This window comes from Schistocerca piceifrons, chromosome 9 (assembly GCF_021461385.2).
Source record: "Schistocerca piceifrons isolate TAMUIC-IGC-003096 chromosome 9, iqSchPice1.1, whole genome shotgun sequence".
Taxonomy (NCBI): domain Eukaryota; kingdom Metazoa; phylum Arthropoda; class Insecta; order Orthoptera; family Acrididae; genus Schistocerca; species Schistocerca piceifrons.
The window spans coordinates 113,569,350-114,709,943 of NC_060146.1; the positions used below are offsets into that span (position 1 = coordinate 113,569,350).

General features: G+C 41.2%; 7 protein-coding genes across 10 annotated transcripts; 3 read left to right on the top strand and 4 right to left on the bottom strand.

Annotated features, from left to right (window-relative positions):
* Positions 1-184,250: 184,250 nt before the first annotated feature.
* Positions 184,251-192,636, top strand: LOC124716742 (glycine-rich protein 5-like). Its single transcript, XM_047243285.1, has 2 exons — positions 184,251-184,773; positions 192,548-192,636. Exons 1-2 carry the CDS (start codon positions 184,251-184,253, stop codon positions 192,634-192,636), a joined length of 612 nt encoding a protein of 203 aa, XP_047099241.1.
* A 50,322-nt stretch (positions 192,637-242,958) lies between these two features.
* On the bottom strand, positions 242,959-325,455 carry LOC124716915 (N-alpha-acetyltransferase 30). The gene is made up of 4 exons (XM_047243484.1): positions 324,173-325,455; positions 293,371-293,494; positions 262,660-262,715; positions 242,959-248,906 (listed from the first exon to the last, which is right to left on the bottom strand). The coding sequence occupies exons 1-4, from the start codon at positions 324,848-324,850 to the stop codon at positions 248,769-248,771; spliced, it is 996 nt and encodes a 331-aa protein (XP_047099440.1). The 5' UTR covers positions 324,851-325,455; the 3' UTR covers positions 242,959-248,768.
* Positions 325,456-343,974: 18,519 nt separating this feature from the next.
* Positions 343,975-725,938, top strand: LOC124716914. The gene is made up of 28 exons (XM_047243483.1): positions 343,975-344,442; positions 360,676-360,821; positions 389,433-389,494; positions 448,327-448,405; positions 450,073-450,209; positions 458,583-458,788; positions 470,872-471,013; positions 472,674-472,935; positions 489,779-489,888; positions 498,678-498,859; positions 539,515-539,665; positions 547,110-547,419; positions 549,311-549,483; positions 557,568-557,693; positions 565,916-566,123; positions 570,578-570,811; positions 583,058-583,188; positions 594,985-595,172; positions 608,394-608,550; positions 614,817-615,064; positions 627,928-628,159; positions 637,895-638,213; positions 648,416-648,809; positions 667,067-667,192; positions 681,317-681,581; positions 695,546-695,649; positions 720,450-720,742; positions 724,728-725,938. Exons 5-28 carry the CDS (start codon positions 450,102-450,104, stop codon positions 724,883-724,885), a joined length of 4,827 nt encoding a protein of 1,608 aa, XP_047099439.1. The 5' UTR covers positions 343,975-344,442; positions 360,676-360,821; positions 389,433-389,494; positions 448,327-448,405; positions 450,073-450,101; the 3' UTR covers positions 724,886-725,938.
* Positions 725,939-764,717: 38,779 nt separating this feature from the next.
* On the bottom strand, positions 764,718-765,969 carry LOC124717152 (N-alpha-acetyltransferase 38, NatC auxiliary subunit). The gene is made up of 3 exons (XM_047243910.1): positions 765,793-765,969; positions 765,540-765,711; positions 764,718-765,462 (listed from the first exon to the last, which is right to left on the bottom strand). The coding sequence occupies exons 1-3, from the start codon at positions 765,820-765,822 to the stop codon at positions 765,350-765,352; spliced, it is 315 nt and encodes a 104-aa protein (XP_047099866.1). The 5' UTR covers positions 765,823-765,969; the 3' UTR covers positions 764,718-765,349.
* Positions 765,970-766,222: 253 nt separating this feature from the next.
* On the top strand, positions 766,223-892,370 carry LOC124717129 (symplekin). Its single transcript, XM_047243866.1, has 21 exons — positions 766,223-766,402; positions 766,894-767,090; positions 776,872-777,105; positions 790,549-790,704; positions 791,766-791,917; positions 792,242-792,396; positions 797,767-797,919; positions 807,656-807,802; positions 821,297-821,458; positions 826,391-826,525; positions 827,634-827,835; positions 835,209-835,419; positions 844,916-845,111; positions 864,082-864,368; positions 866,111-866,289; positions 872,280-872,451; positions 875,624-875,742; positions 878,545-878,732; positions 885,041-885,217; positions 889,189-889,275; positions 891,699-892,370. The coding sequence occupies exons 1-21, from the start codon at positions 766,334-766,336 to the stop codon at positions 891,786-891,788; spliced, it is 3,468 nt and encodes a 1,155-aa protein (XP_047099822.1). The 5' UTR covers positions 766,223-766,333; the 3' UTR covers positions 891,789-892,370.
* Positions 892,371-892,426: 56 nt separating this feature from the next.
* On the bottom strand, positions 892,427-975,941 carry LOC124717130 (poly [ADP-ribose] polymerase tankyrase-2-like). 4 transcript variants are annotated; one of them, XM_047243869.1, is made up of 6 exons: positions 975,858-975,941; positions 964,853-965,020; positions 964,685-964,732; positions 956,478-957,042; positions 942,070-942,219; positions 917,031-924,393 (listed from the first exon to the last, which is right to left on the bottom strand). In XM_047243869.1, the coding sequence occupies exons 2-6, from the start codon at positions 964,938-964,940 to the stop codon at positions 923,913-923,915; spliced, it is 1,332 nt and encodes a 443-aa protein (XP_047099825.1). In that variant the 5' UTR covers positions 964,941-965,020; positions 975,858-975,941; the 3' UTR covers positions 917,031-923,912. The 4 variants fall into 4 exon arrangements, with proteins under 4 accessions (XP_047099823.1, XP_047099825.1, XP_047099824.1 ...); XM_047243867.1 differs by lacking the exons at positions 964,685-964,732; positions 964,853-965,020; positions 975,858-975,941 and adding an exon at positions 892,427-892,529 and having other exon boundaries at positions 923,927-924,393; positions 956,478-957,273; XM_047243868.1 differs by lacking the exons at positions 964,685-964,732; positions 964,853-965,020; positions 975,858-975,941 and having other exon boundaries at positions 942,070-942,216; positions 956,478-957,273.
* Positions 975,942-1,010,746: 34,805 nt separating this feature from the next.
* Positions 1,010,747-1,099,520, bottom strand: LOC124717032 (ESF1 homolog). Its single transcript, XM_047243687.1, has 11 exons — positions 1,099,209-1,099,520; positions 1,096,554-1,097,121; positions 1,079,159-1,079,349; positions 1,070,555-1,070,686; positions 1,055,818-1,056,018; positions 1,050,279-1,050,540; positions 1,042,138-1,042,424; positions 1,036,095-1,036,280; positions 1,032,200-1,032,373; positions 1,023,312-1,023,458; positions 1,010,747-1,010,936 (listed from the first exon to the last, which is right to left on the bottom strand). The coding sequence occupies exons 2-11, from the start codon at positions 1,097,107-1,097,109 to the stop codon at positions 1,010,835-1,010,837; spliced, it is 2,238 nt and encodes a 745-aa protein (XP_047099643.1). The 5' UTR covers positions 1,097,110-1,097,121; positions 1,099,209-1,099,520; the 3' UTR covers positions 1,010,747-1,010,834.
* Positions 1,099,521-1,140,594: the final 41,074 nt, after the last annotated feature.

Consider the following 1,140,594-nt stretch of genomic DNA (forward strand, 5'->3'; position numbering starts at 1 on the left):
GCTAACATAGTAGACTCATGAATTGTGCTTCTTGAGTACAACTAAAGAAAACTAAGGTGTTGGTTTCTGCTGTGAGATGTTAATATCTCTTTATATTCAATGAATTATTCTGATACAATTCTACCCTTGAATGACGTTTACAAATTTTCTATCTTCATACTCGCAGAATCCATGCGCAAAATAGTTTCATACAATAGCTATGCCATGAGCGCATAATTATTCTTTGTAGTACTCTCTCTGGTGGTTGTTAAAAAAAAAAAAAAAAGAAAGCTCCCGAGATTGTCTTCGTGCCGATTAGCCTGAGCTTTGTTTTGAAGAACTGTAATCTGATTATTGAGATTTATGACAGAATATGTTGTTGTTGTTGTTGTGGTCTTCAGTCCTGAGACTGGTTTGATGCAGCTCTCCATGCTAATCTATCCTGTGCAAGCTTCTTCATCTCCCAGTACCTACTGCAACCTACATCCTTCTGAATCTGCTTAGTGTATTCATCTCTTGGTCTCCCTCTACGATTTTTACCCTCCACGCTGCCCTCCAATACTAAATTGGTGATCCCTTGATGCCTCAGGACATGTCCTACCAACCGATCCCTTCTTCTAGTCAAGTTGTGCCACAAATTCCCCTTCTCCCCAATCCTATTCAGTACCTCCTCATTAGTTATGTGTTCTACCCATTTAATCTTCAGCATTCTTCTGTAGCACGACATTTCGAAAGCTTGTATTCTCTTCTTGTCCAAACTATTTATCGTCCATGTATCACTTCCATACAAAGCCACACTCCATACAAAAACTTTCAGAAACGACTTCCTGACACTTAAATCCATACTCGACGTTAATAAATTTCTCTTCTTCAGAAACACTTTCCTTGCCATTGCCAGTCTACATTTTATATCATCTCTACTTCGACCATCATCAGTTATTTTGCTCCCCAAATAGTAAAACTCCATTACTACTTTAAGTGTGTCATTTCCTAATCTAATTCCCTCAGCATCATCCGACTTAGTTTGACTACATTCCATTATCCTGATAACTGATACGAAATTGTACAATTAAAAGGGAAATATATATATATATATATTGCTCTTTCATACAAAAGGTGTGTATTTGACATTTGAGAATTAATTATATTCATCGATGTATTGCGTAGTTGTTAATCAGAAGGGAACTTCCTAAAGACTGGATACCTGCATTTAATAATCCAAGAGGTCCATTACTTCTTCGGAAGGTTAAACTTCATCAAAGCCAAATATCGGCTTGATCTGAGGTTTCCCGACTAATTATACAACGCTCCCAAAAATTACGAGGCATTTCATTTGTACAGATTAGCAGTCTGCCGCAAAGCACGAGCCTCCAGAGAAGAAGAATCATCGCCTGATTTCATTCTAACAAGTAAAATTTCTGAATCACTTTGAGTGAATGAGCTATGACTGTGTTTCATATTATGAATGACTGATTGTTCGAACGAACTGAGAGCTACATAATCACGTAGATAGGAGGAAAAATTACAGAGACGTTGCTCTCCCCTTACTTATTGTGCCTCTGTAGTGCCTAATCGTTTTGTTATTGCTATGAATGTGGTTGTGTCTGGAGGGTGGCGCACAATAAGTTCCATTTGCAAATACTGGATGAACATATGGGTAACTAGCACGCTGTGAGTACCCTGGCTCAACACATATACACCGAGATGACTGATGTCATGAGAAAGCGATATGTATATATACAGATGGTGGTAGTGTCCGCGCATTGGCGCATTGTCATTTGTACTCACGTTATTCATTTCCGACGTGATTATGGCCGAACGACGGGAATTAACAGACTTTGAACGCGGAATGGTACATTCATGCTAATAAATTAAGGATAATACTGATACATGGTGAAACAACGCTCTGGTGGGCGATTTGCGGGTTTAAATCACCTCAGGGTATGACCATGCGGTGCATTTGACCTGCGGTCGTCGCACGGTGGCGCTGACAGCAGTCCGCATACGCAGAGGTGCGTTGGTGCATGCCAGAGTACGGTGGAGCGAGTAAGTGTGCAGACGTTTTCATACGTGCTGATGGTGACTAAGTGTTGAAAATGGCTCAAAAAACACATATTAATGACGTTATAAGGGGTAGAATACTAGGGCGACTGGAGGCTGGTCAAACACAGCAGGCCGTGGCATGGGCCCACCGTGTGCCACAAAGTGTGATCTCAAGATTACGGCAACGGTTCCAGCAGACGGGAAACGTTTCCAGGCGCTACAGTACGGGACGTCCACAGTGTACAACACCACAAGAAGACCGGCCACAGAGTACTGCAGGTAGCCTTGCTCAGGACCTTACCGCAGCCACTGGAAAATTTTTCTCCAGGCACACCAGTCTACAGACGACTGAACAGACTTGGTTTATTCGCCCTGACACCTGCAAGGTGCATTCCACTAACCCCTGGTCACTGGAGAGCTCGTAAAGCCTGGTGTCAAGAACTCAGCACATGGTCATTGGAACAGTGGTCCATGTTCACCGACGAGTCCAGGTATAATCTGAACAGTGATTCTCGCCGGGTTTTCATCTGGCGTGAACCAGGAACCAAATACCAATCCCTTAATGTCCTTGAAAGGGACCTGTATGGAGATCGTGGTTTGATGCTGTTGGGTGGGATTATGATTGGTGCACGTACATCCCTGCATATCTTTGACAGAGGAACTGTAACAGGTCAGGTGTATCGGGACGTCATTTTGCACCAGTATGTCCGCCTTTTCAGGGGTGCAGTGGGTCCCACCTTCCTTCTGATGAATGGTAATGCACGGCCCCACCGAGCTGCCATCGAGGAGGAGTATCTTGAAACAGATGATATCATGTGAATGTAGGGGCTTGCCTGTTCTCCAGACCTAAACCCCATCGAGCACGTCTGAGATGCTCTCGGTCGACGTATCACTGCACGCCTTCAAACCCGTACGACAGTTCAGGAGCTCCGACAGGCACTGGTGCAAGGATGGGAGGCTATACCCCAACAGCTGCTCGACTCCCTGATCCAGAGTATGCCAACCCATTGTGCAGCCTGTATACGTGTGCATGTTATCATATCCCATACTGATGTCGGCGCACATGCGCAGGAAACAGTGGCATTTTGTAAAAAATGTGTTTCGGGAGGGTTTTCTCAACTTATCACCAACAACGTGGACCTACAGATCTGTGTCGTGTGTGTTCCCTATGTGCCTGTGCTATCAGTGCCAGTTTTGTGTAGTGCCACGTTGTGTGGCACCACATTCTGCATTTATCCTTAATTTATGAGCATGAGTGTAGTTGGAGGAATTCAATATTCTGCGATCCATAACGTCAAGAGTGTGCCGAGGATATCACATTTCAGCGATTACCACTCACCACGCAATCGCGGTGGCCGATGACCTTCACTCAACGACCGAGAGCAGCGGCGTTTGCATAGAGTTGTCAGAGCTAACAGACAAGCGATACTGCATGAAATAACTGCAGAAATCAATGTGGGACTTATGGCTGTTAGGAAAGGGAGGAGAAATTTGACGTTAATGGGCTATGATAGCAGACGGCAGACGCGAATGCTTTTGCTAAAAGCATGACATCCCCGCAGCGCCTCTCCTGGGCTGGTGACCATATCGGTTGGACCCTAGACGACTGGAAAACTGTGGCCTGGTCAGATGAGCTTCGGTATCAGTTGGTAAGAGCTGATGGTAGGGTCAGAGTATCACGCACACCTCACGAAGCCAGGAACCCAAGTTGTCAACAAGGCACTTTGCAAGCTGATGGCGGCTCCACAACGATGTGAACTGAGTTTACATGGAGTGGACTGGGTCCTCTGGTCCTAATGAACCGATCATTGACTGGAAACTTTCATGTTGGGCTACTTGGTGACCATCTGCAGCCATTCATGTTCGCAAACAATGATGGAATTTTTATGGATAACAACGCGCCATGCCACCAGGCCATAATTGCTCGCGACTGGTTTGAAGAACCTTCTGGACAATTTGAGCAATTTTGGCCATCCAGATTGTCCGACATGAACCCCATCGAACGTTTTTTGAGGCATAATCAACAAATCAATTCGTGCTGAAAATCGTGCCCCGGCAAGACTTTGGCAGCTATGGATGGTTACGGAGGCAGGCATGGCTCAGTATTTCTGCAGGGAACTTCCAAGGACTCGTTGAGTCCATCCCATGTAGTTTTGGTTGGTTGGTTGGTTTGGGGAAGGAGACCAGACAGCGTGGTCATCGGTCTCATCGGATTAGGGAAGGATGGGGAAGGAAGTCGGCCGTGCCTTTTCAGAGGAACCATCCCGGCATTTGCCTGGACTGATTTAGGGAAATCACGGAAAACCTAAATCAGGATGGGCGGACGCGGGATTGAACCGTCGTCCTTCCGAATGCGAGTCCAGTGTCTAACCACTGCGCCACCTCGCTCGGTGTGTAGTTTTGCTGCACTACGCCGAGCAATAGTAGGTGCGACACAATAGTGGGTGGTATCTCAAGGCTTTTGTCACTTCAGTGTATGTAGTTTCTACTTTTAATACTAGAATTATTGTATTACATTCTTATCGTAAGATCATGCCTCTTTATGAATAGCATTTTAAATTTTCAAATTTTATCAAGTTTTTTATTGTCCCTAGAAGCCTTTAGATTGGCATTTTGGAAGTTGAGAACATGCACTGTTTTTGTCCTTTATTAGTGCAGATAGCAGTCAATTTTAAATTCACTCACCCTGGCCTTGTTCAATTATAAACAGGTCGGTGCAGGAGGGATACGATGCAAAGACTGACTACTACACACGCAAATTGTAAGGGATTGTTAACAAAAAAAAGTATCCACTGGTGGAGGTGTCGTGAACTCCTCGTCCTTTGACTTTGCTACCCGTGGCGTTTCCGATCACAAATATTTTAACCGTGCCTTTTGGAGCCGTCGGAGGAAGCCGTAACGTTCGCTAGAAGGGAAAATAAAGAGTTGAAAACTAACGTAAATATCAAAAATTTGCATTTAAACGTGAATAGTGTCTGAAGATGAACCCTGTCGCCTCGAAACCGGTAACGCCGCTGTTTGTGTGAATAAATAACGTTATTAACAGTGGCCGGTAGCTGAGTTGGTTGCTCTTTTCTTTCTCGCAAGTCTTAAAGTTTATATAAATTCTTAAATCTAAATAGTAATTATGTAGCAAAATAGCTAAGCTATCACAATATGGTGATATCTTTTGTCATCGTATCAGATAGCAACTCTTTCATGAAGGCTTTATGTTACCCAACGTGTTTAATATTTCAATATTTAGTCGTCAAGAAATCCTTACAGCAAGGGGATTTCACCTGTTTTATCGATTAATGAGGAGAACATATGGAGAAGAATATTTCTTTATTTTGGACTTGTGTCGAAGAAGGCTGTTTGTGGTGCATATTAGGTGAGCTGAAGAGTTCAAAAAGGTTCTAATGGCTCTGAACACTATGGGACATGACATCTGAGGTCATCAGTCCTCTAGGACTTAGAAGTACTTAAACCTAACTGACCTAAGGACATCACACACATGCATGCCCGAGGCAGGATTCGAACCTACGACCGCAGCGGTCGCGCGGTTCCAGACTGAAGCGTCTAGAACCGCTCGGCCACTGCGGCCGGCTCAGCTGAAGGGCTAGAAGCTGATTCTATATACGTGTATAAAATAAAATTTTAAAAAAGCCAGCTCAGTGAGCGGGAGCATTGCGCGCCAAAAACAAACAGGTCGCTGGTTCTAGTCCCGGTCCGGCACACAGTTTAAACCTGCCAGGAAGTTTCATAACTACGTATACTTTGCTGCAGAGTGAAAGATTCTGACTCTCTACGTCTCTTGTTGTTGGTTAAAGCAAAGACGAAGTTCATGAATAAATGTGTTTGTGTGTGTGTGTGTGTGTGTGTGTGTGTGTCTGAGAGAGAGAGAGAGAGAGAGAGAGAGAGAGAGAGAGAGATGACATTTATCGACGAGGGAGAATTTTAAGTACAGTGTTTGACATAAACTTGATTAGTGAAGAATAAAAGCATCATTTATAAATAAATGATTGTGTTTCCTCTGACTAAGCTTCCGTATTTATGATAAATAATACAAACACGCTAGATGTGGAAATTCTGTAAGTTGCGCAGGTATTGTCAATATGTCCACGAATTTTTTAAAAATAATACAGACATTTTATACGTGGAAATAACATTGTGACAATTTTGCGCACACATGTATGTATGTGTGTGCGTTTGTACATTTTTATACGTGGAAATAACATTGTGATAATTTTGCGTATCCATGTGTGTATGTGTGTGTGTTTGTGTGTGTTTCTGAGAGAGAGAGAGGCAGACGGAAAGAAAGATGTAATTCACTGACGACGCAAAACTTTTTGTGACGAAACTGTGTGGTTTCTGCTGTCACATCTGCTGCCATGTGGCAGTGGGTCGAAGTGCAGAAACTTCCTGGAGGTTGGTCAACGTCCCAGGCCATTAGCAAGCGGAAGTGTGACGACACGGATGCAGGGTGCTTCTGTCGGCGGCTGCTGGGGCTCCAGGCACAGCGGTTCCTTCTCCCGGCCCTCTGGATTCCTGCAGCACACGCGCATATTCTTTTACAAGTTTTGACAAGTCTGTGTCCTCCAGTTCACTCATAGTAACACTTGGTTCCTTACACCAGTGCTAGTCAACTTGGTCCCTTCTGCCCACTACTGCGCGTTCCAGCTTGGTAGGCGGTAGGCGGTAGGCAGTAGGAATTTAAAAAAAAAAAAAAAAAAAAAAAAAAAAAAAAAAAAAAAATCATGAAGTTCTCATAAAATTCTGACATAATATATCTGGTATGTAATTGTTATTATATGTTTCAACTTGCTATAAGTTACTTTCCTACTTTATCAAAACCATCACTGTGGCACCAGTGCCGGCCGCGGTGGCCGTGCGGTTCTAGGCGCTGCAGTCCGGAGCCGCGGGACTGCTACGGTCTCAGGTTCGAATCCTGCCTCGGGCATGGTTGTGTGTGATGTCCTTAGGTTAGTTAGGTTTAAGTAGTTCTAAGTTCTATGGGGCTGATGACCTAAGATGTTAAGTCCCATAGTGCTCAGAGCCATTTGAACCATTTTTTGTGGCACCAGTGCGCGGTTAGAAATTACTAACAGACATACAAAAGTCAGCGGTAGGTAAAAAAGGTTGACTATCCCTGCTTTGCACCATTTATTCTATCTAACAAGCACTGAGTCTCTAGGGCCTTGTTTGCACTTCCTTCGCTTCAACTCTCACTTTTAGTTCTATGAGCAGCTACAGCATTCCGTTTCGTGGAACAGAAAGGGGATCAGGATGGCGTTCAAAGCCACTTGCTACACTACTGGCCATTAAAATTGCTACACCAAGAAGAAATGCAGATGATAAACGGGTATTCATTGGATAAATATATTATACTAGAACTGACATGTGATTACATTTTCACCCAATTTGGGTGCATAGATCCTGAGAAATCAGTACCCAGAACAACCACCTCTGGCCGTAATAACGGCTTTGATAAGCCTGGGCATTGAGTCAAACAGTGCTTGGATGGCGTGTACAGGTACAGCTGCCCATGCAGCTTCAACACGATGCCACAGTTCGTCAAGAGTACTGACTGGCGTATTGTGACGAGCCAGTTGCTTGGCCACCATTGACCAGACGCTTTCAATTGGTGAGAGATTTGGAGAATGTGCTGGCAGGGCAGCAGTCGAACATTTTCTGTATCCACAAAGGCCCGTACAGGACATGCAACAAGCGGTCGTACATTATCCTGCTGAAATTTAGGTTTTCGCAGGGATCGAATGAAGGGTAGAGCCACGGGTCGTGACACATCTGAAATGTAACTTCCACTGTTCAAAATACCGTCAATGCGAACAAGAGGTGACCGAGACGTGTAACGAATGGCTCCCCATACCATCACGCCGGGTGATACGCCAGTATGGCGATGACGAATACACGCTTCCAACGTGCGTTCACCGCGATATCGCCAAACACGGATGCGACCATCATGATGCTGTAAACAGAACCTAGATTCATCCGAAAAAATGACGTTTTGCCATTCGTGTACCCGGGTTCGTCGCAGGCGCTCCTGTCTGTAATGCAGCGTCGAGGGTAACCGCAGCTATGGTCTCCGACCTGATAGTCCATGCTGCTGCAAACGTCATCGAACTGTTCGTGCAGATGGTTGTTGTGTTGCAAACGTCCCCATCTGTTTATTCAGGGATCGAGACGTGGCTGCACGATCCGTTACAGCCATGCGGATAAGATGCCTGTCATCTCGACTGGTAGTGATACGAGGCCGTTGGGATCCAGCATGGCGTTCCGTATTACCCTCCTGAACCCACCGATTCCATATTATGCTAACAGTCATTGGATCTCGACCAACGCGAGCAGCAATGTCGCGATACGATAAACCGCAATCGCGATAGGCTACAATCCGACCTTTATCAAAGTCGGAAACGTGATGGTACACATTTCTCCTCCTTACTCGAGGCATCACAACAACGTTTCACCAGACAACGCCGGTCAACTGCCGTTTGTGTATGAGAAATCGGTTGGAAACTTTCCTCATGTCAGCACGTTGTAGGTGTCGCCACGGGCGCCAACCTTGTGTGAATGCTCTGAAAAGCTAATCATTTACATGTCACAGCGTCTTCTTCCCGTCGGTTAAATTTCGCGTCTGTAGCACGTCATCTTCGTGGTGTAGCAATTTGAATGGCCAGTAGTGTAATTGCATGCTAAAATCCGCTTCATCCAAATCCTCATATTACTTTCATTACACCGAGCGAGATGGTTAGCACACTGGACTTGTATTCTCGAGGACGATGGTTCAAAACCGCGTCCGACCATCCTGATCTAGGTTTTCCGTGATTTCCCTAAATCGCTTCAGGCAAAAGCCGGGATGGTTTCCTTGGAAGGGCACGGCTGACTTCCTTCCTCATCCTTTCCATACCGGTGGGACAGATGACATCGCTGTTTAGTCCCCTCCCCCGAGCCAACCAACCAACTTTACATCACATACCTCTAATAGCGCGAATAACAGTCTCATATACTCGTACAGATGGAACTTACACAAACAATACAACAAACTCTCTAATACTAACATAAAAGAACCAGGCAGACCTTGACGTTTCCACTTCTCTTTTCACTAATCTATACGCATACTATCCTGTTGCCTTATCTCTATGACGTAGCAAGTAATGAAAACCATCTACATAAGGAAAGGAGTCTATGATAGCATTACTATCTCCTTAAGACATGCTTCATCCTCACAATACATCAATAAACACACGTAATATTTCATCATCGTATTGTTCACGATACTTCACAATGACCATCTAAACTCAAAGCTATCTGTCATTCCGGGAGAACACAAGCAGCCCAGTCGCCCCGCTTCATGAGCTCTCTTATATCACTGACTTACTTCCTGTATCACAGTTGCTTTTCAGCTGCCCTCCTTTCCCCCTAATATACTATTGAAAATCTTCGTAAAACTTTCCCTAGTATATGATGTGTTCTGCCATAATGTCAGGTGGCTACAGATATCACTAGCGGATTTTTTGCTATCATGTGCAGTGTGTCCTCACATACGGGCAGCAGTTTAATTGATGTCGTCAGTACTAATGATTCGCCGGCCGGTGTGGCCGTGCGGTTCTAGGCGCTTCAGTCTGGAACCGCGTGACCGCTACGGTCGCAGGTTCGAATCCTGCCTCGGGCATGGATGAGTGTGATGTCCTTAGGTTAGTTAGGTTTAATTAGTTCTAAGTTCTAGGCGACTAATGACCTCAGAAGTTAAGTCGCATAGTGCTCAGAACCATTTGAACCATTTGAACTAATGATTCGTCTCACATTGGCTTAGTTCCTCAGCATATTGCTGCTTTGAGTCAGGGTTACATAATGTAAAGACGAGAAATCAGATCCATCCGTTTCCGTTGCGAACCTTAAACCATGTTCAACTTCGGCAGTGCTGAACTACTACTCGTTACGTCTACCTTATTACTAAACACGCCAAGCTCCAATTATTCATACATTCCTTGTTAATATAAGTTTAATGTAAAAGCTCCTCTAATCTGTTATCTAAGCTTTAGTATTTACAGTATTGACTCTACTTTATAAAATTACTGTTTGCAAAAAAAACTACGCTATGTTGGCCTCTGAGCCGTGGCGGGAATGGTGCCAGGGCTATTATTGGTTAGGCACTATCGATTCCCTCTGGCCTGGGCCGGCTCAGGATATAGCGGGCAGTACGGAGTGGAGAGAAACAACGTTGGGCACGGCACGCGGACGTTGGAGAGACGACAGCGAGCACGGTATGTCTGAGTACGGGCGGCAGTTAGCGCTTGATCGTACTGGGGTCAGTAACAGCGGGCCGGCGCTGTGACTTCTTGGCAACTTCGTACAGCTATGCATGTGCTCTCTTCCGTGAAGGAACACGCTGTTACTATCGGACTAAACAGCGTCTGGTGTCTTCGCCACATCGATCCAGCAGCTGGCATCAAGTTAAGTAATTCAAGTCCTACCAACGATTAGTGAAAAATAATGATAATTGCTCTTGAGGTAGCAAAGCGTTGCAAGGACTGTGATGTGATATTTCATGCCTCTTATTAAGTGTATGCTTCGCTCCTTAATAGTGTTGTTCTTACTTCAGCTGGCAAGTGTCTAAAACATTGATACGTATGCGCAGCCTTACCGAACTCAATTGTATCGAAGTAGTTTTCTGTATAAGTTTGAGTATTAAGGTGAAGTAAGGGTTGTTTGTTTCCCTATTGTCGCTTCTGATTTATGTTTCAGAGATCGGAAGCAGTGGGCCACCGAAGTGCAGAGCCTCCCTTTTTAAATTACTAGCGGGTGTACGGGCGGTGGACTTCGCCTGAGCTCGCGTGTGCTGTTTGGTTCCGATTTCGGTGTTCTGAACGGCGTGGAAGTACAAACGGAGTCCACATCTTAATTCTAAGATAAGTACTCAGTCGCCTCCACCGTTCGTGGCCAAGTCGCGGCCTCACAATCTCGGGCCTCAGTTATTATTGTACAAGCAGCAGTTTTCTAAAACTTGTGGTGGCTCTGCAAGGTTGGCAGAGTTAAATGTTTTAAACATTTGTCTTAAGAATTTTGAGGGATCTCAAGAAGAATGTGTCTTGATTGAAACCGTTTTCTAAAATTGCGGTGCAATTCAGCCTTAGTGGCGTATGTCAGTTTTGATGGGGAAATAACTGGGTTATTATTGATCAAACTGTCAATAACCTTGTAAAGTTCTTTGGTAATATCTCGCCCGGGAGGGGCGGTTTTCAATCCATGTGGAAATAATAATTGATTTCTTGGTTATTTGATGTAAAGTTTATTTTAAATGATTTACTTGGCCCTAGTAGCGGTTTTTAAGTGTTTTTAAAGGGATTAATTCATTTGTGGTTTTATATAACAAGCAGTTTGCAAAGTTTGCCTGAATGGCAATTCTTAAAGAAATTATCTGATTTATGATTGTAATTCTCTTAATGATTTATCTATGATGCAAATAAGTATGTTGAAATGAAATGGACACTGTATGGGTCAAGTCCTTCCACTCCTTTATATTAAAGGTTAAGGAAATTGCAGTTCAAAATAGAAATAACCTACCAGCCTCGTCGTAAGAACTCTCGGTACCTACATATAAGCCAGATACACTCCCAGCAGTGGCTAGCATAACGATCCTCTTGGTAGCATGCCCAACAAGTTACACCTGCGACTTGGTGCATGGGGTTGTGTGTCTTGGTAACTTACATTGCACGCACATTGCAGAGTCAGAGGCAGTGAATCTAAACTCAAGTTTTTTTACCCACCACTCACTTTTGTATGTCTGTTAGTAGTAAACAATACTACAAGGGTACAAACTAAAGTCAGTCCGAACAGACTTAGAAGGCGCAATGGTATTGCCTGACCGCATTCTCAGTCAATAGTCGTCTCCGGTTGCGGATATGGAGAGGCATGTGGTTAGCGCACCACCCTCCCGACTGTTGTTAGTTTCTGTGACCAGAGCCGCTACCTCTCAACCGAATAGCTCCTCAGATGTAGAGATGGGTCGTTCGCGAACTAACGGGTCCAAAGGAACGGTTCACTGAGATGAACGGAACGAGCGAGGAACGGATTCTAAGGAATGGTCTTTCGTAGTTCACTTCGGTCGCGGCTTTCTAATTATAGTTTTCGGGAACGGGAAACCGTCGGTCTCGTTCCCACAACGGCACGTCAATCGGTCTGGTTCAATTCTCAGTCCAGTTCCCGTCCCGTTCCCGTTCCCGTCTGTTTTGGTCTCGGTCGCGGCTTTCTACTTATAGTTATCGGGAACGGGAAACGGTCGGTCTCGTTCCCGCAATGGCACGTCTGCCGGTCTCGTTCCAGCCTCGGTCTCGTTCCCGTCTGTCTCGGTCTCGGTCTCTCTCGGCCGGACTCGACCTTCTTCGCTTGGCCGCTCATCGCGGTTCCACTGCCGACTGCTAATAGTTAGTTCAGTATCGAGTTGTTGTTCGCACACCTATTCTGTATCTGTTTCAAACCTATTTTGATCTCTGAACTTCTGGTTCTTTTCATATTCTATTCAGCGTCCACGACCGCTAATTAAAATGTATTTTATAATTACGTAAATTACATAAAAATTACGTGGTATGTAATACATATATTTTTTTCAGGTAACAAAACGGCATAACAGCATACTTAACTATTTCGATAAACAGCAGAAGAAATTCTTGTAAAAAGGTAAAAAACTTTTGTTATTACACATGCAAAGGAAGTCGGCACACGGCACTGGCACATACGAGTGGCCATTTTCAGTTTTGTTTTTTATTCCTAGGTAAAAGGGCATGTCGTTGTTGTGGAAGGCAGACCGACTTACAACCGAATGTAGCCCACGCTCCATAATCGAGTCGAGTGTCTGTTGTCACATTTTGTAAAGAGAAAATGATAACTGGGAGCCTCTGACGGCACAGAGATGGGAAGCAGCCACCAGCAGGATCCTGGTGGTGACGTCACCTGGAGGTGGCAGAGTGCAGAGCTGCCGAGTACCTCAGCAGTCAGAGCCCAGGGGTGGACAGTTACAGCCGCATCACAGTTCATAGATTCCAATGCTGCGTCAGTAGGACTCCTCGTGACAATTGACACATGACCCTGCCGTGCCGATTATCCGCTCAGATGGGTTGGGGGTGTAGTAAGTGGGTACACTGAGTGCAGCCGGCATGTTTTTATTGCACACCCCTTTCAACGAATTAATTACATCAGTTTTACTTAATACAAATTAATAAAATTAATTTTATTTTAATTTTTAATACATTTTATTTATGAAGATTTTCATGTTTTAGAAACACAACCAAAATGAAATGAGGAATATCAGACTCAACTCAGCTACAGTAATTCGTGATATATAAAGCTCGAATTTGTCTTGCCACTTAATCCTGCTACCTCAACTGTTTGAATTTCGTAAAAAGACATAGGAACTTAAACATATTTTATTATATTTTCTCGTCGTTCAAGCTCATAATTCGGTTCATATTTAACAATGTGCTGTAGAGTCTACTATAGTTTTGCGTTTGGTAATGTATCTTTTATTTCAATTCCAGCATTACTGTAATAAACCCATCTACGAACACAACATCCAGCACATGACTTCCAAGTAAAAATTACAGTAAGATCTCCCTCCCACATAATTTCCTAACAATCTATGAAAAATCCACCAAGCATTCCAAGTGGATGAAACACCTCTTTTTCATACTCTTTTATTTTTCTGTTATTAAGTACTAATCTATGTCCTTCCACACTTATTTTATCAGCAAGAGACGATGTTAAATGTAACAAAACTGATGATGAAATAAAACGATGTTCAGTTCTAGATAGAACATTATTTCCTTTGTTTACGGTTATAAAATGAAATAGCTTTGCCACATAACTGTCAATTAATTTTTTCTGGATTTTCCATCACATGTTGAGTAATCCGATCCATAAGCTTTAGTACTCCTAAAGCTCATGTACAACTGAGCTTCGTTAGGATGCACCCATCCATCAGCAATATTTATATTAATCTCAGTATCCTTGTTAAGAGAATTTAGATTATTTTTACTTTTCTCATTTACAGGGAATGAGTAGAACTGTAGCTCTCTGTTTTGTTCATTACTTATTGAAGAATAAAATTTCATTAACAAATTTCTAAAACAACTCTCACACAAGCTCCTCCGCCTGCCTTAGCTTTAAACTGACATGTATCAGTAGACGTGGCGTGCCGAGACGTAAATAACCTACAGGCGAAGCTGTCTCCAGTGAGTAGGTCGGTCCGAACGCCACAGCACTTTGCTAGGCGCGGACCTATCAGAGGCTGGGTAAGCCGTCGCCTTATTCTTACCACTCAACTGGATCGCCTAGCGATAGAGGGTCCTACAGTTCAACATGAATTCGCAATCACGCATTTTCCACACCTGACGGAAAATTCCCAGAGATGCAGTCACAGAAAAAATCACAGGACTGACTGGAGATCTAACCCTGGACCACTGGGTACGCAATCTGACAGTTACCCACACGTTCACCGAATCAGAGAAGCAATAGGGCAATGAAAAATTGACTACGGCGATTATCCATTGCATGTGGCGGCTATAAAGCAATAAAATGCCAAAGAAAATAACGAAAGATATACTAACAGTAACGTATCTTTTGAAACAACGATCGGTTCCGAGAGCTGAGTTACGGTCTTCACGTTCTTCTCCTTGTTTTCCGTCTTCTGTACTGAATCAACATTTGGATCTTTACGACTGTGGGTTTAAGCCTTCTGTATTTGCAATATACAATAAAGACCATAAGAAACTGGTACACCTGCCTAATATTGTGTAGGGTCCCCGCAAGCACGCAGACGTGCCACAACACGACGTGGCATGGACTCGACTAATGTCTCAAGTAGTGCTGGAGGGAACTGACACCATGAATACTGCAGGGCTGTTCATAAATCCGTAAGAGTACGAGGGGAGAAGTGGGGCGGTGGGGGAGGGGGGAGCGGAATCTCTTCTGAACAGCACGTTGTAAGGCATCCTAGATATGCTCAATAATGTTCATGTGTCGGGAGTCTGGTGACCAGCGGAAGTGTTTAAACTCAGAAGAGTGTTCCTGGAGCCACTCTGTAGCAATTCTGGAAATGTGGGGTGTCGCATTGTCCTGCTGGAATTGCCCAAGTCTTTCGGATGCACAATGGACATAAATGGATGCGTGTGATCAGACAGTATGCTTAAGTACGTGTCACCTGTCAGAGTCGTATCTAGACGTATCAGGGGTCCCATATCACGCCAGCTGCACATACCCCACACCATTACAGGACCTCCACCACTTTGAACACTCCCCTGCTGACATGCAGGGTCCATGGATGCATGAGGTTGTCGCCATACCAGTACACGTCCATCTGCTCGATACAATTTGAAACAATACTCGTCCGGCCAGGCAATATGTTTCCAACCGTCTAAAGTTCAATGTTGGTATTGACGGGCCCAGGCGAGGTGTAAAGCTTTGTATCGTGCAGTCATCAAGGGTACATGAGTGGACCTTTGGCTCCGAAAGCCCTCATCGGTGATGTTTCGTTGAATCGTTCGCACGCCGAAACTTGTTGATGGCCCAGCACTGAAATGTGCAGAAATTTGCGGAAGGATTGCACTTCAGTCGCACTGAACGATTCTCTTCAGTCGCCGTTGGTCCTGTTCTTGCAGGATTTTTTTCTGGCTGCAGCGATGTCGGAGATTTGATGTTTTAGCAGATTCCTGATATTCACAGTACACTCCTGAAATGGTCGTTCGGGAAAATCCCAACTTCATCGCCACCTCAGAGATGCTGCATCCCACCGCCCGTCAACCGAGTATAAGACCACGTTCAAACTCACTTAAATCCTTATAACATGCCATTGTAGCAGCAGTATCCGATCTAACAACTGCGCCAGGCACTTATTGTCTTATACAGGCGTTACCGACTGCAGCGCTGGATCTGCCTGTTTACATAGGTCTGTATTTGAATACGGCCGCCTGTACCAGTTTCTTTGGGGCTTCAGTATATTTCTTCAGTTTCAACATTTTGTTAATAGGGAACTAGTAACTTTATCATACTTCTAAAAGCGTTTATTAACGATTCTGTTCATAGTAGGGGTATTTATATCAGGTGACTAGTTTCGAATCCTTACAGGTTCATTTTCAAGCATGGCAAAGTCAGTTTGATTTTGACTTAGTAAGAGTCACATGTGGATTGTGGCATTTACTTTGCAAACTTTTATAAAGCATGTGTTGCCACTTTGATGTTTATATTAAGATCAGGTGCTGTCAGTGCAGCCTGAGTACGCCAAAGTTGAAAATGAACCTGTAACAGATTGAAACTAGTCGCCTAATATACAGGGTAATAGTTAGTGAACTATTTGAAATAAAATCTCCATAACTTCTGAACCATTTGCGTTAGGACGTTCAAACTGAACGGTTGACCGCGGGGCATGATAGGAATTAGTAGGCGTACGTATTGTTTGGTTTAGTAATTGTTGTGTATACAGTTCGGCGTAGTCAGCGCGTACACAACTTTCCCACTAGAGCGCGCCCCGCTAAGCACAACAGCGCAGGCGCAGCGCTCGTCCGTCTCCGCACTACGAGATGGCGCTGTCATAGAGACGGACCAAATTCTGCTTCCGCCGATCCGCGTATTAATAGGTAACGCAGCCAATGAGATTGCTGCTAACGTAGAACCTTTTATCCTCACGGATCACACTCGCGCAGTGATACCTGAACGCGCGAGTTATTATAACGAGTGTACAGACCTCTGATCAGTCAGTCTGCATTTGTCTGCATTAGTCTGTTACCAGTCTATAGTCAAGTTTCAGTCTGCGCCTAATAAGATTACCATATTCCTGTACATAGCTATGAAGATAAATGAATAGCCACTTTGTCAAGTATCAGAGATATGTGAGAAGACCAAAGGAACTTCAGATTGTCAATTGTAAACAGCATCCAGAATCAAGTTACGTGATGACTATGCTTTTTATTTTTTAATAAATTTGTGTGAAAATTAATCAAGTTCAGTTTAAAGTTGGTCACTGTCAATCAGCTACTCTAAGCGTGCAAGCGGCATTTCTATTGTCTGACCTAACGGCAGAAGATAAACACGCCACGATAAGACCACGAGACATATTGCTGACACTCGCCTACTTCGTTAGAGCGACAAGTCTAATAATCTGATGGTATGTGTAAGGAAGGTCTTACAGTACGCACACCACAGTAACGAAGCCCAGTTTCATTTGGATACGTTAATATGCAAAATTAGCCCATTTGGGGGACTGAGAATCCGCATTTCGCGATCGAGAAGTCTCCCCACCCTCAACGGGTGATTGGGTGGTGTGCAGTGTCCAGGCACGGAATAATTGGTGCTATATTCCTTGATGGCATGGTAACTACTGTGCGGTACGTGAAGGTTTTGGAAGATGATTTCATCACTATTATCCAGACTGACCTTGATTTCGACAAGACGTGGTTCATGCAAGACGGAACTCGACCCCATCGAAGCAGGAGTGTGTGTTTTATGACCTGGAGAAGCACTTTGGGCATTGCATGGCATGGGCCGCCATTTTTTCCGTATCTGAACACACGCGACTCCTTTTGTGGGTCCATATTAAAGGCAAGGTGTACAGAAATAACCCCACAACCATAGCTGAGCTGAACACAGCCATTCAGGAGGTCATCGACAGTATCGATGTTCCGACATTTAAGCGGGTCATGCAGAATTTCGCTATTCGTCTGCGCCACGTCATCGACAATGACGGCAGGCATATCGAACGTGTCATAACCTAAATCCGAATATCTGTAATGACGTTTACATGTTGAATAAAGTGTGTGCAGAAGTTTGTAACTAATTTGCGTTTCTTTTTCATATACTTCAATAATTGTCACCCTGTAAAAACTGCAACTGACAGAATCGTTAATAAAAGCTTTAAGAAATTAGCGGAGTATAATAAAGTAAATTACTTTATTTCATTACAATCCAGCTAGTTTTGTTATATTAAGTGTTCTTGTGTTTTTTTTCTGATTCTTTCATGTTCATTGAGGAACCCCGGCATCACCGACCGGATATTATTGTGCGGTTCGAGGTGCCAGACCAAGTTAATCTCGATACGGCAGCTATTCCTCACTATAAAATGCCAGTCGTCGTGTTAAGACGCCGCTGATCATTATAAAGATTGCAAAAACATAAGAATGAGATAAATGTTCGTGTAACAACGTATCATTCCATCTCTAGCCACGTTTCATTGCAAATGCTTATGATCTAACGTAACGTTTTTAATGCGTCGCATTAGTGCGTACATAGTTGATGTGCAATAAATTATTTCAGCACTGTTAAAAACAATTTAATAGATTTATAGTGGAGGAATGATTTTGAAAGGCATTGAAAATACCAGGTCAAATACCCATTACAAATACGACGGTAGCATACTGATATAAATGCATCTCTAGTTTTAAAAATTTACGAAGATGTTGATGTACTATAATAGATTTTAACACTTGTGATATGAAAGATCTGCAAGCTGTGTATTATTGAAACACAACTTTTAGTTACCCGAGAAGTGACAGGCAAACAAGAGTAAGAAAAAAGTAACAAAATCTATTTTAATTCATTTGAATAACCAATTTGAAACTCAGAGTTGCTGTGCTGCAATCATTGAGAATCTCTGGTTGTCGCAGTAACGTAGTAAATGACAACTAGATGTTAATGGTATTATTTGAAAATTTTTAATTACAACATATCAGAAATTATTGTGGTCGTTATTCTTTTTAAGATTTTCTGAATTCGAACCTGCAGCGTCTGTATTCGGGAACAAAATACTATCCTGGCCCGTTTTATAAAGGCAAAATATTAATGAGCGCCGAATACAGAATATTACGCCGAAAATTTGCGCGTATGTACAGGATCGTAGTATTACACTTCCCAAGTTTGTAGATAAAATTAAGCGATTAAAATGTTATTTATTTCGTTCTGGCTTTTTGTGTCTCCTCTGCGTGAAAGGAGTTACGGTAACCTGCGAGTAACAAGTCATCCATCACCCCGCTTCCCTTTTTATTAATAACTGTAATTTACGACTCAATTAGGACGGAAAAATTACCGTTACTAGAAGAACCTAACGACTAGCCTTCTTAATTAACTAGCCTTTCACTGCGGCGCATGCAAGATATGCAATGAAAGTGGCAGCAGTATATTCTTTCGTGGGCAGCGCACGCTCCCACAAAACAAGTGAGAAAAAAGTTCAGTTCCATTCGGAGAATCTCCATTCTTTTGGGTCAGGAAAGAACTATCTGTCGAAAACTGTGCCATGACAACTCACTACCAATGACTAGACCACGGTTACTATATGGCGGTATAACAACTTATTCTAAACGAAATGACAAGGATATCTATTTCTCGCATGACAACAAACAACCACACTAACCTCATGGCGTTCAATGAACATTTGCAGTCCGTTGAAGTGGTAAGTCTTGTCGCATCCAACCTACGATCCACATCTCGCACCAACACACCAGCCGTCATCCAGTTCGGTGTCATGTAGGCGTTCACCATTTAACTGTTGTTTTATTCCTTTTGGGTATACTACGCCAATTCCGCCCTTGTAGCCATTTTCGAGTGTCTCTGCAATTACAGGCAATCAGGACAACTTTTTGCCAGTCAAGGTTTCTTTGTACCACTTAACAGTTTATGTTTCAAATGGCAGGTGTCTCACATATTGGCGTTATTTTGTTCTAAAAGTAACACTTTCACAATCTCTGTTACTTTTGGAACAAAATAATGCCAGTAAGAAGGAAACCAGCCATTTGAAACAGAAACTGTAAGTTGTAAAAAGATACCTTGGCGGATACAAAGTTACCCTTACTGACTGTAACCTACATATTTAAGCCTTAACGCATTGGTACAACATTACAATCTACACCACGAAAAGTTCTACCGAGTATACTATTAACAGGTAACGGATACAGACAGATAGGGTGAGCGGTAAACTGCGACTGTTTGCTGATGACGTTGTAGTGTACGGGAAAGTGTCGTTGAGTGATTGCAGGAGGATACAGAATTTCTATTTGGCAGCTTGTTCTAAATGTATAAAAGCAAACCTGTACTATTCAGGCACAGTGTTAGCAATGTGCTGCTTAAGCCCGTACGGCCACTAAATACACTCATCCTCATAAATTAAGGATAATTGCAGAATATGGTGCCACACAACGTGGCACTACACAAAACTGGCGCTAATAGCATTGGCACATAGGGAACACACACGACACAGATGTGTACGTCCACGGTATTGGTGATAAGTTGAGAAAACCGTCCCGAAGCACATGTGCTACAAAACGCCACTGTTTCCTGCGCATGTACCCCGACATCAATATGGGATATGATCGCCATGCACATGTACACAGGCCGCACAACGGGTTGGCATACTCTGGATCAGGTGGTCGAGCAGCTTCTGGGGTACAGTTTCCCATTCTTGCACCAGTGCCTGTCGGAGCTCCTGAAGTGTCGTAGGGGCTTGCAGACGTGCAGCGATACGTCAACTGAGAGCATCCCAGACGTGCTCGATGGGGTTTAGGTCTGGAGAACAGGCAAGCCCCTCCATTCACCTGATATCATCTGTTTCAAGGTACTCCACGATGGCAGCTCGGTGGGGCCGTGCGTTATCATCAGGAGGAAGGTGGGACGCGCTGCACTCCTGAAAAGGCCGACATACTAGTGCAAAATGACGTCCCGATACATCTGACCTGTTGCAGTTCCTCTGTCAAAGAGATGCACGGGGTGCACGTGCACCAATCATAACCCCACCCCACACCATAAAGCCACGACCTCCGTACAGATCCCTTTCAAGGACGTTAAGGGGTTAGTATCTGGTTCCTGGCTCACGCCAGATGAAAACCCGGCGAGAATCAGACTATACCTGGACTCGTTCGTGAACACAACCTGGGACCACTGTGCCAATGACCATGTACTGTGTTCTTGACACCAGGCTTTACGGGCTCTCCTGTGACCAGGCGTCAGTGGAATGCACCTTGCAGGTCTCCGGGCGAATAAACCATGTCTGTTCAGTCGTCCGTAGACTGTGTGTCTGGAGACAGCAAGGCTACCTGCAGTAATCCGTGGCCGTCTGCGGGCGCTGATGGTGAGATATCGGTCTTCTTGTGGTGTTGTACTCTGTGGACGTCCCGTACTGTAGCGCCTGGACACGTTTTCCGTCTGCTGGAATGGATGCCATAACCTTGAGATCACACTTTGTGGCACACGGATCGCCCGTGCTACGACCTGCTGCGTTTGACCAGCCTCAGTCACCCTAGTATTCTACCCCTTATAACGTCAGCAATACGTGTCTCTGAGCAATTTTCAACACACAGTCACCATTAGCACGTCTGAAAACGTCTGCACACTTACTCGCTGCACCGTACTGTGACACACAAGAACACACCTCTGTGTATGTGGACTGCTGCCAGCGCCACCGTGCGACGACCGCAGGTCAAATGCGCCGCATGGTCATACCCCGAGGTGATTTAAACCCGCAAACCGCCCACGAAAGTATTGTTTCACCCTGTATCAGCATTATACTTAATTTATGAACATGAGTGTATTTAGACTTAATGTTTCAAAACAGTATGAAATGGACCAAGCATGCGAGGATGGGAGTGCGAATGGTCGACTTCGGTGTAGCTCATCTATAAAGGATACCACCTATAGAACACTAATGCGACCCGTTCTTGAATACTGCTCGTGTGTTCGGGACCCCCACCAGGTCAGATTAAAGGAAGATATTGAAGTAATTCAGAAGGAAAATTAAAGTTTTACGTCCCGTCGACATCTAGGTCATCAGAGACGGAGTACAAGCTCGGAATGATTCAAGGATAGGGTAGGAAATCAGCCGAGCCCTTTCAAAGGAACCGTCCCGACATTCGCCTGGAGCGATTTCAGGAATCCAAGGAAAACCTAAATCTGGACGGAATGCGAGTCCAGTGTGCTGATTACTGCATTGCCTCGGCCTCTAAGCACTTAAATTTCTTACCAGCAGGTTCGATCAGCAGACAAGTACTACAGAGGTGCTTTGTGATCTCAAATAAGAATCCCTGGAGGGAAGGCGACGTTCTTTTAACGAAATACTATTGAGAGAAGCTAAAGGACCGGTATTTGCAGCTTATTGTGTAGGGATCCTACTGCCACCAACGTACATTTCGCTTAAGGGGAGCGAGGACAAGATAAGAAAAATTAGGCATACAGACAGCGGTTTTTCCCTCGCTCCATTTGCGAATGGAACAGGATAGGGAATAACTGCCATACACCGAATGGTGGCTTTCGGAGATGTAGATGTGGATTGTCAATAAATTCAAAGAGATTAACAGCAGGCTGTCGCACCTGTCTGTGAAGGTAGTTCCCCCTGTCACTTCCCACACTCGCAGTGAGAGATTACAATGCGTACTACACTGAATCGGAACACAATTGTACCCAACTACTCTAGGTCTATAGTTTGGCGAAGGCTTTGAGAACAGAGCATATATCATGTTTCACCTTCAAAATGGCCAGTGTATGTCAGTTCGTCCAGTGGGGTTGGCGAATCCATATTCTTGGTATGGAAGAGTACGAAGTGAAAGTCTCGTGTAGGTTGTTAACAATTTTACAGAAGGATCAAATATAATTCTACGATAACGTCATGTAGAAAGTACATCTTTGACAATTAAGCCTTCGATAGTTTAGTAACAGGCCATGTGGTGCATGAACTTTACTAACCACCATAGGTTTACGATTAAGTTCTTTATTAAATCTCATTCTGTAAGTTCTTTATTCTTTTACGAAATAGCCAATGGATTCCTTGTGTAAAATTGTTGACCTTGTGCACAATTGAAATAAAGAGGTGTACGTCATACTTTCAGGAGACATTCCTCACACATAGAGGACATTGGTCCGGAAATGCTTTATTTCCTTGTCGGAATTCTTCGGCACGCTAGTCATATGAAACTCACTGGTCAAGAATGTATCAGCAACAGTACGAAAATGGAACTGTTGGATACAACTTTATACACAATGGTAAGGAGAACAGAAATCAATAGCGAACAAGTTAGCACAGTAAAGAGAAGATTTAACTAACTTGTATTTCTCCAAGTGTACAAAGACTCACTACACATAATACAGCAAGAAATACAGTTCAGCTCTCAATGTCAACAAGGAAAAGGGTTTTTGTACTTTTAACATTGCAGCTCAGTCAGCAATCGTGATAATCTAATGTATAAGAAACTATCAGTCTCGATTGCGGTAATGAAACCAACCTTTATTTATGTTTCAGCCCAAATAATTGAGCCTTCTTCAGAAGATATACCTGAATATATAATTTGTCTAAGTGGGCATGGTCTAGAAATAAAACTAAAACAGCCTGAATAGACATAGTCACATTTTAAAAATGCGGTACATAAATGCGGTACATAAGTACTAAGTCAACACCAAGACTTGACTTGCGCTCTGGCGTGCGCCTCGTCTCCATGGACGCCATGCGGTGGGCCTCGGGAGCTCACGTGATACTAAGTAGGACTAGATAACGCGCTGCAAATCAACATGGCGGGGAACATTGCGCCTGTCTGAGACCAAGACTGTCAAAGATAAAAGACCAACGCAGTTGTATCTTAAAACAAATAACTTATAGAAAGGTTGAAAATCTTAAACATAAAGCCTCTGCACCAGGTTAGAGGCTTTATGTTTAAGATTTTCAACCTGCCTCTGCACCAGGTTATGCCCCCCCATGAACCATGGACCTTGCCGTTGGTGGGGAGGCTTGCGTGCCTCAGCGATACAGATTGCCGTACCGTAGGTGCAACCACAACGGAGGGGTATCTGTTGAGAGGCCAGACAAACGTGTGGTTCCTGAAGAGGGGCAGCAGCCTTTTCAGTAGTTGCAAGGGCAACAGTCTGGATGATTGACTGATCTGGCCTTGTAACAATAACCAAAACGGCCTTGCTGTGCTGGTACTGCGAACGGCTGAAAGCAAGGGGAAACTACAGCCGTAATTTTTCCCGAGGGCATGCAGCTTTACTGTATGATTACATGATGATGGCGTCCTCTTGGGTAAAATATTCCGGAGGTAAAATAGTCCCCCATTCCGATCTCCGGGCGGGGACTACTCAAGAGGATGTCGTTATCAGGACAAAGAAAACTGGCGTTCTACGGATCGGAGCGTGGAATGTCAGATCCCTTAATCGGGCAGGTAGGTTAGAAAATTTAAAAAGGGAAATGGATAGGTTGAAGTTAGATGTAGTGGGAATTAGTGAAGTTCGGTGGCAGGAGGAACAAGACTTCTGGTCAGGTGACTACAGGGTTATAAACACAAAATCAAATAGGGGTAATGCAGGAGTAGGTTTAATAATGAATAGGAAAATAGGAATGCGGGTAAGCTACTACAAACAGCATAGTGAACGCATTATTGTGGCCAAGATAGATACGAAGCCCACACCTACTACAGTAGTACAAGTTTATATGCCAAATAGCTCTGCAGATGACGAAGAAATTGAAGAAATGTATGATGAAATAAAAGAAATTATTCAGATTGTGAAGGGAGACGAAAATTTAATAGTCATGGGTGACTGGAATTCGAGTGTAGGAAAAGGGAGAGAAGGAAACATAGTAGGTGAATATGGATTGGGGGACAGAAATGAAAGAGGAAGCCGCCTGGTAGAATTTTGCACAGAGCACAACATAATCATAGCTAACACTTGGTTTAAGAATCATGAAAGAAGGTTGTATACATGGAAGAACCCTGGAGATACTAAAAGGTATCAGATAGCTTATATAATGGTAAGACAGAGATTTAGGAACCAGGTTTTAAATTGTAAGACATTTCCAGGGGCAGATGTGGACTCTGACCACAATCTATTGGTTATGACCTGTAGATTAAAACTGAAGAAACTGCAAAAAGGTGGGAATTTAAGGAGATGGGACCTGGATAAACTAAAAGAACCAGAGGTTGTACAGAGATTCAGGGAGAGCATAAGGGAGCAATTGACAGGAATGGGGGAAATAAATACAGTAGAAGAAGAATGGGTAGCTTTGAGGGATGAAGTAGTGAAGGCAGCAGAGGATCAAGTAGGTAAAAAGACGAGGGCTAGTAGAAATCCTTGGGTAACAGAAGAAATATTGAATTTGATTGATGCAAGGAGAAAATATAAAAATGCAGTAAGTGAAACAGGCAAAAAGGAATACAAACGTCTCAAAAATGAGATCGACAGGAAGTGCAAAATGGCTAAGCAGGGATGCCTAGAGGACAAATGTAAGGATGTAGAGGCCTATCTCACTAGGGGTAAGATAGATACCGCCTACAGGAAAATTAAAGAGACCTTTGGAGAAAGGAGAAACACTTGTATGAATATCAAGAGCTCAGATGGAAACCCAGTTCTAAGCAAAGAAGGGAAAGCAGAAAGGTGGAAGGAGTATATAGAGGGTCTATACAAGGGCGATGTACTTGAGGACAATATTATGGAAATGGAAGAGGATGTAGATGAAGATGAAATGGGAGATACGATACTGCGTGAAGAGTTTGACAGAGCACTGAAAGACCTGAGTCGAAACAAGGCCCCCGGAGTAGACAATATTCCATTGGAACTACTGACGGCCGTGGGAGAGCCAGTCCTGACAAAACTCTACCATCTGGTGAGCAAGATGTATGAAACAGGCGAAATACCCTCAGACTTCAAGAAGAATATAATAATTCCAATCCCAAAGAAAGCAGGTGTTGACAGATGTGAAAATTACCGAACTATCAGCTTAATAAGTCACAGCTGCAAAATACTAACACGAATTCTTTACAGACGAATGGAAAAACTAGTAGAAGCCAACCTCTGGGAAGATCAGTTTGGATTCCGTAGAAACACTGGAACACGTGAGGCAATACTGACCTTACGACTTATCTTAGAAGAAAGATTAAGGAAAGGCAAACCTACGTTTCTAGCATTTGTAGACTTAGAGAAAGCTTTTGACAATGTTGACTGGAATACTCTCTTTCAAATTCTAAAGGTGGCAGGGGTAAAATACAGGGAGCGAAAGGCTATTTACAATTTGTACAGAAACCAGATGGCAGTTATGAGTCGAGGGACATGAAAGGGAAGCAGTTGTTGGGAAGGGAGTAAGACAGGGTTGTAGCCTCTCCCCGATGTTGTTCAATCTGTATATTGAGCAAGCAGTAAAGGAAACAAAAGAAAAATTCGGAGTAGGTATTAAAATTCATGGAGAAGAAATAAAAACTTTGGGGTTCGCCGATGACATTGTAATTCTGCCAGAGACAGCAAAGGACTTGGAAGAGCAGTTGAATGGAATGGACAGTGTCTTGAAAGGAGGATATAAGATGAACATCAACAAAAGCAAAACAAGGATAATGGAATGTAGTCTAATTAAGTTGGGTGATGCTGAGGGAATTAGATTAGGAAATGAGGCACTTAAAGTAGTAAAGGAGTTTTGCTATTTGGGGAGCAAAATAACTGATGATGGTCGAAGTAGAGAGGATATAAAATGTAGGCTGGCAATGGCAAGGAAAGCGTTTCTGAAGAAGAGAAATTTGTTAACATCCAGTATTGATTTAAGTGTCAGGAAGTCATTTCTGAAAGTATTCGTATGGAGTGTAGCCATGTATGGAAGTGAAACATGGACGATAAATAGTTTGGACAAGAAGAGAATAGAAGCTTTCGAAATGTGGTGCTACAGAAGAATGCTGAAGATTAGATGGGTAGATCACATAACTAATGAGGAAGTATTGAATAGGATTGGGGAGAAGAGAAGTTTGTGGCACAACTTGACCAGAAGAAGGGATCGGTTGGTAGGACATGTTCTGAGGCATCAAGGGATCACCAATTTAGTATTGGAGGGCAGCGTGGAGGGTAAAAATCGTAGAGGGAGACCAAGAGATGAATACACTAAGCAGATTCAGAAGGATGTAGGTTGCAGTAGGTACTGGGAGATGAAAAAGCTTGCACAGGATAGAGTAGCATGGAGAGCTGCATCAAACCAGTCTCAGGACTGAAGACCACAACAACAACAACAACAACAACAACAACAACCAGGTTATGACTAAAATTTAACAAACTATGCATGGAAACTATGCATGGATTTCGAACACACTACCCCGACTTAACATTATTAGAATATATCGGCCCTTTCACAACGAATGCTGCGTAACGCATGTTATTAATGAAAGATCACGTAGGACATAAAACAGCGAAACTGCAGTTTTATGTTTACGCAATTACCATATTTTTCACATGTAAAACATAATTTGACCTATGCTGGTAGTTTGTTATTACTGGCGATGAAGTGGCGTTGTTCGTTCACTCGCCCGTTATTTTTAGTAATAAGATAAAAAATTAATCTTGATAATATTCTTCATTCAGTGCGTGTCACCAATAAGAAGTATAATGTTCTCGCTTTTCCAGTCGCATCAATTCGAATAAAATCCTCGAGCTTTCGATGGCCATCTCCGCCATCGTCGTCAGGAGTTCACTGACTGCCAGGGCTGTTTTTTTTTTTTCCTTTATTGAATTTCGATTTCCCCCAGAGGGGGTGGGCTGGCAGCAGCTTATTACGCTGCTCTGCAGCCTACAGACTTTTTAAAATGTAAGTTAAGAAACAATTAAAGCAGGCGATAAAACAGGGATTTAAATTGTAAAATGGTGGAAAATTGGGGAAAGATAAAACATAAAGCAAAGGATTGGCAAAGCGAATAAAAATACACAGGATGCAGACAGGTAAAACAGTAGACAGACAATTAAAAAACATGGCGACAGTCTGGTTTCTGTTCGCAAGAGATATAAAATCACACCCAGCGACAGTATGATGGCCATTCGCAACTCTTTGGAAAAGACACACAACACTGAACACTCACTGTGAACACTGCACTAAAATGTCGGCACAAAGAGGACACACCATAGCCTAGGGCAGATGGGGTGTGGGGGGGGGGGGGGGCGGGAGTGGACCTGGACGGAGGAGGGGGGAACCAAAGGAGGGAGAGGGGCAGGACAGACGGAAGAGGGAATGGGAAAAGACAGAGGAGGGAAATGGACTCGGGGGAGAGCTGGGGGGCAGAGAGAGGGTAGGTGGGGAAAAAAGAGGATGGAAGGGGGAGAGAGGGAGCCCAAGAAAAGGATCGAAGAAATGAGGGGGGGGTGAGGATCAGAGGGATAACTGGAGGGAGTGAGGGCATCATCTGGGATGGGGAGTTGATGGAAGCCACCTTGGGAAAGGAGATGAAGGGTGTAGAGATGGAGGGTAGGGTGGACACAACAGTGAAGACATGGGAGGCGGCGGGGATAAGCGAAGCAACCAGGGGGTGAGGGGGATCAAGGCAGCAGGAGGTGTAGAGGATGCGGATATGTTCAAGGAATAGGAGCAGATGGGGGAATGAGGTCATAGAGGATCCGCGTGGGGGATGGGAGGCGTATACGGAAGGCGAGGCGGAGTGCATGACGCTCAAGGATCTGGAGGGACTTATAAAATTAGGCGGGGCAGATATCCAGGTGGCACTGGCACAACAGAGGATGGAACGGGTTAAGGATTTGTAGGTGTGGAGGATGGTAGAGGGGTGCAACCCCCATGTACGACCAGAGAGGAGTTGGAAGAGTCGGAGGCGGTTGTGGGCTTTGGATTGGATGGAGCAGAGATGAGGGATCCAGGTGAGTTGACGGTCAATGGTGAGGCCAAGGTAGGTGAGGGTGGGGGTGAGGTGGACAGGACGGGCGCAGATGGTAAGGGAGAAATCCAGGAGCCGGAAGGAGCGAGTGGTACTGATGTGTCGACAGAAGTGCCGACACAGTGTGGTTTGAGGGGACTGCAATGCACGCTATAAGCTCACGAAGGATGGCGTGAGGTCTGAAACAGGATATGTAATGAATGCTATAAAGAAAAGTACGTAGCTTCTGGAATACTTAACTTTAATCCATCCTTGTTGTACATCTGGAGATTGTGGCGATACAAGTGAGACTCTTTAGATACAAGCTATGTAAGGCTAATGGCGCCTTGCTAGGTCGTAGCGATGGACTTAGCTGAAGGCTATTCTAACTATCTGCTCGGCCAAGGAGCGAGGTTTCGTCAGTGTAGTCGCTAGCAAAGTCGTCCGTACAACTGGGGCGAGTGCTAGTAAGTCTCTCGAGACCTGCCGTGTGGTGGCGCTCGGTCTGCGATCACTGACAGTGGCGACACGCGGGTCCGACATGTACTAATGGACCGCGGCCGGTATAAAGCTACCACCTAGCAAGTGTGGTGTCTGGCGGTGACACCACAGGTACGACCTACGATGATTGCTTGGGTTTGGAAGGATTGATTTTCAGGAGCCACTGGTTATACCAAGCGGCAAAAAGGTCAAGGTGATTCTGGAGAAGGCGTTGCGACCGTTGGAGGGTAGAAGCGAGGGCAAGGAATGCGGTGTCATCGGCATATTGCAAGAGGTGTACTGGAGGGGGGGGGGGGGGTGGTTGGGGCATATCTGCCGTGTACAGGAGGTAGAGGGGAGAGGACATAGCCCTGGGGCACACCTGCAGAGGGGTAGAAGGTGTGGGAAGCCGGGGCTGTTACGGTCTCTCGCTTATATAGGCATGATCACATCACCAGCAACCAATCAGATCGATCCACTGTGGCGCGCGCGCGTAAGTCGGCCCGGGCAGCTAGCGGAGCTATTGCCCGTGGCAGCACCGGTGACGTCAGGTGGCGCCAGGGGCAGGCGCCACGTTTGAAACTGCGGCTCCCGCGTCGCGCATCTGTCTCTGCTTTCTTTCCATGTCCAACGCCCGTCCCCATGCCCTGCTGAGTGTGTATCCCTGGTCTCTGTTGAAATTGTTGTTTAAGCGAATCTCGGCCGCGTCCTTTATAACGGAGTCCCAATATGTAGACGCATGAGCCAACACTTTTGTATTTTCGAACTGTATTTTATGTCCGTTTTCTAGGCAATGCTCCGCTAAGGCCGACTTGTCAAGCTCCCTTTGTTTTATATGGCGCTTGTGCTCAGTACAACGCTCCGCAACCGTGCGAATTGTCTGTCCAATGTACATGCTGTTACATTCACAGAGTACACCATACACACCGGACACTCGAAGAACAATGTCGTCTTTAACAGGACGCAACATATCTCGTATCTTGGGGGCGGGCCGTAACACTGGTCTTACCCCACGTTTCTGCAGCAGACGTCCTAAATTGCTGCTAGTTGCTCCACAGTATGGCAGGAATGCAATCCGTTTGGCGTCTTCTACTGATTCACCAGGTGTCTTTTCGTCGGCGGCCCTTGAAAGCGTTTGCGATGTCTCTTTTGCTGTATCCATTTCCCCCGAAACCACGTTTTAAGTTCTGCAATTCAGACTGTAGGTGGTTGTCGCCAGAGATAATTTTGGCTCTATGAACCAACGTTTTCAGGACAGCTTTCTTGTGTACAGGGTGATGGAAACTATTGCCGTTCAAGTACTGATTAGTGTGTGTTGGTTTCCGGTACACTGAATGACCTCCTGCCTTCCGCTCAACCAAAACATCCAAGAATGGTAGCTTGCCGTGATTCTCCATCTCGACAGTACATTTAATGTTGGGATGGGCACCATTCATATGATCGACGAACTACTGTAGTGTATCTTTACCATGAGGCCATATCAGAAAGGTGTCATCAACGTATCGTAGAAAGCAAGACGGCCGTAATGTCGCAGTTTGCAGACCCTGCTCCTCAAAGTGCTCCATGAAGAAATTTGCGGCTGCTGGAGACAGAGACCATGGATACACACTTAGCAGGGCATGGGGCTTTCATTAATAACGATGGGTGCGTACTTTACAGAAGCTCTCCTGCGAACCATGTTTTCATATCATATCAGCGTACACTCCGCTGCAGAGTGAAAATCTCATTCTGGAAACATCCCCCAGGCTGTGACTAAGCCATGTCTCCGCAATATCCTTTCTTTCGGGAGTGCTAGTTCTGCATGGTTCGCAGGAGAGCTTCTGTAAAGTTTGGAAGGTAGGAAGCGAGGTACTGGCAGAAGTAAAGCTGTGAGGACGGGACGTGAGTCGTGCTTGGGTAGCTCAGCTGGTAGAGCACTTGCCCGCGAAAGGCAAAGGTCCCGAGTTCGAGTCTCAGTCCGGCACACAGTTTTAATCTGCCAGGAAGTTTCAGCACGGTACTAGCTCGTAAGTTAACAAAATATCTCAGGTTCTTTTTTCATTGCAATTTCATTGAAATTAATACTGCATTAACATCATGGGTTTGCACAGAGAAATATAATTGTGTGGCATATTTCTCACTGATCATTTCGGAGCAACTGAACTTCTGTGAATTTACATAGCTGAGATAAAGATAGCCATTATGTGGCAATCACAAGAATTTAATGAAAACTGCTACTAACATTTGCAAATAAATTAAAATGACATTGAAGTTAAATAGTATAATTAAAATGCAAACTTTGGAGTTTTTTTCGCATCTCCGTGCCGTTTAACATTGGAAATATTCAAATAAAACCTCGTAGGCATGCAAATGGTCGACAACAACCAATCTTTCGCTCGCACTGTAGTGCAGGTTCTGATAGTCAGAAAAAAAACAAGTTATTAGTTTCCTAACATGTAGCAATGCTAAAAATAGGTAAATAAAAGTTTTAAGAGCAACCAAACCGCAACACAACTTACAGTGTCTCTCATCCAAGATCAAGACCAGAGTAGGTAATTACATAAAATCATTCCACTGTCTCACAGTTATTAATATTTTTAACATAGAAGAAAGAATAATATACATAATAAATAGATATTGTTTTTAAATACAATTACGTTGGATGACAAGTGTTTTTTTTCTGTACATCTTTCAAGAATCATAAAAGTATTAAAATGAATAGATATTCTTCTCCCCAGAGTAACCAGTACAATGCCCTCCGTTAGCAAGAATACATGTATGAACCCACCATGGTACTGAATCCATGGTTCAAATAGCTCTGAGCACTACAGGACCTAACATCTGAGGTCATCAGTCCCCTAGGACTTAGAACAACTGAAACCTGACTAACCTAAGGACACCACACACATCCATGCCTGAGGCAGGATTCGAACCAGCGACCGTAGTGGTCGCGCGGTTCCAGACTGAAGCGCCTAGAACCACTCGGCCACAGCGGCCGGCCTGAATCCATGACGCACTAACGTATCCCAGGAGAAGTGCATATTGCTTCACAGCCTTCCACAATAGAGGCACGAAGACTGTGCATCTTTATTATGCCACGGTTCCGTACGCAAGAGCGTTAAAAAACGCCCACAAATAAAAATGTAATGGGTTTAGGTCTCGAGAGCGTGGAGCCAAAGGAAGTGGTCCACCTCTACCTGTCCATCTGTTATTTCGAAGCCTATGAACATTAACACTGAAATGAAGAGTTGTTCAATCGTGTATGAAGTACATGTTTCGTCAACCCGTAAAGGCACATGTTCTAGCAGGACAGAGGAATATTCTCTAAGAATGCATGCTAAGCTTCCCTGTTGAGCCTGGGTTGCAGAAAGAACAGTCACCAACAGCGCCGATCCTAACGTTAACAGCAAATCTTTGTTATGACGCGACTGCCCAATTTTGTGAGAATTCTCGACAGCTCATACGTGCTGACTGTGAAAATTTTCAATCTGATCACGCTGAAAGTGAAGCCTTGTAAGCGAACAGCACATTTACGCTAAAGAAATTGTTGATACGTTGTTGGATGGGCCATTCGCAGAGGTGTACCCGTGCAGGAAAATCAGCTGCTGATAGTGCCTGCACATGCCGACAGTCATGTAATCAACGTTATCTGTTGCAGCTAATTGTCTTACGCTGACACTAGGGTTGTCATCAACCCCACAAGGAAGCTCCCAGCTGAGGTGTCTTCGCCCTCCTAGGCCTCCCCAGATGCGAGTAGTAGGTTTAAACGTCCCATGCTCCCTAGGACGACTCTTAATTACATCAAATGTCCCGCTGTCGGAGCACTGTCTTTCTGAAAATCTCTCCCGATACAAATGTGGAGGGCCATGGCCAGTACCGTATGCTAATCCACACAGCAAATTGGCACCTGCCAACTCCGGATTTCGCCGAGAGGTCTAAGGCACTGCAGTCATGGACTGTGAGGCTGGTCCCGGTGGAGGTTCGAGTCCTCCCTCGGGCATTGCTGTGTGTGTTTGTCCTTAGGATAATTTAGCTTAAGTAGTGTGTAAGCTTAGGGACTGATGACCTTAGCAGTTAAGTCCCATAAGATTTCACACACATTTGAAAATTTTTTTATCTCCGGATTTCAGTACACTTCCACAGCACTGTACTAGAAACCACGTCCGTGACGAACACTGAACAGTTGCTACGCGCTTGCAGAGTCCGTGATGAACACTAAACAGTCGTACCACGTGTTTGATGCTAGTAGAAAAGTGAGTTTAGTCGCATGTCAACACAAGCAATGAGCTGTGTCACATGTCAACAATACCTTCGTTGCAATGGAACAACAAACACTGACGGTGATCCTAAGAATTACAACTTACTGTATATTTTAACCAAAGGTGACCGAGGGATATTTTGAACATCTCATGTAAGAGAACGTTTCAAATTTTTATTCCTCTATATGTGAGGAATGATGCCTGAAGAAATTTGTCTATAGGTTTTTGTTGTACGCTGTATAAGTGCACCCTGAAGGGGCTAATAATGAATATGATGTTTTTGAGATGTATACTACGACAAGCAGTTTAATTAATTTCGGAAGGGCAGTAATGGTATGCTTTACATCTACATGCAATGAATCTGATTACATATAGAATACTAGTGTGATCAAAGAGATAGAGTATACATAAAGAAGCTCTGATACGTTGTTCAGTGTTCCCTGCAGTGGCACGCTGTACTATTATCCGCCATACTTTCGGAAGTCATCGTGTGCGAATTAAAGATGGGTCATTCGTGAACTAACGGGTCCAAAGGAACGGTTCACCAAGATGAACGGAACGAACGAGGAACGAATTCTGGGGAACGGTCTTTCATAGTTCACTTCGGTCGCGGCTTTCTACTTATAGTTCCCGGGAACGGGAAACGGTTGGTCTCGTTCCCGCAACGGCACGTCGGTCGGTCTCGTTCCAGCCTCGGTCCCGTTCCCGTGTGTCTCGGTCTCGGTCTCGCTCGGCCTGACTCGTCCTTCTTCAGGTGGCCACTCGTCGCAGTTCCGCTGCCGACTGCTCATAGTTCAGTATCGAGTTGTTGCTGTTCGTTTCGTTGGCTTTGCACGCCTATTCTAGATCTGTTTAAAACCTTTTTTGAACTCTGAACTTCCGTTTTTTTTCGTATTCTGTTCAGCGTCCACGACCGGTAATTAAAATGTATTTTGTAACTACGCAAACTACATAAAAATTATGTGGTATGTAATACATACATCTTTTCAGGTAACAAAACGGCGTATCAGCTTACTCACTATATCGATAAACCACAGAAGAAATACTTGTAAAAATGTAAGATTTTTTGTTATTACACATGCAAAGGACGTCGGCACGGCACACACGAGTGGCCATTTTCTCTCTTTTTTTGATCCAAGGTAAAAGAGCATGTTCATTGTTATGGAAGGCAGACCGACTTACAACCGAATGAAGCCCTCACTTCGTAATCGAGTGTATGGTGTCACATTTTGTAAAGAGAATATGATAACTCCTATAATAATATTTCAGTGGCTCAGGGCGGCGCACGAAAAGTCGTCCCCGAGTATTAGACTGCTCATTGTCTCTTACCAGTCGTCATCTGTTGTTTCGAAGTTGTTTGCGTTATCCCATTTGTTATTTCTTCACTGCCTAATTATTACATGTTTATCTATTCTGCTCGTAGCTGTCAACAAATCGTGCGTCACTGTACTCGGGGCCAGTTTTTCCCGCGCCACCTTACATCATTTCACTGCGATCAGCCACATAACGCAACAGTTGGCTAAACGAGACGTTTTGCAGAATCACGAAAATTACAAGTGTGTGAGAATTCTGTTATGAATAAAAACTGTGTACTCCAGGGTGGAGGCAGGTGCCCCTCTTGGCGCCTTCCATTTTCAGTCACCTATGCTTCTAATTTTCAATCTGTGATAAGAACCACATACCAAGCGCAATGAACTGTGAACGAGTAAAAATGAACGTTTCCCAAAAAAGAGCGCTCACTAGTGAACTAGTTCCCAAGGACGAACGACTTTGCCCATCTCTAGTGCGAATGACTGAAATGAGGAAGTACTGCAGTGCGCAACTGGCGTTCGGAAATAAGTCACATGGCGGCAGTTGCTTGCTGTGTAGTGCGATCATCGTCTTGACCGCCAGATTTACGAAAGCTTTGCTAATTATTCGATCGCACTTAAATTTTTGTGACAACTGAGGCTATAAGTATCACTGCTGCTCGTTACACTCACAGCAATTTAAGCTGCGCTCTTAGGTTCCGTCCCATTCACACTCTCGGAAAACGCATATGTTCGGAAATAAACAACCAAGTATTTGTGACATGGAAGAATATAAATGTCATTGCTGTTCATTTCACTCCCAGCAATGAGATTAGATTCCTGTCCAACCGAACGTTTTGAAATCGCGAAATATTCAGAAAAAAGTTCAAATGCTTATGACAAGAAAGAATATAAATGTAATTGCTGGTTGTTTAACTTTCTTCCGTTTTTTAATCCACATGAAGCCACGAAATCGAAGAAACTCAATCCTTATGTACAGATAACATCGAACACTTCAGAACGTATTTCTGTTACATAATAAGAAAGCCCTAGAATGTGTAACGAACGCGAAAGCATGCACCAGGACGCGAACGTCCTTTCTTCGACTCCCCAACTGCCCGTCTGTAATCACATGACCGCAACGATCAGTTACAATTTCGAACAGTATTATTGTTCATCTTAGAATCTCCTAAGGACGTTTTACAGTTGATGTGCCCTTAACTGACATTTAATTACAACAAATCGTACCTAGAATGACGTGATGCGCCGTTGCCCTGTGACAGCATACTCTCATAGTACGGAAGCTATGATACGGAGACAGCAAAGGACCTGGAAGAGCAGTTGAACGGAATGGACAGTGTCTTGAAAGGAGGATACAAGATGAACATCAACAAAAACAAAACGAGGATAATGGAATGTAGTCGAATTAAATCAGGTGATGCTGAGGGAATTAGATTAGGAAATGAGACACTTAAAGTAGTAGATGAGTTTTGCTATTTGGTGAGCAAAATAACTGATGATGGTCAAAGTAGAGAGAGTATAAAATGTAGACTGGCAATGGTAAGGAAAACGTTTCTCAAGAAGAGAAATTTGTTATCATCGAATATAGACTTTAGTGTCAGAAAGTCTTTTCTGAAAGTATTTGTGTGGAGTGTAGCCACGTATGGAAGTGAAACATGGACGATAACTAGTTTAGACAAGAAGAGAATAGAAACCCTTGAAATGTGGTGTTGCAGAAGAATACTGAAGATTGGATGGGTAGACCACGTAACTAATGAGAAGGTACTGAATAGAATCGGGGAGAAGAGGAATTTGTGGCACAACTTGACTAGAAAAAGGGATCGGTTGGTAGGACTTGTTCTGAGGCATCAAGGGATCATCAATTTAGTATTAGAGGGCAGCGTGGAGGGTAAAAATCGTAGAGGGAGACCAAGAGATGAATACACTAAGCAGATTCGGAAGGATGTAGGTTGCAGTAGTTACTTGGAGATGAAGAAGCTTGGCAGGATAGAGTAGCATGAAGAGCTCCATCAAACCAGTCTCTGGACTGAAGGTCACAACAAGAACAATATAAATAAATTTCTCTGGATGTAAAAATCAATTCTCTGTATGATTTCTGTCATGCAGGTATAGTAAAGGGAGTTGTTCTGACGTCATAAAGTTGAAGCGCCAAACGTTAGCTTCTGGTAGAAGTGTTTTGATCAAAACTGCCGGCTTGCGTTATTTATGGGTGTACTACGCATCCTGATTATAGCGTAAAGTGCAATGGAACCACATTTCATTCGTACATGTACACGGTCGAGTGATATTTTATTAGAGATTCACGAGTTTACAAAGCAGCCTTTTCTCATATACTTATCGTCTTCGTTATTCGAAACCCATAGCAAAAACAAAGTTGTTAGCGATTCGAAATGCGTCATATTGCTGGACCAAACATGTATTTAGGATCAGAACAACGTCTGACAAATCCTTCCTGGCCCTATGTTATTCATGAAAGCACTGTAACATTTTCTTTTGAAACAAATGTTGCGTGCACACGATATAAATTAGGAACAAAAAGCAATCGTAAACAGTAGCATGCTAATGTTTTGGGTCATCTAACATGGCTTCAAAGTAACGTACAGCCTGAGCTTGTAGTACCACTCTCCTTATTGTACCTCCGTCGTCATTTTGTATCTCTGGTCATCTTCATCTAACATGTTTCATTAAAGGTGTAAACCGACATTTGACTGTTTAATATTGTATTGATCTTTTGTACTACCCAGATTTCGGCTTTTATGCCGTCATCAAGTACAATGCTAAAAGTTATTAGACCATTATTAAGTCATGTCTCTTAAGGTAGCCCAAAGCAGGTAAACGATGCTAATATATGTCTTTAAAATGTAACTGTCAAAGAATTCTGTTAAGCAGTTGTAATTTCATCATTGTGGAAACATTCAAACAGTAAATGTGAAGTGAAGGAAACAACCCAAAGGGTGGATACAATTTGACTTCCCATTGTCCTTATCTGCCAAATACAACGTGGATCATATTATCTAGACATAAAATTATTCATTCAACGAGCCATGGTTTCGACATGACGCCGCAACAAGCAGATGAATTCTTTGACAGGTACATCTTAAAGACATGTGTTAGCCGTGCTTACCTGCTTTGGACTGCCTTAACAGAAGCGACTTAATAATGGTCTAACAACATTTAGCATTACACTTGATAATGCCATAAAAGCCGAAATCTGGATAGTACAAACGATGAGTATAATAATACACAGTCAAAATGGCGGTTTACTCTTTTAAAAAGTATTGCAAGACTATGGCTCAACGCCATCAAAAACTTTTTAATATGTTTTGGCGCATGTTAAAAGTAGTCAAGTGCGTCCTGTTCCGTTCTAAGTTGAAGATGGAGAATGGAGTTGGCGGGAGACTGGTTGTGGCTGTTGTTGGTGCACGCAGCATTATCAAAACATATAAATATTAAACATAAAATCAAGGAAATAAACCGACGAATGGGTACAAATTCACCACTTATTATTCTTCTGTCTAGATATAAAACTATTTTTTCAGTGTGTGTGACGAGGGTCTTCCGTCGGGTAGACCGGTCGCCGGGTGCAAGTCTTTCGATCTGACACCACTTCGGCGACTTTCGCGTCGATGGGGATGAAATGATCATGATTAGGACAACACAACACCCAGTCCCTGAGCGGAGAAAATCTCCGACTCAGCCGGGAATCTAACCCTGGCCCTTAGGATTGAAATTCTGTCGCGCTGACCACTCAGCTACCGGGGGCAGACATTTTTTCAGTGAACCATGGTATCGACGTGTGGCCGCAACGTACATATGAACAAAAGGGAACTGTTACTGAATGGCCTTCTTTCTCAGGCATTAATTAGCTTCATTATACGAGCGTCGCCATTGCTAAAAAAAAGTGCACTTGCTTTGACGTTTTTCAAATACGAATATGTTAAAGATTTTTCGCAATAGTATGGGTCAGGGTCATTCCAACATGAAAGAGCACCCAAGCTGTCCAAAACAGCTACTTGCGGTACAGGCACGGAACGTACAGAGGTACCAGTTGTTATCGAACTTTTAAGTGTTCTCAAACTAGTAATCAGTTGCCAGGCTTAGGTTCACTGGGACAATCGTACGCAGTTTAAATTCACGAACGAAAGAACTGGCGTACGAAAGCCTTGTTCGACCGATTGTTGTGTGCCAGTAAATCCTCGAAATCGCTGTTCTACACTACTGGCCATTAAAATTGCTACACCAAGAAGAAACGCAGATGATCAACGGGTATTCATTGAACAAATATACTAGAACTGACATATGATTACATTTTCACGCAATTTGGGTGCATAGATCCTGAGAAATCAATATCCAGAACAACCACCTCTGGCCGTAATAACGGCCTTGATACCCCTGGGCATTGAGTTAAACAGAGCTTGGATGGCGTGTACAGGTACAGCTGCCCATGCAGCTTCAACACGATACCACAGTTCATCAAGAGTAGTGACTGGCGTATTGTGACGAGCCAGTTGCTCGGCCACCATTGACCAGACGTTTCCAATTGGTGAGAGATCTGGAAAATGTGCTGGCCAGGGCAGCAGTTGAACATTTTCTGTATCCAGGAAGGCCTGTACAGGACCTGCAACATGCGGTCGTGCATTATCCTGCTGAAATGTAGGGTTTCTCAGGGATCGAATGAAGTGTAGAGCCACGGGTCGTAACACATCTGGTATGTAACGTCCACTGTTCAAAGTGCCGTCAATTTGAACAAGAGGTGTCAGAGACGTGTAACCAATGGCACCCCATACCATCACGCCGGGTGATACGCCAGTATGGCGACGACGAATACACGCTTCCAATGTGCGTTCACTGCGATGTCGCCAAACACGGATGCGACCATCATGATGCTGTAAACAGAATCTGGATTCATCCGAAAAAATGACGTTTTGCCATTCGTGCACCCAGGTTCGTCGTCGAGTACACCATCGCAGGCGCTGCTGTCTGTGATGCAGCGTCGAGGGTAACCGCAGCCATGGTCTCCGAGCTGATAGTCCATGCTGCTGCAAACGTCGTCGAACTGTTCGTGCAGATGGTTGTTGTCTTGGAAACGTCCCCATCTGTTGACTCAGGGACCGAGACGTGGCTTCACGATCCGTTACAGCCATGCGGATAAGATGCCTGTCGACTGCTAGTGATACGAGGCCGTTGTGATCTAGCACGGCGTTCCGTATTACCCTCCTGAACCCACCGATTCCATATTCTGCTAACAGTCATTGTATCTCGACCAATGCGAGCAGCAATGTCGCGATACGATAAACCGCAGTCCCGATAGGCTACAATCCGACCTTTATATGCGTTTCGGAGGGAATCGTCTATTATAATAGTTCGTTCCTCCATGTCGCCTGTTATTCTTCATTTGTGTTTCTGTTTGCAAATGGTATGTCAATACGTACGGGAAACGAAGCGAGCACATTGGACCACGAAAACGTGGAGAGCACATTGGACCACGAAAAACGTGGAGAAAGCTGTTCAATCGGAATTAATAAAACAACAATCCACGGAAAACCATCGAAATAAATTATCGTGCCTTTGGCAAGTTTAAAAACAGTCCGTAAAAAAGAAAAAGGACAATGCCCTTTCAACAGCTGACGAAACGTGTGGAAAAATATCAATGTGTTTTCAATAAGATGCAAGTGTTCGAATTTTCTAAATATCTTACGGATCTGCAAAAGCAACTTTTTGGCATAACTATGAAAGAACTGCGCTAATTAGCGTATCAACTCACAGAACGAAACGGATGCCCACATCCTTTCAACAACAAGATAGAAATGGCTGGAGAATATTAATCCCTTGGTTTCCTGGCTCCTAGTTCGATCACCACCAAGTTTTTCATATAAGAGTCATGTCAATCAAGGAGTAGCAGAGCAGGATTTTCTATATTTGCATTAGAAAAATCGATGAATTTGTGGAACCAGAATAAGATTATTTTGTTGGCGTCCAGCCAGAGTCATGAGTATTGGTGGCAAACCAGATTAGAATTCTTCATTTTCCTTTTCCTAGGACAGATCAACATCGGAGGCATGTACACTATATGATCAAAACATACGTTTTTGATATTAGCTGCATTGTGCTGCCACCTACTGCCAGGTACTCCATATCAGCGACCTCAGTAGTCATTAGACATCGTGAGAGAGCAGAATGGAGCGCTCCGCAGAACTCACTGACTTCGAATGTGGTCAGGTGATTGGATGTCACTTGTGTCATACGTCCGTACACGAGATCTTCACACTCCTAAACATCCCTAGGTCCACTGTTTCCGATGTGATAGTGAAATGAAAACGTGAAGGGACACGTACAGCACAAAAGCGTACAGGCCGACCTCGTCCGTTGACTGACAGAGACCTCCGACAGTTGAAGAGGATCGTAATGTGTAACAGGCAGTCATCTATCAAGACCATCATACAAGAATTCCAAACTGTATCAGGATCGACTGCAAGTACTATGACAGTTAGGTGCGAGGTGAGAAAACATGGATTTCATGGTCGAGCGGCTGTTAGTAAGCCACACATCACGCCTGTAAATGCCAAACGACGCCTCGCTTGGTGTAAGGAGCGTAAACATTGAACAATTGAACAGTGGAAAAACGTTCTGTGGAGTGACGAATCACGGTACACACTGTGGCGATCCGATGGCAGGGTGTGGGTATGGCGAACGCCCGGTGAACGTCATCTGCCAGCGTGTGTAATGGCAACAGTAAAATTCGGAGGCGGTGGTGTTATGGTGTGGTCTGTTTTTCATGGAAGGGGCTTTTAGCCGTTGTTGTTTTGCGTGTCACTATCACAACACAGGCCTACATTGATGTTTTAAGCACCTTCTTGCTTCCCACTGTTGAAGAGCAATTCCAGGATGGCGATTGCATCTTTCAACACGATCGAGCACCTGTTCATAATGCACGGCCTGTGGCGGAGTGGTTACATGACAATAACATCCCTGTAGTGGACTGGGCTGCACAGAATCCTGACCTGAACCCTATAGAACACCTCTGGGATGTTTTGGAACGCCGACTTTGTGCCAGGCCTCACCGACTAACATCGATACGTCTCCTCAGTGCAGCACTTCGTGAAGAATTTGATGCAATTCCCCAAGAAACCTTACAGCACCTGATTGAACGTATGCCTGCGAGAGTGGAAGCTGTCATCAAGGCTAAGGGTGGGCCAACACCATGCTGAATTCCAGCATTACCGTTGGAGGGCGCCAAGACCATTTAAGTCATTTTCAGCCAAGTGTTCGGACACTTTCGATCACATCATGTATCCTTCTCCCGCTGAACAAAATTTCGGCTGTCACTGTATTTCCACGTTCGGCAGATGTGAGCACTCCAGTTTGACGCTATACTTCAATTCCAATAATTTTTGTGCAATGTTTCGACAGTTATACTGGTATCCTCATAGTTTGTTGGCTTATTGTCAAAATTACCGACGAAAAACACAGGAGAAAGAATTTACAAGTGTGACGATACCGTATAACTGTCGTACCGAATAGTGCTCAAAAATCATTGCAAATGAACGATAGCGTCATGCTGGAGGCTCAGATCTGCAGAACGCGGAAACACAGTGACAGCCGAAATCTGTTGCTCAGTTGACGGAAGATTCATGCATCGGATGTTGATCTATCCCAGGAAAAGGAAGCAGCAAGAATTCGAATGTGGTTTGCCACCACGAGTTGGGGCCGAAGCTCATGACAAGTGAAATATTTACGCCGCTTCCACAATTTATCGACTTCTTTAATGCAGGGATATAAAATCCTACTCTGCTGCTCCTTGTTGGGCATACCGCACATACGAAAAACTTGGAGGTAATCGAACTACCTCAGAGCAACGCTGTTATTTTTCTGCGCATTTGGTCAAATTCCTCCCGTAAACTCCAACCCTATAATGTGGCATTTATGAAACCATTGAGCTTGTGTTATGAAAAGTTGTCATTTTGTGGCAAATGTCATCCTTGAAGAGGAAATTTGGAAGGTAGGAGACGAGGTACTGGCGGAATTAAAGCTGTGGGGACGGTGCGTGAGTCGTGCTTGGGTAGCTCAGTTGGTAGAGCACTTTCCCGCGAAAGGTAAAGGTCCCGAGTTCGAGTCTCGGTCTGGCACACAGTTTTAATCTGCCATGAAGTTTCATATCAGCGCACACTCCGCTGTAGAGTGAAAATTTCATTCTAGATACAGTGTCATCCTTGCTTGGACAACAAGCTTCTGTGTGTGCTGCGAACATGAGAACTGCAATGAAAGGATTCGAGAAAACTGGTATTTGGCAACGTATTCCAGCTTCTTCTCAGACGATGACTTTCTAACAGCTGCGACAACTGACATTTCGATTGAGGCAGCAGTCAGTACCACTGAAAATTCTTCAGTGATTCGGTCAGCAAACCTAGTCACTAATGCTCCTACTGACTGCTCAAACCTACCTCCTCAACTAGCACGAACTACTTGCAGTCCCAGATTTCTGAGCTGGAACCTGTACCTCACTGTTCTTTGATGCTTGATATTCCAAATGCATCCATCATTAACTGCACTGGGTCAAGCTTCCCTACTCTTAGCCCGGAAAACTTTACAAAAATACCCGGACTTCACTGGGGCAGAAACGAGTGACAAGAAAGAAAGGTAAAAGCGATATTCTCACAAGATATCCCTACAAGAATGAGCTACAAGGAGCGGTCAAAAAAGTCTCTGGAAACTAAGAAAATAGAGCAAAGATCAAGCCGCTAGCTCGAGAAGAAAATTAAAGGAAAAGATCTTCCTCCAAAGAAGAGGAAGACCAAAAAAAGACAGTGAGTCTACAAAAAATGAAACATCCGAAGATGTGTCTTGCATATATTGCTAGTAACTACAGGGTGCGTCAAAAAAATGTATACACATTTTGAAGCGTCATAGAAAATTTATTTCCCTTTCTACAATGTTAAATTTCTCGAAATGGAAAGCTTAAAGTCCAATTGGAAAAATAAATGTACTTTGCAAATGTGATTAATGTTCAAACTGGTGGCCTTCAGCATCAATACATTTCTGAGTACGAGTCACCACTGATTCCGTACATCGTACCAAAGTGTCCAATGAGATTTTTGCGCACACCGCCTGAATCTCATTCGAAAGTGTGTCCAGGTTACGTGGTTTACGTTTGTACACCTCATCTTTTACTGTGCCCCATAAGAAGAAATCCAGCGGCGTGAGGTCTGGAGAGCGTGTAGGAAACTCGATTGGTCCCCTGCGTCCTATTCACTGGCCTGGCACATTGTGATCCAGGTATGCTTGTACGTGTAGTGACGTAACAAGCTAGTTACGCCACATTGCGAGGTGAGCCGATTGAAAGGCACGCGTACACACACGCCGACGGGCGTCAAGTCTGGAACAGGATAACTATTGAATGGTAGCAAGAAAAGTACGTAGCTGCTTTATACTTAACTTTAATAATCCTTGTGATACATCTCTCTTGACTATACAAATGCGACTCGTAAGATACATGCACTGTTACAATTGGCGCCTTGCTAGGTCGTAGCCATGGACTTAGCAGAAGGCGATTCTAACTGTCTCTCGGCAAATGAGAGGAAGGCTTCTTCCGTATTGTCGCTAGTAATGTCGTCGTACAACTGGGGCGAGTGCTCGTTCGTATATCAAGACCTGCCTTGTGGTGGCGCTAGGTCTGCGATCACACAGTGGCGACACGCGGGTCCGACATGTACTAAATGGACCGCGGCCGATTTAAGCTACCACCTAGCAAGTGTGGTGTCTGGCGGTGACACCACATTCCTCCCCCGCAAATCGGCGAACGGTCGTGAGATAAGGCTTCCGCCCGCCGTGGGGAGGACCCCATGTTGACGTATGCGATGAGGTGGGGAGCCTAACAAAAGGCGAAGCTGTACCACCCGCACCCGGCCATTCGGTCCGAGGGGAGCTAGGAAACGCCTGAAAACCTAGTCCAGGGTGCACGTCAACATGCGGTGTATGCGCCCGTAAAGAGACAGGAGGGGCCGAAGGGTCGACCTCCATGGCGTCGGGGTAGCCGACGCGCGATGACGTCCTGTGGTCCGGAGCGGGCGGGAGTTCCATGGCGGAGGGCAGCTGGTCACGGGAAGCGATCGGCGGCGCGTGACCCAGGGAGGCGCTTGGCGGCCGCAGCGAAGCGTCGAATGCGGGCGGCGCCGGCGGGAGAACAGGCGGCGGCGGCGGCGGCGGCTGCTGCGGCGGCGATTGCTGCGGCGGCGCGTCGCCATGGGGCAAAATGGAAGGCATCGTCGGCAACACCTGGGGATGAGGCGAGCCAGTAGATGGGTCCCCAGGGCGCTGACCGGACGGCACCGTCGCTGAAAGCAGACGGGGAGCGGCAGAACCCGTGCGACGACAGAGGCGCAGCTGATTGAGATGCCGACGCACCTCACCAGAGGCCCCCAAAACCAAATACATCGCGCGGCCGAGGCAGCGAAGAATGCGCCCTGCGAGCCAACGCCGTGAACCGCGATAGTTGCGATAAAATACAACGTCGCCTGGAGCAAAAGCAGGAGTCTGCCGCTGCACAGGAACCTGATGCGGCGGATGCAGCAAAGACATCAGGGTTCGATGAGGACGACCGTGGAGCAACTCAGCCGGCGAGCGACCATCTCGGGGCTGAGAGCGATACGAAGACAAAAAGAGCAACAATGCGTCCTCTCGAGAATGCGACTCTTTCAATTTCAACATCTGTGAATTGAAAGTCCGGACCAATCGTTCAGCGGCACCGTTTGACTGAGGCGAAAACGGCGCGGATGTCAGATGTTGAATACCATTGGCCTGGCAGAATGACTGAAATTCTGCGGACATGAATTGTGGGCCATTGTCGGAAACAATAGTCTGCAGAAGACCTTCAATGCAAAAGGTAGCAGACAACGCTTGGATGGTGGCGGAGGATGTCGTGGAAGACATCCGGACAACAAAAGGAAAATTACTGAAGGCGTCGACCAGAACCAACCATCGAGCATTACAGAATGGACCAGCAAAATCAATGTGCAAGCGTTGCCAAGGGGAAGTGGCTTTTGGCCATGCAAAGACTTTCCGCGGCGGTGCGGATTGTTGTTCGGCACACGCCATGCAAGAAGAACACATATTCGTAATCGCAGCATCGATTCCGAACCAAGTACAGTGCTGACGAGCAAGTTGTTTCGTTCGCACTATACCCCAATGTCCTTGGTGAAGAAGCCGTAAAACAGAGGACTGTAACGAACATGGGACCACGACTCTGGACTGATCATTATCAGAACGCAACAACAAAACACCACGTCGAACAAAAAGTCTCTCCTTGTGAGCAAAAAGTCTGCGAACCAACGGATCCTCGATCCGAGACTTTGACAAAGGCCGTTGCGTGGCAATAAAACGCAAAACAGTAGCAAGGACAGGGTCAGCAGCTGTGGCTGTAGCTACACGACGAAAATCAATCGGAAATGATTCGACCACTTCATCGGTTTCCGAATCAATGAACATGCAAGCAAGTTCGGAAGAATCGAATGCTTTATCCTCAGCAACAGGCAAACGGGACAACGCATCGGCGTTTCCGTGCTTAGCAGTGGACCGATACAAGATATCGTAGCGGTACTGCGAGAGGAAAATAGACCAGCGAATGAATTTCTGCGCTGTACGCGGAGGTACAGGCTTGTTCGGATGAAAAAGCGATGTCAAAGGTTTGTGGTCTGTGATGATGGTAAAGTGACGACCATACAAGAAATCATGGAACTTAGTAACACCAAACACGAGAGCCAAAGCTTCTTTCTCTATCTGTGAGTAATTGCTTTGCGCAGACGAGAGCAATTTGGACGCAAAGGCAATAGGGCGATCATGCGAGCCAACTTTGTGCGCAAGCACAGCACCGATCCCGAAATCCGATGCATCTACCATCAACAAAAGGGGTTTCTGGGGATCGAAAGGCGTGAGGCAAGTATTAGAAAGCAACGCCGATTTCAACTGGCGATAGGCGCGTTCGCATTCCGTCGTCCAGACGAACGGAACACCTTTACGGCGTACGCGATGAAGCGGAGCTGAAAGAGAAGAGGCATTGCGCACATTCACTCACACCTTGTGATTCTATATCCTTTAACGGTCGTGCGACCGCATCACGCAATGCGTGGGGGAACATTGCGCGCTCTGAAAAATTTCGGTTGCGCGTTGACCTTCAGTTCCAAATGTGCTTCATAGTTTTTAGCGCAACCTAAGCCCGGTGCAAAAATGTCTGCAAATTCTTCACATACACTAGAAACACTGTCTGAAGGCACAGTTTGATTCATTGATAGGACCTGATTTACAATAGACATGTTAAACAACTGAAATAAATCGAAACCAAACAAGTTCACTGCAGAAGAAGAACGAAGAACGTAAAATGACACAAGTTTTGTTTGTCCTTTATATGTTGCAAGAAGAGTGCACTGTCCTAACACAGGTATTTTCTGTCCAGACTATGTGGTTAGCTTAACATTTGCGGCACGCAACGGAGGTTTGCCCAGTTGTTTGTACGTGTCGTGATTGAGCAATGAAACTGCAGCTCCGGTATCGAGCTGGAATGGTATCACTTTGCCTTCAAAGTCTAAGTCCACAAAAAGTTTATTGTCCTGCTGACGACAAGAGCGACTGTTTTGTGCAATTTGAACAGACACTGGTACAGAATCACTTGCTAATTGACGTGATTTCCGGCGACGTCGACGCACAGATTTTGTGGGACGAACACAGTCTTTGTTAGAGAAAGTGTCACTGGACGAAGTGGAATTAACTACATGAATGTCCATGGGCGAAGGTCCACGAGCCTGAGTGTTCGTGGTTCGATTCCGGCGCGAAGCAAAGGGCCTGGAATGATTGTGATTGTCTGATCGGAGCTTTTTCTGGCAAACACTTTGAACATGTCCTTTCCTATTACAGAAAAAGCAAATAGCTCGGCGTGACGGGCAATGTTCACGCGAATGTCTAGTTGCACACCGCGGGCATGATTTCACTGCATTTGTGTGCTGGCGCGGCACACGTGGCTTAGAGCGCAGCGGCAGCTGCGTTTGTTTGCGCGAGGGCAGTTGATCGGGCCGCGCAGCTCGCCCGGCGGGCCGGTTAATGTTACACACTGCTGGCGAAGTTTCAAAAGATTCCTGAGCACAGTCAAGGGTGTCTTGTCTATCCAATATGTCTATCACTTGTTGAAGGGAGGGATTAACTAGTTTCAAAATGTGCTCCCGTATGCGAACATCAGAAACGTTCTGTGCAATTGCATCACGCACCATTGTATCTGAATAAGAAAGGCCACAGTCACAGTCAAAGGCACAGTCCCTAGTAAGTCCTTGCAATGTTGCTACCCACTCCCTATTAGTTTGACCGGCCGTACGTTTTGTACGAAAAAACGTATACCGTTTTGCAACCACATTAACTGTTTCTTTGAAATAGGCATCTAAAGCAGACAAAATTTCCTCGTAGGACAGAGTTGCTACGTCGCGTCGGGGAAACAATTTCACTATCACACGGTAGGTGGACACACCGACACAAGAAAGCAAAAACGGCTGCCGCTCATTACCTTGAATTCTGTAGGCGGCGAGATGGAAGGCGAACTGGCGGGACCATTCCTGCCAAGTCTCGTGGGTTTCATTAAAACTGCGAAACGGTGGTGCAATGGCAGGTTGTGGCTGCGGTACCGGTGAAGCGGCGGCGGCCGCATCGGTTTGAATGGCATGTTGACCCTGGACGAGCTGTCCAAGGGCATCCAATAACGCCTGCGTCTGCTGATTCTGCAAGCGATAAAATTCGGACAGTACATCTGGCGAAGCCATGACACAAATAAATGTAAGCAATCAGAAAGAAGTTTTTACTCGTCGCCAATCTGTAGTGACGTAACAAGACTGTTACGCCACTTGAAGTAGCCGATTGAAAGGCACGCGTACACACACGCCGACGGGCGTCAAGTCTGGAACAGGATAACTATTGAATGGTAGCAAGAAAAGTACGTAGCTGCTTTATACTTAACTTTAATAATCCTTGTGATACATCTCTCTTGACTATACAAATGCGACTCGTAAGATACATGCACTGTTACAATTGGCGCCTTGCTAGGTCGTAGCCATGGACTTAGCAGAAGGCGATTCTAACTGTCTCTCGGCAAATGAGAGGAAGGCTTCTTCCGTATTGTCGCTAGTAATGTCGTCGTACAACTGGGGCGAGTGCTCGTTCGTATATCAAGACCTGCCTTGTGGTGGCGCTAGGTCTGCGATCACACAGTGGCGACACGCGGGTCCGACATGTACTAAATGGACCGCGGCCGGTTTCAACTACCACCTAGCAAGTGTGGTGTCTGGCGGTGACACCACAGTACGTCCCTATGATAGTGCGGCAGGGCGCCATGTTGTTGGAAATGAAACTCATCATTACTGTATAATGCACGAATGGCAGGGAATATGGAGTCAGCAAGCATTGTTAGGTATGTTTCTCCAGTATCAGTACCTTCAAAGCGGAAAGGCCCAATGAGCCCCCTTGCAGACAAACCACACCACACGTTTACACCAGGCAAATTCACAGCCTTTTCAACTGTAATGTGAGGATTATCTTCTGCCCAGTACACAAATTGTGCCTATTGATAGTTCCATTGAGTTTGAATTGGGCTTCATCCGACCAAATTATGCTACCCATAAATCCCGGTTCACGTCTCACCATCTGCTAAACCCATTCACAAAATTCTAACCTTCGATCTGGATCGTCGTCACTTAGCTGTTGCACCAGCCTTGGAATGTACACACAAAACTTGCCTTTCTTGAGAATGCGTAGCACACTACTAGCACTTACATTACTCACACGTGCCGCTTGCCTTGAAGATTTTTGAGGCGAACGCTGAAACAGTTCCAAGACCGCAGTTGTGGAATCATCACTTAGAGCTGTACGAGGTCGCCCTGATCGACCTTTATGCACATCACACACTGTTCCATGAATTTCGAATTTGTATCGTAGACGTGTAATTGTTAACCTTGAAGGTAGTTCTGTACCATACTCACACCTCCACTGTCTTCGAACCGCAGCTACATCCTCAAAGTTCCAGTACCACTTATCTGCTTCCGCGCTTCAAAGTTCAAAAGTACGTCCGCCATGTTGCAGTTACTTCCTTGCCACTGCTGCCACCTGTTGAAGAAACATAACATTACTTTCTCACAGATACTTAACCTTGTAGAACGGGAAATAAATTGTCTATGACAGTTCAAAGTGTGTATACATTTTTTTGACGCACCCTGTATATTCCACTTCAACTGAGGGTTGGAGTGCACATCAGAAGAATAAGCAGTGGGCCCATAACTCATAGGGAAGACGATGGAGCCCAGCTTATTTGTAAGATGTGTCATCTAAGAAATTAAAAAAAAAAGGAAAAGAAAAGAAAAGAAAAGAAAGGTGTCCATTCCACCCCGTGTACAGGGCGGAATGGACTTAAAGATATTTTCTTAGCTTAATGATATAACTAACGAAATATGTTATTTTTTGCTATCTTCATTTGCAAAATGTATTACAAAAATGTTTGAATAAACGGTTCCTAATTTTTCTAAAGATCTTATTTCTTATTGGGACCTCAAAACTTTGTGCCAAACGATAGGCGGGCCATTCGGCCTCAGTCCTTCCTATGTCTCGCGAAATGATAACGACGAGAAAATCAGCGAAATTAGAAGTGATGCGTCAACATCATCTACATAGATACTCCGCAAACCACCGTAAGGTGAGTGGCGGAGGATGCCCTGTACCACTGTACCACTACTTGTCATTCTCCCCCCCCCCCCCCTGTTCCATCCGCAAATCGAGGGAAAAACGACTATCTGTACGCATCCGTGTGAGCCCTAATTTCTCGCATCTTATCTTCGTAGTCCTTAAGCACAATGTATGTTGGCGGCAGCAGAATTTTTCGGCAGTCAGCTTCAAATGCCGGTTGTCTAAATTTTCTCAGTAGTGTTTCCCGAAATGAACGCTGCTTTCCCCCCAGCGCAAACACGTTTTGTTCGAACCTACCGGTAACAAATCTAGCACCCCTCTTCTGTATTGCTTCGATGACCTCTTTCAATCCGACTTGGTACGGATCCCAAACACCCCAGCAGGACTCAAGTAAAGATCGCAGCAGTGTTCTCTGTGCTGTCTCCTTTACAGGTGGACCACACTTTCCTAAAAATGTCGCAATAAACCAGTCGACTATTTGCCTTCCCTACCACAGTTTTCACATGCTCGTTCCACTTCACATCGCTTTGCAACGTTACGCCCAGATATTTAAACGACTTGGCTGTGTCGAGCAGGACACTAGTAATACTGTACCCGAACATTACATGTTTGATCTTGCTACTCATGCGCATTAACTTACATTTTTCAGATTTAGGCCAAGATGCCATTCATCACACCTACAGGAAATTATGTCTAAGTCGTCTTGTATCTTCCTGCAGTCACTTAACTTCGACACCTTACCGTACACCACGCCATCATAAGCAAACAACCGCAGACTGCTTCCCAATCTGTCTACCAAGAGCGGTCCTGAATGAGATTTTCACACTGCAGCGGAGTGTGCGCTGATATGAAACTTCCTGGCAGATTAAAACTGTGTGCCGGACCGAGACTCGAACTCGGGACCTTTGCCTTTCGCGGGCAAGTGCTCTACCAACTGAGCTACCCAAGCACGACTCACGCCCCGTCCTCACAGCTTTACTTCTGCCAGTACCTTGTCTCCAATCTTATAGACTTTACAGAAGCTCTCCTGCGAACTTCGCAGAACTAGCACTCCTGAAAGAAAGGATATTGTGGAGCCACAGCCTGGGGGATGTTTCCAGAATGAGATCTTCACTCTGGAGCGGCATGTGCGCTGATATGAAACTTCCTGGCACATTAAAACTGCGTGCCCGACCGAGACTCGAACTCGGGACCTTTGCCTTTCGCGGGCAAGTGCTCTACCAGCTAAGCTATCCAAGCACGACTCACGCACCGTCCTCACAGCTTTAATTCCGCCAGTACCTCGTCTCCTACCTTCCAAACTTTACAGAAGCTCTCCTGCGAACCTTGCAGAACTAGCACTCCTGAAAGAAAGGATATTGCGGAGACATGGCTTAGCCACAGCCTGGGGGATGTTTCCAGAATTAGATATTCACTCTGCAGCGGAGTAAACTTCTGTAAAGTTTGGAAGGTAGGAGACGAGGTACTGGCGGAATTAAAGCTGTGAGGACGGGGCGTGAGTCGTGCTTGGGTAGCTCAGTTGATAGAGCACGCCCGCGAAAGGCAAAGGTCCCGAGTTCGCGTCTCGGTCCGGCACACAGTTTTAATCTGCCAGGAAGTTTCAAGAGCGGTCGTATCACACTTCCTTGCGGCACTCCTGATGATACCCTTGTCTCTAATGAACACTCACCGTCGAGGACAACATACTCGGTTCTGTTATTAAATATATCTGTGAACCTATTCCATATGCTCGTGCCTTCGTTAACAGCCTGCTATGGAGCACCGTCTTAAATGCTTTCCGGAAATCTAGAAATATTGACTCTGCCTGTTGCCCTTCATCCATAGTTCTCAGTATATCATGTGAGAAATGGAGAAGTTGAGTGTCGAACGAGCGATGCTTTCTAAAACCATGCTGATTCGTGGAAATAAGATTTTTAGCCTCAAGAAAGTTTATTATATTCGAACTGAGAATGTGTTCAAGGATTCTGCAGCAAATATAAGTTGACGATATTGGTCTGTACCTTTGCGGGTCCTTTCTTTTATCTTTCTTATATACTGGAGTCACCTGCGCTTTTTTCCAGTCGCTTGCGACTTTGTGCTGGGAGAGAGATTCATGATAAATGCAAGCTAGGTAAGGGGCCAACGCCGTAGAGTAAAATCGAACAGGTATTCCACCTGGTGATTTATTTGTTTGCAAATCCTTAAGTTGCTTCTCTACGCCAGGTATGCTTATTTCTATGTCGTCCATACCGGAGTTTGTCCGATGGTCAAATGACGGTATGTTTGTACGGTACTCCTGCGTGCACGGTTTCTTGAACGTGAAATGTAAAACTTCGGCTTTCGCTTTGCTATCTTCAACTACCACACCAGACTGGTCAGCAAGGAACGAATGGAAGCGTTAGACCCGCCTAGCGATTTTGTCGGTACAAATGGTTCAAATGGCTCTGAACACTATGGGACTCAACTTCTTAGGTCATCAGTCCCCTAGAACTTATAACTACTTAAACCTAACTAACCTAAGGACATCACACACATCCATGCCCGAGGCAGGATTCGAACCTGCGACCGTAGCGGTCGCGCGGTTCCAGACTGTAGCGCCTAGAACCACTCGGCCACCCCGGCCGGCTTATCGGTACACACGACTAGAATTTTCTCAGGTTCTGTGCCAGATCTTTTGCTAAGGTGTGACGGTGGTAGTTGTATGCATCCCTTATGAACCTAGAGTGCAACAGCCTCTGCTTCCTCAGCATTTTACGAATTTCATTATTAAACCATGGTGGGTATTTTCCATCCTAATCCACTCACTAGGCACGTAACCACGATTTACAATCTGCTTAAACTTGTCCCCTAATTCCTCTACATCCATCTTACTGGTACCAAGTGATGCCAATTCATTGTCTATGTGAGATGTTAATAACTGCTTATCTGCTCATCTAGCAGAAACACTCTCCTAGCCTTCTTGTCTGATTAATTAACTTTCGTAATCATAGATGCTGTAATGACATCATGATCGCTAATCCCCGTTTCAATACTGACATTGTCGATAAGGTCCAGCCTATTTGTAGCTTCGAGGCCTAACATATTTCCATTGCCTGTGGGCTGCCGAGCTAGATGCACAAGACAGTTTTCAGAAAACGTGTTCAAAAGTATTTCGCATGACTGTCTGTTGTCTGTACCCCCCTCCCCTCCCCCTCCCCCCCAATGAATCCATAGACATCCCAGTCTATGCTCGGCAGATGAAAGTCGCCTAGTCGCCTCCAACTAATATTGCATGATCTGGGTATTTACGCGCTATTGACCGTAGACTTCCTTTGAATGACTCTAGAACTGCCACAGCGGAATCGGGTAGCCGGTAAAAACATCCAAAAATTAACTTGGTTGCACCTACAACTGTTATACGTGACCAGACGACTCGACTTCGACCTCAGTAGAGACAATATTTTTCTCAGCTCCCCCTCCTATGGCCTCTAATCTGTCTTTCCGATATACGTTCCGTAGGTTTAATTTTAATCGTTCTTCCTACGCACAATTAGCGAATGGAACAGAAAGAGGGGAAGAGATAGTGCTACTAGAGAACTACCCTCCGCCACACACCGTAAGGTGGCTTAAGCAATATACCGGGCGATCAAAAAGTCAGTATAAATTTGAAAACTGAATAAATCACACAATAATGTAGATAGAGAGGTACAAATTGACACACTTGCTTGGAATGACATGGGGTTTTATTAGAACCAAAAAAATACAAACGTTCAAAAATGTCCGACAGATGGCGCTTCATCTGATCAGAATAGCAATAATTAGCATAACAAAGTAAGACAAAGCAAAGATTATGTTCTTTACAGGAAATTCTCAATATGTCCACCATCATTCCTCAACAATAGCTGTAGGCGAGGAATAATGTTGTGAACAGCACTGTAAAGCATGTCCAGAGTTATAGTGAGGCATTGGCGTCGAATGTTGTCTTTCAGCATCCCTAGAGATGTCGGTAGATCACGATTCACTTGCGACTTCAGGTAACCCCAAAGCCAATAATCGCACGGACTGAGGTCTGGGGACCTGGGAGGCCAAGCATGACAAAAGTGGCGGCTGAGCACACGATCATCACCAAACGACTCGCGCAAGAGATCTTTCACGCATCTAGCAATACTTTTTTTGGTTCTAATAAAACCCCATGTCATTCCAAGCATGTGTGTCAATTTTTACCTCTCTATCTATATTATTCCATGGTTTATTAAGTTTTCAAATTTATACTGACTTTTTGATCACCCGGTAGATGATCTAGATGTAGATTTTTCCTATCTCATATTATTTTTTCTGCTCTGTCCCACGCTGTGTCTGATGAAAGCAAAAGTCGAACGCTCTATTTGGTCATCAGGTTTAGCGTCTAGTTATGCTAATATTGATCCAAATATCGATTGCGAGCGCTATATGTACACGCCAAGTATCTACCCGACCGGAATGCCTACTAAAGAGATGTCGAGTGACTTTGGGGCACAAGTTGTGTACACTGTTGCTGCATAGGTTTATGCTTTGGTGATGTCCTGGATACGCATTCATACTACGTCCTCGGCAAAACCATTGTTTTGTTTTTTAAGTTTGATGCACCACGATGTGCTCCTATGTAGCTCTTCACAACCACTCCGCTACTTACAATACACTACATTGGGGATTAGTTTCTACTGCAGCGGACGGTGAGGTATGACCCCTGTGGACACATGATGGCGATATGTGGAGTGCTGTGGTGAGTACCTGTCAGGAACACAGGGGCACTTATTAGACAGAATTTGCGGTTTACACCTTGATTGCTTTTATTTTTAAAATTGAATCATCTTCTCTGTGCGCAGTGGTGATAGCAGTACCAGTGGACACACGGATGATGATGATGATGATGATGTTTGGTTTGTGGGGCGCTCAACTGCATGGTTATCAGCGCCCGTACAATTATCCAATCTTTGCTCAGTCCAATTTCGCCACTTTCCTGGATGATGATGAAATGATGAGGACAACACAAACACCCAGTCATCTCGAGGCAGGTGAAAATCCCTGACCCCGCCGGGAAGACACACGGAATTGAGACATGCTGATGTGTGCATCTCAGCAGTACTAGGGGAGCGTGGCTAGGTCAACGCCGCAAACACAGCAGAAGCTGTGCTGTGCAAAGTAGCTGACCCAATGAATGCCAGGCATTGACCACTCGGTCACTGTGCCTGACAGAGCAGTGACACAAATTAGTAGGGCGCACTCGTGGACATCGAAGACAGTGGTCTAGCATGCTCCTAGTAGCTCTGCATTGGAGGGTAATAGTCGTGCAGATTTATATCACTGCCTCTCCATTAGAGGTAGGCCGTGGACGCTGGTGTCCACTCACTAATGCAAGTCTGGGGACAGCAGCAGATAGTGTACCTCCCCAGACAGTTTGCCTGAAAACATCATTTTGGCTCCAGTGAGCATATGGTAGAAGGCTCCACATCTTCACATCGACAGAGATGAAGATTGCAGTTCGCAATGGCTAACTCCAGCACGATGATATGGCTGATGTCATGAAAGTGGCATTCATGTGGCGAATGGTAGACAGCATGTTACAGGTCGCACCTCAGAAATAGCTCTGCAATTGAAGAGGACTCAGAAACCCAAGTATTTGTAGCTGACTGTTAGAGCCAATGAAGTTATCCACTGGCAAAGATGACCGAATCTGGCCTCGTCTTCTGGGCTCATCAGCCCTCTTCATCGCACTACAACGTGCCAACGTTTCGTTTCAGTCTTGCAGCTTATAATTTTCTGCAGTGTTAGAGTGCTGAAAGTCGTTCCTGCGTATTATTCACGCATTGTTACTCCACTGGGTGTAGTTGTCAGACAGCCTTTATGCTCCCTTCTCAGTGAGTTCACACTGCTGAATTGGCGACTCGGGCATCTCGCTTGAATAATGTGTAGCAATGGCCTTGGTTGTGTACCACGCTATCTGCAATATCGAATTAGTGCCTGGTTTACTTTTAGATATAGACGTTGTGCATGTGCCTGCCTTTAGTTTGGTGCTGGCCTGGGAGAGACTTAAAAAATTTTGCGTTCACACAGGACGTCTTCTTAGGGTGTAACACTACCGTTATTAATGACTTTATGTCCTGTTGTCATGCATGGAGCGAAAGAATAATAAAGTCTGGACCGAGTACTTAAAAAAAAAGTGTCACATATTCCTGCAAGAGGTAGTATTGGTCAAAACCAGAAGAAAAGTCACTGTATACTATACGTCAGGAAAGCAGTTGCTGTTGACATATGGACTGTTTTACTTGTGATGAGTAATAGGTACATCTACATCTACATCTACATACATACTCCGCAATCCACCATACGGTGCGTGGCGAGGGTACCTCGTACCACAACTTGCATCTTCTGGGCCTGTTCCACTCAAAAAGAGAACGAGGGAAAAATGACTGCCTATATGCCTCTGTACGAGCCCTAATCTCTCTTATCTTTGTGGTCTTTCCGCGAAATATAAGTTGGCGGCAGTAAAACTGGCTGCAGTCAGCCTCAAATGCTGGTTCTCTTTCCTCAGTAGCGATTCACGAAAAGAACGCCTCCTTTCCTCCAGAGACTCCCACCTGAGTTCCTGAAGCATTTCCGTAACACTTGCGTGATGATCAAACCTACCAGTAACAAATCTAGCAGCCCGCCTCTGAATTGCTTCTGTGTCCTCCCTCAATCCGACCTGATAGGGATCCCAAACGCTCGAGCAGTACTCAATAATAGGTCGTATTAGTGTTTTATAAACGGTCTCCTTTACAGATGAACCACATCTTCCCAAAGTTCTGCAAATGAACCGAAGACGACTATCCGCCTTCCCAACAACTGCCATTACATGCTCGTCCCACTTCATATCACTCTGCAATGTTACGCCCAAATATTTAATCGACGTGACTGTGTCAAACGCTACACTACTAATGGAGTATTCAAACATTACGGGATTCTTTTTCGTATTCATCTGCATTAATTTACATTTATCTATATTTAGAGTTAGCTGCCATTCTTTACACCAATCACAAATCCCGTCCGAGTCATCTTGTATCCTCCTACAGTCACTCAACGACGACACCTTCCCGTACACCACAGCATCATCAGCAAACAGCCGCACATTGCTATCCACCCTATCCAAAAGATCATTTATGTAGATAAAAAACAACAGCGGACCTACCACACTTCACTGGGGCACTGCAGATGTGACCCTCACCTCCGATGAACACTCACCATCGAGGACAACGTACTGGGTTCTATTAGTTAAGAAGTCTTCGAGCCACTCACATATTTGGGAACCAATCCCATATGCTCGTACAGTAGTTAGGAGTCTGCAGTGGGGCACCGAGTCAAACGCTTTCCGGAAGTCAAGGAATATGGCATCCGTCTGAGACCCTTCATCCATGGTTTGCAAGATATCATACGAAAAAAGAGCGAGTTGCGTTTCGCAGGAGCGATGCTTTCTAAAGCCATGCTGGTGTATTTGGTGGTGTAGCCTGTCTAACTGTTGCAGTTCAGTGTGCAATTAATTGCCAGTGCTGTTATGCAGGACACAAGTCAATGGCCGTGGTTTATGCATGATGGGGCACCGCTTCATCGTCTACCCACTACAACGTTTCGTGGACGATGGACTGAAGGAGTCCTGGCAGCATGGCGTTCCTGATCACCTGACCTGAATCCGTTGGACTTTTAGCTATGGGGACATTTAAGGATACCCATAATGTGCAGACGTTACGAGAGTCCGTGCTCAATGCACGTGATGCAATCCAAACGGAGCCAGGTTTAATTGAAAGAATGTGTGATCCGCTGTAAAGAAGGGCTGAGTGGTGTGTCAGAATGCACAACAACCACTTACAGCACTGCCTAGAGTGTCTGTTTCTAAGTAACAGACAGATGGGAATGAATGACAGATTGGCCTAAGCCACAACAGATATTGGCCTTCAGACTTTTCTTTCAGTTTCAAGCAGTACTACCTCCTGCAGGAACAGGTTACACTTTTCCTATACATCCACACTAGCCCTACTCTTTCATATTCTCTGCATCTACTCTAAACACTGTAGACTACTGTTACGAGGCTATACACATTAGATCTGCTTTATTTTTAAAAGGAAAAGCAATTACTCATTGGACAGACAAAGATATAACAAGGCATTTTCTTAAGTTTCTTTACAAGGAGATCTAAGGTCCAGATCAGACAAAGAAAAAAGCAAGCAAGAAATTATAGCCTTCATCGCTGTATTTAAAGTATGAAATGAGACAATTTTGTTGAAATATGGTAACTTTAGAAGAGTTCTATGTTAAGGTCAAAGGCATCTTAATTTAGGCTATAGAGAAATGTGAATACCAAGTACAGTAATAACGGATGATACAATTCAAAGATTGTTGTCAAAACAGAGACTGCCACTCTTTCACCACAAATGAATACATGGGCAAATTGATATCATAAATTTTTTGTGATCCTATGAAAAGTCCATGAACAGATCCAAACCTTCCATACAGACTGTAATAAAGCAGGCTGGTGTCGAAACTGGAGACCATAGCTAGAATGCATAAGAATAAAACTCTGTATTTAAAAGTTTGTTGTTCAAACTCACAAGTAAGTGATATGGGAATAAACATTCCCAGTACTGAAAGCAACTAAGACTAACCAGAGCAAAAAAGACAGCAAAATCTGACCTGCTCCCGAACCACTTCTTTTTCTTGGCCTTATCCCGTGTCCTCGCGAGGTCGGCGTGTTAGTTATTGGATTTGGTACAACGCTAGTGGCAGAGGAGGACTACTAGGAAATTGTAAGCGAAACGTAACAGTCAACACTTCCAACCCCGCCCCCAAAATTAAAACTCTGCAGGATCTGATCATCAATGGAGCATCTTCAGCTGAATGTGGCATACCTTAAAAGCTTTAGGACACACTTTCTCGCAAAATTGAGACTATTATCCAAAGCTACAGGTGGTGTTTAAGATACACTATCTCTCTTTCCACGCATTTATCCCGACTTGTGTGGTCTGCTGTTATGGTTAAGCATGGGTGACTGGATGCCCTTCCTGACGCAGTTGTGGTGGACCACAGATTGTAGATGACAGAGATGAACGACGGCCGATCATATTCTCACAGGATGCATATTGTCACAGGATGGCAACATAGTGAAAGAACTGGAAGCGAGGTGTAGTAAAGCTAATGCAGTGAGCGCTCAGCTACGATCTACTCTCTTCTGCAAGAAGGAAGTCAGTACCAAGACTAAGTTATCTGTGCACCGTTCAATCTTTCGACCAACTTTGTTGTATGGGAGCGAAAGCTGGGTGGATTCAGGTTACCTTATCAACAAGGTTGAGGTTACGGATATGAAAGCAGCTAGGTTGATTGCAGGTATTAGTGGATGGGAACAATGGCAGGAGGGTGTCCACAACGAGGAAATCAAAGAAAAACTGGGAATGAACTCTATACATGTAGCAGTCAGGGCGAGCAGGCTTAGATGGTGGGGTCATGTTACACGCATGGGAGAAGCAAGGTTACCCAAGAGACTCATGGGTTCTGCAGTAGAGGGTAGGAGGAGTCGGGGCAGACCAAGGAGAAGGTACCTGGATTCGGTTAAGAATGATTTTGAAGTAATAGGTTTAACATCAGAAGAGGCACCAATGTTAGCACTGAATAGGGGATCACGGAGGAATTTTATAAGGGGGGCTATGCTCCAGACTGAACGCTGAAAGGCATAATCAGTCTTAAATGATAATGATGATGATGATTGAGATAATGGGAAAAATACGTGTAATCGGTTGAACTTTTATTAAATTTACAATGTTATTTGGCAGTCTACTAATTTTTATTATCACAAATAATATAATATTCATAACTGTGGACTAGTAAACGACCAAACGCATAAAGTGATTTGAGAAATCCCTTATACCTGGTAGGAGCCCGAAACGACTTGTTACCTCCAAGTTTTGACCGGCACAGACAGCTATCGATATTACGAATACAAGTTGCAGGATGGTATTTTTCGCAAAAACGTGGAAAACATAAAGTTCAACGGCACCAGCTGCATTGAATAAATGCTATGTTTCCGCATACGCAAGGTCTTTTGAGGTTTTCCGGGGAAAAACAAACCTAGTTAATATTTTCAAAAACCTCTCTTTCAGACGATAATTTGGAATCAAACCATACATAACGCAGTATTTCCTTAAAAATCGGCGCTGATAATTGGTTATGCAGTATCGATTGTATTTTAATAGCGTCTCCCGAGAAGCAATTTCTCGTTCTCTTTCGATTAAATACGAACAATTTTGAACACACGGACAAGCATACATTTTCAGTATCACTTTATGCGTTTGGTCGTTTACTATATTATATTATTTGCGATCATAAAAATTAGTAGACTGCCAAATAACATTGTAAATTTAATGAAAGTTCATCCGATTACACTTATTTTTCCCGTTATATCAATTGTAATATAAATACACTCCTGGAAATTGAAATAAGAACACCGTGAATTCATTGTCCCAGGAAGGGGAAACTTTATTGACACATTCCTGGGGTCAGATACATCACATGATCACACTGACAGAACCACAGGCACATAGACACAGGCAACAGAGCATGCACAATGTCGGCACTAGTACAGTGTATATCCAACTTTCGCAGCAATGCAGGCTGCTATTCTCCCATGGAGACGATCGTAGAGATGCTGGATGTAGTCCTGTGGAACGGCTTGCCATGCCATTTCCACCTGGCGCCTCAGTTGGACTAGCGTTCGTGCTGGACGTGCAGACCGCGTGAGACGACGCTTCATCCAGTCCCAAACATGCTCAATGGGGGACAGATCCGGAGATCTTGCTGGCCAGGGTAGTTGACTTACTCCTTCTAGAGCACGTTGGGTGGCACGGGATACATGCGGACGTGCATTGTCCTGTTGGAACAGCAAGTTCCCTTGCCGGTCTAGGAATGGTAGAACGATGGGTTCGATGACGGTTTGGATGTACCGTGCACTATTCAGTGTCCCCTCGACGATCACCAGTGGTGTACGGCCAGTGTAGGAGATCGCTCCCCACACCATGATGCCGGGTGTTGGCCCTGTGTGCCTCGGTCGTATGCAGTCCTGATTGTGGCGCTCACCTGCACGGCGCCAAACACGCATACGACCATCATTGGCACCAAGGCAGAAGCGACTCTCATCGCTGAAGACGACACGTCTCCATTCGTCCGTCCATTCACGCCTGTCGCGACACCACTGGAGGCGGGCTGCACGATGTTGGGGCGTAAGCGGAAGACGGCCTAACGGTGTGCGGGACCGTAGCCCAGCTTCATGGAGACGGTTGCGAATGGTCCTCGCCGATACCCCAGGAGCAACAGTGTCCCTAATTTGCTGGGAAGTGGCGGTGCAGTCCCCTACGGCACTGCGTAGGATCCTACGGTCTTGGCGTGCATCCGTGCGTCGCTGCGGTCCGGTCCCAGGTCGACGGGCACGTGCACCTTCCGCCGACCACTGGCGACAACATCGATGTACTGTGGAGACCTCACGCCCCACGTGTTGAGCAATTCGGCGGTACGTCCACCCGGCCTCCTGCATGCCCACTAAACGCCCTCGCTCAAAGTCCGTCAACTGCACATACGGTTCACGTCCACGCTGTCGCGGCATGCTACCAGTGTTAAAGACTGCGATGGAGCTCCGTATGCCACGGCAAACTGGCTGACACTGACGGCGGCGGTGCACAAATGCTGCACAGCTAGCGCCATTCGACGGCCAACACCGCGGTTCCTGGTGTGTCCGCTGTGCCGTGCGTGTGATCATTGCTTGTACAGCCCTCTCGCAGTGTCCGGAGCAAGTATGGTGGGTCTGACACACCGGTGTCAATGTGTTCTTTCTTCCAATTCCAGGAGTGTAGTAAAGAAAATTAATGTGTTGAGAATTAAAAAAAAAACTGACGAACGGAACTCGATCCAGCGATTACGGGGCTTGAACGCCAACCGCTTCTTTTTTTTTAATTTCATTTTTTTCGTTGAATTTGCTCAGGGCGGACGTGTCCGCCCCCGGTAGCTGAGTGGTCAGCGCGACAGACTGTCAATCCTAAGGGCCCAGGTTCGATTCCCGGCTGCGTCGGAGATTTTCTCCGCTCAGGGACTGGGTGTTGTGTTGTCCTAATCATCATCATTTCATCCCCATCGACGTGCAAGTCGCCGAAGTGGCGTCAAATCGAAAGACTTGCACCAGGCGAACGGTCTACCCGAAGGGAGGCCCTCGTCACACGCCATTATTATTAGGGCGGACGTCCGATGACACGCGTTCAGTTTGTTGGTTGATCCGTTCGCTCAGTTCTTTTATTACAAAGGGTAGCTAATGCTCTGACCGAACACGCTGAGCTACCGTGCCGGCACCAGTCGACTGCCGCCGCTTCATGGTAAAGATAGCCACGCACAGATATATGTTTGACGACCGAAATTATCTTGCGATTTTCTCATTAACGCTTGAGAAGTACGCGCTACTGCTTACACCTTTTGTTGTCCTCATGGAGTACTACGAGTGTACGAAGTTTACAGTAAATCCGCGTTCCAATCGTTGTGGCCTCCCCTTGTGAGTAACAAATTCATCAAGGACACTAAAACACTTCTAACCGCTTCAGTCTCCGCGTCCAACCGGCTGGACGTTACTTCTCTACTTTGGTTCAAGTGCAATTTCAGTTTCTTCTACACTGTATCCATGTGTCCGGTAAGCTGGACATTTTAGCTGTGTCTAGACTTATTTTCTCAGTGTTACTTTTTCTGTACTGTTGGCTACATTGCGATGTTCCACTAACTGCGTCATGCTGGCCGCTCCTGGCGATCTCTCTTGAATGTCTTCCAGACAGAAACGCAAGTACGAATGTTATAATGTTATACTTCGTTTTCTACTACTACCTATCGTCGTCGTTGTTGCAAATAGATCAACAAATTATGTGCAGTAGCCTAACCCCGTTACTTATCAATTATTTCTAAGAGTAAACTATGAAGTCAAGCCAGCTGGACATAGGAAAATATCTGTCCGGATGAGCAGTAACTAAAAACTATCGTTACAACGCTCATTTATGACGTCCATGTGCCACGCCCTTATCAAAAAATACTTGAAATAATAGAAAAAATTTTGCTTGGGTCTGAGGGGGCTAAAGCTGCCCAAGCCGAATGTTAGTGATGTGACTGTGGAGACGCGAAGGAACAATCGAGTCCAGGCAGAGCCCATGTACTGCCGAACAGGGATCGTCGAGCATTTGCAGGGGGTGACTGCAAAAGATCGCACGAAATCAGCTAAAGCAATCACTCGTGAGTGTCAAAATGCTACCAGCACTCTACCTAGGACAACTACTGTGCGTAGGAAGTTAGAAATAAGAGGGTAAAACGGTAGAGCAGCTTCTCGTAGACCAAAAATTTGTGTTGCTGTGCTAAGCGACGCCTCAGATGGTGTAAAGTGCGAGGCCACTGGATAGTGGATGAAATGAAATGTCGTGTGGCGACGGCCTCCCGGTGGTTAGGCCTGATCGCCTGTGCAAGTCTTTTGAGGTGGCGCCACTTCGGCGACTTGCGCGTCGATGAGGACGGAAGGATGATGATGAAGACATAGTGCGGCAAATCTATTTAACAACTATTTCATATCAGTTCCTGATAGAATGGGATTGCCAGGATCAGTAAATAATGCCCTTGAATATCTGAAACTAGCCTTTACAAACAGCTTCAGGTACATGAATATGCCATTCACTTCACCAAAAGAAATAACTTCCATAATAAAATCTTTGAAAACAAAGCATTCTAGTGGTTACGATGAAATATCAACAAAGTTAATTAAGGCATGTTCTTGTGAGTTTAGTACAATTCTAAGTTACTTGTGTAACCAGTCAATTATAACTGGGACATTTCCTGACTGGCTAAAATATGCAGACGTTAAGCCTCTAATCAAGAAAGGGGATAAAGAGATACCATCAAACTACAGACCGATTTCACGTTTGCCAGCATACTAAAAAATTTTAGAAAAAGTAATGTGCAGGCAGCTTCTCAACCATCTGACAACAAATAACATATTATCAAGAACACAGTTTGGATTTCTGAAGGGCTTACACCTACAGTGAAAGCGTACTCAATTCATAAAATAACAAATTACAAGCAGCAGGTATTTTCTGTGATTTGTCAAAGGCATTTGATTGTGTGAACCACAACACCCTTTTAAATAAATTAGAATTCTATGGTGTCATGGGCAGTGCTGCAAAATGGTTCCAGTCATACCTCGGAACAGGAAACAAAGGGCGTCAGTGCAAGGGACTAGTGAATTAAGTCATCAGTCATCATCAGAATGGGAAGAAATTACATGTGGTGTCCCACAAGGATCCATCTTAGGGCCATTGCTTTTTCTTGTGTACATTAATGATATCTCATCAGTTACACTGCCAGTAGCAATTCGTTTTGTTTGCAGATGACACAAGTATTGCAATAAATAGTATGTCGAGTGTAGCTCTAGAAAGATCTGCTAATGATATTTTCATGGATATTAATAAATGGTTTAAAGCCAACTCACTGACATTAAACTTCGAAAAGACTCACTATATGCAATTCAGAACCTGTGAGATGTTTCCACCCAGCATATGCATAAAGTATGAAGAAAAGCAGATAGAAGAGATTGACGCTCTTAAATTCCTGGGATTGCAACTCGATAATAAATTCAGTTGAGAGGAGCACACGACAGAACTGCAGAAACGCCTTAATAAATCTGTATTTGCAATTCGAGTGTTAGCAGACATAGGCGACATAACATTGAAAAAGTCTGCATACTTTGCCTACTTGCAATCCATAATGTCATATGGAATAATATTTTGGGGTAACTCTTCAAGTCAAACAAAAGTTTTCAGAGTCCAAAAGCGTGTAATACGTATTATTTGTTGAGTAAATTCACGGACGTCCTGTAGAAACCTCTTCAAAGAACTGGGTATACTAACTGCTGTCTCTCAGTATATTTACTCCTTAATGAAATTTGTCCTAAATAATATATCTCTTTTTCCAACAAACAGCTCAGTTCATACGTACAATATCAGAAACAAAAATGATCTGCACAAGGACTTAAAAGCACTTACTTTAGTTCAAAAAGGGATCCACTTCAATAATTTGCCAGCAAACATAAAAAATTTAGTTACAAATAAAGATCAGTTTAAAAGGAGCCTGAAAGACTTACTAGTGGCCAACTCCTTCTACTCCATTGACGAATTTTTTAATAGAAACAAATGAAGTATTGTATGTACTCATACCATTAGTACTGTTATTTCAACTTAAAAAAATTGACATGTTCCACATCCAAGAGGATCTCCTCAGCACGGATCTATGGAACGAAAAACTAATCTAATCTAATCTAACCTACGACACGAACACCCAGTCCCTGAGTGGAGAAAATCTCCAACCCAACTGGGAATCGAATTGCCCCCCCCCCTCCCGCCTTCGTTGTGGCCGAGCGGTTCTAGGCGCTTCAGTCCGGAACAGCGCTGCTGCTACGGTCGCAGGTACGAATCGTGCCTTGGGCATGGATGTGTGTGATGTCGTTAGGTTTAAGTAGTTCTAAGTCCAGGGGACTGATGACCTCAGATGTTAAGTCCTATAGTGCTCAGAGCCATTAGAAATGTATTTGAAAATGGCAGATGTACATTGGATACACTCATTAGGGTGACTTTGTCAATTACGAGGATAGGCTAACGGACGAAACACAGCAGTAAGCACTGATGCGTCGCAGAAAATAACTGGATTGGTGCATAAGTTCGCAGCGGTTTTCCATTGGTTAACAGATACACATAACAGAGACTTCAGTCATCAATAACACTATATTCTCCTTCACTATTTACAACAGCCTGCCAGCGCTAACTTGTCGGTTCCGCGACTGTAGAAATCTCGTGGTTTTGAGGCGAAGAACTCGTCGAGCCATGTTCGGAATGAATTTTCATCCGGAAATGAAATTCCTTGAAGGCTGTCCTATAGAGAGGGGAAAAGGTGAAAATCTAGGGCGAAGATCAGGTTAATGAGGTGGGTGTGGAATAAATTCCCAACCCAACTCTTTATACTGTTTTTTTGTCAGCCCGTCAGAATGTGAGCGTGCATTATCGTGGAGCAGCATCAGTTCACGCAGTCTTCCTGATCGTTGTTCTTGGACTGAGTCTGCAAGACGTCTCAGTTGTTAACAATAAATGTCAGCAGTGATGGTTACACCTCGAGGAAGCAATTCGCAGTACACCACACCATCTCTGATCCACCAGATGCATAATACCATCTTCTATGGACACGAGGTGGTCTTTGTATGGGACGTTGTTGCTTTGTTTGGGCTCAACCATTCCTTTTTTTTCTTAGAATACCATAAAGATATCATTTTATGTCACCTGTAACGGAATGGTATAGGAATGATCGGTGTTGTTCACGAGCCAACTGATGACGAGCAAGCAGAGATGCACATATAACCACCTGCTCATCTTAGTGATTTCGGCTTAGAGCATGCAGTACCCATACATCCGATTTTTGAAGCTTCCCCATTGCGCGCAAACGTCGCACGATGGTGGAATGATCGCAGTTCATCACATTCCTCAGTTCTCGAGTACAATGACGTTTAAACGATCAAACCCTGAAGGTCTCTAATGTCAAAACGGTCCCCCTTAAAACGAGGCATTGTCCCCACACACGGCTCGAATGATTCTGGCTGCCTCCACTGCTATCAAGCCTCTACTGAAATCAACCATAATAATATATCGGAGTTGTTCCTGTTAATCCACTTGGCACTCCATTTTCTATCATCCACAGCTCCAGTCACTATTTCTATCACCCACAGCGCCAGGCGCTGCCTTCAAATGGAAAAATGACAATTTGTAAACTCAAGTACACTACTGGCCATTAAAATTGCTACACTAAGAAGAAATGCAGATGATAAACGGGTATTCATTGGAAAAATATATTATACTAGAACTGACATTTATTTACATTTTCAGGCAATTTGGGTGCGTAGATCCTGAGAAATCAGTACCCAGAACCTCTGGCCGTAATATCGGCCTTGATACCCCTGGGCATTGAGCTTGGATGGCGTGTACAGGTACAGCTGCCCATGCAGCTTCAACACGATACCACAGTTCATCAAGAGTAGTGACTGGCGTATTGTGACGAGCCAGTTGCTCGGCCACCATTGACCAGACGGTTTCAATTGGTGAGAGGAGAATGTGCTGGCCAGGGCAGCAGTCAAACATTTTCTGTACCCAGAAAGTCCCGTACTGGACATGCAACATGCGGTCGTGCATTATCCTGCTGAAATGTAGGGTTTCACAGGGATCGAATGAAGGGTAGAGCCACGGGTCGTAACATATCTGAAATGTAACGTCCACTGTTCAAAGTGCCGTCAATGCGAACAAGAGGTGACCGAGACGTGTAACCAATGGCACCCCATACCATCACGCCGGATGATATGCCAGTATGGCGATGACGAATACACGCTTCCAATGTGCGTTCACCGCAATGTCGTCAAACACGGATGTGACCATAATGATGCTGTGAACAGAACTTGGATTCATCCGAAAAAATGACGTTTTGCCATTCGTGCACCCAGGTTCGTCGTTGAGTACACCATCGCAGGCGCTCCTATCTGTGATGCGGCGTCAAGGGTAACTGCAGCCATGGTCTCTGAGCTGATAGCCCAAGCTGCTGCAAACGTCATCGAACTGTTTGTGCAGATGGCTGCTGTCCTGCAAACGTCCCCATCTGTTGACTCAGGGATCGAGACGTGGCTGCACGATCCGTTACAGCCATGCGGATAAGATGCCTGTCATCTCGACTGCTAGTGATACGAGGCCGTTGGGATCCAGCACGGAATTCCGTATTACGCTCCTGAACCCACCGATTCCATATTCTGCTAACAGTCATTAGATCCCGACCAAAGCGAGCAGCAGTGTCGCGATACGATAAACCGCAATCGCGATAGACTAGGATCCGACCTTATCAAAGTCGGAAACGTGATGGTACGCATTTCTCCTCCTTACACGAGGCATCACAACAACGTTTCACCAGGCAACGCCGGTCAACCGCTGTTTGTGTATGAGAAATCGGTTGGAAACTTTCCTCATGTCAGTACGTTGTAGGTGTTGCCACCGGCGCCAACCTTGTGTGAACGCTCTGAAAAGTTAATCATTTGCATATCACAGCATCTTCTGCCTGTCGGTTAAATTTTGCGTCTGTAGCACGTCATCTTCGTGGTGTAGCAATTTTAATGGCCAGTAGTGTAGCAACAGTGAACTACAAACAAAAAATGACAATCGGTAAATAAACCCATAGTAAACTGAATACCAACATGCAAAACAAAAACGCTAAGAACTCGTGCACCAACTTAACTGCTCTTGGTGTGCAATATGACTGTGATTATAACACAGACATGCTGGAAATTGGAACTGCCGTTTGACAGGCGATATAATTGCCCTCTTGTACCTTTTGTCCAGCCACCGAACTAGGCAAGTAATTTTCCGCTTTGGCGGCCATTGCCCTGGGGCTACGAGGTTTCAGCGCGCGATATCCAAGCCAGATCCTCCCGCAACATCGTAAGGCAGCAGCCGTCCCGGTTAGCGGCCTCTTATGAAACTGCGCTGAGTGTGTGTGAGTGAGTGAGAGGGAGGTGGCGTTCCGAGGGAAAGCACACCGAGCCTATATAAGCCGAGCGGCAGCCGCCGGCCCCACCCACTAGGCCAGTGCAGCTGAGGCGTTCCGGACTTCGAACCCGGGACCTTCGTCAGCGCCGACATGAGGACCTCGCTAGTGAGTAGCCGCTCCAGTCTAGGCAAAGACCTCTGGAGTGTACTTTTTGGTCAAATGTTTGAGCGGGGCGAAAACAAGCTTGTCTATAAATTACACAATGTGTTTGCTACAAATTTTCGTAGCCAAACGAAGAGTGGGAAGTGAACAAATAGAATATCGAACTGACCAGCGTTAGGTTTAGGTTTGAAAAAAAAAAGTTTAATCGCTTGAAAGTTATCAGAGTAATTAAAAGAGCTTCATTAGTGATTTAAGGGAAAACTGAAATATTTCACGAACAGCTCGTTTTGTATTACCACGTAATAGGGGAGAGAGTGTGGCAGATATGATACGCGAGTTGGGATGGAAGTCATTAAAGCAAAGACGTTTTTCGTCACGGCGAGATCTATTTACGAAATTTCAGTCACCAACTTTTTCTTCCGAATGCGAAAATATTTTGTTGAGCCCAACCTACAGAGGTAGGAATGATCATCAAAATAAAATAAGAGAAATCAGAGCTCGAACAGAAAGGTTTAGGTGTTCGTTTTTCCCGCGCGCTGTTCGGGAGTGGAATGGTAGAGAGATAGTATAATTGTGGTTCGATTAACCCTCTGCCAAGTACTTAAATGTGAATTGCAGAGTAGTCATGTAGACGTAGATGTAGACATCTGCGACTAACTAGACCATCTAAATTAAGGTTTAAAAATTTCACTTTTTAATTGCCTAACTATTTTACGTTAAAAAATTTATTGTTGGCAGGGGATGTAATTGTTCTCTTGTACGTTTTGTCCATTCACCGAACTAGGCAAAAAACCGCTCGGTTTAAACCGATGCTTATATTTTAGCTCATAATTAACGGTGTTTTTCGATATTTGTTATATCTCGCTTCCAAAAGATTTTTTTTTTTTTACTAGTAACAGGGTGAAAGGTCGGTATATCGGTTTTTCATAGGAGCGCTGCTAAAATTTTTGATTTTTAAATAAAACTATTTTCAGAAACGAGTAATTTTTCTGCTGAAACGTTTGAGTTCAGCTACTCATGCTATTAGTGTCATTGCAAATTTTGGCGATATACATCTCAGTAAATTAGCTTACCACGCCTATTTTCATTCTCTGCTTTCGTACGGCATCATATTCTGTGGTAACTCATCATTGTGTAAAAGAGTGTTCATTGCACAAAAGCGTGTAATCAGAATAATTGCTGGAGCTCATCCAAGATCATCCTGCAGACACTTATTTAATGAGCTAGAAATCTGCACTGTAGCCTCACAATATATATATATATTCACTTATGAAATTTGTTATTAACAATCCGAACGAATTCAAAAGTAATAGCAGTGTACATGGCTACAACACTAGGAGAAAGGATGATCTTCACTACTCAAGGTTAAATCTAACTTTGGCTCAGAAGGGGGTAAATTATGCTGCCACAAAAGTCTGTGGTCACTTACCTAATAGCATCAAAAGTCTGACAGATAGCCATATAGCATTTAAAAGGAAATTAAAAGAATTTCTTAATGGCAACTCCTTCTACTCATTACTTGAATTTTTGGATATAGTAAGTGGGTAATTTCCCAACCTCCACAAAAAAATTGAGTGTCATGTAATATTTTGTCTAATGTAATATCTTGTATAGACACCTTTTATTAACCTGACTCGTTCCACATCATTACGAAGTGTCGTATTCATGATCTATGGAACAAGTACTAATCTAATCTAATCTATGAATTTTCCGTTGCTTTCAAACATTGACTCATTACAGAAAATGTGAAAAGCAATCGGTGCTACTTTAACAACGCGAACAATTAGAAATGCGCAACAAAGAGATGGCATAAGAATCGCTACAGCATTGCTGAGCCAATAACATACCTGTTGCCGTGTAGTGTGTTCTGCTGGACGATGCACGTACATTTACAGTATGCAACACTTTCTCACTTCTGGTCCATCATTGCTGAGACAGTAATTCATTCACAGATTATAACAAAAATATGAAATGGCTGATCTGCTGCCAGTGACTCCATAATAGGCTTCCGTCTGCTTGTAGTCCTTAGAAATGGACAACTTAACACGAAGAATAGAGTTCTCCATCCTTTGTTTTCCCATTCTATCACTGACTATTTATAATGCCCAAAATATCGTATGATTCTCGATTACAAAATTATTTTTGATCAGAGTCCCAACAAAATAAGAATCTTGTAAATAATAGCTTTCAGCTATCAGTCGTCCATTGGAATTTTTATTGGCAGATCTAGATTTCAGCAAGAAACTAGCCATTCTCAATGCACTATCATTTTTTTCTTGTCAATGCATGTAATACTCAATGTACTGTGGACAAAGCCCGACCAACAGGCTTTACATGCATTGACCAAAAAAATGATAGTGCATTGAGAATGGCTAGCTTCTAGCTGAAATCTAGATCTGCCAATAAAAATACTAAACCACGACTGATAGCTGAAATCTATTATTTACAAGTCAAAATAACAGTCGCTGCGTGCAACAGCCTCTGAATGGAGGGTAACCTGTTGAAAATTAGAATCAATAGGATTCTGTAGTATACAGCCGCTCATTACTTATCGAGAAAAACAACGAACGATAGACGGGCTAATTTTTCTTTTATTTACCTATTGTATTTACTATTTTGATTCTGCATATCTTGGAACGCCTGGGGGGCCTTTCAATATTTCAGTCTTCGTACGATATCAACGTTTATTAATGGAAATAACAGCAGCAACATGCTAAAAATCGCTTATTTCAGGAACTGTTTATTTTCGGCGTTTTTAACAATCAGGTTAAATTGGAGATGAAAAAAACTGTAAAATCGAAAACTTGTTGTTTCAGCCATAACCGTCGCTCTCCAGTGTGATATTTGATTTATAAAATTATTTCCTTCGAATCAAGTACTAAATTCAGGACATTTCGAGAAAAGGAGACTCTAGGAAAGCAAGTGATATACCAATAAGATAACGTATTCTGCACAAAACTTAAAGATAAAAAGATTTTGGAAAAGGATCGGTCGAAGTTTTGTGAAATGATTTGTCTAAAAAAGTAAAATGGGTTAGAGAAACATTTGACGCATCTTTGAATGATTCATGAATTCAAGTACAGCAAACGAGACGTGTCAGGTGATTCTCTAATTTTTTTTTATTTCCCACTTTTAGACAAATCATTCCACAAAACATTTTATCGATTTTTTTTTTACTTTTTTGTATCTTTCCAGATGACACACGTATTATTCTGAAAGAAGTGGATCGTATTATAAATGACCCAACAAAAGTCTGTGTTAAGAAAATACAATGCATTTCGAAGTCTGTAACTTTATCATCAGGTGCAGTTTAATGGAAGCTACACGTTTATTCTACGAAATAATGAGTTGGTTAGCACACAATAGGGTTTTTTGACATGCAGTAAGAGAAAATGCGACATACGAAGAAATTTTGGAGCTACTGCTAGAAGTCAAACATGTGTTCCTTACTTACAGTTTTGTAAAGTGTTGTATTTTTAAACTTCGTAAACTATTTTTTTCAGCATCACAATTTATTAACCAGATAACATAAATTTTGTCGCCTGGCACACTTGTGATCCATATTCAGTTAAGCGAATAATAACAAGTCAGAGATCTTATTTCATATTGTGGTGTCACCGCCAGACACCACACTTGCTAGGTGGTAGCTTAAATCGGCCGCGGTCCATTTAGTACATGTCGGACCCGCGTGTCGCCACTGTGTGATCGCAGACCGAGCGCCACCACAAGGCAGGTCAGGAGATACGGACGAGCACTCGCCCCAGTTGTACGACGACATTGCTAGCGACAATACGGACGAAGCCTTCCTCTCATTTGCCGAGAGACAGAATAGCCTTCTGCTAAGTCCATGGCTACGACCTAGCAACTAAGTCCATGGCTACGACCTAGCAACGCGCCATTAGCCTTACCTACTTTGAGAGTTATAGTATAAATGTCTCCAGAAGAACACTGTATTCATCAACGAATAAAAGTTAAGTATAAAGCAGCTACGTACTTTTCTTGCTACCATTCAATAGTTATCCTGTTCCAGACTTGACGCCAGTCGGCGTGTGTGTACGCGTGCCTTTCTTTCGGCTCACCTCGCAATGTGGCGTAACTAGCTTGTTACGCCACAACACATATGTCTAACGTAATATCTGTACTAACAAGTCAAAGATGTTACGTCAAACATCTAAGGGGTACACCAAAAAGATCTCTTTGTGACCCATACACGAGCGACGGATCGCAGCCATCAGTCGCTGATCGCTAATCACATGAAAATCCCAGGCAGTCTGCTGCTCTATATGCGATTCGTGCTTGTAATAGGGCTACCTGGCTAGTTAGCAGCGATGTATGGCCATATGGCACGGACTCGCTTCTCTAGTTATTAATCCTGGAACATTATAGACAGTAAAATGTTGCATTGCTACTAAACGATAATCAAACTTACTACTCAACTTTTTATTCAAAGGAAGTCGTAATTCATAGGTTATGCATTAGTTAATTACCATTATTTTAGAGCTCCAGTAATCTAAGATTAAGTGTGGTTGTGCTTTTTTTTCGTTTCGTTCTGCCCACGCCGAATAAAACCTTTACATTACTATTTATAGTTGTTGAGGCACGACGATCTACTCTGAGAAGTGAAACGGAGGCCAGAGTTGCCATTTATACTAATAAATAATACACTACTGGCCATTAAAATTGCTACACCACGAAGATGACGTGATACAGACGCGAAATTTAACCGACAGGAAGAAGATGCTGTGATATGCAAATGATTAGCTTTTCAGAGCATTCACACAAGGACGGCGCCGGTGGCAACACCTACAGCGTGCTGACATGAGGAAAGTTTCCAACCGATTTCTCATACACAAACAGCAGTTGACCGGCGCTGCCTGGTTGTGATGCCTCACGTAAGGAGGAGAAATGCGTACCATCACGTTTCCGACTTCGATTAAGGTCGGATTGTAGCCTATCGCGATTGCGGTCTATCGTATCTCGACATTGTTGCTCGCGTTGGTCGAGATCCAATGACAGTTAGCAGAATATAGAATCGGTGGGTTCCGGAGAATAATACGGAACGCCGTGCTGGATCCCAACAGCCTCGTATCACTAGCAGTCGAGATGACAGACATCTTATCCGCATGTCTGTAACGGATCGTGCAGCCACGTCTCGATCCCTGAATCAACAGATGGGCACGTTTGCAAGACAACAACCATCTGCACGAACAGTTCGACAACGTTTGCAGCATAAGCTCGGAGACCATGGCTGCGGTTACCCTTGACACTGCATCACAGACAGGAGCGCCTGCGATGGTGTGCTCAACGACGAACCTGGGTGCACGAATGGAAAAACGTCATTTTTTCGGATGAATCCAGGTACTGTTTACAGCATCATGACAGTCGCATCTGTGTTTGGCGACATCGCGGTGAAGCGTGTATTCGTCATCGCCATACTGGCGTATCACCCATCGTGATGGTATGGGATGCCATTGGTTACACATCTCGATCACCTCTTGTTCGAATTGACGGCAGTTTGAACAGTGGAAGTTACATTTCAGATGTGTTAAGACCCGTGGTCGCTCTGCCTTTCATTCGATCCCTGCAAAACCCTACATTTCAGCAGGATAACGCACGACCACATGTTGCAGGTCCTGTACGGGCCTTTCTGGATACAGAAAATGTTCGACTGCTGCCCCGGCCAGCACATTCTCCAGATCTCTCACCAACTGAAAACATCTGGTCAATGGTAGCCGAGCAAGTGGCTCGTCACAATACGCTAGTCACTACTCTTGGTGAGCTGTGGTATCGTGTTGTAGCTGCATGGACAGCTGTACCTGTACACGCCATCGATGTTCTGTTTGACTCAATGTCCAGGCGTATCAAGGCCGTTATTACGGCCACAGGTTGTTGTTCTGGGTACTGATTTCTCAAGATCTATGCACCCAACCTGCGTGAAAATGTAATCACATGTCAGTTCTAGTATAATATATTTGTCCAATGAATACCTGTTTATCATCTGCATTTCTTCTTGGTGTAGCAATTTTAATGGCCAGTAGTGTGTTAAGCGGACATTTCAATTTAAATGTTCATCGCAAATTTATTACACTCAAGTCCCTTGTCATTTCATATAATTTAACTCTCCTCCTTACTGTTAATAACAACAGTTATGGTACACGGCACTGCTGCTAATGACAGCACTTCTGTAGACAAATCGAGATACTACGGTCGCAGGTTCGAATCCTGCCTCGGGCATGGATGTGTGTGATGTCCTTAGGTTAGTTAGGTTTAAGTAGTTCTAAGTTCTAGGGGACTGATGACCACAGATGTTAAGTCCCATAGTGCTCAGAGCCATTTGAACCAAATCGAGATTGCAAATCAATTTGTGTTCTGGGATTGCTTGAAGTTGAACTACAAAATCAAATGAATGAAAAAGGACTTGGGGTCTAATAAACGAAATTAATGCACTGCAAAGATTTACAAAATCCACTTGCTATCTGTGAAAAGTTTAATATAGACTGTAACGCTCCCAAGTTAAGCGTTTCGAAACAAATCTAATAAATTACAGTTTCCGTTTTTTTGAATTCATTGTTTGCAAGTATTCGTAGGGATATGGAGATCAACTCCGACTGCTGCTGTACGTAGTAGTTCAGTTTCTACAGCAGAACTTCTCGACCCAGAGGCGTTTGTAGTACTAGCTCAAATTGCTTAGCAAAGCTCTCGTGTGTGGCGGGAGCGAAGCGAGCGACCGATTGCAGCGATATTACGAGTATGTGGGACGGACGGCTGCTATTGCTATTCGTCGCCCGTGTGTGAGGCCCTTAAGATAAGTGAGATCCTTGATTTGTTGCTAGACACTTACATGGATTACGGGATTACGAGTACGTAAGTCAACCATGGGACTGAACGGCAGAGGGGGGGGGGGGGGGGCGGGCTTTCTTGGCAATGTGATGTTCATGTTTTTGTGCGGAAACTGAATGCTGCTATCTTCATAATAATAATGATCACCAATGTTTTTCACACTCATACTTTTTAACACTGGTAGCAGTTACTTCTGTAAAATATCTGGGAATGTGCGTGCGGAACGATTTGAAGTGGAATGATCATATAAAATTAATTGTTGGTAAGGCGGGTGCCAGGTTGAGATTCGTTGGGAGAGTGCTTAGAAAATGTAGTCCATCAACAAAGGAGGTGGCTTACAAAACACTCGTTCGACCTATACTTGAGTATTGCTCATCAGTGTGGGATCCGTAACAGGTCGGGTTGACAGAGGAGATAGAGAAGATCCAAAGGAGCGGCGCGTTTCGTCACAGGGTTATTTGGTAAGCGTGATAGCGTTACGGAGATGTTTAGCAAACTCAAGTGGCAGACTCTGCAAGAGAGGCGCTCTGCATCGCGGTGTAGCTCGCTGTCCAGGTTTCGAGAGGGTGCGTTTCTGGATGAGGTATCGAATATATTGCTTCCCCCTACTTATACCTCCAGAGGAAATCACGAATGTAAAGTTAGAGAGATTCGACGGCGCGCGGAGGCTTTCCGGCAGTCGTTCTTCCCGCGAACCACACGCGACTGGAACAGGAAAGGGAGGTAATGACAGTGGCACGTAAAGTGCCCTCCGCTACACACCGTTGGGTGGCTTACGGAGTATAAATGTAGATGTAGATGTAGATGTAGGTGCTTACGCGGACCATGCAGACGTAATCATCAGAGGCCAGGCGGATGGGATACAACTAGAGATGGTACTTGCAAAATATTGTTCCGCATCAGGAGCGAGGGTAAATGAAAAGAAAAGTAAATTTCTAAATATAAAGCGGCTTGCTAACTTGGGCATTGAGTGGGCGAACCATATTAGTGAATACAAGGCTCTTGGAATAGCATTGACAACTTCCCTTTTAAAAGTGATAGCAATAAATTGGCGGGAGGTGGCAAGAAAAATCTAGGAAGCTTTGATTGAAAACTGTCAACGTAGCGTAGACCAGTTCCCGAGAATACTGTTTATCAACACGTATATTTTATTCAAGACCTACTACATAGCTCAGGTTCTCCCCATCCCATCATTGGCGGCGAAGACGATCATGTCCACCATAGCAAAGTTTTTATGGAAAGGGGAATTGTTTTGAATGCTGATGAAGACTGCAGTGTTGGATCCAAGCAACCGAGAAATGGGACTAATCGACATCAAGTCTGAAGCGATGGCGTTGTATGTCAAACGAACGTGGAGCACAATGTGTAACGATCCAGGGTGCATTACAGTAAAACTATAGGACATTGTCAGGCCATAAAGTGTAGAGCCGCCGATAACCATACAAAAAATAAGTTTTAAACTAAACCGTATTAGGAAGTTTTATCTTGAACTAAGGTACCTTAGCAAAAAGCTTTTAAACTTCAAAAACGTTACAGCAAAGGGGATTTTAGCTGAAAAACGGAAACGTGAAAGGAGAAATAACATAGAGACTAAATATGCTGGAATAGCATGGAATGTAGCCTGGAAAAACATCAGTAGTGATGTTCTTTGGTCTGAGGCAAGAATAGCGTGGTACAACAGAATGAGGTTTTCACGCTGCCGTGAAGTGTGCGCTAATATGAATCTTCCTGGCAGATTAAAATTGTGTGCCAGACCGAGACTCGAACTCGGGACCTTTGCTTTTCACGGGCAAGTGTTCTACCATCTTTTTTTTATCTCATTTTTTTCGTTTTCGTTCGTTGTATCTGCTCGGGGCGGACGTCACAAGACACCAGTTTCAGTTCGTCGTTGATCCATTACCTCAGTTGTTGTTGATAATTCTTCCGGGTTATATGGCACAAGACACCCGCTTCAGTTCGTCGTTGATCCTTTACCTCAGTTGTTGTTGATAATTCTTCCGGGTTATATGGTCGTAGTCCATGGAATACTTCTATTCCTAACGTTTCGTCCAACGTAGTATTGGACGAAACGTTAGGAATAGAAGTATTCCATGGACCACGACCATATAACCCGGAAAAATTATCAACAACAGTACCATCCGGTCGTGAAAGCCTTCATTGTATCATTACCTCAGTTTTTTTTTTTATTACAGAGGGCAGCTAACCCTCTGACCGAACACGCTGAGTTACCGTGCCGGCGGCAGAATTGAAGCTGTGAGGACGGGTCGTGAGTCGTGCTTGGGTAGCTCAGGTGGTAGAGCACTTGCCCGCGAAAGGCAAAGGTCCCGAGTTTGAGTCTCGGTCCGGCACACAGTTTTAATCTTCCAGGAAGTTTCAGCGTGCTATAAGGTAGTCAATAAAATCATCTGCACTAATGAGCGTCTCTTTGCCATCGGTTTAAGTGATACTAACCTCTGCAGCAAATGCAGCCTCGTTGATAGTGTACCTCATCGGTACACATGTGGAGGTCGGATAATCAGCTGGAGATGGACCAGGGAGAAAATTGCTTAAATAACAAAAACTACAGCATCAGTGTCCCGACCAACATTTTCTTCAGACCACAAGAAAGTTGCTACCCTCAGGCAAAAAATAACGCAGTGATTCGGTTAATGGGCAAATACACGTTTTTGACAATACTGGGAGTGATGAACACACTGAATACAAAATGTCTATGGAAACTGAATCCGAAGAAACACTTAAGTATCCGAACCACAATAAAAATATGGTAACATTCTCCGAATTGTCTTCAACAGAATGCGTCTAGGTTAAGGAAACGTGGATTCCTCGCGGAGAGGGGATGGGGTTTGTCCGCGAAGCACTAGCGGTGGAATGAAAGGCCCCACTGCTTCTGCGGCGCGTTCCCGACGCTAACCTCACCTGCAAGTCACACATGAAAAGTAAATCAGTAGTGCTGTAGTTACAAGAAATTGACAGCAAACATCTGGTGTCTGTTATAAAGGAATATCTTGAACTCCCTAAGGAAGCGTTCAGAAGGCTGAAGCTGACAAAAAATAACACGGCAGTGAAGGACTTCGTCATGTTGCTGCTCGGGACTGCACTCCTGTCCACATAATTTACGCTGGAGGAGACTTAGGAACACACATCAAGGAATTACTGAATGATTAATTTGGGTCTGAGAAATGATGAGGAGGGACCTCAGGCTGCAGAAGAAGAAAATATGCATGTTGAACTGAAACCAGTTGAAGGCGACAGTGAAGATGCTAAATGTGTGCTATTGCTAAATACTGAATATCATTTCTCATTCTATGAATGCTGTAATGTGTGACTACAATTATATGTCACCTTACTTATGTCATTTCATTGTAAGCTAGTCCGCCCCCGGTAGCTGAGTGGTGCCGGCACGGTAGCTCAGCGTGTTCGGTCAGAGGGTTAGCTGCTCTCTGTAATAAGAAAAACTGAGTTAATGGATCAACGACGAACTGAAACTGGTGTCTTGCGACGTCCGCACCGAGCAGATGAAACGAACGAAAACGAACAAAATCAGATTAAAAAAAAAAGTGGTCAGCACGACAGAACGTCAATCCTAAGGGCCCGGTTTCGATTCCCGGCTGCGTCGGAGATTTTCTCCGCTCAGGGACTGGGTGTTGTGTTGTCCTAATCATCATCATTTCATCCCCATCGACGCGCAAGTCGCCGAAGTGGCGTGAAATCGAAAGACTTGCACCCGGCGAACAGTCTACCTGACGGGAGGCCGTCGTCACACGACATTATTTATTATTATTGTAAGCTAGACATTTTTGTTACTGTTCCTGTGGAATAAAAAAATATGGCCCGACGACCAAGGGTGATGGTCTGGGGTGCCATTTTATTTCACAGCAGAACTCCTTTGGTTGTCACTCAGGAGTCGCTACGGCACAGCCGTACGTTGACTATATTCTGCACCCCGTTTTGTTTCCTTCAAGGCAAGCAATCCAGAGCTTACATTTCAGCTACATATTGCCCCCTCCCCCCCCCCCCTCGCCCACGGCAAGAGTGTCTACTGCTTGTCTTCGTGTTTGTCAAACCCTACGCTGGCCAGCCAGTTTGCCGGGTCCCTCCCCAATTGAGAACGTTTGGAGAAAACAACTAACTCGCGATTTTGACGATCTAACGCGCCAATTGGACAGAAATATCTGTCTGTGAATCAATGCCATGCCAAAAAAATTGCTTGCATAAGAGCCAGAGATGGGATAACGCGTCACTAACTTGCTCAATTTGTGTTGCTTGTACTCCTGAATAAATCATCCAATTTTTCTAAAAGTGTAATCGTTTGTTGCCCTGTACATGTACATCACATCTACAGATTTCGATCATTCGGATACCTCCTTCAAGATGTGCTTTTTTTTCCGGATGTACCGGGTGATCAAAAAGTCAGTATAAATTTGAAAACTGAACAAATCGCGGAATAATGTACATAGAGAAGTACAAATTGACACACATGCTTGGAATGAAATGGGGTTTTATTACAACCATAAAAAATACAAACATCCAAAAAATGTCAGACAGATGGCGCTTCATCTGATCAGAATAGCAATAATTAGCATAACAAAGTAAGACAAAGCAAAGATGATGATCTTTACAGGAAATGCTCACTATGTCCACCATCATTCCACAACAATAGCTGTAGTCGAGGAATAATGTTGTGAACAGCACCGTAAAGCATGTCCGGTGTTATGGTGAGGCATTGGCGTCGGATGTTATCTTTCAGTATCCCTAGAGATGTCGGTCGATCACGATATACTTGCGACTTCAGGTAACCCCAAAGCCAATAATCGCACGGACTGAGGTCTGGGGACCTGGGAGGCCAAGCATGACGAAAGTGGCGGCTGAGCACACGATCATCACCAAACGACGCGCGCAAGAGATCTTTCACGCGTCCAGCAATACTTTTTTTTTTGTTCTAATAAAACCCCATGTCATTCCAAGCATGAGTGTCAATTTTTACCTCTCTATCTACATTATTCCTTGGTTTATTAAGTTTTCAAATTTGTACTGACTTTTTGATCACCCGGTACTTGCCGTGGCGCATCACGAACCAGCAATGCCATCAGGCAGCACTGACATTGGCGGTGGACAGTGCTCCTTGCGTTTTGGCTCATCAGTGTAGAATGTACCAAGCTAAACCATTGTTTTACAGTAGCAGGTTTTGAACAACCATTTCATATGAGATAAAACAGAAAAAAGTAAACTGTTTCGTTCCATATCATTTCTCAGAAAATCGTTTAAAAGAAGTCATGCAATATACAGGGTGGTCAGAAACTGTCCGAAAAGCTTGTAAGGGTACTACGCGGTAGAATGTACTGAGAAATAACTGTTAAGTAAAAAATTCGCTACGTTGCGCCGTTTCTGACTTAATTAGCGTTGAAGTTAGCCTATCAGGTCGTTGCGCACGCAAATTGAAGCTGTCTGCCAGAGACCGAGTTGCCAGACGTGGTTTTCTTTTGGTTTCCTAAAATCGAACAACAGAGCGATGAAAAATTGTACATGGGACAGTAGTAAAAGCGAATCCGAGCCAAAGATGGAGCAGTCTCGTCCGCTATCATCTTTGCTATGAGAGTAACAGCATTTTGCGGGCAGCTTGAATTTTCGCACGCAAGAGCCTAATTGGCTAACTTCAGTGCTAATTAGCGTGGAAACGGCGCAACGTATCGAAATTTCACTGAACAATTATTTCTCAGTACAACCTACTCTGTAATACCCTTACATGCTTTTCTTAGTGTTTGAGACCACCCTGTATGTACAACATACGAGTTAGAAAACTGCTACGGAAGCAATGGGAACGTCACAGTAAACATAAACATAGCCAAAACCTTGCACACAAACAAAAATTACACGAAGCGAAGTATAGTGTGAGGAGGGCTATGCGAGAGGCGTTCAACGAATTCGACAGTAAAGTTCTATGTACTGACTTGGCAGAAAATCCTAAGAAATTTTGGTCTTATGTCAAAGTGGTAGGTGGATCAAAACAAAATGTCCAGACACTCTGTGACCAAAATGGTACTGAAACAGAGGATGATAGACTAAAGGCCGAAATACTAAATGTGTTTTTCCAAAGCTGTTTCACAGAGGAAGACTGCACTGTAGTTCCTTCTCTAGATTGTCGCACACATGATAAAATAGTAGATAGCAGAATACATGACAGGGGGATAGAAAAACTATTAAAATCGCTCAAAAGAGGAAAGGCCGCTGGACCTGATGGGATACCAGTTCGATTTTACGCAGATTACGCGAAGGAACTTGCCCCCCTTCTTGCAGCGGTGTTCCGTAGTTCTCTAGAAGAGCGTAGCGTTCCAAAAGATTGTAAAAGGGCATAGGTCATCCTTGTTTTCAAGAAGGGACGTCGAACAGAGGTGCAGAATATAGACGTATATCTCTAACGTCGATCAGTTGTAGAATTTTGGAACACGTATTATGATCGAGTATAATGACTTTTCTGGAGACTAGAAATCTACTCTGTAGGAATCAGCATGGGTTTCGAAAAAGACGATCGTGTGAAACCCAGCTCGCGCTATTCGTCCACGAGACTCAAAGGGTCATAGAGACGGGTTCCCAGGTTGATGCCGTGTTTCTTGACTTACGCAAGGCGTTCGATACAGTTCCCCACAGCCATTTAATGAACAAAGTAAGAGCATATGGGCTATCAGACGAACTGTGTGATTGGATTGAAGAGTTCCTAGATAACAGAAGGCAGCATGTCATTCTCAATGGAGAGAAGTCTTCCGAAGTAAGAGTGATTTCAGGTGTGCCGCAGGGGAGCGTCGTAGGACCGTTGCTATTCACAGTATATATAAATGACCTTGTGGATAACATCGGAAGTTCACTGAGGCTTTTTACGGACGATGCTGTAGTATATCAAGAGGTTGTAACAATGGACAATTGTACTGAAATGCAGAAGAATCTGTGTAGAAGGAAAAATCCTTTATTATTTAACTACAATATAGCTGGTCAGCAACTGGAAGCAGTTAATTCCATAAATTATCTGGGAGTAGGCATTAGGAGTAATTTAAAATGGAATGACCATATGAACTTCGGTAAAGCGGATACCAGACTGAGATTCATTGGAAGAATCCTAAGGAAATGCAATCCGAAAACAAAGGAAGTAGGTTACAGTACACTTGTTCGCCCACTGCTTGAATACTGCTCAGCAGTGTGGGATCCGTTCCAGATAGGGTTGATAGAAGAGATAGAGAAGATCCAACGCAGAGCAGCGCGATTCGTTACAAGATCATTTAGTAATCGCGAAAGCGTCGCGGGGATGATAGATAAACTCCAGTGCAAGACAGAGAGGCTCAGTAGCTCGGTACGAGCTTTTGTTGAAGTTTCGAGAACATACCTTCACCGTGGAGTTAAGCAATATATTGCTGTCTTCTACGTAAATGTCGCGAAGAGACCATGAGGATAAAATCAGAGAGATTAGAGCCCACACAGAGGCATACCGAGCCGGCCGGAGTGGCCGTGCGGTTCTAGGCGCTACAATCTGGAACCGAGCGACCGCTACGGTCGCAGGTTCGAATCCTGCCTCGGACATGGATGTGTGTGATGTCCTTAGGTTAGTTAGGTTTAATTAGTTCTAAGTTCTAGGCGACTGATGACCTCAGAAGTTAAACCGCATAGTGCTCAGAGCCATTTGAACCCTTTTAGAGGCATACCGACAATATTTCTTTCCAAAAACAATACGAGACTGGAATGGAAGGGAGAACCGATAGAGGTACTCAAGGTACCCTCCACTACACACCGTCATGTGGCTCGCAGAGTACGGATGTAGATATGTACGAGGATGGCACAGTCAGAACTGTGAGATATCTGAACTTCAGGTCAGTCTGGCCGCCCTTTTTTTGGCTAACAACTTTCTTGACGAGTTACTCCAAAATATAATACCACATGAGATAATAGAGTGAAAGTAAGCATACAATAAAGGATCCTTCTTTCTATGTATTCGCAATACATTACATTTGTCTATGTTAAGGGTCAGTTGCCACTCCCTGCACCAAGTGCCTATCCGCTGCAGATCTTCCTGCATTTCGCTACAATTTTCTAATGCTGCAACTTCTGTGTATACTACAGCATCATCCGCGAAAAGCCGCATGGAACTTCCGACACTATCTACTAGGTCATTTATATATATTGCGAAAAGCAATGGTCCCATAACACTCCCCTGTGGCACGCCAGAGGTTATTTTAACGTCTGTAGACGTCTCTCCATTGAGAACAACATGCTGTGTTCTGTTTGCAAAAAACTCTTCAATCCAGCCACACAGCTGGTCTGATATTCCGTAGGCTCTTACTTTGTTTATCAGGCGACAGTGTGGAACTGTATCGAACGCCTTCCGGAAGTCAAGGAAAATGGCATCTACCTGGGAGCCTGTATCTAATATTTTCTGGGTCTCATGAACAAATAAAGCGAATTGGGTTTCACACGATCGCTGTTTCCGGAATCCATGTTGATTCCTACAGAGTAGATCCTGGGTTTCCAGAAATGACCTGATACGCGAGCAAAAAACATGTTCTAAATTTCTACAACAGATCGATGTCACGGTCTTTGTTCCTTGAACGGTAATGCAGGCGACAGTCAGGTTGGTATCCATCTAGGGCGTCTCTAGTCATGTGTTCGGCCCGGAATGTCACTGACCGGAGTGGAATTGTCTTAAGTAATGAGTCCTGCTTCGAACTGAGTTCCGATTACCGGTGGAGACGTGTATGGAGACACCCCAGACAGTGGTGGGACACAAACCTGCTTGTTGTCTGCCATACAGGCCGATACCCAGGAGTGACGGTGAAGGATGCCCTCTCATTCCATAGCAGGACACCCTTTGGTTGTCATCAACTACACTCTCATGGCACAGAGGTACGAGGGGGGACCCAAAAGAACCCGGACTGTTGTCATATAAAATTTATTGATGAACCTTTTTACAAAATTACTTCAGTCACCTTCAAAATACTCTCTATTATATGCGATGCACATGTCAAGTCTCTTTTCCTACTGTTGGAAGCATGTTTGGAAAACCTTCTAGTTTGATATTATCCAGTGCCCTTTGCGAAGCTGTTTTTACCGCCTCCACATCGTGATAACGCTCCCCTTTTAGCGTTTTTTTCATTCGTGGCTAGGTCCGGCGAATACGGATCGTGGGGAACGGCAGACCACCTCTGAGATGCCAAATAGTGGGTCACTCGTAAGGCCGTGTGTGCTGGAGCGTTGTCGTGATGCAGAAACCACCTGATCGCCAAAGTTCCGGGCGTTTCCTCCTCACATCCTCTCGCAGACGCCTTAAGACATCCAAGTAAAAGTGTTGGTTAACAGTCTGGCCAGGGGGTACGAATCCTGATGCACAATTCCACGAACATCAAAAAAGACAATGATCATCGTCTTCACATTTGACCTCATTTGGTCGATCGTTTGGCGACTATCCTCGTTGATCTTTAGGCGGACCTTTTCAATGTTCTCATTTCGCAATGTTGAAGGGCGTCCAGAACAAGCTTGGTCTTCAACACACATCTCACCACGTTTAAAGCGCCCAAACCACTCGAAAACCTGTGTGCGGCTCATAGCGTCGCCTGGAAAGCTTCCTGAAGCATTTGGTGTGTCTCTGTTGCAGTTTTTTTTAAGCAGGAAACAGAAGTTCACACACACTCTTTGTTCTTTTAAAGTTGTCATAACGACTTCGCAGAGGTAACCCGCCAACAGTCTGAGAAACACAATAACACACTTGAACGTTCAGCTCTACACTGACGCCCTCTGCACAGCTGTTTCATGAAGGTCTCTACTAACACCATCTAGCGTGAGAACCCTGCACTACGTCTACGAGTGGCGGTGCCCTCGGAGTCCGGTTTCTTTTGGGTCCCCCCTCGTACATTTACGATATTCTGTGCTCCGTTTTCCTTTGTGGTAAGCCATCCTGGGCTTACATTTCAGGAAAATAATTCCTGCATGCACATGACGAGAGATTCTGCTGCTTGTCTTCGTGTTTGGCCAGCAAGGTCGCCGGATGTCTGCCCAATTGAGATCGTTTGGAACATTACGGGTAGGGCCCTGCAACCAGCTCGGGATTTCGCGACTCTTAACGCGCCAGTTGGTGCAATATCCCTCAATACTATCCAACAACACTATCAATGAATGCCGAGCTGAATAGCTGCTTGCATAAGGGTCAGAGTGGGCCAACGCGTTATTGACTTGCTCAATTTTTGAAGTTCTTTCTCTTGAATACATCGTACAGTTTTTCTGAAATTGTAATCATTTGTTTGCCAGTACATGTACATCACATCTACCGATTTCCGTGCCATTCGGATATTTTCTTTGGGGTGCGTCTTTCTCTTTTTTATCTTGGAGTGTATATGAGCGGAGTAGACACGAATGGGAAACGATTCCAGCGACGATACGGGCCTCAAACGGTGAAATACAATAAGCGACTTTCCAAAAGGGCAATACCTACAAATGAGCATGTCGGAAACGACGAAGATGGTTGGCTTTTCGAAAGCTATCGTCCTGAGTTGTATGGAAAGCCGTTAAAGGACAGCGAAACCACGAGTACGTGAAAATGTGTTGGATGTCCATGCCTTATCACAGTGGCGGTCGGAGGATTACCCGCGCTGTAAAGTAGCATAGAGGGTATCTGTGACAGATCTAACGATAGAGTACTGTGCTGGTTGGGGCAGAAGTGTTTCGGAGTACACCGGTCAGCACCCAACGTTGTCCGCCCCCAGTAGCTGAGTGGTCATCGCGACGGACTGTTGATCCTAAGGGCCTGGGTTCGATTCCCGGCTGGGAGGGAGATTTTCTCCGCTCAGGAACTGGGTGTTGTTTTGTCCTAATCATCATCATTTCATCCCCATCGACGCGCAAGTCGCCGAAGTGGCGTCAAATCGAAAGACTTGCACCAGGCGAGCGGTCTACCCGACGGGAGGCCCTCCTCACTCATCGTTGAACATGGGACTTCACAGCAGATGACTGTTGTGTGTTCCCATGTTGACACAACGACATCATCAACTAACATTGCAGTGGGCAGGCCACTATCGAATCTGGACCATAGATTAATGGGGAGGTGTAGCGTGGTGGGATGAGTCACGTTTCTTGTTACGCCACGGCAATGGCCTTGTCTGGATACGCCATCACTCAAGCAAATGGTTGCTCGCAACATGCACCGCGCCACGGACGCAAGTGAGGATAATATTATACTGTGGAATATTATGAGGTGGAATCCAAAATTTTCGGGACTAGTGCTGCCATCTGGAAAGTATGAGTAGTAGATCTTTGCACCGCTAGGTGGCGAGAGCTGCATATCTGATGAGTCAGTGTGCGGAGTGGCATTCAGCTGGGAGGACGTGTTGCGTGTCCACAGTGATTTCCGTAATACTCTGTGTTTGGCGTGTGGCGATTTTAGCATGGATCCGTGAATAGAATGGCACGTGTGTATCAAATTCTGTGCGAATCTCGGGAAAAGTGCTATGGAGACCCTCGCAATGATTCAACAAGTGTTTGGGGGACAGAGCATGAGCCATACGCGTGTGTTTGAGTGGCATGCTTGGTTCAGGGCCGACCGTACAGACGTCGAAGGTGATGCCACACTGTAAGGCCCGTTAGCCGCATGCCAGACACTGTTTCCAAACTTCAACAATTGGTTCGTGCGGATCGACGTTGAACCATGCAAGACCTTGCGGATGAAGTGGGTATTGGTTATGGGAAATGTCAACGAATGTTGACTGATGAATTGGGCAAGCATCGTGTCGCCGCAAAATTTGTGCCAAGGATCTTGACTGCCGATCAGAAGGCACAGCGTGTTGAAGTGTGCATGGACCTTCGTCAGACCGCATCTGATGATCCAACCTTCTTGTCATGGGTTATCACCGGCGACGAGAGCTGGATTTACTGTTATGACCCAGAGACAAAACAACTATCGTCCCAGTGGGAGAGCCTGAGCTCTCCAAGACCCAAAAAAGGGAGACAAGTGAAGAGCAAAGTGAAGAGCATGATCATCGTTTTCTTTGATACCAAGGGAATTGTGCACAACGAATTCGTCCCACCCAGCCAAACAGTGAATTCCCCTTACTACTGTGACGATTTGCGACAGCTCCATGAAAACGTGTGGCGACGACAGCCCGAACTTTGGCGTCAAGGTAACTGGCTGCTGTATCACGACAACATGCTCGCCAGGACCTTTTTGGCAAAAAACAACATGTCGATTGTACCCCACCCACTGTACTCGCCATATTTGGCATCTTGCGACTTCGCGCTATTCCCAAAACTGAAACTCAAGTTGAAAGGCCGTCGGTTCGACATTCTAGAGAAGATTCAAGAAGCATCGCTGGTGGTGATAAACACCATCAAAGAACAGGACTTCCACAAAACGTTTGACTAGTGGCAGAAGCGCTGGGACCAGTGTGTACGTGCGTTTGGGAACTACTTCGATGGTGATGGTGACCATTTGTCCAAACGAAAGGTTTTCAACAGATCGCAGCAACAGTTCTCAACATTTTGGATAGCACCCCGTACATCTAGGGTTCCATAGCAGCTGTGGTAATGATCAAAGGTAAACATGCTCCCTTTCATGCTTGACGGCTTCACCATCAGTGATCGCATTTTCCAGCACGACAACTGTGCGTGTCACAAGACCAGAATAGTGCTACAGTGGCTTGAGGCGCATTATAATGAATTCATGCTGATGTATTGGCCTCAAGTTCGGCTGGTCTGAACCTGATGGAATACGTCTGGGACACTATCGGGATCCAACTCCACACCCACAAACTAGGGTTGTTAACAAAATATCAAATTATCGATATTTTTCCAAAAAATATCCTTATCTATCACGATGTCTTCCCTCCGATATATCGACAAACAAAACTGCTATATCGACTTCCGATATTTTTATTTTATATTTTTTTTACAATTTTCGGAAAATATTTCCAGTTGTTCTTTAGAAATTTTAATAGGCCATAATTTTACTTTCACTGTGAGAAGGAATCTACTACTTTTTTTAATCACATCCAATCTTACTCTTTGACTGTATGAAGCAAGTATTTGTGGCACAAAAGGAGAGCATCGATTGCACAGGGGGGTGGCGGTGTGAATCGAATAAAAGTTTTTCGATGTGAAGAAACAGCACACCAGTTGCGCAATCAGTGTGCTATTTCTTCGTATTAACATGCTTCAAAAAAAGGTGCTGAAACTGATGAACAAAAATCCAAATGACAAGATTGGTCTTTGAGTGGACGGAGACGTGTGAGGGGAAATACTGACGTAATCGGCGCTCGGCGCTACCAACAGGAGCTGCAACGTTTAGCTTCACCATGAAATTTTAACACTACAACTGCTAGGTCGATGGCGTTTGCAAAAATTAGAAAACAGGGAGTGGACATAAAGTTTTCCGGACGAATCCAGTATGTGATGAAAGTGAACGATGGACCCATCAAGCACTTTTTATTGTACCGCTTACATGGTTACTATTGTTAGCAAAGTGTTTATCGCCAACTATGAACATATATCGTTTTGCTTTCAGCTCTTGCTCTAAGGATGATAGGCAGGTTGATTTACAGAATATCTAATAATAAATCAATACTTAAATATGCAGCTCTAAAACTGGCAGAATATTTACAAAGTCCAGCCGATATTTTTATAGCAGGTACGTCGATATGTTTTCTGCCGATATACGCCGGCCGCGGTGGTCTCGTGGTTCTAGGCGCTCAGTCGGGAACCGCGCGACTGCTACGGTCGCAGGTTCGAATCCTGCCTCGGGCATGGATGTGTGTGATGTCCTTAGGTTAGTTAGGTTTAAGTAGTTCTAAGTTCTAGGGGACTGATAACCGCAGATGTTAAGTCCCATAGTGCTCAGAGCCATTTTCTGCCGATATACCTATATATCGGCACGTTGCTTCGATATGTCGAGAGCCAATAATGATTTTTTAAAATGTCAATATGTCGGACTCCAGAAATTTTTGAAAATATAAACAGTCCTGCTGTAGACCATTAAGCAACAGGAGTGGCGCATTGTGAGTTGGGAGTGCGTGTTCCGTGTGTCGTGCAGAGACACTACTCCAGCGTTATGGATAACAGATGTATCGCAGCGCGCGTGTGAAATGGCACAGCAACTGGAAACGTACTCGCAAAGTTGAAGTACACGGAACAGTACTATTCTCAAGGGCGAAACGTCTGAATTTCACACAGATTCACCGTGAAATTCTGGCAGTATATGGACGGAACTCAATATGGTATCCAGCCAACAATTTGACCAAGGACGCAATTACGTGGGTGATGCTTATCGGGAAGCTTAGATTTTGCATCTTGCAATTCCATCTTTAGAACACGCTGAAACATTTGGGGGAAAGATATTTTCAAGCGATAAGGACTTTTAGACAGCTGTTCTCGAATTGATTCCAGACTGAGGAGCGAATTTCCATCGTCGAGGAACTGAACGATTGTGTCACGATCCAACCGTCGAGTACAGAGACTTGGTGACCATGATGAAAAATAGTGTCATGCATATGTGTCGCTTTAACGTTTAGTGCAGCGTTCAGTAATACTTACTTGGTCTGCCATAATAATGAATAACTTACTTTTCGAAGTCTTCACGTAATTCGGCTGGTCCCGGCGGAGGTTCGAGTCCTCCCTCGGGCACGGGTGTGTGTGTGTTTGTCCTTAGTATACTTTAGGTTAAGTAGTGTGTAAGCTTAGGGACTGATGACCTTAGAAGTTAAGTCCCATAAGATTTCACACACATTTTTTCTCATAATTATCAAGCTATACTGGCATAATGAACGATTATACCTATTCAGTCTCTACGAGATGAAGCCAGCGTTGCTTGTCCATTCGGCTAGCTGTTGCCCACCAAGTAAACAGAAGTTCTACACAACATTGCTTGGATGGCTGCTATCTTTAGAGCGATTATCAATTGGTGGCTGAAGTCCATAGGTCGCTTAATGTAACTTACAGTCCAGCAGACCTCTCTGTTTTACAGACACTTATTGTTACATAGTAAAGGTACTAATTCAACATTACTAGAAGGTAAACCGATGGATAACGAAAGTAATGAGGAGCAGCAGAAAAGAAATTAATTTATAGCATCAGAATTGAGGAGCACGAAGTAGACGAAGTTAAGAAATTTTGCAACCTTGGAAGCGAAATAACAAGGCAGACGATGCTGTCCAGAACCGATAAATCCTAAATTCTATATACTGTAGTTTCTATGAGGCTACAAATCGGATTCTGAAGAGGAAAAGGCCATTAAATTCGCCTTTTTTAGAACTACGAGGGGCGTTTGAAAAGTCCATGCAAAAATAAAAAATACTTACGTGTTTGGGGTAAACCTTTTTTATTTTTCGACATAGTCTCCTTTTGTCCAACGCTGTTCTAATGCGTTGATCCCTCCCGAATAATAGGAATTGTCCAAGTCTGCAAAATAGCTATTAGTTGCTGCAATCACCTCCTAGTTTGAATAAAACCTTTGTTCCGCCAGCCATGTCTTCGGATTGGGGAACAAATATTAGTCCGAGGGAGCCAAGTCTGGAGAATAGGGGGGATGTGAAACGAGTTGGAATTCTATTTGCAATAATTTTGCACTGTCGTGACGGAAAATTTTTGTGGTCCAATCGCTGGCGTTTATCTTGCAGCTCGGATTTCAAACGGTCCATTAACGATTAATAATATGCACCTGTAATAGTTGTACCCTTTTACACATAGTCGATGACGATTATCCCTTGCAAATCCCAAAAGACAGTCGCCATAACCTTTCCGGCCGAAGGAATGATCTTCGCCTTTTTTTGGCGCAGATTCTCCCTTGGTAACCCATTGTTTAGATTGTTGTTTGGTCTTAGGAGTATAGTAATGTATCTATGTTTCATCCACAGTGACGAAACGACGCTTAAAGTCCTGCGGATTCTTCCTGAACAGCTGCAACCCATCCTTGCAACACTTCACACAATTCCGTTTTTGGTCAAGCGTGATCAATCGCGGAACCCATCTTGCGGATAGCTTTCTCATGTCCAAACGTTTATGCAAAATATTATGTACCCGTTCATTCGAGATGCCTGCAGCACTAGTAATCTCATGCACCTTAACTTTTCTGTCATCCATCACCATATCATGGATTTTATCAATGATTTCTGGAGTAGTAACCTCCACAGGGGGTCTAGAACGTTCAGCATCCCTTGTGCCCATATGGCCACTTCGAAAATTTTGAAACCACTTATAAACAGTTCTAATCGAAGGTGCAGAGTCACCGTAATGTTTATCAGGTTCCCCTTTAGTCTCCTGAGGCGTTTTGCCTTTCATAAAGTAATGTTTAATCACTACACGAAATTCCTTTTCGTCCATTTTTTGACAATCACTCGACTTCCTTGATTCACACGAATGCCAAACACAAAGAAATAGGCTAATGTGGCTGAAACTTGGTGTGCGTTCTTTCCAAATATGCTACTAACTAAATATGACCCCGATCTGCACCGGTCGTGCCATCTCTCGGACTTTGCGCGGATTTTTCAAACGCCCCTCGTACGACCAGAAACACCTGATTAATGAAATAATCGAACTCCCCTGTGTGAAACAGCTTAAACTGTATGATTATTTTATGAAGGAGGTGATGTGTTCAATATTTATCTTTATGCCTATTTGCGAGAAAAAGTTAAGGAATGGTTTGAGATTATGTTTAAATTTAGTTGGAAATCGATAAGTTCTCTCATTGAGAAATACTGGATGAATGTAGTCTGGATAATTTGCCCTCCATTTTAAGCAAAAGTTAGCTTTTCACGCATCGCAATGCTTATGACGTTATATCTCCTCAGTTATATGTAGAAAAATGACACAATTTTGCAGGTACATTCAGTGTTATATGTGAGTACTGTCTGCAAAATGTGTTGCGAGAGAAAAGTCAGTAGCGACGATATGATGAAGTACAACGTCATGCTTTCCGGCGAAGTTTTACTGCACGAACAGCAAAAATGTGGTAAGAAATAAACCTTCTTTCGTCATTTTGTGGGGTTGTCAGCGAGAAAAAGTTTGATAAAGGTTTGAAATTATGAGCGAAATTTGCTGGAAGTCACTAAGTGCTCTCTGTCTCAAATACTAGACGAATGTAATCTGGGTATTTGCACGTAGTGAGTTCACTGCCTCAGGACATACCAATACACATTTTCTAACTGCGACACTTGCATTAATGTGTTGAACGTCAAACGTAAGATTATAAGTATTAATGAGTATATTATGACAGCATTTTAAATTTTTAAATTCCTTCAATAACTGCCGCGCGGGTTAGCCGTGCGGTCTCAGGCGGCTTGCCACGGTTCGCGCGGCTTCCCTCGTAGGAAGTTCGAGTCCTCCCTCGAGCATGGGTGTGTGTATTGTCCTTAGCGTAATTTAAGTTAGCTTAAGTAGTGGGTAAGCATAGGGACCGATGACCTCAGTAGTATGGTCCCATAGGACCTTACCACAAATTTGCAAGTTTTCAATAATTACGGGAAATATTGGAAATCAATTTTTGGTTGCTGCTGGAAGCAATCTGCAACTGGTATGGGGTTGCGGAATAGTGTTTTAATAATGTAGATTCCGCACCTACGAACTCGTTCACCTCCCACGCTCCGTCTGCTTCCTGCCTCATTCGAGGACTGCCTGATACTAGGGTTATGCACCGTGCAGTGGAAAGCTACACCAGTTTTTATCGCGCACTCTGCTTGTGAGTAGCCGTGCTCGTGTTGAAAGCAGCAGTTCCAGAATGAAAGTAAAGTGTGCTTTCCCTCGTAATGAGAACTCGTTTATTTTTCATTCCAGACCCGACAGTTCGTTGAGGCGGCTGTATTACGGACATCTATTTCTCACAGAGCAGAACTATCTTTCTTTTTGTACTCCTGTGAACAGGGAGTGTGTACTGTGAGTATTGATCGTAGTGTGTGGTGGTTATTGAACGGGTAACATTACACAACAAGTTTTCATAAAAATTTAGAATTTCTACCTTTACTGCCGCGCGGAACAGTTGCGGGTTAGAGGCGCCATGTCACGAATCGCGCGGCCCCTCCTACCAGAGGTTCGAGTCCTCCCTCGGACATGGGTGTGTGTGTTGTCCTTAGCGTAAGTTAGTTTAAGTAGTGTGTAAGTCTAGGGACCGATGACCTCAGCAGTTTGGTCCCTTAGGAATTCACACATATTCGAACATCTACCTTTATTAAGCCATACTATGATCAACAGCAAACATTAAAAGAAATCTATACCTGCATCTTCAGAAATACATGTTCTGTTTACCATCAATACACGTATTTATTGAAGTAGCAAACTAGAAACATGCAGCATAAGATACTGATTAATTATTGTGAATGTTGAGGTGATAAATCATTTGAATAGAATCTTATGGAGATTACTAAACAAGCACAAAAATCTGTTGATTTATAACGAATAAAGAATTTAACAGTCGATACCACTATACTAGTTGTACACCTGTGAAACACAACTAGCTCGTTTTTCTCATGAAGTGTTGAGTGCTATTCACAAGGGATTTCAGATCGATTCCGTATGTCTGGATTTCCGCAACGCTTTTGACACTGTACCACACAAGCGGCTTGTAGTGAAATTGCGTGCTTATGGAATATCGTCTCAGTTATGTGACTGAATTTGTGATTTCCTGTCAGAGAGGTCACAGTTCATAGTAATTGACGGAAAGTCATCGAGTAAAACAGAAGTGCTTTCATGCGTTCCCCAAGGTAGTGTTATAGGCCTTTTGCTGTTCCTTATTTGGGAGACAATCTGAGCAGCCGTCTTCGGTTGTTTGCAGATGACGCTGTCGCTTATCGACTAATAAAGTCATAAGAAGATCAAAACAAACTGCAAAACGATTTAGAAGAAATATTGGAATTGTGCGAAAAGTGGTAGTTGACCCTGAGTAACGAAAAGTGTGAGGTCATCCACATGAGTGGTAAAAAGAACTCGTTAAACTTCGGTTACACAATAAATCAGTCTAATCTAAAAGCCGTAAATTCAACTAAATACCTAGGTATTACAACTACGAACAACTTAAACTGGAAGGAACATGTGGAAAATGTTGTGGGCAAGGCTAACCAAAGACTGCGTTTTATCGGCAGGACACTTAGAAAATGTAACAGACCTACTAAGGAGACTGCCTACACTACGCTTGTCCGTCCTCTTTTAGAATACTGCTGCGCGGTGTGGGATCCTTAGCAGATAGGACTGACCTATCGAAAAAGTTCAAAGAAAGGCAGCTCGTTTTGTATTATCGCGAAATATGGGAGGGAGTGTCACAGAAATGATACAGAATTTCGGCTTGACATCATTAAAAAAAAGGCGTTTTTCGTTGCGACGGAATCTTCTCACGAAATTCTAATCACCAACTTCCTCCTCCGAATGCGAAAGTATTTTGTTGACACCGACCTACATAGGGAGGAACGATCACCACGATAAAATAAGGAAAATCAGAGCTCGTGTGCTACATGAGATTGAAATAATAGAGAATTGTGAAGATGGTTCGATCAACCCTCTGCCAGGACTTTAATGTGGTTTGCAGAGTATCCATATAGATGTAGATGTACACCCAGTATCAGGAAAACCTGAACATCTAGAAGGACTAGAGGTAGGACAATCATATTCACTAGACATGTACATTAGTATGTACTGCAGAAATAGTATTTTAAACATGTCGGCCCGCGGGTCCGATGTCAACACTGATATCGTGGCACAACACCACCTACCAGTAAAATGTGCCTGCGGCTTTCGTTGTCTGTGTAAACCGAAGGTGATGAATCAGTGTGTCCTGGGAAGATGTGCAAGATCCCACGCAGGCGTAGCCCGAGCTGTGAGTTTGAAAGAGGGCGTGTTATCGGCATGAGAGAATGTGACGCATCCAACCAGCAAATTGCTGCTCATGTGGCACGAATGGTTTTGGCAGTGCCACGGGTGTGTGCAGAATGGTTCACGGAGGCAGCAGAACACGATGAGATGGTTCAAATGGCTCTAAGCACTATGGGACTGAACATCTGAGGTCATCTACATCTACATCTACATACATATCTCGTACCATAACTAGCATCTTCTCTCCCTGTTGCACTCCCAAACAGAACGATGGGAAAATGACTGCCTATATGCCTCTGTACGAGCCCTAATCTCTCTTATCTTATCTTTGTGGTCTTCCCGCGAAATGTAAGTTTGCGGCAATAAAATTGTACTGCAGTCAGCCTCAAATGCTGGTTCTCTAAATTTCCTCAGTAGCGATTCACGAGAAGAACGCCTCCTTTCCTCCAGAGACTCCCACCCGAGTTCCTGAAGCATTTCCGTAACACATCTAGCAGCCCACCTCTGAATTGCTTCTATGTCCTCCCTCAATCCGACCTGATAGGGTTCCCAGACGCTCGAGCAGTACTCAAGAGTAGGGCACTCCCCTAGACTTAGAACTACGTAAACCTAACTAACCTAAGGACGTCACAAACAGCCATGCCCGAGGCAGGATTCGAATCTGCGATTGTAGCAGCCGGAGTGAAGCGCGTAGAACGGCTCGTCCACAGCGGCCGGCCACGGTGAGATGGGTCAGGTTGCACTACCCAGACCCCCCCCCCCCCCCTCGAGAATATCGACACCTCAGCCGAATGGCATTGCAGGACAGATCTGTGTACTCCCCAGCTCTGACGCAACAGTGCAGTAGCGGTGGAACACATCATACACTATGAAGTTTGACAGCCCCCCCGCCGTTTATTACGGCATGGGTTACGTGCGCGTCTTCACTTCTCCGCCTACCTTTGACGAATGTGCAGAAACATGTTAGACGGCAATGGTGAATGGAATGACGTCACTGGGGCCAGGAACGGCATCATGAAGTGTTTTCAGACGAAACCAGGTTCTGTTTGTTTGAAAATGATGGCTTCATTTTGATTCGCCATAGACAGGGGGAGCGATATCACAGTGACTGCACTCGCACAAAAGATAAAGCGCCAACTCAAGGCCTTTTTGTGTGGGGTGCTGCTGGGTACAACCACAAATCACAGTTGGTGCGTGTCTAGGGCACTGTGACCGGTGTGACCTATGTGAATGACATCCTGCGACACGTAGTCATACCCTTTCTGCAAAACACCCCAAAGGCCATTTTTCAACAAGACAATACACGGTCGCGTGTAGGATGTCAGCCTTTTCACCTGCTCCACCAGATCACCAGACTTGTCGCCAATCGAAAATGTTTAAGATATGGTGAAACGACAGGTGCAGTGCTTTGACCCAGTGCCAACTGTTGTGACTGACAATTCACAATTTTTCACAAAGACAAGTTTTATTCATGTAAGTTCACAAGGTTGATGACTGAACAACAAACGTAAGGTAACAATAACGATGACAGTAAAAGTCACCTAAGTGAGCCAAACAAAAGTTCCTTCTAAATTTCCACTAACACATATACACGCTAGTAAGAGTCCAATTCAGAGATGAAGACGTAATCTTTAGTGGTCGAAGTACACGAGGTCTGCATCCGGAGTGAACTGGACTTCGGGGCTGGTTCTAGCCCCTAAATTGCTGCCTCCAGCCAGTCAGGTTTTGGCGTAGTGATACTTCCTGCAGGCCGTGGCTCGAGCTCACCCTGCAGGAAGTAGTGCTCGGAATGTCTGTTTCCATTATCTTGTATGTAAATAGCAGGTGTTTACCATGGTGCTTTTTGTACGCCTTGGATATAGACAACCTCGTCCTCTGTGGTGTAATATGGGTTGCCGGCCCTCAGGGGCTACCTTGGTTCCAGCATAAGACCAACCACCCCGGATGAACATTGGAACCAGGTGAATACAGCATGATGGCTATACCACAGAACGCCATTCTCGCCTTATATTCGTCGATGCCATCACGCATGGAAAAAGTTATCAGGCGCCACTGCGGACCCTGTATCTACTAGGTAACAGGACACATGCTGAAATGAGGTGACTGAAATGCTAATCATTTCTGCAGAACATACTAATGCACATGTCCTGTGAATATGAACGTCCTACCTCTCGTCGTTCAAGCTATTCTGTTCTTTTTTTCTGAACGTGAGTGTATAAACCATTCAGTAGTATAAACACTTTTACCGTCATCAATGTTCTGACATTTTCATAAATTTTTGATCACTCTATAAATCGGTTGCGCCTTTCCGCTCGGCTTGTCGCTGCTAGGTTAGATCTGAAGCATTTCTAGTAACAGCCCAGTAGTACTGAGTCTTTCAAAATAGCAGCAGACAACTTCCCTGCACAGTTCTGCTCCATGACTGCAATATTCTTATCAAATCGCTCGCCATTTTCGTTAGTAAGTGCTCAGCAATTGTCAGTGTAGAAGTAGATCATGACGGAAGTGCATTTTCTGAGACATGTTACGGCCAACCTTTTAACATCACGACACTTCTTACGCGACCTCATTATAAATCTGTGCCCTGGTACTTCCTAAAACTGAAACATTTTTGAAGCTTCCCCAGGTAAAATTCTCATCGTCGTGTAACATTTCATCGCACTGCATATCTTCCAAAAGTACTCGAATCTGCCAACGAAGATGACCTCTTTGGCTTTTGATTTAGTAGCAGTGGGAATTTTTCCCTTAACTGATTATATGCTCTGCCTTTCTGCCACTTTCGTCTCATTCACAAATGAAACAAAAACATTTAGTCTAAACTAACTGCGTGATTAGTAAAAGAGAACAACCTTAAGGTCACTAAAAACCTGACAGTGACATTCATTGAAATGGTGACTTAAAGTAAGAATTTTATACTTAACATAGAACGCTTCCTTGAAACAAGATATCCAATTGGAACTGAAAGAACATTGCCAATATGATGAAGTTGACAATAATTTTTTCTATTTTCCTTTATGGATGAATGCATTTGTAAAACAATAAGCAAAGCTGCGTATCAATTTTCTTTGTGATATCCCTTATCAACACATTGGAAATGATAATAATTAGCTAGTTTATGTAATTTATAGTTCGATTATTGCACGGCGTAATAGTCCATTGTACTGTACTTATGCTTCCCCAATGAATTTTCACACTGTAGCAGACTGTGTGAAAGTTCCTACCAAATTTAAATTTTATCCCACACTGGAACTCATAACTGTGCCCTTCACCTTTCATAGGCAAATGTTTTACCGACTGAGCTATTAAACCACAACTCAAGACATCCCCCCCCCCCCCCCCTCAACTCCCAGCTTTGCTTTCACAGCACCTCATCTCCTACCTTCCAAATTTCACAGAAATTCTCTTGCCTATCATGCAGTACTAGCACGCGTGGAAGAATGGATACTGCAAAGACATGGCTTAGTCACAGCCAGAGGGATTTTTTCCAGAATGAATTTTCATTCTGCAAAGGAATGTGCATGGGTCTGGCACTTCCAGGTAGATTGAAACTGCGCTGGGCTAGAACTCGAACTTGGGACCTTCGCCTTCAGCAGGCAAGTGCTTCTGTGCAAAAATCAAACCTCCCAGGTTCCAGTCCTGATCTGGCACAGAGTTTTAATCTGGGAGGAAGTCCCATGTTACACTGCTCTTTAAAATACTTATTACTCATAAAAATAGTTTTTATCGATGTTTTTCTCGGTCAAAGATATCCTTGCTTAGAAGACGTTCATCGATACTCAATTTGATTTCGATTTTATTACACATTTGAATCATCGTTCAAAAATAGGCATTTCAAAATAGCCTCTCATATGATGGATATGAGACGAACCGTCGGAGCAAACAAGACTACTAAACACGTGCTCTAAAATGCACACCCTAAAATGCATACCTTATTTCTCTATCTTCGATGTGTGAGACGAATGTCTTCCATATTTTGGGATGAGATAGTATGAACCAAAATAAGAAAAAATTGTCTGGTAAACATGGGCTCTAAAATTCATGCCTTCAGAGTTATGAGCACTTGTTCAGTAGAAGAGATGTGTGTCACTGTAGTGAAGACGAACAAGTGATCACAGCTCTTAAACTAAGCCCTTTAAACCTCATATTTACTGCACTTTTTCGCTTCTAATAGTGGTTCCTGTCATATCCCTGAATACTGACTAATCCTCCTAGGACGCCTTGTATAATGTGTACTGTATCGTAGCGAGACTATAAATTGACTATAATACTGAACAATAACATTACCGATTTTCCAATGTATATTTGCTAATACCAGCTAGTTCGTGAGGTGCAATTAATAGCCATCAGCTCTCGCCCGTTCTCTACATCGCCCATGCAACAAAGAAACACAGAACACTTCCTAGTTCTGTATTTAATACTTACTACTAGAATGTTGTTGTTGTTGTTCTTGTTGTGACGGTGGTGGTGGTCTTCCGTCAGAAGACTGGTTTAATGCAGCTCTCCACGCTACTTCATATTGTGCAAGCCTCTTCATCTCCAAATAACTAGTGCAGCCTACATCCATTTGAACATGCTTGATTATAGACGTCTCTTAGTCTCCCTCTGAAATTATTACGCACCACGCTTCCTTCCAATACTAAGCTGGTGATTCCTGGGTACCTCAAAAATCCCTTCTTTTACTCAAGTTCTGCCACAATTTCTTTTCTCCCCAATTCTGTTCAGGGGGGATAGAGATATGCACATACACGAGGGTTGGAGCTTTAATAGTGGCAGCTATTTACTTACAGCTCGTACAAAATAGATACGTGTTTCAAAGTTTCACTTACCTTCAGAGTAGTCACCAGCATTGTGTACAACCCGTTACCAGTGATGTGGAAGTCGTAGGATACTCTTATCAGTGCCAGTTGTGTTGACAGTTCGAGCGGAGCGGTCTATTGCTTGACGAATTTGCAACAGTTCTGAAGTGAATGCCGCGAAGTGTTGCCTTCAGTTTAGAAATCGAGTTGAACTCGATGGCGTAAGTCAGGGGAGTGCAGTAGGTTGCAAAGCAGTTAGCGGCCCCATCAGTCAAATAAATCAGTAAGAGCTTGCACTGTACGTGATTGAGCATTGTCCTGCAAAATGATGGTCAGGTCAAGCAGTCTCATAACTTCTGTTTATAAACTGGTTGTAGGTCGTGTTCTAAAAATGAACAGCATAGAGGCAGATTGATGACACTTTCTGCAGGACCTGACCATCATTTTGCAGGACAATGGTCAAGCATGTACAGAGCAAGCTGTTACTGATTTGTTTGACCGCTCTCCTGACTTAAGCCCTCATGAGTGCAACTCGATTTCTAAACTGAAGGAAACACTTCGCGGCATTCGCTTCAGAACTGTTACAAATTCGTCGGGCAATAGACCGCGCCGCTCGAACTGTCAACACAACTGGAACTGCTAAGAGTATCCTACGACTTTCACTTCGCTGGAAGAGGGTTATACACAATGCTGGTGACTACTTTGAAGAACAGCTTGGTGTGCGCACTGTAAGACCTTCGGTACACACACCAATAGATTATTTGACTCGTCGCTCTAACGAAGTACGCGAGTGTCAGCAATATGTCTCGTGGTCTTATCGTGGCGTGTTTATCTTCTGCCGTTAGGTCAGACGATAGAAATGCCACTTGCACGCTTAGAGTAGCAGATTGACGGTGATCAAGTTTAAACAGAACTTGATTAATTTTCACACACATTTATTAAAATAATAAAAAGCATAGACATTACGTAACTTGGTTCTGGATGCTATTTACAATTGACAATCTGAAGTTCCTTTGGTCTTGGTAAGTTAATCTTATTCTCACATATCTCTGATACTTGACAAAGTGGCTATTCATTTATCTTCATGGCTATGTACAGGAATATGGTCATCTTGTTAGGCGCAGGCTGAAACTTGACTATAGACTGGTACAGACTAACGCAGACTGGTACTGACTGGTGCAGACAAATGCAGACTGACTAATCGGAGGTCTGTACATTTGTTATAATACCTCGCGCGTTCAGTTATCACTGCACGAGTGTGATCTGCGAGGAGAAAAGGTTCTACGTTAGCAGCAATCTCATTGGCTGCGTTACATATTAATACGGGGATTGGCGGAAGCAGAATTTGGTCCATCTCTAAGGCAGCGCCATCTCGTAGTGCGGAGACGGACGAGCACTGCGCCTGCACTGTTGTGTTTAGCGGGGCGCGCTCTAGTGGGAAAGTTGTGTACCCGCTGATTACGTGGAACTATGTACACAACAAACAGTAAAACTTTGAAACATGTACCTATTATGTACGAGCTGTAAATAAATGGTTGCCACTATTAAAGTTCCAACCCTCGTATACATAGCAGCAGTGTCGCCTACATAAGCTATGAAATGATGGTGCATTGCCGTAGCTGCCACTTGTACTCTGTTAATTCATGTGGAAAGGTTTCTGATGTGATAATGGTTGCACGATGGTCATTAATAGACTTTGAGCACGGAACAGTAGTTGCAGTTAGACAAATGCGACATTCCATTTCGGAAATCCTTAAGGAATTCGATATTCCGCAATCCATAGTGTCAAGAGCGTGCTGAGAATACCAAGTTCCAGGAGTTGCCTCTCGCCACACAATCGTGGTGGCTGATGACCTTGGTAGCCGGAGTGGCCGAGCGGTTCTAGGCGCTACAGTCTGGAACCGCGAGGCCGCTACGGTCGCAGGTTCGCATCCTGCCTCAGGCATGGATGTGTGTGATGTCCTTAGGTTAGTTAGGTTTACGTAATAAGTCTAGGGGACTGATGACCTAAGATGTTAAGTCCCATAGTGCTCAGAGCCATTTGAACCATTTGAAGCTGATGACCTTCACTTGACGACCGAGAGCAGCGACGTTTACATAGAGTTGTCAGTGCTAGCAGACAAGCAAAACAGTGAGAAACAACCGCAGAAATCGATGTGGGACATACAACGAACGTATCTGTTAGGAAAGTGCTGCGAAATTTAGCGTTAATGGGCTATTTCAGCAGATGACCGATGCGAGTGTCTTTGCTAATAGCACGACATCACCTGCAGCGCCAGTCCTAGGCTCGTGATCATATTGTTTGGACCCTAGACGACTGAAAAACCGTAGACAGGTCACACGAGTCTCAGTTTCAGTTGGTAAGAGCTGATGGTAGGGTTCGAGTATGGCGCATACCCCACGAAGCTATGGACTCAAGTTGTCAAGAGGGCACTGTGCAGGCTGGTTGTCAGTTGTGTTTACATCTAAAGGACTGGGTTCTCTGGTCCAACTGAACCTATGATTGATTGGAAATGCTTATGTTCGGCTACCTGAAGGCCATTTGCAGCCATTCATGGACTTTGTGTTCCCATGACAATGCATCATGTCACCAGGCCACAGTTCTTCGTGGTTGGTTTGAAGAAGTTCAAGGGAATGAATTGGCCACCCATCGAACATTTATGGGACTGAATTGGGATATCAGTTCGTGCACAAAATCCAGCACCGGCAACACTTACGCAATTAAGGAAGGTTGTAGATGCAATTTAAGAAAATTATTAGTTATATTACGCTTTGTAAAATCACAAAATTATGTTAGAAATTTTTTAATTTCCTTGTCTGACGATAGTTACCTATTGGAATACATTGAGTGATGAGTTAAAACAAATAATCATTACGGTAGTAAGTAGGTTAACTGAAAACGAGTGGTGTGAAACATGATAGTGTTACGGTGCTGCTGGCACACTTAGAATTTGTCCCGGTGCGCGAATCTTTGGGTAAAGTCTGGCGCCGGTGGGCCAGCGCTGTGGCCGCGGCGACATCAAAAGGACTAGAGCAGAAGTGCCTGGAACCCTCGGCCTCGCATCGCCTTGACGCTTCGAGACATTACGACGACGCGGCTATATAAAGCCCACCCTGCTGTCGCAGTCATTCAGTGTGGATGGTTTCGTTCAGTGCATGCTGCAGATATATTTAGTGTTCCGACTTTAGTGTCTAGTGGACTGTTTTATATGATTATATTTATTTGTTTACTTTATTCTCTTAGTGTATTGTGAATTAAGTTTGCAATGGATAAATCTGTTAGCAGAAACACACGCTTGGAAGTTGATACTGCAAGTCAACATCCAACAATTATTGTGTTCCGACTTTAGTGTCTAGTGGACTGTTTTATATGATTATATTTTATTTGTTTACTTTAGTCTCTTAGTGTATTGTGAATTAAGTTTGCAATGGATAAATCTGTTACCAAAATCGCACGCTTGGGAGTTGATACTGTAAGTCAACATCCAACAATTATTGTGTCGTGAATTGCTTCGTCGTCTTCAGGTGAGAACCGTTCACAGCCGAAACTTGGACAATCCGATAAGCGAAGATCATTTCGGGAGTCTTGGTTGATCAAATACACACTCCTGGAAATTGAAATAAGAACACCGTGAATTCATTGTCCCAGGAAGGGGAAACTTTATTGACACATTCCTGGGGTCAGATACATCACATGATCACACTGACAGAACCACAGGCACATAGACACAGGCAACAGAGCATGCACAATGTCGGCACTAGTACAGTGTATATCCACCTTTCGCAGCAATGCAGGCTGCTATTCTCCCATGGAGACGATCATAGAGATGCTGGATGTAGTCCTGTGGAACGGCTTGCCATGCCATTTCCACCTGGCGCCTCAGTTGGACCAGCGTTCGTGCTGGACGTGCAGACCGCGTGAGACAACGCTTCATCCAGTCCCAAACATGCTCAATGGGGGACAGATCCGGAGATCTTGCTGGCCAGGGTAGTTAACTTACACCTTCTAGAGCACGTTGGGTGGCACGGGATACATGCGGACGTGCATTGTCCTGTTGGAACAGCAAGTTCCCTTGCCGGTCTAGGAATGGTAGAACGATGGGTTCGATGACGGTTTGGATGTACCGTGCACTATTCAGTGTCCCCTCGACGATCACCAGTGGTGTACGACCAGTGTAGGAGATCGCTCCCCACACCATGATGCCGGGTGTTGGCCCTGTGTGCCTCGGTCGTATGCAGTCCTGATTGTGGCGCTCACCTGCACGGCGCCAAACACGCATACGACCATCATTGGCACCAAGGCAGAAGCGACTCTCATCGCTGAAGACGACACGTCTCCATTCGTCCCTCCATTCACGCCTGTCGCGACACCACTGGAGGCGGGCTGCACGATGTTGGGGTGTGAGCGGAAGACGGCCTAATGGTGTGCGGGACCGTAGCCCAGCTTCATGGAGACGGTTGCGAATGGTCCTCGCCGATACCCCAGGAGCAACAGTGTCCCTAATTTGCTGGGAAGTGGCGGTGCGGTCCCCTACGGCACTGCGTAGGATCCTACGGTCTTGGCGTGCATCCGTGCGTCGCTGCGGTCCGGTCCCAGGTCGACGGGCACGTGCACCTTCCGCCGACCACTGGCGACAACATCGATGTACTGTGGAGACCTCACGCCCCACGTGTTGAGCAATTCGGCGGTACGTCCACCCGGCCTCCCGCATGCCCGCTATACGCCCTCGCTCAAAGTCCGTCAACTGCACATACGGTTCACGTCCACGCTGTCGCGGCATGCTACCAGTGTTAAAGACTGCGATGGAGCTCCGTATGCCACGGCAAACTGGCTGACACTGACGGCGGCGGTGCACAAATGCTGCGCAACTAGCGCCATTCGACGGCCAACACCGCAGTTCCTGGTGTGTCCGCTGTGCCGTGCGTGTGATCATTGCTTGAACAGCCCTCTCGCAGTGTCCGGAGCAAGTATGGTGGGTCTGACACACCGGTGTCAATGTGTTCTTTTTTCCATTTCCAGGAGTGTATTTTAAAAGACAAGAGGACAGCGCTATGATGGTGCCTCGAATATGAGACGTAAGTTCAAAGGACTAAAAAAGTTAGTTTTGGATATACAACCAAAAGCACGTGATGTGTACTGCACTGCTCACATTTTAGACTTGGCAGTTGTAGACAGTCTCCGCCATCTTACGTCTATGAGGGATATTATGGCTTTGGCTAAGGACTTAATAGACACCGTAGGGAATCCAATAAAACGATGGGACTTTTCAGAAGCATACGCTGTGAGAGCACCAACGACCAAGCTGGTCTACGACGCCTTTGCCCGACTCAATGGACTATGCAAGCTTCTAGAATCTTGAGAATATTGAGAAACTTTAAAGAGCTTCTAGAGTTTTTTGAAAAATTTTCTGCAGAGCACAAAACAGAGGCAGGTTACAAATGTGCAGGCTATCTTGAGTCAATGTTTCAATTCAAAACTTATTTCTTTTTACGTCTTTATTGCCATGCAATGAACCCAGTAGAAGATGTCAATGAAAAAATTCAGTGTCCTCAGCTAAGTGTTGCTGATATGCAAAAAATATATGAGGGCTTGATTTGTATATTGAATGGAAGGCGTGATAATTTTGAACAGTTTTGGGAATTGTGTTTAAAAGAAAAACCTTCGCAAGTTGATGATCCTTCGCTTCCTCGGAATCGAAGTATACCACAGAACTACGAAAACAACGAAGCCAGCTCACCGCACACTTTCAAAACCCCAAAGGAATACTACAAAGGTATTTACTTTGAAGTTTGTGAAACGGTGCAGTCTTCCATTACTGAGCGGTTTGCTTCGACTGGACTCACATAGGTCATTATAGTTGAACAAGAGGTGAAATAAATTTGGAAAAAATCAACTGAGTTTTTCAAAAATGACCTAGACATTGAGAGACTGCGCTTACACTTGAATATGTTAGCCGATATCGCTACTAAAAAACAACTGGTCTTAAAGAAACATGCTTGACGTAAGAAAGTACGTTACACAAGAGGCTGCAGTTGGAGAAATGTTATGTGAGGTAGTGAAGTGCATTAAGCTTCTCCAAGTAGTTCCAATCACGACAGCAACAGCAGAACGGTCATTTAACGCCCTTAGGCGTCTGAAGTCATATCTCCGATCAACAATGGGACAGAAGCGATTGAACAACTTGGCTGTTTCTTCATGCCCACCGAGATGTTTTGGATGAATTGGATATCCGACCAGTCATCAACGACTTCATATTCGGTAATCCATTCAGACGGTCGACATTTATACACCTTTCTAAAGACACTCTACCCCTAATAATGGCATTTAGAGTAATATTAAAAATATTTATAAAAATAGAGAATTAAATACATACATAATTTTCCCTGCCTCGTGATGACTGGGTGTTGTGTGATGTCCTTAGGTTAGTTACGTTTAAGTAGTTCTAGGTTCTAGGGGACTGATGACCATAGATGTTAACTCCCATAGTGCTCAGAGCCATTTGAGCCATTTTTAATGCCGGCACGAAAACGAACAAAATGAGACATTTAAAAAAAAAAAAGTGGTCAGCGCGACAAACTGTCAACCCTAAGGGCCCAGGTTCGATTCCCGGCTGGGTCGGAGATTTTCGCCGCTCAGGGACTGGGTGTTGTGTTGTCCTAATCATCATCATTTCATCCCCATCGACACGCAAGTCGCCGAAGTGGCGTCAAAATCGAAAGATTTGCACCAGGCGAGCGGTATACCCGACGGGAGGCCCTCGTCACACCCCATTCATTCATTCATTCACTAGTTTAGTATTGTATTACTATATTACTATAGTACTGTATTAGTTATTTTCAAATACTTAAATATTTTTAGGGTGTGAGACCCAATTAAAAACCGCTATTTACATACTTTTTGACTGAAAGTATTAGGCATACTGTATTAACTTTATTAACTGTATTAAAGCATTAACTTTGAGACATTGTTTTTTATTTAATGAACCCTGAGCCTTATTCAAAGTAAACTTAAAATAGCTATCACACTTATTAATCAAAGTGCTGTTACTGTGTGACAACAATATTTTATGTTTTATTCTTTTAATGATAGTTTAGGATTTATTTAAATATAATTTCAGTCTTTGCAGAGCTATATATTCATTGCTCTGTAATAGTCTATAAGCATGGTTACTGCTGTAAATTAAATTAGCTTTTTACGAAAATACTGTGTGAGTTTCTGTTTTGTTTCTTTTTTCTAATCCAACAAATGTGTCAGGCTTGTCGAGTTTCCCCGAGTGTCGATTTATCGATGGTCCAGTTTTCAGGGTTCTAATGTTGATCATATGATCTAAAATGCTTAAAAAACTTAAAAACTCACTATTTTTCATCTAAAATTTAGAGAATTTCCTGGGGCAAGACTCCCACTATGGGCCTCCCCCAATATTTTTTATAAGTCGGCGCTCCTGAGGAGGTATTCCATCACTTTTATTATCTCACTGTATTTGCCATATACGAGGTGCATTCAAGTTCTAAGGCCTCCTATTTTTTTCTAATTAACTACTCACCCGAAATCGATGAAACTGGCGTTACTTCTCGACGTAATCGCCCTGCAGACGTACACATTTTTCACAACGCTGACGCCATGATTCCATGGCAGCGGCGAAGGCTTCTTTAGGAGTCTGTTTTGACCACTGGAAAATCGCTGAGGCAATAGCCGCACGCCTGGTGAATGTGCGGCCACAGAGAGTGTCTTTCATTGTTGGAAAAAGCCAAAAGTCACTAGGAGCCAGGTCAGGTGAGTAGGGAGCATGAGGAATCACGAAGAAACTGTTGCGTAACGTTAGCTCGATGTCCGGGTGCGTTGTCTTGGTGAAACAGCACACACGCACCCCTTCCCGGACGTTTTTGTTGCAGTGCAGGAAGGAATTTGTTCTTCAAAACATTTTCGTAGGACGCACCTGTTACCGTAGTGCCCTTTGGAACGCAAGGGGTAAGGATTACGCCCTCGCTGTCCCAGAACATGGACACCATCATTTTTTCAGCACTGTCAGTTACCCGAAATTTTTTTGGTGGCGGTGAATCTGTGTGCTTCCATTGAGCTGACTGGCGCTTTGTTTCTTGATTGAAAAATGGCATCCACGTCTCATCCATTGTCACAAACGACGAAAAGAAAGTCCCATTTGTGCTGTCCTTGTGCGTCAACATTGCTTGGCAACATGCCACACGGGCAGCCATGTGGTCATCCGTCAGCATTCGTGGCACCCACCTGGATGACACTTTCCGCATTTTCAGGTCGTCATGCAGGATTGTGTGCACAGAACCCACAGAAATGCCAACTCTGGAGGCGATCTGTTCAACAGTCATTCGGCGATCCCCCAAACCAATTCTCTCCACTTTCTCGATGATGTCGTCAGACCGGCTTGTGCGAGCCCGAGGTCGTTTCGGTTTGTTGTCACACAATGTTCTGTGTTCATTAAACTGTCGCACCCACGAACGCACTTTCGACACATCCATAACTCCATCACCACATGTCTCCTTCAACTGTCGATGAATTTCAATTGGTTTCACACCACGCAAATTCAGAAAACGAATGATTGCACGCTGTTCAAGTAAGGAAAACGTCGCCATTTTAAGTATTTAAAACAGTTCTCATTCTCGCCGCTGGCGGTAAAATTCCATCTGCCGTACGGTGCTGCCATCTCTGGGACGTATTGACAATGAACGCGGCCTCATTTTAAAACAATGCGCATGTTTCTATCTCTTTCCAGTCTGGAGAAAAAAAATCGGAGGCCTTAGAACTTGAATGCACCTCGTATCGTTGAGGCAGAAAATGTCCATAGTGGCACAACCCAAATTCCGTGTTGCTACAAAGGATAGACATTGACACGCAGTATTATGCACTTTGATCGTGAGTTAATTCTAGCTCATAGGCTTGTACTGCCAGTGGACTGACGAGAAGTCGACAGGAAGCAGCGAAAGGCGGACCCCGGGTAATACTTGCGTTGGCCAGTAATCATGCAGGAGCCAGAAGGAGCGGCCACTTTCACATCGCCCCCTGTCCGTCCAGCCGTGAGAGCGCCCCTCACCCGGGAAAGTGTCGCACTGCGCGGTCTGATCAGCACGACGAGCAATTCACTCACACGTGGCTGCTCCGAGGATAACGTTTTATGTTTTCACCAATGTCCACTGGGCGGCACTGCTGAGATATGAACATACTAATTGAAACTTCCTGGCAGATTAAAACTGTGTGCCCGACCGAGACTCGTACTCGGGACCTTTGCCTTTCACGGGCAAGTGCTCTACCATCTGAGCTACTGAAGCACAACTCACGCCCGGTCCTCACAGCTTTACAGCAGGAGAGCTTCTGTAAAGTTTGGAAGGTAGGAGACGAGATACTGGCAGAAGTAAAGCTGTGAGGACCGGGCGTGAGTCGTGCTTCGGTAGCTCAGATGGTAGAGCACTTGCCCGCGAAAGGCAAAGGTCCCGAGTTCGAGTCTCGGTCGGACACACAGTTTTAATCTGCCAGGAAGTTTCATATCAGCGCACACTCCGCTGCAGAGTGAAAATCTCATTCTGGTCAACATACTAATTGTCATTCGTGTCGAAAGTGGAAGGACTATACAAAACTCTACTGGTGGTAAAGTTGCGATATGGCGTTTTCGAGGCGAATTTTCAACTTGCAGGACAGTCGGGTGTCCAGCCGGTTTACGTCATCAGTTCTGCTCGACATTGATGCAAACACACTCGTTGCGACCTTCAGGTGGTTCCCGAAGACAGTTATTTCTCTCGAGTCTGTGTCCTCCAACGTAGCCACATTTACACAACCACAGACCGAGACTGTACGTCGAAACAACAATGCAAACCTTCACAATTCCAACAACAGAAGGACGCACAGTAAATAATCAAATTTTACTTATTGTGACTATACAAGGTGAAACCGACAAACTCTGGGAGGTTGTAGGGGACATCAAAACAAATATTTTTCCCTAATGTCACTTTTTCCTATGAGGATTATTTAAACCGGTGGAGGCCGTATTACGCTCTTCAGTTGTTAAGAGGCCGTATTACGATCTTCAGTTGTAGAAGGCGTAATACGCTCTTCAGTTGTAGGCAACTGCTGTCCACCAGTGTAGTAGTGATTTTTTCTGTGTGCTAATGGAGCGATACACCTGGAGTGAGTACACTGATATGGTTGGTGCGTACAACGTAGCGCACGACAACGGACGAGCTGCACAGCGGGTTTATCAACAACAATATCCTAATCGCCGTATCCCGCATCATACGACCTTTGCTGCTGTGTACCAACGTCTGCATGAGACCGGGTCATTTAGCATATTACCTGGACAGGGACGCCGTCGCACGGTAAAAACGCTGCAATTTGAGGAAGCTGTCTTGCAGCATGTGGAGCGGGATCCTTCAATCAGCACTCGTGCAACTGCACGTAACATGGGGACGAATCAGACGAATGTAAGAACAGTCCTTCGAGAGCAATTGTTACGTCCATTTCAATTACAGCGTGTCCACAACATGGAACCAGTTGATTATCCATCCAGAGCACAGTTTTCGCAGTGGTACCTGGAACAGTGTGAAATGCGTCCTATGTTTCCATCTTCTGTGTTGTTTACCGATGAAGCAATGTTCGGGCGTGATGGAGTCTTCAACATGCACAATTCGCATGTTTGGAGTTTCCACAGTTACTAGCGCTCATCAAGTGCAGTTCTTCGTTAATGTGTGGGTCGGTGTTGTTGGGGACTGTTTAATTGAGCCGTATCTGCTACCTAGACCATTAAATGGCTGGCACTATTACAATTTTCTCGCCAGAGCATTGCCAGAATTGCTGGAAGACGTCCCGCTCCCTACAAGACAACGCATGTGGTTCCAACATGACGGGGCGCTGGCACATTTCTGTCGTCGTGTGCGTCGATTCGTGGACCGATGGTTCTGAGAAACACGTATTGGCAGAGGTGGTTCTGCACCATGGCCTGCTCGATCCCCAGATATGACCCCTCTGGACTTTTTGTGTGGGGAGAGATGCGCAACCTTGTTTACACAACTCCTGTTGCATCAGAAGAGGATCTGGTTGTCCGGATATTAGCAAGAGCAGGAACAATTCAGGATACTCCTGGGGTTTTTGTCCGTGTCAGACAGAATATGATCCGACGGTGTAACCTTTGTTTACGTGTCAATGGAGGCATTTTTGAAAATATACTGTAATTGAAACTGGGTTGTGTTAATGTGTTGTCTCTTGGTCATAAAAAAATGGAAAAGTGTTTGTTGGTTTAATTAATTTGCCGCCTGAGAAATCTTCCTCTACCAGTTTAAATACTCATCATAGAAAAAAATGACATTAGGGAAAAATATTTGTTTTGACGTCCCCTACAACCTCCCAGAGTTTGTCGGTTTAAATACTTTTCACCCTGTAGAGTGCAGTAGGAAGAATGCGCCATTAACTTTGCAGTTAATTTGTGGGTACAAAGATTACAAAATTTAGTACACAGTGCTGTGCATCGAGTCGAACTGAGATTACATGACACAATCGAACACTTATCATTCCATATTCCTCGAACTGTAGATCAGTCGTGGTGGCTGGCGAGTAAAGGTAGCACTTGAACAGGTCTTTCCGATGGGTGAGAGATCTGGAGAACCTTCTGGTCGCAACAATCAGTGCTTAATTTCTAAAATTTTAGGTGATTCAAAGAATCTCTTCAACAATTAAACCCTATCCCCGCCACTCACAAGTTTCCATTTTTGAAAACTTGTGATGAAACTAATAATGGGATCAGTTTTTACAGAATTATGTCCTGAAATTTGAATTTTTAAAACATTAATTCTTATCATGATAACAATAATACAACAAGATTTACTACAAACACGTTCACTGGTGCCAGCGCAGCGTCAAACTAATAATGAGATCAGTTTTTACAGATTTATGTCCTGAAATTTGGGTTTTTAAAACGTTATTTCTTATAATGATAACAATAATACAAGATTTGCTACAAACACGTTCACTGGTGCCAGCGCAGCGTCAAACTATAGTTACGTTGCAATTTAACACACTTGTACCATTTTAAAATCCCCGATGTCGACTTGGTGCAGCCGAAATTAAGCCCTGACGGCGATAGTCGAGATATACAAACTGCGCTGCCTGTAGTATTCCTAATTGCGATTGCAATGTTACTTTGGACATGCGTGTTATTCTGGTCTCTTCTGTATGGGAATATACGTAATGGATATACCAGTACAGGTTGTAGACACATGATGGTCCAGATGTGGAAGTTTGGAGCTGGCCGTGAGTCATGCACGGATAGCCAAATGGTGATGCGACCGCTTGCGGTAAGCGGGAAATCCGGGTTTGAGTCCTGGTCCGGCACAAATTATCATTGCCGTCATTCCATTCTACAGCTGACGGGTGTCCATATTCGCAAAAAAATGGCTCTGAGCACTATGGGACTTAACATTTGACGTCATCAGTACCCTAACTTAGAACAACCTAAACCTAACTAACTTAAGGACATCACATACATCCACGCCCGAGGCAGGATTCGAACCTGCGACCGTAGCAGCCGCGCGGTTACGGACTGAAGCGTCTAGAACCATACTCGCAACTCTGAATACATTTATTGTATAGTCGAGGTAGGTCAGGACAGCACAGGCAACAGGAGGTCATGTGTTATCTTGTTGAAAGATAATGTCAACGGAGCTCGGCTATAGGGCAGAGCCACCAACGTGATCACGTCTGCTGTCCAAATTACCACCGCTACGATACAGAGGTGATCATGTTGTGTGCATGTGAGACATTGACGAATGCATCCTGGTAACATTAACTCTGCTCTGTACCTCCACACACTGCTAAACCTACAATGATGCTGTAAGTAAATCAGCACTTCTGTGCCTTATTGTCGTCGTGTGCACCACTGTAGGTGCGTCTCTCTCTGTTGCCGCGGCACGGGAACCCCAACAAAGTACGTCGTGCTGACAGCCTGTGCAGCTGCAGACGTCATCGCACTGTTAATGTCGATACTTGTCAAACAAGGTCATTCTCACTCGTAGTTCGTTGACATGATTGTACGACCCTCCACGGTCGAGCGAGCAATACGTCTGTCCTCTCGGGCGCTAGTCGACTACGGCTATTATAATCCTACAGGGAATTGAATATCATCTTCCAGAAATTGTAGATTCCATGTTCACATGGCAGTCGCGGGATCCTGACCAAAACGATCAGCATTACAGCAGAACGATAAACCGCTGCCTCAATAGTTCACGATCCTGCTTACACAAGGTACAACTCGATCTTCTCAGACACAACCAACATTCACATTCCTTTTCTGAGTGAGAAAACCGCTGCGTAACCTTTCTTTCTACAGGGCGTTTGACTACTATAGGTACAGACCAAACGGGTGAATAGGGGACAATGAAATAAGCAAATAATCCTAATAAACATTGGCCAGCAAACCAATGGCTTCCCCGTGTTGTGGCTGAGTACACGAACACCTTGTAACAAGAACCTCGATGATGATGATATTTGCCTTGTGGGGCGTTCAACTGCGCGATTATCAGCGCCCGCACAAATTCCCAATCATTTCACTGTCCATGATGATAAAATGATGAGGACAACACAAACACCCAGTCTCCGGGCGGAGAAAACCCACGACCCAGCCGGGAATCGAACCTGGGACCCCACAATACAGAGGCAACTACGCTAGCCACTAGACCACGAGCTGTGGACAACAAGAATCTCCAAGAACCCAAACTGCAGGTAGGAACCTGAGGACAGACACGTCACATATAGCGCTCCACATGACCACCGTTCTGCGAAGGCAGCCTTCGGTTCATCTCCTTATCGATCCTCGCTATGGTATTCCAGATTTTACTGAGCAGCACCTTCAATTGTTTCTGCTTCAGCGACATCAGATTGCCAAGAAAAGTTATTACATATTTTGCGTATGACGTGTCTACTAAAATGTTCTTTCTGTTTGTAACGTATCGCACAGGGAAGATTCTGGCAAAGTGAGCCTACTCTGTTCTGCTCATGCAGATTCGGCAGTGCGGGTCACTAGACAATAGGGCCCCAATGACTCCCGAAGGCGAGAACATCGTGCCATCGTTGTCAAAACTTCTATGCACATTCTTATTAAACGGATATTTTATACTGATTTATGAATAATGATTAGTTCATAAGAGTTTTGATCATGTAATGATCCTGTATAATACATTCACGTGACAGAAGTTATGGGATATCGATATGCGTATATACAGGTGGCGGTAGTATCGCGTACACAAGGTATAGGAGGACAATGCATTACTGGAGCTGTCATTTGTACTGAGGTGATTCATGTGAAAAGGCTTCCGACGTGATTATAGCCGCACGATGGGAATTCATAGACGTCGAACGCGGTTTGGTAGTTTGAGTTAGAGGCATGGGACATTCCATTTCGGAAATCGTTAGGGAATTAAATATTCCGAGGTACATAACCGCAGAAATCAATGTGGGACGTACGACGAATGTATCCGTTAGGACAGTGAGGCGAAATCTGGCGTTAATGGACTGTGGCAGCAGACGACTGAAGCGCGTGCCTTTGCTAATAGCACGACATCGCTTTTGCAGCGGCTCTCCTGACCTCTTGACCATATCAGTTGGACCCTAGACTATTGGAAAACTGTGGCCTGGTCAGATGCGTCTCCATTTCAGTCAGTAAGAGATGACGGTAGGATTCGAGTGTGGCACAGACCCCATGAAGCCTTGAACCCAGGTTGTCAACAAGGCACTGTGCAAGCTGGTGGTGGCTCCATTATGGTGTGGGCTGTGTTAGATGGAAATGGACTGAGTTGTTGACTGGAAATGGTTTGAGTCGACAAGGATTGAAGGGATCGCTGAGTTAAGAAGAAATCTACGGATACCAGTCACTGAATGCCTACTCCTATTTTGACTGGACCAGAGGTTTGATTTTTCCTACATGTCAGGGGACCTGAGGATGGCGCAATGTAGCGCTGAAACGGGTTACTCAAATAAAATAACAAATGGAAATTTAAACGTTTGAAGGTTGTTTGATTCGACATTGTACCTGGAAATTGTTGTGTTCAGTTACCTATAAACCATTTGCTGTCATTCATGGGCATCATGTTTCCAAACAACCATGGAATTTTCATGGATGACAATGAGCCATGTCACTGGGCCACAATTGTTCGCGATTGGTTTGAAGAAACACTAGAGAATTCGAGCGAATGATTTGGCCACCTAGGCCACCCGACATGAATCTCATCGAACGGTAATGGAATATAATCGAGAGATCAGTTCGTGCATAAAATTCAGCACCAGCGACGCTTTTGCAATCACGGACGGCTGTAGAGGCAGTATGGCTCACTGTTTCTGCTGGTGGCTTCCAACGAAAAAAGGAGATCCGCACGATATCAGGAGGTATCCCATGACTTTTGTCACTCACCGTATGACAATGTCCTATTAATAAAAAATGTGTTAATTTAAATGTGTGTCGACTACGTTTGTTGAGAAGCGCAGTGACCCTACCAACAAGCAAGTAAGAGATTTTTCAATTTTACTGATTCTTGAGTAACAGTGATATACATTTTTAAGCCTATTAGTGATAAGCATTTTTAAAGGAAATGGCTATAATTTTGACTTCTGTATTAAACCGGCAACCATTTAGAGTATTCTATTTTGGTAAATATTAAGCATGTTGGAACATATGCTGAAAGTTTCGCCTACGTACAGAAAATCAAAACTAATTCCAGAAAAAGTGAATCATAATTCTGGGGAAATAAAAAAAAGGGAAAACTTAATTTCTATAAAGTGACTAATTCTGAAAAATTACTTGAAACAGATTCAGTTAATCCCTAGAGTTGAAATTTGACTTTGGTGCTAACTCAACAGTTACTCACTACGTTTACATGCGACACGTCTTCCGAAAGACGAAAATCGAATTTCGGAAACCGTTTTTCGCTCTCGTGTTTACACGTTAAGGTCAGAAGCGGATTCGCTAGCCCAGTTAAACATGGCGCATGGAAAACAGCTGTTACCGTGGAAATGGAAATGCCGTGTGGCTATGGCCTCGCTTCGGGTAGACCGTTCGCTTGGTGCAATTCTTTCGAGTGGACGCCAACTTGGTGACTTGCGTGTCGATGGGGATGAAATAAGGATGATAAGGACAACACCCAGTCCATGAACGGAGAAAATCTCCGACCCAGCCGGGAATGGAACCCTGGCCGTTAGGTATGACATTCCGTCGCGCTGACCACTCAGCTACCAGGGGCGGACAGCTGATACAGTTTAAGATTTCGTCAGCACACTCGTTATTGATCAGCTTCAGTCTAGTATTTCTACTTATCTTTCACTGTGCAGAAAGCCAATCCGTACAAATTTTAAGAAACAAGACTAAATCTGACAGCCCAAGCACGTTTCAAAACTGGTGGCGCTTACATGGAAGCGAAAATCGACTGTGGAACTGGACAATCGGCAACCAGAAGCGGATTTCCATAATCGATTTTGATGTGTTTACGTGACCACCCGCAACCGGTATTGGGAAATCGGTTTACGAAATCCGATTTTGGGAGCCCAATGTAAACTGGTGAATTACAGAATATTACGTTTACGCGAACTTTGGTTCATATCATAGAATCTGCGTTATTTCTCAATAACTGTTTAAGACTCGATATCGGTTCGATGTTTCTGTGAAGGAAATGCCTCTGAAAAACAACAGAGCCTACATTCGCACCGAAAATATTTATTGAAATTGTATTAGAAGAACAGTTTGATGTGATACATTTAAATATTACGCCGCTGCACACTCAAGTAGTATCTGTGGCAGATCGATCTCTGCAGTACGACATGTAATTGTTTTGTGAAACATCTAAAAACAGTTCTTGGACTACAGCGACAATTAACATGGATACGATATTGTTGAGGCTGTATTGTTAAGATGTACGATGCTTCGGACATGCGTGCATGCGTGACAGTATGGGGTGCCATTGGTTACACGTCTCGGTCACCTCTTGTTCGCATTGACGGCACTTTGAACAGTGGACGTTACATTTCAGATATGTTACGACCCGTGGCTCTACCCTTCATTCGATCCTTGCGAAACCCTACATTTCAGCAGGATAATGGACGACCGCATGCTGCAGGTCCTGTATGGGCCTTTCTGGATACAGAAAAAGTTCGACTGTTGACCTGGTCAGCACATTCTCCAGATCTCTCACCAATTGAAAACGTCTGGTCAATGGTGGCCGAGCAAGTGGCTCGTCGCAATACGGCAGTCACTACTCCTAATGAACTGTGGTTTCGTGTTGAAGCTGCATGGGTAGCTGTGCCTGTACACGCCATCCAAGCTCTGTTTGACTCAATGCCCAGGCGTATCAAGGCCGTTATTACGGCCGGAGGTGGTTGTTCTGGATACTGATTTCTCAGAATCTATGCACCCAAATTGCCTGAAAATGTAATCACATATCAGTTCTAGTATAATATATTTGTCCAATGAATACCCGTTTATCATCTGCATTTCTTCTTGGTGTAGCAATTTTAATGGCCAGTAGTGTGTTTGTAGTTGTGAACACGGACATCCAATCAGCTGTATAATGGAAATATATTTATCCGCCTATACCGCGCAGCGATTTTCAATGAAAACGTCCCCCCCCCCCCTCCCCACACGTTCGGGAATTACATAATGAGTGAAGGTTGTGACACATGAACGACGACATACGGTTGAGTTTGGCCGTAACTCGTTTAGGGATAGCCAAAGCGTTTATGGCGTCCGCTCGTTGAAAGCGGAAATCTGGATTCGAGTCCCGACCCGGCACAAATTTTCACTGTCGTCATTCCATTATACAGCTGATGATTGTCCGTGTACGCAACTGCGTACATATTTCATGGATTTACATGAAGGTTTAGGAGCAGATCCTTTTCGGCTAGCCAGACTAAACGATCATGCGGTATATGTGAAGAGGTAGGAATCCATTTTCCTTCAGGAAGAACACAGACGAAATACGAAGAAGTATTTGTATGGGTTGAACACGGTCACTTATGTCTACGAAAGAAACCAGCCGACGGATATTTACTATTTCTAATCCGTCCGAAGGAAGAATAAAGCGCCTATTTATATCCAGAGGAAACAGGCTCACCTCATCGGTGTTTATGACTTGTGCTGAACATCGAGGTTTATAGCCTGTCGGGCGGAAAACCTCACTGCCCACGTTCAAAGACCCCAGACGTGTTCCGAATATACTGACAACCATCCATAATGCATTCCAGGACTTGGTTGACATTCCCAATAAGTCTGGAGTACACCGAAGGTTTTGAAAATCCGAACACAAAAATATCCAACGGGTTCAAGTCAAGAGACGTGGGATGCCATGGTATTAGCGAGCCACTATCGATACACCAATCGAAGATTCGTGCTGAGTATTCCCGAAAAAACACACGAAAACGTGCTAGTGCACCACCATGTATGTACCACATATGCATTCCTTCAGCATAAGGAACATCACCCAAACAGATTACAAAGTTCTATGTTGGCATGCCTGCATGCGTTATCGTGGGGGGGGGGGGGGGGGGGGGGAACCATTGGCTTTCAGATCTGTTTTTGTTAAGGTATGTCTACACGATGCCTCATTGCTCGTACGTAATCGCAGAGGGCCGGGAATAAAAGGGCGAGCACAAAAATTTGTGGAAAGAACGCATGTACGGGTGGGACTTCTGGTGTCCACACGTTGCCACACTGCGCAAGCTGTCTACTATGGATTCGCTTCTTTGCTTGTGAGCTTGGGCTCTGTTTATTGCGATCGAAAGGAGACAGAAAAAGAAAACCCAAAAGTGACTGTAGGTAAACAGGTATCTAAATAACAAAGGCACGAGAAACACAGAGTGACAACAAGTTTCGGAAGCGGGTCACAGCGAGATTTTAAATTTCCTGCTTTGGAAACTGGAGCGATAACGCTGGCAATAAAATTTCGTTAGTTAGTAACCGGCGACTTGTGTACCAGATTGAACAATTTATTTCGTATTTCAAAACAAAGCGTTTCAGTGATTATTCCTGAAACTGAGAAATATTTAAGGGAGGTTCTTAGTTAGGTGAAGGTTAATCAATTTTCTATGTGTCATTTATATTTTATTTTATAAAAGAAATTGTTCAAACGACTTTAATCATGAAATATTATAAGTAGATTTACACCCTCGGACTAGACAAATTTGTGACTTCCACAGATGTCAGAATCCATTAGAACGCAAATTGCGCTTTCCAATTCTGTATTTTTTGCATCTTTAGTGTCCTTCATTTCTATTTCCAGTAGTTTGTTGAGAAGCTACAAATAACCCATCATTTCCTTTGTTCAGATGTCTTTAGTTGTTGTGCTGTTAAGTCGCCATAGCATGAATATTCGTCCACGTTTTCGAAAAACAAAAAATGGCTCTGAGCACTATGGGACTTAACATCTGAGGTCATCAGTCCCCTAGAACTTAGAACTACTTAAACGTAACTAACCTAAGGACATCACTCACATCCATGCCCGAGGCAGGATTCGAACCTGTGACCGTAGCAGTCGCGCGGTTTCAGACTGAAGCGCCTAGAACCGCTCGGCCACATCGGCGGCGATTTCGAAACACACATTTCATAAATTTGTGGCTCATTTTTCTCTGTTTTTCTGCTTGGAATCTTACGGTTTCTTATTCTTTACAGATATATCATCAGACACGTTTTATCTAATACGTGGCGCTGGTTTATTCAGATAATCTTTAGAAGCGGTGTTCCACAGGACTGCTTTTTGTCTATAATCACCTTTAAATTTAAGCGTGTTTCATTTGGAGTCAACATATACTATCGCACATGAAATGGTTCGCATCATAACCTCAACACATTAGACAGCCAAACACATACGGGTCCCAGCTACCTGTCGTCAGCTAAAAAGCGCAAAGATTCCCACCAAAGCCGGGAAGCAATGCGCTTTGCGCACGACCCTGCATTTCCAGGAAATTACGCATCGACAAACGCACATGCGTAGTTGCACTGTTGGAAATTTGTACGCACGCGCTAAGTTGAACGTAAGCAAGGCGTCGAATGGACGCGCCTTATGATTAGTTGCTTGTTCCATTTCCTTCTCGCCCCTTTCGTTTGCACCTACAATAGTCAAACACCCGCCATACAAAATGTAGATGGCATTGCTGCTACCTTACGGCGTAAACAGGCATGTAACACACCTCATACCAGTTTAACCCTTATTGTGTGAGGTTTCGGTGGTGCATTTTTGTGGCGAGTAGTCTGGTTATAAAATGGGATCATTTCCGCGATGAACGTACCAGAGCATTAACCTGTCTGGCTACAGGTGTGTCAATACGACCGCCGCTCGCCAAAAAGAAAAGACACGCGTCTGGTTTTCCTGGCGCGGCGGCCAGAACACCTTTCCTCTATTAGACGGGACCACTTTCATTGCGAGCGGCGGCGAGGCAGAGCGGCGACTGCAGGTTTCCCCATGCGACTGGACGCTGGCATTTCGACACTGCGAACTGCGTAGCGCCGCGTTCTCGTGGGAGTAAACTGTGAGCGGCGATAACTATCAGATAGCGTGACATTACAGTAAAGGACCGTCAGTCACAGTTACACTTACAATATTCCGATCACCTGGTCGAGTTCTGGCGTGTTGGAAACTTCGTGGCAGATTAAAACTGTGTATCGTATCCAAGCCAGGGCCGTTTCTATCATCAGGCAAGATAAGGCGGTCTCCTAGAGAGGCAAAAGTTTAGGCGCGGAAAATGGCGGAAAAAGTTAACTTCAAATCAAACAGCTAAAAAATTGAGCAAATAAGGAGAAAAATGAAGAAAAAAATTAAAACACTACATTGTGTTCAAGAGCATATAGAACAGATGCTTACTAAGTCTTTATTTGCTTTAACGAAAGTAAACGCATTGCCTCTACCTATCTCGAAACTCCCCAACACAAGCCGGCCGTTGTGGCTGAGTGGTTCTAGGCGCTTCAGTCTGGCACCGCGCGACCGCTACGGTCGCAGGTTCGAATCCTGCCTCGGGCATGGATGTGTGTGATGTCGTAAGGTTAGTTAGGTTTAAGTATTTCTAAGTTCTAGGGGACTGATGACCTCAGATGTTAAGTCCCATAGTGCTCAGAGCCATTTGAACTCTCGAACGCACCCGCCTCAGATTTAGTGGTAAGTTCTGCCAGTGGATAGACCGTCAAAAGCTGAACACATGTCAAGCATGAAAACAGGAAGGAGGTGTACCGAACTGTGAAAAAAGAAGCAAAATCTAAACAGTGAACGGTCCAAGCTCAAGATGTGCAACATGGAACGAATTTGTAGAGCCCCCAGGGTCGTGGTTATGTGGTCCCGGTGTTGGTTTATGAAGGGGCAGATTCGTGTTCAAATCGTGTCCCATTTTTTTAATAAAATTATGAACTATCCGCCCGGTCATCGGCGCGTCTGTTCTTCTGTAGTCTTGGAAATTATCATACTGCACATTGGTTATAGAGTATGAGTCATGCTGTAAGAATATATTACCGTCGCAAGCAAATCTGATGAATAGTGAGTGCATGCGTGATGTCACATAGACCTCTCACAGAAATTAAAATAACAAATAATGTTACAACAAAGGAATTCAAGAGTCAAAACTTCCAAAACGGAACACAAGAGCGGTACTTCTGTAGAGCAACAAACAGAAAGTACGTACGTCTGGATGTCCCCATCTTACACCTCGCTGTTGAAAAAGGACGTTACACAACGACACAAACACAAATTTGAATACAGCGAACAGACACATCAATGACCGAATGTACAGTTAATAATTTTGGCCGCGCGGGATTAGCCGAGCGGTCTAAGGTGCTACAGTCATGGACTGTGCGGCAGATTCCGGTGGAGGTACGAGCACTCCCTCGGGCATGGGTGTGTGTGTTTGTCCTTAGGATAATTTAGGTTAAGTACTGTGTAAGCTTAGGGAGTGATGCCTTAGCAGTTAACTCCCATAAGATTTCACACGTATTTGAACATTTCAACAATAATTTTGTGAGAAAACAGTATATATACGGGCACGAGGGAGATGTGAACACGGATCTCCCCCTTTATAATCCAACACCGTGACCACACAACCAGGACACCGGGGCTCTACAAATTCGCTCGACGTTGCTCGTCTTGAGCTTGGACCTCTCGCTGTATCGATTTTGCTTCTTTTTTCACAGTTCAGTACGCTTTCTTTCTGTTTTCATGCTTGATGTGTGTTCAGGTTTTGGCGAGCTATCCACCGGGCAATGTTATCACTAAATCTGAGGGGACACGAAGGGGAATTTCACTTGTGAGTGCGAAAGGGAAACTAATATGACCCTGGTTCATCTCAGTCGAGCGCAATAGGTGGCCACATGCACTGGTTAGCGATCACGTTTCGATGCTGATGTTTTTAGTTCTTCTATTATTTCCTGTAGATAAACGCAAAATCCATTCCTCACTAGAATTCGAGCCCGGACCCATGGCCGACGAATCATCAGAAACCAATCGCTTAGACCACTGCGCCATCGCAAGTTGTAGAACCCTTAAAAATTGCTAACAAAGCGACATTTATTTATGTAATCACAAGAAACGAAATAACACCACGATTGTTCAGATGACCTTAGTTTGATGGTTCGGCACGTCTGTCATCAGTACAGCACAATTTCGAAATTCAAGGAAAATTTCATTCACAGCAGAAACTGGTTTCACACCTTTATATAAGTCCGTTTTCTTGCAATTAAATAAAACAAGTAATTAATGCTAAATGTGGTTGAGCTAGTATATTCAGTCGAGTTCTGGTTTAAAATATTTAGCACATTCTTCTTATTTCAATTGCTTTGGAAAATTTCAAAAACTAGGAAAAATAAGAAATTGAGCACATTTGCTGTCCTCAATTAGTTTTAAAGGAACTGAGGAGAAAGTATGAAAATTAAGGACTGTTTCCAGAACATTAGGATATCTTAGTTTAATAATTAAAAGTGTAATAGGAGATCTGAATTGTTGTGTCGCTTGATGTTGGTGGTGGTGGAGGGGGTGCGAGGATATGGGGGAGACTGATGGTAGTAAAGAGAGAGTGCGTAATTTTTCAGTTCTCGCCGAAGTTAGTAAAACATATGGCAACGGGCTTGCTCACAATTTTAGTTCCGGCAGTACCTCGTCCTCTACCTTTCAAGCTACATAGAAGCTCTCCTGCGTGCTGAACTCCGGAAGAAAGGATTATGCGGAGATACGACAGTCACAGCCTACGGGAGGGCACGGTCGTGGATCGTGTTTTGATAGTTCAGCAGTTGAGGGTGAAAGGCTAAGGTCGCAGGTTCGAATCCTGGTGGTGCACACAGTAAACTGCTAGGAAGTTTCAGATCAGCGCACGCTCCACTGACAACAAAAAATTCAGTATTATCGCACTTTCTTTCAGAGAGAGGCCAGAGGCAATGGAACACTTACTCGCCACACGTAAGAGCGTCGCTTTCCTGAAAGCAGATATCCACACCATACTGTAATACTTGAGCTGCACGCGGTCTGCTCAGAAAATACGGGAACGATCGTAATTTTGCGCCAATAGTGTGTTGGAGCCAAATGCGGTTGGCACCCCTGCACACGCCTGTGTTTTATGTGTGTCGAAAGTTTCATTGTTGTATGTCTGTTAGTTATTCTACATCTACATACATACTCCGCAATCCAACATACGGTGCGTGGCGGAGGGTACCTCGCACCACAACTAGCATCTTCTCTCCCTGTTCCACTCCCAAACAGAACGAGGGAAAAATGCCTATATGCCTCTGTACGAGCCCTGATCTTTCTTATCTGACCTTTGTGGTCTTTCCGCGAAATGTAAGTTGGCGGCAGTAAAATTGTACTGCAGTCAACCTAAAATGCTGGTTCTCTCAGTTTCCTTAGTAGCGATTCACGAAAAGAGCGCCTCCTTTCCTCCAAAGGTTCCCACCCGAGTTCCTGAAACATTTCCGTAACACTCGTGTGATGACCAAACCTACCAGTAACAAACCTAGCAGCCCGCCTCTGAATTGCTTCTATGTCCTCCCTCAATCCGACCTGATTGGGATCCCAAACGCTCGAGCAGTACTCAAGAGTGGGTAGTATTAGTGTTTTATAAGCGGTCTCCTTTACAGATGAATCACATCTTCCCAAAATTCTAGCAATGAACCGACGACGACTATCCGCCTTCCCTACAACTGCCATTACATGCTTGTCCCACTTCACATCGCTCTGCAATGTTACGCTCAAATATTTAATCGACGTGACTGTGTCAAGCGCTACACTACTACTAATGGAGTATTCAAACATTACAGGATTCTTTTTCCTATTCATCTGCATTAATTTACATTTATATATATTTAGAGTTAGCTGCCATTCTTTACACCAATCACAAATCCTGTCCAAATCATCTTGTATCCTCCTATAGTCACTCAACGACGACACCTTCCCGTACACCACAGCATCATCAGCATACAGCCGCACAGTGCTATCCACCCTATCCAAAAGATCATTAATGTAGACAGAAAACAACAGCGGACCTACCACACTTCCCTGGGGCACTCCAGATGATACCCTCACCTCCGATGACCACTCACCATCGAGAACAACGTACTGAGTTCTATTACTTAAGAAGTCTTCGAGCCACTCACATATTTCGGAACCAGTCCCATATGCTCGTACCTCAGTTAGGAGTCTGCAGTGGGGCACCGAGTCAAGCGCTTTCCGGAAGTCAAGGAATATGGCATCCGTCTGATACCCTTCATCCATGGTTCGCAAGATATCGTGTGAAAAAACGGCGAGTTGCGTTTCGCAGGAGCGATGCTTCCTAAAGCCGTGCTGATGCACGGACAGCAACTTCTCTGTCTCAAGGAAATTCATTATATTCGAACTGAGAATATGTTCGAGAATCCTGCAACAAACCGATGTTAAGGATATTGGTCTGTAATTTTGAGGATGTCCTTCTACCCTTCTTGTATACAGGAGTCACCTGCCCTTTTTTCCAGTCACTCGGGACTTTCTGTTGGCAAGAGATTGTTCAGTGCTGTATTGAGTAGAACGTATGGTCGCACAGTTTGCGAATTTCGAGATGGCAGAGTTAGAGGAGCAACACGTCTGCATTAAATTTTGCGTGAGACTCAAGAAAACCTTTACAGAGACACACCACTGCAGGAAGCCCACAGTGATGAACGCTTAAGCTGGACTCCGTATTAGGAATGGTTCACACGATTTAAAAACGGCCGGACGGAAATCAAAGATGATTTTCGTTTAAGACGGCCTTTGACGTCTACCGACGACGCTCATGTTAAGAACGTCAACTAAATTGTGCCTGCCGATCTGACTGTCCGAGAGATTGCAGAAGAATGTAACATTCCAGTTGGATTACGTCATGAAATCCTGACACAGTATCATGAAATGCATAGTGTTGTCGCCAATTTCGTCCCACGGCTCATGAAGCAAGACCGGAAAAACCTTCGCCTCCCAAGAGCTTTTCGATCGCGCAAATGAGAATCACAACTGTTGATGAGACCCGAGTCTACGGTTATGATGTTGAGACCAGCGCTCAAACTTCACAATGGGTCGGGTAAGGTTCACCAAGAATAAAAAACAGCTATGCTGAGTTTTCTTTGACTTTGAAGAATTATTTCATCATGAACTATTGCCACAGGGACAAACTGTTAATCGTTGGTACTAACGGGACGTTTCGAGACTTCTACGAGAAAATGTGAGAAGGAAACTGTCTGAAATGTGGCTCTTGCACCACGATAACGCATCCGCACATTCATCCCTGTCGTTGCGTGGCTGTTGCACAAAAGCAGAATCACTGTGCTGCCCCATCCTCCGTGTTGTCCAGACCTGTCCGCCGCGGACTATTTTTTATTTCCAAAGTTGAAAACCGCGTTGAAATAACGAAGATTTGCAACGATAGACGAGATAAAAGAAAATTAGCAGACGGCTCTTCGCACGATCCAGCAAGAGGCGTACCAAGACTGCTTCTAGAAGTGGAAACGGCATTGGGAGCGGTGTTATCAATTGTGGAAGAGAGAATTTCGAAGGAGACCGTTCACAACAAGTAAAAGCTAAGCCTAGAAAAAATTCGTTGACAAATTTCAGGAATTTTTTGAACAGACCTCGAACTTTATCAGAGTCTTCTAGAAACAGGGAATTCCCGTCCTGGCCATAACTTACTCACTTGGTGACCAGTGGTAATAGCAGGAACAGCATTATTTTCGACGTGAAATATTGACAAGTTTATCTGATGACATTGCTGCAGAAATGAGATTAGTGACAGACTTGACACTGGGATTGGGGACTAAATAGCAGACGAACAGATGGGATTCTGGTACTTTAGAATTAAAATAACGCACGATAGACGAAGGAAAGAGGAAATAAGAAGTAGACTAAAACAGGCCAAAAAAACTCACCTAGTATCAAACAGCTCAAAATGTGTACCGGGAGCACAGCATCGTGTGAAAGTGAATCATGAACTGTCGAATAATAAAGAAAAGAAGGGTTTCAGACGTGGTGTGACAGAAAAGATGTTGGAAATCAAACTCTGTATGTCTTGCTGTCCATCCGAATGTTCAATGTAGCATTGTACAAACATCTGAAGTAAATTAAACGTTTTAGCGCAAATATCTCTGGACCAATTATAGACATTGAGTAACGGCTTTCACGGGTATCAGTGTAAGGCAAGGGCTTATGAAAATAAATACTGCGCGACATTCTAAAACGAAAGCAAATATTATTTTCAACACAAACTTACGTTTTTTTTTAATTCACAGCCCGTATTATTTCTTACGCTATCAGTAACTTGAGAAATCAAAAAAAAAAAAAAAAAAAAAGAATACGTCAATCACCGGTACATCCTGAGAAATTGCAAAGCGCAGCTGATGCTTGAAATAAACGAAACGCACCTCTATTGCACAACCCAAGATGCAATCGTGAAACACACATTGCTCATAATCGATCGACGTACTACGATGCAACAGACACGTTTATTAGAGTATCGTACAAAGATCTGAAGTAAATTGGTGAAGAACTATTCGAGATTTTTGCTGATATTCGGCGATGCTTCGCAAGTGCTGTATATGCATGTGGACTCGTTCTCTTCGTCATACCCCCCCCCCCCCTCTGTCCATCTCCCCCTACCCTCTCTACATTCATTTCCTCATCCCTCTTTGTCCACCTCCTCTTCGCCCCCCCCCCCCCCCACCCTCCGCCATCTGACATTCAGCCGTGTTTATCCGTGTTCCAAAGGAAATTTTGATTGTAAATTGAAACTGCTTAAAATGAATGAGTAAATCTGTTGACTTCTTTGGTATACAGGTCATGAGACAGACCTCTATAGCTGCTAGATCTGCTACGAAGACAGGATTTCACATGGTTTTAATTTGCCAATCATTAATCGACTAGTCATAAATATAAGGGACGTTCAAAAAGAAACGAGCCGGAGGATAATTACAGATACCTGTACCTGTATGTTACAAGTACTGACACTGGCTGTCGAGACACGTGTCCCATTGTGACACAAGGTGGTGAATGGCTGGCTCATAAATTTCCCGGGGCTGCGATGTTAACCAGTTCCGCACGTACAGCTGGACGTAGTCGTCGAAGGTGAATCTCCCTGTGATTACGTCAAAAATGGCGAGAGAGGTGCGGACTGTATGGAGGGTGGCCGAGAACCTACCATTTGAATTTCTGCAGGAGTGTGGCGACTGAATTGGCCGTATTAGGCTTTGCATTGTCGTGGAGCAGAATGACCCCACGAATGAGATTGCTTTGTCGTTTTGATTTGATCGCTTCGTGAAGGGTGGTCAAGGTTTATGAGTACCACTGGGCATTCACTGTTTTCCTGTGCTGCAGGAAGTGAATCAGAAGGGGGCCATCTTGGTCAAAGAAGAACGTCAGCATAACCTTTCCTGGCCTTGGGTTTTTTTGGTGGTGGTGACCCTGGATGCTTCCACTGGAGACTTTGTCGTTTTGATTCTGGTTCGAAGCGATGACTCCATGACTCACCTCCCGCCTCCACTCGTGCCAGGAACGCATTCCCTTCCCGAGCATAGCGGTGCAGATGAGCAAGACAGTGGGACATTCGACATGCTTCCTGGTGTGGTTTAAGACCGTGGCGCACCCCATTGGCACCCCTTCATGATGGTGTGAACACTTCCGACACTCAATCCGACCACTTTCGCTGTCACTCGACGGTCCTCGGTAATGAGTGCACCCACCAGCTGGACGATGTCATCGGTAATCAGTGTGGTGCTCCAGACCGTGCAACATCGGCTAACTACACCTGTCCTTCCCTGAAGCGCTTGTGCCACACCTTGACCCTTGCAAGGGACATGCAGTATTCGCTGAACAATTGTAACATACGTCGATGAATATCCGTTCCTCCTACTCCTTCCACTGTCGGGAAACAAACAACACCTCTTTGCTCTTCTTTTGACGCCTCCATGTCACTGCTTGCAATGCGACTGGCAATGTTGGACGATTGATGCATGCTGCTGTTAGCCCTGTAAAGTCACGTGACGTGCACGCGTGTCTTCTAGCGACGGGCTGTGAACTTCCACGCTCTGGTCGGAACCACACCTCGTTGCACACGGCACGATATTACCATCTTGTCACTGGTTTGCGCATCCCAGACTCCAGCTCGTTTCTTTTCGAACGCCCGTCATACAACTTTCCTATTTTCGGTTAAAACCGGCTACGAGGAATAAAACGAAAAACACATTCTTGTGGTGCAAATTTTGTTTGAAATTATATTTAAGGCCGGCCGTTGTGGCCGAACGGTTCTAGGCGTTTCAGTCCGTAACCGCGCTGCTGCTACGGTCTCAGGTTCGAATCCTGCTTCGGGCATGAATGTGTGTGATGTCCTTGGATTAGTTAGGTTTAAGTAGTTCTAAGTCTATGTGACTGATGACCTCAGATGTTAAGTCCCATAGTGCTTAGAGCCATTTGAACCATTTTTTATATTTAAGGAGGAGGAATATACAGAGCGATCAAAAAGTCAGTATAAATTTGAAAACTTAATAAACCACGGAATAATGAAGATAGAGAGGTAAAAATTGACACACATGCTTGGAATGACATGGGGTTTTATTATAATAAAATAAAAAAAGTATTGCTAGACGCGTGGAAGATCTCTTGCGCGCGTCGTTTGCTGATGATCTTCTGCTCAGCCGCCACTTTCGTCATTCTTGGCCTCCCAGGTCCCCAGATCTCAGTCCGTGCGATTATTGGCTTTGGGGTTACCTGAAGTCGCAAGTGTATCGTGATCGCCCGACATCTCTAGGGATGCTGAAAGACAGTGCCTCACCATAACTCCGGACATGCTTTACAGTGCTGTTCACAACATTATTCCTCGACTACAGCTACTGTTGAGGAATGATGGTGGACATATTGAGCATTTCCTGTAAAGAACATCATCTTTGCTTTGTCTTACTTTGTTATGCTAATTATTGCTATTCTGATCAGATGAAGCGCCATCTGTCGGACATTTCTTGAACGTTTGTATTTTTTTTCTAATAAAATCCCATGTCATTCCAAGCATATGTGTCAATTTGTACCTCCCTATCTACATTATTCCGTGATTTATTCAGTTTTCAAATTTATACTGACTTTTTGATCACCTGGCATATAAGAGAAACAATTTGTCCATTGGTATAAATACCCTGATATAGTTTTAATTAATGGCGATAAAGCAAACTAAACTACACATTTTAACAGCACAAGACAGCATTTTTTTTCTCGCAGTCCGTTTTGATAGAAAACTTAGCAGTGTTGTTTAAGAAAATATACAGCCTCTGAATGTTTATTAGAGTATTGTGCAAAAAACTGAAGTAAATCGACCAAGAACTTTTCAGAGATTTTTACCAATAGCGTTTGTCTGTTGCATCTTACATATACAGAGTGAACAATAATAAAATCGACAAACACCAGGCACGGATTCCTGACTGGAAATTGAGGAAAAAACGTACTACGAACATATGTCCGGAAATTGACAGTGTGTGTGCAACAAAAAATCGTCCCAGAACACAGTTCAGAGCTGCGTCGCATCCGCGTCACAACAGATGCTCTAAATGGCCTCCATGGGATGCAATGCATGCATTCACACTTTATATTGTGGATTGCCGCACTCTTTCCAGCCTCCCCACGAATAGCATCACAGGTGTCGTGGACACGCTGTTGAAGCGTCTGCACATCAGGAACCGGTACAGCATACACAGTGTTTTTCAGACACTCCCAGAGGTAAAAATTCACGGGATTTAAGTCCGGTGATCTAGCAGGCCGTGCAACAGGGCCTCCGCGTCCTATTCAACGTACGGGGAAGATACTGAGGTGTCAGCGAACTGTAATGCGGAAGTGTGTGGTTTTCCGTCATGCAGAAACCACATAACCTGTCGTATTGCTAAAGGCGCCTTTTCAAACAGTCCAGGCAGAGTATTCCGCAGGAATGCTAGGTACGGTCCTTTGTCGAGGCGTTGTGGAATAATAACCGATCCAAGTAGGGGGGCGTTTGAAATGTTCGTGCAAAGTCCGAGAGATGGCACCACTGGCGCTTATCGAGGTGATGTATAGTTAGTAGCATCTTTGGAAAGAACGCACACGAAATTTCAGCCATATTGGTCTATTTTTTTGTGTGTGGCATTCGTGTGAATCAAGGAAGTCGAGTGATTGTCAAAAAATGGACGAAAAAGAATTTCGTGTGGTGATTAAACATTACTTTATGAAAGGCAAAACGCCTCAGGAGACTATAGAGAAGCTTGATAAACATTACGGTAACTCTGCACCTTGGATTAGAACAGTTTATAAGTGGTTTGAAAATTTTCGGAGTGGCCATATGGGCACAAGTGATGCTGAATTTTCTGGACGACTTGTGGAGGTTACGACTCCAGAAATCATTGATAAAATCCATGATATGTATGACAGAAGAGTTACGATGTGTGAGATTGCTAGTGCTGTGGGCATCTCGAATGAACGGCTACATAATATTTTGCATAAACATTTGAACATGAGAAAGCTATCTGCAAGATGAATTCTGTGCTTGCTCACACTTGACCAAAAACGGAATCGTGTGAAGTGTTGCAAGGATGGTTTTCAGCTGTTCAGGAAGAATCCACAGAACTTTAAGCGTCGTTTTATCACTGTGGATGAAACATGGATACATTACTGTACTCTTGAGACCAAACAACAATCTAAACAATGGGTTACCAAGGGAGAATCTGCACCAAAAAAGGCGAAGATCATTCCCTCGGCCGGAAAGTTTATGGCAACTGCCTTTTGGGATTCGCAAGCAATAATCCTCATCGACTATCTGGAAAAGGGTAAAACTGTTACAGGTGCATTTACTTATCGCTATTGGACCGTTTGAAAACCGTGCTGCAAGAAAAACGCCGGTTATTGCACCGCAAAAAAAAGTCCTTTTCCATCACGACAATGCACCAGCACACATCTCAGCAGTTGTGGTCTCAAAATTATTGGAAATAGGATTCCAGCTCGTTTCACATCCCCCCTATCCTTCAGACTTGGCTCCCTCAGACTACAATTTACTCTGCAATTTGAAGAAATGGCTGGGGGGACAAAAATTTTATCAATACATAAAGAGGTGCTACTAACATGGGATGAAATGCAAAATACTAAAAAAATATTAAATCTCTAACTATGCTATTACAAATCCTCTATGTGTCCATTAGCAGCAGCTCAAAGCATCTCATGGACGATAGCCAAATTCGTCATAAACTTTACACAATGTATCTAGTTTTGCAGGAGCTATGGAGGCTGTTATTCTGTTCTTAACTTTTTCTATGTCATGCCGTAAAGGGGAAACAAACGCAGATTTGAAGTCAGATCTTCTTTTTGAAACACCCTGTATAGTTTTCTTCTTTCAGACAATGACACTCTGATGATAAACTACATAAATCCCCATTAATCACAAATCAGCTATTCAGTCCTGAGTATTGAGTTTATATGGGTGAAGCTTTTTTGATGCATCAGGACGAACTAAATTAACTGCGTGTTGAGTCTGATGATAAAGAACCTAGTCAATCTGACGGAGGGAATGGATCTGAAAAGGAAAAGATAACGAGAAAAAGAAGTAAGTACATGAGCAGATGGAGGGGAGACACACACACACTCAAAAAAAGTTTTGCATCACCCCGGTTCCCAGAACTCCTGAAGACAGACGTTGACTGTGGATGTTGTATCACGGACACAGTCCCTTTGACTGTTCAGGGATGTCACTAAACCTGCGCAAAGCTGTAAACAACTGTGCATGAGCAGCGCCTATTAGACGCAGGGGATCCGACAGCCGATCAGTTCCGGTCATTCCACCAGAAAGGAGGTACACAGCTCGTGTTGTCTGCAGTTCAACCATGCCTAGACGGTCAACACCGCGGTTCGATCGCGTACGCATTGTTACTTTGTGCCAGGAAGGGCTCTCAACAAGGAAAGTGTCTAGGCGTCTCGGAGTGAACTAAAGTGATGCTGTTCGGACATGGAGGAGATACAGAGAGACAGAAACTGTCGATGACATGCCTCGCTCAGGCTGCCCAAGAGCTACTACTGCAATGGATGACCGCTAGCTACGGCTTATGGCTCGGAGGAACCCTGACAGCAACGCCACCATGGTAGAATAATGCTTTTCGTGCAGCCACAGAACGTCGTGTTACGACTCAAAATGTGTGCAATAGGCTGCATGATGCACAACTTCACCCCCAACGTCCATGGCGAAGTCCATCTTTGCAACCACGACACCATGCAGCGCGGTACAGATGGGCCCAACATCATGCCGAATGGACCACTCAGGTTGGCATCACGCTCTCTTCACCGATGAGTGTCGCTTATGCCTTCAACCAGATAATCGTTAGAGACGCGTTTAGAGGCAACCCGGTCAGGCTGAAGGCCTTTGACACACTGTCCAACGGGTGCAGCAAGGTGGAGGTTCCCAGCTGTTTTGGGGTGGCATTATGTGGAGCCGCTGGTGGCCATGGAAGGCGCTGTAATTGCTGTACGATACGTGAATGCCATCCTCCGACCGACAGTGCAACCATATCGGCAGCGTATTGGCGAGGCATTCGTCTTCATGGACGACAATTCGCGCCCCCATCGAGCACGTCTTGTGAATTACTTCCTTCAGGATTAGAGTGGCGAGCATGTTCTCCAGACATGAACCCTATCGAACATGCCTGGGATAGATTGAAAAGAGCTGTTTATGGACGACGTGACCCACCAACCACTCTGAGGGATCTACGCCGAATCGCCGTTGAAGAGTGGGACAATCCAGACCTACAATGCCTTGATGAACTTGCAGATAGTGTGTCACGACGAATACGGGCTTGCACCAATGCATGAGGACGTGCTACTGGGTATTAGAGGTACCAGTGTGTACAGCAATCTGGACCACCACCTCTGAAGGTCTCGCTGTATGGTGGTACAACATGCAATGTGTGGTTTTCATGAGCAATAAAAAGGGCGGAAATGATGTTTATGTTGATCTTTATTCCAATTTTCTGTGCAGGTTCCGGAACTCTCAGAACCGAGGTGACGCAAAAAATGTTTTGATGTGTGTATAAGAAAAGTGAATAGGCAGTCAGGAAGGCATACACATCCGCTGCCAAGAAAGAAATGCCAGCCAGAACATTTAAGTGCAAGAAATGCACCAAATACCTGAGAAAGTGTAGCAAGATCATTAGTGAGATTGAAGCGATGGGGCTGTTTCATAGATTCTGAATGATGAAAGATTTGGAAAGGCATCGACATATTTAGGTCCACTTATTAAGGAGGTACCTAAAGCAGGGTCGTGCTCTGCATTTGGACAGTTTCGAAGAAAAGTGACAAAGAAGTACTTGCCCCTGAAAGATGGTTGTGAAGTTCACGTGTGCTTAGGGCTTTTCCTTAGCACTTTTTACGTGTCAGAAATATTTGTGTAAAACATATAAACTCTGAACATTCCTGTGAAACAGCAATGCTTCTTTGAGCCTGGCAATGATCGAGTGGCGCAGTCGTTAGCAGACTGGGCTCCTATTCTGGAGAATGACGGTCAAACCCGCGTCCGGCCATCCTTATTCGGATTTTCTGCGACTTCCCTAAATCGCTTCAAGCAAATGCCTAGATGGTTGTTTAGAAAGGTAACGGCCCACTTCCTCCCCCATCCTTCCCTAATCCGATTGGACCGATGACCTCGCTGATCTGTGTGTCAACTGCCATCGATACTATTTCTTTGAATTTAATCTACATGTGCTCCACACTTACATAGTCCGTTTGGAAGGAGTGGAGACTGTCTCTTAGGAAGCCGTCAAATGAAATTTCATGTGTTCATTTTTGGATTTAGATGTTACAGTATTCAGTCTTGCTACAACGACCTTGTGATCACTAAACCATGTATCCGTCATTATGCCCCTGTCTGATCAGGATTATTTGTTACTGAAAGGTCAAGTTCCTTTTCGTAACCATTTACACTTCCAGTTGGCTTCTAAACTAATTGTCCAAAATAATTTTCGGAGATAGCATTCAGTGCAATTTCGGACTATATTTTATGTCTCCCTCCGGCTCTGAACCTGCATTTTCGCCAACGTATCGAAGGTAGATTGAAGCCACAGCCAGCTATAACTGTATGAGTGGGGTCCTGTTTGAAATGGGACTTATTTTTCTTTGAACTGTTCAACAGCTGTATCAGCCGAGTTAGAGGGTCAGTAAAAGGGAACAATAATTAATTTATTCCGGTTGGTGGGTATAGTCTCTATCCATATTGACTCACAGGATCTATCTATACCAATTTCACTACAAAGTAAACTAACAGCAATGAACACTCCGACGCCAATTGTATTTAATCTAGTCCTTCAAAACACCGTTAAGTCCTTTGTAAATATTTCGGCTGGACTTAGCTCCAGCTTTAGTCAGCTTTCAGTACCTGTAACGATTTGAGCTTCCATGCTTTCTACTAGCGTTGCAGTCCTGGTTCTTTCCCAGCGCCGGCCGCTATGACCAAGCGGTTCTAGGCGCTTCAGCCGGCACGGTAGCTCAGCGTGTTCGGTCAGAGGGTTAGCTGCCCTCTGTAATAAAAAAAAACTGAGCTAACCGATCAACGACGAACTTAAAATGGTATCTTACGACGTCCGCTCCGAGCAGATGCAAAGAACGAAAGCGAAAAAAATGAGATTAAAAAAAAAAGTCCGGAAACGCGCTACTGTTACGCTCGCAGGTTAGTTAGGTTTAGGTAGCTCTGAGTTCTAGGGGACTGATGACCTCAGATGTTAAGTCCCATAGTGCTCAGAGCCATTTGAACCATTTTTTCTTTCTCAACACGGCTACGGCAGTTTACAACTACAGTACTGACTATTGCTGGGCCTACCCTCGTACTATGTTTGCCCTACACTCTTTTAGACTGACCATCTTTCTGTAATTTCCCGGCCGAACGGTTCTAGGCGCTTCAGTCCGGAGCCGCGCTGCTGCTATTGTCACAGGTTCGAATCCTGCCTCGGGCATGGATGTGTATGATGTCCTTAGGTTAATTAGGTTTAAGTAATTCTAAGTCTAGGGGACTGATGAGACCTCAGGTGTTAGGTCCCATAGTGAGCCTTTTTTTTGGTAATTTCCCGAGAACCACTTTACTCCACACATCCCATGCTATCTCTGTTGTCGTTTCCTGCGTGTAATGGACCCCTGACCTATTAAGCCGAACCTGGCAACCCACCATCGCATGGCGGAAGCTCTCGTTGCTGTTAATTGTGATACACATGATTCTAGAGTGTGTTTACATTCAAACAACAATTTCTCAGTTTTAACATCACATACTACAGAACAAATAAATAAATAAATAAACATTGCCGTAGAGACGTTGTTTTGACTTTAAACATCTTGGTGGCCTAGAGTAGTAACATTAACAGAGAATGCTCCCGTATACAAAATTTATTTTGCTCCAATGCAATGAATATTCATAAACAATGTATTTTAGACATTTATGAGTGTTTTACAGCGCTTGGCGAATTACGGGGGTCCTTTCGGTTAAAATATTAAAAAGGATCATCACCAAGAGGACGTGGGAAAATGCTTGAGAAACACAGATTAACTGTATTTATTTGTACAGATATCAGTGAAATAGTGGCTACGCTCTTTTCTTAATTATGTTCCATAGTTTTTCTCTGTTAGCTTCATCGAAGACTTTTTCCAAATAAACAAATGCCATGTGGGCCTCTCAATTAAATTTTGTGTGTTTTTCAACGACCTGTTTCGTCACAAATGCTGCATCCGATGTCGATGTTCGTCTACGGAAACCCTTACAAAACACCGCGAAACGCAAATCATCTTTCTATTACCGCATTATGTCGCCGTCCCAGCGTGTTTTATATTCGCGAAAGCAGTAGGCTCTTCTGCAATCGCGGGCGGCTGCTGTTTCCTGGCCGGTGAAGGTGTGACCTTGTACAAATGCAAGAGGAGAGAGGGGTCAGAATTACACGCTCTGATTGCCACCTTCGCAAAAAGCACTCCTAATGGCGTAGAGCTCTATTTTTCAGCCGGTACACTCGCTCGCAAATGTAACCGGAGGTACAGCCATGACATTTAGGGAGCTCACCCAAGGTTTCACGGCACGGTTTGCGTATTTCTGCATTGTTTCTTTTCTCTCCTTCCCTTTTACTTTCCTTTCGTCTCATTTTCTCCCGTCTCCTTCCATTTCTTTTCCTGTGATGTAGTTTCCTTTCTTTTTAGTTTCCTTTCCTATCTTTTATTTCCGTACCCTTTCTTTTCGATTCTTTTCTTTTTCCTTTCCTTTTCTTTCCCTTTTCCTTTCCTTTACCTCTCCTTTTGCTTTCCGTTGTTTTTATCTTTGTCTTTCCTTTTACTTTCCCTTTCCTTTCCTTTGCCTCTCCTTTTCCTTGCTGTTGCTTTTATCTTTGTCTTTCCTTTTACTTTCCCTTTCCTTTCCTTTCCTTTCCTTTGCCTCTCCTTTTCTTTTCCATTATCTTTGCCTTTCATTTTACTTTCCCTTTCCTTTCCTTTCCTTTCCTTTCCTTTGCCTCTCCTTTCCCTTACCTTTGCCTTTCCCCTTTCTTTTCCTTCATTTTTTTCTTTACATTTCTGTCTCTTTTCTTTTCCCTTTGCTTTTGCCTTTACCTAATTCTTTTCTTTTCTTTTCCTTTCCCTCTCCTTTCATTTTCCTATGCTTTTCGTTTTCCTTTCCTTTTGGTTGCCCTTACTTATGCCTTTATCTTTTCCTTTTTTTCTTCCTTTTCCTTTTCCTGGATCCTTTCCTTTCCCATTCCTCATCCTTCTCATTTCCTGTTCTGCATTATCCTTTCCTGTGAACTCTATGAGAAAATTTATTCCTCTTGTGTATGATCTCGTGGAAATGGCGCATGGGAGTTCGCTTCCAGACTCAGGAAGCAATATAATGATCCAGTTGTAGAAACAGTGTAGGGACTCAGTACAGAACTCTACTTTAAAAATTCGCTACAAAGTTCTGGAACTAATTTTCGGTTTCTAGATGTTCATTTATGCAGAGACTCAGTGAATCAGACGGATTATATATTCATTTGCTCATGTCACTCAAGGCTTACACCATGTATGTATTGAACTGGGGACCTGGAAACGACGGAGAGGCTTCGTTCATAGCCCTTAGTGGTACACAACCGCACAATAGGCTACATCAGTCCACTCACCCCACCGCCACCCCACACCGAACCCAGGGTTACTGTGCGGCTCGGCCCCCAGTGGCCTGGGATCGTCTCATTCCAGACGAGTGTAACCCCAATGTTTGCGTGGCACAGTAATGATGGTGTACGCACATGTGGAGACAGTGTCTGCATAGCAATAGCCGACGTAGTGTAACTGAGGCAGAATAAGGGGAACCAGGCCACGTTCTCCGAGGCAGATGGAAAACTGCTTTTAAACCATTCATAGACTGGCGGGCACACTGGACCTCGACACTAAGCCGCCGGGCGGATTCATGCCGGGGACCAGCACGCCTTCATGCTCGGAAAGCAGACCGCACGGCTAGCCGGCCGGGCTAGGCTTGCACTAAGTCATTCTGGCTTATAAAATGTAAACTCGGTGGCACAAGCCCGTGACCGCCCTCGCTGCAGGTGTACTGCAGCCCTTCTATCCGCCGTGCTTTAGGAGCGTGAAGGGTAGCAAGCTCAGTGGATGTGGGGCCACTCGTTCTGGGAACGAGCATCTCCCAAACGACGCAAATGGAGAGCTGTTGTCGTTACTGAAGGACAGTGAAACCTCGGTTAGGTGAGAAGTTGTTCGACGTCCGCCTCATCACAGAACGTCGTAGTCGAAGGATTACCAGCTCTGTAAAGCACGATAAGTGGCGACCTGTGGCATACATCATGACAGAGTAGAGTTCTTGTGCAAGTACGTTTCGGAGCACACCGTTAAATACTGGACTCCTAGCAGACGATGCCTGCGTGTTCCCATGTTGAACCAACAACATCATCACCGTCATCGTATTGAATGCAGTGGGCATGAAATTATCGAGACTAGATCTTCGATCAATGGACACGTCTCGACTGGTCGAATGAATCACGTTTATTTTAACACTAGGTCGATGACCGTATCTGGATACGCTGTCGTCCAAGTAATGGCTGCTCTAAAAATGGTCGCGCCACGTATTCAGACTGGTAGCGGCAGTATTATGCTACTAGGGATCTTAACGTCCGCGGCTCGTGGTCTCGCCTCCCGCGCACAGGGTCTCGGGTTCGATTCCCGTCGGGGTCAGGGATTTTCTCTGCTTCGAGATGACTGGATGTTGTGTGTCTTTCATCATCATTTCATCCTCATTACTCGCAAGTCGCCGTAGTGGCGTTAAAGAACTTGTGGAGCGGCGGCCGAACCGCCCTGCGAGGGGTCTCTTGGTCACTAATGCCATACGCTCATTAGGGATTTTAACTTTGGTTTCCATGTAAGACGTGGTGGTAACTGAAGGCTCCATGACAGCTGTGAATGACGTGAATACTATTGCAGACGATCTGTATCCTTTCATATCTGATGTCTTCCACAATAGTAATGGCATCTTGCAGCTGGATTACTGTCCGAGTCACAAAGCCAAAATAATGCTACAATCCTTTGATGTGCGTGATTGTGAACTCACGTTGATACCTTGGTCACCAAATTCGCCTGCTCTGGACCTGTTGGGACACATATGGAATACTATCAGGCACCAACTCCGCATCCACAAACCACTCGAACGCAGTATACGGGAATTGCGTGACCTGTGCGCAGGCATCTGGGGATATGTACCTCCGAAAACTACCGAGGGCTTCTTAAATCTATGCACGCAGAATTGGTGCTGCATTGCTTTCCAGAGGGAGCCCAATATGCTATTAATTACGTGGTCATAATGTGTTACCTCAACAGCTACTATAGATATTTTGATTCGGTTTTCACTAATAGATAAACTGATTTACGATGTAGGTTTGTGTGTATCATGTATTACCGTTATGTCATGGTGCATGCGTAATATACACTATAAGATCAAAAGTATCCGGACATCAGGCTGAAAATGACTTACAACTTCGTGGCGCCCTCCATCGATAACGCTGCAATTCAGTATATTGTTGGCCCACCCTTAACCTTGATGACAGCTTCCACTCTCGCAGGCATACGTTCAGTCAGTCTTGGGGAATGGCAGCCCATTCTTCACGGAGTGCTGCACTGGCGAGATGTATCGATGTCGGTCCGTGAGGCCTGGCACGAAGTCAGCGTTCCAGAACATCTCAAAGATGTTCTGTAGGATTCAAGTCAGGACTCCGTGAGGCCAGTCTATTACACGGATGTTATTCTCGTGTAATCACTCCGCCACAGGCCGTGCATTATGAACAGGTGCTCAATTGTGTTGAAGGATGCAATCGCCATCCCCGAATTGCTCTTCAACAGTGAGAAGCCTCAAGGTGTAAGCCTGTGCTGTGACAGTGCCACGCAAAACAACAACGGGTGCAAGTCTCCTCCTTGAAAAACCCGACTACACCATAACACCACCGCCTCCGAATTTTACTGTTGGCACTACACATGCTGGCACATGACATTCACCAGGCATTCGCCAAACCCACACCCTGCCATCGGATCGCCACATTGTGTACCGTGATTCGTCCTCCACACAACGTATTTCCACTATTCAGTCTTCCAATGTTTACGCTCCTTACACCAAGCGATGGCGTACTGTGTGGCTTATGAGCAGCCGCTCGACCATGAAATCCAAGTTTTCTCACCTCCCGCCTAACTGTCATAGTACTTGCAGTTTGAGCGAGGTGGCGCAGTGGTTCAACACTGGACTCGCATTCGGGAAACGACGGTTCAATCCCGCGTCCGGCCATCCTGATTATGTTTTCCGTGATTTCCCTAAATCAGGCAAATGCCGGGATGGTTCCTCTGAAAGGGCACGGCCGACTTCCTTCCCCATCCTTCCCTAATCCGATGAGACCGATGACCACGCTGTCTGGTCTCCTTCCCCAAAACCAACCAACCAACCAACCCTGAAGCAGTTTGGAATTCATGTGTGATGGTTTGGATAGATGTCTGCCCATTATAATCGTACATTACGACCCTCTTCAATTGTCGGCTGTCTCTGTCAACAAACGAGGTCAGCTTCTACGCTTTTGTGCTGTATGTGCCCCTTCACGTTTCCACTTCACTATCACATCGGAAACAGTGGACCTAGGGATGTTCAGGAGTGTAGGAGTGTGGAAATCTCGCGTACATACGTATGACACAAGTGACATCCAATCACCTGACTGTGAGTTCTGCGGAGTGCCCCATTTTGCTCTCTTACGATGTCTGATGACTACTGAGGTCGCTGATATGGAGTAGTTGGCAGCATGTTGTAGCCCAGTGCACCTAATATGAAAAAGTGAGTTTTTTGGGGGATGTCTGGATACTTACGAGCACAGGGTACCTACTGTTATCTGCTCCATATTTAACTGTCATTTGGAATGACATCTCGTAGCATTGATGGGGGCTGCAAGCTGGTCAGTTACAGAGGATATTTGGTGCAAAAAGTGGTAAACACCCATCGTAACTCCAGAGATCAGTGAAGCTAGACCAGAATGTATGTCGTTCCTGGCAGCCTAGTGGTAACGTTCATGCCAGGAAACCAAGTGGTCACAGCATCGATCTCTAGTAGGACCACAGAATTTTCAAGTCTGTTTTGAATCTAGCTCTTCACCTCTCAACGGTATGAAAAGTCACTGGGAACGACACTTTAAACTGTAAGAGCCCTCTTTTTTTATTTAAAAATGAACAGTCGAGATCGGGGTATCACGAAAAATTCGAGGAGCCACCAACACCAGCCATATGGGACCAAAAAAGTCTGAAGACGGCTTGTAGATAAGCCGAAACCAGTTAATAAAGAAATATTATTGCGAACTCGACAGTTCACTTTTAAATATAGAATCAGGTCGCTGCCCACCTTGGACTATGTCTACAACTCATGGTCTAGAGGCTAGCGCTGCTGCCTCTGGATCATGGGGTCCCGGGTTCCATTCCCAGCTGGATTGGGGATTTTCTGTGCCCGAGGACTGGGTGTTTCTGTTGTCCTCACCATTTCATCATCATCATCATCATCATCATCATTCGTGACAGTAGCTAGATTGGACTGGGTTAAGAATTGGACTGTGTACAAATTGGGACTTAGTATGGGCGCTGATGACCACGGTGTTGAACGCTCCCCAACCTAAAGACCATCATCATCTCCGTGGAGTTTGTTGTCAAAATTTATGTAAGGTCCCTTTCCCAGTTCGATAACAGGAGTAGACTGAGGAGATGAAAGTCACTGATGTCCAATTGAAAGACTTGCTCTCGGCCATTGAGCCACGCTCAGTCATTACCAGAATCTGTACAAATTATCTATTGAAATTCCCTCACCGTGTTTTTCTGTCTGTCTGTGAAATATAACCTCAGTAACTACCGCAGAGTTTTTGATACGGTTTTCACTATTATATAGACATATTCAATTGAAAAGTTTGTGAATGTTCATACATAGCATAATGGGCAATCAAATTAAAACGAGACAGACTACACATACGCTGATAAGCCATAATACACTACTGGCTATTAAAATTGCTACACCACAAAGATGACGTGCTACAGACGCAAAATTTAACCGACAGGAAGAAGATACTGTGATATGCAAATAATTAGCTTTTCAGAGCATTCACACAAGGTTGGTGCCGGTGGCGACACCTACAACGTGCTGACATGAGGAAAGTTTCCAACCGATTTTTCATACACAAACAGCAGTTGACTGGCACAGTCGAATTAAGCTGGGTGATGCTGAGGGAATTAGATTAGGAAATGAGACACTTAAAGTAGTAAAGGAGTTTTGCTATTTGGGGAGCAAAATAGCTGATGATGGTCGAAGTAGAGAGGATATAAAATGTAGACTGGCAATGGCAAGGAAACCGTTTCTGAAGAAGAGAAATTTGTTAACATCGAGTATAGATTTAAGTGTCAGGAAGTCATTTCTGAAAGCATTTGTATGGAATGTAGCCATGTATGGAAGTGAAACATGGACGATAAATAGTTTGGACAAGAAGAGAATAGAAGCTTTCGAAATGTGGTGCTACAGAAGAATGCTGAAGATTAGATGGGTAGATCACATAAGTAATGAGGAAGTATTGAATAGAATTGGGGAGAAGAGAAGTTTGTGGCACAACTTGACCAGAATAAGGGATCGGTTGGTAGGACATGTTCTGAGGCATCAAGGGATCACCAATTTAGTATTGGAGGGCAGCGTGGAGGGTAAAAATCGTAGAGGGAGACCAAGAGATGAATATACTAAGCAGATTCAGAAGGATGTAGGTTGCAGTAGGTACTGGGAGATGAAGAAGCTTGCACAGGATAGAGTAGCATGGAGAGCTGCATCAAACCAGTCTCAGGACTGAAGACCACAACAACAACAACAATGCACGACCACATGTTGCAGGTCCTGTACGGGGCTTTCTGGATACAGAAAACGTTCGACTGCCGCCCTGGCCAGCACGTTCTCCAGATCTCTAACCAACTGAAAACGTCTGGTCAATGGTAGCCGAGCAACTGGCTCGTCACAATACGCCAGTCACTACTCTTGATGAACTGTGGTAACGTGTTGAAGCAGCATGGGCAGCTGTACCTGTACACGCCATTCAAGCTCTGTTTGACTCAATGCCCAGGCGTATCAAGCCCGTTATTACGGCCAGAGGTGGTTGTTCTTGGTACTGATTTCTCAGTATGTATGCACCCAAATTGGGTGAAAATGTAATCACATGTCAGTTCTAGTATAATATACTTGTCCAATGAATACCCGATTATCATCTGCATTTCTTCTTGGTGTAGCAATTCTAATGGCCAATAGTGTATTATGACCATTGCCGACCCCAACGGTGGATGCTGTCTGGTGGCGTTGTGGGGACGTGACGTGTCAACGAAAACATATGAGCGGAGCAGACACGGACGGGGATCACTCTAGTGAAGATAGTGACTGCAAATGGGGAAATCCATTGAGATAAGCGATTCTGACAAATATCTGGGTTATTATTACGCAGATTCTGTGAACGGGTATCTCGAAAACGGCGAATCTGATCGAATGTTCATGTGCTACCATCGTGAGCATCTACGGAAAGAGTTAGAAGGACAGTGAAGCTACCACTGGGCGCTAAATGGTTGGAGGTCCACCATTCTTCACAGAACGTGGGCTTCGGAGGCTTGTCTGCTCTGTAAAGTAGGATAGATGGTGACCTGCGGCCTCTCTGCCGAAAGAGCGCAATGCTGGTACACGCACCGTTCATCGTACACTGTTAACCATGGAGCTCCGCAGCATACCACCCCTATGTGTTCAGACATTGACCCAACGACATCGTCAGTTACGATTGCAGTGGGCACAGGAGCGTCGGGATTCGACCGTCGATCAATGGAAATCTGTTCGGGTGAATCACATTTTTGCCACACTAGGTCGATGGTCGTCTCCACAAACGTCGTCATCGATGTGAACGGTGGCTCGAAACGTGCAGCACGCCACAGACTCAGGCAGTATTATGCTATGGGGAAAGTTCTCCTACACTTGCATTGGACTTGTGGCAGTAATCGAAGATACGCTGACAGCTGCGAACCACCTGCATCCCCTCATGCTTGAGTTCTTCCCCCACAGCGATGTTATCTTTCAGCAGTATAGCTGTCCGAGTCTCGGAGTCAGAACCGTGCTACAGTGATTTGAGAAGCATTATAGTGAACTGACGTTGATGTCTCCGCGCTCAAATTCGCGACCTTCTATTTACTCGAATTATATGAGCTGTGTGTAGACACGTAAGGTCACATACCTCCACAAAGCTACGAAGAAACTGTAGGATCCCTGATACGCCGACGCAGTGACGTATTTCGTTCCAAAGACGGACGAACAAGCTGTTAAGTAGGTGGTCATAATGTTTTGGGTCAAACAGTGTATAACGAGCATAGTGCAGATGTTGGTAATGCAGGTAGGTGTTTGTATAGAACTCTATTGTGACTCAGAACGGAACAGCGCGAACTTTCACCGCCGTGCCATTTGTCTGTTAGATGTGCTCGACGTGTGGTCAGCGAGTCCTGTCTGCGGCCGACATCACTATGGAGGCCGAGAAAGAGGAGTAATGAGGTTTAGTACGATTTTCGATTACGGAAGGTGTGTCAGGAAACGAAATTCACTCGACCGAATGCCTGCTGTGTATGACCAACACAGTAAGTCGCGTGTGCGTGTGTTTGCGTGGAAGAAACGATTTCGAGAAGTCGGGTGTCACGGAAATACAGCAGCCGGCGAGGACAGGCTCATCGTGTGATAATCCCTTGCACTGCGACCGAACAGTTCTTATGCTTTTGTGTAGTAAACTGTCACTACTTATTGTTGATATGTAAAAGTGACAATCTTAACAAATAACTTCACTCCTTGTGCTGTGAATAAACTAAACAAGAACTAGATCTTACAAGAGGAGGCCACAGCGTTGGGATCACAGATTAACTTCAGACTTTGCACACCTTTTGTGGGCCATTAAAAGAACATAATGTGCAAGTAGTAAGGTGCACTACTCCGGTATTTCCGAGAAAATCGCAGGAGAAGTTTTACGATTCTCTTATGTACCTAATGTTCCCGCCAGGTTAGCAGAGAGCGCTAATGCTCTGCTTCCTGGATTCCGACAGGCGCGCCGGCCCCAGATGGAATCCATCTGGCGGATTAACGACGAGGGCAGGTGTGCCAACCAGCCTGGATGTGGCTTTTAGGCGGTTTTTCACATCCCATTAGGTGAATGCCGGGCTGGTCCCCATGTCCCGCTTCAGTTACACGACTTGCACACATTTGAAAAACGTTCGCACTATTTCATGTCTTACACTAGATGCAGACAGTTGGGGTACACTAATTCTGTCCCAGGGGGTATGGGTTGGCGACAGGAGGGGCATCCGGCCACCCTCCAGCACTAACATCGTCAAATCCATAGTAACAAGGCCGACCCCACTTTGCAGTGGGACAAAGACCCCAGCAAATGATGATGATGATGATGACTATGTGCCTAATGTATGTGTGCGAAAGTGCTGGACGTTCGAGTTCATGGGGGTCTAGTTACAGATGTACAACGATCTCTTAACACCTACCTTACATGCCCCTACCGAGTTCACAGAGGGTATCATGATACCCATTTCAAAACCAAGTGGTGGTCGTAGACTACAAGACTACCAGGCTTTGATATAATTGAACGGAGACTACAAAATCTTTGCACATATCCTTCGTGCTCGCCTTCAAGAGGCGATAAAGGACAAAATAATTTTAGATCAAACGTGTCTAGGTGGGAAGGGAAATATACACATATATACATATACACATATATACATATGTCATAGCATTGATTTCGGCATGCAGATTACGAGGAGCCCTAGTGCCAGTGGATTTCGATCACGCTTTCGACTTAGCGGACCATGTATTCCTATGAGCCATGGAACGGATGGGAACCCCCTCACGTTTTGGACATGATCTTGAGGCTGATTCATGGTTCCCATTCGAGAGTCTTGGTGAACGGTGTTAGCTCAGAAACCCATCACAATCCAGCGCTCGGTGCGGCAAGGTTGCCCCCTTTCAGCCATCTTATTTGCAGTCGCTCTTGAACCTGCACTACACAGCCTCCAACGACTCCTTGAAGGCGTCCAACTACGTACCACATCTTTCCAATGCCGCACATACGCCGACGACGTCGTTCTTTTAGTCAAGTGAGCAGACGAAATCCAGGCTGCGCTGTAATGGCTTCAGCCGATCTCCATTGATCAGCGGCTATTAACAGTAGGCGTTTGCTACAGACCATCAGAGCTAGCCTTGCAGATCACCAGCTATGAGCACTTGACATTATCCAACACGCCCAATATGTGAACATCTATCATGTCTCCCACATACCAGGCTTGTCTCAGGTACTACCAGTCCCAACTCTCTTGGCCCGACGTCTGTTAATGGCATTGGGCTCCTTCATCAGCTCGGGGATGTTATTCAAAATTCAGTACGACTCCCCTGCACTCCTACAGGACAGTGATGTGGTGGGATTAATACCTGTGCCGACCAGATTCATGGCGCTGTACATCAGCTCCCAGCTCAAACTCTGGGATTGTTGCCCGCAGAGCCTCACTGAACTCCTATTCCAAGACTTTGCATGAGTCTCTTTGTCCACCTCAGTTCTGGTCTCGACCATCTCATCCCCGCGGCCTGCTGTTATGTCTACTGGTCTTTGCCCCTTAAAGGGTTGTTTCAGTCAAAAACAGTTTATCAAGTGTTACAACAATGCCGCCCACCCAACTTCATCGAAATTAAGTCCACGCCCACTTTCTCGAATCCGACGCCCAATCAGTGTGGTCTATCGCAGTGAATGGCAAACAAGTTAACTGATATCGACTGCAGCGCATCCATCTAGCCGACTTGGCTCTCTGCACCCGCTGTGAATTGGACGACTGTGGTCCAGCGTCCGATGTCTGGACACTTGCGCGGCTCAGATCGACATCAACACACTTTTATTCTCAGAGGGGACTTTTTACCCCACCACCAAACGTCACTCTGTGAACTGGATCTGAGTTCATCTTTTTAACTCTGGCCGTATGTCAGTGCCAGGATATTAGAATTATCTCAACGAACGACACTGCATCCTAACACGCAATCCACACTATCTGCAATACTTCTCTAATTTCTTAGGGAGCACGTTTAATGATCCGTCTCGCAGCTGAAACGTCCAAGCTATGAGAAGCTGAAAATTGATCTGACCTGATCTGAACTTACCCGAACCGAACTGAACCGATAATGGAATCCACTAACAATCAATGAGAAGACTCGTTTGGGAGGAGCTAGCCGACGCAGGACCCGCTACTCAAGGCGCTCACATATACAACAACAACAAAAAAATGAAATAACATAAAAAATAAATAAAAATAAAAACAAAGACTAATTATGTTAAATTTTCGTGGCTCCCCTGTGGTTTCCTTTCCTTTATCCTTTCTCGTCCCTTCATAGCTCTAGGATCGTCGTATTGGGAGTAGGACTATATAGGGGCCAACGCCCTAAATAGTGGTTTTTCTATATTTAGGGCAAAGGTGGTAGTGGCAATTTTCCTTCCTTATTTTTGAATCACTTTTATACTTTCCAGGGGAATCAATTAGAAAAAAAAGTGGTTAGCGTTTGAGCAACGTAAGACGAACGTGAATAGACGACAGTTCGACTCCCACTCCAGCCTATATTTTAATCTATATTTTTTTCATTACTGGTCATGTTATTTAATATATATGACATGTGAGAGGTAATATAATTTTAAAAAAACACGTGTATCTGCATGATGTTCTAGTGAATTTCATGTTATTTGACTAGTTACAATTTTTGATTAATTATTATTAGAACAAACATTTTCATTAACTATCGACAAGTAAACAAAGAAACGCGTAGAGTTTTCCTGAAAATGTATGCCTGTCATGAACTGCGAAATCTCTTGTACATGCAATCTGGTAAGGTACCCGGAATTACTTTCCACTTTGACGTTTCGAGCTGCAGTCACCATTTCGTACTTAATCTGTGTAGTGGTGAGACGTTGCTAATGTATCAACAACGAATAGAGTAGGTGCAATTTTTTTAATGTCACAGAATTTACACTTTTACTACAAAACTGAAGGTGACTCCCTGTTCTTCGACTACTGCAGAGAATGAATGCCAAGACGATTCGAACCGTCGCCTCGTGCACGTCCCTCTTGCAAAGCGCGAAGACTAACCACTTTTTTTTATTCTTATTTCGTTTGTTACATTTGTTCGGGATGGATGTCCCTTGGCAGCTAACCCTCTGACTGATCCACCAGATCAATAACAACAAAATAAACAGTATTGGCATTATGCTTGCTACCTGAGCCCCCATCTTACTGATACTCGCTCCTGTGAACGGGAACGCGTTATACAGATCTTGGTGCCTCTCGCGCCCATCTAGAAAAGATAATCTGAAGATGCCTAAATAAGGTGAAACGCGTCATTAAAAAATTAAAAAAATAAAATTGCAACCAAGACTGTTTTTAACCATTACTGTTAAACACTGGTTTGCTGATGTGCCACATATGGACTGGAAGAACAAAATAAACGGAAATCGTGCTTTACTTTAACCTCATACAGTTTTGTGATGGCGTCGTATTAGCGAAGTTGCTGAATTTCAGATAAAATCTTTTGTTAGCCGTAACTCCGTAACTAAATATTTGCAGACCTATGTTTATACGAACTTTTTTCTTTAGTTTTATTTGTAGAATAACATATCAAATATCTGCTTGCCTTCGTGAGTCACCTTGTATACAGTTGCGGAGATAAATAATGTTATTTAAATGTAGCCTAGATTTTCCGTAGTCATATTGTCCGCATTTGTATGTATGTATGTGTGTATGGTTTAAATCAAACAATGGACAATCCAGGAAGGAATGTAACCATTACCAGAGAAGGAAAGTTGCTACTCACCATATAGCGGAGATGCTGACTCGCGATAGGCTCAATATAAAGATTCACACAATTAAAGCTTTCGGACATTAAGGCCTTTGTCAGCAGCAGACACACATACACACATGCCCACACGCACACACTCACATAAACGCAACTTGCACACACAACTGCAGTCTCAGAGAGCTGAGACCACCCTGTGAACAGCAGCACCAGTGCATGATGGGAGTGGCGACTGGGTGGGGGTAAGGAGGAGGCTGGTGCAGGGAGGAGGGATAGTATGGTGGGAGTGGTGGACAATCAAGTGTTGCAGTTTTGACGGAGGGCATGAGAGAAGATGCAGAGGGGGGAGGGGGTAAGTAGTGGAAAGGAGAGAAAATAAAAGACTGGGTGTGGCAGTGAAATGACGACTGTGTAGTGCTGGAATGGGAACAGGGAGGGGGATGGATGGGTGAGGACAGTGACTAACGAAGGTTGAGGCCAGGGGAGTTACGCAAACGTAGGATGTATTGCAGGGAAAGTTCCCACCTGCGCAATTCAGAAAAGCTGGTTTTGGTGAGAAGGATCCATATGGCACAGGCTGTGAAGCAGTCATTAAGATGAGGGGTATCATGTTTGGCAGTGTGTTCAGCAACAGGGTGGTCCACTTGTTTCTTGGCCACAGTTTGTTGGTGGCCATTCACGCGGAGAGACAGCTTGTTGGTTGTCATGCCTACTTAGAATGCAGCACAGAGCTTGCAGCTTAGCCTGTAAATCACATGACTTGTTTCACAGGTAGCCCTGCATTTGACGGGATGGGTGATGTTAGTGACTGGACTAGAATAGGTGGTGGTAGGAGGATGTATGGGAAAGGTCTTGCATCTAGGTCTATTACAGGGGTATGAGCCATGAGGTAAGGAATTGGGAGCAGGGGTTGTGTAAGGATGGACGACTATATTGTGTAGGTTCGGTGGATGGTGGAATACCATCGTAGGAGGGGTGGGAAGGATAGTGGGCAGGACATTTCTCATTTCAGGGCAAGAGAGGCAATCAAAACCCTGGTGGAGAGTGGTTATCACTGTTAGCATTCAACCGCGATTCTTATACATATATTTTAACAACGCGTTTCAAGAGACAATGCTCTCATCATCAGGTTGTAAAGTCTATGTCATGAAATTAAACGGACTAAAAAGACAAAATACTATCACAAATAGTTGGGAAGTCTATAGAGTGAAACAAAATTAAAAGTATATTGGACTGTGGGTCCTCGTCTTACATTGAAGTTGTTGACACAAGTCGATGGCCGTCCCATAGCTACCAAGTATGCTGTCTCACTGTGCCGGCTCGGGAGCTGTTGTGGACTGACGTGCCTAGGTGTTGTGGCGTGGTTACAGCCGTGTGCTTGACGGTAACGCTATGCTATTGGGCGCCTTATTTCCTTATTGCATTGGTCTGCCATCGTTAGCCTCTCGCAACTCCGTCAGTGACATGCTACAAGTTTAAAGTCGCATACCTACCCTAAAATAATTCTAAAAACCCGCTAAAAAAATCTCATTTCTTTAAAATTATCTTGTGCATTTAGAATATTGCTTTGTTTCTTTTCGAATTCCTCTAGTAAATCAAGTTTCCTCCCTTTCTTTTCTACATGCAATATTTCTACGTTATCTTCTATGCTATTAAGGGGATGGCCTGTTTCATATATATGGTTCGCAACAGCTGATTTGTCATAATTTCCTAACCTGTGCGACAGCATACTTGGTAGCTATGGGATGGTCATCGACTTGTGTCAACAACTTCAATGTAAGACGAGGACCCACAGTCCAATATACTTTTAATTCTGTTTTACTCTATGGACTTCCCAACTATTTGTGATGGTATTTTGTCTTTTTAGTCCGTTTAATTTCATGACATAGACTTTACAACCTAATGATGAGAGCATTGTCTCCTGAAACGCGTTGTTAAAATATATGTATAAGAATCGTGGTTGAATGCTAACAGTGATAACGACAACTGCTACCTCGACTCCATATTGGATTATATTAAACCTGGTGGAGAATGTAATTCAGTTTCTCCAGTCCCGGATGGTAGTGAGTTACGAGGGGAATGCTCCACTGTGGCCAGACTGTCGGACTTTGGGAGGTGGTGGGAGACTGGAAAGATTAGGCACGGGAGATTTGTTTGAGGATGGGAGGATAATTACGATCAGTGAAGGCTTCAGTGAGCAATTATCCTGTGAGTGTATGTGTGTGTGGGCATGTGTGTATGTGTGTGTACTGCTGACAAAGGCCTTAATGGCCGAAAGCTTTAATTGTGTGAATCTTTGTATTGTGCCTATTGCGATTCAGCATCTCCGCTATATGGTGAGTAGCAACTTTCCTTCTCTGGTATTGTGTGTATGGTTTGATATTTTTCGTCTACTTTGAACTTCCAAATTCTATAGAAGTCTGGTGGGAAGATTTGCATGATTTTCAAGTAATACAAGAGTTCTGATGCTGTCTGATCCCACTGGGATTTCTGCTAGGACTTTATATATGTGCCTCCAAACATATGAAAAATTAATAACTTAAACTATTTTCTCTAGATGTAATTAAAGCTTAATGACTTTCCCTCTTAGATGTCTAATTGCTAGTTTAATGAATGGGTGTGATAAGATGCGGCTGTATTAAGACTGATACTGGGGGTGAAGTAGGAGTGACGTCCTGTGATGTTGCAGGTGCTGATGGTGTGTTTGGTGGCAGTGGCGGCGGTGCTTGCTCAGGACGAACCACCAGACTCTCAGCAGCAGCTGGACTTCACACCTTTCACTGGGCCAGGGTCAGGTGGGGGTGGGGAAGGTGGAGGAAGAGGGGAAGGCGAGGGGGGAGGGGACGAGCAGCAGGCAGGGTCTTCCAGGCAGGGGGCGGACGCTGCCAACGGTGGTGGGAATGGGGATGGAGGTATCAGTGCTGGGGCATATGGCACTGTCAGCATCCCACCCCCACAGAACAACAGGTGAGCTGCACAGGCCCAGCAAGTCATCTTCTTCTAGCCTCATCTGAATCCTCTACTGCCTCACTGAGACATATGCTGATGTGCCGAAACAGTATGACCACTGCTCACTGCGACATTTAATGGCATATTGTGCTGTTGTGCGCTTGCGATGTGGTAAGGAAAGTATACAGGCTGTTTATAAATTGGTTATACAAAAGCTATCTTTAATTCTCAAAAGAGTAACTAACTTACAGAAATGTTTGATACAGCCTTGAATGCAGTATATCTTCAAGTTTTATTCCCATCTAAGATTGTTCGTTCCTTTCATTCCTGCTAAGTGGCGAATGAGTTACTCCAACAGTTACCACGGAGCCATATAACGGTACAGAGTGTTTGCAGTGATGTTCGTTTTCAGTGTTACAGTGTGTCATGAATCCAGATCCAGTACTACAGTTCGGAGACAATTCACAAGTAAATATTACAGACCGCCACCTCAAAGACAAACTGTTATTAATTGGTACAATCGTTTCACCAAAACCATCTGTGTGTCACATAGGATGCCAGGTTAGGATCGGCCAGCAGTCTCTGGCACATTAACTGAACAAGTTTGGCACTCTTACATTCGTAGTCCAGGTAAATCAATGAGATGTGACAGAATAGAATTGGATATATCAAGTGTTACAGTTTGGAAGATATTATGGAAATGCCTGTCATTCAAACCTTACAAACTGGGACTGTTGCAAGCTTTAAGACAAAGTGATAAAGAAAAATAAGCTGAGTTTTGTGTAGAAATATTTAACAAAATGCAGACTCAAGATGATTTTCTTGATAAAGTTGTGTTCAGTGATGAAGCCACCTTCCATATATGTAGTAATGTAGCACAGATATGGAGTGAGCAGAAACTATGTTACTTAATCAGACATATGCAGGACTTGCCTAAGGTAAATATTTTATTTCTAGTAAACTGTGACAAGATTTATGGCCCTTTCTTTTTTGTTGAGACAACTGTAACTGGCATATCGTACATGGTCTTGCTTGAACATTATCTAATGCCTCATTACAATAGGATATTCACACAGAATTAACTTTCCAGCAAGATGGCTCACCACCACATCATCACTGTGAAATTGTCACATAGCTCCATAGATGCTTGGATTCGACATAGTGGAACAATATCCTGGTCACCAAGATCACCTGACTCAGACCCAGAGGACTTCTGTTTATGTGGGTACATCAGGGACAGAGTGTTTGCTCCTCCCCTTCAGGGAAACATCGACGAGCTGCGACAACAGCTAACACAAGCAGCTGTCACCATACATCAAGATTTACTTCATAGAATTTAGTAGGAAACTGATTGCTGATGGTACATTTGCCGTAACACAAAAGGCACCCACAGTGAACAATTGTAAATAAAACTTGAGGATGTACTGCATTCAGTCCTGTATTAAACATTTCTGTAAATTATTTACCTTTTTCACAATAAAAGGTATACTTTTGTATAACTAATTTATTAACACCCTTTATAACAGACAACGTTCAAATGTTACAGGAGATGTGACCCGTGTGTGTGACCAAATCTGAGGGCGACCGGATTTTTCATGTGATTTTTCGTACTTGGGGAACAGGGATGGAGGACACTTAAGAAAGTAGTAACTACATTGAGCACCTCCTATAGTGTCAACACAGGTAACTGACATAGCACAGGACGGTGCATACACTATCTGATCAGAAGTATGCAGATACCTATTATTGGACATTTATATGGCATGTGTACACCCTTTTTGATGGGTAGACCTCTGCTGGGGACAGTTCCAATGAAGTATATGAAGGTCTGTAGAGGAATGGAAGCCCTTTCTTCCTCAAGAGCTGAATCCACAGACGCTAGTGATGTTGGATGCTGGAGTCTGGAACGAATTCGACATTCTAATTCATCCCAAAGGTGTTCCATTCAGTTGGCGACAGGACTCTGGTCATTCCAGTCCATTTCAGTGGTTGTCCACAAACAATTGGCTCATAGGTGCTGCTTTGTCACAGGGTGCAGTGTCATCCTGATACAGTCGTCCTCTCTGAACTGTATTAAGTGCACAAAGCCATGAAATGTTTTCAGATCTTTCTGTATTTAGGTTTTTCTTAAGCACAGTGAGGGAACCTCACCTTAACCATGAAAAAACACCCTCATACACTAACACCACCTTCTCTATACTTAAGTTTCAACACTACACATGAGGCAGGTAACGCTCTACGAGCTTTCACCAAACCCAAATCCTTCCATTGGACTGCCACAGGGTACATTCCAAATAACACGCTTCCAGTCGTCCACTGCAAATGGCATCGCTGTTTTCATCATCTCAAGTGTCCATTATCAGTGACTACAAAACTGTATGGATTATGAAGAGCTACCCGACCACTGTATCCCATTCTTTTCAGCTCCTTACAGACAGTCATTGTGCTAGATCAGTGGTTTCAACTTGGGGGTAATTATTCTCTGAGGGGTAAAATCAAATTTTCTGAAGGGTAAAAACTAACGATTCAATTCTGTTTCAGTAACTAAACTAAATTATTTTCAAAAGATCATTAATATTATCATGATTTCGTAAGACTCTAATATTGATTATATGTTACCACTAATTACTTTTTCTCATTTAGTACCATTAATGTGGTGGAGGTTACAGGTTCCTCACACAGTTCACCCACTATGCACATATGTTGTGCTTTGTCCCGTACTTCACTGATGGTAAAAGTGATAAAACAAATGCTACATATCTCACGAAAATGTCTTCTCCAAGTTGTAGATAGTACCTGCAGTAGTCCAGAAATTGCCCCATTACTCGCTTCAAAAGATAAATGAATTAACTGACAGCAAGACACAGCAGTAACTACATAAGGGCTACTATAGTGCTGTACACAGTATTACTATTCTTATTATTATTATTATGGCAGTTACACACAAAGCATTACCAATGTTCTGACAGTTCAGAAGTAACGAGTTCAGCAACCAAGTGATTTACAAACCTTGTTTGACTTTAAATGGGTTGCGTGTGTAGGTCAAGCAAGTGCTGCAATGGAGAGGAGTAATCCAGGGGAAGAGAATTTTGTAGCAAGTGTCTAGCCTCAATGTGGATAGTTAGCTTTATTATCTGAGAAGGAATTGTGGGTAGCACTTGTGATACACCATGAATTGCTTCATCATTCATTCTAACACACACACACACACACACACACACACACACACACACACACACACACACACACACACACACAAACTAAATACCATTCATCTTTCATCATCTTGAAAATAAAAATGTTCCAATTTAAGGCTCTCATTCTACAGTTTAGTTAGCTGCTAAAGTTGATGATGTCGCAAAGAGATGGGGCATCGCAACAAATGACAGGGGGAGCGGGGTACTAGCTAATGTCTGACTGCACACAGGTGTAATAGTCTAAGAAAGATTGGTAACGGCTGGTCTAGAAGCACTTTATAACACACAAGTAGTTCCCTCCACTGACTGCATACGACTTTTTACAATCACCCTCCACATTGCTAGAGTGTCCCTGTCTGTCAATGTATGAGGCCTGCCTGGTCTTTGTTTAACTGTGGTTGTTTCTCACGTACCCATTTTTTTAAATCACATCACCAACAGTCGATCTGGCCAGCTTTAGAAGGGTTGAAATGTCCCTGATGTATTTGTTATTTTGGTAATATCCAATGACCAGTATACGTTCAAAGCGAGTGAGCCCTCCTGACAGACGCATCCTCCTGTTACTTCTTCTCTGCTGACAACACGATACTCCCTACCTCCTTTCATAATGATGCATTCATCTCTCGTGACATCTAGTGTTCAATTCAGCATTACAATGGTGTGGCCAGGTACTTTTGATCAGATATGTCTGTAGACATATATTTAAAGGACTTTTCTGTTTGACTCTTTCCATTGCTGTTTCGTGCAAGGCGATGGGGCACTTTTTATAACAACCACTCATTATAACTAGTATAGCCCTATAACACTCCCTTGCAGTACTCTCAAAGCGACTTTTATATCTGACAATTTTTTGCCATTAAGAGTGGCATGTTACACTTAACCCTCAAAGACATTTTGAACACAATCACAAAGATGGTTCGCTATTTCGTAAGCTCTTATTTTGTTCATGAAGTGAGAGTGTGGGGCTGTACCAAATGCCTTTCAGAACTGAAGGAACATGGAATTAATCTGGGTGTGGTTGCTATGGCCTTCTGGATCTCATGAACATATGGAGTTGAGTTCATAGAGGAGGTATTCACTGAGCTACAAATGTATTCAATTATTCTATGGCACATTGATTTTAGTGATGTACAATGTGTCCCAGAAGTACCCCTAACCAAAAGTCACAATAGTACATTGTATATTGCGTTACTTAATTATAAGTGGCACATACCCAGTAGATTTGTATGTGCTCCATCCTGCCTTGCCAGAGACCTAGTGAATCATCTCAGGAATTTTGCTTCAAAAGACTTCCTCAACGCTGTTTCATAGTTATTGATCAGTCTTGTGCCGATGTTGGGCCACATGGAACTTCATATCCCAATAATGGGTTGTCCGCCGTAAAGGTCCAGGCTTCATGGTGGCCATTTCAATAGGATGGGAAATGTTACTGTGCCTTGTCGAATCCAGTGGACTCGAAATCGTTCGTCAAGCTGCTGGAGGTCCTTCCTACCCTAACCACACTTCATTCACGATTCCCTTGTCTTCAAACTGAGATACTAATCACAATGGCAACGTGTCCAAATAATAATTTCCATTCACATGAACTTCGAAAAAAAAATGTGGTCCACAGAGGTATTGTGATGATATCCTGGCCATTTCATAAAATGAGAAGGGTTTCTTCCCAACACTTGGACAATGTGGATTTTCTTTGGATCAGAAAACCACATTATCGTGTTGAACGGCGATATATCTCACAGTTATCTCAAAGTAATACACTTGCACGAGATGTGGCATTTCGAAATTGTGTCAACAAAGCACGGCAGTCGGCAACTCGCTGCTGGATGTCCTTGTTGTCAGACAATTCATTTACAAAAATCACTCTACATCCATTCATTTTCTAATATTTTTTCATGCGGTTAAGTTTTGTTGATTGTGGTGCTTTAACTTCAGCTCCTCATTTCTGAATGGATTTCGCTGGATACTGCTGAGCTGATAGACTTTCGTCAGCTTCAAAAAGGGAAATCTATACAGCAACTATTTATTTTCCCAACTGTTCAAAGTCAAAAGAGGTATGGGAACTCCTTGGATACTGTGCCTGAGAACAGGTGTGTTCTCTCTCTCTCTCTCTCTCTCTCTCTCTCTCTCTCTCTTTCTCTCTCTTCCCTCTCAATCTCACGGTACCCTACTTCACCTCAGAGACCTGCGATAACCTGCTCTTAGAAGGGGAGTCAGTTATTTTGCATAATCTGTATGTTATCGTTCACGTGTATCGTCTGTCCTGATAGCTTTCCTACGTTTGGCGGTTTTAGGTGATTAACCAAGTAAGAATATATAAGGATTAGTTTCAATGCAATAGGATGCAAAAGAAGAAAGTAAAATTAGAATTATAATTTTTCTTCTCAGCAACATAATAATGATTTCTCACACGAAACAGTTGTGATTGTAGTATGGTTCTGCATCTGACTGTCAGGAGCCTGAAGAATCAAGTAAATGGATGGAATAAAATTTTTAAAAATATATACTTACCTCACATTCACTTCATACTTCGTTGTCGCTGGTTTTTGAAGAACAACTTTGTTTGGAAACGAACTGTTAAAATAATTTCAATATATTCATTTTAAATTTATTTTTAATCATAACTTCTTGTATGTAGACATATAATTACACATTGCTGCCAATTTCAGCGAAGTCCCAAAACTGCAATTAACTTAAATACAAGACATACTTGTCTTTCCTGAAGAGAGTCTAGAAGCCAACTGTACATCTTGTATGTAAGGTCTTGGAGATTTGAGTGTTTGATAATTTGTCGGTTTTACACGTAAATATTTTCAGTAATAAATATTTTTCTAGACTGGTGTACATAAGCAAGAAATTATGCATTGTTGTTCACATACTTCTAACAAACTACAACCAATTCCCAGAAAAAATTTGCTGTTTCGACTGCAATTGGACTCATGCAAACTTTTTTGAGTGAAAATAATGAATGAATGAAATTATACCTTTCAACCATTTTCAAAATGTTCATAAAGAGGAATGGTGATGCCAATTTACATGAAATTGGCAAATTGTGAGCTTTATAATAATGCAAGAAAATTACAATTATAAACAAATTATGGGTAATATAAATTTTAGATACAATATATTAAAGAATTGCAAACAGAGAAATTAGTAATTTTTGTTATCTTGTAGTATTAAAGGCTTTTAAATAAGCTGGAATTGTTATCCTATAAATTCCAAATCTATTTAAAAAGTTATAAACAGTGTAATATAAAAGCATCGTGTTCAGAACAATTATTATTGAAGTACAATAAACTGGGCTTATTTTAGTTCAATTTTTGCTTGTCCCTTTATATGTGGCAAGAAAAAAGGATAGTGGCAGATACAAAATTCCAAATACATTTTTCTAGTATTGCCAAAGACTTGAACCATCAATTAAATAACTTAATAAATAAAAAAATCACATCTGTAGCTGTGATTCCATAAGAATAAAGCATGCCGATGTTACCAATACTAAGGGCCACTTTGACCCACCCAGCGATTTGTTCATGAAAAGGTTGTGATATTATGTTGAGGCAAATTAAGCTCAATGATTATCTCTAGAGCAGACATTCAGCAGTATAAGGAATAGAGGTAACGACAGGGAACATTGAACTTTATTCATAAAATGATACAAGTGTTGTACAGTACATCAAATGACTACTTAATTTCCAAGAAACACGTTACATTATGGTAACTATTTGCTAAGAGAATATATAATATGTTAAGTATACTGTAGAATAAGGATATGAGACTTATTACACAAATTACTGAGGCTCTGTTACTTAAAAATAGCCTCATTTTGTTAGTAATGTTGGTCCAATAATTCTTATAATATCCCAGCGAGGATGAAAAAGTTTGTCATCTTGTTCTGGCCATTTGCAGTATGAATTTTGTAATAGTTTACTTTAACACCCTCAAAGCTCGATATTACTCGATCTGTGTACCGAGCAAGCACAAACAAAAGAAAGATTTGGAGCAGGAATTAAAATCCAGCGAGAAGAAATAAAAACTTTGAGGCTTTCCAGAAACATTGTCGTTCTGGCGGAGACAGCAAGGGACCTAGAAGAGCAGTTGAACAGAATGAACAGTGTCTTGAAAGGAGGATATAAGGTGAACATTAACAAAAGCAAAACGAGGATAATGGAATGTAGCCAAATTAAATCAGGTGATGCTAAGGGAATTACATTAGGAAATGAGACACATAAAGTAGTAAATGAGTTTTGCCATTTGGAGAGTAAAATAACTGATGATGGTCGAAGTAGGGAGGATATAAAATGTAGACTGGCAATGGCAAGGAAAGCGATTCCGAAAAAAAGAGATTTGTTGACATCGAGTATAGCTTTATGTGTCAGGAAGTCTTTTCTGAAAGTATTTGTATGGAGTGTAGCCATATATGGACGTGAAACATGGTTGATAAATAGTTTAGACAAGAAGAGAATAGAAGCTTTCGAAATGTGGTGCTACAGAAGAATGCTGAAGATTAGATGGATAGATAACATAACTAAAGAGGAAGTATTGAACAGAATTGGGGAGAAGAGGAATTTGTGGCGCAAGTTGACTAGAAAAAGGGATTTCTTGATAGGGAATGTTCTTAGGCATCAAGAGATCACCAATTCAGTTCAAAATGCCCAAATGTGTGTGAAATCTTATGGGACTTAACACCAATTTAGTACTGGACGGCAGTGTGGAGGGTAAAAATCGTAGATGGAGACCAAGAGATGGATATACTGAGTAGAATCAGAAGGATGTAGGTTGCAGTAGCTATTTGGAGATGAAGAAGCTTGCACAGGATACAGTAGCGTGGAGAGCTGCATTAAACCAGTCTCTGGACTGAAGACCTCAACAACAACAAACCCACCTTAGTCCCAGTTCTGGAACATTGTTCCTTATCATATAAAACTGTACCATGTTGACCAACTGCTAATTTCTCTCAACATTTTGTGGTGCTGGACATAATCTTACACATCAGAAAAACTTTCAGAATCACCATCACATTCTAGCACCACTTCAGCTTCATTTTGGGGTTAATTTGTGCCGGGCTGTAGTAACCCCATATTTTCGAAAAATATACACCATTTTACAAAAGTGTTAAACATATGACCTACACTGAGTTTCACACAAGTGACAGTGTCTCGCCTTAGTACCTAATACTGACGGAATGCAAAATTACACTGACCATATTTTTAACTTAACTGATGTGAGACCTCCAGGCAGAAGTTATCGGTGTGTAAGGGCAGTTAAAATGTTTATAACCATCATTGATTCCAATGCTTCCAACATAACATTACTTCAGGGGAATCACAATCTCCAGGTTGCTCATCGCACACTGCAAATCCATACTGCACTGTTTACTCCATCCTAATCATGTAATTTTAGTGGTAAAAATTTGAAACTTTTTCCGACCAGTAGATCAAAGTTACCAGCAAAGGACCAAAGTAACCCACCCCCTTACAGTATTCAAAGTAAAACGTTATACAGCGTGCCCACATGAAACCTCCCTTATTTCCAAATGTAATTATAAAAATCTATGAGACGTAGACACCTGTAGTTTGTGCTATCATGTACAGTGAGTCAAAAAATTTTATAAAAAAATCAATATATTTTCATATTCGCCCTTTCATAACATGTCAAATGTGTGCACAAGCGTGTGTGGCGTGGTGGAGGCTGTTGCATCCACAATACTTCTGCAGAATCTTCAAGGTCACGTGCAAGCGAGATACGGAGTGAAACTTCCTGGCAGATTAAAACTGTGTGCCCGACCGAGACTCGAACTCGGGACCTTTGCCTTTCGCAGGCAAGTGCTCTACCATCTCAGCTACCGAAACACGACTCACGCCCGGTCCTCACAGCTTTACTTCTACTACTATCTCGTCTCCTAACTTCCAAACTTTACAGAAGCTCTCCTGCGAACCTTGCAGAACTAGCACTCCTGAAAGAAGGGATACTGCGGAGACATGGCTTAGCCACAGCCTGGGGGACGTTTTCAGAATGAGATTTTCACTCTGCAGCGGAGTGTGCGCTGATATGAAACTTCCTGGCAGATTAAAACTGTGTGCCGGACCGAGACTCGAAGTCAGGACCTTTGCCTTTCACAGGCAAGTGCTCTACCATCTGAGCTACCGAAGCACGACTTACGTCCGGTCCTCACAGCTTTACTTCTGCCAGTATCTCGTCTCCTACCTTCCAAACTTTACAGAAGCTCTCCTGCGAACCTTGCAGAACTAGCACTCCTGAAAGAAAGGACACTGCGGAGACATGGCTTAGCCACAAACTGGGGGATGTTTCCAGAATGAGATGACTGGGTGTTGTTGTGTTGTCTTCATCATCATTCATCCCCATTACAGTCTGAGTAAGGCAATGGCAAACCACCTCCGCTACGACCTTGCGTAGTCGGTGGTGCAGGTCTCCCGCATCGTTCCCTACGCTCCTCGGAGTATGGGACCTTGTCATCATCAATCGTAGATCAGCCATCAGTTTCTAAATAAATGGAAGCAAACAGAATGGTAAATGTGAAGAATGAGAATCATAACACTGAGTTGTTGCAGACAAATGACTTCAATACAAATAATCAGTTTGTATCAGACATCGGGATTTACCCACTAACTAAATATTTGCGTCTAAGACGGCATGATGTTTAGTTCATTTAGAAGTTCAATGTCCCATCTCTGTTGGTACGTTAATTAGTTATTGCTGTGTCTCTTTTCCATGTTGATAGCTGAAGGAGAAATGTCGTTTCCGCCTGTTGCAGGCCCTCTTCCAGCGGCTCAGCGCAGCTGTCTGTTCAGAACTTGATCAACCCTCAGCTCGTCACGTCTGTGAAGAATGCCATCGCTGGAGCAGCATCGGCAGCTGCGGCTCAGAAGGTATGATTGTGTGTGTGTGTGTGTGTGTGTGTGTGTGTGTGTATGTGTGTGTGTGTGTGTGTGTGTGTGTTGAATTAGCGGCTGGAGCAATGTAAAACCTCCTACTGGACATACCACCGTGGCAAAAGCTAAACAACATAGCCCAGTAGACGTCCTCCAGTAATGAGAGAGAAGAATGCATGACTCAACATAGCGAATTACAATAATGAAATGGAAAGTTTATACCATTAACGGCTACCTCGACGGAACGATCCAAACTGATGCTCCATTGGTTCCGGGGCGTGGAATACGTTGATTAATGTTTCATCCTTATTCCTGCACATTTTCTTTGTAGTACACAAAAAGGCCATTTCTACAAATGCAGATACCATGGCAGAACATGCACAGAAGGCGAACATGCGTAGCTTATCCTCATCTTTCGGCCTTTGATAAAGATCGAATTATTGCAATGACGGAAATGACAGCATTTTACTGAGATGTTGGCTGTAGTGTAATGGCTGCAGAATGAGTGGCGATGACGCGGAATCAGGACGACAGTGTGACAAAAGCAGTAGGCATTTTGCGTCGTTGATATAATATCGATATATCGATTTCCCCGATAAACTGTCGATATATATGAGCACCATCATTACTGTTGATATATCGATATCAAAATGGCAATATCGAGTGACGATATTTTTATTTTATATTATATTTTTCACAGTTTTCGGTAAATATTCGAAATTGTTCTTCTGAAATTGTAATAGAACATTATTTTGCTTTCACTGGGTGAATGAGTTTTACTACTTTTTGAACTTTCATCACTTTCAGTCTTTCTCTTTGACTGGGTGAAGTACGGATGGCTCGAAGTAGTCCAATTCCACTTGTGGGCGGCGGTGTGAATGAATAACAAGATACGCTCTGTAAAGAAATAGCACACCAGTTGAGTTAAAAAACAATTTTAACGCAACTAGTGTGCTATTTCTTCTCATCGGCATTCTTCAAAAATAGTTACTGTACGTGATGAACAAAAATCTAAATGACAAAGATTTCTCTCTGCGGAGGGCGAGATGTTTGAGGAGAAATGCGGACGTAATCGGCGCTCGACGTTACAATCAGAAACTGCAATGTTTAACTTCACTACGCAATTTTGACACTGAGACTACTAGTCTCCTGGCGTTTGCAGAAATAACAAAACTGGGAGATCGACATGAAGTGTTCCAGAAAAACGCGATGTGATGAAACTGAACGACGGACCCATTGGACACCTTTTATTGTGCCATTTACATGCAGTTGCCATTGTTAGCAGAGTGGTTATAGCCAAGAATGAACGTGTGTCGTTTTCCTTTCAATTCTTGCTCTAAGGAGGATAAGCAGTCCGTTTAGCTTGTTGATGTACAGAATATCAAATAAAAAATCAATACTTAAATGTACAACTCTGAAACTGGCAGAGTATTTACAACGTGCAGCCGATATTGTTTTTTGGCCGGTACTTCGATGTTTTGCCCGTCGATGTATCGATAACTGTTTTCGATATGTCGAGTGCCCTTAATGATATCGGATTCCTGATAGTTTTAAAAACATCAACAGCCATAGTAGCCATGAATCATTCCGCAAGGACAACAATACGAAAGTATCATTGGATTGTCTGACTGGATATGAAGAACAGAAGGATAACATCGGCTGAAAACCGTGCAGGGGTTACAGGCTGTTACAACGATCCTATGGGATCAGATTACTGGAAGCTGGGTGACATCTTGAGCTTGCGTAGGTCGTTTACAATAGGCACCATACCACATAGTCAACAGATACTTGCATAGTGTGGAGTAAGAGTCTATTGCGACACTGAGCGGCATTTTGTGGTGAGTTTGCGTCCTCCATTTGTGGTCAACAACTACACGACCTTTAATGTCTTGGTGGGATGTCACAGGAAGTAGCTGTTCTTGAGTTCTATACTTCTCCATCTTTTGTAATAACGATGTGGGGAACTGCTGGATTTAACAACAGGGCTGAACGCTCGCCAGTGTGTGGCAAAATTAGTAAATCTAGTTCTCATATCCTTCATGATCAAGGTTACAAGTGTGTACAAAAAATGGAACAGGATGTAAGTGCCACAAACTAAAATTTTCAATATTCAAATAAATGTGTCTTAAATATTGGATGATTATATTAATTTTATGAAGAAATATGTGTATATCAAAATACCTCTACAAAACATGAAACAGTTTTTTATGAATATATATAAAGTGAACAAAACTTATATGGAAAAAAAGTAAGTGCCATCCTTTCATTTTCTGGAAATCACTGTAAGTGCCTTACTAAGTTTGTGAAAAGGATGTAAGTCAAGGGTTTATGTTAAAAAAACATGATATGTTCATTGTAGTTTTGAGAACGTTTAATAACTTTACATATAATTTTACTCTTTCAGAGCTAGGCTACCATTAAAAAGGTATAAAATAAAATTTTGGATGGTTTTTTGGAGCAAAGTTTTTTGTCTTCAGTTTCTTCCACTTCTTCTTTCATCGGTAAGTATAAGCCACCTGAAAACCAAAAACTGAATGAGATGTCTAAATTTATTTTGGATGTCTCATCTAGATACAAATATTTTGATTTTTTATTCACTTTCGAATTTCGTTCTGATACAGTTGATCATTTTCGACTAAATCAATTTTATTTTACAAACACACACACACACCTGCAAAGTTATCTGCATTTAGTAATCGAAATAAACTTACAGTGCTGTACTTCTTTCCTCCAAGCAGTCCTATTCCTCATCTTCTTCCTACACATCAATGTTGTATGCCTCTTCATCTTTGTTCTCCAACAGGGCTCTATAGAAGTCCTTGTCTTCTTCTTTCTCTGTATATCATTCCCAAAAGATCGTTCTTCTTTTCTTGAGAGATTTTGTATTTAAAGTGTATTTTTGGGAGGTCATGAATATCCAGTACATTGTCCAGATTAGCGTCTTTCTTTAAAATATCAACTTTTTTCCAAGTTACCATAACATCACCTTCAAGATCCAAAACTGATGTCACTTTCATTGTGCTAGGATTCTTGTGGGAAATGCGGAAGTAGGAAATTTTACTTATGGCCAGATCTTTTGTATTTAGGTAGTGTTTAGCAAGGGCTTTAAAATCTATGAAGTCATCAGTATTCATAGATACTACAGTAAAAGGTGTTGTCAATTTTGCACTTGCAGCTAACACTTCAAGATCTTTAGGTGTTATCACTTTCGCAGCTTTGCGTTTTTTCTCAATCACCCCAAAATCACAGTCACAGCTCATGTATCTGTGTCTACTTACAAGATATTTCACATCAATTGAACGTTAAATTCTTTTGTGGACTAAATAAATAATAGACATTAACATCATCTGGTTTTGTTTTGTGCTCCGAAATTATCGCACCATAACAGAAGCCTTTTGCGAGGAAAATGGCCTCCAGTAAAAGCAACTTTGAACAAACAAGAAGCTGTTACATTAGCGCCACGGCCTCCAGTCCCTTCATGCCACATACACATGTATACAGAGCCATTGTCTCCAACATGTATTCCTAGATTGTAGCAAGGTATCTGTCTACAATAAAACATAGTGCTATGTGTATGCATTGGAACAAACATAACTTGTTGGAGGTCCATGCATTAGGGTGTATAAGTCCCCGTTGGAAGCTGTGAAGATGTAGTATCTTGTTTCATACACTTATGAGAATTTTCCCATTTTCGGTGATGGAACTCTTACTGGGCTTTTACTTCCTGTTTTACCTTTTCGCTGGTCATAGATTGCAACTTTGCCTTCAAAAAGTCACACTTTTTACATGTGTCAACTGCAAGAGCTTTAAATTTCAAGTTTGGAAAATATTGTTTTAACACTTTTGCATAAAACTATATGTAACCTCACTTGCAGGATTTCGCTTTTTTAAGAGCCACGTACATTCGGTGTTTATATAGATCAGGTGACAAAAACTCATTACTTGATTTTTTTCGGCTGTAGTGACTTTCGTATCTGGGGAATGATTATATCTGATATCTTACAAGATTTCGATCATCTTCGGTAAATTTAAACTTGTGTGCATTTGATGCAGGTGTTTTCCCTCTTTTGCCCTCAAAAACCAAGCAACCTGATTTCTTTTTTGTTTGTAAACCAATCAATTTCCTTTAAGGTGTAGAAAAAATTTATTGGAAGGTTTTTTTGCACTCTTGTACATTTTTCCTTGTACCATCAGGGATGTTATAAGCAAAAGTACTTTCGTACGTTCTATGACGTCTGCAACCAATAGGCAACATACGTATATGATTCAACAAATATGTTCCTTGGCTTTCTTCATCAACTTCATAAAACTCCAAAAACAATAGCTGTTTTTGTTCACTGCTTATGTTTTTATGCTTGTACTTTCAGGAGCAGCTTGCCTGTTCTGCTGGTGGTTTTTTTGCAGGTATCTGTTTCCCATGACTGTTAATGTACAGCTGGCCCTTTTCTCTTGCTTCACGTCTCTTACGAACAATCACCTTCCTCCTAACAGGCTTTTCCATTTGCTGGTTGGTATACTAAACATACAACCGAAGAACACTCGGAAACACACACGTGAAACGACCGAAATCACTGCCTTGTCAATCTACTGTTACCAACTAAAGCAACTATGTAGCTGAGGCACATACATCATGGCGATGGCACTCACATCCCTTCCCATCTCAGACCCACTGGTGGTTGCACAGTGCTGCTATCTTTGAACTGCTCTTGAAACTAGTAGGAATTTTTCTGGAACTTGCAATCTTTCTCGTTTCATTACGCTTGGCTTTTCACTATAAAAGTATTTTTTTTTAATTTTGGCATTTATATCCTTTTCTATTTTTTGTACTCAAGTGACATAATGCAGCAGGATAACACAGCACCTCACACTACAGTTTCAAGCATAAACGTCTCGAGGAAGTTGTGGATCGTTGACTGGCCGGCCTGTTCCCTTTATTTGTGACCCATAGAGTCTAGGATGCAATGGGACGACGAATACTTTTGCACCAGCCTGCAACCAACAGTCTTCATGAACTGATACCGCATCTGTTTCAGGCATGCTAAGAAATTCCTTCAGATGATATTCTGAAACTTTTTACTTCCATGCCACATTGAATACAGAAAATTTTTGAGATGGGTTCACTGAATGTACTAGATCATTGAACGGCATATTAAGTACTTTTAGATTTTATGGTGCACACTTTATTAGCTCGATATTTACGTACGACGAGTCTCCTTTCGGCAGTCTGCCGTTTTAAAGTAAGCCTGCAACATAGAATATATAGAATTTTTATATAAGATGACAGAAATATAGGTTTGGTGCCTTATGTCTATTTTGGTAAACACTTTTTAATGTTTACGTTTTATGTGTCACAATCTAGTGTCTTGGAGTGTCTGTTGAAATTTATTCTGAGTTTCTGTTGCTGTTGGAGATTGTCAGAACCTCATGTATTGTGTACACTTTTCTAGTTGCACTGTAGCTCGTTTGATAGTACAATTCACTCCAGTCGTCCAGTGACGCTATATGATTACAATGAATTTAGAATTCATATCCGTCATATTCGCGGAATTTCAGTGATAATAACTACATACAAAGTTCGTGTTATTTTCTGTTTTCATGTACTGTGCAAATATAATTTTTGTTGAGAGTACATTATACCCATAATCCGTTATTCCTCCATCACTACGTTTATGGGCGACACATCTTCGTCGCGGTCGTGTTTACAGGTTAACATCTGAAGCGTATTTGGTAGCCCAGTTAAATACGACGTCTGGAAAACAGTTGACTCAGTTGCTGATTCAGTCAGCACAATCGTTATTTCTCTTCACTTAAACATTACAGATAGACAACTTGATGTTCAATTTAATCTTCTCTTTCGCTGCACAATAAGTCCATATTTACCTGATATTCTGTAAGGAAACGAAAATCGATAGCGTAAATGGAAAACTGCAACTAGAATCTGACTTCCAGAATCGACTTTGAAGTGTCTACACGATCAGCCAGAAGTGATATTAGGAAATCGGTGCACGAAATCTGGTTTTGAGAGTCCATGTAAACGTGGTGCATAAGAGGTCCACCGTCGTGATTTATTTCTTGACATCGTGAGGCGCTCGAATTTATCCTACAAAGTTTTCTAAATATTGCTTGTGCTTTAACTCCGTTTTCTCATTAATAATTTTGTCTGGAAATGTTTCTGTGTGGACATTTAAGTTCGAGTTATTCCAAAATGTTCACTGTGGCTCCTTTGGGTACAGGGGTATAGAGGAATGTTCGATACTAATCGCCGGGTTTGACCAATAACATAGGAAACATGCGACACTGTGTAGAATTTTCATTGCGTTTTCTGTTTATCTTTTTCGTTTTCCGTCGTTCCTCAGTTGCTTAAAAAATCATGGAGGTTTGTTCTGTCTACGCAACTAATGAGAGGCAGTTTTTTTGCCACACGCGTCTCGCTTCTTTTATTTGTGAAGCATCTTCAGTGGCGATTTACATTGTTAGTCCATATTAGTACATATGTGTGATCATGGAGATGTGTTCATTCGGCCCTCACTCTCCAGGTGACCGATTTCCGGCGTTTTTCCACTCACATTTATTATAAAACGTCACTTTCACCTTTCGTTAACCGAATGAACACTTCTCCAGAATCACACATATGGAAAAATGGAAATGAGCGTTTGGCGTCATTGGCCGGGAGGCACCTTATGGGGCAAGTCTTATTACATTCGACGCGACATTGGGCGACCTGCGCGCCGGATGGGGATGAAATGATGATGAAGACAACACAACATCCATTCCTTGAGTGGAAGAAATCCCCAACCCAGCCAGGAATCAAACCCGGGCCCGTTAGGATGGCAGTCCGTCACGCTGACCATTTTTTTTTCTTTGTGTTTGGTCGTTGAGGACGTCACATGACATCCGTTAAAGTTCGTTTGTTGATCCTTCCACTCAATTTTTTACTACAGAGGTCAACCAGCTCTCTGACCGAACACGCTGAGCTACCGTGCCAGTTACCATTCAGCTATCAGGGAGGACACGATCACACACATGTGGACTAACAACACTGAAATCGCCACTGAAGATGCTTCACAAATAAAAAGCGAAACATGTGTGGCAAAAAACAAATTGCCTTTCATTTAGTTGCATAGACAGAACATGCCTCCATGAATGTTCTGTTTGTTCCGCCTTTACGGTTGCATAAATGTATGTAGAATGTGCATCGATGACGTTCACAAATTCGCGTGTGTTCCTTAAATGTAGTTGAGAAGTTCCTCCAGTGTAAAATTGGTTATAATAATTGCATGAGATTTTTTAAATTCCTGAGTTTGGGAAAATTAGGATTTTTGTTTCTCTTGATTGTATCTTTGTTTGTAAAGTGTTGCCCATACGTAACGCCACTTCCGTCTTTGTCTCTTAAAATATTTTTGTGTGAATAATGAGGTGAAAAGAAACGGGATGGGAAAGAGATAGGAAGGAAATAAAGAATTCCAGCTGCGAATAACTTTACAGCAATGGTATGGCGAGAATTGAAAAGCTGTGGCCGGCCTGGGTGGCCGAGCGGTTCTAGGCGCTACAGTTTGGAACCGCGCTACTGCTTCAGTCGCAGGTTCGAGTCCTGCCTTAGGCATGGGTGTGTGTGATGTCCTTAGGTTAGTTAGGTTTGAGTAGTTCTAAGTTGTAGGGGACTGATGACCTCAGCACTTAAGTCCAGTTTCGAGTACTGGTAGAGCAGTCTACCAGTACTAGAAACTTGATGCTCCGCTTTTCTAGAACTGTTGGCGTAACCGCCTCGCCCATACAGACTGGCTTACCGCCTGACCTATATTGTCAACATCTCTCTCGCTGCACTACGGCACTTTAACCCCTCCTCATAGGTTTCTGATTCCCGTAGGAGTCTGGGCGTTGATTGTGCATCTGCATTGAAACTTAAAAAAATTAAATAAAAAAAAATGCTTCAAATGGCTCTGAGCACTATGGGACTTAACATCTGAGGTCATCAGTCCCCTAGAACTTAGAACTACCTAAACCTAACCACGCTAAGGACATCACACACATCCATGCCCGAAGCAGGATTCCAACATGCGGCAGTAGCGGTCGCACGGTTCCAGACTGAAGCACCTAGAACCGCTCAGCCACACCGGCCGGCAACACTTTTTCATTAAACACCCATCACACCTGTAGAATTATACTTATGAATAGTGTCTGTTCCATTGAATATGTTCAGCATTAGCGATGAAGCAGATATGACATATAGATGAATAATTGGGTGAAAGGAATGGAAAGGAAATTGGATGGAAAAGAGATAAGAAAGAAATAATGACTTCCAGCCGCACAGGGCTTTGAGGCTGTGCAATGAGTTGAAAATTTGTGCTGGACCAGTACTTGAACCGTGATGCACCGCTTCTCCAGAACTGCCTTAACCACCTCAGCGAGAAAAACAGGAAGCAAGGCAGAGAGTGATAACGGATCCATTTACAGAGGTAGATATGGGCCAACGACACGAACTATTCTCCACCTTGGCAGCTACCGGTAACAGCGAAACGCGATTGGCATCCCTTCACTCGCCTGTATTTAATGTGTTTCATTGTTGTATGTTACTTATTGTTCAATGCTGTATTGAGTAGAACGTTGTGTCACAGTTTGCGAATTTCGAGATGGCAGAGTTAGAGGAGCAACGCGTCAGCATTAAATTTTGCGTTAACGATGGTGAGTGCTTAAGCCGCACTCAGTGTTACCAATGGTTCATGCGGTTTAAATATAGCTGGACGGAAGTTACACTCGTTCGAAATGCCCATCGATGTCTATCGACGATGCTCATGTCTGGGACGTCAACAAAATTGTGCTTGTCATTCAAAGACCGACTGTCCGTTTTGCATCGTCTCGTCATCACTTGTACCATGAGAAGCAAGGAGAGGATGTTGATTGGTGGCCGGTATCCTCCTCTATAACACAAACTGCACGCATGTGTTAACAGGGTTCTTTATTAATAAGAATAAGAAAGCTACTTAACTCAAGATACTCCAGGTGTAGTGATACAAGCTCTCTGTAATAGTCCACGTTAGCCTCACTGCTGATCAAGTACACCAAGTCTCGCTATGTACACTATTCTGGCCACTAGGTACTGACTGACTCTGAGCTGGAGGCTGAGCAACTGCGTGTGCGACTCCCATTGCGCTGTGACTGATGATTCGACTCGTTGATTGATTGATTTATTGATCCATTTTCATCTACAGCTGCAAAATGTGCAAGAGATATTTGGATTTTTTTGTTAATATTAGCAGTTTTACATATAATATACCTTTGTACATAATAACACACATTAATATATCAATTAATGATGAATACTTAAATAAATGTTGTTACACTATATACAGAGACATAAAATACAAATGTTCTTCTGAATGAGACTACAGGGGGTAAACACACAAAAATTTAGTTTTGTAGGTATTCATTTAATGTATAAAAGCAGTGATCAACCTAGTATGACTTCAATTTTGATTTGAAGTGACCAATGTTTTGTATGCGTTTAATGGTATCTGGTAAGGCATTGTATAGTTTGATACTAGGATGGATAAGGCTGTTTTGAAACAACTTTGTGTTGGCACTTTGAACATGTACATCCAATTTTTGTCTTGTATCATAGCTGTGTATTGTGTAATTTTGAGTGATGAATGGTCTTTTTGTATGTAAGTTTTGCTTTAAATACATTATATTTTCAAGTATATATATGCAAGGACGTGGCAGGATCATCCTTTTTTGAAACAATGGTCTACATGATTTGCGATTATCTACCCCTTCCATTATTCTTATAATTTTTTTTTTAATTTTGAATGTTTTGATGGCATTTCCAGAATTTCCCCAGAACATAATCCCATACCGGAGGTGAGAGTGTACAACTGCATAATACACACACTGAAGGGTGTTGTAGCTGGTACAATTTTTTAATGTACACAGCACAAAACAAGAAGTACTTAATTTTTTGTTCATTTGCTCAACATGTGCTTTCCATTTCAAGTTGTCTTGTAGATGAAGTCCAAAAAATTTGGTACAGGCTGTTTTGGCAATTGTCTGTCCGTATAGCTCTAGATTGGGTGATACCAGATTTTTTGTTTGTGCTGTGTGTATATCCATTGCTACAGTTTTTACAGTGTTTATTATTAAGTCATTGTCATCAAAGTAACATGTTAGCCTGTCAGTGGCTTCTTTTATGTTTTTTACAAGAGTTTCTTCTGAGTTTCCTGTAATTAGAACACTCGTATCATCAGCAAATTGAAATATTTTACTGCTGTCATTGCTTATGTTTAGGTCATTTACATAGAGTAACAACAGAAAAGGAGCCATTACTGATCCTTGTGGAACTTGACTGACTGGATGACTGACTGGCCGGACCCTTCGATCTGCGGCAGCAATCTAAATACTGGCAGACGAGAGGGCGTTGGTAGCGCGTTTCTTGAGAGTCTGTATTTGGGCTCTATCGGTCTTCTCGCAACCTCTTTGCCACTTGGTGTGCTGGCGACAGCTTACGCCAGCACATTCCTCCCTCCTGAAATGCCGCACCGTTGTCGTGTAGTGAGACTGCAAACAACAACGGGGAGGGAGGCCAAACGCTGGACGTAGAGATGAACTGGCAACCGCGGCTGTGGAGGATGGCAAACCGCAGCTGTGGAGGATGGCATACTCCCGACGGTACCTCGCCATTTGGTTTGCGATGCAACAGGAACATCCTCGAAAAAACTGCTGCCAGGGCACACATCCAGGCCTGAGGGGATGTCGTGGGGCGATGACAGTGACGGCGATGGCGGGTCCATCGGGTCTGTGACCGGGGATGGTGGGGGTGAGGGCACATCGTCCATCCACTCCTCCTGGTATGCTCTCATGGTCGCTTGGTCCCGTGAGGCTGTGAATCTGGGGGAAGAAAAGTAGCAGAATCACGTGGCCATGGCATGTGCGAATTTCTACGTCTACATCGATACTCCGAAAATCACATTTAAGTGTCTGGCAGAGGGTTCATCGAACCACATTCACAATTCTCTATTGTAACAATCTTGTACAGTGCGCAGAAGGAACGAACACCTATATCTTTCTGTACAAGCTCTTATTTCCCTTATTTTATCGAGGTGGTCGTTTCTCCCTATGTAGGTCGGTGTCAACAAAATATTTTCGCATTCGGAAGAGAAAGTTAGTGATTGGAATTTCGTGAAAAGATTCCATCTCAACGAAAAACGCCTTTCTGTTAATGATTTCCAGCCCAAATCCTGTACTATTTCAGTGACACTCTCTCCCATATTTCGCGATAATACAGAACGTGCTGCCCTTCTTTGAACTTTTTCGATGTACGTCAGTCCTGTCTGGTATTCTGCAGTATTCTAAAAGAGGACGGATAAGTGTAGTGGAGGCAGTCTCCTTAGTAAATCTGTTATATTTCTAGGTGTCCTGCCAATAAAAAGCAGTGTTCCCCACAACATTTTATATGTGTTCCTTCCAATTTAAGTTGTTTGTAATTGTAATTTCTAAGTATTTAGTTGGATTTACGGCCTTTAGATTTGACTGAATTATCGTGTAAGCGAAGTTTAACGAATTCCTGTTAGCGCTCACGTGGATGACCTCACACTTTCCGTTATTTAGGGTCAACTGCCAATTTTCGCACAATTCAAATATCTTATCTAAATCGTTTTGCAGTTTGTTTTGATCTTCTGATGACTTTATTAGTCGATAAAGACAGCGTCATCTGCAAACAATCGAAGACGGCTACTCAGATTGTCTCCCAAATCGTTTATATAGGTAGAGAACAGCAAAGGGCCTATAACAGTACCTTGGGGAACGTCAGAAATCACTTCTGTTTTACTCCATGACTTTCCGTCAGTTACTACGAATTGTGACCTCTCTGACAGGAAATCACAAATTTCGGTGGCGACACTGCAAACCATTAGGACCTGCAATCAAATACACAGAAGAGCCAATGCATTCCTGGATCACGCCTCTTTCCCAGCACGCGTGTTTGCCACGAACTCTGAAAAGAACAAGGTCCCGCAGCGCAAAAAGATTCTTGCAGACCATTGGCGGCGCCAGAAGCTGCGGTAGGTGTAGCAACTGAAGAAGCGTCTAATGGTGGTGACTGTGCAGAAGTTAGAAGTTCCGCCAGTGATGGTATGTCTCGCGGGTGGGAGTGATATAAAGTGAGAAAGAGTTGCAGCGCCTTGTCCCATGTGTGCATGGCGCAAAGCTTGGCCATATATTGCTTAAAAGTGTGTACGAAGCATTCTGATTCTCCTTTGGACTGGGGGTGAAATGACGGAACACTTGTTAGATGATGAATGCCATTTCGTTCACAAAACTGTTCAAAGCCACGTGAACTGAATTGTGGTCCATTGTCTGACACAAGTAGTTATGGCAAACCTTCTATGCCAAATATAGAGGACAATGCGTGAATGGTGCTGCGTGACGTGGTAGAAGCCATGTTGTTGTTGTTGTTGTTGCTGTGGTCTTCAGTCCTGAGACTGGTTTGATGCAGCTCTCCGTGCTACTCTATCCTGTGCAAGCTTCTTCATCTCCCAGTACCTACTGCAACCTACATCCTTCTGAATCTGCTTAGTGTATTCATCTCTTGGTCTCCCTCTACGATTTTTACCCTCCACGCTGCCCTCCAATACTAAATTGGTGATCTCTTGATGCCTCAGAACATGTCCTACCAACCGATCCCTTCTTCTAGTCAAGTTATGCTACAAACGTCTCCCCAATCCTGTTCAATACTTCCTCATTAGTTATGTAATCTACCCATCTAATCTTCAGCATTATTCTGTAGCACCACATTTCAAAAGCTTCTATTCTCTTCTTGTCCAAACTAGTTATCGTCCATGTTTCACTTCCATGCATGGCTACACTCCATAAATACAAATACTTTCAGAAACGACTTCCTGACACTTAAATCTATACTCGATGTTAACAAATTTCTCTTCTTCAGAAACGCTTTCCTTGCCATTGCCAGTCTACATTTTATATCCTCTCTACTTCGACCATCATCAACTATTTTGCTCCCCAAATAGCAAAACTCCTTTACTACTTTAAGTGCAAATGGTTCAAATGGCTCTGAGCACTATGGGACTTGACTGCTGTGGTCATCAGTCTCCTAGAACTTAGAACTACTTAAACCTAACTAACCTAAGGACATCACACACATCCATGCCCCAGGCAGGATTCTAACCTGCAACTGTAGTGGTCGCGCGGTTCCAGACTGCAGCGCCTAGAACCACTCGGCCACTCTGGCCGGCATACTTTAAGTGTCTCATTTCCTAATCTAATTCCCTCAGCATCACCCGACCTAATTCGACTACATTCCATTATCCTCGTTTTGCTTTTGTTAATGTTCATCTTATATCCTCCTTTCAATACACTATCCATTCCGTTCAACTGTTCTTCCAAGTCCTTTGCTGTCTCTGACAGCCATAGGCACCACTAATGGGAACTTGCTAACAGAGTCTACCACTACAAACCAACGAGTATTCCAAAATGTCACAGCAATGTGCACTCGTTGCCATGGCAATTGAGTCTAAGGCCAAGCTGGGAATCTCTGTGATGGAGAGGATTGGTTTTCCGCACAAGCGCGACGCTGTGACGTTATCTGTTCCTTGTGAGTGTCCATACCCTGCCAATCACAGTGCCGTCGTGCTAACTGTTTAGTACGAACAAGTCCGCAATGTCCTTGATCGAGCAATCACAACATATTCCTTTTACAACACTTTGGGAATAAGCACACGCGATTGTCCACTGTCATTTTGAACTAGAATCACACCTTGTTGAACTGAAAGGCGTTCAAAATATCGGCGTACAACTTTCTTAATACTGTTCAATGAATGAGCGCAAGACGTGCGAATGTAATGCAATAAAATTTGAGGCCTGTGCAATTTTTTTGTAGTGGAAGGGAAAATATTTCAGTAATTCAGAGTCTTGCGCATCGATTTGGTAACAAGATGTAGCACTTACATCAAAATCAAATTTTAGGACAATCGGAAGGCGAGATAGGGCGTCTGCATTGCCATGCTTCGCCGTAGATCTGTACACAATTTCATGCTGATACTGCTAAACCAACAATGCCCAATTTTGCAATTTTTGAGCAGTGCGTTTAGGAATCGGCTTTCAAGGATGAAACAAGCACTGCAAAGGCTTGTGATCTCTCACTAAATAGAACTTGCGATCGTACAAATAGTGATGGAATTTTGTCACACCATACACAATAGCGAGAACCTTTTTTCTTTCAATTTGAGAGTAAACGCACTGAGTCTGAGTTAACAACTTTGAGGCAAAAGCAATAGGTCTGTCTTGAGCATCAATTCCGTGCGAAAGTACAGCGCTGTTTCCATTGGAAGAAGCGACGACTTGCAAAACTACCAGCATGGCACGGTCAAAATACACCAAACATCTGTCACTAAGTAAAGTATTTTTGAGTTGCTGCAAGGCGTCGTAACAGTCTTTAGGCCACACAAAGGGTACATTTTGCGACGCAAGCGATACAATGGAGCCGCGGTCTGAGCATCATTCGGTACGAACCAAATATAGTGTGTCATCTTACCTAGTACTGACTGCAGTTCAGACACATTGCGAGGAACAGGCAAGTCACGGATTCCAAGCGAATGAGACCTGAGGGGGTGCACATCATGACTGCAGTTTGAAAAAGTCACACTTTTCGCGACAACACTTGAGTCCTGCTTCTGACAACATTCGAAAAAGGGTACGCAAATTAGCAGTGTGTTCCTCTGGTGCACAATATCGGGTAGCATTCATCTCACGCTAGGTGAGGAGAACTCCACGTCATAGTGACGTAACACTACGTCATCGTGACGTAAATCGACTACATGAGTGCGTATATCGATCTTTGCGATTGTACCGATAACGTCAAAGCTAAATGTAAATACATGTGGACAAACGAAGTGACAGGAGTTATCTGTTACGCTCATCCCAGTTGAATTAATTATTAAGTTGTAATCCCAACAATTTGGTATGGAATTATGTGTTTCAGGAACATAATGAATGTCTGAACGAAGGAACCATAACGAAAGTAAAAAAAAAAAGCTTTTAGTCATTTTTTTTTAAAATCCGAGGAACCGCGCATAAATTGTGTGGATAGAAACGTGAAATAATGAATTATTAAGCTGCAATCCAAAGAATGTAGGATGTTATTGTGTGTGTCATGAACATAACGAATATGTGAATGAAGGAATCATAACCATAACGAAAGTGTCTTGTTATTTTTCTAGCCTGAAATGAATGCTACCCCTATTTTTTTTAAAAAAAAATCCGATGAATCGTGCATAAATACTGTGGATAGAAACATGAAATAATTAATTATTAAGCTGCAATCCAAAGAATGTGGGATATTATTGTGTGTTTCATGAACATAACGAATATCTGAATGAAGGAATGATAACCATAACGATAGTGTCTAGGCATATTTTAGTCCGATTAATCGTGCATAAATCATGAGGATAAAAACGTGAAATAGGGAGAAATTAAAGTGTTTCGTATTTTTATAAAAGCCAATGAATTGTACATGATTCATGTGGGCAGAAACGTTAAACTGAGAAACTGAAGTTCGAAGTAATTCGGAATGTTGCTGGAAATATTCAACCATCTAGTTCCATTTAATTTTGTCTTCATGTTGTAAATCAACTAAGAACAATGAACAGTGTAGATTCAAGACGCACACAACAGTCGATGTATACAGAATGCACACAACAGTCGTTAGGACAACTCGTGAAACTCATGATGACGCGTGCCTACGTTACGTTGACGTAGGGCTCTCCTCACCTTGCAATATCGTCAAGGTAGTTTGAACAAAATGGCACTTAAGCAGTCAGCTGTTCCAAGTAACGTTGAAAAATGGCGGGTGCGGAATCACTGCCGAAGGGAAAACGCAAATACTTGAACAGTCTTAAGTGTTTATTTACAACAAACGCTTTCAATGAGTTCCTCAGGGTGAGGTGACGGATAAGTGTCAACTACTGTCTGTGGGTTGACTGTAGTCACAAATACAAATGTGACCAGAAGGCTTAGGCAACAAAACTATTGGACTTGTCCGTTGACTAGCTTGAATGGTAACAATTACACCATCATCTTGCAATTCTTTCAGTTGACTGGCTTTTTCGTATCTTAAAGCAATTGGAGTGGGGCGGGCCCAGAAAAACTTAGGCTCTCAATGTAACACGCGGTACAAAGTTATTAACTTTTCACATTCCTTCTGAAAATAGTTCAGGAAATTCTTTAAGCAGGCTAGCGACACTATCTTTTAGATCACAAGCTGATACGGAAAGTACTTTGTTGTGGATAAATAAATGGCGTGTGACCAGAGCTTCCTGTCGAGTAGCCCGCTCGCCTGGCGCAAGTCTTTCAATCTGACGTCACTTCGGCGACTTGCGCATCGATGGGGATGAAATGATGATGGTTAGGACAACACAACATCCAGTCCCTGAGAGGAGAAAATCTCCAACCCTGCCGGGAATCGAACTAGGGCCGTTAGGATTGACAGTCTGTCGCGCTGACCAGCTACCGGGGGCGGACGTTGAAGTGGATGCTAAGGCCAAACAAATCAAAGGCATTTAAACCGAAAATGTTCTCGTTGTCTCTTGATTCAACACAGTAAAATTTACTGTCCTAGTGTGAGATTTGTAAGTGGCAGGGAAACTACGCTGTCCAAGCACTGGAATCTCCTGTCCATTATAAGTAGTGAGGTGCTTGCTAGATTGACAAAGGTATGGTGAGCCTAACTGTTCATACGTGGTACAATTAAGCAAAGTTACCGAGGCACCTGTGTCTAACTGAAAGTTCACATGATGGCCAGCAATGCTCTTGATAATCAATGTTCCCCATGTTGTTGTTTGTTGTTGTGGTCTTCAGTCCTGGGACTGGTTCGATGCAGCTCTCCATGCTACTCTATCCTGTGCAAGCTTCTTCATCTCCCAGTACCTACTGCAACCTACATCCTTCTGAATCTGCTTAGTGTATTCATCTCTTGGCCTCCCTCTACGATTTTTACCCTCCACGCTGCCCTCCAATACTAAATTGGTGATCCCTTGATGCCTCAGAACATGTCCTACCAACCGATACCTTCTTCTAGTCAAGTTGTGCCACAAGCTCCTCTTCTCCCCAATTCTATTCAGTGACTCCTCATTAGTTATGTGATCAACCCATCTAATCTTCAGCATTCTTCTGTAGCACCACATTTCGAAAGCTTCTATTCTCTTCTTGTCTAAGCTATTTATCGTCCACGTTTCACTTCCATACATGGCTACACTCCATACAAATACTTTGAGAAACGACTTCCTGACACTTAAATCAATACTCGATGTTAACAAATTTCTCTTCTTAAGAAAGGCTTTCCTTGCCATTGCCAGTCTACATTTTATATCCTCCCTACTTCGACCATCATCAGTTATTTTGCTCTCCAAATAACAAAACTCCTTTACTACTTTAAGTGTGTCATTTCCTAATCTAATTCCCTCAGCATCATCCGGCTTAATTCGACTACATTCCATTATCCTCGTTTTGCTTTTGTTGATGTTAATCTTATACCCTCCTTTCAAGACACTGTCCATTCCATTCAACTGCTCTTCCAAGTCCTTTGCTGTCTCTGACAGAATTACAATGTCATCGGCGAACCTCAAAGTTTTTATTTCTGCTCCATGTTCCCCATAGGCCTGTTTAAACATTTCAAAGGTCACACTCTCAGATTCCGCAAGCTTAACACAAAACTTAATGGTATAAAGTTGCTCTAAATTCCAATGTTCCATTTCCATAACAGACAACAAAATCACAATCTGCCAGGAAGTTTCAACAAAATCACAACTTCACTTCTGGCACTCTCAAAAACAAGTGATAACTATATGGAGCTGAAACTTGGACTGAGCATCTGGAAGAGGTTAACTCACTGGGCTACTCAAGTAGAACAACACAGCATTGCCAGATCACTCACAGTCTTGTCAGTCTCATTACTTTTACACACAACCAGTATATTCTGAGAAATTATGTCTTGAAACTAAAGTTGATGCTAGACTCATTTTGGTGAGATATGCCTTCTTTGCCTTTTCTTATGAATTTCTTATGTGCTCTTTGCTTCATCTATCACATATTATTTTGCAAATTAATAGCATGTGCTTGTCAAACTGTTGACTCTGTGCAATAGGTGCTGTAATTGCTTCTCCTCCATCACCTTTCTGTTGCAAGAATGGCAAAAGAATGGGTCTAACAACATTCTGCACATATCAAGTGTTAGTTAGCATCCCCTCTGGAAATATCGAAGGTGAATGAGAGTTGTAGCTATTGCAAACCAGACTGTAAGGCCTGGAGTGGGGGCAGTGTGCTCTGAATGAATGCAGTCTATGAGACAGAGCTCACCAGAACCGTCACTTGTGTGGAGGCAGAATCTGCTTTGTCACTGATGACTGCCATATTCCAATTGATCCTCTGCAGCACCAGTCGAGCCCTGCATGTCGGTGCTGTGGTGTCGGTGGAAGGCAGGCTAGAGATGTGTGTGCCCATAGTCCCACTGCTAATAACCAAACAGTTCATGTTGACACATCTCGGATCACAAACCATCGTATTAGTGCTGTGATAGCTGTACGATCTACCACTGCTACCATTAAAATATGATGATCCTGATAGGTGTCTGTGCAGCATGAACATCCGGACACTCTGTGACCAAAATGTTACTGAAACAGAGGATGACAGGCTAAAGGCCGAAATACTAAATGCCTTTTTCCAAAGCTGTTTCACAGAGGAAGACTGCACTGTAGTTCCTTCTCTAGATTGTAGCACAGACGACAGAGGGATAGAGAAACAATTAAAATCGCTCGAAAGAGAAAATTACAATGAAATGAACACCCTTAGCTGCTTACAGGCGTTGACATACGTCAACGTGGACACGTGAAAATGTGTGCCCCGACCGGGATTCGAACCTGGGATCTCCTGCTTACATGGCAGACACTCTATCCATCTGAGCCAGCGAGGACACAGAGGATAGTGCGATTGCAGGGATTTATCGCTGGCACGCCTCCCGCAAAACCCACATTCTCTGAAAGAACAGATACCATCTTAGTATACATATAGTTAAGGCTCATCGGCCACTTGACCATCTTCTTCTGCGCGAATGCACAAACAGTGCCTGAACTCTTACAGGAATTGGCAACGCACTGCGAGTAACGAGTATAATGGGTGGGGGCACTACGAATGTAGTGCGGGACAATACGTTCAGAATGTGGGTTTCACGTGAGGTGTGCCAGAGATAAATCCCTGCAGTCGCACTATCCTCTCTGTCCTGTGGCTCAGATGGATAGAGCATCTGCCATGTAAGCAGGAGATCCCGTGTTCAAGTCCCAGTCGGGTCACACATTTTCATCTGTCCCCGTTGACGTATGTCAATGCCTGAAAGCAGCTAAGGGTCTTCATTTCATTGTAATTTTATTCTAACGAGCTGTATGGTCACCGATGATATCTGTTGTTTTGGACATGTCTGAAAGAACAGATACCATCTTAGTATACAAAAGAGGAAAGGCCGCTGGACCTGATGGGATACCAGTTCGATTTTACACAGAGTATGCGAAGGAACTTGCCCCCCTTCTTGCAGCGGTGTACCGTAGGTCTCTAGAAGAGCGCAGTGTTCCAAAGGATTGGAAAAGGGCACAGGTCATCCCCGTTTTCAATAAGGGATGTCGAACAGATGTGCAGGACTATAGACTTATATCTCTAACGTTGATCAGTTGTAGAATTTTGGAACACGTATTATGTTCGAGTATAATGACTTTTGTGGAGACTAGAAATCTACTCTGTAGGAATCAGCATGGGTTTTGAAAAAGACGATTGTGTGAAACCCAGCTCTTGCTATTCATCCACGAGACTCAGAGGGCCATAGACGCGGGTTCCCAGGTAGATGCCGTGTTTCTTGACTTCCGCAAGGTGTTCGATATAGTTCCCCACAGTCGTTTAATGAACAAAGTAAGAGCATATGGACTATCAGACCAATTCTGTGATTGGATTGAAGAGTTCCTAGATAACAGAACACAGCATGTCATTGTCAATGGAGAGAAGTCTTCCGAAGTAAGAGTGACTTCAGGTGTGCCGCAGGGGAGTGTCATAGGACCGTTGCTATTCACAATATATATAAATGACCTTGTGGATAACATCGGAAGTTCACTGAGGCTTTTTGCGGATGATGCTGTGATATATCGAGAGTTTGTAACAATGGAAAATTGTACTGAAATGCAGGAGGATCTGCAGTGGATTGACACATGGTGCAGGGAATGGTAATTGAATCTCAATGTAGACAAGTGTAATGTGCTGCGAATACATAGAAAGAAACATCCTTTATCATTTAGGTACAATATAGCAGGTCAGCAACTGGAAGTAGTTAATTCTATAAATTATCTGGGAGTAAGCATTAGGAGTAATTTAAAAGGGAATGATCATATAAAGTTTATCGTCGGTAAAGCAGATGCCAGACTGAGATTCATTGGAAGAACCCTAAGGAAATGCAATCCGAAAACAGTACACTTGTTCACCCACTGCTTGAATACTGCTCACCAGTGTGGGCTCCGTACCAGATAGGGTTGATAGAAGAGATAGAGAAGATCCAATGGAGAGCAGCGTGCTTCATTACAGGATAATTTAGTAATTGCGAAAGCATTACGGAGATGATAGATAAACTCCAGTGGAAGATTCTGCAGGAGAGACGCTCAGTAGCTCGGTATGGGCTTTTGTTGAAGTTTCGAGAACATGCCTTCACCGAGGAGTCAAGCAGTATATTGCTCCCTCCTACGTATATCTCGCGAAGAGACCATGAGGATAAAATCAGAGAGATTAGAGCCCACACAGAGGCATACTGACAATCCTTCTTTCCAGGAACAATACGAGACTGAAATAGAAGGGAGAACCGATAGAGGTACTCAAGGTACCCTCCGCCACACACCGTCAGGTAGCTTGCGGAGTATGGATGTAGATGTAGATATAGATGTGGGTGTGAGATATGTTCATGTGACCTCTGATACAAGCATTGTTCCATAACTGATGCAGCACATACAAGTGTTCCGAAATTCTCCAAAAGGACCATCCCACCACTCAGAAAGCTACAATTTGACTGCATTGAAACTGTTGGCTGTAGGAAGCACGAATGCATCTCCGTGGCACAGTTCCTGCTCGCTTCACACATTTGCACCACGCTGAGCCTTCTGGCTGTGAGCATTCTCTATAAAAGGGTAGACACAGATGGCACTCTGGTAGCTAAGCCACTACATTATCTTTTGTCAAATGACATTGAAACTATTATCAGTACATTTACTTCCCACAGGTGGCATATGCCAACAGCGGATCAAAATTTAATATGTTTTTCCAAGTCTACTACTTTTCTTTCCAGCAGCATACCTAGGAACGCATATTTTATTCTGATTTGATAGTGTTGCAGTTGAAAAAATCTTGTAATTAATGTGTTTAATAGTTTATGTCTTGTTTTATTACCCTACAACACATCAATGATCCGTAAGTGAAAGCAAATGATGGAGTAGTTTATCAAAATGCCATTATAATTTCAAACACATTGGGGTAGATGTTAATGGCAGCTAACAGAAATTTCAATTTTCAAGGCACAGAAAATATTAAAGAATTCATTTGAAAATATCATGTATTCCTGGTAGAAGACCTTCTGCATTGTGTTGTACAATTGACAAGTACTCTCACTATACCCCGAAGCTTATGAAACTGTCCAGTAATTCATGATCACACTGCACAATGTATTTCAGTTGGATGATAGAAAATGAGATCACGGTTATTGCAGGCAGCAGCAGCAAAGGCAGTCGCAGGAGCAGTGGCGACAAAGGCAGCATCGACGGCAGTGAGCATCGCGGGGGCGGCGGCCTATAAGGCAGGGGTAGCAACGCGGCTGAAGCTGCAGGCACTGGCCAACGCGGTGCGCAGGCCGAGACCCAGACCCACTGGCACCTCAAGGCCGCCAGCCACCGGCGCCCCACCGGTCAGCCCGGAACCCTCGCTGGCCCCCGTGCCGGAGCCCGCCCCTGGGGGTGGCATCCCAGGCGGTGACGTTGGCGGCGGTGGTGTCAGTGGAGGCAGAGGTGGTGGAGGCAGCAGAGGTAACGGTCAGGGCGACGGAGGTCTGCTGGGTGACTTCGGAGACACGCTGGCCTTCCCTGGAGGTGAAGCTGGCTTCCAGGGCACAGGGTTCGACTTTGGAGTGGGCTTTGGCGCCGGTGAAGGTGTCGCAGATGGAGGACAAGCGACTGTTGGCGCACATCCGCAGTTTTCATTTGACCACCTGCAAGGTGCGTATATTTTATATTTTAAACTTATCAGTCTTTTTACCAATTTTGTGCAGTCCAAATGTCACTTCAGTGAAAGTCAGAGAATACATAATGTGTGCAAGAATAGAGAGAAAATATTGAAACTGGAAATTTTTAATAAAAATAACATGTTTTAACTTTTAATTACTAATTGCTTGAACATGTGAGTAATCACAAGAAATTATAATTTGGTACAAAACTTCAAAAATCATATAAAAAAATTTAATACTTTTCTAATTCTTGAGATTGAACAGCAGCATTCACAAGAAAAGTTTTTTTTGTTAACAGTAGGGCATTTCACACATCTGTATCAAATTTTAATTTATTTTCGTATGGTCAGAAATTAAAAATAGAAAGATGTTATTTTTTATTAAAAATATGTTTCAATATTTGTTAATTAACATTATCACTTGATAATAACTTTAGAATTTAAATAAAAGTCAAAAGCAGAAACTGCTACTTGTGAAGTTCAAACCACTGACCCCATGCACTGAGCTACCTATTAAAGTCACTACTTTAATAGCCCTGGAAACTGATGTCTAGGCTCTAAACTTCAAATCCTTAGAAAATCAAAGATAATTGGTCTGTAAGATCTTGTTCTAGGTGTAACTCCCATATTTTCTATGATGCCATCTGAGTTTGACAGTTGTCGTGGCAAAAGCGAAATGATGTGTCACTCAGTGACCGTGAAACTCGATAGCAGTCAACCCAGTAAGCCACGAATGACACTGACTTTTTCCCATGAGCGAGTACACCCACAGAAATCGCCACATATTTGATGAAGTGGGGATGGAAGGAACAGCTAAATGTATGTGAGAAGCAAGAATACAGAGATGTAAAAACAGATGAAATATCATCTCTGCTGTGTACACAATGATAAGGCGAGGTGCACTACAGAGTGGTTGAGATCTGTCATTGTAGGAAAGCTGGACAGGAGCAGAAATGATTAGCAAACAAGTAAATACAACAAACAGAAAATTTACTTGACATGTATTTCTCCAATCACACAAAGACACATTGCAAATAATGAAGCAAGAAACAGAGTCCAACTATCACACTCTCCACAAGGAAAATGCTCCCCATACTAAGGCACGCATGACGAAGTTGAAGCTGTGACTAGGCAGTGTCTGCATGGCATCATGTGGCAAAATGGCTCTGAGCACAATTGGCCCATGTGTCTAGTACTGGCCATCCTGTATTGCAACAACAGAGGGCACTTATACTCCAGAGGTACCGGTGGTATGGCTCAGTGAGTGTGCTCCATCAGATGTGCTGGTTCCTGCACGACAGCTATCAGCATCTAACAGAAACTTGCCGTTCCGTTACCAACTTTCATATGCTTTGGGGTGGTATGACACATGACACCACAATTTCTGACAATACATTTGTTACACAATATTATTTAATCTAAACAGTAAGTAACTGTAAAGAGAATATACAAAGAAATATTAAGCCTATGTTGTTGTGGCCTTCATCCAGAGACTGGTTTGATGCAGCTCTCCTTGTTACTCTATCCTGTGCAAGCTCCTTCATCTCCAAGTACCTACAGCAACCTACATCCTTCTGAATCTGCTTAGTGTATTCATCTCTTGGTCTCCCTCTATGATTTTTTCCCTCCACGCTGCCCTCCAATACTAAATTGGTGATCCCTTGATGCCTCAGAATGTGTCCTACCAACTGATCCCTTCTTCTAGTCAAGTTGTGCCACAAATTGCTCTTCTCCCCAATTCTGTTCAGTACCTCCTCATTAGTTATGTGATCTACCCATCTAATCTTCAGCATTCTTCTGTAGCACCACATTTCAAAAGCTTCTATTATCTTCTTGTCTGAACTATTTATCATCCATGTTTCACTTCCATACATGGCTACACTCCATACAAATACTTTCAGAAACGACTTCCTGACACTTAAATCTATACTCAATGTTAACAAATTTCTCTTCTTCAGAAATGCTTTCCTTGGCATTGCCAGTCTTCATTTTATATCCTCTCTACTTTGACCATCATCAGTTATTTTGCTCCCCAAATAGCAAAACTCCTTTACTACTTTAAGTGTCTCATTTCCTAATTTAATTCCCTCAGCATCACTGGATTTAATTTGACTACTTTCCAGTACTCTCGTTCATCTTATATCCTCCTTTCAAGATACTGTCCATTCTGTTCAACTGCTCTTCCAGGTCCTCTGCAGTTTGTGGCAGAATTACAATATCACAGAATTACATTATCACATGCAAACCTAAATTTTTTATTTCTTCTCCATGGATTTTAATTCCTACTCCAAATTTTTCTTTTGTTTCCTTTACTGCTTGCTCAGTATATAGATTGAATAACAATAGTTGTAGGCTACAACCCTGTCTCACTCCCTTCCCAAACACTGCTTCTCTTTCGTGCCCCTCAACTCTTACAACTGCCATCTGGTTTCTGTACAAGCTGTAAATAGCCTTTTGCTCCATTTGACCCCTGCCACCTTCAGAATTTGAAAGAGAGTATTCCAGTCAAGATTGTCAAAAGCTTCCGCTAAGTCTACAAATGCTAGAAATGTAGGTTTGCCTTTCTTTATTCTATCTTCTAAGATAATTCATAGGGTCAGTGTTGCCTCAAGTGCTCCAACATTTATACGGAATCCAAACTGATCTTCCCCAAGGTCAGCTTCTGTCAGTTTTTCCATTCATCTGTAAAGAGTTCATGTTAGTATTTTGAAGCTGTGACTTATTAAACTGGCAGTTTGGTAATTTTCACACCTGGCAAAACTTGCTTACTTCAGGATTGGAATTATTATATTCTTCTTGAAGTCTGAGGGTATTTCACCTGACTCATACATCTTGCTCACCAGATGGTAGAGTTTTGTCATGGTTGGCTCTCCCAAGGCTATCAGTAGTTCTAATGGAACATTGTCTACTCCTGGAGCCTCATTTCAGTTTAGCCTAAACATTGAGAAAACAGATCAAGAGATATGTTTGATGATATTCATTGGCTTTCACCAGTGATGTAATGTTAACTCCTGCTGTAATGTCATTTTTAGTGTGTTTTTTCACCGTTTGGTTGTGAGTTGGTGAAGCCAATGAAAGAGAAAGTGCAATAACCTGTTTGTGCTGACAGAATGTGCTGTACCTTAGCCAAAGGTTAGTTTGGAATGTGACAGGTTGGGAGTTGGTGATGCCAACAAATGCGAAAGCAAAAAACCTGATTGTGGTGACAGACTGATCTGCAGCTTAGTCCTATTGGAAAAATCGCCACTGATATCGTGTTATATTCATCATGTTGTTCACGGTGTTTGTTAGATGTTTCCTCTTCACTGGTCAGAACTAATGACTAGTATCAAATATTCCTCTTTAACCGAAAAAATGGTGTATGTGGAGAGGAGGGGAGGGGAGGGGGGAGAGTGAGAGAGAGAGAGAGAGAGAGAGAGAGAGAGAGAGAGAGAGGTCCAAGCAGGCACACTGGGGGGGATTTATTAGTTATTGGGAGCTCCATCGTTAGGTGGATGATGAAGCCCCTTATGGAAATAGCGGAAAGGTTGGGGAAGAAGGCCAGTGTTCATTCTGTCTGCTTGCCAGGGGGTCTCATCCGAGATGTGGAGGAGGCCCTGCCGGCGGCAATAGAGAGCACTGGGTGCACCCGACTGAAAATTGTTGCTCATGTTGGCACCAATGACTCCTGCCGTCTGGGTTCAGAGGTCATCCTCAGTTTGTACAGGTGGTTGGCGGAATTGGTGAAGGCGGAAAGCTTCACCCGCGGGGTGGAATCTGAGTTAACTATTTGTAGTATTTTTTTGTGGAATCTGAGTTAACTATTTGTAGTATTTTTTTGTGGAATCTGAGTTAACTATTTGTAGTATCGTTCCCAGAACCAATCACGGTCCTCTGGTTTGGAGCCGAGTAGAAGGCTTAAACCAGAGGCTCAGACGATTCTGCGGAGATCTGGGGTGCAAATTTCTCGACCTCCACTATCGGATGGAGAAATGTAGGGTCCCCCTGAATAGGTCAGATGTGCAGTACACGCTGGAAGTGGCTACAAGGGTAGCGGAGTACGAGTGGAGTGCACATGTGGGTTTTTTAGGTTAGAGAATTCCCTCCCTAGGCCCGACAAGACACCTCCTGAGATGCGGCAAGGTAGGAGCAGGCAAAATGCAACAGGGAATAACAATATTAATGTGCTAATAGTAAACTGCAGGAGCGTCTATAGAAAGGTCCCATTAATAAACGGCCACAATGTCCATATAGTACTAGGGACAGAAAGTTGGCTGAAACCAGACGTAAACAGTAATGAAATCCTAAACTCAGATTGGAATGTATCCCGCAGAGACAGGCTGGACGGTGAAGGGGGAGGCGTGTTTGTAGCGATAAGAAGTGCAATAGTATCGAAGGAAATTGACGGAGATCCAAAATGTGAAATAATTTGGGTGAAGGTCATGGTTAAAGCAGGGTCAGACATGGTAGTTGGATGTCTCTATAGGCCCCCTGGCTCAGCAGCTTTTGTGGCTGAGCACCTGAAGGATAACTTGGAAAATATTTCGAGTAGATTTCCCCACCATATTATAGTTCTGGGTGGAGATTTTAATTTACCAGGTATAGACTGGGAGACTCAAACATTCATTACGGGTGGCAGGGACAAAGAATCCAGTGAAATTTTTTAAAGTGCTTTATCTGAAAACTACCTTGAGCAGTTAAACAGAGAACTGACTCATGGCGATAACATATTAGACATTCTGGAGACAAACAGACCCGAACTATTTGAAACAGTTAACGCAGAACAGGGTATCAGTGATCATAAAGCGGTTACTACATCGATGATTTCAGCCGTAAATAGAAATATTAAAAAAGGTAGGAAGATTTTTCTGTTTAGAAAAAGTGACAAAAAGCAGATTACAGAGTACCTGATGGCTCAACACAAAAGTTTTGTCTCAAGTACAGATAGTGTTGAGGATCAGTGGACAAAGTTCAAAACCATCGTACAGTATGCGTTAGATGAGTATGTGCCAATCAAGATCATAAGAGATGGAAAAGAGCCACCATGGTACAACAACCAAGTTAGAAAACTTCTGCAGAAGCAAAGGGAACTTCACAGCAAACATAAACTTAGCCAAAGCCTTGCAGACAAACAAAAATACGCGAAGCGAAATGTAGTGTGAGGAGGGCTATGCGAGAGGTGTTCAATGAATTCGAAAGTAAAGTTCTATGTACTGACTTGGCAGAGAATCCTAAGAAATTTTGGTCTTATGTCAAAGCAGTAGGTGGATCAAAACAAAATGTCCAGACACTCTGTGACCAAAATGGTACTGAAACAGAGGATGACAGACTAAAGGCCGAAATACTAAATGTCTTGTTCCAAAGCTGTTTCACAGAGAAAGACTGCACTGTAGTTCCTTCTCTAGAGTGTTGCACAGATGACAAAATGGTAGATATCAAAATAGATGACAGAGGGATAGAGAAACAATTAAAATCGCTCAAAAGAGGAAAGGCCGCTGGACCTGATGGGATACAAGTTCGATTTTACACAGAGTACGCGAAGGAACTTGCCCCCCTTCTTGCAGCGGTGTACCGTAGGTCTCTAGAATAGCATAGCGTTCCAAAGGATTGTAAAAGGGCACAGGTCATCCCCGTCTTCAAGAAGGGACGTCAAACAGATGTGCAGAACTATAGACCTATATCTCTAATGTTGATCAGTTGTAGAATTTTGGAACACGTATTATGTTTGAGTATAATGACTTTTCTGGAGACTAGAAATCTACTCTGTAGGAATCAGCATGGGTTTCGAAAAAGACGGTCGTGTGAAACCCAGCTCGCGCTATTCGGCCACGAGACTCAAAGGGCCATAGACACGGGTTCACAGGTAGATTCCATGTTTCTTGACTTCCGCAAGGCATTCAATACAGTTCCCCATAGGCGTTTAATGAACAAAGTAAAAGCATATGGACTATCAGACCAATTGTGTGATTGGATTGAAGAGTTCCTAGATAACAGAACACAGCATGTCATTCTCAATGGAGAGAAGTCTTCCGAAGTAAGAGTGATTTCAGGTGTGCCGCAGGGGAGTGTCATAGGACCGTTGCTATTCACAATATACATAAATGACCTTGTGGATGACATCGGAAGTTCACAGAGGCTTTTTTCAGATGATGCTGTGGTGTATCGAGAGGTTGTAACAATGGAAAATTGTACTGAAATGCAGGAGGATCTGCAGCCAATTGACGCAAGGTGCAGGGAATGGCAATTGAATCTCAATGTAGACAAGTGTAATGTGCTGCAAGTACATAGAAAGATAGATCCCTTATCATTTAGCTACAAAATAGCAGGTCAGCAACTGGAAGCAGTTAATTCCATAAATTATCTGGGAGTAAGCTTTAGGAGTGATTTAAAAGGGAATGATCATATAAAGTTTATCGTCAGTAAAGCAGATGCCAGACTGAGATTCATTGGAAGAACCCTAAGGAAATGCAATCGGAAAACAAAGGAAGTAGGTTACAGTACGCTTGTTCACCCACTGCTTGAATACTGTTCAGCAGTGTGGGATCCATACCAGATAGGGTTGATAGAAGAGATAGAGAAGATCCAACAGAGAGCAGCGCGCTTCATTACAGGATCATTTAGTAATTGTGAAAGCGTTACGGAGATGATAGATAAACTCCAGAGGAAGACTCTGCAGGAGAGATGCTCAATAGCTCGGTATGGGCTTTTGTTAAAGTTTCGAGAACATACCTTCACTGAAGAGTCAAGCAGTATATTGCTACCTCCTACGTATATCTCACGAAGAGACCACGAGGATAAAATCAGAGAGATTAGAGCCCACACAGAAGCATACCAACAATCCTTCTTTCCATGAACAATACAAGACTGGAATAGAAGGGAGAACTGGTAGAGTACTCAAGGTACCCTCCGCCACACGCCGTCGGGTGGCTTGCGGAGTATGGATGTAGATGTAGATGTAGAGAGAGAGAGAGAGAGAAAGAGAGAGAGAGAGAGAGAGAGAGAGTGCGTGAGCAGGGGCAGAGGCCATTAGAGGCAAAAAGAAATTATTCCAGTGTAGCACAATTTAGTTTTTCTCATATCACCCTCCACTTCTTATACCTTACCCTCACACTTGTGCACACCTTTGGTGTGAGGGTATGTCAATAAACAATTGATAGACAAACTTAATGTTTCAAAAACAATCACTATCAACAATACTGTGGCACACTTATGTAAAAAAATGTAGCAGAACAGAGTGGTACAAGTCATGTAAGTAAAAATTTTGTGCTAGTTTTCAGGATGTGAAACACAGTTTAATCAAGTAGAATTGTGATAAAAGTGTTCTTGAAAAGTTTGAAAAGACACAATTTCTGCAACTGCTCAGTTATCTTCAGTGTTTTAAAAAATTCCACAATTATGTGGCCATAATCATAAACAGTACAATATTATTATTTTAACTTAATACTATGAGACCTTAAATATCCCTTGAAAAAATAGGCAGTGTAATTGCAGAGTGCATGACAGTGTGGGACCATATCACGTGCTGCATAAATGTGCTGTGTGTATCACATTGGGAAACTGACTCTGGCTTCTGGTTGCTGAAGTCATTAACCAGAGTCACAAACAACACACTTTTCATGATAGAGTGTGAAAGAAAGAGAGCTTGTCTTCAACATCACTTGTTGCATTGTTGACTTAATTTTCAGAATTCTATTACTTTGAAACTTTAGTTGTTATCAACTTCAGCAAAATATTTCACTTCAGAAATACAGCTGTTATCATGACAGTCATGATTCCATTATGTTTCAGGTGGTTTTGGAGGCAGCGAGTTTGGATTTGGCTTTGGCTCCTACGTTCCGGTAGGTGGAGATGTCGGAGGAGGGCACCACATTTGGTGACAGTGGCTGACACAGAATGTTAGCGAATCCAAAGACTGAAAAATACCATATATTCAACATTCCTAAGCTGTCAAGGACAAACACTTGACTTCTCTCACTGTATCTGACACATTCCATTGTTTCTTTGTTCACTTGAGACATGTCATACACATCACAAATATGGTATCCACTAGTGACTGACTCATATGTAGTAAAATTTTGAACATTTCAAATGACTTAGCTGCTATGAAATATAATTACAATCTTCAGTGAAAGATATAAGTGAAATTCAGAAAATAAAACAGTAAGAGGACTAAAAATTCTCTCACTTGGGCACACTTTGATAATTCACACTCAGTTTCTTTTGACACATCATATTTGGATAATATCTCAGGCTCTTAATGAATGTTTCCATTTGTTAGTAAGAAATGAGCAACTATAATTTGGAAATTAGTTTGGATTCTCCTTTCACACTCTGTACCCAATGTATGATGCACTATATTACATCAAAGCCACAGAGTTGTATTAATTGTTTTAGTCTTCAGTCCAAAGACTGGTTTAATGCAGCTCTCCATGCTACTCTATCCTGTGCATGCCTCTTCATCTCTGAATAACCACTACAACCAACATCCCTTTGAAGTACTTACTGTGTTCATCCATTAGTTTCCCTTCTACAATTTTTGTCCTTCACACTCCCCTCCATTAGCAAATGGTTTCTTGACACCACAGGATGTGTCATATCAACTGAGCCGTTCTTTTAGTCAACTTGTGACATAAATTTCTCTTTTCCCCAATTCTATTCAATATCTCCCATCTGCAATTCAACCTACCCACCTAATCTTCAGCATTCTTCTGTAGCACCACATTTCATGTCTGAGCTGCTTACCATCCATATTTCACTACCATACAAGGCTACACTCCAGACAAATAGCTTCATAAAACACTTTCTAATTCTAAAATTGATATTAGATCTTAATAAACTCCTCTTTGTCAGTTTGTTTCTTATAACATCTCTACAATAGCAAATCCCATCTACCACTTTTAGTGTCTCATTTCGTAATATAATTCTCTTAGCATCGCCTAAATTAATTTGATGTCATAGAAAATTTTATGTCACAGAGAAATTTTATGTCACAGAGACGGCACTGAATTTTCGTATAATGTATCATACTCCACAACCAAGAAGTGCATACAGAACCTCTGACACAAAGTTATTCACAGCATCATTGTTAACATTATAATTTAAACAAGGTACCAGTTGTACTTACTTTGTGATCTCTTTACATCAAATGTCCATTTCTGTTAACAAATAACTGTATAACGACTGTTCAAAATTTTTTAGAAAAGTGTGAGACCTCATTATACATCTGTAAGAGCATACCCAGAGGATGGGAGGGGCAGTGGAGGCCAACTGATTCCTCCCCTCCAAGAAGAAAGAGGACAGAAAAAAAGAACTTAAAAAAACCAAACTCGCATCCTAGCAAGCCAGACAGACAGATATATCAACTGAGTATTAGTTTGAAGAAGAGCAGAACATGTAGTGAACACCGACTAGTATCAATTGTATCCAAATTATTTGTCATGAAATCTCAAAACTCTTTTGCCACTGTTCTCCTTACAACTAAAAATGCCAGATAGCCCTGGTTTCTAAAAGCTTTGAGTAGCATTATACCTTCAGTTCACAATGTTTTCTCTCATCCTAGCAGCCACTATCGAAACCTATTACAACTGAGAATACATAAAATAATCCCAAGTGTATGAAGTTGCCTAACACAAAAATAATATGCATATTTTCCTCAATCAAATCATTTACCTAACCATCCTTACTGAAAACAGATCAATATTTAACTTATAGTTTTGAATATTATTGTGCTGTCATTTGATGTCACTCTGTCATGTACTTTAAAAAAATGTTATGTTGCACAGCATGGGGAACATTCAACTAATGCATTTTCAAACTGAAAGAGACAAAAGGAATTCAAATTGCAGACAGTACAGGTAAGCTAATGTCGTCCTCTACCAGTGCTTCAAAACAGACATTTCTCGTTTACATGCTGTAGTTAATGAAACATGATGATGTCAACTGACAACATAAAGAATGAAAAGGAGAAAGTGGTGGCATTAATATGTTTGGTAATTAATCACAATTTTTCAACAGTTTTGACTTTTGTTTTGCAATAAGTTGGATATTATTCCCTCAACCCCTCCCACTTTCAAGAAACTAATGTGAGTTCTCTACCCTCCTGCCCCACACTGCCTATCCCTCAAGCTCAGATTCTGTCTATACTTTTGTATTACACACTGCACCTATATATTGTCAGAAGGCTCTACATTGAAATATCATACTAGTAAGCTATGGACATCCTAGCTAGTTTCCCCAAAATTTTGTGGAACAATCAATGTGGGAAGAAAGTTTTAAATGCCTGGCTATTGTTTATATTAGAAATGTTTGTGAAATTCATAATTCAAATGCCTGTATTTTTGAGTGACTTGAATACTGGACATTAAAGTAGAACATAGATGTGTGTCTACCATGTAGTGGCTTGCTCCTGATAAAAATGGTTGAACATATTGTTAAAAACTGAAATGTCATCCAAATGTAGTGTGAACAGAGAACTGATTGCGTTTTATCTTAAAGAACATTTCATGTTGATGTAACCTACATCTAAGCAATATAAATGAGACTGAATTTTGTATGTGTGTCAAGTAGTAATCTCTTGTTTCCTGGGACATGGGATTTTAATATGAGCCATGTAATTTCATTTGACTTTAAACCAAAAAGAAAATACCACAGTGTCAAAAAAGTAAGCAGAATACTGTACATATTTATATCATTACAGTGCAATGAAGACACTCTTTACACAACTACTGAACTATTGCCTTGTTATGCAATTCATAAGTAATCATGCATTACACGATTCAAATAATATATTTGTGCCTTTCAAAATTCCGTGTCATTTAAAACAGAGAATGTATGAAATAGAGTATTAGAAAACTTTCTAAAAATTAAAAATAAAATGTGATGGGCTTTTTATCTTTTTGTAATTATTATATGAGTCCCCAGTTTCCATATTTACAGTTTTGAATTATCTAGAGAATAGAGTCAGCTTTCCAGGTAAAGATGTTCACCAGGATTCCAGTTACAAGAGACCACTTACAACTTTGCGTAGACATTTATAATCACAACAATGCATGCAGTACATCACAAAATGTTACCACTAATACAGCAGGATTCACACTGTGGAGGCTCGATGAGAGTTATTCATACGCCATTACATTACATTTGCACTTGTTCCGCAGATCATGAATATGAGATTCTGTAATGATGTGTAATGTATCAACATAAGGTTTCTTTAAATGATATAATTAAATTATTATTATGTACAATTACAGCTTCATATCTAAAAAATCATCTACCTAGTAGAAAGAGTTGTCATTCAGATATTCTTTTAATTTTTTTAACACTCGTTGGTTATCTGTACCAAAATCAGATTTAACCCAGAATAGAGATCATCCTTTCTTCTAGTGTTGTAGCTATGCACTTTGTCATCATTTCTGAATTGGAATGGGTTATTAATAACAAATTTCATAAGTGAATGTATGTATTGTGAAAGTACTGTGAGTATCCGTAATTCCTTAAACAAATGTCTCCAAGGTGATCTTTGGTGGGTTCCAGCTACTATTCTCATTACTTGCTTTTGTGCAATATTTTTCTCTTAATGATGAATTACCCCAAAGTATGATGCCATTTGAAAGCAGTGAATGAACATATGTATAGTAAGCTAATTTACTGATACATTTATCACCAAAATTTGCAATAATCCTGGTAGCACAAGTAACTGAACTCAAATGTTTTAGCAGATCATCAATGCAAGCGCGCGCACGCGCGCGCGCGCCCCCCCCCCCCCCCCCCCCCCCCCCCCACACACACACAAGAAATTTTGAATATTCTGCCTTAGCAACAGACTTCTGTTCAAAGTCTATATTTATCAATACTTTTATGCAATTTTCTGTACAGAACTGTATGTACTGTATTTCTCAAAATTTAGTGAGAGTACATTTGCAGTATCGATTAATAATTTTGTGAAAGACATTATTTACAATTTCCCAAGCTAATTCTTGTTTGTCAGATGTGATTACTATACTTGCATCATCAGAAAAAAGAACTAGCTTTGCATCTTTATGAATTTAGATTGGCAAGTCATTAATATACAGGGTGATTATAATTAAAGTTAAACTTTAAAGCCACTGTAGAAATAACACCACTGGTCAGAATGATGTCAAATTGCAATGGAATGTTATCAGAGAAGGGGGGAAAACGTATGGCAGAAAAAAAAGCTACAAAATGTAGCAATAGATGGCGCTGTAAGCATCATAATTTAATAGTGGTTGACTACAAATGACAAATAAATGATACAACAATGCCTAAGGTGTACGTTTGATGTTAAAAAAATTGTACTACTCAGTGTGTGTGGCTGTATAGGTGTGATACCCATCCATCATGACAAGGTCATATCTTATCGGACGGGAAAAATCAGTTTTTAATTGTCCTGAGGCCAAACCCCATATAAAAAGCATCAATCAAAATCAAATTGGTTTATTAATTTTCATTAGACTGGTGCAAAACATGGTCAATATGCTGTCCACCACTTTCAGCAACAAGTTTAAATCGAGAAACAGCATGTTTCACAACTGATAGAAGTGTTTCAAGGGTCATGTTCAGAATGTGTTGTGCAATGTGTGCCTTCAATTGCAGCTAAGTTTGCATTCAGAACACTGACCACAACATCTATCAGAGAGCCCCACAGCCAGAAGTCAGATGGATTAAGATCAGGTGATCAGGATGGCTAGGCTGTAGGGAAATGGCGGCTGGTAAGTCTAGCATTTTTGAAGTGGCGCTTCTGCAATGTGCACAGGTGTGCCATATTGCATTGGTCACATCCACACTGTTGGAATAGCTCGAATGACGTGATTGCTCAAAAGACACTCACAGCGCTTACCAGTGATGATACAGGTAACAGGACCAGAAGCATCTGTCTCTTCAAAAAAATATGGCTCTATGATAAATAATGCCGTAAACCTGCACCACACAGTGACCTTTTCAGGATGAAGGGATACTGGTTGATTTGCATGTGGATTTTCCATTGCCCATATTCGACAATTCTGTGTATTGGCATATCCTGTCAGATGGACATGCTGTAGAAATAACTACTGTCCACAAAATCTTCCATGGCCAGTCATTCACCACTTACATGTGAGCAAGAAATTCTAAAGCAAAGGTCTCTCTTGCTGCTAAGTCAACAGGAAGCAACATGTGCACATGGGTGATTTTGAATGGATACCAAAGGAGGATGTTTGGATGTTTTGTAGGATTTTATGCACCTACTCATGGGTATGTCCAATGTTCAGGCAGTTCTCCATGCACTACACACTTGCACACCACCACTCATCTCCTACAGCGCTGCTGTGGCCACCGCTTCCACTGATGCCAAATCAATTTGTTTTCTCCCTGTACCAGGTTGCACACCTAGAGAACCCATCTTTTCGAATTTCTGAATCATTTTCTCCAGACCCGTGGCAGTAATGCCTTTTTTCAAACTATTCAGTGTCTGGAACTCATGCAGAGTGATGTGTGCACAGTCATCATTCTTGTAATACAGCTTTATAAGCAGACCATGATCCTGCACTGAAACAGTCATGGTAACAATCGCCGATGTGAAGGGATGAAATCTGTGTACCTGGTGTGTTTGTACCAGCTTCAATTCATTGTGCATGTGACAGGTGTTTTCATTTACGTATTCTGACACATACAGCACCCTCTATTGATCAATTTTCACACTATTTTTTTTCTTCTGCCATACATTTCCCTCCTTCCCCGATAATATTCCATTGCAATTTGACATCATTCTGGCCAGTGGTGTTATTTCTACAGCATTTTGAAAATTTAACTTTAATTATAATCAGCCCCTGTATTAAGAATAATATGGGACACAAGGCTGAGCTCTGTGAGACACCATTCATGATACCTCCCTAGTTAGAGGAATCTGTTGATATTTGCATACTATCTGTAATGTTAATTTCAACCTTCTGCATTCTTCCAGTTAAATATAAATTAAACAATTTGTGCACTGCTCCAATAGTACCACAATACTTAAGCTTATCTAGAAGAATTTCGTGATTCACATAGTCAAAAGTCTTTGGGAGATCACAAAAAATCCAAATGGATGATTATCAGTTATTCAGAGGTTTTAATATTTGATCAGTTAAAGCATATACAGCATTTTCTGTTGAAAAGCATTTCTGAAAACCATATTGACATTTTTTTAGTACTTCATTTTTGCAAATATGTGAAGGTACTCTTAAATACATTACTTTTTCAATAATTTTGGATAAAGCTGTCAGAAGTGAGACTAGGCAGTAGTTGCTAGCAGACCTATAGCCCTTTTTATATAATGATTCAACAGTAACATAGTTCAGTATATCTGATAAAATGCTCCATTTCAGTGAGCTACTACATATATGTCTGAGAATCCTATTTATCTGTTGGGGACAACTTTTAGTATTCTGTTGGAAATGCCACCAATTCCACACAAGCTTTTACTGTGGAATGAATTTATTATTTTCCTGAATTCAGTATGAGAGGTTGGCTGAATTTCAGTTTTGTTGAATTGCTTAGATATTGCCCCTTCCATTTACAGCACTGCATTTTTTAGTGAACAGCTGTATCCTATTTTCTTTACAACACTTAAAACATAGGTAGAAGTACAGTCTTCCTGTGGTCTCGGTTGTCCTATTTCCCTTTTGACAATATTCCAAATTATTTTAATTTTATCATCAGAGGTGATAATCTCAGACATAATCCATATACATCTGGGCTTTTTAATGACTTCTCTAATATAGTGCAGTAGTTTTTATAATGTTTATTTCTGGACCATTACTCCCTCTAGCTGTAAGATACATTTCCCTTTTCTGTTTACAAGATATTTTTATGCCTTTAGTAAGGCACCCCTCCCCCCCTTGCAACCCCCTCTGCCCCCCCCCCCCTGAACCATAGACTTTTGTCATCCACAACAGAAAGGTATCTGTTGAGAGGCCAGACAAATGTGTGATTGCTGGAAAGAGGTAGCAGCATTTTTCAGTAGTAGTAGTAGTAGGGGCAACAGACAGTCTGGATGACCAATAGCTCTGGTCTTGTAACATCAACCAAAATGGCCTTGATGTGCTGTTACTGCAAACAGGTAAAAAGTGAGGTGAAACTACAGCCATAATTTTTCCTGAGGGCATGCAGCTCTTCTGTTTGGTTAAATGATGAGGGCATCCTCTTGGGTAAAATATTCTGGGGGTAAAATAGTCCTACATTAGTATCTCTGGGTGGGAACTACTCAGGAGGATGTCATTATCAGGGGAAACAGAACTGGCATCCTACGGATTGTAGCATGGAATGTCAGATCCCTTAATCAGACATATAGGTTAGAAAATTTGAAAAGGGAAATGGCTAGGTTAAAGTTAGATATAGTGACATTTAGTGAAGTTGTTGGCAGGAGGAACAGGACTTCTGGTCAAGTGAATATAGGGTTATAAATGCAAAATCAAATAGGGGTAATGCAGGAGTATGTTTAATAATGAATAAAAAAATAGGAATGTGGATAAGCTACTATGAACAGTGTAGTGAACACATTATTTTTAGCCAAGCTAGACATGAAGCCCTCACCCACCACTGTAGTTCAGGTTTATATGCCAACTAGCTCTGAAGATGATGAAGAGTTTGGAGAAATATATGTTGAGATGACAGAAATTAATCAGATAGTTGAGGGAGATGAAAATTTAATATTCATGGGAGCTGTAATTCGACAGTAGGAAAAGGAAGAGAAGGAAAAACAGTAGGTGAATAAGGACTGTGGGAAAGGAATGAAAGAGAAAGCCATCTGGTAAAATTTTGCGCAGAGCATAATCTGATCATGGCTAACACTTGGTTTAAGAACAATGAAAGAAGGTTATATATATGCAAGAGACCTGGGGACACTAGAAGGTTTCAGACTGAATACATAATGGTAAGACATAGATTTTGGAAACTGATTTTAAATTTTAGGATATTTCCAGCAGCAGATGTGTACTTGACCACTAATTATTGGTCAAGAACTGTAGTTCAAAACTGAAGAAACTGCTAAAAGGTAGGAATTTAAGGAGATGGGACCTGAATAAACTAAAAGAACCAGAGGTTGTAGAGAGTTTAATAGGAAGCCTTAGGGATGATCGACAAGAACAGGGAAAACACATACAATAGAAAAAGAATGGATAGCTTTAAGAGATGAAGTAGTGAAGGCAACAGAGGATCAAGTAGGTAAAAAGATGAGGGCTAGTAGAAATCGTTGGGTAACACAAGAGATATGAATGAAATTGATGAAAGGAGAAAATATAAAAATGCAGTAAATGAAGCAGGCAAAAGGAAATACAAATGTCAAAAAAATGAGGTTGACAGGAAGTGCAAAATGCCTAAGCAGGGATGGCTAGAGGACAAATGTAAGGGTTTAGAAGCATATATCATTAGGCAAAAGATAGATGCTGCCTACAGGGGAATTAAGGAGACCTTTGGAGAAAGGAGAACCACCTGTGTGGATATCAAGAGTTCAGATGGAAAACCAGTCCTAAGAAAAGTAGGGAAAACAGAAAGGGTCCATACAAGGGAGATGTACTTGAGGGCAATATTGTGAAAATGGAAGAGGACAGAGATGAAGATGAGATGGGAGATATGATACAGTGCGAAGAATTTGACAGAATGCTGGAAGACCTAAGTGAAACAAGGCTCCAGGAGTATACAATACTCCTTTAGAACTACTGATGGCCTTGGGAGAGACAGCCCTTAAAAAACTCTTCCATCTGGTCTGCAAGATGTATGAGACAGGTGAAATATCCTCAGTCTTCAAGAAGCATATAATAATTCCAATTCCTAAGAAAGCAGGTGCTGACAGGTGTGCAAATTACTGAACTATCAGTTTAATAAGTGACAGATGCAAAATACTAACATGAATACTTTACAGAAGAATGAAAAAACTGGAAGAAGCCAACATTGGGGAAAATCAGTTTGGACTCCGGAGAAATGTAGGAACACATGAGACAAAACTGACACTATGACTTCTCATAGAAGATAGGTTAAGGAAAGGCAAACCTAAGTTTATAACATTCATAGACTTAGAGAAAGCATTTGACAATATTGAATGGAATACTCTCTTTCAAATTCTGAAGGTGGCAAGGATAAAATACAGGGAGCAAAAGGCTATTTACAACTTGTACAGAAACCAGATGGCAGTAAACCAGATGGCAGTTGTAAGAGTCGAGGGACGTGAGGGGAAGCAGTGGTTGAGAAGGGGGTGAGACCGAGTTGTAGCCTATTCCCAACATTATTCAGTCTGTACATTAAGCAAGCAGAAAGGGAAACAAAAGAAAAAATTTGGAGTAGGAATTATAATCCAGGGAGAAGAAATAAAAACTTTGAGGTTTGTCGATGACATTGCAATTCTGTCCAAGACAGCAAAGGACCTGGAAGAGCAGTTGAACAGCATGAACAGTGGCTTGAAAGAAGAATATAGGATGAACATCAACAAAAGCAAAACGAGGATAATGGGGTGTATGCTAATTGAACCAGGTGAGGCTGAGGGAACTGGATTAGGAAATGAGACACTTAAAGTAGTTGATGATTTTTGCTATTTGGGGAGCAAAATAACTGATGATGGTCAAAGTAGAGAGGATATAAAATGTAGACTGGCTATGGCAAGGAAAGCATTTCTGAAGAAGAGAAATTTGTTAACATTGAGTATAGATTTAAGTGTCAGGAAATCTTTTCTGAAAGTATTTGCATGGAGTGTAGCAATGTATGGAAGTGAAACATGGAGGATAAATAGTTTAGACAAGAAGAGAATAATAGCTTTTGAAATGTGGTACTACAGAAAAATGCTGAAGATTAGATGAGTAGATCATGTAACTAATGAGGAGGTAGAAATTCATGGCACAACCTGACTAGAAGAAGGGATTAGTTGGTAGGACACATTCTGAGACCTCAAGGGAGCTCCAGTTTAATACTGATGGGAAGACCAGGGGGAAAATCATAGAGGGACGTGAACAGATGAATATAGTAAGCAGATTCAAGAGGATGTAGGTTGCAGTAGTTACTTCGAGATGAAAAGGCCTTCTCAGGATAGAGTATCATGGTGAGCTGTATCAAACGAGTCTTCATACTGAAGACCACAGCAGCAAACAGTAAGCCATGGCCTTTTAGATGGTTTCTTGCAATTATGTTTCTCTGTTTTCTTAGGGAAACTGTTTTCTAAAATTCACAAAGATATCACAAAATAGGCTAAATTTTAAATTGGCATCAGGTTCCCTGTACACCTCATTCCGGTCTTACTATTGCAAGATTTCCCTAAAATTTGCTAAAAGCTTATATCCCCCCACATTTATCACTTCCATATCCATGATTATATAATGTTCAGATGTGCATAGTACACTTATTCTACCATCACTTTATATAAGTCTTCTAAACAAACAAGAATCTCATCTACTTTATTATGAAACGGAAAGTTGAGACTCATCATATAGCAGAGATGCTGAGTCGCAGATAGGCACAAAAAAAAGACTGTCACAAATTAGCTTTTGGCCAAAGTGTCAACAGGATCAAAACCCATGCCAGACAAAGTAGCTGCCCAAAGCAAGTGATCTTTAACTCCATAAGTCACTCCTCACAGAGCTGTTCAGTTGGGAGGGGGGACTGATCATAGCGCATGAAAGAAGCAGGACTCAAGCTAACATTTGTATGATTCATTGCAGATGCTTTTTTTACAAGGTCACACTCAGTATTTTAGCCATGACCCCTATCAATACTGCTTCTTGTGCCACCCACTATCACAACATGATCCTGATTTGTAAAAACCTTGCTCTATGATCCTACACCCTCTATCATCCAAATACTACAGATCCCGTCATGAATGAAAGCCCTAAAGGGTATGGAGCAAGTCAAAATACACACTACAACAGCTGTGACAAACCATTTTTCTAGAGTATATTAACATTTAGCATTAAAGGTAAGTACCTTATATTATACAACTTGTTGTTGTTGTTGTGGTCTTCAGTCCTGAGACTGGTTTGAAGCAGCTCTCCATGCTATTCTATCCTGTGCAAGCTTCTTCATCTCCCAGTACCTACTGCAACCTACATCCTTCTGAATCTGCTTATTATATTCATCTCTTGGTTTTCCTCTACGATTTTTACCTTCCACGCTGCCCTCCAATACTAAATTGGTGATCCCTTGATGCCTCAGAACATGTCCTACCAACCGATCCCTTCTTCTAGTCAAGTTGTGCCACAAACTCCTCTTCTCCCCAATTCTATTCAATACTTTGTCATTAGTTATGTGATCTACCCATCTTGTGGAAATGCTTTCCTTACACCATGAGCAGTGCATTCCAATCAGTTGTTATTCATTCTTAACAGTAGTAACAGTGACATGATACTGTGTATAAGTGTTTGTTGGATAGGTGCATTTCTGCTATATTCACATTGCATTAGACATAGGGTATTGATATTAGACATTTGCTACATAAATGCTTTATGAGATGTAGCAGTCATTTTGTTGCATTTTAATAACACATTAGTCTTGACAACAATAATTCTTTATTAACAATACAAAATCTTATGCACTTCAGACTTTTTCATTTTCAAAGGATCTAAAAATTAAGTACAGCCATACATGAGAAACAGAGCACTGACTTAAAATAAAATATAACGAATACATCATGAACAAGCAATGACATACAATGTGAACATAGCAGAAATGCGCCTAGCCAACAAACACAGATACACAGTATCATGTCAATGTAACTACTGTGAAGAATAAATACCAACTGATTGGAATGCACTGCTGATGGTATAAGGAAAGCAGTTCCACAAGATGGCTCATGTGCTTGACTGTTCTAATGTATGGTGAATATATATCTTTGCGTTACAAAAAATAATTTGGTTTTTGCTAATCCACACACATTTACATACAAAGGACATTCCGTTCTTAATTTCAGTTTAAAGTACAAAAGACAGTGCTTGAGATTGATGTTTTCTGTATAATTTTCTTGAGCATATTTCATAACAGATTGGGCTGACAAACAATGATGCCTGTACTTATACTAAATACTCAGAATAACAAAGGTTCAAAAAGTTACAAGCATATACATTTACAACACTTTGCAACAAATCTAGTGTGCAATATGATACATACATGGTACAAATATACAGAGAACTAAAAAGTGAGCCTTAAGCTATTCATAAGATTGTGTACTTTTATTGAATACTCAAAATTACAGAAGTTCAGAAACTTACATGCATGCATATTTACACTAAGGTGACAAAAATTATGGGATAGTAATACATACATGTACAGATGGTGGTAATATCACATACATAAGGTTTAAAAGGGCAGTGCATTGGCAGAGCTGTAATTTGTACTCAGATTCACATGAAAATGTTTAAGATATGCGACAGTAGTTGGAGCTAGACATGTGCAACATTCCATTTCAGAGCCTGTTAGGGAATTCAATATTCTGAAATCCACAGCATCGAGAGTGTGCCAAAATTAAATTAACTCTCACCTCAGACAATGCAGTGGCTGACGGCCTTCAATAAATGACTGAGAGCAGGATTGTTTGCATAGAGTTGTCAGTGCAGACAGGCAAGCAACACTGCCTGAAATTACCACATAAATCAATTTGCGATATATGACAAACATATCTGTTAGGATAGTGCAGTGAAATTTGGCATTAATGGGCTACAGCAGCAGACAACTGATGCAAGTGCTTTCGCTAACAGTATGACATCACCTGCAGTGCCTCTTTTTGGCTTCTGACCATATCAGTTGGATTCTAGATGACTGGAAAACCATGGCACAGTCAGAAGATGAGTCTCAATTTCAGTTGGTGAGAGCGAATGGTAGGATTCGAGCGTGGTGCAAACGCCAAGAACCCATGCTCCCAAGTTGTCAACAGGGCATTGTGCAAGCTGGTGGTGGCTCGATAATGGTGTAGGCTATATTTACATGGTTTATAGACTGAAAATGGTTATGTTTGGCGACTTAGAGACCATTTCCAGATTTTCATGGAATTCATGTTCCCAAACAATGATGGAAATTTTTATAGATGACAATGTGCCATGTCGCCATGCCACAATTGTTCGTGACTGGTGTAAAAAATTATCTGGACAGTTTGAGCAAATAGTTGGGCCACCCATTGAACATTTATAGGACAGAATTGAAAGGTCAGTTTGTGCACAAAATCCTGCACCTGCAACACTTTTGCAATTATGGACTGCTGCAGAGGCAGTGTGGCTCAATATTTCTGCAGGGGACTTCCAATGACATGTTTATTCCATACCACATCAAGCTGCTGCACTGCACCAGCCAAAAGGAGGTCCAACATGATTATAGGAGATAGTCCATGACTTTTTTCACCTCCGTGTACAATATTTTTGCAACATGTGCACTACAGATTTAGTGTACAAAATCATATGTAAACAAAAAAAATTAAAAACTAAAAAAATACACAGAATGTAAAGGAAAGGTATACCTAAGATCAGAATTAGACAATGTTGTGCAACAAGAAGGAAATAAGGATATTTTGATTCTGATACAAAACAGTCATACCACCCAGGGCCCAACTTTCACGTGCTGTGTTTATAACAACCATGAATATACAATCAATATGAAGACCAAAAGCATAAACACATCTCTCAATGAAATTTAAATTACACAACAAAAAAACAGGGCTGTCTGCATACATTTGATTATATTTCACATAAAATAATAAAACGAAGTCCAGGAACCTTAGAACAAGAAGTAAGGTTAAAAATTGTGTATGAAATGTTTAAGGAGCATTAAAGAACCTCTACTGACATAAAAAAGAAAAAAATTTGAAAATACATTAAAGATAAAAGGCAATTGACTAGTAATAAGTTGGGATACTGGGATGATTGGTGGCAGTAACTATTAAAGATAGAAGTACCAGTAATCAACTGCAAGCTGTTGAGTTTTTAAAATGCATAAGCATAGGGTTACATATTTTGCTTATTACCTTTTTTTCAAAAAAATCAAATGTACATTACCTACAACAAATATTATATAGCACCGAGTCTTCAAGATAGACAACAATCAATCACAGGATTTATTTAGTTATTGTGTTATAGACAAAATTTATCGTTTTTATTCTAAATCATTTATAAAAATAATTTGTTCACAGTGTTTGAGAAGAAAAGCAACAGAGACATTAGTTTAGCAGCAGCTTTAAAGTTGGAGGATCAGATAGCTGTTATGAATATGAAGTGTCACATTAAAGTACTTTAACATCTGGTCATGATTTTAGTATGGAGGGAGCAGATAAGAGATGGCAAAGGCACACAAAGATAGAAAATTTAACAATTTTCGATCTATGTTACACAAGTTAATAAAATTGCTTTTAAAACTACAAGACATAGAAAATGAACTGAGCACTCTCGAACAGACTGCTAAGTCCAGTGGATATAAGGCCACTGAAATTAAGTTATTGTATAATGTACTAAAAAATATAGTAGCTCAGCACTCTAAAAATAAACAGCATGTAGTGGCCACTTTAACATACAATGGTCCCTTTATTAATGGAGTGGTGAACCAATTTAAAATATTGGAGATAGGAGTAGGTTTATGGACTTGTGGTACACTTGGACATAGATTGCACATCTCAAAAGCACACTAGATAGATGAACTGACACAGCTATATACCAGGTGATTATAATTAAAGTTCCAGTTGCAGTGAAGTCAAGTTTGAATGGAATATTATCAAAGATGGGGAACTGCTATGAAAACAAAAAATTCAATGAAAATTTTACCACTAGATGGCACTATACGTGTCATAATGTAAACTGGTTTTCCTACAAATGACAGATGAATCAAAATATGATGGCTTTGGTGTGAGTTATACAATAAAGGAACCATACTGTGCAATGCTCATGACCGCACAAGTTTGGCAGTGTTAGTTAGATAAGCTGTCCACCACGGCAAGGTTGTTACACATTGGACGAAAAACACAGGTTTTAATTGCCCTGAGGCCTAAAATGATGTAAAAAGCAACAATGACATCAATTTTCAATTGTCCTGAGGCCAAAAACTGCATAAAAAGCAACAATGAAATCAGTTTTTAACTATAGTGAGACTGGCACAAGACATGTTCGATATGCTGTCCATAGTTTTCTACCACAAGTTGAAATCAAGAAACAGCATGTTCAACAACAGATTAGAGTGTCTCAGGGGTCACATTCAGAATGAGTTGCGTAACATGTGCCTTCAGTTCAGCTACATTTGTAATCAGAGCACTGGACACAGTATCTTTCAGATCAACCCACAGCCAGAACTCACATGGATTCAGATCAGGTGTTCTGGATGCCCAGGCTGTACAAAAATGATAGCTGATAATTCTAGCATTTCCAAAAGGCCTCTGCAGCTGCTTCACTGGCTGTGCAACTTGCGGAGGAGCACCATCCTGCATGAAAATGATCTTACTTACACATCCACACTGTTGAAGAGTTGGAATGATGTTCATGCACAAAAGACTCTCACACTCTTTACAAGTGATGGTACAGAGCCTGCACGACCCATCTCGTCAGAAAAATATGGGCTCACGATAAACGATGCAGTCAGAATGAAGTAGTTGATGTGCAAGAGGATTGCCCATATTCTGAAATTTTGTTTACTGACATGCCCTTTGAGATGGAAATGGGGCTTTGTCCATCCCCAGAATGTTCAAGGCCATTGACTGCCTACTTCCACACAAGCAAGGAACTCTAGAGCAAAGATTTGTCTTACTGGCAGGTCAGCATGAAGTAACTCCTGAACATGGTAGTTTGGTATGGATAGCAACACAGGATGTTTCATAGAATGTTATGTGCTATGCTCACAGGCATGTACAAAGTTTGGGCAGTTTTCTTTGCACTGCATGTCCACACCTTCTACTGACACCAGCTGAATAGTTTTCCTCCCTTTGACATATTGCACTTCCAAAGACAGGGAGCAGTATGTTGTCCTGAACAGGGTGACTTCAACAGAAATGAGCATAACTTCAGGTGTACCCTAGGGCAGCGTAATAGGGCTGCTGCTTTTTACAATTTACATAAATGATCTGGTTGATGGTATTGACAGCACCATTGGACTGTTTGCCAATGATGCTGTAGTCTACAGGAAAGTAGTATCATATGAAAGTTGTGAACAAATCCATGAGGATTTGCAGAAAATAAATGTGTGGTGTAATGACTGGCAGTTATCTCTCAATATTAGTAAGTGTAACCTACTGTGTACAACAAATCGAAAATCCCCATTAATTTATGAGTGCAAAATAAATGCCCAGTCTTCGGAAGCAGTAAGTATCTGGGTGTGACTACTCAAAATGATCTCAAATGGAATGATCAGATTACACAAGTAACAGGTAAGACAAACTATAGAGTGCGGTTTATTGGTAGAATCCTGAAGTGATGCAGTCCTTCAAAAAAAGGAAATAGCTTACAGTAAGTTAGTTCATCCAGTCTTAGAGTATTGTTCGTCTGTATGGGACCCTTGCCAGTTGGGTCTGATCAAGAGATTGAGAAGGTCCAAAGAAGAGTGGCAAGAAGAGTGGCTGGTACATTTAGCCATCATGAGAGCATTACAAATCTCACAGAAAGTTTGAAATGGGACACACTTGCAGATAGACGGTGTGCTAAACTGAAGGGACTACTCACTAAATTCCGAAGTGCAATCTTCACTGAGGATGTAGAGCACATATTATTACCACCAACTTTCAAATCGCGCAATGATCACCATGGAAAGATAAGGGAAATTAGAGTTCGTAGTGAGGCGTTCAGTTGTTTTTCCCTCAAACGATCTATGAGTGGAACAGAGGGGGAGGGGGGGAATATTACTTTGCTGTGAATTTTGCCCTCCACCACACACTGCCTGGTGGCTAGCGGAGTATATATGTAGATGTAGATAAAGAACCCGTCTTTTTGAATTTCACAATCATTTTCTCCAGATCCTTGGCAGGTACCAGACCATCACTCTGTTTCATACCCTTAAGTATCTGGATCTTCTGCAGTGCTATTGGTACACATTCACCATTCTTTAAAAAGAGCTTTGCCAGCAGCAGAAGATAGTATTTTGATAATGGAACTTGAATTATAATCACCTTGTATAAGATGGAATGTTGGAACTGAAAGGTTATTACTTGGAACAAACTGGGGGAGCAATTAAGAAAAGATTCTGTGAGCATACATATATAAAAGTAATGATGGTTACATAAAGAATCAAATGGTACAACACAACCATACTTTTAGGCACAGTCAATGGCAGTATTAAAATTTTGCACAATGCTCCCAAATGCCCTATACCTAAAATTTTTGTAAAACTCAAAAATCTATGATAATAAGAGAAAAGATTCTATAAATATGCCAAATGAGCCAGCAGATTTTAATAAAAATTGCTTTTCCAATATTTTCACTGAACATCTGTGAATGCTCCTGCTTTTCCCTCAAGTATAGATATTACTCCCATAGATGGCGATACAGTGCACAGCTCACTCACAAATAATTTTAGTAGAAAAAAAAGGAGAAGGATTAAAACTAGACAAGATATGGTGTTCAACTTTGTACCAACAAAGTGACAATCGATTACCTGTAATCAAGAGAGATGGAACTAGCCAGAGATAGTTTTAAAGTTGAAAGCACGTGACAAGTGGTGGCACCATCTAAGCACTCTATATAAGTGGGACCACCAGTGCCTAGCAGCCAGTCACCAACTCACCTCAGAAGATGTTGCCCGCAGCCGGCAACGAAATGTCAGGAAGGAGAAGAAGTTTTATATATGGACCACGACAATTCAGCCCGGAAGTTTTAATTAATGGAGCTTGTTGGTTGTCATACCTACATAGAATGCAGCACAGTGGCTGCAGCTTAGCTTGTAGACCACATGACTGGTTTCACAAGTAGCCTTGCCTTTGATGGGATAGGTGATGTTAGGGACCGGACTGAAGTAGGTGATGGTGGGAGGATGTATGGGACAGGTCTTGCATCTAGGTCAATCACAGGGGTATGAGCCATGAGTTAAGGGATTGGGAGCAGGGGTTGTGTAAGGATGGGTGAGTATATTGTGTAGGTTTGGTGGACGGTGGAATACCACAGTAGGAGGGCCAGGAAGGATAATGGGCAGGACTGCTACTCACATTGTGGTTTCAGTTGCCTGAGACTGCAGTTGTGTGTGTGAGTCGGGTTTGTGTGTGTGTGTGTGTGTGTGTGTGTGTGTGTGTGTGTGTGTCTTGTTGACAAAGGCCTTAATGGCCAAAAACTGTAATTGTGAGAGTCTTTTTGTTGTGCGTATCTGCAACTCAGCGTCTCCGCTATATGGTGAGTAGCAACTTTCCTTCTCATATAGTGTTATAAAGTGGCGCTTTATATTTATACCAGCTACCGTAGCCACCAGCCTTGCAGCTGCTGCTAAATTAAGGTCTCTGCTGCTTTTCTTCTCAAAGACAGTGAACAAATTATTTTTATAAATGATTTAACATAAAAACTGATAACTTTTTGTCTATCTAACCCAATAACTACAGAAATCCTGCGGTTCAACACTGCCTACCATGAGCTTAAAGGCTGGATGCTAGTATCATAGTTTGCTCATTGTTGATAATGAACATTTCATTTTTTTTTTTTATGGATCACCAGCAAAATATGTAACCCTATCTATATGCATTTTAAAATCACAGCTGCTTGTGGTTGGTTGCTGTGAACTTTTATCTTTAGTTATTACTGCCATCATTCATCCCACTGTCTCTACTTATTACTAATCAGTCAGCTTTTGTCTGTACTGTTTTATTTTCAGTTTTTCCCCATTTTAAGTTAACAAATGTTCTGTTATGATCCTTCAATGTTTCATGTATATCTGTTTCTCTATTGCAGAATACAAATCTAAATGATAAGAGTGTCAATGTTTCTGCATCACTTGTGTATTCCTGGTTGTCATAATCATTGCATGTGAAAGTAGGGCACTGGATGGTGCAACTCTTTTGTGACCTACCAACCTGCAGTGCATCAGAATCAAAATGCCATCATTTCCTTCATGATACATAACATTGATTAATTCTGACCTTAGATATAGTTGTAGATCTCACCTTTCCATTTTCTTCTGTATATATTTCTTATCATATATCACTTTGTACACGAAATATATACTACAGATGTTGCAAAAAACTGAAAATATGTATACTTGTAAGTTTTTGAACTTTTGAGTATTCTATACATGCAGACACAACATTAATTACTTCCAACATTTTGTAACTTTTGAAACTTTTGTAATTTTGATTATTCAACATAAGCATAGAATGTAACAATACAAGAGAAGGAAAGTTGCTACTCACCATATAGCGGAGATGCTGAGTTGCGATAGGCACAATAAAAAGATTCACACAGTCACAGCTTTTGGCCATTAAGGCCTTTGCCAGCAGTAGACACACTTACACACACACACACACACACACACACACACACACACACACACACACACGCACACACACACTTACGCAAGTGCAACTAGCACACACAACTGCAGTCTCAGAGAGCTGAAACTACACTGCGAGCAGGAGCACCAGTGCATGATGGGAGTGGCGACTGGGTGTGGGTAAGGAGGAGGCTGGGGCAAGGAGGGGGAGGGTTAGTGTGGTGGGAGTGGTGGACAGTGAAGTGTTGCAGTTTAGATGGAAGGTAGGATAGAAGGTGCGGAGGGGGGATGGGGTAAGTAGCGGAAAGGAAAGAAATAAAAATAAAAATAAAAGAAATTAAAAGACTAAGTGTGGTGGTGAAATGATGGCTGTGTAGTGCTGGAATGGGAACTTGAGTAACATGCACAACGCCACCTCAAAAAGCTCTCAATCCTGCTCACTACCTATTCCCGCCTCGGAGTACCACTGTCCACTACCTCTGCAACAACCTCCAAACCTCCCCCACGCCCCCTCATACCTTACATACCTTGTCTTGCAGACCTACTACACTTGCCCCACCCTCCAAAATGCCCTCCCACCACCACACAGAACTCAAAACCTAAACAGACCCGCAACACAGTCATGAACCTTTCCTCCGGAAGCCTTAGTCCCACAGGAATATCAGTCCTTTCCAAAGGCCTCGCCTTTTGCCCCACTCCCAAATTCAACCATGCAGGACTAGTTAAAGACCTTCTCCCGGTCCCTACAGTGGAAACACTTTTCTGTCACCAACCCGACCAATCAGACTCAACCAAAGACCAACATTGAATCTTGTCTAACTCAGTTCACTCCTTCATCCAACCGTGATCTACCCCCACTGCCTCCAAACAACACCCTGTTAACTTTCCAGAATTTCTTATCCTTGAACCTTGCCTCACCATCATTCCCCAAATCCCTCAACATGCATACTAACCTTACATCCACAGAAAGAACCACAGTCCACCATCTAAAAACTGATCCCGATCTTATAATCCTACCTGCAGACAAAGGCTCTACCACAGTAGTTTTGAACTGCAAGGATTATGTGGCAGATGGACTCTGTCAGATGGCAGATACTTCCACCTACAAACCATGCCACAGTGATCCCATTCCAGCAATCCAGCAGGATCTCCAATCACTACTAAAATCCTTAGGCTCATCCCAGAACCTCTCCCCAGAGTCCATCTCTTTACTTAGCCCTACCACTCCCCACATTCCCACCTTCTGCATGCTTCCTAAAGTCCATAAACCCAACCACCCAGGATACCCCATTGTGGCCAGTTACTGTGCTCCCACTGAGAGAATCTTTGCTCTCCTAGACAAACACCTTCTACCTATTACCTGGAACCAATCCTCTTATATAAAAGATACCAACCGTTTCCTTGACCGACTCTCCACAGTTCCTTTCCCTTTACCACACGGTGCCCTGCTCATCACTATTGATGCCACCTCCCTGTACAGTAACATTCCTAATGCCCATGGCCTTACTGCTATCGAACATTACCTTTCCAGATGCCCTATGGATTCCAAACCAACAACCTCCTTCCTAGTCCCCATGACCAACTATATCCTCACCCACAATTGCTTCTCCTTTGAAGGCATTACCTACAAACAAATCCACGGTACAGCTATGGGAACCCACATGACACCATCCTATGATAAGCTGTTCATGGGTCATCTAGAGGAATCCTTCCTAAAAACCCAGAATCTTAAACCCCTCACCTGGTTCAGATTCATTGATGACATCTTTGCTATCTGGATTGAAGGTGAGGACACCTTATTCACATTCCTCCAGAACCTCAACAACTTCTTCCCCATTTGCTTCACCTGGTCCTACTCAACCCAACAAGCCACCTTCCTAGATATTGACCTCCACCTCGGAGATGGCTGCATCAGTACCTCCGTGCACATCAAACCTACTAACCACCAGCAATACCTCCACTTCAACAGCTGCCCCCAGTTTCACGCAAAGAAGTCCCTTCCGTGCAGCCTAGCTACCTGTAGTCGTCGCATCTGCAGTGATGAGCAGTTCCTCTCAAAATATACCAAGCGTCTCACTGAAGCCTTCACTGACCGTAATTATCCTCCCATCCTTGTGAAAAAACAAATCTCCTGTGCCTTATCTTTCCAGTCTCCCCCCACCTCCCAAAGTCCCACAGTCCAGCCACAGTGGAGCATTTCCCTCGTAACTCAGTACCATCCCGAACTGGAGCAACTGAATTACATTCTCCACCAGGGTTTCGATTACCTCACGTTGTGCCCTGAAATGAGAAATGTCCTACCCACTATCTTTCCCACCACTCCTACCATGGTATTCCACCATCCACCGAACCTACACAATATACTCATCCATCCTTACACAACCCCTGCTCCCAATCCCTTACCTCATGGCTCATACTCCTGTAATAGACCTAGATGTAAGACCTGTCCCATACATCCTCCTACCACCACCTACTCCAGTCCAGTCATTAACATTACCTATCACATCAAAGGCAGAGCAACCTGTGAAACCAGTCATGTGATCTACACACTAAGCAGCAACCACTGTGCTGCATTGTATGTAGACATGACAATCAACAAGCTGTCTGTCTGCATAAACGGCCACCAACAAACTGTGACCAAAAAACAAGCAGACCACCCTGTAGCTGAACACGCTGCCAAACATGATACCCCTCATCCCCTCATCTCAATGACTGCTTCACAGCCTGTGCCAATATGCACATGCACTTCCCACCAACACCAGCTTTTCTGAATTGCACAGGTGGTAACTTTCCCTGCAATACATCCTATGTTCCCATAACCCTCCTGGCCTCAACCTTCGTTAGTCACTGTCCTCACCCATCCAGCCCCTCCCTATTCCCATTCCAGCACTATACGGCTGTCATTTCATGACCACACCCAGTTTTTTAATTTCTTTTATTTTTATTTCTCTCCTTTCTGCTACTTACCCCCTCCCCCCTCTGCACCTTCTCTCCTACCCTCCATCTAAACTGCAACACTTCACTGTCCGCCCCTCCCACCATACTATCCCTCTCCCTCCCTGCCCCCGCCTCCTTCTTACTCACAGCCAGTCGCCACTCCCATCATGCACTGATGCTGCTGCTCGCAGTGTCGTTTCAGCTCTCTGAGACTGCAGTTGTGTGTGCAAGTTGCGCTTGCCTGAGTGTGTGAGTGTGTATGTGTGTAACTGCTGACAAAGGGCTTAATGGTCGAAAGCTATGATTGTGTGAATCTTTTTATTGTGCCTATCGCGACTCATCATCTCTGCTATAGGGTGAGTAGCAGCTTTCCTCCTCTTGTATTGTTACATTCCATCCTGGATTTTCGATTGTTAAAAATAAGCATAGGCACTACATGGCGTGTCAGTGCCATCTATTATGGAATATGCACACAAACATCATATGGAAAATAGCCTCAAGCATTATTTTATGTATTTTAAACACAAAATTGGAATTAAAATGTTCATGAATGTACTTTGCATGTTAATGCGCGTAGATTAGCAAAATTAAATTATTTTTGTAACACAAAGATATGTTACCACTGTATATTAGAACAGCCATACATGTGAGCACCATCTTGAGGAACTGCTTTCTTTACACTGTCAGAAATGCATTCCAAACAGTCTGCCAATAATAGTAACACTGACAAGATACTGTGTATCTATGTTTGTTGGGTAGGTGTCATTTCTGCAATGTTCATTTATTGTTCGCAATGTGTTGGTTATATTTTGTTTAAAGTCATTGCTCTGTTTGTTATGTATACTACTACTTATTTCTAAATCCCTTGAGAATGGTAGAACTCCAAAATGTGTAAGGTTTTGAAATGTTAGTACAGAATTGTGGTCAAGACTGAATTGTTTTTACAATAGCATATATTAATTGTTGCAGGAACCTTCAATACTCCCATCTACATGCACACAAATACTAAATGTCTGACATCATAAGCAGAAAATCAGCAAAATAAAAAAAATAAAATCTAATTATATTAAGTTGGTGCATAAATCTGTAATTTTTTTCCTTAAGTTTAATTAATGCAATGCATACACTTAACAGAGACTTCAATCATCAATAACATATTCTCCTTCTGTATTTACAATAGTGTGGCAATGACTATAGAAATCATGTAGTTTTGAGGTAAAGAACTTGATAAGCCATGTTCAGAGCGCATTTTCATGCAGAAATGAAGTTGCTTGAAGGCTGTCTGACAGTGAGTAGAAAAGGTGAAAATCTGAGGGCACATGACCAGATGAACAAGATGGATGTGCAATAGCTTCCCAACCCAACTCCTGCATAGTATTTTTTGACAGTCTAGCAGAAAGGGAGGGGGGGGGGGGGGGGGGAAGGGGGAGGATTATTATGAAGTGGCAATACATCACGCAGTCACCTCAAGACATCTCAGTTATTGACAATAAATGCCAGCAATGGTGGTTACACCACAGGGAAGCGTTTTGTAGTATACCACACTGTTGCTGTTCCACCAGATGCGTAACTTTACCTCCTGTGAGTGCGTGTAGGCCTTTGTACAGGGAGTTGCTGCTCAGTTTGGTCTCAACTATTCCTTTTTTCCCCCTTATGTTACCATAAAGACACCTTTTCTCATCACCAGTAATGATACAGGATAGGACTGTTGGTGTTGCTCACAAGTCAATTGATGCTGAGCAAGCAAAGCTGTACTTATGGGCAGTTGCTGATTTTTGTGATTTTGGCTTAGAGCATGTGGTATTGATGCACCCAGTTTTTGAAGCTTCCTCATTGCATGCAAATGTTGCACAATCATGGAATGACCACATTTGCCGGTTCTTGACTCCACCGATGGGGATCATTGTGGATTAATGCCTTTAAACGATCTTCATCAAATCCAAAAGGTCTTCCTGAATGTGTAGTTTCACTAATGTCAAAATGATGATCCTTAAAATGAGCAAACCATCACACAAATGTTTCTAGTGCCTCTGCTGCTGTCAACCATCTACTGAACTCAAACAGAAGAATATGTCAGAAATGCTTCAATTTCTTCACTTGGCACTCCATTTTCTAGTATCCATAGCTCCACTCACTATCTCCAAATGACAAAATGTAAACTGAAGTAGCAACAGTCAATATAAAAATGACAGTCAATAAATAATACCATAGCAAACGAAATATGAATATGCAAAATAAAAATGCTAGAAACTTGTGTTCCAATCTAATAGTCTCTAACTACTGTTTGTCTGCCGCAACGTGTTTAAAAATTATGTAATGAATTTTTAAGATTGACAGTGACTATATACTGCATGGAGCAGGCTTATTTACAATGAACTTAGCAAAAATGAAGTAATTTACTTTTGAATTGAAGTTACTGGGAAGAGTTTTGACTATTTTAGTACTGAGTGATTTTTTCAGCCAGGTAGCATCTAGGCTTAGGGGTGCAAAATGAAATGATGCCAGTTAGCTCCCTGTAGCAGAGGTTTGCAGGTATGGCTTCTATGTAGTACAATGTACACTGGCTTCTAGAAGGTTCAACATGCTGATTATGGGGGAGTTGTACTAATCTACTCACAACTTTCATGTTCCACACCTTAAAACAAAGGAGTTTGAACACAGTAGCTGAATCTTCAAACATATATCTCTTTATTATGCTTTGATATGTCATACACTGATTTTAATATTAATGTTTTGATAGTATTAAATGTATTTTTTCTTGTTTCTGGCATTGGCAATCCAACCAACTGCAGTAAAGGCAGGCTAAGTCTGCAAATGTCTCACTAGAGTGCAGCGGAACACAGCAACATAAGTGTCAGTATCAAGTGAGAGTTACTAGAAAGATTTGATGAAGTAAGGGTGTTGTAATATAACATGGCAAAAATGTTTTCATGGTTGAAGTTAGGAATGTGTATCGTTGCTTAATACAAGAAACATATTATTATTATACCATGTCTTATTACAGATATCCTCCACCAATAAAATAACATGTATCTTGTGTAATCAGGGGTGCTGCTTCTTAATGCTGCTGTAGGTTCATTTTGATGTTACTGCATCACAACACAGGAATCATGCAATGGAAGAAATAAGTTTCAGTACTTTCTGTTCACAGACAATTTTATTTCACACGCTAGATGTTTGGTGGTGAATACACAAAGTCAGACTACATGCTGTTGAAACAAAATTTGATCCAAGACTTGCTTAAGACTGACCTAAGACTGACTTAAGTTGCCATACAAATCACCTCTATTATATGATTTTAAACAATTACTGTTATTGTTATATAATGAATTCTGGATTTATACAGTTAAAGTTTTTACATAAATCTTCCCAAATTACATAGAAATTTACATGAAATAAAAGTGAATAATTTCATACAAAGACAGGCAAGAATTTGTTTCTATTAAGACTATAAATTACGTTTTATCATTGCACCAATGTATTTCGTTAATTTGCATATATTATTTTACTGACTTAAAGGAATATCATCCTATCATTTTCAGGTGAACAGAGCAATTAGTTTTATTGAATAAAAAGCTTGGATCCAATTAATTAAATTTTGTATGAGTAAAATTTTACATTTCTATATGGTCGTAATTACAGTTCTGTTAACTAACACCATTCAAACATGAATATGCTTAAATATGAATGAAAAATCATCATGTCATATTTCTATTAGGGATACAAATAGTCTTGATTAAACAAAGCATAAAAATAGCTGTCTCTTGATGACCAGAAATATCAGAACTTTAATTAAAATAGCAATTTTATTCTTACCATGTACCTATCATGTACAAATTGTGTTGGTACATTAGCTTTTAATCCAACATGTTTCCTTAATTCTACATATTGTGAGGCCCAACATAAATAATGTCAAAACAATAGCTTAAACTAGTGCAAATTACTAATTTGCTGCACAAAAAATCTTCAGTGATTTCAAATCCAGATAACCAAAAATGACAAAGTTAAAGCAGCAATTTAAATTGGTGTAAATTACTGATATTGCATATGTGCCCTCTTCAGGATAGAGGGGATGAGACTGGAAATGGATATGGGATTCCAAAAGGGGTTGTGGTATTACAGTATGACAGTTAAACGTAAAGTCACATGGCATGACTGGTTCTGATACTCTGAGGGCAAGCTCATCCACCTAATTGGAGAGATTTTTCAGTTTGTTCATGCAGAATGGCAACTTTCCTTTGTGTAGTGTGAGGGTTGTGTGTTTATGTGTGTCTGAGAACTATAGGTGACTGTACGGGATCTGTGTGTGTAGTGTAATGTTATGTTTGTGTTGTATGGTGATGAGAGAAGGGAGAGGGTGAAAGCCAGTGCCAGCACACATTCTGCTCCTCTTAAATACACCAAGGGGGCTGTTGGGCATAATGTCTCCATCTAATAAACAGATCACCCTTAGCCATGTTGCATGCCTACACTTAATCATACACTATGGAGAGGTTGGTATTTAATCCAGGATGCTGGTGCATGGTCTGAAGGTCAGGAAGTATACGCCACCATTCTTCTTCCCCTTTGCCATAAATATCGACAGCCCATGGCATACCCAGGTGGTTAGCCATCTGATTACTGGCCACACCCGACATTGCTTAAATTCAGTTGTATGGCTGGAACTAATGTATTCGACAAGACAAAGCCGTTGGTGTTATCTTCAGTTGCAAACACATTTTAACTCATTGCAGCACTGTTTACCTTTACTCTGGTTTTATCTTGCATATGCCTTTCTGCACTCAAGTTAAGTAGGCTTATCAAAACTGAAGTTAACAAAAACTCTTAAAATTAAAATTTTGATCAAATTTTTCAGCTACTGATGGAAAAGCTTTTGCAATTACCTATGCATTTGTAGAGGGGTGGTTCTGATGTTTGATACAGTGACTTTTTTTTTTACTAATTGTATATGAGATGCAGAAAAATACAGCAGAGTTGTATAAGACTGCAGAAAATCAGATGAATACAGAACAATCAGCAAATTAAAGATAGTGAATGTAAAGAAGACGTGTATCAAATTTCTCACTTACAGGGGACATTAACATTGCATGAGCACAGCTTCCTTATATGTGGGGCATTACAGCACCCATCAAATACATGTTGCTTTTCTTTATTCTCTCACACAAAAGGAACAGCAGATCAGAAAGCAGACTCGTCAGGTTCAGCAGATTAACTCCAACAGAGGATGAAGTAGTATCGATAAAAAGCATGATGAATGCTTTTTTTTATATTTTAGCTAAATGACAAACCAAGGCCACAGAATAGTGAGAGCATGGTAACAGAGAACTTTCGTATGATAGCATAACTTTATATGTTCTATTCATACTAGCTTACTTTAACACAGATATCAGCAGAAGTTTAACATTAATAGAACCAACAAACTACAGGGACAGATTCATGACTGGAAATGATGGAAAATAGGCCCCATAAACATGTGTCTGGAAATGCATCATTGCCACAGAAGATGACACTGAAGAATGAAAGTCCTTTGACCATGTGCCCTATGTTCCTTGCGTGTTGCAGGCTGTGTGATTGATGAAGCATACTATAAGCAGCAGAATGGCCCAGTATTTGTGTTAGAATCAAGCGAAGATTATGTATGTGTATGCCCAAGCAGATGGAAACAGTTGAGAGGCAGCAAGGGTATACCAGAACATTTCAAGTCCTTTTTAGCTGTTTGTGTGATCATGGGTCCTTGCAGACAGACAAACATGCAAATATGTGGCAGACAGTGTGTACACCAGATCTGGAGGACTGGGTTCTACAGGATATTAAGACAAACTCTAATACAAGCTCCAGTCAAGTGGTCCTCCAACACGTTGTAAGCCAAAGTACAATTATGTATATCCTGCATGATAACCGCTACTATGCCTATCACCCACAATGAGTTGAGCATCTGTTGTGATGTGGATGCGAAGCAGCTCTGTACTGTGTTAAGAGGCAATTTGTTGTCATTACACACCAACCGTCCATTTCCAAACACGTGCTCATCAGACCTTTTCCCTCCATTTCCAATCAGGAATCCATACCTGCAGTTTGTCAGTTCTTCACCCTATATTATGTAAAGGAGGTAACTGTACATCTTGCAGAAGCATCTTTGAGGATATTGGGAATCTTACACTCACTTCCCAATACATTTACTCCTTACTGGTTTTCATTACTGATGATAAAAATCAGTTTTAACTGAACAGTTATTTGCTCTATTAATTACAATACACAAAAATAATATTCACATAGTCTTTGCATCTTTGTCTAGGATTCAGACTGGAGTTATGTACTCTCATGAATCATCAGAAAAAACATGAATGCTGAGAAAAGCTGTAGATGTAATAGTGAAGCAAACTGTGAAATGTACAGAATGTAGCAAGATAATAAGCAAGCAAAATCTGTATGTTATGAACATCAAACTGGAACTTCAACAAATATTTCCAAGACGGTGTTGTTGCACATATATATGATCAGAAAAGAACCAAATAAGGCAAAAAGTGGAAAGATAGTACTTGTAGTACAAGGGAAAGAACCAACAGACACACATGAAGTTTGTTCCTCTTTAAATCAGCATTATGTAAATATAGCTGAAAATCTAATGAAACAAAATGAAACATTGAGTACATTCAACAAAAACAATGAAATGCGCTTTCCTATTTCCAACAGATGGAACGGAAGTCACAAATATGAGATCTGTTGAGAAAATTACAGAATTTTGTCCATAAAATTTTTCTGCACTTACCTTTTTATTTATTGTGCATGGTCTCATTCAAAATACTCTCCTCTATAGTTGATACACCACTCCCAATGCCATTTCCACTTCTGGAAGAAATCTTGGTATGCCTCTTGCTAGATCGCACGAAGTGCCATCTGTGAATTTTCTTTTACCTCATCCATCATTGTAAATCTTCATCCTTTCCACGGCGTTTTCAGCTTTGGAAATTTAAAAAAAATTGCACGCAGGGGGCAGGTCTGGAGGGTATGGAGGATGAGGCAGCACAGTGATTTTGTTTTTTGTGCAATAGTCACAAACCATTTAGGGATGAATGAACCAGTGTGTTATTGTGATGCAAGAGGCATGAATTGTTTTGCCATATTTCAGGCTGTTTCCTTCTCACATCATCCAACTGAAATGTTGCATTATTCTTCAATTTCTCAGATAGTCAGTCTTCAATTGGCACACAAAGTTTTTTTGACATTCCTGACGTGAGCATTGTCAGTAGATGTCAAAGGGAGTCCTGAATGAGGTCATCTTTAACTTCCATCTGGCCATTTTTAAACTGTGTGAACCATTCATAACACCAAGTACAGCTTAAGCACTCATCACCGTAGGCTTACTGCCTCATTTGGTGTGTCTCTTTTGTGTTCACACAAAATTTAATGCAAACGCATTGTTCCTCTAGCTCTGCCACCTTGAAGTTTGCAAACTGTGTGGCTCTACTCAGTGCAGCACTGAACAATAACTAACACACATACAACAATAAAACTTCCAACTATTATACATTAAACACAGGAGCGCACAGGGATGCCAACTGCATTTCATGTTCCAGAATTTTTGGACAGATCTCATATAATCAGATCACTGAAAAAACAAATGTAATCAGACACTGCTCAGAGAACCTACCAAAGCCTCTCATTCCTAGTACACTTGCTAATGGAGAAGGCTCTATTCCCAGCATGTCTGAAAAAGAGTTTACAAAGACAGTGGCAAGGGGATCCTGAAAACCAGAGACCTGTAACAAATATACCCATCTTATCAAAAAGTGTAGAAACAGCTATTAAAAACACAGTTATAAAATTCATAGAAAAATAAATTATCCTGGATAAAGCACAGCACAGATTTACAGTAGGAAAGAAAAGTCTACAAAAAACAGCTGTGGTAAATAACCCTCAGAAATCAAAATAATCCATGTAACTGCACTTGTGGATGAAATGACATCAAAAAATAAGTGTCTCTGATCAGGTATAATTTCACTAAGAGCGATCAAAGAAATTTTCATGGGCAGTAACAAATGGTTCCTAGCCAATTCTTTGTCACTAAATTTCAAAAAGTCACACTATATGCCTACCAGTATATATCTAAAACATAATGACAATGAGATAGAAGAGGATAGTAGTGTTACAATAAAATATATAATAATAAATTCAGTTTGGAAAAGAATACCACAGGACTGGTGAAGTGTCTTAACAAATCATGATTTGCAATGTGGATGTTTTCAGATACAGGTGATATAAATATTGTAAGGAAAGTTCTGTCAGAATGTAAAATAATCAAGGAGTAAAGTGTACCATTCATCAAATAGCAGAAGCACTGAGTCATCAATAGCCTCATACAAAAGAGAAAGAAAACTTGCTAGCTTTTGGAGTACATAATTTGATGATCTACGGAGAGACATGGGACACAGGAAGACAGGTTCAGGATGGGTAGTTAGTAGCTTGGAGGGTGGCAGCAGGTTTGCAGGCTAGGAATGCAACAGGGAGAGGAGACAGATGCACAGGCCAGGCATGTGATACACAAGTGCTGGAGTCGGTGAGGTGTGGTACGTGATGAAGATTGACACGGAGGTGTGGATTGGCACAGGATGACAGGAAAGGGAAAGGAGAAGCTGTTGGGTACAGAGAGTGGGGACAGTGGATTAGTGGAAATTGATGAAAGGAGGGTTATGGCAGTGAATGATGTGTCGCAAGAACAACTCCCATCTGCATAGTTCAAAAAAGCTGGTGTTGGAGGCAGGGATCCAGATGGCACCAGTTGTGAAGCAGCTATTGAAATTGAACACATTGCACTCAGCTGCAAGTTGTGCCAGCAGGTGGTCACCACTGTTCTAGGCCACAATTTGGCGGTGGTCATTCATTCTGGCAGGCATTTGATTTGTTGCCATACTGACATAAAGAGTTGTGCAGTGATTGCAGCAGATTTGGTATATGACATGGCTGCTTCCACAGGTGGCCTTGTCTGTGATGGGATAGGATAAGCCTGTGACGAGTAGAAAGTTCAGGGTGGGTGAACGGGGCAGGTCTTACATGTGCGTATTCCATAGGGATCAACAGGTTGGGAGTAAGAGTAGCAAAGGAAAGGACCAGGATTTTGGGTGGACTATGGAATATCACTTTAGGAGGGATGGGAAGGATACTGAGCAGGATGTCCCTCATTTCTAGGTGTGATGAGAGATAATCAAAGCCCTGGTGAATGGTAAGGTTCAGCTGCTCCTGTCCAAGGGGCTGTTTCTTGGGGGTGATGGGAGGATTAGGGACGCGTGAGGATATGATGTGGAAACCTGTTTGTGGACTGGGTTTGTGGGGTACTGCCTGTCTGTGGAGGCCCTCATAAGACCTTCAGTATACCAGGCAACAGAATTCTTGTCACTGCTGATACGCTGTCCATGCATGGACAGGATGTATAGGAGTGACAGCTCTTGAAATGGACATACTGTTAGTGGTTGGTGGGTGGATAGAGCCATCAGAGAGAAGGAGGTCAATGTCCAGGAAGGTGTCACATTGGGTTGAGAAGAACCGGGTAAAGTGTGTCTTGGCCCTGAGTATGAACTAGATTAGGGGTGTGGGGTTTTTGGATGCTAGGAAGGTGCCTTCTAGCTTTGATGTGAGAGGCTAGACTTCATGCAATTGGTTGGAGGTGCTGGTCAATAAAAGTGGAAATTCTTTTAGTAGGAGCACAATACCTGCTACAATGGGGTTGGTGAGGAGGGAGATGGACTCAGGGGACACATCTACAGTGACCAGAATTGCCATGCCCAGTATACTGAAGGTCTCATGAGAGTTTCACAGATAGGCACTACCCCAAACCTAATGGACAAATGGATATCCCACACTATATCCCCACACTCCTCTAACCCCTCCCCCCCCCCCCTCCACCTCCACCACCCTGAAGAATCAGCTACAAAGGAGGAGGTACACATTATACCTTTCATAAGGTGACATCAACTGTCATGGTACAGGATTTTTCAACCAATGTGTGATTAGCTTTCTCAGCAACATCATTTTGCTTTGGACTGTATCATATTGTAAGCTGGTGCATGATACTTTCAGGAGTCAGAAATCTTATTAGTTTATCGTTAACATATTCCTTTTCATTGTCAGATCATAATCTCTTGATATTTTTGTCTGTCAGCCTTCCACCATTACTGAAGTTTTTAAACGTTTGTAAGATCTGAGACTTTTTCTTCAAAAAATAGATGAATTTGAATCTTAAAAAGTAGTCAATGACTGTCACAAAATAATAACTGCCACCAATTGACACTGCCTCCATTGGTGCACCTAAGAAAGAATGAATTAAGTTGTAATATAGCATAGCATAATGTCATTAATTAATTATATATTTGCTCTTTGTTGGAGATGACATAGCCTTACACTGGAACCTGAAGTGTTCAATTTCAATTGCTATCATTTTTTGATATAGCTTGTTGGTTGCTAAAAATTATTATGTAACTCAATGCAGCTATTTTAAATTCTCGCATTTGTTCTTGCCAGATTCCTTGACTGACAGATATTGAAGTTACATGTATTTATATAGAAATAAAAGTGAATATTTCTTAAACATTACATGCAGGTGCTGTATTCCAATTATGTTACATCAGTCATTAAATTTGTTATCACGTGAATGAGTAAATTTAAATGCGAAGGAGCACCAAGATTTTTATGACTTATAGTGTTTTATATATTTCTGTTGTTCTCTGCAAAGGCAATTACTAGAGACAACATGTGCTCAGATTAATTACAGTAAAGAAATGAATCTGCAGATCCATTTATTATTGAAGATATTACTTTTTACAACAACTTATGAGTAAGTTCTTTTTCATTTTGCAATGTGCCACAAGATAAGACAGGCAATTAAAATATCCATTATTTTTCCTTGCTGAATACATATGCATGTTATAAAGTCCAAGACGTTTTTGCTAGTTTTGAATGGAAGATAAGACTGTTTTCACAAGATGCAAAACTCACTGGGATCCTTGACCACAATATCATCATTTAGTTCTGTTGAAACCTTTGTCAACTTCAGCATATATTTGTGATTCACATGTCCTAGCCTGTGATGACAAAGGAATCACTAGTTTTTGTGTAGCAGTAGTATTATTTCATTTCATTGGTATTCAAGCAATAGATACCATTTTTAGGTGATGCTCTGGCAAGTAGTTCAGTTTCTGCATCATAGATGAATCCACCATTCCATCATAAAATGGTGGACAGTCAAAAGTTGTGCACAATGTGGTGGGAGAGTACCACTTAACAAATGGTGATGGCTAAAGAGACAGTGCCCTACACGCAACCTAGTTGAAATGATCTCCTCACAACGAGAGGGCTGAGAGGAGGTTGTGCAAGCCACTGGGAGAGGCTTAAAGACCTGGAGCTCGTTTCCATGAATGGAACACCAGTGGCGATACCAAAGTCACACCACCTCCTGACAAACGGCAACACAGAGATCATCAGAGGGAATGTAAGAACTAGCAGTAAGAGGACTGCAGCCTTGACAGCAGCATCAGTGGGCTCATCTCCTGTCAGACCGACATGACCAGGAAACCACATAAACGTCGCAGTCGCTCCATCAATAGTGAGCAAGTGACAGCTTTTCTGGACCTGTTGCACTAAGGGATGGATGGCGTGCAGCACACAGGGGCTGTGGAGGGTGATGAGAGATTCGTAGCAGATGATGCCATTGAAAAGCCTGTGTCACCAGATGTACTGCATGGCCTGATACAGGGTGAAAAGCTCTGCTGTAAATACTGAGCACTGTGACACAACCTGATACTGAAAAATGTTGGCACCAATGACGAAAGCACACCCGACACCACGGTCAGTCCGAGAGCTATCAGTGTACACTAAGGCACTATCACAAAATTCCATGTGAAGGTCATAAAACTGTTGGCGATAGAGTGAGGGTGGAGTAGTGTCCTAAGGAAGTGAATGAAGGCCAGGGTGAACACGGGCCACTGCACGAAGCCAAGGGTTCGCACCCATGTGGGAGAGTTGCATGTAGCGTGAAGATAAGCTGCTGGAGAGAGAGCTGAAAGTCAGCTACAGGAGGTAACAGAGAAGAGAGACACGCCCCATACTGGCAATCAAAGGAGTCATCAAAGAATGAGGCTAGCATAGGTGGCCACACATGGCAGACCAATGGCATGCATATCTGCTGAGGAGAAAGTCAAGGCAATAGAACAGTGGTAGTTTGGAAACTTCTGCATACAGACTCTCAAACAGGCTAGTGTAAAAGGCGCCAGTGGCCAAACAGATGCCACAATGATGGGCAGTATTGAGATGGCATAAGAGTGTCAGATGTACAGATGTATAAATGAAACACCAATAGCCTAGTTTTGAACAGACAAGGGACCAATACAAATGGAGTAGGGCAGTTCAATCTGCACCCCAGGAAGTACCATTGAGAACACGAACGACATTGAGGGCTGCATACTGTGGGCTGCCAGGTAAGAGATGTGGGAGGACCAAGAACGTTTCCTGTTGAGCATGAGCACCAGGAATTTTGTAGTTGCAATGAACTGAACAGTAATACGCCCAACATGTAATGACAGTGGAAGAAACCAACTGGGCCACCAGAAATTCATACAAATGGTTTTATCAGTGGAAAAACAAAAGATACCATCGATGCTCCATGTGTAAAGACAATCAAGAGATTGCTGAAGATAACTGCTCAATGAGACAAGTCTGTGGAGATTTGAAATAGATGGCAAAATCGTCAACAAAAAGAAAGCTGTAGATGTCTGGCAGGAGGCAGGCCATTATAAGGTTAATGGTGATAGCAAAGAGGATCAATGCTCAGGATGGAACCCTGAGGCACATCATTTTCCTGGATAAACGTGTCTGACAAGGCAGATCCACATGTACACTATGTGATCAAAAGTATCAGGGCAAAAACATATGTTTCTCATATTAGGTGCATCGTGCTGCCATCTACTTCCAGGTACTCCATATCAACGACCTCAGTAGTAATTAGACATTGCGAGAGAGCGAAATGGGGCATTCTGCAGAACTCACGGACTTCGAACATGGTCAGGTGATTGGGAGTCAATTGTGTCATACGTCTGTATGCGAGATTTCCACACTCCTAAACATCCCTAGGTCCACTGTTTCCGATGTGATAGTGAAATGGAAATGTGAAGAGACATGTACAGCTCAAAAGCATACAGGCTGACCTTGTCTGTTGACTGACAGATACACGGACAGTTGAAGAGGGTCATAACATGCAACAGGCAGACATCTATCCAGACCATCACATAGGAATTCCAAACTATATCAGGATCCACTGCAAGTACTATGACGGTTAAGTGGGAGGTGAGAAAACTTGGATTTCATGGTCGAGCAGCTGCTCATAAGCCACACATCATGCCAGTAAATGCAAGACATCACCCCACTTGGTGTAAGGAGCATAAACACTGGGCGACTGAGCAGTGAAAAAATGCTGTGTGGAGTGGCAAATCATGGTACTTAATGTGGCGACTCGATGGCAGGGTGTGGGTACGGCGAATGCCCAGCAAATGTTGTCTGCCATTGTTTGTAGGGCCAACAGTAAAATTCGGAAGCGGTGGTCTTATGGTGTAGTCAGGGTTTTCATGGAGGGAGCTTGCACCCCTTGCTGTTTTGTGTGGCACTACCACAGCACCTTCCTGCCTACCACTGTTGAAGAGCAATTCGGGGATGGTGATTGCATCTTTCAACATGATCGAGCACCTGTTCATAATGCACAGCCTGTGAAGGAGTGGTTATATGACAATAACAGCCCTGTAATGGACTGGCCTGCACAGAGTCCTAACCTGAATCCTATAGAACATCTTTGGGATGTTTTGGAACACCGACTTCGTGCCAGGCCTCAATAACTGACATCAATACCTCTCCTCAGTGCAGCACCCTGTGAAGAATGGGCTGCCATTCCCCAAACAACCTACCAGCACCTGACTGAACAGATGCCTGCGAGAGTGGAAGCTGTCATCAAGGCTGAGTGTAGGCCAACACTATATTGAAATCCAGCATTACCGACGGAGGGCACCAGGAACTTGTAAGTCATTTTCAGCCAGGTGTCAGGATACTTTTGATCACATAGTGTACATTGAAAACTCAGTCTTTTAAAAATATCTGAAGGAAATGGGGCAGGCGACCATGCAAGCCTCATGTGTAGAGAGTACTGAGGGTACCAATCCTCCAGCAGATGTTGTAGGCTTTCTCCAAATTGAGAAACACAGCTACACTCTGGGATTTCTGCAGAAAACCATTCATGACATGGGTGGACAAATTGAAGAGACAGTTAACAGCAGAATGCTGCACTCAAAATCCACACTGTGCAGCAGTTAGTAAATTTGTGAGACTTGAGCAACCATACCAACTGGGTATGAATCATACGTTCTGTCACCTTGCAAACAAAGCTGGTGAGAGAAATGGAGTGGTAGGTAGAAGGAAGATGTTTGTCCTTATCAGGCTTAGGTATGGGTATGACAGTGGCTTCACACCGGCATCTGGGAAACGTGCCCTCTGCTCAGATGCAGTTGTACATATTAAGCAGAAAGTGATTGCTCGCAAGAGAAAGGTGCTGCAACATCTGAATGTGAACAGTATCTGGCCCTGGGGCAGAGGATCGGGATGAAGTGAGACCGTGATCTAGCTCCCTCATAGTAAAGGCGGCATTGTAATGATTCAGAGAAGAGAGAGGTATCACCTGAGTCTCGTCTGCTCATTTCTGATGGAGGAAGGCAGGGTGATTCTGGGAGGAGCTCGAAATCTCCACAAAATCATGGCCCGAGGTGTTGGAGATAGCAGTAGGGTCTATGATGACTTCATAGGTGGAGAGGATGTCTCCATGTGCAAATTGCATCACGGTATGCCGCAGTCCACTGAGGGACTGGGACATGGCGTGGTAGAGAGGAAGTGCTAGGAATGGAACGTTCTGCGGCAGTAAGGATAAAGTTTGTAAGATATTCTACCAGATCGTCACAACTGAGGAATGTTGTTCAGCAAAAATCACCAGGTAGAAGTGAAGCCTGATGTCAGCCTTTGCCATTTGGGTGTGCATGGAAGTGGGTTAGGAGTCATCAAACCGATAACATATGGGAAATCGTCACTAGAGTATGTGTCACAGAGAATGGACCACTCGAGATGACAGGCAATCTGGGCAGTGCAGAAGGATAGGCCCAACTGGGAATAGGTGTGCGTGGAGTCTGAAAGGAACGTGGGTCCCCCTGTGTTAAGGCAGAGGGGGTTAAGTTGATTGAGAAGGTCAGCCAAGAGGACACCTCTTGGACAGGTTCTGGGAGAACCCCAGAGGGGATGGTGCACATTAAAGTCACATAGCAGCAGAAAGGGTGAGGTAGCTGCCCAATAAGCTGGAGGAAATCTGCTCTGGTAACATTGTATAACGGAGGGATGTAAATGGTACAAAGGGAAAAGGTCAAGTAAGGAAGGAAAAGGTGAACTGCAACAACTTGAAGGCTGGTAGTCAGGGAGATGGGTTGCCTATGAACATCATCCCATACGAACAGCATAACGTCCACACGAACGCCAACCTCGGGGAGAAGGTCAAAACAGACAGGGAAGAAATGCGACAGCTCGGAGCAGTCACGAGGATGCAGTTTTGTTTCCTGAAGGCAGAGAACAAATCCTCTTTGCTGTATTGAAGGCCACAAACGTTCCATTGGATGAGAGTCATGGGGATGAAAAAATGAAGGGGTGTCGCCTTGGCAGCTGCCGAGTGCTAGCTTTCAAAGACTCACTGCTACAGGGCACAGAGGTAGGAGGATCCCGGTCCACGAGGTCTACAGAAGTGCCGGCATACTTCTGCTGTTGGCCTATAGAGTCCAGGGCATAAAAACTGTTGGTGTTGCACATCGGTGACACAGAGGTCAGCCCGGAGAGGGCACCGTGTGGTGACACTGTCAAAGAGGATCTTTGAGTCAGCAATGGAGAAGACTGTTTGCCTCTGTTTGACTTCTTCGAGCCTTTCCAGTTAGCAGAGGAAGACTCAGGTGTCGGTTGGCTGGAGGGACACACGAAGTCTTCACGGGAATATTCCTCCTGTCCTCTCCAGCCTGCTGATTGTGTAGCTGGTGACTTTGCCCCGTGAGGTGACAGTTTGGTGATGTGCTGCAGAGCTGGGGGTGGTACCATGACATTCGGCGATTTCACAACTACGGTGCTAAATTTGAGGTCGCCCGTCTGTGTGGCCGTGTCCTTCGGGGAGTGAGATGTAGCGAGAACAGCACTGTAGGTGTCAGATGGCAGAACGCAGGTTTTCCGAGTAGCCGACAACTCACGAGTGACCAGATAAGGCACTTTTTCCTTCACCCAGATCTCCCAGACAGCCCGCTCATTAAGATACACCGGACAGTCACTGAGGAGGCAGCACGGTTGCCATTGCAGTTGATGCAGTGAGATTGCCTTTGTGAGGATCTCTACCACAGGTTACAAATTTGGCTAGTTGTGAACACTGACACTGGTAGAAGCACATCGGGTTTGACAGTGATAACTATATAACCTGCTTTGATCTTTGACAGAAGAATTAGTCTGTCAAAAGCGAGAACGAGTGTGCATGAGCACTAAGAAGAAATCTACTTTTTTCATCACAGTTCAAGATTTTGACTCAAAGAGAAAATTAATGTACTTAGTGGATTCTTTAGCTGGAGGCATTTTCCCATACCCTGGTGTGGAATCTATTGCACTAACATTCCGAGTTCCCACAAATCCAGTTAAAAGTTCGTCAGTGACGTGTGGTCTGTCCCTTCTATTACATGATTAAGAGCTCTAGTGCCTAGGATTACTCTTACTGTACCAGTAACTTCCTGCACAGCTGCTAGGTGACAAGTATTTTTAATATTGGCACGTTGTATTATTCATAAATGCTCCATATGCTCAATTTCCTTTCACGCAGTGGCACAGGAAGGCCATGGAGGAGCTAAGCTGTGAGCAGTTGTGCTCGAGAATAGAAGTAGAGCAAAGAGCCATTGTGTATATGAGAGAAGCATTTCACAGGGCCAGCAATTGCATCAACACATTTCTGAATAATAAATGAATTTACCATCTTCAGTACGTGAAACCATAAAGAACCACGGTGTAGCTGGGAGGGTCTTTGAATTGTTAGCCTCATTCTGTTTACGTTTCGTAGCCATCAGCTTTGAAGACAATCGGCTCATTGCGAGAAAATCCCCCACGATTGCAAGTGTCTCCGATGGTGCGCTCCTTCCGACGGGGGGGCCGCTTCGCGAGGGGGTGCACAGTCTTAGGTGACTGTTCACACCTCCCGAACACCTGACAGAGGGATCAATCGGCAATTTGGCAATGTAGCAGCTCAGGCAATCACCCCTCCTCGGACCTCGCCTATACTGGGGGGGGGGGGGGGGTATGTGCAAACCCTACCTGTCGACCTGGGACGCATTATCCAGTCACTTGTTACACGTCAGATGCATGGGTTGGCCTTCGGGAGTGCACAGGGAGGAAGAAAAAAAGGAACTTCAAACATTGAAGCGGAGAAAGGACAGAAGGTGAACGAGGAAAGAAAAAAGGTACGGAAAATAGTGGAGGGTATTCTGTTATTGACTACCGAAAATGCAGGATACATTTCCGAAAATAGCCCTGACACGTTCCCTGAGGGAGGGGAAAAAGAACAGCGAGAGGACAGACATGCAGCATGGAAGGGAAAAGGTGCTGCAAAGGCTGAGGCCCCTTGGTAGATAAGCATGAACCGGCTGAAGTGGGGATTCGAACTGATGAAAGCACTCTTTATTGCCTGAGACATATCGTCGTAATGTGCGAGCAATTATACACAGATGGCCCATTATTGCTCTTTGTGGTCTTTTGTTAGGCAGTGAGGAGCCCAGCCGGCACACACTTTCGAGTATCACAGAGGGTGGATGAGTGTGTCGGCACTACCAACAGAGATGTCTAGCTGAGCAGCAAGTTGTCGGATTGTGACCTGTCGAATGAGAGTGTCCGCACATTACAAAATTGCAGGTGTCACAGCTATGTGCAACCGGCTGGCTCATGCGAGATCAGACAGGCTTGTGGGAACTTGATAAACTGTCACTTTCTGTAAGCTTGCTTTGTGCATCCTGGTATACACTACATGTATACTCTTTTATTATGCAGGGACCTGAAGATGCCATATTGGAATGTCGAAAATGGTTGCTGTCAAAATAAAATAAAATAACATCTTAGTTACGAGGCTAATGAAGAATTTCATTGATATTGACAAGTGTCTTTTTCTGGTTTAAATTACATTAAAGCAAGTTTAGCAGCTGACTTACTGCATCTTATTGGTAACAGATACAATACAGAAGAAATAAGGGAAGAGAGGCAGAATGATAAGGGGGACATTACAGAAGAGGATGACTTCTCTAATGTATGTTCGATAAAATAATATTGAATAAGTGGGAAATCACTATTTGTTGGTTTTCTGAGAAAAGTTATAAGGGAATTTGTGTGTAAATTAAGGTTCACACTTCATTTTTTGTGAACTCATATCCTAGCCTGATTACAGTCAAAGCCACTGCATGAAAGGAAATTGAGTATATGGAGCATTTATGAATAATAGAACGTGCCAATATTAAAAATACTAATTACCTAGCAGCTATGAAGGAAGTTACTGGTACAGTAAGAGTAATCCTAAGCACTAGAGCTCTTAATCGTGTAATAGAAGGGACAGACCACCCATCACTGACGAACTTTTAAGTGGATTTGTGGGAACTCGGAATGTTAGTGCAATAGATTCCACACCAGGGTACAGGAAAATGCCTCCAACTAAAGAATCCACTAAGTACATTAATTTTCTCTTTGAGTCAAAATTTTGAACTGCTGGGTTTTGGTCTTAATGTGTCCTTTTTGGTTTTATCAGAGTTTTAAACATAGTAATTGATAAGGAATTATGTGATTAGATCTTGTCATATGTATTCTTAGTTCTATGCGAGTTCATTGTGAAACTATTGAGAGACTTTTCCAGCAGAGAAGTGGAGGAGTGACTATCAGCATGATCAAATAAGAATTTGGGTGTCACGAGGTAAGATTTTTAGGTCATATTATCAATAGCTGTGATATTAAGCCCAACCCAAAGAAACTATTGGCCATAAGAAAATGCCCAGAACCACAAAATAAGATTCAATTCATAAATTTATTCACATGTGCATGGAATTTAAATAAAAGAGATCAGGAGTGGACAAATTTTCAGACAACAGCTCACACAATTCGAAATTGCACGTGTAATGCACATTATTCCAAATTTAGAGTATCATTTCTGAAGTATGGATTAGGGCACTGGTTTTCAGTTTACTGAATAACAAGGGTTGGAGGGTCATCGTCCAATTGCATTTGCCAGCAGATTACCAACTGAACATGAACAGAATTATGGTATCACTGAAAAAGAAGTTCTGTGCATTATATAGAGTTGCAAGAAATTTAGGTATCTGCCAGCAGTGAATGAAACTGTAGTTCTTACCGATCACAAGGCTCCAACATTTTAAAGCACAGCTCCACAGCCAGCGTGCTCCGCAAGTGGGCGGCGAACGCAGGACTGAGAAAGACGAGTACCGTACCCCCTCTGTTGTCACAGGGAATGAGGTGGGTAGCCGAGTGGAGACTTGGGTAAATGGGAAAATCAATACTGAGGTAAATGCTTGGATGGTTGTAGGCTGATTTTGTACTCCCTGCTGCATTGCAGATCAATTATTTTAAGCTGCAGATCAGTGTGAATTGATAGATATCATGACAAATATATATTTTCTACACTTTCTTCAATACAGCTGAGACTATCACAATCAGCTTTGTGTGTCTGTGGTATCTACACCTTCGTGAAATGATAAAGAATATGCAAAAAAACTCTTATAAATATTTTGCAAGTTGGCTCTGAACATCATCTGCCACAATCTGTGTGGGAAGTATGATTGTCACGTGTGGTAACAACATCACACAAAACTATCCTACCTGTAGTTGACATAATGTCCAGGTACATCAAAAAAGTTTTGCATCGCCTCAGTTCCCACAACTCCTGAAGATAGACATTGACTGTGGATATTGTATCACAGACACAGTCTCCGACTGTTTGAAGATGTCACTAAACCTGCCCAAAGATACAAACAACCATGCATGAGCAGTGCCTGTTAGATGGAGGGTGTCCGACAGCCAATCAATTCCAATCATTCCACCAGGAAGGAAGAACACGGCTCATGTTGTCTAATGGTCAATACTGTGGTTTGATTGTATCCGTATTGTTACTTTGTGCCAGGAAGGGCTCTCAACAGGGGAAGTGTCCAGCCGTCTCGGAGTGAACCAAAGCGATGTTGTTCGGACATGGAGAAGATACGGAGAGACAGGAACTGTTGATGACATACCTCGCTCAGGCTGAACAAGGGCTACTACTGCATTGAATGACCGCTACCTACGGATTATGGCTCACAGGAACCCTCACAGCAACGCCACCTTGGGAGGCTTTACGTGCAGCCACAGGATGTGTTACAACTCAAACTGTGCGCAATAGGCAGCAGATGTGCAACTTCACTCTCGACATCCATGGCGAAGTCCATCTTTGCAACCACAACACCATGCAGCATGGTACAGATGGGCCCAACAACATACCGAATGGACTGCTCAGGATTGGCATCACATTCTCTTCACTGATGAGTGTTGCATATGCCTTCAACCAGACAATCGTCGGATACGTGTTTGGAGGCAACCCGGTCAAGCTGAATGCCTTACACACAGTCCAGCAAGGTTGAGGTTCCCTGCTGTTTTGGGGTGGCACTATGTGGGGCTGACATATGCCACTGGTGGTCATGTAAGGCACTGTAATGGCTGTACGATATGTGAATGCCATCCTCTGACCGATAGTGCAACCATATCGACAGCATATTGGTGAGGCATTCGTCTTCATGGACGACAATTCACGCACCAATCGTGCACATCTTGTGAATGACTTCCCTTAGGATAATGACATCACTTGACTACAGTGGCCAGCATATTCTCCAGACACAAAACCTATCAAACATGACTTTGATAGATTGAAAAGGCTGTTTATGTACGACGTGACCCACAAAACAATCTGAGGAATCTATGCTGAATTGCCATTGAGGAGTGGGACAATCTAGACCAACAGTGCATTGATGGATAGTATGCCACGACGAATACAGCCATGCATCAATGCAAGAGGACATGCTACTGGGCATTGGAGTTACTGGTGTGTACAGCAATCTGGATCACCACCTCTGAAGGTCTCGGTGTATGGTGGTACAACATGCAATGTGCGGTTTCCATGAGCAATAAAAAGGATGGAAATGATGTTTATGTTGATCTCTATTCCAATTTTCTGTACAGGTTCCGGAACTCTCAGAACCGAGGTGATGTAAAACTTTTTTTTATGTGTGTACAAATCATTCTTTTATTAAATCACCATCCATGGAAGGGCAAAAGGACTATGTTAAAACTAGTACAATTTTGTAGTTCATCTGAATGGCACACTCACTTTATTTTACTTCACCTACTTCTTCCTCCACTTTGGAGCTTCCTTTGAAAAATTTTTGTCCACACTAGGGTCCTCCCCATTTCTGTATTCTTTGACGTAGTAAGACAAGTTGTGCACTTGTAAATTGAACTTACAGAAAACATTCAGTGTTTTGTGGTACACTAAACATTTTGCATACCTATTTTTTGTGTAAAAATATAACATTCCTTGAAACACAAAACCACTGTCATCGTTACACAATGCCAACTCATAATTGCTGCTCTTAGATAACACTGCTGTCAAAACTTACTCCCATCTCTTTTATAATTGGCACTTTTCCATGCTCATGCTCGAAACTAGCAAGTTGTTAAACCCCGTTTTAATAAACAGTAAATTGTTCATCTTAGACTTCCTAGATGGACTGCGTATTTACAGTTTTGCTTTCAAGGAAGCTATATTAAAGGACATGTAATCTTGTGTGCCACAAGCACTGTCACTGTTACCTGTGATGATGCACATTTTAGATGTTCAAGAAAGAGCAGAATTTTGTGTTTACTTTGTGGAGAATGACCAGTGCTTAAGAGGGATTGCCAACTTTTGAAAAATTTGAATAAGTACTTCCATAGAATAATCAAACTGTATCGTACTTTTTGTACATTATCGACTTCTATAGATGGATAGTGTGTAACAATTTTCTGTCTAAGAGAGCTTATACACTACTGGCTTTTAAAATTGCTACACCACGAAGATGACGTGCTACAGACGCGAAATTTAACCGATAAGAAGAAGATGCTGCGATATGCAAATGATTAGCTTTTCAGAGCATTCACACAAGGTTGGCGCCGGTGGCGACACCTACAATGTGCTGACATGAGGAAAGTTTCCAACTGATTTCTCGTACACAAACAGCAGTTGAAACGTTGTTGTGATGCCTCGTGTAAGGAGGAGAAATGCGTACCATCACGTTTCCGACTTTGATACAGGTTGGACTGTAGCCTATCGTGATTGCAGTTTATCGTATTGCAACATTGTTGCTCACATTGGTCAAGATCCAATGACTGTTAGGAGAATATGGAATTGGGGGGTTCAGGAGGGTAATTCAGAACACCATGCGGGATCCCAACGGCCTCGTATCACTAGCAGTCGAGATGACAGGCAGCTTATCTGCATGGGTGTAACGGATCGTGCAGCCACGTCTCGATCCCTGAATCAACAGATAGGGATGTTTGCAAGACAACAACCATCTGCATGAATAGTTCGACGATGTTTGCAGCAGCATCGACTATTAGCTTAGAGACAATGGCTGCAGTTACCCTAGACCCTGCATCACAGACAGGAGCGCCTGCGATGGTGTACTCAACGACGAACCTGGGTGCACAAACGGCAAAATGTCATTTTTTCGGATGAATCCAGGTTCTGCTTACAGCATCATGATGGTCGCATCCGTGTTTGGCGACATCGCGGTGAACGCACATTGGAAGTGTGTATTCGTCATCGCCATACTGGCGTATCACTCGGCGTGATGGTATGGGATGCCATTGGTTACATGTCTCGGTCACCTCTTGTTCGCATTGACGGCACTTTGAACAGTGGATGTTACATTACAGATGTGTTACGATCCGTGGCACTACCCTTCATTCAATCCCTGCGAAACCCTACATTTCAGCAGGATAATGCACGACTGCATGTTGCAGGTCCTGTACAGGCCTTTCTGGATACAGAAAATGTTCGACTGCTGCCCTGGCCAGCACATTTTCCAGATCTCTCACCAATTGAAAACGTCAGGTCAATGGTGGCCAAGGAACTGGCTCGTCACAATACACTAGTCACTACTCTTGACGAACTGTGGTATCGTGCTGAAGCTGCATGGGCAGCTGTACCTCTACACACCATCCAAGCTCTGTTTGACTCAATGCCCAGGCATATCAAGGCCGTTATTACAGCCAGAGATGGTTGTTCTGGATACTGATTTCTCAGGATCAATGCACCCAAATTGCGTGAAAATGTAATCACAGGTCTGTTCTAGTATAATATATTTGTCCAATGAATACCTGTTTATCACCTGCATTTCTTCTTGGTGTAGCAATTTTAATGACCAGTAGTGTAACAATACACCTGTACCACAAAAAGGAGCAGAATTTATAATATTGTACTTGCATACATGTTACACACATTTAGGAGCAAAAAAGTACCTGTTACAAATAAGTAAAAACTATTATTTCAAGAATGTGAGTAGTCATGTCAAAAGAACTATGTCTACATGCGATATACAACCTCTGACAAAGTTCAGTGAACAAAGACAGAATGGTCGATCGCGCAACACTGGCGACTCATAACGCTGCACCTGTGTAGTGGGTGGTGTTGACAACCTGCCGCTACCGTAGTTCATTTGAGGATTGTGTGTGTTCTGTGTTAGACCTGGTGGACAAAGTGGTTGTTTAGTGTGTTGGCTCTGAACTAAAAACAGGACAATGAACGAGCAAAGTATAAATTTAACATTTTGTTTTAAGCTTGGCAAGACACCGAAAGGAAAGCACACAATGCTGGCACTGTCCATGAAGTGTGTGTACGAGTGGTTTGCCTATTTTCGAGAACGCCGGAAAGTGTTCCTGGCAACCCCCATAGCAGATGAACTGCAGATGAACTGTGAATCCATGTGACAAGTCCTTACCCAGAAGTTGGGAAGAGGAAAACGTGTTCATCATCTTGTGTCATACCACTTGGCTGACGAGCAGAAGCAGGCACGTTTTGAGGCTTCACAGGATTTTATCGAAACAGTGGATGCGACACCCAATTTCTTGAACCATATTGTCACTGAGGGTGAAACCTGGTGTCTCCAGTACAACCCTGAAATGAAACTGCAAAGCAGGGAATGTCTTTCTCTGACATAACCTCATCGGAGGAAGGTCAGAGCCGAAAAGTCATGCATCAAAACGATGCTCATCACCTTTTTCAACAACCAAGGCATTATCAACAAGGAATTTCGACCTGAGGGAACGGCATTGGACGCTACACAGTACGCTGAAATTTTGACACGTTTCGTGCAACGTCTACGCAGGGTATGACTCCAGTATGCATAACAAGGTTCCTGGTTTTTTGTTCACGAAAATGGTTGCCAATATCGTCAAACAGTTCCTGGCAAAAATGGGAGTGGTGCAACTTGCACATCCACCATACTTGCCAGATCTCAATTCTCCGGACTTCTTCCTAGTCCCTCAACTCAAACTCGCTTTGAAAGGAAACAGATTTGATCGAACAAAATGTGACATAGCTTTTGAACACCATCCCAAAGGAAGACTTTGTGTAAATCTTCTGGGACATGTATTGCAGAGCTCAGTGGTGCACAGTTATGGAAGGCGACTATTTCTAAGGACAGCAAGGTAACTGTAGTTCATAGTTCATCTATGTTAATGCTACAGGATTATTCACCGAACTTTGTTGTCAGAGGTTGTATGGCATAAAATAAAAGTGAGTAACTTTAAATGCGAACATTTTTAGGTTAGGCTTTACCGTGACTGTTACTGACATTAAATGAAACAACAAGTTTACTGTTACCAGTCACCATTTTATTTTTTCCAGGACGCGTTTCGAAGGTTTAAACCTCCATCATCGGGTGGATTTACATTAGTTAGTATTACATATGTGTGTGTGTGTTGTGTTACGGCTTTGGAGCAACTTGTGGCACTGCCTCCAGTGGTCACAGGTTCCTTTTTCTGTCTTAACACTTCACATGTATACTGCCACATTTGTAAACGTGGCTTTTAGTTGTGCCTGTCTGCAACTTAACGTGCCATCTTTAAGATGAGTAGCAAGCCATATCTTCTTTACATTGTTGTTATTCCAACCTGAAGTTTCCATTGTTTCAGCTGATCCTAGTATAGCTACAGGTTTATGGGATTTAATAGTACTAGTGGATTCTTTCAAGTTCATTGCCTCTGGGCAGGGAAGATATAGCATATATATTTACAACACTAGAATATTGGCCTATATTGGCAAAGTTACATCCAATAAGAAATGTCACTGTTCAGTCATAAAAGTTGCCTATGAGAGCATTATTTTAATAAATAAACTGGTAAATCAAAGAGGCTCTTGTAGATAATAACAACAAAATTTTTTGCACGGGTAGGAGTGAGGCACATGCTGATATCCTATTGGCATGAACTCATTGTTCAGAAAGACACTAGATGTGGGTTTCGAGCAGGTATTGAATGAGTTATCACATTACGCAGCTAAAAGGTACTTTATGAGGTAGATGGACATGTTAACGAGGAAGAACCTTTGTTGCAATGGTAGACTCATTTTAGAGGCACCATAAATTAATGTGCAGTTAGTTTCTGTCCTACATAAAAAGAGAAAAGTGAGTTGATATGCATTCACCCATGGTACAATATTGACTCAATTATTTCGAGAGTTTCAGTATTTCCCCAGAGTCCCATGCAGATTTGATCGTACTCACCTGCTGAGTTTGGACAACAGAGGCAGCGCGCTTTTTCCATCCACAGATTGTCTGACGGATGTTCAAGCTGACAGAGTCGACGGTCATGTATGTATGTATGAGGTGTGCTTGGTTGTGTGAATACATCTATGTGTGTGTGTGTGTGTGTGTGTGTGTGTGTGTGTGTGTGTGTGTGTGTGTGTGTGTTTCCTTTTCTGAAGGCGGCTTGGGCTAAAAGCTAATGCACGCCTTTTCACTGTACTTGTCTGCAACTCAACCTGTCATCTACACCGTGAGTAGCAATCTGTCTTTCCCTTATGTCATTCATATTCCAACCTGGAGTTTCCAATGTTCGGAAGCTTTGAAAGAGAGGACCCACACGATACAATGACGACTTTGAATGAAAGTAGTTTTAACATAATGATTTTTCAGTTGACGACCTGTGCCGAATATAGCTCACGCATGCTTCATGCAGACATTGAAGCAGTGAACTTATTTGTGGAGTCTGTCACTGAAGTTCTTTGTATACAAAAAGAAATATTTAATTTACTTGCAACTGAAAAACAAGTAGCTCCAGAATGGAGGCATCCATTAACTGACTTTCATTTGGAAATGCAGTCTGAAATACATGTCAAGAGTAAACTGCAAAACTGGTAATTACAGTTCTAAATACGCAGGACTGGATCATCATAAATTCTTCATAGAGTCTCCCAGAATTCCCCAACTCTTCCAGATTTATGCAGTAAATTCAGTTTGTCTGAGAATTCCTTGCTTTCCAGTGAAGTCACCAGTCTGTGTTTATCAGCTCCTCACATCTCCCCCAATCTCCTGTGGAGCTTTATGACAGTAAACATGTCCAGTCTGTAAATGAATTGATATTGCGGATACATATATTCTAGTTTTCAGCACATATAAAGCAATGAATTTAATTGTACACTTGTTAAAATCATGGTTTTAATGAGCTTGCTCTTTAGTACACCAGTATATAATTACATAACACTGCTGTAATAAAATACAGTTAACATATAAATCTCTTGCATTCTTTTTTGCTTTTGTTACATAAACGTAACAATTATTTTATTTTTTAAAAACAGTAATACAAATCAAATTTAGTTTTTGAAAGCACTGCTGTTACATAAATTTATCAAACCTCTCAACTGTTTAGTGGGTGCACTTTCAAAGATTTACATCTAACCTAAAATGTCAGTAGTAATTACATACAAAGTTACACTGTTGCCCCAGAAGAGCTAACAGATTGTCTGAGAGTGCATTTCAAAGCTCAGCGTTTGTAATTCAAAAAGGGGGACCCATTTTCAGCTAGACTCAAAGATACAACATCAAAAGTAGCTTTGTACGAATAGTTTACTTTTGAAACAAACCATAACTCATTATTATGGGTTTTATAAGGGTGATTAAACCACATATCTGTACTAAGGTAACAGAAAAATACAAGTCCAAAATAAAAAAAATTCTAACAAAAGTAGGGTTCAGCATCTCATGAGATAGATGAGAGCATTCTAGTTAACTGTTGAGATGGAGACAACTGGAGCTGTACAATGAATATTTTGTAGATGTCTCAAATCTGAACAGACTTCTTGTATTTGCATGCCTACAAGCTTTCTATGACTGTTCTTTTTTTGGTTACAGAAAAGTAGAAGCTCCCCTTCTATCTTGGATGGGAAAATACAAACAACTTACAGTTATCTGAATACTACATAGAACATTTCTTGTCATACAAACCTGTTAAAAATGTAGTTAAGATCTATCTAAATCAAAGCTTCAAATTTTAGCTGTCTTATCAAGCACACCTGAGAGGTTTGAGAAACACAAACGGGAAGTGCTAAAACAAGACATATGTTCTAACCAAGATCTTTGTGGATTATTTTCTTTCTTAGATCTGGACAGGCTCACAACAAATTTGGACCATATAGTATATTCGTGAATTCAATCTCAATCTCTCTCTCTCTCTCTCTCTCTCTCTCTCTCTCTCACACACACACACACACACACACACACACACACACACACACACACACACACACACACATTCATTTGAGTAGGTAAATGTATTTCATTTAACAGGATTTTTCTGAATAATGAAACTAATCCTCGTCTGTAGTTCAATTTTGAGTCAGTGATGCTATGTTATACCATAACAGTATTTCTTTTATACAGATGTTTTATTTAATCTGCAAAGACATAAAATTGTCTTCAGTATAATATGCTGTAAATAATAAACTCCAAATTCTAAATATCAAGTGCACACCTGTAGCAAAATAACGAGTCCTAGTGCAATCATTTCATTGTTTGCAATTAGCGACTTCAATGTGATCCCATTTTAGGACAGCTTAAGTCACTTTGAGCTGAATTGTAGGTGCCACAAATTTCACATTTTCTGTTAAAATAGTTATTTTTACTCCAAATATCAGCAGAGATTAATGGAAACAGTACATCCAACAGACCAATACAAACTGTACAACATTTACTCTTTCCAGACAGAAAACTTAGTAACTGTTTCTGTATGAAGCGCATGTTTCACATATCAAATACAAACAACAATTACAGTAAATTTTACATGAAGACAATTACAATCATCATCATATATAAAATCTTGCTCCTTATCTTTTCAGCAGGCACAGACTGAGTTTAGATCTCTCATTTGTATGCATAATCATCTCTGTACTGGTTGCAAGCACTGCCTAGAAGACGTTACAGTAAACTCTCGATTGTCCACGGGTGGATTATCTGTTTTGCAGATTATCCGCAGCCTATTTCCCTCACTTTTTTTGCTGCAGAGAGTTTTTCTCTAAGCCGACAGTGGTCACAGTTGAGTGATAATCTCAAGTTACAACAAGTGTAGTAAACAACATGCTGCTGGAACACTGCAAGCACTGAATTTTAATTGTTGCGAAAGGTAGTAATCAGTTTCTGTTAGTCCCAAACAATGTGAAAAAAGTGAAAACATGCTGTGTTAACCATTCAGCAGAAACTGGAAATAATGCACAAACTTGAAAGAGGCAATATTGGTATACAAAATCTGGTATTGATTTACAGTGTGGGTGAAACTACGATCCACGATATTTGGAAAAACAAAGACAAAATAATTCAATTTGCTAGCAATTTTGACCCATTTAAAGGTTTGTCAAGGCTGAAGGCTACAAAAAATCTTACATACGCAGATCTGGATAAAGCCGTGTTGGAATGATTTCAAAAGATAATAAAGCTGCTTCTGAATTTTGTACTGATTTCAATGAGAAAATTTAGAGTTGGAGCAAATATTTAATGCAGATATAACCAAGTTGTTTTGGAGGTACCTACCAACAAAGACTTCAGCTTTAGTGACAGAGCGTAGTGTGCCTGGTTATAAATCAAGCAAGGAAAGGATAACTGTTGGTGTAGTAGATAAAGCTAAAAACTGCACTGTTTCGAAGGAAATGAAATGCGCCATTTCCCTCTCCATTATTTTCACCAGAAAGGTACCTGGATGTACCACACAGTTTTTCCAAACACGGTTCCATAATTGCTTTGTGCCACAGGTGTGAGAACATTTAATGCTGGAGGGGCTACCTGCAAGGGCTTTATTATAACGGGAAAATGCAGCTACTCAACCAAACAGAAATGTTCTGAAATTGATGATGGGTTGACATTTATAAAACATTTACCACAACGTGACAGCCTTAAAGCAATGAAGCAAGGTGTCATTGCTGCCATGATGACAATTTATAGAGGAAACTGGTACAAAAACTTATTGTTGAGGACTGCAATCTCCAAACATTCTGGGAGTAATTAACTGTGCTGGACACAATTTATGATGTGTTGAAGGCACTGTGTAATGTAAGACAACCAAACATAGTCAAGTCATGGAAAAACATTAATTATAAAATTGATGAAATCAGTAATTACGATGATGAAGAAGACAGCTCATTTGCAATATTAGCTGCTGTTTTGGAAAATACCTCTGGGTGTAGAACTGTCGGCACAGAAAATATATCTGAAAGGTTTGACAACAACTTCACAGAGCCAGGTCATGAGATGTTGAGTGACAATGCTATTGTTCAGTGAGTATGAGGGAATTCTGAGGAGATGAATGACAGTGATGATGATGAAAACATTCCTATAATTCCAGAAACAGTAATCAACTGTGCATCAGCACTTTAATAGAATCCTGGGTTACTGGATTACATGGAGCAGCTAGAAGATGCTTCCCTCTCTGACAAATTGGTGAAGTGTAAAATTTGTAGTGTGATTTGTAAATAAGAAGCTACCTAACCAAGACAGAAATCAATTCAAGACTATTTTGTTTCAAAGTAGTGTAATGTAATGTGAAATTAGATTGTATTGTTTTCTTTGTAAGTACTTTATTTTCACATGTACCATGATGATTAAAGTAGAATTTATTGTAAATAATTAGTTAAGTGGTTTTATTTATGACACTGCAATTAAATTTTATTTTTGAATAACCCTAATACATTACTGTTTATTTTAATTGTGGATTATCTGTGGAATTCTATAATCCACAGGTTACAAGTCTCCAATTGCTGTGGATAATGAAGAGTTTACCGTATTTAAAGACTATTTCTCACATAATCTTTTTGTTTTGTGTTTTCTTATTTAACTTTCTCTAACTGAAAACCAATCTTTTGGTTTGGTTCTCTCTTCTTCACATGTGTGATGAAGTAAAAAGACATCCTTTACATGCACAACTTATTTTTTTAGCAGCTCAGTCCCCTGTGGCACGCAGATACTTTACATGAGAGAGAGAGAGAGAGAGAGAGAGAGAGAGAGAGAGAGAGAGAGAGAGGGGGGGCCTTCATTGTAAATTGGAAGCATCTGCCACAATGAAATTCAGGCCTGCCTGTGATTTGCAGCAAATACTATGTCCCTGCTCCATTTGCGAACATCTTTTAGTCTGATGGAAAAATAGAAGTTTAAAAAATTTTTCTTTTTATAGTATGTTAGCACAAAACTGTAGCACCATGACATTGCTAGGAGACTGGATGTGAGCTCTGGGAAACAGACGTTGTCTCTCTTAAACTTTTTGTGTGACCTGAATACATCAAGAAACATCAATGGCATCTTTTACATTAAAACAAAAATATTTTAAAAAAAAAGGATAAAATGAAACTGTTTAATGATTAAGGATCTGTCATGCAATACTGGAACACGGTGAATTACGACAACAACAGTCAAAGTCTGTTAAATGAGGACGAATGTTATTTGGAACTGGATTAGTATTAATTCAAAGCAACAAAAGTCACAAACAAAACATGAGAGCAAAGAATTATAAATGAAATACTTAGAAGGATGCTAAACTATAAAAATTTCTTGCCATTAGAACAAAGATTTAACATCAGTATAAGTTCTCTGTAGTGTGTGGCAAGATAATGTATATGATAGCAATAATATTGTCTATACCACAAATGGAAGCAATGTGATCAACATCAAAGTCATAAACCACAAAAGGGTTTTGCTGGAAATTAACATAACTGTCAGCCAAAAGAGAACATGATTATGTTGTGTCTTTCTCTTTAATATTGCTGTAGCTGAAATACAACCCTTTATTCAGGTAGTTGGAATAATTAATTACACAATTTTCTAAAAATCTAACTGTATGCACTATTTCCCAGATTTCAGGTACTTATATGGACAAATAATGAGATATTGTTACAGCAGATACAAGAAGCTGAGCATCGGTATTACGCTATACACACAAAGTGGCCACTAAGTTAGTGTTTTCATTAGTGTCTTGAAACATTAATTCCACCGGAATTTTTGGGTGACAGTACAAGAAAACTGGTAGGCAAACTCAAATTATGTTCACAACACAAGTTACAAGCCATTGTCTTGAAATACAGCAAATGAAAAAGCTTAATTACAAACTGATAATTAGCTTCTTAGACTGCTCAGAAAGGTAAAATAGTTTATGGTGGCAAAAGTCTCCACTTAGTTTATAAATAAAGCCTAAGTAAAAATAATATGCCAACACATGGTTGAAATCTGAAGTTCGCTAAATGGATATTTCAAAAGAATCTTTATTTTGAAAATGAATTTTGCAGAAAAATCCACAGATGCACAAACAACAAACTTGCAGCTTTGAGCTTCAGTTTCTTTAAAATGTACAGAATACTGACCAAAGCGCACACACTTGGCACATGTATTTGTATTGTATATAACTGAAATACTGTGTTAAATTATACAATATTTTCCAACAAAGAACCACAAGATGAACCTAAACAACACTGCATGCCAAATGAAGTGTTAGATGTTAATTGCTCTGAACAACGTTGTATACTGTGTTTCAATGGTTATCCCCTGAAACTGTATGAAAACTAGAAAAAACTGACAAAAAAAATTTCTAGCAAAACAAATATATTTCAAATCACAAGATGACAAGGTTAGATACATCTAAGCACGAGGATAACGACAGCTGTGGATATTAACATTCCAATTATGGTGGGCCAATTTGCTGTGCATTTACATTCAGCTCATACATAAAATGTGTGACCTGTGGACAAAAATAAAAAAAAAAAGACCATGTGCTTATGCTTCCTTCCATACTACAGGTCAAAGGAAGAAGATACAGAAGCACAGTGTCTAAAGTCCGTATTTGTAAATAAATTCACACAATACACAATTCCACTTGTAAGCACAATCAATAGTGCTATCAGTTCCAAGACTAGTCAGTTAAGAAATTCATAGTGATAACTGGGCTTTTAATATCACAGACAATAGCAATGACTAAAGTACAAAACTTTTGACAGATTAAAATAATTTATTTTCCAATGCAAAAAGCTATCTCAAATTATTGTTAAACTGAGATTATGTAGTACTTTTAAGATATCCTCCAAAAGCATGAATCTATTATGCAGCAAATGGTTTGACGTCCAACATTCAGTCCAAGACTTGTTTGCATTCTACAAACGTCTGATTTTAAGGATTTCTTTGCAAGCAAAATTAGGAAGGCTGGTATATTACTAGGAAACACAAGACTTTGGAAGACGAGTCTCAGCAAACATTAGGCATATATTTGCAGTTCAGCTAAATGAAATGTGAATACAACAAATATATCTGGAAACATTAAAACCAGGTAATTGTAATGCACAAAACATACCCAGTTCATCAAAATTTACTTTCATAATAATGTTCGGCCAGTAACAACCACCTGTCAAAGTAAACAGTGATTCACAGGAAATCAGAACAATATTTTTAACAAGTCATAAATCTTATAACAGGGATGAACTCACATTTAAAATGTGCATAATTTAGAGGGGAAAAATAAAGTTACAGGATCTGGAAATCACCAAAACTTTGAGAGCTATAATAACGTTAAAGGTCCTTTAAAACATTTCACAAACACAGATAATTCTTCGCATTTTATCTGGCACGTACAACTGTCTCGAGGTTCTTTCCACATGCTGCCAACTAACAAACTGCCGCAAACATCCGATAATCATAAATTTCACAGCCGTCAAGTGTTTGCTTTCTGAAAGCAAGGAATCTTTTGACTGTCCTCACAGTTCTATTGTACGGCTGCAATGGACAGATGTTCACTGACTTATGGTGTTTAATATAGGTGTACTGCAGCATTATTTTCCAAGTTAGCTCCTTCTAAATATCATTTCATCATTTTTGAAGTGCCAGGAAACTCTGACAAGCTGCCAAAATGATTTGCCTGGCACGTTCAAAGGAGAAACAAACTGGTGGAATGAGATAGAGCACACTTGCATTTTCACTGTTCCATAACACATTAAGGTAGGTAAATTTTCCTGAGTTTTATAAGTTCCACAGCAAATAACTCATCGCAGCCACAGCTTTAATCTAAGAGCATCCACACCATTCAGGTAATAACGGAAAAGGCGCTTGTCACGAACGAAGCCCAGATTTTCATACAGTCGCAGGGCAGGGCGGTTCGTAATTTCTGTCTCCAACACAACCTGTAAAATATAAAATCTTATGTGAGAAATGTGTGCTGATTACTCAAACAATCAATATAAGAGAAATACATTCAGAAATATGAACTCAGTTTTCACACTACGGAAAACAGCCATAAGAATAACAACCAAAAACAGTAATTACACTCACTGTAAAAACCTTTTCAAAACACTGGAGACATTAACTACACCATGAGAGTACATTTACCAATCAGTTATGTGCATCAAAAACACACACTATAAACACTGCACGAACAACTCCTTTCATTTTTATAGCACAAAATACAGACTGAACTTACATTCACCTTGAAATAATAAACATAAAACTCAAAACAACATATCCTACCAAGGAACAAAACTGTACAAAAATTCACCCCAGGAGATTAAAGAGATCTCACAAACATTCTATACAGCGAAGGATTACTTACACAACGAAGAGTAAGGTTTGCTAAAAGCGTAAAACAAGTAAACAACAACAACAACAAGAACGATAATAATAAAATCTCTCTCTCTTCATACAACACTTTCACACTACATAATTTCTCTCCTTCACTTGACCCCCTCCCCTGAAAAATCTTACTGTCTGATCTGCAACTTACAATACTAATGCCTTTTATTTCTGAGCTCAACAACTGATTCAATTACAGAGAGATGCTGCCTCAATTTATCAGATAAACCAATGGAATGTTACAGCATACAAAATGGAAAACAAACAATGTTGCTATAGTTCTCATCTCAGCATACAGTGTGCAGTGTTACAGTATGAAAATAATGTGTGTTTAGTGTGCGCCATAATATGTAACGAGAAATGAATGATCACTGCAGGGCTTGCATTTTACATTATTTAATATTTTCTTTGCAAGACAGTAATGTACACCTGAGATAAACAAATGAGATGACACTTAATAAATAAATAAAAAAGACTTGTCTTGTAGTCAGGTGGATGGATGTGCTGGTCTCTATCTGATGATGATGCTTTAGGTTGTCAGTAGTTTCCCTAGATAACATCAGGCAAATGCTGAGATAGTTCTAATTAAAAGGCCACCATAGCCTACCTGAGCCTTTCAAACTTTACCTGTATGTACGTAAATGCCTCCATATGTGATTTTTTCTTAAACTATAATACCATGACATGACCAACATCCTTGTCAAAGTGATCTACAGATATGTGGGGTGGTACTGTGACACCTGACCAGCGCACAATGTTTGAAGACTGGTTGGCAGGTCTTGATCTCTGCCTCTAACAGTGGAGTCACCACACACTTCAGTAAGGCCCATTGCACTTTATCGGCCATTGATGTTTTCATTGGTAGGCCTGGATTCCCCCTCCTCTGTTCAACGAGGAATTCACAATGATTTGTGGAACAGCCCATCATTTTCCGATAATCTTACCTTTCCTTCATCATCACCCACACATGTATGCTTTCCCAGGTGGGACTTTACTAATGTGGATCGGGATATCTTTTCCTCGACTGTCATCCCAACCACTCCACTACACAACGGCATCAATGTGTCTGTATGGAGTTTGAACAAGGACATCCTTTTGAGAGCTGCTTCAACGATTCCTTCTTCCTCGAGTTCTCCTCAATGGAAGACACTGTTGTGCCCTCCAATGCTACAAACGGCATTTACCTCTCTAACACTTCCTGGCCTTTAAACGGTTCCATGCCCGAGCCTGTTATCTTGTCAAATGCCAGAAGCAGATTTGTTGGAAACAATATGTCGCAGCACATAGGGGCACATAGTTTCTCTTCACAGGTATGAGAACAGATCAGGTGCATTTCTGGCCACCATCCTCCTACAAAGTGTCCCAGGAATTTCACTGAAAGCTGTTATCCTCACCAGACCAGACTATCACTGAACAGTTTGCTCTACATCTCATCCAAACCTCAGCGTCGGTACACTATTGACCTCTGCTAATGTTGGTCCCCTATCCACCTGTGTTCTGTATTCTCAAACACCAATTGAAACAACTCCATTTATCTTTTTTTCCTCACTGCCTAGAGTCTCATAATGCCCCGTTTAGCACCCCATTCTCTGCCCTGACACAACTCCTGAACCAGACTCCGTTCTCGACCAAATGCTTCAATACGTATTGGGTGGTGGCTAGCCAATGACATATACTTCCCTTTTTAATCATCTCCAGAATGAGGGGGGAACTCCCTTCCCAAAGGTGAGAAAGTTTCATTATTCTAGTTTTGTAGTCGAATAAATCACCTCTTCAGATGGATAGCTATTGGTGATCAGTTTAACCGATGTCCTCTGCAAGGTACTTGAATATATGGTGAGCCAAAGGCTGTACTAGGTGCTTGAATCGTGGGACCTTTCGGCGTCAACTCAGGGTGGTTTTCACCAAGGCAGTTTTACTGCAGATAATTTAGGCCACATGGAGCCTGCTATCCAAACAGCTTTTCTCCAGTGTCAGCACCTTGTTCCAGTCTTCTTCGATCTGCATAAAGCTTATGATACCACATGGTGACACCATATCCTTGCCATCTTACACTAGTGGAGTCTCCATGGTCTGCTCCCAATTTTTATCCAGCTCTGCCCTTTTCAGGTAAAGGTTGGCACCTCCCATCTCCAGGAGAATGAGGTTTTAGAGGGTTCTGTTTTGAGTGTCCCTCTAACTTTGGTGGCTATCAATGGTCTGGTGGTGGCTGCAGGCCCTGTGGTGTTCCCCTCTTTGTATCCTGATAATTTTTGCATTTATTTTTGTATATCTGTGATAGATGTTGCTGAACACAGAATGTAGGGAGCGATCTTGGGCTTTCATTCATGGCTTCCATTTTTCAGCTGCCAAGACCGGCATTGTTCATTTCTGTTGTTGCCATATAGTCCATCCCCATCTGGATCTGCGCCTTGATGAGTAGTCAATCAATGTGGTGAAGACTCCTTGTTTTTTGGGACTGGCCTTTGATGCCCGGTTGATATGACATCTCATTTTCGTCAACTAAAGTGGACATATTGGTCTTCAATAGCTCGAAGCCACATAAATTGGGGTGTGCACTACTCTGCTCTCATATGGCATTGGTCTATCTAGATTATGGGAGTCTCGCACATGGCTCGGCATCACCTTCGATGTTGACAGATGCTGGATACAACTGGGGCTTTTCAGACTAGTGCTGTGATCAACGTCTTAGTGGAGGCAGGGGTTCTACCATTGCTCGTTCTGCACCAACAACAGTTGATCATTTATGCGTTATGCTTCCACTGCTCCCCACAGCACCCGAACTATGATCTCTTTCCAGATAAGGAGATCCATCTCCACCTCCTGTAACAATGACCTAGGTCTGGTGTTATGATTGCCATCTGCATCCCGTGTCTTTTTTTCTGAACTCTAGCTGTTCCTTCTACCACCTCTTCTCTGGCCTGCTCATGTGCCCCTTGTGGTATATCTGTTTAGACCTATCACAATGTCCAAAAGACTCTGTTCATATTGAGGATATCTGCTTCCAATTCACCTCCATTCTCAGTGTGTTTCAGGGTTCAGAAGTAGTCTAGACTGATGGCTTGATATTTGCCAGTTACTCTGGCTTTGCTTACGTCCATGCAGGATGTAATGAACTCCATTCCTTGTGTTTTCACTGCAGAGTTGGTAGCCATATTTCATGCTCTTGAGCATATCTGTTCCTTCATTGATGAGTGCTTCCTCACCTGTAGCGACTCTGAACAGTTTACAATCTTGTGACTGGTGTTACCCTCCCCTTCCCTTGATCCTGACTACCCAGGATTCCCTTTTCTGTCCTTGAACAATGTGGATGCTCTGTGCCCTTTGTCTGGACCCTGGCTCACGGTGGATTTGAGGATGTCCTCTATGTTAGCCTCTCACAAAGATTCCATCATCTTAGACCGGTTCAGCACTGGCCATACTTGGGTGACTCATGATCATCTCCTCCATCACGAGGGTCCAGCCCCATTGTCATTATGGTGCTTGTTTGACAGTGGTCCACATTTTGCTGGACTGTCCTAACCTAGTCACCCTGCAGTGGACTAAATCTTCCTGACTCGTTACTCCTGGTTTTAGCAAACAATGCCTCAGTGGCTGACCTCGTTTTATGCCCCTCTGCCTTGAACGGGCAGTGGCTGTCTGGGCTTGGTGGTCTGCTCCCAGCCCTCGCCCTACCAGTTCTTTTGCTCTTCTTCCCTCTCATCACATGTCATGTTTGACTTGGTGTTCTTGCTCCGTTTTCCTCTGCTTCTCTTGCCCTGCCCATGTCGCTAATCTTTTCTAGGTCATGCTTGGTGGGGTGTCTACAGTAAGTGGTGGGCTGTATGTCCCCCACTGCACTTTCTACCTTAGGGGGATCTGAATGCACCCTGGACAGGGCACCTTCACCACTTTTCTTCCTTCCCGCCTCTTTTCTTCTTCCTTGTTCCTTTCTCTAGGCTTTGTTGACCTTCAGGAGACCTTGAAATTTTATTTCCTCAGGTCTCGCACACTAGACCCTTCTTTGGTGTGTAGTTTTGTTGACTTGGCTGTTCCAGATAGGAAGCACTGATGACCTCTTAGTATGGTCCCTTTAATCGTTAAACCAACCAACCATCAAGATCAGATGTGTCTTGACACCCATACGTAATGCAGAATTGACCACTAGATGTCAAAAAGAGGCGAACTTGTCAGTATAAATGGAGGTGGGGAGTATTATGTTGACAGTAGAAAAGCTATAACAGTGGATCAGTCAACAGAACTCAGTGACATTAAACGTGGACTTGTCACTGGATGTCACCTGAGTAACAAATCCAATGGAGACATTTCAACCTTCCTACAGCTGCCCAAGTAGGACGAAATCAGTGGAAAGAGTCACTCGTGGCAAAGTGCTACCATAGTCCAGCAAACACGGACAGTTCGTAGGGAGTTAAAAAGAAAGGGGTAAAATGGTCGAGCAGCTCCTCATAAGCCACACATTTCTGTAGTCTATGATAAATGATGCTTGAGGTGGTATAAAGAGTAACAACACTTGGCAGAGGATGAATTGAAATCTGCTTTGGAGTGATGAATCACACTATACCATTTGGCAACCTGAGGAAAGGATTTGGGTTTGGCAAATGCATGGAAAACATTACCCGCCATCACATACAGCACCAGCAGTGAAGTATGGAGGAGATGGGGTTATGGTTGTTTCTTGTGGTTAGGGTGTGGTTCCCTTATCATGTTTAAGAAAACGCGATATGTGGAAGAGTATGATACATTCTACAGCATTATGTATTGCGTACAGCAGAGGAACAGTTCAGAGACAATGACTGATTGTATCGGCATGACAACACACCGTTATGAAGCAACATATGTGAGGCAGTGGTTGGACAATAATGTCCCTGAAACTGACTGGCCTGACCATAGTCCCAATCTAGATCCACAGAACACATTTGGAAGAGTTAGAACATCAGGTTTGCTGCAGACCCCACTGTCCTCTTGTGGTTTCAGCTGTTGAGAAAGAACGGATTGCCATTCCTCTACAGACGCTCAGACAATTCACTGAAGGAATCCCCAGGACAGTTCAAGCCAGCATAAGGGAAAATGACTGACACATCCCATACCAATGTCCACTAATAGGTGTTCGCATACTTTCGATCAGATAGTGTATCTGTTTTAATGAAATGGTCCTATCTTTTCAAATGTGCCTCTTGCGAATGATGTGCTTCCATACTGTTAAAAAGAAAAGAAAAAAAAAAAAAAAATTCCTTGAGGTCTATGTTTATGTGCTGCTCCATGACTCTGCTGTCAATATCTTTATTGTTTGCTTTTGTGTAACTTCTATGGTTTTTTCCCCAGTAAACGTGTTTTTTTTTTTTTCTTTTCGTATCCAGGGTGTAATTATAAAGTTAATAAAATGTTTTCTTGTCTTCAAAATAATATTTTTATCAGGTTATGGGCCCCGTACACGTGTAAAGGCAAACAACATAGTTTAATTAAAACAATATTTGAAATGAGCCTATGTCTGTAAAGAAACATGATTGCTAGCGGCGATTATAAGGTCAGCATTGAGGGACTAGCTATCAAGGTACAGATATGGATGGGGAAGGACTATTAGGTGAGAACAAAAATTAATAATACAGATCTGGGCAGCTGAAAAAAGGAAGCCATGAGTGAGGGCCCAAGACTGCACTCTGTTTATTGCCCCCTACAGTTTGTGTTCAGAAATGCCCATCACGTACAAACAAAAAATAAATGCAAAAATCATCACGATGCAAAGAGGGGGACCAAGTACATCCCGAGCTGCTACCAAACCATTGATAGCCACTAAAAAGACACACACACACACACACACACACACACACACACACACACACACACACACACACACACACACACACACACACACAAAACAGAACTCTGCAGAACCCTATTCCCCTGGAGACGAAAATTGTGACATGAAAGAAAGTCTGGGATAAAAATTGGGAGTGGACCACAGAGGCCCCACTCATGTAAGGATATGGTGGAGCCACGTCACACTGTACGTTTTAAGTCTATCAAAGAAGACTCGACAAGGTGTCGACACTGGGCAAAAGCCATTCCGATAGCAGACTCCAGGTGGACTAAATTATCTGCAGTAGAGCAGCCTCGGCAAAGATCATCCTTGGCTCCAGAAAAAAGGTACCAGGATTCAAGGATCCAATACAAATTTCGACTCATTATATGTCCAATTAACTTCAGTTAAACTGATTGAATGATGGCTGTCCACCTGAAGAGGTTGTTACCAGATTTCAAAACTGGAATGGCAACACTTTCTCACCACTGGGAAGGAAATTCCCCATCACTCCAGAGATGGTTAATAAAGGGGTAAGTATATTACGCTGACTCACCTCTAATAAATGTTGACGTATTTGGCTGTGAGCACAATATGGTCCAGGAGCTGCGTTGGGACAGAGAGCAAGATCCCTGGTGAATTTCTACTAGCTAAATGGGTCGTTATAGGGCTCCAGGTGGTGGGGAACGAAAGATAGAGGGAGTTGTTGCTGATCATGTTTGAGAAGATGGAATGCGGGTGCATAGTGGACCAACACTGAGGTCCAGGCGAAATGCCGAGCAGACTGTTCAGCGATAGAGTGTGGTCTAATGAGGATAACACCACTCAGAGAAATTCCTGGGATGCCTGTGGGAGGATGGTAGCCAAAAATGAACCTCCTCTTTTCCTCACACCTGTGAAGAGAATGTATGTGGCCCTATGTTGTTGTTGTTGTGGTCTTCAGTCCTGAGACTGGTTTGATGCAGCTCTCCATGCTACTCTATCCTGTGCAAGCTTTTTCATCTCCCAGTACCTACTGCAACCTACATCCTTCTGAATCTGCTTAGTGTATTCATCTCTTGGTCTCCCTCTACGATTTTTACCCTCCACGCTGCCCTCCAATACTAAATTGGTGATCCCTTGATGCCTCAGAACATGTCCTACCAACCGATCCCTTCTTCTGGTCAAGTTGTGCCACAAACTTCTCTTCTCCCCAATCCTATTCAATACTTCCTCATTAGTTATGTGATCTACCCATCTAATCTTCAGCATTCTTCTGTAGCACCACATTTCGAAAGCTTCTATTCTCTTCTTGTCCAAACTATTTATCGTCCATGTTTCACTTCCATACATGGCTACACTCCATACGAATACTTTCAGAAATGACTTCCTGACACTTAAATCTATACTGGATGTTAACAAATTTCTCTTCTTCAGAAACGCTTTCCTTGCCATTGCCAGCCTACATTTTATATCCTCTCTACTTCGACCATCATCAGTTATTTTGCTCCCCAAATAGCAAAACTCCTTTACTACTTTAAGTGCCTCATTTCCTAATCTAATTCCCTCAGCATCACCCGACTTAATTAGACTACATTCCATTATCCTTGTTTTGCTTTTGTTGATGTTCATCTTATATCCCCCTTTCAAGACACTGTCCATTCCATTCAACTGCTCTTCCAAGTCCTTTGCTGTCTCTGACAGAATTACAATGTCATCGGCGAACCTCAAAGTTTTTATTTCTTCTCCATGAATTTTAATACCTACTCCGAATTTTTCTTTTGTTTCCTTTACTGCTTGCTCAATATACAGATTGAACAACATCGGGGAGAGGCTACAACCCAGTCTTACTCCCTTCCCAACCACTGCTTCCCTTTCATGTCCCTCGACTCTTATAACTGCCATCTGGTTTCTGTACAAATTGTAAATAGCCTTTCGCTCCCTGTATTTTACCCCTGCCACCTTTAGAATTTGAAAGAGAGTATTCCAGTCAACATTGTCAAAAGCTTTCTCTAAGTCTACAAATGCTAGAAACGTAGGTTTGCCTTTCCTTAATCTTTCTTCTAAGATAAGTCGTAAGGTCAGTATTGCCTCACGTGTTCCAGTGTTTCTACGGAATCCAAACTGATCTTCCCCGAGGTTGGCTTCTACTAGTTTTTCCATTCGTCTGTAAAGAATTCGTGTTAGTATTTTGCAGCTGTGACTTATTAAGCTGATAGTTCGGTAATTTTCACATCTGTCAACACCTGCTTTCTTTGGGATTGGAATTATTATATTCTTCTTGAAGTCTGTGGGTATTTCGCCTGTTTCATACATCTTGCTCACCAGATGGTAGAGTTTTGTCAGGACTGGCTCTCCCACGGCCGTCAGTAGTTCCAATGGAATATTGTCTACTCCGGGGGCCTTGTTTCGATTCAGGTCTTTCAGTGCTCTGTCAAACTCTTCACGCAGTATCATATCTCCCATTTCATCTTCATCTACATCCTCTTCCATTTCCATAATATTGTCCTCAAGTACATCGCCCTTGTATAGACCCTCTATATACTCCTTCCACCTTTCTGCTTTCCCTTCTTTGCTTAGAACTGGGTTTCCATCTGAGGTCTTGATATTCATACAAGTCGTTCTCTTATCTCCAAAGGTCTCTTTAATTTTCCTGTAGGCGGTATCTATCTTACCCCTAGTGAGATAAGCCTCTACATCCTTACATTTGTCCTCTAGCCATCCCTGCTTAGCCATTTTGCACTTCCTGTCGATCTCATTTTTGAGACGTTTGTATTCCTTTTTGCCTGTTTCACTTACTGCATTTTTATATTTTCTCCTTTCATCAATTAAATTCAATATTTCTTCTGTTACCCAAGGATTTCTACTAGCCCTTGTCTTTTTACCTACTTGATCCTCTGCTGCCTTCACTACTTCATCCCTCAAAGCTACCCATTCTTCTTCTACTGTATTTATTTCCCCCATTCCTGTCAATTGCTCCCTTATGCTCTCCCTGAATCTCTGTACAACCTCTGGTTCTTTTAGTTTATCCAGGTCCCATCTCCTTAAATTCCCACCTTTTTGCAGTTTCTTCAGTTTTAATCTATGGCAGTGACATATTGTTCCCAACAAATCTGTTTCTAGCATTTAAAGTAATGGGCCTGGGCATGAAGCAGTTTAAAGGCCAGAAGGTGGTTGAGATATAGATGCCATTTGTAGCATTGGAGGACACGACGATGGTCTTTATGAACTGTAGAAATTTCGGGGGGGGGTCCACCTAGTGGCCGTCTTCCGTCGAGAACCCAAGGTAGAGGGAATCGCCGAAGCAGCTGCCAAAAGGATGGTATTGGTCAAACTCCATATGGACACATCAATGCTGTTGTGTGGTGGAGCAGCTGGAATGGCAGCCAAGGAAAAGGCATCCCCACCTGCATTAGTAAAGAGCCGTCTGGGAGTGTGTCCATTTGGCTGATGCTGAAGAGAAGACAAGACGATCGGGAAAGGATCGATGTCACACAAATTGTCTTGAACTCTCCATTAAATGAGGGGTGAGGAGGACCCATGGCTACAGATGGAAAGACCAATGGCTGAGAAAGTGCTGTGTGCCACATTAAATTGTGTGGTCACTTCAGTGTTGAGGGCAGAGACCAAGACCTGACAGCACAAATTCAACACTCCTGCCCATCAGCAGTACCACCCCACAGAGAGTTATAGTTATGGGCTTTACGAGGAGAAGGAAGGGAGGAGGGATCTGTTGAAGGAGGGTATGAAGAGCAGGAAGCGTAGGAGGCCTTTTGGGAGGGGAGGGGAGGGGAGGGGAGGGAGGGGAGGGGAGACAGGACAGGGCAGGACGGGTGATAAAGATTGCATACCCTCACCATATAGTGTAAACATATCCGAATGGTCCCTTGTTCCATCCCAGAATGAAGAGGAATGCAGGAACAATGTCAGTGTGGACCAACCTACTGGAAGCTCACAAAGGAGCGGTTCTGACAGAAGGTTTGGAAACCATGAAGAGAAAGGGGAAGAAGTATCCACAAAAAGAGAGCCCTGCAACATAACACAAGCTACGGAGCAGAGAGAAAGAACAGACTGCAATCATAGAAGGAGACAATAGTAACCATTACAGTTCTGTTGGAGGAGAGCATTACAAGAGGCTGGGTGGACACCGAATGGGCCACAATCTGTCACTGTGCCGAGACAGTGTCCATCTTCGGGAAGGATGGAGTGACATCCATGAATGTAAGATTGGACCCTGACAGAGATAGAGGGGGTGAAACCCCCTGAGATATACGGTAGGTGTGTGTGTTCGTGTGTGTGTGTGTGTGTGTGTGTGTGTGTGTGTGTGTGTGTGTGTGCGCTCATCCCGAGACTTACACATAGGGAAGAGAGAAAGGCGCAGTAATATCAAGATCCAAAAGAGTAAAGTTGGTAATATTATTACTTTGTACACGCAATTTTAGTTTGCAGTCTGAGATCATGTGGTCTCACATACATGTGCCTTATAAATAATTACATCTTCCCTGTTTTCCATTATTTTTTCCAGAACAATAGCTGTGGCCAACCAGTTCTAGGCGCTTCAGTTAGGAACCGCGCTGCTGCTACGGTCGCAGGTTCGAATCCTGCCTCGCGCATGGATGTGTGTGATGTCCTTCGGTTAATTAGGTTTAAGTAGTTCTAAGTCTAGGGGACTGATGACCTCAGATGTCGAGTCTCACAGTGCTTAGAGCCACTTGAACCATTTTCCAAGACAATACTGAAGATAATTGCCTGACCCCATCTTGACTGCAAAGGGTTCAGAGATTAAAAAACTTAACTTTCGATACAGCATCTATCAGAATAAGTGCAACAAATGAGGGATATCCTACAAGGCCAAAATCAGGATCAATAATTCAGTTATAACACCAGAAGGGGACTACACTATGGAGTGGCGTACCTTAAATAAAAAAGGGACAGCTGAAAGAACATGAACAAAATGAAAGGGAGATCACAGGAACATTATGGGGCCCCAGAAGACTACTGTTAGCACTCCAAAGACTGGGGAAAATGAGGACTATTACAGGTACACCAGAAAGATCATGGGCACAGTGCAAAAAAGATAGTTAAAATTTTATAGACACTAGTGACAATGGATAAAAGGCACTGAGCAAACAAGATCTTTAATTACATCACATCATTAACCGGGAAGAGAGGAAAAGAAATGCCATGAAGCCATAAATTCCACAAGATTCTCATCAGTTGGCCAAATTTGGAAGAGAGAAGGATTACATCTACCACTATTGTCTGGCTGATTGATTCATTCATTCATTCGTCCATCCACCATGTCCCATAGATGCCATCAAAAACAAGAAATCTTCAGGTACATTGAATGATTCAAGGTATACATTAACAGAAGACTAGAAGTCATAGAAGTTTGTATACTATGTTAATAGCACATTATATTATGTAGTAGACCAGGAAAGTTGCTACTCAACATATAGCGGAGATGCTGAGTCATGGATAGGCACAACAAAAGACTCACAATTAAAGCTTTCAACCATTGGCCTCACACACACACACACACACACACACACACACACACACACACACACAGAGAGAGAGAGAGAGAGAGAGAGAGAGAGAGAGAGAGAGAGAGAGACCGGACTGGAGTAGGTGGTGGTGGTGGTGGTGGTGGTGGTGGTGGTGGTGGGAGGATGTATGGGACAGGTCTTGCATCTAGGTCTATAACAGGGATATGAACCATGAGGTAAGGAATGGGGAGCAAGGATTGTCTAAGGTTGGACGAGTATATTGTGTAGGTTCACTCGCAATCCCTTATCTCATGGCTCATACCCCTGTAATAGACCTAGAAGGCCAATGGCCGAAAGATTTAATTGTGACAGTCTTTTTGTTGTGCCTATACGCGACTCAGCATGTCCATTATATGGTGAGTAGCAACTTTCCTTCTCAAATATTGCTGCATTCCACCCTGGATTTTCCACAGATTGATTCTATCCATTTTTATAATAGCTAAATATAAAATTAAATAGAAAGCTGCTTTTCGGGGGGGGGGGGGGGGGGGGGGGCGGGCTGGGGGAGGGGAGAGGAGTGGGGGAGGCAGAAATTATGCTTGCCCTGTTCTACTGCATAGCTGCTGCTTTTCAATCCTTAAATTTAGAAATAAAGCTAATTTGTAGAAAGAGTAGCTAATAAGGCATATTCTTAATTTTACTCTGAATTGGTTGGGATTCTGGGATTCTCAATTTCTTGCCTTGTCAGTTGGTAGTTTGTTGAATATTTTATAAATACCAGAGCACATAACTCTATTCTGAACCCTAAAACAAGATGTAAAGTGTACACAAAAATTATTTGTGTTTCTTATGTTGTGACTGTGTAACTAACAGTGTAACTTAAACTGATTTTTATAACTGGCAACAAAAACATGTAAGGAGTAAATATGTTGGAAAGCGAGTTCAAATTCCAACATCCTTAACAAAAACTTATGCTAGACTTTTCACAATATTTATTTTTTAATAACATTTTCACAATATTTCATATTGACAGATGTTTGTAATGGCAAAACATGCTGAACTTAACCTCTTTATTAGTTTATCTGTGTGTTGATTTCTTATTAACTTGTTATCCCATTGGACCCTAAAGAATTTTCACACTGTATTTCACTCAGTGTCTTACCACTGATAATGTCTTACTATTGGCACTGAAAAGTCACCATTGTTTGTTTAAAATCACATAATATGAGTCACTGTGAGATTAAGACTAACTGTTTGCTGCAAATCACTCCTAACATCTGAACTCTGCCTATTAAGGTTGAATTTGGGCCTCTGATCATAATGTCTGGGTGATCAACAAACACTAACATTTTTGAATCACCCTCCAAATTCATTGGAAGATCACCTGTATGTTCTCTGATCCACTTGTTTGTCCCATTGTCTCTCTACTGCTTGCGAAGCAACTCCCAGCTTGAATAATTTTCACATTAAACATCCATGTACAATTACTGTAAAATAACGACTGGTGATGCACTGACTGTAAAATTTCAGTTTCACATGCGCCAGAAACCTGTTCTCGAAAACCCTGAATTGTTCATGAAAAGAAGTCCTGCCCATTTTCAACATTCTACTTATTTCTTTTACTGTCCAGCCAGACGTTATCTTTAACTGTCCTTAATACAAAAACTTCATCACCTGCTCTACAAATGCTCTGTTGATAAGTAATATTTTCTCTTGAATGTGTTGACTGAAATGTGCACTATAGCAACTGATTGCAGCAGCATCTGAAAAACCATAGAATTCTGAATGGATAATGAGTGAACTTTTCATTACGTCTCGGTCACATACAATTTCAGGTTGAAACCATTTTAAACAAGATTCAATAATCTGGGCTTAACTTAATGTTGTTGATGCTACCCATCCCTCCAGTGAAGTTTTCTACTCCAATGGCAGGACAACACATTCCATATAAACAACTATTTCATTAAATGACATAATTCATTTCTGAAACATTCAGATACATAATGTGACAACTGGAATAAACCAAATGAATTAGTACACTACCTCATCTGCCTCATCCTCGACCATGGCTCGGATTGCTTTCAACACCAGATTGGAACCTAAAATGCAAAGAATGTTCTATTTTAATAAATTCAAATATAAATATCTGCTACTTTAATATCAAACAGTGGAAAAATCAGGAAGGAATAACACTAATATTAATACAATAATGATTTACTTCTACTTTATTTGTAAGTTAGTTTTAAATACTTAATTTCTCAATAAAATAGTTACAAATCAGAAAAAATAAACATTATTTAAATTGCTTACATGCCAACAAGGATTTTTACAACTCTGTGAACAACACAGTGTATACATTTTGCTCTGCAAATCTACCAGCAGATCACACTGATGTTTTAGTATGAGCTCCATGATAAAACTACCATAAGCACCATGTGACTTTACGAGGGGACAACCAAGAACAATGTGCTTGGATTAAAAAAGAGTGTAAGATAGGGATGTAGTCTTTTGCCCCTACAATTCAATCTGTACATCTAAGAAGCAATGACAGAAATAAAAGATAGTTCAGAAGTGAAATTAAAATTCAAAGTGAAAGGATATCTATCCTGAGTGAAATCGAAGAAGAATTACATGATCTGCTCAATGGAATGAACATTCTAATGAGTACAGAATACGGACTGAGAGCAAAATGAAGAAAGACTAAAGTCATTAGAAGTAGCAGAAATGAGAACACTGAAAAACTTAACACCGGGATTGATGGTCACAAAGTAGATGGAAGTTAAGGAATTCTACTACATAGGAAGCAAAATAACCAATGATGGATGGAGCAAGGAGGGCATCAGAAGCAGCCTACTAGTGGTCCTGGCCAAGAGAAGTCTACCACAAACATAGGCCTTACTTTGAGGAAGAAATTTCTGAGAATGTGTGTTTGGAGCACAGCATTGTATAGTAGTGAAACATGGACTGTGGGAAAATTGGAACAGAAGAGAATTGAAGCATTTGTGTTGTGGTGCTACATACGAATGTTGAAAATTATGTGAACTGATAAGGTAAGTAATGAGGTGGTTCTGCACAGAATCGGAGAGGAAAGGAATATGTGGAAAACACTGACAAGAAGAAGGGACAGGATGATAGGATATCTGCTAAGACACCAGAGAATGACTTCCATGGTACTAGAGGGAGGTGTAGAGGGCAAAAACTGTAGAGGAAGACAGAGATTGGAATATATCCAGCAAATAATTGAAGACGTAGGTTTCAAGTGCTACTCTGAGATGAAGAGGTTTGAACAGGACAGGAATTCATGGCTGGCCGCATCAAACCAATCAGAAGATTGATGATGGAAAAAGACATTCTGTAGCTCCCCATGTCCAAATCAAAAGTGTGGACAATCTTCAGTATTTATGTATTTTGATATAAAACCTGTCTAAAATAACACTCAAACAGCAAATATTATGGAGGCTCTTGGATATTGAGTTCATGCTGCCAGAAATAGTGCAGTATTCTGGCAAAGAACCAACAAGTCATCGTCTTTGTATCTTCACACAACAAAGTCATTCACATCGTGTAACAGGTTACAGAGGGCAGTGTTACATAGGGCATGCATTATTCAAAATGTTTACAGGAACAGATTGGTCATCTATAAATCATTTTCTCATCAGAATGCATACCCAGAGCAAAAGATTCAGCATCCATATCAATTTGCCCCTTCAAAGCAAAAAATGGAACCTGAACAAATATAGACTGTCAAAAAGATCTCTTCTGGCTGTCTGCTAGCAATGTTTCATCCAAAACTGGCAGGATCCTAAAAAGCAAAAGATTTACATCCCAATATATCAAAGCCAGCTATACCTCAAACGCAGCTACAGATAGAAATTTTTATTTTTGCACACATGTACACATCGATAATCCAGCAGCAGCTGCAAATTACATAGTGAACATTTTTGCAAAACAGCTGTTAATTTCGTGAAATTCAGATGTACTGATGCATGTTTTGACAGGTTTGTCTCATGTTATCACATCACACACATACAATATGTGATCTAAATTATCTGGACACCCCCAAAAACATACGTTCTTCATATTAGGTGCATTGTGCTGCCACCTACTGCCAAGTATTCCATATCAGTGACCTCAGTAGTCATTATACATTGTGAGAGAGTAGAATGGAGCGCTCTGCGGAACTCGCAGACTTCGGACGTAGTCAGGTGATTGGGTGTCACTTGTGTCTTACGTCTGTACGTGAGATTTCCACACTCCTAAACATCTCTAGGTCCACTGTTTCTGAAGTGATAGTGAAATGGAAATAGTAAGGGACATGTATGAGAAAACTTGGATTTCATGGTCGAGCGGCTGCTCATAAGCCACACATCACGCCAGTAAATGCTTGGTGTAAGAAGCATAAACACTGCGCGATTGAACAGCGGCAAAACGTTATGTGGCGAATCACAGTACACAATGTGGCGACCTGATGGCAGGGTGTGGGTAAGGCAAATGTCCGGTGAACGTAATCTGCCAGCGTGTGTTGAGCCAATAGTAAAATTTGGAGAAGGTGGTGGTGTGGTGTGGTCATGTTTCTCATGCAGGGGGCTCGCATCCCTTGTTGTTTTGCATGGCAGTATCACAGCACAGGCGTAAATTGATGTTTTAAGCATCTTCTTGCTTCCCACTCTTGAAGAGCAATTCGGGGATGGCGATTGCATCTTTCAACATGATTATTTATTAAGCACAGCCAGTGGTGGAGTGGTTACACGACAATACCATCCCTGTAATGGACTGGCCTGCACAGTGTCCTGACCTGAATCCTACAGAATACCTTCAGGATGTTTTGGAACACCGACTTCATCCCAGGCCTCACCAACCGACATTGATAGCTCTCCTCAGTGCAGCACTCCGTGAAGAATGGGCTGCCATTCCCCAAGAAACCTTCCAGCAACGGATGAACGTATGCCTGCGAGAGTGGAAGCTGTCATCAAGGCTAAGGGTGGGCCAACACCATATTGAATTCCAGCATTACCGATGGAGGGTGCCAAGAACTTTTAAGTCATTTTCAGCCAGGTGTCCGGATACTTTTGATCACATAACGTAGACGGGATGTGACAATGGTTGCACCTACTGGATGCAGTCACTTGTTCGTTCCTTTTCTACCCATGCTGACTGTGTACAGTGGGCGTTGTACAATGCTCGCTGTTACAACAGATTATAATACACGGTGTGCAGTTTATTATATCATGATATACATTTTTTTCAGAAACTATGAATGTGTTGCTTAAACTGACATAACAGCAGTTGGAGCAAATTTCTAAACCAAGAAGGCACACTCACTTTAAATGACAAAAGTTAACACCGTAACGGCTACAGTAACTGAGAAAATTAACACTTGTTTATCACTATCTCATCAAAGGACATTGGGTGTAAAGTGATCCCGCTCTCCTCCTTCCCCATATATGCGAGCAACAGATTGTAGAAATCCAACGGTAGGTTACGTGATCTGTCTGCAGATCGTACTTGTGTGGGCATATCACAGACGGCAGTGACCACTCACTTACTTCTCTTAATTTCCAAAAAATCACATGAATTGCATATGACAAATTAGAGAAGGGAAAAACCAACCAGGTTAAAGATATCGGTATTTTAGTTCTGGATAACCAGTATTTTCCAATATTTGTTTGGTCTCTGTTAAAACAGATTTTTTTTTATTTTTATTTTTTACTAATGTTGCTGTTGTGGTCTTCAGTACAGAGACTGGTTTGATGCAGCTCACCATGCTACTCTATCCTGTGCAAGTTTCATCATTCTTCTGTAGACCACATTTTGAAAGCATCTATTCTCTTCTTATCTAGACTATTTATCGACAATGTTTCACTTCCATACATGGCTACACTCCATACAAATACTTTCAGAAGCGACTTCCCTACACTTAAACCTACACTCGATGTTAACAAATTTCTCTTCTTCAGAAACGCTTTCTTTGCCACTGTCAGTCTACATTTTATACCCTCTCTACTTCGACCATCATCAGTTATTTTGCTCCCCAAATAGCAAAACTCCTTTACTACTTTAAGTGTCTCATTTCCTAATATAATTCCCTCAGCATCACCCGATTTAATTCAGCTACATTCCATTATCATCATTTTGCTATTGTTGATTTCATCTTGTATCCTCCTTTCAAGACACTGTCCATTCCATTCAACTGCTCTCCCAGGTCCTTTGCTGTCTCTGATAGAATTGCAATGTCATGTGCAGACCTCAAAGTTTTTATTTATTCTCCATGGATTTTAAATCCTATTCAAAATTTTTCTTTTGTTTCCTTTACTGCTTGCTCAATATACAGATTGAATAACATCGGGGAGAGTCTACAACCCTGTCTCACTCCCTTCCCAACGACTGCTTCCCTTTCATGTCCCTCGACACTTATAACTGCCATCTGGTTTCTGTACAAATTGTAAATAGCCTTTCGCTCCATTTATTTTACCCATGCTACCTTTAGAATTTGAAAGAGATTATCCGTCAACATTGTCAAAAGCTTTTCCTAAGTATATAAATGCTAGAAATGTAGGTTTGCCTTTCCTTAATCTATCTTCTAAGATAAGTCATAGGGTCCAGCATTGCCTCACGTACTCCAACATTTCTACAGATTCCAAACAGATCTTCCCTGAGGTCGGCTTCCACCACCTTTTCCATTCGTCTGTAAAGAATTCATGGTAGTACTTTGCAGCTGTGACTTATTAAACTGGCAGTTCAGTAATTTTCACATCTGTCAAGACCTGCATTCTTCTTGAAGTCTGAGGGCATTTTGCCTATCTCATATATCTTGCTCACCAGATGGTAGAGTTTGGGAGGGTTGGCTCTCCCAAGGTTATTAGTAGTTCTAATGGAACGGTGTTTACTTTCAGAGCCTTGTTTCGACTTCGGTCTCCGAGTGCTCTGCCAAGCTCTTCACGCAGTATCATATCTCCCATTTCATCTTCATTTACATCCTCTTCCATTTCCATAATACTGCCCTCAAGTATACTGCCCTTGCATAGACCCTTTAAATACTCATTCCACCTTTCTGCTTTCCATTCTTTGCCTAGAACTGATTTTCCATCTGAGCTCTTGACATTAATGCAAGTGGTTTTCTTTTCTCCAAATGTCTCTTTAATTTTCCTGTAGGCAGTATCTATCGTACCCCTAGTGAAATATGGCTCTACATCCTTACATTTGTCCTCTAGCAATCCCTGCTTAGCCATTTTGCACTTCCTGTTGATGTCATTTTTGAGACGTATGTGTTTCTTTTTACCTGTTTCATTTACAGCATTTTTATATTTTCTTCTTTGACCAATTAAACTCAGCATCTCTTCTGTTATCCAAGGATTTCTACTAGCCCTGATCTTTTTACCTGCTTGATCCTCTGCTGCCTTTATTATTTTATCTCTCAAAGCTACCCATTCTTCTTCTACTGTATTTATTTCCGCTGTTCTTGTCAAAATTGTTCCCTTATGCTCTCTCAGAAACACTCTACAACTTCTGGTTCTTTCAGTTTATCCTAGTCCCATCTCCTCAAATTTCCACTTTTTTGCAGTTTCTTCGGTTTTAATCTACAGTTCTTTACCAATAGAGTGTGGTCAGAGTCCACATCTGCCCCTGGAAATGTCTTACAATTTAAAACCTGGTTCCTAAATCTCTGTCTTACCATTATATAGTCTATCTGAAACCTGTCAGTATCTCCAGGCTTCTTCCATGTCTACAACTTTCTTTTATGACTCTTGACCCAAGTGTTAGCTATTATTAATTTATGCTCTGTGCAAAATTCTACCATTGGCGGGAGGGGGGGGGGCTTCCTCTTTCATTCCTTACCCCCATTCCATATTCACCTACTACGTTTCTTTCTCTTCTTTTTCCTACTACCGAATTCCAGTCCCCCATGACTATTAAATTTTCGTCTCCCTTCACTATCTGAATAATTTCTTTTATCTCATACATTTCTTCAATCTCTTCGTCATCTGTGGGGCTACTTGGCATATAAATGTGTACTACTGTGGTAGATGGGGCTTCGTGCCTATCTTGGCTACAATAATATGCTTTCACTATGCTGTTTGTAATAGTATTTTCATACTCTTAGGAAAAAGTTGGTGACTGAAATATCATGAGAATGTCCCGTGCCACAGCAAAAGGCTCGTTTGTTTTCATGACTGCCACCCCAATTCGTGTATCATGTCTGTGGCACTCTCTCCCCTACTTCATAATACAAAACGAGGTGCCCTTCTTTGAACTTTTTTGGTGTCCTCAGTCAATCTCGTCTTGTGCAGATCCCACACTGCAGAGCTATACTCCCGAAGAGGGTAGACAAGATTAGTGTAAGCAGTCTCCTTAGTAAACCTGTAAAAAATTTTTAACTGTTCTGCCAATAAATCGCAGTCTTTGGTTTGCTTTCCCCCACAACATTAGCTACATGATCATTCCACTGTAATTTATTCATAGTTGTAGTACCTAAGTATTTAGTTGAGTTTAAAGCCTTTATAATTGTCTGGTTTATTGTGTAACTAAAATTTAGCAGATTCTTTTTAGTGCTCATGCGGATGACTTCACACTTCTCATGATTTAGTGCCAATTGCCACTTTTTGCATCACACAAATATCCTGTCTAAATCATTTTGGAATTCATTTTGATCATATGATGACATTACACAATAGTAAATGACAATATCATCTGCAAATAATATAAGACGACTGCTCAGATTGTCTCCCAAGTTATTTAGGAAGATCAGGAACAACAGGGGCCAAGGCAGGAGACAGATTGCTGGAGGTATCGCAGTGACCTGGGAGAACGCCAGATATTGCTTCCATTTTACTCTATGACTTTCCATTCATTATTACGAATGGTTACCTTTGTGGCAGGAAATCGCGAATCCAGTCTCACAACTCAGCCAAAACTCCACAGGCATGCAATTTAATTGGAATTCACTTGTGAGGAACGGCATCAAGGGCCTTCTGAAAATCTTAAACACGGAATCAATTTGACATCCTGTGTCAATAGCACTTATTACTTCCTGAGAATAAAGAGCTCCTTGTGTTTCACAAGAATGATACTTTCTGAATCCGTGTTGGCTATTTGCCAATAAACTGATTTTTTCCAGCTGTTGTTGCCAGCATCTGAACCACAGAGATACTACTACTACTTTATTCAAACAGCTCCTATTGTGGTCTCGTGGGGCTGAGAGGACCCCACATTCCAGAATTCAATAGCTCTGAAAAATCCGAGGAGGTATCAGGAAACAAAATTCGGTCCTCCCCAACCAGAGACAGTCTGCTAATCATTCAGCTACAGATGTGGTCTTCAATTCTTTTTAATTTTTAATAATAAGTATTTAATAATTATTAAATTATTTAATAATAATAATATTATTATTAGTCGACATACGGAGACTGACAGCAACTGCTGACAAATATGGCAGTTCATTTCCCACAGCAGAACTTCACAACAGAGTAACACTGACATTGAAAGTATCACTTGAAACTGTTTAGTAAACCATTTGTGTGTGGCGGTGCCAAAGCAAGCGACAGACTGCAGGAGGTATCGCAGTGACCCATCACTCGTTTGGGATTGTCAACAAGCAAAAGTCATCAGTATTGCTTCCAATACTAGACAAAGTTTGAGGTTATGCACACCTACTCATCCTAAAGCCTGTATATGCTGCCAACTAATTAAATACCCATACAGTGCAGTGACACGACTCAGAAGTAACGTGGAAGCACCGTAGAGTGATGGCTTGGCAGCTGAGAGTCAGTAGCAGCCATTGTGGCAATATTTTGATCGCGATTACTGATGTGCCTGTGGATAGCGCAGCAAGAATAGCAGAGATGAATGAGAAGTGGTGCTACACAGTTATAACAGTGCAGCAAGTGAGGTGGTGTCACCACACCAGGAAAGTCTCTCGCGCCAACATAACTAGATGCTGGGTTTTAGTGACACACATGGGTGACGGAGGCATATAAATAAGTCTGGATTTTAAGGAGATGACAGAGCAACACCCGACAGCAAGACAACTGGACTCTGCCCGCTGCAGCCACAGGTTCAAGACTGGGCAATGCCTGCCACCTACACTAAATCCTTCACAGGACCAGGTGGCACTGACCTGCCTTTAGTTCCTGTAATAACCGACATTGAGTTCCTAGTGGGCCTTGGCACCACAGCACCAACCCCTGGCCGACATCTGTCTGAGGGCAGCGAGATGTACCCCAGGCACAGCTGTCTTCGTGTTACTTTGTAGTGACACAAGCGAGGTGAGGGATTGTTGGGCTCACGACACAGAGGTAAGCAAGCACACAACAGTCCCTCTGTGCTGCCATCGTGGCTGTGTGCAGAGCTGAGGGGCCGTCTCCTGAGTGGGATGCCACTGCAGCATGACACGATGTGCCTCCGATGTTGACACGAGACCTGTGGCTCACGGAAGGCTGTCTCAGCAGCAGTGCCGGGTCGAAGCCACCGCACTTCCAATGGCCCCAGCCAGGGTCAGCGAGGAGAGGCGTGCCTGAGATCAGTAAACTTCTTTGTAATTGTTAACAGTCTTTGCCATCGGGGTTACTGCCTTTCGCAGTGTCACATACGGAGGTCAGACACCTCTCACCGTTTTCGAGGGTAATTCAAGAGATTCTCTGACCTAATGTCCCATACTACTGTCATTTCAGTGACTGTTTCAACTTTTGAGATGTCCACTTAGTTAACACATTTCTCCAGAAGGCAGGAATATGTCTAATACAACTGCATGCAGTATCTGCTGACATAATCTGACTAACTTTCAATGGGTATCAAGAAAACACAATGTCTCATCACAGGAACACAGGAATCCTCATCACACACTGGACAACCAGAGCAGACAACTGTCAAACAGTGGAATAGGCTTTAGCAATGACATCTTGTCCACCTCATAAAGCTGAGCACATTACAATGCACGTGGGTGCGTGTCACTGTGTCAAATGTTAACTGGCATCAGATTTTTATTCGACAGATGTGTATTTTCAAAGAAACTGCCTTTATTTTGGTTATTGTTTGGTTTGTACTTCACAGTAAATTACTTATTTCAATTTAATAATGTTCATTCATGACTCCCTGTTCTGCACTCACAGGCAGCACACCGCACCTGGTACACGCGGCACTCTGGGACCACAGCACAGCTACAATACCTGAAGATGCACTTATAACAGTCTTAAACTGGTCGTGTGAAAACAAAGAAATTTACAACTGAAGCGGTATTTCCAACCTCTGCTAACGTTCATTTTGTCATTCCCTACTACCCCCCTCAAATGTAAGCCCCGACACATTTGCAGGTATCAGGTCGTAAAACCCTTTTTATTAGCATTTTATTTAACAATAGAATTAATTATTAGAAACATAAATTATGTGCTTGTCTTTTGAGACACTTAGATGTTGGATGAAAAATTTCTGTGTTTTTGACTGCAATTAATGACGGGTCCTGGAAAACTTGGAATTTATTTATTCATATGTCTCACCTGCACTTTAAAATTACAGGTATACAACATTAGTAATACTATATATAACAGGAACACGAAAATACGAAACTAGATATAAAATTAACTAAATGTCAATATCTAGGTTCCTAATCCATATAATGAGGTTGCTGCAACTCCCCTGGTACGAACGCAAGGGGCTTTCATCTCAAATGTGCTCTATGTCTAGGTCAGAGCCCCACATTCACAAACCAGAGACACTGTAGCACCCCATTTGTAAAGAGAGTTTGCGCATCATCCAACTTGACCATAGTTTCCTGTCGAGTTCTGTGCCAGCAGTATATCACAGTTATACTTTCGGAACCACTCATGCTCTTCAATAACTTGACAGCTCTGGTCCCACAGAGCCCCATATCAAGGATTACTGGCCTGTGCTAGCTGTGTGGGAAATTGGGTATGACTTCCCTGGATACAAGCACTGGGTGCCCTCTGCAGCCCCGGGACACAAAGCAGAGATTCTGGTTGTAATCTCTTCGTCAGACCAGATATTGGATTAACTGATTACAAACATCCAACAATTCAAAATCAAAACTTGGAATGTAAGCTCTACATCATAAAGAGAAACTAGCCTGCAGTACATGAATGGAAAGGAACATCAGGACACTAATGTTCTTCCAAGAATTACAACAGAAGATTACAGACAATGTTCCTATTCTGAATGAATTTTCTCTCTGCAGTGAAGTGTGCACCAATCTGAAATTTCCGGGAAGACAAACTGTGTGTCTGACAGGGACTCGAGCCACAGACCTTTGCCTTTTGTGGGCAAGCACTCTACTGGCTGCGATTTTAAAGCACAATGCACGACCTACACTTACAGCTTTACTTCCTCAGCACTTCTCCAACCTGCCAAACTACACACAAATTTTCCTCTATACATTGTGCGACCAACACTCCTGGAAGAAAGGAGCACTCTACTGGCTGCGATTTTAAAGCACAATGCACGGCCTACACTTACAGCTTTACTTCCTCAGCACTTCTCCAACCTGCCAAACTACACACAAATTTTCCTCTATACATTGTGCGACCAACACTCCTGGAAGAAAGGAGCACTCTACTGGCTGCGATTTTAAAGCACAATGCACGACCTACACTTACAGCTTTACTTCCTCAGCACTTCTCCAACCTGCCAAACTACACACAAATTTTCCTCTATACATTGTGCGACCAACACTCCTGGAAGAAAGGATAGTGCAGAGAGACAGATTAGCCACAGTCTAGGGGACAGTTCCCAAATGAATTTTCACAGTGGAAAGAGCGCCAATTTTTCCTGTAAGATTGTACTTGGGTAGCTCACTTTGCAGGGCACTTGTCCGCAAAAGGCAAAGGTCCCAGATCTGACCCCCCCCCCCCCCTCCCAATTCAGGTGCACAGTTTTAATCTGCCAGGACTACTCCTACAGAGCAAAAATGCAGTCTGGAAACAATCCCACAGGCTGTGGCTAGTAAGGAGTTCATTAGACCTGTTAATCGCAGATTTTGATGAGTCTTGGGCATGATGTAAAGGGACCTGTCCTGAGTACCTGCCTAGTGGCTTTTTATGTGATGGCCCCTAGTTTCTGAGAAAATCTATGTTGAACTTTTATGCCTAACCCCTATAAGTGTAACGTTAGTCATGTTTCAAACAAATGAGCTAGTGCAGTGGCTAAGGTTCATGGCTACCACATTGGTGTTCCGGGATCAAATCCCGCTTGCGTATTTTTTTGTTTTAATTTTCAATTTTTTTTAATCCTACAGAACATCAATAAACACCACCTGACACAACATTATCCAAAAATGGTCATTTTTGCTGTAGTAATTACATTAACACTTGGAAAATCCCCCATTGTTACATTAACACTTCAAACATTAATGTAAACTTTCTTCAAACGTCTGTTCTGTTTGTAGTTAAAATTCCAAATATTTGGACAACTTTGGTTCATGTGTTTCCTAGATGTGATCTCACTTCTTGTTGCCCTCTCCCTCATGGACACACAATTCCCTGGCCCGAACACCGAAAGCTGGCATTTGTCACTGGCATAAGCTGTTCACAACATGTATTCAGCACAGTGCATGTCAAAAACGTACAGTGAAATGGGAGAAGCAAATATTTCTACAAAACAACAGCCACAAGAAGATCCATCAGAAGCAAGAGAGTGTGATGAACCATCTGAGGGCGAAGTCACCAATGCCAATATATACACCAAAAACATTGCTTCACAATTTAAAATTTCTTACAAATACACCTCTGAGAATGATTTCCACTAATTCTACTGCAATCAAAGACACAGTAGCCAGTGCAATTAAAGATCTGTTGGCCAAAAGACGAAATTTCATTGGGGATGATTTAACACATGCAATTCTATTCTATAACAAACAGTGTACACATCTGAAGAAAAGTTGGCTGTAATGATCACTTTATTTAATAAACTGCTTTGAATAATTTTGTATAACATATACTATTTAATGATATTCTGTACAATGGGGTGGGGAGGGGAGCAACCCACAGGATTTGAACCCAGACCACTAGCATGTTAGCTAGGCATGTCACTACACTCACTGGTCAAAATGCTACTAATGTTACAGGTATCAGGGGTACACATAAAACTTCAACATCAACTTTCTCAGAAATTAGGGACCACTGCACGAAAAGCCACAGTGCCACAAGGTACACAGAACTTCTGTGTGGTTTGGAAGACATGGGAGAGGTACTGGCAGAAGTAATGTTGTAAGGCCAGGTCGTGAGTCTTCCTCCGATAGCTCAGCCAGGAGAGCAGTTGTTCCACAAAATTTCGGGCATGCAGCCGCATAAATTCACCTTCTTCTTCTTCTTCTTCTTTTTCTTCTTCTAATATTTCTGCTGAATACTGTCCAGCCATCTTCAAAGTGAGCCGAGGTGACTGACGCTCCAGCACTTCCTCCGTCCTTTTAAACCCTCAGGCTGAACCACTGAGCATGTGTCCACAGCGACAAGGCACCAGAGACATTGATCGGCGTCAAAGAGGAATGACATGCATGGAATTAGATCTATGGCTGCACAGTTGATTCACATGGTGATATTGATGTATCACCCTGAGCTGCACCGTCGCGACGTCATTGTGATTTAATTACTAAAATTGTCGGATTCCATTCTTTGTCCAAGCTGAAGTCACTATCTCTATTAATTAAATTCCTCACCAACCAAGTTTCAATTGCTTCTTTCATTACTGAGTCCCAGAAAGATAAATTCGAGGCTAAAATTTCGACGTTACCGTACACCATAGATGAACAATCTGAGGGCGAACTCACTAATCTCAACATATACACCAAAAAGATTGCTTCACAATTTAAAATTTCTTACAAATACACCTCTGAGAATGATTTCCAGAGGGGGAGGGGGGCAGTGTCAATACAGTGCTCCACCACTGCAAATTTATTAGGTTGTAAGCATCAGGTGTACCTGGGGCGCTCTGTGCATCTCTCCTGGAGTGTACATGTCATCTGTCCGATATATGAACGGTCGCACTCACAGGGGTTTTGTAAGCCCCAGGCTTCCGAAGCATCAATCTTTTTCGATTTCCTTCATGACCTGAATTTGTCTGTCGATAGAATTCAGATGATTTAGCTTGTCTTTACCACATAACTCCAAAACACTGTGGGCTTCAAGCTAGCAGATTCCAGCCATAAAAAAGTTGGCCACCAAGGGCGACAATGGAGGACTTAGAGAAGAAGGCGCTGGAATCTGAAAACCGACCCATATGGTTTTATATTTACGTGCAAATAACTGCCACCACCCTTTGCAGACGATGAGTGTACTCAGAACTCTGGTACACATAGCACACGTTATTGCTGACGAGAGCAGTCCGGAGGACGAGTTTCTACACCTGAGAAGAGTTTTTGAAGACAATGGGTACTCTCCACAGCAGACACGTAAGGCACTATAAATGCAGTTGTGTATATGCAACAGCTTTGACCAACTGTCAGAGTTGAGTGGGAAGGAGCCTCCTGTGGCTGTAGATGTAAGGAACATGCAGCAGTCCTCAGCAGTTAGAAGGCTTATATCAGTTGCAAAATCTAACAGAAAGAAGAAGGTTCTACTGCTAGTAGTTCGCATGGTAGATGTGTGGGCCAGCAATTGCATGAAGTGTTGGGGAGTGAGTACCACATCACCAGCATTGTGAAGCCTAGTGCAGGGTTGGCTCAGGTGACTGACAGCATAGGGGAGTTATGTAGGAATTCTACGAAGCAGGATCAGGTAGCGCTAGTGGGTTGCGCAGGGAACAGTCTTGAAAGGGATGGGGAATATGATGTGGGTGGTGACCTGGTAAAGATAGCTACTCAAACTGGTGGCACTAATGTGCATTTAGTGCAACTGTTTCAGCGTCACGATTGGCCTGTTAGGCACATTAATGTGGGGCCGGAGAGGGTGCTGATGGCAGAGGGCATGGGTTATATTTCAGTGGTGCCAGTGGGGTCTTAGTAAATCGGGTTTCACTAGGCATGGCCTGCACCTCAATAGATACGGGAAGGGGAGGCTGGCAAAGCTTATAGGTGACAGTGTAGTGGGTGGTGGTGGGATCACTCATGGAAGTTAGTGAACAGCTTATAGATGTTGACTCTGAAATTATTGGTATATCGGAGCACCACTTAAATTATTTGACAATTCAGGGGCTTCCCTTACCAGGATACAGATTAGCTGGTCGTTTTTCAAGGAGTTCCTTGCGGGGTTGGTGAGTGGCTATGTACGTAAAAAACATTATTCCATTTGAGTCCATATACTTATCACGATACTGCACTGAACAGATATTTGAATGTTGTGCAGGGGCAGTTGAATTTAGTGAAACTGAACTTCTAATTATTGTTGTTTATAGTCTCCTCACTCTGACTTCAGAGCATTTCTGCTCAGGCTAGAGAGGGTTCTTGATTCACTTTGTAGAAAGTACCGGAAACTAGTTGTATGTGGTGACTTCAATATAAATTTTGTATACGATGGAGCAAGAAAAAAGGTGTTGGGGGGATCTCCTAAATTCATATGATCTGATGCAGACTGTTTTTTCCAACTAGGGTGTGGGGAACAGCAGCACAATGCACACAATATTTCTATTCATTCTTCATTACTAGATGGGCATTCTGTTAATAAAAGGGTGAATCGCATTTCAGTCCATGATGCACAAATTTTAACACTAAAAGCCTTTTGTACTCAAACAAATGTCACATATAATTACAAACTATGCAGGAAAGTTAATCCAACAGCAAGAGAGAGTTTCTTAAACCTTGTCAAGGAACAAGAGTGGCAGGATGTTTATAGTGCCGATAACAAAGATGATAAATATAATGCTTTCCTTACATTTCTCTTGCTCTTCGAGACTTGTTTTCCATTAGAACGTTCTAAATGGGTACTAGCAGTAGTAGGCAGCCCGGGTGGCTGACTAGTGGGACAAGGATGTCATGTAGAACAAAGTGGGAATTATATCAAAATGTTAGAAGTAGTCACAATCAAGCTACAGCAGCCCATTACAAACAGTATTGTAATATGCTTAAAAATCTTATGAGGAAGGCAAAGATTATGTGGTACGCAAATAGAAAAGCTAATTCACAGGATAAAATTAAAACCATATGGTCAGTTGTGAAGGGAGTGTCTGGTCAGCAGCACAAGGTCGACAATATAAAGTCAGTTCTTAGTAAAAATATTTCTGTTACTGATAAATCAGATATATGTACAGTATTTAACAATCTTTTCTGAGCATTGCTGGTGAATTAAATAAAAATTTAGCGTCTACAGGAAATTATGTAACTTTCTTGACAAATGCCTTTCCGAGATTTATGTCTGAAATACTCCTCTGTGATACAGAGAAGGGGGAGATTGAGTCAATAATTAAATTACAGAAGACTAAGGACTCTCATGGACATGATGGAATGTCCAGCAGAATATTAAAGTACTGTGCTGCACATGTCAGCCCTGTATTTAGCCATATTTGTAATTTTTCCTTTATGAATGGTCAATTTCCTGAACAATTAAAGTACTAGGTAGTAAAGCTGCTTTATAAAAAGGGAGAAAAGGATAATGTACACAATTGTAGACCTATTTCTATGCCATCAGTGTTTCCTAAAGTTATTGAAAAGGCTGTGTATGTAAGGATAATTGTTCATTTTATATCACACGATTTGCTATCAAATGTACAGTTCGGCAGATCACTTAACAACTGAAAATGCTATATTCTCTTTTCTCTGTGAGGTACTGGATGGGCTAAACAAAAGGTTTCGAACACTTGGCATATTTTTTGATTTAACTAAGGCGTTTGATTGTGTTAATGACAAAATATTGTTCCAGAAGTTGGACCATTACGGAATACGGGGAGTAGCTCACAATTGGTTCACCTCTTACTATAGCAACAGACTGTAAAAACAATGTTGAGAATGACTGATGTGGGGTCTGAGTGGGGTACAGTCAAGTGGGGGGTGCTCCCGGGGATCAGTGTTGGGGCCACTCCTATAATGATATGCCCCCTAGTATTATGGGTAACTCTAAAATATTTGCCGGGATGACACTAGCTTGGTAGTGAAGGATGTGTCCAACAGTGGGTCAGTTTCAAATATTGCAGTTCATGACCTAAGTTCATGGCTTGCAGAAAATAAACACCAAATCACAGCAAGACTCACTTTTTACAGTTTCTAACATGCAATTCAACAAAACCTGACGTTTCAATTTCACAGAATGGGCATATGAATAGCGAAACTGAACAGTTCACATTTCTAAGTGTTCAGATAGATAGTAAATTGTCTTGGAAAGTCCACGTTCAGGATCTTGTTCAAAGACTTAATGCTGCCATTTTTACTATTCGAATGGTAACTGAAGTGACTGATCGTTCGACATGAAAATTAGTCTACTTTGCTTATTTTCATTCGCTTATGTCATATGGAATTATATTTTGAGGTACCTCTTCCCATTCTTAAAAGATATTTTTGCCTCTGAAACGGGCGGTTCGGGCAATAAGTGGTGTAAGTTCACGAACCTCTTGTAAACCCCTGTTCAATAGTCTGGGTATTTTGACATTGGCCTCTCAATGTATATATTCCTTACTGCCATTTCTTGTTAACAATATTAGCGTATTCTCAATAATAAGCAGCTTTCACTCAGTTAATACCCAGCAGAAATCAAACCTGAAGAAAGGCGTGCAGTATACCGCTGCATCCATTTTCAATAAGCTACCGCTCGAATTAAAAAATCTTGGCAGTAATCCACGCGCTTTCAATTCGAAACTGAAGAGTTACCTCATGGGTCGCTCCTATTCTGTCGAGGAGTTCCTTGAAAAATTAAACTGATTCTTGTTGTATTGTTATTGTGTTTATTTATGGATTGACTTTTTTTGGGTTCATAAACATTTTATTTTTATCTGTTATTACTTTTATGTTGTAATTTCATGTACTGACATGTTCCATGACTTTGTAGATTTGCTCCTCAATTTGGTCCTACAGAACTTGAAACATAAATAAAAAATAAAAAAAATGAAATCCACAGTGCACACAAGAAAAACGGAAGAAGACATGGAAAGTTTTAAATCCATGGCTTTCCTGCCATACGTGGGAAGCCTTTCATCAAAAATAGGACAGATCCTCAGTAAACACAAAGTGAAAGTGGTTTTTCGCTTTTCGCCAAAGACAGCAGCACTCCTGGGTTCCATTAAAGATGATTTGGTACTTCGGAAGCCTGGGGTTTACAAGATCCCCTGTAAGTGCAGCCGTTCATATATCAGACAGACAACACATACAGTCCAGGAGGGATGCACAGAGCACTGCAGGTACACCGAGCTCTGTACCAACAATGGGCACTTTACAGTGTATGGTAACATTGAAATTTTAGCCTCGACTTCATCTTTCTGGGACTCAGTAGTGAAAGTAGTAATTGAAATTCGGTTAGCGATGAATTTAATTAATAGAGATAGCGGCTTCAGCCTGGACAATTCATTGAATCCAGCAATTTCTGTAATTAAATCACAAAGACGTCGCGACGGTGCAGCTCACAGTGATACTTTGATATCACCGTGTGGATCGACTGCACAGCCACAGACCTAATTCCATGCACATGTCATACCACTTTGCTGCTGATCAACATCTCTGGCATCTTGTGTACCTGTGGCCGGATGTGCAGTGGTTCACTCCCCAGGTTTAAAAAGACGGAGCAAGTGCTGGAGCATCAGTCACTTTGGCTCACTCTGAAGATGGCTCGATGGTATTCAGCCAAAATATTAGAAGGAGTTGAATTTATGCAGCTGCATGCCCGAAGTTTTACGGCACAGTCTTTGCGCTGCAAAAATATGAAGATGGGAGAGCAGTTGGCTGCAAAAGGCAAAGGTATCGAGTTTCAGTACAGGTCTGGGACACTATTTAATATGCCAGAAAGTTTCAGATCAACACTCTTATCGTTTTCATTATATTGTTGTAAATGAGGCTTTAAAATAAGAATGTCTTACACATATGGGAAAATTTGGCAAAGTCGTCATTGGAACCAGTGCATCAGCTGAGGCTGGAATAATTTGAGGAAACAACAGTATCTCCAAATCTATATATAATGACAAGACTTGAATCATACTCTTATAGCACGCAAGTCCGATGACACTGACGACCAAGACGGTACAGTAGCCACAACACTGGCATCAAATTCAGAACCACTTTGTTTCATACCCCATCTGGCCATCTAGATGTAGATTTTCTGTAAGTTCTCAAAATCAGTGCAGGTTTTGTTCCTTTCCACTTGCTTGTTGTATTCAAGTCTTTGCCTTTCTCTACATTTTTTATCCTCCATCACCAAACTGACTATTTCTTGGTGCTTTAAATGTGGCTGCCAACTGATCCCTTCTGTTAGTCAAGTTGTACATTAAATTTCTTTCTTACCGTATTTAATTCAGTGCCTCAACATTGGTTGTTGGAACCACACCTAATCTTTAACAGTCTTCTGCAGCATCACATTTCAATTTTTTTTATTAGTTTCTTGTCTGAACTGTTTATCATCATTTCATTTTATACGAGGCTACAATCCATACAAATACCTTCAGAGAAACTTCTAATACTTCAACTTACGATCGATGTTAACAAATTTCTCTTTTTTCATATAAGTTTTTCTTGCTTTTGGCTGTCAATTTTTTACATCCTCTTGGCTGTCAATTTTTTATATCCTCTCTATCTTGGCCACACTTTAAAAACTCTTATTCTACTTTTAAGGTCTTTTTTCATAATCTAATTCCTTCAGCATTACATAATTTAATTTGGCTACATTCAATTATCCCTGTTTCACTCTTGTTTGGTTTCATTTTACAAGCTATTTTGAAGATATTATCTGTTCCATTCAACCATAATTCCTTGTCCTTTGGCATCTCTGACAGAATTAAATCATATCCAAACCTCAATGTTTTTTTTCTCCTCTCTGAACCTCAATTTGCTTTCCAAATTTCTCCTTGATTTCCTTTACTGCTTGCTCAATGTACAGATTGAATAACATCAAAGATAGGCAAAGACACTGTCTCACACCCTTCCAAAATATTACTTCCATTTCAGATCCTTCAATTGCTATTACTGCAGTCCGGTTTCTGTGAACAAAATTTGCTCCCTACTATCTTCAGAATTTTAAAGAGAATAATGGACTCAACACTGTCCAAAACTTCCTCTAAATCTAGAAATGCTATAAACATAGGTTTCCCTTTTTTCAACCTACCTTCTCAGCTAAACTGTAAGATCAGTATTGCCTCACACATTCCTACATTTCTGCAGAATCTAAACTCATCTTCAACCAACTCATCTTCAACCAAATCAAGTCCAGAATTAGGTAGGCACATTTGGAATCATAGCGGAAAAAACTGTCACTAGCACAAGGGAACAATGCTGTTGTGTATTAGGTCTACAGGTGAGATCACGGTAATTTATTTATTTATCAGATTCTGTAGGATAATACAAGTCACACTTACTTTGTGATGGAACAAGACAGTATATAATTTACAGAATACTGTTTAGAAAATTTATAAACAAAAATGTTAAAGAATTAAACAACAAGGGAAAAATGCTTCCATCACAGCACAAAAAAGACAAATATGCTCCTCTTTATTAAAGGCTGACTGAAAAGTGGGGTACCAGCTGCCTCATTCTACCTACCCCAGCACCTTTAAAAATTTTCACAAAAATATCAGCATGTGAAAATATTTGTGCTCTTTTTAACATGCAACTCACCTCCAACAAGCTGCCCTAACTGTAACTCTCTCATATCCACTAGAACATCGCTGTAGGTCTATCATGTCCAACCACACAACTGCCCAGTCTCTCTCTCACTCATTCAGCCCAACTCATTGTCATTACAGGGTGTATACGGGGATAAAGAAAAAAATCCCCAGATATTTACTGGATTTCCCAGTTAAAAACACACTTTTCCTGAGTGAACATACACTTTTTTCATTTTAAGTGACAGTATACTTTCCCTCAGAAATGCGAAACTTATCAATCCTTTGAATGGCTAAGGTTTTGTACACAAGTGTAGAACTTCTTCTGGACACTTTGGAACACTAAATCCAGAATAAATGCATGTTCTGGAAAGATCACTGATTTGCAGCAACATGTAGGCTGCATATTTTCTTATTATGAAAGTATAAATTCGAATACCACCAAACACAGTACATTAGTTATCAAAGCATTGAAATGGACACAGTGATACGCTTTTGTAAGCCAGTCATAGTTCATGTCACGTGATCTCGCCAGCCGATGACACGAGATATTCAGAGCAAAGGACACACAATGAAGTCAGCCAATAGTAACATTATTTAAGTAGCATGAACAAACAAACAGAAAAAGTAAAGATTTAAATTAATTTACATAGTGTAGCTGCAAGAAGAGCTAAACTTTCACATAAAGTATAGATCATTAAGATTAATAAGCTACTATAAAAGCTAAGCTTTCATATATAATATTAATATTTTTTGCTTCTGTTACACTTTAAGATATATCATACAAATGTGCCAGTAAAATTTTAAATAATGGCTTAAGTGTCTTGTCTTGGGGGCAACAAATTGCAAGAGGCTGGTCCCCAAAGTGTTGAGTTTTAAACGAGAGTCAAACACTCTGATTTAAGAAATTCATCACCTATCTCACCCGTAGCATAAATAATGTTGTGTAAAAGGAAATTTACATTGAAAGTAACATTTTCCAAACCAACATTTGCAATATTTTCCCACAATCTGCTAGAAATAGCAGTTGCCATAGAACGCCAGAAAACAGACGTTACTTCATGTGCGCAGGTACGATGATGTAGGAAACCTGTATGTTCGTAAATATATAGAATTTTGAGGTCTTACAGTATGTCATAAAAGAAACAGGACATCAGAATACACTCCAAGAAGAACAGAATTTTGTAAACCATATTAAAATGCATAATTCGGCTTAAAGTGCACATGCTTATTTCCAGATTCACAGTGAAGTAGGCCCTAATCTGTTATGAGCTTTTCCATGTGGTTTTTAGGATGCAAATTTTCTTGGTGTACCAATACTGTATTATCACGTTTGGTTCTTTATTATTACATAATGCCACATGAGGCAGAAGATGAAAACATGCACTCGAAATTCAGTGAACAGTTGAAAATAGCTGTAGTTTGGAATGAAACACTCCATTTCAAATAAATTGACTGTGTCTGTGGAAAAAGATTAATAAAAGCAAAATTTCTTTAAATAACTTCATTGTTCTGCAAGGCGATTGATTAATGCTAGAATGCCAACAACTTGAAAATAAAATAAAATCATAAAATTGAAAACAATAACATATTTTAGCCTTCCATAATTATATGAATTTATTTTAATTCACTTCATAGCCACATAAATTAGTTTTGTTTTCATTCGATGTGAGAGTTATTAACAAAGAAGAAACAACAAAATCACTAAATATAAACATGGGACACGTGAAGATCACCACCTTCCTCACTCCAAATCAGACTGCCCCGCGCATGCACGAATCTGGCAGCTTTGGCGAGCCAGAAAAATTTTTCAATTAGCCAGAAGCAGGAAAGGTACTGCTCATATGTGATTTAGCTGCGCATGCGGCTGAGCCCGCTGGCAACCGCTCGAATGACCCTAATGTAAACAGTTTTGACTTCATGTTTGTCTGTTGGTTTGGGTTTGCCTTTGACATATTTTGCTGTTGGCAGACGCTTGTGTGTGCACTGTGTTTTGTTGTTGTAAATGGCAATTTTCTTTGCAACTTTTGTTTATTTTGGTTTTTCCTATCGTTTAGGCTTTATTTCCACAGTATTATTCTGCAGTAGTGGGGTACATTAAAATTCTCTGTTAGCGCATCAGTTCTTACCAGTCAAAGTTACAAAAATTTAACTGAAAACTAAAACAATGAAAAATTCTGAGAATTCTAAAAACAATCCGGGTTTTCCCAGTTTTCTCCCGGATGAAAAACTTCCCGGGCTTTTCCTGGATTTCCCAAAGCGTACATGCCTTGCATTATCTCTTTGAGGTTCTCTAAAAGTCACTGTCTCCTGTCTCACAGCCAGTGTCACCTTTGTTCTGTCTTACTACTACTTTCTCATCTCACTTTCACTGTCTTCCTCTTGCTCCCTCATAACACTACTTTCCCACTCATTCATTCATTCCTACTGCTGCTTTCTCTTCTCACTGTCACAATCTCTTTCTTCCTCATAGTCACTGTCATATACTCTTGTCTCTCATTATCATTGGCTCTCGCCCACTTCCACTTTCTTCTTGTCTTTATTCCTCTCCCACAGGTAAAGTCTCCTTCATTATTTTCCTTGCACTGTTCTCTGGTAAGTAACTTTGAACATCCGTGTCTCAGAAATGGATAAAGATGTCAATAACATTTTCAAGGCTGTTCAAGAATGGAATATATGAGGGTTGTACCAAAAGTAAGGTTCCCAGTATGCTAAATCCGACAACAGTGCCATGCCTGTCTGCGATTTGCTACATCGTTCAGTGTTGGCTTGGCAGCCATCAGAGAAGGAAGTATTGATTACTGCTCCTGCCAACTGCGAGGTTTGAGCAGGAATCCGGCTTCTCCACACAAGGAAGTTACCGCCTGTGGAGATTCATTGGCAACTAACTGAGGTTTATGGTGAAGAGTGCATGTCCGTTCAGCATGTCCGAAAATGGTGCAGGGCTTTTGCTGAGGGTTGCACAGAAGTTCACAATGGAAGACTGCCGGTTTTGGATGCGATTGTCCGGAAAATCAACAGTGAGCTGCTCAAAGATTTGATGGTCACTGTCTGTGAACTTGTGAAACACATTTCTGAAGGTTCCCACAGCACAACTGAAAGAACTTTAACAGAAACGTTGGGTTACGACAAGATATGTGCTCGCTGGGTCCCCCCTGATGCTGACTGATGGACACAAGGAGCAACGCCTTGACTGTGCTCACAAGTTTCTTCAACAATGTGAGAGGGGAGGCAACAAGGAGAAGTTGTTGGACTCTATTGTCATGGGAGATGAAACGTGGGTGTTTCATTACACTCCCGAAACAAAACAATAATCTAGTCAGTGGCGTCACTCCAGTTCATCGCCACCAAAGAAATTCAAACAAACGCAGTCGGCAGGAAAGGTTATGGTGACTATGTTTTTGGATCAGAAGGGGGGTACTCCCCACCATTTGTATTCAACCTGGGATGACAATAAACTCTGACAGATATTGTGAAACACTGGCCAAACTCCAGTGAGCAATCCAGAATCGCTGGAGAGGATGACTGAAGGAGGGAGTAGTGCTTCTTCATGACAACACTTGACCCCATGTCACTCATCAAACACAGGAGCTTTTGAAGACGAAGACATTTGGGTGGACTGTTATGCCCCATCCCCTGTACAGCCCGGACTTAGCCCCCGGCGATTATCGCTTCTCCCCCAAGCTAAAGGAACACACAGGTTTTTTTTTTCCCCTTTTTGTTATGGTTTTAGGGCGCAAAACTGCTACAATCCATAAGCAGGCATGGAAGACCATTCTGTGGTTTAATTAAGGATAAGAAACCGAATGTGAAATCAGCAGCAATGGGAGCAAAACTCGAGGAGGAGGGAAACTAAAAACGGAAGGAGATCTTAGAAAACTACTACTGAAGGGGGGTTTGAATTCCCCGAAAAAAAAAAGAGCTTCAAATGACCAATATCATCTCACCGACACTGATAAACTCGAGAATGCTATCAGCTAAGCGCGTGTCATCTGCTAAAAGGGAAGATGTATCCGGTGACAAATGTAAACGGGTACATAGCGGATTAAAATAGGGGCACTGAAGTATAAAAGGTGTCTCCCTATCCACAGTTGAGAGCAGTGAGGACAAAGTGCGGGAGGATCACCACTTAAAAATGTTGATGGCTAAAAAAGACAGTGCCCTATCCAGAGTCTACTTAAAATTACCTCCTCTCGACAACGAGGCCGGCAGGAAGAGGTCCAAGTGCAGGGAAAAGGTTTTCCGTTCCCTAATTTATTATCGGGAAATGTAGACCAATGTGTGTGCCATAAAAGAGTAACACAACAACATAAAATGCTCTGTAGATCAGCAAAGGGAACCATGTGAACAGTGGGCCGAGGAAGAGAGACTGCAGCCTAGGCCACTATATCGGCTGCCTCGTTTCCGTGGATACCATCGTACCCTGGGATCCAGAGGAATGCCACAGAGACTCACCCAAGTGGAGCAAGTGGAGGCTGTCCTGAATCCGGTGGAACAGAGGGTGCATGGGATAAAGAGCTTGGATGTTGAGAAGAGAGCTGATCGAATCCGAGCATATAATATACTGTAGCCGCTTATGGCGACAGATTTATTGGACAACCTGGAGAACAGCATAAAGCTCCACACTAAAAACCGAAAACTGGTCGGGAAGTTGAAATCTATTAGAGGTGTCGCCAACAATATGGGCACATCCAAAACCAAATGTGATCTTTGAGCTGCCAGTGTAAATAAATGTGGCATCCTCCATTTGTACGCATAGAGCAGCAAATGGCTGATGATAAACAACAGGGGGAGGGGGGTACTATCCTTGGGAAGCTGACAAAAGGCATGGAGAAGGCAGGTCCGGGGATGAAGCCAAGGTGGCGCCATACCCCCCCATTTGTCAAGCAAGTTTTAGGAAAGTGGAAGGAAAGAGAACGTAACAGTTGACAGCAGCGGACTCCCAGTGGTGGTAGAGAGGAAGGGCGGCCTGCATACCCTAAATCCAAGGAGCCCTTGAAAAAAAAAAAAAAAGGGCATGGGTTGGAGGGGCAGGCATGGACGACAGATGACTAGCGTAATGACTCAGTAGGGCAGCTCACCAATCTGACAGTGGAGGTACAGCAGTCTCAGCATAAAGGTTCTCCACGGGGCTGGTATAAAAAGCTCCAGATGTTAAATGCAATCCACGATACAGGCATAGGAGGATCACTTGGTCTGCTCCCCAGGAGTTACCACTCTGAACACGGAGGGTGTTGAGTAATCGAATACAGCGAGCTGAAAGATATGACACGTGGGAAGACCAGTACAGTTTTCTATCAAACATAAGTCCCAAGAATTGGGCGATGTCAGCAAATGGAAGGTCGAAAGGGCCTAGAAGTAGGAAAGGCAGAGGAACCTCCGTACGATGCCAAAAATTTACACAGACAGTTTTACTGGGAGAAAACCGGAAGCCTGTTTCGATGCTCCATGAGTGGAGGCGATCAAGACATCCTTGAAGATGTCATTCAAGAAGGCTGGTCCGTTGAGATCTGAAGTAGATTGTAAAACTGTCGCCAAAGAGAGAACCCGAGACATTGGGAAGGAGACAATCCATCATTGGATTTATAGCAATGGCAAACAGGACAACACTCAGCACAGAGCCCTGGGCACCCCATTTTCTTGGGAAAATGTACGGGAGAGAGTGGTGTGCACCCACACCTTAAAGGTGCGCGCTGTCATAAATTCAAGAATAAAAAGGGGTAGCTGATCTCTAAAGCTCCAAGACAACTGTGTGCAGAGGATGCCTCTCCTCCAATGTGTAACACATGCTCTCTCCAGATCAAAATATATCGCTACCGTTTGGTGTTTCCTGAGAAAATTGTTCATAATGTAAGCCGAGAGAGCAACAAGATGGTCAACTGCAGAATGATGCTTTCGGAAACTGTATTGGTCACCTGTTAAAAGGTTTCAGGACTCCAGCTACCAGCCTAAACGGCATTTCACCATGCATTCCAAAACCTTACATACACTACTCATGAGAGATATGGGGTTATAGCTAGAGGGGAGATGTTTATTCTTTCCAGGTTTCGGAACAGGAATGACGATAGCTTCCCGCCATCTTCTGTGAAAGGTACTGTTGGTCCAAATTCGATTATATGGGCGAATGAGGTAACACAGATTACGGTATGATAAATGCAGCAACATTTGGACATGGATGAAATCCAGTCCTGGGGCCAGAAGAGTGAGAGGAAGAGAGTGCGTGTTGGAGTTCCCGCATACAGAAAACAGTTTTATAGCTTTCGCAATTTTGAGAGGAGAAAGCAAGAGGTCGCACTTCCACTGCACATTTCTTTGGGATAAAGGCTGGCAGGTAATTTGAAGAGCTTGAAATCTCAGCAAAGTATTGACCCAATGAGTTAGAAATTGCGACTGGGTCCACTAAGGTATCATGCACGACAGTGAGCCCAGAGATTGGAGAGAAACTAGACATACCGGATAACCGTCGAATTCAACTCCAAACTACAGATGAGGGAGTGAAGGAATTAGAGGAGCTGGTAAATAAGTCTAAGCTTGCCTTCTTACTATCGCGGATGATGTGACTGCATTGTGCACGTAATTGCTTATAGCATATACAATTGGCCAATGTAAGATGGTGGTAGAAAATGCGAAGAGCACATCTCCACTCACGTATTGCGTCACAGCACGTCTTGTTCCACCAAGGAAATGGGGGGCACTGGGGCAAAGGGGAGGTACGAGGTATTGAACATTCCGCGGCTGTAAGAATAACTTCCGTAACATGGGTGACCTGATCATCGATGCTAGGAAAGTGACGGTCATCGAATGCCGCTAGAGAGGAGAAAAGTGTCCTATTGGTTTGGGAAAACTTCTAGCACCTTGTGTGCATAGATGGCAGTTGTGGCTGTGATCGAAGGACACACGGAAAATGGTCACTCGAGTGTGAATCAGCAAGAGTGAACCATTCAAAGTGTTTAGCTAGTGGAACATTACTGACTGAAAGGTCCAAATGAGAGAAGTTTGACATGGCGGCAGACGAAAATGTACGTTCCCCAGTGTTCAGGCAAACAAGATCCGCTTGGTGGAAGAGTTCAATCAATAGGGAGCCTCGTGGACAAGGATGCTGAGATCCTCAAAGCGGGTGGTGGGTATTGAAGTCGCCAACCAGGACAGCTTGGAAGGAACTGTTTAAGGGGACTGGGTGATAATGGACAGTATCATAGGGAAGAACCACAAGTCCGTCGTGTGCCAGAGTGCCATCAACAGGGGGAGATCAAACCGGACAGATTGGAGATGACGGAAGACAAAGCGATCATGGGGATGTAGCTTTGTTTTGTGAAGACTGAAGATGACCGGGGAGTAGGATCGTAAGTGGATTGACAATTCATCCCGATTGGAGTAAATTCCGTGGATATTCCAATGGATAACTGACATAGGGTGGACAGAAAAGGGGAAAATCTCACCACGGTTGCTGTCAACTCAACGACTGCTGAGAGCCAGCAGCTGATGGCATGTAACAGCATTCAGCGAAAGGCAGAAGATCCCGATCCGTAGGTTGCTCACAGCTCCTGCCACCAGTGATCGACTGGTGGATCGGCTGCCAGCAACACGGAAGATGGCCGAGGGCGGCTACCGCTGGGTGGTGGAGACACGCCTTGGAGAGGAACTTTAGTTTCTTTTGAGCCTTCTTGGAAGGAGGACGGTGAGAGGAGGGAGGAATTGATGGTTGGGATGTCAGGGTACGTAAAAAAATCTTCGCAAGTAGGCTCTTTTTTTGGAAGACCAGGCGTCCGATTTTGGGGCCCATGATTTAGCAGGAGCCAATGAAGGGTGAGCCTGAGAGTGAGCAGGCAATACTTAGGTGGCAAACACTTCAAGAGCGCCATCGAAGTCGGAAGAGAGGTCAAACACATCCTCAATGGGTTGGCGGGAGACTACTTCGACTTAGGAATACAAAAGCTGGAGCACCGTCTTCAAAAGTGTGCCAAAAAAAATGGAGACTATGTTGAAAAATAGACAAAAGTGTAAGCTTTTCAACCATGTATAAATTAATAACAATAAACAATGTTTTGTTATCACACATGAACAAAAGGGAAATGGCATTCCATTTAACCAAAAACATCCACAACAGAAGATCAGTATCATTCAATGCAAAGTTAAGGCATTACTACAGTGTTACCTGTCCGGAGGTCTTAAATGCTTCTGAATGCTTAGTAATGAACAAAAAAGTCATAATCAAAACACTGGAGGCCAAGGAAAGGAAGATTTTAAGAAAGATCTTACGTTCCATCAAAGAGAATGGGGAATACAGAAGACGTCATAATCATGAAATTCCCACATAATCAATACCATCCAGAAAAAAAAGGATTATGTTTTATGGACATATGCCCCAATGAGCCCTGGAAGAGTCACTAATCGTATGATCACCTACTTTCAGGAGAAGAAAACAAAATGGGCCTGGTTCACAGAGGTGGAGAAAGATCTTAAAGAAGTGGGGATCACCCTTGATGACATCTTAGAGCATGTCCCACTCAAGGAGAAACTTATGGCATGGCAGGATTTCCAAGAAAAGCCAAAACTAAAAACAGGAAAGGCTTGGAGCTAAGAGAGGAAGGAGCAACACCAAGAACGAATGCGGGAGCACTGGGCAAACATCAGAACATTTAAAGCTAGACAGTTGAAATAACAAGGTACAAAGATGGTCTATACGAAATGAATGAATGAAACAATGTTTTCTATTTGTAAAAAGTATGGGAACCTTACTTTTGGTACAACTCTCATATCATAAAAATTTCAGCCATCTGCTGGAATCCTTGGTTGGGTTTTGGTCTGCTGGTGAGGGCAAAAATATAGTTAAAAAAACTTTAGTGTTTTCCGTGGAACTGCCCCTGAACTCATGGTGCCTTCACAAGTCCCATAAAGCCCACTATAGACCAAAAGAACCAACCGAATTGCTCAATCTGTGTAAGCAGGAGGAAGTGTGTAATAATCATACTTTGACCCTGTATTGTACAATCCTTCTGTTGGATATACAAATGGTCCTAAATCTAAGGCGAGGTGTGAGCACCAGAAAATCCCATTTTTATGCATCGTGTTTCAGAACGTATTTGTAAGTATGATGTCACATATATACGAATTAATAAAACACTACACAAATTGTGAAAGGGTATATGAATAATCAATACATTAGAGAGAGAATTTCTCAACTACTGTAAGAAACTCTTGTACAGAAAATGAGTGTACAGAAGAGGAATGGCTCACAAGGAAACTTTTTCAAATTTGTTTTCAATGCTTACAGTTTATCAACTGATTTTTTCCAGTTCTGCTGGAGGCCTATTGAAAATGAAACTTGCTGGATGGTGAACACCTTTCTGTGCAGTGCTTAAGGAAGCTTTAGCCAAGTGTATATTGTTTTAGCATTTAATTTTCACTGAATGTATGTCGCATATTTTTCAAAATGAGTCAATATTGTCAACAACAAATCTCGTGATGCAATATAAGTACAGGGACGGCAGCGTTAGAATTCCCGAGACAAGCGCACAACAGCTTACACGGAGGTCATGAACTGACACTTCAGATTAGTCTGACTGCCCTTTGCTGGGCTAAAAATATCCTTGGTGAGTGTAAAAAGTTACCCCAAAATATACTACCATACAAGATAACAGAGTGAAAGTAATCCAAGTAAACAAGCCTTCACAACCAGTGTCGGAAATAGTAAACATTATTCTTATAGGGAACATAACAGTGTTTACTTTCTGAATAAGATCTTTCACATGATATTTCCAAGAAATCTTTCCATTTACCCTCAGTCCTGAGATTTTAAATTGGTTGACTTCACTGACCATGTTTGGACAGAAAATTTCACTTTTCCAAGTTCTTCATGTTATAAGCAATACGCACTGTGCTTTGTTGCAGCTAAATGTTGATATGTTTTCTGAAAGATGTGCTGTTGTTACTGACTACCCTATTAGCTACATCATTTATATACTGATTCATGTCTTTCACAATAACAATTGTGTCATTTGAAACAAAAAAATTGTTTGAATCATCTGCCACATTTAGTGGCAGATCATTGAAGCAATGATCCAGCAGTACACTGTAGCACCCTCCTCTTTACATGACCCGCAGTCATAACAGTATCTAAAAGGAAAGAACAAAATTTGATATTTATGCAGAATATTAAAAATCCTTCTTGGCAGGAATGGCTGTCACACTCTCAATGAAGTCTTTGTCATTGTTCATGCAAGGCAAAGAGAGGGCATATGCAGTGCCTCTCTCCTAAAAGTCATTAGGCAAGTGATCTCTGATGTTTTGGCAGATATCTACAGTTTCGTTTTTGCTATGTACGGCTGGAGTCACGCCAAACAAATACTGCTCGTCATGTCCTTCATGCATGATGAAGTGTCACTGTAAAGAGTCAGTGCCTCCTGTTACAAACAAAATTACTTCTAAAATGGAATTTTATGTGCCCCTTTGACAGAGTGTATTATCAGGAACAGAAAACACAAAGAATAACCCGTACTCCAGCAGCGACAGCACTGCCCTGGCCCCTGCCGACTGCTACTGCGTGCAGAAGTGCTGCTCAATCACTGCTGGGGTACTGATTATCCTTCATGTTTTACTGATTCTGTTAACACATATCAATAAAACTAATAATGCACTACAAAGGAATGGTACTGTTCTATAAAATGGAAAAGTAAAATTCTGATTTAATAATCATTTTCTTTGTAATAGAGAACAAACTGACACCTTCCATTGATGCTGGGGGTCATATGAAAGAATTGATGAGCAGTATTTGTTTGGGCCAACTCTAGCTATACGCTGGAAAAATGAAAATGCCAATATCTGGTGAAACATGACAGAAAACATGCCCTACAATCCGTAGGACTGACACCCTCTATATCACCCGAGTGCAATGCAACAAACAAATTGTGCTAAAAAATAAAAATAATAATAATAATCACTCAACCAGTCAGCAATACTGAAAGGAACATTATCTGAAAACTTTTTGCCACAGACCTAACACATGTCAATTAGTACAGTGACAACTGCAGACTAAGCTTATGAAAATCCCAATAAACAAATTGTAAACTGAACAAGGTCTCTGATTACCTATTTTTCTTTTTCTATACTTTTCATCAACGGCAAGCATGGCAATGTATCCTCTCTTGACAACCTTGCGATGTACATCGAGCTTGCAAACAATTGCACCCACACATTTGCCACCGTCCATAGCCTGCAACCAACAGGAAAACTGGTATCAGTGCAATCGAGACACAGCTGGTGAGAAATAAGTCAACAACTGTTTCAAATGTGTTACTATGTATATATCTCTAATCGAAAGGTACTTCTTTCACTTCTACAACTGATGCTTTTCAAATATATTCAGCTACTTCTACATTCTGATGTGCAATAATTACATTTTAAAAACCACAGAAATTCTCAAGAGTGGGCAAAACCCATAATAATTTAAAGTATAACAGGTAGTCAAATGAAAATGAGGCAGATGGAAAAAAATAAGTAAGCTCTTTATCATTTCAAAAGTAACCACCATAAATCTTAATACATTTATACCACTCTGAGACAAGAAGGCTAATGCCTTTATGGAAAAATGTTTGCAATCACATACAGAACTACAATCGTAACCAGGCAGGCATCTACCTCTCTGTCTGAAGCAAATCGATGACCAAGAATGTCTTTCCCCAAGCTCTGAAAATATAGCAATCACATGGGGAGAGATTGGGACTGTACGGAGAATGTGTAAGGCATTCCCAGTGAAACTTCTGTAGCACAGTCAGACAGTGGGCCTGCCTACGTTTTCATCAGTTTGAAGTACGCTGCAGAAGTTTCCTGGAAAGCCCTAACATACCTTCCATACAGTCCCAGTCCCTTCCCATGCAATTTCAAAATTTTTGGAGTCAAAAAGAACGACATTTGTGGCTGTTGATTTGCTTCCGATGCAGAGGTGCACACCTGGGTACAGTTGTGGTTCTGTGGGCAATTGTAAACATTTTCCCAAGAAGGTACTGATCACCCTTTCCTCACAGTAGAACAAATATATTAACAATTATAGCAATTAGTTTTCAAATAATACACACTTTACTTACTTTTTTTCATTTGTCTCATTTTCATACGACTGTCTCTTATAGAATACTGAGCTTGTAGTCCTAGAGCTCCCTCTCCCAACACAATCAGTCCAAGCTATAGGTTGGAGCATTCAATTAGGCACAGAAGGCAGTTTTTACATTCAGGAATTTATGGCAGTGGGGAAGAAAAAAAGCCATGTTGTATAGTTAGCAAATAAGGTTTAGGAATAACAACTGTCTTAAGACAGAGCCAGAGTGCCAGAGAGTGAGGGGGAGACGGTGTGGGAGGGGGGGGAGGGGAGAGGGAGGGAGGGGGGGAGAGGGGGAGAGAGAGGGGGGGAGAGAGGGGGAGAGGGAGAGGGAGAGAGAGAGAGAGAGAGAGAGAGAGAGAGAGAGAGAGAGAGAGAGAGAAGAGGAGGGACTGGGGGAGGGGCAATAATGGCGTGAATAGTAATGTGCAATGATTATTGACTAAAAGTGAAAATTACTTCATTTTGACAAAATTCATAGCACCATGACATAAATTTCCATTTAACTTATTGATACGTTAAAACATTAATACCATATATTACATATACTACATTTGACTCCAGAACAAAATTGCCAGTGAATACTATCATTAAAACAAATAAACAAAACATTTAAAATATGGCCCAATTTGCTAAAAAATTGCACTATTAGTCACAAAGTGACAGATGTTTTACCTGTAAACACACTGTAACCAAGAGACTTGTTACATAAGTGCAAAGCTTTCAATGCAATAACAGATGATGACCCAACACAATTGAAGCTCTAAACAGGAAAAAATGTGCTTCAATGAGCATAGTTATGGACGAGGTGAAGACAGGAGGAAATATTAATTTCTATAGTTCTGGAACATTGACCTGTTATGGCATGTCGTTCCAAGTATTGGCACTGTGAACCCTGTACCTGCCCTATGGCATCCCTACAAGCGCTTGCCCAATGACATATCTTAAGAACATGGCCAAATCAGGAACTTATGCCAGTTACACCATAAACATCCATTTCATTGTTGTGGTCTGTCTGTTAATGATGCTTCCTATGTAAGGAACTTATCAATAATAGTGTATTATCTCTGGCCACATTATTTTAGTTAACTTCTTGTGACCAATCTGTTTCAAAGCTGCAACTTTATTGTCACTGTCATAGTTTATCACCTGAGTTAAGCCAAAATGTGGCATAAATGAAAATCATCTACAATAAACAAATGTCACATGGACCCCAGCCCAGCGCAAACTTTTTGATTTCATGCCACCGTGGCAGCCTGTGTGTCAGTTTAGCTTCTTGCTTTATTAAGCAGTACTGATTTGGCTTCACAAGACTGAGTGAATCCCGTTTCAGATGTTCCCACCATGGAAAAATCCTAGGTGGTGTCCAAGAACTGAACCCAAGATGTAAGCAATGTTAACCATTAGAGTGTGGAGGTGGCCCACGCATCTTGGCACAGGAACTGATGCAAATGAAAGCCCAAACCATAAATAAGTCCTCAAAAATGACATTGTAGCTCCGAAATACATTGGAACTAAACAATAAATAGTGACAGAGCATCTAGGAAACTAAACACGTATCTTTGCTTCTATGTTTGGTTTCCTATACACATCTCTTAAGGATGGTAGTCACTTATTTACTGAAAATGGCCCAATAAGCTGAAAACTAGATCAAAATAAACAAATATTAGCAGAACAAAAACAAAGTTTGTTTTTCAACCTTAAAAAATTTCATAAACATTTGAAAAAATCCTGAGAAATTACTAATTTATTTTTTTCCTTTCAGAAAACACAAATTTATAAATCTTCATACACAATGGCCTTCTGTCTGTTTTTCCCCGCATTTGTGCAGTACAATAAGATCTGTTTTTATTTCAGTGAATTTTGGTTCTGCCTGAGTCTCTATTATGTTGCCTGCAAAAAGTTTAACATCTGCTAAGTAACAGAATAAGCATAACACTATGTTATCTTCAGCCACAATATTTTAGTTAATTTCTTGTGCCCAATCTGCTTCTGCACATTCACTGTTGATGTTCTCGTTTATCGACTACATTAAAGCCAGAACATGGTATCAATGAAATCAGTCACTTTTTTTATAGAAATCCCTGCCAGTTTACCACACTTAATATGCAGCACATCACGATCACGTGATTTTATGAAAGCAATCTCTTCTTCCCAATCCTCCCTCATTGTATATTCACAAGTATATATCTACATGATTACTCTACAAGTGGCAGCAGGGGAAACACACACACACACACACACACACACACACACACACACACACACACAGTGTGTGAGCCAGTGGCTCCTTCTCCTGGCAGAAGAGTTGAAGAGGAAGGAAGAGGGGTGAAGGAAAAGAACTGGAGAAGTTTAGGGAAAGGGGTACAGTTCAGAAAAGTCACCCAGAATCCCAGGTCAGGGGAGACTTACTGGACAGGATGAGAAGGAATTGTCAATAATTGATTATTTTCATTGTTAAACATGATTACTCTGCGATTCATACTTAAGTGCCTAGCATAGAGTTCATCAAGCCACCTTTAAGCTACTTCTCTATTGTTCCACTCTCGAACAGTGTGTGGGATTTACTTCCTTGCTGTTCAGGAATGTTATTTCAAGTGTTACTATAAGAGCAAAATTTCAACAACATACATATTTTGCAAAGTATCTCACAGCCCCATAAAAAATTCATTATCCAGCTGTATGCTTCTTTCTCTTAGACTATGAAGTCTATTACAACACATCATTACTGTTATAAAATCACATGGCAGAAAATCCATGATATCGTAACTGTTCTTTAAGTGACATGGGTCACCATCAACTTTATGAGACAACAACCGCTAAACAATTTAAAAATATTGGACACAATGGCAAATTTCAGATTTAAAACTTACTAATTCCTAATGGTGAGACACTCATAAGATGTGAGTCATTTATTCTGGACTGAGTAAGTTTCTGCTTGTAGCACCTTCTGCGTTTCTTCGCCTTCTTTGACTAGAATTCCAAAGAAACTAACAGAATGAATAGTTTAGTCACTACTCCTCAGAAGCATTATTATTTTTAACCTTTAATTTAATTAAACCAGCAACATGTTACAGTCTTCACCAGAAACATCAAGATTAAATTCAAATCGTGAATTACAATCTCTCAAAAGCAAAGATTATTTTGTGATAGGAAGCTGTTTTTAATTGCACAAATAATCAAACGTGTTCATTAATTCAGAAAATTTCAATGGCTAGGCCACAGCAGTCCATCCTTTATGTGAATAAAGAGCAAGGCTACAGGCTATGCAATAAAACAGGTTTATATGCAAAGTAACAGCTATTTTAAAAGGATATTATGGTTGACACAGTTTGGTAACTTCAACAATCAAATGTCTAGCTGCCTAAAAACAGCAAAAGAGATGTTCACATTTATAAGAAAGATATGTTTCCACAGCATTATTTCTAAAATATTCTGGAAAAATCTAAAGCCTATGCTTGGAAACTAAATATATAAAATCATGTCAGGTTTAGTTGTCACATGCTGCTGGATGCCTCGGCACCTGAATTGTTCCTCAGAATGCTGCCTGGTTTAGCTGCTGGTATTAAATAAAACACTGTGGAGAAATGCCTACTTCAAAACATATGTGATAAAATCAATCCAGCATAATGTTCAACTGTATACATGCTTGTCTTCTACTGTGATTGGTGGTTTTTCACTGCACTGTGTTAAGGGAAATGAGACATGCACAATTCTGAAAGTATGGTTCTATCACTGCACCAGCCATCATAACTATATCGAAGGCACATGTCCCAGATAGCTCAATCTGGATGTATGTTTATTCCACAGCGTAATAGTTCTACAAAGGTCTCTCAACCCATGAAAATCTGATAATGCCCTACAGAGGTGAAATGCATCATTAAAGCAGTATTTTTGCAACTGAGACTGTTTTATTCAAAAATACATTGAAAGCAAGTAGGAATCTGTCACTCAGTTTGAATAAAGCAAATATGAAGATTATTGTCAAGTAAACTGGGAGATAACATGAGGGCACAGGAAACTATATGCACAAACTTGTGCCACGGAGCAAATACAATGAGAAGCTGAAAATCCTAGCAGGTTGAAACAATGTGAAGCACTGAGAGTCGAACCAAGGCTCTTTCCTTTTGTGGGTAATGTTCTTGCTGAAACAACTAGCAAGTCACAACTAAAAGTCCATCTTAAAACTCCAATCTGCCAGAAACTCTTGCCCATTTATCTGATTTTTGATAAGTGTCCTTTTGTATTTATAAAACTGGTTGCATAATACATGCATTACACAGTTTATCAACAGCCATTTCATTTGAGAAAACTAATAAATCATGAGAGGAAATCACTAGCCAGTACTTGCCTTCAGAGGCATACCACCCCATGCTGACAGGAAGCCAGTGAATATGAAGGTTGGAGGAGAGAGAGAGAGAGAGAGAGAGAGAGAGAGAGAGAGAGATGTTATATTGGTAAGCACTGTATCAGCTTCAGTCCAGAACTAGGGACAGAGTAAGAAGTAAAGATAGATCAGGGGGAAGAGAAATGAATACTGCAATTTAAAACTATGACAGAGGAAAAAGAAGTTAGTCAAGTTCAAGAGGGTGTCAGGATGCAGTATACCAGACTCTTCCACTGCATGCTGCTGTTGGCAATTTGTTTGTGTCAGTTGCAGCCAATTGAGTGATATGCTGAAGCCAATGAGAATCACTGAATCTAACGGTTCCTTTTGGTGGATTATACAAACTGATATGGGAATTGGAGTGATGGAAGCTAAAGGAACAAAACTATGAGGTCATCAGTACATCAATCCTGTATGTGTCAACTGGAAAGAGTCCTCAGAGAGGAATGACACACACGACAAATCCTGATGAATCCAACTAAACCGAAAATTAATAAAACCAAGAGATAGAAGCAAGCAGAAATGAGAGAGGGGTAAGAGGGTGAAGTTGGGCAAGTTGCTCCACCCACAAAGCAGCTAGAGACCCCCAGAGTATGCTGTGCGATGGAAGATGCAACCTCTGCATCTGACCGGTGTTTTGTCACCCTGGATTATCGCAAGAAAACTATCAATTCGGATAAGTTGACAAAATGAGACAGTAAATTAACAAGAGAAGGAAAAAAATAAGAAGTATTAAAAGATTAGGAAGGGGAGGAGCCAGGCTAGACCACCGAGCAAGGGTAACCATGGACCCCTGGGTTGGAGCAGGTGACGGGGCACCCCTCCAGTCCCTCAAGCGGTCAATGATGCCAATGTACCTTACCTCACAGAGAGGAGTAGAAATCACCTTCACAGATCAAATGCAAAACTATGTCAGCTGCTTTAGCATTGTCTACTAGCAGCAGAGGTAATGTCTCTTCAAGTTTAAGGTTTCGTCATAAGGTGGCCAAATTGGGGCAATCCAATATGATGTGGGCCTCCACCACATGGGCACCACACCGTCAGCGCAGTGGTTTCTCACATCGTAGGATGTGGTTGCAAGTCAGCCAAGTGCAGACAATACGAAGCTGACAGAATGGTAGAGTCTCTCCAAGAAGCTCAAAGGAAAGACTGCTACATGGTCACGGTCCTCTTTGTTGCTCGCAGTTCATTCCCAGAAACCGAAGCACATCAGTCCGTTTTCCAAGCCTCCAACAACTGACAGTGTAGATATGATTGAAGGTTCTGGCAACCACATCTCAAAAGCCAGTGTTCTGGAGCCAACTTGGCCAACATTTTTGATCCCTGTGATCCCGATGTGACCTGGGGTACAAAGACCACCGACTGTCCAGCTTGATTGAAGTCAGAGTGGAGATCCTGGAGAGTCACAAGCAACAGATGTCAAGGATAGCAACAGTTGACAGCCCTAAGATTACACAGGGAATCACTGTCGATTAAGAATGTCTCAGTTGTGTAAGAACAAACATGATAAGGGCTCAAGCAATGGCCAAAAATTGTGCAGTGAATACACTGCATCTGGCAGAGAGCGTAGTTCCCGGCACCTCGCGCGTCTGTGGACAAAACAGGTTCGTCTATCAAACATGGAGCTATCAGTGTACACCACTTTTGCACCCACAAATGCATCGAGAACAGTCAGGAATAGCCTGCAATAAATCACACAGCGAAGAGTCTTCAGGTCCAAAGGATAGGTCGAGACAGATTCGAGGACAGGATACACACTAGATGGGCATATCCAATTGCTCCCTAACAAGAGGTAACAGTGGAAGAAGTTGGCATTCAGAGTAGAGACACTGTATGCGAACTATAACCGTGACTCCAGTCCTGCGTCACTGTTGTGGCAGGTGGCTCTCCCAATCTGGAAAAAAGAATAATAGTTTGGGTGCTCAGCGGAGCGATGAATATGTATCACACAGTCAAGCAGCAATTGGTCCCTGATCTGTAATGGAAGGACGCTACGCTCCAGCTGGCCTAGAAAGCACTTGTTGCAAGTTATACCCCACAATGGTGTATTGGGTCCAGCATCAGCTGGCTGAAGGTATTCAAGAGCCATATGCCATACTCCCATAACTAAGACAAGACAAGAACAGAGCTTTGTAAGCTTACAGAATTGTAGAGCAGTCTGGACCCCAGTTGGTTTACTGAGACAGCAAAGAGTATTACGGCGTGACCAGCACATTTTCACTCAAGTTGGCAAAGTCAAGTCACATCAACCGGGCATTGAAGACCCGTCCCAAAGAGTAATACAACTCCACTACATTAAATAATTGTTGGTTAAGGTAAATTTATGGTTGCAGAAGGATAGTATGACGGAGCCAGAAGCACATGACTCATGCCTTTGTGGCTGGAAACCAGAAGCGATGGGTGAAAGCTATAAGGACTTTGACAAAAATGATCAAGAAGCGAGATGGATGGATGGATGGATGGATGGATGGATGGATGGAAGGAAGGAAAGAAGATTAGTGTTTAACGTATTGCCAATATCAAGGTCTTTAGAGACAGCAGTGAGATATAAAGTGAAGTTACACTTATTTGGAAAGCTATTGTTTAAAAAACAAGAAAGAATTAGTATTATTATATTTAGGTTTTTTAACATGAATATCTAAGAAATGGGAATTGACGTGTGGCCTCTGACATTACGTGATTAATCTCTCTCTCTCTCTCTCTCTCTCTCTCTCTCTCTCTCTCTCTCTCTCTCTCTCTCCCCCCTTTACATAATCCTTTTGTAATTTGAAGAAGACAATGATAAGGTGCTGACATCGGGCAAAATAGAAAACTGCCATGGGACAGAGCCAAAAGACCTCGAGACACAAGGTGCCAACACAGCTGCTGGCTCACCATATGTTCTAGCAACTTGCAGGGAACATTAGTGAGACTAACTGGATGACAGCTGTCCATCTCAAGGGAGTGTTTACTTGGTTTCAGACCGCGATGATCACACTTTCTCACAACTGAGACGGGAACTCATCCTCGTGCCAGGTACAGTTGAAAATGGCAAGGATGTGTCAGTATCCGCTGATAGGTCTTCGAGCATTTGGCTGTGAATGCAGTCTGATCCTGGAGCCACACATAAGGGCAAAGGACTAGAGCACTGAGGTATTCCCAATTACTGAATGAAGTATTATATGGCTCTAGGTGATACAGTGAAAGGTAATCAAGCATAATGCAGAGCAAAATGTTTGGCGACAGCATTTTGGTCTTTAGACATCAATCAGGGTGACCATCAGATACACTTGTGGGGGACTATGACCATAAAGGCATCAAACCTTCGTCTAAACCTGCAAAGGAGGGGTACACAGTCCAATGGTAGTAACATACCTTTCCCAACAGTCTTGTTTCCGTCATTTTATTAGGTGGTGGACCAGGCACGAAGCCATTTTTCAAGGCAATGGTGTGCTCAATTGATGGGTGTAACTTATGGCATTAGAGAGCCCATCTGAGATTTCTAATGGCCTCGGTGACTTCAGAAGTCCACCAAGGTTCTGTGTTGTGACAAGGGGATCCTGAGGAATAGAGGAATTGGCAAGTCTGCTGCCAATTAAATAGCTGCAGTTGTGCTCTGGACAGCCGCATCAATACCTCCACATGGTGGGGTGCGAAAGACAATGGTAGAGGCAAATGCATACCAGTCAGCATTGTTGAGTGCCCATCTGGGTTGATGCCCAAGCGAGTGATGCTGAGAAGAAACACAATGACTGGATAGTGACCACTAGCAATGGACATAGGGGCAAGACCAGGGCTGCAAATGGAAAGATCTATAGCCAAATAAGGTCAGCATGCCACACTGAAGTGTGAGGAAGTGTAAGAGGGCACTGGTATTCAAAAAAGATCGAGCTCTGTGAGCAACTTTTCAATAGCTTTACCATGGCAAGTGGACACAGTTCATCCCACGGAGGGTTGTGAGCATTAAATTCACCCAAAAGGAGGAAAAAGGGGTGGGAGTGCTGAGATGAGAAATCAGTGCAGACAACATGTTCTAAGGTACTTCACCAACCATAAGAAGGCACATATTACAGAGAGTAAAATCCAGAGACATCCACACCCAATCAGCCACAGCCACCAAAGTAGTATCGAGTGCCATGTGTTCTCTGTAGACTGAGTCCAGAATGTCAGAACATTTGTGCAAACTCTGCTCAACACACTGCCATAATCAGCTTGATTATTAGAATATCCCCCAGATAGCTGCGGAGGGTCTCCTGGTGGGCAATGCAGAAAGCATGGGAAATGCATAAGAGGTGTCGTAGCTCAGCCAAGTGGTGGAAAAAACTGTTGGAGTTCCATTGGAGGATGACGACGTCGGTATCCAATTGAGGCGTGAGGGAACTGAGGAGGCAGATTATACTCCAGGGTAACTTACTGCCACTGGTCACCAGAATATAATACCAATATACAGGGTGTCCCAGCTATCTTGTCCACCCAAAATATCTCTGGAACAATAACAGCTATTGGAAAACGACTTTCACCGGTATCAATGTAGGGCTGGGGCCCATGAATGTACATATTTGGAAACATTCTAAAACGAAAGCATATGTGTTTTTTAACACAAACTTATGTTTTTTTAAATGGACCTCCTATATTTTTTCTTCAGCAATCCATAGCATGACAAAGCACATACACAATGGCGTTGATTGCATCGCAATATTCCCATTACATCCCGAGATATTGAGACGCGAAGTTGACGCTTGAAACACCCGACATGCGCTGCTAGCGCACATCCTGAGTCTCAGGCGTGAACCCTATGTTGCCCGTAATCGCAGCAGACCGTATTATTCGTTTCGGACCTCTTGATAAGTATGGAGGTGTGATTACACATGTCAATCACATCGCGATTACGAGCAGCATGGGGTTCACACCTGAGCCTCAGGACGTGCGCTAGCAGTGCATGTCGGGTGTTTCAAGCATCAACTTCGCATCTCAATATCTCGGGATGTGATGGGAATATTGCTATGCAATCAACGCCATTGTGTATTTGCTTTGTCATGCTATGGATTGCTGAAGAAAAAATACAGGAGATCCATTTAAAAAAACAATGTTTGTGTTAAAAAACACATATGCTTTCGTTTTAGAATGTTTCCAAATATGTACATTCATGGGCCCCAGCCCTACATTGATACCGGTGAAAGTCGTTTTCCAATAGCTGTTATTGTTCCAGAGATATTTTAGGTGGACAAGATAGCTGGGATACCCTGTATGTTGATACTGAAACAGGTTGTGTCTGGGGATCCGGTGCCATAGAGGCCACAAGAAACTCCACCTCGTGTACAGATCAGTACATGGGGATCTGATGGCATGGGGATTACTGGGGCCTCCATCTTGGAGGTTATCTTTTTGTCCCTCTACTCCTTGGATGGTTCAATGTCCACTAGGGCTCATCTGTCCCAGTTTCAGGGAAAGAGGACAAATGTAGATTCCCACAATCAGCAACCTGCGGCTTCTTAAGCCACTATCTGGCATCCAATTGCAGATCATCACAATCCTGGGGAATGAACATCACAACCTGGTACGGGACACATGAGCAGGGTGTTGCTTCTCCAGCTAGGGGGGTTATGGATTGATGTCCCCAGTGAGGGGGCAGTCAGTATGCAGCTGAAGTCCACTGTCCTACAAAGGGACTGGCACTATAAAGTGAAGACATGTGCCTGAATAGACATAAGGCTTCAAACACTGCATTGATACACCATAACCTTGACCTCTTCAGGTAATGAGTTTCCTTCAAAGGCCAGGATGAAGGCCCCAGTGCACTCAACAGGACAGACAAAATGCACAACTCATCACTCCAAATTGGGACATAACTCATCATCGGTCTGTAAAAGGAAGTCATGGTGAAAGATGATACCCTGTACCGTTTAAGACTGTTTGGGGGTCATAATTACAGGAATGTCACCCAGCTGGTCACAGGCAAGCAGTGTCCATAAATGAGCAGTTATGCTGTTTCAATCAGAACTGAACAACTTCTTCATTTTTGAAATCGCTGCTACTTCTGATACTTTCCCAAAACTGTCTTCAAGGTGTCCAATAAATAATAATGGCTTTGTGGCATAAGGAACCCCCGTTAGTCCTACAGAAGACTATATTTCTTTCCTTGACTCCCCTATCTTCCTTCCATAGTGAAGCCAGGGAAGAAAACATTATGGGGTCCTATATCTCTGGATTGTAGCAATTCTTTCTTCAGATATAACTGCTAGGGCCTTGTGGCCACCAGCAGAAGAAAGTTTTATGCCATTTCATTTGCAAATCATCTGCCTTGGTGCCACCCACTCTGAACGGAGGCTCTTCCCTCGGATGCACCCAGTCAGAGCAACTGCAACCTGAACAGTTAACCATTGCCTGAAATCTGCCTGCCCCAGCCACAATGAGTACATACCCCTTGGCATACGTGGGGAGTTTCCAGCTCAGGCACCAACAGCGTGATCACTGCACAGTCAGGCGGCTACTACCATGCTGGAATTTGACACCATCCCCCTTCACCCACAATGGCTACGTGCTGGCTTATTACTCTTTCCAGAAAGGAAGAATGCAATGATAGAAAAGGCCAAAGGGTGGATTGTACACCACATCGGGTAATCTTCCCTGCACAATGCACACTTCTGTAAAATATGGAAGAGGAATAGCAGGTCAAATCCAACAACTGGGACCATGTGATGAGGTTGAAAAGTTCTACAAAATGCCAGAGAGAGAGAGAGAGAGAGAGAGAGAGAGAGAGAGAGAGAGAGAGAGAGAGAGAGAGAGAGAGACAAGAATGAGTATCGAAACTATAAACAAAATAGGCAAGCATGTTCAGTACCAAGAAGACTATCCAATGGAAAGGCAGAGGAGAAAAAAACACACTTGAAGGATGGACTTGCAGCACGGAAAGGGAAGCAGCATTGCAAGGGCCAGACCCTATGTTCACCAACAGCATAATAAAGCACCAGACCCCATGTTGACCAAAGCATACTCATAATAAAGATGAGTGTCCCCATCCGCCAGGGGCCGGGGGGGTGACATGGAGAGTGGGAAGGAAACTAGATGTCATCACAGACTGACCTGTAGCATAGCCCAAGACCTAGATTAGAACAGAATGCGACACTTTTGTTGCAAGTTGGCAAAACCAATGGATGTGGATGAAAGAAAACTTGTGCAGACATCCTGACCTTTAGCGAAATCAAGGCCTAGGTTAGGTTGGACTGTGACAATCTGTTCGTGCCCTGGCAAAGCCAATGTATCTAAATACAAAAATAGGATTGCCGTAACAGACTGATGTCTAGCATAGCCTAAGATATACATCCATTGCTGCAATAATCTAATTTTACTTCTTATTTTTGATTGCACTGAAAATCTTGACAATGTGGTTACATTCTAAACTACTAGAAGAAAATACCAGCTAACTTAATTTATGAACTATACAAAATTACAAATGAACACTCTCATTGGCTACCAACATCTGACTGACGACTCGTGTTCACTTCCTGTCATCCATCATATCAACAATTACCAACAGCAGCAAGCAACAGAAAAGCTACAGTACACAGTAAGTGCAGTTTTACGCAAGCGATGTGCCAGAGGGCAAGTTCCTGTATTCAGAGTTCAGAGAAACTAGTATCGGGTGTATAGCCCATAGCAGATGCTCAGCTTCCTTTAGTCATGCAGTTGAGCATGCTCAGCAACTAAGGACTGGGTGTTTCCAAGGTGGACACTTCTTTTATACCCACTCACACACTCTGCCAGTTTAGTGGTGGTCACATCTATGTAAAATGCCCTTGTAATGGACACAAGTTAGTCAATTAACAACATGCACTATTTCACAGCAGCTCTACTTTTGATATTGAAGGATTTGCCAGTGACAACACCAGAGTAGTTGGTAGCAGGTGGGTGCACGGGGTAGGTTTCACAGTGGGGACAAGTGCACTGGGAGGAACCTTGGGTCAGAACAATTATCTGGGAATGTCAACTAGTTTGGATTAGGATGTTACGGGGGTTATGAGGGTGACAGAAGGTGAAAGTGGGTGGTGTGGGAAGGATATCAGGGAGAATCTCAACCTGCGAAAGTCATATCTCTGGCACAGTGAAATACTGGTGTAATTGAGGCCTGAACTTAACCTCCATTAACACATCCCTCTTTCTTCTTCATTATGTATAAATTACTATTACTTTTCTCTGTCGTAATTTTTTACTGCACTATTCATTTCTCATCCTCCTAATCTACCTTTACTTCTCACTCTGTCCTTACCTCTGTACTGAACCAGGTACAGTTATTCCCAAAGCATCTATGACCTACCCCTCTGACATCTCCCCATTCTCTTTAATCCTCCCCCAAATTATCCCTCCCTCCTGCCCAACAAGGGAACTATTAATTACGAATGCTAGGTAGTTTGCCACTTTCATGTGTGTCTTTCAGCTGCATTACATGTTTCAGCTCCTGGAGATAAGTACTGGCGTTACATAATGTTATATTGAATATTCCAAGTACAAAGATGTAACTCTATGGCTGGTTTCATGCAAAATAATTGAGCAACTGATAAAAAGAAAATGTAGCAGAAGGAACTCAGTTATTTAAGAAGACACTGTAGTTTAGATGTTAACAAAATGAAAATACCTTACTTTTACAACTTTATAACCAATATGAATTTTTAAAGGCATTCTTGTGTGTCCAGTGCTGTATTATCGAGTTTTTCCTATGCTGAATGGGAACAGCACCTACTACTACACTTTCTGTACCTGTTACCACAAACTATCCTTAATGTATCATTAGCCCTCCAATTAGTACACATAAGTTTCGACCAATTGCAGCTGTATGTGGAGTCCACACATAATCCTGTTTGCATACTACTTACTTCTATGCTACTTCTCAAAGTCCACAAAGGCTCTTGTTTGTACCTTCCTTGAATAGAACCCTTGGGAGAGGAAATTCAGCAAAGACTGGCTCAATCACAACCTAGTGGACAAAAACAAAATGAATGTCTCTTCCTTGTAAAACTTTAAGAGGGACCGTCCATGCTCTAACCTCAAGGTATATGTTGGTAACGCCTGTTGCAAGCGATCACAGAAAAGTTATGATGGCAGCACTGCTGATTTGTATAGCCAACAACACAACATTTCGTTTCAATCACGGGAGAAATACATATTGAGAATTTAACATAACAGCTACCTTGCTATCCCATGTGCAGGGTGAATTTTTTGATAACAATACTTCATCAAGTGGTGGAAATACACTTAAATATGTAATAAATAATTGAGTGCCAAGTTTTCACTTTATACTTCACACTTTGGCATTTCCTTAATAGACTTTGGAGGCAAAATAATTCACAATGAAATTAGCAGCTTCCAATATGACTTAGATCTCTGCATATGCTCAATATTAGTCCATCATCTCATCCAAGATTTTACATTCACATATGTTGGCTTCACACATTCAAAACAAAACTGTCATCTTTAAAGTTAACATACACTGCAGATCAGTTTATCACTACAATCTAGATTTAAATTTCAGTTTTGTTAGCTTAGACAACTCTCAACCGAATGATCACCTTTCAACTTAATGTAGACCTTGGGTAACATTATAGGTTAGTCTGTCACCACAAAATAAATTCCACTTTTGAGGAAATCATTACTAACATCCCAACACAGAAAGTGAAAAAGTGCTGTATGTATACATAAAGGATAGAACAGCTGTGTGATACTTGGAATGGTAATGATTTTGGAGACAGAGAATACATTCCGACAACATTCTTAGTATTGAGAAGATTATCAATCCTAGTTACACAAGTCTGGAAAGTTTGTTACAAAAATTATCTTGTCTGACTTTGGCTAGTTCTGCAAACTGTAAGTGATACATGCATCATTAGTATATCAACCTGTACACTGAGGTCTAACAAAATTCCCCTACAAAATATTGTAAAATCTGTGCAAAGAGGACAGTAATTTTATAAAATCATACCCAAAATTCCTCATGATTGTGTGGAAGTTACAGCCTCTTTTGACTTTTCATAGGATCCACTGAAATAATTGAGACAAGTGATCCAATCCTGAACCACATTCACAAGCAAACCTTTTCCACACTCAAGATTATCCAGTTCTGTGAACCATTATCATAAGTTGCTGATGATGAGTCTTGAATACCTCACACTGAAGACAATATACATAAAGGAAAAAGCAGTAGTGATTTACTTACTTACTTTTACACATCTTTTCTGTTATCCAGTTCCCTCACAGCCAACAATACTTTCATTTACTCATTTCCAAATCATTCCCTTTTCTCCTATGCCATCCTTGCCATAATGGTCCCTTGCTCCAACTTTCTGCACCTGCTACATACATCACATCTCTCAAATCTCTTGCTCTCCAGCACCTGAAGGAGCATGCCAGACATCATCTCCATAAGTTCTCCAACCTTCTGACATTCTACTGCCAACTCGGGGCAGCAGTATCCAACCACTATCCTACCCGCAGTGTTCCTCCTTGTCAATCACACCTCGTCAACCATACCTGGCTGACCTCTTCAACTTGACGCCCCCTCCCGTCCCCCCCAAAACACTCTACCAACCCTTCACCAAATCTAGAGTTGAAACTTTCCCAGAACACTGTTGTTAACTTTTCCACCAAAAGCTTAAGTGTCACAAAATTTTGAGACCTATCCAAAGGCCTCACCTTTGGTCCTACACCCAAATTTAACCGTGTTGGATTTGTCAAAGACTACTATTTTCTCCCGATTTTTCCAATGGAAACACTTCTTTGCTACCAACCCCTCCAACCAAAGCCAATCTCATCCAACACTGAATCCCGTCTCTCCCTGTTCGTATCCCAAGTCACAACTACTTCTCTTTTGAAGGGAAGGTTTCCAAAAAAGTCTGTGGCATAGCCGTGGGCACACGCATACCACCCTACTATGTCAACCTGTTTTTGGGCCATCTAAAGGAAACATTCCTATTCTCCCAAAATCCAAATCCCTTGTTTGGTTCAGGTTCACTGATGATATTTTCAAGATCTGGACTCAGGCCCAACACACACAGTCTTCCATCCTTCACCATCTTCACTATTCCTATCCCATATGCTTCATCTGGTCCTCCTCAACCCAAAATGTCACATTTCTGTATGTTGACTACTTTCTCTCTGATGGCTTCATTCAAACCTCTGTCCACATTAAAGCCGCCAACCACGAACAGTACTTGCATTTCAACTGCTGCCCTCCCTTCCACACCAAAATTCCAGCCTTTGTTGCCAATGAAGAGCAGTCAGAATGGGTGCATGAACCAGGCACCTGCTTCAGATGCCCATATAGACCAACGTTCGCTGAACAGTCATTGAGGAGAGACAGTTGATAGCCTCCTGATTCATCTGGGTGGTCAGCTGTTCGACAGTTGCACATCTCCACAGCAGTCATTCACCCTTGTCATCTATGAAAGACATGAAATGTATTCACGTTTGAGAATATGGACAACCGTTGGCTGTATAAAGGAATGATGGCAATGAAAATTTATGCTTGATCAGGACTCTAAACAGGATTTCCTGCTTATTGCGAGCAGTCGCCTCACCATTTGGCTATTCGAGCATAACTCACAGCTAGACTCAAGCTCCCACACGTCTTCAACCACGTGCCTACATCCTGTACTCATACATCCATTATGTATATTCCCGTACAGGGGAGATAGTTTACTTGAAAGTTGAATGCCGAGTGCCGATAGATAAAAAAAAATATTGCAATGCCTATGTTATTCCAAACAATGGGGCAATGTTCCTTTGGACATGCATGCCTGTCCAAGGTAAGGCAACTGCTCGCAACAAGCAGGAAATCCAAGTTTGAATTCCTGTCCAGCACAATTTTTCTTTGTCATCATTCAATGGTACAGCTGACTGTTGTCAATTTTTGCAACTGTGAATACATTTCATGTCTTTCATAATGGCTCGAGCTGCTGCAAGGCCTGTTCCTTCATACATGCATCCATGTGCAAAGGAACACGGCATCAAATTCAGAACAACACAGGTACTGCAATATTGTAATTATCCACTGACACCCAACAAGTGACTTTCAAGTAAAATTTCTCCCCTCTATGGAAATATATATAACGGATGTACAAGTACAGGGTATAGTCACACGGTTGACAATATATGAACGTTTGGGTCTCGCCGTGAGTCGTGCTCGGATAGCCGAATGGACTGCGATAAGTGGGAAATTTGAGTGAGTCCTCATCCAGCACAAATTTTCATTGTTGTCATTCCATTACACAGCTGACAGTTGTCCTTATTTGCAACTGTGAATACATTTCATGTCTTTCATAATGGCTATAGTCGCCACAATGCACGCATGCCCGAAGGAACATTTCATCGTAATTTGGAATAACACAGGCACTGCAATATTGTAACTGTCATCTATGACCCCACAATTTCCTTGGCACCCATTCTGAATACTGCTATTTTGCCAGGCACGGTGTACTTTAATCAATGCGACAAGCGAACTGTTTCAGAAATACTACTACCTTTGGTCCGAAAGTCAATGATCACGCCATTCTGCACCTCAAATAAATCACTCTTTTTGCACATTACAATGACTGCACTGGTTTGCACGCCACTGATATTCTTTACACACTCTCCTCTGCTAGTGCCACCACCTGCCATCTGCGGGTGGCTGTTGCATGCCGACATTAAACATTGGCAGTGGTCACCTGCCTACAGACGCTGCTGTTCTTTACAGGAATGAAACACGAACAAATAACAGTATACATATGCTTTGGTTGGATGGTTTGTGGGATTGAAGGGACCAGACTACTGGGGCCATTGGTCCCTTTTTCCATGAACTTTAAACACCCACAAAGAATAAGAACAAACAGTGGAGATGACGAGAAATGACACAGGACAAGAAAGACACAGACAGAGACCAGAAAAAAAGGAATTAAAATCACACAGAGTGTGACAGTGGTTGGCCGACCATAGAAACAAAAAAGGAAAAGCCAACCACAAAGAAACACACTAAAAACCCCAGTCTAAAATCGGAGGCCAAAGGCCAGACTCAACACAAAAAAAGGACAAACACTTAGATCAAGCGAATAAACCCAAAACTAAATCTGCCATCGCAACATCATCTGAAAAAAGTGCAGGAAGCATGTCAGGCAGCACAAACGTCTGCCTGAGCGGAGTTAAAAGCGGGCAGTTCAACAAGATGTGGACCACCGTCAAAGTTGACCCACAGCGACATAAAGGTGGGTAGTCGTGGTGCAATAAATAGCTGTGTGTTATCCGGATGTGGCCAATGCATAGCCGGCAGAGAACAACAGAGTCCTTGCGAGAGACCAACAAGGAGGAGCGTCACGCACTGGTAGCCTCCTTGATGGCCCAAAGTTCGTTGGGTCAAGGAAGGGTGCGCCATTCTTCACCCCACTTGCGAAGTACCTTCTGCCACAAAACTGACCTGAGGTCACTCTCCGAAAGGCCAGTCTCCTAGGCTGGTGCACCAACAGCCTGTTTGGCCAGTGTGTCAACACGTTCATTTCCCGGGATGCCAACATGACCCGGGGTCCACACAAAGACCACGGAGCGGCCGCAACGGGCAAGAGTATGGAGGGACTCCTGGACAGCCATCACCAGACGAGAGTGAGGGAAACACTGGTCGATAGCTCGTAAACCACTCAGGGAGTCACTACAGATAACAAAGGACTCACCTGAGCAGGAGCAGATATATTCTAGGGTGCGAGAGATGGCGACCAGCTCGGCAGTGAAAACACTGCAGCCAGCCAGCAATAAGTGTTGTTCATAAAGATCCCCTAGAGTAAGAGCATAACCAATACAACCAGCAAGCATCGAACCGTCAGTATAGACATCGTCAGAGCCTTGAAATGCGGCAAGGATTGAAAGAAAGTGGCGGCAAAGGATTGAAAGAAAGTGGCGGCAGAGGGCCTCAGGAGAGACTAAGTCCTTTGGGCACTGTGCCAAATCGAGCCAAAGGCATGGGCGGGGCAAAGACCACAGGGGTATATGCAGAGGGGCCCGGAAAAGAGGTGGAAGAGGGAAAACCTCACTCAAACCCAGATAGAAGACCAGGAGACGATAATTGGGATGCCAGAGCAAACTACAAATGTGTGTAGCATAAGCAGCCAGTAATCGTTGGCACCGGAACTGCAATGGAAGGACACCTGCCTCCACAAGTATGCTGTTGACAGGGCTTGTAAGGAAAGCTCCAGTGGCGAGTTGGATCCCGCTGTGAAGGATGGGGTCAAGCAACTGCAATGCAGAAGGTGATGCTGAACTGTAAGCTAGGCTCCTGTAATCTAGACGGGACTGAATTAATGCCTGGTACAGCCATTGAAGGGTAGATCGATCGGCACCCCAGCTGGTGTGACTCAAGCAACGAAGAGCATTAAGATGCCACCAGCACGTCTGTTTAAGCTGTCGAATATGAGAGGGCCAAGTCAACCGGGTCTCAAAAACCAATCCCAAAAACCGATGCAGCTCCACCACAGCAAGAGGTTCGCCGTCAAGATAAAGCTGTGGCTCAGGGTGAACAGTAAGATAAAGCCGTGGCTCATGGTGAACAGTGCGTCGCTGGCAGAAATGCATAACGCAGGTCTTGGCAACCAAAAACTGGAAGCCATGCGCTACAGCCCAAGACTGTACCTTGCAGATAGCGCCCTGCAGCTGCAATGCCAGTGGAGCTAAAGTATAAGGAAAAGTCGTCAGCATACAAGAAAGCTGAGACAGACGTTCCCACCGCCACAGCGAGCCCATTAATTGCAATAAAAAAGAGGCATATACTTAAGACAGATCCCTGTGGTACCCCATTCTCCTGAACTCGGGAGAAACTATTGAAGGCCGCAACTTGCACGCGGAATGAACGAAGCGACAGAAAATTTTGTATGAAAGTCGGGAGTGGACCCCGAAGACGAAGACCCCAACCATGAAGCATAGAGAGGATGTGATGTCACTAAGTCGTATCGTATGCCTTCCACATGTCAAAAAAGGTGGCGACCAGATGCTAATGGCGGGCAAACGCTGTACGGATGGCAGACTCCAGGCACACCAGATTATCGGTGGCAGAGTTGCCCTTACGGAACCCACCCTGAGACGGAGCCAGAAGGCCCCGAGACTCAAGCAGCCAACTCAACCTCCGGCTCACCATGTGTTCAAGCAACTTGCAAAGAACATTGGTGAGGCTAATGGGGCGGTAGCATCCACCTCCAGTGGGTTCTTGTCAGGGTTCAACATGGGGATTATGATGCTTTCCCGCCATTGCGACGGGAACTTACCCTCAACTCAGATACAGTTGGAAAGGTCTAGGAGGCGTCACTGGTAGTCCACAGAGAGGTGTTTGAGCATCTGATAGTGGATGCGATCTGGCCCAGGAGCCATATCAGGGCAAGTGGCTACGGCACTTTGAAATTCCCACTCACTGAACGGAGCATTGTACGATTCAGGGTGGCACACATGAAATGAAATGCTCTGACGTTCCAACCGCTCTTTCAGGGAGCAGAAGGCCAATGGGTAATTTGCAGAAGCAGAACTTTGAGCAAAATGCGGTATGCTGACGGGGGTCCGATGGCCATAAAGTCACCTAATCCTGGAGAGTTACGGAGGCCAATGGTGGAGACATACCTTTCCCAGCACTCCTGCTTGCGTTGGCGAATGAGGCGGCGGGCTCGCGCATGGAGCCGTTTAAAAGCAATGAGGTGTGCCAATGAGAGATGCCACTTGTGACGCTGGAGTGCCCGCCTGCAATCTTTTAATCGCCTCAGCGATCTCGGGCGACCACCAAGGAACAGTCCTCTGCTGAGGGGACCTAGAAGAACAAGGAATGGCAGATTCTGCGTGCTGGTGGTGACCGAGTGAACCACTGCATCAATGGCATCATTGGAAAGAGGCTCAATAGTGGCAATGAAGGTGAACAAGTCCTAGTCAGTCTTATTCATAGCCCATCTGCAGGGGCGCCCAGAAGAGTGACACTGCGGCAGTGACAGAAAGATTGGAAAGTGGTCACTACTGCACAAGTCGTCATGCACACTCCATTGGACAGATGGTAACAGGCTAGGGCTGCAGATCGAAAGGTCGATGGCTGAGTATGTGCCGTGCGCCACACTGAAATGTGTGAAGGCACCAGTATTTAAAAGAGAAAGGTCGAGCTGTGCCAACAATTGCTCAATGATACTGGCAGACAAGGTAGCAGCAATTGGGCTATCAGTGCAGCCAGGACATGCTGTGGGACATCACCATCTGGTGGAAGATAGAGACCGCAGACAGTAACAGCCTAGGGCATCCATATCTGAACAGCGACAGCCTCTAAAGGTATTTGCAGAGGGACAGGCGCACTGTAAAGAGAGTGAAGGGCATAGATGCAGACTATACCAGATACCCTGTCATAAGCTGCCTGGTTCTTATAATAACCCCGACAGCCATGGAGGGCAGGGGTTCGCATCACCAGAAACCAAGTTTCCTGAAGAGCAATGCAGAGGAAAGGGTGAAGGCTGAGAAGTTGTTGGAGCTCAGCAAGATGGTGGAAAAAACTGCTGCAGTTCCGCTGGAGGATGACACTGTCCATGGCTGAGAAAGGAGTGAGGGGTCCGAGGAGGCAAATTACGCTGCTTGGTCACCTGCTACCACTGATGAAGTATCGACGGGAGCAACATCTATCATGTCTGAGGGACCAGTGAGATCTAGGTCCTCAGCAGATGCCAGAATCTTCACAGCATCCTCAGACGCAGAGCTTATAGGTAGCGGTGGAGTGGGTGCCATCGTAATTTCCTTGGTCTTAGGGGTCTTCGATTTCGATTTCTCACACTGTTCCTTTGGTTGCCCTTGCTGAGAGGGCTTCCTTGAATAAGTCCCTGGGACTGAAGAGGACCGTGAAGCTCTACGACCAGCTACCTGGGCCTTCTTCACCCCCAAGAGGGTGTCTGGTTTGCCACTGGTAGGAACCTGAGAAGGGAGTGACCCAAGGGATCCCTTCCTAGCGAGAGAAGCCGAAGAAGACTTACGCTTCTCTGACTTAGAAGTGGGGGCTGGTGTTCCCGATGGTTGAGGGGGTGGGGGGGGGGGGGGGTGCTGCTCCCGAGGTAGGTGGTGCAGGAGCAACAGGGTGGGAAGTGCCCCGCCCCCCCCCCCCCCCCCCCACCATCAAGGGGTCAAGCATGGTCCTTCGCCTCTGAGAGCTGACTGTATGTGGTGCAACGGATGGAGCAGTAACAGGAGTGACAGTGGCAGCACAAGATGACATCATGCGCACGGGATGATCTCGTTCAAATTTTCGTTTAGCCTCAGTGTAGGTCAGTCGGTCCAGGGTCTCTTATTCCATTATTTTCCATTCCTTCTGTAGAATCTTACAGTCCAGCGAACAAGGGGGATGGTGCTCTCTGCAGTTGACACAGATGGGAGGCGGGGCTCATGGAGTATCAGGATAGGATGGACCACCACAACTGCGACATATGAGGCTGGAAGCACAGCGGGAAGAAATATGGCCGAACTTCCAACACTTGAAGCACCGCATTGGGGGAGGAATATATGGCTTGACATCACAGCAGTAGACCATCACCTTCACCTTCTCGGATAATGTGTCACCCTTGAATGCCAAGATGAAGGTACTGGTGGCAACCTGATTATTCCTCGGACCCTGGTGGAAGCGCCGGATGAAAGGGACACCTCGTCGCTCTAAGCTAGCACGCAGCTCGTCATCCGACTGTAAAAGAAGGTCCCTGTGGAAGATAATGCCCTGGACCATATTTAAGCTTATATGGGGTGTGATAGTAACAGAAACATCCCCCAGTTTCTTACCAGCGAGTAATGCCGGTGACTGGGCAGAGGATGCTGTTTTTATCAAGACTGACCCAGACCGCATTTTTGACAAGCCCTGCACCTCCTCAAACTTGTCCTCTAAATGCTCTACAAAGAACTGTGGTTTAATGGACACAAAGGATTCCCCATCAGCTCTCATACCGACTAGATACCGGGGTGAATACGTCTCGCTGTCATTCATAGCCTTTTGTTCCTCCCATGGTGAAGCCTACAATGTGAACTAAAATCTTGGTTGAGATGACAAACATAAGTAGCATGGCCCAAAGTCAAGTCTACATTAGGTTTGATGGTGACAATTCAGTTATGGATTCGTGACGCCAACAAATTTGAAAATCTTACTTGTGATAACAAAACTGATCTATAGCTTAGCTGGAGTTCCGTATTAACTTGGAAACTGACAAGTATCATTATATAATAGAAACACCAAGATGTGGAAAAAGCAGAAAATGAAAACTCAGTGCTCAATTACTTACAGTGTGTATCTGTGCCAGCATAGAATTGCTTTGTGAAAATTCTATATGATATCACACTAGCACCTAGTAAGTAAATACTTATTCCCCACAGTTGAGGTGAAAACGTTGCATCACTGGCTACACAAATCAGCTGTTCTACCATTATAGTTTTCCACAACTGCTTACAGCAGGCACTGCCAGCATACACACACAATGTATACATACAAGCCTGCACACATCTTCATCTTTCATAAAACTATAATGTTAAAATTATTCTCAATAGCAAGTACTTAAATCCTATCTTCCGACGTGCGTGGTTAATTCAGCACTGGCATATGAACGGAAAAGAGCCAGCCACTGACACATCTCAATATCTATTTCGAGAGGAGTTATGACATTACACAAACTTGCACCACACTCGTCCTACTATCAGACAAATCAAAGGCACCTCCACAGCTAATTGAGGAATGCCCTCTTGTTTGCCAATAAAGTGCAACTAACTAAAATGTAGCACATCTTAAGTGGTGTGTTGTAAACAACGCGTACTGGAGAGGCTTCTTCCTGGAGGAGCAATCGGTGTGTTAACAGGGACCACTCTATTCAGAGTCACATGAGAGCTACTTCACAACTCCAGCCAGTCTGTCTCCTACAAACACAAAAAGGCATCTGACAGTGTTAACTCCAATGTGCTGCTTAATGCTCTAAAGAATTTGAAAGTAGTTTAAAAACTGTAGGAAAATCCTTTATCAGTTTGGTGCACAAGAACCAAATGACACTAATGGGGAAAGAGAAAAAAGGAACTAGAGGGACTAAGGAGTAAGTCAAAGATTCAATTTGTCACCACTGCATACTTATGAAAAAGGTAATTACATAATTTCAAATCCAAAAGACCCATGGTATTAAAATAAATTGATTTTTTTTTATTTTTTTATTTTTTTATTTTTTATTTTTTTTTTTTTGCAGAGTTTAGTTTGAAGTGTGGCAACTACACATCAGACACCTAAACCTCACTGACTGAGTATAAGACCTGACGAGAGGCATATGAGATGTGACACTGTTGCTGAATGCTGCACAAATCCTCAAGAAATTGATGAAACAAGGAAAGCATATTGAGAAAAACAAAAGAGGAATTTACTTCACTGAAGAGAAACTGAACAGATGTAGTGGGCATTTATGATAACTCATGTCAGAAGACAGCACACATACTGGCAAATAAAATGGCAAGTCCATGAAAGATTGTCATTAAACTATCCTGCTGCCCATCACAAGGTTGAGGAGAAAAATCAGATACATGCACAGGTTGAAAGTGTCAATAAAAGAAAGTGCTAATCCTAAATTTACAAAGGTTTAGTCTCATCTCATCACAAGTTGCATTTTTGAATGTACCACATGCTGATAAACAAATAGATCTATATGCACGGCAAGAAATCACTGACCACTACACCACAAATTATTTAATCCTCTTATATTTATGCTCATTTCTCGGCTTCCTTTTTATCAATTTGACTAATATTCATGATTCACAGGTGTAAGATAAAAGGAGCACACACACTAATTGAAAACTCTCCCCCCTCCCCTACCACTGGTGTTTTAGTCTTTATGACAAAGTTTCTTACAAATGTCCTCCTCCTACTTTTATATGGGTGAAGATCTCGGGCTTAATATCCCTTAATATCCCTCAGTTCTTCAATAACTGACAAAGGTAGAGAGACTCTTCAAGTGTGTGTAATGCAATTGTGCAGATGTAGTAGGCCAGTGCACTTTAGCTCCAAACAGTTTTAATTCAGTTACTCAAAATGACAATTTCTAAATTTTTATGTGATAAAAGTAAAAGCAAAATGTAACAACTTAAAGCTTGGTCTCCATTCTAAGCATTGCTTCTTTGTGAAATCCCTTTTTTATGTTAGTGCTCATCACACGGTTACTCTGGTCCTGTTGATATTATTTATTGCCTCAACGTTACTTGGAAACACTTTTTCAATCTTTTTTTTGTGTGTGACGATGTTTTGGCTCCCTCTAGCATAAAAACATTTTACCACATTATTTTTTGACTATAACCATCATTATTTTCTCTTCAAAGACAATTCAGTCAACTAATGGCACTGTTTTAGTAGGCTTGTGGCATTTCCGACTACAGTTTGTCCACGATAAGTTGACAATCTGTACAGTACCATTGCAAATGGTGGAATGTGTGCCTTGCAACTGTGTTAAGACTGATATGGAAGGAGGGAATGGTGCAATGAAGGGACGGCAGCAGCTGCTTGCAGCACTGCTGGCACCTTTAAACATGGTTTGTGCCTTTCAGTGTATACACTAATACTTCACACCTATGAGCTTCTTAACATTGGCAGCTGTTGGAGACAAATGTCTTTCAACTAGTGCCAATTTTCTTTCTGACTGGTAGCACCAGTAAATTTGTCAAGTTACTGTGGACAAACTGCACTTTTAATCAGGCACAGTATAAATATTTTTGGAACAGAAAAATTATCATCTGCCTTTGAATTAGACAAATCTGCATGTGTTCCACAATCACTTCATAAGGCAACAATAAAAAAGTTATTCTCTTTCATTTTCTGTCAAAAGTCACTGAACTGAATTATCTTTCAACCCAAACATTGCCACTTTAACATGCAAAAATGTTTGTAAAAACTAAGACATTGTGTTAAACAGTGGAATCTCAGACTAGACATAGTTAACAAAATATATTCTTTTGTCACCTAATCACTGCCATATATGCATCATACAGACAAAAAATACATTCATAAAGCATTTATATCATATGCTGTTATACGTATGTGAAACATTAGGAAACAACAGTAGAGTACTTATATGATGACGTAGGAGAGGCGAGTATTTCGGCTTGTGATCCATAGAAGGTCCTCGTCATATAGCAGGTATGTTATGTGTATGTGAGAAAAATCAGCCATTTCATTTGGAATTTAATGAATGACCATTTAAAGAGAAGGCACAAATGTTACTCCATTATGAAACATTTTTTTGTGAAGTATGTGTTCTGAAAGAATTACATGAGTGAAAACATACGAATAAAGTTGGACCAGTTGAGATTAGCATTTGGACAACACCTATTTACTTTTCCTTTTCTGGGAAGTGCTAGCAAGAATGACATTATGTCTTCATTATTTCTCGTTTGCACTTTTCTACTGGAAATAATTATGAGTACTAATGTTGTTTGGTATAGTTTCTCACTGCTTGGCTGTGCTATAATAAATGCATGTCCAATAACTAGTCTGCACTTGTGAACAGTTGATACTTATTTAAATTTTAGAGTACTAAAACAGCCATTTGCACTCTCTTCATTATATTGGGGTAAAGAATGGTTCACCTGTAAAGAGACTGCATATGGGACGTTGGTGCGACCTATTCTCAAATACTGCTCAAGTGTTTGAGATCCATACCAAGTCGGATTAAAGGAAGAAATCGAAGTATTACAGAGGTGGGCTGCTGGATTTGTTAGTGATAGGTTTGAAGAACATGTGAGTGTTACGGAGATGCTTCGGAAACTCAGATGGGAATCCCTGGAGGTAACGGGACAGTCTTCTGAGAAACATTGTTGAGAAAATTTAGAATACCGGTATTTGAAGCTGACTGTCTAATGATTCTACTGCCAGCAACATACACTGTGCATGAAGACCATGAAGATAAGAGAAATTAGGGCATATATGAAGGTATATAGACATACATTTTCCCCTCGCTCTATTTGCAAGTGGAACAAGAAACGAAATGACTCGTAGTGATACAGGGTACCCTCCGCCATGCATTGTACGGTGGCTTGCAGAGTACCTATATAGATGCAGATGTAAATGGTTGGATTTCAATAGCTGTTGCAGTAATTCAAACTATGGTTTGAGTTACTATTGATGCATTACTCACTAGATTGTCTCCTCTTTCAATAGGTTTCCAATGTTATTGCAGAAATGTCTAAGGTTTTGGTGGAAGGAAATGCTAGCATACAAGAGCCTTTTTATGTTAGGTATGCATGGAAAGGCCTAACTCGAAAGAAAGAAGATCCATCCGACAAGAAGATCAGGAGACTGCTGGGATAACGACAACAGAACAGTCGCTAGCTAAAACTGTGAGAACTGTTCAAGAATTATACACAAATCTGGGAGCTTTCAAGGAATTATCACTCAACTTACAAAGACATCTCTCATTAGAGACTGAAATGTGCATATAATAATTTTCTCAATCAGTTCTTTCTTCCACAGCATTTTCTTAAGCACTTTTCAAACAAAATGTTTGCAATATTGTGTGATACATCCATAGTCCTACATGGATACAATTCAGCTAAATTAGTTCAATAAGATAGTCCAAGAGATTTGGGGAAGTTATATGGATAAACAATCAGGTTCATTGCTGGAAAATTTAGAATTCAAGCATTATAAGCTTAACCTAAAATGTTCACATTTAAAGTCTCGTATCAGCGATATGGAATCTACTTTCTTCTGCCATTTGTTTAATAAAAGAACAGGTACACTTCTATAATTTGCAAGGAACTTTACAGATGTGTGATTAAAGCACGTTCCAATTGGGGTCAAATATTTACAGGCTGTTGTGAAATTCAGCCTGTATAAATATCTGATGTCGATTACTCAAAATAATGAAACAAACTCTTAGTGAGCCCAGCATTATTTAAGTAGAATGTTTATTATAACACACACACACACACACACACACACACACACACACACACACACACACACACACACACAGAGAGAGAGAGAGAGAGAGAGAGAGAGAGAGAATGTATTGTGATGTCCATCATTCGCTTGAAAGTGGCAGCACTGAATGTCACAAATTTCTTCGAATGAGACACTTTTACACTTATAGTGTGACATTCTAAATTAAGGGAAAAGCACAATAGTATTTTTGATAGCTGCAGCACTGACATCAAACCATTGCATAGACTTAAAAAAGGTGTTAGCTAATAACAGATATGAAGCTATACCTGATATGTAACGATTTCACTGAACCAACACACACATCATTTTGACACAAGTATGATTCAGATGTGACCAATGTCATTTCTTTAGAATGTGTGCTCACCAATACAAAAAACAGACACATACAGTATCTACATCTACATTCTGTGAACTACTGTGAAGTGCGTGGCAAAGGGTAAATGCCACTGTACCAGTTATTAGGGCTTTTTCCCATTCCATTCACATACGGATCACAGGAAATGCCTCTGTGTATGCTGTAATTAATTTAACCTTTTCTGTTCCTTCAGAACTTACAGATTATAAGTCCAGAGACATACCAATAAACATTATAACAGACAGCAAGCAAAGGGAGCAGATGTATTACACATCACAGCCGTTAGCACCATGTAAATAGAAAACAGAATGTGCCCAGCATCAAGAATCAAATTCTCATGTAGATCATGGTATATTACCAACAATAGCTCACATGATTGTTGGCATCCAGGAAAGTGGGTATACCCAACAGAGATGGATATCCAAATATAGAACAGCAGAAGTAATTGTTAAAATAAACATATATCTGGAAGTATATCTTCCGTCAATTATGTCATGCAAGCCACAAATCAGTATATAGGACATTGGAGACAGTTAGTACTAAATACAGTCTACTGCAATAGTTCAATAGCTTTCAATTTACATCTTCATTCCATGAGGTAGTCCTAAACATTGTCTTGCATTACTAGATATGCAAATGGCTGCACACAAAGGAGGACAGATGTCAACATTCAAGGACCTGAAGTACTGGGTCAGATAAACAAGGATAGAGCAGGAAATTGAGTATTACATTTTTGAAGAACCGTTCACTGCATTTGATTGTAATGATTTAGAGAAACAGTGCAAAACCTAAACCAAGCTTTATGGAGATTCGAAATCTGAAACTGATTCCACATTCAAGTCTAGTGCCTTAATCACTTAATAAAAAAATAATAAATGTACTTTTGTATTTGTTAAACAACAAATGTTTCAAGCTTCCAAGGGATTACTACTCTTTCCCAGGATGATATGTCAGTAGGTTCCCATATAGTGGCACCCTCTGCCAAACTGAAATTCTTATTTTTTTTGTGCATCTGTCAAATGTTTAATGGCATAACATCTGAACCAAGTGCTCTCTCATGACTACATGTCATGACTGATATTTCTAATATGAGGCACACTGTTCATGACAAACTCTTATGCCTGTGCACATTTTTCTACAGGCCTGCTATGTGAAGCAGACAGAGATAACTCCACCTACTTTTTATCTTCAAAGGCTAGACAAGCAATGCTCAGACTGGAGTCTCTGCAATAGACTTGAAATGTTTTTGTTTGCAAATTTTGCCGAACAATATTAAAAACAAGGACTTAGCTAGTCTATGCCATTGCTAAATAAGCTGCTTGTTGTGTGACTAGTGCAGTGACAAAGCCCACAGCATTTGGACAATTCAGTAACAAGGTATTAAAGTGACAGAATAGCATATGGTTAGCACCTCATCAAGATTCTCTCACTGAATTTTAACAATAGATCCTCAAATCATATGCCCTGATTACATATTATGGTCTAGGTTAGACAGATGGATACACATTTCGACAATATCATAGTGCACTTTTTTTTCCTAAACCTTTTTGTTTCTTTCATTTCAGTCAAAGCAAGTAGGTTTACGGAGGTAGCTAACTAACTACCATAGCATTATTACCCAGACACACTGGCAGCATATTTGCATCTTTGTAATTCGTATGTAGCTAATTTGATAGGCTACAGGCTGTTTACATTATGGTAAGTACCATGAACATCTCAGGGTTGTAGTTTCTGAAATACAGTTTGCCTTCTGTAAAATGTTGCATGTTGTGAGTGCATGTTGATGACATTAAAGGTGGCTTATGTTAACAACAATCAAACAACTGAATAGAATTATTATATTTACATTAATGTTTTCATAACCTGACTGTTGTTACGTTTGTGATATGTAAGCAGAACATAGCTGGAAAGTAATCTATTGGAGTAACTAGTCAACAGAATTTATATCTATAAATGAGGATCAGAACACTACTTTTAGATATGCTGATCAAATGCATAATTCATGTCAATATGTGCTGAGTCTCTATGCCATAACTCAATTAACTTGCTCAATCCAACGAATGCTGTGCCACAACAATAATTTACAGTAAAGAATAATAGATTACTTGCATTTATGCTTACCAAGAAACACAGTTTTGGCCAGTTGTGAATGAAATATCTGTAAGTATATATGGAATATGGTTCCGACAAGTCTTTCTGAATAAGCCTCATAATATCAGGCATTTGCAGCTCCGATTTGTAAGATACATATGCAACATCTCCACTTCCAGTTTCTGATGTTACATCACTCATACTTTCGTTCTTATGTTCACCATTTTCACATGATTTACCTATACTGTCTTCATGACTATTTACACAATTTGATTCAGTCGAACTGTCTGTACTTGCACTATTCCGACGCTCATTTTCACATTTATCACAATGACTAGACGAGTGCTCTGATTTCACTGTTTTTTCGATTGACGCAGTCTTCTGTTCAATCTCTCCTGCTCTGGGTATATCAATATTAACAGATAAACCATTAACGATACCGTTCACACCCTGACCACCCTTCAGGTTTAATTTTTCTTTGAAATGAGAACAAAGTTGTGCTGCGCCTCTTCCTTCTTCGTCCGATGACATCTTTTGCGCTGAAAGCATGATGGTCAAGTTGCAGTTCGTGTCTTCTGCTGCTATTTTAGAATCATCCAAGGCTTGCAGGCAATTAAATTCGGACCTCGTCGCACCTGGGCAAATTGGTGACTGAACTTGTGGTGCAACAGGCCCGTCCGATTCCATGATTTCTGCATTGCTGCCCATACTTGAAACGAAAACTTGCTAACGCGGAAACTTTATGTCATGCCACACGGGCATATATTAATTGAGGTTACAAACTATGAAACATCGTATGTACAACATTAAAAAAAAGTTACTCGCTACTACTGTACAGAAAACTATACACACAATTCACGACTTACAACCATCTTGGATTTTGCGCAATGGGTTAGGCAATGCGTTCATGATTTCGATGTCACATCACACTTTAAAAATTTTCACCATATCCAGACTGTAAGAAGGCCTTTCGTGTAGAACACAGCTATTTCAGGATGCTGCATTATTCAATAATTTATCTTTGAACTACTTTTTGACGTCACTGTAAAGAAAATATTAGTGCGCAAAGACGAAAGATTTCCATTGCAAGTTACTATTACGCAGTTTTTAAAGCTCTTTTAGGCTTTATCCACCGTTTGTAGTGTACTTTGAATGTATTCCATGGAAAATAGAGACAAATTTGCTATTACAACATTCACGTTTTAAAACAGTACCACTGTGCAAGGTCAACGCAGGGACGAAAACTTTATGTGTTATGTTGGCTGGCATGGGTGCAAAGATTTCCAGAGCTATTAATAACTGTGATGGTAAGTCGGGAGTACTCGTATTTCCTACATAAATCAGATCATTAATTTGTTATCACAAATTAAAGCGGGCACTTCATGCTACTATGCTGCTTGTGATGGTTACTTACGACCTCTATAAGTTTTTATGCGGTCGCAGATGTTTATATTTCCTGTTGTAGTCGTGTTTTATCTTTGGTGTATCAAATAGGTTGCATAATCGGTGAACGCATGTGCCCACTGGCTGACTCCAGAGAAGTGTGAGAGAATGAGCCCGAATGTTATTTAACTAGGTAAAAATACTGTACCTTTTATGCATGAGAACTAAAAGAAAGCCCCAGTGAAACATTAATAATATTTGCATAATAAAGTTTTAAATGACGACTGTAAATTGCTGTACGTGATCTAATTGTGGTCTGTGTACTGCATACCGGACAATGGGTACTGCGATTATTGTGCCAGATTTGTTGCAGTGGCGGATGAGAAGTAAATATCATTTACTAGTTTCTGAAGTCACTTCTACTGTTTTAAAACCGCTATAGTTTCTCACAATTATGTTAGTGAGGTAGATCGAGCATTTCCATTCATTTTGATTTAACCACTATCACAGTCATTACAGGTGATGTTTATAATGGGTGTTCCACGTGTAAGGGTCCCTATGGGAATGAACCTAGTGACTGGAAAAAAGATCACAGTTTACACCTGGGTACGAGAAGGGTTACGGAAGCTATCCACAGAACTACTGTGCAGTTTCATTTACGTCTATCTGTTGTAGTAGCCTAGAACATATTCTGAGCACAGACATACTGAGTTATAGTGAACAATATCATCTCAGTGAGAACCAGTCTAGATTCGAACTTTTACTATGCGAAACCCAAGCCGCACTTTTATTGTGTGACATCTTGAAAGCTGTGGATCAACACTAATCGGATGGATTCATTGTATCATCAGTTTATTAGATATAGACACTAGGTTACGCTTAGCTGGCTTTAAGGACAAATAGTAAATAGTCCTTGTGCAGATTAACATTCGAAGATTCCTTTGTATTGTGTTGATGTATAAGTTACATTTACTCACTCCACATCCCTGAATGTTGTCCTACATGGTGGGTTCCATGGACACAGTGAAAAAATGGATGACATGCACAATACAAACTGTGGTAGGGATGGAAAAGGATTCTAGCTGTGTTATTTTGTGAATTTGGAAGACGAGATGGGGATTTGTAACATCACTCGCCAAACGTGAGTTCAGTGCCTTAACCATCACCAACTTCACGTGGTTAGTGAAATATCTCAAACAGAATGACATTGTTGTGCTGACCTGCTTGGATTCAAAATGCACTAGTCATGGGAAACCCAACTCCTGCTTTTCTCACATGACATCTTGATTTCTGAAATTGACTCACTGACATACTTACTAATTATCAAAAGTATTATTGTGTTAACGGGTGAAGTTTGTAACTGGATTGAGGCTATCTTGGTAGAGAGAACTCGGCACATTATCTTGAATGTAGAATCATTGACTGCTGTAAAAGTACCCTTAGGCACGGCCCAGGGAAGTATGTTTGGGTGCTTGTCGTTCATGTTGTATATTAATGACCTTGCAGATACTATTAATAATGCATGCTGAATAGAAAGTCTTCTGCTCAGTCTGTTAAAGTCCTTTTCTGAAAGATCACAGCATGTACCTCAACTTAAAATTCACCGTTAAGTGACTGTACATTGGAAGAATAGCATATTTACTCTTCCTGGAAGAATAGCATATTTACTCTTCAGAATAACCAGTTCTTAAAGATAATTGATAATAATCACATAAGGCCTCTAAGAGTATTATACTTACATTACCCTTTAAATTATTGTAGCATACAGGGAAAACAGTTAACGCCAAGTCCCATCATTCATCATCAAAGCAATAAAATTAAGTAACTTGCTGTGAAGCCATAGTTCAAGTTGAGATGATTGCTGTGGAAAAGCAACCCGTGGAATTAGGACATAACGGAAGACATCAGAAAACTGGAGGTACTGCAAGAACATCCAAATAAACAAAGTCAAATAAACACAGCCTAAATTCAAGTAGGGACCAGATAAGAAAGAAGCAAGGCTGGTAACGTTAATTAAGCATAGACTGCTCAGGGAGATAACACATCAAACTGAGCTGAACTGGCTGGACACTGTTCAGAGACCGCAGGGGAAATGGCAAATGTGCAGAGCCACAGAACAGCCAAGATGTGTGTACAGATTAGAAGGATGGAAAGAGGCTTTACAGTGTTAACGAACTAATCCTCCAACAAGCAAGGAGATGAACACAGTGAGATCTAAAGACACTGAGTAAAGAATGTGCTTCTTGGAACCAATAAACTGCCTATTCAAGCATTCAAAATTAGCCAAAAGGTTTTTATGACATAAATCCATCTGGACGTTGAGTATTTCTTCAGGAAATTATTTCAGTGAGAGAGAAATTTCCAATTCCTGCAAAATATTAATTGTATTGCACGCGCTTTCTCGATGAAGTATCTGCACATTAGAGTGGAGACCTGTAATTGAGTTTACAGTTTCCTGTATGTGGGTACTTAAGGCTGATTGGTTGTTATTGTGCTCCTTGCAATGTATCAGAAAATTTCTGTCAGTTAGACAAATATACCTTGAACTACACCCGTCACATTTAATGACAAACACTCCAGGAGATTTATAACTTTCAAATCTCGACTTTTGCCTGTGTCTGAGCCTCTGACCATTATTTCTAGAATTGAAGTAGGCAGGAACTGTGTTCTTAGAACTCAGTGTTTTCCAGTCCTCCTTTCAATGTTGCCATAGTAAGGTATAAGTGTAGTATCGGGGTCCAAATTCAACTTTAGCTGACAAAGTGGGATGATAGCTGGTCAGATATGCAAGTGTGTCACAGTTAATAGTGTTATTCTTAGTCTCATGAAACTAATCACTTCACTGTGTTATACCCTGAGAAAGCATCTGTCGTTTGCCTAAAGACGAGAGGTGGCTCATTCTGCAATCTTCATTCATTGTTTTAGAGAATTATAGTTTGGGGCCTGCACCTAACATAATTCCAACAAAGTGTGTACCCAGCAGAAATGAGCAGTGAGAATATTGTGCAAAGTAGGTAACCACACATCTTGTAGAAGTTTTGTAAGGATTGTAGAATTCATACACTCACTTCCCTAAACATCTACTCGTTAATTGTTTATTTACCCATTATAAGAATCAGTTTGAAGCGAACTTTGATTGACTGTCACAATAAGAGACAAAAAAATAATTTTCATGTGGATTTTGTCTCCTGGTTCAGGCTTCAGAATTGAAAGATATTCAACAAGCACCCTATTAATATAAAGCAAGTGCTTGGAATATCAGCCAATTCAAAATACGGTTAAAACATATCTGATTAGCTACGCTCTTGTTAGTTACCTGGCAAGTAGCAGTGTTTGTATGCACTGAGGTGACAAAAGTCATGGGTAGCAATATGCACATATACAGATGGCAGTAGAATCACAAATATGAGGTATAACAGAGCAGCGCACTGGCTGAGCAGTCATTTGTACTCATGTACACATGACAGTAATTAACGTACTTTGAACGCGGAGTAGTAGCTAGAGCTAGACGCATGGGACCTTCCCTTTTGGAAATTGTTAGGGCATCTGATATTACGAGATCCACAGTGTTACAGATGTGCCGAGAATACAAAATTTCAGGCATTACTGTTCACCACGGACAACGAAGTGGCTGATGACCTTCACTTAATTACCGAGAGCTATGGTGTTTGTATGGAGTTGTCAGTGCTAACAGACAAGCAATGTTGCATGAAGTAACCACAGAATGAGTATACAACAAATGTATCCATTAGGGCAGTGCGACGAAATTTGGTGTTGATGGCTATGGCAGCAGATGACCAACACGAGCGCCCTTGCTAACAGCACGACATCACCTGCAGTGCCTCTCCTGAGCTCGTGACCGTGTTGGTTAGACCCTACACAACTGGAAAACCAGAGCCTGATTGGATGAGTCCTGATTTCAGTTGGTAAGAACTGATGGTGGGGTTTGAATGTGGCGCAGACCCCTAAGAAGCCATGGACCCAAGTTTTCAACAAGGTTCTGTGCAAGCTGATGGTGGCTCCACAGTGGTGTGGGCTGTGTTTATGTGGAATGGAATGGGTTCTCTGATCCAAGTGAACCAATCATTTACTGGAAACGTTTGTGTTTGGCTACTTGGAGACCATATGATGCCATTCATGGACTCGCATGTTCCCAACCAGTGGTGGAATTTTCAAGGATGACAGTGCACCCTGTCACTGCGATAGAGTTGTTCGCAGTTGGTTTGAAGAACATTCTGGACAAGTCGAGCGAATGAGTTTGCCACACAGATCACCCAACATTAATACCATCAAACATTTATGGGACATAATCGTGAGATCTGTTTGTGCGTAAACTCCTGCACTGACAACACTTTCACAGCTATGCATGTGGGTAGAGGCAGCATGGCTCAATATTTCTTCAGGATACTGTCAACGACTTGTTGAGTTCATGCCATGTTGAGTTGCTGCACTACACTGGGCAAAAGGGAGGTCTGACATGATATTAGGAAGTATCCCATGACTTTCATCGCTTCAGTGTAAAGCTTTGTGACAGGTAATTTAGTACTGTGAACGAACTGAGTATTGACAGTTTTGGAAATCATTGTCTTTGAAAATTACCATTGTCATTGAGTAAGTATTAGCATCTAATTGCAGATAAACCTCAGCCATATACTGAGGTGGCAAAAGTGGCACAGCACTCCCAACCTTTCCCCGAAATAGTAGCTTTCGTTCTAATTTACTTGATTAAATTTAGGTAGTGTAAATGTGGTGATAGTTTATTGCTAATACAGCATACAGATTAAAGTTCTTTGTCTTTTCTTAATGTATACCTTGACTCGTTCTAGTTCCTAAATGCTCTGTTTCTGGCGGTTTCCGGTGGGTGTCAGTGTGGAACTGGTGTGCAAGACTCACACTCCCCCTTGGCTGTTAAACTTACTTGGAGTTGTTTCGCTGATCTTCTTTTCAGGATAGCTGGCTACGATGTCCTGCACAACTTCTTCTCTGAAGATAAGCTGCTACTTTGGAGGAATTTTTTATGCTTTTAAAATAACTCCTTACACTCGAGAATACTTTGCACTCAGGCTCACTGTATTTTCATCACACAAAACTGTTTTTATACAACTAAGACATTTTTTTATAAGCTCGACACCTTCCGGTCCATCAAAAACTACCACATTCATTTTTCCCTAAATACAGTGTACAGATCTCTCCAAGTTTAACAAGACAAGTGTCCGGACATTACGAAAGTAAGAATGAATGATTAAGTAGCCTAATTATCTCTTCTCTGCTTTTAACACCATTCAAATGTTCGCACAATAATGTTTGACGTCGCACTGCCACGATTACTCCTTGTACTGGACATGTAACTTCTTAGGCGGGCTCGGCGACTACCTGCCCGCGCTGATCATCCGTCCGATACACATCCATCCTGCACACACATAATTGTGGTGCAGTAGACACAGTTCTACTTTGCCACACTCATCTCTAAAATAACGCATGTTCAAGACAGTGGAAATATAAGGGCCCTAGAATTTACCCCGAAATTCTCGAAGCCCTACGTATTCCTCCCTGTAGCCCAAACACACGATATTGTATTCATATAATATTCATTTATGTTTCCATCAATTTGTATAACATTTTTGTAGCTATCGGGTACTTCATATATAGCTCTTTCCTTTTCCATGTTAATACAGTTGTAATCATGGACCTTATAAACAATGTAAACTTTGTAAGGACAGGAATCTTTCTGTTCCCTTTCCAATTGTAAATTCTAAGTGTGCATTACCCAAGCATATGCTGTTGTTTGCTCTTACTTCGTGTACTACTTTTTCTAAGTATGGATTTATTCAACACCCTTTACAATCTGGAGGAACTCTGGGTAAATAAAGGTGTTCTTTTCAACACATCTAACTTCACACAAACATAACAATGCGAGTGGAAATGAGAATTGAAACTTACTAGAATAATCTCTAGAAAATGTGTGATTTTTGTCATGATAGTGCCCCTTTTCTTTATGCACAGTACCTATACCTCACATACGAGTTGATACTATGAAAGCACTTCCTCCTCCTGTTTTGGTAAATACACTCCTTTAAACAAATGCCTAATATACTATGGTACAGATCGATCCCCTTCTTGGTGCCCCTTCTCACACAGTGTATGTCAGCCTTTCTTGGGTCTGCCTACCTGCCCTTTTCCATCCAATCAATGCTGGGTGCTCACTCCTCCTCCTTCCTGAGTAGGTTTCATAGTCCATTGACCTAGCATACATCTTTATCTACCCTAGAATTCAAATACCTCTTAGAGAAATTAACATCTTACTTCACTCCTTACACTCGCTTCTCAATACTTTCTTTAACCCTTTAGAGTCCTCCATTACTCTTCCAGTCCTGTGTTCCCAATTGACACCACACTTGGAAATATTATATATAATATCTCTCTCTCTCTCTCTCTCTCTCTCTCTCTCTCACACACACACACACACACACACACACACTCACTCACTCACTCACTCTCCTACTTATTCTCTGCTTGACCCATCATCCTAACAAGGGAACCTCCCCATCGCACCCCCCCTCAGATTTAGTTATAACTTGGCACAGTGGATAGGCCTTGATAAACTGAACACAGATCAATTGAGAAAACAGGAAGAAGTTGTGTGGAACTGTGAACAAATAAGCAAAATATACAAACTGGTCATCAGTCTTGGCCACATAGGCAACGTAAAGGAGAACGTGAGCTCAGGAGCGCCGTGGTCCCATGGTAGAGTGAGCAGCTGCAGAAGGAGAGGTCCTTGGTTCAAGTCTTCCAACGAGTGAAAATTTTACTGTCTTTATTTTTGCATGGTTATTATCTGTCCGTTCATTCATTGACGTCTCTGTTGACTGTAATAAGTTTAGTGTCTGTGTTTTGCGACCGCATCTCAAAACCGTGCGATTAGTAGACGAAAGGACGTGCCTCTCCAAGGGGAACCGAAAACATTTGATCGCAAGTTCATAGGTCAACCGATTCCTCCACAGGAAAACACATCTGATATATTCTATACGACACTGGTGACGGCATGTGCGTCATATGACAGGAATATGTTGTCGACCCACCTAACTTGTACACTTGCCGAATGGGTAAAGAGATTCTTCTACCTTGCCCGATTTAGGTTTTCTTGTGGATGTGATTATCACTCCCAAAAAAGTGATGAAAATGTAAGAGTTTGTCACATAAACTGAAAATAAAAAATTAAAGTTTTCACTCGATGGAAGATTTGAACCAAGGACCTTTCGTTCCACAGCTGCTCACGTTACCACGAGACCACGGCGCCGCTGCCGTCCCAGCGTCCTTAATGTTGCCTATCTTGCCATGAACTACTCAGTTTGTATATTTTGCTTATTTTTTCACAGTTCCGCACAACTTCTTCCTGTTTTCTCAATTGATCTGTGTTCAGTTTTTCAAGGCCTATCCACTGTGCCAACTTATAACTAAATCTGAGGGGGGTGCGATGGGGAGGTTCCCTTGTAAGTATACGATGTAGCATAACGAACCACAATATGTTCCTCCTCCTCTCATGTACACATACAGTGTAATACTGTCATCATCACCATAAATACTCTTAGCTCTTACATATAAAAGTATATCCCTGTACATACCTTTACGTGATGTAGAACTGTCACCTCACATAACCAGGTGTGCATACCTATCACTATGTGCACACTTTTCTCCCTCCAACACATGACTGTTTCCACATTATCTTAAACTGTACCCTTCCTGTTTGTGTCTCTGTTTTTCATTGTGTGTATGCGTATGGGTAGTCATGTAGCCTGATACTTCGGCCAGCTTATGGAAAATAAGTCGAAGGTTATAGAAAACCACGGAAATTGAGAAGGACTTCAGCAATGGAAGTGTATACATAAGGACAGAGGGAAAGATAGACTGGTACTCAAAAGAGAAGTAAAAAAGGAAAAAGTAGAAATTGTTGCTAAGATGGATGAAGTGAAAGAAGATAGCCCCAAAGACAGGAAACCCTTCCCACCAGCCTTCCCCAGGATCCCCACTTTGCCAGTACTTGGTGAGAAGCCGGAGGAGGTATGATGTGAAACGTCTCCTGCAGAACAGACATTCTCACCTTCACCTTTGAAGTCCCCGAAGAAAGATCTTAGCAACTCCTATGGAATGGTGAGTGGTGTGTGTGTGTGTGTGTGTGTGTGTGTGTGTAGTGTTAACCTTGTGTACCTACACTACCCACCCCTTTCAAAATCGATACAAACCCTCCTCCTATCTCACCAAAAAGGTATAAAGTATTCTATAAAAATAGAAAATTATATGCTGTAATCAAATACTTGTTCAGCTAGTCACTTCACACTATATCGTTCTTAGAGAAACTACTGTTTTTCATTTTATGTCATCGAGATAGCACTCCACTTACCACCAGACCATTTTTCTGTTTGAGCCATATTATGTCTGGAAATCACTGGTTATTCATGATTCCCTAAATTAGTCACAATCGTGTTGTCATGTTCAGTCACTTAAATACTAATATGATTGGGTAGTTTAAGAGGTTATGGATAGATTACAGAATAGTCGAAGATTTGAAGGGAATTCGAATTAGGAAAACTAATGTGGAAGTAACACTGAACCCAACTCAGGAACCGATGGTCATCACTCCACACATTGTGGAATGTTAACATCCCTGGAGTATATACCACTTTATGTCCTTAACATTATATTTCCCTTTTGCTCCTCCAGTTGTAGGGTCCACTAAAAATAAGGTTTTTGGGTGGATCACCGATTGTACTCGGTAAGGCGCCACATACTTTTGAAAAAATTTATGCGTTTCTTTTTTCGGGGCAGTGCTCTGAAGATTTTGTTTTACTAAGACGAGGTCAGCAACCTTATACTGAGGTTCTATAGCCTGCTCGTTATGCCTGCCTACTCGCTGTTGTGCTCTCTTAATTAAGTTCTTAGCAACTATCGTTTGATTCAGTTGGTAATCGGTAATAGGTTGTTCTGCCCAAGTAAAACATTTAATAAGTGGTTCACGTACAAAGGGTTTACCTAATACTTCCAAGGGTGTTAGTCCAGTTGATAAATTTGGTAACTAATCTAAAATAAGCTTGAAATCTTTAATTTTTGTCGCCCATGAGGCACTACATGTTTTAACAGGGTCTGCAAAACAAGATGACTGAATGAAAAGTGAAAAGTGTATTGTTAACAGGCCTGTGTTTTTAACAAACGGCATGCACTGTGTTGTGCAGTGTTTGAGCATTTAAAAAGTATCATATTTTATAGCATTTTCTACTGTCAGTGACTGGTCTCCTGCTTGAAAGTTTGTCTTTTACATTTTGTGTGTGTTTCTTCCTAATAAAAATTTTTTTTGGCCCGCTATGTTTAGTTACTTCTTGATCCATTTCTAATATTTTATCTTCTAAAGAGGAAAACTTTGATATGTGTTGAACTCCACAACTGTTTTTCAGTTAAAGATTGTTGGTAGAGGATGCAGCCAGTCACAGAAACTTTTAAAAAGCTTTATTTCAATACAACAATTGGATTTGAGCTATTATACCTAACTTCAGAAGGCTATGCTTATTTAACTACATTATTACATTTGTCAGTAGGTGTAACTATTCAAAGAGGAGCACAATAGCCTAAAACCACTCGTAGCATGGAAATAAAAAGTATTTGTGGCTGATTATGCTCTTCACTATCATTTCATAATTTGTTAGATATAATGTTTATATAACTAAACCAAACCCTTAATCTAAGATAGATTAACCATAGAACTTTTTCAGTAGCGTATTTATAATTTGCAGCAGAAGAAAATATCACAAGCTCTAGTAATCATATTTTCCTGTAATATGAATATCTCTTATGTAATGTTCATAATGTTCATCACGCCAGTGAAAATAAACAGAAACAAGCATAAGTTCTTTATTGTTGCCAGCTCCTTGATGCACGTGCCTCCCCCTCCCCTGAGAGAGAGAGAGAGAGAGAGAGAGAGAGAGAGAGAGAGAGAGAGAGAGAGAGAGAGAGTGTGTGTGTGTGTGGAGTTCCCAGCTTTCTTGTATACAAAAATAACTGAACTGGTAGTTTCAGTAGTTTACTGCAGCATCACTTCATAAAATCAACAGTGTCATCCTGCAGTCTCATAAACATCCTGCGTTAATGCACCGACGATCGTGAGGTATATTTTTACCACTGGTCTCTGTTGCTTCTTACATGTTGCCTCATCTCTTTTGTACTTCACCCACCTCTTCAATCCACTTTGATCATTTCGTGTGTCACAGATTTTGAATCTCTTTTAAGTAGTACCATGATTCCTTGGTTTTCGGAATATCATTCCATATCAATTGCTGTTAACCTCCATGGGTTAATAGCAGTTGCTGAACGAATTTTGCAGTAAAACAGTAGCTTATGCTTCTGCAGTCAGGATCTACAAAGTTATATCAAAAAGGTGGCAGAAAGTGGGGTAGGAGTACTTGTTATCAAGATCAGAATAGTACTCCTTTATTTTATGTATTGGTCTGTGTCAATGGTGTACCAATTCAGAAGCAGTGATCACAATTCAGTCAATTGTCACTCATTTCCTAGCCAGCGTGTGCAGTATTGTGCCCCTTCGTGGTTCAGCACTATTTGTGTCTGTACACAGCATCATAATTCTAAGCCGTTTGCAATTAATTTGCAGGTCTTTGGGCTGCTTTTCAGCGGGATATAAATGTAGTTTTGTCTTGTGTAATGCAGGTACTGCTGACGGTAGGCTATATGCATCATGAGAGTCCCAGAAATAATTAAATAAAACTAGCACTTGTTGTCCAGCTTGTATGAGAGAGAGAGAGAGAGTGGGTATGAGTATTTGCAAACTGCATTGCAACACATCTACAAAACATTCCAGCAGATGATTCTTCTGAACTTGATTTATGGGAGTACAGAATCATTTGTTTGAGAAGGTTAAGATTTCTTACCCCGGCATACTGTAGGTGAGCTGAGGAACTCAGACCATTAGTAGTTAATCTAATGACATTTACACTGATGATAAGATTAACCTTTACCATTATTCTGTTTATTTTAGTATTATTTATTGCAGCATCTACATCTATAACCACAAACATACTTCGCAAGCTACTGTATGGTAAGTAGCGGAGGATACCTTGTACCACCACTAGTCATTTTCTTCCCTATGGAAAGAAGGAAAAATGACTGTGTCTGTGACTTTGTACGAGCCCAAATTTCTCTTATTGTACTTTTGTGGTCCTTACTTGGAATGTACATTGAGGGCAATAGAATCATTCTGCAGCCTATAGGTAACATTGAGCAATCCTACCAGTAACAAATGTAGCAGAATGCTCTTGAATTGCTTCCATGTCTTCCTTCTGTTGATCCTGGTGGGGATCTAAATGGGTTGCACTAGTGATCTATATGTAATATCCTTTGAAGATGAGCTACACTTCACTAAAGCTCTCCCAGTAAATCAAAGTCAACTGTTCATCTTCCCTAATACCATCCTCACATGCTCGTTCCATTTCATATTGCTTTGCGACATTATCCCTAGATATTTAATCAACATGGCGTTGTCAAGCAGCAAGCCACTAATACGGGATAAGAATATTACAGAATTGCTTTTCCTACTCATTAATTACATTTTTCTATATTTGGAGTAACCTGCCATTTGACACACCAAGCAGAAATCATGTATAAGTCATCCTGTATCCTTAAGATCCATCTGGCTGTTTCTCCTTTTAGTTTCTGTGATATATATTTGTTGGTTGTGCAGGTTATCAGCCCACAGCCCTTGAGTGTCCTCGTGGGGCTGCCACCTCATGGCCTGGACACCTGCCACAGTTTTATTTCAGGGCCTTACCCCTTAGATAGTTTGTCTTCACCACGACTACAGAATGCTATCCACCCCTTTGCAATAAGGCCTATGTGCATCACTGTTGCCCTGGTTTCCAAGGATCTTCCGCTGTCCACATTAGGAGACTGTGCCTGCTGTCACACAATCTCAGAAAGGAGAAGAAAAGGAAGGGAGAGTAAAGGATAGAATAGAATATGATAGGACAGGGCAGTACACTAGACGGGACTTTGTGAGACACACTTCATCTGGATCCTCTATGGAGACCTATCCGGTGTGGGAGGCCCTGCCGGTAGTTAGACTACCGCCGGTATAGCCCTCCACTTCATTGGATCACGCAAACCCCTTCGCCCTCAAGGACCCCCTGAGGGGGCCGTATCAGTATTGTTTGTAGTATATCTTGAACAAATACTTCTTTAGATAAAAATGTTGTTGTTGTTTCCACAGGAAGCAAAACCAACTCGTTAAATACATGACAATAGAAAAGTTAATCACATTACATGATACACTACAGTTGCATTACCCATTCTTTACTTTTATTGATATTTATGTTGTTTCAAGGTAGTATCCCTTCCATTCAACTGATCCTCTAAGTCTTTTCATATGTCTCACAGAATTACTACATCATAGGAAAACCTAAAAAGTCATGTGGTGAAGGGTTTAACAATCAAATGTTTTAGCTATTTCGGGTTGTACGGCTGTGGTCCATGAAACTTTTCTATTTCAAATATTTTGTCCACAGCTGCATGGGACATCATCTCAGGTGCTCCTGGCTCCACTGAGTCTTGCTGACTAATGGCTTTGGTGTTGCAGAGCTACATAAGTATTGCAGGAAAGTGCGAAGTCATAGTTTACACATGACCAAAAGAGAGAATCCTTGTTAGAGATAAAACTTAAGCATCAATTGTTGTCTGTCAGAGATAAAACATGTCTGTCGATTGTTGTCTTCTGAGGATAAAGCTTATCTCTCAATTATGTAGCTCCATTATCCATTTATGTTGCTGAGTTTCACGAGTTCTTCTTTTCTGTCAAAATTATCCCCTTGTTTACATATTTCGATGGCCTCTGTATATGGGGTGTATCGGGAGAAATGGACAGTATTTCGTTGGTATGATTGGAACAATTGTGCGAAGCCTGAAAGACAAGTAAACATGGGCTCCAAGACATCCTTAAGAGCTATGAGCACTTCATCTTCGCTTCTGTGAAACACATCCTTTACTGTGCAAGTGCTCATATCTCTTAAGGTATGCATTTCAAAGCCCACATTTAAAAGGCTTTTCTGCTTCAGCTGATTGTTCCTGTCTTATTCCTGAATATTGTCCATTCCTCCTGATACACAATCTGTAGCTGTGAATAATAATCATTCTAGATCAAATTTCGGATTCAGAAAATTTCACTTCATGATTTCCTGACTGAAGAATGTGTACATGGAATTTTATGTACCCTGCATGCTGACAGAGGAGGACATTTATCCTTTGCAAGTTGGAGTGTTTGTTATATTTTCTTACCTTTTTTTTTATTGGTGACTTAAAAAAGAGAAGAGAAACTGAGTTATTGCATTTTTGTATTTTATCATTGCCCTGTGGCCTACTATTCTTTGGTCGTAGAGTCCTGTTTACTTCTTTTCCCGAAGGCAGTCTGCAATACTCGACAGAACCAAGAGCACATCTGAAGATGTACAATGTAGCTCTGGATGGAATGCTTGGAATGGGAATGTTTCATGGACCTGGAAGACTCTCTAGCAGCTGAAACATCAAAATTTTGTTTCTTTCTTTTTCTTTTTACCCCATTGTTGTTGTTACTACTATTCCTACTACTACTACTACTACTACAGCTACTGCTACTAGTCTTACTCTTGTTACTGTTACTAGCTGTGCCCCACAGTTGAGGGTCTGTGTTTATTCCAATCTTCTGACAATACATAACCCCCTTCCTTCCCTCTCTCTGTCCAGCTCCTGTCCATCTCCTCTCCCACCCTCATCTGTGTCCATGTGCTACGACCCCTTCCCCCTTCATCTGTTCCCATCATGTCCTTCCCCCTCTCTGCTTGTGCATCTCCTCTTTCCCTTTCATTTGCATTTTATCACCCCCACAACAATAGAATGCTGATGGTGTTTACTCACAGTATTTCTTTTCATCTCATAACTAAGATGGATATCAAATTAGTTTGAAATAATTTCAGGGGTTTAGGCGAAGCTTTTGATCCATGGCTTTCCCTATGTGTGCACATGCCAGATATATTTCACATGTGTTTAACATATTTCACACACGATTGTTCACATATTTCACTTGTGTCACTAGCAAATTTTATCCTGTAGTCACAGCTCAATGTTTGATGACTTACCTCCTGAATTGTGTATCATCCAATAAAATAATTTTGTGGTACGTCCAGTGGAATATGTGGCTACTGTGTGTCTTATGTGTTGTGTGTAGAGTTGGTACTAAAGAAGTAATAAATTGAAATGTCATGAGGCAGTTTTTCCTCCATCTCAGTATTTGACGTCATATCTCCTGAACTATGTATTGTACAGTGATATTTTTTGAAGGTACATTGACTAACATATGTGGATCCTGTTTGTGAAATTGTGTTGGGAATAGAGTTAGTAGCAAAGAAGTAACAATTTTAAATGTCGTACACGATGCAGGAGTTTTCCACGCGTCTCAGCATTTATCATGTCACATCTCCTTAATTATGTGTTGTAGAATACGATTTTGCTGGTACATTCGGTGGTATAGTGAACACTGTCTGCAAAGTATGTTGCGAATACAGTTAGTAGTAAACAAGTAATAGATAAAAACATCATGCTTCATGCAGCAGTTTAACTACATGAACAGTGAAAATGTAGTAATCAATAAAACTTTTTTCCTTTCATCTTCTTGTCAGTGAGAAAAAAAATTGTGTAGGTTTCGTACTAAGTGTAAAGTCTGTTGCAAATCACTGAGTGAGTGGTCCCCATTCTCAAATATTGGATGAATAAAGTACAGGTATTCGCATGTCGTGGGCCACACTTCTTTTTCACCTTTCCCCTTTCGATAGGTGTATGAAGGTTGCCTATGTATTAATTCAGGATGTAAGCTATCTCCATTCCAAATTTAATCCATATCCATCCAGCAGTTTGTGTGGGCGCGCACACACACACACACACACACACACACACACACACACACACACACACATTTTGCATTTATAATAGATACATAATACTATTGTTTCATCCCTGCTGGACCACCCAATGAAGGAAAAAAAGGGCATTTTCAGAGTTTCATTTTAAATTGTATTTGTGCCCATGTTCTTTCATTTTCTGAGATTGATCTCTCTTTTCTATCATCAAACCAAGTTGGTACAGTTTCCGTGGGTTGTTCTGACAGGCCAACTGCCCGGTCATGAATTTTATGACTTAAAAATTTTTCAATATAATAAATGAATAGCACCAGTTTGCTCTTGTTCTACAATGTTGTAGAATATTTATTATAATGTTGTTCTACCAAGAACTGACATGACCGAAGATTCTGTTAATATGACAAAAAATTTCAGTCTGGTGTATGAAATTGTGAGATTCCTGCTTCCTTCTGGTCTTGTTTCATTGCACCAATCTGTTTTATTACTTTAGTTTTAGCCTCTCTGTGACTTCCATAGAATTCCACGACTTAAGTAATTAATGTGGTTGGTTCCATTCCTTTAATATTCCAATAGAATTTTAGCCATGTGTGGGTGTTTTTTATCTGAATCAGTTTCATTGTGTGCTCTTAGTGTGCGAGTTCCTTGTTTAGAATAATTTGGACCTAAGATTTTTTGTTACTTTCCATTTTCTCTTTCAAATTTCTTTGGTGTCTTTCTGTTTCAAATATGTGTTTCAGTACCATAAAGAAACACTCTAGTTTGATGAATGTGTTGTTGTGTCTTAGTTTTGTGTTCTTTGAGATGCATTTTTTTTGTTGTAAATATGTTTTGTATGCTTGAAAGCTGTTTCCTTTCTGTGATATCAGATTTCATAACGAATCTTTGTCTCTGCCTAAATACACTCTACTAATAAATAAAAATAAAGAGTAGGAGGAGAGAGAAGATGCGCCACAAAGGAAATATCCGAATAGGATGGAAATTTGTAGATGTGATGTACATGCACAGACAGACAAATTATTACAATTTCAGATGAACTGAATGATTTATTCAAGAGAAAGAGCTTCACAAACTGAGCAAGTTGGTCCACATCTGACCCTTATGCAGGCAATTATTCAGCTGGGCACTGAATGATAGAGTTGTTGGATGTCTTCCTTGGGTATATTGTGCCAAATTCTGTTCAGTTGACATGTTGGATCATCAGAATCCGGAGGTGGTTGGAGAGCCTTGCTCATAATGCTCCAAACGTTCTCAATTGGGGTAGGTTCTGGCTACCTTGCTGGCCTAGGAAAGATTTGGGAAACACAAAGACAAGCAGCAGAAACTCTCGCCCTGTGTGGGTGGGCGTTGCCTTGCTAAAATAACAGGGTGTGAATATCCTTGACATACTGCTGTGCTGAAGTGTGCAATGGATGACTACCAAATGGATCCTGCTACGAAAAGAAATGGCACTGCGTGCCATCACTGCCAGTTGTCGGGCATTACGGTGGTCGACAATAGAGTTGATATCCCTCTGCTGTCCGGTGTTTCTCCTGACATGCCTTCACCCATCATTGACGCTCAGTTCGGAATGGGACTCATCACTAGACACAATTGTATTCTGGTCAATGAGATTTCAGGCCGAAGACATGTCTGGAGATGCTCGAGACAGCAGTAGGATACTGACCGAATGTCGTGCACCGTACGGCCTGACAGCCTGGAGTGATGGTTTGCAGTGCCATTTCATTTCATAGCAGGACCCCTTTGTTTGTCATCTGCAGCACCCTTACATCACAGTGGTATGTCAACAATATCCTGCACCCCATTATGTTACCCTTCATGCCAAGCCATTCTGGACTTATATTTTCCCTTTCCCTGTTGCTTCATAACCCGAGTTGTGAGTAACTGAATCTCCTTTCCCTTCTTCCCTTTCTTTCCCCTCTCTCCTCCCCGATGAAGGAACATTTGTTCCGAAAGCTAGGAACGTAAATTTTCAGTTCTGTTTTATTTGTATCTGTCGGCTGTACTGAGCTGAGGTAAGTACTGGCCAGCCCCTCTATCTCTTTGTTAGTATTTGTTGGACTTATATTTCAGCAAGATAATGCCCACCCGCACATGGTGAGAGTTTCTACTGCATGTCTTTGTGCATGCGAAACCTTACCTTGGTCAGGAAGGTTGTCGTATCTCTCCCCAGTTGAGAATGTTCGGAGTGTTATGGGTAGATCCCTCTAACCAGCTCGGGAGTTTGCGAATCTAATGCTCACATTGAACAGAATTTGGTACAATATCCCTCAGGACATCCAGTGATGCTATCAATCGGTGCAAAGCCGAAAAACTGATTGCATAAGAACCAGAGGCAGACCAATGCATTATTGACTTGCTCAATTTGTGAAGCTTTCTCTTGAATAAATCATCCAAATTTTCTGAAATTGTAGTCATTTATTTGTTGTCTATAAATGTACATCACATATAGGTTTTAGAATTTTGGGTGCCTTGTGTGTGTGTGTGTGTGTGTGTGTGTGTGTGTGTGTGTGTTCAGAATGATTCCTAGTATGTAATTATTTTGCTGAAATTTTCAGCTTTGAACTTCATTTCCTTAATGACATCACTGTTCATATGTTCTGTCTTTCCTTACTTAATGTAGATGATAGCTGGGAAATGGAATAACTGGATAGCATCGTTATGTAACTTTTTTTTTTCTTTTTTTATTTTATTTTATTTTTTTTTAATTTGTGTAAGCTGGTGAGGTAGTTTAAAAGCGTTCACAATAATCATAATAGACAATGTCTACATTTAATTTGAAAACACTATCAGTAAATAGCATATGTGTCTTCAAACAAAATGCTTGTATTTAACATAATTTAGTGACAAATATAAAGTATTTGTTAAAAAAAATCGTCAGTTGGATAGTACTCAGTTTACAAGTTGCATCTTCTGACAAATAGCTGAAAAGTGCTCATTTTAAGTAACACTTGTTTTACACAAGATTGGTTGCAGATTCTGCCTCCTGGCTTTAACATGTAGCACACAGTTCCAAGAGTTCAGGTTGCTACAGAAATACACAAGTGTGTTCCACTGGCCTCTAAAAATACATATTCAGGCTATTATTGGAGCCAAGAATTAATTGAACTCCTCATCCTTCTAACACGTGGCATATAAGTGACACACTGTTGGCTTGTATTCAAGGGCTGTTTTTTGCACAACTGTGAACGATGTTGGTTTTTGCATTGACATGTGCTATCCAGAGGTGCTTCATCTTGTGTGTGTGTGTGTGTGTGTGTGTGTGTGTGTGTGTGTGTGTGTGTGTGTGTGTGAGAGAGAGAGAGAGAGAGAGAGAGAGAGAGAGAGAGAGAGAGAGAGAGAGAGAGGGGGGGGGGGGGAGGGGGAAGAGGAATAGGGGGAGTGTCAGTCTCAGAATAGGCTTTACTCCCACGCTCTTGGCTGTTTATTAACCTTGAGAGCCCATTCATACTATTGCTGGCTGTGACTAGACTAGTTCCACAGTGTGGGAGGAATTGCAAAGATGGGGGGGGGGGGGGAGGAGGAGTAGGAGTAGGAGTAGGAGGAGTTGTGTGTGAGAGAAATGCAGTGGGAGTTCTGTTTGCATGAGTTTAAATACCTTTGTGTAATGCAGTGCTTCTATGGAGCTGTGTGACAACTCTTGTACTTCTATATTTCTTAGAGGCTCCTAACATTTTTTCTGAATTATTTTAGAATTTGTGACACCAGAGTCGTTTTTTTGTGCAGAAGAGCAGTGTGTACTATATCTGTGTCTTGTTGATTACTTGAGATTTTGGTTCTAATCAGTTATGACATTAGCTGGAAGTGGTGTATTCTCAATGCTCACAACAGAGACTCTCCCAGTTACTGTCAATCACTTCAGTCAGTGTCCTAATATTCTGTGAATTAAGTTCCACAGCTGTTTTCATTGTCAGATACTTTGAAACTTATCAGTGCTATTCTACACGAGATTTCAGTGAGAAGCTTCCAGTCTGATTGCAGGTACGTATGACTTTAGAATGTGACAAGCTAACAAACACTACAGGATGAACCCAAACTCTGCTGAGAAAATTTTGGAGGTTGTTCAGGGACAGTTTCTGAGTATTTTGCTATAAGTAACACCTAATCTCTGCTGGCTTATTACATAGTTATTGCATTTCTTGTGATCTGTTGCCCCAGTTTATCTCTGTGTCTATATCACATCAAAAATATCTGTACAACAGTGAAAATGTTGAAATTATGCATTGTATATGTTGTTTGGAAACAAATTTTCTCTAGTCACTCAAGGTACTGGCTGTTGACAGTGCTATTGCCTACAACTCACTTTCAGTACTGATTGGATCTGTCTCAAGTTTGTTTTTCCGGCAGTGTTAGTTGTACATTAACAGTGATACCCAGCAGTATGGATAGGTTTTTAGATGAAGAGCACAGTTCACAAGACGCAATTGCTAGAACTGCAACAACTGTGGAAGCAGTGTGCCAGACTCCTGGAACTGTAAGGCAGTTTTCAGTAGTCTTCTGTGTTCGTGGTGGTCAACATATCTTTAAGGCAAAAGCTCTCCATTTGTTAAGTACTGCCCTGTTTACTGACAGAACAGTCTGAACATCTGTGATATAATGGTGCAATGAAATGTAACTTTATGGCACTTATACTGCCGATAAAGTAATTCTTACATAAATCTGCTTTGTGTGTTTTAGGTTTTGGTGATTTTGTATTACAATCTTTCTCACTGGAAGGTATTTTCACACATACATGAATAATTAGAACAAAAAACCCAATAAAAAGTCACCCTTACCTTATTGCTCTGTGATGAGCTACTGGAGACCCAGAATACCTTATACTGTAATACTCAGAAAATATTGCTTAATGGAATCTGAAATGTTCTTGGTGTTTGGGTTTGTTCCGTGTACAAGGTGTAATGAAAAAGGAAAGGGCATTTTTTAATTTTGCGGACTTTTATGTATCAGATTTTCAATCCTTTTTTATCTTGCTGGCACACATGTTCCTGATGATGTATGCATTTTCAGCTGTTTTGAATATTTAGTTTATTGTTAACAGTCAAAAAGGTTTTATACATTGTCGAGTGCTTGAAAAACAGAATAAAGTGCAGCACTGCATTCGAAATGCTGACTGTGGGTTTTAACGAATCTATTATAAATAAGACAAGAGTTTACGAGTAGTATAAGTGTTTCAAAGAGAATTGAGAAGACGTTGGAGATGATGACTGTTCTGGATGCCCTAAGACATAAATTACTAACAACAATGAGGAAGAAGTAAAGAAAATGGTTCTGTAAAATTGCTGAATCAATGTCAGAGAGTTTGTTGGTGATGCCAGCATATCCTTTTGGTCAGGCCAAGCAATTTTTTCAGATGTTTTGGACATGAAACACACAGTAGTAAAGTTTGTTCTGAAATTGTTGAATTTTGACTGAAAACGGCGTTTCATAGACATCATTCAGGAATTGCTGAATGAATGACAATGATCCAGATCTTATAACGAAAGTTGTAGCAAGTGACGAAACATGGGTATGATGTCAAAACCGAGGTCCAGTCGTCCCAATGGATACTGAGACCAAAAAAATTCAGCAAGTTTGATCACGTGTAGAGGTACTTCTCATTGTTTTATTCGATTACAATGAAATGGTTTAACATGAGTTCGTGCCTTATGGTCATATGGTCAATAAGGAATATTACCTGGAAGTTATGTGCCATTTGCGTGAAGCAATGCAAAGAAAAGGCCAGAACTGTGGCAAAAATACTTGTGGAAATTGCATCATGATAATGCTCTCTGCTCACTCCTCAATGCTTGTTTGTGATTGTTTGCGAGAGAGCGCGGGGGGGGGGGGGGGAACAACAACTCTTACGTTGTCTCTGCCACCGTATACACTGGACATAGCCCTCTGTGACTTCTTCGTGTTTCCGAAGCTGAGGAGAACCATGAAAGGACATTAATTTGTCTCGGTCGATAAGAGAAAAACAGAATCATTGAATTCCATAACGAAAAGTGAGTTTCAGAAGTGCTTCCAAGATTGGAAAAAGCACTGGCACAGGTTTATTATATCTGAGAGGAATGTCTTTGAAGGGAACAAAGTTATTTTTGATGAGTAAATAAAGAATCTTTAATAAAAACAAAAATTCTTGTTCCTTTTTTGTCACACCTTGTATTCCACCTAACAAAATTGAATAATATTACAATGTAGTGAAACTGCACACACTTATTCAAATTAAGTGCAGGCGAAAAACTGAATAGCTTGGTGCACTGATTTCTCATTACAGGAATCACATTCATCTGGCCATCTGGATATGTGTTTTCCTTGATTTCTCTAAACAAAATAAGGCTGATTCCAGATTGGTTCCTTTTAAAAGACAATGGCTGACTTCCTCCATCTTTGTTCAGTCAAAGCTAGTACTCCATCTTAATTGCCTAGTCATGAAAGTGATTGTAAATGCTGAGCTTTCATTTTTTCTGAGTATGTAAAAGATGGTAACTCATTTAATTTTGATGCAGTATTCAGGAAACAATTTTATATACATGCAGATACTGCAATGCAAGACAATTGTGAGGGTACAAAGTAAGGTAGGCTGGATGCTAAGCTGAGTATAACATTCTCTTTGTGTCAGAATCATCAGTGATAGAACAGTGTGGCAGACAAGGGTGGGAAGAAAATAGTTGTGGCTTTGTTAATGGATCAGTCCTGAAAATATAAAGTTATTTCAAACAATGGAAAGTGCACAGTTGATACATCAACATGTTAGCAAAAGGATATATTGCTACTCATTGTAAAGATGACCTGTTTAGCTGCAGACAGGCACAACAAAAAGAACATTAAAATTATTTAATATCTATTAGGAGCGTCTAACAGGCCCATTGCTTATTGCTGCGACAGCGACAACCACAGCATATGACAGCAGTAACGTATGCACTATGACCTCTGTACAGTGAGATCAACATCATAGAGAATTTGTAATTTGCATGCCCATCATTTGATATAGATATACATAATATAACACTGGTGATAAGCCCTAAGCCCAAATACCACCCTGGCAATTAAGTACTTTACATGTAGCTCAAGGTGTTAACAAGATGGCTTTTAACAAAAAATAAATTTGATCATTAATGTAGATTTTTGGCAAGTTCAAAATATGATCTCACATTGTGTAACTGAGATACTAGCATTTTCCTGCCTACAACTAGAAACTGCCTTCAGAATTGATCGGTTTGATACCAAAAATAAAATACTGTTCAGATATACTTAAGTTTGCCCTATTTTTTCTGTTTCTGTCTAGAGGATTACTGTTAACTGTAAATATTGCTGAGGTACTTAGGAGTCCAGCACCCATTGACAAATAAATCACATTTACTGCTTTACAGCTTTCGTTTTCTACAGTCAGTCCATGTTGTAAGAACAACACCTTAGTGATAACCTTGGCTAGTTCAGTCATATAGAATACTCTGCATCATACACCAACACATCTTATTTGTTGTGCTTCCAAGCATCATGGCATGAACTTTTGTGGCAGCTCTCGCTAATGATTTTGTATTTTACATTCTATAAGTTTTTCATACAAAATCCTTAAGACATTGAATGGCTTTTTAAAATGGTTTGTTTAAGTAAACATATAGCTTACGTATTTTAATGGAAGTGCCATAGAAAAGTATACTTGTTTTGATTGAGGTGGGTGTAGTTCCAATATTTTTTCTGAGAAATTTTCGTAATTACACATATTGTAGTTATGTATTTTGTTTTACAGATTGTAACTAGTCATAATAGCTTCAAATATTTATGAAAAAGAATATTTATTATGTTATTTTGCTTTAATTTGACAGATTACCTTGATTTGAAATATACGTTAAATTTCCAGTTGAGAATTAATTTTTGAATAGTATAAAATTTAAAATACAAGATATTAAACAAAAATGATTAAGAAAGAAGATAGTTAGTAGTCCATTCAAATTCAATGAAATCATTATTCACATGATAATTATTATCAAATTATTCAAAGTGGATCGCTATTTTTGTCTAATTTTGGCATTAAATGAATAATCTATGCATGAGTAAATGGCAGTAAAGCAGTAACATTTCTGAGTAAGCAGTGTTAGAGAACTGAGAAATTGCCAAAACACAACCTAAATCTAACTTTGTGGATCCTTTTCTTCATTAAAATATTGTATTTTGTTCTTCATTAAAACTATTGTGATACAGTATTCAGCTTTCTTACAAGCATCAACAAAATTTTTAGACTTAGCCATTGGTCAGTAAGAGTTAAGTGTCTTGCAATTATGGGTGGTCCTGGTGGTTTAATACTTGGTAAGAATCTTTCTTTTACTGTTTGTAGCAGAATAAGTAAGCACTTTGGTAGCAAATATTATGTTTTTCTGCCAAAAGTGGCAAGTGCATTGTAGTTACTGAATGCTTCACTGTCTAAATTAATTTTTCTTCTACTTTTCACGGCACTTCCCCATGGGTAATTTCACATGTAATGGATACTGTGGTTTTGAAGTTGACATCACGAAAGTTTGGACTGATGATGGCCACGAGTATGGCCGTTGGCGCCGATGAAAGATGTCCATGCAAACAAACATATTACTTAAAATCCTTTGCAAAGATACTCAGAATTAAATAGTCATATTGAGGAATGTGCTAATTGCTCCTTCCTAAAACCCTTGGTCCATAGTAGGAACGTTGGCTAATACTAAATAAGAATTTGAAATAGGCATTCTAATCTTGGTGTCTTCGCATAGAATAAAGAGAACCTCTCCACCCATAAGATGGTATGGATTGATGTGGTTTGATTAAAAGAAGACATATAACGTATTCAGAGGTATGCAAGCAATTCAGAAATATGCTGTGATATTGTAATGTTATAAAAATGCCCTGTGAATTTGTATGCAATTCCTGGAGGGAAGACTACATTCTTATGGTGAAATATTATAAAAAATCATTCAATGAGTTAATATTTGTGACAGACTGCAAAAATTAAACTGCCTTGGGTATATCACCAAGGACAGTAAGTACAGAGGTATACAGTTATTTTTTTCTTGCTCAGTTGTGAGTGGAACAGGAAAGTTAATGACTTAGCAGTGTTATGAAATTTCTTTGTGCAGTGTACTGTGGTTTGTGAAGTATGGATTTAGATGTAAATAAATTGTGGTTTGGATATGCAGTTTTACGAATGGGGTAAATTTCAGAGGTATGAAAACAATCCATAGAAGATGTAACCATTTGAGGATAAAAGGCTAACATATTGTGGAAAAAGTGTGTTTGGTTGCTGTGGTATTACTCATGTCACCAGCTAGTTTGTTATTAATTGGTTTATCTGAACAGATAATCATCCTTTTTTAGGACCTTGTCATACAATACATTCTTCAGTAGCTATTTTGATAATTTTCGTATAAATACTCCATGAATTGTTCAGAAAGATTTATAGTGTCTGTCAAATGACAGAAGACTGCAATCATCACATCTCACTTGGTAACACTAAGTATAAACTCAGAATTGGGAACGGCAGATTAATTCATTTGTTTTAATAGGATTACAGGCAATGTCATGTCAGCCCTTGTTTATTCTTATGACAATATGCTACTCCAGTGTAGGCCAGTATTACAGGAAGCTTCCCTGTCATGCCTATACAGGTATTTCCTTTCGCAAACTTACTGTGATTCCTGTGCAGTTTTGGAGACGCATCATCCATTGGCCTGGTTCTCCATACGCAAATCAATATATAAGTATAAAGCAGACTGTATGTATGTCTGTGTGTCCAGCACTTCCCTTACTACTGGATCAGTTTCATCCAAATCTGGCATACAAATGGCAAACTTCATGAGTATCAGCACTGTCTTGTTTATATCCTCCTAGCTCCAATTGGAATGGATATACGGGCAACAAACCTATTTTTAGCCATTGCCATATAGGCTGCCCTGCATTGCAGGAATGTTGTCAGAGTAGTATACGCTTCCATTATCGCTCTCTTTTGCAGGGGATACACGTGTGGTTGGCCAAAGTGAGGGGGCAAGGGTAAGAATAAGTATAGAGGGGGGGATGAACAAAGAAGGGAGCAAGAGGGCATGGATTGGGAGAGGGGCAGAAGGGGTGGATAGTGTCAGGGGGCAGGAGGGAATGGATTGGGAGAGGAGAGCAGGAGGAGTGGGACTTTGGTAGAGAGGGCAGGATGAGATGGACATAGAGAGGGGGATGAGGACAAGACGGACAGGGAGAGAAGGGGAGGATGAAATGGGCAAGGAGAGGGGGGGGGGAGACAGGCTGAGAAGGAGATGGGGTGGAGGGATGGGCAGTGTAGGCTGCAGACAAGAGAGGGGGGAGAAAATGGGGGGGGGGAGAGGGGTGTAGGAGATGGACATAAGGGGAGGAGAAGATGGACAGAAAGAACGTGGAGAAGATGGACAGAAAGAATGTGGAAGTAGGAGATGGGCAGAGAGGGGAGACGAGAAGGTTTGCAGTGGTGGGGAGAAGAGGAGATGGGTAGAGAGTGGGCTGTAGAGGAGAAGGGCAGAGATGGAGGAGGAGGAGATGGACCAAGAGAGGAGGAGGAAGAGACATGTGCATCATATGTGACATACACAAGTGCAGACAAAACTTTGAGGAAAAGGCTAGTAAGCAATAAATCCACACAATAGCTGTTGTTTCCTTTATAATAATTTGTTTCATTGTTCTTTTGTTCACGTGTATCGTTCGTTAGCAAGGAATATGTATGGATATGTATCACTCTTCCAGAGTGGTGTGTGACACAATTATTCCCATTGCATTGCATAGGATGCACTGTGTTTTCAATTGTGGATCAGGCAATGCTACTTGTATACACTGTTCAGTCAGTTGACATGTCTTGTTGTGTTATTAATGCTCAGACCGTGCATGCATTTCCATTTTACACCACTGTAACGCTGTGCAAATATTCGACTGCCCCTGTGATGCACAGAACATTGAAGATCTGACATGCAGTGGTCACTTGCCATCTTCAGATTCAGACTGTGGTTGCAGTGGTCTGACACTGGTGCATTTGGCACGTCAGTATGTGGACAGTCTCACTGCAACTGATCCCAGTACCCAAACTTACAAACTTGGATGACAGTCAGAGGAATTCAAACCAGCCTCTCCGTCTCCCTCCATTCAGTTGAATCGGGCGACATTTCCCACGTCCAAAACTTGGATTGGGAGGAAATGTTTAAGTTTAGTACAAGAAACAAGTTTGTGGCACCTTAGGATGAGAAATGTAATATCAGCAATATGTCTAGAAGTCTACGATCTGAAATCACTACTTTACTGGGAACCACTAGTTTTGAAAAACTTAAAAATAAAAATTTATTAATAATTAATTGAATGTCACATTACATTAAGTATGCTCTGTGGCAGTCTTGGTATTTCAGCCTCTTGCTTGTACTTAAATTGCAGCATGTCATGCATGCAAAATCTGTTTCGGTCATTTTAGGCCTAAATTACTCCCTTTGTCAGAAAAGTTCCAGGACAGTTTTTTCTGGGTTTGCAAAAACTAAAAAGAACCAAATACTGCTTTGTGTTACCTGGTATGTGTGCATCCTTGAAATAACATTGGCCATGTTTCCATGCAAACTCACTAGATTGCATGGCTGTGCTTAGCAACTCACTGCTTGGGTTCTTGGTGCATTAGCTGTGGTGACACAATTAATGCTGATTGTTGAGCAAAGAGTGAACGTTAAGTTCTGCATCAAGCTCAGGAAAACCTCTAGTGAAATGTGGATGATGATTAAGCAAGCATATGGAAACAAGGCACTTTCAAGAAATTGGGCTTTTGAGTGGCGCAGTAGGTTTTGCGAAGGCAGACATTCGGTGTGAGACGATCGCAGAGCTGGTAGCCCATCTGCAGCATGTACCGATGCAAACATGGAGCATATAAGGCTGTTATTGCAAGAAGACTGTCATGTAACTGTGCGTGTAATATCAGAAGAACTTAATTTGAATCGTGATGTGTGTCATAAAATGTTATGTAAAGATTTAGGGAAACAGAAACTTAATGCAAAACTAGTCCCTCACACACCAACAGACGAACAGAAAGAGGAAAGATGAAGAATTTGTGATGAACTACTGGATGGAGCCAGATGTGATCACAGACTTCTTGCTGGGAATAATAGTTGGTGCTACCAGTATGACCCTCACACAAAGCTTCAGTGCTGAATGGCAGAGTCGTAGATTGCCAGCCTTGGAAAAAGTCAAATGACAACCTTCGAGAACAAAGACAATGTTGATCACATTATTATATAGTAAAGGACTAGCTCACCACGAATATGTTCCTCCAGGTCAAACAGTGGACCAAACTCTTTACACCAAAGTCTCAAAATGTTTGCGACAAACAATTCGATGTTGCCGCCTTGATTTGGGCATTCTCGAGACTGGTTTCTACTGCACGACAATGCAGAAGCCCATACTGCTTGACCTGCTTCTGAGTACCTGGCCAGACATTCTGTTATCGCCATTCCACATCCGCCATATTTGCCCAACCTCTCGCCTTGTGATTTTTTCCTTGTTTTCGTGAGTGAAAAGGCGACTGGAAGGAAAGCTTCGTCAAAATATTGCAGACATCCAGTGGGCTGTGACAGATGAGCTATGAAGCATCACAGCTGAAAATTTCCTTGTTTGCTCCAAGACCTCCAGAATCGTTGACAACTGTGTTTAGTTAGCCAAGGGGCTACTTTGATAGGAGCTAGGATCAAATTGTTCATTCAAGTGAGAAAGGTGGTATATGTTCATTTTGATGCTTCAAGTTACTGTAGTTGATCTTTCTTGGATTGTAGTTGATCTTTCTTGGATTGTGGTAGGCACGCATTAACTGTCTGAGAATTATTGCTTCTGCTTACTGATATTTTTATACGAATACGGTGGCGATTCTGTTGTATGCAGGGGTTTGCAAATATGGTGTATGTGTTTCCAATTTTTAGTTCTTTATGTGCTCAAGAGTATAGTATTCTAAAATTTGTGTGTGTGTCATTTCATCTATGTGGAATGGCAGTCGTAGAAGGTTAATTGACACATCTGTTTTGCTGAATTTATTTGGAGTTGTGTAGAGTGTTTGTAATCTTACTTTTCACTGCCCCTACAAATCATCTTGAGTATGTAACAGGACATTTCTCAGTTAATCTCTTGTATTTGTGAAACTTGTTTCATTATTTCAGTAACTGAGAAAAGAGTGTACAATACTTGCCATCTTAGAATGGATTTTCCTTGACTTCACCAAAAACTGACAAAGAAGATTGGATGCACTGTGACAGAACTATCAGCCACTGTTATCGGGCAACCTCTGCTGACCACTGTTAGTGCCACTTTGTATGCAACCTAAGGGCTGTAGGTACCCCAAGATGGATACGACAGAAGTATGCATTACTTTTTGGTAGTGACAACAGAGTCGGTCTGTCTGTATGTCGTCTGCATAGTTGTATTTTCGTCAACAGCGACTTCCTCGAGACCATTCTGGGTGTGTGCTGGCTTCGTACTTCGATTTTTTGGGTCCTGATTATGATGTCAAAGATTTTCGTGGTTTATCATAAGTCATTCATTCGTGCTGTATGCACCTAACATTTCAGGTGTCCTTTCTATGCAGTGAAACTGAATCATTCCATCTGGTAATATAATTCTTCTGAAGTTTTTGTGCATCCAGGTATCTGAATATTTTCCATAATATCTGACATTCATTATTAACTAGCGACATGCCCCAGCTTTGCACAGGTAGCACTAAGTATCTACAGCCAGATGAGTTGTTGCCATACAAGTAATAAATTATATACAGAAACCTTCTTCTCGAACCTGTATATTAATGAAAACAGTATCAAAATCACTGTAGTAGTTTCCGAACTTAGCCTTCACACACAGACAGAAAAATTTGTTAGTGGTTTAATTTATAATATGTATAGAAGATGAAGTGTAGGTGTGAGAGTTTCTGGTAATAATAAAATCGTGTGGCCCAATGACCTGGTACAAGTCCTTCAGTTGAGCACCACTTTTTGGCCACTTGCATGTCCCTAACTTACAGTTTAATGTGGAATCTGAAACAAGTGTTGTCTCTGGCGAATCTCCACAACATTGAGAAATGAATGCTAGATTAAAAGGCAACTGAAACATCTGTATTGAGACCAGTATTCAAACCTGCGACCTCCCGATTTCCAGACACGTGCTTTGCTACTAGACCACCAATCTTCTGGTTGAGCTTCGCTGCTCCCTGAAGTTGCATTGCTGTTTACTGCTGTTCCCGTTAGGTACCACCTCGTCTGTAGCAGACGGGCCGATAGGTGCCATCATTGCCAAAAGATGTCACTCCAAATGCCAATTAAATGTGGAATATATATTGCATACTCATCATTACCTAGAGGTTATACACTGAAGCCCCAAAGAAGCTGGTATAGGCATGCATATTCACATACAAAGGTATGTAAGTAGGCAGAATAAAGTGCTGTGGTAGGCAATGCCTATGTAAGACAACAAATGTCTGGCACAGTTGTTAGGTCGGTCACTGCTGCTACAATGGCAGGTTATCAAGATTTAAGTGAGTTTGAACGCAGTGTTACAGTCAGCGCGAGTTTGAATGCAGTGTTACAGTCACTACTCAAGCGATGGGTCACAGCATCTCCGAGGTAGTGATGAAGTGGGAATTTTCATGTATGACCATGTCACGAGTGCACCGTGAATATCAAGAATCCAGTAAAACATCAAATCTCCGACATTGCTGTGGCTGGATAAAGAACCTGCAAGAATGGGTCTAGCGACTCCAGAAGAGAATCGTTCAGCATGACAGAAGTGCAACTCTTCTGCAAACTTTTGCAGTTTCAGTGCTGGGCCATCAACAAGTGTCAGCGTGCAAACCATTCAATGAAACATCATTTTATGGGCTTTTGGAGCTGAAGGCCAACTAGTGTACCATTGATGACTGCACAATACAAGCTTTATGCCTCACCTGGGCACGTCAACACAGACATTGGTCTGCTGATGACTAGAAACATGTTGCCTTTCAAATTGTATTGAGCAGATGGACATGTGTGAGTATGGAGACAACCTCATGAATCCATGGACCCTGGGTGTCAGCAGGGGACTGTTCAGGCTGGTGGAGGCTCTTTAATGGTGTGCGCGTGAGCAGTTGGAGTGATATGGGACCCCTGATACTTCTAGATATCAGTCAGGTGTACCAGTTTCTTTGGCTCTTTAGTGTGAATTATACAAGTGATCCTTCCTTGTGAACAAGTCTGTCTATTAGTGGGGGGAACTTTAATTTATAATATGAAAACTGGAACTTTAATAGTGACAACAATTTATTTACGACTTACAAAAAGCAAATACATGTTGCTAAGTTTTACTGTGCTTCAAAGTAGTCACCAGAATTGTGTATAACCCATTGCTAAAAACTATAGGGAATTTAAAGAAGCTGGATGATCCACGGAAAAACAAGTACTAGATGTTTTTTTAGACACGTTTATTTTATTCCCCATTAAATGTTTCAGGCTCTACCCATCTTCAGATGACCTGGGAAAAGTACAGTAATAAATATAAAATTATGTGTTGTACATAAAACAAGTGTTTCTTAAATAAGCAATTTAGTTGCTATGTATTTGCACAACTATTATTTTTGATAGAAAAATACATACCATTTTATGTAAGTGTTAAATGTAACTCTTACAGGTACATCACATATTGTCAGGAAAACCATAAAGTTAAACAAAATAGCAGTAGTAACGAGGTATGATGAGCTAACATGGGCAAAACTTCCAGTGGAATGAGAGGAACAGTCTCATGTTCCTGTTATCAACAGATTGCAAGAGTATAGCGGTGCTACTTTACGTCATTATTTCATTGTTATCATTAGTTGCATATTTGTCCATAATAAAAGTCAATGTTAAAAATGATAAGGCCTACATGAAATAAAATATATATTTACAAATTTTAAGTGCTAGTCATGCCAACATATTAGGGAAAAAAACAATATGTAGAAGGATCTTTTTAAATATATTTATACACAGCTTAGTTTTTTTTTATGTAAAATAGATAACACAAGAAATCTGCACGTAATGTGATTAATGCAAAATAACAGGACAAGTATTTCTGTTTAATTACAGTCCCTTACAATGCTATAAGAACAAAATAGTAAAATATGTAACTAAAGTAGATAATTTTTTTTCTTTTTTATTCGGGAGAATTGTGTGGAGATGTAGGGTAGTAGACGTTCAGCAACACAGCTTATTTATTTATTTTCTTTTATTCACAAGCAGTTCAAAAAAACAACTTCCGAAGGTTCGCTCGTTAATTATAAGGTTGGGAGCTGACAGACCTTTGGTATAGACTTCAAGGTCCTTGAGAATATCTAAAATGTAGCCTTTTTGTTTAGAGTGTAGTATGGAAACCCTGTTTTCGGTTGTCTTGAGTTGGTGATTCTGCTCTTTCAAATGATAACCCAGCATACTACTTTTACTCATGTAACTGTGTTCTCTGAACCTTATCTTAAACACTCTCTGTTTGCCCAGTGTAGAAGTTCTTGCAAGATCCACATTTAATTTTGTAGACTCCTCCATTACAAAATTTGTGCTGTGGCACATGTAGACTGTGATGCCGTAGCTTCCATAGTTTATTTATTTGAAAACGATCCTGGATCTTAAATTTTTTAAATGCATTGGCTATGTTTTTTCTGAAACAGGGCCAATGTGTGGTAGTGAAATATGTTCGACTGCTATTTTATTTTCATCTTTGTTTCTTTCTACTTTTTAAAGTATTTTTCCCCAAGTACCTGATTGCTGTTTCTGCAGAGTCATTTGCTAACCCAACTTGAATAATTGTGCTAACTTCCCTCTCTACTGTTTCTTTGTCCAAGCCTAGTTGTTCTAGCCCATAAAACATAGATACAAAGCATTCCACCTGAGATGCTGGGTGGCCGAAAACTTTGTGTGAGTGTCTTTTAATTGCATCTGCCTGCAACTTAACGTATTTTCTTTGAGGTAAGTAGCAATCTACCTTTTCCTACATTGTTGATATTCCTACCTCGAGTTTCCATCTTTTGGTACAAAGTGGGCTTGTTTATGCACATCTGAATGACATGAATCATTTGGAATAATCAAATCTGATACTGTTGGCTTATGGAAGACATCATACCATATTTTTGAATCTCCTTTAGTGGTCATGAGATCTAGGAAGTTGAGAAATCCCTCCTTTTCAAATTCAGTGGGAACTTCATATTATCATGCATAGAGTTTAGAATATGAGCAAGTTCCTGGACTTCATCATGGCTGCCTGATGATGAAAATGAAAATGCCGTCAACATGCCTACAGTATAAATATTTTTGACACGACTCTGTGTGGTTACTAAAAAATGAATGAATGATCTGGAAAATAAATTTTTTAATGCCAACAAAGAGTTATATCAAAAATATTTTTCTATTGTAGGTACAAATGTGTAACTAATAATAATGATGATGAAATGACCGCTTAGTCACAATTCCTATTGAATGGAGGTTTGCTTAGCAGGCACAAGAGGCCATTCCTATCATTTCACTCTTTCAAGTTTTGTCCATGTTAAGCCATCATATATAGTTACTGCTCCTATTTTGTTTAACTTCATGGTTTTCCTGATGATTTTTGATTTACTTGTCAAAGTTATATTTAACTTTTATGTAAAATATTATGTATTCTTGTAACAAAAATAATTGTGTGCAAATATGTTGCAAATATATTGCTTATTTAAGACACTTGATTTTTTGTCTACACCATGTAACTTTATATTTATTATTGTATTTTTGTCGGGTTACCTAAAGATAGGCCAACAGCCTTGCTGCAGCGATAACACCAGTTCCCATCAGATCACAGAAATTAAGCGCTGTCGGGCTGGGCTAGCACTGGCATGGGTGACCGGTCTGCCGAATGCTGTTGGCAAGCGGGGTGCATTCAGCCATTGTGAGGCAAACTAAGGAGCTACTTTATTGTGAAGTAGCAGCTTCGGTCTCATAAACTGACATATGGCCGGGAGAGTGGTGTGCGGACCACATGGCCCTCCTCATCCACATCCAGTGATGCATCTGGGCTGAGGATGACATGGGGACTGATCGGTACAGTTGGGCCTTCATGGCCTGTTTGGGCACAGTTTAGTTTTAGTTTGTCATCTGAAGATAGGCATAGCCCGAAAAGTGTAATGAGGAATAAAATAAATGAGTCCAAAGAAGATCTGGTATCTCTTTTTCTGTCATCATCCAGCTTTTTAAAATTCTGTATACTTTTTGTGATTGTGATGGTCACACACCTCTAGCAAGATTTTCTGACAAATTTACGACAGCTCATTGCTGGCAATGTGGAAATCATAGGATACCCGTAGCAGTGCCAGTAGTATTGATAGTTTGAGCAGAGTCGTGTGTTGCCCAGTAAGTCTCTGTAACAGTTCTGGAGCAAGTGCCATGAAGTGCTTCTTTCTATTTAGGAATGAAATTGAAGTCACAAGGGCTTATGTCTGGGTAGTGTGATAGGTGGTACACCACTTTCCAGACACAGTCACAACTTGCACCATATGTGCTCGAGTGTTGTGTTGCAAAATGATGGGTGGGTTCTGCAGAAAATGTTGTCGCTTCTTTCTCTAAGCTGTTCATTTCCAAGACACAGCCTGTGACCAGCTTCGAGAAGGAAACAGTGATACTTTCTGCAGGACTCACTCATTGTTTTCCAGGACAATGCTCAGGCGATTATGGCACAAGTTGTGACTGATTTGTTTGATTGGTGGGCTAGAAAGTGCTGTACCATCCACCACACTCCCCAGACTTTAGCCCTGGTGACTTTGATTCATAAATAGCGATAAGCACTTTATCTCATTCCCTTTAGAACTGTTACAGAAATTCATCGGACAACAGATCAATCCATTCAAATTATCAACACAACTTGTGCTGCTAAGGGTATCCAGCATCTTCCACAATGCTGTAAACAGATTATATACAGTGCTGGAGACTATTCTGAAGGACAGGGGAACGTGTAAACATGTGTCTGTCGTGTAACAATATTATGAAAAGGAAAGTTGCTGCTCATTATATAGCGGAGATGCTGAGTTGCAGATAGGCACAGCACAGCAAAAAGACTGACACCAATAAAGCTTTCATCCATTAAGGCCTTTGTCAACAATAGATGCACACACACACAAACGCAACTCACATATACGACTGCAGTCTCAGGCATCTGAAACTGTGTGTGTGTGTGTGTGTGTGTGTGTGTGTGTGTGTGTGTGTGTGTGTGTGTGTACACGTCTATTGTTGACAAAAGCCTTAATGGCTGGAAGCTTTATTTGTGACAGTCTTTTTGTTCTGCCTGTCTGTGACTCAGCATCTCGGCTATATGGTGAGTAGCAACTTTCCTTTTCATAATATTATTACATTCCATCCTGGATTTTCCTTTGTTTGTATCTGTTGTGTATAACTTGTAATTAATAGGTGCCACTATTAAAGTTTGCTCAGGTGCATAGTGTGATCCTTGGTGTATGTGTGTTTTATAATTGCATAGTTGGGCTTGATGGATAGAGATTTCCTGCTATAAACATTCCAGATGATCATGAAGGCTTTGGGCAGTGCCTGAGTTTTGTTTGTCATTGTTAATGTTCTCAGTAATTTCGCCTAAGTAGTAGAAGTGTGTATTATTGTTGTTGATACTGATGCTGTTATGATGATGATGATGATGATGATCATCATCATCATCGTCAACAACTACGGTATTAACTGTATGATGAGATCTTTTATTCGATTGGCTGTTGATGGACCACTGCTTTATCTTTCGCGAACAGTGTCGTTTGTTATGAGTGTGTAGGCAAGTTGTGTATGATTAGTACTTTTAATGTTGGCGTCCGGAAACTGGAGTCAGTACTGTTTCTTGAAGCAACCCTTCAGATATCCTCATCAGGCTGAGTGCACATTATTCTACTCTCTTCAATCGATGAAAAACCTTTGTAGTACTGGGAAGTGAACCTAGGTTCTCCACATGGCAGCCAAGCTGCTGATCCTCAACTGCAGAGGAGGACAGATGATGATGATGATGATGATATCTGTAGTTATGTTTGTCAAAATATTGCTGCCTGTCACCTTTAATTTATGTTAAGATTTTTTTTTTTTTTTTTTAATTTGACTATCTTAGCTATCACACTAAATGAAAGTACTGCAGACACTAATTTAATTAGATGATGAGTGGTTGCAAAACTCTACTATCATTACTGGCCTCTCGGATTAAAATGTGTAATGTTTTTCTTCTCAGTAATGTCTTTTCCGACGAGAGAGGATCGAAAGCGCTGCTGGGATTCACGTGACCGCTACTGGGAGTGTCTCGACGAGAACAAGGACGATAAGGAGCTGTGTATAAAGCAGAGGCAGTTCTACGAGAAGAGCTGCCCAGCACAGTGGGTGAGTAGATGATTACAGTTGTGTACCCAAATGCATGTTGCCTGTTGATCTCTGTTCTGTACTTGGCTTTTTCCTGCCAAGAGCTCAATTGTACATGCACTCCATGTTGTAAGATTTATTGATACTCCATAAAGGACTTTACGAAATGAAGACTGTGCAGCATAGCAGGAGCAGAGTTGTCAACAGGGTTTTGAAGCAGGTATTCAGTTGATATTACTACAGGCTCCCGTGGTCTTAGGGTAGCATCTTTGACTACTGATGTATACATTCTTCATCCTGGGTCCAATCTCAGTTCCTGCTTCAGTTTTGAATAAAAACCAAAGACTTAAAGTATAATGAGATACGCCCATTATGCCAGTGGCCTTCTTAGTGAGGTTGGAAGAGCAGTTAGACATTCATGCCACCCTCTTGCCCTTTGTGTGGGAAACTGCCCCTAAAGGCAGATAACTCATCAATGGGCAATGGCATCAGGGTGTATGAGGATGCAGAAGGCAATGAAAACCACTGCATTAAAGAAACATAATATGGCCTGTAATTTGGTGTTGTGTGACACACAAATAACCTAGAATAAGGAAAAAGGAGGGTGAGGGTGGAGAGAATCTGTATAGTTTAACATGTACCAAAGTTAGTGTCCACTCCCTAATGAATGAGACAGGAACTGAAATTGAGAATAGCAAACCAAAAGCTGAAATGCTTAACTCCATTTTCAAATGTTCCTTTAAAGAGGAAAACCCAGGAGAAGTGCCATGAATGAAGTAAGTATTAGTGTCAGTGGTGTTGAGAAACAACTGAAATTGTTAAAGTTGAACAAAGGTCCAGGCCCCGGTGGAATCCCTTTCAGGTTTGATACAGAATTTACAGCTGAGGTAGCCACTCTTCTAACTATCGTAGAACCCGTAGAAAAAATAACAGGTCACACCTGTCTACAACAAGGCTAGTAGAAGTGATCCACAAAATTACTGTTCAATGTCCTTGACATCGATTTGTTGTAGGATCTTAGAACATATTCTAAGCTCAAACATAATTAGGTATCTTGAACACAATGACCTCTTCAGTGCTAACCAACATGGATTTCAAAACATCGATCGTGTGAAACCCAACTCGCACTTTTCTCACACGACATACTAAAATCTTTGGACCAAGGCAACCAGGTAGATACAGTATTTCTTGATTTCTGAAAAGCATTTGAGTTGATACCACACCTACATTTATTGTCGAAAGTACAATCATATGGTGTATCAGGTAAAAATTGTGACTGTGTTGAGGACTTTTAGGTAGGGAAGACACAACACGTTATCTTGAGTGGAGAGTCATCATCACACATTTGCCCCAAGGAAATGTGTTGGGACCCTTGCTGTTCATGTTGTATATTAATGACTTTGCAGACAATATTAATAGTAAAATCAGAATTTTTCTAAATGATGCAGTTATCTATAATGAAGTGCTATCTGAAAGAAGATGCATAAATATTCAGTGAGATCTTGATAAGATTTCAAAGTAGTGCAGAGATTGGCAAATTACTCTAAATGTTCAGAAATGTAAAATTATGCACTTCACAAAATGAAGAAGAAAAAATGTATCCTGTTGCTATAGTATCAATCCCTCACTGTTAGAATCAGCAAACTCATAAAAATACCTGGGTGTAACACTTCAGAGGGATATGAAATTGGATGGTCTCATAGGTTCAGTTGTGGGTAAAGCAGGTAGTAGACTTCGATTTATTGGTAGAATACTGTGGAAGTACAGTCAGTCTACAAAGGAGGTTGCTTACGAATCACCCGTGTGACAGTTGTAGAATATTGCTCAAGTATGTGGGACCCATACAAGATAGGACTGTCAAGGGATATTGAATGTATACAGAGAAGGGCAGCACGAATGGTCACAGGTTTGTTTAATCCGTGAGCAAATGTCACAGTGACACTGAAGGAACTGAACTGGAAGACTCTTGAAGATAGATGTAAACTGCCATGAGAAAATCTATTAACCACGTTTCAAGAACTGGCTTTAACTAATTACTCTAGGAATATAATACGACACCCTATGTATCGCTTACATAGGGATTGTGGGGATAAGAATAGAATAATTATTGCATGCACGTGACATTCAGTCAGTCATTCTTCCTGTGCTCCGTACATGAGTGGAAGAGGAAGAAACCCTAATAACAGGTACAGTGGGATCTACCCTCTTCCATGCACTTCATGGTGATATAGCTGTAGCTGTTACACCATAAATGTGCTGAAGATTCCAGCATGAATTTTGACTACAACAGAGCTGATCTGAAACTTCGAAACACAACCCTATGGCTGTGGCTAAGCCATGTCTCCATAGTTCATGTTTGGATATAGTCGATAGAGCGTTTTCTGCAAAAGGCATAGGCCTCAGGTGTGAGCCCTGGTCTGGTACACAGTTTTAGCCTGGCAGGAAGTTTAATGCTAAAAATTTGATTTTAAAAATCTTAAATAGGTTCTGCAATGTTCCCTATAGTTGGCAAAATGCTTGTCTACATGCATCCGACCACCCAAAGGCAGGGGTAGGAACATTGAGGCTCTCTTGGCACAGCAGGACATTTGCCTCCTTAACACTGGTGCTCCCATATATTTTAGCTTGACTCATGGCACAGACTCTGCCATTGACCTCTCTTTTAGTAGCCCAGGTCTTTTTCCATACTCCAGTTGGAGGGTCCACGACGACCTCTGTGGTAGCGACCACTTTCCTATCCTGGTTTTTCTTCTTTAATCCCAACCCCCTGACCAGCTGCCACGATGATCTCTTCGTGGAGCTGATTGAGCAGCCTACACCTCAGCTACTATGGCCATTGTTCTGCTTCCTGGTGACATTGATTTGGCAGTGGACGAGGTCACTATGGCCATTGTTTCTGCTGCCAAGGCAACTGTCCCCTGTTCTTCAAGTAACCTAAGGCGCAAGTCAGTCCCTTCGTGGACACCAGAGATTGCAGAAGCTATCCGGGACCGCCGGTGAGCCCTGCAACGACACCAGCGTCATCCTTCCCTAGAGAATCTGGTTGCCTTTAAACAGCTGTGGGCCCGGGCTCGGCAGTTAATCCAGTGGAGCAAGCAGGCCTGCTGGGAACGATATGTTGCCACCATAGGTTCTCGCACATTTTTGGGCATCCAACCATGGTTTTCAGTTCTCGGCCTCTAAGACCCGAGTGATGCATTTCTGTCATCGTCGAACGGTCCACCTCCATCCAGAGCTCTACCTTGCCAATGAACTCCTTCGTATTGAGGAGACGCATCACTTTCTTGGCATGCTGTTTGATGCTCAGCTCTCTTCGGCACCTCATCTTCGCGAGCTTAAACAACGGTCCTAGCAGCACCTCAACATCCTTCAGTGCCTCAGCCACACCATTTGAGGGGCTGCACGAACAACCCTCCTACAGCTCTATAAGGCCTTAGTCCAGTCCCGTCTCGACTACTCAGCTGCACCTTCAACGTTGCAGAGCCTCGACACGATTCTCCATTGTGGCGTCAGACTGGTGACAGGTGCCTTCTGCGCTAGTCTGGTGACTAGCCTTCTTGTAGAAGCTGGAATCCCTCCCCTATGATTCCGCCGACAACAGTTGCTTGCATCATACATTGGCCGCGTCCATGCCTCGCCCGACCACCCAAACTGCAGGCTCCTTTTTCCATCTTCTGCACTCCCCTCCTCACGACGGCAGCCTAGGTCGGGTCTCCCGATCGCTGTCCACGTTCGTTCCCTTCTCTCGTCACTCGAGTCCTTTCCCCTTCCTCCATCCTTCCAGCCCTTTTCTCCTACCCCTCCTTGGTCCCTCCCTTGCTTGCGGCTTTGCTTGGATTTGTCCTGTGACTCCAAGTCCTCCGTTCCACCTGCCAGTCTTCGTCAACAATTCATGGCTCTTCTTGCCTCGTTTTGCGATGCTGATGTAGTCTACACCGACGGTTCTGTGGTTGATGGACACGCTGGCTTTGCTCTCATCCACGGCGACTACGTTGAGCAGCATACCCTGCCTTGTGGGAGCAGTGTTTTCACTGCGGAGCTGGTTGCTCTTTATCGTGCACTTGCCCACCTTTCCTCCTGCCCTGCGGAGTCATTTGTCATATGCAGTGACTCCCTGAGTGGACTGCAAGCACTCGACCAGTGTTTTTCTCGGGACCCTTTGGTGTGCGGTATTCAAGATGCTGTTTTTGCTCTCGCCGAGTGTGGTCTTTCAGTGACGTTTGTGTGGACCCCGGGCCACATCGGCATTCCAGGAAATGAATGTGTCAATCGGTTGGCCAAGCAGGCCACCACTTCGCCACCCGTGGAGTGTGGTCTCATGGAAAGAGACCTCCGGTCAGGCCTACATCGCAAGGTCCGCAATGTCTGGAGCTCTGTATGGTCTGTCTTGAACACGCCAAATAAGCTCCGCACGGTAAAGTCGTCCACGGCCGTATGGAACTCATCCTTGAGGAGCACGCGTAGGGTCTCAGTTGTTCTCTGCCGTCTCCGAATTGGACATACGCGGTTGACCCACAGCTATCTCCTTCACCATGAGAACCCGCCCAAGTGTCGCTGAGATGCGGGGCTGACAGTGGTCCATTTTCTGATGGACTGCCCCCTTTTAGACCCCTTGCGGCAGTCCTTTAATTTACCAGCTGCACTTTCTTTAATTTTAGGTGACGATGCCTCTATAGCTGACCCAGTTTTACGTTTTATCTGTGCAGCTGGGTTTTATCACTCGCTCTAGTGTGGGCGCTCTCGCATGATTTCTCAGGCTACACCCACTCCAGCGACCTTTAATTGTGACGTGGTTACCAAAATAGTGTCTTTTATGGTAACAAGTTGTGTTGGTACCTATATAAATGCTTTCCAGCTGGAGGTTTTTCATTTGTAGTTGAGTGGTTGACCTTTTACCTGATCCATCAACCTCTGTAGTCTGTTTTACTCTAGTCAACTCTTTGCCCTGCTCCTTTTGAGTGTCCTCTATTTTGTGTTATTGCGGTGTTCATTTTAGCTCTGTACCCCTTGGTGTACTCTCCCTCTGGGTACAGAGTTATGCTTTTACTGTATAGGCCTTTTACAAGTATGTCTGTTTGGAACAGGGGACTGATGACCTCAATGTTTAGCCCCTATCAAACCCCAAAACCAACCAACCAGCCCAAAGGCGGGGATGGACAAACAGATGATGTGTGTACGGTGTAGCAGTCAGGATGGAGTTAACGCGAATGTATGGCACTGGTCGAGAATCCGCTGCCGGAGGTGGCTGAGAGGCTCGTGTATGTGCAGAATGTGTGCCTTAAGGATCCCCAGGTTGCATAGCCGACTGGTCCATGGTTGCATAGCTGAAGGGAGCCTGCACTCTATAATAGGGCAGCATTGGAATAACCTGTTCTATGGTACACATCATAAGTAAAAACAGCAACTAATAAATTAATATTAGATTCAGTCTACTTGTGAATCTTTCACTAGTCCCACAATTTAGTGACATTTGTCCATTACTGTCTCCACATCATATCTTGCAGCTGTAATTTATTCTCATGATGTCAGTTACAGTAAGTTTAATATGATATATTTTGTTTATTACACACTTAATTTGAAATCAGTTTTCTTTCTCCTTTCACCTGAATATTTCCTTGCAGTTCTAAAGCTAATTAAAAGCTAGTAACTTTTTTACCCAAGAGGTTTACAGGGACTGAAATGTTCACTTGCAACTCACATCCTACATCACTGCTCTCTGATAAACATATGAAATATTGTGCTGTGTACAAAGTCAAGTAATATTCTGACTGTTTTCACCTGTGATTATTAGTTTTACTTAAAAATTGCCTTAGATGTTTATATATCCATTAATATAGTTTGAGAACTCTTAATGAAAATTTGTTCAAATACCTCACAAGTTTGTGCACCAGTAGGATGAAATGCTATTTCTCCTTGTGCTTCACAAAATTGTTAAATTTTATTGAAGCTATAGCTAGTTTTTGTTGTTAGTTCATAGTTCTTGCATAATTCCAGTCATATTGTGCAATTCAAATGTCACGTGATTGCTAACGCAGCACTCAGTATTGTACCAAGCCTTGCAGTATATTTAGAATTCTCTGATACAGAGGAGATGTTGAGTTGAAGACAGACAGAACAAAAAGGCTGCTATTCATTTAAGTCTTTTGGCCAAAAGGTAGAAAACACACACACACACACACACACACACACACACACACACACACACACACACACACGTACACAAGCCCAACTTGCACAAACATGTCTCTGGCCACTGAGTCCGGGATCAGTGACCAGAGGTAGTGGTTTTTGTGTGTGTGTGTGTGTGTGTGTGTGTGTGTGTGTGTTTGCTTGCTTGCTTGCTTGCTTGCTTGCCTTTCTGAAGAAGACTTTGACCGAAAGCTATGTGTAACAGTCTTTTCGTTTTGTCAGTCTGCAAGTCAATGTGTTGTCTTTATGGTGAGCTGACAAGTCAATGTGTTGTCTTTATGGTGAGTAGCAATCTATTCTTTTCCTAATATTGTTGATATTTCAGCCTGTAGTTTCCATTGTTTGACAGTTTAAACAATGTCACACATAGCCCAAAACTCTTCTTTAAATCAGAGTAAAAGACTAATGTGATACAGAAATAAATTAATTGCCCAAAAATTTGTGCTTGGAACTGTTATAAAAACTTCAGCCAGCATGTGGGTTTCAAGAAGTAGTAAACAGTGTGTGTGTTTATGACCCATTAACTGAAAACTATTATTTAGCATCTCACAATTAATTTGAACATACATATTAAAAGATTTGAAGAAAGTTAATCGGCACTTACCAAATTAATTCATCAACACAAATAAAATAAAATATGGTTTCTGGATGAGGCCTTTGTATAGCTGAATTTATTTTTTAAAATAAATAAATACCTGGGCACGAGTGATTAAAACAACTACTTACAAGTGGTGCAGTATTGCTCTTCATTTTTCAGGGTTGCCACAGGTTCTGGAAATCAAGGAATATCAGGGAATTTCAAATGTGTCAGGGAAATCAGGGTAATTTGGAAAAAAAAGGAGAAATCTCGTCGTCGTCTCAGTAGATGAAATGATTTGTTTACCGGGATGTCGCGCATCGTCACTGGTTGGGTGCAGCCGAGCACATGTTCTTTTTCTCTACTTCCTCATTACTACTGCTTCTCCCCTTCCTACCACACCCCTAAGCTTTCAGTCAGTGCTGCCACCACTTCTCGCCGCCAGACTAGCAGCTGCTGACGAGAGGCAGGGAGGTGTGAGGAGTCATTTGTTTGGATCTGATTCTCACACTGTAGATGCAGCGGCTGGAGATGAGTTGTGTCTGAGTGGTTGTGTGAATGTAAAGGCCATCGCCAAAAGTTTAGTTGTGAGAGTGTGATTGTCTTTTCTGTGTGCTTGTTTGAAGCTCAGCAATCATCTTTATTTGGAGTTGCTACCTATCCTCATTATATTGATATTGATTCTCTAAATATTTGAACAAGTTATCTGTTGCATTGATCACCATGGTCCCATTTCATCAACATGCTGCCTGGGACTCCTGAATAGCTGGCCATACGAGTGGATGTCCACTACAGACTGAAACCGCAGGCCATTTCTGCAGGAATCTCTAACAGATCAGGCCTGCTGATCTGAAGGCCTTAGTTTCCCACTAATATGCAGGTCCTGCCCATCAGATCTAGTCACACCGAAATGCCCGCTGGCCGGGCCTCTTTGTGTGTGGCATTATGAAGCACGTTTTTGTGTTTTATCCATAGACCCTGGACTGCAATGCTCCTCGGCAGGATAGAGGCCACGTACGGTGGATTTCAGAAACTGTGGCTCTCTCTCCACAAATATGTTGTACAGTGCAGCATTTTATAGACATTTTATCTGTTCTGGTTCATTTTGGCACTTCACAAGTAGTTTACTATTAGAAAGTATGGATGATAATAAGAAGAAAGTTGTGGCAGTTGCTGTCGTTTTGTACCAACAATAATGAATGTAGCAGAACAAACATTTTACTGGTGGCCACCTATATCATTCGTTTACACAAATCTTCCCTGCCTTCTACATTTTATTCAAGAGGCAGATTTCTCTCTGAAGTTATTTCTGAAATTATTGAAAGTATTTTAAATCTGTCTTGTGACTACAAGGAAATACATATTTTTGCCGTCAAATGTGTGTTGTTGTATTGAAATAAAATAATATCAGTGGTCTTAATGAAACACACATACCAATTGGCTTGCTTTCTCCACCTAAAAACAGTTAATTAAAAAATATATTGATGTTAGCACTTAAGACTTTTGCTCACATTAGGAAACGCTGTCTGCTTGCATATTTTATTTAGACAATGTAAGATTTTTGCTCACAGTAGGAAACAATCTGCTTGCAAGTTTTATTGGGATATTTTCTCATTCAACACTATTGTTTTTTGTACTGTAGGTGCAAAGATGGATTTCCAATTTACATCTTTACTTACCCTTGAGATCTCAAAATTTGTCAGGGAAAAATGCTAAAACTCGTCTGGAAATATCAGTGAATTTCACTTGGGGAACCCTATTTATATCCTACAGTTGTGGGGGAACATTGGTGTTTCTGGGAAGCAGATGAAAGAAATAGTGTCTAAATGAGTTCTGTTTTCACTCCAGTTCTCATTGCACCATGTAGGATCATTTCCATACATAATGATTTCTTACCTTCTCTTTATTGCTTATACTGTGAATTTAAACAATATCATCATTGAGTACAGTTCAAGTGTAGAGTTCCAGTCTGCTATATTATTCTGAATGCAGTATTTGTGGTAAAGATTTTCGTGAATAACAAAATCACTATTCCCCCCAGGGGGTCGACAATTCTTTTGTGGATACATGCGTAGTGAGCACAGGACCTCGAGCTAGTGTGGCCCTCTTTCTTTTCCGGGCTGCATACCTTCCTTTTCCACATCTTCCCCCTCCCCCTCCCCCCAACCTCTCCCCTCCCCCGTCACCTCCGCCTTTTCCCTTCCCCTTCTTCCCCTCTGGGAGTATGTTTGGGAGTATGTTTAGTGCCTAAGTCCGGAGACAGACGCTTGAAACTGTAAAATAGTCTCTCTTCTTCGCTTTCTCTCCTGGCAAGTCTCTGTCCTTCCTTTGTCCTTCTCTTTTCCTTACCTCTTCTCTTTACCCTCTTCTCTTACCCTCTTCTCTTTACCCTCTTCTCCGCTGCGGCGTTTGAGACCTCTCTTCTTTCCTTTCCTTTCTCTTTTTTCCTCCCTGTGCATGTCCGAAGGCCGATCCACGCATTCCCACTCATAGCCAGTGATGGGGTAACGCGTAATTCCCTGCCCTGGGTAGACAGGTAGGACACGTACGTACCCCCTGGTAATGGCCGGGCCCAGGGTGGGGTGGTTACCCGAGCTGGTACCCTCCGAAAGTGCCGATTAGTCCCTCCGTATGTTTCTCTGGAGGTTTGACCTGAGGTGTGAATAATCACCTAAGGGGGGAGTGCCCTCATAGAGGGGCCCCACAAGGAAGGAGCACGCCATCAGAGACGCCGGTAATCATGGGGGATACTTCCGCAATGGTTTCCTCATCATCTACTATGTCTGCTCACAAGTGAAAGTTAAATTAGTCTCAGCCATGGACAATTCTTCCATCAGTGCCATAGTTCCTTGTTTCTCAGTTGGTCGAAGGTCAAGATTTTTCCACAATCAACCCTTTCATTATTCAGAAAGGTGTCAACGCAATGGCAGGTCCTGTAAAGTCTTGTTCCCGATTACGAAATGGCACCTTGTTGTTAGAAACAGTCAGTGCCATACAGGCACAAAAATTGCTGCGTACTTCACTGCTACAAACCTTTCCTATTGGGATGGAAGCACCCCGCGCTTTAAAATCATCACGTGGGGTGGTTTATACACACTCCCTCGACGGATTGTCCGACGAGGAAATTCAAAACTACCTGTCTGACCTGGGCGTAACGGCTGTTCATCGAGTCATGAAAAGGGTTCCAACCCATACTGTCTTCTTGACATTTGACAGAGTTCAACTTCCATCGAACATAAAAGCCGGCTGTGAGATAATTTCTGTTCACCCTTACATCCCAAACCCTGCGCATTGCTATCAGTGTCAGCGGTTCAGTCATACCAGCCAGTCATGTTCCAATCCGACCAAATGCGTTACTTGTGGCAAGGATGGCCATGAGGGTGCTTGTCCACCTCCATCCCCTCGTTGCATCAACTGTATGGGTGACCACACTGCTTCTTCTAGAGATTGCCCCATTTTCAAAGACGAACTGCTCATTCAGGAAATCAGAGTGACGGAAAAGGTTTCGACCTTTGCTGCTTGAAAGCTATTCGCCAGTCGAAAGCATACTGTGCCTCACGCAGGTAACTACAGCACTGTCCTTCCCTCTCCTCGGCCTACAGAGGAGGCAGCCAGGCAGACTTGTGATCTCACCTTCAATACCACAGTCATCAGATCGACCAGCACAAAGATCGCCCGTTCAACCTCCCCACTATCACCTGCTCACTCTACGGCTCACCTTTCATCGGGTTCTGCTAAATCACGAGGCCCAAAATCAGACACCTGGACTTCCAAAAAAGAGCCTACTCGTGAAGATTTTTTACGTACCCTGACTTCACAACCATCGATTCCTCCCTCATCTCAACACCCTGTTTCCAAGAAGGCTAATAAGAAACCCAGTTCCTCTCCTTCTCCGCCATGGCGTGTCTCATCTACAGCACCACCTGGCGGTAACCGCCCTTGGCCATCTTCTGTGTTGCCAAGGCGCACAGCTATTGGCCGATCAACCATCCGATCGCTGGTGGCAGGAGCTGCTCCCAAACAACCTATGGATCAGGATCTTCTGCCTTCGGCTGAATGTCGTTCCAACTGTCAGCCGCCGCCTCCGAGCAGTCGTTGAGTTGCGGGCAGCCTCGGCCCGATTCTTCCCATTTCTGTCCACCCTATGTCCATTATCAATTGGAATATCCGCGGCATTTGCGCCAATCGGGATGAATTGTCTCTCTTCTTACGATCCTACTGGCCGGTCATCTTCTGTCTTCAGGAAACAAACCTGCGTCCCCACAATCGCTTTGTTTTTCTTCATTTTCAGTCAGTACGATTTGATCTCCCCTCTATTGATGGCACTCCAGCACATGGAGGACTCATGATTCTTCTCCATGATACTGTTCATTATCACCCAATTGCCTTAAACAGTTCCTTCCAAGCTGTTGCTGTCCGTCTTTCCTTTTCTGGATACACCTTCTCTCTTTGTACTGTATACATTCCATAATCCACACAAATGGCAAGAGCTGGTCTCCTTCATCTTCTTGGTCAGCTACCGCCCCCCTATTTGCTGGTTTGGGACTTCAATACCCACCATCCGCTTTAGGGATCTTCGCGTCCTTGTCCGCGTGGCTCACTATTGATAGACGTCTTCCACCAAGCGGATCTTGTTTGCCTCACCACTGGGGACCCTACATTTTTGTCTGCCTCCACAACAAATTTCTCTCATTTGGACCTTTCGGTCGGTACTGTTCCGCTAGCTCGGCGTTTTGAATGGTTCACTCTTGGTGATACACAATCGAGTGACCACTTTCCATATGTCCTTAGATTGCAGCCACAACTGCCGTATATGTGCCTGAGACGCTGGAAGTTTGCTCAAGCTGATTGGACACTTTTTTCATGTCTAGTGACATTCGATGACAGTCGCTTTCCTAGCGTCAACAATGAGGTCACTCATATTACAGAAGTTATTCTTACAGCTGCGGAACGTTCAATATCTCGCACCTCTGATTTGCCCCGGCACCCCCCAGGTCCTTGGTGGAACGAGGCATGTCGTGACGCAATGCGTGAGCAGCGACATGCTCTTCGCGTTTTCCGCCACCATCCTACTTTGGCCAACTGTATCTGCTATAAGCAGTTACGTGCGCGATGCCATCGCATCATCCACGATAGCAAGAAGGCAAGCTGGGACTTCTTTACTAGCTCATTTAACACCTTCACTCCCTCCTCGGAAGTTTGGAGTCGGATTCGACGGTTATCTGGCATGCCTAGTTTCTTCCCTGGGCTTACTGTCGTGCATGATACCTTAGTGGACCCTGTCGCAATTTCTAACTCATTGGGTCAACATTTTGCTGAAATTTCAAGCTCTTCAAATTACCTGCCAGCTTTTCTCCCGAAGAAACGTGCAGTGGAAGTGCAACCTCTTGCTTTCTCCTCTCAAAATCATGAAAGCTATAATACTATTTTCTCCGTGTGGGAACTCTAACACGCACTCTCTTCTTCTTGCTCTTCCGCCGCAGGTCCGGATGGTATCCACATCCAAATGTTGCTGCATTTATCGTACCATAGTCTGCGCTACCTCCTTCGCGTTTATAATTTGGACCGACAGTACTTTTCCCAGAAGATGGCGGGAAGCTATCATCATTCCTGCTCCTAAACCTGGAAAGGACAAACATCTCCCCTCTAGCTATTGCCCCATTTCTCTTACGAGTAGTGTGTGTAAGGTTTTGGAGAGTATGGTGAATTGCCGTTTAGCCTGGTGGTTGAGTCCCGAAGTCTCTTAACACTTGCCCAATGCGGTTTCCGAAAGCATCATTCTGTCGTTGACAATTTTGTTGCTCTCTCCACTTATATCATGAACAATTTTCTCAGGAAACGCCAAACCGTAGCAATATTGTTTGATCTGGAGAGAGCGTATGATACCTGTTGGAGGACAGGCATCCTCCGCACCCTGTTCTCTTGGGGCTTTCGAGGTCGGCTGTCCCTTTTTCTTCATGAATTTATGGCAGAGCGCACGTTTAAAGTGCGTGTGAACACTACTTTCTCCCATACTTTCTCCCAAGAAAACGGGGTACCCCAGGGCTCTGTGCTAAGTGTTGTACTGTTCGCCATTGGCAGAAATCCAATTATGGACTGTCTCCTTCTCAATGTCTCAAGCTCCCTTATTGTAGACGATTTTGCGATCTGCTACAGATCTCAACGGACCAACCTTCTTGAACGACATCTTCAAGGATGTCTCGATCACCTTCACTCTTGGAACATCAAAACCGGCTTCCGCTTTTCTCCCAGTAAGACCGCTTTCCCTACATCTAGGCCCTGTCAACCTTCCGTTCACGGACATCGCTAAATTCTTGGGTCTTATGTTTGACAGAAAACTGTGCTGGTCCTTCAACGTTTCCTGTTATTTGGCTTGCTGTCTGCAATCCCTCAACACCCTCCTTGTCCTGAATGGTACCTCATGGGGAGTGGACCGAGTGGTCTTTCTCCGCCTTTATTGCATCTTAGTGCGCTCGAAATTAGACTATGGAAGCATAGTTTACTCCTCTGTTCGACTGTCTATCCTTCGGCGTTTAGACTCTGTCCACCACCGTGGATTACGTTTAGCGTCTGGAGCTTTTTACACCAGCCCTGTGGAAAGCCTTTATGCTGAGACTGCTGAACCTCCGCTGTGCAATAGGCAAGCTGTCCTCCTGAGTCGTTATGCTAGCCATCTGTCTTCCATGCCTGCTAACCCAGCCCATGACCTTTTTTTCGACGCCTCCTTGGATTTAGGGTATGCAGGCCGCCTTTCCTCTCTACTACCACTGGGAGTCCGCTTCCATTAACTGCTAGGTTCTCTTTCCTTCCACTTTCCTAAAACTTTCTTGACAACTTGGGGTACAGCACTACCTTGTCTCCGGCCCCGGACCTGCCTGCTCCGTGAACTTTGTCAGTTTCCCAAGGATGGTACCCCTTCTCTTGTTTATGGTCGGGCATTTGCTGCTCTCTGCGCACAAATGAATGATGCCACATTTATATATACTGATGGCTCAAAAACATCATTTGGTGTTGGGAGTGCCTATATTGTTAGCAACACCACTAATCGATTTCGGCTTCGCGACCAGTGTTCAGTTTTTACTGCGGAGCTTTACACTGTTCTCCAGGCTGTCCAATACATCCGTCGCCATCAGCGGATACAGTATATTATATGCTCAGATTCGCTCAGCTCTCTCCTCAGTCTCCAAGCTCTCTACCCTGTCCACCCTCCGGTCCACCAGATTCAGGACTGCCTGCGCTTGCTCCACTTGGGGGGTGTCTCTATGGCGTTCTTCTGGATCCCAGTAAATGTTGGTATTTGTGGAAACGAGGCAGCCAATATAGTGGCCAAGGCTGCAGTCTCTCTTCTTCAGCCTGCTGTTCGCATGGTTCCCTTCGCGGATCTGCGGAGTGTTTTATGTTGTCGTGTTGCTCTTTTATGGCACGGACATTGGTCGACACTTCCCAATAATAAATTGCGTGACGTGAAAGCTCTTCTCTTGTGCTAGGACCTCTTCCTCCTGAACTCGTCCTCGGGAGGAGGTAATCTTAACTAGACTCCGGATAGGGCACTGTCTTTTTAGCCATCGACATCTTTTGAGTGGCGATCCTCTCCCGCTTTGTCCCCACTGCTCTCAACTGTGGACGGTGAGACACCTTTTACTTGAGTGCCCGTATTTTACCCCATTACGCACCCATCTACAGCTGTCGCCTGATATATCTTCCATTTTAGCAGATGATACGCACTCATCCGATCGCATTCTCGAGTTTATTAGCGTCAGTGAGATGACGTCAGTCATTTGAAGTTTTGGGGACAAACAACCCCCTTCTATAGTGGTTTTTTAAGCTTTCCTTCTGTTTTTAGTTTCCCCACTTTTTTTGAGTTTCGCTCCCATTGCTGCTGGTTTCCAGTTTGGTTTTTTTACCTTTTCCTAAGTCTCAGACCGGGCGCTAATGACTGTAGCAGTTTTGCGCCCTAAAACCATAACACACAAAAAAAAATAAAATAAAATAAATATCACTATTCAACAAACCACGCTTTTCACTAGCATTTATTCTTTAATATGTACATCAATTGATGAATGCCATTATGTAAACAAACAGGAACATTCATAGTTCTTACAAAATTGTTAACTTCGCTTTTAATAGAGAGCTGGAAACATTAAGTTTTTATCAAGCCCTAACATATTACGCTACTGTTTGCTGAATGGGAAGTATTGTTGTCTGAATTGCAAAACTGAACAATCTGTATCAACTCAACAACTATCCTCAATCATCTGTCAACAACTACCACTCCATGACTGCTCCTGCCTTGTTTCATGGTTTTGTGTGTAGTCTTAAATTGGACCAGGTTGGTACCAATAATTTGATTAAAAAGAGATATTTAAATAGGCTTATTTCATTCAGTTTGTGGTTATATAATTTTAAATGGCAAAGGACTTGGAAGAGTAGCTGAATGGAAAGGATAATGTATTGAAAACAAGTTATAAAATGAACATCAACAAAAGTAAAACAAGTGTAATGAAGTAGTCAAATAAAATCAGGAAACGCTGACGGAAGTAGAGTAGGAAATGAGGGACTAAAGCTAATAGATGAATTGTGCTATTTGGGCAGCAAATTAACTGATGGTTGCAGAAATTGAGAGGATATAGAATGTGAATGGCAATAGCAAAACAAACATTTCTAAAAAGGGAGATTTGTTAACATTGAATACAAATTTACATATTAGGAATTCTTTTCTAAAGGTATTTGTCTGGAGTGAGCCTTGTCACGTAGTGAAATGTGAACTATAAACAGTGTGGACAAGAAGAGAATAGAAGGTTTTGATGTGGTGCTACAGGAGAATGCTGAAGATTAATTGGGTAGGTTGAGTAACTAATGAAGGGGTACTGATCCAAACTGCGGAAAAGAGAAATGTATGCCACGATCTAACTAAAACAAGGAATTGGTTGATAGGACACGTCTAAGACATCAAAGAACACTCAATTTGGTAATAGGGTTAAGTGTGTGGAATAAAAATTGTAGAGAGAGGCATAGGCATGCATACAGCAAGACTTATTTCACATCAACCCGGCAGCCGACAAGCCGGTATTTTTGCCAACATGGGACCTACCGCCTCTTCACACACAGCCAGCAGCTGCACGGCATACCATAACCGTTCTTTCATGTCTTGTGCATATTCAGTTGACCTCGACAACAAATGGAGCACGACCAGCTATTAGCATGGTATCTCTTGTACTGACATTTGAAAAACAGTAGAAGAAGAAGAGTACATTGGGTCCATCCACTCAGTATGAGAAGAGACGAAGTGGGTGCATTCTTTGTTCTTTTTGAGAACTTAAGGGGAGATGAAAACAAGTTTTTTATTTATTTTCAGATGAGTTTATAAACTTTTGACGATATACATGCACGAATGAAGAGATCCATTCAACTCATTAATACATCCTTCCGAGAATGTATCCAGCCTATACAAATGTTGGCAATTACAGTCAGCCACGCGGGGTAGCCGCACAGTCCTAGGCACCTTCTCACGGTCCGTGCTACTCCCGTCGGAGGTTCGAGTCCTCCCTCGGGCGTGTGTGTGTGTGTGTGTGTGTGTGTGTGTGTGTGTGTGTGTGTTGTCCATAGCGTAAGTTAGTTTAAGTTAGATTAAGTAGTGTGTAGTCTTGGGGACCGATGACCTCAACAATTTGGTCCCATAAGACCTTACCACAAATTTCCAAATTCCAATTACAGTCATGTGAGTGGGAAAGAAAACAGTAGCTAAAATTTAAAAAAAAAAAGGTTATTATCCTAAAGGATGTATAGTTTTGCTATGACCTTAAACAAAACATCGGTTAAATATTTACATAATCAGTAAAGTAGTCAGATATGTATGCCAAGCTATTTGGTCTCTGAGTTATGAATGTGTGCCTCTACCCACCAAAGACAAGTCTGAAAACATTGCTGAAAAATTTGAGCAAAGAGCAAATTTTCATCACTGTGTTGAAGCTGTAGATGGAAAGTACATTCATATCGTCCATCCATGACCCATGTAACTCATTGTACTACAGTTAAAAAGGATGTTTATCTGTAGTGTTGTCAGCTGTGGCTGACTCTGACTATAGATTTATCAACGTAGATATCAGCAGTTATGGTAAAGAGAGTGGCTCTACTTTATTTAAAGAATGTTCTTTGTGGGAATCACTGATGAAAATAACTGTTAATTCCTGAAGACAGGTGCCTTCAGACTACAGTAAGTCCAAAGGTACCTTATTTTTTTATTGATGATGAAGCGTTTAGACTGCATCAACACCTTCTACAACCATACTCTGGGCACAAATTAACAGTTACTAAAAGAGTGTTCAGTTATCCCCTGTCAAGAGCCCAGAGGTACGTAGAATGTTCATTTTGAATACTGACTAATAAATGGAGGATTTTCCACAGAGCTATAAATTTAAAACCCGATTTTGCTCTTGATAATGTCAAGGAGTGTGTTGTTTTTGCACAGTGCCATTGTTAAAAAACAAAGGTACAGCCCCGAGGATACTCTGTCAATAACTGGACTTGAAAGTATAACAAGAAGTGAATGTGTACGTGGGGGAATTGGGGGAATTTCTTCCAGTAATGTACGAAAAATGATGATGAATTATTTTATGACACTGGAGGAATCTGTGAAATGACGGTTATCTAAAATTTAATGTGCCACTGACGTAATTTTTTTATTGTACTTACCATAGTCATCTCTGTGTTTGTCACACATCCATTCATAGCCTTCGTTCAGTTCTTTGCAAACTTCTATCCATGCATTCTGTGTTTGTATTCTGTTCTTATAAGTACCTAAAGTCTTTTCCCACAAAACTGGTCGTTCGTGAACTAATGTCATAAGGATTTCGATACCAATTTCTGCCTTGAGTAGAAATCTCCACAACAGATTGAACGATCAACAAAGCAAAAAACAACTGGCCGGCACACGATAGTTGTCAGTTACGTGTGTAGCGCTTTACTGTTCTGCATGTCCCACCACCTGCGCCGGTATTTCCGCACGGCACTGACATCGAGCTGACATAGTGGGGGCCGCCAGCATCCCTCAGCCTCGTCCCGGCTGTCGGCTGTCGATCAGCCGGCCACGTCGTCTGTCGGCCAGGTGTGAAATGTCCCGTAAGCGCCACACCCTCACAGCTGGCTAGACGGCTGCCGGGTGCTGGGTGCCGGGTAGATGTGAAATAAGCCTAAGTAGATTGAAATGTCTGTAGGTTGCAGTAATTATGGGGAGATGGAGAGGCGTACAAAGAACAGACTAGCATGGTGAGTTGCATCAAACCTGTCTTCGGACTGAATATAACAACAACAACAACAACAACAACAATTATTGATAACTGAGTATTTGGCTCTACGCAACAGCTAGGTCGTATTGTTTTCAACTCCAATTGATGGTAAAAGTTTGGACCTTGACTTGCTCTTGTCTAAGGATGTTCTTGTCGCAGAATGTTGGTGACTTTTGAGTTTTCCTTTTGTATTACTGAGCCAGGTGGTGATGTGGTTATGGTGCACTGGATTTGCATTCGTGTAGAAGAGGGGTCAAATGCAGATTTGAGTTTACTTCACTTAAGTGAAGATGAACGCCAAGAGGTGTCCATTGAAGTTGACATACCCAGTTTCCTTCCCCATAATGTTCTTATCCAAACTTGTGCTCCATGTCTACTTATCTTGTTATCAGTTGAATGTTAAACATTAATCTTCCTTCCTTTCTTCCCTCCTTTTGTGCTGTAGTGCTACAGTAGCATTACTATTCTGACATAATTTGTGATGCAAGAAGATAATCCGCAGAGTTATAAGAGGCTGCTACTTACTTAGAGGCTGAGCTGGTAGTACGTCTCACCAAACTCTCATCATTGTTTTGGCGGATGTTATAAGAGGAGACGAAGAGCGAAGAAGAATAGTGTCCTAACAAGGAAGAAAATTGTTCTGTGCGACACTGGACTAATGCTTTGCTGCAACTGACCAGCACAGAAACTGTCTAGTTTCTGCGCTCTTTACTAATCAGCCAGCCAGTTCAGCCTTTAGGTAAGTGCCAGTTCTTATGCTGTAGTATATTTAATACAGCAAGCTCCCCATTACCAGGGTTAATTCAGACCAGAGACTGCACAGATAATCAAAAATACACCTATTCTCATTGGAATCTTCTGTTTACTTTTTTCACAAAAGGTGCTATATGTCACATATGAAAGCCCACTTCATTACTTACACAATACTCACAGGAAACTGGCAGTTTTTTTACAAAATTATGCTTTATATACACAGTATTCTTTCATTTCACTTTTGGAAAATAATCATCCAATTTTTTTGTGTTTCTGTTTGTCATTCACTGTTGCTTAAGGACAGCTCTCATGTTTCAAGCAGTAAGAACAGTGGTATAGTCAAACGAATTTTGTGCTATGCACTATAATAAATCATATTACAGTGCCTCAGTGTGCCCGATAACAGGTCCTTTGATTGCCTCGCCTTCACTCTCTTCATCTACCAAACACACTGGTTCACAATATATGCATCAGGTAGCTATTCAAATCCCAGTTCATAGGCATTGATGTTGAACCACATCTGCACAACCAGAAATTTTTATTCTAAATTAGGGTATTGATTTAATTATAACAAATTACTTCCAGCTTCCTCCCCTCCCCCCACCCCACCCCACCCCACCCCACCCCACCCCCACCCCCAGATTGCCGAACTCTGTGTGGGTAATCTAGAAGCTGAATAATGTGCACCTGGGTAATTGGGAGCTTGCTGCATTTACTTTGTAGCCTCTAACCTGATTACCACCTCTGATTTTCATTATGTAACTTACAGATGCAAGTGTTAGAATAGTAACTATTATGTAATACATTTCGTGAGTCCTTGCTGTTGATTTTTATTGACACGTATATAGGGTGGCTATAATTAAACTGTCACCACTTGATGGCCCCCATGAAAAATAAGTGATTGAGGCACAGTGAAACTTCGTGGAAACATTTCTAAGGACAAGTGGAAGACAAATAACAAAAAAACCATTGAAATACACACATTTTAATTTCCACATGAGAGGGTAACATTTTTAATGTTGCTGAATGTGATGATTATCTGCATCCATGACAATCAGAAACCACACTAGAGATTCCATTTTCCAATTGTTTGCAGTGCTTTCCGAATGATGGACAGTGGAATGGTCAGTTGTCGTGACACATCTTGTGCACCGCTCAAAGAGCGCACATTGCATACAGCATTCTCAGCTGTGGCAGTGGTAACTTCTTCAATTATATGTGGTGCAATTGGGCATTGGCCTTTCACAGGAGCATTTCCGAAATCAGCAGTTGAAATTAACTTCCAAATCATACTCTTCAACATTGTTACGGAGAAAGGACCTATCCGTATTCCGTTGTTGCATCGATACTTGTGGAGAGCAGCACTACCGTTGCTGTTGGTTTGATGAAACAGCTTTATGATCAAACCCTGCTCACATTGTCCAGACCCATGTTGACTGTCTGCAACTGTAATGCACAATGATGCATGTATTTCAATCCTACGTTGGTGTATCAGTGCTTGGATCTAATGGCAAGTCACGACAGTAAGACTACTAACAATGCAAATCGTGCAGCACACTGTCTGATTGTCATTTCTGTGATGTAAGGTACCCACTGGTGTGTATAGTTTTCCTTCTGCACTGGCTCAAGCAGAGAAAATGTTTAATTATAACCACACTGTATATAGTGCAGCCTGTGCGTATGATGTTAAGTTGCTGCTAGAAATGTATTGCATCTCAATAACCCTAATTAAATAACATATGTAGACAAATTGTGCAAAGAATAGTAATTGTAGAATGCTATACTGATGAATTGTACTGACACAATTTAGGGCTCTTTCATTGATTCTGTACATTCTTCATATCATTTCAGTTGCTCCTGGTCATTACTTATTATCAATGTTATTGTGCATTGTACTGTATTCTCTTTGTTGCTGTTTGCCACTACCCATGACCCTCTATTTTGCTTTGTATTTTGTTACTTTTAGTCAAAATTTCCTTGGAAATCTATGTACAGTTTATCTGTAATGTAATTGTAGCTCAATTCATCTGTTGCTCTCTGCCCCTATCAAGCCCAAAATTTTTTTGCATTCTGCATACAGTAGTTCAGTTTGCAACCTTTAATTATTCTCAAAACAAAAGGAAAAAATAACATTTTATTAGCAAAGTGTAGTCTTAGATTATGTGGCTTGCAGTTTTTTGCCGGCCGCTGTGGCCGAGCGGTTCTAGGAACTTCAGTCCGGAACCGCGCTGCTGCTACGGTCACAGGTTCGAATCCTGCCTCGGGCATGGGTGTGTGTGAGGACCTTAGGTTAGTTAGGTTTAATTAGTTCTAAGTCTAGAGGACTGATGACATCAGATGTTAAGTCCCATAGTGCTTAGAGCCATTTGAACCATTTGCAGTTTTTCTAGTGAATGAGTTTTACGAAATTAGCTCACCAGTAGCACTCCATAAAGAAATGACACTGTTCCTACGTAAATTTTTGTTCGCTGCATAGTGTTTTTATTCAAAATTCAGTTTCCTGTTAATGTACATATGTTCCATTTAGCAAATCCTGTATATGTGAGTGGTTGTCCATACTCGTACCATTGTCTGTAATCCACTAAGGATTTTTGAGTGTACTAATAGTATTGAAGGCAAATTTAATTGAGAAAAGTAATTGCCAGAGTTCCTCACCAAGCAAATTGTGTAGTACAGCCAATAGTATTGCCCTTTTAGGCCTCTCACTAATACAGTTCCATTTCAGTAAAAAGCAGGAAACCCCCCTTGTCACTGAGCGAGACAGCGCAGTGGTTAGCTCATTGGACTCGCATTTGGGAGGACAACGGTTCAATCCCATGTCCGACCATCCCGATTTAGGTTTTCGCTGATTTCCCTAAATAGCTTCAGGTATATGCCGGGATGGTTCCTTTGACAGGGCCCAGCTGAATTCCTTCCCCATCCTTCCCTAATCCGACAAGACTGATGACCTCGCTGTTTGGTCCCTTCCCCCTAAATCAACCAAACCCATCCCCCTTGTCACCTAGTACCACCCAAGCCTTGAATGCCTCAATAGCACAGAAAGAAGTCATCAGAATAATCCATATATAATGAAAGAAGAACGGGGGACGTGTTATCAGAGATTAAGTCCAGGCCTTGAACTTGAATTGAATTGAATTTTTACTCTGCCAAGACTATGACTTCTTCAGCCTGAACCCTAAAATGACAATGAAACTCACTCCCCTTCCACCCCCTAACCCCCAATCATCACCAACACTCACTTGTCACTCTCCACTGCCCTCACAAACTGTGAAATATCCGAGTGAAACTTTTTAACATTCCCAAACCATTATCCCTACCCACCTGCGCAATTGTCTCTGCTGTAAAGCCTACCCCATGCATGCACCATTACTTCTGGGGCTGCGTCCTACATAAAGGACAGAAGCGATCGACAGTGCGTGACAGCTTCAAGCAACAAAACACATCCGCAGATATAGTTATGGAAATGTCCTACGTGAGCGACATCTGTGTCATTGCCTGTCTCCCGCTGCAACTGGCGACATTTGAATTCAATCGTGTTTGAAGCTTGTAACCGCAGCACGCGTGACAGAGTGCGACAGCCCTTCCCCCCCCCCCCCCCCCCCCCCCCCCCGAGCAAAGCAGTGGAGCGGATTTGACGGCAGCCATGAAATACTTCTACGATTTTAAGAAAACTATTGAGTGAAAAAATTTGATTCTTCCATGTCTTATAGGTTGATATCTTTAAACGATAAAGGTCTGAATTTATTTTCATTATTCATCATCGTTACTGTGCTGCACGAAATTGGGTACATGTCTACATGAAATTTTTAAGTATTTTTAGTGGTAAAATCACATTGTGTAGACTTTCTGTGTAGTTCATTTAAGGCCATACATTATTGCATATGAAATGTAACCAATATATCTAAACTGTGTTTAAAGTTGAGACCAGAATGATATCTCTTTGTATTCTTGAGATATTGGTTGTTATATGCACGAACGGGTCGCTCACGGCGTGTCCAAACCTTTCCTGTGCTTTGGGAATCAAGTGGTTTTAAAAATCATCGTATCTCATAAGCGATTGAAGATATCGAAACGATGATTTTTGGAAATGACAGCACGCAGAAAGGAATATTTTATCATATGATTAACACTTGATACGTTTTTGTAAGCGCGTGAGCTGAGGAAAAACAAGATCCCCTATAAATTACATCATGAGGTTTTGTCCAAATTTTCATAGCCAAACAAAGGGACTGAAACAAGTAAACCGGGTATCAAAGTGACCAGTGTGACGCCTAGATTTGCTTGAAAATATTTAACTACTTGACAGTAATCAGGCTAATTAACGAAAACGAAAACTAATGAGTTGAGGAAAAATCGAAATATTTCACGAAAAGCTGCTGCCAAGCTATGTAAATGAAGTGTCAAAAATTTCATCTGTTCAAGGTCTAACTGTTTTGCACATAAAAAGATACATTGGTGTGGTATTGAAATTTCAAAAAGGCTTCCTTTCAATCAAGTACGTTAGGAAGGCAAATGAGGAGTTGGTGAGATCATGCTTTCCGAATAAAACTTGAAAATAAAAAATGAAAGAAATCAGTCAAATATGCTATGAAATGATTTGTGTAAAAGAAATAAGTAGACCAGAGAAACATTCTATGTGCCTTTGAGTAATGAGGTGTACCAAACGTTTCCTTAATATTTTTTATTTCATACTTTTAGACAAATCATTACACAAAATGTTTCACTTTCTTATCAAAAATTTTCTATGCTTTACTTTTACACACTGTTTAGACCATTTGAAATGCTTGGCCTTAACACTGACCGCTGATGAATTACGCTCGCAACATCAAATATCTGTAAAATTTCATGGTTAATTGTAATTTATTAGGAATTTAATGTGTGTGATATACTGGGATAAGTGTGTACACGTATAAAGATCAAGTTCTTTGGCAAAACCTTAAAAATGTACTTAGCGATGCAGTGTAAACAGTATGCATAAAACTTAGTATACAGAATTGTAACTGAGTGAGTTAAGATATAAGAAAAACCTGGAATCGAACCCACGACCTTTCACATGCATGTAATCACCTATTGAAACGCTACTGCTACACCACAACTAGCTATATATTGGTACCAAGAAGATCATGCAGTACTATGTTCTTAAGACCAGTCACGGAAGATGAATTGCGGAAAACTATACAGAAACTGAAGTCCAAGAAATCAGCTGGTGATGATGAAATATCAAATCATGTAATAAAGCTGGTATGTGAGGAGATAATAACACCACTGCTGAACATAGCAAACTGTTCTTTCAGAGATGCAATTTTTCCAGAAAAACTGAAGATAACGAAGGTAGTGCCAGTGTACAAGAAAGGGTGTAAGGATGATCCCAACAACTACAGACCAGTTTCACTGATATCAGGTTTCTCAAAAATCCTAGAAATGCTTATGTATACCAGATTAGTTAACTATTTGGACAAACATAACATTCTCATGACCTCACAACATGGTTTCAGAAAGGGTAAATCTACAGAATCAGCAATTGTCAGTCTAACAGAATACATTTTACAGTCCTTAGATGAGAAAAAGGTTGTCTCTGCAATGTTTCTGGATCTTTCAAAGGCATTTGACACCATTGACCATGAAATGCTGATACAAAAATTAAGCAACTATGGCATTCGGGGGCAACCAGGTGAATGGATAAAATCATACTTGTGCAACCGCAAGCAGTATGTATCATTAGGAAACTCATACCAATCAGAAACCCAATCCATCAAATATGGAGTGCCGCAGGGTTCGGTAATGGGGCCATTGTTATTTAATGTGTTTGTTAATGATATAGGTGTTGAGGAGGAAGAAAAGAAAATATTGTATGCTGATGACATGACAATACTAAATAGTGACCAAAATATGGAACAGCTGGAGAGAAGAGCATACATATCTGCAAATGTCACAGCTCAATGGCTGTTGGAAAATGAACTGGTTATAAATCTAAAAAAGACTATGTATGCAGTGTTTAAAAACAAGGAAAAGGCTGTAGACATGGATTTAGAGGTTGACGGAACAAGGCTGGAAGAAGTAGAATCTGCTAGATTCTTAGGTATTCTTGTGGATAATGAACTGAAATGGAAAAAACATATTAATAATGTCTGTAAGAAACTGAGCTCTGTCATATTCTTAATGATGCAGCTATCACAGTATTCAGACAAGAACCTTCTGTGTACAGTGTATCATGGACTTTTCGAACCATACTTACAGTATGGAGTGACGGTGTGGGGAAACTCAAACAAACAAGAGACAAAACGAGTGTTCACATTACAAAAAAAAGCAATTAGGACCATTTTAAGAAGAAAGACCTCTGAAACATGCAGAAACTGTTTCAAGAATTTAGGTATCTTAACTTTTTCATCATTATATATATACAAAACAATAATGTACATCACAAAAGGTAGTGAGGACTGGATTACAAATGCTAGTGTACACACCCACAATACAAGAAAGAAGAATGAAGTACGGAGCATACCCCACCGACTGGCAATGCTAGAAAAAGGACCCCAGTACTCTGGTATCAGACTACTAAGAAGTCTGCCCAAAACCTTGCAAGATAGTGTACTTCACAATGAATTTACAAAGAAACTTAAAGACTATCTCATTGAAAAAGAGTTTTACAGTGTTGCAGAATACTTATGCCATTAAATTTGTATATATTGTTACTCATTATCAGTGATGTAAAAATGTAAGCTAAAGGTGTAGAAAAATAATTGATAAAGAATTTTAATACTTTGACATGTCCTATATTACACGTACATTTACTGTACATGATGTAATCTTACAGGATCAAATAAAATTCAATTCAATTCAATATCAAGCTGTGTATTTAGGAGAGTTAGTCATGTAGTCAGTTATTCTTATGCATTTATTGGCTGTTAGAAGTTCTTGATCATGTAAAAAACATTCGTATTTAATTTATTGAGGAGATAGTTGAATGCTGCTCTGTTCATTCATGTGTATTCGAAGAATTTGTCTGGTGATCTTCGTAGTTGGTGATATTTATGAAATTGTCCATTGAGATTCCACCTTTTATATATTTCATGCACAACATTCCTTTTTGCTTTATTTTCTTAAGTAAACTTAATTTTGTAGCCTTACTCTCCAGCTACGGTATTCTATAGTTTAGGAGAGCCGTTTTACAGAAACAGCTGGTTGTCTTTAAGCAGCCATCTTGTAGCATGACTTGGTCGCTCGGATGCAGGACACCCGAGTTTTTCGCCCGATTCTGCTGCTTGTCACTGGAATGTCATGTATCCAGAAGTCACTCGCTGTTGGTCGCTTCTGTTGCTCATGTAGGACACGGCCTTATTCCATCCTAACTGTTGGTAGATCCTACAAAATCAAGGGCAGAGCAACTTGTGAAACCATGCATGTTGTTTATTGAGTAACTTTGTTCACTGCATGGTGGCTATATAGGCATGACTGCCAATAAATTGACTGAGCACATGAATGGACACACAAGAAATGTCCACCTTGGGGGACACACAAGAAATGTCCACCTTGGGGACACCAAGTTTCCAGTTGCTGAGCAGCATGCTTCACAGCATGACTAAAGAGACAAAGTGCCAGCTAATGCTACACTACAGAGTCATAAGGAACCTCTTACCTGAACTTAAGTTTCCTTGAAATCCAGAGATGGGACCTTGCTCTCCAACAAGTCCTTGCATTGTGACACCCTATTAGACTTAAAATGTGTACAAGTGTGAAATTTGGATTTTTTGCCTAAAAACATATTAAGTTCAGAAGAATAATAAATAGTGCTTTATTCAAAATATGCTCCATCATTTGATATAGATTTTTCCCACCTTTCGGGCAATTTGTGGATGCCACACCATAAAAGTTTTCCCCTTTTTCTGCGAACCATTCATTGAGTCACTTTTCACATCTTTGTTATAATCAAAGTGCTGCTCAGCAAGTGTGTGACCTGTCGATGCAAACAATGGTAATCGGAAGGAGCCACATCTGGTGAGTAAGCCACATGGGTTAGAACTTCCCAACCCCAAGTACTTCCAACGTGTCACAAACTGGTTTTGCCGTATGTGATGGAGATTTTTCATGAAGAGAAATGACTTTGCGTTGTCGCTTTCGGTATTGTCGCCTTTTTTCGAGCAGCTAATTGTTCAGATCGGTCAGTTGTTGTGGGCAGCCCAAGTTTTCACAGCTCATAACAGACATTGCCCCTGTGGTCCCACCAAACACAGAGCATCCCTTTTCTGCCAAAGCGATTTGCTCTTGCAGTTGAGGTGGATGGTATGCTTGGGTCTACCCATGAATTTTTGCGCTTGGAATTCTCAAAATAAATCCTGTTTTCATTCCCTGTAACTATACAATGCAAAAATTACTTCCTTTTGTACTGAGTGAGCAAACTGTCTCATGTGTTTTTGGCTTTTCCATATGCCTATCTTTCAACTCATGTGGTACCCATCTACTGGTCTTCTGAATCTTTCCCATCACTCATAGCCAATTGGAAACAGCTTGTTGACTTAACGACCAATTGCTCAGTAATTTGCTTTTGTGTTTACCAATCATCTTCGTTCAACAGTGCTTCCGTTTCCACATCTTCATTCTTTTTTTTATGTTCCTTCTTTGCAACATCAAAGTCACCATTTTTGAAATCCTAAATCCGTAGTTCACATATATCTTGTGATGGAGCATGTGCACCATAAGCTTCTCAAAGTAATTGGTATGATTCAGCAGCAGTTTTCTTCAAATGAAAACAAAACATTAATGCTGTCCACAAATGTTCCTTGTTCGGTATAAATTTCAACATACTGAACACAACATCACAACACTATGCACACACTTTTCCAATTTCTCAATTGTGTGCGCCTCACACTTGTTAATGACACAACAAAATGGCACAGTGTCAAATTTTTATAGCACCAACTGCATTTGTGTGAGATTGTTCTCTGAAATCCACATTTCGTATTTGTACACTTGGTAATCCCCATTAACACAGCCCCTACCCCCTTCTTCTTTCATAACACTTTTTAATATTGTTAGGGTTCCATACCTCAGTTTGTTAAAACAGAACCTCTGTAGAGTCACTTTGTGGCCTGTCTGTTAGGACACTTTTCGCTAAGGAAGGAATGGAGGTATCAAGTATTTATGTCAAATACTGAGGTCCACAGGATCGTGGTGGTGTAAAAAATTTGGGCTTCTGAGTCAGTGCGTCCAAAGAAATTGCCATTTATGTCACACATTTTGATACTCGCAAACTCAGTCATCAAAATCTATAGATGAACTACCTACATACGTAATTAATTTTGTACGGAACCCTCAGAGTGCTAGGTCTACTTGCACTTGTCCATTTTTGTCCTAGTTCTTAATTGCTGTATTCATTTCTCTTCTGCTAATCTGTCTTATCTGTCTTTACTTCTCACTCTGTCTTTATCATTCCCAGCACAGTTCCTACCAATGGACCAACTCTGAGCTACTGTCTCTGACACATCCTCCTTCATCTTCGCCTACCCTCGCGCTCACTGCAGATGAGTGCTTCTCATCATGATGCCTGAGTGTTCTCCCATTCATTTTTAACCTCCCCAACATATCCCTCTCTTCTTCTTGAGACTAGAGCTAATAGTTCCAAAAGCTACAAAATGTGTCATTTTTATACCTATCGGCAGCACTATGCATTTCACATAGTGAAGATAAGTGCTTCGAAGTGCCAATACATTGTTTTATTTGTACCTTAATCTAGTAGCATATAAACACCCAGCAGAAAATTGCAAATATGTCTTCAAAATTTTGTGTTGTTTATAAAATGTTGATACAGTCATGTTTTTTAATGTGTTTCAGGTGCAACACTTTGACAGAAAACGCAACTACCTGAAGTTCAAAGAGAGAATCGAGAAAGAAGGGTACGAACCAGTTAATGAAAAGTGATGCTGACATCATAAATGCAATTGCTTAGATGTTGTGATCTGAAATGTTGGTTCAATCCTGTTAAACAGATCAGGGAGGGCAAGTTTGCTCATCAGTTATGTTCTGAAACATTGCCAGCATCTTAGTTCTGTATGATAAATAGTACTCGTATCAAATCGGGAAGGGTGTTGGGGTTGGTAGTTGTCCCCATAGAGAAGACTGTGCCACTTTACATCCATTGTGAGCAAAACTCAATTTGTGAAGGTCCACCTACACATAGAAATGAAAGAGAACAATATTTTGATTTGGGAGATATTAGATCTTACTTGGCAAATGGAACAGTGATAGGATAGGCCATGAAAAGCATTCAGACGTAAATATGGGACCAACTTATGCTTGGTTGGGAAGTGGTGTAACAGAAACAGTCGTGAGATAGATTTGAAATGAAACTGTTATGTCACTAGTCATTTCTAGTCTGGTTAGTGTGTGCTTGTTTTGCCCATTAGGAATGTGAGGATCAATTTATTTGTTAATATGAGATGGTTTTTCAGAAACAAGTGCCATTTTTCATGCTGTTGTGGGAGATGATAGTACAGGGCAATTCAAATGAATATAGTGACTACAAACAGTTACAGTTATTTAAAGCGTAGCAATTCGTCAATAATAATTACAGAGAATGTAAAAAAATGTTCAAGTTTTTTATATAATTATGTTTGATATGTCTTCCGTTGGGTACAAGGTCAATATTTAAGTGATAATGCATTTCAAGTCATACATTCAAAGCACATTTGTAGTCACCAATGAGAGCACATTTGAAATGTGCATTTTCAGTTCTGGAATTGTTTTTGGAAAAAGAGGTATACACGTGCATTTTCAGTTCTGGAATTGTTTTTGGAAAAAGAGGTATATACGTGAGGTCTTTAACGTAACTCCATTAAAATAAATACATGGATGTCATGTCCAGAGATCTAAGTGACCAAGAGCAGAACACAGCATTGTTGTGTCCTGTACAACCAATCAAACAATTTAGAAATGTTTGAAATCCATACCACGATGTAGTGGTGCTCTATCTTGCTGAAGGATCTAATCAGTGGAAATCTTCTCTCCACTGTGATGACTGAATGGGAGTTGTTAAATTCTAACATGTAGAATGCATTCCGTAGGGGACCCACCATTTACACTTACGACACAAAACATTTCAAGTACATATCACAAGGCATGTACCAGTTTTCAGTTCACAGCACTTGGCTAAAAATCGGAATTTTGAACTAGTTTTACATTCTCTATAATTCTTGACAATTAATCGCTATATTCATTTTGAATTGCCCTGTAGTTACTGAGCTTTTTAAGAAAGTACATTGTTTCTTTTGTGCCAAGTGAAACTTGCAGCACTCTTTAAACCACAATAGAAAGCTGATAACATTTGGAATATATTTTTTACGCACACACGTTTAATTTTTAATGTTAGCCCTTATGTGAAATGTGTAATTTAAGCACAACTTTTTATGTAGGTGACATTAATTCTTCTTTATATAGCTGGAATCTGCTAGTAAAGGAAGGTGTGGAATTGGCAGTGCATGAATATATAATGTAAGTTTGTGTCAGAATTCAAAACACAAGGAGCACCTATTGTTAACTTTATATACAGTGAATTTATTTAAGCAATATCAAATGGATCTCACTTTAGTAAACATTTTTATGCTATTGTGATGGCAAATGTATGTCAGATATTCTGTATGCTTTGTCAGAAAAGCATACACGTATACATTCTAAAGAAGTTTATGTATAAATTGATTTATCATAAAGTACTATCAAGAAAGTAATTTTTTTTACATTGTGGCAGAGCAGTTTGAAGAAAATGTATTGTGTTGTGTTGGGACTTCATTCAGTCATGGAAATCTGTTAATACTGATGCTCTTTGCTAAAATTATCATCTGTCATTTGCATGTTAATATGGCAGACATGTTAGATAACAGCCATTGTCTAAACAAACATCATTAGTTCCTGTATAACCAGAACATGAATAAAACTGCTTCTCTAGTTGCTCTTTTGTTTTATTTTTTACCTTGAAGAAGAACACACATCTTAATGGCACATTGTTGCTCTTCTTAATAAAGAGTACATGTGGCTACTTTCTTAATGCCTCCTCATTTAATATGTTTATCTTTTATTTTGCAGTTAGTGTAGCTCTATCTACAATTTCCTGGTTTTATATGCTTTCATCGATTACTAAGTCATGTAATTTATCAAATACATAAGATATAACCAGGTTTTCAGCTTCATGGCCAGTTACTAATATGCTTTGAATGAAATGTATGCTTTTACTTCTTTTCTTGCTTACTAAAAGACATCATGTAACTTATGTATACTACATGTTAGTGTAGCTGACTTTAGACTTCTTAATCTTAAATTAAGAAGGCTTTTTGTGTATTCTACTGGATCACAATGAGAAGTACAATACACTATACCTTAATCAAAATAACAAAGCTATTGACAGTGGAACATGGGAGGAGGCAATGTTGCCAGTTCACACGTCTATGTACACAATTTGACTAGGTAGCAACAGCTGGGCATTTCAGTTCTGGATAAATCCACATTTCTTTCATTGTGATACTGTTTTGCATTGCATGGTGGTAATAATCTTATACTTTTCTGAACACTTTTACAACTTGTTAAGACATTCAGCTGTGTAAAATGAATGTGCAGCTTAGAGAAACAGTGCATATAACAAAAAGCAATCACCATTATTACACTACCAGCCATAAATGTTGTCTGCATTGACTGTGGCAACTGATTCCTGGGGTAGCATAGAAGATGTGACTAACCTCATTTGGTTACTTTTTTATGGTAACTGTCCCAGGTAAACAACTCTGTTTCAGTCACTTCGTTATTCTGATGCAGATATAGCTAGCAAATGAGTTTTGTAACACACACATATCGTCTTCTGGTGGCAAAGTGAGTTGATTTTGGATTGGGGCTATTTATACAATACAGCACAGCAAACAAGAATTTATGGAGAAACAGGTACCCAAAAATTCCTGAACTAAAAAAAATGGAAAGGCAAAAGGCTGCAGAAGAACTGACTCTTTGCTCATGTTGAAAAGTTTACAGAGATACAATCCTCCCTACTTTGTAAAAGGAGGGGGGGGGGGGGGGGGGGAGAGAGAGAGAGAGAGAGAGGGAGGAGTGGAAGAGAGGCACTATAGTGCCCAATATTACTGATGAAAGATATTTATCAATGGGTAGGGGCTAACAGATAATATTTTGGAATGTGAATGTATATGGCAGAAAATTTGGAGACATCACATTTTCATGTAAAATCCAAGTGGAGAGCAAGCAGTTGTACATCACATTGTGAGAGTATAGATGTGGAGACAGTTACCCAAATGAAGAATAAAAATGAATAAAAATTATTTGTATTTAGGATGAATTGCAGCTTCATTGAAATCATTTAAAATGTAAAGGCAGGCATTTCATAAGTGCTCTGTGGAAAGTAATTAAACAAAAACATAATTGGAGGTAATTCTTTAAGAAAATGCAGTCATTATTAAATTATTGCTTTTTATGTCAATACAAAATACTTGTCAACAGATCTCTATTTTTAATGTTGTTCCAATCTTCAGTCCAAAGTTCCTGTTTGAACCCACTTACTGTATTTGAGTGTTGGTCTTGATATCTGTAATTATGTTGTACATAAAATCACAAAGTGTAACAAACGCAGAGTCAAATAACAAATTGCTCCTTCTTTACTAGAATCAAAAGTTAGTCAGTAATCTCAGTGATAAAGAACCAAAGATATATTTTAATGTTACAGAAGACAGCTGTGCACAGAGTGAACACGTTATTAATGTGGTGTCACCGCCAGACACCACACTTGCTAGGTTGTAGCCTTTAAATCGGCCGCGGTCCGTTAGTATACGCCGGACCACACGCCACCACACGGCAGGTCTAGAGAGACATACTAGCACTCGCCCCAGTTGTACAGCCGACTTAGCCAGAGATGGATCACTGATAACTGCGCTCTCATTTGCCGAGACGATAGTTAGCATAGCCTTTCAGCTACGTCATGTGCTACGACCTAGCAAGGTGCCATAGCATTTGATATTGAGATTATAACATGTACCGTCAAGAGCGATGTACACCAGTTGTGGATTAAAGTTAAGTATTATATCAACTACGTACTTTATTTGCTACTATTAATTCCCTTAACTGTTCCAGACCTTGCGCCAGTCAGCGTGTAATTAAACGCGTGCATTTCGGCCTCCTCTAGCAACACAGTGTTGGCTCTTCTGCCAACACTTCAATTAACATGGAAACTTTTACTGTATGATCATCAAACATGGTAGCATTAATGTCCAGAGTATGGGGTGCACGATTTCCATACATCACACTGCCACCGTCCAGTTCTAACTATGGCCACCAGGTGCCGTGATCAGTCATCATGATTCATAGTCTCACACACCTGACCAGTTGCAGTGCAATTGGTGCACTTGTTGACGTGTCAGTGTGAGCTTGGACAAAAAGAGCAGGACATTGTTGGTGAAGCTTTATTATTAAAACAACAGTAATACTGTCACTGCACTTCGAGAATATCACTGGCTGAAACAATTATGGAATGGTCCTCTTACTGCACCTACTGTGTGGAGCTTGATGAAGCAGTTCATATGCATCGCTCCAGGAAGAGACTGAGGACCGATTGCATCACAGATGGTTGATGAAATTGCTGTTGCTACGGCAGACAACACTCACTGCAATTTCTGATCATCAGACAGGGTGTGTGCTGTGTCACAACAGTTGAACATCATGTGTTCCACTGTACCGAAGGTGCTTTGAACGATTCTGAAATGATATCTGTACAAGATCTGTATTGTACAGCAACTTGTGTCATAGGATGCACAACTACCTGTTGACTTCGCTCTCCACTTTCTCGCAAGGGTTGAAGTTGACAAGGGCTGGCCCTGGACTGTCCTATGGACAGACAAAGCTCATTTTTCTCTGACAGCTGAGGCGAATACACAGAATTTTAGAGTGTGGGGATCTTCACTTCCAGTCACTGTGCATGAAGTTCCTCTTTGTGGTGAAATTATTGGCCCATTCTTTTTGAACAGGTTGGCACTCAAGGGCCAAAGGTACGCAATGTAACTGGCTGGCATTACTGTGTTATGCTTCGCCAGCATGTCATACCTGCTATGCAGGAGAGAGACACATTGAACTCGCGTATAGTTTTTGCGCTAGATGGGCCCCCACTGCACATCGCTAGTGAAGTTCACCTGCGTCTCCGAAACACATTTGGAAACAATCGAATTATCAGCGAATTGTTTACAAATACTTGGCTGCACGATCACCTGATCTCACTTCCTGTGATTTCTGGATGTGGGGCTACCTGAAATACAGGGTTTTACCTAGGAAGATTCACACGTGCTGATCCCAGGTGCAGCATATCAAGAGAGGTAGCTAGCATACCTACAGACATGCTTCGTTCTGCTGTGCAGAATGCAATCCTGGGCTTTCAGACTCTTCTGGACACTGATGGGCACCATATTGAGTGCCTTTTGAAGCAGTAATGAATAGTACAGTACATAATGGTATGATGTACCATAGCACCACATTAAAACAGTTTCAATTGAATTGATTCTGCATTATTTCTTGTCCCCATGCCCTTGAAACTAATGCTACCAAGTTTGGTACTCGTACGGTAATTTGTTTCTGTGTAATAAAGTGTTACATTGGAAAAGTTGAATTATTGCTACCCGGTACATCTTTGGTTCCCACATTATTAATATTGAAAATAAGACCACCACTATTCAAAATAACAAGCTCACTGTTGTCAATAGATCTCCTCCAATTCTGTCAATCACCCGGCTGACTATTCCTTGCTGATGTAGGATGTGTCCTATCAAATGATACCTTCTTTTACTCAAATTGTCTGTTAAATTCAGTTCAGTAAATATTCATTAGTCATCTAATCTATGCCTGTAATCTTCAACCTTCTTCTATAGCACATTTCAAAAGCTTCTATTCTCTCGTTATGTAAACCATTTATCATTCATATTTCCCTTCCGTACAAGGTTACATTGCAGAAAAAAATGTGAGTTATCCACAACAGACTTTCTAACACTTGCATTTATTTTCAGTGGTAACAAATTTCTCTTTTTCTGAAACCTTTTTCATGCTGTTGTCAGTCAGCATTTTATATACTTTCTACTTCTGCAATCATCACTTATTTTGGTGCCCAAGTAACAAAACTCATCTACTATTTTTAATGTCTGATTTCCTAATCTAATCTTCTCAGCATCACCTCTATTACACTTGTTTTACTTTTTTAATGTTCATTTTATAATCTCTTCTCTGTTCTATTCAGCTGCTCTTCCAAGTTTGTTTGCCATCTACAACCGAATTCCAGTTTCATTGGCAAACCACAAACTTTTTCTTTGTTCTCCCAGAATTTTAATTTCCTTTTCAAATTTCTCACTAGTTTCCTTTATTGCTTGCTCAGTCTACAAATTGAATGCTGTTAGGAGTAGGCTACAACCATGTCCACTTACGTCAGAATTAGTGCTTCCCTTTCATGTTATTAGTGTACAGATTGAATGCCATTGGGGATAGGCTACAACCCTGCCTCCTTTCCTTTCATGTCCTTGGACTCTTATACCTGTAGTTTTCTGTACAAGTTGTAGTTAATTCTTCGCTCTCTGAGTTTTATTCTTGCTACCTTCAGAATTTCAAAGTGTGTAGTCCAGTCAACATTATCAGAAGTTTTCTCTAAATCAGTAAATGCTATAATCATCTTTAAATATTTTCAGTCTGCATTGTAGGGTCAATATCGTTACACGTATTTCTACATTTCTCTGGATCCAAACAGATATTATCTTCTCTGCCATAGGTTTCTATCAGTCACCTGTAAGTTATTTGTTTCAGTTTGTTTCAACTATGACTAATATTCACACATCAAGACTTACCTGTTTTGGCATTGGGATCATTATAATCTCCTTGGAGTCTTGGTATTTTGCCTGTCGTATATCTTGTAAATCACAGAGTACCATAGTTTAGTGATGGATGGGTCTTCCAAGGACTGTAGAAATTCTGAAGAAAATGTCATCTATTCCAGGCACCTTCTTTCGACATGATTTCTTTCAGTGCTTTGTCAAATTATTTTTTCCATCTTCACCTGTTTCCATTTCCATATATAGTCTTTCTAGTTTGTTTCTTTTAGTTAGCGTGTCTACATATTCCTGACACCTTTCAGCCTTTAGGAAGAACATGGACTAGGAGAATAGAATTAAAGGGAAAGCTGTGTGCTAGAATTATGAATAGAGCACAGTTTAATCATTGCAAATATTTGGTTTTAGGGGTCATGAGAGAAGGTTGTATATAGTGGAGAAATGTGGAGGTACTGAAAGGTTCCAGATTAAGTATATAATGGTAGAACGGGATTTTGAAACCATGTTTTAAACAGCCAAACATGTCCAGTAGCAGTTGTAGATTCTGGCCATAGTTGACTGGATTTGAACTGCAGCTTACAACTTGAAAAAATAATACAGAAAGAGGAAGTTAAGGAATTGAAACCTGGATAAAGTAAAGGAACCATTGGTTGTGGAAGATTTCAACAGGAGAATTAGGAAACAAGTCACTGATACAGGGGAGACAAACGAGTAGCTTTGAGAGATTAAATAGTGAAATCAATAAAGGATCAAATAGTTAAAAGGAAAAAGTGCAATAGATATCCTTCGGGTTACCAAGGGTGTGTGCCAATTTACTTTGGCTACAGTAAAAGTGTGCTACTGTATTGTGGTACAGGGATTTCACTGTGTACCAGGATGGTAGACATGAACGAATCAATAAACAAAGATGACAAAATACTGACGATAGAATGACAATATTATGAAAAGGGTAAATTGCTACTCACCTCATAGTGGAGGTGTTTGAGTCGCAGACGGGCACAACAAAAAGATTGCTAAACAAGTAAGGTTTCAGCCAAGATGTCTCATTCTGAAGTAAACTAACACACACACACACACACACACACACAACCAACCAATATGTCTGCTACCAAGGCCAGACTGCGAGAAGCGGTGTATGAAGGGAAAAGTAATCTGGGTCGAGGGAGTATGGAGGAGGCTGGGGCTGGATGGGGACGGATAGCAGGGTAGGAGTGGAGGACAGAAAAGTGCTGCTTGTGGGAGCAAGGAGGGACATTAAGGGGAGAGGGTAGGGCAGGGCAGCTAGATGCAGAAGAGAGGTCTGTCTAACCTATTCTCTGCAGCTAGCTGCCCTGCCCCCTCCCTACCGTGTCCTAGTATGCTCCAATACGCAGCTCTTTAACATTCCTCACCCCTACACTGCTATCCCTCCCCATCCCCACCTCAGCGTCCTCCTGATCCATACCACCCAGATTGCTTCTCCCATCGTGTATTGTTGCTCGCAGTCTGGCCATAGTGACCAGAGACTGTGGTCGCACTTTGTGTGTGTGTGTGTGTGTGTGTGTGTGTGTGTGTGTGTGTGTGTGTTTGTTTCTCTACTTCAGAAGGAGACATTTTGGCCACAAGCTTACTTGTTTAGCAGTCTTTTTGTTGTGCCTGTCTGCAACTCAATATCTCCACTGTATGGTGAGTAGCAGTCTCTCCTTTTCATACTATTGTCCTTATTCCATCATAGAACGAAGGGACTGAAATCAGAGGAAAGACACTGGTATACTTAGCCTATGCAGACGACATCTGTTTACTCTATAGGTCTGAAGAGGAGTTGGAGCAAATGACCACAGCATTGAAGGAAACTGCCAGCAAATTTGGGCTAGATATAAATGAAGCCAAGAGAGAGTACCTCGTTATCATGTGTGGTCAAAGTCAGATTGCAGGTCATCTACAATCACTGCAAGTGGGAGACCAATCCTACAAGACAGTGCTTGAATTTAAATACCTAGGGGCACTTTTCACTGAGAACTCGTCATGTGAAGCAGAGATCAATGCCAAAATACAAGCAGGAAACCAATCTTACCACGGCCCAGCACAACTGCTTCAGTCCAGATATCTCACCAGACAGTTCAAGTTTTGACTACACAAAACCCTGATCCAGCCTGTTGTTCTATGTGGCTGTGAGACATTGAGTATCTGGAAACAGGACTTCCATAAGCTCCTCCTTTTTGAGAGAAAAGTATTTCGGAAGATGTTCTATCTGTTTCTGGATGCAGACACGGGAATGGGGGGATCAGACACAACCAAGAGTTTGAGGAACTCTACCAGCAGCCCAACATAGCAGGAGCTGTCAAAGCCAAATGAATGCAGGGGGCCGGCCATATGGCCTGGATGGAAGATCACAGATGGCCTCGGAAGCTCCTGGATTTCACACCTACAAGAAAGAGGCCCCCAGGTAGACCCAAGAAGCATTGGAGGGACTCCATGAAGATTTAAACCAAGCATCAATAGATGTGGACGGATGGCGGATAGCAGCAGTGGAAGAGAAGATTCATTGTTTGGCGATAACACACATAGATAAAATAAGTAATATCGAGGAATTTAACTGAAGAAAAAATAAATTTGTGGCACAACTTAATTAAAAGAAGGGAGCAGTTGTTAGTCCATCGAGGAATTGTCAGTTTAGTAATGGAGGCAACTGTGTGTGGGAGAGGAGGAGGGGGGTTGAAAATTGTGGAGGAAGACCAAGGTTTAAATACAGTAAGCAACTTCAATTGGATAAAGGTTGCAGAAGTAATGCAAAGATGAAGAGACTAACATAGTGTGTGGCATCAAACCGTTTTTCAGACTGATAACAACAACAACAATAATATATATGTGGTCCATAGTGTTTTCTGTCATCAAAAATGAGCAATTAAAGTGGATGATGTGACACTACACGATCTGTGTATGAATGAAAGCTGCTGTTAGCCCATCGTATTGCAGGTACTGGAGAAGTGGCACACTGAAATTGACACTCCATGTTGTCAATGTGGGACTCATATTACAGAAGGCTGTTGTTGGCTGTCATACGACTCTAGTGGTAAGATCATTGTGGATCAAGAGTCATAATATTTGAACTTGTGAAATGTTTATAAATTACCCAGGGCCATGTAATAAACATGTACTCTCAGACATGTGAAACTTAAAATTACAAAAGACCACTAACTACTTAAAAAAACTAAAACATGCTGTCAAAGAAATATAAAAACCAAAAATAATTGCTGAAGAATGAAAGGTAGACTAATACATTCACCAACAATAAATGACAAGGCAAATACAGGTACAGAAAAATATCTCTATCTGTTGTCAATACATTTGTGAAAATTTGGCAGACTGAGTTGAAGAAAATCTTAAATAGATGTGCGAACATCAGTGGGCTTACAAGGGACAGATGCTTTTGAGGATGTCCATTAAGTTTGGAGTCACCAATCCACCACAGATTATTGAACTGGTAGTATAAAGATATGTGACAAGATAATTATTTACATCCAGTAATTTTCATCTATGCCCAATAAAAACCAAATTTACAGTGCAAAATTAAATAAGTAAAGCAATATTAAGATTGAAAAAAAATTAAAGCACATGCAAAAAAAGTTGCATATTATATGAAGAGAACTTTGTTGCATTTTCTTTGCAGACAACAGAAAGAGTGAATGAGTGAGAGATTGAACTTAATGTCTTAAGAACTTTTGCATAAAATAAAACAATGGAAAATCCAGGGTGGAATTACGGCAGTATTAGAAAAAGGATAGATTGCTACTCACTATACAGAGGAGTTGTGAGTCACAGACAGGTGCAACTAAGAGACTGCTAAACAAGTAAGATTTCGGTCAGAAGGCTGCCTCCTGAAATAGACAAAAAAAAAAAAAAAAAAAAAAACCTACACCCACACACCGTCCTCCATCTCTGGTTGCAGAGGTCTGGCTTTGGTGGCTGGAGATGGTGGTTTTTGTGTGTGTGTGTGTGTGTGTGTGTGTGTGTGTGTGTAGGGGGGAGTGTGCTTGCATGTGTGTTATCTACTTCAGAAGAAAGCCTTTTGACTGAAAGCTTACTTGTTTCCTTTTTGTTGTGCCTATCTGTGACTCTGCCTAAAATAAGACATTTTGTTAATGACCAAAATTCATTCACACTTTAAATAACCAATAAAGGTAGAAAATAAGATCAAATATGTAGTAGAAATTTAAGGGACTGTTTAGGGTAAATAAAACAGATTAAGAGTTCCAAAAGTTGGGAAGTATATGTGGTGTGACTTAGAATATTTACAAGAAGAAGAAAAGTCTGTGTGTGTGTGTGTATGTGTGTGTGTGTGTGTGTGTGTATGTGTGTGTGTGTGTGAGAGAGAGAGAGAGAGAGAGAGAGAGAGAGAATGCAAAAACTAAAGCATTACAAAAATGTGAAGCCACAATGCATGCCTAATACATTAGACACGGTGAAAAGGAAAATTTTTAGGAAAATAATTTGGTGATAAATAACGTCAAGTGTTCTTCCAGCATCATTAATTCCCAAGAGTCCATAGAATATAGTTTACTGAGTTTAGGGAAATAGGCAAGAGATACTAGTAGACTGCAGTATTGAGTTGTTTACTGAGTTTAGGAAAATAGACAAGAGGTACTAGCAGACTGCAGTTTTGAGGTGTTCTGGGAAGTGAACGCAGAAATTTGATTTGTGGAAACTCTTCCACCTAATCTCCAAACCTGAGTTTATGCGCTATCCATTTTGATTTAACTTTCATTTTTAATCCATCAGAAAACATTTGCCCTTTTTTTAGAGTGAGATATTTATGAGGCAATAAAAGACTTTGTAAAAACTACAGAGAAATAACCCTTATGAGTCATACAGCCAAGATTTTTGAAAGAATTTTACTAAATTGATTATGGATTAAAAATAAATAAAGATAAGAGTGAAGTAATGGTATTTGGAAGAGAGAAAGGGATCGACGGAAATATTACCTTGAATGGAGAACCCCTCAAAGTGGTAGAAAGTTTCACTTATTTAGGGAGTGAAATATCTAAGGCTGGAAGAATAACCAACGAAGTTAATAGGAGGTTACAGAAGGGAGGCAATTTCTACCAAACAATAAAACGCCTGATTTGGAATAAGGAAGTTTCAGAAAAAGCTAAACTCCTTATGTATAAGAATTATTACTTCCCTATTGTCACCTATGGTGGAGAAACATGGACAATGACAGAAAGGGACTGGAGCAGACTGCAAGCAGGGAAAATGAAATTTCTCAGAGCAGTTAAGGGAAAAACAAGAATGGACAGAGTAAGGAATGTAGAGATTAGAAAGGACCTTAAACAAGAAAGTACGAGAGAAGAAATTGGAAAAAAGAGATTAAGATGGTATGGGCATGTTAAGAGGATGCATGGGCAGACACTCCACAAAATTATGGAAGATCTAAAGATGGATGGAAAAAGACCAAGAGGGTGCCCAAGAACACGGTGGAAAATGGGAGTGAGAATATCTGTGGAAAGGAGAGGTGTGATCTGGCAGCAAGTGGAGGAAGAAAAGTGGTGGGAGGACCGAGCCAAGTGGAGAGGACTCGTCAGCACCCAGACCCGGCAGTAGCTGGAGCGGAATCCAGATATAGATGGATAGATATTTATCAGGGAATAATTTAACATTTTAAGATTCCAATTAACTTTTTATTTAATGACTGAAAAAAAACTATTTGATAAAATGTGTGTCTGCTAGGATAGGTTGTACACATCATCCCTGCTGTCCTGTGACAGAAGTGGGACAGATACACAGTCATAACAGAATAACATGAAACTACATTTTTAGTGTACTCATACTGATTGTAACCACACACTTAACAGCAAAAGATGTGAGTGGCCATTGGCAATAAGCTGATCAGCCAGAACATTAGGACCATTGACCTACTAACGATATAAACCCATCCACACAATAGCAGCATCACCTGGCTAGGAATGACTGCTAGTCAGACACATGCACGGTGCATGTAGTACCAGTGGGTGTGCTGTCTGTATGTAGAATAGGGAAGTTGCGAAATCTATCTGAGTTTGACCGAGGGCACATTGTGATGGCCTGGACGATCAGCATGAGCACTTCAGAAATTGTACGTGTCGGGTGTTCGAGGAGTGGTGGGTGAGTGTCTTCAGCACATAGGAAAACTAAGAGGTTGGGGTGTCACCCCTTATTATGGATGTCAGATATTGTAGGCTGGGCAGACTGGTAAAACAGCACAGGCAGTGAACTGTGGTGGGACTAACATCAGACTTGAATGATGGGTAGAGTACAAGTTTAGCTGAACACACAGTGCACCGAACACTCCTAATAATGGGCCTTTGTGTCATGTGCCAATGTTAACATCGTGAGGGAAACTACAACTGAAATAGGCATGTGACCATTGGCACTGGACATTAGCACACTGGCAGAGTGTTGCATGGTTTGATGAATCCTGATACTTTCTTCATAATGCCGATGGGAGGGCGCGAATCGCTTATCTTCTATGGGAACAGCTTCTTGACAACTTTACTGTGGATTAGAGATGAACTGTGGAACATTCACATGGACATCCATGGGTCCATTAGAGCTTATGCAAGGCACCACGATGGCCAAGAAGTATTGTAAACTGGTTTCAGACCATGAACACCCTTTCATGACAAGCATTTTTCAGCAAGATAATGCACCATGTCACAAGGCCAGGGCCGTGATGGAGTGCTTCAAGCAACACAATGGCTCGTTCCAATTGGTGTGTTTGTCCGCTCCTGGTAGCTGAGTGGTCAGCGCAACGGAATGTCGTACCTAACGGCCCGGGTTCGATTCCCGTTCGGGTCGGAGTTTTTCTCCACTCAGGGATTGGGTGTTGTGTTGTCCTCTTCATCATCATTTCATCCCCATCAACATGCAAGTTGCCGACGTGGTGTCAACTCGAAAGACTTGCACCAGACGAACGGTCTACCTGATGGGAGGGCCTAGCCACACGGCATTTCCATTGATGTGTTGTCCCTCCAACTTGCCAGATCTGAACCCAATCGAACACATGTGGAATGTGATTGAACATGACATCAGAGCTCATCGCTCCCCTCCCCAGAATTTACAAGAATTAGATGACTTGTGTGTTCAGATGTGGTGCCAACTCACTCCAGCAACCTACCAAGGCCTCATTGCTTCCATGCCATGACACGTTCCTGATGTTATCTGTGACAAAGGTGGACATACTGGCTATTACGTAGATGGTCATAATGTTCTGGCTGATCAGTGTAAACAAAAGGTAGGATGGTCAATATTGAGTTTTTATAGTGGTTTCTCCTACATAATGTGCTACAGCTAGAAGAAAACTGTACAGAATCCTGGGCATAAGTATGAGACAAGACATTTAGAGTCCTCACCAATAGAAATATAACAGGTGCTGAATATAGTAAAGATATAACAACCAATATTGAGACACACAAATACTTGTTAATCATTCTAAAACTGTTCTAAAAATCTGAATGTCAACAATATTTCTTTTAGGAGAACATTGCCAAAACAGCAAGTTCGCAAGGGATGGCAAATCTCAGTTCTTTAGCTCCCAATCAGCAAAAGTTAGAAGACTTCGGACACATAGTATATCTGCCTCAGCACACACCAGTTATTGAAAACCAGCAATACTTCAGTGCAGTAGCAGGCACAAACTGTTGCCCTTTGTGAAAGATGAAACTTTTTAGGTAATAATGCACAAGACATTTCAAGAGGATTGGTAATTGTTTCAGATGGTTATAGTATGGACAGTTTTGGTATAAGAAGCCGTACAAACTTGAGGACCGATTTTGGTGGATTTGAAATTAGAGCTGTCTGACGGTTATATGTTAAAAATATCTCATAAACTGTTCGAAAATGCATGGTTAACTTTCTGAAGTAGTACAGTGATGGAAAAAATGTTTTACATAAACATTTATGAAGTTTCATCACCAATTTTAAAAGAATTTCAAACTCTTTTTTGCTGTACTGTATGTGCATCTTTTGGAAAATTATTGTTTACTTTAATGAAGGTAGCCCAGTACATAATGAGAAAGACCAGTTTGTATCTTGTGTTTACTTAATGGGGTAAGGTTGTTAGACCAGTGAATGCACCTGTGAGACTGATCCATCAGTCAGAGAATGTTAGATTTAAATGCGGTGTTCTGTTACAAAAATGAAAGAACTTGCCCAGCTATGTATCTGTAGCAAGGTCTAAAATTAGTGTGGCACCTCTTTGTATGTATCATTTACAAGGTTTCCATAATTCATTAGACCCATTTAACTGATTTTTCACAAACTGCACCATGGGTGTATAGGGAAGAAATGTAGGTAATTTCTCTCCACAATTATGTGTGAATTTCATCATGTTACTAGGTGTTATTGATTCTGTCACTCATGGAAGTTACCTCATCAGTCACTTTTTTAATAGAATTAATCAGTGATTACAAGTTATCCAGGGACAAAATTCCAATCTCTGAGCTTGATCAATTGTATGAAAGTGTTGCCCTTGTCCACAAAACGAACACAATTCATAGTGATGTAACATAATATTCTTTGTACTTTTGCATGTGGAACAGTGATGCCTGTTGAGTTATTTGCATTCTTGTGATAGGAGAATGTCCTACTGTCAGGAATGGCTTCTACTCCATCCACATTTGGTTCAGCTCAATGCTTAAAAAAAGATATTCTGATAACTGCTCCAACTTCTCAGAGTATGTTGCAAACACAAGTAAATACTCTTCCACTCAGTTCTCTGCAGTTAGAAAACTGTCTATGTTATTCTTCACAAGTAGTTGAGAGCATTTCTGTCCCAAATGATATCACCTAATACCATCTTGGCATATTCAGCACGTGTAATGTTCCATTCATTCATTATTTCACGTATCACATTCCATATATCCAATTGTAAAAAAGAACCTTCAGGGGGATATGGATCAAGTAATGCTTTACATTAAGCATGGATTAAGTAATGGTACACATGAACACGCAGAACCTGCCATTGCCGGCTACTTCTGTAAAGTATACTAATAAGAGATTATCACTAGGAGACAATGAAAGAATCAGCCAACTGGTTGCATAACACAGGTTTAATAGAACTTGAGCTGGGTTTTGATAATTATAAAATTGTCTTCTTTGGAAGAAGATACTAACACTTGTTACATATTGTGTTGAAAAGGTATGCTAGAATAAAGCCACTTGGCTCTTCTGAAGTTGTAGTTCACCTTAAAAACAATAAAATAACAAATCATGGTCAACAAATAAAAATAGTGTGAACTTCACAGGTAAAACTTGCCAACTCGAAGTGAACTACAACTTCACAAGAGCCAAATTGCTTTATTCTAAGCTGCCTTTTCAACCAGTATGTAACAAGTATATCAATCTCCTTCTGAAGAAGATATTTTATAAGTATCAAAACCTAGGCAAAGCACTCCAATAAACCTGTTTTACACATCTGGCTGGCTGATTCCTTCATCCATTTCCAGACTGTTGCTGTACATTTGCTCTTCATAGCTATTTTCAAGATTTTAAAACAAGTTTTTACTAGGGCTAGTCTACTCAGACTGATGACTGTAATCATAATAATAATTAGTATTAGACGTCTTCTGGCATTGTTGAGTGCCCAATTTCAATGTTTCTCTTTTGTCCCATTGATCCTCACTTAACTCTCATCATCTCAATGCTCATACCATTTCTCTTTTCCCAAGTTTTCCTTGGCCTTCCATGTTTTCTGTGTTTCGGTGGTATCCACAGCATAATCTTCAGAGGTAGCCTTATTAATTGCTTCCGTTCAATGTCAGTTGTTAATGACTCTTCTATGCCCATTCATAATCGAACATCTTTGGTACTTATATTAGCTCTTCTGGATATTCCCAATCACTATCTGAACACATCCTCATTTTATTCTCTGCAACTCTTCGTGTGTTTGCCCCATACAACAAGGAACTTTGAAGTAGACTTTCTTTCCTATATCACTTCTCCAAAGTACTCCTTTTATACACGAGTTCAGTCTTGTATCCTGAGTTATTTATTTTTTAATATCTTGATCATATTTACCTGTGGTGTCAAATTCTGCTCCTAGATACATGTAATTACTGCAAGCTGTAACTTCTTCTTTATCGAGTTGGTTGCTAGATAGATCTACCATTATTGGGAGATATTTTGTTTTCTCGATGTTAAGTTCCAAGCACCATCATTTACACTGTTTCTGTGGTTTTCATGTCTTCTATTCTAGATTATCTTTTTCTTTGGCAAATGTGAGATGATCATCCACAAATTACTCAAACTAAGTACTTCTAAATTACTTTATATATGTTTATGTATGTTAGGAAAAAATAGCTTCTATGAAAGAACCACTGTCCTCCTCCTCCTCCTCCTCCTCCTCCACTACTCTCATACTTCAACAAAGCATTTATGTAACATTACACAGACCACTAACAGCTGCCTAAGTGCTGGCAAAATCAGGACCTGTCTAATGCCAATAATAAAGAGAAGTGGGTAGTGAGGTATTTTTTTTTCTTTATTTTTAAATATTTGGAAATTTTCAGATTGGAGCCTGATGTCTACTGGCAAAAGGCTTAGATTTTTGCACCAGAACAAAAAATTCCATTCTGGATCCTAGAGAGACATCATAATCTATATGGAAATTTTTTCTACTCCTAGTATTGTAGCCGTGAATTGCTGAGCTCTTCCAAAATTCACCATTGTTTTTAACTGCAAATACCATCAGGGAGTATATTTATTGGCATATCTACAATATCTGTCATCTGTTTCACTCACACTTCCGTTAGTGTGTCAGGCAGCATATGTCAGCCTCAAGCAGGTGTGACAGCTGTGACTATGCAAACTGAAACTAATTGAAGTGGCACAATCTTGGGTTCACTTTCTGGAAATCACCACACAGCCACCCAGATGCAGTTTCCTGAAATCATTTGAGGCAAATTAAAAAATGGTTCAGTTGCAAATGGTCCAACTGATTTCCTTCCCCAGCTTTGTCCAGTTTGAGCATATGCTTTGTCTCCATGACCACATCATTAATGGGATTTGTAAACTATAACTTTCTTTTCTTGAAAATTAATGATGTGTTTATCATGTACACCTGCAGAAATTTATCTGCGGCACGAGGAAGGGGGGGGGGGGGGGCGCACAACTCTAAGTTTGCTATTTTTGGTTTAAAGGAATTGGGCACCTCCAAGACATGTCATGCCACAAGAAATAAGCTAATGTAATGCTACAAATGGCTAAACAAGAGAAACTTCCTGGCAGATTAAAACTGTGTGCCCGACCGAGACTCGAACTCGGGACCTTTGCCTTTCGCGGGCAAGAGCACTTGCCCGCGAAAGGCAAAGGTCCCGAGTTCGAGTCTCGGTCGGGCACACAGTTTTAATCTGCCAGGAAGTTTCATATCAGCGCACACTCCGCTGCAGAGTGAAAATCTCATTCTGGCTAAACAAGAGGTTTAATGACATCCCTGCAAAAGGTGAAATTCTCCAGGATCAGAGTCAAATGAAAATAATTAATACTTGGTTTTCAATAACACTCTTTTCCTTCTTGGATTTTCAAAAACAGCAACCATATATCATACATCAAAATTGGACTTCCTCTATTACTTCATTTTTCTGTTTATTACCACTTTGATTTTCAACATTTCAATACTTACTTTCTCCTTTAATGGAAACAAATTATTGTTTTATCTTCTAACTTCCCTAAATAAAATCATTCTTCTATTTCTGGATATTGGTGAACATTTATTACATATATGCGAATACATACAATGGGTACTAGCAGTAGTGAAATTCATACTAAGCTAGCAGTTTTACATATAACATGTATTTTTGGTTAGTATCGTTGTCTTGCGTCTTCAGAAGTATATCATGAAGTCACACTCTGAGATAGTCCTTAGTGCTCTGTACAGTGTTTGTAGCTCCTTGCAGCACTTTCTTTGATGTAGGGATTTCTGGTGTCAAATTCATCTGCCAGCCAAGGTGAATGACAAACAAATAACAAAATGCAAAGCACAACAATATTTGAACATGTATAGGATATCATCTACATATAAACAACAACTTTTTGGATTATTCTTGTCCTTTTTAATGATTATTAAAATTATAAAGCAATCAGTTGTACACACACACTTGCTCATATAATAATGATGGTGAAGCACCTCTAATAGTTATGAGAAACATCATGAATTTAATTCAGCTTACGTTCCTGTAACACCAGGCGAGTTACGGGGACATAGGATATATTTGCAGCGGGAGTTTCCACCTGCACAATTCGGAAAAGTGGGTACTGGTAAGAAGGATCCAGATGATGCAGGCTGTGAAGCAGTCATTGAGTGCTGCACATTGTATTGTATAGAATGTTCAGCAACTGGGTAGTCCAGCTGTCTCCTGGCCACACTTTGTCAGTGGCCATTCATGCTGATAGACGGGTTGTTAGTCATTGTGCTCACATAGAAAGCAATACAGTGATTGCAGCTTAGTATGCAGGTCACATAACTTCTTTCACAGGTGGCCCTGTATTTCATGGAATAGGAGATAACTGTGACATGACTGGAATAGGCAGTACGGGGGGAGAATGTATGGGACAGGTCTTGCATCTAAGTGTATTGCAGGGATGAACCAGGTGAGGGGTTTGGGATTCTGGGTGCTTAGGAAGGATTCCTCTGGATGGTCCACGAATAGCAAGCCATTCAGGTGTCCACTGCTTTACCGTAGATTTGTTTGCCTTCAAAGAAGAATTAATTTTGGGTTAAGACATTGCTGGTCATGATGACCAGGAAGGAGTGTGTAGGTTTGAAACCACTAGGGCAGTGGGGAAGGTAGTGTTCAATAGTGGCAAGACCGTGGGCATTAGGGGTGTTAGTGTAGAGAGAGACGGCATCAACAGTGACAAGCAGGTGCCTTATGGTAAAGGAACAGGAACTGTGGAGAGTTGGTGGAAGGAATGGTTGGTGCCTTTTTATATAGGAGGATAGGTTGCAGGTAATAGGTTGGAGGTGTTGGTCCACAAGAGCACTGATTCTCTCAGTGGGGCCACAGTAACTGGCCATAATGAGGTGCCCTGAGTGGACAAGTTTATGGACTTCAGGAAGCATATAGAAAGGAATGCAGGAAGTGGTAGGGGAGAGGAGAGAGAGAGAGAGAGATTCTGGGGAGGTGCCCTGGGGTGGACCTAAGGATTTAAGGAGAGACTGGAGATCCTGTTGGATATCTGGAATTGGGTCACTGTGGCAAGGTTTGTAAGGGGAAAAATGTGACAGACAGCTGCGGAGTCTCTCTCTGGCAGGTAATCCCTGCAGTTGAAAACCATAATCATGGAGTCTTTGTCAGCAAGTAGAATTATAAGGTTATAAGGTCATGATCAATTTTCCTGCTCTTTAACCATGACTTCACCAATGCATCCCCCCCCCTTCCCTCCCCCCCTCCCCTGCCATCTCTTCCCTTATTCTAGAACAAACGTACTGATCTCAGCAAATCCATATACATCTGCTGTGTCCTCTCTTCAGACATATTCATCCACCGACCTGCTTCTCACTATTATTATCATTTTCTTTATTTTTCTCTTTGATCTCATTATTGTGTTTTGATGTCATTTTTTGTTCATTTTTACCATTCACTATCGGCCCTGCTCCCTCAGGTTGCACCTTTTCCGCCCATACTTCGTCTGCTCCATTCCACTTGTGAGTTTTTCCCACATAATTTTATGTATTTTAAGAGTTTCTCTCATGTTTATGTATTTTTTTATCCTCCACTGTGGATCCTTGCTCCTTACATCTACAACAATACAGAAAAGTTTCCCTATCCCAGCCAGAACCCAGCCTGACATAATGTTCCAGCTAGCTCATGGAATCCCCCCAAATGGCCTGACCATCAAATTACCTGTCTATAACTGAAAACCCCTCCTTCCGCAATGACAGTGTATTCAAATTCAATCAGTCAATAGCCCTCACCGACCCACTCCTGCAAACCATCAAAATCAGGCCTAAACCTTCTTGCAATGCCTCCTGTCTATCTGTAACATTCTCCTGCTCTGCAGTCCAAAATTCCTTCATCCCATCTCTCAAGTTGAAATTAGGGTAGAATAAATAATGCAACCCCAGAAAACTATCCAACCTGTTCACCTGCTACTCCCACCTTGCACTGCCACTATCCACCACATCTACAAGAGCATGTAAACTCCTCCACATTCTCTCATAGCCGAGAGACACTATCTTGTAGACTGCTACATTTACCACACCCTCAAAAACTCCCTCCATCACCATACTGAACCTAGGACCTAAACAGACCTGAAACACAATCATGAACCTTTCTTCCAAAAGCCTTAGTTCCACAGATGTATCACGCTTTCCCAGAGGCCTTACCTTTTGTCCCACTGTCAAATTTAATTGTGCTGTACTTTTTGAAGACCTTTTTTCTTCTCCCAGACCCTGCAGTGGAAACGCCTTTTCTGCCCTCAACCCTACTAATGAGACTCAACCCAAAATGAATATTGAATCCTACCTGATTCAGTTCACTCTTCCACACAACCATGATCCACCCCCACTGCTCCATAATCACCCTGTTAACTAGCAAGAATTTCTTAACTGGAATCTTGCCTTGCCATCATTCCCCAAATCTATCTTTCTGCAGAAAGAATCACAATCCACCACCAAAAAACTGATCCGAACCTTACACTCCTACCTGCCAACAAAGGCTCCACCACCGTGGTTCTGAACAGAGGGATTATCTGGCAAAGGGATTCCATCAGCTCTCAAAAGTCAATAAACCCAACCACGCAGGACACCCAGTTGGGGCTGGTTACTGTGCCCCCACTGAGAGAATCAATGCTCTTGTGGACCAGCACATTCAACTTGTTACTGTAACCTATTCTCTTACATAAAAGACACCAACCATTTTCTCCACTTACTCTCCACAGTTCGTGTTCCTTTACTACATGGTGCTCTGCTCACCACTATTGATGCCACCTCACTCCACACTGACATCCTCAATGCCCATGACCTTGCCACAAATGAACACTAACTTTCCTAATGCCCAACTGACTCCAAATTTATAACCTTCTTCCTGGTCACTATGACCAACTATATCCTCACCCACAATTCTCCTTTGAAGGCATCACATACGAACAAATCTGTGACACAGTAATGGTCACCCACAGGACACCATCCTATGCCAACCTACTGATGGACCATCTAGAGGAATCCTTCCTAACCACCCAGTATCTGAAACCTCGCACCTGGCTTAGATTAACTGATGACACCTTAGTAATCTGGACTGAGGGTGAGGACACACTATCCACATTCCTCAAGAACTTCAGTGCCTTTGCCCCCATTTGCTTCACCTGTTCCTCCTCAACCCAACAAGCCATCTTCCACTATGTTGGCCAACTCACCAAGAAGGATACATCAGTACCTCCATGATATCAAACCTCCCAACCAGCAGCAATACCTCCACTTCAAGAGCTGCAATCCATTTTATAGCACGAAGTCCCTTCTATACAGCCTAGCCATCTATAGCGAACACATCTGCACTGACAAGAAGTCCCTCTCCAATATATCGAGAGTCTCACTGAGGCCTTCACAGACAGAAATTATCCTCCCAATCTTGTACAGAACCATATCACCCTTCCTTGTCTCTCCAGTCACCTGCCACATCCCACATACCCAGTGTCCAGCCACTAAGAAGCAACCCCCTTGGGCGTCAGTACCACCCAAGACTGGAGCAACTGAATCACAGTCTCTGGCAGGGTTTTGGCTATATCTTGTCATGCACTGAAATGAGTATTATCCTACCCACTATCCCCCCCACCTTCTCCCCCACTGTGGTTCTCCTCTATGCACCAAACCTACGCTGTCCATCCCTACTCGACCCTTACCCTCAACCTCTTGCCTCAGGATTCATATCCCTGCCGTAAACCTAGATGCAAGACCTGTCCCATAAATCCTCCCCCAACCACATTCTGCTGTCCGGTCACAGGCATCTCCCATCCCATCAAAGGCAGAGCCACCCGTGGAAACAGTCATGTAATCTCCAAATTAACTTGCAATCACTGTGGTGCTTTGTACATGAGCATGACGACTAAGAAGCTGTCTGTCAGTATGAATGGCCACTGAGAAAGTGTGACAAGGGGACTTCTGGACCACCCAATGACTGAACATGCTGCCCAAAACCATGTGCTTCACTTCAATTACTGCTTCACAGCCTGTACCATCTGGATCCTTCCTACTAACATCTGCTTTTCTGAACTCGCCCTGAAATATATGCTCCACAGCCTTGTATTCCACCAATACACCTACTAGTCTTATTCACCTTTCTACCTCTTCCCTTTTCCACTCCACTCTTCTTGTTCCTAACCTCCTGACAGCACCTAGCAGCCCTACCCTGTTCCCACCGGATCCCTGCATTCTTCCACAAGCAACATTACACCTTCCCACACCTTTCTATCACCTCCGTCGCCGCTGCAGGCCTCTTCCTTACCCCCACCATGTGACTGCTGCTCCTGTCAGGTGCATTTATGACTCTCAGCAAACAGAGAAAGTGGTCGTGTGCATGTGAGTTGTGCTTGTGTGAATGTGTATGTGCTTTCTACTTCAGGAGGTGGTTTTTTGGCAGAAAGTTTAAATGTATAGCAATGTTTTCATTGTGCCTGTCTGCTTCTCAATGTATTCTCTATATTATGATGAGAAGCAATCTGTCCTTTTCATAATACTGTTGTTATTCCATCCTGGACTTTCCTTTCTTTGAGTGTTATTCATATACATAGTCTATGTCAGTTCCCAACAACATTGGAAAAAAAGCTGTAATCCACCCACTTGCAGTCTTTGAAATAAAAATCAGTGGCAAGGGAAGAAGTGATTATGTGTGTCAACTGTCTTCAGGGTTGCCACCAGTATACACAGGAAAGGCCTCAGCCACAGACTGAGACACTTTTTCTGTTGAAGTTACAAAATATATGGATCGATTGAGGTCTTTTCATGGAAGCACATCACATTATTCCCAAAGAGATTATTCTGGTAATAACACATTTGCCTCTAAATTATGACAGAGACCCTTTCAATATGGAGAGATCCGACATCAGCACTTTTGCAACTTTGCAGCAGAAGCTCGCCGCACTCTTTTTCTGATATGAGTTATCGTAATTTGTTGAGGGGACATTCAACTGAGAAATGATAATGTTCTGAAGTTAATTTAAATTTCTACTTTTCACTAAAAGAATATTACCATCTGAATTTTTCCTTATCTCTCTTCCACTTTGGATTATTTTTAATTTCCTGTCTAGTGTTTGTCTATTCTCTCCGTTCCTATGGAGCGCAGTGTTCACGGCTTACTGTCAAATAAATTAGCCGAAGTACAGTTCTCGAGAGGGATCATTCTTTCACATGTAAGGGCATCTATAAAGATTACAGTTCCCAATTTACTGAAAAATGGATGGTGTGACAAACAGAAAAATGAGAGGAGTACAAATAAAGGTTGACATTGTACTGAATATGTATAAGATGGGTGATAACAGCCCAGAGAGACAAAGTAGATTTCTCTTGTATCTGCTGAAATATCACTTTGAAGGCTACCAGATGTGGAGGTGGATACAGCCCTAATACTACAGGGTGTTACAAAAAGGTACAGCCAAACTTTCAGGAAACATTCCTCACACACAAATAAAGAAAAGATGTTATGTGGACATGTGTCCGGAAACACTTAATGTCCATGTTAGAACTCATTTTAGTTTCATCAGTATGTACTGTACTTCTTCGATTCACCGCCAGTTGGCCCAATTGAAGGAAGGTAATGTTGACTTCGGTGCTTGTGTTGACATGCGACTCATTGCTCTACAGTACATTTGGGCAGGCATTGTTGGACATGTCTTGATTGGGCCCCATGTTCTTCCACCTACGCTCAATGGAGCACGTTATCATGATTTCATACAGGATACTCCACCTGTGCTGCTAGAACATGTGCCTTTACAAGTACGACACAACATGTGGTTCATGCACGATGGAGCTCCTGCACATTTCAGTCAAAGTGTTCGTACGCTTCTCAACAACAGATTCGGTGACCGATTGATTGGTAGAGGCGGACCAATTCCATGGCCTCCATGCTCTCCTGACCTCAACCCTCTTGACTTTCATTTATGGGGGCATTTGAAAGCTCTTGTCTACGGAACCCCGTTACCAAATGTAGAGACTCTTCATGCTCGTATTGTGGACATCTGTGATACAATACGCCATTCTCCAGGGCTGCATCAGCGCATCAGGGATTCCATGCGACGGAGGGTGGATGCATGTATCCTCGCTAACGGAGGACATTTTGAACATTTCCTGTAACAAAGTGTTTGAAGTCATGCTGGTACGTTCTGTTGCTGTGTGTTTCCATTCCATGATTAATGTGATTTGAAGAGAAGTAATAAAATGAGCTCTAACATGGAAAGTAAGTGTTTCCGGACACATGTCTACATAACATATTTTCTTTCTTTGTGTGTGAGGAATGTTTCCTGAAAGTTTGGCCGTACCTTCTTGTAACACCCTGTATATGCTTTAAAATGCAAACAATAGTAGCCTAAATGACCATTTTGTTGTATGTTTCAGAGTGAAGGAATTTACCAGTTTCAGATTAAGTAATTTAATGTTATAAATAACCATAATGTACTATACTAAAATGAACCAGTTCTAATGCTGAGAGATCCAAAGTTAGGATATAATAGGAAAAATTAGTATTGCAGAGGGATTGTCTTCTTTAGAAAGGAAAACTTTTATTTTTTTTTATTTTTTTTTAGGAAAGTCATAGTTTTTTTAACACCACAACTCTGTTTAGTTTCTTCGTTTCATTGTAAGTTCATGTGTACATGAAAGGAGAGCATCTTTGGTGTTGGAAAGGAGCCAGTGGCACAAATGTAAGTAAAAATTTTAAACTGTTCTTGAGGTTTATATGAATGGCTGAATTGAAAGAACAGCTTTGGACAAACAGTTTTAAACCTGTCATAATTGATCATTGCAGTAGACAGCTGGGCAAAGAATAAAATAATAAAAGAAAAATCATCTTTGCAACCAGGAAATTGTTTAAAGCCATACCAAGTGGTTTTTATAGTTGCTATGCTACCATTGTTTGTTAAAATTAAGTTTATAATATGCACTGATGCTTAAAATAGTTAACTTCTAAGTAACAGTATACACTATGTGTGGCAAAAGAATGATTACTAGCTATCAATATTGGAACAATCTGTGAGATGTAAAGAGTGGAACAAAACGTACTAGAAACAAAATCAAATTTCAGTTTTTTTTTTTTTTTTAGAGAAAATTTTCCTACTCTTTGAGGAAATGATAGATATGAGAACAGTTACAGAAACGATTTAAAAGTTATGTAGGAAAGGAGAAGTTACAATAGATACACTTAGTGCAGAATAACACATAAAAACAAAGATGATGTGACTTTCCAAACGAAAGCGCTGGCAGGTCGATAGACACACAAACAAACACAAACATACACACAAAATTCTAGCTTTCGCAACAAACGGTTGCTTCGTCAGGAAAGAGGGAAGGAGAGGGAAAGATGAAAGGAAGTGGGTTTTAAGGGAGAGGGTAAGGAGTCATTCCAATCCCAGGAGCGGAAAGACTTACCTTAGGGGGAAAAAAGGACGGGTATACACTCGCACACACACACACATATCCATCCACACATATACAGACACAAACAGACATATTTATGTCTACTTCAATTTTGAAAATGACCTTTCTCAACTACTGCATATTTTTTAAAGAAAAAGAAAGAGAGAAAAAACAACAGTTTCTGATTTTTTATGAGTCCTAGTTTGGAAGAAACAAAGTATGCAAGAAATTGCCTTTCCATGAAATCTGACTCAATTCAGGCCTCCAAAATTCTGTTAATGATTCTTTCAACTGTCTTCGCACTCTTGCCAACTTAAGTGCCACTGGGAATATGATGTGAGAAGTGAATACAAAATAATTTTGTCAACTTCTTTAATGATTATTAGAAGGTCTGTGCCACACTATTAAAGCAGAGACTTTATCTTTTCTTTTTAATTTTTGTGGTGTGGCCCCTAGACTGAAGCCTAGGTTGCCTGCACATAAATGTGAACTAGATTTTGGAACACTTCAGTTGTGAAAGGGTGGTGCCTTGTCAGTCTGAAAGTATGGGCTACATGCAATCTGATTCGACAGTAGTTTCCTGTCTTGTCTGTTGGTGAAAGACTTACATCTTCACAATTTGTTGAAAAGTATACAGACACTTATTAGTGAATGTTAATGTAGGGAGCATCCACCCCTCACCTGCTCTGCTCGGGACACTTTTCAGTGAGGTGTCTGAATGTACAATATGTGATCAAAAGTATCCAGACACCTCCAAAAACATACATTTTTCATATTAGGTGCATTGTGCTGCCACCTACTGCCAGATACTCCAAATCAGTAACCTCAGTAGTCATTAGACATCATGAGAGAACAGAATGGGGCACTCGGTGGAACTCATGGACTTCGTACGTGGTCAGGTGATTGGGTGTCACTTGTGTCACACGTCTGTATGTGAGATTTCCACCCTTCTAAACATCCCAGGTCAACCTCATCTGTTGACTGAGAGATCGCTGACAGTTGAAGAGGGTCAGAATGTGTAATAGGCAGACATCTATCCAGACCATCACACAGGAATTCCAAACTGCATCAGGATCCAGTGCAAGTACTATGACAGTTAGGCAGGAGTTGAGAAAACTTGGATTTCATGGTCGAGCGGCTGCTCATAAGCGACACATCATGCCAGTATATGCCATACGATACCTTACTTGGTGTAAGGAGGGTAAACATTGGACAATTGAACAGTGGAAAAATGTGTGGAGTGATGAATCACGGTACACAGTGTGGCAATCCGATGGCAGGGTGTGGGTACGGCAAATGCCCAGTGAATGTCATCTGCCAGTTTGTGTAGTGCCAACAGTAAAATCTGGAGGTGGTGGTGTTATGGTGTGGTCATGTTTTTCATGGGGGAGGCTTGCACTCCTTGTTGTTTGGCATGGCACTATCACAGCACAGGCCAACATTGATGTTTTAAGCACCTTTTTGCTTCCCACTGTTGAGCAATTCAGGGATGGCGATTGCATCTTTCAACACAATCGAGCACCGCCTGTGGGGGTTTGGGTGTACGACAATAACATCCCTGTAATGGACTGGCCTGCACAGAGTCGTGACCTGAATGCTACAGAATACCTTTGGGGTGATTTGGAAGGCCGACTTCATGCCAGGCCTCACCGACCGACATCGATACCTCTCCTCAGTGCAGCAATCTGTGAAGTATGGGCTACCATTCCCCCAAGGAACCTTGCAGCAGCTGATTGAATGTCTGCAAGAGTGGAAGCTGTCATCAAGGCTAAGGGTGGGCCAGTACCATATTGAATTCCAGCATTACCAATTTAGGGTGCCATGAACTTGTAAGTCATTTTCAGCCAGGTGTCCGGATACTTTTGATCAGATAGTGTATGTAGTGAAATGGCAGCACATTCATCCCGCCATGATCTGGAACGAAGTAAATGTTCTGACTCATCCCAAAGTCTTCCATTCAGTTGTCATGACTGTAGGCAGGACAGTTTATTTCAGGAATGTTTTTGTCCACAAAAAATACCTCACAGATTCTGCCTTATGATAGGGTGTGTTGTCATGCTGGTAGAAACAATCATCGTCTCCAAACTGTTCCCCTACATACAAGGTACACAATTCTGTAAAATGTGGCTCATCCTTCCGCATTTAGCATTTTCTTAAGTGCAACAAGGAGACCACATCCTAACCGTGAATAATAAGATAGTACCATAATACCACCTAATCCGTACTTCACCGTTGCCACTTCACATGATGGCAGGTAACATTCCCCAGGAGTTTGCCTAACCCAAACCCTTCCATCAGATTGCTACAGTGGACAGCACGATTAATCAGTCCGAAACACTCGTTTCCAGTTACGCACTGTCCAGTGGCGTCACTTAGCCCTGGCTTCAGAAATGTGAGGCTTTTGAGGAGCTGCGCAACCATTGTACACTGTTCCTTTTAATTCTGTACACACAGTCATTGTGCTGGCTGGATTGCTGGTAGCATAGGAACTTACAAAGTGGGCTCTCCTGCTGATTTCATGTAATTATTTACAACCACCTTCCACAATGCTCAAAAGCCCCTCTGGCAGTAAATGAGGTCTCCATCTCTTGGTTTAGCTGTGGTTGTTCCTTAGCATTTCCACTCTACTGTCACATCACCAATAGCCATCTTAGACAGCTTTAGAAAGGCTAAAATTTCACTGATAGATTTGTTAGTCAGGTGACATCCAATGACTGGTCAATGTTGGAAGTCATTGAGCTTCTGTCGTTACTATTTCTGTGCTGACAATTCAATACTCCCTGCCTTCTTTTATACTGGTGGGCCCATCTCTCATGACCAATAGTGGTCTCATCCACTTTACATACGAATGCCCTGATACTTTTGATCAGACGGTGTCCGTATGTACGAGGATGGTTTGAAAAGTTCTGGGAACGGAATAGAAAAAAAGTACTTACATCACTGGAACATTTTTATTTTTCAGTGCAGTCTCCTTGTACATTAATGCACTTGGTCCAACGATGTTCCAGTGCCTTGATCCCATATTGTAAATGAGTTTTCTCCAGGCCTGCAAAATAGTTGTCAACTCCGGCTATCAATTCTTTGTTTGAAGTGAATCTTCGTCCACGAAGAAAAATATTCAATTTTGAGAATATATGGAAGTCTGATGAAGCCATATCAGGTGAATAAGATGGGTGTGGCAACAGTTCATACCTACCTTTGTGTAATTTTGCCATAACGACAGCACATGTCTGCAGGCGCTCACCGAGAGTTGCGGCACCCGTCTTGCAGATAATTTTTTCATTTATAATTCTTCAGTTAAAATGTGATATACCCTTTCAGGTGACATCTGGCAAGTGTGAGCAATTTCACGCACTTTCAGTCGGTGATCCTCCGTGACCATTTTGTGTACTTTTCCAATGATTTCTGGAGTAGTGACACGTCTTGACCAACCACTGCCCAGATCGTCATCCGAGCTCTCTTGACTGGTTACAGGTTTGCTTGACCCTTAGAGAAATGTCACAGAAATGTTAAAAAAATCTGATTTGGCAGGTACTCTAAGACATAAGGTAATTAGTTGGTTAGTTAGTGTTCATATCCCATGAATCATTTTGCATGATAAATTGTGATGATGTGGAATGAGTCATTTTACATTCTTGTTGCAAATTAATTTGAAAATGTGGCTACATGCGGAACATCTATAATCTTTTTTTAAGTATACAGAAGTGAGATAGTAATTTCTGCCCACCATTTTTTACACATTACAGTAATAGAAATTCATCTACAGAATAGAAGGACTGTCAAAGAAAAATTTTTTCACAATATTGTGAAAAGATAATTGCTACTCACCATATAGCAGGGATGCTGAGTAGCATATAGATACAACAAAAAGACTGTCAGAAAGTGAGCTTGTCTGTCGACTGACAGAGACCGCTGACAGTTGAAGAGGGTCAGAACGTGTAATAGGCAGACATCTATCCAGACCATCACACAGGAATTCCAAACTGCATCACGATCCACAGCAATTACTATGACAGTTGGGCGGTAGGTGAGATAACTTGGATTTCATGGTCGAGCGGCTGCTCATAAGCCACACGTCACACACTGGGAAATGCCATACGATGCCTCACTTGGTGTAAGGAGTGTAAACACTAAACAACTGAACAGTGGAAAAATGTTGTGTGGAGTGATGAATCGTGGTACACAGTGTAGTGATCCGATGGCATGATGTAAGTATGGTGAATGCCCGGTGAATGTCATCTGCCAATGTGTGTAGTGCCAACAGTAAAATTCGGATGCTGTGGTGTTACGGTGTGGTCATGTTTTTCATCGAGGGGGCTTACACCCCTTGTTGTTTTGCGTGGCACTATCACAGCACAGGCCTACATTGATGTTCTAAGCACCTTCTTGCTTCCCACTGTTGAAGAGCTATTCGGTGATGGGGACTGCATCTTTCAACACGATAGAACACCTGTTCATAATGCACCAACTGTAGCGGAGTGGTTACATGACAATAATATCCCTTAATGGACTGGCCTGCACAGAGTCCTGACCTGAATCGTATAGAATACCTTTGGGATGTTTTGGAATGCCGACTTCATGCCAGGCCTCACCGACTGACATCAATACCTCTCCTCAGTGCAGTACTCCTTGAAGAATGGGCTGCCATTCCCCAAGAAACCTTCCAGCACCTGACTGAACATATGCCTGCGAGAATGGAAGCTGCGATCGAGGCTAAGGGTGGGCCAACACCATATTGAATTCCAGCATTACCAATGGTGGGCGCCACGAACTTGTAAGTGATTTTCATCTAGGTGTCCGGATACTTTTGATCACATAATGTACTATTTGTCCTCCAAAATATCAATGGTACTCCATATCTCCAGGTCTAGCACTCCCCCTTCCCCATCTACTAACTACTGTATGGACACTCTTGCATGAAATTGAAACTCAATTTTAATGCTTAATGAAATGAGATGGGCTAACAGGAAGTGGTAATGGGAAAACTGAGGCAGTCTGGAAACTGCAAAATAATCTTTGCTAGACATGAATATTAATACTAAGCAAGCATGATGTTATCTTAAGGATTCGTTTTGATCCAATGATATTATCCAATCTTCCACAAACAAAAACTTCTCAGTGTTCAAATTCATATTTACAAATAAAAGTAAGTGTAGCAAGTTAAATAAAAATAGTGTTGAAGAAAATGTTTTAAAGATACAAGAAAAACCACAAGATTTAATTATTTTTCTGTGTAATGAGAAAGATTTGAAGAAAGTAGTTGAAGATATTACAAAAACGATATGAAAGGCAGTATATACATGCTTGTATGCAAGTGCACGTATTTATACACTATCTCAAGAAAGGATTTGTTCTAAAGGATACCAAGTTTTCTTTCTCTTTTGTGAGTGCATGTCAATGACTAAATGTCTCTGCATTTGGCAAGCGGTGTCCTTTAGTTCTAAATTATTTACATTCTGCCAAAACTTTCCTAATTTATTTTTTGTTTTTAAAAGAGTTGCAGATAGTTAACACCCATAACTGTAGGAAATTTAGTAGAATGGCTTCGACGTCTACATACACACTTTGCAAACACCTGTGAAGTGTATGGAGGAGGGTACCTGACATGGTACCACCTACCGGCTAGTTGTGTATGGAGCACTGGAAGAATGTCTGCTTATATGCCTCTGTGCATACCATTATTAGTCCAATATTGTGTTTTCATTGTCCCTATGGGACTGACGCATAGAGGACTGAAAAATGTCTCTATATCCCTCATTTACTGCAGCTTCGTGTAATTTTATATGTAGACTTTCGTGAGACAATGTGAATCTGTCTTCAGAGGTTCCCCAAAATAGGTTTCTTCATGTTCCTGTGACACACTGTCATGGAATGAACATACCTGTGCCACCATTCTTTGTAAACATTTAATATCCCCTATCAATCATATTTCGTACAAATGCCACACACTTGAGTAGTATTTTAAGATAGGACACACAAGTGATTTGACAGCAGTCTGCTTTGTAGACTGACTGTATTTTCCCAGTACCTTGCCAATGAACTGAAGTCTGTCACCTGCTTTACCTATGAGTGAGCCTATGTGGTCATTACATTTCATATCGCTACAAAGTGCTACACGAAGGTACTTGCGTGAGTAGACTGATTCTAACAGTGATTCTCTGTTACTGTAGTCATCAGTTACTATATTATTTTTTGTTTTGTAAAGTGCATAATAAGTACATTTCTGTATGTTTAAAGCAAGTTGTCAGACCATGGACCACTTTGAAATCTTGTCAAGATCTGATTGAATATTTCTGCATGTTTTCCAGATAGTACTTAATTATAGGTTACTCTGTCATCTGCAAAAAGTCTAAGGTTGCTTTTAATGTGGGATGCCAGCTCATTAACATACAACATGAACAGCAACAGCTCCATAATCACTGTTTTTTTTTAAATCCGTGCTCGTTGGTATGGAGGGAGATACCTCATTATGTTTGCTCTCAGGCTAATCCGGGAGAAAAAAAATTGCATCTTCAAAAAATAATTAATGCAGAGTAATGAAATTTTAGGGATACATTCGTCTGGGTAATATATTTAAGTGATTAACATTGAAATATCACAGGTTAATATGGCTCAAATGGTTCTGAGCACTACGGGACTTAACATGTGAGGTCATCAGTCCCCTAGAACTTAGAGCTACTTAAACTTAACTAACCTAAGGACATCACACACATCCATGCCCGAGGCAGGATTCGAACCTGCGACCATAGCGGTCACGCGGTTCCAGACTGAAGCGCCTAGAACCGCTCGGCCACAATGGCCGACAGGTTAATATAGACACTAGATAAGCCATTGGAAAAGTTGTATGGGTGCCGGATCTCATTTTGTGGGAAGAAGAACCATGTCTGTTGCAATTTGTTGGTCAATACAGAGATGGTTACTGCTGTCTGTGGATGACACTGGAGTTGTCATCTGATGATGTCCCATACAAGGTAGAATCCAAAATTTTCAGGTCTGGTGCTACCATCTGGAAAGTAGGAATAGTAGATCTTTGCCGGGCTAGGTGGCAAGAGCTGCATATCTGATGAGTCAGTGTGCGAAGTGGCATTCAGCTGGGAGGGCATGTTGCATGTCCACAGTGATATTTGTAATACCCTGTGTTTGGTGTGTGGCGATTTTACTTTGGATCTGCAAACAGAACAGCGCATGTGTATCAAATTCTGTGTGAATCTTTGGAAAAGTGCTGTGGAGACCCTTGCAATGATTCAATAAGTGTTTGGGGAACAGAGCATGAGCCGTATGTGTGTGTTTGAGTGGCATTCTCGGTTCAGGGCCAGCCGTACAGATGACAAAGATGATGCTCACACTGGAAGGGCTGTTAGCCGCACAACGCCAGACATTGTTGCCAAACTTCAGCAATTGGTTCATGTGGATCAACGTTGAAGCGTTTGAGACCTTGCGGATGAAGTGGGTATTGGGTATGGGACATGTCAAGGAATGTTGGCTGATGAATTGGGCTTTTTTTTTTTTAATGGTTTTAGGGCACAAAACTGCTATGGTCATTACCACCTGGTCTGTGACTTAGAAAAAGCTAAAAAAACGAAACTGTAAACCAGCAGCAATGGCAGCAAAAGTCAAAAAAGTGGGGAAACCAAAAACAGAAGGAAAGCTTAAAAACCATTATAGAAGGGGGTTGTTTGTCCCCAAAAAGAGCTTCAAATGACTGACATCATCTCACGGGCACTAATGAACTCTAGAACACGATCGGCTGATTGCGTGCCATCTGCTAAAATGGAGGATATATCAGACGACAGCTGTAGTCGGGTGCGTAATGGAGTAAAATAGGGGCATTCAAGTAAAAGGTGTCTCACCGTCCAAAGTTGAGAGCAGTGAGGACAATGAGGGAGAGGATCGCCGCTTAAAAGATGTCGATGGCTAAAAAGACAGTGCACTATCCAGAGTCTAGTTAAAACTACCTAAAGGATAAGGTGTGGTTTGTTGAATAGTGATTTTTTGTGTGTGTGTGTGTGTGTGTGTGTGTGTGTGTGTGTGTGTGTTTGTGTTATAGTTTTAGAGCGCAAAACTGCTACAGTCATTAGCGCCCAGTCTGTGACTTAGGAAAAGGTAAAAAAAAAACAAACTGGAAATCAGCAGCAGTGGGAGCGAAACTCAAAAATTGGGGAAACTAAAAACAGAAGGAAAGCTTAAAAAACTACTATAAAAGGGGGATTTTTTGTCCCCAAAAAGAACTTCAAATGACTGACGTTATCTCACTGACGCTAATAAACTCGAGAATGTGACTGGCTGAGAGCGTATCATCTGCTAAAATGGAAAATATATCAGGCGACAGCTGTAGACAGGTGCGTAATGGAGTAAAATAGCGGCACTCAAGTAAAAGGTGTCTCACTAACCACAGTTGAGAGCAGTCCGGACAGAGTGGGGGAGGATCGCTGCTTAAAAGATGTCGATGGCTAAAAAGACAATACCCTATCTGGAGTCTAGTTAAAGTTACCTCCTCCCGACGACGAGTTCAGGAGGAAGAGGTCCAAGCACAGGGAAGAGCTTTCACGTCCCGTAATTTATTATTGGGAAGTGTCGACCAATGTGCATGCCATAAAAGAGCAACACGACAACATGCATCATGTCACTGCAAAATTTGTGCCAAGGATCTCGACTGCCGAAGTGTGCATGGACCTCCATCAGACTGCATCTGATGATCCAACCTTCTTGTCCACCAGTGACAAGAGCTGGATATGACCCAGAGACAAACCAAGAATTGTCCCAGGGGAAGAGCCCGGGCTGTCCAAGACCCAAAAAAGTGAGACTGGTGAAGAGCAAAGTGAAGAACATGACCATTGTTTTCCTTGATGCCAAGGGAATTGTGCACAAATAATTCGTTCCACCCAACCAAACAGTGAATTCCATGTACTACTGTGACATTTTGCGATGGCTCTGTGAAAACGTGCGGCGACAACAGCCCGAACTTTGGCATCGAGGAAACTGGCTGCTGCATCACGACAACGTGCCCTGTTACACGTCCTTGCTCACCAGGACCTTTTTGGCAAAAAACAACACAGTGGTTGTACTCCACCCACAGTACTCACCAGATTTGGCACCTCGTGACTTCACGCTATTCCCAAAACTGAAACCCGAGGCCGTCAGTTCAACAGTCTAGAGAGGATTCGAGAAGCATCGCTGGCGGTGATAGATACCGTCAAAGAACAGGACTTCCAGAAAATGTTTGACCAGTGGCAGAAGTGCTGGGACTGGTGTGTACGTGCAGATGGGAACTACTTCGAGGGTGACGGTGACCATTAGTCCAAAGGTAAGGTTTTCAACAGACGGTAGCTCCAGTCCCGAAAAGTTTGGATAGCACCTCATATGTGCTCAACTGGAGACAGATTTGGTGATCGAGCAGGCCGAGGCAACACGTTGACACTCTGTAGATGTTGGGTTACAGCAGGAGTAGTGAGAGAGCGTTATCCTGTTGAAAACACCCACTGGAATTCTGTTCACAAATGACATCATAACAGATTGAATCACCAGGTTGACATACAAATTTCCAGACAGGGTCTGTGGGATAACTGTGAGACTGCTTCTGCTGTCATACTAAATTGTACCCCATACCATAAATCTAGGTGTAGGTTCAGTGTGTCTAGCACACAGACAAGTCAGTTGCAGGCCTTCAACCATCCTGCTACTAACTGACACACTGCCGGTACTGGCACTGTGGCAGAACCGGCATTCACCAGAAAACGCAACAGAGTTCCATACTTCCCTCCAATGATCACTGGCATGACACCACTGAAATCACCTGTGGCAGTGGTTTGGGATGCACACTACAGGACATCCGGTTCAGAGCTGTCCTCGAAGTAACCGATCTGTAACAGTTCATTCTGCCACTGCGGTGCCGACTGCTGCTCGGATTGCTGCTGCCGGTGCAGCACTGTGCAACAGAGCCGTACACTGACCCCGACAATCTTCCCTCTCAGTAGTGCCACACGGCTGTCCGAGCCCTGTCTTCTTGCGACCACCACTGTCAGCAATTGTGTACAGTGGATACATCCCTGCCAAGTCTTTCTGTAATATCACAGAAGGAACATCCAGCTTTTGTAGTCCTGTTACACGACCTCATTCTAACTCTGTCAGGTGTCGGTAATGGTGCCTTTCTCGTCTTAAGACAGTCTTGATTGATATTGACTCATCATCCAATCTCAAAGGTAACTAATGCTCATGACCATTACAGCATTTATTTAAAGCAAATCTAATTTGCATCCTCATAGTGGCAATGCTAGCATCACTGTTATGCCACTGGCTCAAAATCTGAATAGACATCATCTTTCAGATGTAGAAACCACGCCTACCAACTTACGTTTATGTTGCACAGCTCCTGCTTGGTGCTCCAACTTTTTTCCCTTAGTGTAAGTTTTATGATTCTAGAACAGATGGATGTCAATGAAATTGCTTGGTTGTTTAGTAGATCACTTTCTGCTACCTTTCTTGTAGACAGCTGTGATCTGTGTTGTACACAGTTCTCTGTTCAAGGCATCGACAATATGGACAGTTAAAATAAGGTCTAACTCTGTTGCAAGATCTGTATAGAATCTCAGACAGATTCCATTGCTGTGGAACCTTATTTAATTTCGATTCTAACTGTTTCTCAACATGACCATTGATGACGATCACGGTCATAACCTTAATCCGTTTTTTTCAAATTCTAATACTTTTTCAAGATATTCCGTTAAGTAAGGTGGCACAGTGTTAGGACACTGACCACATATTCGAGAAGATGACTATTCGAATCACTGACAGGTCATCCTGATTTCAGTTTCTGAAATTTTTTAAATCACTTGATATGAATGATGGGATGGTTCGTTCAGAAGGGCACAGCCAATTTCCATCTCCATCCTTCCCCAATCCAGGCGTTTGCTCCATCTCTAATGATCTCATTGTCAATGGCATGTTATATCCTAATCTTCCTTCCTTCCTTGATACATAATAAGTGCACAGAGCATACATTTTGTCAAAGCTTAACTGTAATATTTTTCCTAGATATGATAGGATGTTTCACAGAAATGGATATATTTTCTAACATATCAAATTATTGCTGTGTACTAATCATGGGACGGAAATAGTACAGAACTCTTCAAGAGGTGATTACCAGCTAACTAGTATTGGTAACTCAGGGGCAGGGCTTAGTCACATTGCCTGCAGTTTATGCTACTTGGAGAGGAATTTTGGGAAAAACATCATGCAATAAAATAGGCAGAGTGAGTAAGACTAGATCTTTTTAGAGTAAATTTGGTGGGAAAACAAAGCTGTTGCATAAATATAGATACATTTAAAACATCTACTAGCATAACAGAATACTGCAGCTTAGACAAAGCTACAGATATTAAATGAAATGCATATAGTGTCTTCCTTCAGTGCATCAGAAGCTCCCATATCCGTATCAGAAAATGAAAGGATGGATGAATTTTTAACAGATTTCTTGAGCATATCAGAACATCACATGGAAATCGCTGGAACAGAACAAATTTGTCTTGATAGACATACACTAATACTATTCTACTACAGAATCCACATGAAGAAAAGGGGGGTGGCTATACATCCAAGAAAATAAAGTCCCAGGCCCTTCAGGATAACAAATGTGATGGCCAGCTTTCTGAATGCTATGCCACAGTATAGGATTAGGGAATGCACAAGCTTGTTGTTGGCCCACTGACAGTTTACGGACCACTGGCAGGAAGTATCTTCAGGTTTATAACACAGCTGGAAACATTTTGATAATGTTATACATTCTTATTTGGACAATAAATGTTCATTGAGACATTAATGTTGACTTAATGTCAGATAGTATTGATCGAGGGCACCTAGAGTAGTTTATGTCCAGCTTTGGATTCTTTTGCGCAGTAAAATTTCTGACGATGATTGAAGGACATTGTGCAACAGCTATTGACAATTTGTTTTTGTGCACAACAAACTGTAGTGATTTAGCTGTAAAACCAATAGTCAGTGGGTTATTTGATAATGATAGTCAAATATTAAGAATGATGTATACTGACCAGTTAAGTAACAGATCTTAGAAGAAAAGCGTTATATCACAGAATTGTAAACAATGACTGAATCACAATATTTAAAGAGCAATCATGTTAAGGACTCAGAGTGAAATTTGTAAAGCCGACTGTATTGCTGGATAACTTAACTCTTTTTTAAAACACATTCCTGCAGCACTTTGAGACTCGCTTCCCCTCAAATAAATAAGGACAAAATTGAACAGAATCAAGGATAAGTGATCTATAACTTATGAAGTTAAAGTATCTCGTGCTAGGAAGAGAGAGCTCTATCTAATTCAAAGGACAAGGACAAACCAAGATTCAAATTCCATTGTCAGCAGTATTGTGAAAGCCTCCAGCCTGTCATTAAGCAGGCAAAACTCATTTATTTTGCCTAAAAAATAGAATATAAACTCCAAGAATAAGGCAAAAGCCAACAAAAACAGTGACCTAAATGAAACGGAGGCCCCAGAAAATAGCTCTGGAGAAATAGTAGCACTTTCAAATCATTGGTCACCAAATTCCATAATTACTTCATCACAGTGCCAGCAAAAACTGCACTCAGTAATAAACATTAGTCTGACTTTTTTGACACCAGATGCATCACTGAAAGACATTAGATTAAGAATTACAGCCAGTAGTCACAGTCCTCACCCATTCAGCCCCCTCCCTGTTCCCATTCCAGCACTACACAGCCATCTTTTCTCTGCCACACCCAGACTTTTAATTTCTTTTTGTTTCTCTCCTTTCTGCTACTCACCCCCTCCCCCCTCCACACCTTCTCTCCTGCCCTCCGTCTAAACTGCAACACTTCACTGTCTGCCACTCCCACCATACTATCCCCCCCCCCTCCCCACCCCAGCCTCCTCCTTACTCCCACCCAGTTGCCACTCCCGTCATGCACTGGTGCTGCTGCTCGCAGTGTGGTTTCAGTTTTCTGAGACTGCAGACATGTGTGTGTGTGTGTGTGTGTGTGTGTGTGTAAGGGCCGAAAGCTATAATTGTGTGAATCTTTTTGTTGTGCCTATCACAACTCAGCATCTCCACTATGTGGTGAGTGGCAACTTTCCTTCTCTGGTATTGGTACAATCTTTTTTTAAAAAAGAAATAATTGAAATAATTGGTTTGGTAAAAGCGAAAAGTGTCTCTATCACGATAGATGTAGCTCTTAGGGTAGTAATGCAATTTGCTGCCAATACGTGGCTTTTGGGAGTGTCATGTCTCATAACTCTATGAGCCTCTGCCTACAGGATAGGGTATGTTGGTACTTCATTCAAGAGAACTTATAGTGCGCAGTGGCAGTTGACACCTGGTAGTCAAAATACTTATCTAGAGCTGCAATGATGTCCGGGAAAGGAACTGATTCAGGCTGACTAGGGGGAGGGGGGGGGGGGGGGAAGCTTGAGGCAAGTGTACTAGACTGACACAAGGCAAAAAATGTGATTTTTGAACATCACCCAAAATTTTGCAGGGCACAAAGTGCTGAAACAGTTGCAGTTTGTATTTGACCCACTGCTGCCATTATCATCAGCCTCAGTTACATGTCAAACCAGGGCTAGCTGTGAGAGTCGTTGGTCCTCCAACAGCAGTTCCACTGTGTCCATCAGTTTGTGAATTGCACTGACTCAAACTGAAGAAGATTGTCTAACAATAGAGATTCCTCATGCTGGACAGTAGACATGTTGAAAAAGAATAAGCTTCAAGTTATGATGAGATGCACAAAAGTAAGATAATTATAAAGGAGCTCCCCAAAAACTTAAAATGCCATCCATTTCTGAAGCCAAAAACAATTTATGAAAGCCCCCCCGCCCCCTCCACCATTGGAGGCTGTAAGACACAGAAATGGAAATTGAGTGTGTGGCACTGCCCCTCTGTCTAAATACTTGCGCATGTGGAAGTACCACAGTATGAGGGAACTGAAACCAGTACAAGAACTAGTCTCTGTTGCCTCTAATTTGTTGTATCCACGAATGGAGGTACAACAAATAATAGAAGGCACAAGTAAGCAACACAGCTTATTTCTCCACAGGCAAAGATAGAAGAAAAATATACATAACTTTGGTGGCTGAGCTAAGTGCTGCAGCTAGGACTGTGTGTAACAAAGTCTGTGGACAAATCTAGGGTAGAAGTCAAGACGAGGTCAATCCGAGTGGTGAAACACGGAGGGAGCAACGATAGCGCAGTTCGAACCGAGACTGCTGGACTGTGGTGCCAAGTGCACTCACAGATCCCCAGTGGTGCTCGAACTTGCCTGCCGTCAGTGAGTCTGCTTTGGCGTAGCAAACATAATTGGAGCAGCATCAACACGTAACTATTTCATGAGCGTATGCCAGCCAGTTTTGCTACAGTACTGCAGAGGCAACTATGCATGGGGGCCGTGCCTGCACTGTCCAGCTGGGCAGCATGCAAGTGAACTGGAGACAGCTGGCCATCAGCTGTGTGGTGTGTGACTGCGGGCACCTGGTGGCAGGCATCATGGTGCAGACATTGATGATACCATGTCAACTCAAAATTTAGCACAGACATCAAAGTGATATGATTTTAACAGTTTCCACAATGAAACGTTATCTTGAAATCTGGCAGAAAATTCAAACAGATTCTGGGCATATGTAAAGTATGTTAGCAGCAAGACACAGTCAATGTCTTCTCCGTGCAATAGCAATGGAAATACCGTCGATGGCAGTGCTGCAAAAGCAGAGTTACTAAATATGGCCTTTCAGAGTTCCTTCACCAAAGAAGACAAAGTAAATATTTAGGAATTCACATTGAGAACAGCTGCCAATATGAGTAACTTACAAGTAGATATAGTTAAAGTAGTGAAGCAACTTAAATCACTCAATAAAAGCAAGTGTTTTGGTCCAGACTGTTTACCATTTAGGTTTCTTTCAGAATATGCTGTTGAAATAGCTCCATACTTAACAATCGTATACAACCACTTGCTCGATGAAAGTCCATACCCAAAGACTGGAAAGCTACACAGGTCACACCAATATTCAAGAAAGGTAGTAGGAGTAATCTAATAAATTATTGACCCATATCATTATCATCAGTATGCAGCAGGATTTTGGAACATGTATTGTGTTCGAACATTATGAATTATCTCAAAGAGAATGGTCTATTGACACACAGTCAACATGGACATAGAAAACATCATTCTTGTGAAACCCAACAAGCTCTTTACACACACAAAGTGTTGAGTGCTATTGACAACGGATTTCAAATTGATTCCATATTTCTAGGTTTCCAAAAGGCTTATTGTTGTAACTTCAAGTTGAACAAATATATTTCAAGGACGACGCAATACATGAAAGTCACAGAACAAGTAAACAGAGTAAGATGTGTGTACACTTTGACAGTCAAATCATAACTGAGTCTGAGTCTAGCGGCCGCTGGCTGGCTGGCCGCTTAGGTGGCGCTGCTGCTGCACGGCTGGCAGACAGCGCCGCATGTAGAGGACGCGCGTAATTGCACACTTTGAAAGATCGGCAAGTCACAATACTTATACTGAAATTGCGTACTTATGGAATATTGTCTCAGTTATGTTACTGGATTCATGATTTCCTGTCAGAGAGATCACAGTTCTTAGTAAGTGATGGAAAGCCATCGAGTAAAACAGAAGTGATTTCTGGCATTCCCTGAGGTAGTGTTATAGGCCCTCTGCTGTTCCTTATCTAGATAAACAATTTAGGAGACAATCTGAGCAGCTATCTTAGGTTGTTTTCTGATGAGGCTGTCAATTATTGACTAGTAAACTCATAAGAATATCAAAACAAATTGCAAAACAATTTAGGAAAGATATCTGAATGGTGCAAAAATTGGTACTTGACTCTAAATGATGAAAAATGTGAGGTCATGCACAAGAGTACTAAAAGGACTCCATTAAACTTTGGTTACAGGATAAATCAGTCTAATCTAAAGGCTATAAATTCAACTAAACACAATTATGAACAATTTAAATTGGAAAGAACACACAGAAAATGTTGTGGGGAAGATAAACCAAAGACTGCATTTTATTGACAGAACACTTAAAAAATGCAACAGATCTACTGAAGTGACTGCCTACACTATGCTTGTCCATCCTCTTTAAAAGTCCTGCTACATGGTCTGGGATCCTTACCAGATAGGATTAACAAAGTATATCAAGAAAGTTCAAAGAAGAGCAGCATGTTCTGTATTATCACGAGATAGGGCAGAGAGTCATGGACGTAACACAGGATTTGGGATGGACACTATTAAGACATCATTTTTCGTTGCAGCAGAATTTTGTCACGAAATTTCAATCACCAACTTTCTCCTTCGAGTGCGAAAATATTTTGTTGATGCTGACCTACATAGGGAGAAATGATCATCATAATAAAATAAGGGAAATCAGAGCTCGAACAGAAAGGGGTAGGTGTTCATTTTTTCCATGCATTGTTCAAGAGTGGAATAATAGAGAATTATAGTGAAGGTGGTTTGGAGAACCCTCTGCCAGGTATTAAGTGATTTGCAGAGTATCCATGTAGATGTAGATGTAGATGTAGATGATCTATATTCCATGTTGTAGCTTTCTTTCTAATTTGCTCAAGTACATTCACTTAACATAAACATGAACAGCATTGTTAATACAGTGTCCAGGTTATGTTTTTATGGTTTCCTTGTCTATTTTTAATGTGTAATTTGACTCTTCCACATCGCTGAATGTTCTCTTTCCTGATAAGATACGTGGAACATGATGAATGAGTACATCTCTCCATGCTAGTCTATCCTCGTCAAGCCTCTTCATCTTTGCATTACTATTACAGCCTACGTCCATTTGAACCTCCTTGCTGTATTCAGACCATAGTCTCTCTTTACTACAGTTTTTCCCCCTCGCCCCCTCTCATCACCTATGAAGATAATTCCTTGGTGCTGCAGAATGTGTCCTATCAATTGGTACTTTCTTTTAATGAATTTGTGGTGTACCTCTTTTTTTTATCCCCAATTCAATTCAGTTCCTCCTCATGAGCTATTTGATCCACCCACATAATTTTTAGCATTCTTCAGTAGCACCACATTTCAAAAACTTTTATTCTCTTCTTGCCTGAACTGCAGATAGTCCACATTTCATTTCTTAACAAGTGCGAGGCTACATTCCCAACAGATACCTTCTGAAGAAACTTCCCAAAACTGAAATTTATATTACATGTGTTTACAAATCTCTCTTTTTGTGAAATGCTTTTTCTTTTATTGTCAGTCTACTTTTAGTACACACTCTGCTTCAGCCATCATCTGTTATTTTGCTCCTCAAATAGTAAAACTCATCTACTATTTTTAGTGTCTCATTTTCAAATCTGAGTCCTTCATTCTGTAAATAATTAATGTTAGCATTTTACAACCATGACTTGTTAAACTAATGCTCAGTAATATCATAAACATTTTGTTTGGAATTGGAATTATGACGTTCCACTTGAAGTCTGAGTAAATTTCACCTTTCTCAAATATCTTAAACACCAGATGGAATACTTTGTCATAATATGTTATACCAAGGATGTCAGTAATTCTGAGAGACATCTCATGCTCTGGTTCCTTGTTTCAAATTGTTTTTTCTCGTCTTTGTCTAAATGTTCCTCCCTTTCCACAACAATGTCTTCAAGTTTGTTTCCTTTGTATATATCTTACCTATAACCCCTTCCATCCTACTGCCTACCCTTGTGTACTTAACACTAGCTTCTCACCTCACCTCTTGACATTCTTACAGCTGCTTCTCCTTTCTCAAAACCTTTCTTTAATTTTATTTTCGACAGCATCTATCTTACCAGTAGTCATGCATGCTTCCACAGCCATGCATTCTTTCAAGCCATTCCTGTCTTGTCATTCAACGCTACTTTTTATTTTCTTTTATCTGCTTGAGTTGCTGGATTTTCATATTTTCTTTTTTGTGATTTCCTTGTCTATTGTTAATGTATATTGTGACTCTTTCACATCTGTGAATGTTCTTGTGTGTTATCCAACGATTTCTACTTGGATTTGTCGTTTTACCTATTTAATCCTGTGCTGCAATAACGATTTCATCTCTAAAACCAGCCCATTCATCTTCTAACATATTGACATAATGCTCCTTCTGAAACTCTCAGCAACCAGTGGTTCTTTCAATGTATCCAGGTACCATCTCCTTAGTTTCCTACCATTTTGCAGTTTTTTTAGTTTTATTCTCTCACTCATAACCTCTAAGCTGTGGTCACAGGCTACATTTACCTCTGGAAATGTTTTGAAATTTGAATTCTCTGTCTTACCATCATGCTGGGCTTGTACTGAGGACTGTTTGAAGACATTTCAAAAGAGTCACTTTTTATTAACAAAACCAAAACTCTGTCATAGTGTCCTTGGATGAATATCCACACAACTGCATAGAACAGAAATATCGGACCTATGATGTTGTCCATGATGTGCCTACATGATTCAAGAGTTGTGGTAGATGGCAGCGTGAAGACCTGGGATGTTACTGGGCCTGTACTGCAGGCTTGTGACGGGTGAATACCAGGACGAACTGGGCCAGGTCTGCCGAAGTGGAGTGCTGGGACAAAATGACTGGTACTTCCAACTGACGGCGCTGGGATGAACTGCTGATGTAGCTGTACAGAACTGCTGGTACTGCTGATTTGAGGCACAGAGCGTTACTAGACATTCAGACCACAGGCAGGGCTGACGGCACCGCAGACAGGCTTGGCAACAACACTAGGGTTGGCCACGACAGGGACAGTGCTGACAGGAGTGTCACTGGCGATAAGAGAGTCAGTTGCAGATGCCATCACAGTTGTGGGTTGGGTCGAGAGTAGTGGTAGTGCTGCCATAGAACTCTGAGAACTATACATGGAGTGCCACATGGCACAACATCAACATTCTTAACAACCTGACTGAAGGGGCCCAGCTTGCCATGCACATGACTTATTGATGCCCTGTTTGGACTCTGTTTTTGAACAAGCTCACTTGAACATTATGAAAAAGACTGACCAACATTACATAAGGATGTGGCACGCATATTGCTCACCCGGAGGTGACTGACACGACGAAAATGTACATTTAACCATTCCACCAATAAATCGTAGTCTAGTTCTCCATGTGTGAATCAGGGAAAAACTGACAACAAATACAAACAATTCATGTACCTGTGCTGGCAAGAAAATGAGCATTACGTTGCATAACTTTGATGCCGTAAGCCGTGAAATGCAACTCCAGTTGTTGACAGTACCGGTATCAGTCTTCTTTCTGCCTGTCAAACACTCTAAAAGATAGTGTAGATGTGGGAGTAGTGTGACAAGATGTGGCTGTAGTAGCCAAAACCTGAGTAAGCTGAATTACACTCTTTAACAACTTCTGAGTTTGCTGGTCCTGCCAGTGAACAACTTGAGATACTAACAGCTCTGACAATGAGCCAGACATTATGATACACTTGAAATCATAAACCGTATGTGAGAACACCTCCAGCAATTGAGAAACTTTAACTCTTCAAAAATGAAAACAATGTAGACCAGCACCGGGCATCAGAATTCACACTGGTACATATGGTAATTATGTGAACTATGCAGAAAGGACTGCATCTGACATTAAAATGTTCCCAGGTGGAAGAATCATGAATGTGAAGAACATTGCACTCTGACTGGGGGAACAGGACAGGCGGAAAAAAAAGTACTGTCTCAGCAACACTAACTAGCACACTTTGAACAACATCAAAACATAAGCTGCTCTGGCAAACAATCCAATACACAAAAAAAACTCTAAAACCAGACAAAGAAAGAATGCTGAAATACAAACCTTTGAGAGACAATAATGACAGACTGCACTGTTACTTTATTGCCATTGAAGTATGACAGGTGGGAGGAGAGAAGACAACAGAAACAACATACTTTAATACATGTGCACATACACTCATCATCACTGACGTATGGTAGATGAGGGGAGAGAAAATGAGGTCAGATACACGTGTCCCACACGGGAGAGACAGATGTCTTGCCAATGAAGACTGGCAGATATAGAATAACACTGAAAAGGCTTTTGATCTCATCGCCATTCACAAATTGCTCATACTGAGGAATGATCAAAGACACTTTATAAGAGTAACTGTTCATTAACAAAACCAAAACTCAGTTATGATGTCTTTGGATGAATACCCACACAACTAAATACAACAGAAATGCCTCCCTTGTGACATCTGTGACGTGCCACACGACAAACCTCAGAGCCTTGGCCGGTGGTGGCATGAAGTCCTGGGATGTTAGTGGGCCGCTGCTGCCAGCATGTGATGGCTGACTTACAGCCAGTGCTTACCAAGATGCACTGGACTCTGCCCCTGTGGAGTGCTGAGACAAAGCTGCCGGCATTGTCGACTTGTAACACTTGAGAATGAATTGCTCACATGGCCGGACAGAGCTGCTAGTACTGCCAACTTGAGGTGCAGGGCATAACTGACTTGGCACGGTCTGGCAGTGGCCCAAATAGTCGGGCGCAGATGGGTATCTGCGTGGCAGTATGAGGGCACGTGACTTGGCGTAGCAAATTAGTGCCCTGCCAACAGGAACGCTGCTCGTAGGTGGGGTTGGTGCCCCCAGACGCTATGGAGGTGACATGTAACACCGAGGTAACAGCCCAGGCCATAAGAGGAAAGTATCTTGGTGTTTATGAGAGCAATTTACTCATGTTCTACCGGCAGGGTGACTGACTGCACAGCCTGCCTGGTGTGCGGAGGAATTGACTACCCGGGGGATGCAATAATATCGCCTATCTGAAATGTTGCGGTGTCTCCAGGACTATTTCACATGTGCCTTTCATGTTTCTTAAATCAGATGCAATAGTTCAATTTTGCTTTGTACAAAATGCTACTAGATGGCTGTCCCTTTCATTACTTTGTAATCAGTATTGTCCTGAGATTTTTCATTCTCTCATTTTCTCCACTATCAAATTCCAGTCCCCCGCCATAATTAAATTCAGTGGAAGAAATTTTATTTGCATGGCTGCATGCCTGAACTATAATGGACTATACATAATTAAATTATTTTCTCAATTAACAATCTGAATAATTTATTTTATCTTGTCAGACTTCTTTTCAATTTCTTCATATTTGGAGCTAACAGGCACATAATCTTGTACTACTGTAGAGAGAGTTGCAATGAAAATAATCAATTTTTGACAGTATAATGTAATTGGATAGGTAAACAACTCTACTCATCAAGTGGTGGCAGGAGAACACACACATAAAAGAAGATTATAATTATGCAAGCTTTCAGAGCCAGTGACTCCTCCAATCACCTATACGAGCCCTGTAACTGGCAAAACATAATCTATCAAACAGAAAGACACCTGTGAAATGACATGTCATATACCAGGTGTAAACACTGCTCAGCCTTTTACATCAGTATGACTACCACCAAGTTATCAGTTAGGATGAATCGCATAGGCAGAGGGTATAATATCCTGTTGCAGACTGTGCTCTACAACATGACAGTCACGACCTCAGTGCCTGTTTCACCACATGTGCCATCAAGATTCTTTCCCCAGACACCAGTTTCTCAGAACTCCACAGGTGGGGGCTAGCACCACAACATACCTTTGGTTCTTGCCACCCATCTGGCCTTAGTTTACGTTGATTTCTTCCATCTCAGCATTTCTTCACAGTAACTGCTCCGTTCTTCACTCTATTGTAATTTTCTACATCTTTCATTTTCTGACCTGCCTATTTTTCAGCGTCTCCCTCCCACCTCTGTTATGTACAATGCACTTTGCTTTTCACTCTTATAATCTCGTGCACGATGTTTTAGCGGTAATTTCTGTCTTGCATATTAATCCTGTCTTTCTCCTTTATGCTCTCAGGTTTTCAAATCTTGTCCATTGAAGTCTCCAACAATCAGTCTTTCCTTCTCATCCCATCCAATAAGTCTCCCCTGACGTGCAGTTCTGCGTGACTGTTTCAAAATCCACCCCTTTTCATAAGGTTGTCCAGTCCTTTCCCTTCACCCCTCTTCCTTCTCATTCAACCCTTCTGCCATAAGAAGGAGCCATTGGCTCCAAAAGCTTGCACAAGTATAACATTCTTTTATGTGTGTGTTCTCCTGTTGCCGCTGCGTAAATAGATTTTTTTTATCTATCCAGTTACATTATACTACAGCGAGTGTTGGCTTTATGTATATGTTGGCTACTGTAATTTTTCACTATGCTATTCATAGTAGCTCATCTGGATTCCAGTTTTCTTGTTCATTATTAGACCATCTTGTGCATTACACCTATTTGATTTTGTATTTACAAACCTGTCTCAATTGACTAGAAGTCTTGTTTTTTATGCTATCGCACTTCACTAATTCTCAGTGTATCTAACTTCAAACAATTCATTTCTCATTTCTTGCACCTACCTACACATTAAGGAATCTACTATTCCATGTTCTAACCTGTATACTTCCATATTTGTCTTTCTTGATGGATCCGAGAGCTGTGAATTGGAGACTGTTTTACCAAAGAGGATGTCGTTATCATTAAGCCATACAGTGGAGCTGCATATCATTTCGAAATACAATACCTGTAGTTTGCCCTTGCTTTCAGCTGTTCACAGTACCAACACAGAAAAACAATGTTGTCTAGTGTCACAAGGCCAGAGCAATCAATTATACAGACTGTTGCTCCAGCAACTACTGAAAATGCTGCTGCTCCTCTTGAGGGACCACAGATTAGACCGCCCTCTGCACAGATACCCCTCCAATGTGGTTGCACCTAAAGTACAGCTTATTTGTATCAGTGATGCATGCAAGCCACCCCAGCTTCACGAAGTCCATTGTTCATGAGGGTTTTGTGAACTATAATTAAGATTTTAGCATCAAGCAAAAAATGAGGACAGTCAGCCACTCATTTACAGATAAACATTGGATAGCAATTGTGTGAATTTAAGGCCTAGAAATGTCCATTACTTCTTAATTATCTTGTATTTTTAGTGCCCCCCCCCCTGCTCTCTCTCTCTCTCTCTCTCTCTCTCTCTCTCTCACACACACACACACACACACACACACACACACACACACACACACACACGCCCCACCCCTCCCTCAAGTTTGTGTTTTTTACCATTACCATATTAACACACATTGTGCCACTTGTTGTCACAATTATATTCCCCATCTCTCATCCCATCATGCCATACAACCATACTCCTGCCATGGAGTGAAAGTTTGGATGCAGATTTCTGATTTTTTGTTTTCATCCTAGTGTTTTCATTACTGCAATAATTGCAGTAATCGTATCAGTACATTGATGTTAAACTTCTAACCACCCCCCCCCCCCAAATTACTCTTTAGTAAGGACAGGGACAAAAAAATTGTCTATCACATTATGAAAGGGCTTGTTTGGACCCAGACATTACCAGAGTCTTCATCCTTAGGTTGCCGTTAAAACAGCTTTGACCACAATGCAGTTATCATCACATGCCATTCACTATACACCTGTGTATGATATTTGGATTACAATATTTAAAGCTGATGGTTCAAAATTAATGACAACTGTCTACAGTGATCAGAGAAAATGGCTGTCTATAGACGAAACAGTTCACAGCCAATAGTCGTGCAAGCAAAATGGTTACAAGTCTACACAAATGAATTCTGTACTAGGTATTGCTTCTCTCATGTTGAGGACTACAGAGCGAGCAATAGGAACAAAACAGCAGCACACCTACCAAGTCTCAGGCTAAAGATATTGGACACTAAGGACACTATGTTAAAGAAGAGCTAAAGTGACAAATAAGTGAATTAAATACTCAAACCAAAGAAGATGCTAATCTCTCTATTCCATTGTTAGAGACTGGACTAGAAAAGGCTATACAAGACTTCAAGTGAGAATGGCTGCTTCACTTGATGGGACATTCCCAGCTTTCATAAACCACCTGGGATAATGTGCTAGAAACTGGTTGCAACAGTCCTACATAAATATTTTGAACACTGGCCAAGTTTATAGCCTGTTAAAGATTTCCGAAATACTTGCCATTCCAAATTGAGGAAAACCGCAGGATGGCCGAACAAGCCATTGCCCTATAGCACTGCTAAGAGTCTGCTGTAACTTATTAGAAAGGCTGATCTTTAACAGAATTTACAAACATACCAATAAGGCTGTCCCTTCCTACCAAGCAGGGTTCTGTGCAGGGCATAGCTGTTATGAGCAAGTTCTGGCCTTAAACCTGTATATTGAGCTTCTAGCCTTGTCTAGTGATTAAATGACATGAGATTTTGAACAAATAATCCTGGGCCATTGCCAAATGAAATGACTGCTGATGTGCTGCTGGTGTACCTGTATGTACTCTAGCTGCCAGCTGGGATATCACTTATAGTATCAACATTTTTACCATGTGATGTAGCTGAAAGCCCAAGAACATTTTATTAATGTTACTGCCATGAGAGTCTACATTCTTACCATAAATGCAGTGTGAGTAGATTACTGTTAATCAAAATTTGTTGTTAGTAGACTGTACAGAAGTTGGTTGATTGGTTGGTTTGGGGGTAGGGGACCAATCATTGAGGTCATCAGTCCCATCAGATTAGGGAAGGATGGAGAACAAAATCAACCATGCCCTTTCAAGGGAACCATCCTGACATTTTCCTGAAGTGATTTGGGGAAATCACAGAAAACCTAAATCAGGTTGGCCAAAAGTGGATTTGAACTGTCATCCTCCAAAATGCGAATCCAATGTGCTAACCACTGCACCATCTTGCTCGGTGCTGTTAGTAGACTGTAGAGAAGTATCCTGCAGTGGCTGCTGCTGCCTGTTAGTGTACAACTTGACTCTGTCCACATCCCTGAAGACTTTCCTTCACGATGAGGTTTGCAGAACAGGATGCGTAAATGGATGAATGAATGCTTATGTTTCCAACATGTGATAGTGAATCTGATTTCTCAGAAACAGTATCCTACATGATGAGAACCAAAAATTGTAAGAGAGGTAAATAAACAGAAGTGAGATAGATTTTACAAACCATGAAAAAGTTACTTAGTAATTGGAAACAACAGACAGAGAATCTGACACATGAATAGGGAGGACACAGCATGTTATCTTGGATGGAGAGTCATCTTCAGATATAGAAGTAGCCTTGTGTGTGCCCCAGGGGAGTGTGTTGGGACACTTGCTGTTTATGTTGTACATTAAAGAACTTGTAGACAATATTAATAGTAGAATCAGGCTTTTTGCAGATAATACAGTTATCTATAATGAAGTACTGTCTGAAAGAAGCTGCATATATATTCAGTGAGATCTTGATAAGATTTCAAAGTGGTGCAGAGCTTGGCAACTTGCTCTAAATGTTCAGAAATGCAAAATTGTACACTTCACAAAATGAAGAAACCTAGCATCCTATGACTATAATATCAATGAGTCACTGTTGGAATATGATTGGTTCTAGAATATTGCTTAATTGTGTGGGACCCATACTAGATAGGACTAACAGGGGATATTGAATGTATACAGAGACGAGCAATGCAAATGGTTACAGGTTTATTTAATCTCTGTGAGACTGTCACAGAGGTACTGAAGGAACTGAACTGGAAGAGTCTTGAAGATAGGTGTAAGCTATCCTGAGAAAGTCTATAACAAAGTTTCAAGAACCAGCTGTAAATGATTACTCATGGAATATGCTATGACCCCACCATGTATCGCTCACTTATGGATTGTGAGGATAAGATTAGAATAATTATTGCAGACACAGAGGCATTCAAATGATCATTCTTCCTGCACTTCATGTTTGAATGGATAAGGAAGAAACTCTAATGACTGGTACAATAGGATGTACCCTCTGCCAAGCACCTCACAGACGTTTGCAGAGTCTAGATAAAGAAGTAGATGTAGAATAAATGTGTTGCTAAGTAAGTGCAACCCTTTATGTACTCTCTACAGTAGATTTGGGGTTTATTAATGTTGAGGGGGAAGGGAGGGAGCAGGTTACTTGTTAGTTTCAGATGTTGCAGGCTTTGATTTCAGTCCCTGTAAAAGTTTATCTTCCTGTTTAATCTATGTTTATCACATTGCTTTTTTTTCCCCTATGCAAACTCTTAGGTGCCACATTGTTATACTGTAATACCAGTTTGATGCCACATCATTATTTTTGTGTATTTAATTGCCTTGAGGGGCTTAATCTTATTGCTAGCATTTTTTGTATATATGAAATTTAATTAATACCATAGAAGTTCTTTGGTTAGCTTTATTTTGTCCGTCCATTGTAGTTTATCAGCCTGCACATACTCAGCAGGTATTACAAATATTACTAGTGCTTCTGTCAGATGACTTCTTGAACACCATGGATCGAAGTAAGTGCAATATTTCTTGCCTTCCAAAAAGCTTTTGATCTGGTAGCACATCAATGTTTAACAACAAAATACAGTTATACGGGGTATCAAACAAAATTTGTATTTGAAAATTCAGGATTGAATACGGGAAATATTGTGAAAAGGATGGATTGCTACTCACCACATACTGGAGATGTTGAGTTGCAGACAGGCACACCTTCTCCCCCATTTGCTTCACCTGGTCCTGCTCGACCAAACAAGCCACCACCCTTGATGTTGACCTCCAATTCAAAGACGATTACATCAGTACCTCCATTCATATCGAACTTATCCACCACTAGCAACTCCTGCCCTTTGACAGCTGCCACCCAATCTATATCAAGAAATACCTTCCATAAAACGTAGCCACCCATGATGACTATGTCTGTAGTGACAAGCAGTCCCTCTCAAAACATACCAGGGTCTCACTGAGGTCGTCACAGACTGAAATTACCCAACCTTGTACAGAAACAGATTTTGCGTGCCTTATCTCTCCAGTCACCCACCAGCCCCCAAAGTTCCATAGTCTGGCCACAAAGGAGCATTTTCTTCATGGCTCAGTACCAACCATGACTAGAGCAACTGAATCACATTCTGTGCCAGGGTCTCAACTACCTCTCGTCATGCCCTGAAATGAGGAAAGTCTGCTTCACTTTCCTTCCCACCTCTCCCACAGCAGTATTCTGCCACCCAACAAACCTACCCAATATCCTCGTCTGTTCCTACTCGACCCCTGCTACCAACCTTTTGTCTCGTGTTTCATATCCCTGTAATAGACCTAGGTGGAAGACCTGCCCCATACATTTTCCCACCACCACCTACTCAACTCCGGTCACAGGCATCATCTATCCCATCAAAGGCAGGGATATCTGTAAAACAAATCACGTGCTCTACAAGCTAGGCTGCAAACACTGTGCTTCATTCTACGTGGGCATGACAACTAACATGCATTCTATCCACATGACTGCCCATCAACAACCTGTGGCCAAGAAATAGCTGTACCACCCTGCTGCTGAGCATGCTGTGCAACACAACATTCTTCATTTCAATGACTGCTTCACAGCCTGTGCCATCTGGATCCTTCCTACCAATACCAACTTTTCTGAATTGCACAGGTGGGAAATCTATCTACAATATATCATACATTCCCATAACCCTCCTGGACTCAATCTTCATTAGTCACTGTTCTACACCCACCTATCCCCTTCTCTCTTCCCACTTCAGCACTAAACAGCCCTCTATTCCACTAATTCACCCACAGTATTTTTATTTTTACTTCTCTTCTGTTCCACTGCCACCACTCCCCCCCCCCCCCCCCCCTCTTCCCCTGCCTCCATCTAACCTCCCAACTGCACCTAGCTGCCATACCCTGTCTCCATCTCTCCATCTCATCCCTGTCCCTGTACGCTTCCAGAAGGAGCACTACACCTTCCCGCACCCCTATTCTGCTCTCCCCCCCCCCCCCTCCCTGTTCCAGCCTCCTCCTTACTCCCGCCACCCAAATTGCTTCTCCCATCATATGCAGCTGCTCACAACCTAGCTTCGGTAACCAGACACTGTGCTCATGTGTGTGTGAGTTACATTTGTGTGAGTGCTTTTGTGTATGTTATCTAAATTGGAAGAAGGCCTTTTTGGCTGAAAGTTTACTTGCTTGACAGTCTTTTTGTTGTGCCTACCTGCAACTCAACGTCTGCACTATATGGTGAAGTATTTCTTCTGTTACCCATGGTTTCTTCACAGTTACCTTCTTTGTACCTATGTTTATCTCCCCAGCTTCTGTGATTGCCCTCTTTTGAGATGTTCATTCCTCTTCAACTGAACTGTGTACTGAGCTATTCCTTGAGGCAGTATGCATAGCCATGGAGAAGTTCAAGTGTATCTTTTCATTCCTTAGTACTTTCATGTCCCACTTTTTTGTGCATTGATTCTTCCTGACTAGTCTATTAAACTTCAGCCTGCTCTTCATCACTACAAAATTGTGATCTGAGTCTATATCTGCTACTGGGTATGCCTTACAATCCAGTATCTGATTTCAGAATCTCTTCCTGACAATGACGTAATCTACCTGAAATCTTCCCATGTCTCCTGGCCTTTGCCAAGAATACCTCCTCCTCTTGTGATTCTTGAACGGATTATTCACTTTTACTAGCTGAAGTTTATTGCAGAGTTCAATTAGTCTTTTTCCTTTCTCTTTCCTAGTACCACACCCATGTTGTCCAGTAACCTTACCATCTACACCTCCCACTACAACCGTTTTCCAGTCCCCCGTGACTGTTAGATTTCCATATTTCTTAATGAACTTAATTACCCATTCAACATCCTCATATATTTTCTCTGTCTCTTCATCTTCTGCTTCCAACTTCAGCATGTATACCTTTGCTATCATTGTCGGTGTTGGTTTGCCGTTGATTCTGATGAGAACAACCCTATCATGGAACTGTTTGCAGTAACTCAATCTCTGCCCTCCCTTCCTATTCATAACGAACCCTGCTACCATTATACTGTTTTTTGCTGCAGTTGATATTAGCCTATTACTCATCTGATGATAAATCCTTGTCTTCTTTCCATTTCATTTCCCTGACTCCCACAATTTATAGAGTGAGTCTTAGCAATTGCCTTTTCAGATATTCTAGCTTCCCTATTATATTCAAACTTCTGACATTCTGCACCCTGACTTATAGAATGTTATCCTTTCATTGGTTATTCAATCTTCTTCTCATGGTCACCTTCTTCTTGGCAGTCCCCTCCCAGAGATGCGAATAGGTGACTATTCCAGGATCTCTTGCCAATGGAGAGATCATATTGACACTTTTCAGTTACAGGCCACATCTCCTGTGGATACATATTATGTGACTTTAATGTAGTGGTTTACATTGTCTCCTGCATCCTCAGGCCATTGATCACTGTTGCTCCCTAGGGGCAGTTTCCCACCTCAAGTGTCCCCTGAACCTGTCTTCTCCTCTGCCCCCTTTGTCAAGATACTTGGCAGAACTAAGATAACTTATTATGCCGGAAATCTTCAGCTACCATTACTGATGATTTTTTTAAAATCAAAATTTAAGCAGTGGCAGGGTTCAGATCTGAAGCAGAGTACACATGTGATTAAAATCAAGGATGCCACCCCTAGACCACAGGTGCTAACGATGACATACTGTCCATAAAAAGATGTGCAAATATTTAGTCAGATCTGGCTAAGTGTTCAAAGGGATACTACAATTGGTTACTTGATTTAGATGTTCAGAAATGTAAAATTGTGCACTTCACAAAACAAAGAAGTACTATCCAATGACCAGAATGTCAGTCACATTGGAATATTCTTAAAAATCTTGCGTGTAACATTTTTTAGAGATATAAATGGAATGACATAGGCACAGTCGTACATTAAATAGATGACACTTCAGTTCATCGTCAGTGTACTGGGAAATGCAGTCAGTCTTCAAAGGGGAGGACAGTCATGGATTTGTCTGACTGATGGCTGAGTGTCACACAAATGCTAAGCAACTTGAGTTGGGAGACTCTTGAAGACAGACGCAAACTATCCCACCAGAGCCTCCTCACAAAATTTCAAGAACCAACATGAATTGAAAAATATAGATATTTGTTTTCAGCTCCTTACATATAAATCCAGTAAGAAACGTGAAAAGAAAATTAGACTAATTACATCATGTACAGAGTAATTTAAGCACTCATTCTTCCTGTGCTCCTTACGTGATTGGAATGGTAAAAAAATCGTAATATGTGGTATTTGCATTGCACTTCACAATCGTTTGCTTGGTAGGTGTGTAGATGTAGATATAGATCAATAATTTTTATTTTCTACCATAAAGTGTCTTTAGTATACTACAAAGTCAGAAAAACAAATAAATTCCCAAAGCCATTACTACCTGTCTGAAGGCAGTTTTCGATGAAAAGAGAGAAAGACTGAAAGTCTGCATTAAACTGTAATTTATCAGTGCAGAAGATGTCACATTCTTATTTGGTATTTCAGTGAAGTAAGTGCTAGCAGAATATAAATAATTTATGAGTAAAGGAGACAATTCACCGGATAATAGGACCATTGAGTCATCGACAAAACTGAACTAGCTTTCAGACATATCCTTTAATGAGCTAGAGTATTCTCTCTCTCTCTCTCTCTCTCTCTCTCTCTCTCTCTCTCTCTCTCTCTCTCTCCCCCCCCCCCCCCTCCCTCCCTCCTACTATTTGGTGAGTTGTACCCTTTACACCTGATCTGTCATTTTGATAACAGTCTGGCTTAAATAAAGAAAGTAAACCTTTAGTCAAACATGGGATCCATGTTTGGATTAGAAACTGTTCTAGATTATCCTTATTACATTTACTGTGGTTTCCATAAATGAATTAAGACCAGTGCTAAGTGGGATTCCTTTAACCACACCATAACTAATTATTTTTGATACCCTTTTGAATTCAGTTAGTACTCCAATCAGGATGACATCATTTGCAAACAGTCACTGAACCCTCCATGAAAAAATACAGTAAGCAGAAGTGAAATAAGTTAAGCCTGCCCAGCTAGTTTGCATACTGGTACAGAAACAGCAAAATGGGTTATGGGTATGTGTTGAACTATAGTGATATCTACACTGAAGAGCCAAAGAGACGGGTACACCTGCCTAATATGGTGCAGGGCACCTGCGAGCACAAAGAGGTGCTGCATCATGATGTGGCATGGACTTGACTAATGTCTCAAGTGCTGGAGGGAATTGACACCATAAATCCTGCAGGGCTGTCCACAAATCTGTTAAGAGTACAAGAGGGTGGAGATCTCTTCTGAACAGCATGTTGCAAGACTTCCCAGATATGCTCAATAATGTTCATGTCTGGGGAGTTTGGTGGCCAGCAGAAGTGTTTAAACTCAGAAGGGTGTTCCTGGAGCTACTCTGTAGCAATTCTGGACGTGTGGGGTGTCACATTTTCCTGCCGGAATTGCCCAAGTCTGTCGGAATGCACAATGGACATGATTGGATGCAGGTGATCAGACAGGATGCTTATGCACGTGCCACCTGTCAGAGATGTATCTAGACATATCAGGAGTCCCATATCACTCCAACTGCACATGCCCCACATCATTACAGAGCCTCCACCCAGCTTGAACAGTTCCCTGCTGACTTGTAAGGTCCATGGATTCATGAGGTTGTCTCCATACCCGTACACATCCATTCACTCAATACAATTTGAAATGAGCCTCTTCAACCAGGCGACATGTTTTCAGTCATCAATAGTCCAGTGTCGGTGCTGGCAGGCCCAGGCGAGGCGTAAAGCTTTGTGTCATGCAGTCATCAATGGTACACGAGTGGGCCTACGGCTCTGAAAGCCCGTATCAATGATGTTTCGTTGAATGATTCAGGTGCTGACACTTGTTGATGGCCCAGCAGTGAAATATGCAGCAATTTGCAGAAGTGTTGCACTTCTGTCATGTTGACTGATCCTCAGCAGTCATCGTTGGTCCCATTCTTGCATAATCTTGTTCCGGCTGCAGTTATGTCAAAGATTTGATGTTTTACCTGATTTCTGATGTTCATGGTACATTTGTGAAATGGTTGTACAGGGAAATCCCCACTTCTTCACTACCTCAGAGATGCTGTGTCCCATCGCTTGTGCGCTGACTATAACACCACATTCAAACTCACTTAAATCTTGATAACCTGCCATTGTAGCAGCAGTAACCGATCTAACAATTGTGTCAGACACTTGTTGTCTTATATAGGCATTGCCGACTGCAGCACTGTCTTCTGCCAGTTTACATATCTCTGTATTTGAATATGCATACCTATATCAGTTCCTTTGGCACTTCAGTGTAGCTTCTAACCAAAATACAGACTACTTTATTTTTGTGAACTCCTTAGAGTAGTTTCATATAGAAAAGGGAAACAGTCACATTCTTATGCTAAATCACATTATAATGTCAACATTTGGAAAACAAAAATTCTATTGAAGTTTTAAACTGACTCATGTTTCAGGATTACACCCAGTGCCCCAACAGTAGCTGTCTCCTCTCACTCACAGACCGTGCAGACCCACAGGATCTATAAACAATTGGTGAGCTTATAAAACTATTGGTTCCATAAGTAACTTCCAAAGCACTGTAATATGAAAAACTGATTTATGTGAAGCAAACAGTTATTAACAATATTTTAAAACTTGCTTTCAAATCTAATAATTACAGCACAGACCATATTAACTCATTTATGAAGTAAAACAGATAGTAATGCTGCTAAATAGAACTGATTAGCCTACCAAATTTAAGTCATTTGTGCATGTTTTTTATCTCTGGCTATTGAGAGACTTGTACAAGGTGTGATAAGAAAGTAATGAGAATTTTTTAATTTTACAGGCTTTTCAATATTTTTTGTCTTGTTGGTACACATGTTCCTATTGTATGCTTGCATTTTCAGTTGTTTTGAATATTTAATTAGTTGTTGACAATTGGAAAGGTTATACATGTTGTCAGGTGCTTGACAAACTCTTAGTTTCAAAAGAAAATGGATCAAAGAATTTACATTAAATTCTCCTTGAAAAATGGGTATGAGTAACAAAAGGGTTTCCTAAGGGTATAAATATGTTATAGAGGGTCAAGGAGACGTAAAGATGGTGGCCACCCTGGATGCCGTAGCACCAGTTACCAAGACAGTGTGAAAGAAGTAAAGAAAATGGTACTGGAAAATCCCCAATTCATCATCAGAGATGTTGCTGATGATGTGGGTGTATCCTCTGGCTTGTGTCAAGGAATTTTTTTTTTTTTTTTTTTTTAGTTTTTGGACACGAAACATGTAGCAGCAAAGTTTGTTGTGATACTGTTGAAATTTGACCGAAAACAGTGTTATATAGGCATCGCTGAGGAATTGCTGAATGAAGTCAACAATGATCCAGAATTTCTAAAGAAGTTTATAACAGGTAACAAAATAAGCACAGCATTGAAACCAAGGCTCAACCATCCCAATGGGAACTACTGGAGAAGCCAATACTGAAAAAAAATTTACAATTTTGATCACATGTGTAGGTTTTTCTCACCGTTTTGTTAGATTGCAGTGGGCTAGTGCATCATGAGTTCTTGCCTTATGGTCATATGGTTAATATGGAATACCACCTGGAAGTCATGTGCCATTTGTGTTATATCCTCTTTAGTTTGGCCATTGTCAATTATTTTTCTGCACAAACAGCAAAACCCATCTACAACTTTTTGTGTCTCATGTTTTGTAATGTAGTTGACTAAGATCATCTAATTTAATTGGTATAAACTCCATTTCTCTCATCCTACTTTCGTAGATGTCCATTTGTAACCTCTTTTCAACACTGTCCCTTTAATTCAGTTACAATAGTATCACCAAACCTCAAAGTTCTTCTATCTTCTCCCACAATTTTGATCTGTTTTTCAAATGTCTACTTCCTAGCTTGCTCAATGTCCAGAAGTAGTAATATCTGGGATGGACTACAATTTGTCCTATTCCCTTTGCAATAATGTTTGCCTTTCATGTCCTTTGACTCTTATAACTGCAGTCTTGTTTTTGCACAGTTTGTGTGTAACCTTTGGTTCCCTGCATTTTATTCATGCTGTCTACAGAATTTCGAAGGGTGTATACTAGTCAAAAATTGTCAAAAACTTTGTCTGAGTTGATAAATCCTGTAAAGGTAGGTTTTCCTACATTGAAAGACAAATAAGATAGTGTGTGCATGGTTTGATAATTATGGACTGCTATTGGTTCCAGCTATTGTGGCAGCGAACTGATCGAGCGTGATGACTGCCTCAGTGTCAAGGGTGGATGCTGTGCAGAAACCACTCCTATGGTTTCGTGAGCATGGTGTTTCTGGAAGCTGCACTCCTATTCCATCAGAAATTCTTATGGTAAGAACAACTCATTCATTTATTCACACATATTCTACTCCACACACTCCCATATAACTGTTAATCTTCAAGGATATGGCAAACTGTGGTACCAGGGTACCTATAGATAAAGAAAAGCAACTGTGGTTGTCAAAGTTTCCTGTGAAAATGGTTGTGCATGTTATATAAGTCAGACCAAAACAGTTTTCAAAAACACTTTTGAGCACATACTATTGCATTTAGACAATACCACTGTGACAAAATGTCCATAGCCACAGACATACAGGACTCAGTTCACAAAATACATGAAATAGATAACCCTCAATGTCCTGTGCACCACAGTGTAGAGAAAAAAGCTCACTCTGCTAGAAGAACTGAAAATTTATCAAAGAAAATTTGAAGCTGAATTATGTAGCTACTACATTTTCCAGCAAATGTGCTTATACATATCTATTAAATTCTTAACCATTTTTTCAAGGACCGAGAATGCTAGCTATATTTTTTTATTAACTAGCTGTAAGTAACCACTTCTTTCTTTTCCATTTGTTTTCTGAATTGAGAAAAAAGTGAAAATAATCAGCCTATTTGCATAACATCTAACATACACAAAGTAGATTGTTAGGGAGTAAATTTGGTGTTTTGTATTTGGGTTCAAAGATGAACATGTTTTGTGGTTGTCCAACAAACAAACAAACAAACTCAATATAGTAGTGTGTGTGAAAAACATGATTCTTTTAAATCCACCCCACAATATTAGAATGTTTGCCCTTGCACTTTATTGATAGTCATACAGTAAGCAGATTTTACCAGAAAATGGAGACTTTTGAAGTTGAAATTAATTCAGATGAGTGGAATTGGTGATGTGAATACTGACTTGCCATTTTACTTTACTGTTAATATGTCTACTTCTATTATTTTGTTTTGGAGCTGTTTCATGTGACATACTGTGAACAATAAGCAAATTCAGGACTTCAGTTGAGAAATTTACACTTTTGTCTTGGTTCAACATTTTATCAGGAGGTTTAAACAATGTTTCACTTAATATTTGAGTGAATTAGTCTTTTTTGTTGTAAATGTTTGCTCTCTCTTGCATTTCTGTCTGGAAGTAGGTGCACTAGTCCTCTGTCATTATTATGCTGCACAGCCCCTTGGTTAAGCCAGTTTTGCCAGAGTGCCGGTCAATACAATGTGGGTCATATACAAGCTGGGTTGTAGAACATTCAGGAATATTCTAGAAGCTTGGAAAACATTTGTTAACACTTGAAAATATGCATAAGAGCTTGAGAAAAATGCAGAAAAATCTTGAATCTTTTCTCTCTAAAAATAAGTTGAGCCAAAAGAAAAAGAAAATGTCCTGGTGGCAATGACAATGTGATGGCGACCTCTTCAGACATTGGTGTCTCCACAGTGGCAACAACCATTGTAACGGACAACAGGGAAATTGAGGGTAGTGTCAGCCATAAAAATCATTGATTGACTGTGTGTAGTTTTGACAGTATGGTCAACTACACACACAAACCCATTAATTCTTATAAACATACCAGCTGTGCTCATTCACACTTTGCTGTTGCTCACATCTCCTTAAATGAAAAAGAAAGAAAAGAGAAAGCACACTTTTATAATGTGTGTGGTAATTGGATACACGTCCTAATCTTATTCTCTCCCCAGTCTCTGTCCCTCTCCCCCTGCTCCTTTCTTTGTCCGTTTGCTCTTGCTACCCTCTCCCCCCCCCCTTTCCTGCCCCCCTCTCCCCATCCATCTCCTCCTTCCCGTTTTGTATACCCAACTGCCCCTACTCCCTTCCTTCCTTCCTTCCTTCCTTCCTTCCTTCCTTCCTTCCTTCCGTTCTCTGTCTCCATTTCTTCCCACTCATCTGACCATCTCCTCATCCCCTCTCACTCTGACCTTGAGGTGGTTTATAGTTATTGCAAATTCAGCTTCTGGTCAATGGAGATTTGAGATTTTGAAGTAGCAAACATCTAGGTTTTTACTTATATAGGTACTGTAAATTTTTATAATTGCAAATCTCTGGAAGTTTTCGAGTGAATGCTTTGAAATTTTGACACAACATTGCACTGGAATATGCATGTGTTTTTATATACCTATTTTTTAATATATATAATACACAATTTTTTATAAATTTGATAATAGGGAAATGTTACAAAAAAATCTCAAAAGTTATTTCTCTATGTAAAAGAAATAGATACATAGAAACACACCTCTATCAGAATGCAATGTTGTGGCAAAATTTCAAAACAATTTCTCAAGAACTTTCAGAGACCCAAAATTTTGAACAAACGAACGCTTACATTTGTATTTATATAGATATCAATATTTTTTAACCATATAGTAAAGTTTGTGGCACAACTTGACTAGAGGAAGGGATCGATTGGTAGGACATGTTCTGAGCCATCAAGGGATCACCAATATAGTATTGGAGGGCAGCATGGATGGTAAAAATCGTAGAGGGAGACCATGAGATGAATACGCCAAACAGATTCAGAAGGATGTAGGTTGCAGTAGGTACTGGGAGATGAAGAAGCTTGCACAGGATAGAGTAGCATGGAGAGCTGCATCAGACCAGTCTCAGGACTGAAGACCACAACAACAACAATATTTTTTATGTGTCTTAGCTTGTGTGGAGCCATTTGAACCAAAGCTTCTCAGTCATGGAAGGAGTCACTACATTACATAACTCATAATACTGTGATAAAAAGCCGGCTGGAGTGGCCTAGCGGTTCTAAGCGCTACAGTCTAGCACTGTGCGACCACTATGGTCGCAGGTTCGAATCCTGCCTCAGGCATGGATGTGTGTGATGTCCTTAGGTTAGTTAGGTTTAAGTAGTTCTAAGTTCTAGGAGACTGATGACCACAGCAGTTAAGTCCCATAGTGCTCAGAGCCATTTGAACCATTTTTTGTGATAAAAATTGGAAACAGAAATACGAAAAATTAAAAGAAAGATTTGCAGTAGAACATAAAAATGAATAACATATTACAGAGAAGGGCTATGTGGAAATCCTGTACAAAATAAAACAAGTATGCTAAAAGGCAGCCTTTCAACATAAATTTGAAAATCTGGGATGTATATCACAAGTTTTTCAGTTCTGCAGAAAGTGTATGGAACAAAACCTCCAGATTGATGAAATCCTTTCTGTTATTATAGTTCAGTTAAGCAAGTGTGCCATCTCTGAAACATGCATAACTATACAGTATAGCAGCAATGAAATTCCTGGATGGAATAATACATAAAAGATAAGTAGGCAACTACTCACCTAGAGCCGACTGATGCGTGGCACATAGAAACATGCCACTGAAAACAACATTTGTACTGACTTTCAAGCTCTTTCTCTTTCTCTAGTAAAAGTATACACAACCACACAGACAGCCAAATGCATACACCTGCAGCTATTGCGAGACTGACTGCACAGTCTCACTGCATCCTTGAGCCTGTGCATTTGGGTTTCTGGGTGATTGTGTGTGTATATGTGTGTAATAGAGAAAGAGCTCAAAAATTAAGGTGAATACTGTTTTCTATTGCATGTTTCTACATGCTACACATCAGTCTATAGGTGAGTGGTGGTCTTTCCTTTATTTCTCACTTCATAGCAGTTCAGTATCTTGTGTAAAGGTTGTATCTTCAAATATAATAAGCAGCTTTAAAGTAATATCCTTGTATGTAAATTTGTGTCAGTGGTTCACATGTTACCCTTCCACTGTGTAGCACACTTAGGTTAAGCGTTATTATTTGGTAATATGTTGTGCTGATCAATTAAGGAACTACAATTATTTCTGGAGCTTCTTCTTCTTCTTCTTCTTCTTCTTCTTCTTCCTCCTTTTTCTTCTTCCCCCTGCCTACCTTCAGTGTCATAACATTCCTGTAATGGAATAATTTTGTGGAGCAATGCACCTAAAGTGTATTGAGTATTTATTTCACAGAAACAAACAGTTCCTCTTTTTCCTGTCCTTTTCCCGTGTCTTCACAGTACTGGCAGGTTAAACTGTATTTGACAGTGTTAGTGGTAAAGGGGCCAGATGCCCTTCATGTCGCCAGCCCTTTGAAATGTTTACAAATTGTGTAACTTAGGTGGATGTGGGTACCAGCCTTGTATTCACTTACGTGGATGTGGGAAACTGCCTAAAAATAAAATCTGACCTGACTGGCTCTCAGACCCTTATTGTTGCTGCATTCTACTAGTAAAACTTTCCTACAACATTGATAACAATCTGAAATAGAAATACTTACATTCACAATTGAAACTCTTTAGGGCAATAATTTATTTAGAAATGCACCTTTGCAAACCATCAACAGAATAGAAAGAAAGTGATGTCTGACAGAAACAGTCACCCTTTGGTTTTGAAAATGGAATTCTTGTTTCATAAACCACTTAACTTCTGTGCGTTGAAAATTATGGTACCAGTGAAGTTAACTCCAATTTACACAAACAATAGACTTTTTAAAATCATAATGTATCTCTTTCATGTGTCGTATTATTCATGTTGACTTTGGCATTGCTTTCATACTGTTTCCTTATAACATAGCATACAAGAGTAAATATGTGGTACAAAGTGGTGGTAAGCATAAAAGAAGGAAAGAGCTCTTAAATGGTATTATATGACAAAAAAGTAGTAATAACTGATACCAGAACTTCAGATCTCTGTATTTGTAGGTGTGACATTTGCCATGCATCTACCAAGTCACCTTACAGGAAGTTTAATATTGTACTGTTAAAAACAACATTAGTCTTAGAGGAGTGTCATACACATATTAATGGGTTTGGAATGAGTGTAAGTTTTGCTTCCAGACTTGCATCTGTTGAAAATACTGGTAAAATGTAACAGAGTCCTCTACGAAACCTGTAGCATGTCCATTTTGACATATGCATGTGAAAAATGAACCACTAGCAGTGAAGACATCATAAGAATCCAGGCAGCTGAGATGAGGTTTGTTCAGAGCATGATCAGAAACAGCCCAAGTTGTAAGATAGCAAGACAAAGTAACCTTGCAGTGACTGAGATGCTGTAGACATATGCAACCCATGGATGCTTATAGGCTACCGAGAGTACTGTATGATTTGAAACGCAGAGATGAAGGACTGGTAGGAAGACCAAGACTCAAGTATAAGGAAATGATGGACTCTGACATTGAGCAGACACATCATACCTGGAACCGCATCAAAGAAGGAGAGAAGTTTAAAGACCGTTATCTTTGGAAAAGCCTCTTTTGCTGACCCATTGAATGAGGTGGAACGATGTGGGATGATAATGACTTATATCTGTTGAAATATGCTGGTGCAGTTGACAGATTGCTGCCACTCCCTTAGAAAGATAAATGTACTCAATCCTGGCAATGCACATTTACACAATTTAATAAATTCAAGAAACTTATGATAATGATCAAAGCAGAAGAAATTAATTAAAATTTGTGCTGTGGCCAGGACTCATACTCAGGTCTTCTTGCTTGCTAGGCAGAAATGATAATCATTACACCACCACAACACAATGATCAACATTGCTGCTCGAACTAGTCAAGCTGAGTGTCCTCCCCAATACAAACTTCAGTTCATATCTCCAGCTCATTTTCCCTTAGTTGTCACTACTGTCATTATAAGATCCAAGAAAATTGTTGAAACTCTTTTCTTATTATTTCAGTCACAACTTAAATTTGTCTCAAGTGGACTATGAACCTACAGACAATATTAATAATATCTCCAGTCTTTTTGCAGATGGTGCAGTTATCGGTAATGAATTACTATCTGAGAAAATCTATGCAAATACCCAGTCAGATCTTATTAAGATTTCAAAATAGTGCAAATATTGGCAACTTGTTTCAAATGTTCAAAAATGTAAACATGTGCATTTCATAAAGCACAGAAAATTAGTATCCTATGACTATGGTATCAATGAGTCACAATCGGAATCGGTCAGATTATACAAATATGCGGATGTAACAATTTGTAGACATGTGAAATGGGATGATAACAAAGCTAAGTCATAGGTAAGGCAGGTGGCAGGCTTTGGTTCATTGTCAGGATACTGGGAAAATGCAGTCAGGGTTCAAAGGAGACTGCTTACAAAGTTACCTGTGTGTCCCATCTTAGAGTATCAAATAGAAGTGTGTGGAACCAATACCAAATAGGATTAACAGAAGAATTAAATGTATACAAAGAAGGGTGACAGACTGTCAAAAGGGAGCATCATGAAAATGCTGAAAAACCGGGATTGGAAACTGTTGAAGATATATGCTGATTATCCTACAAAAGCCTGCTTATGAAGTTTGAATAACTGATATTAAATAAAGAATCTAGAGATATTTTTCATCTCATGTGTATTGCTCCTGTAGGGACTGTGAAGACAAAATTAGACTGGCAGATTAAAACTGTGTGCTGAACTGAGACTCGAACTCGGGACATCCCCCAGACTGTGACTAAGCCATGTCTCCACAATATCCTTTCTGCCAGGAGTGCTAGTTCTGCAGCATTTGCAGGAGAGCTTCTGTGAAGTTTGGAAGGTAGGAGACGAGATATGGTAGAAGTGAAGCTGTGAGGATGGGTCGTGCTTGGGTAGCTCAGATGGTAGAGCACTTGCCCATGAAAGGCAAAGGTCCTGAGTTCAAGTCTTGGTGTGGCACACAGTTTTTATCTGCCAGGAAGTTTCATATCAGCGCACATTCCGCTGCAGAGTGAAAATCTTATTCTGGAAGTACAGCTTGTATTTTGTACACAACCACAGTCTAAAAAATAGCTGGAAGGAAGTTTTTGTTCCAAGTGCCATTGATACTGAGGCATAACATTTTATTTGTGATAGTACAAATACAGAAATGAAGCATTAGATTTTTAACTAGTGGTATTGTGAACAAAAGCCACTTCTCTTATATTTTAAATTTTGGAACTCCTGAGGGAAGCACATCTTGGCAGAAAGACCATGTGCCATCTACCAACACATGTTTGAAAGATTTTCTCCATGGTTTGGCATTTGCAACAGAGTACCGAGAACACAATAACACTGAAAACCCATTTTGTGAAACAATTTCACTTAGATCATTTTCATTTCTACTCTTCACAAGTATTAAGTGACTGGCAGGCATGTGCTTATACTTCTTTTCTTGCCTCTCTCATCAAACCTTTGTCTCTTCATTCCTCATACTTCAAGAAGCACAATGGATTCACAGATTTGCTTCAGAGTGTCTAACCTCACCTGCTTTCTTAAACTCAGTTAATTCTTGTCCTAACATGCTCTACAGTTATCACACGCTCCAGTTGTGACAGTGGGGGAAAATAATAATAATAATTGAACACGTGAAGGGTAGTTACTATAGATAAGTATTCTCAATTAAATGAGAAGAATAGTTTTCTGCATATGTGAATTTGTCATCTTCCCATATGATGTCATTCTTCTTAGTGGCACAATTATCGAGTCACTGATTCCTCACTACAAGAGATTATAGAGTTCACAGATACTTTCATAAACAAAATGTTTCAATGCCATTCCTCATCTATATCTTATCTTTTATTCTTCTTGACACTGGTACTTTTTAATAACTTTTAGTTTTACACAAAAATACATGTCCTCTGCTCAGGGTTCAGAACAGAATTGCCACAAAAAATCACATGGAGTCAGAGCTTGGCAATGTCCCTCTCAAGACACTGGATATTTTATAAAATAATAATACTTCTCCATAAAATTTGTTTTCACCATCAACCATCTCATTAGTGTAATTTTTTGGTGGGATTTAAACTTCTACATACAGGTAATTTTAATGTACATGCCATGAATTGCAAAAGACTTTAATTTGACTTTGATGCACCGATGCCGACATTTAAGAATAATATTTATTAGGACATAATTATATCAGTACTGTTTAGTAATACAGGAAATGTTAGCCTTTGCTTTAAATACATAAAGAGAAAATTACACTAATGAGCTGGTTGGTGGTGAAGGCAAATTGTATGAAGAAAAATTATTATTTAATGAAATATTCAATGAATTGAGAGGGAAATTGCTGAGCTCTCACTACATGTAACATTTCTGCAGTAATTCTGTTCTGAACCCTGAGCAGAGGAGATATATTGTATATTTTTATAGTAAGTGAAACAATCCATATTTTTTTAATGAATAAATGTACAAATGCAGGCAAAATTCTAAAGGTAAATAGCACATGTATGGTCTTAGTACAAATTTCAACTTGTGTTAGCAATATAGATCTGACTTGAAGGCACTTGTTGTACACTGAAGCAAATATGACAAAAATTTCTTGTTTCATTACCAAGGGAGTAGAAAGAAGTTGATGCAGTATTGCACAATATGAGTTAGCAGAATGCTTCTTTCTGATATAATATGGCTGTTGTGAGTGCAAGAGATGCTACATTTATGAATGAATGTTCTTTTCTTTTCAGAAAATATTGGCTGTTAGGTGTTCAGATGGGTGTCCCCCTCCAGAACTGGTAGAAGTTTCACATCATCTGCTGGCACGGTTGGCCACAAACCCCAAAGTTGATGCAACAGAAGTACGCCTGCAAATATCAACTGCTTTGTGTTCCACACTTCATAAACTACAGGAACTGCAGCAATTTGAAGACTGTGCTTCGAAAATACTAGAAAGGTAATTTTGGTTTAAAGTAGTGGTGTGGATGTGAAATTGCCACTGTAGATTTTTATAACTATATATTTCTTCTTGTCAAGTAACACTGTTGATTTCCTAGTCCAACAATTTACGAAATGAGCTTCTTGTAACATTAGGACTGAAGTATACATGTATAAACTATCAAAAAAACCTCTAAAAATGTGTTATTCCAATAGAAAAAATTAAATTAGTAGTAAAAAACTCTTAGCTGATCCCAAGAAGTAAGAAACCTAATATTTCAAAAATACTATGGTAACATTCAAAAACACACACACAGATACACTAATTTAGTAGGCATAATTTATTTCCTCTTTATCTGCAGTAATTTGAGACAGTTATTTCTTATATTAAATAAACTTCTTATTACAGACAGACAAACTCACACTGAGACAAAATAATGTTTATGATCATTAGTGTGTGAAAGGTTGTCTGAGTTTGGCATTTCAATCATAATGCAACTGAACCCCAGTGGCACTAATAGCAGACACAAACTTGCTTTGAAGACTGGTGATAGGTTAAATGCTGAAATAAATGGAAGGTAATTGATAAAATATACCAAACATGTAATGGAAATTGTGAGTCTTGTTGTTTATGTTAATTTATTGATATGGCCACATGGGTAGTAATAACAATGTACTAAGCATCAACTACATTATAGATCAAACTTACATTCATCCTACATCTCATTATATATATTTTCTGCTTTATGGGGCTGTGGTTGTATGACTTCATTTCGTACATTCTGCAGTCATTCATTAATGTCGCCAGTTCTCGTCTATGTTTATAAACCTTAATGCATCAGTCTCATCACATGAGAGACTTTTTTACTTTTGACATCCTCTTACAGAAGTTAATATTATGGTTGTTAGTAACTGCAAATCCAGTTGATGTTCTGTATTTCATTTTTGGAACCAGGATAAAAACTAAGCAGGCTACTTAACCATACCATGAGAATGTACTTAATTCGTTAGACAATGAATTGCAGGCTACTGTATATTCCAGGATCTGTCAAAGGCATTTGACTATGTGATTCACAATATTCTTTTATATCTAAAAACAAAGATGATGTGACTTACCGAATGAAAGCGCTGGCAGGTCGATAGACACAAAAACAAACACAAACACACACACAAAATTCTAGCTTTCGCAACCAACGGTTGCCTCGTCAGGAATTCTTTTAAGTTAATAAGAATATTATGGTGAACTGGAGACAGGAGACGAAGACTGTTGATAGGAATGAGTCCTGTATTAATCTAGTAGTCAGCATCCAAATGGGAACTAATAGCATGTGGTTTCTCGCATGATTTATCTTAGGGTATTTACTTTTTCTAGTACGTATTAGTGAGCTTTTATCAGTAACATTACTAGATGCCAAGATTGCTCTGTTTGCAGGTGGTATAAAGGTTGCAATAAGTGACAAATCAAATATAGTTATAGAAGGAGTAGTTAATGATGAATGTATTTCCCTGGTATTCTACTGTGAACTGCAATCTACCACTTTCTATGTCATCATCTCATTTCATATCCCTACAATTTGTTACATCAAGTTATTTGTATGGGTTAATTAACTGTGAGTCATTGATATTACACTCTCAGCATACTACTTTTTCATTTTGTAAAGTGCCCAGTTTTAAATTTCGGAACATTAAAAGGAAATAGCCAACCTTTGCACCAGTGAATCAAGACCTGGCTGAATATTTGTACAGCTTCTTTTTAGTCAGTACTTCATTACAGATAACTGCATCATCTGCAAAAAATCCGATGTTACAATTAATATTGCCTGCAAGGTCATTATTGTGCATCATGAACAGCAAAGGTTCCAACACACTTTCCTAGGGGACAAACAAAGTTACTTCTACGTCTGTCGAGCGATGTCCATCTGAGATAACTTGCAACTTATCCAAAAATCAAGTTAGGTTTCACCCAGTTGATGTTTTCAGAATTCATGCTGGTTGGCATGGAGGAGATCATTCCGTTCAAGATTACAATGTCATCAGCATACCTCAAAGTTTTTATTTCTTCTCCATGGATTTTAATACCTACTCTGAATTTTTCTTTTGTTTCCTTCACTGCTTGCTCAATATACAGATTGAATAACATCGGCGAGAGGCTACAACCCTGTCTCACTCCCTTCCCAACCACTGCTTCCCTTTCATGGCCCTCGACTGTTATAACTGCCATCTGGTTTCTATACAAATTGTAAATAGCCTTTCGCTCCCTGTATTTTACCCCTGCCACCTTCAGAATTTGAAAGAGAGTATTCCAGACAACATTGTCAAAAGCTTTCTCTAAGTCTACAAATGCTGGAAATGTAGTTTTGCCTTTCCTTAATCTAGCTTCTAAGATAAGTCGTAATGTCAGTATTGCCTCACGTGTTCCAATATTTCTATGGAATCCAAACTGATCTTCCCTGAGGTCGGCTTCTACTAGTTTTTCCATTCGTCTGTAAAGAATTCGCGTTAGTATTTTGCAGCCGTGACTTATTAAACTGATGGTTCGCTAATTTTCACATCTTTCAACACCTGCTTTCTTTGGGATTGGAATTATTATATTCTTCTTGAAGTCTGAGGGTATTTTGCCTCTTCATACATCTTGCTCACCAGATGGTAGAGTTTTGTCAGGACTGTCTCTCCCAAGGCTATCAGTTGTTCTAATGGAATGTTGTCTACTCCCGGGGCCTTGTTTCGACTCAGGTCTTTCAGTGCTCTGTCAAACTCTTCAGGCAGTATCATATCTCCCATTTCATCTTCATCTACATCCTCTTCCATTTCCATAATACTGTCCTCAAGTACATCACCCTTGTATAGACCCTCTATATACTTCCACCTTTCTGCTTTCCCTTCTTTGCTTAGAACTGGGTTTCCATCTGAGCTCTTGATATTCGTACAAATGGTTCTCTTTTCTCCAAAGGTCTCCTTAATTTTCCTGTAGGCAGTATCTGTCTTACCCCTAGTGAGATAAGCCTCTACATCCTTACATTTGTCCTTTAGCCTTCCCTGCTTAGCCATTTTGCACTTCCTGTCGATCTCATTTTTGAGACGTTTGTATTCCTTTTTCCTGCTTCATTTACTGCATTTTTATATTTTCTCCTTTCATCACATAAATTCAATATATCTTCTGTTACCCAAGGATTTCTGCTAGCCCTCGTCTTTTTACCTACTTTATCCTCTGCTGCCTTCACTACTTCATCCCTCAAAGCTACCCATTCTTCTTCTACTGTATTTCTTTCCCCCATTCCTGTCAATTGTTCCCTTATGCTCTCCCTGAAACTCTGTACAACCTCTGGTTTAGTCAGTTTATCCAGGTTCCATCTCCTTAACTTCCCACCTTTTTGCAGTTTCTTCAGTTTTAATCTACAGTTCATAACAAATAGATTGTGGTCAGAGTCCACATCTGCCCCTGGAAATGTCTTACAATTTAAAACCTTTTTCCTAAATTTCTGTCTTACCATTATATAATCTATCTAAAACCTGTCAGTATCTCCAGGATTCTTCCATGTATACAACTTTCTTTTATGATTCTTGAACCAAGTGTTAGCTATGATTAAGTTGTGCTCTGCGCAAAATTCTACCAGGTGGCTTCCTCTTTCATTTCTTACCCCCAATCCATATTCACCTACTACATTTCCTTCTCTTCCTTTTGCTACTACCGAATTCCAGTCACCCATGACTATTAAATTTTCATCTCCCTTCACTATCTGAATAATTTCTCTTATTTCATCATACATTTCTTCAATTTCTTCGTCATCTGCAGAGCTATTTTACATATAAACTTGTACTACTGTAGTAGACATGGGCTTTGTTTCTATCTTGGCCACAATAATGCATTCACTATGCTGTTTGTAGTAGCTTACCTGCACTCCTATTTTTTTATTCATTATTAAACCTACTCCTGTATTACCCCTATTTGATTTTGTATTTATAACCCTGTATTCTCCTGACCAAAAGTCTTGTTCCTCCTGCCACCAAACTTCACTATTCCCACTATATCTAACTGTAACCTATCCATTTCCCTTTTTAAATTTTCTAGCCTACCTGCCCAATTAAGGGATCTGACATTCCACACTCCGATCCATAGAATGCCAGTTTTCTTTCTCCTGATAACGACGTCCTCCTGAGTAGTCCTCGCCCGGAGATATATATGGGGGACTATTTCACCTCCGGAATATTTTACCCAAGAGGATGCCATCATCATTTAACCATACAGTAAAGCTGCGTGCCCTCGGGAAGAATTAGTTGTTGATTAGTGTTGATTAGAAGGAGGCCAATTGAGGGCCTGCAGCCAGCCTGTCTGCTTGCTAGACACGCTGCACCTACACCTGGAGTTATGGGCTGTGATGTGGTTTTCTATGACAGCAGGAGCACTCTCATGGCTATCCCATGTATCCTGACAGCAGATTTGTATGTCAGTCTGGTGATTCAACTTGCTGTTCTGCTATTCATGAACATTCCAAGAGGTGTTTTCCAGCTGGCTAACACTTGCCCACATACCACTGTTGTAACCCAACAGGTCTACAGAGTTTCAACTTGATGCCTTGGCCTGCTCAATCACCAGGTCTGTCTACATCTGAGCACATGAGGGACAGCCAGAATTAATCATCACAATAAGACTCAGTTTTTACAGTTTCTAACTCACAATTCAACAAGAACTGATATTTTGATCAGACAGAATGGGCATATTACAAGCGAGATGGAACAGTTCAAGTTCCTAGGTGTTCGGATAGATAGTAAGCTGTTGTAGAAAGCCCGTGTTCAGGATCTTGTTCAGAAACTAAATGCTGCTTTATTTACCATTAGAACAGTATCTGAAATAAGTGACAGTTCAACACGAAGGGTAGTCTACTTCGCATATTTTCATACGCTTATGTCGTATGGTATTATTTTTCGGGGTAATTCTTCTGATTCAAAAAGGGTATTTTTGGCTCAAAAATGGGCTGTTTGAGCTATATGTGGTGTAAGTTTGAGAACCTCTTGTCGACCCCTATTCAATAGTCTGGGAATTCTGACATTGCCCTCACAGTATATATTTTCTTTAATGTCGTTTGTTGTTAGCAATATTAGCTTATTCTCAAGAGTTAGCAGCTTTCACTCAGTTAATACTAGGCAGAAATCAAATCTGCATGTGGAATGCACTTCTTTGACTTTTGTGCAGAAAGGAGTGCGCTATTCTGCTGCATCCATTTTCAATAAGCTACCACAAGAACTCAAAAATCTTAGCAGTAGCCCAAATGCTTTTAAGTCTAAACTGAAGAGTTTCCTCATGCTCATTCCTTCTATTCTATCGAGGAGCTCCTGGAAGAGCTGAAAAATTAAGCAAATTCCAGTGTTACATTGTTGATCTTCTTTATTTAAACGTACGAATTGTCGCCTGAATGCGTTTCTTGTATTTCATTTTATCTGTTTCTACTATCGTGTTATAATTTCATGTATTGACTCGTTCCATGACCATGGGATCTGACATTCCACACTCCGATCCATAGAATGCCAGTTTTCTTTCTCCTGATAACGACGTCCTCCTGAGTAGTCCTCGCCCGGAGATATATATGGGGGACTATTTCACCTCCGGAATATTTTACCCAAGAGGATGCCATCATCATTTAACCATACAGTAAAGCTGCGTGCCCTCGGGAAGAATTAGTTGTTGATTAGTGTTGATTAGAAGGAGGCCAATTGAGGGCCTGCAGCCAGCCTGTCTGCTTGCTAGACACGCTGCACCTACACCTGGAGTTATGGGTCCCATGGAACAATAAATAAATAAATAAAATAAAATAAATTGAACGACTGAGAGGGACGGGCATGGAACTCCATTCCATAAACTGACATCCAGCACCTCCACAACACAATGCATGCATGTAGGCATGCTTGCGTTCAGCATTCTGACAGTTACAGTGGTACAATCTCTTATCATGTTTACAATAACCTGTGATCTTGCAATGTTGGTCTTTTAAAAATGTTACCTAGACAAATTTATTCCCAAAATTTCATTACTCGACTCAGAGGACACCGCCTTAACGTAGCACTGTGCGTGCGGGTGAGGAGCTTTGCATGCTCTGGATCCAGAGGGCTATGCTGGTGGTAGTGCAGCTACCGGCAGGGTCACCCATGCCGGACAGGCCGAAGGTGGGGAGCCAGACCAAGTGTGTCCCTCAACGACCTATCAAGAACCTGCCTCCTATCCTTTTCCTATCCCTAGCCCATCCTTTTTCTTTTCTTTCCCATTTATCCCCACTTAACCGGTGCTGGCAGTTAAACCACATATAGGGGTGTGGAGGAAAGGCCAAGCCCACATGCTGAACATCTGGCACATCATCACTGCCTGGGCGATAAGGTGGCAGCACCACCAAGGCAATTGGAAGTGGTGGGCCAATCACCTGCCCTTCTTAAATAATCTGATTACTGAAACTGAGAGAAGACTACATTAATTATTTTTTGGTGCTGTGTTCCATCAATGTAGTTAAAAAGAGGGTTTGCAAAGAATGATGGGATAAGTTATTATGCAAATGTTACAAATATCTGCTGTGACATCATTTGCAGTACATTCTGTCACACATTCAGATGAAGTAAAAGGAATAGTGTTGTGTACATAGTTCCGCATAGTCAGCACATAGACAACTTTCCCACTGGAGCGCGCCCCGCTAAGCACAACAGCGCAGGCGCAGTGCTCGTCCGTCTCCGCACTGCGAGATGGCGCTGTCTTAGAGACGGACCAAATTCTGCTTCCGCCGATCTGCTTATTAATATGTAACGCAGCCAATGAGACTGCTGCTAACGTAGAACCTTTTCTCCTCATGGATCACACTCACGCAGTGATACCTGAACGCTCAAGGCATTATTACGAGTGTACAGACCTCCGATTTGTCAGTCTGCATCAGTCTGCATTAGTCTGCATTTGTCTGTACCAGTCTATAGTCAAGTTTCAGTCTGCACCTAATAAGATTACCATATTCCTGTACATAGCTATGAAGATAAATGAATAGACACTTTGTCAAGTATCAGAGATATGTGAGAATAAGATTAACGTACCAAGACCAAAGGAATTTCAGATTGTCAATTGTAAACAGCATCCAGAATCAAGTTAAATAATGTCTATATTTTTTATTATTTTAATAAATGTGTGTTAAAATTAATCAAGTTCTGTTTAAAGTGGGTCACCATCAATCTGCTACTCTAAGCGTGCAAGTGGCATTTGTATCGTTTGACCTAACGGCAGAAGATAAACACGCCACGATAAGACCACGAGACATATTGCTGACACTCGTCTACTTCGTTAGAGCGATCAGTCAAATAATCTGATGGTGTGTGTACCGAAGGTCTTACAGTACGCACACCACAAATAGTTAGCAGTTATTTTCAAATACACATTGTGATAAGTGAATTTTACTTCTAAGTATCTGCCATCATGTTTCTATCAGCTGCCATTTTCATTCTGGGCACAGAAGTCTAGTGAATGATTCCCGTGTGCAAAAGGAGTCTGGGATTCCAATTCTATCCATGTACTCATGTCATTGATCATTTGATTTGTTCTTTTACAGCTTTTAATCCTTTAATGTTTTTATCATCATTTCAGTTAGTTGACAGACCACATTTTTAATGAAAACCATACTTTAAGGAGTCCAACCTGGACCTGCCACCACAAAGAATTACTGAAGGCAAAGGAACAGCAATGTCACTCTCAAGTTATTAATTCCTTTCCAAATAATCTTTATTTTACCTAACATTTGTCGCATCTAATATGGAGTCCGCTTTTCAAGATTTGGCTAATGTTATATTTTGTTATTTACCTCTTTGACGAGATGCCTTTCCTGATGTCACAGTTATCAAGGTAACCTGAGGAAGGGAAGTCATGTCCCCCAACTCTCTATGAATCATGTAGACTTTTTTCTGAATACCATCATATTTTAACTGTTTGTATACTGTTTTCTCTGAGGTGGAATTTGGTGACCAGCCCAGCATTTGCTTAAATAAGCATGGGAGACTGCCTGTAACCCACATTGAAGTTGATCAGTGTACCAGCTCACCGTTGTTAATCCACTACACGGATTCAACCTGGATCTGGCTTACCTTCCTGTGTCACCAGCTAGCATGCTGCACATTGCACTAGATGACCAGACTCTACTCCTAAAATCTTACTGAGTGAGGTGGCGCAGTTGTTAGCACACTGGACTCGCATTCGGGAGGGCAATGGTTCAAACCTGCATCCAGCCATCCTGATTTAGTTTTTCCGTGATTTCCCTAAATTACCTCAGGCAAATGTTGGGATGGCTCTTTTGAAAGGGCGTATCAGACTTCCCTCCCCATCCTTCCCTGATCCGATGGGTCAGATGACCTCACTGTTTGGTCTGCTTCCCCAAACCAGTCAACCAACCGACCCAATTTCTGTCCAACATCAGCCACTTCATAAGTAGAATCTGTTTATACTATGATTTAAATTTTTACATGGAGATCATTTTCAGGTACATGCCATTAATTGTAAAAGACTTTAATTTGACCTTAGTGATACAGCACCAACATTTTCATGAACAGTTTTTGAGAATAATAGAATTTTAGTTATGTCCAGTTACTGATAGTAATTATTTTGCAAATCTTTCAATAATTATTGAAAATGAATGTGTATGTGATATACTTTAGATTTTATTATATAAAATCTGAGTAGAACTTCAAGAATGTAACAGAATGACAGGATCTTTCACATGTAAACATAATAATTAAATTTGACTTCAAAAATTGACAATTATTACTGTGACAGAGTGAACTGTCAGTTAATACAGGAAATGCTATTCTACTCATTAAGTATGTAGGAAGAAAATGATCAAACATGTATTTTATGTTTGCAAAAAGTAAATGAAACAAATCATATTTTATAAATGAATAAATATACAATGCAAGCAAAGTCTAAAAATACTTTGTAGCTACTCATGTGTCGATTAGATTAAATTGCCAGCTAGTGTTACGTAATGGAGAACTGACTAGAGGGATCATACTGTATACTAAAATGGTGTATTGTTCTTCATTAAAATGAATGTGATACAATGTACTCTTTCATTATAAGCTGGAGAAGACCCCTGCTGCACCGGGAACTTTACTACATACTTATGATCAAGATCACAAAACACACTGAAATATTTTCTCTTTCTCACCCTCTGTGCCACACAAAATTATTTTATCCTCCAAAGAAGAGGGGGACTATTTGCACAAAACTAAATTATAAGAATGAAAGTAAGATCCAAACAGTAAAGTCTGCATACAGAACACTCAATTGTGGAGTTCCCCAAGGAAGTATACTTGGACCATTCTTGTTTATAGTATATATTAATGATATAACACAGCCACAAAACCCCAAACTAGTGAACTATGCTGATGATACATCTTTTATTAGCTGGGGCTGTACAAAGCGGGTAGCATTCCAAAGCAACAAAGAGAACATTGAAATGATCACAGAATGTCTAACTGTGAATAAGCTTACACTGAATAAGGACAATACTGTAGTAATAAAGTTCTTGCTACATTTTAATAATACTCATACTCAGTGGGAGATACGATACTGCGTGAAGAGTTTGACAGAGCACTGAAAGACCTGAGTCGAAACAAGGCCCCCGGAGTAGACAATATTCCATTGGAACTACTGACGGCCGTGGGAGAGCCAGTCCTGACAAAACTCTACCATCTGGTGAGCAAGATGTATGAAACAGGCGAAATACCCTCAGACTTCAAGAAGAATATAATAATTCCAATCCCAAAGAAAGCAGGTGCTGACAGATGTGAAAATTACCGAACTATCAGCTTAATAAGTCACAGCTGCAAAATACTAACACGAATTCTTTACAGACGAATGGAAAAACTAGTAGAAGCCAACCTCGGGGAAGATCAGTTTGGATTCCGTAGAAACACTGGAACACGTGAGGCAATACTGACCTTACGACTTATCTTAGAAGAAAGATTAAGGAAAGGCAAACCTACGTTTCTAGCATTTGTAGACTTAGAGAAAGCTTTTGACAATGTTGACGGGAATACTCTCTTTCAAATTCTAAAGGTGGCAGGGGTAAAATACAGGGAGCGAAAGGCTATTTACAATTTGTACAGAAACCAGATGGCAGTTATAAGAGTCGAGGGACATGAAAGGGAAGCAGTGGTTGGGAAGGGAGTAAGACAGGGTTGTAGCCTCTCCCCGATGTTGTTCAATCTGTATATTGAGCAAGCAGTAAAGGAAACAAAAGAAAAATTCGGAGTAGGTATTAAAATTCATGGAGAAGAAATAAAAACTTTGAGGTTCGCTGATGACATTGTAATTCTGTCAGAGACAGCAAAGGACTTGGAAGAGCAGTTGAATGGAATGGACAGTGTCTTGAAAGGAGGATATAAGATGAACATCAACAAAAGCAAAACAAGGATAATGGAATGTAGTCTAATTAAGTCGGGTGATGCTGAGGGAATTAAATTAGGAAATGAGGCACTTAAAGTAGTAAAGGAGTTTTGCTATTTGGGTAGCAAAATAACTGATGATGGTCGAAGTAGAGAGGATATAAAATGTAGGCTGGCAATGGCAAGGAAAGCGTTTCTGAAGAAGAGAAATTTGTTAACATCCAGTATTGATTTAAGTGTCAGGAAGTCATTTCTGAAAGTATTCGTATGGAGTGTAGCCATGTATGGAAGTGAAACATGGGCGATAAATAGTTTGGACAAGAAGAGAATAGAAGCTTTCAAAATGTGGTGCTACAGAAGAATGCTGAAGATTAGATGGGTAGATCACATAACTAATGAGGAAGTATTGAATAGGATTGGGGAGAAGAGAAGTTTGTGGCACAACTTGACCAGAAGAAGGGATCGGTTGGTAGGACATGTTCTGAGGCATCAAGGGATCACCAATTTAGTATTGGAGGGCAGCGTGGAGGGTAAAAATCGTAGAGGGAGACCAAGAGATGAATACACTAAGCAGATTCAGAAGGATGTAGGTTGCAGTAGATACTGGGAGATGTAAAAGCTTGCACAGGATAGAGTAGCATGGAGAGCTGCATCAAACCAGTCTCAGGACTGAAGACCACAACAACAACAACATACTCAATCACTTTCTACAGTTGAAACATCTGACAAACATAAGTTTTTAGGCATGTTGATTGATGAACATCTCACTTGGAAAGAGCATATCGGCTCCACCTGTAAAAAGGTTTCTAGTAATATTTACTCACTAAAATGCCTTGCAAATATAATAGCTCCCCTTGTCCTTAAACAAGTGTATTATGGGTTAATACACTCACACCTACAATATGGGATCGAGGGCTGGGGTGGGGCACCCACTGTCTATATGGATCGCATTTGCAGGCTTCAAAAGAGAGCACTTAGGATAATTGCTGATACAAGCAAACGCCAGTCCTGTAGGGGCTATTTCAAAAATTATAAATTACTGACTGTGTACTCACTGTATGTATTTAAGACCATAATGTTTGTAAAAGAGAACGAGGAAAATAGTGTAAAGAACAGTGACACCCATAATTACAATACTCGAGCCAAAAGTGAATATCATAGGATACAGACTAACAAGAAAGTTACAGCCCACAGTCCATATGTAACTGGGAGACAATTCTATAATAAGTTGCCAAAAAATATAAAGCAACTCCAAGGCAATCTTTTCAAGGACAAATTGAAAAATATGTTAATAGAAAGATGTTTATACTCATTAAAAGAATTCTGAGCTGTAGTACTGCTAGTTTATTCTTTTACATACTGCAGTATATTAGTGGAGGTATTGTTATAATTGGCTAATTTTATGTATATAATCATTATATGTATGGAGTGATATATAATGTGCTCATGTGTTTATAACATTATTGCAGGGAATGATATACAATGTGCTACTTGATGTATATATTCATTCTTGGAATGACATGATATTGATATAATTGTACAAAAAATAACAATGTCCAAGACTGTAAAGTTAACATGGACAAATAAATATTATTATTATTATGACAGCTGTCTCTGAATTAGTTGTGTATTGGTATATGTCATACACATTTAAAATATTGTAAATGAAGTAATGGTGTTTAGTTACTCAAATCTCTCTTTCAGATGTCTGCTGCCAAAATGGGATGGCAGAACCATACCCACAGATGAGCTGATTAAGGGTTCTGATAATGCTGCAATCAGTGTAAATGACATAGACAATTTTAGGCTGATGTTGTGTCATGGTGTTGTGCAGAGTGGCCTTGTTGTAAGTACAAATATACTCAGAATAACAAATAAAATCTCAAGCTCTTGTAACTATAAAATTGTTCAATTGTTGTGTGTGTGTGTGTGGGGGGGGGGGGGGGGGGGGCAGACAGAAGCTAGAGAAAGACTATAGTTAAAATAGGAGCAGGATAGTCACTTCGTGGGAGACACAAGAAGGTGAAATAATGGGGGATATAACAGTTAGATTCTATTTTTATAGTCTCAACAATGATACTGAGGGAACCAATAGGTCAATAAAAATCAGGAAATAAATCACAGGTTCCTGAATGAAGTAAAAGATAAAATGACAGAAATGGGTGCTGTATCTCATTATTGCTTCAGTTTCCCCATTGACTTTTTCGTAATCAGTGGTTTTTAGTGCTTTCATCTACTCTCTTCTGTTGTTGTATTTGAATCTTTTCTTTCTCTCAGGAAGAAACTGTTCTTTATTTCCAGAAATTTTAGACTGAAAGATAGTTTTCTTTTTGGCATGCTTGTCAAATGCACCCTTGGTGCAAATAGTCTTTGTTTCTGGTGATCAGCTATGGCTTTTTATTGTCACATAGTGCCTTTCCATTTATTTAACTCTCATGTTTTGTATTATTATTTGCCTGTATTTTATTAGACACAGAACTGGTAAATATTTTCTTAGTTTTGCTCTTTTCTTGCTTCCATTTGACATGAAGTACATGAGCATCACCACTACTAGGACTGCCCCTTGAAAAATATGGCTGTACTGTTGGCAAAGTATATTTCATTGTGAAAATATGTGATCCTGTATGTTTTCTCGTTAAAGTATATTCAGCATTCATAATTCTAGATACAATTAACACAGCATTGTGACTGTTTTCATAAGACAAGTGCTGTATAACATCACCACATTCCAGTGTTGGAAGCAGCAATGCCAGAGATAAAACTGAAATTCTACACTTTGGTGGCAGTATGTAATGGTCCTGGATTCTAGTCAGTCATCACCATTTCAGTCCAATGTCACAAAAAAAGTCACACAGCCTCTGGCACATTCATATTTATAAAAGTATTACAATCAGCTCGAAACATAACATTGCTGTTTAGTTTATTTAAAATTAAACTTTTTATTTTTACAATAATTTTACATTAATATTTTCTCTGCACATTGCCTGATTCATCATATTTCCTTGAAAATTCATATTTTTTATTACAGTCTTCAAAAAGACTGCTTAAAATTCAAATATGGTATATTGGTTCTCATTTTCTGAAATGTCATCAATTATTCTGTTAATATCGGGCTTCAGTAATCATCAACATGCATAAAATGATTTAATAATCCATGAAATTTACAATGAATTTTGATTTTATATAAAAGTCACAATTTATGTTCAGTTTTAGAATTTGTATTATGTAAACAACAGCGGCCCAAAATTTAATTAGGTGTTATTAATTTCACAAGTTACAAAATCTAACTATAAAATGAAGCAAAATCCTTTAAAAAGCAGTCATAAGTGTCCTTTATCTACTCAACACCATACAACAATGACTAAATCCAAAAAAGACAAACTATAAATCGAAATGCATGTATCAGATGCTACTCTAATTATTTGTGTCATATATTGCATTATAACTAGGCTTGGGTATTACATTTCAACATGTAGCATTTCCAACATACTTTTTTCCTGTTTCAGCCATCCTTGAGTGAAGATGTGATTGCATTAGCATTGACATTCTTGGAGCAGATATGCATATACCCGTCATCTTTAACCAGAATGGCTGTGCGGACAGTGACAAAATTTTTAACAGTGTACAAAGATCTGTGTGTGCAGAACCACTCATCACTAGTGAAGAATAAAATAAATGACTTTGCAAAACTGGCAGCACAGGTCTGGGCAGCTCCCGCACATTCTCCGAGGGACAACGCAGAACTCTTGGTAGCTGCAATACGAGCAGGTGTGGCTTTCTCCATCTCTGGACTTTGTACCTGTTTATTTATAAGTTAACATATGGCAATAAATCCTCAACTACATTGTCACAAAAGTGAAATTGCACTTTGGTAGCGTAGCCTGGGGCCAGGACCCCCTTCATCCGTGCAGCTGCACCCATACCTGTGCCCTCCCCCACACATCTCCCCTTCCTCTGTTGCACCTCCGCCTCCCAGCACACTCCTGCATGTCTTTGCAGGTGCTCCTGCCATATTCCTGTCCTGTGCCCCTGCCTCACTCCCTCTAGCTGTCACCTGCCTCCTTTGACCACTGAGCGAGGTGGCGCAGTGGTTAGACACTGGACTCACATTCGGTAGGACGACTGTTCAATCCTGCGTCCGGCCATCCTGATTTAGGTTTTCCGTGATTTCCCTAAATCGCTCCAGGCAAATGCCGGGATGGTTCCTTTCAAAGGGCATGGCCGACTTCCTTCCCCGTCCTTCCCTAATCCGATGAGACTGATGGCCTTGCTGTCTGGTCTCCTTCCCCAAAACAACCCAACCCTCCTTCAGCCATCCCACTTGCCCCCTGCCTCCGGCCTCTCTTCACCTGCTCCACCTGGTGTGACCCCTCACACAATTTGGACAGCATAGCTGCATTGTCAGCACTGTGTGGTCAGCTGGGACAGTGTAGGGTAACCATACAGTGCCTCCACTGTTCAGTTACTTTCACTCCTTAAATTATATTTTTATTACATTATAGTAACTGTGCTGCTGCTTAAAATGATCCACAACACAAGCATATTATATAATGTATTAGACTTTCCACTTAAAATTATTTGAAAGCATATAATCATGGTTGTATGCAAATGTAATAAAAAATTTAAAGAAGGTAAATGGGTTTAAATCATCCCTGTTGCACACCCTTTCTCAGTTTGACAGTTTGTTAAACTGCATCAAACCAGTGAAGACTGGCTAAAATTTACAGACGCGCGAAATTTGGCACGGACTTCAATGCGAGATGCCTTTAATATGTTCCACAACGAAACATTGTCTCGAAATTTGGTAGAAAATCCGAAGAAATTTTGGTCATATGCAAAGTACACAAGTGGCAAGATACAGTCAATACCTTCACTGCGCGGTGCCAATGGTACTGTTACCGACGACTGTGCCGCTAAAGTGGAGTTATTGAACACAGTTTTCCAAAATTTCTTCACCAGGAAAGACAAATGGAATATTCCAGAATTTGAAACATGAACAGCTGCTAGCATGAGTTTCTTAGGAGTAGATACCTTAGGGGTTGTGAAGCAACTCAAATCGCTTGATATGGGCAAGTCTTCAGGTCTAGATTGTATACCAATTAGGTTCCTTTCAGATTACGCTGATACAATAGCTCCCTACTTAGCAATCATATGCAACCACTTGCTCACCGATAGATCTGTACCTACAGATTGGAAAATTGCGCAGGTCGCACCAGTGTTTAAGAAGGGTAGTAGGAGTAATCCATCGAACTACAGACCTATATCATTGACGTCAGTTTGCAGTAGGGTTTTGGAGCATATACTGTATTCAAACATTATTAATCACCTTGAAGGGAACGATCTATTGATACGTAATCAGCATGGTTTCAGAAAACATCGTTCTTGTGCAATGCAGCTAGCTCTTTATTCGCACGAAGTAGTGGCTGCTATCGACAGGGGATCTCATGTTGATTCCGTATTTCGAGATTTCCGGAAAGATTTGACACGGTTCCTCACAAGCGACTTCTAATCAAGCTGCGAGCCTATGGGATATCATCTCAGTTGTGTGACTGGATTCGTGATTTCCTGTCAGGAAGGCCGCAGTTCGTAGTAATAGACGGCAAATCATCTAGTAAAACTGAAGTGATATCAGGTGTTCCCCAGGGAAGCGTCCTGAGACCTCTGCTGTTCCTGATCTATATAAATGACCTGGGTGACAATCTGAGCAGTTCTCGTAGGTTGTTCGCAGATGATGCTGCAATTTACTGTCTAGTAAGGTCATCCGAAGACCAATACCAGTTGCGAAGCAATTTAGAAAAGATTGCTGTATGGTGTGGCAGGTGGCAGTTGATGCTAAATATCGAAAAGTGTGAGGTGATCCACATGAGTTCCAAAAGAAATCTGTTGGAATTTGATTACTCTATAAATAGTACAATTCTCAAGGCTGTCAATTCAACTACATACCTGGGTGTTAAAATTGTGAACAACTTCAGTTGGAAAGACCACTTAGATAATATTGGGGGGAAGGTGAGCCAAAGGTTGTGTTTCATTGGCAGGACACTTAGAAGATGCAATAAGTCCACTAAAGAGACAACTTACACCACACTCGTTCGTCCTCTGTTAGAATATTGCTGTGCAGTGTGGGATCCTTACCAGGTGGGGTTTACAGAGGACATCGAAAGGGTGCAAAAAAAGGGCAGCTCGTTTTGTATTATCACGTAATAGGGGAGAGAGTGTGGCAGTTATGATATGCAAGTTGGGATGGAAGTCATTAAAGCAAAGACGTTTTTCGTCACAGCGAGATCTATTTACGAAATTTCAGTCACCAACTTTCTCTTCTGAATGTGAAAATATTTTGTTGAGCCCAACCTACATAGGTAGGAATGATCATCAAAATAAAATAAGAGAAATCAGAGCTCGAACAGAAAGGTTTAGGTGTTCGTTTTTCCTGCGTGCTGTTCGGGAAGGGAATTGTAGAGAAATAGTATGATTGTGGTTCGATGAACCCTCTGCCAAGCACTTAAATGTGAATTGCAGAGTAATCATGTAGATGTAGATGTAGATGTAGATGTAGATCAAAAATGAACTCCAATGTGTCATTACTAATTTTCTTATTTGTTCAAAGTAGTTGTATTTTGTGCTGATGTACTTGTGTACATCACCACGTTTACTTCCTTCATTTTGTTGTGACTCAAAACATGTGATTAATTTAAAAAGATATAAAGAATATATTGTCATGGTGCACAAACATGTCATGACATCAACCATTAAATTTTGGGTGTGCAACCGTACAAACTTTATTAGTTGTAACGTTTTGGCCATATGAGGGTGTATACCCCCTGGGACAACCGAGAAAAACCCAACAATTTTTTCATCCAGGAGAAAACTGGGATAAACCTGGGAATTTTTCGGATTTCTGGGAATGTTTCATTATTTTAGATTTCAGTTAAATTTTTGCGATGTTGACTGGTAACAACAGATATTCTAACAAAGAATATTACTATATCCCACTACTGCAGAATAATACTGCAACAATAAAAAATAAACGAGAGATAAATACCAAAATAAAACTTGAGCTGCAAAGGAAATGCACCATTTACAACACCACAACACCGTGCACACGCAAATATCTACCAACAGCAAAATGTGCCAAAGGCCTTAGGATGAAGACTATGCAATGCTTCGTAACAACAAACTGCTTCACAACTGTTTACATTAGTATATTAGAACAAATAAGCCCTCGGTCAGAAATATTAAGTCAAAATTGACCAGGTTTCGATGCTACTATGAGCGTCATCTTCAGAATTAGACTAACTGTTCTAAAACATATTAGGTATATATTACGTTAATAAAATTAAAGTTTGTACTGACTGGAAAAGATGTAGTACTTACAAGTCACATATTAAAAAAGATCTAAGCTGGAGAGGCGACGTCAGGAATAGTTGTGAGATGGTGAGCCGCTAAAGGCTGCTCGTACTGTGAACAAGGGTTGCAACAAGACTGAGGTCCCACTTTAGAAAGTGTGGGCAAGTAAACGTGGTGTTGCTTCGAGCACCATCTAGTAGCCGCAGAAACAACTAGGCTACTGTACATTCAAAATTAGACACATGAAATTGTGATGCAGCTGATTCAGGCATAACGTAACACTAATAATAATAGGATGAAGTTACATATTTATATGCTTTAAATAAAGGTACATTTTGTAATGTAAGAAACGTTAGTTATGACATACAAGAAAACAGCAAAGATGTGACATGAAAACAACATTTCGGTGATCTGCATGAGGAAATCTGAATCAAAGATCAAGCAATGGCTTTACACAGTCGAAAAAGTTTTTATTTCGCAGCTGCAGCTGTTCATTGAGAATAAGCCATCATGACAAGAGAGATGTTTGAAAATCTCCAATTCCTCGAAGACATCTAACCTACGCCCCTTCTTCTTGGTATTCAGAATATTGTATGCCACAGATGCATACTCTTTGCCACCAGTGAATGTCACTGGCACCTTTTTATCAGTTGTGTAGAATGGTAGAATGTGTAATATAGCTTCAGTCTGTTGGTTCACTCAGAAGATTGCTGGAATTTGTATGGCTGAAATATTAGAAGAAGAAGAAATAGAGTTTACATAGCTGCAGTCCCAAAATTTAATGGATGCACAATAACATGGTTCTCTATTGCCTACTTATTGCTCTTTTACATAACAACCATATTCTGTTTGAGTGTCCTTAATACAAGATATGAACAGGAAGCAGAGACCGTTGCACTCTCTGTTTGTAAAAGAACACGCAAATGATGACGGGGAAAATTTAGTAGAAATTCGTGTGTCTATAAAAAGACTGATCTGCCAAGCACACAATAATGACTACTATCGTACCCTAGCAAGAGATCTTGCCTAGGACCCAAAGCATTCTGGTCCTATGTAAAGTTGCTATGCAGTTCGAAGGCTTCTATCCAATAATTCATTGACCAATCTGATGAGTCAATAGAAGGCAGTGGAAGGAAGGTCAAAGTTTACAGATATTGAGGACATAGTACTAGGCATCTCTAGTGTAGAGAAGTAACTGAAAGATTTGACAACATACAAGTTACTAGATCTGGATGGAATTCCAATTCAGTTTTAAAGAGAGACCTCTGCAGATTTGGGCCATTACTTAACTTGAATTTATCATGAATCTGTTGTCCTGCACAAAGTCCCAAGCAGCTGGAAAAGTGCAGGTGGGTCCTGTATATAAGAAGGGTAAAAGAATGGCTCCCTAAATTACAGACCAATATCTTAACATTAGTTTGTTACATAATTCTTGAAGGTATTCTCTGTCTGAGTGTAATAAATTTCCTTGAGATAGAAAAGTTCCTGTCCACAAATCAGCACTAATTTAAAAGGCATCATTCATGCCAAACTCGCCTTACCCTTTTCTCACACAATATTCTGTGAACCACGGATAAAGGACAATAGGCAGATTCCATATTCATCAAATTTCCAGAAGTTGTTTGACACAATGCCCCACTACAGTCTGTTAATGAAGTTATGAGCATACAGAATAGATTCCCAGATATGTGAATGGTTCGAAAGACTTCTGATGTAATAGAATGCAATACATTGTTCTCTATAGCAAGTGTTCATCAGACACAAGGGTATAGTTGAGAGTGCCCGAGGGAAGGGTGATAGGACTGTCCTTATTTTCTATATATGTGTATGGGCATTGCTGCAGCATACGAGGTGTGACAATAAAGTAATGAGACTGATTTGAGAAAAATGTTGCTTACCATTTTAGTCAAGTTTAGTGTTGTCTCTGTCAAATTAGTTCCCTTCTGATTGCACACGTTTTTTCCAGCACTTCTGCCATTGATGGTAATGTTTCTGGAACTCATCTTCTGTAATATCCTCCAAGAACCTCGTCACTGCTTTTTGGACATCTTGTGTTGTTTGAAAATGGTGTCCCTTGACCGCCGTTTTGACTCCTGGAAATAGAAAAAGGTTGCACGGAGCGATATCTGGTGAATAAGGTGGCTGTGGTAGTACTGAAATTTGTTTTGAGTTTAAAAATTGCTGTACTAACAGAGCAGTATGGAATGGCGCATTATCGTGATGCAGAATCCAATTATCAGCAATGTTGGCACGGACACGAACTCTTTTATGAAGTCTTTCTAAAATTTCTTTGTAGTAATATTGGTTAACTGTTTGTCCAGGAGGCACCCACTCTTTATGAACAATTCCCTTGGAATCAAAGAAGCACACAAGCACGCATTTCAATTTTGACTTTGACATGCGAGATTTTTTTGGTTTGGGTTATCCCTTTGAGCACCATTGCGAACTTTGGCATTTTGTCTCTGGATCGTACTGAATAAACCAACTTTCATCACCAGTGATAACACAGCTCAACTATTCTGGATTGATTTCCGTTTGTTCTAACAGATCAACTGCCACATTTTTCTGTGTTTCTCGCTTTTGTGGTGTGAGGTTTTTGGGGACCATTTTTGCACAAATCTGTCTCATACCAAGATCTTCAGTTATTATTAGACGAACTGTTTCTCAGTTGATGTTCAGTTCTTCTGCAGTCATTTTCACGGATAATCTTTGCTCAGTTCATACGAGTTCACGCACCCTGGCCAAGTTGACATCCGTCGTGAGGTTGATGGTCGTCCACTGCGGTCTTCATCTTCAACATTCATTCTCCCTTCACTAAACACTTTATGTCAACAAAAAACTTGAGCTCTTGAGATAACCTCCTCTCCAAAAGCCTTCTGAAGCTTACCGTAAGTTGTTGTCATGTTTTCACCCAATTTAACGCAAAAAGAAATGGCATACTGTTGTGCAATATTCTGCAGTTCCATTTCCGTAACGAGAGACACAAACACATGTTAACTTATTACAGCACAACTCATGACTGAGCAGTTGCATCGACGTGCCACTTGGACTAGAAGCAGCTTATAGACCAAGGTCAAAGATATTGTGCCTACGCAAGCCTACAGGGTTGCCACATCTTGCAAAAAAAATCAGTCTCATTACTTTAGTGTTGCACCTCGTATACACTGATGAGCCAAAACATTATGATCAGCTGTTTAATAGCTTCTTTGTGTATCTTTCAAACAAGATACAAAAATGATTCTGCATATCAGAGATCCAACAGTTTGCTGGTAGGTTTGTGGAAGTATGTGGCATGAGTTGTCTACACACTGATTTGCATATATGGTGACGGCATCCGATAACAACTCAGATGGATTCTGTAGGATTTATATGAGGTAAATTTGGTCACTGAGACATCAGTGTAAGTTCACTATAATGCTGCTGAAACCACTATAGCACTGTTCTGGCTCCAAGACACAGACAGATATACTGCGGAAAGATGACATCACTGTAGGGAAAGACATAAAGCATGAAGGGATGCAGGTGGTTCGCAGCTCTCAGTGTGTCTTTGATTACTACCACAAGTCCCATGCAAGTGCAGGAGAATGTCTCCCAAGGCATAAGACTGCTCACACCAGCCTTTTTCCATGGCATGCTGCACGTTTCGAGCCACTGTTCACCCAGTGACGGCATTTGTGGAGATGACTATTGACCTAGTGTAGCAAAAAGGTGATTCACCCGAACAGCAGACACATTTCAATTGATCATTGGTCGAATCCAGATGGTCTCATTCCCTCTTGAATTGTAATTGATGATGTTTTTTGGTCAATGTGTGAACACATAAGGATGATCTGCTGCAAAGTTCCTTTTTCAACAACATATGATGAACAATGTGCTCCAAAACACATGTGCGTGCACAAGAATTGTACTCTATTGGCAGAGATGCCACAGATCACCATATATCCTACTGTAGAGAGCAGACATGCCTTGAAACCATATGTTCTGTGACAAGTTGGTGGATGTCCATCCATTTAGCATCTAGTGGCATTTACACTGTCCATCTACATTTTTAGTAGATGCTCACAACAGAAGCAAGTGAACATTTGACCAGATTTACCATTTTTGAGATACTTGTTCACAGGCTCAGCATAATAGTTGTAGTGTTGGCAGAAGCGCCAACACTGTTTTGCTAGAGGAGGCCGAAATGCACACGTTTAATTACATGCTGACTGGCATGAGGTCTGGAACAGGACAATATCTTGAGAATTGCAAATAAAGTACGTAGATGATGTAATACTTAACTTTAATCCACAATTGTAGAACATCTCTCTTGATGATACATGCTTCACATAATAAATATCAATTGAATACGGCGCCTTGCTAGGTCGTAGCAAATGTAGCTGAAGGCTATGCTAACTATCGTCTCGGCAAATGAGAGCGTATTTGTCAGTGTAGCTTTGCTAGCAAAGTCGGCTGTACAACTGGGGGGAGTGCCAGTACATCTCTCTAGACCTGCCATGTGGTGGTGCTCGGTCTGCTATCACTGACAGTGGCGACACGCGGGTCCGACGTATACTAATGCACCGCGGCCGATTTAAAGGCTACCACCTAGCAAGTGTGGTGTCTGGCGGTGACACCACAATAATAATCTGCCCATTGTCAAAATCGCTTACCTCAATGGATTTTCGCATTTGCAGCCCACATCTTCACTAGGGTGATACCTCATCTGTGTCTGCTCCGCTTACATACCTTTGTTACCATGTCATGTGACTGTAACACCACAAGGTGGCACCCAATGCCCCAATAGACAGTGGTCATAATGTTTTGGCTTATTAGTGAATGTACAGTATCACATATTGATGCCACACCACAGGCGTCATGAAGTTGGCAATAGAATTGCAAGTTTCTGTCAGGGATCTGGCAGACCAAATGGTGCATGCCCGCTGAGCCGTGCCTCTGTATCACTAGTGCCCTCTGCAACCACAATACAGGATGGCCGGCAGTAATCACTCGGCCCACTCCTGCTTGGAGCTTCTTCACTATGTGATGCCATGAAGATGTCTCCTAGCTATGACTCTGACACCATTGTTCATGATTATGTTCAGAGAGCCTCATCCTTGTTGCTTTGGATGAGCTGGACTCTGCCTCTTGTTGCTTTATTTGTAATGAGTCTTCTTTCACTTGGAGAAACACAAAATAAGTAAATCTTGTGTTTGTTGTGTTAACTTGTTCACTAATCATTTCTGCTCCTATCCAGCTTCCTACAACAACAATTGTAGCCCACCTCTCCTTACTGTTGCATACGAAGTCATACACAATATCCACTGTAGCGCAACTCCAATGTTGGTATATAAGCACAAACATGTAGACAATGGATTGGTGTGGTATTCGTGTCTTCCCAATGTACTGGGTGATCAAAAAGTCAGTATAAATTTGAAAACTTAATAAACCACGGAATAATGTAGATAGAGAGGTAAAAATTGACACACATGCTTGGAATGATATAGGGTTTTATTAGAACAAAAAAAAAACTAAGTTCACAAAATGTCCGACAGATGGCGCTGGACAGCAAAAACATCAGTGACTGCGCATGACAATCGTGTATAAAATGAGCTGTAATGAAGGAGAGAGAGAATCAGATACACCAGCAGTCGTAGCATGTTGACGTTACCTGAAAAGGCACTTTTAGTGAAGCTGTATTATCAGAATGGGGAATGTGCTAGTTCAGCATCACGATCCTATCGCCATAGGAAGGGGATTCGAACAGGTAAAGGTCCGTTGACAAATGCAGCTGTGGCGAGAATGATTTCGAAGTTCAAAGCCACGGATTGTTTAGATGATAGACCCGTAGTGGCCGACCGGGCACAAGGCCTAATGCTGCTCAGACAGTTCAGGAAGAAATGGAGACTGTAGCAGGTTCGTCTATGCACAGGGAAGTCAACGCTCGTGCAGTCGCATGTCACACTGGGATTCCATACACTACTGTTTGGTTGGCACTTAGGCGTGCCCTCCGATGCTATCCGTACAAAATCCATCGGCATCATGAACTGTTACCTGGCAATTTAGTGAAGTGGAGGGCATTTGTGGTGTGGGTGTTTCAAAAGATAGCAGAAGATGACGATTGGTTGAGTAACGTGTTGTGGACCGACGAAGCTCATTTCATGCTCCGAGGGTCTGTCAACACCCACAACTGCAGAATTTGGGCTACTGAAAATCCTAGAACTGTCATCAAAACTCCATTGCATGACGAGAAAGTCATGGTATGGGTTGGATTTACCACATCTACCGTTATCGGGCCTTTTTTCTTCAAGGAATTGCGCGATTCTGGTTTTGTAACTGCTACTGTGATGGGTGAGAGGTACGCCGATATGTTACAGAATCGCATCATCCCCAGCCTGGCTGATAAACACCTTCGGAACGTACGATGTTTATGCAGGATGGCGCTCCACCCTATATTGCTAGATGCGTGAAAGATCTCTTGTGCGTGTCGTTTGGTGATGATCGTGTGCTCAGCCGCCACTTTTGTCATGCTTGGCCTCCCAGGTCCCCAGACCTCAGACCGTGCGATTATTGGTTTTGGGGGTTATCTGAAGTCGCAAGTGTATCGTGATCGACCAACATCTCTAGGGATGCTGAAAGACAACATCCTACGCCAATGCCTCACCATAACTCCGGACACGCTTTACAGTGCTGTTCACATTATTATTCCTCAACTACAGCTATTGTTGAGGAATGATGGTGGACATATTGAGCATTTCCTGTAAAGAACATCGTCTTTGCTTTGTCTTACTTTGTTATGCTAATTATTGCTATTCCAATCAGATGAAGCGCCATCTGTCAGACATTTTTTGAACTTTTGTATTTTTTTGGTTCTAATAAAACTCCATGTCATTACAAGCATGTGTCTCAATTTGTACCTCTCTATCTACATTATTCCGTGATTTATTCAGTTTTCAAATTTATGCTGACTTTTTGATCACCCGGTATGTGCAGTAATTGGAGAAATGTGAACTATGGTGACATTCTTACTAAATGTGTCCAAAAAGGAGCAACCTGCTGTTAATCTTTTCTTGACTGCTGAAGTACAAACACCGATAGACGTCCATCAGAGAATGAAGAACATGTATAGGACAGCACGTCTGTCGAAAACCAACTGCGACGAGGGGGGCTACTGCTTCCTGTTAATGCAAGTCCCCACATCACAAATGCAGAAATTATGCCAACTCAAGTGGGGGACACTTCAGCACTTGCCCTATAGTCCTCATGTCTCCCAATGTGATTATGGTATCTTTCGTCCCTTAAAAAAGGCCTCAAAGTGTTCACAGTTCCTGACAGACAAGGGTGGCCAGCAGGCAGTTATAGGCTTCTTCACACAGCAAGACACGGTGGTGTTCCAAACAGGTATCTTCAACCTGGTGTGCCTCAATGCTCATGACAATTTTGCCTGATTGGCATACTGATTCTGGTCTGTATGGCCTTTAAATGGAAGCTTTTTTATTTCCACTTATACAAAAATGATCTGAAGGACAGGGTGAGCAGCAATCTGCAACCATTTTCTGATGAAACTGTGATGTATGGGGAGGTTCATCATTGGGAGACTGCAAGAGAATAAAAGATGACTTGACAAAATTTCTTGTCGGTGTGCAGAACGGCAGCTAGCTCTAGAAGCAGAAAATAGTTAGTTAATGTGTATGAACAGGAAAAACAATCCTGTAACAAATACAGCTTCAACAGTGAACTGTTCATAACACCCTTGTGCATTACATATCTGTGTTTAATTGCAAAGTGATGTGAAATGAAATGAGCAAGTAAGGACAGTAGTAGGGAACGTGAATGGTTAACTTAGGTTTGTTGGAAGAATTTGAGGAAAGTGCAGCTCATCTATAAAGGTGACTGCATATAGAACACTAGTTTGGTCCATTCTTGAATACTGCTCGAGTGTTTGGGATCCCAAACTGGTTGGATTAAAGAGGGATTTAACATCCCGTCGACATCAAGGTTAATAGAGAGTTGAATTAAAGAAAGACATTGAAGCAATTCCTAGGCAGGCTGTCAGAATTATTACTGTTACATTCAGTCAACATTTGAGTATTATCGAGATGCTTCATGAAGTCAAGTAAGAATCTCTGGATGGAAGACAATGCTCTTTTTGTGGAAACACGATCGACAAAACTTAGAGAACCAGCATTTGAAGGTGACTGTAGACTGATTCCACTGCTGCCAGTTTACATTTCACATAATGATCATGAAACGGAGGTAAGAAAAATTAGGGCTCATATGTAAGGATATAGGCAGTCGTTTTTCCCTTGCTCTATGTGTGAGTGGAATAGGAAAGGAAATGACTAGTAGTGGCATAAGGTAAGCTTTGCCATGCACCGTATGGTGTCTTATGGAGTGTGTATGTAGGTGTTGATGTAGAAGTGGTTTACGACTAAAGCCAAATGTAAAGTGTTGTAACATGATTCACGTTTTCCGTCGCACTTCACATAGTGTAGACCGGGGAACTGCCTGAGTTGTTGTTCCGCCAGCAGAGGGTGCGGCCAAATTCTCCCATGCCCTCTAGTGGACGGGACTTTACTTGCAGCAACTACTGTCCATGACGCGCCGTGCTGATGTGCGCCTCCCGCGATCTTTCTGGTGGCTACTGCATAAAGTATGCACATGTTTCCTTGAGTATGTCAAAAATGGAAGGAAAAAGTTGACTCACTGCATAGTCTGTCATAGGATGAGAAGAAGCATGGTGTGCATGCTGTTCCCTTTGTATATTAATGACTTTGCAGACAACAGTGTGGTGATATTTTTCTCATTTTTGCAGCCAGATTGTGCAATCATCTAGAAAATATTTCCACTGTCTTACCTCTCTGCCATCTTCAGGTGAGAATGCTGTTTGCTTATCTCACCAGAACTGATTTATATTGTGTCCAGATGATTGCATGGTCCAGCTGCAGGCTTGAGAAGAAGATTTTGAGTTAATATGGTGGGAAAGATCCAATTAACATATACTATGCTGACTGGTTGCTAATAACAGATCTTGGGAGTTCCATAGAAATGCTGTATTGAATCCAAACTCTTTATTATGCATTTCAGGTGCGGCCCATCACCAGACAGTCTGCTAAAAAATACATACATTGTGAGCAAAAAATATTTCAAGACCCAAGCATTAAGGCAAAATAAGTGACAGACAAATTTACAGAATACATAACAGTGTACTATAAAAAAGTTGTGTAAGCACTGGCATATAGTGCATAACATTTCATGGAGAAAAGTGTAATGGTTGAACATGAAAACTACATTGAACAAATCATGCTAACCAGAGTGAAGTAAACTAAAATCCCACCAGACGGTGTGCTGAACTTAACACACCAGACAATGTCAAATACAAGAAAAATTACAGATAGTAACAAAAAGGCTACAATTAGCCATGCATGACAACAAATATCATCAAACTTCAAAGCATTAATAGGACAAACTACATAGTACAGTGTAATACATTAAATACATATGTATTAAAAGGCATTAACAAATCATAATAGTAGCTTATACAGTCTATGCAATTCAAACTATAGTCAGGGATACAATGTGTGGAGGGAAGAAGTTAATTTATAAAAAAAATATTTTAACACAAGCACAAAGATTCAAATTTGAAGTCATACAATAAAACTATAGGAATTAATCATAAAACAATTAGTGAAAAAGCTGCTACACAGGAGCATGCTGCATTCAGAGTAGCATGACTGCAGTCCTTGACCTCATTTTTTAGAATGAAAAACCAAAATATATTTCACACAATAATCAAAACTGATGAAAGTACATAGGCAAATAGCAATCTCAGTAGGATCTCCTTGCATATAAAATCAGTGTGAGCAAAAATTACAAGGACAGCAATTAAAAAAATTATTAGCAAACCATCAAATCTTTGTTAAAAAGCACGAAAAGAAGGAGCACTGTGCTCAGATTGGCAATACCCAGTCATCAGTTATATTTATACATAATAACATGAGACAGACTACAGCCAATAAAATTCTGTCAGGCAAACTAGGAAAGCTAGACACACATTTTTTTTTATGAAGGGTCATATGGGCACCCCAAAAACCAGTATCCATTCATGTAGAAATAATTCAGTGAAACAAACAGAAGTGTGATAAATGAGAGACGTGAAGGCAGCAGCCCTAAGTGAGATCATTAAAGTAACGCATCATCAAAGATATTAAAAAAACAATTTGTGTTGCTCACAGTCTCCTAGTTAACTATAGTGCTGGGATCTAATTTGTGGTGCACATACACTTAGAGTTCCTTAAGGCTATCAAGTTCCCTACCCTTAGGTGGGTGTATGATTTTTGAATCTTCATTCGTTGATGGTAGAACATAGCCTTTTGTTTTTAAATGTCAGCTGAGTGCGCTATTGTAACTTCTGTATATGTGCTCTCTAAACCTTGTTATGGACTTCCTTTTTACTTTTCTTTGTTATGTACATTGGTATGTATTCTGTAAATTTGTCTGCCTTACTGTGTGGGTCGTGAAATATTTTAGTCACATGAAGTATCTATTTTAGGTTCTACATCTACATCTATATTTAAACAGATACTCTATAAATCATACTTAAGTGCCTGGCAGTTGATTCATCAAACCACTTTCACAATGTTTCTCTGTTGTTAGTCTCGAACAGCATCCAGAAAAAATGAACACCTATAGCTTTCTGTGTGAGTTTTGATTCCCTTATTTTTGTATGATGATCATTTCTCACCATGTAGGTTGGTGCCAACAAAATATTTTTGCATTCAGAGGAGAAAGTTTGTGATTGAAATTTTGTGAGAAGATTCCACCGCAAAGAAAAATGCTTTTGTTTTAATGATGTCCCCCCAAATCCTGTATCACATCAGTGACACACTCTCCTCTGTTTCACGGTAATATAAAACATGTTCCTCTTCTTTGAACTTTCTCGGTGTACTCTGTTAATCCTATCTGGTAAAGATCCCAGACCGTATACCAGTACTCCAGAAGATGGCAGATAAGGTTAGTTGTAGGCAGTCTATGCAGTAGACGTGTTACATTTTCTACGTGTTCTGCCAATAAAATGCAGCCTTTAGTTTGAATTCCCAGCTGCATATTCTGTGTGTTCATTCCAATTTAAATTGTTTGTAATTGTAGTTTCCAGGTATTCAGTTGAATTTACGCACTTTAGATTTGTCCGATTTAATGTGTAACCATAGCTTAACGGATTCCTTTTAGCATTCATGTGGATGACCTCACACTTTCCATTATTTATGGTCATCTGCCAATTTTCACACCCTACAGATATCTTATGTAAATCATTTTACAATTTGTTTACTGTAGTAGACGATAAATGACAGCATTGTCTGAAAACAACCTAAGGTGGCTGCCTTATCTCCTAAATCGTTTTTGTAGATAAGGAATAACAGAGGACCTATAACACAACCTTGGGGAATGCCAGAAATAACTTCTGTTGTATTCGATGACTTTCCATCAATTACTGCGAACAGTGACCTCTCTGGCAGGAAATCACAAATCCAGTCACACAACTGAGATGATATTCCACAAGCATGTAATTTCACTACAAGCCACTTGTATAGTACAGTATCAAAGGCCTTATGGAAATCTAGAAAATGGAATCAGTTTGAAATCTGTTGTCAATAGCACTCAACACTTCATGTGAATAAAGAGCTTGTTATGTTTCAGAAGAACAGTGTTTTCTGTATTCATGTTGACTGTGTGTCAACAGACCGTTCTCTTCAAGGTACTTAACACAATATATGTTCCAAAATCCTGCTGAATATCAATGTTAGTGTTATTAGTCTGTAATTTAGTGGATTACTCCTATTGCCTTTCTTTGATACTGAACAGTTGTACATGAGTGTTAAGTATGGAGCTATTACACCAGTACACTCTGAAGGTAACATAATCTATATACAGTCTGGACCAGAAGACTTGCTTTTATTAAGTGATTTAAGTTGCTTCACTACTCCAAGGATATGTACTTCTAGTTACTCATGTATACGTATATGTTTATTGGATTAACCTCATGCACAACTTCAAGTAGCAGTTGCAGTGTTGGGAAATTCCACATAGTCATAATATTAATAGTAGCCTCAGACATTCTGCAGATTATGCAATTGTCTGTAATGAAATGCTACCTGAAAAAAAGCTGTACAAATGTGCAACCAGATCTTGATGTGCTTTCAAAGTAGTGCAGGGATTGGCAATTTGTATATTATAATGTAAAATTATTTACTTCAAAATATTCTGGATGATGGTCATACTAGTAAACCCTTTTGCTGCTGCTTGGATTTTCCTGCAGTTCTGTGGATGTCCAAATGCATCCTAAGCCACTGACTCTCATTGCTGCAGACAAATTACTTCCATGACTCACCGAATAAAAATGTTTTGAGTATTTATCATACACCATATGTGCCTCATTGCATGCTATCATTTGCATAGAACCTCATTTTGATATCTTGAATCATTTATGAGATGTGATGATTGTTATGACCACATGATTTGTGATTTGAAAGGATGGCAATGGGCGCATTGCGTGAGACTGATTTTTGGATATGAAACCCATTAACTTGAGAACAAAATGAGATAGTGTTCTGCTCTCAATTTTAAATAATTTTTTTATATCTTATCCATATTTCCTTCACTGCAATGTGTGAATCCATCCAATATGGTCATGAGCTGAGGAGAGGTGATGCAGTGACATCATGCTGTTAGCAAAGGCACTCATGTCAGTTGTCTGCTGCCACAGCCCATTAACATACATTCATGGTATGTCCCACATCTATTTCTATGGCTATTTCATGCAGTGTTGCTTCTCTGTTAGCACTGACATCTCTACGCAAACACCACTGCTCTCAGTTGTTAAGTGAAGGCTGTCAGCCACTGCATTGTCCTTGGTAAGAGGTAATGCTTGAAATTTGGTATTCTTGGCACACTTTTGACACTGTGGATCATGAAATATCGAATTCCCTATCGATTTCTGAAATGGAATATTCAATGTGTCTATCTCTGACTACCATTCTACATTCAAAGTCTGTTAATTCCCATGATTTTTGTCACATCACTGTAATCTGTTAAGGAGAAGATGTATTGAGATTCTGGTGTAGTAATTATTATTATTATTTCCTTCCCCTCCCATCTCCTCTCCGAGGTCTGTTTGAGATCTGGCCCATTGCAGAACCACCACTCTTTGCAGCCAGATGCCAAACCCATAGTAAAAGTCAGTGCCTGTATGATGATTGCTAGAATTATGATAATTTTGTTCTTGTTCCAGGTGACTTGAATGCAGATAAGCTGCTGTGTGAAGCACTGAATGCACACTGGGGCTACCGTGCTACACTGCTCACAGTTGCTGCTTTGCTGCCTCTGTGCACCAAAGATGTGGTCAGTATAAACCATGTGACTGTTATTTTAGAACATGTTGGATTGATTTTAGCTACCATGTTACTGGCTAGCACAGTTGCAAACTACCCATATCATCATTCGAGAGGCAAAATTCCAGTACTGCCAACACACATGCATAAAAACTAGGAAATTATTCCTGAATTTTGGAACTAACAGTTCCTTCCTTGGTGAGGAGAGAGTAATAAGATGTGGAAGGTTAAAAGCAAGGCACAGTTCACTCAAAACCCCAACATGAAAGTGACCTACATGTCGTGAATATAAGGGCAAACAAGATCATTGTGGCAGATTAAAACTATGTCCCAGATTGGGACTTGAACCAGGGACCTTTCACTTTTGTGGGTAAGTTCTCTACTGACAGAGCTATCTGAGCACATTACATGACTCACACTCCTACTCATACTTCTGACAGTATGCCTCTGTTATCATCCAAACTACTCTGAAGTTCTCTGGCATATCTTGTGGTGGGACTAGCATCTGTGGAAGAAATAGTGTGAAGAAATTCATTCTGGAAATGATCCCCCAGACTGAAGCTAAACTATTTATTTCCAGTTTCCTTTCTTTTAGGTGTGCTAGTGCTGCAAGGTATGCAGGAGAACTGTGAAGTTTGGAAGCTAGGAGAGATACCAGTGGATGTAAAGCTATGATGCCAGATCATTGAGTTTTGCTTGGGTTATTCAGTCAATAGAGCATTTGCCCATGAAAGGCAGTGGCACCAGGTTCATACCCCAGTCTTGCACAGTTTTAATCAGTCATGAAGAAGTTTCAAATCAGCACGTACTCCATGGAAGAGTGAAAATTTGTTCTGAAAGATCTGTGTTGTTCTTGTTCTTGGATCTCAGGAGCTTACTGGCTGTGTGTTCTCTGATGGGTATGTAAAGCAATTGTGGCAGTGGAAACTGTTTCATAATTATTGGCAAACTACTGCTAGAGCAGGTGTTTATTTGAGTAGCCATTCTTTTCTTCTGAGCCTAATTTTTTTGGCACTGGTGTTCTAAGCGTCCAGGTCTTCACAAATGGGTTTATGCCGTGTTTGTCGATTATGTGCAGTAGCCTCACAGACTTCTATCAGGTTTTTTTGTGTGTTGCATTTCGGGATATCTTTATACCTTTTACACTGACCTCTTGATATTTTAATTGGTGAACAATATCCGAGAATCAATTGAACAAGGAATTTGCAAGGGATTCCTTTGCAGGAGAGTTACAGTTCCTTAATACGGCTACACTTACCTGACATTCCACCTTAATTGTTCCAGACAGGCATTCCTAGATTCTAGATGGTTGTGAATGATTCTGTTGATTTTCTGGTTACATACAGAAACCAGTTGTTATTGACAGTGGCATCCATTCCATTATTTCTGAAATCTAGTTCCTTATGCAGTCATTTGCTTGTCAACATTTCATAATTGTTTTCCCAAGCCACCCGTACAGTCCACATATGTGCATGTGACTTGGACTGCCAAACCTGTTTCACATTATTTCTAATTTCAAAATAGGCTGGTGGTACTGAATGTCATACATTGTGTTTTTGTTTTTGTAAATTTTTATTATTTTTAAAGAATGGCATCACAAAACCACCAAAAGCTGTCTTATTGTGTGTTTATTTAGAGATGGCCTATCTCGGTCAAGTAACCATCTTTAAGTCACAGATAACTTTACACGTATACGGGGTGATTCGGCTGCCCCTACCAATGTCATTTTATGCAAGCCACAATGTTATATTGGGCATTCAACAACCACATGCAAGATTTTTACATTCTCTGAGTTGCTATATGCAAACTATTAGTCCTACAGAAAAAATGGATAAGGCTTTTTGTAGGAAATTTAGTGGAGTTGGATTTTGTGCTGGGATATGTTTTTGCTAGAAGCCACAGTTTTTGAGCTATTCAAATAAAATGTACAAAAGTGACCTTCGATGCATCCTGACTCTCACACTGGGCCCCACTGTCCAGTACTACTTCTATTATGTTGTTTATGACACTCCCTCCTACCACTGTACAAAAAGTTGCAAGTGCACGATTTATTTCCCATGTTTGACCTTTTTTGGTCATGACTGGCCTTGCTAAACAACTGGCTTTGTTGAGCAATTACACACTGTAAAATTTATGTTGGTGTAAATTTTACCTAACAGTTTTGTGAATTTTAACAGTGTAAAATAAACAGTTACATCACTGTATTTATCAGGCCTTCTGACTGTTAAGCTAGTGTGTTTGTAAAGGTTAAGTTTGGACCTAATTTCAACATAATTTACAAAAGTTGTTTTTCTTTCATTACCCTCATGGTTACATTAAAATTAATATCGTTAATGAAATAGCCTATTACGCTGATAGCATAATTCCCCAATCAACAGTGGCCCAGAAAGGTAAAATACTGGAAATAGTTTGTGTAGTCAAAATGTTTTGTACAATGATAGAACAGAGCATCATGAACAACAAACTAGAAATCCTGACTGGTGGGATGAGCACGTGGGGGAGGGGGGAGTGGGGAGTAGGTGCGTTTCGAGGTGACTTTCATACATTTTTCTCTAATAACTGAAAACAGTGGCCTCCAGTGAAAACATGTCCAAGCACAAAATTTAACTACATTAAATTTGCTACAAAAATGTCCCATTCATTTTTTTCTGTAGGACTAATAGTTTGCGCATACTGGCCGAGAGAATAAGAAAACTTCATGCACGGTTTTTGAAGGCCGGAAATATCATTGTGTGTTGCATAAAATGACATCAGTAGGGGCAGATGAATCATCCTGTATAATTGTGATCAGCGCTCATTACATACTTTATGTCAAGGGTATAAAGCTATGTGTGTCTTTAAGGTGATCTTGACCATCTTTGTTGGTTGCTTTATGATGTCATTTTTTAAATACATTGAAGCTGTTCAGCACTGTTTAAGAAAATATTTTGTTACTGGTTTCTGATAAGTAGTCTCTAAAATTAATACACTGCCTGACAAAAAAAGTGAAGTGCCTAGAAGACATGGTTGGATGTCAATGTAACTTTATCCAAATATACACCATCAGTGGGCATATAAATGATTTAGAGTTGCATCTCTCTCTGACAGGTAGGATGGCCACCAGATTGCACTGGTATTGTTCACATTTGGCATTGTTACCATGCCTGGTAGGGTATATAATGGGTGTGAACAGTGTCGGATGTTGAGTGACCATCATGAAGGACTCAGAGATGCTGCATGCTCGTGTGAGACACTGTTACCACCACCAGACAGAATTTTTAAGGGACCTCACTCTCAGTCAACATTTGACTGGCTGGCCAGATTTTGAAATATGCGGATTTGTGAAGCATTTAAACATTTGAATGTGACTGTGGCTCCACAACGAATATATTGTGCACTGAGTGTAATGTAGCCCCTCCACATCTGCGTCCACTGTCTGAAAATAAATGAACTGGGTGTCTGGATGTCTTTATAGGTAATTGTTCTCTCTGTAGAATTGGAAGAGCTCTAGTGAGTACTCCACGATGGTCGAGAAATGAGTCCCCCCTCTTCCTTTATCTCAAAACCTTCTGAAAAACAGCTGTTCCCCGTGATGTTCTTGAATAAACCTATTGTGGCCCAGATGTGGTTAGTGTGACAATCACATTTTCTAGCAAGGAGACTTGATCTTCCTCAACCAATCACTGCAGTGCAGTACACATTCTGTTCTCTGACAAAACTACACACAGTGCCTGGAGGTCCTGCAGCCAAACCCCCAGTGCATTTCAAAAGATGAGGGAAGCTTCCTAGTGAAAACAAGCTCCATCTCATCCATAAAATGATTTAGTGGGCGCCGTTTTGCCAGGGTGCGGCAGCAACTAAGAAACGCAACATCCGGAGACATTCGTCATCCCAAGGTACACTGTTCTCATAATAAACACATTAGCTGGGTGCCAGTGCGACACCACTTTACCTGGACCCAAACACAGAATAAGGAGACCAGACTCCCACACTGTCGCTAATAAAGCAGTTAGGCCAGCAGCAGGATGCCTGGCACTGCTAGTTTCTAAAGAAGTTTCATTTCACATTCAGCCTCGGCGTTCCCACCCTTTCACTTGGCCACTAGTGGAACGAGGCTGGCTGCAAGAATGGCGGCCCATAAGCCAGTGCCCTGCCAGGCCCATAGCCCGTTTCAGTGACTCCAAAGGAATCTGTGAACTGTCTTGCTGCTCAGAGAAATTTCTAAAGCTGCCCCTAATGCAATGGTCACCTCCGGCGTCCAAAACTCTGTATCTATAGCTGAGTATGATTCTACTACTACTATTCAAGTCATGCAAGTACTGTGAGATCAATCAGTGGTTTAACCTAACCCTAATTGTTCATCAGATTAATATCAATCAGTGAAAATTTAGATACACCAAAGGCAAATGAAATTGTATGATAATCAATAAAACAAAATGAATAGGGAGGTGCCAGTCAGGTATTACCACAACAGTGGCCTGCCCAGAAGTGTGACTGGGAAGTGTGGTGTACTGATGAATGGCATTGCATCATATTCACCAGTGAATCACAGTTCTCCACTATCCTGGACGAACATTGTTGCTAAATATAGTTATGACCTGGGGAGTGGTCATATTCTCACTATGTTTTGGAGAGGCACAGCAGTGGTACTCTTGTTGTCACAGTGTGGGGAGCTACATGGTATGATTTAAGGCCACATCTGTTACTAATTGAGGAAACTATGATTGCAAAACTGTATGTCACAAACATTGTGCATCTTCGTCTGTTGCCACTTAGTAAATTAATCGCCTTCATTTACTTCCGGTATGATGGACGTGGAAGAATATGGGCAAATTTTAAACACATTGTAAATCACGCATTGGAGAAGTATGTACCAAAAAAGTGGATTACGGATGGAAAAGACCTACCGTGGTTTAACAGCGCAGTTTGGAGAATGCTCAGGAAGCAAAGACAGTTGTACTTGCGGTACAAGAAAGATTGGGAGAATGAGGGCAGGCAAAAGTTAGTAGAGATTCGTGCTACTGTAAAAATAATGATGCACAAAGCATACAACCACTACCACCGTCATACCTTAGCAAAAGATCTTACTGAAAACTCAAGGAAATTCTGGTCTTACGTAAAATCGGTAAGTGGATCGAAGGCTTCCATCCACTCACTCACTGATCAGTCAGGCCTGGCAACGGAAGACAGCAAAACGAAAGCTGAAATTTTAAATTTAGCATTTGAGAAATCTTTCATGCAGGAGGATGGTACAAACATACCGCCGTTTGAGTCTCGTACAGATTCCCGTATGGAGGACATGGTGATAGACATCCCTGGGGTTGTGAAGCAGCTGAATGGGTTGCAAATAAACAAATCGCCAGGTCCTGATGGAATTCCAGTTAAGTTTTACAGAGAGTGCTCTACTGCACTGGCTCCTTACTTAGCTTGCATTTATCGTGAATCTCTCGTCCAATGTAAAGTCCCGAGCGACTGGAAAAAAGTGCAGGTGATGCCTGTATATAAGAAGGGTAGAAGAATGGATCCTCAAAATTACAGACCAATATCCTTGATTCTCAAACATATTCTCAATTCGAATATAATGAATTTCTTTGAGACAGAGAAGTTGCTGTCCATGCATCAGCACGACTTTAGAAAGCATCGCTCCTGCGAAACGCAACTCGCCCTTTTTTCACATGATATCTTGCGAACCATGGATGAAGGGTATCAGACGGATGCCATATTCCTTGACTTCCAGAAATCGTTTGACTTGGTGCCCCACTGCAGACTCCTAACTAAGTTATGAGCATATGGGATTGGTTCCCAAATATGTGAGTGGCTTGAAGACTTCTTAAGTAATAGAACCCAGTACGTTGTCTTCGATGGTGAGTGTTCATCGGAGGTGAGGGTATCTTCTGGAGTGCCCCAGGGAAGTGTGGTAGGTCCGCTGTTGTATTCTATCTACATAAATGATCTTTTGGATAGGGTGGATAGCAATGTGCGGCTCTTTGCTGATGATGCTGTAGTGTACGGGAAGGTGTCGTCGTCATTGAATGACTGTAGGAGGATACAAGATGACTTGGACAGGATTTGTGATTGGTGTAAAGAATGGCAGCTAACTCTAAATATACATAAATGTAAATTAATGGAGATGAATATGAAAAAGAATCCCATAATGTTGAAATACTCCATTAGTAGTGTAGCGCTTGACACAGTCACGTCAATTAAATATTTGGGCGTAACATTGCAGAGTGATATGAAGTGGAACAAGCATGTAATGGCAGTTGTGGGGAAGGTGGATAGTCGTCTTTGGTTCATTGGTAGAATTTTGCGAAGATGTGGTTCATCTGTAAAGGAGATCACTTAAAAAACACTAATACGACCTATTCTTGAGTACTGCTCAAGCGTTTTGGAACCCTATCAGGTCAGATTGAGGGAGGACATAGAAGCAATTCAGAGGCGGGTTGCTAGATTTGTTACTGGTTGGTTTGAGCATCGTGCGAGTGTTACAGAAATGCTCCAGGAATTCAGGTGGGAGTCTCTGGAGGAAAGGAGGTGTTCTTTTCATGAATCACAACTGAGGAAATTTAGAGAACCATCATTAGAGGCTGACTGCAGTACAATTTTACTGCCGCCAACTTATATTTCACAGAAAGACCACAAAGATAAGATAAGAGAGATTAGGGCTTGTACAGAGGCATATAGGCAGTCATTTTTCCCTCATTCTGTTTGGGAGTGGAACAAGGAGAGAAGATGCTAGTTGTCATACGAGGTACCCTCCGCCAGGCACCGTATGGTGCATTGCGGAGTATGTATGTAGATGTAGATGTAGATTGTATCATGGTGCCAGTTTACAACAAGAAAATGTTCACCCACACATGGTGATTTTCTCTATGAACTGTTGATTGATGTTGAGGTACTCCTGTATCCAGCAAGATCCCCAGATCTGTCCCTGAGAGAAAGCGTGTGGGACCAGCTCAGACATCAACTTCATCCCAGTGAAAATATTGGGGATATTGAGGACCAGTTACGACAGTTGTGGGCCGGCTTACCTCGAGAGAGGATACAGTGGCTGTATGACATCCTTCACAACTGAACCAGTGCTTGCATCCAGACCAGAGGGCATACAGTGTCATACTGATAAGTGTTCTCTTACTGTCAAGTTTTTTGTAAATCTGACACTATTTTATTATTACTGAAGTAATATCACACACCCTCTTAACCCATTACGTTTCATTTCATTGCCTCCTGCCTTTCTGGCTATTCCACTGTGCTTGTCAGACATACACGCATTAAAAAAACTTTTGCATCACCTCAATTCCCAGAACTCCTGAAGACAGACGCTGACTGTTGGATATTGTACCACAGCCACAGTCCCTTTGACTGATGAGAGATGTCACTAAACCTGCCCAAAGATGTAAACAACCATTCATGAGCAGCACCTATTAGACGGAGCTGATCAGTTCCAGTTATTCCACCAGGAAGGAGGTACACGGCTTGTGTTGTCTGTAGTTCAACCATGCCTAGACTGTCAATACCGTGGTTTGATTTCACGCACATTGTTACTTTGTGCCAGCAAGGGCTCTCAACAAGGGAAGTATTCAGGTGTCTCAGAGTGAACCAAAACAATGTTGTTCGGACATGGAGGAGATACAGAGAGACAGGAACTGTCAATGACATGCCTCACTCAGACCACCCCAGGGCTACTATTGCAGTGGATGACCACTGCCTATGGATTATGGCTTGGAGGAACCCTGACAGCAATGCCACCATGTTGAATAATGCTTTTCGTGCAGCCACAGGACATCCTGTTACAACTCAAACTGTGCACAATAGGATGCGTGATGCGCAACTTCACTCCCAATGTCCATGGCGAGGTCCATCTTTACAACCATGACACTATGCACCGCGGTACAGATGTGGCCCAACAACATGCCGAATGGACTGCTCAGGTTTGGCATCATGTTCATCCGCTGTTGAGTATCGCATGTGCCTTCAACCAGACAATCATCGGAGATGTGTTTGGGGGCAACCTGGTCAGGCTGAATGCCTTAGACACACTGTCCAGTGAGTGCAGCAAGGAGGAGGTTCCCTGCTGTCTTGGGGTGGCATTATGTGGGGCCATCGTATGCTGCTGGTGGTCATGGAAGGCACCGTAATGGCTATATGATACTTGAATGCCATCCTCCAATCAATAGTACAATCATATAGGCAGCATATTGGCAAGGCATTCATCTTCATGGATGACAATTCGCGTCCCCATCACCCACACCTTGTGAATAACTTCCTTCAGGATTACGACATTACTCAACTGTAGTGGCCAGCATGTTCTCCAGACATGAACACTATTGAACATGCCTGTGATTGATTGAAAAGGGCTGTTTATGGATGATGTGACCCACCAACAACTCCGAGGGATCTATGCCGAATCACTGTTGAGGAGTGGAACAGTCTGGACCAACAGTGCCTTGATGAACTTGTGGATAGTACGCCACGACGAATACAGGCATGCATTAATGCAAGAGGACATGCTACTTGGTATTAGAGGTACTGGTGTGTACAGCGATCTGGACCAGCACTTCTGAAGGTCTCGCTCTATGGTGGTACAACATGAAATGTGTGGGTTTCATGAGCAAAAAAAAATGGCGAAAATGATGTTTATGTTGATCTCTATCTCAATTTTCTGTACAGGTTGTGGAACTCTCAGAACTGAGGTGATGCAGAACTTGTTTTGATGTGTGTATTTTGTATCGTACCCTTTGGGTATTAATATTTTATTTCCATTGAATTGATAAAGTAATAACCTGACAAACTGTTATAAATGTGCATCTTACCTTTCAGGTTTCAGAAAGCAGTGCAAAGATTGTGGAGATGTTGTTGTCGTCTCTCGACAGCCCGACGCTCGCGTCTGCTGGTGCTGATGCTTATCGAGCCTATGTCGGCCTGCTGCCAGGTGTGGAACTGTGGTGGGAGCAGTTCTCTCTGTACGTTTTAAGGATATTGCAGAACCATGATCCAGAGAAGTATGTGTTATTTCTGAGTGACACTCCTCACCATATAGCTCTTGTATAATGAACAAAACAAAGTTACAGACTAGAAAAAGTGATGCGTGACAGTCTAACAGAACTAAATGTATTATAATGTTCATTTTTGATTAATGGTGCCAATGATCATAAAGATGTTAACACTGAATTTCTTGTTATGTCACCTTTCTGATCACTATGTGGAAATTGTTTTGACAGGTAGTAATACATTTTCAAATTGTCATTGCAGCCTTTCCCCCTGCACTTAAATCTTCAAATTTTTTAAGGTAGCAGGGATCAAATCCAGGAAGCAAATGCTTTTACAGAAACCATACTGCAGTTATAAGAGTCACATCCTGTGAAAGGGAGCAGTAGTTGATAAGTGAGTGAGACAGGGTTGTAGCCTATTCCCAAGTTATCCAGTGTGTACATGAAGCAAACAGTAAAAAATTGTTTCAAAAATTCAAAAGGGAATTAAAGTCGAGGGAGAAGAAATAAAATCATTGAGATTTGCTGATAAAATTGTAATTTTGTCAGAGGAAGGAAAGAACTTGCAAGACTAGCTGAATGGAGTGTATAGTGTTGGATGCAAGGTGCCTCATTTGATTTGAGCTCAGAATAAATTCTAGGGATCTAAAACTAACAGATGTTAATGTGACAGGACAGTAGTATCGTGGATCATTTCTGTTACCCTTCTTGTAGACATTTGTGACCTGCACTTTTTTTCAAAGCACTGGGCACTGTTTTTGGTTAAAGTGAATTATGGTATATTATGTTTACAATGAGAGCTAACTCACCTGCAAATTCTGTATAATATCTGACAGGGATCCCATCAGCCTCAGAACCTTGTCTAGTTTTAACATTTTTAATTTTTTCTCTCAGTGTCACTATGCCTAATGGATCCTTTGTATCATATACAACTGTTTCCGATTTAACTTTTGTTATTAGCATGTGCGCAGTTCATATTCTCTAAATATTCAGAAGTTTTCCCATGGTATCTGTTTGTCTTGTCATGTACAGTAGAGAAGTTGTTTGTTGAAGTTCATTGTGGCTGGATTCAGCTCTGTGTTACATTACCAAGGAGAAGTTTCAAACATGGTTAAACAAACCTTGAAGCCAATGTTGCATGGAATGCACAAAGAATTCTGTGATGGCAAAGCACACACCCATGTCTGATCTGCAAAAACTCCCTTACATAGTATTGCTTAATTTGAGAGATGGAAAAGAAGATGAGGGAAGAATAGTTGATTGTTACTTGACATGAGAAGCAGTAAACAAATGCTACATAGTCGTCCAACTAGTAGTTGGTCAAGATGCACTACATCTTTATGATGTAAAAATAAAAAAGCTAGCACACTTCACTTACATTCACTTCATAATGTGTTATGGGATCATTTTTGGAATAACTCATCAAGCCAAGCTTAAGTTTTCTGATAATGGAGGCTGTGACATTGGGATCACAGGTATACTTCTAACTTTGTACATCTTTAGTAGGTCATTAAACTGACATAATGAGCAAGTAGTAAGATGCAGTACTCTGGCAATTCTGAGAAAGTCACAAGAGAAGTTTACATGTCTATTATGTAACTGATGTACCTGTGCGAAGGTGCCAATTGTAAGCAGTCACTGTGGGCAAGCGGTTAGCACTCGTGTTTTGCAAGTGGGTTGTAGACAAGAAGGTGGTTTGAATCCAGCTACATTCTAATTTTCAATCTACATTTTTTTTTTCCTCACTGGTCACATTATTTAATTTATATGACACTTGAGAGGTAATATAATGGAAAAAAACCATGCATTTTCATGAAGTTGTAGTGAACTCCCTATGTGATTTGACTATTTACTATTTGTAATTAAGTTTTCAAGGACGAGGGACAAACTTGGAAAGTCCAACTCAAACCTCAATAAATAATGATGTAAGTGATGTTATTCACAATCAGTAATATAGTAAGTCACAATGTGCCAGACCACAAGATTAATAATGTACAATTACTCGTAGGATGTGCCCTTAACATCACTCGTTGCAGGATGGTATTTGTCATACAGACATGGAAAACATAAATTGAAACTTGATGCAAATACACACATTGTTTTCATTGTACTATAACTGAAATTTCATAGAAATTAAATAATATGACCTGTGATAAGGGAAAAAAAGACTAATATTTATGTTTGAGCAGGAGTCGAACTGTCACTGCCTACATGTTCATCTTACGAAGCTCAAACACTAATTACTTGACCACCATGAACTTAGATGTTTGGTGCTTACACACAGATGCATAAGGCACATAACAGATATACAAAATTTCTCTTGTGATTTTCTTGGAATTGGTAGGGTAGTGCACCTTACTACTTGTACATAATGTTGTTTTAATGGCCTACTGGAGGCGTACAAAGCTTGAAGTAAATCTGTGATCCCGATGTCGTGGCCTCCCCTTCTGAGTCCTCGTGAATTATTTGTAGTGTGAACTTGATAACACTAGGTAGAGGCCTCTTCAAAGACCTGGGGATACTATATACTGCTTCCTAATGTAAAAGCGAAGCACCACAGTGACACGGTCAGAAGTCACTGTAACTTCATATGTGTACCCAACGTCAGTGGTATGTAAGTGATTACAGTTGCCATTCTCCGTGATGGGTAAGATGGCCACTAGTGTGTGTTAGTGTTGTTCATGTTTAGTGTCATTACCAGGACCAGTAGGCTATGTAAGAGGCACGAATAGCATCAGAAGCTGAATGACTGCTGTAAAGGACCAGAGATGCCATGTACCCATGTGAGTCAGTGTTATTGGCACCTGACAGAGTTTGGAAGAGATCTCATTGCCAATCCCTATTTAAATGGGTGGTCAAATTGTGACATAATAATTTTGTGGAGCATTTAGATATGACCATGGCCAATGATGCACTGCATGGGTAAATGAATGCACGTGTACTTGTTGTGAATGTTCTGGATGACCCAATCTGATCACACATAGGAAGATCACTATAATATGAACCAAGCACACCGTAAGCTCTTCATGTCTACGCCTGTCATATGACTACAAATAAGTCCCTGCAAAATTCTGTGTCATATGGAGACTAGCAACAGCTGGAGTAGGGAATTACTGTCCCGTGTGTAGGCTGCAGTTGACACCACAGTGGAAACCACTGTATTTGGAGTGGTGTAGTGACCGGGAGTCATGGACTGCTGATGAATGTCATTGCATTATGTTAAGGGTTGAATCATAGCTCTGCACTATCCCAGACGATCACCGTCGCTCTGTGTAGAGATCTGGGGAGATATCCCGTTCCTCCAGTGTGTCTGAGGGGCACAGCAGCATTGCTCCTGGAGTGGAAAAAGCTATTGGATATGCCAAGAATATGGGAAAAGATAGATTGCTACTTTCTGTAAACATGACACGTTAAGCTGCAGACACTCACAATTAAAAGACGCCTACACATAAGCTTTCAGGCACATCCTTTATCAGAAAAAGAGAAACATACACAATTGATTGACACAACCAAGCACACTTCAAACACACATGACTGCCAGCTCTGGCAGCTCAGGCCAGAATGCCAGAATGGTATGTCATGCACATTACAAGTTACCTCTTGTGTGATGGTATCGTGGTGCCATTTTTCAACAGGACAATGCTCATCCACACTCGACATGTGTCTGCGTGATGTTGATATGTCCTCTGATAGAACATGTGTGAGACCAGCTCAGATGTCAACTCTGTCTCAGAGCCAATATCCAGGATATCAACGACCAGTTACAATGGTTGCAGGCCATCTTGTATCAGCAGAGTACAATGGCTTTATGACAACCTTCACAGCCAAATCAGATCATGCATCCTGGCCACACAGGTGCTATGTCATGCTGATAAGTGTGCTCAAACTGCCAAGTTCTTTGTAAATTTGTATGAGTACTTCATTTTTTTTATTTCAGGCAGAGTTTTTACCCCCTAAATGAATTTGTTATGATGATGATGATGATGATAATAATAATAATAATAATAATAATAATAATATGGCATAATATATCTCTTCTTCAGACCAGCTGCTCAGTGCACAGAATCAATACTGGGTATAAGAATAACATTCACAATTATTTAAAGTTCCTTTGGTGCAGAAAGATGTCCATTATTTAGGGAAACACACTTCAATAACTTTCGAGCAGCCATAAAAAGTTAAACTACCAATAAAATTCAGTTTAAGAGGCAACTTGAGGATTTATTGGTGGCCAACTCTTCTACTTCATTAATGAGTTTCATAGTAAAATCAATTGATTTGTGTATATTATTAACAATTTCAATTAACATTAGTATTACGTAAAATCTGACTTCTGTATATCTTCAACACATCAAAGTTATCAGTGTAATTAAGTGTTGTAAAGCAGTTTTCTTATGATGATGGTTGAGTTCAATAGCCTAAGAATAATCATATACATCTCAGTTTATTGTTACAAATATAATAGGGAAACATTCCACGCGGGAAACATTCCACTTAATGATATGAATATAACAGGGAAACAATATTGTTAGTTTCATGTTTTGTAACAAGTTTGTTATTACCTCTTAAATGAAATTCTATACCTGTAATAAGTGTTTTGACTTATTCCACATCGATGAGGACCATCGCAGTTAGTATATGTGGTAAGGATCTCTCTCTCTCTCTCTCTCTCTCTCTCTCTCTCTCTCTCTCTCCCCCTCACACATGCACACACATTCTATGTATGTCTTATGTACTGCTGTTTTGTGACATGTTCTAAATCCTTAAGGATCTGTTCACTATGGGTCAATGGAACAAAAGGAACATCTAATCTAATTCTCCTATAACTGACCACGAAAGCCAAGTGAGAGGTGAGAGAAATGCTAGAGCTTACCATCTCCAATAGGATCATGTGTAACAAATCTCTCTCATATTTATATCCATATTCAGGTGACAACAGTTTTTATGGCTGAATTGAAGGAAATATTTGTCCATACCCTGAATCAGGAGAGACACACAGCAGGCCAAAAAATTGTTCTTGATGTCAACATGCAACCTGTTACCCTTGGTTATATTGTTTCTATTTCAGCAATTACAGTATTTTCAGGTATGTACATGTATCTTACCATTCTTGATTACAAGAGCTGTAATTTTTTTCAGATGGGTTTTAGTGACTGACAACATGTCTGCAGATGTTTGTGAACTTTTAAATGATGGTTTCTCAAATGTGTTGATTATGCCGTCTTGATGTGCACCGCATCACATGTCTCTACTTGACAGCAGTTGTAATCTGTATTCCATGGCCACCAGCTCTAAATGTGGTTTACATGAACATACAATTCTAGGTCAGAAACTGTATTGAAATTTTTGTTGAAAGTTGTATTACAAAGAATCAGTTATTTGTAATGCAGTGAAAATATGTGATATTGAGTTTTTATTTCAGTTATATTGTATTTATAATAAAATTGAAAGCTGTTTCAATTTCTATAGTTCTTTTCTTTTCCTTTTGTATTCGTCTTTCCTAAAACTTGATTTTTATCATATGTTCCCCTTGTTCCTCGGCTGCTGTCACCAAATTACGGTTATTGGTGATGGTGGATCACAGTGGGTCAGAAATTGTCAGTTCATATGTGCATGATGGAAAACCTGATAAGTAAGGATAGTAAAGGAAATTTTATGTAGCTTCTTATGACTAGCTAGTGTTAAATTTCAAAGTACCCTACAGTATAGGAGAAACAGTTTATACAATACTCTGACGAAAGTTATTTGCCTCTATGGGGATGTTAGCCATGGGAATTCTGCTGATATCTTCTTCTTAAAAGAAATATACTGTGCTATATTCTCTCTCTTTTATTTTGATTCCTGTATTTAATTATGCAAACACTACATAATAACCATTACCCTGTTCTCAAGTAAATTGTATGCCTGTATATGTGCAACCCTCAGTACTGACTGTACACAGAAGGAGCAAAACTAATTGCTTTACAATGGCCAGTTTGATGTCATGGAATATTAGTTGATGACTGTTTTTCAATTTTGAATTGTGCACATAATTATTGAGGCTTTCATGGCTACTTGTTGACATATTGCATGTTGTCTCCTGTCTTTGGTTCTGCAACCAACATTTGTGTAATGATTCTTCTGATGTTTCACCAGCATGAGTGGCTGGCATTGTTAAAGATTCACCCACTATTGCTGGTGGGAGACAGAAGTTGAGCCAACATCTAAGAGCATTTTCCTGGTAATTATCACTGTGAATTCCCTCTTGTTACTAGCAACAGTTGTTCACTGCAGCATGAGAATCTAGGATCAATTTACGTTGAGGCTTTGTTCTTTCTTAAGTGTATGTCTGAAAGAGCAGACAATGTTGACAATCCACAGCTATACAAAATGCTTCAAAATTAATTCCTTGGCATTAGCTGTATTTGGTATAGATCTGCTCCCCATTGGGTTCTAAATCTACACTTAATAGAGCTAATTTCAAGCTGTATCATGTATAAATCTGCTACACATAGGATAATAGATTTAGACATAGTTACAGGTAAATTTTGTGATAACGATAATTTCAACAATAAGATAAAATTAGCTGTTTTTAGGGAACTAACGTGAAATCACTGATTTTTGCAAAATATCATGAAATTTGTAATCTTACCTTATAAAAATGTTACAAATCTGAGGACGGTTGTAGAATGTTAAAATTGCGTACACTGAAACAGTAAAAAATAACATAAAATTTGACATAAAATAACATCCAATTTAGAAAAAAAGCCAGAGAATTTGTGAAAGAAAAGTACCACAAAATCTGGAAAAAAACTGGAAAAAACACCAAAAAATACCAAATTTGGCAAGAACCACAGAATTTGACAAAAACACTGAAAACCATTGAATTTGGCATAAAAAAACACAGAATGTGGCAAAAATAACAAAGAATTTGGCAAAATTAGAACTAATTTTGTAAAATAACAATGAATCTGCCCAATAATAACACTGAATTTGGCAAAAATGGTAATATCAACATATAGCATTGATTCTGCCTAGAATAGACTCCAAATTTGGCAAAAAACGACACCGACTTTGGAACAAGAGTAACATTGAATGCGGGGAAAAAAAATGCAAATTTGGCAAAAAGATAATGAATTTATCAAAAACAGCAGCTAATTTGGTAAATATTACAACAAATCTGGCAAAAAATAAAACCGACTTTCGCAAATAATAGCATCACATTTGGCAAAAAATAGCACCGAGTTTGACAAAAAACAACACCAAGCTTGGCCATAAAATAAAATAAATTCTTCCTGCCCCTGTCTGCACCTAATACAGCTGATGTCAAGGAATTCACAGCCATTGAATTAATTTTGAAATCCTTTCTTGTTAAAATTGTTGTCAAGTTTGTGAATTTCTATGACACCCTTGAACAAGCAGGCAAGGTGGCTCTTCTCCAGTGTGAGAACCCATGTGTCAACGAATTTTATTCCGTGGTCGCTCACACACAGTGAGTACTTTGCCACAGCCAATTTCTCCACCTGTCTCAGCCCCAATACTGTTTATGCTTGGTAATCTCGATATTGATGGATCGTACAGTCATTCCAACAAACATTTTTCCACATGTCCATGATATGTAGTATATTCCCAATGATACAAATGCTTTTCCTTTTGTCCTTTGCTGATCTGAGACATTTTGTGATGTTTTAGGTTGGTTTGCATATAGTCTGTATGCTGTGTTTGCACAACATACAGCCAATTCTGTCTGCCACCAACATCTACTTCTACGTCTACATTTTGCAAACTGCCATAAAGTGCATGGTAGAGGATATGCCCCATTGTACCAGTTATTAAGGTTTCTTCCCTTTCCATTCAAGTATAGAGCATGGGAAGAATGATTGTTTGATTGCCTCTGTGCAAGCTGCAATTATTGTAATCTTGTCCTCATGATTCCTGTGTAAGCTATAGTATATTCCTAGAGACCTCATTTAAAGCTGGTTCTCAAAACTTCATTAACAGGGTCACACGAGTGATTTATGAGCAATCTCATTTGTAGACTGATTGCACTTGTCTAGTACTCTACCAATAAACCAGCCTACCACCTGCTTTATCCAAGACTGAGTCTGTATGATCATTCCATTTCATATCCCTGTTAAGTGTTACACCCAGGTATTTGTATTAACTAGCCAATTTGAATTGCAACTCATTGATGTTATAACCATAGGCTACTGTGTTTTTTTCATTTTGTGAAGTGCACAATCTTACATTTCTGAACATTTAAAGCAAGTTGCCGGTCTTTGCATTACTTTGAAATCTTTACAAGATCTGACTGAATATCTATGCAGCGTCTTTCAAGCAGTACTGCATTATAGATAACTGCAGCATCTGCAAAAAGTCTGAGATTAATATTGTCCACAAAGGATTGTATGGCTGAAAGGCCAAACTTGACATTTCTTCTTTCAGTGTGTCACTTCATGAGTGTTAGGTTTTATCATACTTTTTATATACCTGTTCGCCAGAATGCAGTCCAGGTTGTAACAAGAGAGGAGAAAACTTCAAGATAAATAGATCTGGTGCTCGTATGGTACAGTGAATGACCATTGCAGGAAATAATGAGGTACCACAGCTGTAATGACCAGGGAAAAGGCCTCAGATGCTCACGCAACACATACATCTCCAGCTGTTGTCTCATCTCCAGTCCACCACCAGCTGCGGAGGCTGAATTTTTGACAGTGCCAGCCACTTGTGCTGATGAAACGTCAGATACTGTAAATCATTAAACAAATCTTGGCCAAAGGTCCTGATATTAAAGCCAATGGGTAATACATATTGGATCATGTCATTACACTGGGGCAAGCTCCTGGCTTACTATGAGGGTCATTCAATAATTAAAGAGACAATTTACACTGGGGCAAGCTCCTGGCTTACTATGAGGGTTATTCAATAATTAAAGAGACAAATTGGTCTGCGGAAAAAGCTGTTTGTGGGGCAAGTTTGTTGCTTTTATGGCTTTAAGTTGGCATCACTGGGATGAGCCCCGATCAGGTGATGTATCAACATTGTTTTGTTTATAACCTCACTTGAAATGTCCACATTAGTTGAACAACGTTTTGTTATTTGTTCTTTTACTTGCTGAAGGTGAGAAACCAGTGAATATATACTGTAGAATGTCTTTTATAGTGAAGGTTGTATGAATCGTGCAAATTTTTACAAGTGGGTGGAGAAGTTCAAAAATGGTCACCACTCAGTGACTGACGAACACCGTTCTGGCTGACCAATTGCAGTTTTAACTGCCTCACTTTAACGTCAAATTGATGACATTATTCTTGCCGACTGTCATGTGACTGTGGAAATGATAATTTATAAGGTTCAAGTGAGTACTTTTACAGTTCATAACGTTATCTGTAACAAGTTGATGTACCGCAAAACACGTGCAGGATGGGTCCCAATGGAGGTGACGCGGCTGCACAAGGAAACAAGGTTGAGAGTGTGCACAGAGCTAAATGCTTTGAAAGAGAAGCTGAGCATTAACTTGTGATGAAACTTGGTTTCACTATTATGAGACAGAATCAAAAAGACAAAACATGGAGTGGAAGCACACCAACTCACCTGTCAAGAAAAAATTCAGAACCCAAGTATCAGCAGGAAAAGTCATGTTGACAGTGTTGTGAGATGCTGAAAGTCTAGTTTTTTGTGATTATCTCAAAGACCAGCATACAATGAACAGCCAATACTAGACAGATTTGCTTTTAAACAAGCTGAAGCCAGCCGTGAGAGAGAGACTTTGTGGATCTCAGAGGAGACGTGTGATTCTCTAGCAAGACAACCCACGTCTCATATTGCTCAATTAACCCATAAAACCATTGGCAAAATGGGCTGGGAAGTATTTTTTTCATCCCCCTTACCGACCTGGCTTAGCACTCCATTTGTTTGGTGCACTGATGGAGACGTTACATGGGAAGAGGTTCCAGGACAACAAGGACGCGAAAAAGTTTGTGGGAAATTGGTTCAAATATCAATACAAAGAGCTCTCTGCAACCGGAATGAAAAAGCTTGTAGCCCATTGGAACAAGTGCATAAATGTTCAAGGGGGTTATGTTGAAAAGTAGAAAAAGTATTCTTTTGTAAAAATAAATGCTTTTTTCTCCAGACCAATTTGTCTCTTTAATTATTGAATGACCCTCATATATCAATATAAGTTTGCAACAGATATGAAGAATAATATATTTGATGAATAATTTAAACAATGGGAAAATGTCATTCAGGTGTGCATAAATTATTAACCTGCTTCCTATCTAACAAAGGAAACTCAAGGTAGGAATATCAACAATGTAGGAAAAGATAGGTAGCTACTTACCATAAAGAAGACACACAAAGTTGCAGACAGGCACACTGTCGATGATTAATTTAGATTTTCATCAGTTTTGAAATGCAGTCTTCTGTTCTGTAACTGAGATAGCATTTTTCTATCCATATTTGCAAGATGCTTGCAGAATGAACCAGTTGAAAACAAATAATAATAATACTGTTCAAATATACTTATCTTAGTCTTAAATATTTTCTTCTGTTGTCATCTAGTGATTCACTGTTCCTGTAAATATTGCTAAGATTCAACAATCTCTAACACCCACTCATTAATAAATCACATTTTCTGTTGCTGTTTCAGTAGCTGTATTATTAACTGTTACAGGTTTGTGTATAACGTAATAACAGTACTAACAACTTTGACCAGTTGACAATCGTGCACTTTTCATCAGCACATCCTACCTCTCAGACACCAACAGAATTCAAACATTACACTGCTTTCATGACATCATTCACTAATAATTTCATGTGCTGCAAACTATTATTGGTTCATACAAATTTGTTATGACAGTAAATTATTTTTTATATGTCATGTTTAAGTAAAGACTAAAATATTTTCATTCTCAGAATTTGAATACAACTGTCATAAAAGATAAGTCTACAAGTTTTGACTCAAATGGCTCTAGTACCAATGTTTTTTCATGTAATTTTCTTTAGTATATCTATATTTATTTTGTTTTACAAACTGTAGTTAGCCTAGCCATAATAACTACCATAATGACTACAAAGAATAGCTAATATGACTATAAACAACAATGGTAATGTTATTTTCCATTAATTTGTTAAACTATGTTTTTTTTTAAGTTTATGAGAAATTGACAATAGGCAATTAATTTTTTTAATAATACAAGACATTAAATATGGAATACTGAACAAATGTCATTGAGGAAGAAGATAATAATTAGCACATTCAGGTTCAAACAATCTTAAAATTTGCAGAAAATGTAATGCTCTCTAAAAAATAGTATATATAAAATTTTTGACAGATTTAATGGTAAATCATCATTTTGGTATAATTTTGCTGTTAAATGAATAGCTACTCTATGAGTAAAGGACAGTAACAAAATAATATACATATGTAGAGAGAGTCACAGTAATAAGAAATTGCACGTATACATCCAGATCCAAATAAGTGGATTGTGTTGTTCATTGAAATGGTGGATCAGGTTCTACATTAGAATGAGTGTGGTGCAGTGTCCACTTTCATTACAAAGCTCACTCAAAACAGTGAACTCAGTAACACTGGATGTGCAGTTTACTATACACATGTAGTTACACTCAGCCAGAAAGCAATAACAGTGCAGCTCTTGTGTATTCTTGTGAAACATATCTAACAAATGCTGATTTGTGAGGTCTGAAATGGGTGCTACTGTGAATGTGCCCATAACTAACTGAACATATTTGTTTAGTTCAAAAAATTGCACTGTCGTAGCAAACCAGATATGTGACAATTCTGACATGGTGAGAGGACACATCTCTAATAACATGTCACCTATGGTCACAAAGTTAATAAGTGTTTATGATACTTTTCTTGGTAATTTTGAAGAATGTTTGCCTATCGAAGCCCCGGACTCCAAACAATAGATATAGAACGTGTGACTGTAATCAGTCATGCAACTGTGGTGGCAGGCATTATGAGCATGTTTATACGGCAATCACAAAAGACGAGCATTGCTAAAATACTTGTAATTAGAAATGAAATGACTAACCTCACTCATCGTCGATGATGTCATCATAAGAAAGTCCATTTAATGTGTATGCTATGGGAAGCATTCCCTTTTTGCTGACACCTGGGTAGACTCTGGCAGTTTCACACAAAAATATGGATAGTGTGTCACATGTGTCAACTTTTCCTTGCAACCTCAAATTATGGAAATACATATACTGAAACAAACACAGTTCCTCTATTTCTCCTGGACGCCCTTTTCTTTTAATGGAAGATTTCACTGATTTCCACAGACACACAATGTTCTACCTGTGCACACTGGGTTCATCAAAAGTCACGAACTCTACAGAGTGGTGACGAACTTGTGGTTGAATCCTTCTGCTTTCAGTGTCTTGTAGCACTGAAAGCCATCTGTAATCACTTTGCTACCAGGCAATATAAAGTGCTTTATCAAACCAACTAAAGTTACCTTGCCTCTGGGCAACCCTCTTACCACAAAGCACTTCTGGGACTCTTGTTCTATACCATCAAATACCCGAATACGTTTGATTTTATTCTTTAAAGGTCATCCTCTCTGGTTTTTCCTTCTTGCTATGTGCAATTTATCCAGTTCGACAACTTTATTCGGTCCACCGATTGGTACAATGTCATTCATCACTATTACATAACACCCTTCCCTGCAAAACCCGAAATAGTCACACACGATATTACGAGGTAAGTCAGTTTCGATGCTGTTGCTTGCAAGGTGTAGTCCCTAATCCAGCAAGATACAAGAATTACACTGGTCTGGATTGATAATTTGGAATTGTCAAACCGTGTACTCTTCCGGACAGTTGTTCATTTACCACAGTGAAATTCGTTTAATACAATGAAATTGTAAAGATATTTCACTATCAGAACTCTTCTTATGAACTTTTATAGACTCCTCCCCACCACAGTCTACACAGTTCCTCCATTCATCATCCAGCATTAGTCCATATTTCTGACAAAAATTCAAACAATTTTCTACATTGCATAAGCGTGGAATTAGATTCTTCCACCTGAGACAGTGAACCAAAGAAATGTCTGCAATACCAGACATCCCACTCACTATCAACATAAATCATTTGAGTTTACCTGGCAACAACTCACAAATAATTTATCATAACGCTCGCCACCACAGTCACGTGATCGATTTACAATTGTGCGTTTGATATCTATCATTTGGAGCCCACGGCTTCAATAGGCAAACGTTCCTGGAAATTAGCCATTTCTTCGTGTCAGAATACAGCTCATATTTGGAAAAGAATGATTTTCACTAATATGACGTAATACATATTTTTCTAGCTGGGCCGTATTTGCGGGCATGCTATCTTGGTTGCTGTGTTGGGGCCTGCACCTCAAAAATTGAAAAATCACTTTGTCATAAAAGAAATATATGTAATTTTTTATATAAACTTATTTCAGCTGAATTTTTCAGTTGCCAGCTAAAGTGAATTAAATCAGCATTGTCTTCGCTTTGTAAAATTCCCAGTGATGCTTGGGTGATTGCATGGCATATCAGGTGGCAAAATCATCAACACTATTACAAAAAGTTAGTAGTTCAATTATGGCAATTTGAAGTGAGTTTGCTTCTTTCATACATTATTTCATCCAAACCAGGGCCCAATATGCTTGTATTTATTGTTGCCAGATGCAAATTATTGAACTCTTGAAGCTTGAGATAATTTTATCCGGTAACCAGATATTGTGAGAAAGTATTGCATTTTAATTTAAAGTGTTTCCTCTCTGTTCATGTTTCTGTATTTTTACTGGTAACCTTTTCGGATCACATGTTCATAGGGTTTCAGTTCACCTTCTTGTATTTCCTACTAACTTTTCTTTTACACTCCATATGTTTTGTTAATATTTTTCTTGACAATCTACAGCTGCCGAAATATTTTTCCGGCAGAAATTTTCCTATGTCACACATGGGTAGTATACCTACACTCAAAACAGCTGATGCTAAAAGAACTCACAATTCAGTGAATATATTTTGAAAAATATTTCAACAGCTGTAGGATTGTCAAGAAAAATATGTATCATAAGCCTTGGGGAATGCATACAATGGCAATAATAACAACAGTCTCGATTTCTCATAGTTTCAACTCTCCCTGTTGTGGAAATACAAGTAAAGTTGTGAGTTTAAGAAGTGAACAGATTAGACTCTGATGTGACAGCGTGACATGTGGAAGTTTGGGTCAATAGAGGCGTGCATAGATAGCTTGATTGATTAGAGCCCTACCGCACTGGGGTGCCACGGCATGTCTGCTGGCGGAGATGCCAACTAAAACTGTAAGTATCACTGCAGACAACAAATAATTAGCTACTGACTATACGGGTCATGGAAATCTTTTTCTTTTGGTGAGATTAATTTCCTTAAAACAGTGACTTTTTCCATCAGTTAATCTTGAGAGATCCCCATTACCTCATCAAATGAACAGAATGACATTCTCTGGATGCTGGAAAATTTAGCATTGTAGTTTCTTAAATCATTACAAAGCATGTCAAATAACCTGCGAATGTCATGATCAGCAGTGAAGGGATGTGCCCAGAACTACTTCTTCTTCATTCCCTTTTTATTTCAAACTTGCACACAAAATTGTAGCCTTCTGCCTTGAAGGCATTCCCCTGGCATATCTGCTGGCATCTTGTACTGCCAGACCTGAAGAAGCCAGCAGACCTGCCACAGTGCCCCAGTGCAGTAGGGTCCTTAAACTGACCACTTACAGAAAGTGGGAAATCTGGGCTTGAGTCCCAGTCCATCACAAATCTTCCTATGTCACTGTTGGGTAGCATAGCTATAGCTGAGAATTTAGAATTTTAAAAAATATTGAAAAAATTTGAAAAATAGCTCATTTTTGTTATCAACATGTCTCATTCTGTGTGTTCTTTTACATCTTTTGATACTTTGTAGTATATATACTCTGCATTTGTGCATTGTTTGCTTCATATTTACCACCCACAATTCATTTCTGTATATCATTGTTGGTAAAGCAACAGTCTTGTGAAACATTAATCATATATATTTGAGGCTTTATTTATGTCAGAAGGAAAATTCATTCAACAAAACTATGAAACAATGAGATGCTATTAGTGCACAATACTTACCTTCAGCAGGCCAAAATATGTTCACATATCAGCCGGTCATCCCACAGGTATTGCTAAGCCTATGAGCTGCATTTTGAGTATCTTTATCACATTCAAATCTTTATCGCGCCTAAGTATCTTATTTTTTCTGTTTATGTTTTTTACCAACAATTTTAGTCCACAAGCAATGTTAACTATAGAATCCAAGATTTTAGTTTTCTGAACTAAACTTCTCAGGTTATGTTTGTATGATATTTTAGTCAACGCACAAAAAATCATCTACAAGTAATTTCTTTCCTCAGAAGCAGTGTAAGGTTGTCAGCATAAGGAAATGCTTTCAGAATTAATTTTCTCTCTGCAGCTGGTTTGAAATTTGTAAAGTAATGCTTTTAATGCTAACATATCAACAACAGTACCCCACTGTTTACTGTAAAATGCTGTCTCTGAATATCATCATAAATATAGATATCAGGTAGGATAGGGAATAAACTACATCCTTAGCAAAAGACTAAAATAACCTTACCAAGTTAACATGTGAGGCCATCATACTTTTACCAAGTGTATTATGACCCATTTTGTATTATGTATTTAGGAAATTTGTCTGATGATGATTGTGATGTAACTGATACCAGTAATCATCAGGGAGCAGTCGGTAACTGGTACTACCTGTTAAAAACACAGCGCCTCCATTCACTAGTTTCTTATATGTAATTGGTAACATTAATTTATGCTTTTGCCAAGATTATTTTATAATTCTGAGAAAAGTATGTAACTGTTGCTGTTATGATCCATTTTATGCTATGCATTTCAAAAACTGATGTAATCAAGATACATATAGATAACTTGTAATTTTGTATGTGTATTTGGACACTTAGCCATTTAACCACACTAACTTACATTTACTGACATTTGAAGCACACTGCTGTTCATCATACCAAACAGAAATTCCACCAATGTTATCCTGAATGATCCGATAATTACTTGATATAGAGAATCTCTGTGCAAAACAGCATCTTCAGTAGCCTTGATTGCTGCTTATCTTATCTGACACATAATTTTTGTATATGAATAAATAAGGGAAAACTGAAAGCTGCAAGGAATATGTAGAACAGCTATACAAGGGAAATGAAATTAAATATAGTATTATAGAAAGAGAAGGGGAAGTAGATGAAGATGAGAGGGGAGATATGATACTACAACCAAGGCCATCTGTATCCTTCCCTCCACCACCACATTCTCTGAACCAGGCAGATCACAACACAACCTTTGCTCCTATAATTATCCTGGCCTCAATCTCCAGGAACCCACAACCCTATGCCATCCACCCAAGAGTTTTCCCTTCTCTGTCCTCTCACCCTCTCTGAAATTTATATCTCAGTGTCACCTTCAGTGTGCACCACTCCCCACTGGCTCTGACAACCACACATCACATGCCTAGCCCATGTTCAAACCATCCCATCTCTTATATCTAGTCAGCAACTGGCTCCTCCTGCCAAGCCATTTGGCACTCATCCCCATTCCATCACCCTACCTCCTGTTTCTCACTCCCTCTAACCATCCCACATGAACCCCCCCCCCCTCCTCTCTCTCTCCACCACCACCACCACAACCTAGACATCCTACTAAAATGCAGAATTTTGCATCCAACTGGCTCCATGCAGAGGCATAGCTGTTTGTGTTTTTTCTCCTTCAAAAGTATTTACGTACTATGAGAAGAATGCAAAAGAGAACACTGAAAAACCTAAGCCAAAACAAGGCCCCTGAAGTAGACGACATTCCCTCAAAACTGTTAAGATCCTTGGGAATGTCAGCAGTGATAAAACTGTTCTACCTGGTATGCAGTATAGATGAGACAGGTGACTTACACTCAGACTTCAAGAAGAACATAATAATTCCAGCAGAGGATGTGCTGTAAGAATAATTCACATCTGCATAGTTCAGAGAAGCTGGTGGTGAAGAGAAGGATCCTGTCAGCTGTATGTTGTGCTATCTGGCACTCAATTTGTTCTTGACAACAGTTTGACTGTGGCCATTCATCCTGACCGACATCTGGTTGGTAGTCATAGTTGCTTGGTTGATTTGGGGGAGAAAATCAAACAGTGAGGTCATCAGATTAGTGAAGTAAATTGCCCATGCCCTTTCAAAGGAAACATACTGGCATTTGCCTGAAGCAATTTAGGAAAATCATGGAAAACCTGAATCAGGATGGCCATATGCAGACTTGAACTGTCATCCTCCAAAATGCAAATCCAGTGTGCTAACCACTGCGCTACCTCATTCAGTTTGATAGTCATAGTGACATGAAAGGCTGTGCAGTGGTTGCAGCAGAGTTGGTATGTGACATGTCTGCCTCCACAGGTGACCTGGCCTCTGACGGGCTAGAAAAACCTATGGCAGGGCTAGAGTAGGAGGCGCTGGGTGGGTGGACAGGGCAGTTCTTGCACCTGACTCTGCCATCGGGATATAATCCCTGTGGCAAGAAGTTGAGAGTGGGAGTGGCATAGATATGGACTAGGATGTTGTGTCGGTTGAGTGGGCAATAGAACACCACTTCAGGAGGAGTAGGAGGGATCTTGGGCAGGATGTCCCTCATTTCAGGTCAGGATGAGAGAGAATCAAAGTCTTGGTGAAGGATATGGTTTAGTTGTTCCAATCTGGGTTGATGAGAGGGGCCACTCCTTTGCAGAATATTCTTGGCGGTGGTGGGAGGATTGGTGTTATTTGAGGATATGGTAGGGGAAATTTGTTTGTGGACTATATCTGGGGGTAATTGCCTGTGTGTGGAAGCTTTTGTGAGGCCTTCAGCACACTGGTCAAGGGAGTTTTCATCACTACAGATATATTGTCCATGTGAGGCTAGGCTGTATGGGGGGGGGGGGGGGGATTTTTTGGTGTGGAAGGAATGCCAACTATTGAATCACCACCAATATCTGCACTTTGACAGCTGCTATGGCTTCCACAGCAAAAATATCCGTCCCATACAACCTAGCCACCTATGGACAATGTACATGCAGTGTTGACAACTTCCTTACCTCCCTCCGAGTTACAAGCCACATGCCCCCAGCACCTCTCCCAGCCTCCTACCTCTCTCTCCTCTAACCATCCCACCCGTCACTACCCTCATTACAACCAGCCCACCTGCTGCAAAAGAGCATTTGCACTGTTACACTTGTGGGCAACCATGTGGGGGCATAGGTTTGTGTGTGTGTGTGTGTGTGTGTGTGTGTGTGTGTGTGTGTGTGTGTGGCTGGTTTGTGTTTGCATATTTTACTCTATCTTGTAAAGGGACAAATCTGATAATTAGCAAGTTTTCAAACAATGGAAACTCCAGGTAGTAATATCAACAGTGGGAAAAGACAGATTTCTACTTACCATAAAGAAGTCACATCAAGTTACAACCTTCATCAGTGAAAGAGAGACACACACCATTCAAACACGTTCAAACAAGTACACCTTATGCACACACGACCACCAACTCCAACATCTTGCACCAGAATGAAACATCACTTGGGATGCAAGCAGCAATCTGGAGGGGTTGGGAAGGGGAAGGGATGGTGTAGGGGTGGGGAGAGAGATGAACACAGTCTGGTGGAGTGCGCAGACACTAGAATGCCAACAGGCACAACATCAGGAGGTTGTGGGGTGGGGAGGTGGGAAAAAAGGAGCAAAAAAGGAGAGCAGTGGGAAAAGAGGGGGAGATGCATCGGCAGAGGGCTGAAAATAAACAGGGTGGGAGATGAGAATGGGGAGGAGGTGGTAGGACAGAGAGGGTGGAAACTGTTGGGTGGAGTGTGTGCAGACAATATGTTACCATAGGTTGAGGCCAGAATAATTAAGAGTGGAGAATATGTGATAAGGATAACTCCCATCTGCGCGGTTCAGAAAAGCTGGTGGTGGAGGGAAGCATCCAGATGGCTCACGTAGTGAAACACCCATTGAAATCCAGTGTGCTGTGCTCAGCTGCATGTTGCAGCACAGGGTGGCCTACTTTGTTCTTGGCCACAGTTTGGCGGTGGTCTTTCATCCTGGAGGACAGCTGGTTGGTAATCATACCAAAATAAAAAGCTGTGCAATGGTTCCTGCTGGTAAATGACCTGTGTGCTTTCACAGGTGGCCTGGTCCCTGATGGGGTAGGGTGGACCTGTGACAGGACTGGAATAGGAAGTGATGAGTGGGTTGATTGGGCAGGTTCTGCCCTTGGTTCTTCCACAAGGATACAGTCCTTGTGGCAAGGGATTGGGATTGGGAGTGGCATAGGGATGTACTAGTATGTTGTAGAGGTTGGATGGGTGACTTAACACCATTTTAGGAAGGGGGACAGTATCTCAGGTAGGTGTCCCTCATTTCAGGGCATGATAATCAAAGCCATGGTAAAGGACCCCAGTCTGGGATGGTACTGGCTGATGAAGGGGACAGTCCTTTGTGGCTGGTTCTTGGGGATGGTGAGAAGATTGGGGGTGTGAGGGGCAATGGCATGGAGATCTGTTTGTGAACTAGATCTAGGGGATAGTGCCTGTCTGTGAAGGTCTTGATGAGACCTTTGGCATACTGAGCTAGGGAATTTTTGTCACTGCAGATATGCGATCCTCAGGTGTCCTGGATGTATGGGAGTGATATTTTTTCGTGTGAAAGGGATTGGATCCGTCAAAATGCAGGTACTGTTGGTGGTTGGTGGATTTAATGTGGACACAGGCGCGGATGAGAGGAGGAGGTCAACACCTAGGAAGGAGGTTGAGGAGGACCATGTGAAGTGTATGGGAGAGGAGGTGTGGAGGTTGTGAAGGAACAAAGATAAGATGTCTGGGCCCTGAGTCCATATCATGAAGCCATCATCCATGAATCTGAATCAGATTAGGGGTTTGGTGTTTTGGGAGGTTAGAAAGGTCTTCTCTAGATGACCCATAAAAAGGTTGGCATAGGAGAGTGCCATATGGCTACCCATGGCTGTGCCTCAGATTTGTTTATACCTTCCCTTCAAATGAAAAGTAGTTGTGAGCTAGAATAAAGTCAGTAAGGTGTATAAGGAATGAGGTAGTGGGCTTGGAGTCTGAAGGATGTCAGGAAAGGTAGTATTCAATAGCTGCAAGACCATGGGCATGTGGGATGTTGGTATATAGGGAGGTGGGATCAACAGTGATGAGTAGGAATCCAGGAGGTAAAGGGATGGGAATGATTGAGAGTCAGTGAAGGAAATGGTTGGGGTCTTGGATGTGGAAGGCTAGATTACAGGCAATTTTTTGGAGGTGTTGGTCAACTTTATCAGCTGTAACCTATCCGATCATTTGCTTGATTTGCTCACAAGATTGTATAGTATAGGTAGACAGAAGTGTTTTTGATAATTATTAACTGTGTTGACAGCTATAATCAATTTCATTTTCCTGAACATAAATGTTTATATTTATTCTGCCCAATATATGCCACATTGTCACAGCAATTTGAGCTGCAGACTGAATATGAACATTATTTCATCAGCTCTTCATTCACACAAACTTACAGTTCTACAGCTAAATCAATGATTTTCAACAACATTTCATATACTATTCTATCTATATCCAAATCCCACTCCAGCTACTGCCGGGTCTGGATGCTGACGAGTCCTCTCCATTTAGCTCGGTCCTCCCGCCACTTTTCTTCCTCCACTTGCTGCCAGGTCACACCTCTCCTTTCTACAGATATTCTCACTCCCATTTTCCACCATGTTCTTGGATGCCCTCTAGGTCTTTTCCCATCTCGATTGTGGCACCATACACAATCATTAATCCGGCTCCAGGGAGGTAGGGTCCCCTTCCTTATTACTCCACTGGGGTAATTCCTGTCTGGCGCGTCCACATCGCGCGGGGTGGGCATCCTACGCTTCAGTAGGCTGGAGTGCTAGGATGGCTAAGTTCAGGCACGGACCCAATCCCGTGGGGTATGACACGGAACTCATGCCCAGGGTTACGGGTGAAAACCTTAATGGCAGCTACAGTGGAGAAGGAAGACTTCAGAACGGCGTAGCTGGCAGATGAGGCAACCCTCGTTTCTGGGGATTAAATGAGAAGGGAACCACTGCCTTGTGGTGTAGGAGAAACTCCAAAGGCTAAGGGAGACAACCCCAACAGAAAATCCTTTCTTGCATTAGGCGTACCAAGCCAGTAGGAAAGTCTTCATATATTGCTTTCAAAACACAGACGAGCCTCATATGTGATTATCACTTTAATTTCCATTATACATATTCATATTCAGTCACTGTGGTAATATGTGGTTAATCTCAGGCATATAGTGTAGACTTTCTCCTTAGAAAACATTGAAAACAACCATTAAAAAGAAATTCTAAATACATTCAAAGCTTGCTAGGTGCTTTAGTGCCACTGCACTGTGATGGAGCTGTATATTCTCTGTGTTTCCTTAGCCACATGGTAGGGCCACTTGCCTGTCGGCCTGCTACAGCGAATGCACACCCTTGGGATGGCGAATGAGTAAATTGGTGGTCACAAGCATCTGCACTGCGTGCAAAGCGAGTGATTAGGGACAAATGCCACTCCAGTGGGTTCACAATATAGAATTCAGTGCTCTAGCATGGGACCACTCAGGGCCAGGATTAAGTTATTAATCTTTTAATTTGTTTGATGCTCTCCTCCATCTTTCCTATCTTCTGCTAGCTTTTTTATCTCTATGTAACTACTACATCAAACTGCATTTATAATCTTATACACTCTGGTCTGTGTCTGCCTGTACTGTTTCTCACCTCTGCCGCTTCCTCCAATGGTAGCGAATGTCCCACTGCCTCATTTCTAGGAAGGTTCTTTCATAGGCTTGTTTTCTTACCTATCCTTTTTAAATCATTTTTGTTTCATGCTGTATCTCTCACTGAACTGTTAATATCAAAGAATGGAAAATCCAGGATGGAATGGCAGAGTATTATAAAAAGGAAAGTTGCTACCCACCATATAGCAGAGTTGCTGTGTTTGCAGATAGGCACAACAAAAAGACTGTCACACTATAAGTTTTTGAGAGAGAGAGAGAGAGAGAGAGAGAGAGAGAGAGAGAGAGAGAGAGAGAGAGTCTGCCGTCTATTTTCGACAAAGACCTTGTCGACCAAAAGCTTATAGTGTGACAGTCTTTTTGTTGTGCCTATCTGCAAACACAGCATCCCTGCAATATGGTGAGTAGCAACTTTCCTTTTCATAATATTGTTAACTGTTAATATTCTTCAATAGCACAATGTTTCAAGTGCTTACAATTTCTTCCTTTCCAGAACTTCTTCTTAAGCCGCCACCTCCTCGTGAAGCTTGATGACCTACAAAGCTAGCTCTGATCTTGACTTGCAATATGCAAAGCTGATATAAAATGTATGATCAGAAGTGTCTGCATACTCCAGTGTAATGTTGAACTGATGACTAGATGTCACAAGAGGCAAGACCCACCAGTATAAAAGAAGGCGTGGAGTGGTGTGTTGTCCATATAGAAGTAGTAACAGGAGAATGGTGTGGTCGGTGACTTTGAATGTGATCTAGTCCCTGAGTAAGAAATACACACATCAAAAAAAGTTTTGCATCACCTTGTTTCCGAGAGTTCTGGAACCTGTATAGAAAAATTGGAATAGAGATCAACATAAACATCATTTCCACCATTTTTATTGCTCATGAAAACCACACATTGCATGTTGTACCACCATACAGTGAGACCTTCAGAGGTGGTGGTCCAGATTACTGTACACATCGGTACATCAGTACCCAGTAGCACGTCCTCTTGCACTGATGCATGGCTGTATTCATCGTGGCATACTATCCAGAAGTTCATCGGGGCACTGTCGGTCCTGATTGTCCCACTCCTCAATAGCAATTTGGCGTAGATCCCTCAGGGAGGTTGGTGGGTCACATCACCCATAAACAGCCCTTTTCAATCTATCCCAGGCATGTCGATAGGGTTCATGTATGGAGAATGTGCTGGCCACTCTAGTTGAGTGATGTCGTCATCCTGAAGGAAGTCATTCACAAGATGTGCATGATGGGGGAACGAATTGCCATCCACAAAGATGAATGCCTCACCAGTATGCTGCAGATATGGCTGCACTATCGGTTGGAGGATGGCATTCACATATCGTACAGCTGTTACGGCACCTGCTGTGACCTCCAGTGGCATACGTCGCCTCCACATAATGCCACGCGAAAAATCAGGGATCCTCCACCTTGCTGCCCAAGCTGGATAGTGCAGCATTCGTCTCAAACGATTGTCTGGTTGGAGGCACATGCGACACTCATTAGTGAAGAGAACATGATACCAATCCTGAGCGGTCCATTCGGCATGTTGTTGTGTTGTTGGCCCATCTGTACTGCACTGCATGGTGTCGTTGCTGTGAAGATGGACCTTGCCACGGATGTCAGGAGTGAAGTTGCGCATCATGCATCCCATTGTGCGCAGTTTGAGTCACAACATGACATCCTGTGGCTGCTTGAAAAGCACGATTCAACATGGTGGTGTTGCTGTCAGGTCCCTCTGAGCCACAATCCGTAGGTAGCGGTCATCCACTGCAGTAGTAGCCCTTGGGTGGCCTGAGCGAGGCACGTCATCGATAGTTCCTGTCTCTCTGTATCTCCTCCATGTCCAAACAACATCCCACTTTGTTCACTCTGAGATACCTGGATGCTTTCCTTTTTGAGAGGCCTTCCTGGCAAAAAATAACAATGCAAACGTGATCGAACCGCGGTATTTACCGTCTAGACACGGTTAAACTACAGACAACATGAGCCGTGTACTTCCTTCCTGGTGGAATGACTGGAACTGATCAGCTCTCAGACTGTCTCTGTCTAATAGGCATCGCTCATACATGGTCGTTTACATCTTTGGGAAGGTTTAGTGACATCTCTGAACAGACAAATGGACTGCGTCTGTGATACAATATCCACTGTCAACGTTTATCTTCAGGAGTTCTGGTAACCGGGATGATGCAAAACATTTTTTGATGTGTGTACACAAGAGACATTTCAGCCCTTCTAAAGGTGTCCAACTCAACTCTTGGTGACGTGAAAGTGAAAGGGAAATGTGACATGAAGGAACAACCACGGCTAAACTGAAATCAAGCAGACCTTACGTACTGACGGACAGGGACCATCAAGCGTTGTGGAGGGTGGTTGTAAAAAATGATATCAACAGAAGGAATCACTTGTGAGTTCCAACATGCTACAAGCAGACCAGCTAGCACAATGACTGTGCATAGGTAGTTATAAAGAATGGCACGCAGTGGTCAAGCTACTCCTCATAAGCCACATATTTCTGTAGTTGACGATAGGTGACACTTCAGCTGGTGAACAGTGGACATGGTTAGTGGATGCCTAGAAATGAGTGCTTTGGAGCAATAAATCATACTGTACACTGTAGCAATCTAATGAAAGACTTTGGGTGTAATTCATGTCTGGGAAAAGTTACCTGCGACCATGTTAAGTGCCGACAGTGACATACAGAGGAGGTGGTGGCAGGTCTTTTTCGTGGTTTGTGTGTGATACCTTTTTTGAGCTTAAGAAAACTCTAAAAGCAAAATGGTGTGAACATATTCAGCAACACCGTATGCCGCTTAGAATGTAAGAATAATTCAGAGACATTGATTCTTTGTATCAGCATGACAAAGCACCCTGTGACAAAGCAGACAATCTTTATCGACAGTGACATTCGTGAAACGGACTGGCCACGCGGGGTCCTGACCTGAACCCAATGGAATGCCTTTCAGATGAGTTAAAGTGTCAACTTCACTCTGGACCTTAGTGTCCAAAATCACTACTTCTTTGGTTTTGGCTCTTGAGCAAGAATGGCCTGCCATTCCTCCAGACATTCAGGCACCTCACTGAATGTGTCCCCAGCAGAGTTGAAACAGTAATAAAAGTAAATTAGACACACCCCGTAGTAATGTCCACTAATGAGTATTTGGATACTTTCGATCAGACAGTGTACAATTGAACCATTTTCAAATGTCTTTCAGCCACAAGTTTCTCCATCATTCAGTAGAGATTTTGCCCTGTATCCTCAGTATTACAAGCTGTAACATTTTCATGATGTAGTGTTTAGTGTTCCGATATTACGACAACAGATCCCTGGGTGACATTATATGTTGGTGATGCATTTCTCACCAACTGAAGCTGCCAAGGTTTCTAACCCTGGATCCTGAACTGCAAGAAATTCATAAATTATAATGACTTAAGATAACCACTGAGAAAACTGAATCTGTGATATGTGAACCTCAGACTAGCAGCATCGCAAAGAAACAATCATTCACCAAGACTGCACAGTTTAAATAGCTCTGGCCTCTTACTGCTTCAGATGGTGGAGACAGTACCAGATGCTCGAGTAGAAGTCGATGTGGCACCGCTCAAATGGTGCAAAACCAGTAGAGTACTTTGTGACAAAATAGTATTGACTATCTTAAGGGGAAAATTTATAGATTTGTCATCTGCTATACATCTCAGAATGTTGGGTAACAGTGACAAAACATGAAGCACTGTGTGGAATGGAAATGAAAATACTGCACTGGTCTATGGGTCTCACAAAGCTAAACAATGAGAAAAATAATGAGCAAAGGAACAGATGAGAATGATTGCAACCACCAACAAGTAAAGAGAAGATGGATAAGGTGGTATGGGCACATTACCAGAAGCAATGACAATCAGTGGCAAAAACTGCTGCCCCATTATGGCCTGAGAGGAAGTCGGTCCCGTGACCATCCAAACAAGCAATAGCAAGATGAGCTCTCAAGGAGAACGTGCAAGTAACAGCCTTCAAAGGAAGTGCTTGTCAGAAAGATGTGGTGAAAAGCAACTATAATGTAACATTCCTTACTGACACAACAAAAAGTGAAAGGAACATCTAAATAAGACAAAAATGACACAATGTGTCAAGAAAGATTTGCTTCAGGAAGGACACATTACAACTCCGGTGGCACAGTGTGGTTACTACTTTAACACACACCAAATTGAGATTGATTATCATATTGTGTGTCATCACCTTCATTACTCTCCATGAGCCATTCCTCTTTAGCTTTGCTTTTTGGTTATTGGGTCCTGATGACTATTGTACATCATCATTGTTTGAAAGCATTTTGACCATGTAACTTGAAGATGATTTCCACATAAAAGGTGATAATGAGTATTAAATTAAACTTTGTAGAGAATGTACAGGTTCAACTTTGTCTGAGGCCTGTTCAAAAAAATCCCGAGACTTTTGTCCACAAAATTTTTCTATGCTTACCTTTTACTTAATGTGCATGGTCTCCTCTATAATGCTCTCCTCCACAATTGATACACCACTCTCAAAGCTGTTTCCACTTCCAGAAGCAGTCTTGGTACACCTTTTGCTGGTTCACATGAATTGCCATCTGCAAATTTTCTTTTATGTCATTTATCATTGTAAATCCTCCTCAATTCAACATCTCAACATCACAACCATAGACCCATGTCTCATCACCAGTTATGCTTCTCTTAAGGAACATCTTGTTTTCATTTGCATGATTGAAAAGCTCTTCACAGATTGCAAATCGAAGGTCTTCGTGATCTTGATTCATAAGCCATAGGACCAACTTGGAAGCAACACAAAGCGTTCCCAGATGCTGTGTCAGGATTTCATGATATGGTCCAACTGAAATGTTACATTGTCTGCAATCTCTCTGTCAGTCATTCTTCGAGTGATAGGCACAGTTTTGTTGACGTTCTTGACATGAATGTTGTCTGTAGACGCCGAAGGGTGTCCTGAACGAGGGTTATCATTAACTTCCGTCCGTCCATTTTTAAACCATGTGAACCATCTGTAACACCAAGTATGGCTTAAGAACTCATCACTGTAGGCTTTCTGCATCATTTGGTGTGCCTCTGTAAAGATTTTCTGGAGTTTCACTCAAAAGTTAATGGAGATGCGTTGCTCCCGTAATGTTGCCATCTCGAAATTCGCAGACTGTGCGACACAATTTTCTACTCAATACTGCACTGAATGATAGCTAACAGACATACAACAGCAAAACTTCCAGCAGTTACACATTAAACACAGGCTTGAGCAGGGATGCCAACCACATTTTGCTCCAACACACCATTGGTGTGAAATTACAAATGTTCTGGAATTTTTTGAACAGACCTCTTATGTATGTGACATGATAAGCTAATAGTCATTCTGCTCCCAAATAATAAGTCTACCATCATGATACATCTTTCTGGGACATAAGACTCATACAATGGAATTAATGTATGCTTGTTAAAGGGAATCTACAAATGATTGTAGGCTTATTGAGCAGAGAAATGATAATTGTTATTCAATAAATGAGAAAGTACATGGAGCCCAATACACATATCTTTGATTTCTTTGCAAGAGAATATGAAGTGACTATTAGAGGAGGAAGTCTTTGCTTCACAACTTCTGATTTAGAAAAAAATTATTCTTGACTTTCTCGTGTACACAGTCTGTGGGTTACAACCAATATTAGTTCTGTTATACATAACATTATATTCATTTTCAATTAGGTGGTTCTAAGATAAAGTACTTATTTCATTATGATTAATAAAAGGTAAAATGTAGTACATCTTTTGCAAGATACATTTCACATCCAAGGAATCATCAGTGTGAAACACTAGCTAGGAAAGAGGAAGAATCGGTAAATGTTCAGATTGCTCACAGCATTTTAAGCATTGAGATTCCACCTTGTGTCCAGTGGCACCCCAAAAGCCACTACTGCTAAGTGATTTCTAGGCTTTCGTATCTTCGTGTATTGGACTGAACAGATAGTTTCATTTTATCTTCTCCAATTCTTCAGTTGAAATTTATTGCCATTTTCGTGCTTAATACACTTTAAAACAGACTGACCATTCATGGCAATTGTTGTGCTATGACACTTTTGAATCATTGAATAACTGTTGCATGATAAAGTTTCATTAAACATTGTTTACCTTATAAAGGTAATCTATTTGAGTTTGAATTTAAACTTTTACATGCAAGTAATTGTATATTTGTACAGTATATTATGAAAGATCTTGTATATGACTTTAGTGGTACCAATACCAACATTCTTACAAAAATGAAAGAAATTTAATTATATCAAATTATTGACATTATTAAACAGTTCTCAATGTTTCAGTAATCAATAATAATAGTTACAAATGTGCAACAATTTATATTTTGTACAGTAATTTCATATTAACTTTCATGTAGTTCATTATATGAGAAACTCTTTTCAGTTTACAACACAATTTATCACATAGTGTTTTGTGTCTATACACATGTATACTCAATACAAATGACCTGCTACTGACAGGCAACAAAACCTTGATCCTGGGTATGTGGTTCTTGAGTAAACCTATGTCACAATGTTCAGTTTCATCACACTACATTTGCCTTGTTTGCCACCACCCCAGTTCATGGCAGACAGCATCAAATGATTGACATGGAGAGGAGCACCTTTTCTCTACACGTACATCAACACTCTGCAGTGGACCTCAAGTCATGCAGTGGAGGGTACCCCATACCACTACTAGTAATTTCCTTTCCTCTTTCACTCACAAACAGAATGGTCCCTACATGCAATGTATGTTGGAGAATTTTTCTGCAATCAACTTCAAATGCCAGTTCTTCAAATTTTCTCAGTACTGTTCCTCAGAAAGAATGTCATCTTCCCTCCAGGGATTCCCATTTGATTTCCCGAAGCTTCTGTGTGACACTTTCATGTTATTCAAACCTACCATTAACAAACCTAGCAGCCCATCCCTGAATTGGTGTGATACCTTACCTTACTTTAATCCAACCTGGTACAGATACCAAACACTCAAGCAGACTCAAGAGTAAGTTGCACCAACATCCTACATGTGGTCTCCTTTACAGATGGGCTGTACTTTCCCAGAATTCTCCCAATAAAGTTGACCATTCACCTTTCCTACCTCAATCCTCATACGCATATTCCATTTCATATCACTTTGAAATGTTACGCCCAGATATTTAAATGACTTGACTGTGTCAATCAGGACACTACTAATGCTGTATCCAAACATTATGGGTTTGTTTTTCCTGCCCATCTGCATTAACTTACATTTTTCTACATTTAGAGGTAGGTGCCTTTTTTCACACCAACTACAAATTATGTCTAAGTCATCTTGTATCCCCTAAAGTCACTAAACTTTGACATCTTCCCATACATCAGAGCATCATCAGTAAACAACTGCAGATTGCTGCCCACCCTCTCAGCCAGATCATTTATGTAAACAAGAAATAATAGTGATCCTGTCACACCTCCCTGGGGCACTCCTGATGATAACATTGTCTCTGATGAAGACTTGCCATCGAGAACAACATACTGGGCTCTATTACTTAAGGAGTCTTCGAGCCACTCTGATATCTAGGAACCTATTCTGTGTGCTCATACCTTCATTAACAATCTCCAGTGAGGTACCATGTCAAATGCTTTTTGGAAATGTAGAAATTTGGAATCTGCCTGTTGCCCTTCATCCATAGTTTGCAGTATATTTCATGAGAAAAGGGCAAGCTGAATTTCACATGAGTGATGCTTTCTAAAACCATGTTGATCTGTGGATGTAATTTATTATATATGAACTGAGAATATGTTCAAGGATTCTTGAGCAAATCATTGTTAGGGTTATTGGTCTGTAATTTTGCAGGTCCATCCTTTTTCCATTCTTGTACACAGTGGTCACCAACAAGTTTTTCCATTCACTTGGGACTTTGTGCTGGGAAAGAGATTTATGATAAATGTAAGCTAAGTAAGGGGCCAGTGCCATAGAGTACTCTTTGAAAAACTGAATTGGGATTCCATCTGGACCTGCTGACTTGGATGCTTGTTACTATGTCATCCATATGGGAATCTGTTTGATGGTCAAACAACTGTATGTTTGTTTGATTCTCCTGCATGAACAATGTCTTGAATGTGAAATTTAATACTCTGGCTTTTGTTTTGATGTCTTCAACTGCCACACCATACAGGTCAACAAGTGACTGGATGGAAGCCCTAGAGCCATATAGTGATTTTACATAGGACCATAATTTCCTCGAGTTCTCTGTAAGATCTTTTACTAAGGTATGACAGTGGTAGTTGTTGTATGCTTCATGCATAGATATTTTCACAGATGGTTACCTCTCTCCTAACGTTTGCTTGTTATCATTTGCGCATTCTCTTTTGAACCAAGGGCTCAACAGATTCTGCTTCCTCAGCATTCTCCAAATCTTTTTGCTAAACCATGGCGGGTCTTTTTCATTCTTAATCCACTTACTAAGGCAATCAATTCTACAGACCACAATTTACAATGTGGTTAAACTTTGCACATAATTCCTTTATGTCAGTCCTACTGGAAATAAGTGATGCCATTTCACTACCTAAGTGAGATGCTAACAACTACTTATCTGCTCTTTCTAGCAGAAATACTCTCCTAGCCATCTTAACTGATTTATTACATCTACATCTACGTGATTACTCTGCTTTTCACAATAAAGTGCCTGGCAGAGGGTTCAGTGGAGCACCTTCATGCTGTCTCTCTACCGTTCCACTATCGAATGGCACTTGAGAAAAATGAGCACCTAAATTTTTCTGTGTGAGCCCAAGTTCCTCTTATTTTATTGTGATGATCATTTCTCCCTATGTACGTGGGTGCCAACAGAATGTTTTCGCCATCGGAGGAGAAAACTGTTGATTGAAATTTCATGAGATCCCATCGCAACGAAAATCGCCTTTGTTTTAATGATTGCCACTCCAATTCACGTATCATGTCTTTGACACTATCTCCTCTATTTCATAATAATACAAAACTAGCTGCCCTTCTTTGTACCTTTTTGATGTCATCCGTCAGTCCCACCTGATGCGGATCCCACACCGCACAACAATACTCCAGAATAGGGCAGACACGCGTAGTGTAAGCAGTCTCTTTGGTATACATGTTGCACCTTCTAAGTGTTCTGCCAATGAATCACAATCTTTGGTTTGCTTTACCCACAATATTATCTATGTGATCGTTCCAATTTAGGTTATTTGTAATTGTAATTCCTAAGTATTTAGTTGAATTTACATCCCTCAGATTTGTGTGGCTTATTACGTAATCAAAATTTACCTGATTTCTTTTAGTACTCTTGTGAATAACTTCACACTTTTCTTTATTCAGGGTCAATTTCCACTTTTTGCGCCATACAGATATCTTATCTAAATCATTTTGCTAGTCGTTTTGATCATCTGATGACTTTACAAGATGGTAAATGATGGCATCATCTGCAAACAATCTAAGATTGCTACTGATATTGTCTCCTATGTCGTTAATATAGATCAGGAACAATAGAGAGCCTATAACACTTCCTTGTGGAATGCTGGATATTACTTCTCTTTTACTCGATGACTTTTCATCTATTACTACGAACTGTGACCTTTCTGACAGGAAACCATGAATCCAGTCGCACAACTGAGGCGATACTCCGTAGGCACACAGTTTGGTTAGAAGACGCTTGTGAGGAGTGGTGTTGAAAGCCTTCTGGAAATCTAAAAATATATAATCAATTTGACATCCCCTGTCGATAGCACTTATTGCTTCATGAGTATAAAGAGCTAGTTGTGTTTGACAAGAACGATATTTTCTGAAACCGTGCTGACTGTGTGTCAATAAATCATTTTCCTCGAGGTACTTCATAATGTTCAAATACAGTTTATGTTCTAAAACCCTACTGCAAATTGACATTAGTGATATAGACCTGTAAGTCAGCGGATTACTCCTACTTCCCGTTTTGGCTATCGATGTGATTTGAGCAATTTTCCAATCTTTAGGTATGGATCTTTCTGTGAGTGAGTGGTTGTATATAATTGCTAAATATGGAGCTATTTTATCAGCATACTCTGAGAGGAACCTGGCTGGTATACAATCTGGACCGGAGGCCTTGCTTTTATTAAGTGATTTAAGCTGCTTTGTTACACCAAGGATATCTACTTCTATGTTTCTCATCTTGGCAGCTGTTCTTGATTGGAATTCAGGAATATTTACTTCGTCTTCTTTGGTGAAGGAGTTTCGCAAAACCATGTTTAATAACCCTGCTTTAATGGCACTGTCATCAGTGACTTCACCATTGTTATCACGCAGTGAAGGCATTGATTGTGTCTTGCCACTGGTGTGCTTTATGTATGACCAGAAACTCTTTGGGTTTTCTGCCAGATTTCGAGACAGAATTTCATTGTGGAAATTATTAAAAGCATCTCGCATTGAAGTATGCGCTATATTTCAAACTTCTGTAAAACTTTTCCAATCTTGGGGATTTTGCATTCTTTTGAATTTGGCATGCTATCATAACCATGGTTGCAATGACATCATGATTATTAACCCCATTTCTATACCAACATTGCAATGCTTTCAAACCACACCAACACTGTGAAGAGCAGTGAATTGTCTGCTATGCCTACCTGGACTGTGTTCTCATTGCATAGTCTGAACACATATACTGTGGCATATCTATCTACCGTTTCACACATGTATCACTGTTGCAATGACATACCATGTTAGAGTGAAAATGTCATAACATGAATAAAGTCAATGTGGTCTAAGAATGGTGTCTTTGGGTACTAATCATAATGCCCTGAACCCCATGTTTGTTTTGAGCAGATGCTTGAACTATAACTAATGATTGTCAGCAATGGCAGGTAAAGATACCTGGTACAAGCAGTCACTCTCATTCTGCCAGTAGCCTTGTCCAAGAAGATAAAGGAGGAGACAGAGTTTCAAGGCATCCTCTTGCTCTATGGGTGGGAAACTGCCTCTAAAAGGAGGAGGAATCAGAAATGGCCAATGGAATGAGGATGTAGAAGACAACGGAAGCCACTGGCAATCCACTGGACATATGGCCTTAATGAAAAAAGTTTGATGATGATCTCTCCATTGGAAAAAGTTTCCATCCGCCATTCAGATCTTTGGGACAGGACTGCCAAGAGGGAGGTAACCATGAGAAAATAATTGAATAACCAGTACAAGGGTAGCATTTTACAAGTTGTAGCATCGAATGGCAGAAGTTTGAATGTGATAGGGAACCTAGAAAATCAAAAAAGAAAAATTCAGATGCTTAATCTAGATACAGTGGGGGACCAGTGAATTGAAATGGAAAGAATATAAGAATTTGTGGAGTGTGAATATAGGTTAATACCAACAGCAGCAGCAGAAAATGGTATAATGAGAGTAGTACTCTTAGACTGAATAATAACAATGGTCTACTACTATTTTGAATCTGGTGCTTTAGATATTAATACCTATGTGATTTTGGTACCTTTAGAAGTCGAGTATAATGTAGGATTTAACAACACCACGTAGAGGAAGCACTGAGCAGAAGGCAGGCAGTGGTAAAAGTAGAGAGAGCTATCAGATAAAACACTCCTTCAGATTTAGAAATACACACATATGTTCATACACACACAACTCAGACACACATGACCATTGTCATCTACGGGCACTGAGGCCCAATTTCAGTGAGTAGTGGTTTCGGCTAGGATGGGTAATGCTGGTACAGAAGGGGTTGGGGGTGGGGAGGACGGATAGCTGGGTAGGGGTGGCTGATGATGCTTTAGTGCTACCAGTGGGAGTGTGGAGAGGTGTGGCACAGACAGGGTGAGATGGCTGCTAGGCACAGCATTGGGCAGCTGTGTGCGTGTTTGTGGGGGAGGGGGGGAGGGGGGGGGGGAGGGGGGAGGTGGGGGGTGCGGAGGGAGAGAAGGGAGAAGCAGAGAAGGTAAAAGGACTACGCAGGTGCATTTGGTGCATAGAAGGCAAGTGTGAGGCTGGGGTGATAGTGCAGAAGGGAATGAGAGACAGGTGGAGGTAGGAACTCATGAAGGTTAAGCAAAAAGGATATGTTGTAAGGAGCGTTTCTGCTCACAAAATTCAGAAAAATCTGGTGGGGTGGATCCAGATGACACAGTCTGTAAAGCAGTTGATGAAGTCAAACATACCATTTTTTGCACACCATGCTCGGCAACTGGGTGGCCTATCTGTCTCTCTTCCAGGGATTTGGCTGTGCCCATTTGTGTGGGAAGACAGCTTAATTGCAGTCGTGCCCACATAGAGTGTTCATAGTGATTGCATCAAAGTTGGTAGACCCCATGGCAGCTTTCACAGTTAGTCCTTCTTTCAATGGGTAGGAGATGGCTGTGACAGGACTGGAGTAGGTGGTAGTGGGAAGATGTATTGGATAGATCTTGCATATACATCTGCTGCAGGGATATGGATCGTGGAGCAAAGTGTTGGGAGCAGGGTTGGAATAGAGGAACAAGAATTTTGCCAGCTACGAAGGCTGAATACCGTTGGGGGAGAGATGAAATGGGCAGTGTGGAGAAAATTTCTTATTTCAATGTACAAGAGCTGGTCAACATCCTGATGGAGCATATGATTCACTTGCACTATGCCTTGCACGTACCGAGTCATGAGGGTGTCAGTTTTTTGTGGCTGTTCAGCAGGTATGTGGTGGAGGGTAAGTTACTAGGGAGACATCACATGGGAGATATGATTCTGGACCAAGTATGGAGTGTCATTTCAGTCTTTGAAGGCCTTAGTGAGACCTTCAGCATATTTCAAGAGGGACCACTAGTTACAGCAAATGTGACAACCACAGATGGCTAGGATGTATGGAAGGGACTTCTTGGTGTTGAATAGGTGGCAGTTCCTGATATGGAAGTAGTTAGTGAGAATCATGTTTGATGTGGATAGAGGTACTGATAGAACCATCCTTGAGGTGGAGGTCAAAATCAAGCAAGGTGGCTTGTTAGGCTGAAGAGGACTACACAAAGTGACTAGGGGAAAAGTGTTGAGTTTCCAAAGGAATGTGGATATGCGATCCTAATCTGTGATCCAAATTGTGAAAATATAATTGTTGAATATGAACCAGATATTGAGTGTGAGATTCTGAGTTACTAGAAAGGACTGCTCCAGATGACCCACAAATAAGTTAGTGCCCTGTGGATGCCTGTGGTTGTACTGTGGATTTGTTTTTAGATTATGTCTTCAAAACATGAAGTAATTGGGGGAGGGGGGGGGGGGGGGTGGATACAGTTGATCATGGTGACCAGGAAAAAGATTGTAACTTTAGAATCAGTTGGGTGTTAGGAAAGTTTATGTTCAGTGGTAGGCAGGCCATTGGCATTGGGGATTTTAGTGTAAAGGGAAGTGCTGTCAACACTGATTAGCAGGGCACTGAGTGCTAAAGGAAAAGGAAATGTGCATAGTTGATGGAGGAAATGGTTGGTGTCTTTTTTTCTATAGGACAGGTTACACATAATAGGCTGAAGGTGTTGGACCACAAAGGTGGAAATTCTCCCTATGGGGGTGCAGTACCCAGCGAGAATGAGGCATCATGGGTGGTTTGGTCTGTGTGTTTTAGGAAGCATTAAGAAGGCAAGAGTGGTGGAGAGAGAATGGAGATAGAATCACAGAGAGGTTCTGGGATGGACCTAGGGATTTAAGGAGTGACTGGACATTAAACTGGATTTCAAGAATGGGCTCATTGTGGGCAGGCTTGTAGGTGAACATGTCTGGTAGCTGATGGAGTCTCTCCACCAGGTAATTCCTGCAGCACATAACCCCAGAGGTAAAGCCTTTGGGTGACAGGTAGGATTATAAGGTTGGGTTCAGTCTTCAAGTGTTGGTTTGCTGTTCTTTCTGTGGATGTGAGGTTGGTTTCCTTGTTGAGGGATTTGGGGAAATTGATGAGGCAATGCTGGAGGTTAGTAAGTTTGTGAAAGTTGTCTGGCAGTGTTGCATGAGGAAAGAAAGTGGATCACAGTTAGATCAAGGAATTAACTGAGTAAAATAGGCCTCAATATTGGTTTTGGGTTGAGTATAACTGATAGAGTTCCAGCATGATCTCCAGTAGCTTCTCAAATCCCATTACCCATACCAGAACCTCTCCACCGAGTCTGTCTTGCATTAATGGCCACTACCAAATTGGGGCCAAAAGACAGTTAGACCACCAGGTTATCAAATGTACAACATAACACATTGTGCTTGACTTCAATGTCTGCTTGACAGCCTGTGCCATTTGGACTCTTCCTACACACACCAAGTTTTCTGAATTGCGCAGATGGTATCTCTTCCTAAAATGTATGCACCATTCTTGTAACATCCCTGGCCCCAACCTTCACTAGCGTCTGTCCCCATTCCAGCCTCACATGTGCCTGCTATCCTATCAGGCATCAGTATCCAAAGATGACAGTGGTCATGTGCGTGTTTTTTACATCTGAAGAAAGACTAGTCTGATAGCTTTGCTACTTCAAAATGTGCCTGTCTGCTGGTCAACACCTCCTCTGTGGCATGAGTAGCAATCTTTCCCCTTTGTATTGTTGTTGATCCATCCTGGATTGTGGGTTAGAATGGATCAATTTGGCCACAGGACAACCTGGGTTCAATTCCTGGTAGCTCTCCAGATTTTTTCTGAGGTAGGGAGATCCGGAATGGTGTTCTCTTCGCCTCATGAGGCAAAATGAGAAGCAGTGGCAACGCAATCATCAGGATTCCTCTATTGAAAAAACAGCTGAAGGAATTTGTGACAAGTCCCACAATCATAGATCGCTCCTTGTACTGCCTTGGGGGCAGGAGTTGGCTGGTCAGAACAGGCTTAAGACATAATACTTGAATAGTGTTAATGTTATCTTACATTAAATGAAGTCATTAGTTCTCTGCCTAATATTAAGTTAAGACTTTTGGAGAGTTTTGCTAAGTCTCTTGACAAAAATGGGATGGCTTTCAATCATTTGAAAGACTTTTTCCTAAGATCAGTGAAGCCTTATTGAGAGAAAATGTGTTTATTGGGCCAAAAATTAGATAATTGTTGATCAATGAGACCTTTGATACTACATCTACATCTACATACGTACTCTCCAAGTTACCATATGGCACATGGCAGTGCCTCTCTTATCTTGTCTGCTTGGTTCTTTCTCAAAATGTACATTATGTATTCTGCAGTCAGCCAGAAATGCTGAATCTCCAAATTTTCTCAATAGTGTTTTGTGAAAACAACATAATCTTCCTTCCAGGGGTTCCCATTTGAGATCATAAAGTGCCTCCATAATACTCGTATGTTGACCAAACCTATCAGAAAGAAATCCAGCAGCATGGCTATGAATTGGTTTTATGTCTTGCGGTTCCCAGTCACTCAAGCAGGATTCAAAAATGTGTCACATTAGTGTTCTATATTCAGTCTCCTTTACAAATAAGGTGCATTTTCCTAGAATTCTTGCAATAACTTCCCTACTGTTGACCTCATGTGCTTGTTCCATTTCATGTCATTTTCCAATGCTACACTTAGATATTTAACTGATGTGACTTTGTCAAGCTACACACCACTAATACTGTCCTTGAACATTACAGAATTGTTTCTGCTGCTCATCAACATTAATTTAGCAAGCTGCAATTCTGTTTAAGCCATTCCATATCCTCCTACAGTTACAGCATGATCAGCAAACAGTAACAGAATGCTACTCATCCATTCTGTCAGATTATTTACTGTGTATTGAGAACAAGATTAGTCCTGCCATGTATCCCTGTGGCACCCATGACAACAGTCTTTTCTGTCATGAACATTTCTTGTCCAGACCAACATACTTAGTTTTGTTACTTAAGAAGTCTTCAAGCCACTCACTCATGACTTTTGAGTTACATGTTTGAATTTTTTTAAAAGCCATTGTTGACTGTTTTTTCAGAAACAGGAGAGAAACTCAACTTAAAAAAGAAATCTTGCAAAATTTGGGTGGTAATTCAAATTATGGTTATTGTTTTGGTTCCTCTGACCTGGGATTCTGGGTGACTTCCCTGAACTTTGTCCCTTGTCCTAAACTACTCCAGTCCTTTTAATTCACCTCTCTTTCTTACCCTTCAACCCTTGTGCCAGAAGAAGAAAGCTTGCATATCTAAAACCTATTTTTGTATATGTGTTGTCCTGCCTCTGCATGGTGAGTAGATTTTTTATCTATCCAATTATTTGGTTTTATTAATATTCACCACATATTAGAAAAAAATTGATACAATGTTGTTGTTATTCTGAATCTCAGAAATGTGATAAGATAGAAGAAATCTTGTTACGCCTCTTAATTCAACATCCCAAATTTATTTGAATCCGCCCATCTAAAAACTGTTGTTGTGGTCTTCAGTCCTGAGACTGGTTTGATGCAGCTCTCCATGCTACTCCATCCTGTGCAAGCTTTTTCATCTCCCAGTACCTACTGCAACCTACATCCTTCTGAATCTGCTTAGTGTATTCATCTATTGGTCTCCCTCTACGATTTTTACCCTCCACGCTGCCCTCCAATATTAAATTGGTGATTCCTTGATGCCTCAGAACATGTCCTACCAACCGATCCCTTCTTCTGGTCAAGCTGTGCCACAAACTTCTCTTCTCCCCAATCCTATTCAATACTTCCTCATTAGTTATGTGATCTGCCCATCTAATCTTCAGCATTCTTCTATAGCACCACATTTCGAAAGCTTCTATTCTCTTCTTGTCCAAACTATTTATCGTCCATGTTTCACTTCCATACATGGCTACACTCCATACGAATACTTTCAGAAATGACTTCCTGACACTTAAATCAATACTGGATGTTAACAAATTTCTCTTCTTCAGAAACGCTTTCCTTGCCATTGCCAGCCTACATTTTATATCCTCTCTACTTCGACCATCATCAGTTATTTTTCTCCCCAAATAGCAAAACTCCTTAACTACTTTAAGTGCCTCATTTCCTAATCTAATTCCCTCAGCATCACCCGACTTAATTAGACTACATTCCATTATCCTTGTTTTGCTTTTATGATGTTCATCTTATATCCTCCTTTCAAGACACTGTCCATTCCATTCAACTGCTCTTCCAAGTCCTTTGCTGTCTCTGACAGAATTTCAATGTCATCGGCGAACCTCAAAGTTTTTATTTCTTCTCCATGAATTTTAATACCTACTCCGAATTTTTCTTTTGTTTCCTTTACTGCTTGCTCAATATACAGATTGAACAACATCGGGGAGAGGCTACAACCCTGTCTTACTCCCTTCCCAACCACTGCTTCCCTTTCATGTCCCTCGACTCTTATAACTGCCATCTGGTTTCTGTACAAATTGTAAATAACCTTTCGCTCCCTGTATTTTACCCCTGCCACCTTTAGAATTTGAAAGAGAGTATTCCAGTCAACATTGTCAAAAGCTTTCTCTAAGTCTACAAATGCTAGAAACGTAGGTTTGCCTTTCCTTAATCTTTCTTCTAAGATAAGTCGTAAGGTCAGTATTGCCTCACGTGTTCCACTGTTTCTACGGAATCCAAACTGATCTTCCCCGAGGTTGGCTTCTACTAGTTTTTCCATTTGTCTGTAAAGAATTCGTGTTAGTATTTTGCAGCTGTGACTTATTAAGCTGATAGTTCGGTAATTTTCACATCTGTCAACACCTGCTTTCTTTGGGATTGGAATTATTATATTCTTCTTGAAGTCTGAGGGTATTTCACCTGTTTCATACATCTTGCTCACCAGATGGTAGAGTTTTGTCAGGACTGGCTCTCCCACGGCCGTCAGTAGTTCCAATGGAATATTGTCTACTCCGGGGGCCTTGTTTCGACTCAGGTCTTTCAGTGCTCTGTCAAACTCTTCACGCAGTATCGTATCTCCCATTTCATCTTCATCTACATCCTCTTCCATTTCCATAATATTGTCCTCAAGTACATCGCCCTTGTATAGACCCTCTATATACTCCTTCCACCTTTCTGCTTTCCCTTCTTTGCTTAGAACTGGGTTTCCATCCGAGCTCTTGATATTCATACAAGTTGTTCTCTTATCTCAAAAGGTCTCTTTAATTTTCCTGTAGGCGGTATCTATCTTACCCCTAGTGAGATAGGCCTCTACATCCTTACATTTGTCCTCTAGCCATCCCTGCTTAGCCATTTTGCACTTCCTGTCGATCTCATTTTTGAGATGTTTGTATTCCTTTTTGCCAGTTTCACTTACTGCATTTTTATATTTTCTCCTTTCATCAATTAAATTCAATATTTCTTCTGTTACCCAAGGATTTCTACTAGCCCTCGTCTTTTTACCTACTTGATCCTCTGCTGCCTTCACTACTTCATCCCTCAAAGCTACCCATTCTTCTTCTACTGTATTTATTTCCCCCATTCCTGTCAATTGCTCCCTTATGCTCTCCCTGAATCTCTGTACAACCTCTGGTTCTTTTAGTTTATCCAGGTCCCATCTCCTTAAATTCCCACCTTTTTGCAGTTTCTTCAGTTTTAATCTACAGGTCATAACCAATAGATTGTGGTCAGAGTCCACATCTGCCCCTGGAAATGTCTTACAATTTAAAACCTGGTTCCTAAATCTCTGTCTTACCATTATATAATCTATCTGATACCTTTTAGTATCTCCAGGGTTCTTCCATGTATACAACCTTCTTTCATGATTCTAAAAACTAGGCATAGAAAAAATGTTTCTGAGTGCCAATTTTTCCAGTGTCTCTGACCTCATCCAACTGATATATCAGTGTGGCTTCACGTAATATTAAAATAATAGTTTTGTTTGAATAAGAAGTGAACTGTTTTGTGTATGAATTGTTTATTTGGATTTCTATTTTGTTGCAGTACTGGGCTGCGAAACCTCTTAGTCCATTGGCTTCCTCTGAGTCTACGAGCTTTTCCTGGGCTTTTTGATGAAATCTATTATCCAGAAACACACAACCTTTCCCTAAGAGGAGCAGTTGGAACGATACGGATTGCTTTAAGAGAGGGAAATGTGAGTATTTATTATCCATATTACTGCCTCATTTTTCGTTTTAGGAAAGATGAGTTTATAAATCTTAAAGTGGGTAAAGAACTTTTTCATTCTGTAAGGTAAGGATCATATATGTAAACAAGTAACAGTATCTACACACTCTTTTAGAATTTCTTGATATGACATAATTACCAAATTGCTGGTTATGCAACTGAGTTGAGTCTTTGATGTTCTGGCTACAGGACAACCATATTGTCTCAACAGTCATTGATTCATTCATTCATTCCATCATTCATCAGGAGAACCTTCAGGGATTCAGAAAAAGCAAGGCTTTTCATCAACAAAAAACAAGGAAATCATGGAAACTTCGCCTGTCTACCATATTAACAATAAACAGTCAGTGTACTACTGAACACCATTCATGCTAATGTCAACTAAATTTAATCAAGGAAATTAGAATGAAAGTTGTTACTTTGAAAACATCAGCTGCCTCCTCAGTTTTAATGCACAGCTGCTGTTTATCTACTGTTAGTAACTTAATATTTTCAGAATGAAATTTTCACTGTGCAGCAAAGTTTCAACTTAATATTTACTCACTTACAATGATACAAAGGAAGCATTGATATACATCTGTAAATTGTATGTAAACACTGAGTCATGGTTACAATAAGTTATTGCTTATCATGTAGCTTTACAGTGAACGTTGCTACTTGCCATGTAGCTAACAAAACTTTTTAATCTCTGAATGTAGATAACAGGGTAAATTGTAGAATGAGTGGTTAATGAGGTATGTTTTTAATTTTCTGTATCTTCCTGACTGCCTCAATTCTTCACTTTCAGTATGTCATGCGAGAAAAGTGCAAGTTGGATTTCACATGATCAGTGTTTTCAGAATCCATGCTGGTTGGCATGGAGCAGGTCATTCTATTCGAGATACCGCATTGCATTTGTGCTCACAATATGTTCTAAAATTCTAAAACAAATGGATGTCAACAATATTGAATGATAGTTTTGTGGATCACATGTACAGCCTACACATACATCCATGCTCTGTGAACCACTGTGAGGTGTGTGGAAGGGGATGCGCCCCACCGTAACAGCTAATAGGGTTTCCTCCTGCTTCATTCATGTATAGAGTGTGGGAATAATGACTGTTTAAATGCCTCTTTGTGTATTGTAAGTAATTTAATCTTGTCTTGTAGTATATCCTACAGTCATCATGTTAAGCCTGTTCTTGACTCTTTGTAGGTAGGTTTTCTCGGGGTAGTTTGCACCTATCTTAAAGTGTCTGCCATTTCAGTATTTTTTCCCCTAGCATCTCTATGTCTCTTTCCCACAGGTCAAACAAACCAGTGACCATTTTTGCTGTCCTTCTCTGTATAAATTCAATCTCCCCTATTAGTCTTATGTGGCACAGGTCCCACACAGTCTACCAATGCTCTAGGCAGGTCTCACAAGTTATTTTTAACCAATCTTCTTTGTAGAGTATTTCTGTAGGATTACCAAACGAGAAAGCGCTGGTATGTTGATAGACACAATAAGAAACACACCCACAAATATTCAAGCTTTCACAACCCAAGGTTGCTTCATCAGGAAAGAGGGAAGGAGAGGGAAAGACGAAAGGATGTGGGTTTTAAGAGAGGGTAAGGAGTCATTCCAATCCCATGAGCGGAAAGACTTGCCTTAGGGGGAAAAAGGGACAGGTATACACTCGCACACACACACACATATCCATCCACACATATACAGACACAAGCAGACATATGTAAAGGCAAAGAGTTTGGCCTCGACTGACATCTCTGCCCAAACTCTTTGCCTTTACATATGTCTGCTTGTGTCTGTATATGTGCGGATGGATATGTGTGTGTGTGTGTGTGTGTGTGTGTGTGTGTGTGTGTGTATACCTGCCCCTTTTTCCCCCTAAGGCAAGTCTTTCCACTCCCGGGATTGGAATGACTCCTTACCCTCTCCCTTAAAACCCACGTCCTTTCGTCTTTCCCTCTCCTTCCCTCTTTGGGGTTGTGAAAGCTTGAAATTTGTGTTTGTGTTTGTGTTTGTCATAGTCTCTATCAACATACCAACACTTTTGTTTGGTAAGTTACAGCATCAATCCAATCACAAATTTTCCTTTATATCCCATATAATCATATTGTTGTTAATAAGCATAGATGTGGTGCAGTGCTGCATCTACCTGACGGTCTTGATCGAAAGTTTTCGGTATGTCAGATGAGAAACATGCGAATTGCATTTCACATGATCGATGTTTTTGGAATCCATGCTAGTTGCCATGAAAGAGGTCATTCTGTTCAAGATACATCATTTATATTTCAACTCAAAATATGGTCTGAGATTCTACAACAAATGGATGCTAAGAGTATTGTAAGTCAGTTTTGTGGAGCACTTCTGCTATCCCTCTTGTAGACTGTATTTTCTTCAGATTACTTGGCATAGTTTTTTGTTCAAGGGATCTATGGTGGATTATAGTTAAAGGATGGGCTAACACAGCTGTACATTCAGTGTAAAAACTGATAGGGATACCACTGCTCTGGAGCTTTGTTCAGTTTAATGATTTCAGCTGTTTCTCCACACCACAAGTGATCTTTGCTTTCTTCCGACCACTGGGCACAGCTTTTTGCTTGAGGGATCTACATTAGATTACGGTTAAAAGAGGGACTAACTCAGCTGCAAATTCAATACAGTTTGTGAGAGCAATTCCACTGGGCCCAGGAGCTAGCTCACCAAAACAATTACAAGCAGAAGTGAGGATTAAAAGGGCATTTGAGCCACGCAGCCACTTGATTCTGTATGTACACAAATTATCCTCAGATTAAAGTCATTTTAATTGCCAAAAAGTGCCCTAGGAACAAACAGGGATCAAAATCTGACAATTCCTTCATTTTTACGAAGCCCCTCAATTATTGAGTAACTTACTCTTGTACAGTACTTGGAAATAAAATTTTTAACGCAAAAGTAGTTTGCTCATTTAGAGTCTGATGGATATTTTTTCTGGTAGGAGTTGTGAAATTCATGTGATAAGTGGAAGAAAGCAGATGTGTATTAGTGTAATGACATTTCACGGTTATCTTCTTTTCTTTTGTCCCCAACTTGAGACACTAATGCCTATTTGTTGAATGTATAATGATATGATCAATCTGGATACAAGAAAAATCAGTTATTCATCATTCTTGTGCCTCATCCATCTCTAACAACTTCATCAGTGATGAGAAACTGTTACCTAAATTTGTTTCATTGTTATTTTTCACATTCAGCTACAGCATATCATGCATTTTCAAGAATCCAATGTCACTCCTGCGTGTGAATACTTGTACATCCTTACTTTGCAAATCACCATGCAGGTGGTCACAGAGGTTATTTTTTACCTTTATACCTTCATAACTACCCTCTTTCCTGAATGTGTCACATATTTTGCATGTGAAAATTAGTGTTGGTGAGCCTTCTCATAAGCTTAAATCTCTCTCATTTTACCTTCATAGTCTTTTCAAGAGATGTGTGTAGGAGGATGCAATATATTGTTCAACTCTTCTTGCAATACATCCTCTTGAAATTTCAACAGTAAACTGCACCATGATGCACAACATTTCTCTTGTAGCATCTGTACAGCATCTGTATGATGCTTACACACACGCCAAGTGATGAAACATGCTGCTGTTCTTTGTATCTTTTCTCTTTCCTCTATTAATCCTACCTAATAACAGTTCCAAACTGAGAAACAATACTCATGTATTAACTGAACAAGAGTTTTGTAAGTTACCGCATTGGTAGATGGACTACACTTCCTAAGGATTCTTCCAATGAATCTTAGCCTGGCATATTCCTTTCAAACAATTATTTTTATGTGGCTGCCCCACTTGAAATATTCCTGTGTGTATATTGCCAGATATTAAATGGCTACATTTCCAGTGATAGTTTGATAATCATGTAATCAAACAATAAGAGGTTTTTCAAACCTTGCACCTAGTATCAATTCTATGCAGGTCTATCTGCTGTTTACTACACTTTTATAAAACACAAACTACTCTTTACTCAGCGTCATTATCCAGACAAAGCCTAATGAAGCTTCTGACATTTGTACATACCAAAAACCAAACAGTAGTGTAAATCCACAATCTTTTATTACCTGCCATTTAAAATCTTTTGTGTTCTGAAACTAAATATTGAGAGTGAAGTTTCATGTTAGCTAAATTATGGACAATAATATTCATTGTAATCAAGTTTTTACTAATTCATTGTGTAGATAACTGCTATTATTAATAAAAACCAGTTTATGACTGTTAATTATTACTGGAATTTATAACAGTGGTCTATGTCTGTTAATGTAAACCTTAAGGTTTTCAGTCGGGGCAGTCAACAGTAGTTTGCATCTTAATTCTTTGACAGCTTGCTGAAAAACTGAGAAAACACAGTAAAGAATTACATACTTCATTTGTAGATGTCAAGAAAACTTACAATCACATATGTTGCAAGAGGCTGTTCCTCTGTCTAAAAGATTTTGAATGTGATAGAAGCTCATCAACACAGTAAAGATCTGCCTGAGTGAAACACACAGTACGAAGGATGATGGGACACTGACTTACAGGTGACTTTGAAATTTGACAAGTCTTAGGCAGTGATATGGCTTATTTCCTATTCTGTTCAGTTTTCTCTTTGGGAAGATCATGCATGAGACTTATAAACAGAACTCTTAAGGGATGCAAATTGAAGGGAAGAATCTGGCTTATGTAGTTTGTGTGGGTGATATCTGTGTAATCAGTAGATCAGAAGAGGAATTGAAACAAATGGGCAAAGAACTGGACATGGCTGCCACAAAATTTAGGCTACTCATGAACAAAGCCAAACCAAATTACCTTGTTATGACTCATTTACAAGGTCAGAACACTGAACAGCTACTGTCACTGCAAGCTGGAGACTAGTTGTACAAGAGAGTTGACAAATTTAAATACCTGAAACTGCTTTTCATGGAGGACTCACCGTACGAAGTAGGGATCAACACTGATCCTTCTACAGCACAACACAGCTGCTTTTATACAGGTGCCTCTTGATACAGTTCAAAATTCAGCTGTAAAAAACCCTTATCCAACCCACATGGAATATCTGGAAGAAAGACTTTCATGAACTCCTTGTATTTGAGAGCAAAGTGCTGGAGAAGGTCTTTGGTCTGCTGTTGGCTGCAAACATTGGTGAATGGGGGATCAGAGAATATCATGAGCTAAACAAACTGTACCAAGATGCCAGTATAGCAGCAGGAATCATAAGCTGGAAGTGACTGCAGTTGACTGGACATGTGGCTCGAATGGAAGACAACAGGTAGCCATGGAAGCTCCTGGATGTCATCCTCATTGGTAGGAAACTAATGGGAAGAAGAAAGAAAGAGGTCAAGGTATGGCCTCCATGAAGATGTGCAACTGGTTGGATGGTGGGTGGCAGCGATGGATAGAAGACAATGGAAAGGAAACTTGTGACAGGGAGCAGTCTATTGGGCCCAATTGCATGAAAGTAAAAGTAAAAGTTGTGTAATTTATATCTCAATCTGTTCCAGATCTATGAAGATTTTCCATTTGTTGTGTCTAGACAAGACAGCCTCGAAACAATGAGAGGAAGCCGAAAGGCACGCGCTTAAACTCACGCAGGCTGGCGTGAGGTCTGAAACAGGATACGTAATGAATGCTATAAAGAAAAGTACATAGCTTCTGGAATACATTTGTAGAACATAGCTCTTGATGATACATTAATAGAATCTCAATATCAATTGAATACGGCGCCTTGCTAGGTCGTAGCAAATGTAGCTGAAGGCTATGCTAACTATCGTCTCGGCAAATGAGAGCGTATTTGTCAGTGAACCGTTCCTTGCAAAGTCAGCTGTACAACTGGGGCGAGCGCTAGGACGTCTCTCTAGACCTGCCGTGTGGTGGCGCTCAGTCTGCAATTACTGACAGTGGCGACACGCGGGTCCGGCGTATACTAATGGACCGCAGCCGATTTAAAGGCTACCACCTAGCAAGTGTGGTGTCTGGCGGTGACACCACACCATTTGTGATCAGATCTATGAAACATGATGAATGTTTGTAATCCTACAACAATTCTTTCCATGCTTCCCAAAATGGCATTTGCTGTCCATTCAATCTATAAAGCATCCAGGATCATCTTTATGCTTCACTCTCTGTCACCCCCTGGGGTCACATCCCTGTGGAACACCCAGGTGCAAAACCTGTCTGATACACCCATCCAGTATGTCCTACTCCATTCCCATCTCAGGCTTATGCTATCCCCCCTGTGAAAGCACTCATGGCATATACCAGCTCTGGTGCATTTTCTTCACAGCGTTTTATATGGGCATGACCTCTTACCAGCTTTTCACCAAATGAATGGCCACTGCCAAACTGTGGTCAAGAGGAGAGTTGACTACTTATTTGGCAGAACACATTGCTGAGAACAACTTTGCTCAGTTTCAGTGGCTGCTTCACAATCCATGTCATCTGGATCCTTCCGCCAAACACCAGCTTTTCTGATCTACATAGGTGGGAGTTGTCATTGTAACATATCCTTCATACCAAGCAAGATGGTGCACTGCTAACACACTTGACCCACATTTGGGAGGAGAGCAGTTGAAATCCTTGTCCAGTCATCAAGATTTTGATTTGTCATAATTTCCCTAAATTGGTCAAGGAGGATACTGGGATGGTTCCTTTGAAATGGGCACAGTCAATTTCCTTCCCCATTCTGAGCTTGTGCTGGACCTCTAATGACCTGGTTGACAGTTCTAATCTTTCTTGCTGCTAACACCCTGCCCTGTACCCATCTCCACCGCCAGCCCAGTACCCCAACTTCACTCATCATATGCCTGCACCTTTTCCCTGCAATTATCGCTCCCTCTATTCTGCCTCCCCCTCCCAATCCACTCCCCCATGTCAACATCATCATTCACTGCACTAACTGATCAGTGCCCATGTTGCATCCCTGCCCTATGCAGCTTCTACATCCCTGCCAGTCATCAGTCAGCTTTCTGCAACTTTCCCTCCTGCTCGCCAACTATTTTTTTCCCTTGGCCACTCCATCCAATAGAACCCCTCACTATAGTCAAAAAGCAGAACTGTTGGGCTGATATAATGTATTCAGACGCCAAAAGGTTGCCGTAAATGTGTGTTACGTGTAGCCTGTAGCTCGGTGCAGAATTCCCTAAAAAGGTACAAAGCTCTCAATCTCATTCATGTGTCCTCTGATGACTTAATACCTCTACTATTCATGGAGTTGTTACTTTTATGCTTAAATTATTTGCATTTCATAAGGACTTTCCAAACTACAAACATGATGATGCATTATCTAATTAAATTTTGTACAAAATAATTTATGTATTAGCCTACTTTGTTTGGCTCCCACATTGGGTACCCATAGCAAATCTAAAGCTCATGTGATGTTCAAGTGTTAGACCTGTTTCTCTGGTTTCTAGATGATGCTGGATGACTTGTGGAATGAGCCAACAATTAGTATTGTGGAGGATGCCCTCAACAACAGCAATCCTACCATCCGCTCAGACGCCATCTCGGCAGTCTGCTACGTGGGCCGGCCTCGCAAGAATCCCGTATCTTCAGCACACCTCTTGCTCAAATTGGAGCGGAGGGAGGCAGCTGTAATGTCGTTCCTCATCTCAAACTCCTGTTGTGACTGCGGACCTCTCAGGGAAGCAATCCTGGCTGGTGTGGGGACATTGTTGGAAGGCTTGCAGTTAGCTTGTGTTGACAGTGTTAGGAAGAAGAGAGGTTTGTGTACAAAAATTAATATATAAGCTTTCACCATTGTTGAGTTGTTGGAGCAAAACCTCAGTTGCTTGTGTTCAAGCACCATTGTTCATTATACAGAGTGACGAAGAATTCATTCATTCGGACTTCGCAGTGCAGTTCCACTATGAAAATGTCTCTCACAAAATTTCATCCTGTGCATATTTTGGGAAGTAAATGGTCATTAAATATTGGCAGTCTGGCAACACTGTAATCACATCTATGGTAACTATCTCTGTCAGCAAACAGAGTAGTGCTGTGAAGTTGGTGCAGTGGATAGTGCTTTGGGTTAGTGTCCGGGAGGTTGAGGGTTCGATTCTGGATCAAGAGTTATTTGTCTTTATTTACTAAAAGTAGCCTATGTGATGTGGTATCTGGCATCTTAATCATCATAGAGCGATTACAATGGGTATTCTACAACATATTTTAGATTAGATTAGATTCAGTTTTTGTTCCATAGACCCAAAAATGAGATGATTCTCGTGGATGTGGAACATGTCAGAGAGTATAACATAAAAACATAAACCATTTGAATATAATATTTACTACCCTGATCATTTCTCAGGAGATTGTCAAAATAGGTGAATACAATGCGGTAAACTGGAACAGCTAATATTTACAGAATTAACACGCTGTCAGAATGAAACATTGTTATGCACTATTAATAAATTTAAAATCATACACAAAATATGAATCTTGACTGTTGTGACCAAGTTCTGTCAGAACTGAAATCTAAAAGATATTTTTACTTTAGCTTGCTTAACAGTTCCTGATAAGATATACATCTATAGAGTAAAACGAGTTGCCTATCAAAAAGTCTTTCAAACTCTATTTAAACCATGCTTTATCTGAAACCAAGTTTTTAATGGTTTGCAGTTACACACTCAAACACAGAAATGGAAGTAGAAATGGTTAGTTTTTAAAAAAGCCGTTTGCATATCATGGATGTGAATTGTTTCATACCACTCCATCTACTAGATTACAAACCTGTTTTCTGCATATTCTCTCCCAATGGTCCCAAAGCTTGTTGCTAGCCCTACTGGTGTTGTAAGACCCTAACTAAATGTAGTGGGTCTGAAAGTGGCAAGAATAATAGTTGGTATTAGTCAATGGGACCATTGGGGGAGGGTATCAACAAAACAAGTTGGAATCTAGTAGATGCAGTGGTGCAGAACAATTCGTATCCACAATGTACCAAACGTTTCTTTAAATGCTGACCAATGAAAAATGATTGTATTTCCATTTCTGTGTTCATAGTATGTACCTGCGAATGTTTTGTTGAAGACAAGACACTACAGCATGACAGAGGCAATTACCATACACATGATTACAGTGTTGGCAGATTGCCAATTTTTAATGTCCATCTATTGCCTGAAATATGCGCAGGACGAAATTTTGTGAGAGACATTTTTGCATTGCCAGTATGTGAGGAATCATGCCACAGAGTCAGAGTGCACAAATTTTTCTTCACTCTATACGTGGTATGAATCAGCCAAGCTTTCCACTGAAGTATGCAGTAGTATCACATGTCTGCAAATGTGGAAGAAATATTTCTTTTTAAAATTCAGTCTTGATCACACCACGTATGTTACAAGAACATAGGTGACCGGTTTCGGTCATATCACATGACCACCTATGTTCTTGTAACATACGTGGTGTGATTTTGAAAAATGTGAATAGTGAGTGTATTAGCTTTAAAATTTGGAAAAGGAAGTGTCAAAAAAAGTCAGTTGTAATTATCAACAGTGTTTGAGATTTTAATGGTGAGAAAACAAAAAATGAATTAAGAGATTGGTATTTCTTTTCTACAGGCATGGTAATGTTTCTGGCTTAAAGTAACATTCCAAATAACTGAAGACTTATGTTGTTGCAGGTGATGCTCTCATTTGGAAGTATACTGGAAAGTTTCTGAGTGACTTGCACTCTTTCATCATATTGGGCCTAGCACCAGGTGAAGGGAACTATCAACGAAGAATACTATGCATAAGACTCCTGTCTGCCATTTTCAATGTGTTTGCATCAGCTTTTGATGAAAAATCAAATGAGGTAATGACACATAAACACATCTAAAAATGTGTAAGTTTTCTCTGAACTTTTCCACTTTTCTGAGACAGTCTCACTGCATGTTAAACATAAGAGAGTACAGCAGTATTGATCTTAAATCACCACATCTCCAGCTGCAACACCGATTGAAAATTTGAATAATCTATTACCTTGATAGAAACTTCATCAACAGGATACTATTGACCTATTATTGGAAATTGTGAAATTGAGACATCCACTGTCCACAAGTGCCAAGGCTTTACTTGCAACTGATAATGTTGTTCTATATAATCTTTTAAGTTAACTTTTAACAGAAACCAGTATAAGTGGGATCTTTTATATCTTAATAACTGATCATAGAACAATCTTATTGTTTTATTGATTGTCTGCTGAATAATTTGTAGAGTTCACCTGTTGACTATTCAACGTGTATTTCTTGAAAGACTGCTATATCTGATTATAATAACAATATACAGAATAGAAGATAAGCAACTGATCTCTAATTATAGGCCAGTCTCCCTCCTTCCTGTATTCTCAAAAACTTTTTAGAAAATAGTTTCCTACAGAATACCGAATTGGCTTTCTGAGAATAATCTCTAAACTGCAGGTCACATTTGCATTCCACAGATGCTTCTCTACTGAGAGTGTAGTATATTAAACATTAAATATGGTGTCACAAGGTGCAGTGCTTAGCTGGCTCCTGTTCTTTGCATACATAAATGATTTAATGGAAACATTGGAGGTATTCTCAAAAACTGTTTGCTGATAACACAAGTACACTGATAAAGGGCACAGTCATATCCGTTCTGAACACACCCAGGAGAATAGTCGAACAGGTGTGCAATTGGTTTATAGTTAACAACTTAATCCTTAATTCTACAAAAACTCCTATTATTATTTAATTGTTTAGGTAAAAAATCTACTCACCAAGCTGTAGCAGAACACATGGATAAGAGACTATTGTGATTAGCAAGATTTTGGATGCAGTGGCTCCTTCTTCAGACAGAAAGGCTGAAGGGAAAGGAAGAAGGGTGAAGGGAAAGGAATGGAAAGGTCTAGGAAAATGGGTAGATTTTGGGAAAGTCACCCAGAACTGCTGGTCAGGGGAGACTTACCATACAAGGTGAGAAGGAAAGACTGATTGCTAGGGACTGTAATGGATGATATTTGAAAACCTGAGAGCTTAAAGTGGATGGCAGGGTAATCTGCAAGAGAGAGATTACTACTAAAACATCATGCATGAGTTAATAAGAGTGAGAAGCTAAGTGCATTGTACGTAACAGAAGTGGGAGGGGACAGTGAAAAATAGGTGTGAAAGACAATGAAAGATGTAGAAAACTAAAATGGAGTGAAGCAAAGAGTAAATACAGTGAAGAAAGGCTGAGACAGAAGAAAGTAATGTAAATTAAGGCCAGGTGGGTGGCGAGAACCAGGGACATATTGTAGTGCTAGTCCCCACCTGTGGAATTCTGAGAAACTGATGTCTGGGGGAAGATCCAGATGGTGCTTGTGGTGAAACAGGTGCTGAGGTCACGAATGTCATGCCTCGGATGCCAAGGCTGTATGGGAGGGAACATTTGACATAGAAAGGATGACAACTGTCAAAATGTAAGTATTGTTGTTTGTTGTTAGGTTTAATGTGGGCAGAAGTGTGTGGCTGGCCTTTGGCAAGCACAAGATTAACATCAAGGAAAGTGGCATGGAATTTGGAATAGGACCATGTGAAATTTAATTGGGAGAAGGTATTCAGAGATTCCAGGAATTTTAGCAGGTCAGCCTCATCATGAGTCCATATGGTAAAGATGTCATCAATGTATCTAGACCAAACCAGAGGCTGAAAACTAATGGATCCCAGGAAAGCCCCTTCCAAGTGAGTCTTGAGAAGGTTGGCATAAGAAGGAGCCATCCTGGTTCCCATGGCCATACCCCTGATCTGTTTGTATGTCTGCCCCTCAAAGGTGAAGTAGCTGTTGTAAGTATAAACTTGATTAAGGTGAGTAGGAAGGATATAATAGGTTTGGAATCAGGTGGGTGCTGACTGAGGAAATGTTCAGCAGCAGACCAACCATGTATGTGTGGGATGTTGGTATAGAGGGAGGTGACATCAGTGGTGACACGTAAGGTGTGTGGTGGCAGTGGGACAGGCAAGGATTTCAGACAATCTAAGGAATGGTTGATATCTTTGATGTCTGTCATTTATCTTGATGACATTTGGATCGTAGACCCTACTCAGGAGGAGAATTTATAGACCTTAAGTCAGTTTTCCAATGCATCTAGAGATTGGCCTTTGTTGCAAGCTGGAAATGCTCAGTTTTTTCCTTTCAAAAGATGCATTTTTTAGGTCATGTGCTTAGTAAAGATGCTCTCTTCCCTACAGATGAACATATCATCATCAATTTGCCAGCACCCAAGGACATGGAAGAGCTCAAGTCTTCTTAGAGTGAGATTGCAGGTGTTGATCAACTAAGGCAGATATATGTTTGGTGGGTGCTTTGAAGCCAGCAATTATAGGATGGCCAGGATGATTCAGTTTGTGGACCTTAGGAAGAAGGTAAAAAGTGGGGGTGCATGGTTTGAGTGAGGTGAGAAGTTCTATAGATTGAGGTGTTAGTCCTTGTGAGGGGCCTGAGGTTTTAAGGAGGGGCTGTAGGTCAGTTTGAATCACAGGGATGGGATCTTGATGGCAGATGCTGTGTGCAGAGCTGTCAGACAGCTGGCGTAGACCTTCACTAACGTACTCCTTTTGGTCAAGTACTATGGTGGTAGATCCTTTGTCTGCTGGCAGGATAATGATGGAATCATCAGCTTTTAGGGAATGTAGATCCTGCAGTTCTGTTGTAGGGACTTGAAGAAAGTTGGTAAGGCAGTGTTGGGTATGAGGAATTCTTGGAAGGCTTGGAAGGGATGACTTTGAGGTGGTGGTGGTGGATCAAGTTGGGATCATGGTCTGAACTGTTCAAGGGAGGATTCAAATTCAGGTTTGCTGTTGAATTTTCTTGGTCCTCATCACCCCCTTTGGGCTTTACCAGTTTAATCACTTTCCTTTAGGAATCTTGTCTGTGCCTGGAATTTATCAATGGTATTTGTGACAGTTGATTCAGGATCTCCCCCATTTTGTCATTTTTCTTGAAATTTGGCTCATAGACCCTACTCAGGAGGAACATTTACAGAACCTTAATTCAGTTTTACATTGCATCTAGAGATTGGCCTTTGTTGCAAGCTGGAAATTCTCAGTTTTTTCCTTTCCGAAGATTCATTTTTTAGGTCACGTGCTTAGTAAAGATGGTCTCTTCCCTACAGACGAACATATCATCATCAATTTGCCAGCACCCAAGACCCTGAAAGATCTCAATTATTGTTAGAGTGAGAGTTTTTAGTATGCTCAATTCATTCCCCAGGCCATGCTGTTCTGCAAGTCTCTTAACTGATTTTGCCAAAAAGGCTTTAAGTGTGTCTGGTCTACGGATTGTCAATGGGCTATTCACTCCCTCAGGCAATGTTTTTACTCTGCTCCCTGTCTGGCATCATTTACACTGGGTAAGCCTTTAACCCTTGCATGTGATGTGTCCTGTGGCATTGGTGCACTCCTGTCCCATTGGAACCTAGACAACACTGAACAGCCCATCATTTATGCCTCAAAGACATTTTCCACTGTGTAGCATAATTATTCATAGGTGGAAAAGGAGTTAGAAAGTTTCACAGGTTCCTTTATGGAGTGAGGTTGCTTCTCATCACTGACCACAAGCTGTTGGTTTCCTTATTTCAACCTCATTCCAAGCTGCCAGATACAACTCCTCCACTAGTCAGAGTGATGGATCCTCTTTCCCAGTAACTAGTGTTACCATGTTGGATGATGCTTGAAGCAAGCCCTGTTTGATTTTCCATTTACAGCATGCAGAGTCATGATCGCATTGTCCACTGACTCTCTTTTTGGAAAAAACATATTGGCTGTCCAGTTGGGCTTGCTCGAGCTGGTCTCCTCAGGTGTGGTTCAGGCATATCATATGTTTTTTCTCCGATTTGATTGGCTCACTGTTGTCCTTGAGGTCCTCCTGCTTGCCACAAAGGAACAATGCTGTCAAATGGTTGTCACGCTGGTGTTGCAGCCTCGCATACTGCAGTTGCTACATACGTACTGGGGTATGACTTATATGAAGGCGTTGGCATTATGTCACATCTACTGAATGGTCGTGACTTGTAACATCTGGAGTGGCCTTGCGAGTCCTGTGAACAGAACCAGATTGCACCAGTTGTCTCCTTGACCACTCCCAGAACACCCCTGAGACAGGGTGCATGTCAATTTCAGTGCTCCATTTATGGACAGCATGCAGCTGTTGGTGTTCGATGCAATGTCCAGTTTTCCTCACCTAGCCAGACTGTTGTCCAATTTTCTGTACATAGTGAAGCTATCCTCCATGTTATAGACTGTCACTGTTCATGCATTGTTGATTGTTTTTTCCATAGAGGGATCCCCTCAGACCCCCATGTTTGATAGCAGCAGGTAGATTGTACCATGTGAGTTTGAAGACTTTTGCAGCCACAGTGGCATCCAGGATCTGATTACCATCATGTTTCACCTGGGTTATAACTCAGAAGTGGACTTCTTTATGTGTACGTTCAGGATCCAAAGAAGAAGTCTGTGTCTGTCTCTTCCCACGATGTGTTGTCGAGTTTTGTGGCTACATACCAGGCAACATCAGTCATCAGGTTCAGCCTGACAGAACGTTTGCATGGGTGCCAGCCACAGGGTCTCCTGGATATGTTGTAGCATGAGATGCATGCCACGAACAACTATGGGCCACCACATTTTCCCCAGGGCTGCTCAATGTTTTGTGTTTTGGCTGGCAGCAGGGGTGGCTGCCAGGTGTCATGGTGAGCCACAAAGGTTGGCATTTGTTTATGGTTGGTATTGTAGGGGAGCAGTTGACTTTCTATGCCAATCAGATGGGACTACACCTATTGAGGAATTGCTGTTATGGCTTTCTGTTCAGGCGAGCAACAGGTTAAATCATGATGCTGTTCCAGAGGGGGAATTCCCAATTGCCACAGTGCACCCTGTTGTAATCCGTCCATGCCTTCTGCAGCCTCATTCTCCAGTGAGGCTCATGCGTCTGCCTGCTGAGGTGGAGCCTTTTCATTTCATCTCATCCCCTCCCCTTCTAAAACCTTGCTCCCTTCATTAATGGAGGTAGTCTCATCCCCACTGACCCCAAAAGGCAGGTCATTGCCACAGCCTCCATGTACTTCCAGCCTTCTGGGGGAGTCGGCAGTGTTGACATTGCCTCTGCTGCTGTGTTCTCCGGCACTCTCTCTCTTTTTCTGCCAGAGGCTGTGGCCCAATCCTGGCCACTTTTTGGCCTTGCATGGCCTTATCAGGGGCAAAGGATTTAGTACCCCACTAACACATTGAGATGGATGCAGATGAACTGGCAAGGGTAGCACAACAGAGTAGGCCAGAAACCTGCCAGGGAGTGTGCATGCATCGAGTAGTATAGGAAGACCCGCTGATGTAAGTTTTTACATGTGGGTATACATAAGTGGAGCAGGCCAGCACTCACACTGCATTCATCCACTGTGGGTGTCAGCTTTCACTTTGTGCTTAGTCATTAGCTGCCTGCACTAGATGCGTGCTGAGTTATTGCCACACACATCTCTACATGGTTTCGGATGCTCTACTTGCTGTAGCTCAACATATGTGTGGTGTTCGTTTCCTCTCTTGGGTTTCTTTTTCCGGTTGTTACCTAGCCACTGCTGACCTGTGAACTATGCCTGTGCAGATACTAAAAGCTGGATTGTCAACGAGTAAGGTGGCAACCTGGGGAGAGGTCTCATTTTTCCAATGTTTTTATAGGCACTGCAGTATTACTTCTGGCATCATGGTGTGTGGAGCCATGGGTATGAATTTAGGACACATCTGGTAGTGACTGAGGAATCTCTGACAGTGCAGCAGTATGTCACAGACATCCTGCATCCTCAAGTTTTACCTGTTATATGATGGTATTGGAGTGCCATGTTTCAACAGTGCAGTTTTCACCTATATATCACACGTGTGTCTATGAACTATCTGCATGATGCTGCAGTACTCACACGGGCAGCAACATCCCCATATCTGTCCTCAACAGAATATGTGTGTGACTACCTCAGATCCCAATTCTGTCCCATTGTCAGTATCCAGGACATGAGATTACAACAACCTTCCAAACTGAATTAGTGCTTTCATCCAGACCAGAGAGGGTACTATGCCATACTGATAAGTGGGCTCAGACAGACAAGTTCTTTGTAAATTGGAATCCTTAACATAACCACTGTAATAACATCACTTACTATCTCAACCTATTAACTTTCTTTTCCTCCTCCTGTTCTGGGTGCTTCACTATTTTTACCAGACAGTGCAGCTTAATGCTAATGGCAGGATGGTGCCTTTGAAAAGGATGCAATCAGTTTCTTTCTTTCCCTGCTGCACGGGATTAGCCGAGCGGTTTAAGGCGCTGCAGTCATGGACTGAGCGACTGGTCCCGGCAGAGGTTTGAGTCCTCCCTCGGGCATGGGTGTATGTGTTTGTCCTTAGGATAATTTAGGTTAAGTAGTGTGTAGGTTTAGGGACTGATGACCTTAGCCGTTAAGTCCCATAAGATTTCACAGACATTTGAACATTTGAAGTTTCTTTCCCCAGCCTGAGCTTGCATTCCATCTCTCATGGCCTTATCATTGACAGGACATTAAATCCCAGTCTTCACTTCTTTTATACCACCTCAAAAATAATTTTCTATCATACCACTGTATGAAGTTTGAGGTGTTACATTTTGTTCCTAGCTAAAACTGACTGTGTCTTCTTTCATTAGACATTCACCACAGCTACTGTAATTTTGATTAGGTAACACCTACATAATTTCCAAAAACAAAATTATATTTTGATATAATAAAGTTTAGGCTGTGTTTACCTCTCAGTCTGAGGTATTATTTCAACAGTATACATTACCCCTTTAAATTATATTAATATTTTGTTGTCCAATGCCTCCTCTATCTGGTGAGCAACAACGTATCATGACTCATAAATGTAGAAATGTTTTGGACATAATGAGACTGTCACAGTAGATCATAATAAATTAAAATACTTTAAACATTCCGTACAGAAAACCAATCCACTGCTAGAATTGACTACATTAAAATAATATTTCTACTCATCAATTAATCAATTAGAATTTTTTAAGCAAAAACACGCTTGTAAGTAAATTAATTATGGGAACACAAAGGATATACATATCAATATTATGAAAAGAAAAGTTGCCACTCACCATATAGCGGAGGTGCTGAGTTGCAGATAGGCGTAACGAAAAGACTGTCACAAATAAAGCTTTCAGCCAGTAAGAAGTCATTTATGTGAGTTGCTTTTGCATGAGTGTGTGTGTCTACTTTTAAATGTGCCTGTCTGCTACTCAGCACCTCCTTTATGTGCTGACTAGTAGATTATCCTAATTTTTATTGTTATTCCATCCTGGATGTACATTTTTGAACACGATGTTGCTTTCTGAAGATCTGTTCACAATAATCATTCCACAAAATATTTTGGGACCATACACTTTTGTTCATATAATGTCCTGTCTTTATGGACATAAATGGGCCAAACAGCAAACTTGGCATCCAGTAGGTGCAGCCACCACAGTTTGCTGTGGACATCACAGTATTATACTCGATTTTATTTTATATGAAACAAACCATTTGAAATACACCTGAATACATAGACTCATCTGTTAGCTCCATTTATTAAATTTTATCAGAATGCAGACCTGAGTTTTGCACTTTTAATCAGTCAGGGGTAAAGAAACACCTTGGTAGCCTTGCTTCACTGTAATTTCTCCACACATGTGATTCCTGAAATATGTAGGAATGTAAATGGACTAAAATGATGGTAATGCTCTTTTTCTTAATATTAGGCACAGTGAAACATATATGAACTCCAAGATACTTTTTCATAGAAAGCTGGTAACAGGTGTGTGTTAAACATCATTCTCATAACAAATTTTCTTCACATTCAAAAGTCAGTTATCTGTCTTCTTAAAAATGTGGCTTTGGTTTGTTTGTTTCAGGTCTTGTCAAGGCTAAAAGAGGAAGGAAACTGGAAATTTAGTTCGCTGGATGTCTGCAATCTTTTAGCTTATATTCTGTGTGAAGATGTCTCTAGTGATATTACTGAAGCATCTGCTGAGATTTTGGTAAGTATGTGGTGAAACTATACCAGTGCTATTCTCCAACTTCACTTTTCTGTACACACACACACACACACACACACAGGTTTGTGTTTGTTTGTGTGTCTATCAACATGCCAGTGCTTTCTTTTGGTAAGTCACATCATCTTTGTTTATAGATATATTTTTCCTATGTGGAATGATGTAACTTACCAAACGAAAGCGTTGGCATGTTGATAGACACACAAACAAACACAAACACACACAAAATTCAAGCTTTCACAACCAACGGTTGCTTCATCAGGAAAGAGGGAAGGAGAGGGAAAGACGAAAGGATGTGGGTTTTAAGGGAGAGGGTAAGGAGTCATTCCAATCCCGGAAGCGGAAAGACTTACCTTAGGGGGAAAAAAGGACAGGTATACACTCGCACACACACACATATCCATCCGCACATATACAGACATATATATTGTATATGTGTGGATGGATATGTGTGTGTCTGCATGTGTATACCTGTCCCTCTCTCCCCCTAAGGTAAGTCTTTCCGCTTCCAGGACTGGAATGACTCCTTACCTTCTCCCTTAAAACCACATCCTTTTGTCTTTCCCTCTCCTTCCCTCTTTCCTGATGAAGCAACCGTTGGTTGCGAAAGCTTGAATTTTGTGTGTGTGTTTGTGTTAAATTTGGCCAACACATACATCTATGTTTCATATTAAAAAAATTACAAAAGTTATCAACAGCTATATGCTGAGTTGGTATCTTTACTGCTTCCATAATTCGTATTCCACTCAAGAGTGTCCAAAATAATACCAAAATTGGTTACTATGCACAATTAAAAACACACACAGCTCAATAATTCCTAATGTATAAATTAATTTTTTGAAAATCCTGCCCTCAGCTTTATCTCACTCTTCAGCTCTTCTGTAGTGTCAGTGAATTTTTTGAGATGATTTTTGTAATGTCAATGGTTTTTCTTATATATATGTAATTCAGTTAATTTCGTTAGTGTGACTAAGACATTGTGAACCTGAGTGGGAGGGGGTAGGCGAAAAACACACACACACACACACACACACACACACACACACACACACACACACATACACCAGGCAGTCATGCCTAGAGCAACATTCTGTACCAACCAACAACCATGTTATCCCCTGTCATGTGGCATCTTTTGGATTTAGTATGGGGATGAGGTTGGGGGCATGGATTAACCGCATCATCTTCGAGCTGTTTTCAGCTTTCTTGACCTTGGAGCCACTACTTCTCACTCAATAGGTTCTCAGCTGGCATCATAAGTCTGAAAATACCCTGTTCCACTCCTCCCACCAATGGAAAAAAAATCTAGTTATAAAATGTAGCAAAATTCTGTATTTAGGAACAATAGTACTTCTGGTGTCACCGCCAGACGCCACACTTGCTAGGTGGTAGCTTTTAAATCGGCCGCGGTCCGGTAGTATAAGTCGGACCCGCGTGTCGCCACTGTCAGTGATCGCAGACCGAGCGCCACCACACGGCAGGTCTAGAGAGACATACTAGCACTCGCCCCAGTTGTACAACCGACTTTGCAAGGAAAGGTTCACTGACAAATACGCTCTCATTTGCCGAGACGATAGTTGGCATGGCCTTCAGCTGAGTCAATTGCTACGACCTAGCAAGGCGCCATCACCAAGTTATATTGAGATGATAATACTGTATCAACAAGACCAATGTTCACCAATTGTGGATTAAAGTTAAGTATTCCAGAAGCTACGTACTTTTCTTTATAGCATTCATTACATATCCTGTTTCAGACCTCACGCCAGCCTGCGTGAGTTTAAGCGCGCGCCTTTCGGCTTCCTCTCATTGTGTCTAGGCTGTCTTGCCTAGACACAACAGTACTCATTATCTAAACTCAGAACCATAAGACAATGCCAAAATTGGGAAAAGACATGCAACAAATGGGAAATCAGGCATGTAACATGTGCTGCAGTAATTCTTTGTAGCACATACTGCATTATAACTGGCTGACGCAGTTACATTTAACCTTATGTAAGACTGGACTTCAAAAAGTAAGTTACACTCGTGGTCCCATATAAAGATGTTTTCACAACAAGAGTGGTGCATTGTCAGTGTTTGGATAACAGGTACATCACAGTTTTGGTGTGAAATGATGTGGCAACTGGAAATGTACTCCATTGTTGAAGTACATTGGACAGTACAATTCTAAATTGCACACAGATTCACTGTGAAATTCTGGCAGTGGATGGATCAAATATAATGTTACATTTAGTCAACGTGAAATGGTGCCAACAATTCAGCTGAGCCCACACCAACATGATGTTGATTAGGAAGAAAAGCCATCAACATCGAACACAGGTGACAATGTCCAGGCAGTCTAGGAACTGATACACACCAGTCTCAGCTTTTCTGATGACAAGAAAGTTTGCACAGCTGATTTCTACTGTCAAGGAACCCAATGATTTGTTGTTTACAGAGACTTGGCGACTATGTTGTACGGTAGTGTCATGTAACTATGTCATCTGGAAGTGTAGTGCGCCATTTGATAAAAACTACTTGCCTCGCAATAATAATGTATAACATATATTTTGAGCTCCATGCATATCTCTTCTTGAATTAACTGGATCAGATACACACAAGAGCAATTGAATTTCTTGCTGACAGTATCAAGAGTATTATGAAAAGGTTAGACTGCTACTCACAATGTAGAGGAGCCATTAAGAAGTGGACAGGCACAATGAAAATTGCAGATGACTTCTCCCATGAGGCACAATTGCAGTCTATAGTCCCGTCCACAACTCAGTGTGTGTGTGTGTGTGTGTGTGTGTGTGTGTGTGTGTGTGGGGAGGCCTTTTGGCTGATAGATGTATAGTAGTTATTTCATAGTGCCCTTCTGCAAATTGACTTTACGTTGTTTGTTGACAGTTTCAGTGTGTCATAGCATGGCCTTCAGGAGATGTGAAAACATTCTTATCAAGGACCACTCAAACCACCTCCCACAACTCTGTTGAGATTGGTGTAAGCTGGATACAATATACAGACTTCCTCAGTAAAATTATGGTCAGATAACATGGGGCCTCCACAATCACTCTTATATTTTAGGAGATACTCAAAGCATTCTGCCATAATGTACTAGCAGTTACATAGAACCTCATTTTCTGAGACCTTTGTATTTTTTGGAGAAATCCTTTTTTGAGCTATGGAGTAGATGCAGATACACAGCTGCATGCCGGTACTGCAGCTCTACAGTTCAACTGCAGTGAGGCTTTGTGGCAGGTGGAGTGGACAAGGGAGATGCAGATCACATGTGGTGTGCTGTGGGTGAATAAATGGGTGCAGGTCACTCTCGTCAACAATATTTTTGTTACAAAGACTGAAAGAATGCAAGTGCTGTTTTTTCTATGCTGTGGATGCTGAACTTAGAAATGAAATCAGTTTTTGGTTATTGGCTCAGTTTTCTTATGACACACTACCCTCTGCCTATTGGAATCTTTGAAAACGTTGCATATTAGTTTTTCTACTGTGGCTTAACTTAAACATTCTGCAGACTTACTGAAATATTTACAGGGAATTACCACACATAACAGTCACTTCATAAATCTACATCCAGGAAATGAAGATGGTTTGACAGCACTGCCAATGAGTGATGCTTAAACACATAAACTCATGTCGTGTTTGTTTCCACTTGCATCTCAGCATCAAGAATTCTGACAATTGTTGGAAGTGACTCCTTATTCCACTAAGTTAATGAAACTTTGTGCTTTGTGTTAATTCAGAAGAGGACAGAAGTGGAAATACTCCATACCTGTGTAAAAAGTGTAGTTTTTTATTGTTATATCTGTAGATAGTTAGCTCTGAAATTGCAAAAACTTAATCCTCTTATGAAGAAGTGCTAAGAATTTTATTTTGGGTGTAAGGTTGAGGACAGGTACAAGAACTGTTCCCTCCCCCCGCCCCCTTCCCCCATCCCTCCGACACACACACACACACACACACACACACACACACACACCACACACACACACACACACACACACACACACACACACACACACACACACACACACAGAAACAAATTTATACTTTATTATGTGACCAGGAGCCAACATGCATCTTGTGTCCATGTGTTTGTAACTCTCGCTGTCATCAGAAATCTTTGCTGCAAAATGATCTTTGACCAAAACCAGAAATGCTGCTCAGGCAGTGGCATCAGTGAGTTTGTGCAGTGCATGATGACAGTGACATGGAAAATGCATTCAGGAGGGGGAGACAGAATAGAGGCATGGAAGATTATGGAGAAGAAAGTGTTGCTGTAGGATGCATGAAGCTGGGTTGTGGGATAGGGGAGGAGATATGTGTGGGGCAAGGCCTAACAGATGGTGAGACAAGGAGGATTACAAGATCAGAGGTCATGTTCTGAGGATAACTCCCATCAGTAGTTCAGGGAAGCTGATGTTGTACCATAGGATCCAGATATCATGAGTTGTGAAGTAAATATTGAAACAGAGCATGTTGTTTTCAGCAGTGTATTATGCTGCTGGGTGGCTAACTCTGCTCTTGGCCACTGTTTGGCAGTGTCCATTTGTTTGGCTGGACAACTGGTCAGTGGTTGTCCTAAGAAATTCCAGCAGAGCTGGTATACACCGAGGTGACAAAAGTCATAGGATAGCCATGTGTCCATATAAAGATGGTAGTAATAAAAGGGGAGTGCTCTAGTACTCAGGTGATTTGTGTGAAAAGGTGTCTTATGTGATTTGGCTGCACAATGAGAATTAACAGGCTCGGAATGCTGAATGGTAGTTGGAGCTAGACACATGGGACATTCTATTTTTGAAATTGTTAGGGAATTCAATATTCCAAGATCCACAGCACCAAGAGTCTGCCAAGAATACCAAATTTCAGGTTTTATCTCCACAACAGACAGTGAAGTGGTCGATGGCTTTCACTGACCGAGAGCAACAGCATTTGTGTAGAGTTGTCACTGCTAATAGACAAGCAATACTGCATGAAATAACCACATAAATCAGTATGGGACATACAATGAATGTATCTGTTAGGACAACGTGGTGAAATTTGGTATTAATCTGCTATGGCTGCAGACAAATAACATGAGTGCCTTTGCTGACAGTATGACATCGCTTGCATTGCCTCTCCTGAGCTCATGAGTACATCTGTTGGACCCTATGTGACTGGCAAAAATGTGACCTTGACAGATGAGTCCCAGTTTCAGTTGGTAAGAGCTGAGGGTAGGTTTTGAGTGAGGTGCAGACCCCACGAAGCCGTGGACCCAAGCTGTCAACAAGACATTGTGCAAGCTGGCAGTAGTTCCACAGCGATCTGGGCTGTGTTTATGTGGAATGCACTGGAGCCTCTGGTCCATCTGAACCAATCATTGACTCGAAATGGTTATGTTCTGGTACTTGGATACCATTTGCAGCCATTCATGGACTTCATATTCCCAAACAATGATGAAATTTTTGTGGATGACATTGTGCCATGTTACAAGGCTGCAGTTAATCACAACTGGTTTGAAGAACATTCTGAAAAATTCAAGTGAATGATTTCACCACCCAGACTGCCCAACATGAATCCCATTGAACATTTATGGTACATAATGCAGCAGGCAAAAAGGAATACAAACGTCTCAAAAATGAGATCGACAGGAAGTGCAAAATGGCTAAGCAGGGACCTTACATCCCGGAAGGTTTACCAGAAGATATGTCATCCGGTCGTGAAAGCCTTCATACTATAAACAGGGATGGCTAGAGGACAAATGTAAGGATGTAGAGGCTTATCTCACTAGGGGTAAGATAGATACTGCCTACAGGGAAATTAAAGAGACCTTTGGAGAAAAGAGAACCACTTGCATGAATATCAAGAGCTCAGATGGAAACTCAGTTCTAAGCAAAGAAGGGAAAGCCGAAAGGTGGAAGGAGTATGTAGAGGGCCTATACAGGGGTGATGTTCTTGAGGACAATATTATGGAAATGGAAGAGGATGTAGATGAAGATGAAATGGGAGATATGATACTGTGTGAAGAATTTGACAGAACACTGAAAGACTGAGTCGAAACAAGGCCCCAGGAGTAGACTACATTCCATTAGAACTACTGACAGCCTTGGGAGAGCCAGTCCTGACAAAACTCTACCATCTGGTGAGCAAGATGTATGAGGCAGGCGAAATTCCCTCAGACTTCAAGAAGAATATAATAATTCCAATCTCAAAGAAAGCAGGTGTTGACAGATGTGAAAATTACCGAACTATCAGTTTAATAAGTCACAGCTGCAAAATACTAATGCGAATTCTTTACAGACGAATGGAAAAACTGATAGAAGCTGACCTCGAGGATGATCAGTTTGGATTCCGTAGAAATGTTGGAACACGTGAGGCAATACTGACCCTACAACTTATCTTAGAAGAAAGATTAAGGAAAGGCAAACCTACGTTTCTAGCATTTGTAGACTTAGAGAAAGCTTTTGACAATGTTGACTGGAATACTCTCATTCAAATTCTGAAGGTGGCAGGTGTAAAATACAGGGAGCGAAAGGCTATTTACAATTTGTACAAAAAGCAGATGACAGTTATAAGAGTCGAGGGATATGAAAGGGAAGCAGTGGTTGGGAAGGGAATGAGACAGGGTTGTAGCCTCTCCCCGATGCTATTCAATCTGTATATTGAGCAAGCAGCAAAGGAAGCAAAAGAAAAGTTTGTAGTAGGTATTAAAATCCATGGAGAAGAAATAAAAACTTTGAGGTTCGCCAATGACGTAATTCTGTCAGAGACAGCAAAGGACTTGGAAGAGCAGTTGAATGGAATGGACAGTGTCTTGAAAGGAGGGTATAAGATGAACATTAACAAAAGCAAAACGAAGATAATGGAATGTAGTCGAATTAAGTTGGGTGATGATGAGGGAATTAGATTAGGAAATGAGACACTTAAAGTAGTAAAGGAGTTTTGCTATTTGGGGAGCAAAATAACTGATGATGGTCGAAGTAGAGAGGATATAAAATGAAGACTGGCAATGGCAAGGAAAGCATTTCTGAAGAAGAGAAATTTGTTAACATCGAGTATAGATTTAAGTGTCAGGAAGTCGTTTCTGAAAGTATTTGTATGGAGTGTAGCCATGTATGGAAGTTAAACATGGATGATAAATAGTTTAGACAAGAAGAGAATAGAAGCTTTCGAAATGTGGTGCTACAGAAGAATGCAGAAGGTTAGATGGGTAGATCACATAACTAATGAGGAGGTACTGAATAGAATTGGGGAGAAGAGGAGTTTGTGGCACAACTTGACTAGAAGAAGGGATCGGTTGGTAGGACGTGTTCTGAGGCATAAAGGGATCACCAATTTAGTACTGGAGGGCAGCATGGAGGGTAAAAATCGTAGAGGGAGACCAAGAGATGACTACACTAAGCAAATTCAGAAGGATGTAGGCTGCAGTAGGTACTGGGAGATGAAATAGCTTGCACAGGATGGAGTAGCATGGAGAGCTGCATCAAACCAGTCTCAGGACTGAAGACCACAACAACAATGGAGAGATCAGTTCATACACAAAATCCTACATTGGCAATACTTTTGTAATTATGGCAGTATGGTTCAGTATTTCTGTAGGGAACTTCCAGCAACTTGTTTACTCCATGCCATGTCAAGTTGCTGTACAATGCCAGGCAAAAGGAGGTCTGACATCAAATAAGAAGGTATCATGTGGCTATTGTCAACTGACTGTAAGATGTGGCTTGTCTCATAAGTCAAGTCTATTACAAGACTGCTGCCTCTCCCTCTGAGCTATCAGCCACTCTCCCACACCCATACTCCCTCTCTCCAATTACTTTCTCCCTTGTCCAGTCCACCTGCCACAAAGCCTCACTGCAGTTGAATTGTAGAGCTGCAGTACCGGCATGCAGCTGTGTATCTGCATCTACTCCATAGCTCAAAAAAGGATTTCTCCAAAAAATACAAAGATCTCAGTTTTATTTATATACCTTGTGGTTACTCAGGACCTCCACTATTTGGTGAGTTGCTGCCTTCACTCCTCAAATTATTTACATTCTCACAGTTTCCGTTACCCGATCAATTACTCATGAGTGCATTCTTAATTTCTCTTTGATGAACCATTCATACATATTGCTGTATTTTTCATTTTGGGTGATTATAGCCATGTTTTTATTTGAAAGAGTGTGTGTGAAAATATAGCACAAATATTCCACTAAATTTTGTAAAAATAAAAAATGCATTTTCATTTGCAGAAATCCCAGTTTCGCCCTGGTACAGTGAACTCACAACACCGCCCCTGCCACCTGACCTGTGCCGCCCTGAGCTGTACGAGGAGCGTACTTTTCCACTGCACACAGAATGCACCTGTGGCCTTCTCTGTGGTTGCTTCCTGGCTTGGAGTAACTGGTACAATCTGCAAGAATTGCCTTTGTTCAGAATATGGCAACAAACATCTAACAGGTATGAGACAGCCCAGTGTCTGTTAGATTCAGTTAGACTAGAGACTTGCAGGCAGTTCCATCCGAAAAGAGTGAGATTCCTAGGTGTGTGTTTGTTGTCTGAAGACTTGAGATCAAATACGAACATGTCTGATCTGACAAACAAATCATGTCTGGATAAGCAAAGCACTAAAATTGTATGGAATTGAATTAAATAAGTGCACAAAAACTTCTGTATATGAGCCACCTTTAATCACTTTTGCAAGAGGACGTTTGAATGAACAAGGCATGTATACTTAATTATTTGTATCAAAGGAAAATTCAGCAAAGAAAATTAATCAATTATGACACAGAATTGATGGTCAGTGTTGCCTTCATGAGGCAGTCCCAGGTTTTTGAAGTAATAGTTCCTTCTTCAGGGAGGAGAGAAAGAGAGAGAGAGAGAGAGACAAGTAGGGGAAAATTAAAAAGGAATGTTAGTTCACTCAGACTCACCTGTAGTGAGAATGAGGACACCTGATAATGAATGGTCAGCTGTCAGAGAGGGTAAGTCAGAGACGGTACATTGCTAAATGCTGTGAGCTTTATTCCTGATTTTCTTTTGTTGGGCTGAATTCCATACAGAATCTTGTGCTTCTCTCAACAGTAAATGCTTCAGTGTATATTGTCTTTGTGAATATTTGAATGAAGCACCATTGAATCAAAGTCTGCATAGATCAGGGGTACGGACCCATATAACAAGGTTCATTTAACTTATGCTGTTCGTAAAATATTTAATGTCATAGAATTATTAATTTCTAAATATTTTTTATGTCTCTGATAGTTTTTGTTAATGAAAAAATGAATGGTAATGTACTACCTCAAGGAAAATTCATAAAATGCACCAGAACTCATGTAAAATTACTGGTCTGTATCCAAAAATTTGCATAGGTTCATTTGCAAAAATGAGTTTGATACCTGTATCTCAGTACTCAATAATGTTATAATAATGGCTTCTGTTATGATTCCATTGAGACTGTTCATCAAAGTGAAAATTGATCGTTATATGTGACATATACATTGCTGGGTTTCATCTCAGGATCTCTGGCCAATGTTTGTTTAATAATTTTTGTGGTGTTTCGTTGTCAAGAGTGGCTGGCATTGTCAAATATTCAGCCTCCATTGCTTTGAGCTCAAACTGCCAACAGCAGTATTGTGTGAATCTTTGACAATGCCAGTGACATGTTTTTGCAAAATGTCAGAAAAGTCATTAAACTAATGTTGGCTGAAGATCGAGAAGCAAAATCCAGTATGTCAACAAATAGCCATGCACACTTAAATGATTCTGTAGATCATACATACGTGTATCATATCAAAAAGTATCTAAAGTGAAGTAGATGCCTCACCCTAAATGTGGGGTTTGAGGAAGCCATGCTACCCCAAGAACACAGTGGCCAGATGTTTGGAATTCCCTTGCTCTCTATTCAATTGGAGGACCTTGTTGGCTCAAATTGAAACTGAGTGTAAGCTCTCCCTCCAAAAAACCCATCTGTTACTAGTGCTATCCTTAACACAATGATTTTTGTGGACTTCTGTTAAACACCTTGTATAGTAATGGCATTGGCATATGTTTTTGAGATTGATCTTCCTGATTTCATTGTGTGGCTGCCTGAAAGTAAGAGAATATATTTGCTCCTCAATGATGGAAGACTTTATGGGCCAAAATAAGTTTCTTTAAAGCTTTCTGAAGATTGTTCTTATTTCTAGTATTGATTCCATGAAATGAGCTGCTGGGTTCGAAAAATAATATTTTTAGTGACAAATTTCATTAAGGAATAAATGTATTGGGAAAAAGTAACTAGTATCCCCAGGTCCCTAAACAGGCCTCCACAGGATGTTCTTGATTTCACTGGACTTGCATTCAGGAGGACGATGTTTCAAACTTGTGCCTGGCCATCCTGATTTAGGATTTCCCTAAATCACTTCAGGCAAATGCTGGGATGGTTCCTTTGAAAGTGGATGGCTGATTTCCTTTCCCATCCTTTCCTAATCCAAAATTGTGCTCTGTCTCTAATGACCTTGTTATTGACAGCACATTAAACACTGATCTCCTCATCCTGCTTGAGTTCACACTATAAATAATTCTTATTACATGTTTTTGAACTCAGAAAACTATAGCTTGTTTGCTGTCATTAATTTTCATTTCTCCCAATTTCATTCAATATCTCCTCATTAGTTATTTGATCTACCCATATACTTTTCAACATTCTCCAGTAGCAAACTGAAAAGAGGGGGTGATTTATGAGACTTATCTATAAGTTCACTACCCAAAAAAACATTTTCAGAATTAATAATTTTAGAAATAATTAGCTCAACAAGGTGTGTCTTGGAGCAGAAAAGCTATACCATGTCACCACATGACAGGGATAGAAGTAGCAATGTTAGTGATTAATCTGTAATATGTAGCTTTCATAGCAAATAGTGATGTTCTAGGATCTTTTGTAAGACAAAATTACGTCAGATGGTTTCAGTTTGAGATTGTTATACCAGAGAAAAAAATACAGTCATCCATCACTATTTCAGTCTGAAACCACAAGAAAGCCCACATGACTTCCATAGCATTCCAGTTTATACAAGTTGTCTAGTTCATTTATAATCTGTTCTTACTGCAAAAATTTTACATTTATTTAACATAGAATATTTCTTGGCTTCCCCTTTTTAACTTCAACATTACATTTTCTGTTACATAATTACAGTAACACTACTTAAAATTCAAATTGAGTACACTGGTTTTCATTTTCTGAAATGTCATTAATTAGTCTACTAATATGAAGTTTCAACACTCACCCACATAAATTTGGGAGTTTAATGTGGAGATAAATTCATAATCAATTTTAGTTTTGTGTAGAAGTCACAGTTCATGTAAAATTTTAGAATTTTTCAGTCTGGAAACAATGAGCTTCTCCATACTTCCCTATTTTTATTAGACATTGTTAATATTGCCTATTACAAAATTAAATAAAAATCCTTTAATATCAATTCAGTGATGCCGTGATATTTATGTCAAATTTTATGCTTGTTTCATTGATTATGAAAAAGCTTTTGAGACTGTTCAGCATGACAACTTATCCACATCTTAGGTGACAGGCTGGATGGTTGTGACATCTGATTTCCTGGAAATCTGTACTGGTAGCAAACTGCTAGTGTGTGGGTTGATGGTTAGCTGTCAGAAACAATATTGATTATGGTAGAAGATCACCATGGCAGCATTCTCTTTTCATTTCTTTTCAACATCTGTTCTGAAAATATTTTCCAAGATGCTCTTTCTGGAAAGAGTCGAGGAATGGTAGTTAATGAAGTTATCATCAATAACATTAGATATGCTGATGACACTGTCTTACTTGCAGCCAGGGTGGATGATCTGCAAGAACTACTAAATGCTGGGACAGAAGAGAACTATGACCTGAGGTTTTGTTTAAATTTCAGTAAGACATAGTGGATGGTTGTCAGCAGAATCTGAAGTGGAAGCCAGAGTCCTCTCGTATTTGGTAATGGTAAGATTGAAAGGGTTTCATCATGTAAAAATTTGAGGTGTCAAGTGAATGGTATCAGAGTCCTCTCTCAAGAAATTCACTGCAGAATTGAACAGTCTAGAAGTTCTTTCAGGTAATGAAGAAAGTTCTGACTAGCCATGACATAAGTATTAAATTTTACACATGACTGCTTTGAAGCTACGTGTTAAGTATGCTACTCTATGGAGTTGAGTCATAGACACTTACTGTAATATTAGGTAAGGAATTGGTGACATTTGAAATGTTGGCATCTCAAAAGATATTAAGAATACCGTGGACAGATAAATCCACAAATGTGGCAGTACTGTGGCATATGAATGAAGATTTATAAATCCTCAATACCAAGTCAAGAGAAGAAAATACAAATATGTTGTCCATATAATTCACAATAACACATACAACTTGTTTCAACAAATACTTCAAGGAAATATTGATAGCAGACATAGTCTGCAACATAGAAGATTATCCTGGTTAAAGAACTTAAGCCACTGGCTCAGACTGAACACAGAAAACAGGTCATAAAAGTCATGGGCTAACAACATACCATGTTACTGATTGTCATTGTTCTTGGAGGACAGCATTTACAGCAGAAGAGGAAGAAAGAGAAGAAGAAGAACAATGACAAGTATCCATTATCCAGTCAAAACCATATGCCAATGCTAAAAACCTGAAAATACAAGCAATAAATCAAAAAATAAACATGTATGAAGCCTTAAACTAATTTCATATATCTCATACTACGTTATAACCTAGCCAAGGCAGATACACTTCAGATGCCTTGGTTATTTTTATTGACATTTTAGAGTTTAAATCTCATAATCTATAGTGTATATTTCATTGTTTTAGTTGTTACTGTAAGTGATTTGAAAAATAACTATGTATTAATACCAGCAATTATGGAAATTATCTGTTTAATTCTTTGCAGGAGAGGACACCTGGCAGTTGATATCACTGCTGAAACAAGAAGCAATTTTCCAGTGGAAAAATTTACTTACAGATTTGATTACAGGAGCAAAGAATGGAGACCTTGTACACAGTGTGCTTACTTCAGTGGCGACAGTTTCACACCTCCTCGGTCCTGAAGATGCACTAGAAATGCTCTTATTCATAGAAATGGCAAAAGGCCACATGCTCCACGTTCTGGAATCAGAATCTCTAGGTCAGTTCCCTAGAATGTTATTTTCCTCTACTCTAAGCATCCAATACATAATTTCAGATTTGTCTTGTGCAAACAGATTGCTCTTAAACAGTCTGACAACTTAAGTCACAATATGCTATGTAATGCACCTCTTTCTCCAGGGAACAAATATTAATTATTATCAGTACTAGTATATTAAGCTACAAATTTTCATTTTAAACCTGCTGTGGTCTCCCTGTGTGCCTAGTCGACCACACGTCCCCGTCATGCTGTTCGCTCTAACAACAGAGTACATACAGGGTTGAAGACATGGAGAAAGATAGGTATCATCACAATTTGAATTTAGAGTAATATAACTTTCTTACCTTTATTGGTCATTATTGCACGCTCGTCGTCCAGTGATGAATCTCACCATCCGCTGTTTGTTAAATCAATTTGAGGTCTAGGGTGTATATTTTGCTGCATAAAAACTGACACATAGTTAAACTTCCAACTTTTATTTTATAAATGCTGATCATGACGATATTCAATAATTTTCAATGTAACAGCTTTTCCAATACATCATTTCGTTCCCTCTATCCTTGACCTTCTCATAGCATGCGTATTACAAGACGTCTCAACACCAACTGCCCATTGTCTCTACACCCACCAACAACCAGCTCCTGTTCACAGAGCTTACAAACTGTGCAGTACTGCCAGCCTTGGTTGTATATTGATATTTTACACATCACACGTATACGTATATGAAAAACATAGTATGAAAAATGAAAAGTGTTTATAATATAGTTCTGTGGCAATATACCTCATTATTGTCATCATATTAACAGTTTTGTAACAAAATAATAATATTTCACTTTATGTTTACGTAGTTAAAGTTCACTTGCTCCTTCAAGTTGATTGACGGCACTGCACACCTCGCCAGCCGGTGGTATCGGTAGTTTCAGTAGTCCGTTAAATTACGACTAGGAACACAGTGTTAAACAGGTTAGCACTAAAATCATCACACACTGAAGTAGTAGAATGTAGTTGTATATTTTTGTATTGAGAGTATCTACTGGGTGAACTTGAACAAGAAAATCTTGTAAAATGGATGCATTATTTCCCACTTAAGCTGTATCTATTTAGATTCCTTCTTCATTCCACGCCTAGTTTTGCACATACTGTACTATATGTGCACCAACTATATGTCAAACCATTGAAAAGAATAAAATTTGCAAACAAAAATGAACATAAGCACATCGCGTGAACACACAGCCTTTTATATGCGTATGGCACCTTATCCTGTCAAAAAGCTTGATAATGGTTTGCTGCTGCCACTGTTGTTGTTTTCAGTCCAAAGACTGATTTGACACAGTTCTCCATCTACTCTATCCTGTGCGAGCCTCTTCATCACTGAATAACTACTGCACTCTACATCCTCCTGAATCTGCTTACTGTATTCATCTCTTGGTCACAATTTTTATCCCTCCTACTTCCTTCTTGTACTAAATTGGTGATCCCATGATGTCTCAGATATCAACCAATCCTGTCTTCTAGTCTGGTTGTGCCACAAATTTCTTTTCTCACCAATTCTGTTCAGTACACCTCCTCTTTAGTTAGGTGATCTATGTACTTAATCTTCAGCATTCATCTGTAGCACCACAGTTAAAAAGCTTCTATTATCTTCTTGTTTATTGTCCAACATTTCACTGACATATATGACTGCATTCTACACAGAAAAGAATTCCTAACACTTTAGTCTATATTTGATGTTAACAAATTTCTCTTTTTGAGAAATGCTGTTCTTGCCATTGCCAGCCTACACTTGATATCCTCTCTACTTTGGCCATCATCAGTTACTTTGCTCCCCAAATAGTAAAACTCACCCACTACTTTAAGTGTCTCATTCCCTAATGCAGTTTCCATATCATCAACTGATTTAATTCGACTACATTCCATTATCCCCATTTTGCTTTTGTTGATGTTCTTCTTTTATCCTCCTCTCAAGACACTCTCCATTCCATTCAGTCACTCATCCATGTCTTTTGCTGTCTCTGACAAAATTACCTTGTCCTTAGCAAACCTCTAGGTTTTTATTTCTTCTCCCTGGACTTTCAATTCCTACTCAAAATTTTTCTTTGGTTTTCTTTACTGCTTGCTCAGTGTACAGATTGAATAGCATCAGGCAGAGGCTATAACCCAATCCCACTCCCTTCTCACCCACTGCTTCCCTGTCATGCCACCTGACTCGTAAAAATGCCATCTGATTTCTATACAACTTGTAAATAGCCTTTTGCTCTAGTTAACATTGTCAAAAGCTTTCTCTTCATCTATAGATGCTATAAACTAGGTCTGTCTTTTCTCAATCTATCTTCTAAGATAAGTCATAGGGTCAGTACTGCCTCATGTTTTCCAACATTTCTATGGAATCCAAACTGATCTTCCCCCCAGGTTGGTTCTACCAGTTCTACCATTTGTCTGTAAAGAATACAGGTTAGTATATTCCAACCATGCCTTATTAAATGAATTGCAATTACTACAATCTTCTTGAAGTCTGAGGGTATTTTTCCTGTCTCATATATCATGTGCACCAGGTGGAAGAGTTTTGTCATGGCTGGCTCTCCCAAGGCTATCACTACTTATGATGGAATGTCATCTACTTGTTTCAATTTAGCTCCTTCAGAGCTCTGTCAAATTCTTGTCACAGTATCATATCTCCCATCCAATTTTCATCTACATCCTCTTCCATTTCTGTAATATTGCCTTCAAGTTCAACTCCCTTGTATAGATTCTATATATATACTCCTTCCACCTTTCAGCGTAAAAGTGAAAACTGGTTGTGGAATGAAGATGAAGTGTAAATAAGTACAGCTTAGTTGGGAAAATGTTGTGTACATTTTAAAAAAAAATTACAGATGTAAAGCCTGTAAAGTGCAACCAACAAAATGTACAACATGGAAGACTCCAGTTTCTCATTAGAGCCTGCATACAGATACAAATATATTTGGATGTGGTTGCCGTCACTACTGAAACTGCTCTGCATAGCATTGTGGTGCTGCTCTTCTATTGCATTCAGTGAACCTGTACATGAGGTGCATGTCTGCCAACTTTTCACCAGTAACCCTATCTGTATGCTGTGTTCACATGTAACTAACTGTGCCAGAAAAACAAACACAAGATAGAACTGAGCAGTACTGAGTGCAAGTTTGATGGCAAAGAGTAAAGTGGGAACAACAAAGGAGGTACAGTACCTGTATGTACACAGAGAAAAAAATATTTTATAACATAAGAACATAAAAAAAAGGTCACAAGATTTATATTTTCTGATTTTCCAAGTACAGTAAAACCACAAAAAGGCAAATGCAGGCCAAAAGAGGCAGAACACCACACACATAGACTTTACATAAATACCAATGTAAATGTTTGCACATGCTAATGGGAACAAATTCTCAAAACATGCATTAAAAATGTAATAAGTGCAGAGTCTTATTATTTAAATCACAAAATGGGCTTTGCTGTTGTCAATGGTAAGTACCGTGAGTGAATGGAATAAGTTTGTTTCCAAGCAAGGCATACAGCCCTTACCACCAATGTTTTTAGTGATGTGCAGATATCTTGAGCACAATACAGATACAGAGATAAATGGTGATAAGAAATCAAATCAAATGCAATTACTCTGTAATCAGCCACTAGATACCATAGGTCCCTTGCACCAGTGTACTCAGAAAATATCCCTCTACAATCTACAAAATTCTGTTTGTGGAGTTCAGTTCATCCTACATATATGTAGACTAAAAAAGAAAAATTGTTATAAAAACAAATCTACAATTGAAGACAGGCATAAACTTTTCTACTCACCATCCAGCATCAGTGACAAGAATGCACAATCAATCATGTAAAACTCTGAGTTTTTGGAACCAGAAATTTTTTCATCTGGCAAAATAGAAGAAAGAGTTAAAGGAGACAAGATTAATTACAAACTAATTAGAAAAGTCACACTCTTTCTTACTGAAACATTACTCCTACTAGGTACGTAGAAGGGTGTCAGCAAATTAAGAAAATTCTGTTTGGAGACTTTGAAATGTTCTGGGCTGATTCTACAGCTACATCGACATACATGTCCGCAAGCTGCTATATGATGTATAATCATGGGTGCCATGTACTACTACTAATCATTTCCTTACCTATTCCACTCATAAATGGAGTCAGGGAAAAATCATTATCTATATGCCTCCATACAAGCCCTAATTTCCCTTATTGTGCCTGTGTGACCCTTACGCAAAATGTACATCGACTGTATTAGAATCATTTTGCAGTCAGCTCCAGATGCCTGTTCTGTAATTTTTTCTCAATAGTGTTGCATGAAAAGAACATCTTCCCTCCATGGATTCTCATTTGAGTTGACACAGCACTTGCATGAGACTTGTGTGTCGATGAAACCTACTGGTAACAAGTCTAACAGCAGCCTTCTGAATTGTTTTGATGACCTTGTGGGGTTCATAACACTTGAGCAGTGCTCAAGAATGGGTCACAATAGCATTCTGTGATCGAATGCCTTTGTAGATGAGCTACACTTTCCTGAAACACTCCCAGTCCACTGAAGTAGACCAACTGCCTTCCCTACCACCATTATGTGCTATCTCCATTTCATGTTGCTTTGCAGTGCTACAACTAAATATTCAATCAATGTGACTGTGTAAAGCAGAACACCACTAGTACTATATTCAAACATTATGGGATTGGTTTTCATAATCTTCTGCATTAACTTACATTTTTCTACACATAAAGCAAGCTGCCATTCATTACACTGAACAGAAATTCTGCATAGGTTTTCCTGTGTTCATTTACAGTTACTCAATGATGATACTTTGCTGTATACTACAGTGTCATCAGCAAACAGTCACACATTGTTGCCTACCCTGTCCCTCAGATCATTCAATTACATAGAGAATAAGAACACTCTTATCACATTTGCCTGAGCACTCCTGATGATACCCTAGTCCCTCATGCACACTCACCATAAAGTTCTATTACTTCAGAAGCCTTCAAGCCACTCACATATTTGTTAACAGTTTGCGGCAGTGCACCATGTCAAACACTTTCTGGAAATGTAGGAATATGGAAGCTGCCTTCTGCCCTTCATTCATAATTTTCAAGATATTGTGTGAGAAAAGGGCAAGCTGAGTTTTGCAAGAGTGATGCATTCTAAATATGTGCTGATTTGTGGACAAAAAGTTTTCTATCTCAACGAAATTTATTGCATTAAAACTTATAAATAATATGTTCAAGAATTAGCATACTGATGTTAAGGATGTGGGTCTGTCCATTCTTTTGCCCTTCTTATTTACAGGAATGTTCAGAAATGTGAAACTGTGCCCTTCACAAAATGCAGAAAGTAGTATCCCATGATTATAATATCAATGTGTCGCATTCGGAGTCTGCCAGCTCTTTCCAATAGCGGCGTGTAACTGTTTATAGGGATATGAAATAGAATGCTCAGTTAAGCTCAGTCATAGGTAAAACAGGTGGCAGACTTCAGGTCATTGGCAGGATGCTGCAGAAGTAGAGTCAGCCCACAAAACGAGAGTGCTTACAAACCACTTGTGTGTCCTGTCGTAGAACATTGCTCAAGTGTGTGGGATCCATACCATATAGGACTAACAGGAGATACTGAACATATATAAGGAAGGGGGACAGGAATGATCACAGGTTTGTTTTAACTCATAGGATGGTGTCACAGAATTCTGAATAACTATAATTGGCAGACACTTGGAAATAAATTCATATTATTCCCTGAGTGCCAACTTCAGGAAGCAGTATTAAATGAAGAATATGGAGATATTCTTCAGCCCCACACAGATCATTCCTGTAGGGGCTGTAGACTAATTATGGTACATACAGAGACAATGAAGTAGCCGCTCTTTTCTCATTCCATAAACGATCAGACTGTAGGAAACCGAAAGATGTTTTACTATACTGGTACCTTTTGCCATGCACTTCACAGTGGTTTACCAGCCAGGTTGGGGATTTTCTCTACGTGGGAACTGGGTGTTTGTGTAGTCCTCATCATTTCATTGTCATTCAAGAACTGGGGAGATTGGAAAGTGAAAAAATTGGGAATTTGTATGGGTGCTGAAGGCCATGCCATTGAGCACCCTGAAAACCAAAATCATCATCATCATCATCATCATCACAGTGGTTTTCAGAATATGTAGAGGGCATGGACAAAATGTGGAAACCAAGCGTAACACATTACCATGCTTGATATGGCGTAGGAAGGCCATTGGGATTCTAAACAGCTTCCAGTCATCTCAGAATGGATAAATACAGGTCCTGTATGATTTTCAGTGGATTCTTATAACATTCTTCCTGCAAAGTAACACCAAGTTATGGTAACAACGATGGAAGTGGATAGTGATCACAAACCCTTCTCTCTAAAGTAGACCACAAAGGCTCAATAACATTGAGATCTGGTGACTGTGGTGGCAAGGGGAGATGAAAAAATTCATCCTCGGCTCACAAGACCAGTCCCAGATGATGTGAGCTGTATGAACAGGGGATCTATCATCTTGGAAAACAGTATCACCATTAGGGAACAAACATAGTACCATGGGATGGACCTGATGAGCCAGAATGGTTGTGTAATTATTGGCAGTAACCCATCTTCGCAGAACAGCCACAGAGCCATGAAATACCACAATATGACTGCCCAAATCATCACCAAACCCCTGCCATATTTCACTCTTGGGGCATAAAATTTGCCAGAAGGTGGAAACAGTGTGAAAAAAGACTCATCCAACCATATGACATCCTTCCATTGCTCCATAATCTAATTTTTATGACTTTGGCTCTGTGTTTTCCTGTTATGGGCACTTGCTCCATTTATCAGTGGTTCTGAAACACCAGTTCATTTTGGAGTTCCCTGCTTATGTAGTTACCATCATGTTGTCTCAGTATTTACTGGGTTCCGGAGTGCAACATTCAGTTCTGAAGCAACTTTTGCTCCTGTCATCCTCTTATTTTTCATCAAAGTCCTCTTCAGTGACTGTCCATCATGATCATTTGAAACACACTTTTCGTCTGTGTTCTAACTTAGTGGATGGTGCTATTCTGCTTTCCTCGTATGTGATGTAAATCTTTGATATGGTGCCTCTTGAAACCTCTCAAAACGCTTAACACTTTGGGTGCCTTGGTTACAGAAGCAACCACCATATGAGCACCAACAGTTTGCCCAAGTTCAAATCCACTTAACTCCAAAATAATGCAGTCGCAACTACACACAACTCTGTTCTGACCCTGACTGACAGCCATTACCTACAAACAAATCTAGGGTATGGCTATGGGCACCCGCATAGCACCATCCTATGCCAACCTATTCATGGGCCATCTAGAGGAATCCTTCCTAAAAACCCAGAATCCTAAACCCCTCATTTGGTTCAGATTCATTGATAACATCTTTGCTGTCTGGATCGAAGGTAAGGAAACCCTATTCACATTCCTCCAGAACCTCAAGAACTTCTCCCCCATTTGCTTCACCTTGTCCTACTCAACCCAACAAGCTACCTTCCTAGATGTTGACCTCCACCTCAGAGAAGCCTACATCAGTACCTCTGCCCATATCAAACCTACTAACCACCAGCAATACCCCCACTTCGACAGCTGCCGCCCATTCCATACCAAGAAGTCCCTTCCATACAGCCTAGCCACCCGTGGTCATCGTATCTGCATTGATGAGCAGTCCCTCTCAAAATATACCGAGGGTCTCACTGAAGCCTTCACTGACCGTAATTATCCTCCCAACCTTGTACAAAAACAAATCTCCCGTGCTTTATCTTTCCCGTCTCCCACCACTTCCCAAAGTCCCACAGTCCAGCCACAGAGGAGCATTCCCCTTGTAACTCAGTACCATCTGTTACTGGAGCAACTGAATTACATTCTCCGCCAGTGTTTTGATTACCTCTCGTCATGCCCTGGAATGAAAAATTTCCTGCCCACTATTCTTCCCACCTCTCCTACACTGCTATTCCGCCATCCAACTGAAGTACATTCTCCGCCATTGTTTTGATTACCTCTCGTCATGCCCTGAAATGAAAAATTTCCTGCCCACTATCCTTCCCACCTCTCCTACACTGGTATTCCGCCGTCCACCGAACCTACACAATATACTCGTCCATCCTTACACAACCCCTGCTCCCTATCCCTTACTTCATGGCTCATACCCCTGTAACAGACCTAGCTGCAAGACCTGTCCCATACATCCTCCTACCACCACCTACTGCAGTCCAGTCACTAACATCACCTGTCCCATCAAAGGCAGGCCTAGCTGTGAAACCAGTCATGTGATTTGCAAGCTAAGCTTAACCACTGTGCTGCATTCTATGCAGCCATGACAACCAACAAGCTGTCTGTCCACATGAATGGCCATCGGCAAACTGTGGCTAAAAAACAAGTGGACCACCCTGTTGCTGAACACGCTGCCAAATATGGTATCCCTCATCTCAGTGACTGCTTCACAGCCTGTGCCCTATGGATCCTTCACACCAACTCCAGCTTTTTTGAATTGCGGAGATGGGAACTTTCCCTGCAATATATCCTACATTCCCGTATCCCTCCTGGCCTTAATCTTCGTTAGTCGCTGTCCACTCCCATCCAGCCCCCTTCCTATTCCAATTCCAGCATTACACAGCCGTCATTTCACCACCACACCCAGTCTTTTAATGACTTTTTATTTCTCTCCTTTCCACTACTTAGCCCCACCTCCTCCCCTCCCCTCCTTCTCTCCTGCCCACCATCTAAACTGCAGCACTTCACTGTTCGCAACCCCCTCACCCCCACCAATCTATCCCTCCCCATTCTGCCTCCTCCTTAACCCCACCCAGTCGTCACTCCCATCATGCACTGGTGCTGCTGCTCGCAGTGTGGTTTCATCTGTCTGAGACTGCAGATGTGTGTGCAAGTTGCGTTTGCATGAGTGTGTGTGTGTGTGTGTGTGTGTGTGTGTGTGTGTGTGTGTGTGTGTGTGTGTATTGCTTTCAAAGGCATTATTGGCTAACAGCTATAATTGTGTGAATCCATTTGCTGTGCCTATCGTGACTTAGCATCTCCACTATATGGTGAGTAGCAACTTTCCTTCTCTAATATTGTTACATTACATCCTGGATTTTCTATTGTTTTGCATTTAGATTATGAGTGTTATGATACTAATAAACCACAATTTACAACGTGTACTGACATGCAAATGTAAGAATCCTTAGTTCCCTGAAGTATCTTCTGCAAGATGTGTGGTTATCAATGTTATATAATATTCTTATTGCACAGTTGTGTGGAATTAATACTTTTTTGACATTACCTGTAATTCTGCAGAAGGTTGTACCACAAGACAGAACTGAGTGAAACTATGCTAGCTATTTTTTCTGCAGGTCAACACAATGAGAGAGATTTCTGGGTGCAAAACAGGCAGAATTCAGCCTTTTGGTTAACTAGTCCATGCACTGGTTCCATCTCAGTCTATTATAAATCTGGATACTCTAACATTTCTCTTATTAGTATTATATTGAAATTATCAAAATTATAACAATACTTAGCATGACTTAGCATGAATACTTACTTTGTGGAGAAATAAAAGATTGAAGTTAGCACTGCTCATAGTTTGAAACTGTGATTAAAGAAACTGAAATTACCTAGCTTCTGTTCATTGTTGACTCAGTCAATTTTGTTGTTGGCACAGTTTAACCAGTGGTAAGATCCTGCTTCCAAAACAGATTTGAGGATTTCAACTTTTCAACAGAAATTTGTTAAATGAAATCTTACAGGCTGTTTTGTATTCTTTTACATATTTTTGTTAGTAGTCCTCTATGATTACCACATCCAGTTAAAACAAGTTCCAGAGTAGAACACCATAACATCATGCTCTACACAATACTAGTACATCAAAAACAGGTCTGACACAATCTCATTTCTTCCTGGCAAGACCACAACAACTGACTCCAAATGTATAGTTATCAGTCACATCACAGACAAAAACAAGTAATATATATTTCATGTACAACTTATTTTTGATTTACTATTTCAGATTGTGTCAATAATCAATATCAGGAATGATTTTTTTCCCTCTGTAGCAGTGTGTGCTGTAATTTGAAACTTCCTGGAAGATTAAAACTATGTACTGGATGGGAACTTGAGCCTGGCACCTTTGTTTTTTGTGGGAAATTTCTCTACCACTTGAGCTATCCAGGCACAAGTCATGACAGAACTTCTGCATACCTTAAGGGATTAGCAATCCAGGAGTAAAGGATACCACAGAAACATGGCTTAGCCACAGTCTGAGGGATTGTTTCTGGAATGAATTTTCTCTCCACTGAAGAATGTGCTCTGATTTGAAACTTTATGACAGATTAAAACAATGTACTGGACTGGAAATCAAGTGTGGGTAGGAGATAATCTACAAGTGAAGGTGGGTTTTGAGTCCTGATCCAGTGCACAGTTTTAATTTGTCAGGAACTTTCAAATCAATACCAATACTGATAATAATAATAATAATAATAATAGCACTAGTAATAATAGTGTACAGTAACACAAATACACAAAATTTGCACAACAGTTTTGAAATATGTAATTTGAATGAAAACAGTTGCATGTATGTATTTCAAGTATTAATAATATCTGCATTATAAATATAGGTCTAAAATATGTCATTCTGCAAGAAGCTTTATTATCTGACAATATAATGTAATAAGTGTATCATGTTACCAAACAACAGGAGCACACAATTTACCAGTTTCATTTTGATACCCGGAAATGTCACTACAAAGGGTGGTTTTGCAGAATGGATGCAAACTGCAGGAACCAATCCCTGAGGAGATAAGGATCAGAAAAGCTATCATGGGCACATTTCCAGAAAGGCATTCCAAAGGAGGTACACCCATAAGATCTTTGATAATGTAGGTTTCAGTGATTGAAAGCACACTTGAGAACACACCAGGCAAATAGTAATATTCTGCCTGTACTTGTGTCTTAGGTGTATGGAGGCAGTGAACCATCAACACCTGTTCAGTTTCAGCATGTGGACAGATATTATTGATGATCAGCTCATGGTAGCAGTCGTGCTCGCAGAAAGCCTCACAGATGAGGCATACCTGCAGTTCCTGTGCGTGATTGTGCCTCTGCTACTGGAAGACATGCCTTTGGTGGTACAAAGCTACTACATGATGGTGCTCCAGATCACTGCCCTCTTGAGTTTGCAGTACTAGTACAGACGGAACATTCCTGCTTAGTGAATGTGTTACCTTGAAGTCTGCACTGTCAAGATCTCCACCTTCAAGTGGGTGTACTTGCTGTGGAACATATTTCCAGCCATATGTCCATATAATCTTTTCTGCTCCTTTTCCTCTCAGGAATCATTTCCCACAGTTTGTCAGTGTATATGCATTGATACCTCCTTTTCATACTGTGAGCCATTTTTGTTTATTTCGACTTGATAAATATGAGTTTTTATAAGTGTAAGGGTTAAATTATTAGCTGTGAGCCAGTTGTAGGCCTGTTCCAGTATTCTTGCGGCTGTGTATGTTGTCATTATGTTTGGGCCCTTAACTGATATAGTTGTGTCATCAGCAACATTACAGTTTCTGCAGACTCCTTATGGTTCTGGATAAATCACACTAAAACTACAATAATCACCATTATCACATAAGATGAACTCATGGAAAAGAATTGCTTAGAAGTTCTGAAAGACTGGTAACTGGACACTTATCTCCCATCTCTGCGAGTGCTAATATTCATTTCTGACTTTCATATTACACTAAAGTAATGTATCAAATTAGCAAAATCAGATCCAGTTCTGTAAACATTATAACAATATTCTGAGAAGGAAAGTTGCTACTCACCATATAGCAAAGATACTTAGTCGCAGATAGGCACAACAAAAAGATTTTCACACTTAAAGCTTTCGGCCAATGGCCTTTGTCAACAATAGACACACATACATACACACACACACACTCAAGCAAATGCATCTCACACACATGATTGGAATCTGAGGCAACTAAAACCACACTAAACATTATGATTGATTGAAACTTCCTGCCAGGTAAAAACAGCATGCCAGACCAAAACTCGAACTCAGGGCCTTTACCTGTTATCATAGATTATTTCCCATTTTTATTTGACATTGTATATATATTAAAATGAATAAATATTTAGAGAAAATTAATGTGGCTGCTGGTTAAGCAAAGAGAATTACTTATAAACTGGGTTATTGCAGCTGAATATGTCTGCTCATTGGTGTTACAGGCAAAATATCATCCTCTCCCAACACTGTGGATGCTGTATTGTGCACATCTCCTGATGAACTGTATGTAGAGAGCCAGCATCTAGCAGAGGACATGCAATATGCAATACACTGTGTGTGGCTGAATCTCAAGGTATTGTAATTTTGCACATCTGATTAATACAGTTCCCACTTTCAGAAAAACTCAGAAGAACCTCCTCATCACCTGGCCTCGAATGCATCAATCTCTGTAACATCCTAGTCAATTCTTATGACATTCACACACCACTGAGCCTACACTCAGGTTCCTATCTGTGGAACTGCCCTATTGTACAACCCACCTCATGGACCCATCCACTACCATGTACTTCAGACCCACCACTAGTAAATCCTATAGTATCAAAAGCAGAGCAGCTTGCAAAACCACATACATTGTTAATCAGCTTACTTGGTCCACCGTATAGTGTTTTATAGTGGATTTTTCAATATGAATGCAATATTATTTATTATTTTATGAGTTTGCTAGTTGAGTACCCTGCAGTGCGCTATTCGTCCACGAGACTCAGAGGGCCATAGACACGGGTTCCCAGGTAGATGCTGTGTTTCTTGACTTCCACAAGGCATTCGATACACTTCCCCACAGTTGTTTAATGAACAAAGTAAGAGCATATGGACTATCAGACCAATTGTGTGATTGGATTGAAGAGTTCCTAGATAACAGAACGCAACATGTCATTCTCAATGGAGAGAAGTCTTCCGAAGTAAGAGTGACTTCAGGTGTGTGTTGTAGGACCGTTGCTATTCACAATATACATAAATGACCTTGTGGATGACTTCGGAAGTTCACTGAGGCTTTTTGCGGATGATGCTGTGGTATATCGAGAGGCTGTAATAATGGAAAATTGTACTGAAATGCAGGAGGATCTGCAGCGAATTGACGCATGGTGCAGGGAATGGCAATTGAATCTCAATGTAGACAAGTGTAATGTGCTGTGAATTCATAGAAAGAAAGATCCCATATCATTTAGCTACAATATAGCAGGTCAGCAACTGGAAGCAGTTAATTCCATAAATTATCTGGGAGTACACATTAGGAGTGATTTAAAATGGAATGATCATATAAAGTTGATCGTTGGTAAAGCAGATGCCAGACTGAGATACACTGGAAGAATCATAAGTAAATGCAATCCAAAAAGAAAGGAAGTAGGTTACAGTACGCTTGTTCGCCCACTGCTTGAATACTGCCCATCATTGTGGGATCCGTACCAGATAGGGTTGATAGAAGAGATAGAGAAGATCCAACGGAGAGCGGCGCTTCGTTACAGGATCATTTAGTAATCACGAAAGCGTTACGGAGATGATAGATAAACTCCAGTGGAAGACTCTGCAGGAGAGATGCTCAGTAGCTCGGTACAGGCTTTTGTTGAAGTTTCAAGAACATACCTTCACCGAGGAGTCAAGCAGTATATTGCTCCCTCCTACGTATATCTCGCGGAGAGACCATGAGGATAAAATCAGAGAGATTAGAGCCCACTCAGAGGCATACCGACAATCCTTCTTTCCACGAACAATACGGGACTGGAATAGAAGGGAGAACCGATAGAGGTACCCAAGGTACCCTCCGTCACACACTGTCAGGTGGCTTGCAGAGTATGAATGTAGATGTAGATGTATTTATTCCAATTCTTTTAGTCCATCTTCTTCCCCCTTCTCGCTATCCATACCCTCCACCAACCACTCTCTGTCCATTTCCTCATGCGTCTCTTCCTGTCCACCTGTTACTCCCTCCTTACTCTGGCCATCTGCCCTTCCCTCCACCCCTCTGTCCCCCTCCTCCTCCCCCTTCAGTCCATCTTCTCCTCCCCTCTCAATCCATCAACTCCTGTCCCCTATGAGTCCATCTCCTACTGCCCCCTATCGCCTTCTCAACCCATCTATCTGCTCCCCTATCCCTCTCTTGTCCATGTCCTCCTCCCTCATTTCCTCCTTCTCCAACTGTGTCTGTCCCTCTTCTCTTCCCTGTCTCTGTGCACCTCCTGTTCTCCATCTCTGTCCATTTCCTCTTCCCTCCTACCAAAATTCATCTCCTCCTCCCACTTTTAAAATACATCTCCTCCTCCCCCCTCTCACTGCCCACCTCCTCCTTTTCTCTTTCTGCATCCCTTTTCTTCTCTCTCTCTATCTGCCCATCTCCTTTCCCACATGTTCTACATCTACATCTACATCCATACTCCGCAAGCCACCTGACGGTGTGTGGCGGAGGGTACCTTGAGTACCTCTATTGGTTCTCCCTTCTATTCCAGTCTTGTATTGTTCGTGGAAAGAAGGATTGTCAGTATGCCTCTGTGTGGGCTCTAATCTCTCTGATTTTATCCTCATGGTCTCTCCGCGAGATATACGTAGGAGGGAGCAATATACTGCTTGACTCCTTGGTGAAGGTATGTTCTCGAAACTTCAACAAAAGCCCGTACCGAGCTACTGAGCGTCTCTCCTGCAGAGTCTTCTACTGGAGTTTATCTATCATCTCCGTAACACTTTCGTGATTACTAAATGATCCTGTAATGAAGTGTGCTGCTCTCCATTGGATCTTCTCTATCTCTTCTATCAACCCTATCTGGTACGGATCCCACACTGCTGAGCAGTATTCAAGCAGTGGGCAAACAAGCGTACTGTAACCTACTTCCTTTGTTTTCAGATTGCATTTCCTTAGGTTTCTTCCAATGAATCTCAGTCTGGCATCTGCTTTACCAACAATCAACTTTATATGATCATTCCATTTTAAATCACTCCTAGTGCATACTCCCAGATAATTTATGGAATTAACTGCTTCCAGTTGCTGACCTGTTATATTGTAGCTAAATGCTAAGGGATCTTTCTTTCTATGTATTCACAGCTCATTACACTTGTCTACATTGAGATTCAATTGTTTGTGTCCATGTCTATCCTTGTCCTCCATCCCCCTTCCTCCTGTCTCTCTCTGTCCATCTCTTCCTACCTTTTCTCTCCATGTTCTCACTCCAACCACAAATAGGAGATAGTAAGTAAAGTGTACAACAAGTTTGGCTGAAATCAGTCAAGAGGCTTCGGAGGTTTCCTTCTACTCGTGGCTATGTCTGCATATGTACCTGCCACATATATTTAATACTTTTTGTGCAGATTTGTGCACAAATTTTACCTATATCTCTGGAGACTTCCACTGTGCGCTTTCATTTTCGTGCAGCTCCATGTTTATGATGTCATAGCTCCTGGTATATTTGCAGTACAATAGTATACTTTTGCAGGTGCATTCAGTAGCATATGTGGATGCTGTCTGCAAAATATCTTGTGAATAGAGTTGGGTGCAAAGAAGTAATAAATTTAAATGTCATAAATGATGCAGCAATTTTTCATGCAATTATGTACAATGTCATATCTCCTGAATTATGTCTCATAGAATGACATAATTTTTCAGATACATTCAGTGGTATTTGTAAATACTGTATGAAAAATGTGTTGCGAATACAGTTAGTAGTAAAGGAGCAATAAATTAAAACATCATGCTTGATGTGGCTGTTTTACTGCATGAACAGTGAAAACCTAGTAAGTGATAAACTTTCTTCCTTTCATTAATTTGTAGGGCATGTCACCAAGAAAAAGTTTTGTAAAGTTTTGAAATAATGTGTAAAGTTTTGCAAGTCACTAAGTACTCTCAATGTCAAATATTGTGCGTATAAAATCTGGGTGTCTGCACATCGTGATCTACACTTCATTTCACTCCCCCAACCCTTTGAGAGGTAGATGGTTCTTATCAGCACAGCAATTCTTTCCATATAGCAAGTGATATGTGTACCTAGTTTGGTTAAAATCTGTCTGGTGGTTTTATATGTGTGGATTTAACTGGACAAGATTATGCCTTCAGGTACTTCTTACATGTAACCAGACTTCCTCAGTGAGTAAATCTTAGAATGTGTATGGTACATGAGCCATGTATAATATCAATAATAACAGTAATAATAATAATAATAATAATAATAATAATAGTAATAATAATATGTGGAATTTAAGCACTATTAGTCTCATTAACAATAAGCAATTTCCCCATTATATTCTTTTTGTATGCGAGTAGGCACATCTAACAGAAACCTATGACAAGAGTACAGAAGTAATCAACTGCAGAAGTTGTCTGATCAGAGGAAGAACAAGAGATAATAGGGTAAGAATAGCAGATAAGGCAGAGAGAAGAAAAGTGAAATAGAAAGAGAAGATAAAAGTATAGAGAGGGAAGCTTTGAAAATGATAAAAGATAAAACTTTAATCTCCTCTTGAATGCAGTATGGATTTTGGTAGGACGCAGCTTACAGGCTAAATTGGCCATCCAGGGTGGCCGAGCGGTTCTAGGCGCTACAGTCTGGAACAGCGCGACCGCTACGGTTGCAGGTTCGAATCCTGCCTCGGGCATGGATGTGTGTGATGTCCCTAGGTTAGTTAGGTTTAAGTAGTTCTAGGGGACTGATGACCTCAGAAGTTAAGTCCCATAGTGCTTAGAGGCATTGGAATCATTGCCTAAATTGGAAGACTGAAACTGTGTGCCAGATGAAGACTCAGACTTGGGACATTTGCCTTTCACGGGCAATTGCTCTATTGACTGAGCTACCAAAATGCAACTCACCGCCCATCCTCACAACTTTTCTCAGTTTTCACACAGTTTTAATCTGCCAGGAAGTTTCATATCAGTGCACACTCCACTGCAGAGTGTACATTTCATACAGGCTAAAGTGTTCAATAATCATATGGTTGAAAGGGAGAAGGATACTGGAGCTAGTCTCAAGCAAAGATATAGCCATGATGCTGGATGTATCTAGTTTCATACTAGAGTTGTGGAATGATGATAGGTATGTGATATATGAGGAGGCGTGTTGAGGGCATGAATGACTGAAAAACTGATAACATAAACAGAGCATTTGAAAATCATGCTGCGTGTCTGTTTGCATCCAACCAAACTGATCTACTGTTTACTGCTATTCACATTTGTGCCATTTAAATCTGATCAAGTAAATTAGAAAGGAAGCTGCTACCTCGAAAACAGATGCTGCCTACTGCATTACACAACATACGTCCTGTTTATCTACTACTAGCCTTTTTCCAGTGACTTTGCTCATGTACACATTCCACACCTATATTGCACACACCATCTCTTCCCCCCTCTCTTTGTCTATCTCTTCCTCTCCTGTCTCTCCTTCCATCTTGTTCTCCTACCTTTATCACTCCATCTCCTCCATCCCACTCTATCTGCCTTTCCATATTATCATCTCCTCTCTCTGTCTATTTCTTCCTTCCCCTAATTCTCACCATATCTTCCAAGCCTCCATCTCTCCATATTCTCTTCCATCTCTCTATGTCCATCTCACCTTCCTCTTATTCATTTTGCATCTAAACCTACACGCCTTCCACCTACCTCTTGCATCCTTCCCTCTCTGTCCATCACCTTCTCCCCTATCTCTATCTGTCTCTCTCCTCATATCTCCTACCTCTATCTCATTCTTCCCCATCCCCTCCCACCAGTCTCATTATCTATCTCCCCCGCCCCCCCTCTCTCCTCTCTCTGCTCAGCCATGGCCATTGCACGTGTAGCCCCTGTGAGGCATGCTAATACCTGTTCTCTCTCTCTCTCTCTCTGCCCATCTTCTCCCACTCTCTGTCCATATCATCTCCCCTCCCCCCCCCCCCCCCAACTACTCTGTATCCATATCCTCCTTACTCCTCTGCTCTCTCTGTCCATCTCATATCCTCCACACTGTCTATGTATATATGTATACATCCACATCACTCCTCCTGTCTCTCCATCACCTTGTCCCACACTCTATCTGTCCCTCCCCTGCTGCCACCTCTCTCTTTGACCATCCCCTTCTGACCCCTCTTTCTCTATCTATCTCAAACTGCCCCCCACCCCTGCTCTCTCCATTCCCTCTCTATCCATCCCAACCCTCCCCCAGCTGTGCCAGTAAGCTAACTTTGCTGCGAAACAAGTTGATAGTGCAGGTCAGTACTACTCCCACAACACGCCAGTCGTGCTGGCAGCCTAAATCATTTGTTTGCCCCTGGTGTGTAGGCTGCCCAGCAATTCAAGTCGATAAGGCTGTCCAATATCACACCTGTTATAAGGGGTAACCTACACGCTGGGGGCTGGAAAAACCTTTCTCGTCCCTGAAGTGTAGGTCGCCCTGCAAAGCAGCTCGATAATGCAAGCCTACACTATTCCTACAAAACATGCCTATTGTGCAGGGCAGCCTACATGGCAGGTGCTGGAAAAACACATTCACCAAAATCACTGCTCCTATTGGAGCTAGGAGATCATAAATGACACAGTGCTGATACTCATGAAGTTTGCTGTTCGTGTACCAAATATGGTTGAAATTGATCGAAAGATTTGGGAGGAGCCCCCAGACTGACATAAATACACAATGGTATTTTTTTTAGAACATTATTACTTGTCGTACAGCTTTGTAACAAAAACTACTAGTTGACACGTGGTTAATGGAATCTTTCAACATCTGTGAATCTAAATATTCATATAACTATTGAAATAGTGGCTAATGAGGTATATTTTTTAATTTTCTTTTGAGCTGGTAGGTTTCCCATTTTCTTGTTTTATATCAGACAAGTGCTTGTAGAATAGCTTGCCATCAAAGTACGTAACTCCACTCTGAAACTTGGAGTAGGAGGCAAAGTCCACTTGAAAATTATTTTTTTGTGTTGTCTTGTGGCCATGTAAACCACAGTTTAGCTGATACTGATTTTTATTATCACCAGCAAAAACCATGTAGGGTTAAATGCATTCAGAAATGAGTGTAAGAATTCCAACATCCTTAAAAAGGTGTGAGATGTGCACTTGCCTCCTTTACACAATATTCTTACTGCTTGCTTCTGCTGAACAAACGTACTATTTGTTTGAGGTTCGCTGCCCCAGGAGACAATTGCATAAGATAAGCCAATGAATGAAAATATGCAAAATAATCCAACATTCTGTAGAACTTTCTGTAGGTAACTATGGCTGGAGCTGTTAGATAATTTGGAAGAAAAAGCATACTTTATCCATCAGCTGTACAACTGTATGTTTATTCTCTACCAGTTTTGATTATTACAATCATCTTCACAGGAGAAAAACAGGGTACTGCAAATGTATGTTTGAACCACTGATGTATGCTGTTTTTGTCCTGTGTAGATGATTGTACTAATCAAAACTGGTTGATAAAAACAATATACATCAAATGTATGTTTGAACCATTGATGTACCTTGTTTTTCTCCTATGGAGATGATTGTATTAATTGAAAATGGTCAAGAATAAACATACCATTGTACAGCTAATGACACAGATATGCTTTTTCCAAACAACAGTCCTGTCTTTAGGTCAACACAGTGAGAGATGCTTCAAAGGACTTAACAAGATGAACTGAACTTCATGATTAGTTTATTTCATTTTACTTTGTTATGTAGCTGCATATCAAGGACTGTGCTTCATGGAGTGTATGAAAATTAATGTCTACTTCTGGTGTTAAATGATCATTACTGCATGTTTGAAACTGTGTAGTTTGTTTCTTTGTAAGAGTAACGCTTTAACTTTTAGCTACGAATAACATGTAGGCCTGTTCAACTATCATTTGCACTGTGCCTGCTGAGGTTGAGTTTGTCAACTACAAGGCAGATATCAGGGCTTATTGTAAAGCTAAATGACATATAGAAGTGGCTTGTAAACAAACATCCATTGTTACAGGTGTAGAGGAATAATTTCGTTGGAAAATACAAATTTAGCTACAAATATGTTATAAACAGCAAAGATTTAGTATAACTGAGGAAGCAGATGTAGATGTGGATGTAGATGTCAAAGTAGTGTCTTTCCTTGCAATGTACTTGCTTACATTCAGCTGATGAAAGGACAGATAGTGTTATGCAGTACAGTCAATGTTTATTGGTAATTCATTTTACAGATTAATTTTCTATGATTTCCTTGTCTTGTATTAATGTATACCTTGATGCATTCCACATTACTGAAGGGGGGAGCTTGATGAACGAACGAATGAATGAATAACACAGGGAGGGGAATCAGGGTTGTCGATGCACTGAGGAAGTTCTTTTGTTGGGTTCCAATAGGATGTGAATAGGTGACATTAGGAAACATGTGAGGAATATTGCTGTGGATTGATAAATAATGTAGTGCATGGACAAGATAGAGGTGTTTATCCAGCAGTGGATATCAAATGATCGATATGTAGAAAAATGAGCATATACGCAATTGTCTGGAAGTAGTGTCATCTTTATTACAAAAAGCACTGGAATCCAGGTACATGCACATCTCATTTGTAGCTGCTAGCCCAGCCAATAAAATTTAATCAGTATGGAATGTTATTCCAAGATGCACTGGTAAAGAAGCCATAGATGAAATTAAATTAAAGAAAGGAACATGATTAATAATTTCTTGAGAACTCAACAAAATTTGTTAACATAAGTAGGATTAAAACCGTAGACAGAATTATAATTAATTTTCAGGTGAACTATAAGGAAGTGTGTTGGAAACCTTGCTGTTCATGTTTTGTGTTAATGACCTGGCAGACAATATTAGTAATGTAGATCTTTTTCCAAATTATGTAATTATCTACGATAAATTGCTATCCAAAGAAGGAAGCACAAGTATGCACTCTCAATAAGACTTCAAAGTATATGGTTATATTTTATCTTACTTTAACTGTATTTCATTATTATTATGTTTCTGATACCTCAATTCCATTAATTTAGTCAATAAATGTCATTACAATGTTTGCTCATTAAGTTACATAAGTTCGCATATGCATCAGGAGTTAGTATCGGATACTGCAATATGGTCTGCATTTCACTCTTTATGTGTTGTTTCATTCTGTTACTTCACAAAAACACACACACAACATGCAGATATATATTTGTTTGCACTGAACAAAATATACATGTTTTTTGTCTGAAGTGTGGATTATGGCCTGGAACTTCTTCCAGAAATCACTCCACCTCCATCGGAAGACATTTGCAATTGTATACACTACATCCCTAAATTTTTGTCTTACATCTGCCACAGTGTCATGAAACACAGCTTTGTTAAAGATCATCTGATCCCAATAATTGACCATTTCCCTCTGTGAATGGTACTTTACAACAGCAAGATCATGTACTCAACTTATATACTGACAAGGAAGTATCAACAGCTCACTTGCAAGATATCATCCTCAGCAATCAATTCCGCTTGAAAATTTGGGCCATAATATTGAAGGCACAAAGTTATGACTGGCTGCATGGAGAGCTCTTAAACTTTGTGTGCACTGGCTGCTTTCACTTGCTCCACCCCACTGCAGATGCCAGTGTTCATAATGTTAGCAAAGATACAAGTGGTAGTACTTTGTTTATTGTGTCAAAGTATGTGGTTTGTAACCTGTAGTTGGAGACAGAGATCATTCTGCTTTGAAAATTTTATGTTATGATTCACAAATGCAGTGTATATTAATGAAATGATAGTATTTTATTAAAGAATAATGTTATTTAATTACTAATATCACTATTGTGTATTATTTTATTTGGATAAAAAGCTGAAATTGTAAAACTGAAGTACATTTGCAGGAATTGCACTGTTCTTCAACTTGACTGCCATGATTAAATTGATAATCAAAAATCATCAACACCATTTCTTCAGTTGCTGATGTTTATTCATACAATGTGTATATATTTTCAGAAGGTCATAACTGTGTAATATCACAATTATGGTCCAAATTTTCATGTGGGATCAATTGCTGGGTCCGATATCTTCCAAGTGTGCTATTTTCTCCTTAAAATATGAGGTCAAGGTGGGGATGTTGCCTTGCAAGTCATGACGAGACTTATCTTTCTGTGCATTTCAGTAAGAGAAAATGAGTGGTTGAGAAGGAAGTAACCACAGCGCCACTGTTCTCAGACTCATCATACTTGCGGAACTATGGCGGGGAGGCATCGAGGCAGTACAGAACTGATGTTATAGCGGCGTCTTGATTTAGAAAGTATGCAGCCTGCAACATTAAACCCATACTCTGATCCCTAACAGGCAGTTACTGGAAGTCAGAGCCAACTCTTTCAACCACTATACAAAACAAACATGTGGCCACTGTGCATGTTGACGTCATAGATCGTGCTACATCTCACTGGCTACACTTTACTGTTTGACATGATGCCCTGTAACAAATACTATTTCTTGCCATGTAGATAACAGTGCTTTCAATCCCTGAATCTATGTACTAGGAGTACAAAAAGTCTGGGAACACTTTCAATTATTTATTGCATAAGAACCAAACATTGTACAGATATCATACATATGTCATTTAGAAGAGAAACCCTGAAATCTTTTGTTTCATGTATACTGCCACAGCATAGTTTGGTATTTTGTCGATACTCAGCACTAGTCACAAACGTGATGAGTTCAGGTGCGGAGTGAGCTTTCTGTGTGTTGGAGTTCAACGAAAACAATTGTGCTACCACTGTTCAACTGATGTTTAGAATTGAGTACAGTAAGAAGCCACCAAAAAGGAAGGCCATTTACCACTGGCACAACAAATTCATTACAATGGGTTGCTTGTGCCTGACAAAGAGAAGTGGACATCCCAGTGTGAGTGAAGTGAATGTGAAGCAAGTATGAGAGACATTCATAAGGAGTCCAAAGAAATTGGTGCGTCGTGCATCCTGTGAACTCGAAGTGGCTCCAATGACAGTGTGGAAAGTCCTGGAACAGAACCTGTCTATGAAACCATTCAAATTGGAGCTAGTGCAGAAGCTCAATTATGATGACAAAGACAAGCATTTTGAGTTTTGTTCGCAGTTGCAACAATTGAATGAGGATGGGGATGGCATTTTTGATCGCTTAATTTTTAGTAATGAAGCCACTTTTCACACTAATGGGAAAGTAAACAGGCATAATTGTCAAATCTGAGGTACAAAACATCCACACGAATGCACTGAATTTGAGCACAATTCCCCAAAGGTAAATGATTTTTGTGCCTTGTCATGTTGAAAACTGTACAGGCGATTCTTCTTTGCCGACAGCACTGTCACTGACTATTCCTACTTGAACATGTTGCAGCAATGGCTGATGCCTCAAATGCAATCAGACTCTCCATTCATCTTTCAGCAGGATGGGGCTCCACCCCATTTGCATCAATTGACTGTGCTTCATAAGGGGACAGCTGTTTCATGAAATGGCTTCCCCGATCATCAGATCTCACTCCGTGTGACTTTTTTCTGTGAGGACACATTAAAGATTTGGTGTATGTACTGCCCCTACCATGTGATGTAGCAGAGCTCCAGGAGAGAATACGGGACACGACTGCCACAGATGATGATGCCATGTTGGGACGGGTATGGCAAGAATTCGATTACCGTATTGACATCTGCTGGGTCACTCATGGTTTGCATATCAAATGTTTGTAAAAGAAACTTTCAGAGTTTCTCTTCAAAGTGCAATATGTATGACATCTGTACAATGTTTAGTTCCTGTGCAATAAATAATTGAAAGCATTCCCAGACTTTATGTACACCATGTATTAAGTTAATTTGAGAAATAGTGGCTAATGAAGTACGTTTTCAATTTTCTTTTGAATTGGTATGGATTTTCAATCTTTTAATTTGTGAGATGGGAGCTTGTTGAATATCTTATCACCAGAGTATATGACTCAAATTTGAAACTTGAACAAGAGGCAAAGTCTACACGAAAATTATTTTTGGGTCTTATATTGTCATTGTGCAAATCACAGTTCACCTGAATGATTTTTATCAGCAACAAAAACCAATAAGAAATAAATCTGTTGGGAAGTAAGTGTGAGAATTCCAAGATCCTTCCATCAAATGGATAATTTATATCTAAATAATGTTGATGATAATAGTGATGATAATAACTAATGAATAAACTTAAAATGATTACCCTGACTGCAGGCTTTCTGTGATCTCGCACTCAAACTCAGTGAAACTGAGGCAGTATCATCGAGCAGTGACGCATCAGATCGCTGTGTGTCTGTAGTCGTGGATATCCTGTTGAGGTGCAGCAATGCCGGAGTCGAAGAGACTGCAGCGGCAGTCCTCGGTCAGATGGTGCGAGTTTCCACACAGCTCCAAAGAAATGGGTAAGCATCTCTATGATTTGTACATGCCACAAAACATAAATTCTCATATCGTGATCTACACTGAGGTGACAAAAGTAATGGGATAGCAGTTGTACATATAAACATGGCAGTAGAATCACGTACACATGGTATAAAAGGGAAGTGCATTGGCAGAAGTATTGTGTACACAGGGTATAAAAGGTCAGTGCATTGGCAGAGCTGTCATCTGTACTCAGGTGGTTTGTGTGTAACATTTTCTGATGTGATTATGCCCGCACTGTGGGAATTAACAGACTTTGAAAGCAGAATGGTAGATGGGGCTAAATACATTTGACATTCCATTTTGGAAATCATTAACACATTCAATATTATGAGATCTACAGTGTCAAGAGTGTGCTGAGAATACCACATTTCAGGCATTACCTCTCACCAGTGATAACACAGTGACCAACAGCCTGGACATAACAATCTAGAGCTGTTAGAGTTGTCATTGCTACCAGAGAAGCAACATTGCAGAAATTGATGTGTGTCATATGACGAATGTATCCATTTGGACAGGTGGCAAAATGTGGTGTTAATGGGCTACGGCAGCAGATGGTCGATGTCAGTGCCTTTGTAACAGCATGACACCATCTGCAGTGCTTCTACATCTACATCTACATCTACGTCTACATTCATACTCCGCAAGCCACCTGACGGTGTGTGGCGACTTGTGACCATATCGCTTGGATCCTAGATGATTGGAAAACCGTGGCACCATCAGATGAGCTCCGATTTCAGTTGCTAAGGGCTGATAGCTGGGTTCAAGTGTGGTGCAGACCCCATGAACCCATGGATCCAGGTTGTTAACAAGGCACTTTGCAAGCTGGTGGTGCATCCATAATGGCATGGGCTGTGTTTACATGAAATGGGTTGCATCCTCTGGTCCAGCTGAACTGCTCTTTGAGTGGAAAAGGTTATGGTTGGGTACTTAGAGACCATCTGCAGTCATTCATGGACTTCACGTACCTGAACAATGACGAAATTATTATGGATGATAATGCACCATATCACCAAGCCACAACTGTTTGCAATTTGTTTGAAAAACATTCTGGACAATATGAGTGAATCATTTGCCCACTCAGATTGCCCAATGTGAATGCCATAATGACATCAAACATTTATGGGACACAGTTGAGAGGTCAGTTTGTGCATAAAATTCTGCACCAGGCACACTTTAGCAGTTAGGGACAACTATAAAGGCAGCATGGATCAATATTTATTCAGGGGACTTCCAATATATAGTTGAGTCCATGCCACATTGAGTTCCTGTACTATGCGAGGCAAAAGGAGGTCTGACACAATATTAGGAGTTATCCAATGACTTTTGTCACTTCAGTGTACATGTTCATCTACACATGTACATTGCAAGTCACCTCACAGTGCGTGGGGGAGGTTACTTCTGGCACCACTCTGTTTACGCTCCTTTACTGTTCCATTCACAAACGTCATGTGTGGAGAATGATAGCCAGTAAAATTTCTCTGATTTTCTCATTGTGTTCACTTTGAGGGACATGTATGTGAAGAAGAAATAAGTTGCCCTAATTCTTCTTAAATTTAACACATTCGGAACAGCTAAAGTAAACTCTGCAATGCACGCTTCTCTTGTAGTGTCTGCCACAGGAATTTGTTTAGCATTTTGTAATGCTTTCACACAGATTAAAGAATCCTGTAATGAAACAAGATGATCTTTGTTAAATCCCCCTTATCTAGTCTATTAATCTAGCTGGTAATGTCCTGATGCTAATGAACAGTATTTAGTTTTTTCTAAGCCACTCCTTTGATGGATGCATTGGGTTTAAAATCTCAGAATATTTAAATGTAAAGTAAAATACTACATTATTAGCTACTCTTTGTACAGTTCATCAGATTACTTGGACTCAAAATGTGAAGTCAGGGCAGCTGTAATACATTATCTGATCAAAAGTATTCAGACACCTATTAGTGAACAGTAATGTGGTGTGTGTCACCCCTTCACCTTTATGACAGCTTGAATTGTACTGGGGACACTTTCAGTGAAGCGTCTGAATGTCTGTGGAAGAATGGCAACCCATTTTTTCCTCAAGAACCAAACCTGAAGAAAGTAGTGACGCTGGGACTGTGGAGCACAGTTGACATTCTAACTCATTCCACAGTTGTTCAGTACTCTGAGTTGGCCAATCCATTTCAGGAATGTTATTGCCTACAAAACTTGCCTCACAGATGCTGTTTTATGAGAGGGCTGATACAGTCATCTCTCTGAACTGTTCCTCTACTGTATGCAGTTCGCAATGCTGTAAAATGTGTTGAAATCCTTCAAAATTTAGTGTTTTCATAAGTGCAATAAGGGGACCACACCATAACCATGAAAAACACTTCCGTAACGTAACACCACATCCTGCGTACTTCACGGTGATCACAAATAACGTTCTCCTGGTATACCCCACCTAAACACTTCCATTGTATTGCCATGGGTGTAAAATGTTCATCACTCCAAATCACTCACTTGTTTCCAGTCATCCACTATCCAGTGGCATCACACTTTACATCACCTCAAGCATCACTTAGCAATGACTACAAAAACCTGTGGCTTATGAGGAGCTGCTCTACCACTGTACCACATTGTGTTCAACTCATTACCCATAGTCATTGCCATAGCCTGATTGCTAGTAACTCTTTAGAACTCACTAGTGATTCCTTCCACTGATTTCATTCAATTTTTTCCAACACTCCTCTTCAGTGCTTGACAGTCCCTGTATATTAGTATATGAGGTCTACCTGGTCTCAGTTTAGCTGAGCTTGTTCCTTTGCATTCTCACTTCAAAGTCAAATTACAGCACCTATAGAAGATTTGAAATATCCCTGACAGATTTGTTTCTGGGGTGACATGTCTGGTCCACATTCAAAGTCATTGAGCTCTGCTGACCAATCCGTTCTGCTCTTATTGCTTCTCTACTGGCAACACAATACCCCACGTCTCACTCTGGTGAATCCATCTCTCACATCATCTGGTGGCCACTTCCACATTACATAGGGGTGTCCACACACTTTTTTTATGGCTGCCCGAGTGTGGCAACCATAATTTGGATATGGAGTAGGACGTGACCAGGTGGTGACTAAAATCTGGTGGCAGGAAAATGATTAGTGACAAATAAGCACCAGCTAGTATAAAACAGTTACTTAGCTTTATTGACAGCGAAGAGTGTACCATAGATACAGTTCCAATTAGTGTCCAAAGAATATTCCTGATTCGTGGCCTAAGTCGTTATACAATACTGAATCACACAACAAGCTACCTAACCAGACAATGAACGATGGCACTGTCAACTGCAACGAGCTGTCGGCAACACTTCCTGACTCAGGGCCAGTGCTCCTGTTATATTGTGTAGCCAGAGGGCACTGTAGGCCCCAGCTCAGCAATGGCGCGACGTCTTCAGTCGGCTTCAACGCCACGTGCCACCGGCAGTCGCGATGGGAAACTGTGGCAACCGATGCGACTGCAGGACATGTGCAATATTCGGTTGGGTCTGCGGATACAACATTCCTCCCTCCTTGAAAGGCCACCGAGACGTCAGGTGCTGCCAGGGTCTGACGACGAAGGGGGGGGGGGGGGGGGGGGGGGGGAGGGTGGCTACTGTGAGACGACGGACCAAGACCGGGTGGCGTCTACTCCCGCATCCTGGCATTCACCCTGCACTGAAGCCAAAACAACCCCAAGGATGCAACGCACAGCAGCCACGATGGACCCAACACTTAATGCACCTGGATGCTCGAGGACGATGATGAAGCCTTGGGCGGTGGCGAAGATGACCCAGGAGAAGAGGCAGTGATGGAGTCCCAGCTAGGAAGAGCCATAGGGCGGGCTGGACCAGCCCAGACAACTGTATCGACTTCCATCGGGGAAAGCTCCTGCAGCGACGACAGCTGCGAGGGCGGGGTCGATGAGGGATGCCCGCCATCCAGGAACCGGGGCAAGTCCACCTGTGGGTCTGCAACCGGGAAGCCTGCGGAAGTGTCGCTAGCACGGCAAAGCCGTAGCTGATTGTGGTGGTGGCGCTGCAAGCCGACAGGGGTGGAAACAAGAAATATGTGGGAACCCAACTGCCGGACGATGGTACCCTGCCCCCCAGCGGTGGCGGCCGACAAACAACCTGCAATACACAGGAGTGTTAGGCGCAAATCAATCATGCAGCCGCAGCGGTGCTGGCGTATGCAGTGGCGGGTGCAGCAGGGTGAGCAAAGTTCTGTTGCGATGGCCATGAAACAACTCTGCCAGCGACGGGCCAACACAAGGCTGCGAATGATAAGATGAAAGGAATGTGAGCAAAGCTTGGTCTCTTGTGTGGGTGACGCAAAGTGTGCTTATCTGTTGTTTAAAAATATGGACAAACTGCTCAGCCTCACCATTGGACTGAGGGTGGAAAGGAGCACTTGTGAGATGACCAATCCCATCATCGTCGCCACTTTTATGGCTGCCCAGGCATGGCAACCATAATTTGGATATGTAGTAGGACGTGACCAGGTTGTGACTAAAATCTGGTGGCAGGAAAACGATTAGTGACAAATAAGCACCAGCTAGTATAAAACAGTTGCTTAGCTTTATTGACAGCAAAGAGTGTACCATAGATACAGTTCCAATTAGTGTCCAAAGAATATTCCTGATTCGTGGCCTGGTCATTATACAATACTGAACCACACAGCGAACCAGCTAACCAGACAATGAACGACGGCACTGACGACTGCAACGAGCTGTCTGTAAGACTCCCTGACTCAGGGCCAGCGCTCCTGTTATATCATGTAGCCAGAGGGTGCTGTAGGCCTCAGCTCAGCAATGGCGCGACGTCTTCAGTCGGCTTCAACGCCACGCGCCACCGGCGGTCGCGATGGGAAACTGTGGCAACCAATGCAACTGCAGGACATGTGCAATATTCGGTTAGGTCCACAGATACAACAACTTTTGCTCAGGTAGTGTATTTGTATAAGATCGGTCTTGACTTTGTCAGTGTGTAGACAGCTAATGGTGGTTTGTCTAAAGTTGAAATGCTGTGTTTGAAGTATTAGATAACAACAACAACTGAGTAGTATAGGAGGAATAGCAATGGCGTTTTATAAAGGTGTTCTTCAGCTAACATACATGTGTGAAGCAATCTAGCAGTAATTCCCAGAATTATCCATTTGAGTTGATTAGTTCTGGTCACAGTTTGTGGTTAGTGTACTTTACAGATGCAGCCAGCAGTGCTGTCTTCTGACTGTGAACGTATAACTTGAATCATTCTACATCCTTCATGTTGGAATTGATGGAACACAATGTGTGAATGATGAATGACACATATATAAGTGCATACACTATCCTACCTTTTGGAATTATTAGTTCTTTCATCGTGGTCACTTTTGCTTTTATTTGTGTCTATTGGTAGTACGTAGTACTACATGTTTGATCTCTGAAAGGTAAATACTAATCAACAATCCTGTCTCATAATGTATTTATTGTCTCGAGAGAATTTGTAGTTATGTGGATAAAAAATTAGCCACCAAAATATTATAACTGTTTGCTCTAACAGAAGAAAATTATCTGTTTCAAGTACAGCAGTGTAGTCCTCTTTCATTCTAATGGTGAGTGAATGTACTGAGTACCTCATGTGAACATATTTCTTCTAGGGTAACTTCTCTTAATCTCTCTCTCTCTTTCTCTGTCTCTCTCTCTCTTTCTCTCTCTTCCACCATTCATCCCATGATTTGGTAGTGTAATAGCAGCAATAATAACAGTAGAAGTAGTAGTAGTAGTAGTAGTAGTAACAGCAGTAATTTTATTCATCCGTAGATCACTTTTCAAGGATACTGAACTTGACGTAGTACTTTTTAGGCTGACAAAATAACTTAATTCATATATACGGGAATTTGCATACTTCATCAAGAGTAGTGACTGGTGTATTGTGACGAGCCAGTTGCTCAGCAACCGTTGAACAGAAGTTTTCTGTTGGTGAGAGATCTTGAGAATGTGCTGGCCAGGGCAGCAATCAAACATTTTCTGTATCCAGAAAGGCCCGTACAGGACCTGCAACATGCGGTTGTGCATTATCCTGCTGAAATGTAGGGTTTCACAGGGATCTAATGAAGGGTAGAGCCACGGGTTGTAACACATCTGAAATGTAACATCCACTGTTCAAAGTGCCATCAATGCGAACAAGAGGTGACCGAGACGTGTAACAGTGGCACCTCATACCATCACGTCGGGTGATACGGCAGTATGGCAATGACGAATACACACCTCCAATGTGCATTTACCGCTATATCGCCAAACATGGATGCGACTAACATGATGCTGTAAACAGAACCTGAATTCATCCGAAAAAATGACGTTTTGCCATTCATGCACCCAGATTCGTCGTTGACTACAACATCACGGGTGCTCCTGCCTGTGATGCAGAATCAAGGATAACTGCAGCCATGGTCTCTGAGCTGATAGTCCATGCTGCTGAAAATGTCGTCAAACTGTTCATGCAGATGGTTGTTGTCTTGCAAACGTCCCCATCTATTGACTCAGGGATTGAAACACGGCTGCACGATCCATTACAGCCACATTGATAAGATGCCTGTCATCTCGACTGCTAGTGATACAAGGCCGTTGGGATCCAGCACGGCGTTCCGTATTACCCTCCTGAACCCACCGATTCCATATTCTGCTAACAGTCATTGGATCTTGACCAACACGAGGAGCAATGTCGCGATAGGATAAACCGCAATCACAATAGACTACAATCTGACCATTATCAAAGTCGGAAAATTGATGTTACACATTTCTCCTCTTTACACGAGGCATCACAACAACGTTTCACCAGGCAACGCCGGTCAACTGCTGTTTGTGTATGAGAAATTGGTTGGAAACTTTCCTCATGTCAGCACGTTGTAGGTGTCGCCACCGGCACCAACCTTGTGTGAATGCTCTGAAAAGCTAATCATTTGTATATCACAGCATCTTCTTCCTGTCAGTTAAATTTTGCATCTGTAGCATGTCATCTTTGTGGTGTAGCAGTTTTAATGGCCAGTAGTGTAATTAAACTTTCACTACTTGAGACAGCCCCCATGAAAAACGAGTGATGGTAGGACAATGAATCTTTGTGTAAACATTTGTAAGGACATGTGGAAGATAAATAACATATAAACCACCCAAAGAAACACATTTTGATTGCCACCTGAGAGGATAACATTTATTAATTAGGTACCATGTTTACACTGCAGGTCATAAATGTTGCTCAATGTGATGAACATCTGTATCCACAACAGCAACACTTTTCAAATGGTAGGCCATGGAACATTCAGCTGTTGTAACACAGCTTGTGCACTGCTTGAAGATCACACATTGCATCCAGCATTCTGTCATGATAACAGTAACTTCTTCAACAGTTCGTCCTGCAATTAGGCGTTGGTCTCTCTCAGGAGCAATTCCCAAATCACCAGTTAACTCAAACTTCCAAATTGTGTTCTTTGACCCCAGTGTGGAAAGAGGACCTCTCTGTTTTTCTTTAACACATTAGTACTCATGAAGAGCACAGCACTATTGCTGTTGTTTTCATAAAACAGCCTTACTATTAAAGTCCTGTTCACCTAGTCCAGGTCCATGTTGACAGTCTGCAACTGTAATGCACACTGACACACCAGTACTGTTACTTGATGGCAGCTCACCTGCTAGCAACCAAATCCTGCAGCACACAGCCTGGATGTCATTCCTATGAAGTTCGGTACCTGTATAATAAATAGTTTTCCATCTACACTGATTCAAGTAGCAGAAGTTTAATTATAAACATCCTGTGCAGTAGTGTTTTGCAAAGAAGTTATTTAATAATGTAATACTAGTGTTACACTGTCAATTCATTTCCCACTCCCAGTCACTGCGCACGCTACACAGTCTATGTACACATTATTTCATAATGTGGCTCTACACATACTAACAGTTCACTCAGGACCGTAGTGATGATGGCTGGTGTCTGTTCTGTGTATTACAACTTCCCATTCACTAACTGGGAAAACTGAGTTGCTATCCCTCTGTAATAACTGAGGTGTCAGGAAAACAAGAGTAAGGTTTTACTATTATGCCTTGCATCACTTTGGAAGACTGTTTTTCCACAAAATAAAGAAAGAGAAGGAAAAATACATAGTTTGAAGGCATTATATGAAATGATATATGTTGTATTAATGTCATTATTATTTGTATTTGTTACATTTTTTACCAAATCCCTACTCTCTATTGTCTAAGTAACCCTTGAATGTATAGAATGTATTGCTTAACAGGTACATTGTAACTGTCTTTTTAAATAAGTTTGTTTTAGTAATTTCCCTAATCTCTCTAAGCAATTTACTGTACAGTCTTAGTCCTTGTTATAAAATGCTGTTTTGAGTCATATGTGAGATTCTGTATTCTGGTGCAAAGTTCTAAATGAGCTCTTGTCTGAAGTAAAGGAAGCAAATGAGAATCCCCATAACTTCAAAATAAAATTAAAAGAATATCACCATTCTTTCTTCAAATTACATGGTTATGGAGGTTTAAGGACTGAAGATTTCTGTTGGGAGCATCATAACCAGCAATGCTTAGTATAAACAAATTTCTATTCTTTAACATATTGACTGCCATCCGTCAGAAACACCAGTGTACTTATACAAATAATAATCAAGCAGTAGTTTGTAAGAGATAACTATTTTCTATAATAGAAGAAACAGCAACTTTTTTTCAAAGTAATTGCTTTGCTGATAATTTTACTATATTTAATTTAGCCTCTGTGATTACAGATAGTATGTATCAGTTCAACATTAATTAGAGTTGTCATCAACCTGAAGATAGGCTAGAACACAAAAATTCTTCAATAAGAATACTCCTATTGCAAGTGGTATGCTCTTTATTGCCTCCAGCCATCTCTTACCTCATCCTTACAACAGCATGTAGATCAATAATTAATTAATTATTTTGTAAACCTCATATACACACATCATAAGACTGTTTGCTGAAAATCTCCTCATACCTTGTAAAATATGAAAATTGGTTAGACATTGTATGTATGTTTTATCCTCATCAAGATAAGTGATCATTCTTTTTTCTTAATTTTGCTGTAGCATTTCTATTATTGGTCTTTGTTGAATAATGACTCAAACAACGATCCTTGTAACAAAAAGGTTTAAGGTTCTGCAAAATCATGTATTTGATTAAACGAACAATCTTATTCTGCTTGATTCAATACTTCTGTGAATACTGTAATTTCCATCTTCATTAATATGTGGACACTACATTGTACACATTAACCAATACTGCATTACATGTCATAGTCCAATCAATTCTAGGAATAACTATCACAAGATTACATATAAATAAATAAAAATTTTAAAAAAAGCTGTATATTATGAGAGCCCAGGGATGACACTTATGAGTCACTAAATTTTTTGGGGCACCTACAACAAATGAACAATAGGCTTACCAAAAAGATCTTCTCATTGATTAAAAGCTCCAAGACTGGAAGCCTGTGGCTTAATGAAGTACTAAAGGAGTTGGATTCGGCTGGGACCTCTGATCTGGAGGTAGAAGATCATTCCCAATTTTGTGCTATGGTAGACTCATGGACCCTACCACCTAGAGTCCCTGAACATCGGAAGCTCCTTTCTCAGGAGAGAGAGGAGAAATTATCAGCAGTGCTCAAGACATATTTGGAATGGAAGAGAGCATCAAATAAGAATGAGTCATAAGTGCTCCTTAGTAGGCTTAAATCAATAATAATAATAATAATTATGTCTGTATAAATTTTGTTACTTCCAATGTAAATTTTTAGTGTAGCTGATATCAAGTGCAATAGTTACCTTTATGACTTGTGTGGTATCAATAACAACATAATCCTGGATAGTTTATAAGAAAATATTCCAAATTAAAAATTAAAAAAACTATTTTAATTATAACATACTGACTAATTCTGGTTACCAAAAAATTATAGTTATAAGACAAAATTTATATAAATGATAGCCTCCCCTAGATCGAATGTATTATACTAGGATTTTCAAAAAAATTGCAATCCAGGCTTTCTTGGTAACAGCTTTGAAAATCTCAATATTTCAAACACTTTTTTCTAAGTTTTTATGTATTTTTTCAAGCATTATATGTGATGTTGTAATCGTTACAGCTTATCAAAAACTTAGCATTTGTAACAACATTGCAGAAGCACATGACAACAGTCTAAATGCCAAAGATGACATCCTTCAATAAATTGTCCTCAAAATATGTTGAGAATTTATTCAAAAGTTCATGAGTAAATAATATATGAAGACAAGCAAAGTTTTAAAAATGTGTAGTAACTATAATCATATAGTCTTAATATAAATGCTAGTTTCAAGTGACAAAAATCTGACATAAAGTGTCATGTTTTCATTAAAACAGTGTATTGGGTTCTTCATTAAAGTGACGTCCAGTTTTACTATACACTTAACCAAACAATCCAGCCAGTTATGGGGTGGGGTCAGGTGTAAAAAAGAAAGGGGGGAGGTTGGTTATACAGATAAAATGAACAACACTGTGAGACTTGACACACACAACCCCTTTTTTTAGGTAAAAGAAACTGTAAGCACCAGGAAAAAATGCTAGTACTCCCCTAGTGTTGAGCATTTTGTTTTGTAGTTTGACACTTTTCCATTTAAAAAATTCCGGAAGAATTATGCACTTAAAGTAAATAAAATACATGATAAAAACAGAACTAGCATTTGTGCAATTAATAGCTGCAGTTTACAAGAAGTACATTAGTTCACTATCATGTGTATTCACATGCAGATAATTTATTTATTTATTTATATACTTGTTCCATAGATCTGTACATGTGAGCAAGTCACTCAGATGTGGAACGTGTCAATATACATAACAAAATACATAGAATAAAGACATTGATATAGTATTAATAACAGTGCACAAAAGTCATACTTATTAGCTTAAGAACTAGTCAACATAAATGTGAAGATAGAGTTTCATATTTAGGGCATTGTTGCATTTATTTTAACCTTGAACAGTAATCAAAACTTCCCACTTTGGGTTTAAAAGTGACCCAAAAATGGAACTGAGAAAAACAGGAATTTTTACATTAGGGCATTGTTACATTAGTTTAACAGTAAACAGTGTCAAAAAAATTTAAAAACATCTTTCCAATCTGGGTTTTACTTATTTCTCTGAAAGAATTCCTCTAGTGAATAAAGTGAGGTCTCAAGTAAATAATTTTTCAAGCTACGTTTAAATACTGATGTACTACTCCTTATACTTTTGATGCTGTTGGGTAGGGAATTGAAAATTTTTGTTCCAGCGTACTTTACCCCTTTCTGAATAAGTGTCAAGTTCTTTAACTCACAGTGGAAATCCTCTTTTCTTCTGGTGTTATGTTCATGATGTAGGCAATTCGTTTCATACAGAGTGGGGTTATTTATTATGAAGCACATCAGTGAATATATGTACTGAGATGTTGCTGTCAGTATTTCAAGTTGTTTAAAAAGATTTCGACATGAGGTTCGTGGGGGGTACACCACAAATGATTCTTATTGCTCTTTTTTGTGCTGTGAGGATTTTCTTTGCGGCAGGTGTATTGCCCCAGAAGATGATGCCATAACTCATGACTGAATGAAAATAGCCAAAGTAAGCTGACTTTGAGATGGTAATGTCATTGAAGCGTGACAAAATAATACACTGTACAGCCAAAGACACTGGTACACCTGCCTAATATTGTGTAGCGCCCCCATGAGCACACAGAAGTGCTGCAGCATGATACGGCATGGACTCGACTAACGTCTGAGGTAGTGTTGGGGGAAATTGACACCATGAATCCTGCAGGGCTGTCCATAAATCTGTAAGAGTACAAGGGGGTGAATATCTCTTTTGAACAGCATGTTGCAAGGTATCCCACATATACACAAAAATGTTCATGTCTGGGTAGTTTGGTGGCCAGTGGGAGTATTTAAACTCGGAAGAGTGTTCCTGGAACCACTCTGTAGCAATTCTGGACATTTGGGGTGTCGCTTGTCCTGCTAGAATTGCCCAAATCCATCAGAATGCACAATGGACATGAATGGATGTAGGTGAGCAGACAGAATGCTTTTGTAAGTGTCACCTGTCAGAATCATATCTAGACATATCAGGGGTCCAACTACATATGCCCCACACCATTACAGAGCCTCCACCAGCTTGAAAAGTCCCCTGCTGACATGTAGGGTCCATGAAATCATGAGGTTGTCTCCATACCTGCACACATCCATCTGCTCGATATAGTTAGAAATGAGACTCATCCAACCAGGCAACATATTTCCAGTCATCCACAGTTCAATGTCAGTATTGATGGGCCCAGGTGAGGTGTAAAGCTTTGTGTCATGCAGTCATCAAAGGTACACGAGTGGGCCTTCATCTCCAAAAGCCCATATTGATGATGTTTCATTGAATGGTTTGCACGCTGGCACTTGTTGATAGCCCAGCACTGAAATCTGCAGCAATTTGCAGAAGGGTTGCAATTCTGCCATGTTGAACAATTCTCTTGAGTCATCATTGGTCCTGTGCGCAGTGATGTTGGAGATTTGATGTTTTGCCTGAATCCTGATATTCATGGTACACTCACGAAATGGTTGTACAAAAAATGCCACTTTATCACAGCACCATATTCGCCCAGTTTACATAACTTTGTATTTGAAAATGGATGCCTATACCAGTTTCTTTGGTGCTTCAGTATATTTCTTATCAGCTTGCTCGCTAAATATCCTTTTAAAGTGAGGACTTATCAACAAATGTATCAGATTCATTTGCTTCAGTCTCTCCTCAATAAGAAATACGGTTTCCTTAAGTTGCCCTACCTCCATCTCTCCTTGCAGCCTATTATTAAAATAAGCCAAATCTTGTATATTATCATTATTTTCAGTATTATTTTCATTCAGACAGGTCATGTTTCCTTTTTTTATTATTCAGTTTTCTTTCTTTCTATAAAATATTGTGTGCATTTTGATACATTCTATGATATATCTCATCTGGAGGAATGTAAAATATGATACATTTTATATCATTACCCTTGCAGCTGCAGAAAAGTGAAATAACTGACTGATTTCTCATAGCATAGGTTTATTTTGAGTTGGATGTGTCCTTTGTTTTTATTATATCATAGATTTTAATAGTAATGTTGAGATCAAATAATGTAATTTAAACACAGTGTTATTTACTTTTTTACTTGTTAATAGGAATTGTCGAAGGCCAAATGTGGAACAGGCAGTTAGGAAACAGTTACTGCAATGTCTGGATTTACTTCAAAACTCCAAAATAACAGCAACACGTCGCTCACCTGGGCTGCCCCTCGTGATCAATAAAGTTGCTGTTGCAGATTGCCGTCCAGATAAGGTGAGTAACAATGCTGGTGCTTACACTGATGATCCAAAAGATTAAGTCTACATATTTAATAGTGTTTTGGTCCACCTTTGATAAACTAGACAGCAATGATTCTGTGTGATATGGATCAACAAGTCCTCAGCAGCAGTCTGGAGGTACGTGGAACTACACTCCTGGAAATTGAAATAAGAACACCGTGAATTCATTGTCCCAGGAAGGGGAAACTTTATTGACACATTCCTGGGGTCAGATACATCACATGATCACACTGACAGAACCACAGGCACATAGACACAGGCAACAGAGCATGCACAATGTTGGCACTAGTACAGTGTATATCCACCTATCGCAGCAATGCAGGCTGCTATTCTACCATGGAGACGATCGTAGAGATGCTGGATGTAGTCCTGTGGAACGGCTTGCCATGCCATTTCCACCTGGCGCCTCAATTGGACCAGCGTTCGTGCTGGACGTGCAGACCGCATGAGACGACGCTTCATCCAGTCCCAAACATGCTCAATGGGGGACAGATCCGGAGATCTTGCTGGCCAGGGTAGTTGACTTACACCTTCTGGAGCACGTTGGGTGGCACGGGATACATGCGGACGTGCATTGTCCTGTTGGAACAGGAAGTTCCCTTGCCGGTCTAGGAATGGTAGAACGATGGGTTTGATGACGGTTTGGATGTACCGTGCACTATTCAGTGTCCCCTCGACGATCACCAGTGGTGTATGGCCAGTGTAGGAGATCGCTCCCCACACCATGATGCCGGGTGTTGGCCCTGTGTGCCTCGGTCGTATGCAGTCCTGATTGTGGCGCTCACCTGCACGGTGCCAAACACGCATACGACCATCATTGGCACCAAGGCAGAAGCGACTCTCATCGCTGAAGACGACACGTCTCCATTCGTCCCTCCATTCACGCCTGTCGCGACACCACTGGAGGCGGGCTGCACGATGTTGGGGCGTGAGCGGAAGACGGCCTAACGGTGTGCGGGACCGTAGCCCAGCTTCATGGAGACGGTTGCGAATGGTCCTCGCCGATACCCCAGGAGCAACAATGTCCCTAATTTGCTGGGAAGTGGCGGTGCGGTCCCCTACGGCACTGCGTAGGATCCTACGGTCTTGGCGTGCATCCGTGCGTCGCTGCGGTCCGGTCCCAGGTCGACGGGCACGTGCACCTTCCGCCGACCACTGGCGATAACATCGATGTACTGTGGAGACCTCACGCCCCACGTGTTGAGCAATTCGACGGTACGTCCACCCGGCCTCCCGCATGCTCACTATACGCCCTCGCTCAAAGTACGTCAACTGCACATACGGTTCACATCCACGCTGTCGCGGCATGCTACCAGTGTTAAAGACTGCGATGGAGCTCCGTATGCCACGGCAAACTGGCTGACACTGACGGCGGCGGTGCACAAATGCTGCGCAGCTAGTGCCATTCGACGGCCAACACCGCGGTTCCTGGTGTGTCCGCTGTGCCGTGCATGTGATCATTGCTTGTACAGCCCTCTCGCAGTGTCCGGAGCAAGTATGGTGGGTCTGACACACCGGTGTCAATGTGTTCTTTTTTCCATTTCCAGGAGTGTATATGTCTACACAAAGATCACACAATTCCCATAGATTATGTGCCAGTAGTTTGTGGATGCAGAATTGCTGCCCAATAGTATCCAAGATGTGGTCCATTGGATTCAGGCCAGGCAAATTATCTACCACTGCAAATTATTGAAGTAGATAGCTTCTGTAACTTCATATGGGTAGAAATTATACTTGACAACTTGAATACATTAACAATTGTTTACTTTTACCAACTCCCACCTCAGATGATACAGTTGCTGAACAGTTCAAAGAAAGCATGAATCTCATTGGAAATAGGTACCTCACTAATATAGTTATACACTGAAGTGCCAAAGAAACTGGTATAGGCATGTGTATTCAAATACAGAGATATGTAAACAGGCAACACCTATAAAAGACAACAAGTACCTGGAGCAGTTGTTAAATCACTTACTGCTGCTACAAGATTTAAGTGAATTTGAATGTGGTGTTACAGTCCATGTATGAGTGATGGGACACAGCATCTACGAGTAGCAATGAAGTGGGGATTTTCCCATTCAACCATTTCACAATTGTACCATGAATATCAGGAATCCAGTAAAATATCAAATCTTTGACATCGCTGTGGTCAGAAAAATATCTTGCAAGAATGGGACCAACAGCAACTGAAGAGAATCGTTCGGCTTGACAGAAGTGCAACCCTTCTGCAAGTTTCTGCAGATTTCAATGCTGGGACATCAACAAGTGTCAGTTTGTGAACCATTCAACAAAACATCATTGATATGGGCTTTCGGAGCTGAAGGCCCACTCGTGTACCTTTACCCCTCGCCTGAGACCATCAACACAAACACTGGAAAACTCTTCCGAGTTTAAACACTTTGATGGCCACCAAACTCCCCAGACATGAACATTATTGAGCACATCTGGATGCCTTGGAACGTGGTGTTCAGAAGAAATCTCCACCCCCTCGAACTCTTACAGATTTGTGAACAGTGCTGCAGGATTCATGGTGTCAATTCCCCCAACACTACTTCAAATATTAGCTGAGTCCATGCCACCTTTCTTAGGCTCTTCAGTGTTGTTTGTGGTGACACCAGTCTATCATCAAATATGTCAGCAAAAAACATGTTTAAAGCTGGTGGTAGGCATAAAATGTTATTGGAATAAATTCTCAGAAAATTATTTTGAATAACTAGTCAGGAGCCCACTCTAAGTGTAAATGGTTGCAAAAACATACTTGACCTCTTTGCAACATATTATCCTGAGCAAACAGGGATTAGTAACCACAAGGTTGTTGTAGTGAGTCTAAATACCATAACATCAAAATCCACCAAAAGTAAACACAAAACACATCTATTTAAATAAGCAGATAAAAATTTGCTTGATACCTTCCTAAGAGCTACAGTCTCCAGTTACAGTCTCCAGTCCTTCCAATCTGACTGTGTAACTGTAGAGCAGATGTGGTTCAAATTATAAGAAACGGTATCGATGGCAGTTGAGAGATGTATACCAAACAAACTAATAAGACACGGTACTGATCCTGCATGGTACATAAAACAATTGAGAATCTTGTTGTGGAAGCAAAGAAAAAATCATGCCAAGTTGAAAAGAACTCACAACCCCCAAGACTGGCAAAATTTTACAGAAACATGAAATTCAGCATGAATTTCAATGTGAGATGCTTTTAATAGTTTCCACAGCAAAACTGTCTCAAAATCTGGCAGAAAATCCAAAGAGATTCTGGTCATACACCAGCAGAAATACGTGATCAGTATAAACAAAGATGATGGACTTACCAAACAAAAGTGCTGGCAGGTCGATAGACACACAAACAAACACAAACATACACACAAAATTCTAGCTTTCGCAACCAATGGTTGCTTCGTCAGGAAAGAGGGAAGGAGGGGAAAGATGAAAGGATGCTCCTTCCCTCTTATATATGAATATAATAGAGGGAAACATTCCACATGGGAAAAATATATCTAAAAACAAAGATGATGTGACTTACCAAACAAAAGCACTGGCAGGTCGATAGACACACACACAAACACAAACATACACACAAAATTCAAGCTTTCGCAACCAACGGTTGCTTCATCAGGAAAGAGGGAAGGAGAGGGAAAGACGAAAGGATGTGGGTTTTAAGGGAGAGGGTAAGGAGTCATTCCAATCCCGGGAGCGGAAAGACTTACCTTAGGGGGAAAAAAGGACGGGTATACTCTCGCACACACACACATATCCATCCACACATATACAGACACAAGCAGACATATTTAAAGACAAAGAGTTTGGGCAGAGATGTCAGTCGAGGCAGAAGTGCAGAGGCAAAGATATTGTTGAATGACAGGTGAGGTATGAGTGGCGGCAACTTGAAATTAGCGGAGATTGAGGCCTGGTGGATAACGGGAAGAGAGGATATATTGAAGAGCAAGTTCCCATCTCCGGAGTTCGGATAGGTTGGTGTTAGTGGGAAGTATCCAGATAACCCGGACGGTGTATCACTGTGCCAAGATGTGCTGGCCGTGCACCAAGGCATGTTTAGCCACAGGGTGATCCTCATTACCAACAAACACTGTCTGCCTGTGTCCATTCATGCAAATGGACAGTTTGTTACTGGTCATTCCCACATAGAATGCGTCACAGTGTAGGCAGGTCAGTTGGTAGATCACGTGGATGCTCTCACACGTGGCTCTGCCTTTGATCGTGTACACCTTCCGGGTTACAGGACTGGAGTAGGTGGTGGTGGGAGGGTGCATGGGACAGGTTTTACACCGGGGGTGGTTACAAGGATAGGAGCCAGAGGGTAGGGAAGGTGGTTTGGGGATTTCATAGGGATGAACTAAGAGGTTACGAAGGTTAGGTGGACGGCGGAAAGACACTCTTGGTGGAGTGGGGAGGATTTCATGAAGGATGGATCTCATTTCAGGGCAGGATTTGAGAAAGTCGTATCCCTGCTGGAGATCCACATTCAGAGTCTGGTCCAGTCCCGGAAAGTATCCTGTCACAAGTGGGGCACTTTTGTGGTTCTTCTGTGGGGGATTCTGGGTTCGAGGGGATGAGGAAGTGGCTCTGGTTATTTGCTTCTGTACCAGGTCGGGAAGGTAGTTGCGAGATGCGAAAGCTGTTGTCAGGTTGTTGGTGTAATGGTTCAGGGATTCCGGACTGGAGCAGATTCGTTTGCATGAACCATTACACCAACAACCTGACAACAGCTTTCGCATCTCGCAACTACCCTCCCGACCTGGTACAGAAGCAAATAACCAGAGCCACTTCCTCATCCCCTCGAACCCAGAATCCCCCACAGAAGAACCACAAAAGTGCCCCACTTGTGACAGGATACTTTCCGGGACTGGACCAGACTCTGAATGTGGCTCTCCAGCAGGGATACGACTTCCTCAAATCCTGCCCTGAAATGAGATCCATCCTTCATGAAATCCTCCCCACTCCACCAAGAGTGTCTTTCCGCCGTCCACCTAACCTTCGTAACCTCTTAGTTCATCCCTATAAAATCCCCAAACCACCTTCCCTACCCTCTGGCTCCTACCCTTGTAACCGACCCCGGTGTAAAACCTGTCCCATGCACCCTCCCACCACCACCTACTCCAGTCCTGTAACCCGGAAGGTGTACACGATCAAAGGCAGAGCCACGTGTGAGAGCACCCACAAGATCTACCAAATGACCTGCCTACACTGTGACGCATTCAATGTGGGAATGACAAGTAAAAAACTGTCCATTTGCATGAATGGACACAGGCAGACAGTATTTGTTGGTAATGAGGATCACCCTGTGGCTAAACATGCCTTGGTGCACGGCCAGCACATCTTGGCACAGTGTTACACCGTTCGGGTTATCTGGATACTTCCCACTAACACCAACCTATCCGAACTCCGGAGATGGGAACTTGCTCTTCAATATATCCTCTCTTCCCATTATCCACCAGGCCTCAATCTCCGCTAATTTCAAGTTGCCGCCACTCATACCTCACCTGTCATTCAACAATATCTTTGCCTCTGCACTTCTGCCTCGACTGACATCTCTGCCCAAACTCTTTGTCTTTAAATATGTCTGCTTGTGTCTGTATATGTGTGGATGGATATGTGTGTGTGTGCGAGTGTATACCCGTCCTTTTTTCCCCCTAAGGTAAATCTTTCCGCTCCCGGGATTGGAATGACTCCTTACCCTCTCCCTTAAAACCCACTTCCTTTCGTCTTTCCCTCTCCTTCCCTCTTTCCTGATGAAGCAACAGTTTGTTGTGAAAGCTTGAATTTTGTGTGTATGTTTGTGTTTGTTTGTGTGTCTGTCGACATGCCAGCGCTTTCGTTTGGTAAGTCACATCATATTAATAGGGAAACATTCCACGTGAGAAAAATATATCTAAAAACAAAGAAGATGTCACTTACCAAACGTAAACGCTGGCACGTCGATAGACACACAAACAAACACAAACATACACACAAAATTCAAGCTTTTGCAACAAACCGTTGCCTCATCAGGAAAGAGGGAAGGAGAGGGAAAGACAAAAGGATGTGGGTTTTAAGGGAGAGGGTAAGGAGTCATTCCGAGGTGGCTCAACTTGATGTTAAACTGGTGGTCATAAATTTTTCGTTTGCAGCATATGTAAATCTGTGTGTGTGTGTGTGTGTGTGTGAGAGAGAGAGAGAGAGAGAGAGAGAGAGAGAGAGAGAGAGAGGAGATACATTTGTAGATTTTCTTTTCAGCTGCTCCTGCAGTTGGCAGCTTCCAGGCTTACTGAGATAGCATCCCAGGAGCTGCCAAATTATTCATTATCTGGAGAGAAGCAACTGGCGGTTCCTGATGCATTTGACCTGCCACAGATGAGAGCTATTTTGTGCTTGGCCGCTCTGATAAGAGATGCTGGACTGTGGATTGGCATGACCCCTTACATAGAGCCCATCACTTTCCTTTGCATTACCAGAATTACTGATTGCTCTGCATGGCCTATCAGGTACAGCCTTTATTATTTCAGTTGATGACTATGTTTGGCTTACAATTGCAGATTGGATATTCTAAACTCCCTCTTATCTTTGCTATAAACAATAACCATTATGTTATTAATTTGTAAACTTCACAACTACCTCCTTTGAAATGCTTTGTGATCAGTTCCCACTCACATTGAGATGAAATAAGAGGAAAAGTTAGAAATTATATTAACATTTGTGTTATAATAAATGAATATTCTTTCTGCCTGATGTCTGCAACTATGTTTCCATAAGTCATGATTTTTGTTGTTGACCTGTGGTCTTAAGTGGTGATTCTTCACTGCAGAAAGTATTTTTGGGTTCAGATTCACTTTTTATATGAGGGTCATTCTAAATGTAAAAAACATTTGTTTCTTGAGATCGTTTTATTTGAGATAATGAAAGAAAATTTATTTTACAACATATTTTGATATCTTAGCTATTTTTCTATGCATTTAAGCATTTGTTGTAGCAATCCATGGGCCTTCTTATACCTTATTATTAGTTTCCACCATATTTTTGAACCAGTCACTATGTCCTCTGCAGTTCATTTCATTTTTATAGTTCTTTCTAGCATGCACACACACATGTATGCAAGCCCAAAAATACACACACACACACACACACACACACACACACACACAGAGAGAGAGAGAGAGAGAGAGAGAGAGAGAGAGAGAGGCAGACACATACACAGACAGATGGAGACAGGGAGTTTGCAATGGAAGCTTTCAGTGTCTGATGCTTACCTTCCTCAACCATAAAATCTACACTATAATAACATTTGCTTTTTAAGTACTTTTCAGTGTTTTTCTCTGCAGTTTTTAGTTTGTTGCCCTTGAATTTGGATCAAGTTTATTGCTACACTTCAAAGCCATTTTACACAAGCTAAGTCTGTGACAAGGCATCATGTATTCTGATGTTTCATAAACATGTGTAAAAGAATTTACTTTGAAAAGTTGTTGGTTTCTTAGTTCAAAGAGGAGTATTTCATAAATGAACACTCAGGGAATTGTCATCAGGTCAAGGCTTTCAATAATGGTTTACAAGCTTGCTTGTTGTTTATTCTCTTCATAACTCTGATGATTTATACTGTAGCTTGTACACTCTGAGCAGGTTTGTGTTTTCAAGACCCCAAAGAATTATGCCTTATCCAGCAACTGATATAAAATATGCACGATATAAATTTTCTTAACAGTTAAATGGCTCTGAGCACTATGGGACTTAACCTAAGGACGTCACACACATCCATGCCCGAGGCAGGATTCGAACCTGTGACCGTAGCGGTCTCGCGGTTCCAGACCTAGCGCCTAGAACCGCTCGGCCACTCCGGCCGGCAACAGTTAAATCAGTTACATTATTTAGAACTCTTATTGTTTATATAAAACTGTTTTATTGCTTCACTAAGCAATGAATACAATCAGTCTATAACAAGTTTTTGCTTAAAATAACTCTAATTAATTTAACAGTGTCTGCAGCAATCACCTCTTTGTCCAAATAATTTAACTCTGATGTATATTCAGCAGCTTGTTTGGTCCTGAAATGTACTATTTGTGTTCTGTAAGGTTCAGTTCCATAGCATTAATATTTATACAGGTTTCAAATTCTTTAAGAGTTTGTTTATTATTGTGTGCTAGTTCTTTGTTGATCTTGTAGAAAACTACTGCTTTTGAGTCATCTGTATGCAGAATTCTTTCTGAGGTTATTGTAAATGGCATTTATGTATGAGGAACAATCAGAAATTATTTACAGTAGTAAGTTTTTGTACCTTATTTATCAATGAACATAAGTGAATACACATGGGATCTCTTGTTATACTCCCAATTCATGTTAATACAATGCTGCCAGCTTCCTGGCAGCTTCATTATTGTATCACAGAACTGTTGTATGGAGGTGCTAAGCATCCACTTGTGGACAGCTGCTTGCATTTCTTCATTGTTGCCGAACCTCTTACCTCGCAATGTTTCCTTCACGTTATTGATAAAGCATAATCAGATGGAGCAAGACCCAATATGGTGGCTGTGGCACAACAGTGAAGACCAGTGATGTCAGCTCTGCAGTCACGGCATTGCTAGTGTGGGGCCACAAATTGTTGTGCTGAAGGAGCACTCCTTTTGACCAGTTAGCCTGTCTCCTTTGCTGAATCTTGTGTCTAAATTGTGTAAAGGCATTGCAGAACACCCTGCTGTTGGCTGTTGTTCTTTGTGGAAGCCAGTCCACAAGTGTCAAGAGAGACAGAGATCATCTGGTTGCCTGCAGATTGAAACTCTCAGGATGTTTCCGTCACATGGACTGGAATTTCTTCTCAGATGTATGGTAGCAACACCATGACTCATCACCAGTTTCTCCAAAAAAATGTGGATGTTCCTTCTTCATTTGCAATTGTTGACAACAGACTTCAGTTCTGTTCTCCTTCTGGGCCTGGGTCAAGTCCCATTGAACCCCGTGTACACACACCTTTTACGTACTGGTATCCAAGTTGTCACAAATAATGGAGTGCAGGGTTGTACAGTCAAGGCCTATTCCAGTTCATCAAAGGTTAAGCACCTATCAGTCATAATCAGTGTTCCCTGGAGTCCGCAGTGTTGTCAGATGACCAGTACTTACATTATTGTATGCAAATTCCATTCTAATAGCGAACCCAGCAATCCAGTTGTAAACAGCCTTTTGTTTAGAAGTTCCTTGGCCGTACACCTCAGTTAGCTGTTCACAAATATCTATTTTTTGGCTCTTTGTTTTCACAAGAACCATGCGGTCCATCTTTGTCCATGATAGTCACCTCCCATCTTGTCCATAGCTTTCTCTGCTTAACATCAAATGAGCACTGTGCTTTCACTATACACACTGTTCATAACTGCATCTAGTGTCTATTTGGTGTAGTAGAATCAGATCACTGTCCTATACGAGGACATACCCGTAGTTTGCATGGTATTTGTAAAACAATGTGATTTTAAACCATTTCTGAATGCCATTCATAATACAGGAGCAGTAATGGACCTAGCATGAATCCTTGGGATATGCCTGTTTGTGTCTCCTTCCAATTAGAACAGGCTCTCTCACCTTTTGTTGTATAACTACTGTATGTTTCCTATTTTTGAGATAGAATGAGAACCAGCTGAAAGATTTTCCGTGAAAACCATAAGCAGGCATCTTGTGCAGCAGCAGTCAAATGCCTTAGTGAGGTAACAAAAGATACCAGACTCATACAGCTTGTTATCAAGACTTTTGCTTATGTTAGTGGATAGTTCATTAATAGAATAAGATTTTCACTCTGCAGCAGAGTGTGCACTGGTATGAAACTTCCTGGCAGATAAAAACTGTGTGCCAGACTGAAATTCAAACTTGGGATCTTTGTCTTTCACGGGCAAGTGGTCTACAGGTAGAGGCAAAGGTCCCGAGTTCGAGTCTCGGTCCAGCCCACAGTTTTAATCTGCCAGGAAATTTAATATCAGCGCACACTCCACTGCAGAGTGAAAATCTCATTCAGAAAACATCCCCCTGGCTGTGGCTAAGCCATGTCTCTGCAATATCCTTTCTTCCAGGAGTGCTAGTTCTGTAAAGTTCACAGGAGAGCTTCTGTGAAGTTTGGAAGGTAGGAGACAAGGTACTGGCAGGAGTAAAGCTGTGAGGATGGGATGTGAGTTGTGCTTGGTACCTCAATTGGTAGAGCACTTCCCCGGGAAAGGCAAAGGTTCCGAGTTTGAGTTTTGGTCCAGCACACAGTTTTAATCTGCCAGGAAGTTTTAGTTCATTTTGCACAGTACTTAGCCCCTTACTAAATCCATACTGATTATTCAGAATAATGTTATGAGTTTTGTTATACATTTCTAATTCATTACAAACTGTTCACTCAAATATTTTAGAAAAAAGACTTAATGGTATTGATACCAGGAAGAAATTTCATTCATCTTGTCTGCCCCTTCTGTGCATGAGTAACATTCCTGTGAATTTCACCCTGTTGTGTAGAAGCAGCCCTCCAGCCCTCATCAAATGACAGATTTACTATAAGGCAGAGTTTAGATGCTATATTATATCATCATGGTTTTATTATTTTTGTTTGAATTTCATCGCACACCCACAGATTTAAGATTATTTAAAATGAATCTTCTGGTGCTGCCACCTCATGACATGAGTAAATTGAAATTCTCCATACCTGTGTTGCATTATGTTGGGAGGAGAAAAGTCATCCACATTATTTCAAGTTGTAAGGTACCTGTTGAATTCTTCACAGATCTGGGTGGAGCTTGTAACAGTTTCTCCATCACTTTCTAATGTAGAGTTAAAATGATTATTTTTTCTCAGCACCTACAGCAGTCTTGACACTTTGCTGTACAACTTTCGAATTGTTTGTGGCATTTGAGATGAATGTACTGTTCGCCATTTTTTCCTATTTAACAACACTTTCAGATGTTCTTTTGTAACTGTTAACATATGTGAGAAACTCTGCATCATGGTCGTTCTTTGCGTCCATGTGCAGTTTCCTCTTTCTATTGCTAGAGATCTTTATGCCTTCAGTTATTTGTGAGTTTGTTTTAATGGTTCTATGATGTGCTGTTATGAAGTGGTAATTTTCATTGAATATACTTATGAATTCTGATACAAAAGCATTGTAGTTAGTACACTGACAGAAAAGAATCATAGACCAATAAATAATTGATTTAGAGTAATGAAATATTGGGAGCATATTTGTCAAGGTAACCTATTTAAGTGATTAACATTGCAAGATCACAAGTCAATGTAAGCACAACATAAGCCATTGCAAATGTGTAACCACAAGAATGTTGAATGCAGACATGTGTGCATTGTGTTGTACAGGTGCCACATGTCAGGAAATGTCAAACATAGAAAATGTAAAAGTAGGTGTGCCTCAGGGATCTGTACTGGACCCCTTCCTGTTTCTGATAATGATCAATGACCTCCCCTCGTTTATTAGATCCACCACTGTATTACATACAGATGATACGACTTTTCTTCATAGCAGTAACAATCTTAATGATCTTAAAACCTGTGCTGAAAATACACTCACTCATGCAGCATATTGGTTCAGAGCAAATGGTTTCCTGCTAAGTGAAAATAAAACTCAGCAGATAATCTTCACTCTAAGAGACAAGCCACTATCTGATGACCCTAGTTCTGTTAAATTCCTGGGAGTTTATTTAGACAAAAAGTAGTAAGCTATCTAGAGTAATTAATTTATTAAGACAACTCAGAAATTGTGTACCTGAATCATACATCAGATCATCTTATTTTGCATTTTTCCAAAGTATAATATCCTATGACATTATCTTGTGGGGTAACTGTAGTCATATACATGACATCCTATTATTTCAGAAGAAAGCCATTAGGATAATTACAAATTCTTCACATAAGGCTCACTGCAAACCCTTATTTACTAAACAAAATATTATGACAGTAATAAACCTCTATATATACAATGTCTTAATCTTTATGAAGAAGAACCTACAAGATGTGAAACTTAGAGAAAATGTACGTTGTTACAACACAAGAAGCATCAAACACATATACACCTTACCACAGATTATCAAAATCAATAAATAGCTATGAAGTCACAGGGCGCAAACTATTTAATAAGCTGCCACATGCTATACAGGATCTTCCTGAACATACATTCAAAGAAAGACTGCATGAATGGTTTATTGCCCACCCGTTCTATGATATCAATGAATTCTTCAACTGTAAAATGCAGTAATCCAACAGATGACCCACTGTACATTTATTGTAATATAAGCTAGAATATTTCAGTAGTCGATACCTTATCACACTGTATTATAAATTGAATCTTCATTTTGATGTTGTCAATTGCTTTCATGGCCTAAAGACAATAAAATTTTTATTATTATTATTATTATTATTATGCAGTTCAATGCCTGTTGCACTTGGTCAGTGAATACATGGATGGTTAATGTTAGTTGTGGATGATGCTGCAGTGGTCATCCGATGATGTGCTCGATAGAAGACAGATCTGGTGATGAAGTAGGCCAAGGTAACATGTCGACATTCTGTACAGCATGTTGGGTTACAACAGCAATATGTGGGCAAGCGTTATCCTCTTGGAAAACACCCTCTGGAATGCTGTTCATGAATGGCAGCTCAGCTGGCCAAATCACCCAACTGATGTGCAAATTTGCAGTCAGGGTATGTGGGGTAATGATAATAGTGCTCCTGCTTCCCTGCAAAATCACACCCTGGACCATAACTCCAGGTGTAGGTCCAGTGTGTCTAGCATGCAGACAGGTTGGTTGCTGGCCCTCAACTGTCCTCCTCCTAACCAATTCACAGCCATCACTGGCAGTGAGGTAGAACCAGCTTTCATCAGGAAACACAACAGACTTCCAACCTACCCTCCAATGAGCTCTCATTTGACACCACTGAAGTCGCAAATGGCAGTTGTTTGGGGTCAGTGGAATGCTTGCTACAGGGTGTCTGAGTCAAAGACGTTCTTGAAGTAACTGATTTGTAACAGCATGCTATGCCTCTGTGGTGCTAACTGCTGCAGATGCAGTACATTGCACCAAAACCATACACCAAACACAATGGTCTTCCTTCTCGGTAGTGCCACGTGGCCATCTGGAGCTCCGTCTTATTGCGACCAGACATTCTTGTGGCATAACTGGCAGCAGTCGTGTACAGTGGTTACATTCCTGGCAAGACTTTCTGCAGTATCACAGAAGGAACATCCAGCTTCTTCTTTGTCACCTTAAAGGCACTGTTGAATAACTTTAACTCAACCCGCCCAGTCTCAACAGTAAGTAATGCTAGTGACTGCTACAGCATGTTGTTGTTGTTGTTGTTGTTGTTGTTGTTGTGGTCTTCAGTCCTGAGACTGGTTTGATGCAGCTCTCCATGCCTACAGCATGTATTTAAAGCAAATCTGATTTGCATCCTCTTAGTGGTGCTACCAGTGCCACACTTGAGTGTCTAGTGTGAAATTTGGATAGATATCTTTCAGATGTAGAAACACGGCTGTCAACTTTTGTTTATGTCACACAACTCCTTCTTGGTGTAGCGGATTTTTTTTTCCATCACTGTACTTATTGAACACTGATCTCTGAGTGACCAAGAAGTTTCATAAATCCACATTTCATTGACTGGTGTTCCTGACTCTTTTCACTTTATAGGTTTTATCTCAAACTGGCATTTAAACAGAAATGGATGCATGGTCAGGTATCCTCAAGCCTAAAATCAACTTTTTGTAGTGCCATAATTTATACTGCTACAATATTATCTGCACAGCTTGTAGAAAACTCTGTTACTCTAGGGAATTTGCTAAAATTTAGTATTTGGCCATTTGTAGATAACAAGCCCTTCAGTGAAATGGCAAACCTTGATCAGCTCTTATATGTATGTTGAAGTCAGCACAAATAATGCCCTTCATTTGTTTTACTTGTACTGTCCAGTAATATAATTCCATATGAGAACAGGAAATGAAGATATGGAAAATAAACCAACACTGTTTTATTTTGGTCAGCTCAATGACAGATACTGCTAAGGAAACAACACACTGAACTGCACTTATTTTTTAGTTTGTCCATGTGTTGAATCCACTTTAATTTGTTATTCAGCAGGACCCCAAAGAACTTTAAAAAGTTTGTTTCAATCATTGTACAACCAGTAAAGTTTACATTTGTTGATAACTGGTCATTATTTCTTGACTGAAATTGAATAATCTGTGCCTTTGTGAGATTATGAGTTAAACTGCTGCTGTGAAACTGTTGCAGTCTTTTTCAGTTATCATCTGAACTGTGTCTGGTAAGCTTTCATTTTGCCTTTGAGTATGTCTATGTCATTAGTAAACATTACCTTACATGTTTGGAACTGTCCTTTAAAGTTAGTAGTGAAAGGTCATTTATGTACATTAGAAACAAAAGCTCAAACATATGAGGTATCTTGAGCAGAATGACATTCTCAGTGCCAACCAGCACATGACAATCTGAAAGCTTTGGATCAAGGAAACTAGGTAGATGCAGTGTTTCTTGATTTCTGTAAAGCATTTGGCTCAGTACCGCACCTATGCTTATTGTCAAAAGTACGATCATATGGGGTACCAAGTGAAATCTGTGACTGGGTTGAGAACTTATTGCTAAGGAGGACACAGCATGTTATCTTGGATGGAGAGTCATCATCAGATGTACAATTAACTTTGGCTGTGATCCAGGGAAGTGTGTTGGGACCCTTGCTGTTCATGTTGTACATTAATGATCTTGCAGACAATGTTAATAGTAAAATCAAGTTTTTGCAGGTAATGCAGTTATCTATAATTAAATACTATCTGAAAGAAGCTGCATAAATATTCAGCTATCTCTTGGTAAGATTTAAACATGGTTCTGAGATTGTCAACTTACTCTAAATGTTCATAAATGTAAAATTTTGCACTTCACAACATGGAAAAACATTGTATCCTATGACTATAATATCAATGAGTCATTGTTGGAATTGAAAAACTCATACAAATACCTGGGCATAACACTGTGTAGGGATACGTAATGGAATGATGACATAGGTTCAGTCATGGGAAGAGCAGGTGGTAGATTTCAGTTTATTGGTGGAATACTGGGCAAGTGCAATCAATGCACAAAAGAGATTGCTTGTAAATCACTCATGAGACTGGTTCTAGAATATTGCTCAAGAGTGATGGATTAACAGGGGATATTGGATGTATAAAGAGAAGGGCAGCATGAACAGTCACATGTTTGTTTAACCCACCGGGGAGTGTCACAGAGATACAGAAGGAACTGTTCTGGCAGACTCTTGAAAACAGACATAACCTATCCTGAGAAAGTCTGTTAATAAAGTTTCAAAACCTGGCTTTAAATGATTACTCTAGGGATATACTATAACCCCTGACACATCACTCAGGGATCGTGAGGATAAGATCAGAATAATTACTGTATGGACAGAGGCATTCAGACAATGATTCTTCCTGCACTCCATACATGAATGGAACAGAAAGAAACCATAATAACGGATACAATTGGATCTACCCTCTGCCATGCACCTCATGGTGTTTTGCAGAATATAGATGTAGATGTAGATGTGAAGATGGCACACTACTGAGCCTTGAAGGAATGCCTATGTCACTATGAGATAAGTGTCATGCCTGTGACTGTCTTCTGTCATGATGGCAAGACTCCAGAGATGCAAGAGAGATACCATTAATGCCACAACACTTTAGTTTACTAAGTAGAATTTTGTGATCCACACAAAGTGCCATTACAAATCCTTGTAAGGATACCACTATTGACACTGATATTAACAGCTTATTTCTGGCATCTAGAATTTTACTGGTATTCTAGAAGGTTGTCAACATTAGAGTATCCCTGCCAATAGCTGGGGATTCACTAGTAGGCTGTGTGCATCTTTAGTGAGTGGTCAAATGTGATGATCAGGCTATGATCCAGGTGCCTGGGTAAAAAGACAATTTTTAAAGAAAGGAACAGTTTACAAACAATAATAATAATAATAGGTACAAGAATCAGGTGCCAAGGAGATAATATAGAATTCATGGAAAGTACTTTTTCTAAAATAATTGTGAAGAATTACGATATACTGTCAGCTGAAGATCTTGGGATGGTGTGTGTATGGCATCCATTTGTAATACATGGACAAATAATTTCCATGTATAAAATCTTGTAGTCAAAACAATTCTTATACACAGCAGTATGAAGCAATAAAGTTATTAATATTTTTCCAATGCAAACTTATTGAGATAAACTGATCTGCATCGCTCTGCAGCAAGTTTCTGTTGAAATGAATGAGACTAATTAGGGCTCATGTAATTGCTCTCATTAAAATAAACATTTGAATTACTTTTATTGAACAGTTATTGAATATAGTTATCTATTAATAACCCAAGCGGGCTTGTAAATAGAAGATACAAACATATCAATATGTGTAACATCGCCATGACTGACGAGGTCACCTGATATCACAGACCGCTGTAAGGAGTACAGCTATGTTTGACATTGTAACGTATTGATATTGTATTCCTTACTAATTGCTGACTTCTGAAACTTTTGAATCAGAGCATGGCTTTTCTCTAGGGAGCACGTCTTGTTGTATGATGGCAACAATATCCTAGCGCTAGAAGCCACACACCATCTCAATGTGGCAGGAGAGTTGTTGGGCTTCAGTAAGGAGAGAATTATTTGAAGAAATCTGCTAGGAAGTATAATTAAGAGCAGATAGTGTTATGGCAGTTCATAGGAGAAAGGTGTTTGAGTAATTCAGTTATTTTGTGGAAAGACACATGGGATTAGTTGTGAGACTTATGGCTGAAATAGTAACATGTTTGTGAATCAGTAATTCTTGTGGAGAAACATATTGACAGTAGAACATAAATAAAAAGACTTCTGTGATCAGGGATTACCTGTTTAAATAATGTGCAAATGCTACTTAGCAGTATTTACTTCAGTATGCATGCGAAACAAGCTTAACTGTCAAAACAAGAATGGGTGAGTTTCGGCCTAGTTAGAGAAATGTATTATGTGCCTAAAAGGACAATAAAACAAAGTAATTCAGGGAAAGAGGAGTATATTTCCATCAATTTCTTCTCAGTTTATTTTTAGATTATTTTTGCAGCTATCAGACTATCAGAGTTGGGTATGGGGGCTTTACATAGAGAACTTGGTCCATTATGAAATAAACCTGGTCATGTCTCTAATATAAATACATGTCTCTCATACTTTTCAAACAATGGAAACTCTAGTAGAAATATCAATAGTGTAGGAAAAGATAGCTTGCTACTTACCATAAAGATGACATGCCAAGTTGCACACAGGCACAATTAAAAGACACTTACACGTAAGCACACTTTACACACACATGACCACCAACTCTGGCGCTCAGACCAGTTGGCAGTCATGTGTGTGTGAGGTGTGCTTGATTGTGTGAATGAATGGTGCGTGTTTCTCTTTTTCTGACCAAGGCAATGGCCGAAAGCATATGTGTAAGCATCTATCAATTTTGGCTATCTGCAACTTAGCGTGTCGTCTTTACAGTAAGCAGCGATCTATCTTCTCTTAGACTTTTCAAATATCAATGATAGTCCATTGGAAATGGAAAAAGTCACTTTGAAATAATAACTGTACAAGTCAAATGACTTTGTTTTATTGTCCCTTTTGCACATAAAACTCTTTCCTAATAATGCCAAAGCTCATCCATTTATTGTTAACAGTTATGTTTGTTTTATATTCACAATGAAGTGACCATTGTCACATTGCATTTCCCAGTTAATTAAATAGATAATCACTGATCACAGAACCCTTTACATTTATATTCTAGTATCCATATGTTCCTCCATAACAATTACTGATTCACAAACACGATACTGTTTCAACCTTAACTCTCATAATTATCCCTACACAACTTTCCATGAAATGACTGAATTACATAAACACATTTCTGCTATGATGAAACATAACACTTTCACCTCTTAACTATCTTTCTACCAAATTCTTCATACAATTTATCTGTGATGTAGCTGGGTGGGACCACTTTGTGTGAAAGCCCAACAATTCTCTTTGTGTACACCAGATCAGCACATGACCACTAGTACTGTTGCCATAGTACAGCAAATCAGAGAAAAAGCATGCTCCACTTTGAAAGCTCCAGAAACCAGTGATAAGTAAGGAGTACAATATTGATACATCACAACATCACAGATAACAGTACTTCTTACACCCGTCACATGAAATTTCATAGTGGGTGAATAGAAGGCAATCCTGTAGCTGGCTCAACTCAGAATTTCCTTCACTAGCTGCTATTATCCTACTTTGATTGCTGCTGCAGTTAACTCAGACCAGATTGGGCTTGTCTTCGGACAGTGGCTGTCGTGATTTCTGATTTACTGCATGACCAGAGTCATGGGCCTGTTATTTGCATTTCTCAAGCTGATATAACATTTCTCTATTTGATGACCCTGCAGCTTCCATCAGTGTAAGACTTATTTTGAACTACACTTAATATTATAATTGGAATACGCATGCACCACTAAGTAGTTGGGCTCAAACTTACATCGATTTCAATTGGGAACTTTTACTGTTTGGCGTTATAATGTGAACAATTTAATATTTTATTATAGAATGCTACTACGTCTTCCCTAAATGTTTGTTGGCTTTAACATGAGGGCTGCCACACAAATTACATGGTGCAGAGTGGAGAGTGGTTGTAGATATGCATTTTTATTGGAAAGCCACCTACATTTCTGATGTAATGAACCACTTAACTCATCCATTTGCTAAACATTTATCAACATAATATACAGAGTTTAATGGTATAAGTGCAGATATTTTTACTGGTGACTGAGGACAGTCTAGTGTACAATATTACTTCAGTTTTTAATTCATGTGCAGACTAATAATTGTAGCTATTAGGAGCAGTATGTTTTTAAGTTGTTTATTACCTCCAGGTACATATGGCAAAGGCAAGCTATTAATGCCCACTCTCCCCTGGGCAGCAGGTAAGGTGTTGACATGTAGACACACAGTCACAAAAAGTTTAGTCTATACTGACAACCATAGTCCACTTACTTGTGCAGTTACAATTGCACAGAAAACATTAGGCCATAAAGTTTGTGACCTGTTTGTGGGAAGACTGTTTATCGCAGAGAAAAAACAACTCACATGCTGATATGTGTGCATATTACAACATATAAAAATATTTCTACTGATATGTGTTATACCCCATACATATTTGAAATTAAAAGAGGGACTCTCAATACTTAAGACGTGACTCTATAATGGGGAAATGCTAAGATGAAAACATTTAGACACAATGAACATCAATAGTTTCTGCAACAGCAACACTGAGAATGCATGTTCTATCACTACAGGAATGCGTGCCAGCAGCTGCTGACTGCCATCAGCTCCAAGATCGCCCCAGCCAGCGGCAGTAGCCTCGAGTCCCTGGTTCGGCAGTACCCCAGCCTGGGGCTCCGTATCCTGGACACCCTCAGGGGAGACTGGCAGAGCCTCCCACAGCAAGCCGCCCTCCTGCCTGCCCTTATGCTCCTCCTGCAGGTCTCTGCTCACGGCACCTGTCCCCACAGCCTCGGAAAAATGCAGGTCGGTTCTCATACACACCGTATAATTTTATTCGATAAAAAGTTACAGTCCATAAAAAGTATTTCTAGTTAAAAACTTCACATGTATGTTCTGTGTTTATGTCTGCTCGGTATTTTGTCAAACATTAGCAACAAATAAGAAGAAATGGTTAGAATATCCGTGACATTTATTAACCCTGTCACTGTGCATTTACGCTCAGCGGCTCCCGCCATGTGCGCGCTATTTTCACCCGGTGCATATATATACGACTGTAGCAGTCTACCGTTATTATTGAGATAAAAATGAGACACAAAATCCAGTATTGTCGGTGTAAATTGTTTCCTTTTTTTAAAATATTTGTTCAGAAAGTCTTATTTTGTTCAAAAAAGGTACTTTGTTAAGAGAAAAAAATACAAAACATATTACATTAGTAATACTTTAAAGTGTGATATCTCTCGAAACAAAAATTCAAACATAAAGGCACATTACATTTTACACAAATGTATCTTGTGTCACTTCATTTATCATGTTTTGCACATACAATACACCTTCTCTGGGCAGCCTTCTTCTTTGAAGTTCCTGGGATTATCGAGATAAAGTGGCGCTCGGTTAGGCGTAAGGGATTGTCACCATCAGCCGATCTCCTTCCACATCGTCCCTCTGTTTGCATTTTGTGGTGAATCTCTAGGATCTCCTTGATAAGTTTCTGTTGAAAATCAGATACTGAAATATTTTGTCGTGTTTGAGTTTTATATAATGCATGTGCATTGAGCAGAGACAGATCCACCAAATGAAAAAATACTTTTTATACCATTTTACAGTTTTTTGTACACATTCTACTGAACTTAGCATCATGTCGCTCCTGTCGACGGCCCCCATATTTTCAGTGTAGCTTACGATGCAAGCTGGTTTTGTTTTTGGTTCATTCATGGTTCTGTCAATTTTGTCAGTTGCTGTAATTTCGCTTGTGTGAAGAGTTGAAAGCATCCTCACTTCCCGCTTGTCCTGCCACTTCAGAGCAAGAAGTTTATCTGTTGACATAAACTCGATCTCGCCTTTTTTTTTTTTTTTTTTTTTTTTGATAAAGCACGCATGCCTCTCCGGTTTGTTCTCACAGTTCCACAGGCATTAGTCATTCTGTCATGCAAATAAGAAAATAACATTGGGCTAGTGTATCAATTGTCAACATATAATGTGTGACCTTTACCAAGGTAACGTTCAAGTAAAGTGAGAACAATGCTTCCAGGTATTCCAACATTTATACCAAAGTCAGTTTCTTTTTGTACCTCTGTTGCTGCACTCACATAAATAATAAAGTCAAGAATATAACCAGTTTCACAATCACATAACACAAAAAAGTTTACACCAAATCTGTGGTGTTCGGAAGGAATGTACTGCTTGAAGAAGACACGACCTTTGAAGAGAACTAAACTTTTGTCAATGCACAAATTTTTAAAAGGATAGAAAGCACCTGAAAATACTTTTCCTAAGTGATCCACAATTCGACATAATTTCCAGATTTTGTCATCTCCAGGGTCCTTACTGTTATCAGCAAAATGTAACATCCTAAGTAACAGAAGATATCTATCTCTCGGCATGATTTGCGCAAACATTGGAGTAGACAGTAACTGATCATTGGTCCAATAACTGTTTATTTCGTTTTTTATCACTTGAGCCATCAGAAAATTTACAGCAAGGAAGCAGTAAACTTCGTCACTGTGTTTTTCCAACGTCGCAGTCTTGAATTTTCACTGGCATCATTGCAAAGGTGTTCATAATATAAATTACATTTCTCAGATATGTAGCTCACAATTTCTTGGCTAAAAAAAACTTGGAAGCAGTCGTATACAGTACATAAATCATCCAAATTGACAATTTTGCAACCGGAACCACTATTATCAAAATTATACACTTTAGAGTCCAAATCAGAGTCTTTCCATCTAAAATCAACTGTTTTGTGTCTCTTAGGAGATTTTTCAGGTGTACGCTCAGGCTATTCTTTGGAGTCGGAGAAAGAATCGACAATAACATCAAAATCTGGATCTGTATTCAACATTTGTTGGTTCACAAATATTTTTTATATTTGTGGTGACAGATTTATCTGCCAGTTCGTCGTCGTCATTATCCGTCCACCCATAATCAGCTGGACTGGGCATGATGATGTCCTCGTCGTTGCTTTGGTTTAGAATACCCAGCAGCTCATCGTCTGTAAATGGACGGTAACATCGCGCCATTTTATTCGGTAATGCGGAAACAGCCGCACACAAACTAGGTAATATAGCGATATGAATGAACTCAGCAGGAAGAGAATTCAGCTTTCAATAGTCATTCAGGTATTTCCTAGTATTCCAACAATTAAACTGCATACTGGTGCAACAATTACCTCCGACTCGCTGGCCCGATTGTCGGCGTTATATGTAACTATACGACTGTAGCAGGGAACCGCTGTAAGTATTTTTTATAGCAAATAGTATATATACGTCTGGAGCACTGAAATGATTAGCGTATATTTACGTCTGGAGCAGTGAAAGGGTAAAAATATGTGTCAGTTTAACTTAACTTCTGCTCATAATCCATTCAATTGTAGCATAATATTTGGTGCAGGTTTTAGTTTAATGGTATAATACTCTTGCTTGCAAATTTCTTTTCATATTTTAGAATTCAACTTTCCACATTCCATTATCACACTCTATACAGTTCTTCTCTCAGAACAACAGACTGATGCAAGATCAGACTTACTACTTTTACAAGCGCATGCCTGACATAACACTCTTTCGCACCAAGTAACTGACTTCAGAGATATTACATTATAAAGTTACTCCAGTGGTTATAATGTTTACATTTTGAGAGAAAAGAATTTCACTTACAACTCATTTTTAATTTGGGACTTAAGATTGTTTCAATAATCAATATTAATACTAATAATAATAGTCATTGTATCTTGTTACAAAAATAAGCAAAATGAAAGATTAAGGAAAGGCAAACCTACATTTCTAGCATTTGTAGACTTAGAGAAAACTTTTGACAATGTTGACCGGAATACTCTCTTTCAAATTCTAAAGGTGGCAGGGGTAAAATACAGGGAGCGAAAGGCTATTTACAATTTGTACAGAAACCAGATGGCAGTTATAAGAGTCGAGGGACATGAAAGGGAAGCAGTGGTTGGGAAGGGAGTAAGACAGGGTTGTAGCCTCTCCCCGATGTTGTTCAATCTGTATATTGAGCAAGCAGTAAAGGAAACAAAAGAAAAATTAGGAGTAGGTATTAAAATTCATGGAGAAGAAATAAAAACTTTGAGGTTCGCCGATGACATTGTAATTCTGTCAGAGACAGCAAAGGACTTGGAAGAGCAGTTGAATGGAATGGACAGTGTCTTGAAAGGAGGATATAAGATGAACATCAACAAAAGCAAAACAAGGATAATGGAATGTAGTCTAATTAAGTCGGGTGATGCTGAGGAAATTAGATTAGGAAATGAGGCACTTAAAGTAGTAAAGGAGTTTTGCTATTTGGGGAGCAAAATAACTGATGATGGTCGAAGTAGAGAGGATATAAAATGTAGGCTGGCAATGGCAAGGAAAGCGTTTCTGAAGAAGAGAAATTTGTTAACATCCAGTATTGATTTAAGTGTCAGGAAGTCATTTCTGAAAGTATTCGTATGGAGTGTAGCCATGTATGGAAGTGAAACATGGACGATAAATAGTTTGGACAAGAAGAGAATAGAAGCTCTCGAAATGTGGTGCTACAGAAGAATGCTGAAGATTAGATGGATAGATCGCATAACTAATGAGGAAGTATTGAATAGGATTGGGGAGAAGAGAAGTTTGTGGCACAGCTTGACCAGAAGAAGGGATCGGTTGGTAGGACATGTTCTGAGGCATCAAGGGATCACCAATTTAGTATTGGAGGGCAGCGTGGAGGGTAAAAATCGTAGAGGGAGACCAATAGATGAATACACTAAGCAGATTCAGAAGGATGTAGGTTGCAGTAGGTACTGGGAGATGAAAAAGCTTGCACAGGATAGAGTAGCATGGAGAGCTGCATCAAACCAGTCTCAGGACTGAAGACCACAACAACAACATGTACAGCAATCTTGAAATAATATCATTTGAGTGAAAATAATTTTTATATGTGCATTTTATGTTGACACACGTGAATGTCATTAAATAATATTTACATTGTAAATACAGATGTGAAAAAGGTTGCTGTATCAGAAGTTTTATGGGAGCATGTTGTTTGTGAGTGCAGTGTATCATGTTCTTCAATAAAGAATGATAGTGTATCACTGGGTAATTTCATTATAGTGTCTAATTTTCCTGGCAATTACTTTATACAGAGAGGAGGTGCAGCATGACAGTCATCAGTGGATGTAGAGTCATTGCCAGATGTAGAAGTTACTTCACATGTGCTGCATGGAAATGTGTTGGGTCCCTTGCTGTTCATATTGTATATTCATCACTTTGCATGCAGTAATAGTAGTAACCTCAAACTTCTTGCTGATGGTGCTGTTGTCAACAGAAAAGCTCTGCCTCAAAAAGCTGCACAAATATTCAGTTGGATCTTTATAAAATTTCAAAGTGGCACAAAGGTTGGGAAGTTACTTTAACTTTCGAAGTATGTAAAACTGTGCACTTCAGAAATTGGAAAAAATGTAATATCCTATGACTACAATATCAATGAATCACAACTGGAATTGGTCAACCGATACAAATACATGGATGTAACAATTTGTGAGGATACTAGATGGAACAATCACATAGGCTAATCCCTAGGTAATGTGGGTGGGAGACTTCAGTTCATTGGTAGGGATACTGGAAAAATGCATTCTGCCTACAAAATAAATTGCTTATGGAGCACTTATGTGACCCATCCTAGAGTATTGCTCAAGTGTGTGGACCCATACCAGATGGGACTAACAGGGGGTATAACAGACAAGAGCAGCACAATGGACTCCACTTTGTTTTGCCCATGAGAGAGTATCACACAGATGCTGATGAAGCTGAACTGGCAGATGCTTGAAAACAAATGCAAACCAACCTGAGAAAGCCTTCTGACAATTTTCAAGAGCCAGCTTTAAATGAACTTTAGGAATATATGAGTATTACAATCCCATATGTATCATTACCATAGAGATCATGAGAACAAGAAAATGGCGCCGATAGGAAAGTGTAGTGACGCTTCTCTCTCGTTAAAAAGGCAAAAAATGAACAGTTCTTCGTGTAGAGAATGTAAAAAGCGTGTGATGAAGGGTATTCTGTGTATCAAATGCAACTTCTGGTTACACGAAAAGTGCGCGAAAGTAAATCTAAAGTTCGTCAGCGATGATTTTCCGTGGACATGTCACGGTTGTTTACGTGACGAAACGGCCGATCTTGTAAGTGCAGTTGATACAAAAAACGAAATTATAAAGTTACTACGAAGTGACATTGAGGCATTAAAAACCGAACTTTCAACCATCAAGAAAGAAAACGATACATTAATACAAGAAAAGAAGTCCTGTGTGTGTAAAAGCCAACAAACGGAAAAGCAAGAAGATCGCGAAAATACGAATGACCGATCGTACTTTAAAAACAACATTTCAAGTGTTCCCGTTGATGTCTCGGTAAACTCAGTAAGCCAAAAACCGGAAGATAAATATAAATGGAAGGTGGTGACATACAGCAAAAGGAAAAACAAGGCGACAGATACGCAACAAAAGGAAAATGACTTTTTAATAATTGGCGATTCGCTGCTGAAGAATATCGCTGTCCCCAATTGCAAGATCGATGTACGACCTGGCATTAGAACGCATCAACTCGGTAAACATTTTAAAAATATGGTAAATGCAAGACAAGATACTACAGAACCAGATTCTGAAACCAGACATAACTATAATGGGGTGTTTATACATGTTGGGACGAATTCGTTAAGGAGCAGCAGTGAGGAAGAAATGGCAAGCGAAACAAGAAACATGATCCGTACTGCAAGAAATATGTATGCAGGATCTCGTCTGATACTTAGCGGAATCATAAACAGAAGGTCGGTGAGTGAAAAATATATCGCCAAAATAAACTGTGCTCTTAAAGAACAATGTGATCGTCTTGGGGCAATTTTTATAGACCCAAACAAATTCCTATGTAAAAACTCACTAGCGAAGGATGGCTTGCATTTAAATAGACTGGGGTCTGTAACGTTCAGCAGAATGTTTGCAGATGTCTGCAAAATCATTAGATGCAAGGGAAACTAATATGGCCTGAAGGGGATGAAAAATCATACACTCCAGCTGGAAAAGAAAAATATAAGCACCATACAAAAAAAGACGATACTAAAGAATTTGCCCCAGAATACAGCTCACAACATGTAAACCAACAAAATAAAAATTACATAAAAGTACTTCATCAAAATATTCAATACTTTGGTAACAAAAAATTAGAAGCAGAAGTACTCCTGAGTGAAGTAAGACCAGACATATTATGCATAAGTGAACATGGACTAACTGAAAGTAAAATACATAATGTGGCAGTAAAGGACTACAAACTAGCTAGTTACTTCTGCAGATCTAAATATAAGGGTGGTGGCGTTTGTATATATATTAAAACAGGTACTCTTTCAAAGAATGTAAACAGTGAAGCTGCTACATTTCCCATAGCTAGAGAAAAAGACTTTGAAGTTACTGGTATAGTGGCAGAAGATTTTAGAGTGTTTTGTGTGTACAGGTCACCATGTGGCAATATTAGCATCTTTCTAAAAAAAGTTGCTAGCTTATTGAGAATGAATATGAAGAGAAATCTTATTATATGTGGAGACTTCAACATTGACATGGGAAAAGACACAAAAATAAGACAGGATTTTGAAGAATTGTTAATACAGCATAACATGAAAGTGACAATAACTGCACCAACAAGAGTGACTTCACAAAGTGAGACAATTATTGACAACATAATTACTAATATGTGTAACTATGAGTCACATGTAGTTCAGACAGAAATATCTGATCATCATGGACAACTAATCAGCTTTTGCAGAAGTAATGACACAGTATCAGAACCAAAACAAACAACCAAAGAAATTAGGATCATCAGTGAACAAAATATCAACATCTTTAGAACAATGTTAAGTAAGGAAACCTGGAATGAAATCCTACAGGCCCAGAGTGTAAATGAAAAATATGATGCATTTATTTCAACAATTAAGTACCATTTTAACGTAGCATTTCCCAAAGTAAAGAGACAAGAAAGGCATCAAGATCAAACACAGTGGATTACGAGTGAAATACTAGAACAGCGAAGGAAGCTTCAGGATGTGAGACGGATGGGCGAAGCTGAAAACTATAAAGTGTTAAAAAAGAAGTATAGAAAAACAATAAGAGAAGCGAAAGCAAGAGCAATTGACACCACTATAGCGAACTCAAAAAACAAGGCAAAGGCAGCTTGGAAGGCAATCAATGCTGAAAGAAAGGAAAAAGATGGGTCAAACAAAGAAGAAGGTATTAGGTCAATTAAAGTAGACAACACAGTGGTCACAGATGGTATGGAAATAGCAAACATACTGAATAATAACTATATCAGTGTAGTAGAAAACCTAAAATTGGAAAGAAATAGTCAAAAACAGAAGGGTATTAAGGTACCAAGAAGATCATGCAGTACTATGTTCTTAAGACCAGTCACGGAAGATGAATTGCGGAAAACTATACAGAAACTGAAGTCCAAGAAATCAGCTGGTGATGATGAAATATCAAATCATGTAATAAAGCTGGTATGTGAGGAGATAATAACACCACTGCTGAACATAGCAAACTGTTCTTTCAGAGATGCAATTTTTCCAGAAAAACTGAAGATAACGAAGGTAGTGCCAGTGTACAAGAAAGGGTGTAAGGATGATCCCAACAACTACAGACCAGTTTCACTGATATCAGGTTTCTCAAAAATCCTAGAAATGCTTATGTATACCAGATTAGTTAACTATTTGGACAAACATAACATTCTCATGACCTCACAACATGGTTTCAGAAAGGGTAAATCTACAGAATCAGCAATTGTCAGTCTAACAGAATACATTTTACAGTCCTTAGATGAGAAAAAGGTTGTCTCTGCAATGTTTCTGGATCTTTCAAAGGCATTTGACACCATTGACCATGAAATGCTGATACAAAAATTAAGCAACTATGGCATTCGGGGGCAACCAGGTGAATGGATAAAATCATACTTGTGCAACCGCAAGCAGTATGTATCATTAGGAAACTCATACCAATCAGAAACCCAATCCATCAAATATGGAGTGCCGCAGGGTTCGGTAATGGGGCCATTGTTATTTAATGTATTTGTTAATGATATAGGTGTTGAGGAGGAAGAAAAGAAAATATTGTATGCTGATGACATGACAATACTAAATAGTGACCAAAATATGGAACAGCTTGAGAGAAGAGCATACATATCTGCAAATGTCACAGCTCAATGGCTGTTGGAAAATGAACTGGTTATAAATCTAAAAAAGACTATGTATGCAGTGTTTAAAAACAAGGAAAAGGCTGTAGACATGGATTTAGAGGTTGACGGAACAAGGCTGGAAGAAGTAGAATCTGCTAGATTCTTAGGTATTCTTGTGGATAATGAACTGAAATGGAAAAAACATATTAATAATGTCTGTAAGAAACTGAGCTCTGTCATATTCTTAATGATGCAGCTATCACAGTATTCAGACAAGAACCTTCTGTGTACAGTGTATCATGGACTTTTCGAACCATACTTACAGTATGGAGTGACGGTGTGGGGAAACTCAAACAAACAAGAGACAAAACGAGTGTTCACATTACAAAAAAAAGCAATTAGGACCATTTTAAGAAGAAAGACCTCTGAAACATGCAGAAACTGTTTCAAGAATTTAGGTATCTTAACTTTTTCATCATTATATATATACAAAACAATAATGTACATCACAAAAGGTAGTGAGGACTGGATTACAAATGCTAGTGTACACACCCACAATACAAGAAAGAAGAATGAAGTACGGAGCATACCCCACCGACTGGCAATGCTAGAAAAAGGACCCCAGTACTCTGGTATCAGACTACTAAGAAGTCTGCCCAAAACCTTGCAAGATAGTGTACTTCACAATGAATTTACAAAGAAACTTAAAGACTATCTCATTGAAAAAGAGTTTTACAGTGTTGCAGAATACTTATGCCATTAAATTTGTATATATTGTTACTCATTATCAGTGATGTAAAAATGTAAGCTAAAGGTGTAGAAAAATAATTGATAAAGAATTTTAATACTTTGACATGTCCTATATTACACGTACATTTACTGTACATGATGTAATCTTACAGGATCAAATAAAATTCAATTCAATTCAATTCAATTCCAATTACAGTGGTCACAGAGGTGTTTAATCAATCATTCTTCACACACTCCATTCATAAATGGAACAGGAAGAAGCCCTAATAACTAGTACAATCATGAGTTCCCTCTGCCACACACTTCACAGTGGTTTGTGGGGTGTGGATGCAGATATACATCTTCCAGTTCAGTTTCCTCAACATTTCCATGACACTCTCCCATTGGTGAACAAACCTGTGACCATTCATGCTGCCCTTCTTTGTACATACTCAATATCCCATATAAGTCCTATTTGATATGAGTCCCACATACTACAGCAATATCGTACGTAGATGTAGATGAAGGCTAGATTACAGTTGTACTTTATAGCCGTTGTGCACTTGAGGCTGTTGGCTCATCTCTAGCTGTTTAAAAAATGTGACTTACACTTGTCTTTCAGGTAGCAGAGGAGTTTTGCCACGCTCTGTTCAGAGTGGTGACAAGTAGCCGAGTGCACGCAGTGCGCCGTGTGGCAGCCAAGGCTTACACAAACCTTACACCAGTAGAGGATATTGTGTGTCATGTGGACCAAATAGTGAAGCAGCTGGAGATACAGCATAAAGACCGGCAAACTGGTGGCGTGTATGACACAAATAACCAGTTGCACGGCCTGTTACTGGTCCTGCGAGGCCTACTGGGAACACCGAAATGGGCAGAGAATGATTGCACAGGTAGAATAAAAACTGAATTAGTGCACATTGTGGGGAAACTGTCTGAAGGTAAGTTACTGAAACAGAATCATTATTTTCTATCTCTTTTGATGTGTACTGACACCCTTTAGCACCAGTCATAGGTATTAATGACCATACACTACAGGGTTATTTGTAAATACCTGTGGGGTTTTGGAAGACAGCACATATCAGTGGACAGAGACTGTCTCCAAGGTGCTCAATGTGGACACCATTTGTGATGCAGTAAATGTCAATACGTGCATGCAACTCATTGAAGACACTGTTGCTCCTACCTGGGAGGCACAAAAACGGAAGTTTGCTTTGGTAACATGTTCATTGGGCTGCCTATGTACAAGCACAAAATAATTTAATGAGACTTTATGAAGGTAATGCTTCGTCTACATGTTCTGACATTCCTGCCCCCTAGTGGTGCACTCTGTGACTACAATACAACACTTTTCTGTATGCAGGTCATCTTTGTGCAGTCATCTTCTGAAACCACAGCAGTTCTTATGATTAATCCTGTAACTAATTTACTGAACTGCCAATTATCTTCCTTTGTGTCATTCTCTTTCTAAGGACCATTTTGCCATTATTAAGTATGTTTTAGTGATTTTTAAAATAATCACTCACACTGTTTTGGGACTTGATTTTCATGTTTATATGTTTATTATCATTATCAAACACAATGATGATTAGCTGACCATTAATCTTCACAAACTGCATACGGCTGATTGGTAAACTCACATATAGGTGGCAGTTGCATTTATACATTGCTGTAGCTCACCACGGAACTTTACAAGATTGGTGTGGGGTGCTGACTCACTGTAAATATAATGCTGACTGATATAGTGTTGGTACTTGTTGAATGCTAACCACAGATTGGCTGTAATTTTAGCAGTTTACATCCATTACCCTTAAAGGTACTGCAGGCTGGACCATTAGAGGGTCAGGAATTTTGCAGCGAACCGGGTCTAATGTATATATCTTGGGAGGGGGGGTTCCTGTTCCTGTGTTTGATTTACAAGCAAATGAAAACTCCTGAAAAACTTTGTCAGAACTGAGAGACAGGAACTATATCACAGAGAAAAATATGAAAGCCTAATATGTTTATCATAAGTGAGAAATAGAGACTGCAAGGTCTGGGAAACTGACAACAGCTAGTAGAGTGGTGTGCTGATCCCGTGCCCCTCCATACAACATCTAAATTATGTGATTAGCAGAGGATGACATGACAGCATGTCAGTAATTAATGCCATTAGAATCAGTACACAGAACTTTAGCTTTTAGTACATGTATAGATGTACATTATTATGTGTACACATGATAAACAAAATGTCATGCTCAACACATGCAGTGTATCCATGCCACAGACTGTGGGTTTGTGTGCAATACCTGTTTAAAGAATCACAAAGCACATTTATCACAAAATGTTAAACAATGGAAAATACAGGTTGCAATAATGACAGTATTATGGAAAGGATAGATTGCTACTCACCATGTAGAGGAGATGCTGAGTTGCAGACATGCACAACAAAAAGACTGCCTATGCAATTGAGCTTTTGGTCACAGGGCCATCTTCAAAAGTGAAAAACACATGCAGATTAACACAAACACAACTCTCTCACACTTGACCAATGTCTCTGGTCACTGAGGCCACAGCAGCCAGAGACAGTGGATCTGTGTGTGTTTTCTGATTTACAAGATGGTTTTGTACCCAAAAGCTCAAAGATAGAGCAGTCTTTTTGTTGTACCTGTCTGTAAATCATTGTCTCCTTTATATGGTGAGTAGCAGTCTATCCTTTCCATAATATTGGCAGAATCCAAAGTTACTACTTTTTATCTCCTGAATAAATTTTTATCCTGCAGTGGAGTTTGTAATGATTTGAAACTTCCTGGCAGATTAAAACTGTGTGCCAGACCACAACTCGAATCTGGGATCTTTGTCTTTCTCGGGCAAGTGATCTACTGCCTGAGCTATCCAAACATGACTCTTGACCTGCCCTCACAGCTTTGCTTCTGCCAGTTTATGCTTGGATAGCTCTGTTGGTACTGCACTTGCCCACAAGAGGCAAAGGCATCAGGTTCAAGTCCCAATCTGGGACACAGTTTTAATCTCCCAGGAAGTTTCAGATCAGCACACACTCCACTGCAGAGTGAAAATTCATTCTGGAAAAAATCCCACAGACTGTGCCTAAGCCATGTCTCAGGAGGATCCTTTCTTTCAGGAGTGCTAGTCCCACTAGGTACGTAGGAGAATTTCTGTGGATATTAGAAGGTAGGAGATGAGGTGCTAACAGAAGTAAAGGTGTGAGGCTAGGTTGTGAATCATGCTTGGATAGCTCAGTTGGTAGAGCATTAGTTTGTGAAAGACAAGGACTAAGTTTGAGTCACAGTCCAGCAAACAATTATTACATTTTGGTTAGGAACTTGGAAAACAGAAAAACTATAGAATATAGATACGCATTGGATACAGACAGTTTTTCGATTAATAGTTAGCAGTATGCCCTTAAATTGGTACAAACGAAGGTTCTGTTTCTTCAGGTGGCAGTTTGAGTGTGCACTGCCTTTTTAAAAGCCCACCAATATTTTTTCTAGAGACAGATTAGAAGTAAATTGATCAAGAACTTCCAAGATTTTTGCTAACACTTCCCTGTTATATGTTACATATATTTAAAAATATATAGCTTATGTTCATCTGAACACTTATTAAAGTAACATGTAAAAAGTTGAAGTAAATTGGCCAACTAATTTTGTAAATTGGTCAAGAACTTTTTGAGATTTTTGGTGACAACATTTCCCCTATATAGCATATGTCTATTTGGCTGTTCATTCGACCATTGAGTAAAAATTTGAAAAAAATTGTTCAGGTACTTTTAGAGAGTTTCTATACGATGGCACTTCAGTAGGTATATAAAAACAAGTGCATATTCAAATGCAATGTTGTGTCAAAATTTCAAAACAATTGGTGAAGAACTTTCAGAGATTTAAGATTTTGAACAAACAAACATTTACATTTTTATTTATACAGATACAGTATACAGGTTAAGTTTCTGTGAGATCTTTCTCTTGTGTTACTGTATACCTTGACTCATTCCATATCCTAAGAGCTTCTTCTCCTTGATGAGATTTGCAGAACACAATGGATGAATGAATGAATGAATCAGTGTCAATCAACTGCTCTTCCAGTGCCCTTGCTGTCGATGATAGAATTACGGTGTGATCGGTGAACCCCAAAGTTTTTATTTCTTCTCCCTCAACTTTAATTACAGCTTACTTGATGTACTTAAATATCAAAAATTATGTTTTCAAACAGTGATGTATACATTATTAGTATGTCTTTTATATGCTTCATAATTTCATATCAAATTTAATTACTAATGTCCACAATTTAAAATGATGTGCATGGTAGTTGCATACAAAAACAGGAATGAGCATATACTTTGCAAGGAAGGTGCGGAAAGCAATGTACAGTAATATGTAAATCTGAGTAACCTTACAGTTCATAGTATGTTGGTATCAGACAGTTCAGAATCTTTTGTTGTGTCATTTACCTGTAAATCTGTACTTGGACATAATCCTTCAAAACCATTTTACTAGCATCAGCTATACTTAGCTACTTGCAGTTATATGATTTTAATTATACCAAACATTTTTGGTACAATATACATAATCTAGTGAGTTTGTGTATGAGTGTAAGGCTATAAAACACTTCCTGACAAAAAAAGTAAAGCACCCAGGTTGGATGTCGGTGTAACTTCATACATACGGAGGTTCCATTGAATGGTATGTAAATGATCACAAATATTTTACGGAGACGGTATTGTACAGCTTTACTGATACAAAGCTGTATCAGTTAATTTTATTAGAGACAGTTGATTCTGGTTAGGATCTGTCCATCATTAGGTCTATAGTACCAAATAAGAACAAAAATACATATAATAAGGTGTGAAACATTAAGGTATGTAGCTGTTACATGAAAGGACATTAAATGCACCATGTCTCATATTAATGTTAGAAAGTATTTGCAAAAAAAAAAATTCAGCTATGCATTTCCATAATTAGAATGACAATGATGGAACAATTATATATGATAATTGTTAATTCAATTATGCATAGGCATAGCTGAGACGTTTTTATACGTACTTTTTAACATTAATAGGAGATGTGATGCATTTAGTGAATTTTCATGTAACAGCTATGTACTTTGATTAAACAATGCAAAATCCAGGATGGAATGTAACAATACCAGAGAAGGAAAGTTGATACTCACCATATAGCAGAGATGCTGAGTCGCGATAGGTGCAACAAAAAGATTCACACAATTGTAGCTTTCGGACATTAAGGCCTTTGTCAGCAGTAGACACACATATATACACACACACACACACACACACACACACACACACACACACACACATGCAAACCCAACTTGCACACACATCTGCAGTCTCAGAGAACTGAAACCACACTAAGAGAGAAGATGTGGAGGGAGGAGGGGGTAAGTAGTGGAAAGGAGAGAAATAGAAAGAAAAGAAATTAAAAGACTGGGTGTGGTGGTGAAATGATGGCTGTGTAATGCTGGAATGGGAACAGGAAAGGGGCTGGGTGGGTGAGGACAGTGACTAACTAAGGTTGAGGCCAGGAGGGTTACAGGAATGTAGGCTGTATTGCAGGGAAAGTTCCTACCTGCGCAATTCAGAAAAGCTGGTGTTTGTGGGAAGGATCCACATGGCACAGGCTGTGAAGCATTCATTGAGATGAGGGATATCATGTTTGGCATTATGTTCAGCAACAGGGTGGTCCACTTGTTTTTTGGCCACAGTTTGTCGGTGGCTGTTCATGTGGACAGACAGCTTGTTGGTTGTCATGCCTACATAGAATGCACCACAGTGGTTGCAGCTTAGCTTGTAAATCACATGATTGGTTTCACAGGTAGCCCTGCCTTTGAAGGCGTAGTTGATGTTAGTGACCGGACTCGAGTAGGCGGTGGTAGGAGGATGTATGAGATAGGTCTTGTATCTAGATCTATTACAGGGGTATGAGCCATGAGGTAAGGGACTAGGAGCAGTGGTTGTGTAAGGATGGACAAGTATATTGTGCAGGTTCAGTGGACAGCGGAATACCACAGTAGGAGAGGTGGGAGGATAGTGGGCATGACATTTCTCATTTCAGGGCACAACGAGAGGTAATTGAAACCCTGGCGGAGAATGTAATTCAGTTGCTCCAGTCCTGGATGGTACTGAGCTCTGAGGGGAATGCTCCTCTGTGGCCAGACTGTGGGACCTTGGGAGGTGGTGGGCGACTGGAAAGATAAGGCATGGGAGATTTGTTTTTGTACAAGGATGCAAGGATAATTACGGTCAGTGAAGGCTTCAGTGACACCCTCAGTATACACTCCTGGAAATGGAAAAAAGAACACATTGACACCGGTGTGTCAGACCCACCATACTTGCTCCGGACACTACGAGAGGGCTGTACAAGCAATGATCACACGCACGGCACAGCGGACACACCAGGAACCGCGGTGTTGGCCGTCGAATGGCGCTAGCTGCGCAGCATTTGTGCACCACCGCCGTCAGTGTCAGCCAGTTTGCCATGGCATACGGAGCTCCATCGCAGTCTTTAACACTGGTAGCATGTCGCGACAGCGTGGACGTGAACCGTATGTGCAGTTGACGGACTTTGAGCGAGGGCGTATAGTGGGCATGCGGGAGGCCGGGTGGACGTACCGCCGAATTGCTCAACACGTGGGGCGTGAGGTCTCCACAGTACATCGATGTTGTCGCCAGTGGTCGGCGGAAGGTGCACGTGCCCGTCGACCTGGGACCGGACCGCAGCGACGCACGGATGCACGCCAAGACCGTAGGATCCTACGCAGTGCCGTAGGGGACCGCACCGCCACTTCCTAGCAAATTAGGGACACTGTTGCTCCTGGGGTATCGGCGAGGACCATTCGCAACCGTCTCCATGAAGCTGGGCTACGGTCCCGCACACCATTAGGCCGTCTTCCGCTCACGCCCCAACATCGTGCAGCCCGCCTCCAGTGGTGTCGCGACAGGCGTGAATGGAGGGACGAATGGAGACGTGTCGTCTTCAGCGATGAGAGTCGCTTCTGCCTTGGTGCCAATGATGGTCGTATGCGTGTTTGGCGCCGTGCAGGTGAGCGCCACAATCAGGACTGCATACGACCGAGGCACACAGGGCCAACACCCGGCATCATGGTGTGGGGAGCGATCTCCTACACTGGCCGTACACCACTGGTGATCGTCGAGGGGACACTGAATAGTGCACGGTACATCCAAACCGTCATCGAACCCATCGTTCTACCATTCCTAGACCGGCAAGGGAACTTGCTGTTCCAACAGGACAATGCACGTCCGCATGTATCCTGTGCCACCCAACGTGCTCTAGAAGGTGTAAGTCAACTACCCTGGCCAGCAAGATCTCCAGATCTGTCCCCCATTGAGCATGTTTGGGACTGGATGAAGCGTCGTCTCACGCGGTCTGCACGTCCAGCACGAACGCTGGTCCAACTGAGGCGCCAGGTGGAAATGGCATGGCAAGCCGTTCCACAGGACTACATCCAGCATCTCTACGATCGTCTCCATGTGAGAATAGCAGCCTGCATTGCTGCGAAAGGTGGATATACACTGTACTAGTGCCGACATTGTGCATGCTCTGTTGCCTGTGTCTATGTGCCTGTGGTTCTGTCAGTGTGATCATGTGATGTATCTGACCCCAGGAATGTGTCAATAAAGTTTCCCCTTCCTGGGACAATGAATTCACGGTGTTCTTATTTCAATTTCCAGGAGTGTATTTTGAGAGGGACTGCTTGTCACTGTAGATGCAATGACCATGGGTGGCTAGGCTGTAAGGAAGGGACTTCTTGGTATGGACTGGGTGGCAGTTGAAGTGGAGGTGTTGCTGGTGCTTAGTAGGTTTGATATGGATGGAGGTTCTGATGTAACCATCTTTGAGGCAGAGCTCAATGTCTAGGAAGGTGGCTTGTTGGGTTGAGTAGGACCAGGTGAAGCAAATGGGGGAGAAGTTGTTGAGGTTCTGGAGGAATGTGAATAAGGTGTCCTCACCTTCAATCCAGATAACAAAGATGTCATCAATGAATTTGAACCATGTGAGGGTTTTAGGATTCTGGGTTTTTAGGAAGGATTCCTCTAGATGGCCCATGAATAGGTTAGCGTAGGATGGTGCCATGCGGGCGTCCATAGACATCCTGCAGATTTGTTTGTAGGTTATTCCTTCAAAGGAAAAGTAATTGTGGGTGAGGATATAGTTGGTCATGGAGACTAGGAAGGAGGTTGTTGGTTTTGAATTCATAGGGCATCTGGAAAGGTAGTATTCGATAGCAGTAATGCCATGGGCATTAGGAATGTTAATGTACAGGGGGGTGGCATCAATAGTGACGAGCAGGGCACCATGTAATAAAGCGACAGAAACTGTGGAGAGTCAGTCAAGGAAATGGTTGGTATCTTTTATATTGGAGGATAGGCTCCAGGTAATAGGTTGAAGGTGTTTGTCCATGAGAGCAGAGATTCTCTCAGTAGGGGCACAGTAACCGGCCACAATGGGGCGTCCTGGGTGGTTGGGTTTATGGACTTCAGGAAGCATGTAGAAGGTGGGAGTGTGGAGAGTGGTAGGGGTAAGTAGAGAGATGGACTCTGGGGAGAGGTTCTAGGATGGTCCTAAGGTTTTGAGTAGTGACTGGAGATCTTGCTGGATTACTGGAATGGGATCTCTGTGGCATGGTTTGTAGGTGGAAGTATCTGACAGCTGATGGAATCCTTCTGTCATGTAATACTTGTGGTTCAAAACAACGGTGGTGGAGCCTTCGTCTGCAGGTAGGATTATAAGGTCGGAATCAGTTTTTAGATGGTAGACAGCAGCTCTTTCTGCAGATGTAAGGTTAGTTTGCATGTTGAGGGATTTGGGGAATGATGGTGAGGCAAGGTTTGAGGTTAAGAAATTCTGGAAAGTTAACAGGGGGTGGTTTGGAGGCAGTGGGGGTGGATATGGGTTGGATGGAGGAGTGAACTGAGTTAGGCAAGGTTCAATATTGGTCCCTGGTTGAGTCTGATTGGTCTGGTTGGTGGCAGAAAGTGTTTCCACTGTAGGGACTGGGAGAAGGAGAGAAGGTCTTTAACTAGTCCTGCATGGTTGCATTTGGGAGTGGGGCAAAAGGTGAGGCCTTTGGATAGGACTGATACTTCTGTGGGACTAAAGCTTCTGGAGAAAAGGTTCATAATTGTGTTTTGGATCTGTTTAGGTTCTGGGTTCTGTGTGGTGGTGGGAGGGAGTCTTGGAGGGTGGGGTAAGTGTAGTAGGTGTGCGAGGCAGAGTTTTTCATCTATGAGGGGCATGGGGGAGGTTTGGAGGTTGTTGTAGAAGTGGTGGAGAGTGGTACTTCAAGGTGGGAATAGGAAGTGAGCAGGATGGAGAGCTTTTTCAGGTGGTTGTGTGCATGTTGCTCAAGTTCCTGCGGGGCAAGAGTTTTGGTGTGTGTTATGGGTTCCAGGAATTTGGGATTATATAGCAGGAGAATTTTGCGAATGGACAGAAGGTACTGAAAGGAGGATTGAGCTTGGTTGATACGGTTTTGCAGGACTATGTTGGTGAGGGCTAAGGATTGGCGGAATCTGAACAGGTGAAGGTCACTGTGGAAGGAAGGGTGGCAACCAGAGATGGGTAATTTTCTTAAATCCCTCCAGTCCTCTGCCTTCCCCTTCAACTCTTTAAGTTAAACCTTTGTGTGTGTGTGTGTGTGTGTGTGTGTGTGTGTGTGTGTGTGTGTGTGTGTGTGTGTGTGTGTGTGTGCACGCTATGTAGACTTTTTTGTCCATCCAATTACATTATACTTGGTTATGTGTATTTTTTTTTATTTGATACAGCAGACTTGATGATGGTTCAAATGGCTCTGAGCACTATGGGACTTAACTGCTGAGGTCATCAGTCCCCTAGAACTTAGAACTACTTAAACCTAACTAACCTAAGGACATCACACACATCCATGCCCGAGGCAGGATTCGAACCTGCGACCGTAGCAGTCGCACGGTTCCGAACTGCAGCGCCTAGAACTGCTCGGCCACCGCGGCCGGCAGTTGATGATGGTCTGATCCTAGACTGAAACTAATCATCTCTGATAAAATATATAATGAAAATGATAGTTTTTACTCATGATAGAGTGGAGATGCTGAGTCACTGAAAGGTACAACAAAAAGACTCTCTGAAAGTTAGCTTTTGACCAAGAAGTCCTTAGTCAAAAGTAGACAACATACACATATGCACACACTCATGCAAACGCAACTCCACGCGTATGACCACAGTCATGCCATTTATGTTGTGATGTTGACAGCAGTCTACACATGAGACAGTAATTCCCTAGTCCACCTGCTGCTAGTCTCTGACCAACAGTCTGGGATGACGCAGAGTGTTGCAGGGTTCCATTGCTTGTTCTCAGATGGCAGATGTAGAGTGCACGATATGGTGATCCTCTGTCGTGGTTGCCAGACACAGTTGACAGAAACCTTTATAACAAGTATGGGTACCTTAATGTTCACGTGCAGTCCAACGATGGGCCACTGTTAAATCCGTATGCATGAACTGGCAATGACATGTGCTATACATGTGTAGCAGCAGAAATGCATACTACACAAGCTCTGTCCATGGCAATGTGATTCTGGTTTTCTTTGGGTACCCCCTCATATGTCACAGATGTCCTGCACTCTCACGCAACAGTATTATGGTTCCATTTTTCAACAAGACAATTTTTGTACACACTTGGCATTTTATTGACATATTCCTGTGCCCAGCAGATCTCCACACTTTTGTTGATAGAACGTGTGTAGACCCACTGAGTTGTAAACTCTGTCCGAGTACTGCTATTCGATATATCGAGGACAGTTAGAATAGTTGTGGGACAGCTTGCCTCGGGAGAGGTACAAAAGCCTTGTAACACCCTTCCTGACTGAATCAGTGCATGCATCTGGGCCAGAGTTGGTGCAATGTAATACTGATAAGTATGCCCATACTGCCAGTTTTTTTGTAAATTTGACACAATTTTTTAATCACTGAAATGACATCATACAACCTCCCAAACCATGAAGTTTCCATTTGTTTCCTCCTCTCCTTCTGTGTGCTTCACTTGTTTTGTCAGGCAGAGTATTTTATATTTTAAAAACATTGTACTTTATTGAATGTTGTATCAATGTTGTTAGTGTGGTATGTTTCTACAGATAAGACTGTACCGTGGCCTTGCCGTCAGATTTGTGAAGAAATATGGCAGCATGCGTCTCCGCCTGAAATTTGCAAACAAGCTACTTGCATAACAGAGGAGACACTAAACATGCTGAAAACAGAACTGCAGTACAGGCCGCAGATTGGTCTGCATGCATGGGCAAAGTCTAGACTTACACAATCCTGCAGTTGTACCAACCTCTCGGAAATGAGGAAGTCGGTATATTTAATGTGGAAAGAGCAAAAAGATGGTACATTGGGTTTAAATGAAATATTTGGAGATGCTATTTGTAGCATGGGATGTAGATTGGTTGAATTTGAATATGAAAGTGTAATGAATGAGCTAGTTATGCAAGTCGCTTCTCTCATGGATGCAGCTGAGGAAGAAGTGAGGTATGATAAGGTTTCTAATAAGTTGTTCCTGTTTGTAGTTATTCATTTGACATTAACTTAATTTTCTGTCAGCATTTTTCAGAATGTGGCAACAATATTAAATAGAAAACACTCTCCTGATTTTCTCCAAAATATTATTCATTTTGTCACAAAATGGCTTTCAGTTTAGCAGGCCATCATCACGTGACAACTGAATGTCACAACAATGATAAAATGACATGCTGCTTAGACAGGTGTTACTTATACTAATACCAAAGATACACAAAATGATGAGATATTAATTGAACAGATGGGAAAAAGGAAATTTTATTTTTAAACTGCTGTTAAATGCAAAAATTGCTTTCCATTTTTTGTTACTTGTGACGATTTCTGTATTCAATAAACATATAATAATTTTGTAAACAATCTGTATGTGATCCTTTAATGTATCTTCTGTATGAATAACATCTTTGTAAGCTGCATATCATTTTGTCTGTTATTGCAACATTCTGCTGTGCCGTGACAATGGCCTATGAAAGGTAAAAGCCAGTTTGTGACCATATAAATAGTATTTTAGAAAATATCAGGAAACTGTTTCCTATTTAATACTGTCTGGATTGAGAAAGTGGAACAGTGATGACCATGGCAGCCTGAAAATAAGAAGAGGTAAAAGAAATGTGCAATCTGTGCCGCTGAATTAACCTATTCACTGCATTAAATTTTTCAGAAGGCTGGACCCCATCATCACGTGTGGTGAGGTGAATAATTAAACATTTACTGTAAATTCATAACCAAGATAGGTCAACAGTGACAATTTTTAGAACCTTACATTGAAACAGAAGAAGAAAACATAATCCATGTATGAGCAAGCCAGATTTTATGCATTCTGTGTGCCTAATAACATGTACAGCTCAAAATAAACTCGTGTAGTAGAGTGCTTCTGGGTGTTTTGCTGAGTTGTTATTTCCATTTTATGCACAATATTTTGACTATCTAACCAGCCATCTTCGTCAAATGCTACAAGTTTTGCTGTTATGGATACTCGCTGCTTGGACTCCAACCAGGCTAAGCTTGAGTTCAGGTAACAAACAACTGCAAATCTCATAGAATTTAAAGGAGATAGCTGGATCAGTTGTTGTAATATTGTGGATAAAATGCAAACAACAATTTGGCACAACATCTGGAAGCACACTATTAATTATTCAAGCTGAGTGAGCCTCCAGAGACAACTTAAACTTGTGTAAATGGTCCAACATAACCTAGTGGTAGAAATGGGTCACCTTACTCATGACCTTCCATCAAACTTTTGGCAAATGTTACATTTTCTTTACACTTGGTGATGGTAAACAGCCTCCTGAAGTACATAATGTAGTGAACAAATCAATTTGGTAGCTGAGCTTGAACATTACTATTCTCACTGTGTGTATCAAAATGAAAACTGTTGATTTGTACCACAGTTCTGAACACATTAAACTGTAGATCCACCTGTAAGTGGCTGGATGTGTCAACTCAGGAAGCCAAGAGTGTACCACTTCCACTAGCACCATGCCTAGTAAAGCAATGGTGTCGAACCCGAATGTTGGGTTGTGAACAACTTTACCTTACACTATCTGTCCAAAAAGTTCTGAGACTGATTTTATTCCTGGCATATAAGCGATGTCAGCACACTGACAACCATGGCAGCTTGAACTAACAATTACAAACAACAACAAAATCAAACAGTTGGAGGTCTAGGTTGGAATATCAAAAATATTATGAAAAGGATAGTTTGCTAATCACTGTTGGGTTGCAGACAGGCACAGTTGAAAGACTGTTACACTTTGTAGTATTTGGCCAAAGCTTTCTTCAGAAAGGAAAAAACACACCTATGCACTCAAGCAAGCACACCTCAGCACACATGACTGCTATCTCCACCCATTCTGGAGATAGATTCTAGCTGGAGTGGCTTAAGACAGTGATCATGTGTGCTGAGATGTGCTTGCTTGTGTGAATGTACATATTGTTTCCCTATTGAAGAAGGTTCTGGCCAAAAGCCAGTGTCATCGTAACTGCCGTCTGCTTCACATCTGCTGTGCAGCGAGCTACGTTAACTTAAGTATTAACTGTATTTTTCTTACTTGTCACGTCTTCTTCCATGTGTTTTTGCTTTTAGGAAGCTTTAATTTTCGAGTACTAATAATAGTGTTCCATAGATTTTGTGTTTATTTTGAATACAGTCAGAGAGAGTCTCTTTAGTCAGCTGTAGTGCCAGTAGTGCTAGTGTTTGTTTTGAATGCAGTCCAGAGACAGGTAGTGCTTATTTTCATTGTTTTCAACAAGAAGTGTCTATTAACCACAGTTTAGTCAGCTATCAGCCACCTTTAGTGAATTAGCAGTCTAGTTAAAAGTTGATTAACTCTCTACAGTAAATTGTTGACTTCTTAGGATGAATAGGATGTGTGACTGCTGTGTACGGATGCAGGAGGAGCTGGCCACTGTTCGCGAACAGCTGAACGTGTTGATGGCCGCAGTCAGCCATCTTCAGGCTGCTGCCTCGGAGTGTAGCGGCAGTGGGGAGTCTGGTGCGTTACATGGTACACCCCAGGTGTTACATGCTTCACCCACAGTCCCTGCTGTCAAGACATCTTCACGGGTACTGGGCGCGATTGGGCCACCCTCTCCCCAAGGGGAGTGGCGGGTTCAGCAGTGTTCACGGCGCATGAGGCGGAGGGTCAATGTGGAGGCTGGCTGTCATGCGCTCTGCCTGTGAGTGAACATGTTGCCACTCCTTCAGCAAGGTCCGAGCAGGCACATGGGGGGAGGGGTTTATTAGTGATTGGGAGCTCCAATGTTAAGCGGGTGATGGCGCCCTTAGGGAAATAGCGGAAAGGTCGGGGAAAAGGCCAGTATTCACTCTGTCTGTTTGCCGGGGGTCTGTTTGCCGGGGGGTCTCATCCGAGATATGGAGGAGGCCCTTCCATTGGGGATAGAGAGCACTGGGTGCACCCGACTGCAAATTGTTGCTCATATCAGCACCAATGACTCTTGCTGTCTGGGTTCAGAGGTCATCCTCAGTTCATGCAGGCAGTTGGCGGAGTTGGTGAAGGTGGAAAGCCTTGCTCGCGGGGTGGAATCTGAGCTAACTATTTGTAATATCGTTCCCAGAACTGATCACGGTCCTCTGATTTGGAGCCAAGTGAAAGGCTTAAACCAGAGGCTCAGACAATTCTGCGGATATCTGGTGTGAAAATTTCTCGACCTCCGCTATCGGGTGGAGAAATGTAGGGTCCCCCTGAATAGGTCAGGTGTGCACTACACACAGGAAGCGGCTACAAGGGTAGCGGAGTACGTGTGGAGTGCACATGTGGGTTTTTTAGGTTAGAGAATTCCCTCCCTAGGCCCAACAAGACACCACCTGAGATGCGACAGGGTAATAGTAGGCAAAATGCAACAGGGAATAACAATATTAATGTGGTAATAGTAAACTGCAGGAGCATCACAATGCCCACATAGTACTAGGGACAGAAAGTTGGCTGAAACCAGATGTAAACAGTAATGAAATTCTAAACTCAGATTGGAATGTGTACCGCAGAGGCAGGCTGGACAGTGAATGGGGAGGCATGTTTATAGCAATAAAAAGTGCAATAGTATTGAAGGAAATTGTTGGAGATCCGAAATGTGAAATAATTTGGGTGAAGGTCATGGTTAAAGCAGGCCCAAACCTGGTGATTGGATGTCTCTATAGGCCCTCTGGCTCAGCTGTTGTTGTGGCAGAGCGCCTGAAGGAATATTTGGAAAGTATTTCGAGTAGATTTCCCGACCATGTTATAGATATGAGTGGAGATTTTAATTTGCCGGATATAGACTGGAAGACTCAAACGTTTGTAATGGGTGGCAGGGACAAGGAATCCAGTGAAATTTTTTTAAGTGCATTATCTGAAAACTATGTTGAGCAGTTAAACAGAGAACTGACTTGTGGCAATAACATGTTAGACCTTCTGGTGACAAACAGACCTGAACTATTTGAAACAGTTAACACAGAACAGGGAATCAGCGATCATAAAGCGATTACTGCATCGATGATTTCAGTCATAAATAGAAATATTAAAAAAGGTAGGAAGATTTTTTGGACTAGCAAAAGTGACAAAAAGCAGATTTCAGAGTACCTGACGGCTCAACACAAAAGTTTTGTCTCACATACATATAGTGTTGAGGTGTCAGTGTACAAAGTTCAAAACCATTGTACAATATGCATTAGATGAGTATGTGCCAAGCAAGATCATAAGAGATGGGAAAGAGCCACTGTGGTACAACCGAGTTAGAAAACTGCTGCAGAAGCAAAGGGAATGTCACAGCAAACATAAACATAGCCAAAGCCTTGCAGACAAAGAAAAATTACACGAAGCGAAATGGGAGGGCTATGCAAGAGGCACTCAATGAATTCGAAAGTAAAGTTCTATGTACTGATTTGGCAGAAAATCCCAAGAAATTTTGGTCTTATGTCAAAGCGGTAGGTGGATCAAAACAAAATGTCCAGACACTCTGTGACCAAAATGGTACTGAAACAGAGGGTGACAGACTAAATGCCGAAACACTAAATGTCTTTATCCAAAGCTGTTTCACAGGGGAAGACTGTACTGTAGTTCCTTCTCTAGATTGTCGCACAGATGACAAAATGGTAGATATCGAAATAGACGACAGAGGGATAGAGAAACAATTAAAATCGCTCAAAAGAGGAAAGGCCGCTGGACCTGATGGGATACCACTTCGATTTTACACAGAGTACGCGAAGGAACTTGCCCCCTTCTTGCAGCGGTGTACCGTAGGACTCTAGAAGAGCGTAGCGTTCCAAAGGATTGGAAAAGGGCACAGGTCATCCCCGTTTTCAAGAAGGGAGATGGAGAAAAGAGGCGGCAGGGAGAGGGTTGGGGCAGCATCTAGTGACTTGCGAGAGGGTGGGGAGCTGTCTGTGGGCTAGCTAGGGGTACAGGTAGAGGGGGCAGGTGGCAGATGGCTGGGCATGCAATTTCATAGACTAAGGTGTGAGATAGCAGCACACAACTAGCTGATGTGGAGAGTCGTGATGTTGTGCTGTGCTGCATGTTGTACCACTGGGTGGTCCACTTTATTTTTGGCAACAATTTGACAGTGGCCATTCATTCTAGTTGACAGTTGGTTGGTTGTCATACCAATGTAAAATATTGAACAATAGTTGCAGCAGAGCTGGTCTGTAACACGGCTGCTATCCTGTTCCATGAAAGGGTGGGCCACCCATGAAAGCTAAATACTTCCCCCAACTCCCTCCCTGCCTCCTGCCTCTCTCCATCACTCACCCCACCCCACACCCCCACCTCACACAGTACACTCATTGTGGATCACGAAAGAGGTGGCAGTTGACTGAGCACAATGTAGGTAGGGAGACAGGTGTGTGTGTGTGTGTGTGTGTGTGTGTGTGTGTGTGTGTGTGTATTTCCTCTCCTTTATTCCTAAATAATTTGTAATGCATAATGGAGCTCACTTCCCCCTGTGGCCCTTGGACCTTGCCGTTGGTGGGGAGGCTTGCGTGCCTCAACGATACAGATAGCCGTACCGTAGGTGCAACCACAATGGAAGGGTATCTGTTGAGAGGCCAGACAAACATGTGGTTCTTGAAGAGGGGCAGCAGCCTTTTCAGTAGTTGCAGGGGCAACAGTCTGGATGATTGACTGATCTGGCCTTGCAACACTAACCAAAATAGCCTTGCTGTTCTCGTACTGCGAACGGCTGAAAGCAAGGGGAAACTACAGCCGTAATTTTTCCCAAGGGCATGCAGCTTTACTGTATGATTACATGATGATGGCGTCCTCTTGGGTAAAATAATCCGGAGGTAAAATAGTCCCCCATTCGGATCTCCGGGTGGGGACTACTCAAGAGGACCTCGTTATCAAGAGAAAGAAAACTGGCGTTCTAAGGATCGGAGCGTGGAATGTCAGATCCCTTAATCAGGCAGGTAGGTTAGAAAATTTAAAAAGGGAAATGGATAGGTTAAAGTTAGATATAGTGGGAATTAGTGAAGTTCGGTGGCAGGAGGAACAAGACTTCTGGTCAGGTGAATACAGGGTTATAAATACAAAATCAAATAGGGGTAATGCAGGAGTAGGTTTAATAATGAATAAAAAAATGGGTGTACGGGTAAGCTACTACAAACAACATAGTGAACACATTATTGTGGCCAAGATAGACACGATGCCCATGCCTACTACAGTAGTACAAGTTTATATGCCAACTAGCTCTGCAGATGACGAAGAAATTGATGAAATGTATGATGAGATAAAAGAAATTATTCAGGTAGTGAAGGGAGATGAAAATTTAATAGTCATGGGTGACTGGAATTCGTCAGTAGGAAAAGGGAGAGAAGGAAACATAGTAGGTGAATATGGATTGGGGCTAAGAAATGAAAGAGGAAGCCGCCTGGTAGAATTTTGCACAGAGCATAACTTAATCATAGCTAATACTTGGTTTAGGAATCATGAAAGAAGGTTGTATACATGGAAGAACCCAGCAGATACTAAAAGGTATCAGTTAGATTATATAATGGTAAGACAGAGATTTAGGAACCAGGTTTAAATTGTAAGACATTTCCAGGGGCAGATGTGCACTCTGACCACAATCTATTGGTTATGAACTGTAGATTAAAACTGAAGAAACTGCAAAAAGGTGGGAATTTAAGGAGATGGGACCTGGATAAACTAAAAGAACCAGAGGTTGTACAGAGATTCAGGGAGAGCATAAGGGAACAATTGACAGGAATGGGGGAAAGAAATACAGTAGAAGAAGAATGGGTAGCTTTGAGGGACGAAATAGTGACGGCAGCAGAGGATCAAATAGGTAAAAAGACGAGGGCTAGTAGAAACCCTTGAGTAACAGAAGAAATATTGAATTTAATTGATGAAACGAGAAAGTATAAAAATGCAGTAAATGAAGCAGACAAAAAGGAATACAAACATCTCAAAAATGAGATCGACAGGAAGTGCAAAATGGCTAAGCAGGGATGGCTAGAGGACAAATGTAAGGATGTAGAGGCTTATCTTACTAGGGGTAAGATAGATACTGCCTACAGGAAAATTAAAGAGACCTTTGGAGAAAGGAGAACCGCTTGCATGAATATCAAGAGCTTTGATGGAAACTGAGTTCTAAGCAAAGAAGGGAAAGCAGAAAGGTGGAAGGAGTATACAGAGGGCCTATACAAGGGCGATGTACTTGAGGACAATGTTATGGAAATGGAAGAGGATGTAGATGAAGATGAAATGGGAGATACAATACTGCGTGAAGAGTTTGACAGAGCACTGAAAGACCTGAGTCAAAACAAGGCCCCGGGAATAGACAACATTCCATTAGAACTACTGACGGCCTTCGGAGAACCAGTCATGACAAAACTCTACCATCTGGTGAGCAAGATGTATGAGACAGGCGAAATACCCTCAGACTTCAAGAAGTATATAATAATTCCAATCCCAAAGAAAGCAGGTGTTGACAGATGTGAAAATTACCAAACTATCAGTTTAATAAGTCACAGCTGCAAAATACTAACGCGAATTCTTTACAGATGAATGGAAAAACTGATAGAAGCCGACCTTGGGGAAAATCAGTTTGGATTCCGTAGAAATGTTGGAACACGTGAGGCAATACTGACCCTATGACTTATCTTAGAAGAAAGATTAAGAAAAGTCAAACCTACATTTCTAGCATTTGTAGACTTAGAGAAAGCTTTTGACAATGTTGATTGGAATACTCTCTTTCAAATTCTAAAGGTGGCAGGGGTAAAATACAGAGAGGAAAGTCTATTTACAATTTGTACAGAAACTAGATAGCAGTTATAAGAGTCGAGGGGTATGAAAGGGAAGCAGTGGCTGGGAAGGGAGTGAGACAGGGTTGTAGCCTATCCCCGATGTTATTCAATCTGTATATTGAGCAAGCAATAAAGGAAACAAAAGAAAAGTTCAGAGTAGGTATTAAAATCCATGGAGAAGAAATAAAAACTTTGAGGTTCACCGATGACATTGTAATTCTGTCAGAGACAGCAAAGGACTTGGAAGAGCAGTTGAACGGAATGGACAGTGTCTTGAAAGGAGGGTATAAGATGAACATCAACAAAAGCAAAACGAGGATAATGGAATGTAGTTGAATTAAATCGGGTGATGCTGAGGGAATTAGATTAGGAAATGAGACACTTAAAGTAGTAAAGGAGTTTTGCTATTTGGGGAGCAAAATAACTGATGATGGTCGAAGTAGAGAGGATATAAAATGTAGACTGGCAATGGCAAGGAAAGCGTTTCTGAAGAAGAAAAATTTGTTAACGTCGAGTATAGATTTAAATGTAAGGAAGTCATTTCTGAAAGTATTTATATGGAGTGTAGCAATGTATGGAAGTGAAACGTGGACGATAAATAGCTTAGACAAGTAGAGAATAGAAGCTTTTGAAATGTGGTGCTACAGAAGAATGCTGAAGATTAGATGGGTTGATCACATAACTAATGAGGAGGTATTGAAAAGAATTGGGGAGAAGAGGAGGTTGTGGCACAACTTGACTAGAAGAAGGGATCGATTGGTAGACATGTTCTGAGACATCGAGGGATCACCAATTTAGTACTGGAGGGCAGTGTGGAGGGTAAAAATCATAGAGGGAGACCAAGAGATGAATACACTAAGCAGATTCAGAAGGATGTAGGTTGCAGTAGGTACTGGGAGATGAAGAAACTTGCACAGGATAGAGTAGCATGGAGAGCTGCATCAAACCAGTCTCAGGACTGAAGACCACAACAACAACAACAACAACAACGGAGCTCAGACATGTGGATATAGTTTGCAGAATTTATGGTTTGTCCAGGTTCAAAAAATCAATCAGAATGCAACCCTGTGCTTCCCAGCAGAATTTTTCCACCAGATGAGACTGTCATAGCTTTCATCTTTGATAGTGAATCTGAGTGCTGCCATCCTTTTGTCTGGCATTTTGTTTCAGGCTTGTAATGATGGAACCACTTTTCATCACCTGTCACAATGTTCATCAAAAAACCATCACCTTCATTTTGAAATCTCTGATGAAGGTTTTGAGTGATTATTCTTTTCTCAAGTTTGTAGTCTTTGGTCAATAGATGTAGGACCCATTGAGTACAAAAATTTTGATAACATAAACTTTGAATCATTTCTTGGGCTCCTCTGTGTCTTGCTGCAAGTTCTGCTATGATTTCATTCACTGTGACACACCTGTCTTCTCTTATGAGCTCATCAACAGTTTCCTTGATGCCTTCCCTGGAGGCAGTTCAATGACAACCACTGCAAGCCATATCTTTGATACTTGTATTTCCATCTTTGAAACGTTTCACCCATCTTGTAACACAGCTGGTGCCCATTCAAATATCCCCATAGGAACAGTAAAGGCTGAGGTGAATTTCAGAACCAAATTTTCCTTCTTTAACAGAGAATTCAGTGACTGGTCGCTATTGAAATGAAACATTGGTTTCGGCTGTTTTGGCAGTACTAACTGTGGTCGGTGACAGAGGCTAATGATATTATAATAAGTGACACGAAATGTAAAGTCTGCAGGTAATTTTTGTTGCGTTGTTCGAACTGGAATTTTAACACTAGGTTGTTCACAGCTTTCTATATTGCCCCCTTATTAACATAAATTTTGTAACACACTAATGGATATTCCTGGATGGAACAATACATAAAAATACGCGAAAGGCGACCACTCACCTACAGCAGAATGATGCGTGGAGCACCAGAGATATGTAACAGGAAACAGCATTCACACTAGGTTTCAAGCTCTTTCTCTTTTTCTAGTAAAAGTGCACATATTCATACACACAACCATATACACCCCCAAATTCACACTCCTGTGGTTGTGGTGTGACTGCCCACGGCAGTGCACATTTGGAAATGTATGCAGTTGTGTATATGAATGTGCGATAGAAAAAGAGCAAGAGCTTGAACACTAGTGTGAATGCTGTTTCCTCTTGCATGTCTCTGTGCTGCACAGATCTGTCTGCTAGAGGGTGAGCAGTTGCCTTTCCCGTACTTTAGGTATAATAGGCAGCTTATGTGGATTATGAGTGCTCCCACAAATTCAGTAGTGGCAAAGACTGACTATCATTGATGTTTATTTAATGAGTGCCAGATGATGACAGAAAATTATGTGATGAAAACCATATACTGAGTACTGGATGTGCACTGATTGATAACTAATTATAGGTACTGTTTTATGAGATGGATGTTGAAATGTGCTTTGGGATTTCAAAATTGTATGAAGAATAGGCTGTGTCAATTGAGAAACAAAACAGTTTTTAGCAGGATTGATGTTTGACGTGCTCAAGGTTTACAGATACTGTAAATTTAGAATATTTCTTTAAACAAAATATTTCTTTGTGAACTATTTATACTATAGTCCGCCTCAACAGCTGAGTGGTCAGTGTGATGGGATGCCATGCTAAGGGGCCCAGTTTTGATTTTCGGCTGGGTTGGAGATTTTCTCCACTCAAGGGTTGGGTGTCATGTTGTATTTATTATCATCATCTCATCACCATCGACACGCAAGTCGCTGAAGTGGTGTCAACTCAAAAGACGTGCACCAGGTGACTGGTCTACTCGATGGGAGGCCATAGCCACACAACATTTCATTTTCATTTATACTATTGAATGTGTAATTCTTTGAGTTGTTGGGCTGCATCGCATTTCTTGTATACAGCCAATGTTTTGATTCCTCTATTGGGGTCTCCTTCAGGATATTGTGGCTTCCACAGTTGACTGAACACTGTTAAAGACAAGTATCTTCTTCTCTTATAAAAGGGAGTTTACCTGTGCCCAAAATTATTCTTCTCACTGCAACCAAGTAAAATATGTTCTTACTTTTGTTTCTTTCTCCTTTTCTCCCTTATTTTTTTTATTTGCAGACATTACAAACTAGAGAAAACATAGGTCATTTACTGGTAACGACACAAGTCACAAGTTTATCCTTATTTATTTGTGACACAATATGGCAGGTTTCTGTTGTACTGTTCTTTGCAGTAAAAGAAAACATGAGTACAGTAAATAAATTAATACCTCAGTGTAAAAACATACTTGCCTCATGCTAGAAGCATGACTCGAACCCTGAGCCCCGAGTGCTTAAGTCGTGCAGATAAGCATAGCGCCATACCAATGTGAATACTTGACTTGGCTTGGGAATATCAGGTGTGTCAGACTGACAGGCATAACCACTGCACATGCGATGAGGTATGTCGTCATATGATGTGATGTATTCGACATCTGTCATTGACTTTTGGAATATTACCCAACATTTGTGCAGCCACATGAGTCTTATATTAACTTACTTGTCTCAATGTCATCTACGTTGAAATCCTACAATCTGTATAGATTTACTGGATGAATAAAGTATTTGAATTTGAATGTGCAAAATAACTGTCGTTTTCGAAAGCACCATTGTAGCATTTGCCATATGTGATTTAGGAATGGAACAGAAAACTTAAATACTAAAACTAAATAACAGAACATAAATTTGAATTCTTTGCCCCTCCAGAATGAAAATCTGGTGCTTAACTATTACACCACTTAACTCAGTGAAATGTGACGGGAATACTCATTTGGGAAGGGTGGGCAGGGCAGGTGGAGGGGAGGGGGGGGGGGGGGGGGGGAGGGGAGGAACAGAGCAGGGGGGAGGGATGTGCAAGAGTGTGATTGAGAGAAATGATCTGGAATATTAACAAAGTGTGGAAACTGAGGACCAAAATTATAATCATGGTAAAAGGAGAGAAGACCTACAAGTGTAAGAAGGGGAAGGAGAAGATGAAACCACGGCAAAGGATGGACAGAGGCACTTGGAAGACGAGTACTACTGACAATTTTATCACAATGGTTGTGAAATCAAAGGAATCATCATACCCCGAGCTCAAACTTAATGAGGTACATGGAACAGAATGTCCTCTTCCATGCCATCTGACATGAATTCAGAAAACATGATTACAAAATTGGCACATTCCAATGAAAAATTTCCTCTTGCTCTGCCCTATCACCCCCTCCCAATTCACATCTCCACTTCACCTTCATCGTGCACTGCTCCCCACCTGTTCTAACATTTGTACCTAACTCAACAAAGGATTCTTTCTTAAAGCTAGCAAGTTTTTCTTCTCTTTTATGTGTGTGTCTGTCAACAACTCATTGCTTCTGCTTTTCAGTAAGTGGTCTCCTTTACTCCCAAAGTATTTAAATTCTACCAGAACTTCCCTAATACAATCACAGAGTTAAGTCAGGTGAACTTTGGGGCCACTGAAAAAGAGGAGAGTCACAACAGGTATGCTGAGGCAGTTCTGCATCGAGATAACCACGGAAATCTGAAGCAAGTACAGTGTACCGCTTCCATGTCGCAATATGAAGTCCCCACTATCTTACTGTAAATGCGACCCAAGGCATTGTGGCAGCATGTCCAGTTATAAGAAGGTAGTCACAGTTTCCTCTGCAAAGAAAAATGATCCACTAACTTTTGAAGAGGTTAGGGCATATAGGACATTAACTTCGGATAAGTCACGAATACGTTCCACAACCTTGTGTGGATGTTTATTTGATCTTCTCTATCTCTTCTATTAATCCTACCTGGCAATGGTCCCATACTGATGAATGACACTCAAGAATTAGTTGAACAAGTGTTTTGTAAGGCACTCCTTTCATGAATGAATTATACTTTGTTAGTATTCCCCCAGTGAATCTCAGCATGGCAACTGCTTTTCTTACTGTTTGTTTCAAGTGGTCATTCCATTTTAGGAGGCTACTGCTAGGTATTTTACAACATTTACTGTTTCCAGTGATTTGCTGACCATTGTGTAACTAAACAGTAGTGAATATCTTCACATGTTTATGCACAGTAAGTTACATTTATTTACATTCAGGGTCAACTGCCAGTTCCTGGAGTGATCATCGATTCTCTGTAGGTCTTTGTGCATTTTGCTACAGTTTTCCAGCATTGCTACTGTCCTATAAACATGAGCCAAATAGCCTCCCTGAGACTCCAACATTATGCATTACATCGACATGACAAAACTCATGGTTGACCGATTTGGGAGGAGGTGAGGGGGGAGGGGGGAACCAAACAGTGAGGTCAACGGTCCCATCAGATTACAGATTAGGAAGGGATGGTGAAGGAAGTCAGTCATGCCATTTCAAAGGACCCATCCTGACATTTGCCTGAAGTGATTTAGGGAAATCACAGGAAACCTAAATCAGGATGGACGGACACAGGTTTGAACTGTCATCCTCCCAAATGGAAGTCCAGTGAACTAACCCCTGCACCACATCGTTTGGTACAAAAGTTATGGTATAGCAATATACATATGGTTGTACTATAGAGAATGTATAAAAGGGCAGTGCATTGGCAGAGATGTCACTGATACTCAGATGATTCATGTCAAAAGGTTTCTGATGTGCTTATGACCACACAAAGGGAATTAACAGACTTTGAACACGGAATGGTAGTTTGAGCTAGGCACTTGGCATGTTCCATTTCGGAAATTTTCAGGGAATCCAATATTATGAGGTCCACAGCGTTGAGAGTGTGTCAAGAATACCAAATTTCAGGCATTACCTCTCACTGCAGACAATGCAGTAACTGACGGCCTTCACTTAACGATTGAGAGTAGCAATATTTCTGTACAGTTGTCATTGCTTATGGACAAGCAACACTGTGTGAAATAACTGCAGAAATGATTGTGGGATGTATATCCCTTAGGGTAGTGTGGTTGAATCTGGCATTAATGGGCTAAAGCAGATGAGTGACACGAGTACCTTTGCTAACAGCACAGCATCACCTCTCCTGGGCTCGTGAGCATATTGGTTGGACCATAGATGACTGGAAAACTGTGGCCTGCTCAGATGATTTCTGATTTCAGGTGATAAGAGCTGGTTGTAGGATTCAAGTGTGGTGCAGACCTCACAAAGCTAAGGACCCAGGTTGACAACCAGGAACTGTGCAAGCTGATGGTGACCCCATAATGATGTGGACTGTGTTTATGTAGAATGGACTGGGTCCTCTGGTCCAACTGAACCAATCATTGATTGGAAATGAGTATGTTCAGCTACTTGGAGACCACATGGAGCCATTCATGTACTTCATTGAAAGTTTTTATTTATGTCCTTTAAATTCTTTCTCACGCATTTACATGCTCTACCCCAGATTATAATCGCATGCTGTTGTGTGCTGGAGAACTGGGCAAAGTATACTATTCAAAGAGTCTTGGAGCTTGCTTTGTGTGCAAGTAAACATAGGTTGCAACATACATTCTTCAGTGTCAGATTTGTTTCTGTTATGTGTATATCTGCCATTTAAAATCACATTGAAGCCATATACTAAAATTTTGTTTCCAGGGAGAGTGTAGTTCCTCTGGGGTTCATTGTCACAGAAGTGTCAGAGATTTCCTCCTTCAAACTGAAGTCCAGAAAAGATATATTTATTATTAGCTTATTTCCTTCAGCCAGTCATTTACATCTATATATGTTGCTTGTAGTTGTCATGAGGTTTCCTTTTTAAGAAGGATTATTATCATTCTCTATTGCTTTACAGAATTATATTCTGGGCAGTGTATCTACATCTACATGGATACTCTGCAAATCACATTTAAGTGCCTGGCAGAGGGTTCATTGAACCACCTTCACAATTTTTTGTTATTCCAATCTCATATAGCGTGCAGAAAGAATGAACACCTACATCTTTCTGTATGACCTCTGATTTCCCTTATTTTATCATGGTGATAGTTCCTCCCTATGTAGGTCAGTGTCAACAAAATATTTTTGCATTTGGAGGAGAAAGTTGGTGATAGGGATTTCATGAGAAGATTCCGCTGCAACGAAAAACGCCTTTCTTTTAATGATGTCCAGCACAAATCCTGTATCATTTCTGTGACACTCTCTACCATATTTCACAATAATACAAAATGTGCTGCCTTTCTTTGAACTTTTTTGATGTACTCCGTCAGTCCTATCTGGTAAGGATCCCACACCATGCAGCACTATTCTAAAAGAGGACGGACAAGCATAGTGTAGACAGTCTCCTTAGTAGGTCTCTTACATTTCCTAAGTGTCCTGCCAATAAAACACAGTCTTTGGTTAGCCTTCCCCACAATATTTTCTATGTGTTTCTTCCAATTAAGTTGTTTGTAATTGTAATACCTAGGTATTTAGTTGAATTTACGGCTTTTAGATTAGACTGATTTATTGTGTAACTGAAGTTTAACGAGTTCTTTTTAGCACTCATGTGGATTACCTCGCACTTTTCATTATTTAGGGTCAGCTGCCACTTTTCGCACCATTCAGATATCTTTTCTAAATTGTTTTGCAATTTGTTTTGATCTTCTGATGACTTTATTAGTCGATAAATGACAGTGTCATCTGCAAACAACTGAAGAGGGCTGCTCAGATTGTCTCCCAAATCGTTTATATAGATAAGGAACAGCAAAGAGCCTATAACACTAACCCAGGGAAAGCCAGAAATCACTTCTGTTTTACTTGATGACTTTCCATCAATTACTACGAACTGTGACTTCTCTGACAGGAAATCATGAATCCAGTCAAATAACTAAGATGATATTCTATAAGCACACAATTTCGCTCTGAGCTGCTTGTGTGGTACAATGTCAAAAACCTTCGGAATATTAACAGTACATAACATGTTTATTCAGTAGAAGTGAGCAGTCAGAATATTATGCAAAATAGTCACACAACATGCAGAAGCATTTTTGAGGATCTTGGAATTTGTACACTCACTTCCCAATACATTTACTTCTGCTAACAAATATCAGTGTCAACTGAACAGTGATTTACACAGCCACAGCACAAGACACAAAAATAATTTTTCAAAATGTACCTTGCTGGTAAGATACTCAACAAGTCCTCACCTCATATAAAGAAAGAAATTGGGAATCCCTGCCAATTCAAAATACAATTAAAATATTTCTCATTAGATACATGACAAGTAGCAGAGTCTTGTTTTAAAGCTTTGTGATAAGTAGTTGTGTATTATAAACAGTCCTTGTATACACAGATGTAAAAAATATTTTCATTGAAAATGGTCAGTGTAATTAAGTAAATATTAATCCAGTAATAACAGATAAACAGCAGCTGTAAATTAAAACTGCTTTTCTTCAAATTAGCTGCTTTATTAACAATATACTGGATTAAATTTAGATGGTATAAGTGTGAACAGCATTAAGCAGTATGGTTGTGGTGGTTCTTTATGTATTGGTATTTATATGTTATGAAATTTTGGAATTAGTGTTATTTAGTGTGCTTCACTACTGGAAAATTAAATACGTCAGTGACTCAGTTGTGGTACTTCTCACAGTTAGTTTGCCCGACATGATGTTTTTTATATTAAATACACCACCAACATAAAAAATTCCAGATATATAACTGTATATCACTAAATTAAAGTTGATTTTTGTAATTTTTTTTTACTTTTATGAAAATGCAATGCTAAGGAGATTCTTGCAATTTCGTTAAGCGGGGATTGAACAAATTTACTAAACTCACTTTACTCAAATATGATTCAGTACTGGAAAAACTCACCACCTTTACTGTTTCAAAGGAAGAACCACTAATCAAGAGAATTCTCCTACATTTACATTTATTTTTACTTGTCAACATTAGTGAATACTAGGATATTTATTACAACTCTGTGCCGTTATCATTTAGAAAAATGGCGCTGACCTCTGCACCAATGTTCCCCTATAAAATTTGCATAAAGTATTGAAATTTATCACTTCATGAAAATAGGAGCTGTTACAGAAAAACATTAGCGACACTTGTAAGTAATAATTGATTATATTTAGGCTAAATAGTACATGAAACTTAAACATTTTTGTTCCTCATCACAAAATGGCTTCTTACACTACACAGAAACAAAAGGGAAGAGAGAGAGAGAGAGAGATTTTTTCCCCCAAAAGAACAGAGATTGCAGTTACATTCACAGATCATATTAATTGACTACTGAGTCTTTGTTATTTTTCTGCGATAATATTTATTTCATTATGACGTCAGTTTTGGTATATTTGTGAAGTTAGTCAATGGTGATTAATTGTGATTAATACAGTACAGGATTTTTGTTTTTTTTAAATGTACATCTTGATGTCTCAGTGAAGGTTCTCCTTCTTGATGAGATGTGCAAAACACTATCATTGGATGAATGAACCAATTTTCTTCTCTATACATGTCCAATCCAAACATACGGTCCTCATCTATAACCCTCAAAATGACATTGTGCACACATGCTTGTGTGCACATGAGACAGTGTGTGTATTGTTCTGAACAATCTCTAGTTAACATACTGTACTGATTTATTCACCAAACCTCTTATTGACTCTTCATGAGGTATATTGCTGGTTATTATCTTAAATGTCAAAAAGAAAGAAGTGGACTAGTTAGAAATATTTATGATATTCTCATTAAGATAAGTAATGTTTTCAGTTTCTACTTATCTTTTGTGCTCTTAAGTTTTTTATCACTCATTTTTGTAAAACTTTGCTTAGTTGAGTAGGTTGATTATTACTGCTGCAAGTGGATTTCCAGGTTCTTGTCTCTTCACATATTTGATTAAATGAAGAGTTTCATTTCTGCTTCTACAATTCTTCAATTGACATACCTTACAATTTCCATCATTAATACATTTCAGATTGTAACAAATTATATTATCAACAGTAGCTCAAGTCAGTCACACGCACATCTCTAAACATACTACTTGTCAACAAAAAGCCATATGGTGAGCGCCCAAAGATGATATTGTGAGTCACTAAATGACTCATGTTATAATTAACTTCTTAACACAACTTTCATTAAACATCAAGCACCTTTTAGTATAATCTATTTAAACACAAGTACTTTTATATTTGTACAATATATTATGAAAAACTTTATATTTATCTTTGTTGGTGCCAGTATCAATGTTTTTACAGAAATAAAATAATTTTTATTACATTCAGTTTGCAATCTAGCTTACCATATAGTATTATGATCAATTTTGTTCAAGAAAAAGTGTGATTTTTACTACAGTGACTTCATAATTGTACTTATATTACTTACTCTCTTAATACAGAAAATATTTCATGTCCAGTTTCACCATAACTCTAATAAAAAGAAAAATTTTGATAACTGAGCTACACAATAATCAAAATCTTTTGTATGTGTCTATCCATTGCTTAGCATGGCAAATGGCTGTCATTTGTTTTACCTATATTATAGTTTTCTTAACATTTCTCATAAATGTAGCAACTGGTGGTATTTTTCAGATATGCTTTGTACAAGCTGATTGTCTTGGGATTATCAGCTGGTAGATGTCCCCCCTACAGGAAACACATCATCAGGCATGACTATTTTAATCAGTTCGACTCAACAGGAATTCTAAGAGATTTGCAGTAAGTAAGACGCAAAGCACCACGTATTGTTCACTGTAGATAAATGTAGGTGGAAATCTGGTGAATATGTGAGGGAAAAATACGTTTGAGAGAAGATTTTCATAAATAAGTTGGAATGATGATGACATGTGTTTGCGTGTAATGTTGTTACATACTATCATAGGAACTGTGTTCACACAAGAGTGGTTACTCATAATGTCACATCAACATATTTTTTTCAACAATGGAAAATCCAGGATGGACTGTAACAGTATTATGAAAAGGATAGTTGCTACTCACCATATAGTGGAGAGGCCGAGTCACAGATAGGCGCAACAAAAAGTCTGTCTGAAAGTTAGCTTTCGGCCAACAAGGCCTTTGTCAGAGATAGTGTGTGGACACACACACACACACACACACACACACACACACACACACACACACACATATATACACGCGCACACACGTGATCATAGTCTCTGGACGCTGAGGCCACACTGCATTTTTGGATATTCACCATTCTATTGTTCCTAGTTTTCGATGCATGTAATACAGCCAATACATGCTAAATTCAAGTGATTTAGACTTTTAAACTTTTTAAGATGGAAAAAGGATAGCTTAATTTATTTAGTCTCATGCCGATGTGACCATCCATTAAAAGTATTTTTGTACCAATATTTTTTAAAAAATGTTTGCTAATTGTGTTTTTTTTTATATTAACACACTAAATTAAAAAAAGAAAATTATAATGATCTGTGTGCGGCCAAAAATTGCAAAGTTACCTTTAAGTGTTTGCTGACTGGAACTGTCTATCTCATTACCATATTTCGTTTTTCTGTTCTTTCTTTTATTAGCATTAGTAAATAATTCTTGTCCATTGTAGATGTATTAGAATATTGCACCTGTTGAAACTGAAGGTAATTTATTATGAATTTGCTGCAGCCAGTTGCTTTTATAGATATTTATTTTTCCATGATGACGTTTCAAGGTTTCTGGCATTCCATCTTCAGATGATTTAATTTGTTTACATGCCATGAACATTTTTCTTTATTAATAGGATTGGAGCATTTTGCAGTGGAAGATTTTAAGACAAATATTGTAAAACATCGTAAGTAAAGAAACGATCTTCTTGATTCATAAATAAATGTAAACATCTGAAAGTACAATGAAAAAGAAATGAATATATTCTCAAAGACAATAGTTTCTTGGTGTGGCATGTTGGGAAATGGCTGCCATTCAAATCGGGTGTGTTACATTATATGCATTAATGTCAGAGCCACTGTAGTTTTGACTATGTGCACTAAGAGTACTGCTGTCTCATCATGTCACTTGTTGAGCCAGTGTGCAAACTTAAGTAAATATGTGAATCAGGCCCATGGGTCACTAAAGGCTGCCTAGTCCTGTTGTAAGGAGTCCATTACTTGTTTTCGGATGGCAGGTGCACATGTGAATGGGTTACAATGTGCTTGGTGCACAGTATGACATTCCTCCTTTGTGATGGCCAGAATTGGTGAACTTGAACCTAGACGACCATTGTGTCTTCCCATGCAGTCCAACATTAAGTCACTGTTACATCCAAACACCACACAAAACTTGATATTGCACAATTGGACCCATCAGCCAGATGAGGCTCACAATGAGGCCTCTTTCAAACTCTGTCAGGTGCTGATAATAGATAATGCTGTCTCACACATGTATATAGCATCTCCTTAGCCTTTGCAGTAATCACTCAACATCTGATGCTGTTCATGACCCTACCCGGTCTGGTAACAACACTAAACAGGAACAAGACAAATGCACTTTGGTGTTTGTTCTACCTGTCACAAAGAACAAAAATTCAATGTTAAGTGATTATGTTAAACAATTTTAATATACATATAAGAGGGGTATATAAAAATTTATTTATTTTGTGCAAGCAGAGAGACTCATCTAGTGTGTAGTGTGGCAGTGTGGGTTGCCAATCAATAAATATTAATTAACTTTTTTTTTTTTTTTTTTTTTTTTTTTTTTTTTTTTTTTTTTTTTTCTCTAAATTTTGCACTAGTGAGAGGTGTGATCGAACTCAGCAATGCATTGGCGAACCTCAATCCTGTGTGCAGTGCATTTTTTTAAAATACAGTCTGGTTCTGTTATTTATGAGATGAAACAGATGTTTGTTAAAAAAACAAAATATATCAAGACAGTACATAAAGGAGCACAGTATGTAAACATAAAGGCATATAACACACTACTAGTGATTGGTATTGGTATCTTTACTAACTTAAACATCTTAAACTGTTGTGTAACTCGCTGTTATCTTTAGAGAATTTTTGTAATATTGTATAATACTTTTGAATTGTGATGCATTTGAAGTGTACTACATGAATGGAAAAGGGTCATAGAATGGAGAAGATATTGACCAATAGATGACATCAGGATATATTCAGCATACCGCAAAATGAAAAGGATGATATGGAAGGGGAAAGAATTTAAGACCCAGAATTTGCCATGAAAGACTTGGCCATGGAACAGAACAAATGTCAATGATGACAGTGACCTTTGTTTTATGGGCATTAGGCCATGGTCTTTATAGCCTCTAATGATGTCTCCTGCATTAGGACATTAGGAGACCAAACATTGGCCACAGAAACATGCTACAGACGATGATGTAACACACATCTAACAAAAATCATCAAGAACAGAAACATTGGCTGTGAAAGCCTGCACTGGATGATTAAAATGCTGATGATATGAACATAGTATCTGAAAATTTGCACAAAATAAGGGAAAGGCAAGAACTCACTTACAGGTGACATGTGTGGCATATAGAAACATGCAAGAGAAAACTATTTATAGTATCTTTCAAGCTTGTGCTCTTTCTCTAGTAGAAGCAAGAGTTCCTATATCTAGGTGCAAGGGGCAGCCACCCACCCCCCTGCTAGCTCCCAGGAACGGAAAAAAATGTATATTTGAATGTTTTTCTTTAAAAAAATGATTTAAAAGCTGCTGTTATGTAGGTTTTTTAATGGTGTTGGAACTGGAACATTTTTATGCCTACTTATGAGTGAATATTCATCTTCCAATGTATTAAAAATGCACCATATTTCAGCTCTAGGAACCCCCTCCCCACACACTACCATAAGGGCACCCTTTGTGTAGAAGTACACACATTCACACACACAGACACCTAAAAACATATTGCTGTGACCGTGGTGAGACTGATTTTTGGTTATTAAAAGCTGTTGGAGGTGGGAAGGGGTAAGGAAGGAAGCAGGAAGTGAGGAGGGGCAAGTGGGATAGACCAAGGCAGGTCTTTCCACAGATGACTCAGTGGCTCCACAACAAGATGAAAGGAGTTAGAAGGTAGAGCATATAAGAGGTAGAGAGAGAGAGAAAGGGAAGTGAGGGGAGGAAAGCAGAGGATGATGGTGATGGAGAGTGAGAATGAGGGAGGGGGGGGGGGGGGGGGAGAGAGAGAGAGAGAGAGAGAATGCAACAACAGGGAGGAGGAATAGAATAGAACAGAATCTTTACTGTCACATGGCATGTCGTATACAATCATTGGATTGAAACATTGGTGACTCATCAATGAATACTGTAGTATGTCTACAAAGGTGTATACAAAAACATCATATATTAAAAGAAAGTGCATGCAAGCTAAATACACATTGCATTCATTCCTCTTTCTTAAATTTTTCCACACTGTTTTCTTCCTAAATATTTTTCATTTTCTGTTTCTATAGTACCTAAATATGGAGATACATAATAATAACACATACCTCCATTAAAATACAATGTACGTCCACAAAGTAAGTTTCATTTGATTATATAAAACAAACGTGTACAGATACAGAAAAAAATTTTTGGTACAAAAATCTACAACTGTTAAATTACTTTTCTACATAGCTTCTGAAATTTTGTAGGCACTTGTCATAGCATAGCACAAGTTTTTGTATTCCTTCTTCACAGAAGGTTGCCGCCTGTGTATTCAACCATGCAGTAACATGTTCTTTCAGCTTGTCATCATCGTTGAAGTGTTGTCAGATTTTAGGTGTAAGAAGAGATGAAAGTCACTAGGAGCAACGTTTGGGCCGTACGAAAGATGATCAAATGCATCCCAGTGAAATTCCCGTAAGAGTTGTTTGGTCACATTCGCCATCTGAGGTTGGGCATTATTGTGGAAAGAAACGACACCTTTTGACAGTAATCCTCGGCACTTGTTCTGTATTGCGCAGTGCAATTTCTTACTGGTCTCACAGTAAACATGTACAGTGATTGTTTGGCCTCGTGGTAAGGAATCAACCAGCAAAATGCCTTTTCTGCCCCAAAAAAATGGTGCACATGAATTTTGGAGGTGTTAAGATTTGCTTAGGCTTAACCTTCATTGGGGATGAAGTGTGCCTCCATTCCATTGATTGTCGTTTTGTTTCAGGGGTGTCATACGATACCCAAGTTTCATCCCCCGTGACTATCCGAGAAAGAAACCCATCGCCTTCTTCATTGTAGAGTGTCAAAAACTGAAGAGCACTGCCTATCCGTTGTTTTTTGTGTTGTTCAGTATTAATTTTGGGTACCCAATGTGAGCATAGTTTTCGAAAATTTTTATTTTTCAGTAACAATTTCATGAATTAGTGATCATGAGATTTGCGGAACTTCCACAGCAAGGGCACTAAGTGTAAACTTATGGTTGTGCTTAGTCTTCTCTTCAGTTGTGTGAACCAGTTGATCAGTAGCCACAGACAGGTGTCCACTTCATTCTTCATTGTACACTTGATCACATCCTTCATTGAACAGTCTGACCCATCTTCTAACCACTGAATCACTCATAGCATTTTGTCCGTAAACCTCGCAGATTTGCTGATGAATTTCCTTTGGTTTAACTTTCTTTTCATTTAGAAAATGAATCACAGATCTGATTTCACACATGGCGACATTTTCAATTACAGCTGACATTATAAAGAAGCACTACAAAGCATTGTGTCGGCAGCAGCAATCTGAAAATGGCATACATGTCTTCTCCTTGTGTCAGAGTAACTGCCGCTCATGCTCGGAACTGCGATTGTAGCACAGCCGTGGATAGAAATAGAAACAGAACTTACTTTGTGGATGATCCTCGTAGAACACACACACATGCAGAGATGATAATGTAGAAAAAAAGAACAGAACAAAATAATTAATATCAGCTACTTGTCTGGGTGGGGGTAAGGAGGAAGCTGGGGTGGTGAGGGGGAGGGCTATTATGGTGGGGTGGTGGACAGGGAAGTGCTGCAGGCTGGAGGGATGGCATGGGAGAGGTGGGGAGAGAGGCAGGGAGTGGCAGAAAGGAGAGAAATAAAAAGACTGGGTGTGGTGGTGGAATGATGGCCATGTAGTGCTGGAATGGGAATGGGGAAGGGACTGGATGGCTAAGGACAGTGACTAACGAAGGTTGAGGCCAGGAGGGTTACGGGAACGTAGGATGAATTCCAGGGAAAGTTCCCACCTGTGCAGTTCAAAAAAGCTGGTGTTGGTGGGAAGGAAGCATGTGCCACAGGCTGTGAAGCAGGCATTGAAATGATGGATATCATGTTTGGCAGTGTTTAGCAACAGGGTGGTCCACTTGTTTCTTGACCACAGTTTGTCAGTGGCCATTAACGTGGACAGACAGCTTGTTGGTTGTCATGCCTACATAGAATGCAGCACACTGGTTGCAGCTTCACAGGTAGCCCTGTCTCTGATGGGATAGGTGATGTTAGTGACCAAACTGGAGCAGGTGGTGGTGGGAGGAGGTATGGGACAAGTCTTCAATCTAGGTATATTACAGGTGTATGAGCCATGAGGTAAGGGATTGGTAGCAGGGGTTGTGTAAGGATGGACAAGTATATTGTGTAGGTTTGGTGGATGGTGGAATACCACTGTGGGAAGGGTGAGAAGGATAGTGGGCAGGACATTTCTCATTTCAGGGTATGACGAGAGGTAATCGAAACCCTGGCAAAGAATGTAATTCAGTTGCTCCAGTCCTGGGTGGTACTGAGTTGGGGAATGCTCCTCTGTGACCAGACGGTGGGACTTTGGAGGGTGGTGGAAGACTGGAAAGATAAGGCACGGGAGATTTGTTTTTGTACAAGGTTGGGAGGATAATTATGATCTGTGAAGGCTTCAGTGAGACCCTTGGTATATTTTGAGAGGGGCCACTCATCTCTGCAGATGCGATGACCACTTGTGGCTAGGCTGCACAGAAGGGACTTCTTGGTATGGAATGGGTGGAAGCTGTTGAAGTGGAGGTATTGCTGGTGGTTAGTAGGTTTGATATGGACAGTGGTATAGGTGTAGCCATCTCTGAGGTGGAGGTCAACATCTGGGAAGGTGGCTTGTTGGGTGGAGTAGGACCTGGTGAAGCAAATGGGGGAGAAGTTGTTGTGGTTCTGGAGGAATGTGGATAGAGTGTCCTCACCTTCAATCCAGATAAAAAAGATGTCCCCATTGAATCTGAACCAGGTGAGGGGCTTAGAATTCTGGGTTTTTAGGAAGGATTCCTCTAGATGGGCCATGAATAGGTTGGCATAGGATGGTGCCATGCAGATGCCCATAGCAGGATTTGTTTGTAGGTAATGCCTTCAAAGGAGAAGTAATTGTCGGTAAGGATATAATTGGTCATGGCAGCTAGGAAGGAGGTTGTTGGTTTGGAACCTGTCAGATGTTGGGAACGGTAGTGTTCTATAGTAGTAAGGCCATGGGCATTAGGAATGTTAGTGTACAGGGAGGATAATTACGATCTGTGAAGGCTTCAGTGAGACCCTTGGTATATTTTGAGAGGGACCGCTCATCTCTGCAGATGCGATGACCACTTGTGGCTAGGCTGTACACAAGGGACTTATTGGTGTGGAATGGGTGGAAGCTGTCAAAGTGTAGGTATTGCTAGTGGTTAGTAGGTTTGATATGGACAGTGGTATAGATGTAGCCATCTTTGAGGCGTGACGAGCAGGGCACCGAGTGGTAAAGGGACAGGAACTGTGGAGAGTCATTGGAGGAAATAATTGGTATCTTTATGTAGAAGGGTAGGTTCCAAGTAATAGGTTGAAGGTGTTGGTCTATGAGAGCAGAGATTCTCTCAGTGGGGTCACAGTAATCAGCCACAATGGTGTGTCCTGGGTGGTTAGGTTTATGGAATTTAGGAGGCATGTAGAAGGTAGGAGCATAAGGAGTGGTAGGGGTGAGCAGAGAGATGGACTCTGGGGAGGGGTTCTGGAATAGGCCTAAGGATTTGAGTAGTGACTGGAGATCCCGCTGGATTACTGGGATAGGGTCACTGTGGCAAGGTTTGTAGGTGGAAGTATCTGACAGCTGGTGGAGTCCTTCTGCAGGGTAATCCTTGCAGTTCAAAACAACAGTGGTGGAGCCTTTGTCCACAGGTAGGATTATAAGGCCGGGATCAGATCGTAGATGGTGGACTGCGGTTCTTTCTGAGGATGTAAGGTTAGTTTGCATGTTGAGGGATTTGGGGAATGATGGTGAGGCAAGGTTTGAGGTTAAGAAATCCTGGAAAGTTTACAGGGGTGGTTTAGGGGCAGTTCAGGTGGATCACGGTTGGATGGAAGAGTGAACTGAGTTAGGCAAGGTTCAATATTCATCTTTAGTTGAGTCTGATTGGTAGGGTTGTTGGCGAAAAAAGTGTTTCCACTGTAGGGACTGGGAGAAGGTCTTCAACAAGTCCTGCGTGATTGAATTTGGGAGTGAGACAAAAGATGAGGCTTCTGGAGAATAGGTTTATGACTGTGTTGCAGGTCAGTTTAGGTTCTGGATTCTGTGTCGTGGTGGGAGGGAGTTTTTGGGGTGGGGTAAATGTAGTACTTCTGCAAGATAGGGTTTGTCAGCTGTGAGAGGACATGGCGGAGGTTTGGTGGTTTTTGTAGAGGTGGTGGACAGTGGTATTCCAAGACAGGAGCAGGAAGTGAGCAGGATGCAGTGCTTTTAGAAGTGGCAGTGTGCATGTTGTCGAAGTTCCTGCAGGGCAAGAGTTTCAATGTGTGTTATCAGTTCCAGGAATTTGGGATTGCATAGCAAGAGAATTTTGTGAATGGAGATAAGGTACTTCAAGGAGGTTCAGGCTTGGTTGATATGGTTTTGTAGGACTATGTAGGTGAGGGCAAAGGATTGACGGAATCTTAACAGGTGGAGGTCATTGTGGAAGGAGGGGTGGCAGTGAGAGATGGGTAATTTGATCGTAAGGCTATCAGGGGGTTTCCATGAGCCAAGCAACAGTGCAGGAACAGTATATGGGATTGGGATCTGACTAGGGATGAGGAATCTTTTCTGTATTGATGCAGGTGGAAGGAGCAAGGATCCATGGTGCTCGAAAAAATGCGAAAAATTACGTAAATAATGTAGAATTACATTCGAAAAGTTTTGCAAAAATACACCCAAATAAATGTGAAAATTCATGAAAAAGATTAAATGGATGCAAAAGGTAGAAGCAAAATGAAATCTCATGGAGTTGACGATAGCAAAAGGCGAAAACTCAAAAAATTTGGCAAGTAGTCAAAAGGATCAAAGTAAAGGATAACTAATAAAATATATGTTTATTACTGTGGGTATCAGGTATGTGGGTGGATGAGAAGAAGGGGGATGGCAGATGTGACTGGATGAGATAGAATTAGTGGGTGTGAACTGGGATAGAATTGAGAAAGTGTAGGGGGTGGGGAAGGGCCAGCCGCTGTGGCCAAGCGGTTTTAGGCGCTTCAGTCTGGAACCGCACGGCCGCTACAGTCACAGGTTCGAATCCTGCCTTGGGCATGGATGTGTGTGATGTCCTTAGGTTAGTTAGGTTTAAGTAGGTCTAAGTTCTAGGGGACTGATGACCTCAGATGTTAAGTCCCATAATGCTCAGAGCCATTTGAACCATTTGGTGCGGAAGGGTTCATAAGATGAGACACAAGATTGTGTGGCACCGGAAAGGTGCAGGAGTTAACACACAAAAATGTGGGAAATGATGTAGGGAGAGTGATAAAATTGAAATATAGGATTGGCAGGAGTAATGTGGGATGTAATATGCTACACCACCAATCAGCGTGGTCTTGTAGCCGTCCGTCGTGCGCCTCCGAGATGTTTGATACACTGTGGCTCATAAGTAGAGCATGCAGTGTGGTTGGTAAGGTGACAAGAGAAACAAAGGAAAGAGGAGAAAGAAGGATGGACATTGAGTATAGTGATGCAAAAGAAAATAGTAACAAAGGAAAACAGCCCTCCTCTAGTGGTATTCTGCCATCCATGAACCTACACAATATAATCATCCATCCATACACAACCCCTGCTCCCAATCCCTTATCTCATGACTCATACCCCTGTAACAGACCTAGATGCAAGACCTGTCCCATACAAACTCCTACCACCACCTACTCCAGTCAGTTCACTAACATCACCTATCCCATCAAAGGCAGGGTACATGTGAAACCAGTCCTGTGATCTACAAGCTAAGCTGCAACCACTGTGCTGCATTCTATGTAAACATGACAACCATCAAGCTGTCTATCCGCATGAATGGCCACTGACAAACTGTGGCCAAGAAACTAGTGGACTACACTGTTGCTGAACATGCTGCCAAACTTGATATCATTTCAATGACTGCTTCACAATCTGTGCCAAATGGATCCTTCCCACCAACACCAGCTTTTCTGAATTGCACAGGTGGGAACTTTCCCTGCAATACATCCTATGTTCCCGTAACCCTCCTGGCCTCAACCTTTGTTAGTCACTGTCCTCTGCCGTCCAGTCCCTTCCCTGTTCCCATTCCAGCACTACACAGCTGTCACTCTACCACCACCCCTAGTCTTTTTATTTCTCTACTTTTGCAGTACTGCCTCCACCCCCCACCCCCACCCCCACCGGTCCCCATCTCTCCCGTGCCATCCGCCTAGCCTGCAGCACTTAACTGTTCACCAACCCCATCATACTATCCCTCCCCCTCCCCAGCACAGCCTCCTCCTTAGCCCCACCCAGTCGCCACTCCCATCATGCACTGGTGCTGCTGCCCACAGCGTGGTGTCAATTGCCTGAGCTTGCAGTCGTGTATGTGAGTTGCATTTTCATGAGTGTTTGTGTATGTGTATGTGTGTTTATTGTTGATGAAGGCCTTGATGGCCGAAAGCTTTAATTGTGAGAGTCTTTTTGTTGTGCCTATCTGCGACTCGGCATCTCCGCTATATAGTGAGTTGCAACATAAACATTTTTACTCATACTGTGCTTCAAGAACCAGGTATCCATCACTGTAAAGAGACCAGAATTAACCTAAATGTCAAAAAATAATCGATGTAAACTGTCTAAGCACCTGAAGATGAGCCCCCAGGGCTTGAAATGGATTTTACATTGAAATAAAATCACAATTGTGACTAAAGGCAGTTGTTCTTTATTTTACAAAAGTAATACAGTCATGGAAGAAAAGTGACAGAAATGGATAAAATTAAGTAAAAATCATTTTTCTGACTAGCTCTACATCCTAATGATACTCTCACATTGTGGGTGTGGATCACAAAATAAAATCATTAAAGAAATAACAAATGTGCTATGTAGAAAAAAAAACTTCTTGTCAATATGCACAAGTTCAGATTTTATAATTTGTGATGCATACTGTATAGAAAACATGACAGTGGTACTTTGTATTACTTTGAATTATTACTTGTGGTGAGTGAAATGTATCAGTGACTGTTCATAAGCTATTACTTTTATTGCTAACTTACTCAATAGCTGTCATTACTAGGTTGTTTTTGGTGCCACTTAAAACTTTCTGTCAGAGAAGTCTTAACACTCTCAGTGCTTAAGTTATCTAATCAGGTCTACTTGTGGTTTGCAGCTAACAGTTAAGCCCTAATCTTATGAAGACGTATATTATGCAGTTACATAATAAGCAATCTGTTGTAACTCTATAGTTAACACTGTTGTTCAACAAGAGGCTGAAGAATTTCTTCCACTGACATATTGGCTGTATATTGAACCTAGGAAGAAAACACGTAGAGTACCACACTTGTTGCCAAGTATCTTGCAACGTTGTACAGACACAATATCAGAAATAATACCAACCAAGTTTTGTTCTGCTTCCACATGAAAAGATTCATAGTCATAGTGAATGAAGTACAGATTAGTACAAAGTCTGATAACTATAGAATACACCAATGCACAGTCTTGTAGGAGAGCATATAAGAAGCAGGAAAACATATGAGACCAAGGGCCCCGTGCACTGAGCTTGTACTGGGCTGTTGTGCAGACAGCACGACACTTGCTGTGCCGTCTGTCCAGTTTTGAGACAACATTGTTAGGCCAGCCGTGGAGGCACTTGCATCATGCACTGTTTGATTATGCACACTCATGCTGTAGGGTTATGAGGCAATAATAATATTTCAGCACCAGAAACAGACATCAATAGTCATGCATTAAGTGAAATGTGTAAAATTTCTGCAGAGTCCGATTGGGTGAGTTAAAAGGAAATCCACAACCAGATAAACTTATCAAGAATCTCATTTCGGCATCTTATGTCCTTAAAAGCATCTTAATGAAAAGAGTAGTGGCTTATTTTGCCTATTTCCGCTACTTGTTTTATGCAATTATCTACATCTACATCCATACTCCGCAAGCCACCTGACGGTGCGTGGCTTGTCATTTGGGACAGTGCACGTAAAGTACACAAAGTACTTGTTTAGTAGAAGTGAGCAGTGAGGATATTGCAGAAGAATTTGTAAGGATATTGGAATTCTTACACGCACTTCCCAATGCATTTACTCCTTAATGGCTTTTGTTGTTAATGATAAAAATCATTTTCAGCAGGGCTGGGACCCACACTCACAATACAATTTTCATGTACAGCTTGCCTCATTGTTTAGGGTTCAGAACCATCAAAAGAAATTCAACAAGTACCCATCTCACATAAAGTAATAATTGGGCATCTGTACCACTTCAAAAGAAAATTAAAAACATTCCTCATTAGTCACTATTTCTACAAATTATATCAATATCTAAATTCATGGATTGATCAGTTCTGGTATCTACATGGCAAGTGGTAATGTACTGTAAATAGGACTGTCTTAGAAAAGTAGCAGTGTAAAAAATTCTTTAGTACACAGCTATGAAACTAGAAACCAATACAATGTGCATCTAGAGAGGAAAAATAAAGTTAAAACTCAGCAGAGCTTGTTGTACAATGCCGTTAAACTATATAATAAATTACCCCAAAAAATAAAAGATATTGACACAATCGGACAGTTCAAAACAAAGCTAAAAAATTTTTTATCAAATAAAAGTTATTACGCAGTAACGGACTATCTGAATTAAAACATGTAGTGTAATTAAGGTAGCCTGCATTGTAATACATGAGGAAATAATTATAATATGAAATCCAGAATTGTACAGTACTATAAGAAAATTACAAATTACATAAGGATATAAAACTAATTTAAGATACATCAAAAATGTGTGTAAATACTAATTTTATATGTATAATTGTAGGTATATTGTATTGTATATGATTTTGCTGACGAAATCCACACAATGTAAATTGTTAAATGGATTAATAAAGAAATCAATCAATCAAGTAATATTAAGTCACCAATAGCAGGTTAACAGCAGCTATCTAGTATAACTGAGGAGGCAGTAGTTTTAATTTACTTAACTAAATTTAGCTGTCTTAAAAATGAATAGCATGAAACATCACAGTAATAGTTTGCTCTTAATACAGTTTACGGATTAAATTCCTGTCCTTCGCTTGTCATTTGTTAACATATACCTTGACTAGTTTCCACATTGCTGAAGGTTCTTCTTCTTGAAAGAATCTATGTAACACAATGAATGAATGAGTGAATTATGAAGGGCTCACAATAAGTAATGCAATACATCTTTTTCTCATCCAATTTCAGATTAAAAAATGTGGAATTTGTTGTGTAGCATCGCGGAATATTCCCACTTCAGCCCCTATAATTTCATGAAGTTCCAATAGGTGGTAGCACTATATGTAGCCTTCAAAATGGCATCTGTAACAGAGATGCATTCCAAACAGAGAGTTGTCATTAAGTTTCTTCTGGCAGAAATTAGAGCAGCACAGATATTCATAAGCACTTTCAGAATGTCTACAGAGACCTGACAGTGAACAAAAGCATGGTCAGTCATTGGGCAAGATGTCTGTCATTTTTGCCACAAGGCCACACAGACCTGTCCAATCTCTCACGTGCCGCCCAACCACACATAGCTGTGATTCCTGCAATGTTGGAATGTGGGGACACTCTCATTTGTGGTGATCAACAAATGACAATCAATTACCTTGCTTCTCAGCTGGATATCTCTGTTGGTAGTACTGACGTGCTTGTCCACCAGTTAGGCTTCTGAAAGGTGTGTGCCCACTGGGCTCTTTGCCACTTAACAAAACCCCATAAAGAACAATGAAGGACCAGCTATGTGGAATTGCTAACATGTCATGTGGTTGATCATGACCATTTTTTGTCAAACTTCATCACCACTGATGAAAGAGAGATTCATCACTTTGAATCAGAAACAAAATGGAATTCATGGAGTGCTGCTACACCACCTCTCCTCCAAAGAAATAATTCAAAGCCAGTAAAGTCAAGGCGATGGTCTTCTGGAAGTCTGAAGGGCTTCTGTGATATGTCCTCCTTCATGATGCAACAATCATCTCTCGAGTGTATTATGTACCCTCAGGAAATTGAAGAAATTACTTCCACATGTTTGTCACGACAAAAATGCAAACAAACTTCACCTTCTCCATCACAACACAAGGCCTCCTAAGAGGAGCTCACAAAACTTCATTGGACTGTTCTTGCTCACCCACCCTACAGCCTGCATCTCACACTTTCCGACTTCCACCTGTCTGACCCAGTGAAGGATGCACTCCTGGATGATGGGAAGCTTATTGATGGAGTAACACACTGGCTCTGACATGTAGCAGCAGAGTGGTACCATGTAGAATATAGACCCTCCCAATATGGTGGCATAGGGCTGTTGCATTGAATGGAGATTATGTTGAGAAATAGGGTTTAGTAGCCAAATAATGGGGAATAATATGATGTATTGGAATCCTGAATGAAACCAAACTACTTTCAGAAAATAAATAAATAAATGTTGCATTATTTATTGAATGACCCTCATATTGTGTCTCGTGTAGAGGTTGTTCTTATATTAAAATTCTTGTAGGTGTACAAGCAGTGGAATGCAGGCAGCTGCAATACACCTCCTGAGTTGTGTACTGGCTGCTTCTGCAAAACACAGTGGACCAGGGAGTCAAAGACTTCAGGAGCTACTCATGGTAGCAAATGTCGTGTCACAAATTGTCACCAATCCTACCAGCAATGAAGAATTGCGGAAAGGAGTCGCTGATGGACTTTGTTTGCTTGTGCCAGTGTTACCATTATTCAGCATATCCTGTACAGATGCAAAATACATGCTTCTACATTCACAAGTATGTATATTTTTCTCTCTGTCTGTTGTGTGGTATAATCAATTACCTTGTACTTGGAACACACACCAATCTCCATTCTCTCCTCCTGGTGTAGGTTTTTGTACTTTAGTCCTGTAAAATGTTTGGAAATAGGGCTCTAATTCTGAAAGATAAACACTTCAGCTCTTTCTTTATTTTTAATTATTTATTTTATCTATGTTGGTCATTTCAACAACTTATTTCATGAAGCAGACATGTTTTGTTTGAAACATTATCTATCATTTCAATGTAAAAGATGTTCACAACAGAAAATAAAAATTCATTGTGTCAGGAGACTATCACATCCAATAAAATATATTAAACAATTGTTTTTGTGTAGTCCTTCTTTAGCTTGTTCTGGCACTAGATTGCAGAAAGTGTAGAATATATGTAATTAAAACGTTACAATTTCCTAGTTTTGTGTTTATATACACATCTATATTTCATAAGTAAACCAAGTGCAAAGTAGCAAACAATGCTCCAGAGTCCAGTGTATTCCTGTCAGATGCTGTACAGAATGTGCAGCTGGTTAGCTCCCATTTTAACAATAATATACTATAAATCAGTTGAGAAAAAAAATGGTGCCCAATGATTAGAAGAAAGCACAGGTCACACGTCTACAAGAAGGGTAGTAGAAGTGATCCACAAAACTGCCATCCTTTGTCACTGATGGTCATTGGTTGTAGAATTCTGGAACATGTTCTGAACTCAAACATAATGAGTTATCTTGAACAGAGTGACTTCCCCCATGCCAACCACAACATATTCTGAAAACATCAGTTGTTTGAAACCAAACTTCCATTTTTCTCACATGACATCCTAAAAAGTCCCATATCAAGTCCATGAGGTAGATGCAGTATTTTTAATTTCCAAAAAGCATTTGACTTGGTACCAGACCAACAGTTATTGACAAAAGTACAGCTACATTTGGTATCATAAAAAATATGTGAATGGTTTGAGTTTTTCTTGGTAATTAGAACAGAACATGCTATCTCAGATAGAGAGTCATTGACAGAAGTACAAGTAACTTAAGGTATGCCCCAGACAAGTACGATGATGTGATGATGGTGATGTTTGGTCTGTGGGGTGCTAAACTGCACGCTTATCGGCACCCATACAAATTCCCAACCTTTGCTCACTCCAATCTCTCCACTTCCACGAATGATGATGACATGATGAGGCAGGTGAAAATACCTGATCCCACCGGGAATCAAACCCGGGACCCCGCACTCGGGAACCAAGAACGCGACTGCAAGAACACGAGCTGCGGACCAGACAAGTGCGCTGGGGGCCTTGTTGTTCATGTTGTATTAATGACATGGCAGGCAATATTAATGGTACCAATAACCTAAGATGTTTTGGGGATGTTGCCGTTATATGAAGTGAAGTACACTCTGAAAAAAGCTGCACAAATATCCAGTCAGTTCTAGACAAGAGTTCGAAGTGATGCAAAGCTTTGCAAATGGTTTTAAATTTTCAGGAATGTAAAACTGTGCTCTGCACAAAATGGAGAAAAGTAGTGTCCTATTATTGTGTCTGCATCTACATCTGCATTCACACTCCACAAGCCACCATATGGTGCATGGCAGAGGGTACTTTGTACTACTACAAGTCATTTCCTTTCCTGTTCCACTCGCAAATAGAGTGAGGGAAACATGACTGTAAGTCTCTGTACAAGCCCTAACTTCGCACATCTCATCTCTGTGTGTCCCACAAAAAATGAATGTTGGTGGCAGTTGAATCATTCTTCCGTTAGCTTCAAATGCTGACACTCTAAATTCTCTCAATAATGTTCCTCGAAAAGAATGTCATTTTCCTTTCAGGGATTCACACTTTACTTCATGAAGCATCTCTGCAATACTTGCATGTTGATGAAACATTTCCACCTCTGCAGCAATAAAATTACAAATAAATTAAAGTGGATTACCCAGGGCATAAAAATTTTCAGTGTAAGGAAATGGCAACTGCACAGAGAATTAAAGTGTAATAAAGATATTGATTTCATTGGATATGTTATTCTCTATGAAACCATATGTAAAAGAGTTGTCAATGCAACAAAACAGCTGGGAAATAATGGGCTAGTTTGAAACCATAAAAATAAGACAAAGCCTATGTGGTCAAATTCTTCATAGATGTAGATGTAACAGATTATCACAATCAAGTAAATCCCTTTGGCCCAAATGAAAACTCTGAAAGCTTTACAATTTTTTTAAATTTTCTGTGGAAGATGTAGAAAATGCTATACTAACATTAAAGAACAAGACATCTGCAGGTTGGGATGGAATATCCATCCAAGTTGTTAAAGTGGTACACAATAAAATTGCAAACCCAAATAGCTCAAATAATAAAGCAATGTTTTGAAGAGGGCTGTTTCCCAGAGGTACGGAAATGTGTTTTAGTCAAACCACTATTCAAGAAGGGACCAAGAGAGATCATGGGAAATTATCATCCTATCCTAGTTGTCCCAGTCATATCTAAAATATCTGAAAAACTTGTTGTTGTCCAAATCTAAAACTGGATTGCAAAATATTCTATTAATCTAAACAATCAACTGGTTTTAGTAGGGAAAATCTCTACAGATAAAGTGAACAGTTTCATTGAGAAAATAAGTACATCATTAAACAAGAGAAATAAAGTGGCAGGAATTTTCTGCGACCTAACAAAGACATTGGATTCTGTAAACCACGCGTTGCTTACTTACAAACTTCGAAAGTACAGCATTAGCACCAGTGCCCTACAAAGGCTTGAATCTTAGTTACCAAACAGAAAACAAAGAGTTAGCATCTCTTTAAATGACGCAAGGTTTTTTTTTTCTGACTTGAAAAAAGTATCTCAGGGTATTCCACAAGGTTCAATATTAGGCCCAGTCCTATTTCTCTTCTATGTTGATAACTTACCGTTAAATATCAGTTCCGTTCACAGATGCCATTAAATATCAGCTCCTCATCAGTTCCGTTTGCAGATGATGCTTCTGTTGTAGTTGAAAATCAGGATTCGGAAAAAAATTCCCAAATCTGTGATCAGTACCCTCAGTACCTTAGAAACTTGGTTTCATGTAAATGGGTTGAATCTAAACATATCTAAGACCCACTTGATACAATTCAAAACCAAACAGTCAAAATGTGAACAGATTAAGATTGTTCACAACGACCAAGATATAGAAGAAACTACATGCCCAGGGACCTCAATACATGGGAATGAAAACTTGTAATAAATTAAAAGTGAACAATTTAATGCAGATGAATTTAGGTCCCCTTAAAAGAAAGCTATATGAAGTACTTACACTAAAATGTTAATTTTCAGTGGATGAATTCAAGCAGGATGAACTGGAAATTTGAGCTGCATACTATGTGTTTCATACTCTAAGAAATATCATTACAGTGTTATTATTTATTTTAGTGCTATTATTTATTAGTGTCTAATTCATTGTAACTGTATTATAAATTTTTGACATGTCTCCTTTACACAAACCAAATGGATTACAAATGACGTCATGAGCTGCATGAACCACAAATCTGCAATTTGTCTGCCACCCACTTCGCTTCCTCATTCCACCAATTTGTTCTATTCTTCCTTGTATCTGCTGCTACATTCCCACATATGTCTTCTGCTGACTGTAGAAATATTGATTTCCATCTAATCCAAATGACATTCATATCGTCATCCTCGTCAATTCTACTTTGAAGCCTGGTCATCACCAAGTCTGCATATTAAGGTTATTTTCTCTTCCTTCTGAAATTCCTTCAGTTTAATCGACTTGAGTTTTTTGGTTTTATGTTTAGCTTGTTTCCTGAACCTAGTTTTCATCACCAATAGCTTATGATTTGTAGCTAGTTCTGGTCCTTGTATAGACTTCACATACATGATGTTACTTCATATATCTTGGGGATGTATAAAGTAACCTATAATGCAGAATGAGATTTTCACTCTGCAATGGAGTGTGCACTGACATGAAACTTCTGTCCGAGACTTGAACTCGGGACCTTTGCCTTTCACGGGCAAGTGCTCTACCTTCTGAGCTACCCAAGCACAACTCACGCCCCATCCTCACAGCTTTACTTCTGCCAGTATCTCATCTCTTACCTTCCAAATTTTACAGAAGCTCTCCTGCGAACCTTGCAGAACTACCACTCCTGAAAGAAAGGATATTGTGGAGACATGGCTTAGCCACAGCCTCAGGGATGTTTCCAGAATGAGATTTTCACTCTGCAGTGGAGTGTGCACTGATGTGAAACTTCCTGGCAGATTAAACTGTGTGCCGGACCAAGACTCGAACTCGAGACCTTTGCATTTCAAAACCCAAAGATCCCAAGTTCGAGTCTCAGTGCAGCACACAGTTTTATGGCTCTCTCTGGTCTGTGGTCTGAGTGATTTGGCATTCCTTTTTAACCTTTCACAGTCTGCCTCTCTTCTCTCTCTGAGGAAGTAACTAATGGCTCCAAAACCTAGGATGGTGTCATGTACATTTAGGTGTGCCTATTCCCACTTCTGATGTTCCACATTCTCCATTTAAGTATAGGTCAGCAATTCTATCTCATAATTATGCAGTTGTTATCATTTCTAACCATTTGGAAATGTACACTATGTGATCAAAAGTATTTGGACACTTTACAGAAATGACTTACAAGTTCGTGGTTCCCTCCATCAGTAATGCTGGAATTCAATATGGTGTTAGCCCACCCTTAGCCTTGATGACAGCTTCCATTCTCACATGCATATGTTCAGTCGGGTGCTGGAAGATTTGTTCAGGAATGGCAGCTCATTCTTCACGGAGTGCTGAACTGAGGAAAGTTGGCATTCCAAAACATACCCAAGGTGTTCTATAGGATTCAGGTCAGAACTCTGTGCAAGCCAGTCCATTACAGGGAAGTTATTGTCATGTAACCATTCTGCCACAGGCCATGCGTTATGAACAGGTGCTCGATCATGTTGAAAGATGCAGCCGCCATCCACAAACTGCTCTTCAACATTCGGAAGCAAGAAGGTGCTTGAAACATCATTGTGGGCCTGTGCTGTGATAGTGCCCCAAGGGGTGCAAGCACCCACCATGAAAAACACGACCACACCATAACACCACCGCCTCTGAATTTTACTGTTGGCACTACACACACGGGCAGATGACGTTCATGGGGCATTCACCATACCCACACCTTGCCATCGGATTGCCACATTGTGTACCATTGTACCGTGAGTCATCACTCTACACAACGTTTTTCCACTGTTCAGTTGTCCAATGTTTGTGCTCTTTACACCCAGCGAGGCATCATTTGGAATTTACTGGCATGATGTGTGGCTTACGAGCAACTGCTTGACCATGAAATCCAAGTTTTCTCAGTTCCACCTAACTGTCATAGTAATTGCAGTGGATCCTGATGCAGTTAATAATTCCTGTGTGATGTTCTGGATAGATGTCTGCCTATTACACATTAAGGACCCTCTTCAACTGTCAGTAGTCTCTGTCAGTCAACAGACAAGGTCAGCCTGTACACTCCTGTGCTGTACATGTCCCTTCACGTTTCCACTTCACTATCACATCAGAAACAGTGAACCTAGGGATGTTTAGGAGTGTAGAAATCTTGCATACAGACATATGATACAAGTGACACCCAATTAGCAGGCCACATTCGAAGTCCATGAGTTCTGCAGAGCTCCCCATTCTGCTCTCTCATGATGCCTAATGACCACTGTGGTTACTGATATGGGGTACCCGGCTGTAGGTGGCAGCACAGTGCACCTGATATGAAAAACGTATGTTTTTAGTGGTGTCCAGATACTTTTGATCACATAGTGTAGCAAGTGACAGATAAAATACAGTTTACTGAATGGCTGATTTGCTTAAGGTTTGAAAAAAAATTCATTCCAAAGCATAAACGAACCGTGATAGCAAGTTAAAGTTATTTGCTATCTGATCAAAAGTAGCCAGTCACCTATTAGTGCACTTTAATATAGGGTGTGTCCACCCCTTCACCTTTGTGATAGTTTTTATTCTGCTGTAAACACTTTCAGTGATTTGCCTGAATGTGTGTGGAAGAATGGTAGTCTGTTCTTCCTCAACACCTGAAACCATAGAATGTAGTGGTGCTATATGGTGGGGTCTGGAGTGAAGCCAATGTTCTAATTCTTCCCAAAGGTGTTCCATTGGGTTCAGGTTGAGATTCTAGACAGGACAATCAATTTCAGGAATGTTATTATCCACAAAGCACTACCTCACAGATGCTGCTTTATGGCAGGGTGCATACAAACAAACATTGCTCCAAATTGTTTCTCTACTGTGCATAGTACTCATTGCTGTAAAATGTGTTTGTGACCTTCTACGCTTAGTGTCTTCTTAAACACAGTAATGGGACCACAACCTAACCAAGTAAAACACCCCCATACCATTGTAGTGGTTAATAAAAAAGAAAAAGAGAAGAAAAGAAAAGGTTGAAAATGTGGGAAGAAATGGTGAATAAAAAGGGGGTTTTAAAATCGTTAATGACCGTGAAAAAGGGAAAGAATGAAATGCAAATCCAACTTCGTATTACAGAAAAGCTATCGGACTTCACGATTCGGAAAGCTATTGTTGGGGTGGTCCTTGTGGCGTTTCTGAGCAAGAGTCAAACCAATTTCCACTACAAAAATTATTTGAAAGAGAACAGAGAATAACAAAATGTGATTAACAGGGGGAAATGGCGTACATAAGAGTTCATTCATTACCAATTTAATATGTCTTCTCTTGTGCAGCGTCCAGGTCTTGTTATTCAACAATCTCCTGCTTCATTTGTGCATGAAAAAGTCGTAGCTGCTCCAAAATCTTGCAGTAAATTTCATCGTCCAGGTATTACTAATGTCTACGAATGAATACCATCTTGATATTGAATGCAATGTATTTTACGGCTGTTTCCATCTTCCACATTTCACACAAGCTTCCACAATACTATATGTCTGCACATCAATAAGTTTTTACGTCTTAATTTATTTATTTATTTATTTATCTTACAGCTCGAAACATGTATTTAACATGCATGGGCAATGTTATAATAATTACATTCAGATTATTGATACACAATATAAATAGATTACATGCTACTAAGTAAAATATCATTGAATTATATTTAATATAGCATTCCTGAGGTCAAATCATGTCAGCACCATACTGTATGGGCACTTCAATACAAGCCATTTTTTTAACTCGTTTTTAAAAATTCTACCAGAAAGCTGTTTCAGGTTGTTTGGCAGAGAATTATAAAATATTGCTCCCTTAATGAATGGGGTATTTGTTGTTAGATTCAATCGTCTGCTCACCATATGAAAGTCTGATTTTTGTCTTGTATTGTAATCATGGATTTCCATATTCCTGTTTGTCACTTTTTTGTCTTTTTTCACTAGTAATATTGATTGAAACATATATACTGCATAGATAGTCATAATATTAAACTTAATAAACAGGTTTTTACATGAAGTTCTGGGTCTTACTTTTGCCATAGTTCTTATTACTCTTTTCTGCAATACAAATATCCTTTTTATATTGTATTGGCTACACCCACCCCACAATACAATTCCATAAGATAGATGGGGATACACCAACCCAAAATACGCTATTTTTATTGCTTCTATATCTAAATATTGAACTAATCTCCTTAGTAAATACAGACTAGATGTTATTTTACCACAGACATGATCTATTTGCTGATTCCATGAAAGCCTGTCATCTATATATATCCCCAGAAATTTACATTCTGAACAGGTATTTTCCTGAATGTCCTCATTTAGAAAAGTATTTTTATTTGAACTACTTGTCTTAAAATAAATTAAATTAGTTTTGTTAATATTGACCCTCAGGTTTTCTTTTTCAAAATGTGTTTGGGCTTTTTCAACAAAATTCTGTACCACTGAATTTAGGTCATCATTACTACGTGCCCAGCAAACCCCAGAGGTGTCATCAGCATACATAGTAATACGATGACTGGTGTCTAATACTTTTGGGAAATCATTCACGTAGCAAATAAACAAGAAGGGGCCCAAGATAGAGCCTTGTGGCACACCAAAATTTATGTTCCTTATCTTTGATCTTCTTTTTGCAATTACCTCTCCATTATCATACACAACTTCTGTGCATTGTTGTCTATCTTTAAGGTAAGATTCTATTAAGAGCAACAGTTTCCCACTGACACCATTATAAGCAAGTTTACTTAAAAGAGCGCCATGATGGACTCTGTCAAACGCTTTGGAAAGATCTAAAAACACTCCTGCTGTTTCGTATCCCTCATTTATTTTCTCCATCAGACAGTGTACAAACTGTACTGCTGCAGATATGGTGCTCCGACCACTTCTAAAGCCGTGTTGGAAATCTCCTATTAAGTTATTCATATTATAGTGCTCAATTAAGATTTCTAGCATTATTTTTTCAATTAATTTACCAAACACTGACGTTAAGGCAACTGGTCTGTAGTTCTGTGGTTGTTTTCTTTCCCCTTTTTTATATAAAGGTTTAACTAAAGCAAGTTTCAGTTTCTTCGGAAACACACCTTCTTCAAGTACACAATTTATTAGATGGACTAACGGTCTGGCTAACTCACCCTTGCATTTTTTCAGTAGAAAAGGAGAGAATTCATCCCATCCAGCTGATCTTTTATTTTTTAAGTTGTCAATTAGCTCTGTTACGTCCTTGATGGTTACTGTAGGTAGCATACAAGAGTCCCTTTCCTTTTCCTTATCATATTTAAACGGCCTCTCCTGTTTCATGCAAGTATCATTTTCAATAGCATCTATAAAGTAATCATTAAATATATTGCTAACTATATAAGGATCAGAAAAATTATCATTATGTATACTTAACTCTATATTATTAATTTTAGTTTTTGAATCAGTGTTCCTCATATCATTAACTACTGCCCAGCACGACTTTGAGACACAGTCAGAATTTCGGATCTGTTTACTAATATGTTCTACTTTCCTTCTCCTTACTTCCTTGCGATACTCATATTTATATTTTTTATAATCCTCTTTATATGAATCAAGACTGGTTTCTCTGTGTAGCTTATACATATACTCCATTCCTTCTTTGAGTCTTTTCGTTTTTTCATCAAGTTTTACATGTTTGACTATTGGAGGTTTATTTTTATTTACATTCATCTTCTTTGCCGGGATAGTAATATCAATATGTCTAGTTAAAATTTTTAAAAATACTTCCCATTTGCTGTCAACTCCCCTTTCTCTATAAACTGATTCCCAAGATTCTTGACCCAAAGTATTCTTTAGCAAGGTGATGTTGTATTCAGAAAATAATCTTCTATTCTCAAATTTTTTGTTTTGTTTAAGTTTATTAAGACAACCAATCACTAATAATTGTCCTAGATGATCAGATATGTGCCCGTTTACAGTCTGTGCCGAAACAACATTTTCATAATTGGTCATCACATGATCTATGGAACTGCTGCTTGACTCAGTTATTCTAGTGGGCACATGACCAAGTAGATCTTTAATATCATAGGATCTTATGCAGTCTTGTAAACCTTTGCATTCCTGGCTGTTGCTTAGTGTGTTTATATTAAAGTCTCCTAACATTACAATATTTACTGTATTGCCACCCTTGCTTAGCTTCCCCAATACACTATCCAGTGCTTCCAGGAAAACCTCGAGATTACCAGAAGGGGCTCGATATATACCTAGCACAATAAGTGGGACGGATACAATCATTAACTTAATTATCACTGCTTCAAAGTCTTTCTCGATACAATAATCCTTAACCCATGATACGTTTTCTACAGAACTTATTAGGTTACATTTCCTTACGTAAGTAGCAACACCCCCTCCTTTATGTTCTGTTCTACAAAAAAACGATGTAAGATTATACTCCTGTAACTTATAATACTGAATATTATGGTTAGCTTTCTGATGCTCTGTAACCATGATTACATGTGGAGCTAGATCTGTAACTAAGGCCTCAAATACATCGATTTTGTTACCTAAGCCCTCAACATTATAATGTAAAAATGATACATTGGTACAATCATGAGAGGATATATCCTTCTCAAGGTTAACATTATCACACAAATTGATAGTTTCTAAATTGGGAACACTGAGGGACTTTTTTATCCTAAAAAATCAACAGTCTTGACACTGCAGTGAGGAATTATTTCGGTTTGCTTGCTCTGCAGGCATATATAATTATCACTTCCGTCTTTCGTGTGTATGACATCTGAGGTACAAGGTATCACATTTGAATTATCGCATTTTGTTTCCTCAATAGCTCTGTTGATGTCAGTTGCTAGAGTATTCTTGCCCAGACGATTAAGATGTAGTCCATGTACAGAGAAGCTGCTTCTTTGATAACTGTTAAGGTCCAGCAGTCTCACATTTTTTAACTTGGAGCAGAAATGTTTTAATTTTTTATTTGTAGATCGGATTTCTCGGTTCACACACGACCAGTCAGGCAGATCAAATCTCGCCGGAATATTTGACAAGATCACATTTGTATGGGACAACATCATTAACATAACAATCAACTTTTTAATAAATGAACTGGCCTCGTTGCAATAAACGTCATTTGAACCTGCTATAATAACAACGACATCACTTTCTGTAAAATCGGTGCAGTCGTTGTTTACAGAGCTTGTTACATCAACAAACTTCGCCCCTGGTTTAATAACGGATGAAATGCGCACGTTTTCTGTGGTCGAGTTAGACATACAATCTGAAATATTGCGTGCATGACTATCTCCGTAAATTTTAACATTCTTTTTAGACTGAAATTGAGCTTGTTTAACCTTAGGACCACTTTTTGTAGTTTTGGTGACACTACTTGCATTTGCAGTTGCACTTTCACACGTGGTTTTCAATTCTTGTTGTTGTTTTGTTTTATGTATTTCACCCACATCGGACTGTTTTTCAACTATTAATCTAGAATTTTCTTCCTTTAAACATAGTATTTCAGTTTTTAATGCCTGAATGTCCTTTTGAAGTAATTTAATCAGACCAAGACTAACAAATAAGTTTTTACGTCTGAATCATACCAAGAGTAGTGAATAAATGAAGTTAAGCTTTCGCTCTCAAGAGACAATAGCCGGTAGAAAACAAAAAGAGTTACAATTTTGGTACCTTCATTTTCTTATAAATATTTTCTCTGCTGTCAAGCACTCATACAGCTGCGACGGTATAATTTATATCTGACAGAACGAGTGTAGCGCGGCGAAATTCAAAGTCCCGCTACACCATACTGCCATCTGCTCTGCACTTCACTGCTGGCACTACGTGATGGGAGGTAATGTTCTCCTGGCATTTTCCAGACCCAAATTGTTCAATCAGATTGCCCCACAGTATAATGTGATTCATCACTCCAAATGACTCATTTCCTGTCATTCACTGTCCAGTGGCATCATTCTTTACACCACCTCAAGCATCAGTTAGCACTGACTACAGAAATATGAGGTCTGTTCAAAAAATTCTGGAACTTTGCCCACAAAATTTTTCTACGCTAACCTTTTACTTATTGTGCATGATCTCCTTTGAAATACTCTCCTCAACAATTGATTCACCTCTCTCAATGCTGTTTCCACTTTCGGAAGCAGTCTCAGTACAGCTCTCGCTGGATCACGCGAATTTTCCTTTATCTCATCTATCATTGCAAATCTTCATCCTTTCATTCGGATTTTGAACTTTGGAAATAAAAAAAGTCTGTAGGGGCCAGGTCTGGAGAGTATGGGGGATGATGCAGCACAGTGATTTTGTTTTTTGTGCAGTAGTCACACATCAAGAGGGAGGAATAGGCAGGTGCATTATCATGATGCAAGAGCCATGATTTTCTTGCGACATTTCAGACCGTTTCCTTCTCTCATTTTCTTGCAGGCATCACAACTCGTCCTGATAGTATCATTGATTAACAGTTTGTCCCTGTGGCATCAGTTCATGATGAACTAATCCTTCAAAGTTAAAGAGAACTATCAGCATAGCTCTGACATTTGACCTAACCTGGTGAGCCTTTTTTTGATCTTGGAGAACCTCTCCCGCCCCATTGTGAAGATTGAACTTAGTCTCAACATCACTACTGTAGACCCAAATCTCATCACCATTATGATTCTCTTAAGGAACATCTCATTCTCATTTGTGCGATCCCAAAGCTCTTCACAGATTGCGAGGTGAAGGTCTCTCTAGTTTTGACTCACGAGTCATGGGACGTACTTGGTTGCAACACGATGCGTTCCAAGATGCTGTGTCAGGTTTTCATGACATGATCAAACAGAAGTGCTACATTCTTCCGCAATTTCTATGACAGTCAGTCTTCAGTTGGCATGCACAGTTTTACTAATCTTCCTGACACGAGTGTTGTCAGTAGACGTCGAAGGGCGTCCTGAATGAGAGTCATCATTAACTTCTGTCCAGCCATTTTCAAACCGTATGAACAATTTGTAACATTGAATACAACTTAAGCACTTATCACCATAGGCTTCCTGCATCATTTTGTGTGTATCTGTAAAGGTTTTCTTGAGATTCACACAAAATTTAATGCAGACACATTGCTCCTCGAACTTTGCCATCCGAAATTCCCAAACTGTGTGACACAACATTCTACTCGATACAGCACTGAAAAATGACTAGCAGACATATGACAATAAAACTTCTGGCTGTTACACATTAAACATATGTGTGTGTAGGCATGCCAAACCTTTTGCTCCAACACATGATTGGCACGAAATTATGAATGTTCCAGAATTTTTTTAACAGACCTCGTACACGGTTTACAATAAGCTGTTCGACCATTCTTCCTCACTCTTTCTGACACCCTAACTGTAGTTATTGTGCAAGCTGTAGTTTTGGTAGCACTACCCACGAGTGACTTCTTGCACTGATTTCAAGTGATTCTTTACAACCATCCTCCACAGTGCTCAGTGGTCCCTGTCTGTCGCATATAAAGTCTGCCTGGATATGGTTTAGCTTTGGTTGTTCCTTCATGTTTCCACTTCATAGTCACGTCACAGACAGTTGACTTTGGCAGCTATAGAATGGTTGAAGTGTGTCGGTAGACGTCGAAGGGCATCCTGAACGAGAGTCACCATTAACTTCCGTCCAGCCATTTTTAAACTGTATGAATGATTTGTAACACTGAATACAGCTTAAGCCCTCATCACCATAGACTTCCTGCATCATTTGGTGTCTACATATGACTGTTGTACTACATATGACTCTGAAAGTCAGTGAGCTCTGGTGGGCAACCTGTTGTGCTATTCTGCTTCTCTACTGACAACACTGTACTCCCCACCTCTTTTTATACTGGCATGACCATCTCTCCTGATATTTAGTGGTCCATACCCCACATTTGATATGAGTGTCTGGTTACTTCTGATTGGATAGTGTGTGTCTGATGCTCATTGAGTAACTACTTTTGTTCAGCACACTACATATAGTTTTTTCATGACATCCTGGATGAGTTTTCATTGGGTTGGAGGAAGCAGAGGAACCAGACTCTGCTGACCAAAGCCCAACACATAGACAGATGCGGGCAGAGTGACAGCGCTGGGGAAATGTGCAGCATTTTCCTTGTGCAGTGCTGGCTCTATGCATGTACTTACTGGTTCGGCACAGCACGACAATCGGTTCATAATTGGTACAGTACACACGAGTACTGTAATGCCAGATTGCCAATGTCAGCTGCAACTGAATGTGAAATACTGGTCTATGAAGTCAACTGACTTCTACCAGATTCAGCTGATTCAGAAGTAGATAGCCTTAATCCAGGATGTTGTGAATAAGCCATAACTGCTAGATACTGACACAGGCTTTTGTTGTCAGGGCTATCAGTTGAACAGATTTTTCACTGCCACCTTCTCTCACAGTACAATGCTTGCAGCACTTTTAAGGGTTTTTGACCAAAAACATTTTTCATTGTTACATGGTACTAAAATATAGCTTCCTCTGTGTTACTGAATATTTTATGTCAGACAGGTGTATAACTGTATTGTATTTGGCAGGTGAAACTTCTCCAGGATGAAGATCCAGATGTTCGTTTGGCTGCAGCTAATATTTTTCCTAATGCAACTGCTTACACTGCACTCCAGAATATACTCTCATCAAGGTTTGTGAGTGACAACTGCAGTTGTTTAATAATTAATTATTTTTGTGTAGGCTCTTAAACTAAAGTATTACAAAGTATTTGCACAGATGCACATCTGCAGCTGGGAAACATATTTATAGAATAAAAATCGACTTCAGTTGCCAGTAATTTTCTTAATTTATTACATGAGTGGTTTTGAAGCTTAAAGGTTCATCTTCAGGTGCCACCAACTGTGAACAAGAGGAGGGGCTACAAATGTACAAGTTCCGTGGGGCTGACATACTAAAATGAAAGCCACTGTTGTGGAAAGTGGTGTACTCACAAAATTATGAGAACATAAATGTGAGGTGGTCAGACGGGCCAGTCATGGGAGGACACACCCACATCAAACAAATGCACGGGACTGGAACAAAAATACTAACTTTGGAGAGGGTTTCAGACAGAAATGGAAATAATAACATAAATAAATAGGTAACTGAACTCATGCTGAGGGCCAGCAACCACAGCGTCCGCCTGGACAGCATGACACAGAAGTGACTGGTGCAAATGGCCCAGAAGCCAGCTGATCGTGGTGGTGGAAGCCATTGATGTAGGACCCAGTGAGGTGGGAAACTTCAGCAAATAGCCACAAAAGAGTGGGCAACTGGGATTGACTGGTCCATTCACTTACATAATTGTGGTTCACGATATCAGTACGCACTAGAACTACAAATATAAGAATAATAAAATAACATATGAATGTGGAGAATTTGCAAAAGTGCCTAAAAGCCAACTTGACAGAGTACATCAGATTAAAGAGAGACAAGATAAAAATGCAACTAAAACAGTGGGTATGGATGATGTATAAAATTATATCTAAAAATTAAGTGATAAGACAATGGGAGGTCATGTATGGTAGGAGAATGATGCAAAATGTTAGAATGGGAACTCATGTAATGACTCATCCTTATTGAGGAAAAACATCTCGGTACAAAAAGCTTAGTTAAACTGAAAATCTGGCTGCTGTGGCCGAGCGGTTCTAGGTGCTTCAGTCCAGAACCATGCGGCTACTACGGTCGCAGTTTCGAATCCTGCCTCGGGCATGGATGTGTGTGATTCCTTAGGTTAGTTAAGTTTAAGTAATTCTAAGTCTAGGGGACTGATGACCTCAGATGTTAAGTCCCATAGTGCTTAGATCCATTTGAACCAATAAACTTAAAATTATAAACACAGCAATCCTGTGGAAGCCCAGGTTAATGTCCCTCAGAGTATAGTACTGCCTCGCCTGCCCTGCATCTGTGTAGCTGTGCATGTCTTGAGAAGCCAGTCATCTCAGTGATGGTATATCCTGGCACAACCATCAACCTGATGTAATCAGAGCCGGCCACAGTGGCCGAGCAGTTCTAGGCGCTTCAGCTTGGAACCGCGCGACCGCTATGTTCGCAGGTTCGAATCCTTCCTCTGGCATGGATGTGTGCGATGTCCTTAGGTTAGTTAGGTTTAAGTAGTTCTAAGTTCTAGGGGACTGATGACCTCAGAAGTTAAGTCCCATAGTGCTCAGAGCCATCTGAACCATTTGATGTAATCAGAAACGTGATTCATCCGGCCAAGCGACACATTTCTGTTGCTCCATTTGTGGCACTTCTGTCAGTAGACTGATTCCCTGATACACTTGTTTACTTTCTTTACCATGTCGCATGCCCACATCAACAGCAAGTGGCTTTTGACCTCGAGACAGGCAGTGGTCATAATGTTCTGGGTCATCAGTGTTCTCCTACAATGAGGCAACCAGTATTTCTGTTAAAACAGATAGAAATGTTGACCTAAAAGGTTAGAAGAAGGAATGTATTCCCTCCCTTCTGAAAAATGTCTTTCTCTGCCTCATTGTTAGTGTCCCTTTCATCATCCAGTTGTGACACCTCTTCAGTGTGGAACTATGTCAGACGTCTTTATAGGATGTTTATGACTCACAGTGGTGTATGAGTTGGCTTTCATGCAGCACTGACTTATCTCACACAATTTCTTCCAAATTCTTGCTGATTTTCTATTGATACTTTGTTAATTCATTATATGTCTTATCAAGACTAACTTGTTTAAGGGTTTTGCAATTTTCAGGTGATCCTGCAATGATGGTGCAACTTTTCATAAAAATGTATGCTATAAGTATGTTGCTTACATCTATATTGTAATACAGAATTATATGACTTTTGTATGTGGAAGTAGTTACTTGTTTTACATCTCAGAGATTATGATGTATATTACCTGTTATATCCTGGAGTGTCTTTTTGACTAACTCTCAGTGCTATTGGTAACATTTATAATAGCATTTATGTATGTTTGACAGTTTTCTATAGTAATGTTTATACACTTACAACGAATTTTACTTGCAGAAAATCAGCAATAATAGGTAAATTAAAAGGATAGTATAACTATAACTTTTTGTTTCTTCTACGAAGATATTTGTGTTGGGTATTCGATTTTCTTTTACTTGTCATGAAATGCCGGAAATTTACCCTCTTTCTTTTAGAGTGTCAATAAAGATTCCTAGATATTTTGTATGCTTTAGTTCTGTTTGTCATTCAGAATTTGGTTTGGGTGTGCACCTGTGTTGTTGCAAATTTCCTGTTCTTCTATGATATTCACTGTATGTCCCTTGGGTACCATGTGTTCCTTGAACATTATACTGACATTTCTACCCCTTTGTCCGATGTAGAATGTGTTGCAATCATTGCAAGAGGTTTTCTATATTTATGGATTCTAGATATTAGGGTTTCTTGCTTTTTGTGATGGTAACTGTTATTTTCAAGTTATTGTTAGTATGAGTGCTAGTTTTACCTTTTTTTTATATATGGACTGTACAGGTTTCTTGAAATCTGGCTAATATATGGAGCTGTGACATGGACTGGTTTATTTGTGATTCCTTCCTCTCTTTTTTGTATTATTTCTCCATATGTGTTTTTTTTTTTTTTTTTTTTTTTTTTTTTTTTTTTTTTTTTTTTTTTTTTTTTTTTTTTTGGCTGAGTGTGCTGTTCATATAGTCGGAGCACCAGCTCAATGCTTTCAACTGCACAATGGTGCTCAGACCGTACGAGCAGCCAAAAACTCACAACATATAAGGGGTGATCAAAAAGTTTCCATTCAAAGGCTGTATAGTCCAGAATCAATATGCCTATCAGGAAAAATCTCCATGGCCATTGAGGAAATCATCCTACTGATGCCCCATGTTGAAGAAACACACTTGGTAAAACACAGTGTACTGCTGCAGGAAGAAGACCATAACTGCCTGCTGCACATCTTCATTCAGCAGGAATTGTCAACCAGTCAAGGCCTTTTTTAGAGGACTGAAGGCATGTTAACCACATGGGTAGAGATCCACGCTATTGGACAGATGCTCGAGTATCTCCCACTTTAGTTGGCTTAACTTCTGCGTTACGACATTTCCAGTTGGGGACACACTTTATCACAAAACAACAGCACCCCCATCGCATAGAACTTAGTGCACCATTCCACAACATTTGTTTTGACTGACATGCTGCCCCATACTCATTCTTCATTCTCCAGTGGAGGTCTACCAGTGTTTGTCCTTTAGCAACCAAGAAAAGAATAACAGCATGCCAATCATGTTTGGGTGCATTTTGTAATAATGTCACCATAGTTCCCATTTCTGCATTTACTACATGCATGTTGGAGAGACACAAACTCCACTATAATTCCTCGCTTACATGTCAGTGCTTATTGTGCACATTTGAGTTGTGCTATGTTGCATATATCCTGCAGCAACATCCTTAAACAGAAGCTTCTTGATCGCCCTCTTATTCATAGATAAATAATGCTAGAAAAGGACGAAGGAATCACAAATAAACTAGCCTATGTCACAGCACCAAACATTGGCCAAATTTTGAGTAAACTGAACAGTCTGTATGGGGATGCAGGCTTTCTTGGTCAATTTCGATGATAAAGTCTTCTCAGGTTATCAGCTGAGTCAAAGTGATGTTATGCAGCAATGTTTCAAAAAGTTTCCTAGTCATCATCTTTGCCAGAATATGACGAGTAGGAAACTTGTCACAATAGTGCTGCATAATGACACCTTGGCTTGCTTGATAACCTGAATGAACAGTCTATGTCAGTAGCCTGAGACTGCAGTTGTGTGTGTGAGTTGTGTTTGTATGAGTGTGTGTGTGTGTGTGTGTGTGTGTGTGTGTGTGTGTGTGTGTGTGTGTGTGTGTGAGAGAGAGAGAGAGAGAGAGAGAGAGAGAGAGAGAGAGAGAGAGTGTCTATTGTTGAAGAAGGCCTTAATGGCTGAAAACTAAAATTGTGTGAGTCTCTTTTTGTTGTGCCTATCTGTGACTCAGCATCTCCACTATATGGTGAGTAGCAACTTCCCTTCTCATAATATTGTTACATTCCATCCTGAATTTTCCATTGTTTAAAATGCTATAAAAATTTTACATAGGGTACCCAAAGAATACGCAATCAACGTCCTGGAAGAACTAGATATTTACACCCAGGCAAATGCATATCCAAACCAAATCCTAAATGAACAAACAAAACTAAAGCATAAAAATGTATAGCAAATTTTAATGACATCATAAAAGAAAAAAAAATTTCAGCACTTCATGACACATAAGAGACAATAGAACAGTCAACACAAATATCTTTGTATGAGAAACAAAAATTATAGATACATGATATTGTGATTTACTTACTACTGCTAATTTTCTGCATAAAATTCCTTTTTGAAACGTATAAGCATTACTGGAGAAAACTGTCAAACATACATAAGTGCTATACAAGATGATTCAAAAGTAACTGCATGCACTTCATGGATGTAACATATACATCAAAATAAGAGTAAAATGTTAAATAAAGTTTGTCTACAATTCCTTTATTTCTTAGTTATCATGTATAATGTCAGTTGTGGCAAGCATTACATCATGGCCCAGTGTGTTGTGTTTGCCTGTATATCAACTGGTGTTGCTTTGTACACCCCTCTACACGGCTCGGTTGATTCTGGAATGAAGTGCCTTTGTTTACTTGACTTCAGTGTGGTCCGTTGTACTCTATGGCACTGTTGTAGTGTAGTGGCACCAAACCTGCTATCAATAGTTCACAGACTGCAGTCGTTGTGTATGGTATAGTGACATACTCATATGTTGAATACATAATATGCACCTGCTTTATGGCACAGTAGAAAGAAATTCACGAGCAGCAAGGCAAGAGTATATGGAAGTATCTCCAAACAGAAAAATACGAAACCATCAGACTCTCACAACTGTGAACAGGTGTTTAAGGGTATATGGCATTTGTGGTGCACCATGGTTAGGTTGGCATCAATTGTACGGAAATGGTAGATGAAGATCCGACTATAAGTACTCACCATATAAATTTCACTGTAAGGGTACTCAAACAACTGTATGGTACCTGCTTCAGAAACAGCAATTCCACTCACTTTACCTGCAGGAGGTACAGGAGCTTGTAACATGTACGTGCGGGCATAGACTTCTACTTTTGGGGCTGTCTCAAGAAGCTCATGCATGGTATTCAATTGAGAACATATCACACAGCAGCAAAGTAAAAATGGCTGTGCAGAATGAGATGAATAGAGCCTACAACATTCTGAGAGTGGTAAGAAATTGGGCATGTCACTGTCTTTGTCTACATGGACACCATTTTGAACATATTATCGAATAAATGTATATACATAGCTGTGTTGAATTTTGGATCCCTTCATGTTATTGCTTTCTGAGAATAATTACGTTCAGATTGTTTGTGCTGCACTTGTGATTCATACTCTACTGGTACTGCACAACTCTGAAATAAAGCAATTTGAGACAAAACTTTATTTAACATTTCACACTTATTTTGATGCCCACTTTACACTTACAAAGTGTGTACAGTTATTTTTGAATCACAGTGTATAAATGCTATTATAAATGTAATCAATAGCACTGAGAGATAATAAAAAAGATGGTCCAGCACAAAAGCAAAAGATGGCGGAAAGTGAAGTTAGCAGATTATGTGAAACATGTAAGAAAATAGTGAAACAAATGGACATAAGTGTGATTTGTGGGTTATGGTGTGGGAATTTGTTTCACAGTGAATGTGTTGAACTTACCAACAGTGAAGTTCACCTGGTACATAGTTCAAAAGGAAAAATTAAGTTCTGCTGTGGTGCATGTGAAGTTAGTTTACACAAAGGACCTTTGAAAATGGCATCTACAGCAAAATATCAACAGCTTGTCACTGGAACCAGTCATAGCAGCATTGAAAAAGTGAAGGTAGGTGACGATATAACAATTAGTGATGAATGCAAAAGTTCTGATATGCAAGACAACTCACGAAAACAACCCTGTAAAGGACGTGGAGTTGAACTGCTGGAAATAGAAAACAGTGCTTGTGATGTAAATAATACGAAAAACCACCTGAGATTAACCAGTGGAGTTGAAGGTTTAACAAAAATAGTAAATCAACTAATAAAAGACAGTTCAAAAATGAGAATACAGCTCAGTACAGTGATCGCCACAAACTGTAGATTAGGAAAGCTAGCATCACATCTGACAATATCATCTCGCAAAAAAAAAGTGGAAAACCCCGAAAAAATATCACACTGATTGCTAAAAATAGCAACAATAAAGTCTAATAGCAAATCTAGGGTCAACTACTGAGCCTGTAACACACGGCCCTGCTCCATTTATTCAAAATTCGAATGTAAGTTCATCACAACCTCCTGTATTACTTGAAAAACAAACTGAGTGTGCAAATGAAAAAAAAAAAAATTAACCACAATAGGAGAGTTGGAACAAATAAACGATAGTGAATCAATAACCCACAGTGTAAACCAGAATCTCTGTGTGAATACTACCAGTATTTCTGCTTACAAAACAAAAACAGGGCAAGAAAACATTGCAACAACAACAGATGCATGTAACAAATCGGAACAAACAAATAGGCCTACCAATAAAGAGCTTACAGTCCATGAAGTGACAGAAGATCGATGTGTTAGCAATACTTCTTTGAACAATTCGAAAATTGGAGCCAGTATAAATGAAACCAGTCCCTACATCTTAGCCAGACCTTCAGATGAGAAACCTTCACCCAATATAGATACAAATTGGCGTGATGTACAGTGTAGGAAAAGAACTTTTCGATCTACAGATCAGCAAGTATCATTCACAACACGAAAACAACAAACCAACAACATACACAAATCGAAGCAGAATGCATCTGTACAACCAAAAATGCTGTATGCAACTGCACTAAAGAAAAGTGTAGAGGAAGAAAGACCTCAAGCATCTGCCATAGCATCAGTCAGAAATTGAAGTACTAGAGAAAGAAAAAAATCAGATAACAGGCACTGGTGAAGAACAAGGAATGCTACATGGCAAGAAAAGAGCATGGTTTCATTTAGGAAAAGTGAAAAACAGCACAACAACTGAAAATGTAACCAAATTCCTTGAGAAAATCTTTCCAGGATATAGCAACTTCCATGTAGAAAAACTGGAAACAAAGGGTGTGAACAGCAGCTTCAAGATTGGTGTGGACTTCCATCTAAAGGACAAGGTGATGGACACAACACTATGGCCAAAGAATATTGTTGTCAGGAGTTTTTTATTCTGGAGATCGACCAGTCCCCCAGTAAAATAGTGTCTGAAATAAAAACCCAAGGCCCCATAATATCTCACAGAAGTAACAGTAGAGATGATAGTTATATGCCCATAGTTACAGCAGTTTTTAATATACAGTGTTTAAGAACCAAGGTGGACCTTCTCTCATTCTTTGTAGAAGTCAAACCAGATGCTTTATGTATCTGTGAACACTGGTTAGATGAAGCAGAAGGTAACTATTACAGGGCCATTGAATATTTGGACATGGTAAATTCATGGTATCAAACTACTACAATTCATGGTGGTGTATCTTTATATGCAACCAATACTCTTAGGGTAAAGGAAATAGACTTTAAAAAATTTTCCACAGACCTAGATCTAGAATTAGTTTCACTAGTGTTAACAGATATTGACCTTATTATTGTCTCTGTGTACCACTCACCAGATGGTAATTTTGAAAACTTCATTGCACAAATGGAAACCTGTTTGTCCTACCTAACATGGCTTAAATCTAAAACTGCACTGTGTGGAGATTTCAACATACATACAGGTGATGGAAGCACTAAAGAGAGAGTCTTCATGACTTTGATAAATAGCTATGGGCTGTTTGTTGCAAACTGACTGCCAACAAGAGGTGATGCCTGCCTAGACACAGTTATCACTAACCTCAGTATCTGGGACTATAATATCAGTGTAGTTGAACCAATGATTGCTGACCATAGTGCATTAGTAATAAGTATGAAATGCTCGAGTCAACTGCAACCAAGCTCATGGCACTCCAGTTACGCATTTAGTAAAAGGATCATAAAAGAAGAAAGACAACTGGCAGCAAAAAATTGCAGGAATGGGGTCCAGTGCCTCATTCGAATGTCTGTTCCAATCATTAAAAGCTAAATTTGATGATTTCTTTCCAGAAATCCACAAGAAGGATCCTACAGGCAAAGCTAAAGGAAGGGACAAACCTGCTACAAGGAAGATGTGGTATACCCCTGAGCTAAACAAATTAAAATGCATTGTGCTAATTTTCAGGGACTGTATGAAAACAGCTAGAGATCTCCCATCTAGAGACCTGCTTCATTGTAACTATGTAAGAAACAAACGAATTTACAGAAAGAAAGTGGAGAAGGCAAAAAAGAGATACAATGACAGGTTCATTAAAGAGGCTCACAATCCGTGCAAAGCAGCTTGGAATCTGGTAAACGAGTGCAGAAAAAAACCCACCTCAGCCTTAAATTCCAGTAGCCCTGATGCCTTCAATCAGTACTTTGTTAGGATAGTGAAAGATACTATTAATGAAATACCTGACTCAGGCTTAGTCCCCACAAGTCACATGAGAAACATAACCAGTAGCACTTTTGCAAACTGGAAGGAAGTGCACCCTAAGGATACTGTAAAAATAGTTAAGTCATACAAGAACTCAGAGAGTGAAGACATCTATGGTATGTCTTGCACAATGCTGAAGAAAATTATTCTAGAGTTTGCTCAACCATTATCTATAGCAATTAACAAATGCTTATCCTCTGGTATCTTCCCAAAATTTCTTAAGCTAGCATGGACAGTACCAATCTACAAAAAAGGTGACCCGTGTGAAGTGTCCAGCTACAGACCAATTTCTATCATTCCTAATCTAGATAAAGTTATGGAGTCTGTTATGAAACTCCAGTTACAGAATTATTTTGAAGTAAATAAGCTCTTCCAGGACACACAGCATGGTTTTCGCAAGGGAAAGTCAACATTTACGGCAGCACTGGACTTAACCAGAAAAATAAGACAAACTCTCGAAGACAGAGAAAGTGTGGCACTGACACTCTATGATCTTAGCAAGGCATTTGACTGCGTTTCCCACAAGATACTGCACAATAAATTGAAGTGTTACAGTGTCGGAGGTGTTGTTCTGGCAACTTTTCAGTCTTTGGAAAACAGGAGACAAGTGGTATCAATTCATGGAGCAACATCACAAGAACAAAAGCTGGAATATGAAGTACCCAAAGGGTCCATCATAGGGCCTCTCCTGTTCCTTATTTATGTCAATGATATGGGTTATAACAACAATATGTTGCAGTTTGCTGATGACACCACCCTTTTTGCCAAAGGAAGAGCTGCTGCAGAATCACTCCAAAAAACAGATGTACTCTTCCAAAACATTAAAGAATGGTTCATCAAAAATAAAATGAAAATGAATGAAGAAAAAACACAGCACCTGATATGCACCCTTAACAACATCGGATTCAATGATAATATGGAGGCTGTCAAGCTGTTGGGCTTCATGATAGACAGGAAACTAACAATGAACAAACACACAGTGTACGTGTGCTCCAAGCTCTCCCACATAATATACCTTCTGAGGAGGTTAAAAGGTGTATTGAGAGACCAATATCTCGTAACAGTATATTATGCCCTATTCCACAGCAACATCAATTATGGCCTACTGTTATGGGGACATTCTGCAGGTTGTAAGGATGTGCTAATTCTACAGAAAAAAGCTCTCAGAATAATCATATCAAGCAAAAGACCGGAGCACTGCAGGCCTATATTCAAGCAGTTAGGAATTATGACAGTCTTCAGCCAGTATGTGTTTTTATGTCTCATCAGCATGAAAGAAAACCAAGGAGTCTTCAGCATGAGGCAAGATATACACAATCATAATACCCGTAACAAGAGGAGCCTCGAAATACCCAGGTGTCGACTGACGGGAATGCAAGACAGCTTTCCAGTGGTTGCCCTAAAGATGTTCAACTCACTGCCTCAAGAAGTGCAATCCCTGCCGCTAGGAACATTCAGAAGGGGAGTAGCACGGACCTGAAAGAATGCCCATTGTACTCCATTGGTAAATTCTTTGATAGTGACCAAAGTAAATGGGAAACAAATATTGTTTCTATTAAGTACAAATGTCTTAATTTTGTGAATATTTTTTTAAATGTATTTATGTAATTAATCTTGATGCAACTTCCTGGCAGATTAAAACTGTGTGCCCGACCGAGACTCAAACTCGGGACCTTTGCCTTTCGCGGGCAAGTGCTCTACCATCTGAGCTACCGAAGCACGACTCATGCCCGGTACTCACAGCCTTACTTCTGCCAGTATCTCATCTCCTACCTTCCAAACTTTACAGAAGCTCTCCGACGAACCTTGCAGAACTAGCACTCCTGAAAGAAAGGATAACGCGGAGACATGGCTTAGCCGCAGCCTGGGGGATGTTTCCAGAATGAGATTTTCACTCTGCAGCGGAGTGTGTGCTGATATGAAACTTCCTGGCAGATTAAAACTGTGTGCCCGACCGAGACTCGAACTCGGGACCTTTGCCTTTCGCGGGCAAGTGCTCTACCATCTGAGCTACCGAAGCACGACTCACACCCGGTACTCACAGCCTTACTTCTGCCTGTATCTCGTCTCCTACCTTCCAAACTTTACAGAAACTCTCCTGCGAACCTTGCAGAACTAGCACGAGTTCGAGTCTTGGTCGGGCACACAGTTTTAACCAGCTAGGAAATTTCATATCAGCGCACGCTCCGCTGCAGAGTGAAAATCTCATTCTGGAAACATCCCCCAGGCTGTGGCTAAGCCATGTCTCCGCATTATCCTTTCTTTCAGGAATGCTAGTTCTGCAAGGTTCGCAGGAGAGCTTCTGTAAAGTTTGGAAGGTAGGAGACGAGATACTGGCAGAAGTAAGGCTGTGAGTACCGGGCGTGAGTTGTGCTTCGGTAGCTCGGATGGTAGAGCACTTGCCCGCGAAAGGCAAAGGTCCCGAGTTCAAGTCTCGGTCGGGCACACAGTTTTAATCTGCCAGGAAGTTTCATATCAGCGCACACTCCGCTGCAGAGTGAAAATCTCATTCTGGAATCTTGATGCAGTCTGTCCAGTCATGACTGGTAAACGAAACAGATCTGGTAATAAAGTAATAAAGTAATATAAATCATATCATTTGAGACACAGAACAAGTAACTACTAACATATATGTAGGCCATAAAATTCTATAAAAATACAGATATACGCAACATACTTTTGACATACATTTTACAGAAAATTGTACCATAATTGCAGGAGCACGTGAAAATTGCAAAAATGCTGAAACAGGCATGTTGTGACAGAGACACAATGAATTAATAAAGCGTCAGTAAAACAGCAGCAAAATCTTGTAAGAATTTATGTAATATGTCATTCTTCAATTGAATATGCACTGTAGGCGCATCAGAAAGGAAATTGACTTACTTGCTTGTGGCTCCTCTTGGAGACAGGTCTTTCAATCAAAAAGTCTATACAGCTCAACGTCATACTTAGCACGAGTCATGAAATGTCTCCAATATATAATACAATTCTGTTCTTTCTAATAATATTATTTTTTAAACATTTCAATATGAAATATGCCTTTACGTATACTTGATATAATTTTTAGAGTCAAAAACCTAATTGATCTAAGTACCAACATTACGCAATTGGTGATATGTTCTTCCACAGAATCTACGTGCTGATGCCTATGTGGAGGCATAGAATTCGAGTGTAACCTCATATTCCCTGTACTTCTCTGTGGCACCAAAAGATGTTGCCACCATTAGATCGAGAGTTACCTGCACACCATTATGGCCCAGTTTGAAACCTACACGTTACTGGAAAGCAGTTTTCTGATCTTTCAATTAATTATTCCTCATTGATTTTTGTTTTTTGTAAAATGTTCATCCAGGCTCTCCGTTCATCAAAAAATGCGGAGGAGAAACAGAAAAAGGAACTGTAACATGAGTCAGACCCTATCAAAAGTAGGATGATTTTGCTTTTGTATGTTTTATCTTGTTACTAATGGTATCTTTGACACCGTAGAACTTGAGTTCATGTGTCTGGTCAAATCACGATTTTTCTGTGATGTGAAAGTCCTCAAATTCCAAATGTGGAACACTCTCAAAGTGCTGTTACTACTGCTAGGCAATCTTGATGTTGCTCGGGTTTAGATCTGGCTTGGCTAAGCTTCTTTGATTTTGATGGTGCCTCAATAAAATATGTAGTCAATTTGAGGCTAGGCTATTAGCCTGGATTCGTGGCTGCTTGACACAAAAAAAGACCTGAGAGATTTTTATGCAGGCTGATCAATAAATAATGCCCCACAATTTTTTTCTCAGAAAATGCTTATTCATAAGGGTTTGAATCTGGTGACAATGTCAGTCAACATTTCTTTTACACACACTATTTTTCTACACTGTCACTTTCATGTTCTATGGCTGTTTGCCAGCATGTTGTGAGAGCATATTTCCCCTGCTGGTAAATTCTCTTGTTCTGTGCTTGTAGCCATGTTTTCATTGCAGGAAATACACTCTCATTATCTTCAAAGTGTGCCTGAGTGGAGAATCCTTAAGTGCCTCAAGGCCACCTGGTTGAGCTATATAGTGGGTGAGGCAGTGACATCCGATCCAATCTGACGATGTGTTCCTGCATCCCAGCCACGCATTACGGTGTTGGATCAAGATTTCTTTTAGATTACTATCAAGTGGAACAAGCTGGAAACAGTTCTTGAGTTTGTTTAGAGTCTTCTCACATGCCTGTGAATTAATGGTCAACCCATTTGGCAACACATTCAAGCCAGTGGTGCAATTGGTATCCGAAAAGACTGTGATTGTGACTTTGCCAGCAGAGAGAGCTGCCTCACATTTCTTCTTTTTTGGTGATTGAAGGTGGTGTCATTCCAGTAGTTGTAGAGCCAGTTCCCCAGTTGTGATGCATCGGTCCGCACAAATAATGGCACCTGCATGATTCGCTGTATGGGGAGCAATGTCTATGACAGGGGTCCCAAACATGGCATATTGTGGAGCTCAGTTTCTGCGCTTTCCAATGCTTTAGTTCTCTTTGTACCCAACAGTACTCCTAACACCTGCATCATTACCCTACACACACACGAATTTTGAACTAATAGACACAAATGTTACGAGTCCACAATGTTCTATGTCCATGCCTGGTTTATTCTTAACATTGACTGTCACTCTCTGACTGACACACACAGAAGTTACGGTTACTACAAGCCACACCACAAGTTGGGAAATAGGGCCAAATTTCTAGTAGTCTACGGTCGAGTTGAGATTTTCACAAATGTTTTATTCATATCTTACAGAAACTAGCAGTACGGCAATAAACAGCCTCTCAAACACGCCACTAACAGCAATCAAGTAGTTTATAGCAATACAACAATTTTAAAAAAAATTAAAAAAAAAAACAGAAGCTAGCAGTATGGCAATAAACAACCTTTTAAAACACGCCGCTAATGGCAATCAAGTAATTTATAGCAATACAACAGTTAAAAAAAAAATTTTAAAAGCACAGAAGCTAGCAGTATGGCAATAAACTACCTTTTAAAATGCACCGCTAATGCCAATCAAAGTAATTTATAGCAATACAATAATTTTAAAAAAATTAAAGAACATTAGTAAACAGGTACTAAAGTAAATACAGAACTTTGTTAATAAAGTACGGTGTGGTAGTGAAGCTACCAACACTGCCATTAAAAAAATTACACAGGTCTAGCAAACACGATTAATGGCAATAAAAAGAATTTACAAACTTGGAGGAATTTTAAAAAATTTTAAACAAAAGTGTCCTGGAATTTCATTAGAACATAACAGATATGACGGACCCGTGTAAGGTGGCCACAAATCACCCACTCAGGGATGCTCAGGCTAGACAGAATACTGACCAATTTAAATATGCCCGTAAACACAATTCCCACTCTCAGGCTGGTCACTGCACCAACTTTTAGCCAGCGAAAACTTGTTATAAGAGCTTAACTTGCTGACAGAATTAGAGTAACCTCATGCAAGGAAACATTACACGACACAGTCCTGAATGAGCGATCACATGATCAACCAACAAGAAGCATGAATTTACTCATAACCCACAACAGAATAGCGAAACAATTAAACTGCCAAAACTACACCTCCCATCAGACAGTAACTAGAGGAAAGATCACTGTCTTCAATTACACTGGTGCCAGGGGCAGGAAACCCGGTCGCCGGAGGCCACAAGGCAGAAGAGACACTGGTTATACAAATTATTACTTAATGATTAAACCTTCCATGAACTTAACTTGCAATTATGCTCAAACAGGCAGTACACGACCTCCGATGACAAGGATCCACACATCAGACCGCGCACGCGTCGCCAGCGTACCCAACATGCCACGGTCACGTGACAACATGCTCTGTCACCGGAGTTCACGTCTTCTCTGCAATGTTGATGGGTAGTGACCGCTCCTTCATGTTAGGTGTCTCCTTTTAACTCCAGTGTTGAAATGGAGGATTTAAAGAAGCTTGTTAATGTCCCACCAAGGCGAAATGGACAGCAACTACTCGTGGGGCGATTCTGTATACAACCAACACGCGGGGAACTCTTCCGTCAACTCAACCCACTTGTTACACACAACCGACAAACATCACGTGGCGTCTCGGTACAACCGACCATGCCTGCTTCGCGTGGGAGAGCCACACTGCCCTCCCGTGTCCACCACACCCTCTGGGCGCAACCCCCTTACTTCCGCACCACCATGCGAGGTTACCACCAGTCAAAGATCTCACTTCCTCTATAGCAGTTTCTCGAAAGCAAAAACGCAGATACCAATAGCAGAGGGAAAAGACAACCAAGCAGCCACTTAATGACAGACAACATATCAAACAAACATGTCAGGGGAAGAAAAGGAAAACCAATGCAATCTAAACACAAGGTGTAGCACGAGTCGATACATGGCTCAACCTCCCCCTCTTTAAACTGGAAGCATAGCTTCCCAAACCCTACAAGAGAAATGTTCACCTCAACTTAACCTGACTGAGATGAACTCGATACTGCTTTCCCGCTTGATTGTCCCGAACTAAGAGATTCACTGGACCCAATTGTTTCTCAATGGTACATGGCCCAATAAAACGCGGAGTCAATTTTCCCAGCCTGTTGACTCGTGCGTCTCTCCCCGGGTAATTACGAATATTAACTTGATCACCAGGCTTGTCCTGAAACTGACACCGACCCTGGTTATAATGAACGGCTTGTCTGTTATGAGCAGTGAGAATATTACGCCTGGCCCTACCCCAGTTTTCTTTAATAAGGTGGGGAGTAATAACTGCCGGAATTAGGTCTTGAATCTTCCACAAATTAGTAAGGGGAGAATTAACAGGAAAAGTAAACATCAGAGAAGCAGGGGTTGCCTTGATGGATTCATGACACGCGGTGTTAAAGGCGAAACTAATCCACCAGATATTTGAATCCCACTTCCTAAGAGAATCCTGATGGTAAATAATAAGAGCAGATTTCAAATTGTGGTTCACCCTTTCCGCAAAAGATTCCTGAAGATAATATGGAGTTGTGGTAATATGCTTTATCCCGTTCTGGAAGGTAAATGTTCTAAACTGAACCGAACAAAAAGCGGGAGCGTTATCGCTAACCAATTGTTTAGGCAGTCTGAATACATTGAAGATGTTGAGTAAATGGACAATGGTAGTGACAGCATTTACATTTCGACTTTGTATAAGCCAAGTAAACCTAGAAAAGACATCGATCACTACCAGAATATACCGATTACCCTGCTTGGTCCAGGGTAACAGACCCACATAGTCGATGTACAATTTGTCCATTGGGTAAGCCTCACACTCCGAACTGAGCAACCCTTGCCCCAATGAATTACTAGGCTTAGCAATACAGCATTCCCGACACTGTGCTACCATCCATCTTATATCTCGCTCCATACGAGGCCAAGTGAGAAATTCCTTCACTTTCTGTCATGTCTTATAGGTGCCTAAATGTCCCCCGAGAACAGATTGATGAAAATACTGAAACACTGGTCGTACTAAGATTGCTGGTAAAGAAATTCTAAGTTTCCGACCGTCTCTCGCTTTTTTACACAGAACCCATTTGTTCACAACATAGGGGCCTACCTCCTTGCCCACTTTCAGCCTTCTCCTAATGTGACCAAGGTTAGGGTCCTGTTCCTGTTGCATATGTAGATCAACGAAAAGCTGGGGAATCTCTGCTAACACCGTACAACTAAAATCCTCTTCCCCACTCTCCTGATTGTGATCAACTCTGGGTGAACTATCAAACATCTGACTTAGCATGTCGGCCATGACATTGCCAGTTCCCCTGATATGTTTGACAGTAAATTGAAAGGCAGAAATTCACACAGCCCACCTCGCGATTCTCCCTGTTTTACGTGGGCAAGCCAAAACCCAACTCAGGGCCTGATTATCAGTTTCAAGATCGAAGGGTCGATGCTCCAAATAGAATCGATACTTTTCTAAAGCAAAGAGGACCGCCAACACCTCGCACTCATACACTGAATACTTGAGTTTGGCATTCGTTAACCGGCGTGACGCATACGCTAGCGATTGCCTCTGCCCGTCCCCTTCTTGGAGAAGAACCGCAGAAACCCCAGAGTTAGAAGCATCAGATTGCACAATAAACCTTTTACTAAAATCAGGAATGCCCAATACCGAAGGATTGGCAATGGCTTCTTTTATCTTGTCAAAGGCCGCCTGGTGTGTGGTTCCTTGGTGTGCAGTTCCCTATTCAAACTTAACTCCCTTCCAACGAAGTTCGTTAAGGGGTGCCGCCAATTGAGCGAAGTGGGGGACAAAGCGCCTAAAATAATTAGCCATGCCAATAAATCTGGCAATTCCCCTTTTATCTCTAGGGAGCAGTAGTGTTCTTAAGGCCTTTGTATGGTCCTAGTCAATACATATACTTCGGCCCGATACCAGGTGTCCCAAAAATGAGACCTGCGGACGAGCGAAGGTGACCTTTTTGGGTTTGACTGTCAAACCAGCACTCTGCAGTCTAATGAATACTGGCCGGTTATATTCAAGATGTTCTTCAAATGACTTACTAGAGATGACCAAGTCGTCTAAATAGTTATACACACAAACCAACTTCAAATCACCTAAGACATTGTCCAACAATCGCGTCAATACAGCTCCCCCGGTAGCGAGACCAAAGGGAACCCTATTAAATTCAAACAGGTTCCAATCTCGAATGAAATTTTCACTCTACAGCAGAGTGTGCGCTGATATGAAACTTCCTGGCAGATTAAAACTGTGTGCTGGACCGAGACTCGAACTTGGGGTCCCGAGTTCGAGTCTCAGTCCGGCACACAGTTTTAATCTGCCAGGAAGTTTCAGATTCCAATATGTGCAAAAGGCGGTAACATGCTTACAGTGCTCCGTTAGAGGAATTTGGTAATATGCCTGATTAAGATTAAGGACCGTGAACCAATTTGCACCCACAAACCAAGTGAACGAATTATGAAGGTCGGGAAGAGGAACCGACTCCAACACCACCTTGTTATTCAGGCGACGATAATCAACAACAACTGTGAAGTCCCGTCCCCCCACCCCACCTTGATCCTTGGGCATGAGGAACACCGGAGACACGTAGGACAAAGTCGAGGGTCTAATGTCTCCCTCTTCGAGCATTTTAGATATTTTAGACCTCAAAACCTTGACCTTAGGTGGTGACAAACTAACAGGAATCGGGTCACTAAGGTGAATCTTATACTGAAGAACTTTGGTAACTCCTAGGCAATCACAGACAAGCTGGGGAAAATCAGCTAACAACCTACCAAGATGAGAAGCCTGCTCCACCGAGAGGTGCCCCAGATCAAACTTGCCTGCTTCGACTGCCAAGGTCTTAGGACCCGCGCATTGCACCCGCTGCTTACATTCACAAAAACCAAACTTCAGTTCAGGCTTAAACGTAAATAAAAAGGTATGCCCTGCACAATCCAAAACCAAACAAGTTTTATTAATAAAGTCACACCTCAGAATCAAGTTAGCCGTCAATCCTTTCACCAAGGCAAAACATATGGGCCAAGAAAATTCTCTCACGGACAAACCCCCACGAACCCATCCTTGCAGAGGTAACAGCTGCCCATCAGCCAAACGACATCACTGAACCATTGATGGAATCAATCTAAGGCGAGTAATATGTGCAACTCCAAGTACCAATCTAAATTCAACATGGAAATAGAACTTCCGGAATCCAACATCCCTCAGACAGGCTCACCTCCCACACTACAGCAAATATATGGCAACGGGGAGATCAGGGCAGCAATCACTCGGGCACACCTGGCTCGATAACTCCGAATTCCTCTTTTACCAACAACCTGATGTCATCTGTTAGCTCTCAGCATTCGAGGAGCACTACATTCCCTAACAAAATGCCCTACGCTTCCACATCTGAAACGTCATCGATCCTCCTGCTTATTCACATCGCTGGAAATCCCCCGGCTCTCCTTAACCTGTAGATCAGTTTGAGATAATTGCTTCCTACCCTCATCGAGCGGCCGGTTCTCAAGAGACAATGCTGAGATACTACCCACAGCCTCATCCAACTCCTGCCAATTGACAGGATGCTGCCTGAAGACGAAATCAGATTTATCCACTGCTCGCATGCCTCTTAAAACTATCAAAACCGGTTCTTCCTCTGGAAGCCCTATTAACAATGCCGATGATGCTAACCTGACTCTATCAACATACTATTGCAACCCCTCGTCCTTCCGTTACATACGCCAAATATAATTACACTCCAGCTGTTGCTGAGTCCTCTGGTTAATTTTTTATCAATGACCCACTGCCTTAACTGAGTTAAAGAGAAACCTCCTTCCATTGCTTGTGAGATAAATTACCTTAACTCATCTCCCGCTAACGGATACAAGAGCCCCAAAATCAGCTGATGAGAAACTCTAAATGCTTGTGCATGCTGTTTGAGCCAAACCAACAACTACAAGAAATCTTCTACTTGTTCAAGATGATCTATACTTAACTCCCTGATATCCTTAAACAAATACATGATCAGATTAGCTAACTTGGAATACACCGCCTGACCTGCACTCACAGAGTCACAACCACCCTCACGACTCATCCCATCGCGAAACTCTAATTCCTCTCTTCCCTCAGGGAGTCCCTTTCTTAGTTCCAAACAAGCAAGATCAAGTTTCAATGCACTTATTCTCTCCTGCAACACCACCCACGACTGCTCATCTGAGCCACTTAATTCAACTGACCCTAAATCATGTACCCGATTACCGAGGTGAGCTAACTGCGCCCTCACCCTATCTAATTGCCTACCACTAGGCTGAGCATCTTCGAAGAAGGATGTAGTATCTCTGAGATGATCAAGCACCTCACCCAAGAGTTTTGCTGCTGCCTTACACTCACCAATCACTTCCAGCGTGATGACCACCGGAGACGAAAGTGCAGACCGTAAATGCGCTGACAGCTACGAAACACTTCCTTCCGTGGGCTGCTGTCGGATGGCCAATTCATCCAAAAAATGTTCCCTCTTCAACAAGTTTATTCCCGGGCACTTTCGCGGTTCCATAATTACTAGGACGCTAAAACAGAACAAACTAATCAACTTTTGCACCACACAAAGATATCAGACAATGAAACAATTTCTCGAACTCGACAGTAAGCAACTGACCAAGAGACCGTAACCACGCTCCGCTACCAGTGCTGACGCACACAGTGGTTATGGTTACTACAAGCCACACCACAAGTTGGGAAATGGGGCCAAATTTCTAGTAGTTTACTGTCGAGTTGAGATTTTCACAAATGTTTTATTCGTATCTTACAGAAACTAGCAGTACGGCAGTAAACAGCCTTTTAAACACGCCGCTAACGGCAATGAAGTAATTTATAACAATACAACAATTTTTAAAAAAATTTTAAAAAAATACAGAAGCTAGCAGTATGGCACTAAACAACCTTTTAAAACACACCACTAATGCCAATCAAAGTAATTTATAGCAATACAACAATTTAAAAAAATTTAAAGAATATTAGTAAACAGGCTACTAAAGTAAATACAGAACTTTGTTAATAAAGTATGGTGAGGTAGTGAAGCTACCAACACCGCCATTAAAAAAAATTAAACAGGTCTCAGTGAACACACGATTAATGGCAATAAAAGGAATTTACAAACTTGGAGGAATTTTAAAAAATTTTAAACAAAAGTGTCCTGGAATATTATTAGAACATAACAGATATGACGGACCCGTGTAAGGTGGCCACAAATCACCCACTCAGGGATGCTCAGGCTAGACAGAATACTGACCAATTTATATACACCCGTAAACACAATTGCCACTCTCAGGCTGGTCACTGCACTGACTTTTTGCCAGCGAAAACTTGTTATAAGATGGCTTAACTTGCTGACAGAATTAGAGCTAACCTTGTGCAAGGAAACATTACACGACACAGTCCTGAATGAGCGACCACATGATCAACCAACAAGAAGCATGAATTTACTCATAACCCACAACAGAATAGCAAAACAATTAAACTGCCAAAACTACACCTCCCATCAGACAGTAACTAGAGGAGGAGGAAAGATCACTGTCTTCAATTACACCGGTGCCAGGGACAGGAAACCCGGTCACTGGAGGCCACAAGGCAGAAGAGACGCTGGTTACACAAATTATTACTTAATGATTAAACCTTCCATGAATTTAACTTACAATTATGCTTGAACAGGCAGTACATGACCTCCGATGACAAGGATCCACACATCCAACTGCGTACACGTCGCCAGTGTACCCAGCACGCCACAATCATGCAACAACACGCTCTGTCACCGGAGTTCACGTCTTCTCTGCAACATTGACGGGTAGTGACCGCTCCTTCATGTTAGGTGTCTTCTTTTAACTCCAGTGTTGAAGTGGAGGATTTAAAGAAGCTTTGTTAATGTCCCACCAAGGTGAAATGAACAGCAACTACTCGTGGGACGATTCTGTATACAACCAACACGTGGGGAGCTCTTCCGTCAACTCAACCCACTCTTTGTACACAACCGACATGCATCACGTTGCGACTCGGTACAACCGACCACGCCTGCTTCACGCTGGAGAGCCACCACATGAGGTTACCACCAGTCAAAGATCTCACTTCCTCCATAGCAGTTTCCCAGAAGCAAAAACGCAGATATCGATAGCATAGGGAAAAGACAACCAAGCAGCCACTTAATGACAGACAACATCTCAAACATGTCAGGGGAAGAAAATGAAAACCAATGCAATCTAAACACAAGGTGTAGCACGAGTCGATACACGGCTCACCGACTTTTTACTTTCCTTTTAAGTGCACAATCACCTCCTGCACCATGACATCACTGGTGCCAGAGCTCCTAAACGTAGCAGAAGAGTTGCGTATTTCAGAGCTTCTTGTACTGGTTTCTTCCATAACTCTTTGCCCACAAGGCAAAGATTCTTTACCACTATCAGTGTTGCCAACATTATTACACACACACTCACAAGCATTAGCATACAGACCATTATCTCCAACAGATTTGTCAAATAGGTGACCTGAGAGTACACTGGGATGCACATTACCTTCAGGAATATTATCTCATACTAAATTCCTAGTATTCACAGCATCAGTTAGATCATTGATGAAATTATTCATCTTTTCTTTTGAACAAAAGTAACATTCTTAAACAGTCTTTGTAAACATAAAGTTCAAAATTCCTCCAACAAAAACAGATGACCCATGAAGAGCATGTTGGGACCCCAATTGACCCTGAGTAGTAATTGATATCTTGTCAACTGACTTATAAAGAGTTCCACGTGACCGCCTTCTCCTCCTGTAACAACATGGCATCCCTCCAATGGTTTGCACATGCAGCTGCACGACGACTGCAGCCATCTTTCCAGATTCATTACTTATATAGCTGTGGCTTACATGTAACCACTTCCAGTAGAGAACTTTATTAATTCTTATACTACTTTGTAAAATCAGCTACAGTTTTTACTTTTGCACAACAACCATCACCTTTAACCCATACAAAAATAGACTCAGTCTCATTAGGCTTACAAAGATTACGAGTCCTTACAGCTAGTGGCATACTAGAACTGAAGTATGGCATTCCAAAGTCCCTGTTAAAAACTTCTGATGTTTGAAATGTGCCATAAGCTTGTCACAGGCATTGAAAGATTCAAGGTCCAGCTTATCCTTAACATTGTGGCAGTTATCCACCAACATAACTAAAATAAGAAGTAACATTCTTAAAATGGAACACAGTGGCCAAATGCCTTCATGTAACAACTTGGAGCAGTGGCATTTGCATAGATTTGTCTGTGCTAACAGACAAGCAACACTGCATGAAGTAACCACAGAAATCAATGTGGGACATATGCCAAATGTACCCATTAGGACACAGTGGTGAAATTAGGCATTAGTGGATTACATCAGCAGGCGACTGACACTAGTGCCTTTGCTAACAGCATGGCATCACCTGTAGTACCTCTCCTGGGCTCGTGACCACATTTGGACCCTACATGACTGTAAAACCATGGCCTCGTCAGATGAGTCCCAATTTTAGTTGTTGTGAGGTGACAGTAGGGTTTGAGTGTGGTTCAGACCATATGAAACAATGCACCCGCATTGTCAACAAGGTATTGTACAAGGTGGTGGTGGCTCCATAATTGTGTGTGCTGTGTTTACATAAATGGTTCTCTGGATGTTCAACTACTTGGAGACAATATGCAGCCATTCATAGACATCATGTTCCCAAGCAATGATGCAATTTTTATGGATGGCAATATGCCAAGTCACCAGGTCAAAGTTGTTCACAGTTCCTTCAAATAATTCTGAACCATTGGAGTGAATTATTTGGCTATCCATATTACCTGACATGAACCCCAACAATATCAAAAGTTCAGTTCATGCACAGCATCCTGCATCTGCAACACTTTAGCAATTATGGATGGTTATAGAGGTAGTATGCCTCAATATTTTTGAACGAAATTTCCAGTGACTTGTTGAGTCCATGCCGCATCAAGGTGCTGCAATATGCTGGGCAAAACGAGGTCGAACAGGATATTAGGACGTGTCTCATAACTTTTGTCACTTCAGTGATTTCCGGCGTGGTTTCAGAAGAGGTCGAAGTACCAAGTCAGCAACTGTACAATTTGTCCATTATATACTTAAAAAATAAATGAAAAGTCCCAAGCAGTGGGTGTATTCCTGGCCCTCTCCAAAGCTTTTAATAGAGCACATCATGATATCCTCTTATCAAAAATTGTGATGAGTGGAGTCACTGAAAAACTTGTGCAGTTGCTAGAAACATATTTGAAAAGGTAGACAACTGCGAACAGAAATTACACATGGTAAGGATAAATACTGGAGAGGAAATGGTCAAGAATAAGAAATATACATGTTGGTGTTCCCCAGGGCTCAATTTTAGGTCAATTTCTATTCATATGTTATGTAAATGATTTCCCAAGTTCTCTAGATAATATGCATACTGATGGGATATCTGGTGTCTGTTTTGCAGGCAGTGAGCTCAACCTAACTGAAGAGATTCAAAACTTTATTGAAATGGCTAGAGCTCACTTTCAGAGAGACAACTTGAAAGTCAATATAGGAATAACAAATGTTATTCACTTTAAACCGTTTTTCAAATAGGCAAAATGTTGTGATCAATAAGATTATATCAGAAACCCATTTGTATGTAAATTTTTGGGTTTATACACAGATGACTAACTTTTGTGGAAGCAGCAAGTTGAGTATGTCAGAAAAAATCCAGTCTATATGTATTAAGGAGATTATCACCATACATTAATTCTGACACCCTAAGGTCTGTATATTTTGGATTACTGTACACTTTCTTGTGTAATGGAATAGTACTGGGACTTGCTACACTAATATGAAAAGGGTTTTTGTAATGCAGAAGAGGGCCTTGAGAATCATAGCAAAAGTAAAACAATGAACATACTGCACAAGCCTATTCTCTACATTAAATTGTCTCACAGTAATTGCCATGTATAAGCTGGAAACCATCATGCTAGTGAAAGAACAAGAAGTATGGAAATTCACAACCATGATACAAGGCACAAAACTGACTTTCACATGGTTAAGAGAACATTATCTTTAACAGCAGAAAGCCCCTACGTCAAAGGAACTGTTTTTTATAATTTGTAACCAGATTAAGTTAAGATGTTGTCAGGGGATACTTTTAAAAAGTGACTCAAACAACAGTTTATCCAAGAATGCCCATATAGCTCGGATTTAACATGAATAGTGTTGTAAGAAACAATCATGTAGTAGAAACATTTATAGTAATTATAAGATATTGTAAAATATTTGTAATTGCAAAGAGTTTATACATTGTTAACAATGCCATGCATGTAAAATTACATGTAGGAACAGACAGTAAATAAAAAGCTTCCTGCTCTCTGTGATTTTTCCATAGCTGTGCCTTAATGGAAAATATTAAAATATTTTACAGCTTTCTGACAAATACATTTGGCTCAGCCCTAGTAGCATATACAAAGGTGTTGGATTGGTTATGCTGCTTTGATGACAATTATTTCATTCCTCCATCGACAACAGTAAGAAACCCTTTTCTTGAGGCAGCAGCAGATATGTTTGAAGAGCCTTCAGTTGTCATCAGACAACTGGAACAAGCTAGTAATGACTTCATAATATGCTGTGAACAAAGTGATCTGGAAGCTATTAGACACAAAATTAACATACAGGAGATATCTGAAAATTCTCTGTCCAAACTGAAAGAAAATTCAGGTAAGTGCTTTCAGAATCACCACTAAAAACTCTCATTGATGTTAAATGTCCTATTTATTGTGTGTATCGATATTAGTTCAAATTGCTTTTCTCATTTAATTTAATTGCAACTGTTGAATTTTGAAGGGTTACTGCACATGTGATTGTTCCACAGGTTAAAACTGTATTCTTTCACTATGATGAGGAACAAGTCAGTTAGTTTACAATTATGATACATTTTCCCATCAAACTGTATTTGAAATTCTGTGACTGATCGTTGAAAATTAACTTCATGAAAGAGTAAATATACTGTGAGTCTCTTTCTAGTATGCCCAACTGTATTACGCACTATGTACAAGAGGACCTAGTGTGGAAGTCATATATTATCTTTATCACACAATTTTGTAGAATGCATCAGCAAAAGAGAACTATTCCAGCTTCTTGGGTGTATGATGGCAGATATTTTTAGGTACAGGATGATTCAGATACCCTGTTTTCTTCAGACATTTCCCCATCTGTTTAAGTATCATAACTCCATTTTCACCCAAAGTAATTTTGAAACAGTCCTCATTAAATGATGTATAGTCTGTTTTCATAGTTACATTAATTACAGAGGTATCAGTATCAACTTCACTTTTTCAAATGAAATAATAGTGATTTCTGCTGCTAGTATCATAGTTATAAAAGAAACAAATTCAACAGCATTTCACTCTTCAAAATATGGGTAGGATTTATCTGTCTTGAATATGAAACCAATTACTGTCTTATGTGGAAGTTCATGTTGTTATACAGAACAGTTGCGTCAGGCTGACAGGGCTCTCCAACTTGACAAAGTTAAGAATTCTGCTTACAAAAATAGAATAGTACAAATAAGTTTAATTGGAAACTGATACTAATCATACTTGACTACATGTGCCTGAACTAACACAAAAACTGGAAGGCAATGGAGGTGGCATCTAAGGATCATTCAGCACTTAACCACAGCAACAATTCTGGTCTTATTTCTGCCAGAATTTTGAAAGAAAGGTGTACATCATAAATTGAATGTATCTGCAAAACACAGGATTTCAATATAAATATTATTAAATAATAACTTTGTGTTATCACTTTAATGTTGAGATACACACTTACATTGCAAAATTAAACCAGTAACAGTAACATGAAAATCACAAAGGAATGTGGTCATAAACACTTCCCTAAATTCCATCTATATCATCAAGTATTCAAAATACCCACCACCTACTTCAATACACATTTGCTCTCACTCATTCAAGGACTTATGTGTGAACTGAAGAGAGTCCTCTGATCTCATTGTAAACGCTGCAATATGGCTGTGCTTTAAATGCTATTTGGTTGTTGGAACTTCTGCATAAACTTCATGATTGAATTTACCCTTGAGGAGAAGGTACATCGGCATCAAACTGAGTGAACATATGGACCAACTGATTATGCCTTTACATCCAATCTTACCAGAAAAGAACTCTGTGAACACCTTCATAGCCACATGCGAGAGCACACATTATGATGGTAAAACATAACATTTACATATCTGATGTGGTGCTCTCTCTAGGAGAATTGGTAGCACTTTGGTAGGGAATTGTACATATATTTTACCCATTAAGGTTTCTTCAATAAAGTAAGGACTAATCTCGTAGTCTTAAATAATCCTACACCAAACGTTCGCATTTACACTCAATCTGCCGTAGATTTTCAGTGTCCCAATAATGCATATTTTCTACATTCAGCGTTTCATGAGTGTTAAAAGTGGCTTCATCAACAAAGAGAATTCTTCAAAGAAAGAACATATAGTCCTAATGTTGCATCGGAACCGAGTGCCAGAATTCTGCGACAACAGCACTAGGCTGACTTATTCCAGTGGAACTCGCAATTTCTCTTGAGCTAACATGTGGATTATGAGCAACAGCTGACAGAACATTCATTATGATTATTCCAGGCTTCTTTTTCCTTACCCTCTGTGCAGTTTTCCAGTGCTATTCCAATATCAGTTTTTGCACATCCACTGAATTGCCGTTCTCACTGGACACCATCTGTTGGGATACATTCTCCATAAGTAAGTAGCATATCTAGTTTACCCCAGTCTGTGAAATAAGTTTACTTTTTAAACAAATCACTGCTCAACACATGTAAACAGTGGAGACAATGAAAGCTACATTTCCTCTGTGCCCCCTTTATGCTGGTACTGCAGTGGTGCAATTCACTGTTTCCTAATTATCCGACATGATGTATTTTGCTATGAAATCATGAACTTCCACATAAGACAGCAATCAATTTTATGTGGAAAACAGATAAATCCTAACTTCTGAATATTTTAATTGCTCTGAAACTAGTAATCAGATTTTGAACAGTGAAACACTGTCGACTTTTTTCTCTTTTAAAACTATGGTACTACCAGCACAAATTACTAATTTCCAATTTAAAAAACTGAAGTTGGCACCAACATCTCTTTAATTAATGTAGCTATATGGACCCAGGACATACTTCCTTTAGTGAGTTCTTTTCCACAATTCATCTGGATGGAAAATGGTTCCAAAAATGCTTGAAGTGAACAACTTTGCAGAAACACCCTATACAACAAGAACAAGATGAGTTCAGTGTCAATCTCTGTGGTACAGCATTATCAATTACTCCCCGCTGGCTGCGGTGGCCGAGCGGTTTTAGGCGCTTCAGTCCGGAACCGCGTGACTGCTACGGTCGCAGGTTCGAATCCTGCCTCGGGCATGGATGTGTGTGATGCCCTTAGCTTAGTTAGGTTTAAGTAGTTTTAAGTTCTAGGGGACTGATGACCTCACATGTTAAGACCCATAGTGCTCAGAGCCATTTGAATTACTCCCCCATCTGGAGATGTTCATTGTGTACACTCTCTTCGGTTTCTTAATATGACAGTCGATATTATTTTAGTTAAATAGAATGGAAATCTGTTATCAGTGAGATCTTCTTCTGTAGTGCTACAGCCCTTGGTAAGCCTTGACTTCTTCAGCTACAGTATTTTCCGCCATGCTTGCCAGTTTTTTGCAGCTCTTTTCCTTCTCCAGAGCCCACATGAATGAAATCTTATATTACATCACCTTTCATCAATTTATCTCCTTCTAGTTATCCCTTTATGTCTAGTAGCATGGATCACACTTTTCAGCATTTTATTTTATATTCTGTCCTCTACTATTCTCTTCATATCTCCTATCCATTATATTTGTTGCAATTTGAAAAAGTTGTACTATATCTTTTCCTTGTAATAATGCTTGCAGTACAGTGTACTTTTTGAGCAACGTTTCTTAAACTATTTTTGTCATTATTTGTCAGTGTCCATACCTCTGATTCATACGTGAAACCTGATGAACTGGGCAGTTATACAGGGTGAGACGGAACTCCACGAATACACTTTCAGTGGTGATAGTATCGACCAAATCAAGGAAAAAATGTCCAGTAAACATGGGCTCTAAAGTGCATACCTTAAGAGCTGTGAGCACTTGTTCACCTTTGCTACTGTGAACGACATCTCTTCCACTGAACAAGAGCTCATAGATCTTATAGTGTGCATTTAAGAGTCCATGTTTACCAGACTACCACTTCTGGAAGTTTGTCTGTAGAGTTTTGGTTCATCCTGCATACAAAGAGTTTCGGTCTTCTCATAAGAAGGCTGTTTCTGAAGAGTTTTGGATTTCAAAATTAAGCTCTGTTTTCTGTTTGTATCCTTTCCATTATAACCTTTCCAATCCTGTTATCACTTGATCAATGAAATCTCTTATACCATAATACCTCATTGTGCAAGTTTACGTGTTTCAGTTAATGCTGATAAAGATTTATCTGAAAGTTGCAGTGTTCTCAACCCGATTTATGTACCTCTCAATGACTCAACTACACAGTGATTTGTTATGTTTACTCCTTCCACCATTTATTTTATTGTAACATGTTTACATGATCCCCTTAAAACAGATGTCGGTATAAGTCTCCTACATCACGTTTGTTTGTCTTATTATTTTTCATGCAGTCCCTGAGGTACAGTCAATCGCATTGGCAGCTATAGCAAATAAACTGGAAGCCCTGGCCAGTGCACTGTGGCAGATGGGATGTGACAGTGTGGAACTGGAACCGTTACTGGAACTGAGTCAGAGTGCCAGGCAGCTGCTTCTGCCAACAAATGTATAGCAGCATCAGTTAGCTCCTGGTGTTCTCGCCTATGGTAAACATTAATCTCCACAAACAGTTCTCTTAGGTGATAAGAAATACTGTTCATCTTGCTGGTGAATATTTTTCTTTGAGAGCACATTCGATTTTGTATCAATGTCTTACTGAGATTAATCTTTGTGGTTGTGCAGTGTACAAACTTGCATACGTATGCTCGTAAACTGTGTACATTTTAACATAATCAAACAATGGAAAGTCCAGGATGGAATAAACAACAATATCAAAAGGGCAGGTTGCTTCTCACAACACAGAGTAGGTGCTGAGTCACAGACAGACACAATGAAAAATAATGCTGGAAATATTTTAGCTTTCAGACAAAGCCCATCTTCAGAAGCTGAAAACTCACAGACATTCACACAACCACAGCTCACATATACACAGCCATTGTATCTGGGTGCTAAGGCCCAAAACAGACTGCAGACAGTGGCTGTGTGTGTGTTGGGTTTTTTCTACTTCTGAAGAAGGAATTTGTCCAAAATCTGAAATATTTCTAGCATTCTTTCTCATTGTGAACACCAGTGACTCAATGCCTCCTTTATGTGGCGAATGGTAATATTTCTTTTTCATGCTGTTATTATGTTTCAACATAATGGGAGACAAGGAACATGAAATGTTAACATTTCTTAAATATGATCAGAATTTGCATTAGACTCACATTTAAAAGAATGTACATGTGGACAAAACATTGAAAAAACAGTGTTGAGTCATTAAAGGCATGTTATATTCAGATTATGAATAAAACCCAAACAAGGAATGTAATCTCATGTAATTTTATTATGGAATAATTGATCTTTTGTGAAAATGTACAGAACAGTGTCCTAAATGTCTGTCCTTAGAGGGACATTGTTTTTAATTACACAGCTTAAAACTTTAAATAACTGGATAATAACAGTATAAATATGCATATGAGAAAAGGCCATTACTCATCAGACAGCTGGGAAAACTGGAATACACACACACACACACACACACACACACACACACACACACACACAAAAAAAAAAAAAAAAAACACGCGCACGTGCACGCCAAAAAAGAGATACAACTTGAAAGTTAGTGAACACTGTTTTCTTTTATGTGTGTCTGTGCATCACACATCAATCTACCATAGGGGACTGGTTGCCTCTTTCCCTTATTTTACGTATTGTTTATTGATGTTAAATTTGTTTGCTTTAGTATTAACATACAGACCAACTGACTCAACAGTCTTTCTTTGATGCTACCGTTGTTTATTGTCAACACTGCAGTAGAATTTTAGTAACTTCTTAGAACTTATTACCTATACACTCTGTATTTTCAATCTTTTTATTATTTCTCCTCTCCCAAGCATTTAAAGCAGCTCCTTTACTGTAAATGTATGCTTGTTATGTTTTTCAGTTTCATGTTCAACTTTAGAATGTTACACCATTTAAAAATTACTTTTTCATTAATTTTACAACATCCCATAAACTGTCAGAATGGTAATCACCAAATGTTTTTGTATCTGCAAGAAAAGAATTTTATTAAAAGAGCAACGCTAGACCTTTTCGTGAGTGGCTTCTAGTTTATTATTTAGTAAACTGACACTGCATTATGGAGCCAAGTTTCTAAGAAAGACTCTCATATTTTCTCAAAACACAGGACCATTGATGGTACTTTTATAAATTAAGGTGCTTTGAATTTCATGAGCAAGTAAGATGAAGCTTCTCTAAATCTCACCCTCAAGAAGAGGGCCCAATTGAGGTGTCACACTATGTCAACATTTTTAACTTGCACATTCTGTTCCTATATATCGATGAGCAGTTGTAATGATGTGTACTCATCAGTCAGTTTTGTTTTGATTTGTTTTTGAAAAACAAAAGTGCTATATATTTCAAAGGCACATCTACATAAAAAGGAAATGTACATTTGTTTTTGTGTTCTAGTAATTTGAAGCATATTTTCCTCAATTTGATTAAATTCTTTTATAAGAAAGTAAAGTGAAAGTACTGTAACTGACCAGAACATGTTTTCAACTAATTTGTATCTCTAGTAGTAAATTATTTTTAATGCATTCCATAAATAAAAAGGATTCTGGTAAACTTGTTTGTGATTGGATCTTTGGCTACTTTGTGCCCCTGCCATTGTGTGCCCAGAGTACCCTGCCTCCTTTCCAAAGTCTCCTTTATCCTCTTTGTCGGAGAAACGTGCAAGTTCCAAATGATGGGTAAAGTCTTTTTCTGCTTTTGGTAAGGAAGACAGCTTAAATATGTGGTGAATTCCAAGTTTTATAATGTATTCCTTCTTCTTGAACGAGAGTTCAACTTTTGGTCCAGTATACATTGTATCCATCATTTGAGTAACAAATGAAAATAATGTGCCTGACCAGGACTGGAACATATATACTTGTCTTTCTGGGCTGTATTATTCCAACTGCAGCATTCAAGTACACATCACAGACAAACTATGGGCTTCAGCTAATCACTGCCTTCTTTATGTTGTATGCAACTTCATACACAATGGTAGGGAGTGATGGGCTACAAAGTGGTGCTGCAAATGTCATCATATGGAAGTGGACAGGAGCAGAAATGATTAGCAAACAAGTTAACACAGTAAACAGAATATATTCTTAACTTGTATTTCTTCAAGTGTACAAAGACTCATTAAAAATAATACAGCAAGAATTGGAGTCCATTTCATACAATAGCAACAAGAGTGAGACTGTCTGAATTAAAGCACAAACAATGATGTCAGAGCCATGTCTAGGTGGCGTCTGCATAGCATCATGTAGTGAAGTGATTCCAATTGTGAGAGGACCATCTGGCCGTTCAGCAGGTGTGCTCCAATCAGTCCACCGGATGCTCCACAATTGCTGTCAGTGTCTGATGGAATGATGCAATTGTGTTGCCACCTTCGATGCCCGTGGGGTAGTATCGATATGTGACACCATACTTTACACTCATTACAAACTTTACAGTGGCTCTTCATGATTCTGTGGGCTTGCTTTGTCTAGAGAAGACTGAATCTCAGCAACAGAAACGAAATTATTTTATACTTACTGTGGTGGATACTGTGTATACTCTACCTAGTGTAAAAGACCTTCATCTTGTTACAATGCTGAGACTGTGGTGGTCTCAGGTAGAAATAAAGTCATCACTACACATGCAGTACCTACTGCAATGAGAAAGGCTGTTTTAGTTTACATCAGCAGTTAAGAAGCAAGAGACCATACAAAGACATGCGGCCATTGGAACCTACAGTGCAAGAAGGTAGAGCCCTATAAAAAAACTGAGCCTTGAACAGGCGAAGAGCTCAGAAAATAAATTTCCAGTTGTGAATATGACAAAATTATGCGATCACAGCAGTAGCAGCAGAAGAAGAACCCAAAGGAGTCAGGGTAGCAAACTTTAAAAGGGTACTTGACAAATAGACTGATTTGAAAAAAGAGGAAATTGAGGTAGATATCAAACCAGATAATATCTCATGGGTGCAATGATGGAATCATTCCAGAATGAACTTCCACTCTGCTCCATAGTTTGCATGGAGTTTAAACTTCTAAATGTGGGATATTTGATTTTTGTCAGCAAGTGCTCTACCAGCTGAGCTGTCCAGGCACAATTTATGACACCCCGTCACAACTTTACATCCGCCAATACCTCACCCCTACCTTCCAAACTTCACAAAAAATCACCTGTATACCTTGCATGACCAGCACTCTTGGAAGAAAGAATACTGTGGAAATGAAGCTTAGCCACAGCTTAAGTGCATTGCTTCCATAATGTATTTTCATTCTTAAGCAGAGTGTGCACCAATTTGAGACTTCCTGAAAGATTAAAACTGCATGTCAGACTGGGACTTAAACATGCAACCTTTGCCTTTTACAGGCAAGTGTTCTACCAACAGGACTGTCCAAGTATGACTTGTGACCTACCCTAGACTATGGCTACACCATGTTTCCAAAGTATCACTTCTTCCAGGAGAGCTGTACTGGTGGATGTAAAGCTGTAAGGGAGTGTCAAAAGTTGTAGTCAGACAGATCAGTCAGTAGAGCACTTCTCTGCAAATGGCAAAAGTCCCAGGTTCATGTCCTGGTCCATCACATAGATTTAATTTCCAAGGAAGTTTGATAGAATCGTACAATTGAGACTAGAAGAGTAAGGTATTCTAATGACAGTACTCAAGCACATGGCTTTGTTGTTAGAATGTAACCTACAACAAGAACTTTATCAGTATAAAAGAAGAAGGAATATTACAGTTCTAACATCCTATTCACATTAAGCCCACTGGATGGAGAGCATGGACTAAGTTGACCTAGATGGTGAAGGAAATTGGCTGTGATTTTGTTGTATAAACCATTCTGGCAGTAACCCACAATAATCATGTAAGTTGTAGACAACTTCTCTCTTGAGTGTAAGTACAACCTAGCTTTTCCTTGTAAACTAAAATAAAATTTCTTTGTATTGAGGACTACAGCAGTCAACAGATGAAGATTCTCAGGGTGAGACAACCTTGGCTGGTTGGGCTGCCCACCTGTTGCTAAGGCTACAGTCACAGTTGTCGCAACAGTCACCATACACCAATGCCAAAGGTCACCCAATAACATCAACCAACAGCTGGTCACAGTGTGCCCACACTTCATCAGTGTGTGCCAGGATCAAGGAGTTCAGAATCCATTGTAACATGATGAGTACTGTACACTCTTTCCTCAGTTACTGAAATAACCAGACAAGGCTTACAATTATATAAGAGGAAGAGAGAAACAGTCTACTGCATATTCGAGGTGGTTTGTGGTGACATAGAAACCAAAATTACAGAAACTGCATTATGTCAAAGCAACTCAGCCAGACAGACATAGGCTGTATCAGTTGACCTCCAATGACTGTCATTCATCATATGTGTGAAAGACAAACATAAATTTTAGAATACAATACACTGAATGCCCAGTAATATGACGGGCCAAGTTGGATACAATGAATGGTGCAATGCAACATTCTAGAAGCTAGATCAATACCAGATTTTGCATGATTTTAAAATGTTATTGCATGAGTTCTTTCTCTAAGCTAGGTTGTGCAGTATAAAATCATCAAGAATTGTAAAAGTCAAGAGTGATGTAATTGGCACTGTCAAGTTCAAAATTGTGTAAACAAACACCCATATTCACAAAAATCTTTTACTTAAAATTATGCTATCAAAAAGTAACTACTCAGTTTAATTATATCTAGAGCAGCAAGCTGTTTGAATTGTTGTTGTTGTTGTGGTCTTCAGTCCATAGACTGGTTTGATGCAGCTCTCCACGCAACTCTATCCTGTGCAAGCTTCTTCATCTCCCAGTACCTACTGCAGCCTACATCCTTCTGAATCTGTTTAGTGCATTCATCTCTTGGTCTCCCTCTATGATTTTTACCCTCCGTGCTGCCCTCCAATACTAAATTGGTGATCCCTTGATGCCTCAGAATATGTCCTACCAATCGATCCCTTCTTCTAGTCAAGTTGTGCCACAAGCTCCTCTTCTCCCCAATTCTGTTCAGTACCTCCTCATTAGTTTCATGATCTACCCATCTTCACCGTCCTTCTGTAACACCACATTTCGAAAGCTTCTATTCTCTTTTTGTATAAACTATTTATCATCCACATTTCAATTCCATACATGGCTACACTCCATGCAAATACTTTCAGAAAAGACTTCCTGATACTTAAATCTATACACGATGTTAACAAATTTCTCTTCTTCAGAAACACTTTCCTTGCCATTGCCAGTCTACATTTTATATCCTCTCTACTTCAACCATCATCAGTTATTTTGCCCCCCAAATAGCAAAACTCCTTTACTACTTTAAGCATCTCATCTCCTAATATAATACCCTCAGCATCACCCGATTCAATTCAACTAAATTCCATTATCCTAGTTTTGCTTTTGTTGATGTTCATCTTATATCCTCCTTTCAAGACACTGTCCATTCCGTTCAGCTGCTCTTCCAGGTTCTTTGCTGTCTCTGACAGAATTACAATGTCATCGGTGAACCTCAAGGTTTTAATTTCTTCTCCATGGATTTTAATTCCTACTCCGAATTTTTCTTTTGTGTCCTTTACTGCTTGCTCAATATACAGATTGAATGACATCGGGGATAGGCTACAACCCCGTCTCACTCCCTTCCCAACAACTGCTTCCCTTTCATGCCCCTTGACTCTTATAACTGTGATCTGGTTTCTGTACAAATTGTAAATGGCCTTTCGCTCCCTGTATTTTACCCCTGCCACCTACAGAATTTGAAAGAGAGTATTCCACTCAATATTGTCCAAAGCTTTCTGTAAGTCTACATATGCTAGAAACGTAGGTTTGCCTTTTTTAAATCTATTTTCTAAGATAAGTCATAGGGTCAGTATTGCCTCACGTGTTCCAACATTTCTGTGGAATCCAAACTGACCTTCCCCGAGGTCGGCTTCTACCAGTTTTTCCATTCGTCTGTAAAGAATTCGTGTTAGTATTTTGCAGCTGTTGCTTATTAAACTAATAAATAGTTCAGTAATTTTCACATCTGTCAACACCTGCTTTCTTTGGGATTGGAATTATTATATTCTTCTTGAAGTCTGAGGGTATTTCGCCTGCCTCATACATCTAGCTCACCAGATGGTAGAGTTTTGTCAGGGCTGGCTCTCCCAAGGCTATCAGTAGTTCTAATGGAATGTTGTCTACTCCCGGGGCCTTGTTTCGACTTAGGTCTTTCAGTGCTCTGTCAAACTCTTCACACAATATCGTATCTCCCATTTCATCTTCATCTACATCCTCCTCCATTACCATAATATTGTCCTCAAGAACATCACCCTTGTATAGACCCTCTATATACTCCTTCCACCTTTCTGCTTTCCCTTCTTTGCTTAGAACTGGGTTTCTATCTGAGCTCTTGATATTCATGCATGTGGTTCTCCTTTCTCCAAAGGTCTCTTTAATTTTCCTGTAGGCAGTATCTATCTTACCCCTACTGATATATGCCTCTACGTCCTTACATTTGTCCTCTAGTCATCCCTGCTTAGCCAATTTGCACTTCCTGTCAGTCTCATTTTTGAGTCGCTTGTATTCCTTTTTGCCTGCTTCATTTATTGCATTTTTGTATTTTCTCCTTTCATCAATTAAATTCAGTATCTCTTCTGTTATCCAAGGGTTTCTACTAGCCCTCGTCTTTTTACCTACTTGATCCTCTGCTGCCTTCACTATTTCATCTCTCAAAGCTACCCATTCTTCTTCTACTTTATTTCTTTCCCCCATTCCTGTCAATTGTTCCCTAATGCTCTCCCTGAAACTCTCTACAACCTCTGGTTCTGTCAGTTTATCCAGGTCCCACCTCCTTAAATCCCCACCTTTTTGCAGTTTCTTCAGTTTTAATCTACAGTTCATAACCAATAGATTGTGGTCAGAGTCCACATCTGCCCCTGGAAAAGTCTTACAATTTAAAACCTGGTTCCTAAATCTCTCTTTGAATGTCAGTAAATAAATGAAATATGTAATTAGTATATAAATTAAAATTATTTTCACATCATTGTTAGCAAAATGCAAAATATATTTTATCACTTTTTAACATCAAAATATACTTCCATTTAAATTCTGGCCAAAAAAACTTATTATTGTATTTTGTAGTAACAAAAGTTTTGCAGAATTTGCCAATGTTCTATAAATCTCAACTGTAATTTAAGTGTTGATCATGTCCAAACAGTGTAATGAAAAACAGTGATTGACTTTATGTGCTTACATGGAATGGCTGCACCTGCCAGTCACTCAGTCAGTTGGCTGCTGCATGCACATCAAAAGATACTTAGAGTCCATGTCACTAAAACTTGTGTTTTTATTATGTCTTTATGAATCTTTCTGAATTCATATTTTGTTCTGTGCGAAGAAGTGTCTGTAATAAATGCCAAAAAAGTTAGTTGCCTGCCTGGGGTTGTCAACATTATTTACAGAACCCTTTCACACATAGGACTAGCTGTTAAAAAGGTTTGTCACTTGAGTTTAGTACTTATGTACTGGCATAAGCTGTCGCCAGCACACCGGTCGGCAAAGATGTAGCATGAATATCGATAGCAGCGAATCGACCAAGCACGCCTATCACGAGAGAGGCCAGAGACAGGCTCGCAAACAACACACCATCAATGCCCTCTTGGCTGCAAGTATTTAGACTACCACTGCTGACCGTAATGTCCGACTCACTCAGTCACTGATCAACTATGTCATGCTGCTGCCTAGCATCATTCATTTGCAGTTTGGGCAGTGGTGGTGGTTAGTGTTTAATGTCCCGTCGACAACAAGGTCATTAGAGACGGAACGCAAGCTCAGGTTAGGGAATGATTGGGAAAGAAATCGGCCATGCCCTTTCAAAGGAACCATCCCGGAATTTTCCTGAAACGATTTAGGGAAATCACGGAAAACCTAAATCAGGATGGCTGGAGACGGGATTGAACCGTCGTCCTCCCGAATGCGAGTCCATGCAGTTTGGGCTCTGGTCACGTCTCGAGCTACGACAGTACATAACGTCAGATTATAGCAAGATTACTGATATTGTCTGCAAGAGGACTATTACGGATGAGTTTGCACCACAACACATGGACTCTATTAAAGTTAAGTAGCAGCCATTTTTTTCATGTAAATAAAGAACCATGTTAATCTTCATGTGCATTTATGTTGTAGAAAGAGGATACCAGACACCCATAACAACCTCCTCTCCCTTGCCTCCTTGACACAAGATGCTACATTTTAAATACTGAATCACTTATTAGTTACATAACGTGTGGAATATCGCTGCCTAAACCACTGACAAGTTGCAAAACATACAACACATTTGCAAACCACCTTATAGCAGAATCACCAGCTTACTGGCATAAAAACACCAGTAAGCAGTAATAATTTGTAACAGCCCAGAAAAGATCCACTAAGGTAACTTCAAGCATCAAAACCGACATACACCACCTTTTTTACATGAACACACAATTTTTTGGGGTTACCATCTGGGACTAAAATTTCTGATACAGTAATTCATTCGCCTCAATGGGCAATGAATCCACCACATTCACTGCGGATGAGCAATTAATCCACCCTCCTGCTGGAATCTCAAAGTGGCCAGCATTGAGGACATGGACAGGGACTGCAGTTAGGTTGCGCTAGTTGGGAATGTGGGTCGGCCAAGAGGCATGGTTGGTTGGTTGGTTGGTTTGAAGGTGGAAGAAGGGACCAAACTACGAGGTCATCAGTCCCTTGTTCCTAATAAAACAATGCCACAAGTGTGAGAATAAAACAGACGAAACATATAAAACGGAAAGAAAGGAAAAGCCACAAGAACTAACGGAAGGCAACGAATACTAAAAGAAACAAAAGAGGACAAGAAAACAACAGAGAGATGCTAGAAAAAGAAGAGAGTAAAACATGAAAGCAGATTACAGTGGCTGGCCAACCTCGAGAATAAAAAGGAAAAGCCAGCCACTCTGCAATACATTAAAACCTCCATCCTAAGAGCACTAGGGTGGAGGACACAGAGGGACAAAGGACCTACATAGAAGTATAAAACCCACTCTCACAGATAAAATGTAAAACTAAAGCTGCTGTGGAGGCACTGTTGCCCAACACCAAGGCAGGGTGCTGGGAAAGTTAAAAGTCTGCCACAGAGCGGCTAAAAGTGGGCAGTCCAGCAAGAGGTGGACGACTGTCATTTGGGAGCCACAGTGACACTGAGGTGGGTCCTCGCGATGGAGTAGGTAACAGTGCATTAGCCACATAAGGCCAATGTGGAGCCGGCAGAGGACAACTGATTCCCTGCGAGAGGCCTGCATGGAAGACTTCCACACATTCATAGTCTCCTTAATGACACACAGTTTGTTGTGCATGCTGTTATGCTGTTCCATCTCCCAAAGCTGGAAAACCCTGTGGTGTAAGACAGAGCGCAGGTCAGCTTCAGAGATGCCTATCTCCAGAAGCGGTTTCCGCGTTGCCTGTTTGGTCAGCCTGTCGGCAAGTTCATTGCCGGGGGATTCCGACATGTCCTGCAGTCCACACAAACATCACAGAATGGCGGGAGTGTTCCAGGGCATAGATGGACTCCTGAATGGACGCTACCAGAGGGTGGCGAGGGTAGCACTCCCCGACAGCTTGTAGGCTGCTCAATGAGTCAGTATACAGGAGAAATGACTCGCCAGGGCACGAGCGAATGTACTCAAGAGCATAAGATATGGCCATCAGCTCTGCAGTGAAAACACTGCAGCCAAGTAGCAAGGAGTGCTGCTCAATATGTCCTCCATGAATGTATGTGAAGCCTACGTGACCATCAGCCATTGAGCCGTCAGTGTAAACCACTTCAGAGCCCCAGAACATGTCAAGAATCGAGAGGAAGTGTCAGCAGGAGCTGCAGGGTTAACAAAGTCCTTAGGACCATGTGCAAGGTCCAGACAAAGCTGCAGCCAAGGCGTACACCATGGAGGTGTATGTGGACAGACCACAAGTAGAGGTGGTAAAGGGAAGGAATCCAGTTCAGAGAGATGGGACCGCGCACGAACCACAATGTCTGGAAAAGGCTGTTCGGATGGCAGACTCGATGGACACAAGATTATCAGTGGTACAGTGATCCTGGCGGAAGTTGCCCTGACATGGAGCCAGCAAGCCACGTGACTCCAGGACACAACCCAACTGCCGACATACTATACGTTCCAGTAGCTTACAAAGAATGTTGGTGAGGCTGACAGGCTGATAGCTATCCACATCAAGTGGGTTTTTACCGGGTTTGAGCACCAGAATGATGGTGCTCTCCCGCCATTGCGATGGAAAGATGCCATCACACCAGATCCGATTGAAGATGACAAGAAGATGTCACTTGTAGTCAGATAAGAGATGTTTAATCATCTGTCATCTGGCTGTGAATGCGATCAGGCCTAGGAGTTGTGTCGAGGCAATGTGCAAGGGCACTGAGGAGCTCCCACTCTGTAAATGGGGCATTATAAAATTCACTGCAGTGTGTAGTGAATGAGAGGACATTTCCTTCCAGCCACTGTTTGAGTGTGCGAAGGCTGGGGGGTAATTCTCTGATGCAGAGGCTCGAGCAAAGTGCTCGGCAATCATGTTTGCGTCAGTACATAACTCACCATTTATGGGGCCTGGTACCCGAAAGGACATATGAACTTTGCCCAGACTTGGGAAGGTGACGAGTGGCACCAAATGGTGGAGACTTATCTCTCCCAACACTCCTTCTTCCATTGTTTGATAAGGTAGCAAACACGGGCACAGAGCCGTTTAAAGGCTATGAGGTGCTCCAGAAAAGGGTGCCACTTATGGTGTTGTAGAGCTAGCCGACGCTCCTTAATTGCTCCAGCAACTTCCGGCTACCACCAAGGGACTGCCTTACACCTCGGGCACCCTAAAGAGCGAGGGATCGTGTTTTCTGCTGCAAAAACAATTGTGCTAGTCACCCGCTCAACCATCACATCGATGTTACCGTGTGGGGGATATTCAGCGGCGACAGCAGAGGTGAAAGTTCTCCAGTCCACCTTGTTCAAAGCCTATCTGGGCCGGCATCCATGTGCCTGATGCTGGGGCAGTGACAGGAAGATGGGAAAATAGTCACTACTACACAGGTCGTCATGTGCTCTCCAGCGGATAGATGGGAGAAGTCCTGGGCTGCAAATTGATAAATCAATGGCTGAGTAACTACCATGAGCCACACTGAAATGTGTGGTGGCCCCAGTATTTAAGAGGCAGAGGTCGAATTGCGACAGTAAAGTTTCGACATCTCTGCCTCGGACAGTAAGCATGGTACCACCCCACAAGGGGTTATGGGCATTAAAATCTCCCAGAAGTAGGAAAGGTTTAGGGGGTTGATCAATCAGTGCATATAATACATTCAGTGGTACTGAACCATCTGGAGGAAGATATACATTGCAGACAGTTATTTCCTGTGTCATCCTTATTCTGACAGCCACAGCTTCAAGAGGGGTTTGAAGGGGCACATGTTCACTACACACCGAGTTTAGAACATAAACGCAAACTCCATCTGACACTCAATTATAGTCGCTACGGTTCCTGTAATATCCCTTATAGCTGTGGAGGGCAGGGGTCCACATTGCTGGGAACCAGGTTTCCTGGAGAGCATTGTAGATTTCAGGTGTAAAGCTTAACAGTTGCAGTAGCTCAGCCACAATTCCACTGGAGGATGACATCATGAGACTGGGAAGACATGGAACATTCAATCAGGCAGTTTACGCCTCGGAGTCACCTGCTGCCATTGATTTATTGCCTGAGCAGTTTATATCCATTGTGTCTGAGGGTCTGGCGAGATATAGGTCCTCAGCAGACACCAAAATCTCCACCCCATCCTCAGCTGCAGAGCTTGTAGGTAGCAGTGGTATGGGTGTCACCGCAATTGCCTTGGCCTAAGGGGTTTTCTTTTTGGATTTCTCTCGCTGCTCCTTGGGTTTCCCTGGCTGGGAGGACTTCACTGGCTCAGTCTCTGGGACTGAGGATGAGCATGAAGCCCTACAACCAGCTGCTTTTGGGCTCTACAGCCACTGGCGGGTGTCGTCTTTCCCACTAGAAGAAACCTGGGAAGGGAGTGACCCAACAGACCCCTTCCTAGTGAGAGAAGCCGAAGAAGACTTATGCTTCTTCGGCTTACAAGTGGGGGTGCACGTCCCCCGAGGGTTGGGGGGGGGGGGGGGGTGTTGCTCCTGAAGTAGGTGGTGCAGGAGCAACAGGGAGGGAAATGCCCCCCACCATCGAGGGGGCAGATGTAGTCTTCCGGCTCTGAGAGGTGACCTGAGTTGGCGGAGCTGGTGGTGACAGAAATGTTGTAGCGGCGGCGTAAGACGATGTCATACGCACAAGATGCAGGCAATCAAATTTTCTCTTAGCCTCAGTGTAGGTCACTCTGTCCAGGGTCTTGTACTCCATGATTTTCCTTTCTTTCTGGAGAATCCTCCAATCAGGTGAGCAAGGTGAATGGTGCTCTCTGCAGTTGACACAGATGGGAGGCGGGGCACATGGAGTATTGGGATGTGATGGGTGCCTGCAATTTCGGCATGCGATGCTGGAAGTACAGCAGGAAGACATGGGCACTTAAAGCACTGCATTGGAGGAGGGATATAGGGCTTTTTACATCACACCAGTAGACCATCACCTTGACCTTCTTGGTCAATGTACCACCCTCAAAGGTCAAGATGAAGGTACCGGTGGCAACCTGATCAACCTTCGGACCCCGGTGGACACGCCGGACAAAATGTACACCTCGCCGCTCTAAATTGGCGTACAGCTCATCGTCGGACTGCAAAAGAAGGTCTCTGTGAAATATGATACCCTGGACCATATTTAAGCTCTTATGGGGCCTGATGGTTACAGAAACATCCCACAGCTTGTCACACACGAGTAACTCCCATAACTGGGCAGAGGATGCTGTTTTGATCAAGGCTGACCCAGATCTCATTTTGGACAAGCACTCCACCTCCCCAAACTTGTCCTCTAAATGCTCAACAAAAAACTGAAGCTTCACCATCATGAAAGATTCCCCATCAGCTCTCGAACATACAAGGTACCAGTGCAAATAAGACCCACTGCCATCCTTAGCCTGATGTTCCTCCCATGGTGTGGCCAGGGAGGGGAACAATTTTGGGTCATACTTCTGTGCTATGAATTGAGCTCGTGATCGCTTAGAGACTGCTAGTGTTTCACCACCAGCAAGAGATGATGGACTACACTTCATTGCATGTCATCTGCTCTGATACCACCCACTCCGACCAGGGGCTCTCCCCACGGGCGCCACCCAGCCGCAGCAAAGGCCACCTGGCAGGATGGCCATTGCCGGGAATCCCGATGCTCCATGGGGATGGGCATCTACCCCTTTGTATACGTGGGGAGTAAATGGCGCAGGCATCAGCAGAGCGATCCCTGTGTGTTCAGGGGGCTACAACCAACAGGGTACACAGCGGCCCCACCACAACGGACTTGCTACCGTACTGGATATCAGGTGCAAAGAAGTCCACGGTCATCGTCGACTCAGAAATCGACACTGCAAAGTGCATGGTGGAAAACGCACCCAGGAAGGTGTCCTCACCTAAGAGATGGAGAATGGGCAGGACTGCAATGCGACGACGAAAAAGTGCACGATGGACACGATGCACCTTGTAAGACGCCCTTCCCCAATTGGCTCGCTCTTTCGAAAAATTTTGAAGAATGGAGGTCAAACACTACAGGGGACCATCACATAAAGGCCAAAACATGTGAAACTCCTTTTTGTTGCCTCGTATGACAGGCAGGAATACCTCAGGCCTATTCTAGCCCCCGGACCCGGAGGGGGGCAAGAGGCATGCTGAGATAGTCCATCCAGTAACAGTAAACACTGTGTCTGTGTGGCACGGTAATTATCACAACTGCCTAATAAGCAGGAGATCCAGGGTTTGAATTCCAGTATGGCCCACATTTTCCCTTCTTGCCACTGATGCCACACAAAGTCCTGATGCAGCTGATATCAATGGTTCCTTCACTTTCCTTTCCTTTCTCCCCCACCTTCCTTCAACCTACATAATATATTATACACTAATTTTCTCTTTGATGCTGTGTGGTTAGTGTGAACTAAAAATTATCATAAGCATCTCAATGTATTGTAAATTAACATGTCTTGTGACAAGTTTGTTATTTCTTCTTACATTAAAAGACCTCCATCTGTCCAATGGCCAGCTTCACACGTCCGTCCACATCAAACCCACCAACAAGCAACAGTACCTCCATTATGACAGCTGCCACCCATTCCACATCAAACGGTCCCTTCCCTACAGCTGAGGTCTTCGTGGCAAATGAATCTGCTCCAGTCCGGAATCCCTGAACCATTACACCAACAACCTGAAAACAGCTTTCACATCCTGCAACTACCCTCCCGATCTGGTACAGAAGCAAATAACCAGAGCCACTTTCTCATCCCCTCAAACCCAGAACCTCCCACAGAAGAACCCCAAAAGTGCCCCACTTGTGACAGGATACTTTCCGGGACTGGATCAGACTCTGAATGTGGCTCTCCAGCAGGGATACGACTTCCTCAAATCCTGCCCGGAAATGAGATCCATCCTGCATGAAATCCTCCCCACTCCACCAAGAGTGTCTTTCCGCCGTCCACCTAACCTTCATAACCTCTTAGTTCATCCCTATGAAATCCCCAATCCACCTTCCCTACTCTCTGGCTCCTACCCTTCTAACCGCACCCAGTGTAAAACCTGTCTCATGCACCCTTCCACCACCACCTACTCCAGTCCTGTAACCTGGAAGGTGTACACGATCAAAGGCAGAGCCGCGTGTGAAAGCACCCACATGATTTACCAACTGACCTGCCTACACTGTGAAGCTTTCTATGTGGGAATGACCAGCAACAAACTGTCCATTCGCATGAATGGACACAGGCAGACAGTGTTTGTTGGTAATGAGGATCACCCTGTGGCTAAACATGCCTTGGTGCACGCCCAGCACATCTTGGCACAGTGTTACACCGTCCGGGTTATGTGGATACTTCCCACTAACACCAACCTGTCAGAACTCCGGAGATGGGAACTTGCCCTTCAGTATATCCTCTCTTCTCGTTATCCGCCAGGCCTCAACCTCCGCTAATTTCAAGTTGCCGCCACTCATACCTCACCTGTCTTTCAACAACACCTTTGCCTCTGTACTTCCGCCTCGACTGACATCTCTGTCCAAACTCTTTGCCTTTACAAATGTCTGCTTGTGGCTGTGTATGTGCGGATGGATATGTGTGTGTGTGTGTGTGTGTGTGTGTGTGTGGATGTGTGTGTGTGTGTGTGTGTGTGTGTGTGTGTGTATATCTGTCCTTTTTTCCCCCTAAGGTAAGTCTTTCCGCTCCAGGGATTGGAATGACTCCTTACCCTCTCTCCTAAAACCCACATCCTTTCGTCTTTCCCTCTCCTTTCCTTTTCCTGATGAAGCAACCATTGGTTGCGAAAGCTTGAATTTTGTGTGTATGTTTGTGTGTCTATCATCCTGCCAGCACTTTCATTTGTTAAGTCACATCATCTTTATATATATATATATATATATATATATATATATATATATATATATATATATATATATATATATATATATATAATAGAAGGAAACTTTCCACGTGGGAAAAAATATATTTAGAAAACAAAGATGATGTGACTTACCAAATGAAAGTGCTGGCACGTCGATAGACACACAAACATACACACAAAATTCTAGCTTTCGCAACCAACGGTTGCCTCGTCAGGAAAGAGGGAAGGAGAGGGAAAGACGAAAGGATTTGGGTTTTAAGGGAGAGGGTAAGGAGTCATTCCAATCCCGGGAGCGGAAAGACTTACCTTAGGGGGAAAAAGGACGGGTATACACTCGCACACACACACACACATATCCATCCACACATATACAGACACAAATATGTCTGCTTGTGTCTGTATGTGTGTGGATGGATATGTGTGTGTGTGCGAGTGTATACCCGTCCTTTTTTCCCCCTAAGGTAAGTCTTTCCACTCCTGGGATTGGAATGACTCCTTACCCTCTCCCTTAAAACCCACTTCCTTTCATCTTTCCATCTCCTTCCCTCTTTCCTGATGAGGCAACAGTTTGTTGCGAAAGCTTGAATTTTGTGTGTATGTTTGTGTTTGTTTGTGTGTCTATCGACGTGCCAGCGCTTTCGTATGGTGAGTCACATCATCTTTGTTTTTAGATATATTTTTCCCATGTGGAATGTTTCCCTCCATTAATATATATATATAAACAATCCACGTGGGAAAAATATATCTAAAAGCAAAGATGATGTAACTTACGAAACGAAACTGCTGGCACATCGATAGACACACAAACAAACACAAACATACACACAAAATTCTAGCTTTCGCAACCAACGGTTGCTTTGTCAGGAAAGAGGGAAGGATAGGGAAAGACGAAAGGATGTGGGTTTTAAGGGAGAGGGTAATGAGTCATTCCAATCCCGGGAGCGGAAAGACTCACCTTAGGGGGAAAAAAGGACGGGTATACTCTTGCACACACACACACACATATCCATCCACACATATACAGACACAAGCAGGTCTGTGGTTAGCCGCTTCCCACAGGTTTTAACGTCATTATTTCTTCGTCAGACAATTGTTAGCCTCATTCTCATAATCTGCCACCACAAAACCACTCCTTTTAATACATTTACACGTAGTTTTTTCGCAATTTTCCGGAATTTCTCCACCCTTTAACGTGTTTTGGCGGCAACACAACCACCTAACCTTTATGCACATCGTTGTCTACCAACCCAGGTTCACCACAGGATCTACACAGCCCAGCTTTAACCAACACTTTTTCACCTTTTTTGACACCAGATCTCCAGTTGCTTTCTAGTTCACCTTTATCTCTCCCCACATATATATTTTTTTCATTTTCATTTCAGCCTCATGTTACACTTTCCACCTTCTAATACCATGTCACCCACACAACACCCCCACAACGACCCCATTAAGGGGATACGGAATCACCTATCCCCGCAATGTTAATATATGCCTACTATAGGGAACATTTTCTCACAAACTACTGGAGACAGAGAGGTAAAAATTTTACTGTATGTGCATTCATATGTTACAACAATACTGAAACAACAGTTTATTGTCAAAGTATTTTCTTACAGAGATATTGTACATTTATTTCTAAGTAAATTTTTTCCATCGCTTTTTACTAGACTATCACCCCTAAGTCTTTTGTAAATCAAGTAATTAAAAAATCGTTGTTTCAGTATGTAATAGGGACCTATGTCACTACGTCATAAAAATTTCAGACTTCTAGGTTGACCAGTACCTGAGATAATGTTCCTAGATGAAGTAAAAAGTAAACTTACGGGAAACGGAGAAAGAAGATTAAAACATTCCTGATCCGTAGCTAATACCCCCTTCACAGTCTTCATAATCATCTTCAAGTCTTCTTTTGGCACCCCTCTGCACCTGTCTTGCTTTTTTCACTAATGTCTTGATTATATTATCAGCATGCCTTAGTCTGTGCTGATCTAAAAAGAACATAGCACGTACCGTACGGGAACCAACACACATACCCAACTTTTGAAGGACCTGGCATTTAGTTATATTTCCAAGATTGAAGGTTGCCACAGCATCATACACACCAAAATGTAGTGTATTAATTCCGACAAACACTGTTTTTGGGAGACGATGCCATATCACACTATTCAAGCACTCGTTGGGGTTCTGCGTTTTTCCGTGAAGACATTTCATCAGAAGACTTCTGTCAGCCAGATCTCTGAAAATGGGCTTTATTTCTGCCATGATGGCTGATGGTAGACTGTGGTGGTGAATGTATTTCTCTCCTGTTGTTAGTCCCCTATTGTATTTACACCAGCTGTTTTCACCTTTGGGGCACAAACCATGTTGTGGATGCTCATCCGTGGATGCGGTGTGGAAATATAAAGCCCATATAGCTCTCCTCATTTCTTCAAGATTGCCTGTATTTTGCCTGATTGCAAGGCCATAGCAGTTCTGAATGTGGTCTATTATGGAATCAGTCAATCTTCCTCTGCCATCCAAGGTTTTCCCATCATCTAGTTTTTTCCCTTTCATAACTGATTTTAACCTTCTCAGCCTGGCACCCATTCTCTTCTGCACATGTCCTATACATTCAAGTTTGCTTATATTTACACTGTTCCCATATGGTTTGCTTTCCAAAACTTCTTTGAATGCTTTAGAGTCACCATCTCCCAGATATTTGACATAGCGAACATTATACCACTGTGAAGAGCGATGAAAAATTTTCTTCACCCCAGCAACCTCCATGCCACCACTACTACCATAATAATTAGCAATACAGTCATCACTGTGTTCATTTTTCAGCCTGCCTGTGCACCTACAGTATTTAGACATTATTGCAACATCAATAACCTTGCCAGTATCAACACTAGTTGCTGTTACAACACCATTGTTGGAGGTGTGGCCCCTTTTCTGCCACGTGCCATCAAACGCCACTGTGAGGTCACGACTGCCGTCATTTTCTTCCACTGCTTCTTCCACAGCAACCTGCATTGACTTCTGTGCTACATCTTCAACTGCAGATCCTAGTACATAATTGTAAGCTTCAAACTTTGAAGGTGCACTTGGAAGATTTAGAACACCACATAGCATATGCTTTGCCCTTACCAATTGCTCGCAATCCATAAACTAACCTAATATTTACACTATAAAGTTCAGTTTTCTTGTATCCATTATTTACAGTTACTGAAACCGAACTTGGAAACTTACAGCTGTATTTACAAACACTGCATATTAAATTAAACTGGGCAGCCAGGCCAACATGGGATTCTACTTTCAGAGAAACGTTTCCATGACATTTTTTGCAGCACAAACTGTTTTCAAGAGCTTCACACAATATATTCGTATCAATGAGTTCAAAAACTTCATTCCCTCTATCAAGTAAATTATATTTCTCTTCCAAATCTCTTAGTTTTTTATGGGAAGCACTGTTTTCATTTGGTGTAAGTTCGTTCGGCAAATCAGTAATAAGTGGATTCACATTTTCCAACAGTGATGATGATGAACTGCTTTGCTTTGCTAATGAATCATTATTTCTTTTCTTTTGCCAGTTCACACACTTTTTAAATACTTTTGCTTTAGCTCTAGGCATTTTCACTGCGAAAAATGAAGCACTAAATACGAAATAACTCAACAACAACTACTTTCTTATATCACACTGTTCACAAAACAGTCCCGCCACAAAGTCAAAGAGTAACTTGAGGAAACCAGAGAGAAACATTTTCGGGCAACTAGTGTATAAATAGTCGCTGGAAACCGGGATATTTGAATTCATGTCACTTTAAAGGTACTGCCAAAAAGTTCATGGTCAGCCACGAGAGACGTGAATAACTAAAGCGCAATACCCGATCTCACAAATATATAAAAATAAAATAGTTATAATTGTAGTAGAGCTATGTATGATACGTCATTTTAAAGAGGAAACATGGCAGAATATAATACGCCAATAAAAAAAAATTCGATTTTTTAACCCAAAATCCGATTCCGTATCCCCTTAAGTTTTATTTACATTCCCTCCGCAAACATGACTTCGCCCTAGCCAGATTACGCTCCCATATTTTATTTTCTCAGGCTTGTCTGACATTTGGCATTACCCCCAAAGGCTTCACACTTAAAGTTCCCATGTCTGGCTGCAACCCTTCCTTCCATCAGTCCCTATACCAGTTCCAAACTGAACAATCCATTGCCCTCACCGACCTAATCCTTCACCTACACATCAACTCAGCCAATGAATACACCCGTCAACTCCTATCCTTAATAAAAGTCCTCAATCTTTCCTCTCCCGCATCCATGCCGGCTGTTCAAAGCATCCTCCTACAAGCCAACCACAAACTAGAACAGCATGCCACCCTCCACCTCAAAAAATTATCCAATCTCCTGGTTTCCCACCTCCGGAAAGGCAACTCACTCACCCTTCACAAGCTTTCCAGCAAACCTCAACCTCCTCTCATTGCACACAAACCGTCTCTCCCATCTACTCAATCTCCCACTTCCAGCTCCACTCCCTCCAAAACCTCAAAATTCCAATCAACGCAATCTGGAACCACAACACCCCAATTCAGTAGTTAACCTTTCCTCCAAACCTCTCTCCCAATCCGAAACCTCTGTCCTATCCAAAGGCCCCACTCCCAGATTCAACCAAACAGCCCTCGTCAAAGATTTACTGTCCTACACTCGTACTCTCTGCTGGAAATATCACTTTGCCACGAAGAAAAATGATCCTAATCCTACTGCTAATGATCCAACACCCCAAGATACTATCCAAATTGAACCCTGCCTGGAACAGTTCCGTCCTCCGTCACAGCGGGACCCACCTCCTCTTCCTCAAAATCACCTTCTCCAAACCTTCCAGGAATTTCTGACTTCCAGCCTTGCTTCTCAATCCTTCTTAAAAAACCTTAATCCTACTCCCAACATCACCACTGCTGAAGCCCAAGCTATCCGTGATCTGAAGGCTGACCGATCCATCGTCATTCTTCCGGCGGACAAGGGTTCCAGACCGTGGTACTTGATCGTCGGGAGTATGTGGCTGAGGGACTGCGTCAGCTTTCAGACAACACCACATACGAAGTTTGCCAAGGTAATCCCATTCCTGATGTCCAGGTGGAGCGTCAAGGAATCCTCAGAACCTTAGGCCCCCTACGAAACCTTTCACCTGACTCCATCAACCTCCTGACCCCACCGACACCTCGCACCCCTACCTTCTACCTTCTTCCTAAAATTAACAAACCCAATCATCCCGGCCGCCCCATTGCAGCTGGTTACTAAGCCCCCACAGAACGTATCTCTGCCTACGTAGATCAACACCTTCAACCCATTACATGCAGTCTCCCATCCTTCATCAAAGACACCAACCACTTTCTCGAACGCCTGGAATCCTTACCCAATCTATTACCCCAGAAACCATCCTTGTAACCATTGATGCCACTTCCTTATACACAAATATTCCGCACGTCCAGGGCCTCACTGCGATGGAGCACTTCCTTTCACGCCGATCACCTGCCACCCTACCTAAAACCTCTTTCCTCATTACCTTAGCCAGCTTCATCCTGACCCACAACTTCTTCACTTTCGAAGGCCAGGCATACCAACAATTAAAGGGAACAGCCATGGGTACCAGGATTGCCCCCTCATACGCCAACCTATTCATGGGTCGCTTAGAGGAAGCATTCTTGGTTACCCAGGCCTGCCAACCCAAAGTTTGGTACAGATTTATTGATGACATCTTCATGATCTGGACTCACAGTGAAGAAGAACTCCAGAATTTCCTCTCCAACCTCAACTCCTTTGGTTCCATCAGATTCACCTGGTCCTACTCCAAATCCCATGCCACTTTCCTTGACGTTGACCTCCATCTGTCCAATGGCCAGCTTCACACGTCCGTCCACATCAAACCCACCAACAAGCAACAGTACCTCCATTATAACAGCTGCCACCCATTCCACATCAAACGGTCCCTTCCCTACAGCCTAGGTCTTCGTGGCAAACGAATCTGCTCCAGTCTGGAATCCCTGAACCATTACACCAACAACCTGAAAACAGCTTTCACATCCTGCAACTACCCTCCCGACCTGGTACAGAAGCAAATAACCAGAGCCACTTCCTCATCCCCTCAAACCAAGAACCTCCCACAGAAGAACCACAAAAGTGCCCCACTTGTGACAGGATACTTTCCAGGACTGGATCAGACTCTGAATGTGGCTCTCCAGCAGGGATACGACTTCCTCAAATCCTGCCCGGAAATGAGATCCATCCTTCATTAAATCCTCCCCACTCCACCAAGAGTGTCTTTCCACCATCCACCTAACCTTCGTAACATCTTAGTTCATCCCTATGAAATCCCCAAACCACCTTCCTTACCCTCTGGCTCCTACCCTTCTAACCACCCCCAGTGTAAAACCTGTCCAATGCACCCTCCCACCACCACTTACTCCAGTCCTGTAACCCGGAAGGTGTACATGATCAAAGGCAGAGCCACATGTGGAAGCACCCAAGTGATTTACCAACTGACCTGCCTACACTGTGAAGCTTTCTATGTGGGAATGACCAGCAACAAACTGTCCATTTGCATGAATGGACACAGGCAGACAGTGTTTGTTGGTAATGAGGATCACCCTGTGGCTAAACATGCCTTGGTGCACGCCCAGCACATCTTGGCACAGTGTTACACCGTCCGGGTTATGTGGATACTTCCCACTAACACCAACCTGTCAGAACTCCGGAGATGGGAACTTGCCCTTCAGTATATCCTCTCTTCTCGTTATCCGCCAGGCCTCAATCTCCGCTAATTTCAATTTGCTGCCGCTCATACCTCACCTGTCTTTCAACAACATCTTTGCCTTTGTACTTCCGCCTCGACTGACATCTCTGCCCAAACTCTTTGCCTTTACAAATGTCTGCTTGTGTCTGTGTATGTGCGGATGGATATATGTGTATGTGCGAGTGTATACCTGTCCTTTTTTCCCCCTAAGGTAAGTCTTTCCGCTCCCGGGATTGGAATGACTCCTTACCCTCTCCCTTAAAACCCACATCCTTTCGTCTTTCCCTCTCCTTCCCTCTTTCCTGATGAGGCAACAGTTTGTTGCGAAAGCTTGAATTTTGTGTGTATGTATGTGTTTGTTTGTGTTTCTATCGACCTGCCAGCGCTTTCGTATGGTAAGTCACATCATCTTTGTTTTTAAATATATTTTTCCCGCGTGGAATGTTTCCCTATTATATTCATATCATATATATGTGTGTGTGTGTGTGTGGAAGGAACATTAGCATATCTCTCTATTTAACTACTGGCTACAGGTCTATGGAACAAAAAGTACATTTATTCTTGTTTAATGTAATATGACTTGGTTGTGATTTGTTTCCTTTACACCTTCCATTATTTCTGTTGTACCAAAGACTTCCCATTATTAGTTTATTTACACTGAAAAGCTTTTGTGCTGTTTTCACATAGCATGGCTAAGATTTTATTACAGCATTAATGATCACTGTATTCTGTAAATTTTTCACTGAATATTGGACAGTTAGTATGAATCTATTGGAAATATATATAAATAAAAGACTATTTACAATGGAAAGTGGTTTCACATGAGACATTTACCTCTCACTTCAACAGCTGCCATCCATTCCACAACAACAAGCCCCTTCCATACAGCCTAGCCACTTGTGGCTGTCGCATCTGTAGTGATGAGTGGTCCCTCTTTAAATATGCTAAGGGTCTCACTGAAGCCCTCACAGACCGTGATTATCCTCCCAGACTTGTACCCAAACAGATCTCCCATGCCTTGTCTCTCCAGTCAACCACCACCTCCCAAAGTCCCACCATCCAGCCAAAGAGGAGCATTCCCTTCATGACACAGTACCACCCATGACTGGAGCAATCACATTCTCTGTCAGGATTTCGAATACCTCTTGTGGTGCCCTGAAATGAGGAATGTCCTACCCACTAGCCTTCCCATCCCTCCCACAGTGGTATTTCACTGCCCAACCAAGCTACACAATATCCTCATCCATCCATACACAACCCCTGCTCCCAACACCTTGACTCATGGCTTGCATCCCTGTAATAGACAAAGATTCAAGACCTGTCCCATACATCCTCCCATCACCACCACCACCTACTCCAGTCTGGTCACAAGCATCACCTATCCCACCAAAGGCATGGCCACCTGTGAAACCAGTCATGTGATCTACAAGCTAAGCTGCAACCAGTGTGTTATATTCTATGTGGGCATGACAACCAACAAGCTGTCTGTCCACATGAATGACCACCGACAAACTGTGGCAAAGAAATTGCTGCAAACCACCCAACATGATGTTCTTCATTTCAATGACAGTCTCACAGCCTGTATCATTTGGCACCTTCCCACCAACACTAGCTTTTTTGAATTGTGCAAGTGGGAACTCTCCTTGCAATATATCCTATGTTCCCATAGCCCTCTTGGCCTCAACCTTTGTTAGTCATTGGTCTTACCCAGCTAGCCCCTTTCCTGTTTCCATTCCAAAACTACACAGCCTTCTGTTCCACCAACGCACCCACACTCTTTTTGTTTCCCACTACCCCCCCTTCCCCAGACCCCTCTTGCTCTCCATCTAGCCTCCCGACTGCACCTAGCTGCCCTACCCTCTCTCCACATTGTCCCTGTACGCTCCCACAAGCAGCACTTTACTGTCCCCCACCCTTACCCTGCTAACTATCTATCCTCTCCCCACACTAGCCTCCTCCTTCTCCCTCCCCCTCCCCCCCCCCCCTCTCCCATCTGGTTGACTCTCCCATCGGGCGCTGCTGCTTCCAATCTGGCCTCAAGAGCCAGAGACTGTGATTATGTGTGTGTGAGTTGCATTTTTGTGTGTTGTGTGTGTGTGTGTGTGTGTGTGTGTGTGTGTGTGGTGTGTGTGTGTGTTTTCCCAACAAATGCCTTATTGGCCAAAATCTCACTCTCTGATAGTCTTTTTGTTGTGCCTATCTGTGATTCAGCATCTCCACTATATGGTTTATTTTATTTTTTTATTTACACATCAAGTTCTGTAGGACCATGTGAAGATGGTATCTGTTACCGAAAGAACAGATACCATCCATAGGACCAAATCGAGTAGCAAATCTCCAAGGTCATGGAACATGTCAGTACATGAAATTAAAAAATAAAAGTAATAACAGATAAAAATAAAATGTTTATGAACCAAAAAAAAGTCAATATATAAGTTTAAGTAAGAGCAATCAACAATACAACAACAATCAGCTTTCTTTTTCAAGCAACTCCTTGACAGAATAGGAGTGACCCATGAGAAAACTCTTCAATTTTGATTTGAAAGCGCACAGATTACTGCTAAGATTTTTGAATCCGAGTGGTAGCATACTGAAAATGGATGCAGCAGCATACTGCACACCTTTCTGCACAAGAGTTAAGGAAGTCCGATCCAAATGCAGGTTTGATTTCTGCCGAGTATTAACTGAGTGAAAGCTGATTATTCTTGGGAATAAGCTAATATTGTTAACAAGACGTAACAGTAAGGAATTTATATATTGAGAAGCTAATGTCAAAATACCCGAATCATGAACAGGGGTCGATGAGAGGTTCGTGGCAGCCTCGCCAGCAGCTAAGTCCCATTCAAGGTCACCTGCCTAGCGAGCAACCAAGAGCGGCACTGCCACCAAAACAAAAAGTGAATACATTTTTTCAATAAAAAAAGGGAGGGGGATCAGGATTAGAGATAAGGAAAGGACAAAACACACTTTATTGTCTATAATAAATCTTACAATCACCGTTGATCTTTATTTTACAATTGCCATTGCCGACTTTACCCCACAAAAACAAGTACTCATCAGCATTTGACTTCTTCTTCCTTCTCATAGTCAAAACAAATGGCATGCTTGGAACAAGAGTACCATAAGGCTGTTTAGCCAACAGTCCTGTAGTCTCAGCAATACTCCAAGTCTTCCAAGCCAAAATGTTAGCATCTGGAAATGCTTCAAGGCCACCATAATCTGCTTGGTTGTCCCATACAACAGCAAGTGTCAGCCATGTACTACCTCCGAACACTACTTGTACATCACAAGTAAAGTTCAGATGCAATCCACGAAAAACATTTGGACCTCCAATCAATTGCTCTTTATTAAACTGCCCAGCCAAGTCAATATCAATCACCTTCAAACTGCGATACACAGGCACACTGAGCCGCCAGCGACGACGCCATGCGCGTCGCAGAGTCTTAACTGTGATTTAGCATTAGTTTATTTTCTACAAGCCATGAACTTATGGTACTCTTGTTCAAAGCATGCCATTTGTTTTGACTACAAGAAGGAAGAAGAAGTTAAATGCCGATGAGTACTTGTTTTTGTGGGCTAAAGTCAGCAATGGCAATTGTAAAATAAAGATCAACGGTGACCACTTATTGCCGGAACAGCCCGTTCCTGAGCCAAAAATATCCTTTTAGAATGGGAAGAGTTACCCCAGAATATAATACCATATAACATAAGTGAATGAAAATAAGCAAAGTAGACTCATTTTCGTGTTGAATGATCACTCACTTCAGATACCATTCAAATAGTAAAAATGGCAGGATTAAGCCTTCGAACAAGATCCTGAATGTGGGGTTTCCACAACAGCTTACTATCTATCTGAACATGTAGAAATTTGAACTGTTCAGTTTCACTAATCATATGCCCATTCTGTGAAATTAAAATGTCAGGTTTTGTTGAATTGTTTGTTAGAAACTGTAAAAACTGAGTCTTAACTGTGATTTAGTGTTAGTTTATATTCTACAAGCCATGACCTTATGTCATGAACTGCACTATTTGAAACTGAGCCAATGTTGCACACAATATCCTTTATTACCAAGCTAGTGTCATCAGCAAACAGAAAAATTTTAGATTTATCCGTAATACTAGAGGGCACATCATTTATATAAATAAGGAACAGGAGTGGCCCCAACACTGATCCCTGGGGCACCCCTTACTTGACCGTACCCCACTCAAACCCCACATCACAGCCATTCTCAACATTGTGAATAATAACCTTTTGCTGTCTGTTGCTAAAGTAAGAGGTGAACCAATTGTGAGCTACTCCCTGTATTCCGTAATGGTCCAACTTCTGGAGCAATATTTTGTGATCAACACAATCAACCGCCTTAGTTAAATCAAAAAATATGCCTAGCATTCGAAACCTTTTGTTTAACCCATCCAGTACCACACAGCGAAAAGAGAATATGGCATTTTCAGTTGTTAAGCAATGTCTAAAGCTGAATTGCATGTTTGATAGCAAATCGTGTGATATAAAATGATCAATTATCCTTACATACACAGCCTTTTCAATAACTTTAGCAAACACTGATGGCATAGAAATAGGTCTAAAATTGTCTACATTACCCCTTTCCCTCTTTTTATAAAGCGGCTTTACTACTGAGTACTTTAATCGTTCAGGAAACTGACCATTCCTAAAGGAAAAATTACAAATATGGCTAAATACAGGGGTAACATGTGCAGCACAGTACTTTAATATTCTGCTAGGCACTCCATCATAACCATGAGAGTCCTTAGTCTTCAGTAATTTAATTATTGACTCAATCTCCCCCTTGTCTGTATCACAGAGGAGTATTTCAGACATTGATCTCTGAAAGGCATTTGCCATGGAAGTTATATGATTCCCTGTAGAAGCTAAATTTTTATTTAATTCATCAGCAATTCTCAGAAATTGATTGTTAAATACTATACATGTATCTGATTTATCAGTAACAGAAATAATTTTACTGCAAACTGACTTTATATCATCGACCTTGTGCTGCTGACCAGACACTTCCTTCACAACTGAGCATATAGTTTTAATTTTATCCTGTGAATTAGCTATTATATTTGCATACCACATACTCGTTGCCTTCCTAAAATTTTTAAGCAGCTTACAATACCGTTTGTAATGGGCTACTGTAGTTTGGTTGTGACTACTTCTAACATTTTGATATAATTCCCACTTTGTTGTATATGATATCCTTATCCCTCCAGTCAGCCACCCGGGCTGCCTATTACTGCTAGTACCCCATTTAGAATCTTCTAAGAGAAAGCAAATCTCAGAGAGCATGAGAAATGTGTTTAAGAAAGTGTTATATTTATCATCTATGTTATCGGCACTATAAACATCCTGCCATTCTTGTTCCTTGACAAGGTTTAAAAAACTCTCAATTGCCTTTGGATTAACTTTCCTACATAGTTTGTAATTAAATGTGACACTTCTTTGAGTACAAAGCCTTTTAGTGTTAACATTTGTGGATCATAGTCTGAAAGGCCATTCACGCTATTACTAACAGAATGCCCATCTAATAATGAAGAATGAATAAAAATATTGTCTATGGCTGTGCTACGATCATATGAATTTAGATCTACCAACATCCTTTTTCTTGCACCATCATACACAAAATTTATATTGAAGTCACCACATATAACTAATTTCTGGTACTTCCTACAAAGTGAATCAAGAGGCCTCTCTAGCTTAAGCAGAAATGCTCTTAAGTTGGAGTTAGGGGACCTGTAAACACCAATTAGAAGTTTAGTTTCACTAAAATCAACTGCCTCTGCACAACATTCAAATATCTGTTCAGTGCTAGTAGCAGTTATCCTTTTCATAATATTGTTACAGTCCATCCTGGATTTTCCATTGTTTCATAAAATTGTTTACATTCATCACTAAGGTACTGAAATTTGGAATCGCATGTCAATCCATGCAAATGAGCAATTGATGTTCCTTAACAATGCCCCCTTTTCTGAAAGGAACTGAAAAATTTGTGCCTTGAACAGCTACATGAATTAGTGAGTCATAATATTCTGCTTACGTATTAATCAATTGAAAACATGTTAATGAACTAAAGTCTACTTCTGGATTAGGTTTCCATATAAATCTTTAAATGTCTGCACCAGAATGTGCAAGCAGAAAAGCTTTCTGCTTTGTGTCACCTGTCATTCCATGGGCAACGAAGTGCTGTTCTTACCTGGTGATGTAGTTTAGCCACAGCTTCCCCCACTGTCATTATGAATCGTAGGGACTACCGGGCGGAAGGCCTTTGCCAGTTGTGTAACTCCTCACCTATAAAATCTGCCAGAGTGACCCTGTCCCAGATGTCCAACATAGCCTTAAATCCCTGCTTAAAGCCTTAGGTCCTTCCCTGAATCCATTTCCCTTTTCATCCTATGACACTATGCACATCCACCTTCTACATGCTCCCCGAGTGCAAAAGCCAACAAGCTTGCATGCTCCACGATAACTGGTTATTGTGTTCCCAATGAAGGGATTTCGGCTGTCAGACCAACACCTTCAATCTACTGCTCGAAATCTAGCCTCTCACATCAAATATAGCAACCCTTCCTTCATTGACTCTCTATCATCTCCAACCCTTTACTTCCTGGATCCATACTTGTCACTATTGGCTTCACTTATCTGTACACCAGCAACCCTTATGTCCATGGTCTTGCCGGTATTGAACATTACCTCACCCAATGTCCTTCAGACTCCAAACCCACTACCTCGTTCCTCATACACATTGTTAACTATATCCTAACGCATAACTACTTCTCCTTTGAAGGGAAGGTATACAAAGTAATCTGGGGAACAGACAAGGACACCCACAAGGCACCCTCTCAAGCCAACCCGTTTATGTGCCATCTAGATGAAACCTTCCTGGCCTCCCAAAATGCCAAACCCGTGGTCTGGTTCAGATTCATTCATAATATCTTCATGATCTGATCTCAGGGCCAGGAGAGTCAATCCTCATTCCTTCAAAACCCCAACACCTTCCTCTCAATTACTTCACTTCTTCCTCCTCAACCCAGCATGTTGCCTTCCTGGACATTGACTTCCTCCCAAGATCCTTCCCATACCTCCTAAGGTGGTCTTCCATTGCCCACCCAACCTCCACAACATCCCCTTGCCAAAGGGATCACGACCCTGTGGAAGACCTAGGTGTAATACCTGCCCAATCCACCCACCCAGCACTTCCTATTCCAGTCCTCTCATAAGCTTATCCCACCCTATTAGAGGCTGGCTCACCTTTAAAAGCAGCCATGTCATGTACCAGCTCTGCTCTGCAATCATTTTACAGTTTTTTATGTTGGTATGACTACCAACCTGCTGTCCACCAGCAGACTATGGCCAAGAACAAAGTGGACCATCCTGTGATACAACTTGCAGCTGTATATAAAATGCTTGATTTCAATGGCTGCTTCACAAACTGGACTACCTGGATCCTCCCCTCCACCACCAGCTTCTCTGAGCTGTGCAGATGGGAGTTATGCTTGCAAGATATTCTCCACTCCTAAATTCATCCCGGCCTCAACCTACAGTAACCTACTGCCCCCACACCCCACCCAACTGTTTCTGCACCCTGTGTCCTGTCACCTTCTCACAATTCGCCTCCCCTAGCCCTCACTGTGTGCTGCTCTCTGCCAGTACACCCACCCATATTTTCCTCTTCACTGCCCCTTCGTTCTGCTCCATTTTTTCCCTTCGCTGCCTCCCCCACAGCCTCCTGACACTGCATCTGGAAGCCCTGTCCTGCCAGCTCTAGTCCCTACACACGCCACCAGGCAGCACTGATTCCTTCTATGTGGTCCTTGTCTCTTATAAAGGGCCTAAAGGATGCTGCTTTCTCGGATAGCTATACAACAATTCAAGCAAATCATATTAACGGTTTTTATTATAATAAAGTAGATTGACAATATTTAACTTTGGTTTACAATGAGTTGTCACAAGTGGTGGGCGACGTGCAAATAATCAATGTCCTTTACTATAGACAATGTCCATACAAGCAATTCATATAAGGCACAAGTCTCAGTATAACAGTTAGTATATCGGCACTACTAGTGTGCATCTTCTACTGTGCTGGTCTGATAGTGCCGGTCTACTCCTGTGCGGCCGAGGCTGGCAGGAGCAGTGCTTATATTCCCTTCATATAGAGGCCGCTCCTGTCATGGTGCAGTCCTAGTCAGCAGCCTATTGGCTGACTTTGTCTCATAGACTTCTCTGCTCTTATCTTCTTCATCTCCTTTCCCACCCCTCCAGATTGTCAGATTGTTGCTCCAATTCCATGCATTTCTGTTGCATTCTGCCTGGTGATAGCAGTCGCGTGTGCGTGTGTGATTTCTGTTGCATTCTGCCTGGTGATAGCAGTCGCGTGTGTGTGTGTGTGTGTGTGTGTGTGTGTGTGTGTGTGTAACATTGACATGAATGAAAAGCAATATGCCATATTTTTCATGTTTACCTTGGTAACATGAAGACAAGGAAATATTATTTCAAAAATTACAGGAAACTGATCTTGTCTGTATTCCAGATCTGTTGCAAGAAGTCACAAAATATTTTCTGCAAATAGAATATGCTGGTATTATCTATAGATATAAGTTTGTAAATGGTCACTGCAGCTGAATAAACAACATGCAGGCTTTATACGTCAAGTATCTCATATTCAAATCCATGTGAATTTCTTTTTTTCCACTGCCTTAAGAGACACATTCTTCTGCTTCAATCATTTGTTGTCCATGAAGCCCTCCATCGTGTTATATGAAACACATTTAGATGATGAGCTGCTAATTTTCCAAGGAAGATGCAACAGAGCTTTGGCTATAAAATAAAGAGTCACTTTTGGTGGAGAATGACCTTCCGGTAGTTTAATACTTGAATCTACTACTTTTATTTGGCATAATAAGTGAGAATAAATTCATACAGCTTCATTGTTATTACACAGTATCAGACTGACAGTCTGTTACAAGAAGTTAGGTCTGCGATGGTATCATTCGCTCTGTAATAGCCAATGACAGTATATTAGCAAGTTCAAAAACATCCACCACATCACTTTCAGTCAAGTCATGTTATTTGTGTGGCATGTCTCATTATCAATGAGCTATTCATGACTGTGTCATTGCTGTTGTGGAGGAACTCAATTTGACGGTGCCAGAGGCCAGGGCACGGCATGGCGTACCTGACTGCACTGCACGACAATGGATAAAATGTTATTCAGCTACTAGAGACTCCAATAAGTGTGCAGGAACTGCACTTTGACATGTAACAACACCAGGCCATTATAATGAAATTGCCAGCACATCACAGCAAAATTCTTTTTTAAACATGGTGCAGTTGAAACATACTATTATGTTTCTCAGGTTGGTGGACATGGTTCAGCACCGGCTTCTGGTTGTCGGACTACTTTGCAAATATGCGGTCATCACAGAGACACTTTTTGATGATCATCACCTACTGGTTAGTATAGGCTAAGGACAATGTCAATTGTGGCTGGTGGAATGTGATTTTTTCTGATAAATCAATAAATGATTGTTTAGAATGAGTATACAAACCACAAGGTGTCCGTTTTGATCCCAAATACATCTGTGTCATCTCACATTACCCTGTGTCAGTGGCAGTGGGCTGGATGTGTTCCCATGGACTTGGAATGCTTCACAGGATAGATGATTGACTGGGTGCAGCCCCATGTATCCATGTTATGAGTAATATTATGGTCACACTAGTTCAACAACTGTAACCTGAAGCAGTAATCTGCTTCCAGGAGACCAGTCTCCTATAGGCCTACACGTCATGGCTGGTGCAAGAGTGGTTTGCAGAACAAAATGAGATTTCTCGATTGGCCTCCTCCTGCATTAAATCCTAACTGAAAATAATGGGCTCCACACCACGAACATGTCATGATCTTTGGAATGTCATCCTAGCTGCTAGGGAAGAGCTGGCAGGGGAGAAAATGAGGGATTTATTACCCACCTGAAATGCTCCCTTCCTCCCAGATTGCAGTCAGTCACCGAAGTTGAATGTATTAGGAAGGGATATAAAGTGGTAAAGCAGTCATATGCTGTGTCTTTTTGAGGACCAAAATAATTTCAAGAACCTTGAACTATTTGTTCTATTAATTTCATGATTAAACAAATTAATGCAGTAGTGGAAAAAAAAAGGGGGAAGAAGATTGCACAAGCCAGACAAGAACTAAACCTTGTGCCAGACAGCAGCTTACTAAACCACTGACTATTCCACTGAGCTACAAATACATACGCTACAGCTGCTAACATTTAGATTCCTCTTACTACTCTGAACTTCACATCTCAAAATGTAGTGCCTTTACTAGATGTGTAATACTACAAATGTTGTGGCACAGTTTTCTTTTAGGGTTTTTGAGGGTGTCTCCTTATACTAAGAGTCAAAAAGATGTTAAATCTTTAACTACATGCACAGCTACATGTATTCTTCACTTTTATGAGCGGATCTGTACAACTCATAATGGGATTGTGGGATTGGGCCTGCGTAACATGGGGGGTAAATCATCTTTCACCCACAGCAAATTTTTGTGCTATCAGGTGTACATCTAAGGTACAGTATATTAGTAGCACTGATGCACTCTTATTTGATGAAGTATGGTTTTGCTGAGATGGTAAATAATGTTGTGGATGAGTTATCAGTTTTTGGGAAGTGTGGGAGAGGAGCCTCATAGACGTTGACAGGCAGAAAAGACAATAATTTATGAACACACAACCTGATTTATAACTTAATTTATTTTTGAGGTGTGAGTTTTAACCACAGGTTGTGACAATGCAATGGTCACTTTTGACATATGAAAGTAATATGTTGCCCCCCCCCCCTTTTTTTCATAGCTATTTTCCACAGCAGCTACTATAATCAATTATCACTGGTTTTTCCCTCTTAAGATTGCTGGAATTAAAGAGTATTTTTTGCAATATGTGTTTTGCTTTTGTTTATCAAGCATTTTCTATGGCCATTCTGCAAATATGGATACATAATCTGTGTCTACATGTTGGTATTTATAAATTAAAAATAGTATTTCCTTATAAAATCAGAGTACAATTTACTTACAGTGTTTTCACTTCCTGTTTACATGTTCTACAAACCACTGCTTTTTCCTATGTTGTTGGCAGAGGTCGAGATTGGAAGAAAATTGGTTGCTCAAGTGTAACATGCAAAATTGCTATACTATTTCTCTTTTGATGTTTTAAAGAAGTGAAGTGAGGTTGGGAGGGGGGAGACAAAAATGTCAAAGTGAAACTGCAACCAAGTTTCTTTTGACCTCAATCTCCGCTAACAATGAGGGATGAAGCAGTGGTTTGCAGAAAGTGTAAACAAGGTGCACAAATCCTGTCGGTAAACTGTACACCAATTTTATAAGGAAAAACTATTTTTAATCTATAAAAGCCAAAATGTAGGAACATATTACACATTCACATGGTCACATATCCAGAATGACCATTCCTTGCTTTACAAATAAAAACAAAACGGTCTGGTGCAAAACTTTTAATTGCAGTAAGTTTAAGACAGACAACCAATAACTGACAATCTTCATTGTTTTGTTTTCAAAGGACCACATAGATGAGAGTTTTATAGGTGCTGATAGCACATATTTTTGTGAAATATTTCTGTGTGAATTGAAATGGGAGTGAAATGAGATAGCAGCTGAGAGTTGATGGTTTGCATACTTTTCTTTCTCAAGCCTGAATGAAACTCAATACTTTCCACACTGATGGGAGGTATCTCTACCAGAGATGCCATTTTCTAGATGGCCTATGGCTGTGCATCTGAACAGGACTTTGAAGTTTTTATTTGTTGAGGTTCTAATAACTATAAAAAAAGTGGCCTTATAAGTCTTACCCTAAACGTCAAAATACCTGTGCTGATACCTTACGCCGTTATGTGAGTACACTGTTGACAAAAGGCCAAGTATATCGATTACGTTCCCAGAGGCGAAGTCACTCAAAGACGTTTTAAGTAATAGAACCCAGTATATTGTCCTCAATGGTGAGTGTTCATCACAGATAAGGGTACTGTTAGGAGTGCCCCTGGGAAGTGTGATAGACTACTCTTATTCTCTATATAAATAAATGATCTGGAGAATAGGCACAGCAATTTACGGCTATTTGCTGATGATGCTGTGCTGTATGGGAAAATGTCATTGTTGAGTGTCAGTATGTAGTACAAGAGGACATAGGCAGAATTTCTAGTTGGTATGATGAATGGCAGGTTGCTCTAAATGTAGGAAAAAAAGTAAATTAATGAGGATGAGTAGGATAAACAATCCTGTAATGTTCAAATGCAGCAGTAGTAGTGTGCTGCATAAAACATTCACATCATTTAAATATCTACCTGTAATGTTGAAAAGTGATATGAAATGGAATGATCGCATCAGACTGGTTGTCGAGAAGCTGAAAGCTCGACTTAATTTTATTGGAGAATTTTGGGGACGTGTAGCTCATATATAAATGAGACAGCATATAGAATGCTACTGCAACCCACTGTTGAGAGCTGCTCCAGAGTTTGAGACCCCACCACGTCAGAGTAATGGAAGACATCGGAGCAATTCACAGGCAGGCCATTAGTTTTGTTACTAGTGGATTCAACCAGCACACAAGCATTTTGGAAATGCTTCATGATTTCAAATGGGAAACACTGGATGGAAGGTGAAGCTCTTTTCGCAAGGCACTTTTGCAGATATTTAGGGAACCAACATTTGAGGCCAACTGCAGATCGATTCTATTGCCACAAACATACTAAGATGAGAGAAATTAGAGCTTGTACAGTGGCTCATCGGAAGCCATTTCTCCCTTGCTTGATTTGCAAGTAGAACAGTAAAGGAAATAACTACTAGCGCTTGGTACTCTCCACCATGCACCATACAGTGGCTTTGGAGTACATACGTAGACAGAGATGTAGATGTATTTGTTGCAGCCGATATTTGTTTATATCAAATAGCATGGAAAAAACCCTGATCTTCACTTCAAAAATACTACTGGTAGTAACCACAGGCCTCCATCATTTCCTAGTGCCCAACACAAGAACATTATGTAATGTCAATATCCCTAAATATGGAACCACCAATCATGTGAATGTCTCAACCTTCACACAGACTAATGTAAAAGCAGCTGGCAATGTGATGCATATGATAGCTTCAAACAAAAATTATGTAATGTAATTTGAAACACACAAATAACCACAACCAGTCACTTTTATCAACCTTTCAGTTGTGCTCCAGAGGGTTTACCCTGATGGGAGAATAATTATCCAAAACCCATCTTGTAAAGATAAAGAATTATGACCGGTTACAGTTATTAGTATACATCAACTGATATCCGGCTGCCTCAGTTAGACTTAAGCTAAAATATGGTAATAGTTACATAATGGACCCCTTGCATTATTCGTAGTTTATGTACAAAACATGTACATATTATGTATCAAAATAGAGGGTGATTATAATTAGAGTTACACTTTCAAACCACTGTAGAAATAGCACCTCTGGGGAGAATGACATCAAATTGCAACGAAATATTATCTGAGAAGGGGAAAACATAAGGCAAAAGAAAAATAAATAGTTACAAAATGTAGCAATAGATGGCACTGTAAGCATCATAATTTAATAGTGGTCAATTACATATGACAAATGAATCATACAACAATGCCTAAGATACACATTTGACATTAAACAAACTGTATTACTCAGTGTGCATGGGTGTACAGGTGTCATACAGTTAGTTCTGAAAGTCCATCCACCATGGCAAGGTCATATCACATCAGATGGGAAAAATTGGCTTTCTATTGTCCTGAGACCACAAACTGCATAAAAAGCATCACTCACGTCAGTTTTTAATCGTCCCGAGGCCAAAAATTGCATAAAAAAGCATCAATCAAATCGGTTTTTAATTTTCCTGAGGCTAAAAACCACATAAAAAGCATCAATCATGTTGGTTTTTAATTGTCCTGAGCCCAAAAGCCACATAAAAGCATCAATCAAAATCAAATCAGATTATTAATTTCCAAGTGACTGGTGCAAAACGTGTTCAATATGCTGCCCACCATTTTCTGCAACAAGTTGAAATCGAGAAACAACATTTTCCACAAACGATCAAGGTGTTTCCAGGGTCACATTCAAAGCAGCTAAGTTTGCAGTCAGAAAACTGAACACAACATCTTTCAGATGGCCCCACAGCCAGAAGTCACATGGATTAAGGTACGTGATTGGGATGGCCAGGCTGTAGGGAAATGGTGGCTGATAATTCTAGCATTTCCGAAATGGTGCTTCAGCAGCTGCTTAACTGAATTTTCAGTGTGCGGAGGTGCGCCATCTTGCATAAAAATGATCTCATCCCCACTGTTGGAGAGCTGGAATGATGTGGTTGTGCAAAAGACACTCATAACACTTACCAGTGACAGTACAGGTAACAGGACCGGAAGCACCAGTCTCTTTGAAAAAATATGGCACTAATGATAAATGATGCAGTAAACCCGCACCACACAGTGAATTCCAGGATGAAGTGGTACTGGTTGATTTGCGTGTGGATTTTCCGTTGCCTATATTTGACAATTCAGTGTACTGACATATCCTGTCAGATGGAAGTGGGCTTCGTCTGTCCAAAAGACCTTCCACGGCCAATTATTGTCCACTTGTAAGCGAGCAAGAAATTCTAAAGCAAAGGTCTCTGGTGCTGGCAGGTCAACAGGAAACAACTCACACACGTAGGTAATTTTGAATGGATAGCAAAGAAGGAGAAGGATGTTTCATAGGATTTTATACGCCATGCTCACAGGTACGTCCAATGTTTGGGCAATTCTCCGTGACTACACGTTTGCACACCACCACTCGTCTCCTCCTGCATTGCTGCGGCCACTGCTTCCACTGACATCGAATCACTTCATTTCCTCCCTCTACCAGCTTGCATACCAAAATAACCCATCTTTTCAAATTTCCAAAATTTTCTCCAGACCCACGGCACTCATCAGACCAACGCCTTTTTTCAAACCCTTCAGTGTCCAGAACTTCCGCAGAGAGACGTGTACACATCACCATTCTTGTAATACAGCTTTACAAGCAGAGCCCAATTCTGCATTGAGACAGTCCTGGCGAATGTCGTAGATGGGAAAGGAGGAAAAGCCACATACTCCGCGTATTTATATCAACTATAATGGTTCGTCTGCATGACAGGTGTTTTCATTTACGTATTCTGACACACACAGTGCATTTATTGATCAATTTTCACACTATTTTTTTCTTCTGTCATACATTTTCCCCCTTCTCCAATAATATTCCGTTGCAATTTGATGTCATTCTGACCAGTGGTGTCATTTCTACAGCATTTTGAAAGTTTAACTCCAATTATAATCACCCTGTACTTTGTGACTGTCCTTTACTTAATATAGGTTCACTGAATTTATCTTGTCATTTTAGCTTTTGTAAGAAAATCTGCAAATTAAAAATGGGAAAAAGAGTGTTAAATATGGTGTGAATGTAGATGCCAGGCTGTGCTACAGATAAATCCGTTATCACAAACTGTGTTCCGCATCCAAACTCACTGGCTCTGCTAACACACAATCCAGTTATCACCTTGCAAGCAACTCTAGACCTTGGGCTATGCTACACATCTGTGTCACTGCAGCCAATGTTTTGGGGGGAGGGAGGGGGTGGAGGATGGTGAGAGGGGAGGGGGTTTCACTATCACTCTCTAGTCTAAAATATTTACTACGCGTAAATATAATAGAAAGAAACATTCCACATGGGAAAAATATATTAAAAAAACAAAGATGCTGTGACTTACCAAACGAGAAAGTGCAGGTAGATAGACACAATAAAAAACACACACACACAAATTCCAAGCTTTCGCAACCCACGGTTGCTTCATCAGAGAAGAGGGAAGGAGAGGGAAAGACGAAAGGATGTGGGTTTTAAGGGAGAGGGTAAGGAGTCATTCCATTCCCAGGAGTGGAAAGACTTACCTTAGGGGGAAAAAAGGGACAGGTATACACTCGCACACACACACATATCCATCCACACGGTGTGTGTGTGTGTGTGTGTGTGTGTGTGTGTGTGTGTGTGTGTGTGGGCGCGCGCACGCGTGCGAGTGTATATCTGTCCCTTTTTCCCCCCTAAGGTAAGTCTTTCCGCTCCCGGGATTGGAATGACTCCTTACCCTCTCCCTTAAAACCCACATCCTTTCGTCTTTCCCTCTCCTTCCCTCTTTCCTGATGAAGCAACCATGGGTTGCAAAAGCTTGAAATTTGTGTGCGTGTTTGTGTTTTTTATTGTGTCTATCTACCAGTGCTTTCTCGTTTGGTAAGTCACAGCATATTTACTACGTGTGTTAGAGATGATGCTCATTTATCATTCGCAGTCAATGTTTCAGTATATTTTACAATGACAGATGCAGATAACAGTCATATCCATGCGGTTTGGTGGCTAATTACAGTCTATAAATCCAAAGGTCTGGGGTTCCTCCTTTAGTCATGCCTTGGATTTTTTCTGCCCCTTAGTGCTACTTTCACTGCTGGCAATGATTTGTTGATGTGAAAAATGCCATTAAATTGTAGGTCACTGTGTATGGGAAACTGCATTCAAAGGTCAGAGGAAAGATGAAGGCACAACACCGCCAACAAGAACATGCATATAGCATACCGTTATTACAATAAGTTCCGACATTTGACAGTTCACATGCTGCCAGCCCATGCCAAGGGTACTACACTAAAATCACCAATGCTCCACACTATGTTCTATGGTTACTGATGCCACAAGAACAGGGAGTAGTGTACCAACTAAACTGTTGTCAGCATGGCAAGAAAAGCTGGCTTCACATTACTATAACCAAAGAAACAGCAGTATCTCCACTGCTCTAAGCTAGACATCAAAACTTATTTTAATGACACTTTGCGGAAGCACTGGGGTGCTGAAGCCAACCTTAGGGTTGATTTCACTTTTATCTTATACAAGATCACATTAAAATTAATGACAATAGATGCAAAAAAAAATACAAATTTGCAAATTTGTCAAGAAGTTCTTGAACAGATTATTCCAGCATTCATATACAGCAAGTTACACAAAATTTTCCCTTTTAAAAGCCCTTCCTGCCAAATGCAAATATGAAACAACTGTCTATCATTGGTGTGTTTCGAGGAAATCAGCCTACACGTCAGACTCTGACTTCACCTTCCTTTTGCTCCATACGTATGGTATTAATGTCACATTGCAACTAACGTAACATAGATAAATATTTTGTTGTATGTTTGTTCCACACACATCAACACCATCAACAAACAAAAAGATAACAATGCAAAATTATATATAAAATTTATAGTGAGAATAGGTGAGCTAATCTTAACACAGAGAATTTGAATCAATGTACCTCATACAATTCCTGTTTGCAACTGTCTTGTCATACAAAGGTTTGTTACAGTTATATGTGATGTGCAGCAGTAATATAAATGGTATGCCTTATTTAATATAGGCTAAATGGTTTACATTATTCCACGGTTTACCACATTATATAGTTTTAAGATTTTACCACAGCACTAACAAATGATCGGTTTATATCAATAATGAATATATTTATGTTGACAAATATACACAAACATGAAAACATATAAACACCGTTTGGACGTGAAAAAGACGTCAGTTTCACATTATGTCCTGAGCAAATTTCGTAACGTCATCTAGGCAAATTGATATTATATGACGACCTGGCACCATCACCAAACCTAGCACTCGTGGCTCGTCCATATTTACAGTATCTGAAAAATTGAATTCTTTTTAGTTGGGCGTAATTGAGCACTCGTAAATTACTCAGTTGCATTTTTAGGGCTATTACCTTCAGGTTTCAGATATTCGCTGCACGAGCCAAGAATTACGTTACCGTCTCGGTCTGTACATAGAAAGACGCCAACCAAAACCCTTCCATCAGTCATTTCAATTTTTAGATTTTTGTTAAGCCAACTCCACAGCTTCTGTTTACCTGGTGTATCCAGGTTAGGTGGTGTACTCTGAGAAAACAGAATTTCTTAACATGCATAGCAGCGAAGAAAATATATAAGTTTAATTTACGATTTTGGCTTTAATTCTACCTTTTTCTCTCCATCCATGTCTGTAAACATCTATCCGATTTTTTTTTTCCTTTTCTTATTACAAATTCATCATTAACAGAATGATGACAGCCTGTGTCCGAAATATACAAGTGTTTTTCGTTCACGAAAACATAAACATATTCTATTGACAAATGAGTAACATTTCCAAAGCGTTCATTTTTAAGAGATGGAAATTAAACCAGAGAGACATCGAACTCATTTTCTCAACTTCTTTCGATTCACTATAGAAAAACTTATGCATCGATATGAAAAATTCACTCGTTGATAGCAAATAAAAAAATATGAAATATCATTGCTTCAGATATTGTAGTCGTTCTCCCTAAAAATAAATAACATTTGATTTAAATCTGAGAGGATAAAGTGAAATGTCTTCTGCGTTTAGATTCATTGATTGAAGCTAAATAAATGCAGCACACAACGCGCACCTGCAGCTGTGTGGCTATCTAATATCTATCGTTAAAAATAAACAATAATATCTTAATTTTAAAACTGGGTGTTCCGTTTCATTTACAAAGTTACAATGTCGCTTCAAGATGTTGAGGGAAGAGATGATACTGCGACAGAAGAAGATGGGTCATCTTATAATAAGGTAGTTGAAGACACTCGTAAACAATCAAACAATGTCAGATTTTGCGTATTTGTCGGGTTATTCAGCAATGTATCGCTTAGTTTGGCATGTCTGTCTAACAAAAACTATGTTCAACGTGTTTAGCTTAAATTTTGATTGACGGCCAATGCCCCAGACAGTTTGACTGCTTACGTCTGTTGTCAAACAGAGCAAGTTGCTTGCCAGACTTCGAAGGTCCTGCACCTTACGAATGTTGTTTTGACGCATATTTTGAACTATAAGGAATTTTTGTTGCAGTTTATCCCTTCGTATCGCGAATTTCCGTAATTGTCAAAGAATTGTGAAGCTTTGATTGTAAGACGAGGTGCTCCTAGTGTGATTGGAACAAATTCAATAAATTATCGAGCTTTAATAAAAAAAAAAAATTGTGTGATGACATGAATTGGTGTTCATGTACCCATCCAAACGTGGGTAGTGAGTAGCAAAATTAACCAGTGTTGACATTGTTTCAGATTGTTGATTGGCTAAATGAGGCGTCTGTGACGTCAGAGACCACTACAAAAACAGAAATACTGTCGAAAGTACAGGAAATTATAGTAAAAAAAGAACCAGGCTTACTGAACAGCTTCCTGGACGAGGTGATCGCCTTCCAAAGCGATCGGAATAGTGATGTTAGAAGACTCGTCGTTGGAATTATAGAGGAAGCAGTGTGAGTCTTGTCTTTCGATATTTTAAATTACATGTGAAAGTATATGTTGTCAGATGTATTCTTACCTGTGACCGAAGCTTGCGCCCCCCCCCCCCCCCCCCCCCCAAGGACATACGAATCACTTAAAACCACTGTCACAAATTGCTTACATTGTGTTAGCTCCCTGTAGTTTGTGTTATCATGTTTAATTTTTTTTATATGTTAATGAAATAATGAATTAGAAAGTATTAAAGATATTGAAAGTAGTTACTGGCATTAAATTTTTTTATTTTTGTTAGCTATATTTGAATGTCTTTCTTTGTGCATGATGGAACTTTGCAAACTATTTAGGTTGTGAAGATTGTTCAGTCTTCCCAGGTATTGGATGTTTTCAGGGCTAAAAATTAAATAAATATAAAATTTTTGTCTCTCAACTTGCTATGAAATCTTGACTTGAGGTATCTCAAACTGAATGACCTCCTTCAAGCCAAACAGCACGGCTTTCGAAAACATTGATCATGTGAAACCGAACTCGCACTTTCCTCATACAATGTTCTGAAAGCTTTCTATCAAGCCAGTAAGATAATTGTACAGATTTCTTGATTACTGAAAAGCATTTGATTCTGTACCACACCTATGCTTATTGTCAAAGTATGATTATATGTGACTGGATTGAGAACATTTTGGTAGGGAGGATGCAGCATGTTATTTTGGATGGAGAGTCCTCCTTAGATGTAGAAGTAACTGCAGATGTGCCCCAGGAAAGTGTGTTGCGACCCTAGCTGTTTATGTTGTATATCAGTGACCATGATAAGATTTCGAAGTAGTGAAAAGACTGACAACACTCAAACATGTAGAATTGTGCACTCCTCCCCCCCCCCCCCCCCCCCCACACCAAAAAAAGAAAAAAAAAATCTAATGAATATATCAGTGGGTCACAGCTGGAATCGTCTAACTTGTACAAATACCTTGGTGTAACACTTTGTAGGGATAAGAAATGGAATGATAACATAGGCTTAGTCACGAGTAAAACGGGGTAGACTTCAGTTTATTGGTAGAATACTGGGAAATGGAATCAGTCTACAAAGGAGATTGCTTACAAATCACTAGTGCAACCTATTCCAAATTATTGTCCAAGTATGTGGGACATATACTAAATAGGACTAACAGGGGACATTGAATATGTACAGAGAAAGGGAGCACGAATGGTCACAGATTTGATTGATCCGTGGGAGAGTGTCACGGAGGTACTAAAGAAACTGTACCAACAGACTCCTGAAGAGAGGTGTAAACTATCCCAAGAAAGTCTTCTAACAACGTTTCAAGGACCAGTTCTAAATGAGGGCTCTAGGAATATACTAACAACACCCTCTGTATTGCTCACATGGGGATCGTGAACATAAATTCAGAATAATTACTGCGAGCACCGAGGCATTCAGTCATTCTTCCCCTATTCTGTATATGAATGGAACAGGAAGAAGCCAGACCCTCTGCCATGAACTTCACTTTGGTTTGCAGGGTATAGATGCAGAGGTAGATAGATGACTAAAATCACTTCCCATTCATAAACTCACGCCATCATTTGATGAGAGGGTACTGCTAGATGACACTGTGTATTTGTTTATGAATCAGCCAGAAGGAAGTAATTTGTAATTTGCAGTTTTGCTATTATGGAGAAATAGTGACATTGCTGACATTCACTTTCTCATATACAACTTTCTTTCCTTTTTCTTTTTAAAGTTTTAAATTGTATATAAAAACAAAGATGAGGTGACTTACTGAACGAAAGCGTTGGCAGGTCGATAGAAACACAAACAAACACAAACATACACACAAAATTCAAGCTTTCGCAACAAACTGTTGCCTCATCAGGAAAGAGGGAAGGAGAGGGGAAGACGAAAGGAAGTGGGTTTTAAATTTATACTTGTATAACAAAGTGGAAAAAGTTAATGCAGATTAGAGAGATTTTTCTTGTGTTCATTACATTGTATCTATTCTTGTTTCCTGAATTAGTGTTATAAAAGTTTGCAGAAAAATATCGTCACTCACTTGTATTTTACTGACATGCTTTACTGCTCTAGTTAAACTCTTCATTCACTTCTTACAGCCTTGGGAGAGGCTATCTGATAAAAGATCTTTGGATTTGTCAGTCTTATGCAGATGGTATCTGATTTTGATCTAGAGTTTAAATTTTCTGCAGTTTCACTTTACTTTAAACATTTTTGGAAGGTGACTATTAACAGCAGCCAAGTAATGTATAAAATGCATGTTTGGCCATCAGCTGCTTTTCATTTTAACGTAAATATTGACCTTCTTCATTCAGACTATCTTCTCGGATTAGGGTTAAAGCAGCTGTGTGGTATACTGGCATTCGTGACATGCTCTACATATAGTACGCGCCATTCTTTAAGGGGAGTTGGAATGCCGGAAAATGGAAAAAATTCACATTTTCAGTTTTTAACCTTATAACTTAATTTGAAATTTTCTGCTTAAAATGGTGCAAAATTTGTTAAGAAATTCCAATTGGAAGTATTTTTATTTAATTTTTCAAAATTACATGTGCGCCCAGCAAAGTTACCCATCTTGTGATTTGTACACATTTAAATCTTCGCATTTCCGAAAACATTACATATAGAAGGCTGTGGATTTCACTCTTCAGTTGTAGAATCTTTGATCCTTCCATAGGTACCATTGTTTTTACGACTAGCTGTGTTTATTGTTCAGTTTTTGATCTGTGAGTGTTTGTTTTGAGCCTCGAGTTTAGTTTGTCGCTCATTTGGAGTTTGTTATCTGTCTTGTTTTGACTTTCAGTGGTGAGTGCGTAGTTTCTACGATGCCTAGGAGTGCATCATTATTTAAAAAGCGAAAGTTTCGCGGTAATAGATTTACAAATAACGTTTGTTCAAGTGATTCTGCTTCAGCACCTGTTGATGCTGGTGAAAGTTCTGACGTTTGTACAGCTGAGATGTGTGAAGGAGACACGCCCACCAGTGCATCAAAAAAGAAGTTATCAAACTGTGCAAGTGAAATTACAGATGAAGCTTCTAATGAACAATATGTTTTAGTCGACTTTCCTGTTTTTACTGAGTTTATGAAGAAATGTTTGTGTTGTAATCTTTGTGGAGGTTCTTTTGATATGAACATAACAAAATCTATAGGACTTTCCTGCAAAATTGCTATAGTTTGTGCCAGTTGTGAAAATGAGACCTGTTTTTGGAGCTCTAAAACATGCAGTAGCAATTTGTTTGAGAGTAATATCAGGCTAATGTATGCAATGAGAGCAATTGGTAAAGGACATACTGCTGCTCAAACATTTTGTGCCATAATGAATCTTCCACCTCCACCTGCTAAAATTGACAATTACACTGAAGTGATAGGAGATGCTGTTCAGTCTGTAGCAGATTTATCAATGAAAGCTGCTGCCAGTGAAGCAAAATATATAAATGAAGGAAACCCAGATATCCCTGTTGCTTTTGATGGAACCTGGCAGAAAAGGGGTCACACATCCAAAAATGCTGTTGCTACTGTTACTAGTGTGGACAGCGGTAAAGTTTTGGACTATGAAGTGCTCACTAAACATTGTTACCATTGTGCATCTGGTAAGATAGAAGCAGCTCACATATGTAGCAAGAATTATGAAGGTACGAGTGGAGGCATGGAGGCTGCCGCTGCTGTGAAAATGTTTAGCAGATCAGAAAAAGAACGGGGAGTATTTTACACAAAATTCCTTGGAGATGGGGACTCCAAGGCATACAAAAGTGTTACAGAATCCATGCCATATGTCAATAAGACAATAACTAAACTAGAATGTGTCGGTCATGTTCAGAAACGAATGGGCACTCGTCTAAGGAAACTGAAACAGAATCTGAAGGACAAAATTTTGTCAGATGGTAAAACCATTAGAGGTCGCCTGTCAGATAAAATTATAAATGAATTACAACAATACTATGGTATGGCAATAAGAAATAATGCAAATAATTTGCAGGAAATGAGACAAGCTGTATGGGCCACATATTTACATCGATCATCAACTGATGATAATCCTCAACATTTTGCTTGTCCAGATGGTCCTCAGTCATGGTGCAATTATAGAAAATCTCAAGCTACTGGGGATCCTTATCACCATAAAAATTATATTCCATTGGCTGTTATGGAAGTAATTAAACCAATATATAGAGACTTGGGGCATCCTGATCTTCTGCGAAAATGTCTTCATGGTTGTACCCAGAATCAAAACGAGTCGTTCAACAACCTCATTTGGACTCGTGTACCTAAGAATGTATTTGTTGGGATAAAAACATTGAAATGGGGAGTCAGTGATGCTGTTATTTCATTCAATGATGGTCATATGGGTAGGCTAAAGGTCATGGCAAGGCTCGGCATTGCTCCTGGTATCAACACCATCAGAGGTCTTCAGCTTCTGGACAGCGTGCGAGTAAGGAAGGCTCAGTATGCAGCTGAATTTAATACAAAAAAAGCAAGGGCAGCAAGGAGAAGAAAGCTTCTAGGTGAAGAAGAAGAACTAGAAGATGACCCTGATTACTCTGCTGGACACTTTTGATAATAGAATAAAAGGTATTTGTGAATTTTCATAATAAATTACTTTAATCGCATTTTCTGGCATTTGACATTTTTAGTGTTACATGTACCTTTATCTCATAAACCACTCAACCAACAACATTCAAATTTTCAGAAATGCTGCAAAACAGTTCAAAGAGGCCACTGAACTAGAATCATGACAAGAACTGGCTTATTCTCTGAACTAGGGAAGTTTATGTTATACTTTTTCCAATAAAAAATGGCTTAATGGTAAAAAATTCATAAATACTATACCAACAAAAAGAAAACATTGGTTCTAGTTCAGTGGGCTCACAATATATGCTGAAAACCTCTGCCAGAATTTCAAAGTTCTGAAGATAATAGTTCCAAAGAAAAAGGTACACAAAGTTAGCAAATTTAACATTGGCGAGATAGGGCATTCCAACTCCCCTTAAGTAATGGCACATGTGATTTTGTAGCATACGCTGTTCTAACTTTAGTCCATGAAGATGGTCTTTGACTGAAACCGTTGATATTTACGTTTTAAATTTTTTTAAAAAGCGGCTGATTGTCAAAAGTGCATTTTGTACATCACTTTGAGAGTGTGTGGGACATCTGCTTTAAACTTGTTATATCCCATGTAAGCTCCAACGAAAAAAGTGCGAGGGGGAGTAAGGCAGAAATCCATGTTTTTGATTAGTTTTCCATGTGGAATAGTTGGAAAGCAATGTAGGAAATTGTTTATGTAAAAGTAATGCTTCATAAATAGTCCAGGATGTACCTTTGTAGAGAATAGTATAACATGTAATGGATTTCCCACTAGTTCCTACATCAAAACACATGCTCTACAAACCACTGTGAAGTTCGTGCCGGAGGGAACTTATCGTGGCACCGCACATTCCAGTTGCATACGGAGCGCTGGTAGAGTGATGCCTTTGTGCATGTTGGAGTTACTGTAATTGTCATTGCAGATTATGCACTAGTGAGATGGGAAGAGCTGAAGAATATTTTTAGTTTTGTAAGCATGTCTTTATAAGATAATTTGTGCCTGTGTTAAAGACTCTGCCAATTCATATTTCTCAACTTTTCTGTGGCATTGTCGTGTGACCATTTGTATTACCCCTCTTTGTAGACATTCAGTATACCTTATTTGGTGTAGGTTTCTCACGCTCTAGTAGTAATCTAAAACTGTAGACAGAAATATTTTGTAAAAAGTTTCCTGATGAAGAATCAAAGGCTGCTACCCATCTATCTTATATCTAACTGAGCCTCTGTGTTAATTCCAGTCCATGTCAATGGAGATTATTAACTCTTTGATTACTGCAGGTGTGCTCTCTACATTCTGTTCAGTCACTTTGTTGTTGCTGTACTGCTTGCCTAATGCTGCTACCTGTGCAGTGATATGGCGTTCTGGCCGCAATGAAATACTTGTCCAATTCTAAGAAAATTTTTCAGTGAAAAAATTTATTTTTGCACTTCTTACAGTCTAATATTTTTTTCTTGATAAAGGAATGAATTTCTTTTGTTGTTCATCATAGTTAATGTGCTGCAACAAATTAAGTGAAGCATTGCATGAAATTTTAGAGAATTTGTAGAGGTAAAGACGCATAGCGTAAACTTTGCATTTGGTGGATTTGAGCTGAGTCAGTGCTGTGTATTAAACGTACACAAGATACAAAAATATTATTTAAAGTTGAGAGCAGAACAATCTCATATCATTCTCAAGTTACTGGATTTTATAGTTGGTGGACAGTTGCATGTGATGCCTCCATTTCCCTCACTGCACATCTGGAATCATGTTGGTATAATAATCATATTTGGTGGAGCATAGCATTAACTCATCCAAAGCAGTCCAAGGGCTAAACTCAGGAATTTCTGAGAGCTGCCACATTGCTATTGTGACTCATTGATATTGTAATCATATGATACTGATCCCGTTTTGCCATGAGCATTTTTGTATATTTAAGGGAAGTTGCCAATTGTTCTACCACTTCAAAATCTTATTACATGATATTTCTGCAGTTTTATCCCCCCAGACAGTACTTTGTTATAGACAGTGTATCTGCAAAATGTCCGAAGTATCTTTTATTATTGCTTACCAGGTATTTTATATAAAACACTAACAACAAGCACTCGACACACTTCCCTGGGAACACATCAGAAGTTACTTCTATTGCTGTTGATGACTCTCCATCCAAGATATTGTGCTGCTTCTAGTGAGTTCCAGTAACAAACAATGCAGCAGGCAGTTGTACATTGTGAAATATAAGCAGGTTGCAGACATGATTCAGATGCATTGTTCATTCACTCTGTCATCTTGTTTGATATGTTCGTTTGTGACCATTTGTTTCTTATCTCAGATTACTTTTCTTGTTCAGATCCTGTTTTATCATCTGTACTGTTTGGTGCTAAAGTTTTGGGGTGTTCCTACAGAACCAAGAGCCAATTGGGGTCCTCCAGTAGTTAAGACTACTTTTTTGTTTTATTTATTTATTCTGAAGACTAGTGTCACACTCCAAACTAGTCTTACCTTGTGCAAGCCTTTTCATATCCACTCTCTACCCGACCTTCCTCCTCCTAACTAACAGTTCCTTTTTGCCTCAAGATTTGCCCTTGCACCTGATCCCATCCTTCAGTCAGGTTGTGGTTTGTGCCATAAATTTCTTTTCTTCCCAGTTCAAATCAATTCCTCGTTAGTTATTGGATCTACCCATCTAATCCTCAGCTTCTGCCATAACACCACATTTCAAAAGCACTCTTTAGCATCCACGTTTCACTTTAGTCAAAAGCTATACTCAGAGAAATGCCTTCAAGAAAAACTTCCTAACATTTAAATTTAAAACCAGTGTTAACAACTTTCTCTTTTCCATAGCTTTCCTCACGATTGCAGGCCTGTATTTCATATTGTCTCTACTTTTGCCATCATTAGTTATTTTACCCACTAGGTGCGCGAGAGCTATCCTTTTCATAATATTATTATTGTTGCTCCAGTCTGGATCTCCCATTGTTTTATTTTGCAGCAGGCAAGGATGCGTAAACCAAAAGTGGATCTTCTTTTTTTAAAATGTGGTACAATAAAAGCAAAAGTCAAGTTGTTGTTGTTGTTGTTGTTGTCTTCGGTTCTGAGACTGGTTTGATGCAGCTCTCCATGCAACTCTATCCTGTGTAAGCTTCTTCATCTCCCAGTACCTACTGCAACCTACATCCTTCTGAATCTGCTTAGTGTATTCATCTCTTGGTCTCCCTCTACGATTTTTACCCTCCACACTGCCCTCCAATGCTAAATTTGTGATCCTTTGATGCCTCAAAACATGTCCTACCAACCGATCCCTTCTTCTGGTCAAGTTGTGCCACAAACTTCTCTTCTCCCCAGTCCTATTCAATACTTCCTCATTAGTTATGTGATCTACCCATCTAATCTTCAGCATTCTTCTGTAGCACCACATTTCGAAAGCTTCTATTCTCTTCTTGTCCAAACTGGTTATCGTCCATGTTTCACTTCCATACATGGCTACACTCCATACAAATACTTTCAGAAATGACTTCCTGACTCTTAAATCAATGCTTGATGTTAACAAATTTCTCTTCTTCAGAAGCGCTTTCCTTGCTATTGCCAGTCTACATTTTATATCCTCTCTACTTCGACCATCATCAGTTATTTTGCTCCCCAAATAGCAAAACTCCTTTACTACTTTAAGTGCCTCATTTCCTAATCTAATTCCCTCAGCATCACCCGACTTAGACTACATTCCATTATCCTTGTTTTGCTTTTGCTGATGTTCATCTTATATCCTCCTTTCAAGACACTGTCCATTCCATTCAGCTGCTCTTCCAAGTCCTTTGCTGTCTTTGACAGAATTACAATGTCATCAGTGAACTTCAAAGTTTTTATTTCTTCTCCATGGATTTTAATACCTACTCCAAATTTTTCTTTTGTTTCCTTTACTACTTGCTCAATATACAGATTGAATAACATTGGGGATAGGCTACAACCCCGTCTCACTCCCTTCCCAACAACTGCTTCCCTTTCATGTCCCTCGACTCTTATAACTGCCATCTGGTTTCTGTACAAATTGTAAATGGCCTTTCGCTCCCTGTATTTTACCCCTGCCACCTTCAGAATTTGAAAGGGAGTATTCCTGTCAACATTGTCAAAAGCTTTCTCTAAGTCTACAAATGCCAGAAACGTAGGTTTGCCTTTCCTTAATCTTTCTTCTAAGATAATTCGTAGGGTCAGTATTGCCTCACGTGTTCCAACATTTCTGTGGAATCCAGGTCAGCTTCTACCTGTTTTTCCATTCGTCTGTAAAGAATTCATGTTAGTATTTAGCAGCCGTTGATTATTAAACTAATAGTTCAGTAATTTTCACATCTGTCAACACCTGCTTTCTTTGGGATTTGAATTATTATATTCAAGTAGAAAATTAAATGCTATTGTTTCATTTTGCAATAAGGCATTGTGTGTGTGTGTGTGTGTGTGTGTGTGTGTGTGTGTGTGTGAGTGAGAATTTTATTTTGTACAAACATTAAATAAAAACAAGAGTTTATTTTTATTGAATAAACTATAATGTAATGTTTGTTAATGAATACAGAATATTACAGTAAGTTTGGCAGATTTGCATGCTAAGCACTTGTCTACTGATGGTTATGGTTTGCAAATGTTTGCCAGCCGGAGTGGCCGAGCGGTTCTAGGTGCTTCAGTCTGGAACCGTGCTACTGCTACGGGTGCAGGTTCGAATCCTGCCTCGGGCATGGTTGTGTGAGATGTCCTTAGGTTAGTAAGGTTTAAGTAGTTCTAAGTTCTAGGGGACTGATGACCTCAGAAGTTAAGTCCCATAGTGCTCAGAGCCATTTGAACCATTTTTTGCAAATGTTTTGCACCAAAAAGAGCTTGGAAAATTTCTGACCTTTAGAAATATAATTTAAGTGGATAGATAAGAAAGTCTACTCCGCAAGCAGCAGCAGGATGACACACATTCAAAAGGTGTTAAGTATACAAGCTTTTGGAGACAGAGGATTTTTCTGGTAGAACAATTCAAGGGAATGACGAGGGGTTAATTGAAATCAAGGTAAATGTATCACAAGCAGCTACGGAAAGGTGGCAGGAAACATGGATAACTTTGAGACTGCTGAACTTGCAGTGGTGGGCCTGCCTAATGGGCAGGACACCTCGTAACAAAATTTATTTGGGTGGTAATGTGAAGCTGGTCACTGCACATCCCTCTTTAAGGCACTGTTTGACAAGGTGACGTTATTGTTTTAGGAAAAAGGATTCGAATGTGCTGCCGCGCGTGGCGCCGAGCCTGTTGTTGCTGCTGCAGGACGGGAGCGCTCAGGTCCAGAAGCGTGTGGTGCAGGCGGCCGCACAGGTGTACCGGGCGGCACTAGCTTGGCTCGCAGACGCCCATACCAGCCACGAGGTACTCGAAGCCACCTGGAACGCAATAACTGCAATCAAGGCGCAGATTGTTTACCTTGTGGACTGCGAGAATGATGGGTAAGTGGCATGTCGTATCTTTCTTTTCTGAATATTAATCACTTACTTAATTACTTACTCTTACTTACTTACTCTTACTTACTTAATTAGTTACTTTTGCTTAATGTCAGCATAACTGTAAGACATTGAGGGTAGGGAGGAGTTGATTTGAAACTTCCTTGCGGATTAAAGCTGTGGGCTAGACCAGGACTCGAACGAACCCTTTACCTTTTCCTTTTGTGGGCGTGTAGTCTGACTGAGCTCTCCAGCAACTAAATTGTGACCTGGCTTTTCAGTTTTACTTCCTATCGTCTAAAATTCACAAAAGTTCTCCTACATAACATGATGGACTTGGGAGTTCTTGTCTGACACACTCTGTTAATCTTCCAGGAAGTTACCAAAACACGTAAAATATTTACCGTGAAAAGAAAGAAGGAAATATTGGTATACGGTGTTGTCAGAAACTTTTCACCTCTCTCATTGATACTAGTACTTTATGTTAATGAGAATGCACTTGAATGGTAACGATTCCACATTATGGAATTACTTTACAGACAACACTTCCCAAGACCCAGTAACATGTCATCAGTAATAAGTTTCCAAAACATGAACAGAAATTTCAGTTTAGTTTGTTATTTGCATGTTCAGTGAATCGTAATTGTGGCTTCTTGCAGTTATAATATATGGCTGCATGTTGACCATTTACACAATTGCATTGAGCTACAGTTTTGTTCTCCATGCTGTTATTTATTCAGAAATTCTTCAATTGAGGAGGAGCTGTCGAACATAAATATTTATGAGAGTCACTGTTTGTAACTGTGATGGACTGTTGGCAAACTTCATTAGGAAAGGTGAATGTACTGTGAGGCTGGTATTAGTGTACCTGACTGTGTAAGGATATATGTGGCCCAAGTTGTGAAGCGGTAATTGAAATTGAGTGTGTTACGTTCAGCTGCACTTTGTGCCACAGGGTGGTCCATTTTTCTCTTGGCCACACATATACAAGGGACATTTCATAAATGTAAAAGTTGGTATTACTATGGATTGTTTGATGCAAAAACAATGAAAATTACATCAAACGTAGTTGGGAGCTTAAGAGAGAAGCACATTTATTTTTTTTATTTATTTTAATTTCCCCCTCCCCCACCCCACCGCTGTGTACTATAACGTAAGATTGGCGAGAAGTAGGAATGGAGCCTGCTGGGGTCTGTTACTGTGACTGTTGAAGACCAGAGGTCATACATCAAGAATGAAACTTTGTGGCAAAAATCCGATAAAGGTGCATAGTGTTAAAAGTGAGGTTTGTGGTTAGTTCACTTGTGACCATAGTACAGTTTCAAGTTGTGTTAATCATTTTTGTGGTCGTAGTATGGGCATGTACAGTAATCAAAGACCCGGAATTCAAGAAATGTCAGCACATGAACAAAGTTTGAAACTTGTTGCAGATGCTCTTGATGATCGCAGGGGGGATTGTGAGGAACTCTCTGAAGCTGTGGCAATTCTTCCAACATCAGTATTCCGTATTCTGACAAACAGTTTGAAGAAGAGGAAAAATTTCTACGAAATGAATCCCACATTGCTTGATTGCTGAAGAGAAGCAGAAACACGTGGACATTGCAACTTTGCTCATTAGATGATTCGACCATGAAGATCAAGGATTCCTGAGTCGAATTGTCACTTTTGATGAAATGTGGATTAGGAACTTTGAACAAGACTTGAAATCACAGTCCAATGAGTGGTGAACTTCAGATTCTCGAAATACAAAAAAATTTAGACACGCTCATTCAAAGCTCAAGCAAATGATGATTTTTACATACGATCGTTAAGGGATCATAAAGACAGTCCCATATGAAACAAGTGTCTCAACAGTGTATTATTGGAACTTCATGCAAAACCTGCACAGAAAGATGCAGAAAACCCTCAGTTGCTGACGGCTGGGCCACTCATTCACCTTGATAGTGCTGGCCCGCACGTGCTCCCTCTCTCTCTCGTGTTACGACAAAGGCTACGGCCAAAAATTTAGTTGTGAGAATGTGATTGTCTTTTCTACGTGCCTGTCTGCAACTTGGCGATCATCTTCACAGTGTGCTGTTATCTATCCTCATTAGTATTGATTTTCAGAGTATTCACACAAGTTATCTGTTGCATGGATTGATCACTGTGGTCTCATTTCATCAGCATGGTGTCAGTGACATGTAAATAGCTGGCCACACCAATGGACTTCCATGATGGGCCAAAACCGCAGGCCATTTCTGTGAGTATCTCTAACAGATTGGGCCTGCCAAACTGAAGTCCATCATTTCTCACAAATGTGCAGGCACTGCCCGTCAGATCTAATCTCACTGGTCTGCCTGCAGGACAGGTCTGTTGGCTGGCCTGAGGCCACGGGCAATGGATTTCAGGAACTGCAACTGTCTCACTGCAAGAACATTGTACAGTGCAACATTTTATAGACATTTTATTTATTCTAGTACATTTTGGCACTTTGAAAGTAGATTACGTATTAGAAAGTGTGGTCGATAAGAGGAAGAAAATAGTCAGTCGCTGGCAATTTGTACACTATGTACTCATATATCTCGTGAAAGAAAAACCACACAATACCTGTAAAATAATAGACGTAACACAGTGGGCAATTACTGACGATAACTAACATGGTAGAACCAACATTTTATATTGCAGTCACCTATAGTGTTGGTTTCCACAACCCTTCCCTGCTTTGCACACTTTTTTTCAAGAGTTCTACTTTTTTGAGGTTATTTCTGAAATCAGTGAAGAGATCTGTCTTGCGATTCCAATCAAATATGTATTTTTGTTGCCGAATATGTTTCATTTTATTGAAATAAAATAACATCTGTGGTTTTAATGAAACATATATAACGTTGACTTGCTTTCTCCATCAAAAAGTTCGTTGCAAAAGATGTTAATGTTGGTACTTAAGATTTTCACTCACATGTTTACAAATAGAGAAGTCCTTGCATTTTTTTGCCAACTTGTGTCATTACTTACCCTTGAAATCTCAATTTGTCCCTCCCAGAGGGCCAACAGCTCTTTTGGTGGGTACGTGAGAGGTGCACATGGGTCCCTGAGCTATTGCAGCCTTTGTTTTCTGGGCTGCTTCTCCTTCCCTGTCTTCCTTCCTTTTCTGTTGCCCTTTCCATTCGTTCTCTTGGTGTTCTTTGTCGGCCTGGCTATCCTCGTGAGTTTGCTTTGTCTTGTGGTTTTGGTTGGTTGCTTTTCTTACTCCTTTTTGGCTTTTCTTTTTCATCCCCCTCAGGCATTTGACCTCCATCTTTAAATTTGAAATCTGTAGTGCGGGCCAGATAGGGAAGAATTCCCTTCCTAGTGTCTTTGGCGTGGATTCCCACCCCCCCCCCCCCCTTTTTCTCTCCTCTCCTCTCCTCTCCGCTCCCTTCCCCCCTTTCCCCTCCCTCCCAGCCAAAACATTTTCGCCTCCTTGCTAGGTCACCAGCTCGGTAGCCAGTCCATGTAGTGGGGCTGTTATGTACCCATCTGGCTGAGCCCCATGGTACCACAGGGTTCACACTTCTGGTACCTATGCCGTGAATGCCTCGTGCAAGCCTAGGAGTGGTTGTCCATCTTTTCGGGGCATTGGAGCTCCTGGCAGCAACCGTAGTGCCAGGTGGTCGTTGCTGTGGCTGTGTGGTGCCCACAAGGCAAGCCCCTTCTTGAAGTGGGTGGTAACAGGGCCAACGTTTGGCACATGAAAAGTGTTAAACTCTCTGGCTGTTCTACTGTGGCCGCCTCTCTTCCTATACATAGTTCTGTCTCAGTTCCTGTTCCTGCTTTTCCAGCCGTACACTCCTTGGATACACCCTGGGAGGAGGGCAAGATGTGTTGGCTTGGGGCAAGACCCTTCCTACGGTTCCTAGTCTGTACTGGGACCAACATGGAGACTTTTGCCTCCACCAAACCCCTTTTCTTTGTGGAACATACTGAGGAAAAGTTCGGTGAAGTAGAGTCATTAAGCAATGTAGGCTCTGGCTCTCTCCTTATAAAGACAACTTCTGCCAGTCACCCAGTCTCCCTCTGTGCCTGCGACCGTTTAGGAAACAACTCCTGTGACTATTGCTCCTCACAGGTCACTCAAGATGTAATTTTCCATAGACACGTTGTCCTTGAGTTTGATGAGCTTACGGCTAATCTGGAGCGACATGGCGTTCATTTCATCCAGCATGTCCAGAAAGGCCTTAAGGACCGTGGTGTAGACACAGCACTTTAATCATGGAATTTGAGGGGGATACCCTAGCCAAGAAAGTCAAGGTAATGGTGTACAGATGCAATGTGAAACCATACATTCCACCTCCCATGCGTTGCTTCCATTGCCTCAAGTTCAGCCACTTGTACTCATGATGCGATGACACTCCCATCTGTGGTGACTTTGGCTGCCATCTTCATGTTGCGAGCTGTTACATCCCACCGCCTTACTGTGTAAACTGCTCTTGTCTCCATTCTCCCCACTCACTGGAGTTTCCAGTGTACATGAAGGAAGAAAGAATTCAGGAAATAAAGACCCTTGACCATCGCAGCTACTTTGAAGCCCAGAAGAAATTTGACAGACTTCCCCATGTAAATCTCTCCTCCACCTATGCGTCAGTTACGCCTTTCCCTCCTCACCCCTCCCCCTTACCACCATCCTGCCCCCCTTCCATTTTCTCACCCTCAGTGGCTCTCGTCTCTTCCCTTCCTGGAATTGCTGCTGCTCCTCCTCCTCCTCCTCCTCGGACAGGGAAAACGTCCTCTTCTATGGTTCCTGCTAGGGATGGGGCTCCGTATCGGAACACCCCGCCCCAGCATTCTCAGGACAGGAAGCTTGCACCCTCGGGCCAGAGGAGAGATCTGCGCTCCAAGAGCCCCAAAGCCACTCACTCACTCACACTCTGTCTGATCCTGACACTACTGCCGCCTATCTCTTTACTGATAATGCCTCCTCCCTGCCTGCCTGCCTGCCTGCCTGCCTGCCAGCCAAGGGAGGAGGAAGAGGAAGAGGACAAGTAGTAGTGCAAGTCAAATGACAATTCTTCCCCAGCCACTTGGAGGGTTTGGCCCTTCCACCTCATCCTGAATCGGACCCAGTTTTTATGCTTGTCACCCCCATCCTCATTGGCGAAGACCACCAACCAAGTGACTCGACATCCCCTCAGCTTCATTATGTCTCACATAGTCTCTCACCACACAATAATCCAGTGGAATTGCAACGGATATTATCGCCATCTCCCGGAAATATAACCCCTTGCTTCCTCCTACTCTTCATTCTGTCTTGCTCTTCAAGAAACTTACTTTCATGATGACCATTCTCTAAAGTTTCGTGATATTGAGTGTTCTGTCAGAACCGTGCTGGCCCCGGGATAGCTTCTGGAGGGGTCCGCACTTTGGTTCACACTAATGTCATTAGTGATTGGATCCCTCTTCATACCCACCTGGAAGCGATAGCAGTTAGAGTACAGATGACTGCGGCAATCACTGTTTGCAATGTCTACCTCCCTCCAGGTAGGCCACTTCCTTATGTTGAACTGTCTACCTTAATACAGAAACTGCTGCCCCCGTATCTCCTCCTTGGCGACTTCAATGCACACCACCCCTATAGAAGAGTGCCACTTTGTTGGGTAGGGGTCTTCTTTACTTGACCAGCTTACTGCAGACTTTGATTTGTATCTCCTTAGTGACAGTTTCCCTACCCACTTCAGTGCTGCCCATGGAACCTTTACTGCTCTCTAACTCACAGTCTCTCCCCTGCTCTCTTGGCTTGCCTACATTGGTCACTCCGTGATCTTTGTGACGGTGACCACTTTCCAGTGATCCTTTCTTTCCCCTGCCACTGACAAGCAGATGGGCTCCCACACTGGGCATTCTGCAGGGCCAGTTGATCTTTATATATGTCTGCTGTGCACTTCACCGGTTGGAATGCACCTCACCTCCCTCTGGTGGATCTCCATTCACTGAAATGCGCCCATGTATTTCGTCTCACACCCGCTGTTGGATGGTGCCTAGACCATGGAGTTGGACAGACATATGCTAGTGTCCTAAGGTCTGTTGCCCCTATGGTCTTCCAGCGTCTTGTACATTCCATCCTTGCAGAGTTCCAGGGGCTACTATCTTCTACAGTGATGGCTCTAAAACAAGAGATAAAGCGGGATATGCTTTCACGTCTCCCACTGACTTAGAACACGACTTATTGATGGAATCGTGTAGTGTGTTCATAGTAGAGCTGCTAGCCATTACCAAGGCTCTCAATTTTGTTACTCAGGTCTCTTTCCACAGTTTTTAATATGTACCTACTCATTGAGCAGACTGCTACTCTCGTCATCCTTTGGTCTCTGCTTTCCATGACCTTCTCTTCTTCCTTAGCCATGCTGCCTGCTGGGTTCTCTTTCTCAGAGTCCCAATTCATGGGTATCCCACTGAATGAATGGGCTGACTGTTTGGCTAGATAAGCTGACACTTGTGCTCCATTCTCTTTCATCACTCGAGATGTGGATATGCATATCTATGTCAAATCTCTCTCTGCCCGAAAATGGAATGATGTTTGGTGCACTACTGCTCTCAGTAATAAACTCCGCGCACTCAAGGAGACTGCTGCGCTTTGGTGCTCCCTCGACGGATTGTCCGACGAGGCAATTCAGAACTACCTGTCTGACCAGGGCGTAACGGCTTTCCAACCCGTACTGTCTTCTTGACATTTGACAGAGTTCAGCTTCCATCGAACATAAAAGCGGGCTATGAGATAATTTCCGTTCGCCCTTACATTCCAAACCCTACGCATTGCTATTGGTGTCAGCATTTCAATCATACCAGCCAGTCATGTTCCAATCCAGCCAAATGCGTTACATGTGGCAAGGATGCCCATGAGGGTGCTTTTCCGCCACCATCACCTCGTTGCATCAACTGTATGGGTGACCATGCTGCTTCGTCTAGAGATTGCCCCATTTTCAAAGATGAAAGGCCCATTCAGGAAATCAGAGTGAACATATCGACCTTTGCTGCTCGAAAGCTATTTGCCAGTCGAAAGCCCACTGTGCCTCGCGGAGGTAAATACAGCACTGTCGTTGCCTCTCCTAGGCCTACAAAGGAGGCAGCCATGCAAACTTGTGATCTCACCTTTAGTGCCACAGTCGTCAGATGGGCTAGCGCAAAGATCACCCGTTCCACCTCCCCACTATCACTTACTCACTCTATGGCTCACCCTTCATCGGGTTCTGCTAAATCACGAGCCCCAACATCAGACACCCGAACTTCCAAAAAAGAGCATACTCGTGAAGATTTTTACATACTCCGACTTCACAACCTTCGATTCCTCCCTCATCTCAACATCCTGTTTCCAAGAAGGCTAAAAAGAAACCCAGTTCCTCTCCTTCTCTGCCACGGCGTGTCTCATGTACAGCACCACCTGGCGGTAACTGCCCTCGGCTGTCTTCTGTGTTGCCAAGGCGCACTGCTGGCAGCCGATCAACCCTCCAATCGCTGATGGCAGGAGCTGCTCCTGAACAACCTATGGATCAGGATCTTCTGCCTTCGGCTGAATGTCATTCCACGCTGTCAGCCGCCGGCTCTGAGCAATCGTCGCTTTGAGAGCAACCTTGGTCACATTCTTCCCTTTTGTCAACCCTATTTTCATTATCCATTCGAATATCTGCGACATTTGAGCCACACAGGATAAATTGTTGATCCTCTTACGATCCTACTCGCCGGTCATCTTCTGTCTTCAGGAATCAAAGCTGCGTCCCCATGATCGCTTTGTTTTCCCTCATTTTCAGTCAGTCTGATTTGGTCTCCCCTCTGTTTATGGCACTCCAGCACATGGAGGACTCGTGATTCTTCTCCATGATACTGTCCATTATCACCTAATCCCCTTAAACAGTTCCTTCCAAGCTACTGCTGTCCATCTTTCCCTTTCTGGATACACCTTCTCTCTTTGTACTGTATACATTCCATCGCCCACACCCATGGCAAGAGCTGATCTCCTTCATCTTCTTGGTCAGTTTGCGCCCCCCTATTTGCTGGTTGGGGACTTCAATTCCCACCACCTGCTTTGAGGATCTCCGCGTCCTTGTCTGCGTGGCTCACTATTGATAGAAGTCTTCCAAGTTGATCTTGTTTGCCTCAACACTGGGGACCCTACATTTTTGTCTGCCTCAATGACAAATTTCTCTCATTTGGACCTTTCGGTCGGTACTGTTTCGCTAGCTCGGCGCTTTGAATGGTTCGCTCTTGCTGATACACATTCTAGTAACCACTTTCCATGTGTCCTTAGATTGCAGCCACAACTGTCATGTATGCGCCCGCGACACTGGAAGTTTGCCCAAGCCGATTGGACACTTTTTTCATCTCTAGCAACATTCGATGACCGTCACTTTCCTAGTGTCGACAATGAGATCACTCATATTACAGAAGTTATCCTTACAGCTGCGGTTCGTTCAATACCTCGCACCTCCGATTTGCCCCAGTGCCGCCCAGTTCCTTGGTGGAACAAGGCATGCCGTGATGCAATACGTGAACGGCGAAATGCTATTCACGTTTTCCGCCACCATCCTACTTTGGCCAACTGTATCCGCTATAAGCAGTTCTGTGCACGATGCCGTTGCGGCATCCGCGATAGCAAGAAGGCAAGCTGAGACTTCTTTGCTAGCTCATTTAACACCTTCACTCCCTCCTCAGAAGTTTGGAGTCTGATTCGACGGTTATCTGGTGCACCTAGTTTCTCCCCGGTCTCTGGGCTCACTGTCATGCATGATACCTTAGTGGACACCATCGCAATTTCTAACTCATTGGGTCAACACTTTGCTGAGATTTCAAGCTCTTCAAATTACCCGCCAGCTTTTCTCCCGAAGAAACATGCAGTGGAAGTACGACCTCTTGCTTTCTCCTCTCAAAATCGCGAAAGCTATAATACTGTTTTCTCCATGGAGGAACTCCAACACGCACTCTTTTCTTCTCGCTCTTCCGCCACAGGACCAGATGGTATCCACATCCAAATGTTGCTGGATTTATTATACCATTGTCTGCACTACCTCCTTCGCCTTTATAATTTGGACTGACAGTACTTTTCCCAGAAGGTTGCGGGAAGCTACCGTCATTCCTGTTCCGAAACCTGGAAAGGACAAACATCTCCCCTCTAGCTATCGCCCTATTTCTCTCATGAGTAGTGTATGTAAGGTTTTGGAGCGTATGTTGAATTGCGTTTAGACTAGTGGCTGGAGTTCAGAAGTCTTTTAACACCTGCCCAATGCGGTTTTCGAAAACATCGTTCTGCTGTTGACAGTCTTGTTGCTCTCTCCACGTATATAATGAACAATTTTCTCAGGAAATGCCAAACGGTAGCAATATTTTTTGATGTGGGGGGAGCATACGATACCTGCACACTGTTCTCTTGGGGATTTCGAGGTCGGCTGCCCCTATTTCTTCGTGAATTTGTGACAGAGCGCACATTTAAAGTGCGGGTGAACACTACTTTCTCCAAAGAAAACGGGGTACCCCAGGACTCCGTGTTAAGTGTTGTACTGTTTGCCATTGCCATAAATCCAATTATGGATTGTCTCCTTCACGATGTCTCGGGCTAACTATTTGTGGACAATTTTGCGATCTACTACAGCTCTCAACGGACCAGCCTTCTTGAAGGACGTCTTCAAGGATGTCTCGATCGCCTCCACTCTTGGACCATCAAAACCGGCTTCTGCTTATCTTCCAGTAAGACCGTTTGTCAATTTTTGGCGTCGTACGGAGTTTCTTCTACCTTCCCTACATCTAGACCCTGTCAACCTTCTGTATGAGGCCATCGTTAAATTCTTGGGTCTTATGTTTGACAGAAAACTGTGCTGGTCCTCCCATGTTTCCTATCTTTCGGCTCGCTGTCTGCGATCCCTAAACACCCTCCATGTCCTGAATGGTACCTCATGGGGAGTGGACCGAGTGGTCCTTCTCTGCCTCTATTGCACCTTAGTGCACCTGAAATTGGACTATGGAAGCGTAGTTTACTCCTCTGCTCGGCCATCTATCTTTCGGCGTCTCAACTCTGTCCACCACTGTGGATTATGTTTAGCGTCTGGAGCTTTTTACACCAGCCCTGTGGAAAGCCTTTATGCTGAGACTGCTGAACCTCAGCTGTCCAGTCGGCGAGCTGTCCTTCCGAGTAGTTACGCTAGCCATCTGTCTTCCATGCCTGCTAACCCGGCCCATGACCTTTTTTTCGACTCTTCCTTGGATTTAGGGTATGCAGGCTGCCCTTCCTCTCTACTACCACCGGGAGTCCGCTTCCGTCAACTGCTACATTCTCTTTCCTAAAACTTCCTTGACAACTTGGGGTACAGCACCACCTTGGCTCTGGCCCCAGACCTGCCTGCTCCGTGACCTTTGTCAGTTTCCCAAGGATGGTACCCTTTCTCTCGTTTATCGTCGGGCAATTGCTGCTCTATGCGCACAAATGAAGGATGCCACATTTATTTACACTGATGGCTCAAAAACATCATTTGATGTTGGGAGTGCCTATATTGTTGGTGACACCCATAATCGATTTTGGCATCCCGAACAGTGTTCAGTTTTTACTGCAGAGTTTTACGCTGTTCTCCAGGCTGTCCAATACATCTGTCGCCATCGGCAGATGCAGTATATTATATGCTCCAATTCGCTCAGCTCTCCCCTCAGTCTCGGAGCTCTCTACCCTGTCCACCCTGTGGTCCACCAGATTCAGGACTGTGCCTACATTTGCTCCACTTGGGTGCATCTCTGTGGCGTACCTCTGGATCCCAGGACATGTTGATACATGTGGGAGTGAGGCGACCGGTATAGCGGCCAAGGCTGCAGTCTCTCTTCTTCAGTCTGCTGTTCGCATGGTTCCCTTTGCCAATCTGCGGAGTGTTTTATGTCGTCATGTTGCTCTTTTGTGGCATGCACATTGGTCGACACTTCCCAATAATGAATTACGGGATGTGAAAGCTCTTCCCTGTACTTGGGCCTCTTCCTCCTGAACTCGTCGCCGGGAGGAGGTAATTTTAACTAGACTTCGGATAGGGCACTGCCTTGTTAGCCAGTGCCCGTCTACAGCTGTCGCCTGATATCTTCCATTTTAGCAGATGACATCCGCTCAGCCGATCGCGCTCTTGTGTTTATTAGTATCAGTGAGCTGTCAGTCATTTGAAGCTCTTTTTGGGGACAAACAACCCCCCTTTTATAGTGGTTTTTTAAGCTTTCCTTTTTTTTAGTTTCCCCACTTTTTAGTTTAGCTCCCATTGCTGCTGGTTTCCAGTTTTCTTTTTTTAACCTTTTCCTAAGTCACAGACGGGTTGCTAATGACTGTAGCAGTTTTGCGCCCTAAAACCATAACAAAAAAAAAGAAAAGAGAAATTCTCTGATTGGTCAAAACATTCTATGTACTGTCTGCTGTGAGCTTGAGAGCTGCCTGGTAGAATTATGGGCATGCGAGTGCAACATGGTAAAGAAAGTACATAAGCAGAGCAGAGATGAATGAGGAATCATTCTAGTGATGACATGGGCCACAAATGGGGGAATTCCACTGAAGTAACTTTCTTTGACAAATAAAAAAATAGTCGTGGCCCAGCACCTGGGAACAAGCACTTTGGAAATGGCAAAACTGGTTGGCTGTACACATGCATCTATAGAAAGTAATCGAAGCACAGTGAAAAGACAAGCAGGCGACAAGATGTTGGATGTCAAAGTCTCAGCACAGAAAGTGATTGAAGGCTTGGCTGGTCTGTAAATCGGGATAGGTCGTGGTCTGTGGCAGTTCTGACGACAGAGTACAGTGCTGGTGCTGGCACAAGTGTTTCAAAGAATACCGTTCATCACTATTTAGCATGGGATCCACAGCAGAAGACTCCTATGTCGCACCAGTATTGTCGGTTGTTTGCAGTTAGCATGGGATAAGAGAGATTAGACCCTGGATCAGTGGAAAAGTGTCACCTGGTTGGTTGAATTTTGTTTCCTGGTACATTAGGTCAATGGCTGCATCTGGATATGCTGTCAGCCAGGCGAATGGCTGTTCAAAATACGCAGCTCATTGAGGGACATTCACGTGGACTTCCAAGGAATTTGTGGTAGTGGGCGAAAGCAGTGAGACAACTGGGTAATACATAATCATCATTAGACCATAAGCATACCTACTAAGGTTGATTGAAAAGTAATGCCTACACCTTCATTAATTGGGTTTGGATGGGAATATTTTAATAAATCAAATGCAGAAATATTCCTCAGAATGTGGTCTTTAATTACCAATATTCATCTTTCCACATAATCACCAGCCAATTGGATACATTTGTGCCAACGATGAACCTGTTTTCTGAAGCCGCCACGGAAGAAGTTGACACTCTGTTTCCGCAACCACTGTCTCACAGTTCTGTCATAATTGTCTATCCACGTTTCGTCTCCTGTCACAGTTGAATGGAGAAAGGCGTCACCTTCATTTTCGTAACGTGAGAGGAGTTCCTGGCAGATTTCAAGTCTGTGCACTTTCATTTCATGAGGAAGCATCCGGGGTACCCATTGTGCACAGATCCTCAGATAGCCAAGCAAAGCAATAATGTGACCCACACGTCCTTGTGAAATGCCGATTGTGCTTGCAATTTCTTTCTGAGAGATACGACAATCGTCCTGAATCAATCTGTCAGCATTTTCTTTGCGAACACGGTGGTTTCTGTCAGACGACGTCCAACCCTTTGTCACACAGGTCAGATGGTCCCGTCTCAACATCTTTAAACTTACTTGTGCAATGAAGCACAGTAAGCACAGTACTCACATCAACACAATCACCATCAACTGCTTTCATTTTCTGATGAATCTCTTTAGGGGTGACACCTTCTGCTGTCAAGAATTCAATGACTGCACATTCCTTAAATCACATTGACCTACCATCTGCGCAAGGTTCCATACTTAACACTGTAGCAACAACCATTCAGTGGTAAGGCTTTCCGCCAACTGGAGCTGTAAAGAAGGGGTTATGGAACAAGCCAGTATGTGCCGCATACCAGTGCTGCCAACTGTTGAAGAGTTATGAAAGTTGAGGCATTACTTTCCAGTCAACCCTTGTACATGCTTTGATTTCTTCCTTGATGGCAGTAGCATATTCCAGTAGTATAACTGTGTTAAAAGGGCATAATCACCTACACACACTGCAGGACATTGGCTGCAAGTAAACTGAAAACAATGGAAAATGAAACTATTAGCTTCCGAGCTAACAGATTTCTGGCTATCTGCTCTGTGCACCTGGTATCTTGAGGTTGTTGTTATTATGTTAAATACTTAATATTCCCACATGATTGAAACAAAAACATTATTACATCATTGCACATATTCATTATATTTGTTTCCTTGACATGTTCCAACTCATAATGTTTAATGTGAATATGATCAATGAATATGATTAATGTGAATATGATCAAGTGACTAAAATAATTTGTGCATATATGTGTGTAAATCTATTTTTTGATAAACCTGCAGTATTCGTACGCATGCTGTGAAGTTCCTGGAGAATGTTGTCCTCCTGCAGACATATCCAGAACCTGATGGCATGGTGCGTAGAGATGACTTCTCTCTAGAAGATGTACCAATGACACTTAAAATAGCAAGAAGAAGAAAACTGGAGGAAGAGGCCTTGTAAGTAAATCTCACAGCATTTCCCTCTGTGCCGTTTTGTGTGTGTGTGTGTGTGTGTGTGTGTGTGTGTGTGTGTGTGTGTGTGTGTGTTCTTTAGCTTCTGAATTAATAGTTTCTAAGACAAGAGTGCATGTTCTGTGGGCACTGAATGGACAGACCAGTTACTATATTGGTGTAAGATGTACAGGCTACTGATGTAAGTACTTTAGGAGAAAAAAACTGTTTCAAAAGCTAAAGAAACAGTTACCTCACTTTGTTCATTGATTAACATCTCATCAATAAATTCTCATTATTGTGTTGTAGCTGAGAGATTTTTTTTTCTTCCAACTGTATTCACATTGTTTTAGATTTTCATATATCTGGGAACCTATTCCAAATACCTTCATTAACATTCTGTAGTTGTGCATCATATTGAATGTTACCTGGAAAGTAAATTTATTTTTGCACACCGTTGTTGTCAGCACTCGCTTGGAGCTGTGAGGTACTATGAGAAGCAGGAGAGCTTCTGTAAAGTTTGGAAGGTAGGAGACGAGATACTGGCAGAAGTAAAGCTGTGAGTACCAGGCGTGAGTCGTGCTTCGGTAGCTCAGTTAGTAGAGCACTTGCCCGCGAAAGGCAAAGGTCCCGAGTTCGAGTCTCGGTCAGGCACACAGTTTTAATCTGCCAGGAAGTTTCAACAACCACCTCGTAATTCTTGCCACATTTGAAAAAAAAATAAAAAAAATTACGATAACAGCAAAGAAGAGAAATAATGTAATTTTGGTGCTAGAAATTCATTGCCTCTTGTCATCTCTCATTGTGTACGTAAAATTGTTGTCTGTCACATTGGTTACGCAAAACTTGACGCATTGCCAATGTGCGAGAAGTAGAGAAACACAACTGCGACTGGCGCTGACCCTTATCTGTGCTTCGGTTGTATGTTATCGGCTATACTGGGAGCAGTGCCTGCTTAAATGCTGAATTTAAATTCCTGTGTGGTATTTACCTTTTTACATATTGAACAGTGTGCGTCACGATTGAGTTTTGCTGATGGCTTCTGTCTTGAATCTCTCTGTTGTCAGGATGGTTTTCGAGCTGCTCCTGAACTTTCATGGATCCCCTCACATCAGCAGTGTTAACCTCATGACGTGCATGGGGTCCTTGACACTCATAGCAAAGATGCGACCACAACTTTTCATGGGGAAAGTCATCAATGCATTTGAGAAGTTGCACCGTAAGCTACATAATTATTATAATTGACTTAGACCTGTAAAGTGATCTGAACTGCATATGATTTGTTTTTTTCAAAGTTTAGTGAAAAATGATTGACCAGAAACGTTGCTTGATTTACTATTTATCACAATGTTTGCATCATGTGCAAACACACCAGACTTTGCATCTGGAAATGTCATTGAAGTTACACTATTTGCCATGTGATAGATGTGTACAAAATCAATATTCTTGACATGTATCAGAAGTGTTCACTGGCAAATATATACTTTTTAATCGTGTTTTTGAGCAAAGGGATCTGAACCCATTGTTTGTAATTTCTTTACAGAAAACCTTCCACCGACATTGTCAAAGTCGCAAGTTAGTTCGGTGAGCAAGCACCTGAAAATCCAGTTGCTGAATCTACTGAAACAGCCATCTTCTGTAGAGTTCCACAACAACATTACTGCCTTGCTGGCTGAACTGGGTGCTACTCACCAGGAGGTAATGTATCAGTCTTATGTGAAAAATGTCCTGCTAAGAGAACATGTTTGTTGTCCAAAAGCTACATATCACCCACATAGAAATGATTCTAGTGCAATGTATGAAAGGTTATGGGTTTGATGGCTAGTCATTTGTAAATTAAAATCATTCATTCGTCAGGGCTATCACCCCTCTTGTTGTCTGGCTACTACCAGTGCTTGCTTGCCTGCTTCCTCAAGTTTTCACAGGAATGGGAGTCGGTAGCTGATGTGACCATAGAGAGGGGAAGATTGCCATCATGTAGTGACAGCAGGCCACACTTTTATTTTAGGAGGCAGTCTTACTAATGGCAGTTGTCAGTTTTACTCCAGACAAAGTGGACAGAGATGACACTCAGAACATTGAGTTGAAATTGGCAATAGACACAGCAAGAACAGCATAAATACTTCAGGCAAGGATTTCTTCTGGAAAAAATGTATGACGATTCCTCTTTCCAATAGTGGATGTGTTGTGAAGTACATGATAGGTTAAAATTGCGTGCTCGTCCTCGAGTTGAATTTAGACTGGTGGCTTCCCTGAACACTGTTCTCGTCAGTGCATCTATGCAAATGTAACTCGCTGCTTCAGGTCTGCCACTATTTCTCTACTTCCAATTCTGTAAGTGCCATTCATGAGCTGGCAAGAGTAAAAGTTAAGGGTCCAGCATCTAGTCCATTTTAAACTACAAGTAGTTCCAGACGTATTCATTGTAATGGTCACCTTTTAGCCACCTCAGTTCTGAGCTTAATTTTATACGTGAAAAGTTTGTCAATGATAATTGCCTTGTTCTAGGACAAAATAAGATTAAATTCTTATTATGCCAAAACCATTTGCTTTGTGTGTTTTTTGACCTTGAAAAAGCATACAACATTACTTGGAGGCACATCCTTTGCCAACATCCTTGTCACTTCTTATCCAATCCTTCCTTGAGGACCAACACTTTAGATATTGTGTTGGTGACCTCATATCTGACTCTGTTAAACACAATGGGGTCCCCCAAGGCAGTGTACTCAGGGTCACATTGTCTGCCTTTGCTATCAATAGCATTTCCTCCGCAGTCAGCAGCCCTGTCAAATGCTCTTTGTTTGTGGATGAATTTGCTGTCTTACACTCTTCCTCCACTCTTACAGTGATGATGAGGCAACTGCGGCTCACCGTCAGGCGGCTGGAAACTTGACCCAAGGCAACTTGTTTTCGGTTTTCACCAGAGAAGACTACTTGTGTCAATTTTAAATGTGCTTGTCAAAGTTTTAACCAACCAGTGTTCACAGTGGAGAACATTTTATGTTTTCAGGAAATTGTGCCCTATTTGGGTTTATTATTTGACTTGAAATTAACTTGGCTCCCACCCCTGAAAGACCCTACAAACAAAGGGCTTCCAGTCACTGAATATTTTGAAATGCCTTAGCAGAAAAGCATGGTCCTGCCTCCTGCAGTTTTATAGGGCATTTGTTCGATCACATTTAGATTATGGCAGCGTGGTCTATGGATAACCTTGTATTTCCTACCTGAAGGTGTTAGTGTCCACCATGAGGACGTTTGGATATCAACTAGAGCCTTTCAGACCGGTCCAGTTCAGCGTTTGTTGCGTGCAGAGGCTGGTGAACCACCACTCTGGATTCCACGATGTATCCTTTTGGCTCAACGGGCACTGAAAATCTGTGTCGTCTCAGTCATTGGCATTAAGTGGTCCAACCCAACGCTGAATGGCCATTCAGGAATGGGCCCATGTGACCAACCCATTCGGGGTACGTGCTACTGACTTTTAAAAAGTTCTGGATCTATCATATCTCTGAATACACAGCCGATGGACTGCTTTGCTGCCTTGGTTTCTTCAGAGATGCAAAGTGATTTTTAGCTTGATGTGGTACAAGAAAACTTGTACTTCAGATTACATTTTTATAACTTTTTTCTTCCATTTTTAAGTACGTACTACTGTTGTATCACACGGGTCCCAGGAAGAGAATATCCTCAGTCGTTCCACTGTTTTCTCTGATAGGGTACTCAAAGTGTGTCTTCTGGAACATTTTACAAATTTTCTAGTACAGTTTACAAATTATGATGTGGAGTTATGACATTATGACGACATGCAGAGGATTCAGACATCACCATACATGTTTTTTTGGTCTGTTCAGTCCCCTAGTGCACTATAAGCACTTCACCAAATGTAACCAGTAGACCAGTTGATTCACGTGATCCATGACTCCTTGCAGTGGCTCCAACACCATGACAACATGTTTTGCTGGGTACCTGGCCACATTGGGATATAGGAAATGGCATGTTGACAAACTGCCCAAGGTGGTGTGTCAGGATGGTGTTGTCTGTGAATATCCCATCCTGCTGCATGCTGCCATCTCATTTTCTGACACACGTCATGCGTCAGTGGGAGACAATGGTTGAAGGTGACAGAAAAACAAACCGTGGTCACTCAAATTGACCACACAGCCATGGCGTCCATCATGTCATCTTCACTGCCAGAAGAAATTTTTGCTTACCAGGCTTTGCATTGAACATAGTCCTTTAGCACTTGATTTCCACCTCCAGCGGGAGGATCCACCACTCTGTGAGGTTTATGATGTGCCACTTTCAGTTCAGCATACGTTGGCAATGTGTCTCTTCTATACTGTTAAGACTCTGAAACATTTGTTAGCAGCAGTCACAGTGGCTGAGCCAAAGACTGAGACGGCGTGGAGTTTTACAACTATTTATTGAACTTTCTTTATAATTGCTCCCTCGTCGTCACTGCCCAGCCCTGCGGATCCCTCTGCCGGGCTGCTACTGTGCAGATTCTCCGACAATGTGCGCAACGCGCGCCGCTGATCGCATTCGGGAGCCTCAGGCCACCAGTGATCCGCTGAAGCCAGGATGCCCTTGTGGTTGAGATGAACTCATCGCCGCTCACCGCCCCAGTATGAGCACGCCCACAGAGCCGTGTCACCGTGAGGTCAGCTGCCTACACCTACTGGAAACGGTGGCTGGGAAGACGTTGTCCGTGAGGTCCCTTCATGGACAGACCATGCGCCGAGGGGCCAGGTTGCCGTGAAGTCAGGACATCAGTCTCTGGTGGTGCCTGTGACCGAGACAGCGCTGTGGCCGGTCCCGCTGGAAGTTCTCACTGTAGTTAGTCAGCCATGGTGCCGACCAAACTCGGGCCGATCTCCAGAGCTGAAGTTGACATCTGGCGGCGAACGGATGACTCCTGTGAGCTGCAACAGACTTCCAGAATCATCACCTACGAAGATTGAACTTTTGGACACGGACCGTGTCCGTCCTTAGATCCAAACTGCTTCCTAATGGCTTCTGTCTTTTGCTGCCTGCACTCCACTATTTATATCCGGCAGGAGGGCGTTTTTTACCCTTGGTACCTTTTTGTTAACACTCCCGCAGTATATTGCAGCATAACTTAGCGTGCTGGCCTCACTTCCCCTTACACAGCACTCTCCAGGCTTTGCTCGGCACTCGGTCCGTGTGCGTCCTTGCGTCAGTCTGTTGGTAGACTGCTGCTGTCAGCAAGGCTATCTGTGCCTGCCTACTTTGCAACGCCTTGGTCGCCGGCATGCCTCTGTTTTGCCATTCTCCACTGTGTGAAGCAACTCTTACTACATGTGGCCGCAACAATACTGATATCAGAGCAGCCCTCAATATCGATGGCTATCTACTCACCATCCTCGCTTATATTTATTCCACAGTTAAAAGAGTGGTGAAATGTTGTGAACTGTTAGGCCTCATCCCTAAATTGATGTGGAAGAGAGGCAGACTTTAATCCATTGTAAACTGCTCCGCATGTGGGGACAACAGTCATCTGCACCTTTCAGAATGTCAAGCTGACTTTTTGTCAGGGTGCTGATTACAGTGATGTTGAGTGCCCCTCACATAAATAATAATAACAACAACAACAACCATCAAAATAGGATTAAAATACTAAATTTATATAATTAGTATGAAATGCCAAAATTTTAGAACATGTTCAAAGTAATACTTTTTATGTTGGAAAGTAACTGAAATATTATGAAAATCGTGCCACTAGAATGTGAAAGTAGAAGTTATTCTGTAGTCTTAATGCTACTTTGAAAGGGGGTGGGTGGAGTAGGTGTTTGCTTACTCAATTGTTGTATTGAAATAAAACAATCACTTCTTTGATAGTGGAGGGTATATTAGCATGTTAAAGAATCTGCTAAAATCATCCTAATCCAAAATTACTAAACACAAACAGAAATTACTTTCATTTCTCAAATACGTGCTGACAGTGCAGTAAACAGTTTTCTTTAAGCAGGTGCTGCCACCTACTTGAACCATGCCCGAAGCAATATGTGAAGTACAGCAAGTGCATGGCATAAATTATATATTACAATCAGGCATAGTGAGGTTAGCTCATTCCCTGAACTAGACCAAATAAAATTTGGGCGTAGTACGTATGCTGCATGAGGACGCAGGACGTTAGACTTTCTTCACGGAACTTGCTACACGAAAGGTTTGGAATACCATTTATCTTGGAGCGAATGTTACAAAATGATTGTGTATGTAGTGGGTGTTGGTAAAATTCAACTGACTTTCACATTCAGTAATTGTTTGGTGTTTAATAATGGTTGCAGAACTGAAACATAGACTTGTAAGTATTTGGATGCTTTCTTGTAATGGGCCACACATACCCACATTAACTTGTCCCAGTACAGTGAAATATGAAAGTGCTTCTGCCATCTCTGACATAAATATGTCTTTACCTTTGTCATTGATATTGACAGAAATCACTAGTAAAATGAGTTAATGCCAAAACATGAAATATGTGTGAGAATTCTTGATGAGCCATTGAATTTGAAGTTGTTCAGTGACTAATTAGCTGATGTATTTTTAGCTTTCACTTCACATTTTCTTTTTCCCGCTCAGTGGATCTTCTGTTCCACAGCAGAGACTCAGGTAGGCATGCATGACTTGTGACCTACCCTCACAGCTATACTTCCACCATAAGTAAAACTGGGATGGTGGTTCGTGAATTTTGCCTGCAGGGCTCAGTCTGTAAGAACGTTGCCCACCAAAGGCAAGGTACCATGTTTGAGTCCCCACCTGCCAGACAGTTTAAATTTTTCTGGAAGCATCAAACAAACATTTCTCTTGTAAATCTGTCGAATTATAAAAGTTATGGAAATGGTTGAATTCTATGGTCATAAATCAGGAAAACTAGTTAATTTCTACAAGGAAGTTGATGCTGCTGGGACTAAGGAAAAGACAGATGAGGGCCAAAATAAGAAGAAACATACTTCATTGTGTGTGTTTATATATGTATGTGTGTTGTGCGCGTGCGCATGCCAAGTGTCTGCCCAGTAAACATACTTGAAATATGTAATTTTATTGTAGGTGATGCGGGCATTCCCCCACCCAGAGGAACTGCGGCGCCGACAGAAAAGAGTGGCACAGATGGCCCCAGATTTGACCCCACCGTCCAGCAAGAAATCTCGCCTCAAAGTCGAATATGAGGAAGAGGCTTCAGAAGATGACGAGACCGTGCAGGTACGAATACAGCGAACAGCAATTTCCCCCCCCCCCCCCCCCCTTCCTAAAACAAATGGTCTGATGTGAGCATGATGAACATTTCTAGCAATATCTACATCTATATTCTGCTGGCTGCATTAATGTGTGGCAAAGAGTACTTTGTCCCACAGTATTTTCTTTTCTTCCCTGTTATGTTGATGTGGGAACAATGTTCTTGATCAGAATAATGTATCCGTCGGAAGACTGGTTTGATGCAGCTGTCTGCACCGGACTTTTCTGCTAGAACCTCTTCATCTGTTTATAGCTTCTGAACTTGTGTACTGTAGTTAACCTGTCATCTCCCTCCACAATTTCTACTCCCCACCTCCCCTCCACGACCAGATTGGCTTTTCCTTGATACCTGAAATAACTTTGCGATTTTTCCATTACACTTCACCATGGTGTGCAATGCCTGTTTCGTAGTGTTAGCCATTGGATGTGGATGAGCACCTGGGCTTAGTAAATAAACTCTTGATGAAATGCTTTCTTCATTTTAGAATTGCTTTTTTCTCTTCTATTAGTGGTACTTATTAAAATCTTCACACTGATGAAGACTACTTGAGAATGAATTTGACAAATACAAATGTACAAGGATCATTCAATAAGTAAAGCCCAACATTTAAAAAAAAAAAAAAAAAAAAGAAAAGAAAAGCCATTAACACACATAGACAAATGTCCTTTTTGGTGCTTCACATTTGATGTTTGATTTGTGCACCGGTGAAGTTCTACACCGTTCTGGAAGATGGCAGAGCCGTAGTGCAGCATCAGAATGGTGTCTGCATACAACTCACGTTACAAGCACGTGCTGTTATTGAATTCTTGTGTCCAGAAAAAGAAACCATGGTGAACATTCATAAACGTTTCTCTGCAGTGCATCGCAATACAGCACTTGAGAGGAGTACTGTTGGGTGAAGAAAGTTACAGCCTCAGGAAATGCTCCATGATCAGCCTTGCTCGGGACATCATGTCACAACCACTGCTCCAGACATGCAGAATTGTGCGGATTCCTTTATTCGTACCGACCAGTGCATCAAAACTCAGCAATTGGCTCTATAGTTGTCAGTCAGCATTGGAAGTGCGTCTGCCATGACTGAGACTCTCAGATATTCAAAGAGGTGCTCACAGTGGACCACAAGATTCAGAGAAAGACAATTTCATGTGAATTGTTGGAGTGTTTTGAGACCAACGGAGAGGCCTTTCTGTCACGGTTTGTTACGGAGGATGAAAGCTGGGTGCACCACTTTGCACCAGAAACAAAAAGGCAGCTCACGGAGTGGAATCATCCTCATTCACTATAAAAGAAGGAATATTAGATAACCCCCTCTGCCAGAAAAGTCATAGTGACAGTCTTCTGGGATTGTGATGGCGTCATTATCATGGATATGATGCCAAGAAGGTGAACCATCAATTCAGAGGCAAATGTGATGACTCTGAATAAACTGAAGAACTCTTTCTGACATTTTCGGTCGACAAGAATAAAGCAAAATCTTGCTCAAACACAGTAATGCACATCCACACACAAGTCTGAGAACCCGGGAACACATTGCCAAATTGGTTTGGATATCATTGCCTCATCCACCTTACAGTCCAGACCTGGCACCTTCGGGCATCTATCTCTTTGTACCGCTCAAAGATTCTCGATGGGGGACACACTTTGAAGATGACAAGAGTATCGGTCATGCAGTGAAAACGTGGCTACACCTACAGGACAGAAGCTTTTACCAGCAGGGAATACATGCTCTTCCACAACATTGGTGTACGGCCTTAGAACGTGATAGAGACTCCGTAGATAAATAGGACAGGGGCAAGACGTGTCGATATATATTGTCAGCAAATTCTGACTCTTAACATTAAATATGTTCCGAGGGAAAAAATGTGGGGCGTTACTCATTGAACGACCGGTGTTCAATGAGATTTTCTCTCTCTCCTCTCCTCTTCTCTCCTCTCTCTCACTCTTTCATATGTTGATCTATTATAATCGATTGTTCAAGCGGGGGCAGAACACACACACACACATGTAAAATAAAAGACAGTTGTAACTGGCAAGCTTTCAGAGCCAGTGTGGCTCCTTCTGACTGAGAGTCACTGGCTCTGAGAGCTTGCCAGTTACAAGTGTGTGTGTGTGTGTGTGTGTGTGTGTGTGTGTGTGTGTGTGTGTGTGTGTGTTTTCTGCTACTGCTTGGTGAGTAGATTTTTATCCATCCAATTAAATAATTTTTTCAGTGGTTTAATTTCATTGCAGGCGTCATCGGGGAATAAGTGAATTAGCGCATATATTACTTCTATTTTATACAACCATGATGAATGGAATCAGTCTTGCATTATTGCTGGGAAATATTAGACAGAAGGTGCAGTATCAATATTGTGTATCACTTGCCCACAATGTTGTAACCATTTGTTTTGGGAGCTCATTATTGTAATTATTGCTCCAAAGTAAATATATTGTCTCAAGAAAGTTTTTGAAAATAATCTATTAGAATGTAGTGTTACTTAGACACTACATCATGGCAGTTGGCTGCAAGTATAAATAATTGAGGATTCAACAGCCGTTAGAGGGGAGAAGAGAGGGGTAGGGAGGATGTCACGAATCCCTGTTGCAGGGCAGCAAACCTATACCCACATTTTGTGCTGCAGTGAAAGCAGATCTATTGCTACAAATTGTGTAACAGTTATCATAAATTATATGAAATTACAGTTCTTATTTCTGATAGAAAACTAATGTAATTAAATATATACATCATTTACATACTGCATGAAACAGTTTGATGATTTATATTAGTCACTTTCCCGGTCTCACTCGGCCGTGTCAGTAGCTGAAGACTGGTTATCAGCTATATCTGTGCAGACTAAGCTTTCAAGTTCCGCTGTGTCTGTATTAGATGAGTCCTCAATAGAGTAATTAGCATGTATTAATTGTCAGTTCCAATTTCCATTATGCCATCGCACCTCCTGTAATCGTGCTCCACCTCTTGCACTTTTCTTCAGTACCCTTCCCAGTCATTTTGGAGTGAATGAATTGAAGGGTTGGCTATAAGTTTTTTGAGACTGGCTGCAGACATGTCACCAGAGTTGTGCTCTCTCATTCACTGTTTAATTTTTGCCCGTACAAGTTCATTTGCATTCAGTTCACAATTGTTCAGCAGCAGGCAAACCACGATGTGGTTAACCAGTTCGTCTACTGCGTAGTCTTTTCACTGGGTGTATTCGCCTGCACCAGAGCACACAGCTCAGCATTTGTCAAGTTGTCATTATGTTTAACTTTACTTTTATGCAGCTGAACTCTCTTATCACCACCCTTGGATAGTATATTGAAGGAGTTTTGTCCACTTGCCTACAGTGATAATACACGTTGTCCATATCAATAACAGAATCTGGCAGAATATTTGGGAGCACCATATAGTGAAGATGCTGAGTCGCAGATACGCACAACAAAAAGACTGTCACAAATAAAGCTTTTGGCCATAAAGTCCTTTGTAAAAAAAAAAAAACACACACACACACACACACACACACACACACACACACACACACACACACACACACACACACAGAGAGAGAGAGAGAGAGAGAGAGAGAGAGAGAGAGAGAGAGAGAGAGAGATATCCCATTGACTTGATTAAAGTTTTTAATGAGGATCTGGCCCATCTCAAGTTTGTCTTCTCGTGCAGCACTGGAAGAAGTTTTGCCATGCTAGGAAGTATTTTCTGTTGTGCTTAGATTTCTGCTATGCTGTTCCTTATAACTAATTTACTGAAGTCGTCAGCTTCTTCTTAAGTATCACTGTGTCTCATCCTGAGTGAACAAAATAAAAATAACTTAACAGCTGCCTAGTTGGAAGAATTGTCAAATATAAACAGCTGTACACTAGTACAGTACAAATTAGGGCTAAAACTGATCTTTTCTTTCTTGGACTACCAGGCACTTCTTCTGGATGAGAGCTTGTGGGCTTTCTAAACCTATCTAGGAGTTGAAACAACTTTGCCAATGTAAATGGCAGCTCTCTTTCTGGCCCAAGTGATAGGGTGTAGCAGTTTTTTTTGCTTTCCTTTTCCACCTCGCAGCACTCCAGCACAATATGCATAATGTTACGAGCACCACTTCATACTGCAAATCTCCCTTTCCTTTTAGGGATAGTGGGAGTTGTATATAAGCCGTCTGATGGGCCTGGAACAGTGTCTTGACTCATTTCAAAATAAGAGACGAGCAACAAGCAATGCACAACACAAAGTGGACAACACATGAGCATTCGGTAGTGGTTGGCAGTGCTGTAAAAGTGGTGGAACAGGCCAGAGCTCCACCAGGAACTTCAGCAACTATAGACCAAAACACCAACACCTGAAACTGCCATGATATAGTGTCTGAGCAATAGGAAGAGTGATGTCTGTTGTTAAAATGCTAAAAGTAAATATGACCTTCATTATCGTGCATTAAAATAGGCTTTATCTCGAGAGTGGGACCAATAATGCTGGTAATTTGATGGAGAGCCGAAAGTTTTTTGTAAACAAGTACTATTTCATACAGGAAATGTCAATTTTAAGCAGTACAAAAGAATTATAGCAAACTGTGTTATCTAGCCAGTAAACTTGTTTCCAGTGCATGCAGAACAGGTGATGTAAGAGGTGTCTAAGTAACAATTTTTTTAATAAGCTGTGATTATTTGTATTACACATTGTAACAGAGTTCTATATGGGCAGGCTCGAACACTTACTGAAATTTGATATGCAACATTATGCAGTGGTGTATACTATCTAAAATTAAGAGGGCATTGTAATTAGGTGTCATTCTTAGTTTCCTAGGGACGGAAACTTTGGTATTGCAAAACAGTCCATAAGGAAACGTGACTGAGTTGGCTGTGTGCATGAGATATCAGAGATCGTTGCGAACTGCAGTAAAATCAAAAAGTTTCTTTTCAAGAAAGTATGAGCATCATATGTTCAGTTCAAGACTTTCTGCCATACATTTTTACAGAAATACATAATTATGAAGTGGCTCTACTGGGATGACCTTTGCCCATTGTTACCATGAACATTTACCATACCCAACAGCACGAGTCTCACTATAATCTACAAAGTAGAGTGAAGTAAAAGAATTGCTGCATTACATATCTGAAGAGTGTGGACAGTTTTATGGTGAACTTTGTGTATGGCCACTAGGTGAAAATGAAACATTTTGTGATTTTCCACAAAGTCACACTGGTTCTGGTTGATAGGGTTGGCAGCTAGAAATTTTGTAGACAATATAAATACTTGTTCTTGTTTTCAGTCCTAAGGCTGATTAGATGCAGCTCTTCATGCTAGTGTATCATGTGCAAGCCTTATCATCTCTACCGTAGCTACTGTTACGTACATCCATGTCAACCTACTTAAGGTGGTCACGCATTGGTCTCCCTCTAAAATTTAAACCCCCCACTCTTTCTTCCATTAATGAATTGAAGATTCCGTGATGATTCGAAATGTCATACCAAACACTCCCTTCTTTTAATCCAGTTGTGCCATATATTTCATTTTTCCCCAATATGATCCAGTACTTCCATTATAATTAATCAATCTACCCATCTAATCTTCAGCATTCTGCTGTAGTACCACCTTTGGAGTGTATTCCATTCTTGGCTGAACTGTTTTTGTTCATATTTCACCTCTTAATGCAGCTACACTCCAGACAAATATACACTACTGGCCATTAAAATTGCTACACCAAGAAGAAATGCAGATGATAAACATGTATTCATTGGACAAATATATTATACTAGAACTGACATGTGATTACATTTTCACGCAATTTGGGTGCATAGATCCTGAGAAATCAGTACCCAGAACAACCACCTCTGGCTGTAATAAAGGCCTTGAAATGCTTGAGCATTGAGTCACAGACCTTGGATGGCGTGTACAGGTACAACTGCCCATGCAGCTTCAACGCAATACCACAGTGACTGGCGTATTGTGGTATAGTGACTGGTGTATTGTGACGAGCCAGTTACTCAGCTACCATTGACCAGATGTTTTCAATTGGTGAGAGAGCTGGAGAATGTGCTGGCCAGGACAGCAGTCTAACGTTTTCTGTACCCAGAAAGGCCCGAACAGGACCTGCAACATGCAGTCGTGCATTATCCTGCTGAAATGTAGGGTTTTGCTGGGATCGAATGAAGGATAGAACCATGGGTCATAACACATCTGAAATGTAACGTCCACTGTTCAATGTGCCGTCAATGCAAACAAGAGGTGATAGACATGTAACCAATGTCACCCCATACCATCACACCGGGTGATACGCCAGTATGGCGATGACGAATACACGCTTCCAATGTGCATTCACCGCGATGTAGCCAAACATGCATGCGACCATCATGATGCTGTAAACAGAACCTAGATTCATCTGAAAAAATGTTTTGCCATTCGTACACCCAGGTTCGTTGTTGAGTACACCATCGTAGTCACTCCTGTCTGTGATGCAGCGTCAAGGGTACCCCAGCCATGGTCTCAGAGCTGATAGTCCATGCTGCTGCAAACGTCGTCTAACTGTTCATGCAGATGGTTGTTGTCTTGCAAACGGGGGGGGAGAGGGGAGGGGGGGACAGAGAGAGACAGAGAGAGAGTTTTTTTTTTGTGTTGTGTGTGTGTGTGTGTGTGTGTGTGTGTGTGTGTGTGTGTGTGTGTGTGTGTGTGTGTGTGTGTGTGTGTGTGTGTTTTGTAGTCAACATTGTCAAAAACTTTGTCTACAAATGCTGCAGACATACCGTATTTACTCGAATCTAAGCCACACCTGAAAAATGAGACTCGAAATAAAGGGAAAAAAAAATTCCCGAATCTAAGCCGCACCTGAAATTTGCGACTCGAAATTCAAGGGGAGAGAAAAGTTTTAGGCCGCACCTCCAAATCGAAACGAAGTTGGTCCATTGTAATATGAGACACAATTCACGTCGAATGAATGACGATACAGCGACAGTAGTTTGGTTCGAGTCGTAAGCTTAGCAGTTAAGCTTTACCAGGTAGCCATTGCTATGCGTCAGGCGCTCCGTCCGTATTTATGCGAGTACCATTCCTTTTTCACGTGCTCTGTCTGGTTTGAATTGATTGCTTATTTTGCTTTGATCTGATAAGTGCCGTTTTCTTTGTTATAGGTGTTCACGTCATCCTAAGCTGAAAATGCATTACTGTACTGTCATGCATTGTTTGTCGCATTCTGACAGTGCGTGTTTACGGCCTGTCGCCGCTCGCGGCACGGCTTGCTTTTGTGCGCGCTACCGCCGCTTACAATTAAAAAAAAAAAAAAAAAAAAAAAAAAAAAAAAAAAAAAAAAAAAAAAAAAAAAAGAGTGAGGGAATCGTCTCATTAGCGAAACAATGGCAAGAGACTGCTATTTGTTGTTACTTACACTGCTGCTTTCTTTGATAATGATCAACAAGAACCAAATAATAGACTGCGTATTTCAGAACATGTTCTGAACAAGAGTTCGGCGAAAATTTTTCTCCGTTTGAAAATCTTTGCGGCCGCTTCTGTAGTACATCAAATTCTGCACAGAAATTAGTCATCTTAGATTTAAAAATCTGGTCAGTTGCCATACTTCATTTCTGTCTGTATCACATTAGGCATAAGAATAATACAAATATAAACATGACACGATACGTATATTCTTCCGCGTTTGCTGTTGTCTCACTCTAGTTTCGTAGTTTATTAGGCAGGATTTAAATGAGATAGCAGCAAACGCCAAAGAATACATGGCAAAATGTTTATATTCGATTATTCTTATGGTGAAGAGAATACTGCATGTGATTCACATTTCACCAGGTTCCTATTAGCAACCAACTCTTCTCACTGGTAGGAAAAAATTCAGAACGTAGAGTTGGCGATATTTGACAAACATCCTAAACAGTCTTGCCAGTCGGATTTTCGTAGTACATTGAAATTCTGCTACAATCAAAGATGAACAATACGGAATTTGTATTTACTTCGTTGGATAATGTATGAAAATGCAGTGGTCGAAACTCGGGGCGGAGAAAAAAAAAGCTCATCTTCCACCTTTTTTTTTTTTTTTTTTTTTTTTTTTTTTTTTTTTTTTTTTTTTTTTTTTTTTAACTGACGCAGAGGTTTTGGCGAAAGTATTTATCTTTGTGCCTACAAAGCATACCTGTGTAGCGCTACATATATTCGACAGCAGAAGTTATAGTTGTAGCGGCACCTACCAACATTTTTCAGAACTTCCGCTTGCTTTGCACTCGATTCTAAGCCGCAGGCGGTTTTTTGGATTACAAAAATCAGAAAAAAAATGCGGCTTAGATTCGAGTAAATACGGTAGGTTTTCTAAATCGTGCAGTCAGTATTGCATTCCATGTCCTGCATTTCTCCAGGACCAAAATGGATTTTCTCAGATACCAGCCTCTGCCAATTTCTTCATTCTTCAACAAATAATTCATGTCTGTATGTTGTAAAGTAGTTTTTTAAAACATGAAACTTTCCTCGCTTGAAAGGCGCTCAACTGAGGCCCTTCCTTTTAGTATGCGCAAATAACTTTGCAGGCAAGGATTCCATGAGAGATTAGGAATGATTTAAGATAGATGGAGGAAAAATGTCAAAAAAGTGGAAATTTTTAATGAGAAAATACGTTCAAGAAGTTGGTTGTAATATTTCCCAGCGATTGAAAATTTCGGTAACATGAATGATAATGGGACTTGTATGCTTGTTATAAACTTCTGCTTTTTACTGGAGTGGTATGTAACATTGATTTCTGGAAGGGAATGGGAGGTATTTGTGAGCGCAGGTGGCAAAAATGGGTTTGTGGCAAATGTATTGTTAATATTTAAAGTCTAGGACAGAATATTGTGGTTATGCTTATAGAACGTTAAAAGTTAATCCATTACTTGTCTCTCTCTCTCTCTCTCTCTCTCTCTCTCTCTCTCTCTCTCTCTCTCTCTCTCTCTCTTTTTTAAAAAAAAAAAATGTGAAATGATTCAGTGGTTTTCAAGAAGCTCTGTATTTTGTTTCACAATGCTGTGCTCTTTTTGTCACCAAGGAAAGATTTGGCTCGCCTTATATGACCAGTCATTTTTTTCTGTTACCTCCTTAAATAAATCTTATTTAAATCGACTCTTTAATTTGCACTGCAGTGAAACCGTATTTAAGAAAGTAGGCTGTTACATTGGAATTAGATAGGGTACTTGAAATGCGAAGAAACGGTATCTTATTATAAAGTCAAGTGAGCCTCTCATTAGTGGAGACCTTGGGTTCGAAATGAAATAACTGTTGACAGAATGACGGAACAATTCATTGTCAGCCAACTATGCTATTGACAGTGAGAGTAATAATGTAAGCAGCAGTGATCCCTCATAAGCCACTGAAGACAGCTGTCGACAGCAGTATCACTCCATGAGTGGCCTTCCTCTGACATTATGGCTGTGTGCTGTTCAGTGACCTAATTTCTTCCACAGCAGCACACAGCCTCCTCCTCACTTGCAGTCTCCCAAGTGCTGCTGCTGCTTTCTACCCCTTATACACATCTCTCTGCTCTTGCTACACCTTGCTGACTATGTTATATGTAACTTCAGTAATATCACACAGTATTATTGTAAAGAATGTTTAGGGTCTACTTATGTGATCAGTGAAGATAGACAGCATGCTGTCTTTAGTCAGTCATACATAAGCATGAGGAAATGTGAAACAAAAATGAGCAAATGAAATGACCTGTGCAAGATTAAAACCTTTAGGATTTATTCATGTTACAGGTTGTGAACTCGGAACCCACAGTGGAACCTGTCTCTACGGTGCCTGCTCCAATTATTTCTTCAGAAGAAGTCATAGATGCTGCAGAGAAATATATCCTAGAGCGTCTGACACCAGAAGTTGCCACGCAGCTCGTCATCCAAAATATGGTAAATGTTAATTAGTACTATAATCTTCAGATGTTGCTAATACCAAATCATTGAGTCTTTACAGATTGTTTTCTGTAGGGTGTGTGGAAACTGTAAAACGAGTTAAGACACACACAGATGGATAAAAATTGTTGTTTGTCCACTCTCCACTCGTGACTAGCACAGTGTAAGCTGTGCCTAATAATCATATGAGGTATTCTCTGAAATGATATGCACTTTTCAGTGACTCGAAGTTTCAGGTAGACTTGGTGATTCATTCAGATGGGTCGACGGACAGTTCACAATGTTCATGATGCCATGGGATTTTTTTCCAGTTGTTTCAGTATTACAAAGTGTGGGTTTATTACAGTTAAGTTTCCATTAAACATAAAATGTTGCAATCAGTACCTGTATTTTAAACTTTTTTTGTGTTATGTTTCAAATTGTATTTTGCTCTTTGCCTTTGCATTTTAAAGTGTTGCTTTGAACACTGAACATTATATTTTTCATTAGCACTTTGTGCTGTGTGTTTTTTATCTGTAGTGTTGTCATGTAGGTCGCCGTGTTTTGGGCAGTTGAGCTCAAGCACGGCATCCTATTAGTGTCTATAATATCATTTTGTGATTTTTTGACAATGGAAAATCCAGAATTGAATGTAACAATATTGTTACATTTTGTAATTTTTGATTCCCTGTGGAAGAACTTGTCACCAGTGACACATTTTTTCCCCTTATTTATGTTTTTTTAAGTTATAAGCTATATGTGTTTTTTAAACACTTTTTGCATGACACTGTTTCAGATTTTGTTGCACATTGGGAAAGAAACACATTACTTAGTGAGCCTTTATTGTGTGCTTTTATAGCCTAATTCATAAATTAGTAATAGTAGGATGTACAGTGTGTGTACCTGCAGTGTGCAAACACAAGAAGAGCTGGCTGCAGTTCGTGAACAGCTGAATATGCTGTTGGCTGCAGTCGGAATCTGTTGAGGTGACAGAGGATCTGGCTTGTCATGAGGCACCTAATGTGTTGCTAGTCCTCCCCCCTCCCTCATAGAATCTGCTACCAAGGCAATTTGCAGGGCACTCATCACAGGAGATCCACAGAGTGAGTGGCAGGTTGTAATCCATTTGTATCATTCAGTGTCAAAGTGGAAGCTGTCCATCTGGCCTTGCCCACTTAACTTGTGAGTAGACAAGTGACTGTCCCCTTCAGAAGGGTCAGAGCAAACATGTGAGGGGTGGGTTTTTCCATTTATCAGGAGCTCCAATGTCACTCGTGTTATGGAGTCCATTAGGGAAGTAGTGTTGAAGCCTGGAAAGAAGTCTAATGTGTGATCAGTATGTCTTCCAGGAGGGCATCATCTGAGATGTGGAGGCGGCTCTGTCTGTGTTATTGAGGGTTCAGTCATCTGCAGATTGTAGCTTGTGGTGGCACCAGTGACACCCATCACTTGCATTCTGAGACCGTCAATAGTTTGTGTGGGTGGCTGGTGTAAGTGGTGAAGGCTGCTGTCTTTGCTCTTGGGATGCAAACAGAGCTCACAGTTTGCAGTAATGTACTTGAAATCGATCAGGCTCCTTCGTTTTGGAGTCTGGTGGATCTGTTTTGTTAGTTTTGGCTGCAGATTTCTGTACGTACATTATGAGACGGAGAGTTGTATGATGCCCCTTGGTAAGTCAGATGCACTACACAAAAGGAAGCAGCTACTTGGATAGCAGAATACTTGTTGTGAACTTGGAGGTTTTTTAAAGTAGGTGTTAGATGTCCTCTTGGTGAATGCTCACCATCCAGTATGCAACGAGCAAAATCAGATCAAATACAAAACAAGACACTTTGACTGTCAGAATTTTAACAGTGATGGCCAAAGCATTTGTAACAAAGTTCCCGAATTTACTACACTCCTGGAAAGGTGTTGTGCTCAAATTATTCTCTGAATGGAGAGCTGGGTGAAACCAAAACTAGTACTGAAATATTTAACTAGTCATGGAAAATATATCTAAAAGAAAGACTAGGTATCTTTAGAAGGGGAATGTTCTTCACAGCTTACAAAAATTGTTCATGGAGGTTGAAATTCAGTCTAAGAAATTATCTGGATGCGAGTAACTAACATAGGGAAGTTTAAGGTAATTGTGGAACATTTTTATGGGCCATCCAATTTCAGCCACTTTACTTGGACAGTGAAGGAACATAATTTAGTTCCAATGTTACGGACCTGGAGGAATTATAGACAGAGTTTAAGCTGACTGTAAATTGCACTATGGAGAAGTATGTGCTGAGTAAGTGGATTAAGGACAGAAAAGACCCACCATGGTTTGATAACAAAATTCATAAAATGCTGAGGAAATCAGCGACTCTTGCGCTCCTGGTTAAAAAAAAACTCTGTAATGTCAACAGGCCAAAGTCAGTAGAAACTCGTGCTTATGTGAAGAGTTTGATGTGCAAAGCATATGACTGCTTCCACCAACACATCGTAGAGAAAGATCTTGCCAAGAAACTAAGAAAATTCTGGTCCTGCATAAAATCACTAAGTAGATCGGAGGCATCTGTCCAGTCGCTCATCAACTGGCCTGTTATGGCAATAAAAGGCAGCAAAATAGAAGATGACGTTCTATATTTCACGGTTAAGAAATCATTCACTATGGAGGATTGTATGACATACTGTTGTTTGACTGTTTCTCATTCTCCTACATGGAGGTCATAGTGTGTATCTCTGACACAGAAGCAACTAAAAAAGTTGAAAACAAATAAGTCGCCAGGTTCGTATGGAATTCCAATGATCTACAGAGAGTTCTGTATAGCTTTGGCAACTTACTTGGCTTGCATTTACATGAAATCTCTCGCCCAGTGCAAAGTCCCAAGCGACTGGAAAAAAATTCAGACGACTCCCAAATATTAGAAGAGTAAAAGTTCGGACCTGTAAAATTACAGACCAATATACTTAACATTGGTTTGCTGTAGAATTGTTGAGCATATTTTAAGTGTGAGTATGAGAGATTTCCTTCAGATAGAAAAGCTTTTGTCCACAAATAAACACTGATTTAGAAAACATCACTTGTGCGAGACATGGTGTGCCCTTTTGTTGTAAAATATCTTGTGAAACATGGGTGGAGGGCAACAGGTCGGTTAAATATTCCTAGATATCTGGAAAGCATTTGACGTGATGCCCCACTGCAGAATGTTAATGAACATCTTAGCATATGGAATAGATTCCCAGATATTTGAGTGGGTCAAAGCCTTCATGAGCAATAGAACCCAGTGTTCCCTGGAGACAAAAGATCCCTTGGGAAATAGGGTAGGACTGTTCTTGTTATCTTTATACATAAATGATTTGAGGGATGGGCTGAGTAGTAAATTGCTGGTGACGCTATATATAGTATACAGGAAAGCGTTGTCGTTGAGTGACTATAGAGGGATGTAATATGACTTTGACAGCATTTCTGTTTGGCGTGATGGATGGCAGCTTGCTCTAAAGGTAGAAAAATGTAAGTTAATGTAGATGAGTAGAAAAATCATGTAATGTATGAATACAGTAGTGGTGGTGCACTGGTTGACACAATGACTGTCAATTAGATATCTGTGTGTAATGTTGGAAAGCAATAAGTGGAATGAGCACATAGGGATGGCAGTAGGGAAGGCGAACGGCCAGCTTCACCTTATTGAGAGAATTTTAGAAAAGTTTAGCTCACCTATAAAGGACATTGCATATGTAACACTAGTGTGACCTATTTTTGAGTACTGCTAGACTGTTTGGGATTCCTTCCAGGTCAGATTAAATGAAGGTGCCAATCCATTTCAGAGGCATGCTGCTAGATTTGTTACCGATGGGCTTGATAAACACGAGTGTTCTGGAGGGGCTTCATAAACTCGGAGGAATCTCTGGAGGGAAGAAGACATTCTTTTCATGAAATACTAGTCAGAAAATTCAGAGAAATGGCATTTGCAACTGTTGACCAATAGAATAAACTGCGCCCCCCCCCCCCCCCCCCGTGTACATTTAGAGTAAGGGTCGCAAAAACAAGAGAAATTAGGGCATGTATGGAGGTGTATGGAAAAGTGATTCCCCCCCCCCCCCTCCCCCTCTCCATTTGTGAGTGGAACAAGAAAGTTACTAGTAGCAGTATGGTAGGTGGAGTATGTATGCAGGTGTTGTCTCCCAGAATACGCTTTGAACATTGCACATTTCATTAGTGTGGTGCTACGTGCAGTTGTCTTTCACATTGGTCGGTTTGGTTGTTTCATTGAGATCAGAGATAGCATCCCACTGGTGTCATTAACAAAGAAATTTCACACCATGTTTTCATAGTTTTCTTATTTGTTAAGTTTAATTAAGCAGTGTCTTGCTCCCTTCCTTGTACATTTTTACAGTTTTTATTACTAAGGTTTTATTGTTATGGTGTCATAGTTTACAGTTCCTCTAATTGTATTGTAATTAGAATGGCATGAACTATTGCATTTAATAGGTTGTTAAAGTTTGTCATGTAGTATTGCTGTAAACAAAGTTGTTATTATTTGTGATCATTGCATGCTATTCATAGTACGGATGGAGTGTTGTATTAGCAACTGATATAAAACAACTGGTGATTGATATTTTGTCTTAATGGAATGACTGATGACTATGATGCTATGAAATGAATATATTATTAGCCATAATTTTTATAGTTACTTTCATTGTAATAAAAATGCCTTCCCCTCTTCCTATACTTTTTTTAGTTGACTCTTACAATACTGGTGTCTATCACAATCTGTGTACATGGAACTGTTTGTAATTTTATTGTTAATGAAAGTTCATATTCTTGATATAAATAAAATAGAAAGAAACATTCCACATGGGAAAATATATTAAAAACAAAGATTCCATGACTTACCAAACGGGAAAGTGCTGGTAGGTAGATACAATAAAAACACACAAAATTTCAACCTTTCGCAACCACGGTTGCTTCGTCGGGAAAGAGGGAAGGAGAGGGAAACCCACATCCTTTCATCTTTCCCTCTCCTTCCCTCTTTCCTGACGAAGCAACCGTGGGTTGCGAAAGCTTGAAATTTTGTGTGTGTGTTTGTGTGTTTTTATTGTGCCTATCTACCAGCGCTTTCCCGTTTGGTAAGTCATGGAATCTTTATATTAAAAACAAAGTTCATATTCTTTTTATAAAAGAAAATCTATATGATGTCAGTTAAATAAGTTTCAGTAAGCTTTGTCAATAACAGTTCAGCATATCATTGTAAGCATACGGTAATAAATGCCACCGGCCACCAAAATTGTGTACATTGTGCCATGTTGTACAGCTTCTCAGTTTGGGCTCGAGGATCTGCCAGGATGTAGTAATATGTGACCTAAGACTCTGTATTATTTTGAACAAGTGCGTGTTATTAGATTCACGACATTGTTGGATTTTTTTTTTCTCTCTCTTGTATTGTTTGCACCACAGATCTGATGATATGAACACCATAAAATATTAGATTTCGTGAAAATTATATTGGTGACGTAGATGATTGTAATTCCATCCAGTACAAAATTAAGAGTTGTGGCTGTTATACTTACCCCCCTTTAGTAGCACAAGGAAGTATTAGATTGTTGTGAGATGTCATTAAGCTCAAAGAGCAGTGTTCTGTTTGATCCTAAAATCTTTTCAGGAATGTTTTTACTCGGTGTTTATACATACAGTAAAACCTCTTTTTAACAAATCTGGGGACCCAAATATTTTTTCCTTAGGTCAGGGTTTTGCCAGGGTACATGGAGTGACCCAAAATTCCAATTCAAGCATGTTTAGGTGATTAAATTGCTATATAATTACAAAATTACCAATATAATGCACTACACATTTAAGCACAGTAGATGAAAATTAATAAACTCTTCACTGAACACATTCTTTTTCTTTTTTTTTTTCCTCCCCCCCCCCCCCCCTCCCTCCCTCTCTAAATAAAGAAGTAATGTTTGTTTTGTTCTTCTAGCATACTGCAGAGAGTCATCGCTTCAGCTTGTTAATATAAGTAAGAATTATTCATCTGCATTATGAGAAAAATAAATTCATGACCGTATCAACTGATTTCATAAGAGCAGTGAAACTTGATGCAATGCTGTCATTTTTTCTTCTTCTTTTTCACTGTCGCTGCCAGCTCCTATCTTTGTACCTTCATAAGCATATAACTTGCATAAATCTCTGGCATGAAATTTAGAGCATTGTCATCACAAAAATGTGCTGGAATCTCACATTTTCACAAATGTCAGTTTTGCTCCTCCATCCTTCTTCTGGAACAATGTTGTCTTCAGCTGCAACTTATATACTGCAACCAGCCTTTGTGAAACAGTTTAACATTGTATGTTGTGTTACAGAATTTTAGGCAGCAGCAGACACATTCGTACCCTGTACATGGCGGAGTCTCATCACTTCCTTCCTCTCAAAGAATAAAATTGATTTCTGTGCATATGCTACACTGTATTTGTCCTTATAATTGTATCATGCTGGGGTCCAGAGGCTGCAGATGACTTGTGCAGTTCAGAGGAAGGAACACAACCTTCACAGTTCTCAGAAATTGTCACCCTGTAAAGTACAGAGCATAAGTCCAATTCCTTCTTGCTGCACCCATCTTGGTATCTGAATGCTTGAGAAATTCATAAGGATTTCTATTGTTTCCAGGGTTTGCTGTTGTACTCTGAACTAAAACATAATGTTTTTATGTTTTGGAAACACCTGGAGATTAATAGAATAGGCAGCCTTTCTTTAATTTTATTTTTTAACTTTGTGGCATTTTCTCATTAAATGGGATATGATTTTGTAGTATGTAAACTAGAAAAGTCACTAGCTTCATCAGCATTGGAAATGTATCAGAACGCTTAGCAATGTAATGATCTTCCAATAGTTCATGCTTTTTATGACCAGAGCCTCACTTTCTCCACTTACACTTCGGAACGACAGAGTATGGTGTTTTTTTTAAAAAACTTTTAACCAGCCGTTGATCCACTGAAATTTTCAGTATCGATATCGAAAACAATTTCACGAACTCTCTCTTGTAGTATGTTTCCACATATAGGAATACTTCCTGTTCTCAATCCTTGAAACTACATCAGAAGAATATTTTCCAATCATTAAATTTAGACGTATGAATATTCCTGCTTTCTGGATCAATATGAATAGTTAGTTTTGACATTTAGGAACACTTCCTTATTTTTGAACATGCTACACATGTAGACGGCATGTAATCGTATTTCATCGCCATGTGTGAAATATTTTTGTTAAGATTGTCATTGACGTTGCAGATGATCGTCTTCTTTCTCTGTTTGCAGACCGTAACTCCACAAAAGTAAAGTTCATAACTTCGACAATCCAATAAACTAACAACTACACTTTTTATGCTTCATAATTATAATGACTGTGACATCACGTCACATGGAAATTGATTTCCGATTCTTTCAACGAATCTACGGGTATCACTGTAAGAGAAGTAGAGTTATTGACTACGATCTACATGCCTGTCAACTGGTTGAATCGTTTACTATTTACTGTGTCACACAACAGTAGATACAACCCATGTGAAATGAAATTGAAAGAAATTGGTAACCATTTGACATGTTAGAAATTACGTAAAAACTGGATTTCAATTTGCAAAATGTTTCGCGTCTATTCCTTAAAAGCAGACTTTTTCTTAAAGAGGGGGTTTGTTAAAAGCTGGGAGAAATAATGTTATCCTTATGGGAATTTTGCCAAGACTGTTGGAAATACTCATAAAAAGCGGGATTTCCTTAAAAGAAGGTTCAATAATTCAGGGTTTTACTGTAATTATACAGTGATGGTGTGCAAATCCTCACATACACGGCGATATTTTAACAAATTGTCAGATTTCCTGGTTCAGAGACGCCAAAAAGAGCAATATGTATGTTGCTCTGTTTTCTTAGCTATCTATCTAGGTAATAGTCACACCTGGGAACATCATACAGTTGAGATAAAAAAAAAAAAAAAAAAAAAAAACCTTGGCTGCATTCAGCCATTTGGACAGTTTCACTTCTTGGAGCCATCTGTGTAAAATTCTGGTAACTCTGTGTACTAATATTGTATCATTGTGTTACATGCTTATTTGTTGATGTGCTTGAATGATGATGCAAGATTCTTCTCTTTGTAAAACAGTTTTGTCTCATCAATCACCATCATAACACAAAAAGGAATGCTGATGTTTTCATGTCTTAAACAGTTTATTTCTGGTATAAAAAAAGTATACAGTACAGTAGAATTAACACCCATAATTCTCTGCCATGTGGCATTAAGTCTGAACAGTAACAATCCTCTGTCTAAGAATAAAATACATATTTACTTGATAGAACTTATTTAATCCATAGATGAATTTTTTCAAGAGAAACAGATACTGTATTTATTCGTCTTCTCTCTTTGTTTACTGTTGGTTTCCAAGGTGTGTGAGAAAAGTAATGAGACTAACAAAACTGCGAGTGATCTGGCAATGCTGCGTTCTACTTGGGTAGACCAATCTATTTGTCCCTTCCTGATGTTCAGAGTTTCACCTCAGTGAAATTATTTTTGTTGTGTTATGAAAATGGAACAGTGGAATTTAGAGCAATGTTATGGCATCAAGTTTTGCATTCGCTTGGGGAATAGTTGAGTGCTACTTTTGAAAAGTAGAGACAGGCCTATGGGGAATATTCCTTATCAAGAGCACTAGTTTTTTGCCAGCACAGATAATGTTTTTGTAAGCCCGACAACACATTGAAGATGAACCTCACTCAGGAAACCTTCACTGTCAAAAACCAATGAAAATATTGAATGCGTAGTGCTGTTGTGAAATCAGACCTCTGTTTAACAATAGGAACAAACTCTCAGCCAAATGTATTACAAGGGAAAAGGGTGGATATTGAGACCAGATATTGCAGAAAAGTGGATGATGCATCATAAAAATACCCAATGTCTCACAGCCACCTCCATCACGGAATTTTTTACCTCGAAAAGCATTCCTGGTATTCCACAGCTTCCCCCACCCCCCTGTTTTTTTACCTGATATGAACACTTGTGAATTTTCTCTTTTCATGAAATTGAGAAATGCCTTAAAAGGACATCATTTTGGAACTCTGGAGAACATTCAAAAGAATATGATGACATGCGATCTGAAGTTTTCCTGGCGTATTTCCAATTTGAACAGTTCTCGGGTATCCGACCGGGTAGCGTCGTAATTTTTCCACAATATTTCGGCAGATGTACGCGCTGCCATCTTCAGATGGTTCCTGACGAATGCTGTGCTGTTCCTCTCAGCGCCTTATATATGATAGCCGTTACCCCCTCCACAGTTCCTCTCCCGGTGTCTTTGGTGCGGCTGGTGCAGCAGCTACAGGAGGTGGTGGGGGAAGCGGTGCCTGGTTCTGAACTGGGGTCTGCAGTCTCCCTGCTGCCGCCGTCGTGGGTGGTCCTCGATCTGTGGGACTGCATCTTTCTCTCCAGGCTGATGCAGGGTTCCAAGCCTGACTAAGTTGAAGGCCGCTGTCTTTATTAATTAGATTGTCCTGTAGTCGGATTTCGATGGTCTCTTTAGTAACACAGTCCCAGAAGTAAGATTGACAGAGACGATAAAAAATAAGTCTCTTTACTTTTCTCACAGATCTCATATGTCTTATTTTGTCACACAACTGAATATAACAATTACAGAATTGATATTCACGCATATTATTTCTTTGTACATTGTTCCAATTTTTTTGTCATCAACTGTTTTTGCTACGTTCATTAAATTGACTCTGAAAATTCTTGAAATGCTGAATTAAGTTCCCATATAGTAGACTGATCTATGGCGTATAAACACAACAGATATCAGTATTCACACTAGCTTTCCAGCTTGTTTTTTTTTTCTCTAACAGAATTACACGTGCACGTCCATGACAAGGTTCTTTCACGTTGTTTTCTATGTAATTATAAAGTTAATATTTTCATTTGTTACATATTGCATCCTTGCATAACAGTTACAGGATGGCAGTTAAAATCCATATCTTGCTATCGAAATTTGTTTTTTCTATGGTTTCCTTAAATAAAAAAATACAGAACAGTTCCATTGAAAAAGGCAGTCAATTTCCTTCACAGTTCTCATTGGAGCTTGCAAGCCACAATATGTGCATGCCACAAATGGCCCTCCTGAAAATCTGTATAAATAAAAAAATAAAATTCATATATACATTTTAACAATAGCAAAAGTGTTCTGAAGTATCAGAAGATATGTAGAACCTCTCTAAAACTAAATATCTTAGAAATACATTGGTCAGTATTTCTATTGCTTTCTGATAACATTAAGTACTATTTCAATACAATTTTCAAACTAATGGATTTCGTGAATGTATGTGGTTGTATGATAATTTGTGTAGCTACCGCCACAGTAGCTTACCTTCAGTACCCTTAGGGCTGTTTGTATGAAGCAGCGTAGTTCAGTCAGCAGAGAAACAGACATTGATTGAGCTGAACATGGGAATCTACATTGTATAAATGTTAATCTCAGATTTTCTCCTTAATTATGCTTGATTTTGAATAGTAAAATTTTGTAGATAGTCTGCTGCAGTGGCACTAAAAAAAATATACACATTTTGTTTACCACTCCCCCACAGCTGAAATTCAGAATTATTTTTCTTAAAGTTAGGATAAGGATAATATTGGCAATGCAAATAATGGATATTGCTGTAAGAATTCTTGGAGGTGACTTGCAATTGAAGTGAAAACGTTGAGGCAGTGCATAGACACTTAGTGGCAGAGTAAGAAAGTGAAATTAAGTATTTTCGGTGAATGGTAGAGGGTACAGTGTTACACAGCAACCAATGATGATCAAATGTCTCACAAAAATGCTCTCTAGGCCTCAGTAGCAGGAACTCCACAGTTTGTATTAAATTTTGAACTACTTGCTTAAAGCGCTATGACAACCACACACACACAGTGATGGAAAAAAATATTAAGTCAATTAGCATACACAATTATTGACCAATAAGTATATGAAATTCTCTCAGGCGTTCAGTGGTAGTGTGCTGGACTTACGGTTAGATCCCAGAGAAATCTGAAGGTCTGAGGAAGGCAAGAGTGTACCACATCTCAGAGGATGTGTCCATTAAATCACTGGTGGCCAAACCAATCTTTGAGTTGAAGAGATCTCTGCCTAAGCAGACAATGCAGATGTAAACCTCTGCCACTATCTGCTAGTTTCCTCTGTGCATAAAGCAGCATAAATCTATTGGCAGTGATGTCGTGTATCCTTACTTCGTCCCAGCAAAATTCTGATAGCCTGATGTGACAACACATCACCACCAGCTCTGCCTCACTACCGAATGGTTAGTCCCAGGTACCTATGAAATTATCAACTGCCAAACAACACATTCTCTAACATATTGGTTATAAGGAGGATGACGACAACACGTTTGGCAATACATGTAACGACATTCCTCTCAACAGCGAGTGGTTCGCCTTCCGTAATGTTCGCACATGCATTGACAGTGTGTTGACGCATGTTGTCACGCATTGTCGGTGGATCAAGATACAAATATCCTTCAACTTTCCCCACAGAAAGAAATCCAGGGACATCAGATTTGGTGAATGTGCGGGTCGTGGTATGGTGTTTCGACAACCAATCCACTTGTCATGAAATAAGCTATTCAATACCGCTTCGACTACATGCGAGCTATGTGCCGGAGATCCATCATGTTGGAAGAACATCGCCATTCTGTCATGCAGTGAAACATCTTGTAGTAATACTGGTAGAACATTACATAGGAAAGTAGCATACATTGCACCATTTCAATTGCCATCGATATAATGGGGGCCAATTATACTTCCTCTCATAATGCCGCACCATACATTAACCCACCAAGGTCGCTGATGCTCCACTTGTCGCAGCCATCGTGGATTTTCGGTTGCCCAATAGTGCATATTACGCCGGTTTACGTTACCGCTGTTGGTGAATGACACTTCGTTGCATAATAGAACGTGTGCAAAAAATCTGTCATCGTCCCATAATTTCTCTTGTGCCCAGTGGCAGAACTGTACACAACGTTCAAAGTCGTCGCCATGCAATTCCTGGTGCTTATAAATATGGTACAGGTGCAATCGATGTTGATGTAGCATTCTCAACACCGACGTTTTTTAGATTACCAATTCTCATGCAATTTGTCTGCTACTGATGTGCGGATTAGCTGTGACAGCAGCTAAAACACCAACTTGGGCATCATCATTTGTTGCAGGTCATGGTTGACGTTTCACACATGGCTGAACACTTCCTGTTTCCTTAAATAACGTAAATTTCCGGCGAATGGTCCAGACACTTGGATGATGTCGTCCAGGATACCGGGCAGCATACATAGCACACGCCCGTTGGGCATTTTGATCACAATAGCCATACATCAACACGGTATCGACCTTTTTCGCAATTGGTAAATGGTGCATTGTAACATGGGTAATGTATCACGAAGCAAATACAGTTTGCAGTGGCGGAATGTTACGTGATACCGCATACTTATATGTTTGTGACTATTACAGCGCCATCTATCACAGAGCAAAAAAGGTGTTCCAACTAAAACATACATATTTCTTTACATACTACACAAATATGTAATAAAAAAGGATCTTCCTGTTTAAAAAAAAAATGCAGTCGATATCTGTGTGACCTATGGCAGCACCATCTAGCGGGCCAACTATAGCATCATCTGATTTCCACTTCAAGCTAGACGAGTTTCGTTCTTTGTAGTTTTTTCGTTTGATGCTTATTTCGAGAGATATTTGGCCCGGTCACTATCAATGGACCACCCTGTATAAGAATGCTCGCATGGTGTGCTTATGCCCCTACGTGGTGCTGGCTGGCTGGAATAATAGTGCCAATGCTATTTTTTCAGCAGGTGAACTGGTTGCTGTGGGGGCAGTGTGAAGTGAGATGGGAGAGGGAGTGGGGGTTGGTGGTTAGCAACTCGGTGGAGTGGTAGTTATATGGGCCGGCATGATTATAGCAGCTGGTAGGAAGCACCACTCACTGAAGGCATTATGGGGATGTGAATTTGGAGGGAGTGACAGGATGGAGGAAGGGTAAACTTTTGGGTAGAGGTGCAGAGACAGTGGTTTACCTGACATTGAGTCCAGCAGAGAAATTTGAGAATTTTCTTCTGCTTGTTTTCTTCCTCCTGTACAACACAAAACCTTCAGTAATAAACGCTGTGTGTGTGTGTGTGTGTGTGTGTGTGTGTGTGTGTGTGTGTGTGTGTGTGTGTGTGTGTGTGTGTGTGTGTTTGTCATAACACTAATATCTGCACTTGAAGCACAATAGATGTGACGGTAGTAGATTTTGTGGTGTATCTTAGTGCATCTCCTGTTAATTTAAATAGACCTTAGATCACACTCAATTGATGACAGCAGATTTGTGAACTGGGTTAATTTTCTGAACTAAGATCAAAATTCTCATTTATACAATCGAGCATTAGTAATTTACAGTTTTCCAAAATTGATTTTCCTTTAATAGAATTATTATGTAATTTTCATGCATTAAATGTGTCGCTTTTATGTTCCAGATGAAGCTGCCTGATGCTGTTCCGCCATCATTCTGTGCCGAGTACAAACCTATCCCGAATGCAGGCTCACCTGTGCAAATCAAAATGCTGTGTCGCATGCTCGCCCAGCTGCTGTGTGACGCAGGAATGGATCCCAATGGGGGCCATAGTAAACAGCCTAAGGTACAGTAGCTAAATGACAGTTACTGTTATCTTCCTCCTTAACTGTGGATATTAAATTCATTTGTTTTGTGTGGATTCACTTCGTCACTCCACTCAGTAAGCATCAGGACAAGTAACTGTAAGGAATTTCTGGAAGCTTACTCCCCTCTCCCCTCCCAACAGAGACTACAGAGCTGCTGTCCAATACTTAAAAAATATGCTTTGTTTGTCAGGCTGCATACATCCTGAACATTTGTCGATAGAGCATTAATTCTTAACAATTTCATCTGCTGGCTATTATCCCTTTCCTCTTCTGCAGCTCGCACTGTAAGTCCATTTCCTTAGGACTTATTATTTTCCACAGGAACTTGTGCTCAAACTTCTTGGCTTCTCTCATTCCATCATTTCCCATTGTTCTGACATATTCATTTGCATATATACATTCTGCTTTGATCATTGTGTTACAGTACCTGAATTCAGCTTTTCTCAAGATTGTCTTTTTCTTGTATAGGATGCTTGTCCTATATGTAAACTGGCACCCGTCTTCTCTCTCCTGCTGTTGTCAGCTTATTTTTAAATAGTTTCCATGTGTCTTATTTCATTGAGGTATCTAAAACTGTCCACTTTTTTCTGTTTCACCATACTCTATGGTTAGGAGATAAAACACTGTTCATATGTCATTTATGTTTGACAGAAATCTGGATGCCAGCTTTTTCTGCTTGTTCCTTAAGAATGTTTGTTCACAGCTGTCTCTGTGTTTCGTGACAGTATTACCAGATCATCGTCCAATGCAAGGCATTTTACTCTAATGCTGTTCTTTCAATCTTCATTGCGAACTTTGGTAACTCTTTCCCAGCTATTTACTTTCCCCATTCTTGGGTGACATTCTCTGACACACAATTGAGGAGAAGCCCTGTCAGACCCCAGTTTTAAATTAAAACTCTTTGGAGAGCCCTGCCATGAATTTTGATTTTTAGTGTGTTTGTGTTAGTTTGCATGATAATTTCCTTTGTTTTGGGTCCACTATGAATTCTGTCAAAATGTCAAACGATACTCCCCAATCGACCAAATTTAGGCTTTGTTAAAGTCAACAAAGACCACTACCGTATCTCTTATGTCTAAAAATAGTTTCATTGGATGGTGAAAACAATTAAATAATATCTTTTGCTTCGGCAGTTTGCAGTTGCAAGTGTTAAGACTTTCCTGTTTCGGGGAGACACATTTTCTAGCATTAACTTGCAGTGCATTAATGAAAATAATGTATATGAATAAGTGTGTGAAATGTATTTTGAATAAATTTTTTACAAATGATGTTCAACATTAGCTTCTGCTTTGGTTTGTAAACAGTGCTTTATGCAGAATTGTCATGATATTTAGCTATTAACTTGTTGGGTTCTCCATTCACTCTATTGTCCATGCAATGTGTTAGATTCATTTTTTTTTTTCCACTTGCAAAAAAAAAAAAAAAAAAAAAAAAAAAAAAAAAAAAAAAAAAAAAAAAAGGGTTACATTGGTTTCCAGTAGCATTCTGAACATTTCTGTACAAATAAATGTTTTATTCTGGTGCTATTGTGAAGCAGTGGTAATGTTTATTTATGTAAATTTGATAATACATCATATTACTATAGTAATGTCAGCAATACACCACTGTGTGTTGTTGATGTGGAAATGTTTGTGCAAGCTGCTGTCTTTTGCAAAAAGTAAAAGTGCTCATAGCTCTTAAGGTGTGCATTTTAGAGCCCATCTTCCCTAGATATTTCTTTCTTGTTTTGGTCCAAACTACTGAAAGTTTGTCATTGAAGTTCTGGTTCACGCTGTATAGGCCATATATAATGTGCAATTGAAGTGTGTAAGAATGTGCACTTTGCAGAACTGTATTAAGAAAGTAGTATCTTATATTTCAATAGAAAATGGCTTTGAGAGTGTTCATGTGAATTGTTTACTAAATGACAATGCCTGTACATTGTACTTAATGTGAAAATTGGAACCCATTTCCTTTATTATTTAAAGCAGCTGATAAAGACCCACTTCACTTGGTCATATGTTCCTCTATTTTTCTGAAAACTTTCCAGATCACTAGAAAACATTTGAGAACATTGCAAAATTAACTATTAAAAAAATCATAAAACTGATATTAGTCACTCACAAGTACTCTTGAATGCCCAAAAATACTTTTAAGTGCTCTTAAATCCACACAATTTTTCAACAATAACTTAATTTGAAATATAGTTTACTGTCACTCACTCATTATTTCTTTATAGAACACAGAGAACATTCGAGAATATTCTAAAACATCCAGAACTTTCATAAATAATATTAGAGAATGTTAAAGAGAACTCTGGAACTTCTGTTTGTTTGTTGCCAATGAAATACACTTGCAAAAATTGATAAGATTCATTTGGCATTCATATGACCCCCCCCCCCCCCCCCCCTCTGGTATACTGTAATTGAAAACACACAGGACTAAGAAACTGAAACTTCCTGGCAGATTAAAACTGTGTGCCCGACCGAGACTCGAACTCGTGAGTCATGCTTCGGTAGCCCAAATGGTAGAGCACTTGCCCGCGAAAGGCAAAGGTCCCGAGTTCGAGTCTCGGTCGGGCACACAGTTTTAATCTGTCAGGAAGTTTCATATCAGCGCACACTCCGCTGCAGAGTGAAAATCTCATCCTGGAAACATAGGACTAAATTGATGTTCTTCACTGCTTATGGACGAACCAGCAAATGATATCATTTCAAAACAAGCTTTATATACTCTTGAACATTGCAGAATTTGTCTCTTTTTATTCTGGAATTTCTGAAGTCAGGCTGTAATTCTGGTAGTGGCACCTCTATTGGTGCCAGTCAAATTTTTCCACTCATGCAACACATTCATGATGTTTCTCTAATGACATTCCTAGTGCCATGGAACCGACACACTTGATCCATTTATCAGGACAACATGTTTGTGTCTGTTGTATGCTTAAGTGGGATCGTAATGGAATGATCTGTCTGCCAAACTATAATCTCTTTCTTCTGCTTTGCACGTCTTGTACACTAATGTTCTTGTTCTTGTACTTCTGATGATTGCCTTTCTTGAACTTCTCATTGCACCCCTACTTAGTTCGTCATAATCTTGTTTCTTCAGCGGTTACTTTACATCAGTTTGCTGAGTGTCTCACTCAATTTTCTTCTCTAATTTTTTCTCTGTTTCCTCTCTGTCTATTCATTCTTTTAGGTTGTGAACATATATGCACTTCTCACCCGTGATCTCTTTCGTTTCTTGCGTTCTGTCTCCTCCTTTCAGTTCACCAGTGGCAAGATCGTCTCTCTTATGTATTGAAACCCTGTTAAATATTAATCTTACTTAACACATTAAAATTTCACTTAATACACTGTTCACTCTCTTACACAATTCACTTTCACTAAATTTATTTCACTTTCTGTCATTTTCACTTTTCCTTTATCCATTCTAATCGATGTCTGAAAATATGACACGTGTGTCGTGTTGTCGCCTGCATACACACTTCTGCGATGGAGCATACCACCACCAGCATAACAGGATAATGGAACATTCTCAAGCAGTGTAGGACAGTCTGGAAGATTCTAGAACATGCTAGAAGATTCTATAACATTGTAGGATACCATGTGACATAATTCAGCATTCTGGCAGCCACTTTGTAGTGGCAACTGTTATTACAGGGAACAAGTAAAGGCTTGGCATCTTGCAATACATAGATCACTTAAAATCAACCCATAACATTGATTGCCAGCTGCTTCATTGCCTTCTCCTCTTTGAAATCCTCTTTTGATGTCCATATCTTCAAAAACAATCCCTCCAATTTCAAGCAGAAACCTCCTTTATGGATGGGGGATGTAGGTCTAGAGGGAAACATTCCACGCGGGAAAAATATATTTAAAAAGAAAGATGATGTGACTTACCATACGAAAGCGCTGGCAGGTCGAGGTCGATAGATCGACCTGCCAGCGCTTTCTGTTTACTGTAATTATGTACAGTACATTGATTACAAGGAAACAGAACAGCTGGCCATGACAGTTTAGAGTATCTAACACTTGCGGTGGAAATATTTAAACCAGTAAATAATAATCCCAACCTCTTGAACTAAATGCTTCTTCTGTAATTGGAAAAGGGGGCTGATGGTGATGTTTGGAATAGGTGCCAGCACACTTGGATCTTAAGTTGAGAGGCACCCATCGTAATGATTCATGTAATATCCATATACAACTATAAAAATTGATTTATGTATATGTGCGTGTGTATGTTCCACATCTCCTCCTAGACCACCGGACCAATTTCAACCAAACTTTTTGTACAAATTGCTTACTGTCAGGCAACAATCACTTTGTGGGTAAGAATCACCTACCTATAGTAGTTTGGGAGATATGACGTCATAAACACTGAGATATGTGAAAAACTGCCACATTGTGCATGATGTTTAAATTTATTACTTCTTTGTTACTAACTCTATTCAGAACACATTTTGCAGACAGTATCCAACATGCTGCTGAGTATACCTACAAAGTTATATCATTGTAGACACAGATCAGGAGACATGATGTCATAAACATAGAGATGCATGAAATAATGCCACATAATGCATGATGTTTTAGTACCATTACTACAAAGTCACTTCTACAGCTGACTCAACTTAAAGAGATCCCCGACAGTAGCAGCATTCATTTTTTGTTTTCATTTCTAATAGAAAATTGGCAAAATTAATACCTGGGCATTGCAGTTGGTCCCCCCTCCCCCAGCTAGTTGTTGTTAAAGTGCACCTAGTGAATTGCTTAATATCGTCCGTTCCTTACATGTCACTGGTTTTGGAGAGCTCCCGAAAAAGAGAATTAGCACAACAGTGGAAATATTGCATGCAAAATTGAATTGTCAAATCATCAACAAACAAAAAAATTGCTTTTATTGTGTAAGATTTGAGGAAGCATTTGACCTTGCAGATGGAAATAGATGATGGTCCCCTAGAAAAAGATGTGAAGCCATCTCTCACCTCGGTGATGACGGAGATGATGGACAAGGAAAAAGAAATGCAGCAGGCAAAAGCTTCTCAGCAGTCTGGAACGGTTACTGTGAAGGTGAGTTGAATTCATTCTCACTGTTTGGGTAACTGTTTGTACTGCGTCAAAGATTGGAGATTTTGGTGTATAGTGTAAGAATAATTGTAGCTATGTACTAAATGTGCAAAAGTCACAAAGGAGTGAAAAAACTACCTCATGTTCCATCGAAGAAGGCTTGCAAGAAACACTGAGTACGTTTTATAACAACAGTAAATAAAAACCGAAACGAGTTCTCCTCAAGAAATGGCATAAGACATGGGTGCCAATCTTCAGTGATTCCTTATGTTCGTTTGTTCATTCATTCTTCTTTCATCATTCACACATCATATTCTGCAAATTCCATCATGAAGGAAAGCCTTCAGGGACATAGATAAATTCAAGTTATCCAGTAACAGACAGTAGCAACCACTGTTGGATTCTTCTGTAAAGTATTCTGACAACAAACTGACTAGTGCTAATCTACTCAAACTGATAATTACAATAATTACTCCTACATCACTTTACATGGAGCCTCATTTGTGAATGCGCATTGATCTTTACTTCTAGTTCTTTATATTTCAGCATCAAGCAAAAGAAGGCTGAGGCGTTTTTTGAAAATGAGTTGAAATTTTACAGTTGACCAAACTGTAATCATTCTGACAGATTTAAACTGTTTGTGGACTTGTTGAACCCAGATGTTCCCTCTCTGGGGCAATTCTATTCCAGTGTGCTTCATACTTGCCTCAAATGTGTAACCCCAGTGTAATATAAAGCAGAACTGCTCTTATGTACTCTTCGTAAATCTTTTGATGATGGAAGTGAGGCTGACATAAGTATCACTTTTACTGCATTTAGATACTAAAGTATAAGATAAAAGCTACAGTAAACTATTAAGATAATGGATTAGATGTACTATCGGTATAAATAAGTCATAAAAGTACAAAGCAAACATTTAAAAAAGGCAGGACATTCGCTGTTTCACAATAGAGACGGCAGTGTTCAAAGCTTTTCTATTACAGTACGTTGTCATGAACTCTGCTGAAGACGTTTATTATACAGCCAGTAATGGCTTAGTATTTTTTTGTTTAATGTTTAGATGTCTTCTAATTGTATGTGTTCTTTTGAAATTTATTTTTATCGAATGTAGGTTCCAAAGCAGCGTGTTCGCACACTGAAGCTGTCTGAAATTACAAAACCTCTCACGACCGAGACCTGTGGAAACATGATGCGGGCTGCCGTGAAGCGCATTCTGAAGGCGGAACGTGCTGCAGCTGTGGGCGGAGTTATGCCTGTCCGAAGCAAAATAATCTCTACACTTGCTGTGACTTTCAATACTGATGTTAGAGATGGTGAGACATGGGCAAATTATAGCTTTAAGTGGTCAAATATTTTATTGTTACCAATAACCAGCTTCCTAAGCAACTGTACACATCTACTATTACATGTGCATTTCTGCTCCACCTTTCTACACTCCATTGACTTCGAGCGAAACGGATTAGGGTTTCAAAAGAAATGAATATTAGTAGTGTACATTGTTAACAGAAGAAAATTGTAAATCTAACTTTGATACTCAATTGTTAATAACTGGAGAAGACTAGATTGTAAAGAGAGCGGGGATTAAAATTAGAATGACAAAGTTCATAAGACACCAACAGTAGAAATTTCTAAATCATCAGGATGGAAGCAGTAAACAAAAATGGGGAACACAAGCACTTATTTTTAGCTGATTGATGTGTGGTGTACACAAATGATTAACAGCCCCAAGAGACTTGTAGCTTTCTAACCCCTCTCCCCCCACCCTCTCCCCCCCACCCTCTCCCCCCCACCCTCTCCCCCCACCCTCTCCCCCCCACCCTCTCCCCCCACCCTCTCCCCCCACCCTCTCCCCCCACCCTCTCCCCCCACCCTTTCCCCCCACCCTTTCCCCCCACCCTCTCCCCCCCCACCCTCTCCCCCCCCCACCCTCTCCCCCCCCCACCCTCTCCCCCCCACCCTCTCCCCCCCACCCTCTCCCCCCCACCCTCTCCCCCCCACCCTCTCCCCCCACCCTCTCCCCCCCACCCTCTCCCCCCCACCCTCTCCCCCCCACCCTCTCCCCCCCACCCTCTCCCCCCCACCCTCTCCCCCCCCACCCCCTCCCCCTCACCCTTTCCCCCCCACCTTCTCCCCCCCCACCCTCTCCCCCCCCACCCTCTCCCCCCCCACCCTCTCCCCCCCACCCTCTCCCCCCCCCACCCTCTCCCCCCCCCACCCTCTCCCCCCCACCCTCTCCCCCCCACCCTCTCCCCCCCCACCCTCTCCCCCCCCACCCTCTCCCCCCCCCACCCTCTCCCCCCCACCCTCTCCCCCCCACCCTCTCCCCCCCACCCTCTCCCCCCCACCCTCTCCCCCCCGCCCTCTCCCCCCCCGCCCTCTCCCCCCCCGCCCTCTCCCCCCCCGCCCTCTCCCCCCCCGCCCTCTCTCCCCCCCGCCCTCTCTCCCCCCGCCCTCTCTCCCCCCGCCCTCTCTCCCCCCGCCCTCTCTCCCCCCGCCCTCTCTCCCCCCGCCCTCTCTCCCCCCGCCCTCTCTCCCCCCGCCCTCTCTCCCCCCGCCCTCTCTCCCCCCGCCCTCTCTCCCCCCGCCCTCTCTCCCCCCGCCCTCTCTCCCCCCGCCCTCTCTCCCCCCCGCCCTCTCTCCCCCCGCCCTCTCTCCCCCCGCCCTCTCTCCCCCCGCCCTCTCTCCCCCCGCCCTCTCTCCCCCCGCCCTCTCTCCCCCCCGCCCTCTCTCCCCCCGCCCTCTCTCCCCCCGCCCTCTCTCCCCCCGCCCTCTCTCCCCCCGCCCTCTCCCCCCCCGCCCTCTCCCCCCCCGCCCTCTCCCCCCCCGCCCTCTCCCCCCCCGCCCTCTCCCCCCCCGCCCTCTCTCCCCCCGCCCTCTCTCCCCCCGCCCTCTCTCCCCCTCTCCCCCCCACCCTCTCCCCCCCACCCTCTCCCCCCCACCCTCTCCCCCCCACCCTCTCCCACCCCCACCATCTCCCCCCACCCTCTCCCCCCTCTCTCCCCTCTCCCCCCACCCTCTGCCCCCCACCCTCTGCCCCCCACCCTCTGCCCCCCACCCTCTGCCCCCCACCCTCTGCCCCCCACCCTCTGCCCCCCACCCTCTGCCCCCCACCCTCTGCCCCCCACCCTCTGCCCCCCACCCTCTGCCCCCCACCCTCTGCCCCCCACCCTCTGCCCCCCACCCTCTGCCCCCCACCCTCTGCCCCCCACCCTCTGCCCCCCACCCTCTGCCCCCCTCTCTCCCCCCTCCCCCTGTCCTCCCCTCTCCCCCCTCTCTCCCCCTGTCCTCCCCTCTCCCCCCCTCTCCCCCCCTCTCACTCCACCCCTACACACACCCTCACTCCCCTCCTCACTCCCCTCCTCACTCCCCCCTCTCTCTCACCCCTCTCTCCCCCTCTCTCACCCCCCTCTCACACACCCCCCTCACTCCACCCCTCACACACCCCCTCACTCCACCCCTCACTCCACCCCTCTCCCTCTCCCCCCTCTACCCTCTCTGTACCCCCCCCTCTCCCCCCCATCTCCCCCCTCTCCCCCATCTCTCCCCCCCATCTCCCCCCCTCTCCCCCCCTCTCCCCCATCTCCCCCCTGTCACCCCCCTCCCCCCTCTACCACTCTCTCCTCCCTCTCTCTCCCCCCCCCAGAAAACATGTAGCATGCAATTTGTTACTAAGAGTCATGAAGTGTTGCCTCGATGGAATTCCACCTCAACATTTGTATCTCCGTAATTGATAATAACTGAGCACATGTCATATGGACTGTTTTATTTAGATTAGCCCATACTACCACCTCATAAAATATGTACTATTTCCCCTTAAACAGGCTGCATAACAATGAAATGTTATTTACAAAGAGCTTCAATGTTCCCCCGAGGCAGTACATCTAGTCTTTGTAAGGATGAGTGTGTGGATTGGTTACATATGTTTTGTATTTCTAATTGAAATTCATATTTTGGAAAAAAAAATTGTTTTGTCGCCGTTTGATACCCGCATATAATACGTGAAACAAACAAAAAACCTGTAGAAGCCGTCTAAAAATGGTAGTGCATCTGCTACAATCAAAAATTTCTGGTCATTTAAGAAAAGAATACTGGCAAATTTAATTACTATGGGAGAAGTGCTGGTAAATGTGTTATTTGTTAGGAAAAAAGACATCACCGAGTCATTGTATGTGAAACATAAGCTGTCTTATATCGGGGGAAATTTAAAATATCCATCTCGGAAACGGAGATGCTATAGCTGATTCTTTCATAATAGGAAATTTAAAATATCCATCTCGGAAACGGAGATGCTATAGCTGATTCTTTCATAATATCGTAGATGCAGCTTACTTGTCAAGGGTTCATACTCGCCATTTAACCGCAATGAGCTTCTAGGTTGTTCAGTAGTTACCTGTACTCTTAATCTTCTCTTGCGTGATTTAGCATTGTCTTAAAAAGCATGACTGAAGAGGTTGTAGACTTACTGACCTCTCAGAGTAGTGTCTCTGAATCTCCTCCTCCTCCAGTGGCCATTTGTTGATTGCCTGGAGCTTTGAGTGATTTTTATAACTTTACAAAACACTATCAAAGTAGATTTTCATTTTGTACTTCTTTATTTTTGTAGCTGCATTCGCTGGTGATATACTTTAAAAATTAACCTTTGCACTTGTAAGAAGTCTGATCAGTAAACCACATAGACTTTGATGAGTCTAAATTATACTGATAGGTAATAATATATAGTCTGCACCCAAATTTGCTATTGGAGATTTACAGAAGTCACCATATACATTTGACTGTACTCTATCGTAGCTTGGCGCAGACAGTGTTTAAAGAATTGACTGTGTAGTTGTGACTGACTTGGAACTTCACATGATGCTAAACACAGGCTGACCGTATACATTTGTGCTCTACTGTAGCTCATCACAGGATGACTTGGGCATTGAGTACAGCGCCTGTACTGGGTGCTACACAAAGAGTGGTCAATATCAGGTATATAATGGGAACAATAATTTGAAGCAAAATAATTTAGTACCCATAGGCTCCAAAATTTATGCCTCTAGAGCTATGAGCACTTATTCATCTTTGATACTGGGAAACAAATCTCTTCTTCTGCAAGCTATCTGTTTTCCTTATTTTGGGAGGAAGGAGTATGGGTGAAAACAACAGAAAATTGTCAAGTAAATATGGGCTCTAAAGTGAATATCTTATGAGCTATGGGCAGTTGTTCAGTAGAAGTGACATGTTTTACAGTACCAAAACTTGTAAGGTACACTCTTAGAGACCGTATTTACTTCAGTTTTTCCTTGTTTTGATCCATACTCGACCTCTCAAAATATGGAAAGCAAAGAACTTGCAGAGAAGAGATTTGCTTCACAGTGTTGAAGATATAGTGCTCATAGCACTCAAGGTGTGCACTTTAGAACCTGTGTTTACTGGACTTTTTTGCAGTGAATGATAGTTTCTGTCATATCCCTGAATATTGACCGTTCCTTCCTGGGGCACCCATTATGAAGACGTATGTAGGACAGTTAACACAAAATGTTAAAATACAAAGTTATTACAATCAAATCATTATCATCCAATAACACACCTCATGTAATGAAAGATTGTGACATAGGTGACTTGTCAGCTCTAACAGTATGTGCAGATTAATGATATTAATCTAAGGTTATGTAATTGATTAATCTAAGGTTATAATGCATATGGTGTTACTTCTACAGACAACTATTTTTTAAATAGTTAGCATTAAAAAAAAAAAAGTCTGTGTTGGGAGAGGTGTGGGGGTGGCGCACTCTTGGTGTGGACATTAGATTTAGCTTTCCAAATAGAGGTTTGCAGTGTTGTTTCTTTTTTGCTCCCACAGTGGCTTGGATGACCTTTTTCTGTAGTCTAAAAGATTTGGCTGGATTTGTTTCCTCAGAGCCCCAGAAAATTATACTGTATCTATCGATTGAAACTAAAGTGTATAATCTAGTGTTTCTAATGCTAAACTGGCGATATTACATAAGACAATCATGACAAACGAGACTGTTTAATCAACTTTGTACAGTGTCCACATGCTTGCACTCTTATGTATTTTTACTTAGTAGTACACCAAGGCATTTGACGCACTTTGCAATGTCCAATGTTTTATTCATGTAGTATATTTCACGTATACATTGTGCATGCAGATCATTTTGTGATGAAATGAACAGTTACTGTTTTTGCAAAGATTAATTTCAAATTATTATTTTTGGCATATGCCCATTTTTGCTAAGTGCATATTCAATATGGTGGATTATCTCTTCACCAGTTTTGCTGAAGACTATCGCTGTCAAGTCGTCTGCATAGAGAATGGTATCAGACGTAGGCTGCTGTGCCATACCAGTGACCTGATACAAAAATAGTTGTGACCTTAATCTTGAAGCTTGTTGAATGCCAAATTGTTTCTCCAGCTAAGCAAAAAATTTCTTGCTACTGTAAATGAACAAGTATTCTTAGTTTTCTATTTGCTAAATACCATGACATCCAACACAGAAAACCAGTCAGTTTGTGGAGGTGCATTCACATACCCCCCCCCCCCCCCAAAAAAAAATAACACACACACACACACTCACTTTCTATTAACAAGATATCCAATAACTTGAGTGACCAATTCATTTATTTCATAGATTGTGCTGCAGCCTGTTCTGAAACTATAATGATTGCGTAAAATAATGCTGTGGGATGAATTATGATTTTCAGTCTAATCAGATGCAGCTCTTTCAAATATTTTTGAGGAAATTGGTAACAGAGAAATAGGCCTATAGTTCCCCTTTTCGTCTAGTTTGCCCTTTTAAATGAAGTGACCAAAGTTCAGGATATTTTAGATGATGATGAAAACATCCCTTGCCAGAAGACTGGTTGATTATGAGGGAGAGTGGATGTAAAATATTATGACAAACTATTCTTATAATTCTAGTGAGAATCTCATCCCAATCTAAATAATATAATTTTTAGGGACATTAAATTACAACATAAAAGCCAGGAGAGTAGAAAATATAGATGTACATTAGACAGAGAAGCTGTTTTGATTAATAATTTGCTTAAAATTCTTAAAAAGGTACAAATGTTAGATTCTATATAACGTAGCAGAATTTTATACATGCACTTGGTAATTTATCGAGGCTCACCAAGAATTTTCCTGAGCCTCAAATTTTCATATTTCATGAACTAATATGTTACACAAGTAGAGTTAGATATTTCTGTAAAAAGGTAAATTAGAACTACAATATCGTGACCCTGAACTTCCTGAAGGATTACATTCTAAGATTTGAAAATTCTGGAAAACAACAGTCCTGAATAAAGCTAACTTTTTAATCATGCAGTTAAGAAAAGATATCTTCATATGAAAGAAGAGTGAAAGTTTTTAGCTGGGGCTTAGTGATGGAGTGCTAGTGGTTTTAGTGAATTTTAAATTTTTGAATATTTCATTTAAGAAAATATTTATGCATGACTTGTTAACACTGTTATCAGTTATCTGTTAACTATATTTTGAATAATGGTTTGGTAAATACAGCTTGGATAAGAGTTCGGAGGTCTCATATCTGCATAGTGTACGTATGGAATAGAGGATAGAAAATAAAAGAAATTATTTTCGTGTAGGAGTGCTGTACAGGAAGTGGAGCAAATATTCCGCCTTGCTGTGTTTCGAGATGCTCCAGTGTAATTCCTTTGAGCTGCATTATAGCCCAGGAACCTTTGTTGCCTGATACTATAGGGTGTTTCTCTGTTTCATATGTATATCTTTCCTCTTTATCCGCATAAAGATGACCCGCTGTGCTGCAGACAGTTTCCACATTATAGCTTTTGGCCAAGGCCTTCTTCAGTAAAGAAAACACACACCTCCTGCACACAAGCAATCACACCTCATGCACACATGACCGCTACCATCAGAGCTGTGGTAGCAATCGTTAACCTGAAGCTACAATGTGTAACTTCTCATTGTGCCTGTGTGCAACTCAACAGGTTGTCTTTTTTCGTCATTCCTGTAATTCATTCACAGCATTCTAATTAACTGAAAAGTAGATTCAGCATTAGACTGTTTTAACCCATGTAAATACAGGGTTATTCTAAATTATGGACCCATTTTCAAAACTTCGTATTTATTCAAGTACAAATCCAAAATGAAGAAGCTTTATATCAACAAAAAGAGGAAGTTCGAAAGTATTTTTTTTTTTCATAATGTTTAATATCAGTTTAATAAATTTGATAGTTTGTTATTAATTAGTTTTAATAATTATTTAATAATTAGAGATGTGATCAATGTGGCCACCGTTAGGTGCATGGAAAACATCGACACAGTAGCCACACACACAGAAGCATATCTGCCATTACTGAGTTCAAGGCAACAGTGATCAGATTCCACAGATTGTTCAGAATGGTTGGTAGAGGCGGAATGTAAACAGCTTCCTATTGCCACACAAACTCTACCGGCCACTTCTGAAGCCATCACCGACCGCCAAAAACTTTGAAACTTCCTCTTTTCACTGATATAAAGTATCTTCATTTTGGATTTGTACTTGAATGCGTATGAGTTTTTGAAAATGGTTCCATCATTTACAATAACCCTGTATTTATAGTATTTTCCATCTATTATTGCACTCAGTCTACATTCCTTAAAGTGTGCTTTGGTTCTTTGTAATAGACTCATCGTGTCTGAAATATTCCTGTGTTTGATTATTTACAGTTGTACTGGAATTCCTCCTCGAAGACATCAGAGGTAGGATAGACCTGGCATTTGCATGGCTTTATGAAGAGTACAGCTTCATGCAGGGCTTTAGCCGCCTGCCACCATTTATAAAACGTGAGGAGACACCCGAGCATCGGTACGACAAGCTTTTGTGTTCTCTGGTGAAGTCACTTGGTGATCGCCCAGGCCAGGAAGGCAAAGATGGCTCGTGAGTTTTTGCCAACAGTTTTCTTATCGTACAGTCTTTAATACTTTGTAGTAGTGGCTCATATTGCTGACTTTGTTTCATGTCATTCCATCTGTGATAATACACCAGTTGTTTGAGAATACAATTCACCACAGGTATTTACAGCAAAGGATAGGAGGCTGATTTAATATGAAAGAGCGGAATAGAGGTATTACAAAGCTAGACTTGGAGGTCTTTGTCAAAAATAGACAAAAAACACACACACACACAACCACAGTCTCTGAAGCTGCCAGAGACTGTTTTTTTTTTTTGTGTGTGTGTGTGTGTGTGTGTGTGTGTGTGTGTGTGTGTGTGTGTGTGTGTGTGTACAGGCCTTGTTGGCTGAAAGCTAGTTTTCTGACAGTCTTTTAGTTGTGCCTATCTGCAACTCAGCCTTGCAAATCTTCCTATGGAAGATTTTAAGGAAAATGCTCTTTGCCTGATGACATTAAAACTTGTGTGTTTTCTTAGATATGCGGTTGATGCCTTTGTTGTTGGCCTTATGGAAGTGACGATTCAAACAGCTTTTTGAGACACCTGAGTTCAGACAACCTAAATATTTGTTTCACAATGGAGGTGGAAAAAGACGCTACTTTACCTTCCTTGTGTTGGTCAGGGGGAAGGGGAGGGTACATCGCAACATGCCAGTTTGTAAGAAGCAAACCTACACTGATTTGTTTATACAGGCTAGTAATTGTCACAATCCGGCTCAGTGTGAAATAGTACTTCATACCTTGATTTATCATATCAGACCCAGAAGGTTTTTCAGCTGAGCTGTATCACCTCGATGTTACCTTTCGTCAGACTGGGTATAGTGAGAGACAAATAGGAGAAGTGTCATGCTGTTAGCCAATAAACCAGACCCTACCCTTGTTTTCTTGTGACTTGAGTGATTTTACTATGGGAAATTGAGAAAATATCTCTCTAAACAATTATTAGGATAGCACAAATAAATACCTTTTATTATTATGAATTTCTCTTTCTACACTTGATAGCGGAATTTTCACATCAAATATATCCTTTACATAAAGTGAAAGTATCACGATGGTAGGAATTATCATATATCATCATAGATACGTGAGTATTTTACTGCTACAAAAATTATCTCTGGTATGGCTATTAAATATTTGCTTTCTGGCTCAAAATAAATTGAAAATTTTTTAAATTCGGAAATATTACTTTGTCAGGCTCAAATCAGAGTTGATCCAAACTTCTGCTAGTGTGGTTTTACGTAAAGATAGATTTTCAGCAATCAAAGATAACTGTGCTGTGTTAACTGAAAATCAGATTTTGTGAATAACTTTAACGTGCAGGTTGTTCAGAATGTAGAGTACGAGAAGTTAAAAGTAATTTTAAGCTACTTTTGGAATTACGTTGAAATACCACATAAGCTTCCACTTGTACAAAGCATTGGCCACATTTATGTAAATTGTAAGGGGAGGAAAAGGTTTCAGTTCCAAAGCAAAAATAAATTTTTAAAATTCAACTCTGGTAACTATTATTTAATGATAATTCAAGTTACATGAAGAGACAGCAAGCCTCTATACATTGAATGACATACAGAGCAACGAACACAAGACAACACAAGAGCTAAGCAATAAGATAAGAAAGACAAGCGATCATAGAGAGAGAGACTGTGGCGGCTTTCCTTTATATAGTATTTCATGGAATCTTTATATGTCACCAAGAAATCTAAAGTTTCAGTACAATACTTGTGATAAATATTCTTTGTTAAGCGATATCAGTGTAATTTTTTTTTCACTAATTAGAGGCATCACACTGACCATAAATTGAATGAGTGATGAGGACAACGAGGTAGCACTAAAGCCTACAGCTTTTTTGTAGCTTACACATGTAGCATTTACAACAGCTTTGGTTGTATTGTTTGGAAATGCAATGTGATTTGTGTTGATTACCATCCAAAATTAGGGTTCTTTTAGGTTCTGACTGTTAGCAGCACCGTTGCCAGTTCTCACCTGTGTAGTGCTAATGGCAGCAGGTGTAACCAGTAGCTGTTTATATTGCTGCAACAATCCTGAGGCATTGCTGTGGAGATGACTTACAAAATTGCATTATGTGGTAGCTTGAGATAGGCACACCCAGCCCACTATAGCTGGTGGGATCTTCTTACTCTTGACTCAATTATGAATTAAGGTCCTTTTGGGATCTGAAATGGGTGACCTCAGTTTACGTAATGTGTGTGTCTACCATGTCCTGTGCAGTTGTGACGTTTCATATATTGGTTCAGTTCCTCAGGACCAGGGAGGACCAGTATATAGATCCTAAAACTCATACATGCTTAAAAGGGCTGTGCAGATCTGCAATTGCAGAATGTTGCCTGGGTATTGGTCATCCGATGAAATATAAAGCAAATTCCGGATGCACTTCCAGTCTTTTGGAAAGTTTGGTGAAGGAAGCTGTTCAGGTGAAAATAGCGAGTGACTTTATAGATGGAGGTGGATATTTTTGCTTAAATTCTGTCTGTAATACTGCTCTCACTGTGATAAAACAGGTGGACAGACTTAGTACAACTTGCTAACCCATTATCAAGTTCTATTTCACTATTACTAATGGCTGATGTTGTTTCTTCACTTGTGTAATGGTGCTAGCTGTTCGAAATGTGTGTTGTCTCCGAAAATTCTGTCACCTGTGAATTATGTGCTGCAATTTACTTTGTATGTGCAAAATTTAAAATCGGTAGACATTCATAATGAACTTTTTGGAGTATATGGCAAGAAAACTGTGGGTGATAGTGCTGTACAGAAGTGGTGAGATTTTTCAGGAAGGTTGGACAGTCATTCACATTGAAAAAGTGGGCAACCGGCTGCTTTGAGGAATGAACATATTGCAAAGATTGATAACAGAATTGGAGAAAATCATGAGCTCATGACTACAAACTCACCAGTTGCTTTCTCTTAGATATTGTGGACAGTGTCGTACAAACTTGTGACTCATAATTTTGGCTATCACAAATTTTGTTTATGATGGGATCCCAAAGCTTCTGATTATCTCTGCAAAATGAAGAGGTTGGGAGCCACATTAATGTTCCTGATAGGTTCATGGGGAAGAAGACGAATTTGTTGATCATATTTTGATGGGATGAAATAAAGGTTGCAAACGTCAATCAGGAGAGACAAAATCAGTTGCTGCAGTTGACCCACATAAGCCTGCAAAATGCCACCACAAATTTCCTGCACAAAACCTGATAACTTGTTTTTGAAACAGAAATGGAGTACTCCATATGGATATTATGGAAGGAGGCACTACAGTAAATCAGAATGGCTAGACACACAGCAGTTTGAAGATAATGAGGCATTAAAGGATCATCAAAACACACGTAGGTGGCAAAATTGTAAAATGATGTTATTGTAAAACTTGTTCCTCAGTATTATGAGTGCTTTAATGTAGGGAGAAGTAATACAGAAAATAGTTGGTAGTTGTAACTTCAAAATTGTATGTATTAAAAAACATCTTTATCTACTGGAGTTTTTTGGAAATTAATGGAACTTGTTTCCAGCATAGCCCCAGTATATTCCAGCAAAAAATTACCAAATTTAAAATTATGAAGTGAAGTGTATTATACAACGGCAACTGTAATTGTATACCTATGCTCATCTGTTACAGTCTTTATATGGTGTAAACTTCTAGCTGTAGAGAAATTATATATATTTTTTAGCTTCCTAATGTAGTACTGTAATTTTGTGTGCATAGAAATGTAGAATATGTTAATGAGGTATTACATATATGAGGGATGTTCAGTAAGTAATGCAACAGATTTTTTTCTCAACCAATTTTGATTTAAAAAATTGTAATGTTGTTTAGACATCCTCAGATGTTTCCTTGGTGTGTCATTTCTAGTAACTCCATCAGATGGCAGTGCTATAACCAGTGGCAGCTCGTAGGTATGCATTCTGGGTGTTCACAAATTTTTAAATTCAAATAAATATCAGTGTGTGGGGGAGAAGCTCTCCCCGATGTTATTAAATCTGTATATTGAGCAAGCAATAAAGGAAACAAAAGAAAAATTCGGAGTCGGTATTAAAATCCATGGAGAAGAAATAAAAACTTTGAGGTTTGCCGATGACATTGAAATTATGTCAGACAGCAAAGGACTTGGAAGAGCAGTTGAACAGAATGGACAGTGTCTTGAAAGGAGGATATAAGATGAACATCAACAAAAGCAAAACAAGGATAATGGAATGTAATCGAGTTAACTCGGGTGATGGTGAGGGAATTAGATTAGGAAATGAGACACTTAAAGTAGTAAAGGAGTTTTGCTATTTGGGGAGCAAAATAACTGATGATGGTCGAAGTAGAGAGGATATAAAACGTAGACTGGCAATGGCAAGGAAAGTGTTTCTGAAGAAGAGAAATTTGTTAACATCCAGTATTGATTTAAGTGTCAGGAAGTCATTTCTGAAAGTATTTGTATGGAGTGTAGCCATGTATGGAAGTGAAACATGGACGATAACTAGTTTGGACAAGAAGAGAATAGAAGCTTTCGAAATGTGGTGCTACAGAAGAATGCTGAAGATTAGATGGGTAGATCACATAACTAATGAGGAGGTATTGAACAGAATTGGGGAGAAGAGGAGTTTGTGGCACAACTTGACTAGAAGAAGGGACCAGTTGGTAGGACATGGTCTGAGGCATCAGGGGATCACAAATTTAGCATTGGAGGGCAGCGTGGAGGGTAAAAATCGCAGAGGGAGACCAAGAGATGAATACACGAAGCAGATTCAGAAGGATGTAGGGTGCAGTACGTACTGGGAGATGAAGCAGCTTGCACAGGATAGAGTAGCATGGAGAGCTGCATCAAACAAGTCTCAGGACTGAAGACAACAACAACAACAACAACAACAACAACAACAGTGTGTGAAATTAATAGCAACTGCTGTTTAACATTTATGATTATCAACATATTTATACAACTTCAGCCACTGTTAGTAATAGTAATAGTAATAATAATAATAATAATAATAATAATAATAACTAGCCAAGAATAAAGAGAAGACATGGGTGAATGAGGAGTGTGAAGAAGCACTAATATAAAGAGCTCAAAAATGTAGAAAATGGAGATGTTTGAAAAAAGAGGAAGACCTTGAGCAATTCAGACAACAAAGAAAAAAAACATCAAAAATAATCCAGAAAATCAAAAGAAACTTTGAAAATTCTCAGCTTATTGAAATAGAAGAAAATTTTACCAAGAATAATACTAGAAATTTTTACCAAACTTAAACACATACGTAAAAGATATCAGGCACCAAGTATTTATTTGAAAGATGAAAATGATAAAATGGGATTAAATAACAAAGAAGATTGTGAAATTTTAGCAAAATTTTTTGAAAAACTGTTAAACTGTCCAGTTCAACAGATAAATTGGAATTTCCAGTGACACCTCAAAATCTAGAGGAAGATTTCCCACCAATGGAAGAAATTCATGAAGCCATCAAAACACTCAAAAACAATAAAGCATGTGGTGAAGACTCCATTACAGTAGAATTATTGAAGTGGTCAGAACCAAAAATCATAAAGGATCTACAACAGCTTCTTGAGAACATTTGGAAAACGGAAAAGATTCCAGTTGAATGGAAAACAGCATTAATCCACCTGCTACATAAAAATGGAGACAAACAAAATGTCAATAATTACAGAGGAGTGTCACTTCTGCCAGTGGCATACAAAATATTATCAAAAATTCTCCTGAACATAGTAGACAAACAACTGGGAGAATATCATAGTGGTTTTCAAAAGGGAAGATCCTGCGCAGAACAAATTTTTAGCTTAAAGTCATTAATTTGCCATAGAATGTTAACCAACAAACCAACAATATTGTCATCTATTGATTTAAAGAAAGCATTTGATTGTATAGACAGAGAAACAATAGATAAGGTCATTAGAGAAATTGGTGTTAAATCAAAATTAGCAAATATAATTCATGAAACACTAACAGGTACAATATCTAAAGTCAAATTTATGTGAGAAGTATCTCAGCCATTTAAAATAAAAACTGGTGTTAGAGAAGGTGATAGTTTATCACCTTTACTGTTTCATTGTGTTCTATAATAAATTGTAAGGATCTGGAATTCGGAACAAAATTGAAGCAATAACTTTGGGAAGGAAAACAAATGGCATTAAGGTAAACTGCTTGGCTTTTGCAGATGATTTTGCAATACTTTCAGAAAACCTGACAGAAGCAGTTATTCAGATAAACCTTCTGGAAAAAATAGCAAACAGAACTGGTTTCAAAATTTCAGCTGAAAAAACTAAATTCATGACAAATATAAAAAATGTGCCAAAATTCATAGAAACACAAATAGGTAAAATAGAGCGAGTAAATAAATTTAAATATCTTGGAGAGTGTATACAACAGAATGGACTAGAAAAATCTGCAATAGATGTAAGAATTAATAAAATGGAAAGAGCATATGGTTTGACCAAAAATGTTTACAACAAGAAATGTATGTCTAGAAAAACAAAACTAAAACACTACACCACAGTGGTACGACCAGAATGTTTATATGGATCTGAATGACTACCGATGAATTACAAGATGGACAGACTAGAGGTACTGGAAAGGAGGATTATTAGAAAAATAATGGGCACAATAAAAACTGCAGGTGGTTGGAAATTTAGTAGTAATGAGGAGATCTACAAAAATATAGAGAAAATATCTAAAGTAATGGCCTAAGGCAGGTTAACCTTTTTCGGACACCTCTGCCGAAGGGGTGGAAATAGACTAACAAAACAAATACTCCTATATTTCTGGAAGAAGAAATTGACAGTAGCATGGATTACAGAACTAAGGAAAGATCTAGAAAGAAACATAATCAAAGAATCAGAAATAACAGAAAGAAAATGTTTTAAAAATAAAATACCAAATTTGGAAGGATTTCAAAGCAGGAGAAATAAAAAATTGAGAACAACATGGACATAAGAAAGGAAGAGACTTCATGGGGAGAAAATGAGGGAGTACTGGAAAAATAGGAAACAACAACAAAGGAACAAGAGCAACTGAAGTTGTTAACATGATCCTAGTTGGCCAATACGATTGTAAAAAATAATAATAATAATAATACACATAACTTGTCTGAGGAAAAGGAAGAATGGTTTTGTGGAATTTTGTTGTTTTGTACATAATGAAGTACAGTTTATGGCAAGAACAACATGATGCTTAAGCTTTTGCTATTGTCCTTTTCACATTTTTGTGTAAGTGGAAGTTTTCATGGTCTCCCCCCCCCCCCCCCCCCTCGCGAACAAATGTACAAGATCTCTTAATTCAGCTGTTATTTAATGAATTAACTTCCTGGCTGAAAATCAGGAATTCTGTCATTGTATCCGCACAACAGCTAATGCTTATTGCACACTTCTTTGTTAAATGTTCACTTGTAGTCACGCTTATTTGATTTTGTCGCTTTCTCAGGCAACACATCTGGTCTGGGAGGCCCCACTTCCCTAGTGGGTAACGTTTCCTGTTAATTTTCTTTTCTGTTAGCACTTAATACAGGTTCAACGGAATTCATGTTGACACTGCACAGGAAAACCGATTCCTCCACAGTAAACAACCAACTCCAAACACAAATTGCCATTTGCGGAAAGTGTTAAATTCAAGTACTACCATCTACCAATGAGGTCACTTGAATAGAATACACATGAGGTGCTGAGAACCATAAGTGCCTAAAGCACACCGTTTTCGACCCCCCATATTTAAGTGAATAGCAGAGAAACCAGTGAGACAGCTGTTCGTAAATATTCAGTTGTATGTCCAATGTGGGCCTGCAGTATAGATAAATCTGATCCACCAAAAGATCAACAGATTTCAGAAGCACGAATAAATGTTATAGCCTCACAATTGAAGATTATGCGCTCTGTGGTTCTCAGCACCTCAAATGGATTACTGTATGATAAAATCCAAATCTTAACGTACTATATCTCATTCAGAATCCCAAAAAATAGGTTTTTCTATGAGTATAACTATAACACACAGTGATGCCCAGTCTAATTTTACTATATAGCAAGTGAATTGTCATATACATAGTGTGCTATCACCTAGCAAGATTTATGCCAAGCGAACGTGGATAAAAGTCTGCTACCTGGTAGCATTGGTGGAAACTTGATATTGAGGGATAGCAGTGCATGCTGTGAACCATGCACATTATTGATCAAATCCCTATGTATTTGGCCCATAAGGCAATTAAATCACGCCAGTTGCGCGTGCATAGAAGCTCCTTAAAACGTGCACAAGTGAAAGAGTGCTCGTGACCCTAATGCCAAGTTTCACTGAGTCTAGAGGAGCAATGTAGAACAATGTGATAGATTTAGTGTTGTGTATTTCAGATTACTGCCTCTACATTGCATTTAACAGCATTCAAGGAAAAATAACCAATAAATCCACAGGAAGAAGCATGTGTCATCAACCGAATGAAGAAGAGGAAATCTATCTGATCCCCCACATGTAGGTTTGCAGCACAGAGCTGTGATACGTGCAGTTGCGACCCACAGATACACTTATTCGGTGTAATCAAGGAATAACACTCGAGCAATTCAGTGCTCATCTTGACATCTTTGTTCATAGGGCTGAAACTTGTCCACCATTAACATATTCAAAGGTTTGTACGTGTTGGGTTTGTCGAAGTTTAATAGAAAATCATAAAGAGGAAAGAAGGATCATCAGTGTTGCTCTTAGAGGTTGGGTGTGATGATTTCTTTTTGAACATTGTCACAGACAATGAAATGTAGATTTACCTCTTTGAAACTAAAAGAAAAGGGAAGTAAACAGCATGGTACCACACATCGTCTCCTTTGTAGAAACAGTAGCTCAAAACCACACCCGCAGCTGGTAAAGTCAAGGCTACATCATTCTTAGGCTCCAAAGGATCTCCATCACGGTAAAACAATTAACTCCGAAGTCTTAGTAAATTAAAGAAATGATTATATTGTGTTTGTTGTAACACATATGTGAATGTTCTCTTTCTTCATGATACACAAGACTGTGCACCCAAAAGGAGATCACTAAACTACAGTGGACTGCTATTCCTCATCCGCACTACACCCTGGATCTCACATCATTCGATTTCCATCTCTGTGGCCTTCTGAAGAATGGACTCTGTGGGGAGAACTACAGCAATGTTGGCGAAGCTATTGCTGCACCAAGAACCTGGCTGAGAAACAGGCCATTGGGGTGGTACCATGACAGCATAGGGGCTTCACATTAAGGGAGCATAAGTCGATATAATTAAAAAACGGATATTATGTTGGAAAAATAGAGTTTTATGAATTGGGGAACAACACGGTGTATTTATATCATGACTAAAACTGACTGCTTTGAGAAAAAAGTATTGCATTACGTATTAAACGACCCTCATATTGTCATCTCGACTTGATCTGTACATATCCGATACCTTGTATACAAGCTGCCTTGCCCAGTAACTGACACACAAGTTGCTTATGTATATAAGAGGACCAATGAAATGTACAGGTTGTTATTCCGGCTGTTCCTCGAGGCTCCACTGGTGACGGATGAGGCGGTGGACGTTCTGCGGAGGATCTGTGGAGACCGGAGCCGCGCCGCGGCCGGCATCTCCCTGCTCCAGGAGCTGGTCGTGCGACGGCCTCCGAGGAAAATTGTCTTCCTGAATGCTCTCCTGATGCACACAGCCCACGAGGAGCCAGAGGTTTGTATCGTGTCATTTCATGAACCACCTGCATCTACAGAAATGAATTTAAAATGTGGGCAACCTGATCTTGTGTATAGCTTACACTGAGGTGTACACTCCGCTTGTATGTGTAAATGAATGGAGTGATGTGCCATAAAGTCGTAGCTAGTCGTAATGAGTAATTTTTAAATCAAAATTTACCAGTCCAGCTCCAGTTTTGTTGCACTATGCCAGAAGAATTAATTCACATGTAGAATATGTCGCCATTGTCTATGGCATTGTGCCCTGGGGGTTCAGAATGAAAACGGATGTACAGGAAAATTATGAGTCGTTGGATGGAGCATCTCTTGGAGTTTAAATTTGTAATATGTGCTGTTGCGTAGTTTCAGAATGCACTAGGCACGTCAGAAAATAGCACGTAATGGAGCAATACTTGCATTTGGTGTCCTCGAATTTGCTAAATGTGAGACAGTTGTGACGATTCAGTGATTAAATACCAGATATCAGATGAAAGCTTCAACAGACAAAACTGTACATGGGTGGTACAAAACACTCCATGTGATTGGCTGCCTATGTGATTCAAAAAGAAAACAGGGCGGCGGGGACCAGCAGCAGATGAGGTGGTGCAAGTGCGGGAATTCTTCATCAGGAGTGTGAAGAAAGAGATGTATGTGTGAGATGACACTGCAGATACCCCAGTTGACTGTCTACTCAAATATCTACTTGTAAAACCATACCTGCCACAGTTGTTCCATGCACTGGCTATTGGGGGCAATGGGCTTTGTTCTGATTTCTGCATTGACTTGCAGTGGCTGCTGGAGAAAGGCGGTTTTTCGCAGCGTTTGGTTTTCGGTGTAGAAGCCACGTTTTGTGTGTCAAGAAAGATGAATTGTCACAACATGCGTCTTTGAGCCACAGGACATTCACACAGGATCGTGTAATGCATTTGTGATTCACCTAAAGTTCACGTCTTATGTGCCATATCTTCTTAAAGTTTGCATAGAAAACTGTTATTAGTTTTGTGTAGCTGGACATGCTGCAACAATGGCTTATGCCACAATTACAGGAACACAGTAGAGACTGCTGCCACAATGCAGTACTTCACCACTTTTTGATTTGCCATTGTTACATTCCTCTCGATCAGTAGCCCCCAAGATCACCTGACTTAATTCCATATTATTTCTTCTAAAGGGGTTATGGCGGAGATCACATGTTCCTGCTTCCGTTGTCACATAATTTGAGATTTGCAAGGGAGGATAATTAATGTGGTCACTGATATCCACAATGATGTGTTGGAACATGACTGTCAGTAGTTTGACTGTCATATTGATGTGATCTCTCCTGTTTTCTTGGTGCTGTCGAAGAATGGTGTGCTTCTAAGCATTCTACCAAGTTGTTGTGGGCATTTTATGCACAATATTTTGACAACTGACCCAGTTGTCCTCATCAGTGCTGTGAGTTTTGCTGTCATGTGTACCTGCTGCTTAGTCTCCTATGAGTATGTGAACCGTTGTTGGGCTCACACTACTATTTATAGCCAGTTTGATTCCTGGTGCCCACTACAACCTTTGATGCTCTTTCCTTTTTCAGAGCTTCCACTGACATTTCATGTAACACAAATTCTTCCTCTATTTTACAACTGTGGTGGATGAAATGGCATTGGGATCTTAACAGAGTGAGTGCTGGAACCCCAAGCCTTGTTAAAATTGAACCACCATCCCTGTTTGTCAAGTATTATGACATCCTTACTTCAATAGACTACTTATTGTAATTTTATGTGGCTCACTGGCCTGATGCAAGCCTTTCAATTGGATGGCACATTGGCAACTTGTGTGTCACTAACCTATCTCTGTTATCCAACTGGGGAAAGGGGTCCTAAAGTTTAATGTGAAATCAGAACGACTTGTCGTTTCTGGTGACTCTTTACATTGTTGAGAGGTGAAGGGCTAGATTAAAATGCAGACTGAAAAATCCAAGGTCTGACCAGGATTTGATCCCATGAACTCTTGATTTCCAGTCAAGTGCTTTACCGCTAGACCACAAGGCATGAAACAAGACAGTTTCCTTAATCGTGTTGTTCCAGAAACTTTGCGTTTGTACCACAGTACTGGTCTCATCGTAATCGATTCTGTGATTATTTTGAAGTAGTGCTCAGTGACAGCTAATGTGCTTGGTTGTTATAGTTGGTTGTGTCATTGGCGTCTCGTGCATCTCTCATTAACTGTTCCAATAATCTGCCCTATGTAACACATTAACCTGAAATGCAGTACACATCTTGCCTTTGGAGACTGAGATCATCTTTAATGTTGCAAAGAATACCTTTTATCTTAGTTGAAGGGAGCAAGGGTTCTTGATTTTGTCTGCATTGTTAGTTAAGTTTGGTGTTCTAAGAACCGGATCTTCGGAACAATATAACAATATATGCAGGTGTTGTAATTCCATCCTTGTCCAAAAGTGTTAGAGCTCTGTGGACCAAAGTCCTTAGCATCGAATTTCTTTGTGAAGGATGGCGATGGCTGGAAATTTGGACGAGTTGTGGTGTGATATTATTGATGACTAGGGCAGCAGTGGAGGAAGGCAGTGGCAGTAGCAACGTGGAGGCTTCACTTGAGAACAGGAAATGAGAAACTGTCAAATGATGGCTCCACTCGTCTTATCTCTGCATCAAGTGAGGCAACAGGAATCACATCCTTAGATTCCTTCACTCATTTATGCCTTGAATGTACCTTTCCAAGAACTAAATATTAAGAAAGTAAAATAATCAGACCAAAGAAAAAATGAAAATAAAAATGGTTCAGCCCACAGGAGATAACATGATATTACTGTGCAACACTGCCTCCAGCCTCAGTTTGGGGAGAAAGTCAATTCCAAAATTTCTTCAGGTATGTTGTATTCAACTGGAACTACTTGTCAATTATTAGATCACGTAGTACTACCAAACTGTGGGGATTTTGATTGCTACATTTCGCTTGCAGTTCCAAATAGCCTCACATGTTTTGTATGGAATTAAGACCTGCCGGTTCAATATTGTAGGTGCAATGAATGTCAGTGTGTTCTTAAAATTGTGAAAAGTGTGCGCTCCCCTGTGAGTGCAACTGTTGCCATCTTAGAAGTTGAGATCATCGACAGCATACTTGTGAAGACATGAAAAGGGGGGGGGGGGGCGGCAGCAGGTAGTTGCTGAGAATACTGAATAAAAATCATGTTAACAGTAACCTGAAAGAGTGGGCCCAAATCATGGTATGGAAAACACCCCAAAACATCACAGAACCACCTCCAGTCTTAACTATAGCCTCTACACACTACGGTTTAAATGTCTTATCGGGCTATCGTTCACTTGACACCTTGCATAATATGAAACGAGGCCAAGTTGTGATTCGTCGGATCAAATTAGATGCTGTCAGTCAGCTACTGCAGTTTCTGTATTGTTGGACACATTGAAGAAGTGCAGCTTCACACTGAGCACTGAGGTGATAATAGTCATGGGATATCTCCTAATATCAAGTTGGACGTCCTTTTGTCTGTCATAGTGCACCAACTCGATGTGGCACAGATTCAGTAAGTCATTACAAGTACCCTGCAGAAATATTATGCCACAATGCCTCTATAGTCGTCCATAATTGCGAAAGTGTCACTGGTTCAGGATTTTGTGCACGAACTGTCCTCTCGATTATATTCCATAAATGTTCTATGAGATGCACGTTGGGTGGTCTGGGAGGCCAGATCATTTGCTTGAATTGTTCAGAATGTTGTTCAAATCAGTCACAAACAATTGTGGTCCAATGATAAATTGAAGTCCATGAGTGGCTGCAAATAGTCTCAAAGTAGCTGAACATAACCATTGCCAGTCAATGATCGATTCAGTTGTACCGATGGACCCAGTCCATTCAATGTAAACACAGCTCACACCATTAGGGAGCCACGGCCAGCTTGCACAGTGCCTTGTTGTCAGCTTGGATCCGAGGCTTTATGGGGTCCACACCACACTCGAACCCTACCATCAGCTTTTACCAATTTAAATTGGAACTCATCTAACCAGGCCACAGTTTTCCAGTAGTATAGGGACCAACTGATATCATCACAAGCCAAGGAGATTCGCTGCAGGCAATGTTGTGCTTTTAGCAAAGGCACTTGGGTTGATAGTCTGTCATAGCCCGTTAACACCAAATTTCACCACACTGTCCTAACACGTGCGTTATTCGTACGTCCCACATTGATTTCTGTGGTTATTTCATGCAGTGTAACTAATCAGTTAGCACTGACAACTTGATGCAAACGCTGCTGCTTTTGGTCGTTAACTGGAGGTAGTCAGCCACTGAGGTAATGGTTGAAAATTGCTATTTTCGGCACACTCTTGACACTGTGGGATATCAATTTCTGAAATGAAATGCCCAATGCGTGTAGCTCCAACTACCATTCTGCGTTCAAAGTCTATTAATTCCCATTGTGCCGCCATAATCGCATCGGAAAGCTTTTCGTGTGAATCACATGAGCATAAATGACAGCTTCGCCAATGCAGATCCCTTTTATACCGTGGGTACATGACACTACCACCATCTGTATATGTGCAAATTGCTATCCTGTGACTTTCATTATCCCATTGCATGTGTCGCTGTGAGAAGTGGTCTTTGTGAGGTACTAGACTCCAAATGTATATTGGATCCAAATTCATTCCTGAAGTTTGCTTAGAAACTGGTTGAAATGGACCTGCGTACTCTGATATCGACAATTTCAGTTCGGCTTGAAGCAGGTATGAGACTTGCCTCTGTGCCTTGTTGGTTAGGATATTTTCACACCGCCACTGCTCTTACTCAGTGTTATCTGGCTGAAAATGCTGTACCAGTCCTTATACACACATTATACAGTCTGCATTGATACGCCAACAAATGGGATCTCCTTTCTCCCATTCTGTTACATTCAACCATCTTGCTGTGCCAGTTCTATACAATTGAGTCGCATGTACACAACACTTTGCTGTCATGTCCTGTATCAGTGGTGAAAGGTCTTGTAACCACTATGTATCAGTTGTACACTATCTACAGTGCTCCAAAGCACCATTGTGCTCTTTTAATTGGGAGGCTAATATTTTGTCCAGTAAGCTCAGTTGTTCAATCAGATTATTATATGGATCCTGCAACCAAGGAAGGGACTGTTGAGATACTATTTGTGTGTGGTATGTTGGGTCATTGAGATATTTTGGAAAGCTTGATAACTGTAAAATGCAAATGAAGGGATTGCTTGTTGATATGATGGGTCTGAGTGAAATTACAATGCCTATGGATGTAGATCTTCAGAGCAATGACTACAAAGTAATTTTCTGAATATATTAAAAACCAGAGTAATGAGACTAACAAGAGAGTTTGGCAAGTAAGTAAAGTATTATTTTCAGTGCAGTGATAGAATAGTCTTGGTAAAACTGGAGATTTAGCTTGTTGTCCTGAATACTATTAAAGTTTACATCCCAACTACTGGACCAGCAGACAAAGAAGCAGAGAAAATATGTAAGCAGTTAGAGGTAGTAATGGGCCAGGACAAAGGGAATATTTTAATTATTGGTGACTGGAAGGCAGTACAGTATTTGGAAAATTTGGACTGGGAAAAAGATTGGTTGTGTCAGGATTATGGAGAAAAGATGTGTTGCATCAGGATTACAGGCAGATACCAAATTGATCACATTTTTGTAGAACAACCTAATCAAACAGTGTAAGACGTATCCTGGTGCTGATAGTTTGTGTGACCACAGCCCCATCTGCATGAAAGCCAATCTTGTATGAGAAGAAAATAAGAAGAACCAAGTCCAGGCTAAGACATAGCATGACTATACTTATGAATGAGGATTCCAGAATAGAATTTAAAAATTCTATACAGTAGAGGTTGAATAAATTGGCAACCAATACAATACATGACTAATAGAACAGACTGAAAAATATGACTATAGAAACTACAGAGCAAATGCCAACACCACTATGATTTCATGGATACACGGTTCCGTTGAGCTGATTGAGGAAAGAATGCTGTTCAGAAATGCTAAGAGTGACAGAGGTGAAGCAGATTAAGTGGCTAAAATGTTGTAGTAAAAACTAAAATAAAACCTAAGGAAGTATAAATTGAGGAACAGTGATAAAAAGGAAGGAAATGTGATGAGAGGATGTGAAGAAAAAACCTACCATCCAGTTCAGACATTTTTAAGAATGAAAGGCACAAGAGGACTCAGTGAAAACCAGGGGTGCCCTGTGTATTACATACAATAACGAATTAACGCAGCACGGCTATACATACACATTTATTTGGTATAAAGGGCTTGGAATTAATTATTAGTTAATTGCTGAGGCTGCAGATATATCATAAGGTAAACTTGCACCAAAAATACTTGGAGAAGAATTCAGTAAAGCTGTTGAGGAATTAAAGGTAAAAAGCATCCTTGACATGTTGCAGTAACTAGAGAAATGCTAGAAGCCTTATGCAATAAAACAGTTAACTTTGTATATGAGTTCATCAGTGATATGTATGAAAAGCCAGGAACATCTGAAGAATTAAAAAATTTTGTTGTACATAAAATAAGTCCGCAACTTGTGGTCTTGCGGTAGCGTATTGCTTCCCACGCAGGGGGTCCCGGGTTCGATGCCCGGCAACGTCAGGGATATTTCCTACCTCGAGATGACTGGGTATTGTTGTGTCATCTTGATCATCATCGTTCACCCCCATTACAGTTGGATGAAGGCAATGGCAAACCACCTGCGCAAGGTCCTTGCCTAGTACAGCGGTGTGGGTCTCCCGCATCGTCTCGTACGCTCCTCGGAGTATGGGACATCATCATCATCATCATCACATAAAATAAGAAAAGGCAACCGCTCACCTATAACAGATTGATGCATGGATCACTGAAAACGACATTCGCACTAGCTTTCGAGCACTAGCATTCTGGCCACACCCCCAGGGGCTCAGCATACATTTGCTGCATGTGGGCTTGGCGACCCTGGCTTCCTGAGCAGGGAACTGCTAAGTGCCACCACCAGTCCTCTGTTATTGTAAGCTCCGGGCACGCTTCAGCGGCCACTGTGCGGTGCGGCGCGGCAGTGGAATGTTGTGTATTTCAGAGAATGGGGGCCTTGGCTTCACCGCCTGGACAACGAAGAAGATACATGCCTCTGTACAAAAACCCTGAACCTCAGTGTGCTACAAGCTGATGAGGTAAATGGCTGTTGAGGTAAAACAGTCATCCCTATGAAAAAGTCTCATCAAACTACTGTTCCTGGTGGGACGAGTGCACAGTCAGGTAGTACTTACACCCACTCACAGAGAGTGCTTGGTCAGTCCTCCTTAGAAGTAGTCTCAGAATTGTAGTAACAAGGCATTAGTGTACCATACACCTTTTTTGTAATCAAGAGAATAGGGGAGCCTTTGAGAAGGCCACCCCTTTGTTTATTCACCAGGCATTGGAGGGTATTGCTAGGTCTCTTAAAATTATCATTCAACTTCATAACAGAACACTTCTTGTTGATAATGCTAATTGAAACCAAGTATCTAAGCTTCTGGGATATAAAGCCTTAGGTGACCACCCAGTCAAGTCTGGGGGTGCATAACACCCTTACCTTTGGTAAAGGCTTGGTTACCTGTTCTGATATAATGAAGATGTACCCCACAGAGTTTGGTGAAGGATGGAAAAATTAGGATGTCCCGAAAGTGCAGAACTGTATGAAGAGAGTCAATGGTGCGTTGGAAAAATCTGCAACATTTATTAAAACGTTTAGTAGTCCAGAATTATCTTAACATATCCCTACAGGCTGTGTCCATCTTTATGTTCACCTGTTCGTTCCTAACCCAATGCGATACTTCAGGTGTCAAAGATTTGACCATACCACCAAGGGATGTAGTGGGAAGGATACGGGTGCAAATTGTGGAGGCTCAGCTTGTGAATCGGACAATTCTTGTACATTTCCTCCGAAATGTATAAACTGCTCCGGAGGTCACACAGTATGGAGCAGAAAGTGTAAGGTTTACAACAAGGAAAGGAAAATACAAGTGTTGAAACTCAAGAGGTGCATACGCTATGGTGAAGGTACGAAAGATTTCAAAGCTATGCAACCTCTGGTTTTGCTACTTCTTTTGCATCAGCCCTTAAGAAGCCAATCGCCAAGTGTGATGCCTTCTCACAAACACAGACCACAGATTCAAGTATGAGCACATGCACTTGTTGGTGTACCTGTGGAGGAAATGCTACATTTGAAACAGAAATCATTCGGAAGCCATCAGCAATGGGCTTACCACCTAAGCCACATGCCACTGCCCACCATCAGAAGCCTACTAGCTGTCCCCTCAACCCAAGCAACCAACTCCTTCCGTAAGAAAGGAAAAAGTCTTCAAAAAGTAGTTCAAAGTCGAAGAAAGTGGCAGTTAAACCTACCGGTCGGCGAGCTCTCTCCCTCACAGGTGGAAACTATGCTCTTAAGGATTGGACTTCCAATTGGAGGAACCAGAAAGCCGGGAACCAGCTAATATTCCCCCAGACCTTCCGGCTAAATCACCGCCTCTGAGGGAGAAAGACAAGACCAACCATCACTAATCATTGGCTCCCTCAGGAACTTCTGTGTTGCAGTGGAATTTAAATGGATACAAAATCACGTTTGGAAGTAATACAGCTCCTGGTCCAGGAGAAACCGTTCTGCATCTCCTTACAAGAAACTCATTTTAGAGTCACTAACACATCTGTGTTATGGGGTAACCACCCCTACAGGAATGCTGTTTTCTGTTTTGTGTGTCTGTGCTCCACATGCAGATTCGCTATGATGAATGGTTGCTTTTCTGTAAATTTACATATTGCTCCAGCCAGGAATTTCCATTACTGTTAAAAATTAAGTTCTGTTATGAATACCTAAAACAACCACATCAGACAAGTGTGAAGATCATAATAAAGCAAGCTTCCTATGCTACATTTAATAGATGTTGGTGAGCATCAGAAGTGACAGAATCTCGCACAAAACCTCCTCGAAGATCAATTTGGATTCAGGAAGGATGAGGAACTAGAGAAGTAATAATTTACTTAAGAAAGCTGTATGAATAAATGCTCACGATTTATAGACTCTCATTTGTGGGTGTATTTGATTTCAATAAAGCTTTTGGCAATGTACATTATGTGACAAAATGTACTCGAACACCTGGCTGAAAATGACTTACAAATCTGTGGCGCCCTCAATTGGCAATGCTGGAATTCAATATGGTGTTGGCCCACCCTTAGCCCTGATGACAGCTTCCACTAATGCAGGCATACGTTCAGTCAGGTGCTGGAAGGTTTATTTGGGAACGGCAGCCCATTCTTCACGGAGGAGAGGTATCGAGGTTGGCCGGCGTGGCCTGGCACGTAATCAGTGTTCCAAAACATCCGAAAGATGTTCCATATGATACAGGCCAGGACTCTGTGCAGGCCAGTCCATTACAGGGATGTTATTGTCGTGTGACCAATCCACCACAGACCGTGCATTATGAACAGGTGCTCGATCGTGTTGAAAGGTACAATCGCCATCCCCAAATTGCTCTTCAACAGTGGGAAGCAAGAAGGTGCTTGAAACATCAATATAGACCTGTGCTGTGATAGTGCCACACAAAACAACAAGGGTTGCAAGCTCCCCTCTGTGAAAAATGCAACCACACCATAACACCACCACCTCCAAATTTTACTGTTGGCACTACCCATGCTAGCAGATGACGTTCACTGGCATTCGCCATATGTACACCCTGCCATCGAATCGCTACATTGTGTTCTCTGATTCGTCACTCCACACAACGTTTTTCCACTGTTCAATCGTCCAATGTTTACGCTCCTTGCATCAAACAGGGCATAGTTTGACATTTACCGGCATGATGTGTGGCTTATGAGCAGCCACTCATCCGTGACCTCCACGTTTTCTCACCTCCTGCCTAACTGTGCTTGCAGTGGATCCTGGTGCAGTTTGTAATTCCTATGTGATGGTCTGGATAGATATCTTCCTATTACACATTACGACCCTCTCCAACTGTCTGCAGTCTCTGTCAGTCAACAGATGAGGTCGGCCTGTACGCTTTTGTGCTGTCCCTTCACGTTTCCACTTCACCATCACTTCGGAAACAGCAGACCTAGGGATGTTTAGGAGTGTGGAAATATTGTGTACAGATGTATGACACAAGTGACACCCAATCACCTGACCACGTTAAAAGTCCGTGAGTTCCACGGAGCATCCCATTCTGCTCTCTCATGATGTCTAATGACTACCGAGGTCGCTGGTATGGAGTACCTGACAGTATGTGGCAGCACAATGCACCTAATATGAAAAACATATGTTTTTTGGAGGTATCCGGGTACTTTAAATCACATAGTGTGTATTGGCTTAAGATGATGGAAGTTCTAAGGTGTATTATGGTAGATTACAGAGTTGGGGAAAATAACTGAGCAGCTTTTCATGAATTATTCAGAAGTTATCAAAATAAGATAGCAAAACATAACTTGTGAGAATGTATAAAGATGTTGTCCCTTCCTGTTTAATTTATACAGTGGAGATATAATATAAACATGTAGTGGTACATATCAGGAGGGAACAGCTACAAAAGGGAAAACATAAAAATGCTTAGATTTTTATGAAAAGAATAGTTGCTATTCATCATACAGCAGAGATTGTGAATCGCAGGTAGGCACAACAAAAAGAGTGTGTGTGTTGGGGGGGGGGGGGGGGGTCTATTTTTGATGAAGGCCTTGTTGGCCTTACTTTCTGACAGTCATTTTGTTGTGCCTATCTGGGACTTAGCATCATCTCCCCTATATTATGAGTAGCAACTATCCATTTCATAATATTTTCTTATTCTATCCTGAATTTTCCATTCTTAGATTATTATTCTTATATATGTTAATATAATTGGAACACAGCCTTCTAAAGGCCTAGGAGTCATGCACAAGGTGTATGAAAACATATAATATGAAAATAAAAAGCAGAAACTGAAATTTTGGTACCTTTGAGTATCTTCAAATGATAGGACCTGCCTGAAAGTGAAAGTAAAGTTGTGGAAACTAAAACAGCTTTCAATAAAATGAGGTAATAGCTAACAAAGCAATCTTACAAACAGGTCGCTCTTCAGTTTTGTTAACATGTGCATGATTTGAAGGTCCGTCACAGGCATTTATATTACTGAACGGGTATCAGGGGGCAACAAAAATTTGGTTTTCAGTATTTCATGTGATTATTGGCCTAATTTAAAAATTGAAAATGCCATCATACTCTCCCCATAAAGATGTATAATCTTATGGTAAAGATTTAACACAGTGAGTCAGGTAACAAAATTAGGTGCACGAATTACACAGCTTCCAACAAACTTTACACACAATTTCAAACCTTCGTAAATCTTTTTTCTTGCTCAATCCCACCCCAAAATGATAAAAACAGTTTAGCGCTTACTATGTTTTCGCTGTTCGTGCAGTAAACTTGAGCATCAGGCACAATGTTTCAATTTGTTACTTATTTACCAGTAATTTCATTTGCAAAACATTTTGCAGATGGTACCCACATATACATTGCAGACACTTGCAAAATTATGTAATTGTAAGAAAGGCAGCTCAGAAGGAAGGATGACATAAACATTGAGATGAATGAAAAACCAGCTTTCACTTAAAATAGTGCAAATTATGCAGACTATACTCATCTAGTGTTTGGTAATGAGACCACTTAGCTACTTCCAACAAACTTTAGACACAATTTTGAACTTCTGTGAACTCTTTCTTTCTTATTAATGTCAAATATTGAACACATTAACTTGTTCGTGAAGTAATCATAAGTTTGAAGCAGTTTATGTAAGGGAGCTCAACCCGTTAAAAAATCAGGGGTTGACTGGTCAGTTTCCAAAATCAGTGACGCACTGCTAAAAAAAACTCTGAAATATAAATTGCAGATTTTTTCCAGTACCGTTACGTGAAAAACTTTTCTAGCATTTTAACAGAGTACCCAGTATCCGAGTCTTCTAAATGTATAGTTACTGTCTCAATTCTCACTCGTAGCACCTGCTTTATTTTTTAATAAAAGTAACATTTTTTTTACTTTTTTATTTTAATCACTGGTGGTGTGAAAATGTGAGTATTGTCACCAAATCAAAATTTGGTACTCAAATCCAAATCAGAAAATAAATTCCTTTTCTTATGTCAATAGATTGACCAGTATTATTGATATATGGGTGTGCTTGTATGCATCCCCCCCCCCCCTCCTCCTCCCACTCCTCTCCATTTACGAATAAGACAGTTTGCATTTCTGTATCAAATTTTAATTCATTTTCTTGAGATTTATAAAAAAATTGAAATATGTTATCTTTATTTAAAAAGATTGTTATAAATGAGTTAGCTAGCATTTTCATTTGATAACAAATACAGAAAAACAAAGAAAGATACTGCTTGTGAGGTGAATTGTGCAAGTGGGAACTGTCCCTGCAACATACCGTATTTACTCGAATCTAAGCCGCACTTTTTTTCCGGTTTTTGTAACCAAAAAAACCGCCTACGGCTTAGAATCGAGTGCAAAGTAAGCGGAAGTTCTGAAAAATGTTGGTAGGTGCCGCCACAACTAACTTCTGCCGTCGAATATATGTAGCGCTATACAGGCATGCAGATAAATACTGGGGGCAAAACCTCTGCGTCAGTAAAAAAAATTTAAAAAAAAAGGTGGAAGACGAGCTTTTTTCTCCGCCCCGAGTTTCAACCACTTCATTTTCATACATTATCCAACGAAGTAAATACAAATTCCGTATTGTTCATCTTTGAATGTAGCAGCATTTCAATGTGCTACGAAAATCCGACTGGCAAGACCGTTTGGGATGTTTGTCAACATGGCCAACTCTACGTTCTGAATTTTTTCCTACCTGTGAGAAGGGATGGTTGCTAATAGGAACTTTTATGAATTGTGAATCACACGCAGTATTCTCTTCGCCATAAGAATAATACAAATATAAACATTTTGCCATGTATTCTTTCGTGTTTGCTGCTATGTCATTTAAATCCTTTCTGCCCAATAAACTACGAAACTTGAGTGCGACAACAGCAAACGCGGAAGAATATGCATATCATATCATGTTTATATTCGTATTATTCTTATGCCTAATAATGATACAGTCAGAATTGAAGCACGGGAATTGACTAGATTTTTAAATCTAAGATGACTCTAATTTCTGTGCAGAATATAATTACTAAAGAGGCGTCTGCAAAGATTTTCAAACGGAGCAAAGTTTTCGCTAAACTCTCGTTCAGAACATCTTGCATCATACGCAGCCTATTATTTGGTTCTTGTTGATCATTATCAAAGAAAGCAGCAGTGTAAGTAACATCAAATAGCAGTCTCTTGCCATTGTTTCGCTAATGAGACGATTCCTCTCTCTTCTTTTTTTTTAAATCGTAAGCGGTGGTAGCGTGCACAAAAGCAACTCATGCCGCGAGGGGTGACAGGCCGTAAACACTCATTATCAGAATGCGACGAACAATGCGTGACACAGTACAGTAATGCATTTTCAGCTTAGAGTGACGTAAACACCTATAACAAAGAGAACGGCACTTATCAGATGAAAGAAAAATAAGCAATCAATTCAAACCAGATGAAGCACGTGAAAAAGGAAGGGTACCCGTATAAATACGGACGGAGCGCCTGACGCATAGCAATGCCTACCTGGTAAAGCTTAACTGCTAAGCTTACGACAACCAAACTACTGTAGCTGTATCGTCCTTTATTCGACCTAAATTGTGTCTCATATTACAATTGACCAACATTGTTTCGAGTTGGAGGTGTGGCCTAAAACTTTTCTCTCTGCTTCGAGTCTCAAACTTCAGGTGCGACTTAGATTCGGAAAAATTTTTTTCCTTGATTTCGAGTCTCATTGTTCAGGTGCGGTTTAGATTCGAGTGCGGCTTAGATTCGAGTAAATACGGTATCCTTCGTTGCTGTAATTCCCCTGGTATAAAACTTTGTTGATCCCTGTATGCCACCTACTTATCTCCTTCCCTGCACCCACTCCAGTATTACACGTCTTCTATTCCACCAACACAGCTACAATTTATTTTCTCATCCTTACTTCTATCCTTATTACTGTGAAGCTGCATCATTGTCTGCTAGGAACAGAATGGAGCATTTGCACATTCCTTGTGATTTTTGGCAGACCTATCCTGGGCTGTGGCTCTATAGAGGCTGTGCTATCCTGCATGTCCACTGAGGTAGTTCAACATTTGGTTACTAGACTGTTCTTTGTGAAGATGATTCTAAACAGTGTGTAACAACAAAGAAAGGTGGGGGTGCTTGCCCTCATTTTATAAATGCTTGTGCATATTTTTAGGAAGCTGTATAGATGTGCTGTGATCAGCAACACAACATAATTGTTCAAAAGCTGAAAAATGCATTGCACGAGACAGTGACAGTTTTGGGCATAAATCACAATGGGAACTGGTCAGTAAAATGCAACAAGTGAACAATCTGTTAAACCAACCAGCATGACTTCCTCATTTTGATGTGCAATTCTATGTCTAACCACCTGGCAGGATCTACCATTCTCTTATTCTGCTACCTAGTCACCCAAACCTAGTTACTAGTTTCATATTCTCTCCACTCAGATTCGTTTTCTATTTGCAATTGATCCTGGCTGTTTCAGATAATTGTGACTTGAAAATCTTCACATACAGAGGGTAGGTTTGTATGATGATTCTCTTTCGGAATGGTTTGTACTGTTCTCTCTTGATGCACTCGTGCTGAATGAAAAGCAATGATGAGAATATTTTAACAAATCAAGCACAGAGATAATCCTCAGAATATGCTCTTTAATTATCAGTATTCGCTTTTGCCCATGTTAACAGACAATTAGATATGCTTCATCCAACAATTAAATAGTTTTCTGAAACGCATGGAAAAAATAACACTGTTGCTGCCACCAACCCCACAGCTCTCATCTCCATCAGATTTATAATGTGCCCTTGCAGACCTCCTTCCATTGTCAGAAGCAGATGCAAGTCAGATTGTGCCAAATCTAGGCTGTATATAGGATACCATATAGTGGTGAACTTGAGTCTCTGAAATCGTGCTGTGGTGGTAATGTCTGGTGTGTGTGGTTTGGCATTGTCACCTTGAAGGAAAGCATTTGCATTTTGCATTTGGACTCACATTAGTCATCATACCGAAGCTTTCAGCACTGTGATGTAACTGTCTGAATTGCCTAGTGTTCCATATTGAAGACCAACATTGCAGTCGCGGACTGTTAAACTGTTTGTCACAGAAGTCAGACGTTCCCTCCGAGTTTAAATTCTAGTGGACCAATGGTGCACAGTGCTCTCTTCAACAGAGTCACCATAAACAGCTCATTTACTGATGAATTTTCACTGGGACGACACATTATGCTGTCAAGAATTCAGTTACAACATGTTGCATAATTTGGTTTGACTAGCCACCTTATCAAGGTTCCATTATTTATGCTGTAACAGTATTACAGTCCACTGATAAGGTAAAGCCATTACTTTTTCTTGTGAAAAAATGCATTTAATATAATGTATCTACATATCAGTTGTCTCTCTTTTGTGACAGTTATAACTTAATGGTTTACTTCATTGTGTTCAACCAAGTATATATTTTTTCCATTTTTGCACAATATTTAGACTACCGACCCAGTCATCTTGTTCCAGTGCTGTGAGTTACACCATTATTTGTATTTGCTATCTTGACTCCGACCAGACTGTGAAGTACTGTTATTTATAGCTGATTTCAACTCCCCACTGATGGTCATTCATTTTTCACAGCCTGCACTGTTCCGTGAAAACACACATTCTCTAAATACTTCTTAGCTCTGGTGGAGGTGATGGGTGCTGAGATCTTAGCACACTGAATGCCAGAGCCTAAACGTTCTTTCAGTTGTAACCTATATCCCAGTTTGTTGGGTGTTTGAATATACACTCCTGGAAATGGAAAAAAGAACACATTGACACCGGTGTGTCAGACCCACCATACTTGCTCCGGACACTGCGAGAGGGCTGTACAAGCAATGATCACACGCACGGCACAGCGGACACACCAGGAACCGTGGTGTTGGCCGTCGAATGGCGCTAGCTGCGCAGCATTTGTGCACCGCCGCCGTCAGTGTCAGCCAGTTTGCCGTGGCATACGGAGCTCCATCGCAGTCTTTAACACTGGTAGCATGCCGCGACAGCGTGGACGTGAACCGTATGTGCAGTTGACGGACTTTGAGCGAGGGCGTATAGTGGGCATGCGGGAGGCCGGGTGGACGTACCGCCGAATTGCTCAACACGTGGGGCGTGAGGTCTCCACAGTACATCGATGTTGTCGCCTGTGGTCGGCGGAAGGTGCACGTGCCCGTCGACCTGGGACCGGACCGCAGCGACGCACGGATGCACGCCAAGACCGTAGGATCCTACGCAGTGCCGTAGGGGACCGCACCGCCACTTCCCAGCAAATTAGGGGCACTGTTGCTCCTGGGGTATCGGCGAGGACCATTCGCAACCGTCTCCATGAAGCTGGGCTACGGTCCCGCACACCATTAGGCCGTCTTCCGCTCACGCTCCAACATCGTGCAGCCCGCCTCCAGTGGTGTCGCGACAGGCGTGAATGGAGGGACGAATGGAGACGTGTCGTCTTCAGCGATGAGAGTCGCTTCTGCCTTGGTGCCAATGATGGTCGTATGCGTGTTTGGCGCCGTGCAGGTGAGCGCCACAATCAGGACTGCATACGACCGAGGCACACAGGGCCAACACCCGGCATCATGGTGTGGGGAGCGATCTCCTACACTGGCCGTACACCACTGGTGATCGTCGAGGGGACACTGAATAGTGCACGGTACATCCAAACCGTCATCGAACCCATCGTTCTACCATTCCTAGACCGGCAAGGGAACTTCCTGTTCCAACAGGACAATGCACGTCCGCATGTATCCCGTGCCACCCAACGTGCTCTAGAAGGTGTAAGTCAACTACCCTGGCCAGCAAGATCCAAGATCTCCGGATCTGTCCCCCATTGAGCATGTTTGGGACTGGATGAAGCATCGTCTCACGCGGTCTGCACGTCCAGCACGAACGCTGGTCCAACTGAGGCGCCAGGTGGAAATGGCATGGCAAGCTGTTCCACAGGACTACATCCAGCATCTCTACGATCGTCTCCATGGGAGAATAGCAGCTTGCATTGCTGCGAAAGGTGGATATACACTGTACTAGTGCCGACATTGTGCATGCTCTGTTGCCTGTGTCTATGTGCCTGTGGTTCTGTCAGTGTGATCATGTGATGTATCTGACCCCAGGAATGTGTCAATAAAGTTTCCCCTTCCTGGGACAATGAATTCACGGTGTTCTTATTTCAATTTCCAGGAGTGTATTTATTTTTATAGTATCCTCAATTATGCTGTTCCAGAAACTTTGCATTTGCACCACAGTACTGCTCTTGTCGTATTTCACTTTGTGGTTATATTTGAGGCAGTACTTGGCAACAGCTGGTCTGCTATGTTGCTTTAGTTGAGGGTGTCACTGATGTTCCGTGTCTCTCTCCTCAACTGTTCTAATAGTCTACCCCACATAATACATGCCACATTTGCACAGAATGTGGTATTCTGTGGCTTTTGGAGACCTAGATTGCCTTTAACGTTGCAAAGAAGACTTTATTGATGGCAGCGAAATACACTGAATGCCAGCTTTCCGTAGGCATCTACTGGTCTTTCTGAATATTGAGTCGGCATAAGTAAATAGTGCTTCTTGGCTTCTCTTTATCTTTCTTTTCAACCTCTTTCTCAGGTGTTCTTGATTTTGACTGGAATACCTGCTCAGTTTGACGACCCACTCACTTGTCGTTGCTTTCATTGTCTGAAAGTATTAGAGCTCTGTGGACACGAGTCTTTAGTACTGAATTTCTTTGTGATGGATGGTAGTGTCTCAAGGTTTGGAGACAGAGTGCTTTGTGTGTGGTTATTCTGCGTACACTGTGACGTGTGAATCAATTCACTCTTTTCTTAATTAACACACTGAAGAAAGGTAGAGACTGACAATAGTTCAGTCCAGATGGAGTCCAGGCACCGAGTACATGTCACAGCATGACCGCCAGCACCTGAAGAAGATGACAGTCATCAGGGTTGGGATTCTTCTGGAAAACACACACACACACACACACACACTACTTTGCCTTTAAAGTGGCATCTGTAATAGAGGAGCATTTCAAGCAGAAAACTGTCGTAGAGTTTCTTTTGGCAGAAAAGCATAGCATCGCAGATATTCATAGTGCAGAATGTCTGCGGAGACCTGGCAGTGAAGCACAGTGCTTTATTGTGTGAGGTGTGTGTTATCTTCGCAACAAGGTCACATAAATGTGTCAGAGCTCCTGCGTACCTGCCAGCCAGCCAGCCAGCCAGCCACACACAGCTGTGACACCTGCAATGTGTTCATCATCACAAAAATACAAACCAACTTCTATTTCTCAATGACAGCACAAGTCCTCACACGAGTCTGCGCACATGAGAGAAGCTCACAAAACATCTTTGGACTGTTCTTCCTCATCCACCCTACAGCCCAGATCCTGCACCTTTCGACTTCCTTGTGTTTGGCCCAATGAAGTACGCACTATGTGGGAAGCAGTCCATAAAGGATGGGGATGTTATTGATGCAGCAAGATATCTGCTTTGACATCGACCAGTAGAGTGGTGCCATGCACGCATACAGGCCCTCCCAGTAGGGTAGCATAAGGCAATTGGTCGGAACAGAGATTATGTTGTAAAATAGGGTTTGGCAGCCAAAAGAGTGAGGAATAGTATGGTGTCTCACCACCTGCACACAATCTCACCACTCCCTTCCCTTTTACCCTGAAATTCTCTCAAGGGTCTATTTTTTTCTGTCATCTGCCTCCCCACCCCCTCATGAAGTGGAAATGCAAACCAATCTGACAGCCTGGAAGTCCGCTATTAATCAATCATGCTGAGAGAACCGATATATCAATTGCTAGAATGTGTTCTGATCACTGTACAGGTTCGAACGAGGGCTCTGGATGCCGTTACGCAGCTCTATGAGCGTGGGGAGCTGCGATCAATCATCGAGGAGTATGCAATGCTGTACTTGAGCTTCCTCCGCCTGCCGAGCCCACCTGATGTGCTGTTCGGACCGGACCGCGGCCGCCAGAAGTCGACAATACCTGTAATAGAGTGCCGAAGTACGACCGGTGAAGTTGCAGCGACTCCCTGGAGCGAAGAGGCCGTGCGTGCCTGCCTGTACCTGTACCTCGCACTGCTGCCGCTGAATGAGGAGATGATTCACGAGTGAGTGGCTGGCAAAGCTGCCTTTTCTAACTGCTTAGTACTTCGGCAAGCCCTGAGGGAAGAGCATACATTTGTATCAATACGTGCTAGTGTTTCTTATCCTGTAGTTTCCTTATTCGTGGATAGTACACAGCAGATAAAATCCCATGTTCTTTCTATAGAGTATAAACTTGGTGTTGTTCTCTACATATTCATTCACCCTTTAGTGAGACAAATTTCTTCTGGTGATGGACAACTTGGCAGAAACCTCAGCTCGAGAAATCTGTATTTTCACTGTTCAGGAAATGTTTGCACATTGATAGCCACGTTGCCGTCATTGTGCAAATGCCTGCCATAAAATGGTCTCTTCATCTGAGGAAAGGTAAAGCAGTCCTGGAAAATGCATTGGGTGAGGCAGTTTGATAGCCCAAAGAAGGGGTGTGTGTGTGTGTGTGTGTGTGTGTGTGTGTGTGTGTGTGTGTGTGTGTGTTCCTGTACATAATGAGATAGGGGTTGTTGTGGACCAAAGGCAGATTGCTGCAATGCTTCATCTTGAGAATTTGCAATGCTTCATCTTGAGAATTTGCAATGCTTCATCTTGAGAATTTGATGTTAGGCTCCTGTGATGATGAGCATAAACTATCAGCAGCACGATGTGGCAGTTCCGAAAACACTTAATAACCTAGGCCAACCTAGCCCCCCCGCCCCCCCCCCCCCCTTCCCCCCGAGGACAGCTCCACTCGGCTTGCTATGAAATGAGCGCTGGGGTCCTTTCCTTGAGGCAAAATAGGACAAGGGCACCAGGCTACCAAGCTGCAGCAAAAAAAAAAATACTGTACTCTACCTGCAGTCAGACCAGTAACCCAGCCATGCGCATATACCACAAAATAACAAGATTTTAAACATGGCTGCAGCAGCAACTGTTAAAATTCTTCACAATAAAGGATGGCAGCCAAAAACAGTTGCAGGATAGAATTTTTTTATTAAAATTCTTGACCAAGGTTTCGGTACATATAAATATACCTTCATCAGAAGTAAAACTTCTAAAATTACATCATGCACTGGAGAATAATAAAACAATTATGCCAAAAGGCGTCGTCAATAATTAAAATATCATCTCCATTTGTACAACATGTGTAATGGGCACAGGATCAAAGGCTGCCATCCTTTATTGTGAACAAAATAACAATTTAAAAAAATCAAGAAGAACCATGCAAATAATTCCTAAATCAGAGAACTAGAGCCACTTTTGGTTGTCTTGAATAATATTTTGAAATTGGTGAAAACCTGTTCTCTTATAATACTAAGGTAAGAAAGGCATAAAATGCTAAATGCCAAATAGTATGAACTCTTAACAGAATAAGTAGGTCATATTAGGAACTATGTAAATGATTTTATCAAGATTAGCAAAGAATTGGTCTGATGGAGGTTGTCAGCAAGTAGCCAACTTAGAGTTAACATCTACACTGGATCCACATTTGCATTAATACTCAACAAAGTACACAAGTGCACTCCCTCCCACTTCTGCTTGACTTGTAATCCATTTGTGAGAAGAATGAGTGTTGACAAACGTCTGTGTGAGTTCATATCTCTGATTTTGCTGTCATGGTCTTTTGTGATGTATAAGGGGATAAGTAATGCTATGCTTGCTGGTTTGTAAGGTGGGTAATGCAAAAATTAATGCTATGTTTTATTTTGTCTGTAGTTTGTTTGTGTGGAGAGGGGGGGGATATCTGGAAACTATTTGCAGTGCCTGCTTGCAGACTGGCCAGAGTGTACGTGCAGACGGCAGCGGACATGAAGCGAACCATCCTGCGCTTGCTGGAGCAGCCGGTCAGAGGGATGGGCATGGACTCCCCGCAGCTGCTCCGGCTGGTGGAGGAGTGCCCCAAGGGTGCTGAGACGCTCGTCACCCGCGTCATCCACATCCTCACCGAAAAGAGTTAGTGCAGACTCTTTAACTTCTCACTGTCTGTTGTCGAATGTGCTAGTGTAGACTGTGTGACTTGTTGTGTTTGTTGTGGTCTTCTTTCGTGCAGTTCTCCTAGTTCGTCTGTTTTGTAAACCTCTTCATTCTGTCATAATCAGTACAACTTGCAGATCACAAACTTTATCTTGGCCCCTCTGGGATTTTTGAAAGTCAGCTGACTGCACTGGAATGTTTACACTTGTTGCCAATCTTGGCTGTGTAACAGTATTGTACGATGGTGGTCTAATAAGTAGCCGGCCTGACCAAGAGATGGCAGTCATTGTTGAAAAATATCTCTGGATTAGAAAGTATACAATCTATGAAGCGTATGTTTAAAGTTTGAAAATGCCACATTGTTTAGTATTTGTTTGGCACCCATCAATAGTGAACATTGTGAGTGAACTTGTAGAAATGGACAAAATTGGTCATCATTATGTGATACAATATTTTCTTTTGAAAGGCCTCGGCACGACCGATATTAAAGCTGAGGTAGATTCTGCTTTGGAATAGTGTGCTCCTTCGTTGACAACAGTAAAATATTGGCTAGCTGAGTTCAGACGAGGTGTACGAGCTGTTAAGACGAGCATTGCAGGAGTTGACCAAATGAGGTGATGACTCCAGAAATGGTGAAGAAACTCCACAAAGCGGTACTGGATGATCGTCAACTGAAAGTGCACGAGCTAGCAGACATAGCAGTCATTTCAAAAATTGTGGTACATCGCATATTATTTGAAAATTTGGTTATGAGAAAACTGTCTGCAAGGTTTGTGCCGCTTTTGCTCTCAATTGAGCTAAAACAGTGTCGTGAAGATGTTTCAATCGGGTGTTTAGCGAATTTTCACAGCAACAAAGCTGATTTTGTCCCCCACCCCCCCCCCCCCCCCCCCCCCCCTTCCTTCCCCGTTTCATGGATGAAATCTGGGTCCACCATTTCACACCCGAAAGAAAAGAATAATCAAAACAGTGGACACACGTTGGAGAACCGACTCCAAAGAAGGCTAATGCCGTTTCGTCTGCAGGCAAGGTCATGGCGTTGTTTTTTTGGAATGTGTGTGGGATAATTTTCATTGACTACCTTGACAATGGGAAAATTATCAACAGCGAGTATTATGCGGACTTATTGCAACGTTTGCCGAATAAATCGAGTAAAAATTTCCCATTCGGCCAAGAAGAAAGTGTTGTTTCTTCAGGACAATGCACCATCTCACAAGTCCATTATTGCAATGGCCAAAATTAATGGATTAAATGCTTGTGAATACATTGTGGGAGTATACAGTGATCAACATTATTACAAATATTTACTATCAAAAACAGTCTTGATCACAAATTAATTATTCTGGTGACTGGTTTCGACCACAACTGTGGTCTTCTTCAGACCAATGAGTAAGAACATCCTCCTGGTGGTTCTTACTCATTCATCGGAAGATGACCACAGTTGTGGTCGAAACCGGTCACCAGAATAAATAATTTGTGATCAAGACTGTTTTTGATAGCAAGTAATGGATTAAAGTTTGAATTGCTACCTCATGCACCCTATTCGCCAGATTTAGCCCCCTCGGAATAATTTCTGTCACCAAACTTGAAAAAATGTCTCGAAGGTTGAAGATTTTCAACAAATTAAGATGTTATGTCGGCAGTTAATGGCTGTTTTGAGGGGTTAGACAGTTCTCATTATTAAAAGGATATTGAACTTACTGAACATCGCTGTGAAAAATGTCTAGAGCTGAAAGGAAATTATGTTGCAAAATAAATGATACCACACTTGTATGCTGTAGCAGTAAGTAGCCATTGTGAATGTAGTGTTGATCCTTGTGCAGTGTTGTGAGTAGTGACTGTTGATAATGAATGAAGAGGCTCAATCTGGTCCTTCTAGCAACTTGCCATCGACTTTCGTGTCACTTCTGTGACGTGTTAACCCATTACATGTTTGTTTCTTTTCTAAGCTAGAAGGTAGCTGTTCTGAGAGGAGGTGGTGTGCAGTCTGTACACCCACTCGAATCTGCTTACTGTAGTCAAGTATTGATATACCTTTACAATTTTTGGTCCCTCACATTTCCCTCCATTACCAAACTCTGATCCCTTGATGCCTCAGGCTATGGCTTCTTTCTTCAGTTTGATTCTGTACCTTAGATCTTCGCATCAAATCTTCAACATTCTCCAAAAACTTGTATTCTCTTGTTGTCTGCAGTGTTTATTGTCCACATTTCACTTCCATACAAGGCTATGCTCCAAACAGATACCTGCAAAAAGCTTTCTAATACTTAAATTTAAATTTGATGTAGCCAGTCCACATTTTGCTTCCTATCTACTTCAGCCACAATCAGTTGCTTTCTTGCTTAACAGTTATTTTTCTGCCAAAGTAACAAAAGAGTACTACTACTTTTAGTGCCTAATTCCCTAATAAAATTTGGTCAGCATCATCTTAAATAATTCAACTACCTTCTATTACCTTAAATTTGCATTTGTTGAAGGTCATCTAACAGCCATTTTTAAGGAGAAGAAATGAAAGGTGTGACGTCTTTCAGCAACATTGATGTGAATTGTTATTTGGATTGCAAAATAAGTGACAACGATTGAAATAGAGGGGGGTATAGCAAGTAGACTGTCAACAACAAGAAAATAATTTCCGAAAGAGAAAAATTTGTTAAAATCAAACATAGATATGAGTGCTCTGAAGTCTTTCCTTAGGATACTTGTATGGAGACTAACTTGTACAGAAATGAAATGTGGAAAATAATAGTTCAGACAAGAAGAGAATATAAGCTTCCAAAATGTGGAACAGAAGATCACTTAAAAATTAGATAAGTAGCTTAAATAATTTCTGATAGGTGCTGAATCGAGTTGGAAAAAAAGGAATCTGTGGCAGAATGTGACTAAAAAAAGAATTGATTGGTAAGACCGATCCTGAGGCTTCCATGAATCATCTGCTTTGTAATTGGAAATAGTGTGGGTGGTGAAAATTGTAGAGGGGTATAAAAACTTGAATACAGTAGGCAGGTTCAAATCAGTGTAGGCTGAAGTAGTTATGAAGATGTTTTTCAGAGGATGGGGTACCATGGAGAGCTTCATCGGACTGTAGGCAGAAACACAGCAATATGTTTCTACAGTTCAAATTTTCATTAATTTCAGTAAATGAATCCAAAGCAACCAACAAGTTGCAATAAAAGTTGTTTTCAAGCAAGCCTTCATGCACTCATGCAAAGTGCTGTGTTGTGCAGTGACAGTGCAGTGTCATGTGTGAATAGCAAGTGAACCGCAGTCGAGTAGTTCTAATCTTTACGACCAGGAGTGCTGCATTGCATAAGCCGAAGGTCATAAACACGCTCCCGTGTAAACCAAAAGGCATGATTATGGTGGTCTTTAATGTGTCTTCTGTGGCTACAGGTATCTGGGTGTAAGCATTTGTGCAGTCAAAGACTGTAAACATGGTGGCTTCATGTAACACACAATTGAAGTCCCGGAACAGCAGTACAGGGTATCTGTATGGAACTATTGGAGAGATAAGTGTGTGATAGTGCCACACGGGCACCAGGCTCCAGCTTTCTTTAGCACCAAGTGCAATGCTGAGAATCACGGTCTGTTAGGTGGTCCTATTATGTCCTCCTGTTACATCGACTCAAATTCTGGCTCCACAATAGTTAAGCAGTCTGGAGCCAAATGTCTAAGTCTGCACACCATTATTTAATATGGTGTAATGTATCGTGTGGTATGCGTCTGGGTGGTTTGGTCAGATTCCGGTAGTCACTCAGTAATACAACATACTCACTCACCACTGGAAATCTTCATTGACTTGGCACTGCATATTACTACACTGTGGTGGAAGCTGGTAACGCCAAGGCCAGTCACACTGTGCACCAAACAGGCATTTACCATGTCAGTTAGCAGCCGGTAGTGAGCCGGAGACCTGTTCTGATAACGGCATCTGTGATGATGTCCGTGATGGTGAAATCACACACATATGGGCAGCACAGTTAGAAGTTAAGCTCTAACCATAGATTGCCGTACATTGCAATTGAAGAGTTGTTAATAGCTGTCAGATGAAAAGTGGTCGGTGGCTGACAATGAGGCGTAGACACTAGAGGCGATATACTCGGTCCTAGCCAATGTCTACCAGGAATTTTGTGCCGAAACTGTGATCGGTTACAAACATGTGCTTGGAGGATGTTGGGCAGTCAGTTGTGCCTATTACCGACTGCCAGCCGCATTTGGGAACGAACAAGATCGTGAACACTTCTTCGCCTGATCACCAACCCAGCAATGGGACCGACATAAGTGTGTCGGTCAACTGAGTCGTCGGCAGACCTAGTCCTCGAATATAGTCAGTATCGTCCTCTACTGTTTTTGGCACCATCACGTTATAACAGTTGGGGCACAACATTTTGACTTTCGCCACAAGCCAGTCGTCATCTACTGGTGTTACTACTTATGTGGTTCCCAGAATGAAATTTTCACTCTGCAGCGGAGTGTGTGCTGATCTGAAACTTCCTGGTGGAGCAAAACTTTGTGCCGGACCAAGGCTCGAACTGGAGCCTTTTCCTTTCACAGGCAAGTGCTCTACCAACTGAACTACCCAAGCACGACTCACAACCCGTCCCCGCAGCTTTACTTGAGCCAGTACCTAGTCTCCTACCTTCCAAACTTCACAGGGGTTTCACAGGAGAGGTTCTGTGAAGTTTGGAAGGTAGGAGATGAGGTACTGGCAGGAGTAAAGCTGTGGGTATGGGTCATGAGTCGTGCTTGGGTAGCTCAGTTGGTAGAGCACGTGCCCACGAAAGGCAAAGGTCCTGAGTTTGAGTCTTAGTCTTAGTCTGGCACACAGTTATGATCTGCCTGAAAGTTTCACTTATGTGGTTGCTTCACAGTTATCTGTTGCTATTACTGCACTTACCTATGTGGGCGCAATTGCATCTTGAATGTGGTCAGCTAGCTCCACAGTGGCAGCCAGCAGCGTGTCCATCTGCGAGGCAATTTGCCTCGATCAGTGATGGTAAACTGCTACTCCATAGTGTGTGTAGCAAGCTACTGTGCCATTGTAAACATCTACTGTGTAGATGCTGCAGTTACTGCAGTGGCTTTATCACCGATCTCTTCCTGTGTTAGCACTTGGCTAATGCAACTTTCCAGGGAGATGGTGTGTTGTACCTCAGCTGCGTCTGTGGTCCAATTGAATTACGATAAGAGCAAACTTACTCACTTTGGTCTTTACTTCCACACAACAGAAAATATCATATATCATAAAACAGAACCAAAAGAATGCAAAGTAGTACTTACAAAATTTTATACTGGAAATACACCAAATAGTGAAGAAGCATTCTGACATTTGTTCAGTGAAAATATGCTTTCAGCACGCACTTTATGCATTCTAAAATATGTGTTCCCGTTGATTAAGACTTGTCAGGTAATTCTGTATCAGTTTTTATTCCTTTGGTTATGTTTTATGATATATGTGATACTCTCACCGCTTTATGGTGATCTAGTCTCTGTATGATGCAAAATTTTGACGTGTATGTTTCTAAGTTTGTAGTTATCGCTTTTACACTGTTTTCAGGTTAAATGTTGACCCCCCCTTCCAAAGAAGATGGGTTTACATGTGTTGAAAGTATGGTAAAAGATTGAATAAAACCATATTTTGTTGCAAATTGTTGGCTGCTTTGGATTCATTTACTGATCTCTGACTGTTGCTGAGGTACAGCCGGGTTAAAAATATTTTTAAAAACCTTTCATCAATATGTATACCCAAAATATTTAACATTCTATTCTGTTTACTAATCCAGTTCACAGGCTACATTTATTGTTTCTTATTGTTCTATTTCTTGTAAATATGGTGTGTGGTAATTGCATTTTTAAATAAATGATTGATCCGATCCTATGGTGAGAGATCAAGCACTGATATTATTTTTGCTGACTGTATCTTGTTTCATTTTAATGCATTGTATGCTGATGAAGTGGCCTCTTATTTTCAGCACCGCCAAGTGCAGAGCTGGTGGCTCGTGTTCGAGAACTGTACCACACCCGCGTGTCAGACGTGAGATTCCTGATTCCTGTTCTGAATGGTCTCAGCAAGAAGGAGGTGATCGCTGCTCTGCCCAAGCTCATCAAGCTCAACCCCGTTGTTGTCAAGGAGGTTTTCAACAGGTTGCAAGTTTGAAAACTAGTAGTTGACGATATTTTAGCATTCCCATTGCTTCAAAATATATTGAAAATTAATAATTCTATGAAAACTATTTAGCTGCCAAAAACAACATGCCTGTGCTTGAATTGGCAGTGTTAACACGTTCAACAGTGGCCTCTTTGCACCTGCTACTTGGCCGTGAAATGACATCATTCTGAGTTGCTTCTAAATGACATTGCAAAATACAGAAATGTTATAGGAATATGAAGTTATTTTAAAATACACTTAAAATAGATAAAATAATTGGAACAAGAAACACATAAAAATTGTGAAAAAATTTTACAAATTGAATAGTTTCTATCTACATCCACAAAAATAGTACAGTAATATTTAAAGGTAGATGCATTTAACTGATAATATTTTGTGTGTTTCCGATGTAGTTAATATTGCTATGGTAATCATGGAAGCATTTTGGAACGTAGTCCAATTGACAGTATAATGCACAATAAGTTACAGCTTGCAAATCCTCACTGTGAAAACAGGTCTGTTGATCAATAATTAGCAACTTTTGGCAACTAGAGGCTGCGCATGTGCACAGAGTTTATATTTGTATTGTATTTACATTTCTTTGTTGCAATGTTACCAGAATACCAGCTTGTTTCGGTTTTGGCGTGTCAAATCGTGCAGTGGACAAAGAAACTGAACATTGGCAGTTGTGCCGATCGTCAAGTTTTGCCCAGAATTGCTGACTTTTTGTGCACGCAAACACACGCGCAAACACACACGCGCAAACACACACGCGCAAACACACACACGCGCGCGCACACACACACACACACACACACACACACACACGAGGAAACAGCTTCTACAGATGGTGGCTGATGGTAGTCTGTACCATTGTCTGAATAGAGAAAGAACATGTATATCAAATGGAAATGAAGATGTGAGCATTGCTTATAGTACAAAACACGAGAACGAACTACTCAATTTACAGACAACGGAAACACAGACATACTCTATTCAACAGTGGTACTGTCATCTGAAGAGAACGAATCTTCTCTGTCAGTATCTTCTGTTTCTGATCCTGGATCTCCATGTAAAATATCAAGGATCTCGGTCTCTTGTCAGCTTGCTACACACTGCTTTTACCTTCATAAACACCAGTGAATGAACTACAGATGTGTATGTCATACTTCTTCCAATTGCCACTAGGTTTAGAAAACTGATAAGTGCAGTCTTCTGGGAACAGAACAAGGTACTACCTCCACATGAAATAGCTTCCATGCCGTGCTAAATGACCTTCAAGGAGTCGATAGGCACTAGCCCGTAAGGGATACATTGGAAGGTTGTAAACTGCCAAGGCAAGAGTGCACGTATGGCTTATGTACGCCATACTAACTGTTGAAGAAATAATAGGCTATTTTTATACATTGTGAATTTACACTGATATTTGGTGCAAGATTAACATGTCAGGTATTTTTGTTCATAACTTGACACCATTTGATTCAAACTTTTTAATGTCATAAGTAGGTGAAAATCTGTTGTAAATATTCTAAAATGGTAACCATGTACTTAGTGCTTATTAAAATGCCAAATTCCTGAAAAGCCTACTGTTAGAATGAAAAAATATACACATATCTGGATGTTCGCTAAACGGTTCTCAGATACTGCATTAAGTGGTTGCTATCAGTTACATTACAATCTGAGTGAAACATGGTTGGGAGTGGAGTTCATGTCCTTGTTTGGCAATCCAATTTATATTTTCTGTGGTTTAAGTGTGTCACTTCAACGAAGTTATCTGATGTTCCCTACCAAAGGCCACCAAATCCATCCTTCAGCATCTTTCTTCACCTGAACTATCTATTCTCAAGTCATACTTTTTTTCTTACTTCATAATTTTATTTTTCACCTGTATAAATATTGCTCACCAGTTACACTAGTGATTTGGAACATAGACTTGCAACATAGCTTTTACTTTCTGTTCAGAGAAATCAATATTTGTTTGCTGTTATTGATTATAGATGGTTCCAAACTTTCCTGAGATATATAAAAGGGATATGTGTGTGTTTCGAAATGTCTCAAAAATGCACATCTTTTGGCATATACCGTCAAAAGTGATTGACATCTAAAAGGAGTAGTTCACTTGAGAAATCATTTCATAAATATGAAGATTATTTGTTGGTATGTAAAGCTAAGTGGAATGGTGCGGCTCTGGACTTTTATTCCTGTCTGGTGATCTAGCATCATGTGTTCTCTGGATTCCCAGAATAATTAACATGAATGTCGGGGTTGCTTCCTAAAGTAGGCCTTTTTGTCCTTGTTCAGTTCTTAGTATCGGATTGTTGTGCTGTCATGGAGATATTAAATTCCTTATTTTCAGAACATAACTTGAGTGAGTTATGATGATTTCTAATGTGTTCAGTATCCTGCAATGTGCATAATTTTTACCACCCGTTAAGAGTGAGGCCAAACTTTATGATAAAAAAGTATGTGAAGATAGTGAGGTACTTAGTCAACATGAGATTCAACACTAACATTTCATTTCACACATCAGTACCACAGCTAGGATGATATCTACAATCAGCTGCATTATTAGAGTTTACATGCTGAGTAATATTATTGTCCATTTGATGTGCGTATTGGGTACTTCACGCTAAAATTGATGTGTTAGGTACTTTTCATTCACACTGTTGTTCTACAATTGTTGGAGGCACATTTTTTGTTCAATTCACTTGCAGTGGTATGTACTCAAATTGTAGGAATTTTCATACATTTGTGTTCAAATGTATGAACATAACTTTCCCAAAAGCGGGACTTGAGGAGCAAGGTAGTCCATTTTGTTAGAATTTTACCAGTGCTGGTCCTCTAATACCACTGCAGTTAAGTCTATACTGTGTGGGGGTCAACAATATTATTGTGTGTTCATAATTTGGATCCTTTGCATAAATGTGGAACGTAGCTTGCCACTGTCACTGGACTTGTCCTGTAAACAGCATTAGTATGAAGGCATGAATCACTATCCTTCATCAGGCAACACTTTTTAATGACACCCTAGCTCACTGAGTTCACTATTGTTTTCAGAATGTTGTTTTTGTTGGTACGTGGATTTAGTTTGACCCCATTTAAGATTACTTACTGCTGCATTTGCAGTTTTCCTGGAGAGATAAAAATGAAGTAAAACTTTTGTTTCAGGTTGCTCGGCACACATACGGAATCGCCTAGTCACATGTCTCCACTTACACCAGCTGAATTGCTCATAGCTCTGCACAGCATAGATCCTTCAAAGTGTGAACTAAAGACTGTGATAAAGGGTGAGTATCAGCTCCATTTAGATATCTCTTCTGTGTCTAGTATTTGACTAACTCTTGCCAAGCCACAGTGCTACAGCTATCTCAGTATTCAATATCTGCAGTGTATATCTAAATGTACACATACCATTGTACACCGTAAGCCACTGTATGGTGTGTTGTCAAAGGTATACAGTGTTCCCCTCCCTGCTCCATTCAGAGTTGGTGCCCAGAAAATGGATTGTTGGCGCCCCAAATTTCTCTTAATTTTTCCCTTGAGGTCATTATGGATTATGCAGTCAGGTGGAAAAGGGGGGGGAGGGGGGGGGTTGGAATGTTATGTTCTTCTTTACTCATGTTGAATGTGTACTCTTACATTTTGAGACAGAGGTTCTTCACAATGGGCAGTGCTTTTCCATAGTGTAACCATTAAATTGACTTGGTAAGGGTCCCAGACTACAGAGGGAATGGCCACATGGATCGAGTCGCTATGTCATGGATTGTGTGGCCCCTCGCGCCAGAGGCACGAGTTCTCTGTCTTAGCATTAGTCAGTTTAAATAGTGTGCAAGTCTAGGGACCTCAGCAGTTTGGTCCTTTAGGAATACACACACACACACACACACACACACACACACACACACACACACACACACTGCGAGACAATAGTCCATATGTTGTCAAACAAGGGATATGTAAACAATCCCCAATGTGGATGAATTACACCTGTAACACTCCTGTTCACCTTGTTGTAATTTTTCATGTGTCCAGAACTGCTGCACAGGTCAGTCTTATCACAAAATTTGTGCGCCAGTGCTTACCTATATTAATTGAAACTTAAGGATGTGGACAATTATTCAAGGTCACTACCTGAATGGTGAACATAAATTTATCTGAGCTGTGTCGATTTAATAGGCAATGGACTTCAATAAAACTATAGTTTTTATAAAATAACGTAAAATGATACTGCTTACCATACCAAGATTAAAGAGTGCCCTCTGTGAACATCAATTACATTCATGAATGTGGGAGCATTCCTGACTACCTGCTATGCAGCAAGCACACTCTCATTCTCTCTGCCAATTTGCACCAGTGTGTACCCTGTGCAGCCGGCACTGTTGGCTTCTAAAAATAGGAACTATTGCTGTCAGATATATTATGGACAGAATTTCTGGTCAGTATTTACCATAAGGGGGTGAAACGTGTATTGGACAGAATTTCTGGTCAGTATTTACCATAAGGGGGTGAAATGTGTATTACTGCTGACGGGTGTGTAAAAGTAAAAGTTATATGCAACCTAGATATCAGAAGTATTTGTTCCTTCCTCAGAGGGGGAACGACAGGTAAAAAGGATGAGAGGAACCCAATTGTAGTAGTCAATAGTTGCAGTGGTGTGTAGCTGTTCTGTAATGATGTACCTGCTTAACATTAACAGGCATACAGTAGTAAATAAATAAATAAAATTACAATTGAGTACTGTTGTAAGCATGTTATGTTCACACACTGTAGAATTCTTCTGAAAAATCTTACACAGTTTCGTAAACTGATCCTCTGTGGTTGTGTGTGCATGTGCGGTGGGGGGGTCGTGAATTATAAGTAACCTTAACGGGAAGTAGTGTTGTCAGTTATTGGAATTGAATATCAGTTATGGCAATAAATCGATAGTGAATAGTCAGCGGGTTAGTGGGGCATATCACTGTGCAGATAAACTGAAGGGTGTTTGATAAACCATTCCCTATTTTAAATTGCTGTAAATTTATTGTTTTCTTTGGCTACTGACAAACTAACAGGACTGGCTTTCGCTTCCAGTTCCAGTTCATCTGAGGTTCTCATTTTATGTTAGTGCACCTTTTCCTTTGCCCATTCCTGCAGGAAAAAGGCAGAAGATATTAGGTGTGGACTGGAAACGGGCCACTTTTGTGGCCTGGGAAATGGTCGAGCAATCACTCGTGAACATCATTTGATAAATGTGGGGCTGCACTGTGCTACTTAAAGTGAAGTTGTCCCACTGCTGACCACACACAGTCTTGAAACATTTCTCCATACAATTTGCCATTATTCGTTGTGCACGAAAGAAAAGAACCAACAGTGGAAGACAAAATAATTCCTCACTGCTTTGCTACCCTCAGGCATCTGTCCACATTTCTGACAGAAGCGTGCGGATTTTCATTTGACCGATGTGATACCATTGGCTGTTGAGAAACCTGTTAACATGAAAAGCTGACCTGACCAGACAGATTATGTATAGATCTTCGCTATAGAGAGTGAACAGACTGAAAATGGTTAAAAAAATTACAATAATAGCCCTTCTCTCCAGCTAGTCATATTTTCTATCTTACCAGATTACAAGAAATGCCAGATGATTGGCACTGTCACTGTAAAATAACATAAAATGTGGGCTGTGGAATATTTTGAAGGTCTTCTGCAGGATCAATAATCGACATGACCAATTTCTTTATGGCTCTATCCTTTGAGATCGTGTTTACCGGTCTGCAATAACATTTTTCTGTCCCCTGGGAGGGGAGGTAAGGGGGTAAGGTTTGGGGAAAACAAACACTTATGTAAGAAAGAAGTTACATATTATCTGTAAGCTGGCCATTGGTTGATGTGTAGGCTGGATTCTATTGTAATAAAAATTCATACCATTTACTTTAGGTGGTAACTGAGTCTTCATCTCTCCTTTTATTATGCATATACAAAACATGAGCATGAAACATTAAATGTTCTCCTTGTGACATCTGTCCTTCACTTTCTGTAGTACTTTTGTACTAGTGTGCAGTTTGTGGGTCCCACAAAGTTTCCTTGAAATCTGTCTCTTTGTTTTGCAGCTACCTCATTGTGCTTCTCAGAGAAGCAAGCCTACAGCCAAGAAGTTCTGGCAGTAGTACTGCAGCATCTTATGGAAATGACTCCACTTCCCACGTTGCTGATGAGGACTGTCATACAGTCACTGTCCCTGTATCCTCGTCTCATTGGTTTCGTTATGAACATCCTGCAGAGACTGATCCTAAAACAGGTAAACATGTGCTACTGTGAGGAACAGTATTGTGTATCGTCGTAATGCACAACAGGTTCTATATGCCCCAGAACAACCGGGAAAAACCCGGAAATTTTTCATTTTTTTAGTCTTAAGTTAAATTTTTGTTATTTTGACTGGTAAGAACTGATAAACAGCAAAATGTGTCAAAGCTTTTAGGACGAAGACTGTGGAATACCTCATAACAACAAACTGCTACCGATGAGTGTGACGTCATACCTGTTGACATTAAATTCATCTGAGCAGTTGCCTGCGGACTCGAGCGCATGCGCAGTTCAGTTGCGTGGGCAGTACCTTCTCCCACCTCTGGCTACTTGAACTGTGAGTTTTCCTGTATCAGCAGTAGCAACAAGCAGCCAGATGCGACCCGTAACAATTTTTCTGGCACACCCAAACTGTCAGATTTGTACATGCACCTAGCAGTCTGGGTTGCAGTGTGGAGGGATTAGCCACCACGTAAGCAGTGTTTACGTTTAGTGATTTTGCTGTTTCCTCTTCGTTTACACTTCTCACATCAAATGAAAAATAAACATATTTCTGTGGTTGGGAGCTATCAAGTGAATTAAACTACATTCGCATAATTACGGATGGCTAACATGTGCTATTAGTTTGTTTTCTGATTTTATTTTACTTCCACGTTTTTGGCAGTCAGGCACTTTGCAGAACAATGAAGTTATTTTTGTCAGTTTGCTAAATAAAGGTGGCTTTTATTAATATTTTCCCCAGAGGCAGCCAATTTATTAGAAACAAAGTGTTTCATTCCACATTATTGGCTAGTTTCAACTGTTCACTGAATTTAGAGTCCACATTTTCATTGTCTGGCATGTATGCCATAATAAAGAACTAAACATGAGATAATAAAGTACTGGTACTCCATGAAAATTTACATCCCAAAAATCACACCGAAAAGCTTAATATCAGGTTGGGGCCCACTTCATTGTGAATCTGGACATACGAATTTGCGCTTTTAGCTGAATTATGCATTTTAGTTGGTTAAGAAATAGCAATGTGCTTGGAGTATCCTATTTCTTTTATGACATCGTGTAAGATCTCTTAATGCTATTATGTATCAATGTATGGGCTTTCTACATTGTCATAGTTGCCCAAGCACAGTAATGCCTGTTTTCTGGCACGCTCGAGCAACTGCTGAAACGAAGCTATTTCTAACAGGTTGCGGAAAATATTGCAAATGGTGGTTTGAGAAGCTTTAGTTTCAGAGTAAATTTCCTTTTGCGCAAGTTGAATTATTTTACGTGTGAGAATGTTGGATGATTGCTTAAATCTCTCATTTAAAACTTAACACATTGAGGACTAGCCACCAAGAAGAACTTAGACCAGACATGAATGTCATTATTTAAAATTTTACTGGCACATTTGTTTGATGTATCTTGAAGTGTAACACATGCAAAAAAAGACCATATTATAGGTGAAAGCTTAGATTTTATTGTAGCTTATTAATATTCAAGACCAATATTATAAGTGAAAGCTTAACTAACCATTAACTTTTCCTGTTTGTGTCTTCACACCACTTAACAGTGATGTTGCTGTTGACTGGCTACGTCACGTGTCGTATGCTCTGAATATCTGCTGTCACTAGCTGGCGAGATCACATGACATTAGTGCATTTCAATCTTGACTTCAATACTTTAGAAACTAACGTGCTGTTTCAAATCTATACTTTCGTAATATTAATACAAAAATATGCAGTGTATCATAATGTGAAGATGTTGCTGCACATCACAGATCCTTCCAAAACTATAGGCTGAGCTTTTCATTCTCTGAAGTTTCACACTGGTATATAAAACCTTTACCAGTCAAAGGATTGATATTTTTACAGCTCCAATGGAAAGTATACGGTCACTTATCATGGAAAAAGTGTATTTTTCACTTGGAGGAAGTGTATTTTCACGTGGGGGGGGGGGGGGGGGGGGGGAGTGCATTCTTATCTGGGAATTTTTTCTCTTGGCCATGTGTACACCCTGAAACAGCATTACTCTAATATTTCTACTTATCCTTCACTGTACAAAAAGTCACTCCATCAGTATTAGCCAAAATTTTTTAAAAACAAGACGAAACCTGACAGCCCATGCACGTTCCAACACCGGCTGCATGTGAGCAAAAATAGATTGCGGAATTGGGAAGCCGGCAACCAGAAGCAGATTTCCAGAATCAATTTTGAAGTGTTTACATGGCCTCCCAGAAGCGGTATTGGGAGATCAGTTTATGAAATCGAGTTTTGGGAGACCCATATAAATGTGGGGAGTATCTGCTGTCATCGACTGTAGAGATCACGTGACATGGGCTATGATTGGCTTACAAAAGCGCATCACAATCTCAATTTCAATGCTTCGGAAACTAATGTTCTGTGTTTGGTGGAATTCAACTACAGTGAAACCTCGCTTTTACACTTTTCAAGGGACTTCAAAAATTTGGTGTAAAATGTGGGAAATAATGTTTTAAACTGTAAAAGTTATATATAGGATACTCCCTTGCACTTTGTGTATGTTATACATACATAACTGTCATCAAAAGACTTGTCAGGGAATTTGTTTATTATCTAATGAAAGTTTATTATCAAATAAAAACTGCTGATGTAACTGAAACTGATAACTGCCTGAGAAGTAGGAATGTTTGACTTAATTTCATATGTCATATCCTATGTTTTTGAAAGCCTGCAGCTGTCATTCAGTATTTAAATAATGAAATACTGCACTAGTTACGTATTTTTTCATGCTTAGTACAACACATTTTGAGAATTTTTTCTCCTTATCAAATGCAAATATGTAAATAAGTGTTTTTTTTTAATGATGTTTGAATATGTGTTATTCTTTGTCTCTTCCACTGTAGTCGTCTTTTTAAGGTTATCAGGTACCGTGCCTCATCAGTCATGTAGAAAACCACACACTCACACAAACTATCACTCAAATTGTTTGTTTGTGTAACATCACAAAAAATACATATATAATACTGCACTTGACACCAAGAACAAATTGTCAAAACATGTTTTACTCAGCATGAATTAAATGCGTAACCGGCGCAGTGTTTTAACAAAAAACATTTGAGCAACACAAAGTGAATGACAGCGTCAGCTAGCGCTCCAAGTGGCCATATGCCGAAACATGCTAAATATGGTTTGACAAAGGTGTCACGACGATCACAACAAACACAAAACTGTGTTTGTGCAGTAGAGTGAGTTTGGAAATGGTTGTGATTGGTCCTGGTATCTTAATTTGAACGAGTTTCTCACATCAGCCAACATACCAAGTAGAGCTTGGCAGCAGCAGGAGATACGGCACGAATTGTTCCAACTTTTAAACGTTTACCGGTTTAAATCAGCTGAGTAGGGTGGCCTGGTGTCAAGAAACTTAAACACGTAACATTTGAAAACACTACTGGACAGCCAATATCGTGCTAGTGTCATTTTTTCTCCACAAACATTTTTTTCGTTATGCGTAAATCGCGGGAAAACTATAAATATGTTGACGCAAAATCAGGTGCAAATTAACATTGTGGGCATAGGAAATTTGACAGGCCTGATAAAAAAATGTCGTAAACAGCAGGAGAACGTTAATTCCGGGAACGTAAAAGTGGGGTTATACTGTATATACTTTCATAATACAAAAATATACAGTGTACATGTTGCTGTAAATCAGCAATCTTTCCAAAATTAATTCTGTTCTGTGATGAGGGCGGCTTTTGTTATGGCTGTACTGTTGGTGCACATGCTAAGAGATGACATTCTGCCAATATGATATACTTATCATCTTATATTTCAAAAACTGTTAGGTGAAAAAAAAATTGTTTTCTGTTGTATTCATTCGATAAGGAGCTAAATTTCTTTTCACTATCTGTCATCCCTACTGCGCTGTATCAAATTAAATAAAACATTGCACATAATTTTGAAGAGTTTGCAGAGGTAGAAATGCATTGCATAAACTTTGTGTATGGTTGGTTTTAGCTCGTACATTCAAGTGAATGAAATGTACCGAGTGATCAAAAAGTCAGTATAAATTTGGAAACTTAATAAACCACGGAATAATGTAGATAGAGAGGTAAAAATTGACACACTTGCTTGGAATGACATAGGGGTTTTATTACAACCACAAAAAAACATCCCATATTGCTAGCCGCGTGAAAGATCTCTTGCGCGTGTCGTTTGGTGATGGTGTGCTCAGCTGCCACTTCAGTCATGCTTGGTCTCCCAAGTTCCCAGACCTCAGTCCGTGCGATTATTGGCTTTGGGGTTACCTGAAGTCGCAAGTGTATCGTGATCGACCGACATCTCTAGGGATGCTGAAAAACAACATCCAACGCCAATGCCTCACCATAACTCCGGACATGTTTTACAGTGCTGTTCACAACATTATTCTTCGACTACAGCTATTGTTGAGGAATCATGGTAGACATATTGAGCATTTCCTGTAAAGAACATCATCTTTGCTTTGTCTTACTTTGTTATGCTAATTATTGCTATTCTGATCACATGAAGCACCATCTGTCGGACATTTTTTGAGCGTTTGAATTTTTTTTTTTGTTCGAATAAAACCCCATGTCATTCCAAACATGTGTGTCAAGTTGTACCTCTCTATCTACATTATTCCGTGATTTATTCAGTTCTCAAATTTATACTAACTTTTTGATCACCCAGTAAATAAGGTATCAGAATCTTAAATAAACGTAATAGCAAAATGATATCTTGCTACATTTTCAAGTTATTGGGTTTTATACCTGACCAGCAGGGGCTCGCGTGCAACACGCCCATTCCCATCCTTATGCATCACGAATCCTGTGGTCATAACAATTGTCATATATCATAAACGATTCATGATATCAAAACAAAGGTTTTTGCAAATGATAGCCTGCAATGAGGCACATATGTTGTATGATGAATACTCGAACCTTTTTTATTATTTACCAAGACCTGGAAGTAATTTGTCTGTCACAGTGAGAGGTTTGCAAAGCGGGACACATACAGATGTCCACAGCATTGTTGGAAAATCCAAACGGAGCACACATACATGCCCACAGCAGCAAAGGAGTTAAGATTGCAGTGAGCAGAGAACTGTAAAGATTTCAACGTGGATTGATGGAAATTTGTCGCCTGATGAAATGAATTGTGTTTCTCGGTATACCAATTAGATGGTAGTGCCTGACTACACTGTTATCCAGTTTAACAGCTGTTCAAAATGTTCACTGTGTCACAGACACAGGCCAGTGGAAGCAGTAATATGCTATGGGGGATATTCACCAGGACTCCATTGAATTTGTGGTAGCATTCAAACCACCATGACAACTGTGGACTAAATGAACATGCTTGATGTATTATCTGACAGCAGTGGCACCTTCCAACAAGATAACTCTGTCATGAGACCAGAATTGTGCTACAATGGTTTGAGGATCATGGTAGTGAACTCGTGTTGATGTCTTCGCCGCCAGATTCAGTGCATTTAATTTACAGGAATTGCATACCCTGTGCATTTGCATCTGGTGCCTCATACCTCTGCAAACCCACAGAGGACCTGTCAGTTCCATGCCATGCAGAATCATTGTTGTATTGCATTCCAAAGTTGGATCAGCACGCCACTGAGCATGAGGTCATTATGTTTTTTCATCAGTGTATTTTTACAAAATAAGGAAGTTTTGCAATTAATTTGAAATGCAGTTACAGTTGCAAAATGTAAAAACTTTGAGTGTGGTTAGCTGCAATGAGACAGATAAGCACAGATAACAGTGAGTGACTATATTTGTAACGACATCCTTTTTGTGTGGTGAAAGCAGGTTATTTACATGCTGTTTTATATTGACAGTGGTGGAAAATAAAATGAGAAAGAAAAGTGCGGCCAAATTCAAAAAGCAAAAATACTTCTTAAAAATAAAAATGAAAAAGCAATCTTTGGCACTAACTAAAAAAATGAGAGATATTTGTTTGAAAAAATAAAATGTAGTCATTCTCAAGCAGAGTGATCAATTTATCTATATGTTGTCTGGCTTTTGTAAGTGGTGCATTACACATATATTTCACTATCTTCTGAGAAGCTGCAAATCACTTTGTGAAGAGTTATCACCAGTGCTACAAAAATTAGAGATAAAAAAATACCCTGACAACAAAATGTCCCAGTTAATCTCATGTGTAACCAATAATAAAAGCTTTATGCAGGAGTCTTACGTAACTGTATTCGTAGTGCACTTGTAAATTACATAAATAAGCAATAAAATCTTTAGGGCATTTTCTAGCATCTCTTTTCCAATGATAATAGTGAAAATAATAAATGCTCTCATTCGAACAGGTATGGAAACAGAAGAAAGTGTGGGAGGGCTTCATAAAGTGCTGCCAGCGAACAAAGCCACAGAGCTTCCAAGTCCTACTGCAGCTACCACCCGCACAGCTGAGTGACGTTTTCCAAGTTTCACCCGACTTGAGACAACCTCTGCTTGCACACGTCACGGCCTTCACCGATAATCAGGTTAGTGATTTTTTTGAGGCCTAACAAGGCATTGTGATAGTTAGGTTTGGATAGTAACTGCAGCAAGCCACTTCGCAAACTTTTGGTAGATTTTATTATCCCGTTAGCCAGCATTAGAGTCACTGCGGGCTGTCTGCAATGGACAACCATTGGAACCTTATTCTGCAGGCCATCTGCAGATAGTCTCAGGGCTTGTGGTAACATCAGAGGATCCAGAAGCTTGCAAGATACACACTGTGAAAGTATCCGCTTTATGGCAATGTGGAATCATGGCTTTCAGGCATAGGAAGACAATTTTCTTTGTACAAACATTCTAAATAAGCAGTTCCGACACAAATCAGCTGTTACTACATAATCATCAGTTTTCAGAATTCATATTAATAAAGTGCCCCCTCCCTCAACACACACACACACACACACACACACACACACACACACACACACACAGATTTAAGTGTCTCAAATCATTTTTCCTTTCACTTTCTGGAACAGAAAAAGTCACACAGAGAAAGATCTGGTGAGTAGGTTGGACGTTCCAAAACGGCAATGTCATGCTTAGCCAAAAACAACTTGGCAGGTGACAGGTTCTTGGGCAACATTACTAAATACTTTCTCTCCTCATGTTAAATCTGTCGAACTGAATCCTGTCGATCTGTACAATATCAACAGCAACACGAATACTCGACCAACAGCTTTTTTGGATTAAACCTCCAATTTTTTCAATATTTTCATTTGTTGTTGACATTGAGGGTCTCCTAAATATGATTAATCTTAAGTCTCTTGTCATCCCTTTTTGAGCCATTTATATCACTCAAAAGTGGAACGCATGAAAGACATTAATCGTTGTGTCCTTGATTCAATAAAGAATGGGCCTCTGGTTCTTTGTGGTAGTCGTTTCAAGTTTCACTCAATATTTTGCATTAATCAGTTGCTCTTCGAAAAAATTTTCAGCAAGTTGTGGATACACAGTCCGATACAAATGAATGCCACTCTCTGAGTGAGGGGTCAGCAGGTGAATGGATAGTGGGAATGGAGAGGAGAGATGTGACATGACTCAGCAATGTAGGCCATCACCTAGAGGCCTGCACTGTTCACCTGTGGGTTTTTTTATTTTTTTAAATTTATTTTTTTTTAAGGTTATTTATTTATTTTTTTAAGGTTGGGTTATTATTTTGCCACACAAATGCACACACAGTCGTGTATTGTGTTTTAGCCTATTAATAACTACTTTGTTTTAAATATCCGTCAGTAACTGCCTTTGCCTTGAGTCCTCAGCTTCCATCCTATATTTGCATCAGATTACTCACCTGCCCAACCTTCACACCATGTTTCTTGGTCCATGTCTTTTCTCTGCCTTCTCAGCTGTCCATTGCCCTCTTTTACAACCCTTGCCCTCTCCGCCCTTTCCAACATTTCACCTGTTCGTTAAAAAGAAATTTAAATCCTGAGTGCTCAACATCTGGTATTATATTTTGTGCACTGTCTTTAACACCATCCCTTCCACCCCTACTCTGGCCCCCCTACTCCTTCCCCAGGCCAATTAAGGACCATATCAATATACCTGTTTGTTTATTTTTCCCTTAATCTTTCTCCAAAAGTCTACTTTTCTCAGAATGAGTTCTTTTCCTCCCATCTGACCATTTTACTCCAATTATTTTTCTCTTTTTAACATTATCCATTATGAATGAGGATAATGGTTGTTATGTTCGTCCAGTGGTAATTGGTAGCACTCAACTATATTTTTGCTTCTTTTTCTGTTTGTTTTATCTTCCCGAAAACCATTGAGTTTCTTTATTTCTAGCCTGAATTTGTCTCTGAGTAAGGTCTCTTGTTCAATCTGCATTTCTTCTAAGTTCTTTTTTGTCTTGCCACCCACCCACCCATTTTCTGTGTGTATATTCCAGTTTTGGAAGAATATACACTCCTGGAAATTGAAATAAGAACACCGTGAATTCATTGTCCCAGGAAGGGGAAACTTTATTGACACATTCCTGGGGTCAGATACATCACATGATCACACTGACAGAACCACAGGCACATAGACACAGGCAACAGAGCATGCACAATGTCGGCACTAGTACAGTGTATATCCACCTTTCGCAGCAATGCAGGCTGCTATTCTCCCATGGAGACGATCGTAGAGATGCTGGATGTAGTCCTGTGGAACGGCTTGCCATGCTATTTCCACCTGGCGCCTCAGTTGGACCAGCGTTCGTGCTGGACATGCAGAATGCGTGAGACGACGCTTCATCCAGTCCCAAACATGCTCAGTGGGGGACAGATCCGGAGATCTTGCTGGCCAGGGTAGTTGACTTACACCTTCTAGAGCACGTTGGGTGGCACAGGATACATGCGGACGTGCATTGTCCTGTTGGAACAGGAAGTTCCCTTGCCGGTCTAGGAATGGTAGAACGATGGGTTCGATGACGGTTTGGATGTACCGTGCACTATTCAGTGTCCCCTCGACGATCACCAGTGGTGTACGGCCAGTGTAGGAGATCGCTCCCCACACCATGATGCTGGGTGTTGGCCCTGTGTGCCTCGGTCGTATGCAGTCCTGATTGTGGCGCTCACCTGCACGGCGCCAAACACGCATACGACCATCATTGGCACCAAGGCAGAAGCGACTCTCATCGCTGAAGACGACACGTCTCCACTCGTCCCTCCATTCACACCTGTCGCGACACCACTGGAGGCGGGCTGCACGATGTTGGGGCGTGAGCGGAAGACGGCCTAACGGTGTGCGGGACCGTAGCCCAGCTTCATGGAGACGGTTGCGAATGGTCCTCGCCGATACCCCAGGAGCAACAGTGTCCCTAATTTGCTGGGAAGTGGCGGTGCGGTCCCCTACGGCACTGCGTAGGATCCTACGGTCTTGGCGTGCATCCGTGCGTCGCTGCGGTCCGGTCCCAGGTCGACGGGCACGTGCACCTTCTGCCGACCACTGGCGACAACATCGATGTACTGTGGAGACCTCACGCCCCACGTGTTGAGCAATTCGGCGGTACGTCCACCCGGCCTCCCGCATGCCCACTATACGCCCTCGCTCAAAGTCCGTCAACTGCACATACGGTTCACGTCCACGCTGTCGCGGCATGCTACCAGTGTTAAAGACTGCGATGGAGCTCCGTATGCCACGGCAAACTGGCTGACACTGACAGCGGCGGTGCACAAATGCTGCGCAGCTAGCGCTATTCGACGGCCAACACCGCGGTTCCTGGTGTGTCCGCTGTGCCATGCGTGTGGTCATTGCTTGTACAGCCCTCTCGCAGTGTCCGGAGCAAGTATGGTGGGTCTGACACACCGGTGTCAATGTGTTCTTTTTTCCATTTCCAGGAGTGTATGATTTTTTTTCCTTGTTAATCTGTCTTCGTTCTTACTCTCTAGATGTTCATAGAGTGTAGCATGTCTTTTCGTGATCTCATCTGCTGTTTTAGGGCAGAATAAGTATTATTAATCCCCCCCCCTCCAAACCCAATTGCCATCGGTGTTCTTGTCTGGACCTAATATTTTTCACAGAATTTTCATTTCTGTCTTTTCCAAATCTTCTAATGCCACTTTACATCCACATTAAAGTAGTGTTTCCAAGCCACAAAGCGTTTCTGATTTTATAACTATTACATTGTCTTAATGTAACAGCTTCAGAAAAACGTTGTTACTGTACCAATTTCTCACTTTCATATATGCTTTTTTTTTTATTCAGGTCTGATTTTAATTGCTTCATTTTTCACTTTTTATGTTTATATTTTCACCTAGATATTTAAAGTTGTATATATTCCTGATGTTACCGTATTCGGTTTTCAAAATTCTTGGCGAGTTGCTTTCATACAATATTTGTATATTTCCTTTTCAGCTGTCTCCATCAGGACTTCGTCTTATCTTTGCGTTCTCTAAGTTTTTTTACAAATCTTTTCAGTGTAGTTTTGAGTGATAAGGTAAAATGTATGCGACTCATCTTTTACTTGTTTCAGCGTGCTCACATCCCCAAATCCATTATGGATGTTCTCTTGGGCAGTAAGCGGACATCAAACGATGAGTATGACGTCGATACAGAAGCTGTAAGTGTACACAAACATGTAATGTTATCTTTATAGACTATGACAAAATAGATGTTGGATTGCACATCATTGTTCATATTTTTGACACTCTGTCCCTTCATTATTAGTTCTGAGAGCTTTTAAAGCCATTTTATGTACCTTTTATTGCTGTAAATCTTCTGTTACCAAGTAAATTAACTTGGCAACATTTCTTCATTTTTGTGCTTATTCTTGCTCTTGAGTTCCACTTGTGTGTCTAACATGTTAAAATGCAAGTTGTATTTGTTTAATCATCAGTATTTGAAATATTGAACAAACAGTTATTCCGTTTGTATGGTCGTGCTGTTTGTTGCAATGTTGTAAGTACAATTATGATCAATAAGGCAGAGGAATTCAGGTGAGGTAAATGCAGACAAATAAACAAAATTTTTGAATTAAGGGTTCATTTCATATATGGGACAGCATACAATAACAGCTAAAATCATGCGATACCAGTTTCAGGATGTGTGATGCAGTATTTGGAATATATACATAAGACATTTCTTCTTACTGTTCAACTGTTTGTGGATTTCATTGCTTAGCCTACCATGTTCCTTGGATGAGGATTTCCCTGTTTTACTGGGACCCCTGCAACTGTTACCTTGAAATCAACAAGGAGCATGTAATTGTTATTTCTCCTTCTCCTTAATAGCCAGCTGTTCATGTGAACTAGATCAAAGAATATATTCAGGTACCTTTTTTTTTTTTCTTTTTTTTTTTTCCATCCAGGTTGAATTTTCTAATATCCAAGCACAGAATAAATTGACATAGCCCAATGTACACATTGTAGATCATCACAGAGTGTGGACAAAATATCATTTTGTATTCTTTTTCATTCCTGAAAAGCCTCTTCTTTTCGCCTTCTGGTTTGGCTCTAACATACATTGACAAAATGTTGACTACTATGATGTCAAACCAGAACCAGGAGACTACTGACAACTGTGTACCATCTGCTGTTGCTACCTTTTCTTCCATGCCGTCTTGATCATTCTTCTTCATTTCTGCCCCCTTAGGTAAAATGCAACAAGGTAGTTGATTGGTCTGGACTCACCCTAGTAATCATATGTCTTGCTTGTGCAAAAACCTTTCCAAGGGTACACGAGTGATCCAGTTACTTGAAAATAACTTGTCACTCGCACGTCATGAGACTGGTTGTGTAAGACGCACAATAGTATTGCTGCTAGCTCCTAGATCCACAGTGCCAGGTATTGAAACAGTACTCTGAGCTCTAGTGTAAATTTCATAATTGTGGCTGAATAATCTGTTAACCCACAGATAAGAATTCTTGTTTTCGGTATTTGCCACAGTGTTTCACGCTGTCGGTCTGCTGTGGGCAGATTTTGAACAGTTTGTCACAGTTGAGTTCACTAGTGGGGACTAGATTCCTGTTGTCACAGAAAAGTATGAAATGTTTTATTTCTTTCCAGCTGTTAAAACTAATTATGTCGCTCACAGCAGGGTGGCAAAGATCTTTACACCAATACTGTCTTGTTGCTGGGAGTTTAATAACAGACTTAAACAAGGCCGCACCAAAAAATTGTTCAGTTTTGTCTGCACTAACATTTACACATTTATTGGGTTGCGTAACAAGTAAGATTGTTTGAGTATGTACTGCATGATGTCTTTAGTAAAGAAATATTGGAAATATTCTACTGGATGATGATAGGAAAAACTCTGCTAATAGCTGAAGTGTCGAGTTCCAATATTTCCTGAGGGAGAACAGTGTTTCCGTTGAATTTCATTGCACCATCCCTTCTGTCAAATGCCCTGTGATTCTATGTATTGTGGGTTTCCCCACCTTAGTTGAAGGTTTTGTATTTTGTTGCAGTACTGTAATCCTATCTGCAAGAGGAATGTTGTCAAGGCTACAATCATCAGTAGGCCTGATCTTGCTGTCATCTTTGGTTTCTGATGTCACAGTTATCTTTTCTCTTGTATTATAACTCTTATATCTAATATCGTCACTATCTGACAACAAAAAACAAGATTACCCATTTTTGCAGATTTCTATAGACATTGTTTTGTCATCTGACATATCAGGAGGCTTTAGGACGAAGATCGTGTAATACTTCATAACAACAAACTGTTTAAAATGAGTGTGACATCACAACTGTTTACATTTCTAACATGCCACGGCAAAATATTGCGAATGGTGGTTTGAGAAGCATTACATTCAAAGTAAATTTCCTTCAACGCAAGATGAATTATGTTGTGTATGAGAGTGTGCGATAAATTTCTTAAATCGTGGAGTGTTTTAATCTCATTCAAAACTTCACTCTTTGAGGACCGATTTTGGACGCAGTAGACAAGCCCTCTGTGCCATTATTTAAAACTTACCAGCACATTTGTGTTTGATTTGTCTTGAATTGTCATAACTGCAGAGTTGCTGTGTTTGTCTCTTTCAGAGGTCACCCTCAGACTTGACAATTGACATCAAAGAAGAGCCAGAGGACTACAACAGCAGGTCAGAACCGGCACCCCCTGGGTTGGAATAGTGGTCAGCTCATGGTCCGATTTTCGGATCTGAAGTTTATCCAAACTCTTATTAGGGCCCTTGTGGGGACACTACTGCCATGATATGGTAAAAAAAGGATTCGGATGAATGTGAATGGAGGCAGTCTGCTGTGTGAACTGTGCTCAAGATGGGAATAAGATAAATGAGGCAGGAAATTCAGGAATTACAACAAAGCAAAAGTGGTAATTGTGGACAGTTGGTGACAGTGCCAACACATACTGGAAAGATGACACGGCTTTTACTCATAATGGTGGACAGATGTGTAATGGTGTGTGTTGACACTGTTGTAGTTCTTGTTGCCGCTGTTGTCCAATATTAATTGCATAGTTGTATGAAGGAATTTTTGTGTCAAGAATGCTGGTCATGTTTCAGTGTTAAATCAGTTACACTGATAAAATTCTATGTAAATATTTAATGTAAATATTGTCATACAATATGACTTGAATATTTTTCTTGTTTTAACTGTGTCAGTGTTTATTGCACAGTCATTGTCATTTATATGTAACATGCAAATACACAGTGTACAAAATTGACATAGAAGAATATATATTAAAATGTTGAAGTTGGATGACAATGTTGGATAGGTCAGTCTTCATTCATTCATTTTCATATGGTGCTCTGCAAATTCCATTATGAAGGAGATCCTTAAAGGATGTTGGACGAACTGTATAATTCTTCAAACAAATGTATTGCACAGTTGCCATCACTCATGCGACCAAACCTAGAACATTGTTTCAAGTTTGTGGGACCCGTACCAGATAGGACTAACGGGATATTAAATGTAAAAAAAGAACGGCAGCACAAATGTTCACAGGTTTATTTAATCTGTGGGAGAGTATCAGAGAGATACTGGAGGAAGTGAACTGGCAGACTCTTGAAGACAGATGTAAACTATCCCAAAAAAGCCCATTAACAAAGTTTCAACAACCAGCTTTAAATGGTTGCTCTACAGATATACTACAACCCCCTACGTGTCACACACATACGTATTGTTAGAATAAGATTAGAATAATTACTGCATGCACAGAGACATTCAGTCAATCATTCTTCCCATGCTACATATGTGAATGGAACAGGAAGAAACCCAAATAACTAGTAAAATAGGATGTACCCTCTGCTACCATGCACCTCACAGTGGTTTGCAGATAATAGATGTAGACAGTCATAGGTTCATTCACCTATGAGGAAATTATTCTGTAACATAGCTCACTTCCAAGTGAATTAAATGTTTCTTGAGACCTACCATGATTTCAGTGACTGTCTCTGGGAAGAACATTTACTGCTTTTCATTTACTACTACTTGGAGCTTACACAAAGTCTGCACAATACAGGATGTCTCATAGAACAACACTAATTGAAAAATAATTGTATTAAAAATACTTTCAGTCCAAGTCATTGTTGCAACATAGCATTTTCTCCTTGTCTGTTCTTTTAAGGCATCTATCCAAACCCCCATCCCCTCCCCAGCAGCAGCCAGTATGTGTGGCCCGCACCCGTTGGCCAAAGTTGGCTGGTGGGGACCCTTAAATCTGTGTCGTGTGAGTTTACCAGCCTTGCTGGCTTTCGGCCGAGCCTGGGTGTGACAGTAGTGAGGTGGACCTTCATAAGCTTGGCTGGGTCTGAGCACAATGTACAGATGGTGGATGGCTACAAGTAAAGAATAGAAATTCCCCAAAAGGGTTCTGGTGCTTGACCCAGCTTTTTATGTATGTATGTATGTATGTCAGACTGCTGAAAGTATCATGTTGCAGCTATGGAATATCACTCATAAATACTACTGGGGAAAGTACTAAAATTGAATCTGATGGACCTATGTAGTTAGTAAGGATATCAAATTTTATGTCACAAGATTGATGTAGCACCGCACAACACTGTACGTTCTCTAGTTTTGTGCAGATAACAAGACAAATGTACAAACAATGTTATAACAAATGTAGAAAGAAATATGTGTGGAATATGGCTTTACTGTATATCAGATTGCGAAGGGATATTGTTAAATGCGAACAACACAAATACATTAGAATTACTACTGATACTCATATTAAAGTTTTCGGATCACAACTCTGTGTAATTGTGATTCAGCTTCCTGTCCCTCTTTACAAATGTTGATGGAGCTTTTGTGAGCTTTATCAATCTAGTTGCTAGTGTTTTTAATAAGTTATGTGATTGTGTGGTGCCCGTTCTTTTGAACATGTCCGAAATCTCAGACATCGTGCGGAATCCACAGCTATGATGCCAAACATTCATATAATTCTTCTCAGTGAACAATAAATCCACAACCTTCAGTGCAGATGCACATATCCAAAAAATTAGTGAGCATGGGGCGTGAACAGGGACTGCAGATAGTTGGCACCAGGCGGGAACATGATTTAGGTGCGTGCTGAGATAGTTTGCACATTTCCAATAAACACTGTGTTTGGATGGCACAGTGGTTAAGACTGCTGCATAGAAAGCAGGAGATCCCAGCTTCAAGTTCTGGTCTGGCACATATTTTCACTCATCACTGCTGATTCCATGTGAAGTCCTGACGCAGTGGATATCATTAGTTCCTTCCCTTTCCTTTTCTTTCCTTTCCCTCGTCCCCCAACCACTTTCAATTACATAATTTTTAATAAGTATTTCCTGAAAGTATTAAGAGACACAAGGAGAAACCAAGCAGCAGTAATCATAGACGTTTCTATTAGTGGTTCACACATGACCTCAAAGAATTAATAACTTAGGTAATGCATCCCTGACAAATCGAAGAACATTGAAGAAGACAGAGTTCATTACCTTCAACGAAAGAGAAGGTTCGAAACTGAAATTAAAGAAACAGAAACAAAAGGCAAATGATAACATCAATAACTATAATTCAGATTGCAAAACAAATGCAATGCTGATTAGAGAGTTACAAAGTCATAACTCTGTAATACCAGTAGAACTATTTGTGATACTAACAACTATAAATCAGACACTAATAAACATCTAGAAAATAGATAGTTATTCATATCTTGTAACAACCATCAAACATTGAAGTGAACATAAGCTGCTGCCACTGATGTTGCAGTAGCTATAGGAAAATGCAGCTACTCAGAGTTGGAAGATTTGTAAGCTCTACACTTACAAATAGCATGTATTACGTAAGAAGTCAGAAAATGTTAATAAAACAAGGTTTTTGTGTTAAAAAAAAAAAAAAAAAAAAGGTGTTTTGAATTGCACGGCTGGGGATCAGAAGATAGAACTAATAGAACCCTGGCCTTGACCTTCTGCCACATTGCAACAGATAGTCGAGACTCTGCTATAGTTGTCCCTCGACATAAAAAATTAGACAAGTCATAAGGTAATAACTACTGTACAGTTCGTATATTAATTATCATTCAGGGAAAATTCATCTATACTGAAATCTATTGAAAGTGTTTTGACAATACTTGGTGCCTTTGAATCAAACTCAGCTGCTAATGCCCTGCTAATTGATCTGAACCAGGCATTTGACTGTGTGTGTCATCAAATTGTAACAGATAAACTGAGGTACAATGGCGTTCAGGATTCAGAACTCTTGTATAGAATCATATCTTGACAGTAGGAAGCAGAATGTACACTTTAATGATACATGCTCTGGATTCCTAAATATTTCAGGAGATGTGGTTCTATGCTGGCTCCCTCACTGTTTATAATTTATACTGATGTCCTACCTAATATGATGTCATGAAATATATTCTGTATGCTGATGATGCCATTAACTGCAACTGGTAATGACAGAGAGAACCTAAATGAACAAAAAGCCAACTAAAGAATTTCCAGTACCTGGTCTGAAGAATTAGCCTGAAAAGTGTAATTTTTAGTTTATGCTATACTAACAATTGTCAGACTTATTTTTTTTTTAATTTATTTGCTAGCTGACAAACCCACCATTTCTTGGGTATTCATTTTGCCAATTTTCCATTAGAAGCAATAACAAAAAATGAACTGTGTTTGTATAGTGAAGTACCAAAAAAATTTCATTTCCATTTATTCGTGAACACACATTTGAAATTATGAAGCAGTCATACAAAGAATTATGCATAATGTACAAATTTCCAAGTACAGTATCCAAATTAAGAAACAGTACACCATACAGTTTCTGTATGCTGTGTGCGTCTGCTTCATGTGTGTACAACGCAATTTTGTAAACGTGTCAATGCCTCTTCATAGATGGACAGGGTGATTTCCCCCCCCCCCCCCCCCCCCCCCCCCCCCGCTGGGTACAAACTCTAGGGATTGATCAATAAGAGGAAATGTAACAAAAAAGGTCTAATGAACTTATGTCTGGAAATGCATTTTTCCATGCTAGAGACCATTTATTCAGTCATACTTTGTTACAGAGGCTGTGGTCTTCTGCAGTTACAGTATGCATGGTTTCCTAGTAGAGGGTGGTACTGTTCCTCATGTCATGTCCTAATGCCCTCTGAGTCACTTCTCTTCCTGACTCACCTTGTAGTGCATGATACAGCATTGTACACAATGGTTCCATATTTGAATCGAGAGCTCATTGATATGGTACTTACTTACGAAAAAGCAAATGGCAACAGGTAGCAGGCAGCAAGGTTGTATCAGGAGACCTATCCACGCCAACAACCACCACAGCGTTCAATTTTTGCGACAGTGTTTTGCCATTATAAAGGACGTACCCGAAGTGTTCAGACACCAGACTTGAAGAAAAGAGTGATCAGCAATATGGAAGGCAACTGCAATGTCAGTACCAGGCAGTTGGCCCTCCAGTACAGGGTAAGCCAGACGACAGTGTGGAACATTTTCCATGACAATTGTTGCTACCCTTATCACTTACAGTGTATGCAGTGCTTACTAGCAACAGATTTTCCACGTCGGGAGCAGTTTTATCACTGGTTTCTTCACCAGGCAACCACTATTCTGGGATTTGTGTCATCCATCCTATTCACTTTACGCGGAGTGGTATCTTCAACTTTCATAAATGTTATCTGTGGGATAGTATGCAGAACCCGCATGGTATGGTGATAGCAAATCATCAGCATTGGTGCAGTCGGAATGTGTGGGCTGGGATAATTGGCGTCCGTTTTTTGGCACCACTCTTCCTTCCACATTGCATAACGGACCAGAACTATAGGCGTTTCTTCTAGGTGACTTTGTCTCCCCTGCTGGAAGAAGTGACATTGATGTTTCAAGGGGTTATGTGGCTGCTAAATGATGGTGCTTCAGCCCATTTTGCCATTAACGTCCAGACACATCTCAGTCGTGTCTTCCTTGATTGACGGATTGGATGAGGCGGTTTAGTTGCATGACCTGCTCGTTCACCAGAACTCAACTTATGAGACTTCTGGTTATAGCGTCATCTCAAAAGTGTCGTGTATGCATAGCCCATTCCAGATGTGTAGACACTGGACCAGTGTATTTATGCTGTGTATGACACTTTTCAGATGGAGCCTAGCCAATGTAAACACATGCCACAGCATGTACATACATGTGTTGGGACACATGAAAACCATTTACAACACATACTGTAATTGTGGTTGCATGGTACAGTGCATATTATTTTGTGGTCTCTGTAAGAACATATGATTGAATAAATGGTCTCTAGCATGGAAACCACGCATTTCTGGACATAAGTTCATTAGACCTTTTTTGTCCTGTAACCTCTCATTGATCAATCCCTGGAGTTTGTACACAGTGGAAAAAAATTACCATGTATAGACAATTATCGTTTTGCCTACAGCCATTTGCACTCTACTGTTGAAAGCTGTCAAAAGTGCTGCCTGGTGTCAGGGACTTCCTTTAGTTAAGTCGACTGTGAGTACGTCTCAGTAGTAAAGAATAAATTTATTAGAACTTTATGCATGACGTGGCATTTTTTTTCGTCAGTGCTTATGACATCGTATCTTTTGAACCGTTTGTCATTCAGTGATATGTTTATGTAGGTACATTCAGTAGCATATGTGCATACTATCAGTGAAATATGTTGTGAATAGAGTTAGTAGCAAAGAAGTAACAAATTTAAACGTCATGCATGATGTGGCAGTTTTTCATGCATCTGAGTGTTTATGATGACATACCTCCTGAACTATGCTAAGTAAGTGGCTCTTACCCCCAAAGCGATTGTTGCCTAACAGTAAGGGGAATGTGTACCAATTATGGTTGAAATTGGTCTAGTGGTTTAGGAAGAGATATGGAGCACACACACGCTTATATACCTACATTTTTATAATATTTATGGATTTATACTGATCCGATTGGGCCCTCAGGCTCTTTTTTACACCAGGCAAGGATTTCACACATAAAGGAGTTGTTTTATGTTGTAGTTACCTAAGAAAAAACTATTTCAATATTATAAATGTATTAAAGTATTTGTGTGGCTATAGTGCCAATGTGAGGAAGTAATACTGTCTGTGAAATACAGAAGTTAATACTGGCAGTACTTCTGCTACTGTCACTAATAATAATAATGCTGATGACATTGACAATAACAACATTAAAGGTAGTGGCAAATATGAAAAGAATTTATTTATAGATGTATAAAATAGATGTCTGATATACCGAGTTCTGGAGAAAGGAAATTTAAGTAGACTGCACCAGCTAAGAATACTGGGAAATGAGGGAGATCTGGTTGGGAAGGAGGATGTACAAGGGCAACAATTGCATACAGGAACAGTGGTAATCCTTATCACTGCTTCAGTAGCTATGTTTTTAACTGTCTTCTGAAGCTGGAGATGTTTTCTAATTCTCTAATATAATGTGGGAGGTTATTCCAGAGTTGGGTTCCTGCTACAGACAAGTAGTTCAAGAAACTGGCTTAATTATGGAATGGGACAGAAAGGATTTTGCTCTCATGGGAATAGGTGTTTCTGCCATGTTCAGACAAGAACATTACGGTCAAGGGAGAGAGATTGGGAGAAATGTGTGTGGTAAGACAGTAGAGAAGCCAGAGATATTCGCAGCCAGGATAGCTGTGCATATGATGGTGAAATATTATCAAAGAGTCGAACATTACAGATATAATACACACATGCATTTCCAGTTACCAGAGCTTTCCTGAGAAAGACCTTGCAGGATAACATCACTGTGAGCAACAATTGGAAGGATAAGTGTAAAAGTTTCTTTTCCAGGTAAAGAGGGAAAACCTTTTTATATTTTTGTAGGGTACGGAAAGATGCTGAGGCCTTCATGCGCATTACAGTTATGTGCTCAGTCCAATTTACACTGAACTGCCGAAGAAATTGGTATATGCACACATATTCAAATGCAGGGATATGTAAACAGCCAGAATATGGCACTGTGGTCGGCAACACCTATATGAGGCAACAAGTGTCTGTCGCGGCTATTAGATCAGTTACTGCTGCCAGAATGGCAGGTTATCAAGATTTAAGTAAGTCTGAACATGGTGCTATAGTCAGCACACAAGCGATGGGACAGCATCTCTCAGGTAGCGATGAAGTGGGGATTTTCCCGTACGACCATTTCACGAGTGCACGGTGAATATCAGGAATCCGGTAAAACATCAAATGTTCAACATCGCTGTTGCTGGAAAAAGATACTGCAAGAATGGGACCAAAGATGACTGAAGAGACTCATTCAACGTGACAGAAGTGCAATCCTTCCACAAATTGTGCAGATTTCAGTGCTGGGCCATCAAAAAGTCTCAGTGTGTGAACCATTCAATGAAACATTATCGATATGGGCTTTTGGAGCTGAAGACCCTCTCGTGTACCCTTGATGACTGCACAACGTGCCTCGCCTGGTCCCGTCAACACTGAAATTGGGCTGTTCTTGACTGGAAACATGTTGACTGGTCGGTCGTGTCTTCATTTCAAATTGTATCGAACAGATGGGTGTGTACGGGCATGAAGACAACCATCTGAATCCATGGACCCTGCTTGTCACAGGAGACTGTTCAAGCTGGTGGAGGTTCTGGAATGGTGTGGTGTGGTGTGTGTGTGTGCAGTTGGAGTGACATGGGACCCCTGATATGTCTAGATATGACTCTGATACATGACATGTATGTAAGCATCCTGTTCAATCACCTGCATTCATTCATGTCCATTGTGCATTCTGATGGACTTGGCAATTCCAGCAGGACAATGCGACACCCCACACATCCAGAGCTGCTACAGAGTGGCTCCAGGAACACTTCTTTTGGCCACAAAATTCTCCAGACATGAACATCATTGAGCATATCTGGGATGCCTTGCAGTGTGCTGTTCAGAAGAGATTTCCACTCCTTCGTACTCTTACAGCTTATGGACAGCCCTGCAGGATTCATGGTGTCAAGTTCCTCCAGCACTACTTCAGACATTAGTCGAGTCCATGCCACATGTTGTGGCACTTCTGCATGCCTGCAGGGGCCCTGCAAGATATTAGGCAGGTTTACCAGTTTCTTTGGTTCTTCAGTGTAGATTTTCATCTTTTATTACTCCTAAACTCTTTGCTGGAGGAGAGAATTTGACATTTGTCCCATTTAGGGTTATGGGTTGTAGGGATTCCTGATATTTCAGGCTACTGAGCCTCAAATGACCAACCAGTACCACTGGTTTTTGGATGGGTTAAGTTTTAACCTTACATCCTGCACCCATTTTGACAGTGTAAACAAGTCGGTGCTGAGATTGTCAGCAGCTGTGTTCAAGTTTATTGGTTTTGCACTCCAATACAACTGGAGGTCATAAGCATACATGTGATGTTTGCAATAGGTCAAGGCTGATGACGCATCATTGATATACAATGAAAAGAGTGTAGGACCTATTACCATTGAGCGAGGTGGCGCAGTGGTTAGCACACTGGACTCATATTCGGGAGGACGACGGTTCAAACCCGCATCCAGCCATCCTGATTTAGGTTATCCTTGATTTCCCTAAATCAGTTCAGGCAAATGCCCAGATGGTTCCTTTGAAAGGGCATGGCCGACTTCCTTCCCCAATCCTTCCCTAATCCGATGAGACCAATTACCTCGCTATTTGGCTCCTTCCCCCAAATAAATAAATCAATCAATCAACCAACCAACCTGTTATCAAATCCTTGTGGGTACCTGATACTACTTGCCTCCATTGTGATTTTATAGTGCTGGACATGACACATTGATAGTGGGACATCTGGTATGGGCGAACCATTACATGATTGTCACTTCTTGTGTATCCATCTGTAACCCTTATTAAAACAATTGTGCTGTGATGATGTTTACGGAAACCCGGTTAATATTCGTCTTGTAGGTTGTTTGTTGTTATGTAGTTTGTTAGTTGATTGTGGACCATAACTGAAGACTAGAAGTGGCAAATGCTGAATCTTCCAAATATAATTATTTAGGAAAATGTGAAAAAACCTTATGGACTTTATACACACATCAAAAAAAGTTTTGCATCACCTCCGAGAGTTCTGGAACTTGTACAGAAGACTGGAATAGATATCAACATAAACATCATTTCTGCCCTTTTTATTGCTCATGAAAACCACACATTGCGTGTTGTACCACCATACAGCGAGACCTTCAGAGGTGGTGGCCCAGATTTCTGTACACACTGGTACCTCTAATACCCAGTAGCACATCACCCTGCATTGATGCATGCTTGCATTCATCATGGCGTACTATCCACAATTTTATCTAGGCACTGTCGGTCCAGATTGTCCCACACCTCAACGGCAATTCGGTGTTGATCGCTCAAGTGGTTGGTGGGTCACGTCATCTGTAAACAACCATTTTCAGCCCATCCCAGACATGTTCAATCGGGTTCATGTCTGGAGAACTTGCTGGCCACTCTAGTCGAATGATGTCGTTATCCTGAAGGATGTCATTCACAAGATGTGCACACTGGGGGTGCGAATTGTTGTCCATGAAGACGAATGCCTCGCCAATATGCTGCCGATATGGTTGCACTAGCAGTTGGAGGATGTCATTCGTGTATCGTACAGCCCTTACGGCGCTTTCCGTGACTACCAGCAGCATACGTCGGCCCAACGTAATCCCATCCCAAAACAGCAGGGAACCTCCACCTTGCTGCACTCGCTGGACAGTGTGTCTAAAGGATTCAGCCTGACCAGTTTGCCTCCAAACACATCTCCGACAGTTGTCTGGTTGAAGGTATATGTGACACTTCATCGGTGAAGAGAACGTGATGCCAATCGTGAGCGGTCCATTCGGCATGTTGTTGGACACATCTGTACAGTGCTGCATGGTGTCGTGGTTGCATAGATGGATGCCGGGAGCGAGGTTGCACATCATGCAGGTTATTACGCACAGTTTGAGTCGTAACATGACGTCCTGTGACATTATTCAACATTGTGTCATTGCTGTCAGGGTTCCTCTGAGCCATAATCCGTAGGTAGTGGTTATCCACTGCAGTAGTAGCCCTCGGGCAGCCTGAACAAGGCATGTCATCGATACTTCCTGTCTCTCTGTATCTCCTCCATGTCTGAACAACATCGCTTTGGTTCACTCCGAGATGCCTGGACACTTCCCTTGTTGAGAGCCCTTCCTGGCACAGAGTAACAGTGCGGACTCGATCGAACTGCGGTATTGACCGTATAGGCATGGTGGAACTACATGCAACATGAATCACACATCACCCTGGTAAATCCAAACGACACCTCGCTTGTTGTAACGAGCATAAACATTGGGCGATTAAACAGTGGAAAATCGATGTATGGAGTGACGAATCATGGTACACAATGTGGCTATCCGATGGCAGGGTGTGGGTATGGCGAGTACCCGGTGAACATCATCTGCCAGCGTGTGTAGTGCCAACAGTAAAATTTGGAGCAGTGGCGTTATGGTATGGTCATGTTTTTCATGGAGGGGGCTTGCACCCATTGTTTTGCATGGCACAATCACAGCACAGGCCTACATTAATGTTTTAAGCACCCTCTTGCTTCCCACTGTTCAAGAGTAATTCAGGGATGAAAGAGTAATTCAGGGATGGCGATTGCATCTTTCAGCACAATCGAGCACCTGTTCATAATGCACAGTCTGTGGCGGAGTGGTTACATGACAATAACATCCCTGTAATGGACTGGCCTGCACAGAGTCCTGACCTGCAGAACACCTTTGGGACGTTTTGGAACGCCGACTTCATGCCGTGCCTCACCGACTGATATCAGTACCTCTCCTCAGTGCAGCACTCCGTGAAGAATGGGCTGTCATTCACCAAGAAACCTTCCAGCACCTGAGTGAACATATGCCTGTGAGAGTGGAAGCTGTCATCAAGGCTAAGGGTGGCCCAACACCATACTGAATTACAGCATTACCAATGGAGGGCACCACGAACTTTTAAATCATTTTCAGCCAAGTGTCCGGATGCTTTTGATTGCATAGTGTAGGTCATAGCGTGTTTATTGTGTCACATGTTCCTTAATTTTTTTCGAACCCTAATCAAGGTGACTTCTACCAACTATCCTAGTCTTTTATCAATGATTCTTGTTAGTATGTTACAACTGAGACTCGTTAAATTCATTGTCAGTAGTACTCACCCCTACCAGTTGGGGTGTACCAGTGAGGATTTTTCCACTTCCTCAATATATGTTGAAATATGCTATATAATATGTTACAATTTTTATTGTAATAATTATTTAATATAAAAGTAAACACCGTCAAAACAGGCCTAGGCTCAACGGTACAGCCTGGTTGCTGTGTCACCCTCAGCCCTTAGGCATCACCAAATGCAGATATTGAGGGGCATGTGGTCAGCATACCGCTCTCCCAGCCACTGTCAGTTTTCGTTACTGGTGGCACTACTTCTCAATTGAGTAGCTCTTCAATTGGCCTCACAAGGGCTGAGTGCACCTCGCTTGCCAAAAGCACTTGAAAGACGTGAACAGTGACCCATCCAAGTGCTACCCAAGCCCGACAGCACTTAACTTCATTGATGTGAAGGGGAATCATTGTTACCACTGTGCCAAGGCCATTGGACCAATTATTTAATATAAAGAACTTTGTTGCATGAGTGATGCAGACTGGGCAAGAGCTGATAGCTGTTCGTCATGCACAGTGGGGAACTCGCATCTCCACTGGGTCAACAGACTTCCGCTGCAAGAAGAAGTACAAAGCTGTGCCAAATCTCCTGTGGCAATTATTGAAAATAATGATGCTGTGGGAGCCAGCACTGGCACAAACAAGGAAGGTCAGAAGTTGCAATGGCCAATGGCAGGAATCCAAAATCATCTTTACAAAACACTTTCTGATTAACAGAAAACTTTATTTCTAAAAAGAAAAGAAACTGAACTTCTCTTGGATCGTGTGGTCACTGTGCCTCCTATACACAAGTACTTTATTCTCTATTACTACTCGCAGAATCCGGGCTAAGTAACGTCTTCCTATTAAGGCCTGGCCGGACAGATCCGGCCTGCCGCTGTGACAGACGGCGCAGCGGGTGGCAGGGCCCGTCAGCAACCAGGGACGCCACACAGGCAACGGTCAGTCGGCCGGCCGCAGCGACTCTTGATGCATCATCTGTTACGTTACACTGTGGAAGGGGCCGAACCCCATTATTAAGCTTGCAGGTGTACCGCGATTGTGATGGCGTTAGATGATTTGGAAGCTTCACGCGGGACACGTTATCTTTGTGCGAGTCCAAGATGTTGGGTGCACGACATTAATAGCAAGAGAGAAAGCTTAGGAGAATACCATCGTCTGTGTATTGATCTAGTGTCTGACGAAGATAGGTTCTTCAAATATTTTCGCATGTCACGAGAATGTTTCGAGGAACTGCATCACCTGGTTAAAAGGCAGCACCGAGAAGTGCGGAATGAACTGGAGAAAGCCAATTGATACAAGGCACAGACTAGCCATTTGTTTGAGGTAAGTTTTACCATTTGTGGCCTCTTTGTGCATCAAACAGAAGTCATATAAATTATTCCATTTCAGTTTTGCTGTATCATATGAAAGGTTTGGCAGAAGAAAGTGCTATCCCACAACATAGTTACTAGTGGAGTGATAAATTTATCTTCATTGTTTACGAATACAGCAAATGATAGTAACATCCAGTTCCGTATGTCCCGCTAGAGAGAACTTTCTACTTAATAGATTGTTTTGTTTCATTGTATTCATAACATTGTCATTGAATTTAAACAAACATATCTTTGGTCATTAACTTATCTATTCATTCTGTCGGCATAATTTATTTTAATCTTTTCCAGATACTTGACTACAGGCGATAGTCACCAGACCATAGCTTTTTCTTTTCGGTTAGGACGTTCAAAAGTTTCGGAAATTGTGAAATAAGTGTGCCAAGCAATATGGATGGTTCTACAGCCCAAGTATTTACGTACTCCTACAACAGAGATGTGGAAGAAATCTGAAGAAGGATTTCTAGAACTTTGGGGGTTTCCAAACTGCCTTGGAAGCATAGACGGAAAGCTTATCAAGTTAAAATGCCCAAAGGATAGTGGATCCCAGTTCTTCAGTAAAAAACAATTCTTTTCGCTACTTCTCCTGGCGATCGTTGATCCATACTACGAGTTTACAATAGTTGATATTGGAAGTTATGGACATCACAGTGACAACACTATTTCTGAGAATTCAGCTTTCTATCAAGAGTATAGCGAGGGCAAAAGTAGTCTACCTCCAAATCAAGATCACATGTATCATACAAAAAGTTGTATTGTCTCACCTCCTCTATAAGTCTTTCTGTGTCTATGATGCATGCACTACGAGATGCAAGACAGAAACCGCCTCACACCGCTGCTTCTAGTGTGACCACAGAGCAGTTGAGTGCGCCAACAGAGGCAAGCAGCCGCTGCGGCTTGCGGCTGCGGTTCAAGGCCACAGGCCAGACGGCCAGGCCGCATTCTGCCTAGCCAGGCCTTTACTCAGTACTGGTGCTCTCGAAGTCTGTGACCGAATTGGGGCCACCCAGCAATAAGTGGCTGGTTGAATCAGCTTTGACAGGGGGTGCTGAATTCTGTTTTCTTGGAGGTGTGGCACTACCTGCTCAATCCGTTGGCAAGCAGGTTAACGGTTTCTTGATGCCGTTTCTCAGTGCTGCACTGGTCAGTGTGCATTCGGTGCTGTAGGATTGCACATTCCTCCCCCCAAAATGCCACACCATTGTCGAGAAGGGAGCCATCTTACAATAACATGGGGAAGGCATGAAGCAGGGTGACATGTGGAGCCGGGAGCCACAAATGGCACTGACACTGAGCCGGCAGCCGCGCTCTGATATGCGTCCTGCACTCTGAGGGGGATGTCGGTTGGAAAGCTGCCGAAAGGGCTCCCACACTCTACCTAAGCCAGTCCAGCAAAAAACCGAGAGGGTGGCAACAACAATGGTGAGGGTGATGATGACGACGACAGTTCTGGGTTCGTGGCAGACGCCGGAATGAGATCTGAGAAGTTGAGTTGGTGCAGCAGTGAATGTAATGCGTCCATCTTCGTGGGTTCCACAGGCAGTGCCGGAGAGGTACTCAGGTGTGGCTGGGCCGGTCGCAAGATCACGTTAGGATGCAAATCTGGGGACAGAAAGTCTGCGGAAGAACTTCACAAACGGCAAGCACGAATCTGATCCTAATGGCTGTGCAGCAACTCAGCAGGAGCTTGTTCTCTCCCAGTGCCTGGTGTGACCAAAAACTCTGAAAAGAATAGATTCATTATGGTCAAAGCAATACTTGTGGAGCGTGGGAGGTGCTGTGTGCTGCAGTGGGTGCAGCAACTGGAGCAGTGTGCAGCGATGCTGGCCGTGTAAAAGCTCTGCCGGTGATGGACCGTCACAGGGCTAGGAAAGGTATGTTGCAAGGAAGAGCAGCAGTGGGAGGCATGTAGTTTGTTCACCTGTTTCTTGAACGTTTGCACCAGTCATTCAGGTTCTTCATTCAACTGAGGAATGAAACACAGCATTGGTAAGGCAACTGATGCCATTGGCTGTACAAAACTGTTCAAAGTGTTGATCCATAAGCTGTGGTCTGTTGTCTGTAACCAGCTGTTCAGGCAAATCAAAAAATAAATGACAAAGCCTGAATAGTACTATATGACATAGTCGAGTTCATGGTCACTGCAAATGGATATTTGCTAAAAGAGTCCACAACAATAAGCGAACGAGTGTACCAAAAGGGACTAGCAAAGCCAATATGCGCTCATTGCCACGGTGACTGATACTTTGGCCAAGCGATAGGGTCCATAGATTCTCAGCAAAAGGGCGATACTGAGATATCATCTGCTCAATGTGGCCATCCACAACCGGTCAAGTACAGTGCCGACATGCTATCTGTTTTGTGTGTACAATTTCCCAGTGTTCTTGGTGGAGCTATTGCAACGCATCTTTTTGCAACATTTTAAGAATAAGCACACGCAATTGTCTAGTTCTTTTTGCAATAAAATCACGCCGTGCTGGACAGAGATGCTATGCTGGCGAGCAAAATATTTGTCCACAAAAGAATTTTGAATGTTCTTTATTGAATGAGGCCAAGCAGTATGGAAGTAGTGCAACAAAAGATTCAAGTCAGGGTCTGCTTCTGTAGCCTGAACAATTTTTCTGTAGTGGAGAGGAAAAGTCTGTAGACGTTCAGTGTCCTGCACATCGATCTGACAACAAGATGTGGCAGTAGCATTGAATTCAGAATCAGGACTAACAGGAAGGTGAGAAAGGGCGTCAGCATTTGCACGCTTCGACATGGGCCAGGACAATAAGTCATACAGATACTCTGACAATAACGAAGCCCAATGTTGCAGCTTCTGAGTCAAGCACGGCGGAACCGATCTTGACAGATGAAACAAAGATTGAAGTGGCTTATGGTCCGTCACTTGGTAAAACTTCTGACCAAACAGATAAGGTCAATAACTTGGAAGCAGAAGCAATCGGCTTGTCCTGTGAACCAAAGCTGTGCGAGAGCTCTGATTCTGTACGAAGAAGTGTCCACTGCCAAAACCACAGGATTAGCAGGATCAAAATGAACAAGGCATCTGTCACTCAACATGACATTTTTAAGATTCTGGAATGCATCCTGACGTTCTTTGGTCCTAACAAAAGGCACAGTCTTCCAGTGCAAACGATGCAACAGCGCAGTGATCTGGGCTCCATTGGGTGTAAACCGGATATAATATGTCAACTTCCAGAGAAATGACTGCAATTCTGTCACATTCCATGGGGCAGGTAGGTTCTGGATGGCCAGCAAATGTGATTGAAGGAGATGAACATCTTGTCTATTAAGTATATTATGACCTAAGTGCTGAATTTCAGTCCGAAAAAAGGCACATTATCCAGGTAACACCTCAAACCTGCAGCTAAAAGTACTTGAATAAGCGTACAATGGTCACTGATATGTTCATCAGATGTGTGGCTGACACCACAATATTGTCCAAGTAATTTGATCAGACTGGAACTTTTGCACCAAGTTCTAAGTAATGTTGTAATATGGCAGGCACAAAAGCATTGCCAAAGCATAAGAGCAAAAATTTGAACAACCCTAAATGTATATTGATCACAAACACTTTCTGAGATTCCTCATCTAGTAGAATTTGCAAACACATATCACATAAGTCAGTCTGAAAAGCAACAGCCTACACAAAGTTTCTCCATTAATTCTTCAGGGTGAGGCAATGGATAAGTATCAATCATTCATTGTTTGTGGATTCACAGTGGATTTTGAGTCAACACGAAGATGAAGTCTTCCTGAAGGCTTTGGTAAGATTAGTAAGGGAGAAGTCCATTTACTAGCCTGGATAGGAGCAATAACACCATTGTCTTGCCATTCTTTAAGTTCACTTGCAGATTTGTCTCTAAGTGCATGAGGAACAGGATGTGACCAATAAAACATAGGTTGCACATTGTCCTTCATTGTAATGTGTGACACAAATTTATTTGCTCAGTAAAGTCATTCAGAAAATAAATCAGGAAACTCCTGAATTAAATAAGTAACACTGTCCTTCAGGTTGAAAGCAGAAACAGAAAGTACATCATCCTAAATACAAAAACCAAAAAAATCTAATCCAGAAATATTTTCACATTCTTGCAAATGCACAATTGTACACATCACTATTCTGGTGTGACACTGGAATGTGGCAGGCAAACTACATGTACCAAGCACTGGAATGTCCTGACCATTATATGCAGTAAGTTGTGTGCAAGATTTTGTCAACTGTGGCGAGAGAGGCACGATTAAGCAATGTAATGGAAGCGCCAGTATCTAACTGAAGCCGCACACTGCATTTGGCAATGACTTAGTTCACCAACAGTTTTCCGACTGTCGTTGCACAGTGCTTGGGCAGGGTGAAGGCACATCCTGAATTTAATCATTACTATAATAGTACAGGTAGCTGGTTTGGAAAAAAACTACATTCACTGAGTGAGAAGACACTCTGCACTTACGTGAGAGAATGTGGGTAGAGTTCTTTTTTATGTTGCAAACACACAGACCGCACGTGACCTGGCTTTCCAGAAAAAAAAGCAAGTCGCATTCCACGAAGGGCAGTTTATGTCTTTTATGCATGTAAAAACAGTGGGGCCATGATTTCACAGCAGACCCGTGCACCGACACTTGATTCAGACCACAGCGCAGTGGCCTATTTGTGCATGGTAGTCAGTCTTAAGGCTGTACAAGTTTGTCACTTTGCATTGCACTGGAGTGTGCATCAGCTGCATCCAAAAATACTCTACATGTGGACTCTCTGGTTAATTTGCTGTACAGTTAATGTGACTGGAATGTTAAGCAAATATGTAGTCAAAATAACAATAAAGTGCATTAATTTACACACCAGAAATATGCATTAATATACCATCAGTGAGATGGTATATCCTCTCCTGAAGATACGTCTAACACACACTTAAGTGCGAAGAAATCTGCAACTGCAGACTACACTTTCTCTGCAGTTTGTGTCACCAATGCTTATAATTTCACTTGTGATCTCTCGGGATCTCACACCTTGTGCTACAGTTGTAGAATGGTGGCCGACTTTTGATGTGCAAGAAGAGATACTGAGGACAGCAGTGATTATGAGACCAATGGATAACATGCAGCATATCTTAGTTACATGGCCTGTCCAGTCATATCCAGTACAAGAGGAGTAACTTCATTACATAACGGATTGTTACACTGACATCTTACATACGTGGGTTATCTTAACTACTATACCACAGAAGTGAAGATTCAGCAAACCTTAAGATGGAACTAGGTCCTGTTTTATTATAAGTGCAAATATTTTCCTGAATTTTTGGATTTCATTTGACAAGGCCAATTTCCAACAAACATTCTGTGACAGTTCATTCTAGCTTATAAAGTAATCCAAAATTATGTTGAAGCCATTTATTGTTTCTGGAGAGGGTAAGTGTATACCATTGAAGCACATAGGAGGAAATGTTTCATGAAAATTTTTGGTGGTCATCATTTCATGAATGAGGATGCCCTGTAACTTCTTAGTGTTTATTTGAAGCTGCAGTACTTGTACACATTGTGACACTGAGTGAAGAGTAACATCATATCTGACAACACAACAGCAGTGATACTAAATGCAGCAAGAAAATCAATAGCCCTACAGCTGAAACATGATGGATTCCTGAGAACACGTCTTCCTATGATCAGTTCTTCAATCCACAGATGCTTCAATGATACAATTTTTAAGGCGGGCATTGAAATATGGTATTACACTGTTTGAGACATTCAACTTTTACTTTTACAGAAGTAATCTCTCAAAGAGCCTTGCTAAAACCCACAAATTTGAATGCTGCAGCACAATTGTTCAGGAATTGATTTTAATTTATCTTTACTGCCATCAAAAGACTGGGGAATTACCCTAACAGCTTCTGTAATAGGAATAAAGCACTTTGCCTGCCCTACAACATCAGAAGAAAATCTCTTACTAACCATGCCCGGGGGGGGTTGGGGGGGGGGGGGGTGGGGGGGGAAGTTGAGAGAGATATATTTTGTGGAGGCAAGATGCTCTCATTTGTTGTGGAACCAGTGATTCCCTCAGAACAGGATTCTGGGTGTCAAATGTGAAATACAAGCAGCCTCTGGCCGCTATTCCACAATGCGATGGCAGAAATCAAGAATTAAAGTGTTCTTAGACGTGGGCTATCAATATCATTTATTTAAGTTCATAGTTACATCGTGGTTTAACATGATTGTCGTGGCAGTTCCCATTTGGTCAGAGACTAGTACGTATAGTCTTTTGTACACGTGTGTCTGAGTATAGTTGCATTGGAGTAGTACTACTGTGGTCATTTCAACATGCAGATTGAATCATCACTGGAAATATTGATTCTGTTATTGACTGTAGACATTTCCATCAGGTTTTACTCCTTTCTGTAGGGCATCCCTGGCAGATTATTTCATTTAAAGTATATGATTTCAATGCTTGTGCATTTCTGCTGGTGTGCCAGGACGAGCAGTGTTGATTTTGATCCTAATGGGATTTTCAAATATGAAGCTGTATTATCACGAATATAAGGTATTTGAATGAGGTTGGAATGGTTGGTATTTGGAGTCAGCGTACATTCCGCCTTTGTATAGTTTTTGAAACTAGTATCCCATACAGAATGCTCTAACAGGGAAGAGAAAGTTTCTGGATGTTGTGGGTTGCTCTGTGTGGTAGCCTAGAGTTTGTGGTACAACTTACATGCTAAATTTGTTGGAGAGGCCCTAAGGCCCTAGATAAATAGGAATTGGTGATATAGCATAGGTAGCACGCTGTGTCATAAGATGCAACTCTGAACCAAAGGAACAATTAACATGAATCACTGATAGTATTATATCCACTTCAGAGATGTCTGGGGCAAGTGTCCATTTCATGGTAACCTCTGTGGAAAGAACAGATGGTAGAGGCCAGTTCCTGAAGAGGCGTAGAGTTTATTAATCATGGTAATTGAGGGGGTGCTTGTAAGCAGTGATGTACTGTATCAACATTCTTCCAATACAGTCATTATTTACTGGCATTGTAAGTAAGTACTCAATAACTGAACAGCTTCATTTGAACAAAATCTGTAATAAGTACTCTACTGGGTGGAGAATAAAATATTGTTGAGCAGTATGCACATTTACCTTTAGTCTAAGGTATATCAAGAGAGTGAAGGTTTATGAAAGAGAACAGCGGAACATCAATTTATTAGCTGACGTCGCAGCAGGAGATCAACCATGCCTCTCTCCAGCCTACACCAGAGAGTGACTAGGAACAAAGCTTTCATGTAAATTTAAGTATCAGAATGTTTTACAACATGGGTTTTCTTAGTAGAAGTTTTTCTTGTGTGATTATCCTGCAGTGTAGGAATTTATGTCACAGATTAAGTTGTGATAAATATTATTTTAATAGATGTTAACTACTAGTAGTATTAGTTTTAAGTGAGTTCTTAGTAAAGGGAGGCTACATTGGAGGAGAATTATAATATGCATTTTCACATTTGATTGTGGGACAGTTCTTATAAATAGATCAGAGTGTGAAGGCGTACTTGGAACAGCTTATTGGAAGACTAAAGAAAGGATAGGAGGAGTTAAAGGAAAGTCTATAGGAGGATAAAAGGGATATAGAGATGTTACATTCTGATTTTCATAGTAAACATGAAGATGTAAACAATAGAGTGTCTGCTGTTGAAGTAAAACCGGGTGAACTGGCGTCACTATCCGGTGAAATGGAAAAAGCCAAAAAGTCACAGGAAATGTTGGTCAGCTAATTGTTTAAGGACATCTCTGCTCAAGAGATAAGAGGTAGTCAAAGGGTTCAGACCCAAATTAATGAACTAGGAAATATTATGGTCTCTCAAATAGACAAGATCCAAAGGTTGGTTCTTGAGAAGTTGATGAACACTATTCACAGTCTAAATGCCATCACTTTTTAAGGTAACAGAAGTGTGTCTACAAGCAAACCTTGAGTAATTAATAGAAGTTACATAACTTCAACTCCTTCCAGTAAGGTAAGTAGTTGTTGTCCTGAGAGTGGTGGACAGGCCCACTGATCATACCAGTCAACATCAGACTGCTACATTCAAGAATGGCTGATGGGATATTGTGCAGGAACTGAAGTTATTTTCCACGGTTTACACACAGCAGTTCTTTGCACCCAATAAGTTTTCTAAAGTCTGTTCAAGGAGCTGTACTTTCCTTCTCAGGTATCTATAAGAGTATGAGGTACATTGTAAGTCATTTGGAGGAAGATGGTTTACAGTGAGCACTATAAGTTTTGAACCAGTTTACCATTGTCCAAGATTTCTCTACAGCATTTAACGCCAAATGCTGGTCTGACAGTTCACAAAGAAAACTGAGATTAGAATTATTTGGGGCGCAGAGATAATACATTAACTGGGGTGGTTTCAGGAATTTTGTTGAGTACCATTTGAACCAAGCTTTGTACCTGGATGAGCCCATAAAGGAGTTACATATAATTGAAGTGTTAATAACACATTTGCTTGATAGAGTGTGAGAACGTTTGGTGGGTGACAGGTGGACTCAGGCTCAACCTCTGTTAGAACTGCCAGACCAGTTGGCTTATTTAAATAAAGATAAAGCAGAAACTAACTAGTATATCTAACTGGGCAGAAGTAAATGGAAATGAAAACAGCTTTAGTAAAGGAAAAAGTAAGGGGTAAAGGAGGAACAAATTACCCACAATGGGTATCGAAATCTGAGGTACTCGAAACAGAGAAATAGAAGAGGATGGAATGACTTGTCGATAATTACAATAGTAATGATATAGTAATAACAATCACAGCAACAATAATCATAATAGTAACCATCCTAATGGCAATAGTAGTAATACAAACTATAATAATCAGAAATGTGGTAGTTAAGTACACTGTAAGTTGTAACGATTCATGTTGAATGTTACTTAAGTATCTTCTGCCTGGTCCGTTGATGAATGAATGTGAAATTTTCATGCTTTACAAAATTTTATTCATATTAATTGACATTTAAGTACACTGTAAGTTGTAACGATTCATGTTGAATGTTACTTAAGTATCTTCTGCCTGGTCCATTGATGAATGAATGTGAAATTTTCATGCTTTACAAAATTTTATTCATATTAATTGACATTTAAGTACACTGTAAGTTGTAACGATTCATGTTGAATGTTACTTAAGTATCTTCTGCCTGGTCCATTGATGAATGAATGTGAAATTTTCATGCTTTACAAAATTTTATTCATATTAATTGACATTTAAGTACACTGTAAGTTGTAACGATTCATGTTGAATGTTACTTAAGTATCTTCTGCCTGGTCCATTGATGAATGAATGTGAAATTTTCATGCTTTACAAAATTTTATTCATATTAATTGACATCTGAACTGCACACAAATCATGTAAACAAAACACAGACTTCACAGATCTCTTTCACTTCCAAACAGACTCTTCAGCAGACTCATCAACAACTAACTGACCCCCTCACAGCCTCACTGCTTTCCCTTCTATAGAATTTTAACAATTGCTCACAAAATATTCCATTATTAATTTTGTATAATTTGAACGTTTCAATTAAAATTTACAAAACGTAAAGAAACTGATGTTACCGCCAAATAAGGTATAAAATACAATATTTAAATAACAATCTACTCTTGTAATATCTTTAGTTTTCCATAAGAAAATCATTCTGAACTTTAATACTATACAAGAGACATTATTGTAATTAGTTACGTAATTCATTACAGTTTGGATTTGGTTACTAATGTGTAATGGTATTACAAATCTTGTGCTTTATCCAACTGCATACGAGAAAGTTACAAATCAAGCCTCTAATTCTAAAATTGCATAAAACTGTGAGATGCAAACAGTTGGAGAGTTAATTTGAAGTGTAATTACAAGGACTATTAATTGCAGAGGAAGACATAAAAATAAATAACAAATGAAAATGCATCGCTAGCTAATAACTTTCAAACTGTTTCTCAAGATAATGAGGTTCTTTGTATTAAATCATTACTCGATTGTAATTATGGTAATTAGAGGCGCCAACACTTCCACAGTATTTTATTATCTGTTGCTTTTTATTTATTCCTTCAATTTTTTGATTAATCATTTAATTTCACATTTCTATATAATTTTGTTAATGACAACAATCTCTTAATAATGATGACACTATATGTTTTTTCAGAACCTTCTATTTGCTTTCACAATGAATATCAAGTATTATTAGTAAATTGGACAGAATGATATACGTATAGACACACATACAAGTCCCTAGAAAGCACTAAATTGTCCGACAATTATCTGGATGCATATAAAAAAAGGTGGAATCAGACATTTCATATGAATTTTGGGGAGGCTGTATCATTATAAAGTGATAATGTCATGATGAAGAAGGTCATAGAGAATGTAAAAGCCATTCTTATGCCTAGTGAATCGCAAATTTATAACGGTTTTAAAAATGCTTTCCTCAAATGTGAAGTTCATCAAGCTTTCGATAAGGGATTACTTATGGAAGCAGAAGGAAAGGAGATGAACATCTCAATACTGGTGGTATAAGGGTTTATTGAGAATCAGATGGTGGAGTTTCATTTGGACACTGGAAGCCAAGTGAGCTTATTGTCAAAAGAAATATGGGAGAAGAATAGAAGGAATTTTAGATACCTAGCTTTCCCACTGACTAATATGCAGATGGTCGATTTAACTGACACTGATGGTAAAAAGGCAGGAAACGTTTCAAATTTCTGGGATAATGATACAACAGACAGTGCTGATTGTAGCTGACGTTAACGTTGTATATTGTTTGGTATGGATGACATTAACTTATCTATATTGTTATGTATAGACTGAATAGTCAGCTATGGTGTATTACTAGGCTTACCATGAGAGCATAACGCACATATACATTATTGTGATCATCAGGTCTGTGTTATGTGGAATAAGGGACAATTAGAATCTGATTCTGATGAGAAGTTGAAAAGTAGGAAGGTAAAGTTAGATAGAAATATAGGCTTGATGGGTGAAGAAAACACACAAAGAGTAATTTGAATCGATAGAAGTATCAGTTTGGAAAGTTAGGTCAAAGAGAAATGTAATGGGCCATCAGGATATGTTAATGGGAGAGAGATCAGCTGGTAAAGGTACTGAAATGAAACGATAAATCTTTCAGTGATAAACCAGGGGTATGCGAAGGATATGTATCTAAACTTAAGATAAAGCCAGACAACAATTTTTGAAGACTCCCTACCTCATTGCTTGAGACATATGTGAGCAGTGAGGAAAGAGATAAATCGGGTGGTTAGTTGGAAAATCCTATAGAGGTCTGATGGGAAATTTTGGTTAGGTTTCACAACGCTAAGTATTTAAGAACTGTATAGCTCACAGAGGACTACTGGCAAGTGCTGTTTGCATATGTTTGATGGAAGGTGTTAACAGTTTATAAAGTTTTACCATTCATCCTTAATGTACCAGTGGCTGAATTTATTTGTGCACTTGATTTGGTATTAGAGAACAAGTTATTAGAGAAGGTACTCATTTTTGTTGAGGATGTTATGATATTGGCAAAGAACTTGGAAGACCATATAACATTACTGGAAAAATTGTTGAGAATATTAAATGGACGGGGAATAACTATCAAGTTTTCAAAAACGTATTTTGGATGGAGTGAAATAAACTTTCTGGCACATATAGCAAGATAACAAGCTATTAATCCTCGACCCAAAAAGATAGAGGGAATTAGAAAATGTCCACTGTCTAAGAATCAGATGCAGCTAAAATATTCCCCAGGTTTAGTAGGATTTCACCGAAGGGACATACCAAGTCAAATCATGAACTGTTGCAACCAAATAAATCTCATTTTTCATAGAGTGTGGAGCGTCAGGAACAGTGGAAAGCTTCAAAATGCAAACTTAGCTATTCCAAGATTTTCAGACATCTGAATTCTGAGAAAACGAAATCTGTATGCCCGTTATTGCTTCTGAATATGTAACTGACTGTCCAGGAGTATGAGGAAGAAAGAGAGAAAAGCTAACAACTTTAAGTTTTGGTAGCAGTATGAAAACTCCTGTGAGAGAAGCTATTCTACTGCTGAAAAGGAAACCTTGGCTGTAGTTTGGGCAGTTAAGAAGTTATTCTATAAACATAAAGTAATTTTTTGTTCAGACCACAGGCCAATAAAGTTTTTAATTGTGAGTAAATTACTGTATAGGAGATTGATTCACTGGACACTTTTCCTACAAGAGAAATGCAATACTGTAACTAATTAATTTTTTTTTACAGTTTACTATTTCATATCTAAGAACTCATCTACTCAGTAGAAGGAGTTGTCATTCAGAAATTCTTTTAATTTGCTTTTAAATGTTGGTTGGCTATATGTCAGACTTTTAATACTATTTGTCAAATAACCAAAGATTTTTGTGGCAACATAATTCACCCCCTTTCTGTGCCAAAGTGAGATTTAATCCAGCAAAATGAATGTCATCCTTTCTTCTAGTGTTGTAGCTATGCACTTCACTGTTATTTTTGAATTGGGATGGGTTATTAATGACAATCCATCCAAGATAACTTTGCTGTGTCGTCCATAACACGAAAACCACTAACTGGTCACAAGTTTTGTTTCATACTCCATACGATCCCATGTTCGATAATAATTGTAAGTGTGGTACTGAGTCATATGCTTTATTGAGGTAAAGAAATAGTGCAACCCTCTGACAGCCTCGATCTGTTGACAGGTGAGAAAGTGTGAGTCTGAGTTTACGTGAGTGATCCTTCCAAAATCAGTGCTGTTCAACATCTAGGGTGTCATTCTGTTCATGCCATTCATTCATTGATTATAACAAAGCATGCCAAGCTTATATTGATATCAATTGCCATACCAGATTTTCCTTGCACATATAAGTCTGACACATCTGCACTAAAAGAACTTTGAAATACTTTTAAATGAAAGCTCCTCATCAATGTTTTAGTCTGTGGCTGATTACGCAGTACATGAATGCCATCATTTGTATGGCTGTATAGAGATGCTGAAGTATGAGAAGCTCTTTATCTGCAGTCTTTATTGCTTACAGCTATGAAACAGGTTACTTTGCTGACACAAAGTATCCAGTTTTTTCTCGCAAAATACAGACAGCAAATTTCAGTTAATTGACGAAACAGTAACTCACCCAATAGACATACAGTTAATAATGACTATTTATTTGATTTATGGACCAAAACAGTGAATTTTATTTCCTGTAGTTTCATGTATTTCATTACCTCCTCCCTTGCACGATTTTGACTGATGTGTATCACATTTGGTGTGGAGAGTCATGAAATCTGCAGTGTTCTCTTGTGTTTACATCTGATGATCTGGCTCCTGCTTCAAGTGCAACTTTGTCTTTCAACAGTGTTAGTCTGACTATGGATAGTAGACATGACAACAAAATCAGGACAGAAATATTATTTTTTGCATGTAGTGTCTTTTAATTCTGTTTTACTGCAAAGTGGAACTATGGCGCATATTTCTGTGTGGACTGCTTGGCTAGCTCAAGGTTTTGTAGCTGAATTTTCCAACTGTTGAGAAACATTACATAACATTGCTACTCTATTGTAATTTGTAAGACAGGTAACTTGCTAGTACCTCGTAGTTACCAGCACTACCCTCTTTGACAATTCAGACTTTTGATGATAACGTTTCATCATTCATTTTGACAAACTGCTAAGTTCTTTCTAACTGTATAGCAATTTAAAAAAATTATAAGTGTCATTGCTTTATAATCCTTTGGAGTGGAGTACCATTCACATGTCGTATGATGTGCTCAGTTTTCTAGCTGAACTGTGTACACAAGTTCGCAAAGCAGTTTTACATTTCCTGCAAGCCACAGTTTGGTATTCTATAAAATTTGCATGCTGGCGTCCACTTTCAGCCATAGGGGTTTTACATATTTATTATTTTTGACACTATTTATTTTTCTCAGAAGTGCGTTGTCATATATGACTTACAATTATGTTACATCAAGTACTATAGTATATTTAGTTTTTTATACAAAAAAGTTTATGTAACGTATTTTAATATAATGTAGGTTTTAAGTAAAAACAAGAAACATAATAGATATAAAATACATAAGGATAGAAGACATAATAAAAACAAAAGGCATGTTAAAAACAAAAGAAATAATTGAGTGAAATATATATTTGTTTGTGGATTGTTAGAATTTTCACAGTAAGTATCGAGAGTGATTTTCTTTATTGTTATACGTATATTTTGGTAATCTGTTGTATATATCAGATTCCAATTGTAGGTGTTTTACAAATTTTTTTTTAGTAGTGTACATTTATAGGCAGTGTTGCGTCTCTTCTTTGCGTATTTTCAATTTTGGTTGACCTTTTTATTTGTTAACTGATCCTGAGAGGGGGTGATTGGTTTTGTCAGGTGTTTGGTGTTGTTTAGATTGTTTGTTTGTTTCTTATGTTGGTGTATTTTGTGTGTGTGTTTAATCTGTTATTCTTTCATCAAGGTGAGTTGGTGATGTTGTGTTTTCATTTAGGGGCTGCAGGATTGGGATGAGGTCAGGGAATGTTTTGGCTATGTTTTGGGCTATTGTGCATGAGGGTGGTATGTATTTGTACTTAGGTTTTCTTTTTTCCCTTCCATTTATGGTGATAATATTCTCCATGTCTGGCCTGGTGTGGAGTATGTGTTTTCCATACCTCACCCTGAGTTTGGCCATTCTGGTTTGTAGTTGTTCTATGCCTGAGCTTGTGTACACTTCATTGCTGGGGGATGTGGGAGGTAACTGGGTGATGCTGTGTATAAGTAGTCTTTCTTTTTTATAGAGTTTTTCTGCTATGTCGGCCTGTATTCTCCTGAGTGGGTAGACTGCATACTCCAATATTGGTCTTATGAACGTTTTATACGTATGTAGGGCTGTTTCATCGCTGCAGCATGGAAGCGCCCTTGCACCTGTCTTATTAAGTCTTGTCTTAGTTGTGTTTTGTTTAGTAAGTGATTCAGAAGTATTTTCCCATTAAGGTGTTGGTCTAGGTGTACTCCAAGGTATCTGGCTGAGTTGTTCAGTGTAAGGGGCATGTTCGATAGTGATAGCTGGATGTCGTTGTCGTCTTGCTGTCGTTTTTTGATCAAATGCCTGAGTTTGAAGAGAACTGTTTGTGTTTCGTTGGGGTTGGTGCGAATTCACCATTTGGTCATCCATTGTTCTGGTCTTGTGAGGTAGTTGTTTGTCTTTTGTTGTACGGTGCTTGCTTTCAGTTCTGTGCACCAGTAGGCTGTATCGTCTGCATACAGACCTATGGTTTCTGTACATGTCCTAACTATGGGGATGTCAGCGGTATATAGTGTATATACTAAGGGGAATAGTATTCCTCCTTGAGGTACCACTGCTTGTGGTGTGAAAGCTCCGAATTTTCCTGTTCCTACGTGTATGATGCCAGTTCTGTCAGTTAGGTAGGCTTTTATTATTCTTATCATTTTTGTTGGGAGTCCTACTTCAGATAATTTATATAGCAGGCCATTGTGCCACAGTTTGGCAAAGGCACACTCGATGTCCAGAAGGTCAGAGAGTTTACAGTGTCCTTTGTTGAAGCCTTTCGCTATGCTGATAGTCAGTTTCAAAAGGGAGTCATTGGTCAAGTGCTTCTGCCGAAAACCTGCCAGTATTGGGGGGATTAATCCTTTGTCGTCTGTGTATTTTCGTATCCTGTCTGTCAATATGCATTCATATGTCTTTCCTATTACGTCAAGTAGTGATATTGGTCTATATGAACGAGGGTCAGTCCTGGGTTTGTCGGGTTTGAGGATCATGATGGTTCTACTGGTTTTCTAATTTGTCGGTAGCATTTCGTGATTCATGTAGAAGTTGTAGATGAGGGATAGTATGGGGATAAGGATATGTGATGGGGCTTTTTGGGAGTGGAGTTGTTGGATACCATTTTCTCCAGGGACAGAGTTTCCTCCTGTGTAGATTGCGTCTTCTATTTCGGTCTCTGTTATGTCTCTAGTGAGGGCTAGTTGTTTTTATGTGTCGCTCGTGGGGGTTGCTAGTATTTGTGGCAGTTGGGATTCTACATGTTGTCTAAATTGTTCGCCAAAATTGTCGTCAGCTGGGTATGAGTAAACTTCTTGTAACACCTGTTTAAATGCTTCAGCCTGTTCTTTGTGGGCGGTCGTTGGTTCCTTGTTTACCAGCAGGGTGGATTGACTGATCTTTCGTTGTACTGTTAATGTTTTGAATCTGTTCCAGAATTTTCTGCCCTCTCTGTAATTTAGCTGAGCACATGTGTCGTCCCACTGTTGTTGTCTGTGTGTTGAAATGATACTCTTGACCCTGGCATTTAATCTCTTCCACTGTCGTTTCAGGTGTGGTTTGTCTCCTCGTCTCATTTGTCTTTGTAGTTGTTTTTTTCTGTGGGATAAGGTTTAACGCTTCTGGGGGGATGTAGGGTTTCCAGTTCTCTATTGTTTTTGTGGGTATCACTTCTGTTATGGCTGTTTGGAGGGCCGATTCGAGTCTGTTGGCAACATGTTGTAGCTTGTCTGTGTCTGTGATGCTGATGGGGGCGGTTAGTTCTTCTGTTAGCATGTCTTGATATTTGTCAAGTCCACATTTATGGTTCTGCTAGTTGGGTGCGAGGGTTGTGTTGCTGTTGTTGAGAATATGATGGGGAGATGATCGCTCGTGATGGAGTCGCCTACTTTTGTTTCTGTTAAGGTGTCGTCGAGGTCTGGGCTGTAGACGATGTGGTCTGGGTTTGATGTGTCTTGAAGCCTATGAAGGTGGGCTCGTTGAATGGTAGTCTGAGTATGAGTGTGATAGTTAGGTCGAATAGTAGTCTGCCGTTTCTGTTGTCTAGTCTGTCTTCTAGACTGTGATGTCTGGCGTTCAGATCTGCCATTAGGATTGTGTGGTTTTGTGTGACGACGTGTTGGATGAATTGTGTTGGTAGTGCTGTACCTGGTGAGTTGTACATACATACTGCTTTGAGGGTTCTCCTGTTCCTGTCTGTGATCTTAATTATTATGGCCTCTAGGTTATCATACGCCTGTGGGAGTGCAATTTCCTTAGCTGTTATGGTGTTGTTTACGTAAATTGCAATGCCTCCCTTTCCATCTTGCCTGTCTTTACAGAAGGTGGTATATCTCACGAAGTCACATTTGTCTCTGTCATGCAGCAATTGCAGCAATGTGAATGTTCTGTTGGTGGAGTGTGTGCATGAGGACAGACCGTTTACTTTTTATCCCTTGTTCATTTGCAAAGAGGAGATTTAGGTGGTTTCTTTCGTTCGTGATATCCATAGTGGAGAGAGAGAGAGAGAGAGAGAGAGAGAGAGAGTGTGTGCGTGTGTGTGTGTGTGTGTGTGTGTGTGTGTGTGTGTGTGTGTGTGTGTGTTAGTTCTTACTGTTGTTCTTGTCTTTTGGCACTACTTTCCTGCTGTGGGTGTTGCAGTGTGGAGTGGTGGAGGGGAGGAGGGTGCAGTGAGGTGGAGTGGTGGGGGGTGTTTGTATTTAAATGTTCAGTATCTGTGTAGCTTACAGGTCCCATGCCTCTGTGATGGTGACATGCAGTGTGGTTCTTACTTGTGTTGCTATCATTCCCCTCTCAAGGATCTTTCAGAGAGGCTCAGTCGATAGCTTTCTTTATGTGCTCGCATCAGTCTTGAGGAGGTTGACCCAAATGGTGGTCATCAGAATTATAAGATCGTTTTTGAAGACAATATGGTTAGCTGAGACAGATTCACCATTCTCATCCTTTTTTGTGGGTGGGTGATCTGGCCCATTCATTGTCTTGATCGGGGCACGGGCTTCAGTGCTAGTTGGTTCCTCGGGCCTGCGGGGGGTATTTATAGGATAAGGTGGAGTGCGTTCCTGAGCAGTCTGCGCACTTTTCTTCCCTGAGGCTGCATTGTGAGAGGCTGTGTTGCCCACCACAGCTACAGCATTTAGCTTGTTGTGCACATTTTGTGATGAGGTGCTCAAAGGATAAACATCGGCCACATTGTGCTGGTTGGGGAGGGGGGTGACTTACTCCATCCTTTTAAACCTGTGGACCGCACCATTGCACATGCGGCCAAAGATACAGGCGCCAGAGATGTTTATTAGTGGCACAGAGGTATCACATATGCGTGGAATTAGATCTATGGCTGCGCGATCGATCCACACAGTGACACTGATGTATCATTGTGAGCTGCACTGTCATGACATCTTTGTGAGTTTATTACAGAAAATGTCAGATTCCATGATTTATCTAGGCTGAAGCCACTATATCTGTTAATTAAATTCGTCGTCAACCAAATCTGAAGATGGCTGGACGGTATTCAGCCAAAATATTAGAAGAAGAAGTCGTATTTATGCAGCTGCATGCCCGAAATTTTTTGGAACAGTCTTTGCACCGCGAAAAGGTGAAGATTCACACAATTTGGTAGTGTGACTGCTGGGAAAACGAGGGCACTGTCGGCAGTGGCGCCTGTCCAACCAGAGTTGTTGCATGATGGTTGTGTGGCAGCCCCTGCAGATGCTCTGCAAACATGACACTGAGCTGAGGGAAAGGCAGTGAAAATGGACAGAAGGACAGTCTGAAAAGAGCATAAATTTTCTGTAGCACCTTGTAGTGTGAGAGTGTAGTTCCATGTTACCCTATACATGCTAATACGTCTTATAACTCCAACACTGCAGTTGTGTGTGTCATGTATGATTAGAAGTTGTTGTACAGTTACTTTTACTTAAATTAAAATGACAATACTATTTCAGATTATAAATACATAGCATCACTTTAATATTGCTAGCAACGTCACATTGTAATTAAACACACTAGCTATTGAACCATGTGTACTGCAGACACACGAGTAAATACAGTTTGACATCAGGCCAAATATGGTGTGAGTATTGTTAATAATGCCACATTGTGACTATAATCACAAATTATTGCACCATCTTCATGGCAGACATGCAAATAAATTTGACCTCAGGTTTGAAGATGTTTTCTCACTATATAGATTATACGCCAGTAACATGGGTATGATGAAATTTAAGATTGTTTCATGTAGTAATGAACATGCTCCTATTGAGTACTTTTCAGTAACTGAATATTGTAGATACCTGGTATTTATTAGTAACGGAGTATTTTTGATTTCTGTGGAGTTTTCACGAATGGAATCTTGCTTCTGATGACACACATTACTTTGTAGACATCTGTATTATTGCTCTTGTTCTGATGTTCATGTACTTTGTAAGTATGAGTACAAAAATGACTACAGGAGTAACTCTTTTGTGTTCTTTATTTTAACAATTACGAGAATTCATCCTTTTCACCGTACTCCACAGACTAGCCTCATATTAGCATACCTGTCAGCTGGTGGTGGTTGTACTGCCTGGCGACGTCCAGCGGGGTTCTACCCCAGTCATCTGTGGCCCTCCTATTAGCTCCTGCCTCTAGCAGTGTCGTCACCACCTCTGCGTGGCCGTAGTATGCCGCATCATGCAGCGGCGTCCACCCGTCATCATCTCTGATGTTGGGGTCGGCAGAGGACGCCACCAGCACCTCCACCACAGCTGTGTGGCCATTCTGTGCGGCGTAGTGGAGAGGCGTCTTCTGCCAGTAGTTCCTGGCATCCACCACTGCACCAGCCTCCACCAGACTCCTCACTGCCTTTGTGTGTCCCCTGTTTGCTGCCCAGTGCAGGGCAGTGCTCCTGATATTGTCCCCCGTCCCCACGTCTGTACCAACGGCGAGTAGCTCCTCCAGCTCTTCCACTGTCCCCTGCTTAGCTGCCTCTATCAGCCTCCTGCCCTTCTCCTCTGCAGAAAGACTCCTGCACAAAACAGAGACATTCTCACAATTTTTCTCCAAACACATACACTTTATGAAAGAAACGATCTCAGAAGCAGAACTTCAACCTCTGGAAACAATTGAATCTACCGTTCTCTCTCTTCTATGTTACAGAATAATGGAAAGTCTTGGTATGTTAAGGAACAGATTCACAGTGGTATTGTACTTTCAAAGTCTTCATTCACTCGCCACTATAATTACTACATTCCACCTGTAAAACAAGTCCTCACATTTTGTCACACTGATTCATGACGGTGGCTTCCTTTAAGCTCAGCATAAAGCCGTTAAGCATGAAATGATAAGCTGTCAACAGGCATTGATATACATCAATGAGAACAGTTGAAAATGTGTGCCCCGACTGGGACTCGAGCCCCGATCTCCTGCTTACATAGCAGACGCTCTATCCATCTGAGTCACCGAGGGCACAGAGGACAGTGCGACTGCAGGGATTTATCCCTTGCATGTTCCCCGTGAGACTCACCAACTTAATGTCCACACACTGCATTCGTAGTGTCCCTGCCCATTACACTCATTACTCACAGCAGACAATATTACCATCCCGTAAGAGTTCGGGCAATGCGTGTGCATCCAGCACAGAAGAAGAAGGTCAATGGCCGGTTAGCCTTAACTATATGAAGATGGTATCTGTTCCTTTGGACATATGTGTGGACATTAAGTTGGGAATGTGGGTCTCACGGGGAGCATGCAAGGAACAAATCCCTGCAGTCACACTATCCTCTGTGCCCTCGGTGGCTCAGATGGATAGAGCATCTGCCATGTAAGCAGCAGATCCCGGGTTCAAGTCCCTGTCGGGGCACACATTTTCAACTGCTCCTGTCAATGTATATCAACTCCTGTCGACAGGTTAGGGTCTTGATTTAATTATTATTTCATTCTAAGAAAGCTGCATGGTCACCGATGGTATCTGTTCTTTTGGACATGTCCAAAAGAACAGATACCATCTCCATATAACTGTTAAGCAGTCGTAGTCCTCCACTAAAAAGAGATATCACGTACAATCACTAGTAGCCTTCTGACAGTTGCAAATGCAACACAAAAAACTAATTACATCTTCAAGTACTTAAAGAATATCTACTTAGACAAGGCAGAAAGAAATTTAGTACTGTTAATCGCAAATGTTTGACAGCATCCTAATCAAATAGAGGAAGGTACTCTTTACTCAGAAGTCATTAGGTCAAAATATTTCATGTATAGCAATGACACTACCTCGACTTTTCTATACCTCTACACTAATGCATGCTCATCCACAAGTGCTCACCTTTACAGATAAATGTGCTTGCGTCACAACACGCACATACACATGCAGTCAGTTGCACATACACACTTACTTCGAACCGAAATTCTTGTGGCTGCAATGTGTTTGAGGGCAATGGTAAAACATGCAGGATATGAGAGTAAACTAAAGACTGATGCTTTTTTCAAGATTAACGTTCAAAATTCAGTTCCAAGTAAATCTTGACATTACGGACACTATCGATCTTACACAGCTGATGTACAAATGAGAAACTCACCATGTCATTTGCATGTGACAGTCTCACTACAATTAGTCTAATAGACAAACAATGAGTTACATGTGGTCTGGAGTAAAATATAGGAAAATATTTATAAAGTAAAGGCACTTAAGAACAAATTCATTTTATCATTCTGCCAAGTGACATACCTCACCTGATAAATTCAGTATCGATTAAATACTCTTATTTTTCTATAAATAAAGGGGGTTTCAAAATGAGTATCGCCACTTGAATGATTTGCAGCATTTATCACATTCAGTTTACAATTATAAATAATATATCAAATGAAATAGCAACTCAAAGATGTTCACTGCAGTGACAAAAGTCATGGGACAGCAATATATACATATACAGATGGTGGTACATAGTGTAGGTAAGACATAAAAAGGGCAGTGCATTGGTGGGGCTGTCGTTTTTATTCAGGTGATTCTTGTCAAAATGTTTCCTACATGATTGTTGCTCCCCAATGGGAATTTACAAGCTTTCAACAAAGAATAGTAGTTGAAGCTAGACACATGGGACATTCCATTCTGGCAATTGTTAGGGAATTCAATATTCCATAATCCGAAGTGTCAAGAATGTGCCGAGAATACCAAATTTCCTCTCACCATGGACAACGCAGTGGCTTATGGCCTTCACTTAACAACCGAGAGCAGTGGCGTTTCCATAGAGTTGTCAGTGTTAACAGATAAGCAATACTATGTGAAAGAACCGCAGAAACCAGTGCAGGATATACGACGAACATATCCTTCAGGACAATGTAGCAGATGACTGACTTGAGTGTCATTGCTAAATCACGACATCGCCTGCAGTGCCTCTCCAGGGCTCATGATTGTGTGGGTTGGACCCTAGACGACTGGAAAACTGTGGCCTTGTCAGATGAGTAGCGATATGTGCTGGTAAGAGCTGATCGTAGTTTTCGAGAGTGGCGCATACTGCATGAAGCCTTTGACCCAAATTGTCAATAAGGTACTGTGCAAGCTAGTGGTGGTTCTATAATGGTGTGGGCTATGTTTACGTGGAATCTACTGGATCCTCTGCATGTTCGACTACTTGCTGCTATTCATAGCTGTAATGTATCCAAACAACAATGGAATTTTTATGGAGAACAGTGCACCATGTCACCAGGTCACAGTTGTTCGTGATTGGTTTGAAGAACATTCTGATCAGTTGGAGTGAATCATGTGGACACCCAGTGTGCCCAACATGAATCCCATCGAACATGTTTGGGGCATAATAGAGAGGACAGTTCATGTACAAAATCCTGCACTGGCAGCACTTTTGGAATTATGGACGGCTATGGAGGCAGCATGGCTCAAAATCTCTGCAGGGGACTTCCAACGACTTGTTGACTCCATGCTACATCGAATTGCTGAACTATGCTGGGCAAAGGGAAGTCCAACACGATATTAGGAGGTATCCCGTGCCTTTTGTCATCCCAGTGTATACCTGTGCCCATGCATATGTACTGTTTCCTGTGTCTTCTGTTAGAAAGCTTTGGTAGCAAAGATGCCGACTAGTGAAAAAACATTTTTGGGTTTTACAGATAGCAAGAGCTGAATCTGTTGCTACAGTGCAACATCCATTCCGTTTTAAGTTCTTTTGTAATTCACCAAGTGATAATAATATCCATAGATGGTATTATCAGTTTGGAGACATTGTATGTCTTTCCAAAGATCAGTTTGGACAGCTAGTCATGAATTAACAATTCCAGCGACTTCTGTGTGGAGACTTTTAAGAGATTCATACTGCTGTGTCCTTATCGTTTGCAGTTGCTACAAGATCTAAAGCGTACAGCCTACAGTTTATGACCAAGATTGCAAGTGAAATGTTGCTGCATGACTATAAATAATTTCTCCATCGTGCCATCTATGATAATGAATTGACACGCATAACATCCATATATCCTCATCTGGAGGGGAGGGGGTCATAAAATCGCTACAGCATAGTACTGTTGTAACAAGACTCCCTTAAATTGAATATTATTGTGCCATATCCTGACAGAATCTTCTTGGGTCTTTTCTTTTCAGTGAAGCAACTGTAACTGGCGTTTCTCATATGGAAATGCCATGTGGCTAGGGCCTCCCGTCGGGTAGACCGTTCGCCTGGTGCAAGTCTATCGAGTTGACGCCACTTCGGCGACTTGCTTGTCGATGGGGATGAAATGATGATGATAAGGACAACACAACACCCAGTCCCTGAGCAGAGAAAATCTCCGACCCAGCCGGGAATTGAACCCGGACCGTTAGGTATGACATTCCGTCGCACTGACCACTCAGCTACCAGGGCAGACATTTCTTACATTAATGTGCTATACCTATGGCACATTCCTCAGTTAGAAGAAGCTAAACCACAGAACTTTATTTAGCAGCAAGATGATGTGCCCCCTCACTGGTATCTACCTACATCTCTGTCTATATAGTTACTCTGCAATAATTCACAATTAAGTGCCTGGCAGAGGGTTCATCAAACCACATTCGATCTGTTTCTCTTCTGTTCCACTCTGGAAAAGCGCGTGGGGAAAACAAACAATTTAATCTTTTCGTGCGAGCTCTAATCTCTTTTATTGTATTATGATGATCATTTCTTCCTATGTAGGTGGACGCCAGTAAAATATTTTCTCACTCTGGGGAGAAAGTTTGTGATTAAAGTTACAGGAGGATATCCTGCTGCAACAAAAAATAACTTTGTTTTAATGGTTGCCAACACACCTCATTTATCATATCCATGGGACTCCAATGATACAAAATGAGTTGCACTTCTTTGAGCTTTTTCAATGTCCTCCATTAATGCTATGTGATGCAGATCCCACACTGCCCAACAGTACTCCAGAAGAAGGTGGTCAAGCGAAGAGTAAGAAAACTTTTTGGCAGACCTGTTACCTTTCTGGGGTGTTCTACCAATAAATCAGAGCCTTTGGCTTACTTTCCCCACAACAATATCTGTGTGATCTTTCCAATTTAAGCTACTTGTAACTGTAGTCCTTAAGTACCTAGTTGATTTTACAGCCTTTACCTTTGTGTGATTTGCTGTGTAACCAAAATTTAGCGGATTCCTCTTAGTGCTTATGTGGATGACTTAACACTTTCATTATTAGAGTCAATGTCAATTGTCACACCATACAGATACCTTGACAAAATCATTTAGCAATTGGTGTTGATCATCTGATGGCTTTGCACGACGGTAAGTGACGGCATTATCTCCAAACATTCTAAGAGACCTGTCAGATTGCTTCCCAAATCGTGTATGTAGATCAGGAGCAGTAGAGGGCCTATTGCACTTCCTCGGGGAACGCCAGATATTAATTCTGTTTTACTCTACGACTTTCCGACAACTGCTGTGAACTGTGACCTTTCTGATAGGAACTCACCAATTCAGTCGCACAACTGAAACGATACTTCATAGGGATGCTATTTCATTAGAAGTTGCTTGTAAGGAATGGAATCAAAGCCTTCTCGAAATTTAAAAATATTGGATATCCTCTATTGATATGACTTATTACTTCAAAAGTATAATGAACTACTTGTGTTTCACATTTAGATATTTTCCGAACCCGTGTTGCCTTTTTGTCAATAACTCATTTTCTTTGAGTTAACTCATGATGTTCAAAAACAGTATATGTTCAAAAATCCTTCAGCAAATCCACGTTAGCGTATCGGTCTGTAATTCGGTGGATTACTTCTATTTCCTTTCTTGGGTATTGGTACGAATTTTGCAACTTTACAGTTTTTAGGTGTGGGTCTTTCAAAGAGAGAGCGGTTGTACATGATTGCTAAATATGGAGCTGTTGTGTCAGCATACTCTGAAAGGAACCTCACTGGCATACAGTCTGAACCAGAGGCTTTGCCTTCATTATGTGATTTAAGCTGCTTTGCTACACAGAGGATATCTACTCCTAAGTTACTCTCTTCAGCAGGTGTTGTTGTTTCGGAATCTAGACTATTTCTTTCGACTTCTTCAGTGAAGGAATTTTGGAAACTCTGTTAAGTAACTATAGTTTACTGGCACTGTCATCAGTAGCTTCACGCAGTGAAGGTGTTCATTGCGTCTTGCCGCTATTGTACTTTTAAATACGACCAGAATCTCTTTGGGATTTCTGCCACATTTAGAGACAGGATCTCACTGTGGAAACAGTTAAAAGTGTCTCACACTGAAGTTTGCATTAAATTTAGAGCTTCTGTAAGTCTTCGGCAATCTTGGGGATTTTGCGTGCTTATAAATTTAGCATGAATTTCTCGGTGCTTCTGTGACAGTGTTCTGACCTGTTTTATTCACCATGGTGCACTGCTGTCTATACTGCTTCTTTGAATTTAAATCACATCTGGTCTCTGTTAGGAAGGCGCCAAGCGAATTTTTATCTGCTCTTTTTTAATAGATGTATTTTGCATTATTTGGTAGGTTGGGGTGTCACAGTTTTCAGTCTCTTTTTAACTTCGATGCGGTCACCAATCACTGTTTTCTTCATGATGCTCCCTATTTGCTCAGGATGTTTGTTGCCAAGAGGTCAAGTATGTTTTCGCAGCCATTAAAGCTTCGAGTGGGGTCTTGAACTAATTGTTCAAAATAATTTTCTGAGAATGCATTCTGTACCATTTTGGGCATTTTACGCTTACTGCCAACTTTAAACGTGTGTTTCACCAACATGTTGAAGATAAATTGAAGTCATCACCAACTATAAGTGTACAAATAAGGTACCTACTTGAAATGACACTCAAGTTTTCTTTGAACTGTCCAGCAACTGAATCATCTGAATTGGGGGTCAGTAAAAGGAACCAGTTATCAGTTTATTCCAGTTGTCAGGTTTAGCCTCTACCCATACCAAGTTTCAGGGAGTATGTACTTCAATTACACTACAAGACTGCAATAAATGCCCCACAACTATCTGTACTTAATCTACCCTTTCAGAAACAGTTACCTCCTTTGAAAAATTTTGGTTGAATTTATTTCCAGCTTTAGTGAGCTTTCCGTACATATAACCATTGGAGCTTCAGTGCTTTCTATTAGCGCATGTAGCTCTGGTTGTTTTCCAACACAGCTACAACGATTTATAACTACAGTAACGATTGTTGCTAGATCTACTTTCTTGTGGTTTCCCTGCATCATTTTAGACTGACGCCCTTCCTGTTTCCCAAGACCCTCTAATTAGAAAATAGCCCCAGTCTCCTCCAAACAGCCTCCACTACATGTGCAGCGGCTCCCCTTAGTTTAGCGGACCCCTGACCTGTTAAACAGAATCCTGAAAACCTATCACACAACGGCATGAGTGAGAATTTTTCTTTGCCACTTCACGTGTCCACAACACCACCAGTGAGCATCATTATGCGATATCTTCAGTAGATGTACATTTTCAATGTAGTCGTACCATGAGCATTTGTCTAAGTACAATAACAGGCAAGTATTGTGCACATCCAAAGTCTTCACCTACCTAAAATTAAGGTTTGACCTCTGGATCTCTTTGGGAATCACATAATTTAAATACTTTCCTTAGGAGTGAGATGAATCAGACTAATTAGCTACACTGTTGAACCAAAACGCTATGACCACATGCTTAATAGCTTCTTTGTCTGCTTTTGGAATGAAATACATCACTGTTGCTGTGTATCAAGGATTAGACAGTGTGTTGGTTGGTTTGTGGAGGTATGTGGCTTTAGATGTCTACGCACATGTCATGTAATTTGTGTAAGTAATGGGCCACTGATCTGCATACGCTGTGATGGCACCCTACAGCAACCCAGATGGGTTCTGTAGGATTTAAATCAGCTGAATTTGGTCGCCAATTCATCAACGAGAGTTCACTATAACATTCCTCAAACCACTGTATCACGGTTCTGACCCTGAGACACAGACAATTATAATGCTGAAAAATGACATCGCCATTGGGGATGTAGGTAATTCGCAGCTGTCAGCTGTCTTCGATTACTACCACAAGTCCCATGAAAGTGCAGGAGAATGTCTCCCATGGCATGACGCTGCTCCCACCAGCCTGTGTCAGTGGCACGCTATATGTTTTAAACTGACGTTCACCTTGACAACAGCATTTGTAGAGAAGGCCATCGACCCAGTGTAACAAAAAATGTGATTCACCTAAAGATCCGATACGTTTCCACTGATCAATGGTCGGGTCCTGATGGTCCCACTGCATTCATAATTGGCGATATCGTTGGGTCAACATGTGAGCACATAGCGGTATTGTGCTGTGGATCTCCATATTCAACAAAGTACAATAAACGGTGTGCTCTGAAACACTTGTGCATGCACCAGAGATGCTACAGATTACCATCTATCATGCTATACAGAGCCGACAAGCCTCCAAACCCTGCGCTCTGTGAAGAGTCATGGATGTCCAACCATTTAATGCCTAGTGGTAGTTTCACTGCCTTTCTACCTCTTTCTGTAGATGATCACGACAGTAGCACATGAACATTTGACCACCTTCATCGTTTTCGAGATTCTCGTTCACATGCTCTGCATAATAATAATCTGCCCTTTGTAAAAGTCGCTTCTCTCGGTAGATTTCCCCATTTGCAACTGAAGTCTTCGGTAGTGTGATCCCCAGTTGCGCTTACACTTTTTTGTTACCGTGTCACATGCCCGCAACGCCACCAGTGTTGTGGTGGGGGATGGTCATGATGTTTTGGCTTATCAGTGTGTGTATTATCTACAGAAACTGTTTTTTCTGTTTTATGTCATGGAGAGTAAAAACATATTCACTAGCAAAAAGCCTGATGCCATGCCACTATGCGCCTCCCATCCCTTAAAAGTGCAGATGTTTTACAGATTACTTTATCTCTAAAAAAAACTGCTTTCCCTTCCACAACAGCTGCATTATATACTGTGTCGTAACCAAGAATTAAGTTGTTTTTTTTTTGCATTATTTTAAGAAAATTGTATGTAATTCACTGTGTAGAGATACTCTTAGAGAGCTTGTATTTTTACTTATACTCTTTAGATTTAAAGTTGTCGACATTACTGTAGTTTTCCATAGCATTTAACTTTTTTGCAAGATCTTCTGTTAGCCCCTACAACCGTCTACTGCCAAACAAAGAGCAAAGTCTTTACTTTCTTCGCCCTGTACACCGTTATTCTTATTAGTACTATGTCTACATCATCATTCTCAAAATACTTCTGCTCGCTAATGTGATTTTCTTATTTCATTATCAACAAAATTTTTGCACTGTTTCCAGCTATTGACCCCCTTCATTTTATTTTCCACTTTAACGTTTTTATTTACTCTTCTGGTTGTTCACTTTTTGCTATTCACAGTTTTTGATAATGCATTATCTTACCTTGAGCGTTTCCTTTGTTTTTCATTAAATCCTTAAACATTACAATCTAGATTATACTGAAATTAGATGCAATGATCCATTAGCTTTATAATATGATTATGCACAAAATGGAGCAACACAAATAACTCCTAATAATTTACATGGACAACTCGGACGTTACTATCAGTTTGAAATTTTTAAAAACTAGTAATGGATTTAAGAACTACAGTTGCTGATGAAATGAAAGACTATTACATAATAACTAAGGATATATTAGTTGATTATCTGAAGGATGAAAGTAGTATAGAACAAAATAAATGTCAACAACTGTTAATAGAGCCTGAAAATAAATTAAAATTGGGATATGAACAAAAACAACAACTCACTGTACAAGTAGAAGAACAGAAAGCAAACAGTATAAATCTACACCAAGTAAGAAAAAATATCCAAAACAGAACTCAATGATATCATCTGCATGATCACCACAGACTAACCAAAAAAAGATCATTTCTTTAACGATGGTGGAACACCAAGCAAGTTAATCAAATCTAGATTATCTACAAACAACTCTGGGTAGCATCCAGACAATAATTTTTGTTATGTGCACACCAAACAGTGCATCAATTACACAGTGATTGAAGAAAAATTTTAAATCTGGTTTTACGCGCTTCAGGTCTGAAGAAGGCAAAGAACTATACAATATGAAATTTCATGACATAAAATATTACATAGATAGTTTTTTGATGTAAAAAATTAATTACTTTAGAAACATGATAACAGTAATGAAGAAACTGAAAATAGGTTATATGACAATATTCTCATACCAGCAGAACATGTTCAGTGTATTACTATCACTCAAGAATGCACTACTACAGCAAACAATAAGATGGTTAATAAGACTGTGGTAGACGGTCTGACTAGAGATGAACTAGACCCCAATTATTTCTGTAATCTACAAAGAATATTCTGATAAAAATAATGTTTTATAAAAATATTAGAAGAACTTCTAGAATCAAAAGGATATAAAATTAAGGGAAAAAAATGATGTGGAATCAATATTTTAAAAGAAGTTAACTAATCACAAAATTTGTCTCCAGTCATAAAAGTAAATTCAACTACTATTTTTTTACAACACTTATTTTTCTATTGTGTTTCACCTGTCTAAAGCAAATGTATGCTAGCCTTCCACCTTTCATCAATGTTTTTTATAGTGGTATCATTATCATTATAAAGCTACAAAATTTTTCTTTGAAAAGTGTTGTGGTAACAGTTTTTGCATTGTGTTCTCAGTTTTGCTAATAAGATTACTTAATTCATTGTTTGTTAACTGCATCATAATAGTTTGCAGTATCTTTTGTATGTACTAATCTTTTATCTTTAAAATGGAGATATCCTGTAGTTTTCAAAAATTTTAACTAATCCTTTCTTAAATTGTTTGAGTAAATTTCCCACTTTTGGTTCAATTGCTTCAAGAATACTACCTAATTTCTTTTTTGATTTTGCTAACTCATTTTTTATTTTTTATTCTAAAGACTTAAATTCTTCAGATTTTATTTTAATTATTTTATTTTTCCCAGTATTTTTCGCATTTTATCATATTTCCAAAATTGTTCATTTATCAGACTCAAAATTTCATCTAGCATGTAGTTATGTAACAATGCTTTTAAAACAAATAGACACAAATGACCACACATTACTTCATTAAAATTTGTATTTGCTGTCCATTATACAACAACTCACTTGAACCACAAGATATTTAAACAATTCTTCGAGAATATTTCTTCCAAATAAATCAAACACAAACTTTTTATCACTGTTCTTAGACCAGCATATCCTAAGGGTGCCAACATTATCAGAAAAATCTAAATTAAATATTCCAGAGTCAAAGTTTTTGGTTTATAAGGTAATTCATCATCCAGTAAAATAATACCAAAATGCCTCATTTTTATTTGTTTCACAACATTTCTTATGCATTGCAATACCTGTCAATTACTTTTTGGATTTTTTTTCCCCCTTCTCCATTGCAAGATTGTGTCTTTTTTACTCTTCTGATTCTTTATCAACTTTCTTCTTATTTATGACAACATTTTCAACAGCAGCTGCTCCTCCAGCCATTGAGCCAGCAGCGGCCAGAAATGGTAATGCAGCCAGCAACAGAGGAAGGAATCCACCTTCATGTTTTGTTAGATTAGAACCTTCTTTCTTTTTTGATAGAAATTCAATAATCTTAGCATGACAGGTATGTCTAGTGTTATGAGCAAATTTCTACCAGTTTTTTGTTCTTTTTTAATTTTTTTGAGTAGGCTAAAAAGATTATCATAATATGCATTGGTTCATTATTGAGTTTAATTTTGATTGAATTAGCTTTAGTCTTGCCACTAGATAGCACAGAATAATTATTGCTGATATTATTCATTTATATAGATAAACAATTTATGAGGATGAATATTTGTTTACAATCCTCAGCTATTTTCATCTCATCTAGTCCCATTCCCAATTTTTGTTTACCATACATTATTGCTCTAACTGCAGTTGCTGCAACTTTTTCACCAAACCAAGCATCAGAACTGCGCATTCTGTCTTTTGCAGCTAACTGAAGTTTCTTATCTGCTTCATGCCTTTTCTCTAAAACTTTATTGTCTTGGTATGCAATATCATGGTTTTTGCAAGCTTCATATAATGGATTAATTCCTTTACCTCATCTAGCTAACCTTTCATCTAATTTGGTTCCAGTACCATAAAATCTATAGCCAGGTAGATGGATTTTGAATAATAGTCTATTGATTAATATGTTTACTAATCCTTTACCATGCTTTTCACCCTTTCAAAATGTGTTGATGTTGTTGAGAAACCTGATCAAGTATGGAATATCCTTGGATTGATGGTGATGAAATCATCGAATTTAATCATTAACTTTTGTGTTATTCCTACTTTTTCATTAAGGTAATTTTTACTTTCTGTTAATTCTACTCCATGAATTACTGCTAATCTATCGATTAATTCACACACATCACACATCTAGATATATTCAACCATTTTTGCTGTAAACTTTTTTTTTATCAAACCTTCACATTCTGTCTCATCTGATTCTGAAGGATCTGAACTTGATTCTACTTGTTTTAATTTTGCAAAATAGACATAAACAATTTCTTTTCTCAAATTAATATATTTAATACATTTAGTTGATTCTTATCAGAATATAGTGCTCCTGAATGGAACAAAACACTCCATAATATGATAAATCATTACTCATACCATCCATAGTAATCTATTTTTAGTTAAATGGTTCATCATTTCATCTGTAGTGTCATAGGGCTTTTCACCAGTTGTTAATTTATCTTATCTGAATTCAACTGGCAAAACACCAATACATTTAAAGTAGCTGACAGCTCTAAATCCAAAAACTTTATCTTCACAATAGTTGATAGTTCAACAATGTTATGCTTATAATTATTTTTTAAGGTTTTGTTCTTTATCTTTTATTTTTTTAATATCCTGTTCTTTTTCCCCTCTTCATATTTATTCAATGCATCCTGCATTTAAGATTCACTTAATGTATAATCACATTGTTTAATTGGTGGTATACTATTAAATTTTTCAAAATATTGTGATAAGGAACCATTTGTTTTTCAGCTTGTCTGGTTCCTTTAATAGCATCTATACATTATCACCTAAACCTTCAATTTCTAGTTTTACTTGTTAGATTTCATCAGTAACTGGTTGCTGGTTGATATTCTTTGTTATATTTCTCATATTCAGGTGAAAATCTGGGACACAGCATGTATCAAAAACTGACACACATGAACCAATACACACACAAACTATCAAGTCACTGCCCAAGACAGAAAAAAAGTGTGATTAATACACTCGTAACATGAGCAATACAAATATGTGAGCCACAGCACCTCAGACGCGAAATGAAACACCTGGAAAGAGGGTGACAGACAAAATTGGCTGTATATTGCGCATACACGGCGTGAAGACTATTCAAAAACCAACAAAGAAGATTGAAGAGTTTCTTAGATTGGAAAAAGGAGAAAAGGGACCCACTTACAATGTCGGGAATATACCACATACCATACACATGTAGAGAAGTTTATGTTGGAATGACTGGACGATCAATCAACACCAAGATCACAGAATATAAAGGACTTTGCAGGTTGGAGCAGGTGGAGAAATCGGCCGTGGCAAAGTACACATTGTGTGAGGCCAACCACATAGTAAAATTCGCCTTAAAATTCTCATAGTAAAATTCTGGCTGTGGAGAAGAGCTATCACATCCGTTCGTTCAGAGAAGTTATAGAAATATACAAACATGAGAACAGCTTCGAATCCTGAACTTCCTGAACTTCTGTGCTGCAGAGAATGAACATTGCAAGTAGCAAGAGGAGAACTACACCAGAAATGATCGTGGAGAAGCCCTTGGACGTTGGCATGCCCGGTATATATAGTCTGTGGCCACGAGTTCAGCTCCAGTCCACCATCAGCAATGGAGTGTGAAGCTTTGACAATGCCAGACGCTCATGAAATGTCAGAAAAATTATCAGACAAATGTTGGTTGAAGAACCCTACACAGAAGCCAACAGGCGGTTTACATAACATTGCTGGGTATAAATATTTAAACACTAGATTTCATGAAAAAATTTGTGTCGAGCTCAATAACAATTTAAAAATGATTTTGCCAAACAGATATTATAAATTAATTATTGGTTGGGAACTTAGACTTTATGAAGATGTTAATATTAAGCTGCAGTACAAGAAAATAAATAAACTTAAAAATAACGATAGTAAATTCCATGAATTGGAATTTTTAGTGTGAATGCAAGTGGTGCTAAATTCCATTAAAATTTTTACGTAATCTTCCTTACTTTACATGAAGAGAAAAATATATTGATTGCTAAAGATTTTTATGCTTTATTCTATATGACATTTCAGGCAATGTGAAGCCATCATCTGAAAATTATTCAAAAACATAAAAAAAACATTAGTAAAATAAATAAACAAAATAAAATGAAAACTAAAATATATATTATACCTAAAATTGGTCATTTCTCTGCTAATTTACTTATTTATTTTTCTTAGAACTGAGGTGAATGGGTCAAAAGAAAGTAGTCTCATGGAAAAGCCCTTAAGTGCAGTTAACATGCCTAGTTATTACTAATAATATCAGCGTAAGTGTCCTGTTTCATCCATAATTATCAGACATGGTTGGTGAACTTCAATTGTATACCTATGCTGCATGAGGCATTTAAATATGTATTTGATCTGCAGGCCATACAGAACAGAGGTTGACCATCCTAGTTAATAAAGCTTGAGATTCCTGATTCAGTGTACAGTACAGGAGGGAATATGTTTTCTTAAGTCCAGTGAAACATGTCTTACTCCATTATCTATGATAAAATACTTGTTTTTCTCCCATACTCTCCTTGAATAGTTACAGAGCCTCTCATGTTATACAATAGCGTGTTGTATTCTCCTCTGATTAATTCTAAAAGCATGTAAAATCCTCTTACTGTTGCTAGTTCTGGGCCCATATAAGTATTATTTAGGTGCCGATTGGAATGTATTTTGCTTTAACATTAACTGCAATGGCAACTAAGTCATCTGGCAACTGTACCAATTCACTGTTGCATAACAGTATTTTTTCATAAAATCAAAGTCAAGTACTGACACCTGCTACCATTGGTCACTGATTTCTAAAAAGAAAGGTGAACTGTACAACGGATTTGCACAGAAACTGCTCCATGATGAATAAAAAATACCTGACACAGCTACAAAACTCTGTGAGCTACAGGTGCTTTTTTACAACTGGTGAGACGTGTGCTGCTGCAGACATCTACACTCAGCCACGCCAGCAACTAGACTGCCTGGATATCGAGATTATCGTAAACAGCCACCTTAATCGCTAGGGTGTCTACAGGTCTCACTCTTACATTTACTGAGGCTGACATTTTCGTGAATGATTTCCAAGTGCTGCTGCCAGAAAGTCTCGCGTGTATCTCTAGTAGTAGGATGAGCCACGTATTTCCACTGATACTGTTCCTCCAGTGGTGCTATTCCCAAACACCTTATGGGACATGTCGGTCTAGTGTTTTGAAAACAAAGGTGGCATTGTAAGGGACAAGTGAAGCTTCAGCCAGGTGTGAATGTATGCTGAGGGGGCCTAATCATCAAGGTGACTGCTTGTGATAAGCAAGAAATCTGCAAATGAGTTCCTATATGGCACAAATTTTCAGTGGTCACAGCATATAGAAGTGCCTGAGAAAGTGATTTAAAAAAGAATATACAAAATTCATACATTTAAACACATACACTTCCCAACATGACATATCCTTATTGCACTGTTGCATATAATTTTATATGTCTTTCCCTTCTCATTATACCTTCAAAATTTCTTTCTGAATACTGCCAGAGACATTAAAGTTTTGTGTTAACATAACATCAAAGTATTATATAGCTGCAACGCACCAAAATTCCTTTCCAAATCCAGTCCTTCCGGAATTAATTTGGACAGAAGGAAACGATCATTGAGGCAGAAATCACATTCAACACACAAATACATTAACTATCCTCAGGGTGGAATCTAATTCTGTTGCATCTTTCTCAAGTAACTGCATTGAGTGACTCATTTGTGTTCTGAACTTAACTATATGTCACACTGCAAACCCATGAATGCAGAGAATCACTTTGATCCTTGCCTCCTCAAACATTACAGTTTATAAAAGAAATAACTACATATCAATATAATGGAAGGAAACATTCCACGTGGGAAAAATTATATATAAAAAAAACAAAGATGAGGTGACTTACCGAACAAAAGCGCTGGCAGGTCGATAGACACACAAACAAACACAAACATACACACAAAATTCAAGCTTTCGCAACAAACTGTTGCCTCATCAGGAAAGAGGGAAGGAGAGGGGAAGACGAAAGGAAGTGGGTTTTAAGGGAGAGGGTAAGGAGTCATTCCAATCCCGGGAGCGGAAAGACTTACCTTAGGGGGAAAAAAGGACAGGTATACACTCGCACACACGCACATATCCATCCACACATACAGACACAAGCAGACATATTTTTAAATATGTCTGCTTGTGTCTGTATGTGTGGATGGATATGTGCGTGTGTGCGAGTGTATACCTGTCCTTTTTTCCCCCTAAGGTAAGTCTTTCCGCTCCCGGGATTGGAATGACTCCTTACCCTCTCCCTTAAAACCCACTTCCTTTCGTCTTCCCCTCTCCTTCCCTCTTTCCTGATGAGGCAACAGTTTGTTGCGAAAGCTTGAATTTTGTGTGTATGTTTGTGTTTGTTTGTGTGTCTATCGACCTGCCAGCGCTTTTGTTCGGTAAGTCACCTCATCTTTGTTTTTTTATATATAAATAACTACATATTCATGATATCTGTAGCTCACCTATATAAAAAATACAGTAAAGTGACATTTGGCCATTACACTCAGTTAACATACCCATATGTTGTATTGTGAATGTGGTTAACATACAGAGTGTACATAATGTCCAGGAAAACTTTCAATTATTTATTGCACAAGAACTAACCATTGTACAGATGTCATACATATTGCAGTTTGAAGATATACTCTGAAGGTTTTTTTACAAACATTCGATATGCGAACCATGGGTGACCGGCAGATGTCAATATGGTAATTGAAATCTTGCCATACCCGTCCCAACATGGCATCATTGAATGTGGCAGTTGCTTCCCGTATCCTCTCCTGGAGCTCTGCCACATCATGTGGCAGATGTGGTACATACACCAGATCACCAGATCTTTAATGTGTCCCCACAGAAAAAAGTCACACAGGGTGAGATCTGGTGATCGGGGAGGACATTTGATGAAACAACTGTCCCCTTCTTTAGCACAGCCGATCTATTGATGTGGCAGCGCCGTGTTCATGTACCCACGAACTTCACAATGAAAATGGGGTGGAGCCCCATCCTGCTGAAAGACGAACAGAGACTCTGATTGCATTTGAGGCATCAGCAATTGCTGAAACATGACCAAGTAGGAATATCCAGTGACAGAGCTCCTGTCGAAGAATAATGGCCCGTACAGTTTTTGAAGTGACGAGGCACAAAAAACGTTTACCTTTGGGGAATCACACTCAAATTCAATGCATTTTTGTGGATGCTTTGTACCCAGATTCGACAATTATGCCTGTTCACTTTCCCATTAGTGTGAAAAGTGGCTTCATCGCTAAAAATTAAGCGTTCAAGGATGGCATCCCCATACTCATTCAGTTGTTGCAACTGCGGACAAGACTCAAAACGCTTGTCTTTGTCGTCGTCATTGAGCTTTTGCGTTAGCGCCAATTTGAATTGTTTCACAGATAGCTTCTGTCGCAGGAATTCCCACACTGCCATTGGAGGCATTTCGAGTTCACAGGATGCACGACGCATGGATTTCTTTGGACTCCTTATGAATGTCTCTTGTACGCACTCCACATTCACTTCACTCATACTTGGATGTCCACTTCTCTTTGCTGGACACAAGCAACCTGTCGTAACGACTTTGTTGTGCCGGTGGTAAATGGCCTTCCTTGTTGGTGGCTTCTTACCATACCTGGTTCTAAACATCTGTTGAACAGCCGTAGCACTCTCATTTTTGCCAAACTCTAACACACAGGAAGCTCGCTCTGCACCTGAACTCGCCATGTTTATGACTAGCGCTGACTATCACCAAATAACCAAACCACGCTGAGGCACTATACATGAAAAAAACCTTTCAGGGTTTGTTTTCAAAATGACATATGTATTATATCTGCACAATGTTTGGTTCTTGTGCAATAAATAATTGAAAGTGTTCCCACACTTTACGTACACCCTGTATACATGCAGTGTAGGAACTCACCACAAGAGGCAGAGAGCGGTGACATTAGGTGGTGACGTGCAGCAGGGAGTCGCAGGCGTGGCAGCTGTGCTAGGTGTCCGGTCCTCATCGCTTTGCTCACTGTGGGGCTGAGTGGTGGGTTTGCTGTTGCTGTTGCTGTCCGGTGAGCTGCTGAGAGAGAGATACTGCTTGAGAAAATGTAGTCACACGGAGGACAGTGCGCAGCTTACAACGGGCAACCCTGCTGAGGGATTGTTCACACACAACTAACAGAACGGACACAGCCAATGAAAATAGCGGGTCTGCTGATATCTAATCTGTTTACACACAGCATCTATTAAATTCCCCAGACCAATAGCTTAACATATCACACAAGAATTTGTACAAATAGAAGCACAAACAAAAGGCCCATACAAGGGTCAATGCTTATATTGGAGTGAAAAGACATTCATTGGACATCACAGTTTCAATACATAAATCACGCAAGAAGGAGAATAGTAACAACCCTTTAATGTATGTAATGTGGTACTATGACCATCAGATGTTGTTTGTAGCTGATGTGTTATGAACAGGTTTGTAGGAGTGCTAGAAATCTCTTTGTGTTACATCGTGCCTGGTGCATCTAAGAATGACATCTAAATAAATGCAAAATATGAGGAACTGGGAGACAAATATATGAATTAAACCAGTGATGTGTTGTTGTGGAAAGTCGACAGCATGTACAATGTCTCTTCCTGACACTATTGTTGGCCCAGAAAAGGCCCAGCGACGATCGCGTGCAGTGAGAGCACAAGACAATTGGCACCAGTTCTGCACTGGGACCAGGATGACATCACTGTCAATCGACACACGACCCAGGATTAGCCTTGACCTATGGACACGTGACGAGCAGCCCAGCGGATGCGTGGTAGTCAGCACTGGGGAAGGCGGATGTAGCGACACAAAAGAAAGTGACCTCAGTGTCTGTGCGCAGCATGAGATACATGAAGGCGACCCACTGTTCCATTGCCAGGACACTAGCGACAGCCGAGATGTCATTTCCGTCTTTCCCCTCACTAGTCGACTAGTTGCTGTCCCCCCCCCCCCCCCCCTCCCCCCCCCCCCCCCCCCCCCCATGAACCATGGACCTTGCCATTGGTGGGGAGGCTTGCGTGTCTCAGCGATACAGATGGCCGTACCGTAGGTACAACCACAATGGAGGGGTATCTGTTGAGAGGCCAGACAAACGTGTGGTTCCTGAAGAGGGGCAGCAGCCTTTTCAATAGCTGCAGGGGCAACAGTCTGGATGATACCTGATTTGGCCTTGTAACACTAACCAAAATGGCCTTGCTGTGCTGGTATTGCGAACTGCTGAAAGCAAGGGGAAACTACGGCCGTAATTTTTCCCGAGGGCATGCAGCTTTACTGTATGGTTAAATGATGATGGCGTCCTCTTGGGTAAAATATTCCAGAGGCAAAATAGTCCCCCATTCGGATCTCCGGGTGGGGGCTACTCAAGAGGACATCGTTATCAGGAGAAAGAAAACTTCAAGATTTTAAACATGGCTGCAGCAGCAACTGTTAAAATTCTTCACAATAAAGGATGGCAGAGAGAACTCAATTTTCTTGATCTGAAACTTAAGTTATCGGGTAACACCATTAGCTTCGACATTTTCCGTAAAGAAACTTTTTCTGATAATATTATTCCAGCAGATTCCTGTCATCCCCAAACTCATAAGATCGCCTTTTTTCATTCTGCAGTTCATCGCGCTGTGAGCACACCTTTAGCACAGAATTGTTTTGAAAATGAAATATTTTTATTAAAATCAATAGCCACTAACAATGGATACGACCCTAAATTAATTGACCAAATTGCTAAGAAAAAAACAGCTGTAAAATTTTCTACTTTAGGAGATAACAGGGCAAAAAACTATGAAAGTAATAACTTTATTTCTATTCCATTTTTAGGGAACGTTTCATATAAGATTAAAAGACTTTTACAGAAACAATACGGTTATAGAGTTGCTTTTTCCGTAAATAATAGCCTCAAACGTAGAGTTATTCATAATATTGGAGCACGAGAAGAACTCAGCACTAAGTCCGGTGTATACAAAATTACTTGTAACGACTGCCCAAACTATTACATAGGGCAGACAGGTAGACCCATTAAAGTTAGGTATAAAGAACACAAGTTAGGTAAAAATGGGGAAAACGTATATAATTCCACCTTTGCTGAACATCTATGGCTCTTACAGCACACGCCAAGAGAACTGGACGACGTAGAGCTGCTTCATGAAGCTGATAAAGGTGACAAACTAGACTTGCTCGAAGAATTAGAGATTTTCAAGCATCTGTCTCTAAAAGATGGTTTTGTTCTTAATGAACAGGTGCAGCTTCGAAACAAAAATTTTTTAGACAGTTTCAAACCCCTCATTGCCTTAATGTAATATAGTCTGGCTGACTAGGAGTTATTTTCTTGCTTGTTGATGCCGGTGAAATGCGCTTTTCCTATCTTGTTGGGATCTACATATTGTGATGTTTGTTAATTATGAATTTCAATGTGTATGTGTGGTTAAATGACTACTATGTTTTATTCATACAGACAGATGGTTTGTTTTATTATAACATTTTGGTTGTTTCGCTAGTATGTATTTCACTGCCTACTTTACGCGAGACTCTCGCGCATTACAGTAGTGCCCTCTCTCGTTAGATGCGCTATGTATGTATTTATGGATTGTAATATGCGCGAGTCTGGCACATGCAAGTGCCCTCTCTCGGCGAAACAATCTACCTTAGTGCCTTCACACTCGTGTCTCAACAGTTCATAGGCGAAGTAACATTGTTAAACTGTTCGCTTTGATCCTGTACCCATTACACATGTTGTACAAATGGAGATGATATTTTAATCACTGACGACGCCTTTTGGCATAATTGTTTCATTATTCTCCAGTGCATGATGTAAATTTAGTAAGTACTAAAGATTGTGTGCCTGTATTACTTTAGCAATTTCACCGTTATTTAAGCTTCTGTTTCTCACTTTCGTTGATATGGCTTTTCTAATGAATGTGTCTTTCTATTCAGGAAATGTACTTCTGATGAAGGTATATTTATATGTACCGAAACCTTGGTCAAGAATTTTAATAAAAAAAATTCTATCCTGCAACTGTTTTTGGCTGCCATCCTTTATTGTGAAGAAAGAAAACTGCCGTTCTACGGCTCAAAGCATGGAATGTCAGATCCCTTAATCAGGCAGGTAGGTTAGAAAATTTTAAAAAGGGAAATGGATAGGTTGAAGTTAGATATAGTGGGAATTAGTGAAGCTCGGTGGCAGGAGGACCAAGACTTTTGGTCAGGTGAATACAGGGTTATAAATACAAAATCAAATAGGGGTATTGCAGGAGTAGGCTGAATAATGAATAAAAAAAATAGGAGTGCGGGTAAGCTAATACAAACAACATAGTGAACGCATTATTGTGGTCAAGATAGACACGAAGCCCATGCCTACTACAGTAGTACAAGTTTATATGCCAACTAGCTCTGCAGATGATGAAGACATTGATGAAATGTATGATGAGATAAAAGAAATTATTCAGGTAGTGAAGGGAGATGAAAATTTAATAGTCATGGGTGACTGGAATTCGAGAGTAGGAAAAGGGAGAGAAGGAAACACAGTAGGTGAATATGGATTGGGGGTAAGAAATGAAAGAGGAAGCCGCCTGGTAGAATTTTGCACAGAGCATAGCTTAATCATAGTTAACACTTGGTTCAAGAATTTTAAAAGAAGGTTGTATACATGGAAGAATCCTGGAGATACTAGAAGATATCAGATAGATTATATAATGGTAAGACAGAAAATTAGGAACCAGGTTTTAAATTGTAAGACATTTCCAGGGGCAGATGTGGACTCTGACCACAATCAATTGGTTATGAACTGTAGATTAAAACTGAAAAAACTGCAAAAAGGTGGGAATTCAAGGAGATGGGACCTGGATAAACTGACTAAACCATAGGTTGTACAGAGTTTCAGGGAGAGCATAAGGGAACAATTGACAGGAATGAGGGAAAGAAATACAGTAGAAGAAGAATGGGTAGCTGTGAGGGATGAAGTAGTGAAGGCAGCAGAGGATCAAGTAGGAGAAAGGCCGAGGGCTAGTATAAATCCTTGGGTAACAGAAGAAATATTGAATTTAATTGATCAAAGGAGGAAATGTAAAAATGCAGTAAATAAAGCAGGCAAAAAGGAATACAAACGTCTCAAAAATGAGATCGACAGGAAGTGCAAAATGGCTAAGCAGGGATGGCTAGAGGACAAATGTAAGGATGTAGAGGCTTATCTCACTAGGGGTAAGATAGACACAGCCTACAGGAAAATTAAAGAGACCTTTGGAGAAAAGAGAACCATTTGTATGAAGATCAAAAGCTCAGATGGAAACCCAGTTCTAAGCAAAGAAGGGAAAGCAGAAAGGTGGAAGGAGTATATAGAGGCTCTATACAAGGGCGATGTACTTGAGGATAATATTATGGAAATGTAAGAGGATGTAGATGAAAATGAAATGGGAGATATGATACTGCGTGAAGAGTTTGACACAGCGCTAAAAGACCTGAGTCAAAACAAGGCCCCGGGAGTAGACAACATTCCATTAGAACTATTGACGGCCTTGGGAGAGCCAGTCCTAACAAAACTCTACCATCTGGTGAGCAAGATGTATGAGACAGGTGAAATACCCTCAGACACCAAGAAGAATATAATAATTCCAATCCCAAAAAAGCAGGTGTTGACAGATGTGAAAATTACCGAACTGTCAGTTTAATAAGTCACAGCTGCAAAATACTAACATGAATTCTTTACAGACTAATGGAAAAACTGGTAGAAGCCGACCTTGGGGAAGATCAGTTTGGATATCGTAGAAATATTGGAACACGTGAGGAAATACTGACCTTACGACTTATCTTAGAAGAAAAATTAAGGAAAGGCAAACCTATATTTCTAGCATTTGTAGACTTAGAGAAAGCTTTTGACAATGTTGACTGGAATACTCTCTTTCAAATTCTAAAGGTGGCAGGGGTAAAATACTGGGAGCGAAAGGCTATTTACAATTTGTACAGAAACCAGATGGCAGTTATAAGAGTCGAGGGGTATGAAAAGGAAGCAGTGGTTGGGAAGGGAGTGAGACAGGGTTGAAGTCTACCCCGATGTTATTCAATCTGTATATTGAGCAAGCAGTAAAGGAAACAAAAGAAAAATTCAGAACAGGTATTAAAATCCATGGATAAGAAATAAAAACTTTGAGGTTCACCGATGACATTGTAATTCTGTCAGAGACAGAAAAGGACTTGGAAGAGCAGTTGAACGGAATGGACAGTGTCTTGAAAGGAGGATATAAGATGAACATCAACAAAAGCAAATCGAGGATAATGGAATGTAGTCGAATTAAATTGGGTGATGCTGAGGGAATTAGATTAGGAAATGACACACTTAAAGTAGTAAAGGAGTTTTGCTATTTAGGGAGCAAAATAACTGATGATGGTCGAAGTAGAGAGGATATAAAATGTAAACTGGCAATGGTAAGGAAAGCGTTTCTGAAGAAGAGAAATTTGTTAACATCGAGTATAGATTTAAGTGTCAGGAAGTCGTTTCTGAAAGTATTTGTATGGAGTGTAGCCATGTATGGAAGTGAAACATGGACGATAAATAGTTGGGACAAGAAGAGAATAGAAGCTTTCGAAATGTGGTGCTACAGAAGAATGCTGAAGATTAGATGGGTAGATCACGTAACTAATGAGGAGGTATTGAATAGAATTGGGGAGAAGAGGAGTTTGTGGCACAGAACATGTCCTACCGGTTAGTAGGACATGTTCTGACGCATCAAGGGATCACAAATTTAGCATTGGAGGGCAGCGTGGAGGGTAAAAATCGTAGAGGGAGACCAAGAGATGAATACACTAAGCAGATTCAGAAGGATGTAGGTTGCTGTAAGTACTGGGAGATGAAGAAGCTTGCACAGGATAGAGTAGTATGGAGAGCTGCATCAAACCAGTCTCAGGACTGAAGACCACAATCAATAGTATCAATAGTATCCGGACAACTGGCTGATAATGACTTATAAGTTCATGGCACCCTCCATCGGTAATGCTGGAATTCAGTATGGTATTGGCCCAACCTTAGCCTTGATGACAGCTTCCACTCTCTCAGGCATATGTTCAATCAGGTGCTAGAAGATTTCTTGGGGAATGGCAGCCCATTCTTCACAGAGTGCTGCATAGTGCATTCACGTATTATACAGCCGTTACGGCATCTTCCATGACCACCAGAGGCGTACGTCGGCCCCACATAATGCCACCCCAAAATAGCAGGGAACCTCCACCTTGCTGCACTCGCTGGACAGTGTGTCTAAGGCGTTCAGCCGGACTGGGTTGAACTCATCTCTGACGATTGCCTGGTTGAAGTCATATCCGACACTCATCAGAGTAGAGAACGTGATACTAATCTTGAGGAGTCCACTCGTCATGTTGTTGGGCCCATCTGTACCACGCTACATGGTGTCATGGTTGCAAAGTGGACCTCGCCATGGATGTCAGGAGTGAAGTTGCGCATAATGCAGCCTATTGCGCACAATTTAAGTCACAACACGACGTCCTGTGGCTGCACGAAAAGCATTATTCAACCTGGTGGCGTTGCTGTCAGGGTTCCTCCGAGCCATAATCCATAGGTAGCAGTCATCCACTGCAGTAGTAGCCCTCTGGTGGCTTGAGCGAGGCATGTCATTGACAGCTGCTGTCTCTCGGTATCTCCTCCATGACCGAACAACATCGCTTTGGTTCACTTCGAGATGCTTCGAGACTTTCCTTGTTGAGAGCCCTTCCTGGGACAAAGTAACAATGCGAATTCGATTGAACTGCGGTATTGACCGTCTAGGCATGGTTGAACTACAGACAACACGAGCCATGTACCTCCTTCCTGGTGGAGTGACTGGAACTGATCAGCTGTCAGATCCCCTATGTCTAATAGGCGCTGCTCATGCACACTTGTTTACATCTTTGGGTGGGTTTATTGACATATCTGAACAGTCAAAGAGACTGTGTCTGTGATACAATACCCACAATCAACGTCTATCTTCAGGAGTTCTCGGAACTGGGGTGATGCAAAAATTTTTTTGATGTGTGTATATGTATTTACGGGGTGCACTCAACCTCGTGATGCCAATTGAGGAGCTCCTCGACCGAATAATAGCGGCTCCAGTCAAAGAAAACCATCGTAACAACCGGGAGAGCAGTGTGCTGACCACACGCCCCTCCTATCCCCATCCTCAGCTGAGGATGACACAGCGGTCGGATAGTGCCGATGGGCCACTTGTGGCCTGATGACGGTGTGCTTTTTTTATATGTATTTACCCTTGACGATTGATCAGAGGTTACCACTCCACTAAAATTGGTTTCATTATTATATCTAGTGTAACCACATTCTTCAGTTTACCATCATAAAATTTCCTGAGGAATGAAGGATAATGGAAGGATGGATATGTTTGGATGGGCACATGGCAGTATGGACTGAAGTGCCAGTGCGAAAATAGTTTGAGACAAGTGTCGATACAGGACACTAGAAAGAGTATAAAACAACACAAAAACTAAAAGGAACAAAATATACAGAACTATGTGTGTACTCAAACAGAAGCACGAAACAAAGTATTACGCTAATATTTAAACATTAACAAATCAAGAAGAAATTGGTAGGAGTTAAAATAATATGGTAGAAGGACCTGGCTGGCTGACCACCACAATAAAAAAGGAGGAGCCAGCCACACCACAACACACAAGGACCCGACACATCACTAAACTTTAAAACCTTAGTCACACCTGTCGTATCATCAGCTAAAATAGAGGACAGATCCCCATCGACAATTGCTTCCGCCCTTGCATCGTGGTGTAAAATGCTCTCTGTTAAAATATGGTGTACAGAGATTTGCACACCAAAAGCATCGCAAAACAGGGGTTCCTCTCACCATAGTAAAATGCCATGTGTAAGAGAGCAGTGCCCCTATTCGAAGACGTATGAGGGGTCACTTTATCCCACCCGAGCAACTTGCAACAGGAACGGTGCAGTCGGGTAGTTGACTTCACCAGTTGCAGCTTACTGGTTATCACCGCCAGCCATTCCTCACCCCACAACCTTATGCACTCCCCGTGTAGTGCAGAAATAGCAGCCTGCAGGGGAATAGGACACTGTGCTACATCCCGTCCTCTGCAGGCCTCCTTGGCAGCCTGATCAGCCTGTTCATTTCCCCGTGTCTCTACACGCTCTTGCACCCAACAGAATGACACTAGCTTTCTCTGCCGTTGCAGCAAGTATCAGCTGGACCAACTTCTCAGCTGGGTTCTTTAACGACTGTAAGGGAATCTAAGCAGATGAGAAATGTTTTGCCCTGAATATGTCGCATCTGCTCCAGAGCCTTTGGGATCATCTGGGGCTCCGCTGAGAAAACGGTATACTAATAACGAAGGCGAATTCTGATTACATGGTCAGGGAACACTACAGAGCAGCCAAGGGAATTCCCTTGTTTGGAGCGATGAGTGTACGCTACTGTAAAATGGTGATGTATATCTAAAATGTTAAAAAACAGAGATTGAAATGTAAGATTGGGTGTACTTTCTTTCTTAACATTGGTAAAGTCTGAGCTTCTGGAGGAGTCAAGGTGGGAATCTGCTCCAACCATAATCGAAAACATAAGACTGGCTACGCCCATCTCTAAAAGGCAATCCTGTGCATGAATCACATAGGTTGCTGGTAACGTAAAAGCCTTTCCATTAGACGCTGAGCAACAAATGTATGCAGGTGTGTATGGTGTGGATAGTGTTTTATATGCCTGGTGCACCATACGCAGTCGTCGCCTGACGTGAAGTGGTGGTTCAGCAGCTTATGCACAGAGGCTTGGTATTGGGTTTGTTCTGAAAGCCCCAGTGACCAACAGAATCTCTTCATGATGCACCATGTCCAACATCTCTAAAGAAGAGGGTCTCGGAGACCCGTAGACCGTGCATCCATAATCTAAGTGTGATGACACAAATGCTCTGTAACACCCAAGCAGACAAGTCCTATCTTTTCCTCATGTTACTGTGGCTTAGACATCTTAAAATACAGAGAGCCGTAAGGGACTATTTCTTCAGATTCTTAAGTTTCGGCAACCGTGTAAATTTACAGCCAAATATGAGGCCCAGAAACCTTGCGGTTTGTTTAAAATCAAGAACAGTATCCCTCATCCTCAACTAAGGAAGGTTTAAAATGGAACAAGAACAGTTAAAAACAACACACACGGACTTCTCAGTTGAAACTTAAAACCACTCTTCTGTGCCAATTCAGCCAAATGTCGAAGAGTTCATTGGAACTGGTGTGCTGTTGTTGCAAGGCTTGAAGAAGAACAAAACACAGAGAAGTAATCCACAAACAAAGAATACTGGACAGGACTTTGCACAAGTAATATAAAGCTGTTAATAGCTATGGGAAAGACAGACAGACTTAAAACACAACCTTAAGGAACACCGTTCTTCTGCTCAAACCGATCAAAACAGGACGTCAACGACTCGGTATCTAAAATACTGTGGCGAGAGAAATGGCCGAATAAAAATGGGAAGACATCCAAGAAAACCTAATTTGTGTAGCTGCTTGAGGATAAGATGCCTCCAAGTAGCATCGTAGGCCTTCTCGATGTCAAAAGATATACAAACAGTCCTGTTGGATGAACGTCCGCAACTGAGCATTATATCAGAGGCTGAAAATACCGCTTCAGTTGTAAATTTATTTTATTATCACACGACCGGTTTCGGGCCCTCATAAGCCCATCCTCAGTTGTCACAACTGTGCTGTGGCCCCCGAGCACCGCAGTGGATGTGTGCTGGGCTCTCAGGGGCCGCAGAACAATTGCAACACCTGAGGATGAGCTTATGAGGGCCCGAAACCGGTCGTGCGATAATAAAATAAATTTACAACTGAAGCGGTATTTTCAACCTTTGATCAGAAGATATACCTAAAAGGTGCTGCTGGCGCAGGGAAGCATGTTGTATAGCTGCCTCCATGAGGGACAGGTTATCAAAGGTGGAGCAATGCCTCCTGTAGCCACAGTGAAAGTGACTAAGCCATTGCTTGGATTCTAAAATACAGACAAGACAGCAGTTGACCATCCACTCCAACACAAATATAGCTAGTGATGACAACACTATGATAATTACTTGGGTACATATGATCTTTCCCAGGTTTTAAATTGGGAGAATCAGTATGATTGGAAATACTGAGATAGGGGTTACATAAGGCAATGCACTCAGCATATTTCTGTAGAGACTCAAAAAAACCATGATTTCACATAGAAAGTAGATAAAGTCAATTGCGTCTTCTGCCAGTGAGGAGAAGTTACAGGCAAATGTCTGGAAGCTGAAAGGTAATCAGACACCATTTTTGTTTGCTTGTGTGTGTGTGTGTGTGTGTGTGTGTGTGTGTGTGTGTGTGTGTGTGTGTGTGTGTGTGTCTTAAATCAGTGCTCAATAATATGAAGTTACTGTTATGTTTGGAGGGAAATATTATGAAATGTAGGAATTCCATTACTTTTGTCTGTGCAATACAGCTCGAATGTTTTGAGAAAGGAGCCATGTTACTTAAGTCACTTGACAGACATTTTTTGTCATACGTTAACAACTGTGAACTATGGGTGGAGTTTGGATGATAGTGAACTATACATGGAAATTATGAGTGTAGCTAATGATGGAGATTTGAAAATCTGTTCGAACCATGTAACATGTAACAGCAGTGTTGAACAGTAGCAACTGTTTGAGATGCCCAGGTGCTAAATGATGACTGTTTCACCAAAAGTGTGGCACTTCCGAGATTTAACAGTTGTAGTTTACCATTGAGACAACTTTAAGCTCATAGTGGCCAGTCAGGGGATAGAAATGTGAAGATATATGGGAGAATGATATTGTGACAAGCATGCAGACTACTTCCATGCATAAGTGTGTGAACCCTGAGGCCATGACTAAGGTGATGGTAAGGATTTCTGGAGTGGATCCTATTTCAGTTCTTAAAAGCATTGGTGAACAATATTTCTGAAACTAAAAGTAATTTTCGATAATATGATGTCTTGAAAAGAAAGGTATGATGATAAGTGTTATGTTTGGAGTGAATCATTATGAAATATTATCTCAAAGACAAGAATTCTAATTAGTCATACAGCTCATTAAGTGGTGTGTAAATATCCAAATATATCTGAAAAATAAAGGAAACATATGGTAACTCCTAGGCACTAGACATGTAGAAAGTATTTGTACTGTGATACAGTATTTAACATAAGATGGTAGGATTTAAAGGCTTCATAACTATTGACATCCATCGCACTCAATTCCGAGGGAATGGTCATCCCACAACCGTGATGTAATCCAGGACAGAAAGGAGGTCAGCATCAGGCATAATAGCATCACTGTTTCTTATTGTAGATGTAGATTTCAGCTAACAGTTCAGCTATCGTCAGGGTGTTATAGGTAGTCATGTTAATGTAACTGTAATGACACTTATTCCAATTTAACTAAAGCATGTACAATCATTACGAGTCCAATACATTTCAATTTAGAGATTCGATGAACCTGTTATGAGAGGTCGATGAAAGCATCATAGGGCATTAGAAATTGCTAATTAAAAGCTTTCAAATGCAGATGAGCCCCTATTTCAGTTGGTGAGAGCTGATGGTAGGGTTCGAGTGTGGCGTAGACCCCGCAAAGCCATGGCTCAAATGGCTCTAAGCACTATGGGACTTAACATCTCAGGTCATCAGCCCTCTAGACTTAGAACTACTTAAACCTAACCAACCTAAGAACATCACCCATATCCAGACCCGAGGCAGGATTCAAACCTGCAACTGAAGTGCCTACAACTGCTCGGCCACAGCAGCCAGCTAATTAAAAGCAAATGTGAACAACATTTCTGAATCTAAAAGTAATTTTCGATAATATGACGTCTTGTAAAGAAAGTTATAATATATCTGACTACACAGGCATAAACTATATGATCAAAAGTGTCCCAACATCCCAAAAACATAGGTTTTTCATATTAGGTGCATCGTGCTGCCACCTACTGGCTGGTACTCCATATCAGCGACATCAGTATTCATTAGGTATCGTGAGAGAGCAGAATGGAGTGCTATGCAGAACTCACAGACTTCGAAAATGGTCAGGTGACTGGGTATCACTTGTGTCTTACATCTGTACATGAGATTTCCACACTCCTAAACATCCCTAGGTCCATTGCTTCTGATATGATATGAAGGGGAAACATGAAGGGAGATGTACAGCACAAAAGCGTAAAGGCCAACCTCATCTGTTGACTGGCAGAGACCGCTGACAGTTGAAGAGGGTCGTAATGTGTAATAGGCAGATATCTGTCTAGACCATCACACAGGAATTCCCAACTGCATCAGAATCCACTGCAAGCACTATGACAGTTAGGTAGGAGGTGAGAAATCTTGGACGTCATGGTCAAGCGGCTGCTCTTAAGCCACACATCACACCAGTAAATGTCGAACGACGCCTCGCTTGGTGTAAGGATTGTAAACATTGGACGACTGAACATTGGAAAATCGCTGAGTGGAGAGACGAATAACGGTGCACAATGTGGCGATCCAACAGCAGGGTGTGGGTATGGCAAATTCCCGGTGAACGTCATCTGCCAGCATGTTTGATGCCAACAGTAAAATTCGGAGGTGTTGGTGTTCCGGTGCGGTCATGTTTTTCATGAAGTGCGCTTGCACCCCATATTGTTTTGCATGGCATTATCACAGCACAGGCCTACATTGATGTTTGAGCATCTTATTGCTTCCCACCGTTGAAGAGCATTTTGGGGATGGCGACTGCATCTTTCAACGCGATCAAGCATCTATTCATAATGCACGGCCTGTGATGGAGTTGTTACATGACAATAACATCCCTGTAATGGATTAGCCTGCACAGAGCCCTGAAGTGAATCCTATTGAATACCTTTGGGATGTTTTGGAACGCCGACTTCGTGCCAGACCTCACCAACTGACATCGATACCTCTTCTCAGTGCTGCACTCCATGAAGAATGCACTTTTGCTCGGTAAGTCACATCATCTGTGTTTTTAATATGTGTGTGTGTGTGTTGTGTACGTAGTTCTGCGTAGTTAGTGCGTACACAACTTTCCCACTTGAGCACTCCCCATTAAGCACAACAGCGCAGGCGCAGCGCTCGTCTGTCTCCGCACTACGAGATGGCGCAGCCTTAGAGACGGACCAAATTCTGCTTCCGCCAATCCACGTATAAATATCTAACGCAGCCAATGAGATTGCTGCTAACATATAACCTTTTCTCCTCACGGATCACACTCGCGCAGTGATACCTGAATGCGCCTAATAAGATTATCATATTCCTGTACATAGCCATGAAGATAAATGTATGGACACTTTGTCAAGTATCAGAGATGTGTGAGAATAAGATTAACGTACGAAGACAAAAGGATTTCAGATTGTCAATTGTAAACAGCATCCAGAATCAAATTACGTAGTGTCTATAGTTTTTATTATTTTAATAAATGTGTGTGAAAATTAATCAAGTTCTGTTTAAAGTTGGTCACCGTCAATCTGCTACTCTAAGCGTGCAAGTGGCATTTCTATTGTCTGACCTAACGGCAGAAGATAAACACGCCACAATAAGACCACGAGACATATTGCTGACACTCGCCTACTTCGTTAGAGCGACAAGTCAAATAATCTGATGGTGTGTGTACCGAAGGTCTTACGATATGGACACCACAATATATATCAGTCTTGGACAGCGACTGTTGTTGTTGTGGTCTTCAGTCCTGAGACTGGTTTGATGCAGCTCTCCATGCTACTTTATCCTGTGCAAGCTTCTTCATCTCCCAGTACTTACTGCAACCTACTTCCTTCTGAATCTGCTTAGTGTATTCATCTCTTGGTCTCCCTCTACGATTTTTACCCCCACGCTGCCGTCCAATACAGTTACACTTATTCGAATTTACCTAAAACATGTACAAGCACTACTAGTTCAAGCATTTCCTTTGGAGATTCGATGAATCTATTATGAGAGGTTGATGGAAGAATCACGAGGCAACAGAAAATGGATGTCAATGACGGTGTACTTGACTATACAGCCATATCTAATGAAACTCCACGAGAGACATGCCGCGTGGGATTAGCCGTGCGGTCTAAGGCGCTGCAGTCACGGACTGTGCATCTGGTACCGGCAGAGGTTAGAGTCTTCCCTCGGGCACGGATGTGTGTGTTTGTCCTTAGGATAATTTGGGTTATGTAGCGTGTAAGCTTAGGGATTGATGACCTTAGCAGTTAAGTCCCATAAGATTTCACACACATTTTTTGAGAGATATTGTAGCCTCACATGTATAACTGAGCTATACAGATGAGTTTCTTCCACACTTACCTGGTTTCCGTCGGTGGCTGTGAAACGAGGCGAGTTAACTCCGCAACAGATTGTGGGTGGTCGGCCACAGCATCAGCCCAGCCCCGCGTGGCCATCACACGGGGCAAGTGGGCCTTTACAAAGGCAACAGCATCGCGCCTGAGGCTGTCGGAGTTGTGCCTCATCGCGAGGACAGCTGTGGCAGCAGCAGTCTCGACAGACAGCTGTGTGGCCACCTGCTGCTCGCACTCTGCCTTCAGAGCAGACAGGCCGTACCTGTCAGCGGCAGCCAGCAGGTGGGGTGCGAGCGCCGGCAGCTGGGGAGCCCGCAGTGTGTACAAGTAGGCCAGCAGCTGGCGCAGCACCGCGCCCTCCACGCCCGGCACGCTGATATGGCCGCCGCCGGCCTCCTGCAACATGGCAGCCAACACGGGGCTCCTCGCGGTCAGGACGGCCCTGTGCGCCGCCAGACGAGTCTCGCCCGCCACCAGAGTCACCACGGCGCCGTCCCCGGCGTCCAGGAGGGTGGCTAGGTCCACGGCTGAGGTCTCCATACCTTCCGGAACTCGATCCACTGTGAATGATTCTGAAAAACGGTGCCACTCGTATAATACTCTCAAGTACCCCTTATTGAACTTTGGAAGGTGAAGCGAATGTGAACACAAACCACACATAATGCTGTGGGTGTAGGGGAGGAGAGTATAAGATAGCTGATAAGCCGACTGGAGTGGCCGAGCGGTTCTAGGCACTACAGTCTGGAACTGTGCGACAGCTACGATCGCAGGTTCGAATCCTGCCTCGGACATGGATGTGTGTGATGTCCTTATGTTAGTTAGGTTTTATTAGTTCTAAGTTCTAGGGGACTGATGACCTCAGAAGTTCAGTCCCATAGTGCTCAGAGCCATTTGAACTATTTAGAATAGCTGATAAACCTGGACAGCATGGCTACAAACTTTTCACAGGCACCAGTCTGCTGGCAAATACAAACATCAAAAAATGTTTTGCTTCACCCCAGTTCCCAGAATTCCTGAAGATAGACGTTGACTGTGGACATTGTATCACAGACACAGTCCCTTTGTTCAGATATGCCACTAATACCCCCACAGATGTAAACAACAAAACACGAGCAGTGCCTATTAGACAGAGGGGGTCCGACAGCCGATCAGTTCCAGTCATTCCACCAGGAAGGAGATACACGGCTCTTGTTGCCTGTAGTTCAGCCGTGCCCTGACAGTCAATACCACGCTTCGATAGCGTCCGCATTGTTACTTTGTGCCAGGGAGGGCTCTCAACATGGGAAGTGTCCAGGTGTCTCAAAGTGAACCAAAGCGATGTTGTTCAGACATGGAGGAGATACGGAGAGACAGGAACTGTCGATGACATGCTGCCCAAGGGCTACTACTGCAGTGGATGACCGCTACCTATGGATTATGGCTCGGAGGAACCCTGACAGCAACGCCACCATGTTGAATAATGCTTTTCGTGCAGCCACAGGACGTCGTGTTATGACTCAAACTGTGCGCAATAGGCTGCACGATGCGCAACTTCACACCCAGCGTCCACGGCGAGATCCATCTTTGAAACCACGACACCGTGCAGCGTGGTACAGATGGGCCCAACAATATTCCGAATGGACTGCCACAGGATTGGCATCACGTTCTCTTCACCGATGAGTGTCGGATATGCCTTCAACCAGACAATCGTCGCTGACGTGTTTGGAGGCAACCCAGTCAGGCTGAATGTCTTCGACATCAGCGAGTGCAGTAAGGTGGAGGTTCCCTACTGTTTTAGGGTGGAATTATGTGGAGGCGACTTATGCCGCTGGTGGTCGTAGAAGACTCCATAATGGCTGTATGATACCTGAATGCCATCCTCCGATCAATAGTGCAACCATATTGGCAGTGTATTGGCGAGGCATTCGTCTCCATGGACGACAATTCGCACTCCCATCATGCACGTTTGTGAATGACTTCCTTCGGGATAATGATATCACTCGACTAGAGTGGCCAGCATGTTCTCCAGACATGAATCCTATCGAAAGTGCCTGGGATAGACTGAAAAGTGCTGTTTATGGATGACGTGACCCACCAACCACTCTGAGGGATTTACGCCAAATCACCATTGAGGAGTGGGACAATCTGGATCAACAGTGCCTTGATGAACTTGTGGATAGTATGCCACGACAAATACAGGCATGCATCAACGCAAGAGGACGTGCTACTGGGTATTAAAGGTACTGTTGTGTACAGCAGGCTGTTCCAGCTCGTCGGCTCCGTTGTGGGCCACGGAGCGCTCACTGCTCCGGGGAGCCGTGTCGCTCACTGTGACCATTCATTTGGGCCGGCACGTGGCACGGCTGGCTGAGGCAGGTGCCAAGGCAAGCGTTTTGATGCGCCAGCTGCGTCTTACAAGATCGACAACCTCATACTCTTAGCTGCTAAGACGTTGGTGACATGCTACACCAGGAAATACGATGTTCAGGAAATAAATAAGGAACAACTGTTTTACAAGGAATCACATACTAAATTTATCGGGCCTTTGCAGCTTGACATTTTCTTTTTGTTACAAGATCGGAAATATCAGACGTCAAAGTGTTCGCAGCGTTAAGGCGGAGGATGGCCTTCATTGTTGCATCCTGAAGAAACGATCGTTCCTTACTTTTTACTCTTTTCATTGCTGAGAAAATCTGCTCACAACAATGCGTAGATCCAAACATGCACTTCATCTGAGCGGCATTGTTGTGAAGCTTTGGAAATGTTTTTTGCTGTAATGAACGATACCATCGTGACAAATCCATCGTGTTGTAGTACCTCTCTTTCAACAAAGTTGAATTTTGCAAATCAATAATCTCTAATTGAAGTGACGATGACAATTCATGCTACACCAGAAACTGAAACTGAAACAGAAACTGAAAAAGGAGTGCTGAACACCTTAAGTTCCATTTCCAAACTAGTGAGGTCTCGGAATCGTGTTTCAAACGACGTGATGAGCTGCTTTAACTTTGCTTGGTAATCGCGGAAAGTAGTACCTTCACATAGTTTTAAAGATGCAAGACGATTGAAGAACGTTAAATGTCCATTACTGATATGCCTCTCAAATAAACGTAACTTTTCCATGAACGTTTTGATCTGGTCGTGCATGTCAACGATTAGCTGCCCTTTGCCCTGCAATGACAGATTTAAATTATTCAGATGCATAGTTATGTCAGCTAGGAACGCCAGGTCTGATATCTATTTTATATCTTTCAGACAACGCATTTCTTCCCCTTTCATTTCGATAAAAAGGGATATTTCCTCACGAATGGCAAAGAAAACATCAAGAACTTTTCCCCGACAGCCAACGAACTGTACTGTGGTAGGTATACCCCCATACTCCACTTCCATATCTTTCAGGAATCCTTTGAATTGGCGATGATTCATACCGTGACGCCGCACAAAATTCACACACTTCACGACATCTTTCATTACGCCACCTAGCTCTCCGTTTCGGCACACAGTGCCTCTTGGTGAATAAAACAATGAAGAGTCAAAATGTCTTTCCCGAATTCGTCCCTGAGTTTATTTTTCAAACGAGAATCAAAACCTTGGTGACATCCGATCATTTGTGGTGCACCGTCTGTCGCTACAGAATGGAGCTTATCCCACGGCAAATTCATATTGTCCACTGATTCACAAACAGCTTCAAAAATGTCACGTCCTGTTGCGGTGTAAACGAGTGGTACCACATCCAAGAGTTCTTCAGTTACTTGCAGCTCCATGTCGACACCACGCACAAAGACTGCAAGCTGAGCACAGTCCGATATGTCGGTGCTTTCGTCAAGCGCTAGCGAAAATGCAACAAATCTCTTTGCGTTTTTCCTGACCTGTGTCTCTAAATCCGCTGCCGTGTCCAGGATTCGACGAGACATTGTTTGCTTCGACAGGCAAACCCCTTCAATTGCCTGCACCTCCTTTGGAAACAAACATACTGCAACTGCTACCATGCACGATTTTACGAGTGGTCCCACCGAAAACGGCTTTCCACTCGTCGCAATGATGTGAGCGACCCTGTAGCTTGCTCGAATTGCAGATTCAGTAGTGTATTCTCCGCTCTCATTCAGCTGAAAATTATAAACGCATCACAGAAAACGAACTATGTTGCATGTTTTCATACCCTCCGTATTACGAAACCGTTTTTAAACTTACGTTTCCAGGTATGTTGTTCTTAAGTTTGGCTACCAGTTCTCTGCGTGCAACGCCTCCTACGTGATCGTAGTGCGCTGCGTGAGGACGTGTATAATGTCGTTGCATATTGTACCTCTTCGCATAATTAAATACTTTATGAATTACAAGACACTGCGAACGACCATCCCTCTCAATAGAGGTACAGGGCTCCCGCAGCTAGTCATAGCTGCCATTGAACACGTATTATTGCGTCAGTTGCGGCTTCATGCGGCCAGGGGGCAGTGAGATGGCTTTCCCCTTCACGCGGGCTCCGAGCTGCCGCAATGAGCGCTCCGGAGCGCTCCGGCTCCCTGGAGCTCGGTTGGAACAGCCTGTTGTACAGCAATCTGGACCACCACCTCTGAAGGTCTCGCGTTATGGTGGTACAACATGCAATGTGTGGTTTTCGTGAGCAATAAAAAGGGCGGAAATGATGTTTATGTTGATCTCTATTCCAATTTTGTGTACAGGTTCCAAAACTCTCGGAACTGAGGTGATGCAGAACTTTTTTATGTGTGTATCACATGTATTAAGCCATTGAACTATGTTTCTTTGCTAAACTACATACCTACCACATACAGCTGGTAGTGAAACAGGTAACCACTGAGGTGACAAAAGTCATGGCTTAACAGTATACGCATTACAGATGGCGGCAGTATCGTGTACACAAGGTTTAAAAGCCAGTTAATTCGGAGAGGTGTCATTTGTACTCAGGTGATTCATGTGAAAATATTTCCGACGTTATGGTAACTGCACGACGGGAAGTAAAAGACTTTGAATGCGGAATGATAGTTGGAGTTAGACACTTGGAACACTCCATTTCGAAAATTGTTGTTGTTGTTGTTGTTGTGGTCTTCAGTCCTGAGACTGGTTTGATGCAGCTCTCCATGCTACTCTATCCTGTGCATGCTTCTTCATCTCCCAGCACCTACTGCAGCCTACATCCTTCTGAATCTGCTTAGTGTATTCATCTCATGGTCTCCCTCTACGATTTTTACCCTCAACGCTGCCCTCCAACACTAAATTGATGATCCCTCGATGTCTCAGAACATGTCCTACCAACCGATCCCTTCTTCTAGTCAAGTTGTGCCACAAGCTCCTCTCCTCCCCAATTCTATTCAATACCTCCTCATTAGTTATGTGATCTATCCATCTAATCTTCAGCATTCTTCTGTAGCTCCACATTTCGAAAGCTTCTATTCTCTTCTTGTCTAAACTATTTATCGTCCACGTTTCACTTCCATACATGCCTACACTCCATACAAATACTTTCAGAAACGACTTCCTGACATTTAAATCTATACTCGATGTTAACAAATTTTTCTTCTTCAGAAACGCTTTCCTTGCCACTGCCAGTCTACATTTTATATCTTCTCTACTTCGACCATCATCAGCTATTTTGCCCCCCAAATAGCAAAACTCCTTTACTACTTTAAGTGTCTCATTTCCTAATCTAATTCTCTCAGCATCACCCGACTTAATTCGACTACATTCCATTATCCTCGTTTTGCTTTTGTTGATGTTCATCTTATACCCTCCTTTCAAGACACTGTCCATTCCGTTCAACTGTTCTTCCAAGTCCTTTGCTGTCTCTGACAGAATTACAATGTCATCGGCGAACCTCAAGGTTTTATTTTTCTTCTCCATGGATTTTAATACCTACTCCAAACTTTTCTTTTGTTTCACTTAGTGCTTCCTCGATATACATATTGAATAACATCGGGGATAGGCTACAACCCTGTCTCACTCCCTTCCCAACCACTGCTTCCCTTTCATACCCATCGACTCTTATAACTGCCAACTGGTTTCTGTACAAATTGTAAATAGCCTTTCGCTCCCTGTATTTTACCCCTGCCACCTTCAGAATTTGAAAGAGAGTATTCGAATCAACATTGTCAAAAGCTTTCTCTAAGTCTACAAATGCTAGAAACGTAGGTTTGCCTTTCCTTAATCTTTCTTCTAAGATGTCGTAGGGTCAGTATTGCCTCACGTGTTCCAACATTTCTACAGAATCCAAACTGATCTTCCCCGAGGTCGGCTTCTATCAGTTTTTCCATTCATCTCGAAAGAATTCGCGTTAGTATTTTGCAGCTGTGACTTATTAAACTGATAGTTCAGTAATTTTCACATCTGTCAACACCTGCTTTCTTTGGGATTGGAATTATTATATTCTTCTTGTAGTCTGAGGGTATTTCGCCTGTCTCATACATCTTGCTCACCAGATGGTAGAGTTTTGTCAGGACTGGCTCTCCCAAGGCTGTCAGTAGTTCTAATGGAATTTTGTCTATTCCGGGGGCCTTGTTTCGACTCAGGTCTTTCAGTGCTCTGTCAAACTCTTCACGCAGTATCATATCTCCCATTTCTTCTTCATCTACATCCTCTTCTATTTCCATAATATTGTCCTCAAGTACATCGCCCTTGTATGGGCCCTCTATATACTCCTTCCACCTTTCTGCTTTCCCTTCTTTGCTTAGAACTGAGTTTCCATCTGAGCTCTTGATATTCATGCAAGTGCTTCTCCTTTCTCCAAAGGTCTCTTTAATTTTCCTGTAGGCAGTATCTATCTTACCCCTAGTGAGATAAGCCTCTACATCCTTACATTTGTCCTCTAACCATACCTGATTAGCCATTTTGCAATTCCTGTCGATCTCATTTTTGAGACGTTTGTATTCCTTTTTGCCTGCTTCATTTGCTGCATTTTTATATTTTCTCCTTTGATCAATTAAATTCAATATTTCTTCTGTTACCCAAGGGTTTCTGCTAGTCCTCGTCTTTTTATCTATTTGATCCTCTGCTGCCTTCACTATTTCATCCCTCAAAGCTACCCATTCTCCTTCTAGTGTATTTCTTTCCCCCATTTCTGTCGATTGTTCCCTTATGCTCTTCCTGAAACTCTGTACAATCTCTGGTTCTTTCAGTTTATCCAGGTCCCATCTCCTTAAATTCCCACCTTTTTGCAGTTTCTTCAGTTTTAACCTGCAGTTCATAACCAGTAGATTGTGGTCAGAGTCCACATCTGCCCCTGGAAATGTCTTACAATTTGAAACCTGGTTCCTAAATTTCTGTCTTACAATTATATAATCTATCTGATAACGAAAATCGTTAGGGAATTCCATATTTCGCATTCCACAGTGTCAAGAGTGTGCTGAGATTACCAAATTTCAGGCATTGTCTCTCACCACAGATAATGCGGATGTCGACGGCCTTCACTTAACGACTGAGAGCACAGCCATTTGCGTGGAGTTGTCAGTGCTAACAGATAAGCAACACTGCGCGGAATAACCGCAGGTATTAAAGTGAGATAAATGATGAACATATCCATTAGGACAGTGCGGTGGAATTTGGCGTTAATGGGCTACGGCAGCAAACTCGAGTACCTTTGCTATCAGCATCACATTGCCTGGAGAGCCTCTCCTGGGCTCGTTACTATATCGGTTGGACCCTAGATGTCTGGATAACCGTGGATTGGTCAGATGAGCCGCTATTTCAGTTGGTGAGAGCTGATGGTAGGGTTCGAGTGTGGCGTAGACCCCGTAAAGCCATGGACCCAAGTTGTCAAGGCAGTATGCAGGCTGTTGGTAGCTCCATAATGGTGTGGGTCGTGTTACATGGATTGTGGATCCAAACAAACCAATCATTGACTGGAAATGGTTAATTTTGGCTGCCTGGAGACCATTTGCAGCCATTCATGAATTTCGTTCTTCCGAATAACTATGTAATTTTTATGGGTACAACATGCCATGTCTCTGGTCCACATGTGCTTGCAATTGGTTTCAAGAACATTCTCGATATTTCGAGCGAATAATTTGGTCATCCAGACAGCCCAACACGGATCTCATCGAATATTTGTGGGACATAATCGAGAGGATAGTTCATGCACAAAATCATGCGCTGGCAATACTTTAGCAATTATGGAGCGATATAGAGGCAGTATTGCTCAATATTACAGGAGCGGAATTGCAACGACTTGATGTGTCCATGCCACGGTGTGATGATGCACTACACCCTGCAAAAGGAAACACTTACCTGGCTTGTCTGTTTTTACGTAATGGATTGTGACTTCAGGACCAGATTCTGAAAAAGATATTGGTAGAAATGTGAATGAAAACATTAAACTCCTGCTTCATTAATCACTGCAAAATTGTCATTAGTTACGATGCTGAGACTTATCTACAAAAAAGGTGCATTCTTTACCTGTAACGGAGTCTGTGCCATTGTAATTTGTTGCTATGACTGTTGCCAGAAAAATGCAGATAAGCCAACTTATGGTCCTGCAGAACATAATGCAAGGACGTAGGCGTTGCGCCAAGTGAAGAACTTCCCTCACAATATCTTCATCAATTTTGGACACTTATGAAAAACCTGTAATTTATTGAATCACTATATATTTTCTTTCTACAAGCTACTATTGTAAATTAACATTTCAGTCAACCTTGGATTATACAATTTAGCAAGTCTGATACCACTTCGTTCTCCCATATATATGATTTAGCAACGTTACTTACTTTAAATGTATCCGAAACCGTTTAAGACATCGTAATTCTGTTTACATCCGATTAGTTGTTAGAAAGTGTTCTTTAAACGGCGAGTATTCTTTTGTCATACCTATATTTATTGCAGAGAGACCGGTATAAAGTACTCTTTTCCAGCTGGAACTGTGCTGTAAGACATTAAGAGTTGATTTTTCTGGCAAAGGGAGAGAGGCATGGGTGTGTGTCTTGCACGTAGCACGTGCAAGCACAGGACAGCGGGTGGTGGGGGTAACTATGGTTTTTTAGGAATATAATGGCGCTAATGAGCGCTGACTCGAATATGGCTGATGCAGTCTTCAAAACATGCTACGATGAAACCGAAAACACTACAGAGAAGGTGGCGACGAGAAATGATCGTTCCGACAGGGATCATGATTTTGCGATCATTATTACAACAGTTAAGAATGTCTGTGGTTATGTACATTATGACAGCCCATAGAAAAACAATTACTAACACAGACTTTGATCAATCATAGCATAACACGCATCAGTTGCTAGTTAATGTAAGCAGACATGTAAAAAATGGCATTTCATGTATTTTACTTGGTCTAAAAATACAACTGATTTTACATGGCTAGTATTATTGTGTAAATGTGTCACTGTTTTGAATCTGCCACAGATGTACACAGTAAGAAGATTGAGTTCCCCACTTCCATCGCTTATCATCTCAGGTTTTAAAGATTTAAACTTAATGGTATAAGAATGGCAACTTGATAAATGACAAGGAAAGAATTGTAGAAAGATGGAAAGAATACTTCTCAGAACTGTTGAATCGCCCAGACCAAGATGAGATATTACCTGCAAACACTACGGAGGAAAGGAAAGATGAATAAGAATGGGAAGTTAGTGAATAAGACGTGAAGATCGCAATCAAAGGACTCAGAAACAACAATGCCCCAGGGGAGGACAGAATAACATCAGAATTAATCAAGGAGGGAGATGAGAGCTTACACTATATAAACTGATTCAGTTCCTATGGGAGGTGATGACACTGCCAGAATACTGGAAACTGACTATAATATATGCCCAATATACAATATAATGTGGTAACTACAGAGGAAACAGCTTGTTGAATGTAACGTATAAGGTGCTGTCCATCATTATCCTCAGAAAATCGCAACCTACAGCAGTACCAAGCTGGCTTTCGACCAAACCGATTGACAATAGATCACATTTCTCACTAGGACAATTATTTGAAAAACACTGGGAATATGATGAAGATATCTACAGCCTGTTCGTCGATTTTCAACGTGCATATGCCAGCATTCACAGGAACAGACTATACAATGCAATGCGTGACTTCAGAATCTCTGAGAAGCTAGTGAGAATGGTGCAAGCTTGTATGGAAGGGTCAAAGGCAGCAGTACGCTTTTGAGGAGCCACATCAGAAACATTCGAGATTGAGAGAGGCCTCACATATGGGGATGCTCTCTCGTGTGTTCTGTTCAATGTCATCTTAGAGCAAGTAATAAAAGAGTGTAGGCAACAGGAGTGGGCTGGAGTAGAGGTTGACTGTAACTTGTAGATGACATAGTACTACTAAGTGAATAAAAGCACGAGTTGAAAGAAATGTACCAGAAAATGGACAATTATGCACGGAAGGTAGGGCTCAAAGTGAATCGAGGCAAAACAGAGTTCATGCAATTAGGAAGAAGACAAGAGCAGAAAGTATTTCTTGAGATAGATGGCAAGAGGTTCAAGAGAGTACAGCAGTTCAAATATTTGTGATCTTGGTTTACCACGGACGACAACATAAAAATGGACATCAAGGAAAGAATAGCATTGGGAATGAAATGCACGCATTCCCTCAGAGAGACGCTCAGCTCTAACTCGATCTCAGTGAACACTAACGTGAAAATCTACAGCACAGTGATATGCCCAGCAGTAATGTACGGTTGAAAACATGCAGCATGACTAAGCGAGAAAAGGAAAATCTTACTATATGAAAGAAGAGTAAAGAGAAAGTATGGGGACCAGTTTTAGATAACGGAGAATGGAGGAAAAGCGAGGAAATCTACCTGCTGATGCGACAACCAACTATCCTACAGAAAATAAAGAGCAAAAGAATGCAATGGGTGGGCCGTGTAGCCCGTATGCCAGATGGAAGACAGGCGAAGATGGTAGTAGCGGGGAAACCAAACACCAAACGCCCCATTGGATGACCGAGGCAGCGCTGGATGGACGACCTAGCGAAGGATCTAGCAGCCTTCGGAATTGAAGACACCTGGAGGAACCGGGCACAAAACAGGAAAGAATGGAGGCAGTTTGTGGAAGCAGCGCATGGTCTGCAGGGCCTGTGATCGCTGAATATCTATCTATCTATCAATGGTATTTAATAGTTTACTGATTATGCAAATGAGCACTAGAAGAAAATGCTAAATAAATAATAAATGGAACACGCTATGTAAAAGCTGTAAGCACAAATGAACAGAGGGCAGTAGCATGCTCCTATTAACCTGGCCTCTTCGAGTCTTATAACTGTACTTAGAACGTGCGATTTTATTCATATCTTACGTACATTGTATAGCATATGCTTTGAGAGGTAACAAAATGACCATAATGAATGAAAGATTACCAACTTTCTCTTTGTGTAAATCGTTTCTCAGACGTACACTTTAACTTAGTGCGGCCACTGAGGTTTGATCGCCATTCACTGATATTTCAGTAATATTATCAAATATTTGAGTTTTTAATTACAATCCCATTGTGTCAGTGAACAATGTTACCTTGACGGGATTTATTTATTAAATTCATTTTCAATAGTTCACTAAATTACAAACAATTCTGCCGGAGGAACACCTGCAACTAACCATTCCAGAAGAGATTGAAAATATTGCCTCAGTTGTAAGTTTGAAGATCATGATGGATTTCGGGCAATTACATGCTTATCGTGTGTGATAGTGAAAATAAACAAGAAACAGAAGCCAATAATAACATTTATACGCATTCGTACACATGAAGCCAGCCGCAGTGGCCGAGCGGTTCTAGGCGTGTCAGTCCGGAACCGTGTTGCTGCTACGGTTGCAGGTTCGAATCTTGGCTCGGGTATGGATGTGTGTGTTGTACTTAGGTTTAAGTAGTTCTAAGTTCTAGGACACTGATCACCTGAGATGTTAAGTCCCATAGTGCTCAGAGCCATTTGAACCATTTGAAGTACACATGACAGAAAAAAGTACCATATAACACTATTCACAAATAGTGTTCGGGTTGGGCGCTGTAATATGTAAGTCAGTGGAAAAGTGATGACTGGTTTGCTTGGCGCCCAACTGCGCGGTCATCAGCGCCCAGACAAAGTCCCAATTTTTACACAGTCCAATCCAGCCCCTGTCACGAGTGATGATTATGATGAAGATGAAATGGTGAGGACAATACAAACACACAGTCCCCAGGCACAGAAAATCACCAACCCGGCCAAGAATCGAACCTGGAACCCCGTGATGCAGAGGTAGCCACGCTAGCCACTAGACCACAAGCTGCGGACAATGGGAAAGTGACAGCAGACGATACAATGAACGACTGTCGGGATAATGAAGTATAGAAAGAGCCCCAGTACACTGCGACTCCGAGCGCCGCTTTGGAAAGTATAAGACATGGCGTGCCACCAGCGAGCGCAGAGTGCGGAGTGGCGTACATGAAGGAGGAAGGAAACTGGTAAACCAGATTGGCAAAAGTACAGCCATCTGTTGACGGGAAGAAGAACGCGGGACCAACGAGCCCGGCCGTTCACAATTCGGATTACTGATTTGTATGAAAAAGGAAAAAACATGACAAGAAACAGAAGCCAATAATAACTTTTACACGCCATCTCAAAATCCTCGCACAAACGAAAAAATGGCTGACATCGAAATAAGTGTCCCAGGAATAGAAAAGCAACTGGAATCACTCAACAGAGGAAAGTCCACTGGACCTGACGGGATACCAATTCGATTCTACACAGAGTACGCGAAAGAACTTGCCGCCGCCCCCCCCCCCCCCCCCCCCCCTTCTAACAGCCGTGTACCGCAAGTCTCTAGAGGAACGGAAGGTTCCAAATGATTGGAAAAGAGCACACGTAGTCCCAGTCTTCAAGAAGGGTTGTCGAGCAGATGCGCAAAACTATAGATCTATATCTCTGACGTCGATCTGTTGTAGAATTATAGAACATGTTTTTCGCTCGCGTATCATGTCATTTCTGGAAACCCAGAATCTACTCTGTAGGAATCAACATGAATTCCGGAAACAGCGATCGTGTGAGACCCAACTCGCTTTATTTGTTCATGAGACCCAGAAAATATTAGATACAGGCTCCGATGTAGATGCCATTTTTCTTGACTTCCGGAAGGCGTTCGATACAGTTCCGCACTGTCACCTGAAAAAGTAAGAGCCTACGGAATATCAGACCAGCCGTGTGGCTGGATCGAAGAGTTTTTAGCAAACAGAACACAGCATGTTGTTCTCAATGGAGAGACGTCTACAGACGTTAAAGTAACCTCTGGCGTGCCACAGGGGAGTGTTTTGGGACCATTGCTTTTCACAATATATATAAATGACCTAGCAGATAGTGTCAGAAGTTCCATGCGGCTTTTCGCGGATGATGCTGTAGTATACAGAGAAGTTGCAGCATTAGAAAATTGTAGCGAAATGCAGGAAGATCTGCAGCGGATAGGCACTTGGTGTAGGGAGTGGCAACTGACCCTTAACATAGACAAATGTAATGTATTGCGAATACATAGAAAGAAGGATCCTTTATTGTATGATTATATGATAGCAGAACAAACACTGGTAGCACTTACTTCTGTAAAATATCTGGGAGTATGCGTGCGGAACGATTTGAAGTGGAATGATCATATAAAGTTAATTGTTGGTAAGGCGGGTGCCAGTTTGAGATTCATTGGGAGAGTCTTTAGAAAATGTAGTCCATCAACAAAAGAGGTGGCTTACAAAACACTCGTTCGACCTATACTTGAGTATTGCTCATCAGTGTGGGATCCGTACCAGATCGGGTTGACGGAGGAGATAGAGAAGATCCAAAGAAGAGCGGCGCGTTTCGTCACAGGGTTATTTGGTAACCGTGATAGCGTTACGGAGATGTTAAACAAACTCAAGTGGCAGACTCTGCAAGAGAGGCGCTCTGCATCGCGGTGTAGCTTGCTCACGAGGTTTCGAGAGGGTGCGTTTCTGGATGAGGTATCGAATATATTGCTTCCCCCTACTTATACCTCCCGAGGAGATCACGAATGTAAAATTAGAGAGATTCGAGCGCGCACGGAGGCTTTCCGGCAGTCGTTCTTCCCGCGAACCATGCGCGACTGGAACAGGAAAGGGAGGTTATGACAGTGGCACGTAAAGTGCCCTCCGCCACACACCATTGGGTGGCTTGCGGAGTATAAATGTAGATGTAGACAAAAAATTATATGAAAAACGTCAAGATTACATTGTGAATGCAAAGGAACATATTGAAACAGGGGCAGTAGAGAACTGTAGCAAAACTCCTAACTGGGAGACGGCGACTTAAATCTTATACATGTAACAGTTAAACTAAATGAATTTTTTTTCCATGAGTGGCACGCAAATTTTAATTTGGTGGGAAAGCAGACGGCAACGTGGAATACAATGCCATAGTTATGGGCTAAAAGAACATACACATGAGCCACACCTAATAAAAAAAACATCTTTCTACTAAGGAAAATGGAAAGTAGCTAAACCTTAGAGTACTCACTGTGAAAAACCCCTAGAGGTCCAGGCTGGGAATCTTGCACATGAAATAGCACGTGTGTTTACAACAGGATAACGTCGGCCCTTTAACCCCAAACATCGATAAGTGTACGTGTATTTCATCGACGGGGCATTTATCAGAGTTGGATGGTATAAACAGAAATAGCAGACCACACGTGGTAGGTAATAGGAGCACATACTTATGGAAGATCGAGGCAGCAGCAGGAGAAATCAGCTTCGTACAGAGGTAATCACCCTGTTGCAGCTGCCAACAACTAGGAGTTGGAATGAAGTGAACATGCAGAACTGTTTCCAGACTTTTATTTTCCATCATCTGCACCACAACCGAGTCTGCAGACACGTCCTTTGAAGCATTGGTGTGAGACATTGAATTGTTTCCAGACTTCAAGTTTCCCCATATTCTTTGCACTCTGCACTCATAGTCTCGTATAGCTACGAAACGAGGGTTAGCATACTTTCAACTATCTAGTTCTATTACTTTCATGCTCTTCCAATCCGAAATCCATGCATGTAGATCATCAGAAAGAGGGAAATTCGCAGGAATTTTTTGTAGGTTAATGGATATTACACATATAAAATCAAACCACACCTTGTTATGATAGCAATATGAGCATACACATAACGAAACAAATCGGGAAAAAATGACCCGAAAATCGGTAAAATATTACTAAAATCAACATAAAATACATATAAATGGGGAAGATACGACAAAATGCGGGAAAATTGTAGGAGAATGAGAGAGTACTTCGATGTCTGCTTAGTGCAGGAAAATTCTTGTACGTGGGAATGAGTGTGTGATAGCAACAGAAATACGAGAACAAAATCGAAATGGGAGCACTGGGGCCCAGGGATACAGTAAAGTAATCGTGGACAACGATAAGACAGCTGTAATAGACTGTTTAACAAATTTGTATATGTCAGATCGCAAGCCGACCTGCAATCACAAAGTTATCTGTAGTCACCCATCTTAACAGATTTTTGCAAAGTGCCTGGACATTTGACTACAAAAAACTTTTGCATCCTCCTCGGTTGAAGATTGTTGTATTACCAGGTTTGGGGCTGCGATGTACAAGTACTGAGCAGATCCCGTGTTTGACCCTTTGCAATACTGCCTAAGTGTTTTAAACTGTAACAAACCGCATTTACAATGTATTTCTCTGTACTCTCTATCAATCACAACCATGTGGTCTTGCTAACAGTTACCTTACAGGGCAGTTGCCTATGGTTTTTTTTAAAAAAAAAAGTTCAGCAGTATGTCTACTGAGGTGGTAGGACACCTACAGAAGTTGACTGGTGAACTGGATGATCTAGAAAGTTGTTCTGGATGTGAGTAAGAGCGCTATCTACCTGCAGTCCGTAACAGAAAATCTCTCCACATCACAACCAGCAGAGGACTTCCAAAGCATGTGTGACGACTCATGTCCATCAGACCGATGGAAAACCTGTTTCAAAATGGCTCTGAGCACTATGGGACTTAACATCTGAGGTCATCAGTCCCCTAGAACTTAGAACTACTTACACCTAAGGACAGCACACGACGCCCAGTCATCACGAGGCAGAGAAAATCCCTAACCCCGCCGGGAATCGAACCCGTGAACCCGGGCGTAGGAAGGGAGAACGCTACCGCACGACCACGAGCTGCGGACGGAAAACCTGTTTCGGCGCCTTCCTTTAAACGAAGATGCATGCGAAGTATACCATTCCCTGGTCACATTTTCGACATGGATCGAGTAGTCGTTTTCATACCTACTTTGATTCTAGGACACTGACAAAGATTTGTGAGGTATTGCAGACCCTGTATATACATAAGCTTGACGGTTGTTTTGTGTCTGTGCGTGTGTGTGAAAAGAAGGCATTGTGTTCAGAGATTTAGTGCAGCATGTCCACCAAATCGATGGAAAACCTGTTTCAGCATACGAAATATACCATTTCCTGGTCACATTTTGGACATGAATAGAGTCGTCGTTTTCATAACTACTTTGATTCTAATTCACTGACAGACGTTTGTGAGATACTGCAAACAATGTGTGTACATCTGCTTGATAGTTGTGCTGTATACAGAGTTTGTGCAGCATGGCGTTTAATTTCACGTGTCAATCACCGCTGCTATGCATTTGTCTGTTTGCCAATAAGATGATTTTTCCGGTGCTGGCGACCATTTTATAGAACAGATGGGAGCACAGCATAGTTTCTGGATGTGAACAGTGGTCACTATACATCTCCAGAAAGCTATATTGTACGTGTGTCACAAAGATTATGTTTTTCTTTGGTGTAGAAGGAAGTAGTTTTACCATCTTAAAGCTTGGCACCGAAGTCAGAAGGATAAAAAACTTGCAGGGTGGATGTATGTTACGTGTTAGACATATATGTCTTGCATTAGAGTATTAAGAGCATTGCACTCCGCATGACTAATATTTCGCAAATTACGAGGGCTATCCACAAAGTACATTACGTTTTGGAATTAAAAATTAATAAAGTATTGGAAATTTTTTTTATTATATAGAGATGAAAGCCACACTTAAATACTACTTTTCTACATAGTTGCCATTTAAATTAAGGCACTTATCGTAGCGATGGACGAGCTTGGAAATTCCTTCGTCGTAAAATTCGGCCGCCTGCGCCTTCAACCACGTGGTTACCTCTTCTTGAAGCTGTGCGTCGTCATCAAAACGCTGCATAGCCAACCACTTCTTCATTGCTGGGAATAAGTGGAAGTCGCTCGGTGCCAGGTCGGGACTGTACGGAGGATGAGGAAACAACTCCCACTTAAAAGATTCGAGAACTTCACGAGTGGCATTTGCCGTGTGGGCCCGGGCGTTGTCGTGAATCAGCAAGATCTTTGAGCCCAACTTTCCCCTGCGCTTGTTTTGTATTGCTCTTCTGAGGTTGTGCAGAGTTTGGCAATACCTTTGAGAGTTTATTGTAGTGCCTCTTTCCAGGAAATCCACAAAAATCACACCTTTTCTGTCCCAAAAGAGGTAACCACGAATTTTACGACGAAGGAATTTTCAAGCTCGTCCATCGCTACGGTAAGTGCCATAATTTAAATGGTAACTGTGTAGAAAAGTAGCATTTAAGTGTTGCTTTTATCTGTATATAATAAAAAAAATTCCAATACTTTATTTATTTTTAATTTCAAAACGTAATGTACTTTGTGGATAGCCCTCGTACATGACTTTAACATTATAGAGTGTTTAAGTGCAGAACCGTACAACCTTAGGAGTGCATGGGTTTATGTTCTATGAGCGTTTTTTTCTTGCCAATACCTGTTTGGTACTGACCCCAATACGAGAACAATACTCTAGTATCGATAGCACAGTTGATTTGCGGAAATGTTTCAAACACCGTCCATCTGGACCTCCATTTTGCATAAACCGCTTGTTTCTGCTTAACCAGTTGTTATATCACCACAAGACTCTCATATCTACTCTACACCAATAAGGTGTGCTAACCTCCTCGACATGCACGCATCTGGAAAGGTCTTGTGCACTTGGATAGGTGCTGTAAGATAGGTGCAGAACAGTCTTTGCTCAACAGCAGTTACGGACTCTGTTCACTCTCTTTCCTTCACGAGACATGAAATGTAGAATGTACTTCTGGTCAGTTGGAAATTAAATCGGCGACACTGTTGCAAACAGCGTTGGTCAAAGACAATGCAGGAAGATCTTTCACTCTCCAACTTTATCCTATGAATGCAAGAATACTCTGACTCCCATCCTATTGAGAAAAGATGGCCAATCGTAGTGATAAATTTCGCACTATCATCGAAGTGCTAGAAATATGTAAATAACCTAAAAGCATTGGTATAAGTCGCTGTCTGGTATACTTCAGTGTATTTGTCTGAGAATTAACCATGAATTAATGTACTGCATTCACAATCTAGTAAATGTTACTCACTAAGTAGCGAAAATCTGGTGTAGAGATGATACAGAAACTGGGTAGCATGCTGTCGTGCCATTGGCTGGCGTTAAAACTACGGAAGAACTGGTAAAATTGCTAAAATTGATTGCACTATGTCCCATATTGACTGTGTCTTTCCCATCCCGTTCGTCCACTGGTACGCTGTTGATTGATGATGAGGTCCCATACTCCAAGGAGTGTAGTGGACGATGCAGGAGACCCGCACCGCTGTACTAGGCAAGGTCTAGTGGAGGTGGTTTGCCATTGCATTCCTACGACCGTAATGGGGATGAATGATGATGATGAAGACGACACAACAGCACCCAGTCATCTCGAGGCAGGAAAAATCCCTGACCCTGCCGGGAATCGAACCCGGGACCCCCTGCGCCGGAAGCGAGAACGGTACCACAAGACCACGAGCTGCCGACAGTCGGCAACAGAAACCAAAACATTGCATTGAAACAAGCGTTCAGTTCATAGTGCTGTGGAATGTGGGGAAAAACCGCAAATTGGCATTCCTAAGAAGAAGAACAACACCAAAAATGGAACAGGAGCGTAATATGTAAGAAATTGACCACGCAACCTGCCACTGATGATGCCTCGCAGAAAATAAAGGCGAAACACGTATGGCACTAAAATTGTGTTTTATTCAGTTGCTTCAGATGGTCCATAAGTAAAAATTATCAATATACCGCAATAAAACGACAATCAATGCGCAAGCGCCTTACGTTCAGCACTGTTAGCGCTCTCTACCAAGTACACCAGTCATCGCACAAACCTCATCAAATCCGACAAGCTTACGGGACATGTTTCGAACACATACAACGAGTAACAGTGATAAATACTGCCAATTAAATTATGCTGAGAGACGCAGTAGACATTAACGAACATAACTGATGCGAAACGATATGCGAAAGCATCAGAAAGACTGCTGCGCTACAAGTCTTGTAATAAATTCGGAAAAAAGTCGGTCCTTTCTTTAGTTTGCCTCATTTTTAAAGTGATACGCACAGCACACCGCACGCTGATGCAAGAAATGCGTAGAGACTTACGAAAAACGTCCCGCGCCGCAGCAGCCAGTACTGTATGCAGTGCAGTGGTAGTCGGTCGCGAGTTTCGCCTTTTTGTCCTTATATGCCAGGCAGCGGCTGGCGCCTCCCACCTATTCTGTCCACAGCCTCCCCACTCCCCCAGAATCCCCGCCCCCTGACCGCAGCGATACTTGCACACGTCTGACGTTCGTAGTATCCCTGCACAGGACCGGCTGTACGATCTCGAGATAAATCCAGGGCTAGCTAACCGAGGAATAGGCCAATCACGAGAGTGTGCGTCGTACGTCGCCATTTTATTTCTCGTTTCTTTTTCCCGGAATAGCGTTCATGCCCTGTTAAGTTGGCAACAACTGAAGAGTACTCTGGGTATTTTAACAAATGTCATTTCATGTTGTTTACTTAGCCGTCGTCTGCAGAAATAGCGTGGCAAGCATGAGTGATAAGCGTTCGAGATCGAAAAACTTTTTGCATGAGGACACTATGACGCTCGTAGACACTAAACTGGTAGGGTTCTTACATGTATAACGATCTATCTTGAATTTAGTTAAATGATCAGATATTTGTTATCTGACCGCTAAGAGATCTTACTAGATTTCCGAATAAAGCATGGGAAAAAGTTTGAAACTGTTTCCATTCACAAACAGCTTCACATAGATCGACAGATCAGCTACAACAGACTTACGATTATTATTATCATTTAAAGAACGAGACACGTAAATATTATCAACACGAAAGTAAGCAGAGGCCACAGATTGGTGGTGCCTCATATGTGGAATGCAAGTTACAGATTGTGTGCAATGAAGTACACGATTTGGTAAAGTTTTCAACAGAAGGACGTCACAGAGTTCGATTCGAATACAACATTTCTAGACGAAGTATTCGATTAAATGTTGCTGTATGGTAAAATTGTAAGTAGGTGCATAATATAGAAGCAACTGTGAAATGCGATCTGCTTTGTGAAATAGGTGGTCATTTCAGTCTCTCCAATAAACTGACAATACAGACATCTTGGAGACTGACTGCCTAGCTTGCTGCTGTATTTACCTCTTACAATTAGAATGATTAATTCATTACAGCAGCAAAGGCTGTTCTATACAAAATTTCCTTCTTGAATTATTGAACACTATTTGTGCATCCACTTCTGAAGTTCTTGGACATATATAAATTCTGATTATTAATTATGTTGAGGGTATCAATGAGAAATAAGATGGCAACATTTACAATAACAAATCATTATTTTTTTATAATCCTGGGGTAGAAATGTACTATGGCACATATCTCACCTGAAATGTTTGAGGAACAGCAATTATTTCACAAATATTTTGGCTTGTGCAGTCATCTCTAGCAGCTATGTGTAATCTGAGAGGGAAAGAGGAAGTAACTGGAGGTGTGACTCCCACACTGTGTTCTTCCTTCTTTTCTGGTCATTTCACCTTCGAACCGTCAGTTTTGTTTCCAGAATAAAAATAGCTGTTCTCAAATGAGAAAGAATTAGCAGTGCTGCAGATGGTGCTGCTTCAAATGTAGCTTGAGAAGAACCAGAGAAGGGAGGAACAATTGTATTGGTTAAAAAAGCCATAAAGCTCAAAAATTGAATCAGACAATAAAAATTAAAACAAAAGATTTCAGAATAAACATATATTAATCCATATTCATTTGCTTCTTTTCTTTTCTTGTAACTGCACAAGAGAACTTAAATAATTTTAAAAAGAATGTCTTTTGTGTGTGGCCGTGCGGTTCTAGGCGCTGCAGTCTGGAACCGCGAGACCGCTACGGTCGCAGGTTCGAATCTTGCCTCGGGCATGGAAGTGTGTGATGTCCTTAGGTTAGTTGGGTTTAACTAGTTCTAAGTTATAGGGGACTAATGACCTCAGAAGTTGAGTCCCATAGTGCTCAGAGCCAATGTCTTTTGTGTATGCTGTCCAATGTCATACACGTCATTTTAATAATCATGCTGGCTGTCTCCTTGCCAATACCAATGAAGTCTCCAATGGTCAAAGAAACTACCAGAGATAAAATATTTTGAGTGTCTACAGGGTGGTCCATTGATCGTGACCGGGCCAAACATCTCACGAAATAAGCGTCAAACGAAAAAACTACAAAGCACGAAACTTTTGTTGCTTGAAGGGGGAAACCAGATGGCGCTATGGTTGGCCCGCTAGATGGCGCTGCCATAGGTCAAACGGATATCAACTGCGTTTTTTTTTGTTTTTTTTTTTTTTTAATAGAAACTCCCATTTTTATTACATATTCGTGTAGAACGTAAAGAAATATGAATGTTTTAGTTGGACCACTTTTTTCGCTTTGTGATAGATGGCGGTGCAATTGCTAACCAAGAGGCCACTGCCTAGCGAAATCATTACAGAAGAGTAACAGGAATAGGAAGACAGAGTCAATGCTCCTACGCCAGCGCTCCCGGTTGAGCCCCACCGCTGTCATACCGTATGCGTGGGCGATAACTATATTAAAGTACGCAGGCTTTTAGTCGCACGTCCATTGTTTCACTTTAGCTCTCTATTTACTTGTACACAGCTGAACGTGTTTACGACGTGTAGTGTGTAAGATGTTGTGCACCATGCCGCCCGTAAAAAGAAACGTCGTTTCGTGGATAGCTGACCATCCTGGAACATTTACATATGACGAAATTGTTTTATATTGTCGAGTTTGCGAGTAAAACATTTCGTGCAAAAAAACGTTTCAAACAGACCAGCATGTCAAGACAAGTCTTCATATAGCAGGAATGCAGAAGAAAGGACGTACAACAACTTCTGACAACAGCAAGTTGCAGTAGCAGAGATTTGTCCAAAGGTAACCAAAACAGATGGTTTAACATGGATCTATGTGAATCATTCATTGCAAGCAATATTCCTCTTCACAAAGTTACAAACCCTATCCTCAAAGGCTTCCTGTGCAAATATTGCTTAAATCAAAATATACCAGATGAATCAACATTGCGTAAAATTTACATACCGACAATTTATGTAAATGTTCTGAAAGATACGCAGTGAACTCAAAAACAGCATTATCTGGATTTCAGTTGACAAAACTACAGACTGTTATGGCCGTTACATTGCAAATTTAATTGTTGGTGCTCTAAAAGAACAGCCTTCTTCTTCCTATCTAGCGACCTGCAAAGAATTTGAAAAAGTAAATCATTCTACGATCGCCAGATTTGTGAATGAGGGTATTAGAAATATATTTCCAGAATCTTCTGCGGATGAAATGGTGTTTGTGTTTATTTCAGATGCTGCTCCCTATATGATCAAAGCAGGAAAAGCCCTCGGAGTATTATATACCAATTTGACTCATGTGACGTGCTTTGCTCATGGAGTACGTCACCTTGCTGAAGAAGTAAATTCCACGTTTGTGAATGTAAATAAACTGATTTCATCTACAAAGGAAGTGTTTCTAAAGGCTCTGCTCAAATCAAGACGTACAAAGAAAAACTACCAAATGTGCCTTTACCTCCCGAACCAGTGGTAACTCGTTGGCGTACGTTGGTCGAAACTGTGTGAACATTTTGGTGCCGTTAGAGGGGTAGTAAACGATTTCGACAGTGCGGAGGCTTTGGCACTTTGCCAGTGCAGGAAGTTTTTCATGATTCCGGTATTAAAAGACTTTGCTGTCATTAGCACTCATTATTTACCATCTACCTGCAATTATTAAAAAGCTCGAAACTCAAAGTTTGGCGTGGAATGAATCTATTCAGTTAATGAAGAAAAATAGTCTAGTGAGCTATTGATTGCCGGAGGTATTCCCAAGAAAACTCACAGAAGAGTCTGGAAACATTTTAACAATACCCCAGGCTTTGAACCCTTGTCCTAATTGACAGTTTTATTAATGGGATGGGTGAAATTTTAACAGAAACAGTAAGTGCCACATTGCACCCAAATTCAAATACTGCCCAGTTGCCTCAGTTGATGTAGAACTGTCCTTTTCTGCTCATAAAAATGTTTTGAGTGATCGAAGACACAATCTTACTAATGAACATATGTAACAGTACCGGGTCGCTTATGTTTACAATAATAGGAAAATGTAAAATAAATTGTAAATGATGCTTTGGTCCAATAGTATTAATTAAAAGTTAATGCTGTTCAAAAAATTCATGACTGTATGTCTTTTTTTTTTTTTAATATTACGGAGTTTTTGAGCATTCCCCTCTGTGTGCGATATATCTCGAAGTTGGTTCTGTACATATCGACTGTTTCATTGCGATTCACTCGCATCGCATCCACTTGTTACCGACAACAATAGCAAAGAAGGAACAGTTCTGGAAACACAGTATACGTCTCCATTTTGCAAATTTTTAGAAAATAATCCCAGAAAGGTCCCCTTCTTAACCTCTATCAGAAAGTATTCATAAAATGATGTCAGCGTTCTACAGGTACCGATTTCTTGCGTGGCCCGCGCTCATCCTCGTAACTGATATGCACAGGTTCGGCTTTGAGATATATTGCACGCAGTATATACCATGCTTTTTATTATTTGATCTTGCATATTTCGACACTTTTCAGGCATTTTTAAGCATTTTTATACACATTAGCATGCATATTTTAAGGTTTTTATGGTGCATATAATCCGGTGTCTACTGATATTTATACCAACAGCTCTGCTGCTGTCATGTGTGCCTCAAATGGTTCAAATGGCTCTGAGCACTATGGGACATAACATCGGAGGTCATCAGTCCCCTAGAACTCAGAACTACTTAAACCTAACTAACCTAAGGACATGACACACATCCATGCCCGAGGCAGGATTCGAACCTGCGACTGTAGCTGCAGCGCAGTTCCAGACTGAAGTGCCCAGAACCGCTCGGCCACAGCGGCCGGCTGTTACTCTCACTCTGTGTTTTATATCTCCTCTGTTTCAGACACCTACCGTTTTACGTACCCTCAGCCCACAAAAATTTATTATACACACACAAAAAAAAGTTTTGCATCACCCCAGTTCTCAGAACTTCATAAGACAGACGTTGACTGTGGATATTGCATCACAGATACAATCCCTATGACTGTTCAGAGATGTCACTAAACGCACCCAAAAATGTAAATAACCATGCCTGAGCAGCGCCTATTAGGCGGAGGGGGTCCGACAGCAGATCAGTTCCAGTCATTCCACCAGGAAGGAGGTACGCGACTCGTGTTGTCTGTAGTTCAACCATGCCTAGATGCTCAATACTGCGGTTCAATCGCGTCCGCATTGTTACTTCGTGCCAGGAAGGGCAGTCAACATGGGAAGTGTCCAGTCATCTCAGAGTGAACCAGAGCGATGTTGTTCGGACATGATGGAGATAAAGACAGAAACTGTCGATGTTATGCCTCGCCCAGGCCGCCCGAGAGCTCCTACTGCAGCGGATGGCCGCTACCTACGGATTATGGCTCGGAGAAACCCTGACAGCAACGCTACCATGTTGAATAATGCTTTTCGTGCAGCCACAGGACGTTGTGTTACGACTCAAACTGTGCGCAGTAGGATGCATGACGCGCAACTTCACTCCTGACGTCCATGGCGAGGTCCACTTCGCAACCACGACACCATGCAGAGTGGTACAGATGGGCCCAACAACATGCCGAATGCACTGCTCAGGATTGCCATCACGTACTCTTCACCGATGAGTGTCGCATATGATTTCAACCAGACAATCGTTGCAGACGTGTTTGGAGGCAAGCTGGTCAGGCTGAACGCCTTAGGCACACTGTCCAGCGAGTGCAGCAAGGTGGACGTTCCCTGCTGTTTTGGGGTGGCATTATGTGGGGCCGACATACGCCGCTGGTGGTCATGGAATGCGCCGTAACGGCTCTACGATACGTGACTGCCATCCTGCGACCGATAGTGCAACCATATCGGTAGCATATTGGCGAGGCATTCGTCTTCATGGACGACAATTCGCGCCCCCATTGTTCACATCTGGTGAATGACTTCCTTCAGGATAACGACATCGCTCGACTAGAGTGGCCAGCATATCTGCAGACATGAACACTATCGAAAATACCTGGGATAGATTGAAAAGGCTCTTTATGGATAACATGACCCACCAACCACTCTGAGGGATCCACGCCGAATCGCCGTTGAGGACAGAGACAATCTGGACCAACAGTGCCTTGATGATCTTGTGAATAGTATTCCACGACGAATACAGGCACGCATCAATGCAAGACGACATGATACTGGGTATTAGAGGTACCAGTGTGCACAGAAATCTGGACCACCATCTCAGAAGGTCTCACTGTATTGTGGCACAACATGCAATGTGTGGTTCTCATGAGCAATAAAAAGAGCGGAGATGATGTTTATGTTGATCTCTTTTCCAATATTCTGTACAGGTTCTGGAACTCTCGGAACCGATGTGATGCAAAATTTTTTTTTATGTGTATAATCCAAATGGTCAGGGTGCTGGAATGAAATATTGCCCTTTTCATACTTAGTTTATTACAAAGCCAACACGCGAATTTCCAGAATCAGGATATAGATCAAATTACAAAAAAAAAAAAAAAAAAAAAAAAAAAAAACACTAAACAAAATACATGGTGTAAGATGATGTTGATTGACTGGAAAAATTATCAAAGTGGATGGGGGTCAATTAAAACTATGCCTCCTTGATATAATATCAAAAACGCTTTCTGACTGTTTAAGAGGTACTGACCGAGATCGTGAAGCGCTAGCTGATCATAGGTTGGATGAAATACAGGGCTGCAGGTCAGATGGACTCACTGCAGTGAAGACTCCTCAGACAAAGGTTGCTAATAGTCCAGGGCTGCCGACAAGCTCACCATTGAAATGCCCAATGGCCACAGGCGCACTACTGCAAAGGTCACGGAGTCCCAGCCGGGACACCGAAAACACCGAGACTGTCCTCTATGGCGGCTCTCTGCCAATTTGCGAAGCGTACAGCGTACCTCGACCGAACTGCTCAGGCCGTCCTCTACGGTGGACATCCATCAAACGCCACAGAAATATCTCCTCTCTTCCCACCTCCACACCAAACCCACGTGGAGTCGCCGAACACTGTCCCCTCCAATGGCTAAACTGGTCGCACAAATTGCGACATTGGCATACTTACAACGCCGCGCCAGAATTCCCGCCTAGACACAGCATAGCGCTATTCTTCCAATGAGAAAGTTTGCCGCTCAAATCTCTGCTCTCCCCAGCTAAACTTGGGGCCTGAGAAACGCGCATGCAGTCCACGCTTGCGGCGGACAATGCTCCCCTTCCCAGAGCAAATCATAAAGCTCGGCGGCCGTCTGTCGGTTCCACACTCGAGGTGGACAATGCACCTCCGGAATGTAGGCCGCTGACCATTGTCCTGGTGAAGACCGGGCCACCCTCGTGAGCCGGCTTTATGGCGAGAGGTGACCGTCTGCGCTCGCAAGCAATGTGGTCACGCTTTTGTAGAAGCCGGAAGAGCCTACAGCTGTTTAACTTCTGCTGCCCTGGCCATGTCTCCCTCCGATCCTCGCTGACACAGAAAATATCTAGTGCCACAATTATTATTACTAGTTACAAAAGTTTCATTCGCTGTCATAGTTACTCTTCCTGATGGCTCACTACTTAGCTGAATGGCTGCAGTGCCTCTGTAGGGACTACATAATTAACAAAGGGTGAAAGATGGCGTGGCCAAAGGGTCGCCAGCTTTCAGCTTTACTGCCCAAATGGCAAAACTCTTCTACAGCCTTCAGAGTTTCGTTTGCTAATCTAACAACTCAGCATTCCCTGATTTAATTTGACTACATTCTGTTATCTATGTTTTACTTTCGTTGATTGCTGTCTAATAATCAACTTTCAAGACACAGGACATTAATTTTAGCTGTTGATCCAAGTCATTTCTGTTTGTGACAAAACTGCAATGTCATCTATAATATTGAAAGTTTCTATTTCTTCTACCCGTATTTTAATTATCGTTCCGAATTTCTCCGTAGTTTCCTTCACTGCTTCCTCAGTGTGCTGATTGAATAACAGTTGAGATAGGTTACAACCTTATCTCACTCTCTTCTCAACAATGTCTGTCCTTTCCCACCCCTCGACTCTTACAACTGCTGCAGTCTGGTTTCTGTACAAGTTGTAAATAAATGTTCGATCTCTGTATATTTCGCTTACTACCTTCAAATTTTCAAAGGCTGTAGTCCAATAAACTCGGTCAGAAACTTTGCATTAAGTCGCGAAAGTAGATTTGTCTTTCTGTAACATATCGTCTAGGGCAACTAGTATCGTCAATATTGCCTGGCAAGTTCCTACATTTCTCTGGAACATAGCCCGATCTTTTCCGAAGTCGACTTCTACCACCTTTTCCAGTCATCTGTAAATAATTCGTGTCAATAACTTGCCGCCACGCTTTTTTAAACTGATAGTTCAGTAGTATTTAATTCTGTCAGCGCCTGCCTTCTTTGGAATTGGAATTGTTGCATTCCTCCTGAGATCTGAGGCTGCTTTGGCTGTCTCATACACCGTGCACACAACGTGGAATAGTTTTGTTGTGTCTGGCTCTCCACAGTATCTGAGGTAATTCTGAGAGGGTGTCGCCTACTGCAGGGGTCTTATTCACTGCTCCGCCAAATTATTCTCTCACTAACGTATCATTCTGTCGTCGAGTTACTCCTACTTTATATTCCTTTTGTTTAAAGCAGCTGTTCACCGAGATACATGTTCACTTCACTTTAGAGCCGTTGTGTGTTCAGCACAGTAATTCCGTCTTCTACTCACGTCTATTCTCAATTACGTTTGTTTTGTTTTCTGTACCACCCCTGCATCTCTCCGTTGCTCCCTGAATAACATCCAGTTGTTTATGGTTTTCAGATGAAAACTCCGTGCTGTACTGCCATAATTCATAACTCATTCTGCAAGATGGTTGTAAACTACTATTTCAGACTCAACCACGGTTTAGTGCTGAAAACCCAGCTAATATTACCAATAGCTCTCTGTACCATATATTTTTTTTCTATTTATTTATTCCATACGCCGTCTAGACGTTGTCTTCAATTGACTTAATTCCAAAATATACGAGAATTATTTAAATGACTTTAATGTTAATTTACACTGTTTCATTGTTGATGTAATCATTATATGGATCTGACAGCTTCCCCAAGGGATGCTACGAATAGTTCTGCTGATATGGAGTTCTCCACGCGTTGTTGCTACTCCTACTGTCTTACTGCCCTGATGAAATGCCATGCAGACTGTGTCACTGACATCTTCGTATACTTTTCAGAATACTAACACAGGCTGGATCAGTTTCTTCTCCCCCAAAGGCAAACAGTACAGGTACTGGTGAAACTGAGTCTAAAATCTATGAAGGCCAGAAAAAAGTGTCAGTTCACAGTCCTTTATTCGGCAATTACGTCGACGGCTTGCAACTAGTATCATTTCGAAATGCAGCTTGTTGCGTGGGTCTTTAAAGTGCAGTGTTCTTCTTTTGTAAGCACTGAATGTAATTGTAGTGTGATGTGGACAACTGGCTGAAAATGACTTACAAGTTAGTGGCACCCTCCATCGGTAATGCTGGAATTCAATATGGTGTTGACCCATCCTTAGCCTTGATGACAGCTTCCAATCGCTCAGGCTTACGTTCAATCAAGTGCTGGAAGGTTTCTTGGGGAATGGCAGCCCGTTCTTCACGGAGTGCTGCGCTGAGGAGAGGTATCGGTGTCGGTCGGTGAGGCCTGGCACGAAGTCGGCGTTCCAAAACATCCCAAAGGTGTCCTGTAGGATCCAGGTCAGGACTTTGTGCAGGCCAGTCCGTTACAAGGATGTTATTGTCCTGTGACCACTACGCCACAGGCCGTGTATTATGAACAGGTGCTCGATCGTGTTGAAAGATACAATCGCCATACCTGAATTGTTCTTCAACAGTGGGAAGCAAGAAGGTGCTTAAAACATCAGTGTAGGCCTGTGCTGTGATAGGGCCACGCAAAACAACCAGGGGTGAAAAGCCCCCTCCACGAAAAACATGACCACACCATAACACCACAGCCCCCCAATTTTACTGTTGGCACTGTTGTGGACTGGCAAGACAGCCAATCCACAGTGACGGGTAACCGAAAGGCACGCGCTTAAACTCACGCAGGCTGGCGTGAGGTCTGAAACAGGATACGTAATGAATGCTATAAAGAAAAGTACGTAGCTGCTGGAATACTTAACTTTAATCCACAATTGGTGAACATTGGTCTTGTTGATACAGTATATGCGTCATTAGATACATAGCAAAGGATAATTAGCGCCTTGCTAGGTCGTAGCAATTGACTTAGCTGAAGGCTATGCTAACTATCGTCTCGGCAAATGAGAGCGTAATTGTCAGTGAACCTTTCCTAGCAATGTCGGCTGTACAACTGGGGCGAGTGCTAGTCTCTCTAGACCGGCCGTGTGGCGGCGCTCGGTCTGCAATCACTGACAGTGGCGACACGCGGGTCCGTCGTATACTAGCGGACCGCGGCCGATTTAAAGGCTACCACCTAGCAAGTGTGGTGTCTGGCGGTGACACCACAGGCACTACACACGCTGGCAGGCGACGTTCACTGGGCATTCGCCATACCCACACCCTGCCATCGGATCCCTGAGTCGTCACTCCACACAACGTTTTTTCACTGTTCAATCGTCCAATGCTTAAGCTCCTTATACCAAGCGAGGCGTCGTTTGGCGTTTACCAGCATGATGTGTGGCTTATGAGCAGCCGCTCAACCATTAAATCCAAGTTTTCTCACTTCCCACCTAATTGTCATAGTACCAGGTGATCAAAAAGTCAGTATAAATTTGAAAACCGAATAAATCACGGAATAATGTAAATAGAGAGGTACAAATTGACACACATGCTTGGAATGACATGGAGTTTTATTAGAACCGAAAAATACAAAAGTTCAAAAAATGTCCGATAGATGGCGCTTCATCTGATCAGAATAGCAATAATTAGCTTAACAAAGTAAGACAAAGCAAAGATAATGTTCTTTACAGGAAATGATCAATATGTCCACCATCATTCGTCTACAACAGCTGTAGCCGAGGAATAATGTTGTGAACAACACTGTAAAGCATGTCCGGAGTTACGGTGAGGCATTGGCGTCGGATGTTGTCTTTCAGCATCCCTAGAGATGTCGGTCGATCACGATACACTTGCGACTTCAGGTAACCGCAAAGCCAATAATCTCACGGACTGGGGACCTGGGAGGCCAAGCATGACGAAAGTGGCGGCTGAGCACACGATCATCACCAAACGGCGCGCAAGAGATCTTTCACGCGTCTAGCAATATGGGGTGGAGCGACATCCTGCATACACATCGTACGTGCCAGCAGGTGTTTACCAGCCAGGCTGGGGATGATAAGATTCTGTAACATATCGGCGTACCTCTCACCCGTCACGGTAGCAGTTTTGCTGTCCAGCGCCATCTGTCGGACATTTTGTGAACTTTGATTTTTTTTATTTTTTTTTATTTATTTATTTTTTTTTGTACTAATAAAACCCCATGTCATTCCAAGCATGTGTGTCAATTTTTACCTCTCTGTCTATATTATTCCGTGGTTTATTAAGTTTTTAAATTTATACTGACTTTTTGATCACCCGGTACTTGCAGTGGATCCTGATGCAGTCTGGAATTCCTATTACACATTACGACCCTCTCCAACTGTCGGCGATCTCTGTCAGCCAACAGACGAGGTCGGCCTGTGTGCTTTTGTGCTGTACGTGTTCCTTCACGTTTCCATTTCACTATCATATCCGAAACAGTGGGCCTAGGGATGTTTAGAAGCGTGGAAATCTGGCATACAGACGTATGACACAAGTGACACCCAATCACCTGACCACGTTCGAAGTCGTGAGTTCCGCGGGGCGCCCCGTTCTGCTCTCTTACGATGTCGAAAGTCTACTGAGGTCGGTGATATGGAGTACCTGACAGCAGGTAGCAGCACAATGCACCTAACATAAAAAAAAGTATGCTTTTGGGGTTGCCCAGATACTTTTGATGTCATAGTGTAGATATAGTGGAAATGATGCTGACACGTGAGTAATTGCTTATGTATTCATTGTATCCTTTTCTGTAGCGAAAGACAATTACAGCACTGTGGGAAATATTTGCCTCAAGGGCATTCTGCAAATACCTTTTCCAGCATTATTTTTTTTGCGATTTCTATTGAAACATTATCATTTCCTGGCGTCTTTTCTTTCTCCACGCCACGATGTCTTAATTCACACAACGTGGCGTTACTTCCAGAATGTCATTATAATCATTTTACGTCCTTTCGAAGACTGTTTATTTACGTTAGCGCATCGTCTTACGTTCCTGTTATCCTGTGCTTAATATTCTTTACTCTTAATTAATAATTGCCTTGTTATGTTGTAGATTTTGTTTTCTTTTGCCTTATTCATTCATGCTACGTCTTCTACTCTTTGCCTAAGTTAGTCTGTTAAATAATTTGTCATTTCGTCTGTTAAATAATGTGTCATTTCCAAAATTTTTATCTCGCTGTTATATGCAAGTAAACGGCTTTTTACTAATTATGCTTAACTTGTAGCTTAATTGAATCTGTTGTGACTGGAAACCTTATTTCTATGAAATTATACTTGTAAAAATTACGGTTTTTATTATTTTGCTGTAAAAGTATATTTAGTAATGTGGTGTCACCGCCAGACACCACACTTGCTAGGTGGTAGCTTTAAATCGGCCGCGGTCCATTAGTACATGTCGGACCCGCGTGTCGCCACTGTCAGTGATCGCAGACCGAGCGCCACCACACGGCAGGTCTCGAGAGACGGACTAGCACTCGCCCCAGTTGTACGGACGACTTCGCTAGCGATGCACACTGACGAAGCCTCGCTCATTTGCAGAGCAGATAGTTAGAATAGCCTTCAGCTAAGTCAATGGCTACCACCTAGCAAGGCGCCATTAGTAACATTGCATGTATCTACAGAGTCTCACTTGTATCGTCAAGAGCGATGTACAACAATGATGGATTAAATTTCAGTATTCCAGCAGCTACGTACTTTTCTTTATAGCATTCATTACGTATCCTGTTTCAGACCTATCTCTAGCCTGCGTGGGTTAACGCGTGCATATCGGCTTCCTCACTCAGGTAGTGTTCGTAGTGTTGGCTAACTGCTAACACTACAAGTAAGACGTAGCGAAATTTCAAAAATCCGGATACTTTTCCAGGTAAAATGTTTTGAACCAAATAAATTAAATTTTCATAAATGAACGAACTTCATATAGTGAAAGCGATTAAATACAGTGACGTGAAATTACTGAATGTTTGTGTAATAAATATGGTGTTCTTACGATTCCTCCCTCCCCTCCTTGCGGGGTTCCTTTCGTAGAAGAACGGTAAAAGAATCATTTATCCTCGGTTTCGTAACTTGTTTGCAATTCATTGACCAGCTGCACGAGTGAGTCATTATCTGTCATGAATGCATTGATTTGCCGGGTCACAGGTCTAGGACTTCGGCTCGGCGGCGATAAGGCGAGCCCCGCTCTCTCCAAAGCGGCGAGGTCTGACGTCATGCGGACAAAGCGGACGCGTCCGCCGCGGTTCTGCAAGGGAAACTTCCCCATCGCACCCCCCTCAGATTTGACGGCACGATGGCCCAGTGGATAGACCGTTAAAAACTGAACTCGGATCAAGCGTGAAAACAGGAAGAAGGTGTACTAAACTGTGAAAAAAGAAGCAAAATAGAAGTAGTGAACGGTCGAAATTTTACAAGTGCAACACCGAGAGACACTGAATAACCATGGCATCGTGGTAAAGTACACACGGTGTTGGACTGTCAACCGGACGAGCCGTATTTATTTCCATTTTCTTTCAACATTATGTACTGTCCGTCCGGTGATTGAAATGTTAGTTCTCTTTCTGTAGTCTCGGCAGTTGTCATACTATACATTGGTTATAGAGTATGAGTCATGCGGTAAGAATACGGTACCGTCGCAAGTAAACGTAATGAGTAGTGAAAACAGCGAGATACCACATAGACATCTAACAGAAACGAGAACAGCAAATAAACTGAAGTCGATTAAGTTACAACGAAGGAATTCAAGAGTCAAAACTACCAAAACGGAACGCAACTTCAAAAACGTTAAAAACATATGTTTTGACAGATCACAGAGAAGCCAGAGAAGCTGTGTGATTGTGAAACTGCTGTGTTCATTTGTTGCAGCTTATGTGACAAACGTCTATGTTTTCATCATTTCGTTGGGAGTGATAACATTCACATTCATGCGAGCACCTGCATCGGACAAGGAGACATATTTCACTCACTTACCAGTCGTACAAATTACACCACTGGCCATTAAAATTGCTACACCATGAAGATGACGTGCTACAGACGCGAAATTTAACCGACAGGAAGAAGATGCTGTGATATTCAAATGATTACCTTTTCAGAGAATTCACACAAGGCTGGCGCCGGTGGCGACACCTACAACGTGCTGACATGAGCAAAGTTTCCAACCGATTTCTCATACACAAACGGCAGCTGACCGGCGTTGCCTGGTGAAACGTTGTTGTGATGCCTCGTGTAAGGAATAGAAATGCGTACCATCACGTTTACGACATTGATAAAGGTCGGATTGTAGCCTATCGCGATTGCGGTTTATCGTATCGCGACATTGCTGATTGCGTTGCTCGAGATCCAATGACTGTTAGCAGAACATGGAATCAGTGGGTTCAGGAGGGTAATACGGAACACCGCGCTGGGTCCCAACGGCCTCGTATCACTAGCACTAGAGATGAAAGGCATCTTATCCGCATGGCTGTAACGGATCGTGCAACCACGTCTCGATCTCTGAGTCAACAGATGGGGGACTTTTGCAAGACAACAACCATCTGCACGAACAGTTCGACGACGTTTGCAGCAGCATGGACTATCAGCTTTTTTTTTTTTTTCATTTTGTTCAGTATAGTTCGTTGCGTTTGGTCTGTGCGGACGTCACATGGCGTCCGTTCAAGTTGATCGTTGATTCCTTTACTCATTTATTTTTATTACAGAGGACAATCGGCCCTCTGACCGAACACGCTGAGCTACCGTGCCGGCAGCCGCTCGGAGACCATGGCTGCGGTTACCCTTGACGCTGCAATACAGACAGGAACGCCTGCGAAGGTGTACTCAACGACGAACCTGGTTGCACGAATGGCAAAACGTAACTTTTTCGGATGAATCCAGGTTCTATTTACAGCATCATGATGGTCGCATCCGTGTTTGGCGACATCGCGGTGAACGCACATTGGAAGCGTGTATTCGTCTTTGCCATACTGGCGTATCACCCGGCGTGTTGGTATGGGGTGCCATTGGTTACACGTCTCGGTCACCTCTTGTTCTCATTGACGGCACTTTGAACAGTGGACGTTACATTTCAGATGTGTTACGACCCGTGGCTCTACCCTTCATTCGATCCCTGCGAAACCCTACATTTCAGCAGAATAATGCACGACCGCATGTTGCAGGTCCTGTACGGGCCTTTCTGGATACAGAAAATGTTCGACTGCTGCCCTGGCCAGCACATTCTCCAGATCTCTCACCAATTGCAAACGTCTGGTCAATGGTGGCCGAGCAACTGGCTCGTCACAATACACCAGTCACTACTCTTGGTGGACTGTGGTATCGCGTTGAAGCTGCATGGGCAGTTGTACACGCCATCCAAGCTCTGTTTGACTCAATGCCCAGGCGTATAAAGGCTGATATTACTGCCCGAGGGGGTTGTTCTGGGTACTGATTTCTCAGGATCTATCCGCCCAAATTTCGTGAGAATGTAATCACATGTCAGTTCTGGTATAATATATTTGTCCAATGATTACCCGTTTATCATCTACATTTCTTCTTGGTGTAGCAATTTTAATGGCCAGTAGTGTAAGTGCGTCCGTAAGAGATTCATCTCGTATGAGCCACGTACTGTCATTAATGCCGCGTATGACACACCAGACGTGTTTACCGGTGGAGAATTCGGTTGTCTTGTGGTTGATTGGTTTGGGGTAGGGGAGCTAACAGTAAAGTCATCGACTCCATTGCATTAGAGAAGGATGGGCAAGGAAGTCGGCCGTATCCTTCCAAAGGAACCATCCTGGCATTTGCCTGAAGCGATTAAGGAAATCACGGAAAACCTAAATCGGGATGGCCAGGTTGACCTGTGGCCATGTCATCAAACGTTTGCGGTTTCCATTCGAAAGCCACTTCAAAAATGGCTCTGAGCACTATGGGACTTAACATCTATGGTCATCAGTCCCCTAGAACTTAGAACTACTTAAACCTAACTAAGGACATCACACACATCCATGCCCGTGGCAGGATTCGAATCTGCGACCGCAGCAGCGCGGTTCCGGACCGAAGCGCCTAGAACCGCTCGGCCACAGAGGCCGGCAAAGCCATTTCCTTTCGGCTGCTAATAGAGTAGTTGTGCGAATCAGCTGTCATTGTAGGTCCCTTCCCCACAGCTCGCTTTTGCAAACGGACGTTACACCACGACTCAGACACAAATTTGAATACCCGCTTGGCAGTCCAGCACTTAACCACAATGCCGATTTCGCCTTTTTTTTCACAGTTCAGTTCACCTTCTTCCTGTTTTCATGCTTGATCAGTTTTTGTCAGGTTATTTACTGGGTCATTTTATCACTAACTCTGTGAGGGGGATGCGATGGGGAGCTTCCCTTGTGAGAATCTGAGCACGCCTTGACTCCACGGCGTGTTTTGAAACATAACATAACAAGAAAATGTTCAAATGTGTGTGAAATCTTACGGGACTTAACTGCTAAGGTCATCAGTCCCTAAGCTTACACACTACTTAACCTAAATTATCCTAAGGACAAACACACACACTCATTCCTGAGGGAGGACTCGAACCTCCGCTGCGATCAGCCGCACATAACATAACATCAAGAAATGAGATCATATTATTAACGCTGTGCTAACGAAAACTCTAATCGCAAAAAGCGTAAGAACAGCTCTAAAACTGAAACAAGAACAAGAGGAAAGATATTCCCACCACTACAAACCGTATCACAGACAAATCCTTTCCAACTCTTATGTTACGACAAAATTCCTTTCTTCTGATTCAGTCCATCGTTCCCTAATTCTGCCACTCAAAATCTCCACGATCAGTGTTTTTTTTTAATTTATCCAGATGTTATACAAAAAAAAGCCGTAACTTTGTGCAATTTCTTCAGTTTTAATCTGGAGAAATAAAACGATATATGGCATTACGGGCGATGAGACCACGTCTGGGTGTATGCAGCTACCTGATGAAATTTTTCCTATTTGATACCTGTGCCGCGACTTCTACATCTTTGTGATGAAAACGACAAGAAGTGATTGGGACAACACTAACACCCAGTCCCCTAGTGATGAAAACTTGTCACCCAGCTGATAACCGGACACCATGAGGCTAACCATCATGACACGAGAAAATTGCAGTTCATACCCAACAAAATATGGTGACAGTCCTTAAGTTCCAGTAAAAATATTTTGGCTTGTGTAATATGGTTCCAAAGTTTCTGTCTTATAACGTAGTGTATCTGAAACCTTGTGGTCTCTCTGGGTCTCTTCTACGAATGTAACCTTCTTTCATGGTCCTTAAAGCAAGTGTTGCCAACGTTTCATCTACAGTCAGTTTCACAAGAAAGTGTGCGCCATGATTTTAAATGTAACGTCCGCAGCGACATCTCTGGTAGTGATTCGAATCTGTAATCAATGCGCTTTTGCACAGTGTATAGATAAACAGTGTGAGAGTTGAACGTTTTGTTTTATCGGTTGCAGTTTAAGATTAGTGCGAAATGTGCTATATTTATCAAAAATGCCTTATGAGGTCCGTTAAGAAGTTATTTGATTCGAACGAGTCAAACTGGGTGCTTCAGGAGAATAATGATCTGACACATCGCAGCCGTCTCTGTACATCGTGGAAGCGAGACAATCGGGTGTCCACGCTGGATTGGCCTGCATTGTCTCCGCATGCAAATCCGAACGAAAACGTTTGGTCGTATATTAAGATGAAACCTTAAGGAAAGCCTATATGTACTCTGAAGCAACTGTCATATAAAATCAGGACGATATGGAGATCGTTACCGAAAGAATATGCAGTAAATCTCGTGAAAAGCATTCCAGAAAGATACCAAACTATAATAGATAACGGCGGCGATTTTATTAACTGTTAGGCCATTGCGCAACTAGCTGGGTTGGGTTGTTTGGGAGAAGAGACCAAACAGCTAGGTCATCGGCCTCATCGAATTAGGGAAGGACAGGGAAGGATGTCGGCTGTGCCCTTTCAAAGGAACCATCCCGGCATTTGCCCGGATCGGTTTAGGAAAATCACGGAAAACCTAAATCAGGATGGCCTCCCAAATGCGAGCCCTTTGTGCTAACCACTGTGCCACCTGCCTCAGTGCGCAGTTTGTAATAACACATATTATCATGTAAACCTATATTCATAATAGTGCCTTTTACTTCATACAGATAACAGTGTACACCTTCTTGTGGAACTGACTGTGTGCTCTGTACAAAATTCGCCAAATTCCCCTTTCATTCCTTTCCTGCAGGGGCAACTGTATTCCACACGTGGCTATGTTTTTTCAATTAGCACTCGGGGGCACCTTAGGTTATAGTTCAAGAAACCATTATACCCAATTAGTTTCATTCTATAATAACCACTTAGGTGAGGAATGTGTGGGTTTATGGCATGTGTGACACGCATCCAATTAGAGGATGTTCTCCTGTTTAAAGATTGTGTCTCAATGATTTTGCAATAAACGCTGCAGGAAGGGTCATTTGTATTACACACATATTTGTGTTCCCTACACATACACTAGAGGTTACTTTAGCTTAGAGTGCAGTACAGTGAGAAACACATACACTTAGTACAATACATCGTTACGAGTTAGCAGCAGAAAATCAGAATTTTGTGATCCAATAATGAGTTAAAGGACATTGTCCTGCTGGTGCACTGTGTCTGTTTGACTGCAATAAACGCTGTTGAAAGCGCCTGCTGCATTCTCCACACATGTGTGATCCCTCAACGAACGCTAGGAGATACTTTCTGTTACAGCTCAGCACCACTTGACATTCAAAGCTGGTTTTGCACATCACCAACAATTAGGTGATGAACGTCTGAGGTTGAGGACTGTGTGATTCAGTAGTGTGTAAACTGGTGTAGTCAAGCTGAATGTTTATGTTCCACTGATTTAGCAAGAAAGGCTGCTTTAAGTGCTAGCTGTATTCGTCACACTCGCCACACTTCTATATTCCCTTAACAAGCTCTAGGAATTGCATTATGTACCAGTTATATGGTACTCAAAGTCGGTTACTACCAGTTAAGTGAACAACATCTGAGATTCTCGAGCTGTGTGAGCTATTAAGAATAAATGGGCATTGTCCTGCTGGAATATTATGGCTCACTGTTTTTGCAGGAAGTGTTGCACGACTGGCCATCTGTATTTTCCAAACTTGTGTGTTTCCTTTACAAACACTAAGGGGTACCATAGGTTATATTTCAGCACGAACCTCTAATCATTATTTTTATTCTTCATTGGTACCAGTAAGCTGAAAAAGTGTGCAATTGAAGACTTCGTGAGTAGGAGGACAAAGTTCATATGGCCCCACTCTGCGCTCTTGCCATATTTACTCAAGATGGCGGATCCAAGATGGCGGCGATAGATATGGCAACATCGCAGTGACGTAATGGTGGGAAGTTCAAATTTTGGCTGGAAAATAGGTCAATTGAGTTACCACCAGCAACCTAAACTTTCCCCTCCGCTCTTCCCTCCTTGCCCCTCCCTCTCCCCCAGAAAATGGTGGGCAAAAAGGTCAATTAGGCCACCTCCTCTTACCTAAGAAAATGGCGGGAAAATATGTCACTTCAGCTACCTCCACTAACCTAAGTCAGCTGGTCACCACCTCTTCCTTGGAATTGGTGGGAAAAGGACTGAGTCTGTGGTGGGTTGCTCAATAGGATGGACATATGTCGCTATTTTGAATGCAGTGTTTATTTAAACAATTTGAGTTGACATACTAGCACAATCCAGTGTGTTCACCATGAGGTCCAAAGTCCAACTGACCTAGTACACAGTACTGCCACCAGAGGGTCCGTCTTCCCATGGCGGTCTGGGGAAAATTGGTGGGAAAAGGACACAGTATAAGTCTCGGTGGTATACTGACTTCACATGTAAATGTGTAAATAACAGCCAAGTGTCCCTCTGGTTGCGCAATAGAAATCTTTTGCAATGCTTCCCAGAATGACACAGGGTTGATTGTTCCTAGTGATCCTGTCCATTACATATCAGCCCCTTCTCAGAGTTCATAAAGTGTCGCAGAAATAGTTAGCGGCCACTTCTGTGGGAGCTTTGGTGATGTCTCAGCTTCTCAGCATGGAAATTCTTATCCTAACAGGACCTCTTCACAAAATAGCCCAGAATAACACTGAATGCATTCTTCCTGATGGTCCTAACGAGGCACACCATCCATCATGTGTTACCCTTCCTGGAAAACATGAATTCCTGCCTTTAACAAATATCTTCGATATGGCAAACGTTCTCACCGCCATGTAGAGGCTCCTATTCCCAGCACAAAAGATGTCTTGTGAATGAATGGAGCATTCTTGGCTCTTACTGAATTTACCCATCAAATTACTGATGCTGCTGGTGTGGAAGCACTATCCGCCTTTTTCTTTCTGCAGGCCAGACTTCCAGCGGCAAAACTATTTTGTACAGGTTGCCATATTGCATTAACAGTTAAACCCTGCAAAAGCGGCCTACAGATCGTCAAATATAGAAAAACACTTCCTCAATTACACTGCTCTGCCACTGACGACTGAAACTTGCATATTTCAGTCTGAAACCGATCTCCATGTACGATATCGATGTAGTAAACACACATTTTGTATCCTGCGCCATACAAAATCACCACTTTTGCATCCTACACATACTTATCGACCATCAGACACTCGTACATATACCGTGTAGAATTTTGTACAAAGGCTGGGTCGATTCCTCTCGACACAAAGGCGTTATTCAAAAATGGTTCAAATGGCTCTGAGCACTAGGGGGCTTAACATCTGAGGTCATCAGTCCCCTAGAACTTAGAACTACTTAAACCTAACTAACCTAAAGACAGCACAAACATCCATGCCCGAGGGAGGATTCGAACCTGCGACCTGCAACCTAGAGCCGCTCGGCCACAATGGCCCCTACCTGCTTGCTAAAGCCATCTCCAGACCCTGGGATTACAAGAACATACGTATTTTCACATGGATTACCAGAATATCATACAATTTTCGCGATACTTTTCGATATCAAGCACGTACCAATTGCTTGCACGGTATAATTCTGAAGATATAGACTGGAAATTATTTCTCTAGAAGCCGAAACTTTAGTGAGCTGCAGCATGCTGTGAGCCACTGAATAACTAGAAACTTACCTCGTCTGCGAAGACCTTTACGTGAAAACTCGAAAAAAATAGACGAAACTGATATTTCCACTCGCAAATACTGATGTCGGTGATACAACAGATTCCAAATCATCCTTATAATTAACAAAGTAACTAAGGTGTTATCATGTCTAGAGAAACAGCAAACGTGTCTTCCACCCGTCTTTGACCTGCTAGATGCACACAACACACACCACAATCGATGTTCTCTCAACCAAATAAAGATGGGAACTGTGCAGAAGCAGTCAACTGGACAATATACATGGGAGGGAATAAGGGTCCAGTGCAAACACAAGTCCATATTGGATCTTCTCAAATTTCCATGGAGTACACAGATGATCACGAAGGCTGTCCAACACATACTGAGTATTGGTTCGCTATTCAACCGTCTAGAGGGCGACACGCTTAGGTCAGCAACATTTCTGGGCTCCAACTGGTCTTGGAATTAGAACGGCTCCTGGCATTAGTGGGAAACACGAATCATTCCCCCCTACACGCCACCGACTCTGCGCGCCACACAACCCGAGACAGAATCGTCCTAGGACACTGATGACATATATATCTGATAATTGTACTTACAGTTAAATGTTACGATCATGGTCTCAATCGGATGACATTCGACAATGAGAAAAGTATTGGAAATATCCCTGCTGACGGCTGTAGCTGTGGAAATAGAGATATCTGTATCATTCTTGTAACTTGACTTATTTTCCCAGATAAAAATCTTTCATTTCCTTTGCTATCGCAATTTCCATGTCAAATCCATACCTTCCTTATGACTGGACATAGTCATTGTCTTTGCACACGTCGGAACATGCACAAACACACACACACACACACACACACACACACACACACACACACACACACTTTATAAGCTTGACGCTCAAGGTGAACCTATCATGCATCCCCTATTACTGAGTATCATACTTCACCAATAGCTGATTGCTGGTTATACAAAACAATACTGAGCGAAAATCAGTGATGGGTGGACATATCTTATAACTTTTTCCTGTGAGTGGTACCACTTTGCCGTAATCGTCTTACAAGCTGCCAGGTGTTAAAATCACGATCGCAAGGACGATGTTACTGTCACAATTGGTCTTGGTTCGACCAGCGCACACAAGTATCCATGCTAAAAGCTATACTGGCTTTATGAATCGAGGTATGGCTTTATCTCCAAATGAAGTGGTTTTTCCAGACAAATATTGTGAAACTGAATATAGATGGTGATCACCGGATCAGTATATTATCAGACCAACAGTGCAGTTACACGCCCCCGACAAGTTTAAGCTCTCAATAAAATCACTGAATTTAGAAACTGATTAGGCAAAGGAACATGGTGTTAAGCCAGTCCCTAAATAAGTTGTTCAAAAATAAGTCCTTCCTCTCTCCAGCCATTGTTCACAGAGTGAGTCCTTCTCCCACCATTTTTCCCCAGACCACCATGGGACGATAGCACCCTCTAGTGGCAATATTGTGTACTAGGTCAGTTGGACACTGGACCTAATGGTGAACACACTGAACTAAGCTACTATGACAACTCAAATTGTTTAAACAAACACTGCATGCAAAATAAAGACTTATGTCCATACTATCAAGCAGCCCACCACAGGCTGAGTCCTTTTCCTGCCAATTTCTAAGGAAGAGAGGGTGGTCAGATGACTTTGATTAGCGGAAGGAGCTGAATAGAGCTATTTTCCCGCCATTTTCTTAGGTAAGAGGAGATGGCCCAATTGACCATGTTTTCCCGCTATTTTCTGGTGGAGGGAGATAAGGGGAGGGGAGAAGGAAGAGAGGGGGTAGGTTAGTGATGGCAGCCCAGTTGACATATTTTTTCGCCAAAATTTGAACTTCCCGCCATGACGCCATTACGACGTTGCCGTGTCTATTGCTGCCATCTTGGATCCGCCATCTTGAAGAAATTTGGCAAGAATGCAGAGTGGGACCATACAAACCACAGTCTACTATAACAGTCGCGACACTTCGCCTCGATTTTGTTGCCTACAGCGCCAGCAGCGCCCCAAGCGGCTGGTAGGTTACACTGTGAGTTCGGCGCGATCGTGAAGGAGAATAGTGGTTGTTTATTTTGATTTTTACAATGGCTTTTACTGGCGGGAGCGTTTGTAGCGCAATAAATTGCACCAACAACAGAAAGAAGACACCAAAGCTGTCTTTTTTTAGGTTTCCTAAGGATCCTGAGAGGTATAACCATCATGTTACTAAACTGTATCGTCAGGATTCACTTGCAAACTATATGTGTATAAATGATGAATGTTTCGTTTTAGGAGCAGAAAATGGCTTGTTAATAGCAGGCGAGAAGACCTCATGAAGAAAGACCCAGTGTACCTGTATAGTAATATTAGGTTTTGTTCGCTACATTTCGAACAAAACCAGTTCATGAACGCAGACAACAACAAACTCGTGTGGAATGCAGTACCCACCCTGTTTGACATTCCAAATAAGCCACCTCAGCTGACGATGAAGAGGAAACTGCCACAAAGATTCGACAGTCAATCTAAAGCAGTAAAACAGTCCTATGACACAGAAGCAGCTGGTTCAGCTCACCATGTATCAGTGCCAGATTCGTGTGAATCGTCAACACAGACCTGCTTTGACGATGAAGTGGTTAGATTAAGTGCAGCTGTTCGTGTCTTGCAAAAGCGTGTGAAGTGTCAGAATGTGCAAATCGCTAGACTTCGAGCGAAACTGCTGTTAATCAAGTTATTTGTTAAAGTGAGACTCGTTTACAGGCTGAAATATTGGAATCAAGACGTAGTTTCTAACAACAAGAAAGCAAATAAGAAACTGAAGAAGTTGGCTCATTTGGGCTGCTGATTTCTTTGGTATGTATTTCGTTCACTTCTGTTGTTAGTCACTTAATTTCCCTTGCTTCTTTCGTGTGATGACATTATTTTGTCAGCACCTTCTTCACTGACAGATTGTTTGAAAATTATACAAATATTTGGTTTTTCGTGAAATGTAGTGTAATCAGCTCATTATAGTGTTTTCAGCATATTCTTCCCACTATTTGGCAGTTGCTTGTCCCACTTAGAATAATAAAAAGATGAAGGTCGTACTTGTGGCAACAGGCGAAAATGACAAACAAACGCAGTAGGCCTACAGAACGATAAACGAGCTGTCGATCGTTTTTGCAAGTAGAGGTACATGTCTGTGCTTCTGACATGTGAATCTGTGTGTTTATATTCTTTTGATATGAACGTGGTAAGCTGCAATTCTGTCCAATGTCACAAGTGTTTCTTCACGAATGTGTTGTAGCTTGCCACTCTATTCATGATTTTTGTCCGTGCTGGCGCTTATTTTAGAATCATTTTTAGAAACATATATGCCTTCTGATACCACAAAAACCCTTGGAGGCAAGAAAATAACTCAAATAATGCGGAAATTACGTAGGAAATGGATGTAAACAAACATTATGCTTACGACGCGTCTGACGTTCACCTTACCTACCGCTTGGAGCGCTACTGTCGCTCCATCTGTCAAACGGCAACAACTTTTACAGCAGTGAGTGTCGCGACTGTTGAGAAGGAAGAGAGGGGGTAGGTTAGTGATGGCAGCCCAGTTGACATATTTTTTCGCCAAAATTTGAACTTCCCGCCATGACGCCATTACGACGTTGCCGTGTCTATTGCTGCCATCTTGGATCCGCCATCTTGAAGAAATTTGGCAAGAATGCAGAGTGGGACCATACAAACTATGTCCTACTACTTTCATGTACCAGTAATTAGTAAAGTGGTGTTGTCCAGTTGCAAATTAAATGACATTGCTTCTGAAAGATATACTGTAGGTAGAGGCAGTTGTGTTCTCCACTTTGTTTTGTATTACCTTTTAGTACAGTCCATTTATATTTATGTGACTACTGTGCAGTTCGCTGCTCTTTCTTCCTGGCAGGCTTTTCCTCAATGTGCTGTCCATCTTTGATAATGTACGTCACTATATGTTCCTGAAGACCATCTGGTATTGTCGGATATGTGATGTGGCAATGAGTAAAGGTATGGTGTCCTGCACGAAATTTACGTCCCACTGCTTTTGTAAGAAACTGTGTAGATATTGCTGGCTTTATTCTCCACACTTCCTTCTTCTCTCAACAAACTATAGCTGTTAGTCTAGATTGTGGTTCACTTCAGCATGAGACCCAAACTGAGTAGTGTTCATAACTGTCAGTTACGTGGAGAATTCCTGGTATAGTGGACTGTGTGACACAATAACGTGTAAATGGGCATTTTCCTGCAGGAACAAGGTGCCCTATTGCTTAACCAAGAATAGCTGCAGTATGTACTTTCTGCATTGGCCACAACTGTGTGTCTGCTCTAGACATGCTTTGCGTTCCTTTAGGTTACAGTTCACCACAACAAGACACTCAAATTAGATACTCTTCGTCACTTTCAGTTACCTGAAGAACGTCTGGTGTGGAGAAATGTATGACTGGGTAAAGAGTAAAAGGGCATACTCATGCTGAAAGATGATGATCTATTGATTTACCAAGAATCTTCATTTAGTTCTGGCTGTAATCTACACAGTTCTGTGTTCCCACAAGAAACATTAAGTGTTACTTAAGCGGAACACCTGAGCAAAGCATGATATTCAAGGTTGGGTACCAACAGGTAGCTGAACATCAAGACTTATGGAGACATGTGACTCGGCAATGAATGAAGGGACATTGTCTTGCTGGAAGGTTATGTCTCATTCATTCCGGAAGAAATTCTGAAAACAGAGCCGGCTGTAGTGTCCACATTTCCCTTAATAAATACTATGAGATAATTGTACCCTTCTTCCCTATCAGTCAAGTGGGAAACTGTCTGGGATTGTCGTCTTAGTTTTGTCAGTAATGAGTAAATTCGTATTGTTTTGTGTTGGAAGATTTTGTTCCTCTGATTTTGCAAGACACGGTGTAGTAGAGGACAGCTGATACTCCACAATTCCGTGTTCGCTGAACAAAGTCTAGGGGCTACTGTAAGTTACAGTTCAACTTAACGTGATTCCTAAATTTGTTACTGTACATCATTATCAGATAGCTACAGATCATCTAGAGTTGTGGACATTGTGAGGATTAATGAGTAAAAAGACATTGTCCTATCAGAATTTTATGTGCCATTAATTTTGCAAAAAACGAATAAGATATTGCCGGCAGCATACCTCACAAAACAAAAGAAGTTATTTTAGATTATAGTTCAGCACAACATGAGACCCAAATATGATGTTCTTCATCGGCTGGAGAATGTCGGGGAATGTTTTGTGTGTGTGTGTGTGTGTGTGTGTGTGTGTGTGTGTGTGTGTGTGTGTGTGAGAGAGAGAGAGAGAGAGAGAGAGAGAGAGAGAAAATGAATAAGAGTTGTTTTTCTGGAAGATAACGTCTCTTTCATTTAGCAAGAATAGTATTCACAACAGTAGTGTGTTCCCTAATGACACGCTTTGAATTTCTTCACGTTGCATTTCAGCACTTTGAGTGCAGTACATTCTTACCAATTTACTGATCACTTAGGATTTTGGACCTTATGAAACAGTATAAGCAAAGGTGACGTTGCTGGCTTTAATATTATGACCCACTAAATTTCCGAGAATATTTTCATGTAGGACCACACATTATTCTTTTCTCAACGTACACTGGGGGTTACTTCAGGTTATCGTTCACCACATAGTGATACCCAAATTTTGTACTCTTCCTAGTTACCAAATACCTGAAGAACTTCAGGGGTTATGGACTACGTGATCCACGATTGAGAAAAGCATCGTTTTTCTGCTGGAAGATATTCTCCCTCAACAACAGTTCTGCATAACATGAAAACCAAATGTAGTACTGCCATTCAGCTGTAGAAAGTCAGGGATTGTGGGTTGTGTAACCCAATATTGAGTATAGGGATATTATCCTGCTGGAAGATTATGGTCCTTTGATTTTGAAGAAACGTTGCAGTGTCTCCCAGTTGTATTGGCCACAATAATGTGATCACTCAACAAAGCTGGGGGATCCTTTCGTTACAGTTCCAGACAACGTGATACCCAAATCTGGTTGCGTACATCATTCAGGTCAGCTGAAGAATGAGTAATATTGTGGCCTGTGTGATCCAGTTATGAGAAAAGGAGAATTGTCGTACTGGAATGTGTGTCACATGGATTTTGCAAGACATGCTGCAGACATTCCTGGCTGTATTCTCCAAGTTCTTTCTTCACTAAGCAAACAGTAGAAGTTACTTTCGGTTAGAGGTAGCACATCGTGATACCTGAAGTTGTTTACTATGTGTTAGGTAGATAATATCTGGGACTGTGGATACTGTGACAAAGTAATAAGTATAGGGGTGATGCCTTATTGGATGATTACATCCCACTGTTTTCCAAGAAACATTGCAAACGTGGAGGATTGTATTCTCAACACTTGTGTAACCTGGAGTGTCTGTTGATGGAACACACAGGTGTTGTTTCAGATAACACTTCAGCACAACATGATACCCAAGTTTCGTACTTGCCACCACATCCAAATAGATAAAATTACAGGACTGCCGACTATGCCACCAAACAAGAGTGAAGGCCGCTGTCGTGGTGGGAGATTGTGTCGCACAGAATTTGCAAGAAATGCTGCAAGAAGGGCCTTTTCTTATGCTAACACATCTGAATTCCTTCATCAAACATTAGAGGGTACTTCAGAATACAATTCAGCAAATCACGATACGGAAATTTGGTGCAATACAACATTATCAATCAGCCGACAAATACCACAGATTCTTGACTGTGTGATCTAGTACTGAATAACGGACCTTGGCCTGCTGGGAATCATTCCCATTTCTTTTTGCAATAAATGCTGCACAACTCTCCCCTTTTTGTGTTCCATCAACAAGCGCTAAAGTTTACTTTAGGATATAGTTCAGCACCTGAACCTGGTCCTGTTCACGTAACAAACAGCTGAAGACCTTCTGGGCTGTTGAGCTGCGTTTCCCAGTAATGAGTAATGGGGCACTATCCAGGAGGAAGTTACTGTAACACTGATAAACATGTGACCCTGAACTGTTTCTGGGTATGTTCACCATATTTGTCTCTTTCTTCAACAGATGCTAGGGATTATTTTACAGTATACTTCTGATCAACATGATACCGAAATTTGATACTGTTCATCACTTTCAGTTACCTGTAGAACACCTTGCTGACTGTGTGCAAATTTGAGAAAAACTACTTTGTCCCGCTGGATGTAAATGTCCGATTTATTTTCCGAGATTTGCTGGAGACTGGGCTGGCTGTTATCTCCACACCTCTGAGTGCTCTCAGCAAGAACAAGTGATACTTTAGCTAGTGAACGGCCAGTTCCATAGATCATTTTAACTATTTCTATGGAAATTATGTGGAAAAGAGTCAGTTTACAGAACATGTGTACATGATTACTGGAAACATTAATGAATACATTAGTTTTCTAAATCGTGCCCATGCAACGCACTTAAAACAGTAGTTTTTTCTGTTTAGCTATCAATTTTAAAATTAAATTCATCCATGGAATAGAAAAAGTTGTCAAGGAGAAATGATTTTAGGTTAGATTTAAAATTTGCTTTGCTACCTGTCAGACATTCAATGTTATTGGGCAAGTGATTAAAAAATATTGGTGCTTTGTTCCTTTCTGAGCCATTGACGATTTAGCAGTTGGTAATAAAGATGATTTTTCCCTCTAGTGTTGTGTGTATGGACCACATTGTTCTTTTTAAATTGTGATGGATGATTTATGACGAATTACATTAGTGATTATGTATATACTGTCACGGGGCAGTTTAAACGCCTTCCTTCAAGAGGTATCTAAATGACGTCTGTGGATGAATGCCACATATTACCCTTACTGCTTGCTTTTGTGCAGCAAATACTTTCCTTCTATGTGCTGGGTTACCCCAGAAAGTTATTCCATAAGATATCATTGAGTGGATACACACAAAATATATCTTGGCATTTAATTTGTTTGTTTCCAAGATTAGCAGTTATACAAAGAGCAAACGGAGGTGAACGTAATTGTTTCGGAAACTCAGTTTTATGCTTTTTTTTTTTTTTTTTTTTTTTTTCCGTCAATATGTACACCCAAAAATTGGGAGCATTCTACCATTTTTACTGACCCCTGCTCATGTGCTACATCCATTTTTGGTATGACACCATTTGCTGTACGGAACTTAATATAGTCTATTTTCTAAGAATTGCTTAATAATTCTTTGAGTAATATCATTTACTGTGTTTTATGTTGATTTCTCTCTAATGGGATTCATTACAACACTAGTATCATGTGCAACAAGTACCATTTCTGCTTGCTGAGCGTTAAGTGGAAGGTCATTCACACATACTGTGAGTTGACAAAAGCCACAGGTTACCTCCAAACATCGTGTCAGACCTTCTTTTTCCCAGCAGCTCGACGTGGCATGGACTGCAGAAATTTGAGTCATACTGCCTCTATATCCATCCATAATTGCCAAAACATAAACAGTGCATGATTCTGTCCTTTAACTCTACTCTCAATTATGTCCCATAAATGTTCAATGGGCTACATGTTGGGCTATCTGGGTGACCAAATCATTGGCTCGAATTGTCCAGAATGTTCTTCAAAACAATCGCGAGTGATTGTGGCCATCTGACATGGTGCATTATCATCCATAAAAATTCCATCATTGTTCGGAAACATGAAGTTCATGAATGGCTGCAAATGGTCATCCAGTAGCCAAACATAACCATTTCCAGTCAATGATTGGTTTAGTTGGACTCAAGGAGCCAGTCCATACCATTTAAACACAGCTCGCACCATTATGGAATCACCAACAACTTGCATACTGCCTTGTTGACAACATGGGTCCACGGCTTCATGGGGTCTGTGCCACTCTAGAAACCTACCATCAGTTCTTGTTGTTGTTGTTGTTGTTGTTGTGGTCTTCAGTCCTGAGACTGGTTTGATGCAGCTCTTATCAACTGAAATTGGGATTCAGCTGACATGGCCATAGTTTCCCAGTTGTCTAGCATCCAATCGACATGGTCACGACCACAGGAGAGGCGCTGCAGGCGATGTCGTGCTGTTAGCAAAGGCACTCGCGTCGGTCATCTGCTGCCACAGCCCATTAACACCGCATTTTGCCACACTGTCCTAATGGATATGTTCGTCGTATGTCCCACATTGATTTCTGCAGTTACTTCACACAGTGTTGCTTCCCTGTTAGCACTGACAACTCTAACCAAACGAGTAGTGAGTACACTGAGTGCACTTGGCACGTTTTTAATGCATAATCTTTGTACAAATTAATTATATTATGTTATAAATATAGAATTAATTTAAAAATTTCATTTTGGTGTATCAAATTCAGTGATTGATGGTCATCCAACACTAAATTACAGAGCAAAAATTCTAGATATGCCACTCGAGCTCTCACAGTAGTGTTCTCACTTCCTGAGCATGGAGTCCTGGGTTCGATTCCCGGCAGGGTCATTGATTTTCACCTACCCTGAGATAACGTTGTGTGTTGTTGTGGCGTCTTCATCATCATCATTCATCCTCATTACAGTTGGAGGAAGGCAATGGCAAACCACCTCCATTCGGACCCTGCAGCGTGGCTCTCCTGCATCGTTCCCCTATGCTCTGTCAAGCAGCATGGGACTTCATTTCCATTTACATGTATAGTTATTTGGCCTTATTCTAATTGTATCTTTTCTTTCACTTCATCCTCAGTTAATCTTATCATGAATTTGCCATTCAACTTTTGAAGGTTCTCATAATTTAAAGTGAAACCTTTTACCTTCATTACAGTGCTTTTATCATTTGTCTAAAATAATAGGCCTAAGTTTTAGATCCAATTGAAGCCCAGTTTGTTATCCATTTATTATCTCCTAATTCATCTGTTCATTCACCTAATGTGCATCTTTGTCCACAGTGTTTATAGCATCATCGGTGTATATTACAATGTCTGTATCAAAATATATATCAGCTTCTTCTAACTTGTCTAATGAATTTAGACATATCTTAGCAGCAGCTGGCCGGAGTGGCCGAGCGGTTCTAGGCGCTACAGTCTGGAACCGCGCGACTGCTACGGTCGCAGGTTCGAATCCTGCCTTGGGCATGGATGTGTGTGATGTCCTTAGATTAGTTAGGTTTAAGTAGTTCTAAGTTCTAGAGGACTGATGACCACAGCAGTTGAGTCCCATAGTGCTCAGAGCCATTTTAGCAGCAGCTATTTAACTTGGCTTTTCTTTTGTCTTCATACAGCCTTTCACATAATTTTTAAATAGTATGTTGCTTTTATTTCTAAAATTCAACGCTTGGTACATGCCTTAAATTTTATGTCCTTTTTCTATAGATTTAATTACTTCATCAGTTGGCCAGATTCCAATAAAACTTCTTTTACTATTGTGATTACATATATTTATTTCCTCTTCTCCAATTTACACATAACGGAAACAACAGGCTTCATTTTATCAATTTTTATTTGCACTGGATGATACAATCCTATATGTGCCACTGCTTTAAATTTTGTAAGCTGACACCATTTTCTAGTATAACAGCTTGATTTATATATTTTTATTGGATGATCTACAGGGTAATAATCATAATAGTGTATAGCTGGATTATTACAGAGATATGAGGCCATCTTTGGTTTTTTAAAATGGAACCCTATATTAAATTTTAGTGTAACATGATGGGCTTAAAAAGACGATTTCAAATACATGTATATCATAATATTTAGGCGAATAGTTATTGAGACACAGATATGTTCTCACATCATGTTCGTCCTTCGAAGCGGCGTTGTCCAATGCGACCTTTCCTGTTGTGTAGAGTACATGCTAAATGTCGCAAGTCTGTCCTTACACAAACACGCCCATTTGCCCAACAATAGTAATACATACTGCAATATTTTGTGCAAAAATTAACTGATGACATCGCACAAATATTATTCAGTTATTTGACAACTGTGATACCAAAATAGTAGACAACATACAGTATTAAAATATTACAAGATGTTAATTCATTTTAAGTAACAGAAATACAAATTTAAACGAGGAGGCCCTTATCGGTCACAATTATTTCATACTTTTTTTATTTGAAAATAATTACTATTGATCACAATACAAAGCAAATACACACAAAGATGCAAAATACATACTGACATGATACAAAACTTTACTGAAGCACGTGCTCCAAACGCTTCCCCTCTGCTGCAATGCAAATTTGTAGTCGCCGTTCGAATGATTTGTGAATGGCTGGGAGGGTGTCACGTGAGATATCAGCACACACTCCGATGATATGTTGCTTCGTATCATCTGGCGTAGCTGGTGTTTGATCATACACTTTATGTTTGATTGCCCCCCCCCCCCCCCCCCAAAAAAGAGGGGTCAAATCAGGAGACCAGGATGACCACTTCACTTCAGCATGTCATCCTATCCAACAATCCGGGAACTTTTCATTTAACAGCTCTGTAGCCACACGGGAAGAATGAACAGGACAGCCGTCATGTTGAACCACATGCACTGACGCGTAGTTAGTGGTACCTCTTCCAGCAAAATGGGCAGAACGTTTCGCAGGAACTGTGCATAGTTATTGCCATTTACTATGTCGCACCATACGTTAACACTCCACAGTTGCTGATGCTGGACCTGTCGAAGCCAATGAGGGTTCTCTATTGACCAGTAATGCATATTATACAAATTGACATTACCGTGGTTGGTGAAAGTCGCTTCATCAGTAAAAAGCACCCGTTTAAAAAACATTGGATCATCTTACGGGCACTGACGCCTGACGTCATTCAAAATCCACACCGGAGAGTGCTTGATGTAATGAGAGGTGAAACGGGTGAAATCTATGCCGGTGCAATATGCATAGAACACATTCCAAGGTGATAAGTCGCAACAAAATAGTAGGGTCGTTATGCACCAACGGTACAACGCCCTCTTCATGTACCTCGCAAGTTGCAGTTGTCTGCCTTGTCCACTGTAAGGCGTTCCATGATCCTGATTCAAGCAGTTTCTTGAAAATACGTGTAGGACGCTCATGATGAGGATACAGCTCTCTATATCGCTTTACTGCACTAACAGCAGTTGTTCTGCTTTCACCACACATTAGAAGCATGTCTAACTTTTCTTCATTGGTGGATATGTCTGCTGCAGGAAACTGTGACAGAAATGCAATGTCTCATTACCCCAGCAGCACATTTATACCCTTCTCTCCAGCTACCTTGTGCATCGCCTTGCGGCATTATCGAGAAGTAGGAAAACAACACCTTCCCTGTTAAGTTCCTCAGTAGTCAAAAGGAAAGGTCGTATTGGACAACGCCGCTTCGAAGGACGAATACAATACTGCGTCTCAAAAACTATTCGCCTAAATATTGTGATATACACATATTTGAAACTGTCTTTTTAAGCCCTTCATGTTATGCAAAAATTTAACATAGGTTCCATTTAAAAACACCAAAGATGGCCTCATATCTCTGTAATAAAAAAGAGCACAAACCTGAACTGCGATGTATTCAAGTAGCCCCGGTCCCTCCAATGCACTGTCCAAACGGCATCTTTGTATCTATTACGGTTGGAGAGATACAAGGGGTGTTATGACTTAGCTGCCTCACCCTGTGTGTGTGTGTGTGTGTGTGTGTGTGTGTGTGTGTGTGTGTGTATTTACTTCTGACCAAAAGCTATATTGTGACAGTCTTCTCGTTGTGCCTATCTGCGACACATCTCGGCTATATGGTGAATAGCAAATTTCCTTTTCACAATATTGAAACATACACACATTCATACAAGAAGCAAACGTCAGACACTCAACTGCCACCATTGGCAGCTCCACCTGGGAATTTATAATTGTAACAGTCGTTTGTTGTGTCTGTCTGCAACTCAACTCATCATCTTTACAGTGAGCAGCAATCTTTCCTATACCCAATACCATTGCTTCACAAAATTTGTGATACAAAAGGTTTGTATTATTTGAAGAAGGCTATTCAGTGCTCAACATAGGTCAAGAAGCATCTCTCTGCACCTCAGTGGTGAGGTGCCACAGTATGGAGCTATACGTCATGGGGTCAACCATCATTCAGCCCTAGGATTTTTATCTGTCACTTACCATTTCTTACACCTGCAGGCAATGTGAAAACCTCTGAATTGCACTGTGGTTAAGGGCTGATGTTAATCCGTAGGTCCCCACGTTACTGGCTCGCTCAGTCCGTATGAAAGAGGGGGGGGGGGGGGGGAGGGAGGGAGGCAATGGCACACCACATCCAACAGGACCACGCCCAGAAATCACTGTAGCGTTCATACCCACCTTCAGGGCAATGGTAACTTTTACCCCTTACCACTTCAGAACCACTACTGGCCAGTTTAAAAATAAATTGCATGTTTATCAAGTTGAGAAAATTTTGAATAATCTTGATAAAGATACAAGTTAGGAATTTCAAACCATATAATCCTTTTTAACTGATTATATTATGTTCCTAACACTCTTACACTCAGTGGAATGTATACTTTATGAGGACACTGGATAACGGGCACCACAAAAAATTATTACATCAGTACAATATAAATAAAAACAAATTATATTAAACAGTTTTATTACAAGGAGAATTCGGTGATAAATAAATACAATTCTTAATAACTTCTGGACGGGGTCATTTCACAAGACCACGTGTCTTCATCTTGACAGATTTGACAAGCTGTGATAATGTTGTGTCCTTCTGATTGGTATTACTTTGACGTAACTTCACCTCCTCCTGAAATTCAACACAAGCAATTAAAACATGCTACGTATCGCACACAATTAAGTGTACAAAAAAGTAATTAAGTTGGACATTCAGAATAGAATAATATATTCCTAAGAAGGTAATACTGGCCACCTTGATAATACAGTACAAACATCAACAAGTGTTCAGTCTGTACATGGGAGGACTCTCAAACTGATATCAATTTTCTACTTTCATCATTATATATAATGCACAAGTCTCATAGGCTATAATTTTAATTTTAGAGACTGTGAAAAAAATTACTTCAGAAGAACAATTTTTAATAAAAATGAATAATGCTGGGCATTTTTATACACCGCCCAAAAAAAAAGTGGGTACCCCAGAAGAGGTAGACAAAACAATACTGAACTTCAAGGATTGACATAGTATGTGATGTTATTTCAGTAATTAAATAATTGAGTCCTCTCCAGAACTTGGCAATACAAGCCCTCTTACTAATAAAATTTTGCACCCATTCCGGTCTAGATGCACGCACTGATTCAGTTGTGAAAGGTGTCCTAAAGCTGCGGTATCCTCCCCTGACGTAAGTTGGCCCACAACTGTCATAACTGGTCCTCAATATCTCAGATAGTATTGCTGGGACAGAATTGGCGCCCGAGCTGGTCCCACACGTGACCTATCGTGGACATATCTGGGGCTCTCACTGGCCACGGGAGTACCTTAACATCACACAGACAGTTCGTAGAGACACGTGCCACCCACGGACGAGAACCGTCCTGCGGAAAGTGGCAGCATGACAGTCCTGCGGAAAATGGCAGCACAATACTGTCAGACAGGAGGTAGCACATGAAGCCAGACGATGTCTGTAATGTACTGTTGTGCTGTCACGAGTTCCCTCAGTCACTACCAGCCCAGACCTGAGATCGTACCTGACAGCTTCCTCTCAGCAAGACACCAGGTTCAGCATCACTGTGCCTTTCCAAAATACTGGAAGAACAGAATCTCTCCCCAGATCAGCACCGATTGTCGTGAGGCGTAGCCCAGAATGGTGATTCGTCCCCGAATGCAGTGCACTGCCATTTGTCGACAATCAAATCTTCCCGGTTACGACACCACCCAAACGTGACCATTCGTGCTGAGGTGTTAACAGCAGCCTACGTGTGGGGTAGTAACTCCCTAGTCCGGCTGCTACCAGACTCTGACCAGCGGTGTAGGTTGACACAGCTCACTGCACGGAGTGCTCTACTCATTCTCAGATAGCGCTCGGTCTACGGTGCGGCACTCCTACCCTGGGGCATCCAATGCACTCGACCGGAACCTTGCCTGCCCTAACTTACCCGTGCAGTCCAATATTGGGCCACTGTCACATCCAAACGTCCTACAAATGTGAATATTGCAAGATTGGACCAGCCGGCAAAGAGGAGATCCACTACGACACCCCTTTCAGGCTCTGTCAGGAGGCAATGTACTGTCTCACACGAGTACGTGACTCCTCCTCATCTTTTGCAGATATCACTCGATATCTGACACCGTTTACACCCCCTACATACCGTACTGAGTCTGGTAACAACACTAAACACAACCAACACTAATGCTCCGTGATGACTTTCCTACCTGCCCCAGAGAATTGTAGCTGCAAATCATTTGCACACTCTTGACAGTATGTACATGTATGAACTTACACTGACATCGGAAGTGTCTACTGGGTGCTTCACTTTTTGTCAGTCTGTTTATATAATTAACCATGAAGCTGCTAAACAGTTATTGTTCTGCAGTTAATTTCAACAGTATGTTACAGTGCGGCACACATTAAAATTTTAAAATGTCGTACAGCACATATCCATAAATGTCCATTTTGTACACTAACTTAGTGCTGTCAAAGTAAGTGAGCCGAGAGTACAGCAAGCCATCACCTAATTGTGAACACATCTGTGCTATGCCAAAATGTGGCTCACTTTGTTTTAAAATTTTAAAATCTGCCAGATGTAGAGTAAAAATTAGCTGCAGAACAGACTAAAAAAGGAGGTAAAAACACACACACACACACACACACACACACACACACACACACACGGTGTTCAGGAGGAATGTCACATAATTTGTAAGGTGATTCTACATAGGAAAATAAACCAAAAAAGTCCTATGAACATGCATCCAATTTTTTATTGTTAAGGAACTGGAGCATGTTGAAGACTACACACATCCATTAATGAATATGAAGACAAGTGTGAATATTACTTTCCAAAATGCTGCACAGGCACTGTGGTGGGCAGAATAACGATGAGGCACCCTACAAGAGGTGTGGGGGTTCTCCAATAGATGGCAGCACTGTGATGTTGCACAGATGCAAGCGTACCCAGTGTGCAATCGTGGGTCGGAACAGTGAACTGTTGTGAGGTCTCGTGTGTGTGTCATTTGTTTATTGAATAAGCCCATTGTATCCACGAATACCAACATGCTGCTATGTTCACCCATATAGAATATGCAGACACGTTGCTCGTGTACTGGCACTGTAATGGCAGTGCCCGTGTGGCTATGACAGAATACCAGAGATGCTTCCCTAATCGGTGAACCCCCTGTGACAGGGTACTTCATTGGGTTTTTCGAACATTGTGTTAATCCGGAACACGACCCTGGGGCTGCTTGAAGGGGAACGTGCAAGCTACACGGTGGATACGCGTGTTCACTTGTCGCTCGCATCACCAATGACACCGTTGCCCACATTAAAACCTGCCGAGACGACATTCGATGGGGAACACGACATACCTTCCGATATACTGTCGAGTGCTGTGAGATGGTGTGGAATTTTTTGAACGTGTCATGTAGAATGGCTCAATTGTCTGTCTCACCATTATTTTATCCACTACAGCACTAATGCAGCATTTTGATAACTAACATTCACATTTGTCTTCATAATCATAAACGGATCGTGTAGTCTTCAACCAGCTCCAGTCTGTAATGACTGAAAATCGGACACATATTCGTAGGACCTTTATGGTTTATTTTCACCTGTACAATCACATCACAAATTGAAACAAGTAATTGAACAGAAGACACGTGTGGCTGCAAATGTTGGGAAACACCCCAAATTTGGATTATGAATGTTGAACACGTAACATCACTAGATGATGTACCTCTCCACATGTGCAGCAGCTGGGCTCGGCAAACCTATCCTCACCAATGCATTAACATTAAAAATATACTGTATTGGAGATATATCTATGAAAAGGTGATGTAACTTACCAAACGAAAGCATTGATATGTTGATAGAGACACTAACAAACACAAACACACACACAAAATTCAAGCTTTCGCAACCTATGGTTGCTTCATCAGGAAAGAGGGAAGGAGAGGGAAAGACGAAAGGATGTGGGTTTTAAGGGAGAGGGTAAGGAGTCATTCCAATCCCGGGAGCGGAAAGACTTACCTTATGGGGAAAAGGGGACAGGTATAAACTTGCGCGCACACACACACACACACACACACACACACACACACACACACACATATCCATCCACACATATACAGACACAAGCAGACATACGTAAAGGCCACTTCTACTTGGCCTTTACACATGTCTGCTTGTGTCTGTATATGTGCGGGCAGTACTGCGGATGGAGATATCGACTTCGCCGCGGCCGAGTACAATTCGCCGACGATCAGATGACAACAGAAGGAAGCCTACTCGGAAGATAGAAGAGCAGCTCTCGCCCACTCGGTCACAGACAGTCGTCCGGGTGTGACTCGGACGGGGAACATTGCTCAGTGAACTCTTAGAAGTGGACAGACCTTTGTTGTAAATTGCATTTCCTTGGTAATGTGAAGTTTATGTACAATTATTTGCCCTCATCCATTGTGGCCCTTTTTTTACATATTATGTTATATGCAGTGTTGCAGACTTAATCATTCAACAAACCACAAAGATAAGTAAACCTTTTTAACTCATTTGTGTTACTTTGTTACTAATTTGTCGGAGTATTATACAATCTTTGTTCTCCTATCCTGTTACCTGACCCTGGGGCACAGCTGTCTAATGGTGGGAGGGAGAAATCATCTTAGCAGTATCCTGCACCAGAAGCCGTTTCACGACCTCTCAAACTCTGCCTACCGCAACCGTGGCAATTCGGCCTCCGCAGCGTAACGATGGTGGTTTACAAACTTGCCAACGGGGGCTTTACAAAAAAGTTACTTTGGGTTTTGGAGGCAGTATTAAAATTAACAATCAATCTTGTAAGGCTATTACATGCTCTTAAAGTTATCTAGAATTTTCAAAAGTGAAAAGTTGTAATTTTTTGACACTGACGTAATGTTAGCTCAGAGATTTGAGTTACTAGTTGCACCCATCACTGATTGGTTGCGCATGCTAATATCACTGGTTGTTTTAGCAGTGGACAACAACAACAACTATATGCCGAGCTGTGAAAAATACATTACTGCTTGAGATTATGAGCACATTTATCTATCACAGTTATGCAATTACTGCCCACTAGTCATATTAAACGAGAGCCTGCTAGGATTAAGTATTTCTTCTGAAGAGGCGACCGTGATATGACCCGATCAGTATGGGTGGAACAGTTCACAAAATTCTCTTAAATTTATGGCCTTAGCCGGATAACCTAGTGAGTGTGAAGACTAGTTAGCCGCTAAGAGCGTTGAAAGACTGAACAGAAAAAAAAAAGAGAAGAAGAAGAGACTGGTATTCATATTTTCTATAGGAACAATAGTTTGCATGTTGCGAGGAATGGAAAAATCAAAGATTATTAAAAGCAGCACTTTAATGGTTCAAAATTGATGTTTACTGTTAAAAGTGGATTGTGAATGGACATTAAATGTATGTACCACGTCTAAGCGCAGTAGAGGCGTGTTGAGTGATAAATTGTTTTCTCGGGGTGTAAGAGGGTGGAGATGGGCGGGAGTGGATGGTAGCAATGTGAGGCAAGTGTAGGTTCCCGGATTGTGGTCATGTAATTCCCTCCTTTATAGGTCTGCAATCTGAAGGTCGAGCAGGTGACTGGAAATTCTGTCTGCGCTACTACACCACAAAAAGCAACAACAGGGTGGTTCACAAAGTTAAACCGACCCTCTGCAGCAAGCTGTTTGAAGATGTGTCCAGGGGTTGTTTGTGGAAAATAAAGTGCATTAACATTACATGGAAACAGATATGAGCTGCTAAAATATTAATGCAAGCAATGCATATGAGCAGGATCTACATAAATCCTTGCACACTGCTCTACTTTGGGAAAGAGGAAACTGATTCTTAGTCATCCTGTAGGACAGTCATAGTGTTCTTCCAGAAAAGGAAACTTTTTATATCATGAGTGCTGCTCCGTTTTCAGTTTACAGACAAACTATACCACCTTAGAACTTCACCGAGTACATGTTTATACAGTGGTGTAATTTTCATTTTATTAAGCTAGTACTTATTTGCTGTAGTGGCAGTTGTTAAGTAAAATATGTTCTTGTAAACAACGGCTGTGAAGTGTTAAATATATGTGATGTTGCCAATGACCTTCCTAGTGTTTGTGGAAAAGGGAATGGACTGGCAAATGTGGTAGCTTGCAGCTGTTTTTGACATTATATTGCAAAGCTTTGTAATTATGCTGTCACTCAGTGGTGAATTAACGAGTGAGCAGAAAGTTAATGCCGTTCCACACCATTAATTGTGTTACTGATGATGGGCTGAATAAATCTGTTCCATTCAGGAACTGCTTGCACTTTTAGAGTGGGCTACACTGAGTGGAGACACTAAGCACACATCTGCAGAATGGGTGTGAATATGTCTGATGGAATGGGACTGATCATGTTCAAGTGTAGAACAGTAATCTGCCTATAATGCATTTCCTGATTTATGCTGAAATATATGAAGTTCCACAATAGTTGGGTGACCAAAGTCTGTTGCAGAAGCAAACTTTTAACCTCTTCAGATGTTAGGAGATATAAAGCTGGGGTGAGGAATCTGGTATTCCTCACGCAGTAAAAAGTATTCCAGCCAGTGATAGTGGGGACAATAAAACACACTGTCAAATACATACTGATAGTGTGTTACACTTGGTACAGGATTTTCAGTGTGGTTGACAGCTCAAGTTGTTGAGCATTTTTACACAATAGCTCACTTAACAACTGCAAATAAGTACTCATTTAATAAACTAAAATAGCTCCACTGTATAAACATTAGCCCTGCGATGTTATTTTGCCCACTCGCATAAGACAAATAGACAGAAAATGATGAGGATGAATAGTCAGTATGCAAAATAAAAAGCGAGCAGTGTTTACAATGGCGGACGTCACCTTTACTGGAAGAACACTACAGCTGCCAAATAGGATGACTAAGAATCGGTTTCCCCACTAGTAAGAACAGTGTGCAGAGATTTATACAGGTTCTGCCCATAAGCATCTCTCCCATTAGCATTATTAGTAAGTCATATCTGTATCCCATGTAGTGTTAATGCACTTCGTTTAAAATAAACACCCCTCAGGCATGCCTCTTCACTGCACCTGGTTCATAAGATGCAGTAAACTTGATGAAACATCCTGTAGTGGGGTGGACAGTGTGTGCAATCACCTGCTCAGTCTTCAGTTTCCAGACCTATGAAGGACAGAACTGTACGACCGCAATCCAGTGAACTACCTTCCCTCGTGCTTTTACTCTCCATCTTGTTTCATCCCGAGAAAACAATTTATCCCTTAATATGAATCTACCGCACTTAGACATGGTACACACATTGAATATTTGTTTTTAAACCACTTTGTTTAAAGATAAGCATTAATTTCACACTGTTAAAACAATATTTTTAATGATCTATAATTTTTTCATCCCCTGCTTTGCAGAAACTATTATACCTAGAGAAAAAATGAATAGTATCTTTTTTGTAGTATATTTAACATAGTTTAATCTTGTACTGGGAAACAATTTCACTTTTACAGGGGTAAAATAGGGGACGAAACGCTTTTTGAAAATATGTCGCTATTGAGGCTAGAGCTTCAAAACTGGTATTTGATTTCCATATCAGAAATAAAATATATATTTATATTTCAGCATTTTTGTAAATTCAACTACTAAAGAGGTAAAATAGTGTCCAAAAAGTTTTTTGAATATAAATTATTAAAGGTCTACTAAAGCATTTTTTAAGATAAATCTCTGGAAATTGGTATCTGACTTTTTGGTTACAAATAAAAAATACTTGTTTTAGTGTTTTTGCAAGTTCAACCCCCTAAAGGAATGAAAGGGGGATGAAAAGTTTTATGAAATTATTTCATTATGAAAATTTGCATTTGGCTTCTCTGTTAGATATAAAAGAGATACATGTTTCACTTCTTTTGGAAATTCATCCCCTAAGGGAGTGAAATAGGAGATGAAAATTTTTACACAGATATTTCTTTCTGTTAAAAATTTTTCTAAAGCAAACTCTATCTAAATTGATATTTCGCTTCTTGGTTAGATATAAAGAAGAGTCTCTTAGGGGATGAAAGTTTCTATGGAAATATCACCACACGAAAGCAAAAGCAATGATTAACTGTTGTAATGCTGTACAGAGACAATACCAGAAGTAACAACAACCCAGTTTTATTCTGCTTCCACATGAAGAGGTCAACAATAACACTAAATTTAGTATAGAATAGTACAGTCTCATAACTACAGAACACATCAATATACAGTCTTGTAGGTGAGCATACAATAAGCAAATAAACATAAGTAAGGCACAGGGCCCAGTGCAGCAAGATTATATTGGGATGCTGTGCACACAGCATATTTCCAGGAGCAGAACTGGCTGAAGGAATGTTTAGTTAATAGCAATGTCTATGCACTCAACAGGTTTAAGGTTAAGAAATATTTTCAGAGATTTTGAGAATGTAGAGACATATCACTGAGATAGGGTCTGCAGTGCCCCTTCTCGTGCTACGTAAAAGGCTCGTGTTATGCCATCTCAGTGAGGAGCTGTCAAAAAAATTGAAAATATAAAAAGCAAGTGCCAGTGTGCCTCCTAAATAACAAAGTGCACAATAGTAGCGTGTGAGCGAGTTCAAACAGAGCACAATGATTTGACGGGTTGACTTCTATGCCCATCTCCTGCTGCGGTCAAATTATCACACGAGGACATTCTCGCTCGTACGATGCCTGCTGTTACAACAGTGATGTTTGTTGGTGGAACCAGTGGAAGAAGAGGGTTGTAGCTGGTGATGAATGGGTACTCACCGGGCAATATGACCACAGTGTGGTGTAGCATTTATACTGTGAGGAGCTGCAAAGCTTCATCCACAGTGTTGGCACACAATGCAAGCACTGCAGAATGTGTGGGCTTTTCCACACAACTCATTTGTTCACCCATTGTATTCCATGAACCCATTGGTGACAGAGAGCATTTAAGGTTGTGAAACAAGTCAAGCAATACATTAATAAACAGAAACAGTCACAACAAATTATAACTAGTGTCCGTCTGCTCACACTTGTAATGTTACTTCTAGATTGAAGAATATATACTATTTGTGCACTTTAGTGTATTACTTGACAAAGTTAACCACAGAGCCAAGCATGACGGGACCTAAGCTGGTCACCTGACTAGGTACAGCTATGTTCCCGTTTAAGTAACGGGCATTTTTACCTCACAGTGCAACCGAGTAAAGTGAGAGCGAGAAATGACAACACAGGTGGCCATCCCAGCTCATTGTCAACAAAAGTTTACTAAATGATTAATGGAAAATCTCATATGAGATGTGAAACAAATACTAACAAAGAGATAGAGGGGCTGGCCAGTACTTACCTCAGCTCAGTACAGCCGATAGATACACATAAAACAGAACCGAAAATTTACGTTCCTAGCTTTCGGAACAAATGTTCCTTCATCGGGGAGGAGAGAGGGGAAAGAAAGGGAAGAAGGGAAAGGAGATTCAGTTACTCACAACCCAGGTTATGAAGCAACAGGGAAAGGAAAATAGGGAGGGTAGCAAGGATGGAGACATGGTTGTCAGAGGGAAGCCAAAGATATTCTACTGTAAGTACTGTGCCAGCTTCAAACCAAAGAGGATGCATACAGAAGTAAAGAAGAATAAAGATAAACACAACTATGTAGGATGAAAAAATGCGTGAATGGCTAAAGAGGAAAGGGAAAGAGGAGAAGACTGAAGAGTAAATGGGATTGAGGTTGTTTAACGTAGGTTCAGTCCAGGGGGATGGCGGGATGAAAGGATGTGTTGGAGTGCAAGTTCCCATCTCCGCAGTTCAGAGGGACTCGTGTTGGGTGGGAGAAGCCAAATGGCACATACGGTGTAGCAGGTTCCTAGGTCCCTAGAATTATGCTGGAGGGCATGCTCCGCTACTGGGTACTGGGCATCTCCTAGGCGGACAGTTCGTCTGTGTCCGTTCATGCGCTCAGCCAGTTTAGTTGTTGTCATGCCTATGTAAAAGGCTGTGCAGTGCAGGCATGTCAGTTGATAAATGACATGTGTAGTTACACACGTAGCCCTGCCTCGAATTGTGTATGTTTTACCAGTAGCGGGGCTGGAGTAGGTGGTTGTGGGGGGATGCACGGGGCAGGTTTTGCAGCGGGGTCGGTTACAGGGGTAGGAACCGCTGGGTGGAGAAGGTAGTCTGGGAATATTGTAAGGTTTAACAAGGATGTTACGGACGTTAGGGGGGCGACGAAAGGCAACTCTGGGTGGTGTGGGGAGAATTTTGTCAAGGGATGATCTCATTTCAGGGGTTGACTTGAGAAAGTCATATCCGTGGCGGAGTAATTTGTTGATGTTTTCGAGGCCAGGATAATATTGGGTGACAAGGGGGATGCTTCTGTGTGGTCTCGGGGTAGGAACATTGTTGTTGGATGGGGAGGAATGTATTGCTCGGGAAATCTGTTTGTGGACAAGGTCTGCGGGATAGTTGTGGGAGAGGAAAGCATTGGTCAGGTTATTGGTGTAATTAAGTTTACTGGCAGAAAGAAGGAGAAAGAAGTGACAGTGGTGACAGAACATAGTAGCAAAATGTTAAAAACTATTAAGTCGACAGCAGCATATTATGGAAGGAGGGGTACTGTGCCAAGTGGGATAGGATTTGAGTATCTATCCCAAAGCGCACACTATAAATACCCCATTAACAATATGAACAAATGTGTTGATAGGCATCAATTTATGTGATATTAGAAAAGGAATTAATTAAGATTTAATATACTTTATGTGTTTGAAATTCTTTCTGAAGGTGTCTGCCTTGAGTGTAGTCTTGTGTGGAAGAGAAAAGTGGGCATTAATCAGTTCAAATGAGAAGCATTTGAAATGTGATGTTAAAGAAGAATGCTGAAGATTAGATGGGTACATTGAATACCTGGTGATGATGTCCTGAAACAAACTGGGGAAAATGAAATTTATTGCACAACTTTACTAAAATAAGGGAAAGGAATCGTCAATTTGGTAATTGAGGGAACCATGGAGGAGGAAGGGGGGGGGGGGGGGGGGGGATTGTAGAGGCAGACCGAACAATGAATGGAGTAAGCAGGTTCAAAGGGATGTGGGCTGCAGCAATTATGCAGAGATGAAGAGGCTGGTGCAGGATACATTAGTGTGGAGAGCTGCATCAAACCAGTTTTCGGACTGAAGACTGCAACAACAAAAAGAATGAACAATACAAAGGAATACCAGCCTTGACAAAACATCACAACTTTTCGCACACAAAGCTGGATTTTATGGGCAACAGAAAATCTGAGGAAAACTATCCTGTCAATGGGATTTTGTAGAAACAGTGTCAATAAAAGAGTCATCACCTGTGAATGAGACGACATTTAAAAAAAAAAGACTGTATAAAAAAATTGAACTTCACACTTAAAGCAGATAGTGGTTTGCTCAGCTGAAACATGGGGTCACACATATTAGAGTTTGTGCAGGACAAGGTAACCAATGCGCAATGACCAATGTTTGGCCAAAGTGCTGGGCGAGTTCATTCATTTGTTTGGAAGGGGAGTCTGACAGTGTTTGCCACATTTTGGCCCGTTGGCAATGACAGAATCGAAGTGCACGCCATGCAATCTTTCTCAAATGATTTTACACAAACTATTCAGTAAAAAAACTCATTTTTGCATTACTTATAGCTTTATATGTCAGGTTCATGCCTATTTGCCCATCATATCATTAATGGTCATAGTTATTGCGACATCTACACAGAAGTAACACACTGCGCAAAATTAAAAAAAGGCTGCAATGAAAAGGGCCACCAAGATTTTGCATTTGGTGCAAATTACATAATATGTTGCAGTGTATAAATGGCAAATGATAGCACACAAAGAAGAGAGTATTTTACCATATGGTTATTATGCAAAATTTCACTATCTCCCATGTTAGTTAACTAACTACAGACTTTTTCGACGAAAAAACGTAATTTTTAGGGGCCACTAATAGCTGGTGAAACGTGAAATGCTATGGGTTTTGGAACACTTAAGTGAAGACCTTGCAGGTTTATTCTGTACCGAGGATGTGCTTTTCCCCTCAGTTCCTCATTTAATAAATGTAATAAAACACCGTCTCAAATTCCCTCGCAATTGCCTCTGTACAACATATCAGAGAGGCAACACTGTGTAAACTCCACTGTGTTTTGGCAAAAAAAAAAAAGCAAGTTTTAAAATGGCAACAAGAGAAATGGTAGATTTTGCTCTAAATTCACCACTCATGATGTTTCTCTGAAAGTTACAAATGGTTAACATGCAAAGCGAAATTATATCGCTGCCATTTCGGCGAAATTCTTTTTAGATATTAATCAAAGCACAGGTGACAGATCTTTTTGAATGGTCACCATGCAAGTGTGTGTGTGTGTAGTGGCTCCACTTAACATTTACAAAAAAATGTGAGGGTAGGCTTCAGTTTAGAGTGGCACTTCGCATTTCCCCTACAGCACCTGCCCGTAACCCCCACCACTACCGCTCTCCCCACACGTGCCCTGCCGACTACACATCCACCGGCCACAGTATGCTGCACGGGCTCTACACTGTGAAGAAATGTTGCCACTGCGATAGTGTGTAATGTCAAACACAAGTGGTGGGCACTGTTTAATTGTTACGCTATGCAGGGCACTGAAGTATAGATACACAGCATGTAACAGAATCCACTTGAAAAAAGTGTATGCTTTTAAATACTTGCTCTCCCTGTTTCTCTGGCATGAATACGACAATACTGCCACCATGGCCTTGCCTTCAGTTTGCTTTGCAGGGTAACATATAATCTGAAGTTCATTTTACTTGCATGTGACATTTTACTTCAATACGTATTATTGTTTCTGTGCTCTCTCAGCTTTATTAATCTCTGCTGTAACTGTTACACAAGATTATCTGGAGACAAACCTGAGGGGTGTACTTCTTCTTTTGTTTATATCACTATATTGTTTGCCAATATATGTGCTAGTACTACGATATCAGAAAACAAATTACTTACCTCATCATCCTCTTGATGCCTCCTTTCCAGTTTTGCTTTTCGCAGAGCTTCCATGCCTTTCGTTTGTTTGTAATGAGGATCTGTTGGGTCGATATTGTAGTGGTGGGATGAGAACAGAGCAGAAAACCTCTCATCATTTACATTCACCTGGAAAATACACATACCAACTGAGAAATGATATTTGGAGGAGGGAAGGGGGGAGAGCTTATCTCCCGTTCCTAATCACTGTTAGAGCTTCCCGTGCGATATTAAAATTAAGGCAGCTACATCTGTAGTAACAAACTATTCTATATAAAACTTTATGAAAGGAAGTTTGTTTCATATTTTTTAAAATAATGTCTGTTGTTACGGAAACATTTCTGTCTGAGAAGTTTTTCCATTACAGTTTCAGACAGGCATAACACACTGCAGTTGTTTCCTGATGATACTATGGTGTACATTAAGGTGTCAAAGTTGAGTGACCGCAGAAAGATACAAGACGACAGAGACAAAATTTCCAGTTGGTGTGATGAATGGCAGCTAGCTCTAAATGTGGAAAAATGTAAGTTAATGTGGATGAGTAGGAAAATCAAACCTGTAATGTTCAGATATAGTATTATTAGTGTCCTGCCTGACACAGTTAAATCATTTAAATATCTGGGCACAATGTTACAAAGCGATATGAGGTGGAACAGGCATGTGAGAACTGTGGTAGGGAAGGCTAATGGTCGACTTTGGTTTACTGGTAGAATTTTAGGAAAGAGACCGCATATAGGATACTATTGCGAGATATTCTTGGCTACTGCTCGAGTATTTGGGATATGTACCAGGTCAGATTGAAGACAGACATCGAAGCAATGCAGAGGTGGCCTGCTAGATTTGTTACCAGTAGTTTCAAACAACACATAAAGTGTTACAGAGATGCTTCGGGAACTCAAAGGGCAATCCCTAGAGCGAAGGCGATGTTCTTTTCGAGAAACACCACTGAGAAAATTTACAGAACAGGCATTTGAAGCTGAATGCCAAACGATTCTACTGCCACCAACATACATTATGTGTTAAGGACTACAAAGATAAGATACGAGAAATTAAGACTCATACGGAGGTATACAGTCATTTTTCCCTTGCTCTATTTGCGAGTGGAATAGGAAAGAAAATGACAAGTAGTGGTATGGGGTACCCTTCACCATGCACCATACGGTGGCTTGCAGAACATTAGGAAATGGAAAATGATCCAAGTGCCACTACTTCAAAGAGGGCATTTTCAGTGCTACTGTATTCCCACTACTCTGTTGCATGTCTCTAGATTTGATATTGGTGCCAAACCATGGAAAAAGTATTTCAAACGTGCATTAGTAGATGGCGCATAATCTCTGTGCCAACGTGTGCTCCCCTCTGGAGATTCAAAATTTAAACGATATGAGAAGAGGTTTTTTGTTGATTACAGTTTTACTAATTACAATCCTGTACTTTTATTATCATAAATATAACATAGTGCCTCAGTATTAATGGTATTTGAAACAAATACTTTCTCCCTGCCATTTTGTCAAAAACTTACATTTTTGTGACTGTGGCTACTTGCAAAAAAGCTTTACCAGTTATGAACCAACAGGTTCACGTTTAGATGGCTGTTCACATTTATATTACATTTGTTGCTGTTTACAATAGTTCTTCAGGGAAAAAAAGAGCAGCCAATAACTAGTGTAGACAATAACAAACAACAACTGTCATATAGATGTGAGCAGCCATTTGGAGATGCACGTATCAGTTCATAACTGGTAACAGCACTGTTCGTGTAAATACATAGTATTATTAACAGTTGCTGGTTGCTGTTTTCTCCTTTACAAGAATCAATTTGTAAAAAATTTCTTATCGACATGTAGAACCATCAGTTTCCTGAATGGCACTTAGAATGTTTTTAATATAGTATTTATTTTTGTGGTGATGCAGTGAGCAGCACAATTCTGTAGTATCAGAATACCTTCTTAGTTTTTTGGGCCCAAATCAATTATGTTCAAACAGAGACATATAGTTCTTTTTTTTCATTCTCCTGACAAATATCTGATTTGCCACACACAATGTTTTCCATTTTCACTCTTCAAATAATTAAGTGTTTCATGTAACTGTATGTGAAACTGTGTCTTCTAGTACATTTCATTTACAGTACAAAAAAATAAAAGAAAGACTCAGTATCTGTCCAACAGATTGAAACTGTGTGCCAAACTGAAACTCGAACACAGAACCTCACTTCTGCAAATGAAGCTCTCACCGACAGAGCAATCTAGGTATGACCCAAAAGCCACCCTCGCAGTTTAAGTTCTGCCATGTAGCCACTGTCACTTTCCAAACTTAACAGAAGCTCTCTGGCATATTTGGCAATACTAGTACTTCTGTAGACAATCCCCTCAGAAGAGGCTATTCCAATGCTGCCCCTGGAATGAGGGCACCTGCACCCCTGCCCTTGCCCACCCCTAACTGCACACGTGAGCAGGAGCAGGTAGTATAGGCTACCCACCAAACTGCCATATTGCATACGTCCTGCACACGCGTGAGCCGTTCGGCTGCCCCTACCCGAAGTGCAGTGCCTGTCGAGTACAGTCATTCACGTAACAGGCCAGCTTGAGACTGCCCGTACATCAGCCTTTTGACATTTCTCTGCAGTATCCTTATCCAGGAGGGCTAGTCCTGTGAAGCGTGCAGGAAGACTTCTGTGAAGCTCAGAAAGTAGGAGATGAGATACCAGCAGAAATGAAGATGTGAGGGTCACTAACCGTACCTCTGTCGGAAAGCGAGGTTCTGGGTTTGTATCTCGATCGCCACACAATTTTAGCTTGTGGAAATTTAAACAATACTGCACAATAGCTGAGGTAAGCTATTATGCAGTCTGCGCAGTTTCCAGATTTCTATCAGTTCTGAGCTAGGGAGCCAAAACAGAGAAAATGTGCTGATCTAGTAACTTACATAATGTGGCTTAGCGCTTTACTGTAAATACAGTCAAAAGAAACTTAAAAACTCAAGTGTAACTGTTCAAATATTTCAAGAAGGAAGCTATTAAGAGCATTAACTGGGATTTGACAGTCTGACAGCAAGGAAATACAATCAATGTGCTACAACCTGACAAAGCCTAAAATATACAGTTACAGTAATTGTAATTGAATAGATAAAAAAGTATTACAGTTTGCAAGCTTTCAAAACCAGTGGCTCTTTTTCTTCTGGAAGAAGTGCTGAAGAGGAAGGAAGAGGGGTGAAGGAAAAAGGACTGGTGAGGTTTAGGAAAAGGGGTATAGTTCGAAAAGTTTCCCAAAACAACGGGCCAGGGGAGACTTACCAGACGGGATGAGAAGGAAGGATTGACTGCTGGTGACTGCATCAGACAAGATCTGTAAACCTGAGAGCTTAAAGGTGGAAGATATGATAATATGCAAGACAGAGATTACTGCTAAAACTTCATGCACGAGTTAATAAGAACAAAAAGCTAAGTGCATTGTATGTGACAGAGCTTGGACAGGGACAGCGAAAAATAGACAGGTCAGAAAATGAAGGATATAGAAAACTGAATGGGAACGAAGAAAGGAATAATTCCTGTGATGAGATGCTGAGACTGAAGAAATTAATGTAAATTAAGGCCACGTGGGTGGTGAGAATCAAGGACATGTTGTAGCGCCAGTTCCCACCAATGGAGTTCTCTGCAACAGAATATTGGGTGATGCCAGTATACACCCTCTGCCTATGCCCATTCATCCTGATAACTTGGTGGTAGTCATGCTGATGTAAAAGGTCAAACAATGTTTACATTACAGCTGGTATATGAAATGTGTCATTTCACAGGTGGCTCTCCATTTGATAGTTAACATTTTGTCATTTACAAGGCTGTTATAGGTGGTGGCAGAAGGTGAATAGCCCCCCCCCCCCCCATACATTGTCTGTCAGCTCCCAAACCTATGACATCCATCTTGACCTTAATCAACTTTATACTTATCAACAACTACTTCAGCTACGAGGGGCAGACATACAAACAGATCAGGGGTACAGCCATGGGAACCAGGATGGCTTCCTCCTATGCCAACCTTACCATGGGCCACTTGGAGGGGGCTTTTCTGCGATCCACAAGTCTTCGGCCCCTGGTTTGCTTTAGATACATTGAAGACATCCTAGCCATATGGACTCTTGGTGAGGCTGACCTGTTGAGATTCCTGGAATCTCTACATATATTTCCACAATTAAATTTCACATGGTCCTATACCAAATCCAATGCCTTTCCTTGATATTGATCTCATCCTGACCAAAGGTTCATATTAAACTTATGAACAAACAACAGTGCTTACATTTTGATACATATTGCCTTTTCCATGTCAGGCATTCCCTCTCATATAGGTGAGGTCCATTCTGTCCAAGATTTTGCCCTCCATGCCTAGAATAGCTTCTAATCGCCCTCTCAAGTATCCTTTTCAGATCCTATGCTTCTTCTGTACTTGTCTCCCTACACTATGGCTCCTACCCCTATGACCATCCTCACTGCAAGACTTGCCCTATTCACCCTCCTACCACAACCTATACAAGAGCTGTAGCTGGCAAAACGTATGCTATCTGAGGGAGAGACACATGTGAAACGACAAATGTCATTACCATCTGTCGTGTAAAAGTTGTTTGGCCTTTTATATAGGTGTGACTATCACCAAGTTATCAGTTAGGATGAATAGGCATAGACAGAGGTTACATACTGGTAACACCTAATATCCTGTTTCAGAGCATGCTCAACAAAATGACAGTCGTGACTCAGTGCCTGTTTCTCCACATGTGGCATTGGATTCTTCACCCAGACACCAGTTGTCAGAACTCCGCAGGTGGGAACTGACACCACCACACGTACTTGGTTCTTGCCACCCATTTGGCCTTAATTTACATTAATTTCTTCAGTCTCAGCATTTCTTCACAGTACTAGTAATTTCCTCACTCCCTTTTAGTTATCTACATCTTTCATTTTCTGACCTGTCTATTTTTCGCTGTCCTCCTCCCACCTCTATCACATACAATGCACTTAGTTTTACGGCCTTATTAAATAAACTATTTAGCAGTAATATCTGTCTCCCATACTGTCCAATCTTCTACCTTTAAGCTCACAGATTTTCAAATCTCATCTGGTCCAGTCCCCAACAATCGGTCTTCCCTCCTCGTCGTGTCCGGTAATTCTCCCCTGACCCAGGGTTCTGGGTGACTTTTCAAAATTCTACTCCTCTTCCTGCCCCTTCAACCCTTCTGCCAGAAGAGGGAGCCACTGCCTCCAAAAGCTTGCAACTCTAATACCTTTTCTACGTGTGTTCTGTTGCCGCTTGGTGAGTAGATTTTTTTATCTATTCAATTATGTGCATTTTTAAAAATTGATTATTTTTATTTGTAAATTACAATAATTGGTTTATTAACTCCATTAATTGTTCACTGAAATCTTAAATTCCAAATTTTCAACCAATAGCTTTAATATTTTTTTTTTCCACCCCCCATGAACCATGGACCTTGCCGTTGGTGGGGAGGCTTGCGTGCCTCAGCGATACAGATAGCCGTACCGTAGGTGCAACCACAACGGAGGGGTATCTGTTGAGAGGCCAGACAAACGTGTGGTTCCTGAAGAGGGGCAGCAGCCTTTTCAGTAGTTGCAAGGGCAACAGTCTGGATGATTGACTGATCTGGCCTTGTAACAATAACCAAAACGGCCTTGCTGTGCTGGTACTGCGAACGGCTGAAAGCAAGGGGAAACTACAGCCGTAATTTTTCCCGAGGGCATGCAGCTTTACTGTATGATTACATGATGATAGCGTCCTCTTGGGTAAAATATTCCGGAGGTAAAATAGTCCCCCATTCGGATCTCCGGGTGGGGACTACTCAAGAGGACGTCGTTATCAGGAGAAAGAAAACTGGCGTTCTACGGATCGGAGCGTGGAATGTCAGATCCCTTAATCGGGCAGGTAGGTTAGAAAATTTAAAAAGGGAAATGGATAGGTTGAAGTTAGATATAGTGGGAATTAGTGAAGTTCGGTGGCAGGAGGAACAAGACTTCTGGTCAGGTGACTACAGGGTTATAAACACAAAATCAAATAGGGGTAATGCAGGAGTAGGTTTAATAATGAATAGGAAAATAGGAATGCGGGTAAGCTACTACAAACAGCATAGTGAACGCATTATTGTGGCCAAGATAGATACGAAGCCCACACCTACTACAGTAGTACAAGTTTATATGCCAACTAGCTCTGCAGATGACGAAGAAATTGAAGAAATGTATGATGAAATAAAAGAAATTATTCAGATTGTGAAGGGAGACGAAAATTTAATAGTCATGGGTGACTGGAATTCAAGTGTAGGAAAAGGGAGAGAAGGAAACATAGTAGGTGAATATGGATTGGGGGACAGAAATGAAAGAGGAAGCCGCCTGGTTGAATTTTGCACAGAGCACAACATAATCATAACTAACACTTGGTTTAAGAATCATGAAAGAAGGTTGTATACATGGAAGAACCCTGGAGATACTAAAAGGTATCAGATAGATTATATAATGGTAAGACAGAGATTTAGGAACCAGGTTTTAAATTGTAAGACATTTCCAGGGGCAGATGTGGACTCTGACCACAATCTATTGGTTATGACCTGTAGATTAAAACTGAAGAAACTGCAAAAAGGTGGGAATTTAAGGAGATGGGACCTGGATAAACTAAAAGAACCAGAGGTTGTACAGAGATTCAGGGAGAGCATAAGGGAGCAATTGACAGGAATGGGGGAAATAAATACAGTAGAAGAAGAATGGGTAGCTTTGAGGGATGAAGTAGTGAAGGCAGCAGAGGATCAAGTAGGTAAAAAGACGAGGGCTAGTAGAAATCCTTGGGTAACAGAAGAAATATTGAATTTAATTGATGAAAGGAGAAAATATAAAAATGCAGTAAGTGAAACAGGCAAAAAGGAATACAAACGTCTCAAAAATGAGATCGTCAGGAAGTGCAAAATGGCTAAGCAGGGATGGCTAGAGGACAAATGTAAGAATGTAGAGGCCTATCTCACTAGGGGTAAGATAGATACCGCCTACAGGAAAATTAAAGAGACCTTTGGAGATAAGAGAACGACTTGTATGAATATCAAGAGCTCAGATGGAAACCCAGTTCTAAGCAAAGAAGGGAAAGCAGAAAGGTGGAAGGAGTATATAGAGGGTCTATACAAGGGCGATGTACTTCAGGACAATATTATGGAAATGGAAGAGGATGTAGATGAAGATGAAATGGGAGATATGATACTGCGTGAAGAGTTTGACAGAGCACTGAAAGACCTGAGTCGAAACAAGACCCCCGGAGTAGACAATATTCCATTGGAACTACTGACGGCCGTGGGAGAGCCAGTCCTGACAAAACTCTACCATCTGGTGAGCAAGATGTATGAAACAGGCGAAATACCCTCAGACTTCAAGAAGAATATAATAATTCCAATCCCAAAGAAAGCAGGTGTTGACAGATGTGAAAATTACCGAACTATCAGCTTAATAAGTCACAGCTGCAAAATACTAACACGAATTCTTTACAGACGAATGGAAAAACTAGTAGAAGCCAACCTCGGGGAAGATCAGTTTGGATTCCGTAGAAACACTGGAACACGTGAGGCAATACTGACCTTACGACTTATCTTAGAAGAAAGATTAAGGAAAGGCAAACCTACGTTTCTAGCATTTGTAGACTTAGAGAAAGCTTTTGACAATGTTGACTGGAATACTCTCTTTCAAATTCTAAAGGTGACAGGGGTAAAATACAGGGAGCGAAAAGCTATTTACAATTTGTACAGAAAGCAGATGGCAGTTATAAGAGTCGAGGGACATGAAAGGGAAGCAGTGGTTGGGAAGGGGGTAAGACAGGGTTGTAGCCTCTCCCCGATGTTGTTCAATCTGTATATTGAGCAAGCAGTAAAGGAAACAAAAGAAAAATTTGGAGTAGGTATTAAAATTCATGGAGAAGAAATAAAAACTTTGAGGTTCGCCGATGACATTGTAATTCTGTCAGAGACAGCAAAGGACTTGGAAGAGCAGTTGAACGGAATGGACAGTGTCTTGAAAGGAGGATATAAGATGAACATCAACAAAAGCAAAACAAGGATAATGGAATGTAGTCTAATTAAGTCGGGTGATGCTGATGGAATTAGATTAGGAAATGAGGCACTTAAAGTAGTAAAGGAGTTTTGCTATTTGGGGAGCAAAATAACTGATGATGGTCGAAGTAGAGAGGATATAAAATGTAGGCTGGCAATGGCAAGGAAAGCGTTTCTGAAGAAGAGAAATTTGTTAACATCCAGTATTGATTTAAGTGTCAGGAAGTCATTTCTGAAAGTATTGGTATGGAGTGTAGCCATGTATGGAAGTGAAACATGGGCGATAAATAGTTTGGACAAGAAGAGAATAGAAGCTTTCGAAATGTGGTGCTACAGAAGAATGCTGAAGATTAGATGGGTAGATCACATAACTAATGAGGAAGTATTGAATAGGATTGGGGAGAAGAGAAGTTTGTGGCACAACTTGACCAGAAGAAGGGATCGGTTGGTAGGACATGTTCTGAGGCATCAAGGGATCACCAATTTAGTATTGGAGGGCAGCGTGGAGGGTAAAAATCGTAGAGGGAGACCAAGAGATGAATACACTAAGCAGATTCAGAAGGATGTCGGTTGCAGTAGGTACTGGGAGATGAAAAAGCTTGCACAGGATAGAGTAGCATGGAGAGCTGCATCAAACCAGTCTCAGGACTGAAGACCACAACAACAACAACAACAACAGCTTTAATTTCTCAATTAGAACAACATACTTATGCCACCACCTATTCAAGTGTTGGCATTTGTCAACCGATTATCTTGCTGAAAAGCTACATGCAAAATTGTGTTTAATACAAATTTACCTGGAAATCATCCTCTGTATTGGCAAGTTGTTCCTCTTTCTTGGCTTTCTTTCCTAGTTTCTTCTTCTTTCTCTTCTTTTTGCTGCCAGATTCCGCTTCTTGAATAGATTTTAAACTGAAATGCTTCTTACTCTCCTGGCCACTATCTTCCAGCATTAGAAGCTCCAATTCAGCCTAGACAATATACTTATGGTTAGGGGACATTAATGAGAAACTTATACTTGTCGTTACATATTTTTCACAAGCACTGTGCATGTGCATCACTAACCCACATCCCAACACGCACGCACACAAGAAACATTCCACGTGGGGAAAATATATATACAAAACAAAGTTGCTGTGACTTACCAAACGAGAAAGCGCTGGTAGATAGACAATAAAAAACACACAAACACACACACAAATTTCAAGCTTTCACAACCTAAGGTTGCTTCATCAGGAAAGAGGGAAGGAGAGGGAAAGATGAAAGGATGTGGGTTTTAAGGGAGAGGGTAAGGAGTCATTCCAATCCCGGGAGCAGAAAGACTTACCTTAGGGGGAAAAAAGGACAGGTATACACTCACGCACACACGCAAATATCCATCCGCACGTATACAGATACAGGCAGACATATGTAAAGGCAAAGAGGTTGGGCAGAGATGTCAGTCGACTGACTCGCACACACACACATATCCATCCGCACATATGTCTGCCTGTGTCTGTATATGTGCGGATGTGTGTGTGTGTGTGTGTGTGTGTGTGTGTGTGTGTGTGTGTGTGTGTGTACGCGCGGGCTAGTGTATACCTGTCCTTTTTTCCCCCATAAGGTAAGTTTTTCTGCTCCCAGGTTTGGAATGACTCCTTACCCTCTCCCTTAAAACCCACATCCTTTCGTCTTTCCCTCTCCTTCCCTCTCTCCTGATGAAGCAACCTTAGGTTGGGAAAGCTTGAAATTTGTGTGTGTGTTTTTTATTGTGTCTATCTACCAGCACTTTCTCGTTTGGTAAGTCACAGCACCTCAAAAAAGAGGAGGAGAGGTGATGTGCTGGCCCTTAACTACGTTGCCTCAGACTCGAGAGTTGAAATATTAAAAGTTGTGGCTGGTTTCATTGTCTAGAGTCTGGGATATGTAGTTGATTGTCTAGAGTCTGGGATATGTAGTTGCCGCATTACAGGCCAAATACTGCTGAGTCTACAATATACAATCTGAATATACACGTGAATCGAATGGTCGAAGGTTCCTATCACTCGGTAGTTGCGAATTTTGAATGCAACAGAGAGATTTATAAATGAAAGATTGCAATTAAATAAAATCTGCAGGTACTATTTTTAACAACTTCAAATGATGAGTACGATAGCAGAAGTACGTTTAAGAATGCCATTTATTACTGTAAAACTCTTATTGGTGTCGATGGTCCAGCAATTAAATAAAATATAAGTTGAATAACAGGGAAACAATAGATTCCTACTTCACATAATTAGTTACGAACAACAACATAGCTCACAAGATATTCACTTCTAAACGCATACTACTACTTCACTGCACGGAAATCTCACAAGTGCACAAGTCAACACTACGAAATATTTCTATCTCCTGCGACCACGTGCAAACTGCTCCACTCTCCCAAGTCTTTCCTGCGACCTTACATCGCCGCTTCCCGTCCGGCACTCTCCCGTGTCCTGTGCGACCCGATCGTCGTGCCGTCCTGTTCAGTACCCTCCTGTGTCAAGGGCCACCCGATGCTCCTCCCTCTCTTCCATACAGTCTCCCCAATAACGAGTGCTGTGATTGGCTAGAGCGCTCCTGCCATTTCTCCGAGCCAACACACACTCTCAAACATATTGAAACACATTCAAAATACTGGATTTACATTTGTATAACTTAAATTTAAATAAATATTCCTTCAGCTGGACCGTAAACACGTTCTAACATCCATTATAAACCCATAAACAAATCAAATAAACTTATATCAAAGGAATAGAAACAAAAGCAGGCCAGTAGCCAAATGTCTCTGTGCTTTCTAAACCACAGTAAATATTTGACCAATTTCTTCACGACTAGTATATATTGGATATAAACAAAGACATAGACAAATAAATATATTTATAAGCATGCTGCTACCATTTTTTTGTGTAACTGTGGAGTACTTGTGGCCTGATGTGACCAATAGTAATCGTCCACTTTGACCTCCAATAACTCGTGTACTATTCAAGTTACATGCCTGTAATTCACACCAATTTAGGTTTACACTAACAGCTTTCTAAAGACACATCGATCAACAAAATCAGATGAACAATTTAGATTTTGGAAATTCATTACTGGGTGTTACTTGTAAGATTTATAGTCAGATACTAAACTTTAAACTAATAAAGATATTGAAAATCTGATTACATCATCAGAATCGTCATGCAAATAATGGTAATGTACATGTTTCCTTTTAAGGTATCACGATTCCCCTAGCTATTATTAGCTTCTACATGAGCTGTGAAATGTCTGCTATTACGGTTTCACAAAGTCCACCACCTTCGGCACTCCCAGCATACACAGCTCCTTCATCGACACAAAGCACAGTCCTCGACACTGTGTCAACATGGAATTCCCAGCCACACGGTTGGCCTGGAACACATGCTGGGGCTGCCCCTCTTGCTCCGGCCGATGCTCGGCACCACGCGGTTGCCGAGGAGTCCCGGCTTGGCGAGCGCCCATGCAGCCGTGCCAACTCCGAACTCGGAACATTTTCAGGGTGCCACAACTTGTCCGTTACCCCACAAGTGACAGGTCGTGCAGCTGTCACTGCACAGATAATAGGGCGTGTGACCCCAGACGTGTCAACAAGAACTGCTGTGAACTTGTTATTAGCAGTGGGACTATAGGTAGGTACAACTCTAGCCTGTCTTCCATTCACGCTACAGTATTGACATACACAGTCGTGACTGGTGCTGTCAAAGGATAACTTGGAAGATGCAATTGCACACCACCGTCTTCCACAAAGAAAGCAGATGCCTGCACGCAAGTGATAGTCATTTGTGCATATGACATAGACCTGTTAAGTGCTGTCTCATTGAGTGGATTTGTCCGAGACACACTGAAAAAGCTACAACTCTCGTTCACCTTTTATGTTTCTGGAGGGGAGGCTAAGCAATGCTCAGTACATGCAGAATGTTGTTAGACCTGTTCTTTTGCCATTCTTGCGACGAGAAGGTCATGTGTTGTTCCCACAGGACAATGCTACCGCACACCCACCCCTGAAACTCAATGTGCTGTGCAATACATGAAACAACTTCCTTGGCCAACACAATCTCTGGACTTGTCTCCAATCGAGCATGTGCAGGATACAATGGGACGAGAAATGGCTTGTGTGACTCGTCAACCAAAAATTCTTACACAATTATATGAACAGGTCTAGCAGTCGTGGCATAATGTATTCCAGGACAGTATATGCTATATGCACAATTGACTGGATGCCAAAGTCAGAGCCTGTGGAGGCTACACCATGCACTAATATGTGTGTTTCAGCATGGGCTGATACCTGGCATCTCTGAACCACTTGTGCTACTGATCTTTAAATGTAATTATTCGATATACTCCATATGCACCGTTTCAACAATAAATCTTGAGTGAATTGGAAACTTCCAAAAGGGGTAATTTTTTTCTGGCAGTGTATATTCTAATTTTTTTGTTTCCTCGAACCACTGCGCAGTCCAGTGCAGTAAACTAATAAAATCAAGAGTCAAAGGAACACCCTACGTTCTAGAAGACAATTATTCAAGGGCAGAAACCCATTCACTCAAAATATTTTTCTCAAAGCACTACTTTTCCTCCTTACTTCGACTCCATACAGACAATGTCTCAGGGAAAGGACTAAATAACGAAAAATTTAACAAGTAATGCAAGGTGTGAATATGATATAATTACCTTTCTTCGTTTTTCTTCTTCATCATCGTCGTCATTATCATCACCACCATCTTGCCGTTTCCTTTTCTTTTTCTTATTTTCCTTTGGCACTGTATCCTCCAGTTCCTCCTTAAAATACGGATCACTCATGTCTATATCTGAGGGAATTTCATCATCACTGAAAGGTACAGCTTCTCCATTCTCCTCCTGAAATGTAAAAAACATAAAGAGCATTAATTCACAATTACTACGATTCATCCCATTGTCTTTATATCATTACTATATTACTTATTCAAGCACAGAAACTACTCCATCTGCACTAGACTTCCGGTGATACAAATGGGTTGTTTTCACAAAAGAGAGGGCCATAATTCCATAGACACCAAGTGAAATGCTTAGAAGACATGCAGGCTTAAAAGATAGAATGTGTATCATCTTTTGCTAAGTATGTGTAAATATATCGTCATATTTCTTTATAATTTTAAGAAAAATGTATCACAAGTCTCAAAGGTGATTGCAGTGAGCAGATGACAAGTCCAAGGCTGAAATAGCAAATGAATGGTTGAATTCCCTTTAGCAGTCAAACAGCAAAACACAGTGGAACATACTACAATAAGATTCAAAAATATTGTTACTTTTTTATACTTTATGTGCTATTCTTTTTGGCTGAACTTATATTTTTTACTTGCACTGACAGTTCTTGGACAGCAGTGGCAAGGAATTCAGTTTTAGATTATATAGCGAATGCTAAAGTGAAAGCCCCCCTATAACTGGGACCGTTAATCCAAAGATCAGAAGTCAAGAGTGTACCACTTCCAACAGGATTGTGCACTGTGCTGTTTAAACCAATCTGCTGATTGGTGAGAGCTTTACCTTTGCCTCAACAGTATAAAACACTCTCAGCCATTTTAGAGGTGTGGTTTCTTTTTAGCTTTTGATAACTTCACTGACTATTTTCTTTTAATTTGCCAAAATTTCTGCATTAGATTTTAAACCAAAAATGGAATATCATGCAGTGAGGCGACGATAATTCAGGATAGGCATTTCGGGATGTCACTACATTAGTACCTAAGCTAAAATTCAGTGTCCTCAAGTAAAATAGTGAGAAGATGATGATCAAGGAGAGAAAAATATTAATTTTGGATATTGGTATTTGAAACTGTAAAATCACTATTAAAATCATTTATACATAACTTTTTGGATGGACACAAAGATGTAAATCTACACCTACATGGCTAGTCTGCATCTGACGAAGTGCCTGGCAGAGGGTTCATCACCTTCAAGCTATTTCTCTATTGTGAGGAGAAACAAACACTTAAATCTTTCCATGTGAGCTCTGATTTATTTTATTACAGTGATCATTTCTCCTAATGTATTTGGGCACCAACAAAATACTTTTGCACTCCTTCCTGCTGCAACAAAAAAGTCCTTTCTTTTAATGATTGCCACCCAAATTCACTTATCATATCCGTGACACTCATTCCCCTATTTCTCAATAATACAAAATAAGCTGCCCTTCTTTGAACTTTTTCAATGTCCTCTGTCAATCCTATCTGATGCGGATGCCTCCTCACACAGCGATACTCCAGAAGAGGGTGGACAAGTGTAGTGTAGCCAGTCTCTTTAGTAGACCTGTTGCATTTTCTAAGTGTTCTCTCAATCAATCATAGTTTTTTGTTTGCCTTCCACATAAAATTATCTATGTAATCATTCCAATTTAAATTATACATAATTGTACTCGCTAACTATTTAGTTGAATTTGTATGATTAATCATGTAACCAAAATTTAGCAGATTTTTTTTTTTTTTTTTAGTACCCAGGTGGATGTCTTCACACTTTTAATTATTTAGAGTCATTTTCCATTTTTTGCATGCACTGATACCTCATCAAAATCATTTTTGAATTGGTTTTGATCATCTGATGACTTTATGAAATAGTAAATACAGCATCATCTCCAAACAATCTAAGAGGGCTGCTCAAATCATTTTTATAGATCAGGAACAGCATAGGGCTTATAACACTCCCTTGAGGAACACCAGATATAATTTCTGTTTTACTCAATTTTCCATCAATTACTATGAATTGTGACCATTTTGACAGGAAATTGCAAATCCAGTCACGCAACTGAGATGATACTGCATATGAATGTATTTCCATTAGAAGTGGCTAAGCCCTCTGGAAATATAAAAATATGGAATTCACTTGTGAGGCCAACTGATAGCACTTATTACTTCAGCTGAATAAAGAGCTTGTTGTGTTTCATAAAAAAAATATTTTGTGAATCCATGTTAGCTATCTGTAGTAAACTGCTTTCATTGAGGCAATTCACCGCACGTTCCAAAATCCTATGGCAAATTGACGTTAGTGACATAGATCTTTAATTCAGCAGATTATTCCTATTTCCCTTCTTTTCTTTTTTGCTTCCACAATAGTGTTACGACCTGTTTTGTGTACCATGGAGGAATCAGTACCATCATTTATGAATTTATTTGGTATATATCCCTCAACAGCCATCATCATCATCAATACTATTTCTTTGAATTTAAACCACATCTGGTGTACGGGCTACGTACCTGATCAAATCTTTCATGTCTGATAAGCTCACATACATACTACAGTACTAGTCACCTGCTCAAAAGAGCACACTGGTATCTTTGGATCGGTGTAGAACTGGTACCAGTTGGTTACATGGCCCTACAATAGTGGTGTGTCAGCTGTGAAGTGGTGCTTATTGACAGTTGGCAGTACGGAATCATTGCTCTAAGGTGTGGTGATGTGGCAGACTGGAGCTATCACAGATGGGCAAATGAAGTTGCCCGATTTGTTAGTGCATTAGTGTGGATCATCCAACGTATCCTGCAAGGCATGGTGTACCACTCACAGCTGTAAAACACGGAGTACGAACAGTGGCCATAAAAAGAGCCTAACTGACAGGAAACAGAGACGAATCAGGCCTTGTCAATGACAATCTCTTACAAACTCAACAGCAATTGCAGATCCATCTTGTGCAGTTTCTGAATGAACATTGCAATGAGAACTGCGTGCAACAGACATTTGGAGTCATGTACCTTGAAAAAGGTGATTTCTACGAGTGACGCATTAAGCTGCATGTCTTCAGTGAGCCAGACTGGAAGTGTGTATCGTGGTCTGATAGAGTCACAACTTTTCTCTCTTCTCAAACAGTGCAAAGCACTGAGTGTATCAACTTTTACCCCATAATTTGTAGGAGGGTGCTGTGTTATCTTGGGAGTAATTTTTGTATCACGACTTGGGCCCACTCATTTTGATTAGTGTGGACATGAACAAGGATGATTAATTCAATATTAGCAGTGATCAAGTGCTGATCTTGCCTCTACATCTTCACCACAAATATGTTGTGAACATTTCCATCTTCCCAGGTGGCGAAAGCTGTGTTCACAGAGCTGCCAGCATACATTCCCGGATGACGAACATCCAGTGACCTTATGGCATCTCGACTGGTTAGCTAAATCACCCAGTTGCAATCCTATCAAAATTGTCCGAGGCTATTTGGAAGTATGGGTTGAATGTAACACTCAGTATCTTTGCAATTTCGTAGCTCTAGAGATGTGGTTCCCAACCTGGCAGTAATTACCCCCTAAGAGGGGGCAAAATTCAGTCGTGAAACTAAATTATTTCCAAAAGATTATTACTATTGTCGTAATTTTCAAAGACTCTAATACTGATTATATAAGTTATCAATAATTACTTTTTCTCATTTAGTAGCATTATGCAGTAGAAATTATGTGTTCCTCACATTACGTAACAAACGCTAAATATCTCAAGAAAGTGTCTTCTCCGAGTTGTAGATAGTACCAGTAGTTCATTACTCATTTTGAAACAGGTAAATGAATTAATTAACAGCATGAACCAGAACCTGCAGTAGTTCATTACTCATTTCAAAACAGATAAATGAATTAATTGACAGCATGAAATAGTAGTAACTACACAAAGGCAACTATAGCACTGTATACAGTATTATTATTATTATTATTATTATCACTAGTGGCTGCAGCCAGTCATAAAGCATTGACAGACTGCAGTCTTCCAATTTCAGCCAGTTCAGAAGTAAGGAGTGCAGCAATCAAGTTATTTATGAACAGTAGGGATAGTGCACACATTTTAACTTCATTGATTTGAAATCGGTCTGCAGTGTGCAGGTCAAGCAAGTGTTTGCAATGGAAAGGACTAATGCAGGGGCAGTGTGATTTGTAACAAGTGTCTACCCTCACTGTGAATAGTTGGATAGCTAGCTTTTTTACCTGAGAAAGAGTTGTGGGTAGCACTTGCAATGCCCCTTGAATTGCTTTGTCATTCATTCTAAAACACACACACACACACACACACACACACACACACACACAAACAAAATGTCATTCATCTTTCATAATTTTAAAAATGTAAGTGTTCCAAGAAAAGTCTTTCATTCTACAGTTCAGTTAGGTGTTAATGTTGCTGATAATGTGTTTTCACGTGTGCACAGAAAAGCTGAAGGAACTTCTAGTCCCTCTTTCTATCTGAGCTGAGACCATTATCAAGATGGAGGCAATGTTAAACAGTTTTAGCATGATGTCCCTGGGGCACCCAATTTCTTCTCCGGTCTGCATATTTTCTGAGGATAATAAGAGGGTCATTCAATAATTAAAGAGACAAATTGGTCTGGGGAAAAAAACTGTTAGTATGGCAAGTTCGCTACTTTTATGGCTTTAAGTTGGCATCGCTGAGATGCGCCCTGAGCAGCTGATGTATCAGCATTGTTTGGTTTACAAGCTCAAAAATACATTTCAAGATGGCGAGTCTGCTTGAAACGTCCACATTATTTGAACAATGTTCTGTTACTCGTTTCTTACTTGCTGAAGGCAATCAGTGAATATGTACTGCAGAATGGCTAAAGTTCATTTTGAAGGTTTATGAATTGTGCAAATTTTTACAAGTGGGTAGAGCAGTTCAGAAATTGTTGCGACTTAGTGGCTGACAAATACCGTTCTGGCTGAGCAGTTGCAGTTTCAACTACCTCACTTGAAAGTCAAATTGGTGAAATTATTCGTGCTGGCTGCCATATGACAGTGGAAATTACAGTTGATAAGGCTCAACTTAGTACTGGTACAGTTCATAACATTATCTGTAACAAACTGAAGTACCACAAAACATATCCAAGATGGGTCCCACCGGAGTTGATGCGGCTACACAACGAAACAAGGTTGAGAGTGAGCACAGAGCTAAAGGAACATTATGAAAGAGATGGTGAGCACTTCCTCAACAAAATTTTAACTTGTGATGAAACTTGGGTTCACTATTATGAACCAGAATCAAAAAGACAAAGCATGCAGTGGAAGCACACCAACTCAACTGTCAATAAAAAATTCAAAACCCAAGCATCAGCAGGAAAAGTCATGTTGACAGTATTTTGGAGTGTTGAAGGTCCTGTTTTTGTGATTATCTTGAAAAGCAGCATACAATGAACACCCAATACTACGTGGATTTGCTTTTAGACAAGGTGAAGCCAGCCACGAGAGAGAGACATCGTGGATCTCAGAGGAGAGGTGTGACTCTCCAACAAGACAACGTATGTCCTCATATTGCTCAACTAAACCGTGAAACCAACAACAAAATGGGCTGGGAAGTACTGCCCCATCCCCCTTACAGTCCTAATCTAGCACCTAGTGATTTCCATTTGTCTGGTGCACTGAAGGAGGCATTACGTGGGATGAGGCTTCAGGACAATGAAGACGTGAAAAGTTTGTGGGAAACTGGTTCAAACATCGAGATAAAGATTTCTTTGCAGCCAGAATAAAAAGGCTCGTAGCTTGTCGGAACAAGTGCGTAAATGTTCAAGGGGATCATGTTGACACGAAGAAAAAGTATTGTTTTGTAAAAATAAACACTTTTTTCTCCAGACCAATTTGTCTCTTTATTTACTGAACGACCCTCGTATGGATCTACTTCTATTTACGTGTTCTTGTTATACCATAATTAGCTCAATGCTGTAATGAATGACTGACAAAAACATGACGAATATAAACACAGACGCAAGCTGAGGCCAGACCTGATGGCTCTGCTGCTTCAATTTCTTTCTCTCCTCCCTGCGCTGCCTCCTCTTCTCGCGCTTCTTGGCGAGCATCTCCTCGAAAGGCGTGGCCTGGCTGCCACCCGACTTGAGCCGTTCTTTCACCAGCTTCTCCGTCTTCTCCTTCAGACCCAGCCCCCACGTCACTTCCATCTGGACGTCCTCTGCCCTCTTTTTCTTGGCCTGTTCCTGACGCTCGGCCTCCTCCACTAGCAGTTTGTACCGCGACAACATGTCACCGTTCTTCGACTGTTCTTCTTCTGATGCTACGAAAAAGAGAGATAAATTATTTAAAATGAGAGAAACTACAGTGGTTCCAAAGATGAATACTTAAGGAAAACCACATTTCTTGTCATTAAAACTGCAACACCTGGAAATACTACAAATGAAATCTTGATAGCACATGTTTATAATATAGTAGGAGGAGCACGATATTTTTAGGATATTTGGGCATACACACGGTGTAAAATTTAACACACAGAGCTGCCATCTCTGGCAGCAAAAAGGGCCCTAACGCAGCTGGGCATACAGTCAAACTGAGCTGGGATGAGATGAATATGTCATACCATGCCAGTCACAGTGTCTAGTCGGTGGTGGCATGACAATCTCTCAGCAACTCACAACCAGATGTTTTCTCTGTCTGAGAGATCTGGAGAACATCCTGGTCAGGGCAACTGTTTAACATCCTCTGTATTGAAGGAGGTCAGGATAGAATGGGCAACACACGACCTTGCATTATTTCGTCACAAGATGTCACAGAGAACTCATAGATAGGGCACAGTCACCATCATCATTATCATCTTGGACAGTTTCCAGCCTCTGGCCAGGTCTGTGTGGAACATGGCCTCTCCACCATCTTCTGTCTCGCCAACATCTCTCCGTCTTCTCCTTTCTTCTGGACGCATTCCTCTACTCTTTTTGGCCATCTGTCTCTCGATCTTCCTCTTGGTCTCTTTCCTTCCACTTTCATCTCATGTATCCTCCTGTGTATCCTCTTCTCTTCCATTCTCTTAACGTGTCCATACCATCTCAGCCTCAATTTCTCTATCTCCTCCTGTAATGTTTCCACCTTCATTAACTCTCTGATCCTCTCATTTCTTAACCTGTCTATCTTTGTCACTCCAATACTGTTCCTCAAGAATTTCATCTCGCTAGATTGTACTTTGCTTTTCTCTCTTCCTTTCACAACCCAGGTTTCGGATCCACATGTCAGGATCGGGACACAGTATGACTGGTGTATAACCTTTTTACTGATTTGGGGTACATCCTTGCTCCATCTCAGGCTTCTGACACTCTTCCGAAATGCTTCTGCCTTTCCTTGCCATTTTTTCCATCTTCCTAAGTACTTGAAACTCTCCACTCTCCTCAATCATTCCCCACCAATTGTTATTCCAGTTGTTCCTCTCTCCTTCTTTGTTGTTGTGATAATCATCTTACTCTTACTTATACTAAATTTCATCCCACATGTCCAACTGTTCTTGTACTTCCACCTCCTTATTCCCCCAAATCATCAGATCATTTGCAAACACCACAGCTTTCAAATGGCTCTGAGCACTATGGGACTTAAGTTCTGAGGTCATCAGTCCCCTAGAACTTAGAACTACTTAAACCTAACTAACCTAAGAACATCACAACATCCATGCCCGAGGCAGGATTCGAACCTGCAACCGTAGCGGTCGTGCGGTTCCAGACTGTAGTGCCTAGAACCGCTCGGCCACTTCGGTCAGCTCCATAGCTTTCATCTTCCTTTCACCAATTACTTGTACTCATTATACCATCCACCACTACAATGAAGAGTAATGGTGAAAGTGTACTTCCCTGCCTCAAGCCATTCTTCTGTTCAAGCCAAGCTGATCTCTCTCCTCCCACTTCCACACAGCTCACACTTCCATGGTACATTTCCCTTATCCTCCAAATAATATGTTTTGCTACTCCTCTCTTCCACACTTTGCTTCTACGTACACTATCATACGCTTTTTTAATGTCCAGGAAGGTGATTAGTAGATCTGTTCCATATTCATAGTGCTGTTCCTGCAGATGTCTTACAACAAAAATTAGATCCACCATGAACCTTCCTGTTCTGAAGCCATATTGCTCTTCTCTCATTCTTCCTTCTAATTTTGCCAAAATTTGAGCTCCCAAAATATTCTCAAAAATCTTAGCACAATGACTCGTCAATGTTATCCCCCAATAGTTCTTGCACTCTTTTCTATTTCCCTTCTTAAAGATCGGGACAATTATTCCCTTCTTCCAGTATTCTGGGATCATCTTCTGTCTCCACACAATTTTCATTACTTTATATAGCCATTGTATCCCCACCTCTCCTGCTGCTCTCACCATCTCTATACTTGGCTCATCCAGACCTTAAATACATCAGAAATGTAATAGCTGCTGCCCATATTACCAGCAGTGAGAACTATAGGTACGTGTGTTGTCTAACCAATCGGTCAGATACTAGGTCCGTATGATGACAAGTTCAGTGTGCCAACATTTGTTCTCTTCAGAGCCTCCACAGACAGATATGTCCATAGTCATACCGTACATGGAACCAGGACTCTGAAAAGACAATGCAGTGCCACTACTGCATCAACTGTTGTCATCCCTCCGCACAACCGTCAGCCCAACTCTCCCCACTGCTGCAGCACAGGAAGGTGCAAGAATCACCACCATGGTGCTCCTGATGCCATCACACAGACTGTGTCGATACTTGTCTTGCTCCAAATTAGCCCATTTCCTGAAACAATGTACACGATGTTGCTGTAAGATTCTACACGGATAAGTATATATTATGTCCTTCCTCTCGGCCACCAGTCATGTGGGACCGCTGAAATTCCGCACAACAATGAGTACAGCCCTCCCGAACTCGGCCACTACATATTTGAAAGTGCCGTCATAAGCTGACCGATATGAGCACCTGTATCGCTGAACGATGAACTGTAGTCTCGAAAGACCACAATCCTCTCACTGTCAGGCCCCGGCACATGCTGTCAGATGTTTCTCCTTCTTACACAAAAAATGCTGTCAGATGTTTCTCCTTCTTACACAAGTCATAACACAATCTCAAAAACAACTAATGATCAAATGCCATTTCTGAATGAGTAACTTACTGTGAGATCTCTTTCACATTCAAAATGAGGACGGCACTACTCTTACCCACTTTGTGAGGCTGCATTAAAATATTAACTGTTTGCATACGCTAGCACATCAGTTTGATATTTCTTGTATGCTGCCTTCATGGTGTTGCAATTTATTGGACGACAGTGTATTATAACCTTGACAGAAACTTCCTGGCAGATTAAAACTGTGTGCCGGACCGAGACTCGAACGCGGGACCTTTGCCTTTCGCAAGCAAGCGCTCTACCAACTGAGCTACCCAAGTATGACTCACGCCCCGTCCTCACAGCTTTACTTCTGCCAGTACCTCGCCTCCTACCTTCCAAACTTTACAGAAGCTCTCCTGCGAACCTTGCAGTTCTGTAGTTCTGAAAGGTTCGCAGGAGAGCTTCTGTAAAGTTTGGAAGGTAGGAGATGAGGTACTGGCTGTGAAGACGGGGCGTGAGTCGTGCTTGGGTAGCTCAGTTGGTAGAGCGCTTGCCTGCGAAAGGCAAAGGTCCCGAGTTCGAGTCTCAGTCCGACACACAGTTTTAATCTGCCAGGAAGTTTCATATCAGCGCACACTCTGCTGCAGAGTGAAAATCTCAACCTTGACAGAAGTTGCAAGTATATGTGAGCACAGGATTTGTGCTAATTTTACATATACTTACACTCCCCTTTCACTTGCACAGCTGTTTTGTGGGATATGGTATCTAAGAAAAATACACTATTTATTTAGCAAAACAGAGCAGTAAGAATATTATGTTATGTAGATTATCATACATTTTGTGGAGGTCTCCTCAAATATTCTGTAACTCTTATTCTCTCATTCCAGCAGATTTATTCCGTGACAGTATGTGTAGCTAATGATAAAAATCAGCTTCAGATGGACTCTTATTTACACAACCATAATATCAATTAGTATAGCTCAAGAAATTTTTCACATTTTAATGTAATACTGTGGAAATGCCACTGAAATTAACAAAATCATCACACACCTGTTGTCGCCAATTTTCACTTCAGTATCATTCGACATGCCCCCACCCGAGGACAACAACCAACCACTCAGTTAGTCAACACGGACTACATCCCACCTTTTATTAAGTTTTATAACACATCTGCTGACCACTTAATCACTGGTTACACAATCTCCGTAGGCCTCACATGATTGGCGACAACTGTAGGCTACTTCCATGTATGTTGCATTTAAGAAGCAAAATAAGACCAGAGTTCATAAACTGTCAATCAATCAATCATCTTCAACATTTTAAAAAGGACACAACAATTCTTTGAAAGCAATGTGAAATAAGATGAACATCAACTAAAGCAAAACATGGGTAATGGATGACAATGACAATGATCATGTTACTTTAGTGCATGCGTTCGTAGCATTTTTGTTTTGCATTTTGGTGTTCCAGTTGCTATGGGTTTACTTACCAACTGTAATATTTTTATTTGTCTTTCACCACAGCTGTTTCAGTTGACACGTTGTCATTTTCTCACTTGGAGATGGTGAGTGGTCTGTGGACGCTAAAAAATGGGAGTGCCGTGTGGAGAAATCAGAACATTTCTCACATATTATTCTGTTTGACTTCAATAAAGGGATGACAGCAGCCAGAGGCATTTCCGCTATATATGGGCACAATGCCACTGGACACATGGCAAGAAAATGACTTTCTCACTTTGAGGAGGATCGTTTTGACACTAGTGACTCTCCACATTCAGGAAGGTTTTAGAGGTTTCATGAACACCATTTAAGCACATTAATTCATAATGATCCACATCAGTGTACCTGAGAACTGGCAAATGTGATGAACTGAGATCTCATTCCACTAACATGCACCATTTGCATGCAATAGTGGAGATTCAAATATCAGGAGTATATGTATAACATGCTGTAAGCCACAGTCACAAAAATCAGCAGGTGGCCTGATGTGCATCCCGCTTGCTCATCATGGATTGGTTCATGAACAACACCAACCATTCCTATCCCGTGTCATTACTGGTGACAAGAAATGGTGTCTATGCTAGCATAAAGAAAAGAAAGGAATGGTTGAACCCAAACAAAGCAGCAACTCTTCATACAAAGACCTGCGAGCATCCACAAACGATAATGTTATGTATCGGGTGCATCTCTCTGTTGAACAATCTTTAAGGAACTTCCTTATCAGATGAAAATGCATTCCAAACATAGCTTGACAAATTATTCACCTCAAAACCACGTGATTTCTACTCACTGAATTTAAAAGTTACCCCAGCATTGGCAGGCTTTAGTAAATAATGAAGGAGACCATATTATTTGTGACTAAAGTCTCTGTTATGTGTATCTATTGTGTTTATTAAACTTATGGAAAAACACTATGAACTTACACACCAATGCAATATATGGTGTTGAGTGCACAACACCTGGGTCTTGAGTAACCACATGGAGATCTAACAGGTGAGTATCGTTAAAAGAAATCCACTCTGCTAAAAAAATAAAGTACTGAATTCTGTACACCATAGGCACCACAAACATATGGATCCATGCGTAAGAGGGTTACGTCCTACACAGAGTCAACTGTAGAGGAAATAAATCAGGTGATGCTGCAGCAAAAGTATTCGACAGCCTCCTGTTTAATGTAAAGCACAACATCGATAATCTCTACTAATTTAAATGAAAATTAAAAATATACTTCATTAGCTGCTCTTTGTACAAATGATCTGAATATTCAGATTCGGGGATTGAAAATTTCAGTTAGCCGCATGTCAAGTAGCAGTGTTTGATATAAAGCCACACCATGTGATCGAAAGTATCTGGACACCTGGCTAAAAATGACTTACAAGTTTGTGGCACCCTCCATCAGTAATGCTGAAATTCATTATGGTGTTGCCTGGATCCTGATGCAGTTTGGAATTCATGTGTGATGGTCTGGATAAATGTCTGCCTATTACACATTACAACCCTCTTCAACTGTTGGCGGTCTCTTTCAGTCAAGAGACGAGGTCGTCCTATACACTTTTGTGCTGTATATTTACCTTCACATTTCCACTTCACTATCACATTGGAAACAGTGGACCTAGGGATGTTTAGGAGTGAGGAACTCTCATGTACAGATGTGTGACACAAGTAACACCCAATCACCTGACCACATTCAAAGTCCATGAGTTCTGCGGAGTGCCTCATTCTGCTCTCTCATGATGTCTAATGACTACTGAAATTGCTGATATGGAGTACCTGGCAGCACAATGCACCTAATATGAAAAACGTATGTTTTTGGGGGTGTCCACATACTTTTGATTAGATAGTATACACGATAAATAATAATGTTCGATAAATAGGATTCATTATTTAGAGACATGAAAATATTTTCTTTGAAAAATAACTATGTAAAAAGTATATAATTAAGCTACTAATAGCAGCTATATACTATAACTGAAGAGGCAGTGGCCTTTTCCTAACTACCAACTTTCATTATAATTTACTTGATTAAATGTAAACACCAGAAGTGTGAATAGCATTAAGCAGTAAAGTGATAGATTATCGTTAATACAGTGTACCCACACTTTAGGTTTCTGTGTGTTCCTTGTCTTTTGAGAATGTATATTAATTAAATACGAGGGCGGTTCAGAAAGTAACCTCCGATTGGTCACAGTGCGGGTTGTGGGGGGAGTAGCGATGCCATCTGTGCATTCACGCACTCAACAGGTCAGTCGGCATCAAGCCGTGGTCGAGTGAACGTCGTACCTGCGCTAGTTTAGTTTTTGTGGCAGTTTGAAATGTGTGCTGCAATAGAAAACCCCGCCAAATGTGAAGTGCGTGCTGTCATAAGGTTTTTTACAGCCAAAGGATATTCTGCAGCAGCTATTCATCGTGAGCTTTGTGCCGTGTACGGACCAAGAGTTATGAGTGAAGGAGTTGTCCGTGAATGGGTACGTTTATTTAAAAGTGGACGAGAAAACGTTCATGATGAAGAGAGGAGTGGTAGACCATCATTGGTGACTGACGAACTTGTTCAGACAGTTGATGCAAAAGGTCGTGAAAATCGACGTTTCTCAATGTCGGAGTTGTCTACTGGTTTTCCACAGATTTCTAAGACTCTCTTGTACGAGATAGTGACAGCAAGATTGGGTTACCGTAAGTTCTGTGCACGATGGGTGCCCAAAATTCTTACCGACCACCACAAAACTCAAAGAATGGCCTCTGCATTAGACTTTCTGTCAAGTTATGAGGACGAAGGAGAACCATTGTTAAACAGAATTGTGACCGGTGACGAAACCTGGATTAAGTACGTGAACCCTGAGACAAAAGAACAATCAAAGATGTGGGCACATTCAAATTCGCCTACCAAACCAAGAAAAGCCTCGCAAGATTTTTCTGCCAGAAAACTGATGGCAACGGTGTTTTGGGATGCCAAAGGGGTGTTGTTGGTTGAATTCATGGAACGTGGTACGACCATTAATCAAGACGTGTACTGTGAAACAATAAAAAAGTTACGACGGGCTATACAGAACAAACGCCGTGGTATGCTGACTTCTGGTATCGTTTTTTTGCACGATAACGCCCGTCCTCACTCTGCTCGCAGAACAACGGCCCTTCTTGAGTCCTTCAAGTGGGACGTTATCAACCATCCACCTTACAGCCCAGACCTGGCGCCAAGTGATTATCACCTCTTCATGCATTTGAAGAAATGGCTCGGGTCACAGCGGTTTGATGACGACGAAGAGCTCAAAGATGCGGTCACAGGCTGGCTCCAGGCACAAGCAGGTGATTTTTATGCAGAAGGAATTTCAAAGCTTGTGAAGAGATACGATAAGTGCCTCAATCGCTATGGAGACTATGTAGAAAAATAGTGCAAAGATGTAGTTGTAAGATGTATATATTAAAATATTTTTATTTAACTTGGTGTATTTTTTTAAATCAACCGGAGGTTTCTTTCTGAACGGCCCTCGTAATTATTAATTAATTAATGACCTCATCACTGATTAATATATTACACCTCATTTAACTTCGTCCATACAGAAGACATAAAAACTGCACTACTCACACAATTCGTCCTCTTCCGCGTTATGTTGGTCATCTCGTTCCTCCTCATCTGATCCTGATGATGCAAGGTACGCACGCAGGTCGGCATCGTCGATTTCATCTATATTTTTTACCGTCTGTAGTTTCCGTGTGATATCGACTCGTTGAGGGTCCGTTTCATCCCATGTGAGCTCAACTTTGGCTTGTTGCAAAGCTGTGTTAGTAAACAGCTTGGGTGCATACTTCCCAGGTTCCGGTAAGCTGTCACAGCTGTCTCGTGGCTCCTGAGAAACCACCATAGGATTAGTCTCTGTACAAACATTAATTACAAGAAAACATAGCTTCTAAATTCAAATATTACAGTACAATTTTCAACTGCAAAGTCCACTAATAAAGATTATGATTTTATACATTGTCCATCACATTAACGGGGCCAGCTGTCAAAAGCTTGAATAACCACCTTTTGCAATGCAGACCACAACAAGAAGTGCAGGAAAAAAGAGTCTGTGAGGTCATGGAAGGTACCAGCAGGGATATGGAGCTGTGCCGATTCCAGTGCCATGGCTGCTAATGACCCACAGAACAACAGCCCAATCGAGGTTGCTCCACAGATTCCCTGCTGGATATAAATTTGGGGAGTTTGGTGGCCAGGGAAGTACGGTAAGCTCATCCCGGTGCTTTTCCAACCACATACGTACACCGCAAGCTATGTGACACGTTGCACTGTTCTGCTGGTACATGTCATCATGTTGGCGAAACACAAACTGCTAGTAGGAGAGGTCACGGTCTCCAAGGATGATGCTTACTTGTGTTCATCCACTGCCAGAATGACTAAGTCACCCAGGGAATGCCACAAAAATATTCCCTAGATCGTAGCACTCTCTCCTCCAGCTTGGACACTTCCAATGACGGTTGCAGGGTGTTTGCTTTCACACATTTCGCACTATTTGTGCCAGCAGCCATCTGTCTGACGGAGCATAAAACGAGATTCATCTGAAAAGGTCACACGCTGCCAATCAGTGGATGTCCTGTTCATACCAGCGTGTAAATTCCAGCCTCTATTGCCAATGAACAGCAGTCAGCACGGGCGTACGAACCGGGTGGCTTCTGCGGACGCGACAATGTTCGGTGAATGGTAGTTGAGGAAACACTGTTGCTAGACCCTTGATTCATCTGGCTGGTCACTTGCTCAACATTTGCATTTCTATTCACCCGTACACATCACCCCTGACATCTAGGGCCTGATGTGTACCACAGTTACCTCGGTGCCAGTTTTGGATAGTGCCATTTTGCCGTGAACGGTATATTTTAATCACGGTGGCACGTGAACATTTTTCAAACTTAAGCCATTGGCACACGGACCGCGCTGTCGAATGTTAACGTTGAGCATGCCAAGCTCAACGTGCTGCTGAACACTCAGGAACGATACGACTTGTGCATATGGTACAAGGGACCCAACGTGGTATAAGCGATCACAACGCACTCCAGAGGCAGTTGAGGGATGTTTCTAGTTTGTAAAGCACACTGTTTACTCAACGGGTGACCGTAAAATTCCCACGTTAGCCCTACTAAACGCACATTTCCTCCATCATCCACGAAAAGGAAAGTACCATGTCCAATCAATAAGGACACAGGCTTATAAAAGTTGCATTACAAACAGTGCGGTACAAATTTGCAATACTTGTCCGCATAAGATAAACATTATTTCATCACTCCCACATTTTAGTAAAAGCCGAACGTCAGTCTTACTAGATCACTGTTCCTACCCAGTAGCAGAATCTTTGCAACATGTGAATTACGAATCGAAAAAGAAAAAGGAGCAAATTTTTTTTTTATACAAGTAGCGCAAGCTGTCCTGTAGATTAAGCCAATTGAACAAAGTCACCCCTCAAAAAAAAATGTGAACTTATATTTACATAACATCAAATATTATAATATATACTTATATTAAACTAATGATAACATATCAGAATCTAATAAAAGCGCGAATGTTAGGGAAAAATAAAAAAATTAGGTTTTGACAAGACACGAACCACCGCCCCAACCAACAACTACATGCAGAATACTGACGCTACTCATTACCAACAACATGTCTTCCACTCCTAATCATATTATGTTAGCCCTTTCTGAAAACCTTAATCGTAGATATGTTACTAATTGAAATTTAATTATAACAAATTGTACCAAGAACAATGTGTTTTGGGTGTATATTCAGTGTGCTGCTGTCTTCAAATAGCCTACTCTCATAATACGTAAGTTACAATAATTCTTTTGCTACGAATATGATGTTTCTCATATTGGAATGAATCAAACTGTTAACAACAGGTTTTTCAGTGAGTCTCAATTTGCAGGTGCTCAGAAACGGCATATATACATATAGGCTTGCAATGAATGCCAATATGGTGCCTCACAACTCCGTTCTGAAGGGAAACGGCGTGCGTGTGACGTAGGTGGCGCTATGCCATCTCATTGGTCAACGCTCAGATGCATGCTCAGAATATCTGACATGCCAGCTATTGCTCTGCACGTTCGGAAGACTCCCGAACGTGCTATTCCACGCTATGACGTCAGAAACTTGGCACGCTCAACGCCCAACGTTTCGGATGCACGGTCCGTGTGCTGATGGCTTTAGCCACTTTGGAAATGCTTCTGCCCTTGGCCTGATAGCAAATGATCGTACCCTTTTGGACATCAAATAAATCGCTCCATTTCCACATCGCAACGATTGTCCCGACACGCTTTATATACCCTCCACTGCTAGGGGTGTTGCCTGCTGTCTGCGAGTCGTTACTGAATGTTGACATTAAACATTGGTGGTGGTCACATTAATGTGACTGTATTGTGTAGCCAGATCAAATATGCAAAGGCAACAAGCAATCTCTGCCTACCAAAACCCAACACGTGGACAACCGCAGAAAGAGTGGTGATCCTGTTACTACTGTGCTTACTGGTTTGGCACAGCACAGCATAACTATCACTTCCTAACAGCTACAATACACACAGTTACTGTGTCATTAGATCACCAACATTGGCAGCAGCTAGACACAAAACACACATTGCCTGAAGTCATCTTACTTCCACAGGCTTCAGCCAATTCGAAACTAGAGAGTTCTCGTTCAGGACATTGCAAACAAACTAAACAGGGGTATTTCTTGCAACATGAATACACCAAATACTTGACATATGTATCAACCTTCCTAACATTTTCCACAATTCAGCAAGGAAAGAGGTCAGTGTTTTGTTGCGTGGCTTCACTACAGCAGTTTCCATTCTCGCACCTACCCTACTATTGCTAGTCTACGTGCCAACAGATACAGAAATGTGCCACAGATTTATATATAAATTGCCTACTACAGAAATTATTTGCTGAAAATTAATGAAATTTTCATGCAGACATTTATCATGTTTAAATTTTTCAATGTAAGGTAACCTTGAACACAAGGTCTAACACCATGATCTATTCCCTCGTGCGTTCTGCATTTCCATTATAAGACACAGCTTCAAACGTACCTTTGCAAGTTGTCTTTATCTTTTCAAAGTCTAAATAAACAATAAATGAATTATGCACTGAAAAATCTGTTAACCTTCTAAATTTTTCATTATCACGTCTAACACATAGCTTCAAACAGTTTCTGCCCTTTAGTACTAGCTATATGTGGTAATGGAGATGGAACTACAGTGTCCTAAAAACAATATGTGTCTTTGCATTTAGCATATCATTTGCTGGACTCTGCTGTTAATATAAGCACCATGAAACATCTGCATTATATTGGTCTACTCAAATTTTCCAAAACACTGACAAGAATTATTTACAGAAGAATGGAAAGACTGGTAAAAGCCTACCTCAAGGGATATCATTTTGGGTTCCGAAGAAATATAGGAACACGCGAGGCAATACTGATGCTGCAAATTATCTTAGAACAGGGCTTAACAACTGGCCAGTTTTGAGCGCGAGTACTCGCGTCTGCTGAGGCACGTGCTCGCGAGCAGGTGCAAGGTCGCGGAGTAGGGATGGAGGGGAGGGAGGGGAAATGCACGCGCACGTTTGAACAGGGCCGCAGCGTGCCTATTGAATTCGCGCCGACTGTGTAACGTTTAAAGTACTACGATCAGCTCTTAACAGTCACTTCGCTGGTTAAGAATCATGTGAAGTCGCCGTTGTGTAACCCCAACCATGCTTTCGCAGCTCAACCCCCACTGGGAGGAATTGTACCTGTTTACAGAAAAAGATGGTGTTGCAAAATGTTTAGTATGTCACAAAACGCTGAATTCTTTTACGAAATTTAATTTGCAGCGACATTATATGTCGTACCACGCGAAAGACTACGGATGTGGAAAATGTGATGGACCAGATCGTGCACAGGAAGTTATTAAACTTAAAAGGAAGCTATCCGAAGAAGATCTGGACGACGAAGAAAAATCAACTGAGGCAGCTCTCAGAGTGGGTTACAAAATTGCTTTGCTTTTAGCAAAATCCCTGCGCCCCTTAACTGATGGCGATTTAATAAAAGAATGTTTGGTAGTTGCAGCGGAATATTTGTGTCCATCTCAAGTTGAACAGTTTCAGATTGTGCCATTATCTACCATGACCATTATGCGTCGCATACAGGACATGGCAGACGACGTCCAGAGCCAGCTTGCAAATATCTGTAAAGATTTTATGGCGTATTCTCTAGCTCTGGACGAAGGTGTTGATATCACTGGAACAGCGCAGCTTGCCATATTTATTAGAGGTGTTAATAGAGATCTTCAGGTGAGGGAGGAGCTCCTCGATGTAGTAGCCATGAAGAACACTACAACCGGAGGTTGAAGAAAGTGTTGAAAATATAGGATTGTCGTGGAATTCTTTAGTTTCAGTGTCTACAGATGGTAGAGGCATACACTAAGCTAATAAAATTATGTGGCACGTGTACATTCTCCTTTATTTGTTTCATTTGTCGCAGTAATAATTCGTGAGTGATATCCCTGCAGGTGGCCGCGGATTTGCATCAACTGGCGGCAGCTGTTGTGTGCCCCACGTGACTCTCCCCACTCTCCGCTCTGGTCTGGTAGTGGGGGTAGCGTGCTCGCGCTGCTCCGTGCTCGCGCCTTGCTGCTCAAAGCTTGCTCTGCGAGCACGTATGTTGTGAAGCCCTGTCTTAGAAGATAGGTTCAGGATGGATGTGACACTACCAATGAGGTAGATTTTTAAAGTACTGGACGACAGACCTAAGGTCTCCAGTAAATGGTTCAAGGGAGTATAACAACTTTAAAGACTTCCATGGTAAGCTGAAATAGAACGGTGGCTAAACACAGGAGAGAAAGTATGTCGCTGGCGAGAGAATGAAATGCTTTTGAGCTGCAATAAGTCTTTCAAAAATGGCTTATAATTATTTGTTGTGGTCTCTAATATTTGTACATATGAATGAGTGAGTGAGAGAGAGAGAGAGAGAGAGAGAGAGAGAGAGAAAGAGAGAGAGAGAGAGAGAGAGAGAGAGAGAGAAAGAGAGAGAGAGAGAGAGAGAGAGAGATATGTCCTAAAAGTAGAGACTATTACAAATGGTATAAGAGAACACAGATACCTGGTCAAATGTCATGTCATCAGGTACAAACCGGAGATCGAGCTTTGTAGCAGAGCTCTCGTACTCCAGGCCATCACACTCATTGTAAACGTGTTCAGCAGTAGCTACACTGTCGCACTCGGCAATGGCATAGAAGTACTTCAGCCTATTCAACTGATAACGCCGTAGCTTCTCCATGTGGTAACGTCTGCCCTCCTCTGCCTGTAACAATAGGAATGAGCAATATAAATAATTTACTTCTTCAAAAATATTACATCCGCCATGTATAGTGTGCAAATGTTAAAAGCTAAGAGGGAAAAAATATCCTTTTTTTGCCACTCATTTCATTAATCATATATTTTAATGATCAATGTTTTGGGTTATTAGCCCACTGCCTAGAACTGCTGACAAAGATTGTAACACTAAAATTGATATCACCTATACGTATCTCAATAACTTTTTTGTCTGCTTTTACTTAATGAGATATCTGTATAACCATGTTCTTTGATCTAACATCTATGTAAATGTTTTCCGAATAATTTAAGTCAATAGAATTACTATATGTATGTCACTTTAAAAGCAACGTTCTGCAAAAGCACTGAAACGTTAAAGCTATAGATGTACCACCTGTTCGTGCATATGGTAACTAGGATTATAATCATACAAAACATGGAGGGAAGTCCCTCCGTTACAAAACTCGCATGGTGGGAATAAAAAAAGGTGGATTTGGCAGTTGAACTGCAAAGCTCCTTTGTGGCAAGAGATAGTTGGTCGCTAGCATGCAAAGTTTTCACAACATCTTGTATGCCGAGTGAAGCAAAATTATTTAATATAGCCTCCAACGTGGAAGAATTTGGGCTCATTATTCACGTCAGACATTGGTACAAAGCTATGTACTACAAAAATTAGCTGGCTTTTTGAGCTGCCTCAGCCACTACCTATGTCTCAAATAATCAGTTGCATAGTCATACTGTATAATTACATGGGCCAGTTATATGGTTTCTAATTCAATAATAAGTTTGTGTTCTTTAAACTTTGTGTTGAGCACCCATATTTTATCCTAAGTCATTTATGAAAGCAGGATCCTTTTCCAAGTGCTACAGTATTTGCAAGTATCCTAATTTATAGAAGTAAAAAAATTGCTTTCTTTAACTACATTAAAAAACTTTGTGTTATAAATTTCATACTTTTTCAGTTAGCCTTGTTTCGCAAGTACTCTAAATGTTATTTATAAATAGTTAAAGTTATGCCAAAGTACAATTGAAAATTAACTTTTCTGACTTAACATACAGGTGTTAAGTTATATGAAAACCCAGTTGTTCCCAAAATGTTTTTTATATTCCATCTATGTCATTCACGCCATACCAGTGGTACAATGCTTGCTAAAGTGTGCTACTGTTTTGTACCATATTTGCAAAACAGAATTTCAGTATCATGTAAAGTCATTTCCAACACTTATGCATCTTTATGAACAGTGCTGTCTTAAAGAGTCTATCACTCCAGTTCCTTCACTGCCTCTGCGGATTAAACAAACCTGTGACCATTCGTGCTGCCCTTCTCTGTATATGTTCAATATCCCTTGTTAGTCCTCCCTGCACAGGTCCGACACACTTGAGCCATATTCTAGAACTGGTCGCGCAAGTGATTTGTAAGTAATCTCTTCTGTAGACTGATTGCACTTCCCCAGTATTCTAACAATAAACTGAAGTCTACCACCTGCTTTACTCATGACCGATCTCCATGATGCTTTCAAACTCTCCTCATTTACAATACTTACAGCGGGTCAGTAGTGCATTTATCAGCACAGCGGTCTAAATTGAGGCTTCCTATAAACCACATACCATGGTGACTCATCAATATTCTTTCTGATTACTGCATCAAGGAAAGGGAGGCAGTCACCCTTATTTGCCTCTGTCACAAAGTGAATATTTGGGTGGGTGGAGCACAGGAGTTTGAGAATGACATGCTAATTTCCACTGCAGTTAGACCACATAAAGCTACAATATTTTAAAACTGTGTACTCAATAGCTCGTTGCTCAAACTCCTCCATCAGGTTGGCGACTTTCTCTCTTCAAATGATTTCCCTCAGATTTCCAGGTTCAAATTCCCAATTTTTCTGAATGTTTTTTGTTGTGTGTTGGAGCAAGATTTACTTCCCTAGTTTTCAAGGCTGCATGTGAAGTTTGCACTGTCATTTATTAGTAATTATTCCACTTTCAACTAGGACTGAAAATAAAATATATAGGAAGCTGATGATTTTTGTTGTTAGTCGAATATATTGTGAGGTTTAATTGCAATAATTTCTAATACACAAATTTAATATATTTTACTCTAAAAACTTCATTTACTCTGAGAAAACTCATACAGTCCAAAGTCAAAATAGAAGAGTAGGCATGTCACAGCATCCAACACTGTGAGAAAGTCAGCAAAAATACTGGTTTCCACTAAAATTTATAAAACAGACCCAAAGTACAAATACTCAATACTAACTTACCAAAACATGTGTCTTCAAATAAGGATCCCTATTTACATATTTTTAATTAAAACATGCTTCTGTGAGAAAGATGAACTCACTGGTCTCACACACACATCACACACTGTCACTCTCACAATCGTGCACTGGGAAACTGACCTTGAGTCAAAAACCCACTGACAATAATGAAGATTCCTGGGATCAATGAACATGCTATTGTAAACATAGTCAAGCAAAAATCATTACAAGAATTCAGTGTACTTTGTAACAGGTGTAGGACAGTACAGAATAAATGCCCTCCTCTATATGAATTTGAGGTATACAAGGTTCTGTGTACATGTGGTAATGTCTATAATGAAACTAAAAGTGTGATACTAGCCTGAAGGAACACAAAAATCTTTCCTGGTTAGGAAAAGCTGACAAATCGGCTGAAGCAGAGCATGCTCCTCAGTCGTGAAACCATGAAGAGAAGTCCACCAAAAGTAAATATCCGATCTACAGTGAAAAACTACTATCCACAGCTATATAGAAAAGCCACCAAAATATATAAACATTGGGACAATTTTAACAGAGAAGAAGAAGTCATGACAGTTGGTGATATAGAGACAGAGTCTCTATAGAATCAATAGATAATTTTTACCTTTGACACCAATTATCTCTGCAGATCATGTATAAATTACCAAGCCCCCTTTTCACAGTAATCACCTCTCTCTTCAGAGGTGGTCCTGGGACCACTGACTCTGCCAACTGATGTCCAATGCAGCTCTGGTTTAGGAACAACGAAGTTTCATGGACCATGACCATACAATCCAGAAATGTCACCAGCAATTAAGGCAACTGGTCATGAAAGCCTTCATTGTAATTTAATGCACTTCATCTTCTTACATTACTCAAGTCCACAACTGATCATTTGTGAAGCACAATCTTGAATGTATTTGTAACAAAAAGACAAAGTAAATTTTTAAACAATGGAAAGTCCAGGTTGGAATATTAACAAACATGAAAAGGATAGATTGTTATTCACTGTAAAGATAACACACTGAGTTGCAGACAAGCACAACAAAAAGACTGTTACACACTAACATTTTGACCAAAGCCTTCTTCACAAAAAAAGGTAAACACACACACACATTCACACACTGGTCGATCTGGCCAGACTGCAACTCTTGCACTGAACGAAAGCAGAAATCCAGAGTGGGGCAGAAAAAAAGAGAGGAATAGCAGGGCGTAGGTGGGTGGGTGGGTGGGTTGGAGAGTAAATGGACCAGACTACTGCCACCTGTTGAGCACTAGTGGTTTCAGTGTCCACTGGTTTGGAGGCTCTAGGGAGATCTAGGTCCTCGCGGGACACTTGGATCTCCACTTCATCCTCACAATTGGAGCCTGCCAGAAGCAGCAATGTGTGGGCCACCAGGATCTCTCACTTCTTGATAGGTTTCTTCTTTCAGTCCTCTCACTTTTCTTATGGTTTCATGGGCTGGGAGGGCGTCTCTGAGTTTGTCTCAGGAACTGATGATGATCAGGAAGCCCAATGAAGGGGACAGACATAGTCTGGTGGCCCTGAACGCCCACAGTAGGAGGCAGAACTGATGGGGATGCTGTTTTGATAAAGGGTGATGTTGTCATAACTGCAACACAGGATGACGTTATGTCTACAGTATTAAAATGGATTTTTTTTTTCCGCTTCTGTATACATCAGCCTATCCAGTGTCTTATATTCCATTATCTTACTCTCTTTCTGATAAATGGTGCAGTCTGGTGAAGAGAGGGAATGATGCTCTCCACAGCTGACACAAATGGGAGGATGGGCACAAAGGACATTTGTATGTGATGGATGTCCACACTCCCTACATTTGGTGTTCGTTTTACACCGAGAGGACATGTGCCCAAATTCTAAAATTTGAAGCACCACATTGGGGGAGGAAAATAGGGTTTAATGTCACTCTGGTAGACCATCAACTTGACCTTTTCAGGTGACATATCACCCTTGAAGGCCAAGATAGAGGCACCGGTAGCAAACCTGTTGTCCTCAGGTCCCTTATACACATGCCTGATGAAGTGGACACCTCGTTGCTGTAGGTTAGCGTACAACTCGTCATTGGACTGCAAGAAGGGATCTCCATGGAATATAATCCCCTGGACTATATTTAAGCTCTTATGGGGGGTGATGGAGACCGGAACATCACCCAGCTTGTCACAGCAATGCATGCAACTGGACAGGGGATTCTGTTTGTACCAATACGACCCATTTCTCATTTTCGATATTCCCGCCACTTCTCTGAACTTTTCCCGTAAGTTCTTGACAAAAAACAGAGGCTTTGTTAGTAGAAAAGATTCCCAATCAGGCCTGTCGCAACCTAAATATTTGGGAGAATACATCTCACCTTGATCCTTACCCCTGTGTTCCCCCCCATGGGGTAGCAAGGGAGGGAATGATTTGGGGTTATATCTGTCAGCATTAAATTGGCCTTTTCCACACTTAAGGGACTGCTGGGACCAGTCAACCAAGAACATCAGATAACTTCATGCACTTCACTGTGGGTCATCTGCCCTGATGCCACCCACTCAGATCAAGGGTTCTCCCCACGGATGCCACCAGCCACAGCAAAGGCCACCTGGTGCGATGACCATTGTTGGGAGTCCTGATGCCCCAAGAAGATGGGCACCTGTTCCTTGGTATACGTAGGGAGTTTGCAGTTCAGGCATCAGCAGTGAGATCCCTGTGTTCAGGGGGCTACGACTAAGAGGGTACACGATGACCCCTCCACGACAGACTGACTACCGAGCTGGACATTGGGTGCAAAGATATCCAATACTGTCATGGGGGCAAAAGAGGACAGCAAAGAACAGAAGTGGATAATGTATCTCATAAGGTGTCCTCACCCAAATAGCTGGATTGCAGATGGAGTTGCAGAGCCATAGCAGTAAGAGGTGAAGAAGGTTTAAACACATGATGATATACGATGCACCATGTAGGGCACCATATAGGACACTTCGGAAAAACTTGGAAGGTGTGGAGGTCAAACCCTAGGCAGGAATACCTCGGGCCTATTCTGAATCCCAAACCCGCAAGGGATGGTATGGTTGAAGGGAGAGAAGAGTGCTGTCTGGCAGAGTGTTCAGGGATTAGAAGATGGCACTAAAAGGGTGCCAGGCTTAGCATAGGGGCAGTGGAGGAGGGGCGTGGGAGGGGAGGGGGGGAGCAGGAGTGAGGAGCAGAAAAAGAGAAAAAGTGAGGAGCAGAAAAAGAGAAAAAGAGAGGAGCAGAAAAGGAGAGGAGAAGAGGAGAAAAGGAGAGGAGAAAAGGAGAGGAGGAGAGGAGAAGAGGAGAAGAGGAGAAAAGGAGAGGAGAAAATGGGAGGAGGAGAGGAGAAGAGGAGAAGAGGAGAGGAGAAAAGGAGAGGAGAAAAAAAAGAGGTGGAGAAAAAAAGAGGTCGAGAAAAAAAGAGGAGCAGAAAAAAAGAGGAGCAGAGAGGAGGAAAGACTGGGCAATGCACTGGCAAAGAGTGGCGCACAGTGAGGATGAGGGGGTGTGATCAGGGAGTTGGTGATAGGAGAGGGGGTGGAAACTGTTGGGTGGAGTTTAGGAACATTAGGTTACTGTATGTGCGGTTGGGATAATTTCAGGAGTGGAGAATGTGTAGGGAGGTGGGAGGATTAGGGATGTGGGAGCATATGGCACAGGAAATCTTTTTGTGGACTAGGTCTGCGAGACAGTAGTTGTCTGTGGAGGCCTCGGTGAGCCTTTAAGCATGCTAGGCAAGGGAGTTCTTGTCATTGCAGATACACCATGCTGGGTGACCCGGTTGTACAGAAGGGTTTTTTTTGTGTGGAAGGAATGGGAGCTGCCAAAATGCAGATACTGTTGGTGATTGGTGGGTTTAATGTGGATAGCAGTGTTGATGGAGCCACGGGGAGGAGGAGGCCAACATCCAGGAAGTTGCACGCTCGGTGAAGGAGGACCAGGTGAAGCGGATGGGAGAGGTGTTGAGGTTGTGAAGAGATGAGGATAGGGTGTCTTCGCTCCGAGTCCAGATCACAAAGATATCAGTAATGACCATGAACCAGACCAGGGGCTTGGGGTTTTGTATACAAACAATTCCATGGCAGAGCCATGGGCATTGACATGGCACCCTCCTATGCCAACCTGTTTACGGGCCACCTCGAGGAAATGTTCCTAGTCTCTCAAAATCCTAAACCTGGCCTGGTTCATGTTGTATGATGATATCTCCATGATTTGTACTCCTCATTCCTTCACAACCTGAACACTTTCTCTCTCATTCACTTCAGCTCATCCTCCTCAATGAAGTATGCCACCTACCTGGACATTGACCTCCTCTCTCTGTCGGCTCTATTCACACCACTGTCCACATTAAAAACAACCAATCACAAACAGTACTGCATTTTGACAGCTCCCACCCCTCCCACATCAAAAAGTCCCTCCTACACAAGCTGGCTATGTGGGAATGGTTCATCTACAGTGACAAGAACTCTCTTGCCCAATATGTTGAAGGTCTCATCAAGGCCTTAACAGACAGCCTTCAACCATCTGCAAATAGATTTCCTATGTCATAACTCCACACACCCTCAAATCCTCCCACCACCACCACCACCACCACCACCACCACCACCACCAAGCAGCAGCTACACAGCAGCACTCCTCCATCATCCAGTACCATCCTGGATTGGAACAACTGAACCACACCTTCGTCAGGGCTACCATCATGTTCTGAAATGGGGAACATCCTTCCCACAATCCCTCCCAACCCTCCTAAAGTGGAGAATGTGTTGTAACGTGTTCTAGTCCATTCCTATGCCACTTCCAAACCCTTGTCAAAAGGATCATATCCCTGTGAAAGATCCAGGTGGAAAATCTGCCCAATCCACCCACCCAGTACTTTCTATTCCTGTCTTGTCATACGTTTATCCTACCCATCAGAGGCCAGGCCACCTATGGAAGCAGTCATGTCATATATGAGCTCTGCTGCATTCATTACACAGTTCTATTATTTGTATGACTGTCAATCAGCTTTCTAAAAGGATGAATGGCCACCACCAAACTGTGACCAAGAGCAAACTGAACCACCCTGTGACACAACATGCAGCTGAATGTAGCATGCTTGATTTAATAGCTGCTTCACAACCTGAGCCATCTGGATCCTCCCCTCCACAACCTACTTTCCTGAATTATGCATATGGGAGTTATCCTTATAACATGTGCTTCTCTCCTGAAATTATGCATCTCAACATACAATAATCTAATGTCCTCATACAAGAATTTCTGCCACCTCTGCCCTATAATCGCATCCCAACTCACATTCCCTCACTCTCATTATGTACTGCTCTTTGCCAACATGCTCACCAGTCTTTTCTCCTCTCCTTTTCCACCCTCCCACACTCCACTCCCCCCTCCTCCACAGGCGTCCGATGTGACGTTTGGCAGCCTTGTCCGTACACCTTCCAGACACTGCTCACTTCGCTTTATAGCACTCTTCCACACAACCCTCCCTCATACTCTGCTATCCCTTCCTCTTCCCTGCCTCACTCCAGAATGCTGCTTTCGTTCAGCACGACAGTTGCAGTCTGGCCAGAGTGGACGGAGATAGCAGTCCTGTGTGTGTGTGTGTGTGTGTGTGTGTGTGTGTGTGTGTGTGTGTGTGTGTGTGTGTGAGGGGGGAGGGGGGAGAGGGAGAGAGAGGGAGTCGGGGGGCTCTGCTTTTTTGCGTGTTTTTTTTTTTTTTTTTTTGGGCGCAAAATTTCTATGGTCATTAGCGCCCGGCCCGTGACTTAGGAAACAGTAAAAAGCCGAAATTGAAGCAATGGAAACGAAAGTCATAAAATTGGAGAAACTAAAAGCAGAAGGAAGGCTTAAAAATCCACTACAGAAAGGGGTTGGTTGTCCCCAAAAAAAGCTTCAAATGACTGACGTCATTTCACTGGCACTAATAAACTTGAGAACGCGGTCGGCTGAGTGCGTGTCATCTGCTAAAATCGACGATATATCAGGCGAAAGCTGTAGACGGGAGCGTAACGGATTAAAATAGGGGCACTCAATTAAAAGGTGTCTTACCGTCCACAGCTGAGAGCAGTGGGGACAGAGTAGGGGAGGATTGCCGCTTAAAAGATGTCGATGGCTAAAAAGACAGTGCCCTATCCGGAGTCTAGTTAAAATTACCTCCTCCCGACAACGCGTTCGGGAGGAAGAGGTCCAAGCACAAGGAAGAGCATTCATGTTCCGCAATTTATTATGGGTAAGTGTCGACCAATGCGTGTGCCATAAATGAACAACACATCGACATAGAACGCTCCGTAGATCGGCGAAGGGAATCGATTGAATAGCTGGCCGAGGAAGAGAGACTGCAGCCTCGGCTGCAATATCGGCCGCCTCATTTCCACAGATACCAACATGTCCCGGGAGCCAGAGGAATGCCACCGAGACGCCCCCCCAGGTGGAGCAAGCGCAGACACTCCTGAATCCGGTGGACCAGAGGGTGCACAGGATAAAGAGCTTGGAGACTGAGGAGAGAGCTGAGAGAATCTGAGCAGATAACGTACTGTATCCGCTGATGGCGGCGGATGTAGTGGACAGCCTGGAGAACAGCGTAAAGCTCCGCAGTATAAACCGAACACTGGTCGGGAAGCCGAAAGTGATTTGGGGTGTCGCCAACAATATAGACACTCCCTACACCTAACGATGTTTTCGAGCCGTCGGTGTAAATAAATGTGGCGTCCGTCATTTGTGCACATAGAGCAGCAAATGCCCGACGATAAACAAGTGAAGGGGTACCATCCTTGGGAAATCGACAAAGGTCACGGAGCAGGCAGATCCGGGGACGGAACCAAGGCGGTGCTGTACCCCAAGTTGTCAAGAAGGTTTTAGGAAAGCGGAAGGAAAGAGAATGGAGCAGTTGATGGAAGCGGACTCCCAGTGGTAGTAGGGAGGAGGGGCGGCCTGCATACCCTACATCAAAGGAGGTGTCGAAACAAATGTCATGGTCTGGATTAGCGGGCATGGAAGACAGATGGCTAGCATAACGACTCAGAAGGACTGCTCGCCGATTGGACAGCGGAGGTTCAGCAGTCTCAGCATAAAGGCTTTCCACAGGGCTAGTGTAAAAAGCTCCAGGCACTAAACGTAATCCACGGTGGTGGATAGAGTCGAGACGCCGAAGAATAGACGGCCGAGCAGAGGAGTAGACTATGCTTCCATAGTCCAATTTCGAGCGCACTAAGGCGCGATAGAGGCGGAGAAGGACCACTCGGTCCGCTCCCCAGGAGGTACCAGTCAGGACACGGAGGGTGTTAAGGGATCGCAGACAGCGAGCCGAAAGATAGGAAACGTGGGAGAACCAGCACAGTTTTCTGTCAAACATAAGACCCAAGAATTTAGTGACGTCTGAAAACGGAAGGTTGACAGGACCTAAATGTAAGGAGGGCGGAAGAAACTCCTTACGTCGCCAAAAATTAACACAAACGGTCTTACTGGGAGAAAAACGGAAGCCGGTTTCGATGCTCCAAGAGTGGAGGCGATCGAGACATCCTTGAAGACATCGTTCAAGAAGGCTGGTCCGTTGAGAGCTGTAGTAGATCGCAAAATCGTCCACAAAGAGGGAGCCCGAGACATCACGAAGGAGACAATCCATAATTGGATTGATGGCAATGGCAAACAGTACAACACTCAGCACGGAGCCCTGGGGTACCCCGTTTTCTTGGGAGAAAGTACGGGAGAGAATAGTGTTCACCCGCACCCTAAATGTATGCTCGGCCATAAATTCGCAAAGAAAAAGGGGCAGCCGACCTCGAAAGCCCCAAGAGAACAGTGTGCGGAGGATGCCTGTCCTCCAACAGGTATCATATGCTCTCTCCAGATCAAAAAATATTGCTACTGTTAGGCGTTTCTGGAGAAAATTGTTCATGATATAAGTGGAGAGAGCAACAAGATGGTCAACTGCAGAACGATGCTTTCGGAATCCGCATTGGGCAGGTGTTAAAAGACTGCGGGATTCCAGCCACCACGCTAAATGGTAATTCACCATACACTCCAAAACCTTACAGACACTACTCGTGAGAGAAATGGGGCGATAGCTAGAGGGGAGATGTTTGTCCTTTCCAGGTTTCGGAACAGGAACGACGATAGCTTCCCGCCATCGTCTGGGAAAAGTACTGTCGGTCCAAATTCGATTATAAAGGCGAAGGAGGTAATGCAGACTATGGGTTGATAAATGCAGCAACATTTGGATGTGGATACCATCCGGTCCTGGGGCGGAGGAGCAGGAAGAAGAGAGTGCATGTTGGAGTTCCCGCAAGGAGAAAACAGTATTGTAGCTTTCGCGATTTTGAGAGGAGAAAGCAAGAGGTCGCACTTCCGCTGCACGTTTCTTCGGGAGAAACGCTGGCGGGTAATTTGAAGAGCTCGAAATCTCAGCAAAGTGCTGACCCAACAAGTTAGAAATTGCGACGGGGTCCACTAATGTGTCATGCGCAACAGTGAGCCCAGAGACTGGGGAGAAACTAGGCGCGCCTGAGAACCGTCGAAGCCGACTCCAAACTTCCGAGGAGGGAGTGAAGGTGTTAAATGAGCAAATACAGAATTTCCAGCTTGCCTTCTTGCTATCGCGGACGACACGACGGCATCGCGCTTGGAACTGCTTATAGCGGATACAGTTGGCCAAAGTAGGATGGTGGCGGAAACTGCGGAGAGCACGTCGCCGCTCACGTATTGCATCACGGCATGCCTCGTTCCACCAAGGAACTGGGGGGCGCCGGGGCAATTCGGAGGTGCGTGGTATTGAATGTTCCGCAGCTGTAAGAATAACGTCGGTAATATGTGTGACCTCATCGTCGACGCTGGGAAAGTGACGGTCATCGAATGTCGCTAGAGACAAAAAAAGTGTCCAATCGGCTTGGGCAAACTTCCAGTGTCGCGGGCGCATGTAGGGCAGTTGAGGCTGCAGTCTAAGGACACATGGAAAGTGGTCACTCGAGTGTGTATCATCAAGGGTGAACCATTCGAAGTGCCGAACTAGCGGAGCAGTACCGACCGCAAGGTCCAAATGAGATAAATTTGTCGTGGAGGCAGATAAAAATGTAGGGACCCCAGTGTTGAGGCAAACTAGATCTGGTTGGTGGAAGATGTCTAGCAATAGTGAGCCACGTGGACAAGGATGAGGAGATCCCCAAAGCGGGTGGTGGGCGTTGAAGTCCCCAACCAGCAAATATGGGGGTGGAAGCTGACCAAGAAGATGAAGGAGATCAGCTCGTGCCATTGGTGTGGACGATGGAATGTATACAGTACAAAGAGAGAACATGTATCCGGAAAGGGAAAGACGGACGGCGACAGCTTGGAAGGAAGTGTTTAAATGGATTGGGTGATAATGGAGAGTTTCATGGAGAAGAATCATGAGTCCTCCATGTGCTGGAGTGCCTTCAACAGAGGGGAGATCATATCGGACGGACTGAAAATGAGGGAGAACAAAGCGGTCATGGGGACGCAGCTTCGTTTCCTGAAGACAGAAGATGACCGGCGAGTAGGATCGTAAGAGGATTGACAATTCATCCCGATTGGCTCGAATACCGCGGATATTCCAGTGGATAATGGACATAGGGTGAACAGAAAATGGAGGAATGTGACCAAGGTCGCTGTCAACTCAACGACTGCTCTGAGCTTGCGACCGACAGCATGGAATGGCATTCAGCCGAAGGCAGAAGATCCTGATCCATAGGTTGGTCAGGAGCAGCTCCTGCCACCAGCGATCGGCTGGTTGATCGGCCGCCAGCAGTGCGCCTCGGCGACACAGAAGACGGCCGAGGGCGATTTACGCCAGGTGGTGCTGTAGATGGGACACGCCTTGGCGGAGAAGGAGAGGAACTGGGTTTCTTTGTAGCCTTCTTGGAAGTGTGATGTTTAGAGGAAGGAGGAACCGATGGTTGGGAAGTTGCCGTACGTAAAAACTCTTCACGAGTATGCTCTTTTTTCGAAGTCTTGGTGTCTGACTTGTGGGCTCGAGATTTAGCAGAACTCGACAAAGGGTGAGCCAGAGAGTGGGCAGGCGAAAGTGGTGAGGTTGAACGGGCAATCTTTGCGCTGGCCGATCTGACGACCGTGGCACTAAAGGTGAGGTCGCAAGTCTGCGTGGCCGCCTCCTTTGTTGGCCGAGGAGAAGCAAGGACAGTGCTGTATTTTCCTTTCTGAGGCACGGTGGGCTGTCGACTGGCGAATAATTTTCGAGCAGCAAAGGTCGACACCTTTTCCTTTACTCTAATTTCCTGGATGAGCTTTTCGTCCTTAAAAACGGGACAATCTCGAGCGGAAGCAGCGTGGTCACCCATACAGTTGATGCAGCGAGGGGACAAGCACCTTCATGGGCATCCTTGCCACACGTAACACATTTGGCCGGATTGGAACAGGACTGGCTGGTGTGATTGAACCGCTCACACTGATAGCAACGTGTAGGGTTTGGGACGTAAGGGCGAACGGAAATTATCTCATAGCCTGCTTTGATTTTCGATGGGAGTTGAACTTTGTCAAATGTCAAGAAGACAATGCGGGTTGGAATGGTGTTCGTGTCAACCCTTTTCATAACCCTATGAACAGCCGTTACGCCCTGGTCAGACAGGTAGTGCTGAATTTCTTCGTCAGACAATCCATCGAGGGAGCGTGTATAAACGACTCCACGCGAGGAATTTAAAGTACGGTGCGGTTCCACCTGGACAGGGAAGGTGTGTAGTAGTGAGGTACGCAGCAATTTTTGTGCCTGGAGGGCACTGACTGTTTCTAACAACAGGGTGCCATTCCGTAATCTGGAACAAGACTTTACAGGACCTGCAATTGCGTCGACACCTTTCTGAATAATGAAAGGGTTGACTGTGGAGAAGTCGTGACCGTCGTCAGACCGAGAAACAACAAGGAACTGTGGCAACGATGGAAGAACTGACTGTGGCTGAGAGTCAGTGAACTTACGTTTGTGAGCAGACATAGTGGAAGGTGAGGAAACCATTGCGGAAGAATCCCCCATGATTACCGGAGTCTCCGATGGCGCACTCCTCCCTTGTGGGGGCCTTCTCTGAGGGCACTCCCGCCTTAGGTGATTGTTCACACCTCAGGTCACACCTCCCGACAAACGGACGGAGGGACCAATCGGCACTTTCGGAAGGTATCAGCTCAGGTAATCACCCCTCCCAGGGCCTGGCCATTACCAGGGGGTACGTACGTGTCCTACCTGTCTACCCGGGGCGGGGAATTACGCGTTACCCCGTCACCGGCTATGCATGGATGTGCGTGGGTCGGCCTTCAGACACGCACAGGGAGGACGAAAGAGAAAGGGAAAGGGAAAGAAGAAAGGTCTCAAACGCCGCAGCGGAGAGAAGGGTAAAGAGAAGAGAAGAGGTAAGGAAAAGAGAAGGACAAAGGAAGGATGAAGACATACAAGCAAGGAAGGCGAAGAATGCCATACATTTACAAGCGTCCGCCTCCGGACGTAGGCACAAACCATACTCCCAGAGGGGGAGAAAGGGAAGGAAAGAGCCAGAGGTGAGGGGGGGGGGGGGGGGGGGGTGAAGATGGGGGATGGGGAAGGATGCGGAAAGGGAAGGTATGCAGCCCGGAAAGGAAGGAAGGCCACATTAGCTCGGGGTCCCGTGCTCGCTACGCACTTAGCCACAAAAGAGTTGTGGATCCCCTGTGTGTGTGTGTGTGTGTGTGTGTGTGTGTGTGTGTGTGTGTGTGTGTGTTTTTCTTTCTTCTTTGAAGAAGGCTTTTGCCGAAAGCTTAGTATGTAACAATATTTTCATTGTGCCTGTCTGCAACCCAACATATTGTCTTTACAGTGAGTAGCTATCTAGCTTTCTCATAATTGTTGTAAAATTTTTTTTGTGAACAAACAGTCCAACTTTCACCAAAGCCTCCCACAACTCCCTGAAGTGTCCCTTACTTTCCCAGTAAATTTCATTCCCTGAGGATTCCCAATTTTCCAAACATGTCCCCACCCTGTCCATATAAAGATTAGCAACAATAAGGGACAATTGACTTCCTGTGAACACACTATCAGTCTCTTCATAAAACTGGATATTAAATAAAAAGTATGTGGTAGTTAACATGTAGGAACAACTTTAGTTCAGTCACTGAACTTAGCTTCAATTAGTTTAATAACTTGATCAGTGGGACACACCAGCTAATAGCTACCACATCGAAGTTCACTAAAAATTTTTCCTCGCATGGTTGTGTTTCAACCAACATGAGAAAATCTGGCATGAACTAATGTGCATCAGCTTATAAGTCTTACTTACTTCATCCTCATCCTTATCTTCAAGTGTGCTTTCTTCTTCATCACTATTTGCTTTCTTGTTTTCACAGAGTTCTAAAGGTCCTTTCACTTCTTCTTCCTTCATACGCTGTAGGCCAAATTCTGAAGTGTAAATCTGCAATTTAACAGAAAAATATATTAAAATTTTTTTGTTAATAATTTTCATGCAGACGCAATGCAAATGTTCTGTAACTGATGGGAGTACAACAAAAGACAACTGTGTTTATATGCACACCTCTGTAACGTAAGGTCAATGCAGACAGAAACCGGTTTATATTTGGAATTACACAATTTACACAGCTGACTCTGAAAACTGTAACACTGTGAAGTAAGTATAAGTACTGGGTGCAATCTAGTTGCTTATGTTTTTGTTGTTGTGGTCTTCAGTGCAATGAGTGGTTTGCAGCAGCTCTCCACAACAGTAAATTGTGCGAGTTCTTTATCCCTATATAACTACTGAAGCCTACATCCACTTGAGCCTGCTATAGTGTTAGGTCCCTCTGTGCAATATTTAACCTCCCTTTTCTCCACCCATTATCAAATTGCTAATTCCTTGATCAACAGGATGTTTTCTATCCTTCCCTTAAATTTGTGTTACCTTCAATTCGATTCAGTATCTCTTTATCAGTGATTTGGACTACCTGTCTGATGTTCAGCATTATTCTGTAGCATCACATTTCAGAAGCTGTTATTGTCCTCTTTTCCTTACTGTTTATCCTCCAGGTTTCACATCCTTACAGGGCTACACAACAGAAAAGATTTCCTAACATCTAAATTTAGATAAATTTCGCTTTTTCATAAATGCATTTCTTGCTGCTACCAGTCTGTACTTTATATCCTCTTTACTTCAGCCATCATCAGTTATTTTGCTGTCCAAATAGCAAAATGCATCTGCTATTTCTAATCCATTCCATTCAACTGATCTTCCAATTCCTCTACTGTCTCTGAGAGAATAACAAGGTCACTGGCAACTCATAAAGTTTTTATTTCTTTTCCCTCCCCAAATTTCTCCTGGGTTTCCTTTGTTGCTTGATCAGTGAACACACTGAACAATGTCAGGGATAGCCAACGCGCATGTCTCATTCCCTTCTGAGCTACTGCTTCCCATTCATATTCTTCGACTTTTATAACTGCAGTCTGGTTTCTGCACAAGTTGTACACAGTCCTTCACTTTCTGTAGTTTATGCAAGTCACCTTCAGAATTTTAAAGAATGCAACTGAGGTACATACAATGGGTGTCTCAGGAAGGAACGGTCAAAGTTTAGGGATATGACAGGAACGATCATTTGAAGCAAAAAATGTCCAGTAAACATGGGCTTAAAAAGCATACATAGACAGCTATCACTTCTTCATCTCTGATAATATGAGACAAATCTCTCCTATTGCAAGCTCTTTACTTTCCATATTCTGAGAGGTGGCAGTAAGGACCAAAATAAGAAAAAAAGCCTAGTAAACATGGACTCTAAGGTGTATACCTTAAGAGTAATGAGCACTTATTTGTCTTTGCTACTGTGAAAAACACATCTCTTCTACAGAAGAACTGCTCAAAGCTCTTACAATAACCAGACAATTTGTTCTTGATTGGTCCATACTACCTCCTCCGAGAATAAGGGAAGCAGCAGAAGAGATTTTTTTTTCATAGAATTGAAGAGAAAGAAGTGCTCATAGTTCTTAACATATGTGTTTTACAGCCCATGTACACTACATTTTTCTGACTCGAATGATCGTTCCTGCGACATCTCTGAATACTGACCATTCCTCCTGGGGCATTCTGTAGAAATCATTTCATCGGAAAATTGTTGCACAGTTCAAAACATCTTCAGACCATCAATAGGGGTAGGGTAGCGTAACAGAATATTTCCTGTAACATCGATGTCTTCCCTCCTGAGCAACATCTGGTGAACATTTACAACTTTATTTTAACACATCTTATTAAATGCATATGGATATATGAAACTATTAAAATACTTTGTGTTGTTTACTGTTAGAGGCTGGGTGTACGAGTATGTGACATTGTATTTCTGTTGATACAGCAGTACAGGTCATTACATCTTTGCTGGCCGCCACAGCCCACGGCAAGATTCTGACTAAATCGTCAAGAACCTTCTTGCACATTAATATAAGGAATATGTCAAGAATATATGTAATGAAACATCATTACATGTTTGAATTCCACAATATTATGTTCTTGCAGAGACTACAGGTAGCAGACATGACATGACATTGCGCATTGCTACTACTATTATCTATTGCAATAAAAACAATCTCAGGGTTGATGAAGTATTAAAATTTAAATTGAGAGGAGTATTTATGTTACCTACAAACCCTTTTCTAAAGTGCGTCAAGATAAAAGATCAATTATCATTCAATGTTTGAAAAATTATATAATTAAAAAATGCATCAAAATAACTTCCAGAAAATATAAGAAGAATTATATTGTACACAACTGATTCTGAAAAATAAAACATTCAGAAGCAATGATCTGCAACACACCACAATAACAGGACATTAGAAGAGCAGGCCGCTAATAAGGGATTTAGAGGTGGCGTGCAGGTACGCCCAACAGCACCCTCTTTTGTTTGACTGGACAGCAATGCTCAATGCGTGTGGAGCCGACATATGAAGCAGAAATGTGTGAACAAGTACAACTGTTCCTCACCAACATCACAGGGTGGAATATAGGCATGTGAGTGCATTTGAATGGGGTGGAGTGATTGGTCTTCTAGTGTTCTGTCGTTTCGTGACACTGTGGTTTGTACGGGACACACTGCTTCAAAAGTGAGGTGTATGCAGAACCAATGGACAGAAGGAGACTGTACACAGTGCCGACTGGGTACTGGACAACACAATGTGACCACAGCACGAGACAACTGCCATTTTGTCCACTTGGGCATAATGGACAGAACACCATCATCCACATGGCTGATGCAACACTGGATCACTGCAATAGATGTGGACACATCTGTGTCGATGATTCAACGCCATCCTCTGCAAGTTGGACTGGTAATGTGTCGGCTTTCATTGACCAGAACTCTCTAGCAATGAAGCACGCGATCTCGTCTCCTGCATCTGAACAGCTACTGCCATTTCATGTCACGACATCTAGCAGCTCTGATTGCAGCATGTGGTGGCACTACTCCGTACTGGATTTCCACAGTCACATTGCATGTACCAGTCTGTATGTTAATCATTCGTGTAGTTTCATGTCCCTAATCTGTGGTATAAATATCACAGTGATAATATATCTCAGTCTTGGTGTTCCACTTTTTCCAAACAGTAGTGTACGAGAACAATGGAAAAGAAAAAAAATGTGTTAGATAATCATCAGTTTGGATATAGGAAAGGTATAGCCACCAGAGGGGCTGTTCAGACATTGCAGTTGATAACGGAAGCAAGGCTAAAGAAAAATCAAGACACGTTCAAATGATTTGTCAACCTGGAAAAGGTGTTTAACAATGTCAAATGGTGCAAGATGTTTGAAAATTGTGAGAGAAATACGGGTAAGTTATAGAGAAAGATGAGTAATATACAGTATGTACCAAATGTACCAATACGTACAAGAGCCAAGAGGGAACAATAAGAGTGGAAGACAAGAATACAGTCTTTTTTCCCCTATTGTTCAACTTGTACATCAAAAAAGCAATAATGGAGATAAAAGAAAGGTTCGAGGGTGGGATTAATATTCGAAGTCAAAGTATATCAATGATAAGATTTGCTTCCTCTATTTTCTTCTATCTTTAGAAGATCACAGGATCTGCTGAATGGAATGAACAGTCTGATAAGTACAGAAAACAGGTTGAGAATAAACCAAAGAAAAACAAAAGTAATGAGAAGTAGTGGAAATGACAACAGCGACAAACTTCATATCGTGATAAGAGCTCAAGAAGTAGATGAGGTTATGAAATTCTGCTACCTAGATAACAAAATAACACATGACAGATGGAGTGAGGAGGACATAAAAAACAGACCAGCACTGGCAAAAAGTGGCATTCCTGGCCAAGAGAAGTATGCTACTTTTGAACACAGGCCTCAATTTGAAAAAGAAATTTCTGAGAATGTATATTTGGAGCACAGCACTGTGTGGTAGTGAGTCATGGACTGTGGGAAAACTGGAACAGAGGAGAATCAAAGCATATGAGACGTGGTATTACAGAAGAATGTTGAAAACTGAGTGGACTTATAAAGTAGGGAATGACGAGGTTCTCCACAGAACCGACAAGGAAAGGAATATATAGAAAACACTGACAAAAAGAAGGGACAAGCTTGTAGGACATCTGTCAAGACATCACGGAATAACTTCCATGGAAGCTGTTAGAGGGTAAAAACTGTACAGGAAGACAGAGATTGGAATACATACAGCAGATAATTGAGGATGTATGTTGCAAATGCTACTCTGAGATGAAGAGGTTAGCAAAAGAGAGAAAATCATGACGGGCCACATCATCAAACCAGTAAGAAGACTGATAACTCATAAAAAAAATTAATTGCATAAAATGTTCAAAATCAGCGTAACAAAGTTTTATCTATGAACATTGAAACACTTTGTCTCTGGTGTATCTCTCCACGATTTTGCTTTTAACAACATGAAAAATTACAAGCTAGAAGAATTTAATTTATGAAAATTTTCTCTCTTCTCAACTAAAACAGTGTTAGAACTTGCAACAAAATAAAAATAAACCAAAATCTTAAACTAAAAAAAAAAATCGTTTAAAAGAGAGAAATATGAGAATTTCTGTCATTTTTGTGTGTTGCTCCATGGCCATACAAGATATAAAGTGTGAACATCCAATACAATGTGATGAAAGACCTTAGTCACATATTGTATGGGAACAGTGCAATGTGTCAAAACATAGCAGGACGCCAAAGAGAAGAGAACAGAAGAAGAATAAGGAAGAAATATAGTAACTTAATGGAGTAAGACTGAGTTATGCTATTTTTCTCTGTGGATGCCGAGAACTGTTCACATTCACGGCCATCCTTCATACTGCCCAGGTGCAGAGTTTGCCTACACAGAAGCGGATCTTCCATGCAACCATTGAAGAAGCTGAATGAAGAACAGGCAAATTCAAATCTACAACAACCTTCACCAACAGCACACAATGAAACTTCTTCATAACAGTCAGATTAGAGCAACTGCAATGAGATCACATCTGCTACTGCTACCAACATTGAGGCCAGACATCGTTTTGAAAAATCCAGTGGTCATTTTCGAAAAAGCACTGAAAAATAATTTTTTAATAGTGATATTTATTATCACAGAATGTGTAAGTAAACAGAGGGAACAGTAATTTTGACTGTAGTGACCAGTGTAAGATGAACAGAAAATTAATAATAATATTGATCAGTATATAAAAGTAACTAAAACTATACTAAAATGGAATCTTAGCAAACACCAGGATTAAGTGTCCAACTTCAGAATCAGATTCACGAGTATCTACAGGAAAAGGACCAATTATAAGAGAGAGAAAAAATAACAGAAGATTTATCTAATTTTAAAGTCCAACTTTCAGAAGAAATTTATGATAAAAGTAAAAATCTAAGACAAGAATTACATTAACACAGATGTAGTTAGGAGAAATCACTGAATCTATAGAAGAAGTCATACTTAAACTATAAAGAGGAGGAATCCTTTCCACCCTAAAATATGAAATAGGTAAGAAGAAAAAGTGCTTGAATCCCTGAAGCTGCAAGGTGAGCTATATAACAAAATAATAATAATAATAAAAAAAAGAAACAATTAGCGATTAGTTGCCACACGCAATAAAGGGAGTTTGACTAGCCCGGATAGCTGTGTATGTTGAAGCGCCGCTTCCACGATGGGGAGGTGTGCCGAATTTGGATCGAATCCAACTGGCAGATTAATGACGAGGGCCGGTGTGCTGTCCAGTCTGAATGTGGATTTATGCAGTTTCCCATATCCAAGTAGGTGACTAACAAGCTACTACTCAAGTCCCACCTCAGTTCCATGACTTGCAAACTATCACTCATTTTCGCATGAATAACAATGCACACTGACAGTTGGGTTACACATATTTATCACGAGAATAACTGGTTGGTAGCAGGTGGGCATCTGGCCACCTATTACAGTAACTATGCCAAATCCATTCCTAACCATGCTAATTCTGCATTGATGAAAGACAAAGATCTACACACTCGAAGTGGGAAATTATCTGGCCAAGTAGAAAAAGCAGAAGGGCCACTCCTAGAAATGAGAAGAGCTATCCCTGATTTTTAGTCTCCCCAGAACATGAAGTGCAGGCCAAAGATCTTGAGATTTTTGTGCAGGATGTCAACCCCCCTCCCCTTATCCTAGGTCACCCTATTAGCTATCTACCATTTACTGTCAAATTAAAACCAGACTTTGTCACTTTTGTTATATCTATTTTAAGAACATGCCCGTATCATCATTGCTTCCTAATACTGTACAATATTATTCTTTCTATACTGTCTTGTAGATATTTTGATGTACTTTTTAATTATATCATTCTTCAAATATTAAATGGTAATCAGCATTTTATTGTGATGAATTTTCAAAAGGGTAAGCGAATAAAATAAATGCTCCTCTCAAATTAAATTCCAGTGCTAATTCATCATTGAGATCAAAGCCTAATAACTGGTACAATCAGATATACCCTCTGTGATTGCGCTCCACAGCAGTTTGCAGAGTGTAGATGAAGATGTACATGTGGATGCAGTGGACAATCATACTACAACCTGTGCAGCATATGTCTTCATACCCGGTAACCCCATTAACTACTTATACCATTTACACAACTACAGGCTGACAGTAAAATATATATACTTTACTTAAATCATCCACCCAGAGCAATCCGTGAACTATAATAATCTATCTATTGTAGCCAATAAATGTCCCCTTCCCTCATGACGTCAATCTTTTCATTATCAAACAACAATGGTTCTCATCATATTTTTCAGTGACTGTGACAATATCATATACTGCCACGATTTATTATTGAACTATACAAGCAACACAGTGTTGGACAAGACCAGAAGCAGTTCTGAAGTGCTAGCTTCTCAAAATGTTTCATCCACAGCTACTCTCTGGTCCTTTGACACCTATCAAGATACTCCCCATAACTCAAACATCTATTCCAATCCTATCCATTTATTACACCTCTCTCCACACGCAAAATTAGTCACAACTTTATCCCCAAATCAGTCCACCAGTAAAAGATTTACAACAATATAAAACAACTCTTCCCTACCTAAAATTAACAGTCAGTAAAGGAACTATAAAAGTACAGAAAAAGTTCATTTACACTTTCTTGTTATATTGACTGTTGACCTCTAGTCAGGAACACCGTGAATTTTCAATTACAATGATTCCCACAGGATAGCCATTGTTTCCTGAAAAGTGGTTTTCCTGTATTTTACACAGTTTCTCACTATTTATGCTCTTGTCATTGTTAGTATGTTTATGTTTTACTTGATAGTAATGACTATTCCTTAGACCTTCCTTTCCTATTTCACCAATTATGTTTTTATAATTTCTCTGTTAGATCTAGAATGTTCATCTTTTGTAGTGTTTAGTATGTCTAATTGCTCCAAGTAGTTTAGGACAGAATTTACTTTATTCCACTCTTTTCTGATCATTTTCTCCCTGGCATATGAGCGCATTTGGCTAATGCTACCATCATGAGACAATCTGCACTAATAGGTTCATGTAAAACTTCCATTTGGGTAAGGTGGCTGTCAAAATATTTCATGTACCCACTCTGGATTTTCTATAAGGGCAAGCAGTTCAAGGCTCAATTTTTGCTGCTCATGCTGAGCATTAATTCCCTACAAACTGTCTGTGAAAGTCCTCTCAACTCAGAAAACCTTTCACATGTAATACCCCATTTAGCTGCTTCATGTTTTATGTTTTCAGACAGGCAATGCATCCTCAAATGTTCTAAGAAAAATAATTGGGTGAGCTGTACCCTAGGGTTTGAATCCTGCAAAATGGTTAGCTTAATGACTGCCACTTTTGATCGAGAATCCCTCCCCCCCAATCCTTGGTAGCCTTCAGCCTTGCTAATAAAACTTCTGCCTTTAATTCTATTTCCAGTACCAAGTTTAAGTGTCTGCAATTCTTTCTCCCTGATTGGCAATATTTCTATGCCCATTAGGACCTGTCTCTAGCTCCAGCATAGCACCAGTGCAATGAGACTCAGCACTAAGCAACACCAGCCTCCTGAAGATGACAGACAGAAGCACTGTCAAAATATTGCATCAACCTGACCTGAAGACCTGCTGCAAGCTCGAGAAGAGTACAATAAATTATATACTTTTTTAAACCTTTATGTAGATTTTTACTTGGCACATTTTATTGACTCTGTAATGATTCTTTGTCTGCTCTTTAGATTCTGAAGACAACCACCAGCTGGTTGAAACTGGTTAAGGTATTGTGAAATGCACATATGACTATGTCATGTAAAATATAAAAACATAAAAGAAAAAAATAGTAAACATCTGGCAGTGGCCTAAAGTAGTGCACAAGTTCACTGATGTGCAAACTAGATGCACACCTCCAAAATGTGGCACCGCACCGTAGCTCCATCAGCTAATAAACACGAGTACGCACCGTAACTTTTTCGACTGCGCCGCCAGTTTTTGGGAGGAATGATGACAACAGCACCAGCAGGTCCTGAGCACGCACCCTGTCCCAGTCCATATTGCAGATCGCTATCCTCCGAGTCGCCTCTTGGGTCGTGTCCGCATCCTTATCCAGCTCTCCCCAGTCGTGTTCCACATCTTCTGAGTCATCGGAAGCACCTGTCAGAGCGAAGCTAGGTTCAGGAGTTTGGCAATGATCACTGACAACAAGGAAAAATTTGATACAAACCGATGAGTACAGAATTATGATCTCAAGTATCAATAAATTACACTGTCTGATCAAATGTGGAATGGACCACTACACGTCACGAGAAATGGATCTATTGGTATAAAAGGAAGTGGGGAGAAGATTATTGTCTGCAGAGAAGTGGCTAAGCGATTTTGAACACAAACTAGTCATTACACGTCACCTGAGTAACAAAGCCATCAGGGATATTTTAACCTTTCTAAAGCTGCCCGTACAACTTTTGGTAACGCGACTGTGAAGTAAAAATGCAAAGAAATCGCCACGGCTAAACCGAGATGAGGCAGACATAGCGCACAGACAGACAGAGACTGTCTACCATTCCACAGGGTGTTTGTACAAAAACACAGTAAATCAGCAGAAGGAATCACTTGTGAGTTCCAAAGTGCTACCGGGAGTCCAGCTAGCACAATGACTGTGAGTAGGAAGTTAAAAAAAAATGGAGTAAGAAGATAGAGCAGCTCCTCATAAACAACACGGTTTGGTAGTTGAAACAAAACGACACTTGAGGTGGTGAATAGAGTGATACTTCTGGACAGTGGATGATTGGAAACTGATCTGAGTGACAAACCACACTGTACCCTGCGGCAGTCCGATGGAGGGGTTCGAGTTTGGTGAATGCCCGGAGAACGTCACCTGCCAACACGTGCATTGCCAACAGTGAAGAATTGGGAAAGTGGTGTAACGTATAGGAATGTTGCTCACAGTTATGGCGTGGTTTCCCTAGTGCACTTAAGAAAACCTAAATGCAGAAGGATACAAACACACTTTACAGCACTGTATACTTTGAACAAGAGAGGAACAGTTTGGAGACAGTGATTGATTGTATTGGTGTGACATTGCACCCTCTCTAAAGCAGCATCTGTGAGGCAATGGTTTGTGGACAATAACATTCCTCAATTGAACTGGTCTGCACAGAGTGCCAATTTGAACTGAACAGAACACCTCATTGAAAGAGTCTCCAGTAGAGTTCAAGTCGTCAAAGGCGAAGGATGGACACACCTAGTGATATGGGCCGGGCAAATGCCCGGTGGACAGGACATTTAAAAACGGGCATTTGTCCAGGAATTTTCCCAAAGCAGTTTCAAATGCCCAAAATCTGAGCATTCACAAAAAATTACTTCAGTACTTTTTAAACTTTTTACTGCTTGAATGTACAGTTTACAAATTAAAATAAGAGATGGGACAGTACTACCAACATCAAAAGTTAGTAAATGTTTACACTTAAACATAAGTATGAGCATTCACAAAAAATTACTTCAGTACTTTTTAAACTTTTTACTGCTTGAATGTACAGTTTACAAATTAAAATAAGAGATGGGACAGTACTACCAACATCAAAAGTTAGTAAATGTTTACACTTAAACATAAGTATGTCGTTAATTGCCTTTAAAACTAAGACCAAAAGAAAAGAAGAGTTCTGCTCTTCACTCTTAGTCTCTCTACCTAGCGACCCCCCCCCCCCCCCACACACACACACACACACACACACACACACAGCTGTTGAATGATAAGCTTTGTAACATAACATACATTGCAATCCGTTAGTTATTATTATTTTCGATTATTAAAGAGAGTGTTTTGAACTTGAGTTCCTTTATGATGATTATTTATGTTTTTTCTGAGCCCAAATTTTCTTCATGTGTTCACTGTGTTGTTTCTTTCGCTCCACTGTCCATTTGCACCCTGGTGTCAAATTTATGTTTTTTGATGATGTTCTTGAATTCAGCTCTATTTTCTGCATCGTTTACTGTTATGTGTGCTTGTCTGAGGTCCTCTTCAACTTCTTTTATCCATTTTGTTTCTCCCCTGCCTGAGTTGATGACTTTAAGACTTTGCTTTGTAATTCTGTTTTCATTCATCCTGTGGATATGTCTGTAGAACTGCATTCTTCTTTTCCTTATTGTATCCGTAATCTTGCCTGTGTGTTTATATAATTCTGATGTTGGTCTCTTCTTCCAGATTCCTTGCTCTTGTATCGGGCCAAAAATTTTCCTGAGAATTTTCCTTTCTTGTTTCTCTATTTCTTTGACTTTAGTTTGCCCACCTATTTGTGTTGTTTCAGATGCATGCAGTGCCTCCGGAAGTACGACAGTGTTGTAGTGCCTCAATTTTGCGTTAAGGATATGGACTTTTTGTTATAATAGTTCCATGTGAGTTTATATGCTTTCTGTACTTTTTTTATTCTTTCCTCATTGGCCTTTAGGTTGATCCCTGATGGCTGGATGATTCCTCCCAGGTATTTAAAATGTGGTACTTGTATGATTTTCCCATGGGTTGTCACAGTAGGCAATTTGTCTTGTGGCACTCTTTCTATGTACTGGGTTTTCTCATACGAGATTTGCAGGCTAGTTCTTTGTGCAATTTTGTGTCACTTCTCTACGGCGTTAGTAGCTTCTTTTCTATTATTTGTGAGGATTGCAAGGTCATCAGCAAAAGCTAAACACTTCACATTGAATCTATTATATTTTCTAATGCCAATTTGGATTCCTTTGATAGCAAAATTATTATTAATATTATTATTATTATTATTATTATTATTAGTGTTTCTTGATCATAAATATATTCTTAAATGTTAAACTGTTTTCAGTAGAGGGGGCAGGGTGGAGGGAGGAGGGGGGAGGGAGATTTATCGCCAGGCAGGCATATTGACATTTGAAGCAGACTATAGTTTTCTGTTCTGTTCCTTTCTTTACCTACTTGCGTATGACTGCACTGCTGCAAAGATAAATTGAGAATACTAATATAAAAAAAGATTTAATAACAAAGAATCGACATCCCAGACATTGGAACCATTTCGATTCCGCTGCTAGTCAATTCCTACAGAATTGACGAATCATGAAATCGGCACGACACATCCCTAATTAAAATCATTCTGTGTAAACCTTTTTTACTCTAATTTTTTTGCAGTAGCATAGTACAAGTAAAAATACTGCCTATAGGCTAGCTACTTAATATAAACTTTACATTATTTCAAAAATTACTTTTAAATTTGAGTCTTTTTTTTTCTTTTTTTATTAGGTACTATCCCACGAATTGACCTCATTAAAGATGTAAAGATGTTTAGCTTCATTTACAGTCCAGTTTATTTCCCCAAATAACTCCCCCTGAGTCTCAAGCAACTTCTTGAACTTGATTATCCAAAACCTACAGAAACAGTGTTGCGAAACACCTCTTCCAATACAATATATCAGCTTAATTTTTTTTATAATTGCCACTTATCAATTAACCTTTAAAATGCATAAATGCCCAGGCATTTATAAATTTTGGGCACTTTCCCAGACATTTATCCTGTGAATTTGCCCGAACTTATTTGAGGGTTGGAACGTAAATAGTGGTTAACTATTTATTCACAACCGATACAAAAGAGTTAGATGTTTGCATCTGTTATTGTCCTTCAAAGCAGTCACCAGCTTTGCGCAGAACCCGTTGCCAGCGATGTGGAAGGCGTAGTATACCGTTAGCAGAGACTGTTCTGTATGGTGCAAATGGAGCGGTCTACTGCCTGTCGAATCTCTGGAACACTTCTGAAGTGAATGCCATGAAGTGGTTCCTTCATCTTCGGAATCAAATCAAAGTCACAAGGACTTAAGTCCAGGGAATATGGTGGATGGTACAGTACTTCCCAGTCCTATCGACTGAATGGAGCCGCCGCTGCTTGCACTGTATGCATCCGTGCATTGTCGTGCAAAATGATGGACGGGTTGGGCAGAAAGTGTCGCCGCTTCTTTCACAAAGCTGGTCACAGGTGATGCTCCAAAAACAAACAGTAATATTGTGCATTGACGGTCTTCCATGGGGGAATGTAATGCGTTAGCATAACGGCATCACAGTCATATACGAGACTCTACATAACTTTAGACCGTTCCATTCGCACAATCAACAGAACAGGCTCTGCTAATGGTATACTTTGTCTTCCACATCATTGGCAACAGGTTCTACACAACACTGGTGACTACTTTGAAGGACAGTAACAGGTGCAAACACGTAACTCTTTTGTATCGGTTGTGAATAAATAGTTGCCACTATTTAAGCTCCAACCCTCGTAAAACCCCAGACATTTTATAACACAAGACACAGCCCATATTAAGCTGTCAGAATATTTTTAAACTGTCAGTGTATACTGCAGAAATATACAAAAGAAAAACAAATTTTATGACAAAACTCTTTCGAAAAGGAGTAACAATTTGAAACAGTCTAGTTCATTGTCAGACTGGTATAGTAAGGAGATGGGTGTGCAATGCATTCTGCACAGAGAGAGACGGAGAACACTTTGCTGCAGCGACAGTGTTCTCCTGCCTCTGTGCCACGCCACGTGCTCCAACCATTGCCTATACCGATAATTGACAGCACTGAGTCACAGTTTCTGTTACTGATTCTCCCTATAAACATTTATAAACTGATAAATCTATCGCTGTTGTCCATTAATGTGGTACTCTGTGTGTTTGCTTTATTCCACCCGAAACATATACAACAGTGACCAAGTATCTTCACCACAACTAAACTAACACTAAACAGGTGCTACATATGATGTCTGTGCAAAAGGTTCCAGAACATTCGTGATTTCGTCCAAATGGTGTGTTTGAGCGAAATGCAGTTGGCATCCCTGCACACACCTGTGTTTAACGTGTAACTTCCAGAAGTTTCACTGTTGTATGTCTGTTAGTTATTGTTGAGTGCTGTACTGAGCAGAATGTTGTGTCACACAGTTTGCAAATTTTGAGATGGCAGCGTTGCAGGAGCAATGTGTCTGCATTAAATTTTGCGTGGAACTCAAGAAAATCTTTCAGAGAGACACCAAATCATGCAGGAAGCCTACTGTGATGAGTGCTTAAGCCTTACTCAGTGTTACAAATGGTTCACACGGTTTAGAAATGGCTGGATGCAAGTTAAAGATGACTCTCGTTCAGGATACCCTCAGCATCTTCTGACAACACTCACGTCTGAAACATCAACAAAATTGTGTATGCCAATCAAAGACTGACTGACTGAGAGATTGCAGAGGACTTAAACATTTCAGTTGGATCAGGTCATGAAATTCCTTAAACAGTATCTTGGAATGCATTGTGTTGCCACCAAGTTCGCCCCATGGCTCATGAGTCAAGACACTCTGTGAAGAGCTTCTGGATCACCCAAATGAGAACAAGATGTTCCTAAGAGAATCATAACTGGTGATGAGACATGGGTCTGCAGTTATGATGTTCAGATTTCACGAGACGTAGGTCTACGGTTACAATGTCCAGACTACGCTTCAATCTTTGCAATGGGTTGTGAAAGGATCTCCAAAACAAAACAAAAAGAGCTCGTCAGATCAGGCCAAATGTCAAAGCCGTGCTGATTATTTTCTTTGACTCTGCAGGATTAGTTCATCACGAATTTGTGCAGCAGGGACAAACTGATTATCAACGGTACTATTGGGACGTGTTCTGATGCCTGCGAGAAAATGTGCGAAGGAAATGGCCTGAAATGTGGTGAGACAATTCGTGGCTCTTGCAGCACGATAATGCACTCACAAATTAATCCCTGTTGGTGCATGACTACTACACAAAAAATGAAAGCACTGTGATGCCTCATCCTCCATACTCTCCAGATCTGGTCCTTGTGGACTTTTTTTAATTTCCAAAGTTGAAAATCCCATTGAAAGTACAAAAATTTCCAATTACAGACAAAATAACAGAAAATTCACAGATGGCGCTTCGCAGGATCCAACAAGAGGTGTACCAAGACTGCTTGCAGGAGTGGAAATAGCATTAGGAGCGGTGTATCAACTGTGGAGGAGAGTATTTCAAAGGAGGCGTGCACAATTAATAAAAGGGAAGTGTAGAAAAAATTTGGGGCCGAAGTTGTAGAATTTTTTGAACAGACCTCATATTCTACACGCACACTGAAGTGCACGCTACACACAAGACACGGGAGAATGATGCCACTGTCTGGGGTGTTGCATAGTACACTACCACACAACCCACCTTCTTAGATGCACAGCTTTCTAATTTATCTCTGGGATGTTAACATTCAAAATCGCAGCTGCATGTTTGTAGGTTTTCCCCTATTTCTGCTATTACCAGCATTTTTATAACTTCATAAGAAACAGTGATTTTTTAAAAACAAATAAATAAAAGTTTACTTGGTGATATGATCACTATACATCAACTATAATAAATATGTTGCAAGGGTTAGAAATACAATGGACTCTTTGTTAAATCCAAGCCCCTACAATGCCACAGAAGATAAGTGAGACAAGTGTCTCCAAACTGAAGCCACCATTTGCTGGCACAAATGTAAATAACGGCCTTGTGATTTGAAGGGTATGACAGACAACAGACGAAAACTGAAGAATAAAATAAAAGCGTATTTACTTCACAACTCCTCCTGAGTAATCAAATCTGTCTTAAACCTGTTCTTAAATGATTACAGCTTCCTACTTTGCTGTATTAGATCTACACAAAAAAATGGGAATGTACAGATATCTATTCAAGAATGTAGCGTTCCTTTCTGACAAGTAGGAACAAAAATATGGTATGTTATCCATTCGAGGTGGTGACATGAAACTTACGAAGTGGCAAGTAGTGAGATTATTTTATCATTTGCTAAGTTTTTACTTTTGACTTTTTAATATTTCCTTACAATCTCCTGTGTCCGTCTTGTGGGTTTACTTTCAGTCTAAAACTTATTTTTGTATGGCACAATTTTATCTACCTTCATTTCCACAACTTTACAGTATTTTTCCATCAATCCGCTTGGATTTAAATAATTGAAATCTCGAATATAACTTGAACCAGGCATTCCACTGTCATACTCATTCCTAACAGGGATGCAGAGAACGTAATTTGCATCTCTTAAGACATTGTGTATGCAATGTTTTATCAGACATTTGACATAATTTACAAAGTGCAAACACAGTGCTGCCTAAGAAATGGCAGCTCTTTCCCTGTTCACTATGGGAGAGCTACAATAGTGCCAGTGAGCTGTCTCATTGCTTTTAGTAAGTCTATGGATAAATCGTGACAGCAATGGGGCTAAGTTTCCCTTCACTTTATGAACTGTTTAGATGTTGCAATCTGCTCACAAAGTCCATACTTAAAACTATGGTTGACAAGAGACAAAGAAAAGAAGGTTAATGTTTAGTATCTAGTCAACGTTAATTTCATCAAGCACAGAGAGTTGCTTAGCTGCAGATGGATGGGGGTAGCAATCAGCAACGACATTCCTTGAGTTCCGGAAAGCGTTTGACTCGGTGCCCCACTGCAGACTCCTAACCAAGGTACGAGCATATGGGATTGGTTCCCAAATATGTGAGTGGCTCGAAGACTTCTTAAGTAATAGAACCCAGTACGTTGTCCTCGATGGTGAGTGTTCATTGGAGGTGAGGGTATCATCTGGAGTGCACCAGGGAAGTGTGGTAGGTCCGCTGTTGTTTTCTATCTACATAAAAGATCTTTCGGATAGGGTGGATAGCAATGTGCGGCTGTTTGCTGATGATGCTGTGGTGTACGGGAAGGTGTCATTGTTGAGTGACTGTAGGGGGATACAAGATGACTTGGACAGCATTTGTGACTGGTGTAAAGAATGGCAGCTAACTCTAAATATAGATAAATGTAAATTAATGCAGATGAATAGGAAAAAAAATCCCGTAATGTTTGAATACTCCATTAGTAGTGTACCGCTTGACACAGTCACATCGATTAAATATTAGGGTGTAACATTGCAGAGCAATATGAAGTGGGACAAGCATGTAATGGCAGTTGTGGGGAAGGCAGATAGTTGTCTTCGGTTCATTGGTAGAATTTTGGGAAGATGTGGTTCATCTGTAAAGGAGACCGCTTCTAAAACACTAATATGACCTATTCTTGAGTACTGCTCAAGTGTTTGGGATCGCTATCAGGTAGGATTGTGGGAGGACATAGAAGCAATTCAGAGGCGGGCTGCTAGATTTGTTACTCGTAGGTTTGACCATCACGCAAGTGTTACGGAAATGCTTCAGGAACTCGGGTAGAAGTCTCTGGAGGAAAGGAGGTGTTCTTTTCGTGAATCGCTGCTGAGGAAATTTAGAGAACCAGCATTTGAGGCTGACTGCAGTACAATTTTACTGCTGCCAACTTACACTTCCCCCCCCATCAACCATGGACCTTGCCGTTGGTGGGGAGGCTTGCGTGCCTCAGCGATACAGATAGCCGTACCGTAGGTGCAACCACAATGGAGGGGTATCTGTTGAGAGGCCAGACAAACGTGTGGTTCCTGAAGAGGGGCAGCAGCCTTTTCAGTAGTTGCAAGGGCAACAGTCTGGATGATTGACTGATCTGGCCTTGTAACAATAACCAAAACGGCCTTCCCGTGCTGGTACTGCGAACGGCTGAAAGCAAGGGGAAACTACGGCCGTAATTTTTCCCGAGGGCATGCAGCTTTACTGTATGATTACATGATGATGGCGTCCTCTTGGGTAAAATATTCCGGAGGTAAAATAGTCCCCCATTCGGATCTCCGGGCGGGGACTACTCAAGAGGATGTCGTTATCAGGAGAAAGAAAACTGGCGTTCTACGGATCGGAGCGTGGAATGTCAGATCCCTTAATCGGGCAGGTAGGTTAGAAAATTTAAAAAGGGAAATGGATAGGTTGAAGTTAGATATAGTGGGAATTAGTGAAGTTCGGTGGCAGGAGGAACAAGACTTCTGGTCAGGTGACTACAGGGTTATAAACACAAAATCAAATAGGGGTAATGCAGGAGTAGGTTTAATAATGAATAGGAAAATAGGAATGCGGGTAAGCTACTACAAACAGCATAGTGAACGCATTATTGTGGCCAAGATAGATACGAAGCCCACACCTACTACAGTAGTACAAGTTTATATGCCAACTAGCTCTGCAGATGACGAAGAAATTGAAGAAATGTATGATGAAATAAAAGAAATTATTCAGATTGTGAAGGGAGACGAAAATTTAATAGTCATGGGTGACTGGAATTCGAGTGTAGGAAAAGGGAGAGAAGGAAACATAGTAGGTGAATATGGATTGGGGGACAGAAATGAAAGAGGCAGCCGCCTGGTAGAATTTTGCACAGAGCACAACATAATCATAACTAACACTTGGTTTAAGAATCATGAAAGAAGGTTGTATACATGGAAGAACCCTGGAGATACTAAAAGGTATCAGATAGATTATATAATGGTAAGACAGAGATTTAGGAACTAGGTTTTAAATTGTAAGACATTTCCAGGGGCAGATGTGGACTCTGACCACAATCTATTGGTTATGACCTGTAGATTAAAACGGAAGAAACTGCAAAAAGGTGGGAATTTAAGGAGATGGGACCTGGATAAACTAAAAGAACCAGAGGTTGTACAGAGATTCAGGGAGAGCATAAGGGAGCAATTGACAGGAATGGGAGAAATAAATACAGTAGAAGAAGAATGGGTAGCTTTGAGGGATGAAGTAGTGAAGGCAGCAGAGGATCAAGTAGGTAAAAAGACGAGGGCTAGTAGAAATCCTTGGGTAACAGAAGAAATATTGAATTTAATTGATGAAATGAGAAAATATAAAAATGCAGTAAGTGAAACAGGGAAAAAGGAATACAAACGTCTCAAAAATGAGATCGACAGGAAGTGCAAAATGGCTAAGCAGGGATGGCTAGAGGACAAATGTAAGGATGTAGAGGCCTATCTCACTAGGGGTAAGATAGATACCGCCTACAGGAAAATTAAAGAGACCTTTGGAGATAAGAGAATGACTTGTATGAATATCAAGAGCTCAGATGGAAACCCAGTTCTAAGCAAAGAAGGGAAGGCAGAAAGGTGGAAGGAGTATATAGAGGGTTTATACAAGGGCGATGTACTTGAGGACAATATTATGGAAATGGAAGAGGATGTAGATGAAGATGAAATGGGAGATATGATACTGCGAGAAGAGTTTGACAGAGCACTGAAAGACCTGAGTCGAAACAAAGCCCCCGGAGTAGACAATATTCCATTGGAACTACTGACGGCCGTGGGAGAGCCAGTCCTGACAAAACTCTACCATCTGGTGAGGAAGATGTATGAGACAGGCGAAATACCCTCAGACTTCAAGAAGAATATAATAAATCCAATCCCAAAGAAAGCAGGTGTTGACAGATGTGAAAATTACCGAACTATCAGTTTAATAAGTCACAGCTGCAAAATACTAACGCGAATTCTTTACAGACGAATGGAAAAACTAGTAGAAGCCAACCTCGGGGAAGATCAGTTTGGATTCCGTAGAAACACTGGAACACGTAAGGCAATACTGATCTTACGACTTATCTTAGAAGAAAGATTAAGGAAAGGCAAACCTATGTTTCTAGCATTTGTAGACTTAGAGAAAGCTTTTGACAATGTTGACTGGAATACTCTCTTTCAAATTCTAAAGGTGGCAGGGGTAAAATACAGGGAGCGAAAGGCTATTTACAATTTGTACAGAAACCAGATGGCAGTTATAAGAGTCGAGGGACATGAAAGGGAAGCAGTGGTTGGGAAGGAAGTAAGACAGGGTCGTAGCCTCTCCCCGATGTTGTTCAATCTGTATATTGAGCAAGCAGTAAAGGAAACAAAAGAAAAATTCGGAGTAGGTATTAAAATTCATGGAGAAGAAATAAAAACTTTGAGGTTCGCCGATGACATTGTAATTCTGTCAGAGACAGCAAAGGACTTGGAAGAGCAGTTGAATGGAATGGACAGTGTCTTGAAAGGAGGATACAAGATGAACATCAACAAAAGCAAAACAAGGATAATGGAATGTAGTCTAATTAAGTCGGGTGATGCTGAGGGAATTAGATTAGGAAATGAGGCACTTAAAGTAGTAAAGGAGTTTTGCTATTTGGGGAGCAAAATAACTGATGATGGTCAAAGTAGAGAGGATATAAAATGTAGGCTGGCAATGGCAAGGAAAGCGTTTCTGAAGAAGAGAAATTTGTTAACATCCAGTATTGATTTAAGTGTCAGGAAGTCATTTCTGAAAGTATTCGTATGGAGTGTAGCCATGTATGGAAGTGAAACATGGGCGATAAATAGTTTGGACAAGAAGAGAATAGAAGCTTTCGAAATGTGGTGCTACAGAAGAATGCTGAAGATTAGATGGGTAGATCACATAACTAATGAGGAAGTATTGAATAGGACTGGGGAGAAGAGAAGTTTGTGGCACAACTTGACCAGAAGAAGGGATCGGTTGGTAGGACATGTTCTGAGGCATCAAGGGATCACCAATTTAGTATTGGAGGGCAGCGTGGAGGGTAAAAATCGTAGAGGGAGACCAAGAGATGAATACACTAAGCAGATTCAGAAGGATGTAGGTTGCAGTAGGTACTGGGAGATGAAAAAGCTTGCACAGGATAGAGTAGCATGGAGAGCTGCATCAAACCAGTCTCAGGACTGAAGACCACAACAACAACAACTTACACTTCACGAAAAGACCACAAAGATAAGATAAGAGAGATTAGGGCTCGTACAGAGGCACATAGGCAATCATTTTTCCCTCGTTCTGTTTGGGAGTGGAACAGGGAAAGAAGATGCTAGTTGTAGTACAAGGTACCCTCCACCAAGCACCGTATGGTGGATTGTGGATTATGTATGTAGATGTAGACATTGATATCAAACATAAGATCATGGTCTCCAGAACAAATCTTTCACTCTGTAGTGGAGTGTGCTCTCTGTTTGGAAACTTCCCAGCACATTAAAACCACGTGCTAGACCAGGAGTCAAACGTGGGACCTTTGTCTCTTGTAGTGGAGTACTTCAGTGACTGAGCTAGCTGGGCAAGAACTGTAATCTGCCCTCACATTCACACCTGCTAGTGCCTCAACCAGATCACAACGTAATACAATATTTACTGGTAACACTAAAAAGCAGTTGCACTGACAGTCAATATGCAGAAAGAGAAAGGAAAAATAAGGCAGGAAGACACACAGCTGGAAACTGTAGATCAGTAAAAACATCTCAGGTGCAACATTTCAAGCGGTAACAGTATCAGCGTGACATAAACAGAACACAAGATCAAAAACCGAACTGAAAAGGCATCTAATTTCTACCATCAAGTTTAGAAACTACTCTGGAATGAACAAGTCCCCTTAAGATCAGAATAGACCCTCCTTCTGTCATACTTTATCCCCATAACAACTTACAGCCTAGAAAATTGCACAACAATCAGACAGGTTGACAACAGACTATGAGCCACAGAAATAAGGTACTGCAAATAATGACCAAGAAAACTTGGAAGCATGGGGTAAGAATTGAAAAAAATAAGGAAAGAAGCTGGAGTGCACACATTGTTGAAAGAAACAGTAACAAGGGTCTGTTAGAAATGGTCTGGGTGCATCAAACAAATGGATAAGGGAAGGTTAGCAGAACAATGACTTCACACAGAAGTTATTGATAGAAGACTACCAGAAAGACAAGGAAGAGATGGCTGGACAAAGTGAAGGAGGACGAAGGAACAAAAGCAGTCAGATGGGATACAGTCCTGACAGAAGAATGCTACATGGACACACACAAGTGGAGAGTATTTGTAAACCACACCTGAGCAATGGAGTGGAAAACTGATGACAGTGACTAAGCAGTTATACGAAATGGAATGATAACAAAAATCAGAATTGGTGAAGGTAAACTGAAGCCTTAGATTTGTTAGAAGGTTCTTGTGAAGGGCCAGTGCATCTGTAAACGAAATTGCAACAAGATGTTAGGGTGATTAATTCTGGTTTCTTGTTCCAGTGTATTAATCAAGTAATACTGACAACAGACATCCAACAAATTCTAGTACACTGCTAGTATTGTAACAAGTTGGCATAGTCCATACGAAAATGTAACACAACTGTTCAGGGAACTTAAATGCGGATCCTCGGAAGAAAGACAAAGTGTATCTTGCTAAGCCCAATTGGCTGAATTCAGAAAACCAATAATTAAAGAAGACTGTGCGACAATTGTGCTGCCACCGACAAATGTTTCCAAAATCTGTAGAATTTCCTCTGCATGACAGCACAGAGAGTTGTTTTCAGAATGAATCTTTCCCCGTGCAGTTGTGTGTGTGTGTGTGTGTGTGTGTGTGTGTGTGTGTGTAAACCCATCACAGGTGTTGCCAGTTATCCACAGTATTCTTTCTTCCAGGAGTATTAGTCCTACAAGGCATGCAGGAGAACTTCTGAGAAGTTTAGAATGTAGGAGATGAGATACTGCTGGAAGTAAACCTGTACGGGTGGATCGTGAGTCACATTTGGATAGTTCAGTCAGCAGAGCACTTGCAAAAGTCTGAGGTTCATGTCCCAGTCTGGCACACAGTTTTAATCTGACAGGAAGTGTCAAATTGCTGCACATTCCGCTGCAGAGTGAAAATTCATTCCAGAAACAATCCCCTAGGCTGTGGCTTGGCCATTTCTCTGTAATATTCTTTCTGCTAGAAGTACTGGTCCCACAAGGTATTTCTGGGAAGTCCATAAAGTAGGAATTCCCGCGACGTTCATAAAGTAGGAAAGAGGTACTAGCAGATTTGAAGCTGCGAGGGAGGGTCACGAGTCGTGCATGGATATCTCAGTCAGTAAGACCACCGCCTGAGGAAGGCAAAGGTTCCAGGTTAGAGTCCTGGTCCAGCACGTGGTTTACGTCTGCTAGCATATTTTAGAAAAATCCTGGTATTCACACAAAGAGATTTGGTAAAAAATAAATTAGCTGCAAAAGGGTTTTTACTGCACTACTGCCAATGTCTTTTGCGTCACCACCTTTCCTAAGGCTACAGTTCAGGTGCAGCCTCACTGCTGGTACATCACTAGTCACACAAGGATCTCGTCGCCTGCCAGGACCCTTTACCCTGCTCTGGTTCACGTCATTAGTCGAGTGGATTACTTGTGATGTGTAAAGCAAAAACAACATGCTTTGCATAGTACGAAGACACTAGTAGTGGTACGTTTGTGACAAAAATGTGCTTATTGACAATGAGAAAAAAGAGGAGGTATGGATGCACCATTTGAATGTAAACTGGTCATACATCAGACTCTTTCGCACACACTAACAACAGCTTGAAAATTATAAGAGTGCTTTTTCAGATAGTTACGAATGCTGCAACAAATTTTCCACTGTTTCATATGATACGAGAGCAACAATTAGAAAACAACTGATTGTTAGCAAAGGCACTGTTCTTTACAACAAATATTCAACACTTCGAGGGACAATGTTGTGAATAGCATTGTACAGCATATCAATCGATACAGTGAGAAATTCCCATCTGTAGTCGTCTTTCTGCGTCCCTAATGGGGTCCGACAATTGGGAAAGATTTGGACTTCGAGTAACCCCACAACCAATAACCATGCAGAGGGACCTGGGAGGACGAGTGTGACGGAAGTAGCGGTTTAGCACGCGATCCTCACTAAATGATGTGCACGAGAGACCTTTCATACATATAACAATACTGTGTGGAGCACCATCCTGACTCCCTCTCTCACTACAGATCATTTTATACTCAGTTCTCATGCAGTGTCATTGACGTGTTGTCATTCAGTGCCATGTGTTGGCCAGTTTTTGCACTCATTTCTGGTTTCCATGTTCTTTTAGTCATGTGTGTCAATCTTTACCAATCCACCTACAATGTTCCATGAATTAGTACATTTTAATATGTTAATAGACTTTTAGGTCACCCTGTATATCACAACAGACAAGTTGCAAAGTTTCAAGTAGCAGTACGAAGTGAGAAATATACTACAGCCCCCCACATGCTGCTCTTGCAGGGAGCACAAAGACAAGATTAAACTAATTAAAACTTGCAGAGAGGTATTAAAGCAGTAATTTTGCCTGTGCTCCGTGCACAAGTGGAACAGGAACAAATCTTAATGAGAAGTACCCTCTGCCATGCACTTGACAGTGGTTTGTAGAGCATGGATGTAGGTGGAGATGTAAATGTATGATGGGTGAAAACTGCATAAACAAAAAACCATTCGCTAAACAACGCTGCTGCTAGTGACATCGATGCAGGCAATCGTAGCTCAAGTTCCAGGATGGGCAGCGATGGTTGCAGCTAAAAACCCAGACCAGCTCAATGTCCTTGCCTGGCAATAATCAGAGTGAACAGTGGGGTGTGCAGTGGTGGTGCAGGTTATATGTAGCAGTAAAACTCAGTGGACTTACTTCATCAGCACCAAGCCACGCCAGTAAGTTACAGGAAGCAAGGTTGCAGCATAAATTCACCCTAAAACTATCATCCCATCAGCTATGCGAAACTGACGCTTCGCCCACCTGAGTGTCTTAAGATTAACTGCAGAGGAAGACAGAGTACACAGTTCACAAAGAAATTTTAATTAAAGGTGTCACAGTCAAAAGAGTGTGGTGTAATATATCAATTTGGTAAAGTGATGTGTTACCCAATGTCTACAAAGCCAATGACCAAGCAAGGTGGCGCAGTGGTTAGCACACTGGACTTCCATCTGGGAGAACAATTCAAGTCTGCACCACATCATCCATATTTAGGTTTTTCGTGATTTCTCTAAATTGATTCTGGCAAATGATAGAATGATTCCTTTTAAAGGACACAGACAATTTCCTTCTCTGTCTTTCCTTCTCCATCTTTGAAACAGTAACCTTGATGTCGACAAGACATTAAACCCTAATCTTCCTTCCTTCAAAGCCAACAAATGATGATCACAATAGTTGAAACCATCTATTCATAAAATAGTTCGGAATCAACAACCGTTTGGAGGTTTTTGTGATTGCTTTAGTATGTGAACTGATATGAGAAGATTTCACACATCTTCAATGTGGGAAAGTCTGACTAGAGTTTACTACGAGTTGTAGCGACTGTGGTGTCTTGCATTTGTTCCGTGATCCAGCATTTCAGCTTGGTGAAGCGAGGTGTGCCACCAAATACAAAGTACCCCTGACATTGGGTATGATGTCATGGAAAACATGAAATATCTCAAGAACTATCAAATAGTTGCTTTTGTCAAACACTAGATCTCTTTCTGTACTGTCTAAGCTGAATGTTCAAACCACGAATGTACATGCAGTATTCCATCACATTAAGTAATTATGTCAGAAGATGTAATATACTCTGCTTCGAAGCAGAAATAGTTTCTGTTATTTTGTAGAAAGTTGGAAATAGTTCAATACTTAAAGATTTCAGTACAAGATTAACTGCAGAGGAAGACAGAGTACACAGTTCACAAAGAAATTTTAATTAAAGGTGTCACAGTCAAAAGTTATGAAGGTAACAACAACTTTCAATCTGAACAAACATATACATTTCTACAGGGAACTTTGCATTCTGGTGAATGCGACAGCCACAGTAAATTGCCACTAAAAATCGATAAATTTTGGACAAGTAGAGTTATGTTACAAGAAAGTTAAAAAGACTTTGGTATTTCAAAACAGAAAATTTTCAACTATCATCGTTGATGTCACTGACAACCAAGTCGACAGCAGAAAACTACGATGAAATGCCCGAGTTGTTATGAGCACTACAAATTAACAATTTTGAGAAGAAATACTCCATCGATAAATACTAATCAAACTGGTCGAAAACAATGACATCCACGCAAGGTCTCGAACTCTGAAGATCAGTGGATGAGACTACAAAGGACTATGACTGTTTCATCAGATCCAAAAATACAGCACTGCCGTGGGCACAAATGTCAGCTGCGCACCTATCGACAGCAGTCCAGTTCACCAAGCACAGCAATCCAGCTTCCTGTCATTCATGTGACACTATGAGGCACGGGGTAAGAAACGCTGCTTGTAAAAAGTACTGCTGGCAGCATACAGAATCTTGAGCACCTTCCTCCAGCCCACCTTCGCTGCCTGTTAGGTCGTGAGGGACTTTTTCCCCCACTTTTTTTGGAAATGAAGCATTCTTTCTATGGACCTTCTTTACCAACAAAAGCAATGTAATTCCAAAAAGAGAAATTTGGATTCATTCAGTCCAAATTATAAAAATCTATAAGCAAGGTATCTAACAAGTAAAACCAATAGGAAAAACATGTAAACAAAGAGGCAGTTACATCAAATGTTCTTGCTCTACATGCTGCATGATTCCAATCTCTCAATTCATTTTCTCTTTTACTTGCCCTAAAACTTACAAATCAAAGTTTTACTGTAGTTTTTAAAACATTTCCACAAAATAAGAAAGTTCCTTACTCATACCTTCACTTTCAGAATCATCATCCAAAGAGCTATCAGAAAGCAGAACACCTTCACCACGAGCATAGTCAACGGTCATATCGTGGAGTTTATCTTTAATCTTATCTGACAAATTTACATCTGCGCTCAGTTTGTCATTCCCATCCACACTACTAACATCCTCATTTTCTCCTTGCAGTTCTGGGCTGCTATCCGATTCATCGTACGTAGATTTACGTAGTGCAGCTTTTTCTTTAATACCATTTTCTTCACTCCTCTTTTTCTTCTGTTTGGTTTTCTTTAATTTTTCTTTAGACTTAACAATTTGCTCATCACTTTCTGAGTCAGACACTTCATCACTGGACGAGATATCGTAGTAACGTTTCAGATCTTCTGCTGACGACGTGTTCGTTGGGCGGCCTCTTTTATCAATTGTGTACTTCACTTTGAACCTTTTGTCTTTGAACATGGACTGAAATCTTTTGTCAATTTTCACTTTTCTCTCATATTTCGGTATTCTCCTGAATCGAGGATCCTTCACAATATGGGCAAATCGGCTGTCTTGAAGTATTTCGTCCATTTTTGCAGTTACCTGAAAATAACAACATAAAAACTTTAAACAACAAGGTGATGTTTACAATACAATAATAGACATCTAACACAACAGATAAGACTTTACAATACAATTAACTGAACAATCCCTTATTACACATGGTGGGGACTAGTGTAGCAGAGGATACAACCCGTCGGCTTTGGACAATGACGTCACAAGTCGCCAAACGAGAACCGATTCTTCTTAGTGTTGTAGCTCCCTTCAGTAGCTGATAAGTGTTTTTTGGCTTTTAAAAAAAAAAAAAAAATCTCACGAGATAGAATAAACAGATCCACTTTATTAAGCAATCAGTAAAAAAACGAAACTGAAACATAACATCAAAAGCGAAAATGTAAACTGCTCTCTGGCGACTTGTGACGTCATTGTCCAAAGCCGACGGGTTGTATCCCCTGCTACACTAGACCCACATGGTGTCCCAAATAACGCTAACAAACTTTAAGGGCAGGTTCCTTACACCAAAATTAAGAAAAAAGTGTCCAGTAAACAATTCTTGGGATACAAACAGGCTGTCATGTGCTGCATTATCTACAACAGAAGCAGAATATCAGCATGTGGATACTAAATACAACTTTATACAACAATTTTACAATGAAGAACATACTGATGTTCACTACATTAGCTCCAAGGAATAAGTGGTAGGCAGACATCTCACAAAATGAATTAAGACTGTACAGTCTCATGATAGGGGTAATGTAATTGGGAGATACTTGATGCTTTAATGTTTATGCTTGTGGTCTATTGCTAAGTAAGTGCCATTTTTAGAAATCCTCCGATATTTCTGTTAGACAGACCCTAACTTTTCCAGTATATAAACAAATGACAACAGTCTGTTTAACTGTGCATAAATGTTTTGTTTGAGGCATTACATAAAAATAGCAGCTGAGTAAGAGGCTTTCTTCAAAGTAGTTGTTTTCCTCTTGACATATGTATATGAAGTAATCTATAAGAAATTACCACACTTTGTATGAAGCATACTTTGTTCAAAATGCTTTACAGATGTAGGTGGCAGTGGTTGCTTCTTCCTCTTAATGTATAAACTGACTTGTTCCACACCCATGCAGGCTCTCCTTCATGATGAGACTTACAGAAAACAGTATGTGGGTGAATGAATGAGTAAATGGATTGCAATGAATGAATTACTTAATAGGCCTACTACACAACAGCCACCAGCAGTACATTGTGTAGTGCTACGTCTAACTTCCTCAATTTCCAATTTGTACACAAAAAGAGTGAAGTTACCAGTAACAAATGTATTAGCTAAAAGTTTTTCATAGTCATCTCATAAGATACATGCAGGATTAAGTATTATGTTCCTCGACTTCTCATAATTAGGATTATCAGACCAATAATATTTAGGCTAGCCGTTACGCCACAGGTGGCTGGGTCCAGTTAATTGGTAGGATATTGTGAAATGCAGTCTAAAAACAATATTATTTACAAAACACTAATGTGGACTATCCTAGAATATTGCTCATATGTGTGGCGCTCATAACACATAGGATTAACTGGGGATGTTGAACGTCTACAAAAGGCATGGTTTAGATTAATAACTGGAGATTAGTGTTCCCTCCCAACTCAGGAGATCAAAGTGAACCATCGAGTAGGAAATGTGTGCAGGCTTGCAGACAACTTAATGAACGAGTTATGAATACAGAATTAGGAAATTGGTTATAGTATTTATAGCGTCACATAAAATTTTCGTCGAAAACGAGTGTCAGAATAGTGGGTGTTGAGGGTAGGCCTACAGGGTTTAGAGTACAAATTTACATCTCAACGACCGGGTGACACTTGCTGTTTTTGTGCCTACTTAACGATTGACTGTGGGGAGAAAAGAAACCGTGTTGGGTCTCGGCTGCATATTGCTGATTCCAATAGCACACAGTTTTATTCGCATTTCATTTCCCTATCAATTGCTTTCGGAGTGCTCTGACAACTGTACACAACCGCTGTTTACTATTGTCACATGTACATATTGACTGTGTGAATCCACGTTCCTGTACCAGCAGTTGCACTATGCAAATCGGACCGGCAAAAAATTTCTAATGCAGAAGTGCAATCTACTTTACCTTTAAAATCTCGTGATACGTGACACCGTTGGGCAGACCAACAGTTAAAACAGAACCCTTCCAGCTATTTAAAACACGCACACAACCATATACACACAATTAACACGAGTTTTTAAGTGCACAAAGACCGATAACAACACACGTGCACCTTCGGTTTCACTGCGTTGACTGCACACGAGTATATTCGTAGTAAGGCGTGAAATCCTGTGTTAGTTCTATTAGTTGTGAGATTAATCTCTAAAATACAATTTTACTGTGGACTACTCTAAATACATAAAACGATGTCCATAATGTTGGTAATGTGTTTTCGTATTGTGTCGAATTACTCAAACGTTGGTAACACCAACACTTCAATGCCGCATTCACTTATTACCGGCGCCAATTAATTGGAAGTCCGTATGTATATGACTGTTTCTAGCAGGCGTTACCCTCCCGGCGATAAATTTGGATATTGTTTTGTGCGTTGACAACTGAACGTGATATAAAGTTGTTTATAGTAGATGACTGAGTCCGATGAGGTGCCGAGTTCGAATAGCCCCACGTGGTGGAGTTAATTTAGTGGTTGTGTAGGGCAGACACTTGTTTAGACGTTTATTGATGTATGGGCTGTTGCCAAACTACGATCTCAGGCTTTGCGACAAATGTTGTGGGGAGACGTGTGTGACACCCTCTAAGAAGGCCACCAATGTCAACTGCCTTTTTCAGTTATACTGCACAAAACGCAAATGAAGGACTTCCATCAGGAAAACACTTCGTTTGATATTTTCAAGTTGACCACCAAGAAGAGTATCATTATAGTACCGTGCTATATAAAAGAAAACACGTTACAAGCCATTGCGTCAGAAACTGAAGTGTCAGTGAATACTGTCGGAGACTACTATGGTTTTAGTCGTGAGATGTGCTACGCTATTGTCACGAATGGAAGTATACCAGTGGTGAGAACAAGGTTGTAGAAGTTGATGAGTCACATATTGCCAATGGAAAGTATGGGAGAGGAAACAGAACATGTATGGGTTTTCGGAGGTACTGAAGGGGGATCTAGGTGTTGCTTTACACTTCGAGTACACTCTACGGGTAACAAAACTTCAGTGCCCCTTATAAATCACTTCATTTTTCTAGGAAGCAAAGTTATACCTGACAGCCTGTCTGGCTAGCCACGCGATCTAACACACTGCATCCCAAGCGGGAAGGCGTGCCGGTCCCTGGCACCAATCCGCCAGGGGGATTCATGTCGAGGTCCGGTATACCGGCCAGTCTGTTGATGGTTTTTAATGCGGTTTTCTATCTACCTCAGCGAATGTGGGCTGGTTCCCCTTATTCCGCCTCAGATACACAGTGTCAGCGACTGCTGCACAGACACTGTTTCCATGTGTGCGTACAGCGTACACCATAATTATTTTGCCACATTCGTCTGATATGAGAGGTTCCCAGGGGGGGGGGGGGGGTCCACTAAGGGGCCGAACCGCAGACTAACCCTGGATTCGATGTGGGGCGGCGGTGGGGTGTGTGGACTGCTGTGATCTGTTGTGGGGTTGTGAACCACTGAGGGCTATGGCGGGATGGAGCCTCTCCATCGTTTCTAGGTCCCCAGTTTAATACATACGTACATATACCTGGCAGCTGGAACTCTTACAAAACTCTGAAAAAGGAATTTGTCTCTTCCAACGCTCCATCGATGCACACATAGAATAATGTGGGACAGAGCAAACCTTTGAAATCATAAGAGTGAGGGCAGAGCAAGAGATCGAGACGAACTATATATTTACCAACATCAGTATCTCTATTTTACAGTTTACCATTTCTGGCAAAATTGTTGCATGTGAGACTCTGTCAATATTTTTGAGGGACGTAACTATCAAGAGTGTATCCCCACTGTGGAGAAAGAGAGTTGCTTCTGGCTCCCTACACCACTTGTGAAAGTGTTCACACTGAAGGTTTGGCTGGCAAGTACAGTATGTGAAATTACTAGTTTCCTTTATAAATAACTTCGTTATAAAATATTCTTCATTTGTCTTCGTTCAAGCAGCTGCCAGCGAGCTCCTGTGCATGTGCAGAGCTGAAATCGCACATAAGCAGCGCCTTCTCCCACTTCTGGATACTTGGGACTGAGGCTGTTTGCTGTATGCACAGTGAGATCATGCAGCCAGCCTCTATTCGTAAAAATTTTTTTGGCGCACCGAAGCTGCCAGACCACACATCCACACTTGCCCTGAGTTGTCGCAGCTAGAGTGGGGGTAGACTCCATCTGATCCATGTTTTGTTTGTGGTGAGTACTTTAGTGTTTTGGAAGCTGCTGCAGTTCCCATTTTTGACTGTTTCATATTTACCCATCATCGTTAATTGTTAGGTAAGCATTTTACTTGTATAAGTGCAAAAGAACTGCAATTGGTTGAAACTTGAAACTTATGAGTGCCATTTATTCCAGATGTCCAGCGAATCAGAATAGGATTTTCTGTCGAGTAACAAGGAGTTGGAAGTGTTACATCGTACCAAAAGATAAAAAAAAAGAAATGAAAAACGAAAATTATTTCGAGAATGAGGTGCTGCAGTACAGGGGGCACTGAAGTGATGGCATATTTTCGTGTTTGGCGGCATATGGCAGAGGAGTTTAGTGAAAAATTCAGTAACTTTAGACATCATCTGGCAGGGGGAAACGAGAACCTCCTTCCACTACAGCACATTCTCTTCATTTTTGCGGTTTTCCAGTCATGAAGTGGTAAGCTTTTGAGACGTGACAGGCACATTTAACATCTTTATTGGCTTTTTGCACCATGTCATAGAAAGAGAAGTTGAGGAGCAGGCGCTATAAAATGGCCTTCTGCCGAGGAAAGGACACAAATTGAGACCAATGTCCGGGGAAATAGTATGCCTGGTGTGACTGGGGCAATCCACAGTACTCTAATTAGAAGAGACGGTTCTCCAAAACATCCCCAGTCATATCTTCATCCGAAAAACTGTTTTTCCATGCAGTTATAAATAGCTTGTGGTCACAACCGACGGATTCTGGACTTAATTGTCGGTTTTATAAGTTCTGTTCATGATGAGAGTGTGTTCAGCCGTCAACACTTTGCCAAGAGTTTAAGCAGAGCAAACACCAAACACAGGTTTCTATGTCATCCTATATAGCTGCACATTCACAGTGCACCATGTGGGCAGTTAGCGAAAGTCACACCAAGAGGCAATGGCCTCTCTTTGGACTGGGAAACGCTGGAGGTTCTCCGATGCAGTGAAATAGTTGCTGACTGGAATGGGGCAAGCCAGAAGCGAGGCTGGTGAGGCACGACCGGTGGGCCAAGAGAAATGGCTGGGAACAAGTGGTGTGCTCGGTGGCCTGAGCAAGCAATGTTACTGCTGAAGTATCAGTTCTTGATTGGAAAATGTGATAGCTGGATTTGTGGTGGTGTGAGCAGTATAGAACCACCATTTGAATTAAGGTATGATTGTACTGTGCCTCTGCTGAGAGTATACTGAAGAAGCCTCTTGGAACACTTCGCCTCTGTTTGTTACAGTCTGTATCTTGTGAAATACTGAGCACTATCTGTGACACAGAGAAAAAGTGCTGAATTTAATGGGGGTCAGTAGTTCAGAATGTGTCAGTGGTATTTTAAAAGGAACACTAAAGGCATCCCTGTAAGCCGCCAGAGTTGCAGACTATGGTTTCTATAATAGTTTCTGTAGCAGTCTGACACTACCAACACTGTTACATGTGCTTGCATATTATTTGTTAAGTTGGTGAAACATTGTTGTTTACAGTGTGTAACATATGCCTATCACAGGTTAATGAAACCAGTGATGAGGTACTATGGATATGAGGCCCAATGAACTCCATGCAATTTTGCTTCTATAAAAGGAAAACATGCCATGTACATGTTCTATAATGCTGAATTATTCGATGGGATAGTGGGAGCAGTTGATGCATGTTGCAATAGAAGGGAAGCATTATTTTGTTTTCATTATAGATTTCTGTATTTCTGTAAAAAGGCTGTGAAAGGTGTTCATCTACTGAGGCCCAAAGAGGATAAATCCAAACGATTGTGTTAAGGTTTTATAAAAGTAACAATTTTGGATTTTCTATTTTTTGTTTTTACAGCTTCTTGTCTTAATAACATCCTGTTAAGTCTTTCATTATCAAAAACTATATTATAGAAGTTATGGTTCGGAAACCGTTTTTTTTAATAAGATTTTGCTGCAGCAATTTCGTTTTTAGTAGCTTCATCCAGTCAGTCATTCTTATATTAACTAGGAGTCACTACATTATACTAATTATGCTATTCAAGGTTGGGGTGACAACTGTGTAATTTGATCAATAAATTTGACCTCATATTGTATACTCAATCAATCAACTCCACAGTTAATTATCTTTGGGCCCAACACCCTGCTTTGATTACAGCAGTAACGCATGTTTTTTAGCACTTGAAAGTAGAACTGTGGCAGCTGCCTGAATGAACCTACAGTAAACAAGGCCAATTTAACAGCCTGTCACAGCACCATCATGTTATGACACTAACACACCATGCTGTATTCACACTGTCCATCATGTCAGACCAATTCAGCTCTTATGATCTCAACTCTCATAGTTGTCTTCAACTGTTTTCTTGTCATATGGTTTGCAGCTTAAAGGGATAGCTTCTGTAGCAGATGAGGAAGACAGAACTGCGAAACAACACAAAAAGCAGCGTTGGTATGAAAAAGTATGTCACTACATGGTAGAGAAGGGGAACTTCACACACACTACAAAAGAGCGTGACGAAGAGGAATCTGAGTTTTATAAATATTTAGGAATGTCAAAGAACAAATTCTTTCATTTGCTATGCGAAATTTCACCTAGAATTACTAAAAGGATCACAGTGTTACCAGCACACCCCATGAACTATTGATTTGCTTAGTGTTAAGTTCAGCTCCGAATCCAGTGCATACTTTAGTGCGACAGTCACTTCTCCCTCAATATATTTACCTTCAAGATTTGTTGGTTTCCTTTATATTTTGCATCTGGCTTTTAATAGTTCCAAGTCCTTATTTGTACTGTGGTTAGCTACTGAAATTACTTAAATATTGACAACCGGTGCCTGCAAACCTGTTTGACATACAGTCCTCAGAGCTACTAAATAATAAATAAGCCTGCCACAAATACATATTTAAACAAACACGTCTAATGTGTTGTGTGATGTATACTGCACAAAAAAAGCATTTTGTAACTCCTGCAGTATCTGACGTTTTCAGTCTATTTCTCTATCAAAAATTACAAATGCCTGACAACATACAAATAAACTCCACTTGCTAATCAGTCTAATTCTAGCCACAGCACTTTTTTCATTTCAAGCTGCAGCCACATTGCAATCCATTTCATTTTAAAATGTTTAAACCGATATGTACAAAAAGCTACTTTGTCAATATAGTTGAGAGCAAATGATTTCTAAGTACTTTTGAAAATCCATATTCACAAGTGATAATTACAACACATTTGTGAAAAGGTTTAAGATTTATAAGTTATAGAGTGCAGCAATCAGTCGTCCCCCTTTTGCAGGTTTTATTTGGCAAATCCAGATTTCGGCTAATGCCTAGCCATTATCAATGCACTATTTTCTAGCCACGATGCATGTCTGTCCCCTGTTGTTCAGGCGTTAGTCACATTTCTTTGAATACTACTTGACAGAATTATTCAAATATCTGTGACTGACGCCCGAACATTCATCGAGACTAGAAAATAGTGCATTGATAATTGCTAGGCACTAGCCAAAATCTGGATTTGCCAAATAAAACCTGCAAAAAAAGGACAACTGATTGATGCAATCTGTAATTTATAAATCATATCACAGTCGCTGAGTGCACCCACTTTTCTAATATAAGGCAACCTGATGAAAATTTAAGATGTTAAGGAATTAGACCTCACATACACTTTATTTGTTCCACAATGCTTCTTCCCTGACAAGTGTTTGAGTACATCCTATCGCTTATGTTGTTCAGTTCAGGCTGCTGCGTCACTGTTTCGATTAATCTTTCGTCATGTTACCAAAAGAATAACGAAACGAAATTGTTTATAACAAATAACGAATAAGAAATGAACTATGGAGGATGAACGCACGGCTGTGTATCAAGGGGAAATGAGCTTGGGGGTCATGAGGTCATCAACAGACGACGACGTTAGCCGCAAAAACTTTCTTCCCGGGCAAGCTTGACGGCACTGTGACGTGATGTTACACTGTGTGATGGTGAGTATGGATGCCGTCATTTGAAATGCTTTGCGGAATGTTTTCCATATTTGCTGTCTCGAGAATCGGGCGTTTGGTGTACATTTGTCAGAGGCAGGCCACGACTTCGATATGCAATGTCTTCTGGAAATTACGCAAAAAGTACATTCGGCGGAACGAAACGGAATATCAAAACTTTCCACATTATATTCAGATGTCGGCATTCACACGAGCTACCAATGAAACGAAATGGAACAGAATGGAATGGGACAGCAAGGTCAAGGTTTTACCGTTGACGTTGCTGAGTGAGATGGTGTCCCCATCTGTTAACACAGCAGATTGATCTATTCGCCAGTTCATGCTGTCCGTCACGTCGTGTCAATTCAATTCAAGTCACATGGTCTCAAGTCGTGTGGCTATCAGCCTCATGTCCAATAGTGGCAGTGATCTTGGGGTGCATCCTTTTTTGTGACTTTTCCCGTCTTTTCTGGTTAAGACTTGTGACACATGCTCATGATCCAACATTTGAAAGCTCCTCACTCCAATTATCGTTGCGAAAGTCGTCTGAGGCCTTTCCGTGCGTGCTAGGTATCAATCCCTTGAAGGACTTTGAGTGTATCGTTCACGGGTCAGATGTGGCCCATGAACCTTCACTCTCTCGCCTCCTTGGTATTTTCTGTCGCTCTCGCGCCAGTTGCGATCCTATTGCCGTTCGTTTTGCCGCCACTGAATTGATTCCAATTTCCCTGTCGGTCAGAGTTGGGTCTTCTACTATGGTCGCAGGTTCGAATCCTGCCTCGGCCATGGATGTGTGTGATGTCCTTAGGTTAGTTAGGTTTAAGTAGTTCTACGTTTTAGGGGACTGATGACCTCAGATGTTAAGTCCCATAGTGCTCAGAGCCATTTTGGGTCTTCTATTCTCTTGCCTTCTGTACAGTGCTTCTCACTCGTTCCTCCTCTCATTATTTCTGTGTTGCTCTTCTGGTTCCTTTTTCTTCCTATCGCGTTCTTTGATTCAAATATTAGCTGAAGTTGGGATAAGAAGCTTTTAAATGTTTAGATGCTGTCTCTTCTTTCACCCACCAGAGCCTGCAAGTCGTCCCTGGCGGTTTGGAAAAATAGAATTTAATTATTTCGCTCTCACTCCAGGGTGTGTACAGGAAATGAGTTTTCTTCAGCTAGCCCTACAACTTTTTCGATGGAATCTTATAACCACACGACTCAAAATCCCGCCACAAAATGATTTCTCGCGTCATCCTCTCTCGAATTTCTCAGGACCATTAGATTCCCAGAAAGGGGTCCTTAAATTTTTGGTATGTACGGCAAGTGGTCGCTATTCTGCGCATTTTCTCTGCTTCCTGTCCTTCTAAGTGACTGCAGATGAGTACTAATTTTGCCTCTAATGGTTATGGCATGAGCAATGTATTACTGTATTGGGACAGCCATATCTTTGGGTGCCGAGGGCTGGAACTGTCTCTGTAATTTTGAATTTTCAGCGCCGACAGAAACTGCTTGTAATCGAATGTCGATTCCGCATTCATGCTTGTAGTCGTTCTGGACTCAGACACTCTAGGCTGCTCCCCATGTTCCGAAAGTTCATATCTTGTATTCATACCAATCTGTCCTACACTTTCGCGGTAATCGCACTCCGCATTGCATCTCCTCATCGGTGTGCTATTGTGTGGAACTTTACTCTCCGTTCCATGGTAAGTGGCATGTGTCGTGCGCCCCTTTAGCGACGCGTGCGGCGAGGTTGCCGCCAGAGACGTGATTTCGTGTACCCCTTCACAATTGCTGATCAATGTGTGCCTACGAGGTCCTTCAGCTGTTCGATCCTTTGTTGGGATCTGGCAACTGCACTGAGACCCTGTATTGGAAGTGATGACAACGTCATACAGTTAGCATTTGCAGTGTGTCTAGCTAGTCTGGCACAATTATTTGCTAGTTAGCTAATTTCTTAACTGCTGTCGCTTCTATTCTGGTAAATCCGTTCTCCATCTTCACCCTTCATGCAGTCTGGTTAGATTTTATGTCAATCTTGCCTACTTCTGTTGCACAAACGTGGAACTTGACCGTGTTCTGTGCTAATTCTTTAAATCTTGTTTCGCTCCTTATTCTCACGTCCTTTACTTGTCGATCCTACAGCTGACGCAACATGGGATTCTCATTCTGCAAATGGATGATAGCGTCAACTTGTCTGTTAAACGCAACCACTTGTTCTTCCCCAGTCAGGTCGTTAGTTACCTTCAAAGCCTCCTGCACATTTCCTACAGTCCTGCTCTCGTTTGCACTCGCTGCTTTCTCCTCTGTGGGTTAGTGTGTCATCTCAACCCCAGATAAATTTTCGTCCCTGTCATGTGAATTCTTCTCTGTCTTATTGTATATTAATCAACTCTCGATTTTTTCTAATTTAGCGTTACTGGTTAGCATTCACATAAAATTTGCACATGATACCAAAGAAATAATCCGAAAACTACGTTTAATATCACACACAAAACTAACACAGCACAATATCTGCACAATTGAAACCCACCCACAGCCATCAGTCCATCAGCCACAAGATGGTACGTGGTGCAGAAACCACAACACAGTTACGTCTACAGTACAAAAAATAATAAATAGATAAAAGAATTAGCTAAATCAGAATGAAAGAAACATATCTATTAAGAAATTCGCGCTTGCAGGGTATTCCATTGCAGAATTAAGAAAAAGGAAAAAAAATTGATATTTCAATTAATTACTACTGCTTCTTGGCGTCTTTATAAGAGTTGTTATCAATGGTACGGTCGCCATACTATGAAAGGTTGGCTCATGGCAAAATGAAACTACTCCCCTGATTTGAATAAAACCTGTATCTCAGTGTTGTGAATATACACACCACCCCCAGGAATTGTCACGCTTCCTATCAGATTCAAGCATGGCAGAATGCATAAGAATCTGTTTGACCCCGTCTTTAATAACAATTCATGGGCTGACCCCTTTAACTAATTTACAATATGCTATATTGTATAATCTCTCCCAAAATGTGGTAAAGTACAGGATATCCTAATGTGGTTCTATAAATTACTGAAATGGCAATGAGATAAGCATCACAATAAGATGATTTAATACACAAACGAATCCAGTCTTCCGTATTATTACAATACATGACTATTCCAATAGATTACAACTACTGCATATTTCCATGAATAATTAGTTGGCAACAAATGACCGTAGTCCCCTTTCCTCTACTGTGAGTGGGCTGATTATCCTAACAGGTTACTAATTCCATAACTTGTGGTACAGTGATCGAGTAACAGGACTCAACTGTAAAATCTCAAATGCAAATCTGCTGTGGGCAGTGTGGGGGTTGGCATGACTCTAGGGGTGTCAAATTAACTGAGTCCCTACTTTGTTGGAGCTGTTAAATATTTTACCAAACGTGATGATTCATGCGGAGTCAGCTGTCAGCGATGGGCTGCGCTACAGATTGCAGTCAGAGATGTTGACTAGTCCTGAGGGCAATATTCTGATAAGATATGATATCGAACCTGAGTTACGCTGACCAGCAATCCCAACTAGCATTTACAAAAAAACTTTGTGCTGGCCAACAAGACCGTGAATACTCTTAATCCTACTGATCTCCGGTCTCTGCTTCACGTCTTCTCTCTCTGGCAGTCTGCAATAGAGGTGCTGTAAAAAAAAGTTTTTCTGTATTTCCGAAAACATTAGAATGCACTAATCCCACCAAGACGCACAGTTGCCAACACTGGGTGGTTGTGAGTCTTAGTGACAATTACAACTGTACAAATCACTGCACACAATCCCTTGAGGAACATTATGAAAAATCCTACTCAAACTGAGAGACATGCCGCCAAAAGCTAGCGACGCCTTGTTATGTCAGCAAGCGTCGTCCACTGTCAACCAATCAGGTTGTTCCTTGTTCCTTTGATGCGCATGTGAGAAGACCACTGTCTGGGAAACATAACTAACATAGCAAAATATTGAGTGCACGTGTGGCACCCACTTGGTGGGTACCCCGTTGTCACTGAGCCGCGATGCCACATACAAAGCTTATATGCCGTGGCATCATGTTGGCGGATTCCACACAATTCATTTAAGAGAATGTTAAATACAGCTCATACAGCTGGAACTTCCAATGAATCAATAGGATACAGTAAAAAAGACAGGAAACATTTTTGCCAAAAAGTCAAGGATCTACTTTCTTTCTTACAAGATAGAAAATCATTGTTCTTAAACCTCTTAGTATCTTCTATTGTAGGTGCTTTTACTTTTTGATGTAGCATGATGACAGAATGGAACTATATCATGTAATCATAGTTGGAGATTTACACTAAAAAAATGAAAAAATAACGTTACAAAATGTAAATTTAGGTATATTGTAATGGCACTAAAACTTCGACCACTACATAAACTGGCTTCCAACAAGGGGAAAGTTTTGTCATTAACTGCCCATTATTCATAATTTTGTTTCAAATTCCCATATCTTGCTGCTTTGAGGCACTGCTTTTCTAAATTAAAGAAACCTTTGTTTAGTATTACGTTTAAAGTTGTAGAATGGTATCAAAAGCAGCTGGCTATAGACATACCAGCAGAACGCATTAGTGATTAGTGTGTGCTGTATGTTATGTGAATGTGGTTATCATTTCAAGTACTATTTAAATTGTGAGTGTTTGTGTCCCATTCTCTGTGTCATTCATGTTGTCTCAGCATTTCCTACCTACATTGTGTTGATCTTATTGTTGCCCTATTTTGGGTGATATTAGTGTTAAGTATGTTGTTTAATACGACAAAGCAGTGAAAGTGATGAATGAATTTAGCTGATTTTATGAAGGCAGTGGTAAACAAAGAAGAGTTCAGAGGAACAAGATTGGAAACTAATCGTACTATGGAGAGTTCTGACACAACTGAAATAGATCATAGTGAGAGAAGGGAGGTGATAACGAGGAAACAAGGGAGCCGAAAAATCTATTAGAAAACGAGATGTTAATGCTGTTGTATTCAGTGTTGAAGGACAATGTACACTGCACACAGGCACAACTAATAGAGCACATAAATACAGAACTTACAGAGGTTTGGAAAGCTTTGTCTAATGACTTCAGACCAATGTGGAAAGAATCTAATCGCAAATTTGTGGAAGAAAATGGTGTCACAGAAGATGCAATGGATGATGTGCACCACCGTTCCTCACATGTAACTAGTGATGCAAAGAATGAGCAACAATCAGAAAGCCACGGTGGTCTAGCGATTCTAGGCGCTAAGTCCGGAACCACGTGACTGCTACAGTCGCAGGTTTGAATCCTGCCTCGGCCATGGATGTGTGTGATGTCCTTAGGTTAGTTAGGTTTAAGTAGTTCTAACTTCTAGGGGACTGATGACCACAGCTGTTAAGTCCCATAGTGCTCAGAGCCATTTGAACCATTTGAACAATCAGAAAACATGTGAATAGTATTGAGATAAGATGCAGATGAGCACATAATCAGCGACGTATGTGAAGTTATCACTTATAGTGTAGCTGTATTTGAAGAGGCCTATAATTATGCTAATGTTGCGTTACATCAGGAGACTGCTCTGTCATTGCAGGAAGCAGTTGTGCAGCAATAAGAAGCTGTAGAAAGAGAGAGAAGCAACCCTGCTACAATATGCATCAGTATTGGCTTGCCAGGAATTTTTAGAAGTCAGACACCTCGATTGGGAGAGGGTGAGGTCATAGTGTCGCATGTTTCGATACAATTACCAAAAGCATTATTTTGATGCAGTGTCAGAGAAGTACTGCTCACAGATTTTAGATTTTTAAGTGATGCAGGGGACGTGAGAAATATGAGGTCAGGGAAAAGATGTTAATGGTAGGGACGCACTCACTTCAGGAAACACAACTGCAGATTCATTTCTGAATACAAGAAGGAGCGATTTAACATCAAGTATAAAATCAGATATAGAGAGCATGAATAAGACATTGACCAGCGGATAATGAAATTTGTTAAGAATGAACTGGAAAACGGAGTCGGATGGGGGTGTGATGTAGGAGAGTTTTTTAGTAGTTTTGCGCTAACTGAAGCTTTTGAGAAGTGTGAAAAATGCAAGAGAAAAAGTTATGACATGAATTTGTTGACTGGACTTCAAACTGAGGATCAATTCAAGCAACAAGACGGGAATAACTTTAAGAGCAAATATTTATTCAGACAGGACAGCAGCAAATATATGTAATTGAGCTAGGTGTGTTGTAATTAATTTATGTATGATGACGTTTAGTGTTAGTGTTTGATAAGTAAATGGCATGATAATTTATTAAGATAATAATATCTATAGTCTATTTCCAAATGTGAGAAATGTGAAAGAGTAGTGTAGCATTAGAACACATGTGATAGAATGTAGGAATGATAGACAAGGAAAGATAGTACCAGATTTGACATAATCTACACTCCTGGAAATGGAAAAAAGAACACATTGACACCGGTGTGTCAGACCAACCATACTTGCTCCGGACACTGCGAGAGGGCTGTACAAGCAATGATCACACGCACGGCACAGCGGACACACCAGGAACCGCGGTGTTGGCCGTCGAATGGCGATAGCTGCGCAGCATTTGTGCACCGCCGCCGTCAGTGTCAGCCAGTTTGCCGTGGCATACGGAGCTCCATCGCAGTCTTTAACACTGGTAGCATGCCGCGACAGCATGGACGTGAACCGTATGTGCAGTTGACGGACTTTGAGCGAGGGCGTATAGTGGGCATGCGGGAGGCCGGGTGGACGTACCGCCGAATTGCTCAACACGTGGGGCGTGAGGTCTCCACAGTACATCGATGTTGTCGCCAGTGGTCGGCGGAAGGTGCACGTGCCCGTCGACCTGGGACCGGACCGCAGCGACGCACGGATGCACGCCAAGACCGTAGGATCCTACGCAGTGCCGTAGGGGACCGCACCGCCACTTCCCAGCAAAATAGGGACACTGTTGCTCCTGGGGTATCGGCGAGGACCATTCGCAACCGTCTCCATGAAGCTGGGCTACGGTCCCACACACCGTTAGGCTGTCTTCCGCTCACGTCCCAACATCGTGCAGCCCGCCTCCAGTGGTGTCGCGACAGGCGTGAATGGAGGGACGAATGGAGACGTGTCGTCTTCAGCGATGAGAGTCGCTTCTGCCTTGGTGCCAATGATGGTCGTATGCGTGTTTGGCGCCGTGCAGGTGAGCGCCACAATCAGGACTGCATACGACCGAGGCACACAGGGCCAACACCCGGCATCATGGTGTGGGGAGCGATCTCCTACACTGGCCGTACACCACTGGTGATCGTCGAGGGGACACTGAATAGTGCACGGTACATCCAAACCGTCATCGAACCCATCGTTCTACCATTCCTAGACCGGCAAGGGAACTTGCTGTTCCAACAGGACAATGCACGTCCGCATGTATCCCGTGCCACCCAACGTGCTCTAGAAGGTGTAAGTCAACTACCCTGGCCAGCAAGATCTCCGGATCTGTCCTCCATTGAGCATGTCTGGGACTGGATGAAGCGTCGTCTCACGCGGTCTGCACGTCCAGCACGAACGCTGGTCCAACTGAGGCGCCAGGTGGAAATGGCATGGCAAGCCGTTCCACAGGACTACATCCAGCATCTCTACGATCGTCTCCATGGGAGAATAGCAGCCTGCATTGCTGCGAAAGGTGGATATACACTGTACTAGTGCCGACATTGTGCATGCTCTGTTGCCTGTGTCTATGTGCCTGTGGTTCTGTCAGTGTGATCATGTGATGTATCTGACCCCAGGAATGTGTCAATAGAGTTTCCCCTTCCTGGGACAATGAATTCACGGTGTTCTTATTTCAATTTCCAGGAGTGTATCTGTAAATATGGAAGTGGTCTATTACTATAATTTTTTTCGTGGAGTGTTGGTGAAATAAGCAATGTAAGAGGAAGATAGCTTTCAAAGGGCATCATCATTGTCAATATTTAATGAAGGTACATGGTACAAGGCAGAAGGTTCATAAGTTCAAAGATTTTAGTGGTGGACCAATGAGGTTCATAGCTCGAAGATTGCTGCATAAAAGGAGAGTGCAGGACATTTACTATTAGTATATAGCCCAAGTCATTGTGACAGACAGTATGAACAACAAAGTTTAAAAGTGAAAATACAATGCAAAGGTCATTGAATGCAAAAGGAGCTTTTTCACATACTTTCACATGGTGACTGTTCTTGTGCTTAGCAACAAGTGTTAACAATGACTGAATTTCTATGTATAGCGATTGAAATATATAGGCGAATTATTTGGCCACCTCGAATTCGTAGGAGATAAGGAATATTTGTCTGTGTGGCTGAACACTAACCAGCTGGTGAATAGCGCACTGTGGTCATTCCAAGGTGTTGGCATAGTCAGAAATGGCTAAACCCCAGAACATGTGGATGACAGCTGTTCATTTAGAAGAAGGACAGGCAAAGCACAGAAATGGCGTAGTGTAAGACAGTCTGGAACACAACTACTTACAACTCTTAGAAATTCTGTAATAAATCACAGTTCAATAATAAAGCAAATCTGAATGCATCAGCGAGCTCAGCAAAATGAGGCACATCCAATGAAACAATAATATCAATAACTCAAAAAGTAGAGAAGTTAATATTTTACAGTAATTAAACATTTTCATAATGAATCGTAGAATTAACAGTTTTAAAATGCTTCTGCAATTTCCGCAAATGATATCTCAGTTGCTTCTTTTTCATTACACGTATGTTTGTCAGAACAGCGTATCCTCCTCAGAAACACAGCAACTGAAGGCAGCAGGAATGCCTCATATCTTCTCATACTCCTGTAGCTAAATAATAAGTTTTTATTTTTACCAATAAGTTTATTTAAATATAATTACAGTCGATACTAAAAACCATGGTAATTTAAGAAGTGGTCGATCCCCTGTGTTGCTTCTGCCAAGCAAACATAAATAATTGTTTAAATAATATTTAAAGACATTTTGTTGTCTTTTAATGTGAGTGCACAGGCGAGAGAATGCTAGTTTATTTATTTATGAACAACCCTTTATTTACATTTATTGTGGATTATCTGAGTGTGACTGAACGTTTACAACAATTCTTTATTTAAATATTGTTGTAATATATTTGTTTAATGTATAAAGTGATCACATTGTGGTCAAATCATGTCTGTAGAACATAAGAAAAATATGCTTTGGTGGGGATGGCCTTCTGCCAGTGAAAGTTAGAAGAGATTAAACACTACTGGAATCAAGCGGAGACAGACACTTTTTGAGTTGCACACTCAAAGCAGCAATTCAGGACACTTCTGCGTTGGAGATGGTGGAAAACAGACCTCTCTGTGGTAACATGTATTATTCAGTCATGCCGTTGATTGACTGTGGACAGTGAATGGCTGGTGCAATATTTTAACTTTTAAAGGGATTCGGACTTTTGCAAAATCTGAATGTGAAGGACTTTAATTTTCTGCTTGCATTCCAGACCTGAGAATAGACAGACTATGTATTTCTACTCTTTATCTTCCTGTGTTGTTGAGTAAATTGTAATATTGAGCTGTGGATTATTTTAGCTGGCGAATAATTCGTGTATTGTGATCATGAATTGGACTTAGATTTTCAGGTGATTTGAATGACTATTTAGTTTCTAGATTCTGCTACCGTTCTTACAAAGCACTTAACGCAATTTCATTGCATTTTATAAGGTTACTTGCTGTCTGCACAGTAACTGATTATTGCAGGACCACTTACTATTTGTTTAAGATTTACATTCTTGAATGAGCATTATGCAACAAATCCACATCAGTTACAGATGTTAGAATAGAACCTTCTTAATTATTCATTTATCTTTGATATAATATTTCTGTTTATTTTATTAATTTGCTGTTCTTACTGCTGCAGGGTTACATCATCACGTTGTTATTTTAAGCGAGTTAGCATTCAGGCATGAAAGCAGACGTGTATGCGTCATCACTTGGAAAGTGCCAAACTGTTCTTTTTGGAGCTGTGCATAGTCCAATTACTTAAGCTGCGAGCAAAATCAGGTAAAGTTGTAATAGGTTTCCTCATATCAGATGCTGGTTAGAGAAGCTTCCCAGTAGCAGAATATCCATCATCTAACACGGCATGCGCATTATTATATTTATTTTCCTTAAAGTGTCTTTACATGAATGAATTTCTTCATTTCCAGTGCTAATCGATATGTTTCGGTTCCTTGTCTATATATGAGTACCTGAGACACATGCATAATACGAGGGTAAGTCAATTATTATAAGCAGTTATAAAATTTTATTGTAATCAAATAGGAAACTTACATGAACATCATTTTTTGACATAGTCTCTGTGCATTTCAATGCACTTGGTTCATCATTGTACAAGCTTCCTGATACTCTCATAGAAGAAGGTTCTCGGTTGAGCTGCAAGCGCATACGAGGTGCGACAATAAAGTAATGAGATTGAATTTCTTTGCAAGATGTGGCAACTCTGCAGGCTCACGTAGGCACAATATCTTTGACCTCGGTCTATAAGCTGCTTCTAGTCCAAGCAGCCCATCGATGCAACTGTCAGTCATGAGTTGTGTCTCTCGTCACGGAAATGGAACCGTATAATAATGCGCAACGGTATGCCATTTCTTTTTGCGTTGAATTGGGTGAAAACGCAACGACAACTTACAGCAATCTTCAGAAGGCTTTTGGAGAGGAGGTTATGTCAAGAGCTCAAGTTTTTCGTTGGCGTAAAGTGTTTAGTGAAGGCAGAACGAATGTTGAAGGTGAAAACCTCAATAGACGATCATCAACATCATGGACGGATGTCAACTTGGCCAGGGTGCATGAACTCGTATGATCTGATCAAAGATTATCTGTGAAAATGATTGCAGAAGAACTGAACATCAATTGAGAAACGGTTCGTCTAATATTAACTGAAGATCTTCGTATGAGAAAGCTTTGTGCAAAAATGGTCCCTAAAAATCTCACACCACAACAGCGAGAAACACAGAAAAATGTGATAGCCGATCTGGTAGAGCAAACGGAAATCGATCCAGAATTGTTGAGCCATGTTACCACTGGTGATGAAAGTTGGTTTTTTCAGTGCGATCCAGAGACAAAACGCCAAAGTTCGCAATGGTGCTCAAAGGGATCACCCAGACCAAAAAAAAGCTCGTATGTCAAAGTCAAAAGTGAAATGCAAGCTTGTGTGCTTCTTTGATTCCAAGGGAATTGTTCATAGAGATTGGGTGGCTCCTGGACAAACAACTAACCAATATTACCACAAAGATATTTTAGAAAGACTTCGTAAAATAGTTCTTCATGTCCGTGCCAACATTGCATCACGATAATGCGCTATCCCATACTGCTCTGTCAGTACAGCAATTTTTAACCTCAAAACAAATTTCAGTACTATCACAGCCACCTTATTCACCAGATATCGCTCCATGCGACTTTTTTCTGTTTCCAAGAGTCAAAACGGCGGTCAAGGGACATCATTTTCAAACAACACAAGATGTCCAAAAAGTTGTGACAAGGGTCTTGGACGATATTACAGAAGATGAGTTCCAGAAATGCTACCATCAATGGCAGAAGTGCTGGAAAAAGTGTGTGCAGTCAGAAGGGAACTACTTTGAAGGAGACACCACTGAACTTGACTAAAGGGTAAGCAACATTTTTTTTCACATCAGTCTCATTACTTTATTGTCGTACCTCGTACACTGCTTCTTTCGCTGTTTCGTCAAAGGCAAATCGACGGCCCCTTAATGCCTGTTTGAGTGGACCAAACAAATGATAGTCAGATGGGGCAAGATCGGGACTATTGGAGGATGATCCAGTACTTCAAATTTGAGTTTCTGGAGCGTTTCAGCAGTGAGGGCAGCAGTATGCGGACAGGCATTGTCGTGCAGCAACACAACGCCTTTTGACAGCAATCCTCGGCGTTTGCTTCGAATTGCAGGCTTTAGCCTGGCAGTAAGCATCTCACTGTAATGTACACTGTTTATTGTTGTGCTCCTTTCCCCATAATGTTACAGTACTGGACCTTTTGCATCCCAGAAATCCGTAAGCATCAGTTTTCCAGCGGACGATTGGATCTTGAAGTTTTTCTTGCACAGCGAATTTGGATGTTTCCATTCCATTCTCTGCCGTTTACTCTCTGGCTCGTAATGATGGATCCATATTTCGTCACCAGTAATGATTCTGTCTAATAAGTTGTCCCCTTCGTTACCATATCGATCCAAACGTTTTTTGCATATGCCCAAGCGCATTTGTTTATACAACTGTGTGAGTTGTTTTGTGATCCATCTTGCTCAAACTTTATGAAACCCATGCCTTTTGTGGGTGATTTTGTAGGCAGAACCGTGACTAATTTGTAGACGACGTGCCACTTCGCCAGTAGTTAATGATGCGCCTCTTCGTCAGTTGTTAATCGTCTGTCTAAGAGAATGATTTCACGTGAACGCTCAATGGTTTCTTCATTTGTAGCGGTAAACGGTCGTCCGGCTCCTTCATCATGTGTAATACTTGTGCGATCATTTTGGAATTTTTCAATCCATTCATAGACACTCCGTTGTGACAAAACCCTTTTCCCATACTGTACCGAAAGTCTTCGATGAATTTCGGCCCCTGATACGCCTTCCGACCACAAGAAACAGCTCATTGGACGTTGCTCTTCTTTGGTGCAAATAGACAGCGGAGCAGCCATGATTAACAGCATGGCAGCGATAACGAGACTGCCGGCCAGAGTGGCCGAGCGGTTCTAGGCGCTACAGCCTGGAACCGCGCGACCGCTATGGTCGCAGGTTGGAATCCTGCCTCGCGCATGGATGTGTGTGATGTCCTTAGGTTAGTTAGGTTTAAATAGTTCTTAGTTCTAGTGGACTTATTACCTCAGAATTTAAGTCCCATAGTGCTCAGAGCCATTTGATAACGAAACTACCCTAGCAGCTTGAAAATTGCGAAGATATAACAACAAATAAACAAAGCATGCGTCATCAACGTAAAACGACAGTACTAAAAACTAAATTCCTCCAGAACAGGCCATGAAGGCCCAAAGGTACCGTTTCATCCTCAGCCCACAGGTGTCACTGGATGCAGATATGGAGGGGCATGTGGTCAGTGTGGTGTCACCGCCAGACACCACACTTGCTAGGTGGTAGTTTAAATCGGCCGCGGTCCATTTAGAACATGTCGGACCCGCGTGTCGCCACTGTGTGATTGCAGACCTCGCGTCACCACAAGGCAGGTCTCGAGATACGGACGAGCACTCGCCCCAGTTGTACGACGACATTGCTAGCGACAATACGGACGAAGCCTTCCTCTCATTTGCCGAGAGACAGTTAGAATAGCCTTCTGCTAAGTCCATGGCTACGAACTAGCAAGGCGCCATTAGTCTTACATAGTTTGAGCATTATAGTATAAATGTCTCAAGAAGAACGCTGTAGTCATCAACTAATAAAGTTAAGTATAAAGCAGCTACGTACTTTTCTTGCTACCATTCAATAGTTATCCTGTTCCAGAATTCACGCCCGTCGGCATGTGTGTACGCGTGCCTTTCTTTCGGCTACTTCAGTGTGGCGTAACAGTCTTGTTACGTCACAACAGTCAGCACACCGCTCTCCAGTCCGTATGTCAGTTTCCGAGACCAGAGCCACTACTTCTCAACCAAGTAGCTCTTCAGTTTGCCTCAGAAGGGCTGAGTGCACCTGGTCACCCATCCAAGTGCTAGCCCAGCCCGACAGGCTTAACTTCGGTGATCTGACGGGGACCAGTGTTACCACTGCTGCAAGACCGTTGGCAACGACAGTACTACCAGAATAAACTAATATATAACCAAACTGCGGATAATAATTGCCGTACCCTCGTATTTTGATTCAGATGTAAACCTCACGTCGACTTAGGGTCACGGAAATAGCACAGATTCTTGATGTCCAACTGAGTATGTGTATATTCTTTCTATGGTTTTAATTTATTTCTGTGAAATTTGCTAAGGAAAATAATGCTTGCTGCAAATGCCTTTTAGCAGCTGCAACTTCTCTCCTACTCAGCGGAGTATGGGTAAAAGCGTACAAAATTGTAAGATTATAGCAAAGGAGGAAGAGATGGTGACAAATGGAAGGGACACAGGATACCTGTTCTTAAGTAGCGCCATGGAGCTTGCCCAGTACAGGAATTCCACACACAGTGGAGTGTGCATGTAGTCGTTGAGCCGTGGGAACTGTGGGTGTACAAAACATTTCACAAAGATGATGAACAATGATTTAAGTGAGTGGAGAAGAATGTGAACCACCTGCCGATGTGTGGGCATGCCCAGGGACACAGCTCTGGTGGACGCCAGGGGGTCGTCTTTGAGATACTTGTTGTGCAAAGAGAAAGGGGAAGACCTCCTGTCGTTGAGCGAGATATGATACTAGGTTGCTGAATGCATTCCATCACGTCACCAATATGAGATACCCAGCTCTGCGCACGCTCACTTTTTTCCCACCTGTCGGCTACATGCCACAACTAATCCTTCTCAAGCTGCCTGTAGTGCATATTCGTCTGTGCCAGTATCATCATGATCACCACCTTGTAAAAATGCACTTCATCTGCCGTCTAAGTCTGTCAGTCAGTTCTGTTTGTGTCATAGCAACCACCTTTTGAACACACAGGTAACGACTCTGATGTTTTCGTGACTGATGTTGGGCGAATTATTATTCTCTTTTCTTATATATAAATGTAATCTGTAATTTTATTTGACACATTGGCGTATTGCTTCAAGAAATAAATATTCAATAATCCCAACTGGCATTACCGATCATTTTACTTAATATGCAAATGCCGCACTCAGTTACAGTTTGAGATATTTGCTTCATCACTACTTAATATACAAATGCCACAATGAAGGACAATTTTATGTATATCGTAACGGCTTTAAAATTTCGAGCACTACAACTTCAGCTAGATTACATTCCATGATTTACCTACTGAACAAAAGGTATGGAAAAAAATTACAAAAACGATGTTTAAATTGAGGTTTGAGCGTAATGAACACAGGCACACTTTTCATTGCTCAAAGAATATTCAGGTATCTTAAACCCAACAACTACAGATGAGATTAACGGTGCGAAGAAGAAAATCGTAATGTTGAAGCTTATAGTGACACTGATCACGGTGAGGACATAAGAACAAGACGACCAACAAGTGGCACCCTACTCAAGTTCCATGGACGCAAATTTTGTGGAAAAGTGTGGTAAGTTAGTGTATTGCTCTTTCTTCAGTGGAGGCAGAATACAAGACCAGTTCAAAAATTTTCGGAACATTCGTAACTTCACGCTAATTGTGTGTTGGCGCGAAATGCAGTTCGGATGCCTACACAGGCCTGTATTCAATATGTAACTTCCGGAAGTTTCATTGTTGTATGTCTGTTAGTTATTTTTCACTGGTGGATTGAGTAAACGTTGTATCACACAGTGTGCGAATTTCGACATGGAAGCTTTAGAGGGGCATCGCGTCTGCATTACATATTGCGTGAGACTCACGAAAACCTTTACATACTCGTAGATACGCAAAGTGCTGCAGGAAGCCTACGGTGATGAGTGCTTAAGTAATACTCGGTTTTACGTATGGTTTACAAGGTTTAAAAATGGCCAGATGGAAGTTGAAGATGACCGTCGTTCAGGACGCCATTTGGCGTCTACTGACGACGCTCATGTCAGGAACGTCAACGAAATTATGCGTGCCAATCGAACACTGACTTTCCAAGAGATTGCAGAAGAATGTAGCATTTCAGTTGGATCATGTCACGAAATCCTGGCACAGCATCTTGAAATGCATATTGTTGCAGCCAGGTTCGTTCCACGGCTCATGGTTCAAGACCAGAAATACCTTCGCCTCGCAATCTGTGAAGAGCTGTTGGATCGCACAATGAGAACAAGATGTTCCTAAAGAGAATCATAACTGGTGATGAGACGTAGATCTATGATTGTGATGTTGAGACCAAGTTTCAATCTTCACAATGGATTGGGTAAGTTTCTCCAACACCTAAAAAAAGGTCAGGTCAAATTTCAAAGCCATGCTGATAGTTTTTTTTTTTTTTTTTTTTTACTTTGAAGCATTAACTCATTAACAAATTGTGCCACAAGGACAAACTGTTAATCTATGGTACATGTTACGACGCCTGCGAGAAAATTTCAGAACGAAACGGCCTGAAATGTGGCGAGATAATTCATGGGTCTTGCACCACGATAATGCACCCGCACATTCATACCTGTTGGTGCGTGACTGTTGCACTAAAAACGAAATCACTGCACTACCTCATCCTCCGTACTCCCCAGACTTGGCTCCTGCCGACTTTTTTATTTCCAAAGTTGAAAACTCCGTTGAAAGGACGAAGATTTGCAACAATAGACGAGATAAAAGAAAATCCTCAGACGGCGTTTCGCGCGATCTAGCAAGAGAGTATTTCGAACGAGACCATGCACAATACGTAAGGTAAGGGTAGAACAATTTTGTGGACAGAGTTCCGAAATTTTTTGAACAGACCTCGTATGTGACTGCAAGTGAAGCTTGTAAATCATTTCTGTGGTTAGATCAGCTTCTGAAAGAAATTGCAGCTGTTGATGTCTGCTCCTATTTTGCATATAGATAGCCTAAATGCTATAAAATTTATAAGAGCGGGATTTTATGGTCAAAACACATGGAGACAAGGTATCATTACACACATCAGCTAGTAGATGAGCCCCGGACCTTGCCATTGGTGGGAAGGCTTGCATGCCTCAGCGTACAGCAATAGTAACAAAGAGTTACCTGTTGAAAGTCCAGACAAATGTGTGGTTCCTGAAGAGGGACAGCAGCCTTTTCAGTTGTTGCAGGGGCAACAGTCTGGATGATTGACTAAACTGCCCGTGTAACATCAACCAAATCAGCATTGCTGTGCTGGTACTGCAAATGGCTGAAAGCAAGGGAAAACTGCAGCTGTTATTTTTCCCGAGAGCATGCAGCTTTACTGTATCGTTTGAAGCGGAACTTGTTCCATATTTTTCTCAATAAATTCCCGTACAGAAGAATTATAGCGAGAGTAATTTTACTTTGCAGAAATAAATCAGTGGTTAACGAGCAGGAGAGAATGGACCAAACAATGTTTATTCATTTATGGATTGATTTTATTTCGAGCGTTCCACGTTCCCCTGCATCCTCCCCCTTATGTGATCTGGACGGTATGAATGAGAAATTTTCTGAAGTAGCAGAAAGCTTTGGTCAGAGGTCATAGCATTACAAGAGTAGAGTGGCTCTGTGGTAGGATAGTACCAACCCCCTAAACGCGAACACGTTTGGCAAAGAAGGTGAGCAAGTCAAGCCAGAGAGGTCGTGAATGCACGAGTATTGGCTCTGTTAGGTTGGCGAAACACACCCTCCATCACCTTTTTAACGAGCAATAGTTAGGCGATGTGGCTGCAGGTCACCCTGTTCCTGGTTCAAATGGCTCTGAGCACTATGCGACTTAACTTCTGAGGTCATCAGTCGCCTAGAACTTAGAACTAATTAAACCTAACTAACCTAAGGACATCACACACATCCATGCCTGAGGCAGGATTCGAACCTGAGACCGTAGCAGTCGCTCGGTTCCAGAATATAGCGCCTAGAACCGCACGGCAACTACGGTCGGCATTTGTTCCTGGGTAGCGGTGCTGGACAGTCGTGGAGACGCAGCTCTCGATTTTGGTAATGTTAACAAAGGTATTACAGTGTTTCAAATCTGCTCGTTAAAAAGGTCCAGATGTTGAAATCAGGTGTGAGATTATCACTAAACCTCCATAAGGGTGTTTATTGTCGTATTTTAGTCAAATTTCGGTAAGAACTTTGCGTTTGTGTCTTGGTCAGACCAAGCACCATGGGCCTTAAGCTCACGGCCGTGTTATTGCTGTGTACTTAACGGAAGTTAACTCATTTAATGTATTTTAATGTGGTCTTTCTTTTAGAGATATATTTTGGGGGATCTTTTTTTATTTTCCGAATGTTTTCTTTGTGTACTTGATTTCCCACCATGTGGTCGGTTAGAGCAACCACCACATTGCTAAAGTGCAGTTTCGGTCTGAAAATGTGTAGTAGACGAATGAAAAACCATACGGTGGTGGGTGAGCGTAAAATAGGGAAGGAATAATCTTGTATGTCAGTATTTTTTGCGTTTCTTTTGTCTACCGCAACTAGGCCACGTGTGTGGAATAGCATTAATGTGATAATTAGTTGACGTTTCTTGTTCCCCCCATAACTATTTGATTTGCTGACAATGTAGCCCGTTACATAAAATATACGGTTAAGCTCTTGTATCTAGGAAAGATCATATTTTAATGCCCAATGATGGAGCAAAAACTTGCAAAATTTTCCCGCCATCTGATAGAAAATGTTCTTCCCCACAGCTCAGTAATGTGGTGCTGTTTCTGAACGCAACATTAAACCAAAATTTGCAGTCACAGTCAAATGCATCACTTGCTGCCCCCTCTTCAGCTTACATTTTAATCAAAACTGAAACATTTAGGCAGATACTCTTCCGCCCTGAGCGAGTTCACTAGTAGTGTCTTTGCTGAACTTGTCCTGCTTGACCTATAACAATTAAATGTAATAATCATGGGTTCAGTTATAATTGCATGCCTGCATAAAATTCCATTGAAGCCAGGTCTGCGTTCCCCTCTCCTTTTCCATAATTATGTGGCGAAAGCAAACCATGTTAACTAGAGAGATAGTTGTGATGATGTATATTCCAACAGATACATGGCTAATTGTTGAAATGCCGTCGCTAGAGAATAAATATCACTTAATCTATACCGTCAACTGACTATTTCCTCCCTTCATCATAAAGAATAGGTGAAAGTCACTACCACAGTCGAATGCTGGGTCATGAAAGTAAATAAAAGCTCAATGCTGCCTGTTAAGCCATTTATAGGTGCCTTCTGTAGTGGTTCTAAAAACATTGCGTTATCCATTGCGTAGATTTCTATCAGTAGGTTAAACCCACCTGCTAGAAATTATTACGAGGTGCATTCAAGTTCTAAGGCCTCCGATTTTTTTTCTAATTAACTACTCACCCGAAATCGATGAAACTGGCGTTACTTCTCGACGCAATCGCCCTGCAGACGTACACATTTTTCACAATGCTGACGCCATGATTCCATGGCAGCGGCGAAGGCTTCTTTAGGAGTCTGTTTTGACCACTGGAAAATCACTGAGGCAATAGCAGCAGTGCTGGTGAATGTGCGACCACGGAGAGTGTCTTTCATTGTTGGAAAAAGCCAAAAGTCACTAGGAGCCAGGTCAGGTGAGTATGGAGCATGAGGAATCACTTCAAAGTTGTTATCACGAAGAAACTGTTGTGTAACGTTAGCTCGATGTGCGGGTGCGTTGTCTTGGTGAAACAGCACACGCGCAGCCCTTCCCCAACGTTTTTGTTGCAGTGCAGGAAGGAATTTGTTCTTCAAAACATTTTTGTAGGATGCACCTGTTACCGTAGTGCCCTTTGGAACGCAATGGGTAAGGATTACGCCTTCGCTGTCCCAGAACATGGACACCATCATTTTTTCAGCACTGGCGGTTACCCGAAATTTTTTTGGTGGCAGTGAATCTGTGTGCTTCCATTGAGCTGACTAGCGCTTTGTTTCTGGATTGAAAAATGGCATCCACGTCTCATCCATTGTCACAACCGACGAAAAGAAAGTCCCATTCATGCTGTCGTTGCGCGTCAACATTGCTTGGCAACATGCCACACGGGAAGCCATGTGGTCGTCCGTCAGCATTCGTGGCACCCACCTGGATGACACTTTTCGCATTTTCAGGTCGTCATGCAGGACTGTGTGCACAGAACCCACAGAAATGCCAACTCTGGAGGCAATCTGTTCAACAGTCATTCGGCGATCCCCCAAAACAATTCTCTCCACTTTCTCGATCATGTCATCAGACCGGCTTGTGCGAGCCCGAGGTTGTTTCGGTTTGTTGTCACACAATGTTCTGCCTTCATTAAACTGTCGCACCCATGAATGCACTTTCGACACATCCATAACTCCATCACCACATGTCTCCTTCAACTGTCGATGAATTTCAATTGGTTTCACACCACGCAAATTCAGAAAACGAATGATTGCACGCTGTTCAAGTAAGGGAAACGTCGCCATTTTAAGTATTTAAAACAGTTCTCATTCTCGCCGCTGGCGGTAAAATTTCATCTGCCGTACGGTGCTGCCATCTCTGGGACGTATTGACAATGAACGCGGCCTCATTTTAAAACAATGCACATGTTTCTATCTCTTTCCAGTCCGGGGAAAAAAAATCGGAGGCCTTAGAACTTGAATGCACCTCGTAATACCCCAACAGTAACTCGCTGGACCACACGAATCTGTTAAAACATTACTACAGAGAATAGCTTGCAGGAATGTAGGATATGACAAGCGAGAGTAATCTTCCTAAGAGGTCGAACATTAGCTATACCACTGATAGCAGAAGGATACATTGTAGATTAAATGATAATGGCGTTTTCCTGGGTGAAATATTCCAGAGGTAAAATAGTCCCCCTATTCGGATCTCTGGGTGAGGACTACTCAGTAGGACGTCGTTATTAGGGGAAACAAAACTCGCGTTCTACAGATCAGAGTATGGACAGTCAGATCCCTTAATCGATCAGGTAGGTTAGAAAATTTAAAAAGTGAGATGGTTAAAGTTTAGGTTAAATTTAGATATAGTGGGAATTAGTGAAGTTCGGTGGCAGGAGGAACAGGACTTTTGATCACGTGAATACAGGGTTATAAATACAAAATCAAATAGGAGTAATGCAACAGTAGACACAGTAATGAATAGAAAGACAGGAACAAGATAAGCTCCTATGAACAGTATAGTGAACGCAATATTGTAGCCAATATAGACACAGAACCCACACCACCACAGTAGCAGAAATTTATCTGCTAACTAGCTCTGTACATGATGACACAATTGAAGAAATGTATGGGATTAAAGAAATCATTCAATAGTGAAGGGAGACGAAGATGTAATCGTTATGGGGGACTGGAATTATATAGTAGAAAAACGAAGAGAAGGGAATTGCATATGAACTGGAGGAAGTAATGAAAGAGGAAACCACCCAGTAGAATTCGCAAAAGCATAATTTAATCACAACTAACACTTGATTTAAGAATTGTGAAAGAAGGTTGTGTACATGGAAGCGACCTGGAGACTCCAAGAGGTTTAGGGTTGATTATATAATGGTAAGACAGAAATTTCGAAAATAGGTTTTAAATTATAAGACATTTCCAGGGGCAGATGTGGACTCTGACCACAATTTATTAGCTATGAACTGTAGGTTAAAGGTGGAGAAACTGCAAAAGGTAGGAATTTGAGGAGATGGAACCTGAGTAAAATGACAGAACCAGAGGTTGTAGAGAGTTTCATGGAGAGCATAAGGGAACGATTGACAGGAACAGGGGAAAGGAATACGGTAAAAGAAGAACAGGTAGCTTTGGGAGATGAAATAGTGAAGGCAGCAAAGGATCAAGTAGTTTAAAAGATGAGGGCTAGTAGAAATCCTTTGGTGGCACAAGAGATATTGAATTTAGCCAAAGAAAGTAGAAGATATAAAAATTCAGTAAATGAAGCAGGCAAAAGCGAATAGAAATGTTTAAAAAATGAGATTGACAGGAAGTGCAAAATAACGAAGCAGGGATGGACCAGAGGACAAAGGTAAGGATTTAGAAGCAGATTTCAGTTGGGGGAAAGACAAATACTGCCTACAGGAAAATGAAAAAGACCTTTGGGGAAAAGAGAACGACCTATATGTACATCAAGAACTCTGATAGAAAACCAGTCCTACACAAAGAAGGGAAAGTAGAAAAATGGAAAGAGTGTATGGAGCGCCTCTACAAGGGAGATGTACTTGAGAGAATATTATGGAAATTGAAGAGAACATTGATGAAGGTGAGATGGGAGGTATGATACTGCGTGAAGAATTTGACAGAGTACTGAAAGATCTAAGCTGAAACAAGGCTGCAGGACAATACCACATTTAGTTAGAACTACTGCTAGCTTTGGGAGAGCCATCCATGACAGAACACTTCCATCTAGTGAGCAAGATGTACCAGATAGGCGAAATACCCACAGACTTCAAGAAGATTATAATAATTTCAGTTTCAAAGAAAGCCGGTGCTGACATGTGTGAAAATTACCGAACAATCAGTTTAATAAATCACACTTGCAAAATACTAACATGAATTATTTACACAATGATGGAAAAACTGGTAGAAACTGTCCTCAGGGAAGATGAGTTTGGATTCTGGGGAAATGTAGGAACATGAAAGCCAATACTGAGCCAACGAATCTTCATAGTGGATAGGTTAAGGACACGCAAATCTACATTTATATCATATGTAGACTTAGAGAAAACTTTTGACACTGTTGACTGAAATATTTGTTTCATATTCTAAACGTGGCAGCGGTAAAATACAGAGAGCAAAGGGCTAGTTGCAATTTGTACAGAAACCAGATGGCAGTTAAAAGAGCCTAGGAGCTGAAAGGGAAGCATTAGTTGAGAAAGAAGTGAGACAGAGTTGTAGCCTATCCCTGATATTATTCAATCTGTATATTGATCAGGCAGTAAAGGAAACACAGCAAAAATTGGAAATGAAATTAAAGCTTATAGAGAAGAAATAAAAACTTTGAGATTTGTCAGTGATATTGTAATTCTGTCAGAGATTGCAATCGACTTACAAGAGCGGTTGAATGAAATGGACAGTGGCTTGAAAGGAGGATATAAGGTGAACGTCAACAGAAGCAAAACAAGGGTATGGGAATGTAGACATATTTAATCAGCTGATGCTGTGGGAATTAGATTAGAAAATGAGACACTTAAAGCAATAGATGATTTTTGCTATTTGGGCAGCAATATAACTGACGATGGTCGAAGTAGGGAGGTTATATAATTTGTAGACTGGCTATGGTAAGAAAAGCAATTCTGAAGAAGAGAAACATCGAGTGTAGATTTAAGTCTCACAAAGTCTTTTCTGGAAGTTTTGCCTAACTAAAAGATGGCTGCGACGAAATATCATGAGAATGGACAACAGGAATATTTTTCAGTTCTGAACACACCTCAGCCTATTACATCGCATATTGACAAAGAAGTCGAAGCCAAAAATAAGTAAAGAATTCTTTATCTCTTAGAGACTGGATGGATTTTTTTTTGCCTTATTACAATATGGCGGACTATGCAGATTAAAAGAATCTGCAGGCACTCCGAGAGTACATGTTCTAAGATCAGAGACCTACCTCCAGGCAGTACGGAGATAATTGGTAACATGTAAATGTTATCATAGGGAGAGACTCTGATAGTTACAACACAAGATGAGTAGTGAATATCTCTAACACATTGTATGGTTAAAGTATTTAAGCATAATTCTAAGAATATGAAATGGGATAATGATGTATCAGCCTTAGAAAAGGCAAATAACAGCCATAGGGTTGGGACAACTATTGGAAAGTGCTGCTCAGTGTGTACAAGAGAGTTGTGTGACCAATTCTAGAGTGATGTTCCAGAGTTTGTTGTCGACATCAAGTAGCAATGGCAGTAGAAATCGAAATATTAAGAGATGTGCTGCTAGTGCAGACCATATAAAAATAGCAGAAATGTTCATAGAATTTAAATAGGAATACTTGGAAGAAAGATAAAGTAGTTCTCCCAAAACCTGTTGGGTGTATTTAGAGAACATGTATTTGAAGGAGGTTATGGGACCGTTATGCTACCTTCTTATACATCCTGTGTTAAAAATCATGAGAAAATAAAAAGATAAAGATGAGTACTTAGGCACATAGCCAATCATTCTCCCTTGCTCAATGCTCAAATAGACTAGACCAGAAATTCTGCAGTATTGGCACGAACTGCTCTTCTATATACATAAAGCAGTGACTTCTAAAGTATCTATGAAAGTGTAGAGTAGAACACAATAAGTAGTTCAGTGGACAGCTCAATATTATCCTTTCTAAACGTAAGTGGAAAAATATTTGCCGATACTAGATCTGCAGTAACTGATTGCTAAGTTACATCCACCCATATTCAATATTCCTAATTCAGTGGTCCAGCTGTTGTGAATGAGTACTGTGAGGTATTAGGGGTTGTAACATCGCACAGTGTGTGTGTGTATGTGTGTGTGTGTCTGTGTGTGTCTGGAAGTGTAACTTGACATCAGCAGAGACGATAAGAAGTAGGAAAGACTGTCTTTTTCTAGTCAGGATAGTGTGGCTACGTGACTGGTAACAAAATGCTGGAATGGAAAAAGCCCAGGTCAGAGGGGTGTGAGTAAACCCACCTTACGGCATGTGGCGGAAGCTACCCCATACCACTAATAGTCATTCCTTTCTTGTCTCACTCGCATACAAAACGAGGCAAAAACAATTATTTGTATGCCTCCAAATGACAATTGGTTTATCATATCTTATCTTCGTGGTCTGTACACAATGTATGTTGGAGGCAACAGAATCATTTTGCAGTCAGCTTCAAATGCCGGTTCTCTAAATTTTCTGAATAGTGTTTCTCGAAAAGAATGTCGCCTTCCCTCCAGGGATTCCCACTTGACTTCCTGAAGCACTTGTGTGTTGTTTGAACCTGCCAGTAACAAACGTAGCATCCCACCTCTGAATTGCTTCGGTGTCTTCCATTAACCTGACCTGGTACGGATCCCAAACACCCGAACAGCGGCCAAGAATAGGTAGCACTAACGTCCTATATGCGGTTTCTTTTAGAGACGTACCACTTTTTCCTAGAATTTTCCCTATAAATAGGGTGATTCGAAAACTACTGAGGGAGCAGAGCCTATTGCACACTCAGCTCAAAAGAGAGAGCGCAAATGACGACAAGCAAAGGATAATAGAGATTTGTGCGACTGTGAAAAGATCTATGCGCAAAGCATACACTTACTACAACCTCCGTACTTTAGCAAAAGGTCTGGCAGAGAACCGAAGATAAGGCTTCCATCCAGCCACATATTCGCCAGTCTGGTGTGGCAGTTGAAGATAGCAAAACAAAAGCCAACGTTTTAAATTTCACGTTCAAGAAATCTTCATGCAGGAGAATCGTATAAACAAATGGTCGTTTGACCTTCGAATAGACTCCCATATGGACGACATGGTAATAAGCATCCCTGGCGTAGAAGGAGTTGAAACCTAATGACATCAGGTCCAGATGGAATATGAATTCGGTTTTTCGAACTCTATGGTACTGATCTCTTACTTAGCTGCCATTTGTCGCGAATCTCACGCGCAGCTCAAAATCCCAAGCGACTGAAAAAAGCGCAGATGATCCCTGTGTATAAGAAGGCCAGAAGAACGGATCCGCAAAATTACAGACCAATATCCCTATCATTGGTTTGCTGTGCAATTGTTGAACATATTCTCAGTTCGAATACATTAAATTTTCTTGAGACCGAGAAGCTTACGTCCGCGAAACAGCATGGTTTTAGAAAGCATCGCTCATGCGAAACTCAGCGTCTCCTTTCTCACATAATGTACTGCGAACTCAGGATGAGGACAACAGGCAGATTCCATATTTCTAGATTTCCAGAAAGCATCTGACATGGTGCTCCATTGCAGGTGGTTAAAGAAGATACGAGCATATGGAATAGGTTCACAGGTATGTGAGTGGCTTGAAATCTTCTTAAGTTATAGGACCCGGTGACCCAGTATTTGGTCCTCGACGGCAGTTGTTCGTCAGAGGCTAGGGAAGTGATAGGGCCATTATTATGCTCTATATACATAAATGATTTGGCAGAGAGGGTGAGCAGCAATATACAGTTGTTTGCTGATAATGCTGTAGCGTGCAGTAAGGTGTCGAAGTTGAGTGACTATAGGAGGATGCAAGATGGCTTAGAGAAAAGTTCTAGTTTGTTTGATGAATTGCAGCTAGCGCTAAATGTAGAAAAATGTACGTTAATGCGGATGTGTAGCAAAAAACAAACCCATAATGTACGATTACGTTAGTCGTTTCTTGTTTGACACAGTTATGTCATTTAAATATATGGGCATAATGTTGCAAAGCAATATGAAATGGACGAGCATGTGAGGATTATGACAGGAAAGGTGAACAGTCTACTTCAGTTTATTGGGAGAATACTAGGAAAGTGAGTTTCAAATGGCTCTGAGCACTATGGGACTTAACATCTGAGATCATCAGTCCCCTAGAACTTAGAACTACTTAAACCTAACCAACCTAAGGACATCACACACATCCATGCCTGAGGCAGGATTCGAACCTGCGACTGTAGCAGTCGCATGGTTCCGGACTGAAGTGCCTATAACCGCTCGGCCACCATGGCCAGCCAAAGTGTGTTTCATCTACAAAGGAGACCACATATGGAAGTTCCAATCAGCTCTGCTAGAGATTTGCTGGAGAATTGTTGAATGCAGTTCATCTATACAAATCAGAAGCTCATTAATATTATTCCCCTAATATGTGATGCAGTGTTGACTCAGCTCACATAGATATTCAGCAATAGACAAACATAACACCTAAGAACATGAACAAACTCAAAATTCGTCTGGTTTATTGCTGAATATATTTTTAACAGCTGAGGGTCCCATTTTTTTTTTCAACTACAACAATTGACCCACTAACCTTCCATGACTACTACCCAGCATCAGGAATTTCTTCTTCTTTGTTATTTTCTTAAAACCGTTGGCTTCCTAGTGAAACCTATTGGCTACATGTACATCTACTGGAGACACTTCCTGAGTGAGGTAGCAGGGTATAGACAGCTAATGACAAAATTATCCTGCTGTCACTTCCGACATCTGTTTAACCTGCTCCCTAGTGAACCTTTCTAGTTCTTTCCTAATACCCTCTAGCTCCATTTTAAAGGCCACTATTTTTCCTTCCTGTCCAGTTCTTATTATGTTTCGTGCACAGACACTATAATACAATTGAAGAGTCTCGCTTATACAATTCTGTATGTCTCTACATCACCCCCTCCCAAATGAAGTCATCTATCATAACAGTTGAAATACGTTTCAGAACTAAATTTCCTACGACTTTGTACTCATGTTTGTTTGCAAACAGTATAGCAACCTGGACCAAATAATTTAAGTCTGTTCTTGTACACTACAGTTAGATTTTATTCAAACATGCAACCTTGAAGGACTCCAAGGAACTGGTCAGTACTTAAGTTATATAGAACGTTGGGGTAAAAGTTATTAAATAAAATGGAAATGAAGTGCAGCTGTATGGAAATTTATCGTTCTCTCTGTTGTGGAAATCTAGATATGTGCTTACAAAATATGGAATTCAAATTATATTTTAAAAAATACAAATCATGAAATAAGTCTGTAAATATTTAACTATATGTAATGTATAAATACAGAACAAAATCCCCTTTAATACAGTACTTAATACTTGTGAAAATATGCCTTTATCTGAGCTCACAAAATTATGAAAGCTACATTACGTAAAGCATAAATATTTTTGTTCTCTGTGATATTAATGTCTTTTACTACAAGGACTTGAAATAGTCCTCTGACATTCTAGTAATGTAAATTGCAACCACACAAGAACGCTTTTTGTAAAATATATTCCTCATTGATAATGGTTGCTTTTCCGCTGGGAGTAGGAAAGGAGTACATAATAATTTATCTAATATAATTTCACCAACATAGAGATATACTTTCATTTTTCAGAAAATAAACTATATTACAAAAACTGTTTCATGTTCTTCCTTCAATAGCATATATGTCTTCATTCAGTTTCAACTATTTTTTACTATATTTTTCTTTTTTGTGATCTTTTAAGAAAGGAGGAGATTAACGAGTTAAGTGGGCCAGGAAGAATGTGGACTAAATCATATCTGAATGACTGAAAGCTGGAGGTTTTGTTTAATATTACAAACGAAACATCGATTTCATTTAAACTGTGGAGTCCTACAGCAATCTGTTCTTGGTCCCTTTTTGTTCCTTATTTACACTAACGATGTGCCACTGTGTGCTAGTTTTGAGACTATTTTTCACTTTCTGCTGATGGCACAACCATAGTAGTAAGCAAAATAGTCAACAATAATCTAGAGGCAACAAAAATACCGATGCTGATGACATTCTAAAGATGTTTGATTAAAAAGAGCTCTTTGTAAATGTGGAAAAACACAGTTCATTTGTTTCTATCTGATCAAACAATTGCAGCGTGAGGTTAACAGCGATGATCAATAATCAGTGAGTACGAAATCTTTGTGTTTCTGGATCTACACATTGACAATAATCTACTTAGACTGACCATATTCTTCAACTCAAAACAAAGCTTAGTTCACCCTCTTATGCTGTCAATATTTTGATATTGCTGCTAAAAAAACTGCAACCTTAAGTTACTTCAACTCACTAGTGTCTTGTGGCATTATATTTTGTGGGAACCACCCTCTGGTGACCAAACTTTTCACCATTCAAAAGGGAGTAATTAGTGTCATGTGCATGGTAGATGTGCTTTATTAGCAAGAATTACACTCTGTGCAAATCAAACACTTAATTTACAGTCACACTACCAGAACAAAGATAGGCCCACATTTCAAAATAAAGAACCCTACAATCGTGCAGAATGAAGTGTAATAAAGTGTTCAGTGCTCTGTCTCTTCCAATTAAATCTGTGGTCATTAAACTGTCAAAATTTAAACCGTTTTTTAACCAGTTCCATACAGAAAAACCTGTACATATTTTAGATGAATACCTAAACCAGCAGAAATAATTTGTCTCTAATCTACTCGAACCTACAGTAACAAAATGCTCATGAACTTTGTTTCATAATGAGGAAACTCAAGGGGGAAGCAGCCTGATGTCAACCACTTTGACAGCGACCTACACAGTTATTTAAAATAACATTGTCTACTGTTATTTGCTATCAGTTCAGTTTTAAATCTCACTGCTTGCTCTTTATTTTTCTCTATTTTCCTTTCACCATCTGTTAACTTGTCTTATTAGGTCATGTTGCATTCACAATGTTACGTTCAAAGTGTTAATTATCCTCTGTATTGTGCTGTTGTTGACGGAACAGCTCTTTATTTTATATTTTTTATATTCTATGAACCTTAAAACAATGTTTGAAGCAATCTTTGGAAAATACATTTTTCGACTTGTTCTCCCGGGTGTCTCTCCTAAGAGTTGTCAGGCGCGTTTTCTCTTGCTTTGTGGCAGATATTTAGAATTTGTTTTTAACAATTCATAGCTTGAGACAGTTCAGACAAATACTGCTCATTGCATTTTTTATGCGATTCCCAGTACCGACGAAAATTGTCTGTTTGTTTCCCCTTACAAAAAAATTACTTTCAAAGAAGAATTTTACATATCCATTCGACAGAGAGATGTCAAATTAGTCTGATGTGATATTCATTTTTCAATTTCTAGTCCAATTTGGGACCACGATATCGAATATTCCGCTTTAAAAATAATTTTGTTCGTTTCTGTCGTCATTAGGCGCTACAGGAAGTTGTAATGAACAACATTTGTTTGAGTTGACTCCAGCAAAATTTTACAAAAACTAAATTGCAAATTTAAGTTGAAATACCAGAGAAAATTCAGCTAACATCTGTTACGAGGGACGCCCTATGTATCCAAGTGAATCACACGTTAACAAGATGCACAGGATCTGAAATAAATAAACTGAATATTGAAATCATCTAAGATTTCGGAAATGACTGTAAGTGTGCTTGCATGCATCAAAACTGGAAAAATACAAAAGAATAATTTAATTTACAGTCATTGTGTTCTTCCTTAGGTAGTATGCTTAATATCTATGTAACTTTCATGTTCCATTCATCTTCTTCCTCTCCTAAATCATCAGTTTGTTGAAGATGTGTTTCCTGTGACCTTTTTTTTTGAGTCTTCTAACTGGTTCGATGCAATGAGTCACGAATTCCTGTCCCCCTTCAGCCTTCTCATCTCAGAGTAGCGCTGCAGCCTACATCCAATCACTGTCGTCCCCTTCATTTTTACACTCAACAGCTCCCTCTAATACCACGGAAATGATTCCCTGCTGTCTTAACACACGTACTGTCATCTTGTCCCATATTCTTGCCATGTTTTCCATGTGTTCCTTTCCTTTCTGGCTCTGCAGAGAACCTCCTTATCCTAATAGTCCACCTAATTTTCAATATATTTCTATAGCATCACGTCCATAGTTCGGTACCATACTCCAGATGTGTATTCTCAGAAGTTTCTTCCTCAAACTGAGGCATATGTCACTCATCATGAAAGTAAAATGGGGCCTGAAATCTAGAAATTTTCGTTAATTAACGTGGATTCCAGTGTTTTAGAGCTAATTGAAAGGCAAATTTTGCAAAATCTTCATTGGGTTTCATATTGATCTACATTCCTAACTGGTTCATAGTAATTATATGTTATTGTACAACACATGTGAACTTAATTTATGTGGAATGACATCATCAATTCCTGGTAAATTGAGTGTATGTAGCTGCACTCATTTTGCGAGTAAAATAACAATATCTGCATCAGAATGAATGAGTCCAACATGAAAGAATTGCTGTGACTTTTTGTCTGATTCCAATCTCAAGACATGTAACACACTTGTACTCATAACAATTTATATTTTTGGGACCATTCACTGTGTTTAAAGAAGTTGATGCAGTCTGTAATAATTTTTTATTTTGTGACTGATTCAGCGATATATTTATTCATCCACAGAACAATATACATTGTATGGAAATCGAAAACTGGTTATACAATATTTCTTATTAAAATAAAAATTACTTTTACAGTATTTATATGTCCTATACTAGGTTCTGCTTTTCTAACCATCATAAATTGTTACATAGTACAATGTTCGTGAACATTAAGCTAGAGTCTATGGTGATTTTAAAATTTAGCCTTTGGCTCAAGGTGTGGGGATCATTTGCATCTTTTATTTCCTGTAGCAGTCTACTTTCCAATTTTTTCCGTAGTATAATACACTAATCCGAGTATTTGACTTGTTTATTCTGTTTTGGGGTAAACATATTCTGGATTAGGTTTCTTGGTTAGGTATTGCGCTGTTTATGATGTACAGATTAATATTTTTTCCTTATATACATTATGCTGTGATGTATGCAGTTACAAGGTACTATCGGAATTTCTAGCTTTTGAATTATTATTTACAGTGGGGCCTTGTTACTACTATTTGTACAGCTCTTTCATGTAGGTTGAATTTAGTCTGTATGTTCCCAGCATTTATTCCCCAAAAAATTATCCCATAACTGCAGATTGGATGCATACATGCAAATCAGGCTACTTTGAGGCATGAAGTGCTGCATACTGGTGCGTAACACAGTGAGGATGGCTTCTTTGCCAACATTCTCACATATTCTGTCGATTTCAGTTGATGGTCTCCAGTCATCCCCAAGAATTTGGTATCAATCTAGTACATCATTTTTTGCTACCAGTAAACTATCCTTTGGATTTTTATTTGGTCAGAAGTTTATACAGTTCATCTTTTTCACATTTAAAGTTACTCTATTCTTTAATGACCAGTTGTGGATCCCTCTGAAAGTTTCATTGTATTTTTCTGCTAACCGAATTGAATTTTTATCTGTAATCTATGGTGCTGTCATCAGCATACAGTATTTTTTCTTCACACATGACACTATGTGGGAAATCATTTATATATATAAAGAAGAGGACTGGGCTCAATATACTTTCCTGGGGGACGCCTATTATTATATATTTCGGATCTGATACGTTTTTACTACTAATATTTTAGAAATATGGGAGCTTTCAGCAATTTGCATCTGGTTTTCCACGTTGACTTAATTCAATTCTGTGCTGTACCTCTCATTCCTAATTTTCTAGTCTGTGTAGTAAGATTCTGTGGTCAACGGTGTCAAATGCCTGTGATAGATCCAAACAAATGCCTGCTGCGAGTGCAACTTGAGGAAACTGTTCTATAGCTGACCGAGTCCTTGTTGTGGGCCTGAAACAGAATTTTTCATATCAGGCAAGGTCGTATTTATTTAGATACTGCATTAGTCTATTTTTCATTATGGTTTCTACGAGTATGTTTTGGAAACACAAGATAATGGTTCCATGGTTATATATTGTTATGTGTATGAGGTACAGATTAAGATTTTTTCTTATATATGCAGATTAGGTTGTTATAGACGTAGTCACAAGAAACTATACGAATTTCTAGCTTTTTCAATAATTCTTTACAGTGTGTCCTGTTACTACTATTTGTTACTATTTAGACAGCTCTTTTCTATGGCTTGAAAATATCTGTATGTTCCCCAAAACATTATCCCATAAGTGAAAATTGAATACAAGGCATAACACACTGAGGATATCTTCTTTGCCAAAATTTTCGTGTTCTGTCGATTTCAACTGACAGTCTACACTCCATCATTCACCGTATGGTGGCTTGCAGAGTATCTATGTAGATTTAGATAATAAAGAAATTTGTCTGTGGTCTTATACATTTTCTGCAACACCATTTTATAGTATTGGTATTTCGGATATTCAGGAAAGATTCATTAATCGTTATTGTTAATGAGGTTTTTGTGTTGTTTATACATTTCTTAAGGACGCTGTCCAGGATGCCTTATAACCCTGTGTTATTGTTTATTGTTTAACCGGTGTATTACCTCTGCCATCTCTTTCTCTATTGTTGGAAAGAGCACCGTTGAGTGCTGATTCTGGTGGTATAGAACGTAGGTGCCTGGAAATTTTTTTGCAGTTTCTTAGCAATGACACTGTTGTATACCATCATGAAATTTTTGGTGCATTTGGGTTGAACATCTTTGTTGTTAATATGAGTTTCCAGATGTTTTTGTCCAACATTTGCTGTCTCCTATTTGATTGTGTTGCAGATTGCATTGCCTTTGTTATCTGCATTCATTAATGTTTTACTGTTTGCAACCTTATTTTTTATTTTGCAGCTAGCAATACCTTTCTATACGTTCTCCCGTAAATTTTGCATAATTCTGAAAAATTGGATCAGTCTGGCTATTTTTGATGAATGTGATAGTGGTTAGAGTTTCAGAGGATTTTTTTTGGTATTCTGATCAGTTGTATACTGTTTTCGAAGCTCCAATGAAATGTTCTTGGAAATTCTTCCTCAAATTTTTGTGTAAATACTCTCACAAACCTATTAAACATTTTGTTTGCATTTGATTCTTCATGTTCTTCATGTTGTAGCTGGAATGAGAACTGACATACGTTTGCTTTCAATATAGCAAGCTTTTCTATATAAATCCTTGCTTTTAATATCTGACAGAGGTGATCTGATAGGCCTAGACTTCGAACAAGTAACTTGGAGTGCTTTATTTCTATGTCTGTTGCACATTATCTATTATTGAGGAAGATTGTTAGCCCACTCTAGTTGGACAGTATGTGAGTGACACCATGGTATAGCTACAGATAATATTCAAGTATGTATTGCTAACTTCATCTGGTTTCATTGTGTTGGTATTTAAATCCCCACATATGAGAGTGTTCATTTTTGGACTAGATACTTTGTCCTAGATCTGATTGAGCTTTAAGGAAAAAAATGTCCAGATTACCACTAGGTGTCATACACAAACAAAATACAATTAATTTTTTTCGACATGTTGTTTTCTGTTATTTCAACCACTGATAACTGAAAATATTTGTCTTATTTACTGCTAGAAGTCTTTTTTCTGATTTTTAATGTAACACCTTTTTCCCCTTTAATGCTTGAACCCCCACATTCCATGGAAATTCTCCTACAGGAACAGGCCAGGTCATATGATGTGAATGCAAAACATACAATTTCATTTTCCTAACACCAATGTTCAACTGTACATACAATGGTACTATCTAGTGTTTGCAGTTCTAATTCTAGTTGTTGAAGTTCTAATTCTAGTTCTTGAACTTTATTCTTTATGGATTGTATATTTTGATGAAATACTGCTAAACATTTAGTTCTTCATATTATGGTGCTTGTTACACTACACACTTCATTTGCAGTTGTGTCCTCTTCTTCTATATGTTGTTTTCCTACATCTTCTAATGCTGTTGTTGCTGTTCATGTAGCTGTGAGTGCAGACAGACTTACAGTAGTATTCTCTTCTCCTGTTGGTGGTGTTTCAGTGTATTGTACTGCCTTTGTTGTTGCTGTGAGTGCAGATGGGAATCCAGTGACAGTATCCTCGTCTGCTGGATCAGCTCATAAAAAAGGAGTTTGCAGGCCTATGACGGCCTTAGTTGTGCATGCTATTTCATGCCTTTTATTCTGATGACAGTGCAACAGTGTCACAGTTCTCATTTCTATGATGAACACTTCCCAGAATCACGGTAATTCTATGACTGAGTAATGATTTGTCCCTTTTATTCAGATACATGCCATGTGCCATAAAGTGTTTTCTTTCCAGATCATCTATTCTGAAGAAAGAAGCATTTAGATTGGACTGGCAGAAGCGTCTTTAAGTCATGTTGGCCTTTTGGATCTCTTTGTTTATAACAGAAGATTCCATAAGGTCATGCCTGTGTGGTATGCCTATCACAATCGCCTTTTGACCATCTATTTTACATAATCTGTCTCTCAGAGCTGTGGTGACAATTTTGAGTTCCGTTTCGTACACATCATTTGCACCACCTAGAATCATGAGACATTGATTTTGAACTCACGATCTTTGTTTTTACAGTCGTTTCGAGAATTTCTGCAATCCAGCTCCAAGTTTCACAATGCTGGTAATATTTGCATCCTGCTGGTAGTTAAGCATTCCTGTAATCCCCCTACCGTGACTCTTACCAAGCAGAACTGTGTTAATATTATTTCTTTTTTGATTTCAGTGTCGTTGATAAACTGTTGTATATCTTTCTTTTACGACAGTAGAGTTCTACTAACTGTGACCTAGCTGGGGCTTTGAGCATTTTGTTATTAGCTATCCAGATTGGTGTATTTGATTTGATTTTTATGTCTCAATAGCTTTAGATTCGTCGACTAAAAAAATTTCGGGCTCTATTTTATGAAGAAAGCTTGAGTGCGTCTGAAGCAGATTTAGATGTTCGATCTCGGTGTGGTGGTTTCCAAGTATTTTACCATACATCCCAGCAGCATGACGTGTTCTTTTGATGTTTTCAAGTGTTCTTGAAATTCTTCCAGCACTTTAAGTTCACAGGTGGTATTGAGCGTTTCGTCTGAATTTTGTGATTGTGAGAGTATTGAAGAGCGATCTGTTTTGTTAAAACCATTCAAAAGCCAATATAGCACAAAAAATATTTCTTCTATTCAAGACTATAGGTTTCAACAGTCTTGGCT

Bases quoted from the DNA above. Each gene is read 5' to 3' on its own strand.
- LOC124716742 (XM_047243285.1), top strand. From the start codon at position 184,251: ATGAGATCACGGTTATTGCAGGCAGCAGCAGCAAAGGCAGTCGCAGGA. The intron at 184,774-192,547 runs GTGCGTATATTT...ATTATGTTTCAG, and splicing joins TTCATTTGACCACCTGCAAG to GTGGTTTTGGAGGCAGCGAG.
- LOC124716915 (XM_047243484.1), bottom strand. From the start codon at position 324,850: ATGGGCAGCAATGCAGAAATCATGGAATCGGACGGGCCTGTTGCACCA. The intron at 293,495-324,172 runs GTAAGCATAAAT...TGTTGGTTGCAG, and splicing joins GGCCAAAACTGTGTTTCTTG to GCTATGGACGGTGGCAAATG. The intron at 248,907-262,659 runs GTAGTGTACTAA...TATATTTTACAG, and splicing joins TCGAGGATGAGGCAGATGAG to GTTGTGTTGGAGACAGAAAT.
- LOC124716914 (XM_047243483.1), top strand. From the start codon at position 450,102: ATGACTGCCTCAGTGTCAAGGGTGGATGCTGTGCAGAAACCACTCCTA. The intron at 471,014-472,673 runs GTAAGTACAAAT...TTCCTGTTTCAG, and splicing joins TTGTGCAGAGTGGCCTTGTT to CCATCCTTGAGTGAAGATGT. The intron at 695,650-720,449 runs GTTTGTGAGTGA...AATATTTTACAG, and splicing joins CAGAATATACTCTCATCAAG to CTTTCTGACAAATACATTTG.
- LOC124717152 (XM_047243910.1), bottom strand. From the start codon at position 765,822: ATGTTTACAGACATGGATGGAGAGAAAAAG. The intron at 765,712-765,792 runs GTAGAATTAAAG...CTGTTTTCTCAG, and splicing joins ACATGGATGGAGAGAAAAAG to AGTACACCACCTAACCTGGA. The intron at 765,463-765,539 runs GTAATAGCCCTA...TCAATTTTTCAG, and splicing joins CGAATATCTGAAACCTGAAG to ATACTGTAAATATGGACGAG.
- LOC124717129 (XM_047243866.1), top strand. From the start codon at position 766,334: ATGTCGCTTCAAGATGTTGAGGGAAGAGATGATACTGCGACAGAAGAA. The intron at 792,397-797,766 runs GTAATGTATCAG...ATTTTATTGTAG, and splicing joins TGGGTGCTACTCACCAGGAG to GTGATGCGGGCATTCCCCCA. The intron at 807,803-821,296 runs GTAAATGTTAAT...TTTATGTTCCAG, and splicing joins AGCTCGTCATCCAAAATATG to ATGAAGCTGCCTGATGCTGT.
- LOC124717130 (XM_047243867.1), bottom strand. From the start codon at position 957,262: ATGTCCGAGGCAGGATTCGAACCTGCGATCGTAGCTGTCGCACAGTTC. The intron at 942,220-956,477 runs GTAAGTGTGGAA...TCTCTCTCTCAG, and splicing joins CAGCCACCGACGGAAACCAG to CAGCTCACCGGACAGCAACA. The intron at 924,394-942,069 runs GTGAGTTCCTAC...TGTTTTGTGCAG, and splicing joins ACCGCTCTCTGCCTCTTGTG to GAGTCTTTCTGCAGAGGAGA.
- LOC124717032 (XM_047243687.1), bottom strand. From the start codon at position 1,097,109: ATGGACGAAATACTTCAAGACAGCCGATTTGCCCATATTGTGAAGGAT. The intron at 1,050,541-1,055,817 runs GTATCTGTGTTC...GTGGTTTCTCAG, and splicing joins ATGACATGACATTTGACCAG to GAGCCACGAGACAGCTGTGA. The intron at 1,010,937-1,023,311 runs GTAAGTAATTTG...GTTGAATTTCAG, and splicing joins GGCATCAAGAGGATGATGAG to GAGGAGGTGAAGTTACGTCA.